Raw genomic sequence first — 1,153,433 nt, 5'->3', positions numbered from 1 at the left:
GGTATGCGGAGCTTCAACGCGGCGAACTGGCTTGGTTGAGCCCCGCTGGTAAATGATGGCGCATTAAGAGCGCTATGATGCGGTAAGTAAGCGCTATGCGCAGCGCTGCGAAGTCTTGCCTTTGCTAACCTGTGTTTTCCTTCCTTCTAGGTTGCGGTGTTCTTCAGCGCGAGTGGAATGTCCAGATTGGTGCCAGCCAAGAAGCGACCAGCCAGGTAAGCCTTTTGAGCAGTTCGTAATTTGTAAATCTCTCTACTGCTTTCTTTAATGTTGCCTCTATCTTCCTCTTTCAGGTCGTTCTGTCCAGGAGGCGTGCAGATTCGAGGAAGCTGTTCTCAGTAGCTGCGAGTGTTTAAAGATGAAGACTGCAGGTAAGATGCTGCTGCTAATGATGTTCCTTTGTCTCCTTGCAGGTTCTGCTTCTCCGAAGTTCGAGGAAATAGCTGGACACGGTGAGCGTCACGTTGCAAGCTGCAAAGTAACGCGAAGCATGTTGTCTTGCTCAGGTGTGGTTTAAATAGCCTCAAAAAAATAGTCCAGGTAAAGTAGTCCCTAGGCTACCACACCCAAAACACTAGACCGCATAGCTTAGTTCTTACGAACCAAGCTATGTGGATGCCTCCATGTTGGCTGACAATACAATAAAGTAGTTCCCAAGCACATTTTTTTTCATAGTGTATGAGACTGGCGCCATAGGTGCCAGGACTGGCCCCATGAGGGCTTTTGAAGAGGATGCCAGGCTCTAGAGGCCCGAGTCCTGACTCCACCTGGCCAATGGGTTTGCCAGAGGGGGTTTTGGGCAAGAGTTGTGACAGCACTCCCCCCTAAGGCCCCTCCCAAGGTGTTCCTTCTGTCTGGCCCAGGTTTGATTGGGAAGTTCCGATGGAATTTCCTGATTAGACGTGGTGCATGGATATTCTCACTGGGCTCCCAGGATCTATCTTGTGGTCCAAATCCTTTCCAATCGATGAGATAATATAGCTTGGTCCTAGAGTATTTAGAGTCCAAGATATCTTTGACTTCGAATTCTGGTTCTCGGTCAACAAGTATGGGCTTAGGTGGTGACCCAATCCGTGTGCCTGGTTTCAGGAGGGACACATGGAATACCGGGTGGATGTGTAGATTAGGTGGTAAATCCAGTTTCACGGCTGCTGGGTTGATAATTGCCTCAATGATATAGGGTCCTAAGAATATGGGATGAAAGGTCCGGGTTCCCTTGACGGGTACGAATTTAGTGGCTAACCAAACTTTGTCTCCTACTTGATAATCAGGGGCCTTTCTCCGGTGTTGGACGGCAAATCTCTTTTGTTTTTCTTTGGCATGAATAAGGTGTTCCTTTGCCCTTTTGAAAGCCTGAGTAATGGTTGTGTGTAGAGTCTTTACCGCTGGCATTTCCAAGCTGGCTGGAAGGTCTAGTTCAGAGGTATGTGGATGTCTGCCATAAAGGGTATAGAAGGGTGTTTGTCCCGTGCTTGAATGCAAAGAATTGTTATATGCATATTCGGCTATCCATAGTAGGTCTTTCCAATTCCTTTGTTCGTGGTGCAGCATGCACCGTAAATATTGCTCCAGTGTCTGATTGGTTCTCTCGGTTTGGCCGTCCGTTTGGGGATGGTGACTGGTAGATAGCCGAACGTCGATCTGCGCCATTGCACAACATTTTTTCCAAAAGTTTGAAACAAACTGGATGCCTCGATCAGAGACCAGAACCGAAGGGAAGCCATGTAGCTTAACCGCGCCCTCCAGGAACACATTTGTTAAAGTGGCTGCATCTGGGAGGCCTTTGAGAGGAATAAAATGGACCATCTTCGAGAATAAGTCCGCAACTACAAGGATGGTGTTGAACCCTTGGCTTGGAGGTAGATCAGTGATGAAGTCAAGGGAAAGAGTGTGCCATGGAACTGGAGGAATGTCCAATGGTTGTAGGAGACCAGATGGTTTCTGTGATTTATTTTGTGTGCAGACACCGCAGGACTGAATGATGTCCTTACGCCAGGTAGGCCCCCAAAAGTTCTTTTCACCTTAGCTAGGGTTTTGGCGATCCCAGGATGCCCTTCGATCAGTGAATCGTGATAGTTTGAAATAATATGCTGTTGTAATTCCTTCTTAGGTACCTATAGGCAATCCCTAAAAAAGGGTAGATGGTCCTTGATGGTATATTGTTCTCCTTGAGTTTGCCATGCAAGGTAGGCATCAGGATTCATTGTCCGTTGGATTTCTTTTCATAGTTCTGCTTGTGTTAATGCTGTTGTAATACCCAAGAGTTTGTCTTCACGAATAATAGGTACTGGGTCTGGAGTTGTATATACTATTTCATCTATGCCCATGCAAGATAAGGCATCCACCTTTCCGTTTCTGACTCCTGGTCGAAATGTGATTACATAATCATATTCGGCAAAGAAAAGGGCCCACCGTAATTGCCGCGAGGACTGGGCCTTGGCTGTTTTGAGATATTGCAGGTTTCGGTGGTCTGTGATGACTGTAATGGTGTGTCTGGCCCCCAGAAGGTAGTGCCTCCAGGCTTTAAAGGCGGATTTGATAGCCAGGAGTTCCTTGTCCGTGATGGCATAATTAATCTCTGGAGGTGAGAACTTTTTCAACCAGAAGGCCACAGGATGTAGCTGGCCGGTTTCCGGGTCTCTCTGTGAAAGGACAGCCCCCATTGAGAGACTGGAGGCATCAGTTTCAACGACATAAGGGAGGTCTGGACGAGGATGTCGCAGGATTGGAGCAGAGGTAAACCTTTGTTTAAGTTCCTGAAAGGCTTCTTCTGCTTCTTCGGTCCAAGCAAACTTTGTATTGTTTTTCCTTAATAGTACTGTGATTGGGTGCACAACCTGAGAGAAGTCTGGGATGAACCGGCGGTAGAAGTTCGCAAAGCCCAGCATGCTTTGCACCCCTTTCAGAGACGTTCGTGAAGGCCATTTCAGAATGGCATCTACCTTGTGCACGTCCATTCTGATGCCTCCTCGAGTAAGGATAAAACCAAGAAATTCTACTTCGGTGACGAAAAAAGCATTTTTCAAGCTTTGCAAACAAGCAATGTTGACGGAGCTTGATGAGGACTGAACGAACGTGCCTGACATGATCTTGTTCCGAGGCTGAGTATACTAAGATGTCGTCTATGTACACTAAGGCGCACACATCAATTAACTCGCTTAAGACGTCATTCATGAAATACTGGAATGACGCAGGAGCGTTGCATAACCCGAAGGGCATGACTTGATATTCAAACAAGCTGCACTTGGTACGGAAGGCGGTTTTCCATTCATCTCCTTTTCTGACTCGGACCAGGTGGTACGCTCCTCGAAGGTCCAATTTGGTATAAATCTGGGCATCTTTAACTTGGTCTAGCATCGCAGGGATAAGTGGCAAGGGGTAGCGGTTCTTCACGGTGATCTGGTTCAATGTGCGGTAGTCAATACAGGTTCTCAAGTCTCCTTACTTTTACGGTACGAAGAACAAAGGACTGGCTGCGGGGGACTTCGAAGGACAGATAAATCCGTTTGCAAGGTACTGGTCTAAATAGGATTTCAAATGAAGGTTTTCTGGTTCTGTGAGAGCGTAGATCCTGCTGCAAGGGATTTGTGCACCAGGGACAAGGTCGATCTGACAGTAATAGGGCCTGTGCGGCGGCAATGTATTGGCTTGGTCCTTTCGGAAAACATCCTGGAAATCATGGTATTCACTTGGCATGGTATTAGTTGCTCCCAGGGTTGATACTGTCGCTCCGGGAGTCATGGGGATACAGTCGTCGAGTTTCTCCTCTTGGTAATAGCAGGCAGGGGAGCAATCACTGGGAAAGGTTAATTTGCGTGCCCGCCAGTCTATCAAAGGGTTGTGAGCAACCAACCATGGCATCCCTAGTATTAGCCTGAACTGAGTGTCATGATGCCTACCCCCGGAGCACCAGGCCAGGCCCAGCACCCCCGGGAGCAGGCATCACGCCCCCGGGTAAAAGCCCAGCGGCCCTTTATAGGGGCTCTTTGGAGCCTGTCCTGGCGCCAGGCTCATGTTGGACATCAGTCCTGGCGCCATAGGTGCCAGGCTCATAAGGGGAAGTGTTTGGTTCACTTACCTGAAGCAGACCATGCTGCACACTCACCTGATGCAGACCATGCTGCATGAAGAACCAAGCCAAATGAGGCTTAGGAGGGACTATTTTTCTGAAGGAACTATTTTGTTACTGGGGTGGGGGTGTGGAAGAATACTCACCTGGAACTTCTTCCAAAGCTATTTAAGCCACATGTGCTTCGCGTTGTTCTGCATCCCAGCAGCTGAACGCTCACCGTGTCAGCTCCTGCACCTGGACTCCAGCCACGCCCGCCTCGAACCTGGAACACCTGTAAGGGAATAAGAGAAGAGAAAGGTGAAAACCAAGAACTTATTCAACCTTCTTACCTGCATCCGGAATCTTCACGCCAGCATTCCTGAAGGAAGACTTCCATTTAAAAGCACTGCGTTGCTCGCTGCAGCGCCACGCTTCACTCACCTGTTCCCGAGACGCCGCCCGGCTCCATCGCGGCTCTCAGCACCGGTCGCCACATCTCTGCACCTAGGGGAGAGAAGAAGAGACAAAAGGTGAGCAAGGGAACACAAGAGGAAAGCCGAATTTTCAGCCATATTACTTACCGGCTTTTCTTGGTGAACCATTCCACATCTCGGGTCGGCGCCGCATCTTTGGCAGGTACCGCACCCCGGCCCCAATGGGGAATGGACAAAAGACATTACTGGGGAATTATAAAGACATTTAGAGGGGTCGCCCTCATCACTAACTCACCTGATTTTACCACCGGCAATTTAACCCCTCAACGCATCGCCTTGGTTCTGCACCTGAAATAAAGGACAGATCACAGGTTAGGAAAAACAACATAAAAGGATGCTCACACTTGAACTTTCGCATCTTCATACTTACGGTGTATCGCTCAGAAAAGTCAAGTGGATTTGCCAGCGCCATTCTGAAAACCAGTGAAGTAACTGGACGAACGCGCGCCCCTGCACCAGAAGCAGGATGGAGAGTTCGTCCTTCCAAACCATAAAGTGAGCTTAAACCGGGGGGGTTTTGGAGGAAGTCAGAGAAGAACGAAGGAGGAAAGGGGGGTAGCAAGCACACTATTCAGCAGACAGTTAATCCCCTTTCTCATCTGCAGAAGGATATTCCTACGGGCCAGACAAGCAAGATTTGGGGGTCCTGTTCAATCGGTGGTCCGAATTCTGCGCATCACGCTTGAAGAGGCCACAGCAACCCAGACCAGACCAGTGCCTCCGTGGGAGCCAGGTGAGCGTTACAGTACGTGAAGCCTTCCTACAAATTCCCACCCAGGCGCTATGGAAACTTCTGAGACTGACCAGTTGGCCCAGCTATTGGGGGAATTACACGCCGCTCGTCAAGAGACTAATGCACTCAGGAGGGAAGTGATTGTATCAAAGGAAAGAACGGATGACCTGGCTAGACAGCTTTTGCAAAGTAAAGCTGGACAAACTCCTTTACCCGGTTCCGAGGGAACCCTGCTCCTGTGCTTTCCAGTAACCCGGTGCAGATTAATTTACCTGGAAACATGCCGCTGGCCCCACCCGAACGCTTTGCTGGGGACCCCAAACGATTCGCCGTATTCATGAATCAGTGTCGTTTGCATTTCCTGTGCAGACCTGGGGCCTTCCCTAATGACCAGACCAAGGTAGCCTTTGTATTGTCATATCTCAGCGGCAGGGCTGCCGATTGGTCAGTTCCACTGGTAACTCAAGATGACCCGATTCTTCGTGATTTTCAAGGATTTCAAGCAAGCATGGAAAGGTTATTTGCTCGTCACTCCCAGGGGCAGGCTCTAGATGACGAACTTCTATCTCTGCGACAGGGCAATCAAGACCTCCTTTCCTACATTGCAACCTTTAATAGACTAATTGTGGAAACTGGATGGCCAGAGGATAAAAGAATCACGTTATTTTATCGAGGTCTATGCGGAGAACTTAAAGATGTCCTGGCCCAAGTTGTAAATCCGCCCCAAGAATGCTCAGAATATATAGACTTAGTGGTCCAATTGGATCACAGACTGCAAAACAGAAAAGCAGATCGGTCCAAGTTTGAGACCCGGTTGTTAGTCAAGACCCACGTTAACCTCAAGGGGGCTGAAGCCTCTGAGCCAATGCAAATCGGAGGAGTTAAAGGACCTTTAACTCAAAAGGAACGTGAAAAAAGACGGCAGATGCACTTATGTCTTTATTGTGGATCCTCTGGACACTTTCTACGAGATTGCCCGGCAAGGCCGCCCAGGAAGGTGGTAGGAGCCGCCGAAAAAATCCATGAAACCTCTGTATCGGGAAACGACCCCGCTCGACAAGCGTAGGGGTCCGCTTGCCGAGCTTGAAAATGAACTCTCAGACCTCGCATTTCACTGTGCCAATGGTCCTCGTAGATCCGGAACAGCCTAAGCGGTTGCATGCAATAAAGGCATACATCGATAGTGGGGCTATGGGAAACTACGTGGATCGTGAATTGGTCTCCAGGATTAACCTTCCCCTGCGTCTTAAAACCAGCAAAGATGTCATCACTACAGTTGATGGAACCGAAATTGCCTCGGGACCGGTAACACATTCCACAGCTGAGGTGACACTTGTAGGTCCGGACGGCCATCTGGAGGCAGTTGTGTTTGATGTAATCAAGGCTCACAGTTTCAGGTTATTCTCAGAATCCCTTGGTTAGAGACACATAATCCTCGAATTGATTGGCGAGCGAAGAGAATAACCTTTCCGGAGTGTGCACGAACCTGCTACCCAGAAAACCTGAAGATTAATCTAGCATCTGTAACCTCTGCCTCCATGCAACTACCTCCGGAATACCAAGACTTTCAGGACGTCTTCCACAAGGAACATGCCAACACGTTACCTCCTCACAGATCGTACGATTGCCAAATCGATCTGGTGCCCGGTGCACAACCCCCTTGTAGCAGGATTTATGCCCTTACTGAGCCGGAGAATCTGCATTTGAGACAGTATTTAGACCAATACCTAGCCAATGGTTTCATTCGCCCGTCAAAGTCTCCGGCATCCTCAGCTTTGTTCTTCGTGCCAAAAAAAGAAGGCGACCTTAGAACTTGTATCGATTACCGCGCACTGAACCAGATAACTGTTAAAAATCGTTACCCTCTGTCTTTGATCCCTGAACTCCTTGACCAGGTGAAGGACGCTTGCATATACACCAAGTTAGATCTCCGGGGGGCTTATCATCTGGTACGAGTAAAAGAAGGCGACGAATGGAAAACGGCCTTCCGTACAAAATATGGACTATTCGAATACCAGGTGATGCCTTTCGGGTTGTGCAACACGCCTGCTGCCTTCCAATTCTTCATGAATGATGTCCTTCGGGAACTCATCGATGTCTGTGTTGTCGTGTATATAGATGACATTCTGGTGTACTCCTCTTCGGAATCTGATCACAGAAAACATGTCAGGGCCGCCCTTGAGAAACTGCGCCAGCACAAACTGTTTGCAAAGCTGGAAAAATGCATTTTCCATACCACCGAGGTTGAGTTTCTTGGATTCATCCTGACACCTAAGGGGGTCCGAATGGACTCACGTAAAGTGGATGCCATCCTCAAATGGCCATCACCTAGTTTGGTGAAAGGTGTCCAAAGCATGCTTGGTTTTGCCAATTTTTATCGTAGGTTTATCCCGGAATTTTCACGGGTGGTGCAACCCATCACTGCACTCTTGCGGAAGAATAAACGTTTTGAATGGACCGAGGAAGCTGAACAGGCCTTTCAGGAATTAAAAGCTAAATTTACGTCCGCACCCATTTTGAAACACCCGCGTCCTGATCTCCCATATATAGTCGAAACCGACGCATCCAGCTTGGCCATGGGAGCTGTCCTGTCTCAGAGAGACCCCGAAACCAACCAACTGCACCCCGTAGCATTTTGGTCCAGAAAATTCTCGCCGCCGGAGATAAATTATGCAATCACCGATAAGGAATTATTAGCCATTAAGTCTGCCTTTAAGGCTTGGCGGCATTATCTTCTTGGCGCCAGGCATACCATCACCGTGATCACTGATCACCGAAATTTACGATATTTAAAAACTGCCAAGGCTCAGTCTTCACGACAGCTCCGATGGGCTTTATTCTTTGCTGAGTTCGATTTTGTAATTACCTACCGTCCCGCTGTAAGAATGGCAAAGTGGACGCGTTATCTCGAATCGGAATGGGAGAAATGGACACAAACTCAGAACCTGTGCCGATAATTCCCGAACAAAGAATCTTGGGGATAACCACTTTACAAACCCTTGAAGTCATTCAAGCACGGGTAAAAATATTCCTGGACTCTTCAGCCTTGCAGGATTGGATCAAAAGGGGATCTGCCTTTTCAATCAACGATGGCTTGCCTTACTTCCAAGGACGTTTATTTTTGCCAGAAAAGGAATTGCAAGAACTGTTTTTTTCCTGTCATCACAATACTCTGATGGAAGGACATCCTGGCATTGCCAAAACAGAGGAAAAGATTAAACGACAATTCTGGTGGCCGTCCTGGCGAAAGGATATTAAATCTTTTGTGATGTCCTGTGGAGTTTGCGCTCAAAACAAAGGTCAAAAAACAAAACCCGCCGGTCTTCTTCAGCCCTTAGACATTCCACCAGCACCTTGGCACACCTTGTCACTAGATTTTATCACGGACCTGCCCTCTTGTAATGGGTACAATACTATTCTGGTTGTGGTGGATTTATTTTCCAAGATGGCCGATTTTATTCCGTTGAAAGGATTACCTTCAGCTTTTGTTCTTGCCAAGGAATTCCTCGAAAATATTATCCGTCTGCATGGATTCCCATCCATACTAATCTCCGATCGGGGAAGCCAGTTTATTTCTCATTTTTGGAAAAAGTGTTGTCAACTGGCACAAATCGACGTAAGACTCTCAACCAGCCACCACCCACAGACCGATGGTCAAACGGAGAGAACGAACCAGACCCTTGAACAATATCTACGATGTATGTTGCACCAATCAGAGGGTAATTGGAGGGATATTTTATGGGTGGCTGAATATGCATACAATAACTCGATACACTCTGGAACTGGTCAGAGCCCCTTTTATACCCTATATGGACATCACCCTCGTACTTCAGACTTGGACTCACCTTTGAGCCTCGAAATGCCCGCAGTGGACCATTTGCATTCTACAATTACTCAAGCCTTCAAGGATGCTACTGCACACTTACAACATGTGAAAGGGAAATACAAAAAGAATGCAGATCTGCATCGAAAGGAGGTGCCTCCATACCAAATAGGGGATCAAGTATGGTTGGCTACCAAACACTTATCGCTCAAGGGACCTCAGACTTTTAATCCAAGGTATTTAGGCCCTTCCTCGATCAAAGCTATAATTAACCCAGTGGCAGTCAAGCTAGATCTACCAGCTAACATGCGGATTCACCCTGTTTCATGTGTCGCTTTTGAAACCAGTGCAACCAGGAACCAGATTAATAAAGCCACCAGAACCAATCCAGATAGATGGGGAGCCTGAATTTGAGGTGAAGAACATTTTGGACTCTAAGATCTCAAAATCAAAACTTTTCTATCTAATTGATTGGAAGGGGTACGGGCCTCAGGAAAGATCTTGGGAACCCATCGACCACGTACATGCACTTCGGCTAGTAAAAAGGTTCCATCGGAATTTCCTGAACAAACCAAAACCTCCTGGGGAAAAGACCTTGGGAGGGGCCTTGGGGTGGAGTGCTGTCATGATGCCTACCCCCGGAGCACCAGGCCAGGCCCAGCACCCCCGGGAGCAGGCATCACGCCCCCGGGTAAAAGCCCAGCGGCCCTTTATAGGGGCTCTTTGGACCCTGTCCTGGCGCCGTTGGCGCCAGGCTCATGTTGGACATCAGTCCTGGTGCCAAAGGCGCCAGGCTCATAAGGGGAAGTGTTTGGTGCACTTACCTGAAGCAGACCATGCTGCACACTCACCTGATGCAGACCATGCTGCATGAAGAACCAAGCCAAATGAGCCTTAGGAGGGACTATTTTTCTGAAGGAACTATTTTGTTACTGGGGTGGGGCTGTGGAAGAATACTCACCTGGAACTTCTTCCAAAGCTATTTAAGCCACGCCCGGACAGCCACACTTGCTTCGCGTTATTCTGCATCCGAGCAGCTGAACGCTCACCGTGTCAGCTCCTGCACCTGGACTCCAGCCACGTCCGCCTCGAACCTGGAACACCTGTAAGGGAATAAGAGAAGAGAAAGGTGAAAACCAAGAACTTATTCAACCTTCTTACCTGCATCTGGAATCTTCACGCCAGCATTCCTGAAGGAAGACTTCCATTTAAAAGCACCGCTTTGCTCGCTGCAGCGCCACGCTTCACTCACCTGTTCCCGAGACGCCGCCCGGCTCCATCGCGGCTCTCAGCACCGGTCGCCACATCTCTGCACCTAGGGGAGAGAAGAAGAGACAAAAGGTGAGCAAGGGAACACAAGAGGAAAGCCGAATTTTCAGCCATATTACTTACCGGCTTTTCTTGGTGAACCATTCCACATCTCGGGTCGGCGCCGCATCTTTGGCAGGTACCGCACCCCGGCCCCTATGGGGAAAGGACAAAAGACATTACTGGGGAATTATAAAGACATTTAGAGGGGTCGCCCTCATCACTAACTCACCTGACTTTATCACCGGCAATTTAACCCCTCAACGCATCGCCTTTGTTCTGCACCTGAAATAAAGGACAGAAAAGACAACATAAAAGGAGGCTCAAACTTGGACTTTTGCATCTTCATACTTACGGCGTATCGCTCAGAAAAGTCAAGTGGATGTGCCAGCGCCATTCTGAAAACCAGTGAAGTAACTGGACGTACGCGCGCCCCTGCACCAGAAGCAGGATGGAGAGTTCATCCTTCCAAACCATAAGGTGAGCTTAAACCGGGGGTTTTGGAGGAATCAGAGAAGAACGAAGGGGGGAAAGGGGGAGCAAGCACACTAATCAGCAGACAGTTAATCCCCTTTCTCATCTGCAGAAGGATATTCCTACGGGCCCGACAAGCAAGATTTGGAGGTCTTGTTCAATCGGTGGTCCGAATTCTGCGCATCACACTTGAAGAGGCCACAGCAACCCAGACCAGACCAGCGCCTCCTTGGGAGCCAGGTGAGCGTTACACTGAGGTGCCTTGATGAGATCGAATGAAATAGTCTCCCGATGTCCGTCCTGGCACAGCAAGGTTACCCTGGCTGTGCACTGGGTTACTGGTCCGAAAGCGATTTCTGTCCCATCCACGGTGGTTACCGTGTCCATAGTTGGCTTAGAACACAAAGGAAGCCCCATCTCTGCTGCCAGTTCTTGATCAATATAATTTCCAACTGCTCCGCTATCGATGTATACTTCAACGGCATGCATTCTTGACGACTGTTGGTGGTTAATTAAGATCACTGGTATTGCAAAGTGCGAGGTCAGCAACTCTTTCTTCTCACTTGACAAACTGACTTCTATATTTGTCGAGCTTGGTAGTTTTCCGATTCCTTAGCTTCATCCTTCTATGTGGCCCGACTGTTCTTCCTGGGGGTTTTACTGGACAGTCCTTCAGGAAATGTCCTGGTTTCCCATAATACAAACAAATCTGTTGTCTTCTTTTGTCCTGCTCTTGTTTTGTTAATGGAGGCCGTATCCCTCCAATCTGCATGGGTTCTACAGCATTTTCAGGTACACAGGGTGGGTTTTCCCTTGGTCGAACATACACGGTCCGAGGGTCTGTCTTAGACCGGTCTGCCTTTTGGTCCTGCAGCCGGTGGTCTAGCTGCACAACCAGATTCATGAATTCTGCACAGTCTCTGGGTGGATCAACCACCTGGGCTAAGACGTCCTTTAATTCGCCTCGTAAGCCTCGATGGATTAACGTGGTTCTTTTGTTTTCTGGCCACCTAGCTTCGACAACCAGTCTGTTGAAGGTAGCAATGTACGTTAACAAGTCCTAATTCCCCTGTCGGAGGGACAAGAGTTCATTGTCTACTGCTTGTTCCTGGGTATGGTGAGCAAAAGGTTTTTCCATTTCTCTCTGGAACCCCCCAAAGTCATGTAATACAGGATCGTCATGGGTTACCAACAGCACCGACCAATCTGCTGCACTACCACTCAGGTATAAGACAAAAGCTACCCAAGCTTGGTCGTTTGGAAAAGCTCCAGGCCTACAAAGAAAATGAAGGCGGCACTGATTGATGAATGCCGCATACTTCCGTGGGTCGCCTGAGAACCTTTCTGGTGGTGCCAGGGGCACTGTTCCTGGTAATGTGATCTGTACCGGAGTGGGTGGTATGGCAGGGTTTTGCATCGTTGGATTGCTTCCAGGTAGAGGAGTCTGTCCTGCCTGTGATTGCAAGTATTGCCTGCTAATCTCTTCAGTGCGTTCTTTGGTCACTATTAGGTCTCTCCGGAGGGCATTAGTCTCTTGTCGGGCAGAATGAACCTCAGCACGAAGCTCTTCTAGTAATTGGGCCAATTGGTCCTTTTCTGATGTCTCCATGGCACCCAGGTGGATTTGTTATGGTAGGCTTTGCGTTCTGTTACGCTCACCTGGTATCCACAGGGACGCCACCCAGCCGGGTTACTCGCTGGTATGCTTCTCAGTTTTGCCCTGATGTAGTCTGCAGGGAAGGTTCTGCCTTGTGGTAGAATTAGGCGTGCTCTCCGTCCTGCTTTCTTTGCAGGGGCGCATTGTCTTTCATGGGCGAGTGCGGTCCAGTTACTTCACTGACGCCGGCCCGTTTGATATTGTTCAGGTAGGTCTTATTGCTGTTCTTTAGTTTCGTTGCTATCCTGCATGCCTTTCTTTGTTTAAAATGTCTCTTTTTTTTCTCCCTTTGGTATGCGGAGCTTCAGCGCGGCGAACTGGCTTGGTTGAGCCCCGCTGGTAAATGATGGTGCATTAAGAGCGCTATGATGCGGTAAGTAAGCGCTATGCGCAGCACTGCAAAGTCTTGCCTTTGATAACCTGTGTTTTCCTTCCTTGTAGGTCGCAGTGTTCTTCAGCGCGAGTGGAATGTCCAGAGTGGTGCCAGCCGCGAAGTGACCAGCCAGGTAAGCCTTTTGAGCAGTTCATAATTTGTAAATGTCTCTACTGCTTTCTTTAATGTTGCCTCCATCTTCCTCTTTCAGGTCATTCTGTCCAGGAGGCGTGCTGATTCGAGGAAGCTGTTCTCTGTAGCTGCGAGTGTTTAAAGATGAAGACTGCAGGTAAGATGATGATGATGCTGCTGCTAATGATGTTCCTTTTGTCTCCTTGCAGGTTCTGCTTCTCCGAGGTTCGAGGGACTAGCTGGACACGGTGAGCATCATGTTGCAAGCTGCAAAGTAACGCAAAGCATGTTGTCTTGCTCGGGTGTGGTTTAAATAGCCCCAACAAAATAGTCCAGGTAAAGTAGTCCTTAGGCTACCACGTCCAAAACACTAGACCGCATAGCTTGGTTCTTAGGAACCAAGCTATGTGGATGCCTCCATGTTGGCTGACAATACAATAAAATAGTTCCCAAGCACATTGTTTTTCATGGTGTATGAGCCTGGCGCTATGAGGGCTTTTGAAGAGGATGCCAGGCTCTAGAGGCCCGAGTCCTGACTCCACCTGGCCAATGGGTTTGCCAGAGGGGGTTTTGGGCGAGGGTCGTGACAATGTGTTTTTACTGGGATATGAGGGTCACTCGACCACCAGGGATGGCTTGAAAGCGGGCGGTGATCAGAGCATGATAGTTATGATTTGTATTTGCCGTGCTGAATTTAGGTAATTAATGTTTTTTGTTCTGTTTACAGGTTTCTTTATGCAAGGAGCTGTAATGTTATGCGAGTTGTTTTTTTATTCTATGGGATTGGGCAGTCTGGGGAGGTATTTTGGTGGGCTGGGACACAAATGCAGGGTCAGGCCACAAATTCCCACCATGCCAGCAAAACATTGGTGTTTCCCTGGGAGCGGCTGTCTCCCATATGGGATGACTGTCCACAAGCCCAGGCTGCACCTCTGGCTGTGTTGTGTTACAGATTTCACCTCTGGGGACGAATGGGGACCCTTCGCCTCGGAGGAGGAATGGAGACCCTGCCAGGGCTACCCAGAACTGCAGCTGGACTTGGGGATGGTCAACCCAGATGGGAGACAGCCACCCAAGTCCAGGGGCATCATCACCACCACCTTCCTGGAGATATGGCTGGCCTGCATTACAGATTCTCCCTCCTTGAAGGGACCCTGCCAGGGCACCCTGGGCCAGCCGCTGTGCTTGAGGATGGTAGACCCAAATGGGAAACAAATGCCCAAGGCCAGGGACAGCACCCCCAACCGTGCTGGAGCTCTGGCTGGGTTTCGTTGCAGCTTCACCCTCTGGGAAGGACGTGGACCCTGCGGAGGCTCCCTGGAACCGTTGCTGGGTTTGTGGACAGTCAAACCACATGAGGGACAGCCACCCAACGCCAGGGACAGCACCACTGACCATCCTGGAGCTCTGGGCTAACCTGCGTTATACAATTTCTCTCCGTGAGGGGGACCCTGCCAGGCCCCCTTCGGCGGCCACGGCACTTGGAGATGGTGGACTCACATGGGAGACAGATGCCGAAGGCCGGGGACATCACCTCCAGCCGTCCTTGAGTTTTGGCTGGGCTACATTACAGCTTTTCCCTTCGTGGTGGTATTGGCACACTGCCGGGGCTCCGTGGTGGGGGAAAGCTGTAACAGAGGCCAGCCAGAGCTCCAAGAGGGTTGGAGATAAAGTGTCCGGCCTTGTGCGTCTGTCTCCCATGTTGGTTGACCGTCCCACAGCCCAGCAGCGGTTCCAGGAAGCCCCAGAAGGGTCCCACTCCCTCAGGGAAGGTGACCCTGTCAGGGCTCCCTGGGACAGCTGCTGCACTTGGAGATGGTCACTCCATATGGGAGACAGCTGCCCAAGGCAAGGAACAAACTATCCTGGAGCTCTGGCTGGCCTGTGTTCTAGCTTCTCCCTCTGGGAAAGGTAGGGGACCCTGCCGGGGCTCCCTGGGAGTGCCGCTGCACTTGGGGATGGTGGACCCACATGGTAGAGTCATCCAAGGCCCGGGACATCACCCCCGACCATCCTTGTGCTCTGGCTAGGCAGCATTACAGAATTTCCCCTGAGGGAACGGATGGAGACCCTGCTGGTGCTCCTCGTGACTGCCGTTGGACTTGGGGATGGTGAACACTTACTGTACGTACTGTTTTCATCCAGACACCTGTGGGAAGGTAGGCCATGTGTTGTTGGCAGTATGTTTCAGTAGTTTCCAGGTTGGTCTGAAAATTGTGTTTACTCTAAATTTCAGACTTTGCCGGGCTTTTGGGTAATAAATTCTAGGGCAATTTGCGCAAGTCAGACCTCTGTGGGTTCCTATGGGTGTCTACTCTCCTGAAACACTTGGGTTACCAGTGGTTTAGCCTTTTCCATTTGCACCCAGGTAGGTGCACCCACACATGAGATACAGTTTTCGTCAGGACACGTGTGGGAATGTTACATGGTAGGATATTTGTTGTTTTCTCTTGGTTTCATATTTTCATACATTTGCTACTGCACTTTGTTACACAACACTTTAATTTCCCAAATGTGAAATACATGTAGTTGCTGATTTAGGCACTGTATGCTTTTGTAACCTGCTCAAGTCACCTACCCTTCAAAAGGTCTGCCTGTGCTCTTTCAAAAATTGTATGCTTGCCATTCCTCACATTAATTTTCCTTATTTACACATGCTAAGTATGTCTGTTTAGGCCGTTAGCATGAAATTCCTGTGTACTATGGATCAGTTTTTGGCTTGTGGTATATGCGATTTCCTAACTGGAAAAGTCAGGGGAATGTAGCAGGGCACTGCTTTTCTCAATATTCACAGGAGCCATTACCTTAAAGGTCCAACCATGTCCAGCACATACCTTTTTTAACTGTCATTTTTCAAATCTTTCCCCAAACTATGGGCAGTTTCCCTACTTATATGTTGCCTGACCTGCGCAAATCACCCTTTCCTAAACCTGGAATTTTGTCTACTTTTCAGAAATGTATGCCTTGGTCTTCCCTTTCAGCTTTCCTACCCTCCTCTTCCATTCAGTCCATGCATGGACTATTGGGGGGGAAAAAAAAGGGTAAACTCGCATAGCTCTCACTGAAAGCCTGGAAAATGGCAAATTCAGCACAGCAACCCATTTGTTCCTAGCCCTTACAAGGAAACAACCACAGACTTCTTTGTACATAATTTTATTGCCATTTTCTGAAAAAACACAAAATGTGCTCCCTTTTCGGTTATTTTCTCTCACCCCCCCCCGACCCCCTCACCCAATACAGCAAACTAGGATTCCTATGTGGCGGTATGATCACCTACATGTGGGAAGAAAGGGGGCCTAATTTGAGCAAGATATCACATGTAAATAAAAAGTTACAAGGGATTGAATGGGGACATACCGAAACTACCAAAAAAGGGCTTGGCGAGGGGGCGGTTGGGGGCGTTGGAGGCATTGGCAGTTAAGGTGTTAAAAACAAATCACATTAGCATAAAGAAATAGACAATTGGGTAATTGAGGTGTTTTTATTATGACAAGTGCTTACACTGTAAAGCAACAAATAATACATGTGTAACCATAGATCAAATTGGTAGAGCCATATGGAGTGAACCTGCTTTACCTGGGGGATTGGAAGAAAAAGAAGTGACACATTTATGGAAAAACAGTTCTCATGACTGCACATGAATCGCTGCAAGAATTGGATAACAGAGAAAAGTAAACTTTATTTTTGCAAATGTTCACAATCTTTTGTCACAATATTTCCTGTAAGGGCTCAACAGATATCACGACTTTACACCTTCAGCAGGGGCACGCTGATACACAGTGCTGGAGGTTTGTAACGCAATTATCAATCTATACATTATTTGCTTATAATGGTGCTGTAGTGTGAACAAGTACAGGAAAACTATAGACAACTAAAGGTCTCAGAACATTAACAAGTTAAAAATGTCACTCAAAATATGGATTTATAGGACAGTGAGTTAAAATAACATGAAAAGCAACTTACACTGCCTAAAATTAAAAATGCAATTAGAGTGGAAAGAACTCAGAAACACTGACACTTTTCTCAAGTGCACCTGGCACTTTTTGAATCCGTTATACTCTTTGCACTTTAGTCAGGCATTTCCAATAGGTACGATTTGCCTTGAAGTAATATGGTTCTGCTTTGACTTTATGATGCATTTTGCACACAGCACTTTTATATGGATGTATAATGGATTTATATGTACATGGCAGTTTTGTCAGTATTTAATATCAGGCATTTACCAAGCAGAGTGGCTGAGCAGGAATGTACAAACAGAATTTGGTCTGTAGATATTCTGCCCCAGTTCCGTAAAAGGCATGATGAACTAGACATTAGCCTTTGACCTGAATGGGCTTGGCCATGGGTAGCCAATGAAGATGGTCCACACATGGAGTAATGTGAGCACAACTAGGTGTGTAAGTGGCTACTCTGTCTGCAGAGTTCGGCAGGACCTGAAGGTGCCATAAGAAGTATAGAGGTTGTGCCAGAAATAGGGCATTGCAGTGGTCAATCAAGGAGAGATCAAGTAAGGACACCACATGAGCATGTAACTGAGAAAGGAGCAAAGAAAGAAACTTACTATAGGGTTTTCAGTTGAGTTGAAGATGGCCCCTTTGACATACTGGACTTTGCTTTTCTGTCTGCGGAATCTCAGATAACATATTTACCCCTAAAGATGGCCAAAAAGAGGGGGTCCAAAAGGCAGTAGAGGAAGGAGGGCCCACCACCAACACCTCATGTTTTCCCCCTGAACCAGCTATTACACATCCATGCACCCACAGCTTTGCGACAAGACCTAAATCTGGTTGCTGTCTCGACAGAGATCTAAACGGACCAGGATCTGTGTCATCTGTTAAGAAGAACAGTTGAAGTCGTGAGAGCAGATAAGCTTGGTAAGAGTTTACATGTACATGTTAAACAAAACCTGGAAGATGGAGGAAACCTGAGGGACTCCACATCTCAAGGCAGATGGTACAGAGTGAAAAGGGGGGATGGAAATTGACTGTTCGGTTAGAGAGAATCAAAGAAAACCAGGAAAGAACGGCACCAGAAAGGCCGGCACAGACGAGCAAGGCGGCATGGTCAACGGTATCAAAGGCGGCAGATAAGTCAAGTAGTAATAAGAACTGACGCTGCCCGAGTCGCGCAGCCAAGCCACATCGTCAACGTTGGAGACCAGCACCCCCTCTGTGCCACATCCTGGATGAAAAATGGATTGAGAAGTATGGAAGAAAGATTCCTCAAGAAAGGGCAGACGAAGGCTTCAAAAAGCTTCATAAGAAGATTCCAAAAGTGCCCTGATGAGCCATCCCACCGTGAGGAGCGCGCGCGCGCCTCCCCGGCCACCCGAGAAAGGAGCAATAAGCGGCGTTACAAGACCCCAGGGCAGCAGAAGCAAAGGTGATGACCCGTGAAGCAAGCGGTCCCCAAGAAAACTCCAACTTGAGCGTTTGGGGGAGAGTGAGTGGACCTGAGACCACCAGCAGCGATGCCTGTGTGGGGACTGGCAGTCGAGCCGGAGGAGATCAGAGAACCAACGCGGGTGGTGCAGAAGACACAGGGAGACCATTCAGCCAAGGCAACACAAACGAGACTGGGGAGTGTGAGCGGACCACTGCGGATCCCTGGCAATACAGCAGAGCCGGCACAGCCCGGACACCCAGCTACAAATGAGAGGGAGCGGGTAGTATTCCCCTGAAATCCTGCGCCTGCCTCTGCCCCATACAGCAAACCCGGTTCCACGCAGCACAGGGCCTCCGTGAACCACGCGGCACAGGGCCCCCATGAGCTGTGATGCGCCCCAGCTGGCGCAGGGTAAGTAGGCATAATTAAGGGAGTTGGCAGCCATGAAGCAGGCGCACGCAAGTCGCTCCCCTCCCAAACAATGGACATGGAGGTTTATGAAAGCATCTGCCCCAGCGCACCATAACCTACACTTGGAAGGGGACCCCCCTATGGCAGGAGACCCGCAGCATACCCGGACCCAGGCAAAGGCCCAAGCCCATACCATTTAGCAACATCAGAGGAAAACTGCAGTAATAGAAGGGTGACAGCACTAAGTCTCCTGCAGCATCCACCCCGCTAATGGTGCGTGCTCCCAACCCCCAGCATTTGACTCCGCAGGACAGGGCTGCTTCGCTCCACCACCCACCCTTATGAAAACTAACCCTGCCATGCAAGATTAACTGAGAAGGAACCTCAGGGGTGCAAGAGCATACTTAGAGGCTCAGGAGTGATGGGGGCACCCCGGGAAGAAATTCAAGAAGCTCCTGGGCTCCAGGCCAGTGTGACACTGCGACCATGACCACTTTCAACTTTGTGCGTAATGGCCCCACAGCCCCCAGGTGGCAACCAACCCAGGCTCTAAAGGGGAGCTAGACCCCCGCTGTGCACTGGAGGGAGAGAGAAGCATCCCCTTCATACAGAACAACTGGCCAATACCCCGGGGTCAAGAGGAACCTCAGGGGCCTGGGAGACCCCCTACACTAAGGTGCAGGCAGGTACTCGCCATCACCAGGCAATGTTGCGTAACAGGGCCAAGGAGGCCAAAAAAGCCCCCTCAAGGGCCAAGATCTCACGAAAACCGGAAGGGACCCTCCAAAAGCTATGGAGAAATGAGGGGGAAGCCCCGGAGGAAGAGGATCCAGACAGGCAGCAGTCGGAGGAACTCCCGATGCTGCCACAGGGGCAAGAGGTCACGAGCAAGGTGCTGCAACAGTGCTTTAAGGCATTCAGTGACCAAATGACTGCTACCTTCAGACACAGTTAAGCCTAATACGCACAGAACTTGCACAATCCCTGCAGGAAATCAAAGGCGACAGTTGAATTGATACAAATGAAAACGCCTTTCAAGAACTCACTGAAAACACCCGGAAGATAGATGTATTAGCGAAGCAGCAGGCAGTAGCAACACAACCTGGAGCTCCAAGCCAAGGACTTGGAGAACCGCTCGGGAAGGTCCAACATCAGGGTGAAGGTGCTGCCAAAAAGTGTGAGCGATACCGACCTCAGGGAAACAATGCAGCACGTGTTCGAAGATTTTCTGGACATGGCTGGGGGAGAAATTCTCATAGATAGAAGGTCCGCAGCGAGAAGAACCCGGGGCCAGGCCAAGAGAAATTGCAATGGCTTTACAACCGATACGACCAAAACAAATGGATCCTCCAAGCGGCGAGGAAAGCAACCCTGATAAAAGTGAACAGCGCCGTCCTAGAACTTTTCCAGGACCTGGCCAAATCCATACCAACAATGAGGAGGCAAATTGGCCCGGTGACCAAAGCCCTTACCAAAGCCCAGATAAGATCCAGGTGGACATTCACCTTTGGAATGGTCTTCAAGTGGGAAGGGCGCCAACACCACATCACTACATTGGATGAGGGACCTAAGATCCTGAATATTGAAGAAGGGGATGCAGGCGAAGGACATAATAGGAGGCCAGAACATGAAGGCCACCAAGAGAAGCCATGAGAGTGGAGAAGAGTAGAGAGGTCAAAGACAAGACACAAACAATTGCGTGGCCCGGGGTTTGGGGGGGCAGCAACCGAAGCCCCAGGCTGAATAGGTTGTCCACTTAACAGCAGCGGTGGGGGATCACGAGACAAGGGTTAAGACCCGATGGGGTTACACAGGGAATGTCAGCCTAAGGGTCGGCTCCGGGAGACGGAGGGGGTTGACGGATCTTGGAAACAGGGGAGAGCAGAGGAATGGCTCTCCCTGCACAGTTATTCTCTGGGATGGGAACGAGATCCAGCAACCTAGGATGACGTTACGGCTTAGGAGTTGAGCCGAGTCCAGCCGGAGGGGGACGAAGGGAGGGTGGAGGGCTTAAATCGAGGAGGATTGTTTCGACATGGTTACTCTCAGGACGTAACGGGGTATGGGTAGGGATCCAAATACTAAAACTCAAGGTTAAAGGACTAAAAACAACAACTAAAGAGATGGAAACTGGGGAACCTCCTCCAAGATACCAAGCCCAACATTGTGACGCTCCAGGACCCATATCCGTAAGCAAGACAGACACAGAATGAGGTTGAGAGAGTAACCCCAGGTTCTGCAGGCCAACGACGAGAGCAAAGCTTGAGGGGTCCTCATAGTGTTTAGACACCTACCTGACGTCAAAATAATTGGCACAAAAGCCGACAAGGAACGTAGATTCCTCTTCGTCCAGCTACAATGGGGGGGTGGCCTCTCACAATCGCCACAGTGTATGCCCCCAACTCAGGGCAGGACGAATACTTGCAGGGGGTTTTGGAGAAGCTAGACCAGTTAACAACGAGCCAGCTAATACTGATGGGATTTTAACTTGGCATGTCGCCCAACCATGGACAGAAGCGTGGACAGGACACCTACATCTAAAGGCCCATCTAGTAAACTACAGGCTAGCATAACAGAATGGCATTAGCAGATACATGGCATGAACTAAAAGGGGACTCCAAGGGGTATACTTACTACTCACATGTGCACCAAGCATTCTCAAGAATTGATTACATATTGGTTTCAAAGACACTGCTTTGCCAAGTACGGATCATAGAAAAGGAAACCATAGCCCTGCCTGAGCACACTCCCCTGCAGCTAGAAATCCAATGGGAGGGGGGGGGGGACGACCTCTGGAAGTGGCAGTTCCGCTGACATCTGCTGAGAGATGCAGTAATTTGCGACGAGATACACAAGTCCATCTGTAACTTCTTTGGGGAAAATAAGACCCCAGAGGTACAGGAACATGTAATATGGGACGACTTTAAGGCAACCATGCGGGGGAGGTTCATAGCAAAGCAGGAATCTCGAGCCAAACAGGAGAAGGCCCTCCAGGTGGACCTAGAACAGGGGTAATGGAGACCGATAGGGGGGTAATGATCAGGCATATCAAAGGGCTAAACAAGCAGTAAAATCGCTCCTATTCTTGAGGCAGAAGTATTACCTCTAGGCAAACAAGACAGGCCGGCTCTTAGACAGGTAGGTTAAGCAGAAGGAGGCAGCAGGTACAATATGCCACATTCAAATGGTGGAGGGACAGGACCCCACACATACAGAAGAGATCCTGCAGGCGTTCAGAGTTCTGTACGAGCCTCTACTCTACGGAGGCACCGTAGAGTGACCTCCAAAAGGCCTTCTTAAAATCTTGCTGTCTAAAAAGATTAAAACAGAGCCAGCTTGACGCTTTAGAAGGGACGATTACCTAAAACGAGGTGCGTGCAGCGATCCAATTGCTACAACCAAATATAGCCCCTGGCCCAGACGGGTACCCCGCCACATTCTATAAAGCATTCCATACCACATTAGTCCCGTTAATGACATCCCTGTTCAACTCCTTCTCCGATACGGGCTGCATCTCCCAGTCCATGGAGGAGGCCAAGGTAATCCTCTTCCCTAAGCCAAACAAGAAACAAACCCTATGTAGCTCCTACCGCCCTACTGCCCTAATAAACCTCGATGCCAAAATCTTTACAAAAAATTCTAATATCTAGAATGGATAAAGTAATCACCGACCTGATCCACCCGGATCAAGCATGCTTTGTCAAGGGGAGACAAATGTTTGACAACATTAGGCGAATATCCCACCTGATAGAGAAGTCAAAACGGGGCAGTCCTGAGGGCAGGGGGTGTAAGCACTAGATGCAGAGAAGGCATTCGACCGAGTGAAACGGTCATTCTTGTTTGCTACCATGGTGGTTATGGGGTTTGGCCCGGCCATCTCCACCTGGTCAAAGCCAACTATGGAGCACCACTTATCAGGCTAGCTATCAATGGGCATGTCTCCCAGGCGATAAGGATCACTAGGGGTACTAAGCAGGGCTACCCATGTCACCATTCCTGTAAGCAAACTTTCCCGAACCCTTCCTAGCTAGAATTAGACAGGAGAGGGGAAAAAAGGGATTACTTTCGGTGGGGAAGACCATAAGGCAGAGGTCTTCAAACTGTGGGGCATGAAATGTGTAAAAAAAACTATTATTATTATTATTTCTTTTTAGATTGGAGGAAATGGGCATAGGCAGCTCACATGGTGAGACTGGACCATAAAACGGCCTAAGGCACCAATGAAAAAGTGGCCAGCAGTTGCAAATGGATATTCAGTCCTTTAGTCACTGACTGTTTGAATAGTACCCAAGGGGGTGTTTTTTGTTCAAATGTAAACACATTGTGATATTTAAAGAATGTTTATTCAGCAATAATGGTCAAAACTACTAGCTGCATAGTAAAGTAACTCCTCAAACTGGCCCACATTGGCCAAAAAAAGTGGCCCATTTTGACTGGTCTACACTAGCATTTTGCATTTTTGGTACGGTCACCGCCCTATTGCCTTATAGGCCAGTCCAAGTCTGGCATCTCAACCATAATGGGTGAGGGGGCTTCCACCCACTGGCCCCCTCACCCATTATGGAGGAGCCGAAGAGCCATCCCAGTGAAACACTGAGCACTCCCTCAGCTACTTTTTCCAGCTAAGGGAGTGCTCCTGGGCTGGCTGAACTGTCAAAGGCAAACACCATTTGCCTTTGACAGTTCAGTTCCCCAGACGCACATGATCACTGAGCCCTGCAACGCTGCAGGCGTTTTGCTTCCCCAGCCTTGCATAGCTCATTGGAAATGTTGGCTGGGGCACTGCATGTATGTATGTGCAAGAGGGTGCTCCTGCACCACCCCGCACATACGGGCAGAGCAATCTGGAGCAGGGCATTTTAGCAACCACACGCAGGCTGCTGCAGAATGTACGTTTATGGTGATTTATTTTTTATTTAAATATGTGTATGGATGCGTGTATGATTGTGTTATGGGCAGGGCCATCTTAAGCACTTTTGGAGCCCTGGGCACGGACATCTTTGGGGCCCCCCCTACACCAAACCAAAGGAATGAAGGGATCAAGGATACTGGTCACACCTCCAACGCCCACCCGTTGCGCTCACAACCTATAGGTTGATATGCTGTTTCGCAGCATAAGCATGTTTACTCCCTTTAAGTCCCCGTACCTTCTTCAGTCTTGCACTAATCAGAATGATAAACAAGTACCATTTGAAGACCAATATTAGCAGTCTACAAAGAGGTTACTGTTCTAGTGCATACAGGATATATTTTATTAATAGCATCCAGGAAGGTATGCAGCCTTTAGTATTAATGCAGGACTGTATGTAAAAGGTACATGTAACCCATAATAGACAGAGAACTCACATTAGCTGCCTCAAAAGTGCACATGCATGGATAGAGGAGACCAATTGAAAGGAAGGAGAACGCTACACATAACATATTTATCGTCTGCTGGCAAATCCAGGATACAAGCATGAACGCTTTCGTTCCATAGGGCCTCATTATAACCCCTTTATATAACGTTCATTACGGGAGCGCCGATTACGAGCTTCTCTTTGCGGGACCCGGATCAGACGTCTGGTAAAACCAGACATCTTTTCCGGGTCCCGCGGGATGAAGAGGGAGGTAATAACGGGCCATTCGTAATGTGCCAGTTATTACTTCCCTCCCCATTCCCATTGAGCCCTATTGGGGCTCAAATGGGAATAGGGAATGGTTCCTGCAAGGAGGAATTACCGGGTCATCCTATGTCGGAATGACCCGGTAAATTCTCATTGCAGGAACCCGGTAATGGAGCCCGGTTTGGAGGCAGCCATGGCTACCTCCAAACTCGTAATGAGGCCCATAGTCTTGAATTTGGATACTTATTCACCTCTTGGACTAACAGTTTATGCCATTGTTGAAAGCGATTGCCTGGGTTGTACAACATCCCATCTGAATAGACCAATTTCTAGACCTTCACCATATGGATGATATGTTTGTTTTTATAGCATTCCCTATCTGGTGTAGGTACATCGCTGATACCAGCAGATGTTGTTCTGCAAAACCAAGTACATGTGCAGGCAGTTCGTTTTTATAGCATTCCCTATTTGGTGTTGGTACATCGCTGATACCAGCAGATGTCGTTCTGTAAAACCAAGTACATATGCAAGCAGGTTTATAAACTTTAGACATGGGAAAGGCTCAGCCAGCCTTGCTGAAATGTGATATTCTAATTTTGCAAATGAACACATATCTCTGCAATGGGTGCTTCACACACTGAGCTAAACTCTGAACTTATCAATATGCATTTCAATGTTGTCTATTGCACATGATCAACATATTTCCAACAGAAGGGAAGAATGCTACAGAGTTGTGCCGTAAGGAACCCACAAACTATGTATACCACAGTGAACACAGAAAGCAATACATGATGAATTGATCAAGGCAGAATGTACTTGTCAAAACAGAAAGGCAATGAGTTTAGAGCCTCAGCAGCACCCCATAAAATATCCTGACGTGTGCTATTTAAGACTGGTGACCAATGGAATCTTACTTCTTCAGATCAGGCAGCCTTGTGGGGCTCCCTCCAAGGTGGGGGCCCTAGGCATGTGCCCCTTTTGACCTCCCATAAAAACGTCACTCTGGCTATGGGACTGTGGTGGGAGCAGGATGGGCGGGAGCACAGGGATTGTGGTGGGAGCAGGGTGGGGAGAGGCCAGGGTCTGTACTGGGAGTAGGGTGCGGTGACAGCGTGCAAAAGTTCATCTGGCACATTTGGGGGGGCCCGGCCTGCCCACATTTTGCTCTATGGGGGCCCAGGACAAAAAGGTTTGAAGACCACTGCCAGAAGGCAATGGCCTTTGCCGACGACCTCCTAGTCGTGCTAACAGACATGGACACTTCCCTCCGGAGGTTAACAGCACTCCTAGGGGAATTTGGCAGAGTGGTAGACCTGAAGACCAACAACCAAAAACGACAGTAGGTTAATGAAAACATTATTGGCTAATGCTTTCACTTTGGTTCGTCTTGCGCTTGTCCGGGAATGTCACCTCTAGCAGAACAATACGAATGCCCCCAGCCGTCCCTCTTAATCACGGCCCCAGTTCAGAAAAACAACAAAATAGAACCAGTGTCCTATTCCATTATTCCTAGCTTAAGTATTCAGGCGACCAGCCTGCTTTGAACACTACTTTTTTCAAAGTAAATGCTTCAGACCCCCGGGCAACCACTGTCAAGAGCATCAAGGGGGGGGCGCCAAGAGGCAGGGGCTGGAACAGGCAGTGGTAGCTCGCCTCGCGGCGGACCGCCATCTCAATCCCAAGATCCAACTACAAGCTTTTTAAGGATTTAAAGTGTACTCATTCCAATTACAGTGCCTCGAAAGAGTCCTGTACTGTTATTTTTCGTCACTACCTCCCGGAGTCGGGATTGGGTAATTTGGGCGCCTGCTGCATTCCTTGATGTGGTAGCTATTTCTCAGGCTCCCTCTCGAGAATCAAACCCTGATTCCTCATTACCCGTGGTCACCATGGTAGGCACAGAAAGTACCATCGAAAGTTGATAGGGCAGACATCTGAATTCATCTCCGCGGTCACATGGATGTGCTATCGCCCTGAGGTTATCTAGAGTCACCAAAGCGGCCGCGCGAGCCCGGATTGGTCTTGGTCTGATAAATGCACGCATCCTGGGAGGTCCGCGCTCGTCAGCATGTATTAGCTATAGAATTACCACAGTTATCCAAGTAACAGATGGAGCGATCAATGGAACCATAACGGATTTAATGAGCCATTTGCAGTTTCACTGTACCAGTCGTTTGTACTTACACGTGCATGGCTTAATCTTTGAGACACGCATCTGCTACTGGCAGGATCAATGAGGTAGCCGCACCTGCTGGAGGGTGGCAACGGGGAGAGCCGCACAACTGCCTCAGAGCCAACCTTCGCACCCTCTGGGGAAGTCTGCAGGACCTGAGCGCCAAAGAGAATCCCTAGACGTGTGCAGGTCGGGTGGACAGGTTGGCCATGCGGGCGCCGGTGGCCGGGCCTGCTCTGCCATGCCACAGGGTGGGTGGGAGGGAGAGGCGAGGCCCAGGCACAACTTGAACCGGTAGGGGGGTTTGCCAGCATGCTGCCACTGGTATGGCGACAGAGGGGGTCAGCAGCCAACATGTGTTCCGAACTGCTGGAGAAACGTGCTTGGTGGAGGAGGGGCCGCGTCGTGGCTTAAGAGGGGATCCCGTCTGATCTGACCACTCGGGAGTTACGGGGCTGCTCGGCCTTCGCTCTAGAGCCACCCACACAAGGGGGCCCTCCCCGAGGGAAGCACACCCATGACACGGTCCCAAGGCAGGTGGAAGCAAATTGCTTGAAACAGCCAAGGCTGGCCAAGCAGTTCAACCCTAGACGGACCAAGTGCACCAAATCGATCCCATGGAGTGCTCGGAAGAGCACCCCCAGCAGGCCAGTCGCTGCTGGGGCATTGAGTGGGGCACGCCCCCTGGCCGGCCTGGGGTTTCATCATGGAGCCCGGTTTTGGCAGCGAGAACCAAGAGGAGCGCAGACAGGTCCCTCTCACCCAGTCTATAGTAATCCGGAGGAAGGTGACTAAGTTTTGTCATCTGTGTACCCAGAATGACAGAGTGGGACCTCTCGACAAAAGCGTTGGGCTCCTTATAGACCCAACTGGAGAAAAATGTTAAACTGACACCCATCAGGACTTCCAGAGCAGCTCAGCCGTCTGGTCCTTGCAGACATTCCTCTGGCCAATGACCAGATGGCCGGGCTCGGGGAGCGGCCATCTGGTAGGTCACTGCATTCCAATGGGCCTGGATGGGAAGGGCCTTTGGCCCCCCCCACCTGACAAAGGACAGGGGACCGGCAGGTGCCCAAAGGCATGGGCCAGCATCAATCGTCATCCTCGAGCTCTGGCCAGGCCACCTTAGAGTTTTTCTCCCCCCCCTCCACGTAAGAGGTTTTTGATCCAGCTTGGAGCTTATCCCTCCGGTGAGGGACAGTCGACCCACATCTGAGACAGGTACCCAAGGCTGGGTGCTTGGGGGGACCAGCACCCCCCAGCCATCCTGGAGCTTTAGCAGGGCCCCTTTAGAGCTTCTCCCTCCAGGGCTCCCCGAGACTGCCGCAAGGCTTGGGGACCCAACCCACACACACAAGGCTGGCACCCAAGGCCAGTTGGGGCAGCAGTCCGGGCCACCCTGGAGCTCTGGCCCGGGCTGCCTTAGAGCTTCTCCCACCACATTAGAGCTTTACCCTCTGGAGAGGGACAGGGCTCCCCATGATCAACACCGGGCTTGGGGACAGTTAACCCAGATGTGAGACAGGTGCCCAGGGCCAGGACCCCCCACGCACCTCGCCAGCCACCCTGGAGCTTTAGCAGGGCCCCTTTAGAGCTTTTCCCTGTGGGGAGCGATGAGAACCCCACCAGGGCTCCCTGCGACTACCACTGGGTTCAGGGGCTTGAGCTCTGGCCGGGCCCCCCTCAGAGCTCCTCCCACCACATTAGAGCATTTCCCTCCAGGACTAACACACAAACACTGTGGAATTCAGGGCTGGCCACTACGAGCGCATTTACCCCCACGCGGAGGAAAGGGACCCGCTCAGGGTGCCCCTTGACACATGCACCTCGTCTTGGACCTGACCACATGTGGTTGATACGTGCCCGAGGACCAGGAGCAAACGATGAACGCCATTGAACTAAAGCCGGTAATTGCGCCATGGCCGCTCTAGAGGCCGCAGGGTGCCACTTCCATGCCAACCGTAGACAAATGCAGGAGTCAGCCGCGGCAACCACAACTTGGGCCATCTGGGCCTACTCCCTGGGCTAGATGGTCCAGCGGCCGCGCCTGCCCCCACCCTCCAGGGGCACAGGCTTAAGGCACCACCCCCTGTGCTCTGGGATGGGTGCTTAAGCTGCCGCCTCTCTTCCCCGCCCTGGGCTTAAGGCACCACCTCTGCGCACTCGGGCCAGGGAGACATTTCCACACCGACTATTAAGCTTACGGAACCCGACCTGAGACAAATTCTTTTGAAAATTGAAGATTTATTGAATATACATATAGCACAAAGCTTTGTATAAAATTTGATTTAAAGAACACATGCTCATTACAATTGACCAATAAATAGTACAAATGATTGCTGACAGCTTAGGATACATTGCGTCGTTTTACAGCTAATCTCAGTATAAACATTTAAAAATCTCAACAATGTGCATATAAAATCTAACAATAGAATAGATCAAATTAATGTCATTGCCTTGTAGAAATTCATACCATAATCGAGGAAAATCAGATATGCTGACAGCATTGGTGTATGATTTAAAATATTGCAGACGAAGACAGTTTAAGCTTTCACATGTAATTAATAGGTGAAACAGTGATTCTTCTAGTAAATTGCCACATAATCTACAATATGTATGGTTGTATTCAGTTTTATTCAGCCAACTTTTAGGTGATAATGCCACAGATGTATTGAATTTCAACAAAAGATAGACCCGAAATATATTAGGGCTTGGATATGCCAATATATATCTCGGAGTGGCTACACGTACTCGTCTGTATTGGCAAAAATCTTTGGCAGATGTTAAAGATTCAAGGTGGTTCATATTATGATGGAAAGCCAATTTCTTTTTAAGCCACAATTTGATGTTACCTATGTCAATTGAATCTCCTTCTGCGTTAAGCCACTGGCTATGAGCGCTTTTCAAAATACCAATTATGCCAACTGGTTTACAGGCATCCAAGGCTAAACATGCTTGTATGTAAGGCACCATTATTGTATCAGTTAGGACACTGGTTAAACGCTGAAAGAACAACACACATTGTGATAGGTAGACATTCCATATGCCCTTTAGATCAAATTCAAGGTACAAATATTGAATGCTTATGTTTTTGGGTAGTCGGAGCAGACGCCTCAATAATTTGGCTTCAAGTCGAATTAGTTCAATTTGGAATTTATGACCCCAAATCGCTATTGCGTAGGACATTATGGCAATTATTTTAGATTTATATATAGATAAGACTGCTGCTGCACTGTAGCCATTGTTCCTACCAATAAATGCACTTAATGCGTTTGTAGAGGTCTCACATTCAGTTTTATTTCAAACAGTTGCAGGTCTCACTTCAGCTTCTCATCAATAACAATCCCTAAATATTTATAGGACGAAACTTGTTCTAATGGGGCATCAGATAAGGACCAGTTAAAGCGTTTCGGCCTCAACTTCTTGGTGAAAACCATGATTTTGCTTTTATGATTATTAATAATGAGACCATTATTAGACGCATATTTAGCTAGGGCATTTAACATGATTTGTAACCCGGCTGGGGTATAGTCAAGGAGTAGGAGATTGTCTGTGTATGCTAACCAGCCAATAGTCATATTCTTTATTTTAATGGGATTTGCAGCATGGATGTTGAAAGAGACAATCATATCGGCTAGACAAATTCAGAAGTCAGCCGCAACTCGGGCCATCTGGTCCGCCAGCCACACCTGGGCCATCTGGGCCTACTTTAGGTACCACCCCTGCGCCCTGGGGTGGCTTGCACCCTCTCTTCCGCTGCCCTGTCCGGGGGCTTAAGGCACCACCTTGAAGGCCCGAGCCCAAGGCCATCTGGTCTGCCAGGCTGACCAGGAAAGGTGAGAAGAGTGCTCCCCGCCCAGCCCGCACACCCCCGCGGGTGCGCCCCTAGAGTGGGTGGTATTTTCCTGTGTGCCCTGCGGGCCCCAGGAGGAAGGATGGAGAACCTTGGCGGCAGTGCTGCCTTGCGACAAAAGCTTGGCTCAGAGGATGACTTCTAATAGATCGCAGCGAGGTAGCTTAGGAAACCCTGAACCAGAATCAGGTTGTCTACGAATGATTTAGCACCAGATTCCCCACGAACATGCAGTGCACTACGGGTGAGAGAGGTGGCCCCCTTCTGTCCACACTCAAGACCCGAGGCGAGCGGCTCTACACACCGGCCCGAGGCCGGCTATCCCAAACCAACCGATGCTCGACAGCGCTGCGGTATCACGGTCTGGGGGCTGGCGGTGGTTGGGGGAGGGGGGTTTAGGGGGTGATTTCTGACTTAGAGGCGTTCAGTCATAATCCCACAGATTGTAGCTTCACCCCATTGGCTCCTCAGCCAAGCATGCACACCTAATGTCTGAACCTGCAGTTTCACTCGTACTGAGCAGGATTACAATTGCAACAACACATCATCAATAGGGTAAAACTAACCTGTCTCACAACGGTCTAAATCCACCTCACATTCCCTATTAGTGGGTGAACAATCCAATGCTTGGTGAATTCTGTTTCACAATGATAGGAAGAGTCGACATCAAAGGATCAACAAGCGACGTCGGTATGAAGGCTTGGCCGCCACAAGCTAGTTATCCCTGTGGTAACTTTTCTGACACCTCCTGCTTGAAACCCAAAAAGTCAGCAAAATCTTGAAGCCCTGCTTTCACGGTCTGTATTCATACTGAAAAATCGAGATCAAGCTAGCTTTTGCCCTTCTGCTCTGTGGGAGGTTTCTGTCCTCCCTGTGTTCGTTTTAGGACACTTGCATTATCCTTTGACAGGTGTACCACCCCAGTCAAACTCCCCACCTGCCACTGTCCCCGGAGAGGGTCGTGCCTGGCATGTGCCAGGTGCTTAGAGCCAGAAGCGAGAGCCCCACAGGGCTCGCCCCCCGCCTCACCGGGTAAGTGGAAAAACAATAAGAGTAGTGGGATTTCACCAGCGGCCAGAGGGCCTCCCACTTATCCTACCTCTCATGTCTCTTCACAGTGCCAGACTAGAGTCAAACTCAACCGGGTCTTCTTTCCCCGATGATTCTGCCAAGCTTGTTCCCTTGGCTGTGGTTTTGCTAGATAGTAGGTAGAGACAGTGAGAATCTCATTCATCCATTCATGAACATCACTAATTAGATGATGAGGCATTTGGCTACCTTAAAGGTCATAGTTACCCCAGCTGTTTACCCACGCTTCACTGAATTTCTTCACTTTGACATTCAGAGCACTTGGCAGAAATCACATTGCGTCAACACCCTCCACGGGCCTTCGCAATGCTATGTTTTAATTAAACAGTCAGATTCCCCTGGTCCGCACCAGTTCCAAGTCAGCTGCTCGATGTCGGCTGAGGCAGAATGCCGGCTCTGAACCCCCGGAGGGGGAACAAGAGAGGCGAACACTGCAGCTGGGGTGATCCCCAGGAAGGGCCCGGCTTTCACCCAGAGGCAGAGCCACCCCCCTGTGTGCATACAGCCATGGTGCGCACCCAGCCCTGCTTCGTGCCCCAGCCCGACCGACCCAGCCCTTCGAGCCAATCCTTATCCCGAAGTTACGAATCTAACTTGCCGACTTCCCGTACCTACATTGTTTTGACATGCCAGAGGTTGTCCGCCTTGGAGACATGCTGCGGATATGGGTACGGCCTGGCGCGAAATTTACAACATCTCACCCAGATTTTCAAGGACCAGCAAGAGCTCACCGGACGCTGCCGGAACCGCAACGCTTTCGAAGGCTCGGGCCCCTTTCTCGGGGCAAACCCATTCCAGGGTGCCCTGCCCTTCACAAAGAAAAGAACTCTGTGCGGCTCCCGCGGGCTTCTCTGGGATCATTTGCGTTACCACACTGGATGCCTTAAGGGTACCCGTCTCTGCTACTCTGGGTTCGGCGATCTGAACCTAACACCCTGTCGATCGCCTGAGGGCAACGGAGGCCATAGCCCATCCATTCCGAACTGTGCTCGCCCATCCCTTAGGACCAACTGACCCATGTTCAACTTCTGTTCACATGGAACCCTTCTCCACTTCATCCTTCAAAGTTCTCGTTTGAATATTTGCTACTACAACCAAGATCTGCACCTGCGGCGGCTCCACCTGGGCCCTCGCCCGGGCTTCTGTGCCTACCGTAGCAGCCCTCCTACTCGCCTAACTTAGCCCCCGCGGCTCTCAGCGCCGGCTGGGTATGGGCCTGACGCTCCAGCGCCATCCATTTTCAGGGTCAATTGATTCGGCAGGTGAGTTTTTACACACTCCTTAGCGGATTCCAACTTCCATGGTCACCATCCTGCTGTCTATATCAACCAACACCGTTTCTGGGGTCTGATGAGCATCTGCATCACGCGCCTAGACCCGGGGTGCGGTTCATCCTGCAGCGCCAGTTCTGCTTACCAAAAGTTGCCCACTGAGCACTTTCATACAATACCTGGCTCCACGCCAGCGAGCCGGGCTTCATACCCATTTAAAGTTTGAGAGTAGGTTGAGATACTTTCGGCCCCAAGACCTCTAATCATTCGCTTTGCTAGATAAAACTGGGGTTTCCGTGCGCCAGCTATCCTGAGGGAAACTTCGGAGAGAACCAGCTACTATATTGTTCGATTAGTCTTTTGCCCCTATACCCAGGTCGGATGACCGATTTACACATCAGGACTGCTATGGACCTCTACCAGGCCGAGTTCACCATCTTTCGGGTCCTATCACACACGCTCATGCATCATCTCTATGACAGAGCGGGCGAGACAGGTCGGTGGAGGGCCCACTGCGACAGGATGCCACTGCAATCGGCGAGCACCGGCCCTCAACAACATTACATCACAGGGTTTCATTCGGCCCTCTGACTCGGGCACGTGTTATACTCCTCAGTGTTTCCAGACAGGTTGGGTGGTTAACCGTCATCGCCTCAGACTCCTGGCGCCCTTTGTGGGCCTCCCCGCCCGGCAGTACAACGTGGTCGGGGCGTATTGACGGCAGTCCACCACAGTCACATCGGGAGCCCCGTCTCCTGTTGCCACTCTAGCGACCCCCAAGGTTGCCGGATAAGGGCGCGGTGGCGGTCTATCTCCCTCAGCCCCGTGGACACAGCAAAACTGCCATCAGGGGGCTGTAACACTCTGCTGGAGCAGAGAGCCACCTGCCCCCTCGGGCCTTCCCAGCCGGTCGTGGTGCACCGCTACAGTGGAAATGCACCCTGCTGGGGCTGGATGTGCCCGGGCCACAGACCCGCAAGGGTCTCCACAGTTCCAGGTGACCAACCTGCCTGCCATGTTGAATCCTGTGGGCGGACTGCACAGACCCCACTAGTTTACCGCTCAACTGTTTCATGCCCCCTTGAACTCTCTTCAAACTTCTTTTCAACTTTCCCTTATGGTACTTGTTGACCACCAGTCTCGTGCCCGTATTTAGCCTTAGACAGAGTTTACCACACGCTTTGGGCTGCATTCCCAAGCAACCTGACTCCAAGAAGACCTGATCCCGGTGTGCAAGAGGCCGCTATTGGCCTATCACCATCTGCGTAGTAAGACTCGATCAGAAGGACTTAAGCCCCCTGAGTGATGCCGGGGAGTCGGTCTTCTGTACGCCACATTTCCCACGCCTGCTGCTGAATGGGGATTCGGCCCTGGGCTCTTCCCTTTTCACTGGCCGTTACTGAGGGAATCCTGTTTAGTTTCTTTTCCTCTGCTTAGTAATATGCTTAAATTCAGCAGGTCACCACGTCTGATCTGAGGCCATGGAGCACAAAGCTCAGGGCAGCTGGCCTCAGGCACGTACGGGGGTTGCCCAGCCCTGTGCCTCTGGCGCAGGCAACTGTGCTCTGTCCAAATCTGCGACCGAAGCCCACATGGTCACGAGGTCCACGCTCCATGGTCATCCTGCGCCGGCTGCCGTGGGACACCAAAGACAGCGCCAGGCTTTTTTAAAGCCTGCTGCCGCCACCACCACATCCAGGGCGCGACAGCCACCTGGCCCTCCCGAAACCAGCATGAGGCGGGGAAACTGGGGAGGCCAGGACGCATCGGCAATGAACTTGCATGCCAGATCCAAGGATCCAGTGACGGTGCTGATGGGGGGGTCTGACCTTAAGGGGATGAATGGAATGGGGTCCCTGCGACAGCCCCAGCCACGCCCCTGGGAGGGAACCCCGGGGCGATTGATGTACAAGCGACCCTCAGACAGGCGTAGCCCCGGGAAAAACCCAGGGCCACATGGTGCGTTCGATGTGTTGATCAATGTGTCCTGCAATTTACACTAATTCTCGCAGCTAGCTGCGTTCTTCATCGATGCACGAGTGAAGTGATCCACCGCCAAGAGTCACAGGCAACATTTTTTTGTTCCAGACGTCGGCCTGACCCTGCCGGTGCAGGAGAGGCCGGGGGAGGCAGCGCCACCTGTGGCAGGACAGCCCAGCGCCCTGTCTAGCTCGGCCGAAACCATTGTGGTTTAAAAAAATAAATAAAATTAAATAAAAATAATCCAGGTGCTCAGCCTGACCGCCACCTGCAGCAGCACAGCGCTTCCCAGGGGGATGAAGGTAGGCCGCTCTGCCACCTGCCCACCCGGCCTAATCCACTCATCCTTCCCCGACCCCTTCCGCTTCCCTTTTGGGGGATGGGGGGCTGGGAGACAGACAGTGAGGCAGCCAGAGACAGCACAGACAGGGGGTCGGCTGGGACCGCTAGAGTCTTCAAACCCCAGTCCAGCCGCATAGGGCCCAGCTCCAGGTACCTGGGCAAGAGGGAAGGTCACCCACTGTGCCAGTGGGCCTGGCCATCGCTTGCCCACAGATGTAGGCAGCTGGAACCTTGCCGCCCACCGTCAAGTAAGCCAGCTACACCATGGCTCATGTCTGGGGTGCCGGGCCCCTGTCTGCCTGGGGTGGCGCCCCTCTAGAGCAGTCAGGTTTCCCTCGGCTCCCAGCTGCCCCCACACAGGGCTTCACTGCTGACTGGGGTGTGCCCACCAATGCCCACCCGCTGGCAGGTCAGAGAGAGGAGAGCGCGCCCCCGGCCAGCACAGAGGCAGGCTCAGTGAGGAGAGGGGGCTGCGCAGGGCTCCCTTTCCGGTGCATAGTTGGGGACATCCCCAGCAGGTTAATCCAACCATGCTAGGCATCCCCGGTCATCTGCTGGGTCGCAGACCCCTCTCTGATGGAAGGGAATGCCCGCTCCCTGGTGCCTGACTGACCATGCGCACCGGACCGCTTTGCGAGAGGTGCCCCAGGCTGTGGGTGTGCATTTCTGGGATGCAACCGAGGTCGGGCCCACGGCTCTCTCTCCCGCTGCTCCGCTGTTAATGATCCTTCATATCCCCACCCACAAGCAGATACCATTTACACTCAAATGCCCCATTTCTCCTTCCAAACACATGTTTCAGATTCAAATAGCACCACCCTCCTAACCTACATGCCACCATCCCTCCATCCGAACCCACACAGATACCAACATCCGTCCCTCCATACCTACACCAAGAAGCTCTACCCCTCAGAGCCGCACCCATATGCTTCACCTCTACCTCCAGACTCACACTCAGATGGCGCCATTCGCCCTCTCTCTATACCCACACCCGACTACCCCATCCCTTCGACACACACATGCTCCCATCACTCCAATAAACCAACATCCTTCTCTCCAGACAAACATACCCCATCCCTCCATTCACAACCTGTTGCCCGTTTCCTTCCCACCAGAGTGCTCCAGCCTGACCCACATGCTCCACCATTCCCTGACATGCCCCCATCATATGCCCTGTCCCTCCATTCCAGATCAACAATGCCCCCTTCGATCCAGACTTCAAGATGCCCAATCCCTTCCTCAAGACCCATACCATGATGGCCCATGCTCCCTCCACACAGAAAGATGCCCCTATTCATCCTCTGACCAATGAGCCCCAATCCCTCCCTCCGGCTGCACACCAATGTGCCCTATGCCTCCCTTTATACCCACAGCAATGTCCCCATCACTCCTTCCAGACCCACCCCCATGTGCACCATCCCTTCCTCTCAGACCCACACCAATATGCCCCATCCCTCCCTCTCAGAACCACACCAAAATGCCCCATCCCTCCCTCTAGAGTCTAGACCAATACCATAATGCCCCATCCTCCCTCCACATATCAAGATGCCCCTTCGTCTTGCATCAGATGCCCATGTGCCGATCCTGAATCACATGCAGATAGACCCAGCCAACCCCCTCTAAAGCCACCCATCCTAGTATGCCCCCATCCACCCAGACCCACACCAATGTGCCCCATCCCCTCCTTCCAGACCCACACCAATATGCAGCCATCCCTCCCTAGACCAATGTCCCCGTCCCTCCCATCAAACCCACACCAATGTGTCCCCACCACCTCCCTCCAGAGCCACACCAATGTGCCCCCACCACCTCCCTACAGAGCCACACCAAGATGACCCGTCCCACTTCCGAACCCACACCTAGATGACCCATGCCACCCTCCAGACCAACTGTGCCCCATATCTCCCTCCAGAAACGCACCCATGTGCACTATCCCTACGCCCTAATCCACACCAATGTGTCCCCACCACCTCTCTCCAGAGCCACACCAATGTGCCCCCACCACCTCCCTCCAGAGCCACACCAAGATGCCCCTTCCAACTTCCCAACCCACACCTAGGTGACCCATGCCACCCTCCAGACCCACCATGCCCCATCTCTCCCTCCAGAAACACACCCATGTGCACCATCCCTCCGCCAAGATCCACACCAATGTGCCCCCACCACCTCCCTCCAGGTCCACACCAATGTGCCCCCACCACCTCCCTCCAGAGCCATGTGCCCCCACCACCTCCCTCCAGAGCCACACCAAGATGCCCCGTTCCACTTCCCAACCCACACCTAGATGGCCCATGCCACCCTCCAGACCCAGTGTGCCCCATCTCTCCCTCCAGAAACACACCCATGTGCACCATCCTTCTGCCCAGATCCACACCAATGTGCCGCCACCACCTCCCTCGAGAGCCATACCAATGTGCCCTCACCACCTCCCTCCAGAGCCACACCAAGATGCCCCTTCCAACTTCCCAAGCCACATCTAGATGACCCATGCCACCCTCCAGCCCCACTGTGCCCCATCTCTCCCTCCAGAAACACACCCATGTGCACCATCCCTCCACCCAGATCCACACCAATGTGCCCCCACCACTTCCCTCCAGAGCCACACCAAGATGCCCTGTCCCACTTCCCAACCCACACCTAGATGGCCCATGCCACCCTCCAGACCCACTGTGCCCCATCTCTCCCTCGAGAAACACACACATGTGCACCATCCCTCTGCCCAGATCCACACCAATGTGCCCCCACCACCTCCCTCCAGAGCCACACCAAGATGCCCCTTCCAACTTCCCAACCCACATCTAGATGACCCATGCCACCCTCCAGACCCACTGTGCCCCATCTCTCCCTCCAGAAACACACCCATGGCACCATCCCTCCACCCAGATCCACACCAATGTGCCCCCACCACCTCCCTCCAGAGCCACACCAAGATGCCCCGTCCCACTTCTCAACCCACACCTAGATGACCCATGCCACCCTCCAGACCCACTGTGCCCCATCTCTCCCTCGAGAAACACACCCATGTGCACCATCCCTCTGCCCAGGTCCACACCTATGTGCCCCCACCACCTCCCTCCAGAGCCACACCAATGTGCCCCCATCACCTCCTTCCAGAGCCACACCAATGTGCCCCCACCACCTCCCTCCAGAGCCACACCAATGTGCCCCCATCACCTCCTTCCAGAGCCACACCAATGTGCCCCCATCACCTCCTTCCAGAGCCACACCAATGTGCCCCATCCAACTTCCCAACCCACACCTAGATGACCCATGCCACGCTGCAGACCCACTGTGCCCCATCTCTCCCTCTAGAAACACACCCATGTGCACCATCCCTCCACCAAGATCCACACCAATGTGCCCCCACCACCTCCCTCCAGAGCCACTCCAATGTTCCCCCACCACCCTCTCCAGAGCCACACCAAGATGCCCCTTCGAACTTCCCAATCCACACCTAGATGACCCATGCCACCCTCCAGAGTCACTGTGCCCCATCTCTCTCTCCAGAAACACACCCATGTGCACCATCCCTCCACCAAGATCTACACCAATGTGCCCCCACCACCTCCCTCCAGAGCCACACCAATGTGCCCCCACCACCTCCCTCCAGAGCCACACCAAGATGCCCAGTCCAATTTCCTAACCCACACCTAGATGACCCATGCTAACCACCAGACCCACTGTGCCCCATCTCTCCATTCACAACCAGTTGCCCCTTTCCTTCCCACCAGAGTGCTCCAGCCTGACCCACATGCTCCACCATTCCCTGACATGCCCCCATCATATGCCCTGTCCCTCCATTCCAGATCAACAATGCCCCCTTTGATCCAGACTTCAAGATGCCCAATCCATTCCTCAAGACCCATACCATGATGGCCCATGCTCCCTCCACACAGAAAGATGCCCCTATTCATCCTCTGACCAATGAGCCCCAATCCCTCCCTCCGGTTGCACACCAATGTGTCCTATGCCTCCCTTTATACCCACAGCAATGTCCCCATCACTCCTTCCAGACCCACCCCCATGTGCACCATCCCTTCCTCTCAGACCCACACCAATATGCCCCATCCCTCCCTCTCAGAACCACACCAAAATGCCCCATCCCTCCCTCTAGAGTCTACACCAATACCATAATACCCCATCCTCCCTCCACATATCAAGATGCCCCTTCGTCTTGCATCAGATGCCCATGTGCCGATCCTGAATCACATGCAGATAGACCCAGCCAACCCCCTCTAAAGCCATCCATCCTAGTATGCCCCCATCCACCCAGACCCACACCAATGTGCCCCATCCCCTCCTTCCAGGCCCACACCAATATGCAGCCATCCCTCCCTAGACCAATGTCCCCGTCCCTCCCATCAATGTGTCCCCACCACCTCCCTCCAGAGCCACACCAATGTGCCCCCACCACCTCCCTACAGAGCCACACCAAGATGCCCCGTCTCACTTCCCAACCCACACCTAGATGACCCATGCCACCCTCCAGACCAACTGTGCCCCATATCTCCCTCCAGAAACACACCCATGTGCACTATCCCTACGCCCTAATCCACACCAATGTGTCCCCACCACCTCTCTCCAGAGCCACACCAATGTGCCCCCACCACCTCCCTCCAGAGCCACACCAAGATGCCCCGTCCCACTTCCCAACCCACACCTATATGGCCCATGCCACCCTCCAGACCCACTGTGCCCCATCTCTCCCTCGAGAAACACACCCATGTGCACCATCCCTCTGCCCAGATCCACACCAATGTGCCCCCACCACCTCCCTCCAGAGCCACACCAAGATGCCCCTTCCAACTTCCCAACCCACATCTAGATGGCCCATGCCACCCTCCAGACCCACTGTGCCCCATCTCTCCCTCCAGAAACACACCCATGGCACCATCCCTCCACCCAGATCCACACCATTGTGCCCCCACCACCTCCCTCCAGAGCCACACCAAGATGCCCCGTCCCACTTCTCAACCCACACCTAGATGACCCATGCCACCCTCCAGACCCACTGTGCCCCATCTCTCCCTCGAGAAACACACCCATGTGCACCATCCCTCTGCCCAGGTCCATACCTATGTGCCCCCACCACCTCCCTCCAGAGCCACACCAATGTGCCCCCATTACCTCCTTCCAGAGCCACACCAATGTGCCCCCACCACCTCCCTCCAGAGCCACACCAATGTGCCCCCATCACCTCCTTCCAGAGCCACACCAATGTGCCCCCACCACCTCCCTCCAGAGCCACACCAAGATGCCCCATCCAACTTCCCATCCCACACCTAGATGACCCATGCCACGCTGCAGACCCACTGTGCCCCATCTCTCCCTCTAGAAACACACCCATGTGCACCATCCCTCCACCAAGATCCACACCAATGTGCCCCCACCACCTCCCTCCAGAGCCACTCCAATGTTCCCCCACCACCCCCTCCAGAGCCACACCAAGATGCCCCTTCGAACTTCCCAATCCACACCTAGATGACCCATGCCACCCTCCAGAGTCACTGTGCCCCATCTCTCTCTCCAGAAACACACCCATGTGCACCATCCCTCCACCAAGATCCACACCAATGTGCCCCCACCACCTCCCTCCAGAGCCACACCAATGTGCCCCCACCACCTCCCTCCAGAGCCACACCAAGATGCCCAGTCCAATTTCCTAACCCACACCTAGACGACCCATGCTACCCACCAGACCCACTGTGCCCCATCTCTCCCTCCAGAAACACACCCATGTGCACCAACCCTCCCCAGACCCACACCAATGTACCCCAACCCTCCCCCCAAACCCACACCACTGTCCCTATCCCTCCCCCAGACCCACACCACTATGTCCTATCCATCCCTCACCAATGTGCCATTTCTCCAGATTCACACAAATGCGCACCATCCCACCAGACCCACACCAGCATGCCCCTATCCAACCATTCAGACCCCACCAATATGCCCAATCACTCCCTCTAGTCCAATACCATAATGCCCGATCCTCCCTCCAAATAGCAAAATGCCCCACCCTCCTTGCAACAGATGCCTGTGTGCCAATCCCAAATCACATGCAGATAGCCCCAGCCAACCCCCTCTAAAACCGCCCATCCTAATAATCACACCCTCGTGAAACATTAAATCACTCTATTAGCCCCCTTTGATCAGTTAAACACCATCATACATTGTCTCCCTGTTCCTTTTCTTAGCCCTCCATACCTTTCATGTTGAATAGCTGAGCATGATTTTATAGTAAATGTAATTTCCGACTCCCCTACACATGTTGCTGCTGTTCCTGCAACCTGGCAGCCAGAGTCTGGCCGCTCAGGACGCTCCAGGGTCTCGTAGAAACATTCCCGCCGTCCCAATGAAAACGCCCACCCCAAACGCTGCACTTGCACCGGCAGCCAGAGCGTTCAGAATACCCGCTCAGCCCCGGCCCGCTCACTGAAGGTGCTCCGGAAGCGCTTCACTGCTCCGGAAATCACACGGATGACATCAGAGGTCACGTGAAGAAGAGAGGGCGGGCTGTTGCTATGGTCCTTTTCTCGGATGGGAACTAGTCGCTTGAAATAAAGAGGCACACCGTATGGGAAAACACAAGAGCTTTATTCGAGGCCCCCGGGGTTGTCGCAGTCAAGGACGAACTGTTGAGGCACTCGGAAAAAGAACCATACGTGCACAAGATTCTAAGGAGACCCGTGCACGTATTACCATAACATCTCTCTTACATGAGGCAAAAAAAAAGAAAAGGGAGGGAACAACAAGGAAGGGAAGGGGGGGAGAAGGAAAGGGCTAAGTTGGGAAAGGAAAAGGACAAATAGGAGATTACAGAAGGAGGTTAGGTAAACCGGGGTAAGTTAGTAATAGACATAGTCAATGTTGAAGTTTTGGATGATTTTGCGGTTTCTTCTGGACATTCTTCCAGTGGGGGCTCCTTGATGAATGGGGTGAAGTCTATCATTGTCCACATATTCAAAGAGGGATTCTCCTAGAGAATGTGAGGTGTGTTGTGATGGTCTGTTAAGACTGTTGTCCTTAGATATGCTGGGTTTGTGGATGTCTTTTGTTACTTTTATGAGATCATCTCCAGACCATCTCTTTCCATCATCCAGGATGACAGACTTCCCATGGCGACTCACAACTCTCTGTGGAGGTCTGAAGATGGATTCACCCTTGAGAGTTTTCTTCGGTTCTTTGACACAAACCCAGTCTCCTTCACAAACCAGCATCTCTTTTACTCCATGTCTGGAGTCATATTGTTTTTTGTATTTTTCTTGTTTTTCTCTTACTGTCTTCTGAAGTAGATCCATGTTCACCTTTGCTTCTCCCGTGTTTAAGAACATCCACGCCGGCCTAAATCGGCTAGTTGCAACCCTACCTCGCATAAGGGTGAAGGGCTCTATGTTTGTGGTGGTGTGTGGGGTTGTTCTATACGCATGCAAAGCCTCTTTGAGGGTTTCTCTCCACGGGAGGTTGTTGGCCGTGGCTAGTTGAACCACGCTCTTCACGAGCCTGTTCATGCGTTCCACAAGTCTGTTAGAAATCGGATGGTATAAAGATGTTGTTATGTGGCTGATGGACCTTTTCTTGAGGAAATCACCAAATTCCATAGACATAAATTGAGACCCGTTGTCCGAGACCAATTCCTTGGGGTCTCCCTCCCTGTTGAAGATCTCTGTCAGGAAGTCCACAACTTTCTTTGAGGTCACATTGTCCTCAGCTATTCCCCATTCTGTCCATTTTGAGGTGTAATCGACAAGCACTATGATATATATTTTGCATGTTTCGAGGTTCTCGAATGGACCCATGATGTCTATTGCCAGTTTAGACCACACATGTTTGGGAGGTTCAATAGGCTGTAGAGGGGTCTTTCTTAAGATCTTAGACTTGTCACTTATGGCACACGTGGAGCAATTTTTGACCAGTTCTTCTGCTTCTTTCCACATTCCTGGCCACCAATAGTTGTTCCTCAACTTGTTTTTCCTCAAGCTCCTTCCTAGGTGACCTTCATGTGCCAGTTGGAGTAGTTTTTTCTGAGTTGGGTGGGATCACTCGGTCGCCTCTGAAGATATGCTCATCGTCTATGGATATTTCTTCCTTGAAAGGAATGAAACTTGTTAAAGCCTCTCCCGTTTCCACCCAGTCATTGGCTATTGCCTCCCTGATTTCTCGCTGCTCTGGATCAGTACTGGCACTAATTTTCCATTCATCTCTCGAGATAGCAGGGTTTACGACAGCTATGATGTCCCCATCTGAAGATGCAATCTCAGCGTCGAGGTTGGTCGACAATCTGGAAAGGCAATCTGCTACTTGGTTTAGTGGACCAGGAGTATAGCATAGTTGGAGGTTGTATTGCATGATGTCGAGGAACCAACGTCTGATTCTCGGTGATATAAGGTGAGGGGTTTTGGACTGAAGGAGATTTACTAGAGGTTTATGATCTGTTTTCAGTAGGATGGGTAAACCCAAAATTAGGTTCCTGAAATGCTGAAGAATCCACCTCACACCCAGAGTTTCTCTCTCGATGGTGGAATAGTTTAGTTCAGCTCCCCTCAGTACTCTCGATGCAAATGCGATCGTCACAGTGTTCTTATTTTGATGCTGTTCCAGGACACCACCAAGCCCGGTTTTACTTGCATCTACGGATATGATGGTTTTGGCTTTACAGTCGAACATTCCTAAAGCTGGGGCTTGGTTAATTTGGGATTTGACTTCTTCAAATTCGTTCTTGCATTCAGTGGACCATATGAATTTGGCTGCCTTCTTCAAGAGGTTCCTCATGCTTTTGGTCTCATCAGCATAGTTGCTTATAAACTTGGAGTAGTATTCTGTCATCCCGAGGAAACTCCTTAATTGGTCTTTATTTTGAGGCTCAGCAATGTTCAATATGGTGTCCATGAGTTTCCTCTTGGGGCTGATGCCGTTGGCGTCAATGGAATGACCCAGGTATGAAACTCGGTCACATTTTATGTTGCACTTCTCTAATTTAAGTGTGAGACTACTTTTTTGTATGACCTGTAAGACACCCACAAGTTTTGCGTTGTGCTCTTCTTCCGTACTGGCTGAGATGGGGATATCATCTTGGAAGCAATGTATGCCATCAAGTCCTCCAAATAGATGTGACATGAGTCTCTGAAAAACTGCTGCGGCTGAAGCGAGTCCGAATGGCATTCTGTTGAACATGAATGCACCCAGAGGTGTGACAAAAGATTGTTAGGTTCTTTGAGCCCTCTTCTAAAGCAATCTGGTGATAGGCTGAGGAGAGGTCCAGAGTTGTAAAGTACTTTGCAGGTTTCATGGTAGATAAGAGTTCAGATATGTTGGGAAGTGGGTGTCTGTCAACCCATATGTTTTTGTTTAGGTCTCTCAGGTCGACGCACATTCTTATGGAGTCGTCAGGTTTTTTTACTAAAACAATTGGGGCAAGCCATTCTGAACTCTCGATGGGCTGTATGATATTTTCATCGCAGAGACGCTTAAATTCTTTCTTCAACGCCTATTTTGTCCCAAAGGGAATTCCGTGGACTCGGTGGGCCACTGGGACAACACCTCTTTTGAGGATGATTCTGTGTTGGAAACCTTTTAGGAGTCCGATCTTGTTGCAGAACACCTTGTGGAATTGTTTTGCTAGATTAGACTTGATGTCCGCATCGGTATTGAGCACACTCAGCACAGGGATTTCTTCTCCAGGGTGTATCCTCACTCGAAGGGCGGCTTGTTCTTCCCATCCCACAACAGAGGAGCCATCTTCAGGCAGGACGCTGCGGGCGCTGGCAGCAGAAGTCGGCGGCAGCGGAAGGGGGGTGCTGAGCTCGCAGTCAGGTGGCAGGATACACTCCCGGGGGCCACGGGGTATGGTGCCTCGTCGCCATATGAAATAAAGAGGCACACCGTATGGGAAAACACAAGAGCTTTATTCGAGGCCCCCGGGGTTGTCGCAGTCAAGGACGAACTGTTGAGGCACTCGGAAAAAGAACCATACGTGCACGAGATTCTAAGGAGACCCGTGCACGTATTACCATAACATCGCTACCCAGCTGCGTATGAAATGAAGAAAGTGCAGCGATAAAATGGTTGAAACAGGAACCTTAGTCAAGCGTTATGTGATCAAGTTTTGGAACTTTGGAGGCGGCATCCAATATTAGAACATTTGGAGACAGTAATGAACGGCAACGCAGTTTAGGATGACTGGAAACCGCAGATACTTTCATGAGGGGGCAATAACGAACGGCAACGGATTTTGAAATGACTGGAAGGAACAAGTTTTTAATTTAGTAGAATTACAAGGCTGCTAGGTAATTTTTCCATACGAAGAAAATGGTACTACCTACAGAAGTCAGTGCCCTACACTTGAGAACATTTGGAGTTCGTTTTGCAGAGCAGAACACTACGTATGTGTCAAACTATATGACAGCATGTTGGTTTTTTTTCTCTGACCTGGTTAATGGTATAGCGAAAGGTGTTGGGTGAAGCCAGATGCTAATTTATTAGGTTAAGTTAGCGGATTGAATTTTTATAACATAATTGCAGTAGCCGCAAGCACAGGCTGGTGTTGGAACTTTTCACTAACTGTATCTGTACCTGCAGTAGGGGTGAGGTTGTGCCTGGACATGGCAGGTTCAGAGTTAGGGTGTGACAGGCCCTTACAGAAGGAGAAAGGTTTTGTTTTGAGGGTTTTGGTTTGTTAGTGGGGTTTTGCTCACTGAGAGCAGATTGTGCTTGGGGGTGGCAGCCCCAAGGTCCTGGGGGGCGGACCAGGACAAAAGGTGGTCAGTTTCTTGAGGGTTATTTCTTTGCACTTTGGAAAGTGTCTTTTGGTTTGAAAGGAGGGGGATAGTGTTGTATCCTAGTATATGTATGGGTTATATCTGGTATGAGAGCTGAGGGTCTGTGAGTGGAGCTTGGAATATTGTGCAAGGCATGGAAGGTGGAGAGTGAGAGGGTTCCAGGTTGGACGGTTAGGACTAGCAGGAGGAGAGCCAGGGTTGAAGGCAGCATACTATTGATCTCCTATTCTCACCTTCCTACTGAAGCTGTAACTAAATAAAGAAGACTTACCTTTTGTATACCTGGCTCTCTGGTGGTTCCTGTGTGTCCTGCGTGAAGTTGATACCACCCGAAGATGCATCAGATGCCTTTTTGCTCTCCTCGGAGGGTTGTGTTCTTAATGCCTTTCCAATACTCCTGGTTGTTGAAAGTGCTTCAGTCTAACAGGCGAGGAGAGATTTTCTGTCTCCAGAGATGGAATCCTCAGAAAAACAGGAACATTCGCAAAACTGCTTGGAAAGAGTCAAGCAGGTCTCATACACACAGTAAGTGGACTCCCATTTGACAGTGGTGTCTCGGGAAAGAGATTCATTCTCTTCAATTCTCTGGATAATTTCCTGTTAATAAGCCAATGATATTGCACAGAAGACCCAAGTCAAAGGTGAGGATCAACAAAAATGTATTTTTTCAGGATTAAGAGGATTGTGGAATAACTCATAGAAAGGGAAACTTGCATGTAAAATGAACAGTCGTCTGGGTCCAACACCCTATTCCTTGATGGTCTTTCCGGGTCAACCCTCAGCGTCACTTAGAAAATCAATACAAGTTGTACCAAGAGACTGTCTTTTTTTCTTCCTTGCTGTCTTGGCAATCACTTGTTCCTGGGGTCCTGTGTCTCATCCTTGACTTTGGCCCTTGGGCTGTCTGACTAACCACCTCTCTGATCTGCAACATACTCGAATCACCTCCAAATTCCTCCAGATAATATTTTTCATGTGTCTTGCTTTCTTACTGTGCCTGGCCCTATGCCTCCACGAATCTTCCCTGCTCTACTGCTCCCATCCACCAATTTATCGTTCCTTTCTCCAACTTTACTCTCCTAAGCCAGTTCCCATGCTCGTCCTTGAGTCTTCTCGCTACCACTCCACTCTTTCTCTTCAACTTACACTCTCCCCTGCCCTTCTATATGATCTCCAACCACTTCTCCTTCCACCCCTACTACACCTCTATTAACTCTTGCTGTACCAGCACCACCACTTTCTCCTACTTGAGCATTCTCTTGCACCTTCCCCTCAGCACCACTTGTTCCTCATGCACCTTCAACTCTATGCATCAGCCTCTCCTCCTAAACAGTCAGCACTCCCCATATCGCACTCCTTTCACCTCTGCTAACTCTACTGCTCTGAATACCCACACTCGCCGAAGATCTCTCCTGGCTTTTATATCCTCTCCTGACTTTATGCCACTCTCCTTGGACATGACTCAAGTCTGTGGCCTGCATATGTGGGTCTAAATGAGTCTGGTTTTGGGACTGGCTGTGCAGTAAGACTTCAGCTCGGGAAATATCTGCCCTGCATCCCCACTGGTGTGTTAATACTTAATTTGGCAAGTATGCAAACTTGCAATTGCCATCTGCGCACATGCTTGGCAGAACACTGTGGTGCCCTAACCTCAGCAGGTCCAACAAATGCTCCTATCCCTGCTCCAAGGCCGGTACCCCCTCAAGAGCTTGTCCCTCCTGATGCACTAGGTTGGCATTTCCAATGTTCCCTGGCACAATACCACAGACCATGGTGCATCTTTCATCTCTGCCGAAGAAGAAATTTGCAACGTTAATATCTGCTGGCTTTTGCTCCCTCAGGTCAGTGTGGTTGTAGGGCTTGAGTTTGCCTGAAAAGTATTTGCATTGGTTCTCCTGAGGCAGGCCACTCGTGTTGTGTGGAGGTTGAGGAAAGGGCACACAGGATCCCCCGATCCCACTTTAAAGCGTCACAGCACTGAGAGGGTGGTGTGGTCCGGCCCCCCTGCGTCATCCCACACATACCTTAATGACGTAACAGATAACATTGTCACAGTTCTTACCTTAATATATTTGTACATTTGCAGTCTCAATACAATTGATAGCGAATTGGTCTTCAATTGACAGTGTTTTCGTATTAGGTGAAGGTAATTTGGGTGCTGCTTGGTGGCGACTAGTGACACTCAGACTGCCGAGTGTGACACAATTTATAAAAAACAGGAATTTCTAGTCACCTTCTTGCGCACCCAGAGTTAAAGCTAACGTTATTCATAAATGATATTGCCCTCAACACGTTGCGAGATACAGCATGCGAGATAGAGAATGCAGCCTAAGGCGAAACAGAAGTGAAGGTAGAGACCCAGTGGTTCAAGAGCAATAAACAAGCTAGTGTAGCAGCTGCAGGTATGATCTACTAACTACTCTTGACTGGGAAGTATAGCTCAGAGGCGACGCACTGGTGAGCAGCACGGGTTCGATACCCAGTCCCAGTACTGGGTTTAGAGTCTGGAGTCCGGCATGAAGCACAATATAAGAAACCGATTTAATTTGTTTTCCTGTTTGGGTGCTGTGGAAGCGTTGATGTCCGAGACACTAGGTTGGCTGGTTCAGTGGCTACAAGTGCGATTCCGGATAAGCCCTAGAGCCTTTTCAAGAGTAACCTGGCAGTGCCTGCTGGCACCAGGGAAGGGAACACTGATCTGGTCCTAAATTGAGTTGTGAAGCTCTGTATAAACCCCAGAGTCTTTTCAAGAGTAACCTGGCACTGCCTGCTGGCACCAGGGAAGGGAACACTGATGTGGTCCTAAATTGAGTTGTGAAGCACGCGCGTCCCTGCAGTGTTTCACCATCTGAAAATAGAGTTCAGGTGCGCAACGTTCGTCTTTCATAGGGGAGCAGACCGTCCAGGTTCATGGAGAATAATTCCAGCATTTGACAAAAGAAGGGCACTGATGCCACTATTCTTATGCACATCTGTGTAGCTGTCATGATGCCTACCCCCGGGGACCCAGACCAAGTCCAGCAACCCCGGAAGCAGGCATCAAGTTACCCCAAGCAAGCCCAACAACCCCCGCTAGGGGCTATTTGGGTGTAGTTCTGGCGCCTATGGCGCCAGGCTCATATGGAGAGTCAGTCCTGGCGCCATAGGCGCCAGGCTCATAGATTAAAACTTACCTGATGCAGACCATGCTGCAAACTTACCTGATGCAGACCATGCTGCAAGAGCTCCAAGCCAAACGAGGCTTAGAAGGGACTATTTTACCTAGGGACTATTTTTTTACTCGGGTGGGGCTGGGGAGGAGTACTTACCTGGGACTACTTTGGAGGCTATTTAAACCACGCCCGAAGAGCAGCACACGCTTCGCGTTATTCTGCATCCAGCAGCGTAACGCTCACTGTGCCTGCAAGCCTGCATCCAGTCTTCTGCCACACCCGCCTCGAGTTTGCAGCTCCTAGAAAAAGGGAGAAAGAATGAGAAAAGGTTAGAACAAGAGCAATACCTTTGATCCTTACCTGAATTCCCGATCCATCGCGCCTTCGAGCTGGAAGAAAGAAGTTATTTTATGCGCGTCGCCTCGCCTGCTGCAGCGCCGCGCTGAGCTCACCGGCCTTCGCTGCATCTTCACATTTCACTGCATCCTCCTGCATGTTCCCGCCGCACACCGGCACCTAAGGAGAAGACAAGAACAGCAAGGTGAGCCAAGAGAATACACAGAGGAATACCCCCCATAGACTTACCTGATTTTACCACTGGGGGTACTATTCTTCTTCACGGGTCGGCGCAGCTTCCACTGCATCCTAGCCGAACCCCGGCCCCTAAGGGGAAACAAAAGGACAGCAAGGTGAAACAAGGGACTAACAAGGGGAACCCTCCTCACCACAAAAGACTTACCTGATTTTGCTGCCGGAGGCATTATTCCCCGAGACTTCATACTTTCTCTCAGCGCCTGAATAAGGGAGGAAGCAACAGGTTACATATGGACATTATTTTTTCGAACTGTGCTGGATAATACAAATCCTTACCAGAACATTACCGGTTGCCACGAGGAACTCTTCAGTAGGGTCAAGCTGCAACCTGCAAGGAATCGGACAAGAGTGAAAGTCAGGCATTTGAACTCTTTCGAACTACATATTTACGGCGTCTTGCCGGGAATATCGGAGTCAATATTGTCCTGGGACTCACCAATTCCTTCGAGCCAGTGAAGCAACTGGTTATCTACGCACCCCTGCGCTCAATGCAGGATGAAGAGCTCATCTTTTCAAATCATCAGGTGAGACTTTAAGAGGGGACATCCAAGGTGATCAGTGGGGAGAACAGCGGGGTGGGGGGATTTACTCTCAACTCCACGGGTGGTTAATTCCCTTTCTCCATTTGCAGAAGAATATTCATATGGGCCAAGCAAACGAAGCTAGGTGGGCCAGTCCAGTCCGTCATCTCGGCCCTACGCGTCACATTGGTGGAGGCCGCAGCAGTCCAGTCCAGATCGACGCCTCTGTGGGAGCCAGGTGAGCATAACAGTAGCTCGGTGCACATCTAGCTACCAGTCGGACAGGCCATTCAGAAATTTGGTGGCCACCCAAACAGTGGAGGTCACCAATTACATACTTTCCAGGGCACCTTATCGGCCAAACAGTTTGATGGTTCAGAGTAAATAAGAGACACCCTAGTCATGAATCTGGGTGGATACGGCCAATGCTGCCCCGAGTTCACATTCTGGAGTCTCTCTAGGGTCGTAGCTATACACACACGTTAGTTTCTTCCAAAAACAAATGTGTACATTTATAGCCTTGTTGTGACCTATGTGACCTTGTTATAGGCCGTACTGGACTTTTAAATCTAGGTTGCCATTCCAATGGGGACTTGTAGGGGGAAAGCTGTTCCTTGAATCTTAAAGGAATGGTTCGGTAAAAATGTTGTATTGCCCCTACGGGTCGGCCATGTGTTTTTAAGCCTAAGTCGCTCGATTTTAGAAACATTTCCTATGGACCTTACCCGAGTTTTCGTCCATTAAACGCACACGAAAACAGGCATCAGGGAGCTGCGATTTTGTGATAATCCTATCATTTCCCCCATCGCCCTGGCTGACCTGCTTTTGCGGCACTAAATCATATCCCCCGCCCCTGAGCCTGTCATCAGCAGACGCGTACTGCCCATTTCCCAACGCCAAAGCACGTCTCGTGTCAACATTTGCTGTGCTTCAGCTAATGACGTGTCACCATGGAAATGGCAGGACGCCTCTTTCCTCAATAAGTATAAACAGACTGTTTCACAACACACAGCAGCAGATTTTCGATTCCATTCCTCTCTCTGTGTTACTTTGAGTATTCTGTGACTCGTTTCTGTGCTCTTGTCAGCTACCTTCGTTGCTTGTAGCCCTTGTGAACAGATACCAGTACCACCGCTATAAATTATTTTAGTTTGTTTAACACAACATGGCTACAATAATGCCCTACATGTACGACCCCGAGTATACCGAGGAGGAACTACTGGAAAGGAAAACACGCAAAAACGATGGGTCTTTGGACGGCAGTTGGGAGGACGATTCAACAGCTGAAGAGCCTGGACCTAGTCACATGGACGGTGTTTCCACCTGGTGCACATGCAATCGGTGCAAGCTAATACCAACCGATGACGAGAACTGCTGCTGCTGTGAAAACTCAGGATGCGTGGCCTACATTTCGGAAGGCTAGCCACGACCGCAATGCATCACCGAGCTGCCAGACTTCAGGTCAGCCTGCCTCACATGGTCCGTGTTGAGGATAATGATGGTGCTTATGCACGAACTTTGCGCAACTGTTCGTCCTCGTAATCCGAGTAACGAGTAAGTATACTCTGCTTGTCATGCCACTCCTATTTTATGGTCTTCTACTATATCCAAAATTACATCTACATATCATTGTAACGCATGAAAGTCGTTCAATAGTGTGCAGTGTCTAGATAGCATTTGTCCGAGCAGAATGCCATTAGTTACAAGAATTGTCATTGACAACAAACGTTTATTAAACTTATCTTGGTCATTTAAAAACAGTTTGTTTCATTCCTTTTCACAGGTGGTACAGGCTGGTGGCCTACCGTTCCTTTACATGGTGGCTTCACGGGAGGCTTGGACACCACGTTCGAAGAGTAATACCCGCCTGTGCCGTTCGTGCCATAAGAGAAACGTTCCCGAGTGACAGCGGTCAATACAGGGGATTTTCTCTCGCTGTGCTGCAACCTGACCTGTACAATGTGTAAAGTCTTGTATTTTTGTGTCATCAAAATAAGATACAAAATAAAACACCACATATATTTTAACAACGGTTGTTTTGATTTGTTAAATGAATCAAGTGTGTCTCCATTCAAGGATGGACGTCAGACATCTGTGCTCCGAATGGGTGAAGGTCAGGTGGCTGTGAAGCAGGGTGGTCACTATCTAAGCTAACATAATATATTGTCAATAATACATGCACTAAATAACACTTGTTCAAAGTCTTTCAGTCGGTTATGTCTCTATAAAAGTCACACATATATCTATACTATCAATCAACATTGGATTATACAGGCCTTAGGTTAAGGGTCTTGACCACTATAATACACTGTTTGAAGTGTGGGTCTGTGCTCACAAGAATCTGGCATTTGTTATTGATAGGCAACGGCAGTAGGGGTCTAATATTAGTTGGGGATCTGCTAGGTGGGCATCATGGCGTGGTCAGTGGTCTGGCACATGAAGAGAATACCTTGCAGGGACACAGGGTCAGAATGGCAGTAAGTTTCCTCTGGCGAGGGTGCGTGGGCAAGGACACGTTTGTGGAGATGAACGAGCTATGTGCTTAGTTCAGGCTGGTTCACATGCAGGACAGTGATCTCAGAGGAAGAGTGATGTGTTACATTTATTAGCTGTTGCAAATACCTCTGGAGTTTTCCAGTCAGAGTGGGAGCGAGGGTGGGGGCCATGTGCTCTGCGCAGTGAGGCCTGGTCACCAAGATGGAGTGGAAAGGGGGTACAAAAATGGATGCCCCGTGTCCTGCTCAGTTGTCCCATCTACGCGAATGTCAACCAAAGTTAACGTCACATAAGGGCAAAGGGCGAACCCACTACTGGAGGCACTTGGTCCGAGTTTCTACTGAGAAGTAAAGGATGAGAGGGGCCTGATGGCCCCTCGCTCCCACACACTTGCCTGCATGCCCACCGGCCCATCCATCCCACTCCCCTCTATCAAAGGCGGTTCGCACCCGGGGATGAGCGCTGGCATGGGGGGCTGTCACAGGCGCAAACAGCCAAGGTGCCAAACAGCATGTACACTTCAAAAGGTATCCCACTCCCAAGGGCCATCGCTCACATGGCCTCCTCAGACCCCGTGTCTCCAGGCAGGCCTCCCCTGAGACAGGCCGCCCCCCTGCAATCCACATAACTGTGTCTCCATTCAGCAGTCTTCCTGTGCCTTACCTGCACACCCCAGGCCCATCCATCCCACCCCCCTCTATCAAAGGCGGTTAGCACCCGGGGATGAGCGCTGGCATGGGGGGCTGTCACAGGCGCAAACAGCCAAGGTGCCAAACAGCATGTACACTTCAAAAGGTATCCCACTCCCAAGGGCCATCGCTCACATGGCCTCCTCAGACCCCGTGTCTCCAGGCAGGCCTCCCCTGAGGCAGGCCGTCCCCCTGCAAACCACATAAAACCACGACATACACACGTCATTCATTCACAAACACACCCCTGTTTCTAATACTTTATAAACCACTTGATATGTCTCATGAGAACATCTTTGTGCTTTGCAAGTCAACTCCTGAACCTTCTACCCGAGAAGCACTGAGATCTATGCTAATCTGCTCGTCGTCGTGCTATCTGTGACCACTTCGAGCAAACTCGTCAGTGTGCTACCTGTGGCCATCTACCTGTTCTCCTGCAACATACTGCTTGGCCTGCTGAATCCAACTGTTTGTTGGTCAAGTTAAGGCCATTTATCCTAGTCATATTTCGGTCATTTTTACATTTCTATCTATTTGCGATTACAGTACCCAATAGAGCTATGGTCATTGGTCTCATTGCTATTGACTTGAGTTTCAATTGTTATGCTATCAATAGATCTATTTATTTTCATCTGTGTCAATTGTCATCGAATTGCATCCTTCGGGGGTCCAGTCTATAATGTAAGCATGTTTCCTTTTCGTGCAAGACAGAACATCCAAGGGACGAGTCATATGTTCAGAGTTTAGTCACATCATTTAAAACATTTCTGTAATTTATGCAAATACTAAGCCGCACATGACGAACTGGTATAGTTCCGGCGACCAAAACAAACCTTGCATTGAACATGGGCAAGGTGGAGTCATTAGGCGGGGCTAAAGGGAGGGACCTGAGCCAGCATATATAAGGCCAACCCATCCACGTGCCTTTGCTTTGCGTTATTCTGCTTTCAGCAGCGTAACGCTCTCCGCTGTACTTACCTGTGCATCATTGGATTCATGCAGCTCCATTCCTGAAGACATCTCTGAGGACGCTCCTTACATGCTGCCAGCTGCTACATCATTGTGTGCGCCTCTTACCTGATCCGGCTACTCCATCGCTGAGAGCGCTCCTTACCTGCTGCCAGCCGCTACATCGCTGTGCGCACCTCTTACTTGAATCCAGCTGCTCCATAGCTGAGGGCGCTCCTTACCTGCTGCCAGCCGCTACATCGCTGTGCGCGAGCATCTTACCTGCATTCAATCACTGCCAGAGCCGGAGTCTTCATCTTACCTAATCTGGGTGCCCAGTTACCCGCAGCTCCTCTTCTCTCCATTTTCTCCGCAGTATCTTCATCCTGCAACCGCAAATCTTCATCGAGCATCCGGACACCATTCTTCGCCGTCGGCCTGCACCTGCGAGGGAAGAAAGAACACAACAGGTTAGAACTCATACGAATAACCACCGCTTGGCCGCGCCATACAAGAGACTAGAGTTTCGTTATAAAGACCAACTCACCTGTCACTGTTAAAACGCCATCAGTTTCTAGGGACTTCCCGGACCCTCGTCGGCTCTGATTACTTCTTCGTACCTATGGGAATTAAATGAGACATTGCAAGAATTATTGTAGACAAAATACAGACAGTCTAATCAAACAATAATCATGACTAAAAGACTTACCTTCTAAGTGGATTGGTCGCAGCTGGTCTGGATCAACACTTCCACGGTCCAGTGAAGCAACTCGGTCCGTTCTACGTGCCCCTGCTAGGATAAGCAGGACGGATAGCTCAACATTACAAAACAGCAGGGGCAACACCAGTATCTCGAGCAGCAGGCCTAGCAGCAACCTGGAGGGGGAGACGATTCCGAGGAGTCAAGTCAAGGGAGGGCTCCAACCGTGCCCCAACGCCACCGCGGAGACCAGGTGAGTGTAACACCTGTGTTGTGGAGAAAGTTTGTTCCTAGTCAAAAGCCAACACAGTACATCATCTCTCAATGCACCCTGGTGGCAGGAAATGCAGCGTCTCCAGCTGCTGGGCTCTGGTGTTTTAGGCCTCGTGAAGTCCTCCCTCAAAACAGCGAGCTGGAGAGGACCTAAGCACTCCTTATGATCCAGATGACCTGGGCTTTGAAAGTATGTGAGGAGGAAGGTAGAATATGCATTTTTAAGTCCCTCCAAGCTTAAAGTATTTATTCGGGAGCTCCGATTTAGGCAGCCATTCCGTGTCGCGCTTGGCCACGACCCCCTCTTTGCTTTTATGTTGCGACACTTCGCATTGGAGCCCTGCCCTTCATCCCCCCCTGCAAAGACATGAAGATTCCCAGTGTGCATTTTGTTCCATATCCAGCACTGCCTACGGGCTGTTGTGTCTTCTGCATGCAATTTGCAACATTGTCAAGGTGGGGAGAAGGAAACAGTAACGAAAACAGTAAAAGTGTGAAACTCGCTTTTACTCTTTGATTTTCCTCTCTGTCTATTGAAAAAGACAACGCAGCCTGCAAATGTGCTTTTCAGACGGCGTTTAGTAATTCATTCATTTCACACCTGCATGAAAATGTCATGCAGGTATTAAACGAAAAACACTGACAAGACAGACGAGTGATGGCACCCTGGAGATATCTCCACTCTGTGCCTTCCTCCACCTTGTCACTGCGTCACAATGGGGCAGAGCATTGTATCAAGGCACATTTAAAATGACCAAGATAGCAAGATCTTTAATCAACTCAAGTGTGGATTTAGCAAATACTCTCCATGTCCATTTTCCAGCTTACCGAAGTTCATGGTTAATAAAGTTAAAAATGCTGTTTGTCGAATTCGCGTTTGACTCTGCAAACGCAATCAGTCTCTAATCAGAGCAACAACCAAAAAACAAGCATTGACAATGCCAACAGTTTGGGCCTTTATCTAGGCATGGGAAAGGCACTTGCCAGGCACTGCCACAGTAGTATTAATTGGCTATTGATGGCAGTAGGTGCGAGTACCTGGACATCTAATAGCAGTGCCTGGCAAATGTCTAATACTTATATACAAGCCAAAACGTTTGGCTTTGCTTATGCCTGTTTTAACAGGACTTCGCTAAAGGATACAACAAGTGCTTATGGAGTGGCTGAAGCCACACCTGGTTAAGACATTTCTAGTACACCTGTAGTGCATTTACAACTGTAAGTCATTAACTCTCAGAAGTCTGCTTTGAGAAAACACTGGCAGGCACTTCGAGTGCACAGTTTGATATTAAGGCTTGATTAAAGCAAGCTCAAAGAGCTCCCATCGGGAGGTGTTTTGGCGCAGGGAGGGGGCCAGGAACTGGGTGGGAATGGCCATGGTGATTAACATGGCCATGGGCAGCCAATGGGTTGGCAAATAACCGAAAACCTACAACCTTTGTGTCCCTCCTTAGATACGCCATTACTCCCCATCTGGATTCTAAAGCAATACTATTGCTTTGTATGTGGACATAAGCGGCACCTAGTAGCCCAAACTAAACACACTATGGCCCCTTTTTCAAATCACTGTAAACTGAGAGGATTGCCTATGTTTGCACTTAAGTGCAAACAGGTCCTCTCTGTGCAATTTATGTCATTTGCACTGCGAAACTAAATTGTTAATGCAGGTGTAATCACAGTGTGAATAAAGTGAACACCGCCCGCTATTTACGCCTTTGTTTTGCACTCAGGCAGGGTTTCCAATGGATACCTAGGGAATCCGCCAGCTTTCTGGTGATCTTCAAATTACGGAATGTTACTGCCTCTATAGTCCAAGTTTCAAGTGACACCCTCTCCTCCTTCAAAGACCTGTGATCGTCGGACCTTATTCTACTCAAGGCTCCCACCTCAAGCATGTGGCGATAGAAGTCTCTGCCACTACTCCCAAATTGTGTAACCTCTTGCCCATCCACATCCGACAACCTGACTCTTCCGGAAACTACTGAACACCTGTCTGTTTACTCGCTCTCCATCTGTCCTGCTCGTCTCCTCCCCTCTCTGGGTGGCTTGCTTTATAAAGACTCCCTTCCCTCACTTCACTGCACATCTCCTTTCGATCCCTCCCATCTCACTCTTTTCTCCCTAACTCTTCCCCTCCTTATCCTCTGCCATAACACCCCGCCTCCATTTTGTCTAGCGGCTAGTAAAAAATACATTTGGAATATTGTGATGCAAGAAATTCCACATGGACCACACACGAGGACATTGTGCTAATACATTTACGCCAATTGTTATATGGACACAACAGTGACCATAATACAAGTGTTTGTTCAACCGATGAAAATAAGTTATGCCCTTCCATTTGTATGCTCCATTTCCAGTTGGGCCAGACCCATTCAGGATAGGAGTGTCAACATCTTCAGTGACGGCAAGTATTATATAAAAGATGGCATTGTTAGAGTTAGATGATATATATAATTGATCTGATGCTGTGTCTAGTGTGATGCGGCATATTTAGATTGTAACCTCTCGTGCCCGATTCAGCATATGAATTATACAAAGTTCTCTGCCCCAGCGAGCACTCACTGTCGAGGAGAACGATACAATATGGTTCAATAAAAATGTGTGTGTACACGGATGCCTTTTTTTAAATGTAAGCTGCTGTGGCTCTTTGTTTGTGGAGTGGCTGGCTTTCTTGCACAGGCCTCTTAAAAAAACAGGGGGGTTCCACAAGTGAAACACTCTGAGCAGTGACCCTAAATAAGAAAGCATTGGAAGGAGTAACACATTTGTCTTTCTGGAATTCTATACAATAATTGCTAAACTCATTAAAGGTTTATTTCAGGCACACTTCACAGGGTGAGTCACTGATTTAGTCTGTTCTTAGACGTCTCAACTCAGCCTTTCATCTTTCTGAGGTTGATAAATGAGTACCAATACAGGTTGGGTGATATTTTATGTATATTTGTTCTATATGAAGCACTTAAGTATAAGTGCTATATAATAACACATTATCATTTGGCCTTGGACGTCTGCTTGAATTCATAGTAATGTGGGCCTACACACACGGATATTAAGGATACATATGGTGATCCATTCTTGTATGAAATGTATATAACACTATAGTATTATTGTACCATATTTTTCGTACTGTACTTGGGGGCAATGCTATGTGATGCCACATCCTAGTTGTGTTCCATCGCTTCCCGTGATGTCACTTCAGGGTGGGGTCAAATGATATCACTCTTGTGATGCCAGAGGTCAAGGGTTGTGTGGTGTCACTTCTGCTACCCCTGGCGTTTTGGTCAAATGATATCTCTGTATGTGTACCAATAATTGTCTACAAACAAGAAGCAAGAGAAAGAGAGAGCAAGATTCCTATGACCCCCAACAGATGTTGCAGCTATGTTATCCTAAGATCCAGATTCTGACACTGCCAAACTCCTTGCGAGTACTCATGGACTGGTGGAGCTGTTTGCTTTATGTGGCTCCACTTTGTTGCAGCCATTTAAAGGAATGGTTCGGTAAAAAATGTTTATTGCCGCTACGGGTCGGCCATGTGTTTTTAAGCCGAAGTCGCTCGATTTTAAAAACATTTCCTATGGACCTTACCCGAGTTTTCGTCCATTAAACATACGCGAAAACAGGCATCAGGGAGCTGCCATTTTGTGATAATCCTATCACTTGCCACATCGTCCTGGCTGACCTGCTTTTGGGGCACTAAATCATATCCCCCGCCCCTGAGCCTGACATTATCAAAACATTCATATTCCCGGCCTCTCTCCGTGACGTTTCTGTGCTGCGTAGGCAAACGCGTCCAGTCGTCTTCTACGCGACTTCACACAGAACCCAGAAACCAACACAGATCAACACACAACACAGCGCGCCACAATTTGGAATATGAAACTGTACTTTAAAATCAAACAGCAACACGGTACATTTGGTAAAGTACATTTATTTGACATTAAATGTTTATAGAATATTCAGCAATTGCCATATTAACTCGGAATGCCATTTATTTTCTTTTATCTCTATCCGCAAAAACTGTTCCGTTTTATCGTGAGTCACACGCTGTTCCTTTATGGTACTCAGAGTGTTGGTTTTCGTTAAAAGAAGCACTTTGGTCGCACGGTGAACCGCAAGGCTGTTCCATCAAGTAGGCACTAGGCCAGCGTAAAGGTTGATATGTTGCTTCTAGCTGCTAGTACTGCGTAAGGGCATATGGGCCCTTGGCGATCGTCCCATAAGATCGTCAAAGTGGTGCAGTTGTTGACAAGAAGCTGCAGCTGGTGGTTGAAGAAGCCGTCTGCCGGGGTCTGAAACTGGTGGCAGTAGCAGTAGGGAAGGATATACCTGTTTTGAAAACATAAAAATTATAATTAGTCTCGCCAGCCGATCTTTATTAATATTATACATTTTTATTTATTACGGCCGATCTGAAACTATTTGCTTTCAAGGATAGTGCAATGGAGTATGTTCGGCTCTAAAATCAATGCGAAAAGTAACAAAATAAATCGAGGTTAGCACACAATGAGAAACAACTGTTTGTCTACATGCGTGTGGAATGTGGACCTGCATGCCCATGTGCCCGCTACAAGGACGATCCCACAAACGTTTTCCTACCTCTTCATTCATTCATTTATTCATGCATCCATTCATTAATTTTTCATTCCGGTAGAAAAGCGTCTAAAGAGTTACTTACATTATATTTGCAATTTCCATTGTGTCTCTGCGTAATGCAGTCCGTAAATCCCACTGTGCTCTTGACAACGATTTTTCGTATACTGAACTAACATGAAACTCGGTCTAGTTTCAGAATTTTCTGCCTTATCCTCTCTTACGTTATTGCACCCCCCCTTCAAATGAAGTTCTTTCGGCATGGTCCCTGTCTCTCAAGGTCAAAAAACAATAGAACCTTATCCTGCCAGTGCGAGTTGTGGGCCTCTTCAGGCTGCGAGCTGAAAATCAAAGCCGCTGACCTTCACTAGAAATGAGCATACATTCTTTCTTTGCAACATCCCGTAGTAAAGCCATCTTTGAGAACTTGAAGTTTCGAATCCATCTATGTACTGCGCCTCAATGTGCAAATGCGAACTGGCTTCTCTCCCATCTGCAACGGCTCGCTTGGCGTGTTCTAAGGCCCCCAATTTTGTCCTCGTTGTCTGCGAGCTTTGCAGCCCCAAAGAACCATAACTATGGAGACATTTAATTTTTGGGGGAACGTCAGGGAAAGTATAAAGTACCCGAGGAGTTGAGTTGAAAGGGAGATTTATTGTTTGTTTTATTATTTGCAATACGCAAGCCACCCCTTGGTTAACAGTGCGCAGCATTTACATGAGATTGCGAAAATTAGTTACATCAACAAAAATATATACATACACATATAGACAAGGTCAGCAATATGAGGTGAATAGAGAGAGAATTAAAAGAAGACACCCAGGTTGTTCGCCACCCAGGATGGTGAAGGTAGGGGTTATAGTTAGCATACTTTGTATTTACACTGTACAATAACATTTATTTACAAAAAGACAATCATGCTCTGGCCATTGGACATGAGCATCTCGAGTCTCAACACGCCGCGTCTGAATAGTTCCTCCATAGTGTAAATGGTCTAGCAAGCAACATCTCTCATTCGCTTCACTGTCTGTGTATGTATAATTCGGACACCCAAGGGTAACTAGAATATAGATTGGAAAAGGGATGTTCAGTTTAAACACAAGATAAAGTATAGTACAATTGACTGGAAAAAAACATAAAATAGTCCCCAGCACAAAAAAATGTCTATAGTTATGAACTGTTTGTAACTAACCTTATTTTTGTTTCTTTTCTTTGCAACTTTTTTGACTCGACCTTCAACATCTGCACGCTGTAGCTCCAATTCGTTTCCGCATCTCTTCCCTTCCTGTTGCGCTGCAACGACTATATTTTCTGTATCCGCATAGACAGCACGGAATGAGGCTCCATCGACTCCTTGAAACATAGTACTTTCATTACTTAAGTTAGTATGGTTTTCAATATTGTAAACATACACACACTTGTGGTCGACGGCACAGGTACATCTAAAGAGATAACCACAAATGATGCATTGTCTAAAAGAATCAAGGAATATCTAAATATGATCAGATTTCATCAACTTATTTCTCCGATTTCTTTACATCTGCATCACCTACAAGGGATGTTGTAATTGTAGAGGAAGCTCCGTCGTCTCCCTGAAACACAGTACTTGCGTTAATAGGGAAGAAAGTATAGCAAATGGAATCACGTTATATGATCACGCTCGATGGAGCCGTCAGTATCCATACCTCGTGCTGCTGAAGAATATCTATGGATGTTGTAAATGTGGTGCGCACTTCCGAAAGCTGTTGCGGCGATTCGTATCCGCATGGTCCCGCTTCCAATTCCCCTGAAATCACTTGAATGTCAGGCTCCACATCAAGTGCGTGGGTTGATGCTTCAACACTGCCTGAAACATAGTATTTGCATTAGTAAGGATTACAATATTGAAAACACAACACACACTTGGGGTCGACCGCACAGGTACATATCAATGCTAACCACAAATGAAACATGGTGTAGAACAATCAAACGACAAGTGTTCCAGTCCTGATGATCACGGTCGATGGAGCTGCCAGTATCCATACCTCGTGCTGCTGAAGAACATCTAGGGCTGTTGTCAATGTGGTGGACGCTTCAGCATCTCCCTGAAAGACAGTACTTGCTTTAGTATGGATAACACTAATTATAACTGAAAACAAACACCAGGGGACGACAACAAAGGTGTATATCAATTGGAAAGCACTAACCAAACAATTGGTAAAATAATCACACAATACATAAAAACTTACTTGACATGCATAAAACAAGTCTGTAGCGGAATAGCCAAGTATGATTACCTGATATGCGATAGAAGTGGTTGATAACTGCGGGCACGTCACGGATGTAGAATGTTCTTGCTTCAGATTCAGTGGATAGTCAAGCAGTTGTAAAGGTATATTATTGTTTGATAATGAAATGCAAATATTAAAAAATTGCCATGTAAACCGACAGAATACTTGAGAATAATGCTATTGAAAATACGCAATATAGTACAGTTCCCTGTGCCCATAAATAGATTTCCTTTGGGGGTTATAAAATCGAAAAATAATTTATTGATAAATGTCATTATTCAAAAAGCTATACACTCCTATCAATATCGAAAGTATTACAAGGGAGTATTACAAGGGACACAACACCTAAAATATCAATTAATCCATTCGGCTACCTACACACTACCGCAAGGCCTAAAGCTAAATCCGGACACTTGACTCACCAGTGGCGGAATGTGGACGAATAGGGTTGGAATAGCGTTTGCGAGCAATTTTTGTGTCGTTCGGTGTTTATTCATCTTTGTTACCCAAGATGTGGCGTACATGTTCGAGGAAAAGTGACGGCTGCAGATGCGGTATCGATCGCCCCTCTTGTCCTCTAAGACTTGTTGGACTCTACTTTCCAGCTCATCCAGTGGATATCCGCAATGTCTGACCCATTCTCTTATTCGATCAACAGTTTTCGGGAATACATGCATTGTAGTGCCTTCAGATTTAGCATGGGTCTTCGAAGGGCAACCGCTAATCGAACAGGCAGGCATTGTTGAAAATTCTGAAAAGTAAATATCAAGATAATTATAAAACCTTGATGAATAAAAATGTCATAAAAAAGTAAATGAACTCTGCTACAGTTCTAAGACCCCCTTACTGCGCTCAACCACATTTCAAGATGTCCTCACAAAAAAAGTCAAAGTAAAGGCTCTGCTAATAAAGAAACCGCAGCGACCACCTTGAAAAGGCCCAAAAGTGACTCACCTCCGCCTTCACAAACACTTTTGGAATTGAACGTGGAAACCATCTTGCTTGAAATCAGAGCACTCAAGCCCTTTATGGAAAACCCTACCACTAAGCTCCAACAATTAGATGAAAGGAAGTAGAAAAAAGAGTGAGCGTAGCTGAAGATGTTACCACTAGAGTTACCCATATGGAACAATCCATCCTTACCCTTCAGAAACAGAATGAATACTTGGAGAACAGAAATGGCAGGAATAACCTACCCGCCTTTGGATTTCCAGAAGGAGCAGAGGCAGAGAATGTAGCTCTCTTTGTTAGACAAAAACCTTCCAAACATTTTGAACTTGCAGCTGCCCATTGCCCTTTTTTTTAAAACGTATTTTATTGGCATTTGTATTGGATGCATACAAATACAAGAAAATTAACTAAAACAATAAACATAAACAACAACAGTCTTCATGGGAAACAGTTCCTCTTACTTAGGTGGGCATGGGTGCAAATGGGGGTTCCGACGTCTCGGGAAGTGGGAGGGATCTCGTTCGAGAAGATCACCATATCCAGGCGAGTGCGAGGGATCAGTTATGGCAAAGTAGTGGGGCTTATCAGGGGGGTTTGTGGTCTGCACTGAAGTTTATATCTCTCAGGAGGGTCTTCCAAGAGTGCCACTCGCAATGTCTTCGTTAGAGGTGATTCCATCTTGCCAGGCTCTGGTTTCGGCTGCAGTCCATCTCTCTAGTTCTTTCATCCAGCGTTCATGTCTAGGGCCCCCTGGTGTCTTCCATGCCATGGCTATAGTTCTTTTCGCAAGGATACATGAAATGTCCATCAACTTAACAACATGTTTGTATTTGGTTGGTCTGGGGTAGACCCCTAATAAGCATTCTCCGGGTGTCCATTCATATCCGCTTATCCCGGCGTCATTGCAGGTTTGTTTGACCTTGGACCACAGCACCATTGTCCTGGTGCAAGTCCAGAACATGTGGATCAGATCAGTTTTGTCATTCCCACACCATGGGCAAGCCGGGGAGGCCTGTTTGTTGAAGGAGGCCACCCTGTATGGGGTCATATACGTCCGATACAGGAAGTTTAGTTGTATCTGACCGAATCTGGAGTTTCTCGACACCTTCTTGGGGCATAGTAGCGTTCTTTCCCATTCCTTGTCTGTAAGCGTAGTTTCAAGATCCGTTTCCCATTTCGCCTTCAGTGTCGCGCTTTTGAGGTTGGGTTTGTCGATGAGCCTCTTATAGAGTCGAGAGACCGGTTTCCAGCCATCCGTGTTGTCGTGCATCTCTTGTAACAGTGGGTCTGGGGTGGGTTCCTCCGGCCAGCTGCACCAGATCTTCTTGCCGGTTTGTTTGAGCCGATGATACCAGAGGAACTGGCCGTTTGATAGCCCTTCATTAGCCTGCAGCGAATCAAAATCCCTGAATTCGCCCTCTCAAACATATCCCCCCATGTGTAAATTCCAGAGTCCTCCCACCTCCTAGCTGTGGAGAGATCCGATTCTGTTCTGCTCACGTCAACCAGGATGGGGTTGTCTGGAGAGTAAGGGTGTTTCACCTGCCTGATGTAGCAGGTTCTGGTCCAAATCTGCCTGCCAAGTTCGATGATCAGGGGGGCATCTGGGGATTGTCGTAGGGGGTTCCAAAGGGTTTCCCTAGGGAATATTCTGGAGGAATATTGTCTCAATAGTCCCAGCTCGGCTGATGGTTCGTCCGAGAGCCACTTCGTCACGTGGCTAAGCTGTGCTGCAAGATAATACAACTGGAGGTCTGGGAGTTGTATTCCCCCTTCCTTGTATGGGAGGGATAGAGTAGCCAAAGTCAATTTATGCCTGGTAGGTCCCCACAGGAAGTCCTTGATAAGTGCCTCTAATTTCTTAAAGAAGGGCGGTCTGACGTAGTGGCATATGTTGACGAAGAAATATAGAAATCGGGGCAGGACTATCATCTTAATGATTGATGGTCTGCCCACCATTGCAAGTGGGAGTCTAGACCAAAATTTCATGTATCTGCGAAGGCTGGTTATTGCTACTTCCGTGTTGTGCTCGTGTGTGAGCATCGGGGTGTGACTCACATTAATTCCTAGGTACCGGAACGTGTCGAGTTGCCACTTTATCCCAATGTTCGGGAGGTCAGTTTCCTCTAAGCCTCTCAGGCTAGCCAAGGGAAAGGCAGAGGATTTCAGTCTACTGAATTTGATCCCAGAGTATTTCGCATAGTTGTCTAGTACATCCAATGTGATTGGTGCGTTGACCTGGGGATCTTTCAAGTATAAAAGGACATCTTCCGCGTATAGGGATATTATGTTATGTTCGTTGCACACTTTGATGCCAGCGTCAAAGAACGGATTCCTGAAATATATGGCAATCGGCTCCAGGCCCAATATGTATAGCATGGGCGACAGTGGGCACCCTTGTCTGGTGCCCCTTTGTATTTTCCAGGAATCAGACACTGTTCTGCCGGTTTTTACTCTTGCCATAGGAGAATGATAGAGTACTGTGATCCATCTGACAAAGCCCTCGCCAATCCCGAACCCCCTCAGCACCTCGACGAGCCACTCCCAGAAGATAGAATCAAAGGCCTTGATGGCATTGAGTGATAGTACTGCTAGGTCTTCTTCATTGTCATAGGTTTCGGCCATAATGTGTTGAAGCCTTCTCAGGTTGGCTGTGGTGTTGCGTCCTGGGACAAAGCCATTCTGGTCTTCATGGATTAGGGACCCTACCACCCTAGCGAGTCTGCTGGCCAGTATAGTGGTGGGAATCTTACTGTCATAATTTAACATGGCCAGAGGGCGATAAGAGTCACAGTCAGTGGGTGGTTTGTTTGGTTTGAGCATGGGAATAATTATTGTCTCTTTCATAGTGTTAGGTAAGACCCCGTTTTCGTAGGCCTCTAGGTAGACCTCGTGGAGGATTGGGGTGAGGATGGATTTGTATGTTTGTAAAATTCAGGCGGGAGGCCGTCACTTCCGGAAGCCTTACAGGTGGCCAGCGATCTGATTGCACCTATCACGTCTTCTGCTGTGATTTCCATCTCCAGTGCCTCTCTCTGTTTGCTGGATATTTTGGGGAGGCCTATCTCATCTAGTGTTTCTTTGATTTCGTCTGTCCATTTGTGTTTCGTCAGAGTACAAACGCTTCATTAATTCTTAGTTGTGTCTTGTGACGTGTCCCGTTTTCGTCCAGTATCTCCGTTGGGAGGTGCCTAGGGCGTTCACGCTTACATAGCCAGGCCAGCAGTCTGCCGGGTTTGTCGGTTTTCCTTATGAGACCTGGTAGTGTGTGTCGCGAAGTCAAACTTCTCCAATCTGTCCCAGGAAGATTGGCATTTCTCGCGGGCTTCCTTCAACTTCGTTTCAACCTCTGGAGTAATGTTTGAGGTGGATTCTACACAGGAGATCTCTTTTTCTTGTGCTTCGAGTTCAGGCCTCAATTGCTTACGAGTACCTCCAGCTTTTGATATTATTTCTCCTCTAGCCACCACCTTCATGGCTTCCCACAATGTGCTCCAGGTAAATACTGAGCCTTTATTAATATCGATGTATTCTTCTAGTTTTTCAGCGAGGTCCTCCCTGAACTCCGGGTCGGCGAGGGCCACAGTGGGCATCCTCCACATGGGGATTGGTGGTCTAGGCCCCGTTAATTGCCATTGCATGATCAGTGGGGAGTGATCTGAGATTGATCTTCCTAAATATGCCGTGGTTTCTGCCATTGGTATTTGTTCTCTGTTGATGAACAGATAGTCGATTCTCGTGTGGATCTTATGTGGGGCTAAATAATAGGAATAGATCTTTTCAACAGGATGTTGTTCCCTCCAAATATCCACCAAGTCGAGTTGTTGCAGTGTTTCTGTCTGAGCACATGTTGCAGGATTACTTGGATGGGGGGGGTGGTGCTGACCTGTCCATAGAGCCATCAATGACACAGTTGAAGTCCCCCCCCATATAAAGGTCCTATTTTGGTGGTATGCTATCCTTGAACTTATTGCTCAAAGGTGTGATGGTATTTCGTGTTGCGGGAAGTACGAATTGACTAGGCAAATTGGAGTCTGTTCGATAGTGCCCCACATTATCACATACCTTCCCTCTTTATCGGACTCGAATCCTTGCAATTGGAAGGGCACATTCGGGTTCACCCATGTAAACACCCCCCTTGAGTATTTGGAGTAGGGTGATCCTCTCCCGGTCCCAGCCCATCGATCTGTTAATTTGGACATGGCGTCTTCCGTAAGATGCGTCTCTTGCAACATTGCAATCGAGACCTTTTTCCTGCAGAGATAGGATTGTATTCGATTTCGTCTCAGGTATGAGCTCATCCCTCTCACATTCCACGTCATGACCTTGAGTTGTGACGCCATCGGGTCAATGTTTTGAGGTCGGCCGGCAGCTCTCTTCTGGAGCCTGTACTAATGCCAATCCGAGGTTATGAGACCATTGACGGGAGTAATCGGGTTCTTCGCCCCCCAAGTTGTGGCATGCACCGATCCTGTGCTTCTTCAGCGATAGTGGTGTGAAGACTGTATAACTAACAAAACTGTTAACAAAACTCAAACTGGTGCGCCCAGCGACTACATCTTCGTTGTGGTGCTCGGGCGCTCTCGAGCCGTCTTGACCCATCCAGGTATCGGGCGCGAGCTGGGTCGGGCAGGTGGCTGTCCCGACCCGGATTGTCTACGGGGGATAGGGTTGGTGTCTGGCGGAGAGACCGAACGAGGGCCGTTTCTATGTAGCTAACTGTTAGTTGGATTACTTTTGAGGTCCGCTTGATTGTGCTTGTTGTGGCCATTTGTGGCAGCGTGTGTCGTGTGCCGACGGTCTGAGAGACTCAATCTTCCATCTGGGGAGCATCTTAGCCGTCTGCGAGGTTGTTATCTTCCAGCCACATGTTGGCGGCCGTTGGGTTTTCTAGGAATATGGCATGCCCTTTGAAGATGACTTTCAAGCGTGATGGGTAGAGCAGCCTGTATTTCAGGTTTAGTTGACGAAGTCTTGCTTTTAACGGGACAAAAGAGTTCCTCTCCCACTGCACTTAATCGGGGTAAATGGTTATTTTAGAGTCGCCACGTTCGATGGGGCCTTCTTCCCTGGAGTGCCGTAGGATAATTTCCCCATCCTGAAAGTTTAGAATTTTAGCAATTATTGGTCGTGGAAATGATCCAGGTGGGGGCCGCCTCTGGAGTGACCTGTGGGCCTTTTCGACCGCGAACCCTTGCGACAGTTTCCCGGCCCCAATCTACTGTTGTAGCAAGGATTCTACGTAGGCTGTAGTGTTTGGGCCTTCGTCTCCTTCTGGTACTCCTAGGATCCTAATGTTGCCCCGTCTAGCCTGACCTTCGGCCTCCTCGGACCTCTGCTCTAGGATAGCCACTTTCTACTTTAGGTCTGCAAACTTGGACTTCAAGACTGTTGTGGCCCCAGCCGTTTCTTCTATTGAAGTCTCTGTGTTTGTCACCCTCTCGGTTAATTCGCGGGCGTCCTGACGCATGAGTTGAATGTCTATTTTAAATTTGTCGATCTTAGAGTCTATGTGTGTCCTCAATGAAGCAATAGCCTCCAATATTTGGGAGTGGTTATCTGTGGTTTCCGCCTCTTTCGTGTGGGTAATCTCTGGGGCACAAGAGCGAGCCTGTATGGGGGTTTTTGGCTTGGCGGATACAAATGAGTCCATAGTTGCTGCTTTCGCTTTGTTCCTGGTGGCCATTTTGGAGTCTCGGTGATGCTGCCCCTGGGACACTCTAGTTGAGTTTACGGTGGGGATATCAGCCGTCTCCCCGTGTGTAGAGTAAGGTGTCAAAAGTTAATGAATCCGAATCTGCAGGTGGGTAGGGGTGCCGCCACTATATCTGTGAAGTCGCCGTCGCTGCCCTTACCTCTGAGCGTTCGACTCGCCGGGGTAGGGAGATCTGGGGGCGCCGTAGTCGCGCTCTTGCAGCTGGTTCTCGCTGTCTTGTGCCTCAAGGCAACGCTGGGGAGGAACCTCCGGTGGTAGTGTGCGCCCTCAGCGGGCCGTCCTCAGCGATGTATGAGCCCGCATAGTGTACCTCGGGTGTACAGGTGCCGCTGTGGTGGGCCTCGCCCAGCGGTGAGAAGCAGGATGAGGGCTCTCCCTTTCGATGTTCTGCATGCAATCGTGCTCCGTCGTGTTGTCTCTGCTCGATCTGGCCACCTTAATCTCCGGATGCCGTTTGATGGCGGCTTCCTTCTCGGAGTTTCTGCTAAGTGGCGCAGGGCGCCATCTTGGATGTGTATGGAAGCGGGGGAGGGAGGATGATTCGAGGGCAATTTCACCAACCAGAGGGTCCAATTTACCCAGTTGGTCAAGCAGGTTGTGTCGGGGTCAGCTTCTCGCACCTCTGCATCAGCTTTTCGTGGTCAGAGGCACTTCTTATACTGGCAAAAAGGATCGAGAAACGGCGTCTCGGCCAGAGCTTGGCTATTCAGCCTCTGTACGCCATCGGCTCCAAGCCACGCCCCCTGCCCATTGCCCTTAATATTCAAACAGCACACAGGATTGGACCTAAAAGGACAGAATCACATAAGAACGCACCAAGAACAATCATTTTCTTACTCTTTGAATACACTCAACTCCAATTTATTCTGCAAAATGCTAATATGCTAAAAGGATAGATCATCGAATCTGGAATGACCACAGGATCATCTCTCAAGATGTTTCCAAAATTAGAGCACAGCGGAGGAAAGATCTACTCTCTTATCACCCTGCGCTCAAGCAGCTAAATGCATCTTCAAGGTCACCATTAATGGCAAGGCTTCTTGTTTTGAGGATCTGATCTAAAGAACTACATAAGACTGCAAAAGATATAAGCGATTGATACAGGAAGCACTAGTCACACATGACTCTCCTCCCTTCTTCAACGTCCTCTATTACTTTCCTTAAGAGGAACTTTATGAAAAAGTGTCCCTCTGGAATAGTCATCTTAATGACCTTCTGGAGTGGATTTCGCTCTGGTTTTTATAAGCTGTTCCGCCCTTTGTGGGATGTGCATACACCCCCTTATGGCTTTTAGCATTGCAACTCTGATTTTAAAGCCTTTTATTTTTGCTCTTTCTTACACTTTCATATTCAGTGGATTGAAACATATTAATCACCAGCATTTTACGAGCGCCTATGTGAAGACACCCTACTGTCAAATGTTGCAATGTTGGCCGTTTTCTTTTGACTTTTTTCCTTTATTTCTTATACCCATTTTTACCACTTTATAACAATTCTTTGAACACCGTCTTTGCTCTAGACTTAATTCTCGAGATAAGCGGAAGCAGTTTTATTATGAAATTTTTTTTTATGGTTACCTTATGTTATTATTACACTTCACTATGGCATTGAGATGTATTACATGGTATGTTAAAGGTCTTAACCCAATTAAAAGAAGAGGGAATTAGCTCACATGAATAGATTTAAACCAACTATTGATTGCTTGCAAGAAGCCCATATATCACTGAGAATCCATGAAATTAAAGAGATTTTGGGTAGAGGATGTGATAGCGAGACGGGCAGATGGTAAACATAATAGAGTGGCTATGATAATCAAAAAAGTAACTAATTACCAGGTCCCACATAAGGATTCAGATTCCAGTGGTAGATATGGGTTTAGCTAAAATATTTATTTACTGCCAAATTTTCTCAATCCTCAATGTGTATGGGCCCACTAATCCTGACCCCGAGTTTTGGAGGGGAATGAAACAAATGATTTTGCAGTCAGACCGTCCCAATTTGATAATATGTGGAGATGTCAACAATGTTATTGACCCCTTTTTAGATGGAAGATCCTCATGTCAATTTAGACGTAGCAAGTCACACATTGAATTTACAAAATGTTTATTTGAAATGGGAGTAGTCGACACAAGGAGACTCTCGCATCCCACGGATATGGGCTTCACCTTTCACTCCCTCCCACATAACTCACTATCAGATATTGATTACATTTGTGTCACCAAAGCTTTAGTGTGTGCAATAATTGACTCCTCTATTGAATGCTCACTAATATCAGATAATTCTACGGTTGTCACCAATATTGAATTAGGATGCGTTAAAGATCGTATAATCAGATGGAGATTTAACAACTCACTTCTTCAGGACATCAATTTTCAAAAATCCTTTCTTGAATTTCACAACTTTTTCTTTCATATTAATAAGGATGAGGACACCTCTCCGGTTAACAATTGGCATGCGTATGAGGCGACCCTACGGGGAAACATCTAATTTTCAGCCAAAAGAAAGGAGGCGGCCAGAAAAGATTTAGATGCCCTGTATAATGAATTGCGAGCTCTTGAAAACGTATACAATATTGCTGCTAATGATGCCTTACTTAAACAAATCCTAACCCTCCATTTCTCTATTAATAACAAATTCACGGAACAGGCATGTGGCACAGTCATGAAATTCAAGTCCGAGGCATATCAATCATATAATAAAGCTGGTAAAGCCTTGGCTTTGTAGCTCAAGATCAGGATATCTGCTATTAAAAATGATTCAGGCAAAACAGTAACCACTAATGCAGACATCCTGCATGTTTTTACAAAATTCTATAAAAATCTATACACTTCTGATCATACTAATTCTAATGTTAATGAATTCTTTGATCACTTGAAACACAACCACCCTATTAATATGGATTTAAGTAGCCTTGATGGCACTATTTCTATGCGCAAAATTACAAAGGCCATAACAGATCTTAAAAAGGCAAAGCCCCTGAACACGATGGATTTCTTTGCTCATTTCTCTTCTACCCTCACACCTAAGCTAGAATAACTTTGTATATTTTTCTATAGAGCCGATAAGTCATTGGGCTCCTTTACAGAAGCCCTTCTCATCCTATTTCCCAAACAAAATGAAGACAATGAATTACTTAAAAACTATAGGCCGATGTTGTTGATTAACTCTGATTGTAACATCTTTGCAAATATTGTAGCCAATAGAATAGAATGCTTTATGTATAAATTAATAAATCCCGACCAAGTAGGATTAGTCAAAGGCAGAATTATTCCAGCAAATTCCACACTGTTCATAAATCCTTTACATTACATACAAAAGAGAAATCGCCTCCAAAAACCCTATATGGCAATTGCACTAGACGCTGAAAAAGCTTTTGATCGCGTTGAATGGGATTTTCTATTTTGAGCATTAAAATGGCATGGTATTGGAGATGGATACATTAATTTAGTCAAGCTATTTTATACTTGGATCCAAAGGCCTCAATCTTTATTAATAACCTATTCTCTCCTAGATTGTCCCTCCATAGGGGTACTAGAGAAGGATGTACACTTTCACCTATTCTATTCATACTAGCCGTAGAACTGCTACTAGAATTGATATGAACCAATAAAGATATTACTGGTATTACATGTGGAGAATCTGAATTAAAATTTGCCACTTATGCAGATGACATTAATCTTTCTAGACAATCCGTCTACATCACTTCCTCACCTAATCGATTTGATTAATCCTGTCTGTCAATTCTCTGGGTACAAGTTCAACAAGGGTAAGTCAGAAATGCTTCTGCTTAAAGCTTAGTGTGTCAGAGGATTTGATCCATTTCGGTCTTAGTTGGAATCCTGTCTCTATTAATTACCTAGGTATTTCAATTGCCTCTTCACTCCATTAAATGATTAAAATTAAGCTACAAAGACTACATTCCAAGCTAAACAAGTTTCTAACCACATTGTCCCACTTATACCTGACCTGGTATGGAAGATTAGGACATTAAAATGATGTTTACACCTGTGATGCCATACTACTTACAAATGCTCCATATTCCTTTAATTTTTAAAGCTATTGATAAAATACTTATTAATTTCCTATTGGGATCTAAGAAAAAGAAAACAATTGCTGATAGTAAGCTAAAGTATCCATTTCTCAATGGTGGTGACAACTTCATGAATTTTAAAAACTGTCATAGAGCCTTTATTCTTAAAAAAGCCACAAATTGGTTCCCCGTCAATGAAGTCATAAACCCACCTACTTGGTTGATTGTTGAAAAATGCCTTGTTTCACCATTTGATATCCAAGATACAATATATATTTTCAATGGATCGAAATTGGGCTTCTCCAAAATGATCTGTCTCACTAGTTCTTACTTGAAGGACTTTCTGTTTTACCAGATTAACAAATCGGCTAAGGCCCTCTCTCCCTTTTATTTGGTGCAACAAGTCTATAACCATAAATGATAGACCTATATTCTGCAAAATCTGGATTAGCAAAGGCATAACATTCATAGATCAGGTTATTATGGATGACAATATCTTCTCAGCAGAAGAATTTAGGAACAAATTCCTATTACCAACACCACCTCTGAGTCAATATTTTAACTTAATGCATGCTTAGATGCTAGCAGTATAAATAGTTCCCAGCAATTACGTGTAGATCCTCATAGAATGTGCCTCATAAAATCCCCAGATGCAATCAAAGCATCCAACCTCTTCAAGATTATAAGGTCAGAAAGAACTCCCAACAATGTATGGTCTTATGAATTGCAATGGGAAGAGGACTGTGGAACTCACTTTGGAGAGGAACTATGGTCCATGATGTGGTCCAAGACAAAAATTATATCCATCGGCTAACCTAACCCAGACCTTTTACTTCTTCATGCATGGAGCATTTATCACTCCTAAGAAACTATTTCTATCTAAATTGGCAGATAATGAGTTGTGCTGGTCGTGTCAATCAACCTCTCGGTCCTTTAGACATATGTTCTTTGAATGTCCCCGGGTAAATACTTTTTGGAACCAAGTTTGGAATTTTCTTAGACGGATCTTCAAAATCGCTTTTCCCTTAAATTTAACTAACATTCTACTTGAGAGTCTAGCTCTCAAAGAAAGCAAGATTAAGTAATCCTTTGTTATTCTTGACCAGTTCCTACTTCTGGCAATACGTCTAATCACATCAAATTGGAAAGATTTCACTAAAATCTCCATAAAAAGTTGGTGGAATAATATATTTGATATCCACAGACTAGATAAATGTATAACTAACTCACACTCTTTATCTTCTAGACATGATAGAAGATGGCATCTCTTTGTTGATTATTTAAATAATACAAATGTTTAACCTTGCCTGTTTTGTAAATTCTGTTTACAGTCATCTGGCTCTTTTGCTATATCCTATCATATATCTGAGATAACCCCCCCCCCTTTTTCCCCCTTTCCCCATTTTCCCTACTATCCCCTTTTTTCTTATTTTTTTAATACATTTTATTTGCTTAACAGTTTTACTTTAAAACTTTTGCAAAATCACAAATCATCCATCCTAAAAGTACAAGTGGCCAAAAGACCTAGAGGCCGGAACCTTCATTTCCCAGGTTACAATAGAGACCAAAGTCTCCAATTGTTGTGATTAGTAGTTCTCCACTCTTAAATTTGGGTCAGTCTTATAAACTTTACAGCAGCCAATGATAGGCCGATCTTCTTCCCTCTTCTCAGCAGAGGTACCATTCCTCTGAGGTCATATTAATAAAATCTGTCGGATATTGACTAAAGTGTGTAGTTCTGGGCGTTCTTAGTGACTTGTATTCTGTAAATAGGTGCCGCAGATTTTTGTCCCACAACTCTACAGAATCTGCAGTTTGGGACCTTCGACCTCCTGGAAGCCCAGGTCGAAATCACTTTGTTGGTTTTGAAGTGGTTCAGCCGGATTCTCATGGAAATCTGATCTGAATTGGGGGTCCGGGAACTTTCTTAAATAGTCTAGCAAGATTCCTCTGCATCTAGGCTACATAGCTGAATCATTGTAGAGTTTATACGTACTTAGTTCATCACCGGTAGTGATGCAGTCCGCTGTCTGTAGCTTCTTCTTAACTGTCACTGGTTTGTGCCCTAAGTCTGCAAGTGAAGCACCAAGGTCAGCTAGTTTTGCTCTGCCCTTTGTTCCCAGGAGATCAAAATATTTCCATTGTTTCTAAGGTGAGCAAATCTGATGATTGCCAGCATTGGTGGAGCTTCTGGGTTAGTACATTTGCCAAAAAAGGTAGTTTTTCCTTTCGACACTTGCTTGAAGAGAGCATAGGCCCAGCCTATGAGATGAATAGGGGTGGATTTAGAAAGAACCGGTGTCCTTTTCCAAAACATCCCTTTAAGAACATCCCAGTGCTTGACTGGAAACCGTAGGAAGGCCTCCGCTCCGTATGTTAGAATCAGGACCACCTTGATCGTGTACATTTCTAGGATGGGGACAATGAAGAACCGACACAATCTACGCTTTATTATGAAAGCCTGATTTGCTAGTGCTGTGGCTTTCTCTTTTAGGGAAATCCAAGTATGTATTTCCACCGAACTAGCTGAAATACACACCCACTGGTATTTCAAGGATTTCACCGCCTCTAGTTCATCCTTCCCAAGGAACCAGCGAGCCCTTTCCTCTTTGTTTGGATTCCGTTCTTCTGTTTTTTTTTGCAAGATCATTGTTTTTGCTACATTGATTTGTAAGTTGTTTTCAGAAGCATAATCCTTTAGGGCATTCAGTTGTCTCTGTAATTCAACAGCAGTTTAATCCAGAATGATGAGGTCATTGGCGTATAACTACCAGGCAATATGTACGCCTCTATAGATGGTGGAAAGCATCTGACCTTGCCCAATATTTTATTCAGGTCAGAGATGTAGAGGTTGAAGATGGATAGGGCCAATGGGCTGCCTTGTTTTACACCTCTATTTGTTGGAATAGCTTCACTTAGCCAGCCTTTGGCCTTAAGGTGGACTTTGATAGAGGTGTTTGAGTGTAGACCTCTTATTTGGCCCACCAGATCATCAGGGCAACCCCAACATGTTGGTTTGAGCCATAGGCGTCCCCTGTCAATGCTATCAAACGCTTTCTGAAAGTCAACAAAAGCCATGTATAGCTTGCTGTTTACCCTTAGGATTTTAAACCCAGCCTGGAAAACATTGAGGTGGCCGTACTCACTCGACCAGCGCGTTAGTCTCTTTAGGAGGAGTATTGCATACATTTTGCCAAGTGCATCCAGCAGCATGATAGGGCAGTAGTTACTGGGGTCATTTCTGTTGCAATTTTGAAAGATTGGAATTACGTTGGCCGTTGTCCAGGAGGCTGGAATTGTTTGAGAAGATTTTGTTTGTGTTGCTTTTGAAAGGCCATCAGGCCCAGGCGCTCGCGAGGAGCTTGCATGTTTGATCAGATAGATCACATCTTCTCAACCGAAGTCCAAGCGCCATGTATTTTGGCGCCACTGCATTGATTCTGAAGCAGATGCTGGGGTGTAGAAAGGGCTTTAAAAAATGTATCCAGACAGCCTCTCACACCCTGTTTATCGGAGACCGGTTTGAATCCGAAATGGCCTTATTCAGTAGTCATCACATGTCAGCTGTGCTTTTAGAGCAGATGGTTTGCAGCATCTGTTCTGTGTCTAATTGCAACATAGTACTTTCATGACCTTTCAGCCAGTTGGTATAGACATTTTTAATCCTTCTCACCAAGTGTTTCCATTCTTGGGGTATGGCTCTCTTGGCTTGCCGAATGGCATTCCGCATCTCTTTTTTTAAATTGTATTTATTTTAATTTTTTTTGGACCATCATTTGATTGTAGGTGTGAAGTTGAACATTGGGGTTGGTCTTCTTCGCCCCATTATTTTTACCAGGAAGGGGACTAGAGCTTGGACATAGTTAACGGTTTCCATCTCTGGCCTGTTTTTGGCTTCTGCGATTTTCACCTGGAGAGTCGTGACTGCCTGCAGCACCTCTTTTTTTTCTTCCTTCTCAGTCTGAAACCATTATTGACAGTTCTATACCTTGCTGCATGGCTTGTTTCCCTTTAGCTCCTTTGCTAAACCATGACATTTTTAAGATGGAGGTAGTGTGCAGCACTTCCAAAGCCAATACTGAGTCAATCAGATCTCTATGTAGTCAATGGCTGAGCCGTGGCATCCTCTTTACCATGTATGCTGTCGGAAGACCTGATGGTTCAAAGTGCCCATTTACTATGTGTAGATTCCTACTTTTCATTAGGGACATCCAGCAATCGCCTCTTTGAGTTTGTGCCTTAGAGGATTCCCTTAATTCTTGAGTGTGTTTCTCTTTATTCTCAAAACAATGGGAGTTCAGATTGCCACATAGAAGTATAGAGGACTCGTTTTGACTATATGCGTCGTCCACTGTCATTGTCACATCCATCAGCATTTCTTTTGCGCAGATCTTCATAGGATTCCAATATACATTGATGATCGTTAGAGTCCTAAGGTCTTCTTTCTTAAGGTACTGTTTGCCTCTTTGAGTGCTCAGGGCCGTTTGCTGGATAAAATGACCTCTCATAATGTGAGGTCTTACTTCCCAGTCTAAGTAGTTTGTGAGCAGGGTCATCAGACCCGCTTGGTATCGGCCTAAGAGGCCCTTTACTGCAGGATTCAGCAACGTTGTAAAACAATCCAATTTCGGGCAGTCCTGGAGCCAGATTTCCTGAAGGGACACCAAGTCTGCCTTAGACCAATTTAATTCCCCTTTAGCAAAGAAGTGTGATGATCCTCTTGTGTTCCATGAAATAGGAGTGGGGCCTATCCCTCTTCGCTCCAGGATTGTGCTATTTGGTAGAATTAGATACTAGGACAGAGGCCAGCCAGGACAACGTATCCGGCTTTTGTGTGTCAATTGTTAATGTTTTTTTCCTGTGATCAAATTTGATTTCTCTGTTCCATTAGCACCCTTTATTGTCCGCGTCCACTTTAGCGCTGGTTGTTTGGAGGTGTCAATAGGTCCTTAAGTGCTTGAGTTTGGTGGTTAATCCATGTTTCTTATCATGGGGCCTTGTGGGCATCTATCCCACGATTGTTACCAGATTGATGGGGAGGAGTGTTTACCATGACTAGAGCTTTCACATCTGGCTTCGAAAGATTGGCGTTAGGAACATGCCACTCTTTCTCCTCAGTAGAATCCATTAAATCCTAGCCTAGTATCAGGAAACTTGGAGCGGCTGAGAGCATCAGATTTTTTACAACAGTAGACTGTAAATGTAGATAGACCAGGTCTAAGTGATCCTTATTTTCAAACTCAACTATGGCCAAGTCATCTGTGTTAATTTGGCGGAGAGTTGAGATATATTGGCATAGTCTCATGACATTTTTCCTGTTTAGGATCAAATCTCTTCTTTGTCAACCACTTGCTCCAGTCTTAAACACCTGCCCAGCGTAAATGTTCCTGTCCTCAAGTCGTTTCTAACCCAGCCCCTAGATTTGGACGTGCTGAGGTTCAGGGAGCGTTGAGTCATCTTTCTGGGGGCTATCGCGCCCCTAGGTCCATCCAATTTAGTAGATTACTTGAAGACTGCCATAGAGTGGGTACACTCTGAAGTTGATCTGCCACAGCTGTCCTGTGGGAACCAAGAGTTTCTAGATTTTTTTTCCGTGGGGGGTGGGCCACCAACAGAGGTTCCGAGTGCATGTAGTCCTGCCTCTCTCCCCTCAGACTTTGAACCTCGACTTTCCTGTTCAGGAGCTAGGACCAAAGCGCTCTCTCGTCTTTCGGCCAATGTAACAAGGCCTTTCTGAGGAGGGGTTATTTCTGCGTATTCCACTCTCTAGGCATCAGTTAGGTCTGTTGAGATGATTGAATAATCAGATGATATAAAGCATAGGCCAGTTCCATTTCTGTCCACTGAGTAGGTTGGCCGATATTTCATCCGAGGGGGTCCTTTTACTGCCCTGCTGGCTACTATTGGCGATGTTAACTTCTGCAGCCAGTTGGCTTTGATTCTTAAAGGCATTCCGCTGTGAATCCTTTACCTTTGATAACCTGTTCTTACCTCGTTGAGGAAGTTTCTTTGATATTGTCTTTATTTGATCATTAGCACCATGACTTGGGCCCTCCTGCAAAGTTTGCGGAGGGGGATCTCTGGGAAGGGCTAGTCTCAGTCCTTCTTCTTTTCCTACTGCAAAGTGGGAAAGATTTGGATTTCTCTGAAAGAATGGTTAAATCAACTGTTGGGTTAACTGAGGTCGAGGTAGACTGCACAGATTCTCCTGGGTCTCTGCCACTCTCTGTGTTAGACTATATATTGGGGGACCCTGGATCAGCCGGTTCTTCCAGAATAGAGGATGCTACAGTGACCTCTGCTGCTTGTCTTTTCTATGTGGCCTGAGACTGCCTTTTTCCAGACGTTCTAATGAACGTAGGCAGAAGATTTTGGGTTACTTCCTGAGGTACTGGTCTTAGGTCACTGCAGCAGCATCAGCCTTTATCCAACTGGGGCCCATCATTGGTAATGATTGGGTCAGCAGTGTTTTTTGCTGTGATAAAACCTTCAACAAATAGCATCAGGGCGTGGCCTGGAGCGCCAGTGATGAGGCAGCTCCTCTAATGGCCTCTGCATGGGGACCGCGGCGAACTCTGAAAACCTCCAGTTCCAGCTATGACCCAACCTTCTAAAGGCTCAATTCGGGTGGCAGTGGGCTGGAAGCCCTACTGGAAACGATTCTAGCTTGTAACGCAAACGAGAACCTTGTAAACGCAGTGAGCATTCTGCGAGCGGTGTCTGCCAGGCAAATCCAAGATGGCGGATCCGCCTTGTCAGCCCAGTTCTTTCAACGATTCACTAGCTCTCGCTGGTTCCGGGACCACGCTGGGGAGCCTCTGACTCCTGATATCCTCCTTTAACCCCAATGGAGCCTGTCAGTGCCAGCCTGTACTGCTAGGCCTGAGCCGCGGATGCAGCGCTGATCGAAGCCCAGCGGGGAGCAGCGCCTTCTCCCCAATGCTTTGGCCTGCTCCTGCTCCCCAGCTACCCAACTCCTCTACCATACACCCCCGGGGGGAACGGGCCCCCCCACACCCGAGAACTGGGCTGCTGCCCTTGGTGGGCTCCGACGTCTGCCACCCGCCTTACTGAAGCCAGCCGTCTTGCCGGCGAGGTGACTGGCCCCTCCCTGGATGCAGAGGGGATGAGGCCGTAGCTGCGGGACCACTCCTGGGGGGGGGTGCCAGACCACCAGCTGCCCCTTAACCCCATTGGGAAACCTCGACAGACGGCGGCAAGCGGCTGCGCCCCAACATGGCTGATCCACCCCCCGCATGCTTTGGGAGCAACGGAGGGCTCTCCAAAACCTCCACAAGAACCCACTGATTGAGCCCCGAATAATGGGCCCTGAGCAGTGACCCTCTCCCTGCAAGGTAGGGACCATCTGAGGCCTTCTCCCCCGATTCCCTCATCCGAGTGCTGGGAATAGCACCCGCTCCTGCTCCCCCGCTAGTACAACATATTGGGGTGGCATCCACAACTACGGCTTCCACCTCACATATACCCTGAAGTGCCTTGCCCCCACACGCCTCCGGATGGCGGCCTTACCCCAATAGCCAAGGATTGGGAGTGGACCACGAGGAGCTTAATCCGCTCTTGGAGAAGCGGACATATCCGGCCCGGAGTCCTCCAGATACAGCCGAGCTCGGCTTGGCCACAGCCCATCACAAGAGCACCCTACCACTGGGGGACGCGGACTGTGACTTTGAGGCCCCCAAGATAGACCCCCCACTCCCTCCAAGGCCCAATCTACATCCTCCCTGGAATCTTGGACTTTCTAGGAACATCCTGGGCAGTCCGGGCTGACAGCATCTTGTAGTACAGCTTCCTGGGGCCCCCCTGCCCCCTCCTACCATCACTAGAACGGAGAGGATTGATCCCACCCGCCTTCACTTCAGGAGCTCTCAACAAGCGGTGAGTTGAGCGCCAACTACCATCATAACCTTGAGCCCCTTCGCTCGTGCGCTACCTACTTCCCTAATGCAGCAAAGGGCCTACAATCGTTAATTGGCCTAGCCATCTCCTGGGGCACCGCTGCCCACTTCACTCATCTGCTGCCACCAGAGTAAGACAGCGGGGTCCCTTGGCTGGCTTCCTGGGACTTTCTACTGGTCAACTAGCATCTCACCCACGGCCCAGCAACTGTAACTTTGAACATTCTCGGTGGGAATTGTCTTCCACCCTGGAACCATGGCTAAATCCCTGAAACCCCCCAAATCCGCAGATATTTCCACCATGCTCCTGGCAACAGAGAAGGGGAAGAAAGCAGACCCTCCTAAACTCACGCCTCAAAAAGCACCTGAGGATAAAGGGCCCCTCGCAACCAAAGAGGACCTCCAACCTTTCATGTCCGACTTCAAAGCGGAGTTTAGATACTGCATGCTAGAACTCACCACAAAAATGGAACAAACAGAGCAAAGTGTCAGTGACATCGAACATAGGGTGGGGGAATCTGGAGACCTAGCCCAAGAACATTCCAACACATTGGTGGAGGTGCAACGCACAATCCAGACGCTCCTGGACAGAACTGAGATCCTCGAATTCAAGCAGGAAGACTTAGAAAACCGCGCCCGCTGCAATAACCTGCGTATCTGAGGTGTTCCCTCCTCTATCTCCGACAAAACACTGCCCAAATACGTGGGCAATGTTTTCCAATCGTTACTACCAAATCTGGATGACGCTCAGCTCCTGCTGGATCGCACACATAGATTGCGCCCACGCTGACGCACGGATTCGGACTCTCTCCCCAACCCCCCCGGATGTGATCACGAGAGTCAACTTTTACACCACCAAAGAAGCCATCTCGGCAATTGGTCGCTCACGTGATGAACTATCATTCCAGGGCTCTCCTCTCCAAATATTTCAGGATCTCTCCCCCCTGACCCTACAGAAGCGCAGAGCTCTATGCCCTCTCACTCTCTTCCTCCGAGACCAGCAGATCTGCTATCGGTGATTGTTCCCGACAGCTCTCCAGTTCTCTCATAATGGTACCCCACGGACCATCAGTCATCTCGTCGATGCAGCATCAATCCTGCGCCCGGGCTCCCCGGGGGTGACGGGGACCTCCTCCCCCAGCCGAAGATCTCCTGACCCGAGCACCGCCTCCCCCAAGCCAAGGCGTGCTCCCTGGACAAGTGTGCAGAAAACCCGCAAACACAAATGACGGCTAAAGTGAAGTGCAGGGAACACATGGCATAGGAACCTTGCCTACCCTACCCTGCTGCGGACCCAACTGGGTACACACCCAACCCCGAGGGGGATGTCACCGCTTTATGAAGACCAGTGAAATACCCGAAGAACACACAGCATCGGAACCATGCTTACCAATGCCTGCTGCAAGCCCCATGTGGTCCATACCCATCTCCAGGCGGATGTCACCACTTTACCCTTGGAGTGAACCTCGACAATGTTGGCTGATGACAGCCTGTGTGGCTAGGAGTGGCACCGACAATTCAAAATCGGTCCCCCTGGTCCCAGTTTGGACTTCCCGTTGGAGGCCGATGTTGGAAGTTCGTATCTTCAGTTGGAGATTATTTAAAAACCCTCAGCCACAGGAGAGCCCAAAGCAGCCAACCCCTCACGGCTATGGCTGATTTCAAACCCCCACCCAGCCCCCCCTCCCACGGCCAATGAGCCCGAAGAGCCAGCCCCGCATTTAAAATGAAAGTTTACCATTCTGAATGTCAGGGGCCTAAACTCCCCTCCGAAGCGGAAATCCACCCTGCAAAGACTACAAGATGACGGGACCTCAATCGCTTTCCTGAAAGAAACCTAATCCCGGCAGGCTTCTCCCGCCTACGAAGCAGATATTTTCCCCTACAATTTCTGGCATCCAACGGCACCAAGAAGGGAGGCACTGCCATTCTCTTCGCAAAGGACCTGAACCCCCAGGTTCTAGACTCGCTACGATGCCGGGAGGGTCGCTTTATCACAATCAAATGTATCATCCTTGGCCAACTCTATACCCTTATCTCGTCCTACGCCCCGAAGAGCACTAGGAAGGGTTCTATCAAGACCTAGAAGAGTCCCTCCTCCCATTCATTGAGCAGCAAGTCGTCATCGGAGGAGACTTTAACGGGGCTCCGGACCCCCTCAAAGATAGCTCCCACCCTCCAACATCCAGGGACCTGAAGGTAGCAAAAGTCCTGTTCCATCTGTTCTGTACGCTGAATGTTGTCGACACCTGGAGAGTGCTATCTCCGGAAGAGAAAAACTTCACCTTCTACTCGTATGTGCACCGCACCTTCTCTAGAAGTGATTTGCAGCTGGCCTCCCCCCAGATTTTGGTCTTCACAGACGACGTTACTATTGGCACCCAGATCCTCTCGGACCACGTCTCGGTCTCACTCATCGTGCGATCCCACAATCCAGACCCTCCTCCTCGTCGCCAGTGGAACTTATACAAGCCTATATTGGGTGACATGGCAGTAAGAGACTCGGTCGCCAGAACCATTAAAAACTTCTTCGCTGAAAACTGAAACAAGGACACCATGAAAGCGGTCCTTAAAGGGGAATTGATTGCCCAAGGCGCAGCTTTCCACAAACAAAAGCAGGCGACCCGTGCTATTTTGGAAGCGGAAGTCTGTGAAGCCAAGGCCACTCACAAACGAACGGGCTGGTCCCCGAAATCTTATAGGGTCCTACAGATGGCAAGGAAGAGGCTCGAGGCGCACTATGCCGACACCACAGCAAACCTACTAACCCGAACCAAACAATGGTACTATGTCCATAATAACAAAGCTAACAAGCTGCTGGTAAACAAGCTGGCCAAAGAGAAGAAAAGAAACACCATCCTAGGCCTTTGCGACCCACAGGGGGTGGTCCATTATGCGGATCATGAGAAGTTAAGCCTAGCAGCAGCCCACCAGTCAGAGATAATGACGGCAGTCCCGAGGGACCTAAACGAGCAGCGGGCGTACATCCAAGAGGCGGCTCTCCCACGCCTGACTCCCGCGGCGAGAGAAGAACTTGAATCTCCCATCACAAATGAGGAAGTGGAGGCAGCCATAAAAAGCTTGAAACCTAGAGCCCCAGGTCCAGATGGGTTCTGCACCTGATTCTATAAACTCTTCCACCCCCAATTAGTGGCCCCCCTAACTCGTCTTTGCACCTCATTCATGGCCACTGTAACTGTCACTCCAACTATGCAGGAGTCCCCACAGTCCTCATTCTCATGCCTGGAAAGGATCCCCAAGACAATAGCTCATACAGACCTATCTCTCTATTGAACTTGGATGCCAATATTCTAGCCAATCGTCTGGCACCTATTCTTCCAAGCATTATAGACCCGAACCAAACAGGGTTTATAAACCACAGATCAACAAAAGACAACATTTGCAGATCACTAGACCTAATAGAGGTCGCCAACCAGGACTCCCACCAACTTGCTCTGTTAGCGCTCGATGCAACCAAAGCTTTTGACAAAGTGGACTGGTCTTATCTGCGCCTCACCCTCGAGGCTTTCAGCTTTGGCCTGACCTTCAAGAAAATGGTCCTAAGACCCGGCTGAGAGTTAACGGCCGTCAGACCCAATCCCTCTCACATACAGAACGAGACAGGGATGCCCACTATCCCCCCTGCTCTTTGCCTTGGCCATGGAACCGTTGACCCAGCGAATCCGCCGACACAGTCGGATCAGAGGCCCACAGATTGGCTCTGTTCAACATAAAATTGCTCTGTACCCAGATGACGTGTTGTTAACCATCACAAACATCAAGGCTTCCATGAGTGCGGCCCTGACTGAAATCCACGGTTTTGGGAACGTAGCAGGATTCACCATTAATTTCCAAAAATCAATGGCCCTCGGAGTGGGCCTGGGCCCAGGCGAGAGGGAAGCCCTGGAGAAGCAAAACCGGTTCCAATGGAGCACTCAATCTATCCCACACTTGGGGGTTCAGATCCCCGCCCACCCTACAAAAGTCTACCAGGCAAACTTCCCCCCTCTCTTTGAGGAATTGGAAAAGGACCTTACAAGTTGACAGACGCAGGAGATCTCTCTGTTGGGCCGCATTACGACATGCAAAATGAACCTCCTCCCCCGGTTCGTCTACGCCTGCTCCTCCCTCCCAACCTTAATCCCTCTTCTCCCCCTACAGCGGCTCCAAAGGAAAATGATTGACTTTATCTGGAGGGGCAAGAAGGCGCGGATCCCCCGGAGATCCATGATGGCCAGCAAACTGGGAGAACTAGGGGTGCCAGACCTGCGCAAATACCAAATAGCAGCACAGCTGGTCCACTTCCAAGCATGGGGAATTGCCAGAGGACGCCCAAAGTGGGTTGAGATCGAACAATCCTGCCTTCCTCTCCCCCTTCGCTTCCTGCCATTTATGCCTGCCACACTACGCCGGAGTTGGCCAGGAGTATTGACTTCTATGAAACAATCGATAAGGGCCTGGGAGTGGGCCCGCAGACATGGAGGTATTCCAGGAGACCTGAGCGCATTCTCCCCAATCTTCCTTAACCCAGCCTTCTCCCGGGAGCCCACCCAAAGAACTTAAGGAATTGGGTAGCAGGATACCTTGAATCGCTGGGGCAGTTCTTCGAAGGGGACTCCCACCTCACCTTCGATCAATGTAAAATGACATTCCATCTAGCGGAGACAGATAGATTTACCTATGCCCAACTGAGGCACTGGTGCTCCCACCCCCAGACCCGAGTGGCTGCAACATGAGCCCCTACCCCACTAGAGCTTACAGTAAATGGCCTGCCAGCCCGAGGAAAGATCTCAGTCCTCTATAAAGTGCTGCAAGAAGACCTCCTGCACACTAAGCCTTCCTATATGTCCCAATGAGAGGCAGACCTGGGCCATGCTATGGAGGACCAGACATGGGTGGACATCTGGACAAGAATGCACACAGCATCCCGCTGCATCACTAATTGGGAATGCACCCACAAATTGCTTCTGCGCTGGTAATACCCCCCCTTCGCCTTCACCACTTTCAGCAGGCTTTGGGCCCCACTGCTGGCGACTCTGCGGCCACTTAGGATCTGATTTCCACATTTGATGGATATGCCCCAAAGTAAGGGAGTTCTGGACCCAATGCCTTGCCACAATAAAGGACATCACCCAAGTGGCAATACCGCTAGCGCCCAAGCAAATCCTCCAGAGGATCACGTTCCCAGACTCTTACCCAAGAACAGGAAGGAGGGCAGCGTTAGTATCTCAATTTTTGTTGCCAGCCAAAATCACGGTGGCCCGCACCTGGAAGTCCATGGAAGGACCCCTGATGACCCTCTGGTGGGTTAAACTTTGGGACATTCTAATAGCCGAAAAGGTCACGGCAGCAAAAGCGGGCCTGCTCCACCGATTTATAAACATTTGGGCACCAGTACTAGACTATGACCAGCCCTGACCTATAAACCACGCTTGATCGCGAGAGCCCTTCAAGCTACCAGCAAACACTCACCGCCTGGCCCGGCCGAATGAGGGCCAAGAACAAAACTCACTTGGGAATTCAAGGGGTGGGATGGTGGTACACTATATCATACGCATTCTGAGAGGTTACAAGCAATTGCTATTGTATATGTTCTCCTGTACGCTGAGTTATAAATAAACAAATACAAAAATTTTTAAAAAATAGCATCCTGGAGTGGAGCATTGCAAGCAGGGTAGTTTGTTACTTTAAGGAATCATGTAAGGCTTCATAAAGCTTCATGAAAGGGGACAAAGCAATGGTGATTACTGACATTTGGCTGAAAAGTTGTGACTCGATTTCTTTGAGTTGGTGTTATTCATTTTATTGGACCATTGGTTCTCGTGAGCAGCCCCCCTGACCACTACTACGTGACTGATTTCCTTCTACTCCATTATTGTTTGGCGATAAAGTGTGTCTCACATTCCTCTGGGTCAAACTATTGAGCAGGACAGCGCGTTCATTATATTGCCATCCCGTAGTGGCATCAGGAGTGGCAGCTTTGGACAACGAGCTTTGCAGTGCAGAAAATTCCTAAGCAGCCGTAGTTGCACCATAGGCAGTGCTGAGGGACAAGGGCATTTGGCCATCAGTTACAGGCAAACTATGGGCTATAGCGGTAATCTTAGGGATCATCATTGCTCTTGATCCCTTGCCGGTATTCGCTCTGTTTTCTGCAGGATTTTAAGTTAGTCATTGGCGACTCCTGTTCTCTAGAGTGGCGAATAGATGGCCATAGGCTCTTCAGATAGCAGCGATGGAGTTGTGGAAAGGGCCAAAAGCACAGAGACTAGGGGGAGCCCAGCAACATCTTTGTTAGATCGCGTAAGATCTCCCCCCCCCCGCAGCTGTGATGCTTGTCTCTGCTAAGAGAGTCTAGTCTTTGTCATTTCTGTGCAGGTGTCGAGACCCTTATATCTAGCTCACCAGATGCGGGCCCCCCCCTCATGTTCCCTTAGGTCGATGTCAAGGCAGGTCTCCAGCAGTTCTATGTCAGAAGTGTCATCCTTTTGATGGTCTGAGCTATTCGCAACAGGGTTTTCTTGTAGCAATGCAATGTTCTTATCTAGGACCTGAGTTGCCTTTGGTTCCCTCCCCATCCATTTCCATTTTGATTTACTGAAGGAGGACATTGGGTACGGCATTGAACTCAGTGCTGTGTTTCTTTTGTCTTAAGTCGCCAAGTAGTCCACAAAGGTGGCAGTCACCCCGGTCCACAGGGCAAAGGGGCCACGGGAGGGGACTGCAAACGCCCTTGTTCCATGTCTACTTCTAAGGATTGAAGGCAGGGTGCAATGTCGATTGTTCCCGGGCCCCCGAGTAGGATGGAAGTAGACGGGAAGACTATTGGAGTTGGAAGGGCTGCCAATGTTGCCGCATTTGATTTTGTACAGGCCAATGCTTCAGATGCGGCCTCTCCAGGCAGGCACATATTTACCAGGACTGGGGATTTCCCTGGTCTTGAGTGTTTGGTTTGCTTGCATTTCTGGATGGGAGCGGACCGAGGGAGGACAGCAGACCCACCTGCATCATCTCCATCGTGGCCCAAAGTAGTGCGCGGTGACATAGATGGCAACACAGATGAAGTTGTTGCTATCAGTGGAGAGAGCACAAAAGTGTCAATTAGAGCAATAGATGAGTTATAGGGCATGTCAGACCCTTGCAAGGGCGGGTGAGGAAAATCTGCATCGGTCCCAGGCAGAAGAGAAACGGAGTTTGGGGGGAGTTGAGAGAAATTGTCTTGAATGATGTTTGCAACAATCTCCACAACTGGTGCGTCGATAATAGCCCCGACCCCTCCTTCACCCTCTGAATCACTCGCCTGCATTGGCGTCTGTTGTGCTAGCTGGAGAGGGCGGCTACACCTGAGACTTAGCGTGTGATCTCGAGGCTCAATTCTGGGTGCAATCCCCTCCGGCGCTCCACGCTTGGTGAAGATTCCTGATCATATTGACAAGCCAAAGGTTGCTTGGCTTCACGTTTTCAACTGGGTCCCCCAAGCCGAGTCTTTTCACCACACTACTGTCGGCTGACTGGCGAGTGACTAGACTTGGCTTGGGACTCCACGCAGGCGCTCCTTGCCTTTGTTGGACAGTTCTAGAAATCCTTAAACTGACCAGAAAAGTGATGGGTGGAAGGTTTCGAATGAATCTAAACCACTGGCAATTGCTCTGGGCAAACTTCCACACCACCGTTTTTTAGCCCGTCTGCGCCATTGCAAAAGGGGACCAGCCATGTGCAAATCAGTCAGCAGCTGCCGCCACCGAAGGTAGCAACCCAGCCCGAACTGCTAGGCCGGGTCCCCTCAGCACAGAAAACCAAGCAACCCCAGACATGTTTTGCCTTGCTGGACCTCCTCAGTGAGGTGCAGCTTGGTTCCCTGTGGCGCAACGAGCAAGGGACCCACATCTGGGCATACCCTCTCTCACAAGGAGAAACAAACTGACCACAAAAGTGATGGGCGGAAGGTTTCGAATTAATCTAAACCACTGGCAATTGCTCTGGGCAACCTTCCACACCACCGTTTTTTAGCCCGTCTGCGCCATTGCAAAAGGGGACCAGCCATGTGCAAATCAGTCAGCAGCTGCCGCCACTGAAGGTAGCAGCCCAGCCCGAACTGCTAGGCCAGGTCCCCTCAGCACAGAAAACCAAGCAACCCCAGACATGTTTCGGCCTTGTTGGACCTCCTCAGTGAGGTGCAGCCTGGTTCCCTGTGGCGCAGCGAGCAAGGAACCCACGTCTGGGCATACCCTCTCTCACAAGGAGAAACAAACTGACCACAAAAGTGATGGGTGGAAGGTTTCAAATTAATCTAAACCACTGGCGATTGCTCTGGGCAACCTTCCACACCACCATTTTTTAGCCCGTCTGCGCCATTGCAAAAGGGGACCAGCCATGTGCAAATCAGTCAGCAGCTGCCGCCACCGAAGGTAGCAGCCCAGCCCGAATTGCTAGGCCGGGTCCCCCCAGCACAGAAAACCAAGCAACCCCAGACATGTTTCGGCCTTGTTGGACCTCCTCAGTGAGGTGCAGCCTGGTTCCCTGTGGCGCAGCAAGCAAGGGACCCACGTCTGGGCATACCCTCTCTCACAAGGAGAAACAAACTGACCACCACAAAAGTGATGTGACCTAGCAGTTCGGGCTGGACTGCCCCTTTTGGGGTAGACCCAAGCCTGATTTGCATATGGTTTTTCCCCTTCTGTAATGGCTTGGCAGGCTGAGAAACGATGGTCTGGAGGGTTGCCCAGAGCTTTGCCCGTGGTTATGATTAATTCAAAACCTTCCAGCCATTACCTTTCTGTTTTGCTAAAGTCACCCCGAGTGGGACGGGTATGCCCAGACGTGGGTCCCGAGTCTGCCGGGCCTAGAGACCCAAGCTACTCCTCACTGATGACGCCCAAAAAGGCTGAAACATGTCTGGGGATGCTAGTGGTCTCGTGCAGAAGGGATGTGACCTAGCAGTTCGGGCTGGACTGCCCCTTTTGGGGTAGGACCAAGCCTGATTTGCATATGGTTTTTCCCCTTCTGTAATGGCTTGGCAGGCTGAAAAACAATGGTCTCGAGGGTTGCCCAGAGCTTTGCCCGTGGTTATGATTAATTCAAAACCTTCCAGCCATCACCTTTCTGTTTTGCTAAAGTCACCCCGAGTGGGACGGGTATGCCCAGACGTGGGTTTCGAGTCTGCCGGGCCTAGAGACCCAAGCTACTCCTCACTGATGACGCCCAAAAAGGCTGAAACATGTCTGGGGATGCTTGTGGTCTCGTGCAGAAGGGATGTGACCTAGCAGTTCGGGCTGGACTGCCCCTTTTGGGGTAGGACCAAGCCTGATTTGCATATGGTTTTTCCCCTTCTGTAATGGCTTGGCAGGCTGAAAAACGATGGTCTGGAGGGTTTCCCAGAGCTTTGCCCGTGGTTATGATTAATTCAAAACCTTCCAGCCATCACCTTTCTGTTTTGCTAAAGTCACCCCGAGTGGGACGGGTATGCCCAGACGTGGGTCCCGAGTGTGCCGGGCCTAGAGACCCGAGCTACTCCTCACTGATGACGCCCAAAAAGGCTGAAACATGTCTGGGGGATGCTTGTGGTCTCGTGCAGAAGGGATGTGACCTAGCAGTTCGGGCTGGACTGCCCCTTTTGGGGTAGGACCAAGCCTGATTTACATATGGTTTTTCCCCTTCTGTAATGGCTTGGCAGGCTGAAAAACGATAGTCTGGAGGGTTGCCCAGAGCTTTGCCCGTGGTTATGATTAATTCAAAACCTTCCAGCCATCACCTTTCTGTTTTCCTAGAAATCCTCAAAGGCACAGCAGCAGTATGCAAACCGCGTTGAAGTCCAACTCTTTTTTTCTAGCACCAGCACTCCAGCAGCAAAGAAATCCCCTTTTTTCTTCTTAATTAATCTGAATAACTTCCATGTATGTTAATGAATGTATGATAACTCTGCTCTTAGTTATTTTTTACAAACACCTTCAAAGTTAATCAATTTCGTACTATACTTGTTCCTATTTATTTTATTATAAAATGTTTTTAATGATCTGAAATGTTATGACATGTAACTGATGGCTTATACATTCTTATGGTTGTCTGTAAAATAAAAAGATTATACTGCAAAAGCAAAGAGGATTTGGGAACATAAGTGTTAGGAAAGATTTCCATTTATGTGAAATTTTCCCTCCAGTTGTGCACCCCCCAACTGTTCTGCTGCTGTTTAACACCATAGTCTGACTTTACCAGGGGAGCGCAGCCTTCTGCTGCCCTCCCCTGGGCTTTCGGAACTTTTTATGGGGAAACTGACATGCCCTTAAGACAGTCAGTACTGGGAGACTTTGTTTCACTTAGTCTTTTCCAATGTTGTAACTTTTCTGCAACATGTAACACGTGTACAATGTACCTTCCAGTACAGTATACTTGGGCCTCTTAGGAGTGTGTTGAATGCAGAAGGGATTAAAGACTATTTGCACTGCCTGTTTCCTTCCCCTTTTAGGTTGTGGACCCATTTCGTGCATTAACCCTTTAGACCCCATTGGTCTTGTATGTATGTATTTAGATAGGATTGTGGTGGCTTAATAAGTATTAATGTGATTTGATTTGTGTGTTGAAATTCAAAGGCCTTGAAATAAATGTATATGTATTTTTAATATATCTACACCTGACTGGGAGTGATTTGTAAGTGTCCTTTCCTATGTGTGCTCATTGAGGTATTTCAGTCACCCTCACCCCTCCTGAGACCTAGTCTTGACCGCCGCCAAGTTACCTTGATTGGTCTGGCTTGTCCAGAAGGTTACCCTGTTCCAAGAAACTAGGCTGGCCTTCTGAACCTTTACCACCAGGTCAGAGTTCAGAAATCCATCTTAACAAATTGGTGTACAGCGGTGGGATAGGACTGAAGGTATACAGTGTTGCACACTATTGAAGGCATTTCAAGTTATTCCTATGCAGGACACATAGTGACTTTGTAGTGATAACTGTAAAGGCCATAGACTTATCTAATATAATGGAATCAAGTACCTTTATAACCTTAAATGCTTCTAGATCAGAAACATTGAGAATGATGTGTACTCAGAGGGGTTTACCTGAGCAAGGTACAAAATCGGAAATGATACCATCAGGTCAGAGTTCAGAAATCCAACTTAACAATAAGAATGCCAACTAGTTAAAAGTCTCTGATAGTGATTCAGAAAGAAACCCTTTTGAGTGAGTAATGGAAGTGGATTCTTTTCATTGGAAACAATACTCACCTGAACGAAAGAAAAATGCCTGTCAATTGCAAGGCATATATATCAATTTGGACAGCTTTGGAAGAGGATGTGGGGCTTTGGCTGTTTCTGCATTCAGTCTTGCACCAAGTCTTCTGCTGCTCCTGCTGAAGATTTTGGCTTGGGGAGATGTGAGAGTTTCCTGGGCTAGCCCCCAGGGCCTCTAAAGCTTGGTGGTCCCTTGCATGCAAATAACATTTGATTTAAAATGACTCCTTTTGCCTGATAAGTATTCCTATGGTGAACTTTTTTTTAGAGTCTTTAGTTGAAAGAATCATGAATTAACAGCTAATTGAAGGTGCATGCTAATTTGGGCATCCATGATACTTTCCAAATTGTTTTAGAGGAGACAATCTTTTCATTTTTAATATATTATTTAGAGCGAGGTTGTCCTTTTCCATTTATTATAGTAAAACAAAGTCATACACAACAGCTTGGAGGTGCTATACAAGCTAGTAACAATAAATAAGACAGTGCATACTAAACAATATCTCAATACAAAGTACCCCAGCAAAAAATGTGTACCTCCACAGTTAAACAATGAGTTCATTTTGCTCCAGGAGCTAAAAAAAAGGATTAAAAGCTGGCATAAGGCTTTTCTGCCTTTCATTTATGTGCCACCCCATTTTCATTCATTTGTATGGTGGAGAGGAATGGCGGATTGAGAGTTACTATTCCGCGGCCCCCTTCCTCTCGGCCATACAAACACTCCAGAAAATGGTAGGAATTCCTATGGAGTCTGCCAGCTTTTTACTCCAGCAAAAGTCAGCCGAATACCATAGGAGTCCATTATAAACGCAGCCTGCCATGTGTAAATAGGAGGCAGCATTACCTTCATTTGCAGGCCAGAGTGCAAAAGGGCAGTATACAAGGATGTATGCCGCCTTTTTACACCCCTCTTTTGCACTCTGCCATGAAAACGAGGAAATTAAGGTGCTGGGGTCCTGTTTACACAAAAGTGTAACAGGTCCCCCTGACCCAATTACGGGGAATGTGAAAACGAGTCCCTAAATATTTGATATATACTCAGGTCCTGAAAGTGATTACAAAGTAGATAACTCTTCCAAATCCACAGAAGTTATTTGTTGATCTTTTCTAGAAGTTGTAAAACAGGGAGAGGTCTCAATTTTCCCAAGTGAGCCCTCTGCAGCAGACCTCTGCTGACCACCAAGGCTTTACCAACCAATTATTCTTGATGCTTTAGAGATGTTCTAGTTTTGCTGCAGTTCTGGAACGCAAGTGCTGCAAAGAGATGTGCAGTTCAATTGCAATGGAAAAATAACATGAGCACGCTATGTACAATTATTGAAATCTGACACAAATGATATGACTCATTACTTCTGGACTCTGTTTTAACACAAGTTTATTAAAGCCTGGGGAATGCCAGCTCATTCGTAGTGAGGGATTTATTTTGTAGATTTTATGAAGATGTAAATGTGCTGGTAGAGCCTGGGCAATGAAGGAAGTAGGTTGTCAAAGATTAAACCCCTACATTTAACTGGCTATATAGGTACTGCGACGACACACAGAGGAAGTGAAAGGCAGGAAAGTTTTAGGTTCGGTGCAGCCCAGGAGCAAGACCATTGTCCTTATTTATAATTTATGAGGAACCGACTGCAGGCACGGGTCTTGCTAGGTCTGGAAAAGATCTGGGGCTACGCTAATGTCAGCACTCAGGGCTAGCTAGCCCTTTGGTTGTACCCTGTGAGCTTCTATCCAGGGCTAAAACCAAAAGACCCGGGACTATAGACCGCCCCCCTAGCAACGCCTCTGCACAACCGCTTTGTGGTGACCTCCAATGACAACTGATATGTCACACGTTTTAGGAACATATTCGGATTCAGTGCTAAGTGAATGACTGGGTAAGAAGTCTAAACAAAGTGCCAATTGTAATATCCGTAGTTGGTGTAAGTGCAAACAACACGTTGAGTGCAAGGAATTAGTCAATCGCTTTAGCGCATAATGCAAAAAGAAGCCTTTCAGGAGAGAGTCACAGGGGTGGGTGGGGGTCATTTTAACTAACATAAAAGGAAAGTGTCAAAAAAAAGTTTACGCTTTCCTTTTAGACTCCACATTATTTTACAGCTGACCTGAGGTGTGGGCAGGCAGAAAAGTGGAGATATCTCCCCTTTGCGTTCCTCTTCCATCCCAGGAGAGCATTTGGTTTTACGCCTGCACGATATTTTCATGCAGTCTTAAAGGAACCAGCGTTTATTTTCTACTAAAGTGGAGCACCGAAAGAAAACTTAAAGGATGCTTTCCTTTTACGCTTCATTTCATTTTACAGTTCTTCTTCAGTGTATCAGGGCAGCTTCTCACCGCTTTCTCGGGGGAGCGTTTTCTTTTACAACTGCTTGAGATTTTCACTCAGGTATAAAACAAATGGATTTCAAGCAAGGGAAAATACCTCTCATTTGCACCTCCTACTGAGCGAGCTGATTCCATTATTTATTTACAAAGCTTATATAGCGCTTTTATCCAAAGTGCTGTACAAATAGGCAACGGTACAAACAAAAATGAGAATGGTTGAAAGGAGACCTAGAATAATTAGTCTTCAGTGTGGGCCCCACACCCTTGTTACCCACTGTGGGTTTGCTCAATATAGATATTAAGGTTATTATATTTTTTGCTTATTCTTGTGTCCTCCGATACATGATTCTTCAAATTGGTGTGGTTTTTGTATATCATTTTATCAATGTGAATTTAATTGCAAATGCGAGTCATGGCCGATGCATTTCGGATTTAGCAGTCCTTTGTCGGGCCCTGTATTACTCACCTGATCAAGAGAGTTACAAAATTATAACACCGATCAATCATACATTGGATTAAGTTGTGGTACAACCCACCATGAGCAATTTGGTGTATTTACATTAATTGACTAAATCAATTAGTGAGATGTGCATCAGATATCCAGAGGACACAGTTCATCATATGCATACAGTTTGAAAATAATATTGCAGTGTTTAGATATATTGCTGTACCCACAACCGTATTTCAGATCAGATTATTGAATCTTGAGATGGCCACAAAACACGACATACATACAAACACATACAAGAAAACATGTTGAAAAAATGGAGATGAAAAACATTAAATTACTTCATTTGTAAACGCTGTAGTTGCTTTTCTAAATGCTAATTATAGGGAAGTACTTCATGTTGTCTCGTGCCTATTGCCTCGTGTTGCCACGCGTTACCTCTGTGATGTTTGAAATCACAGGCTTCGCGTGGAAGTGTGTGGTGGTTGAAGGATGGTGAAGGACTGAGTGCGTCTCTGGGCTGGCTCAATAATAAAAAGCTTAAGACACGACTTACCCGCCTCTGAGTGATTCTCCTCAATGGCGACGAGGATGGGATCGCCGCTCGGAGCCCTCCACGGAGTCAACAACGCAGCACCAGTCACGGCGGCAAGGCCCGGGGCTATGATCAGCCGGGTAGCAGCGACAGGCTGACCGTGTGGAGGTGCTCCTGTTCCTCAGCCAGCGCGGTGCCGGCGTCGCAGTCCCCCGCTTGTGGCACACGCAGCGGTAGCGTTGGGAGTGCTGCACCCCGAGCCCTTCTGAACCCTCAAGAAGCGCTGAGCATTGCACTCAAGAAGCAACTGTAATGAGATGAGGAGACGGAGGGAGGGGGAGCTATTGGTGGAGCTAAGTTGACCAATAGGAACTGTGTGACCAGGCTCCTTCCGTGTTGCATTTGGCAAGAAGATATGGGAGAAAACATGCCCAATCAACTGTAGGGACAACCCACGAACAGCCAAACAGGAACATTCAAAGGTCCCTGTAAACCTAGTTAAAGAGGAGACAATTTGCAAAAGGAGACAATTTGCAAGTATCAGGAAGAAGAAAAACACATTGTGGGAACCTCCCAATCACAGTCAAGTAAAATATAACGCTACGCACTCAATTTTTGACCTGTATGAGACTCCAGTGTGGGGTATAACCACAGGATTGAAAGTTAAAGACACCCCAATATTAGAGGTCACACAGCTGTTTGTGCAGTTTTAAGCCCGTAATATTGGTGAATATGGCAGCAGCAAGTATGTCACCAACTCCACCTTTCCTACCAGAGCCCGGGACGCCAGCCATTAGGTGGGATAGGTGGAAGAGACTATTCGATACTTACTTGATCGCTATAGGAGGGGAAAAATTCACCCCTGCAAGAAAGGAGGCAATACTTCTGCACAACCTAGGCACAGAGGGACGTAGTGTCTACGATGGACTACCAGAACCTCCACAAGAAGGCCATGGGGACATGGACCAATACAGCGTGGCAGAGAAAAAATTAGAAATTCATTTTGAGGCAAAAAAGAACGTCACCTTTGAAAGGCACAGATTTTTCCAAAGATCACAGGAGCCACAAGAGCCTGTAGAGAACTTCATAGCAGCATTAAGAACCCTTAGTCACACGTGTGACTTTGGCTCGCTCACAGACTCACTTATACGTGATTAACTGGTTTGTTGCACTAACAATGCGAAAATCCAGGAGAGGCTGTTATCTAAGGATGTACAATTGGAAATGGTTGTAGAAACAACTAGAAGCATGGAACAAACTCAGAATTACATGTCGTCCATGAAAAGTGACAAGCCAGAGGGAGAAGTTGCTGCAGTGAAGGGAATGAGAAAAATGAACATCAATAAAGAGGTCAAATGTTACAAATGTGGTAGCAACCGCCACATCTCTACGACTGTGTTTTGTCCTGCGAGGAATGTCTTGTGCCTGAAATACAAGAAAAGGGGACATTTCGCGAGGGTTTGCCGAGAGCCAGGACAGGTGCAGAACATAGAATTAGGGGGAAGAGGGCCTGAACAAGAGGAAAACCTTTTTGCCCCGCAAAGTTGCCAAACAAAGCATGTGTTAGAGGTGTCAGAATTATCGCACGAAGGAACTGCACCAACAGATGTATTTCTGATCAACAGAAGAGTTGTCACTATGAAAGTAGACAGTTGCTCTCCCTGGACCTTGATGTCGAGAAGAACCTTTGAAGAATGTGTACAGGGAGAGGTGAAACAATTGAAAGAACATGGAATAGAACCATATGCCTATGGCAATGTAAAAATTGAGGTCCTGGGAACATTTCACGCATCAATAAAATATAAAGGTAGAAGTTGTGAATCCAATGTTTATGTCACGCAAGAAGGATCATCTCTCTTAGGTTGGAGTGAACAGCGTTAAGTTGGGAATCAGAATCCAGGCGAACGCTGAGGAACCAGTAACGATTGCGGAAGTAAAAGACAAGTGGGAACAAGAATTTCCTTTGGTGTTCAAGGATGAATTGGGAATGCTAAAGGGATTTGAACATGAGATTCGTCTAAAGGCTGGGACCATTCCCAAGGTACACAAAGTGAGGCCGGTGCCTCATAATCTCAGTGACAAAGTAAAGCTAGAAATTGATGCACTATTGCAGAAAGGGATCATAGAAAGTACAGAGAGCTCAGAGATGTTGTCACCAGTGGTGGTTGCAGCGAAATCTTATGGAGAAAATAAGGCTTAGCATAGACTTGAGAGATCTGAACAGCAATATCTTAATAGACAGACATCCACTACCCATAATCGGAGCTAAATTGTCGACATTGAACAATGCCAGGGTGTTCTCGGTAATAGATCTTTCTCAGGCATATCACCAGGTCCCATTGAAAGAAGAATGCCAACATCTGACTGCATTCATAACCACATTTGGAACCTTCAAGTATTGTAGAATGCCCTTCGGCCTTGCATCGGCAGCGGGCGTGTTCCAAAGGGTAATGGAGACTATAATGGAAGGGTTGGACAACATAGTGGTGTTTCAGGATGACATGTTGATATACGCTACCTCAAGCAGTGAACATGACAGTTCTGAAACAAGTTTTGAGCAGATTGAGTGAAGCTGGGTTGACTGTTTGTAGGAACAAATGTAAAATTGGAGTAGAGAGTGTGGAGTACTTAGGGCATACGATTGATAAGGAAGAGGTGCGGCCTAAAAGATGTTTGATAGAGGCTTTAAAGAATGCGCCGATGCCTACTGATAAAGATCAGGTGAGGTCCTTTTTAGGATTGGCCAAATACTATCATAAGTTTGTAAAGGACTTTGCAACAGTGTCTACACCTTTAAGATTACTGCTGAAAAAGGGCTTGAAGTTTATATGGACTCCAGAGTGTGGAGAGGCTTTCAACAGGATTAAGGAGGGAGTGAGCAAAGCACCCTCAATTGGGAGGTTTGATCCCAAAGACAAGAGTGTGCTAGTGGTGGATGCAAGTGTTTTAGGGTTGGGTGTGACCTTGGTACAATATGATAAGGACAACACAGAGAGTTATAGCGTTTGCCTCGAGGGTACTGAGGAATGCAGAGTGCAAGTACTCGGTAATTGAGCGGGAAACGTTAGCAATGTCTTGGGCTATCTGCCATTTTAAGTATTTTTTGTTGGGAAGGAGGTTCATAGTTAGGTCTGATCATAAACCCATGGTTCAATTGTTCGAGAGTGGAAGGTGGGCTTTGGGGTCTCCTAGGATAAGGTGGTGGGGTCTAGGTCTCCAAATCTATCATTTTGATGTAAGTTATCTACCTGGAATGAAAAATGTGGTGGCTGATTGCCTATCCAGATTACCAGTCGGAAGGGAAGTTGAGGTTCAGAACATGGAAGTGAAGAGGAAGAGTCAGTAGTGGCGGAGGTGGAAGGTGCTGTAGGACCAGAAAGGTGGTTACAGGAGGAAAGTTTGGATAATGATCTTAAGTTCATTAGAGAATTGACAGTAAGAGGATGGCCAGACAAGAAAGTGTTAGATAACAAGTTTAACGTGTGGTGGGAAATCAAAGAAGACTTGAGCATATATAAGGACAGGCTGAGAAGGGGACATTGTGTGGTTCCTCCGGAAACACTTAGGTCTGTTTTAGTGGAGCTTGCACACCAAGGGCATCAAGGAGAAGGGGCAATGAAGAGGCAACTAAGGCAAAGTTACTGGTGGCCAGGCATTGACAAAATGCCAGAGAGATATGTAAAGGACTGCATGGCATGTCAGACAAGTGATAAGAGCAAAGTCATTAGAGAAACTCTGCTGATTCCTGAACCATACCAGACCAGCCGTGGACCAAATTGGCTGTAGATATTATGAGTCCCATTGCAGGGCTGGGTGTAGGTGTGAGATTTTTGTTTGTGGTAGTGCATTTCCATTCTAAATGGATATAATGGGATGCTGTTAAGGAGGTCACAGCCAGGGATTTGATAATGTTTCTGGAAAAAGTTTTTCTTAAGGAAGGAGTGCCCACTGAACTAGTGGTGTCAGATAATGGAGTACAGTTTGTATCGGAAGCAATGAGGACATTTTTAAGGAGTTATGGTATAAAGCACACTAGAACCACTCCATATCATCCTAGAGCTAACGGCCTTGTAGAGAGAGCTAACATGTACTTAAAGGGCGAGTTGCAAATGGCGATGCGGTTGAGACAACCATGGAGGGAGGTGTTAAACCTGCTAAAATGGAATTATGTGACCACTCCGCATTCTGTTACGGGTGTCTCTCCGTTCATGTCCATTAAAGGAAGGGAACCTGGGACGAAACTTTGCCCTGGATGGCTAGGAATGGCAAAGGTTGTTCAAGTGGACAGGGATAAAATTATGAAACTTATCACCCTAGCACAAGGGAAAAATAAGGAACATTTTGACAGGTGAGAGTGTATAAAGGAGCGAGATTGGAAGGTTGGAGATTGGGTATACGTCAAAAACCCCAGATCCGTAAATAAATGTGTGGAAAGTAAATTTATGGGTCCTAAGAAGATATGTGTGGTGAGGAAGAGCGTTGTTATCTTGGAAGGAGAGGAAGTGTGGTCCAAAGGAAGGATTGCAAGGGCCAATGACATTGCAAAGACCAATGACATCATGGGTTGTAGTAGGATGGAAGGAGACTCGCATGAAAAAGCTGTAAGTGGTGGAGATGGTTCCACAAAGGAAGATAAGGTGGTTGCGGGTGCTCAAAGACTGAGATCAAAACCTGCATGGTTAAGTGATTATGTATATTAGGAGACACTTCTCAATGTGTTATTGCAATAGTTTGTTATCTTACCTTTATACTTATGTTCTTATTTTCTTAACTATTGTGGGAAGAGGGATGTATGTAGGGAAGTAGTTCATGTTGACTCGTGCCTATTGCCTTGCACCTAGCGTTGCCACGCGTTACCTCTGTGATGTTTGGAATCACGGGCTTGTGGCGGTTGAAGGATGGTGAAGGACTGAGTGCGTCTCTGGGCGGGCTCAATAATAAAAAGCTTAAGGCACGACTTACCCACCTCTGTGTGATTCTCCTCACTAATCTCTTTACATCTGTAGGCGATCGTGTTCAACACGTCCAGTTTTAACTATGTGCTCGTCACCTTTATGTTTGGAATATCAGTGCTGTTTGTATAGTACATTAATTAATGATCACTGTGCATAATTCCCTGTTTCAGCTATCATATTGCTAATGTTAACAATATGTAGTTTGTATGTGGTCGGATACCGCTGTGAATGCCAAAAATGTTGTCATTGTAAAAGTAGGGAAGTAGCTGATGTGTATTGCACGATTGTTGCGTGTGCTGCTGACTGCTCATGTGTTCTCTTCTGCAGACATGCATTCCATTAGTAGTCTACTAGTGATGTAGTACAATCTTGAATCCTGAGGTGAATAGGCCCATAATTTCCTTTTTACCGATCCGATACTAATGGTTGAAAGGTAACCATAGAGGTATGCTCACGATAAGGAAGAGAGACTTTTTGCGAAGATAAAGTAGATTGTTTTTAAAGAGGTGCTTTGTAGGAGAGCAACAAATGTCCTGAGGGAGAGCATTCCAAAGTTTGGCCGCTAAGATTTGGAAAAAGTGACACCCGCAGGGTGCACAGGTATGAGGGACAGGTAGAAAGATTTGAGAGACAGAACGAAGATCCCAAGAGGGATGTTATAGGGAGCAGAGATAGGGGGGAGCCAGCGGTGAATGCCCTCGAAGTCCAGACAAAAGAACTGGAATCCGCAGCGTTGTTTCATAGGGAGCCAGTGAAGACCTGACGAGACTGGGGGAGGCAGAAAAGAGTCACAATGGCAGGATGAAGAATTGAGCATAATGGTAAAAAAGCATAACTGGGGAGGCTGACATAAAGAGAGCAACAATAGTTGAGACTTGAAAGAACAATGGTTTGCAAGAGTCTTTCAGAGCTGAAGGTCAAAACCTGTCAAGAGTAAAATCGATTTCGCCTTCATTTGCTCTATTTAAATTGTGTGCAGACTACAAGCCACAAGTAGCAGCTCACATTCGTGTTCTGTGGAAATTACGTAGTTGTTGATCGTTTTAAAACCACTCATAATTCTTCATGACTTTATTATAGCAATGAATCAGCATGCATTCCAAAGCCTTGCATCATGCAAACAACTTTTGTTTTTGATGATATATGTTTCATCACTTCATACTTCTCTAGGACAAGACTATACATAAAGATATATAGATATAGAGAGAGAGAAAGAAAGAGGGAGAGAGAGAAAGAAAGAGGGAGAGAGATAGAGAGAGAAAGAGGGAGAGAGATAGAGAGAACGAGGGAGAGAGATAGAGAGAGAAAGAGAGAAAGAACGAGAGAGAAAGAGAGAGAGAGAGAGAAAGAAAGAAAGAAAGAGGGAGAGAAAGAGAGAGAGAAAGAAAGAGGGAGAGAGAGAGAGAGAAAGAAAGAGGGTGGGAGATCGAGAGAGAAAGAAAGAGAGAGAAAGAAAGAAAGAGGGAGAGAGAGAAAGAGAGATAGAAAGAACGAGAGAGAAAGAAAGAGGGAGAGAGAGGAAGAGAGAAAGAAAGAAAGAGAGAGAAAGAGAGAGAGAGAAAGAGAGAAAGAGAGAAAGAAAGAGAGAGAAAGAGAGAGAGAGAAAGAGAGAGAAAGAAAGAGAGAGGGAGAGAGAAAGAGGGAGAGAAAGAGAGCGAGAGAGAAAGAGAGAGAGAGGGAGACAGAGAAAGAAAGAGAGAAATAAAGAGAGAGAGGGAGAGAAAGAGTGAAAGAAAGAGAGCGAGAGGGAGAGCCAGAGAAAGAAAGAGAGAGAAAGAGAGAGAGACAGAGAGAAAGAGAGAGTAAAAAAGAGAGCGAGAGGGAGACAGAGAGAAAGCAAGAGAGAGAGAGACAGAGAGAAAGAGAGAGAAAGAAAGAGAGAGAGAGAGAGAGAGAGAGACTGTCTGCTTGGTGTGCTGCAAGTCACAAGACGCTGGTGTATGCAAGAAGGACCAGCGCCCAGCTCCCTGGCGCCAGCTTATCAACGACCTCTGTGTGACTTTGAACAAGGCAGTTCTTCATTGCTCTCTGAAACGGTCCGCATATCTTTATTGCTGTCATGTGGTCAGGCCGGGGAAGCTATTCAGAGATATTCATGTGCTCGGAGAGAGGCTGTTTTTCTTATCCGCGTTGCTTTGATACATTTGTGTCCGAGTCTGCTGCTGGTCACATGGTGTGTGCTGTGTGCACCGAGTAATTCAGCTCCCACAGATTTGCTTTGCACGAGGTTCTGGGGGTGTGGGCATCTCAGAGTCGGAGCAGGTCCGCTCGAATCTTGCACAGGAGCCAATCTCTGGTAACCCTCAACTTCTAGCTGTGCTTGCACAAATACACATGTGCACGAAGATGTTCTAGGCCTCTGCAGCTTTGCTCCAATGCGAACTTTGTCGATAAAGTATGGAGGACATGTGTAACTATGAAGCCCTCAAGGTGTATCCGAATTTGCATCAGAGTAACTCGTTCGGGTGAATTGGTGCCAAATGTGCAAGAGAGGCTTGAAGAGGTGTTAAGTTATCCTGGGTGCAGCCATTGATGGCTGACTGAAATGGGAGTAAGGGAATGAGGGAAACGGGCAGGGAAATGTGTGCGAGATGGAGGAGGAGGCAATGGAGGTGTGGCGGCCGGGCAGAGAGGGGAGGAGAGTGGGTGAAGGGGAAAGCGAGGCTTGAGGATCGGGGAACGAGAAGACGTATACTATGGTGTCGCATTGGTGGGTGGATGGCATTGCCCTTGCTTGCGCTGCTGCGGACTGCGATCCAAGCTCGTCTATATGTGAGGGGCCCCTGCACTGTTGTGGATGACCATGCAGCTCCTGTTCTGTCTGTGAGGGGCCCCTGCACTGCTGATGCCCACGCTGTGCCTTTTCTGTATGTGAGCACTGCTGATGCCCAGGCTGCATCAATACTGTCTGCGAGGGACCCCTGCACTGCTGATGTCCATGCTGTGCCTGTTCTGTCTGCGAGGGACCCCTGCACTGCTGATGCCCATGCTGTGCCTGTTCTGTCTGCGAGGGACCCCTGCACTGCAGATGCCCACACGGCCCCAGTACTGTCTGTGAGGGACCCCATGCACTGCCTATGCCCATGCTGTGCCTGTTCAGTCTGTGAGGGACCCCTGCACTGCTGTTGCCCATGCTGCCCCAATACTGTATGTGAGGGACCCCTGCACTGCCAATGTCCATGCTGCATCAGTTCTCTCTATGAGGGACCCCTGCACTGCTGATGCCCATGCTGCATCAGTACTGTCTGCGAGGGACCCCTGCACTGCCAATGTCCATGCTGCATCAGTACTCTCTATGAGGGACCCCTGCACTGCTGTTGCCCATGCTGCCCCAATACTGCATGTGAGGGACCCCTGCACTGCTAATGCCCTGGCTGCATCAGTACTGTCTGTGAGGGACCTCTGCATTGCTGATGCCCATGCTGCACCAGTACTGCCCGCAAGGGACCCCTGCACTGCTGATGCCTATGTTGTGCCTGTGCTGTCTGTGAGGGACCCCTGTACTGCTAATGCCCAAGCTGCATCAGTACTGTCTGAGAGGGACCCCTGTACTGCTGATGCCCATGCTGCATCAGTACTGTCTTTGAGGGACCCCTGTACTGCTAATGCCCAAGCTGCATCAGTACTGTCTGAGAGGGACCCTTGTACTGCTAATGCCCAAGCTGCATCAGTACTGTCTGAGAGGGACCCCTGTACTGCTGATGCCCATGCTGCATCAGTACTGTCTGAGAGGGACTCCTGCACATGCTGCATACGTACTGTCTGTGAGGTACCCCTGTACTGCTGATGCCCATGCTGCATCAGTACTGTCTGAGAGGGACTCCTGCACATGCTGCATACGTACTGTCTGTGAGGTACCCCTGTACTGCTGATGCCCATGCTGCATCAGTACTGTCTGAGAGGGACTCCTGCACATGCTGCATCAGTACTGTCTGAGAGGGACCCCTGTACTGCTGATGCCCATGCTGCATCAGTACTGTCTGAGAGGGACTCCTGCACATGCTGCATACGTACTGTCTGTGAGGTACCCCTGCACTGCCGATGCCCATGCTGCATCAGTCCTGTCTTTGAGGGACCCCTGTACTGCCAATGCCCATGCTGCATCAGTACTGTCTTTGAGGTACCCCTGTACAGCTAATGTCCATGCTGCATCAGTACTGTCTGTGAGGGACCCCTGCACTGCTGTTGACCATTCTGCACCTATTCTGCATATAATGGACTCATGCACTGCTGACTCCCATGCTGTATGCACTCTGGATGCGAAGGACACATGCATTGCTGATGACCATGCTGTGCCTGTTGTGGGTGTACATAAAACATGTGCAGGTAATGCCTTTTCTCTTAACTCTTTTCTGTGCGAGGGAAGCTTTTATTGCTTCTACCTCTGCTGAACCTGTTCCATAAGAAGGATGTTTGCACAGCTGCTGCTGCCCATGATATGCTTGTTCTGTGGGAGTGAAGCTTTATTTTATTGTACATTTGTAAGGCGCCTATACGACAAATGGTGTTTCAAGGTGCCATAAGACAAAAATAGGGGGCGCAGGGGGTAACAAGAGAGAAAGATACAATAACAGTCCTACTAGGCCTTGTGACATTCAGATCGTCCAAGGGCAGAATAATAAGTGGTGATGGAGGGGGTCGAGGAGGAGTGCCGGTCTGTGCAAAAAACGAAGTGCTAAGGTGGGAAGGGAAAAGGGAGAAGCGGCAGGTGCAAGTGCTAAGTGGAGGCCAAAGGGCAAGTGCTAGGGAATGCAGGTAAGTATGGGGAAGGGAGCCTTGTGGGTGAGGGTCTTGAATTTGACCCTAGCAGCAACCGTGTGCCAGTGGAGAGAAATTAGGGCTGGAGAGATGTGATCCCTAGGCTTGAGACCAAGGATACATCTTGCAGTGCTATTCTGGAAGATTGAGGAAGAGGCTGTTACAATAATCTACCCTGGAGAGGACCAGAGCTCTGGAGACATTGAGTTTGTGGGGGAAGGTGGGGAAAGGGAGAACACCTCTGAGGAGGTGAAGCTGATACTGGGCCTTCTTGGCAGGATCCGTGACAGAGAGAGCAGAATCAAAGATTGCACCTAGGATTCTTGCCTCACAAGAGGGGGAAGGGACCCATAGGGGGTGGCCCGAGGTAAAGGTGGGGGTGGGAGCTGGGGACCCAATGAAAATGATCTCAGTCTTACTGGCATTAAGGCAGAGATAATTGGCAGCACACCATGACTGAATAACAGTGAGACATTTGGGTATGAGAGAGGAGGAAGAGGAGGGAAGCTTGAATGAGAGCTGCGTGTCGTCTGCTTAATACTGGAAGTGAGGAGGGAAGGAAAATATCAAGTGGGCCAAAGGGGCCAGGTAAATGTTGAAAAGCCACGACGAGAGGATATAGCCTTGAGGGACGCCGCAGGTGGAGAGTGTAATGGGGGAGAGAAAAGGGCCCAGTTGAACCTTTTGTGATATAGATATGCTAATGTGTAAATGTTTGTTAATTATGACATGTTGTCTACATATGCATGCCTCTCTACCTGTTCTATACTGTTTTGACCCTCATCCTGTAACACAGAGGAAACTGATCTTACCCTTGCTCTGTAACCTCTGTAACTAAGCTGTATGTACTCTTTTTCACTTGCGCCCTGATGCCTCTGGGTCCGGCGCGCACAATAAATAAATAAACAAACAAACAAACCTGGGAAGGTCGGTTGGAGAGGAAGGAGGTCAACCAGTCCAGTGTCAGACTCGTGCTGCCAAGGGTGTGATGGAGCCGATTTGTCAGGGTGGCATGATTTACCGTGTTGAAGGCAGAGGAAAGATCTAGGAGGATAAGAACGGAAGGAGAGTTAATCAAGATTAGAGCACAAGTAATTGAGGGTGTTCTGCTGGGCAGTTTCCATGCCTCTGGCTGCGCTGAAGCCAGACAGGTGGTCATGGAGACAGCAGAAAGATTTGGTGTGTTGGGTCGGTTGGAGATGGCCAGCTTCTCCAAGAGTTTGCAAATAGGGCGATAGTTAGCAGGGCAGGTGGGGTCCGAAGAGTGCTTCTTAACGAGGGTGTGCACAAGTGAGTGCTTGAGCGGTAGAAGGAAGGAGACAGAGGCAAAGGAGTGGTTACAGAAAACAGCCAGGGAAGGCGCAAGGGAGGCAATGTTGTCTTTGATAGTTCTGGAAGAGCAGAGGACCACCTGTTTGGAGGAGACTTTTCTAGAGAGGACTAGTCTAGAGACCACATCCGGTGATTTGGGCAAGAAGGAGAGAAATAGGGAAGGAGAGAGGAGTTAGGGGAGGCATGAGAGCTAAGGAGGGAGAGGAGTACAGGAGAGTGAGGACAGAATGTCCTGAGTTTTGGAAAGGAAGTGGGAGGCCAAAGAGGTACAGAGGGTCATGGAAGGCAGGGGAGATGTGGAGACTGCAGAAGGGTTGGCGAGTTCTTTGCAGATTTTAAACAGATTGCCAGACCTGTTAGAGGCCCCATATATGCAGGCTTGGATATGAGCCCTCTTCTTTGAGCGAATGGAGAGTCTGTTTTGCCTTTGGAACAGGCAACAGGACAGTTTGTCAGAGGATGTGTCTGATGACTGCTACTTCTGTTCAGCCACTCTGCACTTGCGTTTCAGAGAGGCTAGGACAGAATCACACCAGGTGTTGTGCTTGGAGGCAGGCTTCAAACGTAACAGCAGCAAGGATATTCAAGATGTTGATAATAGAAAAGTGGAGATTAGCAAGGGCAGAGTCAGTGTAGGTATCTGTGGCAGGAGTGGGAAGGGGAATAAAAGTGCCAGCAAAGGCAGAAAAAGACACTTGTTTCATCGGTCAAATGATAGATAAGGAGACAGGCAGTGCAGGCAGAGGCTTAGCAGGAGGACCTAAGAGATCCAGATGAGAAGACAGGAGGGAACAGTCAGACCAGGAGAGAGGTGTAGTGAGAAGGTTGGAGATTGGATGCTCTCACCTCCTCAGACATCCTAGGTATGTCCGGTAGAGTGTCAGACTAGAGGAATGAATGGTGAGGGAACAAGAGTCCAGTGGCCGCCTCGGGAGAGTCAAGGTGAATACTGTAGTCACTGAGGAGAAGTTTATAGGTAAAGGCAAGAGGTGAGGTCAGACCTGTAGATGGTGGTGAGAGCCAGCAAAAGGGTTGGAGAGATGCTGAGTCTGCAGATGAGGCATTCAAAGAAGTAGTAGGACTGAGTGGGAATGATAGTAGCAGGGATCCAATCAGGGAAGATCAAGGCCAGTCTGCCTTCAGACAGGTTTGGCCTGGAAGAGGATCTTGTAAACCTCAGGAAGGAATGTGTCAAAAGCAGTGACGGAGCTGACAGTGAACCACGTCTCAGCGATGGCGAGAACGTCGATGTCAACCTCTTTGAGAAGGAGACAGAAATCAGAAGCGTGTTTGACGGCAGAGAGAGAGTTGAGGGTAGCAAGGTGGACCTGGTTACCACCTTTGAAGGTCTTCCAAGGAGGGCTACAGGTACTTGGCACGTCCATCGGAGGTGGAGAAGGGGCAAGAGGGGTGGCCGCTGGAAGAGTATCGGGAGAAGGGAGGAAGTTGATGAGAGACGGAAGACGGCTATCATGAAGGATAAGGTTGGGCTGAGAGCCCTGGGCCATGACAGGGCCATTGTGATAGGCATTAATGATCACCTTGAGGATGAGAAGCCCACCAAGAGTACTTCCCATCTTGTGCCTCCATTAATGGGAGATGAGGAGGAAGGTGAGAGGACAGAGACCATATTTGGAGTCCATAGGTCTGGGAGGGAGCGACAAAGAGGATGTCAGTGACGGAATGCCTGGAAGAAACATTGATGTAGGTGTCAGTTATGGGCAGACCTGGCTGGAGACCGGGAGATCCTTTTTGAATGTTTCCTTCCAGGCCGAGAGGGAGGTAGGATAGGTGATAGGGCAGCCGTTGGAGTAAATAGGTGAGATGGAGAGGGCCATGGATGGATGGAGGGAGCAGAGAGATGCAAAGAAAGAGGGGAGAGAAACAAAGAACTGCACAAAGCATGGCGAACTCACCAGGCAGCCTACCAACAGACAGATGCTGATAGGACTGGTGCAGAGAGTGACCTTTCTGGACTCTTAAGGGCCGGGTCTGGCCAGGAAGGCCTTCCTTTCAATGTGACAGATGCACAGCTGCAGCGGGCGAAGGCCTTGGGATCTTAAGTCATTGATGCCTTCAGGTAGGAGGTAGATTTCCTCTCTGGTGAAGGCCAGGTGGCCTAGCAGCAGACAGATGCAGACAAGTCAGGTGCAGATCATGATCTCTCTGGACTCTTCAGGGCCACCAGTGTCAGTAGGGACCCCATCCAAAGGTCAGGAGCGCAGATGAGGTGGGCGATAGGCTTTAAGATAGTAGTCTATGGAGCTTTCAAAAAAGGTGAAGCAGCCAGAGTCAAGTCAGAGTGCTTTGTACATGAAGAAGAAAGATTCACTACAAATAGAAAAGTAGGCCCTTGCTTAGCACGTCATAAGAAACCCAGCTGAGGACCCAGCTCTCCCCAACACTAGGGGAGGGGAGGTACCCAGACAAAATTGCAAGACAGTCCAAGATGGCCCTCCAGCAGGCCCCTCTCCATTTCATACTGGACCCACAAGGGTTCCATGTGTTAATATCGCCGCAAAGATATCGCCATACAAAAATATCGCCATATTTTTGCAGCGATATTAAGCCATGGAACCTGCGGGGGACACTCCCGCAACCCCCATAATTGTTTTAATGGACCGGGGGTACCCCCGCAACCTCCCGTCCCAATAGCCCCATACATTATCCCCACCATTAATATCGCCTATGGCCTTACCCCACGACCATATATATACAGCGATATTATTGGTGGGGATAATATTACCTGATACCCCCACAAGGAGTCATTACACAGGCTTTCAGGGGAATCAGGCCCTCAGATGAAGGAGCAGGGTCCTTCCCACAGTGTACCCAGTCCCTCAAACAGCAGGGAGGTCGCTGCGATCCTCAGCTCACTGGTGCCAGCATCAGCAGAAACGCTGCATCCTGAAAAACAGGGCCAAGAAAGTGAACTCCCCACAGATGGGGCGGGATCCAAGCCACACAGTCGGCATCAAGCTGACAACAGTTGGGACACGCAACCGGCAACACTCCGGGCAATCCGTGCCAAGACAGGCAAAGAATCGGGGGAACAGAAGGCTCCTTCATGGGGGCGCCAGCACAACCAATCACTCGCAGGCACAGGGTGGTATAAGCTTGCTCTGCTGCTGCCCATGCTGCCCGTGCTGGGCGTGTTCCCTGATAACTAGCCCTGCACAGCTGCGGCCCATGTTGTACTTGCTCATGTGAGAGAATCTTGCATTGCTGCTGCCCAGGCTGTACACGTTCTATATGTGAGTGAAGCTTGAACTGCTGATGCTGCCCATGCGTGTCTTGCTCTGTGGGAGCGACGCTTGTACCTGTGTGAGAGAAGCTTGCGTTGCTGCTGTCCAAGCTGCTATCAGGAAGGTCTGTAATCTCCTCTTCTTCCTGTGATACCCCAGACTCCCCTTTCTCCCCTTCCTCCTCACCTTGAAGTCTCTGGCGTAGAGTTAGCGTTGGGTTGTCCCTTGTTCGAGCCTTCACTCCTTTTTTTTGAAGATAGGGACTACTAAGGTGGGACGCCACAGTGACACCCCTAGGGTGATCTGTGGCAACCCTCCTCGGTCGCAGTTCAATGGGGAAAAAGCCAAAGGCACAAAAAACCCCGGAAGATGAGGATCTTCAGGCGTAGTAGTATTAGTAACCCACTCCGGAGGCAGCCGTAGAAGAAGAAGAATCTGATGAACACGATCCAGATAAGGAAGAGATACCAGGATGAATCGGGTAACCACCAGAACAATGAAGGTTCCAGAACATCAGGCTGTAGAGGACTATACGAAGGATTCCACTGGGCAGGCAGAGGTCGGTACACGGAAAACAACAGGAAGTAAATCCGAAGCTGAATAAGCAGATAAGGGCTGGACGAGGCAATCCACAAGACAGGCTGAGGTCAGTAACCGGGAAATCACAATAGAACAGAGGAAGGAAAAGTTGGAAAGACGGAAAAAGTATAGAGGGAAAAGTTCAAGACGGAAGGGGGGAAGGAAGTTAGAAGGGAACGGAACCGATAAGGGAGGAGAAAAAGAAGACTAGGAGGAAACTAGATAAAAGTTAGGAGCGACAGAACGGGAGGAGGAAAAGTAACAACGATCACGGAGGAAAATGGAAAGTACACGGGAAAATATATCAGCGGCGCAGGAACAGGACGAAAACACTGTATGTTGCAACGCACCTGACCCCGGAAGTGAAAGGCTTAAATACTGAGGTCAGGTATGGTGCAACGACAACTAGACCTGCACTGCACGCTCAAAATTACGTGATGGAACCCGCTATGGCGGGCGCAGTTTCCACTTCTTCCAAAGTCGCCAGTTTCCCTGCGGCGTGACAGCTGCACACGTTCTGTGTGAGTGAACATTGCACTGCTGCCTCTTCCTAGGTTGTGCTTGTTCTGTGTGGGGGAGAAGCTTGTGTTCCTGCTGGTGCCCAGGGCCCCACGCTATATGTTTATTTTCGGTGCGGCTGAAGCTTGCACTGCTGCTGCCACGGGTTATTTGCTATTCTCGTGTGAGCGAAGCATCAGTTGCTGTTTGCGTTCTGTTTCAGTGAAGCTTGCAGTGTTACTGCCTATGTTGCGCTTGTTGTGTAGGGGAAAGAAGCTTGCTTTGCTGCTGTGTGTGCTGAACACATCCCTGTCAGGGAAGCTTGCAATACAACCGCCTGTGCAATGTCTATTTCTTTAGTGTGGGTTCTTAGCTTGGCACTCTTTCCTGAAACCCGTCGCCATGTGTGCTAGAACGGTGCTGCAAATGCATGCCCCCTCCTTTTCCTAGACGTATAGGGGTGAGCTTTTCAACCTATGCCACCCATAGTAACATAGTAACCTACAGGGGAATCTAATATCGTAGTTCAGGCATGGCTGTGTTGCGCCTTGAAACATTCAAGCACCTTTTACATGGAAGATGGTCGGCAATATATTGGGCCAACTGTGAGTTAATCTGGGCCAGACAGGGAAGACTTGAACTCTCCAAATCCAATCTTAAAATGGTTAGTTCTCTAGTGCAGGGTTTAAGGACATTCTGTCAGAAAATGTTTCAAAGTCTCATATGTCCCCCCCCCCTCCTTGCATTGTCTACACTTTCGATCCTTTATTGGTGTATTAGACCTAGCTCTCACAACTTCCCTTGTCGGGAGCAAGTTCAGTCTAAGTCCAAGAAAGTTAGACCTCCATTGTGGCCCAGGGCATTTCTGAGTATATGCTTCAGTAGAGTTGAGACGTTTCTCCTGAAGTGCCCGATATCTAAAGAGGGTGCGCTTATTGATGGAATCCCTGGTTGCACACCAATCATATTACACAGAATCTTTTTTTTGTTTGAGGTGTTCCAATGCAAGTAACCCACTTCTATGATCTATTTTTAATAAAAGGTCATCACATCCATTTACCCAGTGAGTGAGATGAATACCACTTTTCTTTATCATGACCTGGTTCAAAATTAGGAATGATTTTTTCGGTGGATCAAGAACGTTCCTATAAAAAGAGAGAGTTCTGCATTTCACCATAGAAGCCAGCGAGAGGCCGAGTTCGTATCTCACTGTTGCTACTGGTAAACAATTTGGAAGGCCAAGCACTCTTTGCCAGAACAACTTCTCCAGTTTCTGCCATTCGAATTCTTTGGTGATAAACAGTAACTCTGTGTCATAGAGGGAAGCAGGTGTAATTTAAGCCTTAATCATAAGCATGAGGGAGAAGCGACCATACCTATGATTCATCTTTTTCATTTAGGCAATGAATACCCCACATTTCCTTTTAAGTTTACCAAATTGTATGCCCCACTCTGGGCGATTCTAAATTGTGTACCCAAAGTTGATTTATTGATCAATAATCCCTTCTCCCCGTTCAACTTCCATTTCAACTTGATCTTATCCGTCTTCTTTGAGGAGACCATGATTTTAGATTTCTGGGTATTCATTTTCGAGTTCATGTTCCTGCATAAATTCGGCTACAGCATCCAAACTATGCTGCAGACCAATTGGCATCTGGTCCAGAATGACCAGATCATCTGACTATGCCAGGCATTAGAGGGGAAATGTATCATTAGGAGGGTGGAAATGCCCATGCCCTTTTCATGAACTTGCCTTACTCTTCCATATATAAATTAAAAAGGGCTGGAGCAAGGACACAGCCTTTTCAGAGACCTCATTTGGTACACATTGCCCTAGACATATGTTATGATATGATAATGATATGGCATTCATATCGCTCCTGTACATAAGTGTTTCTAGGCGCCACAAGACAAGGGAGGGAAGACCGAGGGCAGACAAGACAAACTCTCCTACTAGGCCTTGTGTCATTGGGATCGTGCAAGTGCGGCAATGCGAAGTGCAAGGGGAAGGGGCAGTGCGAACAGGGCAGCGTGCCTCTGAGTGAGTGCACAGGGCAGAGCGGCTCAAGGTAAGTGCTAGGAGGCAGGGGGCTGTAGGGGTTACAGTTTACAGCCCCTAAGTGTGCGGTAGGCCAGGAGACAGAACAAGAAAGACTGGTCTAGGAGGAGCCTGGTACCCAGTGAGACTCTGAGGGTACTAGGCAACCAGTCGGCGCAACAGACAGTTAAGTTATCAGGGAAGCAAGAAAGAGAAGGCAGAGGTGAAAAAGAGGGTCTTGAGCTGCTTCTGGAACTTCACGTGATCTGGCTCAAGTCGTAGAGGGGCACATAGGCTGTTACAGAGGGAGGCACCGGCAGAGGAGAGAGATCTACCCCCCAGTCTCTGTCTAGAGAAGCGTCTGACCCTCAGAGTGTTGGAGGTAGCAGAGCGAAGGGCTCTAGAAGGATGGTATTTTGGCATAGAGAGTTGGGTGTAGTGCGGGCCCCAGCCCCAGAAAGCCTTGTGGATGATGCAGAGCATCTTGAACTTAATCCTCGCAGCCACAGGGAGCCAGTGGGGAGATTTTAGTGCTGGAGAGATACGTTCCCTGGGCTTGAGGCCAGGGATAAGTCTTGCAGTCCTGTTTTGGATAAATTGCAGAGGGCAGAGAATAGAAGCAGGCAGATTTAGAAAGAGGCTGCTGCAATAATCCAGCCTGGAGAGAACCAGGGCTCTAGAGTCAGTGAGCTTTTAGGGATAAAGTGAGAAACCGTAAAATACCTCTGAGTGGGTGCAGCTGGAAGTGGGCCTGTCCCCTTTCTTAAATATAGGGATGAAATAGGAAGAATTCCAGGACTCGGGTATTGTTTTAGTTGTAAGGATATTCTTAAACAGGGATAGGGGATAGATGCCCACAACTTAGTTTCCCCTCTCAGAACATAATGAGACAGCTTAACTGGGCCGGGAGCCCTAGAGGGCTTCGCTTTTCTGATCAGGTATCCAATATAATCTACATCCACCTGGAGATCCCATGATTTCATCTTTCGAGATAGCTGGGCACAGACCTCTTTCACTTGGTGAATCATACAGACCAACTAAGTATTTTCTCCAAGTGTGTTCTGGCTAATTCCACAGATTAGGTAGAGATTTCTTTTTAGAACTCGTAATTGGCCTCTTAACTCCCCATTTTTTTCTCCTCAACCTTGTGGTCACATGTGTTCCTATTTCTGCCTGTAAAGTCTAGGGTGTGTTGTTTTCCAACACATTTCTCTACAGTGTTTTTAAAGCAAGTAGAAACAACTGGAGCAGAGAATAACTCAAATTTTTATTGCAGGGCAAAACTCCTACACAATCTTGCAGGTTGTAAATTAAACCTTTCAACTGTCTTGGGCTACCAAGCAACTAATACGATTACCAGCATTGTTCACCACGACCCCTTTAGTCAGACGCTTGCCTTTAGTGTACCTTTTATTCTCAAAAGTGCATCTTAACAAAAGATTGTCCCTTTGGTCAGCTGGAGGAGAGAAGTAACAGACTGACTACCCCTCTCTTACAGGTCTTGCGACACAACAGGTACAGGTGCTGGAATACTGATATATAAATTTACAGCAGGAACCTTATGGAAGAGACAATTGTTGAGCAGAGACTGTTGAAAGTATATAAATCATTTTAATAGTTAATAGTAAAATTACATTTATTGCAAAAACCATGTAATAATAGGCTTTTTCATATCTCACTCATACCATTCATATTGATTCACTCATTCTGTGGCATTCGGGTTCAACAATTTAATATTTCCTTCTAACATATTAGTTGTTGGTAATATGTATGACAATGGGAAAAAACAAACATGGATTTTCTGTAAGTCGACATATGTTTCGGCCCCTTTCAATAGTACCATCGTTGTCTACGGTGGTCTGAATAGTCAATGTTGGGCCATCTTCAGGACAGTGATGATTTAGTAAAAGCTTACAGTCTTCACCCTTATTCATATGAAAAGCCAAAGCTAAAAGACATAAATTAAACATATATTACATTGTGGAACGGTCTGATCTCTTTTGATTAGTCTCAAGGTTATGGCTTAATTACTATGCCAGAGGAACTGCACCAACCTGTGGCCGAAAAAATTGTTATGGACCGCAGAGAAGAAATTTGATTGTAGAATATCTTTTATATTCCCTTTATCTACAGCCCTAGAGAAAAGGGGACAGAAACAAGGAAGATTACTGCCTTGTTTAATTGCTACAAAAACATTTATTTGTCGTGTGGCATCTCAGAGCAAGCTTACAGTTCCCCCTTGGAGGTGGGTAGAGCTTCAGATTTCTGTAACTCAGTGTCGCATCGTGAGATGTCTTCAAGAGGAGGCTGATAGCATCAGCATTCACACTTATTATCTCTGAAAGAAAGGAGAGGGAGAACGGTGTTCAATGAACTACCTTTCTGTAATTATATCGCAACAGCTCCAATTTTTGAATAAAAAGTCGTTTGTTTGCAGTAGTTGTGACCGGGCTTCAAATGAGGATGCAGTGTTATCGAAGTTGAAACCTGGAGGTGATGATCGTATTGCACCCTTTCTATTGCATTGCCTCTGGAGTACCTAAGCTACCTGTGAGGCAGTGCGGTGAAATCTTGTGCAACCGGATGCTGTGCACAGTGTAACCCCACGGGGTTAGTGCCTCGCCTTTCAATCGCTACTCTTTCGAGAGAGTTGTTCCTCGCCGATGTTATATGTTAAAGCGATACAGCGTAATTACTTAGACAGCATCTACTAGCGTGTGAGTAAATCCCACTGGCTAGAGAGAGTGACTAGATCTTGTTAAAGGGAGGGTTACATATTGCCGGATAAAGATAATTGCATCGGCATTTAAGTACGTTATGTCTGTAGTACGGGATAGGTGTTCAGTAAACTACCCTTCTATCGTCATATTGTAACTACTCTAATTTTTGAGAGTAAGTGCGATAACAACTTGCATACCCGGGCGCTATGTACGGTATAACGGAGAGTAGTTGCAGGTGTTGGTGCTGGGGATCGCGTAGCTGGACGCACTCGACGGGCCGTGTTATACCTTATCCACGGCGTTAGTGCCTCGCCTTTAACTCACTACTTTTTCTAGAGGGCTACTGCTCCTCACCTGTATTATTCGTAAGAGCGTTGTTGCAGCGTTGTTGTTCGAACGGCGTCTCCTGGCTTATGAAAAAATCGCATTTGCAGAAGGGAGGGGCTGGATCTTTTTAAAGGATCACGTGTTGCCGAAAAGGATGTTGTTGACATGGGGCTTCGGCACTAATGAAGAGGCCATATGTAAATGTGCAGCATGTTGCTTGTTCGCTGCATTTTCCAGAATACCTGGAACAAGCCGACAATAATGACACGGACTACAGTGTAACTTTTATTTGAAATGTCCGAAGCTGAATAAAGTTTCTGTTTTACGTTCTATTTTGCAAGGCTTTGAATATTAATAAAGGAGACTACTTATAAAGTGTCAGGTACTGCAGATAGAAATATGCATAGGGCGTGCTCATGGTATTAACTCTTTAGAGGAAGGCGCTCCATTCGACAGCTATATTTAAACCATTTTGAACTGTTCTCAGGTTATAAATCCATTTTTGTTCCGCTTGAGTTAAGATTTTATCTTTATCTCCATTGCGACGTGAAATTTTTATAACCTGGATGACACACCATAAAAAGTCTGTGCATTTGTGATGTTTTTCAGAAAAGTGGGCCACTAATGGTTTATTTTCAACTGCATTACGAATACAAGATTTATGTTCATTTATCCGTTTACGGACAGGTCTTTTTGTTTTGCCTATGTATACCATATCGCATGGGCATTTGATGGCATATACTACCCGTGGTGTTAGACAATTAGTAAACTCTTTCAATTGGATGGTGTGGTGACACAACGTGATTTGTTTGAGAGTAGTTGTTTGTGCACACACTGAACAATGGCCACATTGGTGGTGGCCCGTTAGAGACGGGAGGCCCCACAGAGAAGTTTGTGCAAATTTCTTAGATTTGGCAGGTTGATACGAATGCACCAAATTGTCTTTTATATTTGATTGTCTTTTAAAGGCAAACCTCGGGGTTGGGGGATTAAAGTCTTCTGTATAGATCATCTTCCAATGTTTGCGTATGATCTTTCTGTAGGTGTTACTGATCGGACTATATGTACTTACGCAGGTTATCTTATCCTCTTGATGTTTTTGTACTGATTCTAGCGTACTGGAGCGATTGGTATGTAACACTCGTTTGTATGCTCTATGTATCGTTTTGTGGGGGTAGCCTCTCTCTTTGAGTCTTAACTTAAGACTCTTAGCGTGTATTTTATATTGTTGTACATTTGTACAGTTTCTGCGGATACGCAGAAACTGACCATATGGTAACCCCTCTTTCAAACTGAGGGGATGAAAACTTGTGTAATTTAACAGAGTGTTTCTGTCAGTAGGTTTTCTATAGAGGACCGTTTCAATAGAACCATCTGTGGTTTTGTGTATTTCCAAATCTAAAAACAAACGGTATTTTGTATGGATCAGTGTGAATTGTAAATTGAATGTGAGAATTCTGAGAATTCAACCACAGATGAAACGAAGTTAGTTGCTCTGAGGTACCACTCCATATTAGACAAATATCGTCAATGTATCGTAACCAATTTTTTATATAGTTTTGAAAAGGATTACGAGAGCTGTAAATGGATTGTTGTTCTAGGTTATCCATGTACAGATTTGCCAAGTCTGGGGCAAAAGTGGCTCCCATACTTGTTCCTTTCAGTTGATTGAAAAAATGGTCTTTGTATAGAAAAAAGTTCTCTGTTAGAGCTAACCTAATACATTCCAAAATGAATGCAGTTGGAACTTGGTTTATGGTCTCAGTTCGTCTCTCTAAGTATTCAGCCATCACCTTGAGACAGTCATCTTGTGGGATGCTGGTGTACAAGCTCACCACATCCAAAGTTACTAGAATATCTGTTGGATCTAAGTGTATGATTTCATTTTAGGGACAAACGGTCTCAGAAACCAGTCAGAATACATTGACAATGGTTCCAAGATGGAATTTATGGCTGCTACAATTGGTCTGCCTGGGGGTTGTGTTTCATGCTTATGAATTTTAGGGAGTAGATAGAAGACCGGAATAGTAGGATGTTGATTAATCAAGAATTCTTGTTCTTCAGGGTCTATCCAGTTTTCTTCCAGGGCATACTTCATAAGACTGTTGATTTCTTCTTGTAGCCGAGGTGTTGGATCCGCTGGAAGTTCTCTATATGAAGAGGTGTCATTGAGATGTTTCATTATTTCAATCTCATAGAGTTCTTTGGTCCACAGCACTATGCCCCCGCCTTTGTCCGCTGGTTTGATTATTAGGTTCTCGTTGGATGGCGAACCCCAGGCAGCTGTCCAACAGGGACTGGAAAGCAAACCTAAAATCAATCATAGAGGTTGAATTGCCTCTTTTGCATGTGTAGTCAGGCGTGTGGTAATTTGCAAATTCCAAATTTAGACCCTGTAACTCCCACACACTCATGAGATCCGACCCTATAAGACCAGCACAATTAGAGAGGTTAGCTTTCCCTTTGGAGTAGGAATACAGACTCAAAAAATACAGCAGTCAGTATTCAAGTCACCTACAATTAATACTTCAGTAGAGTTGGTCTACTGAACCATTCCTCTAACAGCTCAGCGATATGGTCAACTAAATCTTTTTTCACAGGGCTCTGGGTTCCAGTAAATTTGGATTACAAGCAGGCCCTCCACTCTCTTAAAAATGTGTCTGAATTTCTTGTCAGAGCCAATGCCAAACTTCCCGGTTGAGATGTATCCCATATATGACACTCCTCCTCAATGTTCTTCCTAATGGCTGTGATGAGACCCCCACAACGGCCTAACCCTCAGCCCTTGTCTGGCTGTTTGTGTAAATGTCAAATAGTCATCCATATGGGGGGGGGAGGGTGGGGCTCTTTTAACCATACCTCCTGCAGATTCATAAAGTGAAATTTCTTTAGCTCAACTTGCTCCTTACCAGCCCTGAAGAGGTGACTGGCCTTGTGTACTCCACGAGGCAATGTAAATGCTATAATCCTATGCACTGACTCTAATCTCCCCCTCGCCCCTGCGATTTTATCGGGACCCAGAATAGCTGGTACTCAAGACCATTCAAGATCAGATGGGAACCAGTCACTGAGCTTGTGCTCTATCAGAATCGATCTACATGTTACTGCCCCTCCTTTTGGCCCCCTGCAAACGTTCTTGAGACCCCACCTCATTAATATGATAATTTTGTGTTTTATTTGTCCTATTTACATAGATCATCACCCAAGGACAATAAGGCCACGCTTTCAGAAAACAAGAGGTCGCGTATACGTTTGGAGCAAATATGGAGCCAAACAGTGTCTGCCCTTTAAGTGACCCAGAACTCAATTTGAACTAAGCCCTTGGAATAAACATTTCTTAAACTTGGAATATTCTGAAACCGCTCCAGTACATTACTCCGGTTAGGTACAATGCTTGCGTTATTCTGAAAAATAGATTCTAAACCCCAAATACGGTGCCCCCTACATGATTATAGCGCGGCTGGGCATTACAATCTTTCTTCACCTTCTTCAAAGCAGGAACCACATTCCTAAATCTCACAGAACATGATCAGATTGTGCTACTCTACTCTCAACAACTCTATACACACCGAGGGGTGTAGATAGTATGGAAGCCATATCCCGGTCTTCGTCCAACAGGGCTGAGGTGTTGTGTAGCCCAAGTTGAGAGTGGAGCGTTAGGGCCAGCATGGTTGGAGCCTCCTCATCGTGAGTAGAGAGTTCTTCCAATTCGTAGGAGCTGTTTTGCCTGGGAAAGGCATTATGTTCCCTTTCCGTAGCATTACGAGGCTGTAACACCTCAGCGGATTCCTGTATGTGGCAAGGTTTACTCCTTCTCTTTTTCTTAGTTATCACATCGGGTTGCCCCAGTGATTCTACATGTGAATCAACAGGTAGTGAGGCTAATAGTTGTTTCTCAAATTTCTCTCACATTTTGTTGATCCTCTATATGTTTTTGCTGGCATGTCCTTGATGTTTTTAGAGTAGGATGATGTGAATTTGCCGAGCAAAAACATTGTGTGCTGGGCGGCCGCGCGAAGTTACACACAGATCTTGGCGATGTGAGGGACAGGCAAGCTCTGTGGCGAGGAAGAGGAAGGTTGGATGCTGTGAAATGAAGGAGGGACGGCGTAGATCTCCCGGGCCGTGGTGCAGTGAGGGGAAGTCGGATCGGTGAGGAACGGCAAAGAGACGGTGCAGGGTCCGAGGAAAGAAGAGGAGAGAGGTGGAGCGGATAGGCAAGGGATGCAATAGGGGAGGCCCCCGCATTACACTATTATAGAGCGGGGGTGGGAGGGTCCAGAGTAGAGCTCCAGGAAACAGGCACAGGGAGTTGGAGAGGCCAGAGGGGAGGTGGAAAAGGAACGGGACCCCGTCCCATTATACAGCAGGGGGTCAGAGGCGACTTAGCCTTTTGGGCAGAGTGAATCGGAAAACGAGTCTGCATTGGCAACATTCACCTTCTCGAAGGAAAAAGAAGTGAAGAGAAGGGGGAGCCCCCACCTACAGCCAAATCTTGAAAACTAGAAGGTTAAATAACAAGTCAGTTGAGGAAAGCCACCCCAGCAGAAGATCCTCTGTTGAACAGGCATTGCTTGCCATCCATGATAAACCTACAGTAAACAGTGAATCTGCAACCGCAGTAACTATATGTATGAAGCGGAAGAGAGCAAGAAGAGGCCTGCATCCCCCATGAAGATATCAGGGGCTTCAAAGCACCCGTGGCAATCAAGAGAGCCCAGAGGAGGCCGAGGGGAGGGTTCTCCCATTGAACTTAAACATTGTTACCCTGATAAAAAGGAGCCCAGTGAGATTAGGAGTTAGAAGGGGCTGACGGGAATCGACATACAGGGCCTCCCAGAATACGGACATAAACTGGCTGGTGGAAGCGAAGGTGGGTGAAATCTCAAGGGGTTGGGGGGAGGACATGCACGAAAATTGAATAAGTGCACAGGATCTGACGGCAGGTGCAGTTCGGAGAGACCCCTTTTATGTCCAAAACAAGGGGGAAGCTGGTGTCGGCAGCAGAGAAGACCCCCCAGGCGAGACAAGAGGCTGTGATGTTCAGAGACATCCTCGCAGTCCAGAAGTGGAGGGGGTCAGTCAAAGCCCTTCTACATTGGGGACCAGGGAGGAAGGGGCAATGACACTACGCAAAGAGGACATGCAGAGCTGGTTCAAAGAATTTCAGGACCAGTTTATGGCTTCCTTTCAAACCCAGTTTGAGACTTTGAAAGAGGAAATGAAGCAATCGGCACAGGAGCTAAAAATCAACGTGACCAAGAGAGGACAGATACATTGGAAAAGGTTGTCCAAAATGTTATGCTATGTTACTTTGCATTTATATAGCGCCTTATGTACCATTGGTATGATCTCAAGGCGCTGGTAGGTTGAACGCCCTCGGGAACCGAAGTTCAAGTCAGTAGAGAGAGAGAGAGAGAGAGAGAGAGAGAGAGAGAGAGAGAGAGAGAGAGAGAGAGAGAGAGAGAGAGAGAGAGAGAGAGAGAGAGAGAGAGAGAGAGAGTTATAAGGTACGTGTGAGCACCGGCTATGTGTGCAGCAGGTGTGGCATTTGTGTGATAGCTGCTTCTTAGCAGTAGGTGTGGTGGTTGGGAGATCAAGAGTATGTGTTCGTTCTGGCAGGTTGTTATCCAGACCGATTCTGGCTATGTTAGGCCTGAGTAGAACGCCTAGGCTGGAGGGTGTGTAACCAGCTGTGTTTAGTTAGGATGATGGGTAGTATGCAGCAAGTGATGGTATGAGAACAGCTATACCGAATGGTGTCATAGTATTGCTGTGTTCTAGTTGAGTGGTGGCGCAAAGAAGAGAGTATGCGTGGAGATGTGATATGGTGGTTTACCTTAGGTGCTTGAGATCTAGCACACTCCAGTAGTTCCATGCACTCCAACCGTTCCATGCACCGCGACCGTTCTATGCACCCCGACCGTTCTATGCATTCAGACCTTTTCATGCATTCCGACCGTTTCATGCATTCCGACTGTTTCATGCACTCGAAACCGTTCCATGCTCTCGAGACAGTTCTATGCACTCCAACCATTTTATGTATTCCAACCCTTCTATGCAATCCAACCATCCAACCCACTTCGCCCGATCAATCCACATACTTCATTGTTCATCCACCAACTTCATCCGTTCTACCCACTTCTTTCGTTTCACCCATTTCATCCATTCTACCCACTTCACCGGTTCCACCCACTTCACCGGTTCCACCCACTTCACCGGTTCTACCCACATCGCCGGTTTTACCCACTTTGCCTGCTTCGCCCACTTCACCTGTTCCAGCCACATATTTCATCCGTTCATCCACCCACTTCATCCGTTCTACCCACTTCAACCGTTTCACCCACTTCGTCCGTCCCACCCACTCCCCCGTTCCAACCACTCCACCTGTTCCACCCACTCCCCCCGTTCTACCAACTTCACCCGTTTCGTCCACACATTTCTTTCGTTTCACCCACTTCGTCCGTCCCACCCACTCCCCCGTTCCAACCACTCCACATGTTCCAATCACTCCACCCTTTCCACCCACTCCACCGGTTCCACCCATTTCACTGGTTCCACACACTTCACCGGTTCCACCCACTTCACCGGTTCTACCCACATCGGCCGTTTTACCTACTTTGCCCGCTTCGCCCACTTCACCTGTTCCATCCATATATTTCATCTGTTCATCCACCCACTTCATCCGTTCTACCCACTTCACCCATTTTGTCCACACACTTATTTCGTTTCACCCACTTCTTCCGTCCCACCCACTCCCCCGTTCCACCCACTCCACCCGTTCCACTCAGTCCATCCGTTCCACTCACATACTTCACCCGTTTCAGCCACATACTTTGTCCGTTCCATCCACACACTTTGCCGGTTCCGTCCACATACTTCACCCTTTCCGTCCACATACTTCACCCGATCCATCCATCCATTTCCCAGTTCATCCACAAATTTCACCCGTTCCTTCTACCTACCTCATCCGTTCCATCCATTTACAAACTTCTCCCGTTCCCTCTGTATACTTCACCCGTTTCTTCCACATACTTCACCTGTTCCATTCACCCACATCGCCCGGATTCCATCCATCCATTTCACCCGATCCATCACATACTTCACCCGTTCCACCCACTTCTCCCGTTCCACCCACTCCACCCAGTTCATCCCCATACGTTGTCTGTTCCATCCACATACTTTACCGGTTCCATCCACATACTTCACCCGTTCTGTCCACATACTTCATCCGTTCCATCCATCCATTTCCCCGGTTCATCCCCATTATTTCACCCGTTCCTTCTACATACCTCATCCGTTCCCTCCATCCACATACTTCACCTGTTCCATTCACCCACATCTCCTGGCTCCATTCACCCACATCCTCCGGTTCCATCCATCCATTTCACCCGATCCATCCACATACTTCACCCGTTCCACCCACTCCTCCCGTTCCACCTACTCCACCCGTTCCACCTAGTTCATCCGTTCCACTCACATACTTCACCCGTTTCAGCTCTATACGTTGTCCGTTCCATCCACATACTTTGCCGGTTCCGTCCACATACTTCACCCATTCCGTCCACATACTTCATCCGTTCCATCCACCCATTTCCTGGTTCATCCACAAATTTCATCCATTTCTTCTATCTACCTCATCCGGTCCATCCATCTACATACTTCACCCGCTCCCTCTGCATACTTCATCCATTTCTTCCACATACTTCACATGTTCCATTCACTCACATCCCCCGGTTCCATCCATCCATTTCGCCCGATCCATCAACATACTTCACCCGTTCCACCCAGTTCGTCCCTTCCACTCACATACTTCACCCGTTTCAGCCCCATACGTTGTCCGTTCCATCCACATACTTTACCGGTTCCGTCCACATACTTCACCTGTTCCATCCAACCATTTCCCTTGATTCACCCACATATTTCACCTGTTCCATCCAACCATTTCCCCCGATTCATCTACATATTTCACCCGTTCCATCCAACCATTTCCTCTGATTCATCCACATATTTCACCCGTTCCATCCAGTTCAGCCCTTCCATCGAGTTCAGCCGTTCCAATCACATGCTTCACCCGTTCCATCCCCATACTTCGTCCCATACTCTACACCCGCTCCGCACTCTACACCCGCTCCACACTCTACACACGCTCAAACATCCCCACGCACTCAGTCCGCTCAACACCCTACGTCTGCTCAACACCCTACATCCGCTTCATGCCATCAACCCTTCCACACCCTACATCCGCATTACACCCTACATCTGCCCTACGCTCTCATCTGCTCCACGCTCTGATCCTCTCCACGCTCTCATTCATTCTGCACTCTCATCCACTCTACGCTCTCATCCGCTCTACGCTCTCATCCCTACGTCTGCTCAACAACCTACATCCGCTCCACGCTATCATCCCCTCCACACCCTACATCTGCATTACACCCTACATCCGCCCTATGCTCGCATCTGCTCCATGCTCTCATCCACTCCACGCTCTCATTCATTCTGCACTCTCATCCGCTCTACGCTCTCATCCGCTCTACGCTCTCATCTGCTCTACGCTCTCATCTGCTCTACGCTCTCATCCGCTCTACGCACTTCGTCTTCTTTACGGACATTCATCCGCTCCACCGACTTTACTTGCCCCACTGACTCCTTCTTCTTCACTTGCTTCATCCATTCATCATGCATTATCGGTTCAACTCATGTCACTTGTCGCACGCACTCGATCCGTCCCATGTTCTCCATCTGTCCGATGCACTACTATAGTCTCATGTACTTGAATCGTCTATTCTATTAGTTCCATTTATACCAAGCGCTCTTACATTCTGTACCATCTTTCTGTTTGATGCACTCTACCAGTTCCGTGTACTCTGTGCACTCATCCGTATCAAGTATTCATCTTTCCATCGTCTCCGTTTTATTCCTCTCCTTCATTTTGTTCTTCTCTTCCATTACAACTATTTCAACCATTTCAATAATTTCATCCTCTTTACTGCATTTGTACAAGTTATTATTTTTATCCACTTCACTGCTTTGATCCACTTTACTCATTCTATTTTGTTTGTCCTTTTTAGTTTACATTAGGGGTTATAGTTTTGATTTCTCGCTTGAGTCTTGATATTGGATTGTTATTTATGTTATTGTTATTTATGATCTAGTAAAATATGGAGGAGGATACACAAAAAGACTGACGAAGCTCTGGGACACCTCTCTTGTTTATCTCATAACTTGTAAATTCAGTGTGAGGACTTAGAAAACCGCTCACAGAGATCGAATATTAGGATAAAGAATCTTTCGGAATCTGTGTTGCACAAGGACTTCAAGGGTACAGTTCAGCAGCTCTTTGCAGACATTTTTGGCAAATAGTTCTGAAGAAATGGTCCAAGTGGACCGCTTACATCGAGTAGGCCCACGGATGGTGGTGGAATCAGACTTGCGACCAAGGGATGTCTTGGTGGCATTAACATTGTATAGTCAGAAAGAACAGATGCTGAAGTCGGGGAGGACAACGGTTGAGGTGCGGATCAATGGAGCGGAAGTTCACCTATATCAAGACCTGCCACAATCCACGCTTCAAAAATGGAGATTGATGGGCCCGGTGGTAAAAATGTTGGGGCAGAAACAAGTCTGTATAAATGGACATTCCCATTTGGCCTTCTTTTTTCCTGGAAAGATTCTGAACTTACAGGAAGAGAGCGCACTTACCAGAGGAGGACAACCGAGAAGAGAAAGAGGGCACAAGAAACCATGGGAGTGGAAAACTGTATCGACGAAAGGCAAGGGGGAAAGCAAGACTTGATGCAAAGTGGCAGACCCTGGCTAGATCAGGAGGGGAGATGCCTGTTTTTGAATGTCACCTTTGAGTCTCACAACACTACGCTGGCCATGATATATGCCCCAAACACAGGTCAGGATGGCTTTTTGAGAAGGGTGCTAGCGAGACTGGAGGAGTTTGCTAAAGGGGACATTATTTTAGCAGGAGACTTCGATATGGCGTGGGAGACTCAAATAGACGGGAGGATCAGAACTACACAACATACTACGGCCCTATCCAAGGCTCTTAAGCCAAAAATGACAATATTGGCCCTCCACTATGTTTGGCGAGCAGTGAAAGGACAGGCACAGAGATTTGCATGTTTTTCTCGCATGCCTATTGATCTCTCTCTAGAACAGACTACATGTGGGCTTCTAAAGGCTTGTTGGGGAAAATAAGGAACAATTTACTTACCTGTAACTGTGATCATGGATCATGGGTCTGGCATGGATTCACATGATCATGAATATTCCCCGTCGTCAGGCCGGGAATCCTCGGTAAAGAAAAAAATCAGTATCAGTTTCGTTTCTGATTTGTCTTTCTTAGTAGTAACCAATCACTGATCTCTGGGTCCTACTGCCCCCAGCCAATGACTGCCCTCTACCCAAGCCCCTCCCCTGGCAGCCATCCTCAGATTTGGTAGCACGTAAAGTGGCAGTATGACCAAGTGAAGAGCCGCAGAGGGGAAGGAGGGAGGGTTCGCATGTGAATCCATGCCAGACCCATGCTGGAGAACAACAGTTACAGGTAAGTAACTTGTTCCTTCTCCAGCATGGGGTCTGGCATGGATTCACATGCTCATGAATATAAGAGTACATATCAGTATACACATGCACAACCACGGGAGGTGGCAACAGGCTCAACATTAAGCAATACAACTCAACATTAAGCACCTCTTACCTCCTCACCCGGCTCACCTTTAAGCGAACAGGTCCCTGGAGTCCCGATCGACGCAGTAGAATCTCGTGAAGGTGTGCGTCGACCTCCACGTAGCAGCCCTGCAGATGTCCAGCAGGGGCACACCAGACAGGAACGCCGTGGTAGCAGCGATCGCTCTGGTCGAATGGGCTCTCGGACGGCCGGGCAGCAGTCGGATTGCCAACCGGTGACAGTGCATGATGCAGCCGGAGCGCCATCTGGAAATGGAAGCCTTCGAGAGAGCCTTCCCTTGATTCACAGGTCCAAAGTTCACAAACAGCTGTGACGTCTTCCGAAGACTCTTCGTGCGGTCCACGTAGAACTTCAGCGCTCTAGCCACATCCAGCGAGTGCAAAGTCCTCTCGGCCGGAGACGAAGGCGACGGGAAGAAAACTGGCAACATCAAGGGCTCGTTGAGGTGGAAGTCCGACGGCACCTTGGGCATGAAGGAGGGGTGCGTCCTCAGCACCACCCTCGTGTCGTGAAAAGTCAAGTATGGAGGCTTGGAAGATAGGGCCTGGATCTCTCCCACTCGTTGTGCGGAGTTGATGGCCACAAGAACTGCTGTCTTCCACGACAGGAACTTCAACGGCGCCGAGTGCATAGGCTCGAATGGGGCCCCCATGAGCCTGGTCAGCACCACGTTGAGTTCCCACGCCGGGGCAGGGGCCTTCACCGGCGGGAACGATCGGAATAGTCCCTTCATAAATTCCTTCACCAGGCGATGAGACCATAAGGACGCCCGTCCTGTAGTTCTGGTGTATCGGGAAATGGCAGCCAGATGTATTTTGATGGAGGCGTGAGCCAGTCCAGCTTTGGCCAGTGACAGTAGGTACAGCAATACTTGAGGGGCTGTAATCCGCAGAGGGTTAATCTTCTGTGCACAGCACCAGACAGAGAACCTCTTCCACTTATGTCCATAACATTTGAGAGTTGAGGACGCCCTGGCTTTTGCAAGAACCTTTCTGCAGTCAGCCGGGATATCGTATCCTCCAAACTCTAGTGCTGCAGGAGCCAAGCCTGCAGGTTCAGCGACACCGGGTCGTGATGGAGAATAGCGTCTTCTTCTCTGGAGAGAAGATCCGCGTCCGTCGCCAGCTTGATAGGTGGGGACGCTGACAAGTCCAGAAGTCCAGAAGGTCCGGGAACCAGATCTGTCTCAGCCACGCCGGTGCGACGAGGATCATCCTGCACCTGGACCTCTTGAGCTAGTTGATGAGACGGAGCAGCAACGGCAACGGGGGGAACGCGAAAGCATCGCCCATGCTCCTCGGCTGGGCGAACCTGCTGGCGAACCTCTGCACTTGGAGTTCGTCGCCGTCGCAAACAGGTCGATCTGGGGTTTGCCCCATCGTTGAAAGAGCCGATCCAACTGGTCCTGGCGTAGTTCCCACTCGTGGCATGAGCGCAGCTCCCTGCTGAGTGAGTCGGCGATGGTGTTTTTTATTCCTGCCAGGTGGAAGGGAACCAGAAACATCCCCTGGGCGACGGCCCAGTGCCACAGATCCTGGGCCTCCTTGGATAGGGCTGGGGATCTGGTGCCTCCCTGCTTCCGGATGTAGAACATCGTGGTGGTGTTGTCGGTGAAGATCTTCACCACTTTGCCCTTGAGAGACGGAAGGAACGATTTGAGCACCCAGAACACGGCTCGTAGCTCCAGGATGTTGATGTGAAGAGATCTCTCCTCCGAGAGCAAGAGGCCTCTTGCGTGGAGATCTCCGGTGTGGGCCCCCCATCCCTCCAGGGAGGCGTCCGTCGTTACCGTCTCCTGATACGCTGGGGCCTGAAAGTCCATGCCTGCCGAGAGGTGCGCACGGGCACCCCACCATAGAATGCCCGACGGAACTCCTCGTCGAGCGGGATCCTGTCTTCGAAGCAGCCCGCTGCTTGAATCCAGTGGGCGTCGAGGAACTCTTGTCGCAGACGCATCCCAAGTCTGCAAAGGGGCACAAGGTAGATGCACGAGGACATCATCCCGAGGAGGGACTTGATGGACCTCACGCTGGCCACCTCCGTGGCTAACAGGCGCTGCACCCTGCCCAAAATGGCCTTCGTCCTTTCTTCTGACGGAGATGCCAATCACCTCACTGTATCGAGCTTCGCTCCCAGAAACAGTGCCACCTGCGACGGGACCAGATGGGATTTGGGGCAGTTGATGGTGAATCCCAGCTCCGTGAGCAGGCGGACGGTCCTCGCTGTGTGTTCGACGGCGAGTTCTCTTGACCTTGCACGGATTAGCCAGTCGTCCAGGTAGGGGTAGACGTGGATTCCTTGCAGGCGCAGCTGCGCCTCCAAGGGTGCGAGGCACTTGGTGAACACCCGGGGTGCCGACTTTAATCCGAACGGCAGGGCTCTGAATTGGTAGTGACGCCCCTGGACTACGAATCTGAGGAACTTTCTGTGACCTTTTAGAATGGGGATGTGGAAGTAAGCATCCTCCAGGTCCAGTGACGATAGGAAGTCGCCCTCCTCCAGCTGTCCCAGCACGTGCTGGAGGGTGACCATCCTGAATTTCTGTGCCTTGATCTACTTGTTCAACCGACGCAGGTCCAGGATGGGGCGCCAACCGCCTGTCTTCTTTCGAACGAGGAAGTATCTTGAGTATACTCCGGAGCCCCGGAGCCTCTTGGGGACGAGCTTGATGGCCCCCTTCCTGAGCATCGCCCTTACCTCCAACAGCAGTTGAGGGATGTGATTCTCCTTCCTGGCCACGGGAGGAATGCGAGGACACTTCTTTTGAAATTCCAGCGAGTGTCCGCAGGCCAGGGTGTCCTGCACCCAATGGTCGGTGGAGATGGACTCCCACTCGCTAAACGAACTTCGTCAGCCGGCCTCCCACCGGGGTGCTTCGGTGGGGGCCCGACGCAACGGCCGGTTCAGTCATGCTTGGAAGAGGCCTTGCCGCCTTGGCCTCCTTGCCGACGGCGGAAAGACCCTCCTTGCTTTCTGCGGCCTCTGTAGGCCTCCTGGGACGAGGAGCGGGCCGCCTGGTGGTAAGTAGAAGAGCCGCTGCTGGATCCTTTGGAGGCTCCCTGTCTGCTTCCAGAGCTCCGAAAGGGCCGCCGTTGCTGAAGGACTCCTAGGGCTCTGGCTGTTTCCGTGTTTGTCTTGATGGCCTGGAGGGACCCATCCACCGTCTTTCCAAACAGGCTGTTGCCGTCGAACGGCATGTCCAAAACTCTGGTCTGGACGTCCTGGCGAAAGTCAGTCGCCTTGAGCCATCCTCGTCGTCGGAGGCAAACCCTGTTGCCCAGTTGGTGAAATCCGGTATCGGCAATGTCCGTTGCCACTGTTATGGCGTGATCCGACGCCACCTCTCCTTCCTGCAGAATCTGTAGGGCCTCTGCCCTCTTGTCATCCGGTAGGAAGTCTAGCAGAGGAGCTATCTTGAACCAAAGCTCCCTGTCGAAACGGGCCACAATCGCTAAGGCATTGGCCGCCTTAATCGTCGTCGCCGCCGACGAGATGACTCGTCGTCCCATGGAGTCCAACTTTTTGCCCTCGCTCTCCGGCGGGGAAGTGGAAGTTGAAGCCGCCGCACCCGCTGCTTTCTTCTTGGCCGCTGCCGAGACGACAGAGTCCGGTGTGGGCTGGGCCCTGAGGCACAAGGGGGCGGCATCGGGGACCCAGTACTTCTTCTCGTACCTGTCCCTCTTGGTGGGTGTCGTGGAAGGGTTCTTGAGGATAGCCAGCTCCTCGTCCCAGATGTCGTCGAGCAACGGCACCGCGAGGACCGTCTTTCTCTTGGCCTCTCGTAGTTGGTAAAGAAACCCTTCCTTTTTCTGTTCCTCAGGGCAGAGCTGGAAGAGCTCGGATGCCCTGGTTATCATGGCGTGAAAAGAGCCAATTTCGTCGGGCGTAGAAGCCCGAGGGGGGGGTGATGACGGGATGTCCGTTGTGTCATCGCCGCCGTCGTCGTCCGTCCCCGTCGCCGTATCCTCTCTAGGGTCCGGCGAGGGGGATGAGGGGTCCACACGCCTCGCGGGCACGAAGGGTTGAGCAGGGTGGACTCTCCTCCGCTTGTTCGGAGGGCTTCCCGACGGGCCTGGTTCTGGATCCTCCATCGGGGTCCATGGTAACCTCGTCCTTATCTCAGTACATAAGGATTGGATCGCCAACAAAATGGCCGCCGAGCTATCCTGGGGCTCGGGTAATGGCTGCGACGGACGGGATGGCTGCTCCACTGGGCCCTCGTCATTGCCATTGTCGCTATTTTCGATCACATCAGCGGGAACCGTCCCCTGGGATCGAACCTTCTTGAACCTCTCGTTGAGGCCAATGAACCTCTCGTTGAGGCCTTTCACAGTTTCCACTGGATCCTCCTCGAAGGCTGAATCCGAGTCCGTAATGGCCACCGCCCCCCCCCTCTTTTTCCGCCAGGGTCTTCACGGGGGTCTTAACGATGGTCTGGAAAGAGGATTCCCTCTGTGGCGGCAGGGAAACTCTGGGCCCCGAGGCCGCCTCCACTGGCGAAGCTTCTGCCGGCTTCGCCAGGGCCGCTGCGACAACCTCGATAAAGGCCTTTGCCGGGTGGATCAAGGCCCTCACCACCTTAGGTGCGTCCTGGGCCTTCGCTTTGTGGGGAGGGTCATCGCCTCGCTCTCCCTCGGCTCCCTTCGAGATCGACCGGGGCCTCTCCAGAAGCTTTCCTGGGTTCTCGGACTTCCTCTTCCCCAAACCAGAGCGCTGGCCCGTGGTTGATCATGCCGGGGAAGTCGCGCCCTGCCTGGCAGCCGAGGAGCCCGACCTTTCGGCGCTCCCGGTGCCCACTGACTTGCGCTGCTTGGCCTTCTGTTGGGCCCCCGTCGCCGGGGCGCCCTCACAGGACTTAGAAGGTCGCTCAGACATTTTCTTCGCTTCTCACCTGCTGTGCCTTTCTCCAGCCAGGCGGCGAGGCGGGAACGACGATCTTGTTTGGTCCGTTCCGACAGGTTCTTGCAGAACACACAGTCCTTCTCCACGTGCGTCTTGTCCTCATGAAGGCAGTAGAGACATCTCGAATGCTCGTCCTCCTTGAAAACATTTTGCAATCCGAATCCTGGGCAGCTCCTGAACAGCTTGGATCCGAGCGTCGAGCTTCCCTTGTCCTGGGCCATGTCCGTTGAGGTAGGCCACAGATCTTCTGGAATCCTCCAAGAAGCATAACTCGACGAAAACTTCACCCTTGAGGGGCGTAGAAGAATTCTGAAACGGGTCCCCGTTGTCGGAAGTAGAAACGGTGGAGCTTGAGGCTCGATTAACCGAAAAAAGAGAAGAATCTCCTGAAAAAGTGCGAAAACGCAGTAAAAGCTCGAGAGCTAAACACGGGGACTCCCAACACTTGAACGTGCGGTAAAAATCTGAGGATGGCTGCCAGGGGAGGGGCTTGGGTAGAGGGCAGTCATTGGCTGGGGGCAGTATGACCCAGAGATCAGTGATTGGTTACTACTAAGAAAGACATATCAGAAACGAAACTGATACTGATTTTTTTATTTACCGAGGATTCCCGGCCTGACGACGGGGAATATTCATGAGCATCTGAATCCATGCCAGACCCCATGCTGGAGAAACGAAGTATAGGTGGGTGTTACGCTCACCTGGTTCCCACAGGGGCGTCGATCGGACCCGGACAGCTGCGGTCTCCACCAACGTGATGCGTAGTGAAGAGATGACAGTCTGGACTGGCCCGCCTAATCTTGTCTGCTGGACTCGTAGAAGTATTCTCCTGCAAGTGGAGAAAGGGATTTAGCCACCCGTGGACTTTAGTGATGCCCCCCCAACTGCTCTCGTTCTCCCCACTAATCACCTCCGATATCCCCTCTTGGTAACCTCACCTTATGTTTTTAAATGATGAGCTCTCCATCCTGCATGGCATACAGGGGCGCGTAGATACCAGTCACTTCACTGGTTTGAAGGTACTGGAGGAGTTCTGGAGGAATATTGACTACAGTGTCTATAAAGTTCAAAGAGTTCAATATGTGCCATGTTCACTCTTGTTCCATTCCCTCGTTAAGTTGCAGCTGGGTCCAAAAGAATATTGCCTGGAGGCAGCTGATGGCGTTCAGGTAAGAGTCTGTATTACCAAACACTGTCCGGTAAAAGTTGCATGAGTTTAACTTGCTGTTTTCTCTCCCTTTATAGGTGCGGCATAGAAAGATGCAGCGAATTAAAGGATAATACCTCCGGTGGTAAAGCAGGTAAGCCTATAGTGGCAAAGAGATTGTCTTTGTCGGTTTTCTCGGCTCACCTTGTTATTCCTTTTGTTTTCCCCCAGGTGCTGGGTTTCGACGAAGAAAATGATGGAGGCAGCGCAGAGTTGAAAGATGTGCTGGACTGGTGAGTATAACGCGGCGCTCCTCCTGTTGAAGCGACGCGTGCTGAAATAACGTCCTTTCCAGGTTCAGAGATGTGCTGGGCCCGGAATCAGGTAAAGAATCAAATAATGTCCGTGATCTAACCTCTTCTCCTTTCTTTTCCTTTTGTCTAGGAGCTCCGGATTTGAGGCGGGCGTGGCAGAAGACTGGATGCTGACTTGCAGACACAGTGAGCGTTACGCTGCTGGATGCAGAATAACACGAAGCATGAGCTGCTGTTCGGGCGTGGTTTAAATAGACTGCAAAGTAGTCCCAGGTAAGAAGATCCCCAGAACCACCCGAGTAAAAAATAGTCCCTGTAATAAAATAGTCCCATCCAGGCCTCACGTTGGCTTGGACTCAATTGCAGCATGCTCTGCATAAGGTAAGTAAAGTCTATGAGCCTGGCGCCTATGGCGCCAGGACAGATTTCTATGATGAGCCTGGCGCCTAAGGCGCCAGGACTGAATCCAAACAGCCCCCAGCCGGGGCTGTTGGGGTTTTAATGAGTATCTGGATGCCTGCTCCCGGGGCTGATGGACTCGATCCGGATGCCCGGGGGTAGGCATCATGACAGTGGGATCAATATCCATGTCGGATCATAGCCCGATGTCAATGTCGATTACATCAGGGTACCTCCGGGGGGGGGGGGGGCGGTTTATGGAAGTGACAATTCCCATCCGAATGACTGCACGATCAGGTACAGGTCGAGCTAATTAAGGAAAAGATAGAACAGTATTTAGTGGAAAATTAGACCCCGGACTCTACACCGCGGATGGTATGGAATGGGATGCATTTAAGGCAGTAATGAGGGGCCAGGTAATAGCAATGAAGGAATCTAGGGACAAGCAGGTACGGCAATGGGTGAAAGAGTTAGAGGGGAAACTAAAGGAGGCTCAAGAAGAAAGAAATAAACACCTGAACAAAAACAATTGTGAGAGCAATGAGGCATATCCAAGATCAATTAGAGATGCTTCGTACAAAGCAAGCCAAGTAAGCGCTACTATATACGAAGCAATGGTATTATTTGAAAGCCAACAAGGTGGATAAGCTTCTAGCTAGACAGCTGAGGGGTAAGGCCTGGTCTAGGACGATCATGAAACTTAGGGAAGCAGCGGGGGAAGAAAGGACCACTAACGAAGAAATAGGGGACATTTTGCGGGAGTACTACCAGACCTTGTGTACATCGGATAACCCCTCGAGTTTTAAGCAGGAGGAATATCTTTCCGGGTCTTCCTTCTGCAACTCAGAGTTAGAAAAAGAGACATTAACTGAGGATATCAAAGAAGAGGAGGTGAGAAAAGCGATCAGGCCCTGTCCCAAAAATAAGGCCCTGGGTCCGGATGGGTACTCAGAGGGCTTTTAAAAACAGTTTCAGGATTTATTAGCCCAACGACTTACAAGCTTATTTAATAACTTTAAGACAAAGGGACACATTACGCAGAATGAAGCAAAGATGATTTTCTTTTTTTGTTTGTGTTTGTTTTAATATTACAATGTATCATTAATGGATTTGATGAACTACTGATCTCTGTACACATTTAAAGCATTTTTTCATCATAAATGTTTTCTGAAATCAGGTTTACTAACACTTTTCTGGACTGAACTGCAATGACTAACTGATGATAGTAGAACATAACTCAGGTTTCCACCCAGGCCTGTGTTCTTTCAAAATATGTTCCCATAGAAGAACACATCACACCCAAGTGACAAAAATAAAATTACCTGGAGACAGAGTTTTATCCCAGGAATCAATTGGTTCTTAGTCGATTATACTGCTATATTGACAGCAAACCTTGTTTAACATGCAACAGAACAGACGTTTGCACCTGGACCTCTGCGACTGGCAACTATTATTTTAAAATGTGAACATTGTAAACTGCCTCAATATTAATGAGAACATGACTGCCAATTACCCTTTCCCATTATTTTCTTTAAAACAAGACAGACAGCACAAACACATCACAAGGAGGACAGAAACAAGGGTTTCCCAAGGGTTTGATCAAAGAGGGCTGTAGGAGTGAAGAAGGTGCTTTAAATGCTTATTGTTGGTCATATTGTGCTGCAAGCCCCACAGCACTGTTCCTGAAGGTGGGATCGGAAAAGGTTAGTGGCAGCATCAGCCAGGCAACATGTCCATTAAGCCTTGGTCAAGAACAGCAGGGTCCCCTTTCCTGGAAGTCTTGATTATCCCAACAGTAGCCAGCACGATGGAATAAAACATTCTCACTCCATGAAGGGAAAAGGGAGCCTCCATCTTTAACTTTCAGCTGTTTTCTCAGTTTGTCACATAGTTCAGCTGTAGGCGATGCCACTTTTTGCTGAGATGCCAGACCAATGCAGAAGGCTGCGCAGAAGAGTTTGTGTCTGCCGGTAGATCCGCTTGGGAATGGAACATGGGCTCAAGCTTGATAACGTTAATCCAAAATGCTGAAGGTAATCGAAGAGTGTCCAGGGTGGATGACCACCATTGATGTACAGAACGTCGGTGAAGCCATCTTTCAGCATGCCTCGGATGGAATAGTAATATGGAAGGTAATGATGCTGTCGGAAGTCACGGTTCTCATAAAAGTTGATTGTTTTGTTGTTTGTGGTCAGAACATGCAGGTAAATCGCTTTGCAATGATCCTGAGCTGTGGTAGATATATGATTCTTTAAGCTTTAATTTAAAAGGGAGCCAATGCCGTGCTTTTGAAAGTCTTTTACGACCCCTAGACTTAGGATGTATGCGACTTGGGTATCAACTGGGAAACTGGAGGCACGAATATCCCCATCTTCTGTATGTACTTTGTTCGTCTTTTATTTCTGCAACTATCATTCCCACAATAACTCCTCCATATTCAGCAGCAATGGAAAATCACTTATTGGTTGATGTGATGTCCCGATACCATGAGTCTGGGTACTCGATGGGGAACCAATCGGAACACCACTGCTTTACAGTGTCTATGCCATCTTCACAGAGAAGACGCAAAGTTGTCTCGATAAGCGCAGTGATGGGGAGCTCCTCTGTCATTCACGCCGTGTTGGTGCGGCGGGGGCCGGTGCTGCCTCCTGTCCCCAGGATTCTCAGTTAACTCCATGCTGGGGATACCAAGCCCTAGACTTGCTATATTTTGCTGAACTCTCCATGAAGCAAAGATGATAGTGCTCCTTAAGCAGGGCAAGGACCCCACCCTTCCGAGCCCTTACAGGCCAATAGCACTGATCGACCTGAATGCCAAATTGTATACCAAGATCCTGAAATTAATAAGTCAAGATCAAGTAGGGTTTATACCACAGAGACTAACACATGATAACATTCGCAGAGTTTGTCATTTGATAGAGAAAATGTCCAAGACTCAGAATTCGGCGATATTGGTGTGAATAGACGCCAAAAAGGCGTTTGATAGAGTAGAGTGGTCATTCTTATTCAGTACAATGAAGGCTATGGGGTTTGGTAAGGATTATATTCAAATGGTTAAGTTAAATTATATTTCCCCAACAATTTGGTTAGCAGTTAATGGGACTCTCTCAAAAAAGGTGAATCGTGGGCGGGTCGCTAAACAAGGACGTCCTTCAACCCCATTATTATATGCCATATATCGTGAACCCTTGCTGGCTAGGGTCTGGGGAACACCTCAGGAAAATGGGATAGCTATGGCAGGAGAAGAGCATAAGTTAATAGCATTTACCAACGACATGTTGGTAGCACTATGAAATCCGGAAATTTTGCTTACAGCATTGTTGAAGGAAGTGGAGGGGTTTGGATCATTGTCAGGGCTAAAAGTAAACAGACAGAAGTTGGAAATGCTGAACCTGTCGGCCTATCCAGACATGATGACAAGGTTGAGTTCCCAAACGCAGTTGAGGATTGCAGATAATGGAATTTTATATTTGGGAATAACCCTCACTAGAACGTTGGGACAGGTGTATGGAGCAAATTATCTTCAGCTACTGGCCAAGATTAAAACTGACCTTATGAAATGGAGCCCACTAACAATTTCCTGGTTGGGGAAGACTGACCACAATAAAGATGGTAGTGCCTCCAGGACTACTATACTATTTCCAAACACTATCCATCAGGGTCCCGAAGGTCTTTTTTTGCTCACTCACCCAAACATTAACCTCTTATATATGGCGTAATAAACCATTGAGGGTGGCGATGTCTACCTTGACAACACCGAGAAATCAAGGAGGCTTGGGATTTCCCCATTTTCACAGATATTTCAAGGCAGATCAATTGAGGGTTGTGCAAGAGTGGTTTGCGGACAGTCCACAGAAAATCTAGGCCCGGCAAGATAGGGCAGTGGCGGACTTACCTATATCGGGGCTATTGTGGCTAAATAAAAAACATAGACACCCTAATGTACGGATCAGTGAAATAGGTGGTTTGGGGGTAGAGGTATGGGATTCAGCAGTGAAACTGGGGACTCTAACTGAGAACCCCTCTCCCTTTTTGCCAATGATTGAGAACCCGGAATTCCCGCCGGGAATGTAAAAGGGGTGTTTAAAGGATGTAAAGGGGCTAGATGGCAGTACATATGGGACATGTTTCAGGGACAGACCCTTCGTACATTCAAGGAGTGCACTCGTGAGCTGGGGATAGGGGAAAAAGACAGATTTCAGTATAATCAATTAAAACATTGGCTGAATGACCCACTGATTAGAGCTGCTGACACCAGACAGTTTACCCAACTTGACGAATATGTCACTACCCACACAGGTACAAGGAAATGTGTGTCCACTCTCTATAGACATATTAATGACCATGAAGAGAGAGTTCAATGGAAATATATGAAAAAATGGGAAAACACTTTGGGGGAAACTATCTCTGAAGAGTACAGGGGGTACCTATGGGGAGTCATCCTGAAATTAACGTGCTCTATTCAGATGAGGGAGATGTGGGTTAAAGTTTTATTTCCATGACACTACATGTCTGACAAGCTACATGCAATGTATCCATCGGTATCGGGAAACTGCTGGAGGGGCTGCAGGGCTGTGGAGTATTGGGGGGCACATTTGGTGGCACTGCCCGGTAATGCAACTCTTTTGGGACGAGGTGAAACGGCAGATGCAGGGGATGTTTCAAAGGGTGGAGAGAATGGACAAATCCCAGAAACGCAGTATCATGATCCCTATAATAGGGCCTGGTTGGCAATAACTCAATGTTGGAAAGAGCAACAGGACCCAAAGAATCAGGAATGACTTCAGAAAGATTGGGGTGTGGTAGCAATGGAATGGGTTACTTACAAGGTACAAGGGAATCAAGAAGCCTGTGAACAGGATTGGGGTACCGTCCTGTCGTATTTACAAAGTGACTGTATGTTACAATGGTGTCCTCACAAAATCAGAATTCTGGACATCTTATGAATCCTTGGGGAATATCTTGAAAACAAGAAGCAGAGGATTCTTTTTAACAACAATGGGAGGGAAGGGAGTGGGAGGAAGGGAGTTTGGTGTGTAATATGTTGAGGGTTGGAAAAGCAAAACAAATACTATACAAAAAGAAAATCAAGTTTGAGGTCAATGAGGCCACCTGATGATAAGAAGGAATGATCCCTTCCCAAGAAGTGACAGGGTCACACTTTTTTGCTCATTCAGTTGAGCAGGATCCAACAATTCCTCATCATCTTGTGGGAGATTCTGTGCAGTATCTACCAGCAAGCAGGAATTAACCTCCTCACTGTCAGTTGTATCCCTCGTGTTGCCATGTCTGCTGGTTTTTTTCCACCAAAGTTAGCGCCGATTCCAAGGGCAGAGCATTAGTGAGCGAACCATGCAAAGAAACTCTGACGTTAACAGGATGAATTTATTGAGCCATAATGGACCCCTCTTTGAAACAGATTTTAGAGTTCAATAATTTCAGTTGATCCTTCACATCTCTCATGCCATAGTTGATGTTTTCATACTTGCGTACCAAAGAATTCAACACAAAAAGTAATGCTGATATTGAGGAACCCCCAAGTAATTCCGGTGTATGATAGTTTAACTTTTTTTTATGTTGAATTCCACCTCATCTGAGGGAAATTCAAAACTCCCTTCCACCTCTTGTAACGGAGGTGAGACTGTGTAAAACTCTGGAGATTTTTCTAGTGAGTTGGTTGTATAACGAGAGTGCAACTTGTTGGTACCATTGGTTGAGTCCTCCTTATCCAGAGAGTATATAGTTCTATCGCTCACCTCCATGGAAGAAGCCAGAGGGATGGACTCACAAATCCTATCATCGGGATTGCTGACATGGTTAAAATAGAGTCTTGCAGGGTCATTCTGTGAATCAGTAGGGTAGTGCCAGGTTCCCTGGAAGGAGACAACTCCTCTGTTGCAAACCAGACCGAGCCTGAACCGGGCCCCACCTGAGTGGAAGGACTCATATCGTTTGCCCTAGGTGGGCTGGCTGCCATTTTAGAAAAAAGTTGTTAATTTTTGGGAGCGCAAGATCTTTGGGAAGGAGAAAAAAGACTTGCTATGGCCAAATGGTTGGGGACGAACAACAGGTGTACTAGCCTCCGGCTCAATGATGTTACCTTCACTTGGAATCTCTCCCTTAAGAAGAGGGTCTGTCTCGCTCCTACGTGCTGTAGAGGAGCAGGTAGATGCTTTCTCATTAGCTCCCACCCCCTCACCACTGTCCTACTAGAAAAGTCAGAGAAGAGCAGTAAATGGGACCCCCTGTATTGTTCCAATACCGCATTGAGGGTATCAGAGACGTTATGCACTTAGACAGCCATACAGAATGTACCCTCACACTGAAAGTTTGGAAGGATACCACATGGAAGGATGTTGGATGCCAGGATGTCAGAACACACCTATGGACATCATGGACGTACATTAAAGTGAAACCTGACAAGGACAGAGTGATGTCAAATAGAAGATATATGAACCTATGCTAAAACAATATGAATATACTTAAGAAGTAACAATGCAGCTGAAGCAGCAAGAGAAACATGTACCTAAAAGCTAAAGTAATCATGGAAACAAAGAAGAGGAAACAAGATGAAGTAACTTACTGATCAATAATTGTAAGTATGCCGTAACGCAAGGTAGAAAGAAAACATATAGAAGCTTACTATAGAGGACTATATCAGGTGGAAAGGACGGTCATAATGGAAAAATGGATGCTGGCTCACATTGAACTTAACCAAGCAGTAAACAGAAGGCTGAAATGGACAAATTCATGGCCTCTTCACATGTGACTCAGAAGTTGAAAACAAAGGCTATTCATTAGAGCTTCAAGCTAAGATAGTGGTGTACTCACACTCCCTTAAATGTTCCAAAACAGTGAACAGGCAACAAGGTCAACTACAAACAGAAGACTATGGCTTGTGGCCTACTGATGAGAGATAATGAACTAATTGTAAAAACGGGCGGGGAGTAGTCTGACAGGATTCAAAAGCATATGTTTCGTTTCACGTACGCGCTGCTAAAGAACCAAAAGTCCAAGGTTGGTATAGTATGCCAACCAATCAGTGGGGTTGGCGGACAACCTAACGTGCAATGCGGCATAGACCAATCTGCTGCTGTTCTGTCCGCTATGATCAGTGCTATATGTATTTAGAGGTAGTTCAAGGCGCACCCTACAAACAAGGGGTAGCCGATTATGTACTAATCCTTTTATGTTCTATAAGTAAATATGTTCTCATAACCAAATCTCTTCCCTCAATAGGTTTTGTATTTTGCCACGTAGGATGACGTCATAGATGACGCATTTTGGGGTATAAAATTCTATGTAATCAAGCTGCTGTGTGAGTGTGCAAGGATCAGTCTGATGTCTGTGAGGTATCCCTACTTTATTAAATGACAATAAAGTAGTAATTAGCCATATTCCTTGAGTCAGTACAATTATTTGGTCTGAGATCATTATTTGTAATTCCATCTAGCACAAAAGATGCTTGAAGGTACTAGAGCACATTTGGTATTAGTGTGGATGGTTACACTCTAGTTGACCTAGGCCAGATCCAGACCCCTGGATGCTTGGCTGCTCCCACCATTAGCTAGAAGACCATGGAGCTTCATTTGGAGATCGGGATGCAAAGTCACATGCAAGACGATTTGGTCGACAGGTCCCCCTTTGATGAAACTCCTGTCCGGTCCTCGCAGGTGCCTTGTGGATGGAAGGCCAGCTGGTCGGTTGAAGGAGAGTTGATGCCAAAGGCCTTGAGCTGAATCACGGATGTAAGTAGAACAATGAAAGTGGAAAAAATAGGGGGAGGGATTGTGTTGTAAATAATAGGTGTAAAAGGTAACAGGATTTTTTGGGGAGATTATAAAGAGAAGTAGATACCTCGATTCCTGGCTCCAAGGGGACAGAAGGGTAGGCACTAAAGTAAAGGGTGTTAAGGATTCCTGAGGCAAGGCCCGCAGAAGAGTGCGTATCAAACTCAAAAAATGCAGTAAAACGGAGTAGGAATAGTAAAGTAAGGCGTATGCAGTAAAATTTAAAAAGTGCACACGTGTGGGGTTATAAAAATGTCAATATAAATATTTGTTGTGTTTAGACTAATAAATATAACACAATAGTAAAAAATTAAAGAAATTGGTGAAAATTTGGACTAAGAGATTATCGTCAATCAGGGAAGGAATCAAAGGAAAATAATATATAAATAAAGAAGAGACTCTTAAAATACAAAAAATAAAAGAACGAGATAATAAAACTTGATAGAAAGCATAAACAAATGGACAATCAGAATATCATCATATACATTTTTAAAATGAAAAAGTGAGCAGTTAAAATATATCCTGATTGGGATCATAAACAGTGATTGACTGGTGTGGTATATTTGATAAAATAAAGAATTGAATAAAAAAAGGGTTAGTACTGATGACAGAAACCGATCTGTCATCATAGGGGACACACCTATTTTACATTTGTGTAGGACATTGCCTAGATACACAGCGAAGATAAGGAAATATCATTCGGAATGGGTTTGAGGCACTACCAATAAGACACTCATGCCGTGGCCTCAGGAGGTTTCACTGTCAAAAAATGTATTGTAGCATATGACGACATATTTGCATGCCACATATAAGGGAAAAAAGTAGCAGAAAAGGCTGGCCATTTTCAGAGCTATCAAAAACATACCAGAATTAGAAAGAAGGTCCAGCCTATAGGGAGTGGATGCTCAATCAGCACAAAAGGGAGGATGTAATGCCTTCAGCTACCCTTTCCCCTCCTAGAGAAAAGAGAAGAGATACAAAAGAGAAGATATTTTACCCTTTAAATGAATTAAAAGCACCGGTGGGGTATGTTAATCCAATGTATGCGCCCCCCTGCTTATAGCAGTGAGGATAATGCAGAAGAGAGCAAGAGCAGAGAACACAGCAATATATCAGCCCACGATGAAAGTAACGACTGTGATGAGAGAAAGGGCAGACAAGACAGACAAATGGAGATAGAGAAAGTGAGGAGACAGAAGACCGGGAAAAGGAAGAGGAAAGAGCATAAAATGACGAGAGGGATAAAGAATGCAAGCGAAGAGAAGAACAAAGAAGATATGATGCAAGAAAAGAAAAGGAGAGATTAGAAAGAAGAAATGACAAGAGATAGAAGCCCAAAGAATGAATGTATGTAGGTTGCAAAGAAGGCAAGAGGAAGATGAATTGAGGGAGATGAGGAGAAGAAGAAATGAACAGGAGTAGAGTATTAAAAGATGAGATTGAATATTTATGCCATAGTGGTATGGTGCTGATTGATGCATGAGAATGATTGGTGGAAGAGATAGAGTCACAACAGCCCTGTGGGGAGCTTCAAGGAATGCTGAGATCAGCATGGTCTGATGGGCAGCATACAGAAGACATAGCGCAAGGGCTGGGGAATTTGCATAGGCAAAAAATGGCAAGAGATAGGTATAAAACATAGGAGAATGTAGAAGGATCTCTATTGAATGGAACTGAAGTAGATCAGATGATGTTACAACAGACGGGTACTGAACGCTGTCTTTAAACAGATTAGATCTTGATGACGCAGAAGAAGACAATAGCCATATGAGTTGGGGCATAATGATGTCAAACAAAGAAAGGGAGGAGAATGAGAGGGCTTGAAGAGAGGAGCGCATGCAGGTTTTCAAAGGAATCAATTATAGAAAGAGGGGTAAAATGGTCAGATTTAGAGGACCCTAAAGAAAGGACAGCAGAACCAATACCCTATATTAAGCATCCACAAGCACGATCGCGCAGTGCAGGGGGATATATCCCCTCCATATGTAAGTAGGTTAATATCATTACCAGGGAGGAGACAAATGGATGAGGCTAGCTCTGCCTTAAAGACGAGGAGTGTAGGCAAGTATGATTATCAACCAGGATTTTCACAATTCCCATTATACCACAATATATACCATGGTCACAGATGGATAAAGACAATTTAAGATGTACATTGCTGTGTTTAACTCCCGGTACGAGGAAATGGATTTATGAGTTAGAGAGGATGACATCAGGAATTATGCTAGCTTTAGGGGACGTAAAAGAGCTGCTAGTAGCTATTCTAGGGCAGAGAGCCGATGACATTTGGAAGCGAGTATGATATGCAGTTTTGACACATGATGGAGAGCCATTCAATAATTGCAGAGCAGACATATGGAGGGAGCTCAGAGTACAATACCCCAATACATTAGACATGGGTGTTATTATGAATAGGGAAATGGGGGAGGATGAAGACCTTGTTGCTTACATTCAAGATATTCAGGATGTATGTCGGCAGGAGACTCGCGACCTGCAGGTTCAGACATATGCACTGCAACCACAACAAATGCAGCAAGTACCGCTGCAAATGCAATTGCCACAAGGGCAACCACAGCAGGTACCCATGCGAACACAACGGGCACAACCACAGCAAGTACAGATGCAGCAGACTACCACAATGGAACATGACTCCCGGAGCCCAATAGGCACCCGCACCCAAATTGGGGAGTGCTTACGTTATAGGAGGAAATCCTTTCACATGTACGGGGATGAATTTCTATCCACAATAGGACAGCCCACAGAGTGACCTGATGTGTTCAGTACTATCATTGACACCAGACCCCCAAGAGGAACCAAGGGTCAGGGTAACGTTAGGAGGCAAGACATTTTCATTCCTAGGAGACTCTGGAGCCACTCGTTCTTGTGTCTGCGAGGAAAAATACCCAATGTCAGGTACTGCCATGAATGCTCAGGGATTCTATGGGGTGATGAATTTTGTTCCTTTTACAGATGAATTGTCAATCTCTATAGGAGGACACGATATGTCAATGCCATTATTATATGCAAGGCAGACGCCAGTTAACATATTGGGACGTGACTTAATGTCAAAGCTTAATATGGCGATATCTTTTACTTATGAAGGAATAACGTGTGCTACTCCAGGGATGTACTATATGAATGTGGGAGAGTTTATATTAGCCTTTACAGGCCAGAAGGCATTACAACGTTGTGAAGCAGAACCCGAAGTGGAGGGGGTAGCAGGACTTCACGGCCTCGTGGTAGTCGGCCGCGAGACGGAAAGGGCATCTCCATCCCGCATATCCTTACCTGACTTCGCCGGCTCTGGCGTCGAGGGCTATGGCATGGGGTCTGGGCTGGTGGCAGTGAGCCTGCAGGAGACGCGGGCAGCCGCGGAGCGCAGACCCACGCGGCCCGCCAAGCTCCTCTCGCCGTCAGGGGAGACGCAGAGGGAGAGACGGCTTGCTCGGCGAGGCGGCCTGCTCTGCAGGGGCCGGGATGTGTTGGCCCATGTGGAGGGAGTGAGGAGAGTGGCCGGGGTCTTCCAGGAGGGGGGGGCTCACGGAGCAGCCAGGACTGGGAGCGGATTTCCCCTGACAAGCGGGAGAACCAGGTGTTAGGGAAGCCAACGGCATCCTTTAATGGAGGCGGGACATGGCTGAATCAACCAATGGGAAGCCCAATAGACAGGGAAGGTTTCCATTGGGGGGGAAACAAGTCAATCACATCAAATAAAAGCTCGGGAACTGATCTACACTTTGTTGTTGCTTTTTCTAGTCATACGGAGAGGACGAGGAGAGAAGGAACGACTGGTGGGCCTATCCGGACACAAAGGAAACTTGGGAGTGCTAAGTTACATCTCTGGAAGGCTACCTGAGAGTGAAGTAACTTTCAAGGAGTTAATGGACTATAATTTCTTTTGGTTACACTTTATTTGAATAAAGCCTTATTACAGCAAAAAAAAAAACAACCTGGTCCGAGTCTTCATTTCTACAGACGTGTTCCTTTAGATCCAGAGGTATTTTGTATGAAGTGACTATCATACTATCATGGTTACAGACTGGTAGGTAAAATATTGAGAATCCCTGATGAATCCTTGTTCAGACCAGAGATTCCTATGGACGATGAGGAAGGGCAAAGCATTCTCTTAGCGCTGGATGCAGCAGCGGTTGGAGAAGAAAGGGTGATGCTTCATGGGACAGATGATAAAGGAAGAGGATGGAGGACAGTGGTAGCCCTCATTGAAGGATACAGGTTGACAGATTTGACAGATGAAGAACTGTTTAGAGATGACTATTCTGATGATGAATTTGTGTTTTTTTTAAGTATCACTTATTGGATCAAAGTAAAGAATATAGAAATACTGCAGAGAATGGTGTTGGTAAAAAGAAAACAATAATTCTTTCAGGATGACTTAGAGAAAGTGCTGAGTTTGTATGGATGTGGTCTCTTAAAAGGAATAGGTGCATTTAAAATTAAATTAAAACCTGGAGCTCTTTTACCACAAGCAAAGCATTATCCCATGTCTAAGGAGGCAGATGAAGGTATGATTGAGACCATTGCGCTTTAATGAAGCAAGGCATATTGGTGCCATCAGATTCATCATGTAACACGGTTGTGTACCCTATGAGGCAATCAAAGGGGGGGCTGTGGACATTCACCCCTAAACAATATAGTCGAAGCTGAGTTTCCTTTAGTTCCAAATCCTGCAACTATACTGTGTAACATCCCATCTATGCCCAAATATTTTACAGTTCTCAATCGGAAGAATGCCTTCTTTTCGATTCCCCTTCATGAAGACTCACAAGATTTGACTTCCTTTTTGTATAGAAATATGCATCTAAAACATACTCGTTTTCCCCAGGGGTACTGTGAGTCCCCTTCAATCTTTAACAGAGCCCTGCAGATGGACTGGATAATGTCTCTACAGCATAATAATTCTGTACGTGGATGACATATCGGTGTGTAGTGAGACAGAAGAAAGATGTAGAGAAGACTCAGCTAAACTCATGACCATACTTTCAGAAAAAGGATATAAGGTAGACAAGGAGAAATTACAATTTTGTCAGGAAGAGGTTTTTTTACATAGGAAGTTGATTTTTCACAAAGGGAGAAAAGTGACACCTGAAAGAGCAGAAGCAATCATGAAAACTTTAGCACCTAAAACAATGAGGGAAATGCAACAGTTTCTAGGCTTATGGAATTATTGCAGGTCTTGGGTTTTCGACTACAGCACATACATTCAATCACTTTTAAAAGGACTTAAAGAAGCACAGGTAGGTAAGAGCACAATATGATGGACAGATGAGATGACTGAAGGGTTTGAGGAATTAAAAAAGGTAATCAGTACAGCCCCTGTGTTGGGGATCCCAGATTACAATGAAGAATTGTATTTATTCTCCCATTCAAATGGAGAAGCCATGACAGCAGTTCTTACACAGAAGATTACATTAGGACATGCACACAAACCATTGGCTTGCTAAAGTGGGATTTTGGATCAGTAATGAAGGGTCATTATTCCTGTGAGCAATCTTTAGCTGCAGCTGCATTCGCAATTAAAAAGCTTCAAGTATAACAGTGGGATGCCCAATAATGTTATTTGTAGAGCATGCATTATTTGCGATTTTAGAGAAGCCCTAAAGTACATTGACCACACAAAGAGCATCGGTATACGAGGTGATTATTTCCAACTTTGCGATCAAATTTGGTAGATGTAAGACAGTAAATCCAGCAATGTTTATAGCAGAACTAGTCGGAGAGGATGATTATGTACATGATTGCACAACGTATACTGAGAATTATAATGATATTCCCCCAGGCTAGAGAAAATACCCTCGGAAAGGGGGAAGTTTTTTTTTGATGGTTCGTCAAAAATTGATCAAGCAACTGGGGAAAGGCATACTGGAGCAGCGGTAGTGAAACTGAATAGAGAAGGTGAATTTGAGGTTGTAATGAGCATAAGATTGTCCTCAAATTATTCAGCACAGGCTGCAGAATTAGTGGCGCTCATTGAAGTGTTGCAGAGTTTTGAGAATGAGGAAGTGACGATGTACTCAGACTCCGCCTATGTGACATCCACTGTACATGCAGGTCTGTCACGCTGGAAAAGGAGGGGCTTCCTCCACACAGACAGCACTCCAGTGCAACATGCAGCCCTATTGGATAGGCTTATAGAAGCATTAAGTCTCCCCTTGACCCTAGCAGTTGTAAAATGCTCAGCACATTCTAAAAGAACAGACTTAATTTCCCGTTGAAACAAAGCTGCAGATTTAGAGGCCAAAAAAGCAGCCTATTATTCACCGACATCTAGTTTGGAAAAATAAAATGTTAAACAGATAACAGGATGATGTATGTTAGCGAAGGAGGGCTTTAACATGCTGTCTATTGTCCAGTTAATTGAAATACAAAGTTGAGCACCACAAGAAGAACATGATTTACGGAGAAAGCAGGGGTGTTCTTTATCCCCCACTGAGGCAATCTGGAGACAGGATAGCACTGGAAAGCCAGTTATGTTTCTAGCATTATTGAGAGCAGCGCTGAAGCAGCTTCACTACCCAGCACACATGACTCGAGAGAGTCTAGCTGCAATAATTGCAGAAGAACGGTTTTCACCCAATCTACTAGATCATGTGGCACAGTTCACCGTTAATTACATAGTGTGCCAGAAATGTACTGCAGGGCGCACTTTCCGAACAGTAAAAGGAGTAATTCCCTAGACCCAATGTCCCATTTCAGCATTTACATATAGATTATGTAGCTATGCCGCAGATATGCAATGGCTACAAATATGTCCTTTTTCTAGATGGATAGCGGCAGGTCCATGCACACACCCTGATCCCCTGTGCGATGCCAGGTTCCTTGTGTGTGGGGAGTTCCCCAGGTAAGGGGGTGCAAGGTTTTGTGGACTGACACTTTGTAAACGAGTTATTTTAACAGATCGTTCTTTTATTAGGTATAAAACATATGTTTTCCTCCGCTTATCACCCATAGGCAAATAGCGTATCTGAGAGATTAAATGGATTAACAAAGGATTAACAAAGGAGCACATAGCCAAGCTGACAATCACTCTGAAAAAGGGATGGCTACAGTGCCTGCCCCTTGCCTTACATGCCCTAAGAAATCAGCCTGGTTCAGATCACCATCTAACTCCTCATGAGTTGGTGACTGGACGCTGCATGAGAACCCCACTTACTCCTCCAACTAGGGTAAGAACTGATTCCCACATTGTAGCAAGGGCATTAGGTGACGAGATGCACAATTACCTAACAACAATGATTGCAAGTGTTTATTTTATGTCTCAACAGATCAAGACATGATGGAGAGGTCAAAATGAAATGATAAAGACAATCACTATGATGAATCAGAAGACTTGCTGAAACCCCCAAGTCTGTACCAGGCGACCAGGTGCTAGTGCGCACATTTATACACACCTGGAGTATGCCCCGCTTTGAGGAAATGGAAGACGTATGCCCCACCACTGTAGAATTAAAGAGACGAAGAGCGTGGCTACACCTACACATCATCAAACCCTATAAAGGCAAAAAATCGACCCCTCCTACAGCGGCCCACAGTGAAGCAAGAGAAGTAGTTCTGCGTGTGCTGATCCATCCAAATGAAGCAAGAGAAGTAGTTCTGTGTGTGCTGGTGGATCCAAGCAAAGCAAGAGGAGATGTTCTGCGCATGCAGACTAGCCTAATCGCTAGAAACGAGAATAAGGAAAATGAAGTGCACCATATATTAGGGTCCAGTGTTTCTTACATTTTAACAAGGAAAAGATAGACTTGCAGCTACCCTAGAACTCTTTTTAGATAAGATTAAAAGGAACAAAGAGAATAATGTGGAGTTTGAAGAAGAAATAAGAGTACCGTCCATCGTTTATGCTACCTATTATTGCACAAGTGCACACACTCCTGTATGTTATTTTTTCCTACATATTACAGACTTATCAAGCCCTAATACGAAGAAGAGTGAATATTGTCACGTTTCTGGGAGATCCTAAAAATAACTATTGTCTGGAAAGTGGTAATCGTGATTATACTCCAGTTTCTGATATAAAAGTGATTAAAAGGGAGATACATTTGTATATTAAAGTAAACCCAAAAATGGAGAGGCTTCAACATTTCAGAGATTCACTACCATCCAGAAAGTCGATAGGTTTTCATGGAATATTTGTGATAATATTATGTGGTATTATGATTTGTGTTTTTCTCTTTATTATGGAATTTTGACAGGTTGCAAAAAGTGGTACAGATATGGAGGGTGTCAAGTAAACATCTATTGTAGTGCCCACTAAAGGTGGACAGTTTGTTTTACAATACGACTAAGAGTTTATTTCGATTTAAAAGGGATGTTGAGGGAAACCATGAAGATATAAATAGATATCTTGATAATTCAATTTATTTGAAAAATAACCTATGGTACCAACACATGAAAAAGGCGGGAAGAAGAACGTCAGATGAAAGCTGTTACGTGTGTTGCCTTAGACCTTATGCTTTAGGAACATCTAAAATATTCATAGCAACAGAAGTATCAGTGAAAAAGGTACATTACTTGACACATTTTGCACTTTGCCTGACAAGATGACAGTTCCAAGGCAGAACAGCAGCCATAGAGTATGGGTAAATACAAAGACGTCCCAAACTGAAGATAATTATGTACAAGATATAAAGTCAAGAGAAAATCAAGAGACAAAGTACCGAACAATAAAATAAGAACAGCCTGGAGTAAATGGAGCAGGAACCAGGAACAAAGACAGAAGAAAATAAGATGCAATGTGAAAACAAGATTGGGGAGGAAAGACGAGAATGCTGGAAAAGAGGCCAGCCACGAATTAAAGGAACAGTGCTCCTTCCTGAAGGAAGGGCTGAGGGGTAGGTTATGTGTAAAACACTAGCATTAACTGGACAATGGGGAGCAGTTGTGATGAATGCAGAGAAAGAATGCAAGGAGCAGTGGCCTAAGACTGCAAGATTGTTAACATGGGTTGATGATGAGGGGGGACCCTTGCAAGTATGACCCCTGAAGAATGCTTCTTTATGTTTCAGGAACAATGGTAAAATGAAAGTCGGAGAAAACCTCAAGTGTGGCTGGGTTTTTGATGTCCCAGGCATGAAGGAACGAACAGCAGTTCTAATGGATCCCTACTGGGCCTGTGGATCAAGAGCATATATGAAATTCCTGCCAAAATGGGGAGGAGAGTGTTCCTTGGTACTGAGAAGTATACCAGATTTGGTAGCACCACAAAGTGACTTACAGACAATACATTTCCCAAAAGTGGATTCACACCTGAGAAATAGAAGGTCATTCAGCAAACACTGACAAAGGAGAGAGAATTACTTTTCAGCAAAATCAGTAGATGTATCATTAATATGGCAAAATAGACTATCTGATTTGGCAAGACGTGAATGTAATGACAATTCAACGCTCATGGAAGCAATACTTGAGGATTGCCGCTGGATGAGATCGATGTGGAGAAATCCTAATCCTAATGAGCAACTCAAACAAGCCGCGGATCCACATGTTCTACCGGTAGTTCCTATTGTCAACCTTACTAATCCATCCCAAATAAAAAATGTCGACAATAATATTTTTTCAATCTTCGCTGACAAAGCTTCCATCAAGACGACTTCTGATCAAGGACTGTTGATTAAAAAAAATCCAATAAATAAAGAAAAAGAAAATCAAAAAAACAATCACTATCAAAAAAACAACATAAAGAAACAGGATCTCGAGCCTTTTTAAGGAATCTACACACTCCACCTAAACTCACAGACAACCAGCCAGCGAAGAAAGCATGAAAAGAATTAACAATAACTAATAAATCTACCTTGGAACCCAAGAGTAAAATAACTATGTTTCCTGATGAACCTTTAAATAATGATTCAACTGGCAATGACTTGGATGATTCTTCTACTCTGAGTGATTTAGTAGAGTGTATAGAGCATGATGCAGAAGATGCGCACTGGAATGAACTGAATATGAGTGGGCTGAAATTGAAAATATGGCCGCCAAAATTTCTCAACAACCTCAAGTCAAAGTGGAATCTATTAAATCCTCTGCTAAGACACCTCGAGTTGGGAAATCAGTTATGTCTGATGTATTTCTCACAATGGGAGATAAGAGGAAAAAATTAGACAAAGTCGAATCTACCAAATCCGCTGCTAAGATACCTCGAGTTGGGAAATCAGCAATGTCTGATGTTTTTCTCACATTGGAAGATAAGAGGAAGAAATTACCAACGCAAATGAATCAAAAACCTTCAACGAAGAGCCCAAAATTGCATATAAAGCCCCGAAATACTGACCAACTACATGAGCAAGATAATCTAAGATTGCACTTAGAACACATTGACAAAGGCAGGAAAGCCCCAATATTGAATAGGCTAACGGTGATGAAACTTCTCCATGACATACCATGTCTGAGATCGATATCAACCAATGAATTGAAGATAGCTGAATTTGTCTCAGAAAAATCGATGGATGAAGTAATTATACATCTAACATCATGGAAACATAAGAAACAGATCCTAGGACAAGCTGAGCATTTGCTAAGACTAGACTATTATCTCCATGACTATCGAAGGCCTGCTAATCAAAGACAAAGATTTGATTCAAGTTATAATTTAACTAAAGCAGAGCCAGAGTTTAAGTCCACCTCTTATTTGCACTTGGAATGAGATGGAAACCCTCAGTCCTATAACTCCAACAATAGGACCATCGCCTATTCCTCTACAAAGTTGCAATCTAAATCTAATACAGAGTCCACACTAAATAATTGATATAGTCAATATGGCCATGAGGATAAATCCAGATCCAAGATGAATTCTCAATCCATCAGCCAGAGACATTCGACTCTGATGGATAAACAAGATCTATGTAAAATCCAACTTACTGTGAGAAACAATGAAACCAAAATTCAAAAGAAACAACACTCTAATGATAATCAGTGGAACTGGCTTGCTGGCGCATTGGCTGAGCAGAAATCTCAATATATTATTAATAACGAGCCACCAGACTGGATCTGGGTGGCTAGATGGAACACTAGAGGATTCAAATTTCTATTTTTAAACAAAAAATATGATCTACGGAAGTATGAGGTGATATGCATGCAAGAGACTTGGCTTAGATCAACTACAGCATGTGATGGATACGAAGCCTGGCTAAACCCAGCAGGTAAGGGTGAGAGATGGAGATCCTTTGCTGGCCTCTTAACTCTGATAAAGACTGATTCAGATTATGAAGTTACCCACCAGAGAAATCCTAATACTAATATCCAGATATTACATCTTCAAAACAAAACCCATAACTCTTCAGAAAAAATCATATTATTCAATACCTATTGGAAACCCAACCAAAGAACTGATATCAATTTCTGAAAGTATTATGTGATGAAATAGACCTATTTACTACAGGCCAGAAAGAAACCTTAATGCTTATCTGTAGTGATTTTAATATGCATTTATTAGACCAGAAGGGCTACGCAAAAAGGGAAATTGACTTAACAGGGCACGCTAAAAAATGGCACCAATAATTAGATATAAGTGACCTACACATGCTCAATGGTGATACTAAAGGAGATATATCTGGACATACCACCTGGGGTAGTGGCAAAAAAGATACTGCTTGGACTACTTATTCGTATCCAAAAATCTTTATAAAAGAGTGCATATCTTGGAGATAATATCACAATCTACTAGCAATCACAATCTTGTAGCAATGGCCTTTCTTTCTGACGGCATAAAGTACCATCGAGAAACTATGGGTCCAGTAGAAGTCTCTTGGGGGCAGAATCGATTATGAATAGGAAAAAAAGAAATAATAAGGATTGAGCATCTCCTTAACCAATGCCCTCATGATGAGACTGACCAAGTTGACTACACATGGATCCTAAATGATTTCTCTAAACCTTGCAAACAATATGAAGATTGCCATCAGAATCACTTTGATCTAAATAATGTAAAGAAAAAAATACGAGCAGACATTAGACAAATAAAAATATCTAAAGCGCTTAGGTGGGGAGAATTAATTTGCCGAAGGAAACGGGCATATAAGAACTGGCTAATTGCAACTATATCCCAACGTCTCCAATCGGAAGCTGAAAGCATGTTGAAGGCGTTAGTCCAGAAAAATATGCACAATCTTTGGGTACTCCTACATAATGGCGGCCCATTTCAATCTGACAAAATGCTTGCTCAAATCAGTGAGAAATCCTGGTTTGATCATTTTGCAACCTTATTTGCAGTAACGCCAGGCCCTGTCATTAAAGTACCAATAACATCTTTCGGTAAATGGAATATCGAAATAGATGTAGAGGATATTGAGGATCGAATTAAGAAACTCGTTCATCGAGTGCAGCTGGCCCTGATGGCATATCCAACCATCTCCTCAAAGAAAATCTAGAGGCACTGAGTAGGATCCTAATGCAACTCTTTACCCAAATCTTAAAATCAAAACATATTCCTACCTCATGGACTAAAGCCATAATTATACCAATCTATAACAAAGGAGATAGGAAAAATCCACAGAACTATCACCCCATTGCACTGTTAGATTCAATGGGGAAGTTATTTGCATCAATACTGTTGAGAGATCTATCTAAGCAGGCAATAAATGCAGGAATTTTAGACCAACAACAAACTGGTTTTATTAAAGTGATCGGAACATCGCTAAATATCTTCACATTAGGTATTTTAAAACAAAGGCCATAGAAAACAAGTCCAAAATATATGTGGCGTTTTTGGATCTAGAAAAAGCATTTCACTTCGTAAATCGCTCAAAATTGGGCGAAAACTAATAAGGTGGGACTGTCCTAGAGACTTACTTGCTGGGATCTGTGCCCTTTATTCAAACACCTTAGTACAGATCACACTTTCCAAGCTGGGTACTCTTTCAAAACAAATTCCCATGCAACGAGGACTTAAAAACAGGGATGCATTTTTGTTTAGCCTACACAAAGCTGATCTGGGAATCCTGCAAGCTGAGGTTCGAAGTTTTCCTCCGAAGATTAATGGTAAAGAAATTGCATGGATACTATATGCTGATGATATAATTTTTTTACCTCACTTCTATAGGCCTTCAAAGACGACTTGAGTGTTTCCAAAAATATCTATAAGCTAATGACATGATGCTGAACGTACAGAAATCAAAAATCATTCAAATGTCATCTGCACTCATTCCAAATTCCAGGAAACTAAGTTGGCGGTGTAAGGGGATCAAATTGGAAGTTGTCGACACCATTATATATCTGGGCATGCTGATAAAAAAAAATAACAATGAGAACACCCATTATCTAGCCTTGAGATTAAAAGCGAAACATCTAGCCTCAAAAGGCTTGAAAATCTTAAAGAAATATGCCAGATTCTCATTGATACCCCTTGTAATATTCTACTGCCAAAAGGTTGCTGCCATCTTGACCTATGGCGCTGAAGGAATGCTTTTTCTCCCTTGCAAGATCTGGCCAATTTTAGAGGGCCTCTTCTGGCGAAAATGTTTACGGCTCCTGAATTGTCTTAAGATGGCTGTAATTCACCAAGAACATACATTGGAGTCATTAGAGAATATAGTTCAATGGAAATCACCTAATTCTATAACGAAAGAACAAACTAGCAGAATCAAACTCTCCGTTAGGTACTTTCTGTGGCTCGGAAAGATGTAATGATATTACTCTTTTAAAGTGGTGGGCAAAAATAGCAATGATAATGAAACAACGTGATTAAAAGGAAGAAGAGCTATTTTTCAATCCTATGAACATTTTAAAAAAATGGACTAAACAAGATTGGATTGACACATTAGAGTCCAGAAATCAAGATGCAAGAAGACCCTCGAGGGAAACTGACAAGAAAGGATTGAACAACCTGCCTGCATATGTCAAAAGATTTCCATTGCCTTTATACCGTGACCTACTTATGCAAGTAAGATTTAATATTCTCCCAACGTATGATATAGCTTTGGAAAGAAAGCAAATATCGCAAAGTGAAGCAATTTGTAGATTCTGTAAGGCGAATGGTCAAATTGAGACATTGTTACATTGGATGATATACTGCCCAAAATTGTCAGCTTTGCATTACATGCATATAAAGAAAACCCAATTGCTAGCCTCCATAAACTCAGATGAATCTTAGTGGGAATGGATGCTTATGGGTGGGAGTACTAGTCTGTGGGCCTCATCACGAGTTGGGCTGTATTCCCGGCTGTAATACCGCCGACTGTAATAGCCCTAGCACCGACCGGTCCGGCTGTATTACCGCCGGATCACGAGTTGGGTGTTAACGGTAAATCCCCATTCCCCATTGGGTCCATTGGATTCAATGGGGTATTTTCAGCGCTAATTATGCGGGCTAATACAGCCGGCGGTAATACAGCTGAAAACAGGGGATTTTCACCTCTAGAGAAAGGCTGGAGGTAAAACAGCCCATTTAGCGCCCAACTCGTGATAGGGCCAACCCTTAAATGCGGCTGTAATACCGTTACCACCGCATTTAAGGGCTACAGCCCAACTCGTGATGAGGCCCTATGTCTGGAAATGCTGACATTTTTTGAAGACATTCTGCTAAGGATCAAAACTGAAATTTGAGAAATAACAAAGTTACAGTTCATCATTAAGGACAAAGGCAGATTGTAGATATGAATGGTTTCTTATTTTCAAACTAGAATTGTTTTTAGTGTGATATGAGGATTTTTATTGTATGGAAAGTAAATGGTTAATTTGATTTAATTGGTAAATTTAATTTTGATTTACTGTTTTTGTTTGAAACCAATAAACATGTAAAAAAAGAAAAATCAGTAGATGTATACTATCACATTCCAGATGAACATAACCTGTTTAGTAGAACAGCTGTGATATTTACAGCCATCTTCATGCTAGGAATTCAGACTGCAGTGAATGCCAAGTGGTTACAGATCACTAGATGGGAGCTGCTGCAAATGATAAACACGACAATAAAAGGATTTAATGTAATTTGAGAAGAAATGAGGGTGATCAGGCTTATGGCCCCCCAGAACAGGTATGTCCTGGACTTAATTGCAGCAATATAAGGAGGAGTGTGCAACAAGATTGGGCCTTCTTGCTGTACATTTACACCTGCCCATGATGAAGAGAATGGGACCCTGACAGAAGCAATAACGATGTTGTCAACTTTGCATATGAATATGGTGGAGGAAGTAGATAAAATTGAGGATGACGATTGGTTTACATCTCTGTTTTCATGGATTCCAACTTGGCTGACAAATGCTCTTAAATTGCTTGGAGCAATACTAGTGTTCGTGTTGCTAGAATTCTGTCTCATAATGGTCATCATGGGCCAATGCAAGGAGACAGCCAAAAACGCTATTGGGATGAAGATAATGATTGACATAGACACTGGAAAGGGCGAGCAGATGCACAATTATGCCAGTACCCTTGAGAATATAAAGAAAAGTATCCTTGCACCTCCAGGAACAATATTGCACTAACCAAAGGATCGTAAAAAAATATGTAGGATGTTGAATATTCTGTTCACGATCTGGAGAGTGCTGTTACATGACTTGGAGTGTTGATGAACATATAAAGAATGCAGGTCCGCTGGCGGGGGGTGATGCTAGAAATCTATTGGAGGAACAGGGCCTCCCTGTCCTTGTCCTGTAGTCCTTTTTCATGTATGTTCTGTATTGTTTTCTGCCCAGGAGTCCATGGGGGACTCTTGGCAGTGCAGCTCTTCCTTTTTTTGGTTTTGTGTACAGACCCTTGGGATACCCTTATGGCACCCATGTGTGGGGGTACAACCCTGTGCCCCTAGTGTATGTTTTTAGGCACGTGTGTGGCGCACAGAGCAGGGTATGCACTTGTGGCAGCCCCATGCTGAATTTGCCAGGTGCTGTGAGTATCCTCCATTTTGGAATACCCAGGCCCTGCCATTGGAATCAGTTGATTCCTAATACAAGACAAGATGGTCCTGTTAGGCAATATTGTATGCAGTGCCCTTTGGGTGCACTAGAACAACCTTGAACTCCTGGCAATAGGAACCCAACCTTTGGTATAAGTCTGTACTACACAGGTTGGTAGCATGTTGAGCAGCCAGGCTTATCTCAAGAAGGGTCAATATGAGCTGTAGGGGAGTTACACAGAGATTCACAGTGACTAGTATTCAAATAAACACTTACACACAAGATTTCTTGAATAAACAATCATTAATGTATTTTTCAGTCAGTTAGAATAAGCCTTATTCAGAAGGGAGCAATATAAAAGCAACACACAAATACACTTCAAACCTACACACTCTTAGTTTCTAAATCAGTAAAGACCCTTTTGGGACGGCCCACAGTCACAGCCTACACCCTCAGGTGACTTCAATAGCTAGGGTACTGGGGACATTAATATCTTACTGTTTGCATTTAGAATACTCTTGGAACTTGATCAAAGGAAAAGGTTATTAGAACAAACAAGAGATCACAGATATTCTTAAGCAGGCAAATACTTTTGGAACCCCTAAGCAGAGTCATTCACTATAACAGATTAAGCCAAAGTCAATGGGCAAATGTTTATTTGAGCTGAAGCACTTCTGGTAGGTAAGTAGAAAAGACTTTGCACAATGTTTTAGAAGTCTTTGAAGAAAAGAAGAATCAATGTAGGGCCACAAGCTGTTTCGGCTTGTGAGTAGTAGAAGATGCAAGCAACTCTGAAATAAGAGGTAAGTTCTCTTAGACTTTACAGTACCTTTGGATTGAAGAACAAGTGCAGCAGATGACTCCTGTTCCTGTGCAGCTCTGCAGATCTCACTGTTCCTGGGCCTCAGTCGTGGGGACAAGAGTGAGGACTTCTGGGGACTTCTGCACTGCAATGGGACCGTCACCGCTCGCAACCGGCAATCTTCAAACAAGTGGCACTTCGGTGTTTCAGCTCCTCCCGACTACGGCAAATAGCAACACCATGGTTTATGGCTGTTGAAATGGACTTTCCTTGCTTCTGGGGTCCCGCACTCGTTTGAGGGGGCTCAGGCTCGGTCAGTCCTGCTTCCTGGGAGTCCGGAGAATCTTCCTGGAGCTCTTAGCGAACTTAAAAGCAACGCACACAATCTGGTGTTCCTCTGCCTGACTATTCGGTTTCCAGCAGCAACTCTGTGGAAATTCAACCAGCTCTGAGAAGATGTGCAGGTGGCTTACTTTGGAGATGATTGGTCCCACCAACTCAAAAGGTAGAAGTCGTCCTTGCAGGGGTTTCTCTGTCGAAACGAATTTGGAGTTTCAGCACAGCAGCAGGGCTTCACCAGGCAAACCAACAGCTCTTCTTTGGTTTCCTTCGTCCAGTGGTCGACTCTGCCTTCCAAGCCAAAAGCATTGCCTTTTATTCTTCAGGTTTCTCCCATTCATTCCAGCCTAGCTGTCAGTCACCCATCAGGGTGACTGTCCTTGCCGGACAGTCAGCAGGCAAATCACTACAGAGTGCACTTGGGTTTCCTAGGAGACTAAGCACGGGGAGTTTCGGGCCCCTCCCTCCCTTCCTGCCCCCACCAGACACCCTGGAGCCAGAGGCGAGCTTCACTCGTGAATCCGCTTGTGAATCCCGCCAAAGGCGTAGTGAACAAAGGGACCAAACCTGGTTTGGCGCGCAGAGTAAATCTCAAGAAGGACCTTTCCACAAAGAAATGGCAAAAAAAAAGACCAGGTCCATTTTGACAAAAATGGCACCCTTGGGTGCTTTACTGCAGCTGCGAACGTAGCCCGCGGTAAATGCACACCACAGTAGTTAAAACTAAACCACTGCCAACAGCCATTCAGTGAGGAAAGGGTAACATAAAAATGTTACATGAGAAGCTGGACAAAGGGGATACTAAGTAACCCCTCCAGCACCCTACTGTAAGATAGTGTGTGCTGGGTCTAGGAAGTTACACATGGAAGTAAAGTCAATTTCACTTTACTGCTCTGGGAAACAGTAGTTTATCCCAGAGAAGGTATTTAAACCTTGGGGAAATCTGAAAGACTTCCCTGTGCCACTGCACTGAAGGTGCTGTGTGACACAATGTGAAAGATGATTCCTATGGAGTTTGTCAGACTCCACAACCAAAAGAAACACAGAGTTAAAAACATCACATTATAATACATGAGAGAGTGGGAAAAAGGGGTCTCACTCTCTCCAGGTAAATAAATCAAGTCCTCAAAATCCAAAGTTGCTGGGGGTCTCAAAGGTGGAGGAAATTAGAACATTTCTGAGAATTCTCCATAACACTCGCCCCCCGCCCCCTTCAGCCTAAGGGACAGGAGGATTTAATCCACCCCTGGATGAATCTCCTTACTCCAGTCGGGCATACTTTCAGGAGAAACCATTAGCATTTTGGTGATTACACCCTGACCTGTGTTCAATGGTAAAATCAAACCCCTGAAGGCCGATTGACCATCTTAACAATTTAGAATGTTCCCCCTTCATCTGCATTAACCATCTCAAGGGTTGGTGGTCTGTTTAAATCACAAAAGTAGATCCATACAGGTATAGTCTAAACTTCTTCAAAGACTACACAATGGTAAAAAATTCACGTTCTATGGTTGCCCATCTTGTCTCAGGTTCCTTCAGTTTCCTACTGATGAAGCAGATTGGGTGTTCCCTGCCTTTCTCATCTAGCTGACGCAGAACTGCACATATACCTGTATTGGAAGCATCTGTTTGTACAATAAAGGATTTGTTGTAGTCAGGAGCTCTTAAGACTGGAGTCCTTCAAATGCCTTAGTGCATTCCTCATTCCACCTGACCCTCTTGGGGAATTTGGGTGAGGAGATCACATTCAAGGGAGAAGCTATGGTCCTATAGTTCTCAATGAAGTTCTTATAGTAACCTGTGAGACCTAGAAAGGCTCTCACTTGGGTTTGAGTAGTAGGGGTGGTCCAGTCTTGTACAGCTTGTTCTTTGCTAGGCAACTGCCTTATTTCACCTCCTCCTACCTCATGTCCAAGATAGAACACTTTACTCTGACCAATTTGATTTGTACTTCCCTTTATGGTCAGATTGGCCTGTTCAAGAGCCTGCAATACATATCCTAAGTGGTCAATATGTTCCTTCCAAGTAGGGCTGAACACTGCAATGTCATCCAAGTATGCCATGCAGAAGTCCTCCATCCCATTCAGAACATGATTCACCATCCTTTGGAATGTAGCAGGTGCATTCTTTAGTCCACAATGCATAACCTGAAACTGGTAGACGCCTCCTGGTGTTGAAAATGCAGTTTTCTTCTTGGCATGGTCTGTCAGAGCTATTTGCCAATAGCCTGAGGTTATGTCAAATGTACTGAGGTACTTGGCTGAACCAAGTTTGTCAACCAGCTCATCTGTGCTAGGTAAAGGATGCGCATCAGTCGTGGTGACTGCATTAAGAGCTCTATAGTCCACACAGAATCTCAACTCCTTGAATCCTGCCTTTCATACTAGCACACCTGGGCTAGACCATGGACTTGTAGAGGGCTCTATTACCCAGAGAGCAATCATCTTGTTGACCTCTTCCTTTATGTGGGTTCTTACATGGTCTGACATTCTGTAATCTCTGCTTCTAACAGGTAAACAGTCACCAGTGAGAATCTCATGCTGGCCCAAAAGGGTCAAGCGTAGTGAAAGTGAAAACAGAGGGGCAAACTGATTTAACAGAGCTTTGCACTCCTCCTGTTGTTCCCGTGTCAGATCAGAAGAGAGATTAACTCCTTCTATCTTTCCATCTAAAGGTTGTCCCCTAAGGAGGTCAGGTAGCGGTTCACTCTCCTCCTCCTCTTGAGCAGAGGCTACAAGCAAAGCTCCCAGTTCTGGTCTAGAGACATAGGCGTTAGGCGGTTGGTGTGAAAGACCCTGGGGGCTTTCTTAGGGTTGCCTAAATCCACCAAATAATTGACCTCTCCAAATTTCCCCACAACCTTGAAGGGTCCAATCCATTTGTCCTGTAAGGCCCTCTGCCTTGTAGGTATCATAACTAGAACTAGCTGGTCTTGAGTAAACTCAACCATGTTGGCCTTCTGGTCACCCCAATGCTTCACCAGAGCCTGACCTGCTTTCAAGTTATCTGAAGCTTCTGTCATCATGTGTGTCATTCTCCTTTGGAGACTTAGCACATAGTCAGTGACTCTCACTGGCTTGTGGGAAGGAGCACTCACCAACCCCTCCTTGATTAGGGCCAATGGACGACTAACCGGATGGCCATAGAGAAGCTCAAAGGGGCTGAAGCCAACCCCTTCTTGAGGGACTTCTCTATAAGCAAAGAGAAGGCATGGCAGTAGAAGGTCCCACTTTCTTCTAAGGGTTTCTTCTAAAACACCTATCATGCTCTTCATAGTTCTGTTAAAACTCTCCACCAACCCATTGGTTTGGGGATGGTAGGCTGTTGAGAACTTGTAGGTCATGCCACAGTTTTTCCACATGGCTTGCATGTCGTGGGACATAAAGTTTGGCCCCCTGTCAGAGATAACCTCCCTAGGAAAACCTACTCTGGTAAACATAGCAAGAAGGGCCTTAGCCACTGCCTGAGCAGTAACAGTCTTCATAGGTACTGCTTCAGGATACCTGGTAGCATGCTCTACCACAGCCAATATAAATCGGTTGCCTGAAGATGTGGGAGGGTCTAAGGGACCAAGAATGTTGATTCCTACCCTCTCAAAAGGGACTCCCACCACTGGGAGAGGCACCAAAGGTGCCACATTCTTGGCTCCACTCTTGCCAGAAGTCTGACAAGGGTAACAGTTTCTACAGAATTTATCTACATCAGACCCCATCTTAGGCCAGTAGAAATAATGAGAAATCTTTTCCTTGGTCTTCTTAAAGCTTAAGTGACCAGCCAAAGGAATCTCAAGGGCTAACTGTAGAAACTGAGGTCTCATCTCCTGAGGCACTACAAGTCTTCTGTAGTCCCATGGGATAGACTCAATAGGTTCACTGTAGAGGAGGCCATCCTCCCAGAACAACCCGTGCTTCCCTGGCTCCTGCCCTTCCAGCTGGGAATCTGCCTGTTGGCAAAGTCCTTCAAGAGTAGGACACTCTCTTTCACCTCTGCTGAAGTCTGCCATACAGGGGCTACCTTCTGCAAGCAAAGTCTGCAGCTCAGGATGGTCTTTAGGATCCAGATCCCCAACAGGGGGAAGGTCTTCTCCCAGCTCTATGTCATCAGTAGCTGATTCACCATTTTCTGGTTGAACCTCACACTCAGCCTCAGCTGGTGGAGTAGTCACAGGTGTGACTTTGGACTGTCCTCTCGGGGATGTCCCGGTCTGATGCACAGGAGTGTTATCTTTCTTGTTTCCTGAGACCTTGGGTTTCCCCTTTGTCTCTTTCTTCCTGGAAATAGAAGTTGGCTCTTCCTGTGGACTGGGTGTTATAAGTTCTTCTGTAACAACCCACTGAGAGTCATTTAAAGTGAGCTCTATGGCCTTCCTAGTCTGCTCCTGCTTCCTTTTACTCAGAGGCCTGGGGTGCTTGATACAACTCCAAGAGTTTTTAAGTCATTCCCCAGCAGGACTCTCCCAGGCACCTCACTTTGTACACTGGCAGGTATTCTTACAGTCATATTGTTGCACTGGATGAGAGCTGGTAGTATTGGAACCATCTGGATAGGGCCTCCTGCAAGCTTAGTCAGGCCTTTGGGTGGCTTAGCAACATCCTACGGTTTGAAAAAGGTTTCATCCACCACTGTGATGTTGGCCCTAGTGTCTCTAATGGCAGGGGTCTCCTGACCATTTACAAGTACACTGTCCTTGCAGTATTCTTTTGTGTTATCTGGTATAGAGTTATACACATCTACATTGTGCTGTTCCCACAGACCCAGGGACACTAAAGAAACACTGGCAGAGAGTCCAATGGGGTCTTCAGCCAATAGTTGAAAGTTTCCACTTGCCATATGTACTTCTCCCTCAGGGATGAAGGCTAAGGAGGCAGTGTGGACCCCTGAAGGTTTACCCTTGCATCTGGGCTCCCCTTGCACATGGTCATTTGACTCACAAGCATAACATTTTCCAAATGTTTTGACAAATGGGGGCTTCTGCTGACCTCCCTCTGGCTTGGCACCTGAGGTTTCACTAGACTGACCTGGTTTCCCAAATGGGTTACCCGTCTTATGTTTGTGGCCCTCTTTTGGATTGGAGGTTTTAGAATTCTCTTTGTCATCTTTCTTGTGATGCTTCCCCTCATCCTTTTTATGAGTGGCCCTAGAATCCTTGTGAGTAGCCCTGTTGGCAACCCACAAGTCAGCAGCTTTTGCTAGCTTCATGGGATCAATCTCTTTTGAGTCAGCCAAGTGCTGTCTCAGCTCAGGAGAGCAGGCATCAAAAATAGACTCCAACAAAAATAGATTTCTCATTCCTTCAAAGGAGTTCACTCTGTAACCCTTAACCCAACCATCTAAGTTTTTCAAACATTCACACACCCAGGTAGCCCACGTGGTTCCGTCAGTCTTTTAGAGGGTCCTAAACCTCTTAAGGTACTGGGAAGGAGTTTTCCCAAATCTAGCTATCAAAGCTAGCTTCACATTTTCATACTCTAATCTTTCAACTTCCCCCACCTCCATTACAGCATCATTTGCAACCTGGGGGAGCCTAGACAAAAGCCAAGCAATCAACTGATTCCCAGTGAAACCCTGAATCCCATAGTTATATTCAAAAGCACCAAACCAATCCAAAAGTTTCACATCATACATAGTCACTGCTTCTTTAGGTATGCGAGGTCTCTTTGGACTGGAAGACCTAGAAGACTCTGAGATAGAAACATTTTCAAGAGACATAAGTTTGCCAGTCCGGTATCAACGGTACCAGTAAGCTTGCCGATACTGTTGTTACTGGACCGGCAAACTACGAGTTCTGCTTGCGGGTGCCTTCCGGCGTACCGGCACCCGCGAGCAGAGCATGTTGGATGCACCTGCACCATTCTGAATGGTGCCGGTGCATCCAACCTCTCCATTCCCACTGATCCCTATAGGGGGCTACCTACCTCCCCGCCAGCATGGTTCCTAGGGAGAAATGTTATGTTGGGTTTCTCTTGCCTGCGCAAGATTTTTGGACAAGAAACAATCAATGTTTCACTATTTATTTTTATAGGGCTCAGTGGGAATGGGGAGCATTTTTTTCCAGAGCCCGCGAATGGGCAAATTCCGGGTCCGGCGAGGCTGTAATGACCCGGTAATTGCCCATTCGGAGGTGCCGGAAAATTTCGCAAGTTTGGCGGCAGCCTGCTGGTTTTACCGGCAAGGCTACCGCCAAACTTATAATGAGGCCCAATTTATCAATTTCAAGAGCATGTTGCATTACTTTTTCCCTTAGTTTGATGTCCTGATGTTTGGTTGATGATGATTTGTAATTTTTTTTAACTCTAACTCAAGTGTCATTTTCTCAGGAGACACCGATTCTGGACTCATTGATGGACCATGTGGGGTCCCTGTGGATAAATGTTGAGGCAAAAGGGCCTGTTGAGGTAAAGAGGGGATCTCTTCCCGAGACTCTTCTGACTCTTCAACAATATTAAAGTTAGACTCTGAATTATCACACTCATTATCATTTTCCACATTTCCTGGGTTAGTAGGTGTGACAGGCCTACTACTCAGACTTTGATTATTCAATAATCTTGCAATTAGTTAATTTGTCTTTCCTTTAAAAGGCAGATTCCTGATTTTACACATTTCTTTCAGTTGCTCTACTGTTAAAATTATCAGGGCTTCCTGCCTGAAGTTATCCATATCTGGCATGTTACAATTGCTTTTCTAGTGGAGCTTAGCCTTGTGAAGGTTTTTAGTTGAACAAAATCAAAGTAAACTCTTAGTGTAACAACTTCCAGCAGTGTTAGGCAAGATTGTATGCAGTACGCTTTGGGTGCACTACAACAACCCTGAGCTCCTGGCTATAGGAACCCAACCTTTGGTAGAAGTCTGTACTACACAGGTTGGTAGCGTGTTGAGCAGCCAGGCTTATCTCAAGAGGGGTCAATGTGAGCTGTAGGGGAGTTACACAGAGATTCACAGTGACTAGTATTCAAATAAACACTTACACACAAGGTTTCTTGAATAAACCATTATTAATGTATTCATCAGTCAGTTAGAATAAGCCTTCTTCAGAAGGGAGCTATTTAAAAGCAACACACAAATACACTTCAAAACTACACACTCTTAGTTTCTAAATCAGTAGAGACCCTTTTGGGATGGCCCACAGTCGCAACCTACACCCTGACTTCCATAGCTAGGGTGCTGGGGACATTAATATCCTACTGTTTGCATTTAGAATACTCTTGGAACTTGGTCAAAGGAAAAGGTTACTAGAACAAACAAGAGATCACAAATATTCTTAAGCAGGCAAATACTTTTGGATCCCCTAAGCAGAGTCATTCAGTATAACAGGTTTAGCCAAAGTCAATGGGCAAAAGTTTATTTGAGCTGAAGCACTTCTGGTAGGTAAGTAGAAAAGTCTTTGCACAATGTTTTAGAAGTCTTTGACGAAAAGAAGAATCAAAGTAGGGCCACAAGCTGTTTAGGCTTGTGAGTAGTAGAAGGTGCAAGCAACTCTACAATAAGAGGTAAGTTCTCTCAGACTTTACAGTACCTTTGGATTGAAGAAAAAGTGAAGCAGATGACTCTTGTTCCTGTGCAGCTCTACAGATCTCACTGTTCCTGGGCCTCAGTCGTGGGGACAAGAGGGAGGACTTCTGGGGACTCCTTCACTGCAATGGGACGGTCACCACTCGCAACCAGCAATCTTCAAACATGTGGCATTTCGGTGTTTCAGCTCCTCACGACTAACACAAATAGCAACACTGCGGTTTCTGGCTGTCGAGATGGACTTTCCTTGCTTATAGGGTCCCGCACTCTGTTGAGGGGGCTCAGGCTTGGTCAGTCCTGCTTCCTGGGAGTCCGGAGGATCTTCCCGGAGCTCTTAGCCAACTTAAAAGCAACGCACAGAATCTGGTGTTCCTCTCCCTAGCTATTCGGTTTCCAGCAGCAACTCTCTGGAAATTCAACCAGCTCCGAGAAGATCTCCAGGCGGCTTACTTTGGAATTGATTGGTCCCTCAACTCAAATGGAGAAGTCTTCCTTGCAGGGGCTTCTCTGTCGATATGAATTTGGAGTTTCAGCACAGCAGCAGGGCTTCACCGGGCAAACCAACGGTCCAGGAGTTGCAGCAGGCATCCTCTTCAAGTTCTTCTTCTGTTACTTCGTCCAGTGGTTGACTCTGCCTTCCAAGCCAAAAGCCACGCCTTTTATTCAGGTTTCTCCCATTCATTCCAGCCTAGCTGTCAGTCATCCAGCAGGGTGGCTGTCCTTGCCGGACAGTCATCCAGCCAATCACTACAGTGTGCATTAGGGTTTCCTAGGAGACTCAGCACAGGGAGTTTTGGGTACCTCCCTCACTTCCTGCCCCCACCAGACACCCTGGAACCGGAGGCGGGCTTCACTTGTGAATCCCCCCAAAGGCAAAGCGAACAAAGGGACCAACCCTGGTTTGGCGCGCAGAGTAAATCTCAAGAAGGACCTTTCCACAAAGAAATGGTGAAAAAAGAAGACCGGGGCCATTTTGACAAAAATGGCACCCTTGGTTCCTTTACTGCAGCTGTGAACGCACATTAAATGCACACCACAGTAGTTAAAAATAAACCACTGCCACCAGCCATTCAGTGAAGAAAGGGTAACATAAAAATGTTACATGAGAAGCTAGACAAAGGGGATACTAAGTAACCCCTCCAGCACCCTATTGTAAGATAGTGTGTGCTGGGTCTAGAAAGTTACAAATGTAAGTAAAGTCAATTTCACTTTACTGCTCTGGGAAACAGTAGTTTATCCCAGAGAAGGTATTTAAACCTTGGGGAAATCTGAAAGACTACCCTGTGCCACTGCATTGAAGGTGCTGTGTGACACAATGTAAAAGATGATGCCTATGGAGTTTGTCAAACTCCACAACCAAATGAAACACAGAGTTAACAACATCACATTAAAATACATGAGAGAGTGGAAAAAAAGAGGTCTCACTCTCTCCAGGTAAAAAAATGAAGTCCTCAAAATCCAGCAAAGTTGCTGGGGGTCTCTAAGATGGAGGGAATTAGCACATTTCTGAGAATTCTCCCTAACAGGCCCCTGTCGCCTCTTGCTTTCTATTGCCTGTTCTATTCTATTTCTATTGCTTTCTATTGCCTGTTACCTTGTTTTTCCAAAAGCCCTGGGAAGCCCTGACTCTGTCCCTTCCCCCTGACTGGCTGTTGGGTGGAAGTTCCATACATGGTATTGTGGGGAAGTCCAGGCCAGTGACTGTATGTTGTGGGTACACCCTTGGGGTGTGACCTGAGTGAATGGAGTGTGTGACCAATATGCACTTCATGTTATGGGTGTCTTGTTTCTGGTATGTAATACAATGAATGAGACAGCCCTACCCGAAACTGGTATGAATGCAGTGTGGAGTGCTGAATGGCTGGGTACTTGTCCCAATACACATTCCTTGTTGTGAATGTCTGGAGGGAGGAGAATGGCCTGAATGCATTGTGAGCCTGATTGGCTGCCTGCCTGCATGTATGCCCTTCTGAGTGATTGGTTGCCTGAGTGGGACCGAGCAGAGTGAATGAGAGACAGTACAGTATATCTGGGGTCCTCTCACTGCTAGAAATCGTTCAGAAGCTGAAGTCGAAACTTGATGCCTGATCTCGAAAGCTGAGCCCGAAGAAGGAGGTTGACTGCTGTTACCTTCACTGCAATCTGAAAGCCGCTGTGCCGTCTAGACTGATCAGAGAGAGGACCTGACCTGTCCCCGAGCTACGGGGGACCATCGTGCAACGCTAACCTTCGCCGAAGCGCCCTGGAAGCCAGCCTTCGAAAGACTGTCAACCGGAGATGGGGACCATCGAGGAGAACGAAGAGAAGCACCGGACAGTCATCCACCGTTGTCGACCAGGGTTTGCAGGTTTGCTATAACTGCTGGAGGCCCGTCAAAGCTTTGTTACCCAGAAGTGGGGACTGCTTGATGCTGCACCGCCGATGACCGGAGCCGCAACGCTCCATTGCCTAAGACACTTTGAATTCAAGGACGCTCTCGCCTGCATCGTCAACCGCTTTGTCCCGTGGAGAAAGTCGAGGGTGCCGATGTGCCGAGGACGATCCGCCGGTGGGTTTCCCGCCACCCAAAAGGATGCAGAGATGCTGACGACTCGACGCCCTTGCTGGGCCAAAGGTCTTCACTAACTCTTTGCAGCAACAAACTATCATCGTTGAGGTGCACCTCACACAGAGCTGTGTCTATTGGTAGGGGCCAGTATCCTGCCTAATTGTTTAACCAACCTGCTTTCCACTTATTTCTATTGTTGGTTCCCTTTATTTACTGATTTGTTTGACATTTTGAACTGAGTACAGTTAATGCATTTTAATGAAATCAATGTATAATTGTGGTACTACATAGAACCTGTATATATTTGCCATTGTAGATTAACTTGAGCACAAAGTGTGTTATTGTATGTGTACATATTCAAAGCCTTATTTATTTAAAGAACTGTGTTTTCACTAGCATAGTGTGTGTACATTCCTTTGTGGGTGCTTGGGGACTACACTGAACTTAAGAATCTGCCTGCATCACCACCTGAGAGCTTAAGCCTTGATTGCTCATCCACGTTTACCAAATAGAGAATCTTGGCTGGGGTGCTCTGTGCTTTTACTCTGCCATATAGAGAGCAGGAGTACAGATACCCCCCTCCAGGCTTTACAGGGTGACAACGATTTGGACCCTGAAGAAGAAACAGGATGAAGAGAAGATGCAGACAAATGATGAAGAGGCGATGAAGGTAATGGAAGAAGAGAATTCGGTCTGAAATTCAACCAGAGGGGAATGTACAGGAGCAGGTAGACACTTTCTCATTAGCTCCTGCCCCCTCACCGCCGTCATACTGAAATAGTCAGAGAAGAGCAGTAAATGGGGCCCCCTGTATTATTCCCATACCGCGTCGAGTGTATGAGAGATGTTATGCGCTCAGACAGCCATACAGAATGTACCCTCGCACTGAAAGTGTGGAAGGATGCCGCAGGCCAGGATGTCAGAACGCACCTACAGACATCATAGACGTACGTTAAAGTGAAACCTGATGAGGATAGAGTGATGTCATAAAGAAGATATATCAACCTATTTTGAAACAATATGAATATACTTAAGAAGTAACAATGTAACTGAAGCACCAAGAGAAACATGTACCTAAAAGCTAAAGTAATAATGGAAAAAAAGAAGATGAAGTAACCGATCAATAACTGTAAATATGCCATAACGCAAGGTAGAAAGAAAACATATAGAAGTTTGCTTTAGAGGAGTATAAAACGTGGCAAGGATGGCCATAATGGGAAAATGGACGCTGGCTAACGTTGAACTTAACCAAGCTACCTCAAAGACAAACTGAGGCTGTAGAATAAGGAGACGCAGAGCAACAGCTCTGTGTGCAGAACCCACGATGAGTCATGGTTGGCCCAAAGTTAAGGATGCTATTTTAAAGTTAAGGATGCTATTTTAAGGTACAAAGGGAGTAAATAGATACGCTTTGAATGTGGGACATTACTCATAGATGGAAGAAGAAGAAAACATCTGTGAGAGCCAAACTGCTGGTCAATTAAAAGTACACAAAGTTCATGTGAGACAGAGTGAGGAAGTCTCTAGAGGCCAAGAGGAGCAACAGCCCCCTGCATAATTAGATCAAATAGCAGTACATAAGGCTTAAATGGACAAATTTGTGGGCTCTTCACACGTGACTCAGAAGTTGAAAACAAAGGCTTTTCATTAGAGCTTCAAGCTAAGATAGTAGTGTGCTCACACTCCCTTGAATGTTCAGTGAACAGGCAACAAGGTCAACTACAAACAGAAGACTTTGGCTTGTGGCCTAAAGATGATGAACTAATTGGGAAAACAGGGAGTAGTCTGACGGACTCAAACACCTAAGTTTCATTTCACGAGCGTGCTGCTAAAGAGCCAAAAGTCCAAAGTTGGGATAGTGTGCCAACCAATCAGTGGGGTTGGGGGACAACCTAACGTGCAATGTAGCATAGACCAATCCACTGTTGTTTTGTCCGCTATAATCAGTACTGTACATATTTAGAGGTAGTTCAAGGCGTGCCCTACAGACAAGGGATAGCCAATTATTTACTAATCCTTATATGTTCTATAAGTAGATATGTTCCCTTAACCAATCCCTTCCCTCAAACGGTTTTGCATTTTGCCACGTAGGGTGATGTGATATATGACGCATATTTGGGTATAAGACCTCTATGTAATCGAGCTGCTGTGTGAGTGTACAAGCATCGGTCCAATGTCTGTGAGGTCTCCCTAATTTATTAAATTACAATAAAGTAGTACTTTGCCATATTCCTTGAGTCTATCCAATTATTTGGTCTGAGATCATCATTTGTGATTCCATCTAGCATAAACGATACTTCAAGGTGCTAAAGCACAGTGCATAGGTGGACATATCAATAAAACCACTTGCACCAAGGTTTTAGCCCATGACCGTCTGCGGCAACTACATAACTGCACTTATCAGTGCGCTTTGTGTCAAATAGGGTTTTTTATGTTGGGTCCTCCCATTCCACTTCCTCGGCGGATCTTCGCTGCCAGAGTAGTAGAAGGACTCCAGGTAGTCACTTCCAACTGCTTACAGCGAGATTGCAAGCACAGTAAATGATGCTGCGGGATCCACGCTTCATCACGAGACATCAAAGGTACCATGCACCGCAAAAGTACCTGCCCTTATCAGTGCACTTCGCTTTCAGTTTCCTTTATTTCATAGCAGTGGGTAAGCTAGAAATTCAAAATGAATGCAAGGAAAAACGCTGGCACAGGTAAAGTACTATTTTGGAACCCTTCCTACCCTACAATGAGGCAAGTTGTAATGTTTTTAGAGGCAACGTTGTACCCCCAGAGGCCCCTCTGTTGGTGGCCTCCAATGTATTTGCCTGGAGTTTCCTTGTGGTATCTTCAGCCATGTTGAAGCCAGCGTCTCTTAAACCAAGATCTGAGTTAGACCTAATTCAGAAGAGTCAGAGGTCTACCTATAATGCACATTTTATATAGTTCAATTGTGGACCTTGCACAGAAACAAACACAGCAGGATTAACAGGAGCACAGCGAGGGTACACATGCCTAAAGGTAGGACAGATGCATGCAGCAATTCTCGGGAGTGATGGCAGCAAAGGAACTCTTTTGGCATAAGAAGTTGACTATGTCTTTGGGGATATGCGTAGGCCATCTTGAAGTCTGATGGTGGTGGGCGGGGGGCAAAAGGAGGTCCATTGATTGAGTTCTTGATGGAAAGCTGGTAAACTCAATAGAATCCCTATTTGATCCAGGATTTGACCTGCCTTTTGATCTTGGGGTTCAGTCTGTGGCATCATGATCATGCCTTTTGGGTGGATGTATTCTTCTCTTGCCATGATTGACCGGTGTGATCAATACCATGCTCTTGGTTTTTTTAGCTCATTGTAATGGGATAAAACTTTGATGAGAAAACTGTGACAGCAAAAATAAAAAGTGAAAACATTGATTGTTTTCTTGTCCAAAAATCTTGCGCAGGCAAGAGAAACCCATAATAAACACACAGAAAATAATAAGAATGTACAAAAGCAAAAAAAAAAATTATAACACCTTTTGGGGATGGTGGTGATCGCTCCCTAAAAACACGTTTGAAGAACAGATGTAAAAAGCTCTGTGTTAGTAACATCAGAGACTTGTTAAAAAATATGTTAAGATGGAAAGGGTATCATATGTACGTTTCAAACAATTCTAATGCATTGGGGCAATGGCTGAGCAGATATCCTACTTAGGAGAAACTCCTTGGTGTTTTTGATTGGTGCAAGCATGCTACTGGAATGATCTCCCTCCTACCCCATGATCTCACACACACCTCAACATTTGCATCAAAAGGGGCAATTATGGATCCGACCCCTGTAGTGCGAGGAGGTTGGGTGGTGAGTATGGGGATCACTCTTTTGAATGTCAAGTTCTGCAGAGAGGACATCCAACACTGCGCCTCCCATAGCTCTCCATCGGTGGGCGAGCTCTAGGGAGATGATTGACAGCTCGGTGGTTAGCTAAGTTTTAAAGTATGATACTGAACATTTCAGGGAGGGTTAAAGTTTGTAAACAAGTAAATATGGATTAGGCGTTTCATGGTTTTGCCCATTAGAAAGTGTGTACCGGTCTTCTGGACCCTATGGACTGAGTGGAATTTCTCAAAAGCATTCTACTTAACTGTCGAACAAATTTCTGAACATTGAGCAAAAATCCCATGGCTTTTTTTGGGACTGAATCAGGAGTTAATCTGCAATTTCAAACAACTCAGCAATTTCTTATTTTTGTGTGCATGCCCAGAATGACTGTATACTTCATTTTGCATGCACAGAAGCCATTTTGGCAGAAGATCACTAGAGTGATGGGTAATTTACAGTGTATTCCATGAAACCAATATTCAGAGATTTTTGTATTCAGGTGAACGATTCCACCTGGGCCTAAAAAAGGATGGACAACAACAGCTCACCTGTGTGAAGGAGGCGTGTTGTGCTTGTTCAGAGGTCTACATGAGGTCGGACACCAAAATAATTCTCTGTTTGAGAGACGAGATAGTCTTCATTGAAGACCTGAGTGTGGGTCGGTCAAACGTTGTGGCCTTGGCATATAAACTGACCGCCCACACTTTCACTGTGACATACTTGGAGAACCTTGCTGCAGGGTCTGCGAGCAGGGGGAGGGTGCGCAGTACACCCCTCACCAAATGTTAACTAACTACAGACACTGCCGCGTTAACAGCTGATAATGATTATTTTTAGTTCCACTTTCAATTACACCAGGGAGCCAACTCTAGATGGACAGTTCATATTCTGCTCACTCCCGAGCTGTGGCCTGCCCTCCTTATATCCATAGTGCTTATAAATCACGTGGCTGAAAGCAGACCTAGTTATGATATTTTTAATACACCAGTTGCACATTTACCGCTCCAATTAAGTCATTACTCTGCTTTGAAAAAACACTGGCAGGCACTTCGAAAACAAAGTTTGATAGCAGGACTTGATAAAGCTAGCTGAAAAATATCCGAGGAGTTGTTTTTGGGGTGGGGAGAGGCGGGAAGTGGGTGGGAATGGCCATAGGAATTAGCATGGATATGGGCAGTCAATGGTTGGACAAATAACCAAACAACACCTACAAACTTTGTGTCTCTCCTTATATGCCATTTCTCGCCTAGCTGAATTCTAATGCATGAGTATGGCTCATAGGTAGCGCAAGCGCCACCTAACAGTCAAAACTAAAAAGGACCATCTCTCCAAACTACAAACATCAAAAAATGTACACCTCCATCTACAATTTACTTACTCGGCCCCTGGATAACTTGCCTTTCCCCCCCTCCTCTCAATTAACCAAACCCACCCACTCTCTCTTCTGATGTCCAGTTATAGTTTCGAAAAAAAAAGGATCGAATGCCCTTTTTTTCGAAACCAAAAGGACCGGAAAAAAAATTCCGAATGGTTTTTATTTATTTATATATTTTTTAGTTTAGTATGCATAAAAACGTTTTTTTAAAAAAAAGAAAACAGGGGTTGGGGGGGATACTTTTTTGTATCTTGCTCCTATCTAGAACCACCAGGATTTAGAACAAGGACTTCCCTCTGTTTCTTCACAGGGAAAATCACCAATTCAGGAAAGGATAGCACAAGAAAGCAGGACGCCGAACAAATACAACATATAGTAAATACCTAGTAACCAAGTTGTAGACTTGGTACCAGAATCCTTCAGGGTGCAAGACTCTGTGCATTGTGCGTCGTTTCTTTTTATCCAAGCCGAACGCCACTCCGAGTAAGCATGAATGAAGTTTAGCGGAATGATTTTACAGCCGGTGGAAATCTTTGATTGGGCTGGTAGATACTACCATTCGGCCATCTTTAGACAGGTCAAAATAATGATCATGGGCACTCATACTAGTGCCGCGAGGCAACAGCAAGCCCAACCTGACTGCCACAACCTACCTGGCAAATGGGGAGTATAGCGACTGATGAGGAAATTCCTAACATCCGGATGATTTCCCATTTTGATAGGCCATGGAATGTGGCATTGGTTTGATGGGACACTGTGCATGGTCATGATTTCTTTCTTGTCTGTGTTGCGTTTAAGGCTGTTGGCATTCATCCAATGGCTTATTTCTGTGGGGGAGTTGATAAAGGTTGGGTCTTGTTCTCCACTAGTCTTGATTTTGTAGATGATTTGTGTGTTGTCTACGTATTTGTAGCAAGTGAGACATATCTTTCGATGAGGTTGATAAGAGGGGTCATGTAGATTTCGAAGAGCAGTGGTGAGAGTGATGAACCTTGTGGAACTCCACAGGTTGTTGTGCAGGGTGATGAGTTGAAGGGGTTTAGCCACTTTGTTTCCGTTCTTTCTGCTAGGAAGGATTTTAACCATGCTAGCACCTGGGGCGGAGGGAGCAACCAATCTTGTTGCTTGGATCGCAGACTGACTCCCACTATCCAAGCTTGCATTCCAAGCAACCGAGCGGCTGCTTTCCCTGCCCGCCATCTCCCCTCCACCCTCCATTTCCTTAAATTTCATTTTCCCCATCCCTTCCATGTCCACTTACCTGATGGCGGCAGCTGCAGCCCCTGCGCTGCTGCTGCCGCTCCGTCTTCCTTCTTCTGGCAGCCATGGAAATGGAAGAGGGGCTCTGCTTGAAGCCCCGTCTTCCAGTACTCTGGTAGCCTTGTTGAGACTGTCTTTTCTATGTCCCGTTCATTTATTTAAAAGACACTACTATGAACACCCCAGGTAACCGGATTGGCAACCCAGGGTGCTAATAGCAATAATCACCTGTTCCATGAGCTGGAATGGGTGATACAGCAGCCGGGACCCTCGCTAAAGTCCCTCAATAGGGTCAAGCCTTTGACTCTGGCCCAGGGCCATCGTCACATGTTCCAGCCTGTGGAATGGGGGATTATTGCTATAGTAACGCTGTGTTGCTGATTCCTATTACTTCAAGTCTTTTGATGATTGTTTTGTGGTGTACTGTCAAAGGCTGCTGATAGATCTAGTAGTATTAGTGCCAATGTGACGTTGGAGTCTGTGTTGGTTTTTAAATCATCCCATATATATAGTAATGCTTTTTCCGTTCTTCTTATGGGTCTCAAGCTGACTTGTGCCTGCTGTGCATCCAATTGTTTTCTACATTTTCCAGGATTTGTTCGTAGACATAACTTTCTAGGAGTTTTTCTAGGTACAGGATGTTTGAAATTGGTCAGTAGTTGGTTAGGCCTTTTGTGTTTCCTGATGGTTCTTTAAGAAGTAGATTGATGTATGCTGATTTGAAGGCTTGTGGCACATTTCCTGTTGCTAGTGAATGGTTGAAGAGTTTGCAGAAGTATGCTGCATGTGTTTTTTGGGTGAGGATGGTCTTGTGCATGTCTGGTGTGCAAGGATCTGTTGGCGAGATGGCTCTGTTGCTTTTGTCCACTAGGCTGGTAAAATTTTCTGTCGAAATTGGTGAGTTGTTTAGTCTTGTAGTTGGTTCTGGTTAGGGGAGCTGTTGGATTTTGTGATTTTTTTCTTTTTTAAATGGTCTGCAAGGTCATCACAAAGTGTTTTTTGAGGGTGTGGGTGTTTTTTGAAGGCAGTTGATTTCTTGGTTCGTTGATGATGTTGAACATCTCTTTTTGTGTGTTGCTTGCGTTTGTGATACATTTGTTGTAATATATATGTTTTGCTTTGATTATTTCGGCTTTGTATAGTCATATATGTCTTTGGTGTATGGTTTTTCTTTTCCATTGATTATAGTTTTTCTTCCATTCTTGTTCCAGTTTCCTGTGAGTTTTCCTCAGTGCTCTGTTGAGGAGAGTGATCCATTTTACCATTGTTTTCTTTAGTGAGTGGGTAAAAGTTTTTTTCCGGTGCAATGACATCTAGTGTTTTTGTGATACATTTTTGAATTGTCTCAGTTCTTTAGATGTTGGATGAGACCAATTAATGGTTTTGAGGATACCGGGCTGCTGTTTAGTTCTGCAATGTTTGTGGAATTTCAGTTTCTTTTCTGAATTGGAGAAGTTTTTGGGAGGTTGGTTAGTATTTGTGTTGGCAGTGTGGCTGAGAAAGGGTATTATGGTATTATATATAAATTTTGACACTTGTTTTTTCTCCAAGCCTTAAAAGGAATATCTGTATAACGGATATTAAGTTAATTTAATCTGGGTTTCAGATAATGTCTTCTTAACTTGGTATACAGAAGACAGATAATTTAGAAATTAATCTCTGTTTCACTTGAATATAGAAAATTCGGTCAATAATCAGTAGGAGCCTTCGCCCAAGAAATAGTGTGCATGCATAGAGGCAAAATACCACATCTGAACTTGACACAAATCATGAGAGGCATATTGGGTTTCATCACATCAAGATATTGTTCATATCCAATCAGAAATGTACTATTCCAGTAGTTTCTCATTATAGGTTAAGAGATACTTTTATCAATTATCTGATCTGGGTTACGAAATTCTGATTGGAAGATCGCTCTAGCACTTGATCCAATCTTACTTGGTTGGTTCCAGTAGTCTCCAAGACCCAAACTTGTCCAGAATTCTTTGACATGTTATGAGTTGTTATCGCAAGCCTGCTGTATGGCATAGTTGAGACCATCTCTATATATGTAAAGCGATTTCATGCTCTAGAGGCAAGCCTGATATAATAGGAGTTTTAGCGCAGCTTCGCGTCAATATAACTTACGCCCAGTTCCTCATGGAGTGGGATGGTAGGTTTACTTTTAAGGAGATTCAATATGTTTTTAATGGAGGCATTTTCAGTGACCTACAACTTTCTGGTATTGCTATGGCCCCATAGATCAGCACCATAACGCACAGCCTACCGAGCATGTAATTTGTAAATGTTAAGGGTAGGCCTTAAGGCACCATTCCTTAGCATATCTAGCTATGGTCCCACTAGGCATACAGAAAGTGGGGTTCAATTTTCCAATATGTTTGATCCAGCTTCCTCTATCGATCAATCTAACAACCAAGCAATCAAAGGATTTGACTTGCTCTATTTGGAACCCTTCTATTTCCAGACAAATCTTCAAAGATTTCTTTTTAGTGGCCTTGTAGACCATACTGTTAGTTTTCATGTGGTTGATTAGGAGATGTAGCAAGTCATAAGAAGGGCATGGACTAATTGAAGCCATGGTGTATAGTATTTGTTTTAAAATAAAAAGGATAAAGCCTGACTTTCCCAATCTCTACGGGTGGTCCCTGCCTATTTCATTAACTAAGGTGTTCATCAGTCAGTCGTTAATGTTCAACAAAGGAATAGGTCAGCTGTCCAAAACGACCCTGTTTGGACCCTACCACTATGAAATCTAACTCAGGCATGGAGAATGACTCCCTTCTCCTAAGGATACTTCAAGTACCAATCCTTCAATACAGGATTCAAAATGAGTCTCTCCACTCTTCTAGGGTACGTCTAATACCAGTCTTTCAATCTATAATTTACAAACAGTCTCTTGTAACTTCATTTATCAAACTCTTCATTTTCTTAATTGGGTTATTTGGCTTTCCCGTCTCTTGGTTTATCCATTTTGGAATTCTCTTATTAGATTGCCTTTCTTGTCTGTGATCCTCACTGTACCCATTTACTGAACTTTGTTTCAGATTTTGTACTGGGACGAGTGGACCAGGTGATATGATTCCCTTGGGTCCCCCCGGGTCTCCCATTTTCCCCATTACCTTCCATGTGGTAGGCGAATGTCTGTAGGAGCCTTCTTCCTTGCAGCTCCCTTTTCGATTCATGAATGCTAGCATCTCCCCTGCTCTGGCTTCTTCGTCCCAGTTTTGCTATCTCACAGGATTTGTCATTACTGCATCTTCGCGCTGCTTTCATAAAGGCTTTCATAAAGGCTGGTGTTGTGAAACATCCCATGTAGGCCATAGTGTGTACCACTTAAGGGAGTTCCTCACGGGAACCAGAGTCCTTGACCCCTAAGAGGGAGTCTCTCCCGGTGAGATCCCACGTGTCTCTACCCCTAGGGAGGGTATTGGGGAGTGGGCTCATCGCCCTAGCCTCATAGGAAGAGGCTACCGCATGGGGAGAAGGGACAGATTCCCTTGATTCGTCACAGAGACCATTTGTATTGCAAAATGTTTTAAACAATTTCACCTGTTCTCTCAGTCCACTCAGTGTCATGGATACCAGGACAGCATTATCAGCAAACATTAACATAGGATATTTGCTAGTTCCGAATGCTGGAGCATCTGCCACTTTAGAAAGTACAGCCTCAATTACACTGTTAATATACAAATTAAAAGGTTTTGGTCCCAAGACCACCATCTGCATCAGTCCCTTGTGTGTGATGTCTTGGATTCATAGCTGGTGATGGCCCCCATTTTAAACTGATTCTGTGAAGACCTTGAATCTGTTGAGTCAAACAATCATGCCTTCTTTGTTGGGCCCTGGGTGGTACTCCCTCCCATTAGCTGTATTTGACATGCTCATGTCCACAAATAACCTAATTTGCCCTTCTCCTTTGGGCACTACCACTAAGGGTGAGACCCAGGACATGTGGCCAGTGGCCCATTTGATTATGCAATTCTATAGCAGAGACATTACTTCATGACTTACAGCTTGTTGTAGGTGAATCCCTCTTTTCCTGGGATGATGTGCTACTGGGTCGTTTTGATACTATCTTCATCCAGTCCCCCTCCTCAATGGAGGGATTGGAAGTGACGTGGTGAGCCTGTACACTGCTTTTCCGAGCTTTTGATTGTCTTCAACTTTTTCTTTGTTTGGCAATTCAAGATTCTTGGTGTTCGTAATTTTTCCACTTCTCATGTTGTATTTAAATGGGCCATCAGTGAACTGCTCTTCACTTTCTTCAATAGCTCAGTCCATTTGCAGTATGTGCTGTCAACCTGTAAGTGGCAACTGCCTCTACTACTGTAGCTATGGTATCCACCTGCGCTTGTTCCGCCCTTTCTAGGCATTCCTTCTTCCTTAACCATTTTGTTCTTTGCAACCTATCCGTCCCCTCTTCAACATACTATGCCATACAGCTTTCAATACATGGACATGTCATCAGGGTAAATTGGATTCCATTGTCTGAGAACTAGTATTTTCAATAGTGATCTCACCCAAACAGCTCCTGAAATACTCAGAAGCAGTGTTTATTTCTTTTAAAAATAACTTCTAGCCAACTAGAGGCATAGGCCACTGCAACTGAAGCACATTTGTGTTCCCTGGGAGGATCCAATCAGGTTGGATCCTTCCGGGGATCCGATGAAGTCGACTCCAATCATCTCATATGGGCTGCCAGATCACTGAAAACGTGTAATCTAGAGCACTCTAATCCGCAGTCTGAATCACAGTCAATGCATGTGGCGGCTTACCCACATCTAATGCTACTGCATGGTTCTTTTCTGATTTTCTGACACTGGAAATGTTGACGTAATCTGTGCTTGGTAAGAGTCATGCCCATGTATGTCTCGTGGATTAGTAAGTAAAATGGGCGTGTTTCTAGGGGACCTACGTGGCACGAGCACTCTATTTCTCATTAGAACATCTGACTCAGTGGATAATACTGATTTGATGTTACGGTGTGTTTGGAGTGCCACATATAACCCTTTGCAACCCTTCCTTCATGAAAGTGAGACTTTTCTTTTGTAGAGTCCATTTGGTGTCCAAGTGTTGCAGCCATTGTATCTCTGAAATCCTGCCTTGCACCCATAATTTACATTGTATCAGTGACACAGGCAACTAGGTATTAATCCTGAGTCCAGTCATGGGTGTCTGTGCCTGACATGGGCAAAGGAGAAGAACACTCTGCCTGAATGTTCCTGCAGCCAGCAACAACATGAAAATCCATGCAGCTTTGCAGAACCTCTATTAGGAAACAATAGGCCTCTGGGGACCAGGGAGGTCCACCATTTTGGTGTAGAGCTACCAGGAGATGATAGATCAGGACGCCCAAGACCACTGCCTTAAGTCCCAAGTCATCATGCCTTATGAGAACAGGAGTATATGGGATATAAACCCTTAAAACACCACCGCAGGAGTGAAAGGAAAAAGGAATGTGTCCCTTTGATTCCCATGCAGACCATTTCCCACATAGGCCAGGCTTCCAAATATAACGAGCAATAAAGTTATTTTGTTCTGCGTCAAGCCAGAGGAAGGACGTGGATACAGTGTTGACATTTCCACTGCTTATTTATTATATTATAGGAATAATGACTATCTTTCCCCATTGCTATGAGGGTATTCCCAACCTATATAAATAACTAAGATGCTGGTCAGTCGTCAGAACGTCTCCAAATGAAAATAGTCCCCTGTCCAAAAACGAGTTCTACTTGACCCTACCACCATTCTAACCAACTAAATGAAGCCAGGAAAATGACCCCTTCTTCTTACTGGCTCTTCTCAAAGAGTTTTTTCTTCACGCCAAAGTTCTTTTAGTAAGCTATTTTTAAATAGTCTCTTGTCACCTGCTGTACCAGTTCTTGTAACTCCTACGGTATGTTTTTGGGGTTACTCTCTTTTCTCTGGACATTGTTCAATTGATCCCCTTTTTCTTTCTGTCTTATACTTTGATCTAGGCTGCTATGCGTTTTGGATTCATCCGACATATTTTCTTAGCTGGGATAGGGTTTCTTGATTATTAATGTTCTACCTCTCATGAGGGGGCTTACTTAGCGTTTTCCTTTATGGGCTCTACCTGCCTTCACTTCACACTCACAGGATTCTATTTCTGATATTCTCCACTCTGCACTTCTTGCTATATGGGATATGTTCCCCTCTTCCCTGGGTATTTGTATGCAATGCTTAATGGTCTCTCTTATAGGTGTATCCGTGATTCCCTTCCTCACATTGTTACAATTCCAGTTTATCATGTTTCTATTCCATATCTCATCAATTTCACAGGGACAGGTTTTTCCAGAGGTATAACGATTCCCTGGTGGCCTCCCGGTTCTCCCGTTCTCCCCGTTATCTCTCGTTTGGCAAAGAAACATCCCCGGGACCAGTACTCGCTCGGGGTCTCCTCTATGCCTCTGGTTCATTCTCTCCTGAACTGTGCATATGTCCCACTCTTGGTCTTCTCCTTCTCTGCAATCAGGTATGGCTGCGGGTAACCAGATACCTCGCTGTTCCATGACTGTGGCGCTTTCAGTGGCGTTGGATGAGTGCACTTCCAACCACAAACCTGTCATGGTCACGCCACCACCAGGACTTGGATTTCCCATCTCCTCACTCCCCAGGCCTACTCCTGTTCCTACTACTTCTGAAAGTCATGACCTACGTGGCTATGCTTGGCTCCACCTCTCTGAGTTGTCACGCTGTCAGGGGGCTTCTCCTGCTTACACTCACACTCTATCTGCTTAATCTCTCCTCAGCATGACCTCCTTTTCCAGTCTACTTGTCTCAGTTAAATGGAGGTTTCTCCTTAGAGAGACAGATTCTCTTTCCTGTTCGTAATGACATATTGTGGCTTTGTCCTCAGGCAAATCTCTGGATTTCATACTGTTCTTTATTTCTGATAGTCCCATATATATATATTAAAAGTGAATGGATTAAGGAGTTCCTCACACAAATAGAAGTCCTAGTCCCCAAAGGGGGAGTGTGTCCTGGTGAGGTCCCACTTGCCTCGACCCCTAGGGAGGAGTGTTGCTGAGTGAGCTCACCTCCCTAGCGTCACTGTGAGGGCTCCCCCTAGGGGAGAAGGGACAAATTCCCTGGATTTGTCACAGATCCCAGGGTTAAACAACTATTACACAGTTTGGGGTGGAATAGTATGACAGGACTCCCACCTCTTACCACAACTAGGACTCCCTTCACTCTCCATTGCTCTGGGCAAGAGTTTACAGGGGCAACTACTACAAGTCTTCGGCGCGAACCTCATTCTCCTCTCTCGTGCCCACTCTGATAAGAGGGGACCAGGAGACAGTCGCAAGTAGAGAGTGCTCCTGCATATTGAGCATGTGAAACTGACATACCCGCTCATGTTGACTCACGAAGGCAGCACATCAACACTCGCCAGTCTTAAACAATAGCTTGGTTCTGGGACATAAACAATATGACTCAAATATTGCAAAGAAAAAAAGTTAAATAAGGATATCAAAAATATGATTAAGGAAAAGAGGGAACCTCATAATCAACTGAGAGTGATATCCATGCTTAAAACAAGCTATTGAAATGATGTTAAACGATATAAAGCCTCTGATAATACAAAACAATGGATACTATTGTATAATGCACTCCAAAACACAGACTCTCAGGCATTTTGGAACGTATATAAAAATTACACACAGGTTGATTTATATGTAAATAGTATGTCTGAGGCACTGTGGACTGCTCACACAATTCAATTATATTATAAAGTACACAGTGGTCATAAGGACAAGGAAAACCTCCCTTATTCTTTGGATAAAGATAAATTAGAATGTACAATTGAGGACCTTACCCTGACAATAGAAAAAATAAAGCCTTCCTGAGGCCCTGCTCTCGGTGGAATTCTTAATCTTGTAATAAAAAAGATATATAAAAACTGGGCTCCTTTGTTAGATAGGTTATTTCAAACTATTAGAGTCACAGGTGTTCTTACTAATAGTTGGAAAGTCTCTACATTGATACCAGTTTTCAAAAAGGGATAGAGAGAAAATCCACAGAATCATTGGTTATTAGCAATGATAGACGCTACTTCTAAACTTTTTCCCCCAACTATTACTACTAGAAATACATGATTGGATAGGGAAAACAAATTGCTGGGGAGCCAACAATCTGGTTTTAGAAAGGATTAAGTACCCTGTCCAATCTGTGGACCCTTTTGTATTAAAAAGCGTGTCAATTTACAAAATAAAGGTGCGCATTATATCTCTTTTGTAGATTATAAAGTGGCTTTCGATACAGTTGACTGATTACGTCAATTTGGCCCACAGTATATTAATACTGTGGGCCAAATTGAAGAAATGGAACCTCAATCCAATGATTCTCCATTTTGTCAAAGAACTATACTCCGACACAGAAGTCCAATTAATATTAAACCAAGAAGGACTTCTAAGTGAAAAAATAAGAACTAGTTCCGGGCTCAAGCAAGGTTGCCCATTAGCCCCTGTCTTATATAACCTTTATGTGGCAGATGTTGGAAGAACTTTGTATAATTTTCCACCTCGGGTAGTCAGCCAAGAAGTTTCTTGGCTTGCTTTTGCCAATGACACTCTACTATTAGACAGAACCGAGATTGGATTGCAACATAGGTTAATGGCCCTTAACTGATATTCAGAAGACAATGGCCTAATTATTAATGATAAAAAAACAAACATTTTGAAAATTGGTTATAAAAAGAAAAAGCAACCCAAGTTTGTATGGAAAACAAAAGATGAGATCATAGAGATAGTTCATTCTCACACTTACTTGGGTGTGCTAGTTACTGATTCCATAAGGTCTAGCGATTTGGACAATAACATTTGTTAAAAACAGAAAATAAATATAATGTTATACAAAATTGTATTAGGCACAAAGGAGGATTCTCAATGGAAGGTATATTGAAACTATACAAGACAAGCTTGGTACCCAGTACTTTATATGTGTTAGAAATGTTGACCAATACAGAAACTAAATTGCTAAAATAACTGGACAGTAGATTGTGGCGTAGAATACTGGGATTGACGAACTCTGCCCCCATAGAAGCTTTACTTAATTACCCTAAAAATGATTTCTACTTCAATCATTTTTATGAAAATGTTATCACAAGTAAATAATGGTACAATGCTCGCCAATTTTGTGGAACTATTGACACACCATTCTGGTTAGAAAGCTCTGGAAGAATGGAAAAAGTATAACCACGTATTCATTAGAAGAAATTCACTTTGATTGTGCCAAAGACATTAATATGGCCTTGGTGGAGCAGAAAAATAAAAAAATGGCTAGAATATGGGACAGAAATAATAATTTATCGGTTTTATGTAAACAAAAAAAGTTCCAACTTTATGTAATACAGAGTTTCCCCAGTAGATACACCATGCACCTATGTTAGGAATTTATATAATGGTATGGTGAGAAGATTTATAATGTTATTAAGATTAGAACTTCTCCCTACGCAATCAAAAATAGAGAAATAGGACCATGGAAGAACATGCCGTATCACGAATGGCTTTGCCGCATCTGTAAAAGGGAAGTGGAAACACAGAGATACCTTCTTACTTATTATGTTGGGTTACGAGTTCGCTACACTTAAGGTTATTATAACTTACATTTTAAATTAGACAATTTTTACTTCGATCAATCTTGGGGTCTTATATATTCGGGCCGTAGTACAATTCTGAATTTCACCTAGTTTCACATTTGGTTGCAAATTCAAAAACGATTGTGTTAGAGATGTAATTTTACGAGTTGACTTTTATTCGACATGACCATGAAGGATCTTTGATGATTTTTATGGATTGTAGATGAAATGATAATAATCAATGATTTTCAATTATTTTTAGATGTTTTAGTATACAAATTGTATCCATGCTATGTTATTGTATTAGATGTAATTAATGATGTGTATGAAATGTATAATTGTTTTCAAAATGTTTTTCAATTGCAGTGTTAAAAGGTTTATTTAACCATATAACAATTAAATTAAATAAAAATAAATACAAATAAAGCAGAAGAAACATGTTTTAGTTTAGTCTGCCCCTCTTGGGAGATCTGCATCCCAACTGAGAATGACACAATGTGTTTGGCACTAGCTATTTCACTAGTGTATATTGTAATAGACCTGCTGAATTATGATACCAGCATATGACCAAAGGCTAATCGGTGCACACTGAATCTCTGCCTGGAGCGGTGTGGGGTTCTAAAGGAACTAACTGTAAACATATATGATTAAGCCTATTTGTTATGTAATTTGATTGTGATTTCGAAGCTCTCCATTTCCTCTAGCATATTAGATCTTTCGTATCGGCCCCTGGGACATTAGCGCCATTCCAGCCCTTGGAATGGGTGCTTAACGCTATTAGCATGCCGGGTTGCCAATCCCCGGTAAGCCAGGGTGATAAGAGCAGTGTAAGAAAATACTTACATAAAATGGCCACCAGAGAGCTGGAAGGCGGAGCTCCTTACAGAGCCCCTCTTCTATTTCCATGGCAGCCGGCAAAGGGAGACAGAGAGAAGTTGTGACGGTGGCGGTAAGTGGGGCTGGGGAGGGGGTTTGGGGTTACATAAAAAATTAAGGGAAGGGAGGGTGGGGACATCTCCATTGCCAGTGCAAACTGGACTGGTGAAAGCGGGCATCCCCGACGCCTTCCCCTATGCTGCACACATTCCATAGAATGGACCCTCCCCAGTTCTCACCTGTGCTAGAGGATTTGTGTAAAGCAATTTGACCGTGACCCACTACATCAGCCAGTGTGATCCAAACCCTATGCATTGCAGAGTTGGTAGCATGAACCCTCATCTCAGGAGTTGAATGCCTTCTCAGCAGCCAAGCTGGCCTGTGTCATTGGTGTCAGACTCTCAGTTGCATTTTAGGACTCGGAGGAGCCTGCAAAGACTCATGGTTGTTTCCAGTTTGAGAATAAAGCTGCACTGTCCCACATGAACTAATATGCTTATCATGGATTGTATCTGCTTCGCTATCACACTGTTTAGCATTGTCTATATTTAGGAGTGACAGTGGTCTATAAGGGTTTGGTAGGGACGGATCCTTGTTCACTTTAGGAATAAATATCACAATTTCCAATCTAACTTTATGTAGTGGAAGGCCTTGTTTTAGCTCCTAATAGTAAAGGGCCAGCAGATCAGCATAAGCCTTATGAAATGTGCATGGCAATCTGTCACAGCCTGATGTGTTACTGCTATTCAATGATTCAATATCGGACAGGGGTTCCTGCATGGTCGAAGGTTCCTTCAGTGCTCGTTTAGCACCATTGTTCATATAGGGTACCTGTTCTTCCTCGAGTTACTCATATATTTGCTTGGGCTCTACAGATGACAGGACACACCTTATGCTGCTAAGGACATGACCCATCAGGCATATTGATTTCGTGAGAATAACCTTTCAGAGGACTAGTGTAGATTTTTAAATATGTCTGCACATGAAGGCAACTTGACAGCTAAAATGGGTTCATTGCTTCATGGTTCTAGCCGTATCTTGAGTGAAACTTGATCCTACCACCCAAGGATTGTTGGGCCGCCTTTGCCACATAGTTTCCCCACTGCTAATCCATTTTTGAACTCCCTTTTCGCCATCTGTACTGTGAGAAAGTCTCATGTGAAACGCCTCCTCATCACATGGGGGCATTGAGCATGTGGGTTATGTAAGGGAGTCATGGTATCACAAGTATGACACCGATACAAAAGGTACAATTTGTAAAACCTTTATTTGTAGTTTCAATGGGGTTGGAGAAACTCCTACTTTGCCCTATATCTAAAATGGGAGTAGTCTCGACCATCAAATAATAAATAAAATAGTCCTAGTTGAGTCCTTCAAATCAAAATGGCCTATACTAACAAAACCTAATGCCTGCCCTATATCTTGTACAGAAAGTGTATAAAAAGGAGAATATGTATGTAAATTCAAACAAACATGTATGTATGTTTTATGAATATAAAGAATAAGTGTGGCTGAGTCAGCTCTCCTCCCCATGTTGGACAGCAGAGAGTAAAGCAGTCCCTGTAGGAACAATGACACACTGTGGCTCAGATTCTTAACACAAAGGCAGTTCAAAACATAAGTCGAGGCCCACCTGGCCTTCCACGTTAAAGCCTTACTTTCCAATTTTAAAAACACAATTCACCATGAAGTTCACGTCGGTCCCCCTCTGTCGTGCTGAAACCCCTCAGAGCAGAAGTTCACGTCGGTCTCCCTCAGTCGGGCTCAACCTCTTAAAGCAAAAGTTCACATCTGTCTCTCTCAGTCGGGTTCAGACCTTTCACAGCAAAACAATAACACTTGCAGGGGTTCCCTTCCCCAAGCTTCATTCACTTCCTTTAGGGGTTCCCCTCGCCTAACTTATTACAGTTCCAGTCTCCCTCAGTCACGCTTGGACCGTCTCCTGATGTCGAAGACTTTCGACTGTGCGTGGCCTTTTCTACATACCTCCGCAGGACCACTTCAACTTTTCAGCTTTCAATTCACCCTCTTATGTTATTTGCTCCTGTGCTTCCTTGTCTGGGTAGTTCACTGTCTTATGCCTCAAAGTTCAACGTTCACCTTTTTAATTTCCCTTTCTCTCATGGTTAATTTTCATCATCTTACTTTTACAGTTCATTCACTTTATTGCTATATACTTTTCACCTTTCACAGAGACTTTCGAGTGGGCTACTTCCTTTCACCGGACCGCTCCGTTACTCAGTATCGCTGACTTTACAGCTATGATTACTTCAAGGTTCATTTGCAGGTCTGCCTTTCTTCGCTTTTCACCCACACGTGTGCAGACTTCAATTGTGCGATATAATGTTGCCACTTCAATCTTTCTTTAGCACACACCGATCTCTCATGTCACTTGCCAACTCACCGGCTGTGTGTGTTTCTTTCTGGTCTTGACTGTCTTCCAGTTTGCAAGTCAAATACCACAAGCTTGGCCTCGCCTCCCCAACTCTGCCGTTCACCCGGAAAGGTCGCTAGCGTCCTTGAAACACAATGCAGCCTTCTTGTTCGGGCTTTGGCCTTCTCCATGTGTCTTTCGCGGGCTTGTGGAGGCAACGATCTCCTGCAGGGAACTCCTGGGGTTTTCCATCTCCACCCGTGTCTCTCATCCCTCGGTCCATTGCTCCGCTCCAGTAGGTTTGCCGTTCGTCCCAGAAGCTCTGCTCTTACCCATTTTCCACCTTGCTTAGAGTGTGTCTCTATGTTTCTGCCTTCGATCCATGTGAGGTGAACTAATTGGTATTAGATGTATGCACTTACAGTCAAGTGCCTGACTTTGCCTGACCCAATAAGTGGGATATGTCCAATGCGATTGTAAGAGTTAGCATTGTTACTCTCAGTCGCCCTCTTCCTTGGCACAGTGTTTGTGTAAAAAAGGGGGGGGCAGTACCATTGTTTCTCCCACCGCCACTACCCGAAGACCACTCACCCAGGTCTTCCTCCCGCATTGGCCCACCCCAGGGTCTGGATCCAAAGGCAATGGACATGACCTAGCCACCTGAGAGAGAGATCCCCGGGGACTAGCAGGTGAGACACCCCTTGGTTTCTCACAGATATCACCTGCTAAGCAATTAACTATCTGGAGGCAGTATACAAGAGATTTGTTGGAGCCCTTCTACATGGGGCTAATGTTTGCAATGCTCCTGCACCAGAACTCAGTACTACCTCTGAGCCCAATGCTAGTACAATTACCATGCCAAATGCCATACCTATTGATTGTAATGATCCTGTGCCTAATGACTGCAATGCTCCTGCACCAGTATTCAGTATTGCCTCTGAGCCCCCTGCTAGTATAATTGCCAGGCCAAATACAGTACCTAACGATTGTAATGCTCCTGCACCAGTTCTCAGTACTGCCTCTGAGCCCACTGCTAGTACAAATGCCATGTCAAATGCCATACCTAACGATTGTAATGCTCCTGCACCAGTTCTCAGTACTGCCTCTGAGTCCACTGCTAGTACAATTGCCATGCCAAATGCCATACCTAATGATTGTAATGCTCCTGTGCCTAATGTTTGCAATGCTCCAGCACCAGTTCACAGTACTGCCTCCAAGTCCACTGCTAGTACAATTGCCATGCCAAATACAGTACCTAGCGATTGTAATGCTCCTGCACCAGTTCTCAGTACTGCCTCTGAGTCCACTGCTAGTACAATTGCCATGTCAAATGCCATACCTAACGATTGTAATGCTCCTGCACCAGTTCTCAGTACTGCCTCTGAGTCCACTGCTAGTACAATTGCCATGCCAAATGCCATACCTAATGATTGTGATGCCCCTGTGCCTAATGATTACAAGGCTCCTCAACCAGTTCTCAGTACTGCCTTCGAGTCCACTGCTAGTACAATTGCTATGCCAGATGTTAGCTCTACCCATTGTCCAATCCAAATGTCGCCCCTAGGCCTGACACCAACACTGTAACCATGACTAATGCTAGCAATCGTCCTCTGCCTAAAACTAACAACCCGAACCTCCCCTATCCTAATAAAATCTCCTTACCTGGACAGAACTCCCCTTCTACCTCTACTCACGACCTCAGTCTAGCCCTTATCAACCCCTGCTCGCTGCCCGCACATGCCTTAGACATCCACAACCTCCTCATTAAAAAAAATTCTGATGCCCCGGCCATAACCAAAACCTGGCTACACCCAGCTTCTGGCCCTATGCTAGCGCTCGCCCTTCCCATAGGCTACACTATCTATAGAAGTGACAGATCAACCTCTAGAGGAGGTGGCACGGCCTTTATTGTAAAGGACCACCAGACCATCAGACAAATACCTGCTGCGCTTAAGAACAACTGTGACATCCTCTCACTCAAATGGCCCACCTCCCCCATTAACACTATCTCGATTCTCCTCATCTACCGCCCACCAGGCCCCGTTCTCTCCTTTGAAGAAGACTTACTCCTCATCTTAAGCGACAACCTCAACCCTACATCTCAAATGATCCTTTTAGGGGACCTAAACATAGGCCTCATTGACCCCTATGACCTACCAGCGACGTCACTGGCCACGGCCCTCACCTCCCTTGGGTTCGACCAACATATTACCAACCCCACCCACAACAAGGGACGCACCCTGGATTGACTAACAGACATGAACTGTCACATTACCATTAAAGCTAACTCACCATACCCATGGTCAAACCACCATATCATCACCTACTAACTCCCAGCAGGCCCACCACCCAAACCATATATCAGGCACACTCTGCCCACCTTTGCCCGTAGTGCACACAAACTCACGAAGGAAAACTGCATCCCGCTCCTAAATGCCCTCAATCCTGAAAACCTAGAAATTACTGACCCAGTGCTCCTAGCGCAACACTGCTCCACCACTCTCACTAATGCCATCAATACCATTGCTCCCATAGCTGCCTAAAAAGCTGAATCAGCTGCCCACATTAACGTCTGGTATACTCAAGAGCTCACAACTCACAGAACCGAGAAAAGACTGGCTGAGTCGAATTGGAAAAACTCCCCATCTGATTCATCCAAACGTCCCTGTTCCATCCTCATGAACCAGTACAAAAAGGCTATTCTACCCGCCAAGGCCTCCTCCCTCAACACTAGGATTGCCAATGCTAGCTCAGACTCAAAGAAACTGTTCACCATCCTCAAAGAACTGGAAACACCAATCCCCCAAGTCTCCACGATCAACAAGGACTCTGCATGGTGCAACACCATTCAGAGTGCCCTTCTAACCAAAATGGACACATTGCTTTTTTTTGCCTGGATTTTTTGCTTCAAACATTATGCAACAATCTCTGCCCATGCACACACCATCGGCTCACATGCCTGATGCCTCTCCGTCCCACTTCAAAAAGGTCACCATACAGCAAACCCATCTGTAGCCTTCAAAGTCTAAAGCCCTCAAGATGCAAAAGGGATATCGGCCCAGCTCCACTGATAAAAGACTGTGCTCTTGAACTTGCCCCCTTCATCACATCCTTCATCAATGCTTCCTTCAACACAGGCATAGTACCTTCCTGCCTTAAAGAATCTTGGGTCCTCCCCATAATAAAGAAACGCACACTTGACCCCAACAACGCCAAAATGTACTGAACTATCACCACCGTCCCATTCCTACAAAAAGTCCTAGACAGAGCAGCCTACCTACAAATTCAATGTCACCTAGAAAGCAATCAAATCCTAGGCAGCTGTCAAGTCTGGCTTCCGCCCGGGCCACGGCACAGAGTCTGCCCTCCTGGACCTGAAAATTCAATTAGACACCCATAGAGACAATGGGAAGATGGCCATGCTTCTCGTCCTTGATCTGTCTGCGACCTTTGATTAAGTCGATTATGATGTCCTAGGCCACCACTTGACCTCATCTGCTGCCTTCTCCCAGGAAGCTGCTGCCTGGATTGCTTCCTTCCTTGAAAGGAGAGTAATGAAAGTCTTTGCCGGCAATGCCTGTGCCACTCCATCCACAACCAGTAGCGGGATCCCTCAAGGATCCTGTGTCTTGCCTACGCTCTACAACATTTTCACAAAGCCCCTCTTTGACCACCTGGATTCACTCGGCATAGCCTACACTAACTATGCCGATGACACACAGATTCTTCTCCCGCTCACAGGGTCATACCACACAGATTCCTCCACCCCCAGCTCTACCTGCGCCACAATGCAAGCCTGGATGGCAACCCATGGCCCATGGCCTCTGTCTTAATAATGAGAAGAAAGGGCTCCTCATTGTTGGTCCAGCAGCTGTCTTAAAAACCCTTGACTCTCAATACTCCACTTTCAATACTGACCAATCTCTGATACCTTTCTCCCCTTTGGTAAAAACACTGGGAGTCCACCTCGATGCCACTCTCCCTATGACCCGACAAGTAAATGCCATTTCCTCTGCAGCAGCCTACTCAACCAAACTGCTCAATATAGCCAGGCCCTTCTTATCCAGAGACAATTGCCTAACTATCGCCCGGGCAATGATCGGTGCCGGGCTCGACTACTGCAGTGTCCTCTTCGCCGGCACATCCACTCACAACTGTAAAAGACTTCAAACCATCCAGAACAATGCCTTACATGCTGCCCTCAATATCCCACGCTCTGAACACATCTCAGCGCCCAAAGTGCTGCCAACTGGTTAGTCATCAAGGATAGAATCCTGTTCAAGACTCTCTCAATCACCCCCCAAGTGCATCTCCAACGTAGCCCATCCTTACCTAGCTCAGAACATTAATAAAACACACTTCAATAGATCTACCAGAGCCCAACATTCCCAAATGGCTGGTCCAACCTAAGTTCAAACGAACTAAAGCGAGAGGGTCCAGTTTCCCAGTCCTGGCTGCCAAATTCTGGAACTCACTCCACCTGCCCTCAGAGTGGAAGAATCATACTGGGTCTCCTGCAAAATCCTCAAAATCTGGTTATTCACATAATTCTACACAATAGCCAACTACTCTAGCCTGATGGCAGTTATAACACGTACGTGCTGTCTCGTTCAAAACTACGAATCTAGACTCTGACGATCTGTAGCTGTGTTACCATGCTTGTAACAATATCCCGGTACCTATACCTATGCTCCAATCCGGTGCCTACACAACTGATCCCCATGACTGAAATACCTGTAATTATGTATCTGCACCTATGCCTATGCCCAAACTGGGCCCATGTAACTGGTAAAAGTGCTGTGATGCCCATGGGTTTTTGTGCGCTCTACAAATGTAATAAATAAATAAATATGTGCCCAAGCATATCCTATTTTATGATATTAGGGCTAGAGATTGTGCCCTGGACAACCTGAGGACAGGTTGTTGGAAAATGTTAAGTTTGCATGTCCAGTCTCCATAAGGACCAACCCCATAATCATATAACCTTCACCCTATCAGGCCTTGGACTCTGCCATGGTTTTGCCCAGATAGAAAATAAATGTAGAAATTCCTTGTGATGCTCACATGGAATTTTAACTGTAGGAGTTTCTCATCCAGGCATGTTAGTAAACCAGGAAAATTATCACTAGTAGGTAGTTCTGACAGGCGAGTAAACCAGGAGAGAAGATATTTGGAAGAAGGTGTGGTGAAAATAACTTTTTAACCATATTATTGTTTTGAGAAAACTGTTACATCACCAATGATAGTTGCTGTGCTATCTTGACAAAAGTATTCAATAGTGTGATAGGCTAATAATTGCTTTGCATCTTGATGAAACAATTGCTGTGGTTTATGAACTTATGTTTTGTGAGAAAGGCATTGCCTTAATAAGAAGGATATTGTGGAGCATAACAATTGCTTTGAGTTTTGAACACCCGTTTGTGAAAGAGACTTTTACTTTGCCAAGTAGAAGGTCGCATTGAAAGAAAGGGATCTTTTATGTTAAATTAAACCAGAACTTTGTTGTATCAGGACTTTCCCAAGGATACTCCTGCATTGATCCAGGGGAAGGGAACCCAGACCTGGTCTCAAGGAGTACTTCCAAGAATCTATAGGTTTGAACTGTTACCCTCTTGTGTTGAATTGAAGACAGCCATATATTCCTGTTATTTTGTTTTATGTATTAGTGTGAGGGTCAGATAATTTTGGACACTGGGTGATATTTCTTTAGTTTAGTTTGCTAGATAGGGACATCCTCGTTAAGATAGGGAAAGATAGGCGTTCATCTCACCCCTTTTTAGTTTAATAAATGGCACACTTTGAGAAACCTATACCTTTGTGTCTGTCTCACATTTCCGACCCCTCACATATGGTGTCAGATGTGGAATCCGATTCAATTAATACGCATTGTAGAACCCTTAGGTTTGAGAAACATAATAAAAGAGCCTCTGATCCCACCATTGCTCCTGAGCAATCTATAGGATTTGATATATATAGTAGTAGAGGTGAATTACGTCAACCAGGAGACGGAGCGTTGATACCCACAGATTTGGTTCTTGTCCACCCACCTGGTACTTACATCAGACTCACCTCGAAGTCAGGCCTAGCCTGGCGCTATGGCTTAGACTTATTGGCTGGAGTAATTGACCCTTATTATAGGGGGGATATCAAAGAACTGATGCAAAATAATGGGAAAAAGGCATACAAAATTAAAGCAGGTGAAAAAATTGCTCAAGGGATATTGGGGAAGGCCTTGTTTCCAAAACCCCAAGAAATTGTGAGCAGTGATAAAATTGAGAGAGGGACTGTGGGTTTTGGAGAAGCAGATATAGAACTTTCCCCTGATCCAGTAATAAAACCTATCCCAGTGGTTGACGAAGAAGCTGAGGTTATTCCAGACTTAGCCTTTGCTCAAAGAAATTATCCCTTACTAGCAGAACCATTTCTTCAGGTATTGCCAGAAGAGGAAGGAAGGGAAAAGATTGGGCCATTTATTTTTCTTAAATCGGTTCTGTTATAGATGGGAGATGTTGGACCGGATGGTATTCATAGGTTGCAGTACCTAAAAGCCATCCAAATAATGTTCTAGAGATAGCTGGGGGACATCTGGGAACTGCAAAAACTCGGGCACAAATTGTGAACCAGTTCTACTTGCCAGGAATGTATGCTGATATAAAGAATCAGTACTAGTGTCTTATGCCAGAAAACCAATACTCAACAACTTCCTCCTCCAGCTCCCTTACAACCTTTGCCATTCACAGATGTACCCTTTTCCCAGATAGGGATGGATATAGTGGGACCTCTAGAAACATCAAAATTAGGCAATCAATATATCCTGGTGATCTTGAATTATGCAACCTGTTACCCTGAGGCTTTTCCCTTATGGAATAATACTTCACAACAGATCTTAAAACATCTACAAACCTTTTCTAGAATTGGGCTACCAAAAGAGATTTTAACAGATCAGGGAATCCACATTCATGAGTAAACATATGGCAGAGTTTAGGAAATCCTCCTGATTAAAACTTTACGCACTTCCATTTACCACCCCCAAACTAATAGTTTGGTGGAAAGATTTAATCAAACTTTGAAACTTATATTAAAAAAGTTAGTAGAAGCAGATGGGAAGAATTTGGACATTATGGTACCATTTGCCCTATTTGCCAATAGTAAAACTGCACAGTCTTCTACTGGAGTCTCTCCATTCGAGCTCTTGTATGGGAAAGAACCAAGAGATGTACTAGATATGTTATGGGAAACATTGGAAGAGAGAGAGAGATCGAGTGCGAGAGAGAGAGAGCTAACCTGCCCTTATCCTCGTTATGATAGGGAATGATAGGTGTTTGTCTCATCCCTTTTTATTTTAATAAATGGCAAACTTCGAGAAAACTATACTTTTGTGTACATCTTGCATTTCTCACCGCTCACACCTTGTTGTCACTTTAGTGCTCCGAAGGAGGAGGGAGCATGGTACAACCAAACTTACACTGTAGACACTGGATTATTGAATTGAACCTCTCATGTTCATTAATAATAACTTCAAGTGCAATAGCACTTAAGAGCAAATAGGTGCGGAAGCATGGTCAATGTACTGCTGACTGCCTGCCTCCCCAGTCTCTCATGTGCAGTAACTCACCTCTTTCTCTCTCACTGCAAGCCTGAGCAAGTGCAAGTGTAGCATGGGAGTTTAATCAGTCCCATATTTGCCCAGGTTACTAATTCCCTCCTCAATACAATTCACATGCATGCACACCCCTTCACACTTTCTCATTTAGGTCTGCCTTCTATCATAAATAATATACACAGACACCACTTATTGTGTGAAAATCTTTTATTTACATGTAAAATGTAATTTATGTTGTTAATTTGAGCATGAGGTGTTTTACAGTGTAAAGTGTTCCCTGTGAGGGTGCTGCTACCTGTTAAAACATAGCTGTTAGTCTTGTGTAAAACCCAATATGTGAAAAGATATTATGTAAAAAAAAAACATTTTGAGAAGATTCATGACATTCACTTTTGAGCCCTGAGATGGTGGACAATGATACAATCCCCAGCAGGGGGACACTGTCGGGACACTGTCAGGACACTGGCCTTTATGCCTTGAAATTCTATGGTAAGCACAGAGGCTCGTATTATAGTTCTGTCTTAAATCTCATAGAACAGCATCATTAAAAGTAACTAGTTAAACTCTCAACAAGAATACATTTCCCAGATCCTTCTGCTGGAATGAGTTCCTTAGTCAAACAAATAAACACATGACTGGCTCCTCAAATCACAGGTCATCTTCCCATATAATGTCTATCCAACTAGAAACCAGATGAGTATTAGTTTATTGGTATTTGTATGCTAATTTAATGTATTTTGTTGATAAGGAGGTTGTATTTGATTGATGCGGCAATACAATAGTACTCTAACGTTCAGCAGCGGAGGAGCGAGCAGCTGCAACCTGACGTGGTCGTTAGGGGAAAAGGAACAAAATCAACATTGGCGCGCAAGCTCTCACGGTCCTGTCAAGAACAGTTGAGAGGTTTGCAGCCGGTGCGCTGTGTGTGCCCTCCCCACCTCAAGTCCTAGGAAAAGTAGGATCAGGGATCAGAGGAAAAGGAGCAAGTGCTTGACCGATAGCAGCTTATCAGCTGGCTGTTCGTTCTCTCTCATAATCCGACACAGCATCGCGTGAGGTGCCCGCATAAAACCACCAAGGGGCGCTAGAAGCAACGGCTCAATGAGCCATGGTGCAGTGATAACACACTATAAGGAATTCTTTAATCATTCATAAAAAAAGAGAGAATCTTTTGCTGAGAGCCAGTGAAGAAAGGCAGCAAAATCAGCAGTGCTACTGCTCAAGATTGGTCATTAGGGACCGAAGGCAAAGCCCTACAGCTCGCCACAGCTTGACTGAACAGACGGGTGACCAGGAGCCCAAGTGCAAATGCTGTTGTACCACATAGTGCAATATATATATATATATATATATACACATACAAAACATATCAGCAAGTCATGTCTGATTCTGAGGCGTCTAACCGGGAGATGAATCCCGAAGGTTTAGGGATGGCTCTGAGTTTTAAAAAAGAGTGCGGGGACACTCAATGGATAAGTCAGTATGCAGGGCAATAAATGTAGGGCTGCAGCCCATGAAAGAAAAGCTGGCGCAGGTGGCAGCATAGCTGTCTGCAGTGACAGAAAACAGCGACAAAAAGAGGCACAAAGGAGCATATGGCAAGGAATGTGCCGGTAAGGTCTCAGATAAAGCAGCCAAGATTCAAAAGAGAAAAGTGGCTGACAAGCCGAAGGACTCAGAGGCTCTTAAGAATTTACGCAAAGTGTTTCTAAGAGGAGAGCATGACTATCACAAAGCAAGGGTGCAAGACAGCTCCTCATCCTCTTTGGAGAAAGAGGAAGCAGAAGGGTCCTCTGCGGAGCACACCAACAGCTATTCACCCGAAGAAAGTGAAGACGATTTCCGTGGCATAGACACGTCAGAAGGGGACTTTGACTCTGATGCGCTTATCCAGCCCAGATCGGCGGAATGAAAACCTGTGGGGAAAACTGCAGGTACCTCAGTAGGCGGCTGCGAACGCTACTAGGGAAATAAGCGAGAAACAAACTGAAAGCGGAGTGCCCGAGGCCGCACTTGGCGAGAAAAATCCTATATTGGACCCAAAGATGGTCACCTTCCTGTCAAAGTACGGTAGAGACCCCAAGAAGGGGCTGGATAGATTTAGCGGGGGTGCCAGAATAAGCTATTGGACCTTACGGGGCCTCTAGCAAAAATCATGGACATGGCCCTGGAGGCCAAAGAGCACAACACCCCGATAGACCCAGAGGTGCTCATGGGATGGGCCCAGAGGGCCATATTCATGCTGGGGAACACAAATTGCGCCTTCTCAGCAGAGAGGCGTAGGAGTATCTGGAAAATAGTGACATGTAAACTCACTGACTTGGCTACTTTGGAGCCAGGGCCAAAGCAGAAGGGCTTCTATTTGGCAATACGTTTGTCAAGGAAATTAGTAGGTTTGTGAGTACATACATCACTCTGGATAAAGCACAACTATCCATCAAGAAAGTCTTTGGAAAAAAGATTTTCGACAGGGCTGGGTGAGGCCGGTGCCGCTCGTCCAGCTGATTTTCCCATCAAAGGTTCTGCAGAGGACATGCAGGTCACAGAGAACGGAGTGGAACGCATACCCCTTCTTCCATTCCCACAGGAGGTGCAGGAAAGGAAGAGGATGGGAGGATAGAAACAACTGCCAGCCCCTGCGGGTGAGCAAGAGTGTGGAACAGGGGCCAATTGGGGGCAGGCTGGCACTTTGTGTAGAAAAGTGCCGCAAATTGATGACAGATATGTGGGTGCTCCAAGCAATGCAAAGGTTTTAATTAGAATTTCGAAGACAACCTTGTCAGGCGCGCCCTCCTCCCCGCTTAGGTTTGCAGTGCAAGAGACGCAGCTGATGAACGTAGAAGTAAAGGCGCTAGTCCCAAAGAATGCTATAGAAGCAGTAGTCCAACATGAAGATGGTTTTCACAGCAACGTCTTCTTAGTATGGAGAAAGGAGAAGGTCAGACCAGTGATAAACTTGAAAGCACTCATTGTGTACCTGGTTTGTAGACATTTCAAGATGGAGGGAATTCACCTCCTCAGGGATCTACTGCACACAGGGGATTTGTTAGCTTGTCTGGATCTGGAGGATGCATACTTAGCGGTCCCGATCTTCTAGCCACACAGATAGTTCCTACTGTTCCGCTGGGAAGGGCAGACCTGGGAGTTTTCCAGCATGCCTTCGGTCTATCTTCAGCACTATGGTGCTTCACAAAGCTCCTAAAGCTCGTGGCAGCCAAGTTCCGCGAGGAAGGAACCAGAATGATCTGGACGACATGATTTTCATGTCACAGGACAAGAAGCTTTTGGTCACACAATTCCAGTCCAGAGAGCGGTGTCCCTTCTCCAAGAACTAGGGTTCATGATAAACTGTGAGAAGTCGGAGCCAACACCGGCTCACAAAATGGAATTCCTGGGGTTCCACCTAGACACAGTAGCGGTGTCACTCAGCTTTCCAGAACACAAAATGCAGAAGATTTGCAAAGAGATCAAAGTGATGCTAGCGAGGGAGGACACGTCCCTGCGGCATCTAGCATGGCTGGTGGGATTATTGGCCTCTTCGATCCAGGCAATATTCCCGGACTGCTGCATTATCAGGTGCTACAACGGCTCAAGATACAGCATTTCTGCAAGGGTCTGGGATACCAGGACAGAGGTGGTCTGGTGGTTAGACCACATGGAGGCCTGGAATGGGGGAGCGATCTTTGGGAGTCTCCCAGATGTGGTGATACAATCGGATGCCAGCAGATCAGACTGGGGGGTCTGATGTGGTACGGTGACCACCAGAGGAAAGTGGACACCCGACAAACTCCAGATGCACACCAGTTGTCTGGAGCTGTTGGTGGGCTCATTTGCAATCAGAGCTCTGACCCCGCAGACAGTGAAGTGCTGTGTCCTTCTACGGATGGACAATGTCTCAGCAGTGAGATAAATAAATCACCTGTGGGTGGGACATGGTTGAGACTCCTAGCGGAGTTAGCCAAGGATTTCTGGCACCTATATTTAGAAAGGACCATTTCTGTGATGGCAAAATATCTGCCAGGTCTATCCAACACAGTAGCAGATTGGAACTCGAGGTTCCTGGCAGACACAAGTGATTGGAAGCTGCACAGAGAGGTTTTTTTGAGGTTGATGAGGATGTGGGGCCCGTGCAACACAGATCTTTTTGCACACGGACCAACCGTCATCTTACAAGGTTCTTCAGCTGGCGACCAGACCCAGAGGCAGCAGCGACAGATGCCTTCATGCAGCCATGGCGACCAGGGAAGGAGTACACCTTTCCTCCTTTCACCATGATCACTCACACCCTCGCATTTGGGCACAGCAACAAGGTCAGGGAAGTGATAGGTACCCCCTTGTAGCAGATACAGCCATGGTTGCCCGATCTTCTTGATCTCTCAATGGAGATACCAATTCAGATGCAGCAGATCTTGCAAGATCCGACTGGCCGCCTGCACCCCATGGTGGTAGAAGGATCGCTGATCCATGGCAGCGCAGAGGATTTCCAGGATGCGTGGAGAAAGCCAGGACTTTCGGAAGAAGCTAGGAGGTTCATTCGGGGATCCTGGGCTCCAGGGATGACTAAATTGTATAGAGCACCCTGGCATAGTTGGAATAGTTGGTGCGTGGGTAGGAGTGCAGATCCCACTATGGCAGATGTGGCTGCATTCGCAAATTTCCTGGCATGCCTTGTGGCGGGGGCATTGCTTATAGGACAGTCAACGTCTATAGGTCAGTGGTCTCAGCAGGACACACCATGACCAAAGGGACTCAGTGGGAGAGCATCCCTTCATAAAGAGAGTGATGAAGGGCATTCGACTAATGCAGCCACCAGCCCCAAAGTACTCCATGCTCTGGGGCATGAATGTAGAGTTGTGATTGCTCTGGGATTGGCCAGACAATGAGGAACTGTCCAGGAAAGCCCTGGCAGCAAAGTTGATGACGCTCCTTTGTCTGATCTCATGTAAGAGAGTTTCGGACATGAAAGCGTTGGAGATAACGAATAGGAGTTTTTCTCCAGAAGGAGTTACGTTTCATATTACAAGGAGAACCAATACGAATATCTCAACCATGGCATATCTGGTTTTTCCAGCCTAGCCCAAGCTGTGCGTCATTAGGTGCTTCGACGTGTATGAGGAAGTAACGAGACAGCTCAGGCCGGATGGGGAGTGGCAGTTGCTTGTAATTCTGACTAAACGGGATGAAGCAGTCTCATGTACTACCCTAGTGAGATGGGTCAAGTGGGCTATGAAGCAAGGAGGAGCAGATACTGAGGGCTTCGGAGCGCACTCAATTAGAGGGGCAATGGCTTCCAAAGCCTTTTTGGCAGGTGCCAGACTGGAAGACATTATGAAGGCTGCGGACTGGTCAGGGGATTCAGTGTTTAAAACGTTCTATTTTAAACCGATAGACAGAGTTGCTTTGTTGGTAGTAAGTAAACTTTGAATGAGCATATATCATGAATGTCAGGCTGATCACTCAATTTGTCGGAACCAGAATTGTCTTTATGCAGAACCCACTCCTCCTCACCTGATTTTTCTGTAGACTCCTTGCGTCTTCGCCCCTTTTTTCTTGTGGATTTCTTTTTTGAGAAGAGATATGGTCTTCCGCGGTTAGAAGCCACCCTGTTCCCCCTAGTAAACCAGGGAAACAAGGGACACCCTTTCCGCAGAAGCCGTAGGAGAGGAAAAAAGCGTATGCTAAAAAAAACCTCTCTTTTGTATTTCGATCTTGTTGTGGAGCAAGGTTCACCAGACAAGTTGCTTTTCCAGGTATCCGAAGGAGAGGATGTTGACCGCAGAGGATCATGTGAATGCCTAGCTGGGAGGGGAAAAGGTAAGAGTGGAATGCCGGAAGAGCGGCGGTAGACCGGGAAGGAGTAAGAATGGAAGTGGAGACCGAAAGGAAGAAGGAGAGAGAAAGTAAGAGGTCAGAACGGAGGAAGGATAATAGACCCGTAAAGAAAGGGTAAGGAAACAGGTAAGCACGGAAGAAGGTAAGCACAAAAGAGGAGGACCGAGGCACCGGGAAAAAACAGGACGAGGAGAGAGGGAACGGGAGAGGAGGCAATGAGCAGATAGACGAAGGGAGAAAAAATACTACGGAACGCTAGGACGCGTGGAGACGAGGAAATAGCGTAGGACCAAGGAGGGAAAGGGCACCAGAAAGAGAAAAGCTAACAAAGAAGGCAGAAAGGGAATAGAACCGGCAAAAGGCCGGCCAAGCAGCGATCAAGGAACTGGAGAGCGAGCGCTTGCGAAACGGAGCGTGAAAGCTTCAGTTGCAACGCGCCGGGCAAAACAAAGAGGCGTGGTTAAGAGCGAAACCAGGAAGAGGCCGGGAAAAGACTAGAGCGTAGCAACAGAAAATGGGGAAAAAAGTGGAACAATCAATGGCGGCGGAGTTGCCATTGGCTTCTCAGACTCCAAGGGAATCTCCTTGCAAACGGCATGACAGTATGCCCCCTTCCATGGGACACCCCCCCCCGGCTTGCCAGGGTGAAGTTTATGAAATATCCGCACCAGACGAGGTGAATGGATATGAGAAACAGGTTCCCAAGAATCATCCGAATGCGGGTAGCCTTTCCAATGAATGAGATATTCCAGCCTGCTTGCCTTATATCTGGAGTCCCGGATGGCTGCTACTTCATATTCGTCAGGTGGTAAGACTTTGGGTTACTGACCTTTTGGTATTCTTCGCTTGTAGGGGTCTTCCCGATATTCTTTCAAAAGAGAGGAATGAAAGACCGGATGAATACGCTTCATGTAGTTGGGCAACAGAAGTCGATAGGCCACTGAGTTTATCCTTTCCAAGATGGTATAAGGACCCAGATAGCGCAGTGTTAGTTTGGACGAATGCAACCAGCGCGGAAGGTACTTTGTAGATAACCAGACTTGGGTCCCCTTTTGCCATTGGGGAGAAGGAAGGCGCTGTGGATTGCTGGAGGAACTATAGCGGATCTTGCTGGCTTGCAGACTAGTATAAGCAGTCTTATGTGCCTCAGAAATACTGGCTTGCAAAGCGTCGACAGAGGGTATATCCCCAGGAGGAAAGGTTCTGATTGGCAAGAAACGGGGATGAAAGCCATAAGTACAAAAAAAGGGACTTAGTTTGGTGGCACTATGAGTGGAGTTGTTGTAAGCAAACTCTGCTGTAGGTAACAGGGCCACCCAATCATCTTGTTGAGAATTAGTAAAACAACGAAGATACTGCTCCAGTAGAGCGTTTATCCGTTCTGTCTGACCATTAGTTTGCGGATGGAACCATGAGGACATAGCCCTTTCAATTCCAAGCCTCTTACAGAGCTCTTTCCAAAAGCGGTACCTCTGTCAGATATAATCTTGTCTGGAATTCCATGTAACTGGAATATTTCCTTGGCAAAAATAGAAGCCATTTCAGCTGCTGTTGGTAGTCCTGCCAAGGGGGTAAAATGTGCCATCTTTGAAAAATAGTCCACGGTTACCATGATGCAGGAGCAACCATCCGAAGGAGGTAAGTCAACTACGAAATCGGTGGAAATTATTCTCCATGGTCTCCTAGGTGGCTCTTCTAGTTGTAGATATCCAACCGGTTTCTGAGTGCTGTACTTAGATCTGGAGCAGATGGGACAGGTCGAAAAATACTCATCTACTGTCTTTCCCATTCCTGACCACCAAAGCTGACGTCTAAGTAAATCCAGAGTGTTCTTAATACCTCGATGCCCAGCTACTTGGTCATCGTGACACCATTTTAAGACTTGCAGACCGGAGGTGGAGTCTGGAAGAAATAGACGTCCTTTGCAAAGATATACGCCATCCTGGAGGAAGAGATCCTCTGAAGCCCTAACCAAAGGGGGTTTGTCCAGGTTGGCAGTGGCTTTGCGTACCCCTTCTAGAAAGGCATTAACATTACATATCACCTTTTTCTGAGGCAACATGAGGTTTAGATGTTGATCGGGCAGACATTCTGGAGAGGGTCTTCTGGATAATGCATCAGCAAGCAAATTTTGTGTTGCAGGTAAGTAAGTAAGCACAAAGTCATATTGAGAAAAAAAATGGGCCCATCGGGCTTGTCGTGAACTTATACACTCCATATTTTGTATGACCTTTAGATTTTTGTGGTCCGTGCACAGTTCAAAGGGGAAAGCAGCCCCTTGTAAGAGGTGTCGCCACTCTTCACATGCCACCTTCATCGCGAGCAGCTCCTTCTCTATCACAGAATAGTTCCGTTGGTTAGGGGTTAGAGTCTTTGACACATAGGCTACCGGAAATTCAACTCCATCATGTTCTTGTAGCAATGCTGCTCCCAAAGCTGCAGATGAAGCGTCAGTTTCTACTATAAATGGGAGGTCTTGATCTGGTTGACGTAGAACTGGGGCCGAACAAAAGGCAGTTTTAAGTTGGTGAAAGGCGTCCTCTGCTTCATTGGACCAAAGAAAGGGAGAGGAAGATTTCTTTAACCAACAGGTAATGGGCAATACCTTGGCTTCTACCTTCTGAGGGTCCATCTGAATTCCCTCGGCAGACAAGATAAACCCAAGATAACAATATAAGGAACCTTAGCTACCTGGAAAACACACTTGTCTGGATTAGCCTTTAGATGGGCATCTTTAAGTCTTTGGACAACCTGATGGAGATGTTGTGCATGTAATTCCGGGGATTTAGAGAACACTAGAATGTCGTCCAAGTAGATGATAGTACAGTTATACAACAAGTCAGAAAAGGTACGGTCCATAAATCGTTGGAAAACTGATGGAGCGTTTACCAGACCGAACGGCATCACCCTATACTCGAAGTGGCCGAAGGGGGTCCTAAAGGCAGTCTTCCATTCATCTCCGGATCGAATGCATAGCAAATGGTAGGCTCTTCGAAGGTCGATCTTGGAGAATACAGTGGCCCCTTGTACGGCTTCTAATATATCCTTAATCAACGGCATTGGGTATCAATCTCTAATGGTGATGCTGTTCAGACCTCGGTAGTCGATGCAGGGTCTTAATTCTACAGAATCTTTTTTGGGCACAAAAAACAAGGATGCCCCAGCAGGAGAACGTGAAGGTTGAATGAGACCGTTTTGGAGATTGGAGTCAAGGTATTTCTTGAGGCTTTCTTTTTCCTTTAGAGAAAGGGAGAACATTCGCCCAAACGGAACTGGGGCCTCTGGGACCAGATCAATGGTGCAGTCCTCAGGTCTATGTGGAGGTAATTCTTGGACTTCTTGGTCTTGGAAAACTTCACTATACTGAGCCAGGTCGATGGGAATGGTATGAATTCCCAAGGTATCAGATGTTGGACAGAATTCAGAGATGGCTTGGACAGTGGCGTAGCTGGTCTCCGGGAGACATTTCCTCAAACAGAAATCAGAAGAAAAAGACATCTGATTGGTTTTCCAGTTTATGGTAGGATTGTGTTTGCGTAGCCATGATACCCCTAGTATGACCGGAAAATGGGCAGCTCTTATTAGGTCAAACTGGATAGTCTCTGTATGTTGAAGCAACTTCATAGTCATGGGCGGAGTGGTATGGGTAATCAGACCAGAACTTAAGGGCTTGCCATCAACTCCTTCCACCTTCTGGTCTTCATTTTTCTCTAGTCGTTCTATGCCAGATTGGTTTGCCCACATGATGTCCATGAAACATCCTGCTGCACCGCAGTCCAGTAAAGCTAGGACATCATAAGTTCTTTGATGAAGGGTGAGCTGAACTGCCAGAACCATGAGACGGGTGTCCTCTGTGGATGAGATGGATGTTATCGACATTGAGACGTAGGGACCAGGAAATTCCCCACTGTAACTTGTCCCCACTAGTTCCGAGGTGGGGCGTTTCCCGACCGTCGTGGAGGTACTTCTGGACAGTCACGTAACAGGTCCTGGTTACAACCACAATACAGACACAAATTATTGTCCTTTCTTCTCCTTCGTTCATCAGATGAAAGGGGCCCCCGGGTGGTACCTATCTGCATGGGTTCATCCTTGGTTTGATGGGTGGAGGAGGCAGTGGGTAGACAAGGCTCAGAGGAAATAGGTGTGAATCGACCTCTTCGTTTTTCTGAACGTCTCTCGGAAAGGCGGAAATCCAATTGGAGAACGGTAGACCACAATTCCGACAAGGTTGCAGGTCTGGGCACGCCAATTCGTCTTTCAGTTCTTCTCTGAGGCCACGACGGAAAATGGTGCATTGAGCCGCCTCTTGCCACCCGGTATCAGCGGCGACCCTCTTAAAACGGGAAATGTAGGATAGCAAATCTGAGTTACCCTGACGGATGTCAAGCAACTGCTCACTGGCTATCAAGGCTGTTTCTTGTCTCTCAAAGGCTTCTTTAAATTGTGCCGTAAAACCACTATAGTCTTGCAGCAGTGGGCTAGCACTGGTTACTAATGGGGTAGCCCATGCCAGTGCATTTCCAGTAAGGTTGGAAATGAGAAACCCTATGCGGGCATTATCGGAGGCATATGTCTGGGGTCTGAAAGTGAAATGCATTATACATGCCTCCATGAATTCTTTGAACTTCTGTGGAGAGCCGTCGTATTTACCCGATGCCAAAGGCATAGGGGGTAATTCTGCACATGCTCTTTCTTGGTTATCAATACGTTGCTTTAGGGCTGCGTTCTCTACCTTGACAGTTTGTAGTTCCTGTGTGAGATTATGAACCGCAGTTAGCAACTCCTGTATCTGTTCAGCTGTAGCCATTGTAGGATCATTTGGGCGTTGCAATCGAAAAAAAGCGTATGCTAAAAAAAAACCTCTCTTTTGTATTTCGATCTTGTTGTGGAGCAAGGTTAACCAGACAAGTTGCTTTTCCAGGTATCCGAAGGAGAGAATGTTCCGGGTTGCAGAGGATTGCAGAGACCGTAGAGGATCACGTGAATGCCTAGCTGGGAGGGGAAAAGGTAAGATTGGAATGCCGGAAGAACGGCGGTAGACCGGGAAGGAGGAAGAATGGAAGTGGAGACCGAAAAGGAAGAAGGAGAGAGAACGTAAGAGGTCAGAACGGAGGAAGGATAATAGACCTGTAAAGAAAGGGTAAGGAAACAGGTAAGCACGGAAGAAGGTAAGCACAAAAGAGGAGGACCGAGGCACCGGGAAAAAAACAGGACAAGGAGAGAGGGAACGGGAGAGGAGGCAATGAGCAGATAGACGAAGGGAGAAAAAAATACTACGGAACGCTAGGACGCGTGGAGACGAGGAAATAGCGTAGGACCAAGGAGGGAAAGGGCACCAGAAAGAGAAAAGCTAAGAAAGAAGGCAGAAAGGGAATAGAACCGGCAAAAGGCCGGCCAAGCAGCGAGCAAGGAACTGGAGAGCGAGCGCTTGCGAAACGGAGCGTGATAGCTTCAGTTGCAACGCGCCGGGCAAAACAAAGAGGCGTGGTTAAGAGCGAAACCAGGAAAAGGCCAGGAAAAGACTAGAGCGTAGCAACAGGAAATGGGGAAACAAGTGGAACAATCAATGGCAGCGGAGTTGCCATTGGCTTTTCAGACTCCAAGGGAATCTCCTTGCAAACGGCATGACAGCATAACACAAGCCTCTGCGCTTGCCATAGAATACAGAGTTTCCATACTAACGCTCTGGAAAATCATGATTCTATTAAAGACACAGATGGGAATTATTATCCCACCCTGCTTACAAGTTAAATGAATAAAATGGTATTTGACACATGATTGTTATATGTTGCTTGAATGTCATCATAAAAACTTAATGATACTGTAGAGATGTTAAAGACGGTTCTAAAACACATCATCAGTAGATAACATGACAATGACGAACCCACACAATTTTAATTACGAGTTATTGGCTTCATTGCAGGAACAGAGATAAAGACAACCTAGCAGGGCTTAACGCCGGAGAACAGGAGCAGTACCGCAACGTTGATGGTTGAGGACTAAGAGTTCATCAAGTGCTGATGATGAGAGTTTGTCAAGTTCTGAATGGTGTTAGTTGAAAGGATGTGGAGGAAGTCGCCTCAAAGGAAGAGGAAGTGGTTTCCTGGTAGATAGACATTATATGGGAAGATGAACTGTGATTGGAGGCGACAGTCACGTGTTTATTTGTTTGACTAAAGGACTCATTCCAGCAGAGGTTTCTGGGAAATGTAGTCTTGTTGAGAGTTTAACTAGTTACTTTTAATGATGCTGTTCTCTGAGATTAAAGAGAGAGAAGCATAATACTTTGCCTCTGTGTCTTTAATGGAATCATGACTTTCCAGAACGTTTGTATGTAAAATCTGTATTTTGTACCGTGTCTGCCAGAGCACTTCACTCCTGGCGACAGGGGACAAGTGGAATTGGTCACTCTTTGAATGAGGAGTAAATCAGCCTGATGGTAGAGTTAGGAGAGAGTTTGCAAGCTTTCAATGGGCTTCTGCCCTGTAGCAGCCCTCTCAGAGGGATGACTGTGAGGTGCTCTAAGACTAATAAACAGAGAAGTCCACCCAGGAATGAAGGGTATATGCTCTACCTTCCTGGTGCCCCATCAGCATAGAGAAACCGAGAAGCATATAGTAAAAGACCATGACGGTCAACCCCAATGCCACCCATGGTTTGTGGAGGTTTCTGAGAACAACCATGAATTTCAAATGGAAAGGAGCGAAAATCCCAGGGTGCCCAAAGCCACTCACAGCCAATGGGTCCTCACATATATAGTCAAACTTAAGCACCACTTTGTTCATCCATCAACCCTTGAGCAGGGGCGATACTTCTAGGTCCTCTCTTATGAGAGCCTGCAAGGAGCACTCTCAGCAAAGCCATGGGCAGCAAGCGGGTGTCTTCAACAAAATAAATGTTAAGTAAGTTTGCCATCTCCCACTCAGGGAGACCTGCCTCATTGTATTTCCTCATGAGGCCCTGTGTGGATTTCTGACATTTTACCGGCACCTAGCTTGCCGGTGCCACCGGGAGGACATTGCAAGTCCCGTCGGACCGGCAAGCTAGGTGCCAGCAAATGTTGTTCCCCATTCCCGTGGAGTCCCATAGCACTCCACGGGAATGGATTCACGGAAGCGCCGGCTCCGTTGCCAACGGTGCCAACGCTTCCGTGAAGAGTCTGCTTGCTGTGGGCGCTGCACCCGGAAGGGTCAGACCTGTCGGGGGCAGCAGCCCAAGCAAGCAAACTTGTAATTTGCCGGTCTGGAAACAAGGTTGCCGGTGAGCTTTAACCGTTGGGCCTCGGGGCCATATTGGCCCAGAAAGGTCCGGACAACTTGGGCTAGAGAAACATTGTATCATATGCAAGCCGGAGCTTTTCAAAGATGGAGCAGGCCTACTCCCAGGCAAAGAAGGAAAGCCTGGCAGTTGTTTGAGCATGCAAGCATTTCGATCTATTTTTCTAAGGTAAGCCTTTCACAATCTTAACAGACCATCAGGCGTTACTATTCCAATACGGCAAACCGCAAGCGAAGATGCAAACCTGCATTGCAAGATGGGGTCTGCGGTTGCAAGACTATGGGCCTCATCACAAGTCTGATGGTAACCCTTAAATGCGGCGGTAGCACTATTACCGCTGCATTTAAGGGTCCGCCAGATCATGGCTTTGGCAGATTTCCCTCCAGCTTTGAGCTGGGGGGAAATCCACAGCAAATTTGCCGATTTTTGGCACTATTACTGCCGGCGGGAAATCCGCTGGTGGTAATAGCGTGAATTTTCCCCATTGGGGAATGAGGAATTCCCGAATGGGCCCAATGGGGAATGGGCACTAACCGTTCCGCCAAACCAGTGATCCGGCGCTAATAGCAATAGGGGTTTTGGCAGTAGGGCTAATAGCGCCGGCGGTAATAGCACTGGTGTTACCGCCCAACTCGTGATGAGGCCCTATGTATTTTGCATCATTCATAGGCAAGGGAAAGAGGACAACCCAGCTGACTTCTTGTCGAGTCACCCCACAGTGGGAAGTGCCCCTGAGCCGTCAGTGGTGGATCAGTACATCATATATCTGATTCAACAGGCTGTCGCACAAGCATCAACCCTTTGGAGCTGGCCAAGGAGGTAGAGGGAGACGTATCATTTCAGAATGTCATGGAAGGTGTGCAGTCAAGGAGATGGCAGCGAGCAAAGGAAAGGGGCTGTCTTGAGTCAGAGGCTGTAAGGGAAGAGGTGGACAGTTTATTGATGGTAAAGGAAGAATTAACCATGTAAGAAGATAATCTAATACTCAAAGGAAATATGATCGTTATACCCAGCCAACTGAGAAGACAAGTGGTAGACTTGGCGCACAAAACATTTGATCTGTGTTGTGCCTTATGGTCGCCCCTGACCACATTTGAACCGTGTTGTGCCTTATGGTCGCCCCAGACCACTTTTGAACCATGTTGTGCCTTATGGTCGCCCCAGACTACATTGCCTGTCCCTGACTGTATTTAACCTGTCTCTGACTGCATTTAGCCTACATATGATTGCTCCATCTAGCCTAGAGATACCTGACTCTTGCAAACCAACAGCCTAAAACCAGGCCACAATGATACTAACTTTTATTTACCTGTCAGCCCTTTGGACCACAATGCCTATAGTAAACCACTATCCGAGGCCCACACTACAGGGCATACCGCCTGTAGATGAAGGACTCTTAACTCCCCCCCTAGAGCCCAGCCAGCAACTTTCACACTCACTTATTACCCACCAATCACTAACACACCTTCCCTGTGACATCGCAAATAGAAACGCAAAACTATGCTCGAGACTACCTAAAATTTACGAACCATTAGCCAGACTCAATACCTCCTGCAATAGAAGTAACGCTAACATCCGAAACACTCCCCCTGTAAAAATTGACCTCCATCGCAACAACCGCCTAAATAAGCAGCCCAACACCAACAATAGCATACCAAAAAAGAAAAGTAATGCTACCCAGGCCACAGTAAAGCCGAACATCCAACTGAAGTGCGCCCTTATTAATGCCAGGTCACTAATAGCACACGCTACTGAAATTGCGGATCTCATTCAAATAGGAGACTATGACATCTTCGCCATAACAGAAACTTGGCTGCACAAAGCTGCAGGACCTGCCCTAATGCTTGCCTTACCCCATAATTACACCATACTTAGAGAAGACAGAGTCAACTCTCGAGGAGGTGGCCTAGCTATTATTGCTAAAAATAATCTCACCCTAAAAATTGACTCAAGTTCAACAACTAACTCCTGCAAATCATTAACTGCTAAACTCCTCGCATCTCCCTCTCAAACTATTACTATTCACCTTATCTATAGACCACCTGGCCCTATTGGCACGTTCGAGGAGGACATTTCCGCAATCCTCTCAAACAACCTAAAAACTTCATCCCACGCTATCCTTCTGGGAGACCTAAACCTAGGCTACAATGACCCTAAAGACCTGCAAGCAACTAATATCACTAATGTCATCTCAGAACTAGGCTTCTCCCAAAAAATCCTACAACCCACACACGAAAAAGGCCGTATACTTGACTGGGTTGCTGACTATAACTGCAATACAACGATTGTCGATATCACCCCACAAATCTGGACTGATCATGCACTGATAACTTTCCTCCTAAATGTTAACTTGGCCCTACCTATTGAAAATGTTCTGGCTCCCCCCTTGCCAAACAGAAACAAAAAACTTATAACTACAGAAAAACTGCTACCACTCATCCTCCCTAGATTAAACTCTCAACCTGACTCATTGGACACCTCATCACTAGTAAATGAATTCAACTCTTCTATGGCTACTGCTCTAGATACTATTGCCCCACTGAAACTGAGAAAGAGCAAGCCCAGAGCTCACCTAAACACCTGGTTTACTCCTCACCTTAAATCTCTAAGACTTGAAAAACGTAAATGCGAATCTGCTTGGCGACTAACCCCAACAGAGACAAACAAAATTACACTCATCAATGCCTCCAAGATCTACAAAAATGAAATAAAGAAAGCAAAAAGAGAAAACTTCAACAACAGAATACTGCAGGCCAAATCTGGAACGAAAGAACTATTCCTTATACTAAAGGAATTAGAAAACCCCATTCCTGTCCAAGATAATTGCGACAAAAATAAAATATGGTGCTCGAACATCCAAAAAGCGCTAAATGACAAAATTGCCACACTCCAAACAAAAATTGAGATAAAGAAACAGAATATCCCACCCTCAACTAACCCAAGAGGCAAACCACCAACCAGCACTAAACTAGACTATAAATTTAACTTCTCGAAAGTAACTATACTCGAGACTGAAAAGATAATACTTTCACTCAAGCCATCCAATTGCCGAGGCGACATATGCCCAGCCCAACTAATAAAGGAAGCGGCCAGAGACCTCTCCCCATTCATTTCTAAGCTTATTAATGCCTCCTTTGCTTCAGGCACAATACCAGATAACCTCAAGCAATCCTGGGTCCTCCCCCTCCTAAAAAAACAAACACTGGACCCATCCATCCCGACTAACTACAGGCCTATCACAACGGTACCCTTCCTATTAAAAATCCTAGACAGGGTAGCCTACCTACAGATCCAAAAACATCTGGAGCTGCACCACCTTTTAGGCACAAGACAATCAGGCTTCAGACCCCAGCACGGAACTGAAACCACGCTCATCGATCTTAAAACTCAGGTTGATGAGCTGAGAGACTCTGGAAAGATGGCCCTACTCCTCTTACTGGACCTCTCTGCAGCCTTCGACCTGGTGGATCATGATGTGCTCTGCACCCACCTAGAAACAGCTGCCCATTTCTCCACACATGCCATCGCATGGATCAAATCATTCCTAACCGGTAGAACTATGAGAGTCTTCTCTACTTCTGCTGCTGCTGACCCTGTATCCATCACATGTGGAGTCCCACAAGGTTCTTGTGTCTCCCCCACTATGTACAACATCTTCACGAAGCCATTGTTCGATGATCTAGATGATCTGGGTGTTACCTACACTAACTATGCGGATGACACTCAGATTCTCATACCACTTTCAGGGGATTATGAACAAGATTTGGCCTTGGTGAACAAGATTTATCTCATCATTCAGGCATGGATGGCCACCCACGGGCTATGCCTGAATGATGACAAAACGGAACTTATCATACTGGGGAACAAACAAAACATCAATAGACTAAAAGAAGAATACTCCTCCTTCATCATAGACGGCAATATTATCAAGGTGGCAAAAGAAGTAAAAACATTAGGGTTTTACCTTGATTCCCACCTCTCCCTAACCAAACAGGTGAACGCAATGGCATCCAGCACCGCATATACCTGCAAGCTGATTAGAGCCGCAAAACCATACCTATCCACTGCCAACTGCCTAACCCTTGCTCGAGCATTAGTGCTGTCGAAATTGGACTATTGCAACGCACTATACTTAGGAGCCAATAAACATACGTTGCAAAAAATTCAAACACTACAGAACAATGCTCTTAGAGCAGCCTTAGGAATTCCAAGAAGGGAGCATATTTCAGAAGCTAGAAGACAATCCAACTGGCTCTCCACAGTGGACAAAATCAAACTCAAGACAGCTTCTCTAACTTTCAAAAGTATCAACCATCTAGCACCCAAATACCTAGCCGCTAGATTCATCAGAAAAATCTCCACTAGACCCACTAGAGAAGCATACTCTAACCAGTTAGTGATCCCCCCATTCAAACTAAGTACGGCCGGAGGAAATAGCTTCCCGGTCAAAGCTGCCCAGCTTTGGAACTCCCTCCCGCCCGGCCTGAGATCTACCCAATCCTACGCCCTCTTCAGATCTAACTGTATCAACTGGATCAAAGAAAATGACCGATAGTCCCGCCCTACACTAATATAACTACTGTCCTACATTCGTACTATGTACATAACTAAATACTCTCTATCTTCCTACTGCATATATCCTGTATATATTATGTTATATGTTTATATTATGCACAATGTATACTCTCCCTATTGTCCTGCATTATGTAATTTCTACTATGTTTAACCACCATTTGTAAGCATGCGTAACCTGTAAAGTTTAAAGTATCCTTGAACAACGCGCCCGGTTACCCTCGGGTTTGGTGCGCGCTATAAATAATAAACAAACAAACAAACAAGGCGCATAGGGGAATTGTCTCGACGTAGAGAATGCTGAGACAAAAGTGTGGTTCCAGAAGCTCGACTCAATGGTGGAAGACCTACTTCGGCAATGTCCTACATGCTGCCTAATCACACCCACCAGACACCCTGAACCTTTAAACATGTCGCCACTGCCAATTGGGGTATGGGAGGATGTATTTTCTTGGCCCCCTGGAAGGGGGGGAAATATGTGATAGCAGTAATGGATGAGCACTCTCGCTATCCGGAAGAACAGCTGGCCTCATCCACGGCAGTTTACCATGTCATCCCTGCGTTGGATAGAATATTCACAGTTTATGGCATTCCCAGGCAGATGAAATCAGATAATGGGTCACATTCACGAGCCAGGACTTTAAGGCGTTCTCTGATTATATGGGGTTCCTAGAGAGAAAAGTAACTCCTTTGTAGCCCCAGGCCAATGGCATGATTGACCACTTTATGGCCAATCTGAAGAGGACACTCCAAATCTCACATCTAATGGTACAGCTGTATGAACAAGTACTGCACCAACTATTACAAGATTATAGGAGCACACCACATAGTTCCACAGGGAAGTGCCTAGCAGAAGTCTGGTTCGGTCGAAACATTTGCACTCCATTACTGCATCATCAAGAGGCCACAGGACCGAATGCGGAGGACCCAACGTTGAGAGAAAGAGATGCCTAAGCCTAAGAAAGGATGAAGGAATATGCAGACCGCCGGAGGCAAGCAAGACCTTCCACATTGACTGTAGGGGATGTAGTATTTGTGAAGCAAAGCAGAACCAACAAAGGTGATGCCACATTTCATGAGGATCCTCTCAGCGTCACTACAAAGAAAGACTCCATGATCACAGCCGAAGGTGACCGACTCCAGGTGACCAGGAACTCTTCACATGTCAAAAAACTGGCTGGAGGAATTCAGCTGCGAAGACGAAGCTCACTAGACGGGGAATGTTCTTATCTGAGGAGTCATACCAAGGAGATGGCCAGGACTCTGATACAGCTGGGCCAGACGAGATGGCATGTGATGACAGAGGCAGAGTGCTGGAGGTGAGGTTTAAATGGGGGGGGTGAAGTGTCGGGAAATGTAGAGTGCGGGGTTGGAAAGGGCGGGGAGGGAAGTCACGTGAGGGCAGGAAGGGCCTGAGTAAGATTGGAAGAAGGAAAGTAAAGATGTGTTAATCCAAACTCCGTCTCCATCTCATATGTCCAGCGTGGTGCAGTTTCAGGACACCCACCACCGGTGGTCCCAATGATGAGGGCAAGAGGCTACAATCATCATTATTAATGATTGTAACATTTCATTCACTTTGTAAAGTTCTTTAGCGTAAAGCACTGTAGAAGTAAAATAAAACAAAACAAAAACAAACAGTGGGGGCAGAGATGACACTATGGATCATTTCAGGGTTTGCAACAAATAAACTAAAGCAAACAATTCAACTGGGTAACAGTTAAACTAGGAAGCTAATGTGATTGTGTGCAAATATACGAGTGTGCAAAAGTGTGTATCTGCACATGTGCAAGGGTGCATGCGCGCAAATAGGTGAGTTTGCAAATAAACAAGTGCACAGAAGTTCGAGTGTGCACATCTGCGAGTAAACATGAGCGACAGTGCACATGTATGGGTGTGCAGATATGTGAGGGTGCAGGTGGTGCGAAAGCAAATGTGTGAGTGTCTGAAGGTTCGAGGTACACGTGCGAGTATATAACCAACTTTGGTGCCAGTTTTGGCTATGGAGCCCACTGTTGGTTTATGATAGATTTATATCCATCCGTTTTCTTCCCTCATAGCTGTTCTTGAAATGCTACGGTCCCACGTACGCTGCCGCTTTGCAGAAAACAATGAGCACATAAACATCATTTTTCTCTGTGCACTTCTCATATTTTGGCCTGATGTTTGCATGAGATAGACAGAAATTGCTGAAGGCCAGATCCCCTATTGAGATATGAGCAGGCGAAAACCGCAGGACAACCCTCCCAGAGTCAAAGAGAACCATAGGCTGAAATACAAGTCTGATTCTCATCGCCTACACAAATTCATTGGCAATCTTATGCCCCGGCCGGATGTTAAGGCACATTTGTAATGTGCGGTGAAGTTTATTAATACAGCATCCATTTTAGGATATCCCCAGTTTTCATCTCACTACTACTCCATACTCCTCATTTGCCTTTCTCACCCCTCAGTCATCTTCCTCACTCATCAGCCCTCACTCTTCAATCCTCCTCCTCAACCGTTTGCTTCACACACTGTATAAAACATTATCATTTGTATCATTTGTTCATCTAATCTCATAAGTCATCATTATTCATGAGTCCTTCTTCTCGGTTATCAGACGTCGTCCTCAAACCTCACACCTCTTCTTCACAGTTCATGGACAGTCTTTTATAGTCCTCTTTATTCCCGATTTCTACTTTTTGTTTCTCACTTACCACTTCTCAGCTAAACTTGTAATCCTTACTCCTCAGTCATTCAACTCACTCATAACCCTTACCTCTAATCCCCATCTTACTCCTGCACGCTATTTTGTGTTTTACGATTTGCACACCCCTTCACTCTGATTGGTTAACGTAGACCACCAATCACGTTTCTTTATCATCTGCACACTTTTGGAAAGAAATATTTGAAGAATGAGGAGCGTGGCGTACAAAACAGATGTTTGTTTTTAGCTTGCCCCTGCCTTGGGTGTAGCAGGGAGGGGAGATGAGGAGCGGTTAGATGCAAGCAGGAAACACAAGTACATTCAACCATCTGGGTTGCAAGTCACAGGTTGTTTATGTTTAAAATTGGCTGAAATTGCTCCCATGGGAAAAGTTATATCCTCTGCCAGATAGACTAGATGGTCTATTCACACCTGACAAGGGTATTAAGCCCCACACACAGCCCCCACAGAGAAAACAGGAGCAATAGGGTGACTAAGCCTTCCTTTATTTCTCTCCTATACAACTGAACTACTTCCCCCTTGTCCCCTCCCCTTTCTCCCGCCTCCCTCCCGCCTATCTGTGGCCCCTCCTCCTTAAAGGAGCACCTCCCCCTTGCTTACCATGGAAGTTCATTGTTCACATCTGGTGTAGGGGCCTCCTCGTGCTTCGCTGGGGTCAATGAGTCGATTCACAGGTCTCTCCTGACCTCTCAACACCTGGTGGTTCATTTACTTCTTCACTTCCTGGTTCCTCCTCCTCTGCTGCCGTTTCTTCCCTCGGTTTGGGTTCCTCGAGGTATAGTTTGCAGAAGAAAGGCATTCCAGGTTATCTCACCTCCGTCTCCAGTTGCAGTCACCATCGGTCCTTTCACTACGGTTACTTGGAGTGGTTCTGGGTTATACTTTGGGTCGGTCTTTCTTTGCTGCCTTTGTCTCACCAGGACGGTCTCCCTGATTGGGAATTGTTGTTCTCTTGCTCTCCTCCTTTGATCCGCCCATTGTTTGGCCTTCCTCTTCTTGTCTGCATCTCTTTCTGGGATTTTTGCATCCTGTTCTGGCGTGAAGTCTTCCATCTGGGAAAGATGGGTCCTGGGTTTGTACTTTATCATTAGTTCTAGTGGCGTCCGACCTGTTGCTTCACGTGGTGCATTTTTGTAGCTCCTCAGCATTTGGCATTGCTTGAGGTAACAACATTTTTTGATCCATGGTGGCTTTTTGTCGGGTTTGCTTAATGGTGGACATGAACCGTTCCACCATGCCGTTGGCCCGTGGCCACAGCAGTGTGATTTTTTGGTGGTGGAATCCTAGATGGGCCGTGAGTTTCTGAAAGTCTTGTCCGTGGAACGGTGAGCATTATCCATCTTTATGGTGTTTGGGATTCCCCACTCACTGAACAGTTCATCGATCACTCTAGCCACATGGTGGAATGCTGTGGGTTGTACATGCTTTATCAGTGGGAATCGGGAATATTCATCGACTATTACCAGTAGGTAACCCCTTCCTCTAGTGGGCCATAAAGGTCCATGGCTATTCTCTGCCATGGTCTGTCTGGTAGTGGTGCTATTTGTAGTGGGCATGGTGGGCTGTTCGCCGCTGTCTTCTGGCAGGGCAGGCAGTGGGCCAGGGTTTCCTTGAAGATTGCATCCATGTACGGGACCACACCTGGTTTCGCAGTATCTTCTTTGTGTTTTCAACTCCTCGGTGGCCCTAATGGGCTATGGTCACAAGTGCTTTCCTGAGGCCTTTGGGGACTACTAGGCGGTTGCCCTGTAGCAGTATCCCTTGTTCCGTTGTGGCGAGTTTGATTTGTATCTTTGCCTTCCTTTCCAGCTCTTTTCTGTACATTTCCCTTCTATGAAATGTTCTGCGCTGAGGTGTTTCCACTTGTTCGTATTGGTGAGGCATGCCGCCACTTGTAGGGTAGGATCCGCTCTGCTTCTGGGGGCGAATGCCTCTGTGGTGATGGAGGGGGGCGGGTGTTCAGTGACAGGTATGAGATGTAGTCTTCTGCCTCCTGCATCATGGAGTCCTCCGTTTCCCCTTCTGGATGTCTAGGTAGGTAGTCTGCTGGATTGGCGTCTCTCCCTGGTTTGTGGACGATTAGATAGTCATATTCCTGGATCTTCATGCCCCACCTTTCGATGCATGGGGGCATTTTGGTCTTGGGGTTGCCGAACAGGGAGAGCAGTGCCTGGTGGTCTGTGATGAGGGTGAATCTTCTGCTGATGATGAAGTGATGGAATTTCTCATATACCCATACTGCTGCTAGACTCTCATTCGGCTTGAGAGTACGCCTGTTCGGTGGGCGACAGGGCTCTGCTGGCCTATGCAACGCTGTTGTATTTGTGACGCTCGCTGGGGCTTGTCTGGGCAAGTACGGCTCCTAGGCTGACCGGACTCATGTCAACAGTGAGTTTGGTGTCCCACCCCAGGTTGAAATAAGCGAGCCGTCAATTATTGGCGAGCTCCTCTTTAATGGTGCAGAATGCTTCTTGGCAGCGCGTGACCCATTCCAATGGGGCGTCTTTCTTGAGGAGGCTGTGGAGTGGGTCCGTGAGGGTGGCATAGTTTGTCAGATAGCGGGTGCAGTACCCTGCTATCCCTAGGAATGATCGGAGCTCGGCAACTCCCGTAGAGGAGGCCAGGCCAACGATGGCACTAGTTTTGTCGGCGTCAGCTGTGATGCCCTGGTCAGAAAAGATGTGGGCAAAGAAGAGCAGGCTATGTTTGTTGATGGCGCACTTTGGTCCGCTGAGGGTAAGTCCCACTTTGTGTAGGATGCTGCACACTGCTTTCATTGCATCGTCATGCTGCTTTTGTGTGGTGCCAAAGAGGAAGATGTTGTCGCTGTAGTCGAGGGTGTTGAGCACCGGGGATATCAGTTTGTGAATCATCTCTTGAAATATTTCCGGTGCGGAGGATATCCCGAAGTTAAACTGCTTGTAGCGAAACAACCCCTTGTGCATTGCAAAGGTGGTGATTGGTCTGGGGGCAGGGTCAATCACTAGCTGTCGATTCCCTTGATTCAGGTCTAGTTTGGAGAAGTGGGTGGCCTGATTAAGCCTCACCAGCATGTCCTCAATATTGGGTCCTGGGTGTGTATCATTATGAATTGCAGTGTTCGGTATGAGCAAATCCACGCAGAGGCAAAGGCGGCCATTGTCCTTTGGGATGACAACTAGGGGTGACACCCACGGGGTGGGGCCATCTACCCTCCTGATAATGTTGTTGTTGAGGAATAGTTGCAGTTTGTGCGTTACTTGGGCCTGTAAGTGGAATTCAACCCTGTGAGGATGTTGAGATACTGGGTTGAGCTTCGGGTCAATGTGGAGGGAAATCACTGTGTCTTTAAGCATGCCTACTCCTTCAAATAGCCTTGGAAATAGAGATTTGAGTTCCTCGATGTTGGGTTCTTGGCATGATAATGAGTGTAGGATCTGTGCTCCTGATGGGTGGCCCTGGACAACTTCAGATTGATTGTATTGGTTGTCGATTAGGGCCAGGGCTATGGCAGTCCGGTAGCTGAGGAGGCATTACCCTGTTGTAGGGCTATGGATGACATGAATAGTGGTGGGCACTCTGCTCCCTCTATGGAGTAAGTCACATTGGAATTGACCTTTCAACTGGAGTGGGTGGACTGCGCCCCACTGGAATATGCAGGCCTGGGATGGACCAAGCAGGTAGGCGTCTGCTATAGCATGAAGGACATTTTCCCCTATGAGATAACTGTTGCTCCGGTGTCCACAGCAAACTGATTGTTCAGGCCGCCAATTTGGAACGTGACCTTCAGCGCTGTGCTGTCATCTGAGGTGTCGCTGATGAGTCTGACATATTCTTTGCTTTCTCTGTCATCCTCATGTTACGGCACTCTGCTTGGTGTTGGGTTCTCGTAAGGGTGTTGGCCATAGAATGGCGTGGGGTACGTGTTCACATTGTGATCTTGACCAAGTCCTTGGTCGATGGTACAGCCTACCCCCCTTGGTAGGCTGGGTAAGTAGTCGTATGCATCTGAGTAGCGCACTGGCAGATCCATATTTAGATCTTCAATCGCTCGTATTATTCCTAGTTGGGCTGGAAGTGTTGGCATGGTTCTATTTTGAAATGTTCTTGCGGAGTCGCATTCATAAAAAAATCTGGGATTGGGTCCTTTTGTTTGTTTGAAATCTTCTGGCTGGGCCTGACAGTGGTGTTGGTCTATATGCAGCAAGCTTTGTGGACTTTTCCCTGCACATCGCCTGAAAATGTTTTCCTGCCCGCATCTCATAGACATTTGCTCTATGACTGGGCATTGGCCCATGTGGGGGAATTCGAATCGGCACCTATAGGATTGCTTCTTTCCTTGGGATCGTCGGTGCGGGCTCTGTTGGTCTTTTCTGCCTGGCAGTCCTGGATTACGGGTGTATCCTTGGTGTCCAGTGGCCATTGTTGCAATGGTGTCACCTTTCTTCAGGTTCTCGATGCCCCTGCCTGTGCGTCAACTCGTTCATATATTCTCGCTACGTCGATGATTTTTTGAAAGGAGAGGGGTTTCTTTCGTAGGTTTTTCCTAAACAGTGAGGAGGTGCATCCCTTGATTATCCAGAGTCTGATCGATTCGCCTTCATTGAAATTGGCGAAATCACAGTATGTGATCTTCCTCTGGAGCCTGATAATGAATTCCCATACAGTTTTGTAGTTTTCTCTTGTGTCAGGATTGTTTTCAGGATTCCTTTGATCTCTTTTTTTCGGCTAGGTTGACGAAGATATCTACTTTGTTCGGTGAGTCCTGGTCCCCTATGGCTCTCATAAAGTCTTCAAACTCCTCCATCCACTCTTTCCATCTCTGGCCCTGGTCATGATGTGAGTGTAGTGTGAACGGGTTGGGCCGCCTTAGGAAGGTTGCTCTGGAGGCTGGTCCTGTTCCGACTTCGGCTCCTGCACCTGGTTGTGCCTCGTCTGACATTTCTGCAGTTTCCGGGTGCTCTTGCTTGCCCCGTGGGCAGTGTGTTTATGCTGTCAGTGGTCTTTGTGGACTGGGCGTGGAGGGCTTGTGTGTGTGTTTGTGCCACCCTCGTGTTTGGGTGTCTCCTCCCCAGCAGTCACCTGCTTGTGCACTGCAAGTGCACTGCATTGTCCACTTGCTCGCCCTTCGCTTTTCTCGCCTCCCTGGTGGCGAAGTGTGGCAGCCACGTGTCGTTGCGGCTGAGACAGAACGCTACCGATGTCCCTCCTGGCCTCGGTGCGTTTTGTGGCTGTTACCACACGCACTGCTTTCTTCTTGCAGCCATGTTTTTTTCCCAGTCTTTGTAAATGGTGTGCAGTGCCTTGCCTTGATATAAGCTGGGCTGTATCGGTCACATGCGCTGCTCTCTCCATGCAGCCACAGGTATTCTGATGGCTCTTTCGCTGTGGGTGTAGTGTTTTTATTTTACTGCTCCTGCACTATGTGCCTTATCCGTAGGACATGTTGCCCTCTCCCAGCAGCCACGTGTTTTGCGCTGGCTCTTAAGATGTCTGTGCAGTGCTTTTGTTTTCTGCTCCCGTGGTGTGAATGTCCCTGTCCCTCCTCCTTGCTGTCATGCACAGCTTCTTGGCGCTGGGTCCTCCTCACTCTCTGGGTACTGTTAGTTCTTGCCGGGTGCTCCTCCTCCGGTCGGCCACCTCCTCCAGTTTTGGGTCCTCCTCACCAGCTTGCTGCTTTCTGGGGCTCTCGTCACGGATAAGCTCGCCTCTGTGCCGGTCCTTCCGCATGGCTCCCCTCATCTGCACCTACTCCTCAACTGCTTTTCCGTCGGGTTGAGCATCTCGCTGGGTCCTCCTCACCAACAGAAGCTGTTTCCTCCTAACAGCCCCGCGTTACATAGGGCAGCAACGTCCTGCAGCGTGGGGATGTGTCGCTTTCTCGCCAGTTGTTAGGCCCCACACACAGCCCCCATAGAGAACACAGGAGCCATTGTGTGTCTCAACATTCCTTTATTTCTCTCTCATACAACTGAACTACTTCCTCCGTGTCTCCTCAACTTCCTCCCGCCTCCCTCCCCTCGTCTGTGTCCCCTCCTTAAAGGAGCGCTCATCCGTTTCTCCACTATAACAAAGGGAAAACTTGACTCTTCACCTATCTGCTTTCACTTTGCTGTCATTTCAATTTCTCAAATAAAGTTTTCAGTTGTTTTTTAAGCTGTGCATGACATTCGAGTATAGATCCCTATAAGTTGCCCATGAAGCTTGGTAGCACAATCTCCTTACCTAAAGGAGTGTGATAGTTGCAGAAAGGTAAAGAGCAGCATGCTGATAATGACGCCATCATTGACATCAAGATACACCAATATGCAGATGACGCACAACTTTACCTAAAGATCAATTCTATCAATGATATCCATTGACTCAAGCATTGGCTGTTCCTCTTCCAAGCCCGGATGCCAAGCACCTATCTAAAGCTCAACTGGACAAAGATCGAATGCATTCTTCTAGGAAACACCACAACGTATGCCCATATCAAGAGTTGGCTCCAGTGGCGGCTGGTGAATATTTTAATTGGAGCGGCGGAAACCTTTGCCAAACATTTGCAAGAGTGACAGAGGATAGCTGGAACCAACCAAAGGGGGATTCAGATGTTTTTTCCAAGAAAGCTTTGTAAATAATGGATTAAAATGGTGCATTACACAGCATCCTTTCTGTGAACATTTGGGTAAAAATCCATGCAGTCTGCACTCTGTATATAGGGTAATTAATAAAGAAATCCAATACACATAAGTCACCAATATTGCAAAGGAGCATTTCCCAAGGCATTTTCATGATGCCTTTCCCCAGTATATGTTAGTATAAATAACATGTTTACACTGCCTGTGCCCATGCATTTCAAAGCTTGCTGCACCTATATATGCCAATATTACCATATAAGAACAGACTCATGGTTGCTTTGCGCATAATGCCAGTAACAATACAATAAGAAAACATGTCCAAGCTGGCTCTGCCAATACATGCCAGTACCTGCACGTAAGAGCATACTCCTGTTGCTTTTGCCATTAAAAATGCCATACCACAATACGAAAACGTGTTCAAACCGGCTGATCCAATGCAGGCCAGTCCAGATACATAATAACAGTTACCATGTTTGCTTCATCATAGAGGCCAAGTACAAAAAAATCCATGCCACAGTAAGATATTATAGCTAGACTGGCTGCACCAACTTGCCAGTCGAACTATGTAATAACGCTTATCATGCTTGCTTTAGCATAGAAGCCTAGTATAAAACATTACACAAATATAAGAAATCAGTATACTGGCTCCACCAAAATGGCAGTTTAGTCGCTTAATAAGACTTATCATAGACACTGAGTAAAAAGATCAAGCCGCAGTAAGAAATTGCTAGACTGTCAACATCAAAATTCCAATCTAGTCACATAATAACAATTATCATGCTTGACTGCAAGCATGGTAAGTGTCAATACGTGACATTTTGGTGCAACCAGTCTAGTGTGAAGGGCCAGTAATGCGAGACGGACAACTGCTTGTACTTTTCTCAGTATTTGACATTTCATTTTAAACAGAAAATGCAAAGAAAGCCTAACTAAGCCTACTCTACAATGGGATTCCCTACCTACTGTAGGATGTATGGGAAACTCTCCTAGCATACACGTACACAAAACTAGCCCTCATACTAAACAACAAAACATTTCAATCAAAGCATAAACAAAATAAATAAAAGATTACCAAATAACCAGTGACTTGGGTAACTTCCACTTGTCCTAGGTAGGTCTCATCCCAGGAATGTCCAAAGTCAATTTCTACCATAGAAAACCAAAGTCTTAAATCAGTTCTTGAAAGTTTCCAAAGAAACAAACATTCACCAAAACAAAAATCCACTGGTAACAGTACCTTCTCCGTTGGTTGAAAAGTTCCCTTTCCAATCTCCACAAAGAAAACAGCACCAATGGTAATCCTAGACAAATTCTGTCCAGGATAGAATTGACAAAGTTCCAAATAAAAGTACCTCTTCTGCTTCAACAACTGTCTTCATTTTTTAAACTTAGTATGCTTCTTCTAAGTGGTTGCTCTCTCCTTGGCAACTCCCTTTTGCCGGTGGTACTGCAAAAGCCGGCTCCTTGGCTTCACAGTCTACTACTGCTTGAACTACAGCCAAATAAAGTTTTCTGACAATATTATAGACAACCGCAGTTCTATTGGTTCTACTGCAACTTCGTATTTTGAGAATTTATCAGGCAACCTAGACAAGACTCTTTGACCTCCACAGGTAGGCAAGACACCCTTCTTCCTTTAACATAAGATAGGACAGTCTCTTTGCCTCTTCTGTCTGTTTTACAGCTACAAATAGAATCTGTCTTGGCTTCTAGACTGCTTCTCTTTTTCAGCTTTCAACAGTCTCAGCTTCACAGATTGTTGGTTAGTTCTAACAAGCACCGAGCTGCCTTCCCCAGCTTTAGACACACCTTCTGATTTCCAGTATTTACTCCAAACCTATATTACCACTTTCCCAGCCTTGCATACCCTTGTATCAGAGGACATTGGATTTATTACAGCTTCAACGACTTATCATCGGTTGTTAGGTCCTAATAGGGCAGGTTTCCCATTAGAAAGAACCTGAGTACTGGTTTGGGTAATGCTTGTTCTTCTTGTGACTTTAGCAACTTATACAGCTACAAAGTATTTATTCTGAATGTTACAAGAGTCAGGTTTCAATAGGGGAACGCAATTAGGTACACTCAACCACTCTTTGATGAAGAAAGACTTGTGTTCCCTTCTCTTCACAAAGAATTCTGCTTTAACGTGGATCAGGAATCACAATTACTTACACGCGAGCCAGGACTTTTCTTTGATCTAAGTATTCTTGTAACAATTCAGGCAAGTCAGCTGCTACCTTTCAGATGATTACTGGTTTAAGGAAGGCATGGTATCAACAGGCAGACACAAGTGACCACAGTTCAAGGGTGATTTTTTGAACATTTGCAGGGGTGTGATACACACCTATCTAAACCTAAATCTAAAGAGCAAGTTACGACCATCAAATAATAATAATGCAGTCGTAGTGGAGTCTTGTCAAAATAAAAGGGCACATACTAAAAAAAATATTGGCAATCTTTACCGCTAAATACAAATAGTGTGGGGTGAAGTTAATGAAAAAGAAAGTAGTGTTCACAAAATGATAAGTCAGGATAATTGGGCCGTTGGCCTCCCTTGCATACATTTTCAGCACAGGGCAAGGCGATTAACGTCACTCTGGCTTCTGCGGAATGAGGACACAGTTCAATATTCACAATTCAGGACCTTCTGGGTCAAAGCCTCTTAACTACTTGTAAGTCTCTAGACTCAAAAGGGCCTGCTGTGCAAAAACAATACGTAAATGTTATTTTCTTTTCAAATGTATTCAAAGGTCGGTGCTCACCCTGGATCCCCCTCAGCCGGGCTCAGCTCCTTTTCATAAGTTCCAAGTAGGATCCCCCTCTTCTGGGCTCAGATCCCTTTCAAACCAATGTTCAGAGAATCATTTCTCGGGTGACTCACGGTTCACCTCGGGTTCCCCTCTGCAGGGCTCAGAAACTTTTCTTTCGGTCAATTAGTCTCCCTCTCGGCCGGGCTCAGACCAATTGTAATTTACCTTAAACTATTGAAGACTTTCGAATGTGCACAGGCTATAGCTTGACCCATTGCATGACCACTTCGAATTCGGTATTCCTTTTACTCACACTCAGCATCGGTTGGATACCTGACAGAGACTTTCAAATGAGTGCCCACGTGGCGCCGGACCACTTTGTGTATGGTATCTTTTGTTGGCCTGCCAAAGATCAAAATGTAAAGTTCAATTACACCTATGGTTCCAATTATATTTGTGTTGCTCTTTGCAAACGCCTCCCACACTGTTCTCTTTGTATAATGTTGCCACTTGCAACCTTGGTTGAAAACACAAGCTGGTTTGATATCAGTCTCTCAGACTCACCGTCTGTGCTGTCTTTTCTGAAGCTGCTTTGTTGTAAGAGCCAAGGACAGTACCACTGTGGCAATCACTCCTCCCCGCCTTGGTTATCAATGCGGGAGAGCCCCGGGTACCTCTGACACACTGTGCAGGTTTGATCATCCTCAGTTCCTGGTCTTTGGTTTCTTACTTTCCAAGGCTCACAAAAATAATGGTCTTTAGAGGTCACAGGTAATTCCCTGCTTGTGACTCTCTCTAGTCTTGCCGTCTTTCTCCTTGTATTAAACTGCCATTTTGGAACTGCTGTTTCCTCGTGTGGTTTGCCTCCCTCAGAGTGTGCTGTCGTGCTCCACTTTTCATCTGTGTGGGGAAGCGTGATGGAAGTCAGGTGTGTTTAATAATCCTTAATTGCCTGACCTTGCCTGTCCATGGTGTTGGGATATGTCAGGTATACGGCTCTGCTGTTAGTCCGTTGTCGCTTGTAGTAAACTGTCTGTGAGTAAGTGTATGTGTCGGAAAAGGGGCTGGGGCGAATTTCTAGGTATCCTACCTGGTACGATGGGGAAAAGTTGTTATTGGGAAGGGGATACTGCGTCTCACCCTATGGTGTCCCACTTCCACTTCCCGAGGACCCCTTATCAAGGTGATCCTCCCGCACTGGTCCACCCCCGGAACTGGATCCGAAAGCGATGGCCGCATCCTGGCCACCTGGATGACAGATCCCTGTGGACTAGTGGGTGCGACACCTTCAACATTCTTCCTCTTAAAAGAAGACATGCGACCACTCTGGTAAGGACTTTTAATGCAACAACTGAAAAAGAAAGACTTTCCCTCTTCACAGTCACTTTAACTTGTGTTAAATACGTGTGGGATAAGTTTTATTTGTTGTGTTGCTTTCAAGAACAACAAACAACTTTTACTCACTCCCACTTCTATGATGTTAATTTAGCTTATTACAGTTACCGGCAAGAAGTTTCTTGTGAATTAGAGTATGGAGCTTCATTCACCAAGTCCAAAATTACAATGGTTGCAGGTGGCTTCCACTTCACTTAAACGCAACCTTTCTTTGATGTAAGTATTCTTGTTACAATTCAGGCAAGTCAGGTGCTAGCTTTCAAATGAATACCGGCAATGTTATTTCGCTTAATAGAAGACATTCAACCACTCCAGTAAGGAATTTCAATACAACAATGGAAAATGAAAGACTTTCCCTCTTTGCGGTCACTTTAACTTGAGTTAAATACACATTGGGTACATTTTCTTTGTTGTGCATCTTTCCCACGACAACAAACAACTTTTACTTACTCCCACTTCTAGGCAAGTGTTAATTTAGCTGGTTACAGTTACCAGAAAGGAGTCTCTTGTGAATTACAGTAGGGAGCTTCATTCACCGGCTCCAAAATCACAACGGTTGCAGGCGGCTTCAACTTCCCTATTTTCTTTCTGCTTCTACTGCTACAGGCACTCTTGGGACATACACCCCTCTACAGTACGGGTATCTCTGATCCAGCCTCCACCAAAGAGAGTTTCCTTCTCTCCAACTTCACTCAGCTTGCTTCTGCATACAGACCTTGGGTAGTTGCACAACCTCAGCTCTGCATTCACAGAAATTAGGCACACCTGGGAAGACTGTTAACTTCTTCCAGTCTCTTCCAAAGCAGCCACAATCAAACAGGGGTTGTGGGCACAGGACCAACTCAGAACCAGCAGGTAAAATGTGCTCCTCTCTCATTCCGGCACCCCTTAAGTGGTCACATTTCCTTGTGAACTGCCACCTTCATGCTCTGCTTCTCCTTATGCTAGTAATGCCAACCTGACAGCTCCTGCTCCAGCTTCTTTCTACTGCTCCTTACTGCTGCAACCTTTTATGCCTTTCAGGTGAGGCACTTGGTTTCAGGTGCAGGCCCTTAGTACTAATTGCCAAGCCCTGGAAAAGGCTGCTAGGCCTGAGTGCCTGCCCTTTACCTCTGCATTACCTTAACCCTCTTCTTCGTCACAGTTCCTGGGGGATTCTGGGACCTGTAGTTGTTTTAAGGAAATTAGGTTTTTTCACTTCTTTTACACTGTTAAGGGTGGTTTTAATTCCCTTAATATTTTTAGAAGCGTGATTGTAGGGTTTGACCTTAGTAGACACAAATGGTATAGAAAAGGTTGCAGTTCCGTCATTCCTTTTGGTATACCTTTGGCATTGGGGAGGACATTTAATTTTAGAGGTACAAAAGATTTGTAGCCTTATCACGAGTTCGGTGGTAGCCCTTAAATGCAGTGGTAACGCTGTTACCGCCACATTTAAGGGTCTGCCAAATCAGGAGTCTGGCTGCATTTACCCCCAGCTATACACTGGGGGTAGAAGGGCCGGGAGAATTCCAATTTTCGGGGGCAATTAGCACCGAGCTTCTAGACTCAATGGGAAATTACCGTTAACAGGCAACCTGTGATCTGGCAGTAATACCGCTAGAGGGTTGGGCCATAACGCTTATACCGTTGGGCGGAATCCCAGTCGAGATACCACCCAACTCGTGATGAGGCTCTTGTTCTTTGGATTCAACACTTTGTTAGGTTACATCTTTAAAGTTTACGCTTTCATTCTTGCTAGGAGGTTGAGATGTCTCAAAGTGACAATAAGCAAATTCCTCCTTTAACCCAGTGGCAAGAGTTTCTCTGCAAGGAGAAATACCTTATATCACCCTGCAAAATCTCCCCACTACCCTGGGCCTTGTCTCCACCCAGGTGATCCTCCCGCAGTACACCGCCTCCAGGATTGGGATCAGGAAGAGTCTGCCCTCTCCTGGCTCACTGGGAGGGGATTCTACGCATCTATGCAGGGCTTTGGTGGGGGGATCTGCAGGATTCCGCACACTAGCCATGTCTTTCTGTGACATGACATTTTTCACTGGACAACTAGTATACAGTATCATAGATCTACAGTCAGATGTGGCCTACACACCAATATGTATCTTATGTTTAGAAATACTGGTCAAGTAATTTAATGTATAAAGGGTGCGGGGATCAACCTTTTGACTAGTAAACCTGCAACCACTAACTTTTAGTGAGGAAGAGGCCTTGCAGAAAAAGAAATGGAAAGAACAATTGCAGCTACAGAAAACCCAGATGGATTAGTCAATCATTTGAAAAGGCTACTAAGAAAATAAATCTCACAGAAATTACATGTGTCCATTCTCGCACAATATTTCAAGGTACATCGCATACCTAGAGGATTAAGAATGTATGTACGCCCTACAATATGTAAAGAAAATAATGACTTTGTAAAGAGATGGGAAGAAATCCTAAATAAATGCTCCTTAGATCTCATCTTACTAACAATCGAAGAATTGGCAAAATCTTTATCGAAAACAGACTGTGAAATTCCTGAACTAAAAGAACAATTAAGTGCGCTTTTGACACAAGAGGAAATCCACAAAATTCTTGAAGATAACAGAGTCATATCAGAAAGATATTGCACAACACAAAATCCGGAAATTGAGAAGATATTGTCTATTTGTGGCAAGAATACTACCAACAAACCACACCCTATAGAGGACCTCCACAAAACAAGGCCCCTAGACACAACACAGGAAGTGATCCCTCAAGTGATACATCAAGCAGTGGTGGAGATCAAACTACCATCCCTACAACCCCATCCACCGCACCAGTCCATCCACAGGAAGAGACAATCACTACAGAGTCGTCCTCCACTGCAATAAATGACCTTCCTTTTTTAGGACAAGGAAAACACTGAGAGGACTCAAGAAAACTAAGAGCAAAAAAGAAAACCACGAACTAGTGATTAATATTTCAAATCATATGCTCACAAGTCAACAATTAGATTTGTTTAGTCTGGGACTCTCTTTTGTCTTCCACTAATATCTCCACATTGTTTGAAGAACAGATCAATTTATCGAAACTCACAAGGAAGATGCGTCTTAGGGTATTTGACCCAAGTACACCTTCGCAGGAAAGATCCACATTGTTTCATTATCTGGAGCTTAAACCAAAAAGTACATTTAATCCTAGCATCAGAAATTCAGCATTAGAACATTTTGAGTCCAAAATGATAAATGATTTGAAATCAGTCAAATTCTTTGACATAAAACAACACAACATGAGGAAGCACCAACATAAACGGTTACAATAACCGGCAGAATATCCTACCATAGTCACCAAACCTGCTGATAAAGGAGGCGCCATCGTAATTTTGGAACAAGACCAATATCCAACAAGTTGTATGAACCTGCTTGGTGATGTTGACACTTACCTTCTTCTCGGTTATGACCTAACCAAAACCATCAGACCTGTCATTATTGAGGTCCTTGAGAAGGCACTAGGTGAGGAGTGAATCACACAAAAAATCAAAGACTTCTTGACCAATCAGTTCCCAATCATGCCGGTCTTCATTGGACTCCCTAAAATTCAAAAATACCTCATTAATCCACCATTAAGACTGATTGTTGCAGCAACTGATAGTATACTAGACGTCTAAAGTCTATTCCCCCCGATCCCACAATGTGACGGGTTAGAGGCTCTAACGTGGATATTACTAGAGGAAGAAACAGTTCAAGCCAATAAAGTATCCTTGAATTGACAAAAATGATTTTGTGTGATAGTTTTTTCAGTTTAACAAATGATACAATGTACAAACTTCAGGCACTTCAAACGGTTCTCCAATGACACCGATATCAGGGGATATTAACACATGGAACCATGGCACCTGCCTATGCCAACCTTTTCATGTATGCATTTGAGACAAAATATTTTCTTGACTGTAGAGAATTGGCTAGCAACCAGATAAAATGGTGGAGGTATATCAGTGACATTTTTGGCATCTGGAAGGGGTTGATAATAGAACTTGAAACCTTCTTGGAATACTTGAACTCCTGTCATCCAAGAATAAAATGTACACTCGAGATACATTTTTACAATATCAGTTTACTGTAAACCCACTGATGTGAACAAACATTACATTTTGTGAGTTTCCATCCAAGATACTTGAAGGATAACCTAACTCTTAGTACATATATGAGAGTCAAATGCATAGTCTCGGACAATCACACCCAAGAATCAGCTGCTAACATGATCACTAAAAGATTTAGGGACAGAGGGTATCCACAAGGTGTACTTACTAAGGTGAAAGCGAGATGAGAATTTCTAAGCAGACAGAAATTATTACACCCTAGAATTAGCAGAGGACAACCCCAAAATTGACCCACACAATGAAATATTAATGAAAAAGTGCACAAATTAACAGAATCTTGAAGAAAAATTGGAATATAACTAGAATGGATCAGCAACTAACCAAATTATTCCCCAGAGCACCTATGATCGCTTATAAAAGAGGCAGAAATTTAAGGGACAACCTGGTCAAAGCAGAGAAACCAGAGATAAAAGGACAAACACAGCGAAGTAGACCTAAATGTGGTACATTTCTTTGCCTACACTGTAGGCACTGTAATCATTTTCAGAAGGGGGAACACATCAGCCACCAGTGTACAGGACAAACCATTTCTCTTAAGCATTTTGCAACCTGTGAATCGAAACATGCGATATATGGTCGAATTTGCTCCTGCAGCAAGTTTTATGTTGGCCAAACAATCAGAAGAATCAAAGAAATGATTAAAGATCATAAATCGAACATAAGGAATAAGAATCAAAAATCCCCAGTGGCCAGACACTACACAACCATGAGGCACAGCATTGCCCAACTATGATATGTTCTGCTAGAAGTAGTTAGAATGTCAGCAAGGGGTGGCAACACAGGTAGACCTTTAGAAAAAAAAAGAACAAATGTACTGGATCCACAGGTTAAACTCTATGGCCCCTAGTGGACTTAACAAGGAATTCTCCCTCGTACCATTCTTATAAAACACACAACTAGATTTTATGACGACTTTTTAGCAGCCCATGAAAAGATCAGAGATGCCCACATATAACAGAATATACTGGATATACATACTTAGATGCGATGAGATCGTGTTGAACTAATGTTAAAAAAGGTTTGTGTTGAAATAATTTTTTGTTGGAATAATACTGTGCTATCATCAATTGATGAATTCCACACACACAGGTGTAAATAATGACTATATTAACATCACAGATAGAATCATACATATCTGGACATGCACGGCAATAGCCATCGAAAACGCTGTGAAGTCAGCACAATGTCATATACAATGTACTAACCATGAATTAAGATGGATCTCAATGTAACGTCATAGTGGATTGCCATTTGAAACATCCTGTTAACATGTCCCTACTTAACTCATCACAACGTTACTGTGCGTGAATCGTCAACAATTTAATATTACTATGTAGTACCGTTTGCTAATGGGGAAATGCATGCCAAATACATGCCAAGAACACAGCTACCTGGGAACCGCTGGTACCGCCAAGAAGAAGGCAGACAGGTATGCGGGTTGTCCGGGAGCTGTGAGAGGTCCGGGGAAGCATTGGTGTGAGCTCAGGAACTGGAAAGAAAGGGTCCGGAACCCCGAAAAGAATCAGAAACAGTTGTATACTTGGCAGGAATGTGAACCAAGCAGATACAACACAACAGTGTGAGTCTGGGACCCTAATAAAAGAGAAGGTCTTGGACCCTGAAGTAAATAAGAGATATTTGTATACTTGGCAGGAGAGTTAACCAAATGGATATAACGCAATCGGGCAAGTCTGGGACCCGCACCCAAAACCAAGAAGGTCTGGGATCATGATGAAAGAGAGGGTCTGGCACCCTGAGTCAAATAAGAGAGAGAATTGTACACTTGGCAGAATAGCGAACCAAGTGGACACAACACAACATTGAGAGTTTGGGGCTCGCATCCATATATGTAAAGAGGGTCAGGTACCCTGAGATAAACAGGTAAATCACAGCTTTTCCGCCCAAACTCGGGATTGGGCAGAGTCAGTAATGCAGCGGTAATAGCATTACTGCCGCATTTTTACCGCTCTGCCCGAACCCTGATGAGACCCAAAATCATTTGTTTCCTTGAGGTAGGGAAACCCCTCTTAGCTTTAGGAATAGAACCCCATTATTATTAATAAAGGTCTGTATACAGAATTATACAAACAATGTGTCCAGGCCTTAATTCTGCACCCTTGCACACCCCATATTGAAAAATTGCAAAATGAGTTAACAAAATTCATCAAAGAAATGTGTCCATGCTTAACACAACTGAAGAGGAAGTGTCGAGTATCGTCGCCACTCCAGTTGCCCCCCTACCATTGCCTATTGAGTTCACACCAAAGTATGTGACGTATGAAGAACAGTTAAATCAGCAGAGAGCAGCATATGGGCTCTGCCCAGTATCTATCAGGATAACAGCGCCTATTAATATACCAACACCTAAGAAAACCTGGACAGTAAGGTATCCATGAAAAAAGCCATAACTACATTATAAACAATATGACAGTTGTTTGAATAAAATACCCGAAGAAGCAAAGAAGATAATGAAGGAAGATGAATGGTGACGTCATACAAAATCGGACTGACGCACATAATAGAAGATATAATGACCTGAGAATACTGACAAGAGACGAAATATAGAGAAGATATCATGGATAAGTGACATCTTGAGCCCAAGGTGAAGAAGTTGATGTCAAGATGAAGAAACTTATACCACATACATGATGAAGATATTTAGCTAGTTTAAACGTGTACAGATGCAAGTAACTGCAAGAGGAAAAGAAATCGTGAAGCTTGCTTATGCTAAATAGTCGATAGATAGAGGCAAGTGCTAACATTTACAAGTATATACCTCAAGAAGCACTTTATGTATGAATGCAAATCCACTACGTATATGAGCAGAATTGAACAAAGGTTACAAAAGGCCTCAGATGGAGTGTGTCGCAGTAAGAGAATCGAGAATCAAGACAGAGAAAACTCAGCTAAAGGATGACCATGCCAAGCAGCCAAGGTCTGATCTGGCTGGAATAGGCCGACATTGGATACAATTAAGGAAAAGAGAACAGAGGATCCTGTTCAGAAGGTCAAGATAAGCCACAGACGTCAGAGAACTGGTAGAATTAAATCAAATATACGAAAAGAAATGGAGAAAAGACGATTTCACGGTGTCCAGTCACATGAGTAAGGCAGGCTGGAAGGGTGAAACTTTCACACCTACACATGGATCCCCGCCATGTTCATACTCCTTAAAAGTTCTCAGAGTACAGAGCAGTCTCAAGGCCAAACTACAAAGAAGTACTTGACACATGACTACTGAGGTGATGATTGATTGTAGCATAATTGGTGGGAAGCTGGGGTTCAGCCAAGCTTCTCTGCACCTGGATTTTCTTTCTGCGTGCTGCTAGACGTAGGTGGAAAAGTATGAGTGTGGTTGATGCCAACCCAATCATAGTGGACCATGTAATCTAAGGTCCTATAGTTAGTAGAGCCAATGGTATGTCGTACTTTTAGTGACGTTCATAGTGGCCATTTTGAAAGGAGGGCTTAGTTGCCCCACCTGACATTGATTATCCAATCCCCTCTCCCTGTTACCATATACAGATATAGTACCTATGTTAAGTTACCTTCCTATAACCAATCACATTGCATGTTAGGTTTTTAAGATTACCACGTAGAATGGCATTAGTACGTGCGCAGGTTGTACATCAGCAATGACACATTTTTGCTATAAATATTGTGTTTTTTTCTAAAAGTAAAGAGAGCTAGAAGTTTGAACAATGGCTGATGTTCATTGTACTCCCTGTTTTATGAACTTGTCATTAAATGGACTCACTTTGCCAAACTATTGAGTTGTCTTAAATATTTGATGCAGGAGTATGAATTCGCATCCCCATCTATCTCAAGGGTACTGCTACTCATCTTAAAGGGCTGTTTGGAGATCATCCAGTTCACTTGGTAGCAGAGTTAGATGGTTAGATTAGATAAAGATACTCATCGACCGTCGACATAAGTAACTTCAGGTCCTCTGCAATATCACACGTCCTTTGCCATCCGGCTGATAGACCGAGAAGCTCCCCGTAGATAGTGGATAGATTAATTAAAAAACGCTGCAGGTGAAGTATGACGGGTTCCTTGCTTTCCCCCAAAAACCCCTCACAATTTTAAGAGTAGCGGATCGGACAAGCGGCACAGAGAGGCAGTAACGAAGGCGGTGACCCCGAGGGCCCGTAGATTAAAAACATGCGAATGGTGAGTAAAAAAGACTGAATGTTTTGGCAAAGCATGCATGCTTAGAAAACAAGTAAGGGAAGGTAACGGAGGGAGGCAAGATAAAAAAATAACGTTAGAATAAGAGTGTAATATATATATATATATATATATATATATATATATATATATATATATATATATATATATATAAGGAGAAAGATATTGACTTGAGTGTGGCCGAGCAATATAAATAATTATCGTGAATCTGGCTGCGATAAGAGTATACGTCCAGTTCCTAGATTTTAAAGAATGCTAGCATAAGCCCTTTTCTAAAGTCCTGATTAATTGGATGACGTAGGAAACTGGATTGATTAAAGGTGATCCGAAAGAGATAGGCTTAAATTCCATGTCGGAATAAACATAGGGGTATGATGCGTTTGAGGAAGCAGACGGCATAAGATTCATGTGGCCGGCCAGAGTTTGTCCGTTTGTTTTATGTGTTTAAATAAAATCGTGACGTCAAAGTTGAAAACAGTTTTTATGGAAAAAAGGTATGAAAATTGCACGATTGTAAAAGAAAATTATTGCATGACATGGATTGATGGTTGTTTTTTAGCAAGATCAAAGTAAAAAATATTGTTGAAAAAAACGGGATTGGAGCTTAAAACGATTGGTGCTCGCTCATATTGTTGATTGTTGAGACACAATTGTAATAAAGTGTGAAGTGAAAAAATAAGCAAGTGTTATATGAATAAGGGATAAACAAGTTAAGCATGGAAGACATTACTCCGTTAATACACATGTGCAAACAGTTGCGGAAACACGCACCTAAGCTTAAACAGTACAGTGCGGAATGGGTTTATGCTGCGGCCCCGAGGCGGACCGCTATCTAAAACGGTCCTGCAGCACATGACGTCATATTTACACACCACGTACACTGCTAAAAAGTTAGTCAAGCACCTGGCTAGTTTAGAACTTTGGAAGATGTACCAGGAAGAAAGGGAGGAGGAGCCACCGTTAGATTGGATACTGAATATATGCAAAGAGGGGGATGAAGAGCCTTCTGCGCCACCTGCCGCGTCTGAAATAAAAAACGAAGCTAGTAAATATGAAGGATTGTACCCACTGAGGGAACTTAAAGCAGCAAAGGGATATAGCAACCTGTCATATGAGTCACCTACGCAAAGTAGTTATGAAAGCCCAGAGAAGGACAGGGAAAGCAATATTACCTCCAAAGTCCTGAGGGACAAGAAGAGACACGAGAAGGAAAAAGGTAATCAAGCACATGCAAGTACATCTCTAGGTACAGGAAGAGAGGTAAAGAGATGGAAAGGAGAGGAGGATAGAACTGATGAGATGGCACTCACACAGAACAAATGGATGGGAGATCAGATTTTATTGAAACTTGATAGTAAAGGCATTCAGGACATGAGACAAAGGGGAGAATGAGACGAACAGGAGAGAAAGGATAAGGAGAAAGGACGATTGAGAGATGAAGGGGCAAAAAAAGGATAGGCAGAATCAAGAGCAGTCATATCATGGCAGAATAGAGAGCAGTTATATCATGATGAACAGGCAAGGAAATAGGAAAAGGTGGAAAGAACAAAGAAAACGTGATAATAAGCAGAGAACAGCTGATGATCAGGAAAGCATAGAACAATGGAGAATAGAAGAAGTAGAAGACCAAGAGATATGAGGGAAGAGAATAAAAAGACGGAAAGTTGAGGAAATACGGAAGGCAAATGAATTAAGAGATACAAGGAAAAAGGAGGAAGACAGGGTTAGAGAGGAAGCGAGGAAGCGTAGAGAATTTGATGATGCAAGCGAATACAGAGAACGCGTGATCTCGAGTATCTGGAAAGGGAGGTTAGAAAACCCGATCCAGTGGTAGAATGGGAAGATATAGAAGAATTCTTTCCCGAGTATGATTCAGTACCAAGCACGTCTAGAGCAAATCTAGAAGATGACTTCGACACCAAAAGTATCGGAGAGACAATCGATAGAATATATGATGAGATGGGACTAGAAAAAGTACCCCAAGTAATGGGAAAGGATGAGCGTCTTGAAAGCACTCAGTTGTACGATACTGAGGACGCTTCACGAAGCAGCAGACATAGAGCTGTTTTTAGATAGGATGACTCTAAATAGAAATGGGGAAGATGAGAGAAGTTGCACGAGTTGGGCACAGGCAATATCAGATGAAGAAAGGGAAGCCTATGAAAGAGAAGAAAGAGAAGAAAGAGAGACAGAGCGAGGTCGTGAGAGACGTCTCTCTAGGGGTAAAGGAATAAGATGGTCGGATTCAACCGCGTCTACATCCAAAGTGCCAGAGTCAGTGTCACAGTCAGATCGGCATGAAGGACTGCCACACAGGGTGTCTCCCCCGCCGTATGTAAGCAGGTTAAGGACATTGCCAGGCAGACGGGGATGTGGGAATATTACCCCTGTGGTAGACAGACAAATGATGAGGGAAGAAAATGAGTTTAGTGCGTCACAGTTTTCCTTATTAGAGAAGGGAAGGACAAGGCCACAGTACATACCATTGCCACAAATGGATGGAGAGAATCTAAAAAACAAGCTCCCAATGTTGACATCTGGAGCTGGGAAATGGATACACGAGTTAGAAAAAATGACAGGAGGTAATACGTTGGCTATAGAGGATATCAAGGGTCTTATAATTACCATACTTGGTGATAGAGCTGACGATGTTTGGACACGTGCAGGTTACCCTGGTGTGACTACAGTTAATACTGCGCATGACGCAGCGCCGTTTAACAATTGTAGAACCGCGGTATGGAAAGCACTTTGAGTGCTGTACCCAGACACTTCTGACATGGGAGCTATAATGATGTGCAAGATGAAAGAGGGAGATGATCCGTTGCTTTCCATTCAGACGTTTCAAGACGCAGGGGTATTGGAAACTCGTGAATCTTGGGGGAAATCTATACCCGTGTTTTATATTATGTCAAGGGCTGCCAGAACAGGTGCAGAAGCAGCTCAAGAAGTTGGTAGGAATCAAAGCTAAGCCATGGTCAGAAATACAACTGACTATTGCACATTATTGCAGGCTGCTGCAAGAAAAGAAAAAAAAAAAAATCGCAAGAAGAATGATTGGAAAGGCGAAGAGGCCTAATTAGTGCAGAATGTTTTTTTGAAATATGGCATTGAAGGGGCAACGTTAACTAGCACAGATGAATCCAATGCGCAGCAGATCAATAATCAAAGGCAGTTTATTCAAAGTAATAATGGGTTCAGCCCAAGAGGAAGAAGCTACCGAGGAAGGGGATGGCAAAATATTCAGGAAGGCTTTCAGAATATACAAGGCAGAAATCACAATATGCAAAATGGGCAAATGATCAGACCGCCGCCAACATGTTGGACGTGTGGGATGACAGGGCATCTAGCGCGTATGTGCAGAAGTCAAGGGATGGTGCAAAATGACCAATTTACAAGAGGCGGGATGATGACAGCGGGTGGAGATGGATTTGCGCAGAATCAAACTGTACAGCAGCAAGCGTCTAGAGTGCAGCAGACTGTGACCAATTTCCCGCAAGGGCAGTCTCAACAGTCTCAGATGCAACTTCTACAGACTACAGGCACAGGACAGGTATTGAACTCTAGAGCAGGAAATACCACTGGTGATGATGGGAATCCATTCGCTAACTATGGGATGAGATTGTACATGGACTAGGACAGCTCACTGGGAGACCTGATGTGTTCCATCCTATCAGTGACACTAAACCCTCACTAGGAACCGAGGGTAGATGTCACTAAAGGGGATAAAGAATATTTGTTCCTAGTGGACACGGGTGCAACACGCTTGTGTATACGTGAAGGCAAGTTTTCTTTATCTGGCGATGCCATGAATTCCCAAGTTTTACAGGAGCCACAAGCTGGGTTCCTTTCACAAAAGAACTTCCAGTTTCTATAGGAGAATGTGACATGAAAGTGCCACTATTGCATTCGAATGCATTATTTGAACGTATGCGAAATGATAAGAGCATACGCAGGACGAATGGCTATGAGAGCTATTCCATTAGAACCTGAGATGTTTGCATATGGGGTGCACATATTAATGTCATGGCTACCAGGCCTTGCAGGCAGAACAATGAGAACCCCAGATGGGTTTCTGTTCAGACCAAGAATACCTATCCATGATGAAAAGGGACGAGTGTTTCCCTTAACAATACAGGCAGCCATAGTTCGAGGAGAGATGGCTTTACTTGATGGCTGTGATGAGGAAGGCAGACAATGGTGCGCAATAATCGTCATTGGGGAAGGATATAGATTGACTGACATCACTGATGACGATCTGTTTGAAGAACAACTAGGTGAGGATGAGATGACATTTGAGGTAGACCTCATTTATTGGGTGAAAATTATTAAAAAGAGAGGTGCCCCAGAGGATGATGCTGGCACAAAAACGTCCTGAATATTTTGATGACAACATGGTTAAGGTGCCTGTCTCAGTATGGAATACAGGCCCTTATGACGTAGGCTTATTGAAAGGAGTTGGAGAAGTGAAGATTAAATTGAAACCAGGAGCAATTTTACCAAGAGCACGACAATACCCCATGTCTAGGGATATGATATGATATTTTATTTGTATCGCGCTCATACACAAGTGTTTCAGAGCACGACAAGGCAAGGGAGGGGAACAGGGGAGAACACAACAACAATCTTACTAGGCCCAGTGACATTGAGAACGTGCAAGTGCATGGGAAAGGGAAAGGGGAAAAGTGCATGGAAGGGGGAGAGTGGCGAGTGCGGGGCAGAGGAGAAACAGATCAATAATAAATAAAAAATAAATAGATAATTGAGGCAATAAACAGTGGTAGTGCAGCCAGCAAGTGGCAAGTGCTGTGTTTACGGCAGCAGACTGGGTACGTCTGATAAGTGCAGAAAAAGAAGAAAATGGGGCGTGGGGGACTGTATGGGTACAGATACAGACCCCAGTGTGAGGGGTGGCCAGGAGGCAGTGCAGGATGGTGGCAGAGTGAGCAGGTACCAGGGCCCAGGGGACAGAGGGTGGCCAGGTGCACAGTGCCAAGTGAGAGCAGATCAGCAGGGGACAGGGGGAGTGAAGGCAGAAGCAAAGAGGAAGGTCTTGAGGTGCTCCCGGAACCGGAGATGGTTCTCTTCAAGTTTTAGAGTGGCAGGAGGCTATTATAGAGGGAGGCCCCAGCCAAGGACAGAGATCTACCCCCAGCTCGTTTCTTTGAGAAACGACTGACCCTGAGGGAGTTAGAGGTAGAGGAGCGAAGAGCTCGAGAGGGGAGGTATTTGCGGAGGGATAGCTGAAGATATTTTGGACCCAGGCCCCAGTAAGCCTCGTGGACAATGCAGAGGGTTTTCAATGTAATCCTTGCATCCACTGGGAGCCAATGGAGAAATTTCAGAGCTGGAGGGATACGATCCCAGGGCTTGAGGCCAAGGACAAGTCTCGCAGTCCTGTTCTGGATTAGTTGCCAAGAGCGGAGAGTAGAGGCAGGTAGATTTACAAAGAGGCTGTTACAATAGTCCAACCTAGAGAGAACCAGAGCTTGGGAGACAGTGAGCTTCTGGGGGAAGGAGAGGAAAGGCAGAGTACCTCTGAGGAGGTGCAGTAGGAAGTTTGACTTTTTAGAGACACTTCAGAGATGTGGGCGGAGAAGGAAAGTGTGGAGTCAAAGATAACCCCGAGGTTCTTAGCCTCGCAGGTGGGGGTAGGAGGAGGACCAAGGGAGGCTGGCCATAGAGTGAGGGGAAAGGATGGTGAAGGTGTGCCGATGAGAAGGATCTCTGTTTTGCTGGTATTCAGACAAAGATAATTGGCAGCACACCAATTTTGAATGGCAGTTAGGCAATCAGAGATGAGAGAGGGAGAGGAGGTGGCTGAAGGCAGCCTGAAAATGTGTCAAGTGTCGTCAGCGTAGCACTGGATATTAGAGCAGAAAATGGCAATGCAGTGGGCGAGAGTTGCCAGGTATTGGTTAAAAAGCCAGGGCACGAGGTTAGACTCCTGGGGAATACCACAGGTAGAGAGGTAGATAGATGATAGGAGAAACCAAGTTGGGAGGCAGATGAAGGGATTTTTAAGACAATTTCCGCCATGATGGAGCAGGGCATCTTAGTGACGTCAGAGTCATCATGCAATACTTAGGTTTATCCAATCAAAAAATCAAAGGGTCTTGGCGTTTAATACAAAGATCTTCGCCTGATAAATTAGGTAGTAGAGGCTGAGTTCCCTCTAGTCCCTAACCCGTCTACAATTCTATGTAACATACCTGTTGAGGCACGCTATTTCATGGTGACTGACTTGAAAAATGCATTTTTCTCAATCCCATTGCACAAGATTTGACATCTTTCACGTTCAGACAAGTTTGTCTGAAAAGTACAAGGCTGCCTCAAGGTTATTGTGAGTCTCCTTCGATTTTCAATAGAGTCCTGCAGATGGACTTGAGCAACATTCCATTAAAGAGTGTTGTTTTACAATACGTGGATGACATACTAGTTTGCAGCACAATAGAGGAAGATTTCAGACACGATTCCATTGAGTTATTGACTATACTTGATGAAAAAGGATATAAAGTTGACAAAGAGAAGTTATAGTATTGTCAATAGGAGGTGTTGTACATAGGCCAATTGATTTCACATGAAGGAAAGAAGATTACTCCTGAAAGAGCTGAAGCTATTTCGAAAACAGCTAAGCCACACACAATAAAACAAATGAAAATGTTTTTAGGATTATGTAATTACGTCAGGGCATGGGTCTTTGACTACAGCTCTTATACCAGGCCCTTATTACACGCATTAAAGAAAGCACAGGCAACGAAAGAAAAATATTGTGTGGACTAAGGTCATGGAGGAAGGGTGTGATCAACTAAAAAAGGCCCTTTGCACGGCACCAGTTTTAGGGATTCCCAATTATGCAGAGGAATTCTACCTGTTTTCACACGCAGATGGTACTGTTAGGACAGCAGTCCTTACACAGAAACCACGTTGGGGTACAAGCCCATGGCATACTACAGTGGGATTTTAGACCCGGTGATGAGAGGTCATTTCCTGTGCAAACAAAGTTTGGCTTCCGCCGCGTTCGACATAGAGAAAGCGACAACCATTGTAATGGGGTGCCCAATGACGTTTTTCGTTGAGCAAGCATTACTTTCCATTTTAGAGAAACCGAAAAGTACATTGACATCACAAAGAGCTTCCGCTTATGAAGTGGCCATATCAAATCCAGCGATTAAAATTGTTTGATGCAGAATAGCGAACCCAGCTATGTTTATAGCAGAGCCAGTTACTGAAGGAGAACCAATATATGATTATATGATGAGATCCCTAGAGTAAAAGAAAATGTACTGGCAGAAGGAGAAATCGTCTTCATTGACGGTTCTTCTAGGATCTATCAAAATGACGGACAAAGATATACAGATGCCGCTGTGGTGAAACACACAGCAAATGGGGAATTTTGAGTACTTATTAGTGCACGTTTGCCCTCTCATTATTCAGCACAGGCTGCAGAATTATTGGCGTTGATACTCGCGCTTCAGAATCACACAGACCAGGATGTAACAGTGTACAGTGACTCTGCCTATGTGATGTCGACAGTGCATGCAGTCTTAGCGCACTGGAAAAGGAGGGGCTACCTCCGAGTGGACGGCACGCCAGTACAGCATGCCGCCTTATTGGACAGGCTGATTAAGGCACTTCAACTCCCAGTGGGCATAGCAGTCGTGAAATGCACAGCCCACACAAAAGGCACACATTTTATCCCACCTGAAATCAAGCAGCGGCCACAAGGTGTGGCAAGTGAAGATGAAATAATGATGGATGTGGGAATGCCTGATGTGCATGAGAAAATGATTGTTGTAAGGAGTGAGCCGGAAGGCTACATTAATATGCCAAATATTCAGTTAATGGAGCTCCAAGGGGAGGCACCACAGGAAGAAAAGAATCTTTGGAAGCGAAGAAGGTGTTCATTAAACCCCTCTGAGGCTCTGTGGCGACAGGACAGCACTGGTAAACCAGTAATGCCCATAGCCCTACTGAAAATAACACTGGAACAGTTACACTATCCAGCACATATAACCAGAAAGAATCTAGCGGCAACCATTGCTGAAGACAGGTTTGTACCAAACGTAACAGAGCATGTTGCATTTCTTAAGATAAATTGCATAGTCTGTCAGAATTTTACGGCTTGGCATACACTACGTGTGATCAGAGGAGTCATCCCAAGGCCTAATGGTCCTTTTCAGCACTTGCGCATCAACTATGTCGATATGATTCAAGTATGTAACGGGTTCAGGTATCTAATTGTTGTGGTGTGTCCACATCTCATTTTGTTAACACAGTATTTGAACAGATCAGCTTGTTGCTTGGTATAAAGCACACGTTTTCATCAGCGTATCATCCGCAAGGGAATGGCATATGTGAGAAGCTCAATGGCTTGTTAAAGGAAAGGATAGCTAAGTTGAAGCTTACTCTGAAGAAAGGATGGTTGCACTGCTTTGCACTGGCATTGTATGCACTCAGAAACCAGCCTGGTTCTGACCACCATCTTATGCCACATGAAATTGTGACGGGCAGAAGAATGCGGACACCATTAATGACTAGAACTAGAGCTAGATGTGATGCTCAGCCAACAGAAAAAATGCTAGGATTGGAAAAGCAAAACTACCTGAACTTTATGACTTCCAGTTTTTCTGTAATTTCAGGACAGCTGCAGCGCTGAGGAAGGTGTAGGGCAGTACAGACAAGGTTCTGGAGTTATGTGTACCTCAACTATACCCTGGGGATACCGTCCTAGTTCGGAATCACACAAGGAAAAGGTGGGACGAGCCAAGGTTCTACAGCCCTTTTATTGTGGAAGACGTAACACCATCTGCAGTCAAGTTACAGGGAAGAAGAGCTTGGATCTTCCTTGGTGACATCAAGCCATATATCAGAGAGACCCCTAGCCCGCACCCCAACTCGGAGAGACTAAAGACAATGGGAAGTAACCAAGGCACGTGCAGACGAGATCTATGACAAGGAAGACCGATGCATGACCAGTCAAGTGAAAAAGTAAGTGACCTTTGTGATAAGGTTGTGGCCCAGTTACAGACATTTCCTTTGAGAACAATAAGGGAAAAAGGACACAAATACGAACATTCTTTGCATCCTAGTTGCAGGGTGCGAGCAGAGATTTGCATTCATTGAGCCACAAATAGCTTGTTGACTTTGGACTGAGGCACACTGAAGCCTTGATAAGAAAAGCTATGCCGAATTTTGATCGAGGATATATAAATTGGAAGAGAATACAGTATCCCAAGTAATTCAATACAGAGTCTTTGTTTGGACTTACTTATGGCGTCACTCAATAGTGACCTCACCAGGAACATACTGACCTATTTTGAATTGGTTTTGAGGTCCTACCTTTCATTGGTGGGTAGACTTACAAGCATAACAGAATTTCTTCAAGATCCTGACAACGGAAAAACAGTAAGAAGACTTCTCACAGTGATCGCAGAACAGTTTCTTTTACTTCCAGAGTACAGCGAGGACAAGACAAATGTCCCTATCACCAGAGAATCATAGACTGGCAAATGCAGTGTTTTTTCATTTAATTGAGGATTTTCCAGACCTTGTTGGGAGACAGGCTAATGGTGAGGTGCTCACATTTATCCGTGATCCAGCTAACAATACAAACTTGAGTATGCTTCTATATAGCATAATAATACAGGTTGCACTTTCTGATCATCAAAATCATAGAAGAGTGTAGAGACTTTCATTTGAGGGACAGATCGTAGAAGTGTTGACAAGAAATACACTTTTGCTGACACGGAAGCAACATGCCATCTGGAGTTAAGCAGATTCGAGGTATAGATTGGGAACTAGTCTATATGGAACACATGTTATAGACTTACCGAGGTCATTGTTCATTGTAGGAACATTACATTGCAAAGCAGAACTGTTTCCAGAGACAAGAGACAGTTCATTATTCAGATCCAGAGGACAACTGGTCCAGAACTATGGATCTGTGAAGCAGAGACAGCAGAATCCAGAAGGAAGTGATGATAATGTAAATGTATAAAAGAACCAGTTTTTGTTTCCTTAGATGATCAAGATGGGAAGTCAAATCAGCAGCATTGTCCTCCCTCAGGAGGAGAGACATTCATATTGCCCAAGAAACAAATGCTGTGAAATAACATATAGATGTATTATCTATGCATGCATTATATTCATAATCATATTGCTGCCATTAACAATCAGAACTGCATTCTTTTATAGATGCACGCAGTGTTGTTCCTGTGCACCCACCTCAGGATGTATGCATGATACCCACAAGAGCGCCCAGACCTTATATAGTCATTCCTGTTCCAAGAAAGAGTGATAGAGTGGCTGAGCATGAAATGGATGTGGTAAGCAATGACACACACACAACACTTGTTTTAGCAAATTAGTTGAAACGCAGGAGACAGGATCGGCAAAGCAAACAAGATTGATGAAGGTTACACCTACACAGATAATGAGTACAAACACACCTGGTCTACTGTCAATGATTTCAGAATCACATTCCAAAGAATGGGGGGAAGTTTGGACAAACAACGACAAGGAGTTTTATGCCAAGAGAAGTTGATAGACAAATGGAGAGAGCTGAACTTTTAAAGAGACAAAAGGTTTTAGAGAATAAGCAAACAGAAACACCTGCAAGCACACCTGATCCTGCAAGACATGATATCAGGGCAGTGCCTGGAAGAAAGACACAGACAGAAATTATAAGAGACATTTTTATGCTTAGTTGGTATATTGAAAGGATGAAGCAAATTGCACAATCTCCTACTTGAACAGTACAAATAGAAACGCCCGGATCATTGATGTAGATGCCTGAGAATCCTCAAGCAAAAAAGGAGCTATACAGAAGTATAGCGTGACATGCTTGTGGAAGCTCATATCAAAAGAATAAGAGCCAAAAGAAGCACACAAGAAGACAATAATGAATTGAATGACTACCTGGATAGAACAGCACATTTGGGAAACAACATATGGTACCAACTCATGAAGGAAGTTGGAAGACGAACTTTGGATGAGGAATGCTTTGTATGTGCACTTCTGCCTTACAGCATGGGAAAGTCAAAAATATGTGTTGCTATTGAGATAGATGTGCAGACAGTACACTGTCTGTCACAAATAGCAATGTGCAAGACCAGAGGTCAGTTCATGGGAAGTGATGCTTCTCTCAAATGGCCAACTGAAAAACAGATCCAGATGAAGATGATTATGTTCAAGACATAAAGACAAGAAACAATGCCAAAACGAAGAATATTGTGATCAGATATGAAAAACCTGCAGTAAAAGGAGTAGAGATCAGAAGAAAAGAAATTGGAGACTGCAGGAAAGACTCCAGAAGAAGCTTGTAGATGGAAGAACAGAGGTCAAATGCAAATCTGGGGAACAGTGCTTTTCTCAGACGGATGGAAGAAGGGAGTAGTGATCTGCAAAGCATGGGTAGTGCTTGTTTGTTACCAGGCTACCACTGACATAGTGCAAAATGGATACAAGCCATTATGGCCAAAGCTTGCTAAACTACTGACATGGGTCGAGGACAGAGGAGGACCCTTGCAGATAATACCATTGGAGAGCCCAAAATTCTGTTTTGGAAATAATGGCACAAGACAATTGGGAGAGAATCACAATTGTGGTCGAGTCGTTGACGTTCCAGGAATGGTGCATGGCACTGTAGTGATCATGGATCACTATTGGCCGTGTATATCCCAGGCATTCATGAGATTGCCAAAAAATTGGGGCGGTGTATGTACATTGGTGAATGTCCATGTTCCTGCATTGGTGATTCCAAAAAGTGATGTGAACATTGACAGTTTCCCGAAAGTAGATGCTCACCTGAGGAAAAAGAGATCTGTGGAGCTTATGAAGATAACGAAGAGGGAAGACTATTTCTCTGCAAAATCCATAGAAGCTTTCAATGCTATCCCATACGAACATAGGTTGTTCAGCCTGACCTCATCAGTGTTCACGACGATCTTGATGCCAAGAATTCAGGTTGGAGCAAATACTAAATGGTTGCAGATAACCAGATGGGAGTTACTGCAGACCATCAACACAACCATAAAAGGATTCAATGCAATCAGAGAAGAGTTGAGAGCAACCAGACTGATGACACTCCAGAACAGATATATCTTAGACATGATCACAGCTATGGATGGAGGTGTTTGTGAAAAAATCGGAGAATCATGTTGCACATTTATACCTTCACACAACGACGAGAATGGAACCTTAACAGAGGCCATAGATATGCTGCAAAAATGGCAGAATCAGATGATAGATGAAGTTGACGAAGTTGATGATGACAGTTGGTTTGGAGCACTGTTTTCATGGATTCCACAATGGATGGCAGATGCATTCAAGTTCCTAGGAGCCCTGCTGGTGATGATATTACTTGGATTCTGTGTGATCAAATTAATAATCTCCCAATGCCAGAAGACTGGAAAGAAAGCCATAGGGATGAAGATCATGATTGATGTCGAGTCAGGGTGGAAGCCCAAAGACCTAACTGATGAAGAAATAAGGGACTTTGAGAAGGCCAGCATTTATGCACCAGAAGGAAGCAAGTTCCTGTATCCAAGAGATCATAGAAAATACGTGGGAAGGTCAACCTATTGCAGTCCAAGTGGAGAATGCCAACTGATGACATGGAACAAGGATGTGCATGTGAGAACAGCAGGATGCTTGAAAGGAGTAATAAAGATATCGACCGCAAGGAAGCATCTCTTCAGACCACAATGTCTGGATCCAGAGGACAAAATAAAAGTGAAGGACAAAGAAAAAGTGGATGCAAAGAATAAGTGAGAGTGGTTGATGAATCACCCAGAGGGGGGAGTGAAGAGGAAGTGTTGACTATTGTCCCCACTCCAGTTTCCCCCATCCCATTGCCTATTGAGTTCACACCAAACTATGCAATGTATGAAGAACAGTTAAATCAGCAGAGAACAGCATATGGGCTCTGCCAAGTACCTATCTGGATAACAGTACCTATTAACATACCGACACCTAAGAAAACATGGGCAGCAAGGTATCCATTAAAAAAGCCATACCTACATTCTAAGCAATATGACAGTTGTTTGAATAAAATACCCAAAGAAGCAAAGAAGAAAGATGAATGGTGACGTCAAAAGAAAGCGGACTGACACACATAATAGAAGATATAATGACCTGAGAATACTGACAAGACACGGAATATAGAGAAGATACCATGGATAAGTGACATCTTGAGCCCAAGGTGAAGAAGTTGATGTCAAGATGAAAAAACATATGCCACATACATGATGAAGATATTTAGCTAGTTTAAACGTGTACAGATTCAAGTAACTGCAAGAGGGAAAGAAATTACGAAGCTTGCTTATGCTAAATAGTCGATAGATTGCGGCAAGCGCCAACATTTACAAGTATAAACCTCAAGAACCACTTTATGTATGAATGAAGTCCACTACGCATATGAGCAGAATTGAACAAAGGTTACAAAAGGCCTCAGATAGAGTGTGTCGCAGCAAGAAAATCGAGAATCAAGACAAAGCAAAACTCAGCTAAAGGATGACCATGCCAAGAAGCCAAGGTCTTATCTGGCTGGAATAGGCCGACATTGGATACAATTAAGGAGAAGAGAACAGAGGATCCTGTTCAGAAAGGTCAAGATAAGCCACAGACGTCAGAGAACTGGTAAAATTAAATCAAATATATGAAAAGACACAGAGAAAAGCCGATTTCACAGTGTCCAGTGACGTGACTAAGGCAGGCTGGGAGGGTGAAGCTTTCACACCTACGCATGTATCCCCGCCATGCCCATACTCCTTAAAAGTTCTCAGAGCACAGAGCAGACTCAAGGCCAAACTACAAAGAAGTAATTGATACATGACTACTGAGGTGATGATTGATTGTAGCATAATTGGTAAGCTGGGGTTCAGACGAGCTTCTCTGCACCTGGATGTTCTTGCTGCGTGCTGCTAGACATAGGTGGAAAAGTATGAGTGGGGTTGATGCTAATCCAATCACAGTGGACTATGTAATCTAGGGTCCTATAGTGAGTAGAGCCAATGGGATGTCGTACTTTTAGTGACGTTCATAGTGGCCATTTTGAAAGGAGGGCTTAGTTGCCCCACCTGACATTGATTATCCAATCCCCTCTCCCTGTTACCATATATAGATATAGTACCTATGTTAAGTTACCTTCCTATAACCAATCACATTGCATGTTAGATTTTTAAGATTCCCGCGTAGAATGACGTTAGTACGTGCGCAGGTTGTATGTCAGCAATGACACATTTTTGCTATAAATATTGTGTTTTTTATAAAAGTAAAGAGAGCTAGAAGAACGAGTGATTGCTGAAGTTCGTTGTACTCCCCGTTTTATGAGCTTGTCATTAAACGGACTCACTTTGCCAAACTATTGAGTTGTCTTAATTATTTGATATATGAATCTGCATCCCCATCTATCTCGAGGGTACTGCTACTCATCTTAAACGGCTGTTTGGAGATCATCTAGTACACAACAAAAACCCATCACAGAACAGTTCCAGCTTGTATAGCGCAAGTGTAACGTAGTACAAATCTTTTGTTTAAATGTGTGTTGACATCCAAGGTCATGGTACAACTTCTGCTGTTCCAAATGTCTTTTTCTTTTTTTTTAATAAACTTTATTTAATACTGACATCTTCGCAAGTGAGGACATGCATATTACACACATTAAATCATGCGTATATATTGTACAGAGTGGTATGAGAATCTTTTTTTTCTTTTTTACTGTAATTTGTACATACAGGGGAGGAAGGCGGGGGTAGTGGAGGGCACATGCGGGTGGGGAGGGGGCTTCAGGTAAGGGTATCAATCAGGAGACATTACAGTGCTCGTAGTACTAGTCTCTTCCCCTTCAGCGAGTAGGTATGATCTGAACGGGGCCCATATGTCCTTCGGTCTCGAGGTAGTATGGATCCCTCGGACGTATGTCTCTTCACATTCTTGTGTGTTGATTAGGTCTCTTAACCAGTTTTGGTGTGTGGGGGGGTCTTTTCACTTCCATTTCCTGAGGATATTCCATTTAGCCACAGCCCCCCCCCCACGGCAAATAGCCTGCGGGTCTTGACAGAAGCCTTCCCAATGTCTCCCAGGAGATATTTCAGGGGTGTGACTGGGATATTAGTGTTTAGTATAGCGTCCATTGTTTTGGCTATTTCTCCCCAATATCGATTAATCGGGGAGCATTCCCAATACATGTGTATGGCTGATGCATTGAGTGTTCCACACTTGGGGCATGGTTGTGGCGTGGCGGGATTGAATCGGGCAATCTGTTTAGGTGTAATATGTAGTTGGTTCAGGATTTTGAATAGGATGAGTCTGAAGTGAGCACATAGGGAAACGGTTTTGGTGTACTTACCAAATGTCTTTTTCTTAATTGCGTGCAGACAAGCAATGCTGCTAACAGTGCCTACTAATGCCAATGCCAACTAGTTCAGACCAGGGTCTCTTTTTAAAGGACACATCTTTATCACAATAAATTAGTTTCAATGATGTACACCGAAGTTAGCAATTGTCGCCATGAGGTACATTTAAAATACCCATTAACATTAGAGGGCCTCGCACGAGGTTGGAATAATCTGATTGGTCCATCTCCATGGCATACTTTCAAAGAAATCTTGAGTTCCTGTGTTGGGTGTCTTTATCTTGTATACACCTAGTATTTCCTTTACAGTCTGCTCTTTGAGGTCTTACATTTCCATTGTAAATCCAAAACTAAGGTTGCCAGAATACAAAAAAGGCCGGCTAAAATAGCTCAGCAAGTTAAGCCCTCACTTCAGACATCTTTTTACAACCTGCAGCCACAGGTATGAATCACATCCCAGAAGTGCTGACTTAGCCCTTTATTCTTCTTTGTTTGATGAATTGAATAAATGAATACCAGAGAATTGGGTACCAATAAAACCTATTATTACACTAATTAGAAGTGGGAAGAATATAACTCCATATAAAAACATGGTATTACTATTGCTCACAGACATGGCGTACCTTCAAATATTTGCACTTGATACACAATCTGTAGTCTAGCCAGATATTTCAAACAAGCAGTTCTACCTGGCGTTGCCCGGGCTAAAAAGTAAAACAACTTTTTACATGGTTTTCCACAAGTGAACAAAAAGACATACGAATTGGCTAAATTATTCTTTATCAATGCAATCAATGCAAAGTCATACATGTACATATTTAGGAATTATTAGCATTGTCACTGAACAGCACTGTCACTGAACACTTCAGTATACACAATGTTGCATATCGTTTCACTATGTGCATGAACAAAAAGATGACCTCATGTTGCCTAGCATGCCTGGTTGAATCAAGTCGCTGTCTGGTTGGCCTTTGTTGTGGTGTCCCCTGCTGTATTTGTGCTATTTGTCGGGCTGCTTCAGCCTCTTGTTGGGTTTGGTTTTGTAATGGTGCCTCCTGCTGTCTTTTTATTTATTGAGCAGTTGTATGGCGCCTACACATCAAAAAGGTGTGTCCAGGTGCCACAAGAGAAAAGGGGGGTACAGGGGAGGAATAACAATAACGGTCTTACTAGGCCTTGTGACATTCGGATTGTGCAAGTGCAATAACAGGATGTGAAGGGGGAAGGTAAGGGAGAAGTACAAGTGGGGGAGGGGATCAATGGACTGGGCATGAGCTAGGGGAGGCCTAGGAGGGAAAGTGCTCAAGGCAGAGAGGGGCAGGAAGGTCATTCCAGAGGGAGGCTCCTGCAGAGAAAAGAGATCTACCCCCAATCTCTGCTTAGAGAAACGTCTAACTTGCATAGAGTTAGAGCTAGAAGACCGAAGAGTTCTAGCAGGCAGGTATTTAGGGAGAGATAGTTGGATGTAGAGTGGTGTCAGGCCCAAGAAAGCATTGTGGCTGATGCAGAGGGTCTTGAAATTCATCCTTGCAGCCACAGGAAGCTAATGGATAGATTTTAGGGTTGGAGAGATGCAGTACCCGGGCTTGAGGCCAAGGATAAGTCTTTCAGTCCTATTCTGGATTAGTTGAAGTGGGCTAAAGTGATTGCTTATCTTTGGAGCTGAAACCATGCTGGGCTGCACATATAAAATATGGTCCTGATGTGAGAACATTTTTTGGTCAACGATACTATGGCTACCGAAGGGGACACCGATCGCTTGTCTCAGATATGAACTCGGTATGCTCTCGATAAACGCAAGAATTCAGTGGAACACCATGACCGGAAGATCATGGGCGCAGATAATTTGCTGCAGTTCCGAATACTAGAACCCGGAAGTCATCAAGGAAAAAATTCTATTTTTGAACAATGGAAAGAGTCCTGTGCAAAAACACTAGATTTCCTGGCATCTGATATCGAGATACTAATTCAGAATCCGGATAAAGTTAAACGGAAACTATGGGATCAGGATTGGTTCGAAACAGCTGAACAAAGACGATCCCATAGATGTATGAATCATGCTCCCCCAGAAGCCTGAGAATGTCATAAGTTACCGAATTACCTAATGAGATTTCCCTCTAAGAGCAAGAGAAGAACCCTAATGATGTTTCGGCTAAATCTTTACCGTACCAAAGAGAAGATGAATATTTGGCGCAAAACTCCAATCGATGATGATCAATTTTGTTTCTGTGAAACCTTCAAGGAATCATTAAAACACTTGGTCTTACATTGCCCAAAATTCAATGAACTGCGGCTAAGAATTTTTGGGAAGGTAATCGGAATAAAGTCTTGCCAAAATACGGAAGACATCTGGAGCCTACTCCACGAAGGAGGAAATAAACAAGTGATGTTTGCATTAACTTTCCTCTTGGAAGAAATTGAAAGAAACTTGAGTAGCTCCGAAGAACGACATCTAAAATAAGAATGACTAACAGCTTATGATGCCTTCTGCCTTTTTTCTTCTGTCTACTCCTATCTTCTTTCTCTGTTTTTTGTTTTTGGCAGATCCTTTTTTTTTTAAAAGTTTGTACTGAACTAAATGAAAAGAAAAAAAAAAGAAGTGGCCTAAAGGAGGAAAGACGCAGATTAAGGAAGAGGCTGTTGCAGTAGTCAATCCTAGAGAGAACCAGAGATCTGGAGACATTGACAGGGTAATTCATAGAATTTCGCAGAAAAGTGTCGCAAGCGGCTGGCGCAGAGTGTCCGCGTGCGATTGTGTGCGCCAGGCACGTGCGCTAAAACCGATTTCCGCGCACAGCGTATTCATGGATTTCATGCACCCAAACCAGCCGTGGCGCAGAGTATCGCAGCGAGCCTGCAGCAGCGCCAGTAACGCCCCCAAGAACGCCCTCGGGCAAGGAAAAGCCATCAAAATCGCTAAATCATTGCAAAGGGCTGCGCTAACCCTGGACCAGTTTACAGGGCTCCCAAACAAGGAACGCAAAGCGGGCAACCTTCATATCAGGAGTACGCGGGAAGTTTTACACGCGATTAGCCAGGGTACGTGTATTACAGGGGTACGCGGGAAGTTCAACACGCGATTGTCCAGGGAACGTTTATTACAGGGGTACGCGTGAAGTCTTACATGCGATTAGCCAGGGCACGTGTAATACAGGGGTACGCGGGAATTATCACACGCGATTTGGCAGGGTACGTGAATTACAGGGGTGCGTGGGAATTATCACAAGCCATTTTGCTGGGTACGTGTATTACAGGGGTGCGTGGGAATTATCACACGCGATTAGGCTGGGTGGGTCCTCACAGGTGTTCCCTGTACACCCTCCACGGCCCCTGCAGGCAGCCCACAAAACAGGGGACTACCCTGCACACCTGCTCATGTCCCCCTGCACCCCCACCCCCCAGCCACCAGGGGCAGCCTCCACCAGGCCCCCACCCATGTCTCCCACCACCCCCACCCTCCAGCAGTGCAGGGGCAGCCTCCACCAGGCCCCCACTCATGTCTCCCACCACCCCCACCCCCCAGTCACCAGGGGCAGCCTCCACCAGGCCCCCACTCATGCCCAACTCATGTCTCCCACCACCCCCACCCACCAGCCACCAGGGGCAGCCTCCACCAGGCCCCCACCCATCTCTCCCACCACCCCCACCCACCAGCAGTGCAGGGGCAGCCTCCACCAGGCCCCCACCCATGTCTCCCACCACCCCCAGCCACCAGGGGCAGCCTCCACCAGGCCCCCACCCATGTCTCCCACCACCCCCACCCCCCAGCCACCAGGGGCAGCCTCCACCAGGCCCCCACCCATGTCTCCCACCACCCCCACCCCCCAGCCACCAGGGGCAGCCTCCACCAGGCCCCCACCCATGTCTCCCACCACCCCCACCCACCAGCAGTGCAGGGGCAGCCTCCACCAGGCCCCCACCCATGTCTCCCACCACCCCCACCCCCCAGCCACCAGGGGCAGCCTCCACCAGGCCCCCACCCATGTCTCCCACCACCCCCACCCCCCAGCCACCAGGGGCAGCCTCCACCAGGCCCCCACCCATGTCTCCCACCACCCCCACCCACCAGCAGTGCAGGGGCAGCCTCCACCAGGCCCCCACCCATGTCTCCCACCACCCCCACCCCCCAGCCACCAGGGGCAGCCTCCACCAGGCCCCCACCCATGTCTCCCACCACCCCCACCCCCCCAGCCACCAGGGGCAGCCTCCACCAGGCCCCCACCCATGTCTCCCACCACCCCCACCCACCAGCAGTGCAGGGGCAGCCTCCACCAAACACCCCACCAACCTGGATGACTCCGTGCCATCTTCCCCCGTTGGGCCCTGTGGGGTCCCAGCTGCCCCTTCTGCTGCCGAGGAGTCCAACTCCGACCTCCGCCTCTTGGACCTCCCCTCGCCAGCTGCGGGCTGGGACGCCGCACCAGACTCCTCACTCCCCGACGAGATCACAACTTGGGAGGGGATCCGGGCCTTGCGTCTCCGGCTGGTGGTGCGACCCCTGCCGCTGTGCTCCACAGCTGCTTCTCCGCCCTCTTCATCAGGTGACGCTGCAGACAGGGAGAAAGAAAACACAGGCATCAGGGCACTGTAAAATGGACTCATACACACATGACAGTTATACATGAGTGGCATTGGTAAACCTCACACATGGCATCACAATCCCCAACACACATGTCATTTCAACTTGCACACATGAGCCTTACCACAGCCATAATGCAACAGCCAGCACCATCCATTCACATACAGCAGCATGGGCAGCCAAAGGTCATCCACACATCACATGCAACATAGGGAGTACACTACACATGCACACACAACACCAAACCTGCATGCATGTGTACACCTCCGCCAACTGTCGCAGTGTCTCGATCGACATCCATGTCACACCTGACAATCATTCCTCCACATCCTGTGCCATGCAAGCCCACACACACAAGCACCATCCATGTGTCACACATGAGACCCCTCGCATGTGTCACCCTCACAGCCCTGTACAACCCCCCTACTTGGCCACATAAAAATACATGTTCAACCTGTACACTCCTGGCACACCACCACACGCACAGCTTACAATCAGTATGCATGTACACTTACCGCTCGACTCCAGACGAGTCTGCTTCTCAAGGACCTGGATGTGGAGCGCTGGGAATATGCGTTCCAGGACACTCATCTGATCTTCCGACAAGTGGCCCCGCCCGCCCCTTAGCATCTGCTGCCATCATGAGGCGCCGGGCCTTGTTGAGGGTCCTGGACCTGAAGTCCTCCCAGCGCTTCCTGACACGTTCGTAGTCGCGGACTGCCACCTCCTCCGCGTTGATGGCAGTCACGATGTCCATCCAGATCCGAGTCCGTCCTTCCTTGTCGGCGCGCAACCTTCCGAAGAGGGCATCATACTGCCCCAGGACATGCTCCACCAGGACACCAACTTCCCTGGCACTGAAGCTGGTGCCCCTCTGCCTCCTTGGCCGGGGGTTGCCACTGGTGCCAGATGTTGTAGTGCCCGACATGGCAACCCCAAAGGCAGGAGTGGGTGGGCAACTGGGTCCTGGGGCTGGGCTGTGGGGCGACGGAAAAGCAGTCGGGAGCCTTTGGTTCCAGCAGGGGTGGTCACAGCAACAGCACCCCTGGCTGATGTGCAGGCAGCAAATGGCAGGGCACGTGGGCAGCAGGCAGTCAGGCAGCAGCAGATGGCAGGTGGGAGCGTGCTCAGGGCTCTGGGGGGCAGTAATTTGGCCTCCTGGCCAGGAGCGTGGTCTTTCGTGTGTGAACGCGTGGACAGCTTGATACGGAGTGATTTTGCACGTGAAAATCCCACACGTCTGCGTGTAAATCGATGAAAGGCCCTTAGCGCGTAAACGCGTCACTAGCGTATGCGCGTCTATGAAGTCACGTGCACGCGTAGGAAAAAGTTGCGTGACACGTCCGAGTGTCAAAGCGTGTTATTGGTGGAAATAGCCCTACACGCAGAAGTCACAAAGCGTGTTATTGGTGAAAATGGACCTACACGCAGAAGTGTCAAAGCGTGTAATTGGTGGGAATGGGCCTAGCACGTACACGCCGCGTAAGTGACGCTGTACGTGTGGGCCTGCATATAAGGTACGTGTAGAACACCAATTCCTTGTACGTGCTTTTCGTGGAGAGCGAGTGGGTGAATTCTGTACTTCTTGTCGTTTCACACGCGATTTACTTCACGGCGTTTCAAGTTCGTACTCCCTGTTACCTCTGACAGCTTTTTCTATTTTTTCTCTTGTACTTGTTTACCTGGGCCTGTTCCCTCAAACAGTGTTCCCTTCTACTGTTGTCCTGTCTCCTCAGACAGCGTACATATATTCTTTTGGCGAGGGTGTTGCCAACCAAACGCGCTCATTTTTCACGCTCTTTTACCTGGCAGACGGTGAGTCACACACGTATCTAACATCTGTGCTTGCCCCGTGTGTAGCCTACCTCTTCAGAGGTCATTCTAGGCTGCGTGTGACACGCATACGTTCATTCTTGTGTTACTGCGTGCCACTGCGTAGTGCAGGTTTTTCTTTCTGCACACGTGGTCTAGGAGGGGTTGCGTGCACGTCATCTCCCTTTTTTGGGCCTCCTGTGCGTTGCGTGACCCGTCATCTTTCCCCAGGGGTTACATTCAGCCTTGCTAGAGCACTAGGGTACAATTACCATCTGGTACCCAACCCCTTTGACCCCCAATTGCCCAGGACAATAGTCTACAGCCACTCCCATACGCACATTAATATCAGTGCCATGGCTGGGAGGCGAGGATTCCATAAGGGTGGCAAAGGTGGAAGAGCCACAAGTGGTGGCCGTGGTGGATCCGGTAGGGGACGTGGTCGTAACTTGCAGGGTGAGCCTGTCCCCCCATGTGTGGAGGTCAAGGGCACCCATAATCCCCCCCCTCCCCCCCTCCCGTTGAGGCTGATGTGGCTGACACCATCCATGCTCAGCCCTTGTTGGACCAGCCCATTGTGGCACCAGACCTGGCTGACTCCATGGCTGACTTCCAGGTCAGCAGGGCTACGACACGTGCGCTGGTGCACCTTGATGCCATCATGCCACGTGGATCTGGGGCAGCAAGGTCAACTGCTGCCCCAAGCAGGCAGGGCGGAGAGGCTGCAGGGGCAGCTGCGGCTCCATCCACCCCAGCTCTCACACACCCAGCCAGGACAGTGTCGGTCCTAGTCCATCCTGCTGACATTCCCCCTGACACCATTACACTTGAGCCAATGCCTGCACCAACTCTCATGCTGAGTGTGCAATCCCACACACCTGATACAGAGCCCACCAGGGCTCCTGCCCCTAGTGTCCAGAGCGGCGCAGGACACTCAGGATCACCACCACCTTCCAAGCGGAAGAGGAAGAGTGCTCGTCCGGCACAGGCTGATGCCCCAGACACGGCTACACAGTCCGGCCCGTCGAGGAAGCCCAGCTTCACGGATGACGAACTGAATGCACTTGTCGAGTATGTGTCCGGACATGATAACGAGATGGTCATTGTTGCAGGATCCAAGACCACACCTGCACAACGCCAGGCACACTGGCAGACCGTTGCGGACATCGTAAGTGCCCTTGGAATCGTGAGGCGCACAGCCAATGATTGCTATAAGCGCTGGAATGACCTAAAGCGCAGGGCAAAGAAGAAGCTGGCCTCAAGTCATGCCGCAACTCTAGTGACTGGAGGTGGGTCTCCAGTAGTAGACATGGAACTCACTCCACATGAGTCAGTCGCTGGGACCTACGTCACGGAGGAACAGATCCAAGGCGTGGGAGATCTGCCTGATTACGAGGCATTGTCCGGTGAGTGCACATGCATGTGTGTGTCATCCATGTGCATGGTGTGCGTGGGAGGGCTTCTGTTTGTGTGCCAGGTGAGAGTGTGTGCGCCTGAGTCGTATGGGTCAGCCATGTGCTTCATGCAATACATCCTGCGCAGCTGCATTTGGCCATTGCAGTATCCCTTCTGCCAACAGTAGACATCTAGCCCAACAGCACGCCAGTTGCCCTTGAAGTGTCACCTTGCCACAACATTGTTGCTTATTTTTCTCTGTTCATTCAGACAGATTGTTTGCATTCCACCACTTATACTAGGCATTTCTCAGTCCTCTAGTCACATGTCTGGCATGGCTATGGTAAAGTGGAGTGACTTTGTTACCTGGATATCATATGTTCACACATGTCCCTGTGCAATTGGACCATTTAGGACTGGCAGCTCCAAGTGAAAATCAGACCTGTTTGAATTAGAAAAGCTATTACATGCGGGAACTGGACTGAATGAATAAGTGCTGCCCTCCTCTCCATCTTGCCTCAATAGCAATGGTACATGCCATCTGTGTGATGGCATGTGTGTGTCACCTGGCAATCACAGGCCAATGTGTGATGCCACTGCCAGGCAGCATGCAGGAAATGTGTTCATCTTCCATCTTTGTGTCATCAGTGTGTGCCATTTGCCTGCCCTTCATACGCAGTGAGGGTGCATGCATGGGAGGGTCTTAGTCATGTGGGACATGTGTCAATCAAGTACTGGTTCTCTTGCTTCTCAGCCCTCATTGTGTGCCATGGTGCTAATGCCTGTTTCCATTTCTTTGTTATTATGTCTTTGCAGGGGAAGACATACCTGATACTGCTGGGGTTGTGGAGATGGTGCAGAGCCAGGAGGGGTCCGAGGGCCGACCAACCACCAGTGAGGGACGTGGTGTGCTGGTGGGTGAGAACCCACAAGTGCTGCAGGTCGTGCTCTCAAGGGGTGTCTCTGGCTGCACCTCCCCCGAGCTGTACTCAGCTGTTGATTCGGATGATGAGACCTACGTGCCGTCGCAGGTGAGTGTTCCAGGGAGGGATTCTGTTCTGTCCCACCCACCTGCACCAGGGTCAGAACCCTCAATGGGGATGTCAGTGTTGGCAGCTAGGCCTTTGGTGGTTACGGATGCAGGGTCACACTCCGCAACATCTGATCCTGTTCCTGGGCCAGCAGATCAGAGGGGGAATGCAGTCCTGCAGCCTCAGGCAGTGCCGGCACAGCAAGGCGCAGTCCGCCTTGCCCCAGACAGGTGTGGTGGCCGCCGACGTGGTGGCCGTACGCCACCTGGCAATACCGCATGGGAGCAATCCATTTACGGTATGGCTACCCAACAGGCAGCATCATCCGAGATGATGGCTCAGGCCATGGATAGGGTGGCCACTTCCATTGTCCCCCCTGAAAGGCTGATGGAGCGACTAGAGCAGGCAACCAACTCCATCTGCCAGTCACACAGGGAGGACATGTTGGCGTCCAACAGGGACAGGCGGGCGGCACTGGCGACTCTGCAGGAGGCCATCTCCATAGAGTCCCAGGGCCACAGGGAAGCCCTGAGGCAGGAGCTCCATCAACTCAGGACGACTCTTGTTGAGCTTGAGGCTTCAACACACCAAAGGACAGAACAGCAGCTGGAGCGTCTCACCCGTACGCTCTCAGCTGAGATGCAAGCAACGAGGGCGGAGGTCCGGGCATCCCGTGAGTTGTTGCATGGGGACCTCCGCACCCTCATCCTCCAGAACAAGACCTACCACACCCGCATGCTTGCAGCCATGGAGGAACAGAGTAGGGCCTTGCGTGGGCTGCCTCCCATAGTGCAACCACCTCCGGATGCAGCTGCACAGGGTGATAATAGCGACAGCAGTGATACTCCCACAATAGGGTAGCCGTGTGGGCCATGAGCCCATGGAGGTGTTTTTTTTTCCCAGGATCCACACAGGTGGGTTTTGGTGTACACCCTGTCCTCGGACCTCCTGGGTGGCCTCCCCAACCCCCCGGGCCCATTAATGGCCATTTTTTATTTTTTTTTATTTTTATTTTTATTTTTATATTTTTCCCAATTTTTTTGGGACATTTTGTTGGCTTCCGTGGTTCCTGTGGGCATACGCTGCATTGTGGCTGGGCACATGCAGGCTTGTCATGTATTTGGTTCAGATGCCTGGGTTTGAGTCACACACACCCCTCCTGCTTCCCATTTCCATGGGCTTGCAAAGGGTGTGCCCAAGTGACATTGAAGTACATGGTGACATTGGACTCCCACTACATGTGTGGGTAGTCTAGTCAATACTGTGTATACATTCCTAGTGCATATTGCTGTTCTGTTGTACACTGCATGTTGCATTGATGTGTAACTCATCATCTGTGTCTGCCTCCCAATTTGCAGGTCCCTTCCTCATGTCTACACAAGGCCCTCTAGTCTGGAGATGGGGTCCTTGTTGGCAGCAGTGCACCTACAACTCTACATGGCGCCAACACTGTACAGTTGGAAGTGGTGGGAGTGCAGGTATTTCCAGGTGGTGAGACTACTGATTTATTACATTAGTGAAGTCATGTTAATGGTAGTACCTGCTCAAGTTTGTTGTTGGTCCTGCATTACAGTGAGCATTTCAGGTGTAGCAAGTTTCAATTGGGGACACTGTACATCGTGACACTTGTCATGTTGTGGGCATTACTTTGTTTACCTGCACATAGCATGACATGGCACGGTGTGTTGTGTGGCGGTGCTGGGGATGGGTTGGGTGACATGGCACTGTCCTCTTGTTGCATTTAGCAAGTGGGTATTCATTTTAGCTGCTTGAATGTGTTTCTTCACAAAACTGCATTGGTGGTGTGTGTGGGTAGGGATGCACACATTGTAACACTTCCAGGTGAACAATCTCAGGCTGATATGCTTTTCACGGTTGAATCTCCAGACATTCAGGATCAGTGTCAGGTTGAGTCATCATTGATTGTCAGATGGAATGTGCCAGGCCAGTGTGCACTCCACAGGGGTGTGATCACTATGTGAAGTAATTAGCCACTAGCTGTGTACGGGCTGCCTCCCCCGTGCCCTTTCCCCTCCCATGCGCAGCGGCTGTGCATGTGGTTGGGGATGTGGGGCCACCACCATGTCCACGGCCAGGCCCCAGCGTGTTGCAACGTTGTGCAGGACACATGCTGCCACTATGATCCTGCACACTACTGGGGGAGCGTATAACAGCTGCCCGCCAGAACGGTCAAGGGAGCGAAAGCGTGACTTTAGCACTCCGAATGTGCGCTCCACTATGCCCCGGGTCGTAATGTGGGCTGTGTTATATCTTACCTCGGGTGGCGTGGTGGGGTTCCGAATTGGCGTCATCATGTGGGGGCTGAGAGGGTAGGCACTGTCCCCTGTGGAGGTGGTGATTGGTATCATTGGTGGGGTTGTGACCTTGCTCAGTATCCAACATGCATGCATGTGCAGTGGCATACATACTCACCAAGCAGCCATGTATCGCCATGCCGCCCAGCTTCTAGGTCCCGGCTTAGGGTGGACATTCGGTAAATGAAGCTGTCGTGAGTGGACCCGGGATAGTTGGCATATACTGAGGTGATGATTCCCTTGGCATTACATACTACCTGCACGTTGATGGAATGCCAGTGCTTGCGGCTCCTATAGATGTGCTCAGATGCCCTGGGGGGAAGTAGAGCCACATGGGTGCAGTCGATGGCACCTAGCACTTTGGGGAATCGTGCCACACCGTAAAAATCCAGGGCGGCAGCATGCCTTTCTGCAGGTGTTCTGGGCAGGTATATGTGCCTGCGGACTGATGGGCGTGCAGTGATGATGTTCAAGACCTGGTGTAGGCAGCGTGACTGGGTGGCCTGTGACACCCCACCCACTATGGCACTTGTCCGCTGAAATGATCCAGTGGCTAAGAAGTGCAGTACATTGAGGACCTTCTCCAGGGGGCTGAGTGCTTGGGAGCACAGGGTGGGTGATGTGAGGTCATCCTCCCACTCACTCACCAGGTCCAGTATTATGTGTGGTGGAAACCTGTACCTCCCATACACCTGGTCATCAGGCATCCCGAAAAGGCTGGTTCTGGGTGTGAATATTCTGGCCCTGACTATCCTCCTCCTCCTCCTTTGGTAGCCCACTGCCACTGCTGCTAGGAACGGTATGTTCATCCTGGCGTCTGAGCTTGTTATTGTTAAAGTGCGCAAATTTATGCTTTGCGCGTGTTCTAGGCGAGCGTGTGACCCGCGCACCCCTGGAATCCAGTTCCCAGTCCAATAGCGTGTGGAAATTCCCACGCACCACGGGATACAGGTGCGCTGACGTACTTGCGTGTGTAAGTGCCCGCGCACCCATGAAATACACGTACATAGGCCAATCGCGTGTACGCGCACTTTTGTCCAATTACACGTGATGACACTCTGACGTGCAGTATTTCCACGTGTGCTCCGTCATCACGTGCTGAGTGGGGAACACCCGTGCGGGTCACGTCACAGACGCGCTTACGCGCTGAGGGACTCTGGTCCAATAGAATCGCGTATGCGTGCTGACGCGCTTACGCGCTAAGGGCCTTTCCTCGGATTTCACGCTGACGTGCAGGATTTTCACGTGCCAAATCACTCCGTATCAAGCTGGCCACGCGAAAACACACGGAAGACCACGCTCCTGCCCAGAAGGCCAAGTTACTGCCCCCCAGTGCCCCGAGCAGCCTCCCACGTGCCATCTGCTGCTGCCTGCCTGCCTGCTGCCACCGTGCCCTGCCATTTGGTGCCTGCACATCAGCCATCTGCAGGGGTCCAGTTGCTGTGTCCACCGCTGCTGGAACTGAAGACTCCCGACTGGGATGACATCGCTCCACAGCCCAGCCCCAGGACCCAGTTGCCCACCCACACCTGCCTCTGGGGTTGCCATGTCGGGCACTTCCACATCTGGCACCAGTGGCAACCCCAGGCCAGAGGGGCAGAGAGGCACCAGCTTCACTGCCACCGAAGTTGGTGTCCTGGTGGAGCATGTCCTGGGGCAGTATGATGCCCTCTTTGGATCGTCCCGCGCCAGCAAGGAAGGACGGGAGAGGATCTGGGCCGACTGTGTGGTTGCCATCAACGTGGAGGGGGTGGCAACCCGCAACGTCCAGAAGATCACGAAGCGCTGGGAGGACTTGAGGTCCAGGACCCTTGTGAAGGCCCGGCACCTCATGGAGGGGGGCCGGGGCCGCATGAGTTCCATCCAGATGAGGGTCCTGGAACGCGTACGCCCAGCGCTCCACGCCCAGATCCTTGAGAGGGAGGCCCGTCTGGAGTTGAGCGGTAAGTGTCCAAGCATTACTGTGTGAGACAGGGCATGTTGCGATGTGCTGGTTCTATGATACTTGCCTGTATGTGTGCCATAGGCCATGTATGCATGTATGTGTGCAGGGACATCATGGTAATGCATGTGCGACGAGTGATGTGTGACCCACATGGTTGTTGCATGTGTTCAAATGCCGCATGGGGAGCCCTATGCAGATTTTGAACATGAGAGCATGCCAGTCTCTGTACCTGGACATGGGTGGGGGTGAGGGATGGGTGCTGATGCCAGGTACATATATGGTAGCCATGTCTGTGTGCCTGACCTGCGTGTCTGTGACTTGTGCATGCCATGGATGCATGACACGTGTGTGACAATGCACAGATTCAGTGGAGCAGCCAAATTACCCTTGTGTCCGCTGTGTTTGGTGTGTTTGGGGCCAGATGGATGTGACTGAGGTGAAGTGTGTGCATGTGATAGGCATGAGCCATGATGCATGTGAGTTACATATCATTGAATGTTTCAAGAGTCCATTGGACATGCATGGAAATGTCCATGGCATGCACCATGCCTGTTACTGTGTGTGTTTTGCCTGGACTGACCCATGTGTTGTGGAGGGACATGATGGAAGTGTACTTTGACAGTGGTGCTCATCTGCTATTGCTTCCTGTCTAGGGGACCATTGTACAGTGCCCTGATGCTTGTGTTCTTTGTCTCCCTCTACGCAGCGGCTAGTGAAGAAGAGGGCGGAGACGGCGCTGTGGAGCAAGGCGGCGGGGATGCCCCCACGGCTGCAGCGGAAGGGGTGGGTGAGCCCCCACAGGGGCCTGCTACGGTGGGAGACGGTGAGGAGCCATCCAGGTTGGTGGTTTGCACAGAGGAGGAGGAGGCCGCCACTGGGGCACACATGGAGCCTGGTGAGGGCATCCCTGCTGGTGCAAGTGGTGCAGTCCAGGGCCAGGGGCAGGAGGCAGCACAGGTCACCGTGGAGGGGCCTGTGCATGTCGCTGTCCCTGACCCTGTGAGTGCACCACCATGCACCAGCAGGGATGCCCCGTCCCAGGCCCGTCCGCAGGTAGAGGGGATGTCCATGTCACCTGACTCCCCTCCACCTGCGGACGTGGGAACCCCTGTCAGTGTGGAGAAGGTCCTGATTGGGGTCGCGATGCGCACGGCTGTGATTCGTGATGCCGTGCGTGCTTCCCGGGAGGAGCACGCACGTCATCACGAAGTGCACCGTGCCGACGTGGCCCAATTGGGATCGGCCATGTTCGGGGGTTTCCTGCATGTGTTGGCCAATCTGGCGGCCCTCTCCTCCTCTGTGCAGGTTATACACCAGTCGTTCTCCTTGCCGTCTTCCCGCCCAGATGCCACCAGGGCCCCCTGTGGACCTGCCCCGACCAATGCAGCCAGCTCGGTGGGGATCCCATCCCTGCCACAGTTGGGAGTCGGAGGTCCAGCAGGGGTGGACAACACAGCAACTGGACCCCAGCAGATGGAAGATGTGACAGCATCATCGGGCAGGGCACGTGCACGACGGCGTCGGTGGTTTCCATCAGCCTGGATGCCGTCGTGCTGGCAGAGGCAGTGGCGTCGGAGGCAGCAGCAGGCTCGACGTGGGAGGCATCATGGCTCGGGGCCATCAAGATCAGAGGGACAGGCATCGGCCGGAGGGCAGGGCAACCCTGGGATGGTGGTGTCTTCCGTGTGGGAGCAGTTGGTCCAGCGGATAGGTGCGGAGCGGCAGCGGGCGGAAGAGGAGCGGCTCACCATGGTCAGGGCGGAGTTCTCCATGCGTCGGGCGTTGAGGCGGGCTGAGTGCCTCGAGGAAGCTCGCAGGGAGTTTGAGCTGGACATGGGGTTATCCCTGCGAGACCTCGGGGCCAGGACAGAGTCCCGCCTCCAGGACATCGACATGGAGTTCGATGATGCCCTGGCAAGCAACATCACCGAGTGAGCCGCAGGACTTGCCCGCTGCCTTTGTATATAGTTATTTAGTTAGTTAGTGTTAGGTTTCCTTTATTAATTTTTATTTTTTTGGACCGCTCGGACAATGGCCACTTTTTTGTATATATTTTTTTCATTAGGTAGTAGTAGGTTTCATTTATGGTGTTGGGCTCATGGACCCTGGAATATTCGTGTATATAGTTTGCTTTTGAAGAAACATTTTTTTTATTAATTATTGTGTTCACCATGAGGAAATGGTTTTTCATTATTTTCCTTCCACATGATATTGCATTGGACAATATTTGTTTTTGGATTACTTTGTTTTTTTTATTTTTACATTTGTTCTCGGACATGGACCATTTATTTTGTTATCCCCATTGTTGTATGTTTGATTTGTTTACTTATTTTTCATCTTTAATACATGTTTTTTTAACTTTCACTTGTGGTATTTTCTCATTGGTTTCATACATGTCATGATATGGGTTTTGACATTCACTTGCACCCATTGTGTATGTGTGTGTGACGGACATGTGTTCATTTACATACTTGCCATTGGGGTTGTATCATGTAATTGCATTCACTATGTGGGTGGATGCAATCCTTGCCTGGGTGTTTGTGCTGGGTATGCTGCCCATCACTGCCATGATTGAGTATCGTCAGGACCTGGGGGCAGGGGGACATGTGTGGGTGCCTGGTGGAGGCTGCCCCTGCACTGCTGGGGGGTGGGGGTGGTGGGAGACATGGGTGGGGGCCTGGTGGAGGGTGCCCCGGGTGGCTGGGGGGTGGGGGTGGTGGGTGACATGGGTGGGGGCCTGGTGGAGGGTGCCCCTGGTGGCTGGGGGGTGGGGGTGGTGGGAGACATGGGTTGGACATGGGTGGGGGCCTGCTGGCAGGTGCCCCACAGTGCTGGGGGATGGGGGTGGTGGGAGACATGGGTGGGGGCCTGGTGGAGGCTGCCTCTGGTGGCTGGGGGGTGGGGGTGGTGGGAGACATGGGTGGGGGCCTGGTGGAGGCTTCCCCTGGTGGCTGGGGGGTGGGGGTGGTGGGAGACATGGGTGGGGGCCTGGTGGAGGGTGCCCCTGGTGGCTGGGGGGTGGGGGTGGTGGGTGACATGAGTTGGGCATGAGTGGGGGCCTGGTGGAGGGTGCCCCTGGTGGCTGGGGGGTGGGGGTGGTGGGAGACATGGGTTGGACATGGGTGGGGGCCTGCTGGCAGGTGCCCCACAGTGCTGGGGGGGTGGGGGTGGTGGGAGACATGGGTGGGGGCCTGGTGGAGGCTGCCCCTGGTGGCTGGGGGTGGTGGGAGACATGGGTGGGGGCCTGGTGGAGGGTGCCCCTGGTGGCTGGGGGTGGGGGTGGTGGGTGACATGAGTTGGGCATGAGTGGGGGCCTGGTGGAGGGTGCCCCTGGTGGCTGGGGGTGGTGGGAGACATGGGCTGGACATGGGTGGGGGCCTGCTGGCAGGTGCCCCACAGTGCTGGGGGTGGGGGTGGTGGGAGACATGGGTGGGGGCCTGGTGGAGGATGCCCCTGCACTGCTGGGGGGTGGGGGTGGTGGGTGACATGGGTGGGGGCCTGCTGGCAGGTGCCTCACAGTGCTGGGGGTGGGGGTGGTGGGAGACATGGGTGGGGGCCTGGTGGAGGGTGCCCCTGGTGGCTGGGGGTGGTGGGAGACATGGGTTGGACATGGGTGGGGGCCTGCTGGCAGGTTCCCCACAGTGCTGGGGGTGGGGGTGGTGGGAGACATGGGTGGGGGCCTGGTGGAGGGTGCCCCTGGTGGCTGGGGGGTGGGGGTGGTGGGAGACATGGGTTGGACATGGGTGGGGGCCTGCTGGCAGGTGCCCCACAGTGCTGGGGGGTGGGGGTGGTGGGAGACATGGGTGGGGGCCTGGTGGAGGATGCCCCTGCACTGGTGGGGGGTGGGGGTGGTGGGTGACATGGGTGGGGGCCTGCTGGCAGGTGCCCCACAGTGCTGGGGGGTGGGGGTGGTGGGAGACATGGGTGGGGGCCTGGTGGAGGGTGCCCCTGGTGGCTGGGGGGTGGGGGTGGTGGGAGACATGGGTGGGGGCCTGGTGGAGGCTGCCCCTGGTGGCTGGGGGGTGGTGGGAGACATGGGTGGGGGCCTGGTGGAGGGTGCCCCTGGTGGCTGGGGGTGGTGGGTGACATGGGTGGGGGCCTGGTGGAGGGTGCCCCTGGTGGCTGGGTGGTGGGGGTGGTGGGAGACATGGGTTGGACATGGGTGGGGGCCTGCTGGCAGGTGCCCCATAGTGCTGAGGGGTGGGGGTGGTGGGAGACATGGGTGGGGGCCTGGTGGAGGCTGCCCCTGGTGGCTGGGGGTTGGGGTGGTGGGAGACATGGGTGGGGGCCTGGTGGAGGGTGCCCCTGGTGGCTGGGGGGTGGGGGTGGTGTTAGACATGGGTGGGGGCCTGGTGGAGGGTGCCCCTGGTGGCTGGGGGTGGGGGTGGTGGGAGACATGGGTTGGACATGGGTGGGGGCCTGCTGGCAGGTGCCCCACAGTGCTGGGGGGTGGGGGTGGTGGGAGACATGGGTGGGGGCCTGGTGGAGGGTGCCCCTGGTGGCTGGGGGGTGGGGGTGGTGGGAGACATGGGTGGGGGCCTGGTGGAGGGTGCCCCTGGTGGCTGGGGGGTGGGGGTGGTGGGAGACATGGGTGGGGGCCTGGTGGAGGATGCCCCTGCACTGCTTGGGGGGTGGGGGTGGTGGGTGACATGGGTGGGGGCCTGGTGGAGGGTGCCCCTGGTGGCTGGGGGTGGTGGGTGACATGGGTGGGGGCCTGGTGGAGGGTGCCCCTGGTGGCTGGGGGGTGGGGGTGGTGGGTGACATGGGTGGGGCCTGGTGGAGGGTGCCCCTGGTGGCTGGGGGGTGGGGGTGGTGGGAGACATGGGTGGGGGCCTGGTGGAGGTTGCCCCTGGTGGCTGGGGGGTGGGGGTGGTGGGAGACATGGGTGGGGGCCTGGTGGAGGGTGCCCCTGGTGGCTGGGGGGTGGGGGTGGTGGGTGACATGAGTTGGGCATGAGTGGGGGCCTGGTGGAGGGTGCCCCTGGTGGCTGGGGGTGGGGGTGGTGGGAGACATGGGTTGGACATGGGTGGGGGCCTGCTGGCAGGTGCCCCACAGTGCTGGGGGGTGGGGGTGGTGGGAGACATGGGTGGGGGCCTGGTGGAGGCTGCCCCTGGTGGCTGGGGGGTGGGGGTGGTGGGAGACATGGGTGGGGGCCTGGTGGAGGGTGCCCCTGGTGGCTGGGGGGTGGGGGTGGTGGGTGACATGGGTGGGGGCCTGGTGGAGGGTGCCCCTGGTGGCTGGGGGGTGGGGGTGGTGGGAGACATGGGTTGGACATGGGCGGGGGCCTGCTGGCAGGTGCCCCACAGTGCTGGGGGGTGGGGGTGGTGGGAGACATGGGTGGGGGCCTGGTGGAGGCTGCCTCTGGTGGCTGGGGGGTGGGAGACATGGGTGGGGGCCTGGTGGAGGCTTCCCCTGGTGGCTGGGGGGTGGGGGTGGTGGGAGACATGGGTGGGGGCCTGGTGGAGGGTGCCCCTGGTGGCTGGGGGGTGGGGGTGGTGGGTGACATGAGTTGGGCATGAGTGGGGGCCTGGTGGAGGGTGCCCCTGGTGGCTGGGGGGTGGGGGTGGTGGGAGACATGGGTTGGACATGGGTGGGGGCCTGCTGGCAGGTGCCCCACAGTGCTCTGGGGTGGGGGTGGTGGGAGACATGGGTGGGGGCCTGGTGGAGGCTGCCCCTGGTGGCTGGGGGGTGGGGGTGGTGGGAGACATGGGTGGGGGCCTGGTGGAGGGTGCCCCTGGTGGCTGGGGGGTGGGGGTGGTGGGTGACATGAGTTGGGCATGAGTGGGGGCCTGGTGGAGGGTGCCCCTGGTGGCTGGGGGTGGTGGGAGACATGGGTTGGACATGGGTGGGGGCCTGCTGGCAGGTGCCCCACAGTGCTGGGGGGTGGGGGTGGTGGGAGACATGGGTGGGGGCCTGGTGGAGGATGTCCCTGCACTGCTGGGGGGTGGGGGTGGTGGGTGACATGGGTGGGGGCCTGCTGGCAGGTGCCCCACAGTGCTGGGGGTGGGGGTGGTGGGAGACATGGGTGGGGGCCTGGTGGAGGGTGCCCCTGGTGGCTGGGGGGTGGGGGTGGTGGGAGACATGGGTTGGACATGGGTTGGACATGGGTGGGGGCCTGCTGGCAGGTTCCCCACAGTGCTGGGGGTGGGGGTGGTGGGAGACATGGGTGGGGGCCTGGTGGAGGGTGCCCCTGGTGGCTGGGGGGTGGGGGTGGTGGGAGACATGGGTTGGACATGGGTGGGGGCCTGCTGGCAGGTGCCCCACAGTGCTGGGGGGTGGGGGTGGTGGGAGACATGGGTGGGGGCCTGGTGGAGGATGCCCCTGCACTGGTGGGGGGTGGGGGTGGTGGGTGACATGGGTGGGGGCCTGCTGGCAGGTGCCCCACAGTGCTGGGGGGTGGGGGTGGTGGGAGACATGGGTGGGGGCCTGGTGGAGGGTGCCCCTGGTGGCTGGGGGGTGGGGGTGGTGGGAGACATGGGTGGGGGCCTGGTGGAGGCTGCCCCTGGTGGCTGGGGGTGGTGGGAGACATGGGTGGGGGCCTGGTGGAGGGTGCCCCTGGTGGCTGGGGGGTGGGGGTGGTGGGTGACATGGGTGGGGGCCTGGTGGAGGGTGCCCCTGGTGGCTGGGGGGTGGGGGTGGTGGGAGACATGGGTTGGACATGGGTGGGGGCCTGCTGGCAGGTGCCCCATAGTGCTGAGGGGTGGGGGTGGTGGGAGACATGGGTGGGGGCCTGGTGGAGGCTGCCCCTGGTGGCTGGGGGGTGGGGGTGGTGGGAGACATGGGTGGGGGCCTGGTGGAGGGTGCCCCTGGTGGCTGGGGGGTGGGGGTGGTGGGAGACATGGGTGGGGGCCTGGTGGAGGGTGCCCCTGGTGGCTGGGGGTGGGGGTGGTGGGAGACATGGGTTGGACATGGGTGGGGGCCTGCTGGCAGGTGCCCCACAGTGCTGGGGGGTGGGGGTGGTGGGAGACATGGGCGGGGGCCTGGTGGAGGGTGCCCCTGGTGGCTGGGGGGTGGGGGTGGTGGGAGACATGGGTGGGGGCCTGGTGGAGGGTGCCCCTGGTGGCTGGGGGTGGTGGGAGACATGGATGGGGGCCTGGTGGAGGATGCCCCTGCACTGCTGGGGGGGTGGGGGTGGTGGGTGACATGGGTGGGGGCCTGGTGGAGGGTGCCCCTGGTGGCTGGGGGTGGTGGGTGACATGGGTGGGGGCCTGGTGGAGGGTGCCCCTGGTGGCTGGGGGGTGGGGGTGGTGGGTGACATGGGTGGGGGCCTGGTGGAGGGTGCCCCTGGTGGCTGGGGGGTGGGGGTGGTGGGAGACATGGGTGGGGGCATGGTGGAGGTTGCCCCTGGTGGCTGGGGGGTGGGGGTGGTGGGAGACATGGGTGGGGGCCTGGTGGAGGGTGCCCCTGGTGGCTGGGGGGTGGGGGGTGACATGAGTTGGGCATGAGTGGGGGCCTGGTGGAGGGTGCCCCTGGTGGCTGGGGGTGGGGGTGGTGGGAGACATGGGTTGGACATGGGTGGGGGCCTGCTGGCAGGTGCCCCACAGTGCTGGGGGGTGGGGGTGGTGGAAGACATGGGTGGGGGCCTGGTGGAGGCTGCTCTGGTGGCTGGGGGGTGGGGGGAGACATGGGTGGGGGCCTGGTGGAGGGTGCCCCTGGTGGCTGGGGGGTGGGGGTGGTGGGTGACATGGGTGGGGGCCTGGTGGAGGGTGCCCCTGGTGGCTGGGGGTGGGGGTGGTGGGAGACATGGGTTGGACATGGGTGGGGGCCTGCTGGCAGGTGCCCCACAGTGCTGGGGGGTGGGAGTGGTGGGAGACATGGGTGGGGGCCTGGTGGAGGCTGCCCCTGGTGGCTGGGGGGTGGGGGTGGTGGGAGACATGGGTGGGGGCCTGGTGGAGGGTGCCCCTGGTGGCTGGGGGGTGGGGATGGTGGGTGACATGAGTTGGGCATGAGTGGGGGCCTGGTGGAGGGTGCCCCTGGTGGCTGGGGGGTGGGGGTGGTGGGAGACATGGGTTGGACATGGGTGGGGGCCTGCTGGCAGGTGCCCCACAGTGCTGGGGGGTGGGGGTGGTGGGAGACATGGGTGGGGGCCTGGTGGATGATGCCCCTGCACTGCTGGGGGGTGGGGGGGGTGGGTGACATGGGTGGGGGCCTGCTGGCAGGTGCCCCACAGTGCTGGGGGGTGGGGGTGGTGGGAGACATGGGTGGGGGCCTGGTGGAGGGTGCCCCTGGTGGCTGGGGGGTGGGGGTGGTGGGAGACATGGGTGGGGGCCTGGTGGAGGCTGCCCCTGGTGGCTGGGGGGTGGGGGTGGTGGGAGACATGGGTTGGACATGGGTGGGGGCCTGCTGGCAGGTGCCCCACAGTGCTGGGGGGTGGGGGTGGTGGGAGACATGGGTGGGGGCCTGGTGGAGGATGCCCATGCACTGGTGGGGCGTGGGGGTGGTGGGTGACATGGGTGGGGGCCTGCTGGCAGGTGCCCCACAGTGCTGGGGGGTGGGGGTGGTGGGAGACATGGGTGGGGGCCTGGTGGAGGGTGCCCCTGGTGGCTGGGGGGTGGGGGTGGTGGGAGACATGGGTGGGGGCCTGGTGGAGGCTGCCCCTGGTGGCTGGGGGGTGGGGGTGGTGGGAGACATGGGTGGGGGCCTGGTGGAGGGTGCCCCTGGTGGCTGGGGGGTGGGGGTGGTGGGTGACATGGGTGGGGGCCTGGTGGAGGGTGCCCCTGGTGGCTGGGGGTGGTGGGAGACATGGGTTGGACATGGGTGGGGGCCTGCTGGCAGGTGCCCCATAGTGCTGAGGGGTGGGGGTGGTGGGAGACATGGGTGGGGGCCTGGTGGAGGCTGCCCCTGGTGGCTGGGGGGTGGGGGTGGTGGGAGACATGGGTGGGGGCCTGGTGGAGGGTGCCCCTGGTGGCTGGGGGTGGTGGGAGACATGGGTGGGGGCCTGGTGAAGGGTGGGCCTGGTAGCTGGGGGTGGGGGTGGTGGGAGACATGGGTTGGACATGGGTGGGGGCCTGCTGGCAGGTGCCCCACAGTGCTGGGGGTGGGGGTGGTGGGAGACATGGGTGGGGGCCTGGTGGAGGGTGCCCCTGGTGGCTGGGGGGTGGGGGTGGTGGGAGACATGGGTGGGGGCCTGGTGGAGGGTGCCCCTGGTGGCTGGGGGGTGGGGGTGGTGGGAGACATGGGTGGGGGCCTGGTGGAGGATGCCCCTGCACTGCTGGGGGGGTGGGGGTGGTGGGTGACATGGGTGGGGGCCTGGTGGAGGGTGCCCCTGGTGGCTGGGGGTGGTGGGTGACATGGGTGGGGGCCTGGTGGAGGGGGCCCCTGGTGGCTGGGGGGTGGGGGTGGTGGGTGACATGGGTGGGGGCCTGGTGGAGGGTGCCCCTGGTGGCTGGGGGTGGTGGGAGACATGGGTGGGGGCCTGGTGGAGGTTGCCCCTGGTGGCTGGGGGGTGGGGGTGGTGGGAGACATGGGTGGGGGCCTGGTGGAGGGTGCCCCTGGTGGCTGGGGGGTGGGGGTGGTGGGTGACATGAGTTGGGCATGAGTGGGGGCCTGGTGGAGGGTGCCCCTGGTGGCTGGGGGGTGGGGGTGGTGGGAGACATGGGTTGGACATGGGTGGGGGCCTGCTGGCAGGTGCCCCACAGTGCTGGGGGGTGGGGGTGGTGGGAGACATGGGTGGGGGCCTGGTGGAGGCTGCTCCTGGTGGCTGGGGGGTGGGGGTGGTGGGAGACATGGGTGGGGGCCTGGTGGAGGGTGCCCCTGGTGGCTGGGGGGTGGGGGTGGTGGGTGACATGGGTGGGAGCCTGGTGGAGGGTGCCCCTGGTGGCTGGGGGTGGGGGTGGTGGGAGACATGGGTTGGACATGGGTGGGGGCCTGCTGGCAGGTGCCCCACAGTGCTGGGGGGTGGGGGTGGTGGGAGACATGGGTGGGGGCCTGGTGGAGGCTTCCCCTGGTGGCTGGGGGGTGGGGGTGGTGGGAGACATGGGTGGGGGCCTGGTGGAGGGTGCCCCTGGTGGCTGGGGGGTGGGGGTGGTGGGTGACATGAGTTGGGCATGAGTGGGGGCCTGGTGGAGGGTGCCCCTGGTGGCTGGGGGTGGTGGGAGACATGGGTTGGACATGGGTGGGGGCCTGCTGGCAGGTGCCCCACAGTGCTGGGGGGTGGGGGTGGTGGGAGACATGGGTGGGGGCCTGGTGGAGGCTGCCCCTGGTGGCTGGGGGGTGGGGGTGGTGGGAGACATGGGTGGGGGCCTGGTGGAGGGTGCCCCTGGTGGCTGGGGGGTGGGGGTGGTGGGTGACATGAGTTGGGCATGAGTGGGGGCCTGGTGGAGGGTGCCCCTGGTGGCTGGGGGTGGTGGGAGACATGGGTTGGACATGGGTGGGGGCCTGCTGGCAGGTGCCCCACAGTGCTGGGGGGTGGGGGTGGTGGGAGACATGGGTGGGGGCCTGGTGGAGGATGCCCCTGCACTGCTGGGGGGTGGGGGTGGTGGGTGACATGGGTGGGGGCCTGCTGGCAGGTGCCCCACAGTGCTGGGGGTGGGGGTGGTGGGAGACATGGGTGGGGGCCTGGTGGAGGGTGCCCCTGGTGGCTGGGGGGTGGGGGTGGTGGGAGACATGGGTTGGACATGGGTGGGGGCCTGCTGGCAGGTTCCCCACAGTGCTGGGGGTGGGGGTGGTGGGAGACATGGGTGGGGGCCTGGTGGAGGGTGCCCCTGGTGGCTGGGGGGTGGGGGTGGTGGGAGACATGGGTTGGACATGGGTGGGGGCCTGCTGGCAGGTGCCCCACAGTGCTGGGGGGTGGGAGACATGGGTGGGGGCCTGGTGGAGGATGCCCCTGCACTGGTGGGGGGTGGGGGTGGTGGGTGACATGGGTGGGGGCCTGCTGGCAGGTGCCCCACAGTGCTGGGGGGTGGGGGTGGTGGGAGACATGGGTGGGGGCCTGGTGGAGGCTGCCCCTGGTGGCTGGGGGGTGGGGGTGGTGGGAGACATGGGTGGGGGCCTGGTGGAGGGTGCCCCTGGTGGCTGGGGGGTGGGGGTGGTGGGAGACATGGGTTGGACATGGGTGGGGGCCTGCTGGCAGGTGCCCCATAGTGCTGAGGGGTGGGGGTGGTGGGAGACATGGGTGGGGGCCTGGTGGAGGCTGCCCCTGGTGGCTGGGGGGTGGGGGTGGTGGGAGACATGGGTGGGGGCCTGGTGGAGGGTGCCCCTGGTGGCTGGGGGTGGTGGGAGACATGGGTGGGGGCCTGGTGGAGGGTGCCCCTGGTGGCTGGGGGTGGGGGTGGTGGGTGGCATGAGTTGGGCATGAGTGGGGGCCTGGTGGAGGGTGCCCCTGGTGGCTGGGGGTGGTGGGTGACATGGGTGGGGGCCTGGTGGAGGGTGCCCCTGGTGGCTGGGGGGTGGGGGTGGTGGGTGACATGGGTGGGGGCCTGGTGGAGGGTGCCCCTGGTGGCTGGGGGGTGGTGGGAGACATGGGTGGGGGCCTGGTGGAGGGTGCCCCTGGTGGCTGGGGGGTGGGGGTGGTGGGTGACATGAGTTGGGCATGAGTGGGGGCCTGGTGGAGGGTGCCCCTGGTGGCTGGGGGTGGGGGTGGTGGGAGACATGGGTTGGACATGGGTGGGGGCCTGCTGGCAGGTGCCCCACAGTGCTGGGGGGTGGGGGTGGTGGGAGACATGGGTGGGGGCCTGGTGGAGGCTGCCCCTGGTGGCTGGGGGGTGGGGGTGGTGGGAGACATGGGTGGGGGCCTGGTGGAGGCTGCCTCTGGTGGCTGGGGGGTGGGGGTGGTGGGTGACATGGGTAGGGGCCTGGTGGAGGGTGCCCCTGGTGGCTGGGGGTGGGGGTGGTGGGAGACATGGGTTGGACATGGGTGGGGGCCTGCTGGCAGGTGCCCCACAGTGCTGGGGGGTGGGGATGGTGGGAGACATGGGTGGGGGCCTGGTGGAGGCTGCCCCTGGTGGCTGGGGGGTGGGGGTGGTGGGAGACATGGGTGGGGGCCTGGTGGAGGGTGCCCCTGGTGGCTGGGGGGTGGGGGTGGTGGGAGACATGGGTTGGACATGGGTGGGGGCCTGCTGGCAGGTGCCCCACAGTGCTGGGGGGTGGGGGTGGTGGGAGACATGGGTGGGGGCCTGGTGGAGGATGCCCCTGCACTGCTGGGGGGTGGGGGTGGTGGGTGACATGGGTGGGGGCCTGCTGGCAGGTGCCCCACAGTGCTGGGGGGTGGGGGTGGTGGGAGACATGGGTGGGGGCCTGGTGGAGGGTGCCCCTGGTGGCTGGGGGGTGGGGGTGGTGGGAGACATGGGTGGGGGCCTGGTGGAGGCTGCCCCTGGTGGCTGGGGGGTGGGGGTGGTGGGAGACATGGGTGGGGGCCTGGTTGAGGGTGCCCCTGGTGGCTGGGGGGTGGTGGGTGACATGAGTTGGGCATGAGTGGGGGCCTGGTGGAGGGTGCCCCTGGTGGCTGGGGGGTGGGAGACATGGGTTGGACATGGGTGGGGGCCTGCTGGCAGGTGCCCCACAGTGCTGGGGGGTGGGGGTGGTGGGAGACATGGGTGGGGGCCTGGTGGAGGCTGCCCCTGGTGGCTGGTGGCTGGGGGTGGTGGGAGACATGGGTGGGGGCCTGGTGAAGGGTGCACCTGGTAGCTGGGGGTGGGGGTGGTGGGAGACATGGGTTGGACATGGGTGGGGGCCTGCTGGCAGGTGCCCCACAGTGCTGGGGGGTGGGAGTGGTGGGAGACATGGGTGGGGGCCTGGTGGAGGGTGCCCCTGGTGGCTGGGGGGTGGGGGTGGTGGGAGACATGGGTGGGGGCCTGGTGGAGGGTGCCCCTGGTGGCTGGGGGGTGGGGGTGGTGGGAGACATGGGTGGGGGCCTGGTGGAGGATGCCCCTGCACTGCTGGGGGGGTGGGGGTGGTGGGTGACATGGGTGGGGGCCTGGTGGAGGGTGCCCCTGGTGGCTGGGGGTGGTGGGTGACATGGGTGGGGGCCTGGTGGAGGGGGCCCCTGGTGGCTGGGGGGTGGGGTGGTGGGTGACATGGGTGGGGGCCTGGTGGAGGGTGCCCCTGGTGGCTGGGGGTGGTGGGAGACATGGGTGGGGGCCTGGTGGAGGTTGCCCCTGGTGGCTGGGGGGTGGGGGTGGTGGGAGACATGGGTGGGGGCCTGGTGGAGGGTGCCCCTGGTGGCTGGGGGGTGGGGGTGGTGGGTGACATGAGTTGGGCATGAGTGGGGGCCTGGTGGAGGGTGCCCCTGGTGGCTGGGGGGTGGGGGTGGTGGGAGACATGGGTTGGACATGGGTGGGGGCCTGCTGGCAGGTGCCCCACAGTGCTGGGGGGTGGGGGTGGTGGGAGACATGGGTGGGGGCCTGGTGGAGGCTGCCCCTGGTGGCTGGGGGGTGGGGGTGGTGGGAGACATGGGTGGGGGCCTGGTGGAGGGTGCCCCTGGTGGCTGGGGGGTGGGGGTGGTGGGTGACATGGGTGGGAGCCTGGTGGAGGGTGCCCCTGGTGGCTGGGGGTGGGGGTGGTGGGAGACATGGGTTGGACATGGGTGGGGGCCTGCTGGCAGGTGCCCCACAGTGCTGGGGGGTGGGGGTGGTGGGAGACATGGGTGGGGGCCTGGTGGAGGCTTCCCCTGGTGGCTGGGGGGTGGGGGTGGTGGGAGACATGGGTGGGGGCCTGGTGGAGGGTGCCCCTGGTGGCTGGGGGGTGGGGGTGGTGGGTGACATGAGTTGGGCATGAGTGGGGGCCTGGTGGAGGGTGCCCCTGGTGGCTGGGGGTGGTGGGAGACATGGGTTGGACATGGGTGGGGGCCTGCTGGCAGGTGCCCCACAGTGCTGGGGGGTGGGGGTGGTGGGAGACATGGGTGGGGGCCTGGTGGAGGCTGCCCCTGGTGGCTGGGGGGTGGGGGTGGTGGGAGACATGGGTGGGGGCCTGGTGGAGGGTGCCCCTGGTGGCTGGGGGGTGGGGGTGGTGGGTGACATGAGTTGGGCATGAGTGGGGGCCTGGTGGAGGGTGCCCCTGGTGGCTGGGGGTGGTGGGAGACATGGGTTGGACATGGGTGGGGGCCTGCTGGCAGGTGCCCCACAGTGCTGGGGGGTGGGGGTGGTGGGAGACATGGGTGGGGGCCTGGTGGAGGATGCCCCTGCACTGCTGGGGGGTGGGGGTGGTGGGTGACATGGGTGGGGGCCTGCTGGCAGGTGCCCCACAGTGCTGGGGGTGGGGGTGGTGGGAGACATGGGTGGGGGCCTGGTGGAGGGTGCCCCTGGTGGCTGGGGGGTGGGGGTGGTGGGAGACATGGGTTGGACATGGGTGGGGGCCTGCTGGCAGGTTCCCCACAGTGCTGGGGGTGGGGGTGGTGGGAGACATGGGTGGGGGCCTGGTGGAGGGTGCCCCTGGTGGCTGGGGGGTGGGGGTGGTGGGAGACATGGGTTGGACATGGGTGGGGGCCTGCTGGCAGGTGCCCCACAGTGCTGGGGGGTGGGAGACATGGGTGGGGGCCTGGTGGAGGATGCCCCTGCACTGGTGGGGGGTGGGGGTGGTGGGTGACATGGGTGGGGGCCTGCTGGCAGGTGCCCCACAGTGCTGGGGGGTGGGGGTGGTGGGAGACATGGGTGGGGGCCTGGTGGAGGCTGCCCCTGGTGGCTGGGGGGTGGGGGTGGTGGGAGACATGGGTGGGGGCCTGGTGGAGGGTGCCCCTGGTGGCTGGGGGGTGGGGGTGGTGGGAGACATGGGTTGGACATGGGTGGGGGCCTGCTGGCAGGTGCCCCATAGTGCTGAGGGGTGGGGGTGGTGGGAGACATGGGTGGGGGCCTGGTGGAGGCTGCCCCTGGTGGCTGGGGGGTGGGGGTGGTGGGAGACATGGGTGGGGGCCTGGTGGAGGGTGCCCCTGGTGGCTGGGGGTGGTGGGAGACATGGGTGGGGGCCTGGTGGAGGGTGCCCCTGGTGGCTGGGGGTGGGGGTGGTGGGTGGCATGAGTTGGGCATTAGTGGGGGCCTGGTGGAGGGTGCCCCTGGTGGCTGGGGGTGGTGGGTGACATGGGTGGGGGCCTGGTGGAGGGTGCCCCTGGTGGCTGGGGGGTGGGGGTGGTGGGTGACATGGGTGGGGGCCTGGTGGAGGGTGCCCCTGGTGGCTGGGGGGTGGTGGGAGACATGGGTGGGGGCCTGGTGGAGGGTGCCCCTGGTGGCTGGGGGGTGGGGGTGGTGGGTGACATGAGTTGGGCATGAGTGGGGGCCTGGTGGAGGGTGCCCCTGGTGGCTGGGGGTGGGGGTGGTGGGAGACATGGGTGGGGGCCTGGTGGAGGCTGCCTCTGGTGGCTGGGGGGTGGGGGTGGTGGGTGACATGGGTGGGGGCCTGCTGGCAGGTGCCCCACAGTGCTGGGGGGTGGGGGTGGTGGGAGACATGGGTGGGGGCCTGGTGGAGGCTGCCCCTGGTGGCTGGGGGGTGGGGGTGGTGGGAGACATGGGTGGGGGCCTGGTGGAGGCTGCCTCTGGTGGCTGGGGGGTGGGGGTGGTGGGTGACATGGGTGGGGGCCTGGTGGAGGGTGCCCCTGGTGGCTGGGGGTGGGGGTGGTGGGAGACATGGGTTGGACATGGGTGGGGGCCTGCTGGCAGGTGCCCCACAGTGCTGGGGGGTGGGGATGGTGGGAGACATGGGTGGGGGCCTGGTGGAGGCTGCCCCTGGTGGCTGGGGGGTGGGGGTGGTGGGAGACATGGGTGGGGGCCTGGTGGAGGGTGCCCCTGGTGGCTGGGGGGTGGGGATGGTGGGTGACATGAGTTGGGCATGAGTGGGGGCCTGGTGGAGGGTGCCCCTGGTGGCTGGGGGGTGGGGGTGGTGGGAGACATGGGTTGGACATGGGTGGGGGCCTGCTGGCAGGTGCCCCACAGTGCTGGGGGGTGGGGGTGGTGGGAGACATGGGTGGGGGCCTGGTGGAGGATGCCCCTGCACTGCTGGGGGGTGGGGGTGGTGGGTGACATGGGTGGGGGCCTGCTGGCAGGTGCCCCACAGTGCTGGGGGGTGGGGGTGGTGGGAGACATGGGTGGGGGCCTGGTGGAGGGTGCCCCTGGTGGCTGGGGGGTGGGGGTGGTGGGAGACATGGGTGGGGGCCTGGTGGAGGCTGCCCCTGGTGGCTGGGGGGTGGGGGTGGTGGGAGACATGGGTGGGGGCCTGGTTGAGGGTGCCCCTGGTGGCTGGGGGGTGGTGGGTGACATGAGTTGGGCATGAGTGGGGGCCTGGTGGAGGGTGCCCCTGGTGGCTGGGGGGTGGGAGACATGGGTTGGACATGGGTGGGGGCCTGCTGGCAGGTGCCCCACAGTGCTGGGGGGTGGGGGTGGTGGGAGACATGGGTGGGGGCCTGGTGGAGGCTGCCCCTGGTGGCTGGTGGCTGGGGGTGGTGGGAGACATGGGTGGGGGCCTGGTGAAGGGTGCACCTGGTAGCTGGGGGTGGGGGTGGTGGGAGACATGGGTTGGACATGGGTGGGGGCCTGCTGGCAGGTGCCCCACAGTGCTGGGGGGTGGGGGTGGTGGGAGACATGGGTGGGGGCCTGGTGGAGGGTGCCCCTGGTGGCTGGGGGGTGGGGGTGGTGGGAGACATGGGTGGGGGCCTGGTGGAGGATGCCCCTGCACTGCTGGGGGGGTGGGGGTGGTGGGTGACATGGGTGGGGGCCTGGTGGAGGGTGCCCCTGGTGGCTGGGGGTGGTGGGTGACATGGGTGGGGGCCTGGTGGAGGGGGCCCCTGGTGGCTGGGGGGTGGGGGTGGTGGGTGACATGGGTGGGGGCCTGGTGGAGGGTGCCCCTGGTGGCTGGGGGTGGTGGGAGACATGGGTGGGGGCCTGGTGGAGGTTGCCCCTGGTGGCTGGGGGGTGGGGGTGGTGGGAGACATGGGTGGGGGCCTGGTGGAGGGTGCCCCTGGTGGCTGGGGGGTGGGGGTGGTCGGTGACATGAGTTGGGCATGAGTGGGGGCCTGGTGGAGGGTGCCCCTGGTGGCTGGGGGGTGGGGGTGGTGGGAGACATGGGTTGGACATGGGTGGGGGCCTGCTGGCAGGTGCCCCACAGTGCTGGGGGGTGGGGGTGGTGGGAGACATGGGTGGGGGCCTGGTGGAGGCTGCCCCTGGTGGCTGGGGGGTGGGGGTGGTGGGAGACATGGGTGGGGGCCTGGTGGAGGGTGCCCCTGGTGGCTGGGGGGTGGGGGTGGTGGGTGACATGGGTGGGAGCCTGGTGGAGGGTGCCCCTGGTGGCTGGGGGTGGGGGTGGTGGGAGACATGGGTTGGACATGGGTGGGGGCCTGCTGGCAGGTGCCCCACAGTGCTGGGGGGTGGGGGTGGTGGGAGACATGGGTGGGGGCCTGGTGGAGGCTTCCCCTGGTGGCTGGGGGGTGGGGGTGGTGGGAGACATGGGTGGGGGCCTGGTGGAGGGTGCCCCTGGTGGCTGGGGGGTGGGGGTGGTGGGTGACATGAGTTGGGCATGAGTGGGGGCCTGGTGGAGGGTGCCCCTGGTGGCTGGGGGTGGTGGGAGACATGGGTTGGACATGGGTGGGGGCCTGCTGGCAGGTGCCCCACAGTGCTGGGGGGTGGGGGTGGTGGGAGACATGGGTGGGGGCCTGGTGGAGGCTGCCCCTGGTGGCTGGGGGGTGGGGGTGGTGGGAGACATGGGTGGGGGCCTGGTGGAGGGTGCCCCTGGTGGCTGGGGGGTGGGGGTGGTGGGTGACATGAGTTGGGCATGAGTGGGGGCCTGGTGGAGGGTGCCCCTGGTGGCTGGGGGTGGTGGGAGACATGGGTTGGACATGGGTGGGGGCCTGCTGGCAGGTGCCCCACAGTGCTGGGGGGTGGGGGTGGTGGGAGACATGGGTGGGGGCCTGGTGGAGGATGCCCCTGCACTGCTGGGGGGTGGGGGTGGTGGGTGACATGGGTGGGGGCCTGCTGGCAGGTGCCCCACAGTGCTGGGGGTGGGGGTGGTGGGAGACATGGGTGGGGGCCTGGTGGAGGGTGCCCCTGGTGGCTGGGGGGTGGGGGTGGTGGGAGACATGGGTTGGACATGGGTGGGGGCCTGCTGGCAGGTTCCCCACAGTGCTGGGGGTGGGGGTGGTGGGAGACATGGGTGGGGGCCTGGTGGAGGGTGCCCCTGGTGGCTGGGGGGTGGGGGTGGTGGGAGACATGGGTTGGACATGGGTGGGGGCCTGCTGGCAGGTGCCCCACAGTGCTGGGGGGTGGGAGACATGGGTGGGGGCCTGGTGGAGGATGCCCCTGCACTGGTGGGGGGTGGGGGTGGTGGGTGACATGGGTGGGGGCCTGGTGGAGGGTGCCCCTGGTGGCTGGGGGGTGGGGGTGGTGGGAGACATGGGTTGGACATGGGTGGGGGCCTGCTGGCAGGTGCCCCACAGTGCTGGGGGGTGGGAGACATGGGTGGGGGCCTGGTGGAGGATGCCCCTGCACTGGTGGGGGGTGGGGGTGGTGGGTGACATGGGTGGGGGCCTGCTGGCAGGTGCCCCACAGTGCTGGGGGGTGGGGGTGGTGGGAGACATGGGTGGGGGCCTGGTGGAGGCTGCCCCTGGTGGCTGGGGGGTGGGGGTGGTGGGAGACATGGGTGGGGGCCTGGTGGAGGGTGCCCCTGGTGGCTGGGGGGTGGGGGTGGTGGGAGACATGGGTTGGACATGGGTGGGGGCCTGCTGGCAGGTGCCCCATAGTGCTGAGGGGTGGGGGTGGTGGGAGACATGGGTGGGGGCCTGGTGGAGGCTGCCCCTGGTGGCTGGGGGGTGGGGGTGGTGGGAGACATGGGTGGGGGCCTGGTGGAGGGTGCCCCTGGTGGCTGGGGGTGGTGGGAGACATGGGTGGGGGCCTGGTGGAGGGTGCCCCTGGTGGCTGGGGGTGGGGGTGGTGGGTGGCATGAGTTGGGCATTAGTGGGGGCCTGGTGGAGGGTGCCCCTGGTGGCTGGGGGTGGTGGGTGACATGGGTGGGGGCCTGGTGGAGGGTGCCCCTGGTGGCTGGGGGGTGGGGGTGGTGGGTGACATGGGTGGGGGCCTGGTGGAGGGTGCCCCTGGTGGCTGGGGGGTGGTGGGAGACATGGGTGGGGGCCTGGTGGAGGGTGCCCCTGGTGGCTGGGGGGTGGGGGTGGTGGGTGACATGAGTTGGGCATGAGTGGGGGCCTGGTGGAGGGTGCCCCTGGTGGCTGGGGGTGGGGGTGGTGGGAGACATGGGTGGGGGCCTGGTGGAGGCTGCCTCTGGTGGCTGGGGGGTGGGGGTGGTGGGTGACATGGGTGGGGGCCTGCTGGCAGGTGCCCCACAGTGCTGGGGGGTGGGGGTGGTGGGAGACATGGGTGGGGGCCTGGTGGAGGCTGCCCCTGGTGGCTGGGGGGTGGGGGTGGTGGGAGACATGGGTGGGGGCCTGGTGGAGGCTGCCTCTGGTGGCTGGGGGGTGGGGGTGGTGGGTGACATGGGTGGGGGCCTGGTGGAGGGTGCCCCTGGTGGCTGGGGGTGGGGGTGGTGGGAGACATGGGTTGGACATGGGTGGGGGCCTGCTGGCAGGTGCCCCACAGTGCTGGGGGGTGGGGATGGTGGGAGACATGGGTGGGGGCCTGGTGGAGGCTGCCCCTGGTGGCTGGGGGGTGGGGGTGGTGGGAGACATGGGTGGGGGCCTGGTGGAGGGTGCCCCTGGTGGCTGGGGGGTGGGGATGGTGGGTGACATGAGTTGGGCATGAGTGGGGGCCTGGTGGAGGGTGCCCCTGGTGGCTGGGGGGTGGGGGTGGTGGGAGACATGGGTTGGACATGGGTGGGGGCCTGCTGGCAGGTGCCCCACAGTGCTGGGGGGTGGGGGTGGTGGGAGACATGGGTGGGGGCCTGGTGGAGGATGCCCCTGCACTGCTGGGGGGTGGGGGTGGTGGGTGACATGGGTGGGGGCCTGCTGGCAGGTGCCCCACAGTGCTGGGGGGTGGGGGTGGTGGGAGACATGGGTGGGGGCCTGGTGGAGGGTGCCCCTGGTGGCTGGGGGGTGGGGGTGGTGGGAGACATGGGTGGGGGCCTGGTGGAGGCTGCCCCTGGTGGCTGGGGGGTGGGGGTGGTGGGAGACATGGGTGGGGGCCTGGTTGAGGGTGCCCCTGGTGGCTGGGGGGTGGTGGGTGACATGAGTTGGGCATGAGTGGGGGCCTGGTGGAGGGTGCCCCTGGTGGCTGGGGGGTGGGAGACATGGGTTGGACATGGGTGGGGGCCTGCTGGCAGGTGCCCCACAGTGCTGGGGGGTGGGGGTGGTGGGAGACATGGGTGGGGGCCTGGTGGAGGCTGCCCCTGGTGGCTGGTGGCTGGGGGTGGTGGGAGACATGGGTGGGGGCCTGGTGAAGGGTGCACCTGGTAGCTGGGGGTGGGGGTGGTGGGAGACATGGGTTGGACATGGGTGGGGGCCTGCTGGCAGGTGCCCCACAGTGCTGGGGGGTGGGGGTGGTGGGAGACATGGGTGGGGGCCTGGTGGAGGGTGCCCCTGGTGGCTGGGGGGTGGGGGTGGTGGGAGACATGGGTGGGGGCCTGGTGGAGGATGCCCCTGCACTGCTGGGGGGGTGGGGGTGGTGGGTGACATGGGTGGGGGCCTGGTGGAGGGTGCCCCTGGTGGCTGGGGGTGGTGGGTGACATGGGTGGGGGCCTGGTGGAGGGGGCCCCTGGTGGCTGGGGGGTGGGGGTGGTGGGTGACATGGGTGGGGGCCTGGTGGAGGGTGCCCCTGGTGGCTGGGGGTGGTGGGAGACATGGGTGGGGGCCTGGTGGAGGTTGCCCCTGGTGGCTGGGGGGTGGGGGTGGTGGGAGACATGGGTGGGGGCCTGGTGGAGGGTGCCCCTGGTGGCTGGGGGGTGGGGGTGGTCGGTGACATGAGTTGGGCATGAGTGGGGGCCTGGTGGAGGGTGCCCCTGGTGGCTGGGGGGTGGGGGTGGTGGGAGACATGGGTTGGACATGGGTGGGGGCCTGCTGGCAGGTGCCCCACAGTGCTGGGGGGTGGGGGTGGTGGGAGACATGGGTGGGGGCCTGGTGGAGGCTGCCCCTGGTGGCTGGGGGGTGGGGGTGGTGGGAGACATGGGTGGGGGCCTGGTGGAGGGTGCCCCTGGTGGCTGGGGGGTGGGGGTGGTGGGTGACATGGGTGGGAGCCTGGTGGAGGGTGCCCCTGGTGGCTGGGGGTGGGGGTGGTGGGAGACATGGGTTGGACATGGGTGGGGGCCTGCTGGCAGGTGCCCCACAGTGCTGGGGGGTGGGGGTGGTGGGAGACATGGGTGGGGGCCTGGTGGAGGCTTCCCCTGGTGGCTGGGGGGTGGGGGTGGTGGGAGACATGGGTGGGGGCCTGGTGGAGGGTGCCCCTGGTGGCTGGGGGGTGGGGGTGGTGGGTGACATGAGTTGGGCATGAGTGGGGGCCTGGTGGAGGGTGCCCCTGGTGGCTGGGGGTGGTGGGAGACATGGGTTGGACATGGGTGGGGGCCTGCTGGCAGGTGCCCCACAGTGCTGGGGGGTGGGGGTGGTGGGAGACATGGGTGGGGGCCTGGTGGAGGCTGCCCCTGGTGGCTGGGGGGTGGGGGTGGTGGGAGACATGGGTGGGGGCCTGGTGGAGGGTGCCCCTGGTGGCTGGGGGGTGGGGGTGGTGGGTGACATGAGTTGGGCATGAGTGGGGGCCTGGTGGAGGGTGCCCCTGGTGGCTGGGGGTGGTGGGAGACATGGGTTGGACATGGGTGGGGGCCTGCTGGCAGGTGCCCCACAGTGCTGGGGGGTGGGGGTGGTGGGAGACATGGGTGGGGGCCTGGTGGAGGATGCCCCTGCACTGCTGGGGGGTGGGGGTGGTGGGTGACATGGGTGGGGGCCTGCTGGCAGGTGCCCCACAGTGCTGGGGGTGGGGGTGGTGGGAGACATGGGTGGGGGCCTGGTGGAGGGTGCCCCTGGTGGCTGGGGGGTGGGGGTGGTGGGAGACATGGGTTGGACATGGGTGGGGGCCTGCTGGCAGGTTCCCCACAGTGCTGGGGGTGGGGGTGGTGGGAGACATGGGTGGGGGCCTGGTGGAGGGTGCCCCTGGTGGCTGGGGGGTGGGGGTGGTGGGAGACATGGGTTGGACATGGGTGGGGGCCTGCTGGCAGGTGCCCCACAGTGCTGGGGGGTGGGAGACATGGGTGGGGGCCTGGTGGAGGATGCCCCTGCACTGGTGGGGGGTGGGGGTGGTGGGTGACATGGGTGGGGGCCTGCTGGCAGGTGCCCCACAGTGCTGGGGGGTGGGGGTGGTGGGAGACATGGGTGGGGGCCTGGTGGAGGCTGCCCCTGGTGGCTGGGGGGTGGGGGTGGTGGGAGACATGGGTGGGGGCCTGGTGGAGGGTGCCCCTGGTGGCTGGGGGGTGGGGGTGGTGGGAGACATGGGTTGGACATGGGTGGGGGCCTGCTGGCAGGTGCCCCATAGTGCTGAGGGGTGGGGGTGGTGGGAGACATGGGTGGGGGCCTGGTGGAGGCTGCCCCTGGTGGCTGGGGGGTGGGGGTGGTGGGAGACATGGGTGGGGGCCTGGTGGAGGGTGCCCCTGGTGGCTGGGGGTGGTGGGAGACATGGGTGGGGGCCTGGTGGAGGGTGCCCCTGGTGGCTGGGGGTGGGGGTGGTGGGTGGCATGAGTTGGGCATGAGTGGGGGCCTGGTGGAGGGTGCCCCTGGTGGCTGGGGGTGGTGGGTGACATGGGTGGGGGCCTGGTGGAGGGTGCCCCTGGTGGCTGGGGGGTGGGTGACATGGGTGGGGGCCTGGTGGAGGGTGCCCCTGGTGGCTGGGGGGTGGTGGGAGACATGGGTGGGGGCCTGGTGGAGGGTGCCCCTGGTGGCTGGGGGGTGGGGGTGGTGGGTGACATGAGTTGGGCATGAGTGGGGGCCTGGTGGAGGGTGCCCCTGGTGGCTGGGGGTGGGGGTGGTGGGAGACATGGGTTGGACATGGGTGGGGGCCTGCTGGCAGGTGCCCCACAGTGCTGGGGGGTGGGGGTGGTGGGAGACATGGGTGGGGGCCTGGTGGAGGCTGCCCCTGGTGGCTGGGGGGTGGGGGTGGTGGGAGACATGGGTGGGGGCCTGGTGGAGGCTGCCTCTGGTGGCTGGGGGGTGGGGGTGGTGGGTGACATGGGTGGGGGCCTGGTGGAGGGTGCCCCTGGTGGCTGGGGGTGGGGGTGGTGGGAGACATGGGTTGGACATGGGTGGGGGCCTGCTGGCAGGTGCCCCACAGTGCTGGGGGGTGGGGATGGTGGGAGACATGGGTGGGGGCCTGGTGGAGGCTGCCCCTGGTGGCTGGGGGGTGGGGGTGGTGGGAGACATGGGTGGGGGCCTGGTGGAGGGTGCCCCTGGTGGCTGGGGGGTGGGGATGGTGGGTGACATGAGTTGGGCATGAGTGGGGGCCTGGTGGAGGGTGCCCCTGGTGGCTGGGGGGTGGGGGTGGTGGGAGACATGGGTTGGACATGGGTGGGGGCCTGCTGGCAGGTGCCCCACAGTGCTGGGGGGTGGGGGTGGTGGGAGACATGGGTGGGGGCCTGGTGGAGGATGCCCCTGCACTGCTGGGGGGTGGGGGTGGTGGGTGACATGGGTGGGGGCCTGCTGGCAGGTGCCCCACAGTGCTGGGGGGTGGGGGTGGTGGGAGACATGGGTGGGGGCCTGGTGGAGGGTGCCCCTGGTAGCTGGGGGGTGGGGGTGGTGGGAGACATGGGTGGGGGCCTGGTGGAGGCTGCCCCTGGTGGCTGGGGGGTGGGGGTGGTGGGAGACATGGGTGGGGGCCTGGTTGAGGGTGCCCCTGGTGGCTGGGGGGTGGTGGGTGACATGAATTGGGCATGAGTGGGGGCCTGGTGGAGGGTGCCCCTGGTGGCTGGGGGGTGGGAGACATGGGTTGGACATGGGTGGGGGCCTGCTGGCAGGTGCCCCACAGTGCTGGGGGGTGGGGGTGGTGGGAGACATGGGTGGGGGCCTGGTGGAGGCTGCCCCTGGTGGCTGGGGGGTGGGGGTGGTGGGAGACATGGGTGGGGGCCTGGTGGAGGGTGCCCCTGGTGGCTGGGGGGTGGGTGGCATGAGTTGGGCATGAGTGGGGGCCTGGTGGAGAGTGCCCCTGGTGGCTGGGGGGTGGGGGTGGTGGGAGACATGGGTTGGACATGGGTGGGGGCCTGCTGGCAGGTGCCCCACAGTGCTGGGGGGTGGGGGTGGTGGGAGACATGGGTGGGGGCCTGGTGGAGGATGACCATGCACTGCTGGGGGGTGGGGGTGGTGGGTGACATGGGTGGGGGCCTGCTGGCAGGTGCCCCACAGTGCTGGGGGTCGGGGGTGGTGGGAGACATGGGTGGGGGCCTGGTGGAGGGTCGCCCTGGTGGCTGGGGGTGGTGGGAGACATGGGTTGGACATGGGTGGGGGCCTGCTGGCAGGTGCCCCACAGTGCTGGGGGTGGGGGTGGTGGGAGACATGGGTGGGGGCCTGGTGGAGGGTGCCCCTGGTGGCTGGGGGGTGGGGGTGGTGGGAGACATGGGTTGGACATGGGTGGGGGCCTGCTGGCAGGTTCCCCACAGTGCTGGGGGTGGGGGTGGTGGGAGACATGGGTGGGGGCCTGGTGGAGGATGCCCCTGCACTGCTGGGGGGTGGGGGTGGTGGGTGACATGGGTGGGGGCCTGCTGGCAGGTGCCCCACAGTGCTGGGGGGTGGGGGTGGTGGGAGACATGGGTGGGGGCCTGGTGGAGGCTGCCCCTGGTGGCTGGGGGGTGGGGGTGGTGGGAGACATGGGTGGGGGCCTGGTGGAGGCTGCCCCTGGTGGCTGGGGGGTGGGGGTGGTGGGAGACATGGGTGGGGGCCTGGTGGAGGGTGCCCCTGGTGGCTGGGGGTGGTGGGTGACATGGGTGGGGGCCTGGTGGAGGGTGCCCCTGGTGGCTGGGGGTGGTGGGAGACATGGGTGGGGGCCTGCTGGCAGGTGCCCCACAGTGCTGGGGGGTGGGGGTGGTGGGAGACATGGGTGGGGGCCTGGTGGAGGCTGCCCCTGGTGGGTGGGGGTGGTGGGAGACATGGGTGGGGGCCTGGTGGAGGGTGCCCCTGGTGGCTGGGGAATGGGGGTGGTGGGAGACATGGGTGGGGGCCTGGTGGAGGGTGCCCCTGGTGGCTGGGGGGTGGTGGGAGACATGGGTTGGACATGGGTGGGGGCCTGCTGGCAGGTGCCCCACAGTGCTGGGGGGTGGGGGTGGTGGGAGACATGGGTGGGGGCCTGGTGGAGGGTGCCCCTGGTGGCTGGGGGGTGGGGGTGGTGGGAGACATGGGTGGGGGCCTGGTGGAGTATGCCCCTGCACTGCTGGGGGGTGGGGGTGGTGGGTGACATGGGTGGGGGCCTGGTGGAGGGTGCCCCTGGTGGCTGGGGGTGGTGGGTGACATGGGTGGGGGCCTGGTGGAGGGTGCCCCTGGTGGCTGGGGGTGGTGGGTGACATGGGTGGGGGCCTGGTGGAGGGTGCCCCTGGTGGCTGGTGGGTGGGGGTGGTGGGTGACATGGGTGGGGGCCTGGTTGAGGGTGCCCCTGGTGGCTGGGGGGTGGGGGTGGTGGGTGACATGCGTGGGGGCCTGGTGGAGGGTGCCCCTGGTGGCTGGGGGGTGGGGGTGGTGGGTGACATGAGCAGGTGTGCAGGGTAGTCCCCTGTGGTGTGTGCTGCGTGCAGGGACCGTGGAGGGTGTACAGGTAATACCTGGGAGCACACAGCCAAATCGCGTGTGGAACTACCCGCGCACCCCTGCAATCCACGTACCCTGCCTAATCGCGTGTGGAACTTCCCGCGCAACCCTGAAATCCATGTACCCGGCCAAATCGCGTGTGGAACTTCCCGCGTACCCCTGAAATCCACGTACCCTGACAAATCGCATGTGGTACTTCCCGCGCACCCCTGAAATCCACGTACACGGCCAAATCGCGTGTGGAACTTCCCGCGCACCCCTGCAATCCACGTACCCTGACTAATCGCGTGTGGAACTTCCCGCGCACCCCTGAAATCCACGTACCCGGCCAAATCGCGTGTGGAACTTCCCGCGCACCCCTGAAATCCACGTACCCGGCTAAATCGCGTGTGTAACTTCCCGCGCACCCCTGAAATCCACGTACCCTGACAAATCGCGTGTGGTACTTCCCGCGCACCCCTGAAATCCACGTACCCGGCCAAATCGCGTGTGGAACTTCCCGCGCACCCCTGAAATCCACGTACCCTGACAAATCGCGTGTGGTACTTCCCGCGCACCTCTGAAATCCACGTACACGGCCAAATCGCGTGTGGAACTTCCCGCGCACCCCTGCAATCCACATACCCTGACTAATCGCGTGTGGAACTTCCCGCGCACCCCTGAAATCCACGTACCCGGCCAAATCGCGTGTGGAACTTCCCACGCACCCCTGAAATCCACGTAACCTGCCTAATCGCGTGTGGAACTTCCCGCGCACCCCTGAAATCCACGTACCCGGCCATATCGCGTGTGGAACTTACCGCGCACCCCTGAAATCCACGTACCCTGACAAATCGCGTGTGGTACTTCCCACGCACCCCTATAATCCACGTACCCGGCCAATTCGCGTGTGAGACTTCCCGCGCACCCCGGTATACACGCACACGTTTTTTTTCTGTCAGCGCGTGTCTGTGTTTGTGGGTACCCCTTTGCACGTCATTTGTCCTGGAGGGCCACAGTATTGGGCATTCATCATGGCTGTATATAGGTGCTATTTGTTGGCGCACCTTTTGGCGCACATTTCTTACAGGCGCAGAGACGCTACCGCCTGCTTTCTTGTGGCGGTCGTGTTTGTGCCTGTGCGCTGGTTTGAGCGTGCGCTTTTTTGCCCTATTCTATTCCATGAATACGTGTTGTAGGTGAGCGTGTGGGCGTTCCGCGCACTTGTACCCTGTGCTTCCCCCGTGACGCCCACATTTTGGCAAGTTGTTCCCCATTCCGAGTGGTACGCCCCGTGTTCCGCCTACTTTTGTTGCGTGCGCCGCGCTATGTGCGATTTTCGCTCTGGCCTGTGCGATTTTCGCTGTGACCTGGCGCACGCTGTTTGATGGCCTGTGCGCCAACGTGCGCCGCGCACTTTATCGCACATCCGCTGGTTTTCTTGCGCACGGACTTCCATGAATCGATGTGCGCTGCTTTTCGTGCGATTTTCGCACTTGCACTGCGATTTTCGCTATTCCACTGCGAATCGCACGTTTTTGCCCACTTGCACCGCGCTAATTATTCCATGAATCGGCCTGTGAGTTTCTGGGGGAAGGTGAGGAAAGGGAGAATGCCTCTGAGGAGGTGAAGCTGAAAGTGAGATTCTTTGGCACAGTCAGTGATGTGGGGTGAGAAGGAGAGAGAGGAGTCAAAGGTGACACCTAGGCTTTTTGCCTCACAGAGGGTGAGTGGAGGGGGCACCAAGGAGGGTGGCTAGAGAGTAGGGGGGAAGGAAAGGGCCGGGGTACCAATGAGAAGTATCTCAGTCTTACTGGCATTAAGGCAGAGATTGTTAGAGGCACACCATGCCAGGAAGGCAGTCAGACAGTCGCGAATAAGAGAGGAAGGAGAAAGAGGAAGGAAGCTTAAAGGAGAGCTGAGTGTCATCAGCATAACATTGAAAATGAGGAGAGATGGTTCAGATCAGGTGTGCAAGAAGGGCAAGGTAAATGTTGAAGAGGCGAGAGGATATAACCCTGAAGGACGCCGCAGGTGGAGAGTGAGACACTGGAGAGGAACGGGCCCAATTGAACTTGAGAGGGCCTATTCAAGAGGAAGGAGGTCAACCAAACCAATGCCTGCTCAGTGAGGCCAAGGGTTTCACAAAGCTGATTTATGAGGGTGGCATGATTGACCGTGTCAAAGGCAGAGGATAGATTGAGGAGGATGAGAACAGTGGGAGAGTTGGAATCAAGGTTTGAGAGCAGATCATAATGGGTGTTCACGAGAGCAGTTTCCATGCCTCTGGCTGCTCTGAAGCCAGACTGCTGGTCGTGAAGGCAGCCAAAAGATTCAGTGTGATGGATTCGTTGGGAGATGACCAGTTGTTGAAGCGTATGAAACGAAGTAGAGGAACTATTTTCCCTACTGGTCTGGCCCCACTCCCCACATACTCCATCGCCGCGCCCCCTCCCACGCACAATAAAAAAAAAAACACACGTGTCTGCCATTTAAGGGAACGTACAGTGCAATGCACTAAAAGTGCAAGTTTCAACTTCTTCCTACACTTTTATTTTGAAACAAAACCATTACGGAGCGGTTTCTTTTTAAAATAAAATTATAGGAACAGTAAACCTTAATTTAGAAAAAAAGAGGAGCACCGCTCCCAACTGCTCCTGCCCACTTCGACCACTGGAGATGACCAGCTTCTCCAAGAGTTTGCCCAAGAAAGGGGTAGTGGAGATAGGGTGGTGGTTAGCCTGGCAGAAAGGGTCCACAGATGGCTTTTTTAGCAAGGGGTGCACAAGGGAATGCGTGAGGGGTGATGGAAAGGAGCCAATGGCAAAGGAGTGATTGCAGAACTCAGCCAAGGAGGGTGCGAGAGAGGCAATGTGTCCTTGATAGTACTAGAGTAGCAGGGGAGCACATGTTTGTATAATACTTTCATAGAGCAGACTATCTTGGTGACCTCACCCAGCGCTATGGGTGTGAAGAGGAGAGAAAGCAGGAAGGAGAGAGAGAGGGCAAGAGGGAGGCCTGGGAACAGGAGTGGGGGAGTGGGGTGGGTAGAAGAGAGAGTGGATAGGATGTCCTGAGTTTTGGTAGTGAAGTGGGTGGCTGAGGCAGTGCAGACGTCCTGGGAAGGAGAGAAGTAGAGACCGAAGTAGGATTGCAAGTTCCTTGCAGATTTTGAAAAGTTCCGCTGTGTTGTTTGCGACCCCAGAAATATGGGCTTGGATGTGGGCCTGTTCCTTGGAGTGGATGGAGAGTATCTGTATTGTCCTTGGAGCAGGCAACAGGCCAGTTTGTCAGAGGATGTGCTACAGGCAAACCATTTTCATTCAGCAACTTCGCACTTGCGTTTAAGCAAGGCTAGGTCGGAATCATACCAGCTATTACACTTGGAGGTAGGCTTCATTAGGATCCTCATGGCAGGGGCAAGGCTATCCAGAGTGTTGGAGATGGAAAGGTGAAGGTTAGCAAGGGAAGAGTCAGTGTGGGAGTTTATAGTAGGAGTGGGGAGGAATGAAGTAGGTGGCAAAAGCAACTACTGACACAAGCTTCATCGGTAAAATGACGAAGAAGGAAACTGGCAGTGAGGGCAGAGGCTTAGCCAGGGAGCTCAAGATGAGAGGAGAGCATGGTCGGACCAGGAGAAAGGTTAGTGAGAGGGTTAGAGAGGGAGATATCAGCAGTGATGAGCGCGTCCAGGGTGTGGTTAGCTGAGTGGGTTGGACCAGAGGAAATAATTGTGAGAGACAGAAAGTCACAGAGGTTGCAGAAGGGTAGAGGGGCTGCATCAGAATAGTCTTATGAATATTGAAGTCTCCCAGGAAGAGAAGCTTAGAGGTCAGAAGAGAAGATGCAAGGTCGTCCCACTCCGAGAGGAAGAGGGAAGTTGGCCCCGGAGTCCTGTAGATGGTAGCGAGAGTGAGCGAGAGGGAAGGAGTGCAGAGCTTACAGACAAGACATTCAAAGGAGGAGTAGGATTGAGTGGGTATGACAGACACAGGGACCCATTCAGGGAAGATAAGAGCCACTCCACCTCCAGATCGATTAAGCCTGGGTTTGGAGAGGATCTTGTAGCCCTCAGGAAGGAGAGTGTTAAAAGCAGTGACAGAGCTAGCACTGAACCACATTGCAGTGAGAGTGTAGACGTCAAGGTCAAAGTCTTCAAGGAGGTAACAGATGTCACAGGAGTGTTTGACAGGAGAGCGAGAATTGAGGGTGGCGAGGTGAAGAAGGTTGACACTTTTAAAGATCTTCTGAGGCAGGGTACATCTGTCAGTGGTGGTGAAGAGGCCTCGGGGAGGCAGAAAGGGGAGTGGTAGGAGGAGGGTGGAAGTTAATGAGAGTGGGAAGACGCCTGTCAAGAAGGAGGAGGATGGGCTGAGAGCCCTGGGCCATGATCGTGCCTTTCCTATATAAATTAATGATGCATCTGGATGGTGAGAAGTGTGACAGAAGCACTTCCCATCTGGTACCACCATTAATAGGTGACGTGGAAAAAGGGGAGATGATAGAGACCATAGAGACCATATGGGGAGTCCAAAGGTCGGGAGAAGGGACAGCAAGGAGGATGTCAGCTATGGTCTGTCTGGAGGGAGTGTTGACATAGGTATCACCAAAGGGCAATCCTGGGTTGGAGCCTAGGAGTGCTTTTCTTTAAAAAAAAATATTTCCAGACTTCGAGAGAGGGGTATGAAATTAGAGTAGACAGGGGAGATGGAGAGCACCATAGCTGAGGGGAGATGGGGGCTGGAGGGCAGGAAGAGGATTGCACAATCCACGCCAAACACAGCAGGCAGCCTAGCAGCGATCGGGGGGGGGGGGGGGGGAGTCAATGCAGCAAATGGAAAGAAAAAAATACTGGGTAAGAGGGACAAAGTCCTAGGTTACACAGCAGCAGGGGGCATAACATCCAAAGGTATGGAAGCGCAGCTTGTAGGAATAACAAGCAATGAAAAGGAAGGTCTAGAATGACATAGCAGTGTTAAGAACTTGGATATGAAATCACAACCTGATGATTGAGCAGACATAGGATTACAAAAAGATGCAAGAATCCAACTTCGAAATTACAGGAGGAAGGCCTACATTTAAGCACAGAGGCAGGAATCAGCATGGCTACTTCAGCTTGAATATGAGTCTTTCAAACAAAGGTACGAATTTGAACATTTAAACAAAGCAATTGAATTTTAGAAACGCGTAGATTTATATCTCAATATATGTTACATATTCCAACATTAGGACACAGCCAAATGCCTAGATTTTAAAATCAAACAAACATGAAGAAAGCAGCAGATCAACACGGGCAACAGGATTTAAAAATCCCCATATTTGATATTCAATCAAAGATGAAGAAAGCAGCAGTTCAACACAGGCAACAAGATTTAAACATGCCCAGATTTGAAATTCAAACATACATGAATGAAGCAGTAATTCAACACGGGCAACAGGATTTAATAAGTGCCTAAAGTTGAGAATCACACAGACATCAGATGTGAGCATTCAGAATACAAAAGCAAGGCAGCAGATTTAGAACATCCAGACTGTAGTTGAAAAGAGACCATTTGGGCAATTAAATGGGAGGTGTCAATAAAGTCAACAGAGGTAGGAAGCCAATAACCAATGTTTGCTAGGAAGTGAAAGAGAGCTGAAATTGGTTGAAGAATACACCGGAAGACGATGATTTCCTAATGTTAGAGGAAATCGATGATGGCCAGTGTGCATACGGAGGGGGGCGGGCAGTCAGCGCACTCATAAAGGGCAAAGTGGCTATGTGGAGATGCTTGGTTCCATAGATGAAGCAGCAGAAACACGTGTCCAATGAGTTGAGGACGGTAGAATGTTGGGAGGGCTGAAACGTGCCTGGGATTCAAAGCATGGGCCCAGGGACTACCGCAGAACAGTGGAAGGGTGCATGAAGCTCAAAAGGGAGAGCAAGTCAAAGTGAGCACACAGCGTGTGGGGAAGCCGGACAGGGACTCCCATAGCTCTCAACTCTCACGCTTTTGGCGGGTGTCACCCGCCTTATAAACAGCTGACTCACCCGCCAAGCCTCCAGCACGCCCATTCATTTCAATGGGCGTCTCACCCGCCAAAACTAAAATCGGGTGTTTTCACCCGCCTTCGCGACCCAAATGGTTGAGAGCTATGGACTCCTATGGAACGATTGCTGAGCCGAGGGGGCAAGAGTACCAACAATAGAATGCACCTCTCATTGGATCAGTTTAAAGAGCTGGTGGCCGGCTCCAGAAGGGCTGTGGATGCGCAGGCAGTGTGATGTCTATATAGAGCATCAGGACATTAACTGGCGGCACTGCAGCCACGGCGGACAGGCCAGATATGGGCCTAGTCATGTGCCTTTGCAAGGGGGTTGGCTCAGCCTGCCGGCTCCCGGATAGGCTACAAATACTGAGCACAGGTAATCACCGTATTGCAGGGTGTACTCCGGTGAGGCTCAGAAGGCACTCCTGGGGAAGAGTGGCAGCCATCAATGAGCAGAGTGAGTTCCATATTAAATATAGGGACCATGCAGGCTCAAACGCTCACCTGACTATATGTTGCAAGTCGGCAGACCGTCAGTCCGGCTTCATCACGGCTGCAATGAGGAGAAAGATTAGTGTGCTGTCTTTGTGCTGCCTGTCTGGCTGCATGACACTGTTGTCTGGCTTGTCTCTGTTGTGGTGTCTCCGAATGACGATGGCTCTTGGGTGGCATGATGAATGAATTACAGGTTTTTTGTCACTGGGGATGTGTCCTTCTTGAGTGTCAAGAAGAGTAAGTGCCTGGTTTCTCTTGTCTTAACCCAGAGTTCTTGTACTAATCTTTGGTGCATATTCAGCTTTTATTATGTTCGTTTGTTGAGCAAATTGTTAACTTTTGTTATGGTTGTATATTTGCTAAGCAAAATATGCATGAGTTCTAAGTAAATCCACCAGGAGCACCACTTAGGCAATTTTATATTAAGCAAAATTAGCATTTGTTTTAATTTTGTCCACCAGGGACGCGATTTTAGCAACTTTCAATCACACCATTAGATTCCCCATAAAACGTTACCCGTGTTGGTCCTCTAGATAGTCCCCCTCAATTTCTATAGCAAACAGACAGAAAAAGACACTTTCAAAAATATATGTGAGATAGAAGATAAATGTGGGGGCTGTGATGAATCCAATGGTGTCATCACACTTTCCCAGTGGTGACCCCTCCCCATGTGTCGTGGGTGCACCAGCTGCTACCTGATCCTGACCCTGGGGGGCAGCTACATGAGGGAAGGTCACATGGGGTGCACCCCTCAAGGGAGTGACACATCATCGGAAGAGACATGGTATCCCCTTTTCCTTTTAGTGATACCTCCTCCATTCCCCATGCCTTAATTGCATATTGTCATAACTACCTTCACTCATTCATGGAAGCTGTGACAAATACCTTCCCATGCCCTGTCTATAAGTCACCAAGAACTGACTTCCTTTCATGACTGTAAAAGTACTCTGACGAGAAAGCTGAATGGAGTAGTTAAGATTGATAAAGGCCAGAAGTACATTAAGATTGATAAAGGCCAGAAGTACAAGCTACGCTCTAGTGGTTGCGAGTGCATAATTGGTGCCGGGACATTTAAAACACTGAACCAGGTGACATCAGAGAGACGCTGGCTGATAGAATCTCGTCCTCTCAGTACTGACCGAGGGACCGGAGAGCTGCTTAGGACACTGTGAATGTTCACTCTCATTTAACAGGTGGTCACTTAGGAACAGGCAAGACACAGGCACAAATAATAAGCTGTTTCTATTGGCCCCAAATCTATTCTGATGTGAATAATTGTGTGCTTACTTGTGCCCTGTGTCAAATGTCTAGCTTCTAAATGCCCCCTCTAAATTGGGGAACCGTTATATATTGGTAATTGTGTATTATGCAGCCTGATACCCCAAAGGCATCCCATTTCGCAATAATACGTCCCAACAAATTCTAATGCACCTTATCCAATTTTGTTCACAAGTTGGTTTCCCGAAGTAGATCCTAACGGATCATGGGACTACCTTCATGAGTTGGTTAATAGCAGAGGTGAAGGAAATCCTATATATTAACAGGCCGATTCATGGAATCATTAGCGTGGCGCAAGTGGGCAAAAACGTGCGAATCGCAGTGGAATAGCGAAAATCGCAGTGCAAGTGCAAAAATCGCACGAAAAGCAGCGCACGTCGATTCATGGAAGTCCGTGCGCGAGAAAACCAGCGGATGTGCGATAAAAAGTGTGCCGCGCACGTTGGCGCACAGGCCATCTAACAGCGTGCGCCAGGTCACAGCGAAAATCGCACAGGCCACAGCGAAATTCGCACATAGCGCGGCGCACGCAACAAAAGTAGGCGGAACACGGGCGTAACACTCGGAATGGGGATCAACTTGCAAAAACGTGGGCGTCACGGGGGAAGTACAGGGCACAAGTGCGCGGAACGCCCACACGCTCGCCTACAACACGTATTCATGGAATAGAATAGGGCAAAAAAGCGCACGCTCAAACCAGCGCACAGGCACAAACACGACCGCCACAAGAAAGCAGGCGGTAGCGTCTCTGCGGCTGTAAGAAATGTGCGCCAAAAGGTGCGCCAACAAATAGCACCCATATACTGCCATGATGAATGTCCTATACTGTGGCCCTCCAGGACAAATGACGTGCAAAGGGGTAGCCACAAACACGGACACGCTGACAAAAAATACGTGTGCGTGTATACCGGGGTGCGCGGGAAGTCTCACACGTGATTTGGCCGGGTACGTGGATTTCAGGGGTGCGCGGGAAGTTCCACACGCGATTCCATCAGGGTAGGTGTATTTCAGGGGTGCACGGGAAGTTCCACACGCGATTCCATCAGGGTACGTGTATTTCAGGGGTGCGCGGGAAGTCCCACACGCGATTACAGCAGGGTACGTGTATTTCAGGGGTGCGCGGGAAATTCCACACGCGAATAGCCTGGGCGCGTGTATTTCAGGGGTGCGCGGGAAGTTCCACACGCGAATAGCCTGGGCGCGTGTATTTCAGGGGTGCGCGGGAAGTTCCACACGCGAATAGCCTGGGCGCGTGTATTTCAGGGGTGCGCAGGAAGTTCCACACGCGAATAGCCTGGGCGCGTGTATTTCAGGGGTGCGCGGGAAGTCCCACACGCGATTACAGCAGGGTACGTGTATTTCAGGGGTGCGCGGGAAGTTCCACACGCGAATAGCCTGGGCGCGTGTATTTCAGGGGTGCGCGGGAAGTTCCACACGCGAATAGCCTGGGCGCGTGTATTTCAGGGGTGCGCGGGAAGTTCCACACGCGAATAGTCTGGGCGCGTGTATTTCAGGGGTGCGAGGGAAGTTTAACACGCGATTTCAGCAGGGTACGTGTATTTCAGGGGTGCGCGGGAAGTTCCACACGCGAATAGCCTGGGCGCGTGTATTTCAGTGGTGCGCGGGAAGTTTAACACGCGATTTCAGCAGGGTATGTGTATTTCAGGGGTGCGCGGGAATTTCCACACGCGAATAGCCTGGGCGCGTGTATTTCAGGGCTGCGCGGGAAGTTCCACACGCGAATAGCCTGGGCGCGTGTATTTCAGGGGTGCGCGGGAAGTTTAACACGCAATTTCAGCAGGGTACGTGTATTTCAGGGGTGCGCGGGAAGTTCCACACGCAAATAGCCTGGGCGCGTGTATTTCAGGGGTGCGCGGGAAGTTCCACACGCGAATAGCCTGGGCGCGTGTATGTCAGGGGTGCGCGGGAAGTTTAACACGCGATTTCAGCAGGGTACGTGTATTTCAGGGGTGCGCGGGAATTTCCACACGCGAATAGCCTGGGCGCGTGTATTTCAGGGGTGCGCGGGAATTATCACACGCGATTTGGCTTGGTACGTGTATTACAGGGGTGCGTGGGAAGTTACACACGCGATTAGGCTGGGTGGGTCCTCACAGGTGTTCCCTGTACACCCTCGACGGCCCCTGCAGGCAGCCCACAAAACAGGGGACTACCCTGCACACCTGCTCATGTCTCCCACCACCCCCACCCCCCACCATCCAGGGGCACCCTCCACCAGGCCCCCACTCATGTCTCCCACCACCCCCACCCCCCAGCAGTGCAGGGGCAGCCTCCACCAGGCCCCCACTCATGTCCCCTATCACCCCCACCCCCCCGCCACCAGGGGCACCCTCCACCAGGCCCCCACTCATGTCTCCCACCACCCCCACCCCCCCAGTCACCAGGGGCACCCTCCACCAGGCCCCCACTCATGTCTCCCACCACCCCCACCCCCCACCATCCAGGGGCAGCCTTCACCAGGCCCCCACTCATGTCTCCCACCACCCCCACCCCCCTGCCACCATGGGCACCCTCCACCAGGCCCCCACTCATGTCTCCCACCACCCCCACCCCCCAGCAGTGCAGGGGCAGCCTCCACCAGGCCCCCACCCATGTCTCCCACCACCCCCACCCCCCAGCAGTGCAGGGGCAGCCTCCACCAGACCCCCACTCATGTCTCCCACCACCCCCACCCCCCAGCAGTGCAGGGGCAGCCTCCACCAGGCCCCCACTCATGTCTCCCACCACCACCACCCCCCACCATCCAGGGGCAGCCTCCACCAGGCCCCCACTCATGTCTCCCACCACCCCCACCCCCCTGTCACCAGGGGCACCCTCCACCAGGCCCCCACTCATGTCTCCCACCACCCCCACCCGCAAGCAGTGCAGGGGCAGCCTCCACCAGGCCCCCACCCATGTCTCCCACCACCCCCACCCCCCAGCAGTGCAGGGGCAGCCTCCACCAGGCCCCCACTCATGTCTCCCACCACCCCCACCCCCCAGCAGTGCAGGGGCAGCCTCCACCAGGCCCCCACTCATGTCTCCCACCACCCCCACCCCCCTGCCACCATGGGCACCCTCCACCAGGCCCCCACTCATGTCTCCCACCACCCCCAACCCCCAGCAGTGCAGGGGCAGCCTCCACCAGGCCCCCACCCATGTCTCCCACCACCCCCACCCCCCAGTAATGCAGGGGCAGCCCCCACCAGGCCCCCAATCATGTCCCCTATCACCCCCACCCCCCCGCCACCAGGGGCACCCTCCACCAGGCCCCCACTCATGTCTCCCACCACCCCCACCCCCCAGCAGTGCAGGGGCAGCCTCCACCAGGCCCCCACTCATGTCTCCCACCACCCCCACCCCCCAGCAGTGCAGGGGCAGCCTCCACCAGGCCCCCACCCATGTCTCCCACCACCCCCACCCCCCAGCAGTGCAGGGGCAGCCCCCACCAGGCCCCCACTCATGTCCCCTATCACCCCCACCCCCCCGCCACCAGGGGCACCCTCCACCAGGCCCCCACCCATGTCTCCCACCACCCCCACCCCCCAGCAGTGCAGGGGCAGCCTCCACCAGGCCCCCACTCATGTCTCCCACCACCCCCACCCCCCAGCAGTGCAGGGGCAGCCTCCACCAGGCCCCCACTCATGTCTCCCACCACCCCCACCCCCCTGCCACCATGGGCACCCTCCACCAGGCCCCCACTCATGTCTCCCACCACCCCCACCCCCCAGCAGTGCAGGGGCAGCCCCCACCAGGCCCCCACTCATGTCCCCTATCACCCCCCCCCCCGCCACCATGGGCACCCTCCACCAGGCCCCCACCCATGTCTCCCACCACCCCCACCCCCCTGCCACCATGGGCACCCTCCACCAGGCCCCCACTCATGTCTCCCACCACCCCCACCCCCCAGCAGTGCAGGGGCAGCCCCCACCAGGCCCCCACTCATGTCCCCTATCACCCCCACCCCCCCGCCACCAGGGACACCCTCCACCAGGCCCCCACCCATGTCTCCCACCACCCCCACCCCCCAGCAGTGCAGGGGCAGCCTCCACCAGGCCCCCACTCATGTCTCCCACCACCCCCACCCCCCAGCAGTGCAGGGGGAGCCTCCACCAGGCCCCCACTCATGTCTCCCACCACCCCACCCCCCAGCAGTGCAGGGGCAGCCTCCACCAGGCCCCCACCCATGTCTCCCACCACCCCCACCCCCCAGCAGTGCAGGGGCAGCCTCCACCAGGCCCCCACTCATGTCTCCCACCACCCCCACCCCCCAGCAGTGCAGGGGCATCCTCCACCCGGCTCCCACACATGTCCCCCTGCCCCCAGGTCCTGACGATACTCAATCATGGCAGTAATGGGCAGCATACCCAGCACAAACACCCAGGCAAGGATTGCATCCACCCACATAGTGAATGCAATTACATGATACAACCCCAATGGCAAGTATGTAAATGAACACATGTCCGTCACACACACATACACAACGGGTGCAAGTGAATGTCAAAACCCATATCATGACATGTATGAAACCAATGAGAAAATACCACAAGTGAAAGTTAAAAAAACATGTATTAAAGATGAAAAATAAGTAAACAAATCAAACATACAACAATGGGGATAACAAAATAAATGGTCCATGTCCGAGAACAAATGTAAAAATAAAAAAAACAAAGTAATCCAAAAACAAATGTTGTCCAAAGCAATGTCATGTGGAAGGAAAATAATGAAAAACCATTTCCTCATGGTGAACACAATAATCAATAAAAAAAATGTTTCTTCAAAAAGCAAACTATATACACGAATATTCCAGGGTCCATGAGCCCAACACCATAAATGAAACCTACTACTACCTAATGAAAAAAATATCTACAAAAAAGTGGCCATTGTCCGAGCGGTCCAAAAAAATAAAAATGAATAAAGGAAACATAACACTAACTAACTAAATAACTATATACAAAGGCAGCGGGCAAGTCCTGCGGCTCACTCGGTGATGTTGCTGGCCAGTGCATCATCGAACTCCATGTCGATGTCCTGGAGGCGGGACTCTGTCCTGGCCCTGAGGTCTCGCAGGGATAACCCCATGTTCAGCTCAAACTCCCTGCGAGCTTCCTCGAGGCACTCAGCCCGCCTCAACGCCCGACGCATGGAGAACTCCGCCCTGACCATGGTGAGCCGCTCCTCTTCCGCCCGCTGCCGCTCCGCACCTATCCACTGGACCAACTGCTCCCACACGGAAGACACCACCATCCCAGGGTTGCCCTGCCCTCCGGCCGATGCCTGCCCCTCTGATCTTGATGGCCCCGAGCCATGATGCCTCCCACGTCGAGCCTGCTGCTGCCTCCGACGCCACTGCCTCTGCCAGCACGACGGCATCCAGGCTGATGGAAACCACCGACGCCGTCGTGCACGTGCCCTGCCCGATGATGCTGTCACATCTTCCATCTGCTGGGGTCCAGTTGCTGTGTTGTCCACCCCTGCTGGACCTCCGACTCCCAACTGTGGCAGGGATGGGATCCCCACCGAGCTGGCTGCATTGGTCGGGGCAGGTCCACAGGGGGCCCTGGTGGCATCTGGGCCGGAAGACGGCAAGGAGAACGACTGGTGTATAGCCTGCACAGAGGAGGAGAGGGCCGCCAGATTGGCCAACACATGCAGCAAACCCCCGAACATGGCCGATCCCAATTGGGCCATGTCGACACGGTGCACTTCGTGATGACGTGCGTGCTCCTCCCGGGAAGCATGCACGGCATCACGAATCACAGCCATGCGCATCGCGACCCCAATCAGGACCTTCTCCACACGGCCAGGGGTTCCCACGTCCGCAGGTGGAGGGGAGTCAGGTGACATGGACATCTCCTCTACCTGCGGACGGGCCTGGGACGGGGCATCCCTGCTGGTGCATGGTGGTGCACTCACAGGGTCAGGGACAGCGACATGCACAGGCCCCTCCACGGTGACCTGTGCTGCCTCCTGCCCCTGGACTGCACCACTTGCACCAGCAGGGATGCCCCCACCAGGCCCCATGTGTGCCCCAGTGGCGGCCTCCTCCTCCTCTGTGCAAACCACCAACCTGGATGGCTCCTCACCGTCTCCCACCGTAGCAGGCCCCTGTGGGGGCTCACCCACCCCTTCCGCTGCAGCCGTGGGGGCATCCCCGCCGCCTTGCTCCACAGCGCCGTCTCCGCCCTCTTCTTCACTAGCCGCTGCGTAGAGGGAGACAAAGAACACAAGCATCAGGGTACTGTACAATGGTCCCCTAGACAGGAAGCAATAGCAGATGAGCACCACTGTCAAAGTACACTTCCATCATTTCCCTCCACAACACATGGGTCAGTCCAGGCAAATCACACACAGTAACAGGCATGGTGCATGCCATGGACATTTCCATGCATGTCCAATGGACTCTTGAAACATTCAATGATATGTAACTCACATGCATCAAGGCTCATGCCTATCATATGCACACACTTCACCTCAGTCATATCCATCTGGCCCCAAACACACCAAACACAGCGGATACAAGGGTAATTTGGCTGCTTCACTGAATCTGTGCATTGTCACACACATGTGTCATGCATCCATGGCATGCACAAGTCACAGACACGCAGGTCAGGCACACAGACATGGCTACCATATATGTACCTGGCATCAGCACCCATCCCTCACCCCCACCCATGTCCAGGTACAGAGACTGGCATGCTCTCATGTTCAAAATCTGCATAGGGCTCCCCATGCGGCATTTGAACACATGCAACAACCATGTGGGTCACACATCACTGGTCGCACATGCATTACTATGATGTCCCTGCACACATACATGCATACATGGCCTATGGCACACATACAGGCAAGTATCATAGAACCAGCACACCGCAACATGCCCTGTCTCACACAGTAATGCTTGGACACTTACCGCTCAACTCCAGACGGGCCTCCCTCTCAAGGATCTGGGTGTGGAGCGCTGGGTGTACGCGTTCCAGGACCCTCATCTGGATGGAACTCATGCGGCCCCCCTCCACGAGGCGCCGGGCCTTCACAAGGGTCCTGGACCTCAAGTCCTCCCAGCGCTTCTTGATCTTCAGGACGTTGCGGGTTGCCACCCCCTCCGCGTTGATGGCAACCACACAGTCGGCCCAGATCCTCTCCCGTCCTTCCTTGCTGGCGCGGGACGATCCAAAGAGGGCATCATACTGCCCCAGGACATGCTCCACCAGGACACCAACTTCGGTGGCAGTGAAGCTGGTGCCCCTCTGCCCCTCTGGCCTGGGGTTGCCACTGGTGCGAGATGTGGAAGTGCCCGACATGGCAACCCCAGAGGCAGGTGTGGGTGGGCAACTGGGTCCTGGGGCTGGGCTGTGGAGCGATGTAATCCCAGTCGGGAGTCTTCAGTTCCAGCAGGGGTGGACACAGCAACTGGACCCCTGCAGATGGCTGATGTGCAGGCACCAAATGGCAGGGCACGGTGGCAGCAGGCAGGCAGGCAGGCAGGCAGCCAGCAGCAGATGGCACGTGGGAGGCTGCTCGGGGCACTGGGGGGCAGTAACTCGGCCTTCTGGGCAGGAGCGTGTTTTCGCGTGGCCAGCTTGATACGGAGTGATTTGGCACGTGAAAATCCTGCACGTCAGCGTGAAATCCGAGGAAAGGCCCTTAGCGCGTAAGCGCGTCAGCACGCATACGCGATTCTATTGGACCAGAGTCCCTCAGCGCGTAAGCGCGTCTGTGACGTGACCCGCACGGGTGTTCCCCACTCAGCACGTGATGACGGAGCACACGTGGAAATACTGCACGTCAGAGTGTCATCGCGTGTAATTGGACAAAAGTGCGCGTACACGCGATTGGCCTATGTACGTGTATTTCATGGGTGCGCGGGCACTTACACACGCAAGTACGTCAGCGCACCTGTATCCCGTGGTGCGTGGGAATTTCCACACGCTATTGGACTGGGAACTGGATTCCAGGGGTGCGCGGGTCACACGCTCGCCTAGAACACGCGCAAAGCATAAATTTGCGCACTTTAACAATAACAAGCTCAGACGCCAGGATGAACATACCGTTCCTAGCAGCAGTGGCAGTGGGCTACCAAAGGAGGAGGAGGAGGATAGTCAGGGCCAGAATATTCACACCCAGAACCAGCCTTTTCGGGATGCCTGATGACCAGGTGTATGGGAGGTACAGGTTTCCACCACACATAATACTGGACCTGGTGAGTGAGTGGGAGGATGACCTCACATCACCCACCCTGTGCTCCCAAGCACTCAGCCCCCTGGAGAAGGTCCTCAATGTACTGCACTTCTTAGCCACTGGATCATTTCAGCGGACAAGTGCCATAGTGGGTGGGGTGTCACAGGCCACCCAGTCACGCTGCCTACACCAGGTCTTGAACATCATCACTGCATGCCCATCAGTCCGCAGGCACATATACCTGCCCAGAACACCTGCAGAAAGGCATGCTGCCGCCCTGGATTTTTACAGTGTGGCACGATTCCCCAAAGTGCTAGGTGCCATCGACTGCACCCATGTGGCTCTACGTCCCCCCAGGGCATCTGAGCACATCTATAGGAACCGCAAGCACTGGCATTCCATCAACGTGCAGGTAGCATGTAATGCCAAGGGAATCATCACCTCAGTATATGCCAACTATCCCGGGTCCACCCACGACAGCTTCATTTACCGAATGTCCACCCTAAGCCGGGACCTAGAAGCTGGGCGGCATGGCGATACATGGCTGCTTGGTGAGTATGTATGCCACTGCACATGCATGCATGTTGGATACTGAGCAAGGTCACAACCCCACCAAAGATACCAATCACCACCTCCACAGGGGACAGTGCCTACCCTCTCAGCCCCCACATGATGACGCCAATTCGGAACCCCACCACGCCACCCGAGGTAAGATATAACACAGCCCACATTACGACCCGGGGCATAGTGGAGCGCACATTCGGAGTGCTAAAGTCACGCTTTCGCTCCCTTGACCGTTCTGGCGGCCAGCTGTTATACGCTCCCCCAGTAGTGTGCAGGATCATAGTGGCAGCATGTGTCCTGCACAACGTTGCAACACGCCGGGGCCTGGCCATGGACATGGTGGTGGCCCCACATCCCCAAACACATGCACAGCCGCTGCGCATGGGAGGGGAAAGGGCACGGGGGGAGGCAGCCCGTACACAGCTAGTGGCTAATTACTTCACATAGAAATCACACCCCTGTGGAGTGCACACTGCCCTGGCACATTCCATCTGACAATCAATGATGACTCAACCTGACACTGATCCTGAATGTCTGGAGATTCAACCGTGAAAAGCATATCAGCCTGAGATTGTTCACCTGGAAGTGTTACAATGTGTGCATCCCTACCCACACACCACCAATGCAGTTTTGTGAAGAAACACATTCAAGCAGCTAAAATGAATACCCACTTGCTAAATGCAACAAGAGGACAGTGCCATGTCACCCAACCCATCCCCAGCACCGCCACACAACACACCGTGCCATGTCATGCTATGTGCAGATAAACAAAGTAATCCCCACAACATGACAAGTGTCACGATGTACAGTGTCCCCAATTGAAACTTGCTACACCTGAAATGCTCACTGTAATGCAGGACCAACAACAAACTTGAGCAGGTACTACCATTAACATGACTTCACTAATGTAATAAATCAGTAGTCTCACCACCTGGAAATACCTGCACTCCCACCACTTCCAACTGTACAGTGTTGGCGCCATGTAGAGTTGTAGGTGCACTGCTGCCAACAAGGACCCCATCTCCAGACTAGAGGGCCTTGTGTAGACATGAGGAAGGGACCTGCAAATTGGGAGGCAGACACAGATGATGAGTTACACATCAATGCAACATGCAGTGTACAACAGAACAGCAATATGCACTAGGAATGTATACACAGTATTGACTAGACTACCCACACATGTAGTGGGAGTCCAATGTCACCATGTACTTCAATGTCACTTGGGCACACCCTTTGCAAGCCCATGGAAACGGGAAGCAGGAGGGGTGTGTGTGACTCAAACCCAGGCATCTGAACCAAATACATGACAAGCCTGCATGTGCCCAGCCACAATGCAGCGTATGCCCACAGGAACCACGGAAGCCAACAAATTGTCCCAAAAAAATTGGGAAAAATATAAAAATAAAAATAAAAATAAAAAAAAATAAAAAATGGCCATTAATGGGCCCAGGGGGGTTGGGGAGGCCACCCAGGAGGTCCGAGGACAGGGTGCACACCAAAACCCACCTGTGTGGATCCTGGGAAAAAAAAAACACCTCCATGGGCTCATGGCCCACACGGCTACCCTGTTGTGGGAGTATCACTGCTGTCGCTATTATCACCCTGTGCAGCTGCATCCGGAGGTGGTTGCACTATGGGAGGCAGCCCACGCAAGGCCCTACTCTGTTCCTCCATGGCTGCAAGCATGCGGGTGTGGTAGGTCTCGTTCTGGAGGATGAGGGTGCGGAGGTCCCCATGCAACAACTCACGGGATGCCCGGACCTCCGCCCTTGTTGCTTGCATCTCAGCTGAGAGCGTACGGGTGAGACGCTCCAGCTGCTGTTCTGTCCTTTGGTGTGTTGAAGCCTCAAGCTCAACAAGAGTCATCCTGAGTTGATGGAGCTCCTGCCTCAGGGCTTCCCTGTGGCCCTGGGACTCTATGGAGATGGCCTCCTGCAGAGTCGCCAGTGCCGCCCGCCTGTCCCTGTTGGACGCCAACATGTCCTCCCTGTGTGACTGGCAGATGGAGTCGGTTGCCTGCTCTAGTCGCTCCATCAGCCTTTCAGGGGGGACAATGGAAGTGGCCACCCTATCCATGGCCTGAGCCATCATCTCGGATGATGCTGCCTGTTGGGTAGCCATACCGTAAATGGATTGCTCCCATGCGGTATTGCCAGGTGGCGTACGGCCACCACGTCGGCGGGAACCACACCTGTCTGGGACAAGGCGGACTGCGCCTTGCTGTGCCGGCACTGCCTGAGGCTGCAGGACTGCATTCCCCCTCTGATCTGCTGGCCCAGGAACAGGATCAGATGTCGCTGAGTGTGACCCTGCATCCGTAACCACCAAAGGCCTAGCTGCCAACACTGACATCCCCATTGAGGGTTCTGACCCTGGTGCAGGTGGGTGGGACAGAACAGAATCCCTCCCTGGAACACTCACCTGCGACGGCACGTAGGTCTCATCATCCGAATCAACAGCTGAGTACAGCTCGGGGGAGGTGCAGCCAGAGACACCCCTTGAGAGCACGACCTGCAGCACTTGTGGGTTCTCACCCACCAGCAAACCACGTCCCTCACTGGTGGTTGGTCGGCCCTCGGACCCCTCCTGGCTCTGCACCATCTCCACAAACCCAGCAGTATCAGGTGCGTCTTCCCCTGCAAAGACATAATAACAAAGAAATGGAAACAGGCATTAGCACCATGGCACACAATGAGGGCTGAGAAGCAAGAGAACCAGTACTTGATTGACACATGTCCCACATGACTAAGACCCTCCCATGCATGCACCCTCACTGCGTATGAAGGGCAGGCAAATGGCACACACTGATGACACAAAGATGGAAGATGAACACATTTCCTGCATGCTGCCTGGCAGTGGCATCACACATTGGCCTGTGATTGCCAGGTGACACACACATGCCATCACACAGATGGCATGTACCATTGCTATTGAGGCAAGATGGAGAGGAGGGCAGCACTTATTCATTCAGTCCAGTTCCCGCATGTAATAGCTTTTCTAAATCAAACAGGTCTGATTTTCACCTGGAGCTGGCAGTCCCAAATGGTCCAATTGCACAGGGACATGTGTGAACATATGATATCCAGGTAACAAAGTCACTCCACTTTACCATAGCCATGCCAGACATGTGACTAAAGGACTGAGAAATGCCTAGTATAAGTGGTGGAATGCTAACAATCTGTCTGAATGAACAGAGAAAAATAAGCAACAATGTTGTGGCAAGGTGACACTTCAAGGGCAACTGGCGTGCTGTTGGGCTAGATGTCTACTGTTGGCAGAAGGGATACTGCAATGGCCAAATGCAGCTGCGCAGGATGTATTGCATGAAGCACATGCCTGACCCATACGACTCAGGCGCACACACTCTCACCTGGCACACAAACAGAAGCCCTTACACACACACCATGCACATGGATGACACACACATGCATGTGCACTCACCGGACAATGCCTCGTAATCAGGCAGATCTCCCACGCCTTGGATCTGTTCCTCCGTGATGTAGGTCCCAGCGACTGACTCATGTGGAGTGAGTTCCATGTCTACTACTGGAGACCCACCTCCAGTCACTAGAGTTGCGGCATGACTTGAGGCCATCTTCTTCTTTGCCCTGCGCTTTAGGTCATTCCAGCGCTTATAGCAATCATTGGCTGTGCGCCTCACGAATCCAAGGGCACTTACGATGTCCGCAACGGTCTGCCAGTGTGCCTGGCGTTGTGCAGGTGTGGTCTTGGATCCTGCAACAATGACCATCTCGTTATCATGTCCGGACACATACTCGACAAGTGCATTCAGTTCGTCATCCGTGAAGCTGGGCTTCCTCGACGGGCCGGACTGTGTAGCCGTGTCTGGGGCATCAGCCTGTGCCGGACGAGCACTCTTCCTCTTCCGCTTGGAAGGTGGTGGTGATCCTGAGTGTCCTGCGCCGCTCTGGACACTAGGGGCAGGAGCCCTGGTGGGCTCTGTATCAGGTGTGTGGGATTGCACACTCAGCATGGGAGTTGGTGCAGGCATTGGCTCAAGTGTAATGGTGTCAGGGGGAATGTCAGCAGGATGGACTAGGACCGACACTGTCCTGGCTGGGTGTGTGAGAGCTGGGGTGGATGGAGCCGCAGCTGCCCCTGCAGCCTCTCCGCCCTGCCTACTTGGGGCAGCAGATGACCTTGCTGCCCCAGATCCACGTGGCATGATGGCATCAACGTGCACCAGCGCACGTGTCGTAGCCCTGCTGACCTGGAAGTCAGCCATGGAGTCAGCCAGGTCTGGTGCCACAATGGGCTGGTCCAACAAGGGCTGAGCATGGATGGTGTCAGCCACATCAGCCTCAACGGGAGGGGGGAGGGGGGGATTATGGGTGCCCGTGACTGGTCCTCCACACTTGTGGCTCTTCCACCTTTGCCACCCTTACGGAATCCTCACCTCCCAGCCATGGCACTGATGTTAATGTGCGTATGGGAGTGGATGTAGACTATTGTCCTGGGCAATTGGGGATCAAAGGGGTTGGGTACCAGATGGTAATTGTACCGTAGTGCTCTAGCAAGGCTGAATGTAACCCCTGGGGAAAGATGACGGGTCACGCAACGCACAGGAGGCCCAAAAAAGGGAGATGACGTACACGCAACCCCTCCTAGACCACGTGTGCAGAAAGAAAAACCTGCACTACGCTGTGGCACCCAGTAACACAAGAATGAACGTATGCGTGTCACACGCAGCCTAGAATGACCTCTGAAGGGGTAGGCTACACACGGGGCAAGCACAGATGTTAGATACGTGCGTGACTCACCGTCTGCCAGGTAAAAGAGCGTGAAAAATGAGCGTGTTTGGTTGGCAACACCCCCGCCAAAAGAAGATATGTACGCTGTCTGAGGAGACAGGACAACAGTAGAAGGGAACACTGTTTGAGGGAACAGGCCCAGGTAAACCAGTACAAGAGAAAAAATAGAAAAAGCTGTCAGAGGTAACAGGGAGTACGAACTTGAAACGCCGTGAAGTAAATCGCGTGTGAAACGACAAGAAGTACAGAATTCACCCACTCGCTCTCCACGAAAAGCAGTACAAGGAATTGGTGTTCTACACGTACCTTATATGCAGGCCCACACGTACAGCGTCACTTACGCGGCGTGTACGTGCTAGGCCCATTCCCACCAATTACACGCTTTGTCACTTCTGCGTGTAGGTCCATTTGCACCAATTACACGCTTTGTCACTTCTGCGTGTATGTCCATTTGCACCAATTACACGCTTTGACACTTCTGCGTGTAGGGCTATTTCCACCAATAACACGCTTTGACACTCGGACGTGTCACGCAACTTTTTCCTACGCGTGCACGTGACTTCATAGGCGCGCATACGCGTTTACGCGCTAAGGGCCTTTCATCGATTTACACGCAGACGTGTGGGATTTTCACGTGCAAAATCACTCACTACGTATCAAGCTGTCCACGCGTTCACACACGAAAGACCACGCTCCTGCCCAGGAGGCCAAATTACTGCCCCCCAGAGCCCTGAGCACGCTCCCACCTGCTGCCTGACTGCCTGCTGCCCACGTGCCCTGCCATTTGCTGCCTGCACATCAGCCAGGGGTGCTGTTGCTGTGACCACCCCTGCTGGAACCAAAGGCTCCCGACTGCTTTTCCGTCGCCCCACAGCCCAGCCCCAGGACCCAGTTGCCCACCCACTCCTGCCTCTGGGGTTGCCATGTCGGGCACTACAACATCTGGCACCAGTGGCAACCCCCGGCCAAGGAGGCAGAGGGGCACCAGCTTCAGTGCCAGGGAAGTTGGTGTTCTGGTGGAGGATGCCCCTGGTGGCTGGGGGGTGGGGGTGGTGGGAGACATGGGTTGGACATGGGTGGGGGCCTGCTGGCAGGTGCCCCACAGCGCTGGGGGGTGGGGGTGGTAGGAGACATGGGTGGGGGCCTGGTGGACGGTGCCCCTGCACTGCTGGGGGGTGGGGGTGGTGGGAGACATGGGTGGGGGCCTGGTGGAGGGTGCCCCTGCACTGCTGGGGGGTGGGGGTGGTGGGAGACATGAGTGGGGGCCTGGTGGAGGGTGCCCCTGGTGGCTGGGGGGTGGGGGTGGTGGGAGACATGAGTGGGGGCCTGGTGGAGGGTGCCCCTGGTGGCTGGGGGGTCGGGGTGGTGGTATACATGAGTGGTGGGCCTGGTGGAGGGTGCCCCTGGTGGCTGGGGGGTGGGAGACATGGGTGGGTGCCTGGTGGAGGGTGCCCCTGGTGGCTGGGGGGTGGGGGTGGTGGGATACATGGGTGGGGGCTTGGTGGAGGGTGCCCCTGGTGGCTGGGGGGTGGGGGTGGTGGTAGACATGAGTGGGGGCCTGGTGGAGGCTGCCCCTGCACTGCTGGGGGGTGGGGGTGGTGGGAGACATGAGTGGGGGCCTGGTGGAGGGTGCCCCTGGTGGCGGGGGGGTGGGGGTGGTGGGAGACATGAGTGGGGGCCTGGTGGAGGCTGACCCTGCACTGCTGGGGGGTGGGGGTGGTGGGAGACATGAGTGGGGGCCTGGTGGAGGGTGCCCCTGGTGGCTGGGGGGTGGGGGTGGTGGTAGACATGAGTGGGGGCCTGGTGGAGGCTGCCCCTGCACTGCTGGGGGGTGGGGGTGGTGGGAGACATGGGTGGGGGCCTGGTGGAGGGTGCCCCTGGTGGCTGGGGGTGGTGGGATACATGGGTGGGGGCCTGGTGGAGGGTGCCCCTGGTGGCTGGGGTGTGGGGGTGGTGGTAGACATGAGTGGGGGCCTGGTGGAGGCTGCCCCTGCACTGCTGGGGGGTGGGGGTGGTGGGAGGCATGAGTGGGGGCCTGGTGGCGGGTGCCCCTGGTGGCGGGGGGGTGGGGGTGATAGGGGACATGAGTGGGGGCTGGTGGGGGCTGCCCCTGCACTGCTGGGGGGTGGGGGTGGTGGGATACATGGGTGGGGGCCTGGTGGAGGGTGCCCCTGGTGGCTGGGGGGTGGAGACATGAGTGGGGGCCTGGTGGAGGGTGCCCCTGGTGGCTGGGGGGTGGGGGTGGTGGTAGACATGAGTGGGGGCCTGGTGGAGGCTGCCCCTGCACTGCTGGGGGGTGGGGGTGGTGGGAGACATGAGTGGGGGCCTGGTGGAGGGTGCCCTTGGTGGCTGGGGGGTGGGGGTGTGGTAGACATGAGTGGGGGCCTGGTGGAGGCTGCCCCTGCACTGCTGGGGGGTGGGGGTGGTGGGAGACATGGGTGGGGGCCTGGTGGAGGGTGCCCCTGGTGGCTGGGGGGTGGGGGTGGTGGGATACATGGGTGGGGGCCTGGTGGAGGGTGCCCCTGGTGGCTGGGGGGTGGGGGTGGTGGTAGACATGAGTGGGGGCCTGGTGGAGGCTGCCCCTGTACTGCTGGGGGGTGGGGGTGGTGGGAGACATGAGTGGGGGCCTGGTGGAGGGTGCCCCTGGTGGCAGGGGGGTGGGGGTGGTGGGAGACATGAGTGGGGGCCTGGTGGAGGCTGACCCTGCACTGCTGGGGGGTGGGGGTGGTGGGAGACATGAGTGGGGGCCTGGTGGAGGGTGCCCCTGGTGGCTGGGGGGTGGGGGTGGTGGTAGACATGAGTGGGGGCCTGGTGGAGGCTGCCCCTGCACTGCTGGGGGGTGGGGGTGGTGGGAGACATGGGTGGGGGCCTGGTGGAGGGTGCCCCTGGTGGCTGGGGGGTGGGGGTGATGGGATACATGGGTGGGGGCCTGGTGGAGGGTACCCCTGGTGGCTGGGGGTGGTGGTAGACATGAGTGGGGGCCTGGTGGAGGCTGCCCCTGCACTGCTGGGGGGTGGGGGTGGTGGGAGACATGAGTGGGGGCCTGGTGGAGGGTGCCCCTGGTAGCGGGGGGGTGGGGGTGATAGGGGACATGAGTGGGGGCCTGGTGGGGGCTGCCCCTGCACTGCTGGGGGGTGGGGGTGGTGGGAGACATGGGTGGGGGCCTGGTGGAGGCTGCCCCTGCACTGCTGGGGGGTGGGGGTGGTGGGAGACATGAGTGGGGGCCTGGTGGAGGGTGCCCCTGGTGGCTGGGGGTGGTGGGAGACATGAGTGGGGGCCTGGTGGAGGCTGCCCCTGCACTGCTGGGGGGTGGGGGTGGTGGGAGACATGAGTGGGGGCCTGGTGGAGGGTGCCCCTGGTGGCTGGGGGTGGTGGTAGACATGAGTGGGGGCCTGGTGGAGGCTGCCCCTGCACTGCTGGGGGGTGGGGTGGTGGGAGACATGGGTGGGGGCCTGGTGGAGGGTGCCCCTGGTGGCTGGGGGTGGTGGGATACATGGGTGGGGGCCTGGTGGAGGGTGCCCCTGGTGGCTGGGGGGTGGGGGTGGTGGTAGACATGAGTGGGGGCCTGCTGGAGGCTGCCCCTGCACTGCTGGGGGTGGGGGTGCAGGGGGACATGAGCAGGTGTGCAGGATAGTCCCCTGTTTTGTGGGCTGCCTGCAGGTGCCGTGGAGGGTGTACAGGGAACACCTGTGAGGACCCACCCAGCCTAATCGCGTGTGTGACTTCCCACGCACCCCTGTAATACACGTAAAAAGCCAAATCGCGTGTGATAATTCCCGTGCACCCCTGTAATACACGTACCTGGCCAAATCGCATGTGAGAATTCCCGCGCACCCCTGTAATACACGTACCCAGCCGAATCGCGTGTACAACTTCCCGTGTACCCCTGTAATACACGTACCCAGCCAAATCGCGTGTGATAATTCCCGCGTACCCCTGTGATACACGTGCCCTGGCTAATCGCGTGTGAAACTTCACGCGTACCCCTGTAATACACGTACCCTGGCCAATCGCATGTTAAACTTCCCGCGTACCCCTGTAATACACGTACCCTGGCTAATCGCGTGTATTACTTCACGCGTACCCCTGATATGCACGTTACCCGCTTAGCGTTCCTTGTTTGGCAGCCCTGTAAACTGGTCCAGGGTTAGCGCAGCCCTTTGCGATGATTTTGCGATTTTGATGGCTTTTCCTTGCGCGAGGGCGTTCTTGGGGGCGTTACTGGCGCTGCTGCAGGGTCGCTGCGATACTCTGCGCCACGGCTGGTTTGGGAGCCTAAAATCCATGAATACGCTGTGCGCGGAAATCGGTTTTAGCGCACGTGCCTAGCGCAGACAATCGCACGCGGACACTCTGCGCCAGCCGCTTGCGACACTTTTCTGCGAAATTCTATGAATTACCCTGTCAATCTCTCAGTACTTCTGTTTATCACCCTCAAACCGATGGATTAGTGGAACGGTTCAATATAACCCTCAAACATGTAATCAGGAAATTAGTTGAAGTTGAAGGAAAAAACTCTGATATCTAGGGCCCTGTTTGCAATCCGGAAAACACCACGATCCTCAACAGGGTTTTCATAATTTTAACTAGTGTATGGTAGAGAGCCGAGGATTGTCCTTGACATGTTACGGAAGACTTGAGAGGAACAGGAAGAAGCCATCTTGCCCCGCTCCCAAACAGCGCAACGTTTAAGAGAACATATGGCCACTTTGAGAGCGATAGTTCAAGCCCACCTGGCTAAAGCACAAGAAAACCAAAAGACCTGTTTATAGTATAGTATAGTATAGTATAGAGCTTTACCCATGTCTTTTTTCATTAGACAGTTTTTGTTCTCCATCCAACTTCTGTGAATAAGATGTTGTCCAAATGGCAAGGTGCTTATGGGGCGACTGAATAAACAGGGCCATATAATTATCGAATCTCTCAACCGGATAGGTGAATTAAGACCCATATCTACCTCATAAACCACCTTAAGGAGTGGAGAGAGGATCCTGCCGTGATCACTACAGTGACATTAACCAGTCGATTAACAGAAGAATTAGAGAAAAATACCTTGATTCCTTCCCACCTACCAGCGACTCAGAAACAAGATTTACTAGAGTTATTAGAGCAGTTTTAAGAGGTCTTAAAATCTGAGCCAGGAAGAGCAAAAGCGTTTTTTCACTATATCCGTACAACCCCAGGGAAGGTGGTCCATTTAAAACCACATCGGATCCCAGAACCAAGAAAAGGAATAGTCATGGAGGAGGTGGAGAATATGCTAACATCTTATTTTATTGAACCATCCCAGAGTTCTTGTTCCTCTCCGATAGCACTTGTTGCCAAGCCAGATCAGTCGTGGAGGTTCTGTATTGACTTCAGAAAGGTGAACGTGGTATCCCAATTTGACAGTTATCCTATGCCAAGGATTGATGATCTGATTGATCGATTGGGGACCACCGTTTTCCTCTCAACGACTGATCTGATGAACGGATACTGGCAAGTGCCTGTTAACCCAGAGGACAAGGATAAAACAGCCTTCTCCACCCCTATTGTACTGTTCCAGTTCAGAGTATAACCTTTTGGACTCTACAGGGCCCCCAACTACATTTCAAAGGTTAATGGACCAAGTCCTTCGCCTTACTCCTCTTTCTGCTGAGCTTATATCGCTGATATAATCATTCATAATAGGACATCGGAGGAATACCTACACCACCTAAACTTAGTTAACAGAGCCTTGAGGGTAGTCGGCCTCACAGCAACCCCCAAGCAATTTCACTGGCACAGGCAGCAGTCACATATCTCAGATTTTACATGGGTAATGGGCTTGTTCAACCCCAAAGTGAAAAGAAGAAAACTTTCCCGGGAACTCCAGTGCTCAGAACCAAGAAAGATCTAAGAGCCTTTTTGGGACTAGCAGGGTATTATAGACTATTCACCCCCAGTTATTCTTCTATCACATCTTAACTCACTGATAAACTTAAGAATGCAGAACCCCAAACAATAAAGTGGAGTGATGAAGACCAAAAGTGTTTTGACAAACTCAAGAATATTATGTGTAGTGAACCAATGTTACAGGTGGCAGATTTTAACAAAGAGTTCATCTTACAAACAAATGCTTCACATGTTTGGCGGGGGGCTGTTCTTTCACAAGATCACAATGGCACTGAACACCTGATTCGTTATATCAGTAGGAAGTTATATCCCCGTTAAAAGAACTATGCACAACCAGCACAGAGACAACGATTCATGGCCCTGAGCGGCGGCGCCCGAAAGCCTGCAGACGTCTGTCCAGCCTTGCTTGCTGAACTGCCTGCCGCCTGGTAACTGCAGCTGTCTCCCACCACTAACTCTCTCTCAAGGGCTGCGAAGCGCCCTAGAACCACCTCAACGCTGTTCAGCACCAAGAACTTCAACAGCACCAGGTACATTGTGGTTCTGCCCCCATGGTCCTTCTCCAAAGGCCCCTAGAGACAGTTACGACCCTTTGCCCCCTTGGTGCTGGAACCAAATAACCTTGAACAGTAAGACTGATTACCAACTACCCTCATATCAGTATACAGAGTGCATCCCTTTCCTTTCTGAAACTGTCTGTCCTCTGTGTTCCTTTATAGGGTGGGTCGTATTTGCAGTGTACTAGAACTTTCTGTTTTAGTAATCATAAAGTAGATATTTTTATAAAACCTTGACTGGACAGACCCTTTTATCATTGGGTAATAATTGTATTTTCGCTGCATTGCAACTAACCAACGGTCCACGACCTTGCGGAGGTAAGCCTGCCATTCCGTCCACGTTACTAAAAATTGGAAAAGGTCTTATAATTCACTTGTGTTCCAATCGGTTCAGATCCCTTCTGGTGTACAAGAGGTGTGGGGTTGATTGATGGTTTAGAAACCGATATTCATCCCTGGACCACTGGTGCCCCGGAAATTTATTCGTCACATAGACGCCATAGAGGATTTGGAAAACTTACTACAGCTCTGATTCAGCTTTAAGTAATTCCTCCAGTTGTTGGTGTCATAGTCGAAGATATACGGCCAGCACACGTCTGGAGGTATTGCCTTCCAGCTCAAAACCTGAAATTTGGCAGCGTTGTAAAAGTGGAAGTAGTTCCATTACCGTCACGTTTTTACTGCACCATCAAACTCCTAATGATACCTATTGTTAGGGAACAATGCAATGGTAAACTTCCAGAGAAAAGGGTACATTTGTGACTCACACAACTTACTCAAGTATTTCATACCTGATTACACAAGTATTTTATGTATGTTTGAAAGCTTTATATAGCACATTTTATTTATGTTTGAAAGCTTTATATAGCACATAGTGTGAGCCGGATCTCTGTAAATTCCGGAAACTTCTCAAGACTTTCCTCTTCGCCTCCACCTTCTCGCTCCCTCTCCCCTGCTAACCAACTCTTTCTTCTCTCTCTCCTATACTTCTGCTCAGTCTCGCTGACTGGCTGCCTGGGGTACCTTCAGAGCCTCACATGTCCCAAGCCTTCCTCTGCAGTCTCCTGCACTTGCCACAGGGCCTTGCACTTGCTGCAGCACTACCGCACTTTGGTTACTACCCATGAGAGTGGTACCTCTGTGCACTTAATCCGTGTTCTGACGGAACGGGCACACTTGGTCTCTACTGCACCCCATGCACTTCCTGCTCTGTTCTCCTGCATGATCTGAATGTACCTCGCCTAGTAAGATTGTCTGTCTTGTCTTTCCTATGTCTTCCCCTCCCATGCATGGTTGTGGTTTAAAACCCTTGTGTATATGCACATAATAAATAATCAATCAATCGTTGTCAGTAAAAATCTCTAGCACATAAGGCCACAGGTAAATGGGCCCAAGCCAAATAATTGAAAAAATGTGGAGGGGGTTGAGGGAGGTTACATGTTACAGCGAGAGGTGTAGGAAGAATTACTGGGAGGATGGCCTCCCAAGTATTTGAGGCACTCTTAGAGGGATTGATAGGCTCAAGGGGTTCAGCCTTTTGATAGCATAGATGTGTGCCAGTCCTGCTAGGTGGACCATGATTCTACAAAAAGGGAGGATGCAGATATTGTAATTTATTACAAAGTGTAATGTTGGATTTATGAGGGGCTGGCTGTCTTGTGATTTATTTGCCTGGACTTCTGTACCCTATGCAGTACTTTAAGTGGCCTGCAATATCGATCCGGGGGGCGTGGCCAAGAAGGGGCATGGCCTGGCAGGGGGTCAGCACTGCAATTAAGAGGCAACATTCACCTCACCTGACCCTCGACTGCAAAATCAACTCATTGAGAATGCTCAGCAGAAGGCAACAGGAAAGAGGGCAGCGCTGTACCCACTCCTGAAGACCAAGTTCATGGCCCTATGGACAAAGATCAACATCTACAAGGCAATCGTCAGACTTACCCTGAAGTATGCCTCCCAAGCATGGTTGACCTGCCATGAGCGACACCAAAAGAGTCTTCAGCTAGTCCAGAACAAGGCCCTGTAGATATCGTCTGGAGCACCAATCTTCACAAGGATAGCAGACCTTCACAGAGACCAGGACATCGAGATGTTGGACGAAAATCTAGCGAAGCTCAGTCAGAATTTATGCCAAGGACTGGATCAGAACCCGAACCCTCTGATCAGAAGACTCACTGCCACCACTGCAAACTCCTTCGACCGCTACCCATCACTGCGAAGACCCTGTGAAACCAGCACTACTGTGACAAGACCACACAGACCAAGAAGAACCCTAACCCACGACTATATACTCAACCCGAGAAGATGGAGTAATGAGGCTCAAGCCTCATAATCCAAAAACACAGCTGATGGATTAAATCGAACAGCAAGAAGAAGACAGCCAGCCGCACCTGAATGCTGCCTGTTAGGTCACGTCCCCCGTGAGGATTTTGTCAGAGCTGTGGTCTAACAGGCAGCATTCAAGTCAGGTAAGGGTTGCCTCTTAATTGCGGCGCTGACCTGCTGCCTGGCACCCCTTTGCATCGATCATCACCCTCTCACATGGGCGACACAATGAAAAGGCAAAGCTTTTTTCCTAAAGCCTGAAGCTCTTGCTTACATGCGAGTGCTGCAGGCTTTAGAAAAAAAAAAGCCTTGACTTCTAGCGGCCTGGTAGGCTGGGGTTAGCCGGGGTCATTAGGGAGCCCCGGCAGGCAGGAGCGCCGAGTATGCGGGTGCTCTGAGCCCGCCCCCCCTCATGGAAGGCCATCTACGTATGAGTCCCTATACTTTCAATGGGGCTTTGGGGGGGGGAAACATACCCCCCCGCAAATCAAAAGTTGGCTGATGCGGCCCTGTCCCACTTAAAGCCCATACCCTATGTGATGATTACATACCTTTAATTCTCATGCTTTTGGCGGATGTCAGCCACCAAGGAAATTGTTCACTCACCCTCCAAGCTCCTTATCTGTGTCAAATCCCTTATCTGTTCATTCACTTCAAAGTGCTTCACCAGCACAAACCGAAATTACGTTTTTTCACCCATCCTTTGGACTCGAAAAGGGCGGAGCTTGTGATTGTGACCAGGGAATTTAGGACTATGGAGTCCCGTGTCTTTTTCGTAAAGCCTTGAAAACGTATTTGTTTAAATAAGTCTAGCCAGGCCCTTAAAATGATTGTGTCCTACGGATATAATTATCCTACACCTATGGATGGAATGTGATACTATTACAATTCTAGATACGTTCAGTAAAAGTCATCTGCGCCATTATATGTTTTATTCTGTTTCGAGCGCGTTACTAATACCAAAATCAAATCAAATAATAATTTTAAAAAAATTGTAGCTTCACATTTAGCGTTCGAAGTACCGTCTGGTCACTATACCAGGCATCAAATTGCATTAATTATTAATCGTGCACTTGATATATAAGAGCTAAAACATATTTTTTTGCTCTATTATTGTTCTGGATATTTGCAGGCCAGTTACAAATTCTGTGCATATCGATTTACAGACACGCGCGCGCCCGCCCACACACACACTAAATTTGCTTTTCAGAAGTGGTTACCTAGAATGCAGAGTGTGTGAGATAAAAATGTAACGCAGAATACCCAATAATCAAACAAGCAACTACTACAACCTCTGCCAGGCAGTCCAGTCGGCGCGTGATTTGTAGCAGGAAACGTTTCCGGACTACGACTCCCAGCAAAGCGGCGTATTGACGTCACCCTGGAAGCCGGACGCGCACCAGGTTGGTGCGAGCAGCGCGTGCCCCTCTGGGGGTGTGCTAGATGGCAGCTGCTGTCAAGATGAGCTCGGGTAAGTCAAAGCATCCTTACTGTTCATGGAGAGGAGAAGCTCTGCACACCCGCCAGAGAGAGAGAAAAAGTGACCCTTAGCGACCACGCGTGCAGGAACCGTAGTAGCTTCTTAATAACCGTGAAGGGGGGCAGAACTATTCCTTGCGGCGATAGAAAAAGACTAAAGGAGCTCATTTTCTTTCGCCATTCTCTCGGAAGGCGCACCTCAATCTTCCGCCCTATATTTCCACAACATCCCGGTACGTAAACCTTTACACTTAACCACCGTGCAACCCTGAACAGTACCTACCTTCAAACTCGCTCCTCAGTTACAACATACTTCACCTTCCTTCAAGCCATCCGTGCACAGCCCTTCTAGTGCACCTCACTACACCTCATCAAATTCCTGCATTCGCCTTACTACATCCCAGTCTTGCACATTCAAGCCCAGTCCCTGTAACCCCCCCCCCCCCCCCAGCTGTACACGGCAAACCATGCCTGCAACTCGCCTTCCAACCAACTCCATACACTCCGCCTCGTCCCTGCACTACTCTCCAACACCCACCCAAGCTGTACACGGCAAACCATGCCTGCAACTCTCATTCCAACCAACTTCATACACTCCGCCTCGCTCCGTCCCTGCATTACTCTCCGCTGCACCTCACCGCCACCCCTTCCCCAATTACCTCCAAACCAGCTCCCTTCCTCGCGAAGCAGCTATCTGCATCTCACCTAGCTTTGCGCCAGCTGCCCAATCTTTACTCACTGTGACCAATGTGCTGTCATAGGAGAGGCTTGTATCCCAGTCAGCTTAGTTTAGCATCGTGACAGGGGGCACGGTGGGCTGCGTATACTTCTTGTACAATGTGTCCTGCCGTAAGCCTTGCCTATTTCATGAGTGTTTTGGCTTTCTTTTAGTTGTTGATGTGCTATATTTCCATGGCCTATGCACACAGAGGAAACATTTTTGAACTATGCCCTGTTCCCCAGTGACCCCATACTCCACCCCACACCATAACTTCCCTTTCTCCACTGCTACATCCCACACTGCTGTGTTTACAACAGTACCATTAAGAGAGAGGAGAACACAACGAAAGAAAATGCAGCATTTAAAAAAAAGAAACATTAGTTGGCCCTTGTCCTCCACTGCATGCAGCTTTAAGCAGCCTCCTCCTTTCAATCACCCACCATTCCCAACTCTAAAAGGACACACCTAGAGTTATAGCCACACACCCCTTCCTTCCCATTACCTGTACAAATACTGTGTCTGCAGCCAACCATGATTAAATGCAGAAGGCACATATCGGTGCCCAGAACGGAGCTTTGTGCCTTTTGACAATGAGCGTTATGTCCCAGGCTGTCAATACAAAGGAACAGCCGCAACCCAGCCCCTGCAAGATAGCTCGGATTACCATGAAAGTATTGAAAATAAAATGACCACATTTTTGGTTGGTTGAATTTGTTTTAGTAATGCCTTGGGAGACCCTGCCAACCCCCATTTCCTCCTACCTTCACCTACTCCACCCCATACCTATATATTAATACAAATGTACAAAAATCCCTAACAAATTCGATCAAAAAAAGAAATCGGTCATTTCTCATTAGGGAATGTTGCATTCGATTATTTCTGTGGATAGCAGATAGCTCAGCATGGTGTGCCATTGGAGTGTTACCTGCACAACCCAGGCTCAAATCCCCAGTAGGGAAGAAGTTATTAAATACTTTAAAACGTGTCCATCACTGTTGTAAAGTAAGGGGACATAACTGATTTCAACAAAAAGACAACGTCGTAAACTGTAGTTCTCACCCACTTTGACCTCTCTGTGTACATGGGCTATGCAAACTGGAAGAGACGGACCTGGCGCTCTTTATCTACAGCTACATTGATTGTTTAATGTTTCTATGATTATTGTTTTGTGTATGCAAAATATTGCACTTAAAAGCGGCATGTCCAATTTCCGCCTCTATAACGGGTGTTAGTTCTAAATTGAATGCTATCCAGATTGTCAATCATACAGAAGGTTAACAAGAACTGTAACCTCCATAACCAAGTCATTACCAAAATCTATGGGTAGGCAAATTTGTAGGGCGACAGGCCTACATTTTAACATCAGTGATTCCCAAGAATAGGCTCAGAACTATGTCAGTCTTACATTGGTGTCGCTTTGATTGTGACTGCTGCAATTATCCACCTCCAGGCATGGCCTTACACAAATCATACTCCAAGGCGCTTCTGTGCATCCATGCGCCATCCATGCGCCATCCATGCGCGGTTTACAAATATAATGTTTCTACTTCCATACCTGAAGCTGAATGACAGTGGGTTATGATTGGACCTGCAATGATGCCCGAGATCTGTTACTCAACTTCACAAAATCCGGCTAGATGTATGTATGGTGTTTGTGCACACACGGGTGTGTAACATTATTTATGATGTAGGCTTTGTCCTCACCCATTATTGGTGTCCCCCTACTTTTGCCCCACGCCCCCTAAATATGATCTTAGAAATGCCAATACGAGACATTTTTTTAACGTGGAATAGAAGTGGGAAAAAATGTGATCGAGATGAATGGGTTTGGGTTTTGACTGGCACACATTGGAACCATATAAGTGCACTCCTGGAATTTGACAGTTTCTTTCCAGGAGCAGCGTGCCCTCTGCCAGAGGGGCATGCTGCTTCTTTATGTATGCTGTACCCCACTACCGGGGTGGACTGGCATATAGGGAATTCTGGAGATTTTCTGGTAGGCCTCTGCACCACTTTTGTGCGCTAACCTTTTTTATTTCCGAATTTACTCATAGGAAAAGGGTTGAGCTTGCTGAAAATGTGTAATATGGGGCCACTTTGAACATTATTTTCAGGCCTCTTTTGGTTCCCATTCCTGCTCTGCTATAAGACGCTATGCTAACGAACCAAGAAGTAAATATTGTTCTCCGGGGTGCGTTTGCTTATACTTTATAACGTTGGCATGATGTTTTGTTCACTGTTTTGTGTGAGGAGCTGCTGTCGCCCTTATGTTGCTTAATCTCAATCCCTTTCACTCTTTTATGCCACCACACTACTGGATTCGAGATACTCCCCACATTAATACATTCTAGTACTTTCTTTTGTGAAAGATACGCAGGTATAATTAAACTGCAGCCACGTCCAAACAGCTTCCCTGCACCTGCCCTGGAGTCAGCCAAGCCTCCTGCCATTCACAACTCTATGCAACTCTTCCTCTCCTGTTCCTGATTCATGTCCATGTCAAACTCCCGCTGAGTGCCACCCCCCCCCGCAAATTCACTGTAATCTATAATGCCCCTTTCAATTAACTGACATGCACCCCTTCTTAAGAGCCATCCACCCATAACCCCCTCTTAGCCCCACCCGCATCGAACCAGCCTAAAGCTGGACTCCATTCAGAGAGAGGCCAGACGGAAAGTGTCTGTCTTTTCGCTTTTCCAATGCCGGCCTTTCAGTATTCGCCCCATGCCCCCTTCTCTCCCTAACTGCTGCCCTGTAATTGTCATGCTAAGGGCCCCAGTCCTCGTGCAGCCGGTGGCACTAGCCCATGCACGCCCCTCCTATGCTCTAAGTAATCGCATCCTCCTCGAGCAGGCTCCCCTAGCGATTCTCATCATGCCCTTCGGTCCCATCAAAACAACTCATGCACCTTTACCCCATAATCTCCCTCCAACCCCGTGAACTTCGTCACCGATTTGTGTTTCAGTAATTGTACCCCCCATTTCCAGTTCAGCCCCGCCCCATTGCCAGTGAAGGCGCGTCGGCATTTTCATATGTCCCCTGAGTTTGCAGCCCTGGCTGCCGGCAAAAGGCCTCTCTTTGGCAACACAGAGAAGCACCAGATACTAGGAAGTTGCGTATGAAAGCCAGGTCAAGTTCCCTTTTAGAAGTTCCCAATTTACAGTTGAAGGCAGAGGCGGGGGGGCGGGGGTGCCTGAGCCGATGGATGCACCAATACTGAAAAGTGACTATTCCTGGTCACACTCGAGAGCATGGATGCCCCTGGGTCAAGGCCTCGGCCGATTGGAGAACTTTATTCATTTCACTTGATTACTTCTTCTACAATTCAGTGGCTTACAATGAACACAAAATCACCGATATAAATTCAAAAATCAGATCTAACTACAATAACAAAGAACGCATCATTTTGTAAGGAACACTTCAGTTTGTACTTGCAAGGGTAGAGAGCAAGGTGCATTCCGTTTTTCCAGCATTTAATGATATAACGCTGTTCGTAGCCACACCAGAGAACTACCTGTTCCTGGATTGCTGAAAGCAATGGACGTATAGCGTCCATACCCCACTTAATGCCCGCATCACGCGATTGTGGAAATAAATGCATACACCCATTGGTGGACTGGCCTAGGAGCACATGTGTGGAGTTCTGGAAAGGTGAGGGCCTTTCAATGACCGACTGGCCTAAACAGGGCCGGCCTTAGCTCTGGCAGCACCCAGGGCGATGGAACAAAATGTGGCTCTCGCACTCACCACCAGTCAAGGGGAGGGGGCACCATGTTTTGGGGTTGCTCTGCTAAATATAGCGCTGCTGTCAAATCAGCATGGGGCAGCCTTTGAAAGGCTACCCCATGCTGGTTTAGAAGCAGTGCCCTATTGAAATGAAAAACACCCTGCTCCTGTGCTGGAGCAGCTGGTGTCAGCACGAGAGCAGGGCACATTTCATTTCAATAGGACGCCTTCACCACGCCAGCTAAGGGTCCCCTTGAAAGACTACGCGCTGGCATGGCAGGAGGGGCTAATGTGGCGCCCCGAGCGACCGCCTGGGTCAGCCATGCCTAAAGCCAGCCCCGGGCCTAAAGAGGCAGTCACCCCCCACACCCACCTGGCTTTGAGATACCTAACACGCCAAGAAAGATCACATCCCCACACAAATTAGTTCCTTGCATACACACAAATCACTATCTTAATTTAAGAACAAGTTACACATTTTTAGGACTGTGATATGTCCTTCAAACGTTCATGCAGTTTTTGGCTGGAGATGATCACCTGCAGAAAATAGTCTCCATTTTAAAATATGGTCTGTTATGTTGAGCTTGTATATCTAGGGTTCTGGACCCCTACCAATATGGCTTTTGTGTCGTGTGCAGTAATGAGACACTGTGCCTTCTTGTATTGGCTTTCTGGCACTTGCTGGATGACTTGGGGCCTGTTGGTTAGTGCTAATGGGTCTCTCGGTGACCATTCGGAACCTATAGGTATTTTGAGAGTACATACAGGCAACCTTTGACATTGTTGGTTTGCTGCCTTCATGGCCTGCGTTTTCACCAATGTTTCATTACAGCTTACCCCCCGTTTCTCAGAAGGGATTTACCTAACAAAGGTTTCGAGTAGATGTTCGGCCAAATTTCAGCTGGGTAAAGGGCCATTTGGCTCTGGACAAGCAATTTACTGTTATTCGGCTCCAGCCAATTACTTTTTCTTCTCATTTGAAGCCAATGAAACAACTTGAAAGAGGGAAAGGTTGAGTGCAGAAAATGTAATTAAACATCGCCCCACAAGCCTTCTTCACTTCATATCACACTACAGTGCACGTGTTGTGAAGGCATCATGAAGAAAGACACAGACAACAGATTCAGATTTCAAACAAACACTTTTATTAACTCAAATGTCAGGATGGAAAAAGGCCTATCATTCCCTATACTAAGGAGGGATTTCGCTACCTTAATAACCTGAAGTAAAATCTAAGTCAGAGTTCAACTGAAGAATCTGTCTGTGTCCAGAACCTATACTTGCCCTCACGACTAATCTATACAATGTGTAGGGATATCATAAACCACTAGTGTCCAACATAAAGTTCTGATCTTCTGTCAGCTCCCTTCACCAGGTATTAAAAAAAAAACGGTTCTAGTAAAAGTCTCAAAATTACTTCTCTTGAGTTCAGAATAATGATTGTTTAACGAGAACCCGGTGGTTCCTTTCCCCCAGTTCCAAATAACACAAATCAAAGCACCAATGAATCTGGAGACTTCGTCCTCAAGTCAGTAAATGACTCAAGTCCTAAGGCTTCCTTCCCTAAGACTTAAGCTCACAGCACAACAAATATACATTTTTCCAGCCTCAGAAAGACTTAAGTTCAATAACAACAAAAATATCTTTTGCCTCTGTAAATGTCTTTTTCACTCATGGGTCTTCTCTTTATTGTTGGTAGTTCATAGATAAATTATAATTATATTCAAAAGCAGCTTCAAAGGTCTTGATTAGTTCGGCTTCAAATGTAATTCTCTGTGATTATACAGTTTTTGGCTTCACTTAGATTTTAAATTCAACTTGGAGTTCAATACTTATTCATTTCACTTCATTTTAATGTTCCGTTTTACTTCTGAACTCCATAGGCACTCAATGAGTGTTGAATTGGTCATTTAGTTTAGTATTCAATATACACAGGTTGCCCTCAGAACACACCTTCCCTTTTTGGTATGATGTTGTTTCATCGACAGTCATTTTTTGTACATTTAAAAAAAAAAACAAAACATTTTTACGAATAGACTTTGCCGAAATAAATCATTGAAATTTTGGGGAGGGGGGTCGGAAAGGGAAGATAAGGGGTTAGGGGGTCGTCAACAGTTAAAAATAGGTGGAGGAAGGGAAGCTTGGGGAGGGGGAACCCCCCAAAAATACAAATTTTGATGACATTTTTCAGCAAAATGTATTCGTAAAAACAGTCATAAAGATTACTGTTGATGATATGACATAGAATCTCCTTTTCAACCCGTGGTGTGAGTTTCCACTTAGTTGAATATTCAGTAGGAGCAAGTTACACTCAAAACACACTTGCTTGTCAGCCCTCTGTGTGATATGTTTTTAATAATGTTCAGTAGGCGCAGGTTGCATTCAAAAAACCTACTGTTCATCCTGTGGTAGAATATCTCTTTAATTCACTTCAAATGATATGTCCAATGCTCAGAGACCTTCGAAAACATGCTTTCTCTCGCACGCGACCACTCTAATACAAAGTATTTATCTAGGAAAGTTAAAACAATCGCATACCGAGTTTCTCCTTTGCTAGAAACTCGCTGGTTGTGTTTAATATTGTCCTAGCAGCGCAGATCGATTGGCCCTCTGCTTTCCATATCGGTGTTCCAATTTCTGCCCCTCGGGCACTCCTGTGTCACCGTCTGAACACATGGGAACGAGCACTTTGAATTCAAAGAAAAGGGATAGCCTCTCTGCACGGCTCCCTTCCCAGCATGCGATCTGCTTCATGGAGTCCTAGCTCCCACGCCACGCAACAATAGGTTGTTTCCTTCTGCCAACCTCAGCAACTCTGCGTGCCTCTTCACCACGATTCCCTGTTGTTTCTCTTGGCCTCTCTGCTGCTGCTTCGACTCTGCCTCCACTTCTACCTTCACTCACTTTCCTTGAATTGGGCTCCTTTTATGCACCTGTAGCCCTTTAACAGGCTGCAGGTGCAAATGTTCAATTAGCCCTGCCTGACCATAATTAAAGGGACATGCCTGACCCTTACAACTCTCAGCAGGCATCTTCCTCGTGCCAGTACCAGAGTGGTCAAAGAGCATAGTCTTCATTGCTCTTGATGGTTTCTTCCTCATCCCAGTAATGTCAATGGTCATATGCGAAGGAATGAGGGTTCCTGTCTTATAAAAGCCTGCAAAGGTTTATTTATTTGAATTTATAAAGCACACAAACGGCCCTAAGGCATTGTGGCGCTGTTACAGTACATTCACTTAGATACAGCTTAAAAACAGATTCTTAAAAACAGGGTTGCAGAGGTTCAAAGACAATGTTGTGGAAGTGTTCCATGGTTGCAGGGGAACATCATTAGAAACATTCAAGTACAGTCTAGTTGAATAACTTGGTTTTTAGCGCCTTTCTGAACGCTGTGAGAGTTTTCCTTTCTTAGGCTGAGTGGGAAGGCGTTCCAAGCTTTTGGGGCTAACACTTCAAAGCTGGTACCTGGCTCTATTGAATGTCGGGACTGAAGGGGGAAGGGTTGGGTTGTTTGTCACTAGGGAAATTGGGACACCATGCCCAAGGGCCCCTTCTTCTTTCTCACCCTCATTCTGGGTCTTCGAGGCTTGTCTTTTCTCCTGATGTTATTCTGACCGGGGTAACAATATCCCATAAAGGCTTCTGAGACTAGGGGTTCATCACAACATGGAAAAGGGAAATGCTGTATCTCACGCGAGGGCATTTCATTCCCCTTCCCCAAGAACCCTCCACCCAGGTGATTTTCCCCCTCGCTTCTCCGTCCCCAGGGTCTGGATCCAATAGCGAAGGTCTTTCCCTGGCCACTTGCGCAGAGGATCCAAGGGAAGTAAATGTGAGGATGCCCTCAGGTTTCTCGGTGTTTGTATGCTGTAGAGAAGGACTGTCTGGTGAGGGGTGAGCAGGGCATGTTCCCAAGAGAAAGGTCTAGGGGGGGATTGAATTCACAATGGTGGAGATAAGTAGGACTGTGGGTAAGTCAGTTAGGCCACAGAGTTGTATGATCCTGCCTAAGAGGCCTTTCAGAGGAACATCATGTGGAGAATGTCCCCAGTTCTCTTGTCTGCCTGAGGGGTTATGGAGTTATAGGGGTGAGACGCTTATTCGTTTGAATGTATGCACTGTTGCAAATTCTGGTGGGGGGACAGGTGAGCAGAGATGGGCTTGGATGTTTTGAGATTCTGAGACTTCCAAACAGGCAGGTGCCTCATCTAGCTCTATATGGATGGGGACGAGTCACTCATGTGTTAAGTGGTGAAAGATGTGACATTTTCCATCTATATTGGCCTCGTAGAAGAACTTGGCTTATGGAGAAGTCTTTTACTTGCATTATATGCCAGTGGCCCTCAACAGGAAATATGGCGGAGATGAGGGCACTCTTCTGTTTCAACATCTGTATCAGCGTGTGGGGTGCAATGGAGGGTCATAGAGTGAAAGGAATGCAAACAGACCTAGGCCCCTGCATCCGTGAATATGGTGGAAAGTAGGATGACTGACATCACATATAGTGGAATTGAGGTCCTCTCCCTCCCCCTCAAGCAAGTTCGTTCTTGATGCTGTAGGGTTTGAGCGTACTCAATCTCATGTCCGATTTGTTCACAGGATTGACCCTGACCCAGACCTTGCTCCAACTCTTATCTGTGTCTCTGAAGTACCTTCTTGTTAACACTTAGCTCTCTCAGTAGGGCAGTGCACCCGGGGTGGGAGGAGGGTGTAAGGAAAGAGAATGGACTGCTCTGTCTGTGCTGTCAGTGAGTGCAACACCTGGAGCCGGTTGTAGGGTCCGACCTGATGGAAGCACTGTGATCAGGCAAGCTTGTTGTCTTGTTGGGGGTGCATTTATCTTATGCAAGGCAAAGGGGCAATGCACAATGTGGAGCTCCACAGGAATATTGAAGACGCAGCTTTTTCTGGTGTGCCACATTGCACACTCGGGCACAAGGCAATGCGACGTTCATGGCGACACTCCTCTTTTAAAGGGACGTGGGTCACAATGTATGTGCTGCAATGTGAAGAGGACTTGGGGGTGCAGCAGGGACACGCCTTGGGTGGGGTCGTTGCCTGCACACCTAATGCGAGTTGCTGCTCTGTGCATTGCAGCGGCACTGCAGGGTCCCTTTCTCTTTGCGATTGGCTGCCATTCAATGTTGTGATACGCCCTGAGTAGCCAGAAACCATTGATACATTTCCAGGTCAGTTTCAAGAAAGGAAGGCACCTGAATTCCCCTCTAACCTACCTGCATCCGGCAAGAGGCCGCAATCTGTTAAATTCCTAAGGCCAATTACAAATTGTGATGTCCATTTTGTTCTTTGCAACCAGGCACATTGCATTTGTGATACCGCCTACTTTGAGTAGCACCATCTTTGCATATGCAACATCCTTTTCTACGTCGGGTCCCTGAGTTGTTTGTAAATCTATTATTTTCTGCCTTGTGTGCCTTTAGTAACGATGATGTCATGATGAAAATGAAGAGAAATTAAAAATATGGGAATACACTTAAAAAAGGCACTTCATTAAAAAAAAAGTCAAGTTTGGAAATCGGTTTCAGCCCATTATTAGTAAATCTGTTTGTTATTTGGCTGAATATAATTATGTTTTTAAGTTCAACCTTTCTTCTGGGTGCTGTATTAATAGGTGTTGCTGTCATAATTCAATTTGATTATACACAATGTGTTGATCTTGGAAAGACGATGAGCTACCCGGATGTTTGAGTCAAAAGGTTTGCCTGCAAATGTATTTTATTGATTGCTATTGGTCATGATGAGAGGAGAATAGTCCTAATGTGCTTGCCCTCCATGTTGCCCAAGGGTCTAGTTGGAAGGTCCGTTTCACTGCTGGGTGAAGGACATCAAGCTTTAGCTGCGTTGTCTTCTACCTCGGAGGCAGAACATTTGAAACGCGGGGTGGTGTCGATCCAGCGGTGTACGGGCGACATTTTTTTTCTGAAACTAAAAAGCTCTGAGTCTGTGTCCCTGCTCTTATCCAACACAAATTGTTCAGTTTACAGTCATATTAGAGTTTGGGGAAGGAGGCCCGCTTGCTTCACAATCTCCTGCGCATTTTCACATTTTCTCCTGTGTGCTATTTATTATTTTAATTAATTGCTTAGAGGGTAACTCTACCTCAAGAGCAGCGGAGCGCTTTACAACAGGAGGGTGCCAGCACTGGCTTTGGAATTGTATACAGTAGCGCACATCTGCTGGTGGAGTGAGAGAGCGATTTTTTAATTTGCCCAGCAGGTATTTTTTAAAGAGCCAAGTTTTGGGAGTTTTGCTGAACTAGAGGATGGTGGGGGCATTTCGAGCTACTGCTGGGTTTGAGATCCAGATGGTCGAGTGGCAGTAGTAGGACTTCTTGTAAGTCTTCTCTTTATGGGCTGGCTTAGACTACAACCTTTTTAATAGTTGTGCTAACTACGATAGCCTCCAAAGGTGTGGAGTTTAGCCTCCCAGTATGTTGGTGTTGCGTCTAGACTGCTTTGTTGGTGATGCATGCAGTTTTGAATATAATCGTGGTGGGGGAGGGAGCCAGTGAATGTTGTGCAGTGTTTGAGAGATACGGTCCACTTTGCAGGCACTTGTAATGAGGCAAGCTGCAGTGTGGTGGGCTGCCTTGAGGGGCTGTGGGGGCAGATGTGTAGGTGGAAGTCATTAAGGAGGGAGTTTCCCCTGTTGATGTGTGAGATTTTGGACCACCGTGCAGAAGACAAGCAGGTGGATGAAGAGTTTGATTTTTGTGGAGTGTGGAGATCTGTAGACACTTGGTTTCCACTTTTTGGCTATGTGCATTTGAAATGAAAGGCTACTGTCAACAATTAAGCCCAGGGATTTGGCAGCTGAGGGGTGAATCCTTCTAGGCACATGTACAGCCATTGGTGGGGAGACCGAAGAGGACGAATTTGGACTTGGTGGGGTTCAGTTTGAGGTTTGCGTTACTTCCACTGTTGTAAAACCCTTGTCCTCTTGGGGTTGGACTGTGTCGGATAACTACAGGCTCCGACATGGGTGGGCGTGGGTCAATCGCAGATCTAGTGATGTGATGCGGCTTATGGTAAATTTGGTTGCGGGGGGGCGAGAAGGAGTGAGAAATGTGATGGAGTCGAGGCTAGAGCATGCAGGGGCAGGCCTCTAGTGTTGGTACATCCTGGTAACATGGGCGTACATTGCTGGTTTTGACTCGGCACTGAAGGGAGGTGATTTCTCTCTCCTGATTCTGATGATGAATGATGCGCGAATTCTTAGTTATTTTCTGACGTTGACTGAAGCCAGTGAGATGATGGATGGATGGATGGATGAGATGATGTGCATCCTTGATTTCCTGTCAAAGCAGAAGTCCTGGGGCCCCTGTATTCTTTTTTGGTAATGCGTTCAAACGAAAAGCACACAATACAGTGCATGCATGGTTGAATACTAGGTTTGAGAAGGCACACCCGTCTGTTGAGCTCTGGCTCCAGTGCAAATTGGAGCCCTGGGGAGAGAGAGCAACCAACTACACATAGAAAAACAAACATTGGCAAAGCCAAAATGACATAGGTGCTGTATACACGATCACTTGTCATTACATTATGACACAGGCCACATCATTCAGTCACTGCCTCCAATTTAATTCATAAAAGTGTTTTCCTGCTAGGACTGCTGGCCATGATTTGCAAACAAGAATGGGCACCAATATTTCATCCACTAAACACGTGACTTTTCACTGCATGCCATTAATGTGCAGCCAGGCTCATCTAGTGTTGACTGACCCAGCGTGTGGTACTCATGTACTGAACAAGAAGAGCAATATAACCTGACCTGTAATATCTATTCTGCAATGTCTGGGCAAAGGCACACTGTGTGTCTGCTTGGATGTTTTGTGTATTGGTAAATTGTGCATTTTGGCCGCTTTTGGTCACATTGAGACACAGTAGCAGTGCCAAAAACTACAGTGGGTTCAAAAAGCGTTCAGTTAGCAAATTGAGAGCTACTGCACAAACGGGCTGTCACAGGGGTCCAAGGTCTCAGTGAGTATCCCGAACCTGGGAAAATTCTAGAGAGCATGGTTCCCCATTGGTGAAAAACGACATTGTACATTGTGCTCCCCAACGCCTTGCACCTATACTGCAAGGCCTCCTCCGCAATCTATCCACACTGAGTGCTTCAGCCTGTTTCCCACCAACTGACTATCACAGTGGCTGTTGGTTCCACAAGCCCATGATCTTTGGGTGATGTGCTATTTGATGTTGAGACTGCAGGTGGCCTTCGTTTAGAAGTAACGAGTTATTCCTGGAAGACGTGTTTACCAGAGGATTTATAGCCGATCAAGTCTTGGGCCCTTCTCGTGGCTCAGAACTCATGTCCTCTGTCTTTGCTCAGTCCGAACATAGTGCGGTTCCAGGTGCTCTAGCCTTGCTGGCATTTCCCACCATTGTGCAAGTTGGATTATTCAGCACTTGGAATCTTTCTGCCATTTTGTCATAGGTTGGTGGGTTGGTACACATACTGAAGGTCCCCCCCTGCCTCCCATCCATACCTATGGCAGAACTGGCGTGGCGGAATCGTTCTGGTATCCTGAGTGTATCTCTGGGTGCCCTGGGCAATTGAGTAGTCTGGAAGAGCTGGTGTATTGTTTGTTTGTTTGTTTTGTTTTGTTTCACTTGACAGTGGTGCAGAGCCTCTTGTGTGCCCTGGTGGACTAGGTCTAGTGGTAGGAGCCTTCTGAAGCTGCATTTCTTGGATGGCTTTCTGCAACTCTTCAGTTTGATTTTAAAGGTCATACTCTTAGGCTGTAGATGGATCTACCAGTTGGCTGCAATAACTGTCTTCTGTGTCATATGGAAATAAACTGATGCTATTCACCATCAGACCTGGTGACAACCCATGTAACGGGTTTTACACTCTGCAACAATTTTGGAAGAAAATGTTCTGTTAAAGAAGACATGTTATTTGAAATAAGTACTTCACAAGTCCGCTAAAAAGCTGCAATCCACAAGAAGTACATGTGCCATTGCAGACAGTCAGCCCTGACGATTGACACAGTCCAAAATGCAATTGGCTTCTGATTCTGCCACTTCAATTATAAAGAGGGTACAACACAACACATTAAAAAATGTCATCAGGAAAATGAAACAATTATATTCGTGATTTGTGAACCTGTGATTGTTTTTCAATATGGATGCAGTAGTATTTGCTACAAGGGTGGTCACCAGGTCTGATGGTGAATAATAATCAGTTTATCTCCATAGTTCAGTTTCCCTGGACTGTGCATTCCAGGTTCTGACAGACACCACATAAAAGCTCTGAGTCCCACCTGCATGAGCATTAGTGGCATTGATCTTGCTGAGTGCAGGACTTGCCGAGCCTTGCTATATACTGGCTTTGTGGCTCAACCCCCTTCCAATAGAAGGCAAGCTGTACTGTTTGCTCGATCATGTCTAAATACCTCTGACAAGTTCTTGCCCGGTGGTGTAGTACTTTACGATCAACTTGGCACCCGACTCGGCGGCTCAAAATAATCCATCAATGGTGTACATGATGTCCTCCACTGAGGGTCTGGGTGCGTGGCAAGAAGTGAGTGACTAACTCTAGCCATGACCTCAGACTGTCTATCGCTCTACGGCACATCTCTCGATCAGGAGCTCGATAGTCATGAAACATCTGCATAGTCTGGTCTGCCCACATCCGATATTCGTCTTACCCTTCGGTTTAAGCTTCTCCCTGGAAAAGGACTTCAGGCAGATGTATCGGGGCATCCTCTCCTGGAGATGAGCTGATTTCCTGAACTATGGCGTTAGAATCATTGGCCACAACAAAAACAATCAATTTGGCATCCTTACTCTGGACTCTACTACCTCGGCCCATCTAATAGCCTGAAGTGTACTAGCCTACTCTGGGGCAGTGCTTATGTCGGCGCCAGCCAAAGCCATGGTGGCAGTGGCTGAAGTCTGTGAGGATAGTTGGTGTCCTAACTAGATGTGGGTGACCATCTGCTTTAAAATCAAAAACAATAATTGTGTGTATACATTGCAAGAAATAACTTTTGCAATCCTACCCTAAATCGCAAAGGAACTTGTTGAGTAAAAATAAAGAACATAGCAAAACAGCTGAACAGCTGTACACCCTGCAAGGTGAAAGGATAACTAGGGGACAGGAAGGAGTGCAAGATAAAGCCAGATACATGGGTCAGCACAGTTGCTCCTAGTAACCTAGATGCTTGGTATCAGATTACCTTAGTACTTTTGCACGAGTTTTTAGGACATGGTGAATAAACTCACTGTGGTTCCTTTTTAATGCTGTTTATACTGTGAAATCCATCCCCTAATGCTTATTGACCACATGCGAGCGTCCTCCGCACATGAAACACCCTCCTTGCATACGAGGCGCCATAGGAGCTCTGAGACAGTGGCTTGCTATTTGTCCATGCAGGGTCTGAAACCTTTTTCGGGTTTTGTATTGTCCCTTGGAGGGAAGTGTTGACGGATCAGTTAAACAGGTTTAGTACCCTATAAGTGTGGTGCCTGATGCTAGTGTGGCTTATGCTGATGTCTCCATTAATCTTGCTTTGCCTCACTTTCCCACTTCGACTACTGCTGCCATGAGTGACTCCTTGTGTTTTAATGTTAATATGTCAGATAATGGTTTTCCTGATGTAGATTTCACCGACCTGGCTGATACTTGTCTTGCTGTTCCGTTGTTGGCACCCAAATGAAAGCCTGTGAGATTGATGGTCAGAACTGTCGGGGTGAAGTAAGATGTATGGGGCTTAGGTTTTGATGTGTGTGTTGTATCACCTGGCCTGCCGTTCATTGTAGACGCGTGCAACCTGGAATCAGTCTGTAGTCTCTTTCATTGATCTGACCTTGGCTACTGTCTTACCAGCATTATAGGGCCCTGTCTCTCATAGTACATCCTGCTTGGTGGCTGCCATTAGTTCTATAGTGAATGTGGTGATACCAAGTGCATGTCCTGATTGTGTTCATCCTAACTTGTCAGTATCCCTTATTAACACTCGATCTCTTGTTAAGCAAGTTGTTGAACTGGGTGAGTACATCAGTAATAGAGGGACTGATCTACTTGCATTCACCGAAACCCTTGTGACCCCAATGTGATCTAAAGTGTTCAGGTTTGATCGAATTTCATCCAGAGGGAGTGGGATGGCTCTGATTTATAGGGATTCTCTTAATATGCATGTTGTTCAGTGCATCTGTATTGGATAGTTGTGAACATGCTTTGATTAAATTAAGTGTGGCTCATAATACCATTATCCACTTTTTAATACCGTACAAGCCTATGCAAACAAAAACTCAATTTGATAATACCGGGTGACTTTAATTTATGGGCCTTGAATGACCATGATGTTGAAGCTGACTCATGAATCCTTTCTATTGAGGCAATGGGCCTCAGGCAACAATCTTCCCACACATAAAGATGTTAACATTTTGGACTGGGCTCAGTGATGAGTCCGGAATGAAACTCATGTTTTTGGTTAGACATTTATTGAAAATGAATCGGTTGGGAAAAGGCCTCTCTGACCCTGCTCTAAGAGGATATTACGTACTTAAAACCAAAACTAAGGATCAGTCTGTCAGGGTGTCAAAATCGAAACTGTCTTTGTGTCCAAAAGTTCTATTCTGACCCTCATATTATAAATCATAATATAGAGTGAAAGGGAAATGTCTTTAACCTTGGGGGCTTGGAAAAGAGTTTGTAAACGAAGAATTCATGGTTCCAACTCAAAAGTTCTCCAAGTATAAAGAGTCCCTGTTCCAGAGGGTGACTCCCTTCTCCTGGATGTTTCTTCAGCAAAGAAATACAAGTTTTCAAAAGGTCCTTGTTCCAGAGGATGATTCTTTTCCTCTGGGTTCTTGTTTCACACAAAATGTTCCTTAAAGTTAAACAATCCGTATTCCAGAGGATGCTCCCCTTCCTCTGGATTTCCTACTCTACAGAAAGGTTCTTCAGGAATAAGTGGTCCACATGTTCACTATAATTGAACAGCTGTTTGGCTTTATACATCTGTCTTTCAGTATTCCTGTACTCTGAATCTTCCTACGAACACAGTTCTGATATTTCATCTCAGGATTTCTAATGGCCACAATCTTACAATTGCCTGGTATACTTTACTGCCAGGACTTTGTATATTCACACAATGTTTCTCTCCACTTCCACATTTTCACGTTTTTTGTTTAATACATCCTCTTGATATCTTATTTGATCCGGGTTCCCCATGTATTTGCATTCCATACATTTACATACTGATGGGGGTCTTGTTTGCAATTCACTTTCTCCCTTCACAAGTAGTATACCAGGCATCCACCCTTGTGGTTGCCTGTTGTACTCTCCTGCCAGAGCTTCTTGTATTCATTCACTTGTAATTGCTTGGTGTACTCTGCTGCCAGGGCCTCTTATATTCACACACTGTTTCTCTCCTTTTCCACAGTTTCACGTTTTGTTTAATATATCCTCTTGATATCGTATTTGATCTGGGTTCCCCATGTATTTATATTCCATACTGGTCTTGTTTGCAATTCACTTTCTCCCTTCACAATTCGTCCCTTTGCTTTCTCTCTTTCTTCCATTCTGTTTACTATTATTCTTGGTTGGCATACTCGCCGATACTTCTTGGGGTCACCACTATCCCTTGGTTGGCTCACCAGTTCTTGCAGGCCTTTTCGCGCTTGATCGCGGTCATCCGGAAAAGATGCACCGCATGCTTTCCTCTCATGACTGCTTTCTCTTTTCTCCGGTGTCTCTTGTAGCTTCGTTTCAGCAAGCCTGCTTCACTTCAGGCTCTGGTAGGTAAGGTACTGCTTTCGGTAGTTGGCGAACTCCCAGGAGTCTTCCCCCGGCACCTTGTCTCTGTAGCATGTCCCTACCTTGCAGCATCTCTCTTCTTCCTGACTGGTATGCCGCACCGCTCCACCACACTGTGCTTCTCCGTATCCCAAGCTTCACAGAGACGTGAACCGTTCTCTCGGCAGCAGCAGCAGCTTCTATCACTTTGTCTCAGTCCTTTAAATTTCCAGGGCACAGGTGTTTTCGGAAAGACTAGAGCGTTCATTGAGCCTTTGGTTTCCTCTGCTCTGCAGCACTCTTTCTTCCTCGTCCCAGCATTGGGGTGATTCTGGGAAAAGAAGTCCATCTTTGATGGTTGGTAAAAAGGGCTTGGATAATCTGTTTCAAATGGCAGATCAGTTCTAGATGATGTACAATTAGAACTGAAGAAGGCAGTCTTGTAATTTCCACAAAGTAGACCAGAGTTGGAAGTTTGATCTATAGTATTTTGGGAAAGTGTTTCCTTATCCTTCCTAAGGGGAGGTGTAGGTGTATGGCAATAGGACATGCGTGTATTTGGTATGAGAAGATTGTCTTCAAGGGCAAAGGGGGGGATACAATGTCTCATCCAATAAAGCCATGACATCTCCCCGGATGTTGTCTCCTCCCATGAGATCCACCCTCATATAGCCGCCCCAGGTTCAGGTTCAGGATCAGGTATTGACTGCCGTCCCCTGGCCACATGCGAGGATGTCATTGCCAGTAGATCAGTGATGACGCCATCAGAATCATCACATTCGCTTCCCCCTTAAGACCGGGCTTCCTGCACAAGGGTTATTTCTGCTTTGACCTGCGGTTTCCCCAAGAAGTTGGTATTTTTCTTAATTTTGGTTCTCTGTTCCCAGATAGGGTTGTCAGTTACAAAGCCTTCTTTATCCCAGGTGTCTACAGGGGAACAAACATTGGGGGGGATTTGTTAACATTCCCTAAGCTTTTTTCTTCAAACGGATAAGATAGGGTGTCTCCCAGCAGGGAGGGCCACCCTTGAGGGTTCGTATTTTTACTGCCCACTTGTGAGACCCATTGGCCAAATTGGGGGGAATATCACTCTCTATAACCAATTGGGCTGGTAGGTGGATAATTACTAACAAATAATAAGCGGGCACCACCTGGTATATTCACTTCAAATCGAGTAATTCATATATAAGAAATCTCTGCTTCGTAATTAATCAAAACGTTTTCCAGGAGCTGGCTGTGATGAGTCTGAAGACACCATGACTCAAAAAACATGCGAGGACGGAGACTAGATTGCAAACCCAATATATACCCAATATAACCCAATCAATGTAATAAACCCAATGTATTTTTATTACATTGATTGTTGATGTACACTTTATATATTTGCAATAACATAGACTTGCCCTGACGAAGGAGAACACTCTCCGAAATGCATTGGCGCAATAGGTCTGTTTAAACAAGAGATGTGCTATCTGCTTCCTCACTAAGAATCAATTAGTGACTTTGCCTGGAAAGAATTGTTCTTGATAAAATATTATCCTTTGAAACACAACAAGGACTCAGACAATTTTTGAAATTTGCCATGTTCCATTTATATATTGGGTTCCAATAATTTTGAACATTTCTATAATTATTTCATAACCCAGTTTGGGTACAATGGAGAGCAGCTCTGTGACTGGGTTTGCAATCTAGTCTCCGTCCTCACAGGTGGATAATTACTGCCATCACAAAATGTAATTGTCTCCCCAAGATGGTGATGGAGCTTTGTGCTTGTGGGTGTCCCTCAATGTGGCCATGGACACAGCCTACTCTCTCTTTCCCAATTCTCTTCCATCCGTGGGGAAATAACTCTGCTCTTATAGCGCACGTCTTACTCCCAGTGTCCAATTGTGCCCAGAAAGCCTTATCTCCTCTAGGATAGCAGGAATTCTATAAGTGGTTTTGGCCTTGGTGCACAGTAAAACATGGGTCTTTCTCTTGTTCTTATTTTTCTTTCCTTTCGGGAGTGGTTTCTTCGGGTTCTCTTCTCCCTCTGCTAGTATCTCACTGTGTTGGGTATAGAGGATACTCGCATACAATGGTTTATCCCTGGTTTCCTTACCTTGTTCCCCTTGACTGGTCTCTTTTAATGATGGTGTGGAGAGGAGATTCATTCTATTCAAGGGGCAATATCTCGCCAGATGACCATACTCCCCACAAGAGAAACATAATTTCTGATCTAAGGGAGGAGATTGGGGTGGAATAGATAATATATTTTTGGCTTCATCACCCTTTTCCCTGGTATCGCAACTTAGTCACTGTAAACCACGGAGTGGTGTCCCTATGGTAGATGATATATATTCCTCCTGGTCTAAAGGTGAATGGGCCGGAGGTAGTTCACACAAGGGATCCAGCCTGTCTCCTATGGGAGATGATGGTCTCTCCTCATCTTCTCCTCTTACTTCAAGGGTTTCCTCTTTGTCAGGGGAAGTGGATAACCTTGATAGGTTATCTTCTTCAGAGGAAAATCTATCTTTCCCAATGGTAGTAGGAGTATTGCCCAAAGTAGAGACTAGGATATTTTGGGACTGGGAGACTTTGCAGTTTTCTGTCTCTGAGGGACAGGAAACTTCTAGTTGGTGGGGAATCGGGAACGCTGTTAGTTTCTTTGTCGGCTATCCTGACTAACGAGGCCTCTACTGGCTGTTCAGCTGTTCTAACATTCTCTGGGGAAGATAACAGAGTGACCATAGTTTTGGGAATTTCACAACTTTCTATTTTCAAGGGAAGAGGGAGCTCCTATGATATTGGGGTGTCAGCTCTTCTCTCTTCCTCTAGTAGTCTTGACTTCTTCTGATCGTAACTAGACTGAGTTTTTCTCTGCCTCCAGCTTTGAGCCATACAAAAATAAGTCTTCGTCCCACCTCCCATCAGTTTGCTTCTCTGCGTTTTCTCCATCTCCCTTCCTAGGAGTCCATTGGGATAGGGGTTGCCAGAGGGTTTTGAATGCCAAATGTCCTACCAACTCGCCCCTCTCAACCGGCATCAGCCTGTAAGATAAATTCAAGAGGGCAATTTTGATCTCCCTCCCGCTGGACAAGTGAGGAAATGACTTTTAATCTTCCCCTTCACCTGGTTTCACACAGGGGCATAAGATAAATAAATTAGTTTGTAGGGATTTCAACCTTAAGCTCTAGGGGAAATCATTATTTTGTCCCTACTGTGAATTGGGTATCCGCGGAGAAGGAAAAGGTTATAGGTGTTACCCTCCACATTTCTCCTAGAGGGGACTATGGCTTGGGATGTCAAGGGGAGAAACCAGCCTCGTACTCTTTGGCCCAGATGGTGAAGGGGCTCTTGTGTTTTTTCTATAGGACCTAGTCCACTGGTAGACAAAAGGACTTGTTTAGATCTTTCCCCGGGTATAGGAAGTATGGAACTGGACCCAGTCTTGGTTTCTGGGGTGAATGATACACTGGTGGGAGAGGTTAATCCACTCTTTCCCAGATGCAACAACTGTGGGGCCTAGAGCTTGCTCTACTTGTTTGGGATCCCTAGTGTGTGTCAACTGAGCCCAATCCCACCTCTGACACCATATGTGGAGTCAGGAATGAAAATCAGACACAACGTAGCCATTGTTTGGTTAAAGGTTTTTATGGAAAATAAAAGGGTAGGGAAAAGGCCTCGCTGGCCCTGCTGTAAGAGGAATTTCCCTACCTAATACCAAAACTAAGGACCTGTCTGTGTCAGGATGTCAAAAGAAAAACTCTCCTTGTGTCCAAAGGTTCTATTCTGACCCTCACACTATAAATTAAACTAGAAGGTGAAAGAGAAATGTCTTTAACCTTGGGTGCTTGGAAAAGAGTTTATAAATGAAGAAGAAATGGTTCCATCTCAAAAGGTCTCCAATGATAGTCCTTGTTCCAGAGGGCGACTCCCTTCCTCTGGATATTTCTTCAACAAAGACATGTTTTAAAAAGATACAAAGGTCCCTGTTCAGAGGATGATTCTTTTCCCCTGGGTTCTTGTTTCACACAAAGTTGCTTAAGGATAAATGTTCCTTATTTTAGAGGCTGATTTTCCCCCCCTACCCTGGATTTCTTCCTCTACACAAAGGTTCTTCAGTTAGAAGCGGTCCACAAGTTCACTATAATATACACAGCTCTTTGGCTTTATAAGTCTGTCTTTCAGTATTCCTGGTATCTCTTCATACCAGGATTGTACTCCTTGTGTTTCTATCAACCGAGTTCTGATATTTCTTCTCAGGATGTCTGATGGCCACACTCTTAGATTGCCTGGTATACTCTCAAGCCAGGATTTCTTGTATTCATGCACTTGTAATTGCCTGGTATACTTTCCTGCAAGGACTTATTATATTCATACACACTAGTGATTGCCTGGTATACTCTCCTGCCAAGGCTTCTTGTATTCACTCATTTGTACTTGGCTGGTGTACTCTCCTGCCAAGGCTTCTTGTATTCATGCACTTGTAATTGCTTGGTGTACTCTCATGCCCGGGCTTCTTATATTCACACAATGTTTCTCTCCACTTCCACAGTTTCACTTTCCTTTTATTGTTAAATATAGCCTCTTGATATCTTATTTGATTCCGGTTCCCGAGTCTAGAGCGCTCATTGAGCCTGTGGTTTCTTCTGCTGTGCGCTGCTCTTTCCTTCTTACTTGCCCCAGCATTCATGTGATCTGGGAAAAGAAGTCCATTGTTGATGGTTGGTAAAAAAAAGGACTTGGATAATCAGTTTCAAATGTCATATCAGTTCTAGATGATGTAAAATTAGAACTGAAGAAGGCAGTCTTGTAATGTTCACAAGTATACTAGAGTTGGAAGTTTGATCTATATTATTTTGGGAAAGGTTTTCCTTATCCTTCTCAAGGGGAGGTGTAGATGTACGTCAATAGGCCACAATGGTATTGGGTATGAGAGGATTGTCTTCTAGGGCAAATGGGGGATACAATGTCTCATCAAATGAAGCCATGTCATCTCCCCAGAGGTTGTCTCCTCCCATGTTATCCTCCCTCGTATAGTCACTCAGAGTGTCAGGATTGGGTATTCTTACCGTGCCCTGGCCACATAGGAGAGGGGGGGGGGTCACCGCCAGGAGATCAGTGATGACCCCATCGGAATTCATCACAGTTCCTACACATAATATTATTATATCTCCAGTTATGTTTTGCCCCAATCCTAGAGTTTGTAAAAAGTTTAGGAATCTGAAAAATGTTAATCTGAAAGCCTTTACAGCCTTTGTTAAACCCTTGTTTGATAACCTTGTACCAACCCTAGATACACGAGAATTAGTTGATCAATTCCAATATATAACCTCACTGGCCATTAATACTCTGGCATTGGAACAACAGTAGGGGGTAAAAATTGAGGTTAACAAGAACATCTGTTTTTGTGATAAGATTATTAAGTGCAGAAAGGACAAGTGGGCTTGTGAGCAGATCTGGTGGAGCAATCGGTGTTCTAAAAAATGAATCCTCCCTATAAGGTCGCAGTTGCAAGCTTCAAACAAGCCATCGTTCTGGCTGAACAGTCAGATTATAACTCTAGAAATACTATTGCCAAGTCCAGCTCAATGGAACTGTTCTCTGTTTTAAAGGGAAAAGGGCACCACATTTGGCGACTGTCCACAGTGATCTATGGTGCCAAGATATACAAGACGAACTTATGAGAAAAATTGAAAATCACCAACATGCCATAAAAAGCGGCAGCCATGCTTGGCATCCCAAGTTCTGCAGAATGAGATGCATATTAGGGATGAGTTGCTGAGGATTAGCTGGCCTTTATTGATGTGGTTACGAGCCTCGCATTTCAAGGTGTGCAGTTATTGTAATCAGTATGTCCATGTTCCTGCAAAGAGTGCTCAGTACACACCGATTCGGGCAATGTAAGCCCCAACTGTTATGCTAGACTCTGGGAGATAAGTTTATTCATGTTTGAAATTTGAAATTAAACCTTGGGATGCATATGAATTTACATAAACTTGTAAAACTGGTTTGGGGGTATTTACATTAGCAAACGCTTAAAGTGAATGTCGAGTTAATCACGTGGCTCTGCAGTGTTTTTGGAACCAGATATTGTAAACTGCTATGAGGGACAAACTTGAGTCTTGCAGTGCAGTCTTGTGGTATTTTGGGTTTTCTTTTGTTTTAATCCCCAAAGGTTAGTGGATTTGCCCGGGTTGTATAACTACAAGGTAACCTAACAGTGTAGGTGGATATTAATTTCCACACTGTTAATATGTTGCTATCTTCTCATTCTTGGTGCTATTTAATAACTACCATGTAATTCTTGTTAATTTGTCACATGAGGGTCCAGATAGAAATCAGTTACTTTTCTAGGATTGTTAATGTGGGTCTATTAGTTTATTAGTAATGAGATGTGTTATGGATGAGTCGTTAACTTTAACTAAGCTGGATGAGGTAATATGGTTTATTGTAAAAGGTTGAGATGTACTGAGATGTGCATCGACTTTGGCATTTCCAAACATCCACAATACAGTAATAGTGAACTTCATTCTAGGCAATTCTTGAGGTGCTTATATATTGTCCACTTACTTATGTTTATAGCATGGTGAGGTTTTCTGTTGAGTGAGGGTACTAAGTATTAGCACCACATTGGCTTTGGGGGCGTGCAGCTGTTTAATAATTGATTGTGTCTTTGTATTGATTAGAGGGTATTGGAGACTTTTTTGGAAGACTGTGGTTTTTGGGGTAGTTGCATAGGGTCTCATGGGTTTATGGTTAGGGATATGAACAGGTAGGTGCGATTTGTTGTCATGGCATGTTTCAGTTTAACGTGTGGATGATATTCCAATTTACGTTTAAATTAGTATTGGAAGGGGTACTGAGAACAGGGTAAGCTTTTGTACAATCTTCCATTTCGCTTTTCACAGTAGTCCAAGTACAATTTTGGGGAAGATTAATATGCACATTTGGTTTATTCATTTACAGATAGAGGGGGACGCAGGCTCTTTCAGGAGAGGGTGAACACAGTAATTAACTTGCTTATATTCTCGGTGCAGCTCCGTTTTGTGATATATTTTATTTTTTATATTTAGGCTTAGTTTTTTCAAGATTATTTCTAGCTTGGCTTATAGTTTCGTTTTGTTTATTTACTTTTTTTTCATGTTTATCAGTTGACCTTGGTCTGTCCGGAGATCATACTTCGAGTATGGCAGGCTCTAGCAGTCAGGTTATGGATTCAGTCCGTATAATATCTTGGAACGTGAATGGTTTGATGAAGGGTGATATCATTCTTTTGCGGGAGAGACATTTTACAGGAGATGACGCCAGGAAGATTGAGAGGGGATGGGCAGAACAGAAGCTTCATTCAACTCATACTTCAAGTTCCAGGGGTGTTTCCATTTTGTTTAAGAAAAATTTCCAGGGCAGAGTGCTTGATTGTAAGGATGATAATTCGGATCGTTGGCTCACAGTCAAACTCCAGATTCAAGAAACAGAATTTACAATGTGTAACCTCTATGTGCCTAATATTAACAGTGAAGCCTTTTTTAATTGGACCGCTGTCTGTTGAATAGTGGTGTAAGGAATTTGGTGGTGGGTGGTGACTTTAACCTGGTGGTTGACCCGTTTTTAAATAGAAACAGTCAGATGGTTAGGGACGGCAGGAAAACGGACAGAGGCATTGTAATTGTTGATGAGAGACTTTTGTTTATCAGATGTCTGGCGACTAGAACATCCCATGGGCAGGAAGTAAACTTTCCATTCGGCTGCCCATGATATCTATTCCCGTATTGCTGATGTGCTTACATCGGGTCTAATGACTCAGAATACCAGGGCCTGCTAAATAGAGGGCATCATTATCTCCGATCATGCTCCCGTAAAATTAGAACTCTCCCTGACCGACTCGTCGAACAAGGCAAGAGTTTGGAGGTTAAATACTATGATTTTGAGAGCTGGAGCTCTAAAGAAAATCCTGGTTGACGAGGCAGAGGAATACGTTGGGATTAATTTAAATGGAGAGGTGGGGATTTTAACGATATGGGAAGCATTTAAGAGTGTAATGCGTGGGGTGGCCATGAAAGTGTCTGGGATAAGGAGGAAAAAAAGGATGAGGAGGTGAAGCAGCTTCATGTCTCAAAGCTTTGGGAAAAGACATAATGAAATCTTGGCCAGCAAGCTAGAGAAGATTCTACCGAAGTTGGTACATCAGAACCAAGCTGGTTTTATTAAGGATAGTGTGAGAAACAGAAACTAGATTCAGTGGCCTTGTCTCTCGATGCAGAGGAAGCATTTTATAGAGTGAGGTGGGACTTTTTATGGTACACGATGGATAGAGTACATTTTGGATGTAAAATCCCCTTTACTTTTTGTGATCTTTTTGGAGCCTCTGGCCATAGCAATAAGAACAGATGCTAAGATTGTGGCCATCAATTACAATGGAGTGTGTCAAAAGCTCTGGTTACACGCTGATGACTTGTTAGTGGTGGTAAAGGAACTTGCAACATCAATCAGTGAACTGATGAAGGTTATTGAGGATTTTGGTCTAATATCAAACTATAAGATCAACTGGTCCAAATCGGAGGCTTTGCCCTGTACAAATTCTACAAATAATATACTATTTAAGAATTTTGGCTTCAGGCGGTGTACATCAAAGATGAAATACCTGGCCATCTGGAAAACCAAGAACTTGAAGGAAATGATGTGTAATAACATGGACTTGATTATGCAAAAAGTAAAATCTGAAATTGATCTTTGGGTTGCACTTAACCTGTCATTAGGTGGCAAAGTCAATGCCATAAAGATGTTGCTGACACCCAAAATCAGCTAGATTCTGAGCATGTTCCCCCTCCCAGTGAGAACATCTACATGGAAGAGGTTGGACAGCCTACTTCACTCTTTCCTATGGAATAAGAAGATACCAAGATTAAAACAATGGAAACTGCAGCTACAGTCTAATAGGGGGGCCTTGAACATCCTGAACTTTAAGAGATATCACCAGGCGTTCACACTCCGACATATCAAGCCTTTCATATCCGGAGAAGATGAATGGGCTGCAGCAGAGGCGAATGGGACCGTGCGTTTGGAAACTTGGGCTCTCCTCTCAACAACAGAGAAATATTGGGCAGCTAACTCTGATTTAACAGAGTTAAGATTCATCTGGAGAGCTCATGAGATCACAACAAAATTGAACCCTGGAATGTCTGACACATATCTGAATGTTCTATGTTATGGTCATGTGATCTTAACAATTTTGTAACTGCTGATGTCTGCAAAATCAGAAACAAAGTTGTGTGGAGGGTCTGAGATAGCGTGGGTGGGAGTTTTGTTGAAGGTTTTTTTTTTTTTTTTTTTTACTTTGCCACTGTTTTGTTCTTCATGTTTTAGAAATATGTTCATGGAAGGGGATTATTTGTTTAAACATGTTTTGACTTTTAGTGGGGAGAGGGGGGGTTATGACATTTGTTTGATAATTGATGTTCTTATGTGTGTGTTTGATATGGAAATACTTAGAATAAATTGTTTTTTAAAAAAAGATGATGTTGTCATTAATAACAACCTGCCTTCTCCTTTAGAGTAGTCTCTGAGGCTAAGGTTTTTAAAATTGTCAAGAACATGAAACTGTAGCCAACAAAAATGTAGTCAGTGAAAAAGTCATGGTGTATATAACTCTGCAGTGAAAAAGTTGGCAAGCAAAAAATTGTCAATAAATGCAGCTGAAAAGTGGCCCAAAATGTAGTGCTGCTAGGGTAATTGTTTGGGTTAAGGAGGGTTTAGTGGGCTTGTGATTGCCTGTTTTAGGATTAGGATAGTAGTTAAAGTAAGTAAGTTGGGGGTTTGGTTAGTCTTTAAGGTAGATTAAGTGTCAAGGTTGGTGTAAGGGTAGGGGTTATTGCAAGGCTAGGTGATGTTGTTGCACGATAGGTTCTATGTCATTTCATCGACGCCTGTTTTTCAACATTCTTTTTCAATTATTTTTGGGGGGATCCCCCACGCAGGCCCCCTCTCCTCTACCTATTTTGTTATTCCTGACCCCCCCCAACCTTTTATATTCCCTTGCCCAACCAGCCCCACAAAAAAACTGCGATGCGTTTTTTTCCCCGCAAAACCTCTTTGTAAAAACACCAGTTGAAAAACGGGTGTTGATGAAGGGACGTTGTACCGCAGGATAGCGGTTAGGATAGACCTAGTGGTTAGGATAAAGTAAGCATTAGGGTAAGCCGTGGTGTTGCAGTTAGGGTAAAGTTAAGGTTAGTATTAGGGCAAGGGTTTTCACTAGGACAAGGGCTATGTACTTTGTGGCGAGCTGGTGATGGGGTTGGAGATAGGTTCACTGTTCATTTTCTATTTATTCTGTATTAACAAATAAATAAAATGATTTAGCGTGCTGAAAGATTAGTGCTCTGTAAGAGTTCAGGCTAGAATAAGGGTTGTGATTAGAGTTAAGGAAAGGTTTAGGAATGGAGTCAGGGTGATTGTGGAGGTTTTGTTTGAGGTTTGGGGCATATTTACGGTTATAGACTTGAATGTGTGTGTATTTAAAAATAGCTTTTTTGTGATCTTATTACTGGCAACATTTTCACACTTTGGATTTCTTGTATTGAATGACTACATTTTTGAAAACTACTTTTTGCTGACTACATTTTCACATGACTACATTTTCCTGGGGACATTTTCACATAGAACCGAAAACGTCTTGTAGAGGGGATATTTGTCCTGCAAACATCATTAAGAATTCTCTAGACATTTTACTCCTTATTTTACATAAATTATGAATTACTCCTTTTCAGCTTCCAGTGTAGCTATGGACTTGAAATAACATGGATTACACCATTGCTGAATAAGGATTCTCTGGACCCGGCTGTGGACAGCAAATGTTGTCATATCACAAATATTCCTTTTCACCTTAACATTCTGGACAGAATAAACCTATATTCAGCTTCAGAAGTTTCTCGAGACTAATTACTGACTTAGCCAGCGCTCAGGCTGAACATGGTACTGAGACGGCACTGTTAGACCTTATGGCCAACATTTCTGGTATCATTAAGAATGGCCATACTGCCCTTTTGATTTTATTGGATCGCTCAGTGGCCTTTGATCTGGTAGATCATTTGATCCTAGTCAGTAGTCTGGCTGAGACTGCTAATGTATCGAGTTGTGCTGTGGCCTGGATTGGATCTTTTCTCAGCCATCGTATGGCTAGGGACTCTGTGGGTGACTTTAAAGCGTACCTAGTTCCGTTGCCATATGGGGTTCTACAGAGCTTGTGTCTTTCACCAACACTATTTAACATCTACACCCCCCAATGTTTGATCTTTTGGATGGTCTTGGTGTTAGCTACATCAATTATGCTGATGATACCCAGATCATCCTAGAGCGCACAAGTGACTATGGCAGCGACTCGGACGCGATTATTCAGATTTGTAAGACGATACAATCGTGGATGGGTGTTAACTCACTAGGTTTAAATGAATACAAAACATAACTCTTGATCTTGGATTCTGATCCTCAGTTGAGAAAGTCGGATTCTTGCTACAGTCAGTTTTTGATTGCTAGTTGTCGCATCACTGTGGCCTCTTCAGTGAAGACGCTGGGAGTATATTTGGATTCCCAACTTTCCATGCAGTAGCAGACACTTTAATGTGTGCCTATGTTCTCAAATTGTTGAGACAGATTAGCCCATATCTGACTGAGAAAAATAGATCCTTACTGGCGTGCCCTCTAGTTAATTCTAAACTGAACTATGTATATGCATCCTTTGAAAATAATGGGAAGAGGAATGGAGTTATGAGGATCACTAGAGCACAGAAGCGTCAATGCTGCGCTCTAGTAGTTGGAAAGAAGCATGGATATTTAAAATCCCGACAGCCGAAGGAAAAGCAAGAGAAGCTGACGGGAGCAGGCAACTCGCATCGGGTGGAGAAGGCCCAGGAAGAGCTCTGCTGCAGGCGAGACCAGACTGATTGCGGGAAGCTAGGGAAGTGCTGCCCAACCAAAGAGGACTGCGGAAACCGTTGTTCCCTGTACGCCAGAGAACCAGAGGTGAGAGAAAAGATGAGGCTGTCGGAGGACACTGGGAAGCAGACAAGCAACGAAGAGGGAGTGGGGGACGGTCCACCAATCTGTTGAAAACTGCTTCAGCATGATTCACGCTGATGGGCTGCTGCTGCGATCGCACCAGACTGGTGAATCCAGCGGGAGGAGAAAGGGCACTTCACAGCAAATGCAGCGCAGCCTGGGAAGCAATAAAGGAGTTGATTGAGAGGCTTTCACAGGGCTTGTAAGGAACTTTGGTGGCAACTGTAAAGACAGACACAAGTCAAGTGATCACAGTTCAAGGGTGTTTATTGAACAATAAATGCAGGGTAGAAAAACACCTAAACTAAACCTAAATCTAGGATGGGAGCAAGCGTCGACCATCAAATAAAAAATAAGGCAGTCCTAGTGGCATTGTGTCAAAGTAAAAGGGCCTATGCTAAGAAAAACCTATTGCCAATTCCTTACAACTAATTGTAGAAAGAGTGCGGGATAGAGTTTCAATAAAGAAAAGAAGTGTTCCAAATAATAAGCCAGGATGTGGTTGCCTGAGGTCTCCCTTCCCCACGTTTTTAGCACGGGAGAAGGTGGGACTTTGGAGCACAGCACACGCTCGAGCCTTCCCAGCACAAGCTAACAGTTCTGTATCAGCTATCGGGTTCTTCAATGGTTAAGTCTCTTTTCAATAAAAGTCTCTCGCCTTCGAGGCCTTATGCTCTCAACAAACACAAAGGTTCTATTCTACAAACACTTTTGGGTGACGTCTTCACCCCTGGGTCCCCCTCTTCTAGGCGCTGACCCTTCAGAACACTTTCAGTGGTAACTTTCCACCCTTGGATCTCCCTCGGCCAGCTTGGATACCCAAATGACAAGGGGGAGACACTTCCCTGCCCCCTTTTCTGTCTTGCAATACTTCTTGCTTTCACAAATCTTAATGTCTTTGTAAACAGCACTTCAGGCTTCGTCTCCGATTGTCGTCTTCCCTCTTCCGGGTTCGCTCTTGCCAACTTTTACAGACCGTTTACTCAGCAAACTCACTGTTCATAGGGTCTTCAGACTTCACCCCGTCTCTTTGGCTTCCCTCCACTGGGTTCACTCTTGCAACACTCTGTTCAAGGGCTCACTTCATCAATCAGGATTAATTTACCATACAGTTCATGTATTAATGTTCACCATGCAGGTTTCACTTCCCTCAGCTTTCTCAATCATCTGCCGGTCATAGATTTTTGAAGGTAGAGAGGATTTTACAAGACGCCTTTATGGCCACTTGGACCTCTTTTCGCCTCTTCCCTAGGGCTTCTGGTTCCAGTAGTTTCTTCCATCGGGTAACGGCCCAGTGTTGCTTGCCTGAGCACCAACGTGGTGCTGGCCTCCTGTTGCTGGTTTTCCCTTTCGTTCCTCAATTATAAGTTCAACTAAGCCGCTGGCTTCTTTTTGTTCAACACTGTTCGGTTTCTTATCAATTCTATGTCAAGACCGGAGGCTCCCATTATGCTTCTCTTTCTTTATTTAAATATTTAAAGAAAGGCTCAGCAGCAAGATATTTTGTGCACCAAGTGTCGTATGAGTAAACATAGAAAAAGGGGGGTGCACTAAATATATAATATAACAAGTAAACATAATATAACAGTAGTATTTTGGAGTTCTGAAGAACAAACTCCATTTCCCAGAGTTCCCTAGTGTCACCAAAGAAACATCAACATGTGACTTAGTCCTCCAATGGGTGCTCTGATCCCTTCATAAACAGTCCTAAACATGATGCGACTTCCTCTTTCTTTGCTGCTCACAGCAAGAGATAAGTACCTTCATGTTTACCTCTGCTTATGACACGTTATTTCATTTTTCATACTAATTGACATCGTTATATATATTTGTTATTGAGCGTACTTTGCCTCAAATTGATTTCCTTTTGGTCATTGCCTTCGTTGTTGACTCCGACGCCGGCAGCCTTCTGCTGGCGTCGGGGACTGCGTAATTCGAAGCCTCGCTTCGCGCTCGCGCTGACACAATCCGTCAGCTGTTTTCTTCCGCTTCACAAGCGGACCTCTCGGCGGGCTCGCGTCGGCTTCCCCGACCCATCGGTGCTCTCCTCGGGCACGGGGAGGCCGGCGCGGCATCGCTATAGCCCGCAGTGCCGCCCAATAACCACAAGGGGAGCTCCTGCTCTTCCTGGACCTTTTCTCTATATTACGGCGCTCGAGTGCGCATGACCATCGAGTTATAACGGTCTCTGCGAGCTCGAGCGCCGGAATCTCTCCTCAGGCGGCAGCAAATACTTACTTCCTTCCATCGGATCAACAGGAATTCGCACACGAGTGCTGGAAAATATATTTAAATACATAATTTGCATAAAAAAAAAAAAAAAAAAAAAGAGGAGAGAAAATTCTCCCGTTCAGCATTCTCTAAAAAGATTATAACACTAAGCTGAACTGATTTACTGGGCGGTGAGAGAAGGCGTTCAAAAGCCCAGAAGACAAAAAAAAAAAAAAAAAAAAAAAAGTGAGTAAGGTGCTTTAAACTTTATTATGGCAGCGCAGTACTCACCTCAATCAGATCAGGCCTGGTCTGAGACGGAGGAAGATCACTGCTATATAGATGAGGTGGCAATGGCTAACAGCTTACAAAAGGTACTGGGATCCTCTGTGGAGACCAGTATCAGGAAAGCAGTAACAGACATGCTCATTCCCATTCAACAGCGCCTAGAAACTATGGAAGAGCATTTAAGAGGGACCTCCCCTCCTGGGAGGAAGAGAACGCAAAAGAGGAAGCACCTTACGGAAGGGGGATGTATACCGGCTCGCAAGAGCAGAAGCTCTATGACCCCCCCGAGCAAGCCAACAGATGCCACAGCTGCCGTTTCGGACGCCTTCTCCAGGCTGAAATAAGCCTTTATGAACAGGAAGGTAACCCCTTCCCATGAACCCTCTTACCCAGAGGAAGAAATGAGGGAAAATGTACCCTCAAGCCCGGAGAGATATGGACAGGGCACTGAGGACGACCAAAACAAGAGCGTCTACGACGCTGATCCTTCTCAATCCTCATCTGAAGAGGAAATTCAAATAGAGGGTTCAAAGCCCTCTGGTTCTGGGACTGCGGCAGACCCCATCCCCAAGAACACAACCGGAAACAAGCCTCCTGCAGAGGGGATGTTTACTCCGGAAGACCTTATGCACCCCAGATCCACAGACTGGGAACCATCTTCAAAGACATCAAAATATATTCATTTCAGGCTACGTAAGCCACTGGATAAGGAAGTCAGAGCTAGACTTCGAGCGGAATGTCCACGTCCGGATATTGCGGACAAAGTGGCTCTAACACCAGAACTAGATTCAAAGATGATTACCTTCCTAGGTAAAAACGTAAAAGACCCAAGGAAAGGCATAGACCGTGCCTGGAAGTCCTGCCAGGACAAAGTACTTGACGTGGCGGGGCCACTAGCCAAGATTTCAGATCTAGCGGAAGAAGCAATAAACTCCTCTAACCCCATTGACCCGGTAATACTCTCTGGTTGGGTTCAACGGGCAATTTGCCTGTTAGGTAACGCCAGTTGCGCTATTTCGACAGAACGCCGAAAAGGCATCCTATATAAAATAGACGCCAAACTGAGCGAACTGGCAGACACAGAGTCCGGTCCAACAGCACAAGGCCTGCTTTTTGGAGATCCTTTTATGAAGGAAATGGCGAAATTAGTGGGAACATTTACAGCATTGGACAAAGCACAAGCCTCCATAAAGAGTCTTCGCGTCCAAGGTTTTCACCAGGGCCGGACGAGGCAGAGGTCGCTCCTCCGGCCGTTACTTTTTCGACAAAAGATCTCAACACTCCAGAGGCCAGCATAACTCCTGGCAAGAGCGCTCCGACACCTTCTTTCCCTCAAGAGGTCGTGGAAGAGGGCGCCCCTGGAGAAGAGCGGCCAGATACCCAGCCCAACAACAATCTACAGGTCAGTGTACTTATAGCAGCGCCAGCGCCAATGACTCCTATAGGTGGGAGGTTAATGATGTTTATAAATGCTTGGGATACCTTATCAGGAGATGCCTGGGTCAGGGACACAGTTCGGGGTCTACGCCTAGAATTTTTCGAACAGCCCATCCAGACATGTCGCCCTACTTCAATAGTAATGTCTCAGACAGATCAAATTGCTTTAGACAGCGAAATACACAATCTTTGTCTGAAGAGAGCAATTCGCCCCTGTCAAAGCCAGGGAGGGTTTTTCAGTCCCATATTCCTAGTTCGCAGGAAAGAAAAAGTACGACCAGTAATAAACCTCAAAGCTCTCAACGAATACATCATTTACCGCCATTTCAAAATGGAAGGTATACAACAGAGATCTTCTGAGACCGAACGATTGGCTCATGCGTCTAGACCTGAAAGACGCCTACTTAACGATACCAATTCATCAGGCACATATGAATTACCTGAGATTTTCCTGGAAAAATCTAGATTGGGAGTTCACAAGCCTACCTTTCGGGCTCTCTTCAGCGCCTTGGGTTTTCACCAAGCTCCTAAGGCCTGTAGTAGCTCATCTAAGAGAGCAAGGTGTTCGTCTTATTATTTATCTAGACGACGACATTTTTATGGCACAGTCGCAAGAACTAGTTCAGAAACAGACCAAACTAGCTATAGACTTGCTACACAGTCTCGGCTTCCTTATAAATTGGGAAAAGTCAGTTCTTCTTCCATCCAAGAACATGGAATTTCTGGGCTTTGTCGTGGACACCCAGAATTGTCAGCTCCGACTCCCATCAGCCAAGATCCATTCTACCAAAAGGGAGATTCGCAGGATCTTACAGAAGGACCTGTTCTCTCTTCGAGAACTGGCAAGAGTAATAGGGTTACTATCCTCCTCCATTCAAGCGATATTTCCCGGCCCCCTTCACTATCGCGAATTGCAAAGACTGAAAGGCCAACACTTAAGACACAGTCTTTCATACTCTCAACTCCTAACATTATCTCCTCAAGCGAGGACAGAACTCAACTGGTGGCTCATTCACATGGAGGCCTGGAACGGCAGAGCCATTTTCGGATCTGCTCCAGATATCATCATCGAGTCAGACGCCAGTCGCTCCGGATGGGGAGCGAGATGCGGCTCCATAGCCACAGGAGGGACCTGGTCTTATCAGGAGCTAGACCTGCATATCAACTGCCTAGAACTTCTGGCAGGTTCCTTTGCAGTACGCTCCTTTGCCAGAGGCAGAGCGAGTTGCTGTATCTTGCTAAAAATGGACAACATTTCCGCGGTAAGATACATCAACCATCTAGGTGGCACCAAATCAAGACCTCTAGCAGAATTAGCCAAGGACTTCTGGCACTTCTGTCTGGCACATCGAATCTCAGTTACAGCAGAATACCTTCCCGGCCTATCAAATGTGGTAGCGGACTGGTACTCCCGCCACTCCACAGACTACAGCGACTGGAAGCTCGACAAAGGAGTCTTCCTCCGCCTCCAGGAGATTTGGGGCCCAATGTCCATAGATCTTTTCGCCTCCAGACTCAATACACAGCTACCAATGTTTTACAGCTGGAGACCGGATCCAGCAGCAACAGCAACAGACGCTTTTCTCCAACAATGGTCCCAAGGGGTACTCTATGCCTTTCCCCCATTCACCATGATAGCGAGGACCCTGGCGAAGGCCCGTCTGGAACATTCAGACTTAGTCCTCATAGCACCGGTCTGGACATCTCAGACCTGGTATCCAGTCCTTCTGGAACTTTCCTCGGATTTTCCAATCCTACTACCCCAATTTCCAGATCTTCTTCTAGATCCTGCGGGGCAGAGACATCCCCTTCTTCTCAACGGTTCGCTGACCCTGGCAGCATGGAGGATTTCAGGGCAAGATGGAGAACTCCAGGCATGTCACACAGGGCGATCAGTCTCATCGAGGAAAGCTGGGCTCCTACCACCCTTAAGAGATATTCCAACTCTTGGGGCGCCTGGAGCACCTGGTGCCGAAGAAAAGGCTTACATCCAATTTCAGCACCTGTAGAGGAAATCTTGAATTTCTTAGCATCTCTAGTAGAAAGAGGGCTCGCCTACAGGTGAGTGAACGCATATCGTTCAGCGATTTCAGCTGGTCACGACCTCATTGAATGAATACCAGCTGGTGAACACCATCTCGTCTGCAGCTTATTAAAAGGAGTCAGACTTACAGTCCCGCCCCTTTCCCGCTATGACAAACTTTGGGACGTTAACAAAGTATTGAATCTTTTCCTTTCATGGCATCATAATGAGGAACTATCACGTACAGCCCTCTCGGGCAAGCTTACTACCTTACTCTGCTTAGTCTCCTGCAGGAGAGTCTCTGATGTCAGAGCCCTTGACCTAGCGGGCAGAACTTTTTCTCCTGACGGCATTGTATTTCACATACGCAGAAGGACGAAATGTAACTCTAGAGTAATTTCTTACCCCGCCTTCAAGGACCAACCTAAACTTTGTCTGGTGAAATGCCTGAAAGTTTATGAAGAAAAGACAGCTTCCCTTAGGGCCTTTCCCAACGGGCAACTACTGATATCTCTGCGTAAACCACACAAACCGGTTTCCGCCCCCACTTTAGCGCGCTGGGTGCGCTGGACTCTAACTCAAGCCGGGATAGATACCCAGCACTTCGGAGCTCACTCTGTGAGAGGAGCTATGGCCTCCAAAGCCTTTCAGGCCGGAGTTCGACTAGAAGACATCATGAGAATGGCAGACTGGGCAAGCGAATCAGTATTTAAACAATTCTACTTGAAACCAGTAGACCAACCGGCATCTATTGTGGTGAGTAAGCTTTAAACAAGCATAATGGGAGCCTCCGGTCTTGACATAGAATAAAGATTTTCCATAATAACTTACTAGAAAGTCTTGATTCTATTAAAGACACGGAGGCGAGCATTATCCCACCCAAAAAGAAAATAATACTGTACATTTCTTCTAATTGTGACAATGTATTATTACAAGTTACTAAAACTCACAAAAGAAATGATTGCATTTATAAGAAATAAATAAATGAATAACCAATGACATTTTCTCCCACCCCGATAAGGGAACTAGGGTTGTTATATACATGAAGTAATTCTACTTTTTATCTCCCTTCTTCGACAGCGCCTGCCGACAAATCCGCTTGATCAGCTGTTCAACAGATCTTACAACTACAAGTGCTATCTTATCATGGACAGCCGAGTTCACAGCTTCGAAAGAGGAAGTCGCATCATGTTTAGGACTGTTTATGAAGGGATCAGAGCACCCATTGGAGGACTAAGTCACATGTTGATGTTTCTTTGGTGACACTAGGGAACTCTGGGAAATGGAGTTTGTTCTTCAGAACTCCAAAATACTACTGTTATATTATGTTTACTTGTTATATATTTAGTGCACCCCCCTTTTTCTATGTTTACTCATACGACACTTGGTGCACAAAATATCTTGCTGCTGAGCCTTTCTTTAAATATTTAAATAAAGAAAGAGAAGCATAATGCTCGCCTCCGTGTCTTTAATAGAATCAAGACTTTCTAGTAAGTTATTATGGAAAATCTTTATTCTCCCCTCGACTCACCGGCTGTGATGAACCGCTTGCCTTTCTTTGTCCTTGGAGTCCAGGTTGGTACCACTGGGACAAGCGTCCTTTCCCAGCTTGCTTATCAGCAAAGGAGGTTCTTGCATACCATAGACCTCTGCTGCAACACACGCTGGCTATTGTTTGTGGTTTTAGTTTCCGTCTGTGGAGGTTTCACTGACCTTGTTCAGAAAGGGCAAGGTTACTTCTCTCATCGTCACCCTCTTCGCATTTCGCCCGCGCTCCAGCATTAATTTATATTAATGACAACCTCGATCGTGGAGGCTTTGCCCACACTGCCCCACACCAGAAGGGTACTATTAACCCAATTGCCGACATTGCAGCCCACGAGGCTCTCCCCCACTCCAAGATGGCCGCCCCCTAAAAGCAGCATCCACAGCCGACTAATCCAGGCCTCCAGCAGCCAGCTGATTGGCTGCCGGGCCTACCTCTTGGCCCATTGGCCGCCGGAAGGCGAAGCCGGCCCCCTCACTCCAAGGCCCATGAGAGGCAAGGCCAGCACCTGTTTTGTGCCAGCATAGCAGTTCCCACCACCCACCAGAGGAGCAGGAGCTCCGGACCATGTCCCTGCAGGAGCAGAGGACCAACGAGGGCATCAGCTGTCCCCAAGCCCAAGCGCAGCATTTCTGGTAAGCGCTCGATCGACGCCGAAAATCGCCTGCAAAATGCGCATTTCGCCCGCGCTCCAGCATTAATTTATATTAATGACAACCTCGATCGTGGAGGCTTTGCCCACACTGCCCCACACCAGAAGGGTACTATTAACCCAATTGCCGACATTGCAGCCCACGAGGCTCTCCCCCACTCCAAGATGGCCGCCCCCTAAAAGCAGCATCCACAGCCGACTAATCCAGGCCTCCAGCAGCCAGCTGATTGGCTGCCGGGCCTACCTCTTGGCCCATTGGCCGCCGGAAGGCGAAGCCGGCCCCCTCACTCCAAGGCCCATGAGAGGCAAGGCCAGCACCTGTTTTGTGCCAGCATAGCAGTTCCCACCACCCACCAGAGGAGCAGGAGCTCCGGACCATGTCCCTGCAGGAGCAGAGGACCAACGAGGGCATCAGCTGTCCCCAAGCCCAAGCGCAGCATTTCTGGTAAGCGCTCGATCGACGCCGAAAATCGCCTGCAAAATGCGCATTTCGCCCGCGCTCCAGCATTAATTTATATTAATGACAACCTCGATCGTGGAGGCTTTGCCCACACTGCCCCACACCAGAAGGGTACTATTAACCCAATTGCCGACATTGCAGCCCACGAGGCTCTCCCCCACTCCAAGATGGCCGCCCCCTAAAAGCAGCATCCACAGCCGACTAATCCAGGCCTCCAGCAGCCAGCTGATTGGCTGCCGGGCCTACCTCTTGGCCCATTGGCCGCCGGAAGGCGAAGCCGGCCCCCTCACTCCAAGGCCCATGAGAGGCAAGGCCAGCACCTGTTTTGTGCCTGTTCGGTGCCGTGGCTGCCGTCTGCCAGACCCCATGGCTCTCTCCACAAAGGTACATTTACTCCTATTGACAGCCTATCCTTTGACTGCTCTTGCCGATCTATAATCGTATTTGGACTACATATGATTGCCCTGACTAGCCCAGAGCCACCCTGCACCCAGACTTGCATTTAGCCTGCCTATAACTGCATTTAGCCTGTCCCTGATTGCATTTAGCCTGCCTATAACTGCATTTAGCCTGTCCCTGATTGCATTTAGCCTGCCTATAACTGCATTTAGCCTGTCCCTGATTGCATTTAGCTTGCCTATAACTGCATTTAGCCTGTCCCTGATTGCATTTAGCCTGTCCCTGATTGCATTTAGCCTGTCCCTGATTGCATTTAGCCTGTCCCTGATTGCATTTAGCCTGTCCCTGATTGCATTTAGCCTGTCCCTGATTGCATTTAGCTTGCCTATAACTGCATTTAGCCTGTCCCTGATTGCATTTAGCCTGTCCCTGATTGCATTTAGCCTGTCCCTGATTGCATTTAGCCTGTCCCTGATTGCATTTAGCCTGTCCCTGATTGCATTTAGCCTGTCCCTGATTGCATTTAGCCTGTCCCTGATTGCATTTAGCCTGTCCCTGATTGCATTTAGCTTGCCTATAACTGCATTTAGCCTGCCTATAATCGCATTTAGCCTGTCCCTGATTGCATTTAGCCTGTCCCTGATTGCATTTAGCTTGCCTATAACTGCATTTAGCCTGTCCCTGATTGCATTTAGCCTGTCCCTGATTGCATTTAGCCTGTCCCTGATTGCATTTAGCCTGTCCCTGATTGCATTTAGCCTGTCCCTGATTGCATTTAGCCTGTCCCTGATTGCATTTAGCCTGTCCCTGATTGCATTTAGCCTGTCCCTGATTGCATTTAGCCTGTCCCTGATTGCATTTAGCTTGCCTATAACTGCATTTAGCCTGCCTATAATCGCATTTAGCCTGTCCCTGATTGCATTTAGCCTGTCCCTGATTGCATTTAGCTTGCCTATAACTGCATTTAGCCTGTCCCCGATTGCACTTAGCCTACATAGGATTGCGCTGTCCAACCTAGAGGTACCTGACTCCCGCAAACCAACTGTTCGTGCCTAAAACTAAGTTAGAATGATACTAACTCTTATTTACCTGTCAGCCTTTTGGACCACAATGCCAAAAATAAACCAGCAACCGAGGCCTACACCACAGGGCATACCGCCCGTGGACGAAGGACTCTTAACTCCCCCACTAGAGCCCAGCCATCAACCTTCACATTCACTTATTACCCACCAACTGCTAACATACCTCCCCTGTGACACTGCAAGTAGAAACGCAAAACTACGCTCTAGATTACCTAAAATTTACGAACCACTAGCTAGACTCAACACCTCTTGCAACAGAAGCAACACCAACTTCCGAAACACTCCTCCTATAAAAACTGACCCCCATCGCAATAACCGCCCAAATAAGCAGACCAATGCTAACAATAGCCTACCTAAAAAGAAAAGCAATGCCACCCAGGCCATAGCAAAGTCGAACCTCCAACTGAAGTGCGCCCTTATTAATGCCAGGTCACTAATAGCACACGCGACCGAAATTGCTGATCTCATTCAAATAGGAGACTATGACATCCTCGCCATAACAGAAACTTGGCTGCACCAAGCTGCAGGACCTGCCATAATGCTTGCCCTACCACATAATTACACCATACTTAGAGAAGATAGAGTCAACTCTCGAGGAGGTGGCCTAGCCATTATTGCTAAAAACAATCTCACCCTAAAAATTGAATCAAGTTCAACGACTAACTCCTGCGAATCATTAACTGCTAAACTCCTCGCATCTCCCTCTCATTCTATTAATATCCACCTTATCTACAGACCACCTGGCCCTATTGGCACGTTCGAGGAGGACATCTCCACGATCCTCTCAAACAACCTAAAAACTTCATCCCAAGTTATCCTTCTGGGAGACCTAAACCTAGGCTACAACGACCCTAAAGACCTGCAAGCAACTAATGTCACTAATATCATCTCAGAACTAGGCTTCTCCCAAAAAATCCTACAACCCACACATGAAAAAGGCCGTATACTTGACTGGGTTGCTGACTATAACTGCAATACTACGATTGTCGACATCAAACCACAAATTTGGACAGATCATGCACTGATAACCTTCCTCCTAAATGTTAACTTGACCATACCTACTGAAATTGTTCTGGCTCCCCCCCTGCCAACCAGAAACAAAAAACTTATAACTACAGAAAAACTGCTACCACTCATCCTCCCTAGACTAAACTCTCTACCTGACTCATCGGACACCTCATCACTAGTAAATGAATTCAACTCTTCTATGGCTACAGCTCTAGATACTATTGCCCCACTGAAACTCAGAAAGAGTAAGCCCAAAGCCCACCTAAACACCTGGTTTACTCCTCACCTCAAATCTCTAAGACTTGAAAAACGTAAATGTGAATCTGCTTGGCGACTAGTCCCAACAGAGACAAATAAAATTACACTCATCAATGCCTCCAAGATTTATAAAAATGAAATAAAGAAAGCAAAAAGAGAGAACTTCAACAACAGAATACTGCAGGCCAAATCTGGTACGAAGGAACTATTCCTTATACTAAAGGAACTAGAAAACCCTATTCCTGTCCAGGATAACTGTGATAAAAATAAAATATGGTGCTCGAACATCCAAAAAGCACTAAATGACAAAATTGCCACACTCCAAACAAAAATTGAGATAAAGAAACAGAATATTCCACCCTCAACTAACTTAAGAGGCAAACCACCAACTAGCACTAAACTAAACCATATATTTAACTTCTCGAAAGTAACCATACTTGAAACCGAAAAGATAATACTTTCACTCAAGCCATCCAATTGCCGAGGTGACCTATGCCCAGCCCAACTAATAAAAGACATGGCCAGAGACCTCTCACCATTCATTTCTAAGCTTATTAATGCCTCCTTTACTTCAGGCACTATTCCAGATAACCTCAAGCAATCTTGGGTCCTCCCCCTTCTAAAAAAACAAACATTGGACCCATCCATCCCGACTAACTACAGGCCTATCACAACGGTACCGTTCCTGTTAAAAATCCTAGACAGGGTAGCCTACCTGCAGATCCAAAAACACCTGGAGCTGCACCACCTTCTAGGCACAAGACAATCAGGTTTTAGACCTCAGCATGGAACTGAAACCGCACTTATCGATCTTAAAACTCAGGTCGATGAGCTGAGAGACTCCGGAAAGATGGCCTTACTCCTCTTGCTGGACCTCTCCGCAGCCTTCGACCTAGTGGATCATGATGTGCTATGCACCCACCTAGCAACAGCTGCCCACTTCTCCACGCATGCCATCGCATGGATCAAATCTTTCCTATCCGGTAGAACTATGAGAGTCTTCTCTACTTCTGCTGCTGCAGACCCAGTATCCATCACATGTGGAGTCCCACAAGGTTCTTGTGTCTCCCCCACTATGTACAATATCTTCACGAAGCCCTTGTTCGATGATCTAGATAATCTGGGTGTCACCTACACTAACTATGCGGATGACACTCAGATTCTCATACCACTCTCAGGGGATTATGAACAAGATTTGGCCTTGGTGAACAAGATCTATCTCATCATTCAGGCATGGATGGCCACCCACGGGCTATGCCTGAATGATGACAAAACTGAACTCATCATACTGGGGAACACACAAAACATCAAAAGACTAAAAGAAGAATACTCATCCTTCGTCATAGACGGCAACACTATCAAGGTGGCAAAAGTGGTAAAAACACTAGGGTTCTACCTTGATTCCCACCTCTCCCTAACCAAACAGGTGAGCGCAATGGCATCCAGCACCGCATATACCTGCAAGCTGATCAGAGCCGCAAAACCATACCTATCCACTGCCAACTGCCTAACCCTTGCCCGAGCATTAGTGCTGTCGAAATTGGACTATTGTAACGCTCTATATATAGGAGCCAACAAACACACGGTGCAAAAGATTCAAACACTACAAAACAATGCCCTTAGGGCTGCCTTAGGAATTCCAAAAAGGGAGCATATCTCAGAAGCTAGAAGACAATCTAACTGGCTCTCCACAGCGGACAAAATCAAACTTAAGACAGCTTCTCTAACCTTCAAAAGCATCAACCATCTAGCACCTAAATACCTAGCCGCTAGATTCAACAGAAAAATCTCCACTAGACCCACCAGAGAAGCATACTCTAACCAGTTAATGATACCCCCATTCAAACTAAGTACGGCCGGAGGAAACAGCTTCCCGGTCAAAGCTGCCCAGCTTTGGAACTCCCTCCCACCCGGCCTGAGATCCCCCCAATCCTACGCTCTCTTCAGATCCAACTGTATCAATTGGATCAAAGAAAATGACCGATAGTACGTTTGTAGAACAATGGTAATGGACTATGTACATAATTATATATCCTCTTTCTCCCTACTGCATATTTCCTGTTTATATTATGTTACATGTATACACCTTGGCCTGCATTATGTAATTTCTACTATGTATAATCACTATTTGTAATCATATGTAACCTGTAAAGTTTAAAGTATCCTTGAACAACGCGCCCGGTTACCCTCGGGTCTGGCGCGCGCTATAAATAATAAACTCAAACTCAAACTCAAACTCTTGGTATTCGCCGTCTTTCGCCTTCTCTTGAACTGCTGTGCTGAGTGAGCTCTCACATCATGTCGTCTGCCTTGCTCTCCCTGTGCCTTCGTGCTCCACTTTTTATCCGTGTAGAGAAGGGAAAGGGCCGTTGGGTGTGTATGATTCTGGTCAATTTTCTGAATTTGCCTGACCATTTGGTTGGGACGTGCCAGATAAACTGTTTTATAAATCCGTTTTCTACGGTGTGAGAACGTATTTAGGTCAGAAAAGGGGTGTGGGGCAGTGTTTCGGAGTATCCTACATGGTAGGAGGGGTGGGGAAGAGGTGTTCTAGAGAATTGAAACTCTCATACTGGGAGGGTTGGTAGTGATCTTGGAAGGGTCGTTTTTGTAGAGTTCTTGGAGTGAACAAGAACAGCCGGATTGTGAAGTGAACAGAAGGGATTGTGGGAATAGTAGTGTTTTGTCAGGGTAGATTGGGTTTTCGGCCATGAAGAAGGCAAGATAGCAGTGATTCTGGGAGTTGTGGATTTGGAGTGCAAAGGGGGTTGGGTTCCTAGGGTATCCATCAGATATGGAAGGGTTGTTTGATTTGGTAATTTCAGAGTTGTAGGGGTGATGGGATCCTAGTAAGGGAGCTTTATTGGGAGGAAGGGAGACTGATGTACTACAACCTACCAGGTCTTAGGGATCGCGCCCCGCTCTCCTTCCCCGGTAGAATACTGCGTCTCACCTGGCGTATTTCCCCGAGCATAACCCCATGCTCCCCCACCCAGTTGATCCTCCCTCACTCGTCCACCCCCACGGTTGGGCTCTGAGAGCGGCAGCCCTCCCCTGACAGCCTGATTAAGGGTTTCCAGAGGTCTACTTGGGAGAATACCCTCAGGTTTCTCACGGGGGAAAGAAAGCCATGAACTGACCAGCACAGAGTTGTGGACCCAATATATGGGAAGAATAAGGAAAAGGCTTTACTATGCAAGTCTGAGACCCCTCCCCCACCCCAAAGCAGAGAAACTGTATGTGAGAGTCCTGGCAGGGGAGTATACCAGGTGAACTGTGGATCTGGGATTTGCAACCTTAAGAAACTGGAAGAGAGACATCCCAAAGAAGTCACCAGGCCCTTAGGGTGTTCTAATTGAATATATATTTGAGAGAACCTGGCATGGGAGTATACCAGGTGTTCTGCTAGTCTGGGACCCGCACCCAAGTTGTGACATTTTGAAATCCCGGGGAAGATTAATGCCCTTAGGATTTTGTATTTGATGTATGCGAGAACCTGGCAGGGGAGTATACCAGGTGTTCAAGTTGTGATAACTTGAAAAGCGACATCCCAAGGAAGACCTGTTCCCTTATGAATTTGAATTGCATTGAATGTGGGAAAAGACCTGGGGAAAGGAGTCATTTTCCCTGGAGTGGAGATTAACACAATGAGGAGGGATATATCGTTATAACCATAAAGAACTGGGTTATTCTTTTAGACTTTTTGTTTTGGTAGAGAGAAATGAGCCATTTCCTGGAACTGTGAATTTGATCTATTTGGAACTTTTGTTGGATTCATATCTTTCTTTTGAACTTTTTACTTTTGTGCAATCTCAGGCCAAGAACAATACCTTTAACACCTTAGTTACTTTTAGAATGCAAGGGCTAGGATAGTATTTCGAACACACAACATTTTTGCTTTGGACATCTTGACACAGAGCAGACCCTTAGTTTTGGTTGAGGTAGGGCAATACCTCCTAGAGTATGGACAGCGAGGCATTTTCCAACCCCTTTATTATTTAAATAAAAGTTTGTAGCAAGCACGACGAAGCCTCTGTCCATGTATCATTCCTGGTTCCTCAACGTGCCCTGAGATATATGGGCGGTTAGCATGTTAAAAGACTTACAAAATAATATATGTGGCTCCTATCGGGAGAGGATGGTAGTAGTGTTCCCGTCTCTGGCTTGGTGAGAAAGAATTTCCCCATCAGGCAAAGACAACAAAAAGGGTTCCATATCATTTCATCGTGGGATGTTTTATTTTTTTTTCAATGGATTTTTTACCGTGGATTTTAACGAAAAATGTATTTAATTTTTTATTTTCCCCCCTCCAAACCTCCATCACCTTTAATTTTTTTATATATATTCCCAAACACCCACACCCCAAATATATATCTTTCTAACCCCCTAAATATTTCGAGGAGTCTTTTTTTTTTTTTTTCCATTAAAAAAATCTGCGGTAAGAACCCCCTCAAACATCCCACGATGAAAGGATGTCGTACCAAAAAAAGAACTAGGCCGGACACAGAATACCACGGGGCGATCCCCGAAGTGCCTGCAAAAAATATGGCGGGGGATTGGCTGTGTTCGCGCTGAGGTAGATACAGAGGTTTGGCAAGCTAAACGGAAAACAATATTTCAGTGATAACACTGCTGCTCCCCTTACACTGTCATCCCACTGCCCTGCCTTCTGCAGCTGCAGTGCTTTTCCCTCCGCTCATCTCCTGGGTGGTCAGAGGGCCCATTACCAATGGGAAGAGGATAGGCAAGTACAGGGCAGGCAAGGTTGAGTAACCGTCTTATACTGATAAGATCGTATTCCCTTTATCCTGCCAGCCTGCACCTGTCTCCACCTCCTTGCATACATACCATCCCCTACTATCGATGCTTTTGCTGGATTGTTTTTTCCAGGGGTCATCAGACTGCCGAGGGAGTTGAAAATGACAGGATTTCAGTGTGAGTACTGTAAATTGTTGCTAATTTGAGGGAGTTGTTCACCCCACCCCTCAAACAATAACGACATTCTCTAGCTACATTAGGATGACAGTCTTTTTGTAGTTTTCAAAATCACGGTTCACTAGCTCTCGGACTCACCCATCACATACATTACTTTATCGCCTGTTACTGCAGTGCCCCTTCCACTTCTGTGCCCTTCCCATTTGTCTACTTATGTTAAAGGTGGCAGGAGGGCAAATCCAGAATGAGTACATGCGAGGTATCATATCAAAAAGATAGGACAACGCTAGAGAGCCGGAGAGAGAGAGAGATAACAAGATGCACAAGAAATGAAGAGAAATATATATTTATCGAGAGCGAGCGAGAGATGGAATAGAGCTAACATGTTGAGCGAATAGGGAGAAAGAGTGGGTGACGATTTAGAGCTTAACGTTTACAGGACGTTTCACTCAAGGGTGTGGAAGAAAGGGAAAAAGTTAGGGGAGCAAAACATGTAAGTGGCAAGCTGTATTAACAAAAATAAATGGGTTGCTTGGATGCCGCTTAATAGCACCCTGAAGGTACTGCAGAGCACTATAGCGAAAGAGGAGGAAGGGAGATGGGGTTGGAAGAGCGGGAGTGAGAATCTGGGAAGGAAGGAAGGTGTAGAAAATGATAGCAGGACCCAGGGATGGACTGGAGCATAACATTGTTTCGGGCACCAACGAAAAGGTGGCCCGCAGTTGCAAATGAGAATTAATTTCTTTTGTGACACTATTTGAATAGTACCCAAGGGGCGGTTTTTGATAAAATGTGATGCAAATTGTGCATTTTAAAGAATATTTCTTCAGCAACACTGGCCAAAACTATTAGCCGCAGAGTGAAATAACTCCTCTAACTGGCTCACATTGGCAAAAAAAGTGGCACACTTTGACCCAAAAAACGGACCCACACAAGCATTTTGCGTTTTTGGTTCGGCCATGGACCTATTGCCCTACAGGCCAATCCGAGCCTGGCAGGCCCATGCATGCTATGATGCCCATGTGCATAGAAGGTCTGTAGTCTGGTATATGGGGCTGCAAGATGCATGAAACTAAAAACCCCACATCTTCAAAAGGTATTTGTATTTTATTTGTAGAGCGCAAGTCAAGCCGTGAGGCAACTGGGCGCTAGTCTTGCACGTTACAATAGTCATGGCAATGTAGGAAATACCAGGAGAGGGAGTTACAGGTACAATGAATACACAGTAAATGGCATAACGGATGAGGAGAGTACATAATATATTAGCTAGATATTACAAACAAGGGCAAATATAAAGGAAATAACTACACTGACAAAAGAGAGGATACAAAGTATTTACAGCAGGTGTAATGACCTTATGAGGTCAGGTCATATATGGGTGCTTGTTCAGTTTATGGGGCAACTGGGTTGAGATCCTGCTCTGAGATGCTTTTTTATCATCGTACGGAAACGGGAGGGTTCCTCTCTTATTGATGCGGGGAGAGCATTCCATTTCTTAGCAGCGAGAACTGGGAAACTAACACCACCTGCGCGCTGTTCATTGAAACGAGGAATGGTGAAGCAGTGCGAGATTGTCGTGTTGAGTTGTGGCGAGTGAAGGTATCAGCCAGATAGGTAGGTGCTTGGCTGTGAAGACATTTATGGGTGAGTGACAGTGATTTCAGGTCTATTCTTTGCCAAAACAAACCAGTGAGCTCAAAGGGGAACAGCTGGACACTAGGGCGCTTCAGGGCGAATGCTGCGCACCGTGGGGAAGGTTGAAGACTCTGTTGAAGCAGGCGCAAAGCCCGGTCCTTGAAGCAGGCGCAAAGCCCGGTCGTAAGTAATGAAAATACTGAACGAGAAGGTGGAGGCTCATTAATCAAACTGATAAGAAAAGCCTGGAAAAGACTATTGCCTAGTGACAAGTACACGTTTGAAACCTACCTATGTTGTAAAGAACAGTTTGAAAAGTCCTGGCAGGAGAGTAAACCAGGCCAACCTGAATTGGTAAATATTGTGCAGTCCTGGCAGGAGAGCAAGCCAGGCCAAAGTGAATGCAAGTCTGTAGACGCACTTTTTTAAGAGTGTGAAATCTAGGGATAGGGAGCCATACTCCCTGAGTGGAAAAGTTGTAAAAAAACTGAACTGTGGAGTAAGTAACGGGGTAAGGAAGAACCGTTGACTGTGATGGGGGAAGAGAAACATACCCCCCCCCTTTGCTGGAAAGTTGTCGTAGAGAGCTGATGATCAGCTGAAAACTCAAGGGAAGGGAATATCCCCCTTCGTTCTGAGAGCTGTGAAACCATGGGTTACTTTAATCATTTGTTTATTTGTGCACCTTTTGGAACTTTACGTTAGACGGTACAGAAGACTACAGATGGCCAGTTGAAAGACTTTTTCCCTTTGCACTTTTTTTTCTTGGGTTTAGTTTGTCAGGGTCAGGATAGGATTTTAGACACAGGACGGAGAACTGTTTATATTTTTGGACAGTCTGACACTGACATCCTTTAGTTTTGTGGAGGCAGGCAATCCTCTCATAGTGTTGGGGCGAGAGGGGTCTTTCTCCAACCCTACATTTAATAAAAGTGGATAACGACCACCATGATGCCTCTGTGTCTGAGTCTTACTCCTGATTCACTACAAACCCCTGTGAGGGAGTTCATTTTCCATGTTATGTGACTGCGCTTGATGGGTTAGATTGCTCTCCAACGCTGGGATGCACATCCATTTTCTTTTCAAAGACATCTTTTTGAAAGGGTATACTGTTTGTCAAAATTGACCAACTGCATACTTTATACATGTATGCATGTGGAGGTTGGAGAGCAGGGGGCTGGGGGATATTAGGGGGAAGGGGTTTGACAGTGAGGGGATGGGAGACCCCTCCCCCTTTACAAAAAAACTGGACAAATTAATGTCAACAAATAGTGCACGAACACAGTGCATACGTTTAAAAAGATGTCTATGAAAACACATATAACCCCCACCACTGAGATCGCAGCAGATCTCGCACCCAGGATAGTGCTGATTCCAAAGTGTCACCCCACTCGGCGAGAGTGTCACTTTTAAGGGGCTTTTTAAAACTCAATAATGTGAGATATCCCTAGCACGCAGCCCTAAGGGGGTGAGCTGGCAGTCACATGAGCACAGCAATAACTATCTGTGAGCAGAGGAAGATAACTGATCCTACAGATAAAACGCAGAAGTCATTAAGCTGTCTACCCTGCAGCATGGTGGCGTGGGTCCTGCTCGCGCAGCGCTTGCGCGGGGCCTGGCGTACAGTATCTTCTCTCACTGAGCACACAGGACACGAGCCCGTGCAGCACTCACTAGGCTCTGAATGGCTTCGGTGCACTTGTGATACTTCATTGCTTTTAACAAGTTCTAGATTGTGAGCACGCAGTCTCTTCCATTGGTCGGTAAAATACCGGGGCAACATTATAAGAGAATATTGTGGTTTTTTTATTATTTATTTATACGTGCAATCCGGTGGTATCCATTGCATTAATTACAAAAAAAGAAATGTACTACCTGTGTAAAAATGAGGCATTTTTTTTTTTACTGATTCCGTCAACCTCCTAATGATGCCCTTTGTCTCAACTGAGACTTTCTATATTCCCTGAAATGCCAAAGAGGCCAGGCACACATGGGCGAGAGCAGCAGACACCCGAGGTGGTTGCAAATGACTACCTTCGCCAGGGCTCGTGAAATCCACTCATCCGTCCACCAGCATAGACGAGTATTTTTTTTAGGGCTCGACTACCGTTTTCATGGTACAGTGGTCGAGTGTCCCTTCTGAAATGTCTGTATGCACTCTGCCCACAGCTGACCTCCAGATGGCAGCGGTGCACCGGGTTAATCCCAATGACCTGGAAGTCGAATTGTGCCCGTCTGCCGTTTAAGCCTGTTCATGAAGGCGGTCTGGGTAGGGTGGACTCTAGGGCAGCTCTGAGGTGTCTGCTGACTGAGAACCACGGAGTCTGCCCTGCGTGGGTTAAGTCTGCTTCTGCTTTCTTTCAGACATCACAGAGGAGCGGTCACTGAGACGCTACCAGGAAGTTGGCACAAAGAAATTGCGCGGGACCATAAAGATTGATCATTACACCAGTCAGTATGACAGACTGCAACAGAACCCCCGCCCTCCCCGTGTCCACACTGCAACTCTTGCTGGATAAGGTTTTTCGCTGGCCATGCTGGCCTGCATGGGGTTCATTCGTTTTAGAAAATGTCTGGTTAAAGCATTGATAATTAATCATAAAAATGTCTATCGATTTTATTGATATTTGGAGTTTATAAATTTGAACCCAAGAGTGCGGCAGAATTGGTACCCCCAAGCTCTAGCGTTGAGGAAGAGCAGCATTGTGCAGGGTTTAAAAAATAAACCTATTATCAGTCACAGAGTTCTTTAATGGCCTTCTGATGATGGGGCCCAAAGCAGTGAGAGGCTGAAACTCCATATGGGGTCTGAGGCGATGAGGCCTATGTACCAATTGAGGCGGAAGGGGAGCAAAGGCTTGGTGGGCACAGCAATCTAGGTGACATCCACCAGACCCTGAGTCGAGCAGCAAATACAATCTCAGCGCCCTGGGCTTCAAACTCGACAGCTCCAGCAGCAAGCACTCGGCCGACAACTACAGATTCATTGTGGTTAATGAGAGCCCAGAGCAGAGGCAAGTTGAGCTTCCATTGGAGGTACTGCACACCTGAAAGTGGAAAAGAAATCTGAGGCGGTGGTAAGGACAATGCAATGTTGACAAAGACTTGTACCTTCCTGACAGGCGAGACCAGAAGTGAGGGGCTACGGAGGAGGGCGAGCTGCATCGCGCTCGCACCAGTGTTATTCCTGACCGTTGCGACCCCAATGCACCCAGCCTCTCCACTGAGGGGCGAGCATATGGGTTACCAATGTTAAGCCTCATAATAGTAATATTCATGAATGACCCTGTTCATCCATTTTCACAGGTGCACACTGAGCCAACAGCGGGCAGCGGTGTGGATGCCTTTCTGCACTACTCGGCCACCACTGTTGCACAATAAAACACAGTTCATTAGCGGCTGCTAAGTGGGTTACATAGGATTGCCTCTTTAAATAAACACATGCACTGTTGCTCATACCAATATAATTCTGCATCCGTTTGCTGCCACCACGTTCTTCCTGGTAATATCCTGTACTATTTAGTGCCTGTTTTGCGTAATTCCAAACACAAAGTCACACTCGAACCCTGTCCTGGACCTCGCCTGATGAGCCATTGTGTATGGGATCATTTATCTTAACCCAGATTGAAATTCGAACTTTTAGGCTTATTGTAGCCCAAACTCGCCAACAAGCGGTTGCAAACTCTGCGCCTGTCGTCTGTTAGGGAGAATTCTCTGTATAGGCTAATTTCCCAAACCTAGTGAGTCCCCCAGCAGCTTTGCTGGATTTTTGGGGTTTAGTTTTTTCTCCTGCTAAGAGTGAGACTCTTTTTCTCCCACTCTTAGGCATGATTTTAGAATGTCCTTTGACTTTGTAATGTGTTTTATGGGCTATGGGGTCTTTTACTCCATAGGGCTTCATGTGTTTTTTGGATGTGTGTTACACAGCACCCTCAGTGCAGTAACACAGGGGTGTCATAGTGACCCCCAAACATAGACTACATACCCTGGGACTGACTACTGTCTCCCAGGGCATGTAAAGTCACCATTGACTTTACTAGTCTTAAATTGGGAACAGAACCAGTACAAACCATCGTATTGTGGAAGAACTGGTAGGGGTAATTCGATTGCCCCTGGGTCTGTTTTTCGAGAGGGCACTGTGCAGTCTCCCCTCATCGAGTTTCTGGCTGGTGGCAGTGGTTACCACGCGAAATATTCCACCGGAATATTTCCTATGGGATTTTCACATTCATTTTAAACGCACCATATTTTTGGTGTAATGTTAAATATACCGCCGGGTTATTTACTTAATATTTATTCCCTGGTTGGGTCTTTTTACCAGGACTCGGTTTTAAAATGGCGTTTGTGTTCGCCTCTGTAACTCCAACCCAAGTCGAGCCCTTTGTTCCACTTTTGGCGGGCTTCTACACAGAAGCCTCCAAAAGTGGTGCCACTCTGTCTGGGTCTACAGGATGTGTGGGGGTGGGGAATAGGCACCCTGGACTGAGTTGCCTCAGCAACTCAACTCGCACTCTTGTGTGATTGGCCCAGTGGTGAGCCGCCCGGCTCACCACTTAGCATGTTTGAGTGACAGCTAGAACTGATGAATGGGGGTTTGGGGACTGGAACTTCAGAAGTCGCCACAGGACCTATAGAATCCGAAGAGGGAGAAGCTGAGCTGACCTGCAACGACGACACCACCCGTGGAGCCCTGCTGAACCGACTCGCCACTTCTCAACGACAGAAGATCTTCTTCCTGGAGAGTCTTCTTCCTCTGAACTGGTGGGGTTAACCAGTTCACCCTCTTTTCGCCTTCCTGGATCGTCTCGTGGTCGAATCGCCCGTGCCAAGCACCCCGGCGGCCGGATAGCCACACTTCACCACTACCGCGAATAAAAGGGTAGTACCTTTTAACCGGGTAACTCTGCGGCTGGTTTCTTCCCTGGCAGTGCAACGACCTCCAACTTTCCTCCACGTCGAGATCTTCTCTTCCCCTGGACGAAGCACCGACTTGCACCCGGTGCCAGGAACAACTGCCCCCGCTGGAGCTTTCTTACCATTTCAGGTACTGTGTCCCGCCTGGTCTCCCTTGCAACAGACTGTTAAAGGTGTCCCGTAAATCCTTGACTCTCTATCCTGGGGTGACCTGGGACCTGTTAACTAACTTTTCTGAACTGATCCAACTCCTTTTGAACTATCTGTAAAGACTTTAAAAGTGTACTTCAACTGTGTGATCTTGGGCACACTCCGCGTTGCTCTCTCCAAGAGTGGGCCTGGCCTATGAACTTTCTTTCTCTACAGTAGACTCTGCCTTTCTTGCCTTGCTGTGGTTCTTTTAAAAGTGTTGGTATTGTGTGCTTTCCTAATTCTGCCTTTTCCCTCCCTTTTAAAATAATTATTAGAGTGCCATCTTTGTTAAGCGCTCACCTCTGTATTGATAATAAGTGGTGTTCTTTTCCTAAGACTTGTTGAATAATTAATCAGGGACGTGTATATATTTCTAGTGACTGTGTTCGAACTTGCTTGACATATTAGTGCCAGTGTATTTTTACAAGTGTGTTTTTTAAATAAATAATTATATACTTTTATACCCAAGCTCTGGTCAGTGTTTACTTGTGCTACTGTATTTTTGTACCTAATGTGTATACTCTATATACTGCCTAATTCTTCTTGAGAGAAGTCTGACTGCTCAGCCACAGCTACCAGGTAAATCTGGGTGGTACAGACTGCTACCAATTGGGTTTACTGCCAACACCTGTAGTCATAAACGTTTTGCAGTGGTCCCTAAGGGAACTGCACAGGTTTCTGCCTAACATCGTCCAAATGTATTATAACCCATCTATCAGCCACATCTAAAGGTAGCTCACATGTTAGTGCTCTTGCGCTCTCTATGGTCTATAGAAAATTGTGTTCCAATGTGTCCAGGAGGCAGAGAATATTGAAAAGGCACATTAACATTGATGGTATTGTTTCATGGTATTTCCAAACAAATAATATTACGCCGTCAAGTTCATGGGTCGAGTTAATTTCTTAGGTCGAGTAGATAAATTAACTAAGTCTCTCCACCTGCAGGTCTGGCAGGATTTCAAAGATGTTTTGAGGCCTGTACATACAAGAAACCTTTATCAAAGACTCTTGGGACATGGAAGAACCCCAGAACCTGCCAACGGCTGCACCATCAGAATACTGCAGATGCGCTGCCGGATGCTAGCCAGCTGCACTATACCTCCATCATCAGATCTACAGTATCTCTGACCTTGCAACACCTCTACCCAATCTAAAGACTTCCTTCCTGTGGCAGACACTTCTTTTTTCTGACAGTGGTGAACCTTGATTTTTCCAAAGTATTCCTAAACGTTTTGACCTCTCGCATTTGCTTCCCTATAAGTGCAAGCCCTTGTCATGTGTCTTTACATCACTGCATTGACTTCAATGTGAAAGGTTTATTCCATTTGGAATGAACATTGACTTTGAGTCTACTTAACCCTAAATTGGTCAATTTTGGTGCCAAGGGACCACCGCTGACCCTAATGCCCAGTTGTGGGCTTATTTTTTTTATTTTCTTATTTGGATTTGGTTACTGAAAACCTTTTACAAAAAAAGAACTTCCATTATAGTTTAACAGTGGAATAATACAGCTTTAAAAGAAGGAAAAGAGAAAGGCGAACTACTTCCACTTACACATTTCTTTCTCTAATCACTAGGCATAGCTATCCAGCACTATGCCTAGGAACCCAAATAAAATGTTAAGCACTTTATAGCTTATGTTTTGTACAAAGAACGCTTAAAAGAACAGGATTATGAGGAATCTATTAACAGAACCAACACAATATAATAGTACTAACTATTGTTCCACTGTCCATGATTTGTCTTGGGGTGTAGATTTTCCTAAGAATCATTAGACGCCTTCTTGGTCATCACAATGTCAAGTTTCTCAAGATCTTTCACCACTGCTGTTGTTAGAGAGCTCGAATGACCTGAAATTAGCCTGTTCCAGAACATGTCTGGGTTGTGGGACTCCCCACCGACTCCAAATCTTGAAAAGAATAAGTCTCACCGGCCAAGTCCCTTCACAGACCATCAGTAAGTGTTTCAGCGACTGATTAGAGGGTGTTTTACAGATGTCGCAGAAGGCAGTTGCCTCTTCCCCTTTTCCTCTGACTGAAAGAATCTCTCCTGTATGAGCTCTATTAAGCCTTATTCTGAGGAAGTTCATTCTGATCCTCCAGTCTGCAAATTTCAGAAGGTATTGAGCCAGGACTTCCTGTTTTTTTCTACTTTTGGAAAACAGTTTTCTGCGGTCTGAGAGCTCATCTTATCAATTGTCATTATCCAGTCTATTTCTTCCAGGTGTTTTTTCGCTTTTACAGGATTGGATATGAGCGTCTCTAAGTCAGTTCCTGCTTTTTCCAGATTTTTCAAAGATCTTTTTTCCAAGTTTGACAGAATTTTTGATTTTCTTTGCTTCCAAATGGGCTTTGAGATCGAAGAACAGGGTATCCTTCTGAGCTGTGATTATGAGTCGAAAGAGGGAAATTAATTTCCATTCAGCTTGCAATTTAAGTGACCTTAGGCCCAGTTCAAAACTGAGGGCAGACATTGGGAGGCTTGATGGGAGACACAGTACTCTCTTTCAGACTAGCCCCTCTAGCCTTTGCCAATCTGTGTTCCAGAGACATGTTTTTGTTTCTAGCCCATACAAGATCACTGGAACCACTTTAGCCATGTAGAATTTCACTAATGGCATGACTGAAAATGTATAGAACTTTGATGAGATCTTTTTCATTTGGGGAACAAGATGGGAGATTTTTTAATGCACATCCTGTTCAGCCTTCCCCTGCGATGGAGCCGCATAGACCTGGTAGCCCAGATAATTTAGGTCTTTTACTCTTAGGATACTCTGTCCTCTGAGCTTCCAATCTGGGTAGTTTATTTTCTTGAGTGGATGTTTGAAAGCTACAATCCTTGATTTCTTTGGATTGATTGGATACCTACGCAAAGGAAAATGACCTAGCAATCTGTCAAGAAGTCGCTGCAACCCTATCGGGTTTTCTCTAGCAGGACCACGTCGTCAGCGTAGGCAAGCCAGTGTATCTTACACCCATTAAGTATGGGACTGGCAAGTGCCGATGATTCCAATTCCTCTCCCATGTCAGCTAGATAGAAGTTGAAAAATAGGGGGGGAGGGGGCAACCAGGCATCCCTGACGTAGACCTCTCTCGACCTTTATTAGATCTGACAGGTGTCCTTACTCATCTAACCGCACTCTGATGGTCATATCCTTGTGCAGTTCTACCAACATAGACAGAAGTACTTCCGGTATACTCAATGTCTTCAGTTTTGTCCATAAGCGTGTTCTATTCACATGGTCAAATGCCTTCGAGAAGTCGACCCAGGCATCATATAGCTGTTGTTCCCCTTTGACCAACGTTTTTTCGCTTAAGATGTATAGTATTAGGCCATTTACTGCTGTTGAGTGTCCACCTCGGAAACCTGTTTGATGTTTTGAGAGGATTTCTTTTTCTTTTGCCTACCTCTGTAACTACTCTCAATATCTAATAAGGTGATAGGCCGATAGTTTGTGCGTTGCAGTCGATCCCCCCCTTAAAGAGTGGAATGATGATCGCTGACTTCCATGATGCAGGAAATTGTTGGCTTTCCATAATCTCACCAAACAGCCAGGATAGTATTTTGGCCCAAAGTAAAGGCTGATTTTTTAGTACTTGGTAAGTTAGGCCATTTGGCCCCGCTGCTTTGGAGTTGGAGGATTTGATGATCAAATCTACTATAGACTGCACCCCTAATGGAAGACACCAGCGGGCAGATGTGTCTAGAGTATTTTCGGTATGACTCGGCTTCTTGAAGCTCGCAGACAGAAACTCTATCCAACTCTTTTCTGGGACCAAGTTACATAGCACAGTGTCCGAGTTGCCTTCAAAGCGGCGCATCACTGACCAGAATTCACCAGTGTCATTGTTTCCCGTTAGTCTCAACATGTGCTCTCCCTCTTGCTGGAGTCGCCACATCCTCCTGGCTACCGACCACTGCTTATACTTTTGTGAGGCTTTTTTGGACTCCTTTTCATAGGTTTCTCTACTGAGGCCTGCTCTTTTCAGCTGCCACAATTTGAGTAGTTTTTTTTTCCTTTCCGGTCGCCTCATCATAAGTGTGCCGATGCGCTTGTTTGCTTCCACTACTACTTCCATTACTTGTTGGGCATATCTGCCAAATGAATTGATCAGGTTTGCAGGAACCCTGTTGAATGTTGTCTGGGATCTCTAGCAGTCTTTTATTTAGGACATCCCCTTCGTTTTTGTATTTACAAAGTCGCAGCCTACCATTCCTCAATGAGTATGATTCGGCCTGTTTAACTCGTTGATCCGAGGTAATGTCTGAGAAGAGTAGTTCTAATCTGGCGTGGTCACGTCCGCCCTCTTGCTCTATTTCAATGTAATGTCTAATGCAAAGAGATCTGCTGTCATTAATATATAGTCTAATGTTGAGGCGGAGCTCCCTCGATACCAGGTAGGGGCTGCTGGGTTGTCTCCTGGCAGGCTTCCATTGACCATTTTCAGGCCCAAACCTGCTAAGAATTCCACCCATATTTTTCCAGTGCCTGAGATTTTTCAAGACCCAGGTTTGCCAGGGTTTTTTTTCCAGTGCCACACATTGGGCATTGAAGTCTCCCGCTAATATTACTCGGGCACTCCCATTGCTGATTTTGATGTTTTCTAGCAGTGATGACAGAGTGTCATGAAAGATCTGAAGACTGCAGCAGGTTGGAGCCCAGTAGCTGTTTACCAGGAACACCTCTAAGGAAGGATTTGCGTTGTTCATAGTAACCTTGCTTACTTGTATGCCAATCCTATTTTCAAATATCAATGTCGAGTTTTTTATTGTGTAATTTCTGAATGCCGTCAACAGGCCTCCTGATGGTCTGCCTTTAGCTTTTTGGAGAGCGGGTAGACAATAGAATGTATATCCTTCGATTTGTAATTGGGTTTACCAGTCAAGTCTCTTGAAAAAGGAGAATGTCTGTATTCCGAAAGAGCTGGGTTTTCATTTCCCTGGCAGAGAATGTATTAGGCCCTCGCGTATTCCAGCTCACCATAGACAACCCTTTTTGCCTAAAGAGACTGACTTCCCACTCCCAATTTCAGCAGCACCTGTGTCAGGATCTCTGGGAGCATTGCAAAGGCTTTGTCCTTAGAGTTACTCAAATTGTTTCTTTTTTCCCCTTGGTTGCCCTCTGATTTGTTTCTCTCTCCAGGATGGCTCTTTGCTTTATAAAGCCATTTTGGTGCCTGTGGTGCTGTAGAGGTTGATGGTGGGGGCTTTATGTATGATACTGTGAGGCCCTTTGTCTCCAGTTCTGATGAAGCACCCACTATTGCTTCCCAAGCCCCTCTCGCAGTCAACCCTAAGCCATAGTTTTGACATCGCAAATACTGCTGTGTCCTCTTCTTTCTTCTTATTCCCCCCCCACTGGTTGTTCTAATTCTTGATGGTTGGCCGGCGTAAATGTTTCAATTGCCTCCAAATTCATTAATTTCCCCCTCCATTAGACTTTAATTCAGGTAGGGTACATTTACCTTGTCCCAATTTGTTTCCCTCAATCCATGATGTTTTCTCCTGTAATAAGGTCAATGGTTTCAGGAAGATTGGTGCTATTTTCAAGGACTTATTCTGGGTCTCAGGCTCCTTAGAGCTTTCAGGTACATTAGTCGCCATAGCATTACATTTTTTCATTAGAAATATTGGATCAACCGGGTGTTTGAGTTGGGGAGGTATCACTGGGCGACAGTGAGTACTCTTGATCTTCTCAGAAGCGGTTGTGTTAGCCTCATTATCTTCTTTCACATTGAGCTGCGTGTTCTTGGTCGGCCCTTCCCACTCTTTGCACTCTGTTTGGAGGCTGACACTTATACTTTTGATCTCAATGTCATTCGCATGATCATCTTCGTGACATTTATTTTTGTTTTTTAGGGTACTTTTTATTTTTTGCTTTCCCCTTCTCCTTTGTACTCTTTTCTTTATGTACTTCCTCTGTCAAGAGTGAATCTTTGCTGGGCTCTTCTTCCTCTCTTGTCCTTTTTATTGGCGATTTTTAGTACAGATTTCAGAAAGCGGTTAGTTTCTGACTTTTTATATTTTCCATTATTTTGTTTCTTAATTTTCTTTTCTTCCGTCCCTTGGAGGAGTGCGGCCGTGCTTCCTCTTTCTCCTTGTTTCTCTATTCCTTTCTTTCCTTATTCCCTTTGCATGGTGGGTGTCCATATTCATCATAGTTTGTTGCGCTTGATCCATATATTTTGACTGCTGATGTTGTTCCTCCAGGATGGGTTCCTCTTCCAAAGCTCCATCCACTGCATTAGTCAATCATCTGAATTCCTCAAGAGTTGATTCTGATAAGGGGGTATCATCGAAGGGATGGTTTAGCTCCTCCAATTTGGCTTCCCCCTGTTTTCCCCTTTGCGCTTGCCATCCATTTTTCATTTCGATTAACAGCTTGCTTAGGAATATTTTGTTTTCTTCCTCCTCTTTTCTTCTTATGATCGTTGCTGTTGGGATGGCTGAAATGTCTAATCCTTGTTTGGCTAATTCCAAGTGTATGTCCTTCATTCATGGTACTAGACTGGCAATGATAATGCTGTTACAGCCCACCAATGCTGAGTCCAAACTTGCTGTTTCCTTAATCAGTTCTAAGGGGATTCCCACTTGTGCCTGCACTTCAGTTTTGAGCAATTCAAAGACGGAAACCAGGGAGTTTAGGACAAAATGTAATGTCGGAATTGTGGCTTCATTTGAGCATGACATTCCTTGTTTGGAGTGGCCAGTCTGTGCTTGCAATGGATCTGCTGAAGCACCCAAATCTCTATCTTCTTTCTGAATGTCATCTTCATCAGTCTCATTATTCACTCGTTCCCTCCCTGACCTATTGGGGTGCCTTTTGGCGTCGATCGTTGAGGGCCTCTCTGGTGGATTGATGGCTCCTTGGTGATCGACTGGTTCTCCGACCTGGCCTCGTCCTGTTCAGATAGTATACACGCCATATGCAGGAGGTACTGGTCGTCCACACCTTTTGCGTTTCGTTTTATGAAAGTGATCATCAATTTTCTTTTGTATTTTTTTAGTGGTGACTGTATACTTTAGTCCTTGCTTCCAGGATTGGATTATCGGGTGATTCTCCGTATCTCCTGCCCTGGCAAGTGATCGGTCTGTGGGGGGCTCATGTTGGTGTGGATTTGTGCCTGGATTTGGATTGGCTGGCCCTCTTCCACTCCTTCAATAGGCTCCACTACCCCATCTTTCTGTCTTGCCTGTGTGTCTTGCGGCTCTTTGTCCTCTGAAGTCTCCTGTTGCTCAGAGTAGGTCCCATCCCACTCTGGGCACCTAAGATCATCCTTTGTCAATGTGCTTCGAAGTTTCATTTTAGTTGTTTATTTCTCTTTCCCTTTTTTAATTGTTTTTCTTTTTAGTTGATTTTCCGATTTTTATGTTTCACCTTTTTCTTTTTTACTTCCCAAACGAGGCTAGCTTTGGTGCTCCCCTTTACACACTGTCCTTAGTGCTTGGGATTTTTGCCTTAAGAGGGGTTTCGGCTTCTAGGGGCCCTTGACCTCAATTTCTTGCTGATTCTTGTTTTAATGCTGGTCAGCTAATGAACAGATGGGCGATTTACAGTCTTTCGCTTCCTCAACTGGACTACTCAGTGACCTTACGTCTCCCCTCAATTTAGTTGGGGGCTGTGGGAATCAAAGGTGAGCGGTGGGGGGAGGGGGCACAATTCTACGAGGTCTGATCAACTGTAGTTCCAGAGTTCACTGATCCGCCAGACCCACTCTCCTTACCTACTTTTAACGTTCCTCGGATTTCCCGCTCATCCATCTCGATAGCGGGATAGTTTCAGTCTGTCTTTGGAACTGAAGGTTGCAGACAGACTCCCGACGTCCGGCTCCTCTCAAAGCCTGCCTGTGCCACAGCTCGGTCGAGTCAGTATAGCGATTGAAGCTGAACCTCACAGGACAACGCCGTACACTGCACGCCTAAGCACACAGCCAAAAATAGCCTCAGTCCTCGCCCTTTTCTCCGCAACGGGCTTCTCGCCGCAAGGGCATGCAGTTCCTGTTTTGGCTTGTACTTCCTGGTGGGAGTGTCTCAGGTTTGTTGGGATGTTAAAGGGGCTGTGTATGAATATGTATATGTATTCACAACGCCATTTCAATTCAGTTCAACTTTCAATTTTCAAATCTTCCAGCTCAGCACAGCGTGGCGCACCATTTAGGCACATGAACGATGAAAGGTGCTGAAAGTAATATCAGACGCTACACGTCTCAGCACACGCCTCAGCACACAGCCAAAAACAGCCTCAGTCCTCGCCCTTTTCTCCGCGACGGGCTTGCCCTGACCACCAGTTCCAGGTAAAGGGGACTCTGCAGTCAAAGCTTACCATGTGGGGTAATTCCTCTCACACTGTGAACATGCGGGCAAAGGGAAATCCTAACGGGCCATAGAGGCTGATTTCATTGTAATATGGCATACCTGGTCTCCCCCAAATATAGTAATGTATTACTTTACAACCCCACTTCTGACATTCTCATACTGCATTAAAGTGACTTTTTAAACTATTCACTACAAGACTGGTTTTCTCTTCACTACTCTTGCCAATTATGTTATGGCTCGGGGGAGGGAGGTGATCTTTATGTCAAACTCTCCAGCACTCATTCTGTACACAGCCAATTCTGTCTGACACCTGCGTCAGCGGGCTCAGCTTTACCAGAACCCCCTCCGACTATCCACAGTTGGGGATGATCTGCTAGAGTGCAACGAGGAGGAGATGTTAGATCTATCAGCAGCCTTCGACACAAAGGACCATGACTCACTACCTTCACGTTTATCTAACCGAGTCAACATTTCAGTTCACACTTGTAATGGTTTTGCTTCTTTTTAAAGAATAAGATTCAACAAGTAAAATTAGGTTCCTTTTTTGTCCACCACTGACTCCACTGATTTTTAATATTTGTTTGACCACTGTGCAATGTCTTCCCTAAGTATGGACTGCTATACGACTCTTATACTGATGAGAGACAAGTCTATATTAAAGTTGATGGCCCAGATCATATCTTCAAAAATCTTGTCTACTGGCTAGGCGAAGTTCATTCTTCAATGTTAGAAAACGCGCTTCATCTGAAACCTGGCCAAACTGAGGTTGTCCTTCTCGGCCCAAAAAGTAAATTTTGTATGGCCTCAAATCTTTGTTTACCTCCTGTACTATTTAATCTCCCTACAAGGTTCGACTCCCAGGTACAAAACGTAGGCTTTTACTCGGACCCAGATCTCGAGCTGAAAGGCCTAAATTAAGCAACTAGTAAAGGTATCTTCAACTTTGCTTGCTCCAAAGGAATCTCCCATTCATAGATACCTTTCTCCCCGTGGTTGTTGGTTCTCTTCTTAATTCTAGGATAGATTATTGCAATATCCCTAATTATCAGCTAGAAGTTCAGAATGACACAGTCCATATGATCTTTCATTTGTCTTGAATAGTCTTGGTAACCCCTTTGTGTCCGCCACTTCATTGGCTCTGTCAGATTAGGCGGTCTGCCTTGTTTTCAAATGGTCTTGCTCCTATTTATTTGTAAAAACAAAATCCATCAGTATATGCTGGCCCCATTGCTCACGTTCATCAGATCAAAAATTGCTGTAAGTACCCAAAACCAATTTTAAAGTTAGAAGATTTTGCAGATTCACAGTCTGCACCCCACGACTATGGAATTCTCTCCCATTGGTGATTCTCAAGTTTGAAAACGTTCTTCAATTGCGCAAAAGAGATGAAGATGTGGCTTTTCTGCTAAACCCTCTGGTTTAATATTTTTAGTGACTGTTCTTTCTTTGCACCTTGACGCAGTGCGACCTGCATGTGGTGCTTTCCAAATTTCAATCAGAAATCATCCAACCAGGAGGGGAATCCAGAATGATTATCTTGATAGCAGCCCCCACAACTCCTAGGAACTCTTCAGCACTCCTTGAGACCATTACTCCTTAAGAACATGACTTAACCTCACGCCACCGCCACGCTAGTAATGGCCTCCATGAAAGTTCTGCCGGTCAGTAGGGGAATCTGTTGTCCCTCGATTACATTTTCTTCTGGTAAAAACACTAAAACCTATACCTTCATCCCAACGATCTCTCTCATGCATCTTTATTTTCATTTCCCTACATGTTGTGAGTTAAGTCGATACATTTTTGTCTCCCAGACGTTTCCCACTGTTCCCCTCTACTGCTTCCTTGGCCCCGTTCCTTTTCACCCCAAAACCCTTGGGTGGCCGGAGTCGCAATTCGTCTCCACTCGAACTAGGCATGGGTCTTTCAGACCGCTACAGTGATGATGCGCACAGTATGAAAAGCAAGTAACGTGAAATACCCAGATAGATCTTGGACAGGTTTAAAGTATTTTCATCTTTAAAATGTCATTTTCTTCTGACTCTCGTCACATCGGATGTTAAAATCTCATGACTTGGGTCCAGTTTTTCATGTTTATATCAGAATGTTGCTATTGTCGCCATTATCCAGTCACTTAGAATTAACTTACGTGGCGTAAAACCAAATTGATGGAATATGTTTACCCATTCTGTTAATGGGCAAGTTCGTTAGATCATTTATATTGTATATTCCTAGTGAAATGTAATTGATTATGAAATATATTACCCTGTAGTCGCGCTACCTAATTTCAATATCTCATTAGCGTTGGACATTTTGACAACATGCGTACCAGCTTTAAAAAATATATATATTTATTTATACTGCGCCGCAGTCTGCATGCATCGGGCCGCACACATCGACACACGGGAACAACATAGTGAGACAAGACAAAAATTGGATGCTGAGGTACTTTATTCTAAAGGAATAGCAGTAGCTTTTTAAACAGGGCTGTCTTCAGGGCCATCCGGAAAGCCAGGTAGTTACCCTCTAGTCTGATGGAGTTGAATAATCCGTTGCATGCTTGTGCTGCCATAACAGGGAAAGATCTCCCTAGCCCATTGGTGCGTTTGAACGTTGGGTAGCCAATCTGGCCCCTGGATTGTCCACATTATAACATTGTCCACATTATGGTAATACTTAGGGCAGGGCTTTTTTTCCTAGAGAATCCCAGAATTTAGTTAAAATGAAAATATTTCTCCTTTTATTAATAGTATCAGGCGTTCACATGTATTTGATCATTTGGCTAGTACACTCTTCAACCGCCAATAATGTAACATTGCATTTTCACGACATTTCTCATTACACACCTTCTTGATCTACAGTTGCTGACCAAGTTATTCAGTGTGATCGATTCCAATATTGCTTAGCTCGGGTTATAAAATAATGTGTTAATTCTGGTAACTATCGCATGTAGCCTTGGCAGAGATCCTGTTCAGTTTATGCTATCTGCTTGCTGAGCCAGAGCATAAATATCTCATAATGTTATACAAAACCTGCCTTTGAACCTGTACTTAGGCTCCACCGAGCCCGCCTGGGGAGCCAAATGATGATCAAAGGCTTTGATCCGAGCTGAAGGGAAAAAAAGAGAAAATGAACTCTTCAGAAGCAGCGTCGAAGCACGTCTCCTAGAGACGACGCACTTAAAATGCAGCAGGAACGTGTCATCTGAAGAGGAACATATTATTTGGAGACAGTGGGTATCTGCACCTGTATTTAGGCTTTCTGCTGCCCAAGTGCTTGCAGCCTTCACTTTACCAGGCCATTTTCCTTCTCCGGCATCTGCCCTTTCTCCACGCTCCACCTTCATATCTTAAAAACATAAGAGCCCAAGGTCGCAGAGTTTGTTTCCTTGGAGAAGCCATAAGAAAGCGATTTACCAAATAGCGCAATTTTTGGAGCAATATGCTGAGCTAAACTTGCTCGCATTTAAACCTGCGACCTACAAACGACACTACAGAGCATTAGGCTATTTTCTCACAATTGCAGTGGATGCAAGTTCCACTCTTGACAAAATAATCTAATTACTGGGTATGTAATGACAAAGTATTTACTGCATTCAAGACTATAAAGTAAAATGCAATAACTGCAAACACAAGAACAATAGGCTTTGCCAATTGTTGTTTACCCGGAAGGATTTCTTGATAACATTTTGAGTTCGAAATAGAAATAGTGAGATTCGTGAGACGGCAAAACTTACTGACAAAGGAAATTAGTCTACAAACCTAATGCAGCTGCAATGCAATGCAGTAATGCAGAAACACTGAACAGCTGCTGCTATGAGCGGAATAAACACAGGGGACCATTGAATACACTCCTGCTCAGTCCCAGGGATGAGACAACTTATGGCATGGCATACATTCACCTCTTAAGTACAGGACAGCCTATGAGGGCAGGATCCTCCAACAACGGGTGGCATGTTGGATGCGGACACCCTCAACCGCCTCAAGCCTATGTCGTTCAGAGAGCTTTCAGGCGTGAGGCAGCCCAATTACGGCTCGAGACAACCTGGGGCATGAAGGCACCTTGGAAGCATGAACCTGTTTGTATATAGGCACATTTCCGACATGAGACCGCTTGTGACATGCAGGTGCTTCACCTACGTGAGGCAACCGGCACTATAGAGGCATCTGTAATGGGCAAGACATCCTGCGGCATGCTGGCAACCCGCAAGCATGAAATGACCTGAGATGCAGGCACCTCTAAGACGCATAGCGGATTGCTGCATGCAGGCGACTCTCGGTTATGAGACCCTTTTCAGATGCAAAAATCCTGTGACAAATGCTTCCGCTTTTGAGAGATAAGGCATTATGTGACATGTCACAGATGCGAAATCCATGGGCCATTTGTAGGGCACCAAGTCATGGGCAAAACATTTCTTTGGTCAACTAGGGGTATACAATGAACTCCTGGCACTCATAAATGACTGACAGCCATGCACTTCCAGGGGTCATGACCACAACAATCACTAGACACTGTCCTGTTTGATCTATCCACAGTCTTTGACACTGTTGGCCATGACTGCTCCTTGATAGGTTACATCTATAGGGTCTTCATGCAACAGTGCTGAATTGGTTCAGTTCTATTTGATGGACCAAGTCTAGATTGTTGCCACAGGCTCCCATGATTCCCATCAAGTCCTCTAGACATGTGATGTCCCTAAGGGATCTGTGTTGTCACTTGCTGTTGGATCTCTACATGTATCCCCTGGCACACTTCCTTGTTTGGCCACGATTGTACACCTATATAGACGACGCAGTTTATCTGGCTAGATGAGAACAACCATGACATGTCTCCAAATGTTAGCTCTTCCCTGCAGGGCATCCGAACGCTGGGAAAAAAAAGCAGATTCTTTTGGCAAACAACCCTTCTGATAGTTCCCCTAAGGAGTTTTAGCCCACATGCATGGGAGCATTTCCTATCCTGACACATTTTGGAATAAAAATGGATGCTTCTCTCTCGTTTTTGAGACAACGTTCTACCACAGCGACCTCTGGGTCTTGCCAACTCAGGCTACTATTCATGATCTTCAAGTATTAGTCCTCCAGCACCCAAGGTACCATGGCCAATGCCCTGCTGGCTTCCAGATGTGATTACTGCAGTGCCATTCACAGGGATCCCAGTGCAGAAAGCATTACCCCGTGTGTGCAAACACGAGAGCCTGTACCACAGTCCAGAAGTTCTGGGGAGGAAGAAAGGGCTTCATCTAGCAAACCAGTGTGATCTTGTGCCGCACATTCTGGGCTTTCTTGGGGATGTGCTGCTGAGAGGAGATATTGCTGTCCACGATGAACTTGAGGGATTTGGCAAGTGGGGAGCGGGGGGGGGGGGGGGGTATGGAGGGGCATGTTATCCATCCACATGCATCTTGTTCAACCATCCTCGTATGGTTTCGTTTTTGGATGGGTGGCCAAGGAGCACGAATTCTGTTTCGGTCTGGTTGAGTGCTAGGTATACGCTAGTCTTCTGCGTTTGGATGGTGGCAAGGGCTTTCCAAGACGAGTCGGGTCATGGGCGCAGTTCACTTTAGGGAACAGCTCCGTGTTATCCGCGTATGGTGTAGCGAGATTAACGACCAGCCCTGCCTCTCATTCAAACACACCACGCTGCTGTTGTATTTATTGCGGGCTTTGAGAGCTTTTCGTCACGTTCTGTACCCTTGCGGATCAAAAACCTCTCAAAGTAAAAGCAGGAAGTCATTTCCAGGAACACAGATAAATATTAAATGTCGGCAAGGTCATATTTTAGCAAACTTTTGTAGTAAACGGGTATGCTTCGGAAACGTTTACATAAGACTCGAGAGGAGTAACTGTTTGCCTTCTGCAGACTCCGGCTGTCAAACAGGAACCGGTGCAGCAGAGGAGGTTACACGACTAGAGGCCTCGTGGGTCTGCTCCCGGTTGTCCTACAACAGCAGTGTGGACGGGAATATGTGCAGCACTAAACCTAATTCCCGAGACCATGCAAAATGCAGCGGTGCATGGCATACATCCCAGTGCAGGAACATAGCAGATCACGGCATTGATAAACGCACAGCCTTGCTGCTTTAACACCTTTCGCCCACATACTTTTTGCTTTTGATAAATATTGCTGACAGATTTTCCTGTTGTAATGAAGCCCTATCCCAAATGTATAAGCATTGCACTAATAATCACTAAGGCAAACACTCTGCGTGTCTGTGATCGTTCTTTGTTGTTTAGGGTAGGATTTGCTGGGTGAGGCTCTGCACCACCGCGTGCCTGCACCGGGTCATAAACAACCACCACCATCGATATGCATTGGCGGGGGTTTGCCAGGTGATATTCCCTCGCGAGCTGGTCTTTCTTCTTCTCACCATTTCACTTTGCCTCCCAATTATTTCACAGTGTGTCACTGGACATGGATGTGTAGCTTTATACCAAAGTGGCAATGCTACTATATGGTGCCACAATATATCGATGAATGCATGATATGCACACCCTTTTTTAATGTATGTATCGAGTCCTGCCCTGCACATCAATGCCAGTTTATATTCTGCCCAGTTATCTTGAATTATGCCCGCTTGATAGATCACTGTCAGTTTCCATTGTTGCCCGTTTAGCACATCAATGCTTGTTTACACTATGCCCACTTTGCAAACAATGTCCAGTGTTCATTGGGCCCCACATCACGGTTACTTTCCAATGTGATCGCTGAACACAGCATGGCCCGGCCTTGCCTGCCCTTTGCCAGCAGGTTTTACCTTCTGTTGGTGCAGGAGAGAAAGGAGACCAATGCTAAGCATGGCAGTCTAGGGACAGGATGGGCAGTGAGGTAGCAGCCAACAGTGGATGGAGTAGTAAGACACCCTCCTAGGTTAATGTGGTATGATATTTCCCCAGTTGATTTTAATGGAAGGATGGCTGCAGGACTCTATATCTCTATATTACAACTGAGGGAGACTTGATCTCTTCCATTTTCAGGTCTCCATAGTTTGGGGAAGGAGAGTTTTCTCTGGATGCCTGGTTGTTGCAAGGGCGAGGGCTGTGCTTCCATCTGCCACCCTGAGTAGGGGTGTACGTTTCTTATGACTCTTCTTTGTGTGGTGAAAAACATTTCTCTGGTGTGCTCAGGTCCTGCCCATAGTGTCTCTGCCCCACTCTGGGTTTAATTTCTGCAAAAGGGGGATTATGAACATACAGTTTCACAGTCTGGATACCCTGTGTTTGAGACATGTTATTTTCTGTCCTTTCTGGTGACCTCACAAAACCATAGTTGACTCTACTGTATCAGTTATGGTTTTCCCCTGATACAAACGGTAATTCTGGGAGATGTGCTTTTTCAATATTGGGTTTTCAAAAAGAGGCTGGGAATGGTTGGGGAGCAGAGCATGCTTCTCTGCCTTGGATCACCTGCCTTCACCTCAGAACTAGAGAACTTTGAAAAAGCTGATCTCCCAGCAAGGCCCAACAAATTCTTCTTGAAGAGGTGAAGTTCAGAGAGGAATCCATGCAGGAGTGGGCAACCCCCCTCTTTTATAGGCAAAAGTGCATGGGTGATTAAGTGAAATAACGCCTACATTAAGGGGTCCAATCCCTGCTGGGTTCCCAGGACAACCACTGTTGGGAGGCTGTCTCCCTGTAGAGAGGTGCTAAATGACCTCACAAAGGATCAAAGGCAAGTCACAGCCATTCAGTCTCTTGCTCTGCTAATGGAAGGGCCAGGCAGTCTGTCCAGAATACACACACTCCGTTCACAGCTGGCCTGACTCACAGTGCGGACACATTTATGATGCATATCACACATGGCTTCTTTTAGTTATCTGAATTACTTTCCACCATCCTCCAAACTCTGGTATGGCTTTATCTTTAAAGATAAAACTTCCACAAGAATAGTTATTCCTCATGACTATGTGGATTCGGAACAGAGGTGCAGACCTTAAATGCAACCTCTGTGGCGAAGTGACATGTCCGTCACATCAGCTGTCAAAATGGCACCTGTGACCTCTGAACCTGGCTGTGCCACTGGAGAGCAGGCACTGCGGATCGGGAGACCATTCGGCACGGCACATGTCCCTTTGCTTTTGGCATGAGGCTTATGAAAAAGGGGTCTGGTAAGCAGATCACCCTCTCTGAGATGGAATTACCTGCATCATTTAATGAATTTTAAAAAAGCCAGGGGTTCTACACCCTTCCAGATGGCAATTCCTCACAGCGGTTCAGTTAACAGAAATGATTTTATGTTCTGAACCCCAGACACTATTGGTACTCACAATCAGCTTTGAGAGGTTCCAGTATTCAATACCTGCAAAAATTAGAAGTGCAGGTACTTTGGGACCATTAGGACCGGCCCATTTAAAGCGCTAAGTATAATACAATATTGGAAATGTCGCAAACACGGTTACGCGCCAGTCTCTGAGATCTGTGCATAATCTGCAAGGGCCAGTGGAAAACATGGACGGCTTGTGCAGCAGTACACCTCCAGAGACGACATGAGAAGTGTGCCGTAGATGCACATTGTATCATACATTACTCCTCCAAAACCTTCAACAGGGTGCGACATTGGGCATCGCAAATACTATTATTTATTTTATTTTGTTTTTTCTTAGAAGTTGTACATGAAAACAGTCAACAATTATCACATAACCAATTGCTCACAAGAATATAAGCACGGTCACCATTTTAACGGAAAGACCTTTACTAGTGGTGTATGGCAGCAGCCACAGCATAGGGCATTGAGTGACCATTTTCTTGGACAGGCACCCTCAAAAGTATGGATGATGCAAGGTTGAAAATTAAATTCGATGAGCAGGAGCTAAAACCAGCTCCTGGGTGTCAGGCATCACCCAGTAGGCAGGGACTACTGCTGGGGAACCAGGAGCGAGTACCCAACGGACCACAAATCATCTTCCACAGGAGATAAACACCAACATTTTGCCTATTATGTATGATAAATTATGCTTTTTTGTGTACTATATAGGCCCCAATTATTCTTTATCAACATTCTCAAATACTCAGTTAATGTCACCTCTGCATGTTTGTAAAGTGCAGTTGGCCTGGAGAGATAAAAGTAGCTCCTGTTAGCATGGATGTCATTTCACCAAAATGCCAGGGGTAGCGGAAGCGACATCGTAGAACCCTTGACATTTGCTGACATCATAGGAAGTGATGTAATTTGACCCCATCCCGAAGTGACATCACGAAAAGTGACGCAACACAACTTTTCACTCCTTGACAAAACCAGAATTGGCATTGCAATGTTCATATGTACACTACAATAGATATGGTTACAATATCATTGTAATGTGATCTACATTTCATACAAGAATGAATCACCATATGTCTCATTAATATGTATATAAGCACATATTATCAAATTACTGTCAATGCAAGCAGACATCCAAGGCCAAATGATAATGATGTGTTATTATATAGCACTTGCGCTTAAGCGCTTTATATAGGACAAATATACATCCAATATCACCCAACCTGTGTTGGTACTCATTTATAGACCTCAGAAGGATGAAAGGCTGAGTTGGCCTTGCCGGATTTCTAACCTGCAGATCACGCAGATCACGCAGATCTCTCTCTCACTCTCTCACTCTCTCACTCTCTCACTCTCTCACTCTCTCACTCTCTCACTCTCTCACTCTCTCACTCTCTCACTCTCTCACTCTCACCGGCAATAGTAAAATGAGCAGTTGCATGTCTGAATGTCCTCAAAGTCAGAAAGCAAATTACACTCTGCAGTGGATACCATTAAACTGGTAACTGGGATTTAACAGGCCAGTTCGTCTGCAGGTCAGGTGCAAAGTTGACCACACGTGAAGACTATGTGGATCTACGTTTCAGGCTCAGAGGTTGGCAAAATACATACCATTGGGAAGGTTCATAACTGTGTATTAAAAAATTCAGAGTAGTGCAGGGAAAGCAGTGCATTCACTGGCATCCCATACTCTGGGCACTCGTTACCGTGTACATGCAAACAAACATCCTGAACAGCATGCCAGGGAGATGGGGAAATATAGACACATTATAACAAAGCATTAATTGTGGTGCAATGAAATCAAGGGCCATTTGATGTGCTATGGTCAAACATTTCTACACTGTACACATGCTTTTAGGCATACAGATTTTGCCAAGTGACTGAGGCCACCTAGATGGAATGTCTTGTGAGGATCCTGAGACAAAGACATAAATAAACATGCTGTAACTGCAACTTGTGAAAAGCAAAATACATATAGTGTTTGTCTGCGTTGTGAATTTGAGGTGTTTAAGAACAGACTAAATCAGGGACTCACCCCCTGAAGTGTACCTAAAATAAACCTTTAATGAGTCTAGCAATTATTGTGTAGATTTCCTGAAGGACTATTTGTTATTCCTATTCTTTCTTATTTAGGGTCACTGCTCAAAGTGTTACACTTGGGAAAGGAACCCCCTGTTTTTTTAAAGAGGTCTGGACAAGAAAGCCAGCCACTCCAGAAACAAACAGCCACATGGTGCTGGCCACAGCCCAGGAGCTTCCATTTAAAAAAGAACAAATATATATAACCATTAACACCTGCACAGACTGCCTCCCTGAAGATTGCAAGGGGCATGAAAGCGCTGACACATCATTTTGAGGGGTAGCAAGGGAGACCCCTGCCAACCCCCAAATGACGTATCTGCTGGTTAGCTGTTGGTTTCAAGCTAACCAGGCTCTTATAGGCTAGAAGCAGTAGCTAAATGACTCCCAGCTATTTCAAACTCTGAATTTATTTGGCAAGAAGCACTGACGGGAAGGCATAACCATCTGAAAAGTTCTTTACCCCAGAAGGGTCCAGTTAGCAACCCAAATAGGTAGATATCCTCAAGACAAACGGACTCAAATTAAATCCACCTATTTCATAAATTGCCTAGTATATTCCCAGGATATCTACTTCTTCCACCGGCACAAAAAAGGGAATGCTTTTTTGTGGAAATACACATATTTCTTCTTGTCATGCATTATAACAAGGTGCAGGACTTTTTAAAACGAGGTCTGCAAGCTGGAATCTTTATTTGCTTTTCAGGGTGAAGAAAAACGGAAGAATCATAAACCATGGAATGCCACTCTGAAACATTTGCTTTAGAAGAACCTCTGCCCCTCCCAAACCCCAACCCACCCTCCTTCCCCTCCTCAGTACACCCCCAACCCTGACCTCCTTCTAGGTACAGTGTCCCACACCGACATATATATATATATATATTTCTATATCGTCCTCCGGGGCCCTTCTATTTTTGTAACTTCTAGCGGCTATCAACAGGGTAGGAGACATATGGTTCATACTCATCTCCCCCCTCTCCCCTTTCACTAGCTCTCTGTAATAACAGCAAGGGAGCGGACATCCTCTGAATTCCATCCAATTCTCTTATCCAGAGCAAACCTTCATCCAAAACTCCTGTATCTTCTCACATTTCCAACACATGAGCCAGAAGTCTGCCCCTTTCTGGCCACACTTTGAACAATTCAGGCTCTTTGCTAATTATTCAGGGGGAAATGCCACCTATGCAGTTGTAAGGTCACCTGCCATCTGTACTGCAGGTAAACTGTACCAGAGGACCCCTTTTGGCACAGACTGAGCCAGAGCAAATCTGAAATGATCATGTCTAGGTCTCTTCCCCACCTTGCCCTAGCTTTAGGATCTCCAGGCGGTTCATCCAACAACTCCTTATAGATACTGGACATCAGGCCCCTCGTTTTCACCACTGCGAAGAAGGATTTTTTTTCTAAGCTTGTGAACTCGATGCAAAGATTATCCCCCATCTTGAGCTAAGAAGAGCCCCCTTCAGCTGTATTGAACAGAATATAGAAAGTAGATGCTCCTCCAAACACTTCATAGAGAGAAAATATCCCCCAGCTGTCCTGCCTTCTGCAAACAAGCCTCATACTACCTTTGGAACCCAAGGGGCTCCTTGATAAGATCTCGCAACAGAGGTGCCCATATGCAACTAAGCGGTGAGGGCCTGGACGTGAGCCATCGGTTAGGTCTTCCTTCCTTCCACACACTTCAGAGAACCGAAAGGACAGAATGCTCCAAGACTCGAGCAGGGATTCTATTCTGTGGGATCCATAACCAGTCGCCCAAGGATACAGGAGTCGATGTAGCATTTTCTCGATCCACCCACTGCTTAGACACAATGGGATTAAGGTGTCGCTGTCCCACCATCACTCAAAGCTGCACCGCCCTGTAATACCGTGACAGATAAGGGAGCCCCTCCCCTCTCTCTATGGAGGATGGGTGTACTGTAAGCGATCCTAGGATGTGCGCTCTTGCAGAGGAAACGCAAGAGAGCACTCGTGATTGGAGAAAAGTATCTGGCACCACCCTGGGCATCATCTGAAACAAAAATAGAAACTTGGGGAGAAGAGTCATCTTAATACAGTTCAGCCTCACCATCCAAGACAATTGCATCCTGCCCCACCTTTCCAAATCCTATCTAACTCTAGACCAGAGGAGCAAATATTTCATGTCTAACAATTTATTCAGATCTGTGGGTACCTGTACATCTGAATATTTGAAACCCTCTTTGCTGATTACGAATGGCAGGGTCTGAAGATATGCCAAATCATTGCCCTGTATTGGCCACGCTGGAAATACCACCAACTTAGTCAGACTTACCTTGATTTCCAGGCTCATGCATGTCCAGTTGCCCTTGCACTGCCTCCGGGCTCCCCAGCACTTAAGGGTCTGTATCTGCAACCCTACAGTCCCTTCTCTCTGCACTTATGAGCCTCCCGCTGGCTGCACTTGTGAGTTAACTGCACTTCCCCCTTCCACTCCCCCTGGCACTTCTCCCCTTCCCTCTTTCCCGCACTTGCGCCATCTGAATATAAACAAGGCCTAGTAAGATTGTTATTTTGTCCTCCCTTCTCCCTTCCCCCTTCTTGTCGCACCTAGAAACACTTGTGTACAGGTGCATTATAAATGCCACATCATATCATCTCAATCCCTAGAGTCTACCATATTCCTGCAGGCCATCCAGTAGGTGCGGAATAGACTCCCTCAGCCTAGCGCCATACACATGCAGCAAGGCGTTATCAGCCAACAGGGACATTTAGTAAGCCTTAGCCTGGATCGTAATACCCTGAACGTTCATTCGACCTGTACCTTAGAGGCCCACGGTTCCATCGCTGCATGAAGCAAGGAGGGGTGGGGGGGGATCAGAGGGCAGCCAAGTCTAGTACCCCTGTACAGGGGGTATGGAGTTGCAACCATACGGAGTATACAGCCCCAATCCAGCCCATCCACACATACCCCATGCCCACCTTCTTCAATACCGCTCTCATGAAAGACCAGCTAATGTGATTAAATGCCTTCCCGGCATCCAAGGAGAGTGACAGGACTCCTCCACTCGCAGCCTCTGGGGAAGCCAGAAGGTCCTGCGTTTTTCTGAGATTGCCCGCTCTTTGCGTATTCCGCACAAAGTCTGCCTGATCCCAGTGGACCAGCTTCAGTTGGGCCACCTCCAGTCTCGATGCCAGGACCTGTGTACACATTTCTGCATCTATAGTCCGGAGGGAGATGGGCCTATAGGCCGAGCATTGAGTAAAGTCCTTCTTCTCTTTCGGCACCACCGTAATCAAGGCACTGGGGAAGGAGGTGGGCACATCTCCTCCCACTTTAACACAATTCAATACCTTGATCAGGGATCGGGCAGAAGATTCAAAAACATTTTGTAAAAAGCAGACGTGAAACCATCCTCTCCCGGTCTTCATAAGGAGAATGCCTGCTTGACTTCACCCAGGGTGATCTTAGCCTCCAAGGTCTCCTTATTGACTGATGGCAGAGTGGGACGAGGGACATCCTTCAAGTAATCCTCATCCTCCGATGCAGTGTCTTCACTGCTCTACAGGGCCTGCAGAGAATCCCCTTGGGTTCTCGTATAATGTTTCTTGTCCCATCCCTTATCTGCTCCACCCCCTCTCGTTCTTTGCCTCTGTAACCTGTGATCTAGAATAGACGCCACCCTGTCCCCTTCCCATAATATTTCTGCTTTGTGAAATTCATCCTTCTGTGACCATCTCCCAAAAGCAACAAGTTAAACTTCTGCCTCTTCTAGACTGCAGTGAATCTTCCACTACTCCCTGGTCTCCCCTAAGGCCGGCTCTCAATTGGACAATGTCTTCCTTCAACCTGTTCTCTATCAGGCCCCTTTCCTGTTTTTTTCCTAGCCCCTTCCGCAATAAGGAGTCCTCTGAAGGTGACCTTCACCGCCTCCCAGACATGTCGCTCCGAGACCTCGCCTGTGTTATTCATCTTAAAAAAGAACCCAATTTCTCTCTCCATAAACTCCCGAAACACCACATCCCGGAGAAGGAAGTCATTGCCCCTCCATCTGAAACCTTGCGTTTCTGGGCACCCAATTGCAATGTCATTACAGCCATATCCCGGTCAGACCAGGCTATTGTCTCCATTGCCACAGCTCCATTGGGTGACCCATATTCCCTTGATAGGAGGAGAAGATATATTCTCGTGAATGTTATGTGGCGGAGAAAAGAAGTTGTGTCCACCCGGAGTCCACATTGAGATCTCCACACATCTAACCAAAAGTGATCCTCAATAAGAGTCGTGAACTCTCCATTCTCGCTGATCCATCCCCTCTGGGCTCCTGCCTTCCCTGAATACCAATCTAGTTTGGAGTCTTGAATCATATTAAGCCCCCCCACTATCGTAAAACCATCCAACCATTTTTCAGTGGCAACAAACAGGATTTGGCCTGCACTGGGTGCATGGAGTGCAATCAAAAAGACCCTTCGCTCCCCCAGGAACCCCTTGATCTTAAGCATCCTCCCTTCAAATACCCTCTTCACTGGAGTGTCTTAACACCAAAGATTTCACCAAAAGACAGACGACTCCACCCCTTTTCCGTTCCCCATCTGAAGCACAGAAGGGCTGTCCACGGTCTTTTCACCCAAACAAAACTCATCCCCTGTCCTAAAATGCATCTCCTGAACAAACACAACCTCCAGATTGAGTTGCTTAAAGTCTGAGTAACCAGGATTGCTTGTGCAGAGAGTTGAGCCCTTTCATGTTCAGCATTCCAACCTTGATGTTACCCATGGCTCCCAATCACAATATTTACTCGTACAAGCCCTGTGTCTATTCAGCACTTCCAAAATCCTATTTCCATCAGTATACCTAGAAAGATCAACAAAGAGACGCCTTGAAAAATCTCTGGGCCACTGAGGATGCAGATTGCCACCCGCCTGTGCTCTTGCCCAGTGTGCTTGTGTAGCTCCACAGCATACCACTTTACCAGAGATCATGTCTGTCATGCTACTTGGTGACAGCAATCGCCAACAATTATGCAAGTGTCAGCTATGTCTTCAATCATACCAGGCAATACTATGAAGAATTATTCTGGGGAGAGAAATTCATTTGTCTAAACTTTCTAGGTATGGCCACTTTTTCCATGCCACCAGGCTGTGCAAAAGCATTCTTGAATCACTCACCTGCAATTGGTCCTCCGGGCCAGGTTGAGCCTTGGCACTGCACAGCACATGAAGGAATTGGCCACTCATGTTCCCTACCTTGATTTTGTAGGTTTCAACCCCAGAACTCAAAGGACAATGCAAAGGCTTATCTCCATCTGTATCTAGACCCTCAGCCTGTAAGCACGATGTTAGCGACCTTCATTGTTGCCTCTGATACAGAGTGTACGCCGATGGATCCTGAAATAACCTGATCGAGGTACCTCCCCATTCAAAGGTACGCAGATCGCGTGTCTTTCTGAGAATGGCCCCTTTATCTTGAAAGTAGTGGAATTTAGCCACTGCCGATGTAGGCCCCGATCCTGAGCCCACACCTCTGTGGATCCTGTCGAACACAAATGTCCTGGAGTCACTCGGCCCCATCAATCTTTTGACAAAGTCCTTTACCTGTCCTTCAAGCTCAGTGGGTGTTTCCCCATCCTTCTGAGGGAGTACCTACAGAGGTATGTTTTTCTGCGTTCTGTGTCCTCCACATCTTCCAACTTGCTTTGCATCTCTCATTCGAGCTCCTGAAGCCTTGTCTCCATTTTCACTTCAAGGCCCTCTGTTGAGAGATGGTTGTGTTCCAGAGCCTCCACCCTATCCTCCACCTTCTCCACACTCTTTAATTACAGAAATGGTGTTTTGCACTTCTGCATTAAGCCTTTATCTCCGATATGACAAGATGAATATCAATTTGGCATGCCCCCAATTCTCCTCCCATCTGTTGGGCCTGTGCCTTTGACATGTTGTCCATTGTGGGCCTTCTCCCTTTGTCCTCAGAAGGCAGGAAATCCCAAGGCGGTTCAAGTCACCACAATGCTGCTCAGTCTGTCTTAGCTCAGGTAAGCAATGGAAAGCTTCCACCGAGTTGTGGAACCTCTCCTGCTGAGTTATCTACAAATCTGCTAGGAACCCCACCACTACCAGGGCCACTGTCCCTCCGGGCCCTCAACATGCAGCAGGCTCCATCTCCGACCCCCACAGGCACCTGCTCGCCCTTCCATTGGAGTACATTCACCAGGAACACTGTACCCAACTAGGTTGAGGGGGGTGGAGGGTGGGGGGGGAAGGCCAGTGCCGAACCAAGAGTCCAAAATGGAAAATATTTTGGGGTTGTTGACGATTAGGTAGGCTCTGTGCTCATCGCGCACCGGGTCTCATCTCCAAGGGCTCGATCTAGCCCATGCAGCTGGCCTCTGCACCACTCCTTTAAAAATCTCTATTTGCGGCCCCCTAGTGCAGCTGTTTCAGCTACGTCCAGGGCAGGCATGGTATTGCAATCACTGGTGCCCTGCCTGGACGGATACCTTATGGATCACAAGCTATGCGTTCCGGACCAAGAAGGCCAAGGCAATGGCGGCTCCGTTTTGGAGGCCGATGAAACTTGGAAGGAGCCTATCCGCTCTCATGTTTCAGTCTCCAGTCCCGAAAGGCAGACTCGGCAGGCTGCTTTTGGGAAAACTACTGGCGACTAAGACACATGTGCACAAACGCCCAAAACACACAACCCTGTGCCATTCTTCGGATGCATCGAAAGAAGGCCGCATACTGGCGCATACTGGCGGAATGCACCTTGCGGCCTACCGACCACACACGCCACAAGCCAGCTGTACTTCTGTATCCGCTTCAGCGCAAGACACAAAAAACAAAACAGGCGCCACTTGATGTGCAACCAAGTCCTTCGGGTATTTCGCGACCACCAAAACATATGTCAAAATCTCACACCTACCCTGGCCAACCTCTATGTTAACGCAGTTGAACTACAGAGCATTTACAGCGAAACTAACCTCTTTCGCCAGCACCAGACCTTATGGAAAAGGTACATTGACGACGTGCTTATGATTTGGCACGGCGACAAACACCTATTACTGGCATTTTTTGATTGGCTTAATGGCATCAATCCCTTTTTACAATTTAAGATTCATCACGACAGACATAGAATCGATTTCTTAGATCTTACCATTCTATTTCATGACACCAACAACATGCTAGAAGTTAAACCATTTCATAAGCCTACTGACAGGAACTCTTTATTGAGATACGACAGCTTCCATCCTAAAACACTCCGTGACAATCTTCCCTTCGGCCTATTTCTTAGGTTGAAGCGTAACAGTACCAACACGGATGTTTTTAAGCAGGAAGCAGGGATTTTGAGTAACAATCTCATACAGAGGCTACCCTCGACAAATTGTAAAACTGTCTTTCAAAAGGGCCTCTAACAATCATCGATGAACCCTTCTTGAATACAAGCGAAAATCCTCCACACCTGACCCAGATGGTCTGATTTTTGTCAGTACATATAATCCATTATCACATAAAATTGTCAGCATAATTAGAAAAAACTGGCATTTGTTGTCCAAAAGCAATAATCCAGTCTCGGCACCGAGATGCGCGTTTAAACGCGGACGTAACATCAAGGAATTAGTTATGAGGAATGACATTGGTGACTATTCTAACTCTCAGCACACCATTACTGAACAATGGGGCTTAACAGGACCCAGTGGACATTCTCCTTGCGGTAGTTGCAAATGTTGTTCGTCTACCAAACGCACTCCTGTGGTTGATCTAGGTCTGACAGAGGCTTGGCAACAACGCACCTTTACAAATTGTAATACGAGCAGAGTCATATATGCCATCTGGTGTCCTTGTCTAAAATTATATATTGGACAAACGGAAAACAAAGTAAAGATCCGCGTTACCGTTCATAAGAGCTGCATTAGGAACAAAAACATCACTGCTTCCATGGTTGGCCATTTTTTGATGAACAACCATGATTGCGAAGATCTGAAATGGACTGTTTTGAAAAAAGTACGTACTGCAAATGGTGGAAACACAAGTAGAAGCAATTTGGTAAAAGAAGAGATGAGGTTAATATTTCTCACCCAAAGCCATTTAATTGGCCTTAATGAACAATTATACCTCATTTTCTAAACCCTTTATTTGATGATATAGTATTGAATTCAGATATAACGATTATTTCTATTTCATTGTATTACCATCCGCTTTCTTTCTTTCTTTCTTTTGTATTATTATGCCCATTTAGTTTGTTGTGTTAATCGTGATAACATTCACAGCATTGCTATGTGAATAGTGACTCCTTTCCAATATGGCCGCATCTATTGACTCTGAATGCACTGCCACACGTGATGAGTACCGTGATACTCTATGGCATATATGGAGCTGTCAGTTTCGTTTTATAGTCCTTCTTCCATTTCCTGAAGAGACTGGGTTTACTTCCACCAGGGACACCCTACGTAGGCTCCCGCACACGGTAAGCATGCAAGTGTATTTCTAACTTTCAGTTACCAGTTGTACACGTTTTTTTTATTGCCTTCTAACTATGGTGCAGCTCTTGGGGCTCCATTCTTCTGCTTTTTTACCATCACTGGTATTACCATATACTATTGGTGAAACGGATGACTTTGCGTGTTAGCTTTACTTCGTTTGATTCTGAATAACACACACCTACGATATGCGCCGCCTATGGGTTTTCATGCTTGCTTCGCCACAGAACTACATTTATTATTGCAGTCTTCTGGGTGCATGTTGTTCCTCTGCGTTTGTTAGATGCGCCGCTCGCAATGTATTTTTTTCTATCATACGGTGCGGAGTCACTCATGCTTGAGTATATGTGTATCTATATAGCACATACACTTACAGGCTGTCTAAATTGCTAACAACGTTTGTTCTTACGGTTTCATTTGTCAGATGCTTCAAATAACTTGTGACGGGATATATCTATTATGACCATTTCTGCATCCACGCATGTGGGCCCGGCAATGTGATGATGTACGTCATAATTTAAACTGCTATACAAGGTTTTGCCGACACCTATCCATCCAAGTAAGTTTTTATGGTGTTCGGTTCTTGTTTTCTTTTCCTTTCCTCATTCTATTAATTTCTATATGACTAGATATATCCTTTGAGCCCATGTATTTAGTTTTTGATTTAGCATTTGTCACATTTGATTTGATCTTATGCTTCATTTCTATAGGGCACACTTTTACAGGATCTCTGCTTGGTTACATTGCATTTGATCTGAATTGCCTGATCCAACTATTGGGGTGTATGCCGCACTTTGATATACAGCAGAGTAAGTGAGTGTTACATTGACCGTAGTCTGAGCCACTGTATTATGTAATTAACATTCTTTATAGTATTCCAGATCACTTCTGCTAAAGGCATATTATCTTCTCTGTGGGCTCTGACCAGCCATGGTTACCTAGGGGCACCCTGGGTGTACTGCCTTAGACTTACCAACTATATGTGGGTTGCTTACTTTTCACCAGATTGCCAAACTAGAGAGTTCTCACTCTGGTATTCACTCTCTTGCACTGTACAGAGGGGTGGTACCTAATATATTTAGTCACCATACCCCGTTGGTCCTTTCATTAGCTGCTTGTGACCCACCGTTGGTGTTTTCTACAGGTCATGTGACCTTGTATTCACGCTCATTGATTGAGGACGTTACGGATTTATACTGAACTCCCAAAATCATTCGATTTGAGATGAGTAATCTCTGTCCCTTCCATTTCTTGTTTAGGTGTCAGGACGAGACTGGCACAATGAATTTTAAAATGAGCATAGTGACAGGAACGAGCAATAGAGGAAATATGGAGGGAAAAAGAGAGAAGAATCAAAGAACGCCCAGATTGTGCCCTGAAAGAGAAGGAAAGAGTAGATGGAAAAAAGAAAGGAAAGAGGAGGTTGAGAAGTGGGGTGGGGAAGGAAAGTTTGAGGGATTTAGATGTAGGAAATGAGAAGACAGCCAATACTGGACAGCTACAAGACAGTTTGAGACAGTGGAGTGTACAACAGTCAAAGGAAGAAAAAGAAAGATCTGTGTATCATCGGCGTGAAGGGAAAGGTTAAAAAAGAGATAAGAGCAGAAAGAGGAACAGTGTAGAGAAAGAAAAGAAGACGACACAACACTGAACTCTGGGGAATGCCATAAAGAAGAGATAATGAAGAAGAAGGTCCAGCCCAGGTAACGGAATAAGTCTGTTGTGAAAGATAAGAACTGAAACAATTGAGAACAGACCCAGAAATACCCAGGGTGGAAAGAGAAGAGATAAGGAGGGAATGATCTGCAGTATCAAAAGCTGCAGGTAAGTATTGATGAATAAGAATAGAAGAAACCTTTAGAGAAACTAGCTGTGAGTAGAGAATTCGAAACATGAGGGTGCAGTTTCAGTAGAGTGAGACGGACGAAAGCCAGACTGCAAGTGGGGGAAGAAGAGTGAGACTGAGATAATGGGTTAGCTGGGAATTGGCAGCCGTTTAAGGATTTTAGATAGAAAAGGTAAGAGAGAAATAGGACGAAAGTTAGCAGGGGAAGATGGATCAAGAGAAGGTTTTTAAGAATCAGAATGCTTAAAAGCCACAGGGAAACAATAGTGTAAAAAAGGAATAGTTAGTGAGGGAAGTAAGATAAGGAAGGCGATTGGGATATACTTTGGGAATAAGAGAAGAAAGGAGAGGATCAGATGGGGAAGCTGTAGGAGGAGCACAAGTTGAGAGCAGAAATGTCAAGATCCGTAAGAGGGGAAAATGACAAGGAGTATATTGATAAGACGGGAGAAGAAGAAAAAGAAGAGGGAGAAGGAACAAAAGCTAGTCAAAGATTAGCTATTTTAGATGTAAGGTAGTTCGCAAAATCATACAAAGAGAGATCAGAGAAAGTGGAAGGATCAGGGGGTTTAAGAGAAAGAATATTATGTAGGAGCTCATAGAGACATCGAGGGGGATGAGATAAAGTGACTTCAGAAAAATAGGATTTCTTTGCAGTGAGTAGCAGAATCAAAGGAAAAATGTAACATTGAAAGTGAAGTAAGATGAGAGGAATGAGAATGAGAGCTTTTCCAAAGCCTTTGGGCTTTACGCAAGTTACGACGGAGAGAAATACGGCTTGGAGTAAGCCATGGTTGTGAAGTTTTGTGAGTAGGAGAAACAAGCTGTAGAGGGAAAGTAGAGTCAAGAACAGATTGTAAAGAATAGTGAGGAGTACTAGCAGGAGGAAGGGAGGAAAAGGACCACATTTGAGGAAGAAAAGAACTCAGTAAAGAGAGAAAAGGAGAAATTACGGCGCATAAACGTAGTAGAAGAGGGAACAGTGAGGACAGAAGGAGAAAAAGAAGAGCTAGCAGAGGCATGGAAAGAAGAAATGGAAGAGAGAAGAAGAGGAAATAATTAAGTCTAGGCAAAAGTCAGACTGATGAGAAGATGAAAGAAGGAAGAACATGCAAGTTATAAGAATCCACAAGAGAGTAATAAAGGAAGTGAAGAATTATTAGCAGGGAAGTTAAAATCCCCCAAAAAGGAAGAGATTAAGACTGAAGAAGATAAGACAAGAGAAGATAAAGATGTTCAAGGAAGTCAGTAGATGGGCCAAGGGGGCGATAGACAACAAGAAGAGAAACAGGGTAGGCAGAAAAATGATATTCAAAAGAGGGAAAGCTAGGAAGATTAGAGCAAGAGGATAGAGTCCAAGATGAATTAAAGAGAATTCCAGTGCCCCTCAACCCCCACACACCTAACTGGACGGGGGTATGGAGAAAGGTAGAAACAGTATGAAGAAAGGTTGAATTACAGAGAAAATGAAGGTTGGGACGAAGAAAAAGATCAAGAATAGAATGTGATTTATTACAAATGGAGCGAGCATTTAGAAGACAAATGGAATTGCGCAGAAGCATCAGAACAAATAGGAGGGCAAGACAAGTTATAAGACATTACATGGACGGACAGAAAATGGCACTGTAGAAGTACGATAGGTTATCCTAGATGGGATAGGATAAGACGTAAGGAAAGAAAAAAGATAGAAGGAAAATAAACTATTAAATCACTAGTCGGCACATGATCTGCCACAAACGGAAATAAAATGGTGAAGCCAAAGCCTTTCAATATGGGCCACCCGTAGAATAGGGCGCACAGGCCTAAAGATGTCCAGGAGGCTCCTAAAGAATAGCAGTCACATGGAAACACAGGACTGCACCAGCCACCAGACCCGGGAAGGGGAATAAGATGTAAAACCTGCTGCAGCAACAATGAATGGTGGTGGAATGTCCATGAAAAGTCAACTTGAAAGTCCAAAAGCAATGGAACAAGGTTGGTGGCCTATGATGGTGGAAGAACAGAGCAGGCACCAGTCAATCCACAGAAATTACGACAAAAAGGCAAAGAGTGAAAGTTCCAGTGCCCTAGTCCAAAATCCAGGTGCAGACAGCAGGGGTAGCATGCACAATTTCACTTGTGATGGTAAGACTCCAGGCCACCGCCTGGTGCAGACTACCTCAAATGAGGTAAGTGGAAAGGCTAACAATGCCGCCCCAGCAGTTTAGTTCCAAAGGTGGAAAAGAGGACGAAGCCAAAAAGCCAAGCCAGAAAAACCAGGGTACACTAGGGGCTCAAAAGCTATTTGCTTGCAGTCGCCCCTAGTGACCCTCCTCCCAAAAGGAGTCAACCAAAACCCGATCTAATGACTGCATAGGAGAGGGAGAAAAGGGAGGGTGGAAAGGTGTGCACAGATGGAGAGAAATTATGTAGAAAGCACAAGGCTCAGATCCTAAACAGGGGGCTCTGCAAAGGAGGAAAATGCAGCAGCTGTGCAGGACCCAGGGCACAAGAATGACACTCCAAGCAAAGAAACAACAATACTGTGATGTCCAATAGTATTCAGTTTCCAGTGGCAAGTATGGTAGATAATGTAGGCACTAATCTCCAGGAAACGCCACAGGGCAGGCGTGGTAGCCGGCTCGCAGTCACAACTGCCACAACCCTGATGGATGATGGGGGGGGACCTTGACTGGGGGAGCCTTGATCGCTGCATAAGGGAACACCAGATAGGTGCTAAAGCTCGCCAACACTGCGAGGACAAACGCTGTGAAGATGCAGGAAGGAGCTGGCAGACAGCGCTAGAGGAGTGGACCCATCGGCATGGGGAGAGCGTCACTCTGCACTGTACAAACTGCTTCTGGCATCTCTCCTTCGCTCCGCTCTCTAGGTGAAAGGGGCGCCAGCATGTGCAGAGGGACTGCTCTGCCTTGGCGTCTGGCCTGCCCCGTGTCCCTGTCGGCCCTCCACTGAGGCTCTTTTGGATTGTGGCACTTGGCCTCTTTGTCCCTCAGGGCCATGACCCACCTGTGGATGTTTCACAACGGTTATACAACAGTACATTAAAACCTTGGTGGAATTGTCACTGCCTTTCCACCACAACCTTATACCACTTTACAGTACTTTAAACCGTCTTCTCCCTGGTCCACTCGCTTGCCTGGACTAACCACTAATTCTCCCTTTCCCGGTGCACTCGACTGCCAGGATAAAAAGTCCTACCACTATGATTTGTACTCTGTGGTGAGGTTTGTTTCAATCTTTCCACATTTAAATCCTCAATGGGGAAAGAGAAATCAACAACGGCTTCTTGATTCAATGTCTTGACTTTAAGCACAATTGGTTAATAACTTATTTCACATGTATTCTGTACAAAAGGACAATGCTCTTTCATATGCATCGGTTTATTTTAGGCAATGCAGGTTATGATATGATAGGTTATTTATAACACGCTTAATACCCAGAGGTTTCTAAGCGCAGAACCAGGGCTCAAACCTGTGTTGCTGTGTGTCGTCTTGCTTCCAAGGTGAGCACGCTGCCCCTGAGCTATCCTCCTCCTTCCTCCTTGATCCTTTTTTTACAAGGAAGGCCTTTATCCTGCAGTTTCTGATTTATTTTTATAAAACCTCTTGGCAACCTAGGTTATAATGTCCTTGTTTGATGTCTCTCTTTAGGCAAGTGATATCCCTTTTTCTCTTTTATTGTGTCCTTTTTGGCTTTGGTAATACTAGTTAGTGTTCTTATTCGTCACCTCCGTCTTGGAAGATTACATTCGCTTTGCTTAGTTATTGCCCCCTCTTAGCCTTGGCAATGCAGGTTACAATATTCTCGTGCTCGCTTTAATGCAAAGGTTCAGTATTCAAAAGATGCACTTGTGCCCAGCGGTCTACTTAGGAGCGCCCTGTGGTAACCTCTAATAGGCAAACTCACTGGTTTGTCTTGGTGGCTCCTGCAGACTTGCTGCTTCTGCTTCTCCACACGTCTGGCCCTCGCCCACATTTGACAGCTCTGGCTCACCTTCCTCTTCTCCAACTGGCTGTCAGTGGAGCACCTGTTGCTCTACTCGCGCTTTAGTGAAAACTGTTCACCAAAGCAAGATGCTGGATGCAGAGCGCCTCTCTCTCCTTTCGGACAGCTGGCCGCGACACCGCTTCCCGCTGCATGTCCTCTGCCTCTTCCTGGATCTCCGACCTTCGCCACTTTCTCTGCACTGCATCCCACAAATGGCAATGTACCGGTTCCAGCCTTTAATTCCTCCTGCTGCTCTCAACTGTCCTGCACCTGAAGGGCCTTTAAATTAAAGGTCCTGCTCAGGTGTGGGTTGTCACAACTAGACCGCTCATTACGTTTTAGAAACTCTGGATCCCTCTCCCTTGTCCCAGTACTAAGGGTGTTTTGGGACTGGAATTTCATAATGTTCTTAGTCTTTTAGGATCGTTTAATATACTTTGTTTAAAGGGTTTTAAGGGGATATGTTTTAAGGGGAGATTTTAAATGAAGTCATGTTTTTCCTTTAGGTTTATCCAAACCTAATATAAAATCATAACTACTAAAAGTAGTTGCATTATCTCCCTGTTCCCTATATATATTGTTTTCCTGCTTAAAAAAAGAAATCTCATACTTTGTACCTTGGGTAAGTCTGGGAGAGGAACATATCATCAAATATTCAGTCATTCGGCAAACCTCACCCTCAGAAGAGGATTAATACTGCAAGCCTTGTGATGGAGTCCTCTCATTACCTTGATGGCTTTCCCCTCCCATATGATCCACCCAGCTAATACCACCCCCAGGGTTAGGACCAGGTAGCAGCGGCCTTCTCCTGGCCACATGGGAGACTTTAGGCTCGGATCCTGTGAGAATTCCGCAGGATTCATCACAGTACCTTTGCCTAGACGACTGGCTAATAACAGGGGACACACCTCAGTTGTGGCAACAAAATAAACAGTCAACCTGCTTTATCAAATGGGTTTCTTAATGAGAAAAAAATCCAGTGTAGTGCCCAGTCAGGTAAAACAATTTGTAGGGGCACTTATTCGAACAGATGGTCTAGTCTGCCCTTCCAACGAGAGGGTACAAAACATGCTTTTTTCAAATCCCTCAATACATAGTCAAACGGTAACTGCGTGAAAGGCCATGCACCTTCTGGGAATGATGGCTTGGGAATGATGGCTCCTTGCATTTACCTTGTACCACACACCCGGTTGTGCATGTGTCCAATATAAGAATGGTTAACGAAACAGTAGTTGCAAGCAAGCGGTCTACGGGACTATTTAGTGGTGGTTTCGCATCCTCTTATTCAACCTCAGCAGTGGCGGACAAAGGAGAACATTTTAAAGGGCAAGCCATTCAATACCCCTGCAATCGATGCCACTCTTACTACAGCCACATCGCTATCGGGGTGGGGAACTCATTTTCTCCAACAAACTGTGCACAGAGTGTGGACACAAGCATTGACCAGGAAGCATGGCAACCTTCTACAACTACTAGCAGTCTTCAAGACTCTACAAGCATTCAAACAGCTATTAGGGATAACAGTGCTCATACCAACAGACCGCACCGAAGCCATGTTCTACATAAACAAACAAGGAGGGACACTCTCCAGGGCTGTCCAAACTAGCCCAAAACATTTGGCTGTGAGCACTGAAACGCATGTTTCTCCTATCTGTTCTGACTTGAGTCGTGTAGATCATTGAGTCCTCCGTCCCCAAGTGACGCACAGGGGAACTAAATAGAAACCCGCTGTGCGACCTTTGAGGCCACAGGTGAGAGATGTCTTCCCAGATCCACGGAACCTCTGGAACACCAATGCTGCTATCAAAAGGGAACGAGGTTAAGTACTTGGCAATTACAATACAATCAGGTAAACGATAGGATCTAAAGAGTCTTACCTATCTGGTGTTGGGGAAACCCAGGTAACCTAGTAGAGAGGTTCGAGACTCAGATGATGCGGCGGTCCCAGGAATAGTAGAACCGCAGGTGAGCGTGGATGCAGGGTTGACCACCTGTAGGAGAGCGGGCTTGACTTGAATCCCAAGAAGGGAAATGGCGTAGAAGCTTAGCAAGGTATCAAAGGATGATCCAAAGACAAGTCGAGGTGAAGTCCAAATATTCGGCAACAGGTAAACAGTTCCAAGCAAAGGTACAAAGGGGTGTCCGAAGGAGTCCGAGGTAGAGTTCCGTGATCAAAGTAACAAGGAGCAATTCGTAAGGCCAAACAGGGTCTGAAGACAGCTGAGAAGCAATGAGCATTCTGTCTCTCAGACCTTTATACTGTGTGTCTCTGGGTCATGTGACGTCCACCAAGGTCACGTGAGAAACGCCACACTGGATCACGTGACCGACGTGAAGACGTAACGCCGCCCCTTCTGCTATACGTTCTCCAAGGCAATTGCCAATGCAGAAAGGGTTGCAAACCAGCCCATACACCAAAGCTGGTACTGTGTTTTCGGTCCTTTGGGTTCACCGAATCACGTGAGCCCCGAACCGTGGGAGGAGATGTTGGGGGAATGTGCGCAGTGTTCTGATGTGGAGTGGACTGGTGTGCAGAGGATCGCCTAACACTATCACATGTTCCAGGGGAACACAATTCTATAGCGGACGTACTATGCAGGTGTGCAGAACTGCCATCAGAACAAGAGTGGCAGTTGAATGCAGACGTCCAATGCAACGTCTTCACAAACTGGGGGTTTGAAGACATAGCCCTCTTTGTTACACAAGAGGATGCACAATACAACAGCTACGCATCCAGATATCCCCAGACCAGATCCATGGGGAACGCCCTGCCAAACCTCTTGGCCACTCGAGCAACCCCAGACATGTTTTGGCCTTGTTGGGCCTCCTCAGTGAGGAGCAGCTTGGTTCACTATGGTGCAGCACGTGAAAGCAAGTGAAAGCATTCATGGAGGGTGTGTACAGGTTCAGAAATGAGATGCAGACACAAAGTTCTAATGTTTCCAACATTAGCCATTTTTATTAAAATAGAAAGGGTTTGGGATAAATGCCTATCTGTCCATATCCTAACAGTAGTGTCCCCGCCTGTGAAATGAAAACTAAAGCAAGCTGAGATTGTGTCCAAAAGATATCTAACCCTCACACTAACATACACAAGCAAAAGATGCAAGGCAAATGTGCACAAATGTATACGTCCAACACAACACTCCTTGTGTTCCCTTCCCCTGAACTATTTCAGGAAAACAGTTGCAAGTGTTTTGTTCCAACCAGGTTTTGTTAAAGTCAATGAGAATGTCTTTTGCACAAAATGCTTTACTCAAGTTGGCAAAGCAAATGTCTCCTATAGAATACATTCCTCAAGATGGCAAAACAAATGTTTTTCTGACTTCAACAACTGCTTCAAACAATAGTGTTTCTTTCACACCACTGTTCAAAATTATGCTTTCCCGGTATACTCTCCTGCTAGGAATTTCTCAACAATCTCCAGATATCCTGGTGTACTCCCCTGCCAGGCATGTTTCAATTTATCTTTTCCTTTTCCCCACCTTACAAATTCCTGGTGCACTACCCTGATAGGAATTGCACCTTTCTGCTTCATACAGATCCCCTTGTGTATTCTACTGCCAGGAATATCTTTCCAAAAGGGTTCACTGCTTGATGTGTGTCTTTCACCTGGTCTTTGCTGCAATGTTAATTTTAAAGTATAACACAATTGCACATATTCACTGTTTATATCTTGTTGACCCCCGGGAACACTTGTACCAACTTCCCCCTTATTGGTATCCCGCATATGGGGGTTTGTTCAAGTTCTGTCTGTCAACTTCCTTTTTAGTGTCTTTTGGCTTTGACAATGCTTGTTCCAAGTTTCCCCAAACTGACATCTCATACAAGGAGAAGTGTACAACTTTTGCCCCTCTATTTCTTCTTTAATGTCTCTTGATATATGGCAAGGTGGGTTCCAGGTTTCCCCAAGCTGATATCTCATGTAAGGAGAATTGTACCCTTTTTGCCTTTTAAATGTGCTGGGTAGGTATTCAAAATGACTCCCCGAGTATCTGTGAACTCATGTGAGCATGATCCAGGGGCCCCCAACTCCTCTGGGTTGGCTCACCAGTGTAACATGCAACTGCAGCGAAGCGTTTGTGTCGGGCAGGGTTCCCCAGCTAGGCAGAGTCTCTCTCGGTTCTGGGAGAAACCCGAGGGTAGCCTCACACTTACTCTCCTCAGATCCTCTTCTCAACTAGCCTGGGATAAGGCCATCACTTTTTTGGATCCCGACCCTGGGGTTGGAGAAGTGAGGGAGGATCACCTGGGTGGAGGGTCCTTGGGGATAGGGAGTGGTCTGCCCACAGGTGAGACATGGTATCCCCCTTTCCCTATTGAAGACCAGCGTAACCCTCCCCTGGCCTTAATAGGCTACTGTAAAATATATCCCCTCATTGCCCCACATTTTACCTCACAGTACTGGGATGAGGATGAGGCGACTGAGAGTGGAACACTAAAACCTCTTTTCACCACTCTAGTATTGGGACGAGGAAGATGCCTGCAGAGTACTGTGAAGGTCAGGCATGTCCCTTTAACTATGGTCGGGCTGGTCCAATTGAGGTTCCACACCTGCAACCTGTCAAGTGGTTGAAGGTGTATAAAGGGTGAGCAAATAAGAGCAACCGGGAGGCCTGTGTGGGAGAGACCAGCAACAAGGCCTTCTTGTGAGGAGGCAGCAGTGGTGGGGCCCTAGAAGAAGCCAGGACGTCTGCTCTAAAGTCTCCTTGCATGTAGCCAGGGAAAGGCAGTTGCTACTTGATCCTGACCCTGGGGGTGTAATCCTGGGGGTGGATCACATGGGAGGAGATTGCTGTCAGGAGGAGGTGGTGACTCCAACAGGAGAGACCCAGTATTCTTCCTTTGCAGTGAGGAAGAACCCCTAATTCCAGAATCCCTGATGGCATGTTGCCATTATTCAGAACCTTTCAGTGGTAAAGGTCTGCAAACCCCTTCTGTTAAATGTTCTAAAGATAACTCTATTTACTCTTCAGGCATACATAACATCTCAAACACATGTTACAACTAATGTTTATGATGGTTGTTATTTAAACAAATGTGACCAACAATGCTACTTAAAATAGTCTAACAATCCTCGGGACTCCAGTGGTATTGGACTTATATACTTGTAGTCCTGTTCGAAAACTTATTATGCCACCATTCACTTGCTGGATTCTCAAACTTTTTCCTATACTTGCCACAGTTCAACTTTCAACTTGTACAGTTCCTCTTTACTTTATGGCGCTTGGCAATGCTTGCTTTTCCTGAGCTTGTACAATTCACAATTCTTTATATTCATTAATAATGTCTGCTTTCTTTAGTTTCCAATATTCACTCATTATTTCTTTCCTTTGGTTTGGTATTCAAAAGTTGCAGTTCATCAAAATTGCAGTTCATTCATCTCAACAACGTAATTGCAAACTCACAGTTCACTCGCCTGCTGGGTATTTGCCAGTTTCATTGAATTTCCAGTTTTCTACTTTTCTGACCCTTCTATGGACTTCCTAATTTCAGTAGTGTTAGTTATTTACAAACCGCTTTGTTCATCAACCTTCACATTATCATATTCATCAAGGATCTGTGTTTTCCAATTGTGGACCGGCAATCCCATTGCCTTCACTGCCACTCGTTCACTCGCGAGCACTGCGACCTTCCTTCACCACGCGGCACGCACTACAGTGTTCCAGAGTCATTCAGCCTCACTTGACTCACCGGGGTATACTGTCTTTGTGTGCCCTTCTCCACTTCGGTTGGTTCTTCAGGGCTGCTGCGGTTCTTGGCTCGGCAGGCCCCTCTTCCTGGGTCTCCGACACCACTGGCTACCCGAGAGGGAGTCCTCTTGACTCCAGGACGTCAGAAGCCTAACCCTGCAACCGTAGACCTTCTGACAACGCCAGCCACCATCTGCTTCCGCTGCAGCGACTCTGCAGCACCTCAGCACTGCGGACACGCATCTCTCTGCCTTCACCTCTGGCTTCTTTGTCTACAAGCACCCCACAGGCGATCTCAATCGCCTTACTTCCATCTTTAGCCTCACCTGAGCGGGCCATTTACACCGCCTCTCTGGCTTCAGGTGCAGGCCTTTCCCATTGATTTCCCAATGGTCTTGGTACTCGGTATCCCTCTGCTTGTCCCAGTACCAGAGTGTTTTTTGTGTATGACTGAGTTAATAAAGAATTAATGCGAGTTCCTAGGTGGTCTCTTCCTCCTCTCTGTACTAGGGCGGGATACCTTGAGAGATGGTTTTCTAACACAATAGGGAAGGGATTGGAAATATCCCATAAAAGCCTGGGGGATGTTTGATTCTTGATGAAAGAGAACTGAGGAATACTGCGTCTCACCCAAGGGTGCCTCATCCCCACTCCCAAAGTCGTCTCCACCCGGGTGATCCTCCCTCGCATACCCACCCCCAGGGTCAGGAACCGAAAGCGATAGCCTTTCGCTGGCCACCTGGGGGGAGGATATTTTGGGGAAAGAAGTGAGGACACCCTCAGATTCCTTACACTAGCTACAGGGAGAGAAGGGGATCCTATCTCTAAATCAGCTGTCTCTAAATGGATTGTCAGATGTATCCAACTTTGTTATTCTCTTGCCAAGAGAACTTTACCTTTCAAGTCCAGAGCTCTCAACTCTGGGCACAGAAGCTACTCAAGCTTTCATTGCAAATGTGCCCTTAGATGCCATTTGCAAAGCTGCCACTTTGAGTTCCATTCATACCTTCACACAGCACTGCTGTTTAGATACATATTCAAGAGGTGACGCACAAGTGGGTCAAGCAGTGTTAAAACATCTTTTTGCCGCTCTATCTTGAAATAGCCCACCACCTTCAAGTACTGCTCGCTAATCTATGCAAAGCATGTGATTGTAAGCAGATTTGCATGCTTTAGAAGGCATACATTACTTACTGTAATCCTATTTCGATGTTTGTACTCAGTGCTCCAGATAAGATTTTGAAGTGGGAGTATTTTACTCCCTATTTTTTAAAGTTGGGAGTAAAATCATTTTTGGGGAGTAAAAATGCAAGTCCAATTCTCAAGGGGAGTATTGTATAAGATAGCACACATTTTTTAACTGGGAAATGGAAATGTTGTTGTCATTATTTCTTTGCACCTAGTTATGCATACAGAATTAAAGATGCATGTTTACTTCTTCCTATCACGCAGCAATAATGGCAGTTTCTTCCTGTGCTACTATGTACACTGCTGGTCCAAATATATCCATGGAGCTGTGTGAGTGAAAGCAGCGGAACAAGGTCATATGTGTCCGTTTCCCATTTTTTGTTGGGAGTATTTTTACTCTCTATTATTTTTTGGGGATATTTGCCTATTTTTAGGGAGTAAAAGTGGCCGATACACCCCTTATCTGTAGGGCTGTTTGTACCTGCATAGATTCACATCTGTTGACCCTTCTGCCCCTCTTGGAGTTGAAGGTTCTAGGGCAAATCCTAGATATTTCACACCTCATCACAAATGACCTTTATCTCGCAGATACACTTCATACACCCTCATGTCACAAACAAAACGATTCGAGGGACCTTGATGCATGAGGGATCATGGATACAGTAGACGTCACAATAGGGATAATATTAAAAACACGCCCAGTCGACTTCCATTTTCGAACTTAAAAAACAACATGTACAATGCTCTGCACCTACCACTAGATGTCGGCTTATGCAAAGCATGTGTATCTAAGGAGATGCAAGCATCAGAAATATGATTACGGTAAGTAATGTATGCCATATTTGGCATCTTGGTTTATAATGCGTTTTTGTTTACTTTACAAATCATCTCTGTATAACAGGATTCTTTTGAGCTCTTTAATCCCAAAATATACACATGCTTACATTTACGCCACTTAACTAATGTGTGTGTCCCTTGGCAAATCAAATGATCTCACTGTAACTTACCTGCCAAAGCTGAGAGTTCATAAGATCACTGTGTTTGAGATTCATGAAAGGCTTCACACATGGCTTAATAATTTGTATTTACAGAAATGTCAATTTTAATCAAAAATTACTTTCAGTGAAACATTGATAGATTTATTTTATTGAGCATGTGTAGGGCGCTTTATACAACAGAATTGTTTCAAAGCACCACAAAGCTAAATGGGAAGGGAACAGGTGAAGTAATCAGTGGCATGAAAACAGTAAAATATATACAGTCATGGTCCTACTAGGCCTTGTGGCATTTGGCTGTGCAAGTGCATTGAAGAGAAGTACAAGGGAAGGGGGTGGAGGGGGAGCAGAGGAGTGGACAAGTGCTGGAACAGGGCCCGGGAGAGAAGTGCTAAGGGGAAGCCAAGAGGAGAGCCTCAGGCTAAGTGCTGGTACAGACAACTCTCAGGGTGGTATGTGGAGCCACCAGGCAGGGCCGCAGTGCAGTGCAGTGCAGTGGGGGAGGGGTGCTGGTATTGACTTGGAGGAAGTTCCTGAGATCCTGTGAGGTTCATGAGGATCAGGCCACCGGTCACGGCGCAGTGGGATGATTAGCAGGGAAGGGAAAGAGGTAGAGAAGAGCAGAGTTTTGAGCAGTTTCCGGAACTTAAGGAGGTCCAGCTCAAGTCTGAGAGGGGCAGGGAGGCTGTTCCAAAGGGAGGCACCAGCCGAGAAAGAGACCTACCCTCCGCTCTCTGCTTGGAGAAGTGTTTGACAGTCAGAGAATTGGAGGAGCGTAGGGCTCTAGCAGGGGAGTATTTAGGGAGGGAAAGTTGGAGATAGCGTGGTCCTAGGCCCTGGAAGGCCTTGTGAATGATGCCAAGGCTCTTGAATTTGATCCTAGCTGCCACCAGGAGCCAGTGGAGAGATTTTAGGGCTGGAGAGATACAGTCCTGGGCCAAGGATAAGTCTTGCAGCCTTATTCTAGATTAGCTGAAGCGGGCAAAGGGTGGAGAGAGGGAGATTGAGGAAGAGGCTATTGCAGTAGTCCAGCCTGGAGAGGACCAGGGCTCTGGAGACCTTGAGCTTCTGGGGGAACGTGGGGGGAAGTTGAGAAAAGGAAGAAGGCCTCTGAGGAGGTGCTTTCTCCAAAGGACTCCTGGACAGTAGTATAAAGAGGAGAACAAGTAGTGAACCAGTATATGAGGGTGTGAACAAAGTGGGGCATGGACAAGGAACCACAAAACATATGAAAGGATGACTTACAAAGATAACATTAACCTAGAGGCGAAGAGTGCTTCACCCTAAAGCGGAGTACTGTACACATTTACAAAATTAAATTATTTAGCAGCAATATTGGGAGTGGAGGGGTCAGATAGGAAGGATGAGTTAGAGGTTCAGGGGCAGCTTCCTCTTTGGCAAGAAAGTGAGGTTTAAGCCAAGCTTTGAAGAAATCCACAGTCTGCTAACTTTGACAGATGGGCAGCCAGTTCCATTGGAGCAGAGTGAAAAGGGGGGGGATAGTGGAAGCAAGAGGAGGTGAGGGGAGGTATGAGACATTGAGGTTGAGTGCAGAGGAGCTGAGGGAACAGCATTGTGGGTAGATACCAATACAGTAAGCCAGGTTCTGAGGAGCTAGGTCATTCATAGCTTTGTAGAGACGGATTGTAGTGAGACAGTTGGTAATTCATTCCGGGATGGCTGGAAGGAGGGAAAGGAGAACAAGTAGGAGTATTGTCAGCATAGAGGTGATTGTGAAAGCCACAGGACTGTTTTCTTCTTAGGGCAAATGTATTGAGAGTGAAGAACAGAGTGTCGGTTCATATTTAATAACTTTGACCATTCATATTTTACAAATCACAAGGTCATTTTGTATTGGCTCACTCATAACAACTTCTTGTAATGTAAATTCCCATGATGCCTTTGAAAAGCAAAAACTGTTGTCACTCTGTTAGACCATTTTCTGTGATGACACTTCAGTGATGTTGATACATGGCTGCACAGTGCCTTGTAAATCCTAGAATCTGTTCCCTGGGAGATGTTTAGGGGAGAATCTTGCTTCCCTTTTTGAAAATCCTCACCTTCCTTCACTGGCAGAAGATGTAAGGTAGCCTGTACCTTCAGCCAGGGGCCAAGGTTGAGTTCTTCTTTGTTTCTTCAAGTGAAGTCTTCAAATGATCTGACAAAAGAGGGGCTCCAGCCCTCTTTTAAAGCAAAATGGGCCTCCGTGGTTGGTGTAGGCTAAGCCTACCTTAATGACCCGATGCTTGGGCCCCTACCAACAATCTCCTGTATGCGTGAGGTGTTAACCACAGTGCTTTGCAAGAGGAAAGTTTTAAAGGGGTGAAAACGGGAACAAGGGGTGCCCCAGAATTAAAATGGCAGAAACCTTCTCTCAACAAAGCTCTGGCCACACTCCCTTGTGGCACAAAGTTCCACCCATCTTCCTGTCTGTTGTGTTCAAAGAGTCTCTCTGGTTAGTGGTCCCTGTTAAAGTGGCAGGTCTCCCTTGAAGCTGCGGCAAGACCGGACCATCTGGCTTCTGCGAACCACATTCTCGTACCTTTATGAATGGGGTCCTCCTAGCAAAGTTGCTTACGGCATACTGTAGTTCCTGACACATTGATACTGAAGGCGGGAGCTGGCTTCAGGTTGACAGTTACATATGAAGGGCTGTTGAGTTTCCTGTCTCCTTTGTTGACCTCTGCAGGCAGGCTCCATGTGGGCCTGTTTGATGTAGCCTCTATTGGTATGTTAATTGCTGCCACCAGTTGCAGGGCCTAACAAAATAGCAGGGGCAGATCCATGGAGCCTTTGTTAGTTAATCAGGCTGGCAATGGAAGGGGGAGGTTTGGTACTCCCCCCTTCCTGGAGATGACATAGGGTACTCCTGGCTGTCACATTCCAACTAAATATGACCGGGCGGTCTGTCTGTAGGCTGTGTCCATGCAGAGTACACTGGTCTATGCGTTTGTCATGGTGTGAGCATAGGAAAATGTGTGTGGATTAGCCCGACAAATTTTCCTGAGGTTGATCTAACATGATTACATGTAATTTAAACATTTCAAAAACCCCAGTCGAGCTCACGTCCACCATGTGGATGGTCGAATTCCTCAAACTTTTAAATTGGTTGTAAAACTGAATATTTGACAGGAGATGTAGCCCTGACTGCTGTTTAAGTTATTAAATCTGTAGACTGGAAACAAGGGCTCATATTTAAGCTTTCCACTTGACACATTGGATCTCATTTTTGAGTTCAGTGTTATTTCACAGCAGGGTCCTGTTAAATTTAGACTTCAGCATAGTAGACGGGGGTCCCTGCAACCAAATATTCTGCATTTGCACAGCAAAGTGTAAAAGGGGAATGTGAAAAGGCTGCATACATGCTTATATGGCAACCTGTTGCACTTTTCCAGGCAAATAAAGTAAACCCTGCCTCCCATGTACGCATGGTAGACACTGTTTACATTTGATTCATATTCCTGCTATTCGCTGGTGCAAAAAGCCAGTGGACTCCATAGCAATCCCCAGCATTTCCAAACGCTGGAGTATTTGTATGGCGGTGGAAACTAAGTTACGTTTAAGTTTAATTGTCTCTGCTTAGTGTTCAAATCTCTCCCCCTATCTCTCTTCACTTGTATCTTTCTATTTGTGTACTAATTTTCTCTGCTCATATTCCCTTTTCCTTCTTACTGTCCCTGCCCGCCCCCGTGCTCAGTCTTGCTTTGTTCCTTTGTTCTCGTAGCCCCCCTCCACTGGAATGCGCTCAGATTAGTTCTTCGCTCTCTCCCCTCCTATTCCCTTTTTCGAAAATCTCTCAAAGACCATCTCTTATCCTCTTAATTTTCAGCGTGTTGGCATAAAGTGCTATACAAATAAAATGCACAAAGTTCCACACCTCCTCTCTGCCATTCAAATTAATGAAAATGAGGCTCACCTTTAACAGGAATTGTACGCTTTCAATTAACGGCGTGCCAGGAGCAACATGGCCTCGATTGTATGCTATTGGGATAGGTCAAAAACATTGCATCGTATCACTATCATAACATGGGATTTTTTAATCCCATTTCAGCAAAATTATAGCTGGGTGGGGGTTGGGCTAGGGCCTTAATTAAGATAGCCGGACTTATGGGGTCTTTGAGGGTCTCTCTCACATACATTTGTGGTGAAAGAAACACAAATCGATGTTATGGGATTTGCAGTAAAATATTCAATGTTTTCACATAGATCTGTGCTATTGAGCAAATTACTTTACCCTACTTTGGCCTTTTTTCCTTAACTACCATGAACTTGCCAGCAGTGATTCTGTTAATTGTGTGTTTTGAGAGCGAGTATGAGTCGATTACGGTTTAGTCTATAGTGATGTTCCATAAAATCATGAACCATTTATATAGTACATTGTGAGGGGCCAGGAATGCGAGGTGGACAACTTGGTTAAGGTTTTTCACAAGAAGCCATTGTAATAATGTAAAAGGGTGTGATAAACGCCTCACTTTCCCTAACATAACGTGGGTTTCCCTACCTATGAAACTAAGACTAAAGGAAAACACTCTACAATGAAAAGGTATCTGTCCCTCACATGTGTACATATAATAAAAAAGAACATTTCAGTTATTTATATGGCTGTTCATTTTCAACAAAATAATGATCAGAACCAAATAGTCTTTTACCAGGGTTGGATTCTGTTCCCCATGATCAAGGCAGAACTTCCAAATAAAAGTTCCAGTGAATAAAGTTCACTCCAATAATGATGTAATACACAAGTTTCTCCTGATAGCCAAGTTCTGAAACCAGCACAAAGTTCCTACACTCCTGGAGGGTTTCACTTGGCATCGCGATTTTCTTATAATCCAACAAAGTTCATCACAAAGGCCTTTGTTTGTCAAACCAAAAGTCTTTGTCTTAACTCTTCCAATGAATATTTCAATATGATTTCCTCTTCTCTTGAGAAAGACAACTACTACACACTTCTTCTTCATACATAAAAATATTTTCATCAGGATGGTTTTACCACAGTTCACAGTTCAGCAAACATTTCAGTGGCCTTGCCACTTTTTCACCACAATGCAGTACTTTCTTACTGGTTCACTAACCTGCCAGGGCTACCACTAACAGTCATTTTCCTGGTGCACTGCCTGCCAGGATGAATCTCCTGTTACTACTACAAGTACTCTGCAGTGTGGTGTACTTCAAAACATCAGTAAAGTCATCGGCATTCAATAACAGTATGATTCACAACTTCTTCCATATGGATGCAACACCAATTGTTGCTGTTTGTTCTACTATTTAATGACCACATGCAATGCAGGTTATTTTCATCTCCCCCTTGCCACACTCCACAAGGAGGGCCACTTCCCTGCCACCTCTGGGTTTTCACCATCACACCTTGTAGTTGTTGATAATGGCTTTTATTCACTTCTCTCTCTCTCTGAGAAAGCTGTGTTTCCTTTTTCTTCCTATTACCCTTCTTTGGCTTGGGCTATGCTGGTTCATCTGTCTCCTATATTGCCCCCTCTTTACTTTGGCAAGGCTGGTTATATTTCCGGTTAGATATTTCCCCCGCTTTGCCTGGTCAACGGTGGCTATTCTGTGGGTTCAATACGGCCCCCTCTTTCCTTGAGCAATGGTAGTCACAGCCTTGCTTAAATATCATTCTTCCTTTACTTTGGTAGTGATAGTTAAAAAGGTTCTCCTTTTGTTTCCTCTTTGCATACATTTTGGGGAAAAAACGCTTTGTTTCATTAGTTGGGTAGTCAAATAAATGTACTCGTGGTTTACAATGGCACGCACCAGGGGTCACTTGTCAGAGGCAAACTCACTGGTCTCTCGCTGTTCGTCCACATATCCCACTGCCGCTGCTATTTCTGCTCTGATCCTCGGATTAGGAGCTTCTTATGGCTCAGGTTAAGATCCCGTGACTCACACCTTCCTGAACAGGAGCTGTGAGAAACTGAGGGTGTTCTCACTCCCGAAAGCCTTGGATCCTCTATGCAGGTTGCCAGGTATAGACCACCGCTATTGGATCTCGACCCTGGGGCTGGAGAAGCGAGGGAGGATCACCTGGGTGGTGGTCCTTGGGAACTAGGAGTGGGGTACCCTTGGACGAGACATGGTATTTCCCTTTTCCTACTGACAGCAATTCCAACCTTTCCCCAAAGTTCATAGGCTGTTGCAAGCCAGTTCCCCTCATTTCTCCATCGACAGTTGACAGTACTGGGATGAAGAAGAGGCAACTAAGAGCAATGAAGAACAGGCTCTTTTACAACTCTGGTACTGGGACGAAGAAGATGCCTACCAAGAGCCGTCAGGGTCAGGCATGTCCCATTAATTGTATTCAGACAGGGCTCATTGCCAGTTCAAACCTGCAGCCTGTCAGGGGGCTGCAGGCGTATAAAAGGAGCTCATGGAGGCTGGAAAGGCAGCACGGAGATTGAGGCAAGCAGCAGAAAACCTTCCCGGAAAGACACTGGGGAACCATGAAGGAAAAGGGTCCATGGAAATGTGGTCGAGAAGCTGGGACTCCATGGAGAAGAGGGAGTGAAGAGAGGGAAGCCTTGAGGAAAGGCTACCCCTTTCTCTCATGTCCACATTGCATGTTTCCCTGTGTGGAGAAGCCCACACAGAAATGCCTGAGGGGCAGAAGGAGAGCCTTGAAAATCCTAGACCGTGTGCTCTGGGCTGCAATTACCTGTCAGAGTGACCAGTGAGTTTCTGGTGCCTGGGAAACCCAGTGCATGAATGAATGAACTTTATTATCAAGAGATTTTTGTAGTGGAGTGGTTGTGTGGCTCTCATGAGCACGTTTTTAAAAGTCTCTGGTCTTTCGCAACTTCAATTACTGAACTGGCAGGATTACTTTGTTGTATCGGTGTGGTCGCGTGCAGTGTAAAACACGTTTTCAATGGTTTCCAGACATTGGGTAATCCACTAAAAGCAAAACAAACATCAAACACTTAACAGAGAATTAAAAAACATCAGACGATTAATGAAACATTTAAAGCGGCACAAACGCTTTTTGAACAATAGTCAATGTAAAACTAAGTTTTGAGTGAAAATCATCATCATTATTGAATACCGAACTAAACCGAAGCTTTGCGAAAGGCAAGAATCAATACCTGTTCGAAGCCAGAGAGGGAACAGGACCCTAAATTTGAGCAAACCATTACATGCTGAGTTCCACGGCGAAGTAAACTCTAAAGAACAAGCAATTTACTACATGTTGTGCTTTTAATTGAACTTAACTCTGAAGAATAAACAAATAAACCCTTAAGTTTAATTTACATTGGAACTTTAAACGTAAACCACAGGAAGCAATTATTATTTTCAACATTTATGAAAGCTACAAGCTGCCAAAAGGAATCTTTGAAAATTGGAAACAACAAAACTGTGAATGTTCCCGGGAAGCAAGGAGCTTTCCTTTTGTTGTTCAACCAAATTACACTTTGGGGAAGGGAACCCTTGAGATCTGAGACAGTGGCTGAAGTGAAGATGGAGTCTCAAGGTTCCATTGTGTTCTGTGGCTTGGAACTTGGGGAAGGAAACCCCGAGCCTTGGTTAAAATTATATCTTCTTGAATCTGAAGAGGGTAACTTTTAGACTTTTTGTGGAACTTATACTTGGGGGGGGGGGGGGGGGAGAGAAGGGAGCTGGAAGAAGCTCAGACCTTTGTATTGAACACTGACTGATATCTTTTGGTTACTGACCTCCATACACATTGTATAGAATTAGTTGTGAGGGCAAGCATAGATTTTGGACTCAGATTCCTAAGTTGAACTCTTTGACTCAGACTTTAATTAGTTTTATTTTTGTATGGGAATTCCAAATTTCCATGGGCAGTGAAGGTGGCAGCACATATGCTGGACGTCGGCCCAGCATTCGGTAGCAGGCTGGCATTGGTGTAATATATATTTTTTAAACCAGGTCTGCCTTCAGCCACTCAATTTATAAGCACTCTGTGTTTCCTTCGCTGAAATCATGTTAAAAACCAACATTGGCACAACCAACCGTTTTGGCGTGTGTGCAAGTATTGGTCATGTGCCGGGCACTGATGTTAGATACCCAGTTTCACGCACCATATTGCATCTGCTACCATTGATGTCCAGTTAATACCACTAAAGCTGTGCCTGTCTAGTTCCTTTGTCATGCCTACACAAAAGCCTAAACTGTTGGCACTGCCAATGCTCGTTTATAAATGGGTTAAATGTGCCAGATGCCACTTTCAATGAACAATTGTTTCGGTAAGGAACCATTGTTTTGTTGTATTCTGGATAAAATACAGCTGAATACATTCCTAGAGCAATTTATCTAGTGTGCTTACTGCATCTGTGCTGCCACCTTCGCTGTCCATGGACGCCACTGCCAGCCTGCTACCGAATGCTGGGGCGACGTCCAGCATCTGTGCTGCCACCGTCGCTGCCCATGGAAGCCACTGCCAGCCTGATACAGAAGGCTGGGGCGACGTCCAGCATCTGTGCTGCCACCGTCGCTGCCCATGGAAGCCACTGCCAGCCTGCTACCGAAGGCTGGGGCGACGTCCAGCATCTGTGCTGCCACCGTCGCTGCCCATGGAAGCCACTGCCAGCCTGATACCGAAGGCTGGGGCGACGTCCAGCATCTGTGCTGCCACCGTCGCTGCCCATGGAAGCCACTGCCAGCCTGATACAGAAGGCTGGGGCGACGTCCAGCATCTGTGCTGCCACCGTCGCTGCCCATGGAAGCCACTGCCAGCCTGCTACCGAAGGCTGGGGCGACGTCCAGCATCTGTGCTGCCACGGTCGCTGCCCATGGAAGCCACTGCCAGCCTGATACAGAAGGCTGGGGCGACGTCCAGCATCTGTGCTGCCACCTTCGCTGCCCATGGACGCCACTGCCAGCCTGCTACCGAATGCTGGGGCGACGTCCAGCATCTGTGCTGCCACCGTCGCTGCCCATGGAAGCCACTGCCAGCCTGATACAGAAGGCTGGGGCGACGTCCAGCATCTGTGCTGCCACCGTCGCTGCCCATGGAAGCCACTGCCAGCCTGCTACCGAATGCTGGGGCGACGTCCAGCATCTGTGCTGGCACCGTCGCTGCCCATGGAAGCCACTGCCAGCCTGATACAGAAGGCTGGGGCGACGTCGTTTAGTGGCGAGGCTATGGGCGGGGCGACCTCTTTGGGCACACTCCACCAGGCACCGTTGCATGGCACCGGAAGTGCTGGGTGTCCTGTGCTTGCAGATGTGAGCGATATGTCCTCGGGGAACAGCTTCATGAGAAATGTCACGCATTGAGCTAAATATTTCATGCGTGTGCACGGTTGCATTACGAGGTTGAAACAGATCAGATACGTATTTTCAAAAGCTGATCTCGGGCCGCCCAGCTGGTACCGCTTTTATTGACCTTTGCTCCTCTCCAGGAAAGAGGAGAAAGGGAAGCTCTCTACCTCTGATACGTGAAAAGAGGCGGAGGTCACTGGTGCTCATGAATGTGCACAGAAGGCATTTCCTGTTACATCGGAGAACATTGCAGCTGGGTGACGTTAGGATCACTTTGCTCAAGTCCTCTTGTGAGGGCTTGTAAACACCAATCTGCAGTGCTTGGCGGAGCTTCTCTTGAGATAACAGAGCACTCTGGCTTCACTCTCGGGAAGGCCAAGAGCTGGTCAGAGCATCCAGGTTGGACAAATATCGCCGCGAATAAAGGGCTCTGCGCACAATATACTTGGAGAAAAATGTACTCTTTATAAAGCTGTGCATCAGAAAATTACTAGGATGCAGGTAAGTGCTTTAAACATAGAACGCGTGAGCATGAAGCATTGTCCCTAAAAATGCTAAACCATCATCTAAGCTGGTATTTTGCATCATGCAGAAAGCTCAACTATTCAAATACATAAAGTTAAGAAAAGTTGGCCCATATAGTTTAACTGAGCAAAGTCTATATGCAGCTTCTTGTTATGCGGAGTGAAAGGTAGGTAACCTTCATTCCAGGCAACTTTCAGGCTGGTGATGATGGAAGACCCCACAGGAAAAGCTTCATTCCCAGGTCCAACGACCACAGACCTTTATCGAGAGGACTGCCACAAGGACTGAATAATTCAGAATGATATGTAAGTCGCAAGTACTGAGCCAGAGGAGGGACTACATGCAGAGCTCCCAGGCATGGTAGAGCCAAACCAGGGACAAGATGGGAAATGGGAAGACCCCCCTAGGATGTTGACCAGGCTGCTGGAAGCCGTTGAGGAAGTCTAGGAGTTGCAGGTGCCAACATCAGTTCCTGTGTCTGGATTTAGTTTTGGTTGCGGCACAGCTTCCTCTAGCAGGGTTTCAAAACAGAATCCTGGGAGATGCTTCAGTGAGAAACTGTAATTGATGCTTGAAGGCCTCTGCCACCATCAGGTGATCCATGAAGTGTTGGACATGGTGGAAGCAGCTGCTTTGAACAAGCCCTAGGGCGGCCTTTTAAAACAGGTCAGAAGATGCTCTGGTCATAGCACAGGGCTCCCAATAGCAAAATAAGAGGTTGTGACTGAAGGGATACATTAAACCAATTTTTAATGTATTTTGTGACTTTTAACAAGTCAAGATGCTCAAATTGCTCTCATACCTAAGGTAAGTCACGTTCTCCTTACATGATCAAATTATATATCAACATACAAGAAATTCGTACATTACATGTGTCCAAGATTTAAACTAATGCACTGTTAAAATTATACAGGTCACATCAAGACTTGGTCCGTTTAGGTAGCCTTTGAATGGGCCCCAATTGTCATTTGTTTGACTCTTCACATTAATCAAGCGTATGTACCCCTCCTGAGTTTATTTACAACAGCTATTTCCCGTAACCATTCACGTGCCACTGGTGCTCTTCTTGACTTCCACTTCACCATTATGCATTTATTTGCAACAATACATCCTATATTAAACAGTCTACATATTGTAATGGAAACTTTGCCTTTGTCTTCCAGTAGATACTTCAATTGTGTTAGCGTGGGAGGAATACTGGTCATCGTATGTAATGTCCTGGCTATCTCGCCCCAAAACCGCATAATCTCTGGACATCTCCCGTACATACGTATAGAGTCTGCCCCCTCGTGCCCACATTTCATACATATGTTTGTCGTACCAGGGTAAATGTGGGCTATTTTAGCAGGGGTGTAATGTAATTGGTTCAGTATTTTAAACACTATGAGCCTCAGGTGGGCATTCTTTGGTCAACAAACAATATTTTTGCCATTTAGTTTCGTCAATTGTTATGTCTAGATCTTTTACTTTATTATGTTGCTGTTGGCCCATCTGAACTGACTCATATATAGCCTTGAAACCAATCCTCTGGGCATCTCGTCTTTGATTATCATTTCCAATCGTGAACAGCACGCTGGCTCTTGTTGGAAGGATGGCCATTTGCGACGTTCTGTCGCCCAAATGCGGAAATATTGCAGTCATTTAAAAGGGTTATTTCTCAGTTTCTTCCTGAATTCCTCGTGATTTACGAAAGACCCTCCCGAAAACAGATCACCTACTCTCGTTACGCCCTTTGGATCCCAGTCTTTCTGAATGTCTGTCATACGTCGGTGGCAGACCGTGACAGTTCCATAACGTTATTTTGCTGTTGTATGGTGTATCTATGTGCAGTCTCTTATCCACCTCCATGCCTCCGCTGTGGTATGTACCGGGCCAAATGGGCACCAATCCACACCCTTCCACTCGAGAATTGCAGCTTTCAGGTCTGTAGGAGCTGCCCCATATCGTTCCATCACTATATGTGCTGGGGCAGTAGTTTGTGAGTAACAGTACGCCACATATTGCGCCTGTGCCACCATAAAATACAGCTGGAACTCCGGGGCAGCAAGTCCCTCCGAACCCCTCTCCTAGCCCCCCTTTCATAAGGTTCTGACATACTTTTCCAGCTGATTCTAGGTACCCCGTTCCCCCAGACAAATTCTATTGCCATGGATCTGAGTTTAGTGAAAAATCTACGGCCTGGCCATATCTGGATCGAGCTGAAGTAATATAGCAATTTGGGTACCACTGTCATTTTTAGTAAAGAAAGTTTACCACTTAGGGATATTGTAAATTTCGACCATACTGCCAATTTAGTTGTTAATGTATTAAGATAGGCTTTGTGGTTATCTTCGTATAGCGTTTGTTGATTGTCAGAGACAGCACTCCGAGATATTTAATTCTAATCGGGGACCATCTAAATCCTAACAGATCAGTAGGTGCAGGTGTGTTCTTAGTCAAGTGGAATATTTCAGACTTTGTGTTGTTTATCTTCTATCCTGAGTGCCTCGGGAACTCGGCCACTAATGCTATGACAGGTTCGATGTTCTCATTGGGGTTACGTAGGTACAACAATGTATCATTTGCATATAATATTATCTGAGGAGCACCTTGTATATGGATTCCTCTATGCGAATGCCATTCGCGCATTTTTCTGGCAAGGGGTTCTATTGTGAGTGCGAATAATAAGGGCGAGAAAGGGCAGCCCTGTCTAGTACCGCGGGACAGCATGAACAATTGTGATAATGTCCCATTTGTGCGACTCTAGCTGTTGGGTTTGCGTACAGCAATTGAGTATATCTTACGAAGTTATTGCACATGTTGTACTGTTTAAGTACCCCAAATAGGAACATCCGTGACACTGAGTCAAAGGTTTTTTCGGCGTCCAATGAAGCTGCTACCACCCTGGCCCTATGGATTGATCTGTGCCATAGTTCCAAATAGCCGTCTAAAATTCAATCCTGTTGATTGTGTGGGGATGAATCCCGATTGATCAGGGTGTGCCAGTTGTTGCATATATGGGAGGATCCTGTTTGCAAGTGTTTTTGCAGAATTTCGGCATCTGTGTTGATAAGGGACAGTGGACGATATGCCATCTCGTTGGGTGGGCGTCCAGGTTTGGGTAAAAGCTACAAATATTTTCAGCAAGGCACACTATGGTTGTGGTGGGTGACCTTCCCTAGTGTGTTGCCCCTTTAAGGGGAATGTTTCCCTGCCCTGTGTATTGTCCCTTTAACATGGGCCATGACTGAGTCATGGCCCAAGCTAATAAAAGGAGCCTCTGTAGACATGTGCAGCAGAACGGCTGCAGACTCCAGAAGAGTAACTCCTCAGTCGGTGTCTCATTTCATGTAGGCTTCCGGCCTACTCGTGGGGGCACCGGCCTGCATGCCCTAATGCTGTGGGACCCTTGTGCCAGCACGGTGGCAGAGGTCTGCTGGTCAGGGGCACGGCAGGCGTGGCTCCCACCCCCGATGGTGCTTGTGTCACCTAGCACCATGGTGCCTGCCGGATGACCAGGGCAGGCCCCAACCCCCACAGGCACTGGGCCTTTTGTGTGTTCATCCTTACCGCACTATGGGGGCCTGCCGAGTGTCAATGGCAGGCCACCTACAACAATGGGTATTGTCTCCCCTGGCCTCCACAGCATGCAGCCTTGTGATGTGTTGGCAGGGTCCACGGACACTGCTCGGCTGGGGTTATGGGCCACGGCATGCAGGGGGGCTGACGTAGCAGATTGGAGGGCAGCCCATGGAGCTGCGGGAAAGATCTTTCTTTCATCCAGGTCCTCGGGTTCTAGAACGGAGCACTGTGAGTTCAAAACTGCACAGGTGTCCGTGATTTTTTGGCTGCAGTGTCTAGGGGTCCATCTGCAACTTTTCCGCAGTTCTGCTCCTGATTTATTGGCACACAACAGAATACTTTTTCCAGATTAGGCAGTGTCTGCGCTGGAGCTACGCTTAGTCCGCCATTCTTTCACGCTGCTCAACAGTGCCCCCATTCCTCTGACACAGGTTAATTATTATAAAAGCCCTGTTGCCCTGTTAGGGTAAACAGAGAAGACCATGTAAAAGTCTACTAGTTGAGACAAGCCTTGAAATCTCATGTCACTTTCAATTGCGAGCTCAATGAGTTCTATATTACAACTCCATCACTAGTTTCGACATAATACTCAAGTTTGTAGAAAACGGTCCTCTTCAAGAATCACCAGTTATAGATAAAAAGAAACTCGTTTTTCTTGTTTTTAAAGAATGTGACTTGCGTCTGCCTGCTAATTGAATATTAATATCATTGCCATACGTACTTGTGTAGTAGAAGGCCATCATTTTAAATGCTAGGTCTCGTGGCTCTTAGTTGCTTGGGGAGACACAAACTGACCAAATGGTATAATATATCTATCATGTTCCAAAGTAAACAGTCCCTGTTTCCACCAAAAACTCAAAAATTGCACTGACGTTAGTGTTGTCTTGTCAAATGCTGTCCATCAATGTACCTGAGCGTTCTGCATGTTAGGTTATCACTGAAACAATATACATAAACAGCGTGGTAAGTTAATTAAATCAGATGTAACTGCCAGCACACAGAAAAACACCATACAAGTTGAGAGCTACATTACCTGATGATAATATGCATCAATTGTGTTTATGCTTGGATCAAGCGTTGTATGGCGTGCGCAACGTCGCGGGACTAAGCATACAGGAATAGAAACGCTCCTGTTAGGGTGTATATTGTGTTCGGTTCCTCAAATGGAGAATTCCAATTAACCAGAAAAGATTGAGCCGCGAGAATGGAGGCATTCCTCCTTTTGAGATCTAGTTTTTTTTTTTAAATGGTGGCTTCTACTAGACAAGTACGTGTCTAATATTCACTAGACACCCGAATCTGCAGCATGTTAATGAACAGGTATTGATAATGAGCACATACACCCAACTAAAAAACCTAATAAAGTTAAAGGCCTACTAATGTTTAACTGATGAGCACGACGACTGGTGAAGTCACAGGTCTGCAAAGCAATCTGCAGTGGTTGCAAGCAGCAACATAGTATTTTTTTAAAAAAATGTTATACATTTTATTTCAACAAACCATACAAACCAAACTTGCAGTGCATACAATAACATTATAAACCTACATCTCTGCAACATGTCCACTGCTTCTCCCCTTCCCTCCTTACGAGCCTATTCCCTTCAGTGTTCTGTTTCTGCATCTTGTGATAAGGATTCATCCCCCATATTTTCCGTTGGGTCCAATGGTAACCCAAATAACTCCGCTATCAATTGTTTCCAGGCTATCAGGGTCTCAGCCTTTTCCTCCCCCCCAACATTACTTGCATCCTGCCATACCACAGTTTCCGCTTCGGCCCATTTCTGTAGATCTTTCCACCATGCTTCTAGTCTTGGTCTGTGGCATGCCTTCCACCCCATAGCAATTCTCCTCTTTGCAAGCGCATACGCTAAGTCCTTTAATTAACTCACATGCTTAAGTTTATGCGGTCTCGGAAACCCTCCCATCAAACAGGCCCACACCGTATCCACCACAATTTTGATTCCTTTTTCAGCCAACTTGTGCGCCACCTCGCCCCAAAAACGCTCAATGACTGGACATGACCAAAACATGTTAACTATTCCGGCCTTTTCCTCATCACATTTGGGGCATGCTTGTCGTCCCACAATTTTGAATTTAGCTATTCTCTGGGGTGTCATAAACGCCCTATGGGTTACGTACAGTTGTATCTGTTGCAGTCTTGCATTTCTCGACACTTTTTTGTGGTACCTTTGGGCTCGTTCCCACATCCCATCACTCATTGGGGCTCCTACTTCTTCTTCCCAGTCCCGTCTCAATTGCGCCACTTCCTTCCCCACCTTGGACATCAACTCATTTATTCTAGATATCTCGTGTCCCCCCTTTGCGACGTCGTATATTGTGTCTATAGTAGTGTCCGGTTCTTCTGCTAGTGTTAATTCGGACCATGTCTCCTTGATTTTCCGCACCACCCTGTGGTATGTAATATACTGGCCCGTATGTAATGCAGTTTCTTCCTCTAATATCGCAAAGTCCCTTATGTCCCCCTCCTGCCATATATCGCCCATGGTTGCTATCCCCACCGGTTCCCAGTGTTTCCTAATCATCATCCTTAATTGCTTATCTTTGCCGGTCAATGCCACTAGTGGTACCTGTGGGGAGCACGGGAATGAATTCACCATCAGCTGGCAGGCCCTGCGCCATATCTTCCACCCTAGTAACATCATCTTTGGGCGCCCTTCCATGTCTGCCTTAGGCAGCCACATCATTTCCTTTAGGAAGTATGGGGCACAGTCCTGTCGGAACAGCCTGGACTCCGAGGTTGACTCTTCAGAGAGCCATTTAGCTACATGTTGCAGCTGGCTTTCTATATAGTAAATTTCGTAGTTTCGCAGTTTTATTCCCCCTTTTTTTCATGAGTTTTGCAGCTTCCAAAGGGCTACCCTATTCCTCGTCCCATGCCAGAGGAAGTCCCTGCACATGCTTTCTATCTTGTCAAAGGTCCGCCTTGTTATAAGATATGGGATATTTCCAAAATAATGCAAGAGTCTCGGTAAGACCACCATTTTCAACATTGCCCCTTGCCCCATCATCGCTAGAGGTAGTTTCACCCAGAACTTCATACTATTTCCAATTTTCCTGATCGCCTCTTCTGTATTATACTGGTGTTCCTCTTCCACCGTATGGGTTACATCTTTTCCACGATATCGGAACATGCGCACCTCGCATGGTATCTGTAGCACCGGTAGCTGTTCTAGCGGGGCCCCTTTGTACCTGCCGAGTGGAAATATGCAAGATTTTTGGGGGTTCACGGCTATGCCAGACAGCTTTGCATATCTCTCCATCACTTCCAGAATGTACTGGAGGTTTTCTTCTGGATGCCTTAAGTACAACAACATGTCACCCGCATACAAAGAGATTAGATGCGGTTCCCCTCCTATCTCAATGCCTATCGGATCATACTGTTGCCTCAGGTATGTGGCCAAGGGTTCCAGGGCAAGAATAAACAACATAGGAGACCATGGGCATACTTGCCTAGTACCTCTCCGAAGCTTCCACCTCTCTGATATCACCAAACCTGTTTTAACTCTAGCCAACGGAGCGCTATATAGCATTTTAGCCCACTGTAAGTACCCAGGCCCTATCCCATAGCCACCCAGGGCCGCCATCAGCCACAGCAATTTGACCGAATCAAAGGCCTTTATTGCGTCTAGCAATACAATTGCCAGTTCACCTTCATTTGCATACTCAACAACTCGGTGGAGTCGCCTAAGATTGTTGGATATGTTCCTGTTCGGAACAAAGCCAGTCTGGTCGGGATGTATTAGTTTAGCAATAACCCTCTTCATTCTGTTTGCCAAAACAGTCGTCAATATTTTACTGTCTTGGTTAAGCATTGACAGGGGTCTGTATGATCCACAGTTATGACCGGGCTTATTAGGTTTGGGCAGTGGTATAATTGTTGCTTCTCTGAGGGACTCTGGCAGCCTACCCACTTCATACGCTTCATTCAACATTTCTAAAAGCGGAGGAAGCCCTTCATCCTTATGTTTTATAAAATTTGCTTGGGAGTCCGTCAGTTCATGGGGTCTTACTAGTAGGCAACTGTCTCACTACTTCTTCCAACTCCTCTAAGGTAATCGGGGCATCCAGCTCCTCCTGCTCTTTGGCACTAATCTGCGGCAGTCCTATATCTTCCAGTGCTTCTGCTATTTCTGTGCCGTCACTGTCCTCCTCGCCTTACAGGAGTCGATAATACTCCACAAATTCTTGGTTAACTCCCTCTTGGGTGTCCACTAAGCTCCCATCCTCCCTCATTATTGTCCTGATTGTGGGCCTGGGGGTCTCACTTTTATATAGCCATGCCCGGACCCTCCCTGATTTATCCCCCCCCACATGCTGTCTCTTTGTATACTTCTTATAGTTAAGATTGCACAATCTCTCCCAGTGCCCTGCACATTTCTGCTGCAGCTTAAGTATTTTTTCATTATCTTCCTTGGTGTTACCTCCTTCCCTTAGTGCCCTTTCTAGTTCCCTTTCCGTATCTTGCATTTCAGCCTGGATCCCTCCTTGTAGCCCTTTGGACTTAGCTATAGCCACCCCCCTCATCACCACTTTAAAGGCCTCCCAAAGCATACCTGCTGTCTCTACACTGCCAGTGTTTATCTCAAAATAGTTTATTTCCTCCCTCATATCCTCCCGGAAGATGGTGTCTTTCAGCGCCTCTACTCTGAGACGCCATGTCGGGATCTTTGCCCTCGGGGGTCGTTATTGCCGTCTCAGGATTAGTGGCGAGTGGTCTGAGAGGACCCTCGCTTTATATTCCGTTTCCATTATCTCAGTCATTAAATCTTGCATGGCAAACATATAATCCAATCTAGTGTGCAAATTTTGTGGAGCTGAATAGTGCGAATACTGCCTCTCCTGGGGGTGATGTGCCCTCCATACATCCACAAACACGAAATCATCTAACAGCGTATGCAGCGCTTTGGCGGCTGGGGTGGGTCTGTCCGTTTTTCCATCTGACCTATCTACCATAGGGTTTAACACACAGTTTAATTCTCCTGCCCAGATCACCGCCCCTCCCAAGCACGCTCTAAGTTTGTTGCATAAGGTTCTGAAATATACCGCCATGTTTTGATTCGGGGCGTACATGTTTATAATGCTTATCTCCCTGTTTTCCAGCAGTCCTCTCATCATGACCATCCTCCCATCTGCCTCCACCGCGGATTGTAACAGTTGTAACGGGACATGTGGCGCCACCCAAATGATCACCCCCCTGGCATAGGCCGAATATGATGCTCCCACCACAGTCCCCTTCCATTTTTTCCGGATCATCTCCATCTTGTCTTGTGTAAGATGGGTCTCCTACAGCAGGGCTATGTCTACCTTCTGTCTGCGTAGGTATAGCATGACCTTATTCCTCTTTAGATAACTATTGAGCCCTCTGACGTTCCAAGTAATTATTTTAAGATCCCGCATAGCATATCATGGTCCCTCTTCTCCCCCCAAAAGTGCAGTCCATGACCAAATACATTCTCATTCTATGCAGGCTCGTCTCCCCACATGAACTTCCCCAAACAACAAACACCCCAAACTTCCCCACCTCCCTCCCGCCTCCCTTCCCTGCCCCAACTCACTCCCCTCCATTTCCTCCCGCCCCAACACCCTACCCAACTGTCGCCCAGCTCCATCCCTGGATCTCAGGCAACCCCGCATCTAGCCCTTTTCTGGCAATTGCCTTTACTCACGGCTCAGCAGGGTGAGGTCACCCTAATGGCGGCCCTACTACTCTAACTCTTGGGGGTAGGTCGTCTCCATCTTGCCACTCCCATTTGCTTCCATGTAAGCATGCTTAATGCTGACCAATTTACATTCACATTTAATATTCTAGTCCAACAAGTCCAAATGTCTCTTATTGTAGTAGTTTTCAATGTTATCTGTCCTCGCCCTGCCCTCGTTACCCATGCGACAATCCCTTAATTTTTCACCAGTGCCCCCTCCTTCTCCATCCTTGCATTCTACATAATATGACCCCCTCACTTATCATGATCCTCGTGGTCTTTCTGCTCGCCTTGTTCCGGATAACCTTGCATATCCAGCCATGCCGCTGCATCTTCTGGGGTATAGAAAAAGTATGCCTTACTCTTGTGCAGGACCTTCAGCTTTGCAGGATACAAAAGCATGTACTTGATTCCGGCCATACGCATTCTTCTTTTGATCGCCACATAGTTATAACGCTGTCTCTGTACCAACATGGTGTAGTCAGGGTATGTTGTAATGGTTGTAGATGCCCTTTTGATCGTTCCACCTTTGCGAAAGTACTCCAGGATCTTCTCTCTATCTTTGTAGTTCAAGATCTTTGCTATTATTGCCCGGGGGGGAAGGGTGAGGGGGGGTGCTTCCAGGTCGTGGTTTCCTCATTAGGGCCCTGTGCGCCCGTTCAACGGCAAATCTTTGGGAAAGTTTGTCAGCTCCTATTTCTTACAGGATCAAATTCTCCACGTAGTCCGTGGGTCCTGGCCTTCCTCTCCCTCCGGTAGGCCGACCACCCGAATATTGCTCCGCCTCGCTCTCCCTTCTGCCTCCTCCACGCGATTCTCCAAGTTGGCGACCTGTTGCCTCAGAATGTGGACTTCCTTTGTGTTACTTGTGCTGGTTTCCGTATTGGTTTTCACCGTACTTTCTAGGCCGCTTGTTCTTTCAGCCAGCGCTCTTACATCTTGTCGCAACAGGTTGACTTCTAGCCCAACCGCATCTATTTTGGTTTCCAAAGCAGTTCTTAAATCCGCCTTCGCTGTACCCCACGAGGCCTTCATCTCCGTAACGGCTGTTAGAATCAAATGATCCTCTTTTGTCGGGGATATCTCTGCAGGTGCGGCTGCTGCACCTTGTACCGGGGTGGTCGGAGTCTGTTGCTGCTTGGCAAAGATGTCCATAGTGGGTTGCTTACTCTTGGTCTTGCCTCCTCTCACTGACATTGTGCAGTCCTGCCTTTGTGCCGAGGCCCAGCTTTTCTGTAACGTGCGGGCCCTGCTTCCCTGTTCCTCCTTCTCCATGGTTATAGCACGCTGTGGCACCGCCAGACCTGTGCGCCTCTTGTGCCTTATCCCAGTCCACTTCTTGAGAGCTACACTCTCGCTCTCGTAGGCAATCCGTTGCAGCTCACGCATGCCGTGAGCGGCTCGTGCACTGTGTTGCGGACTGCTTCTAGCGAACCCGTTCTATAGCGCCAGTGCAGTTCTCTTAGCCGCAGTTGCTTCCCGCTTCACTTTCCACCCACTGCGCTCTCCTTGCGAACCTCCGTCTGTTGGGCCTACCTCGGCCTCCTTTGTTCTAACGCGCCAGCTATTTTGTCTGGGGTGTCACACCGCGGCCACAAACTTTCAGTTGATCTTGCCAATTTTCCTGCAGTCATCGAGGACTCGGCTCTCCATCAAACTTGCCCCTCGCTTTTACACATCCAATAGTATCTTTTTGAGCACAAACATGCCTTTTTTAGCTTATTTTCACGCAGGATCATATGGGATCGTTGGGAGCAGCTCGGAAGACACGTCCTACTCCATGGCCCTCTAGCCACACCCCCCAGCTGCAACATAGTTCTAGTGATTGCTACACCCATGATTAAAATCCATGTTCAGATGCAAAATTCAGCAATTTTGCTACGAAGCAACACCTTTGCTCATCAGTCTTTTTTTGTGTACTATTTTGCAGGATTATGCAGTTAAAATTTGACGGGTAAAGGATTTGGCCAGGAACAAATAGTTGTGTTATAGTAGGGAGGGCGAGATTAGAATAGATATCTTCTAGTTACAAAGTCAGCAACTTTGTTGCTCGGAGGCGTTGTGCCCGTTTTCACTCGTCTACATTTTTCATCTCATGTAGTCTATTGTACCGGTGTTCACTTTATGTCTAAAAGACCCCCACATGTGGCAGATAATGAGTACTTAGAGCTAAAGGGATGTGCCTAAGCCACAGAAATTTGGTCAAGAGGGGAAGATAGGATTAGAACCCATCTCATTTCATTCTGAAATATGCAGTTTAGTTCCTAGACCACATCTTTTCTCTGTTAACCAGTCCTTTTGGTTTAATAAAGATTTTTTATATGGTATCATTTTATGTGTTGGGAAACGCACATTTCGATAGATAGATGCGCAGACCAAGATGGCCTATTTCTGGTTAGGTGGGGAAGCCAGAACCCAAATCTACGGGTTCTATATGTGCCACGTATCCACTAGTCTGCTTATTATCCCCTCCTTCCTTTCAGTCCTTTCTTCTCGCGCTCAATGAACTTTCAGCTCTATTTCTTCTCTTCTGCAATACCTGTGTTGGTTTTGGTTGTGTGGAGGATGGACTGGGCCTATGTAGGTGATAATAACGCTACAAGGTGGCGCTGTTCCTTTGTGGGTTTCAGGGTGTTGATTTACTTCTACAGGGTGAATGTGCAGTAGTTGAGCGGGCTGCATTTGCATGGCATTATGGGCATGTGCCCCTAGGATATGGTTGCAGGATGATGCTAGACCTGTTTCGAGAATGGGGCGGATGGAGAGTGGGGAACTGGAAAACTATAAAGTGACCTGCCTGTTGGCTCGATCTCGAAGTTCCAAACTGGGGCATGTACCGTGGCATTCACCCCCAGCTCCTCAAAGATTTTCGTTTTTGACCCTCTTTTTAGGTTCTGCTGGCCATTTGGTGGGTGATGAGGGATCGCTAGGATAATAGGCTTTTGAAACGTGAAATACTGAATGCTGCATTGTGAAATGTTTAGTAGATTTGGGAATCCTATATGTTGCTCCTAGATGCGTACCGAGCTCAATGCGCGCTAATGAATTTGGCATAGGGCCGCTCACACCTTGATGCAGACCCAGTAGGTTCTGGTAGGTTGGGGAGAATGGGGACTCGAAGTTGCAAGTCTTCGTTCAGTCTCCTTCCCCAAGGGCCGTTCCCGAGATGTGGAGGAGCGCATGGCGACTGCTACTTCCCCATGTTCTGCATTTAATTCCTCCACACGGGTTCAGGGATAAGATTTTATGCACACATTTTTTGAAAATGTGCTTTATAGTACTTTTAATTCACAATGTTATCTAGCAACCGTTCCTTGCAATGTGGGTGGTCATGGAAGTATGGCTCTCTGCTACACTACTCGCACACCGGATTTCTTTTCCCGTGTGTCCACCTCATTTGCATTGCACAACTCTGGGCTCTTTCACTTTTGACAGTCGCCTGAGCAATACCACATCTCTCTCTGGGGTCTGTTAGGTTTATGGTAACACCTAACTGGCAAATAAGCCTCCATGATTCAAGTGGACACCAGGGCACATCTCAAGCTTGTCACACGCCCACTTACTAAGGTCAGTACTTCTGCAAGCATGTGCAACTGCATCACAGGTGTACGCTCGTACGCAGGAGTATTAAGCATTAGCCCATTTTCTGATCAGTGCCATGCTTTGATGGTTCTACACTGACTCTACAGTCATGCTAACAATTGCAAAGCCCATCCCTATTGTAAAGGCAGGGTGGAAACCCCCTGTGGCTCAGCAAAGTGGACAGGCCAGGGGAAATCCCACGCCAAAAAACGAAGAGTCAAAACATTTGACAAACGCCTGTTTCATTTAACAAAACACATAATAAACAGGGACAGCATGAACATTAAGCACATCTCTGCCACTCTTGAGTAACTCCAAGCTTGACAGATAAAAAATTGATATGACATTATGATGTTTCGTTTTAGAAAACCGAAGGTGGGAAGGGATTGGTTGTAGGAATCGACTAGATATAAATTACATGGGGATTAGTGCATTCATTGGCTACACTTTGTCAGGTGGCTCCGCCTGAGACCACCTACCAAAACTATACAAGTAAAAACGTATAATGCAGTATAATTTGCCACTGAAACACTGTTAGATGAGCGTTAAAGGTGGGTAGGGATTGGTCAGTGTTGTCTTTCTTAGACATGACACCTTGGAGTGTTACCAGCACATGAGCAACAATAAGAGGTGTTGGGAATGGCACTTAGGTGCTACTTGTCCCAGTAAGGTTACCATTTCTGTTTCTCTGGGCCACAAGCTAGGAGGTTGAGCTTTCAACTTCACATTATCTTGTATCTTTTGTCCCGAGAACTGGATAAGAATGAAGGTCTCAGTCTGTCTCTGAGTCTAATGAATAGACCTTATCCTCTAATTACATGTCACGTGTGTGGAGACCACATTTTGAATTATTCTGCTCAGTATTCATGAGGATTTTAGCCCTTATTACTGAGGGTGTAATTACCTTCCTTGGCCTCTAGAGACTTGTTCGAGCTACTTTCTTCTCAATATTAAGTTGGAGTCAGTGGGAATCCGACCTGCCCACGTTATTTGTTTCTTTTGCTTAATCTAAGAGACCTGTGTCTCACACATGGGAACTGTTCTCGTCTGTACTTTTAGGTACTGGTTCAAACCTTTCTTTTCCTAGTAACCATGACGAAACATATGCATTTGTTGTTTGAGCTGCTTAGATTTGGCTTTTCTGCTAACTCAGCAAACCAGGTCCCTGTGCAGCTCTGGAGCTTCTTAATGTCTCCCATTCACCCCAACGTGGCTTTGCCGTCCATCTTGTTTTACATGGCTACTCATTTTAATTGCGTTCTGCATTAAGCAAGCTTTGTGTTTTTGTGCATCTTGCGTGTCTGCGTGCAATTTGACCATTGTTCTTGTAACTTCATGGTGGATGCGTATGTGCTTCATGTCTGATGCACCTACGTTTGTCAGTGTTCAGTAGTGATGTCATTTGCTTAGGCCCTCTTGATCATAGTATGTTCATATCCTCCATAGCTTGCAAATTCAGCTCTTCTGCGATTCATAGGATCGGTATGATATGATATATGATTGGTTATTTATAACGCGCTTAATAGCCAAAGGTTTCTAAGCGCGGACCTGGGGATCGAACCTGTGGTGCTCAGTGTTGTCTTGCTTCCAAGGTGAGCACGTTGCCCCTGAGCTATCCTCCCGAGCGTAGGGGTTGTCTCAGTGAGTACCGTCTCTCACATCTGCAGTATTGTGGTTGGGAGGAGTCAGATGTCATAAATGATGTGCACCTTCCATTTCTTTAGCATTGGGACATGTAATGAATGACACATTCATTTACCCTTCTTCACTATCCCTCATTCTCTTTCTTACCTGCACAAATCTTTCATTGGTGTTTATCTTCCACCTCCTCTGTTTTGCAAGAGAAAAAAAAAAACCCAGCAAAGTCTGGATATCCTAGGCGGTAGCATGATACACCAACCACTGGACAAGCCTCAGCACTATTAGGCCACTATCACTTATCTTTCTAATGTTCCTACCCTCTGTCCCCTTCTCATATCTCAGGCTCCTCTTTGGATTTGCTTTTCTCACCCTCACCATCTTTCCTCTGTATCTGGTCTTCCTATGTACTCCTCTGACCACTCTCTCATCTCTTCCGTCTTCCTCCTCTCCCACTTTCCTTCGCTTGGATCTCTGCTCTTTTGATACCTTTACATTAATTTTCATGTTCTTTTCCTCCTATTAATACTGTGTGTAGTCTTTCTGCTGACTCTTTTTTTGTCTTTTTTTCCTTTGGTACCCATGACCACCTTTATCCTCTTTCCTCCTTCTCTCCATCTCATAAACCACCTCAACCTTGGCTGACTCCTGCCCTTTTGCTCTTTGAGGCGCATCTTGCGCTGTGCTGAACACTGATGGAGAAATTCTCAATTTCCTCTTGACTTTGTTATTATATCGGTATCTGGTCATTGCATCGAATGCCATACCATAGGAAAAAAAAGCAGCGAAAAAAAAGCATTGAATACATTTTTTTTTTAATGGTAAAGGGTTTAATTTAATTATAATGGGTTTTAAGGTTAAAAAAGGGGGATAAAGGGGACCCCCCCATTAAAAAAAACCCATTACAAAATATATATATGATGCATGTCGATGCTTTTTTTCGATGGTATGGCATTCAACGGTTTGGCATTCGATGCAATGACTAGGAACCATTCTATCCTCTTTTCACATGAATGTTCTCTGCCTAATTCTCTGCAAAGCAGCTTTAGTATACTGATCTTAACTCCTGTTCTTCTTACCCTTGTCGTCTTTTACAAACATTGAAACATATGCTCTCTCCTTCTCCCCCGATCCCTCTGTTCTCTCGTTCTTGGTCTCGGATTTTGCTTTTTATTTCTCCTCGAAAGTCACTCGCCTCCACTCTTCTATTGCTATTTCGTCTGCATCATTCTCCTCTTCCCCTTAACCCATTTCCATCTTATGTCTTCTTTTTATCCTCTCTCCCCCCGTCAGATATATCTTTCTTTCCAAAGCCCATCCTACTGCTGCCCCTTCTGACCCTCAACTCTCTTCTCTTATTCCAAAGGTCTATCCTTTTCTCTTTCCCTGCTTGGCTACTCTCTAATCTTTCCCTTCAGTCCTCTGCCTTTCCCTCTTCATTCAAACATGTTATTATACTCCCCATTCTTAAAAAAAACCCTCTTTGTATTCTTCTCTCCCCTCCAATTATCTTCCAGTATCACTCCTTCCTTTTTATTTCCAAACGTTTGGAATGTATTGTCTATTCACAAGGTCTCTACTCATATCAATACTGTCTCCCTTGTTCCCCTACACCAATCCAGTTTTCGCCCAGTTCACTCTACGGAAACTGTCCTCCTTTTTGTCTGTGACTCCCTTCTTTCTGCTGACTACTCTAAGCAATCCTCTCTCCTGCTTCTTCTTGAACCTGTCCGCAGCTTTTGACACGGTCATTCACTCTCTTCTTCACTTACTTTCCTCTCTTGGTTTTATGGATTCGATCCTAAACTGTTTCCGCTCCTACCTCACAAATCGTACATATTCTGTCTCATGGGCCGGCCAAACATCTTCTGTCCCCCCTCTTCAATTTGGTGTACCCCAGGGTTCAGCCTTAGGTCTGCTCCTATTCTCCCTTTACACGATTTCTGTAGCCTCTTTTATCTCATGCTTCTTCTTTTCTCTGTGTTGTTTTTCAGTGTCTCCACTGCCTGCCTTCCTCCCCTTATTTTTGTTCTTTGATTTCCTTGAAAACACCCTCTCACTCTTTTTGGTCACAATCTTTTTCTTCTTACTGTCCCTTGTCTCCCATGTGCTAAATCTCATTTTTGCTCTTTTTCCTCACTGGCCCTCAACCTTTGGAGTGCACTCTTCCACTCCTCTTCGTTCCCTCGCTTCCTTTCCTCACTTCATAAACCTTCTTAAAACACATTTGCGTTCCTGCTCATTTGGTTGTGTCGTTTACTTTTGCTTGATTTGTACCGCTTCTTTTTAACTGTTAAAGCGCTTTGGATAAAGTGCTATAAAATATAATATAAACAAAATGAAATGCTATCGTATTGACCGATGCATTATAAAAACATCTGTACATAACATTTTTGTAAGATATCACTTTTTATTGTTGCATGTTGGATTTATTCTAGTTAGGCGCCTTTTAAGAAAAATGCCTGGTGCACTTCCACCGTCCACGTTTGGTGCCTATCAAAAGTTGGCACTTATGCCCAGGACATACCTGGTCGAGGTTTTCCATTATCGCCACTATAAACCAAGAACAATGCATCCTATTTCCTGGAGAATGGGCCATGTTTTCTGCTGGAGGCGGTGCACGGAGTACCTGCCCGCACAGAGCGTGCTGCACCTGGACTCTCCCATGCACAAATCAAGTCTATTGGAGCCGGAGTAGGTCTCCTAGCAACAGGCAGGGCCCGGAAGCGGTGATGAAGAGTTTCATTCTGTCTGTGAAGCAGATGCTGCGCTGTCCAGCTCGCGCTCGCTCTCGCTCTCTTTCAGGCCCAGGCTCCGGATGAACTGACGTGCGCGCTTTGAAGCGAAAGGTGCAATGCTGGAAAGCCGAGACTTGGCAAGATGAAAGGTAGTCTCTGCGTGGAGGTGGGCGACCAACCCTATCCCTGGTGTTGGAGAGGGGTGGCCTTATTTTGTGAAGTTTCATTTGTGGCATCGTTTTTTTTTCACCTGTTGAACTGAAGCGGCAGCGCACACCCTACGGGCAATTGTGATGGACCCGTCAAGGCTCTGGTAGGGGGAGTAAGTCCACACAGAAAGGCAAATAACGAGCGAAACAACATTTTGAATGCAAGCTGCGTTACTATTGATCAGCCAGTCGTCTCTACTCCCCGGCATAGACTGGCAAAGTAAACAAACGCCCCACTTCACAGCTTACAATGTAAGGCAAAATGGATTCAACATGTAAGGACCAATTGAGCACCATTAATAGTGCAGCGCTTAAGTTACCGGCATCCGACATGAATACAGGAAGAGGTAGGTTGATGCAACTCCTTCCCTAAATCCCACACCCACTTCATGTTATCAGCCCAACCCAAAGAAATCTGCCTGAATTTGAACGGGTGATGTTTATTCTGAAAACATGGAGTGGTTTGGGTGGTCAAGGAACGAACTTTGAGACCCCTCCTTTAGGCAAAGAGACATTTTCGGTCAGATAACACGGCGAGTAGAACACTCGCTTTGACATCTGTGCAGAGCGTGCTGCCGCAGGTTCGAATCCTGGCAGGGCCAAACTCAGCCTTTCATCCTTCCGAGGTCGTCAAATGAGTACCACACACCGTGGGTAATAATAAGAAGCGCTCAGATACCTGAGGTTTTGTAGCGCTATATAAAATGCAACTTATTATTTTATTTCCTTTCCAACAATCTCCCCTGTCGGGTGTGCCGCATTTGGGGACATTCTGAATCCAAATTAGTGTCAACTTGCTCGATTCCCATTGGATGGTTTAGTTGTACTGCCTTGCTCTAGAAACGGCCCAGTCTATCTGGATCAGAGCCACGCATGGGCTTCCACAGATGCAAGAGGGTGCAATGTAATGAGAAGGGGTTTTAGGTTTCTCTTTCTTTCAGATCGTGTTCCTGGTGTTTTGAACCCCCCCCCCCCCCCTTCGCCCTCCCCCAGAACAACCTTGAACTGGAGACACGGGAGAGGGAGCTCTTTATAGATTGGTTTGTAATCAACCACTGTTGCACCAGGAAGTTTTTCCGGGGCACTCTGTTCCCTATAGTTGTGCAGTTCTGAGCATGCAATCTTCCCTTGGGTGGAGGTCTTGCTGCATTGGTGCTTGTAGCTCCTGCTCCTACAATGCCCCCAAACTCCCCCCTTTCCATGGGAGACTTGCGCTGATTTCACCAAAGTTTAGGAAGAAACACTAGCTTGTCAGAAACGGGCTCATATCGAGGAAATCAGCAGGGCAGCCAAATTGGCTGCGGTGCTTGCATTCTGAAAGCCTTAGTCGGCATGCTCCAGGTTCACACTGCGGGTAAAATATTGCTAGACCAAACAGTTCTTTACAAACTGATAACTTTGAACTTGGCATTGTCTTAGACCATCAGCAGCTCTTTGCCCATATGTCGCTACATTTACTCCCAAAAACATTAGCATTGCTATGTGAAGCACATTTGCATGCTGCTGTTGCTCCACGCAATAGTACCTGCCAGCAGTGCCACTATAAAACACATTTTATAGAAGTTTTAATTTAAAAGTTGGATGGAGTGTTTGCCCATCTATAACTAGGCTCCCTGCCTTGTGGCCACTAGGTGGCAGAAAGGAGCTTGACTTGTAGGAGGCTAGGAGGTGTCTATTTAGGTCCTTTCTTCATATCCTACAATGAGCCATACATAGTTGGAACTAAGGAATGGAAGACTACTCCACTTCTCTCCCAGTTGTATTGCAAGATTCTGCTTGTCTTGGATAGAACAGACAAGGAGTGGAGCCGAGGGTTAAGGCAGAAGGTAACTTTTTATGTGCCTGCTTCTGTGTATAAATGGACGGGGACGGCGATGTCAGATCAACGAGAGTCCAATGGGCAAAACATAGGCACCCAGAGAGAAATGGGACAGCCAGGGAAAGCAACAATGGGGAACAACAAGAAACAGAAAAATGTGTTTTATAGTGGCACTTCTGGCACATGATATTGTGTGCAGAAACGGCAGCATGACAATGTGCTTCACATAGCAATGCTAATGTTTTGTTTGACACATCCAGAAAAATAATCTGTTTTAGGGGGCAACGCTGAACTATTGATAGGCACTTTCAGTACTATGCCATCAATCAAAAATAACGCTGTCAACCAGCAAGGTAAAGAAATGCACGCAAGACACACACCATAACTTGGCAAACATGTCCTCTAACTGATTCTGAAAGCAAATGACCTTCTTTAAATCGATGATCTATTTCATTCTATACCTCCGTTGTTGAATAGTTAACCCGTCCAGTTTTTTCCATTTTGCAGTGTTTAAGCTTCCACAGCCAATGAGACCAAAAGGATGTCAATCGACTCTCCCACGGTCACATTCTGTCTGGGTGTCATTCTCGGGGATACAAGCAGTCTTTCAAAGTTTAACACTCTATAAACCATACTTCCATATTCCTTACCACGTATTTCCAAGAACCATTTCCCTCTTGGCAAGGGCCAAAATATGTGCTGAGGTTGCCTGGCCACAATTACAGCAAATCAAAGCGGTATCTTGGAATATTTGTTTTAACCAGTCCAGCAAGTAACACACCTTGATCATTCAGACAACTGGGTAGGCCTACGGTTTGCATCCAAGGGGATTGTATGGAACAATGGCATACCTAGTGTTGTTCATCGTATTGGAGGCAATTTTCCCTTATTTCATGCTTTCCAGCACTGTCGACCTCTCTAAGCATTTGATAGGCTTGGGAAATACTGCCCGCTAACCTGTAAATCCAGACAGCGTGGCGACGCCTGTGCACCTGCTAAATGATCCCATAGAACACTGCAGGGCTGCATATATGCGAACAAGCATAAATAATGGGGGTTGTCCCGGATAAATTGCTATTTATCCATAATATAAATTACGACTTGTGAAGATTCCTGCAGCCTGAAAATTGCAGGTAGGTTGGGGTTCTCCCATTTGGGAGTTTCCAGAATGAACTCCAGGATACGTAGTTGCATCCATTCTTTTTCCAGAGGATGCACAGGTCTTTAACCAGTTCACCTTTTATATTAATATCATGGTGGCTGAAATCTATATAGGACGAGTTGGCGAGTATCTGGTTGTACCTTTAATTCGAGCAATACTTCCTTCAAAAGGTGGCACTCATCTTGAGTCAATCTGCCAGATTCACACAAAAAAAGTGGGCGACTGTGAGTTGCGCTACAAATGCGCCAGAAAGAGATGCGACTAATTCTCAGAACAGCAAATCTCATAGATCTGGCTGGCACTGTAGAAAAAAAGAGCAACATGTGCGCAAAGAAGTACATCTAAATCAAGCAGATCAGGCATGCAAGTGTTCACCAAGTGTGCACTGATGCACCAAAAACCGAACTCGCAAAGGCCTGGCACCTGCCTTGCACCAAAACATGCACAAACCCATTTGCTGCAAACTCAAACGAGAGCAAGTCCCCAAAAAAGTGAGCAGAAGCGCTGGCCACCCATATTAGTGATACTACCCCTCCTCACAAAGTACATGCACAACACGTCATGCAAAGTGGATAAAAATGGAGAAATATTCGGACACAATACTCAATAAATGGGCATGATGCGACCACATAAACAGACAAGTAGTAGGATGATGAGGAGCATTTATTGGTAAACGTAAAAAGATAAATGCATATGCTCTGTCATCCTCTCTCCCATTGGTCTATTGTTGTAGTTGTTTGAAGTATTTAGCCTGTGGGACCGGGGATTATAATCAGGCAGCACTTACATTTCTACATGTAGGATGATGAGGGCAAGGGGGTAGACCAGTGTGCGCAGCCGAATTTGACAGGTTGATGATCCCATCATTTGTCCTCACCTTTTTGACTTTCAATGTACTACAGCATGTCCTCTAAGAATAGGGGTACGCAGGAGGGGTACGTCTGAAGGGATGCTATACCATATTAAAGTGTACTTCTGATTGAAAGATGTGTCACATAACCAACTCGTAAGTCCCCATGTCCCCACAAACATGTACAACTTAAAGTAAGGTAAAGGCACCTGGCCACAGAAGCGTCACTTTTGTGATTGGCGTGTGCTGCCCCTGAGTGGCCTGCCTTGACTGCTGAAGGGTTTCTGGTGCTGATGGCGTCTCAGGGGTGGGTGGTTGTTTTCCCATGGTTATCACTGGATGAGAACTCCTGGTGTTGGCAGTTGTCATCACTGCTACATATCCCCTCAGGACAGATGCCGACGGTTTGCGGCAGCAATGTTTTCTGGATGCTGCCTCATCTGAATACTGAGCTTCCTTCAGGCTGTTCTCATCTGGTTGGTGCGCAGGTTTTAAGTTCCCCCTTGTTAAGATGGATTTCCAAAATCAACCTTTGAGGTGGGGGAATTTCGGGAGGCTACCCTATGAAGGTGAACAGGGAGACACTGAGATCTAGCCAACACCAATCAAGGTAAAGTAGCAGAGCGGCAATCCCTAGACTGAGGAGGGCTGTGGGAGTGGTCTAAGGCTACAATGAGTCCACGTAGAACACCACCAAATTCCAGCTAGACAGGTAAATACAAAAATATACAATGATTTATTAGGCCCTAAAAAATATACACTAAGCAAGTAAAAGTTTTACACCCAAGTATTGACCACACTTACTGTAAAACATATATATATATTTCACCCATAGGAGAAGAAATAATAAAAACACTGTTTTTAAGGTGCATGAAATTTAGTCAAGGCACTTTGGAGAACCGCAGAACAGTTTCCCTAACACTTACTGAGTCCAGCCTGAAGATAATGTTGGGCCTTGTGCCCTAAAGTCACCAGTTCCAAAGTTATACCCTTCAGGTAGGTTTGCTACGAGACTGGGCAATTCCGGTGGTTTTGATATAAAGTTCAAAAAGGTAAGTAAAGCTCAGGTAAGTAAACCCACTCCATCCCAAACACTAGGATAGGCCTAGGAAGGGATCCTTGGCCAGGCCTACACTGACCAAAGCCAGGAAAGAGTGATGTAGGGACTTTACGGCCATGTAACCATATGGCGAACGGAAGGGGGTTAAAGCAACAGGTATGCTAACTTGCACCACTGACTCCAATTTCTCCAGACACCACTGCTGAGATTCTGGAATCCACTTAGGGACAGTCTTCTGTGCTTGGTCCGGTTGAGGAAGGTCCAGGGGTTGTGGGTGCAGTGGTCAATTTCGAACGCCCTATTTAGTTTCGGTCAGTCGTGGTACTTGAATCTCCATTCCAGGAACCTTCCAGCTGAACACCTATGCAAAGAAAGACTTTGGCAGAGGACTGCAGGACACCTCTAAGATGCAAAGTAGATGGAATGAAGCAGGAGTTAGCTGATCAAGCGGCGACAGGCGTTCTTCTGTGGAAGAACAAAGGAGCAGGACCTGCACAGCTTTCATTGATGCAGGAAGGCTGAAAATGCAGGAGCAGGCATATTGTAGTACAAGCTGAAGATCCTCTAAGCTCCAAGGATGCACTTATAATGGCAACGGCTGTAGCAACGTAGCCCCGGAAAGAGATGGTCAGTCCACTTGTTGGTCTAGGGACACTTCTGAAGGCTCAGAAGGCATGGGTCTATGAGCAGGGGTCGAGACTGGTGGTTCCCACTGGTCCAAGGGTCGAGTCACTGACAGTGATCTTCTCGAGTTCAGGCAGAGGATCAGCTCTTCACTGGGACTTAACTGGAGTTGGTGCTGGTCAGCTGCTGGAGTTGTCCTTGGGTCGTTAGTGGCTTCCGCTTCTTCGTAGGGGTCTTCACTCGAATGATGATCTGTCGAATGTCTGCAGTAGTACTCCTTTCAACCAAGTTTTGGATTGGAAGCTCACCCAGGTCCACCAATGGTAAGGATTTGCACCATTCAAAATGTCAGTCGCCTCTCGCCACAACATCTGCCCAGCTGCAGGAATTCAGGCACCAGGATGTGTACCAGGGCCAGACAGTCCAGCCCTCACATCTGAGCTTACAGACAAACCGCCGCTTTGCCCGGGAAAGCAGCAGATTTCCTCAGTGTCCTATATATGGAAATTCCAGACCGACAGGGTAGGAAGAAAGCCAAAGAGCAGTATGGGCAAAGGACAGGCAAAAACCTTGTGCACAGCCATCTTAAAGTTGTAGTCATTTCTGGTAAATGCCCAAAGGGTATCCAGTGATGTTACCGAATGGGTAATACCGAAGAAGGTTACAACAAACTTTTTTACCCCAAAAATATTGAACGTTTTAAAAAATATATATGGGGGGTGGGGTAAGTGGGCAAAATGTGTAGGTGGGTTGCTAGGGTGGGATTATGAGCATTAGTAAACGGGGGCTTAGGAGGGTGGACCCCCCACACAAAAAGAACTTTTTCAGTAGAAACTTTTGCTGAAACATTTTTCTGTATTGTTTTCGGTAACATCACATGGAACCAATGCAAGTGTTCATGAGTAAAAAGTAAAACAACACGATAGAAAATATCCGCTGCCACCAGCCCCTCCTAGGCACATTGTGAAAGTTACAACAAAGCTACTACAGGAAGTTATAAGAGTACTAATGATCCTAATCGCACCTCACTTTAGGGTGAGGTGTGCATTGTAACAATACAAGCAATTTGCTAAAATACAGTCTTTCTGTACTGATAATCTTATGGACTGATCCGTTTCCCAATAAGAATGGGCCAAAAGACGAGGGCAGTTTTATTTGCCTCCAAATGTCAGGTCGGGAGTCAAAACAAAGCAAAAAGAAAGGGAGTCCCATAGATTTCTATGGGGGAAAGCAGCAAAAGGAAAACATTTCTTAATACCCCATTAGGGCTTCCTTTGCTGCCACAACCTTATGCTAAATCCCTGCAACCCCTCACCCAGGGTGGTATACATGGAGGACAGCTGGGTTTGTATGTCAAGCTAATGCTGCCACATTTCGTCCTCCCAGGCGGTATATAGGGTATGGGAACAGTGCAGACCTATTTTGTAGACCAGCCTCTTAATCTGTTTTGAGCACAAGCAGAATGAAATGCATTTTTACATTGATAATGCTGGCATCATTTGAGCACAGTCATCATGAAAACGTGGATTACAGGGCGATGCTGGCATATATTGTTTTTACCCAAGGGCTCACACTTTTGTGACAATAAACACACCCTTTTACCCTATTATTTGAAAAATGTTTACAGGAGAATCATCACTGGAAATCACTGAAGTAGTTCAGGCTCGCGCACTGCACTCGCTTGGCCAGTTCAGAAAAGCGTATACTTCCTCAGTTGAATGATTCGTCAGCTAACCCTGGGCGAAGGAATAATGCGATGTTACCCTAGAAACTCTGCCTTTACTTTTACAAACTCCAACAGCCATCACTGGATTCAGCTGTGGGTCTTGGCCGCAGTCAGATTTTTTCAGAAATTATGGTGAGCTACAAAAGGGGCCAGCAGCTGCGTTGGACAAGAGTTCCACCTCGCACTTCCCTGGCTGCATTCCAAGCTTTATAGAGCTGTAGAGAAAACGTTCACGTCCTGACCAGCGGGTGGCAGCATTTCCTCAACTTGTTTCTTTGTGCTGAGCAATCTGCGCTGGCTGCCGATTCGCTAGGTTTTGTTTATCCATCTTACGTCGAATCCTCTGAGTCTCTTTACTGAGTCGGTCGGTCATCTATTTCTTCCTAGGCATGCATAGTGACGGAAACCGAATGTCTTGTTCGGGGCCCATCCTTCAGAGCAAAAGGAGGGACAAACATGCTTCTACTGTGCCTTCAGCACACTAGACGTGGAGCACTGTTTCTCTAGGTGGACTTCACCTGTTACCATTGGTGTCCTTTGATGGAGCAGGGATTGATTTGGAAAGCCTGGGAAATTACTTTAAGATGTTTCTTTGTTATTAGCAGTGCCTGTTCTAATATGTAAATGTTTAAGTAATTGGAGTTGTGATGGAACATTTTCATCAGAAAACTCGACCACAGCTCCAGTTACCTACCACATGGCCCATTAGGCAATGAAAGCGAGCAATAATAAAACTCCCCTTCTAAAGCTTAGTTTACAGCTATCATATCTGTTAGTTTGATTTGCAAAAAAAAGTCTCCTTTAATAAGGATATTCAAACATTTTTAACACAATTCATAACAACAAACTGGAAGTTTGTGTGAAAGGATCTCAGACACACTGCTTTACCAAAGTGTGTGCTCCTTTGCACATCATTTAATCTCCCTGGGCATTGCCTGCAAACAGGGAGTGCCAAAAAGGTACATGCGCTCAAGGTGCCGCACCAAAATGACCAGAGCCGAAAGTGCAGTGATGAGTGCCTGTACTTCTTTTTTCTCTCTATTTAAAGCACTGGAAAGGTGAGATATTTCACTGTGACCGGTAATTTCGACCAGCGTTACTGGACAAATATTTTTTAAATGCGCTCTTTGCAAAACCCTAACCCCTAACTATGGGTCACTTTTTCATTGGTGCAACAGCCAATTGTACCCGCCAGCCCTGGTAACGGCAGAAGGGCGTGGACTATTTTGTGGACAAGGAGAACTAAGCATTTGCTGCCAGGCTGATGGCTTGGGAAGTCTTGGGGCAGAGCCGATTAATGGCAGTAGACTGGCTTATCGGGACTTCTGACCAGGGGAGAATTCATGACCATCTTGCAAGACATTTAGTCCCCCCTGGAAATCTTGTTCTTGTACCTCTTCAATAGCCACTTGCTGGGCGGGCAGGCAGACCCAATAGAATAGTAGGGGAGTGACCAGGCTCACCCTCCATCATCACTGCCCACCCACCCATAATGGTATAACCACACACAAAAATGAGACAAAACAATAATTAGCATTGTAGGCAAACGGACGCAACAACTTGGCTTAATAGGCCACAACCAACTCATTATTTCTAAAAAGTTAGGGGGAGGGGGGATAAGCACCCTTTAAAAGTGCACCTGCTTACACCTGTTCCAAACAGGTTGCCTACCGTGGTGGGTCAGAAGGACACAGACTCTAGTTAGACATTCCTCAATGCGTATTAAAGAAAAAGGTTTAACGTCCATCTTTCCCTATTTGTATGGGGCATCATCCTTCTCCAACACCAAAAGCTAGCAACTTAAATAAATCGCCAGTACCCTTCAACACCCCAACAGTGTACGTCTCAATTACCCAGCCCAAACATCTTATATCTGCATTCGATGCATTTCAACTCTCTCCCAACATCTTAAGTCTCCAGTACCAGCCTCCATAACTTTGAGCCTCAATCACACACTTCAAACCCAGAGCTGTGCAAGTGGCTTTGAATGATTTGAAACCTTCCAGCCATCACCTTTGTGTTTTGCTTATTTGGTAAGTCGCCCACAGTTTTTTGTTGTTGTTGTTAGATGGGAGATGGAGGGGAAGGATCTGTTGCAGGCCTCTCGGTCCCTCCAGCCTCGCCCAGCCCACACCGACCCCAGGCTGTTGCAACGCCATTGTTGCAGGGCCACCCAAAGCAGTTATGCAACTGGACGAGATGCAGGTTAGTATCCCAACCTGGCAATCAATTCATTGCTCTGCAAATAAGTCCCGTCGTGAAGAGGGCAAGAAAGGCGACCTCGGCCTTCACCTCCTGCAGTCAGGCCTAGGGAAGTAGTTTTCGGAGTGCATATTCAGGCTATTTGAAGTTGGTACCTGGCTGGCGTCTACCAACAATACTTAAGCATTTACTGTGTTGCAGTGACGAGAAGAGTCAAATAGCTGAAGGAAGAGCATTTATTTCTGTGCGTTCTCCTTTTGTAGAATTGTGACGCGCAACCCAATTAATGTCGATAAATGCGCGACTTTACTTGGAAGCACGCTCATTAAATACCACAAATTCAGCGCAAAAGGCCCAGATCTTTGTCAACCGAGTTAGTGTGTCACTACAGCATCCATTGTGACCAAATTCATGCTATGGCGTGGTTACTAGCCTCTGGGTACAAGGTCCAACAAACCCATCCAATACAACTACACACCATGTTAAGCAATAAGTACTGCACGTAGGAAGAAATGTTGGGTGCTCCTCGAATGCCAAGTGTTTACGGCCGAGGCTGTGCTTTGCATGTGGGAATATGTGGGACTTAACAGGCTATACCTTCGGGGTCATGTTTTGATGGATCACCACATGGGAGTCCTTCAACGTGGTGAGGCTTGCAGAACCTCGTGTATCTATGGAAATCCAACTGTGAAAAAAAAAATAAGACGTCCTGGCACACCCATATACAAGTGAAAAGGACTGTGGGCACAGTGGGTGCCATGGAGTCTGAAGGAGAACGCAAGTATACATCTACAAAGAGCCCAAAACATCCAACTATATGCCGGGGACAGATAGTGACCAGTATATGAGGGGCCTCAAATCCGATACATTATAGGTCTGCACTGGCACAATGCAGTCCACACACTAGCATGGGACAGTGCTAAGTGAGGTTACTACTAAGGCAAGGGTTGTACAGGTCAAATGATTGATTACCTGTTGGACACACTCGGCCTTTCACAAATTCAAAAGTAGGCAAAAAAGGGGTACACAGAATCGTCCACTAGTAACATCTATTATTTATAGTTTTCAACAGGGGAAAGACTTTGGGAGTGATGCACAAAAGTTACTGTAAATCGGAATCTGAGACACCATGATGAGGGCCGCTAGATGAGGCAAGCAGTGGAACTGGAAGGGTCCGAGTGTAGCGCAGCCCGCCAAGGGATGCCACAAACAGTGCAGCGGTTCAGGGCTCTCTGGGGATCAGGAGGCACCAGCACCCCCTGGATCCGGAAGTCCTTCGTACTCGCCTTGGGGTCCACCTCAACAGGGCCGGTCTTACACCAGATTGCGCCCCAGGCGGGAAGCATTGTTGGCGCCCCCCATTCATCAGAATGTGCCCCTCTTCCTCTGACTGGCTCACGTCACTCCCAAACTACACCTCTGTTGTGCTGCAAAACCCCTCCTCAATATGAATAAATAATTGCTATATAAATGAAGCTAGTTTCATTACATTGTAATTCAAGTACTTTACAGAAGAATTCGAATGTGAAAACACAGCTGTTGCTGCCCAAGTAAATGGTTTTTCTGTCACCTGCTCTTAGGGAAGGCCTTGCCTGAATGCAGTTTCAAACTGTCCATACTGGCACACTGCGGGATCTGAGGGCCACTGCTATCTATCCATGGGCACCACTATTTTCTGGGGTAAATCTTGGGGACAAGGGCTGGCATTGCGAGGTCGGTGGCCACTGGCTAGAGCAGTATCAACGGGCCAATGCAGGCACCACTACTTGTGGGTACAGCACTTTTGGCACCAGACCTGTCTTCAGAGGCTCAAATTGGCCTATTGGTCAAAAAATGCCCAAAAGCGCTGGCTTAGCATCTTACTACTGTTGGGCAGTTTTCTGGGTGGCCAAATACTTTAAATTGCACAATATGTCAACACGTCCCCCCTAGGTAAATAGCACTCCAAAAGTCTTCTGTCCACAAAAGTATCTAAAAGTATCTAAAAGAAATTTTGCGATTGTGGCTTACGTTTCATCGGCACCCGGACACATTAAATCCCGGCCCAACCCAACCCGGCCTGCGCGGTCTTATTTTTCTTGGCTCATTGTAGAGTGGGTACAGTTGGTGACTTAGAAGAACCCCCACTATAACCACCGACCCCCTTGATGAAAAACCAGCTATGTACAGCAGCAACACAAAGAGGACAGGGAGAGAGAAAGAGAGAAAGAAATTTGGGACTAGCAGCAACACAATGCAACAGCGTGTGGTGCGGAACAGAAACAACAACTGGAGAAATCAGAGTGGAAAACATTTTATACAATTATCTGCGTCTGCGAAAAATCTGCCTTCCCTTTCACACCTGTTTTGCTGCATCTCGGACAGACTGCCCTTTCACACCTGTTTTGCTGCATCTCGGCCAGATATTCAAGTGCCTTACAGTAAATGTTAACTCACAAACTGCCATACCAAAGACCCCCGTCCAAGGCTCCCTCATGCTTGAGCATAATCAAGCGGAGTTGACTGGCATGTTGGCCAAGTGTGAGGTGTGAAGATCAAGAGGAGGCTGAGTTTGTTGAGTGTAAATCGAGGCTTAGTGTCGAGGAACTAGACTGGCTTAAAGGGAACCACTTGAGAGACATTAGTGCCGGGTCACTGCTGTTTTCACAATTTATGACATTGAGTTTGTTGTGAATGTTATCGACGGAGTTATCGTTGTTGTACTCGTCATCATTGCGACCAATTAAGCTGTGACAATTTCAGGAGATTTTGCCACAGGTTGAGTACTCGGTACGGTGTTGAGGTGCCAATAAGCCGGTCGGCCAGTCACTCTTCGACACTAACTTTCATGATCTGCGGTGCAAAGTGATGGGGCTAGGGCTAAGCATACGAGGGTTTAGTGTGCAGAGGACCCCACATTGGTGTGCAGTATGGCTGAACCTGTTTCTGGAGCTCTTGCACACTTTCTTTTCTGAATGTACTTGGTAGCTGATCTGCAGTCCCACTGGCATTTCTGTACATTGCTTTGTTGTATATTGTGTGTCCATGTCTGGTTTTCCAAAAATCTAATCACTCGTTATGTTTTCAACGTGGGGGTCAGCTCTCCATACATTGGATGCATATCATTTACTACGAACAGCACAATATTGCCCAAAAAACGCAATTATTTGTTTCCATGGCACTCCGTTTTGATGGTGCGCAGAGACCCCCAATTGATCACAGAATGCATGCAATAAGAGCCTTTGTCTCGGGAGGATGGGCAAAGTGCTCGCCTTGGAAGCAAAATGACACAGAGCAAACACAGGTTCGATCCCTGCGTCGGTGCTTAGAAACCTCTCGGTTATTTATAACACGCTTAAATACCCATAGTATCATATGTAATATGACATATACAAAGTAGCTAATGCTTCATGACTGCTTAACGCCTCTCCACCATCAGCAATGAAATGTATGTGATATTACACAATGCACTAGAGCAGATAGCGCACGGGCGAGAGAGCGGAGGAGGCGATGGTAAAGCAGATAAAAGGGTAATTTAAAGGAAAATAAATAGGAGTCGCAGAGATGGAAATAGAAAGTGGGCCGAGAGGAAATCAGTCTGGAAAGAAAATGCGGGTGTCTGCAGTCCGTGACCATCAATCACCGTCCACCCCCCTCCGATCAATGCTTTCTACCTTTCGCTCCTGCTCAAATTAATGACCACCGGGCGCTGGGAAAGTTGGTCAGCCCGCCCTCTCGCCTCCCTGCCCCTTGCCCCACCCCAAACAATTAAATGCGCACACGGTTGCACCGGACGTTGCACGACCCACTCCTCTTTTGCAAAAAGAGGATTTTTGAACCGCAACGCCAGCAGCCCCCAATCCCAATCTGTGTCAGAGTAGCAGTGCACTTCTGTGTGCGCGCACATGGCCTGGAGGAGGGCACGTGCGCCCATGGGCCTGGCTGGCACCAACGCCACCCGGGAAGTCAATAAAGCAACACATGTTGCAAATTGGCCTGCCAATTGCTGCCCTGCCCGAGGGACGAGGCTGCCGCCCGCTGCAGTGTGCAATACAAACGTAGGTTAACACATAAAAATGATGCGTCATTAGGCAGTTTTAGGCTGCCTAATGATGCATCATTTTAATGTGTTAATATTCCTAGGCTGGCTGGTGCGTGCGACCTGGCCCAGTGGCTTAGCACTGGTTTGAGGCTCAGGCGAGGGCCCCTAGAGGCTGACTGACACCAGGCAGCCGCCTGAGCTGCCTGACACAAAGACCGGCCCTGCATCTCAACCTCCATCACCATTGTGTCTGGCCTCGTATGAAGCACAATATGGTGGGTGTCCCCGCCAGGGCTGCTCTTCTTGTTGCTGCTACACTGCGGATCCTCAGCTCCCTGCAACGCCCCGTCATGCACAGGTGATGATCTCCCATGGCATGCTTTCCCATTTCAAATGAGGGGGTACATGTCAGGATGGCCTGGGTGGAATCCAATTTATTTAGCTTTGAAGGCAGTTTCTTTTTTTAAAGTTGGAGAATCCGAAAAAAAAGCTTCCATAATTTGTTTTTATTTAATCTTTTTTTAAAAATTTTAATACAGGGGTCGCAAACCCTGGCGACCCCCAAATGACATCTGAGGTGCTCATCAGTCCTCAATGAATGCCTTAGAAGAATTTGTCCACTGTCCTTACTAACCCTAACTGACCCTACCACTATCTTAACAACTAACGAGAGGAGAATGACTCCCTTCTCCTGGGTTCTTGCACCTCGCAAAGTTTTATATAAAATGACTCAATCTTCAAATAGTTATTTGTGACTTCTTGAATTGGCTCATACAGTTCTTTTAGTACTTTATTACGCTTTTTGGTCTTCTCAACATTCACCTTCCTTGGTTCGGTACTGATAGCTTTTCTCTTGTCAGTGTCTCTTATTTGTTGGTTACTTTCTTATTTAATTCTATTTCCATTATTGATTCTTCCCTTTTCACAGGGTAGGGTCATCCAACCTTTCTGTGATTCTCTAGAAATCGCACCTAGAAACACTTGTGTACAGGCGCGTTATAAATGCCATATCATATCATTTTGAGGTATCTTTCTCTTATGTTAAACTTGCAGCTTCTGACCTCTGTAGGTGTTTATCCTTTAAGATATATCCTTGTATATCCTTTAAGATCTCCTACTTAAAACCTGGCTCTTCACCCCAGAACCACACGAAAACAACTAGAAAAACAAAGACACCAATGGAAATAGAACTCACCACAACAAGCGCACATGGAAGGTAGCATCTGGGGAGGGAGGGGAGCCCAGGATGCACCCTCTTCAAGCAAAATCCCAACGTTAGGCAAAGCCTAATGGACAGACACCTTAGCTGCAGACGAGGGAGCATTAACCAATAACTAGCACCCAGTAGGAGAGGGAGTGCCTGGGATTCAGAGGGAGGGAACCCACCCTAGGAGCTCAGGGAGGTAATGCCAGGCACACCACACTGACTACTTAAGAGCAACACACAACCTTACTGCTCTTGACCCAGGATTGGGGGAGGGCTTCACCACCTTTGCGCCCACAGACCACTAGACAGAGACATGCCACCACCATACACGGAATGCAGAACCCGCTTAGTGACCACCATGGAACGCTCCAGCAGACAGCACGGGCAGAGATCCATAACACAGCTGTCCGAAGCAACGAGGTCACCCCACTAACTAACCGCTAAAACCTCAGCACTCTGCATACACCTCCCAAACACTAAAAAAACACAACCACTTCCTTACACAGCAAACCACATGTATATCACTGCACTGCAACAAAAAAACACACATAGGCATGCACAACATCACACGGTGCGGTCTACGGTGTCCAGTCATAATGTCGAACCAATAATGTCGAATTACAAAAATGTCGAATCCAAAAAGTCGAAAACAAAAATGTCGAATTTTTTATTTTTTATTTATATATTTCTTTTGGGCTCCGGGGGTAAAAAAAAGGGGTAAAACAAAAAAAAATTAAAAAGGGGGGTTGGTGGGGAACCCCCCCATTTAAAAAAAAAAAAGCAACCAAAAAAAAAAATTCGACATTTTTGTTTTCGACTTTTTGTTTTCAACTTTTTGACTTTCAACATTATTGGATTCGACTTTTTCACTATAAACCGCAGTCTACTGATCCGTAAACCGCACCTATGCTCAGCAAACAGTGTTGACTGAACTGAAGCTGTCAATGGGACATTACAACTCTCGCTCTACCTTTTTCCCGCTTTGCCCTACTAACCCACCCTGCCCTCTTACCTTTCAGATCTGCCAGAGTGGCAGGGAACCACTCCCGTGGTGATAGTGCATGGTATAAATGTCCTTTAACATTAACATATGCGTTTCTTTATTCTTACTCTCAGGAATTTCTCTCACATGTTCCTTCCCTTGAAGGATTATGCTTTCCTTTGACAGTAACAAGCGTGATTACTTTCATAATGATATCCTTCACTTCTTTGTCTCTTTGTATTATGCTATCAATGTCTTTACCGAGATGCATAGGAATATTTTCATAATGATTCCTCTTTACTTCTCTTGCCACTATTGTGTTCTCGGTATCTCGACTGTGCCGAGTATATACTCTGATAACTATTTTCTTTTCCGCTAGTTCTCCAGGCTATTTCCTGGTTGTCTTGACTTGGATGAATGATTATTGCTAATTATGCTTTTCATTCACTTCCCCCACTGATATATATTCTCATTAAAATTGACTGGGACGAGTATGAATGTTCTTATAATTATTTTCTGTCTCCTCCCCAGGTCTCCCGTTTATCCCTTTACCTGACTCTCTCAGGAATAACATCACTGGGTTTCCGTTTCATTCAGCTTGGCTTTCCTCTTCCACTTGCCCAAGCTTTTTCCTTCTTCTGACCTCTCATTCTCTGCATCTTCCTTCCTGATGGCTTATCAATATCCCTGGTACTGGTGTGTTGCGTGGCCTCAGCCACGTAGTGGATTCAGCGTGACTAGTACGCCTTCAGTCCACCACTGGCTCTCTGTGGCCACGCCACCGCTTGCTGCTCCTTTCTTGCTGTAGCTGACAAGATGCAACACGTCCACCACCTTCACTCTGGCTCGACAGCCAGTTTGGAACTCATGGGCTTTTCGGAGTTCCCATTCTCCTCCCCTTGCAGAGGTGATATAACCGTGGTCCTTCCCCAGCGTACCTTCGTTGTTCTCTCTCTCGACCTCTTGATTTGTATTTGTTATTCATCATCTTCGTCTCTGTTAAATATTCACCATTTAAAGTGATAGTCACAGTTTGTTTCACAATAACACATGCTTATTCCTTCTTCGTACAAGTCGTTGTGGTATGTGGTTAAAGAGGGGAAGTTAAAACTCTTGAGGGAGTTCCTCACAGGAACTGGAGTCTTTGTCCTCACAGGTGGAGTCTCTCCCAGTGAGGTTCTGCTTGCCTCTACCCCGAGGGAGGGTATTGTGGAGCAGGCTCCCCACCCTAGCCTCACTGGGGTGGGGGGCTTGGCTTTGGGGCGAAGGGACAAATTCCTGCGATTCGTCACTACCTAAAGGTATACCCAGGAGTGTTCTGCATTTCTGGGGAAAAACTCAATATATCCTGCTTCCAATAGTCCTCCAGCGATTACCTCAGGTTAACTCTCCATTTACTTGTAAGTTGGTTGTGGTTCGCTGAAAGGGTCCATTTGTGGTGCAATAAGAGTTTATAGATCTATCTCAGTTTTGTTTCAGGCAACAAGCCGACCATAGCAAAGAGCACAATAAGAGTTTGTAGATCCCGAACAATAGCGTTACTTGTCCTCTCTGTTTTGATAGCTCAGCGCAGGAGGCTAAATAAAAACTTACTGACTCCCGAGAAGTTGGTATCACCGGGTGCTTTAACTGGTACTTCCCCCCTCTCAGGTTGCCTCATCATGGAGCAATGGCTCTTTGTAAGGAAAGGGGGTGGATAAGCAATCCACCAAAAGGACCTTAGAGGAGTGCAGCAGTTTTGCAAATACCCAGGTGCGGCAATAATGCCATCATAGCGAGACACCGATCAATGCAGCCTGTTGGCTCTGTTGGAAGGGGGGGGGGGGGATTTGGAGCCAGGCTCTTTTGTGTCCTCTCCCCTCCACAGGTCCTCCCGTCCCTCAAGACCATTCAGAACAAATGTAAAGTGCCTGCCTCCTGCTATCTTTGTGGCATCTGATTGTTGCCCATTTGTTTCTGTTTATTGTATGTTCAGTTAGTACACAATTTTGTACTGATCATTTGAATCTGTCTCTCATATAGTTAGTGTTTCATCTAGGAGTGTGTGAGACGGGTTCTTCAAACTGTGGGCCGCCCCCCCCCCCCCCAAACTCCCTTTTGGGAGGTCCGAATGTTGGCTCGGGGGGCTCTTCAAAAAGGGAGTACGGTGACTGATTTTAATAGAACATATAAGGAAATATTTCATCTGGCCACAATATCTTTAGTCAAGGGGGGCTTGACAACCATATTCTTACTCAAGGGGAGCTCGACAACCATTTTTTACTCAAGGAGGGATCAGCATCAAAAGGTTTGAATACCACTGAACACAGCTGTACGATTTTAAACCACCTCCTGCTCGCGATATACTCTGCTTGCGTGACCAGTCACACAGCCTCATTATAACTTTGTCGGTATCCTGGCGGTTAACCCACCAGGATGTCAGCAAATGCTATTACTGCTTCCGGCACTCAGTCTGGCGGCACTGCTGCTGTCGATTATGAGTGCTGGAGTGACCGTGTTAATCCCCATTCATGGAGTCCCATAGGACTCCATGAGGAGATTTGCCGTCATTACCAGCACCAGCAATACCGTTGCTGGTAATGATGGCTTATGTTTGCCGGTTTGGCATGTGCCTTACCTCCAGCATTTGGCTGAAGGTAACTCATGTGCCCTACTGGCAAGCCTGTAGTCAGCAGTACGGTAAAGTGCCGGTATACATCAATACCAGCACTTTTTTACCAGACCGGTCGACCTGGAATGAGGCGTATAGTCTCTAGTCTAACGCCTCAAGTTCCCCTAGTGGCACGGTATACAGACATATTAAAGGCACCTGTTTTCTCAAAGCAGACCCAATGGAAAGTATGGGACTTCTCCCCTGGATGAGATGCGGGAGCAGTTTTATGGGGAGCAGGTGTGGGTAAGGTGGCCTGCAAAGCATCCGCACCCATGATTGTTTGCAGTCATCGAGGGGAGCGTGCTCATGAAGGAATTCTGTTCCCAGTTTTACCCTTGCTGACCAAAGAAAGGGGGCCGGAGCATTCACAGAGAGGCACAAGGCAACACAGCGTGCTTGGTTTCATGCCTTCAGCATCTGGCACAGAGGAAGGGGGTTTCACAAAGTTATGCCGTGCACCAAAGCTGCTGTGATATTGAAGCACTGTACCTAATGCCTTCCTCTCCAGACAGTGGTAGAACCAGCATAGGAAACATAAGCACATATGACCTTCTACATCAGAAGCCTCCTTCGGCACCAGTGCCGGAGCTTTCAGGGGTTGCAATCAAAGCCACGATGGCAGCAACCGTTGACACATCCTTTGCCAAACATTTCCCAACTCCCTAATTAGGAGCACCTCTGGCAAAGCGGCAGAAGCCTGCAGAGATGCCCGATCCTTTGCCAAACATTTCCCAACCCCCTAATTAGAAGCACCTCTGGCAAAGCGGCAGAAGCCTGCAGAGATGCCGGACCGAGCCCATGGACAATGGGAATTGGCAGACTATGCCCCGGAATACGGCAGCAAATATTTCTCCAGGGAGGTGTTGAACGACGTTATGGCTTATACATGTCTCAACCTTTACATCCAGAAGTAGGAACCATCCACTTCTGCAGATGCAAATATTCAATGTCTCAAAAACCTGCCAAAGACTGGGTTAGGAGTGGATGGAAACAAATAAAACGGGGGGGGGGGGTTCCCTGGATTCTTAATAATAATAGCTGGTCCGATAGCACAGGGAGTAGAGCACTCGCTTTGACATCTGTGCAGAGCCTGCTGATGCAGGTTTGAATACCGGCAGGGCCAAACTCAGCCTTTCATCCTCGGCTGCTTCTTTAAAAACCTGGGTGATGGTTTTGTGCAGGTTTGCTATTGCTGGCCTTTCTAATGTGTTTGGTGGATCGAAAACAGATGTTCGTGGATGCCATCCGTACACAGTATAAAACGGCCCTGTACTGGTGTGAATGGAATTGTTATATGCGTACTCTGCCAACCAGAGGATGTCCTTCCAGGAGTCTTTGGATTGTTGTAACATGCATCTTAAATACTGCTGTAGGGTCTGGTTGGTTTGTTTGGTCTGGCCATCGGTTTGAGGGTGATGGCTTGTGAACAGCCGAAGGTCGATTTTGGCAATTTTACAACACCTTCTCCAGAATGCTGAAACAAATTGAGTTCCACAATCCGATATTAATACTGATGGGAACCAATGCAGTCGCACAATCTGTTCCAGAAACACTGTTGTGAGAGCATAAGCAGTGGGGAGTCTTTTCAAAGGAATGAATTGGGCCATTTTGGAGAACAAATCCACAATAACCAAGATGGTGTTGTAACCGTTGCAGGAAGGGAGATCTGTAATAAAATCCATGGACAGAGTGTGCCAAGGCGCTGGAGGTACCATCAATGGACATAGTAGACCAGCAGGATTTTGCTTTTGGGATTTGTTTTGAGCGCAGGCACCACCGGTTGCAATGAAGTGGGTAATGTCCTTTCTCCAAGTGGGCCACCAATCGTGTTTCTTTAATTTAGCCTGAGTTTTTGCTATTCCTCGATGTCCTTCCACCAAGGAATCGTGATAGTTGGCGATGATTTGGTTTTGCATCCGGAATGTACAGACGCCCTTGGAAGCAGGGTAGATTATCTTTAATGGTGTATCAGTCTCCTTTTTGAAGCCGTTTCTGCTGGGCAGATTGACTCACCTGGCATCGCAAGTCGGAATGTAGATCGTCCAGACAGGTAGCCGCGACAATCATATTTTGGATCCGCTCTTCAGGAATGATAGCCACAGGGTCCGGTGTAGTGAAGGTTCCTTTTCCTCGCTCATGCGGGAGAGGGCGTCCGCTTTTCCTTTACGAACTCCTGGTCTATAGGTAATGATAGTCTTATTCCGCAAAGAAGAGGGCCCAACAAAGTTGGCACGAAGATTGCGCCTTTTCAGACTTTTAAGTATTGTAGGTTGCGGTGATCCGTGATGACAGTAACTGTATGTTTGGCTCAGAGAAGATAATGTCTCCATGCTTTAAAGGCTGCCTTGATTGCTAGCAATTCTTTGTCAGTGATTGCATAGTTCAATTTGGGAGCAGAAAACGTACAGGACCAGAATGCCATAGGGTGTAACTGTTCGGTTTCAGGGTTCCGTTGTAACAATACAGCCCCCATTGCTATGTTGGAGGCATCAGTTTCAACCACATACGGTAAGTCTGGTTGCGGGTGTCGTAGAATTGGTGCTGTGTTAAATACTCATTTTAGTTCCTGAAAGGCTTCCTCAGCCTCTGGGGACCAGCAGAATTGTTTGTTTTTTCACAGCAGAGAGGTAATAGGATGGACGATCTGAGAGAAACCGGGTATGAACTGACGATAGAAGTTGGCGAATCCGAGCACAATTTGTACTCCTTTTGTAGACGTCGGTGAGGCCATTGAAGGATAGCGTCCACTTTGCGTGTATCCATGCAAACGCCTCGTGGTGTGAGAATAAAGCCAAGAAATTCAACCTCTGTTACATGGAAAAAACATTTTTCCAACTTGGCAAACAGTCGATGTTGCCGAATCTTTTCTAGAACTGCCCGAACATGACCAATATGCTCTTCTTTGGAAGTTGAATAAATGAGAGTGTCATGAATATAGACAAGTGTGCAAATATCCAGTAATTCACGGAGCATGTCTTTCATAAAAAAACTAGAACGCTGCGGAGGCATTAGATAGCTCAAAGGGCATCACCTGATATTCATAGAGGCCATATTTAGTACGGAATGCTGCCTTCCACTCGTCTCCTTTGACCCTTACAAGGTGGTAGGCCCCTCGTAGGTCCAGTTTGGTGTAAATCTGAGCATTTTTTACCTGATCCAAGAGTTCTGGTGTAAGTGGTAACGGATATCTATTCTTCACCGTGATCTGGTTTAGTGCTCTATAATCAATGCAAGTTCTTAAGTCGCCCTCCTTTTTAGGCACGTAAAAGAGTGCCGAGGAGGCAGGGGATTTGGATGAACGGATGAAGCCATGGCTAGGTACTGGTCTAGGTAAGATTTTTGGTGTTGGTTTTCCTGCTCAGTTAGAGCATAAATCCGGCTGCAGAGTATCTGGGATCTGGGTACGAGATCAATTTGGCAGTCCTAAGACCTGTGCGGAGGAAGGACGTTTGCTTGTTCCTTTTGAAAGACATCCTGGTAATCTTGGTATTAGAGTGGCAAGGAGCCAGTGAGACCCAGTATGATTTCTTTCTTAGTCTTCGGGTTTGTGGGACTTTGAGTGTAACAGGTGTCAAAACAGTCTTGAGGAACGGTCAGAACTCGTTTTTGCCAGTCAATCTTAGGGTTGTGGGTCTCCAACCAAGGCATTCCTAATATCATCTGGAACTGAGGAGCACTGATGAGATCGAAGGTAATGTCCCTTTGGTGGCCGTCCTGACACAACACCTTGACTTTTGGTATGTGTTACTGGGCCAGATGAAAGTTGAAATCCATCGGTGTGACATTTTCCGATTTCTGCTTTTGTCGGAGAGGAATGCCTATTCTGATAGCCAGATCTTGGTCAATGTAGTTTCCCACAGCTCCATTGTCAATGTATGCTTTCAAAACATGTATTTTTGACGGTTGTTTGTCGTCTACCGAGAGCTGTGGGATGACTAGAAGTGAGGTCTGTACAGGTTCCTTTTTTACCGCTCGACAAGTGGACCCCTACACTTGCTGGGCGTTGGAGTTTTCCTGGTCTTGTTCTCCTTCTTCGTCTTTGTCGGTTGCTCCGACTATTTTCCTGGGTGGCTTCACCGGGCATTCTCGAAGAAAGTCACCTGCTTTTACACAGTACAAGCAGAGTTGTTGTCTCCTATTTTCTCGCTCTGCCTTGGTGAGTGGACTCCATAGTCCCCAAATTTGCATGGGTTTGGTCTGTTCATGTGACTTGGGTTGATTATCACGAGGCCGCACATAGACCGGTCGCCCTTCAGCCCTTGTTCGATCCATTTTTCGATCCTGCAGCCTGTGATCGAGCTGTACAGTTAGGTTGATTTATTTTGCATAGCCCTCTGGGGGATTTACCACTTAAACTAAAACGTCCTTGAGTTCTCCACACAATCCACGGTAAAGGAGCGTAGTCCTTTTCCCTTCTGGCCAATTTGTTTGAGCTATAAGACGATCAAAGGATGTGATGTAGGTTAACAAATCCTGAATTCCCTGTTTAAGTGACAGTAATTTTTTGTCCAGGGCCTGTCCTTGAGTATGTCGTGCAAACAATTTCTCCATTTCGTGCTGAAAACCCCTAAGGTCCCAAAGCACAGGATCATCTTGATTTACCAAAGGTATTGACCAGTCTGCTGCACTGCCTCCCAAATACGAGAGTATGAACGCCACTCTGGTTTGGTCATTGGGAAAAGCCCCAGGTCTGCACAAAAAATGTAAGCAGCATTGATTCATAAATATGGCATACTTGTTAGGGTCACCTGTAAAACGTTCGGGCGGGGCCAGAGGAACTGCTCCTGGAAGAACCACCTGATCTGGTGTGGTGTGGGAGTAGGCACTGGCAATGGGACCTGGCCAGCTTGTGCCTGCAGTAAATTTCCACACCATCAGTATGCTCTCGGTTCACAATAAGGTCCCTTCTTAAGGCATTGGTTTCCTGCCTAGAAGCATGAACTTCAGCCCTTAATTCACCCAAAAGTTGGGCCAATTGGTCAGTCTCTGAGGTATCCATAACGCCCAGGCAGAGATTTGTGGGGGTTTCGCGTTCTGTTACTCACCGGTCTCTGCGGGGACGTTGGGGCACGGTTGCAGTCCTCCCAGGAAGTAGAACCCCCCCCTGTCTGCTTTCTCCCGCTGCAAATAGGCTGTGGGCTGCTGCGATGAATTGGAACACTGCTCCTGTAGGTTATTAATGGTGAGCTCTCCGTCCTGCTACTTCTGGCAGGGGCGCATTTAGGATGAGGACCGAGTTCCTTCACTGGTCCTTCATACGTGGTGTCCAGTCCAACTGCGACTATTCCATGCCTTTCTGGTAAGTGTTTTTCAGTTTTCTCTTTGTCTTGAAGTATTTGTATTGTCTTTCTCACAGCTCTGTAATAATGTCGATCTTTCTCCCAAATAGGTGTGATTGCGGCCCAGCAGAGCTACAGAGCACGAGGCGGCTCCAGATGAGGAGCAGCAGTTCCCGCAGCAGTCCAGCAGCAGGTAAATGAGCTTTGAAGGATAAGCGCGAAGAATTGTGCTAGCGCGACCTCAAACTGAAAGTTCGTAATGTCTAACCTTGCCTTTGTCCTTTTTCAGGGTCCGCCTTCGTGGATGAAGATGTCGTGCTGCGGTGCCCAGAGCTGAAGTCCTGCGTGCCGAGGATGAAGAATGGACGCCAGGCTCAGCAGTGAAGAATGCAGGTGAATGCTGACTCCAGGAGGTAAGCGTATGGGCAGGAGACTGGATTCCTAAAGGTAAGTGCTGCTTTATCCTAGGCGGCGGTGAGCGTTGCGCTGCATGCGAATGCAGATTAACGCGAAGCGTGAGTCTTGGGGTTGGGTTGGCTTTTATAGCTGAGCTCTTAAGGCCACGCCCGATAGTTCTGTTCTGCTTGCCACACCCTGCCACTCCTTGAAGTTGCACGTGCAGCTCGAGACGGAAAGCCACACCCCAACTGACCGCACACACGTGGAAAGTTCCTGAAAAGCACTCCTGCCCATAATAAAGAGTCTTGCTTATGTTACTCCATGAGCCTGGCGCCTACGGCGCCAGGACTGAGTCCAACCGGGCCCCCTGTGTATAAACATCCCAAAGGGACGTACGTTAACCATGCTACCCCTTGCTCCCATAACATGATGGTGTAGCTCCTGTGATCCGCAAGTGGCCATGACAGATGGGACCTGTCCAATAATGGCGCATGCTGCACTGGCATGCCGTTTGCACGTAAGAAGTGACGCCTCTTCCATCATGACAGTCTTGAGTGTACTGTTGACATCACGTTGGCAGAATCTAAATACACTGTGATTTCCTCATCCTCATGCTCTTTTCTCCATCTGCTGATAGCAGGGACCCGTTGTCTGTGAATTTCAGCTCGCCTCAAGGGCGAAGATCATTGAAGATTCTAGAAAGCCATCTAGCCTACTTTGCGCCCTCCGACCATGAGGGAGGAGAAGGAGGGAAGGTCCCTCTTCAAGCCCTGCACCAAATGCACGCTACGGAATGTGCTTGTAGAAGACAAGCACCTGCAGTGTCTGTCTGCATCTGGATCACAAGGAAGTGGAGTGTGAGATATGCCTCAGGTTCTCCAAGAAAACAAGGGATGGGCACAGTAGACTAGTGGTGTGGCTTAACGCCCAGGCCTCTGGCCCGTGCTCCAAGCAGGGTCATACCTCACCCAGGACCTGCTGTTCCGAGGAGCGGGCTCCTAAATCCTTTGAGGGCGCCTCAACCATGGGGGCTCAAGACAAGGCCAAGAACTGCAAGTCCGAGTCCACAGGGTTCGCTGCGGAAGCGGGTCCCAAGGTGGATTGGGCGCTCTCGACATCACCCTCCACCTCCATTGCTAGCCGGCAATCGGGCTCCTCCTCAAAGGAAATCTATTGGCTAAACTGCGTGAGAAATCAGAGAAGTCGCGGACGGAGGAGAAGGCCAAGCAGGTCCAATCGGCACAGGCGAAGACTTTGTTGGCGACGGAGTTGGTGACTGATACTACCACAATGGCTGAAGGCGATGACCGTGCAAAGGTAGCCTCTGCAACGCAGAAGGTATCCCTGCCCCCAAGACGTGACACTTGGAGTAAAAAGGGGGGGCGAGGAAGTCCCCAAAACAGCCCTCCTAGATCATGGCCCAAGCCATGGAGGTTCCATCCACGGACAACTAAGACCAGGAGTCCCTACACATGGTCCACACGGACGTTGAAGAGGGGGATGACAGCCCACGGCCTAGTTTTCCTAGTTTTCCGGTCCTGCCATCTCAGCTGAGAGACATTTCCTTGGACATTCTGCCAACCCTGCACACCTTGGTGTCAGAGATCTAGAGGAGGACGCCCTTGGACCCTGCGCCGGTGGTCCCCCAGGTCACCGATCAGCCTCCAGCGAAGAAGAGGAAGCGTTGACTGATGCCCCCATTTCAGCCTTCACTGCCATGTCGGGTCCCTTCTCCCCCAGCAGACCCAGACACGGTTATGGGGACAGATACGGCCACGATGACTGATGATGACGAGGCTATCGTTGCAGCGGACGGCGAGTATCCACGTTTGGATGCTCCACATACAGTGTCCCCACCGGATGAAGTGGGATCGTTCTACTCCATGATCTTCAGAGCCTCTGAGCTATTCCAGCTTGTACCCGAGGAGACCAAGAAGGAGGCTTTCTAGTACCAGAGGCATGAGGTCAAGAGGAAGACTGTCATCACGGTACCCCTTCTGGATGATGTTTGGGAAGAGCTCATCAAGAACCCTTGATTGCGTCCAGCCAAACAGGATAGGCTGGAGAAGAGGTATCGGGTGCCGGACTCCTCACTCAGTGCCTGAGGTCGCAGCCATCGACTGACTCGGTGGTATCGGCGGCTGCAAGGAAACTGTCGGCAACCCGTCCTCGTCCTAGTCGGTCCCTCCGTAGAGCCAGTCGGTCCCTCCGTAGAGTGAGGGAAAGGGGAAGGACGCCATGGAAAAGGTGATTTCCAATGTTGCGTCCACTTTCAAAGCGGCCAATGCACTGGCGATCCTAGCCTGGCATAACTGGGAGCTGTGGTACAAGTTGGGGACTATTCTCGAGTTCCTCCCTGATAAGAGAATGCAGGCAATCACTCTCTTCCAGTAAGGGGAAGTAGCGTCTGATCTCGCCATCATAATGGCATTGGACGTCGCAGACAGAGGGTTCCGGCAGATGGGGAACAGTGTCTGCCTTCATTGCCAAAGGCTGGATGAAGGCCACGAATTTCCATTTAGAGGTCCAGGTGAAGGTGCTGGACATGCCCTTCAATGGAGAGAATTTGTTTGGGAAGGTCGTCGATGAGTCACTCAAGGCCATTAAAGCGGATACGGAGACGGCCCTCTGCCTGGGCACGCTCCAGCAGCACTGCTCTTCTTTTCGCTCCTCCAGGGGAAAGTCGAGCAGGTCTTCCAAAGGTTTCTCCTCATCGTACTGTCAACCTTCCACGTCCACAACTCGGGAAGCCTACAGAAGTGTTCCCAGGCCTCAGGATAGCAGAGGACAGTGTCGCTGTTGCTCGCAGGGCAGGACGCCGGTCCCGAAGCAAGCCTGAACCGGCTGGGTTGTCGGGCCCCCACTCGTGCACCCCGGTCGGAGGCTGGCTGATGAAGTTTGTCAGTGAGTGGAAGACCACTGACAGATGGGTGTTGGACACTCTTGTCCGGAGAGACACCCTGGAGTTTCAGTGCAGGTGTCCGGGGATCCCTCAGTTTGCCCGTCAGCAGCACATCCCTCCGCTCCTAGTAGAGGTATGGGCCATGCTGCAAAAGGTGCGATAGAGCCAGTTCCCCAACGACCTTGAGGCTCCGAGTCTATTCTAGATACTTTCTGGTCAGAAAGACCAGGGGCTGGAGGCCCATCCCAGACCTATGACATCTGATCAAATACCTAAAGTTCCAAAAGTTCAGGATGGTTACGTTGCAGCACGTGCTCGGCCAGCTGCAAAAGGGAGACTTCTTGACCTAGTTGGACCTGGAGGACGTCTTGACCTAGTTGGACCTGGAGGACGCCTACTTCCATGTCCCCATGCACAAGAAACATCTGAAGTTTCTACATTTCATAGTGCAGGGACAGCACTACCAGTTCAAGGCTCATATATCTTTTTGTCTTGAAGTCGGCCCCAGAGTGTTCTCAAAATGCCTGGCACCGGCGGCAGCCCATCTACGTCTACAGGGCATGCACGTTTACCCATACCTGGACGACTGGCTCATTTGCGCCCGCTCATCGGAGCTGGCCTTCGGACACACAGATGACTGTCCAGCTACTGACGGATCTGGAATCCTCCAACTATCCGAAGCCCTGCTTAATACCATCACAGAACACACTGTTCCTGGGCGCCAGACTCCATACTGTGTCTTGCCTGGTGTTGCCCTCAGTAGAGAGGGTAGCAGCCATTCAAGGAAAGGTGCAGCGACTGTCATTGACAAGGACAGCCACAGTGTGGGCCATCAAGTCATTACTGGGCATGATGTCCTGCATCTACCTCATCCAGCTGTGCAGGTTGCAAATGCGACCCCTTCAGGAGTTCCTGGACGCTCGCCGGGTACAGGTGTCCGGAAGCTTCGCAGACAAGATCCCTCACGACAACGAGTTCTGTCGGGGGATAGGATGGTGGGGCAGCTGCTCGAACATTACCCAGGGCACAGGATTTCAAAAGCCCCCATACCAGGAAATGGTCACCATGGACACTTCCTTGGAAGGCTGCGGAGCCCACACAGTATGTCTGCACATCACAGGCCTGTGGCTGACTGAGAAGGAACTCCATATCAACTTCCTGGAGCTACGGAGTGTGTTCTGTGCCCTCAAGTCGTTCCTGCCATCTCCGAGAGACAAGGTGGTGAGGATCATCACGGACAACACCACTGTCATGTTCTACATCAGGAAACGGGGGCATTCGGTCCCCAGCGCTCTCCAAGGAAGCTCAGGACTGGTGGCACTGGCCCATCGGACAAGGGAAGTGCCTCGTCTCTCTTCACATAGCGGGAGTCAAGAACACCATTGCAGACTATCCCACCATTGGTAATTGCGCTCCTGTCAAAAGTGGGAACTTCGGCAGGACCAGGTGGACTAATCTTCGTCAAGTGGGGCAGGCCGCAGATCGATCTGTTTGCGACAGCGGGGAACTCCAAATGCCAGAAGTTTGCCAGCAGATTCCACCAACCGAGGATCCTGGGTGACGCGTTCTCCTTCCTGTGGGAAGGACTGTTTCTGTATGCATTTCCTCCATTTCCTTTCCTGGTACGAGTCAACACACTCAGACACTGCCAATGCAGGATGGTACTCCTCACTCTGGTGTGGCTGATGCAGATTTGGCACCAGGACCTTCTCAGCCTGTCGAGGTCGCCTCCGGTCAAGCTGCCAGTGACTCTGGATCTTCTCACCAGAGAAGGAGGCGCAATCCTACATCATGACCCAGGATCGCTGAACATGAGGGCTTGGCTCCTGCAGCCCTAGAGTTTGGAGGATATGAGTTGCCAGCGGACTGCAGGGAGGTCCTCGCCAAAGCCATGGCGTTGTCGACCTTAAAGTGCTACGGTCACAAGTGGAAGCATTTCAATACATAGTGCCGGTCAACGAAGATTACCCCTTTGAGGGTCATGGCCCCACAGATCCTACTATACTTGCGATCCTTAGCCAAGCCCGAATGGCGCACACCTCCATCAAGGTACATCTGGCGGCTATCTCCTACTAAACCTGGTTGCCAGGAAGATCTTCGCTGTGGTCCCATCGACTCGTCAAGGAATTTCTCAAAGGACTTTTCAGATCTTTCCCGCCGGTGAAGGCTCCTGCCCCAGCAACCTTGACGTGGTTCTGACGAGGCTCCTTGGGGGCTCCCTTCAAGACTCTGCTCAAGTTTCTGTCGTGGAAAACTGCTTTGCTGGTGGCCGTCACCACTACCAGAAGGGTAGTTGAGATCCAGGCCCTATCCTGCCAACAACCATACCCGACTTTCCACGACTCGAGTGTGGTGCTACGTACGCATCCCTCCTTCATGCCGAAGGTTCCATCGGAGATCCACCTCAATGAGCCTTTGGTGTTACCTGTTTTTTTCCCAAAACCTTTGTCGCCGGAGGAAAGGGCCTTGCATTCACTGGACGTTGCTCATTCCCTGAAGTTCTATGTCACACGTACGAGTTTTTGGAAGACTTCTCAGCTGTTCATGAACTTTAACCCCGTGAACCATGGGAAGGCTTGTCCAAGGCTTCCATTTCAAGATGGCTCTCCGGCTGCATCACGCACTGTCATCGGTTGGCTAACTGACCGCTGCCCGGCTGTCTCAGAGCCCACTCCACCAGAGCGATCGCTGTGACAATGGCGTTCTGTCTGGTGTGCCCCTGCTTGACCTCTGCAGGGCTGCTACGTGGCGGCCACTCACACCTTCACGAAATTCTACTGCATCGACAGGGATTCCAGGAAGGGGCCCAGAGTCGGCCAAACAGTGCTACGCCATCTGTTCGCTCGAGGTGAGTCTTTTCCAGGGGTAAGTGTAAATGCTTTTGTTGAGCCTTGTATTCGTTATAAATGAGCATCTGAATCCATGCCAGACCCCATGCTGGAGAAGGTTTAAGTTACTTACCTGTAACTATTGTTCTCCAGCATGGGTCTGGCATGGAGGTAGATGCGAACCCCCCCCGCCCCACGACCCCTCTGTGGCGGCTCTTGGTCATACTTTACATGCTTATCAAATCTGAAGGTGACTGCCAGAGGAGGGACTTGGGGAGAGGACTGCCATTGGATGGGGCAGTATGACCCAGAGGACAGTGATTGGTTTAAAGGAGAAATACAGTTTGTAAGTGAAAGTGAAATTGTTTTTTTTTTACTGAGGATTCCCAGGCTGACGACTAGGAATATTCATGAGCATGTGAATCTATGCCAGCCCCATGCTGGAGAACAATAGTTACAGTTAAGTAATTTAAACCTTGTTGGCTGCTTTCCTGCAGCCTTTCATCAGTCAACACACCACTTTCCAATTGGTACATTAATGCCAACTTAAACACTCTCAGGAAGTGACCTTCCCAGAGATGGTGGCAACTAATGCCAACTGAGTGCCAAGGGGACAATCCTCGTCCTTGGTCTTTCCTTCTGGTTACTATCGTGAACTCTACAATGCTGGGGGGGGAGGGGGAATCCCCTTCCCTGGTCTTTCCTTTTACCTTTTTAATTGTAAATCAATACAGAAATGAAGCTCTCTTGTTTGTTATAGACTTGGCCATCTTGTTTCCTAATTAACACCCAGTTTGGGTCCCCAGATTCACTAAAAAAGAAGAAACATATGGTAACCCTACTATATGTCTGCCAAACCCACCTGGTTTGCTACCCTGCCAGATTTAATTTTAAATGTGCCTCCAAAACACAACGACGGGGAGGAGCAGTGTTTTTAATGCTTCCAAGCAATTCCTTTTCACTGCCTGTAAAGATCTTTGTTCGGCGTGGGCCGCTGATATTTAGATCGGCTGTTCTTTTCCTTCTTTAATACACTACTTTGGTGTAGTGTGATAAGATAATTGGTAATCCCTTCCCAAAGTATTTATCTTTAATATGTTGCAGAGCCTAGGTTTGCCTTCCGTCCACGTCTGTGCCGGTCATTTATTGTTTGACATCCAATAATTTACTAGATTAACAACCTCTCTTTTACTTTACAATTGCCTGTTATCTTGGCACTTCATATTTTCGGCTTCACCTAGTCAGCCTTCACACTGTTTCTCCCTCCCTTTCGGTGCCTGCTATTCTACTGGTGTTCCTTTTCGGGCAGTGCTGTGGTCCAGGTGACACCTCCTTGATGCTGGGCGTAACGGGCGTTCACCACCTTGCCGTTGGTTCCAAATAGGATGCCGTTCGCATCAGCCTGCAAAGTCTTGGTTTTGTTTCACAATCAAAGGGCTTGTGTGGTGCCCAGCAAACGCTCTCCACGTTCTTCTGCCGCCTTTACAGCTGTCTCTCAGATGGGGGGGTCGGACGGACGCTGCTTATGCTCCCGCAGCGGGGCTCCAGCCTCCAACCAGTTGGTGGGCCATGACTGTCCCACCGCTCCTGACCCTCACAGTTCATCTGGATACTCCGCGTTGCAGGTCATCCCTGTTCCCCAGCGTTTTCCAAACTGACCAACTTTACTGGGGCTTGGGTCTCTGGGCGTTTTGGGAACAAGTTCAACAGTTTAATTTCCTTCTTTCCTTCTTTCTCTGTTCTACATCTTCCGCTGCGTCCCCTATTCATTGAGCACCCCGCCTCTCTAGTCCTTCTTTATTGTTGTTCCTGCGGGAGGACATAAAGAAAGGACTCCACATTTGGGGATTATGGTTGGATATAGAGAAGGTACTAACACATTGTTTTAAGTGTTTAATTCCCTTTTCCGCTGTGGCTGGCTTCTTCATTACAGTGATTTCACTCTTGCTGATTGGTTGTATATTACAAAGACACATAAATGCATAGGGTACCTCAGAGTTACTTGTCGGAAGGTTTCTACCCTTTCTTGGTTTGGGTATGGGAGTAGGCCTTTCCTTCTCTATTAAGGGGACACGATCTTATCCCACTGTAATATGCTAGTGATTTGTGTCCCAGGGTAGTCTTCTGGGAGAGCACTGCTGTCATTACTACCCCATTCAAATGCGAGAATAGGATAAATTCTGCACTGCAATCAGGGATCCCTAGAATGCGTGCTGTGCATATTGCTTCTTTTCATTCGTTAAATGCTTCTGTCATTTCGCTTGTCCAGGCTATGCTACTGTCATCTCTCTGAGCTTCTTTGAGTCCTTTTAACAGGGGTCTGATGTGTGTGCTGTAATCAAATTCTCACGACCTGCAATAGTTGTCCAGGCCCAGAAATGATTGCATTACCCTCACTGTTTTTGGCTGAGGTGTTTTCATGATTGCTTCTGTTCTTTCAGGGGTCACTTTTCTGCCCTCTTGTGATATCAGCTGTCCAATATACAAGACCTCCTCCTGGATATATTGTAATTTCTGCTGGTATACTTTGTTATCCTGTGTGTGCCAAGATTGTCATCAACTGTATTGAGTCTTTTCTGCTCTGTTCTTCTGCTTTACTGCACACCAGAATGTTGTCTGTGTGCTGTCGAGGTGTACGTTTCCAAGGTCCATCTGGAGGACCATGTTGAATATCGAGAGGGACTCACAGTACCCCTGTGGTAAACAAGTGTGTTTCCACTTGTTTAATTTCTATATGAAAACAAGGTCATTTCATGTTATTCCTTAATGAAGGGGATTGAAAATAACTCATTTTTTTAATTCTATCACTGCAAAACATTTGGCCTTGGATGGGATATTGCACAGTATGGTGGCTAGGCCTATAACCAGTGGAAATTCTGCTTCAACAATATTGTTTAGGAGCCTAGGTCCTGAATAAATCTCCATGACTCCCGTTGAGTTTTGTTCACTGGGTATACCGCAGTATTACATGGAACCCTGGTGGCACTTATATTCCCTGTTATACTAAAGTGGAAAATTGTCTCATAAAACCCTCATCTGCTTCTTTTGCCATGGGATATTGTTTCACTCTTGACAATATTGCTCCTGGCTTTAGTTTGATTTTGACTGCACTTACTCCTTTCAGCAGGCCAACTTCATAAGGGCTGCTGGTCCACATTGTGATCGGAACCTGTGCCAAATCCTTTCGAAAAAATTACTCTTTTATTTTTTTATTTTTTTTATCAGTGCCATCCACTGTGGCACTTCCCTGTTCTCAATCTTCACCCAATAAGTAAGGCTTATGAAGAATACTACTTCATCAACTGAATTCTCATCTCTGAATAGTTCTTCCTCTGTCAAATTAGTCAGTCTGTGTCCTTCGTCCAAGGCGATCACTGCTCACCTTGATTTTCCTTAGTCATCAGCCCTGTGAATAATCACCCTGTCTTCTCTAACTATGACCGCTTCTAACTTCTAACTCTAGTGGGAGTACATGTCCTTCCTCCTCATCCACAGGAACTTCTAGCCTGAAACTAATTTCTGCAGGTAATCACATTACCTTACTCTGATCCCAGGAAGCCATGCTTGTAAGATATTTACTCGATACTGAATGGATTGGGGTTGGAATCCCATGACGGAAATGTTCGAGGGAGAAAAGACTGAACATTATTTTTCCGAAAATAACCTTCAGTCTTTCCTCCCCTGAAAATTTCCGACTTGGCAAATCATCAGTAAATGGAACCAGATTTGTAGCCATAGAGAAATCTTGTGCATTCCTGTGAATGCCTGACATTGGGTATCTCCCCTCCCTAACACGGGACCTGGTTGCCCCCGTATCTGTAAGGAAGGAACCTGTTTTGTCACCTATGAATACTCCGACCCATTGTTCCTCTTCTGGGTCTAGTGTAAACGATAGGATTGAACACATCAAGTCAGTCTATGGGCTGTCTATTGTGGGTATAGGTTCATCCCTATCCCAGTGAATGATTCCATCCCACTACGGTCACACTCCCTATTCTGGGTGTAGGTGTCTGTGCTCCTGCATTTGTGTTCCAAGTCGCCATGTATTATGTTGTACCAGTGCTTGCAGCCGCTTTTAGCTGCGCTTGCTGTGTCTGTATAGGGGTATTCTGTGCTTGCATCAGTGCCTGTTGCGCTTGCATGAGTGCCTGGTTTGCAGGCTGTGTTTGTGGTGCATGTGTCTGATACTGTGTGTGATCATGGGCATAATGTTTGGGTGGCTCTGCGCTGTATGGTGGAGGCAATGCCACCACTCTTGGATCCTGCTAATTCTGTTGTATTCCCCCCCGTCCCCTGCTTCTGCATGCTAGAGTGATGTGTCAAATTTCCACATGTCCAACATAGCTGAGGTGGCCCTTGAAATCTGGGCTGTCCCCCATTAAACCCTCCACCTTGTGGCGCTTGAATTTCAGCCCCCTCTTCCTCTCGGTACAATCCCTCCAGCCATTGGCTGTACCTGATGTGCATCTTTTGTAACTACTCCCTCTCCACTTGTCAACATAGCTTCTTCCACCAAAAACTTTGTCAGCTGTTTCTGAACTAACTTTCCTTCTTCTAGCCTTCTTTCTCAAGCTTCTTTCTGTATTTTTCCTGTAATAATCGACAATGGTGAATGATGGTCAATTGAATCTCGGGCCATGGCTTTGCTTTCATTCCTACTTGTTTTTTCTGTTGGCTCTGCACTGGCTCGGGTAACCGCTGACACAATATATAATAGATAATAGCTACGGTTTTGTCCCAAGTTTCTCGAATCTGAAGACTCCATCGCTATTGAATCTCTTGAATATAAGCAATGGGGTCTTTGTCATCACACATCTTGCATGTCATGATCGCACTCATTTCGGACATACCTGGATATGGCACTCTGAGTGCTCTCCATACGTCTGCCTTACGATTATTAAATGGTGTTAGTCATGAGCCGTGTTCGGAGCGGTCACCCTGGGGTACCCTGCCTGCTTCCAAATGTCATCCGCTCTCTCCCCATTGGTGGCAGCTAACAAGCTTTTTGTCACCACTGCTAACGTCATCCCTGCAGTCAGTCTCTCCACCTCATAAATCTATTTTCCCGCCCACCTGGTCTTCAATGGCTGTTTGCTTCTTTACTTAATCTAAGAGAAATGTGCCTTACGCTTGGGAAGTGTTATCTTCTTTTCTCCTCAGTGCTAGTCCAAACCTCCCTTTTCTACCATAGCCTTGGCAGGAGTTGTGCAGCTACTGTCCGGTTGGCATTTTCGGCTGATTCAGTGATCCTACTCTTCCTGCAGCTTCAAGGCTTCTTCGATGCTTTCCATTCACTCGAACGTGGCTGCACAGTCCATTTTATCCAAAATGTCTGCTTGTTACTGTTACATTTTTGCGTTAAGCTTTTATAGGTATTCTTATGCCTTGTGCATTTCGGCGTATACATTGAGTATGTCTTCTAGTATCTATTGGTTGCAGGTAAAGTTCTTCATATCTAAATGCAGTTTGACCTAGTGTCCGTGTAACTTCATGGTGAGTGCAAGACACAGACAGCAGATTCACTTTTATTTCAAATGTCAGGATGGATTAAGGCCTAACTTGGATATCTCACCATAATGTTGCCACAATTGTGACATTACTAAAATTGCACCAGTGCGTGGTATGGAAATCCTGACCCCCCCGCCCATTTCTGCGCCTAAGCAGAGCGGGGGCGTCCCCCTTTCTCCTTGAATTCAGTAACGGGAGTCGGGGGTTGCGGGTTTGCCCCCAGCTTAGCATTATGGTAAGCGGGCGGATAAGATATTAGAAAAGAATACCCTGCAGCGTCAGCACCACCCTACGTAAGTGAGAGGAGCTGATGCCGCAGGGGTACAAGGATGTCGGTGGCACACACAGGAGTGCACCACATTAAAAGTAAGTGGGGGGGATTGCGACCCGGGGCAGGCGATCTATCTGATCACTGCACAGTGCCATAATTGCAGTCCATGTTTTTGTCGGCAGAATTACAGGCAGCGCAATTATCACATAGATTCTCGATCTTGCCCTTTCCTAAGGTGAGATTTCCCTCCCTAAATATACTTAGGGTAACTTAGGGTAGTCTGTGTCAGTAAGTTAAACAAAAGTATGTCTGTGTCCAAAACCTATACTTGCTCTCACAAATAAAGCTAACAAATGTGAAGGGATGGCAGCACCGAAAGAAACGGTGTTCAAAAATAAAGTTCTCAGCTTCTTTCATCTCAAGCTTGGTTCAGCTTCCCCTTCACCAAGTTCAAAATAGTACCACATAGAAAGGCTTGATGTTCCCTTCCCCAAGCGTAACACAATCCAAAATCGGAGGGGTTTCTTCCCCAAGTTCGCCACAGTTCCAGGATATCTCACGGCTCCCTTGCCCAAGATCAACACAGTCTCAAATGGTTTGCCTTTTGAGAGTCGCCAATATTTCAGTTTCAACTGGTACACCTTATATCAAAACAATTGCTCTCCTTTGCTGTAACACTTATATCACACAGCCTTTGTTTCTGTGCTGTTCTTGGCTCTTTCCCATGTTGGGCTAATCGGTCTAGGCGCAGTTGTCTGACCACACGGTCCTCCCATTACAGGTCACACAACCGATAACCCTTGACACTTTGTGATGCTCTTAACCCTTCTTCGCTAACACTGGTTTTCCACCTAGTAACAGTGTCAGCACTTAACAGTTGCTGTGGTTTCCTTTTTGGCTTTGTCACAACTTGCATTTCACCATGTATATATCTGCAGTCTTTTAGCCTTGTCACAACTTGCATTCAACTTGCCCCTTGGAGTTCAACAACTTTCTTCCCATAATAGCTTTTCACTCGGTTCAGAAATGTTCATACCAACTTTCACTTTGTTTCTTAATGCTTGCAACAAACTGGATTTCTTTCTACATGGCACATTATCTGTTTTCCACTTGTGCTAACAAATTCACATGAGTTCCATTTCTTTACTCTAATTCTGTATTCAATATTGGCCCTTGTTTCTTCCCCAATATTGGGCGCCTTTTTCCAAACCCTCTTATGTTCTTTTCCATTGTGCGTAAACAAAGTGCCTCACATTCACCCCAGAGCACCCCGGTACGAGTTTTCGCTCTCTCGTAATCACTGGAGCTGCTCTGCTTCATCGGGTGTCCTTGGGCTGGTTTTCAGTCCGCTCTCTCCTCCCGCATAGGGAGACACAGCAAACAACACACTTTTGGAGAACCTTCGGGCAGCATCCCGCGGCAATCATGAGTTCTCTATAGGTGGAGGGAGTTTGCCTGACCCTCATTCAAACAATTGGAAGGACATGCCTGACACTTTATAGGCATCTTTATCGTCTCAGTACTGAAGTGGTGTAACTGACTAGAAGTGTGTATTGCTCCTAGTCGCCTCTTCTTCATCCCAGTTTTAAAGGGATATACTTTCAAGTGTGTGAGAAAGAGGTATAGACTGACAAAATTCCATGAAGGGAGGGGGTGGGTGGGTAGGTAGGATTTGTTTTCATAGGGAAAAGGGGGTACCATGTCTCACCTGTGGACATCCTTCTCCCACTCCACAAGGTCCCGCCACCCAGGTGATTCTCCCTCACATATCCACCTCCACGGTCAGGATCCAAAAGCATTGGCCTTTCCCTGGCCACCTGAGAGGAAGATCCAAGTGGAGTAGTTGGGAGGATGCTGTCAGGTTCCTCCGTGTCAATTACGGCAATGTCACTTGCTCTCACCATCTTTGGTTACAGCATGTCCATGTCTGCTACAGCTTGCAGATTCATCTTTTCTTCAATTGCTCCATGGTAGGGTTGTCTTGGTGAGTACCATCTCTCGTACTTGTGGTATGTCGGCCGAGAGAGGACAAATGCTATGAATGATGAGCTCCTTTCATTCTTATGGTATAGAGGTGGGTGAAGGGCAGACACTATGAATGATGCTTTTGCCTGTCTCTTGACAGTCTTGTTGTAAAAGGTGACCATGAGTACAAGTCTCCATCATATGGACACGTAGATCTTCCTCACATTCTTCCTAAAATGGTGATGTGTGTTAACAATGAAAAATGCAATCACGCCTCCATGAAATTGTTTACCAACTTGGGCTCTCTCCCACATGTTGACTGATGGTGGACATTATCATGAGCCAATGTTTCTAGGCATTCACTGATCACTCTGCATCATTCACCACTCCCTCCCGTGGTTCCAATCCCTCATCCACTGCTCATTGCCACTTCCACTTATTCACTTGCTGTCGCTGTTCTGACTCACTTACTACTCCTCCAGATTGGCTGATCAACCTGACTCGGACACTGATCACTTCACCTTAGATACATCTCACATACATGTCCTCATACTTGACTCACTGGAAACCAAACCTCCTTTACAGGGTTATAATGCCCCCCCTCACTCCACCTGCTTGGCTGCAGCTTTCCACTGCTCATGCTGCTTCATGCATGGTCACCCTGCCTCATTCGCTTGTCAACAGGGCTTTAAGTGATCTATTGTTGTATGGTTTTCATATGTACTGTAGCGCCTCAGATTTTCTCCATTTTGAGTACAGAGACGTCTTGATCTGAAATTGCAGTACCCACACTCAGACTCAGGAAAGTATGTGTAGTGATCAGGGGACTAATCTGGTTGTATGGCCTTTGGAGCATACATAAAGTGTTGTGATGGGGAGGAAACCCTCTATAGATGAGCAGACAAAGGGGCCAGGGGGAATCGCATGCCCAAAAAACTGAAATTATATTTGGCCAGTAATGCAACAAAGTACTTTTTTATTCAACAAAACCCATATAAAACAGACAGTAATGGAGGGCACAGCGATTTCCAATTTCTCTCAACTCAGTTCAGGCTTGTTGACAGTTTTTAAGCGAATATGACGTCACAATATAAGATGCATTTCAAAAACCTAAGGTGGGATTGGGTGAGTGGCTCAATTAAGTATAGATCCTATAGGGATGTAGTACACCGATTGGTCAGGCCATATCTAGTAGCTCTGCCTGAGACCACCTACAAAAAGATACACAGGGAAACATGTCATTAGGGTACTCTGTGAGTGGTGGCTGCATCACTGTTAAGGTGAGTTAAAGGTCAAGAGGTATTGTTCAGTGGTTGCTTTCTGAGCCTTGGCACTCTAGATGGTTACCAGCACATGAGCAACAATTGAAGGTGATGAGAATGGCCGCACTGTGCTGCTTGTCCCATAAGGGTACCATTTTTTGATTCCTAGGCCAAGAGCCAGGACATTTAGCCTTCAACTTTACACTGTTTTGTATCTTATGTCCTAAAGAAATGTCTGGCTCTAATGAATAGGCATTCTGTGCCCGCTGCAAGTCACATGTGTAAAGACTGCATTTTGAATTATTCTGCTCAATATTTTTTGAGGATTTTAGCTCCTTTACTGTGAGTGTTATTAACTCCCTTGGACTGTAGACACTTGTTCAAACTACTTTCCTTTCGATGTTGGGTCTGAGTTGGTGGGAATCTAACCTTCTTGCAACATGTGTTCCTTTGCTTCCTCTGAACGTGTTGTCTCACGTCCGCGACCTGTTTACTGTGGGTACTTTTCGTGTGATAGTTCAAACCTTTCCTTCCTTGATAACCTTGGCAAAACATGTGCACTTGCTGTCTGAGCTGTTCAGGCTTGGCTTTTCTGCTAGCTCAGTGAGACCGGGTCCCGCTGCAATCTTGAGGATTTTTTTTTTTTTTAAAGATTTATTTGATTATTTTCAAATACAAACTGGGAACACATAACCGTCCCCCAACTCCCCCCCGCCCACCCCAGAAGATTTCTAATTGTCTCTATTACTCCTGGGAATGTCTATGATCGAAATATGTCCGACATTCTTATATTATGCGGGCACCATTGTTCCATGTAGTCTGATTGCAAGTAGTCCAGAATCTCTCCCCATTCCTTTGTAAAGGTCTCTTTTGAACCTTGTATTGTATGTGTGAGCTTTTCCATGGTCAGTTGTGCCCACACTTTATGGAGCCATGTATAAATCAGTGGGGGGTTCTTGTTTTTTCCAGTTTTGGGCTATTGTCGCCCATGCTGCAATGAGTAGTCCCATGAAACTTCTCCATTGTGGTTTCCTAAATTTCTTGGCTGCCTGATCTTTTATTCCGCATAGCCATACTTTTTCCCCTAGTTGTTCCGCATCTGGGAATATCTTTATGATTTCCGTCTTTATTTCCGCCCAGAAAGCTTTGATCCCCTTACAGTCCCACCAGATGTGTTTCCACGTGCCCAGCTCTGTGCAACCTCTCCAGCACGTGTTAGGTGTTTGGGGGTACATGGCGTGCAGCCTTTCCGGTGTCTAGTGCCATTGGGTTACAATTTTTAGCCACATTTCCCTTTTTTGGACTGATCAGGTCATTTTTGGTTTGGTATTCCATAGATCTTCCCACTGGCGTTTGGGGACATCCTCCCCCCAACGTTTTCGTCCACTTGACCATGTATGCCCATTTTACTTCCTCCTCCTGGGAGTTGATGAAGGTGTAGAGCGATGAGACCAGTTTTCTTGATCCAGAGTTGGTTATTAGGAACTTCTCAAATGGCTTGAGTTCTCTTGTGGCTGCTGATTTGACATTTGGAGTTTCCAGCCAGTGCCTAAGCTGTTCATATTTGTATCTGTCTGCTTCCGTTAGTTTTAGTATTGATTTGCATTCTTTGAATGTTTATTTCTTTGTTTTGATACATTTCGCCTATTTTTGTGTATCCCGCTGCCTCCCATTTCTCGTAGGCTCCCTGCTCCATTCCCGGTGGGAACTGAGGGTTCCGGCAAATGGGTGTGAAGGGACCCTCCACTGTGGTCATGATGGCCCTCCTTGTTTGTTCATCCCAAGCTTCTAGGGTGGTTTTCATGATCTCGCTTATGCGGAGGTTGAGGTGCCTGTGTTGTTTTGCTTTCCATAGGGTTTCCTCTAAGGAGGATCTAGCTACCGCCCGGTCTTGAGACACCCATACTGTTTGTTGGTTGTCTCCCAGCCATTCTCTCAGAACGCAGAGTTGTGCTGCCATGTAGTATTTGCGGAAGTGTGGCAGGGACATTCCCCCCTCCCTTGTTGGGGCTGTAAGGGTCGTTCTGGCGATCCTTGGAGTTTTTGTATTCCATATATAGGACGAGGTGGCTTTGGATAGTGCTTTAAAGAAAGATTTGGGAACTTTGATCGCGAAGGCCTGAAAGTGGTATAGCATTCTAGGGAGGACATTCATCTTTACTGCTTGAATTCTACCCCACCATGACACCATTAGGGGGTTCCAGCGCTCCAGGTCTCTCTTTACCCGTTCCAGGAGGGGGGGTAGTTCCCATTGTAAAGTGCTTCTATCTTGTGTGTCAGAGTTATCCCCAGATATTTGATTCCTTTATCAACTATTGTCAGATCGAGTGATGCTGCTATTCGTTCCATTTCCGGCCTCCCTCCCGCTAAGAGTAACAGTTCTGATTTTTTCTTGTTTATTTTAAGACCCGAGATTGCCCCGAAAGTTTCCAGCTCTCTAATTTCTTTGGGTAGTGCCGTCCCCGGGTTCGTTAGGGCTAGCAGCACATCATCTGTGTACGCTGCTACCTTATGTTGTGAGACCCCCATTTCTATCCCCATTAAGGCGACTGATTCCCTTATTCTAATTAGAGGTGGTTCCAGGAAGATGGCGTACAGGAGAGGGGACAGTCGGCAACCTTGTTTGGTGCCTCGTGTTATTTCTATTTTGTCTGTGACCACCCCATTTATGGCAATCCTGATTGTCGGTGAGGTGTAATTGGCTTTTACCATTTTTATAAACTGTTCTCCAAATCCCATATGCTTTAGAGTTTTGAATAATATTGATCACTCCAACCTATCGAAGGCCTTTTCGGCGTCTAGTGAGAGCAGGGCTGCCGGTGTGTGGGTGATCTCGGTTTTCTCCATTAGGTGTATAATTCTTCTCAGGTTATCGTGCGTTTGTGTCCCTGGGATAAATCCTGATTGGTCTGGGTTTATTATTGACGAGAGAAGTGGGGATAGCCTATTTGCCAGGATTTTGGTGTATATTTTGGCATCTAAATTAATCAGTGCAATGGGACGGTATGAGCTGGGGTGGGATGGGTCTTTCCCTCTTTTATGGAATACCAACACCTTTGCTTCATTCATTGAGTGGGTCACATTGCCATTTTCTTTGAAGGAGTTTAAGAGTCTCGTCAAGACAGGGATGAGTATACCTGCGTACTTTTTATAAAAGGGGGCGGTAAAGCCGTCTGGGCCTGGTGCCTTGTCATTTGGGAGTGCCGCTATTGTCTTTTTGACTTCCTCTTCTGAGATCGGGTTCTCTAATGCTTCTCTGTCTTCCTCTGGGATTTTCATAATGGGGAGAGTTGGCAGATATGTGTCTTGGTCGGATTCATTCGGATGATCTGTGGTATATAGCGTTTGGTAGAATTCCCGGAAGACTTTCCCTATATTCTGGGTTTGTGTTTGTCTCCTTGCGAGTCACAAATACTCATTATGTTTATTGTATTTTGTTTTTCTCGCAGCTGTCTTGCTAAGAGTCTGTTTTAGGATTTTTGATGTCTCGCATTCACCTAAGTGTGGCTGCACCCTCCATCTTGGTTTACATGGCCACTCATTTTAGTTGTGTTCTGCAATAACCAAGCTTTGTGTATTCTCGTACATCTTGCGTTTCATCATAAAAAAGGTTTCTTTTCTAACCTAGTGGATGCAAGTATGTTCTGTGTCGAAGTGTATTTTGACCTAGCGTTTATGTATCTTCGTGTTGGATGTGCATTTGCTTCATGTCTAATGCACCTACGTGTGTTGACCTCAGCCAAGACATCATTTGCCTTCTTCATGATTACTGCTTGTTCAGTTGTTCCATCGCCTGCAGGTTTATTGCCTCAGTTACATCATCTGGGTATTGTCTGTATTGCTGCCTCAGTGAGTAAAATCGCACCCTGGCGGTACAATGGTGGTGAGGGGGTAGATACCAAGAGCCATGAGCACCGTTCATGGCTGTAATGCCGAAATGGGTGTAGGGCCGACGCAATGATGGACATGTTCATCTGCCTCTCTTTATCCCCCCCCCCCGTGGTCGAGTCATCTACCACACTTAATAGAGGACCTTCCCCGCTAATGTGTGCCTTGGAGGTCCACGCATTCGCCACCCCCCACAGGTTATCATGATACTTCACATGTTCATCCACACTCAAGGTAATATAGCAGAACTCATCTGGCTTGCACCATACCCAATGTCCCACGTAATTTCAGGCCTCCCAGGGATAAAAAAATAAATATGTTGTACCCAAGGAGAGAGGGGACTGAGTTTCAGGCGTTACTGCAGAACTTCAAATGTTTCTGTGCGCTCATCTACCTTAGTATCCACAGCTACTAATATTTTAATTGCTATGGTTTTCTCGGTCGTCTTCTTGCATTTTGCTATTGGTACTCTAATGACTCAAAATCCAAATAAGACTTGCACTAATGCAGCTACGAGTGCTTTTAACCTGTTGGCCATCCAGGAGGGGATGCAGGAAAAGACATACACCAGCCAATCGTCATCCGCCCCACTAAGTTTGTTTCTTCCTCCATTCTAGAATGCAAGTACGGCGGGTAGCGGCATTATTGCTTCTGTAAGGGTCCCATTTTACTCCTCGTGGGCAGGTGTGTAAGTACAGCAGGACGTCCCGATCTTTGTGCATACGCCACCCTCCATTGCTGTAGTAAGGTTGAGGACATAGTTATTTTGAAGTGTCATGAGACTTTATGGCGTTGGAACCCCATTACTATTGTTCTGTAACGGCTCCCAACATGTAATCTGCAACCACTTAGCATTCACATTTTCCTGTATTCCAGCAACAGTGACGAAGAACATCTCTATTCTGCTGAACAGCTCATGCTCCTCTGGGATCTCGTTAAGTGCCACATCCATCTTGCTGGAGACATAATTTCCTCTCTTTACTCAGTTCAGTTTCAGGGACCTTTTCTTCTTGTGTGTGACCATTTTGGGTAACCCATCTATCTTAGTCTTTCTGGTGCACCACCAAGGCTGGTGTGTTCAGTAGCATATCAAGTCAGTCTGTGGGCTGACCTATTGTGGGTACAGGGTCACCCCTGTCCTGGTGAAAGGGTTCCCTTGCACTACCATCATGTTCCCTATTTGGGATGCCGGAGTCTGTACTGAAGTGTTTGGATTCCATGTAGCCACGATATTCTGCTGTGTTGGTCCTTGGGGTTGTGTCTGCACTTGTTGCGTCTGCATGTGTGTCTGCTGTGGTTGTGGCTGTACTGGTGCTTGGGGTGCTTGTTGTATTTGTGGCACATGTGTCTGATACTGCAAGTGATCTTGGACATAGTAGTCAGGTGGCTCTGCAGTGTAGGCTACCAAACACTCTCCCCCACCACCTTGGGTCTTGACAGTTCTGCTGTACCCCTCCCCTGCTTCTGCACACTCAAGCTATGCGTCCAATCTTCCTGCATGCCTGTTGTGATTGTGTTGGGGTGTCTTGCATAACCTCTTCCTCTCCACTTGTTAACATTTTCCCTTCCATTTACTATTTTGACAATTATTTCTGAACTAACTTTGCTTCGTCCAGTTTTCTTTCTGGCAATCTTGTACATTAAGCTGCACTAGTGTACTATAGTCAGCTGAATCTCTTGCCCTGGTCTCGCCTCCATCCCCATTAATTTCTTCAATCGCGTTTGCACATACTCTGGTAATCCCTGGCTTAATATGTGATAGAATAGACCTACTGTCTTGTCCTACGGCACGTGAGTCTCAAGATTCCAATGCTCTTGAATCTCTTGAATGTATTCAATGGGGTCCTCATCCTCATGTGTTTTGTGGTCCATGATCTTGCTTATGTCTGACGTGTCAGGATATTATATTGAGTGCCTGCCATACAGCTGCCCTGCAGTTAATAAAAGGTGCTCTGTCATGTGTCGTGTTCTGTGCAGTCACCCCAGGAAATCCTGCTCGCTTCCAAATGCCGTCAGCCCTCTCCCCAAGAATAAAAGCAAAAAAGTGATGAGTGGAAGGTTTTGAATTAATCTAAACCACTGGCACTGCTCTGGGCAACCTTCCACACCACTACTTTTTAGCCCGTCTGCACCATTGCAAAAGGGTCCAGCCATATGCAAGTTAGTCAGGTACTGCCACCAATGCCACAAACAGGTCTTTCCCATTTTGTAATGGCTTTGCAGCGGAAGAACTATGTTCTGGAGGGTTGCCCAGAGAAATGCCAGAGGTTAAGATTAATTCAAAACCTTCCAACCATCACCTCTTTTGTTTTACTCTCTCAATGAATGGCGCAAGCAAGCTTTTAATGTTGCCCACTGCTGAGGATCATCCCTGCTGTGTTTCTCTATTTCATAAATCGTTTTCCCGCCACCGCTGTCAATGATTGCGATTTACATCTCAGGTTATCCTTGTCCATTTGTGGCCATGGTATATATTGTGGCCATTCTCCCCCTTTTCTAATAGCAGGAATTGGGTTATCTCTGCGTAATTCTTGGGCACGTTCATGCCTTTTGTTACTGTGAATGCTTCAGTCCTGCTCTCCTTTTTTCGTCCTGGTAATGCTCTCAGCCTCTGGGCATACAGGGTGACCTCATTAAGGCTATGTGAGCGGCCCTTTGGGCGCTTAGTGTTTGTCTTAAGTATGGACCTTTCTCTTCCTCCTCTTCCTCTGACAACTCTGCCTCCTGTTATGGTCTTGCACCCTCGGAAGGGCCGTGTGCGCTTTTCCTTTCTTCTTCTTCTTCAGTTCCCCCTTTTCCTCATCTGATCCCAGTGTCCCATAACTGGCGTCACTCTCCTTCCTCCTCCTCCTCAAAATTCAGCCATTTTAATATGCTTTTCCCCGCTGCCCATTCATGGCTCTGTCTAATGAACCTGGCTCCTCCCTTTGTGGGAACCCCGCTGTGCTCCTCGCTACTTTAAAGCTAGCCCTGCTATCCCTTCAGCTTCGATAAAATGTCCCAATCCTCCTTCGTATCCCCCTCTCCCTCATCCCCAGCGTATGATTCTTCAGTATCTCTTCCAGTTCCCTAACACGTCCCTCCCAACTCTTTATTCTTTCCCACTCATGTTCTTTACTTTTCTCCTCACTCTCGCGTAGACTCTCTTGGACGAGCCTTTGAATTTCCCTTCTCTTCCCCTCTCTGCTCAATTGCACTTGTTTCTCCCTTTTTTCATCCACATCACTTGCTACTCTCCCTTCTGCCTTTCCCTTTCCTCCTTCTTTTTTCTCATTGTCTCCCCGTCTTCCCTTTCCTTTCCCCCGTGCTTCTTCTAATTCCCTCCTCCTTCTCTCCTGTCACTTTCTTTCCTTCCTTTCCCTCCAAGTCTTCTATCGCTTTTCCCCCATTCTTTCTTCCTCCTTCTCTGACACGCTTCTTCCTCTTGGTCCTGTTTCTTTTAGGCTTCCCTCTCTGTCTTTGGAGTCACCTTTGTGCTGTCCATGTAGTTTAAGCAATATTTGTCCTCCCACCCATTTGCACCTGTCAGCTGTTGCCCCTTCCATGTCTCTCTCTGCTAGCTTCGCCTGGAACTCATGGCAGTCCTTATATTCATCGCACATGGGTAGTGACTGTGAGCTATCTAACTTGCCTCCATTTATTGGGTCTTCACAACGGGGTGCATATATGGTGTTGGTGTAACCTGTCGCTGCCTTCTATTCTTTCAATGGGTAAAATTCCTGTCCCTCGCTTCGTGGATCAGTGCTCTGGGGAGAAGGAGGAGGAGCAGCAGCCATGGGTGCGTTGCCCCCCATGTTGTGCTTCTTAAGTATCCTGTCTCTCCTGGGTTGGTTCTCCACCCTGTTCCCTGAACATCTTTCATACTTCTAGTATTGCTAGCTTGTTTTGTAGGTTCTTGCCCGTATATGCGGCATGTAAGTATTAGGTCATGTGTTTCAGCACAGGTTTTGAAAGACTGCCCTCCTGGGGCCAAGGTTTTACCATCTTGCCCACTGTCTTGCGAGTCCATTCCGCGCTATTCTTACAAATCTTAACTTTATAACACGGAAGGGAATTGACATATACACTAAGGGAGTGTCTCCCATGGTAGTATTTTCACACACATGAATGAAAAAGGGAACACTCTCTTGTACACTTTATCTTAAAGTAAAGCCAAAAAGGGCTTTGAGGGCACTACCACTGTCCCTCAGTGGAAGCACACCGTGACCCTGTCGGTAGGTGCTGGCCCTAGGTTGATGGTAATGCGCCACCTATCTAAAGAGGGGAAAGAATGAGAAAGCTGTCCCTACTTAACAATATAGCATCGTGAGTTAGCGCAATTGAAAGTCCACAAAGGAAGTGACCCGTACAAGGTACACATGAATGACCCTGATTATTCGCAAGATAAACATTGCCTGGGGGAATTTCGCAATAATTTATTAACCAGCTAGGCAGTCTGTTCTCAAAGTGTGTTTGCTAGTTGCTCCTGGGTGTTGAGAAAAGTCCCACATGGGGATCAAGATAAAAATGCTCAAATTTGCGCTTTTACCATGAGCAGTTGCGAGCTAATTCAAAGACATGTATCCCAACATAATTCTAGTAACATGAGGTTGACCGGTTTCAATGACTCAAATTGCTGGTGTCCTCTTCTTCAGGACCTGATCATATGAACTTTGGTATTACTCTTTACATTCACCCCCGTCTCCTATGGAAAGGGGAGACACAAGATCAAAACCGTAGTCTTAAACTGCGTTCAACATTAAGGAAGAGGGGTGTGGGTGTGGACATTAGTATACAATTAATGTTGGTGTCTAGTTGGTGTGACATTCATTCTGTCGTAATTGTGGACAATTCAGGGAGCTACTCATTCTTAGTGATGTACTCTTCAAGCAAACGAACCCCATAAAATCATGGGTGTTCAATCTTATGCGAAAGGCAATGTACAGTAAGCGATGTAGCATCAGTTTGCAGGATTATATATTCATCATGCTTGCAAGGCTATACTATCACATACCTTGTTGCTCCAGACTTGAAAGATGTTTTCAGAAGGAGAGGGGTGCCAAAAACATTGCCACTCCTCGCCTGGCGATGTCTACCACAGGTGCAGTTACCTTGTGTCTATTGGAAAAGGAAAACATAAGCGGGACGTGCCCCGTCAGCCAAGCTCTGTATTATATTCTGGAGGGAGCCGCTATACCATCGAGTAGCCTCCCTGTGTGAGGGCACGCGTACTGCTTGTTTGAGACATGAATGACAGTAGAGGCCTCCTCAGACTAATACAGAGCTTGGCTGATGGGGCACGTCACACTTGCATTTTCCTTTTCCAATAGACACAAGGTAACTACACCTCTGCCTGACATCGCCAGCCGAGGAGTGGCAACGTTTTTGGCACCCATGTCCCCTCTCCTTCTGACACATCTTCCAAGTCTGGAGCAATGAGGTATGTGATAGTATAGCCTTGCAAGCCTGATGAATATATAATCCTGCAAACTGATGCTACATCGCTTATCATACATTGCCTTTTGCATAAGATTGATCGAATGCCCATGATTTTATGGGGTTCTTTTGCTTGAAGAGTACATCACTAAGAATGAGTAATTCTCTGGACTGTCCACAGTTACAACAGAATGAATGTCACCAACTAGACACCAACATTAATTGTATATGAATACCCACACCCCTCTGCCTTAATGTTGAAGGCAGTTTTAGTCTTCGGGTTTGATCTTGTCCCCCCTTTCCATAGGAGACAGGAGTGAATGCTGAACTTCGGATTTGCTGATTTCTAAAGAGTTATGCCAAAGTTCGAATGATCAGATCCTGAAGATGACACCAGCAATTCCAGTCTTTGAAACTGGTCAACCTCATGTTACTCTGACGATATCCTAGAGTTATGTTGGGATACATGTCTTTGAATTAGCTTGCATCTGCTCATGGTAACAGGGCACCTGTGAGCATTTTTATCTTGATCCCCCATGTTGGACTTTTTTTTAACATCCAGGGGTGACCAGCAAACACACTTTGAGAACAGACTGCCCAGCTGGTTAATAAATGTATGCGAAATTCCTCAAGGCAATGTTTATCTTGCGAACAATCAGGTTCATTCGTGTGTACCTTGTACGGGTCACTTCCTTTTTGGACTTTTAATTGAGCTAACTCATGATGCTATATTAAGTAGGGACAGCCTGCTCCCCCTTTCCCCTTTTAGATAGGCGGCGCATCAGCGTCAACCTAGGGCCAGCCCCTCCTGACAGGGTCAGAGTGTGCTTCCGCTGATGGACAGTGGTAGTGTCCTCCAAGCCTTTTTTTGTCTTTACTTTAAGATAAAGTGTACAAGAGTGTTCCTTTTTCCGTTCATGTGGGTGAAAAAACGATGGGTTATAGCAGAGGCACGAAAGTGTTTTCCCACCCAGATTTTCAATCTAGTCCCTGATTGTTGTTTTTGTCTCATGGTAGTATGTCACACTTCTGACTACTGATACTTGACCTCAAAATGGGCTTGTGTTTGTACCCCATATGTTTTCACTCTATTTCCACAATCTTTTATCAAGAATCAATATATTTGTTTTCAAATTTCAACACTTCTCGAGCCTTTCCGCAAGCTTCTCTGGCTTCACCAACACCAATTGGGGCACGCACCACAACCGCCGCCCATACTATGAATTCCACTGTTTAAGGCCAATCCCAAACCTCCATCTGCTCCTGGAGCCTCAATATCAACATAACCTTTTCACAACCTTGAGCCGGCTGCCCACTCTTCAGCTATTACCTCATTCTGAAAAACTAAGCTCTTTTTTGTCACTTCGCTAATCTGTGTACCCCCCATCATGGGCCGACAACCTCCTTATCAAACTTCCAAATCCTATTTACAACCTATCTCCAGTGGGTTCTCCTCCGCCAATCTTCCTCATCTCTCTCCACTGACATCAATAACCTCTATACATGCACAAGACATGAGTGCACTCTTAAAGCAACACAATAACCAAAAGACCCCACCCCCACAGCTGTCTTCTTGATTCACTCACGGCAAGGGATTGTTCTCTTCTTGTAACTGCCGTCTTAGGGTCATGGCCCTTCTTCTATGCCTCAACACAGGGAATCTTCTCTTTGTTTTTTTCTTCGTTTTATTTTTTCTGTAACACGTAATAAGGTGCCACCATCCACAACCCTAGCTACAGCCCTGGTCACAGGGGAACTTCATCACTTCTCCCCCCACAACTTATATAACATCTCCCTCCCACCTTTTGTTTGTCAGATGAATGTTCTCATACCTGCATCCATTGGTCAGCCGACACCTTCAATCTGCTACTCAGCCTTCTGGTCTGCAGGGCATCCCGCGGGCAAGAATTTCACCAAGGGGCCTCCTGATGACCGTCTGAGTCACGCGTGATTGATAATCCAATCCTCCCGGGGCACATCATAGTCCTTCAGGCTCACGTTGGGAAAAAGCAGTAAAATCACCAAGGGGATTGGCAAACCGTCCTCTGCTACCATATGTTGTAATGGGGAGGGAAACCCCTATGTATAACCAGGTGGACGGGCCAGGGGGAATCCTGCACCCAAAAAAATGGAGGGGCCCTGTAATGTGACAAAGTACGGTTTTATTCGACAGAACCCACATAAAATAGAAACAGCAATGGATATCCCAGCGATTTTTCCAATTTCTCGTTTCAGACTTGTCAACAGTTTTTAAGCGAAAATGACATCATAATAAAAGATACATTTCAAAAACCTAAGGCGGGATGGGATTGGGTGATGGACTCAAGTATAGATTCTATAGGGGGTTACTACACTGATTGGTCAGGCCATATCTAGTAGCTCTGCCTGAGACAACCTACAAAAAGATGGGGAAAATGTCATCAGGGCACTCTGTGAGTGGTGGCTGCTATACTGTTGAGGTGAGCGTTAAAGGTGAAGAGGTAAGTGGTGGCTTTCTCAGCCTTGGCACTCTAGATGGTTACCAGCACGTGAGCAACAATTGAAGGTGATGAGAATGGCCCCAAGGTGCTGCTTGCTCTCATGAGGTTACCATTTTCTGATTCCTAGATCAAGAGCTAGGACATTTAGCTTTCAACTTTACAATGTCTTGTATCTTTTGCCCTAAAGAAATGGATGGGATCGAAGGTCTCTCTCTGCCGATGTCTGGCTCTAATGAATAGGCATTTTCTGCAAGTTGCAAGTCACGTGTGCAGAGACAGCATTTCAAATTATTCTGCAAAGTATTGTATCCCCTTTACTGTGAGTGTCATTACCTTCCTTGGCCTCTAGAGATTTGTTTGTGCTACTTTCCTTTGGATGTCTGGTTAAGTTGGTGGGAATCTGACCTAGTAACATTTGTTTCTTTGCTTCCCCTGAACGGTTTGTGTCTCACGTCTGGTACCTGTTTACAGTCTGTACTTTTCCGGTGCTAGTTCAAACCTTTCCTTCCTTGATAACCTTGGCAAAACATGTGCACTTGCTCTCTGAGCTGTTCAGGCTTGGCGTTTCTGCTGGTAAAGCAAGACCGGGTCCCTCTGCAATCTTGAGGCTTCTCGATGTAGTGTGGTTGAGCCCTCCATCTTGGTTTACATGGCCACTCGTAGTTGCGTTCTGCTTTAAGCAAGCTTTTTGTGCAGTCACGTACGTCTTGCATTTCAGCATAACAGAGAGTATATGTTTTCTAACCTAGTGGATGGAAGGAAGCATGTTCTTCGTGTCGAAGTGTGATTTGACCTAGTGTTTGTGTATCTTTGTGTTGGATGTGCATGTGCTTTGTTTCTAATGTTTCTAGTGTTGACCTCAGCCACGTTGTCATTTGCCTTCTTAATTACACCTCATTCAGTCGTTCCATTCCCTGCAGGTTTATAGCCTATGTGACATTGTCTGTGTAGGGCCTGTAGGGCGGTCTCAGTGAGTAACATCTCTCACTACGGCGATACAATGGTGGTGAGAGGGAAGATGCCAGAAGCGATGTGCACTGTTCATGTCTAACATCGAAACAGGGGAAGGGCTGACGCAATGATGGAGCCTTCTCACAGCCCCCAGAGTTCTTGGTGTAAGGAACCCTCTTTGTCACATCTCAGCAGCACTTTGTTGTTTGTATGATGCTGTTGGGTGCCATCCAATTAGCTTCTGGATTCATGTGCAGGACGTGGTCTGTCACTCGGTTTCTCCCTCTTTTCCTTTCTTTTTCTGTGTCTCACCCTCCCCTCTACTGTTTCACACTCCTTGTCGTCTTCTCCCACAAGTTCCAGTAATAGTCCCTTCTTCTACCACCTGTGGCAATCTCCTGTTCCTTCCCCTTCCAGTCCTTGCTAGTCCAAAGCTTTGCAGTTATTCTCCTTATTTCCTACCCAACCCATCTCATCATCTTCCCCTAGATCCTTTCGCAACCTTAACCTCTGCAGTTGCAGGGCTAAAATATTTCAACAAGTTAGTTAGTGGCCAAGCGTACCAAAGGAGCCCTTACCAACCAAGGGGGTCCCTCGCCCCCAAGAATGATGTTTACCCATTATTTAAAATGTCCTTTTATTTTTCACTTTTGGTAAAAAATTGGGTAAATAGTCATACAGTTCACAATCGGTTTTGTAAGGCAACACTTGAACAAATCCAACAGACATCGGGCCACCCACCCACAGTACACAGGATCACTCTTCATGCCTGCTGTGCCTAATGCCACTGTTAGAAAATGTGTCCATAGTGGCTGTGCCAAATATATGACAGTGAGAATACACTCATGTGGGCTTTGTCTACAATAGCAAGTAATGTATTGTAAGAAGGCATGCCCATGCTGTTCTTGCTAATGTAAGCAGTCTTCCCATGTACGAGTGCACTCGTGTTGGCTTTGCCCATAATCTACTAATGCCACAATAGGAAAACATGACGATGCTGGCTGCCAATTTTATGCCGGTTAGATCACACTTGTGTGGGCTTTGTCTACAATACCAGTAATGTGCTGTATAAAAACCTGTCCATGCTATAAAATATATTCAAATACCCCCATAATTACACAGCCATTTTGGCTTAGCCCTTAATCGACTAATTCTATTTTAGGAAAACCTGCCCTTGCTGGCTCAGCCAATGTATGCAAGTATCCCCAAGTAATTGCACACTAATTTTGGATTTGCTCATAACACCACATGTCCATGCTGGCTGTGCCAATATATACCAGTGTCCTTAGATACATAATCATTTGGCGTTGCCCATAATGCCACAGCAAGAAGCCATACCCAAATTGGCTGCGATAATATATGCAAGAAATGATGCATTCATTTTGGCTATGCCCATAACTTACTACAAATACAAAGCCATGTCCATGCTTTGTAAGTTTAGTTTCACTGTGCATGCACTTTGTTCTTTCCTCTCGTACACGTAGCCCCCGTCGTGATCTTCACCCCCCCCCCCAACTCCCCACCTCGCACACTGTCACAGGCACATACACATAGGAATTAAACACAGGCGCACATTCAAACTGCACTGGGACCCATTAACATGCACACACAGAGACACGTTCACAGATTCACACGCAGTTACACACACAGCCCTTTGTATGTGTACATGCGGACGTACATGCATGCAACCTGTGGTGAGCCTGTCTCAGGGAACACTCTAGATGCTCTGGGCAGTAGATGTAGCTTGTTGTGTAACGCCTTCTTTATACCCTCTTTCCAAGACCTGCCACTTCCATCCAAACTACTTGATTGGTGAGATTTTATAATTTCCAGTTATTCACCACTTCCAGCTGGGAATCTGTATAGTCCCATTGCAGATTAGGTCCCAAACCTCCATTACAAGCCGAGTTGTGGGGGTGCAGCTATTGCTGCCCTCTGTATGCTGTTCTTCCAGATCAGTGCTCTGGGCGCCTTGATTTTGTGGCAGTCGTCTGCCTCAGAGGACCTGGTGAATGCTGGACAATGTAGAGAAATCATGGGAAGGACATTTCCCAGTTAGGTTCAGAGGCAGCTTCTCCCAGTGGGCCACATCCTCATCAAATCAATTGGCAGTTGAGGCCATGCTCGCAACCCTTAATATATAAACGCGTGGCTGGCCACCACCAGACGGTCTGTCTACATTAAGAGGTCCATTCCTCCTCTTACCTCTGAACATATTTGTCCCAATTTATCTTTAGCTCTGTGTTTCCTGTATTCAGTAATGATCTATTATGGAAAGCCAAATATATGCGGGTTTGGCAGATATAAAAGGCCATCCACATACGTGTATCCTGTTTGCCTCTCACGCGGGACAGGATACACGTATAGAGCTGCAGGGCAGAGGAAACTGGTGCCAAATACATCGACAACTGTACCCCCTCTTCGGTTTCTTTTGGATGGTTTCCTTTTTGTTATATACATTTTTTTTTTTGGCAGCTTACTTTGTCGGACTGCTTGGATAGTTTACTTTTGAGGCAGCTTACATTTTGATTTACCCTGATTCAGGATCTGATCTTCACTGATTAGGAAGTCGTTTACTAACACTCACTAAACAATTTTTTAATGTTCTGCAACAGTATTGTTATCTGTTTATTCATTAGGTTAATAAACTTGTTTAACTATAATTGGGTCTAAACGGATTTCAGTTTGGAGCGCCTTCAAAAGGGGTGATTTTTACACTTCTGCTTAGGTTTTTGTAGCTTGTGGTTGTATGCTACTCACCCTGCGGTCAACAGCTCCATTTTCGGTTCCACTTTCAGGGACGTCATTTCATCAAAATGCCAGGGGTAGCGGAAGTGACATCACACGACCTTTGACCCCTGATGACATCACAGGAAGTGGTGTCATTTGACCCCACCCCAAAGTGATATCGCGGGAAGCGTGGAACACAACTTTTCACCCGTTCACAAAGCAGGAAGTGGCATCACATAGCATTGTACACTAGGAAAAATATGTTTACGATATCACTATATCACTGATGTACATTTCATACCTAGATGGATCGCCATATGTGTCGTTAAGATCAGTGTATATAGGCCCATATTACCAAATTACTATGAATGCAAGCAGACGACCATGACCAAATGATAATGATGTGTCATTATATAACACTTACGCTTAAGCGCTTTACATAGAAGACATATACACCCACTGTTACTCAACCTGTGTTGGTACCCATTTATCGACCTCAGAAGGATGAAAGGCTGAGATGAGGCGTTTGAGAACAGACTAAATCAGTGACTTAACCCCTGAAGTGTGCCTGAAATAAACCTTTGAGTATAGCAATTATTGTATTTAATTCCAGAAAGACACATTTTTTGCCATTCCTATTCTTTCTTAGTTAGGTTCAGTGCTGAAAGTGTTAGACTTGTGGCCCTCATTTTATTTTTCTTCTTTTTTTAAGGGGCCTGAACAAGAAAGCCCGCCACTCCAGAATTAAAGAGCTACATGGTGCTGGCCACAGCCCAGGAACTTGCATTGCAAAAAAAAAAAAAGTTTCATATTTTTTTTTTAGAGATTGCATGGGAGACCACAGAGGTGGCAAGGGAGACCTCAGAGGTCGCACTGGCGACCCCCAAATGACGTCCCTGTCCACTTTCCTCACACAGACGCAGCCATATGGTCCAGCAACCACCCTTAGTTTAGCAGTATTATTAATCTAGATTGACGGTACTGCAGCACTTGACTGAATTTCGTTTGGTCTAATTTGCATACTTAAAACACCTTGCTCGTGTGGCTATGAAGAGGAGGTGAACTTTCAGTAACGGTTACTAGGTGGTGCTGTGGCTTGTGTGACTTGGCTCAAATGGTTTGGTCTACTTTGACTTGTCAGTTGAAAACTTTATTTTCAAGCCTGTTTAACCCCACCATAACTTTGCTACACATGCCCCAACCACAAGCCTGCAAATCGATTACTGACAGTCGCCCGTTACTTTCAGTAACGGTTACTAGGTGGTGCTGTGGCTTGTGTGACTTGGCTCAAATGGTTTGGTCTACTTTGACTTGTCAGTTGAAAACTTTATTTTCAAGCCTGTTTAACCCCACCATAACTTTGCTACACATGCCCCAACCACAAGCCTGCAAATCGATTACTGACACAGTCGCCCAGTAAAGAAACGCTAAAAAGAAGGATGTCGGACAATATGGCACTCATGCTCCCTAATATGGGTGAAAATGGGTATTAATTAATATTTTATTATGCACCTAATACTGCTAAGCACGGGACCAGGATTTAAACCTGTTTCTCTGCGTTGTCTTTGCTTTCAAGTTACTGAAAGTTGCCCCTGAGCTATCCTCCCGGCCTTGGTATGAAGTTGTCGGCAGTCTCCGTCTTGTGTTGATTGAGAAATGTCTGTCTTGGGATAATTAAGCTATGAATAAAATTGTACTGCCCTGTAAAACAGACAATTTTCAGGAGTGAAAGGTTTGCATTTGGGCTAATTTGCGTACCCACAATGCCTTGCTCGTGGTGTTCGGAACTAGAGATGAATTTCCAGTGATGGCTACTGGGTAGTGCTGTGGCATGTGTGAATTGACAATCGCCTAGTCTACTTTCGCATACACGGGACCACTACGGTGGTGATGGTGCGCGGTATAAATATACTTTAACATTTACATACACTCAAAAGAAAATATGTTGCTCTTAATATAGGAACCTATTTTTTCCATACCACCCTAACACCTCCCACAGGACAGGATATGAAATAGAAGGGGAGCATAGTGGCAAAGGGGTAGAGGGGAAGACCTCCTAAGAGATGAGTGGTGAGATTTAGTGGCTGCACAGCAGAATTTGGTTCTGGAATACATGGATTCTAATCCTGGCTTAACCACTTGACCAAAATTGTGTGACCTGGAAAGTATTGTGGCCAACGAATGAGTGGCTTGATGAAAGAACCAGAACGCTTGCACCCTCGTTGAGGCCTTTCAGGCAAGTAGATGCAGAACTCTCCTCGACCGACAATGTAATTTTCAGGGATGACAAAGCCATTCCCCACTTAGCATCATGGTAGAGAATCATAGGCAAATCCACAAGGGGCATCTGGGAGTCACACCAAGCAACTCATTAGAGAGGATTATTAGTGGCCAGGCATAGATTCAGGTGTAGATAATGGAATTGTTGATGCATTCTATGAAAAAACACAAGAAATGTCAGGCCTCCCTGCAAAACCATGAGAAAAGGTTGGAACTTACAGGGTGTTTAGAATACATGGACTATTAGTCCAAATGGATCGAGCTGTACGTAGTGCCTAAAATTAGGACGACTACAGTCATGAACACACTTCAGTTCGATAGGGAAGGCCTTTCCAAACACACAGTCACAGACCATTGGCTCCTGGTAGTGTTTATTGAGATGAACACATTTCTAACTATTATATAATTCGGCACAAGCTGCCCTTTATCAGCCACAGTCTAATGGCCAGGTGGAAAGGGCCAATGGTTTCATTAAGGGCAGTGTCCAGCTAGCCGTGGCTTCGCAGAAAGATTCTTAGTACACTGGCAATGAAGCAATTGCTGCTCATGAGGGCGCTCCCAACAGTGCTACCAGTCTTTTGCCTGTCCACATGAAAGATCGCTATTCATGAATACGGTTTTTGATCCCAGATGTGAGACTACGAGGCTGTTCTGATAGAAGAAATCCTATGAGAGTAAAGAATATACAAGGAAGCAAGCCCATTACAACCAATGCAACCTCCACACAAACATCACGTATTGCAGGAGGGGACTAGGTGAAAGTCGGACTTAATCATAAAGACCACCTCACCCCATTGAAGTACAGCACACTGAAACCGGTGCTTAGCCTCAGGAGAGGGCGAAATGATGCCCTCGCTGATGACCGTAGGGTGTGGAACATGGAGAGGGTGGCATTGTTCAGGAAACAAAGTTCCAGATAGAGAACCTTCGGATTTGCACAATAGTTATCAAACACTCCCACTTAAATACTTTACGAATCAATCAAGAAACCTTAAGAGCTCAACGATGGCAATCCAGCAGTATCACTTCTTAATCTGTTGAAGAGAACGTTCTGTCGGACACAGCCAGAATGACATGTTCTAGTGGCCGTGTGCTTCATCCAGCAGCCGTGATCAGGCCCACAAGGCAAAGAAGAATGCTGGGGCAGGTTTCAGGATTGTGAAACTAATTGAATACATAATAGCATCTTATTCCAAGAAAGGGAGGGTTTCAGGATGCAAGTCGGGTCCCCGTGGATGCAGCAGCGCGGGTAAGGTTCCAATGAGCTATGCGTAGAGTAGGCGCGTATTCAGGAGCAGAGGGGGCACGGAGCAGCAGCCCCGGCCATCACCGGCCTACCGCTCAGCCACTTATTAACCCGTTATCTGTCTATTAATACGGTTCACTTTGCTAATCGTCGGATTCTTTCTTGAGTGAACGCCGCTCCATTTAAAACAGTACCTTACATAAGTGTGCGTAAAATAAGGGGCAGAAAATGGAGGTAAGTAAATGAAAGTCTGAGAGAGGATAATTTGAGCGGGCTAGGATTGAAGGAGAATACATCAACTGATACTGAGTCATACTGAGAACAGGGCTCTATAAACGATAAGTTGGAGCGAAGCAATCGGAGCTCTCAACTTCCCAAGGCCAGAAGGCCAGTCCTCGTTTGAAATTCTGGGACTTGTGTTCCTAATTTTCAAATGGGAAGGAAAAGACTACGGGTCCCAGAATCCAAAAGGAAAATGGACAGGACTGGCCTTCTCACGGAAAACTTAAGAGCCCTGGGTAATACTGTCCGTAATTGCTATTAGGGGACAGGGGAGAGGGTTTGCATTGAGGGTGTTTAGACTGGAACTGTAATCTGCTCTATTTTTTTTAAGCTAGTACATTATGTTTGCCAGGATCTGCAGTAAACCTGCTATCGATTGTTCTACTGATCAGTCAGGAAGATGGCAGGATCTGATTGGCAAGTGACTGACTCTCTCCCAACCATCCCTCCGAGCTTTGCAAAGCACGGGCCTCTCATGAATTCGTTCTGGTCCCTTATGGGCCACTCCCAAGGCTACACCTTGTCCATGAATGGCCGAGGATTTAGTCTCGATATCGAGTGTATGCGCTGCTCTGGGCAGCGAGGGGAGCGGTCGCCTCTGTGTGCGTGCACGGCCTGGGGACAGCGTGGTGCCCTCGCAGCATGAGCCGCCCTGCTTTGCGTCCTACTGCGCCCCGTCACTGCTGTGTGTGTGAGTTCTAGGTGTGGCTCACAAGCTGAACCGGTAGTGCAGGTGCCTGTGTGGGGGGAGCATTCGGCAGTACCCGCCTCGCCTGACTGAAGAACTGAACACGTCTACCGGGCGGGGGGTGGGGGGGCGCAGAGCGGCTCGGTCAGCCGACCCCGAGGAACTGGGCAGAACCAGGGGAGCTCTAAGCCACGCATCTCTCTGCCCCAACAGGTAAGCGCCGTATTTGAGTAGCGCCGTGGCCGAGTCCAGGCTGCCTGGTGTCGAGGTAGAATGAACAGGTGGCGCCGGCTGACTGCTTGTTGCCGCCGGAACACCAGCTGCCAGCGCGCCGCTTTAACACACTGATACACTTTGGCAATTGCCTCAGATTCATTCCTTTAAACTTGCGCAAGTTGGACTTTAACACCTTTCCGGAGAGCGCACGGCAACATCAAAGGAAAGCGGAGTGTGCCGGTGACCAAGCATTTTAACTTAAAAAGGTCCCAGATCTCCCTCCTCTCAGCAGGGGGTGTTGCTAGGTCTGGAAAAGATCCAGGGCTACGCTAATTTTGGGACTGTCCGGACCCGGGGCTAGCTAGCCTTTTTGTTTGTAGCCCCTGAGCTTCTATCCGGGGCTACAACCAAAAGACGCGGTCTATAGCCCCCCCCCACAGTCCCGCAGTCCCGCCACCCACTAGGAACGCCTCTGCCTCTCAGGGCAGTTTCTAATCTAGACCAGATTTCCCCCCAGGGTGAAACACCAGAATACGCCCCACACTCATTGCGCCTCTACTGCTACCCTACACTGCACTGCCCCTCCCAAATAATTTAATAATGGCAATTGTAATGCTGTTTTATTGACTTGTACTTAAAATTGATAAGTAGACCACTTAAACAACAATACTTTAAACAGGAATTCATTTTCTATTTTATGCTTTTGTTTGTTGTCTAAATGAAGGGCTCTTTCCTAGATGACGCTCCACAAAAGAGTGTATTGCTGCTTCTGTAATTTATTTTGTTCTCAATTGAAAGTGTAGCACCATGCAATAGGAGGGTGACCAGATTTTCAGTACGAAAAACCGGGATTGAGTAGATCTTAAAGTGCGCTAGGTGTCCTAAAATAGGGTAAGGTTGGCTGCACCAAGCCTATGAGACTCCACTCACAACCTCAAACAGAAATCCACAAAAGAAAATGTAGGGCTGGTTGGTTGCGCTAGCCTAAACTATGATTAAAGTACAATGACACACTTCACTTATGAATTGCATGTAATCAACACAAATGTCTAAAGAGGCTTTGTAAGCTGCAGTTTAATTGCAACTGCCCTCAAATCCCGTTAGCCACGCCCACTTTTTTTTTAAAATCATGGACACCTGGCACCCATTGCACCCTCTCCAAAAGCCAGGTGCAGGTAGTGGGCATTCCCTGACCCCTGACCGGCAAACATCTATTTCTCCCGGGACCCTCTTGAGAGGCGCCCGTCAAGCCCCCTACTTCGTAAACCCTCCCCTGCTCACCACCATTGCTGGCTGCCCCCAACTGTATCCACTAGAACCGGCTTAAACGGTTCACCCAACCATAACCAATTATGGGTAGTGCCCCTGTTTGCCTATTGGGCACACATGCAGCGCAACTATTTTCCCCCCCGGAGAGCCCCCCCCTCGCTCAACTGCCCCATACCACAAAGTGGGCCCTGGCACCACAATGCAGGTACAAGGTAGAGCCCTGCAATGTAGATCCCCTGTTATCCATTTCCCCCCTTCTTGAACTATTATACCTCAGTGATGCGCGTGGGAGGAAGCTGCGCCGCCTTTGAAAACAGTGTAAATAATATTCAACGTCCGTGTGACATGGTGCGCACCATTGACTGATGCCTGACATGTCACAACGCAGGGGCATATAGCAGAGGCTGGGCTCCCGTGCTTCTGCATGCGTTTCATCGTGTCAATGCGGTGTATGTAAACGAACCGCATGTTTGAGATTTTGAAAGTCGGCAAGCTTTACGTTATCCCATACGCTACAGATAGTAAATTGCTTACTGTTGGTTAGTTAACAGATATTCTTGAATACTATTCTAGGAAAGAGATATTAATGTTGCCATTTCCACTGAAGATGATGAAAAAATGCATCAACACTGGTGTTGGTCAAGCATATAAAAACCCAAAAATATAAATTGGATCTAATTGTATGATGTTTGGCTTCTTATTTACTCATCCAATGTGGTAATTGGATTGCAAAATTGAGCATGAGGAAATGTTACACCTCAAATGGCTTTATGTGGTAGTGCGAGTGGACATGAATCCATATGCTAATGTCACATAAAGGTATAAGTTGCCATGGGTATCAAATGCATGGTCTAAATGCAGCCTTAATGAATTGACCATTCAAAAGATATAGAATTGTGCCTGATTCAAGAATAACATGAGCTAAAAACCGACCATGAATGTTGGATCTAAATGTGAAGAGACCATGCTGAGTAGATGCCATATTCTTCAAACAATGTTACAAAATGAAAAGATTGGGAAATCTTTTGACGTGCAAGTACATTAAATGGTCATGTATGTTGTTCATAATAAATAAAATTGGCTATGAAAAAGTAATTCTCGATGCCCCACAAGTCACAGAAAGACATACATCTTGTGATCAGCGTTGAGATCAACCTTTGTACGTCGTAAGTAACAGATGCATTTGGCTTCCATTTGCCGGAGTTTCAATTGTGCATCTCCACCCCTTTTCCCTTTCTTTACCGTCATTAGTCCTATGAAACGTAGATCTGGTTTATTAGCAAACTTGTGTTTGAGTTGCCAGTGTACTGCAAGTGGAACCTTTGGATCCTAAGGTTAGCAAGATGTTCCCTTATTCTGATTCGAAGCTGCCTTATTACGCTGCCAACATATACTTTTTTACATACACAGATTATTGCATAGACAACAAAAGTGGTACGTCAAATAATACATTCTTTGATGGAAATGTTTAGCCCATTGGTGTCCATATATTCCATGCAGTCTGCATATGCATACCTGCACATAGTACAGGTTCCTCATTTGTGAAACCCTTTAGCAGCCTGTAACCATGTGCTACCTTTTTTTTACATATAAGAAGAAAGTCTGATATTTTCATGGGTGTAATTCACCCCTCTTACCACAACAACGCTAGTATCAAATATTACAAAACTTTATTACAATTCCATATATTTCATAAAACAATCATAAAAAATGATCATAGTACATAAGACCATTATGTTTAAAAACCACACAAGTTTTAACACCATAAGTGAGTAATGTTTGTAAATATTCCGTAAGGATCTTACACTCTGTGTACATCTCACACTCTGATTCCTGTGCCACACTACTAATGGCCTATCCCCTATCAATGTAATACAAACTACCCAACTTGTACAAGTTTCTGTCCTTGAACCACAACAATGTCGGACATTCTTCAGGGGACAAATTGTCTTGTGTCGTAATCTAGAACATTCTTCTTTTCTAGGGGAGAACCCTCTGTTCCCAGTAGTAAATCTTGGGCTTTTTCTGTACAGTGTTGTAGATTCCCAATTTCTTCAGGAATTCTTACATATCCTTTCTCACCCCTGTCTATTTCGATGTAGCATTATGTTGGAAAATTGTACAACCTCTCAATTCCAAAGACTCCTTTGCACTCTTTCCCATATCCGGGTCAGTGAAACAATTCTCTACTCCCCTTCATGGGTCACCTGTATATAGGTGTTGTCTCGTTCAACCTCACAGCCAGCCACAACAAACGAGCTGCCTCTGTGTCCCTGGAGGATCCTCCCGCGGTGGAGAAAAGGGCGAGGCTGTTTTCTGCTGTGCGGCTGAGTTACTAATCGATCACCCGATCCTGAATCTTACCTGTTGACCCAAGGAAAGGCGAAGCGCCGCTCCAACTCGCGTTAGTCTATTGGCAGGAGCCGATAGCAGTTGAAGCGAGCGGCGTGCTTACCCATCATTTCCGCATCACGTGACAAGCGTCACCTGACGTCCGTGTGACACGCCTACAGGAAGTACCTACATAACCAGCACTCCGTCACCCTTGTGGCGAGAAGCCCGCGGTGGAGAAAAGGGCGAGGCTGTTTTCTGCTGTGCGGCTGAGTTACTAATCGATCACCCGATCCTGAATCTTACCTGTTGACCCAAGGAAAGGCGAAGCGCCGCTCCAACTCGCGTTAGTCTATTGGCAGGAGCCGATAGCAGTTGAAGCGAGCGGCGTGCTTACCCATCATTTCCGCATCACGTGACAAGCGTCACCTGACGTCCGTGTGACACGCCTACAGGAAGTACCTACATAACCAGCACTCCGTCACCCTTGTGGCGAGAAGCCCGCGGTGGAGAAAAGGGCGAGGCTGTTTTCTGCTGTGCGGCTGAGTTACTAATCGATCACCCGATCCTGAATCTTACCTGTTGACCCAAGGAAAGGCGAAGCGCCGCTCCAACTCGCGTTAGTCTATTGGCAGGAGCCGATAGCAGTTGAAGCGAGCGGCGTGCTTACCCATCATTTCCGCATCACGTGACAAGCGTCACCTGACGTCCGTGTGACACGCCTACAGGAAGTACCTACATAACCAGCACTCCGTCACCCTTGTGGCGAGAAGCCCGCGGTGGAGAAAAGGGCGAGGCTGTTTTCTGCTGTTTGCGGCTGGATCGGCGATAGGAATCGCAAGTCTACATGGAAACCACAAGGCCCCGAACAAGGCTCCAAGGCAAACGAGACGAATCGTTAGTATCTACACAAAATATGACCATCAAACGAGATATGGATGAAACCACATTGAATACTTCTAAGACACCAAATACTTATAACAAAAATAAAGTTAAACCCGAAGTCCAGGATACTCTGGACAACCCTGAACATGTAGCACACACACCTGCATCCGGCAAAATAGACATAAAAACCATACGTTTGGACACACCTTCCACGTCCCATCCGGAACACATATACCCCATATGTGATGCTACAAAATCAGTATCACTTCCAGAGACGCAAGGTCAAAATCTGAGACTAGAAGCTCATTACCAAACACCGTTACAAGAGCGTGCAAGGGCAGCCAAACGGCAATGGCAAACAACACATCTGCCGACTGCTATGAGAAATGATGAGCCCACAAATCCACTCAAAGCAAGAATTGCCCGTTTATCTCTCGACATTACAGAAATTGATGCGATTATGGATTCACAAGAAAGAATTAAGGAGGTGTTTGGCGGATTCACTACGCCAAAACAAATCGGAAAAATGGAGACATCTACCCCAATCGGTTCACCCAGAACCGTTTCACCTACGAATGAACCCTTGGAAAACAATCCAAATAAAAACAATTCGTCCATCGGAGTGAACCTGGGGAATATAAGTAATCGTATAGAATACCAACAAAGAATACCGACGACGATGCTAGATCTGCAAAACACTCTGGTAGCAGTACTATCAACAGCTATGATTCCTTTTTTAAAAATTGAAGAAGCGATGGTTCATTCTATCAAGGATCAAGCGACACTGCTAGCAATGCTCTTGACCAAGCAAACGCAGTTTGAATCCCTTATAAACTCAATACAAGAAAGACTAAAATATGAAGCTGAATCGTCAAGAATATGGCAAAATAGATTAGCCGAAGTGGCAAGAGCTGATAGAGCTGACAAACTAAATTTAATGGACACATTCTCAATTATCACAAAAAAAATAGTAGATGATAAAGTAAAAAAATCTGCACAAGTACCAACGAACCTGCAATGGACCACTAAACAAACTCAGACAGATAACCAATCGAACCTGAACATGAGGAAAATAGACCAAACGACACAATATGACCATCAACCCTATCCAGTGCCAGTGCCACAACCCCTGGTGTCTGTGTGGCAAAACACCACCGAACCTCCTGCTTGCACACCATTTGATATCTTTGATCTTTCAAAACGAGGACTAGTGGGACAGGACTCATCGAATAAACCAAAGCCCAAAAAACCTGCTAAAAACGGGTCACGTGCATTTCTGCGAAAGGTACTAAATGCGCAGAAAACAAATAATGAAAAAACAAAGACCAACAGAAAATCTCTACCTAATAATCAGTCTACTCTATCACATCCAACTCCAATCGCTGGAAAAAAAGATAAAGCTCGAAATCTTACAACTCAAGGCAACCAATCAACGATGGAACCATTAGATATACTCATAGATGCAATTAACCAACAAACATCCTCGACCCTGGAAAAAAGAGATAGAACTACAAATTTTATCCCACATGCTAACGAGTCAATGAGTCTTAAAGACTTAACCAGACAAGAATCGCGAATTAAACCTGCAAACTCAACTAACCTGACAGACATCTCTACAGAAGATGACAGAAGAGCCTACAACCCCATTTCTATAAACTCTCAAGATGAATCCCACATTATAATAGATGAATATGAAAATTCGATATCTGACTGCACTCGGAGCGAAAGCATCGAAAATGTGCACCAAAGCAACATCTCTTTGGCATATTCGACAGTGTCAATTGAAGAAAAATGGCCAGCAGATGAGACAGAAGGACCCATAGAAACCAACGGTTACACGCCGATTCATACAACACCTAAACTCTCGAGACCAATCTTTAAAAATCCGTCAAATGCATCATGTGCATATCGACTGGCCATATTTCCGAACAACCCAAGCACTGAAGATCCTGTCATCTTAAATAGATCCAATACCCTACGCCTGTTTAAGGCAATCCCACAACTATCTCACATAAAAACGGAAGACATTGAGCTAATCATATTCCCACACAAGCAATATATGGAAGAAGCCCACGTTGATTTCTCAAATCACGACACAATGCAATGTGTCATCGACAATAAACATCACCTATCGACTCTGGGATTTCAAACAGAGGAAATAATGGTATCTCGTTTGATGGCGGAAAAAAAAACAAGAACGCTACAAATCTTTAGCAAGAATATATTCAATAAACGAACCAGACAATACACCATCCAAGAAGGGCGACCAAAGCTCAACGATCTAAGCTTGAGACCACCCGAGCAAAATAAAAAGCCAAGAACCTGCACTAATCTAGAAGTGAACCACAGAACAAAGAAAACATACCTATAACAACGAAAAGACCTACTGAATCCCCGTACAACCTTATGTTCCTGGAACACGAGGGGTTACAGACATCTTCTGGAAAAAGAGACATCTACACTTGAAGAAGTCGATATCATCTGTTTCCAGGAAACATGGTTGAAAGAGGAAGTGGTGTGCGACGGCTACAGATCATTTACGAATCCAGCCATATTCTCTCAACAAGGAAGACCAGCCTCAGGAATGCTCATACTAACAAAAATAAAACTCACATGGCGTATATTGCAAAGTAAAATAATCCACCCATGGGCACAATTCCTAACCATCAACATTCCGTCAATACAGAAATCCAATACATCTTATCCTCCAAAATACACGCGTTTATCGATTTTTAACATCTACTGGAACCCTACAGCTATGTCTGACAACAAATTCATCGACTCTATATGTGAGGAAATCGATGGACTGAATATCAGTAATAGCACAAACGAAATCATTCTGGCAGGAGATTTCAATTTCCACCTCTTCGATAAAGAAGGAAAGAAATTGGCACCTAACGAAATGTCATCGAGAGCGAGAAAATGGATCAAGGAAATGACGATACGCAACATTTGCCTAAGCGTGCAACCCACCAACGAAAAAGGCATCCCGTTGCCGACCTGGTCAAGAGAAAACTCCAACACAATAATTGACTATATCTTCACAACAGAAGGTATTCGGGAAATCACAAATCGCACTGCGAATGTGTCAAACCCAAATAGCGACCATCGTCAAATCTTCATCTCCTTGCCGGCCGAACCTTCATGCGAGCATTGTTTGAATCTTCCTGAACTTGAAATAACTAACGGGTTGAATCGCCTTAGAATTAAAGATCATCAAGCTAGAGATTTAACTAACCTATTTAAAGACACAGCGATGAAAGACCAAGATAAACTAAACTATGGCTGGATCTTACAGAAATATCAACAATCCACAGCAAGAAATCAACAAAGAGCCAAACAGTTGCATACTCATTATTTCAATCTTCAAATCTTTTTAGAAAAAAAGAAACACTACAAACAACTCCGACAAATAAAGAAAAAAAAAGGAAATAATGCAATTGAAATAAAAAAAGAAAATCAAAAATTTGCCCACATAATGAAAGCATACAAAATGACAACGAAACAACATGATGCAGAAGAACTCTTGAAAGCGTTAAGGGGAAAAAACACGCGACAGTTGTGGTCCTTGATGAACAACGCATCGAAAAAGCAAACCCTGACTCAAGAGGTGGAATCACATATATGGGTTAAACACTATCAAAACCTATATAAGAAACCAATACTCCAACCAGCTTCAAGTCTACAAGAAGACACTGAACCCTGGACCCTAAAATGGGATATAGAAGATATCACCACTACTATGAGGAGTCTGAATTCATCTAGGGCCCCAGGACCTGATGGGCTGGCTAACAGCAACCTTAAAGCAAATCCAGAACACTGGGCCAAATTCTTCTCACATCTCTTACTCCTGATAGAAAAGACGAATGAGATTCCCCGAACATGGTCGACAGCCGTTTTAATACCAATCTACAAGGCAGGAGATAGAAAAAACCCTACCAACTACAGACCGATAGCACTATTAGATCCATTGGGCAAATTATTTGCAGGCTATCTTGAGAAAAAATTAACTGATTGGGCCAGACATCATGGTAAATTAGCAAAAAGACAGACCGGCTTTGTATCAAAAATAAGCACCAACGTTAATCTTCTGCTGCTGAACATGATAAAACACGAAGCATTTACAAAAGTACAGCAGGTATATGCAATCTTTATAGATTTAAAAATGGCCTTTGACCTAGTCAACCGACAACTTCTATGGTTCAAATTGGCTGCATGGGGTTGCCCACCGGCCATTCTGAAACCAATACAACAACTATACTCGAATACGTCAATCAGAGTTCGCCTCTCAAATGACGGAAAGGCAACAGCACCAATACTCACATGGAATGGGCTCAAGCAAGGATGTCCACTAGCTGCTTGCCTCTACAATCTCTACACCCATGAGTTTGAACGAAATATTCAACACATTACGGCAAATCCACCGAAGATAAATAGTGAACCTATCCAAACTTTAATATTTGCCGATGATATTATTATTTTGGACAAAACGGTGAAAGGTCTACAAACAACACTGAACAAAACGCAAACATTCATGAAGGAAAATGATTTACAAATCAACACAGAAAAAACCAAAATGATGAAACTCATAACTGAAAACTCTAAGAAGCAAAGGACTCCAAATCTCTACCTAGAACACAAAAGCATTCTAGCAACCAAATCCATAAAATATTTAGGTGTAATAATAAATCCATCGAAGAACGAAAAAGAATGGCAAGAAAATATCGAAGAAAAGGCAATATCATTGTCAGACAAGGCCGATTCTTTCACTGCAAATATGGTGCATATACAGTAAAACCCACAACTCTATTGTATAAGCAAAAAGTCATTCCAATCCTGACTTATGCGAGCGAATCGTTGATAAATCAACACCTATTGAAATGGCCAAGATATGAAGCTATATTCTGGAGGAAAACCCTTGCTCTGCCGAAATCTTTACCAATCTCTAGAATTCGATATGAACTTGCCCTCCAATCTATCCAATCCATTGTACTTTGGAAACAAATGGACCTATATAGAAAAATCATTTCGCAAGAAAACATCCCATCACTGGAAATTTTCAAAGATAAAAAAGATGCATTCCAAATTACAGCGTTAACAAAGTGGATAAGCGAGATCAAACGAAATATGCAAGACGAAGGCATTACTGAAGAAATGCTGAGAAACAGACCTCAATATGCCAAACGGAAAGTACAAGAAAATGACTGGATAAGAACAACAGAAGATCAGAAGAAATTTAAAAGACATCTAAACACCGCTATGGAAGTAAGAGCTATCAATGAGATGCCTGCGTACTTACTTCAATTTCCCAGTGTGAAAATTCGCGACTTATTTTTACGATTTCGTCTGAATATCCTACCGACGCGTGAATACTTGTCATTGATAGATAGAACACGTAGCATCTCGGCAATCTGTCGCTATTGTAAAGACCCAGTGGAGCAAGAAACCCTATTCCATCTAATCATGGTGTGCCCAGAGCTAAAAAATAAACGTGATATATTTAGAGACTTCTTCAAAATCTCAGAGCAACAAATGACGACAGAGGAGCGATGGGCAAAACTGCTCCAAGGAAACAACCATTGGTTGATCATCACAGTGATTAAATTCTGGATCGAAATCGACAAAGAACTGTAAAAGAACAAACAGAATAATGATGTATTAGCAGGAAGAGCACAAGGAAACGGGGGAAAAAAAGAAAAAAAAAAATGAAAAGTTTGACAAGTCAAACATAACATTTAATATAAAAAAAAAAAAAAAAAAAAAGGAAGGCGTTGGAGCAGTGGTAGAATGGTGCAGATATGTCAGAGATCTGATTTGTTTCTGTGTTGGCCCTTCTCAAGGTGCCTGCCCTGCATGGCTGGATTGTTTGTGGCTGCTTCAAACACTGTCCCTTCACACAGGGAAATCTAGTAGTCGGCACCCATGCAAACCTTTGGCTCCCCTCCTCTGTGCACAGCATTGGAGCATGCAAGGATACTCTCCTTTGTAACACCCACAAAGGAAATCTGGGGGAAATCACAAGAGTTGGTGGTTTTCTGTCACATCTTCAGCAAGGACGGGCTGCAGTCCTGATCAGGCACCCCTGAGTGTGTCAGTCATAACATTTGTGAACTGATATAATTACTGCTTGATTAATTTGTGGCGATTATTTATTTTTGGACGGATTCCGATTTGCAAACCATGGCTGCTTTTACATTGGCAATCTGTTGGCGGGCAGAGCGTTTCCATGCCTTAAGGCTGTGAAGCAGGGCACAAAGTAGTCGTGGGCTGTTTTATCCCCTCACATTTCCGCATTCCACACTCCAGCTCACCCGGCCAGAGTGGTTCACAGTCAGTGTAATTGGCTGAAGCGTAACTGCGCTTGTTCCGCGAGACAGGGCCAGCAATGGGCAAGGAGGGAAAACTGCCCCGTGCAACACATTTTTCCCTTGTGCGTGTGTCTGTGAAGTACCGTGTTAATCATCTAAATTAAGGTTATCTGATGACTCTGCCACAGCATTAGGCTCTTTCATCGGCTGCGTTTTGGGAGTTGTCTTGGATTGTGGTAATTTAAGAACGTTGATCTCAGTAAAACGAAAGTAAAATCATGGAGTGAAAAGTCACCTGGTGGTACCCCTAACCATTGCCCCTCCCCTACGTAATCCCCTCCTTCACCCATTAAATGTACTCCAGAGCGACTGTAAACCGTGTTCTAAAAAAGCTCATGAGTGAACCAATAAAATTCTGCTAACTCAATGGCAACATGCCCCGTGCCGTTTGCAGAAAGTAGCCCAGTGCTGCCTTTCTTTGCATTCTTGGACTTCGAGTCCTCGATTCACAATTGGCAACAGGGCTGCATTTCCCAAAATGCAAAGAAATAACCGGAAATATACTATACTCTCCCAAGAAGTCCCAAATAGAATGGGGCATGTTCAGACTTGGACTATCCCAATGCTGAAGGGCCGCCCCAGCAGGACACTGTGGGCCAGTTTAATGGCTTGGCGTCCTGTGCAGCTGGAAGGTTTGACCACCACGACTGTCCAATGTTACTTTGAAATGCACCACTTGTTCCAAGATTGCTCTCTCTTCACTTAACTCCATATCTAGCTCTCATTCTTCCACCTACGCCTCTACCCATGTTCTGCCCTCTCTCTAACATATGTCCTCCTTTCTCTCCGACCCACCACCTTCTGCTCCCTTACTCCGAAAGACCTGTGCAAAAGTCACTCCAATGTTCACCTCATTCTTTCACCTGCGTGCATCCGATATCCCCAACACCCATCCAGGGTTCATGCTTTCTGTATCTCTTTCTCCCTGGTCTGGCTCAATCTCCCGTTTGCTCCACTCAATGTCTGATTGCATTCCTTCCATTCTCCCTCACTTACCCCTTTATTCTTTTGCTTAACATCTACCAGCTTCCACCTCCTCCTCTTAATTTCTCGGGTTGCCTTTCATTTCCATTTCTTTTTTTCTTATTGAACCAAAACCTTTCCCATTTAACTTGCACTACCTCTCACCTTATCTCCTAAATTCGAATTTATTTTCCATCCCTCACGTTCCTGTTACTCCCACACTTTTTTGTTCTTTGCCTTTTGTATGAATGCTACTCTTCTGTCTCCCACCATGTTCTCTTCCATGCCGTTTTTTTGCTTTCATTTCCTCTCTCCCATCTTGCCCACCTCTCCCTCTACCCATTTCTCCACTCCTCCGATCTATCTGCACCCACACCCTTTATCCCACCACTGCTCCATGTCTTTCCTTGTTAATGCTTTTTCTTACTCTTCCTCACTCAATCACTTTTTCATTGTATCTTTCTTACTTTATTTAGTATTCTTGCCTTGCTTCTGTAACTCCCCCCCCCCCTGTGGTGCCCTTTTTCTCTTTATTGTGTTTTCTTTTTCCTTGTGCATTTCCAGCTTTGTTTCCACCTCCCACTGTTTATTTTATTCTATCTTTTTGGGTCACCCAGACCCAGCATGGCCACATGGTGTCTTGTCCACATACTGTAAATGAAGCTCTCTGGCTAAGTTTGTAAATACAGCCCTATCTGTAAATACATAACTCACCCACTCAGTGTATAAACTATACCATTGTTAGTAAATCACGAATTCTGTAACTCGGCTAGAAAAAAGGAGAGGGGGCAAATAGCAGTCATGTGGATTCCTGGCTGCTTTGCCTAAAATTGGAGCACATTTTGGAAACAAATGACCACAGATTTATAGATTTGACAAAAGGGTCTGTGATGGTGATTCGGGCATGGAACCTTTTTGAGAATGTAATGCACACTAAGCTTGGTGCTCATTTTGTTGTTACAACACTCGTATTAATAGTAAAATGTCTTTAGCCACGAAATATATGAACTCATTTTGCCAGCTTCAACTGTTGGTAAGAGGCATGGGCTGTCTTTTTTTTTTTTAGCAGCTCAAGCTTAATTTCCCGAAAGGCATTATTTTCCCTGCTTGTAAATCGATGACTCTGTCCCCTCAATTCTCAACTAGCACACCTCTTCTGGAGTTCCCTTTCAGACTCCTGACATGAGTACAGGAGAAATCACCCCGAGTGCTTATTAGTGTGCAGGGTTCGAAATTGAAATTTGATGAGCAGCAGCTAAAACCAGCTTCTGGGTATTGCCCAAAACGCGGTAGAAAGGAGCTATTTCAGGGTTACAAGGAGCTAGTACATGGCACATGTCCTTTGTGTATGATCTATTGTGGTTTAAAAGGGCACTAAATGTATCCAAATGCTTCCTTATAAATATTCCCAAATACACAAAGTTAATGTCACATAGCTATGTTTGTATGACCCTAGTTTGCCCGAGGAGCCAAAAGTAGTTCCTTGTAGCTTTTGGTATCAAGGTAACCAGATTCTCGTAGGCTTGAAGCAAGTGCTAAATGCCTTCCAATAAACCCTGAAAAGGGGATTGCTGGAGACCCGGCTGCACCCCAGCTCAGGAGCAGTTTTTTGAGACTGGTAGGGCTTTGTCCCGTCTAGCTGTAGTCCACTTAGCTATTGTCACACTATCTTCTTCTGCCCATTCTTTCTATCGCCTCGTCTTTTCCACATCTTCTCTCGACTGGGTAGATAGCACAAGAGTGCTTATAGGGTTGTCTAGAACTGGGTTTGTCTCACAGCAGATCACAGGTCCACTTAATTGTCAAGAAGTTGTTTGTTTTCTTTCAGGTTCTCTTTTTCCCTCTTCCATATTCATTCTCACTGTTCTTCATTTTGTAGCATTCTGTTTCTTTTTTTTTTATTTCAATCTCATCTTTCTATACAGTTACCTTTCCTTTCTCCTGAAGGCCCCTAATTCATGAGCCATATATAGAAATTCCCCTCATGATTTGGCATTCTGCTCAGGGCCGGCCTGACAGGGTTAGTCTATGCTGCTGCCCAGGGCCCCGTGGTCATAGGCACCAGTTGCCTGCCACCAGCATATGAAGTTATATTATTTACAAGAGGGGCTGTGCTGCCTTCATGTACGAGGCTCTCTTTTTTTTTTTTTTCTGTTGTCTTCGTGAGACAATGTGTCACCTTGCAAACTCCTGTGACGCTCTAGAGACGCATAACCCCTTCCTGCGGGCTGTAAGTATTGCTAATCACTTTCTTTCTTCAAGCAGAGCATTTAAAGTGGGAGCAATTTACAAGTGTTGCTTCATTTAAGAGACCATTGCTTTGGACGATGCTTTCTTAAAATTTCCCGGTTAAGAACTGCAATGGGGATTTGCATTTTGAAAGCGCGTACACCAAACACCAGTTAGATGACTAAATGTATGCCCTCCTCCAGGACAATTTAAACATATCACACAACAGTGTGTTTTAAACTACCTGCCCTATTTTCACATGTTCACATTTAACGAGCCAAAAAGCATTCATTTTAGGTAGAATGTAACATGTTCCCCACATTATATATGATGCATGCTTTTGTCAAGCATTGAAAAACAAACGGATAGCCTTTTCACACATTACTTTTTTGTTATGAGTCTTCTTGAAAGTACTTTTTCAAAAAGTTTTGCTTTCTGCTGAATTGCATTCTGGTATTGTAGTATTTCATTCAAAGTGGGGGGGGAATAATGTCACAATTGTGCACTTATTGCCTACCATATTTCAATGAGGATTTATATATGTGTGTGAGTATTTGCTGAGGTTTGTGTGCTTTTCAAGTCCTCTTTATAAAGCAGAGTATTGTTAAAAACCAAACCGGGTAATGGAGGGGCAAAGATGAGGGGGCAAGTGAGTCATACATATTTGCTCAAGATGTGGCCAAAGAGATTTCAATCATGGTGACTGTATTTTCAGGGCACAACTCGAGAACCAATGTGGGTGGACAGCGTCTGGCCACTTTTTACAGAGGGTGGACGCAACACCGAAGAGGGTTTTGAGGTCAGCATTACAAAGAAATGTTTGCTTGCTCAGGTTTTCAGTTACTAGGATTTCACCCCAGGTTGTCATGTTTCCAATGCAGGTGCTTACCCACAAGACCACATAAGTGTCGTCAAAGCACACGTCTCCTATTTGGATTTTGTTTTCCTGGGAATATTTAAACATTTTTGGGTTTAATTGGTGGACACCTTTTATACTTTCCCAGCACAGTAATTGGAAATTCTCCTCTTTCGGGTTATTTTTTGGAGTTTACATTTTTGAAAGGCCAATGCTCATTTGTCTTGTTCACTTTATTCTAAGAGGAAAGATGAATTGAACTAAAGGTGTATATTCACTTTAAGATAGGTTCATTTACATGAATGCCAGCTTTTGATTGTTGCTATGGGGGCAGAGGTTTCCGCACTGAGTGACTCAAGGGAGCTGTACCCATCCCCAGGTTGAAACACATTGTACAGCACATTTATTAGCAGGGATAGGAAGAAAAAAAACAATTTACAACGTCTAAACGTATAACCTATTGGCAACAGTCCCCAAATCTGTTGAGCTGTCTTTGGAGCATTCTGCTATGGAATCCCATCATACTAGCCCGCTCGCAAAACAGATTTGGCCTGCCCACCCCATCCAATCAATGGTCATGTGGTCCATTGATGAGGCTCCCGCCCCATTTTGAAACGAGCAGCACTTGCTAATGTTGCAAGATGCATGCTAAAACATCACCAAGCCGGAACACAGCAGGAGAGGAGACGGAAACCCCACCACACCCTGTGATTTAGGTGAGCATGGCAAACAGAACGGTAGAAGCTATGCCCTCTGCCCCCAGGTACTCAATGCCTATATTACCGAGCCCCCCTTCTTTTATATAGGATTTGAGCCCTCCTAACATTTGAAGACCTACAAAATTGCTTACTTCCCTGCTTCAAGACCTCCCAGGAAAATGGGCTCTATCACATTATAAGGCAAACCTGCAGTAGACTCAACCTGCCCAGTCTGCCCCAAGGCCAATCCCCACTTTGACATGCCATGCTTGGAACCTGCTTGAGTTTATTTCAGCCAAAATTATCCTATGTAGCTTCTGAAAGAAAAGCATATTGCTAGTTTGGACAATATGGCCAAATATATACACAATAAAAACAAAAACGGCAGCTACTTCAGTTAGCAAAGCACAACGAGCATATTTTTGCTATATCTTCCACAGTCTGTGTTTTGCAAACTAAAGTTTAAAAAAGACCTTTTACAACCAATATTTCTACCAATTGCATCTGGGAAGAGATTGTTCAAGGTCTGGTCCAAATCCCTGCTTCTCCACGTAACCATGGCAACCCCTTTTGTCTCACTATGCAAATCCTAGTACCTTCCCAGGTCCTGCTGTCCACACCTTAGCGACATTATTCAGACCATGACCAGGCGTTCAGTGCTCGCGCTGTGACACACGGATCTGAGTGCAGAGTGCCTTGATCAGTTCCCGGATGTGTGCAGAGCAGGCATGGCTTTAGCTGGTATTGGACACACCTACCCACCTAGGTTAACCCCTGGGGAACCTGGACGTTTGTGTTAAAATGAAATCCCTGCAGGGCCACTGACCTGCCCGAAATGGAGGAAATGTGGGAAGGGTGCAGTACGTGGTACTTGTCTCTCCAAAAATGATAAAGGCATGCGTTGGTGTTGGTTTTGAGCATTGGGATAGCGTTGGAAGGAGAACAGACCACAAGCCTGGACTAACCTCCCATGCACTCTCTTATCATTGCAACTTGTACATCATGCATTCACAACACAATGAAGCCACTAAATTAATTACTCTTAGAAAATAAAGACGCTTCAACGTGGCTTTACCTGAAAAGTGATGTGCACCCAACCCTATACTGAAAGTTACTGGGAGAGAGGGGACTCCTTTTTTACTGAGTAGACCTGATTCTGCCAATATCGTTCGTTTCTCACCCTCACGCTTTGTAGCCCTGTTGTGTGGTTGTCACCCACACTCTCCTAGGTTTACACTCTACTACTGTCCGTCACGGCTTTGCCGTCAGATGTGTTTTGCTCCGCGTAACATGGGTCAGGATACCCACAAACCATGCATTTTGGTTGACTTGGTGCAGCCAGGTGACTCCCCTGGTACTGTTCACCCTCACCAAGTTTGGTGTCTTCCTCCACCAAACCAACAACCAGAAACGCAATGCATTATCCAGTCGCTACTGACGTGGCAAACCTATCTACTCTCATCCACTACTCAGAAGCGATAACCATGCTCCATTCTTACATATACACTTTCCAACCTTCTTCCCCCAAAAACGCAAAGCAGTGGGATACATTTGTTGGCTGGGTCGTTAATAGTTTACAAAAGAAACTTCCTTTGAGCAATACTTCCCTCGAGCAGGGCGGCCTCCCACCCAAAAACATCTTGGGACAGCGTGAATTCCCATGTTGCCCTTTAGTAATAATTATTTTTCCCTAGATACACACCAGATTAGCTAATGTTGGGTGGCATTTGTCGGTGGAATAATAGTTTCAGAGATTCTTTAGGACCACTCTAAATTGCAGGAGACGATTCTTCATCCCTCAGTCTGTTGGCCTTTACAGTCTTGAATATCAGATATCCTGTAATGTCCCAACCAGACACACAACATTTTTGCCAATAGCACCAGGGTTGATATAGGCCCTTTTCCCACTGTGGTATGTTTTCAACATTGAGATTCAGAATATGTATGCAGATTGATTTTATATAGCGCTCTTCCGCAAATAATTTTGGCCTTGCTGTGCATGGTTGTAAGAAAGGAGGGCAGGGTGAGTTAGTTGGATAGCGGGAAGGCAGAGGCAGAAATCTTTGGTGTTGTTGGATGCAGGTCGGAAGTACCAGTTGCCTTTTGTGTCCGTATGAAAATCTTGAAGTTGTTTGTTTTTTGGTATCAACCGGGCAGTTTAGCCATATGGGCAGCCCTCCCCCCACCCCCCCCCCCCCCCGATTGCGGAGTGCAAAAATTAACAGCATGGTTGTTGATCGAAGATGGATGGGGTCTGAATCTGTTAAGTACACTAGACGTAGGAGGTAGTCTCTAGGAGTGTGGGAGGTGCAAGGATGCACGATTTTAGTAGTGAGAAGTTAGTTCAGGGATAAGGGAGGTGGCAGGGTGGCGTTTAGTTCCTTCTTTGCCTTTGGTGGTATGTTTCACTGAGATTAAAGGTGCGGACCAGTGCAAGGCAGGAGAGGTTCAATGTCGCTGCTTGGATTGGTGCAGATGGTAGTGCCAAGAGTTTCGAAAAATGCTTGTCGTAAAGTAGCACACAAGTTTTTTGTGCAGTGTTTTCGGTTGCTATTATTTTTCATTTCTTTCTAAGTGGTTGGTTAAAAAGCCATCACCAATCTTCACCCGGGAATGCTCAATTGCATCATCATTCATGTGTCCCAACCTGCCTAAGCCATGGCCAGTTTGTGCAAACCTATGGCCCTAAAGAATGCAAGAGAAAGGGCGCACCTGGAATGACATGCCTCTAAAATATTGGTGCACATTGCCTTCAGGCTTGTTACTAAACTTGCCAATGTCTGATGTAGATACCTTCCTTCTGGCAGTGCCTTTCCTGTGAACTGAAGCAAATTACTTGTCTTAAATCATCATCATCAGTACGAAAGCTTGGCCAACAAATGGTAAGTTTTATTTTCTTTTAGAGGTTTTCCAACTTCCTGCCTTTTTTCTCGTTACTGCTTCTCAGAGGTTCTCTCAAACCTATTGGCCTTATCAGACACTATTAGAAGAACCTACTAACCTCTTGGTTGAGTTGCTCGATAGTTCTTAAGATGACCTCACCAGCATCTTGGCTTTGTCAAGCAAGCATTTTTCAGAGACTTTCACGCATCTTTTAGCCTTGTCGGGCAAGCCATTTTTAAGCGACTTCCAGTTCTTTGTTAGAAAGGTGCTCGGCCCTTCTTTGTGTGGAATTAAGCCAAATCTCCCTCTTGCTGATTATTTAATTGACAATGTGTGCATATTACTTTTTAACTGGAGGGAGGTTCCAGCCCCCAACCTCCACATGTTTCTACCCCTCCAATCCTGCTTTACTTTTCCTCTTTTATTTCCACTTTTCCCTTTTCTTCCTCTGATTATTTTCTGCTCCAGTGACCTTTCCCGTGGGCTTTTTTTATTTTTTTATCGCCACCTGGTCAGTTGTCGAGGAACCTTTTTTGTTGTTGGTTATATAAAATGGGCTCTGCAAATTGACTTAACACAGACTCCCATTGGCCTCTGGGTTTTGCGAGGCTATTCTGACCTCCGGCATTGGTTTCCTCTAGAGCAGTCGTCTGGCGTCTTCTCCCTCTACAGATGATCTTCTGGTGATTGACTCCTCACTGCCCATGCTACCCAACAAATGCTCTCCATCCGTGTGCCATGTCATTGTTTGTTTGTTCTCAAGTTAGATGTCGTACATAGGGAGCTGCCTTGTGATTGCTTTCTCTTAAAGTGCATCAGTATACCAACACCAGGCTCCTGATCAGAGCAAGCTTACTGTGGGGGCTTTGACTCACCAAGACTTCACAGGAACTCATGTGAGCGAGCACTGACCCCCTTCACTCGCGCCCCCCTCCACCCCATCGTCTTTCAAACACTCCCCAGCAGATAACCATGGGCGTCTGAAAGGTGGGTGTGCTGCCACTGTTTGGGTAGGACCAGTGCAGGCAGCTTCATTTGGAAATGGAGGTGAGGAGGGTTGGGGCAGCTGCACAGTAGACAACCAGTGGGGCCGAGGAGCGAGGTTACGGAGTAATCGGTGACTGAGGCTACCCAGAGTTTACACCCACATGCACCAGCTGAATGCTCAGGCTCCCCCGCAGATTCCATGCTTTTCAGGGGCAGACGATCCAGCAGGCAAAAGGGGGGGTCGTTTGAGTACAAAGATGTGCTTGTCTTAAAACTGCAGCAATGGTGGGCTCTGAAGACCAAGCTTTATTTCAGCCGAACTCTTCCTCTGTCTCTCAAGTAGGTGAGATAACTAACGAGGAGTGATGTTACAAGGCAAGGGCTCAATCTTTAAGTAAGATTTTGTTGACTGCCCCTTTCGCAGCTTGTGTGCATTTTTTGATCATAGCTAGGCACATGCACGCAAACTTTGACAGAGTAAACACTTGCAATAAATCCAAGGGGCATCCCATCCAATGCAAGCGGCAAGTGAAACGGAGCTGATTCCCCACACTTGTTTCCAAGCTGAGGATAAGCCGCCCTGCCATTTCTTTTGCCATCGGCTTCACCTGAGATCACCCATTTTTCTCCTTACAAATAAACACCCTTTTCACCTTCTAACTGCACACTTGGTCTTTATGCCATTGATTCCCCCCCCCACCTCTCCAGTAACAACCCCCCCCCGATTTCCAATCTCACTTAAACAGTGGGATCCAGAAATATTCCAATATTCCATCAACATTCTTTTAAGAGAGCAGATTTAATTTTTTATCATGACCTACAAAAGCAAACTTGTTTTTAACATGCATGAGGTTAAGCTATAAGAACAAGGAGCACAATCCATTGGATTATTAAATTATGAACGTCTAACAAAGCCTGAACACGAATGTAAACGTTTCTCCAGGTTGAACAACTCTACCTTTTTGCGTTGGAGTGTTCTCCCACTTTTGCATCCCCGCGTGCAGTCTCTCTCCATAGGTTTGTGTACTGGTATCCGAAAGATAACAATCGTCAAGGTCAGTCACTCATTCCCTTCCCGGCGAGCCTTCCTAAATCATCCATTCCTTACTCCACCATTGGGTATTTTGAAGCATTCCAAGTCTTGAGAATAACTCTTCTCCCCACGAAGAGAGTGCCAGATGTGCCCAGAGTGTCTTGTCATTCCGCATCTTATGATCTTGATTTGGGAGAAGATAGAAGATTAAATGCATTGGGTTTGGAGCAAGTAATGTGTTGTGAACCGGGCTAATTCTGTTAAGAAAGGTTCAGCGAATATTGAGGTATGTGCTGCTGGCCCTGTTGCACTCCGTTGACTATCTGCATTACTCAGTTTTGGATTCAATAACTTACCCACCATTTTCTGCAATCTGTTAAATAATTTATGGTGGCTCAAGCAAGGTTGCACATTGATATATATACGAGAGACCCCCCTCCACAGCTACCTACCCCAGTCTTGTGCAGAGATTACAACCCCTGATACCTGTGTTCCACTGTCCAGCCCGGTTTGCGTTTCTCAAATGGCTGCATGTTCTCATCTGAGATTCCCCCTCCAGATTCGTGTGGTGAGAGGTCTGGCTCCAATCTCGAGATTAGCTGGCTCAGGGGGTTTATGGTCTTTCCATAGAATTTTTGGCATTGAGGGACATTTCCATCGAATTTTTTGCATCGAAAAAATTTGCCTCGAATGCATTTTTTTCATTCTTTTTTTTTAATGGGAGGCCCACCCAAACCCCTGTTTTTTTAACCTTTAAACCCCACCCCAAAAAATTAACCCGTTACCCTTTAAAAACATACATTTGATGCAAATCCCTCGAAGCAAATGAATTCGATGGAAAGTCTATCGATTAATTTACTAGATACTGGGTCAGGGTTCTGGCATGTCTGTGCCAATATCTCCTACCTGTGATGGGGTGCAGGGTTCAATCACCCTGATCATTCTTGGGTGGCTCAGTGTCTGTCCACTGGAAAAGCAGACGTTTTCTTTGGATTCCTGTACAACTTTAAGCGATCGTCTGCCTTTGTGAGATCACGCAGTATTTCTGTCTACCTGTCCAAGTATGTCAGTTCAGGTGTTTGTTAAAGATGCAAATGGTGGGATTGTTCCACAGACCAGTGCCTCCCACCTTCAAAAGTCAGTTATTATTTTTGGTCACTTTTTTCAGAATCCTTCTCGCTATATATAAGTGCAATTGTTGTGAAGATCTGTTTTGGGGACTCTATTGCAGCAAGAACATTGTGGTATTTTCACCAGAGGTCAATGCCATTAAAAGGATGTCCCAGTCAGGTTGGTATTTGAAGGACACGGCTAAGATGCCAGTACATTGTTCCCGGAATGAGCAGTGATATTATTTCCTCTAGACTCTAAATCCCAAAGCCCCCTCTGCTTACTGGTGTCTGCAGTCTTTCCTTTCAAGCCCGTTTTCTTTTTGTCATGGATGAAGTCAAGATTGTATTTATCCATCTTCCTGAACTTCAACTTCAGCGTTGTTGGATTGAGGATGTAAAGAAGTTGTTGCAAAATCATCATTTTGATCATTTGATGTTTCCCAAAAAATCCCCTCTTCATGTCCTGTGCTGTCCCAAAGGCGAGAGGGGTTCCATGTTCAATGCCACCATCATTCTCTGGGCTAATGGAGAGACGTTCTTGATCTATTTGATGGATGCCTTGCTGACCTGGATCATTGGTAGTCGTGATCGCTGATCTTCTCCAGGTAACTTTATACCCAGACGGCTATGGTTAGTGAATGTGATATGAGAAGCTAGCAGGGACATTGGGCGTTTTGTCAGCTATAGCATCCGCGTGTTTCTGTACATTTCGAGAAATTCCTTCAGTGTTTCTTCACCTGTGCTGCTTTGTTCTACAGGAGTGAATTGTTATGGCTCTTGTCGTGAGGTTAGCCCAGTCTTTAATGTGGTGTAGTTCTACTTTTCTCAGTCGGTTGGTAGTCCAGAGCAGAGGTTGTAGAGACGAGTAAGGGTGCCAACCTCATCCAGATTAGTTTCTGGAACCGATCAAGAGATATGCTCTTTATTACATGTAGACATTTTAGGAAATGTGACTCTGCATTTGCATTTTTAAAGCCATTACAAAAAAATGGGTTCAAAACAAATGGGTTGTTACTAAACATTTGGGCTTCTTAATAAACCTGTCCCTTTTGACACTAACAGGTGTTAGTTACCACACATTAAACAGATATTGTTATTTAGTCTGTACATGTATTACAATAGATCACCACAATTGCATTTCGCAACAATCGTTATTTTTAAAGTTTTATATATAATAAAAACCTACAGAAGGTGGTTAGCATATCTAGACATGTAGTGCCACAGTTATGCCACTAATTCGTTCTGTGCCCACGGTGGATCATCATATATTTACAGACATGTCACATTTATTTTGATATGACCAAAACACTGTGAGAGGGTTAGTATTATTGTGAATTAGAGTATAGCAGTAATGTCCATACATCTATCTAGACAACACCTTTTTAGTGTTTCTAGCATGAACAAGTAGTCACTACTACTAATGTAGTTATTATTCTGATGCTTTCCTCAGGACTGGTGGAGATAGAGGGGGCTGTGGTGTGTGCCTTGTACTGCCACGCCTGTTGTAGGATTGGGAGTCTAGAATAGACGGAGAATAAAATTAAAAGTGGAGTGTGGGCTATCTATGCGACTGATTGGAAGCAAGGGATGTGTGGTTTAATCATACCTGTATATTCTCTCTCTCTCTCTCTCTCTCTCTTTCTCTCTTTCTCTCTCTCTCACACATATATATCACAGCCCAATGTAAATAGGGAATCCTATCAACATGCCCTCTTAAGTATTATCCATGCTTGCAGTACATCTCTGTTTGAACAGGTGATGAGTATTATAGTCGATTAACTCCTGGCCCAGGCTGCTTCCCCCTTCATGCTTTTTTGATCTTTCCCGAGCAGTTTAGAGCAGTATACGATATTCCGTTTCATTGTGCCATGTTATTTAACATCAGATACACATCAGATACACAATCGGACAGCATGTAAGAAATGTCTTTTATGTAAACTGCTTTATTTTTAACGGCACAAATATTGTTTTAACTGCATTGGTTTCGAAATGGTGAATTCATTCTAAAACATTTTAGAATTGCCTCCTTTGCTGTGCGTGTAAATGGGAATTGTTTGCACTTACCTATGTGACTCATACACTTTTCGAATGTTTGAAGATGTCTGCTTGACAACACACGCAAAAAGCAGCAACCAGCAGGTAGACATTCTCTATCCTTAACCAAAGAGGTGTGAAGGTTTAAATATGAGTCCATAATCTGTGTTGTTTGTAATCTATGTGACCAAGCGGTTTGCATACCCGAAACGCGTCGTTTTTTTTCCCAGGATGGTTCCTTTTCCTGACGCAAAAACGTCAATAAAGAAAACTGTGTTGCAATGCCAGGAAATATAGAGGTGTTTTGTTTCCTCTCAATTGCTGCAGGGGCATTTTTCCCCTTGCAGCTGCTCCCAGGAGTGCATTCCATCAGTTGCCTTTCTGTGGAAAAGCCTCACTTTGTTATTATATATATATATATATATATCTCCTATGAGGTTTACCCTCATGACACATGCCCCCCTATAACAAAAAAGAGGGTCCCAGTACACCCCTTTTTACCTTTTTTATACATTGCTTAATAAACGTGCAATCAAGAATACGAAAATAGGCAATCCATCCAACGAATAATATTTTATCTAGGACTATTTTTTATTTTCTTCTCTTTTTGTAAAATGCCCAGATAAGGCTGTGGACGCGTTGCTGCAGGTGATAATCGATTCATGCTTACGATTTTTGGCCTCATGGAAGTGTTTTATATGGCGCAATCCCATAAGAAAACGTTCCATGATTCAGGCCCTTTTTTGTGTTCCCTGACATTACACTTGACAAGAAATAGCCTTTATAGGCACGTGTCGCCAGGGGCTGCTGTCCTAGTTGGGAGGGAGTGGGGGAAAGGGAGGGGTGGGAGAGACTTAAGTGAGCAATATCCCAATTTAAAACATGTCCAGTTTATTGATGAACAGGTTTGTGATTGAATTGCTTTGATTGTTTATTTATATAGCGCCTATACACGATGTGTTTCAACGCGCTTCTATATATAAGAAGCACTGTACACGAGAATAACCGCAGCATCCGTGACTGGAGCCATCCATCTTCGCTGCTGTTTGCAGAGGGACTGGGTGTTCCATGAGTAGTTTGATATCCAGTTGGTAGAGTGGGAGGATAATAGGACGAACAGGAACTACATGTACAGGCAACATAAGGTGTTTACAGTAAATAAAATATGACCTTTAATTTATGCATAACTGGAGATTTGAGGCCATCTGAGGGACTGGGATCATTTGGGGACTGGCCCAGTTCCTGGCACTCGAATGCACTATTTGCAGTGGCAAGTTTTTGCTTTTGCAAAAACTCTCCATACATGAACTGTCTTTGCAAATGCCGAAACTCAAGGTTCCCGGACCACATGCACTCTGCTGCATGAGGTTCAAGGGTCATGAGCTCTCATGCTTGCAGCGCCACCTCTGGTATATCTGCAGCATAATGCAGGGTATCCGGAAGGCACGACCTTAGAGGGAGGAAGCCCACGACCGTGTCACTCGCTATGATTTTTATTTTTTCAAATGACTGTTTGTCTGCTTCGGTGACATGGAGGGTATCTGGGCTGTGGGAATATTCTAGGGGCAATGTAAAAGTGGCCTGTGGGATCGTCATATGGGATTGTAACTGGCCATGCAGAAATGTAATGGGATGATGTGGAAGTGGCACAGACATAATATTTTATTTGCATAGCTGTGTACCCTACAGTGCTTTACAAGAATGTAAGCATACCATTAATAAGAAACCCAAACTAAACAATAGCACCAGATTCAGATCCTTCTTTTAATGTAGGATGTTAAACTGCAGGCGGATAAACTGGAGAAAACGGCTTATGTTTCAGATATTTTTTTAAAGGATGTGGGTATTGTATTGGTTTGGTTTTTGCCATTGGTATTATCCCACCGTGCTGTAGGTTGAACGCCCTCTGGGGACTTTAGTCCAGGTATGGGAATATTCAAGAAGTGCTAGTATGCGTTTGTGCAGAACGGCCAGCACCAAGATATGAAGGGGAGGCCAAGTCCCGGCTAGCTACACATGTCGAGCCAGCATGCGGATGGGCGGTGAGAGGCAGTCTGGAGGGGGCACGCAAGAGTGGGATAGTTTTTTTTTTTTTTTAAACAGGCTTTATTAATGTTATGAATTTTATGAACAAACATGCTCAACATATAACTTATATATGTACATACACATAGCAATTACCAAATCAGTGACCAGTCAAACAACCTCACACCAACAACATTAACCACACCACCCACCCCCCCGCCCACTTCAACCACAACTAACCACCCCGTGTTGCTATTTGTGTCTCACTGTCTCCGTGGTTCAGATCGAAGCCGCACACTTATTACGCATTTGCAAGAGCTTCCAAACCCGACTACAGCTCTGGAGCGGTCCATGTGAACAGTGTCTGTGTTAGTGTGTTGGTGTGTTCCATGCTGTGAGCTCCGTATTGGTGTCGGAGGAGCTCACATGCGCTGCATTTCGCCAAACCCTCGTCTCAGCCTTTTATTTTTTTAGGTCTCGCCACCGATCTTCTAAGCGAGGGCCTTGCAGGGATTTCCACGCCATTGCTATTCGCAGCATGGCCTGTAAAAACACAAAGTCTTTCATTTTAGATACGTAGCGTAACTGTTTGGGGCGTGTGAAGCGGCCAAGAAAGCAGGCCTCGGGTGAGATCGGATTTATTGTAAGGCCTCGCTCGGCCATTCTGTGCGAGAGCGGGATAGTTATTCTTTGCAGGTATATATTGAATTTTTGTCATGAACAATAGCTGCAAAATTATGGCACACGTGTGGTGTGGAGTGTTTTTGAGTAGTGTATGATGGCAGATGCGTGCAGGCCTGCGGCCATGCCTTCGGCTCAAGTTTCATAAGCATGGAGTGCAATAGGTTTAAAATGCATTGGCTCTGACTTAATGAGTGCCCCAGTGCTCTAGCTATATTCAACTTTCACCTAGAATCTTTGCACTAGCTACATTTTACCCTAACCTGGATACCATGCACTGGATGGATTGTATATCAAAATACATCCAAGTGCAACACACTGCCTGTCCCAAAATACATCTAGGTGCAACACATTGCCTGCCCCCAGTGGTCAAGTCCTAAAAATGTAAGTGCGGGGGACTCATCAACAAGTGCAATGGAATGTGACATTGCCAGGAAATTAGCATATCAAGGTGAAATATGCACATTTCATTAAATTCGCTTTGCATAACCACCCAAATTGCACAGGACGGATGACATTTGCCTTTAAAAAAATCAACACACAAAACAAAGCAAGGATATTTTCTTCTAATAGTGTTTTTGAAAACGTTAAAAGGTGTGCATGTTTCAAACTCCAAGAACCAATACAAAGGTTTTCCCTGGAGCTTGCAGTACCGAAATGGGACATTTCTTCTTTAGCTGTTTGTCATTTTTCATCAGGTAATATAGTGCAGTGGTGAAGTGTCCAGCCTGCAACCCTGACAACTGCAGTTCAATCCCCAAGATCAGATTTAATTCATAAGTTCGAAAAGGACGTTCAATGTTTCTCATTTTAGCTGCGGAGACTGAGTCCACCCTCTGAAAATAGTGGGTGGACTCTGTCCAACCACATGTACCCTCGACTTGAGCCCTGCCTGCCCCCAAAATACATCATAGGCTAGCCTTCACATTTCTTCTAAATGCAATACAAGAGCACAGTGCAGGACCGTAGAAGCATGGCAAATGAAAGGGTGGGAGCATGAAGTGGAATTACAGCACAGGGTAGAGGAAGAAGCGGGCAGTATAGAGCTAATTAAGTTAAAGAAAGGAACTGGTGAAAGAGAGCAAGGCTTAGATACAGCAGATCCAGAAAAAAACATCATAGTAAACCTAGAAGGGCTGGAAGACGAACATGCACGAGCCCCAGAAACACATCATTGAAGGGAAGCGCTATTGCTGGGGATCGAGGGCCTGTATGTGCCTTACACATGGCAGGGTATGCCTGGGGTAGGTTAGGATTCCACTTGACAGCAGTTCCCACTGCGACCACGGGAACAAGAGGTGCATGGACCAGGGCCACGAGAGTGGTGACAGGCACCCATACCTAGACTGCTCTGGTGGGAAAAGGGGGATGAGGGTACTGTTAACTCCCACATTTACCTGTGTGGCATGTGTACAACGTACCATTAAAACCCAGTCAGCGATGCTTGCTCAGAGCTGGCCTGCACTATGTGCACACAGTAATACTCCCTACGAGCTTCATTTCAGGCTGGCATGTCTCGTGTGGACAGTTCATGATCTCAATTACCCATCCACGGACTGCAGTTTATGCAGCATCCCAGCTGAGCCCTGGGCTGACATGCCTCTTAAGTGCACAGTTAACATCCTAACACTTTAGTCAGGGTGCACAATTTTCACTAGCCATTGGCTAGTGACATTTGACACTTGGCGAGTAAGACATTTTGTGCTGTGTATGTATACATGGAGGTGGCAAGTGACTTTTTTTATGTCTGCCCAGTAGCCTGCAAATTGAGTTTTTGCCCCCTGCTTTGGCCCTCTATGCCCATTGTGCTTTTTTGTGCTACAAAACACCCCTAGCCCCCATCTGTTTTCCATTGGTCTACCTGCCACTGCAACACTTCAGTATATGGTCTTAAGATAGCCCATATGACGCCTAGGACATGGGTACTTTTTAAGCAGCCCATTTTGGCCCAAAAAATTACATTGGTTCAGGAGAGTAGGCTGGTGGCAGCTGTAACTTAATTTTCGCCTTACCAGAAGAGCACACTATTTTACCCCATTAGTACCCAAATGTACCTTTTTGGTAGCAAATACTAAAGTATTTTGTAAATCCCATAAACCATTTTGTTTAGGGCTTCTATTTTGTGTGGAGGCAAGACCAGCTTAAACCAGCCGCTGTGCAAACCGGGCTCCCTCCGAGCCTAGCACTGCAGTTGATGGTGGTTTAGACCACAGTTCAGAGATATGGGAATTCCTCATCTCCCAGGCACCCACCATTTCCATTTCCCAGCACTAATGCAGATACACTGACCATGCCCACAGGAAGCTTTATAATCTATTCACGATGATAGAATATCTGACTAGTCAGACAATATATAGAAATATACCTGATATACCCGAAAGACATATGCGTGGCAGAATAGTATTCTCTCGATTTTTAAGCGAAAGGCGTAAAGTAACATAAATGCAAAGAATTGCTGGTGAGAACCTTTCGAAGGGCTGGAGAAACAGAGTGCACGGTTCTGGAGGTAGGTTTGAGCAGGATATGTCGGACAGGCTGGCCCAAGATGGTCAACGTGATATCGGAAGACATACGAAATTGCGGTCCAGTTAAGATGGGTGAAATAAAATGAGAAAGGAGTGATGGTGGAATACAGTAATCCAAACCAGATCCTAGCTGAAGAGTTGAAAAAAGATTGAAGGGTCTGTATATCATGCGCGTGAAGACAAAAATAAATGAGGTGCAAAAATTGAGGAGTTCCAGAACGAAGGTTTGAGCAGAGTATAAAAGGGCTAATTATTCTGATATAGAAAAGCTGAACGTGACAAGACCGAGTGACTTAGACCGTTTGTTCTTGACAATACGCTGATCAAATTGAATACAGAATGAAAAAAGCATCATTTTTTTTTAGGGATTTAAGCATAGAATTTATGAAGCCATCTACGCTTTGACAGAAGATGAACAAGACCATTTATTTTGAAGTTCAGTAACAAAAGCAGTGAAAGATTTGAGAATATTTGGCTTGGAAATAAGAACAAAGCAAAAAAAGGGGATCCCCATAGAGAGTGAGAGTTAAAAAGCATAGAACCAAGAATCGAGCCTTGAGCAACAACAAGGTGGCGAGGAACTTAGCTATGTGGACATCCTTGGCGTGATTGAAAGACAATGGGCAGAAAGTATTTAAATGAGGAAATCGTTGAACACGAGCTGTCCAGGAATGGCAAATATAGTGGCATGGAATCGGTCAAATCTAATGCTTAGGATAAGTGTAAAGAGACTTAAGATGGAGAATTGCTTTTAAAATTAACTTTTTGAAGGGTGTCAGAGAGAGCATAAAGCAGGTTCTGTGGAATATCCGAACCAATAAACTCATCTATGAGGAGACCGTAGATTGTGGGCATTAAGAACGTTGGAAAGTTGAGTGAGCGCAATTCTTTCCAGTAGTCTATATGGGTGTTTTTAAATGGATACATTTGATGTTAGTCAGAGGGGATGGAGGGATCCAGAAATGCTTTCACTGGTGGAAGTACAGTGTCCGATTTGAGAAAAATGTGATTGAATACCTTATTCGAGTGGTAGGTTTAAGGGGCCAATATACGGGACAATAAGGTGGTAAGTGGTTTGATTAGATGAGGATCCGGTCAGATACGCACATTTGATACAATGAGTACATTTCTCATTTTTGGGCGCTAGTGGAAGAAGGCAAAATTACACTTTCCTTAACATGGGCAAAACTGTGATTACACTATAATTGCTTTGGAAGTTTCAAACTACCTTAATTAACCCAGTGTTACGCCATTGAGGAAACTGGCACTGCCAAGTTTTCACTGACAGGCCGGCACTTGCGCTGGACTCTGGTTTATTTGCGAACACCATAGTGTAGGGTGACCAGATTTTCAAAACAAAAAACCGGGACGGCCAACAACATAAAAGAGGGACTACCCCATCGCAGCTCACCAATTACCGCCCCTCCCCCAACACGCCCCCCACAACCACCCCCAACCATATTTCCAGCACTTCTCCTTTCTATAAACTGTATATAATCTCATTTGTGCAGTTTTGTCTGTGAATCGTAGCATGTTAATTCAAAACGAGCGGTAGCTCTAATTGATATTACATGGCTTGCTGTACAATAATTTCCACGCCGGTCTCTGTGGCACAGTCAGTAAGTGTTCTGACTGGTACCGGAGAGGTTGGGGGTTCGAGCCAAACCTCCAAGTTAAAAAATCTGATAGTGTTGTGAAAAATAATTACGGTTTTAATTACCGTAGCCCCCCAAACATGCAAACCCCGACTGGGTGGACGGAGGGTGATTTCCCCGGACTGTACCGGGAAAACCCGGACGTCTGGTCACCCTACCATAGTGCTTTTGTGCAACACCCCTGTTAGGATGCCATAATCAGCATTGTGTTAGCAGAAGGCTTCAGTATTCGGCCAACACCCTGATGTTCACCGCACCCTGAATATTTTGGGCTGATCCCGAATGTAACCTGACATGTGCTGACGGCATTGTTGCATATACTAGCAACTACTTGTATTTTATTTTCTAACCTTTCTCACTAGCACAACAACAATAATGTGCGTTATATGTTTGCTTTTATACTGCATTTAAAACTCGAGTAATTGCTTAATGTGTGTAATTTCTATTGGCGTATGGTATTGTTACCATGGTTCCCTGTGTAGTGGTGTAACACTAGCATGATATTTGATCCTGCGCACATATTTGCCTACTGCACAGCCAGTGTTTCTCTAGGGTGCACACTGTTATGATGGGCACATCAATTATTTACTTTGCAGGCCTTCTGCTGGGTACTGTGGCAGACCTGGCAGCTTTCTGAAGAGTTATAATGGTTCATGTGTTCTTCTTGAGATCAGACCGCGCAGGTACTATTCATTGTTATTAAATATGTCCTGAAAAGGTAGCTGTAAAATTCCTTATTGGACCTCATTATGAAATGAAAATAATTGCAATATTTGTATGGATAGTATGACAACATAACTGCTGCTCTGCAGAGTACAGGGACCAGGGCTAAAACACTTGCTCAGCAACTAAACCAAAAAGGTGAACAAAGCACAACCTGAGCGGAATACCTCCTTTGCATCTTGGTAACGTGGGTAGAATGGACCTTGTAATCCCGCAAAAATTGCACACAATTAAAACAGTAAACACCCCCTCCACTCTTCATCTCCATTGCTGGAGAGAATACACAGTGAATGCCGACTTTATAGTGAAAGGGCACTCGGTCTTGTAGATGGGGGACACAACCGGCACTATTTAACCAGCAACGTCATCAAAAGTGTGTTTGTGGAGTCTGGGCAGAGTCTAGTGAGTCTGTTGTGGGCTGCGTTGTGCGCAGTCTATTTACCTTTCCCATTGACGACTGGGAGGAGTTTTGTTTAAAAACCCCTGCAATCCGCAGAGCGGCGCTGAGTCTCGTGAGGCTCATCAGACTCAAGCTTGAGTTGCTCACACTATGGAGCAGGAGAAAGACCCCAGGCGGCAATATTGGCAACCGCTTACTTGTTTGCAACTACGGCGCGGTGGTGAAGGAGAGAGTACAAGTATCACGCCTCCTATAAACCGCAAGGAATTCGAACACAGCAAACGACAAATAAGACTTCAGTGTTCTACGCTTGTCTGTACCTCTGTTGCCCCTGTTGTAGTTACCCATTCTAAGCACTTGTTGAACAGTGATACAAGTAACACAAACAGCAATGCACACCCAGTGAATCATGAGCGTGCGACACAAAAGGGGAGAGGTAGTTTGCTTGAACATAAGCGATGTGACTCTGTTGCATTGGGCGTGGTAAAAAATACAGTTACGCCCCACACTTTAAATTCACCGAATATTGAACGCGATAATGTTCTAGCTCAATTAGGCCAATCACAACCGACACAGAGTTAGAAAATATAATGCGTTCTATTGCAGAGGAATTACAAGATACAAGGACTGTGGAATTGGATTGTTTATCCTCATTACGAATGCAAGCTTGGGCTAAATTACAAACCTTAGTGACTGACTCCAAGCGCTGCCACTGATGCTAAGCGAGGTAGTCGAAAGCAGCGCTTGACATCCGAAAACACTAGTGCGTGGATTGAAAGCACAAACGTTCGAGTCAAAGTCAGTGCTTCAACAATGCTCCAGTGGGAACTCGTTATGAGCAAAAGGAGCCTACACGATCATAAAAATGCAGCAAGCCGGTCTTGTCATTGGAACAGATGCAACCAACAGCAATGTATGGGGAAGAGGAGAAGGAGATAAATGAAATACATGTCTCAGTGCATGAGGATATTGACCTTCTGTTCCAAGCAAACCCGGACTCCTCCTTTCAAACAGAAATTAACGATGGAAATAACAAAAGTGTGGACAAGAGTCAAAGCCCTATGAAATGCCATGACTCATTGGCAGTAGTAGACAAACTGCTGCAGGATTTAACCAGAATGAATGGCGATCTAAATGCGAAAACAGTAAACAATTCCATACCCATTGATGTCAATATCGTTGACAGTCTGAGCAAGGACAAGGAAGTTTTGGAGTCAACTTTTGCACACTGTAGCAATACAAACATGAGCAGTCCGGCGCACAAATGGCCGCCATTCTCTTGGAAACGTCACCGGTTGAATTCGAGTCCGTTACCAGCGTTCCATTGCTCCCAAAATAGAAATAATGCATGAAAAAATACAGCAGGCATCACAGACTAGACACTTGACAGAAGTCTTAGTAAAAAGCAATCCAATCAAGATGATACATTACAAGAGCAAGCCAAAAGAACTCCTAATTCATAGTCTTCGTCGGATGAAACCTCATTGGAATCTTCTATCATGGAACGACAATACCCAAAAATAAGACGTATCCAATACAAAGCCAATGCTAATCAGTCTCTAAAAGAGAAGAATATGCAGAACCTTGTCAAAGAATCCTTAAACAATCTTAGACCATACATTGTCTTCTTTGGCAATATCAATTACTCCTATGATGAAGCTATATGAACAAATTAATGAAAACCTAAAGGATTTATCTACACTGTCAGCGTTTATGAATTAAAAATTGGTATCTAGTGATCTAGATAATACTTCTGCAAAAGCAATGATTTGGGACAACATAAAAAGAATAGATCTGTCACTCAAAGGGTTTGCAGATAAAAAAAAAAACAATAGCGAAGACAAGAGACTTCTGGCGGAAGTCGCTAGAGAAGCTCTTGGCCTTCCAAAACACAATCAAAATGTATATGAAGAAGCAAACTCTAAGCCAACTGTAAGGTCTCACCAGATGGAAACAAATGCAAGCCTAGGTATGGTGACTCCGTTTAGTGATGGAGTTGTCCTTGATGTAGGAATCACTCAGAAATATAGCGCATCATTAACAAATGAGGTACAGCTATCAGGAAGCGAAATTATTGACTTAGAAGAAACTAGTGAACCACAGATGAATCCTGCTACTCAGGCTGCAGCAAATGGAGCGGAATTAATCTCAAATGGGGGCTGTTGGAATAAAGCCCAAAATTCTGCCGCGACTTCCCCCAAACCGTCAACGTCAGCAAATGGAGAGGGCTCTGACACTGATGAATGTCAAATGACAGAAGCGAAAGACAAAACCTATTCGATATTTCAAAAGAACAATGCCTTACCGCCCAAGCAATCCCAGGAAAAAAAATTGAAAAATCAAAAAGTACAAAGAAAAGAAACAACCTGTGGTCGAGAACATTTCTGAGAAATCTGTGAATGTATTTGTCAACTCAGAGAGTCAAAGCTCAAAGCCGAAAAAGAACAAAGAAGTGATAAAACAATGTGTAGAATCTCAAGCTAACCTAACTCCAGATGCATCGGTTAGTGATCTAATCGATATGTCTACATATGGGGATGAGGCAACTACGGATGTTGAACAGGAAGATTAGGAAGATGTGAATACATACTCCTCTCATAGCATGGCAGTACCTGAAATTATGGACAAAAGTGATTCACCGACAAGCAATAAGGAGAGTGCTATCCCTATGTCGGGCAGAGTGTGCTAGCTAGTACTGCCCCCGGAATGTTTGAAGTTGACTAGGGTCCCTGATCATGAAGTAAAATTTGTGACCATGGATAAAAAAAGGAAGTGCTCACAACAGTAAATAAGGCAAATGAAATAATAAAAAGCGACAGCTTGTCGAGAGGGTGGTTTGCAGACCATAAAGGCAATTCTGTACCTGCCACAAGTGAAAGAAAGATGTCGGAAAAAAAGGACCACAGACTACAGAATGAAAGACCTAATGATGTCAATAATAAAGGGCCAAATGTGGAAGGGAGCAGAGGAAACCAAGCCCCGCTGAGGAATAAATTGCGCAAACACCAGGGAAAAACTGCCAAATATCAACTGGTACTTGAAAGAATCTTGACTGTTAAAGACCACCTAATATTGAATCGGAATAATGTGCTGCGTCCTCTATATCATGTTCCAGGGCTAAGATCAATTGAATCCAGTGATATACAAACAGTTTAATTAAACAATGAATTTCATGACGGAGCTCGCTTACGCATAGATTCTAGGCTTATATGTGACCTCCTATTAAATGAAGTCCCTTTAATTTTATCGCTAGGATTTGACATTTATGAAGAAGGTAATAACTGCACAAAAAAATGCAAGAAAGAGAGGAACAGATAAGCACTCGAAACGACAATGCTGAGAAAATGAACCTCATGCAACTGCCAATAGCAGAGCTTAAGGCTGGAGCTAAACTGGCAAACACAATGGATTGGGAACGACCTGTCATGATTAACACGGATGAAAGTCGAAGGCACTTAATCCCTGGTGAAAAAATTAAAATCACTTTCATGTGCAAACCTAATACTGAGATACAAAAAGAGGAGACAGCACAAAGCACCAACTCAAGTGAAATATCAACCCATTGGAACTGGCTAGCTGGAGTCCTCGGAGGACAAAAAAGCTAATGCCAGAAAGAGCCGAAAGGCATTGAACTTAACATCATATCCTGGAACACTAGAGGCTTCAATCATTTATTTAGGGACTCCTTAAAATGGACAGAAGGCATTACCATCATATGCCTACAAGAAACATGGATGTCCAGTTGCCCGATATCAGAGGATTTTGAACTGGCAATGAATCCCGCCATTGTAAGAAAAAAGGGACGGTCTTCTGCTGGTTTGATGACACTAGTTAGAAAAAAATTCAGGCTGGAAAATCATGAAGTCAATTAATCACTCAACTTTTATACAGCACACTGTGGATGAATCCAAATGTAGTACAACTAAAGAAACCATATGTCTCAACCTAATTAATGTCTACTGGCACCACGCTTCAGCAGGTACAACCAAGTTCATAACCATGGTGTGTGAAGTAATTGATGACATCAATAGTACTCATGAAGCCTTGAACATTATTCTGTCCGGTGACCTCAACTTTAACTGTATAAAAGTGGTGAGATGCAGTATGGGAGTAAAAAATTGCCCGCAAAGAATAGCAGCAAACGGGTGTGTGGCGATGGGCGAAAAAAATGTAATGATGGCAAACGATAACACCAAGGGTGACACACCAGCACAAATAACCTGGAGCAACAAGAAACCGTCATCAATCATTGACTATATTTTTGTATCTGAAAATTTGAACTCTCATATGGTTTCTCTTCAGATATAGGTGTCTCTCTTGAGAGACCATAGCCAACTCAAATTATCACTCCTGTATCACAGAGAAGCAAGGCAGAAAGATGGAAGCAGCGTGTTGTAGTAGAACCGAATCGAATACGCCTGAAAATTAATCCAAGTGAGGTGAAGTCATTTGTTGATGCATACATAGAACACTCAAGATGTCCCGCAGAAAATAAAGTGGAGTATTCTCATCTGCTGACGCAGTATATGTATCGAGAGCAGGTCCTAAAAAAGCACCTTCAAAGCAAAGCATCAGTATGATGAAGAACTTGTAAAAAGATGGCGACGATTGCGTAAAGAATTAAGACAACATGCTACATTAGCTAGTGAATTACAACAGCTAGCTAAAAAAACAAACAGACAAAATTACAAAAATTGGTTGATTTCTCACAAGGCCATTCTTCACGAACGGGATGCAGAAATGATGATGGCCAGTCTGGATAACAAAAAATCTCAAGAGTTCTGGAAACTTATAAACCATAACAGCTGTCAACACCAAACGATACAAACAAGTATGGTTACTGAAGCCCAGTGGGTTCGGCACTTTGAAAACGTGAACGAAAAGAAAGATCTGGTATCAAAGCCAAAGTTTCCAGAGATAGCAAAATGGGATATCCAATTTGACGAAGAAGACATCTTGCAAAGCATTCAGCGGTGCAGTTCGTCTTGGGCATCTGGCCCCGACGGACTGACAAATTACACATTAAAACGGAACCCAAAAGAGTCGGCTTCAATGTGCTCAACTCTATTTACAAACATAGTTCCCAAAAAAATGACGCCAACCAGCTGGAAGAGTGCGATTGTAGTCCCAATATTTAAAAAAGGTAATTGAGCGGACCCTAAGGACTATAGACCCATCGTTCTGCTTGATGTTCTAGGTAAGAGCTACGCAAATCGGCTTCAAAAGCAACTACTGAATTGGGTAACATCAAGTGGTCATCTAGACAGTCGGCAGACAGGCTTTGTGAGGGGAGTGGGTTGTGGATTAAACCTGCTGACCCTTAAGCTCTTAAAAATGGAAGCCATCAAAACCAACGAACATATATTTGGCTTTCATTGATCGGTCACAGGCCTTTGACAGCATCAATAGAAAGTTGCTATGGACAAAAATGATTGTGTGGAAATGTCCTGAAAGTCTTACATTGGCAATAAAAGAACTCCACACGGACACAGTAGTAAGAGTAAGAATGGACCAAAAAGGCAATCTATCGGAACCTATAAAACCCCATTGAAGTGTCAAACAAGGTTGCCCACTGGCATCAATAATATTCAATCTGTTTATTTCTGACATTGGAGAGGCCTATGTAGGAACAAAGATCTTTCCACCCAAAATCAACGGCAATTAAATAAATTGAATTTTATATCCCGACGATCTGGTCCTACTTGACCTAACACCGATTGGTTTACAGCGGAAATTAAACATTTTACAACAATACATCCTTGATAATGGTTTGTGTTAACGCGAAAAAATCGGAAATCCTGGTCCTGCAAAATCTCCAAAAAAACAGATCGAACTTAACCAAAAAATTTACTTGGAAAATGGGAAATGACTCAATCGATCTGGTAACACAAACCGTGTATCTAGGAATGTGTGTCAGCGCAAGCATTAATGATGCACCATGGGTACAAAAAATCAGGAACAAATGAAAGCAATTTACTACTCAAGCCTGTTTACTAAACAAAAAGTTTGGAAAATTCTCTTTAACACCAGTCATGAATTTTTACAAACAAAAGGCAGTCCCAGCTCTAATACATGGTGCTGAGGCTGCCTTAGGTTGCAATCCGGAATTTTGGTCTTCATTCGAAGATTCATTTCGGACAAAGGTGTTGTGGTTGCCCATGAGTGTTCCAACAGCTTGTATAAGATATGAGATAGGTTTGTTATCAATCAATGCAAGAATATCTTGGAACGCACTCGGTGAATATCGCAAAATGATCGGAAATCAGGTGGCGCCACAATATGCCATATTGAAAGGTCCTAGGCATTGCAAAAATGAGAGCATTCTAACTATGTGGGCTAAATGCTGTGAAAAAATTCTGGACGATATAAACAAGGATTGACTATCGTTGATCAATAATCCGAATAAAGTTAAAACTATGTTGTGGACTCAGGATTGGATCGACACTGGGGACATCCGATGTAAACATAGAGCTATAGAGCTAGTTCCTTCTGAAGTAAAAAGATATAATGTAGCTAAGCAAAATCTTGAGAAATTTCCTGAAAGAGCACGTAGACTAATATTCTTAAAATTTCAGCTAAATCAAATACCGACAAAAGAAACCCTGAACTTTTGGACAACGGATGAGTCAGTGGCAGTATCATGTCATTTGTGTGGAAACTCATGTGAAACTCTGAAGCATCTAACACTAATGTGTCCGGCAGTAACACAATATCGAATTCAGCACTTGGGAAACCATATTGCAGCAAGGCCAATGCTAGGTGTTGAGGAATGGTGGTGCGAATTGTTTAGTGATTCAAACTGAAAATTGACAATTGAACTAACATTTTTCTTAGGAAAGGTGATAAAGTTGACTAACAATATGTGAAGGTGATCCCCTTAATCAGTCTATTTTAAGATCTGCTTGCTCAGTTTTCTGCATTTTTCTCCCCTAATCCATCTTGTCAGTTTGGATCTAATCTTGTTGGTTAATATTGCTGCGATGTGTTTTATCTTATTTTTATATAGCCTTACACTGTCTATTGGTCTACTGTGGGACCTTTGCTTGTTTATTTCATATGCTATTCTTTTTCTTCATTTTTTTCAAAGGTTTGTAACAAACCAATAAAAAAAGAAAAGAAAACGTTTTTTTGAAAAGGGTAGAGTGTGGGGATCTTACAAGTCACTGGGGCTCTCAAAAACAGGCCAGTGGGACGGGAACACTGTAATTACTATTTTGTCTTGTTCTTGTTACTCAACCATGTTAAGCCAGGCTTTAGTCACTTTCTGGAGTATTGGTTATGCGCTATGTGACCAGGCCCAAAACACAGTGTGTTTCACAAGCAGCAATGCTGCGTGATACGAAGAGGCTTGGGAGAGGCAGACCATGTTGGTGTCTGTGTAGCTCACAAATGCTACCAAGTGGAAATTGGGGCCCAGAGCTGTTCCTTGACTTCGGAGTTGCTCGGGAGCCCTCTCCAGTGTCACCACACTCCAATAGTGCCTTTCCTTTTTGCACTGCCGAGAGAGAGAATGTAAACCTCACTTTCTGAATTTTGCCATTTCCAGTGAAAAAAGTGTCCCTGAGGTAGGGGCAGGGAGCAGAGCTTGCGTCTGCCTTGCAGCGCCTTCGGAATAGACTGCATTCCCAACAGAGTCCAGTGAATCCGTCTTGTGGCCGTCCAGAGATGAATCAACATGTGGATGGTCTTCTGCCTCTGCCTCGCCCCCTGCTTTTTATAGCTGAAATACTGCAGCTGATGGTCTAGAGCAAGCCTGTTGTTGGGGAGTCCAATCCAGGATACTGTAACAAGTACCCTTTGCCCTCTGATGTCATACCAAAAGTACTCTGCTGGAAGTTTGGGTGGGGAGGCCCCTAACAGACTTAAAGATGGTGCAATCCCCTCCGTGAACTGTACCTCTGCCCAAAAGTTTTCTAACTCTGTTCCACAAATTGTTATTGCAGTACAAATGTTTTATAATACAAACGTGACAGCAGTAATACATAGCCATCTGTAGAAGAAAAACCTTGTCTTCCGTGGCATCATCAGTCTCCAAGATTCCCTGAATGTTCATTTCTCCACCGGTTGGGACAATGCAATCCATGACCTCATTTTAGGATTGCAGCTAGTCTTCTTAGCCACCGCAGAGTCCTGGCTTCACGATGCCTCCTGACCTTTTTTTTTTTTTCTTTTTTTTTTCTTTTCTCTGGCCATTCCACCTAACTACACCATTTACAGATCCGACCGCTGTTATGCACCGGGAAAACATCACTACAAATCGGGACCTGCCCCCTACCCCAGGGTATGAAATGCTACTCCTGAAATTGACCTCAGACCCCCCAAACCGCAATCCATGTGCTTTTAATATATAGACAACCCACTGGACCCAGCACCCTTGACATCTCGCTCCTGATCACACCCTTCATGAAACCTGCAACGAAATATCTCATTCTGCGAGTTATCAACCTTGTTTTAATGACGCCTCTGAACCTACAGCTTCTGTACTGTCAGCGGCTCTGTGACCTGTGCTTCGCCCAACTGCTCTCCACTCAACAAATTAAAAAGGTCGCATTTTGAACTGGTTTCTCACAGAAAATGTCCACTCATCTCTGCCATTGAACCGGTTCCCTGGTCTGATCACTTTATCATAAACTTTTCTATCTCCCTTACAAAGCTACTCAAAATCTTGCCTGCACCACATAGCCCTATGCTAGTCCGCAACACACGGAAGTTGAAAAATGAAAACCTTAAACCTTCCCTCCTTGCAGATCTCTGCACTTTCCCACCAGCTCTCAGCTTTTCCACCCATGACCTGGCTACCCGCTACCATTCCTGTTTGCTACAGGCCCCGGACATGCATGCACCACTCAAATCGAAAATTCCAAAACCTCATAAAACTAATAACTCCTGGTTTTCTGAGGACCTGGCTCACCTACGCATGGAAAACCCCTTGAACACCTCTGCAAAAAAAAAAAAAATCTCAAGAATTGTCAGGCCCTTACCATTTTAGAATTTTCAAAGATATTTGCTTTGAAAATTCAGGAATTTAGGTGGACAGGGGTAAATCCACTTCTTCTCCGAACAAAACCGCAGCTGAAATCCTAACCAATATCATTGTTAGGGGCATATTGGGCACCGGGTGACTAGGTACGCCACAACCTTTGATTGCCTTGCCATTTTAGCCCTCAACTATAAGAAAGCAGTTCTCCCCTGCAAATCCAACAACTATGACAGAATTGCCCATGCTACCTCCAACAGCAAAACATTTTTTGCAATCCTCCAGGAGCTGGACACACCCACTCCACTCCTCCTATTGTCAGTACACTTGCTTACAAAACACAATGCCCTCCCTTAAAAAATAGAGTCTTTACTCTCCAAGATCAATGCCAGAAAGGCCCTGCTCTACAGCAAGCCACAGGAGCTCGTCCCGGTTATCCCCCTACTGGGGCACATACCATAAACACCCTCCCCCTTTTGCATTCACCCAAGTCTCACCTGAGCAAGCAGCAGACCCCATTAGTCTACTTAAACCGTCTAACTGCAAAGGCGATTCTTGCATTGGCCAGATCCACGCTTATGTCCATCATCACCGATTTTGTCAACTCATCCTTCACAATGAGCACACTGCTCTCTAAGATCAATTATGCCTGGGTCACACGTGTTCTAAAGAAAACCCTCTGGACCACGCCATCCCGACTAATTACCACCCCATTACTTCTGTCCCTTTCTGACAAAAAATCCTGGGCCGCCTAGCCTATGCTCGGGTCCAGCGATTATTAGAAAGCAACCATTTGCTCTGCAAAAGGCAATCTGGCTTCCGCCTCAAACGCAGCCCTCCTCGATTTTTAAAAAAACAAATGGACTCCATCCGGGACACGGGTAACCTAGCGATCCTTATTTTACTAGACCTCACACGGATTTTGATTTGGTTGATCATAACATCCTTTACCAACACCTTAACCAACACTTCAACTTCTCGCTGGCAGCTACCTCATGGATCAAATCCTTCTTCAGTGGTCGCACCACATGAGTATTCATAGGGGAATCAGCTGCTGACGCCATCCCAGCTCCACTCGGTGTAACTCAAGGATCCTGTCTATCACACCCTCTATCACACCTATATAAAACCCATTTTCGACCTCCTTGATGCCAAAGGAATCATCTAGACCAACTTTGCAGATGACACCCAGTCTCGTCCCACTCTCGGGCGACAATGACACTGACCCCATTAAAATGAATACAGTCTACTGCTTCATCCAAAACTGGATGGCCACTCATAACCTATGCCTAAATGATGAAAAAACAGAGCTTGTCAACTGATCCACGGACAGGATCAGACACCTCGACTCCCCTTTTCCATCATTCTGCTTTGACGGCACACCCACCCCGGTCTCGAAGCAAATAAAAACCCTGGGGGTCTACCTCGAAGCTGTCCTGACTATGACCAGACAGATTGCTTCCTCAGCCTACATAGCCAGACTAATTTCCCTGAGTATATAGTTCCTCTCTCCGAGAAACTGCCTCATGCTGGCACAAGCCTTTCTAAGCTCGATTACGCTAATGCCCTGCTCATGGGCACCTCAAACACCAACATGGTAAATCTCCAAATGGTCCAAAACAAAGAAATTCACTCTGCCCTAGACCTCAAACATTCGGACCACATCTCCGCTACTAGAGCTGAAGCCCACTGGCTTCACGTCAAAGCTCGGGCATAATTTTAAACATTACATCACCCGTCATTTTGTTCACAAAGATGCCCCTTTGTACCTCAACAATTGCATCACCCTAACTGCTTCTACATGCACCCTCGGATATAACTCGAGCATTTTTCTGTTTACCCCACGCTTAGAAAGGAAAAACAGTCGGGGAGTTGGCTTCTGTGTCACGGCTCCCACGCTTGGGAATGCACTACCTGCTCACATCTGCAGCAAACCATCTTTCCCAGCTTTTAAAAAACTAGCCAAGACCTGGCTGTTCGACAAATACGAGTAAGAATAGTTTTATGTATTTTTCTGCATCCTGTACCCACTCCCTTACCTTGTGCTGTACAAACACTGTGATACCCCCAGGTTTGGGCGTTGTCAAAAATGTAAAAACATACATATAAATAAATACATTTTTAGCCGCAACAAGCCTAACGCTAAACCACAAGCACAGTGACCACACAAGATCAACATGCACACTTGGCAGTCACAGCTGCAACATATTGCAAAGCACATCCACCCGTTTTCTGGATCCTCCGGTATACTCAGTAGACAAATCAGTTTCATAAGAGGATCTGCATACATGGCAATATATCCGGGAGAATGACAAGGTAACAGTATCCTGAAATATCTTTCTGAAACATATCTTATGAAGAATGTGTCTTACTTACAAATCAAAGTCTAACACATACATGAGGATATATGGTTGAAGAGCTCATCAGTGTAAAATATAGCGTAACATATACTAACATCAAGTGGGTGTTATACAGGGCCTGCCAGTGTTATTGTTAAGCTGTTTTCTGAGGTTTAATGCATTGATTGTGAATGTAAATGAGTTTGTTGTGTGCCCTTGCATCTGTTAATTGCACTTAGGTCAATTTAAAATCCAGCATTGACAGATAAAGGCTATAATTTCGGCTTTTGTGTAGGTAATGGGCATTTCTGAGGCAGTGACCCGATACTCTTGCCATGTCATTGCCAGGTCCCTTATGGAAGTGCTTGGGTAATATCTAGGTCTTGGTTTGTAGCTACTTGTACCACATAGAAACCTCAAGGTTTGTGTTGTATAGGGCCTGTCAGTGTTATTTTTCAGCCATCTTCTGAGATGAAATGCCTCAATTATGCATATAAATTAGTTCCTGTTGTACATAAAAATGGTCACGTGTGCCTTTGCAACTGTTCCTTGCACTTAAGCCCTCTTCAAATAAGTACTAACCAAGGCAAACATTTTGACTTTTGTATAGGTATTATGTAATGTCTTGTGCACGGTCTACCACTATTGGTGGCATCGCTGACTTGGCACTGTAAAAAAAAAAAAGGGCGGGGGGGTGCTCATTAGTGGGACAGGCAGATGCAAAACCTGTGTGTTGATTGGTGCAGGTCAGAAGTACCGATTTTCTGAGTTCTAATCTGCTTTTTATGGGTTAGGTGGAGAATCTTGGGAGGATTTTATCTATAGGGAAGAGTCCAAGATCTGATCGACTACAGCACTTTCAATCTGGTTAGCCGCTGATGTGGGAGAGTGACGGGGATAAAGAGGTGAGCTTGGTTGTGGCTCAGAGTTGATGTACTCATGGCTATGCCGGTGGTGGAAGTCTGGGTGCGTCTGAGTATGTAGTGTAAGGTGGTTGGATATCTTGGGGTGGGGGGGTGGAGATGGTTAGTCAGGGAAACGGTAGAGTAGGTGGCAAAATAACCTGACCCCTTCACTCCCACCACTGGCCTATTGCATACAGGTCCAATTTCACAAGCTCACATTGCCCCTGCCAATTCCCCTCTTGCATCGATACGTTGTATCCATTGTGCAACAAAACAAACATCTGTGATTTGGCAGATGAGGGGAAGGGGCAGTCTGTAAATTCCAGTCAATTACCATAAGCTGTAGCCGAGGGTCATGGGAGGCAAGAACCTCTAGTTCAGAGAAAGGGCTCCGTGAAACTTGGGGCCACATTCACCCATTTTTCCATGCTCATCTTTGTGGATTTTATAATTGTGTGATCTTAAGAGGCAGCCTGCCGAAACAGGCAGGGTTTATTTTTATAGTTTCTTCTGCCTCCAGGCCCTTTTGCGCACACAAATTATCATTGAGGAAAGTGCATGTTTGACTATACAGGTATTCTCCCCCCCCCCCCCCCCCCCACCTCCTTCGTGTTTGGCCCTGAGATGCTGTATTTGGGAATGCACATATGACTATTGGCTTGGCTCTTCTGCCGCTGCCGGCAGGGGCTGGGGAAGTCACAAGACAGTCCCGCCTGAGTCACATTGGGGATGTATGCTTTTAACAGGGTGCATTTTATGAGAGGGGATTGATCAGCAAAGTTACCTTTCCAAAGTGGAATTACCAGCATCATTTTCTTAATTCCCATTGTAAGGAACTCATGGTGGCAATAGTAAAGACAAGTGATTACAGTTCAAGGGTGTTTATTGAATTATTAATGCAGGGTGGAAAAACGCCTAACTAAATGTAAGATGGGAGCAAGTGTCGACCATCAAATAAAAAATTTAAAATAAGGCAGTCCTAGTGGCGTTGTGTCAAAATAAAACTGCCTATACTAAGAAAAACCTATTGCCAATTCCTTACAACTAATCACAGAAAGAGTGTGGGAAAAGGTATCAAAAAGGTGGGACTTTGGTGCACAGCAGACACTCCTTTGCAGCACGAGCTAACAGCTATCGGGTTCTTCATTGGTCTCTTTTCAGTAAGTCTCTCACCTTCGAGGCCTGATGCTCTCAACAAGCAAACACAAAAGTTCTGTTCTAAGAACACTTTAGGTGATGGCTTCACCTCTGGGTCCCTCTCTTCTGGACGCAGAACCCTCAGATTGTATTCAACAAATTCACAAGACCATTCCCTTCTCAGTGAACTTTGGGCGATAGCTTTCCACCCCTGGATCTCCCTCAGCCAGACTCGGATCCCAAATGAAAAGAGGGGCACTTCCCTTCCCCTTCTCTTGCAATACTTCTTGTTTTCACAAATCTTAATGTCTTTTTAAACAGTTTTCGGGCAGCCCCTCTTTGTCGGTTTCCCCCGGGCAGTTTCACTCTCGACGACTTTTCCGATGCACAGTTCATGACTTATTTTCACCATGCGGAATTCACGTCCCTTGGCTGTCGCAGTCATCTGCCGGTCAAAGACTTTCGACTTTACAGAGGATTTTACAAGACCCCTGTAGGAGCACTTTGACCTTTCTTCGTCTCTTCCCAAGGCCTTCTGGTTACGGTACTCTTTACCGTTGGGTAATCAACCAGAGTTTCCTGATTGAGCACCTACGTGGTGCGAGACGCCTCGGTCACTGGTTTTCCCCCCTCCGTTACTAGTAATACTTGCTTTTCAAAGTTCAATTTAGCCTTTGGCTACTTTTCGTTAAACACAATTCGGTTTCTTATCAACACTCCCCTCGACTCAACGGCTGTACTGACCTGCTTGGCTTTCTTTATCCTTGGAGCTAAGGTTGGTACCTGTATTGCTCGCCAAGAGTGCACAGACAATTATTCATCACCAGTACATTTTCAGAGCAAAGAAAATATTTTGAACACAGGTAGATGGAGCAATAACTCACAACCAGATACGCAGTTGGCAAAATAATGAGCACTTATACGGCTATGTATTCATAGTTAAGAAGCAACAAGTGAAAAAACAGAAATAAATCACAGAGAAGATAGAGAATTCAAAAGAAAATGCATCACCATGGGCGTAACTGAATCCGTCATCTCGCCACAAGCGGTTGTAAGACCCTGGCAACAGCCAGGCAGAGAGCACAACAGCCCACTGGAAGGTCGGAACAATGCGTACCCCCTCCGACTGAGGTCTTTGTGTTTTTTCCACCCGACCTTTCCAGAGCCTCCCATATATACATGCCCTCCTCAAAAATGGGTGGCAATTTCTCGAACCTTCTGGCATTAGCACTTGCGCATTGCTGAGTGACCGTTGGTTGCCGCCCGGATCAACCGACAGTAACCCCCAAGGAGCAAAGCTTCCCTCTTCTAAAACACCACGGAAAAACAATTCCATAACTCATAGCAAGACATAACAAAACCAGTTTTCCCAGCACAATGTCCTTGACTGGGGTCTGCATACGAGACTCAGCAACGAATAACATTGAAAGCAGGTCTTTTAGCAAAGCAAGTAGAGTTTTCACTGAGGCATGGAATAAATATCCATTATAGCTCTGAGTGCCCCCAGAATGCACTGCGCATCAGCGCCATGTTTTAGCTCAAGCATAACAGTACCTCAGAGTCCAGAATTCTTCCCCGGGTTGGTTATCAGCAGAGGAGGGTCTTGCGTACCGTACGCATCTGCTGCAACACACGCTGACCTTTGTGGGCTTAGGTTTCAGTTTGCGGATGTTTCACGGACCTGACTCAGAATGGGCAAGTTCACTTCTCTCCTTGGATCCCCTCAGTCTGTGCCATCTTTCTCCTCCTCTTGAACTGCTGTGCTGAGTTAGCTCTTACGCTGTGCGATCTGCTTTGCTCGTCCTGTGCTCTTGTGCTCCACCTTTTATCCCTTTTGGGAAGGGAAAGGGCCGTCGGGTGTGCCTGATTCTGGTGTATTGCCTGACTTTGCCTGAGCTTGGTATTGGGACACGTCAGGTAAACAACCATTGTATTGGTCCGTTGTCTTTTGTGTTGTGCGAAGTGTTTGTGTGGAAAAGGGAGACAGTGTTTTGGAATATCCTACATGGTAGGATTGGGAAAAGGTGTTGAAAGAAGGATACCGTGTCTCACCTGTTGGTGTCCCACTCCCTAAGGACCCCCATCCAGGTGATCCTTCCTCACTGGTCCACCCCCAGGAACTAGATCCAATAGCGATGGCAGTGTCCTGGCCACCTGGATGACAGATCCCCAGGGACTGGCTAGGGAGACACCTTCAGGTTTCACACACCATGCGCTCCACTCTATCCATAACCTACCTACCCACACTGGGGTAACTCTTTGGATCTCTTATTCATCTCCAGCTCAATCGCTCCAAGCCACTAATACTACTGTCACACCGTCCCTATATGATCACTCCATTATTTCCACCACCAACTCCTTTCCACCTCTGACTTGCACTCACCACTTGCCTCACCTATTACTAAAAGGAAATTTAAACCCTCTGCCATTCCTCCCTTTCTCTCAGACCTACAGTTCTCACTCTCCACCTTCACACCTGATACCTCTTCCACCAAGCATCCAATCCCTAATATGACTATTCTCCTCTCACATTCCACTGCTAACTTTAACCCCCAAGCCTCTGTGTCCTCAGCCATGGCTCACCCCATTCATACGCTGTCTCTGCACAGACATGTCGGCTGCTGCTCTACTGGAGGTGCACCCACTCGCATGAGGACCTGCAACTACCGCTCTGCCCTGAACTCTCTCAAATCCTCCCTTCATAGAGCAACAATGGAATTCTGCCTCACCCTCCTTGACTTTCACTCCAGCCATCCTTGCTGGCTACAGAGCTCCCGAAACTCACTCCTAAACCTATGACTATAACCTCCACTCAAACAGCTAATGACGCAGCTGAATACTTCACTGCAAATGTTTTCAAATTTAGAGAGCCTCTCCTGCCGTTCCTTGCACTCCTTCTCCTACATTCTACAATGAATGCCTGTCATCCTCGGTCTCAATATCCCACATTAGTCACACTAATACTGAAGAAGTCCTATTTCTACTGATGAAGGCTAGCCACTCTTGTGCCCCATAAAACCCTCTTGCTCCTCAGCCAGTCAACCAGATTGCCCCTTCAGTAGGCTCTCACCTCCCTGAACTCTTCAATCTATCCTTTATCTCTGCTTGCTTTCATGCTATTTTCAAAATGGCCATGGTCCTCCCTTGCCTAAAAAAGCAAGGGGCTGACCCGGACCTACCGCCAACCTTCCATCCTGTGTTTCTACTGCACTACAAAGTGCTTGAAAGGGTTGTGTTCAACCATCTTGCGCATTTCTTAGACATCCACAACCTTTGAGGCACCCCTACAATCCGGTCTCCGCTCCTGTCTCTCCACTGAAACTGCTCTCATGACCGTCGCCAACTTCATGTTTGCTGATAAGCACTCCAACCTATCCTCTATCCTAATTCTCCTGTGTCTGTCAACTGCCTTTTACGCTGCAGATCATGCTGATCTCTTTAATACTCTCTTTTCTTGGGATTCACGATCAAGCTCTTGCCTGGATTGAGTCCTACCTGGCACCTCACCAAATTTGCCTTATCCTGTATTGACCACACCTCGACTCACTCCTCTAGCTGTTGGTGTTCCACAAGGCTCTGTCTTTTGTCCTCTATTGTTATCACTTTACACCTCGGCTCTCGGGAAACTAATCTCCTCCTTTGGGTTCTTGTACCAACTCTTTGCAGATGACATCCAAATCTTCTTCTCTTTTCCTGAACTCTACTCTGATCTCTCTATTAAAACTTTCAACTGTCTTTCTGCCATTAAATTTTGTGTGGCTTTGCACTCTGATGTTAATCTCTATCAAAACACAGGTGCTCTTCTTCCCTGCTAAATACTTTCTCATCTCTTCCCTATCCAGTTCGGACCCAACACTCTTCCCCTACTCTCCTTCAGCTAGAAGCCTCGGCATCCTCTATCAATCTTCTCTTCTTTCATCTCCAAAACTGCAATGGCGGCCCTCTTCAACAGCCTAAATGATGGGAAGGAGGTGCCTGATGTTCATAATAACATTGCCAAGCATCACCTAACCACTCTTGTCTGCTCTAAACTGAACTACTTTGCCAGCATCCTCCGTGGTCTGCCTAACTGTTTTCTATCCTCCGAACAAGATTGTTAACTTGAACTCCTTCACTTCACACCTACTTCTGTCACCAGGTAGGATGGCTGACGATGCAAAACAGGGCCAGATAAAAAAAAGAATCCTGGTTCACAAATCTATCCACAGTAAGGCACCACTGTATCTCCCCAAATCTACAAGCCTTCTTGTAATCGCCTCTCTGCCTCCTCGACTATGCTTGTGGCGCCTCGCCCTCCCTGTCCTCCCACTTGCTGCTGCTCTTTTTCTCCTCTTCCTCCACTTGCATGGAATTCGCTTCCTCTGGACATCGAAGAAACTTGTTCCGACTTTTTCAAAAAGCAAACTAAAAGCCTACTTCCTTGCCACCAAGTTACCCTCTTAGCCTAACTCTTATCTGCTTTCTAGCTACCATATGTCCCTCACATCTGTCCCTCACATTCTGTGCCTCCACTCAAGCTCTTTATCATAGTCCCATCCCTAACACAGCTGGCTGTGCCGCCTACCTGCACTTAAAAATGTCTCTTGATTGTAAGAGGCTCACTGCTTCCCATCAAATCTAATTTCTTATCTATTGTATGACCTTTAGTGATAAAAAGAGCATTGTTCCTTCCTTTATATAACTAGCAATTGCCATTCTGTAATGGCTAGAACCACCAGTTTCCCCATTCCTAATCCTACCCCTAAAACACACCTGAGGTGTGGGCCGGTTGGAAGTGTTTGGCTTTCTCGCATCAGTCTGTTATGGGTTTTTGCAGAAGGTTGATGTGGAGAACACGTGGGGGACATGAGAACTGTTGGGGAGTGGGTGGCAGGAGAGAGGCCGCAGGGGCTGCCATTAATAAAGGCTCCAGTTTACTGCCACACCTTGTCTCCTAGTTCCTTATATGGAGGGCACCAGTGTTCATGCCCCTCCTATTTAAACATGTACCAGACACCATTGTGCTATCCCCACAGCATTCTCTTCTTCACGGTTTGTCACTCCTTATTTGTATTTTCCTCAGTGGTCTGCCTCTCTCCCTCATGTCACTGATGCCTTCTGTTCCGTGCTGAGGGAGTTAATATGGCTCAGCTGGGGCTGCTTGCTGGCACTAATATATCCTGCAGTGTATCCAGGTGCTAGAATATGGCATGGAGCTGGGAAGAGGGCAGGGTGGCAATTGCCCTCCACGCTGGCTAGGATGTCGCTCCCTGGGCTGGAGCTTCAAAATGTAAAAGAAAATAATTGAAAGGAGAAACCCTCCCGAATCTAGCCTGCCTAGAAATACCTGAATGCTCTCTGGCCTGCTCGGCTTCTGTTTTGATATGGAGAAACACTTGTCTTTATTTCAGCAGTGTTTCAGACCTTCCTGGGTGGTCCCCACACATGGCCCTCCTCAGTGGGTAAGTGAGAGGGAGACGAGTCTAGACAACAGGGGACATGTTCATATTGCGCAGTGGCAATGTAGACATTTGAAACACTTGTGTACGAGTGCGATAGAAATAAAAAAAATCAATCAATTCAAATGACAAGATTATATTATCCTGGATAGTAATATGGGCACCACTGCGGGCTATAAACTATTGGTCCATTATCAGCAGCTTATCATGACTCCTACTTGCCAAGGAAGTATGGGTCTATATCATAGGGTTTGCCCCCAATTATATTCTGGAATCATGCTTCCCCTTTCCTATGGTGAATGTCCTGATCCCTGGTGAGCTCGTTACAAAAAAGATGTTAATAGCACCCTGAACAGCACTGATGGATATTATCCTATAGGGTTTATAGAAATGGCTGTTGGATTGTTTTTGGTACTGCGAGGTCTCAGAAATGAGAGCTGGACACAAAAGTATAGTTTTCTCAAACGTTGCCATTTAGTAAATGAAAAAGGGGTGAGATAAACCCCCATCTTTATCTATTTTAACAAGGATGTTCCTACCTAGCAAACTAAAGAATGACTTGGTGTCCAAAATATCTCTGACCCTCGCACTAATCCATACAACAAAATAACACAAGGATCTTTGAACTTTTACACATTGAAGACAGCCACACTTATACATTTTAAACAGTACTCCTTGTGACCACGGTTGTGTTTGCTTCTCCTGGCTCAATGCAAGAACACTCATTGAAAGGCTCGGATTCAACTAAGTTCTATTCAGTTATTTTCCTGCCAATATGATATTCCCCTGGATAAAGTAAATATCTCTCTCATAAACACTTGTTACAAAAAAAAGCACTTGTTGTCTTACAAAATATCCTTCTTCGTAAGGCCAATGTCTTTCTCACCAAAAAAGTTCATGAACCGAGGAAATTGTTATCTTCAGGATATAAAGCAATTATTAGCATATCACACTTTTCTTTGTTTGTTTTTGTTTATTTGGTAATGCGCACCAAACCCTCAGGTAGCTGGGCGCAGCAATTACAAGTATATTTATAGCTTGGTTACATTATACAACAGGTTCAGTACATAAACCTGAGTCAAATTACATTGTATACAGTTTAAAGTCAGTCAAGAGTGTAATACACAGAGAAACACACAGATAGTCCTAGGGTCAGGAGGATAAGTGGGAGGAGTGGTAGTCCTATTTTAGTTGTCCTTGGTTTGAAACCAGCTCAGCAAGGTGTCAAGATGTGCCTAGACTTCCACACGCACTCCTCACACTCTGTAATGATGAGAGGATGCGGAGTGTTTACTAACACATCTTTATTCTTAGCGTGCCTTCCCCAACTGCCCAACCCCAGGTCATCCCTTGTCCCTCCCCTTCCTGCGGCCCCGTGTTCCTCTCCACGTGACCAGGGAGTTATGTGACGACATCACACCCCCCCCGATACTAAACATTAAGTTCGTTATTAGGGCATCTCTTCAATGAGACGAGGTAGTCGTCTTCGAGTTCTCTGAGGTCTCCAATTGGTTCTTTCATTCGATTCCTGAGGTAGCCAACAGGGCTCATCAGTGTCGGAATCCTCCTGATCTCCTTCATAAGGTGCATCCCGCACCAACACGTCGCTTGGCATGTGATGTTCGACTAGGGGTATGATCCCTGGCATTCTTCTGAAGTGGGAACTGTTTCTTGTTACTATATGCATAGTTCCTTCAGCTGTGATGAGAGAGCCTTTCCTATGCGTGATGGTGAGGGGTTCTTCATTGAACGCTGCCATGTTTTTGCGATTTTGTGGCTGTCTCGCAACGACAATGTCTCCTGTTTCCAAGATATTCTCTTCAGCCCTTCTTTTCTTATCTGCTGTGTCTTTCATGTTTGCTTTCTGAGATGCATCTTGTCGTCTCATTTCAGCATCACCTATGTACCTCTCTTCTTCTAATTCTATATGGGGTATTCTGGTTCGCACATTTCTTCCAAACATGACTTCTGATGGTGATTTGCCAGTGGTGCTGTGTGGGGTATTTCGATAGTCTCTCATTAGCTTACACAGTAATTTCTCCACTGGTTCTCCCGTTAGGTGAGCTATCTGTGTGGTGCGTTTGACACTCCCCATGAAACGCTCAACTGTACCATTCGCTTGAGGCCATAGCGGTGTTAGTTTTCTGTGATGGAAACCCATATATTCCGCGAAGGTTTTGAAATCTTGTCCGGTAAATGGAGGTCCATTATCTGATTTCACTACTTTTGGAATTCCGTATGTGGCAAACATCCTATCCAATGCCGGGATGGTGTGATATGCCGCTGTTGACGGTACAATTTGTACGTCTGGGAATCTTGAATATTCATCGATTGCTACAAGGACATATTCTCCCCCTTCCAGAGGACCATAGTGATCTACCGCAATCTCTTCCCAGGTTCCGTTGGGCAATTCAGTCATTCTGAGCGGTTCCGGTCTGGTTTGAGGGTTAAGAACCACACACGTGGGACAACTTTTGAGCAACTCTTCCACCTGTGTATCCAATTGAGGGAACCATACTCTTTGTCGCAACATCCTCTTGGTGGACATAATTCCTCGGTGTCCTTCATGTGCAAGTTCAAGGACCCTTTTTCTCAACGAAAGAGGAATCACAAGTTTTGTTCCTTTTAGTAGGAGTCCTTCTGTTTCAGCGAGTTCTTCCTTTACTGTAAGTAGACAGGAGATGTCTTGTTTAGTTTCCTCTCTGACGTCTTCTTTCAGTTGCTTTGCCTGTTTCCAGTGACCTGTCTCAAGACACCTCATGATGATCTGCATTGCGGGGTCTGAGTTGGTTTCTCTGGCTATTTGTTCCATGTCCAAACCTTGTGGGGTACTTTCTTGGACCACGTACATGATGTATTGGTCTGCAATGGACGAATCGGGGTTGCAATCTTGATTGGGATGACGCAAAAGGAAGTCCGCTGGATTTTGTTCTTTTCCCAGTCGATGAATGATGTTGAATTGGTAGTCTTGTAGCCTTCGGGCCCACCGAGCTATTCTGGGAGGCATTCTAGCTTGAGCATTTCCATAGATGAATAGTAATGCCTGATGGTCTGTCACTATTGTGAAGGGTTTCCCGTAAAGGAAGAGATGAAAATGCTCGCATGCGCACACAACAGCCAGACCTTCCTTCTCGGCTTGTGAGTATGCTTGTTCAGTTTGAGAGGCTGCGGCTGGCATAGGACACTACATGTATGGCCTTGCCGTCTTTGTGATCAAGTTGAGTTAGAATGGCCCCTAGGCCGACCGGGCTAGCATCCACTATTAATTCCGTGGATCAAAATATGACATATTTTTGGCATCCGCGATGCGATCTTTGATGATTTGGAACGCTTGTTGGCATTCATCTGTCCATCGGAACTCGGCGTTGAGCTTAGTGAGGGCTCTCAAGGGTGCGCTAACCGATGCAAAGTCCTTTATGTATCTTGTGCAGTAGCTTGCCAGGCCTAGAAACGATCGCAGATCAGTGACGGAGGTTGGTGGAGTCATGCTCGTGAGTGCCCTGACCTTCTCAGGATCCGGTGTCATTCCATTTTTGGAGAAAATGTGGCCGAAGAATCGTAGGGTTGGCTTTCTAAATTCGCATTTGTCCTTGTTTAGGGTGAGGTGTGCTTCCTCCAGTGCCATGCACACACGCATAAGAGTGTCATCGTGTTGCTCTTGATTTTGTCCAAATACTAAGATGTCGTCGCTGTAGTTCAAGCAATTTGGCACGTGTTTAATTATGTTGTGAATTTCCGATTGGAAAATTTCTGCTGCTGAAGAAACTCCAAAACTGAGCCGCTTGTATCTATAGAGACCCAGGTGCGTAGCAAAAGTGGTGATGTATCTGGACCTTTTGTGGAGTTCTAACTGATGGTACCCCTTATTGAGGTCCAGTTTTGAAAATACAGTTGTTCCATTGAGCAGATGCACCATGTCCGTTATCCTAGGAGATTGATGACGTTCTCTCAAGATTGCTTCATTTGGTCTTCGCATGTCCACACAAATGCGAATGTCAGCGGAGTCCCTTTTGGGGACTGGTACTATGGGAGACACCCAGGGAGTGGGGCCTTCAGCCGGTTCAATTATGTCTGCCTCTAAAAGTTTCATTAGTTCGGTTTCCACTTGCTTTTGTATATTAACAGGAATACCGCAGTAATGCTGCGCTACTTGAGGAATGCTGTTGCTTATATGCAGTTCAATTTGTCTGTTCTTCAATTTTCCTAGTCCTTTGAACAATGCAGGGAGAATTTTGTCAATGTTGGCGGTGGGGTCCAGATGTTTATGCATCATGAGTCTATACAGAACATGAATCAGCCCCATGTCAAATGCCGATTTGTAACTGAGAATGCATCCGCTGTCAGTGGCAGCTTCAAGAACATGCATGGGTATTTCTTTTATGTGATCTTTGTATCGACATGATGCCGTGAAGAAGCCTTTACACGGTAATGGCGTCTTGGAACCGTACAGAAAGATGAGTGCTCTGGCTGGTTGTAAGTGTGGCGCATTTGGCATGTTGTTGTACACTTCCTCACTCACCACATTTACCGTGGCTCCAGTGTCCACTAGAAATTCGGCAGCCACCTGGTTGACGTTGATGATGAGAGTGGGGCTGTTTTCTTTTGCGGTGGTGTTTCCAAGTGCATACAGGTAGCCTTTTATCCGTGGTTCTCCTCTTCGTAAATTTGATTCCTTCTTGGGTTTGTCCTCTGAGGAGGTGCTGGAGATGCTGTCAGAGTGTGATTGTTCTACCAAACACCTGACATATCTCTGAGGACGCCTTCTTCGTCCTGAGGACGCAGGTTTGTTGTCTCGCCATTCCTGTGAGCTCCTTGATTGTCTTCGATCCGAGAACTCTTCCCGTTGTCTGCGGCGTGTCGCGTCATTCTGATAGTGTGAGTCACGACCAGGGCTCAAACGTCTTGGCTCTCTTTCTGGTGTGGAGCGTCTATTCTTTCCACCTCCTCGCATTTTGCTACAATATATTAGGCATACGGCCTTGTAATGATTTTCTCCCCTGCAGGCAGAACACACTTGACCCATGGCAGGGCATGTGCCTTCATGAGGATATTCATGTCCGCAACGATAGCAAAATGGATCTGCGTTTCCCTTGGTGGTGCTCTCAAGCCTATGTAGATTCTCATGCTTCCCATGAATGATGGTGATACCATCAAGACCTTCGACCTGTGCTGTCAGCACCGCATCGGATCGAGCCAGGCGTAGAATCTCTTCCAGGTTTCGAGGTTTTTGCAGAAGTCGTTTTCTGAAATCACTGCTTTCACACCCTACTATTATCTGTGAGCAAAGTGCTTCCTCATTTGAGTAGTTGTTAAAATCACAGTGTTTAATTTTTATTCTTAATCTCATCACAAACGCATCCATTGTTTCACCTTTCAGTTGTTTAGTGGTGTGGAAGATGTGACGCTCATAGTCCACGTTTGTGTGTGGCGTGAAATAGTTGGTTAAAGTTGTCTTCAGTTTGGTGTAGGTGTCTATGTCATCGTCAGGAATTTCATCCAGAATGTCTCTCACATTTGATCCTATGGCATGGGTGAGTAGGCTGTGTTTTCTTTCATCCTCCAAAGGGCCTACCGCCTTGAGACACACTTCAAAATCCCTCACCCACTTCTTCCACCTTGGTCCTAGTGTGCTGGTGTCACTCAAGTCAAAGTTGGGGGGTAGCTGCGTTATTAGGCCGTCCGTCATGCTTGTGCGTGTTGTTTTGGCAGGAGTTACTTGTACAGTTAGTGATTCCTCAGATGAATCATCAAGCATGACAGATGATATGCAACTGTGCACTGATTGGGTGTGGAAACTTGGATGACAACAGCTACGTGTTTCCTGTCAAGACTTGACTTGAAAATGGTGGATAGTCCGTGTGTGACACGAAAATGTATGTGTGTGGGGAGCCGACGCGCTCCACCCACGTGGCTTCCTCAAAATTAGAGAGAGGGAGAAACTTCCCAGTCTTCACACGAAGATGAGCGAGAAAGCAAAGAAGAAAAAAAAAAAAAAATTCTTTTTTTTTTTTTTTGACAAGAGAGAAGTTTCTGTGTGGAGCAGATGTGCTCCACTCGCGTGTGTTTCTTTTGTAGTTCGCGTACCTTTTATGTGTGTGGGGAGCCGACGCGCTCCACCCACTGGTGCCACTTCCTCTGGCGGGAAAATGCTGTGAGGAGCCGACGCGCTCCACTCACGCGCTTCTGCGTGAGGAGCCGATGCGCTCCACTCACGAGCAAATCCCTTTTGCTGGAGTGAGCCGTCGCGGGGAGCCGATGCGCTCCACCCGCGAATCTCCTGCCCGCCGTCGGCGGGAAAACGCTGTGAGGAGCCGACGCGCTCCACTCACACGCGAATGTGCCTCTGTGAATCTGCGAAGCAGTCGCAGGGAGCCAATGCGCTCCACCTGCGAGTCTTCCTGTCACCGTTGGCGGGTATTTGCGAAACCCTGCTCGGGCTCTTGATGGAAGTTCAGCTGGCGGGGAGTATACTCACTCCCACCCGCCGTACTCTGCCATCGCGTCTGAAACGCCGGAAAGTGATCCTGCTGCGTGGATTCACTCGTCGCCAGTGTCAAGATGTGCCTAGACTTCCACACGCACTCCTCACACTCTGTAATGATGAGAGGACGCGGAGTGTTTACTAACACATCTTTATTCTTAGCGTGCCTTCCCCAACTGCCCAACCCCAGGTCATCCCTTGTCCCTCCCCTTCCTGCGGCCCCGTGTTCCTCTCCACGTGACCAGGGAGTTATGTGACGACATCACACAAGGTACGTCTTAATCTAGAGTATGGCTGTTCCATTCTAAAGGCAGTAGGGAGTGCATTCCAGGAAAGGGCAGCTTTGACTGGAAAGCTACCTCCACCAGCTATGGATGGTCTAAATCTTGGGATTTCTAAACAGGTGTGGTTAAATGATCTGGTGTGGTGAGTAGAGACTTTTCTGGTCAGTCTGGCAGATAGATAGGGAGGTGCAGTATTATTGAGATATTCGAAAGTGAGGGATAATGTTTTGAGGAGTATCCTGTCGCTAATTTTTAGCCAGTGTTGGTCTCTTCTGATGGATGTTGGAGATGTGCTCTCTGCGGGTTATGTTCAGAGCTGCTCTTAGGACATTCTTTTGTAGTGTTTGCATTTTATTCAAGATATTTTTGTTAGTGCCTACGTAGAGGGCACTACAGTAATCTAGCTTAGACATTATTAATGCATTGGCGAGCATAATGCAGTTAGCTGTAGATAAGAAGGGTCTACAAGCTCCAATCAATTTACAGGTATAGGCTGTCTTTTTAGTGATGGTGTAGAATCAAGGTAAAAGCCTATTGTTTTTACCTCAGTTACTACTTTGATTACGTTGCCATCAATGTTGAACCAGCATAGCTGGGGCTGAGTTTTTTTAGGTTAGAGTCAGAGCCCAGAATCAGGATCTCAGTTTTATCATCATTCCGGCAGAGGCCATGTGAGGCCTTCCATGCCTGAAGGAGGAGGTAAATCCTGTTTACCAAAGCCGTGTCTTTGACGAAATTGCCTGAAAGGGGTATGAGGATCTGGGTGTCATCAGCATAATTAGTGGATGTGACATCCAGCCTGTCAAGTTTATCAAAGAGTGGCTTGGTAAAGATGTTATACATTGTCGGAGAGACGCATGAACCTTGTGGAACTCCACAGGTAATTTGGATTGGGTCTGCTGAGGCTGAAGGGGAGAACTCTCATCGTACGGTTAGCTAGGAAGGATTGTACCCAGGCTATAGCATCACTCGAGAAATATGCAGCTGCCGCTAGGTGTTCGCAATACACTGTGTGACACACCAGGTCGAATGCTGCCGATAGGTTGAGGAGGAGTAGCATAGCTGTTTTACCTTTTGTCCTTTAACTCGTCGATGTCTGTCTTTAAGTCAATCAGAGCCGTTTCAGTCCTGTGTTGTGGTCTGAATCCGGATTGGCGCGATCATAGTAGAAGGTTGGCCTCAAGATAGCTTTGAATTTGGAGGTAGGCTACTCTATTAATGATTTTAAGGAGGAATGGGACTGTTGTAATGGGTCTTACAACTGAATACTTTTGTCAGGATAGCATAACGATTTCTTCTTGTAAAGCACCAGTTTGTTAAAATGATTATAGTGATTTTCTTTCTACCACATATTTTGCCACACACACATTGTTTCAAAACATCTTCTTTCCTGGTCCATTCGCCTGCTAGGGCTAACTGCTATTAATCCCTTTCCTGGTTTACTCGCCTGCCAGGATAAACTCCTACAATTGTTCTTGGTGGCAATATTTGTTCCAAGATTCTCCACACCAGTATCCCATGTTAGGAGGGTTGAACAATGGCTGCCTCTTTTTATGATCGTTGGGGTCTTGGCAATATGGTTTACAGGTTTCCCCCAATTGGTGTCCCACAAAAGAGGAATTGCCATGTGTTGCTTCTGTGTGGTTTCTTTACAACCTCTTGGCTGTTGGCAAAGTGGGTTATAGGATTCCCCAATTGGTGTCCCATAAAAGGGGAACTGCGCTCTGTTCGGCGTTGTATTACTTTCTTTATTTGGTATTCAAGATTGTCTCTTGTTATCAAATGGCCTCCTCGGAGCGCCTCAGTGTCACCTTTTGGGTTTAGGCCAACTCGCCACTTCTTGTTCAGCTGACGCGGCGGACCTGCTGACAGCATCCGTGTAACTTCAGCAGACTGCTTCTTCCTTCTCTGGAGCTCCGGCAGCTCAGTTTATCCTCCTCTTCTTCTGGCACACCACAGCGTCATTAGCCTGAATGGGAGCGCGTTTCCCCTTTAACTGGCCTTCCCTCTCTGATGCAGTTTCCCACAGTGTGCACCCTGCACTGTCGCACGCTTCCCTCATCGGCATTAGCTGGGCTTTCTGCTACTTTCAAGGCAACTTCTGCACTCGGGTCTGCTTCAGCTGCAATTCATTTCTCCATTTAAATGTCCTGATCAGGTGTTTTACTAGTGTCCCAATCGGGTGTTTTCCTGATCTTTCCCCATCTGCCTGCCTCCTTGCCTGCCCCCTACCTGTGATTGGGCTTTTCTGCCCTCTTAGGACAGTCTCCCAGGGCATCCTCCTGCCCAGGCAGCTCTGTCAGTTAAGGGCCCCAATGCAAAGGGAAGTTCCTGTAGAAGCATCTCCAGACTGTGTTTGCCCTTGTTCGCCTGGGAAGCCAGCCAGCCGTCAGCCAGCAGCGACTGACAAGGTAAATATGGCCTGGGTGGGGAGTACAGCAGTTACTGTATTCCCGAAATCCCTACCATTCCTCTGAACAACATAGTATTGCATACCAAGGCTTACCGGCTAACAAGTAGCAGTTCTATCACTATTACACACCAACCTTCAAGTACCATTTCATTTACTGTTGCTCCCCCATTGTAGGCGTTTCTCCCTCTGTTCATGTATCTTAAATGTAAAATGTAGGTGTTTCTGCATTTACTGTTGTGCCCCCATTGTGGGCGATTCTCCCTCTGTCCAGGAATTTCGAATCTAGGTGTTTCTGCATTTACTGCCCAGACCTCCTCCCAAATGACTCCAACTGCACTGTCCATACATGTGTTCTCCCAATTAAGGGTGCATCCTACCCACACGATGAACACCATGCCACATACTGCCCAAATCAGAGCTGCATGGTGGTGTGCCAGTATGCCTAACGGTACCCAACGCACCCATCCCCAACCCTCTCAATGCACAGTCCAACCTCCCAAGCTTCCACTACCTTTTGCAGCCCCTCCTTCAAGTTCCAAAACTCCAAGGTATATGCCCCACCTCCACTCTTGCCCAACCCTCTTCCACCCCCCCCCCCTCGCGCTCCAATCTCCAATTGGTTCTCGCGCTGCACAATCCAAATCGGCACGCTGGAGAGTGAGAGTTGATGTTGCTGGAGGTATGTTTATTGTGGCTGTCAGAGGACGTGTGGTTCATAGTTAATTGTTGAAGTGTTCATTGGAGGCTATGTTTTTGTTTTGGGTACACTAGATAGATGCAGGCCCTATTTGGTCCAGAAAGGACAGATGGGACTTGTGGATAGAACCTACAGAAGCAGGGGCATGATGGGAAGTGGCTATGGTGTCCTAACAGCTGGGAAACAAACTGGACAAGACAGGGGTGATGTGGCTAATTGAGAGAGGAAATTATTAGGGAAAGGGGTCTTCACTGTTTGGCTTTCCAAAGGTTTTGGACTACATCTCCATTCAGCCCTAGTCAGCATAGTCAATGGTGATCTATCATGAGAGTTGTAGTACAAAACATCTGGGGAGAGGCGGGTGACAGGCCCCTGGTTTACGGGATGGGGGCATTTTAAGGATATCCAATTGAAAGGCCATGTTTAGTATGTAATGCAGATGGGGCTATAATGTTAAATGGAGAACACAAACCTGCCTTGATGTAAAGCAGCCCTTTTTCAACGAGTTAACAAATGAGCATGCGTTTTCTTTATCACCATCCCACAAAAGTGGAGCTGCTGGGCAGGATAATTGTGAGGCCAGCTGAGCACGTCGAGGTGGAGGGCAGTGAGAATCTGCTTTTCAGGCATTGGGCGAGTAGCTGGCTGGCTTGTGGTAGCGGAGAGCGCTCCCCACCCCTTACATTCTGGTTGCAGATGGGGCGTGTGGAGGCAGCATCAACGACTGCTGCTGGGCAGTAGCTGCATTAAGCACCAGTAATAAAACTAGGCATGTTGTTTGCATGTCCATTTCCTCCATTCGTGACATTTTCATCATCTTGCTGATGTGGTGTGTACTCACTCACACTGTCTAGGCCACATTCCGTTTACAATCAGTTCACCCCCCAACCCCTGAAGGGAAACGCTGCATACCTTGCCCATTTAAATCTTACATTCCCTAACCTCCAATGCAAGGGGGTGTAGTGCAATGACACTGCTCTACATTGAATAATGCTGGACCTGGGCTGGTTTCCCCGGATAGAGAAAGCAGCGAAAAAAGGCCCCTCCTGGATTCTGAATCCACCCACACATTGCAACCGTGATAGTCCTCAGGGGAGACGAACCTCTGAGCTTGGAAGTGCTTTGCTGCATTTGTATTTGGTTTGGATATAGGCACATTAAGTGAAATTAACTTTCATCGACTGCAGACACAGCATCGAGTGGATGTTTGGGAACAGCTATTGTCCCTTAAGAGGTGCAGATAATGGGTAGTTCGAAATTGTTGAATAATGCTGCATACTGTGGGAAATGATGACTTCAAGCGGGTGATGATTATATGATGCATTTTCTTTCATGGTGCGTCTTCCCATCTTGATAGTATGTTTAAAACTCACATTAGATTTTATTTTAGGCTCGGGTTACTGTGCATGCAGGCAATCCTAGTCTCCCATACAAGATGGTATGCTCAAATAATAATAATTTTGTTTTTTATAAAGTGTTTAGTTTAAGGCGCTTTACTTCTCAGGCATGGGGTCTGGCATGGATTCACATGCTCATGAATATTCCCCGTCGTCCGGCTGGGAATCCTCGGTAAAGAAAAAATCAGTTTCAGTTTAGTTTCTGAACTTTCTTTCTCCTAATAACCAATCGCTGGTCTCTGGGTCATACTGCCCCCAGCCAATTACTGCCCTCTACCTAAGCCCCTCCTCTGGCAGCTATCTTCAAAGCTCCACCGTTTCTACTTCCGATCAACGGGGACCCGTTTTGGAATTTTCTACGCCCCTCAAGGCCGAAGTTTCGTCAAGTTCCACTTCTTGGAGGATTCCAGAAGATCTGAGGCTTCCTCCACGTGTACATGGCCCAGGACAAAGGAAGCACGACGCCCGGATCCAAGCTGTTCAGGAGCTGCCCTGGATGTGGATTGCAGAATGTCTTCAAGGAGGACGAGCATTCTAGATGCCTTTACTGCCTTCTTGTGAAGACAAAACGCATGTGGAGAAGGACTGTGCCTTTTGCAAGAACATGTCGGAGTGGACCATGAAGGATCGGCGTATCCGCCTCACCAACTGGCTGGAGGGTAAGAGCCCAGCAGCTGGTGAGAAGAGGAGGTCCGAGCAGTCTTCCAAGTCTTTTGAGGGCGCTCCGGCGACAGGGGCCCAACAAAAGGCAAAGCACCGCAAGTCCGCAGGCACTGGGAGCGCCAAAACGGTTCGGCTCCTCGGCTGGCAGGGAGGGCACACTTTCACCGATGCCATCAACCACGACCCAACGCTCTGGCTCCGGGAAGAGGAAATCGGAGAACCCGGAGAAACTTCGGGAGAAGTCCCGGTCGATCCCATCAGAGACAGCCGAGGGGGAGCGAGGAGGTGAACCTCCCCCCAAGGTGAACGCCTCAAGCGCGCCCAAAGTCATGAAGGCCTTGATTCACCCGGCTAAGTCCTCTATCGAGGGAGTCGTGGCGGCCCTGGCGAAGCCTGTGGAGGCGACCTCGGGGCCCAGAGTTTCCCTGCCACTGCAGAGGGAATCCTCTTTTTCAACCCATCGATAAGACCCCTGTGAGAACCCCAGCGGAAAAAGAGGGGGGGTGCCGGTGACCATCTGGACACGGATACAGCCTCTGAAGAGGAGCTGGCTGGAGTCGTGAAGATTCTGAACAAAAAGTTCAAGGAGGTCCGGTCCCACGGGAGGGATCCTGACGAGGAGGACGAAGAGAGCGATGGCGGTGCCGACAAGGTTCCTGTGGAGGCAGAGGATTCCACTACCCAACCGTCGTGCCAGTCGCCACCGGTGCCTGGACCACAGGACAACTCGGGAGCGATCTTGGTGGCGATCCAGGCCTTATGTACGGAGACAAGGACGAGGTTGCCCTTACCCCCAACGGACAATCCAGCGGAACCTGGCCCGTTGGGGAGCCCTCCAAGCAAGCAGAGGAGAGTTCATCCCCCTCCCGCCCTTCCAGCCTTCGCGGCCCTCACAGCCTTCATCCCCTTCCCCTGATCCTAGGGAGGACATGGGAACAGAAACGGCCACGACGGGGATGGAGGACGACGGTGGTGACGATGGGATGGGCCTTCCATCATCCCCACCTCCTCGGGCCTCCCCGCCCGACGAAATTGGCTCCTTCCACGCCATGATCGCCAGGGCATCCAAGCTCTTCCAGCTCTGCCCCGAAGAACAGAAGGAAGGCTTCCTCCATCAATGATGGGAGGCCAAGAGGAAGACAGTCCTCACGGTCCCATTACTTGACAACATCTGGGACGAGGGACTGGCACTCCTAAAGAACCTGTCCATGACCCCTGCCAAGAGACACCGGTATGAGAAGAAGTACCGGTTCCCGGATTCTGCCCCCTTGTGCCTTAGGGCGAAGCCAATCCCGGATTTGGTCGGCTCGGCGGCAGCCAAGAAGAAAGCGGTGGGGGCGACGGCGAGGGCAAGAAACTTTACGCCATGGGACAACGGGTCATCTCGGCGGCGACGACACTTAAAGCGGCCAACGCCCTTGCGATTGCGGCCCGCTACGACAGGGAGCTGTGGTTTAAGATTGCTCCTCTGCTGGACGTCCTCCCGGACGACAAGAGGGCTGAGGCCCTGGAGATACTGCAGGAAGGCGAGGTGGCGTCGGAACCACGCCATAACAGTGGCCAAGGACATTGCTGACACCGGTTTCCGACAGTTAGGCAACAGTGTTTGCCTTCGACGGTGCGGTTGGCTCAGGGCAACCGATTTCCGCCAGGACGTGCAAACCAGAGTTTTGGACATGCCCTTCGACGGGAACAACCTGTTTGGCAAGACAGTGGATGAGTCGCTGCAGGCCATCAAGGCCGACACGGAGACGGCTCGGACCTTGGGAGTTTTGCAGCAACGACGGCCACACTTTCGGAACTACGGAGGCAAGCAAGGTACCTCCAAGGGATACTGCGGCGGCTCCTTGACATACCGTCAGGCAGCCTGCTCCTCGTCGCAGGAGGCCTACAGAGGACGCAGCAAGTCAGGAGGATCTCGTCGACGTCACCAAGGAGGCCAAGGCGGCAAGGCCACTGCCAAGCAGGACTGAACCGGCTGTAGCGTCGGGCCCCACCTGAGCACCCCGGTGGGAGGCCAGCTGGCGAAGTTCGTCAGCGTGTGGGAGTCCATCTCCACTGACCGATGGGTGCTGGATGCCCTGGCCCGCGGACACACTCTAGTTTCTAAAAAAGTGCCCCCGCATTCCTCACGTGGCCAGGAAGGAAAACCACGTCCCTCAACTGCTGCTCGAAGTAAGGGCGATGCTAAAGAAAGGAGCCATCAAGCTCGTCCCAAAGAGGCTCCGGGGCTCCGGAGTGTACTCACGATACTTCCTCGTAAGAAAGAAGACCGGCGGTTGGTGACCCATCCTGGACCTTCATCATCTAAACAAGTACCATCAAGGCCCAGAAATGCCGGATGGTCACCCTCCGGCACGTCCTGGGGCAGCTGGAGGAGGGTGACTTCCTATCGTCGCTGTACTTGGAGGATGCCTACTTTCACATCCCCATTCTAAAAGGACATTGAAAGTTTCTCAGATTCGTAGTCCAAGGGCGGCACTACCTGTTCAAGGCCCTTCCTTTTGGCTTGAAGTCAGCGCCCAGGGTATTCACGAAGTGCCTAGCACCAGTGCTGGCGTGGCTGCGCCTGCAGGGGATCCACGTCTACCCCTGCCTGGACGATTGGCTCATCCGTGCAAGGACAGAAGAACTCGCCGTCGTACACATGGCAAAGACCGTCCAACTGCTCACGGATCTGGGATTTTTCATATACTTCGTGAAATCGCACTGTTTCTGGGAGCCAGGCTCGACACAGTAGTGCGATTGGCCTCCCTATCGGAGGAAAGGATGAAGGCCATCCTGGGCAAGGTGCAACGGCTGTCGACCATGGACGAGGCCAGGGTAATGTCCATCAAGTCCCTCCTCGGCATGATGTCCTCGTGCATCTGCCTCGTGCATCTACCCCGTGCGCCTGTGCAGGCTGCGGATGCGTCCACTACAAGAGTTCCTTGACGCCCTTTGGATGCAAGCGGCGGGCAGCTTCGAAGACAGGATCTCGCTCAACGAGACCTTTTGCCAAGCGATCCGGTGGTGGGGCACCCGTGCGCATCTGGCGGCGGGTATGGACTCCCAGATCCCGGCACATCAGGAGATGGTGACGACGGATACCTCCCTGGAGGGATGGGGAGCGCACACCGGAGATCTCCACGCAAGAGGCCTTTTGCTCCCGGAGGAGAGGTCACTTCACATCAACGTCCTGGAGCTCTGAGTCGTGTTCTGGGGCCTCAGGTCCTTCCTTCCGACCCTCAAGGACAAGGTGGTGAGGATCTTCACCGACAACACCACCACAATGGTCTACATCCGGAAGCAGGGAGGCACCAGATCCCCCGCCCTATCCAAGGAGGCCCAGGATCTGTGGCATTGGGCCGTCGCCCAAGGGATGTTTCTGGTACCCTTCCTTCCACCTGGCAGAAATAAAGAACACCATCGCCGACTCATTCAGCAGAGAGCTGCGCTCGTGCCACGAGTGGGAACTGCTGCAGGATCAAGTGGATCTGCTATTCCAACGATGGGGCAATCCCCAGATCGACTTATTTGCGACGGCGACGAACACCAAGTGCTGGAGGTTCGCCAGCAGGTTTCCCCAGCCGAGGAGCATGGGCGATGCCTTCTCATTCCCCTGGGACGGCCTGTTCGTCTATGCGTTCCCACCGTTACCGTTGCTGCTGCGACTCATCAACCAACTCAGACGGTCCCGGTGCAGGATGATCCTCGTCGCACCGGCGTGGCTGAGACAGATCTGGTTCCCAGTCCTTCTGGACATGTCAGCGTCCCCCTTAGTCAAACCCAGACAGACGCGGATCTCCTCTCCAAAGGAGGCGCCATCCTCCACCACGACCCGGGGTCGTTGAACTTGCAGGCCTGGCTCCTGAAGCACTAGAGTTTGGAGGGTACAAAATCCCGGCAGACTGCAAGCAGGTGCTTGCAAAGGCCAGGGCGTCCTCAACTCTCAAGTGCTATGGACATAAATGGAAGAGGTTTTCTGTCTGGTGCCGGGCACAGAAGATTAACCCTCTTCGGATTACCACCAGAACCCCGGGGCGCTCATCCCTGTGGTCCCATCGCCTGGTGAAGGAGTTCATGAAGGGACTGTTCCGATGTTCCCGTCGGTGAAGGCTATTGTTGTTTGAATTTGTATCTCACATTGGGTATCTAACAGTGTGTTGTAAATTGATTTTGATGTTATAACAATATATGAATATGAGCGTATACCTGCCTCGAGTCTATTTCGTGCTTCTTAGCCAAATTCCTGCAGGGGGGCAGGAGAATGCGAGTATAGAAATGTGCTCTTGAATTGTAGTTTGAAGAAGACAAAAATTTAAAGGTATATGACCTATAATACTCTTTCGTAAAATTAAGTACTACCAACCTTTTTGGGCTATTTGACTCCGGTCTGGAGTTTTCTGAACCCGAATAGGCTGTGAGATTACATCTGGGAATATTTCCCTTTGGGAGTGCAATACTCGGTTACCGGCCGGAAACACCTGGTGTTTGTTTTGCGTTTCATTTTCTGGATCCCGAGTGGCCTCGTGATCTTCCCAGCTGCACCTGAAACATCTTTGAAGTTACACACATGATTTATAATTCTTACCTGATTACACGTATCATTAAAACCTCTGACGTTTCAGTTGTGCCTCCCATCTCCCAATTCTGCCCTACTGAGAAGCCATGATGTCAGTTTTGCTGTGCTAAAGTAACGTGTCCATTGCAGGAACCAAAATAAGTGAACCATCGAGAGGTAGAATGTCCTCTATGTAAATGGGATGGAGGATGTTTCTTTACGTTGCATGCCCGGCCCTGCCTGCCATGTGATGTGGTGGGTCAGAAGAAGGACACAGACTTGAAAGTTTCATTTTGGACTTATTCTTTATTAAAAGAAAATGGAAGGGTCTGTATTTCCCTAAGATGCAAGGTTAACTTAACTAACAAAACAAAGTAGGGTGCTGGTGAGTCGTCAGAGTCCAGATGAAAGGTCAGTCCAATGTCCAAATACCAAACTAACCTGACCCTACCATTGTCAAAACAACTAAGCTACAGGAGAATGACTCCCTTCTCCTGTGAGCCGGTTTCTCAGCAATTTCAGTTAAGAGTATTCTTAGATTTTTCTTTATTCTCACTTTTTATCAAGTGGTAAAAGTTCAGGTATTGGGCTTTCCACTTTTCCCCCACTCTTGTTTGGGTTTCTCGTATTCTTGCTTGTTTTTTATCTTCTCTTCTGGGGCTCTTTTACTCCTCTTTGGTTAGACAAACTGTCCACTGTTCCAATCATCTTTCTTGCTCGTCTTCATTCTTTGCTCTTTACTGGGACCAGTACGAATACCCCAATAATGATTCTCACTTTCTTACGGCACTGGTCCTGTACTGGGAGGCGTCGGAGTATCCCATTCGTTATTTTCGTAGAAGGCCTGTCAAAGGGATGGGGCTCTCTTCTTCTCTTGGCATGATGCTTTCCCATTTTGGTGTTCTTTTCTCTCGGCCCACCCCACGATACCACAAGGTAAGGTATTGTTTGCTTGACGCAGCTGTAAACCAATAACTGACTGATCTAAGGTAACCGGTGTCTGCATCCTTAATGCACTTACTTTCCGCATCTCCATCACTGCAAAAGGCCCTTCTCTGGATGCTCCATCTCTGCAATTGGTCAAGCACTTGGGCATTTCATAGTCTAACAAGCTTTGTCCCGGGTGGGTGAGGCGAGGCATGACTCCAGGGTTTACATTGCTTCTAAGTGCCTCTACACTGCAAGAGAAAATAGGCTCTGCTCATGCATGGTGTGGCCCCGGTGTATGCCACATGGTATTTGATTTTTCTGAAGACAAAATTGACACGTTTGGGTGCCTGTATGAGCGTCATTTGTACACCTCGGCCCTACAGAATGAGGGTCAGACCACGGATGGCTTTGTCATGTCTTTAAAGGTGAGAATAAAGCACTGCGACTCTATCTCTATTCCAACGAAGAAGCATTCAAGTCTCAAGCCCTTTCTGGGTGTGTATCCCCTGTTTTCATAGAAAATGGTTTCAGAAACCCAGGTAACCCATGACACACTGGTCATGACACGTGCTGAGTCGTGGACAGCTATACAAATGGAAGTCATGATAGATTGGGTTCATCAAAAGTTAACCTGATTCAGCTTCTATGGTGCCTGCCCACAGGAATCCAAACCGTGCAAGAAACTTTGTTTCTTCTTTGGCTCTGAATACCTTCATGAGGGGCAATGTCCGGCATTTGGACAAACGTTTAACTTGTGGGAAAAAAATGACCCTTTGCCGTCAGTCTGCCAAGCTTCCACAGCCAACGAGTGTACCCATATTATGCAACAAAACATCACAGCTACGGGGTCCAGGATGCACTGTCCCCCACAGAAGCCAGCACCGTGCAGAAAACACCCTGCTTGGATGACTGGGCCCGTGACAAGTTTTGCACAAATGCATTCCTAATAAAGCTGTTTCTGTTCTGAGAAATGCCCGTCATTGGAAACAGTCCACCATTACTACTGCATTCCCCATGGGCGATCCTCTCATTGACTAGGGTGCCGGCGATGCTCTCCTGCTCCCATCTCCCTAAGTAGGACAAACTTCTGCCCCTTTTGGCCCAGACCAGGCTCTTCTGTGTGGCTCATGTGCTCCTCTATGAAGAAAGATATGGAACAGTGCCAAGCTTCACAGAACATGAAGGTATGTGGGGCGTCTACCCACTTTCGCCGAATGCAATTTCGCCTCCCTCCCCCACCTTCTTGTTGGCAGCAAAATGGAGATGGTATGTGGGGTTAGGTGAAGTGAATCGGAATATAATCAAAAACACTCTGGACACTGGTGAGACAGCAGGTAGGTCCTTGGCCCGGGGCACACTACTCAAGCGGCACGCTTGGCGCCGCAACTCGGGGTTCAAGCCTGACCCACAGACTGCCCTTTTTAATAAACCCATAGAAGAGACCAATCTCTTCGGGACGCGGTAGACTATACTTTGGAGATGGCAAAGAAAGAGCACGAGAAAGTCCTTACAACAAATAACTCCAAACCCTTCCCCCCAAAGGGGAGGCGCTTCTCGTCGGTCCTTTCGGGGGGGCAATCCTGTGCAAGTCAAAACTACAATACAGTAAACTGGAACTATGGACAAACATCTGAAAGCCCCGCCAACTACCCACCTAGGGGTCAACGAAACAGTAGAGGCCCCAACCCCAGAGGAGCCACAGCCTCTGGTCAGAAATGACCAACGGATCCAGGTCCCCTCCCATGTCACCCTGGTCGGGGGGGGTGTTTAACATCTTTGCTCGCGGCATGGGAGGGGATAACTTCAGACCAGTGGGTTATAAAGATGGTCGCCCACGGGTACTGTGTGGAATTCGCCCCGACCACCCCGGTTCAGACCGTTACGTTCACAACGCCTCTCGCCGGACCATCTGCAGATGCTGAATCAAGAGGTGGAAGCGTTTTTTGGGAAAGGGCGCCATAGAAGCCGTCCCTATTCTTCAGGTAAACAAGGGTATCTATTCGGTGTACCTCCTTGTACCAAAAAAGACCTCACCATGTGCCCTGTTCTAGACCTGCGCCCAGCGAACAAATGTATAAAACTTCAAAAGTTTTGTATGATAACACTACAGGAAGTGATCACACTGTTGCCATGTGGTCCCCCTGTTTCAACATTGGACTTGAAAGATGCATACTTTCATATTTCAATGTTGCCAGCGCACAGGACATATCTAAGGTTCATGATAGAGGACAGGCATTACCAATTCAAGGTGCTCCCCTTTGGCATTGCCTCAGCACCAAGGGTTTTTACAAAGGTCCTGGTAGTCGTGGAAGCGCACCTGCGCAGACAATCTGTCCCGGTTTACCCTTACCTCGACGACTGGCTCGTAACAGGGGACTCTTACGACGCATGCTTTTTGAACACCCAGAAGACCGTAGACCTTCTGGGATTCTCGCTCAACGAGAAAAAGTCCAGTCTAGTCCCCAGTCAAGTAAAACAATTTCTGGGAGCTCTAATCCGGCAAAAGACGGCCTTGTCTTCCCCCTCCAAAGAGAGGATTCAGAACATGCTTTTTCAGATCCCTCAATATGTAGCCAGTCAGGATGTGACTTACGCAAAGCCATGCGCTTGCTAGGTATGATGGCGTCATGCATATACTTGGTTTCCCGCGCGCGCCTGTGTCCTATGCAAGAGTGGCTCAACGGCCAGTGGTGTCAGGCCAGCGGACAATGGGAAGATCTGGTAGTTGTCTGGCCAACCCTCGTTCTCTCTGCAGTGGTGGCCGAGGGAAAACCTCTTGAAGGGGAAGTCCTTCACCATCCCCGCAGTGGAGAGTGGATGCCACTCTCATGACTGATGCACCTCTCACTGGGTGGGGGGGGGGCTCACCTGCTTCAGCAGACAGCGCATGGAGTGTGGTCCCCACAAGTAGCATCCAACCATATAAATCTGCTAGAGCTAGTAGCGGTGTTCAAGGCACTGAAAACCTTTCAGACTCAACTACAAGGGAAGACAGTTCTGGTTCTGGCAGACAGCACCACAGCCAATTATTACCTGAACAAACAAGGGGGCGCACACTCTCCAGGGCTATCCAAGCTGTCCCAAAACATTTGGATGTGGGCTCTCAAACACAAGATGTTTCTGTTTCAACATGTTCCAGGGGAACACAATCCTCTGGCAGACGTGCTCAGCAGAGATATTCCACTGCCCGTAGAATACGAATGGTGTCTGCACGAAGACAGTCTCCAACGTCTTCGCAGAATGGGGCTTTCCAGCGATCAACCTGTTCACAACTCAGGAGAAGGCCCAAATCCAAGACTATGCCTCCAGGTAACCCCAGATCCGCTCCAAGTGGAACGGACTCTGGACAATATGATCATGGAAATGTGTTTACGCTTTTCCCAACAACTCCCCTTCTCAACAAGATAGTGCACAAGATGCACCAGGAACCAGTCACCATGATATTGGTAGCCCCTATGTGGGCCCGCCAACCCTGGTTCGCTCATCTAAGGGAAATTTCCCTCTCCCCACCAGTAAAACTACCCTGCCAGTACAACATGTCCCCCCTACACCCATGCCCACAAACTCAGAATTTAGCAGCCTGGCCCCTGAGGTGTATAGAGTTTGGACACCTTCAGATCCCTCAGAGATGTATGGACATTCTCGGGGAAGCTAGGAAACCGAACACCCGCTATTGCTATTCCAGTAAATGGAAACACTGTCATGTGGTGTAATACCAACTGCGTCAATCCCATCGATTGCTCACCCACACACATTGTGCTGTACCTAACCCATTTGTTAGCCGCAGGACTGGTCTTCAATTCCCTAAAGGTTCATCTTGCTGCTCTCAGCCTACACCACGTCACAACAGAAAGTGTCATGGTGGAAAATACCTGTGATTAAAGCCTTTAAGAGAATAAGACCTCCCCACCCCCCATTTCTCATCCAGCTACTGGATGGGATCTAAATGTGGTTTTAAACAGACTTAGGGGGTCTCCCTTTGAGCCAATGCATAAAGCAAGTCTAAAAGATCTTACTTACAAGACAGACTTCTTAATGGCTATCACTTCTATTAGAAGGGTTAGTGAACTACAGGCCCTTTCTGTTCTAGACCCTTTTGTTACAGTCCACAGGGATAAGGTAGTTCTGCGCACTCATCCCAGATTTGCACCTAAATTCATCTCAAAGTTCCATGTGAACCTATTGATCGAACTACCCCCATTCTTCCAGAATCCCACTAGCATGGCCGAAGGAAGCCTACACACACTAGATGTGCGCATGGCAGTTATGTTCTACCTGGAAAGAACAAAACCAATGAGAAAAACAAACCAATTTTTTGTTTCAGTGGCAGCTGGTAGAGTCAGGGATCCCGTCTCTAAATCAGCTATCTCAAGGTGGATTGTCAAAAGCATCACACTGTGATATGTGGGATATATTGACCCACTCAACAGCATTTCGCCCACATCAACAAGCTGCCTGCCTGCAGAAAACGGCAAATGGCTGTACTGGCTCCTGTGCGCACTAGGACCTCAAAACTGCATTTTCATAGCAACTAAAAGATGGCGCACTGTCCTGCCAAGAACACTTCAGGCAAGATGGCACAAGGGGACACACTGAAGGAGCTGCCAGTGTGTTCTGAAACATGTAAATGGAATTAAGTGAAAAGGCAGCACTGCTTTGCTGAAAACCCAAAATTCCCCTTCAAAATGAAACTTTTTCAGTCTTTAAAAATGATGTTTTGACGCTAATTCAATCTGTTCTGTCTTAAACTACTGTGATCAAAAAGGCTCTGCCATACCCAGGATATTTAATTGTGCCTCAGCAAAACCAGGCATGATTTCTGAATGACAGGCCCTGCCAAACCGACTCTGAGAGAAATCAACCAGGAACTTTACTTTTACTCGCACGGGAACAGGCGTTTATTTCTTTTCAAAAGTATCCAAAACTGAGCCGTTCAATGACTAACTTTCTGAGCCAGGTCAGTTTCAGTATATCAGTGCTTCAGACAAAACTCCTGATTTTAATAAAAATGACTTTGGCTGCAAAAACAGTGTGGGAATCTGATGGAGGTGCCAAACCAAATTTAAAGGAAGAAATGCTAGTTTTTCACCATACATGTAAAAATGGGCCTTTTCAAACAAAAGAAAAAAATGGCCCGTTTAAAAAGTAAACTGTTGAATGAAAGCTTGCCTTATTTAGCAATGTAAAGGGGTTGTTGTTGGTGATAAAACACACATGGGCTATTTTATTACACAGGTTTGTTTTAATGCAGGACCCAAAATAAGAAAATAAAGATTTTAAAACACATGGGCTGAATTTGCAAGCTCTCAAAAACCAGTTATTCCAGATGGTAGAGCTAAAAGCTTCCCTCTAAGGAAGGGAGACACACCATAAACTCTCAGCAGATACGAACACCTAAATGATAATTGCTAGGTTTGAAAGAATCTATGGTAGGCTAGCCCACTACCAAAGGCTCCCAGGGCAAGGAGGTTTGAAGTGTGAAGGAGCAATAAAACATTCAATTAAGCTGAGAAACTCGCACATTGCTTTGAAGGAAATGACAGTTTGTAACAGATGAAGAAAAAAAATGATCCAGTGACAAAGGACTGCCTGTTGTTTCCAAAGACTATTTCATAAATAAACTTTAAAGACTTATCTTTTTTCTATTTATTTTTTATTTACTTGATTATAACCAATATAAAAAGAATTGATTTTTACAAGATGAAAATGAAGTGTCACATTAGTAAAGTATGGCAACGTGGGTTATTAGTCCTCCTGAGATTAGCCTAAAATAGGTTTGATTTCAGACTCAGTGGCCTTTTTTAAAGCCGCGTCGAGCATCTTGACTGTGACTAGGTCCCATGTCGTCTTTTCGCCTGCAATCAGTCTGTACCACCATGTAAGTTCTTCTCTCAGAGGTGTATCGTGGAATAGTGGTAGTAAGAAGGCTTTGCGCAAGTAGTCAGTTTTAGGATAGTTTAAGAGCAGATGTCTTGTTGTTTCTACCATTTCCGAGTTTAAACAAAGTCTGCAGGTTTTAATTCTGGTTCGGGTTCCAATAGCCCGAATTTCTTGGGTTGGCATCAGGTTTAATCTTGTTCTCAAAGAGTTTTTGCAGAGTCTTGTTTGGGAATTTGATACAATAGTTCAACGAAAGGTTCAGTTTATTTGTAGTAGGTGGTAGTTGGCCGAGAAGTTTGTTTGCAGTTGCCAAATTGCACGTGTTGATCCAGTCTTCTTGCGCCACTTTGGTTTTGATTTTTCCAGGGTTTTGTATTAGATCCTCTTGGGTGCAGGCCAGATCTTTCAGTTTTGTCATGAGTTTCTGTTCCCAAGAGATCAGAGCTTTGCAGCGGCCCAGGCATAGTTCTTCCTGGATCATTTCATAGATGGGAAGTGTATCTGGGTTTATGATTTTCCTCAGTGTTCTCATTTGACTTTGTTCTATTGAGGCCGTCGGCGAAAGTAAGCCGAGTACGCGTCTTATAGCTGAGATGGACCAAGATTTGGGCAGGCCCAGGACCGCTTTCCAAAGGTAACCTTCCAGTTTCGGCCATATTGAATCTTGGATGTTGAGAGCCACGTCCATTCCATAAATTAGTGAAGGGATCACCTTTTGTCTGTAAAACTGGATCGCCGGTATAAGGGAGAATTTTCCATATTTGCGATCGATTAGTCTTGTTTGTGTGGTCAGTGTTTTTATTTTGGTGCAAAGGGCCAGGTACGTTGATTTCTCAGATCTTAGTTCATCAATCATTATGCCCAGGAGGAGTATGTGGGCAGTCTAAAGATAGGTTCACTAAGTTGACGTCCATTGTTTTTCTTTGCTTGGGGGCAGAGAGAATTTCTGCCAATGCGTCCAGTAGTTCTGCGTCCGAGAGCTCCGCCTCAGTCTCAAATTTTCTCTTTGTCGGCCTGGCAAAGAAGTCTTTTAGCGCGTGGGACATTAAGGGTTTAGGAAGTAACATTTTCCCAGGCTCAGTTTTCTTAGTGGTTGCTCGATGTTTCCTTTGGTGGTGGTTTGTGCTCGTTTGTGCGCTATGTTCGTGTGGTTTCTTTTGGTGCAGGGCTTTCTTTTTCAATTTTGCTAAAGCAATTTGTCTTTGGTGTGCGTAAGGCTCGCTTGGCGGTCTTTTCAGGGGGACTGATGGTACTGTCACTTCAGCGGGAGTGCGGACTGCACGCCCGATGATGAGGTCGGTAGACCTGCCAACCTCTCTGGTGCTGATGGACTTGGAGGCAGGTGTGGTAGTTGGACAAAAAGAGCCTCTGTGTTTTCGTCATAGTCAACTGGTTTCAAAAAACTTGGTTTTAAATGCAACTCCACCCGATGCTGAGTCATTTTCTTGGTGTACAGTTTGTACTGATGGTGTATGAATGCCTCGCTCTTCGTGCGATTCCAGTACAGGTAGCTCTGATGAGTTATCAGCACTCTGTGGTTTGTCCAGGACCAGGCCGCTGAGGTCAGACCGGCGGCGCTCTGCGGCACCATCAGGATCGATCCCACTCGCCATGGAGGAGGCGGTCCGGTCAGAAGGACTCGTCACCAGGTTGCTTGCTAATGGGCGTAGAGTTCCGGGCGCGAGTTTGCGGCCGTCCTCAAGCCGCTCCCTGTGATACTTGGGTACGTTAGCGCAGAAATTAAGGTGCAAGATGGATGGGGTAGAAGAGGGAGCCTGATCGAAAACTTCATCAGTCAGGTGATCCGCTCCAAGGTCATGGGCGGGGGGCCCAGCACTCCCCTCTTCACCATCTGAAATTGTCCGTGCCGCCGCCGGGACGAGGGCGTCTGACAGGCTTGACGCGGACAGCGAGGAGGATGATGATCGGTGTGTAATCTCCCCCTTACTTGATTTTTGATGGGGTCGAAGGTCTCCATTTCCTTTTTTGTTCTGCTGTTCGAGGCGCTCCAGGCGGGTGTACTGACTGGTAGTACACGGCCGAGGGGAGTTGATGGTAGGGCCGATTGTCTCCGGGATGGCCATGACAGCCATAACGGCTGCGGACTGCCGTAGACTGCTCTCAACTCAGGCGAGCTAACTCCGCGTGCTGCTTCGCATTAGGTGAGGGGTTTTATCAGCTCCTCCCTCGAAATAGCAGCAACTGTGGACGGAGCGCGAGCATGGCAGTGACTGCCGTAGACTGCTCTCAACTCAGGTGAGCCAACTCCGCGTAGATTTCTGATTCTTGTATCCTGGGTGAAGTTTACATAAAATCACTCACTGAACTGATCATATACGCGCCACAGACCAAGGGGAAAAAACTACGGTAGTGTCTAGTTCCCATCTGAGAAACTTTTATCTCTGTAGCAAGACTTTGTAAAAATGTAGAATTTTCACTGTGTAAAAGTAATTTTTTTGGGGTTTCTTTTAAGACATGCTAGAACTCACTGACACCTTGGGGACAGAAATGGCAAAGTACGGTGTATTACAAGAAAAGCATCCATGTTGCAAATGCGATTATTTTTTTACATACATCCCTTACGATGATCCGCACCCATGTATAAAGTTATAGAATGTTGAGTAATATAAATCCCATTGAAAAGCGCGAAAAACTGGTAGAAGGACGAAACAAGGTCTCAAGGACTGGAGAATTGGATTGCAATGTGCTGCACAAAATATGTAACCCGTGTATATAATTTGCTAAGAGATTGCCATTGTATAAATATGTTTTTGGCTAAATCGGATTTTAGTTAAAGTAACTGTGGGAGGTTTTGGACATTGTTAAACTCACATCATAAATCTGACAGGATTTTCCTGAAATCCAACCAGCTGAGAGCGAGGCTGAGACTATCACCCTTTTCCAATCTAGTTAGAGGCGGGTTTAGTTAAGCCTGCCCCAGTCATATACTTTGGTGATGTCACTATGCATTATAAGTGAGAGTCACTGACAAGACTCTAGACACACACACTTCCTGAAGTTCCTGCGCTGCATTCCTGTTCCATCCATCCAGATTCCTGATCCCAACTGCAAGGCCAAAACATTGCTGACCCTACTCCAGGGCCCACTGCAAAACCCAAGCATTGCTGATCCTGCTCCAGGAAATCCCACGAAAATTCTCAAATAACCGAAGGGGATAGCTGTGGTGGTTTTGGGAAGCATCCTGAACCAGCCTGGCTTGCTGTTCCCGAACTGCATGACTGCACACCTGCCATCCAGCTAACCTTTAGTATCCAGTGACCAGAATTACCAGTCCACAAGTGCCATCCAGTGACCAGAACTAATCAGTTGTTTGCCAGGCGTGCTGCCGTGTAGTGACAAGAACCCTTGACGGTCCAAAATCCCAAACTAAAAGTGGACTGGAAGTATCGCCACCCCATAGAAATCCATAGTCTATTTGTCTTGCCTTTTGTCCTTATCCCACTCTCTAAGTCATCCTATCCTTACCCTGCTAACTTGTTAAAACTGTCAATCATTCTTGCAACCCTGCCTTTGATTTCTAGTGCTAGCGCTATCACTTTAGTAATTTGGTCTTGTGTAAATCCTAAGCCATTAGTCCTATTTCGAGTGATCAGACTCTTTCCCCCAATGTAGGGCGCTGGGGTAAGAGAGTTGAACTTGCGAATCAACTCTGGAGCTTACTGTGTCACTCTTTGTTGGCCTAGCCTAAATACTCTAGTGTAAAGTGAAACTGTTCTGGTCGCAACTGATTTCCTTTCCTTTTTCACCGCTCTATTTTACTCAAAGCGCACCTTTTTATATCTTGCATAACTTACTTTCACTTCCATATTGTACCTGTGATCCATAGCTATCCCCCAACCAAAAACACTCCAAATCAGTGTATTTCACCCGTTTTTATTAAAAAACGTTTGCAATTTTGCAATTCCCACTTGAAATTACCCAAAGTTTCCACCATGTTATTTTATTAAACTTGCCACTCATTTTCGAACTGTACGCTTTTGGTAATCCATTCTTTGTGATTGTTAGTGTGTTTGCACTGTTGCTTTAGTGAGAAATTATATTTGCTTCAAGGTTTTTAAAACACATTCATTATTTATTTGTCCATTTCCGGGTTTAATTTCATAACATTGCAAGGGATTTAAAATCTCTCATTTGGGGAGGGAAAGTCAGTTGGATTGTGTTTCCTTTTTCAGATTCCTGATTACCTGCCTCTTCTGTTTATCCACTCGGAATTGATTATTTGTAGGTTGAGGGAACATTGCAGGGGGAAATTCTAACTTGGGTGCTATCTGTCCTAAACCAAAAAGTGCTCCTATTCTGCTGTGCTGTGTGTAAACCACCCCACCCTCACTGTTCTAGGAGACTTCAACATATGGCTTGAGATCCCCACCAACCCCATGACCCACTCTCTGGTTGACGGCCTAGATGCAATTAACCTCCATAACTACATAAACGGACAGGCGCACTATAAAGGACACACCCTTGATGCCACCTTCTGCTCCCACAACCTGATTCATCTAAACCCCCTCACTCGTTTCATCTGGTCTGATCACTTCATTATCTCTTTCGCCATTCACTCACCCATCCCGCTCCCCTTACCCGAACCAGAACCTCTGAACCTACGCAAATGCTGGAAAAACTAAAGATCCTTCCCGACCTAGCCAATGCTCTCCTTCGGTCCCCTCCCCCAACCCGCCTACCCAACGAACAACTAACCTCTGATGCCTTTGACTCTTGGCTCAACTGCTCTCTAATCTCACTCAACCCCTCTTGTAAACCATCTGCTCGCCATGGCCAGTTTCCTAGGTGGTTCACACCAGAATTGAAGACCGCCAAACAGCTATATAAATCCCTAGAACGCAAATGGCGGAAAGACCATACAACCCTGAGCAGATCCACCTTGGCCCGGCACTACTGCCACTACAAGGCCGAAATCTGGAAAGCTAAAAAAGCCCACTACAATTCCCGAATCCTAAACTGTAAAAACCGCAGCAAAGAACTTCACAAAATCATTGCCAAATTTACCAAACCTTCATGTACCACCGCCTGTCCCACCCCCTCACAGTCACTATGCGACTCACTCTCTCTTCACTTTTACACCACAGCTCTCGAAAGAACAAACCTGCTAACCAACAAATTACCCCTAATAAACCCACCACACAATCCACCTGCCCTTCCTGCCACCACACCACCTGCGACCGCTAGCCTACCAACTTTCGACTCCTTCACTCCAATATCATCTGACCAATTTCTCAAACTTCTCTCTGCCCTCAAACCATCCGGCTCAACGCTCGACCCATGCCCAGCCACAACCCTCAAAGAAATGTCTACTTCTACCTGCGCAGGAGAACACGCAAGAATCATCATAAGATTCCCTCTCCTCAGGAATGTTTCCCGACACATTCAAAACAGCACATGTCAAACCTCTCCTAAAAAAACCTTCCCTCGACCCTCTCGATCCCAAGAACTACCACCCCATCTCAAACACCAGATTCCTCGCCAAACTCTTTGACCGAACCGCCTACTCCCAACTAAATGCCTTTGTCGAAGCCAACAATCTCCTTGACCCCGCTCAATCAGGTTTCAGAGCCCGACACGGAACCGAAACCACCCTAACTTTAATCTGGGATGACCTTAAAAACACTGCTGATTCTGCGGGATGCGCCACACTAATCCTTCTTGACCTATCCGTCGCCTTCGATACAATCAACCACTCAATCCTCCTTGATCGCCTCTATTCCCTAGGAATCAGTGGAAACGCTCTCAAATGGATAGCATCCTTCCTCGACAATAGGAACCAAATCGCCTTACTCTCGACCTATGCTTCCCTCGCCCGACAGGTCAACACTGGAGTTCCACTAGGCGCATGCCGATCAGCCCTCCTGTTTAACCTCTATATGTCCACCCTCCCAAGAATAATATGCTCTCACGATATCCTGTGCTACATCTACGCAGATGACACACAACTGATCCTAAAACACCTGAATTCAAAACCCAACTGCCAACCTGACCTCACTTCCTGCCTCCTCAACGTAGATCGATGGATGACCAAAAACCACCTCTTGCTAAACCTCTCCAACTGAAATCATGGTATGTGGCAATACTGAACTTTTTCCGCACCCGCTACCCTGGCCATCTGCAATTCCCCCACACCCTCAAATTCAGTTAAAACCTTGGATGCACCCTAGACTGAGACCTAACCTTCTCGCTCCAAGTCAACAATGTCTCCAAGTCCTGCCACTATCATCTTAAAACTCTTAGGCGCATTTTTCCATACCTCTCTTTTACCAACAGACTCTGCGATCCAGTCTATTGTCATGTCAAGACTGGACTACGCCAACCCCCTCTACCTCGGACTTCACGCGTACCAACTAGCTAAACTACAAAGGGCACAAAATGCTGCCGCCAAACTGCTACTAGCACTTGGCCCAAGAGATCCCATCTCCCCAGCCCTTAAAACTCTGCACTGGCTTCCGATTGCCCGAAGGGTGACCTTCAAAACCTTATGCATCTCTCACTTAGCAATGCATAAAACCGGACCACAATATCTCCAAGACAAGCTAAAACCCTACCAACCTCCACGCACTCTAAGATCAAGCTCGGCCGGCCTCCTAGTCATACCAAAAACCAACTCTGTCAGGTTAGGTGAATCATCATTCTCAGCCCTGGCCTCGACTCTGTGGAACGCACTTCGACCCCACATCCAACTCACTGAAGACCTCATGTCTTTCTGCAAACTACTGAAAACATGGCTCTTCCCCTGAAACCGACGCGTAAGTCATACTGGATAACAGCAATCAATGGCCTTAGCCCAAAGCCACCTTCTCATAAACGACAATCCAGCATCATGATCCGAGCGAGAAATCTAAAACCAATAACCGCCAAATGTAAACTAAAAAAGATAAACTAAATAGAGTGAATTGGATGAAAGTAGAAAGTGAAGGAAAGGAATAAACTGAATGACAAGCAATGAAGTGGATGAAATTAATGAAATAGATGAAAGTAATGAATTAGACGAGACGAACGAAGTAGACAAGAGGAATAAAGTAGACAAGAGGAACGAAGTAGACAAGAGGAATAAGCTGATAGAGAAGATGGAAAGGATTGAGCACATGATACAGATCGAGTGCACGGAACGGGGAGAGTGAAGGGAACAGATAAATGAATGACAGAGCTCATGGAATGAACTGAACGATTGGAATAGATGAATCAAATGCATGACATGGATGTAGCGCACGACACGTGAAGCTGTGCCTGGGTCGTATGGAGTGCCTGGGTCGTATGGAGTGCCTGGGTCGGGCAAAGAGCGCGTAGCGGTGAAAGAGCGTGTGGGGCGGAGGAAGAGCGTGTAGGGCCGAGGAAGAGTGTGTGGGGCAGAGGTGCGTATTGGAGTGCACGGAATGGTTGGAGTGCACGGGTCGGTTGGAATGCATGGGTCGGTTGAACTATGGTTCCCGAGGACGTTCCACCTACCAGCGCCTTGAAATCATACCAACGGTACACAAGGCGCTATATAAATGCGAAATAAGTTAACATAACATGCAACGGATGGGATGCATGGAACAGACAGAGGGCACGGAATGAATTCTTACAAAAAATGATTCGAGTGCATAAAACGATCAAAGTGCATAGAAGCGTTGGAGTGCATAGAAGCGTTGGAGTGCATAGAGCGGCTGGTGCGCATAGAGCGGCTGGTGCGCATAGAGTGGCTGGAGTGCATAGAATGGTTTGAGAGCACAAAACAGAGTGAATGGAACGTTTTTGGAGTGCATGGAACGGTCGGAGTGCATGAATCTAATGGAGTGTGCTTGATCTCAAGCACCTGGTTAACCACCATATCACATCTCCATGCTTACTCTCTTCTATACGCCACCACTCAACTAGAACACAGCGATACTATGACACCATTCGGTATAGCTGTTCTCATACCATCACTTGCCTCATACTGCCAATCATCCTAACTAAACACAGCTGGTTACGCACCCTCCAGCCTAGGTGTTCTCCTCAGGCCTAACGTAGCCAGAATCGGTCTGGATAAAAACTTGCCAGAACGAACAGATACTCTTGATCTCCCAACCACCACACCTACCGCTAAGGAGCAGCTATCGCACGAATGCCACGCCTGCTGCACACATATCCGGTGCTCACACGCACCTTATGACTCTCTCTCTACTGACTTGAACTTCGGTTCCAGAGGGCGTTCAACCTACCAGCACCTTGAGATCATACCAATGGTACATAAGGCACTATATCAATGCAAAATAACATAACATAACATATATATGGGGATTGGGGTGTTTTTTTTTTGTTTTTTTTGTTCCCTTCAATATCTTTATTTTTCTTTTAAGTTTTAACAAACAAATGAGGGGACGTTCTGCCTCTGCATTTTGCTGAAAAAAATTCAAAATTTGGTGAAAATGCATTCAGCAAAAAGAAAAAAAATGTGGCAAAGGTTCATAGAACCAATGGGCGGGAGCGGCGCGCTTCTACATTTTAAAATTACATTGTACTGCTCCTATACTTTTATATAACTTGCACTGTCAGTGCATTTTGCTGTGTTTGGGGTTTGTGGGAGGGGGCGTGGCAATTGCGTTTGTGGGGAGCAGGCCAGCAGGGAACATAGTTTCAGTACACTTCGACCACTGCATAAAACCCTGTGGGACAGGCTTGACCTGGACACTGAACTGCATAGCCGTTGCCCCTCGAGCGTCACGTCTATCACTGATATGATAGGTTATTTATAACGTGCTTCTATGCGTGGACCCGGGGATCGAACCTGTGGTTCTCCATGTCGTCTTGCTTCCAAGGCGAACACATTGCCCCAGAGCTATCCTCCCGCATTACACATCCTCTTTCACATAGTGTGTGGAGGAGGAGACCACATCACAATCATTCAGATGTTCTTTCCATCATTATTCAGAGGCATTGGAAAGCTGAGAGGATGTCCAAACGTCATATTGATGAAACTGAAGCCAGTGGCGCACCAGTATAGAGGTGTACTTTTCAACGCGCAGAAGCAAGTCAAGGCTGCAAGCCAATCGCTGCTGTACCAAGATGTTAGCGAGCCTGTTTATGGGCCAACTCGATGCCTCTCCCCCGCCCCCATAGTTTCTCTACCCAAGAAAGATGATGGTCAAGACATTCACATCTGTGTGGACAAGCAGCAACCTAATCAACTATACAACGCTAAATAACCTGCGACTGGGGGGAGGGGGTAAAGGGGCTATAGCCCCTGGTCTTTTGGTTGTAGCCCCAGATAGAATCTCAGGAGCTACAACCAAAAGGCTACCTAGCCCACAGTCCCGACATTATCATAGCCCCGGGTCTTTTCCAGACTTGGCAACACCCCTGCCTGCGACCAAGAGTGTGTGACGAGATATGCCCTTTCACTGGGGCCTCTGTATTCTCTGATCTGAAACCAGTTACAGTTGCACCCAGAGTCCAGACACGCTATGACCTTTGCACCAGCAAATGGAAGTTTCTACAGGAACAAGCGTCTCTGCTTAAGAGTTTCCCCTGTGTTGGTAAGTTTTCAAGAGTAAATCTGTAAGGTTATATGCAAAATTTCAAATTGCATTCATTACAGTGACATCTTAGTATTTGGGGAAGCTCAGGGCGGTCACAATAGCACTTATGAAAAGAGTCTGCCTGGCCCTTGAAGAAGCTCAGTTAAACTTCAGTCGGCCTTCCCCAAGGATTAATGGCCCTATATGCTAGATGCCAGAATGCTTCCAACCCTGACAAAATTGGTGCTTTAACTTCAACTACTGCTCCTAAACATCTCTCGGAACTACGGAAATTGATTTCAGGATATCAAATCTTACATTGCCAGTGCAGTCTGCATGGCACATTGGGATCCGGATCTGTGCACTGTGACGAATCAGAGATCTTATCCCAGAAGTAATGAGGAACAGAATTCCCACACCAAGACCCAGAAAATTAAGGCCAAATCTCAACACACCAAAATAAAATACCTTATTGGTATATGTATGATAGTAAAACTAAAACCGTATCTCAAAACACTGGGACAAGGAGGCTGCACCTGGAGGGATAAGGAGTGGAAGCTAACATCCAAGACTGTATTCCTTTTTTTAACTTGTTGCACAAAGTCAATAAGTAAAGGAAAGAAGGACTGGGACGGATGATGGGACTTTGTTGTAGCAGTGGTGGTCGAGGAACGCGATCGTAAAACAAACTGGAGGAGTTGTGAGAGGGTGTGGAACACAGTTATGAAAGGGGGCGAAGTGCGCCCTACAGAGAAAAGCAGCGGGTGAACATCCCCCAAGAAGGTGGAGAAGGAAGTGGCCACTTGAGGTTCAACAACCCTGATGGAGGCGAACATTGAACTATTCAACCAGGCGAATGGCCTGGAAGACTGTAGTTGGCAATTGGATTAGGGTCAGGAGCCAGCCAGCACTTCTGCCATTGATGGAAGCACAATATAGAAGACCTATTCTGTTCAAGTTGGATAACTTTCTTGTATAAGTGGTAAGGTCAGTACTTTAATTTAGATTAGAATTTTGGGTCAGAGGGTGGTATTCTTTTTGTAGGACTTACAGACCGAGCACGTTATTTTTCTTTCTTTTTTGATGGTGCTAACCTCAACATTAGCAATGGGGTTAGGATAGGCCTTCTTTCTAAGTGCAACACAACTTTACTCTTTTGCCATCACCTCTTGTTCGCCTCCTGAGTTTCACTGCCACATTTATTATCTGTAATGCTTCGTCCTGTCATACCACAGGCTGCCTTTTCATGCAGAGCTGGTTCTATAATGGGAAAAATCTATGCATCTTCCCTGGGCGCCATCTCCATGGTGTCAGCCTGCCTGAACTGCATTGCACTTCATTGGCCAGCCTGCCTGAACCTCATTGAGGGGCCCTTTATCATAGAGGGCAGTATGGTGTCCAAGGAGTGTGTGGCTTCGGAGCGCACCTTGGCAAGGAGTCGTTAATTGAAAGGTGGCGGGACCAATGCGAGGTGGAGAGAATTACGGGGTTTGCCAGTTGGGACTGGCATTTAGGTTCCAATGGAGAGGTGGATGCAATATGGTTTCAGGGAAGGGATGGTTAAAACATGTCCGGGGATTAGGTTCTTCCTGGGGCTTTCTCACCACTGGTGGGGAGGGATGCCCAAACATATAAACTAGCTGAATTGTGTTTCTCAAAGCTTTCTCCAATAAGAAGCACGAGAAGGGAGATTGCATGTAGTATAGGCTAGGTGGACTCCATGGTGGGATTTTGGTGCCAGAGAGCTGTGAGTTGGCAGACTGACTGTACACATGTCTTGCACAGTCCTCCTACCAATCACATGAAGCATGAGTCAGACAGTAGTGCCCCCAGCATGGTGTGGAAGAACGTATTTATTTTAGATGGTGAGGGCCTACAGCCCCACTTATGCCCCTTTCTTTATTCAAAGCCATTCTGGGAGAGTCAATGTTCAGCAGCTCTTATTCTGCCAAACCCCCAGAGGGTTTGAGTACGTTTATAAAGGTACTCGGCAAGTGCTTTACGTGTTTCCGCGTGAAGCATGACGGCAGTCCAGAGGCACTGTTTTTTTTTTTTTGTGTGAATTCTGAAGTGTGGATGTGGTGAGAGGAGGGAAAGGGTGGCCTTGCTGTGTCGCGCGTTCATTGCTACGTGCCTTATTTTGCTGGTCGGAGATTAGGTTAGTGCCATTGCTACTGTCGCTGGGCGGTGGAGGCCTTCTGCATCACTATCGTTCCATTTCTAGGAGATTTACGGGAGCGCCCTCTCCAGTTGGGCAGGGAATTGGAAGTCATTCAGAAGGGAATAATTCACTGGCTCACTAATGGATCCATGTTGCAACATATTTATTATCATGAATTTCATAGCGTGTCTAATGTATTCTTGGCTTTCTGACACCTATAAGTGTGAGTGGGTCATTTTTGTGGTGAAGTATTTTTGTAACTAATATTTTCATTTTGCTAAATGTTTGTTGAGGCATGTGTCCGTGTCAGTGCACATTGTTTTTGTGGGCTCCTGCCGACCCTCTTATATACGTTTCGTCACGTTTCTCAAATAGAAAGAGGCAACCCGGCGCTATTGTCTTGAGGATAGGAGAGATATTAATCGTGTGGCTGATGCGATGCCACCAGTCTTATGAGACCCAGGTGGATATTTCGAGTGGATAGCTCAGGGGCAACGTGCTCGTCCTTGGAAGCAAGACGACACGGAGCAACACAGGTTCGATCCCAGGGTCCTTGCTTAGAAACCTCCTGGGTATTTAGCGTGTTATAAATAACCTAGCACATCCCAGGTAACGCCACAGCCTCCTCGCATCCTTGATGGTACTGCATAACTAAAGATGAGGATTGGCAATGCCGTCTGCTTTGGATTTTGTGACGGCATGGGATAGGCATTTGCCAGGCATTGCTGTAATGATGCCAACTGGCCATTAATGGTAGCAGCTGTAAAATGGTGCAAGCACCTGGGCATATAATAGCTGTGCCTGAGACATGCCTCTCTACTACCTTTACTCAGGCCACAACTATTGGTTTTTCCAGTGTTTGTTTTGACAGGGCTTCAGTGAAGGACGTGCATGCTGCAGATGAAGGCACTCTTGGTGAGACATTTTTATTTAAGCAATATACCCGACTTGAGAGGACATTACCAGTCTGGTATTGGCCAGAGTTGCGAGGGCCTTTAACGTGTGCCCTGGGTGATTACATGACCGGTAATGCCCTCGCTGTTCTCCTCTTAAAAAAAAAAAAAAAAAAAAAACGACAAACTAGAATGCCCACCATGCACGATGGGTGAAGGGATCTACTTGTAGTCCCTTGTACATTGCCATGGCGGCAATGGCCACGGCGGGGAAGCTCCAGAACAGCTAGTGTTCCTGGTTGTGCAAAGGCATGAGGTAGCTGCAGGTAAGTGGGGGAAGGGATGTGGTTGGTCTCAGTGTAGGCGGGGGAGCTAGAAAGTATTGGGGGCACTGGAACGTCTCTTGCTCGAGCTAGAAAGTATTGGGGGCACTGGAACGTCTCTTGCTCAGTAGGCAAGATGGCAGCCTCCCACTTCTGAGGAGGCTAGGAACTCTGACAGTGAGGTACAGCCCACATTCCGAGCTTCCCGATTTACTATATGCCCCCCCCCCCCACCGCCCTTGCCGCATGTTAATGCCCAGATGCACATCTAAAGCTCCAAGTAAGCAATTAACTGCTTTGAAATAACACTGGCAGGCTCTTGGCGCATAAAGCTTGTTGTTAATGCTTGAGAAAGCTACCTCGGAGATCCCAGGAGGATGTGCTTTGGACTTGGAGGTGTAGAAAGTGCGTGGAAATGGCCATAGGGGTATCGTAGTTATGGGCAGTCAATAACCAAACACCTACAACCTTTGTGTTCTACCTGCACTCTTAATGCAATAGTTATAGGGGTTACATGTGTACAAGAGGGTGTTTCTTGACAGAAATCCACAGGCTGTACTTGTTTCTTTTTGATGTGGTAGCCCCTGGCAATGGCTGTTGTGGGAGGCTGTGTCGTGTACACGGTCGCACAGAGCGCATCATCATATTAAAAACCACTGCCAGTTTATCAGATCACTATCACAGCATTGCTTAAGAATGTATGGATTTGATCTAGACACTGTAATCTTGGTTCATAACAGAAACATTTCGGAATAAAATACCCAATATAGTATGTTAAGCAGGAAACGGCTAGGACTGGTGTACTTCAGTGTCATGGCGGCATCTGATAATCCTATTATGTAAAGGGGCGTGGGGGCTGAGAGTCCTGAAGCAGGAAAGGCCGAGGCTGTACCTCGAACTGACAGGAAGGGATTGGTTCGGGCTTTTCCTCTGATGATGTATCCTTTTTCCATGGGGCCTGTTGGGCAGTTATTCTGTGGAGGGTGGCGCTCGATGTTTTGGAACCTTCGAATCTAACGGAAGTTTTTTTTTTGTTTCGTTGTTGTACAGCCGACAGCAGCCGGCTGCTGGGAACCCAGCCGACGAACTACGGAGCCCTCGGACCCGGGATCGCTAGACCCGCCATGGTGAGTGGTACAGAATTAACGTGTCTGCATTAACTTCATGAAAATGTGTCGGCAGCGACTACGGGCAAAGAGTGATCCCAAGAACAGTGGCATATATGCAGTGGAAGGATTCGCATGTAGGCAGTGCAGCGAGTGGTCCGGGGCAGTGCCTCATGGGGTGGTCTAAGAAACCTGCACGCTAACCTGCCCCTTATCACCCTTTCTTCAAGAATTCAAAGAAAATACACTTGAACGAATACGTTTTACCCCCTTCGAGTTCACCCTCGACACACACACGCACGCGTTTAAATCCAGGACTACAAGTTCCAGAATATGTTTGGCCTAAATGGAGAAATCCGGAGTCCCATAGATTCATGTAGAGTGGCAGAGAAAAGGCCGCCTGGCCCATCTAGCCTGCCCATTTCTTCCCCTTAATCTCCATCCTTATGCTCCCTGCACATTATAGGTTATTTGGCAGACTGTTTTTTTTTGCCGCCCATTACTTTCACACACATTCTGTTTTCCTCCGTGCCTTGCGGGTGGCTGGAGGTCCCATCTGCCCGGATGCCTGCAGCCTACACTGTCCACTGTACTGCTGTAAATGGGAGTCACTAGCTTCCTTTGGTCAACTGTTGGTTGAGCACTCAAGGCCTAGCTTTTTGATAAGGTATGTGGGGTAGCACTGGATACAATTGTGTCACACACACACACACAAAAGGATGAATACCCTGTCAGTTACAATAAATAGCTACTTATTCACCCAACAAATGCTTCTGAAATGATTTGGTGCAGTAAACATTATGTCTACCTTAAATCTAGCAGTCTATCATTATAGCGTAGAAGCAGTGGCAGAATCTCGGGTCAGCCTCTCTGGTTTGACCTGGGTTTCAAATCCTTGGTCTCCCAACTGCAGTGGAGAGTTAGACTAGAAACCACAGCGGCCATTGCCAAGAGAAGCACCATTCAAGCAGTGATGGTGGTTCTGGGACTCTAGAACCAGATGCTGTTGGACAGTGAGGAGACACTGACGTTTGACAGAGCCTGCCATTGTTGTCCTTTTCGACAGCCACAATGGACTGGGGGCTCTGGGAACCGGGGTGTCCATTTTTGTGAGGCTGAGGGTCAATTTAAGAGTTCAAGATGACTTTCTTGGTGGTGGTCCTAATATTTACCTGATGCTTACCATCTCCATGCAGACCCTGCAAATACCCCTGGGCTTGGTACAATAGCCTCATTAGGGCGTCTGTCTGGCCAAATTTGCATTTGGTTTGTTCTTCCCAGTCAAGTTAGGGGTTTCGCTCTCTCCTGTTAACAAATAAAACGGTCTCTTTTAAACATTCCATTCTGCCAGGAATTTTAGTAAACAAACGGAAAGGTCTTCTTTCGAGCTGTTGGGTTTCTCCTAAAGTCCTGTGATTCTCATACAGGTTATTTTCTTTTACCCAAGTTGTATCAGATAGGGCGGCTGTCGGAGGACACTGTTGAGCAGCCTGCAAGATGGCTGCCTAGCTCTCTTGCTCCATGGCCTGTCGGCTGACTATCCGCCTAAATCAGCGGTTCTCTGCATCATCCGATGCTGAGGCGGCGGGCATTGTGCTGCTGGTTGACTCAGCTACATTCTGATCTTTATCGGGGCGAAAATCGGAGCTCTGTGGCCGCTCCGTTCCTGTGCCGCCCGCCTGACGACTGAGACCTCCTGGGCTGCGTACTCGAGCTGCGGCCCTGACCCCCAGTGTCCTCCGAGAGTCGGCTCTCCAACCACGTCTGGCTGCCTGCTGTGCTGAGTGCTGACGCTTTGAGCTGCAGGCCTGATTCCCTCTGTGCCTGGCCTGCTTCGGAGTCGGGCCCTCGCGCGCCTCTGGGGCGGCGCTTCCTCCCCTGGCCCCGCTCTTCCTGCGGCCTGTGGCCTGCCACCGCGACTCCTCTCTCCGACCTGCCCCTGGAGAGCGAAGGAGGCGGAGATGTCGTTCCTGCAGTGGGCATGCTTGGTTGCATCGCGCCGCGGGGGCCGCTGGAGCGGTCCCCCGCTACGAAGACACTCGGACATCGGAGCGCCTTGACGGCCCCGCTCCTGCGCCGGGCGCCTGATTGCTGAGGCCTCCTGGGCTGCGTCCTCCAGCTGCGGCCTCGACCTGCCTGCGTGAATCGGCCATCCAGACCTGACTGGCTGCCCGGCTCCTCTAACTGCGCTGTGGTCTCCCGCTTGGAGCGGCGGGCCTGATCGCTCTTCTGCCCGGCCCGCTTCTGGGTCGGGCCCCCGCGCGCCTCTGGGGCGGCGCTTCCTCTACCCCGGCCTCGTTCTCCCTGTGGTCGGGTGCCAGCGACTTGCCCGCACGGCTCCCCTCTCCGCCTGCCCCTGGAGGAGCGTCCGTGGCGGCGCGTCGCCCCTGCGGCGGGCGGATCCTGATCCTTTCATTACACCGCGGGGCCTGCTGGAGCGGTCCCCCACGGCTAGTACACCTGGCCGGATCTGGCTGGCGGCTCCTCCGCCGGTTTCTTCGGCCCTGTGATGGTGGCTGGGGTGGTCCGGATACTTCAGAGACGGCGTGGCTCTCCTGCTGGTGCCTCGTGGGCTGGCCGCCGCTCCTGGTTGGGGGCCTCATGCTGCTTGGACTAGCGCCTACATCCTCTATAGAACTCTGCCACTTACAGGTGAGGAGCAGGGGGCCTGGGACTGCTACGCACCGCTCCCTTGCAGGTTGACATCCCTGGGGGCTGCGCTCACTCCACTTCATAGGGCACAGTTGCCCCCACAGTTACCTGGCTGCCATGGGACTATCAGCCTTTAACCCTGGTGAGGCTGCGCGACCCCCCTGGTGGTCCGTGTGGCACTGCTCCATTCCTGGGGATTCCATCGCTGCCCTCTCCCTATTGCCCTGCTGCCTGTGGCACCTTGACAGCTTTTTCAAATTGTGCATCCTCCCGCCAGAGCCCCTCGCCCGCCAGGCGCCTTTTGTCTGCACTGTCCTCCACAGCCGGCACTGATTGCCGGTGGCCCGACTGGCCCTCTGGTGCGCCCCGCCCAGCAGTATCCCCACCAGATTACTCTGCTGCTTGGGACAGCCTGACGCACTGCCCGCTCTTGCACGGAGGTACTAGTGCCTTGAAACGCACCTGCCTGGTGTATACCTTGCCCTAACCCCTATACAGCGGTCGGTCTTGCGTTGGATGGGAGGTTGAGGCCCCTCCTGACCCCTTTGCCCCCAAGAGCCCTGAGGCTCGTTACTTGCATCCTACAAAGACTGCCCTCCGGGCTCTTAGTGTGTCCCCAAACATGTCCAGCAAGTCACGCAGGGCCAACAAAGCTGGGTCGATGGACAAGTATGCCAAAACTCTCTCTAGACAGGAGCAAGGGGGGGGCTGCCTTGCCTCAGGACGATCCAGACGCACCCTCATGTTCCCCTCAGCCAGACCTCACAACACTGATGGAAACTATGGCAAAGAACTTTGCGTCATTCCACGAAAAATTAGATGACATCAACGCTAGTGTAGCCTCACTGCACACCAAACTGGATCAGCACGGCGTTAGGCTGGTTGAGGCCGAGACCAGGATCGGGGCCAATGAGGATGAGGTGCACGTGCTCCAAAACACGGTCTTTGACCTGGTGCGCGATATGAAGCAAGTCAAGGCGAAGTGCGACGACTTAGAGTCCAGATGCCGCAGGAACAAGATCCGCATTGTGGGGGTCCCGGAGAAAGCCCTCAAAGGCAAAATGGAACACACTGTTGAAATCCTCCTGAGAGAGCTCTTGGGCAATCCTCAACTCTCCCCGTTCTTCACGATTGAACGCGCCCACCGGGCGTTGGCCCCCGGCTCCAGCCGGGTAATTTCCCCAGGCCGATTATTGCTAAGGTCCTCCGCTTCAGGAATAGGGATCACATTCTGCGCTTGGCTCGGGAGAAGGGTGAACTGAAACTGGAGTCTCAGACTATCCGAATCTTTCCCGACTTCTCCGTCAACGTTCAAATGGAGCGCAGGCAATTCAACGGTGTGAAAAAGCTGCTCAGAGAGAGGAAAGTGGAATACGCCCTGTTGTTCCCCGCAAGGCTGAAGCTCACACATCGCAATAAACTATACTTTTTCACAGTCCCAGAAGAGGCGGTGAAATTCATTGAGTCCCATATTCCTCTCCCCGGTCCGGTGGATGAGCCATTGGATGAGGGTTAAGGTGGCCTGTCTTGCCCCCAGTGTCTGAGCCTCCTGCTGTACCACTGGCACGCTTGACATTTGCATTTCCCTTGCTATCTCATGAGTCCTCTATCTTATATATCCATTGCTAGTCGTAACTTGTTGTAATGTCTCCTGGAAACTTAACATGTGATACCGCTGTACGATCTATGGTGTATTGCACCGATCATTCATTTATGTCGGGTTCACGGCAGCAGCGACCCCCGCTGCAGTTGCAATGTTTGGCTTGTTATGATCACTGGTTGCGCCCCAGTTGGGCGTACAGGCGAGCGTTGCCCTGTTGTGTTTGGCACTCGCGCATTGGGTCATCGGGTGGGTTCTGGACACTGCTGTGTTGGGGGGGCAGTGAGGGAGGGGCGGGTACAGTTGTGGGATGTTAACACAAAACTGGCAAGGTAGTAGTGGCCCTGGGCGCGAGGCAACAACCCCTTTGTATTGACACCCAACGCATGTTTAACAGACAACGCCGCACGCTGCTGGGACGCCCTCAAAAAACTACAGCCTGCTAGGCTAATGTCTTGGAACGTTAGAGGGCTCAGCAACTTCATGAAGGCCCGCAGGATAACTGCATACGCCCAGAGGCACGGGGTCAAAATACTCCTCTTGCAAGAAACCCATGCCCTCGCACATCTTTCGTCCGCGCTTGCCCTGGCATGGGGCCCCAACAAATATTTCACGGTCTACTCTTCCCAATCCAGGGGTGTCCTCACCTTATTTCATAAGTCTGTGGAATTCTCCCTGCGTACCACCCACATAGATCGAGAGGGTAGGTATGTGATCCTCCACTGTCTGCTCGCTAATACATAGTGCCTCCTGGTTAACACATACGCCCCGAGCATAGATGCACCTGATTTTTTTGACCACATCAACGACATGCTCCAAAGATATGTTGGGGTCACGATTATCTGGGCGGGGGACATGAATCTCATACTAGACTCTGAGTTGGGCAGATCAGGCGTTGCACCCAGAATACTGTCCAGGGCCGCCCGCCGCCTCCACGCACACATGGGTCCTGCTGGCCTGGTCGATGCCTGGAGAGCGCTCCACCCACTGACCAGAGAGTTTACATTCTACTCTTCTGCGCATGACAGTCATTCCAGAATTGATCTTTTCCTTCTGTCGGCTGGGCTCATTGGCAAAAACGCTCGACACGCAGATATTGCAGCGCACGCTCTCGCATCACTCCCCGCTCACATTGGATATAGCTCTGCAGCCTGCCCTCCCCTGCCACTCCAAATGGCGCTTTAAGTCAGAGGCACTACACGATATTGTCTTCAAGGCCGAAATCCTCGCAGATATCACCTCGTTTTTTTTTTTTTTGAAAATCAATTTTATTAAGTTTCCTTGGTGCATAACGAGGTTACATTCTTGCATTGCATTTATTAATGTGAGTTAACATAAAGAGAAAACCAGACGAAACACACCCCATGCCCCCCCCCCTCCCTCTCCCTCCCCCCACCCCCCTTCAGTTCGCGCTTACATAGCCTTGATAAACACTTGCACAACGGGCTCTCTTAATGATGGAGGCGTCAATACAATATGCGTGTGGCACGCCAAAGTCATATGGGCCAAACGAGTTCAGTTCTCAGCCGGGTCCTTGGCCCATGGTCCCACATCCGTGGGGAGGAGGGGAATCCCTCAGCTCAGTCTTCAGGACCTAGACCACTCGGCCGTACTTATCAAAGAAGGGGAGCCAAATTTCCTCGATACTGGACTTAGACTCATCGAGCAGGTGTGTGAGGAACTCCATGTCGTAGATGGCCCTTACTTTGGTCACCCAGGTTTTTTCCCCTGGCATTCTCGGGTGTTTCCATTTCTGCGCTAGACAGCATCTAGCTGCTACCAGCATCACCTGGAGCATGTGATCATGAGTGTTACCCCGGTCCTCTTCGTTACTAATCCCGAAGAGGAAGAGCCACGGGCAGGATACTCGTTCTATCCCATCTACCCCTTTGATCCAGGTCCGCACCTTGTCCCAGTATTTCTGGACCACTGGGCATCCCCACCACATGTGGATATAGTCACCTCTCTCTGTCCTACATTTCCAACAGTGTGGGTCATATCCTGGACGCATTTTGGCTATTCTTTGCGGGGGGTAGTGCCATCTATGTAATATCTTGAGGGCCTGATGGCGATATTGGAGGGAGGATGTGGATCGATTGGCCCGTCTACACATCTCTGTCCATCTCTCGTCATCAATTTCCTCGCCCAGGTCCCTACCCCATTGTATGCGTGCTGGTGGCGGGTCTCGGGGGATGGAGAACAGAAAGAGCTTGTATAGGCGGGAGATTATCCCCTTGGAGCCCCTTGCGGTCAGAAGGAGTTTTTCAAAGTCTGTGAGTTCCCTCCTGAGGGTATCACCCCAAGATGGTTCCGTGAGGGCACCCTTAAGCTGAAGATATCGGAACGGGGAAAGCGTGCCTATTCCCAGGGCTTCCTCAAGGTCCTTCAAGGGGAGGAAGGAGCCCCCCACCCACAACTGGCCGGTCCTACTAAGGCCCGCCTCGAACCATGTCTGGTAGGCTGCTGGTTCCGCTATTTTGGCCAGGAAAGGAGGGGCCCAGATGCAGCTCAAGGGGGAGGGCCATGTCGTGAGCCATCTATAGTAACCTCCCTCTCTCCACAGGGACCACAGTACTCTTAGAATCGGGTGGTTCAAGACTGATCTGGGGATCGTTCTCCTTGGGACCCAGAGCCATTCCTCTAGTGTGACGGGCGCCAGGGGCCTATTGTCCATGGCTACCCACTGTTTTTTCGGTCCCGGTGAGAAGTGATCGACCAGGATCCTCAACTGGGAAGCCCTATAATACGTCTCGAGATCAGGGTAGCCCACCCCTCCATCTTCCTTGGTCCTAGTCAGAACCTCGTATGAAATCCTGTGTTTTTTGCCCTGCCAGAGGAATCTAAGGAGGATGCGTTTTGTCTCGTCAAAAAAGGCCTTGGGGACTTGGACCGGGAGCATTTGAAAGAGAAACAGAAATTTTGGGAGGATAACCATTTTTATAAGGTTAAGGCGTGCCATCCATGAGAGACCCGTTCCCGCCCACCTTTCTATGTCTCTCCTGATTGCTGACCAGAGGGGGGGGAAGTTGGCCCCATACAGGTCCTCAAGGTTACGTGTGATTTGGACTCCCAAGTAACGGAACCCCTCATCGCTCCGCTTGAAGGGGAGACCCTCCACAAAGGTCACCTCCGTGTCTGGCAGGTTCCCACCCATGAATGCGACCGATTTGTCCAAATTAACCTTATACCCCGATAGTTCTCCATATCTTGCGAGGCCCTGCAGAACCCGAGGGATTGTTTGGGACGGTCTGGTGACATAGAGCAGGGCGTCATCCGCAAAGAGGCAGATCTTGCAGTGCATATCCCCCATCTGTACACCACTGATGTCCGCATCATTGCGGATCGAGATTGCCCACGGTTCCATCACCAATGTGTAGATTAACGGAGACAGGGGGCATCCCTGCCTCGTGCCACGTTCAAGGGGGAATTCCCTAGACTCAATCCCGTTAGCCACCACTCTGGCCGAGGGGGAGGAGTAGAGCGCGGATATCCATCCCAACCACCTTGGACCCATCCCCACTGACAAGAGAACCTCCCTCATGAAAGCCCAGCTGACCCTGTCAAAGGCCTTCTCCGCGTCAAGAGCCAGTAGGAGAGCGCCTTCATTCCTGGCCTCGGTCGTGGCCAATACATGGAGGGTCTTCCTTAAATTATCGGAACCCTGTCTATTGAGGACGAATCCCGCCTGATCAGGATGTATCAGGCGTGGGAGGGAGTTTTCCAATCTGGAGGCCAGGATCCTAGCAAAGATCTTGGCATCTAAGTTGAGAAGTGAAATGGGTCTGTAAGACCCACAAGCTGCCCGGTCTTTACCAGGTTTAGGTATGACGGTGATGAGGGCCTGTAGGAAAGTCGGGGGGATCGTGTCGTTGCCTCTAATTTGGTTGAACAATTTGGTCAGGGGCTTCACTAAGGTGGACTGGGTCTGTTTATAGAAATCCGCTGTGTAGCCGTCAAGGCCAGGAGCCTTTCCGGCCTTCAGTCTCTTGATGGCTCCCTCCACCTCCTCTTCTGAAATTTCCCCCTCGAGGGCCTCCAAGTCCTGGTCGGTCAGTTTGGGGAGGGGGTGTTCTGCCAGGTAGGAGGCAATGTCCTCCCGAGATTCGCCCGCTTGCCTAGAATAGAGTTTGCTGTAGTACTCAGCAAAGCATTCCGTCACTTCATGCCGGTTCCCATGAACCCTGCCCTCTTCGTCGGTCAACCGGGTAATCCCTCTCTCCACTCTACACCCCCTCGACCTCTGAGCCAGCAGAGTGCCTACCCTGTCGCCCTGTTCGTAGTATCTCTGTTTGGTATATCGCATCCTCTTAACCACCTCCCCTATGAGAACCGTATGGAGCTCCTGTCTTTTGCCCTGCATCTCGTCCAATAGTGCCCTCCGGTCCACTCCCGGGACTCCCAGTCTGGCCCGCAAGATCTGCAGCTCCCCTCGGAGTCTGCTCTCGATCAGGCCCCTCTCTCTTTTACGCCTCGAGCCCTCCGCTATGAGGAGGCCTCTGAAGGTGGCCTTCCCCGCTTCCCATACCATGGACATGTCCGTCTCCCCCGTGTCATTTGTCTCGAAGTAGGCCAGCATTTCCTGCTTCATGAACTCACGGAATACTGGATCCCTAAGGAGCGTGTCGTTGCACCGCCATCGAGCCGATCTCGGGGCGATGGGCAGGGACCAGTTAGCTATAAGTAGTTCATGGTCCGACCACGTTATGGTCTCGACTTTTGGTTGGGTCATCGCCCCATCTCCCTCCTCTGAGGCCAACAGAAGGTCGATTCTGGTGTAGGTGCAGTGCGGGGGAGAAAAGAATGTGTAACCACCCTGGGCCGGGTACGCCTTGCGCCAAACATCTACCCAGTAGTGATCCTTCAAGAGGTTCTGCAAGGCCAGGTTATCCCTCGTGATCCCCTTGGGTACCCCACCTCTGGCGGACCACCAGTCCAGTTGGGGGTCGGCTATGAGATTAAAATCACCCCCGAGAATCATGGCCCCCTCGGCCCATTCATCCATGACACCAAAGATCCGTGTGAGGAACTCCACCTGGCCCGTGTTGGGCGCGTATACGGTGGCGAGAGTAACTCGCTGCCCCTCGCAAAGCCCCTTGACACCCAGAAATCGACCCCCAAACCCCCTCTTGGTTTCCACCCCCGTTAGTTGGAGAGCCCTTCCCAGGAGAATGCCCACCCCCTCCTTCTTCGAGGTCGGGTGTGAAGCCCAATAGTTGCTACCGATGTCTTTCCCCTTGATTCTGGATTCCCTCCCGCGCTTATAATGTGTTTCCTGTAGAAATAGGACCGTCAGGTGTTGTTTTCGGAACATGTTGCCCGTGAGGGATCTTTTATTTTGAGAGTTTAGACCCTTGACATTTAACGTGCCCACCTTCCCTTCAATCGTTGTCATCATACCGTGTGCGTATTCTGAACCCCTCGTGGTGATTGAATTTTAGTGCCCCTTGCCAAGCGTATTCTTGCGGTCTGAACTGAATTTCCCCCTGAGTCCCCCAAACTACCCCGTTATCCCCCCCATCCCCTCCCCCCTTGCAACTGACCCCCCTCCCCGTGTCTTCCCTCCCCCCTCCCCACCCTTGTACCTTGAGGCGTCCGTCCACTCTCCCCAACATGTGTTGGGGCCGGTCAACGAACCACCAAGGACTCCAACCCCAGCCCCGGGGTTTTCGTGTGTCTGGAGAGTCCCAGATCGCAAGTCCGATTCAGGTCGGCCCCTGCAGGCCTTCGGTGCACTTAACCGAGACAAAAACCAGAGACCCCGCCCGGGCCCTCAACCCACAACCAGAAACCCAAACGCGGGGCAACACAAATAAACAGTTAACTTTTTAACATAATGGTCTGCCGACCCAAGGTCCGGTGGGCCAAACGCGACACCGCCGCGGTGTCCGTTCAAGGCAGTTCGTGGGCCCGGGGCCTCCTGCGTCCGTACCCTGAATCGTCTCTCACCTCATGATTTTCTCTCCTTCCAATCGAACGTCATTTTCATGAGTCAGTGTGATTTTCCGGGTTCATCGACGGGTGTCTGGTTTTCCGAAACTTTCGGGCCCCCTTGACCTTAGATTTCCCACTGTGATTTCCTGGGCCGTCGGGACCCCTAGGGGGGTCCCGTGGTCCTCCCTCCTGGGCGCCCGAATGGCCCGCCTGGTCGTTCACCAGATCGTCCGTGGCTCTTCGTATGTCCTCCTCCGACACCAGGTGGTGTTTCTCACCTAGCCACTCAAACTCCAAATAGAAGGGGTGACCCCACCGATATCGGACTCCTTTTCCCTGCAACCATCTTGTGAGTGTGCCGCATTTCCTCCTCATTGACAGGGTTAGGGCCGAGAGGTCTTGGAAGATGGATACCTTTGAATCACCGTACTGTATGGTGCCAAGATGTCTCGCCTTTTCCAGGATTCTGATCTTGTCCCTGTAGTAGTGCAGCCGAACCAGAACCGAGCGTGGGCCTCTGCCTCCCCCCCCCGCTCGGTGCACCCTGTCGAAGTTGGTCGCCCCCACGTCTTCCGTTCCCAGGGCGATCCTCACGATATCGTGCACTTTGCCTTCAAGTCCTTGTACGGATTCGCCCTCAGATTCCATCAGGCCAAAGATTCGAAGGTTGTTCCTCCTCTCCCTATTTTCCATGTCGTCAACCTTGAACCGAAGCTCTTCCTCGCGCCTTTCCATGTCTCGGAGTCTCATGTCCATTTGGGTTTCGAGGAGTGTCGCCGAAAGTTGGTTATTCTCGACGCCCTCCACGCGGTCTTCTAGGGTGGCGACCTTGGTGGTGAGGTCGGCCAGTTTGGCCCCCATGTCTGTCCTCATACCTCGTATCTCCTCCAGAATCGTTTGGATGTTGTTCTGGATAGCCCCCAGATCCGGGGGTGGGACGGTGGGGCTACCGGCGGCCATGGTCCTTTCTTTGGGAACAAACTGATATTTCAGCAAGTTCTCTCTCCAGTTCATGAGGGGTTCGTGTCGGCCAGTTTACGACGGACGCCGCCTTTCTCCGGGTCAGGCCGGGCCTCGGGCACCAGAGGCGCCGGGCGTGCGTTCCCTGTGTGGGTGGACGGTTTTCTTCAAGTCGGAGGATGCCCAGGGGAGGAAGCGCCGCGGGCTCACCCTCTCGGGCCTATTCGTGGGCGGCGCGGCTCGTGCTGTCTCCTGCGCCACTCCGCGCCAGGTCGTGGGGGAGGGGCAGCCGATATCGCCTTGGTCCGTGTAACTCCGCACAGGAGCGTCGGATCGGAACCAAAGTTGGACCCAGGTGGGGGCCACAGGCTTCCACGTCTTTTTTGGGGGGGGTCGCGTAGTATATGGGACCCTCGTTTCGCCGATAAATCGTGATTCACCCGGGGCTGGGTGCGGAGCTCGACGTTCAGGCGTCCATCCTGCCCGCGCCCCCTGGTGGCCTCCATCACCTCGTTTTTTGATACCAACAAATGCCATGACACAACAGATGGGGTTAGATGGGAGGCATTCAAAGTATTCATCAGAGGCATGTGTATCTCCAGGGAGGCTGGGGTCCTGAAAGAAATCAGGAACTCCTTACGTCGCTCCGAGTCCAGACTCAAGGAACTGGAGCGTGAGTACGCTTCCGCCCCTTCCCCACCCAAGTTAGCACAGATACGAACTGAACTGGACACATTTGAGGCCCTCGCCCTCAGTGAGATAAGATACTTTGCCTGACTCGTCGCGGCTCGGAAGAATGGCGAAGGGGAAAGGCCTGGTCGAACCCTAGCCCGTCTGGCCCGGATCGAGGGATGTAGAGCCCGGATTGATAGCATTATCGACAAAGACAGCGTTCGGCATTGGTCCGACCAACCCATTCTCGAGACCTTTGCAGATTTGTATGCAACCCTTTACGCTCAGCAGCGCGAGCAAAGCCCACAGGATCTGGATGTGCTCCTTGACCGCATCCCCATGCCCCTTATTTCTCGCGCCACTAAAGAGCAATTAGACATGCCCTTCACCTTAGATGAAATCTCTGCGGTCATCTCGGCCCTCCCTAAGGGAAAAGCTCCCGGTCCAGATGGCCTAACTGCCGAATTCTATCAAGAGCATGTCGCCCTACTGGCTCCTCGCCTGTACGAGGTGTGGGTCGAGTCGCTACGCCTCGCTACCCTCCCCCAGTCCCTACGTGAGGCTGTCATCACTGTCCTCCCCAAGCCGGGTAAGCCCCTTGGTGATTGCGGCTCCTACAGGCCTCTGTCCCTCATGAATACCGACACCAAAATATTCGCCAAGATCATAGCAAATAGGCTCCTCCCCATCATTAAATATTTGATCCAGCCAGATCAAAGTGGTTTTGTCCCCGCCCGCTCTACGGCCGTAAACATTCGGCGATTGTTCAATGTCATCTCTAGGATCGATCCAAAGGCCAACGCGGTTGCTGTGACACTAGATGCCCAAAAGGCATTTGACATGGTTTCATGGCAATATCTCTGGGCTGTGCTCGAAGATGGGAATTGGCCCGCGCATGCTATCCTACATTAAACTGCTATATACCAACCCCGTGGCCAAAGTCCTGGTTAACTCTAATTTGTCAGCTTCCTTCACCCTCCACAGAGGGACACGTCAGGGATGCCCATTCTCTCCCCTGCTGTTCGCGATGGCTATCGAGCCCATGGCGGATAGCGTGAGGGACAATCATACATGCAAGGGGATACGACTACGGGATACCCCCGAAATAATATCACTTTATGCAGACGATGTACTTCTGTACATCAGGGACCCCTCGGTCCATCTTGACCCAATCATTCGTGAAATAATCAAAATTGGTACATTCTCGGGCTTCACCATAAATTACACCAAATCTGAAATCTTCCCCCTCACGCCCGCAACACCCCAACCGGCATGCAAATTCCCGCTCAAGTGGGCCCCCGGGGGCATCAAGTACCTGGGGGTCTAGGTATCCCTCTCGAAACCCTCTTTATTGGCTGACAACTTTGGGGCTGCCGCGCAATATGCTGAGGCCAGGATGAAGAGATGGTGTAACCTCCCCCTCTCGATATCAGGGAGACTAACGCTAATCAAAATGGTCATAGTTCCAAAACTCCTTTACATATTTGCTAATGTCCCACTCTGGCCCCGGGAAACAATACTTCGCGGACCTGCATGCGGGGTGCGCTCGCTTTCTATGGCACTCTGGTGCCGTACGCAGGAAGTGGCAGCATATGACACTACCCTATGAGAGAGGGGGCTCCAATGCACCTGATCTAACCCTGTACTGGATTGCCGCACAAGCTCAGCATGCAACACACTGGTACCGACACCAGTACCCTCCCCCGCATGTCAAGCTTGAGATCCTCGCGAGTGGGGAGGTAAATGTTATGTCCCTGATCCTCTTCCACTCGTATCACTCGGATGCCCCGGCCGACCCTGTGGCCGCCACGATCAGGGCATGGAAACGGGTTCTGCTACCCCTCTCTGACACCCCCCGTACTACAAATGGCTACCCTTGTGGTCATTCCCGGGCCATGCCCCCACACAGGATAAGCTCCTTATGCGTCACTGGCAGGACCTGGGATATCATTAATTCTCCGACTTGTTCCCTGAAGGGATTTTCATCACCCCGCAGACATGGAGGCCAGGGCACTCCAAGTCCTCATTGGAGTTGCTGCAATACTTTAGACTCAGAGCGGCAGTTCAAGAAATGTGGTCTTCTTATCCGCACGAACCCCCTGAGTCCCCTGAGATCTGTTAAATTGCTAATTCCGCAGGGGGTAGGGGCATAGTGTTAGCCCTGTATAAAATGTTGATGGCACGAGCTGTAGAACCTCCCCATGCGATCCGGGGTGCTTGGAGCCGGGAGCTGGGGTTGGACATCACTGATGGTATGTGGGCAAAAATGTGCATACACACACGCAAGGTCTCCCTCAAATCTAGATTTAGATGTATGCAATACAAGTTACTTAATCGCCTGTACTAAGTGGTTGGGAAATTTGCACGGAATCAACCCCACCCCTGCCAGAGATGTAGATCCTATGATGCGGACCATGCCCACATGTTCTGGTCCTGTGGGGCACTGGCTCTGTTTTGGGAGGCGGTGCTTGGGGCCCTCTCTGAGATGGTGGCGTTCCGGATCGACCCTGACCCCCTGGCTCTATTGTTCGAGCTGTGGGAGGGGACCGAGGCAAGGCGTGCCGCTAGATTCCTGAATGTGGGGGCGATAGTGGCTAAGAAATGCATCCTGCAGTGTTGGAAGCGACGCTACCCCCCTTCACTAGAGATGTGGTTAAAGGCCCTTACCTGGACACAAATGCGTGAAGAGGACTATATTAACACGCTGCCCGTGAATGCTCGCCCCAACAACGTATGGACAGAGTTTTGTAGCTATCTGAACAGTAGGGCGGACTTAGAGCTTCTATCCTCTCCTACGTCACCTGTGCAGGCAACTGAGCAAGCTGAATTGTGAATGGCCATGTCGTAATTAACCTGTTCCTATGAATATATGTGTTCTTCTGTTGAGTCTTTGCATTGTTGTCCACGATTCAGATATGTAATATGAAATGTTGCTGTAATATGTAACGCGCCAGTTACTGCTTCTTGCCAATAAAGAAAAGTTTTAAAAGATGGGGCGGCTGTCCACCCTGTCCTATCAGATTTCTGTACCTTCTGTTGCTTTCTCAGCCTTCGTTCAGAGTGTTGATGTCTTTCTCAATCCCCTTTCATGGGATTTTGCACACTCTGGTGTCCTAGGCTCCCTTAACCTGAATAGCTTTCCCTGCTGTTATTCGCAGTGTTAGTATGTTTATCAATCCCCTTTTCCTTAGGGTATTTGCACACTCTGGTTTCTCAGGCTCGCGTAACCTGCATAGCTTTCACAGCTGTTAATTACAAGGTTCGTATTATCGATTTCCCTTTCATAGGGTGTTAGCACATTCTGGTGTCTCGGGCTTCCATGACCTTGATGGCCTCCACAGCTGCTAATCACAGTATTTGTACCTTATGTTAGGTTACTCAGATTTATAATGCGCATGTACACACACAGGCATCTTGGTGTGAGGATTGTCACAGTACTACATCAATCTAGGGGCTAGAGCAGCGTTTTTAACAAGCGATGGAAGTAATGGTATGCTCTCCATCAGGTTTCTCGGGGTCCCATAACTTCGCCAGCTTTCCCCACGGCTACTGGTCTCTGCAGCTACGTTTCCGTCGTACGTGGAGCTCAGGGACTCTGGCTCCCTCATTCGATCTGGTTTCAGCGTCTGTTACGATCCCACCACTGCTCGTTCATGGTCCAGCCACCAGATGAGACATGTGTATTCCCGTCTCTGCTCCCTCTTAGTCCTTGGTCAGGTAGAAGTCCAACCTTCAAGCGTTTGGCTCGCCGGTTGCTCGCCCTCCTTGCTGCCACTGGCTCTGCCTCTGCATAACATCATTGAAGCGGGGGCTTCCTTCATCTGAATCGCAATTCTCTTCCTTCATAATCATCATAGCCACCATTCTTTCTCATCCACCTGCCCTCTCCCCCCCCCCTTGCCTCCCCTGGCTTGTTAAGCCTGGCACTACCTCAATTGCTGTCAGGCATAGTAATCATAGCCACCTGCCCCCATTCCCCCCTTTATGTCCATTAGCACTTACTCCTATTGAGTTGTCCCATGACCTCTGATAGCAGCTTGTCTGTCCCCCCTTCCTTCCTTGTCTTCTCCCCCCAGCACTATCCTGAATTCGTCATCTGACCTGTTATGATAGTTGCTTATTTTGTTCCTCTCCTTCTCCCTCTCTCCACTCCCCCCGCCCCACCTCCTCTTGTTTTTCATGCACCACATCAATTGTTGTCAGGCATAGTAATGTTACTGCTAGTTTTGTCTCATTCTTCCCTCTCCCTCTTCTCCTTAATTGTCCCTTGCACTTGCACAATCTGAAATGTTGCCAGGCTGATTATGATGGTTATTTTTCACATTCTAAATTGTTTCAAGGACTCGTAAGAATGTAACTGTTTTCTCCCAGGTTCCCTCCCTCCTTGAAGCGCTTTGAAACACATTGTGTATAGGTGCTATACAAATAAACCATCAAATCAATCCTTCCATAGGAGTTTCCTCCCTTATACACGTCACAGGCATCAACAGAACGGTGTCCTTCACTCCCTGATCATGGTGTTCATGCTGTGTTCAGCATTGCCTGTAGCCAGTAAATGAAGAGGATCTTTTTGGAATATAGTCATTGCAGGTGATAAGTCTTATCCACATCCATATATTCAGACCAGGTGGTTTGGACTGGGAGTTCGGCTCTGGAATGGGAGTCCTTGTCCCCAAGAGGGACATTTGCTCCCAGGAGGTCACACTTGTCCAGACCCCTGGGTCATGCATAGTGGGCTCACCTTCCTATCCTCAAAGAAGCTGACTCCCCTCTAGGGAGAAGGGATGAATCGTCCAGATTCACCACAGTACAGAATAACACATTTTCTATTGAGGGACGTATTATTGATTACATTGAGGAGATGAGGATCCATCATTTTAAATTACTTTTATGTGAATTGAAGAGTGGAGCTAGGCTTTGGGCAACCAAAAGTCACAAAATAATGAGTTTCATCCCTGATGTGTGTTTCGTAAAATATTTTTGGCACCTGGATGGAGTGCCAGGTACCCAGTTTTCTGATTGTATATAGCCTCCAGTAGCTTACTCTTCAATGGATACAGGCTCAGTTTCCCTTGGCCATTGATTAGCCCAATGTACAAGTATGCCTACTGTGGCGGATCAGAACAAGGACGTGGACTCTGATAATCTATTTCACTGAATTATTTATTTAAAGAAAGGGGTAAACGCCTATCTTTCCCTATGCTATGAAGTGTCCCAACCTAACAAAACTAAGGTGCTCGTCAGTCATCAGTGAATGTCTTAAAAGAATCAGCCCACCGTCCAAACTAACCCTTTCTGACCCTACCATTAACTTAATACTCCTAACTAAATATAGGAGAAAGGTTTGTTGCTTCTTGCAAACTTCAGTTCAGTAATGTATCTTCAAGTATTCTCTAGTGACTGCTTCTATCAATTTGTGTAGTCCCTTCAATACTATGTGGGACTTTGATTCCTGCATTCTTTAATGGATTTCTGTTACTTTCTTGCTTTCGTTCTGATTAATCCTTCTCTTTTCCCATGGTAAAACTATCCAATACTTATGAATCTCTACTTTGCCAATCTTTTCCTCTTTATGCATTAATTCTTCTATATGTCAATACTTTATCTTGACTGGGACAAGTTTGATTGTTTTCATAATTAATCTTGTTGGCTTCCCTGGACTTTAATAATAGTCTCTGTATCTTGACTGGGACTTGTATTCTGGATCTCATAACGATTACTGGTTGGTTCTCTAGGTTTTTCTATCATAGACTTTTCTTCTTGTATGTGATGAGTACAAGCTCCCCAACAATACTCTTGTTCACTCTTCTATTTGTCAATCTTTCATCTTGAATAGGAAGAGTATGGGCATTCAAGTAATGATTCTCTGTCCCCTCCCGGGTCTTCCGTTTCCACTTTTACCTGTTGCTGTTAGGAATAATGTCACTGGGTTTCCTAGTACTTCGAGATTGTCTCTTCGTTTCATCAGGTTGGCTTCTTGTGTCCGTTCAATCTCTCTCCATTTTTGCCGTCGTATAGAATGGTTCTTCGGTACTTTGAATACCGACTCGTTTCACGTTGACAGTTGCAGAATGGTATTAGTGTGGTTTTTGGGACACTGGGTCCACCACGAGTTTGTAGTCAAGCCACCACACTCTATCTCTCTCCAGGTGTTGGGATGATACACGTTCCGTTTTGTTTCTCACTCTGTGTTACAAGACGCAGCCCGTTTGTCAGTTTCTTGTTTTCTCGCAACAGCAGGACGATGCACATCCAACCGCACGGCTTGTCAGTGTGCAAGCCAATTCTCTCTCGTGGGCTTCGCTCTCGTCATCAGTCTCCGCCTCTTTCATATTTTACATAGCCGTGGGACTTCCCTGGCGCAGAGTTGTTCCTTTTTCTCTTTCGCCAGCGGCTTCTCTTCTCCTTTGTCATCCTCTTTGTTTCTGATAAGGGGATTTTAAATTTTAACGGAATATTCAGTTTCCTGTTGACAGTGACATATGCTGGTGTTTTCGTCATATAAATCTTTGAGATAGGTTTGCAGATGTATTGTTAGAATGTTCTCTAGGGCGTTCCTCACAGGAACAGGAGTCCTTGACCTCAAAGGCATAGGTGCCAACATGATCCAACGGTATCCAGGCATTGTTTCGAAAACCTAGTTTCGAAGGCCAAATTTTCGAGAAAAAAATGTATCGGAATAATGAATTTTTTTGTAGGTAAAGGTTTTTTTTTTAACTAAAATGGGTGTTAAGGGGTAAAAAGAACAGGGGTTAGGGAGACCCCCCATTAAAAAATGCTTTTTTTAATGCATTTTTTAAAAAAAACTTTGGCATTCGAAACTTTGGCATTTGAAACAATCACTAGAAACCGACCCAACATGACCCATTTCAATCTGTATCTGTAGGTGCTTATCCAGTCCTGAATTATTTTTTTTTCCCGCGTTCTCTGACTTGTAGGTCCAATTTTCCCATTATAAAGTCCCATAGTGCACCTACAGATTGGCATGGGTCATGTTGGCAACTTTGCAAAGGGGGAGTCTCCTCCGGTGATGTCCTGCTTGCCTTGACCGCTATTAAGGAGGTTGCGGATCCTGCTCACCTCCCTAGCACCACCGTGGGAGGGGCGGGAGGGGTCCCCTTTGGGGAGAAGGGACGAAGTCCTGCAATTCGTTGCACTACACGCTTCTACTTCAGACTTGTGCCATTGCTGACTGTCATGTATCTTTACGGTGTGAGGGAAGCATGCACTGCTGTTCACGCTTTGCTTATTATTCAAAGCGACCAGTTCCCATGTGTGAGATCGTGCCAACAAATAACAAAGGGTGCTGTCATGACTCCTAAGCAATTTCCGGCTGGAGGCAGCTCTGCTCTCTTCTCACCCAAACGCTTTCTGCTTGGGGCATGCTAAGTTTCAGGTTAAGCGCTTCCAAAGGCTTTCAGTGCCCAGCCCGGATAACGTAGGCCAGAAGCACGGCCTAGTTCCGTATCCTGAATGGAGGCCTGTCTGGTTAAGTGCTGGAATATATTCTTATTGCCTGAAGGCCGCTGTTTAGGAGCACTAGCAGGCTATGCGACGTCTCAGAAAGCAGGATTTGGAATTGGGTGCATTTGCAGTGCAGTGTTTGATGTGCCTCCTACTTGAAGGCGTGACAGGTTAGAATGACTAAGTTGTGGATGTACCGTGTTGGCAAAATAGCAGGCCTGAGGATCGAGGCGCGTTGGTAGATCTGCGTCTTCCATACTGGAATGCCTGCAGGCTGGTGCAGGTCTAGATTGAGGTGCTGTGGCAGAGCAGAGCATTGTTTTTGAGTAGTTAGGTAGTTGATACTATACGTAATACTATCCTTAACACTACCCACACTCTGCAGGGGAGAAGGGGGTCGATTGCATACGGGCCTTTACTGAGCCGGACGGTGGGGGTAGAGATATTGGGGGTGTCTGGGAGAGGGGTGAGGGTGCAGAAAAGCGAGATCCCCATGCCGTCATGTGTTGGTTACATTCGATGGCTTTATAAGGTCTGAAGCCGTTTGTGAGATGGTATGGTGGGGCGGGGGTGCGGTTTAAAACCCCCTCATTCCCTCCTCAAACTTTATTCAGTCGGAAAGCCGACTGAGCCTTTAAATACAATCTGTCGTCTGTTTGTATCAGTTTGGATAGTTCATGAGTAGACTTCCTGTTTTGTCTTCATTCCTTTGATTTGCAGCTCTATTGTCAGGTAGGGGGTCTACAGCAGAGAGCAATGAATGGCATGTGGGCAAGGCTCTCTGGTCACCCTTTCTTATGTGACAGTACAATTCTTCAGAACAAGAGCTACCTGTTAATTGTGATGAACCGTATACGTTTTAAAACCAAGTCCCCACAGCATCTCATGGTAAATGATTGCATCATTTTTTAAAGAGGTCAATTGAATATCTTTTAAAATGTACAAAGCTGTCTACTTATTGGACAAACAACAAAAAAGCACTGTATGCAGGGGAGGATTGGCAACATTTGCCCTGGGAAGTTTACTTTTCTGGCCCACAGTGCATCACCCAAACCCACAGTGCAGTGACCCCAACTTGCAGAAAAGGTAGTCTCACACACATTCTCAAGTGTGTATATATAATAGACATTATTGGCATTACTTCCCTTTCATGCAACATATTTTTCTGTTATGTTTGTGGTTTCTTAGCGACCCAGAACCCTGGAATTCGCCCACTTACCATAGTCTATTTTATTTCACTAGGATAACATAATTGGTAAATGGGGAAGCTGGGATTTGAGCCCAGTTTTCAATGTGTTAGTTTGTATTTGTATTTATTTTCTTTATAAAGCGCACAAGGCCACAAGGCAACCGGGCGCATCACTTAGTTACAGGCATGATACAGACAATTGAATTATATGTACAGGAGATTTAAGCAATAGAGTTAAATATACAGGAATATACAAAAATAAAGCAGGGAATATACAGGTGTAGAGTAGCAGGCAGATTAAGGCAGTAAATGCTATAGCTGATGACTCTAGAGGTAAGGGCATGGTAGGCCGCAGGAAGACAGCCAGGCGTTGGCTTTACGCTTGAAGACTGGGAAGGAGGTTTCAGCTCTCAAGGGATTCGGAAGCAAGTTCCATAGCTTGGCTGCTAGGACTGGGAAGCTGCGTCCACCGGATCTTTTGAGGTTAAATCATGGGATGTCAAGGCAGTTAGTTTGGGCACTTCTGAGTGGTCTGGAGGTGATGTGTCATGTAGATCTGCTGGATAGGTAGCTGGAGGCTTGGTTGGCGAGGCTTTTGTGTGTGAGCGCCAGAGCTTTAAGAAATTCTTTGGGATACCGGTAGCCAGTGGAGATTCCGTCTGGAGTCTGAGATGTGAAGGTTTCTAGGGATGTTGTGAGCCGCTCTAATTGCGTTGATTTGGATGATTTGAAGTATTTTTAGATTGCTTTGGTTGGTGCCCAGGTAAAGGGCGTTGTAATAATCGTTTTTGGATAGGACCAAGGTCCTGGCTAGTGTAGTACAGTTGGCTGGTGAGAGGAAGGGGCGGCATGCTGTTGAGCCTGCATGTGTAAGCTGCTGCAGATGATACTGCATTGGTTTGTCTAGAAAGTGAGTGTGTGGAGTCAATGTAGATACCAAGTGTTTTAGTATCCTTAGGAACTTTAATAGTGTTGCCATCAATAATGAAGGTTTTAAACGCAGGGTCAAGCTTGCTGAGTCTTTGGTGCGAGCCAAGGATGAGGAGCTCAGTCTTTTCGTCGTTTAAACACAATTCATGCTGAGCCATCCAAGCTTGAATGACTTGGTAGATGGCGTTGATGGCTAGGGAGTCAGTTTTGTGGTCTCCTGTGATGGGGATAAGTATTTGGGTGTCGTCAGCGTAGTTCGTATACGTGACGCCCAGTAAATCCAAGATGTCAAAGAGGGGTTTTGTGAAAACATTGTAGAGTGTCAGGGAAACACATGATCCTTGAGGGACTCCACAAGTGACAGGAGAAGGTTCAGCAGTGGTGGTAAGAGAGAAAACTCTCATGGATCTATTGTCAAGGAAGGAAGTGATCCAGGCAGTAGCTTTATCTGAGAAGTGGGCAGCAGTTTTAAGGTGGCGGCATAATATTTGGTGGTTTACTAGATCAAACGCCGCAGAGAGATCTCGAAGGAGTCGTAGGGCCAGTTTGCCCTTGTCCTTTAGGTCCTCAATCCGGGTTTTGAGGTCTAGAAGAGCAGTTTCAGTGCCTTAACGTGGTCGGAATCCAGATTGCCCAAGTCCTAGGAGATTGTTGGTTTCCAAATACTCTTGAATCTGCAGGTATGATGCACGATCAAGGATTTTAAGAAGGAAAGGGACCGTGGTGATTGGCTGGTAATTAGTGGGTATGTTGGCATCCAGAGTAGGGTTTTTAGGAGTGGAATGACCCAAGCATCCTTGAGGTTGTTTGGGACGATCCCCGAACTGAAGGAGGTGTTTACAAGTGTGGTGATGAAGGGGGCTAAGTTATGAGCGGCATCCTTGATAATGGGTGCAGGGAAGAGGTCCCCCCTGACAGTCGGATGGTTTGAGGGTGTTAATGATCTGTTCAACTTCTGTGATGGAAAGGGGTGAAAGTTAAATGGTTGCAGAGATTCAGCGTTGGTTTTGGAGTTATCCATGGCAATATTCTGTGAGGGATTGGGCTGCAGACTGTTTTTTTCCCCATTAATTTTGGTTTGTAGAGTGGCAATCTTACCCAGAAGGGCCTTTTGAATGTTGGCACACCAAGAGCTGTCTTTGGAACAGGTGTCAGGCGGGGTAGCAGGGGATTCCAGTTCCTTAAGGATTTTAAATAACTCCTTAGTGTTGGATTGGGCTAGTTCGATGCGTATATTGTAAGACTCCTTTTTGGCAGAGAGTATGACGACTTTGTAATTTAAAGATGCTAGGGCAACACTTGCCTTATTGGCTTCTGTTGGGTGGCTCTTCCAACGTGATTCAAGGATCCTTTTTTCCTTGCGAAGGGTTCTCAACTGTGGCGTATACCAAGAGTTGAGGTGGGCCAGAGGTTTAGGTTTACGTAACTTGGCGGGTGCAATGAGATCAAGTGCCTTTAGCATGGTTTCATTGTACGTGTCAACCAAGACTGTGGGATCAGAGCATGTGGAGAAAAGATCATTAAGGGCAGGGAGGATGAGTGGGAGTAGTTTGGCGCAGGTAATATTGCGCTTATTTCTTGTGCTAATAGCTGGTGCAATGTTTGGGATGGTAAGGAGGACTTTAGTAGCGATGCTGAAGGTGATAAGGTGATGGTCGGTCCATATGCATGGTTGATTAGACCGTGGTGTCACAGTTTAAGTCAGCTATCCAATCAAGGGTCCTGCCCTTGGAGTGAGTTGGAGAGGTAACACGTTGATTGAAGCCTAGGTTAAGTAAAATGTTGTTGCTTTCGTGGGCAGATGCATCATTAGGGTGGCCTAGATTGAAATCACCTAATACAATGATTTGGCACTTGGTTTTGGTGTTGTCGGTGAGGACGTGGGAGAGGTCTTCGGCAAAGGTAGAGAGTGGACCAGGAGGTCTATATATGATGTGGAGTGTAACAGTTTGGTTAGGGGTGATGGCTAGTTTGGCTGTAAGTAGTTCAGCTGATGTGATTTGGAAAGGAGCAGTGGATAATCGGAGATTAATCGTGGTTTTGTGGATGATAGCCACGCCACCCCCTTTAGATTGATCAGTGTTACGATCACTTCTGATGATGGTGTAGCCTTCCAGTATGGCTAAAGAGATAAAGGGTCCTGAGGCAGCGTGTAGCCATGTTTCAGTAATGGCTATGAGGTCAAGGTCATGAGTTCTAATGAGATCAGCCATGTCGAGGGCGTGTGCTGTGAGTGATCTAGTGTTGACTAAAGTAGCCTTGAGGCAGGTTGTGGTACTAGGATCTGTGGGGATGTCCGGAGTGGATGTATTACATGTGGGTGTGAGAGTAGGTTGTTGGGTGCGGGCTGCAGGCTTAGTGCATGATGGTTTGGCTAGTGAGTTAGTATTGGTGCGGTGGTGGGAAATGTGAGGGAGTCTAGAACCTAGTCTAAAGTTTCTTGCAGGTGTTGTGCAAGGTTGGTTAGGTGTAGGCTTTGTTGCGAAATGTTGGAGCCATAGAGGTGGATGGTTAAGGAAGGGGTTGGCAGCTGGGAAGTTGACCGTAGTGGGCAGTGCGACGTGAGGCTGCTGTATGAGACACTAGGCGATGATGGTACTGTGTGAATGCATATTAGGTACAAATTGTGATGTGCCACAGGTTAAGGAAAGTATGTGTGTGCAGCTCAGTAGTGAGGCTGTGGTAGTGGTGTGAATGCAGTGTAGTATTGGTACAAGCAGTACTAGTAGTTGAACTGAGAGAGGGTGTATGCGTTGGTAGCAGGTGAAGGTGGTGCTCTGTGCAAGCATAGCAGCAAATGGGTGGGCTGACTAATGGAGACGGTATGTCGTCAAGGCACCGGATGGGGAAACAACCAGGGTGTGCAGTGCTGTCTATTCTTTACAGATAGAGAGGTGTAACCCTGGCGTGTCAATTGCGAGGGAGGCCAGTAGTGATTGGACAGACATGCAACAAATAGATGCTCACAGTGTGTTTGGTAATCAGGAGAAGGATGCAGCACATGAGATTGTCAGATAAGGGACATTCGTAAGGGCTACAAAGCAAAATCCGCAGGGCGGCAGATCGCGGACAATAATAAAGGCTGCATACACCGTAATAGCAAGGCGGCAGACCGCGGACAATAATGAGGCTGCAAGTAATGCAATGGCAGCGGGACGGTGAGTCGAAAATATAATTTGGGGAGCTGCACCAGGTAAGAATAAGGCTACAATGTGGTGGGGCTGGCAGGAGCACAGTGCAAAGGAGCATACAAGCACAAGTAAGAGCAGTATGCTACGGTGGCTAGTCCGAAGGCAAGAAGACGGGACATTCACACAGCGGGACGAGGATGATTACATAGCAGTGAAACAGGCAGTGTTATGCAAAAACAGTATATGACGCAGCCTTTTCGCTCGGATTATTGATGGTACAGTGACAAAGTAAATTATACAGCTGACACATGAAACATTCAGCAGGGTAGTACATACGTTTTAGCGAGGTGCCCCGAGAGGAGCAGGTGCACGTGACACCCGTGGGTGCGTAGAGTAGTTCATATATGGATGAGTGCCCCACAGATTAACGGAAAGTACAGTAGGCATGCAAGGATAATAGCGTGGGCTGGACTTACAGTGATGAAAACACGAGGTGGATAGCAGCAGTTCAATCGGTTTCAGGCACATGAGTCTTAACGTGGTCGATGTAGCACAGGGGAAAAAGGGCAGAGGTTTTAGGCGAACGACGAGGAAGGCTGAGGACAGGCGAAGGACAGGGAGCCTTTGTGGGTTTGCCTTCGTGGAGAGGGCCGGCTCTCACCTCCCGGTTGTGATTGGCTGACAATAACAGGGCAGCAGCCAATCCACCGACGCAGAGGTAGTTTGTAGTTTGACAGCAGGCTGCATCACCTCACAACTCATCTAATCTATGTGCTTCCTCCCGTTTCCGCTCCTTTCAGCTCCTAGCACCCCTGCACTGGAATGCCTTACCTCTCTCAATCCGCTCCATTCCTACCTTTTTCCTCCTTTCGCTCTTCCCTGAAATCTCTCCTTCTCCATTTCCCACCTTGAAACCTTCCTCACCTCTCATTCCCTCCCCTTCACTTGATTCTTCCCTATGATCCTCTCTTACCTCCCCCTTCCCCTCCCTCTTTTTCACCCTATTCCCCTCCTGTTTCCTCCCTCATCCTTCCTTCCTCCCCCACTCCCCCTTCAGATTAATTGCTCTACTTACTGTTTTTTACTGGTTCGATTCATAATTGTAAATTGCTTCTACTGTTTTATTGTCTATGTATACTGTTTAGCGCTTTGGATGAAAGTGCTATATAAACTAAATAAATACAAATACAAATCTATACTTTTAGAGCAATGTAAAGAGGTCACAAAGCTGGAGAATTCATTGGTAGAGCAGAGCCATTGCTGAACCAGAGGGTCTGGATTTGCTGTGAGTCAAACTTGAGTTGGCATGGCAAAATACCTATATAACTGTCTTCCTGCCCACAACACAAAACCCATACCTGCATTCTGTGCACCCACTCCCCACAACATAAGACTCCCAGTTGTCATCCTGCCACCTCACTAGTATGTTTAACATACATTGTTACAATTATTTATAGTGTAACTCTATAGAGTATAAACGTATGAGTGAGGCTTTCTTTAGAGATGGTTAAGGAAAATAAGTCTGAGATGAAAAGTGGTTTGCTCAGCATCACAATGCATGAAGGGTGGAAGGTGGGGATTTGAGCCATGTCTTTCTGCTTCCAGTTTCCAATTCAGAAAGCAGGGGAGGTGTCATCTCCTATTCAATCCTCAATATTAGAAACAAAACAAATGCCTTCTGTAAAGTTGTTATTCAAGAACTAAACTAGTATACTGTTCAATAAAGCTGTTTTCAAGGTACCTATATAGCTATAAGGCGGAAGCATATTAATCCTCTGTATCCTGAGGTAAATACATCTGAGTAACAGACAAAACTTATAATTATAATGAAAATGTACTATAATGATAATGATATTCTTAGTCTATACAAGTGTGTGCTGTGAAAGCACCAAGTCACATGATTAAGCAACCTGAACAAATATAAAAGAAATAATTGAAACATATGTTCCTAAAGCCAGTATGCATTACTTAGAACAAAGAAAGAGGGTCCATCCGGCCCCACAATCTGGTGCAGTGGAATGCAGGTCAGACATAGATCTCAGCAACAGCCAACCTGCTGACCTACCATTCAAGGTGTGTATTGGTCTCATTCATTTACCCTATTTTCCTTACCCATCATCCTCCTGTGTCCTTCCCTTGCACCGCATTCTCGATGCCTCCTGTTTCTTACATTTAACTTTCAGACCTCCATTCCCCTTTTGTTCCATTCTTTAACTATTAATTCAATCCCCTTCCCTTACACGCACCTCCTTCTTTTGCCCTCATTGCTCAATCACCAATTTCTTCCCACTCACGCCCTTCAATTGCCCATCACACCAAGCATATTCCTTGATACTCACAAACGTCTGTTGCCCTGGCTTATAGTTAGAAAGTAGACCATGTTGATTTGACAATCAGCCTCTGCCAGACATACGAAGTTTTAGCCCGCGTCTTGCTGGTAATTGTGGCTATAGGGTCTGTACTTGTATAATGCAGAGCCAACAGCAAGGGGACACAGCACATTTGGGCTCCCAAGTTGCACTTTCTTGGAAAGTCAGCTGCATATTTCACCTTGCACGCCTTGGACCTGGTGAAAGGGAGGGAGCAAGGACGACCTATTAAGTTTGTGGAGTCTGTGTCTGTTTTTCAGTTTCTGTGACTGGGTTAATGTGTTTGAGTGGATTTGTGATGGGCAAAGTATAGGTGGAAGGAGGTATCTGTGTTCATGTGACTCTGTATCCATATATCTGAATCTGGTGTTTATTTGCACGTGTGTTTTTTGTTGGTCCCATACCAGAAGATTGTTCTGGACAAGACCATGAAAAACGATCAGACTTAGGGGGGCATTCAGAGTTGAGGGCGTGGGGGGTTTTAACAGTAAAAGCATCAGTATTTAGCAAATACCCTGAATTTTTCTGACCTCCCAATTCAGCGGTTGATCAAATACGATCTGTGGTATTCCATGGGAATACCAGCAGTGTTGTTATAGGCAGATGTTTTGCAGAAAATCCACTTATCTTTATTGCCACCTTGACGGTGGAGGTAAAAAATCCAAACTGGCCCCAAATGTTTTAAATCTTTCTTTTTATGGTACATAATGATAGTGACAAGGTTTTTACAAATGGCCATGTTGAGGGGGTAAAAAGGTGTGCATCCGATTGCCTCCTCTCACCACCTTACCCATATAATGCATAAAAGGGCCAGACTTCATCCTTATGTGTTTAAAGAAAATCAACAGTAGTGATATGAGCTGGTACTGTATATAATCTATTTCTCCCTTTCATTGATGGCGAAAATGGTTGAAAAAAAATGTAAAAAATAATCTTTAAATTAACACCATCAGAGGTGCTGTTTCTCAAATAGCATTGGAAGTATTCTCGAAATAGCGCCTCTGCTGGTGGTAAATGCGGAGTAGGGCAGAATTTGAGAATTACCATGGTTGGAGCTGATAACTTTCTTTAGCAGTATTAAAAATAAATCTGCCCAACTCTGAATGACCACCTTACTTTGTAGTCTTCGAATAATTAATAACTGAACATAACATCTTTATATGTGTGTTTTTCAACTGTGTCCAAATAGTGCCAGAAACAGTTAACAGGCATTTCTATAACCAGAAATTCCCCAGAACATTGGAAGCATTCGTACAGAATCAAACCAAGGACAAACTCTAATAAGATATGAACCCTTACTTCTCTGCAAATACGAGTGGTTATAAGCTGCTTTGACTTGTAACCAACTAATGGTCTATGGTAAGCAGTTGTGCCAACATTGCCATCTAGCGACAGTCTGTTCTTTAAATGCATAGATTGTCATTGGGTGGTATCAACATGCCTCTGCAGCCTAGACTCCTCTCCCTCTCACTGTGGAGGCCCATGTGTGGGGGCCATCCAGGCACACTTACAACATTGCTGACATCAAGACGAATACCTCACCCCTTTTACAAAGAATTTGAGCTTGCTTTGCAGCACTCGGTTCCTTTGTGGCTGTCTAGATTTTGAAGGATTTTGATTTTTACTATTGTTTTTACATTTTGGATCTTTGGCCTATTGGGCAGCAGCACAGCCAGCATGGGGGGGGCAATTGCCCCTTTGCCAGTCCATCTCTGACTGTATGCAAAACTGCACTTTGTATCCACATAATGCAAAACCTTTTGCTTGCTTGTTCCTAACAATGAAAAACGCGAGCATCTTTAAGAGATAGTATAAGCAGCCCACAGTGGATTGCCATCTGAAATTGCCCCAGCATCACAAGTGAGTAGGAGATCCATCCCTAACTCTTTTTGTTTGCATTCTGTCACTTAATTTATAATTGAAAAACAAAACTAAGTACCAGTATGCAGATAAATACAAAACAGTGGATGCAGCACTCACAGACGACATGAAGGATAGATGGATATCTGCATTAGATCACTAGGTGCTCCGAAGCGAATGTTGCATATAGCGCCTACTATATCCAAATAAACTAATCAAATTGCTGCACACGCCATCAGTCTAATTGTGCTGTGCACCTTGTCGTGCAAATACTGCAGACAAATGTCACTTGAGCAGTCCAGTGCAGATTTGGGGTTTTCTTTGCATTCTGACAGTTGTGGACTCCTATGGAAATGGCATACGTTACGGCTAATAACCAGGCAAAGAAACAAACAAGTTACGGACATCGTGCAGCGAAATCTTTTCTGCTTCAAAATCACCATCTATGGTTGGTAGAGTTGGGAAAGTAACTACAAGTCAAGAATCAAAACTGACAATGTCTGAACAGCCAGTTATGGACAGAAGTGTCAGGCATGTCATGGGGGGTACTTGACAATACTTAAAGCTCTGGTGCAATGCAGAACTCTCTGTAGCTCTCATATCTATCAACCGAATTAGACTTGAATGCCGGTGAAATACATGGTTTTTGATGGAGAGCCCATTTAAGCATATGGCGAAGTATGGGGCTTGCCGGGAGTCTGGAGGGGTGGTATCACCGATGCAGAGTTTATATTTATCAGGCTGTCCCAACGTCGAGCATTTAGATACTCCACCAGTGGTGGCCTCCAGCCCTACTTCACCCTGCACATCTGCTACTTGTAGATCAGTGTTTATCTTGGGAAAATTAAACTTCACAATGGTCTAATGCAGCAAAATGACATGAGCTAAGAAAAGACCAGCAGAACATTGTTTCTTCCAGTGGACACCACAGTAGCTCTGCTTCTGTATGTTTTTCATAAATTCGTGTAAATGAAGGAATGAATTTCGATGACAAAAGTGGCCATTCGTTTATCGACCTTACTGGCCTTCAAAATGTTCTGGCTCAAGAGTTACATTTCATGTAGTGTACAATGTTGCAGCTAAGCAATCCAAGGTATTCCACTTCCCCACACTGCTAATGGGGAAATGTTTCTGGCTTATGTATAGCGCATGGGATGGGGATCTGCCCTCCTTTATTTCCCCATCAGCAAAAGGGATTGGATCTATTGGATGAGTTTGTGGTCAGTAAGCCTTTCAAAGGAGTATCATGGCTGATGGTATGCACATTATAAACCGGCCCCCACATTTTATTCTCTCTGCATGTCACCAATAGATGCTTTGATTAGTGTTTTCAGGATCTCAGAAGCAATCTATCACACACTCGCCCACACTGAGCTTTTTAGCCATCAGTCTTGCATGCTAAGATATATGCTTTGCTATGTATTTGTACACATCGCATTTCTCAATCGCTACATGATATGTAGACGCAGGAGTTTGTCATCTTCACAAAACGTTACTCGTGGTCAATCAGTCTAGGTAGCTAATTTTAATACATACACACTTGTTTCCCTTCCTTGTTTGAATACAGTCTGGAGACAGAAAGATACATTTTAATCCAGCATGTTTGCTGGATTGCCTTGTCACCATTTTGCAGACCTCCCTTCTTAGCTGTGCTCTTGTGCCCTGTATGATGGAATTGTACATTATTTCCAGGTTGATTTACCCTGTGGTTCGGTGCATTGCAGGTCTGCTTTATTTACCACAAAGTAATGATATAGATTTCGAAAGACAACTATGCAGAAAGAACTAAAGATGGAATGGGAGGAGATCTAGGGAGTCATTATGAAAATATGACTATTTACCACAGAAATACTCCCATAATAATCTAGTTACTGTCACTCGTAGTAGTGCATTCGCATAATTATGAGTGATGGTAATGTGGAGCTCGTCCCATTCATGGAGTCCCACTGGATTCCATTGGCGCCTTCCTTAAAAGATTCCAGGCCTCTACTTAAGGATTCTGGGCCAGCTGCAAGCAGGCTGCTGGTCTTGTGACTAGGCCCTGCCACTTAGTTAGTTGCTCCGCCCACCACCGTTTTTTGCACTTTCCAGGCCTCTACTTAAGGACTTTTGGTAATCTCAATGCAGACAGCATTGAGTAGGCTGATGGTCCCGGGACCAGGCCCTACCACCTGGTTTCTTCGCCCACCATCTATTTCACCAGCATTCCAGTCCTCCATCACAAGCATACTCGGCAAAGTACGGAGAAAGACTAGGACTTCACCTGTTTGTGCCCGTTAGAGCCTGATGGGGCCAAGGGACAGACCCACTATCCTGCATTGCACCTTTTAAAAGCAGTCGCTACTACTTCTACTCACCAAGACACCACCATGCATCACCTCCCTTCATAGCCCATCCCCAGTCTCACTAGAGTTCGAATGGCCAAGCACCCTGGGCAGCCCGGAAAGTTACCCTAGCAAACCTCATAGATGACGCCCTTGCCTCCACCCAACACCATCAGACGTGCACACGTCCTCTCATCTTGATCAATGCTTGCTCTGCAGACGCTCATGCAGCAGAGATTGCTGACCTCATCTCGTACATAAAATAATTGAGGCCCTGTTCATCACTGAAACATGGTTTACTCCACCCCTCCTCTATGTTTGACGTCCTCCTACCCCAAGGCTACTGCATCCAACATGCCGACCAGGCAGGAGGCGGAGTGGCAATCATCAACGAGGAGCGATTGGCCATACTCCATCATCCCCTCTCCCAGAACAAGCTGTTTTGAATCACTCGCTTGCCGGTTCCCTTTATCAAACAATGAATTGATCACATTCCACCTCATCTACAGACCATGTCACAGGAGTGACTCTTTCATTGCTGATATCTCCAATTTACTATAGTATGCCAAATTAGGACACACTAATGTCTTTTTCTGAGATGGTAATGTCCCTGAGTGACAAGGTGACAACCACGCTCAAAGCAAGCTTTTTGTACTGACCATGTCCATGGAGCTTAAGCAAATTGTGCTCGTCCCCCATGCACAACGAAGACAACACCTTAGACGTGGTCTTCCCATCACCACCCTCATCACCTGCTCAGACCGAACCTACTCGACTGGTCTGACCACACTGCCACCCCACTGTCGGTCACCCACTCATCTACAGCCCACAAATGTCAGGCTAAATGCCTCCTCGCTCAATGCCGCCATTCAAAACATATGCAGTCAATTAGCTAGAAGCAAACTTTGCAGGCTTCGCCACCGCAGGGAATGCCTCAGGCCTCCTAGAATTATTCAACAAATCTGCTATGAAATTGGTGGACATTTTATGCTCCCCTAAAAACCAGCTGTGTTAAGTCTCAACCATCCACCCCTTGGTACACCCCTGATCTCACCTTCAACAAACTTTCAGAGCCCTAGAGAAATGGTGGCACAAATAATGCAACCCTGGAGACTTCACCAGCTTCAAATCTCTCCATGCCGTATGATTCTGATTAGAGGCCAAAGCTACTTACTTCCCCACTACCATTGTGGCAGTTTCTAGCAGGCGTTAAGCCCTCTTTGAAGCAGTAAAGCATTGTACCAAACTGTCACCTGACCCCGATGTACCAGCAACTGTATCTATTTGATTACTGCACCCAAATTATTGCAACCCCCCTAAAATGTTGACTCCCCCACAACCGCCTACATGTATTAAAAGCTATACCCATCCCCCCACATACATATGGGGTGTAAAGGGGGTCAACATTTTGGGGGTCTCAGTAATTGTGGTCGCAGTAATTGTATAAATCCCAGCAACTAAAGAAAAATGTGACGGAATCAACACATTTCTTTATGAAAATTAAAGAAATCAGAGAGACCATCGAATCAACCTCCCACAGCATTAGCGCCCCCTGCACCTCTGCACGCACACTAGCCCTCTGGACCGAATTCTCTTCTCTCCCCTCATCCCCAGATCTCCCAAAAAACGATTGCCTCCCTCAAACCTATTTCTTACTCTGACGACATAATCCAGGCCTCCAATTAAACAATTGATGGGCTCGGCACTCAGTGCGCGTCTCAGCCTCATTAATTCCTCCCCCACAGAAGGGTCATTCCCAGACACCCTAAAACCTGGCATCCTAGCACCTCTTCTAAAAAAAAACAAAAAAAAACAACCCTAGATCCAGACGACCTGGCTAACTACCAGCCCATTACAAACCTCCTGTTTATTGGCAAAATCTTGGGGGAAGTTAGTTGCTACACAACTACCCGCCAGAATCGAACTTCACCTCCTAAATGACTATCGGTCAAGGTCCTGAAGTGTAGCATTGAGACAGCCGCCATCCAGGTGGCGGATGATGCCCTCCAAATCATGGATAAAGGCCACTCATGCCTCTTCGTCGTCCTTGTTCTCTCAGCTGCATTGAACACTGTTGAGCAACACTTCCTCTTCTACCTCCTTGCCGACAGGGTAGGATTCTATGGCACTCTGCTTAATTGATTTACCTCCTACCTACCGGGCAGATACCAGGCTGTCAAGATGAACTTGTTGCGTTCTAACTGCCTCCAGGTCTCCCGCTGAGTACACCAAATCACCAATTCTCTTTAACCATTACATGGAGAGTTAGGGCACTCTCCTCCAAGATCCCAATATAGCCATCCACCAAAATGAGAACTGCACTCAGTTGTACGCTATAGTAAATGGCGCACAGGATATCATTTGTCTCTGTGATTGCCTCGCCATCATCCAATCCTGTATGTTGACTGCCTACCTCAAACTAAAACCATTCAAGATTGAATTTGCCCTCAATCAGTCCGCCCACTAAATAACAACTTGTTCAACAATGGCTCAATGATCTGAGCCTTGAAGGATTTGATCCACAACTCTCAGATTCAGCAAAATCCTTAAGTTTCACCATTGACTGCAGAGTGTTCTTTCAGAAATGCATAGGCAAGACGGCCCAAAAAGCCTGGCACTGAATCTCCACCCTTTGCAAAATCAGACCCTTAATTCCAGAACATAGTGCAGGCACTTGTGGTCTCGCACATAGATGAAAGTCCCTCCTGGCGGGGCTCCCAGCTGCTCACTTGGGTCCCCTAAAGGCAGTCAACCACACTGCGGGATATCTTATTACTATTGTATAGAAATGTGACCGAATCATCCCGTCCCACATGAACTACATTGGCTTCCACTCCCGGCCAGGTTACTGTTCCAGACTGCATGTACCATCTACAAAGCAGTCACAAGTAGCACACCAGTTTACCTGGTGGCTAAGCTCCACTTATCTAGTGGCAAAACGTTCCTCCTGCAGCAAATCGACCAACCGTCTTGAATCACAACTCTTCCGGAAAGAGGAGGACCTGCAGTCAATATATTTCTTGTCATGCATCCACCCTCTGGAACCCGATCCCAGTGTCTGCTCAGAATGCCCCCACAATTCTCCAATTTCACAAATCTCTTAACATTACTTTTTCAACAACGCCTCACACACACAGACCTCATCTCGCAATACTGCGGTACTGTTAAAAGATGCCAGCCCAAATGCTGGCTACCCACACTATGTACAGCGCTCTGCTGCTCTTGAGCTTGGTCCGCGCTTTAAATAATAAAATAAATACAGAATAATATTGACCATTTATATAGTGCATTTCTCTGGGGAAATTGTCCCTCCTAGTTCCATCAACGTTCAGCCATGTTTCTCTCCTCCTTCGCGTTGTTAGTACTGTGGGTCAAGGGTGGGTAGCGTGCTGATTTGAGAGCGCGACTGAGACGTTTGTGTAGGACACATAAAGGGATGTGGTTGAGATTGAAATGCATCCTTCACCAGGAGTCGTGCGGCAGTTCTGTTTCGTAAAAATGGGCTTTCCCTTTGCTGGTCAAAATCCATGCCAGTGCCCAGGAGTGGGTAAACCACTTGGCGCGCAAGCACCCAGGTTCCATTCCTACCTGCACGCCGTAAGCAGCAGTTTCCAGGACTCATTCCACATTAATGGGCGGTGCTGCCCATCCGGATTCGAATGCGCTGGTGCCTTCGCTATGCCATTCCATTGACTGAGCAGGGTGTGGGCTTCAGTCATGCAATAGTAGGTGCCAGGGTTGCCAGAAGATGTGCGGGACCCTTTGCTAAATGTTTGGTTGATGCTGCCCAAACCTGCCTGCATTGCTTAGCAACATGGCATTGCCCTGGTTGTTTCAGGATTCGAAATGCAAAAGGGTTTTGCTTAAATGGTAAATACGTTTCAGTTGAACCCGTTTTGCATTGATGTAGCAACACCTGATTATGTAATCTTTTTACAAGGAATGGGAAGATGGCATCAGTGCCACGTTTGGGAGAGGCAGCTTCTCGTTGCATAATTATAATCAGTAATGTTTCCCCTGATGCAAATTGCAGTGGCTGATTTCCCTGGTTTTATTATCGAAGCTGCATAACATGCGGCACCTTGAATTTGATGAGACTCCAAGCAACACTGCCCCATGTCGAGGAGTTGGAAGCAGGTTAAGCATGGCGGATTATTGACACTTTTTGGAGAGGTGTGTCTTGGGCCAGCAAATGCACATTTAAAGTGATGCACCATTCAGTTGGTGAAGACTAACGCCTCCTTGGGGAATATGTGATTGCCACCAGCCCCGCTTTTTGGCTTCATTCTGTGGCAGAATCTTTGATAGAGCAACAGGAGGGGTTACTAGTTGCAAGTTATTATCAAGTAACAAGTTATTGTACCCCTGCACAGCGGGACAAAGAAAGGTAGCCAGCAGAGGAGCTAGAAAAAAAGCGTGCCCCCAAAAGTGTACGTAACATTTTCATTTGAAAGGGTGGACATGCTGGGCACGAGCAGCTGTGACGGAGCTTTGTTTGCGTTCCAGTCATGAAATTAAGACTTGTGGAGACGCCTTGAAATCACTGAAGTGCGGCAGTGGGTGGCGCCTATAATGACTTCTTATCGGAATTTGGGACGAACAAGGTCGTCCATAGCACTTTGTAATCATGGGACAGTAGACCATGCTACATGACATCATTGAATTGCATTTGCTGAGTCTTGTCTGGCCCATCGGAACTGTGGGGATGCTTCCACCAGGTCAGGGTGGCAGTGCAGCGGCAGCGGCGGCGGAGCTGTGTGTGGGCTTCAATTCGGACTCTCCGGGGAATGCTGCAGGGTCTGCCTGAGTTGCAGTGCACGCTTCCCAGTGTGGGTTGCACTCAGGGCTGGAAATGAAAAAATGTACTGGGGAGTGGGTGGGGAAAGAAGAGCTCCGGGGAGGAGTTGTTGGGGCAGAGGAGCGTGGCCCCAGGCCAGGTCACACAACACGACATCGCTTCATAGAATTCAAGGCCGGCCGTTTGCATAAAAGCAAAGGGCATTATGGGAGCATAAGCATTGCCCACAATTTCAAATTTGAAAAATGCCTGGTAGTGTGATTCTGCAAGAAACCCTTTAAGTGAGTAATCGAAGTTGGACTTTTCATTAGTAACAATACTCACACTAACAAAACAATGCTGCAAATTGCAAGACATATATATGGATCTGGACAGCTGCTTAACAGCATGTGAGCCTTCGCCTGTTTCTTGCCAAGTCTTATGAAGCACGAGCTCAAATCGGGGAGCTTCCTGGGCTAGCCCTGGGACCATTGCTGGCCAATGGGCCAGCTCTCGCCGGATCCGAGATGCGGCATCAGATGTCTAGCCGGATCTCAGGATACAGCCAGCCTCAGCCTTATAAAGCTCGATGATTTTTTTTTTTTTAAACTAGCGCTCCAGTCATTGCCAAGCAACACAACGAAAAGCACTTTGTATAACTTAAGCAAATATAACCAACGATGATGTAATGTGCTCTGTGGATGTGCACAGGGCAGATTCAGTGATCTAATCTGCCCCGTGCACAGCCACAGAGCACCAGGGGAGTATCCAGCATTGCAAATCCATATGGTCTCATTCGCGCCCACAAACCAACTCACCCCCGCCCCAATCTACATTTTTGGTAAGATTAGTGGTAGATGGCATTTTAACACACAACACAAATAAAGCGGCAGGACACTCTTCTGTTATATCTCTGTCCTGGTGCTCTGGGGCAAAATATATACAAACCTCAAAGTGTGTATATGCATTGCCCCAACAGAAATGACTTCACAGAAAAGGACATTGCAAGGAGCATCATCAGTCTCTGATACTTGGAGGCACCATGGAAGCGACTTTAGGAAAAGTTGCCATAAGTAAGCCAAGTGGCAAATAAAATACCTAAATTGCATATTGTTATTTATGGAGCAACTCTATAGTCAGTTTTTTTTTTTTTTTTTTTAAATAACAGCATTGTATATTAACCTAAGCTCTGAAGTGAATCACAGAGCTGCAGGTAAGACTCAGTGGGCCTCATTATAAGTTTGCCGGTCCGGGGCACTATGGAACCGGTAAGCTTGCCGATGCCGTAGTTCCCTGACCGGCAAACCTATGGGGACGAATGGGAATGGGGAGCATCTTTTTTTCTGGCACCCACAAATGGGCAATTACTGGGTGCGGCAGGGCCGTAATGACCCGGTAATTGCCCATTCGCGGGCACCGGAAAAAAAGACACCGGCGGCAGCCGTGCCTGTACTACAGGCACGCCTACTGCCGATGTCAAAATGAGGCCCAGTGTGCTTAAATGATCTGCCCAGGATCACACACTTTGGTTAAGTGATGAAACTGGGATGTGGACAATTTAAGCAACTGAGCATATCTTCACAGGTTTAGTTAATCTAGACATTTCTTAAGGTTTCCCTTTGCATTTCATGTGCTTAAATAATATTTTATTTAAAGCAATGCCTTGGAAGCTGAGCATATTACATAAGAAATGAATCTCTCATAATTAACTTTGCACTGTATACATCATGATGGCTTTAGTTTTATTCTCCCCATCCTTTATGCAAAGTCACAGTAGCATCATGCAGATTAATGTTAGCCCTACAAACCCTTCTTGGGTAAAGCCATAGTCATTATTTCATAAGACCTGTAGCATTATGCACCCTTCTCACTGCTGATCGCTTCCTCCCATGCACATTCCTGAAGGGACATAAGTCCCTGCTAATGGCCCCCCTCCCTCGCATCAGTGCCTAATGGCTCACATTAGCTCACAGTGCTCCTTGGCACATTGTCCTGGCAGTGGGACACCTCTCCCATTCTGAATGGGTAAGGTGTCCTGCTGCCAGGACAATGACCATGCTGAGCAGGAATTGCTCAGTGCATATTGTACTCCCAGCGGACACCTTTCGTGTTGGGCACCCTCATTAAGGTGCCGAGCGGGAGAGGTGTCTCAGTGACAAACGTCCCGGTCAGGCTCTCAAAAGAGCCTGTGGGCGGGCAGGGCAGCTTGCCCCCCCTCTGCCCCCCACACCCTGTCTCTCCTCGCTACGCCAATGCAGAGCACATTACATTAGCGTTGGTTATATTTGCTTAAGTTATACTTTCGCATTGTAAAGAGAGTTGAACCATGTACTGTACTTAAAGTTTTTCTTTATCGTCACCTAGCTAAGGAATTCCACCCCTCCTCCAAACTCTGCTCCCACCCCAGCCCTTATGGGACCTCCTGCCAAATGTTTCCCATTTCCGCCACTGCCTGGGACGCAGCAGAGCTCTGACAGTGCTTCAGCAAGACAAATGTGCCAGAGCTCCTCTGTCGTGTTCTGGCCCATTTCCTACCCTGGTTGCACTCTTCGTTTAAGAGCGGTTGCTGCAGAGCTCAAATGCGTTACAGCTAGAAGCTTGGACCTAGCGCAAAAAGAAAAGGCAATGCTGGATTAAGGGGCATTAGCAAACCTGTGTGAGCCGCAGAACTATAATCTTTATTCAGAATTGATTATTCCCCCTGGCGTAATCGACGGTTCTTGTGTTGTGGGAAGAACTCTGCTATGCCAGACGGAGCGCTGTCACACTGAACATATTACTCTTCACTGATCACTGGAGGGACTTTCCTTCCGCAGCGTCATGCACGCCCTTCCTCCCTTGCTTCCTGATTAGCTGTCTCGCGTGGAAACCATAAAGGCCAACTTCTTATTTTTCACCCAATGGGGGAGGGGGTGCGCGGAGTGGTGAAACTAGAGGTAGGGGAGCCTGAAAGTTCATGTATAAAGCTGAGCGTCAAGGTATGGCTTGGCTCTAGCTGCCAAACACAAGTCGAACTGCAAGACCCATACTGGAAGTGCCACTCCCCCAACACAACTCATACTTTGCATCTAGCCTCCCCACAAGTGCGAGGGGCGCACTCTGGGTCCCAGCTAGATGTACCTTTCCACAGTCCAGTTGATGTTCTCCTCCTAGCGCGCTTTCTTGCCTCTTGCAATCATCAGGGAGGCAGTCTGTTCAGGTGTTTATTCAGGTGTTGATGGTTACTACCAGTGATGGCCTCAGGGGATTCTGGTTGCTGTAGTCATTCAAGTAGCCAGGAAACAACTCAACCTCCAATTACAAAGTTTAAAACCCCAGTTGGGGAGAGGGGGCAAAAACCAACAGTGTGGCTCTCCTGAGTAGGGGTATGTGTCACCCCGGTGCCGCCGCCTCTGGAGCCTGGGACTCCTAAAAGATTTGACAAAGAAGGGTGTGAGGGGCGCACTCTGGGTCCCAGCTAGATGTACCTTTCCACAGTCCAGTTGATGTTCTCCTCCTAGCGCGCTTTCTTGCCTCTTGCAATCATCAGGGAGGCAGTCTGTTCAGGTGTTTATTCAGGTGTTGATGGTTACTACCAGTGATGGCCTCAGGGGATTCTGGTTGCTGTAGTCATTCAAGTAGCCAGGAAACAACTCAACCTCCAATTACAAAGTGTAAAACCCCAGTTGGGGGGAAGGGGGAAAACCAACTGGACTGTGGAAAGGTACATCTAGCTGGGACCCAGAGTGCGCCCCTCGCACCCTTCTTTGAGATATATATATATATATATTTTTTTTTCTTTTTCCAAAAGAACTGGCTGAACGTCAGTTTTGCGAGGAGCACTCTCCTTCATACCATGCTTCAATAATCGGTCCGTAACCAGCAAATCCGTAATGGCTTCTTTATTAGTTTCAAATACAGCATTCTAGCTTCCCAGAAAAGTCAACGCATTTCGCGGCGTTACTTGCCGCTTGCTCATATATATATATATATATATATATATATATATATATATATATATATATATATATATATATCCCCCTCGCGCACACACGTTAAGAGGCACTCAAAAGGATCCCCAGTTCTAGCTGATCCATCTGTTCATGTATGCCTTTAAAAGGGCTAAAATAATATACTACGTTATAGACATTATTTGAAAATTACACAAATCACATTATAAACCATATGACAAACATACAAATCTTTGTTCTTTAATAAACATATGATCTCAGATTGGTTTTTCCCCGTCCTGATTGGAAGCCTACAAGTACTACAATGCAAAATCAGTTTAACTTGCATAAAAATACTCTGGTTTTTGCAACTGTACTTTGAAGAATGACATGCGACATCAAAACCGTGTGACTATGTCATCTTTTGCACAGACCTGCATCTTATTATACATGATGTGTAGAAAATGTGATGTTCCTTACAAAGGGCAGATCTTTTTTTGGTGTGTGGAAACGAGCAATCATTTTGGCAAGGAGGAGTGGGCAACTCTTTACCTGTTCCACTCATACAGGAAAAATGCAATTTTGATGCTGTTCACGGGGCCGCTGTAGGTGCCAAAAGATGTGTGGGCCACCCTTATTTGCATAAATAGTGACATCTGTGATATTACAGAAAATGATATCACAGAATTCGTCTTTAATACTCAATGTTATCATGGGGAAGTTATTTTTATATTAAAAACATGTTGCCATGAGTAAGGCCGGAGACAAATACACTGTGACGTGTATGAACTGTCACGGTTTTAATAATTACCTTTGTGGTATTGTCGGGAGTGTGTTTTTTTTTGTTTGTTTAATTAGCAGACGATGCGAGTGGAGTACCTTGTAGAGACTTCTAATTTTGGCATACAAGGCATAGTGAGATGAAAGGAGTTACTTGTTAAGTGCTGAAGCCGCGATTTGAGACCAGTCTGCAACTAGAACACATTCCCAGACGTAATTGGTAGAAATATCGTTTGCAAAAGGTATTTTTGAAACTTTGTTGTGAATACACTATCTGACTGTAGAAAACATTCCAAGAATATTGAGATTGTGTTTTGCTAACTACTGTTTCTGCAGAATTTCGTGATTTTTTTTTTTTGTGCATTTTCATTGTGTATGTATATTTAACCTTGTCCAAACTAGCAATATGCTTTAATTTAAGAATGTACAAATAAGGATTATTTTTGACTTTCAAAAGAAATAAACTCCAAACAATTTCCAAAAATGTCGTGCCAGGGCAGCGATTGGTCATGGGGTAGACCGGGCAGGTTGCGTATACTGTAGGATGGCCTTCTGGCAGGATGAAACCTATTTAACCTGGGAGGTCTTGAATCAGTGAGAGTAAGCAGTTTTGCAGATCTTCAAATGTTAACAAAATTAACAGGGCTCAAGTCCTAAGAGTGGCTGAGGCTCAATAATATACACACAGGAGCTGAGCAAAAGCGGTAGAGGGCGCAGTTGCATCTACTCTTCTTGAACAACAGGGGCAGGCATGTGAATTTGCCACCTAGGGAATTCTAAAAGTATGTGCAGGGGTCAAGCAAAAATGAAAACAAAAACTTCACATTGAGTGCTATGCACATCTAAATCACTGGGTGTGGCTGGGTTTGTCTCCTCTCCTGCTGGGTTTCCGGCTTTTGGTTACCCGTTTTGCATGCATTTTACAAACTGACCAAGTGCTGCTCACTTCAAAATGAGAAGGGAGCATCATAAATGTACACCCCCTTCTTGAATCGGAGACTACAAATACCAGAATGTTTGGGTTTTGAAAATGTACGTTCAAGGCGCATAACAAAAGGTAATGTGTTTAATGGTTACCTGTTTGCATTTCACTGTTGGAGAAGTGCAGGCTTCATGTACGATGCAATGAAAATATTACATTCTTCCAAAATAAACGCCCTTTGGTGTGTTTAATATGAATATCTGAAAACAATGTTAGTCTGAACCTGTTTTGATATATTTTAGTTGTCCTCGAGAGGGGGTGAGGGGGGACATAGATTTAGGCAGCTAGCTGGTGTTTTGTGTCTGCTTTACGAATAAAAATGTCCCCTCATTTGGATTTATTAACACGGAAACGCTAAGAACATCTTGTCCAAAACAATGGTCTTTAAAAATGAGCCATGACTTGTATAAATCATTTCTACTCTAAAATGTCTGGTAGAATAAATAAGGTGAATTTGGGGCCTCCAGCGGTGGTGAGCAGCTGGGAGGGGATACCGGGCACACAGGGGGTTAGGAGTTGGCACCTTGGTCTCACGTGGACAAACGGAAAAGCCAGACTTGTACATGGAGGCAGCACAGCCGACTTTAAAACATTAATACTTGTTACAATCGAGGCCTGCACCCCCACCCCCGACAGCGGGGCCCTGGGAAACTGTCCATGCCTCCGGCTGGCACTGGTTGTTCACTGAAAGTGTGTGTTTTGGGCAAGGGGGAGGGATGTCTTTTGAAGTACACATGATGTGCCCATCCAGCTGTTAGTTAATAGGTTTGGTTGTTGCAGATAACGACCGTTTCTCCACTCTCCCCTGTCTGGGATGCTGACCGCAATGAGCTGTGTTAAAAGGAGTTTGTGCAGAAGTGATCGAGGCCCTCGGAAGCAAGCTTTGTGGAGATCGGTGGCACGGGTTGTCAGCTGCAGCTTTGCAAGTTTATTTTATTTTTTTAAATCTCCTTGCAAGCAGGAAGGGATTGTGCAGGTTTTTGGGGGACATTAGCTCAAAGATAAACTTGAGCTCGAGCATGCCACTTGGTTCTGGCCGCTTAAGCCCCACCTGGCTTGCCAACACATAGGAGTATTACTACGCAGGTACACATCCCTGCGAACACACTTTAATTGTTTGCCATCAATTTATTTGGTGTGTGTGTGTGTGTATATATATATATATATATATATATATATATATATAATCAATAAAAAAACTTTAAGGGGACGTTATGGCTAAGTTGCACTAATAAAAACCAATGAAATTCAATGAAAAAACTTTGTTAAAGGTACGTTATGGTTCGAAGTAAAACTGAAAAAACCCTGAAATTCACCAGTTATGGTAAGCTAAGCAACCATGACTCGCACCACCATTGTTCACTAATAAGACTAACACCCAGGACATCAAAGATGACATCACAAATGTCATTGATCAGATTTTCCAACATTTCCATTTCCATTTTGTGTTATGCTAATGGCAGTATTGTGGGGTTTATCCCCTGTTCCAGGGATGGAACGGTGGATACGGGCCTGGCAGCCAAAGTTATCAGCCCAAGCGAGGCTAAGCAACCATAACTCACGCCACCATCGTGCACTGCTAAGACTAACACCTAGGACATCAAAGATGACATCACTGCGGCGTCCCGGTGTAGGAAGGAAAATCCTTTTCCAAGATGGCCACCATGGAAAGGAAAGGAGGGGTTCCATACAGGGCCCCTCTTCGCTTTCCATGGCAGCCTGCAGAAGGCAAAAAGAGAACCCTATGACCATATTACCACGAGGACATTTTTCTTCCCTTTCAAACCTATCCCATTTTCGAATAACTTTACCACACAGCCAGTCCCAGGTGCACATGGCCACTTTAACCCCATGTGTTGTCTGTCCCTTGTGGTCATGGCCAGTAACCTTATTGTACGGATCATGACCTTATTCCATGACCCGGACAATCTGGCCACTGCCCATGGCCACAGCCTACATACACCTCAGTCACCAAAGGTAAATCACAATTTGTGTGTACCTACATTATGTCACTTGTCAACAAAATACATTCAGACTTCACAAAAGCGTTTATATCTAGATCTATAATCTTTTTGCATACCTTCGTGTAGATTTGTCAAATGGCACCACATTTATAAGCCTTTACAATATTTTGGGACCCCCCTCTAATTTTGCCCCCACCTGACAGAATACCACCAATATGTTTTTACCGCGATGTCCGCGGACACCGGGCGATGTCCGCGAATCTAAGATGGCGGACGTATCCAAAAATCTGACGCTGCTCACGCTTCACGCCACCCAATCAGCGAACATATTGTGTGTCCGTGGACATGACACAAGTCTATAAACCAATTTGTGACTTGTCCGTAGAGCGAACAGGGGAGTGTCTGCGGAACGGACATAGATATCACACATTTTTTTGCCTTATGTTTTGGTCATTTTAAAAACAAACTACTGGACGGATTTACACCAAATTAACAAAAGCACGCTTTTGGGACCAAGCCGCCGCTCCTGCCACAAATGTGGTGTAAATTCGTCAAGTGGTTTGGGCTGTGGGCGTGAGCTAATTCTTTTCCCCATTATGTCTATGGGACCATTTTTTATTTTGGGACCCCCCCCCTATAACTTTCTCCTCCCTTAACCAAACCTCACCAAACTTTGCAAAAAAGATTAGAGTGGACCATATACTTTTTTTGCAAAGTTTGGTGAGGATTCGTCCAGGGGGAGCGAAGTTATAAGCCACAAAAAAAAGTGCTCTTCTTATAGGTTTCTCAGGCTCAGGAGATTGTATATAGTTACGTAATGTCGTCTTTTTAAAAAAAATGTTTTACGTTTTATTTATAATTTTCTTTTTTTAACATCATTTTAATGTTATGGTAATGTTAAAGGTATTTGTACCGCGCACTGTGACCAACAGAGTTTGTCCTCAGGCGGATCTGTAAATGAGAAGGCGGCATGGGTTAGTAAGGTGAAGAGGGATTAGGACAGTGAGAGAGGTGATGTACTGTTGGTAACTTCAGTTCGGTTAACACAGTGTGCTGAGCTTTGGTGCGAGTATCTGATCGATGTCAGTCCTCGTGTGCTGTTGGTGCGGCTTATATGTTGCTTGTTGTGGTGTGTTGAAGTACGTGTGGTTTGCTGTGCGAGAGGTGGTTGTGTGGTTTTTGTATGGGTTAAGTATGCAGAGAGTGAACCTTTTGGTTACTGAGTTATATGTCTCGCGGGTGACCGCGGTTTGGCTAGATGCCTACCTTTGAGAATCCTACCTGGTGGGAGAGGGGGCCAGTTCTCACAATACACTATGTTTCACCATACAGTAGATAAGGATGTAGGCCCCGCCTATATTAGAGTGTCTTGTGACATGGTGGGGGGGGGGTCTAGGTTTCATAATGCATTACATTTCACCATACAGTGGACAGAGATGGTGGCCGTGCCCAGGCCCGAGAATCCTGCACAGTGGGAGAGAGGCCCAGGTTCCACGAGAGGCAGCTTTCAACCTATAATAGACTGAGAAGGAGGCTACACTCAGATTCGAGAGTCCTGCAAATTTGGGGAGGGAGTAGGGTCCCACAGCATACTACTTTTCACCATAATAGGACAGAGATGGAGGCCACACCTAGACTCGAAAGTCCAGCAAAGTGGGAGAGGGGCCTAAGCTTCACAATACATTACGTTTCACCCGACAGTAGACAAAGGTGGGGGGACACATCTAGATTTGGGAGTCCTGCAGAGTGGATGCGACACAGGCTAATGTTCCCAGTTGTAACTAAATGTGGCACCTGCTAACATTCACAGTTCTGTCTAAGTGTGGCATTGCTAATGTTCAGAATTCTATCTACGTGTGGCATTTGCTAACATTCACAATTCCATCCAGGTGTGGCATTTGCTAACACTCACAATGCCATCCACGTGTGGCATTTGCTAACATTTGCAATTCTGTCTGGATGCGGCGCAGGCTAATGTTCACAATTCCATCCAGGTGTGGTATTTGCTGACATTCACAATTCCATCCAGGTGTGGCATTTGCTAACATTCGCAATTCTGTCTGGATGTGGCACAGGCTAATGTTCACAATTCTATCTAAGTGTGGTAGTTGCTAACATTTACAATTCTGTCTGGGTGCGGTGTAGGCTAATGGTTAATGGTGTTTAACTATATGTAAGGATGTAGGTTACGTCTTGATATGAGAGTCCTGTATAGTTGGAGAAAGGCCTAGGTTTCAAATGCAGCAGGCCTCCGAATATAATACGGTAGGTGTAGTTCATAGCAGACACAGATCGTTAGATATACCTATACCTGAGGGTAACTTTACAATGTGCGATTGCTAGTGTTGAAAGTTCCCTAGGAGAATGAAGCAGGTAACTTTTGCCTGGAAAGCTATGTTGTGAGGTAAGGTAATGTAGAGTGGCAGGGCTTTCTGGAGTAGAGTAATTTCTGTACTCCCCACCCATGCCACACTTACCTTTGGTGGTTGCTGCTGCTTGCAGGTGTCAGCAGTGGAAGCTAGTGGCCAGCTATCAGACAGTTTCTGGGGCCGCCTCTGTGAGCCATCCTTTGCCTTGGGGCCCTAGCTGCAGGGGCTCCACGCGCAGAGTGCTACCCTGAGGTGTCCTTGATGAGGGTGCAACGCCCCAATCGGGGCCGGGGGGAGGCAGGATTAAGAGAACCAGTAAGCGGGGGAGGCTGGGGAGAGACCATGCTGCGGCCTTGCACTATGTGCTTTTTAAGGCATTGGGAACAGTTTTGCATGGCTGGCTGGGAGCGCGGTGCCAAAATAACTCCCCTTGTCAGGGGATTTGCAGTTAATGGCGCCAGTGCCTCGCTGCTCATCGCTGATCATCATAACAGGTAATAAATAGAATTACAGTGCAGGTTTCAAGAAATTAATACGAATATACTGTATAACAAATTGAAGCTACAGTAAAATCACAAGAAAATGTATAGAATAAACTAATAAATAGTCATAAATTGATACATATGAAAAGAGAGAAAAAGAAAGAGGTGAAAGAAAATTGAAAGAGAAAAAAAACCACATAGCCATATAAATGCATTAATGTCATGTACCATCACACATCCACATTATAGCCAGGCAGGTGATCCATTGTGAAAGTGGCAGGTTTTAAGGGATAGGTGAAATGATCAGAAATGAGTTTGTGCTCGCAGATGAAAAGGTAGGAAATGACAGTTTATGTCCACGTACTGAAAAAACACGGCCCTGGAGCACGTTCTCTGGAAACGAGCCAATGACAGTAAGGCTGCAGAAGCTGAATGGAGATTGTGGAAAGCACGCATTTCTTGACCATGTTTTTATGAAAGGAAGTGGCAGATCCATATACATGTTTGTGAAGGATGCAGGAGGAGTTGAAGGTAACCTGTGAAGAGCCTGGAGTGTGGGAGAAATGTGATCCTGTCTCTGAAGTCCCTTTGCTAGGCGGGCAGAAGCATTTTGGTAGATTTTTAAGCTTTTGAGGTATGAAATGAGGGTTGCAGAGAAACAAAGAATTACAAGTCTTGCTGAGGTCGTTGCAGGGACAAATCTAGACAAAAGATTCACAGCTATAAAAGGAAAAATCTTTCGGAGCAATGTCCCGGGGGAGTTGGAGAAGCCTTGTGTTGGGATTAAAGACCAGATTTATTACACAATCGGATGGACTAAGACAGGAACCCATCCACTGGGCCATCATGAGATGGACCCATTATTGGGACTTTGTTCTTTCCACAGTTAAATTTGAGCCAGTTAGTAGATATCCATTTAGAGACAGCCACCATGCAAGAACTAAAGTTTGCAGCGTTGTCAGAGGTTTTGCTGCGCAAGCGAAGCAAAAGCTGCGCATCATCGGCGTAAGCATGAAAACTAAACTCAAAAGATTGAATAAGATTTGCCTAAGGAGCCACATAGATACACATGAGAGAAGAACCCTGGGAAAGGCCACATATCACTGTGACCAAAGAGGAAGTGCAAGGAGGCCTGAAGGCAGCCTGAAAACAATTGGAGAGCAAATAACTAAACCACTGTTGCCCCTAACCACCCAAAGCTTAATTGGACTAATCAGGATACCTCCTGCACCCTGCATTGGGAAATGGACGGTCTGCCAGTCGCTCTGCCACATTGTACTTGTACAAGGAAAGGGACGTGCTGGGATCATCCAAAGATACGCACCGGTCTGTTTTGTTTGGCATTGTCATGGCTGCTGAAGGGGCATGTTGGCTAGAAATTATAGCTAAAGGAAGAAGTCTTTTTGACTTGACCCTTGACAATTTGTGTACATTTACAAATGTTAATAGCAGTGTGCATTGGATCAAAAGACCGATACAATACATTTGGTTAAAACGGCACCTGTTAATACATACCACAAAAGTAAAGTACAGTGAGAGTGTGCATTAAACCTTTTCCCCCTGTAGATGTGTTTCAATTTAAAAACATGAAAATACACCCACCCAGCAATTAATATTATCAATTGGCTTCAAAGGCTGTCAGAGGTTGTTTCCTGGAGCAGGCCCTGCCCCGGGCTTGGCGTTAGTAATCCCCTTCTTGGGACACAGTGACATACAGCGAAAAAGCATATATTTAACAAATAGTCAATCCCTCCCTCGCCATGTTGGCAGAAGTGGTCTGCTTTCAGAATATAATTTCCTGATCGTGTGCACATGGTAGTCAGAATTTTATCCTGCCAGTACTTCCTGTACCCACTTCTAAGGTTGTTAACTTGCTGATGGGTCGGGTCATTCTCCTTCCACCACGACCGACAAGAGAAGGAATGGATTTTCAACCTCCCCTATCAAGGGAGGAGCAGATCCACTCGGCCTTGGCTGCAGACCTGACATTTTGCACATCTGATTTAAACCGGGTATGCCAGGTTATTTAGGGAACAACACCCCTGCGGCAATCCTTCTGGAAGAGACATCTGACCCGGATCAAGTATACCTGGAAGAAACCTTGAACTCTGAAGTAATTAAACCGGGAATTCAACTGTCAGTATGAGCAATATGCCTTGTTGAACTAAACTTTACAGTGCTGATTATTGATGGATTGCTTGAAATCACATTTTAACTGAATCAATGAAATCATGGCTTTAAAATTTCACATAATTCTTGTGTGTGGCCTCTTGCTCCTCAGGTTGGGAGTTTGGAGATCCTTGGGTTGCTGCTGCTATGTAAGCACAGGTTGGGGCCCACACTGCCTTTATTTAAAGTACTCTCTTGCAGGAGACAGTCGCTTCAGAATTTCCCAAGGGTTGTGAATTCATTTAAGCATTTCCTTAATGCTGTGTTTGCTAACTGGTCGGCTTCAAAATCATGCAATTGGGCAAAACTTGAAAAGAAAATAAGGGACACTTCCACACAAACAAGGAATACTCAGAAGCACGCACTACTATCCGAATTCTTATGAAGATTATTCCCTTATTGGATGTGGGGCGGGGGAGGGGAGTTTGCTTTCGTGGTGGATTTCGTCGCCTCCTTGCTTGGAACCTGAAAAGAGGAAAATGGAATTTGTATTTATTTTTCTATGTAGGACTTGGTTTGCTACAATGTGTTCAAAAATTCCATTCATTGTGGTGTTCAAAAATTCCATTCACCACATAAAAGAATCTTATGAACAATTCGATTAGGCCTTCTACAAAATAAACCTAAGCTATTTGTACATTAGGTTTAAAACTAATCCCACACGAGTCATTATCTCTCGCTTATGAAACTTAAGATGTCTTTTATTTACGTTTAAAATCCATTGCATTTGGTGGAGGAATTGTAATTTTGTGTCTTGGACATTGAAATTATGCTGTTATTAATTTGTTTTTTCTCGCTCGACTTTGCAAATGAACGACCACCTCAAAGGGCACATGTTCAATGGCTTCACTTGTTTGGATTTGACCAAAGCATGTTCACTTCATTGGTCGGCATTCCAATCCAAGCCCTTAGACTGGGAGAGGTGGATTTAGCAATTGTCTGATGTTTTCCTCTGCACATATGGCCTCTAATTCCCGCCTGAGTAACTAGCATTCCTCAACAGCCATTACTGGGTTTACGCCAAACAGTCATTATGACATCAGCCATTGAACATTATGTACTTTTCAAATAATGACTCATCTATTTCCATTCTTTACAACACAATGGATCATTCCAATGATGAAACATTCAATTGTTTTCAATGTTACCTTGGTAAGGGAGCCATCATTTGCTTGGGCTAGTTTTGTTTTAGGGGGGGAGGCAGTGTGCAGCATGAGTCCTCTCCGAGTGCCCGGGTGTCCTGCAGCGCGAGAGGGAAGCAGCACCATAGATTGAGCAGAGATTAAAAAGTCCGCAAGAACAGTGAGGCATTCCTGACACTTTGAAGGGTATGGGATATTAGATGCCAAAATGGGAGATCGATTTCGGGAAATGGCGTGCACATTGAGGTGTTAAATACTTTGAATATCCTGATAGCTGTGTGGCTAATAATGAAAGAAGATTTTTTCTGAAATGTAAGAAATTTGAATTGGATTTATTCCAGGAGTGGAGCTATGGATTAAATCCATAGTATTTTGAGTGTTAAAGTGAAAGAGTCCTTGTTGTATCTTGTGAAACACACAGCTGTTGAGAAAGCAAAGGACGGGCTACAGTGGTTTGAGAAGTCCTGATCATAACAAAGGAGGCTCTCAAGCATCCTGCAGTTGAGATCCAAGAATCCTAAGGGCCGAAACGCAGTAGTGTCGACATTTATTTTGTAGACATTGTATGAGATGACATGTGGTGACATCAGAAGCGTGTAGGTTTACGCTCGAGCATTACACGATTGGCAAGAAAATGCCCTCATTTGAACAGAGCGACACAACTGTTTAGAGATTATCAAATATGGTGCAATACATTGTCAAACATTGTGTATAGAGATGGAGGTTAATGTGCTGTGAACGACCGCATACATCTGCAATGTTTTGAGTTGAGATACCCAGTTGTGTCTTTGTTAAACTAGGAGTAATTAGCATCACATACTAACCCCCAAATAGATTGTTTTGTAGTTTGTACTATTTATGTTGTTCAAAAGAGGAGATTCAGTCCAGGAGACCAGTCTTTGTATTGCTTTTATTATGTATGGTTCTTATTAAATTCTTTATTTTTTTCTAAAAACTGAGTGTAAGCTGTGGCAACAATAGGCAGGCTGTTTTTTTTAGGAATATTTTCTGGATAGGTGTTTCCAGGGTCATTATTTCACGGTACTCCCAATTAGGCATTTAGTATCTCTTTCTGAAAGATTTCTCAGAGTGGTGGGAGTATATTAGTGGGTTCCACAGATATTGTGACTCTCCAAATGCAGGACAGAAACCATACAAGTGCATTCGCCCTCCCTTACCTTTTTCTCCTCCTTTTTTTTTCTTCATTTTCTTCCTCCACAAGGATTCTACAGGTGGAAATGGGGACCAGATTTACAAGGAATTACTTGTTGGTTACTTTACTATACTCGCAAGAACCTATTTAACATGCAAACGGTGAGGACAGTAGTAGGTCTTCACAAAGGTAGGTGAACACAAGTTGTGCGTTTGGCCATGTTTACTATTTTGTGCACTTGGTTCTGGGGCTATACGTTAAAAAGCCAGGACCTCACAAATCTACAAATGCCAGCACACACCCACCCAACCAAGAGGTTGTGAGCATGGCTGGTATCGGGCCAGCCTAGGTCAAGTGACTGAATTGCAACCAACCGAAGTGTCAAGATATGCCCATGGCAAAGGACAGACCTGTGCTACCTGCTGGAACTAAAGTAAATGGAAAAAAATATCTCCCCTTATCTGCTGCATCAACAATGCCAGTGCATTACCCCCAGGCCCCAATTCCTCACCATTCCCTATTCAATCCCCCATTCACCGCCACATTAGATTATTGCACGGGCTAGCGGGTACTCCATAACGCTGGCATGTGTGGTGCAGTGCACCACTCACAGGTTTGCTTGGTAACCAGGTTGGCATTGCGACACCGGGGCACCCAGTAATGACTTGAATACCTGGCAGACCTATCTGAATTCGTCAAATTTAATTTGAGTTGCGTGCCGTGACCAAAGATAATGAGGAGAAGACCTAAAAATAAGTGTATGTGTTTTGTGGTTGTGTGTTAAGTGTGTGATTGGGATCTCTTAGACTGCATCACTTTTCCCCATAGGGGAGACCCTTTTTATGAGGCTAGGGAGGTGCAGCCGCTAACCTATAGTCCCCCTAGGGATGAAAATCTGTGGGAGGACCTCATGGAAAGGAACTCCCTTCCTGGGGACAATGAAGTGAGTTGAGAAACCGGCCCTTTAATACCCAACCCCATAAGGTATTAACATCACCAAGATCAGATAATCCTAATATGATAAGTACTGGCACCAGAACGAACCAGCAAATTCTACAGGTAGGCGAGGAAAATGCTCTGCAAAAGCAGAATCTAGATGAAAGTAAGACCCAGACAGAATGCCCCGACGAAAGAAAAGGATATCATTGGTGAGACTCCCGGAAAGCATCCTACCATTCAGCAGTCAGCATGGAAATGGAATAGAAAGAAATAGAATAGAAAGCTTATGCAGTGCAAGTTAAGTAGATCAATACCTCCAACCTGCTTGCCTTGCAATTGTGTATTGATTAAAAACAGGGCCCCCCACCTCAAACGCCTGTGGCTTTCCAATCATCCGTATTAAGTGCCAGGCCCACCTCTACTTCATTTTTGCTACCTGACTCTCTCCTGTATTCTTCCTGCTGCATACTGGAAAACGCTGCTTGTTTAGCCCCACAGGCAAATGGGTACAACCCACCTACCCCCTCCAACGTTGGCCGCCTAATCCTACCAGGTCCCATCCACTGCTTCCAGTGGCAGGTGCCCAATATGCAACTAACGTGCCTCTATCTGCTTCCGTTACATCTGCTTAAGATTTGGACACTAAACTACAGTCCAAACTATCCCACCATTATGACTCTCCATACCTACAACTAGCTGCCGCCATCGCTCCTTCAGCACTATACCTCTCTGTATCCTGTCGCAAATCCTGCTCAATCCAATGTAGCCTCCTAAATGCTGCCGGTCATGCTAATCTGCATACTTGGAGTAGCCACCCATACCATGAGACGAGGCTTTGTCACATTATGCGCACACAATAATTGTCTCGTGTTACTGCACGCCTGAAGTAGCCCCCCACGTACCACGAGGCAAGATTTTACATGAGTGTTCTTCCACGATCTACCTTTCTGCTGTAACCCTTATGGATGGTCTTGCACTTTGCATATTGTGCTTTTGCACTTACTGTAACTAGCGCCTAGATGCCTCAGGGCTTTGTGCGCTGCTATAAATGTAAAAATAAAATAAATAAATGCACCAATAGGCAGGGATCTAGCCCAATGGAAGGACAATTAGTGGATTGTGGTGGCGTGACCTGTAGTGGTTGGACCGTGTGGTCAAGCAACTACGCAGAGACCGCTACCTCAGGCCTGATGCAAGGGAGATGAAACCAGCCTGGGGAATATCCTGAGTGGTGGTGTATGCCTGACCAGTACAGAAGGGACAGTTGTTTCTGTTACCATCATCAGAGCAGAGAGCACTACAGGGCCTCTGAGACGAGCGCCCAGCCAGAGAGAGTCTATATATATATCGCCACAAGCTCCCCAGCAGAACCGGCGAGGCATCCCGATGCCGAGAGCTGGTAACGGTAGTCATTGCAATCCATGAGGGAGCAGAGGGGAAATTGAGAAAGTTAGTAGAAAATAGACAATTAAGTGTAACACAGTGTGAAGACACTAAGGAGATGATACCTCATCAGCTGTGAAGTAATTGTCCTGGAAAGCGAAACCCTACTCTGTGTAAACGTTATTCGAGGGGTTATCTTCCAAGAAGATAACCCCGCCAGGTATGTAGTCCTGGAAGCCTTGCAAATGTCTGGCTTGAGTTGATTAAGCTATGTATACAGTAACACTGCCTTCCTAGACAAAGACAATTTCCTGTAGAAAAAGGTTTGCATTTAAGCTAATTTGCATACCCACAATGCCTTGCTGATATATAATCACACACACACACACTTTTGGATTCCCCCATTGATTTGCACTCTGCACGGTACTCATTGCCTTCAAAGCACAACAGACGACCAATTCAATTTAAAGATTTATTAAGTATTGGATCATAAAAACGGGTTCAAGTAGACAGTCATAAACAGCAGTCTGCTGCACTTATATGAAACATAAGACTTAATGTGACTTACAAGGGTAACATTAATCTAAGGATAGGGGAGTGCTTCAAACTAAGAGAACTGCGTAAAAATTATTAAGTGTCGGAGAAGGGAGCACTGGGGTCAGGTACAGCAGATGGAGAGAGTGCTGGGGGAGCTCCCGCTTTAGCAGATAAGTGAAGTTTAAGCTGAGCACTGAAGAGAGCAACAGTTGGGCTGGCTTTGATTGTGATGGGCAGTGAGTTGCAGTGGAGCAAAGTGAGTAGAGAGAGAGAACACAAGCAAGAGGAAGCACCAGGGGGTCATGGGACAGTGAGGTTTAGTGCAGAGGAGGAACAGAAGGAACAAGATGGTGAGTAGGGAGATACAAGGGCGGTGCTTGTGAATAGAGAGCAAACTAGCATGGTGTTGGTAAGAAGGGAGAAACGATCTTGGTAGGTTGTAGAGTGCGGGTAGTAAAGTTGAGGACTTAATCTAGACGGTGGAAGGAGAAGAGGAAGGTCAAGAAGTATTCTTGAGCAGTAGTCCAGTTTGTTGAGCATGAGAGTGGAGATTAGCGTTTTCGTAGAGTGGCTAGGAAGAAGTGGATGAATTTCTGAAAGTTGAGAATCTTAATATGCACTGCAGAGACTGTGACAGTGATGAATTCCTGCAGTAAGAGGACCTTATCAAAGAGGACCTCAAGATGTTGAGCCTTGGGTCCGGGAGCATGAATCTCAGGCGGAAACGATATAGGGGAGGAATAGCATTGGAAGCTGGGAGAAAGATTACTTTGTTTTTGAAGACTTCAGAATGAGATGGTGGAGAGCCATCCATTGACAAATTGAAGAGAAACAGTTATAAATCCTTCTGAGGTGGTTGAAAAGGAGAACGGTTTGCGCGTCATCAGCAAAGTGGTGATAGCGAAAGCCAGAGGATGAGATACCTCTTCTTAGAGCAGACGTGTAGAGGGTGTAGAGCAAAGGTCCAAGAGCTGATCCCTGGAGGGTGCCGAGAGGAGTAAGTTCAGAGGTTTGTGAGTTACAATAGTTTTTAAATGCTTGACTTTCCATGTAGCCGTGATCCGTACGAGAACAGATTTGCAAAAACCAAACGGTCCTGAGAGAGTAGATAAGAGAGAGGAGTCGTCGCCCATATCGAAAGCGGAAAAGAGGTCCAAAAGGATGATTATAGCAAAAGAGTTTAGAGTGATGAGCTTTGGAGAGAAATTTGGAAATGAGCAAGAATACAGTCTCAGTGTAGTGTTTACTACTGACATCAGATTGAATTGGATCTCCAAGGCTAGTATCCTCAAGGTACTTCGTGATCCGATTGAAGACCACCAGCTCAAGGACCTTTTGAATAATGGGGAGTGAGGGAAACTTCATATAGTTCGCTGGAACAGTAGAGGGTTTCTTCAATATAATCTCAAAACATGTCTTTTTCAATGACACAAGACCAAGGACTGATCCCATTGGATGCACATACCCACACACAGACATCAACTCCCAGTACTACCTGCTGTCAAGATGCCAGCCCAAACACTGTACAGTGCTCCACTGCTTTTGAGCTACGTAGATTAAAAATGAAAAGAGTGGCCAATTTGAAGGAGGCAGGGAAGCATCGAGCGTGGAAGGAGAGTTAACGAGCCCAGAGAGGTTTGGGCAGGTGACTGAGATTAGGTCTTTCAATGTTTGGGGAGCAAACAGGTCACTGGGAGTGCAAGAGGGGTTAGCCCTGTGAAGGATGTGTGCTATTTCGGGAGGAGAGGTAGGGGTGAAGTACTCCCGTAGAATGAGTAGGGTGAAGAGGTGGTGGATACAGGGAGGGTGGTGTAGGGTGAGAGATTTTAAAGAAAAAGTAGTGAGTAAAGTGTGGAGAATACTGCAGATCCCACACTGAAACCCTGCTTAGAGTCTCGTTGCAGGGGGCCAGGAGAGGGCAGACGCTTCCTGATCCCAATCCTGGGGAGGGGAGGTGTACTGCGGGAGGATCACCTGGGTGGAGATGAGGCCCAGGGTAGTGGGGTGATGTCACAGGGTGAGACATTGTATTATTCCTCAGATGCCTGTAAAATCATTCAGAGGGAGGTTATAGCATCTTGCCATTCTGATGAATTTTAATCGATGGTTAAAACTAAGCTAGTAAAACCTAGGATTAAAATGTCTAAAGCTACCACACCTCCAGAACCATTCTACTTTTACCCCTAGAATTGCCTATCCCCCCCAATACCAAAGAGATGTCAAAAGGAATGACGGAAATTTCACCTTTTCTGCCCCATCTGTTCCTAAAAAGACCAAACCCTATAATCCCTCTCCTAATCACCCCAAGAAAAGATAAACCATCCTTAAAACTTTCACAGAAGAAAGAAAACCGAATTTCTTAAAATTGGACTGTGTCCCAGAGTGTGAAGAAGAGGAGGACTGAAGAGACATGTTGAGACCAAGGGCAGGCAGGCAGGTTTAACAGGCTTTTTCATGGTCAGGGAATTGATTGGTTCTAAGGGCCTGCACCTAAAGCCGATAACCCACCTGAGGGGCAGCAGAGGGAGGAAGTAGTAGAGAGAAGCTGAAGCAGGAGCTGGAAGGTCGGCAGTAGTAGCAGAAGCAGAGCACGAGGCTGGCAGTTCACTAGGAAGTGGTACCACAGAAGGGAAGCCAGAGCATAAAAAGAGCAGATTTCACCTGCAGGCTCCGAGTTGGTCTTGTGCTCACAAACCCTGTTTGGCTGTGGCTGCAATGGAAGAGACTAGGTGGACTTGGCAGTCTTTCCAAGTGCACTTAATTGCTGTGAATGCAGAGCTGAAGTGGTACTTCCAGCTGAGGCTGTGTACAGAAGAAAGCCAAGGGGAAACTTGAGAAAGGAAGACTCCATCATCCAGGCTGGATCTAAGACACCCACGCTGTAGATGGGTGTCGGTCCACAGAGTGCTTGCGGCAGAAGAAATAAAGACAGGAAGTAGAAACAGCCTGCATCTGCTGTGATTGTGGAGCCGGGGAATGAAGCTCCATACTCCAATTCATCAGGAATACCTTGCCGGTAACTGCAAGCAGCCTAATAGATGCTCTCGTTTAAGTAAAAGAGAGTAAAGTTGTTGACAGCTGTGGACAGTCAGTATAACAAGGTAAGTGTGCCACACGCTTGTTTGATCGAAGTTAAAAGTGCTCACATGAAGAGAAAGTCGAGCATCTCCTGTTAACAAGGAGAACCTCGCCGGGTAACTCGTAAGATTTCCTGTAGTGTTACGAGACTATAGAACATCAAAGAAATTTGTTTCGAGGGGATTAGGTCCTCCGACGTATTACATATCTATGACAGTAATCACCACAGCTGTGCTGCTTCGGAAAATCTTTCTGCGTCAATGACATCGATACGCCGCCTTCAAGGGCTTCCTCCGACGGCCGACTTCACTGAATGTTATAAGTAGGACGCGCAACGCCCGTAGCCTCAGTTCCGTTTTTTTCTGCTAACGTATTCACTTCGGAGATCTCAGCGCGCCTCGACTCTTTGGAGTTTCTGTTCCTTATCGGTTCTTAGAACCAGTTTGTTTGTGAAGTTCTCCTTCGTAAGATGTCTACCTCGTCTTGCACCCTGCGTCCGGGCTTTAAGAAGTGCGGGGACTGTGGGTCCAAGATGTCGGTGACAGACTCGCACAACGCCTGCCTCTGGTGCCTTGGGGAGGCCCATGACACGGATGATTGTGTCGACTGCCAGTCGCTTACGTCCAAAGCCTTGCGGGAGCGCAAGAAGAAGCTGTCAGTCGGTAAGGTGTCCAAGCCACGGAAGTCGATGTCTGCGGGGCTTTCGACGGACGATTCGAGGGGCGACTCTCCGCATCGTTGTCGGAAGTCCAGTGGGTCTCGGTCCCGGAGTAGGTCCCGCCACTCCTCTGCCTCTTCGAGGCACTCCCGGAAGCGCTGTCATCGGTTGCCTTCCCCGCCCTCATCCGAGGACTCCGCCCTTCGGCGGGTCGCTTATCCCACCAAACATGCAACGCCGGAGGAATGGGCTTCCTTCGGGAAGAAAATGGTAGTGATTCTCGAATCGCAGGGCACTGGTCCGTCCGCGCCTCCGAGTGGGGTCGGTCGTGATCGGTCGAGAGACACCGCTCGTACGCCTTCGGGCTCGGGGCGGTCGGCACGATTCGCAGGAAAGGTCCCGCTCGGACAAGGGGAATCGTTCTCGTCATGCCCGTTCCAGGTCCCAGTCCTCAACGCTCTCGAGACTGTGTGCACCTGTGGTGTCTTCGAGGAAGACGTCGACGCCTGTGGCACCGAGGTCGTCAACAGACTCTTTCAAGGCTCCGCCACCGAAGAAGTCGTCGATGCCATTGGCGCACAGGTCATCGAGGGACTCGCTCGGGGCTCCGCCCTCGAGGCCTGTGTCGACGCCGTCGATGCTGTCAGCGCCGCGTTCGGCGTCAACGCCGATTCACTCGACTCCTTTCGAGGCTATTTCGACGGGGGTGCCCCGGGGCACGGTGGAACCCCCAGAAAGGCTCTGGCCAAGGTCAAGCATGGCTTTGTTCCACATTCTGTGCCTTCTTACCGCCATCTTGAGTTTATTTCGGAGGTGGATGAGGGCTCTGATGATGGCATGGTTCCTGATACGGTGCCAAATGAGATTCTCTCGGGCCATAGTCAAATTGAGGACCTGCGTCAGTCCCTGCACAACGCCAGTGGTCTGGACACCTCTCCAGAGGTGGAGTTTTATAGGCCTGAGCCTGGCACTCATGCCGACTCCTCGTACCGGCGCCTTATGTCTAGGGTCACGGAGTACTTGGGGTGGTCTGCTCCCCCAGGGGATTTTCTTCAGGATGACCTTACGGATATCCTCGACCACGGTCCACCAACTTAGCCGTTACTGCCGTTCCATATGGCTCTACAGAGGAGGGTGGCAGCGGCTTGGACTGCTCCGTAGAGTCTCCCGGCAGTAGGCAAGTCTTTGCTGCGAAAATACCGCCCAGCCAGTAGCGACCCCTGCTACTTGACCAAGCACCAAAGTCCGGAGAGTTTGGTGGTGCAGGCGGCTACGGCCCTGGCAAAGCAGGCACCTTATCCTACCATCACTCCTGATAGGGACGACAAGCGTTTTGACGGTTGGGCGAAGAAAGTGTTTTGTTCAGGGGGCATGGCGCTTCAGGCGGCCAACTCCATATGTGCGTCGTCACGTTTCACGCACACTCTGTGGAACTGTGTTTCCTTAGCGGCTGAACATATTTCCGAAGGGGACGAACAGGATGGTTTTCTTGTTATGGTTCAGGATGGCAAGGATGCCATGTGTGAGGCCGTTCAGTCGGGTTTGGACATGGCAGATTGCGTTAACCGGTCCATGGTGGCGAGCACCGTAATACGCAGGTTTGCGTGGTTGCGGAAGTCGGGGTTTGCTCCGGATGTGCAGGCCCGGCTCCTCAACATCCCCTTTGACGGGGAACATCTTTTTGGCAGCAAGGCTAACGAGAGCCTTAAGAGGTTGCAGACCTCCAAAGCTGCAACGAAGTCGTTGGGCGCTGCAGTTCGCCAACCTCCACCTTTTCGTCCTAGGGGACAGCAATGGAGGGGAGGTTCCTTTTGTTATTACTCATCCTTTGGTAAAGCGAGAGGAGCTGCCAGTCAAAGGGGCCACCGTAGGAGTGCCAGAGGTGGAAAACAGGGTACTCGAGGTGCCAAGGCCGCTCGGGCAGTTGCCTCTTTGCCCTCAGGCAATGCCGCAGCCGCTTCAGCTCAGTCATGAGGCCATGTCCCATGGTTCGCCGGTTGGGGGAAGGCTGGCGCAGCATCTTGTAGAGTGGCGCGCCATTACTTCAGATGTTTGGGTTCTGGAGATCATAGCCCACGGCTACTGTCTTCCTTTCCGGCAGAGGCCTCATGACAATCCACCAGGGAATCTCTCTTTTGAAGAGTCGGGATCCGCTCCTTGCGCAGGAAATTCAATCCCTGCTGGAGAAAGGCGCCATAGAACTGGGATGGTATTCCTCTTATTTTTTGATTTCCAAGAAAGACTGGGGATTGAGACCCATCATGGACTTGCGCGGTTTGAACAAACTCCCCAGGAAGGACAAGTTCAAGATGGTTCCTCTCTCTCAAGTCCTCCAGGCCCTTCAACTTCAGGACTGGTTGGTGTCTCTCGTCCATCCGAAGCACAAGAAATACCTGAGGTTCGCGGTTGGCGACCCACACTTTCAGTTTCGGTCCTGCCGTTCGGATTGACCTCTGCCCCAAGGGTTTTCACCAAGCTCATGGTCGTGGTGGCAGCGCATCTCAGGAAAGGGGGGGATTCACGTCTACCCCTACCTGGACAATTGGTTGATCAGGGCGCACTCTCCCGAGCAAGCCCTGGATCATCTGTCCGTCACCTGCAACTCCCTCCACAAGCTGGGCTTCTCCCTCAACTTAAAGAAGTCCCATTTGACGCCAACTCAGAGGCTCCAGTACATCGGAGCAGTGCTCGACACGTCCCTGTGGCAGTGTTTTCCTCCCCAGGTGAGGGCTCATCACATTCAGCAGATGGTGCACAAGTTTCAGCTTGCCCAGAGTCTCCCAGCGTTCGAGTTCTTGAGATTGCTCGGCCTCATGGCATCCTACATTCTTCTGGTGCCAGAGGCCAGGTTGCGGATGAGATCTTTGCAATGGGCACTCAAGCTCCAGTGGTCTCAGTCCTCCGGCAGGATGTCAGACCCTGTTCAGGTGCCGTCCTCGGCCGCCCAGGACCTTCTGTGGGGGGCCGTTGAAGGAAATCTGATGAAGGGGGCTCCATTTTGGCTACCCTGGCCGGAGGTGAGGATCGTGATGGACGCATGGGGAGCACGTGCCAACGAGTTGACAGTCAGCGGTCGTTGGTCTGTCGGAGTCCAGACTCCATATTAATCTGTTGGAGATTAAGGCCTTCAGGCTAGCCCTGAAGGCTTTTCTGCTGACTATGCGAGGGAAGAATGTCCTGATCCTGACGGACAACACAGTGGCCATGCACTACCTAAACAAAAAGGGGGAGGGGGGAGGGTCACTTCCTCTGTGCAGGGAGGCGATGCTGCTCTGGTTCTGGGCCATCCAGCAGGATGTTTCGATCTCGGCAGTTGCTCTGGCCGGAGACGAAAATGAGACGGCGGACGCTCTGAGCAGGCAGAGCGCGATCTCTCGAGTGGGAGTTCGCTCAGGAGATTCCCCTGGAGATCTTCGCCCTTTGGGGACCCTTCAAGTGGATCTCTTCGCCTCCAGTGTCAACCGGAAGTGCGAAAGGTTCTGCTCGCGGGAATTTCCTCCAAGAGGAGCCTTAGGAGACGCGTTCGTGGTGGAGTGGTCATTCCCATTGCTGTACGCGTTTCCTCCAGTCCCCGTCATCCCGCAAGTACTGCGGAGGTTACAGAGGTTTGGTTCCCGGATGATCCTCATTGCTCCGGCATGGGCCAGGAGGACGTGGTTCCCGGACCTTCTCAACTTGTCCATCTGCCCTCCACATCGTCTTCCCTACTGAGACGATCTGCTCTCACGGGAGGGGGGGGGGTCAGGTTCTCCATCCAGAGGTCAGATCCCTCAACCTTCACGCTTGGTTTCTGAAAAGTTGAGGTATAGGGATTGGGACCTCCCTGAAGACGTGATGGAGGTGTTGCTTTCGGCCAGAAGTCCTGCAACGAAGTCCCTGTACCGTTGCCGTTGGCGACTGGTGCAGGGTTCAGAATGTGGATCCTTTTGCATGTGACATTCCCGTGGTTCTGTCTTTTTTCTTTCTTTAGCCTACAGGGGCTTGCAAGTGGGTACCGTTAAAGGTTACCTGGTGGCGCTGTCCATATTTAAGCGCTCGTCTGAAGTGTTCTTATTTTAAAATTCCTTTAATTTCTCGGTTTCTAAAAGGGCTCACTAATGTGTTCCCTCCGTCACCTTTCCAGGTGCCCGGTTGGGATTTGAACCTTGTCCTAAAGTTTCTGATGGGTGCTCCGTTTGAGCCTTTGCATTCTTGCCCTTTGAGACTGTTAACTCTTAAAACTGTATTTTTGGTTGCGGTCACTTCCGCTCGCAGAGTGAGTGAGTTACAGGCACTTTCAGTTAAGCCATAAGGACATAAGGACATAAGGACAGGGTTGTCCTTAGAGTTTGTCCTTCCTTTCTTCTGAAGGTGGTGTCGGAATTACATTTAGGCCAGAAGGTTGTTCTTCCGGCATTTCATCCTCCTCCACATCCTGGTAAGGAAGAGGAGAGGCTCCATAGACTCGATCCTAGGAGAGCTTTAAGCTTTAACTTTTATATTTCACGCCTGTCCCGGGTCAGAGTGGACGATCAACTCTTCATTGGTTACGCTGGTAAGCGTTTGGGACAAGCTGTGACTAAGCAGACTTTGTCTCGCTGGATTATTCTGGCTATTTCTGAGTGTTACCGCTTGGCGGGTAAGGACCCACCGGTCGGCTTGCGGGCCCATTCTACCAGGGGTATGGCTGCCTCTACTGCCCTACAGAGGGGTGTTCCTATTCGTAACATCTGTGACGCAGCCACCTGAGCTTTGGTCCATACTTTTGTACGTCACTACTCCCTCGATTCCATCCGTGGGCAGGATCTGGCCTTTGGCAAGGCGGTCCTTTGCTCTGCAATTTGATTGGGCATTCTAAATTTCTTTTGCTAAATTCTTTTCCCGCCTCCTTGCATTGATACTGCTTTGGAAGTCTGTCATAGATATGGAATACGTCGGAGGACCCAATCCCCTCAAAGAACAAGTTACTCTCTTACCTGGTAACGTTCTTTCGATGGGATGGTCCGACGACATATTCCATATCGCTCCCTCCCTGCCTTCCCCGCTACAGAATTTCTTATGCGATTGCAGCTTACGTTTCCGCAAGGCTTTGTGTGGTCAGACTGGCAGAAGACTGGTGACACACGTTCTGGGGAAAAAACTACAACTGAGCCTACGGGCGTCGTGCGTCCTACTTATAACATCCAGTAATGTCGGCCTTCGGAGGAGGTCCTCGAGGGCGGCGTATCAACGTCATCGACGCAGACGCCGAAAGATTTTCCGAAGCAGCACAGCTGTGGTGATTACTGTCATAGATATGGAATACGTTGTCGGACCACCCCATCGAACGAACGTTACCACGTAAGAGAGTAACTTGTTCTTCTACAGAGAAATGTGCCTTTTGTAACATTCAGAACACTTATTAGTGGTTGAAGTTATAAAGAGAACACACATTGCCCAAGCCAGTAGACCAAACCTTTCTATGGTGAAACCAGCCCAATTAAGAACTAAGCACCATTATTTTTAGGTTGTTGAAAATGTGAATCCAGTCTCCTCTGATAGAGGGGTGACAAGGTTATCCACGGGGCTGGAAGAGTGGCAAGACAGCTTTAGGGTAACTACTGGAAACAAAGTGTACATGAAGCTGTAGAAGGGAGTTGGGTGCTTGTTAAACTGATCTTTAATCTGTGGAGCAGAGACTGTTAAAGTTGAAGAGAGAAGCAGTTTGGAAGCCAAGACCGATTTTGTGGTTGCAGAAAGATGGATAGGAAAGGCAAAGAGGCTACTCTTTCACATCACACAAGAAAGAAGAGTGCCTTGCCAACCCGTAGAGGTCGAAGACTTGTTTAAGTTTCCAAAATACTTTACAAGAAGCAGTAGTACTGTGGTTGTCTATAATTTTGTCAGGACATTATTATAATGTAGTAGAAGTAGTAGTAGACTGTGAGGCAAAGGAGCTTGCTCTCATAGAATCAGCGGCAGAAGTTAAGACGAGAGCAATCCCTAAGAAGATGCATCCTGACAAATTGTATTCAAGACGCTGCAGAGAGTACAAGAAGATCGGTTGGTATTAAGCAGACGTGGTACTTTTTGTTCTGAACTCTATTTGCTCTTTCCTGGAAGGAGGTAATCCAGGAATACCATTGGTGCTGTTTGCTTTGTGGAACTTGGCAAGGGAATCTTTTCATCAAACAGAGAAGGAACTGTTACCAGTTGATTTTTGTTTGAGTGAACTTTTTTGTCTTTGGAACTTTTCAAGAACCGATTTAAGACTTTGCTTTCCTTGGGGAAATTGACTTTGGACATTCTTGGGGAGCAAGATCTACCCAGGACAAGTAGAAGTCATCCAAGACACTGGTTATTTGGTCATCTTTTATTTAAGTTGTTTATACTTTGTTTTGTTTGTTCTGTTGTGAGGGCCAGTTTATGCATACTAGGAGATTTTCCCTTAGATTCAAGACTAGGTATGGAATTTCATGGTAGAGTAGCATTAGATAGGTTTTGTTTGCATTTATTTGTTAACGTAAAATGCCAAAGACTGATAAAACTATAAGCAGTTGTCTGCCTCACGAAAGTCATTAGCAGAAAGGAATTTTGGCTTGGGTGTTATGTGAAAGCCTTGGAGGGTAGATGAGTTTGTGGGGTTGATTGCAAAGGGAGAAGATTAGGTCTGTGAAGTAGGAGAATTAGGCATAGTCCAATGTAGAGGTGAGGGCAACAATGGATTTATTGTAGCTGAGGAGATGGGTTGTAATGTTTTCTTTAAAAAAAAAAATAAATGAATGAAAAGAAAATCTAGCTGCCAGATGTAGCCCATAAATGCTCATTTGCATAAACAAAGTAAATGGGTCTGCTGACATCAGTGTTAATAGTAAAAGAACTCTAAGGTTAAAAATGTTGCATGCATAACACAGGAGGAACAGAGTTTAACCTGTTAATGGCCACGCTTGAAGTTGTTTTTTTTTTCTTCAAATGACAATCGTTTTTAAAAGATGCCCTACATCATAAATAGTGAGACTGAGTAGAGTCCACAGTATTTCATCATGCAGAGAACTTGGTAGAGTACATCGAATTGGTGGTCCTTATATCATCGGCTGCCCTTTGGCGACATGTTACAATTCATAACACTTGTTACTTTTAGTTGCATTTAAAAATGCCAGCCATGTTGCCTCTACAGCACCTATTAGACTGTTTTTATTTATGTTTGCCTTTCAAAGCCAGAATGCTAGACAATCCACTACAAAAGAGCTGGGACAGATGGTATCCTCTTCCTATATTATATAAGTTATGTGTCTGTATCATTAGAGGCCTAAACATACCGTAGCTGGGCATAATTTGTACCTGCCTCTAAAATGCTACAGGAAGCATTGAATATTCTAGGAAGAAGCAAGCGCCCCACGATGTCTCTTGTGTCCACTGACCATAATTGGACGGAGTGCTCCACTATTCTAGATCAAGGGCATCACTCGAGAGACGCATGAAAAACCCACCTCGGCTTACTAATGGTATAAATCCCATTGATTGCATCAGCAAAGGCACACAATGTAGGTAAGTGCCTAATGGCCCTATGTCCATCCCAAAGCTAAGAGGAAACCATGAAGCAACAATCCAGAATTTCTTCACTATGTTTTGTGACATTTGTTAAGCATCTGACTGCTATTTTTCTACTATATTTTGTTGGTAAACCATAGTCTGAATGTTGCCCGCACTAGTGTGTATTACGCAGTAGTAAACAAATTGCTTTTATTTCGGTAATCCTCTTCTCTGGGAGCCAGCTATGGTGTTAACTGGTGCCATGTAAAAGACAACACCGCGTTGCATTGCTTATCCTTCACTGATCCCACAGCCCTCTCCAGCCACCCGCCCCCATGCACTGGTGCGCATATTTCACTATTTAAAAAATGTTGGCTTCCCTCAGCAGTTCAGGAATTTTGTTGGTCTAGTTCAGTGATGTACAAAAGGCAGGTCATCGATGACAGTCAACTGTTTTCCCTAGGCTTGTTACACCCTGCTATTTTTTAGAATGTATGTTCAGCGCTGGCCCTACCCCAAGAGTCCCAAAGGTTCAAAAGGTGGGAGGTGAAACAGAAGTTACTGAATGTGTTCAGTATACAATAGAAAGATAAGGATAGAGAAGTGTTAGCAGGGGAGATGGAGGGACAGGGTGATCTATGGTGGAACCCAGTATGTTCTGAGGCTATTTCTGGAAGTGTTAATGGAGTGTGCAGATGTGAAGTGGTTGGGTGTTCCATTTCCATGCCATTGGTGCCCAGTGGGGAAATGCTTGTTTTTGTGTGCATGTTAGTTTGTAGAGTGAAATGTGTAGGAGAAAGCTGGCTTGCTTGTCTGGTGCTTGTGTGGGTGATCAGTTTGAGTTTGTAATGAAGGTAAGATTACTTTTTGTTTTGGATGGCTTTGAATGCAATGCAGAGTCCTTTGAAGGTAATTCTTTGGGGAACGGGGAGCAAGTGGAACTGTGCAAGAGCTGAGGTGATGTGTGAATGTTTGGGTAGGGGGAGGATGAGTCTAGCTGCTGCGTTTCATATGGCTTGTAGGGGGCCTATGGTACTTTTTGGGAGTCAGGGTGAAGTAGTAGATTGCATGTTTTGATGAGACCAGCTACATGGTTTGTGAAGTAAAGGTGAGTGTCGACGATGAAGCCAAGGGATCTGACTGTGTAGAACGGATATGTGTGGGTTGTCTGTAGCAAATTCATTGATCCAGGGGTTGAATACGAGTTTCTGTTTGCAGGGACAGATGAAGAGGTGTTCTGTTTTGAAAGGGTCGAGTTTGTGGAAGTGGGTGACCATCCAGATTATGATGGTGGAGAGGCAGCTTTTAAGGATGTGGCGTTGAAGGGGATGAGATATGGAAGTATATTTGTGTCTGCAGTCTGCGTATTGGTGGAAATGGACGTTGTCTTTGCTAGGGATCTATCCAAGGTGCTCCAACATACAGGTTGAAGAGGAGTGGAGACTGGTAGGGGCCTTGCGGGACCCTGCACTTGACCGGGGCGGGGTAAGATCCAACCGAGGGGATGGAGACAAAGTGTGTCCTGATGTAAGGGAGAAGTTCAACCAGTTGAGGGCGGTGTCTGAGAGTTTCATCCTGTGGGATAGGATGTTGAGTAGAATAGTGTGGTCAATTGTGTTGAAGGCTGCAAAGAGGTTGAGGAGTAAGACTAGTGCTGTGTTCCCTTTGTTTGTGATGTTGTGCAGGTCATTGAGGATGTGCAGTGTAGTGGTCTCTGTGCTGTGTCCAGGTCAAAAGTCAGATTAGAGGGGGTTGAGTAGGTTGCTTGTGTTTATTTGGATTTGGGTAGTGATGAACCATTCCATGATTCTGGTGACATATGGCAGCATATCCATGGGGGGGTTCATTTTATGGGACTATTTCAAAAGGGGTGATATTTGTACAGTTTTGAGTGCAGAGGGGATAGTACCATGTGCAGGACAGGAGTTGATGTTGACCCAGTCGGGGGACCAAGGGTGGTGATGCAGCTGCATGCGTTTTAGAGGTGGGGATGCATCATCCAGGAAGTGTACAGGTTTTGTTTTGGTAGTAAGGATGATGCGGCTGGATATGTTGATGGAATAGAAGGTGGCCCATGTGTTGGAATATTTTGGAGTGGGGTGGGACAGCAGAAACGGGAGGGCTTGCCTGATGTGTATTTTGGAATTGAAGTAGCCGGAGAGAAGTGCATACTGCAGTGGTTGGGGGTGTGTAAGGTGTAGATGGTGGTTTGGAGAGGGTTTTGACAATGCTGAATAGTTTGTGTACAGTTGGTGGTGCTTTGGCGTTCTTCGAGGTAATGGGTGGCTTTGGCATTGCTTATGGCTGTTTTGTGTCTTTTGCGGTAGTTTTGGCTGGGCATGGGTTCTTTTGCAAGGCGCTTTCTAGGTGTCTGGCTTCCTGCTTGATAGAGAGGAGGGAGCTGTTGAACCATGGTTTATGGTGGTGACTTTGGGGGTTTCTCCAATTTGTTTGGGGCAATTTTGGTGAGTGCCTATGTGATGATGGTGTAATTGTTGAGGACAGTGGAGTTCTGTCTATTCGGGGGAGGGGTATGAGTGGTGCAGTGGCTCTGTATTGTGATTGGTTTGTCTGGCTTGAGGGTGAGTGGGGGCAGGTGGGAGTATCTTGTGTCATAGAGTGAGTGTGACTTGGATTGCACAGTTGTTTGACCATGACACCCCGATTCGAATGTCCAGACATGATTTTTGCTTGACATCAAAAAAGCAGGGTGTTGCCAGCTGTGTGTGTGGAGTAGGTGATGAGTTGTGTGAGGTATTAAGGCGTGAGTGGAGTGCGGATACCCTTTAGTATGGGGATGCTGCCTAGATGCGAACTACCAGGATCAAAGTTGCCAAGGTAGATATTGATGCAGGGGGAGTTGTGATTGCTAGTTGTGAAATCATTCTGGCCAGTGTGGAATTTGGGATTGGGGAACTAGGGGTGGTAAATGAGGTGGGGAAAGGTATGAACTGGGGAGCTAGTGAGAAAGTGCTTCAAATTATGTGTAAGGGTGTGTGTGGTTGCTAAGTGTGTGTTACTATATATGATGGCAATGCCACCACCTTGTTTGTGTGGGCAGTCTCTTTGGCAGATGGGATAGTGTGGGGGAAGCATGTCAGTGATAATAGGTAAGTGGTGTGGTTTGAGCCATGTTTCTGTAAGGGAGAGCATATCTGGGAAGTGTGAGAAAATGAGTTATTTGTTGTGTCTGAGCATGTGTAGAATGGCAGTTGAGAAAAATGCAGGTGTATGCAATTGCTTGTTTTATTGGAGTGCTGAGGTGGAGTTTGGTTTGAATGCTGGTTGTGTGCTTTCTATAAGGCAGGTTTTGTGGCAACCATGGAACAAATGATGAGGAAAATCTAAAAAGATAATGGCAAGAACCCTTAGTTCTAGCAAACCTTAACAGGGGCTAACCGGGAGCAAAGAATGAAAAAGAGAAAAGAAAATTATAAAAACTCTTAGCTTTGCCAACCCTTTGCTCTGAATGCTAGGGCGTGGACGCCCTAAGGAAATTATTTAAATTACCAAAGTAACCCAGAAGTACTTCAGCAGGAAAGACATATAAACAGAAAACAGGAAGCCAGTCCTCTTTGGATAATGATGCCAGCATCTGCAGAATCACTGAATGCAAGTAAGGAGCTGGGCAGAGGACTACAAGGGGAGATTCAGGCTACAAAATGGTACTCCTAAGGCAGCTAGGGGAAGGGAGATCCACTCTACCATCTGCCTTTAACTCGATGCGCTGGGGCAGGACACCCCTAAGTGATTTTCTCAATGTGTCTTGTCCAGGATCACGTGATCAGCACATAGATCGACCCTGGTTGGTTCTTGTAGGTCCCCTGACAACTACAGGCAGCTGGAATGATGAGTGCCTCTGGTGGTGGTGTGCTGAGCTAATGATCTCTGCTGCTACCTGTTAACCCAGTAAGCATGGGCGTAGGACATGGGGGAGGGGGGTGATGGGGACAAATCCCCCCCCACAATTTTGATTGGGGAGATACAATGGCATGTATCCCCCCAGTTTGTGTGTCTGAGCTGGAGTCTGCTGCTCTGCAGCATGTGCACTGATGCGTGCAAACTTCAGACTCTGAAGTGACTCTGAAGTCTGCACGACTCAGGCGCAGGTGGGAGCCTGGGTGCCTAGTGCAGTGTGCCTGGGAAAGAGAGTGGAGCTGGAGCCAGCGAGACCGGGCGAGTGCGACCGCGTAGTTTAAGCAGGGTGTCATGAAGGTAGTAAGTTGACAGTTCATGGCTGCAACAGTGGCAGCTGACTCAGACAGGCAATAGGCAGTTGTGAAAGGGGATAGTATCATACAAGGCAAGTGGGTGCTCCAGTTCAGAACATGAGCAATGCTGGATATTCAGCAAATATGATAGGTCGTCAGTGGTAGATGCCAGCAGGAATGTTCTATAATATTTAATAAATGAAATTCAGAATTTTGAATCCTTGTGACCAGTAACGATCCCGCCAGCCACTGCCGGAAGAAACCAGATGAGAGCTGGGGAACATGAACAGCTGACCTCTTTGTCAGAAGCAAGACGGCATCTGGGATGGACCAAACACAGGGTCTCCGCAAAAACATGAAACAATGTGCTTTAATTGCAGAATGATGCTTAAAAGCTCCAGAATGGATGCAAGAGAGATGCTGATTATTGTGCATGGGCTTTAGAAGGACACCTTGCCTGCAACCCTACTGTCTTAGAGGATAAACATGCACTTAGAATGCCATCATGAAATACTGCTGACTTTCATATTGACTTTTGTAGCTCCACGGACTGCTTAAAAGCTGGAATGTGAACCTGCCTGAGTTGTGAGATGTGTTGGGGGCCTGTAGGTGGGGTTGGGGCAATTGATAGAAGCAGGGTTGCTCCATAGTGGGATTACACATATCAAGGCTGCAATTTGTGGGTGTAAAGCTATGCAAATATCACTAAAGTGAGTGCATCGAAAAAATGAATTTGCTTCTGCTGTCCTTATAAGCCTCCATCCTAGGTGAGGTCATGGTGGGAGACGGTAGGGGTAATGGCACCATTTACAAAGGTCACCCCCTTCCCTAAATCAACCACTCAGACTGAAAGAAAGAGGGTCCAATCGCTCAGTCACCCAGCGATTCCTTGTGGACTACCCCTTCGCTGGTGACAATAGCCAAGTAGCAGCAACAGTTTGACTTTTCTTAGAGCCTACCATACTGAAAAACTATATACGCCTAAGTGAGACTTCTTACTGACCCCAACCATCCAGTCTTATGAGCCCGAGTGAGTCAGTGTGTGCATGCAGCAGCTAAGGTACATGTGGTGCCAGCTGAGGGATTACATTGATGTAGTTTGGTTCCTTACACACGATCTGCTGATAACATCAAAGTTAACTTGACATGAACGGAACAGAGTGTTAGATTAGGCACTAAGAGTATCTGGGGTGATATCAGGCATTCAGCTGTCCCAAAATCTAGGGGCTTCCATGTGTCTGAGACTGTGACTGTGTGCGGGCCGGCGTTGAAGTATGCCGGCTAGTGTTTGCTGTAGACGGACCCTAATTAGGGCAAGGTTGACAGACAGCGGCTTCTGACTTGAATACATCATGCTGTCGGTACTACACAGCAGGCTGCTGTGTAGTACGGTACCGACAGCATGTCATTCAGTGCCTGCCAACTAACAAGTATTGTGGGGCGCAGTGGTATACGCTGTGAAAAGTAAAGCCCCTGGTCTAAGCAGTCTGCTGGTCTAATGGTGACATTGAGGGCACTTGATCTGCATTACGGAGGCTGAATTGGACCCACAGTTCCGAATTCTTGTCACTGAGGGCGCATCATCATACGCTGTCAAACATGACCAATGATGCTGCATGATGATGGAGCAAGTTCTCAAACTTGTGAGGGGAACATTGACTAGGAGTCCTTGTCCGATGTCCTGAGTTTTTAGATTACCTTTCTTCCCAATTGCATAGTTTGCATCATAACGGAAGTATTTTGACGAGCTCAGTTTTCCTCACGAATTACCATATTCTCAGTAGTCTCTTCTAACATGGCCAGGGTTCTTAAAGTGGTTGTCTTGTTCACAGACCATTTGATAAGTAGGTGTGATCTGCTCCGTAAAACTAGCTGGGTTTTATTGCATTGGTTTTCACCTTGGATGAAAAGCTCAATTGGTAATGCCACAGCTCTGTCTGAGATATACAGTGACTTTCATACATGTGAAGATGCACACAATCCTGCATCTACTTCCACATAAGGAGCAATAATACCTGCTGGGACACCTCTGAGCACAATTTGTGGAATCTGTTTCAGTTCACACATAGTAACCAAGCTTGATGTTGGTGACATTCTGGGAGGAGCGATGTGCATGCCTGACCCTAAATAACTGTTGGATTGGAGACGTGCTGTCTGTTTTCTTCTTGCTGAGCAGTGATTTTTGGGTACCGTGGCTTGAGCCTCATTACTCCAACGTCTCTGGGTTGAGAATGTAGTCATGGGTTAGGATTATTCTTGGTCTGTGTGGACACAGTAGGGCTGGTTTGTGAAACACGTGTGCATATTGGAATGCGCCATATGTTAGAGTCCAATTGTACTCTGAACTGCTTTTCTTTTTCTTAATTTTCTCCTGTTTTCTTTTCTCTTGTTTTAAACAGTGATGATATGTGATTTAATATCTACTGCTATTTTAATTTTGTGGAAAGTCGAGTTCTTTGACTAAAACAAAATAAATAAATTAAAAAAGCAAAATCCCAAGGTGTCCCCTATCCCCCGCCAGATTTTATGGATCTCCTACCCCCCTGCCAGTAAGGCAACTGCTGCACAGGTTTGTGGCTGGAAAGGGATGATAAATATGTAAATTATTCCCAGAGGAGCCCAGCCAGTGCCTAACAAGGGTTCTGGAGCCCCACAGGTTTGCTGGCAGCATCTGATGCCTGCTCGGGCAGCAGCCTCTGTAGGCAATCTTCTCCTACCAGCCGGCCCTAATTCTCTGACAGTCAAAACACACACACACGCACGCGCTGATGCTACAGCACTGGTAATCATTTGTGCACATTTATGTGTAGCTTCATGTAACCAAATCTATGGTGGTGGGCACCACAGCAGCTACACCATGAGCAAGTTCAACTGATTGTGGTAGGAACCTAAGGGGATAGACATCTTGTCCCATCGGTCTTATTTTTTAAAATATTTTAAACCATTTTGCTTAATTAGGTTGTCCTCAATTTTATTAACGTCCTTGAAATAGAAAGCGAAATGAGGGGAAGAGGAAAATGCAGTCCAAAGATCCGTCATAGCAGCAAAGAAGCAAAGTGTGCTTAAACATGGGCACATTGATGCTGGGAAATATGCATCTGACAATACATTGGTTAAAAAGGAAAGCATAGAAAAAGAGCAGGATACAGACATAACCATGGTGCTAATCCATGGGATTCATAGAGAAACCGGGCCCCCCAAACCCCAAAAAGAAATGTGGAAACCAAGTTCACAAGCTTATAGAGTTAGCATGGACAGGGCTACAGCGGGTGTCACCTAGTTGGGTGGGTGACGGCAGAATTAGGAAGCACCGGAGGCTGCTGCAAGAAAGTTTACAAATGTTACGCAAGTAGCAGTTGTATTAATACTAACAGTGGGAGTCCCTGTATGAGTTCTAGTACTAATACCTCCTGTAGTAGTACTGTTACCAGTTGCAGTAATACTACCAGTTTTTCTAGAAGCAGCAGCACCCATTGTACCATTATCACTAGTAGTAGTTGGTCTACTATATTACTAACAGCAATACTAGCAGTAGTATTACCATTCATTGTAGAATTTGTATTGCTAAGAATAGAACTCATAGTACCAGTGATACTATCTGTACTAGTAGTCGTAGTAATAGTACTGCTACCATTATTACTAATAGTGCTAACCTTGTTGGTACTAGTGCTACTATACTATTACTGTTGGTAGTTCTATGACAAATACTGGTACTGCTACCACCACCACTATTACTGATAATATTGCTATTGGTATTATTACTATTGGTTGAGGAGACCTTACCAAGTAGTAGCCTGTTGGTGGAAAGTGAAATAAAATGCAACCTTTAGTTTAAATCCTTGTTGCTATGATGGATCAGTGCACTCTACATGGCAGGCATTTAACTTGTGAGCTTTGTCAAAGGTTTTTGGTTGTAAGATCGGCAGAAGATAAAACGTTAATGGATTGAAACATGTTATATTTATAAAAATATTGTCCATTTTGAACTGCCTTTAGATCCAGAGGCAAAAGAGGAGAGGTCTCGGTTCTTTGACTGCTTCCTGGTTAAGCTTCAAACTATATCCTTTGACATGTGGTGGTCACATCTGCTGGCTGCACATAAAATCTCAGTAACCCTGGCTATGGTTGACTTCTTTAAGACCATTCTGGAAAGGGCGCTGGAAAAGAAAAACCTGGAGCCTTAATGCGTCATTTTCCTTTGAGCTCTCCTGTCGGCTCGATGGGCTGTGGTCGAATTGTTTGTATGTTCCATGGGGACATGTTGCCTGTGATAAGGCATTGGTTTGGCTAAAAGTGTATCTGTAAACTATATAACTTTATAATTAAAAAAAGAGGAGGGATATTAAGTCCAGTCTGCTCGCCACTATAGCATCAAAGCTGTAAAATGATATGGGGCCTCTACCTTTACTTTCCATCAACAGGTCTACACGTCTAGGAGCCCTACCCCACAGGCAGCAGTAGTACGAACTATAGTAGTAGTAGTACTGGCATTACGAATAGCAATAGACCATTTACCAGCATGCTATTGGAAATAGTATAACTGATGTTTACTTGTAGTACTAGTTTTAGTGCCACGAGTATTACTACTGTGAGCAATATTGGTACGGGTGGAAGAGGTAGTACTACTACAACTACTGGTTGTATTGCTACTAAAAAACTGTAGTACATCCAATACCATATTATAGGTCATACCACTTCTAATGGTGGAGGAAAGATTACTAGATGTGTATACTTGGGTGGACAATTTTAGAAGTACACTTTGTAGTACCAATAACATTACTACTCTTTACAGTGGTAATACTGGTAGCCTTCATGGTAGTAGTACTGCTATCAAAAGTAGTACTATTACCTATTGGCAGTATCTCTGCTACTTCTACTACGTACTGGTAGTAGTGGTACTATTGATCCTGCAACAAGTAGTGGTATTGGTAATAGGGAAACGTCCAAAATGACTGCGTTTACTAGACTGAATGGGTGATTTGGCCAAAAAGTTTGACCAAATCACCCATGCGGTGGTAAGGGCTGTGGGGAATGCAGGGGTGTCCCCCACACCCTTGCTTACTATATTGTGAACGGGGGTTGCTGGGTGTCCTCCGCAGCCACCCCAAAAAGCCACAAATAAAAGGAAAGGACTGCGCCAGTTAGTGATCACGGAAGTGAAAGGGAACGGGCATTGCAGGGACACTGCGAGTCAGCGGCCACAAAGTAAGTACGGGGATGGGGCATGGTGGGGCCGTGGGCTAAGTCAGAAATGTTCAGGAGAGAAAAGACCAAATGTGATTTTGGAAAAATAATCTTCAGTCTTTTCTCCCTCGAACATTTGGATCTCGGGCTTTCAACCCCTATCCTGTAATAATAGTGGTACTGCAACATCTCTAATACTACTTCTGGTAGAAGTTGCAGTTGTAGTACTATTGGTGATGGTGGCATTACTCCTAACCGTACAACTGGTATTACCAGTTATACAACTTTTCATCACACTGGCATGAGTACTAATATTCAGAAGATAAAATCTCAAGTTGCAAAGTGCTAGCCAGCCATGAAGCCACTTACCACCTCAATTCTTCACAAACGCATAGCACACCATTTCTTATTTGCCAAGGGCCAAGTCTCACTAGCCGATGGCTGGTGGTGAGTGCAAATGTTGAGCCCTGCAAATACTACCGCTACTGTAGTACTGATATTGCTGTGGAAGACGTGCTAGCTTTGTGAACTTGTTGGAAAGTCCTCTTTGATGCTATAATGCACCCAAAGACTGCACATCCTCTCCTTTTCTAATGCCACTTTTCTGTTTTTGGGAGCAAAGGCCTTTCCCTTAATGGAGGACAACATACATAAATAACCATGCTTTAAACATGCATGAAAACGATTGTTGCATGGGCTGTTCTGAAAATAAAACAGAATTGAAAACATCAATACTAAGGAGGAACTTTTTATATTTGTAAAAGCATTGATCCGGCGCGAAAATAGTCATTTGGTCACACAAGCGTGGCCACAATTTTGACAGTTTGTTACTATCAAGTTGTTTCTTTGGTTAATATTTGTATATCATTTATTTAACAGTTTGGTTAAAGACAGGGATTGCCAGTTCAGCCAGAGTGTTGAGCACAATGGCAGCTTCATAATTGTGGGTTCATACAAGGATACTGCCATTGTTAGTTGACTTCTAAGTAGCAGGTTTCACCAGGGTGCTCTGAATTAGAATATATATTGTTGTATACTTCTTAATGAAGGCGCATTAAAATGGTAATCTTAAACCACGAGGATTTGAAAGTTGGCACAAGCACATACACATACCATAAGTCTGCAGCCTGTGGCTCTCCAGATGTTTTGAACTACGACTACAATGACCTTACACCATTGATTATGGTGGCTAGCATTGATGGGATATGTAGGCTAAAGTTTGCAGATCCCGTCATACGTTTTGCTAGATTAAGTGTTTGTATGTTATTCTCTAAAAGGAGTTTGGTCACAAATTTGCATATTTAATGGATCGTTCTTTGGGGCTGCTGCTGTTGAGACTTTGATCGATTTTGGATAGCGAACTTTAAAGCCACTTGATACGCTTTAGATGTAGCCGAAAGCTTTTGTCTAAAGCACCAGATGGATGGAATCCCCCCTTATGCGTTCATGTCTCCCTTGGGAACTCGGCATGTCTTCCTTACGGGACTGAGGGCAGTATAAGTACCATATCAGAGAAGACGCGGGCGCCTAAGTAGGCCTAGGTTCATGCGTTACTGGAAGAGGTGAGTCTTGAGTGCTTTCCTGAACTGCTTGTGGTCCGGGGTCAAGAACAGGCCCACTAGCAGGGAGATCAGGTTGCGCAGGCTCATCCGGGGAAGGCTTCAGTTATGCCTGGATTAGTGGTGTTTGCATTGTGCCCATTCTTTCTTTCCTCAAGGCTTCCAGGGTCTACTCTAGGCTGAGTAAAAATGCAGATACTCCAACTTCCAGGCAAGCCTAACGTGCTGCCACCTATGCAGGTGATTTGGTGCCGTATAAAAGCTTTGTAACATTTGCGATTAGGTCCCACTGCTGTGATCAATAGGGTGCCTAGCTGGGTGACTCAAACCCTGCAGGTCACCTCAGCATCACCCCTTCCTCATAGCAGTGGAGAGTAGCATGGCGCATCTGACAACTGCACTCCATGGGGGAGCCCCATTCGCAGGTAGCCAAACCTTTTTAGGAGGAAATGGAAGAAAACGCTGCAACTCCCAGGGTTCCCCACTGGGTCAAAGGCAAGACCTCCACTAGATCCAGAGAAGGTAATCTTAGGTTAAGGAGGGAGAACACCATGAAGATTGGCCTGCCAAGTCCTAGAGGGTTGATGGAATACTTCCCAAACCCAGGTCACCAGGATTTTCTAATAGAATCGGAGTGGTGGACTATCTACAATAATCCCTCTGGTTTACTAAAAGAGAATTTGGACCTTAAGAAACAACTCCGTTCACAGGTGCAGGAGAACATGAGTGGCAGGGAGCTGGCAAAACCATGGTGGGGCTGTTCAACCATTGGGGGGTAGTTGTTGAACATCAGGAGGAAGTCAGAAGGAAAAGTGAGCTAATTAGAGAAGGGGCGAATGAAGGAAAGGCCCAGAGAGGGAATAAGTCATTAAGGACCTGGAGGAGTGAAGGAAGGACCTGAGGTGGTGAGGAGTGGCTGGGAAGACGGATCAGAATAGGTTGGCTAAAGCTCTCCTCCCTCCTGTACCTGGCCTGTTTCTCTCAGATCAGGCAACACTTGAAAAGTCCATGAAAGACTGCCAGAGGAGCAGAAGCAGGGTGTGTGATCCTTAAACCCGGGGACATGTGTACCAGGTGGTCCTAGCAAGAAGCAGGGTGTAGGTCCCTTAAGCCTGTGGATCTTTGCTTCTCGATGGAACCTCCCGGCTTGACCAGAGCGTGGACTCCCTGAAACCAGATGGCGGTACAACCTATGAGAGAGCCCTGAAGCGAACTTTGAACATTGTTTGGGACTCTGGGTATCCGAGAAGAATGCACATTTCATCCCCCCTTTATTACTTTTCCCACACTTAGTTCACATTCCATAATACATTAAATAACTTTTAGTTGATGTGTCTGGTCCTTGATCACTCAGCGACCATCCTGACACATTAAATAGAATAACATCACCTTTGCATCATAATGCATGAGCATTTTGTATGTCTGACATTTGCAATCTATTTCTGTGTATCTTACTTTCTATTCATCCTTATTTGTAGTTCTCTTATCGCTCTCAAGTGACTTCAAAGAACTTTGAGGTGATAATGCATGGCAGGCTGGTATCCGAGCCGAGCCCTTAATGTGGGTAGCAAGGCAGCATTACCAGCCTGGGCACTCTGCTCTGTATTGTCACCACTAACACCCATACTAAGAAAAGTTGACCTTATGTGTTCTTAATCGGGAGACTGTGACCCACAAAATAAATACATCAGCAAGACAGCGGCACTTCAGAAGAAAAGACACTTCAGTTTCCAGTGCACCCAAACGGAAAACCGCTGTTTCCTTCAGAGGCACCTTTGTCACACCGATAAGGACAAAGTGCACAGACAGCCCTGTAAACTGCACAGCAAGAGGAAGACATGGCGAAGCTATTTTATTAATTTAATAAAACCAGGGAGGTGAAAGGGAAGATGCCACCGATTATGGAGGAGCAAAGCCAACCCCATTGAAAAACATGAATGCATCCTTGGCTCCAGCAAGCACCCGAGGACACACTCCTTGGCTGGCCTTTACAGTGTAGGGAAACCTGGTTTCCCTTTCACAAGTACAGTACCCTCGCATGCGTGTTCAATGGGCCATGCAATACCACAGCGTTTTGCTTCTCCATCCTTCTCTGGCCCATTGGGGTACAGGCTGTGTAGGAGGTGCTCCTGTGTCTCACTGCACATTGAGGACCTTGGGCAGCAATTTAGTGGTGCTCTGTCTCCACAGCGCATGTACAGGAATCTGGAAGCACTCTCTGCTTCCTGGTTCCTTTTGGCAGGGGCAGTCTTAGGCAGCGTCTGGAGTTTGTAGGCAATTCTGTATGTATAAGTTTATAGCTGTATGTATGTGTGCATGCAATGGTTTGTCTGTCTGGGTATCATGTGAATCAGTGTATATGTAAATGAGAGCGTATATGTTGTATGGGTGGGCTTCATTGGTGTAGTGGAAGCCTGTATTCCATGGTAATCCTTCTTACAGAGTCATATGTTTTTTCTTGTAGGGTAGCTACAATAGTGTGGCAGCATGTTGTTACCATGGACATATCATTGTTACTGGCATTAATTTATGTGGCATTATTTAAACTCCTAATGCCATTTGGTATGGCCTCAAAGCACTGTGGGTGTATACCCTTGGAGGACCGAAGTCCGCGGTATGAGAACTGATAGGAGGATTTTAGAATGCGGGTGTGCATTTCAGCCAGTACAACGCTTGTGGGGTGGTTAAGTCTATGTTCGCTAACCATGGATATCTGGCTAGTGAATGGGTGCTGTGATATGTTGATGAGACTGATTATGTGCCCAGCTAGACAACATTATTTTTGTGTGGCTTGGCTGCCTTCTAGTGGCAGAGGTGATATGTGTTAGAATTCGAGTAGTGGATTATTGCAGATGTGTGCGGGTGGGTGGATGTGCCCCAGGAGGGATACAGCCATCTTCCATTGAGATGGAGTGTGATACATACCAGATAGACTTGGATAATAAGTAGTTGCGATGAATTAATGCAGATCATGTTATGCAGATTGACTGGAATCATTTCTGTGCGTGCTCGGTGCCTGCTTGTCTACTTCTGTGACTCATCGGTGCCCCCATCTACCGGTCGGTTGGTGAGGGGGACTAGATCCCCCCCATGAGGTGGACTAAGTCCATCAAGATGCAGAAGGGAAGAGCCAGGTCTTGAGGGCCTTCCAGAAGGCACAGTGATCCTCTATGTTGCGGATGCTAAAAGGGACTGACTTTCATATGGTCTGAGCTTGGACGGAGAAGGTTGATCCTCCCTATTCTTGTCGATTTGGTGAAAGGGATGACCAGGAAGAGAGCAGTGCCTGATCTTGGGTTTCTGTTGGTCCTGTATTGCGTGAGCTTGTGTGGATTTTCTAGGCCTGAGTTGTGTAGTGCACAGTGGGTGATCGCCTTCAAAGGAGGACTGTCGCCCGAAAGGCAGCCAGTGAAGGACATGGAGGGTGGGTGTGATGTGTTCTCTGGGTGCTAGGGCAAGAAGGAGTCTTGCTGCAGAGTTTTGGACCTGTTTGAGTTTCTAAGAGGTGATGCCACGGTCCCAGGTATAGCATGTTAGCATAGTCTAGGCGAGAGACGACGATGGACATGATTGCAGCAATTCTGTGGGAAGGTCGGGTATGGGAAGGTGCTCCGGAGTGTGAGTAGGTATAGATAGCAGGATGTTGCCACCGAGTTGATGTTAGTGTTAGATAAGAGTCCATGGTACAGCCAAGGTTCTTTACTGTGGTGGAGATAGAGGGGGGTGGTCTTAGAGAGGGCAGCCAAGGGGTGGGTTGGGGGAAGAGGACATTCTTCGCACAGTTCATGATTTCAGATTTTTCAGGGTTGAGAAGGAGGTGGTTAGTAGTCCTCCAGTGGTCGATTTCTGTGAGGCATGAAGTGAGGTTGGAGAGGGGATGGAAGGGTCCTTTGGGATCGTGAAGATGATTTGGGTGTCATCTGCATAGTTGTAGCAAGACAAGCCATTTGGACGGATGATAGCGGGAAGGGGGCTCCGGTATAGGTTAAAAGAGCAGGTGTGAGAGAGATGCGCCCTGTGGAACTCCGTTGGTGACAGGGCATGGAGTCGATGAAAAGGAAAGCATGAGTATTATTTGAGATCCTTTGGAGAGCAAGGAAGTGATCCACTAGTGGAGTCTGTAAGTGAGGGTGCAGTGGTCAGTGGTGTCGAAGGCCGCAGAGAGGTCGAGAAGGATTAGTGCGGCACAAACATCCTCCTCTCAGGTTCTTTTAAGATCCAAAATGAAGAATGATTCAGTTCCTTGTAACGGTCTGAAGCTGCATTGGGGAGAGGGTTGGTTTCTGTGAAAAGGCACAGCTGGGTGTAGGCTGTTCTGTCAATTAATTTGGCTATGAAATGATTGAGATTGGTCTGTAGTTGGCCGGTAGAAGGGGGTCAGAGGAGGGTTTTTTGAGCAGGTGTTGGTGTGGGATGTCGTGAAATCTGCTGGGAAAGTGCCTGAGGTGAAAGATGAATTGATGATCCATTTTGCGATGCTGCCGGGGCAGGTTGAGGAAAGGAGTTCTTTTTCGAAGAGGAGGGGGACAGGGACCTCCAGGGGTTCCTGAGGGATGGCTGTTGGCTATTAGCTTTAGTAATTCAGGGAGCGAGATGGAAGAGGAGGAGGAGAGGAGAAGAGCGGGCGGGTGGTGGACAGATCGCAGAGCCCAGTCAAGGATGCAAGGGAGAGGGACAAGAGCGATGTTATTTTAGTGCCAAAGGTGAGGATTCTTTCCAGGGCTATGTTCTGTAAGTAGTCGGAGGGTCAGAGTGCTTGGTTGTGAGAGGGGGAGGAGGTGGTGCAAAGAAGGGGCCTGGAATTTTGTGATAATCTGATGCAGTTCCCTACAGGTGTTTGTGGCATTGGCGATTCTATTCCAGTAAAATGATTTTTGGGCCTTGTGGATTTTTTCCCTGTAGTCTTTAGTTGTGAGATTTTATTCTGTGGTGAAGGATCAGCCCGCCTTCTGCGTTCCAGAATGTGGTTTTGGGTTTTGAGTGATTTCAGAGCTTGGATGAACCATCTGGGGAGGGGCCCTGTCTGATGGAGAAGGATCTGAGAGGGGTGAGTAGGCTAATGGCTTCAGAGCCATTGGTCAAAATGGCTGATGGGAGAGTTGGCCCGAATAGAGTGAAAGGGAGGGTCATGATGCAAGCAGAGATTCTGCCTGGTCTGCGGTTACTTTGCCGTTGTTCCATAGAGGGGAGCGGTCGGGGGCTCCTAGGGCTGTCTGGGAGGATGGAGGTTCTATGGTTGAGAGGGTGAAGAAAATGGCTTCATGGTCCATCCAGTTTAGTGGCCGAGGTGGGAGCGTGGTAATCCATTCAGAAGACCTGAAGATTGCATCTAGGCTATGGCCTGCAGAGTGAGGTGTGCCCGATACAAATTGTCAGATGAAGGGATTTCAGGTTGTCCAGGGTGGCTCTTATCATGGGGGTTGTGGTACGTTGAACCATATATTGAAATGGTGAGGGAGGGGTGAGTAACCAGGATGGCAGCTAAGGAGTTGCTGAGGTTTTCAGCAACATTTCTGTTGTAAGCCCGGGGGTCTGTATACAAGTTGGAAGCTGTGAGTCTGTGTTGGGGTGATGAGAAATATTACTAGGAGTGATTTGCAGTCTGAGTTGCAGGCTTGTTCCTTAAAGTTTGAAATGGAGAGGAGGGATTTGTATAGTATAGCAAATCTTCCTACCCTGCTGGTTCTGTTTATGACAAGGGTGTAGCCTGGGGGGAAGGCCTTGTGTGCAATGGGTAAGTCATCCGGCGATAACCAGTTATCTGTGATGAAGGGGATGTCTGGACCTTAAGAGGCTATTAAGTCGCACATTTTGTGGCATTTATTTGCAATAAATCTGGTGTTGATCAGGATGCACGTTAGTCCATTGCTAGGATGGGTGTTTGATGCAAGGAGAGGATGATTATGGGAGGGGTTTAGGGGGCAATGGGGGCTGCCCCAGGAAGGGGGTGCAAAGGTGGTATGGACTAGGTGATGGGGTAGTGCTGGAGCTGAGATCCACAGGGGGAGCCCCACGGGTGGCAAGGGTCTGCTATGGGGAAGGGTTGGAGGGGGCAGGGTGGAGTAGTGGTTGGTGGGGGAGTGAGTGGTTTTTAGGGGTGGGGCCTCCATTCCAGGGAGAGATGATGGAGGCTGAGTGTATTGATGGTGTGTAAAGAGAGCTTGTGAGGTTGGGGTTCTATGAGTATTGGCAGGTGTAGTGGTTAATGGTGGTGGAGTGTGTGAGGGGTTGAGACCCTGTTATGAGGTGTGAAAAGGATTGTGGATACTGGGGTTGGGGATGTCTGTGTACAGGGCAGCGACTGGGGAAGTTGTGCTGGTTCCCTGTTGCAAGTTAGAGGTCCGGTGAGTGTCTTCTAGGGTTGGTGATGGTGTTAGGGTACTAACTTCTAGAGGAGCAGACACAGATGCGTCTGGTGTGGGTGCAAGGTGTGTTGTTAAGTTGAAGAGGGATTTCCCTGGGTTGGGTGTCTTGGGGGAGGTCCTAAAGGGGATGACATGGGTCTGAAAGAGAGAATAGGGTGAAGCGTGCACTAAAGTATGTGTCTAAGCAGTGTCTGTTTTTTAGGAGGTTATGTGTGTGTTTGTGTCGGAGTGTGTGTGTTGTATTGAGGGGTTGTGGCTAGGATTGCTCAGGCCTTATAGAAGGTGTCAATAATGTTGTCCGGTGGTAGTCAGGGCACAAATCTGGAGGTTGGCTTCAATTCCTTGCTTGGTAGCATATCTGGTTCTACATTCAGGTCTCGTAAAACTTGGGATATGTCATAGTCCTCAGGTTCTGCAATGGATCTGAGCAAGTGTATCTCTTCTATTTCTTTAATACTGAGGTCACTTGGTTGTATCTTTGTTACTGTATGGTATTCACTTGGTGCTTTTGTGGCAAAGAACTTTTTGAGTTTTAATGTACGTACACATTTGAATAAGTCTATATGTATGTCAATTTCATTCAATCTAATTGTTGGGGCAAAGGAAAGCCCCTTATTTAGACTCTTGGTTTCATCTTCTGTTAGGACTCTTCTGGATAGGTTCATGACAAGATTTTTACCTATTTGGTCCTGTTGAATTCTTTTGCGCTTGCTCTGGTGAATCTTTTGTTGGTGTTTTCTTGTAATCCTTGATTTGTTAGATGTGCCCCCCCCCCTCCTTCCTCTCCTCCTTGTGTATTTGTTGTTGATCCTGTGTTCGAAGGTAGTTGCAAACGGACCTGCTTGGGTGTTTGATTTCTGTTTCCTTTTTTATAACGTTTGATTTGATTCATATATCCAGATGTGATCTTATAAGAGGTTGGTTCTTCCATGTTTTTCTTGGCTTTAGTCGAAGTTTCTGCTTCAGATTCTGCATCAGAACTTGCTAAACATGTATCTGGTGTGCTTGTTTTGGATCCCATTTTCATATTTTGATTATATTTCGATTGAAAAGTATATACTCTATCCTCTTTGTAATCGCTTTCATCTCATAGTGTTTCCTTAGTTTTCTTAATTTGACTTCGTCGTGATAGTTCTTCAAGATGTCATGCATTGTATTATAATTTGTTTCTTTAGTAGCCTCTTGAGAGTTTTTTTTTCAGCAATTTCCTTCTTAGTCTTGTCGATTAATTCAGTCGTTCTTTTGTGCTCTCCGGTCGCATGTTCTATCAAAAGCTCTTAACATTTTCCCGCGAGGAATGGAAGCGCGCGATTAAACGCAGAACGATCGAGCGAACAGGTAAGAGACTATCTGCAAAGTATAGCTCTTCTGCACAACCAAATGATTGCTGTAAGAAACCGTGATTTATAAATGAAATATCCCTTTGAATTGTAAGCAACATGGCACCTTGCGGTATTATGGATATGTAAATATTGATTGTCATAAACATTCACGGAATAAAAATGAATTGGATTATGAACGCAACCTTAGATAAATTAAACGCAACAGAATGCGCTGAGGGATTAAGACTCCATAATGTAGTGCACTCTGCCTCACTAAAATGCAATGAAGATGCCCACTAAAGTGATGATTTTTATATTTTGAATGGATCGAACCCAGATACTGATGAGCAGAAACGGTTTAAAAATATTAGGGGCATATAAGACCTTAAGGTAATTATTTAACCATCTGATTCTCTTTTGATCTCCCATGTGGAAAATAAAGACACTTGTATTTCTTTGACAATAATAGCACTAAACAAACAGACTAAATCCTCTCTCCCTCTCTTTCCCTATGTATCCTCCCCATCACCTACCCACATTTTTGTCTGGATTTGCTTTCTTCTTTTTAATTTAATTTTGGTCCACATTCTCGTGTTATGATTTTCAATTTACAACCATTGTTGACACAAATGCACTAATTTGATTATGTACTATTTCATATGAAACAATGGCTAACTTTTGATTTTATGATTTTCTGTTGGGAACTTGTTTGGCAATAGTTTGCATTGAACAATCAGTTGAGAGACCCTGATTTGAAAAAGGCTTTAAGATAAGCCGAAACACATGTCATCAAGGAGGGCAGTTTTTGGTTATAATAAATAGTTCTGCAACCCATTTTTGGCGCAGTCTCTTTTTCCTGGGTTTCCTCATTAAACATACCTTACGCATGGTTTTTTTGGCTTTTGTTGAACCACAACCCAGTAAGACGCAACTTCTTTATAAAGAATTGTTTCAAGAATAAAAGTAACGAAAGTTCATCAACAAACATGTCGCCTTGTTATACCTGACCTTTGAAGCCAACAACTCATAAAATTCATGTCAAGTATACTGTCATTCCAAATTGTTAAATGGTAGTTCTGCACTTCCCTTCCTCGAGTTAAGAGCTTATTTATTGTGTTTTATACGTGACTTATTATCTTTGTCACTTCAGGATTTCGTGTTATGAAATGTTTCCTTTGGTTTGAGATTAGCATCCTGTTTCTCTGTACACTTGTCTTCAGCCTTACGGATGTTCATTTGGTTCTGTTTCTACCCGAGTAGGGTTCTTGCGGATCTCCCTTGGGTGTAGTCATACCTTGAGTTCTACTTACAAGTTCATAGTTCCAACTCTACTTGCTTGTTCTTTTATCTTCCTTTACTTTCTTTCGCTCTGCATTTATTGCGACTGCCTCCCACCTGTGCTGCACTGGGCCACCAGCCTCTGAGCCTGGAGACGGAGGGTATCTAGTATGGTAAGCATGTGCGGCATGTTTTGAGGTCAATAAGTAAAGCCCACCAGATGAGCTCTTGTTTTTTCTGGATTGTGGTAGTCCTGGTGTATGACCAGTCTAACTAGGGATCTGTGGTAGAGTGACTCATGATATGTGTGCCATGGTAGGTGCCTGATCGCCTGGACTAACCTACATGTGCATAGAGGGCTCCTATGCTCTAGCATGAAAGGCATCTCTATGGTGCATCTGATGAACAATTATAATAGGTATATTCAGAAATATTTTGGTTTTTGTTGCTCTTTGTGACCGAATCTTCTTTCGATTCCAACCCTAAGAGGAAATCCTGGGTGGAGATGAATAAAAAAAGATTTAGAAAGACCACTCCGTGAACGCACAGAGCAGTGCTTCTAAATCGGAACTGTCAGCCTGTGGGATGCACACGATAATGGTCATAACAGGTGAGGGTATCTAGGTCGCATCCTAACACCGCTCCAAGTGAACATGATGATTGAAAGACTCAACACAATCTTAAGGCTTTTCTCTGACCAACCAGTATTGAGAAGGACAATTTTAATGATGAGCTGCAACCCTTCATTCTCTGCTACTGCACTACACCCTTGAGCACAGCTAATACAACACCGTTTGAAGTAATTTGTGGTGGGCTGCACTGCTCACACCTCTCCTCGGGATGGTCACTCAGCAATGGTTGTAGGTGGGGGAGAGTACTGCATGAGGGGGCTGTGCAGAAAGGTGTTGCAATGAACTGATGCCAGATAAGGAGCCACACACTTTATTGCATCAGGTAACTGGTGGGAGCCAAGAACTCCGATAAATGGTGGGAAGTCCTCGGTTCTCGAGCCCCAGCAGAGGGGAAGATGGAGTAAAAAAGTGGGAGCCAAAGTGCGCCTGAAAGATTTTGAGGGAATCTAGGCCATATTTCCTTGTTGCTCCACCTCAGATTCCCAGGGTGTTTGTTAAGAATTGGTGCAAATACAAGTAGCCAAGTAACACTTACAGTCAAGGTTTCAGTTCTAAATAGTTATTTATTTATTTAACATCAGTTTTCAAATCAGATTTCTTTAAAAAGGGCAAGATATCTAACAATGAAATATTATTTAAAATACTTTTCCAGAATCGGCACAAGTTGAGTGGATACTATTTAGAGACGCTTTTTACAGACATCCTACACCCAGAGGTAACTTAATTCACAAGGACGGTAATGGCATTTACAGTTATCACTAGTTATACTTTGCAGATTCTGAGGTTGCAGAAAGGAAAGGTTAAAGCAAGGGGAAAGGTTAAACAGCTTCTCAGTGCATGTGAGTATACTTATCTTCCAATGAAGTCTAGACAAGCATTTCCCATCAATAACCGTCTTAAGCAAGTTAACACCTATGAGGGACAGAAATATCAGTCCATGGACTAGAAGAGTCTGCAGGGAGCCAGGGCAGCCAAACTCAATTGGATCACAGTTCCTGGAGCAGAGTCACTTCTTAGTCACTTGTATAATAAGTCTTGCACAAAGTTAGAGAGTTTTGTAGAAATCACTTGTAGCGTCACAAGCTGTTACACTTGTGAAAAGCAGAGTTGGCATCAACTCGAAGGTAAGCCACTGCAAATCTCAACTGAGAAAAGCAAAGCTAAAGACACTGAGGTAAGTACCACAAGTCTAAACAGTACCTCTGGTTTGAAGAAGTAGTCCAGCTGGATTCTGTCCTATTGCAGCGATGCAGATCCTGGGTTCCTAAGCCTCAGTCATGGGGACAAGAGGGAGGACTCCTGCTGCAGCAATTTCGAGGTCGTCCACAACTACAGGCTCTTTTTTTGGATCAGCGGCACTTCACGGTTTCAGCACTCAGTAAACAGCACCACCGCGGATCTCGGATACCGGTTGGGCTTCCTTCACTCCTTGAGGTCTGCACTCTGGTGAATGGACTCAAGCTCTGGTTGTCCTGCTTCTGCTCCTGGAGCTTCTGGCTGGATTGCAGACGTTGCACTCGACTATGGATTTCTCGACCCCTGGCACTCGGTTCCTGCAGCAGCGAAGAAGTACAGCCAATCGGGGAAGATGGTCCAGTGGAGTTTGTTTCTGGTTTAGTTGGTCCCACTAACCCAAGGGAAGAAGTCGTCCCTTCCGGAGCTTCTCTTGTCGATGACAAAAAGGAGTTTCAGAACAGCAGCAGGGCTTCACTGGGCAATTCAAAAGTCCCATGATGATGCAGCAAGCTTCATTCACGGTTTCTTTAGTGGGTGTTTCTCCCAGTGGTCGACTCTGACTCTAGTCCCAAAACTCTAGTCTTTTAAGCAGGTTTCTCCTGTTCATGCAGCCTAGGCTGTCACTCAAACAGCAAGAGTGGCTGCCCTGAAAGGACAATCAGCCAGCCAATCACGGCTAGTTGCATTCATGCTCTCCTAGAGACAAATTACAGGGAGTTTCGGAAACCTCCCTCACATCCTGCCTTTCCAGACACAATGGAGCCAGAGTCAAAATTAACAAAGGGCTCATACCTGACTTGGCACACAGAGTAAAACCCAAGTAAGACCTCACAAACCGAAATGGTGAAAAAAGAAGACTGGGGACATTTTTGACAAAATAGTCACCCATGGGTGCTATACTGCAGATGAATATTCAGCCTGCGGTAGAAAAGCACAATGGGAGGAAATGTAAACCACTGCCACCAGCCATTTAAACTAGTGAGGGTAATAGCTTAGCGGCAACGTGCGCGCCTTGGAAGCAAGACGACACAAAGCAACACAGGTTCCATCCCCGGGTCCGCGCTTAGAAACCTCTGAGTGTTTAAAAATAAGCAACTAAGACAAAAATAAAAATTACGCAAAAAAAAAATGAACAATCCCTGTAACAGTGCCTTGATGCCCACGGGCTGTGTTAGTGCTTTGAAAATGCAAAATAAATAAATAAGGGAGTAGGATAAGGGGCTACTAAGTAACCCACTAGCACTCCACATAAGATGGTGTGTGCTGGACCTACTAAGGGAAAAGGTAAGTAAAGTCAATTTCACTTTACTAGTCTTGGGAACATTAGCTCACACACGAAAAGGTATTTAAACTGTATGAAAAATCTAGGGGTTTCTCTGTGACACTGCCCTAAAGGTGCTGTTTATCACCATACAACAAGTAGATGACTAGGGAGATTGTCAGACTCCATAACTAGAGGAAACACTTAATCCAAATTAGGTCAACACGTGAAAGGGCGAGAAAAAGGTCTCACTCACTCCATGGTTAAAATGAAAAAGTCCTAAAGTCCAGCAAAAATGAGCTGGGAGACTCTAACATTGAAGGGAATGAGCACAGAAATGAGAATTCTCCCTAACCCTGGGTGAAGAAGGGCAAAATGGGTGATGGTCTGACCTGGTTCCAGAATACCCCTCCAACAAGGAATTGAATTCTGTTTGAAACCCTGGTGCCAAGTGATGGTGCTGATCTATAATTGACTAGCAAAGACGTACATGAGAGATTACCCCCCAAAATGTAACAAGCTCCGACAATGCAAACAGTTTTACTATGTATAGTATCTGCTCAGAGTTTATGGTGTGATTCCTTTCCTCATGGGGAAGTTTCAGGGCTGACAACTGAAATAACTAGTTTTTGAGAGCTTGCAAATTCAGCCCATGTGTTTTAAAACCTTTATTCTCCAGCATGGGGTCCGGCATGGATTCACATGCTCATGAATATTCCCCGTCGTCAGGCTGGGAATCCTCGGTAAAGATAAAATCAGTATCAGTTTAGTTTCTGATCTGTCTTTCTTAGTAGTAACCAATCACTGATCTCTGGGTCATACTGCCCGCAGCCAATGACTGCCCTCTCCCTAAGACCCGCCTCTGGCAGCCATCCTCAGATTTTTACCGCACGCTCAAGTGTTGGGAGTCCTCGTGTTTCGCTCAAGTTTTTTACTGCGTTTTCACGTTTTTTCAGGAGAATTTCTCATTTTTTCGGTTTAATCGAGCCTCAAGCTCCACCGTTTCTACTTCCGATAATGGGGACCCGTTTCGGAATTCTTCTACGCCCCTCAAGGGTGAAGTTTTCGTCGAGTTTACACTTCTTGGAGGATTACGGAAGATCTGCGGCCTACCTCAAGACATGGCCCAGGACAAAGGGAGCTCGACGCCCGGATCCAAGCTGTTCAGGAACTGCCCTGGATGCAGATTATATAACGTTTTCAAGGAGACCGAGCATTCGCGATGTCTCTACTGCCTCCATGGGGACAAGACGCACGTGGAGAAGGACTGTGCGTTCTGCAAGAACCTTTCGGAACGGACCAAACAAGATCGTCGTTCCCACCTCGCCACCTGGCTGGAGAAGGGCACAGCAAGTGAGAAGGCGAAGAAGTCTGAGCGGGCATCTAAGTCCTTTGAGGGGGCCCCGGCGATGGGGGCCCAACAGAAGGCCAAGCACCGCGAGTCCGCGGGCTCCGGGAGCGCCGAAAGGTCAGGCTCTTCGGTTGCCAAGCAGGGTGCTACTTCCCTGGCATGTTCGACCATGAACCAGCGCTCTGGGTCGGGGAAGAGGAAGTCCGAGAACCCGGGTAGGCCGCGGGAGCGGACCCGGTTGATCTCGAAGGGGGAGCGAGGCGTTGACCCCTCCACCCCCCAAGGCGAAGGCCCAGGACGCACCTGGTGGTGAGGGCTTTGATCCACCCGGCTAAGGCCTCTACCGAAGTGGTCTCTTCGACTCCGGCGGAGCCGGCTGAGACTACGCCAATGGAAACGGCCTCTGGGCCCAGAGTATCCCTGCCGCCGCAGAGGGAATCCTCTTTCCAGCCCATCGCCAAGACCCTGTGAAGCCCCCGGCTGAAAAAGGGGGGGGGGCGGTGGTCATTACAGACTCGGAATCAGCCTCTGAGGAGGAACTGGTGGAGACAGAGAGGGGCCTCAACGAAAGGTCCATAGGCCTCAACGAGAGGTTTGAGAAGGTTCGATCCCAGGGGACGGGCCCTACTGACGTGATCGATGATGGCGACGAGGACGACGAACAGGGCCCACTGGAGCGGCCATCCCGTCCGTCGCAGCCATTGCCTGAGCCCCAGGATAGCTCGGCGGCCATTTTATTGGCAATCCAATCCTTATGTACCGAGATAAGGACGAGATTGCCACGCACCCCGACGGAGGAGCCAGAACCAGGCCTGTCGGGAAGCCCTCCGAACAAGCGGAGGAGAGTCCACCCCGCTCCGCCCTTCGTGCCTGTGAGACCGGCGGACCCCTCATCCCCCTCTCCGGGAGAGGGTACGGCGACAGATACGGCGACGGGGACGGACGACGAGGGCGGCGATGACACAGCAGACATCCCATCGTCACCTCCCCCGCGGGCGTCCCCAGCTGACGAGGTTGGCTCTTTCCACGCCATGATAACCAGGGCAGCCGAGCTCTTCCAGCTCTGCCCTGAAGAACAGAAAAAGGAGGGGTTTCTGTACCAGCGACGAGAGGCTAAGAGGAAGACGGTCCTCGTGGTGCCTTTACTCGACGACATCTGGGACGAGGGGCTTGCTGTCCTCAAGAACCCTGCCACGACACCTGCCAAGAGGGACAGGTACGAGAAGAAGTACCGAGTCCCCGATGCCGCCCCCTTGTGCCTCAGGGCCCAGCCCACGCCGAACTCAGTCGTCTCGGCAGCAGCTAAGAAGAAGGCAGCGGGCGCGGCGGCTTCAACTTCCACGGACAGCGAGGGTAAGAAGTTGGACTCTATGGGACGACGAGTCATCTCGTCAGCGGCGATGACGATTAAGGCGGGCAATGCCTTAGCGATCGTGGCCCGCTACGACAGTGAGCTCTGGTTCAAGATAACTGCCCTGCTAGATTTCCTGCCTGATGACAAAAGGGCGGAGGCCCTAGAGATTCTGCAGGAGGGCGAGGTGGCGTCGGATCACGCCATTACGGTGGCAATGGACATTGCCGATACCGGATTTCGCCAACTGGGCAACGGAGTTTGCCTCCAACGACGAGGATGGCTCAAGGCGACAGACTTTCGCCAGGACGTCCAGACCAGAGTGTTGGACATGCCGTTCGACGGCAACAACCTCTTTGGTAAGGCAGTGGATGAGTCTCTACAGGCCATCAAGACCAACTCAGACACGGCCCGGGCCCTTGGGGTGCTTCAGCAGCGACGGCCCTTTCGGAGCTCTGGAGGCAAACAGAGTGCCTCCAAAGGATCCAGCGGTGGCTCCTCCACCTAAAGGCAGGCGGCCCGCTCCTCTTCCCAGGAGGCCTACAGAGGTTGCGGCAAACAAGGGGGTTACCGCCATCATCGCCAAGGCAGCAAGGCCACCTCCGTTCAGTGTTGGACACCCTGGCCAACGGGCACTCGCTGGAATTCCAAAAGAAGTGCCCTCGCATTCCTCCCGTGGCCAGGAAGGAAAATCACGTCCCTCAACTGCTGTTGGAGGTAAGGGCGATGCTCAAGAAAGGTGCCATCGAGCTCGTCCCCAGAAGGCTCCGGGGCTCCGGAGTGTACTCGAGGTACTTCCTCGTCAGGAAGAAGACAGGCGGTTGGCGCCCCACCCTGGACCTGTGCCGCTTAAACAAGTACATCAAGGCACAGAAATTCAGGATGGTCCCCCTCCAGCACGTGCTGGGACATCTGGAGGAAGGCGACTTCCTATCGTCGCTGGACCTGGAGGATGCTTACTTCCACATCCCCATTCTAAGAAGGCACAGGAAGTTCCTAAGGTTCGTGGTTCAAGGACGCCACTACCAATTCAGAGCCCTACCGTTCGGATTAAAGTCGGCACCCAGGGTTTCCACCAAGTGCCTGGCACCAGTGGTGACGCAGCTGCGCCTGCAGGAGATCCACGTCTACCCCTACATGGACGACTGGCTAATCCGGGCAAGGTCAAGGGAACTCGCCGTCGATCATACGGCGAGGACCGTCCGTTTGCTCACGGAGCTGGGGTTCTCCATCAACTACCCCAAATCCCACCTGGTTCCGTCGCAAGTAGCACTGTTTTTGGGGGCAAAGCTCGATACAGTGGAGCAATTGGCCTCCCCTTCAGAGGAGAGGACCAATACCATCCTGGCCAGGGTACAGCGACTGTTGGCCACCGACGTGGCCAGGGTGAGGTCCATCAAGTCCCTTCTCGGGATGATGTCCTCATTCATCTACCTTGTACCCCTCTGCAGACTTCGGATGCATCCGCTGCAGGAGTTCCTCGATGCCTGCTGGTTTCAGGCGGGGGGCTGCTTCGAGGACGCCTCTCTGGAGGGTTGTGCGGCCCACACCGGAGATCTCCATGCAAGAGGCCTTTGGCTCCCGGAGGAGAGGTCTCTTCACATTAACATCTTGGAGCTCCGTGCAGTGTTCTGTGCGCTCAAGTCATTCCTCCCGTCTCTCAAGAACAAAGTGGTGAGGATCTTTTCCGACAACACCACCACGATGTTCTACATACGGAAGCAGGGGGGCACCAGATCCCCAGCCCTATCCAAGAAGGCCCAGGATCTGTGGCACTGGTCCATCGCCCAGGGGATGTTTCTGGTTCCCTTCCACCTGGCAGGAATAAAAAACACCATCGCCGACTCACTCAGCAGGGAGCTTCGCTCGTGCCACGAGTGGGAACTGCGCCAGGATCAAGTGGATCGACTCTTCCAACGATGGGGCAAACCCAGATCGACTTGTTCGTGAAGGCGACGAACTCCAAGTGCCAGAGGTTCGCCAGCAGGTTCCCCCAGCCGTGGAGCATGGGCGATGCTTTCTCGTTCCGTTGGGACGGCCTGTATCTATACGCGTTCCCTCCATTGCCATTGCTGCTCCGCCTCATCAACCAGCTCAAGAAGTCCAGGTGCAGGATGATCCTCGTCGCACCGGCGTGGCCGAGGCAGATTGGGTTCCCAGACCTTCTGGACTTGTCAACATCCCCACCAGTCAGGCTGCCGGCGGACGCAGATCTTCTCTCCAGGGAAGGAGGCGCCATTCTACACCACAACCCAGTCGCTGAACTTGCAGGCCTGGCTCCTGCAGCACTAGAGTTTGTAGGGTACGATATCCCGGCTGATTGCAGAGAGGTTCTTGCAAAGGCCAGAGCGTCCTCAACTCTCAAGTGTTACGGTCATAAATGGAATAGGTTCTCTGTCTGGTGCCGTGCACAGAAGATTAACCCTCTGCGGATTACGGCCCCTCAAGTGCTGCCGTACTTACTGTCGCTGGCCAAAGCTGGACTGGCTCATGCCTCCATAAAAATACATCTGGCTGCCATCTCCCGAAATACCAGGACTACGGGACGGGCGTCCTTGTGGTCTCATCGCCAGGTAAAGGAATTTATGAAGGGACTATTCCGATCATTCCTGCCGGTGAAGGCCCCTGCCCCGGCGTGGGAACTTAATGTGGTGCTGACCAGGCTCATGGGGGCCCCATTCGAGTCTATGCATTCGGCACCTTTGAAGTTCCTGTCATGGAAGACAGCGTTCCTCGTGGCCATCACCTCTGCACGACGAGTGGGAGAGATTCAGGCCCCATCTTGCAAGCCTCCATACTTGACTTTTCATGACACGAGGGTGGTGCTGAGGACGCACCCCTCCTTCATGCCCAAGGTGCCGTCGGACTTCCACCTTAACGGGCCCTTGGTGTTACCAGTTTTCTTTCCGTCGCCTTCGACGCCGGCCTAGAGGACTTTGCACTCGCTGGATGTAGCTAGAGCGCTGAAGTTCTACGTGGACCGCACAAAGAGTTTTCGGAAGACGTCACAACTGTTTGTGAACTTTGGGTCTGTGAATCAAGGGAAGGCTCTCTCGAAGACTTCCATTTCCAGATGGCTCTCCGGCTGCATTATGCATTGTCACCGATTGGCAAACCGACCGCTGCCCGGCCATCCGAGAGCCCATTCGACCAGAGCGATCGCTGCTACCACTGCGTTCCTGTCTGGTGTGCCCCTGCTGGACATCTGCAGGGCTGCTACGTGGAGGTCGACGCACACCTTCACAAGATTCTACTGCGTCGATCGGGACTACAGGGAGGAGTCCAGGGTCGGCCAAGCAGTGCTGCGCAACCTGTTCGCTTAAGGTGAGCCTGGTGAGGAGGTAAGAGATGCTTAATGTTGAGTTGTTGTATTGCTTAATGTTGAGCCTGTTGCCACCTCCCGTGGTTGTGCATGTATATACTGCTATGTATTCTTTTATTCATGAGCATGTGAATCCATGCCAGACCCCCCTGCTGGAGAAGGAACACAAGTTACTTACCTGTAACTGTTGTTCTCCAGCATGGGTCTGGCATGGATTCACATGCGAACCCTCCCACCTACCCCTCTGCGGCTCTTCACTTGGTCATACTGCCACTTGGCGTGCTACCAAATCTGAGGATGGCTGCCAGAGGCGGGGCTTAGGGAGAGGGCTGTCATTGGCTGGGGGCAGTATGACCCAGAGATCAGTGATTGGTTACTACTAAGAAAGACAGATCAGAAACGTAACTGGTACTGATTTTTTCTTTACCGAGGATTCCCAGCCTGACGACGGGGAATATTCATGAGCATGTGAATCCATGCCAGACCCATGCTGGAGAACAACAGTTACAGGTAAGTAACTTGTTCCTTTTCTTATTTTGGGTCCTGGATTAAACAAACCTATGAAAGAAAATACCCCATGTATGTCTTTTCACTAGCAACAAAACCCCTTCACATTGCTAAATAAGCAGGCGTTCATTCAACAGTTTATTTTTAAATAGGCCATTTTTTTCCTTTAGTTTTGCAAAAGCACATTTTTCCACATGTGTTGAAAACTGCTAGCATTTGTTTCTTTAAATTCGGTTTGGCAGCTCCATCAAATTCCCACCCTGTCTTTGCAGCCATAGTCATTTCCTTGAATGCAGGAGTTTTATGTGAAGCATAGATACATTGACACTGACCTGGCTCAGAGAGTTAAAGTATCTTTGAACTGCTGAGCCTGGATACTTTTGGAAAGAAATAAACGTGTGTTCCTGTGCGAGTGAAAGTGAAGTTGCTTATTGATTTCTCTGAGTTGGTTTAACTGGGCCTGTCATTCAGGAATTATGTCTGGTTTTGGTGAAGCATAATGAAATACCCTGGGCATGACGGGGCCTTTTTAATCACAGTGGTTTCAGAATGAACAGATGGAATTGGCGTCAAAGCTGCATTTTTTAAAGGGTGAAAAGTTTCATTTTGAAGTGGAATTTTGGGTTTTTAGTGAAGCAGTGCTGCCTTCATTCCATTTATGTTTCAGAACACACTGGCACGCTCCTTCAGTGCGTACCCTTGTTCCATCCTGCCTGAGGTGTGCTTGGCAGGACGGTGCAGCCATCGTTTTGTTTGTTGCAAAAACGAGGTTTGGAGGTCCTGGGGCGCACAGGAGCCAGCGCAGCCATATTGCTTTTTCTTGCGCAAATGCAGCTTGATGTTGTGGGGAAATGCTGTTGAGTGGGTCAATATATCCCACACAGTTGATAGAGGTAATTTTAAAGAATGTATGTCCTCTTTCTCTACCCGTTTTACCACCCTTCCCCATCACACGCTGCCCATCCACGTTAAACCACGTTTAAAAATGAAATGTTTAGTCAAATAACTGCTTGCTGAATGTCTTACTGTATAGTTCAGGGGTCTGCAAAGTTTGGCTCTTCACATGTTGTAGACTACAACTTCCATTAGCCCTAGCCAGCATATTCTGTGGTAAGGAATCCTGGGAATTGTAGCCCAAAACTGAGAGCTGCAGCATGCACGCTGCTGATATAGTAATAACTTGCAGAGGGTTACTATCAAGAAAAATACACCATTCACATACCGGGAGTGGACATGCAAAATTCAAGGTTAGACTGTGACCTGAGCACGAAGTCATAAGAAATCGCATGAATCAAAACACCTGGCCACTTCCACCCGGAAAATGCCCTTTTGTTATCAAATAGACCAAAATCAAATTCATGCAGATTATCAAACATCCAAATTATCAAAAACCATATTTTTATGGTTAATGAACGACAACAGCAAACGCGTGTTTCAACCCCTTCATGGTCTTCCTCTGGGCTTTATATGCAGCTTAGTTGCCAATCCTGTAAGCACGACCTCCCCTCAGTACTATATAGGTAGAGTAGAAACCCACTGGTCTACCTATCCTACCTATATAGTAGCGACATGAGGTTGTGAATACAGGATTGGCAATTAAGGAGAGGCGTAGCCTGGATTGTCTAACAAGCGGGACCTGAAGCTGAAGTAGTTTGGGCCACCACAGTGACATTAACATCTGTAAATGCCCACACAGTGCTGCTGAGTCGGCATTTACAGGTTTTGGGTGGGCCTTGCCCACTCAGGCCCTACCCTGGCTACGCCTCAGCAATTAAGCTACATACAAGCCCTGAGGATAACCAAACTGGCATAGTGTATTTATGTGTAAGCCTTTGTTTTATTGTCTGTCCGCTTTTGTATCTCAACTCTGTTAAGGCAGCCAGAAATGAGACTCCCCTGTGGCCTGTTTGTACATTGGAGGGGTCTTCTAGTCGAAGTACCAATACTAGGAGCCAGATAAATACAAAAATAAAATGAAAAATCTGCCAATGTCCTTGCTTTACGTGGTTGTCTTGTCTTAATTATCTGTATGTCTGTAATTTCTTGCCTCGTCCTCTTTTTTTCTATCATCGGGTTGATCCATTCAGTTAATTTTAATCTCTCCTAGGTCTGCCGTTTTCTCCATGGTAATCTTCTTAGCATCTTTCACGCAGTCTTGGGGTTTTCCTGTCTCTTCTGCTCTGCTCTTTTGCTTCTGTTTTTCTCCTCGCCGTTCCCCCATCTCCTCGCATTTCTGCTTCTTTCTCTCCATCTTGTATATTCTGTGAGCTAAATTCTGTTGCCGCATAGAGCCCCCTCCGTGACTCCTCCCACATCAAACACTGCAATGTAATGTGTCCTCTGTTCTCTTTCCTCCCTCCCCCACCACTAACAGGAGGTCAGCGGTTACCGTAAAGTAACATGGCGGGTTGTGCTCTGCTACATCGGGGCTCTGTTCACCTTGGGGATCCTGCTGCTACTCTTTCATTGGAAGCCACGGCTGGAGGTGCTTTGCAAATGCAGCGCATGCCCACTGCGCCATGCCGACTGGGTGATAATAAAGGTAAGTGTCGCTGTTTTGCCCAGCTCCACTTTGAAATGGTCAACTCAAGCGCAGCCCAGACTGGGTGATAAACATGGCAAGAGCAGCTCTGCATAGACGAGTGATCAGGACAGGATCCAGGCACACTCTAAGTGCACCTCTAGCCCAGGCCAACCTGTTGCCAATCTGAGCAGTGTCCTTTTTTTAGAAGCCTGCCTCTAGGACCTCCTATTTCTAGCCTCTTAAAATCTGCACTAACAGTATCCTAGAATACATTCTAAAGATTCACCAACAACCGAATCAACCCCTTGATGCACGCGCCAAACTGAGAAGTTTCTCAACCTCCAAGAGCCATGGATGTTGAGCAGACATTAGACATCGAGGATACGTGAATAACAAGACTTGCAAAGCATTTCATGCAGCCACTGAAATCCATTGGGGGCACCATGATCAGGATGACTTATCAGAACTCTACTAGATGCTTAAGTCCACTCTTCTGCTGAATAAAGAAATGTATGAGGGTGGGAACTGAGCATATGGGAATTGAGCAGAACAGGATCTCTCTCCCGGGATTGTTTGGCTTCCATTTTGATGATTATGCACAGATTAGCGACAGACCAAACCAGTGATTACTTCCTTTTTTGTGCACAATGGGTTCTGCCCCTCTCCCCCATGTAGCGGGAACTGTCTTGGATTCGGCTGCCGTGTTGACTTTAATTGCCAATTTGCTCAACTCTTCTCTCCCCAGTTGATTTTTCTGAATAAGTTCACTTCATATTGAAACCTGTGTATCACAAATTGCTAAAATACCATTCACACAGAGCCAGAAAATTGCATAAATATTAACTTTTCTAGGCAAAGTGTTATAGTTGATTAAGTAAAATACTATTCTATCAATCTCATACTGAATACACTAAAAGCATTTCGTGGCCTATGAAGCTCTCTCTCATCAAAGGCTATCCGAGGGTTATAGCTTCAATCACTCTACATAGGCACGACAACCAGGGGACGTCAAAGAAAAATGCTCCTAATCTTATGAGGGAAGCAAAAAGTGAAAATGTGGTAATTGTTGTTTGAGTTGAACAGCCTTCCAAGTAAAATGCATCACACACCATCAAAACTCCTTGGAATGATTAAATGTCTGTATTCTGGCAAAGTCCTTGATTCTTGTGTACTGGGTGCCCAGTTAGTCTGGGTGCATTTATTTCACTCCAAAGAGCTGCGGGCACATGCAAAGGTTTGCTTTGCTCTGTTGGAGAGGGCTCGGATGCTGGTTTGCGCATTCAGATGCAGTTATATTTTGCCTACGTTATTAAATACTGATGTAGTTTTCTTGCTTAACGTGGATGGCACTTGGCTAACCTAATGCTTGGATATTGCAAGAAGAGGCATTTGAGGAGCATAGTCATACTGGTGCGATTAATGTGTTCCACTTGGAATTCTCTCCACCTTAAGTGAGTTCCACTTATGTTCTGCACAGGGAAACCCAACTAGGTTCCGTGAGCCTCATTATTTAGGTTCCAATCCTATCTCTTGTGCACAGACTTGCTCTCCTTTCCCGTATTACAGAATCACATCCCATGTATTCATTTCTATTACCCCGCCTATGCCTACCACCCCACCCCAGTAAAGTAAGTGGGATAAGAAATCGAGCGCTTGGGGTGCTTGACCATGCCATGATGCGATATTTGGGGGCGTGGTCCTAAAAGGGGTCCCACGCCGCTGAACTTCCAAAGTAGATACACCTTTACAAGCGTTGGGGCCTATGTAACTAACGATGTGACCCAGCAGTGCCATCACATTTTGATATGTGCAATGAAAAGGAGTACACGCTCTATTAAAATATAATGAATATGTGTCCAAATGTTGACCAAAATAAATAAATTCAAATATAAAATGGAACATGAACTCAAAATAAAATGAACAACCCTGAGGATATCGCGACACTCCGCACTTGTCACTTAAATAAATATATAAATAGGGGGGACTGTCGCTTGAGGGGATAGCCAAGGGTATCCTCATAAACTCTGATTTGAAATATATAAAAGTAGGTTGCCCCTTATCGTGCGCCTTTCCACTCTATGCTTTGAAGTATACAGTCTGAAAGTACCAGTTGTATTTCCAGAAATGTTTTATTAACTAAATGTCCCTATCTAGACAAGTGTTTTGACCTCATATGGACCTCGTCAAGACAGGGCTAATAATTCATCATTTCACATTACATGTAAGACATTTGTTAGATTAGTTATTTACATTTCTCATAAATATTAAATGTTGAATAGTCAATGATTCCATCATCAAAATATAATCAAAATATTACATGAACGCCAGTTAGGACCGGCAACCGTGGATGGGATAGGCAGGATCAGAGAGGGCAGAGAGATATGATATGGCATTTATAACGCGCCTGTACACAAGGGTTTCAAGGCGTGACGAGGCAAGGGAGGGGGAACGGGAAGACGGACAACGATATTACTAGGCCAGGTGACTTTGAGATCGCGCAAGTGCAGGGGAAGGGGAAAAGTGCAGAGGGATGGGGAGGGCAGTGCATTACAGGGGATCGACCGTAAGAATATATAGAATAAAGCAATAAGTAAAGGTGCGGCCAGCTGGTGCCAAGTTCAAGTGCAGACATCAGGTTTCAAGTGCTAGTAGGGGACTGTAGGGATACAAAAAACAGCCCTCAAGCGTGGGGATTGCCAGGGGGGCAGTGGAGGTGTGCAAATGGTGGGGGAGGGGACATGGGCCCGAAATCAGAGGGTAGCCAGGTGACCACTGCAGTTTCAGTTTCAGCCAGGAGTTCAGCAAGGGAGAGGCGGAGAGAAAGCAGAAGCAAAGAGGAAAGTCTTGAGGTGCTTAAGGAACCAGAGATGATTCTCCTCAAGTTTCAGGGAGGAAGGGAGGCTATTCCAGAGGGAGGCCCCAGTCGAAGAACGAGATTGACCACCAACTCGTTGCTTGCAGAAGCAACTGACTCTGAGGGAGTTGGAGGTGGATGAGCCAAGAGTTTGAGAAGGGAGATATTTAGGAAGAGAGAGTTGAAGGTATTTAGGCCCCAGGCCCCAGAAGGCCTTGTGGACAATGCAAAGGGTTTTGAACTTACTCCTCGCAGCCACTGGGAGCCAGTGCAGAGATTTCAGTCCTGGAGAGATACGGTCCCTGGGTCTGAGGCCAAGGACAAGTCTCACAGTCCTGTTCTGGATGAGTTGCAGAGGGCCAAGAGTAGAAGCAGGCAGATTTAGGAATATGCTGTTGCAGTAGTCCAGCCTAGAGAGAACCAGAGCTCTGGAGACTGTGAGCTTCTGGGGCAAGGAGAGGAAAGGAAGAATACCTCTGAGGAGGTGCAGCTGGTATTGTGACTTCTTATGGGAGATATACAGATTCCATTAATTCAATAAATACATTACACATTAAATCTCTCCCGTACTCCCTTGAGTGCTGCTGGTAAGTGAGGACACACCCTTATAATTGTGACACTGTTCCTCCAAGTCTTTAAATAAGCACTCTCCATCCAAGCGTTTCTTCATGTTTTCGTTATCTCATGTTATAGAGGATAGTCCCAACACCCTCTTCTGTTATCTTTTAAGCTACAAAAATGTGCATAATGTACACCACACGTGAGCTCACCTCAATTGCTGTAGCCTCTAAAGTGCTTGCACATTGGCCACCTAATTGCTATATTCCCTGCTCGACCTGCCAAGGTCATAAAATATTTTCTGTTTATTACAAATTCTGTATATCAGTCCATTTTTAGCAATAATACTTTAAAGATGCATTCTCTAGGTATGTCCCATGCTTGGTGAATGCTGCACAATGCGTTCCTCTGAACGTTCCTTTCCCATTGTCTATTTTGTGTTTTGGATATTATTCCCCTTATGATGGCCAGCAGAAATTGTCTAAATTAGAGTTTCAAGGTGCCCGTATTCCTTACCTTAATGGTCCTTGGTTTAGTGCAAGTCCTTGCCGTGTTCCACGTGCATATTTTGCTGTGGTCACCATTTCGAAAACAGCATTTATTGATGTTGACATTGTGACGTCACACGTAGTTCAGCCATTTTGGATGGCGTTTTGTATCCAACTGCGTTTGTGGCTAGATAATCTACACATACCTTTTATATTTCATGTTAATCATTATTTGAATTCAATGCTCCTTACATATACATCCTTACTCTAATAAACTTCATTATAGATTTGCAACAGTCCATTTTTCCTATTGTTTATGTTACCATATTGCAATCATGTATGCCCTGCCCACCCTCCGGGGAGTCCTTATTAGATGGTGGTCCCTGCATCAATATGCCCAATGCATAAACGGTGTACGCTCATCCCAATTGCATCACTTAACACATCCTATATGTATTCCAGATCCGATAGGATCTACTATGATCGCTGCCCATCTGCTCCTAATAATACATACTGTCTCAATATGACCACTTAACATCATGGTATTCTTGGCCATATTTGTATTATTATTTTTTGATCTGATTATATTTTGATGATGGAATCATTGGCTAATAAACATTTAATATTCATCAACTCAAATGCAATACCACAGTTGTTTTCAATCAATTCTGTGATGCTTACAAATAATTCAAATCATTCTGATGACAATTCTTTAATGCGTGTGGTTAAAAAAAAACAAACAATGTATTCTGGTATAATTTCCATTGTTTGAAAGCAAGCGCCTTTTTGTAACTTGTGTTACAGTTCTAAACGTGGCGGAAGTGACCCCTACTGTCGAAGAGCGGTATTGTCACTCATTTCATTTGCTTTACTGCAGGCAATCAATCTGGTCGGGGAAGTCGGCTCGGGGAGCCCCTAGCACAATGTCAATATTTGGAGACTGCCAATATTTGGAGGCTGAGCCCAGGCCCGCTCGAATCCACGCCTCCCCCCTCTCTCCAGGCACACCCTCAACCCCTACACAGCCAGTGCCCCCGTCCTACACTTCTCGCTTATGGAGTTGTATTTTTTTGCAGGACAGATTTGGACAGTATTTCACGACTGAGGTGCAGAAGGAGCAGTTGGGAGACAGCAGGTGAGTGTGTGTTTTGTGTGTGTGTGTGTGTGTATGTTTGTTTACTTGTTACCACTCGTCGCTCTGACGCCCACACCTCCTTTCCTACCATGCACAGGTGAGCAATGGCCTGTAAGTCTACGCTTTCAGGACCCTAACCTGAAATGCATCAGCCCAGCCCAGGGACATTCTGTGCTTTAACCCCCACCACCTTTCCTTGCCCTCGCACCCTGTGAATTCTGTCACTGCTCATGCACATTCTGCATCTTTTCTCTGTCTTGGGGAAGCTTGTCTTCGTGCTGCCCCTGCTATTATTCTGTGTGTGGTTTGCGCTCCTGCTTTGTAAAGAAGTTCGCATTGCTGCTACCTGTGCTGTGCCTCGTCTGATGAAGGGATGCTTTAGGGCTGGTGCTTATGCAGTACCATGTTTGTGTATGTGAAGGAAGGCTTCTGCACTTATGCGGAATGCGCTGCACGTGTTTATGAATGATGGTAGCTTTCACATCTCATGCCTGTGATGTGGTACACTTTTTCTGCGCCCTGTGTGAGCATAAATCACCGTACTAGCACCCAAAGTTTTTGGCGCACAAACCGAGGGGTGGTCAGTTTTGTGGCTGAGGTTGGTCACATAATTGTTACCCGGGACGCCTGGTGCCCTCTCTCGTTCTCCTTTGACTGGCATTGGTTCTCTTTCTCTGCCTAGTTTTGAGCATCGTTATGAATCCACGGGGCGCAGAGAAGCGGGCAGCTCCACCTCCAATGTGGCGATTGCGGTGATTGATGACGAGGAGTGGAAAGACACCATCCAGCTGCACCGGAGAGAGGAGGTAAGCGCCATCAGGTACCGGCAAGCGGGTCACTCGAGGTGGCCTTCACGCTCCACTCTAGCACATGGCGGCGCCGGCAGCCTTTCCTTGCAGCGCGCCCTCTAGGGCCATCTCCCCAAGATGCATGAGATTAAGTGAGGCGGGGCCCATCACGGGTGCCTGCCTCCGACAGTGCTATCGTGGTTTGCCCAGATCATGGCCTACCTGGGCAAAGACCTGAAATGTGACGCGAAGAGAGTCCGCTGCAAGGAATTGCAAAATGGAAGGTTGCTCCAAAACACACGGTGCAGAAAAAAAGCAGCAAAGGGAGTGTTTGAACGTGACCACATATTAATAATAAATAATAATGTTATTGCCAGTAGACGGTTCTCGACAAAACCGATGTTAACAAAAAAGAAGACATTTGGTCCATTTTTAAAATTCTTTCTGGCTTAGTGCCTGGGCGACATCAGAGTAGATCGTACACATTTAAGACACCCCCGTCCCCTGCACACCATAACTGAAACAGTCAATGTGTTAACTGCTGTTTCATTTGGTATGTTGTGCAGGGGAAGGGAGTGTCTTAAGTGCTAGACACGATATGCGTGCTTTGTTTGGTTCAGGCCTCGTGTCAGGGTCTGTGTTCCTCCCCCGCACCCGAAGAGGTTACTTACTTAGGTATTATTCAATTGGTTAGACGGTGTTTATTACACATACGATCTCCCACCGTTACCTCCTCACTACCCCTGTCCATCCTCCGGCTGCTACCTTCTACTACTATCACCTCCATCCTCACGTGTGGGTACAATTGAATAGATTTACAGCCCCATCTCATCCACCTCATCTACTGGAGTCCTACTGGTGCCTCCATTCCACTCCTACCTCCCCTTCTCCCAGGAGTGGATGCAGCTGTCCATGATGACCGTGCCTGCCCATTCTTTGATTGCCCTCGTCCTTCCTTTGGAGCCTCTGCACTGCTCCTGATACTTCTGCCAGGTCCTCTGTTTACGGCCCTGTCTTTTACTACCACATTAGTCTTTGCCCTCTCCACCACAAGTCCCTACAACTGCTGCCCTTCCTGACTCATCCTATCTCTGAGCCCCCTGTTATGCAATCTTCCAAATCTCCTTCTTGCAACCCTTCCACCCCTCCCCCTCTCACTATCCTTTCCTTCTCCTCTCCCTCCTTCTCTCCTTTTCCCTCCTAATGCCCTGCCCTTTCTCTTATCCCCCCGGCACCCCTCCTGTCGCACTCACCGCCCTAATCTCCTCTACCCCCTATCGCCCACCACTCCAGCTACATTAACATGGCACTCTGGCATGCTAGATCCATCTGCAACAAAACTGCAGCTGTTCTTGACTTATTCTTTCGCCTCAACCTCCACTTTCTATGCTTAACTGAAACCTGGACCCCCACCCCATAACACTCCTGTCCCTGCTTCCTTAACCACCTCCTCCTCCTCCTCCTTTTCCCAAAACCCTCGCCTTACCGGCCGTGGCAGAGGTATTGGCCTCCTCTACCCCCCCCAAATGTATCTCCTCCCCCTCCTCTCCATCTCTCCCTTCCTTCCCTTCATTTGAATTCCTTTACAAATCTTTCTCCTCTCCCCACCCTATCTCTCTCCTGATTATCTATCGTCCCCTGGCCCTCTTTCTTCCTTCAATGAAGACCTGGATCACCTCCTATCGCTTATCCCTCCCTCCCCCTCTCCTCTGTCAGTCCTTGGTGATTTTAATCTTCATCTCCCCCCCCCTCAATCTTCTCCCCTCTTCTCTATCCTTGACTCCTACCTCCTCTACCCTCTCCCTTCCTCCCCTACCCACTCCTCTGGCTCCACCCTCGACCTCATCTTCAACTCTTCCTACCCCTCTTCTCCTGTCTCCACCCTTGCTGTCTATCTCTCTGACCATGCATTACTCTTTTTCCCTTTCTCCTCTCCCTCACTCCTACTCTCCTATCCCCTCCCCTCCAATCTACTCACGACGTGACTTCCGCAACTTTGACCTCTCCGTCTTTATTGACACTTGCTCTTCTTTTCTCCCATCTCTCCATGACTTCTCATTACCTGTGAACGTTGCTCTATCCTCCCTTTCCTCTGCTATTTCATCCTCCCTTGATCAACTCTATCCCCTTCCTCTCTTCCGCCCAACCTGGAAACCCTCTCAACCTTGGCTCGCTCCTCAACTCCTCTCTATGAGGCACCTTCTCAGACGTCTTGAGAGACTATGGCTCAAATCTCCCTCGCTTTCTAACCGATCTTCTTACTTCTCTTACCATGCTATCTATGACTCCTGTCTGGCCTCAGCCAAATCCTCTTACTACTCTAACCTACTCCAATCCCAAGCGACTCACCCTCGCCCGTATCTTCCAAACTCTCACTTGACTCCTCTCTCCCCTACTCCTGATCCCTCCTCCAACTCTTCACTCTCTCCTTCTGACTTCGCTAACTTTTTCTCCTCTAAGATTGTTACTCTTTGGCAAAAAATACACACCCCTCCCTCTGATTTCCCTTCTTCTCCCCCTCCTCCTGCATGTCCATCTTCTCTCCTGGCTCCCCTTCTGAAGTCTCTACCCTCCTATCTAAAGCCCACCGCACGTCCGCTCCAACTGACCCTCTCCCTTCCCTTCTCATCCCTAAGATTTACCCTCTTCTTGTCCCCTATCTCACCTCCTTCTTCAACATCTGTCTCTCCTCAGCTACCCTTTCCTCTACTTCAAGCATGCCACGATCATCCCTATTCTAAAGAAACCTTCCGCTGACCCACTTCTCACCTCGAACTTCAGACCTATCTCTCTTCTCCCATTCCTCTCCAAGCTTCTCGAGCGCCTTGCCTACTCCCAACTCTCATCCTTTGTCACTAATTCCTCTCTCTTACCATCCTACCAATCTGGCTTCCGTTCTAAACACTCCACTGAAACTGCTCTCACCTCTATTCTCAACTCCCTTCTTACTGCCCGTCATGCCAAACAATCCTCTATCCTTATTCTCCTCGATCTCTCGGCAGCCTTTGACACTGTTGATTACCCCCTCCTCTTTCAGACTCTCTCCTCCTTTGGCTTCAAAGGATCTGTTCTCAACTGGTTATCCTCTTACCTCTCTTCCCGCTCCTTTACTGTCTCCTAGGGTGGTCGGTCCTCTCCTATCTATCGTCTTGATTATGGTGTACTCTCTTTACACCTCCCTCATTGCTCCTGTCATCTCCTCGTTTGGCATCTCCCACCACTTCTATGCCGACGACACTCAACACTTCCTTTCTTTCTCCTCCTTCTCATCTGACCTTCACCTACAACTCTCTTCTTGCCTCACTGCCATTAAGAACTGGATGTCTTCCCGTTTTCTCTCTCTCAACACCGACAAGACAGAAGTCGTATTCCTTTCCTCTAACTCTCTTCCCCCTTCCTCTCCTCCCCCTTTCATTCACTTTCCTCCCTCCAACCTTCCTATCTCTCTTCAAGTTCGTAATTTAGGTGTTCTCTTTGACTCCTCTCTCTCCTTCTCCCAACACATCTCCCTCAGTTCTCGCACCCGTCGCTTCCACCTCTTCAATATTCGCAAAATGTGTCCCTCTCTCACTTTCCACGCTACCAAACTCTTAATCTCCTCCCTCATCTTCTCCCGCCTCTTCTACTGCTCTTCCTTACTCTTTGGACTTGAAACTGCAGGTGATGAAATGACATAGCACCGTTTTAGGCAGCAGCAAGCAAGTGAATCTTGGTAAGGTGAGAGGGCCTGGTGTGCTTGTGGATGACGTTAGAAGTTCAACAGGAGTGATTATTGTGGCACAGATTGGTGTGGTGGCTTGGAAGTGATCTATGCTCACGAGGGTGCTGGGGCCACTCTAGTTCGCCTCACTGGGAGAGGGCTTCAGGGCTCGGGGTGCAACTTGGATGTTAGCAGCCCCCTGGTATTGCTTCGATTTAGCAGGCGTCCGCTCATGTAAGTGTTGCTGTGCCACTGCCAGGACACTTTCCCAAATTGGGATGTGTTTCTAGCGTGCTAGCCTTGGGATTTAGGGTTCGTGAAAGACAGAAAAAAATACGCTTATTTTGGACATTAGTACGTCCTTAAAAACGTAATGCAGATACATTTTGTATAAAAGGAACAATACATCTATAAAACCATTTCACTGTGGCTAATACGTTTCTGCAATAAGCAATTAAAAGGTTACAAAAAGATTCATACTAATTGCATAAGTATCTGTTCTTTATATACATTGCATTGGTTGAAAATATGAATGCTTAAGGGGACGTTTTATTATAAGACCAGAGCAAACAAATAAATGCCGGCTGGCACTGGCGAATATTTCGATTCCTCAAGAGTGGAGGTAATGTGTTATGCCTCAAGGACCTGTATTTCTTGCAACAAAAAAAAAACAGCACATGGAAAGAGCTCTCTAAGGACAGGAAGCTGTTGTTAATCTTCCTGGCTTCTCTGCCAATGTTGCCATCTAGCATATAAATTAAAGAAGCTAAATCCAAGTCTTATTTGGCATCAGTCTTTTAAGAATATGTTAGATGTGAGGTTAGGGTGTATGATCCATGTCCAGGAGTGCAATTTGGAAAATCGATCGTCCTGGCATTAACTCATTCTTCCTATAACACAAGTGTTTCCAGGCACCACAAGACAAGAACGGGGTTTGGGGGGCGGGGGCAAGGGAATCCTGAGCACAGGGAACCAAAAACAAGAAACGGTTATATTAGCCTTGTGACAATCCTACCGTGCAAGTGATTGAGAAGGTTGGTAAGTGCAGGGGTGAGGGGGGTAGTGGGAGAAGTGCAGAAGTGGGGTGCCCCCTAGGGAAGGGGGCAAGGAAGTGCTGGGGGCCCAGAGGCAAGTAGCAGGGGAACGGAGTGCTTTGGGAAGGGAGGACCGGGTTGGGCTGGTCCGGGAAAAGTAGCCCGAGGGCAGGTGCTGGAAGAAGAATGCAGGGACTGATGGTAGGGGAGGGGTGGGGGGGGTTGGTCGTTCCCTTGTATGACTGAGGGGACCATACCCCAGTCGTAGCAGCAGAGGGGAGTTGGCAAGGGAGGGGGGAGAGGGCAGGAAGAGGGGAAAAGGAAAGTCATGTGGTGATGGAGTCTTCCAAAGCGCAGAACTCTCATTTATAGCGATCGCATAACGCACTGTTCACGTGGCAACATTTTTCAAAATAGCACTCCTCTGCCAGTGGTTCCGAAATGCTGGTAAAGAACTCTTGTGTCTAGGTCAGCCACTGTAGTATCTCGCAAGTGGACCTCCTCGCGCTGCTAGTCAGCTACCCTCGTTCATACAAGGATACACCGACACAGGAGCTGGGGTGCAACACTTCTTTACTTCATAACAGTCAGCCTCGAACTGACTTTCTGGCGGTAGCTCCGCCCCTTCCTACACGTGGGTCGCAGCCCACTGACTAATGGTAATAAACAGAGGACTCGTCCTCGTAATACATAAACACTGGCGACTCCACACCCTCCCCTTACTAAACATTTAGTCGTGCATTCAGCTCATTTCTTCAATGAGGCGATGTGGTTTCTTTCTTGTTCTCTGTGGTCGACAATCCACTTTCGCTGTTAGGTCTGTTCGTGTTTCTGGGGCTGTGTCGCCCTCGGAGGCTTTGCTGTCTCCTTCATAGGGAGCGTCCCATTGCGATGACGTGTCATTCATGTTTGTGTTGCCTGAACCTGTGGTATCAGGCATCCTTCTGAAGTGAGATGAGTTTCTTGTTATGACCCTCCGGTCTCCTTCTGCGGTGATGAGTGATCCCTTTTTCTTGACGATGATGAGTGGTTCTTTATTAAATGGAGCTACGTTTTTGCTCTGTTGAGGTTGTCGGACCACTACCAGGTCGCCTGGTGCCAGGTCACTTCTCTTGGCTCTGCGAGTTGCATCGGCAGCTCTCTTCATGTTCTCTTTCGTGAGCGTGTCTTTCTCTCTCATTTCAGTGTCGTTCTCGTACTGATCTTCCTCAGCGGCCACATGTGGCAGCCGCATTCTGATGGTTCGCCCAAACATCACCTCGGATGGTGACTTCCCAGTGGTGCTGTGTGGGGTGTTTCTGTAGTCTCGCATGAGTTGGTATAGTAGCTTCTCGACAGGTTCTCCGGTGAGGCACGCGATTTGTGTTGTGCGTTTGATGTTACTCTTGAAGCGTTCTACTGTTCCGTTGGCCTGTGGCCATAAGGGTGTCGACTTTCTGTGGCGAAAACCCATATATTCGGTGAATCTTTGTAAATCTTGTCCAGTGAATGGAGGTCCGTTGTCAGGCTTGACTATTTTGGGTATTCCGTAGGTTGCAAACATCCGATCAAGGGCTGGGATGGTGTGATGTGCGGAGGTGGATGGAACTATTTGCAAGTCGGGGTATCTTGAATATTCGTCCACAGCTACCAGTATGTATTCACCCCCTTCCATGGGCCCAAAATGGTCAATGGCTATTTCCTCCCACGTACCTTCGGGCAGCGCTGTCATGCTTAGGGGTTCAGGTGATGAATGTGGCTTCACGAGTGGACACGTTGGGCAGTTCTGCAGTAGTTCTTCTACTGAGGTGTCTAGATGGGGGAACCGTAGTCTCTGTCTTAGCATCCTTTTTGTGGATACAATGCCCCTGTGTCCTTCATGTGCTAGTTCTAGCACTTTCTGTCGCAAGCTTCGCAGGCTTACGAGCTTGGTTCCTTTTTAACATTAGTCCTTCCTCCGACTTCGCAAGTTCTTCTTTTACGGCTAGGAGGCACGTGACGTCTTGTCTCGTGTCACCATTCATTGTTTCACGGATCTGCTTTGCATGCTTCCACCGCCCTGTTTCTAGGCATCTTAGTATTACTTGAATTCCTTGGTCAGTATTCGATTCACGTGCTATCTGCTCCATGTCAAGCACTTGTGGTGTGCTGCTGTGGATGATGTACCTTATGTATTGATCAGCTACGGACGGTTCTGGACCGCACTTTTCTCTTGGATGATGGGAGAGAAAATCCGCAGGGTTCTGTTCTTTCCCCGGCCTGTGTGTAATGGTAAACTGATAGTCCTGTAACCGCAGGGCCCACCTGGCTATTCTTGGTGGCATCTTCGCCTGGGGGTTGCCGTAGATGAATATGAGTGCCTGGTGGTCTGTTACTACTACAAAAGTCTTTCCATACAGGAAGAGGTGAAAGTGCTTGCAGGCCCAGACGACCGCTAGTCCTTCCTTCTCTGCCTGAGAGTAGGCTTGCTCAGTTTTGGAGAGGCTTCGACTGGCGTAGGATACTATGTGCTTCCCACTTCCTTCTCTGTCATCCAGTTGCGTGAGAATGGCACCTAGGCCGACGGGACTGGCGTCAACGATGAGTTCCATGGTTTTCTTTGGGTCTAAGTATGCCATGTTTTGGGCGTCGGAGATGCAGTCCTTGATTATTTGGAAGGCCTCTTGGCATTTGGGTGACCAGACAAACTCAGTGTTTAGCTTGGTGAGGGCTCTGAGCGGTTCGCTGATGGACGCAAAGTCTCGTATGTACCTCGTGCAATAGCTTGCAAGTCCTAGGAAGGATCTGAGGTCTGAGGTGGTGGTGGGTGGCTCAGCTTCTCGGAGTGCGCTCACTTTCTCCGGATCTGGCGTCATGCCCTTCTCTGAGAATATGTGCCCAAAGAATCAGAGTGTCCTTTTGCGAAACTCGCACTTCTCCTTGTTTAAAGTGAGCCAGGCTTCTTCTAGGGCCATGCAGACTCTCATTAGTGTGTCATCGTGTTGCTCTTGAGTCTGGCCGAAGACCAGGGTGTCGTCGCTATAGTTCAAGCAGTTGGGTACGTGTATGATGACATTGTGTATTTCTGCTTGGAATATTTCCGCCGCAGAGGATACCCCAAAACTGAGCCGTTTGTAACGGAATAAACCTAGGTGGGTGGCAAAAGTCGTTATGTAGCGGGAGCTCTTGCAGAGTTCCAGCTGGTCGTAGCCTTTGTTTAGGTCCAATATGGAGAATACTGTCGCTCCATTTAATAGATGCACCATGTCCGTTATTCGTGGGGCTTGATGTCGTTCTCTCAGGATGGCTTCGTTTGGTCTCCTCATGTCTACACATATCCGGATGTCGGGGGGGGGAGTCTCTTTTGGGCACTGGTACTATAGGTGAGGCCCATGGTGTGGGGCCTTCTGCTGGCTCAATGATATCTGCCTCCAGCAATTTAGTCAGTTCATTCTCGACTTGCTTTTGAATGTTTATGGGGATGCCCCTGTAGTGTTGTGCCACTGGTGGGACGCTGGCGTTGATGTGGAGTTCGATCTGTCTGTTTTTCAGTTTTCCAAGGCCTTTGAATAATGATGGGAAAACTTGGTCAATGCTTGCTGTCGGGTCGAAGTATTTATGCACCATGAGGCGGTATAGTATGTGAATGAGTCCCATCTCTATGGCTGCTTGATAGCTTAGTATGCACCCGCTCTCGGTGGCAGCCTGTATTACGTGCATGGGGATGCTTTTCTCGTGTTCCTTGTATCGGCATGATGCCATGAAGAATCCCTTGCATGTCAGGGGTGTTTTTGAGCCGTATGGATAGATGAGAGCTCTTGCTGGCTGTAGGCGCGGGGCGTTTGGTATGCTTTCGTAAACTTCCTCACTGATTACGTTCACGGTTGCCCCCGTATCTATCAAAAATTCAGCAGCAGTTTGATTGATTTGTATTCGTAGTATTGGGCTGTGTTCCTTTGCTGTGTTGTTTCCAAGGGCGTATAAATACCCCTTTTTCCGTGGTGCTTCTTGGTGTTTCTCTGGTTGGCGGGCTCTGTTCTGATGATGCACTTGACACGCTGTCCGATTGCGACTGTTCTATGAGGCACCGTATATATCTCCTGGGTCGTCTTCTTGTCCTGGATGGGGTGGTTTTGTTCTCCCTCCAGTTTTTTCTTTCTTGTCTTCTTTCTGGTTGTTCGTCGTAGTGTCTGTGACGTCCTTGTTCGTGGGGTTGGTGTGCTGTCCGGTGGTGCTGCGTGGGCGGGTTTTGCTCCAGTTTTGTTGTGGGTTTCCCGCTTTTTCCTGCCCCTCTCATCATGCTGCGGAATTTCAAACACACGGCCTTGTAGTGGTTGTCACCACCGCATGCGGAGCATGTTTGGCCATGGCGGGGCACGTTCCTTCATGGGGGTACTCGTGTCCACACCGGTAGCTGAACGGATCACTGTTGGCTCTCGCTGTTCCTTCTAACTTGTTGAGGCTTTCGTGCTTACCGTGCGTGATTTTTATTTCCTCCAGGCCCTCTACTTGCGCTGCGAGGGCAGCATCTGATCGTGCCAGCTGTAGGATTTCTCTCTAGGTTTCTCGGCTGTTGAAGTAGTCGTTTCCGAAAATCGGTGCTTTCGCACCCCACTATGATCTGCGACCTGAGGGCCTCTTCGTTTGAGTAGTTGTTGAAATCACAGTGCTTCATTTTTGCTCTTAACCTCATGACGAATGCGTCTATGGTTTCTCCTCTGTTTTGCTTGGTGGTGTGGAACACATGCCGTTCATAGTCCACATTTGTGTGGGGCGTGAAGTATTCCGTGAGCGTTGTCTTTAGTTTGGCGTAGGAGTCTATGGTGTTTTCAGGTATTTCGTCAAGGATGTCTTGCACGTTAGATCCTACGGCATGGATTAAGAGGTTCAGTTTTTGTTCATCCTCTAGTGGTCCGGCCGCTTTTAGGCATACTTTGAAGTCTCTCAACCACCTTTTCCATCTTGATCCGAGGGTGCCGGTATCAGTGAGGTCAAAATTTGCTGGCAGTTGGGCTAAAAGGCTGTCTGTCATCTTTCTGGGTTCTGGTCTGGCTGGAGTCACTGGGATTGTCAGTGACTTCCCTTCCGATCCACTCATGGGCTGATCTTCCGATGCTGTACTAGCTGTGCGGCTCGCGAGGCCTGCTGTCCTGTGTGCAGCCGTTCTGGGGATGCCTGGGGGGGTGGGGCTCTGTGCCACGTGTTGACGGGCCTGTGGGGCCTAGTTTTGTGGCGCGCCCTGGAGCCTTGTGCGCATTGTTTTTTTTTTATGTTACCCTTCTTATCCTTGTGGAGCCAACTCAGGAGTCCGTGTCCCTGCCGCTCTTCTCGGTATTGTTTTTCGCCATAGTCGTTGGCGGGAGGGTCAGTACTCCTTAGCCGCCCGGAGATGTGAACAGAGAGCCGCTGCTCCACCTGCAGGTGATTGTATGCGCCTACCGGCGTCTTTGCCGTTGGCGGGAAGGTTTTCCCTTCCTCCTCTGCCCGGACGGATGATGCGCGGGGAGCCGCTATAGCTGCTCCACCCGCGTGGGATGTGCGCGTTGGAGCCTTGGTTGAGCTTGCGCTGGGGCTCGTTTCGACGGCAGGGAGCCTTCTCGCTTCAACCCGCTGCCTCCGGGAACCCTCGACTGGATGATGTCCTGCAGCTCCAGTGGTGCCTCATTGCTCACCACGAGCGCTTTGGACCCGAGGTGGTGGGCACAGTGGAAGATACGTGTCCGTTTCGTCGCCAATGTAGTATCTCGCAAGTGGACTTCCTCACGCTGCTAGTCAGCTACCTCTCATTCATACAAGGATACACCGACACAGGAGCTGGGGTGCAACACTTCTTTACTTCATAACCGTCAGCCTCGAACTGACTTTCTGGCGGTAGCTCCGACCCTTCCTACACGTGGGTCGCAGCCCACTGACTAATGGTAATAAACAGAGGACTCGTCCTCGGAACACAAACACTGGTGACACCACAGCCACCTGGATTCGTGTTAATGACGTGCCACGCTCCCGGCAGCGTCCCTACCTAAAATAAACAAATCAGATCGGGAAATTATTTTCAATTGAACCACGTGGTGGGTGGGGTAAGCGCCATATTACAATGCTTTGTAAAAAAGGAAAGCCCAAGAAAATGGACCTGGTGCACTGATGCCACAGGAGGTGCAGCGGGGACAGGCCTCCGTGACCTGCATTCCATGTGCAGGCCCAGAGGCAGCGGAGCCTGCGGGTACAAGAGCACAAGCACTCGGTGGGGCCTTTTGCACATGTCCGCACGTGATTATTTTGTTGTTTGTTTGACCTCAAGGGGAAGGCCTTTGTCCATGAGTAAGAATAACAGTTTTACCTATTTTTGCCGTGTTTTAGAACGAGCCTGGGGCGGGGGGAAGAGGGCGAATGTTGTCACACGCATCTGCTGCTTCTAACACAAGCTTGCAGAGTATACAGCACTGATGTGGGTTGTGGTTCTGATGGACTCCGTTCAGGTGGTTTCGGTTCCCAATGCATGATGGCGTCTGGTCCATCGCCTCGGGGATTATTCGCCAGCATGTGCTCATTGTTTTAGAACTTCAATATAGGGCTCAGGACAACAGTTGCTCAAAGCCCCTCGCGATTTTGGCCGATTTGCATCGGCAAGAGACTATTGTCCAATTTTTACAGCGCTTAAGGGCGCCTGGCACTGCAGCGTCCACATGCTGCATAAGGAGCTCCGCAGTGTCACAATTATTAACGCTAGCCCACAAAGCACGCATTCTTTTGTCATGGTCCCTGAGGGCAGGAAGGTGGAAGGGATTTCCGAAGCTATTAAAAGGACAAACGCAAATCCACAAAGCAATCATATCTAATGGTATTGGGGTTTTATTTGCTTCTACTACAGACCATGCAGAACTCCGAAGCTTTGCTCTCAGAAAGCCACCGCCATCGTCCAGGTTCATTTGTCTATTGAAGGGTTAATCAAGAATAATGTGGGTACCTATACTTCCACTCTGTCCTTTGAATCTTCGAGTTGTACTGAATTTCCGGTTCAATGTAAGGATTATTTTCATTGTGGAGACTATAATTCTGGCCCTTTGTGCTTTTATGACCTCCCCGGCTGTCCGATTTTCACGTCAGATTATCCAAAAGTGACGTGTGTGGGAAATGGATTGGAGAGGAGCGACCCCTTTTCACAACCAGCCACCAATCGACTTGTCGCCTTCTGAATTCCTTGGCAGATGTCTTAATCTCCTCCAGGGACTCGAGGAAGTCGGGGATGTTAGCTTAAGGTATGTGGAAGTCAGGAGTTTCTTGTTTCGAAGGAGGCATTCACACTCTCTTCGTGTCGGGCTAAATGTTTCTCTTTGGCTAAGAAGACGCCCAGCCTCCTTGCACATGAAGTCGTTCTGTGCAAAATAAAAGCCCTCGTTGCGTGCTCTCGGTCAAGATGGGCAGGAAACAGGATGACGAACAGGCCTCTTTTCCTTCAATACCGAGCAACGGTCTATAGCTACCTTTCTGCAAGGTATCTGTTAGCAAATGCTGTTTATACTTCAGTGCATTTTAGTATAGGGAGGGGTCGGCAATCTACATTGCCTTGCCATGTTGCACCTCCCTTGGCTGCACTTTGCTCACAGTATCAATCAGAAAACTTGGAGCAAAAAGCAACGTTGAATAAAAGCAAAACACAAGACTGTTCTGAAAGGGAACATTACACAAGAGCAACTTAAACAAGAAGCACTTAGAACATATTTCCATCAAACTGAATGATGATCCGCAATGCATTAGCTGATGGGCCCTGGGAACTGATGTAATCATGCAAACCTATTCAACTGAGCTTCAACAGGTAAAGCAGGATGAACACATATTGTAAACACGTTGAATCACCTTAATATGCACCGCTTTCCTTTATGAACTGAGATAAATATAAATCAGGCAAGAGGATGCAGGTTCTTGACAAGATGGGGTAGACGGGTCTGCTAAAGCACTACTGGCTGGTGTGCTTGGACTCCACGGACCTCGGAGACGTCCTGGTTTGCTCCTCTTGGAAGCTCACGACTCCAAATAACCAGAGGCAGTGCATATTGGAGGGCAATTTGTTGCTTTAGACTTTCAGAGCCACAGGCTTGCACAACGCCTCAAGTAGGGTTTTTTAGAACCCAACACTACTTCCTCATGCACACCCACCAACCATCCAACGTGCTACTTGTGTCCGAACTTCTCAAAACAGTGTTTCCTAGAACCCACACCACCTTAATCAGTACACATGTGGAATTACCCTTCATACTACTTGATAGGCACAAAATGCATTTTGCACAGATACACCTTGTGTTATACCATCTGTTACTTGCCATTTGCACAAATCTCACCAGCTCATATTCTGGCTATGTCTGCCTCCTTGGTTTTACCAGTGTTGGCATGGAGCTGCCAGGAACTCTCCTCTTTACGAACAGTCCGTCCTTAGACAGAGTCTGACCTTTCCTCCCTCATCTGTGTGCAATAAGAAGAGGTGGTAAGGCCAACCCTGGTCATCAGCCACCATGCTCTCCAACAGCTTAGACTTTACTGGAGCTGTGGTGACAACTGGGATACTGCCCCGGTTGGGAAAGAACCTCAGTGATTGAGAGGATGGGGGGTGGAGAGGGCTTGAGGGGTCAGAAATGTGAGGCAAACAACTTTGTGAAAATGTTTCAGAATATGACATTTTATTAAGCAAAAAGGTTGGATATACGCCTCACTAGCCCTACCCATATGAGGATTTCCCTGCATAAAATAAGCTAAAGGAAAAACCTCTGATAAAGGATGTCTGTCCCGCACACTTGTACATACAATACATTAATGCATGGCAGTTCAAAGGAAACGCCATTATACCAATTACGTTTGTAATATAATGTTAGTTTTTCCTTATAATCTGGGTGAATCCCCCTTCCCAGATTCAAAAAGAATTCTGCTCCACAGTTCAAAATTAAATAAGGAAATCCTGGTTTGTAACAACATTTCAACACAGTTCTTTGTGACTCCAACTTTATGACCGAAAGTTCCAACACTGCAGTGAATCAACAAAGTAAACCAAACGTTCTTTCTTTTCTTTGAGCAAGAGTAATAAGTGTCTTTGTCAGGATGATTTTTCCACAACTGAAGAAATGTAACTCCTCTACAGCAGTCTTATACAGTACTTTCTTCAGCACCAAAAATAACATAAATTGTTGTTGCCAGTACCACTTTATAGCACTTCATCAACTTCGACCTGGTTTACTTCCATACCAGGACTACTACTTCAAAGGTTTGCCATTCGGGTATACTCCCATGCCGAACGATTCATAAACAAGTGCTTCTGAGGTTAGGATCAACTTATGACAACTTTACACCAGTTTACCATTGTCCATCAGTCTGCCACATTAAACCTTTAGCAACTCTTCAGGGACAACAAAATTCACGTTGGTGCCTCTGCAAACTACGCTTCTCTCCTTCTGAATAACCTTTTCCAGAAGGACAGCCTTCTTTCCACTCTTGTTTCCCCACTGCATTAGTAACCAAATAAGGCCAAGGATAAGATCTTATTCTGATTCTTCTTTGGCTTTGGAAATGTGAGTTTCTACCAGCGTTTGCTATATACTTCTCCAAATATGAGAAACAGGCTTCACAGCTTTTGGACCTTTCGTTAGTCACCTTCTGCCTTTGCCAATATTTGTTGTATTGAATTGCCTTGTTCTTGACTTCTCTTGGCTTGGGCAATGGTTTTATATATATTAGCTTTTAATAATATTGCCCCTCGGTTTGCTGGGTTTTCAACCAACTCACACACTTAAAGTTAGTCATTTGGTTTTGAGAAACAGCACTTTCGCTGCTTTCTGATAGTTCAGTATTCAAAATTACGTTTAGTACTTCTGCCTCTTTCACTCACACGCGAGTGTAAATGCCTGCCTTGAGCACGTGATTGGTGTGCTCTGGGGTCGCTTTCAGCTGGTGAACTCACTGGTAACACGTGCGCGTCATATACCTTCGCTGCTCACAGGTCTTCTCCTTCTGTGGTGCCTTGCGACCCTGCAAACGGCTATCCCAGGTCCGCCGCTAGCCATGCCACTTGACAGGTGCTTCCTTTGTACGGGAGGCTCTTTGGTGCATACCAGCCACCTGACACAGCCTCTTGGGAAGGAAAGCTTGCCTCGCTTTCACTTCCCGCTATGCATTCTCTGCAAATTAGGTCTTCAGAAGGCAAGTTTCCCTTGCTTTCACTTCCCGCTGCATGACCTCTGCACTTAAGATTTAGGGAGATAGAGATCCTCTCAGGACCGGCTACTGTCCTCAGCTGAACAGTGGTATTGGCGTCGTCTCCCTCCTGTGGTTTCTGCATCAGCTGCATACACAGACCACAGTGCTTTTCCTACTCCCCATGCTCAACTTGGTCATCTATGACCTACACATGAGGGGGCTGTTTAAGCTTCTCAGTCTCCCTCAGGTGTGGGTCATATCTATTAACAATCTGACCACTCCTGCAGCATTGCACCTCTTCAGCCCTCTTCCTAATCCCAGTTCTGAGGGCATGCTTGCACCGTCGCTTTTTAACCTATATTTTGCTGATCCACCTGCTCGTCTAGCCATAAAGGCAAAATGTCCCCCATTGATCGCCTCTACCCGGTGTCATCAAGGCTTTATGCTGAGGACTTAGTTCTTTTTGATCAGCTATTTACGGGAATGAAAACAATATTGAAGGAATTGGGACAACATGCAGAGGAAAACGGTCTAACGATAAACCTTACAAAAACTATGCTGGTATCCCAAAAAAGATAAATAGACTTATGTTGAATACGACCTGGGGGACAATTGAATATATGGACTCGTATGGCTATCTGGGGCTTTCAATGTCTAAAGGCTTGGGATATAAGAACATAATAGATGATAAAACAAGGAGGGCCAAACAGATAACATTACTAGTACGAAGATTTTTAAACCAATATGCTGGCTTTTCACTTGGGGGTATACTTGGGGGTATACTTGTTCTCCACTGGCAGTGGTCCTGCCCGTCAGTATTATATGGCTTGGAGGCACTCGGCCTAAAGGATGTGAAATGGTTGGACATTATTCAGGGCTATTTTTGGCGCACTATTCTGGGTTTACCTCGTTCAACCCCCGATAGAATACATCCGTCTTGAGTTAGGCCTGCTTTCCTTAAAGGCCCTGTTACTGAAACGTAGAGGTGAGCTCTTCCTGAAAGCCAAAGCATCACCACTGTGCCCCCTCCTAGGGTTCGTGGGAACTAGTCTCAATTTATCAGTTACAGGTAAAGCTGGCAATCCATTCACCATGTTGACGAGAGACTTGTGTAGTGATTAGCCTCTGTACTGTAATCTTAGTGGTCCTTCAGGTCTTCAATCGTATGTATTAGCCCAGCAATCCCTCGATTTTCTTTTAATCATTCCATTTATGCTTTCAGAATAGTGTTCTCCGCTACTACATCTTTGAAGGTCTGCGATACATCTGGTTGGAAAGACGACAGGCATTTGAAAAAGTCAGGTAAGAACTCTCTGCAGTAAGTGTGACGAGGACCAGCGCAAGCTGTGCTCATCCTTGGCAATCCAAGCTATTCGCACATGTGCCTGGAAAGAATGACACAAGACAGCCACGTTTCCTCTCCTCTTCTGCCCTTTTCTGTTCTCTCAGACCAAGGTCTGGGTTCCCCTTAGCAGGAGAACAAGCCATGGCTCCATTAGACCACTATGGTGGTGAAATGTGCAGTATCAAAAATCATAGCGTGGTAGCATACTGTCGAATTTTGATTGTTGATAGAGCTTTTACCATGTTCCATTTGACATCCTCCTTTTGAATATAGCTTGGACAGTGAGATCTGTGTGGCACGCAGCAGAAGGATGCATAAATCCAACTCCAGGAAGGGGGCTCCAACTCGTAGGACTCTCTGTGAATCACAGATAGCTTTCCTCCAAGGCTTGCTCAAATTTGCCAGCTGGCCATTGTAGATGTGTGAATGTTTGTGTGAGCTTGTATGCATGTTTGCCAATGAGCCTTCCAGGTGGCAGATTATGGCAAGGGAGAGTGTTCTGAGATATTTCTGGAGTCATTTTCCCTGAGAGCTGCATGGACCTTGCTCGCAGGTGGTGTTCTCTGATTCTGCCTGTGTTTCCTTGAAATATCCTTTCCATGTCATGCTTTGGGCTGTGAAGGGACATCACGGTCTGGAGATTGCCCTTCTCTTTTTTCTATAACTTGTTGCTGGGGCCTCACTTTAAATTCTTTGTTCAGGTACGTGAAGCAAGATTGCAGCGGAAGCTCTGGCTCAGGGATGAGTTGGAGCCAAAGACGCCTGCCCCTCTTTCCCCACTTCTTGTTTCTCTGTGAAAAATGAATGAGATATACTTATTGACTGAAGCATGGGTCATTATTGCAGAATAATGTCCCACTCCAAGTTAGGGCCGAGGCAAAAGGGTCCTGACCCCAATCGCTAATGACACCTGTACGGCTAGGCTATTGGCACAAAGGGCTAGTAGCAATAAAGGTTTTGGAGTTGTGGTGGTGAAGTAAAGCATGTTTGTTTAATAGTGCGCAAAATACACAAGACATGTTAGTCAATTAAATGTGGCCATTCAGAAGGTAAGCATTTTAATTGTAACCTTGGTTGAACTGGGACATTCTCAGCATGAACATTTCTTTAGGTGCAATGTTTTCTTTACAAAAGTGAAAATATTGTGCCTTGTTTTAGTTTTCACTTGGGGGTGTGAAATTCGTTTAGAGTGTCTTGTTGGACGAAACAGTGTTGTGGAAATTGCATTGATGTTTCTTGAATGCACAGAAAAGCTTTCTTTCCTGGACTGCTTCTGAAGTCAGAATGTCTGGAATGAAGTCAATACCAGTAGTTATTGACTGTAATCTGAACATCCTGTTTGGCTGAGAGGCGGTCAGTAATGACTATATGAGATAGTAAGAAGATTAGATTTATGGCTAACCTTATAACATCTTTTTTTTTTTTTTATTGGCATCACGGAAGGGTAACATGGGCATCCACATTCCTACTGGCACCCATACATTGGGACCTGTACACTGCAAGAACACAGAATTGGAGTAATTATATTGTGTTGGATGCCCGGCTTCATGTCCCAGGCCCATAATTATTTTAGTAAAAGCCTTTCATTCTGATCTCTCTCATTATGAACCTCAACTTGTACCTAAGATAATTGAGGGACAGCCCTGTCATCGAGGTAATTTCTCCATTATGTATGTTGTCCTACGCGTAACCGTTTTCTGGATGATTGTTTTTTTTTGGTGAGGTTGTTGACCCGGTATAACTATGCACTGTCTGTCAGCCCTTAATTTATTGGACTGTATGCTCCATGTTGAACCACAAAGAACTCTGATTCCTTACTTGTAATAGTCCTTTGTTTATATTTGCTTTCCTTGTGGCAGTCCTTACTTATCTTGATGTGATCCAGCCTCTGCCTGAAAGCCACCTCATTGCTGAACGTTCCTCTACAACCAAGGACAGAAATATAAAGGGTATCTTGGTGAGTTCAGCACAGGGTACAGGCAGGACCAAGAGGAAACGAACAGGCTCTCCTGTCCTTAACAGACAGTGTCACAAACTATCATTCAACTACTTTCTGTGACACCCTCAGAACCAATCCGAAAAACCTCTATAGATTATGATAGAGAATCAGTCAAATAAGTAATCTATTCTGAAATAAGTGAGGAATTACAAGGGCATCACATTCCCAGGGTCTAACCTGCCATGAATGGCACCAGGTCCTAAAATATTTCAGGTAATGCCCATGTTCCCTGCCAGCGGGCCCCCTGTGGGAATCCTTGACATATACAGTGAAGCCTTTAGATGGAGCTAGGTGCTGAAGCCTTGCCCTCTCATCTTCCATACCCACTAAGGAGGTTGATGGCATGTGAGGGTTGAGAACACCAGACTTGGAAGAACCCTGGGGTTGGTAGGGATAGCCCTTTCTGGTTTTGTTACCTAATGGGGCGGGCTCATCGATCACTGTTGAGATCGGGGAGACCTTGCTTCTGAGTGTTTGCTGCATTCTGCGGATTAGTGTGAAAGCATACAATGGTAAAGAATGCTAAGGTGACAGGACATCCACTGCCACAGAAATCTTTAGATAGAAACAAGGAGAAAAAAGAGCAGACAAGTGAGTGCATCACAAATAGGTTAATCTTTCAACTCCGGAAACCTTCCGTAGATTGTGAGGAATATCACTAGAGTGAGGCAGACATCCTTGGCGTTTGAAAAGAACCTGTTTGGTTTGTCGACCCTTCTGTCTGCACCCCTGATGTGGACAGCAGTAAGAGCAAGTAGATGATTGTCAGAGGTACCAGAAGATGGAGAGACATTGCTCTGGCAGAAGCCATCACAATAGGGCTACCCGCACCCTGACTGAAATTAAGTCCTCCTATTGGTGAGAGGCTGGGTGCCAGTTACTTTAGCCGCTGTCTATCAATACCAGTCACATTCCTGTCTATCCAGGCATGCATCGCCTGCAGATGGTAGATTTTGAGGTTGAAAAGGAATCCATGGAATGTCAGTGACTGGCATGCATTATCTGTGTCTGGCATTGGCTAATTAATGCAGCTGAAAGACAATCGTCCATATAGGGTGCAGCAACATCCCTCTGTTGTGCAATGATGCCAGTAGAGGCACTTAGACCTTTTTAAATACTCATATTTCCAGCAAATGAGAGCTTGGAATTAGAAATCGGACCCTGTGAACAAAAAAGCAAAGCCCTATTTGCTTCTCTTATCAGGATATGAAACGAATCGTCCTGTAGGTCTATAAACATTAAGACCCCCTCTGAACTGATAATTATTGGGATCCCCAGGAAGGTCTCCATTTTGAAGTGCCTCATCTGAATGCATTTGTTGCCCTTTTTTAAGTCTGTGATTACTCTGTATTGCCCAATGGTTTCATCACAAGGAACACAATATATTAGTGTGATATAAAACTAAACTTTGTTTCTCTATTGTAACGGAAACTACTGAACTCTTTGTTCACAGCTTTGTAACTCTGTCCCAACAAACCTGTCGGGGAAGCAAACTCTACTGGCTATGTTTCAAAAAAGGTAGCAGGTGCTCCTCTCCAGAAAGAACATGGCATGATAACCTGTTCTGAGATGAGAGTTTGCAGCATACGCTTTTTGCTCACTGTACTGTTCACAGATGGGAAATATCCATTTGCATATCAGTCTTTGTCCGCCCACATGGGCTGGCCAGCACCAAAATGCTATGGCAATTCCCCTCTGAACAAGAGTACCAAAAGCAACCCCATACACTTGTTTCAGCCTTGTTCTGACAGCTTCTGCCTGCACATTGTGAAGTCTACCAGTTTTCCCATGGGAACAAGCATCATGCTAAATCTAACCCCTTCAGTCTACCACCCAAACACATGCTCGTTACTGTTGTACTCATCTAAAATATTGCACATCCCTCATTGTATGGTGTAGTTTGCATCTCCAATCTGATGTATTCCTTCTTTGTCTTGAGCTCAATAGCAAGTAAATATTCAGTAAGTCGAATAGCTTTTCTTCAGCCAAAGTGTGTCACAATCTGTGTGGGAAGCCCTATGTAATGTAGCAGATTTTGGTGCATGGGGGATTATCCCCCAAAGAACATTTTTAAAATGTGTTGCAATGGTGCATTATAAAGCACAACCTTTGTGAAAAATGGGGCAGACCACCATACAATTTGTAATTGGTTCTCTAGGTTAACAAATTTAAAAATCAGCAAATGCCTTGTCGCCAACAGTACACAAGAACATTTTGCTATATTTTCATAAAGCTGTAGCAAAAATCTATGCCTGCTAGTAATGGTTATTGTAAATCTGTAAATCATTTGCACAAAGCTGCAGTCACAACTTATTTATGAAAGTAATGGCCACCGTAAAACACTTTAATGAAGCTGCAGCCACTCCCTATGCCAACTGTGGTCACTGTATATAGTTGTCATGAACCTTCTTGCCATCTATTTTCGCCTCTTTAGGCTCTAGCTATTTGTATTTTTGCTGAAAACATTGAAATAGGATTGGATTCTTAGCATTAGTACGCAACTCTGACCTGCTAGCTCATTAACAGAGACAGAACTATTTGAACCATATTGAAATACTTTTGCCACCCAAGACCAGCTAGATTTGAAAGCTTGTTAGCCAGCTAAGAAGTATTTGATCCGTTAGAGTTGTGCAAATACATTGGGCTGCTTAGCGATATTTAGATTCTGATCTATTTTGTACCGTGAAGTGAATTTAACAATACTTGACTGTGAAAGACTTACATTTTAAGTGTTCCTGTGATACACCTTTTGCTAAAACTTTGACACTACCTAGAGCGCTGCTTGACGTACTTCCGAGTGGCCACTGGGTGGGAAAACTACAACTCCCATCTGCCCCAGCTGTGTACTTGTCCTGTTTCCAAGGGCACCTGCACTGGCGCACCAGGAACAAGCCGTCTTTGCCGTTCCGCACATAGACGCAACGACAAGACACTCTTCATCCACGCTGACTATCATCAAGCTCAGATTCACTAATTAAGTACCCCCCTCTAATATTAACTATTGTCTCCCTTCCAATACATCCAGAGTGCCTCACGCCTTGTTATCATTCCTGACTCATTGGGTTATCATGAAAGCATCAAAAATCTTGTCAATTTTCTATTGTCGACAAGCACATTCAAATGAGTCTAGATGCCCCCCAAGCCGCCGCTGCCAAGCCAGACCGACCTCACTCCAAGGTCAATGCTATTCTAAAATTAAACTTGTTGGTTCCTTCCTTGAAAACAGAAATAACAACCCAAAGTATTGCCCTACCACCCCTAAACCAAACTTCGGAAGCACCAGTGCTCCATCCCAGCAAAAGCTCAAACACCCTTCTACCGCCCAGCCACATTACTCAGTCACTAGGGCAAGCTGAAGTATTAGCAATGAATCCTCCAAAATCAGCCATCATAGGGACGAACGACATACTGACACTGGCGAACTAAAATGTATCTAGGACTCTTTCTTGCGAAAGGACTGTGCAGAATACTACATTTAAATGTGCCTTACTGAACACACGTTCTCTTGTGAAATATGGTTCCAACATCCATCACTTCATTATCGATCAAAAATGTGATCTTTTTCATCCTTACTGAAAGATGGACCACTGATGCAAGTGGTCCCATTGTCTACCTGGCTACGCCAACTGGATTTACTGCCTATTATGAGAATCGTATGGCAGGCCAGGGCGGTGGAGTTGCTATCATTGCCAGGTCCGAACTGGGTCTATTTCAAGTACCCAGATCCCACACAGACTGCACATTAAAATTGCCCCCACTAACCAAAGCTGTTTTAACATCTTGCTAGCATACTGTCCCCAGTCAAATATGCCTAACTTCAACGAAGACCTTGTCCACATCCTAAAAGATCTACAAAGCCAAAACTGTGCTACTCTACTCTACTGACCGGAGATTTCAATCGTTGGCATCTGAAAAACTCAGATAAAGAGGCCATCGCTCTTGAAAGTCTCCTAAACAATTCTAACTTCACTGTTTATAATGACTCTCCAAGCCATGTCATACTTGACTGGGTTGTGGCAAAGAGCCTGGATAATCAGATTAATAGCACTCAACCATGTCAATTTACCTGTAACTAAGAAAAATGTCTGTAACAAGCGCCACAATGCCTCCGGGCTGTTGGGCGCTTAACAAATGCGAATAAATAATAATAATGCATCTGGTCTGATCACTTCTCTATCATATTCCAGGTCCAACCTTGAACAAAAAATATCCACCAAAACAGGTCTTAAACTGTAACTATTAAAAAAATACCACCAAAAATGTAAAATAAACTCTGAACCTGATAATGAGCAATACCACGGATCAAGATACCCTTTTTTTTTTCTCCTCTTTCAATCTAATGCTAGACTAAGTGGCCCTTCTCAAAAGAAAATGTTAGAGAGAACACCAGACACCAAAAATGGTTCACCCAAGACTTGGGTACAATGAAACGACACAAAAGACAGGCAGAAAAAAGATGACTAAAATTTCCTTCTGAGGCCTCAAAATTGAGTTGGAAGACCCTAGAAAAAGATTACAAAACAGCCATTTGCAATGAAAGAAAAACGTTTTCAACAAACGGAGGATTCCAAAAACAATATTAAGAAGCTTTTTGAAATCGTTAAATCTCTGGAAAAAGCCGGCACCTCTTCCATACCGGTGACACCAACAGATCAAGACTACCATTATGTACAACTGGCTTTTGCAGCTAAAATTGAAAAATCCTGGGACAAGATCAGGCAAGAACTAGACAAAAATCGAATTACACATGTCTCTTCATTCTAGACAGAGAGCCACTGAATGTTTTCAGTTTTTCTTCCATCTCGGACATGTTTAATATACTATCTTCAATGCGCCCCTCACAATGTTAAAAAAAGGTGGTGCCCCCAAATCTTATTCTTCGGCACAGGGATCTGTTCTCTCCATTCCTTGTTAGGTTAGTGAACTCCTCTTTCTCCCATAACCAAGTTCCTAATTCCCTAAAAAGGCCACTGTCACCTTTTTGATCAAGAAGCTTGGTCTTGATCCCAAAGACCCAAACAGTATGCACCCAATCACCAACTCCAATTTTCTTCAGAAAATTCTCGACAAATCTCCTATTTTATAGCTCAGTCCTTTTGTTGGAGCTAAATACATCGTACACACCAGTCAGGCGTTTGTCCATCTTATAGCACTGACACAGCCCTTTTGGGCCTCCAAACACAAATGCTTAATATCACAGACGAAGGGAGAATCGGCCTGCTCATCCTTTTGGACCTATCGGCTGCATTCGATCTCCTTGATGATCACAACGGTCTGCTGCATATTCTTGGTGGTATTGGACAATGTAGCACGAATGCAGTTGATTGGGTGGAGTCTTTTCTCTCTCACAGGTCTTCTAGGGTCTTTTTGATGGAAACTACTTCACCCGCTTCTTCAATAACTTGTGGAGTCCCTCAGGGAGCTTGTATTTCTCCCCTACTTGTCAGCTTGTATATGAGACCACTATGTGACCTTCTGAATGATCTAAATGTGTGTTTTACTAACTACACACAGCTAGTTATTGAACTATCAGGGGACTACGAAAGCAATTCTCCCTCACTCCAATCCACCTACAAACACATTGAGACCTGGATGAAACACCATTGGATGTGCCTGAACGGTGACAAGACTGAACTGATGATCTTTGTACCCCCCATGCACGGTCTAAGCTTAGTCCAAAGTACAAGGGATTTCCAATCAAATATTCCAACATCCATGTGTCTATTAAAGTTAAAACTCTAGGTGCTCACCTCAACTGTGCATTGGATGCAGACTCCCACACCAATCAAACAGTTAAGAACTGCAATTGCTATCTGTGATTGCTTAAAAATCTTCGCCCTTTCCTATCTGACCATAACTGTGCCTCTGTTGCACGGGCAACAGTTCTTTCTAGGCTGCACTATGGGAACGCCTTACTCATTGGCGCATGCAAAAAAGAACATAAAAGCACTCCAAGTAATTCAGAACGATGCAGTAAGGATTGTTAAGGGAAAATCCCAAAATGACCACATCTCACATAGTCTGCAAGATCTCCACTGGCTACCCATTGCTGCTCGATTGAAATTCAAGGCAGCCATACTTGCGCATAATTCTATAGTTGGAAACTCGCCTCGTTACATAAAAGCTCTTGTGACATGATACAAGCCTACTAGAGGTTTACGCTCTTCAGCTCTACCCAAGCTTAAGATTCCCAAATTCAAATTGGCCACCAGCCTGGGCAGATCCTTTCTGGTTCGGGTTTATAAGATATGGCATTCCCTCCCTGTTGAATTAAGACCACAAAGGGAAATTAACTCTTTTCGACGTTCACTGAAAACCTTCTTTTTCTGCGGAGTCCCCATGTACTTTGACCATTGGAAACGCTAACTTTTGTTCCGTTCTACTTTTTGTTGTCCTGTGTTTGTCCCGGTGCCCTGATACCATGAGGGTTCCCGGCTCCTCACAAATAAATAAAATAAATGAAGCCCATAATGGGTACTAGTACAGCATTGCTACTACATAGCAGGTACATGATGCAGTGCCCACAATTGTCACATTATATCGCTTTGATGTTGTCCCACGAAAAATGTGAATGGCATTTTCACTATAGTTTTCATGATGTGGCTGACCCTCCCCCATACAAACACATGCACGCATTGGATGCATGCACTTACTCGCACTGTGGCAACAGTAAAGACAGACCCAAGTGATCACAGTTCAAGGGTGTTTGTTAAACTGGATATGCAGGTTGGAAAAATGCCTAATATAAACCTAAACATAAGATGGGAGCAAGATATAACCAAATGAAAAATAAGGCAGTCCTAGTGGTGTCTTGTCAATTAAAAGGGCCTATACTAAAAAAAGGTATTGCTAGTCCTTGCAGATAAATAAAAAAAAATAGTGTGGGATAGGATTCACAAGTAAAGAAAGAAGTATTCACAAATATGTCAGGATGGGGGTAACCAAGGGTCTCCCTTCCCCACGTTTTGAGCACAGGACAAGGATGGACACCTGAGCACAGCACACTCTTGAGCTTTCCCAGCACGAGACGATGGTTCTGTTTTCAGCTATCAGGGCCATCGATGGTCAAGTCTCTTTACTACCAAAAGTCTCTTGCCTTCGAGGACCTGATGTAATTAATAAGAAAAGTTCCTTTCAGGATGGACAATGGGTGATGGCTTTTAACCCCTAGACTCCCCTCTTGCGGGTTCAGTCCCCTCTTGAAAGTCAGCCTCCCTCCGTCGGTTTCACTATGGCTTTTCCTGCATTCACGAATCTTAATGCCTTTTTTAAACCGTTTACCGTGGACCTTCCTCTGTCGGGTTCACTTTTGTCAACACACTGTTCATCTGGACTTTAGGCTTTGCCCCTTTACATCGGCATCCCTCCGTCGGGTTCACTCTTGCCAATTTGATCAAACACTCAATTTCTAATTTATTACTAGTCTGGATTCACTTCCCTTAGATTTTCAACTTCTGCCGGACAAAGGCTTTTATATCAATACAGGGGGGGCGTCCTTCCCTTAGCAGTTCAGTGTTTGTCTTTCATTTAAGAAAACACTCATGTTTTTGTCATATGGTGTACACTAGGGGTGTAAAGGTATAACGGTAGACCGTTACAGATATCGTGAACAGCTTAATTGGACTATAATAACCGTCACGTTTATACCGGTATACCGCAGCTATTAAGTGAGCTTTTCAATCTGATTTAGAAAGGCTGCAGTAAGCAAGTGCTGCACATTCTGGATCTTGCACTGTGGGATGTGGCGTTTGGCAGACAAGAGCATAGGGAAAGTGAGGCCACATTAGTAAATGCAGCTTTGATGCTGTGACAACTTTCTCTGTTATCAGTAGAGTAGGGTTATCAGCCGATTTGTAGTTTTCCCACTAATTTGAAAGATGGGGCACTACACATCCCAGAATTCAAAGGGGGGAATTAACTGGATGCCCTTCTGATGCATGGCCACAAAAACGTTAGCTCTGTAGACTGTATGAACACTGGGCCTATCAGTGCTTTGTGCTAGTATATAAACTGCCCCCCCCCACTGTCCTCTGTGTAGATTTACACATTGGCACTAGAGTTGTTGCTTTGCTTGATCCTTCACCTGCCTTCTGCATATGGCACTGGAACCAAGCAGGCAGGGCAGATTCTACATTCAATTTGAAGTATCCAGAGCAATGGGGGTGAGCTATTTCTCAGGTCTATCCTCGATTATTTTCTTAAAACTTTATTTACAATATAAAATAACATCAATATATATCAACATATTTACAAAGTCCATATACAAAGTTACATAAACATCAAAAATAACCATAGCACATAAGAAAACCCCATAGAAACCCACAGTTCACATCATATTACATACAAAGTCAGATTCAGTACAATGCCAAGAATTTCCCCCAAATCTTCTCAAATAATCCGCTCCTGCTCTGCTTCCTATATAAACGTTCTTCCATATCCACCAAAACATGCATCTCATTCAGCCAAATTTCTGTCTCTAATGTAACAATAGATTTCCAATTTCTAAGGATGATTTTCTTACCCACTGCAGCACCTCTAAATAATCATTTATTTTGGCACTGAGTGAGATCATCCAAGATTGAATCATTCCCCAAAATAAATGTCTCAAAATTGAAACCAATTGAGTTATTCAGGACTTCCTCACAAATTTCACCAATATCGTTCCAAAACCCCCGCACCTTGCCACAGTCCAATGTTCCAAAGTACCACACTCTTGAACACATGCCTAACAATCTGGAACATCCTTCAAACCTCTCTTCCATAATCTCTCCGGGGACCACTAAACTCTGTTTAGGATCTTAATTTGTCTAGTTCTTTCAGTCAAACCCAAGTTTGACAATCGAACACATCCTCCTCCATGTCTCCACTGTAATGTCAGAGCCAATTCTCCGACCCCATTCAATTCTTAGTAAATCATTGTTATTGTATTCATGCAGAATTTGCCTGTATACCCGGCTAGCTATACTCGATTTGTGACACCACCCATGAAAGCATTCCTCCATCTCAACTCGCATGACAAGGGTCCTAATGCGCTCAGACCTGGAGAAAATGGTAATGATGGGGCTTTGGTGATGTGGTGGTCTAGGTCATATTTGTGCCGATATGTATTTTAACGTAGTAATTTTCAAAAAATGTATGTGCCACTATCTTTAAGAAGGTAAATGAAAATGTATTACAAGAATCAAGAAAGAAATCAACAGCACCCACTGAAAACTGTCCTGTTAGGATTACATGGTCAGTGGTGACTCCAACATCAGACCTTTATAAACACCAGGCAGATGGTAAACACGCTATAGTGATTTGATCAATATGCAACCTTTCGGTGAGTGTGTTGACTATGCCATTTTGACAAAAGAAACACAATGACATGGGCTTTCAGACCTCACATGGGTGACTTTTCTCCCTTTAAAGGGATAAAGCATTATCAAAACAAACTTTTATGACTGATCGCAGCAAGGGGTCATGATGCTCATGCCATGGGGTTCCAAATGACCTGTGACTGAGCAGCAAGCTCATTGCTCAAAATGGGCATTTTAACACTTCCACTGGTCACGCTTTCATTCAAGGTGATCAGCGTGAGCACCATGGAAGACCAAATCTGCAGCCGCCTTAGATTCCTGGAGGATCAGCTAAAAATGTGCAGAGACAAGTTTCAAAATGCTGACAATTCATGTCCTTTAAGAAAATATTTGTTAAGTTTAGTTAACTCCACCTGCTATACCGTGATAACCATGATATACTGTCATTTGGAAAGAAAATTATCATACTGCCATAAAACCAATACCGTGACGCCCCTAGTGTACACCTTGGCTTCAGTGTACCATGCACAATATTTGCAGTATTTTGACGCAAACAAACACAATTGACTCATTCAAAATGTACAAGCATTAATTATTTTGCTGTACATTTTCTTATATTTTTGCCTAACTTTTAGGTCTTCTTTTACTTATTTTAATGGTTTAAATGACACACTTGACAGCAAGATCCATGTCCAAGTGTGGATCTTTACCACAAGGTTTATAAACTCAGTAGTACGTGGTGAAAATTGTGATACACCTTCACCTCCAGTGACTTGTGAATATAAACAATTATACAAAATTCCATAACTGTCCCATTTCAGCAATCTATGTGGATATATAGTTGCAATGCCGGACACATAAGGGTGGCCTAATAGTAGCTCCTATTATTAGGCCACCCTTATGTGTCTCACAGAACCTCATACTAACTCAGACACACCCATACATTCTGACACCAACCTATGTATACATACACATTCTCTCACAGATGCACAGACACACTGCTTGTATTGCAATGAAAAAAGCACGCTGACAGTACACTTTAACTTAACTTGTTTTTTTCTGCTGAGTCTTCTCTTTGGGTGAAGAGGCAGCAGGAACAAATTCACAATCTGGCAGTGCCCCAGAAGGGCTTGAACAGGGTAGGAGCTCGGGGGCAGATCTCAACTCGGTTGTTTAGCAACCTGGGCGACAAGTCTAGCACACTTCTGCACACTTTCTTCTACTAAATTGAGTGCCCTGCCAGCGCAGGCTTAGTGAGAGGTTGGGGACTGCACCAGGCAATGAGGGTGGGGGTCTACTGAGGGCGATTACTGCAACCTCACTCATCAGGCTCTGCCACTGAGCCAAATACATATAAGAAGTGTGGTGAGTCCGAAGAAGGACCCGGACTCTCTGAGGACATGGTGTACAATATTTTATTAAAGTAAAACTCGAAGGCCTAACTTTCCCTACCACTATTGGGGGTCCCTACCTATGTTACTAACTAAGGTGCTCATTTGTCAGTCATGAATGTCCAAAGTAATAAGTCCACTGTCCAAAACTACCCTAGCTGACCTTGCCACTTTGAAAACTAACTCTGGTCCGGAGAATGACTCCCTTTTCCGGGGGTACTTCTAGTACCAGTCTTAATGATTCTCTTTATTATACAATAGGTAAATAGTCTCTCATGACTTGTATCAATCATTTTAGTTTTTCAAATGGGCCATTGAGTTTTCTCTCCTCTTTAGTAGTCCCTTTTGGGCATCTGCTATAGGATCTATGTTCTTGGCAGTTAATCTCAATGTATCCTGGGAAGGTATTATTGCTCTCAGGGACTTTCCTACCCGGATGATTGCAGTTCAACTGGTTTGGGCCTACTTGGATTTCTCTGTGCCTCAGTTGCTGAGTTCCTCTAAACTCTGGTTCATATCTTTCTTTCTCTCGGCTTTTGTATTCTTCGTGTAGAGAATATCTAGTTACTTCCCCTTTTCCCAGGGTATTCTTATCCACTGGTTTTCTCTCCCATTATTCAGCTCGTCAATATATCTTTCTCTTAAATCGCAATTTTAGCGTTTTATTTGCTTCCAGGTTAACTGTTTGATAGCTTCTACTGTGACAAGTTGCTTGTGTGGTATCATTCCCTTGGGACCTGCCACACTTCCCGTTCTCCCCGTTACCTTAGTTCTTGAAGGGGAATGTCATGGGAGCCCTCTTCCTCAGGTACCCTCGCTCTGGTCATGATCGTTGACTCCTTCTCTTTGGTGTATCGCTCCTCATACTCTCTAGCTTCTCTGCAGTGTTCAGGTGTTTGGCTGCGTGACCGGACTCCTTGTGGCCCCCTATTGCTGGTGATATCGGCAATGGTCTCTGGACCAGCTGTCCACCATGGATTCTCCTTCGTGGTCTCGCCACCACCTTCTCCTGGGCTCCTGCCCTGTTGATTTCTCATGCTTCGGGTTTGCTGTATATGATATGGCATTTATAACGCGCCTATACACAAGTGTTTCAAGTAGCTTTGGCCTTCCCGTTCAGCAATATTGAGTGAGTTTGAAACTCAGACTTCCTGGTTTCTGTCTTGTCCAGGTGTTACACAACTTGGGGCCTTCCCCGGCTTGCATATTTGTTCCTCTTTTCTCTCTCTGAATTCACGTTCATCAATGTACTCGTCACAGTGGAGTGAATATACAGACTTAAAGGGACATGTTATTTTTCCATAAAATGGAAACATCTATTGGGAGTTTCTTCATCCCAGTCTTGGTACTTCCCAGTTTTAGGTATTTTAAACCATCCCATATAGGCCACTGTATGTGTAGCTTTAAGAAGTTCCTCATGGGAACAGGAATCCTTGTCACCTAAGTGGGAGGCTCACCCGGTGAGGTCCGACTTGTCTCTTCCCCTATGAAGGGTAATGCGGAACGGACTCGCCTGCCTAGCCTCCCTTGATTCGTCACATACCCTTGCCCTTATCTCTGTGACTTCCCCTACTTGACTTATGGAAAATTGGCCCTGAAAATAGGTATTCTCCTTTTCTTTTCCTTTTCGATGGTCCTCTGAAAAATAGAAAGGTTGCAAGTCCTGGAACCATCTAATTACTCTGGCATTGGTGTCTTCTCGAAAAACTCATCCAGGACAGTGGAGAGTGATCGGTAATTAATTGAAACCTTCTGCCAGTTCGGTGATATCGTAAGTGGGTGGCATCCCATTTTATGGCCAGTGCTTCCAATTCCACAGTAGCATAAGACTGTTCCCTGGGGAAATGTTTCCGGATTGTGTACACTACAGGGTGCTCAATTTCCTTGTTTTCTTGGGAGAGTACAGCTCCTAGGCCAAGCTTGGAGGCATCCGTTTGCAGTAAGAACTCATGAAAACCTGGCATCTTAATGATGGGCTCACTGCAAAGGCTGTTTTTCAGGCCCTGGAAACTGTCAGGATTTTTCAACTTATAATAATAATTTTGCATTTATATAGCGCTACAAACACTCAGGCATCTGAGCGCTGCTTATTATTTCCCATGGTGTGTAGTGCTCATTTATTGACCTCGGAAGGACGAAAGGCAGAGTTTGGCCCTGCCGGGTTTCAAACCTGCATCAGTAGGCTCTGCATGGATGTCAAAGTGAGCGCTCTACTTGCTGTGCTATCTGACCTATCTGTTAGGTTGGCAGTGATGCTTGAATAATTAGGGAGGAATCTCCTATCCCGCCTGTCAAACCCAAGAAGGCACAAAGGTCTCTTAGTCTTGGTGTTTGGGGGGCGGTCTTGGAGGTGAAGTGGGGGTGGGTGTTTTCAGGACCACCTTTTCCTTTTCAGTTTGTGGTTGAATCAGGCCATTGCCGATGGAAAAAAAGCCCATATATTTTACTGTGGACTGCCCAAGACAACATTTTTTGGGGTTGGCCCTGAGGCCAGCTGTTTTTAGGGCCCAGGTGATCGCATATAGGTTAAGATGTTCAGGCCAGCTATCACTTTGCAACACAATATCATCCAGGTAAGCCCCACAGAAGGTTGATTAGGGTTTAAGTATTCTGTCCGTTAACCGCTGAAATGTTGCTTGGGCTCCATGAAGGCCAAAGGCAAGATCTTGAATTGAAACAAGTCCTGTGGTGTCAGAAAAATGGCTTATTTTGATATGTATTTAGCTAAGCCCAATTATTTCGATGAGTTAATTGATCCTTGGCATCGGGTAATTATTGAATAATGAGATTGTTTCCAGAAGTCAATGCAAAAGCGCCAGGACTGATCGGGTTTGGTGGCTAAGACTATAGGGGAATACCTGGGGCACTCTCAATGCTCGGCTATGTCAGCCTTAAGCATGTCCTCCATTTCCTGTTCGATAAACATTTTTTCAGGCCTCATAATTCTGGAAGGCTTGAGGTTTATGGTTTTCCCAGCTGATATCCTAATAAAACTCTCCCCAGTTGTTCAGGTAATTCCTCAGGAAATTGATTTAGTAAATCTTTAATATCGGGCTGTTTGGAGGGCAGCTCGGGGAAGATAAAGGTATTATGGGCAATCGGCTGCCATGGTAACAGTGGTCTTCTCGCTGTGATCTATTTTCCATTCCACTCCTTAAGTAGATTTACATGATGGACCTGCGTTTTCTGCCGTTGTTGTCATATGAGAAATATAATTGATCCTTCTGTTTCAGAACTTTATAGGACAAATGCTGTTGGGAAATCATTTTATTTTCTGACATGGTTAAGAGGACTAATACTCACTGTCCAACCGCAAAGGTACAGGTGACTACACATCTATTATAGACAACCTGTTGTTGTTCCTGGACCTGATCCAGATGTTTTTTTTACAATTTTTCACACTGCTTTCATATGGGACTTTAACTTTTGTGCGTTTTGAAAAATTGGTAATAGGGCTTCTTCTCTCTCCTCCCAGGTCTCCTTCAGCATGTCTAAGACATCTCGAGGTTCCCATCCATAGAGAAACTCAAATGGAGAATTGCCCAGGGAGGTTTGGGGAGGGTTTCTGACTGCAAAGAGGGCCCAAGGTAGTATCCTGTCCCAATTCTTCATTTCAAACTCGACCAGCTTTCGTAATATTCTCTTTAAAGTCTGGTTGAAGCGTTCAACCAGACGTTCGGTCTGGAGATGATACACTGACGTCCTTAAGTTTTAAATATTTAGTATCTCTTTTACCTGTTACATCAGGAGGCACATAAAGGTTGTACCTTAATCCATAAGGATTTCTTTTGGGAACCCTACTGTGGAGAGGAAAGATAACCAGTGTTTTCAAATTTTGTTGCATAGTATTGTTACACAGATGAAAGACTTCTGGATGGTGAGTGGCATAGTCCAGCATTACAAGGAGCAAGCGATTCCCTAGTTTTGAGGTTTCAAGGGGTCCCACTATATACATAGCAATTTTGGAAAATGTAACCTCAATTATTGGTAAAGAATGTAAAGGGGTGGGTGGCACGGGAGTGTTGGCAGTCTTTTGACAGATCTTGCAGGTTGATATAAAAGCATCGGCAATGGTTTGTGCACCCACTGTCCACCACAGATTCTCCTTTGTGGTCTTACCACCAGCTTCTCCTAGGGTCCTGCCCTGTCTATTTCTCATGCTTCCGGTTTGCCGTAACTCTGGCGTCCCATTCTGCAATATTCGCTGGTACCCTTATTTCGGTCTTCTCCAGGTGTTATGCAGTTGTGAGCCTTCGCCCAGCTTGCATATGCGTTTCTCTCTTCTTTCATCTCTCTGAGTGCACTTTCATCAGTGTACTTGTCCCAGTGGAGTGAATTTACTGATTTAAAGGGACCTGTTCTTTTTCCGTAAGATAACTTCGAAGGGATTGTGTCCTCCGACGTATTCCTTATCTATGATATTTGTATCTCCAGCTTGCTGGCCTCGGAAATCTTTTTTCCCAGTAGAGGGCGCTGTGCGTCGATGTCCGTCGAGTAGGTGCTCCTCAACGGCCACCGTATCGACGCCGACGTCATCATGCCTATAAATGGCCACGCGCAGCGTCCGTTGCTCAGTTCCGTTTTTCCGCGCTTCGTGTGCCTCGGAATGCCGTTGCTCAGTTCGTCAGTCGATATATATTCATATTTCCTCGAGAAAACCGACTCGTACTCGATGGCTTCCTCTTCCGACCCGACGACTCCTCGGTCCGGTTTCAAAAAATGCCGAGACTGTGGGAAGAAAATGTCATTGACGGATCCTCACAGGATCTGTTTGTGGTGTCTGGGAATCGAACACCAGTGTTCGGAGTGTGAGGAATGCCTATCCATGACGGCGAAAGCCTTGAAGGAGCGTAAGGGGAAGCTCAAGAGAGGTAAGTCAGTTTTAACTTCCTCGAAAGTTTCCGTGGTAGAGTCGAGACATTCGTCTCCTCACCGTCGAAAGCATTCTCAGTCTAGGTCTCGAAGTGGCTCCCACCACTCGTCGAGGTCTAGACACTCGAAAAAGAGACGAAGAAGATCCCCTTTATCGTCGTCTTCTAGTTCCCCTGAAAGAGTAAATTGCCCCACAAAACACAGCTCTCAAGCTGAGTGGGAGGAATTCAGAAAAAATATGCTAAGCGTCTTCGAGAAAGCGGCCTCGACCCCCTCGAAGTCAGCTGAGGGTGATACCCCGGGTGAAAAGCCCAAAAAATCTAAACGCCGCAAGTCGAAGCACCCGGCGAAAGAGTCGACCCGAAAGCGCCAATAGCCATTGGGAAGTAAAGCATCCTCGACGCCATCGTCGAAAGCCCGTTCGAAGCATAGATTGGCGCCATCGACGCCGTTATCGAAGGGTTCTTCGATGCATCCGTCGATCGAGTCGACGCCGGCGCCGATATCGACGCCGATAAAAGAAAAACCCACGGCTACTCCACAGCCAACGGTTACACCGAGAGCCTCCGACACGACGTCGACATCCTCGAGCAGGATTCCGATCCTCTTGAGTTCTTTGAGGCCTCTTCCAGTTTTCTCAACGCCTTTGTCGGCGCCTTAGAGGATTTTTACATCGGCGTCAACGACATCGACCTTTTCAAGGCCACTGATGATGGCTCCCTCTGCCTTAGAGATGGGTTTTATACCATTTCACAGACCAGAGCATCCCCCCTTAACTTCAATTTTTGAAGAAAGGGAAGATTCTGATCAAGAAAGGCCTTTTGGGCTGCAGAGGACCACATTACCTGAACCAGAGACTTTTGCCTTTGAGGAAAGAAGGTTGAAAGACCTTCAGGATGCATTGCAGGAAGCAAGTGGCCTAGACATTTCCCCAGAAGTGGAATTTGTCAAACCAGACCCAGGGGAACATGCTGAAACCTAGAACCCTAATGTCAAGAATTATGGAGTTCATGGGTTGGTCTGCGCCTTCACCTGTTTTTCAGCAGGATGACCTCACAGATATTCTGGATAAAGGTCCACAGGAGGATCCTGTGGTTCCCTTTCATTCTGCTTTACAAAGAAAGATTTTAACTAACTGGGAAACTCCTGAAGTTGTCCCTGCGGTTAACAAGAAGTTATCAGCGAAATATAGGGTATCTGCTGCTGACCCTGAATACCTATCTAAGCACCCTACTCCAGAGAGTCTTGTGGTCCAGGCTGCAACTTCATCAGGCAGTACATCTGCATACCCCACTGCTCCTCAGGATAGGGATGATAAATAAATATGATGCCATGGCTAAGAAAGTCTTCTCGGCCTGTAGCATGGCTTTAAAATCTATTAATGCAACTTGTACGCTTGCTAGGTTCAGCCACACTCTTTGGGAGTGTGCTTCATCAGCGGCTGACTGCCTCCACGAAGGAGAAGAAAGGGACGCATTTTTAAATATCATCAGAGATGGTAAAGATGCAATGTGTGAGTCCCTTCAAACTGGCATTGATTCTACTGACAGTATCAGCAGGGCCATGGCGCAAAGTACCACAATCCGCAGGCATGCGTGATTGAGAAAGTCCGGCTTTGCTTCTGACGTACAGGCCAGACTTTTAAATATGCCCTTTGACGGCTCTTCCCTATTTGGTAAAAAGGCAGATGACAGTTTGGAAAAACTACAAACATCTAAAGCAGCAGCCAAGTCACTAGAAGCTGCAATCCACCAAACTAATTTTCGTCCCTCAGGATCCTCTTGGAGAGGAAGTTCCTTTTGCTATTATTCCTCATATGGAAGAGGCAGAGGACGGCCCGCTCAAAGAGGCCAAGGAAAATTTACCCGTGGTGGACGGGGTAAAAAAAAGAAAGCTGCATCAGCATCAGCAGGAGCAGGAGCCGCTTTACCTTCGGCAACTGCATCAGCCGCTCCCAAACCACTTTGAGGTCTCCCATCACAAGACACCTGTAGGGGGCAGGTTAACTCGCCATCTGACGGAATGGCAGGCTATTACGTCAGATGCTTGGGCATTGGAGACAGTTGCCCAAGGTTACTGCCTGCCCTTTCTACGCATCCCTCAGAGCCATCCACCGGGGAACAGCTCTCTGAAAGTGCCGGATCCGCTCCTCTTGCAGGAAATTGTAGACCTGCTAGAGAAAGGTGCCATAGAACCGGTACCTGTAGCGGACAGGAACAAGGGCTGGTACTCCCCCTACTTTCTCATACCAAAGAAAGACGGAGGACTGAGACCCATCCTGGACTTACGAGAATTGAACAAGTTCCTCAGGAAGGACAAGTTCAAGATGAGAACTCTCTCTCAGATCCTTCAGGCCCTCCAGCTTCAGGACTGGTTGGTATCTCTGGACCTTCAGGATGCTTATTTCCATGTGCCAATCCATCCCAAGCACAGGAAGTACCTGAGGTTCGCAATTGGCAACTCTCATTATCAATTTCGAGTTCTGCCATTTGGGCTGACCTCTGCCCGAGGCCTTCACCAAGCTAATGTCGGTTGTGGCTGCAAGTGTAAGGAGGGAAGGGATTCACGTCTACCCCTACCTGGACGATTGGTTGATCAGAGCAGTTTCTTCGGAACAAGCTCGGATCCAACTAGATTATGTCTGCCACTCCCTTCACAGGCTGGGCTTCTCCCTCAATTTAAAGAAGTCACAGATGATACCATCACAGAGACTCCAGTTCATTGGAGCAGTCCTGGACACGTCCCTGGGAAAAGCCTCGCCACCAGAGGTGAGGGCTCAAGATATTCTGCAGATGTTCACCAGGTTTCAAAATGCCCATAGTCTCCCAGCCTACGACTTTTTGAGGTTGCTATGCCTCATGGCATCCTGCATATCCCTTGTGCCAGAGGCTCGCCTGAGAATGAGATCCCTTCAGTGGGCACTGAGGACTCAGTGGTCCCAATTCTCAGGGAGGATGGCAGATCTCCGGATTCCGGACAAGGTAGCCCACGACCTTTAATGGTGGGCCTCTCCAGAGAGCATCTTGAAAGGAGAACTGTTTTGGCAACCATGGCCGGAGATAACAGTAGTCACAGACGCCTCACTCACGGGGTGGGGAGCCCATGCCAACGACTTGACCATCAGCGGTCGTTGGTCTCCATCGGAGTCCAGACTACACATCAACCTGTTGGAGCGGAGAGCCTTCAGACTGGCACTGAAGGCTTTTCTGCCGTCTGTACGGGGGAGAAACGTCCTGATAATGACGGACAATACAGTGGCCGTGCACTACCTCAACAAAAGAGGAGGCGTAGGGTCACTGCCACTGTGCAGAGAGGCGATGCAGCTCTGGTTTTGGGCAATTCAGGAAGGAATCTCTCTATCGGCAATTCACCTAGCCGGAGAGAAGAACTTGACAGCGGACGCTCTGAGCAGGCAGAACAGTCTCCCACGAATGGGAGATAGCTCAGGAAGTCCTTCAAGAGATCTTTGCCCTTTGGGGAACCCCTCAAGTGGATCTGTTCGCCACCAGTATCAACAGGAAGTGCGACAGATTTTGCTCAAGGGAAATTTCCCCCGAGAGGAGCTCTAGAAGACGCGTTCGTAGTGGACTGGGAGTTCCCACTTCTGTACGCGTTTCCTCCGGTCCCTGTCATTCCTCAAATGATCAGGAGGTTGAGAAGGTTTCGGAAGACCATGATCCTAATTGCCCCGGATTGGGCCAGGAGAACGTGCTACCCGGACCTTCTGGACATGTCCATCTGTCCTCCAATTCGTCTACCGTACAGAGAGGATCTTCTCTCGCAGAAGGGAGGTCAGGTTCTCCATCCAGCCATCAAGACCCTCAACCTTCACGCTTGGTATCTGAAAGGTTGAGGTACAAGGATTGGGACCTTCCAGATGACGTCATGGAGGTGTTGCTTTCGGCCAGAAGACCAGCAACTAAAACTCTATACCGCTGCCGTTGGAATACATTTTGCAGCTGGTGCAGAGAAAAGAAAATCGAACCCTTTTCATGTGGTACACCTGCAGTGTTATCCTTCTTACTTTATTTGGCAAATTCAGGCCTTCAAGTTGGCACTATTAAGGGCTATCTCGCAGCGCTATCGATCTTTGAGCGCACTGCAGAGGAGCCATCGTATTTCAAAATTCCATTGGTAATACAATACCTTAAATGTCTAACTAATGTTTACCCTCCAAGACCATTCCAAGTTCCCTTATGGGACTTAAATCTAGTTTTAAACTTCCTAAAGGGTGCTCCCTTTGAACCACTCCACTCTTGTTCATTGAAGTTTCTCACCCTCAAAACTGTTTTATTGGTAGCATTAACATCTGCTAGAAGGGTTAGCGAGATACAAGCCCTATCTTGTAAACCTCCTCATACAACTTTTCACAAGGACAAAGTAGTTCTACAGGTGAAGCCTAACTTCCTCCCAAAGGTAGTTTTGGAATTTCACATTACTCAGAAGATTACTTTACCTTCATTCTATCCTCCTCCCCATCCGGGGAAAGAGGAAGAGAGACTACACAGGCTGGACCCTAAACGAGCCTTGAGTTTTTATATCAGTAGACATGCTAAAATTAGACAAGCAGACCAACTCTTTGTAGGTTACGCAGGACATAAGTTGGGATTACCAATAACCAAACAAACCATCTCCAGATGGATTATTTTAGCCATTCTGGAATGCTACAAACTGGCAGAGAAAGAGCCCCCTCAAAATCTAAGGGCTCATTCGACCAGGGGTATCGCAGCATCCTCAGCTCTTCAAAGAGGGGTACCAATTAGAGACATATGTGCGGCTGCCACATGGTCCGCACATACCCTTACCAAATTTTATAGCCTGGATTCCTCCTCTAGTCAAGAGACTAGATTTGGCAAAGCTGTGTTACACTCTGTTCATTCTTAAAGGGTAATATGGCATCTCTTACTCCCGCCTCCAATCACATACCACTGCAATGGGAGTCTATCATAGATAAGGAATACGTCGGAGGACACAATCCCTTCGAAGAACAAGTTACTTCTTACCTTGTAACGTTCTTTCAATGGGATGTTCCTCCGACGTATTCCTTATCGCCCCTCCCATCCATCCCCGCAGTAACATTTCCCTTGTGGTTGCAGTTTACGCTCCTTCAAGGGTAGTAACTATTCATACAATAACTACTTTACTCTACAAAACGGAACTGAGCAAAGGACGCTGCGCGTGGCCATTTATAGGCATGATGACGTTGGCGTCGATACGGTGGCCGTCGAGGAGCACCTACTCGACGGACGTCCACGCACAGCGCCCTCTACTGGGAATTTTTTTTTCCAAGGCCAGCAAGCTGGAGATACAAATATCATAGATGAGGAATACGTCGGAGGAACATCCCATCGAAAGAACGTTACAAGGTAAGAAGTAACTTGTTCATCTATTGGGTGTTTCTTCGTCCGCCTCTTGGTACTTCCCAGTTTATGGTATTTTAAAACATCCTATGTGGGCCCACAGTATGTGTAGCTTTAGGGAGTTCCAGTCTTTGTCCCCTAAAATGGAGTCTCTCCCGATGAGGTCCCTTTAGAAAGCCTTTCCACTGCTGCCTGTCACATTCCGCAGTCCTCAAATATTCAGCCACACTTGGCATATCACACATTGCAAAGATAGCCATTACCACCATTATGGTATCACTGAACAAGAACATTGCCATTCATACTGTTGTCTCTAGTGAAAACTACCTCTAGTAATGTCAACTGACAAAACTCTATTGCAGATTCTTATTACGCTGACCTATAACTTATAAAAGTACCCCGAGGCTGCTCCTTGGTTTTGAGGTTTTATTGAGGGCATCTGACCTTAATCATGGGTGGAAAGTAAAATGTTCTAGCACTGCATAGTAATAGAAATCCTCAGTTAGAAAAAGGGTGGCAACCTTTGTTCCCACATGTTATACTTCACAATTCGTATTAAGTATCCAATTTTTGAAATATCAATTTTTTCAAACTTTTGTTTTTTTCCCTCAGTTACATCCAAATCAAATCACTTTAAATCTGATTAGTTAACACAGTTCATTGTAATCCATCTTACCCTTGCTGACACATGTTTCGATCCTTAGCTTTTCATCAAGGCTGTGCAAATCATTATAAAATAAATTGTAAAAAGATTTCTAAAGTGATATGCTTTTCTCTGTTTGGTGAAAGCCCTGCAGCGCCCCACCTCTTTGTGGTTGTGGCACTCTTTAACCTGCCCCCCTCTTCCAAGTCAAATTCACACTGCTTTGTGCTCGGTCTTTGTGTTTGATTTCCCCCTTTTGGGCATTTAAAATGTATTTTAGCGCCTCAGCACTATTGCACCCTTTTTGTCTATTTTTTGCTAGCTCAGTCTGTGATGGTGCATTATGCAGAAGCCTGAATGCTTTCTCACACTTCTCTGTGAAATCTTATCTTTGCAGTATACTGGATGAAGGGTGGACCTGTGCAGATCTTCAGCAGTGTCGAGAGGGGCTCAGCCAACAGGACCGTAATGCCAAGTAAGTACAACTTCATTAGGTGGTTCTGTTTTTTTCTATATTTTTTGCATTTGGAACTTGTAGGTCCTTTTTTAGTGCAGGACTACAAAAACTGGATAAGCGATTTATACCTGACATGGAACAATGTGCCAACTCTTGAAACTTATGCACGTGTTCTTAAAAATACAACATTTCTCATGTTAAGAAAAACAAAATGAGCAATCTGTTACAAAAGAACATGTCACAGTGACCGTTTTTATGAGACCCTGCTCAATTTAACAAACGTCCTCTCCTATTTGGACTTCTCTTCCCCGATATTGAGGAATTTTTGTTGTTGACAGTCACCTAATTTTACATGCGAGCCATCAAAATACATCAAACTGAACTGGAGCAGGAATGGTTGACTTCATACTCGGGTCTCTAAATCTTTTATTAGTTTAAACTCTCCAAAAAGAGGTAATGGCCAATTCATTGTAGCAAGCTGTTCTTATGGACAATGTATCAAGAAATGGATGTCTGTTTCAACAGAAACCTTATCTCTAGTACGTGCATTGGCAGGGTATGTATGAATATTCTACTTTGCCATTAAGGCTGCTACAGGAAAATGTCCTATCATGAATTGTATGTAAGGCAGCCTTGCTCTGCTGCATGAATATCGGGTTCCATTATGCAGCCTTGTTTGTTTCTAAAGTATTGGGCTTGAAGTGCTCTTATATTTGTAAGGGTTGCCTTAGTAATGGAAACTGTCCTACTTTAGATTCTTTTTGTGGATTGTGGGACTGATCAATCGATCATTCTGGAAAATAATGTGTGTAGCATGCATCGCTGGAGGCTGCCGTTCAGCCATCCCTTGACAAAAGGTTCTCCCATATGGCTTTATCCGACTTAGCCCAGAGAAACAGACAGCGAGGGCTTTCTAATAGACTGCAATGGTTTGGAAACCTCTTGTTTGAATGTAATATGCAATTCCAGTAGCTGTTCGCTAGTATAGTCCATGCAGCGTGGGAAACCTGAACCCAAAATTTGTCACCATCCATTTTGGAGAAAGGTTTGCCATTTATTTGTTTTATTTTGTTTTTTTTAAAACGCGTCTAATACTGTACCAGAGTTCGGTTTCTAAGCGCGGATCCAGGATTCTAACCTTTGTTGCTCTTGCTTCCAAGACCAGCGTGTTGCCCCTGTGCTATCCTCCATCATTGTACTCCTAGAAGGACTGATCTATGCATTGGCCCTCCAATTTTCAATTAAACCTGTATTTGGTCTGCTGCTGCCTCTGGCAAAGAAAGTAAGGACCCCTAAACAACACACACCCAGCTCTGAGATGGGAGGCTTCTTCACCTGGCAACCTGAATCTCCCCAGATGTAGAGGACTAAAACTCCTTCAGCCCCTCACCATTGACTACTCTGGCTTGAGCTTATGGGAAGTATTCTGCTAAATATCGGGAGTGCAAATGGTGGATGGACTTCTGGTTTGGTCCATTGTTACCTTTAATTCTTCTTCATTGATAACAATTTCTTTCTTGAAATACATGAAGCTTTCAAAGCCTTGACAGTCTGCTTCCAGTTCACTCATTAGAACATGTTGTCTTCTCTTTACACTTTACTTTTGGAATCCAGGCTCTAACCAACAATAGAAGCCTGCATTCATGCTTCTCCTTTGTTTTACTTGTTACTTCCAGCTTTATGGTCCATGAGCAAGTTGCAAATTGAGTCTCCAACTGCCTGTGAAAGGTGGTATCCCAAGCTTCCCTTTTTGATACCTTTAGCCTGGGACCACTAACTTGGGTGCAGTCACATACTACACAGAGGAGCCCTGTGGTGCTGGCTGTAACGCTTAACCAGGCATTGTGCTATTAGAACACTTCCCTTCGAATTTACTAGATGAACCACCATATCATTTTTATAAAACATTTGAACAGCGTGGTGGCCAGGACAAAGTACTTTCTTACACCATTGTCTATGAGAGCACACTTCATTAATTTACAAGTCCATGCTGAATCTACACCCTGTATAGAACACTTACCAATTTTAGAGCTTCAAACATGGCTAAAGCTGACTTGGTGGTTTAAAATTTGACTTCTCACAATGCAAATGGAAGTAGGGTTAATTCAGCAGAAAGCTATTCGGAGTCCACCAAATCATAGTAGCTATGTGCCGCTTACCTTTGTTATAAAATCACAGATCCCCATGCTGTTAGTTACCCTATCCTTTTGCAGAATTTGTTTTCCCCCCATGCTTTAACTGTGTCTTTTAACGTATTTTGAAATGCAAGCTCCTTGTACAAACACCTGGTACATCTAAGGTTAGTCAGAAATCGGGGAAAGGCTGTCCCATTGCCATGTTTCTGGGAGCTATGTGCGGGTTCCTCGATTTTATACATTTTGCAGCAAGTTTATTTTCCAACTTGGAATTACAATTGAACCGAAACTACAAAATTAGAGCTCTTTTGTGTTCTTTTCAACAATTTAAAGTTGTAAAATGACTACTGAATTGTCTTGCAGCACTCCAATGAACGTGGATGAATGGGGCAATTATGGATTTCTGAAGGTGCCATACTTTGTGCACTTTGTGGTATCGGCCCGTCTTCATGAAGTCTAGCTAATCTTGAACAGAAACCTATTTAAAATGAAATGAGGTTCTTTCCTGGTTATGCATAAATGGCCTCTGTTGTTAGCGCTGACTTCTGCAATGTATTTTCTTCCCCATCTTTATTTTTACCAGTGCAACTTGCCATTTCCTCTCTATTTCTTTTAGGTTTGGTAAATTCACTGTTCCTTAAACCTCCATGTACTGAGAACACTGCTTGTAGAGTAGGCTCTACTGACTGACATTAGGGGTGGTGTGTGAGAGGGGATTACTTGTTTGTGTAACTTGTGCGTTAGATAATTCCAATTTGATGTTTTTCCTATTGCGCTACATATATATATATATATATATATATATATATATATATATATATATATATATGCACAAATATTTCGGAGTTTTGTGGATCTGGTACGCCATGTTTTGGCTCATAACTGTGGCCGCAGACCCCCTTTCGGCGTGGCCACTGTTGCGCGAAAGCCAACTCGGCGCCGATCGTTTGGCACAAGGGTCGTTTAGACATGGCTGACATTGTAGCCTATGTGCAAGCCACCCTTGTTCCAAATCGGCTCTCGGCCACCCATTAGGGAATTGCCGATTGTTGTTTTAGGCCTGGCATGCAGCACATTGGGGAGGCTGTGTCTGAGAGTGTTGGCTGTTCGAAGCGTGGGCTTTGCATAGTCAAATTGTTTGCACTCGCTTTCATCATGAAGTTCCAATTTTTATGTTTTTGAGAGTACCTGTGGATTTTTTGTTTTCTGAACTGCATCTAAAATGCAAGCTAGTCCTCTTTGCATTTCACGTTGGTCAATATTGAGCATGAGGCCAATTTTGCTTGCATGCCTGATTTTGCCAAAGGCTTTATACTAGGTCAGACCCCCTTTGCTCGAGAGAGGGATTATTTTTTTTCAAATATGTTAAATAGGAGAATAGCTTGCTTTGTTGAAAAAGCATCTCAAGGATCGGAAGTTCACTTGAGTACAATCAAACATGTATATAACCTATCCGTATTTCTAATTTTTCAAGAAAGAGAAGGAAAAATGAATCCCGAGAGGCTGTGTATAGAGCACACCCAACTTTAATTTAAATTTTGGGAGTATGTGCTCAATCTGAGCATGGTAAAAGATACAATGACAGACGCCTTTTGTAAGTTAGTATTTTGGATCATCATACTGTAGAGCTCCTCCTGTAATTTTGAATATAATAATACAACTTGATTAACAATTTAACAAAAATGTCCACACGAGGGCAGCCATTGAACATTTCTGACGATTCAGACACTCGTTGACCAAGTGCACAATTGTACGTTCTGTTGCAGCAAAACATCCCGGCGACATGAGGTCCCTGCGCCCTGCTAGTTGTGACAAACGGTGCACCGAGAGGGGACCTGCAGCAAAACAGCCGTACCAGAATGCAGGCACCGAATCAGTCGCGCCTAAACGTCCATCTCCAATATACAGCTGCTTGGAATCACATGCTTTGCATAGGCCCGACATCTAGTGGTTGGTGCAGGGTATTAAATGACATTGACAGGGTATTCTTGAAATACTCCCCTCCTGTGACATGTACTGTATCCATGGTCCTTCACAAGCAGAAGTCCTCGGATTTTTTTTCTTTCTGCCATCGGGTTGGTCACATTTCGCAGAGTTCCAGTTTTGGAGTTATTGCTTGTCACCAAGCCTCTAACAATTATAAACTAAAATAACTCACCTCTGGCCTTCGGAAAGTTGGCTTGATGAATCCTGTGACTCTCGACAATGCCTTCCCATCATCCCGAGATCCAAGAGCCTCGGTGACGGCCTACCCAGTATGGAGAGCGGGGTTGTGGGGGGGGAGACATTTTTAACATCTTTTAGATATTTCCCTCCATTTATATTCCCCATTAATTGTTACATCTCACTATCCTCCAGTGCTTATAATGGAGAAAAACGCCTTTGAAATTTTGCCTGTTGTATAGTCGAAAGTTTTCCCTGGAAGGTACACGTAGCATGTGTAACCGTTTTCTCCCTCATGACCACTGGGAAACTACATGTCGAGCGTGTAAGCTCTTCAGACCAAAAACATTGATCGGCGGTCAAATCGCTGTTCAGCCTAAGCAATGCAAGCTGAAGCATAGGCGAAATAGTCCAATGGGGCAGAGGAATCTGCGGCAGAGCAGGAGAGTCCCAGCACTATAAGGGATGCCATGGATGGAGGCATCCAGTCTGGAAATGGAGGATCCCAGTTGCCCGTCCCCAGCTCAGGAAGACAGGCCTCTTTCACTGCTGTGGAGGCTTCCTTGGGTGATGAGGGAAAACCAATGGAACACACAGAAGGGTTGGGAGTGACGCATTTCAGCTCACCTATCGAAGTGGGGAAAAGCAGTTGCAGAACCTGTCCCTTCAGCAAGCAGCTCTGCACCTCAGAAAACCTCTGCACCCAGGCTTGCATTTTGGCGTATGTTTCTAAGCCCAAACATTCACCAAGCACAAGCAGTTCTGCACCTACAATATCTTTTTACAGTCACCAAAACAGCCACTGCAGGTGCCGAAAACACTGTTTCGACGTCTATTGAAACACCAAGGTCAGGATAGACGGGATCCAACTTCACATTAGCAGAGGTACTTCACAAGAAAAAACATAGTCAAGAGGGAGAAATGGCCTTTCCTCTCCAAGACACCACATCTTATAGTCCCTGGACTAAAGAAACATTTGGGAAGGCTATGGATAAAATGGCTTCCTTTATGGCGTAATTAGACCACATCCAATAAAGAACAAACATATCTTTCCAGAGAGAGGGGATCCCCTATCCAAAATGGCTAGACCAGACCAGACTAGCTCTTATGAGGAGTGTGTTATTGAGCTAGATGCAGACGAAGAAGAGGACGCCTTTTTAGATGACCCTGGCACACACCCTGATGACCCAGAAGATTATACAGTGCCATCTCCAGACTTCACAATCCTGTTTCTTCCTCACCTATTGATGAACAGCTGCTTTATAATGACCTTCTTAACAAAAGCTAGACAAGAGACACTCTTGAGTCAGAGGAAGACACTGACTTTGTTGACGACATCCTTAACGAGAAAAAACAAATAGGTGAGTACATTGATTAGGATACATCTCCTAGCCTCCCTTTCAACACCTGCACAAACCAGGGCAGTCAACCCGCGAATAGAAAGTGCTTTAAACCAGCACCCTTTAAGGGTGACTTGAAGCTGGATCCTCTAGTGGTAACTACTACCTGCAAGAGAGCTAGCACACCGTTGGCTACTTCCGAAGCACCACCAGATAAGAAAAGTAAAATAAATACACTCTGGGGAAATAGGCTGCAACGTCAGCTGCGTTCCAGATGTGTATTGCTAATGATACAACCCTTATGGCTAGCTTCAATAGAGTGCAATGGAACCAGGTAGAAGAGCAGGTTAGTGGTGTACAAGAGTCTCTACACATTTGTAGCAGAGGGAACTCCTCAAATTCCACGTGTGGCTTAGAAATGCTGGGGTCAAACCTGAAACTCAAGCCACACTTAACATGCCAATAGACTATGATGTTCTATTCGGCAAAGCAGTGGACAGCGCCCTAGAAACAGGTAAAAAGGAGCATGACGCCATGAAAACTCTGGGGCAGATTGCAAATGATCCCTTCATGCAGAGAGGGTCCTACGGCAACTAACTCAATTATCTTGCAGAAGAATACGCTATAACATCAGCCCAGTCTACCTATACATCCAGGGAAGTCACCAGCTCATGATGTACCAATCGGGGATAACTACCAACTTATCAGTCCTCCTTCCAAAGGCAACTTAGGCGAGGGGGAAGTAGGGGTAGAGGCCAAATCACCAGAGGTTCAGCTACTCATGACAAGCAAGGACTCCCTTCTTCAGGTTCCCTACCATTTCACGTCATGAGAGGGGGGTGTGGGGGGGGGATCTCCTTTCTCAATGTACCCATTTTTGGGAGGGGAGCACATCAGACAAGTGGGTATTGTCAACTGTCAGAGACAGATATTGCGTAAAGTTTATAGAAGTACTGTGCAATCATCTTCCAAAAAACAGGAAAACTTCTTTAGAACACCAGATTCTACAAACAGAGATAGCGGCTCTTTTGGAAAAGGGATCTGTAGAACTCGTCCCTCCAGCAGAGTTCAACAATGGTATTTATTCTGCGTACTTCCTTGTTCCAAAGAAAGGCAAGACTAAGCGTCCAGTGCTTGGCCTAAAACCAGCAAACACTTATGTCAAACCTCAAAAGTTCAGAATGACAACACTACAAGAGGTCATTCCTTTACTCCAGAGTGGAGACTGCATGGCAACACTAGATATAAAAGATGCATACATTCATATTTGAATGTTGCCAGCTCACAGAAAGTACCTAAGATTCAAAGTGGTGTCTGCGCACTACCAATTCAAAGTGTTTCACTTCGGGATTGCATCAGTCCCTCTGGTCTTTACAAAGGTACTAGCAGTGGTGGCGGCACACCTACACAAACGATTTCAGTGTTCCCATATCTGGACAACTGGCTCATAACCAGAGAGTTTAGTTCCCAGCCATGTAAAACAATTTCTAGGGGCAATAATTTCTTTCCTTAAAACGAGAGGTTCTAGAACATGCTGCTATAGTTCCCGTGTTATACAGTCGGTCGCCAGATACCAGTCAGAAAAGTGATGCGCTTTCTTGGTATGATAGCATCATGCATCTTTATTGTGCCACATGCAAGGCAGCACATGTATCCAATGCAAGAATATTGGCAAAACAATGGTCACAGGCACAAGGAAATTGGGATGATCTAGTGGTCGTTTTGCAAACTGTGGTGTTGGTGCTTCAATGGTGGACAAAGGAGAACCTATTAAAGGGAAAATCCTTCATCAACCTGCCTACACAGGTCACAATAACGGACGCATCGCTCTCAGGTTGGGGAGCTCATTACCTCCACCATACAGTGCATGGCATGTGGACACAAACAGAAGCAAAGAGGCACATCAACATTCTAGAGTTGGTAGCTGTATACAAATCATTACAAGCTTTCCAACACCATCTAACAGGGAAGAATGTACTTATTATCACAGACAGCGCGACCAACAGGTTTTACATCAACAAACTGGGTGGAACGCATTCTCGAACTCGGTTCAAACTAGCACAGAAAATCTGGTATTGGATTCTTCAGAGACAGATTTTACTTGTCGCAGCACGTTCCAGGGGAACACAACTGACTAGCAGACAAACTAAGCAGAAACATAAGTAATCCCTCAGAACACGAGTGAGAACTACATTGGAACATTGTGAACGAAAATGTTTCAAAATGGGGTCATCCAGACATAGATCTGTTTGCCACCGAAGAGCACGCAAAATGCCAAACTTATGCCTCCAGGTTCCTCAGAATGGGACTAGGCGGAACGCTCTGTGGATCAGTCCGTCAGGGATATTTGCATACACCTCTTTCCTCCAACTCCACTCTTGAACAGAGTAATTCACAAAATGAATCGAGAACTCGTGGCAATGATCCTAGTTGCTCCAATATGGATACGTCCGACATGCTACTCCCACTTACGCAAGATGTCAGTTTGCCCACCGATGATGCTAATCGGCCCTTAAAACATGTCACAGAACCAAGGGTCAACACTTTAGCCACATCCTCAGGCAACCAACTTAGCAGCTTGTCTCCTGAAGTCAAGCAGATGCATGTAGATATTAAGACGTGCATAAACCAAACACTGGACATTGCTACTTTAACAAATGGAAGAGATTTGTAGTATGGTGTAGAAAGTCTAATGTAAACCACACTGACTGTTCACCTTTTGTTTTGTTTTGTTTGTTTGTTACTTCACTTGTTGGACTCTTGTCTGGTTTTTATTTCCTTAAATCCATTTAGCTGCACATTCTGCTTACACAACATTGCAAAGCAAAGTTGCATGGTGGAAAATTCCAGTCATGAAAGCCTTCATGGGAGGGTTGAAAAGACTAAATCGCCCAATTGCAGATCCACCTCCCAGAATGGAATTTAAGTAAGCTCATGCCCCCCTTCCCGGTGCCCCTTTGAGACTATGCATAATGCAAGCCTCAGGGATATCACTTACGAAGCTGCTTTTCTTATAGCTATCACCTCTATAAGGAAAGTAAGTGAGCTCCAAGCATTGTCCATTTCAAAACCCTTTGTCACAATACATAAGAATTGTAGAAATAGTCCTGGTTACCTTGCAATGAGAGATTGTTTGAACGACCCTTTAATAAAGGTTCTGACGCTTGTTGCTGTGTTGGTAAGGTGTATATTTTGTTTGTAGTTTAGGCAGTAATGTCTAGAAAACGTGGTCAGCAAACACATGTTTCAACCCTTGCAGGTCTTTCTCAAGGCTGATATTGTTTACAATGGTATGCAATGAGGGTCACAATCATGCAGTTATGTTACATGTTGAAAAGGCCAATACATTTGCAGCCATTTGTGAGACATAGTGACAAAGTGTGCGTGTTTTAGTGAGGATATCATATTAAGGTTTTATACAAAGTAACAGTGTATTGCATTCATCATGGTTACAAAAGGGGCAAAGTAGAGTAAGGAACAAGGATTGGACAAGGAGAAAAAAAAGAGAGAAAGGGAACTGGTGTTAGTTGGTGGTCTATTGGGTTGGCAACAAAACCAATTCGGATCTGTGGTTCTTACCAGGTCGGGTATGTGGGGAAGGGTATTCTTCTGTTAGAGGTAATTCCTGCCAGATGCATAGGTTCTGCAGTTACCAGCAAAGGTCCATGAGGCTGAAGGGTTAAGAGAAGGGAAATGTAGGATGGTTCCAGACGTAATTAAAGAGCGAGAGCCCGTAGGGCCTGGTTGGGCAGTATAGACACAAGTGAAAATGTGAAAAGAAGGTTGCTGCGTTTTCAGCGTGCTTAGTGCGTTCCACTGGTGCCAGAGCTGTGTGGGAAATTCCACAGCTAAGCAGACACAGAGTAAGTAGATAGACATGTGTATACATGGTTGCAAGGGTTTTTTGTGAACAAAGGTGATGAGGAGCCATGTGGCGAGAATGAGCCGTGACTTGTATCTAGCTGAAACCAAGGTTCTAAGCCGTCTGCCAAGTGGCTTGCAGAGCCTCAAGGCATTCTAGTAACGGATCTGTGTCTACACGGACCCTTTAGTTAAAGGCTCCGGTGCTGTTAGTTATGTAAAAAATAAAACCGTGAGGAAATGAAGCGTAGTGCCGAAGTGAAATTCTGTTGTATTAACGGCCAGGTTCAGCACATTGAAAATGTAATAGAAAGCATTCTAAGTGAGGATAAGATGAGTTCCAAATCACACGGTTTCTAAAGGTTCTAAAAAGGGAGAAGAAAGCACAGGCTGTTCCTCAATTTTACCTGCTGCCTGCTCGTAGTGGGTGCTACAGTGACTGTGCACGAAGAACACAGTCCTCGTTCTGACTCCCTGTGTGCGCATGTGTATGTAATAGGCATCTGTGGATGACTGCGCATGCGCAGGGGAAAGTAAAATAGTGTTCCTTCTGGGGAGAATGTTGCAGGCGCGTGCGCATGGCGACTAAATGAACACTACACTGTTACTCCTTGAACCAGGGGCAAGGAGAAGTTCATACCAAACACGCACACCTTGCCACCTTGTCACTGTCTATGCAACACAGCAACAAGCGTCAGAACCTTTTATTAAAGGGTCGTTCAAATAATCTCTCATTACAAGGTAACCAGGACTGTTTCTACAATTTTGTCCACTGGAGGTATTGGGTTTACCTCTTCATACCTGTGACCCTGCACAGATACTACCACATGCAGCAACCAAAAACAAAGCCCAGCACTGGAGTGTTCACACTCTAGAACCCAATCTCTACCCTGTCTCACAATACATAAGAACAAGCTCACAGTTCCTTTCCACATTCCATGTTAACCAATCTATTGAACTGCCAGCAATTTTTCAGAACCCGCACAATTCTGGAGAAGGATCCCTCCATAAACTATATTTTAGGAGAGCTGTTATGTACTCTCTCAATAAGACTAAACCAATCCAAAAGAATGGCCAGTTTGTGTTTCCGTAGCTGCTGGCAGGGAAGGGGGTCCTGTATCCAAAGCAGCCACACCTAAATGGATTGTAAAATGCATACATCAATGTTACAGGTTATCCAACAAAGAACTACCATTTACACCTAGAGCACACTGTACACGTGGGACTGGGGCCGCTCTTGACTTCATTGCAAATGTGCCCTTGGAAGCAATATGCAAAGCTGCTACATGTAGCTCAGTTCACTTGTTCACCCATTACTATGTGGACACATAAGCTAGGAGCGACTCTCATAGGATAGGCAGTGTTAAGACATTGGTTTGTCTCTCTTCCTTCTAGTAACCCACCTCCTTCAACCAGACAGATGGCTATGGATGTCGTAGCTCACCTAATTCTAATGTTCCCTTGTACTTCATAGGATTTGTATCTCAGTTCTAGCTTTGAATTCATTTTTGGGAAGTGTAAAACGACTAACTCATCACAGAACACATCTGTTGCAAATGATAATTGAAACACTACTGCGGTTTTACATTGAGGGCTCCGATTCGAAGAGGTATTAAACAATCTCCCCACGAAATGAAGTATATGACCAATGTATACTTAATCTACTACACTGCATAATCTTGCTTTAATCAATAGGCGAACAGCAATTAAATACAGACTGGAAATGTCAACTTTAGTCCTTAAATTGAATGTCCTTTTTATAATCAAGTCCTGGAACAAGGGTGGCTGGTCTCCAATCTTCTTAGAACTAGTACCCATAGAGTAGAAGGGTCTTACCATTAACAGGGTCTAGGCTGAGGTGGGGACGTGGCAGCCATTTATTTATTTTATTTCTCCAGCATGGGGTCTGGCATGGATTCACATGCTCATGAATATTCCCAGTCGTCAGGCTGGGAATACTCGGTAAAGAAAAAATAACTTTGTTTCGTTTCTGAACTGTCTTTCTCGTAATAACCAATCACTGGTCTCTGGGTCATACTGCCCCCAGCCAATGACTGCCCTCTACCTAAGCCCCTCCTCTGGCAGCCATCTTCAGATTTTTACCCCACGTTCAAGTGTGGGGAGTCCTCGTGCTATAGCTCTCGAGCTTTTACTGCATTTTGCGATTTTTCAAAGAGTTTAATCTCAATTTTTCGGTCAATCAAGCCTCAAGCTCCACCGTTTCTACTTCCGATCAACAGGGACCCGTTTCGAATTTTCTACGCCCCTCGTCGAGTTTCGCTTCTTGGAGGATTCCAGAAGATCTTTGAGGCCTACCCCGCATGGACATGGCCCAGGACAAAGGGAACACGACGCCCGGATCCAAGCTGTTCAGGAGCTGCCCTGGATGCGGATTGCAGAATGTCTTCAAGGAGGATGAGCATTCCAGATGCCTCTACTGCCTTCACGAAGACAAAACGCACGTGGAGAAGGACTGTGCATTTTACAAGAACATGTTGGAACGGACTATGAAGGATCGACGTATCCGCCTCACCAACTGGCTGGAAGGGAAGAGCCCAGCAGTAGGTGAGAAGAAGAAGTCTGAGCGGTCTTCTAAGACCTTTGAGGGTGCTCTGGCGACGGGGGACCAACAAAAGGCTAAGCACTGTGAGTCCGCGGGCACCGGGAGCGCTGATCGGTCGGGCTCCTTGGCTGCCAGGCAGGACGCACTTTCACTGATGACATCAACCACGAGCCAACGCTCTGGCTCGGGGAAGAGGAAATCTGAGAACCGGGTAAGCTTCGGGAGGAGCCCCGGTCGATCTTGACAGACAGCCGAGGGGGAGCGAGGCGATGACCCTCCCCCCAAAGTGAAGGCTTCGGGCGCGCCCAAAGTCACAAAGGCCCTGATTAACCCAGCTAAGGCCTCTATCGAGGGAGTCATGGCGCCTCTGGCGAAGCCTGTGGAGGCTACCCCAGTGGAGGCGACCTCGGGGCCTAGAGTTTCCCTGCCACCGCGGAGGGAATCCTCTTTTCAGCCCATCGATAAGACCCCCATGAAACCCTGGGTGAAAAGAGGGGGGAGGAGGGGCCCGGTGGACATCACGGACACAGATGCAGCCTCTGAAGAGGATCTGGCTGGAGTTGCAAAGATCCTGAACAAGAAGTTCGAGGAGATCCGGTCTCACATGAGGGATCCCGACGAGGCGGACAAAGAAAGCGATGGTGGTGCCGACGAGGAGCCTGTGGAGGCAGAGGATTCCACTCCCCAACCGTCGCACCCATCGCAACCGGTGCCTGGACCACAAGACAACTCTGGAGCAATCTTGATGGCGATCCAGGCCTTGTGTACAGAGATAAGGACAAGGTTGCCCTTACCCCCAATGGACGATCCAGCAGAGCCTGGACCGTCGGGAACCCCTCCAAGCAAGCGGAGGAGAACTCACCCACCCCTCCCTTCCAGCCTTCACGGCCTTCGCAGCCTTCATCTCCTTCTCCTGATCCGAGGGATGACACGGGAACGGAGACGGCCACGACGGGGACAGATGACGGCAGTGATGACGATGGAATGGGACTTCCATCACCAACTCCTCGGGCCTCCCCGCCCGACGAAATTGGCTCCTTCCACGCCATGATCGCCAGGGCATCCGAGCTCTTCAGCTCTGCCCCGAGGAACAGAAGAAGGAAGGTTTCCTCTATCAACGGCGTGAGGCCAAGAGGAAGACGGTACTCTTGGTTCCTTTACTTGACGACATCTGGGACGAGAGGGCTGTCGCTCCTGAAGAACCTTTCCACGACTCCTGCCAGGAGAGACCGGTACAAGAAGAAGTCCCGGATTCCGCCCCCATGTACCTTAGGGTGCAGCCGACCCCAGATTTGGTCGTCTCTTCTACGGCCAAGAAGAAAGCAGCAGGGGCGACGGCTTCAACTTCGACCTCCCCGCCGGACGGCGAAGGGAAGAAACTGGATGCTATGGGACAGCGGGTCATCTCCACGGCGCCGACGACCCTCAAAGCGGCCAACGCCCTTGCGATTGTGGCCCGCTACGACAGGGAGCTGTGGTTTAAGATCACTCCCCTGATGGACTTCCTCCCGGACGACAAGAGGGCTGAGGCTCTGGAGATCCTACAGGAAGGCGAGGTGGTGTCGGACCACGCCATAACCGTGGCCACGGACATTGCTGACACCGGTTTGCGCCAGATGGGCAACTGCGTTTGCCTTCGCCGGTGTGGTTGGCTCAAGGCAACCGATTTCCACCAAGACGTGCAGACCAGAGTCCTGGACATGCCTTTCGACTTGAGCAACCTGTTTGGCAAGACAGTAGATGAGTCACTGCAGGCCATCAAGGCCGACACAGAGACTGCTCGGGCCTTGGGGGTTCTACAACGACGGCCGCCCTTTCGGAACTCTGGAGGCAAGCAAGTTGCTTACAAAGGATTCAGCGGCGGCTCCTCGGAGTACCGCCAGGCGGCCTGCTCCTTGTCGCAGGAGGCCTATAGAGGACACGGCAAGTCAAGAGGATCTCGTCGCGTCGCCAAGGTGGCAAGGCCGCTGCCAAGCAGGACTGAACCGGCCGTACAGTCGGGCCCCCAACTGAGCACCCCGGTGGGAGGCCGGCTGGCAAAGTTCGTCAGCGTGTGGGAGTCCATCTCCACCGACCGATGGGTGCTGAATGCCCTGGCCTGCGGGCACACTCGAGTTTCTAAAGAAGTGCCCCCGCATTCCACCCGTGGCCAGGAAGGAAAACCACGTCCCTCAACTGCTGCTGGAAGTAAGGGCGATGCTGAAGAAAGGAGCCATCAAGCTCGTCCCAAAGAGGCTCCGGAGTATACTCCCGATACTTCCTCGTAAGAAAGACCGGTGGCTGATGACCCATCTTGGACCTTCGTGGTCTAAACAAGTACATCAAGTCCCAGAAGTTAAGGTTGGTCACCCTCCAGCACGTGCTGGGACAGCTGGAGGAAGGCGACTTCCTACCGTCGCTGGACCTGGAGGATGCCTACTTTCACATCCCCATTCTAAAAGGACACCGAAATGTTCTGAGATTCATAGTCCAAGGGCGACACTATCAGTTCAAGGCCCTTCCCTTCGGATTGAAGTCGGCGCCCAGGGTATTCACCAAGTGCCTGGCACCGGTGGCGGAGCAGCTGCGCCTGCAGGGGATCCACATCTACCCCTACCTGGACGATTGGCTCATCTGAGCAAAGACAAGAGAACTCACCGTCGTGCATACAGTGAAGACTGTCCAACTGCTCACGGATCTGGGATTCTCGATCAACTTTGCGAAATCCCACTTGGTGCCGTCGCAAGTCGCCCTGTTCTTGGGAGCCAGGCTCGACAGTGGCGCGATTGGCTTCCCCGTCGGAGGAAAGAAGTAAGGCCATCCTGGGCAAGGTGCAACGGCTGTCGACCATGGACGTGACCAGGGTGAGGTTCATCAAGTCCCTGCTCGCCATGATGTCCTCGTGCATCTACCTCGTGTGCCTGTTCAGGTTGCAGAAGCGTCCACTGCAAGAGTTCCTTGACGCCCATGGATGCAGGCGGCGGGCAGCTTCGAAGACAGGGTCTCGCTCAACGAGACCTTCCGCCAAGCGATCCGGTGGTGGGGCGCCCGCGTGCATCTGGCAGCGGGAATGGACTTCCAGACCCCGGCACATCAGGAGACGGTGACGACAGATGCTTCCCTGGAGGGATGGGGAGTGCACACCAGGGATCTGCACGCAAGAGGCCTTTGGCTCCTGGAGGAGAGGTCTCTACACATCAATGTCCTGGAGCTCCGAGCCGTGTTCTGGGACCTCAGGTTGTTCCTCCCATCCCTCAAAGGCAAGGTGGTACAGATCTTCACCGACAACACCACCGCAATGTTCTACATCCGGGAACAGGGAGGCACCAGATCCCCAGCCCTATCCAAGGAAGCCCAGGATCTGTGGCACTGGGCCGTCGCCCAAGGGATGTTTCTGGTACCCTTCCATCTGGCAGGAATAAAGAACACCATCGCCGACTCGCTCAGCAGGGAGCTGCGCTCGTGCCACGAGTGGGAACTGCGTCAGGATCAAGTGGATCTACTTTTCCAACGATGGGGCAATCCCCAGATTGACCTATTCGCGACGGCGATGAACACCAAGTGCCGGAAGGTTCGCCAGCAGCTTTCCCCAGCCAGGGAGCATGGGCGATGCCTTCTCATTCCTCTGGGACGGCATGTTCCTGTATGCATTCCCACCGTTACCGTTGCTGCTGCGACTCATCAACCAACTCAGACGGTCCCAGTGCAGGATGATCCTTGTCGCACCGGCGTGGCTGAGGCAGATCTGGTTCCCGGACCTTCTGGACATGTTGGCGTTCCCCCTTTCCCCCAGTCAAACTGCCGACGGACGTGGATCTCCTCGCCAGAGAAGGAGGCGCCATCCTCCACCACGACCCAGGGTTGCTGAACTTGCAGGCCTGACTCCTGCAGCACTAGAGTTCGGAGGGAACGATATCCCGGCGGACTGCAAGGAGGTGCTTGCAAAGGCCAGGGCATCCTCAACTCTCAAGTGCTATGGACACAAATGGAAGAGGTTCTCTGTCTGGTGCCTTGCAGAGAAGATTAACCCTCATGCGGATTACGGCTCCTCAAGTGCTGCCGTACCTACTGTTGCTGACCAAGGCGGGGCTAGCTCATGCCTCCATCAAGATACATCTAGCGGTGATTTCCCGCTACACCAGAACTCCGGTGCAATCATCTCTGTGGTCTCATTGCCTGGTGAAGGAGTTTATGAAGGGACTGTTCCGATCATTCCCACCTGTGAAGGCTCCGGCCCTGGCGTGGGAGCTCAACGTCGTGCTAAGCAGGCTCATGGGGCCGCCATTCGAGCAGCTGCATTTGGCACCGTTTAAGTTCCTATCGTGGAAAACGGCGTTTCTTGTGGCCATCACCTCCGCACGAAGAGTGGATGAGATCCAGGCCCTGTCCTGCAAACCACCCTACCTGACATTCCACGAGACGAGGGTAGTGTTGAGGACGCACCCCTCCTTCATGTCCAAGGTGCCGTCGGACTTCCATCTCAACGAGCCCGTGGTGATACCCGTTTTCTTCCCGTCGCCTTCGTCGCCGACCGAGAGGACTTTGCACTCGCTGGATGTGGCTAGAGCGCTGAAGTTCTACGTGAACCGCACAAAGAGTTTTCGGAAGACATCACTGCTGTTTGTGAACTTTGGACCTGTGAACCAAGGGAAGGCCCTCTCGAAGGCTTCCATTTCCAGATGGCTCTCCGGCTGCATCATGCACTGTCACCGGTTGGCAAACTGACCGTTGCCCGGCCGTCCGAGAGCCCATTCAACCAGAGCGATCGCTGCTACCACGGTGTTCCTGTCTGGTGTGCCCTTGTGGACATCTGCAGTGCTGCTACATGGAGGTCGACGCACACCTTCGCGAGATTCTACTGCATCGACTGGGATTGCAGGGAGGAGTCCAGAGTCGGCCAGGCAGTGCTACGCAACCTGTTCGCTTGAAGGTGGGCCTGGTGAGGGGGTAAGAGATGCTTAATGTTGAGTTGATGTAAATGCTTAATGTTGAGCCTTGCCATCTCCCGTGGTTGTGCATGGGTGTACTGCTATGTATTGTTGTATTCATGAGCATGTGAATCTGTGCCAGACCCCATGCTGGAGAAGGAACAAGTTACTTACCTGTAACTGTTGTTCTCCAGCATGGGTCTGGCATGGATTCACATGCAAACCCTCCCTCCTACCTCTCTGCGGCTCTTCTCTTGGTCCTACTGCCACTTTACGTGCTACCAAATCTGAAGATGGCTGCCAGGGGAGGGGCTTGGGTAGAGGGCAGTCATTGGCTGGGGGCAGTATGACCCAGAGACCAGTGATTTGTTTCTGAACTGTCTTTCTCCTAATAACCAAACTGAAACTGATTTTTTCTTTACCAAGGATTTCCATCCTGACGACGTGGAATATTCACGAGCATGTGAATCCATGCCAGACCCATGCTGGAGAACAGTTACAGGTAAGTAACTTGTTCCTTATTGGTCATTTATATAGCGCGTACACACTAAGCAAGTGTCAAAGCCCTCCAATGCAGGGAGGATAAGAGGATAAGCAAAAACAGAATTGACATTCTTAATAGGTAATGGAACATTCAGAATGGGTAGGTGCTATGCATTTGGAGGTACAACATAGAACTAAGAGGAATACAAACTGTTATAACATAATTATTGTGTGCCTGACGATCATTTCAATAATGCAAGAGCTGTACATAAAAAAATTGAAAAAGGGGTGGGAGGAGGGTAGGGTAGGACGAACAGTGTAATGAGTCCATCATAACTGCATGACAGTGATAAATGCATGAGAGATGGGAAGTTGGAGGCGGGGGCTGCACTGCACAGTCCTGGTCAGTCTCTAGGAGGCCTAATAGATAGGACACAACTGCAGAGCAATAGGTGGGAGTGCCATGGCATTATTCAAATAGGATTCCAGTGAGTGCAGTGCAATGAAAGGGGGAAGATATACAAATAAAATAAAAAGCAACACCCTCAGAAGGATTTTAAATGGAGCACAATGCAGAGAAAAAAGGGTGCAGTGATATAACAGGCACAACCACCTAGATTCGAAATTATCTTTGTTTTTAACAGAGCAAGTGCAGTGCGAGGAGTAGATTAGGAAGGAGAGGTAGAGAGGCAGAGTGAATAAACAGGTGAGGTTGAGGAGTTAGAGGAGGAGGCAAAAGAAAGATCAGCCATCACTCACATGTTCCAAAAAGGGTGCGAAGAAGTCCATGAGGCAAGTCCAAACAGGAACAGAGTGCCAACGAATTGATTCAATAAGCATGAGAGTTTGGTTGGGGAGTGGGGGTGGGGGTCCACCAGGCTGCCCAGGCCCAGACAGGGGCCTTTTTTATGGGACTTTGTGTAGGGGCCAGCACTCAATGCCTTTCGGTATCAGATAGGGCAACAAAACCAGCTGGGCAGCCAATCGGGGGCAGTGCGACTTTGCTCCCATGGTAACCCTTGGAGGCGCTCTGGTGCTGAGGAAGAGGGCCGCCATGATAGCTCCTCCTCTATCTCCTGAACCAGTCCATGCCTCCAAGGCCACTCCATCGCTCTTGCCTGCAACTCCTTGGGGTTTTCTTCCCATCTGCTCACTATTCCCCCTTGGCCAAACAAGCATATATTCATGTTTTGAACACCTACAAATGCACAGTAACAAAAGCAAAACATATATATTTTCTGGAAAAAGTATTCCATTCCACAACACCACAGACCACAGTTTTGATAATCCTCCAAGTCATTCCTTCACAATACGTTTACATGACATTATTGGTTGCTACTTTCAAACTAAAATAAGAACCAATAATGAGGACATCTCTAACCTCAAATGAATGTTCCACTGGAAGATCTCGAATCACAAACATACATTTTTCAGTTCGTTTTCTCTATTAATAAAGATTATTTATTTATGTACACCTAATACATTTGAGCAGAACATCTACCTCTGTTTCTGATATCTGTCCTTGGAAGAGTCAATTGGCACAAACTCAAGTGACAAGACGAAGGTCATGGTGGTGGGCACCTCTTCTGAATCTTGCTTGTTGTCTTCGGCCTTCTGGCCCTCTTCACTGGGGGAGTTTCCTATGCCAGTGACGGTGGTGAAAAATCTTGGGGTCTATCTATCTGATGCTCTATCTATGGCACCTTGGGTCAGTGCTGTGTGTCAGACCGGTCATTTTTTACTGAAGGTCCTCTGGAGGCTTCTGCCTATTCTGCCCATTCTCCTTTGCCCCCTAGTTGTGGCCTCTTGTTTCTAGCAGGCTGGACTATTGGAATGCTGTTTATTTGGTCCTGCCCTCTGGCCTAATTCACTGTCTTCAACTTATTCAGGATTTTACTACTCGAATTGCTACAGCCACTCCCTATGGTTCTCACATCAGCCCAGTGCTGCGCTCGTTGCACTGGCTGCCAGTGAAACAAAGAATAGTCTTTAAATCACTGGGCCTCATTACAAGTATGGAGGTAGCCATGGTGCTATTAGCGCCATGGCTGCTTCCATACTGCAATCCGGGCCCGGGTTCCTCGAATGAGGAATTACCGGGCCATCGCAACCTTGGCGGACCCGGTAATTCCCCGTCCGAGGAACCCGGACCCGGTCCATCCCCATTCCCATTCAAGCCCCCATAGGGCTCAATGGGAATGGGGATGGAGCTAACAACGGGCCCGTTAATGACGGGCCCGTTGTTAGCTCCCAGGTCCCCTCGCGGGACCCGGTATGGACGCCTGGTTTTTGCAGGCGCCCATTGCGGGTCCCGTGAGGAGACCTCGTAGTAGGGCGGAACGGGTTTACTGGTACCGGCACCTTTACCGGTGCCGTTAAACCTGTTCCGCCAACCTTATAGTGAGGCCCACTGTCTCGTCTATCGGCCATACTACTTGGCTGGGGCTGATTTTCTTTCGGACAAATTAACACTTTATGTTCCCAGCTAGCTTCTGCGGTCCAGCAGCGACTGTCTGATCATGGTTCCCAGATGTTGCTTCCAAAGAATTGGCGGTCGTACATTTTCAGTGGCTGCTAGTAAGCTATGGCTATGGAATCGTCTCCCTCTAACTCTGAGACCGACTACGAACCATCTGCATTTTCGCCGTTTACTAAAAACTCTGCTTTTTTGCTAGTGTCTGGTGTGCTGTTTTACTGTGAGTTTCCTTGTGCCAAGATGCCCTCGGGTGAACGTGCGCGTTACAAATGTGATTAACATAACAAGGTCTTTAAAGAGTTAGCTATATCCCCATGTTATGCTGATAAAATGCCATGGCACTTAAAGCTAACCCTCATTGCTAGAAGTGTGACAGGTGAATCCAAAGTGGTTTATGGATAACTCTCCTTAAATGAAACCCAGGCAGGCACTACAGATATGACCATCTTCAGACCATTCTCCACTATCTCTTACCTAGAAAAGCTACTGGAAAACACTATCTCACTACAACTGCAGGAATATAGAGAATCCCATGGCCTCTTGAATCAATTCTGTGAAGTTGTCCAAAACCAGCCTGGGTCTACGTCTGTTGTGACCTTCATTCTGAAAAGACTGAATTGGGTAGAGCATGGGTCTGCAACCTTTATTCTAGCAAGAGCTTCTTGTAGTTAATGGCCAATAGGCATGAGCTAATGGGGTGGTGATGTCCACGAGTATGAGCATTTGTACCAAGATTTTATTGGGTGGTTTATTTGCATTTATATAAAAAAGGAATAACGTGATAGTAATTTCAAAAACCTCTTTATTTCCTTCTTTTGTATTAGTAGCTAATGCCTAATAATTGTCAAGCATAACAGAATGTAGGAAATCAATCGGGACATTCGATGTGAAGACGAACACTGCATGCTATCCACCAGTGCTCAGTAATCTGATGTTTAGCTTGAAACAGCAGAAGCACTCAGACACTGTCAGACGTAATCGAAGTTTTGATTTCAGGAACTTCACGTTGGATTGAAAGGCAGATTCGTGGAGATGGGCAATCATATTGGCTGATAGTGCAGATACACTCCTTGCCATAGCGTTTGCACCTAACTGCACACCTGAGGCCGAAGACCTAAATTCCAGACAGTTTTTAAAATCTCCTACAACAGACACAGAACTCACGTCACCTTTCACAATTGCACCGTCTGTAAAAGTGCATTAGTTTTTCATCAATGGATTGGCAACTTTGAAGAATGCTTCGGTAACAGCATTTGCCTTGCAGCGTTTAGTTTACCTACTTTTTAGGATTACAGACAGCTTCCTTTGGCGAAAGGATTTTCATAATTTGTGTGCCTTGCAGAATGTCTCTCAACATTACTCTTTTTTTCCCCACTGTAACTTGGGCACTGTAGATTAAAGATGCACATTTTCTTACCTTAGATGAAAAATAATCTGTCAAAAAATCAAATCCACTGACAATTTGGCATATCCCAAATGTATGCAAATTACTCATTTGCCAGGTGTGGAATGCAGCCTAGGAAATGTAAGCCCAAGCCTACTTCGTTGACTACCCTTAAAAGCTTGTATGTCAAAATAATTTGCAAGATTGAAAAAAGTTTACATGTGGAAACCATGTGATCAATTTATATGCAAAAAAGTGTAAATGACAGGGCTAAAGTAACATTCAGTTTATAGTGATGACTTGACACGTGCATGAATCATATAAACAACCATACAATATATTAATCATCATATTAACATTTTGACAGAGTATGGCTGTGGCAAGGGGCGGCTTTATTCAAAATGAGTGGTGACCTGCCATCCATTTGCCCTTTATGAAGGAGGCAAAATCACAGAGAATAGCTCACAGGATCGCTGCCTGTCCCTGCAGGAATCGTGCAGGTCAATCTGGTGCATGACCAATGGGCCATTCCTGGATTGGATGTACAGCTCTGACATATTGAGAGCTTAAGCCACACAAAAATGGTTAAAAACTACAATTATGACATATTGGGCCTCATTACGAGTTTGGAGGTATCCATGGTGCTATTAGCTCCATGGCTGCCTCCGAACTGGGCTCCATTACCCGGTTCCTGCAATGGGGACTTACCGGTTCATTCCAACATAGGAGGACCCGGTAATTCCTCCTTGCAGGAACCATTCCCCATTCCCATTTGAGCCCCGATAGGGCTCAATGGGAATGGGGAGCGAGGTAATAACGGGCACATTACAAGTGGCCCGTTATTACCTCCCTCCTCCCCTCGCGGGACCCGGAAAAGACGTCTGGTTTTACCAGACGTCTGATCCGGGTCCCGCAAAGGGAACCCCGTAATCGGCGCTCCCGTAATGAAGGGGGCTGGTCCCGTACCGGCCCCCTTCATTACGGGAGTACCAGGGTTATAATGAGGCCCATTGTTTGCAATGGCATCAACATGTGTTTTACACTGGTAGTGCAGGCACATTGCTGACATATCCCATGTACTGTTGGCGACCAGGCATCTATTGGAATTTTCCATGTGTTAGAATTACTTGTAAATTGTATGGTGTTTGCCCAATTTTTGGCAAAAATAGTGATCCTGAATTTCACCATTTCAACCCAGTGAAAGGCTGAAAATCACCTGCTAGAATTTGAACATATGCATACAGGTTCCCCTCTAAAAATCCCCCAGTTTGTGTACATAGCCAAATCAAACCCTATTAATTGTTCTCCCATGCCATGGCTCTCCCCAATATTCTCTCATTGTGTTCGCCACTCTGTTTTGCACAATGCACACACACGCACACACAGGGGCCCCATTTTGATTGAAAGCCTACAATTTTTTTTTTTTTTTTTTTTTTTTTTTTTTTTTTTATGGTTTATTTTCTAAACCTTTAAAAGAGAAGCAAAGACACATTTAAGATTTTTACAACCAGCATGAAACCACATCTCAATGTTTCATTTGCATAGCCTTGGGCCAGTGTACAAGAAAGCCTACAATTACCAGCATGCAAAGTAATGCTGACCAAAATAAATCTAAAAAAGAAGTGAGACTTAAACGATCACAGTTCACAGTCCCAGCTTTGTTTCACATGGCATACAGATTTATGCACCCCTTCCCTTTCTATTCAGCCATCACTTAAACCTCTTGATGACAATTGCCATAGCACACATTTCGTATTTACTTGTGTTATTGGTAGTTAACCCCTTGTTTGGGCCACTACCAAAGTAGGCACTTCAAGCCTAGATGCAGCCTCTCCTCTCACTGTGCACACAGCTTTTGGCTGTTTGCTTTGCAGGAAGAGAGGATGGGGGTAGTTTGTGGAGGGTGGTGCAGGAGAAGAGGCCCAGGGACTTTAGACACCAAAATAAACACAGTGCTCCTTTTGGTGTCTTATTCAAGGAGCTACTGGGAAGCCACAGGTGAGCTACCAGTGACTCGCGATATACTGGTTGGATACTGGGTTGGTAGAGGATGCAGGCAGTGTCAGAGCCCTAGTCCTTGTGGACCTTTTGGCATCATTCTATCACCCGATCTATATCACTCCTTTCCTGGGCAAACATCTGTAGAAATTGGCCATCTCCTAGCTAACGCTCACACTCTGAATCTGTTGGTTGTCTCCATGACAATCAGTCTGGCTTCAGAGCAGCCAGAGGCACGGAAACTGCTCTCCTGAACACCCATGAAGATTTGCTCTCTAACCTTGACTCTAACTCTCCCTCTGTCCTCATCCTCCTCGACCTTTGTTCTGCTTTTGACACGGTGAACCACAACATCCTAATCACCCTTCTCCAGGACCAGGCTCTGGCGTGGCTACCCTCTTTCCTCTTGGACCAACCTTCCCAGGTTGAACTTGGGCCCTTCCTATCCTCCATCACACTTTCAACATCTGGTGTTCCCCAGGGATCTATCCTATCGCCGTGGTTTTTTCAATGTCTTTCTGGCCCCCTTTGCCCACCTTATTTCTACCTTTTCCTCTAACCTTCACTGTTATAAGGATGACGCGGAGCTCTTTCAGGCTAGCCTCTGCCTCCTCCTGCTCGCTCATCCCAGACTGTCTCTCGGCTATTCAGGCATGGTGTGCCTCTAATGATCTCTGCCTTAATGCCAGTAAGATGGAGATCCTTCTAATTTGGTACCCCTGCTCCCACTTTTCACCTTTCACTCTGGCCAGCCTCCCTTGGCCCTGTGCCCCTGCCCTCTTGTGAGGCAAAAAAACGTCGTCGACTCTCTCCTTTTCTCCACATATCACGGACATCTCCAAAAAGTCCCGCTTCCAACTGCACTTCCTCAGTGGCATTGTACCTTTTCACACCTTCCCCCTTCTCTAGGCTTGACTATTGCAATGGTACTCTTTCTCAATCTATGTAACTCTACCCTCTGCAACTCATCCAAAACAGCACTGCAAGACTTATCCTTGGTCCAGCTCCAAAACCGCTCCACTGGCTCACAGTGGCTGAGATGATCAAGTTCAAGACTGTTTGCATCATCCACAAGACTGTCTGGGGCCGGGCCTGTACTATCTCCAATGCTCTCTTCCGAAGTACTTTTGTTCCACAGCCCTCCCCTCATCTACTTCCAATTCTCTGCGGGTGAGTCACTTCTCCAAGCAGAGACTGGGTGCTAGGTCGCTTTCCTCTGCAGGTGACTCCCTCTGGAATGGCCTCCCAGCACTCTTCGCCTTGAGCTCCTCAAGACCTTCCTTTTCTCCTCTTCCTTCTCTCTGCCTCTACCCTGCTAACCTCTCCCCTCCTCCTTTTCTCTCTGCCTTCCCTCTGCTATCCTTCCCTTCCTCCTGTTCAGTTACATTGACTGACAGTTTGGTGCTCTTCTCAGTCATATAGGACACGTACCCCCTCCAACCCCATGTCCAGTCCCTAGCACTTGCCTTTGGGCCATCATGCACTGCCACCTGGCCTTCCTTGCACTGCCGGGGCTTGTTCCTCTTAGAGGCCCTGCTTTCTTTCACTTAACCCAGGGCTCTGTTGCACTGGGTGCACTCTCTGCCTTCCTCTTCCCTGCACTTCCTGTCTGCTCACTTGCACAATCTAAATGATAATAGGCTCAAATATTGTATTGTTCTCCCCTCTTTCCTCTCCCTGCCTGGTTGCGCCTTGAAACTCCTGTGTATAGGTGGATTACACCTCTGGTCAGATATCATGGAGACGCCCCCTGTCAGCGCTCCCCCATATTTTCCTCCACAGCAGCACGTTGACCACCAATGACTGCTGCAGGCCACCATCACGGAGTTGTCATTTGAGAGCCTCAGGAACCAAAATCCCTCTGGGGCTGATGTATGTCCCTCCAGCACGCTCTTAGTCTTCAAGCCTGCTTTGCCAGGGAGCAGCATTGTCGTGTAGGCACCACTGTGCTACTAGCTCTTCAAGGGGGATTCCTCACACTGCTACCCTCAGACACCTGCAGCGCCCCTCTACTCCTCTTGGGGCTAGTGGCTCACCTTAAGCTGTCACATGGGTGCTTTTTCTCCAAGCTCATCCTTTCCCATCACCAGTGCAAGGGGGAGAAATTCCTCAAGTCGGCGATGGAGTCTTGATCCCTTCAATAATCCTTTGAAGCAGGTATTTAATTTCAACAAAATGCCAGGGGTAGCGGAAGTGACACCACATGACCCTTGACCTCTAATGACATTGCAGGAAGTGATGTAATTTGACCCCACCCCGAAGTGACATCACAGGAAGCGATGGAACTCAACGGTTTACCCCTTGACAAAACAGGAAGTGTCATCACATAGCATTATGAAAAATATGGTTACAATATCACTGTAACGTGATATACATTTCATACAAGAATGGATCACCAGATGTATCGGCAAAAAAAACATGCTATAACTGCAACTTGCAAAAAACGTAGTCCGAAATGGATGCTTATTCTATACTAAATGTTTTTGTCTGCATTGTGAATTTGAGATGTTTAAGAGCAAACTAAATTAAATGACTGACTCACCCCCTGAAGTGTGCTTGAAATAAACCTTTTATGAGTTTAGCAATTATTGTTTAGAATTCCAGAAAGAGAAATTGTCATTCCTATTCTTTATTATTTAGGGTCACTACTCAGTGTTACACCTGTGGAACCCCCTATTTTTTAAAGAAGCCTGAACAAGAAAGCTAGACAATCTAGAAACAAAGCGGCACATGCCATTGGCCATAGCCCAGCAGCTTTCATTTGTAAAAAGAAAAAGAAAAAAAGAAAAAGATATATTTTTCAGAATTTCTTTTTTAGGGGTAGCAAGGCGGGCCTTGGGTCGCAATTGCGACCCCTGGTGACCCCTAAATGACGTCCCTGTTTTGAAGTACTTCATGAAGGATCTGTTGCCCCTTCCACCGGCTAACTAGTCCTCTGCACCTCAACTCAGTAGTAACTGCCAGGGCTCCAAGAATGTATGGTTACTGAGGGCATTTTAACGCTAGATCAAGGATCCCATGACGATAAAGCCTACAACAGCTGTGCCCCAGTTGCTTTAAAACATAGGATCCTAAAATGTCCTTCAACAAGAGCGCAGTTTGGACTGACTCACCAACAGCACAAATGAGACCGCACAAAGTAACAAGATGATGCGCTGCCTCTAATACTGTAAAACAGGTGTGGATGTCCCCGCACCACAGTCACAGAAACATTTAAATACCATGAGAAGCAGTCCTGTCATTGGCTGGGCCGTATTGTGGACTTTGGAAAGAAGGTATGAATTGTACAAAGGATGATCTAACGTTTTTGCAGTTAGGTAGGCCTTGTCATTAATCCACAGCATTTATATCACAATTGAGAACTAGCTAGTTGCAGAAGCATTACTTTCTCACATGCACAGAACAGTGGCAGAATGTGGTCCTATCCTCCAGTGGGACATCTACAAGATGGGTGTTTGAGAGTGCTATTTTTCTAATCACTCATGAAAAATCATTCTTGTTTGTGATCAGTTTCTTTCTTCTGTGGTCAAGTCCTGTTTGGTTGCTTTTATATTTGCCTTGTGTGTGAGCCCTTATCTTCTGGCTAACCAGTTTTGCCACATTCTCTGTTGGAGGCTTACGTGGTGCATATGTTATGTTTTTACAGTGGTGGTGGTTGATGGCTGCATTACTGTGTTCTCCTTTTTGTCAGGCCTTTTCACATGCATCATAGGTTCTTCTTTGCAAGCCCATTTATCATAACTTTCAAAGTAGCCTTTCATTGGAATCTGAGTTGTGTAAAGCATTTGGTGCTTGTGAATGAGTTTAAGGCAAAATTGAATGTTTGTACAAAGAACTGGGTTGACGCTCTGGAGACGTGTAGTTTACATTGTACCGACCTTCAGTTTGTCTAGGAGGAGTGGCTGGTCGCTCATTGCAGCTAGCTCGTGCTGCATTCACACTCATCTGTCAATTTTTGCTGAAATGTTAGTTTGTTGGTTACATAGAGAATTTGCTGCCGTATGCCACCACTTCAGTGTACCGACGGGGAGCAAGGCACGGGGACACAAGTTAAGGGAAAGGAGGGGGACGACGTCACAATAGTTGCTATTATGATGCATTTGCCACTCTGTCACGCAGCACAGAAGGTCAACCGAATAGGAATACAGCAACCTTCAAAGGGAAGAAGGGGCATATGCCATTGGCTGTCCGATGCTTATGCCACATTAAGGCTGTTTAAGAAAGTGGGAATATCCCATCATCCTTAGAGAATGAGATCCTGTTCCCATGCCCCCCACTCTCCTCTTTTTGCTGTCCTCATCCCCGACCCTTGCAACTCACTACCCCAGTCCCAACCACTGTCCTCTGTAGATTGCCCCCAGTTTCACTATCTCTACACACCCACCACACTTGCGATTGGAAGACTAAAATAGCCCCAGGCTGATGCCCCTGTCTTTTTCTTTTTTAAATGGCTATCTCAACCCAAATGTGGGTGAAATCCACATGCCGCACTTGTGCCACTTTTGGACTCATTGTGCCAGATATGTGTCATAATGTTCTCTTATTGTACATGTGTTTATCCCCCCATATCCTTTGAATTACCCGTTTTACGTTCTCTAGCATAATCATTAAAGTTATAGCTGGTTATTAGCCGAACCAGATGGACTATGTGCAATAATCTAAGCCTAGTAAAACCCTACAAATTGGGTACATGTGGTTGGAACATTCACCTTAGCTTGAACTTGTCATTTAAAGGAATTGATGAACAGGGGACCAAAGGCCTAATCAGGTGCAGAATGTAGCACAAGGTATTTCTGTTCCTAACCTTTTTTGTAGGGATTATTTGTGGAAAGAAAGGCAATGCAGAGGAGGCCATCACCAACTGATGCTAAACCCCCAAATCTGCACGAGCTAGAAAAACATAAGTTAGGAGGTCATGTGCCTTATCGCTTTGATATAATTTAGTACATCTGAAAGTTTGAGGCAATGCCCTATTTGTGATTGACTTGGGTATAGAATGATCTAGTACCAATTATGGTGTACACCCCAGCTTCTTGGACCATACTTCAGTAAGCAATGTGCTGCTCATGGTCCATGAACAGGGGTCAAAATAAGGATTTGATTAGCAGGAGCTCGATGCAGCTCCTGGGTATCTGGCATCACCTAGTGAGTGGGGTCTACTTTAGGGGAACCTGGAGCTGTTCTGTAGCATCATGCACATTTACCTTCCATCTCAGATGCAAACCTTGTGACTCATTGTCAGTTAAACGTCTTCTAGATGTGTCACAAATCTCATTTATAGACATTCACAAACATACAGAGTTAATGTCACTTAGGTATGTTTGAATGGTACCAGTTGGCCACGAGAGCCAAATGTAGCTCCTGGTAGCTGTTGATGTCAAGCCAGATAGCTCCCAGCAATTTCGAACCCTGTTGCATGACTGCTACACAGATGTCACACTCTTGGCCCATTGCAAATACCAGGATTTCATTGAACTAGGAACAGCTCCAGGAGCTTGACGATAACGGTCTTTGTGGAAAACGATTAGATCCATCTGAGTTGAAGCCATCTCCTTGTAGTCATGATTTTGGGTTGCCTGTTTAAGTTTTTGGAGCCTTTAGCGTAGCTCTTGCTCAGTGAGGGCTCATTGTCCAGAAGAGCAAAGTCCCATTCTCTGCTGCCGGGGCTGCTGTGAGCTTAGCCACGTCCTTATCTTGTTTTTGCACAGAAGACCTGCACACTAGATCCTCTAGTTGAGAGGATCTTGTTTCACTATGAAAGCACTGTGCATCTGGCTCTCAAGGAGAGCGATCCTCAAACTGGAATATTTGGTATGTTAAGGGAGTTCTCCCACTGGCATATGGTTTATAGACGTTAGCATAATCCATTAAATTGATTAAGGGTTACAGTGGGCAACCTTCTCTCATGCTGCCTTCTATTTATGGTAATATTTTATTTATTTTTTGCTTTTTTTGTGTATAATTGTATTTAACAGTTTTTACAAAAGAGGCCTTTCCTCGTGAACTTTGTTTCTTTTGGGTTGGCTTGCGAGGGTTAAATCCTTTGATAGTGACCTTTCTAAGGCAGAGAGTCTAAGGGAGAGAGGAATATTTTATTTCAGCTTTAGATACATTGGCTAAGATTGTTTTTGTTGTTGCAGTATCTGTACAAATACATTGCACCTCACAACCTCTCAATACATTCTTAAAGGTTACTGTCACTTTGTAAGCTTGCTAAACATGAGCCAGGACAGGGGCAATGCTTTTGTCTAGGAAGTTATAGAATGCAGAGCAACACAGGTTTGAATCCCGGTCCCGCACTTAAGAGACTGGTCTCCACTTTAAGTGCGTTATAAAAGATCAATTAATTTAGCTGACAGCCGTGTTTCAAGTCCCTTGTTTGACTGTAGCTTTAAGTAGAAAGTTGCTGTTTTCGGGGAAAAAAGGCACCATTCTCGTTTAGAGTGCACTGATGCATATTTACTACCGCCGATTTTGAATCAAAATGTTCGATATGTTGGTTCTATAAACATTTTTACTACTGTTATGTTTATTTGAGCATTTCTAAAGGAAATTAAAAAAGAAAAAGCATTTTCCAATGTTTCTTTTTTTATTACGCCACTCCAAATATGGGAAATGGCAGGACAGGTTATAATTTACTCACGAGAAGAGAGCACAATCAATCAATCAATCTTAGATATTTTATCAAATGTGCTGAAGCCATGGAGTGACTGAAACATGCCACCCAAAAAACAAACATCACTTGGAAAAGCTCCATCTGATGCAAAGTGAAAATCAATATCAAGAGCTTCTGAAACACAACAACAAACAGCAGCACGACTTGCCGACCAGAGGACAAGAGCAACTTTCTCCAGGGCAAATGAGATGCCACTTCATCAAGACACGGGAAACGCCGGGTACCCCACCTAGTCCCTTACAAGAACTCAAAAACATTTGTAGTATTGTACTCAAATTGTGCAATATTTATTCAGCTTTCACTTGTTCCAGTCCACCGTTATATACTTCCACATCGCTTGTTTTCAATGCATTCAATATTGCTACCACATGGTGTTATTGTTTTGATGTTTACAAGGGAGACGTGGAAGCACCGCACGTGAGGCTGTGTGCACCTGAAGAAAAGCTATGAAGAAAAATCCATTCCAAAATTGAATACATTTAGAATGATTCATTTTGCTACAATAAGCAAGGGATGAGATATGCACAAATCTGGTGGAAAATGTATGAGTTGAGCAAGTGAAATTTGCAAACACTCAAACTGTAAACTGAAATAAATATTGCACAAGTTTGCCATATGACCTATGTTTAACAGAATCTTTTGAAAATTGTTGTTTTTTTTAAAATTAATAACGCTAAAGGGCCTTGTGCTGCATTACAGAAATGGAGACCGTTGCAGTCATCTAAATATTTCTAGACTTTTTCACTTTTGAGCATAATGGGTTTACTGGAAAAACTGCTCCCAGCTACCCTAACCCTCAGGGGAATGCGGTAGTACTGGTAACTGCTTAGAATCACCCACTCCTTTCTAGACCTTTGCTCTGCAGATTGTGTAATGTATCATTTAGTCAGTGTGACAACATTGATTAAGACTGGGGGACTTGGACTGACGCTGTGGAGTAGGAACGCCCATTAGTCGTGTGAAGCATTACATATAGCTGGAATGCAGGGAATTCCCTGAGCCAGCATGTTTCTTAATGTCAGGGGGGTGGTGGGAGATAATCTGTCACCTGTATAGAAGAGGGAGGGATCAAGTAGGACTAGCAAGTCTTGTCCTCGGCCTGGCACTGTTCATCCCACCCACCTTTCAAACCCTCTAATTATATCCCTCATAGAGTAAAATGTCCAGGGGCAGGTAAGTAGAGAGTCCATTTTAGGAGAGTTCCAGTTTAAGTTCACTGTTGCGTTGGAATTAATCTGAAAAGTTAAAGGGCCATCCACTTTAATGGAGGCAAGTCTGATGTATCCCACAGGTGCAGATGCTGCGACAAGCCCTGAGAATGGAACAGGTGACCACCACCACCACCAAATAAGTGTTCTAGGGCTCAGAAAATTGACCCATTTGCCAGAAGGTGTAGTAGCAGAACAGGAGGAACCCTCAAAATAGTACTCTCTGGGAAATGCGGTAAAGTCTCACCTACAAGGTATCTTACCCAGGGCGACACCTAAGGGTGAGTAGGTCAAATAATCCACCCTCATCTTGGAGTCCGAGCGAGTAAGTACTTGTGTTTATGGCTTCAGCAAATGCGGCACCAGCAACCCAACCCAACACGGTGAGTAAACGTCTTTTCCACAGATGCAGTTTTCAAGATTTGGTTGCCAAGAACTTAAACCCAGGGCCAGCAACTATCCCAGTGACCCAAAAAAGGAACACACTTGGCTCTTACAGAAACGATCTTCAAGCGAGGAGTGCAAAACCAAACGAGGAAGACTTGAGGAAAATGAGGGAACCGATGGTATCGACTCCAAGTAGCATCATCTACCTTCTTGACATCAGAAGCAACCTTCACCCAATCTGATGATTCTGGCGTTAGGCTAGCCAGACAACGGTCCTAGAGTCCAAGGCTTGAACCAGCAGATGTGGAGAGTCACCAGGAGTCTTCAAGAAGCCCGGACTGGACCTTTCGTAGCAAAAAATCCTAAACTGGGATATGCAGAAGCCAATGCACTTGACGAATATTGCCAAGAGGAGGGTTCAGAAATGGCAACAATGGCGGGAATCCATTGGAAAAATCCTACAGGAGGTCACCAGACCTGCCAGCTCGAAGTTGTAGGAACAAGAAAGCAAGTCTAAACAGCAGCGATGGGACAAAGCCTAAATACCCTTGCACAAAGGGGCGGGCCTAATGCCAGTCAGCCGATCACTAAAAGGGGCTGGGACAAAGGGTCAGATGACAACAATTGAACTGCCACTTAGCCTTAGCGACCCACATTCTCCCTACCTAACACCACCACTGCCTCCAGTGACGACTAATAAAGTAATTGTGTACATTTAAATAGTAGTCTTCTTTAGTTTGATGCACTTACCGCTTAGGTTAATACTACCGTTTTTATAAGTCCCCTGTTTTCTTATATTTTTATTTATCACCTGGTATATTTCGCACAATTTTACATCCTCATAAATTGGCCCACCTCTTGCTCTCACCTTTGTACTATTCTACATGCACCCTTCGTAGGAATGTCTACTCCATCTGTGAATTAGTTGTTGTAAGTCAATTTTGATCGAAATTGACATCCCTGTTCTCCAAATAAATACAAATTATACCAATTAAGCTTGCTGGTTTCCCCCATCTTACTGCCTTCAAACATTAAGAAGAAACACACTGCATTGAACACCACTGGACTTCATATGCAATCTGAGACCTAAGGAAATGGGAAGACAGGCTGCATGCTGGATGACCGGTTTTGTCCAAGCACCTTGCTCGGGTAGCTTTTCAGAAGCCCCAGACTGTAGGCAAACGGTCTGTCTACTTGAATGCTAGTGTGTCATGCACACCAAGGTCCAATGGTGCTGCTGTAGTTGGCCTAACATGATCCAAGAGGTGACCACAAGAGGAATGTGTCACCCCATTCTCTCCCACTTTTGAAGGTTCATCCCCAATGTTAATTCCGCGATACAAGATGGACAACCCAATAAACTTTCTGGGGCATTTCAAAGCTATGATAATTCTGCTGCACACACAAAGCTGGCTTTTGACCACGAGACTCAGTTTATTTTCAAAAAGCTGATTGGATGGAAATGTCAGTGTCTCAGTGCCTGGGCCATGTGCGATACATAGTGCAAATGGAGCAGAGTGAGGAGCAGCTGTGTGTCTTCACGGAATAGTTCTGATTTATGGTTTGTGCCCGTTTCTTTGATCTGAAACCATGGACTGTGCTACAATGTGGCATCATGGAGTGGTGCACTAGCAGCAGCATCACTTACCGGTAGGTCAAAGCTGTGGTCTTGTGATGAGCTTAGCCGTTCAGCAGACACGCCACTGAACTGGTGAAAGCATAGCCATCTTCCAGAATACCAGTCAAGGCAAAGCGGGAAGGCATATGTTTTACTGTTTAGTAAAGTGCACAGGATCCTGTGGATTTCTTGCATGTTATGAGACTGCAACAGCTGGAAATGGATGCAGAAGTGGGTTAAGCAAATTGCAAGTGTTTTCAGAAAGCTAGTTGATTCATGATACAATAAATAGTGAGATGAACAGTCTTTCAAAACTGAGGACCCTGCACGAGGAAGGTGGACCATGGCAGCGTTTTTTTCCTGCAGGACTGAAGAATGTGAATGAGGAGACTGTAGATTGAGAGCAGCGTGGCAGCAGGGATTTGGGTTGATCAGTAGAAAAGGGTTTCCAAAATCCTAAATGTGTCCTTTGGACAATGCACGCTATTTTTGAATTAGACTTCTATCAAACGGGAAACCATTAAGGCTGATCTGAAATGTGGTCCATTGCCAGTAGCCTGAAAATAGCTTGGATTTTGCATCCTGAAATATCTGAAGCCACCTAATAAGATCAGCTGGGCTATAAATATAAAGCACTCAACATAGTATTGTCTAAATGTGAACTATGGCTCTCTTCATTTGTTTCATCGTGGCTAGAGAGAAAGAGAAACATCTTAGGTTAATACATGTAGACTGGTGACGTTGGTGACCTGATGGGTCAGAGACAAGGAATTATAAATGTTAAACTCAAGGTTCCTTTCTCAAAGGACTTGAATTGGGCAGGACTGACCCAACGCCTCCTTGCTCTGCAGCACATACTGATTGTTTTGTTCCTAATGAGGATGCAGAAGCTAAAACAAAAAGGTTAGGATTACTCTAATTTTTCTATGAACTATATATTCACCCAATAATTGGATTCTCCCCCACATCTCCCAAGTTGAGACTCTGTTCTGGCACCTGTTAAAAAAGGCTGTGGCCCACTTCTGGTAAAGATTAGTATCCCTCAAGCAGTTATTTACCTTTGGCGGCACATTCACTTTCACTGCTTTCGGCTGTATAGTCTCTATTGATTGCTTCAAAATAGTCATCTGCAACACCTGCTGTTGCAACATGATTCAATGCAACAAACCTCAGCTTTCACAAGTAGAGCTCTTGCAACATCAAGAAAGCTATTGGCATTGGCATCACTCATCAGTGTTTAATTGACCTTTGAAGCTGAGAGTGTAGTGTGGCGAATGTGTAGTGTGGCGAATCTAGCAACATCGTCAGTGATTCCCTGGAGGGAAGCTTCTCTTGCCTGGCCTGGGAAAGGCAGAAGCTACCTGACTTTGACCCTGGGGGTGGCTATCTGTTGCAGGACCACATGGGTGGGGGGGTAAACTCCATAGAGGCAGGAAAATACTGGATACAAATAATCCTTCAGTTGTAATCCTTAATGACACCCATGCACCTTTGCAACATGCCTCTATGGCTTATTTGTACGTAGATGAAGAATTCCAAGATTTTATTAGCTAACAACCTTATTTAACCCCCCCCCCTTCGCCCTCCATGGTTAGTACTAAGACGAGGATTGAGAAATGAGAATGACCAGAAGCGATATGTAAACGCTGCGTTCTAGTCTTTAGAAAATGCTAACCAATGCTGGAAAGTTTAAAACTAAAACTGCTGAACAGAATCAGAGAGGGAGGCAGAGACTGCAGCTGAAGGCAGCGTGTGTGAATGCCGGATGGGATACCAGAGGGTGTGCAGATGGTGGAAAGCAGCACTGAGGCTGACCAAAACGGTGTGTGAAGAGACTGGGTCAAGAGAAGCTCACAGCTTCATTGCTACAGACGGCTGCAACCGCCAGAAGCAGAGGAAGGCAAAGTGGGAGCAAAACAACTAATGGGACGCACTCCCGTCAGCAAACTGAAGGGGAAGAAGACGGATAGATGCGAAAAACGCCAAAGCCGCCCGGCAAGCCCAGGGAGAGCGAAAGGGTTACCGGAGCGTGTGAGAGCGAATACCGCAAAAAATTAACAGCGCGAGAGAACCTAGTTAAAGCTAATTCAAATACAGAGTGTGAGGAACTGAACATTCAAAGGAATTGTATGTTTAAAGAAGACTCAAGGGCAGAGTCTTCTCCCCTGAATAAATGTGAACTGTGTTATTGTTGAATGGTGAAAATGAAAGGAACAAAGGGAAAGAGTTATTTTCCTTTACTGTGGTGTCATACACTGATCGCAAAAGCATGGACCCCGGAACTCCTCCCATTCACCTGGTCTGGTGGTATCTCGGCGGTGGCACGGATTGCGGATCACATCCGCTCCTGTGCCCGCTGAGCCTCCGAGAGCACGCCGTATCCCGTGGCGTCCCTGGCGCCTGCTTCCCCGATAATGTTGGGATTTACCCTGTCGTCTGCAGGCACGCAGAAGCACATTCATTCATTGCGGGAGCTCATTGGGCATGACGCTTCGCAGAAGGTCACGTGAACCGATTAGCGGTCATGTGATAAGGAGGGCAGTCGCATGACCCAGAAGAACCCTATAAGAGAGCTCCAGCCCTCTCAGTCAGTGCTTCTCAGCTGTTCCTTTGGGGAGTAGCGTTTCTGTGCTCCTCGTACTCATGTTTTTGGATTTCCTGGATTCTTGACCTTGTTTTGCTTCTGGACCATCTCTCATTGGATTTTTCCCTTGGAAGTCTGTATTCTGGAGCTGACCCTTGGATTGCTTATTGGACATGATTCAATGCAACAAACCTCAGCTTTCACAAGTAGAGCTCTTGCAACATCAAGAAAGCTATTGGCATTGGCATCACTCATCAGTGTTTAATTGACCTTTGAAGCTGAGAGTGTAGTGTGGCGAATCTAGCAACATCGTCAGTGATTCCCTGGAGGGAAGCTTCTCTTGCCTGGCCTGGGAAAGGCAGAAGCTACCTGACTTTGACCCTGGGGGTGGCTATCTGTTGCAGGACCACATGGGGGGGGGGGGGGTAAACTCCATAGAGGCAGAAAAATACTGGATACAAATAATCCTTCAGTTGTAATCCTTAATGACACCCATGCACATTTGCTGGACCATCTCTCATTGGATTTTTCCCTTGGAAGTCTGTATTCTGGAGCTGACCCTTGGATTGCTTATTGGACTGCCTTTTGTCTTGCCGTTTGTATTTGGTTATTGGGACTGCCTCATTGAACTGTTCAAGACCTTTGGATTGCTTCATGGACTGTCTTGCTTCCTCCCCGCCTTTCCCATCTCTGAGGACCCTCCTACCTTGCTCTCCACTCCTTTAGGGGGAACACTTAGGTTTCAAGCTTCCACCGGATACCCCTAGGGTAGGTCTTCTTTCTGTCTACCGTTTTGTGCTAATAGTAGTTTCCTTGTACTTGCCTGCTAACCCTTCTCTCTCCCTTACAGCCATCCGGGACCTGGTGTTTCCTGTTCCTGCCTACCACCTGTGGCCTCAATAACCAGTCAGTGAGTTGATAGCTCTTCTCTGACTGGTATTTGGGGACGGAGGTATAATAATCTTCGTGGACCTCAGATCTAGACATGTGGAAGTGGAGGAATGCAAGGGAGAAGTTGTGCCCCTTGAAACTACGGACTGAAATATTGTACAAAGAAAAACGCTGGGGAACAGCCCCTTTGGAACTGTGGAACATTTGACCCTTTTTCCGGAGGTACCCAAACAGACAGGGAAAGACCAGAAGAGACATAGAGGACCGGGGGAACCCCTTCCTTTCATGGAACTGTAATTCCTATTCTGTTCTGCATCTTAGAACTTTGAAAGAAAGTTACAAGTGCATAGCTTACAGAAATTCCCTTATGCACATTATATTGAGTTTAGCGTGTAAGGGTCAGTTTAGGGTTTTGGACACAGGACGTAGGACGCCTTTTGGTTGAACATCCTGACAGACCTTCATTCATTTTATTGAGGCAGGGAAACCTCTCATATACCATTGTACAGGTATGATTTCCCCAACCGCTCTTACTATTATTTTGAGAATAAAAGCCATATTTAACATTGAAAGGTATTACTGTGTCCAAGTGTTACTCGTGATCGCTTACAATAGGTGTTGGCTACAATTGTCCATTTCCGGTGTGGTATACAGCAGATCCATGATGGATGAGCCATTTGCATGGTCCCTCTTTGAGAAGAAAATTCTCCATGCCAAACAGTGCTGCCCAATGACCTAATCTATTAAATTGATTTTATTCATGGAGCTGTTAAGGAATACAGTATCCATTTAGAACAATGGAATTGCTTAAAGAGGTTTTCTGGTAGGAACTTACCAATCAAGTATCCCCCTTTAGTACAAAGTTGGGGCAAGAGATTTACCAAGCCATCTATCTGTAGTTTGCTGGAAGTGTTCAAAACATAGGCATTTATGTGTACCCTTTCCTTGACAATTGTTTAGTGAAATGTTCTACTCTGAAAGTGTTTCCTAGTTACGTTGGCAACAATTGGGCAGGTTTTACAGTAAGGTGCAATTGAGTTACTTCTGGTTGGTGCTTAACAGGATAATGTCAATGTGATACTTTTTATCATAAGAAAGACTACTGTCTTTCAGCCCGATCATTCCCAGGTTCCAGTACTCGGTATTTCACGCTGCGAAGATTCCAGAATTATGTTACTGATGGCCTCTTGTGTACATTCCAATACCCTTTGCAGGCTTTGAGGTGTGACTGTGCAACAATGCCTGGCACATGCACATGTAGGCTGTATGGATAGGTGCTCTTTGTGATCACTTTAGTGTTGGAATGGACAGACTTTTCTGATAACCTCAGTTGGGTGCCAAGATAGTGACACATGAAGAAACTGGGTGAAATATCTGGAACTGTTATGGATGACATGCACATACAGTACTCCTTTTGGCGACTTCCATGGCTGCAGAGGCCCAAGGCCCTATAACATAATCCGTGTGTTGTTCATCTAGTGTCATGTAACAAAATCTGTTTTTGCTAAAGGACATGCCACCATAGGACTGCTTCACAATCCAACCATTCAGTTTTAGTACAATTGTGATTCATCAATGGGTGGGCTCTTTGAGAGAAATGAATGTCTAGCCTTTCCGTCCAAGTCTTACTATCTCTGGAAACACTTGCTTAACGAGACACCTTTTGAGACCTTTTATTATTTGTTTTTTTTTTTTTAGTACTTCTGGGAGCAGTGTGTTTCTGGATTGCCAGTGTTCTCCCTCGTGGCACTTGCAGGATGAAACTATGGCTGGTCAATACATTATTCTAGTCTAAAGCTGGGCAATGTAGCATTGCCCTCATGATGATTCCATCAACAAGGGCAAGGAATTCCATCACCCCCGTAGACTCATCCAAATAGTCCTAAGAGAAAGGTCAAGGGTTGTGGTGCTGTGGGGGTAATCATTGTCGGTATGGCTCTTTCTTCATATAAACGCTGCAAAAACAGCAGCAGCATTGGAGTGGTCTGAACCAAGCAGGTCTACACCTACTGGCTGTCTTGGTGGTGAGAAGTCTGGCGGCGGTCGAGTGTAATTCTCCCCTGCCCACTTTGGACTATTTGTTATTTCAAGCATTCATGAGAATAGCGCTTCCTCGCAACCGCGGCCAGCAGAGAAACTGGCATTGCAGCCTTCCAGCTCTTGACTGGTTCTCGGTGACCGAGTCATCCTGACTGAGTCGACAGCAATTGCAAGACCAGCCATCCCCAAACCAAGTACTGCTGATTTCCTTTGTACACTGCACAGCCAGAAATCACACCAGGGCACAGAGCTCAGCAGTTCAGATGGTGACATAGCTCCTATACCTACCTAGTCCAGCAAGGGAACTACTTATGAAAAATGGTGCACCGAAGCTAATCCAGTCTAGTATCATACCGATCATTGGCAGAGAGTATCAGTACTCTGTGTTGATTGATCATTTTCTTGTTGGTTGAGGAGAATGATCAGAAGCAGACTCTACTTAAGCCTCTCTAATGGACTTAAACACTAGTTTGTGTTATATACATCCAACATAACACATCAAGGAATTCTGGTCTGAAGTGTAACATTGCAAGTACATATTGGATTTCTGTAATATCAATGACCATGAACAGCTTCTAACATGTGAATGGTTTTCTGTGTAGCAATTATGTGCCGCTTCTAGCATGTGAATGGAGGCTACATGAGTGACTGGAAGACCAGTGGATGATCAGTTCCTGACCTTAAAGTGAAAGAATAGAATGCTTCTGCATCAATTCCTAACTTCCCCTACCTACCCAATCTACCCTCTTCAGCTACACACTTACTCCAAGCCCCGTCCCCCGACCCTTCCTTCCTCTGTGCCCTTCATCTCTTGGGCCTGCAGCTATGCTAGATCTCATGGTTTGATGGTTTATAATTTTGTATTGGCTTTCACAGGAGATGGAGGCTTCGTTCCTGCTAGTTTTGTGATCAAGAGTGCCACTGACTTTAAGGTCGTGCCCTTTGATCTGAAGCGAGTGCTAAGCATGAAGGGTCTGCCTCATGTAGTCAGGAGAGTGGTGGGCGGTTGCTGTGTACCAGGCAGGCCGATCTGTTTCTTTTTTTATTGTTGAAAATGAGTGATCAGTTTTTGGTGGAGACCAATATTCATGGAAACTATATATCCCTCACTAGCAATACTTTGTGCCTTATGGAATGTAATGAGTAGGCTTGATCAAAATTTAACATTTTAAGTTTACATCACTTGATTATTCTGTTTCTCAAAGGAAAGCACAAAGCCACTCATCGTCCCAAAGTTTGTGCATAATTGACTGGCACTGCCATTTGGTATAGAGGCCTGCGTGACCTGGATCAGGAATACGTACTCTATTTTGCAGTTTGGCTTCCTTCCTCTGAAAGCAGTGACCTGTAAATGCAAGGGCGAAACTTATGGTGATGTCAGTTGTTCTAGTAAACCCATTGTACCCGAGCATGCGTTGCGTTTTATGCTTCGTCCAAATGTTCATGCTCTTTGAAGCAGAACTCGACACTACTTTGAAAGATGCGTTTCAGACGATGCGGGTCAGCTTTGATGATTTTAGCTAGGAGTAATTATCAACCAACTTGTGCAGTGGAATCTTTATGGATGAGTGCTTTGAAAATAGGATTGAAGATCTGTAATATTACAAATTCATTTTAATTTGCTGTTCATGGTAGTTTTAAATCTTTTGTAGTCTTAGTTTTTTGTATTGCTTTAATGGAAAACTTTCACTTTTCCAAAATAAAGCTGAAAGAAAATTAAATGAAGATGACTGACGATGGGTTTTAACCCCAGAAAGTCTGTCCAGGGAAATGTTCTGTAATTCCCACGCCCATCCACTTGCCTTCCTAATCCACTGCCCCATCTCCTCATTTCGACACCATGTGAGGGTGTTGACAACATGGTCTTAGCTGGAGCAGCAGCGAGAGCAGCTGTTGAACAAGCGCGAGTCTTCTGTCGATCTGCACAGCACTCTGCTCCACAGAGCAGGTGCAGGCAATCATTTAAGTGCAGCACACAGGTTGGCAGGTGGCACTTGGAAATGTCATGTCATTTAACTGTACTGAGAGTGGATGGGACTTGGGATACTGTGCATTTGATTTAACTGTGGCAGGTGCTGGGCAGGCGTGAGAAAGCTTTAGGACCTGTCGGGAGGCATGTTACCTGTCGGGACTTTGCAATAATAATGAGACATTACCCTGTGACAGGGCGTTTTCTGAAGCATTTGAAGCTCCTCTTGGCATATTATAGTGGCTGCTGCACATGTCGGGATGTACCTTAAATACGATGAATCGATCAAGCATATGCAGCAATAACTAGCATTAGATGACATTCACTGAGGCGTTTGGGGTTGCATTTGGTATAATTACAGAATAAGCATGACTGTTCCTTTCATATGGTGGCTCTCCCAGGCACATGAGGTGTCGCAGAGAGCCTCAAAACACAGTAACTCCCAGATGAGTTTTAGGTTTTTTATTTTAAACCGTTCTAATGGCCGTCCCGCTATCTGAAACGTAGCGATGGGCAGTCTCACCCTAGCCCAGGCTTCTCTCAATCTCTGGATTGGTTGTAGTGATCAGTCTACTATCTCTAAAATCTGTCTATTTTCTTGTGATGCTAGAAAGGCCAATGCCTTACCAGTCGAGTCTCCTTCGGGGGAAAAAATCCAGAGTCCTATCCAGGAATTCCTCAAGAGATGGTTAAGGTTCGTGCCTTCCAGACAGTTCGGTCTTCAATCACCCTGTTTCTTCTTCCCTCTTTCTTTCCGTTCCATCCATCTATCTCTCTCCCTTTCTCCTTGCCACCACGCATGGTCTCCCCTCTCTCCCCGAGTCTAGCCCTTCTGTCTGTGTTCTCACGCGACAATCTACCTTCTCCCTCTGATCTGACCCTCTTCTATGTACTCTCTCCTTACTACCACCAATACTACTCTTCCCCTTCTCTATTATAACTCTCCCCTCTCTGCTCCACTACTACTCCCCCTCTCCTCTCAGATACTATTCCCCTATGCTTCTCTCCCCTCTCCACTTAGTACTCTCTCCTCCACACTCCTGCCACTCCACCGTAGAATACTGCTCGCTCTCCTGTCACTTGGTCACCCTTTCATCCGCCCTTACCTTCCCACTCACTCCTTGCATGCACATTCACTGTAGAGTACCACTTTCTCTCACCAGCCAACAGCTCACCTTTTCTAATATTCGCCTCCACGCTCTGCTGCGCCATCCCTCTTCCTTCTGGTCTCTTGTTCTGTCAACGACACCCCCGCCTCATCTGACTTCACCTGAACAACCCACACCTCCCTGTTTATTATCCCGTTTTATCCTCCCACTCCCATTGGTCTTATCCCATTGGTTCCCTGGGCCAATTACTCCTCATCTTCTCAACTAGAGGGGGTTTACAGATTGCCGAGTTCATAAAAAGGGGCCATTACACCCCATCTTTGCCATAGATTTTTTTTCATGGAGCTGAGGAAGGTTAGAGCGTGGGGTAAAACATAGAAACTTGAATTTAATGCAGTCAGTATGTTATCAGTGCTGCTTTTCAGTGTTTTGTGTACAATGTTCACCTCTGTTGACCCCTTGATCATTGCATAACATCTGGGGAATGCCCTTTTTATTGGGAGAATGTTGTGGAAAACAGATTTACACCGGACCACACCGCCAGTCCTTCAGTGTCCGTTTCCTTTACCTGTTCAGAGTATGTGTCCTTTTATTCCCAATCCCTGCGGTTAAATCGGACTGTACCTCCATTTTAGTCTGTGTCCACATGCTTGTAATTTGTTTCTCTGCAGAAAGAAGATTTATGGACCTAACCTGATTGACGTGCCAGTGAAGTCCTATCTCCGTCTACTGGTGGATGAAGTAAGTATGTGCTGTGTAGAAGAAAAATAAAATTATGTATGCCAGGTTAAAAGTTTGAGACAATTCATGTACCATGTTGGCTTGCTATATTGTGTGATTGGCCCTCCATTGTTGGACCTCTCCCCTGGACGTTTGGTGGAATTTCTAACACTGTGCTGCTGAAAAGACTATTCGGAATGGGGTAGACACAGTTAAGTCACATGAAATGTTGTCATAGGACACTCTGAATCCCAGCTGCAGAGTGTAGTAATTAGCTCCTGTTAGTTTCTTCATAGGGTTAGGCATTGATGCAAGCTAAACAAAAAACTCTGTCTCCAAAGCCACCCATGAAATAGCCCTCAACAACAAAGTGCTAGATATCTTTGGATTGAAATGTGTCATACATTCAAATAGACAATACATTGGATCTGTATTTTTGCAAAATCCACCTGATATTCAGTGCTGGTACATGCAAGGTCTATTCTGCATTCTTTACGCAGCTCTAACTTTTGTACCTTACGTTGTGGGTGTTAACTATTTCACAGACTCCAAGTTCTGGAAGGTGAATGTACACCCCTGAACGCCAGGACTTGTAGGTAGTGTTGAGATCAAAACCTGTGGTCGAGCCAGAGTACGAGCAGGAATGTTAGTGGCATTTATAGATGCAGGACATGACCTGCATATGCAAAATTAAATTTCTTGCAAGTCCTAAAATAAACCATATTCTTTATCTAGACGGGGATCCTCCACCATTTATTTACCACCCCTAACTAGAGTAAAAACCCGACTTTACTGACTGTTGTCCTAATGCCACATCATTCCTTGTGTGTAGTCTCATTTCCCTTCCCATACATTGATGTTAGACCAACATCCACACCAGCCATTGATTGAAATCTAATGTCACCAACATCCATCAACTGGAGTCTGTCCACATCATCCTCTGATGGCAGTAGATTCCCTGGTTCACTGTAATCCTTTCTTGTATCTTGTGATGGAGATCTCATTGCTTCACTGTCCACTAAATGCATACTATTGTTCCCATCATCCATTCACTTCCGTCAGATGTTGGCACAGTCTAACAACTAAAGTCCAACTCGGTCAAAATGTGTTGGCTGAAGTCTAACAAAACTGTTGCACTTCGGCATTGACACAGTGCATTGAGTTGTTTAACCTGGACATCAATCGATAATTAACATTGCTAGTCAATTACAGTTTAACAATCTCATCTATTCCCTGAGGTGCAATATTGAAATCTATTCTTGACTGCAGTCTAACTTTAATGCTTTTATTGCCTGCAGTATAATAGTAACTTCACTTACGGTATTGAAAATGTGACCCCATCTACTAACTGCACTATGACAATGGCATATTCATAGTCATTAATCCTATTAATGGACTCGCTGAATACTGACCCCATGCACTGACAGCAATTTTATACATATACCACACATTGACCCAATTGAATACTAGTACCATCGATTGACTGCTATCAAATACCGACACTGTTCATTAACTGCACTCCATTGACAACTTCCATAAACTACCTTGTCATCGAGCTCAGTTTTGTTCCTGCAATCCAGCATTCCCATGAAATATTTGAGGCCTTATTCCTTTTTCGAGTCCATCTATTTATTTCACATTTATTGGTGACTTTATTTATTTTTACATTTGTAAAGCGGACTAAACCTGTAGGCATCAAGTCACTGGATGCTGTGCATGTCACACTGTGAATATATTTCCTCTTTTCTTGATCGACTTTTATCTTTGAACTTTCTCCATTGTTTGTACTTGTCCTGCTGAGGTATATGGCAGTTTTTCTCACTAATTCTGTGCTTGTCCCTTTTTCATCCAGGTCCTCAATCCCTTCTACATCTTCCAGGTTTTCAGCATCACCCTGTGGATGTGCGACAATTATTACTACTACGCATGCTGCATCTTCATCATCTCCGTCATCTCCATTGGGCTATCGCTGTATGAAACCCGAAAGGTGGGACGATGGTATATGTGTTGTAGAAAGGGGGTAAAGCAGAGATTGATTTTTAGTGGGGTTAGAGAGAGTTTCCTGGTGGTCAATCTGGCCAAAGGATTAATTTCTTTGTTTTTTGATCGCCAAGGACATGGAGGAAAATTAGATTCACTTGTGGTACATATTTGATCAACATCCCTGAGAGGTTGGCAATCTGTGTTGATTGTGGGACTAAAATACATGAGCTATCCTTCTGAAGAAACTCCAGTGTTGTTGCCCTGCCCAAATCCCTAATACCATCACATTTGTCTACCCGTCTCTCTATGATAGCATCTGTGCCTTTGTTTCTACACCTTTGTGCAATGTTCTTTCCAGTTTGTTCCTGAGCAATTCAATCACTGTCATTAGTGTTGGCGGTGCATAATTGCTCTCAAGAGAAGCAAAGGGAGAGAATGGAAACAAAATGATTTGGAGGTGAGAGGCAGCACCAGCAAACCGTTGCTTTCAACAGGAGGGAAGGGCATCTCTCAGATGGTAACTACAAAGGGGGGGATTGAAGAATCTTTGTGATCGGATCAAAAATTAGTCACAGGCAATACTTGGAGAAAGTTGTTGGGGGTGACCATGCGAGCCTTTCCTCCTTAATGTTAATCAATTCCCAGGGCGACACTTTTGAGTTGGACTATTTTGAACTGGCAGAACTACACCTATTTGTAAGACTACCTGAAATCGGCTGTGGTTTACATTTCCTTTCTTTTCTAGAGTCACTGTTTTTCCTTTAAAGGAATAGTGCGCTCAAAAATATTATTGTCCCAAAAGATGGGCAATAATCCAAAACATGCATTAAACATAATTTTAATGAAAGTTCCTTTGTAAACTTTTGAGCAAACGGGGCTCAAAGCGTTTACATGGGAGCATCTATTTTGCCATTTCAGGCAGCCTCCTCAGCTCATGTTAAGGTCTGCCCTGGCGGCACTAAACAAGCAGCAAAAGCCCCCTACTGGGAGCTTTTGTTTACTGTAGCCAGAACAGAGCTGCATGAACTGATGAGGCTGCCTTCACTTTAATTTACGTTTTCGGTGCTCCCCAAGCCCAGGGTAGCACAGAAAACGTAAAATTAAATGCAAAAAGCAAAGGCATAGCAATTATAACTACAACATTGTTGTATTTGTGATTCGCGTGGTTGGAAACCCATGGCAATCACAAGTACAACAAAGTTGTATTTCTGACTGCAGCGGCTTTCGATTTGAGTCTCTTGGGCTCCCCCCGGGTCTGGGGAACCCAGGAGACTCAAAGTGAAAGCCGCCGCAGTCAGAAATACAACATTGTTGTATTTAAATATGCTGCGGTTTTCAGGGACGTCATTTGGGAGTTGCCAGGGGTTGCAGTTGCGACCCCTGAGGTCTCCTTTGGTACCCCTGTGGTCTCCCTTGCTACTCCTAGAAAAAAAATGTGTTAACTTTTTTAAAAAACTTTTTTAAAAAAATGTAAGCTCCTAGGCTGTGGCCAGTGTCATGTGGCTCTTTATTTTTGGAGTGGCTGACTTTCTTGTTCAGGCCTCTTTACAAAACAGGGTTCTACAAGTGTATCACTTTAAGTAGTGACGCTAAATAAGAAATAATATGAATAGCACATAATTTGACCTTTTGGAATTCTATCCAATAATTGCTAGACTCATAAAGGTTTATTTCCAGGCACACTTCCGGTGGTGAGTCACTGATTTAGCCTGTTCTCAAACACCTCAACTCAGCCTTTTACCCTTCTGAGGTCGATAAATGAGTACCAACACAGGTTGGGTGATATTGTATGTATATTTGATCTATATAAAGCGCTTAGCGTCAGTGCTATATAATAACATATCATTAGGCCTTGACATCTGCTTGCATTCCCAGTAATTTGATAATATGGGCTTATACACACTGGTATTAATGATACATATCGTGATCCATTCTTGTATGAAATGGATATAACATTATAGTGATATCGCAACCATATTTTTTGTAGTGTACTTGGGAACAAGTGTGATGTCCCTTCCTGTTTAGTCAAGGGTTGAAAGGTTGTGTTCCATCGCTTTCTGTGATGTCACTTCGAGGTGGTGGTCAAATGACATCACGTCATCGGAGGTCAAAGGACATGTGATGTCACTTCCGCTACCCCTGGCATTTTGGTGAAATGATGTCCCTGGCGGTTTTCTTTCTACGTTTCTCGGACTCCGGGAAACGTAGAAAGAAAACTGCAGCATTTTTAAATACAACAAAGTTGTATTTAGGTATGCTGTGGCTTCAGCTTTGAGTCTCCTGGGCTCCCCTGACCCGGGTTCGGTTATAAGTTATAAATGCTGCGATTTTCTTTCTAAGTTAGAAAGAAAACCGCAGCATTTATTTTCCAGTGCTTTTAAAAATAGAAATTTAAAGCACTTACCAGCAGCAGGTTGTGTTAATATCTGCTCTCCGGCAATAATGTAGCAAAAGCCACCTGCTGGTAGCTTTGTGTATTACAGTTGGCTGGCTTTTGCTAAATTAATGCAAGCACAGGAGGCTCATCCATTTCACAAAATGGATGCCTCCTAGTGCTTTAAATCTGTGACTTTGAGCCTTGTTTGCTCAAAAGTTTACATAGCAACTTTCTTAATGAATATTTGTTATATATATTTTTGATGATGGCCCATCTTTTGAGCCAAAAATATTTTTGATGGCACTACCCCTTTAAGAAAATCCCCTATGATATATGATTTTTTTATTTATATTGCGCTCATACACAGGTGTTTCAGAGCGTGACCAGGCAAAGGGAGGGGAACAAGGGAGAAGCAAAAACAAAACAACGATCTTACTAGGCCCAGAGACATTGAGATCACGCAAATGCATGGGGGAGGGAAAGAGGATGAAAGTAACTAAGGTATAAAACAAAAAACAGTGGTAGTGCAGCCTGTAAGTGGCAAAGTGCTGGGTTAGTCAGGGTGAATCTGATAAGTGCAGAAGAAAAGTGGGTGGGGGACTGTGGGGTACAGCTACAGGCCCCAGCACAAGGGGTGGTCTGGAGGCAGTGCAGGAGGGGTGGCAGAGTGAGCAGGTACCTGGGCTCAAGGACAGAGGGGTGGCCAGGTGCACAGTGCAGAGAGAAAGCAGATCAGCAGGGGAGAGGCGAGGCAAAGGCAGAAGCAAAGAGGAAGGTCTTGGGGAACTTCCGGAACTGTAGATGATTCTCCTCAAGTTTCAAGGTGGCAGGGAGGCAGTTCCAAAGGGAGGCACCAGCAGAAGGAGATCTACCCCCAGCTTGCTTCTTTGAAAAACAACTGACCCTGAGGGAGTTGGAGGTAGAGGAGCAAATGGCTCGAGAGGGGAGGTATATACGGAGGGATAGTTGAAGGTATTTTGGACCCAGGCCCCAGAAAGCATTGTGGACAATGCAAAGGGTATTAAATGTAATCCTTGCGTCCTCTGTAAGCCAATGGAGAGATTTCAGAGCTGGAGAGATACGATCCCAGGACTTAAGGCCTAGGAGAAATATTGCAGTCCTGTTCTGGATTAGTTGTAAAGGGCGGAGAGTGGAGGCAGGTATATTTAGAAAGAGGCTGTTACAGTAGTCCAACCTAGAGAATCAGTGAGCTTCTGAGGGAAGGAGAGGAAAGGAAGAGTACCTCTGAGGAGGTGCAGTAGGAAGTTTGACTTTTTTGAGACGTCACAGATGTGTGCGGAGAAGGAAAGTGTGGAGTCAAAGATGACCCTGAGGTTCTTAGCTTCGCAGGTAGGGGCGGGAGGAGGGCCAAGGACGGCCAGCCAGAGAATGAGGGGAAAGGATGGAGACGGTGTTCCAATGAGAAGGATCACAGTCTTGTTGGCATTTAAACAAAGATCATTGGTGGCACACCAGTTTCACCCTATCACATTTGGTTTAAGGGTGAGGGCAAGCATAGGTTTGGACAGAGACGAACTTTGGTTTTGGACTTACGGACACCGACGGCCCTTAGAAGCATCATTTGAGGGAATAATCACCTTCTAGTTGGGGCCAGGTAGACCTTACGCCACCCCCACAAAGTTTGATAATCAAGGTTTTCAAACTGTTACTTTTCAGTCTGTGGGCCTCATTCCGAGATTGGAGGTAGCCATGGCGCTATCTGTCTCCAATACCGGGTCCGGAACCGGTCTTGTTCAATGGGGACTTAGCGGTGCATTCCGACCCTGGAGGGACCGGTAAGTCCCCATTGAACAAACCATTCCCCATTCCCATTGAGCCACTAAAGGGCTCGATGGGAATGGGGAGGGCGCTAATAACGGGCTTGCGACTAGCAAGCCCGTTATTAGCCCCCTGTTCCCTTAGCGGGACCCGTAAGGGATGTGTGGTCAGACCACACATTCCTTACGGTGCCCGCTAAGGGACCTCGGAATTGGGTGGTAAGGGATTACCGGCACCGGTCTCTGTGCCGGTAATCCCTTACCGCCCAACTCATAATGACCCCCTGTGTCTCTTGATACCATGTCTGTCTCACAAGTCCCAGGGTTGTCCCTCCCTGAAGTTATCAGTGCTTGTTCCACCAGAACCAATGTGCAACCCAAGGATTTCCTAAAGAATGTCCCATTCAAGGAGATCTGCATGACAGTCGCATTGGCTGCCCCATATACTCTTTATGAACATTTCTGTAGATGTCTGTGACAATGAGTGGCCCTTTCTGTATTGTTTGCTTGTGTGTGTTCGGTGTACCTTATTGCCGCCCCTCCCTCCTCTGGAGAGTGAAGTTATGACTTTATGTAATGGAATCCCAGCTTACCACTGCAGACCAATCTTCTCAAACCTTCACCAGAGCATTTTTGGAAAGTCCCCCTACAATTTTTTATTGATGCATTTACATAGTTGCAAACCTGACCCATTCAAATCTGTAGGTGCTTATCCAGTACTGTGTTTTTTTCTTTGCATTCTGGGACTTGTAGTTCCCCTTTTCCCATTATAAAACTCTGACTACAAGTGCCAGAATGCAAAGAAAAAAAAACAGTACTGGATAAGCACCTACAGATTGGAATGGGTCATGTTGGCAAATATGCATTTGTGACTGAGGAACAGTACCTTAAATCAGTTGGAAATGCTGGGCTGGTCTTCTAGGATCCCTTTAAATGTCTGGATGACCAGGATACCTATTGTTTGTCAGTTTTAAAAAACGAATGCTAATAATTGACGAATATAATCGAACCCTTGTTCCGACCTAACCAAATAGATAGGACTATGAGCTGAGTCACTATCTGCCTACCCAATTTAGGGCTGGTGCTGCTGGCTCAGCTTTTAATTTCCCTTAGTTCCCTGACACAGAGCAGGTACAGAAAAGACAGATTACTGCACTTGCCTGGCACAATTAACAAGTGACACTAGCACACACACACAGCCATGTGTCCTAAAAGAGTGCATCATGCCCATGGCAGAATGGTGCAGTTGCATGTCATAACTGAGTAGCCCCATGACTTAATTGAGGAGTATATTCGTGGCATAATGGATTCACGGCACCCCATGGCATAAGTGAGCAACCCCATCTCAAATAAAGGGTCTGTTATACACTCACAGTTTCACAAATGTACTATACAATGAATGACATTTGTTTAGAATCGTATTCTGACGCACAGAACTTGCATTGTTTATTTTTCTTTGGAATTGGTCATTATATATTTCATAAAACTCTATTTCCATTTGACAAAGATTCCTCCACACTTTTTATTCCTCACTCTGTTGAGTGCCTCTGTTGCAACACTAGGCCTACTTGCTCACTTTTGCCCTTAGGGCGATGACTGCTGAATTTATGTGTCTACCTTATACTTCTATTTAAGTCAGAATTTATGGTTGTTGATTTAATACAACTGTCTTTAACAGTATCATCTACTGAAGGCTGTACATAAAGTGCTTTAAAATAATAGGTTTATTGCAAATGGACTTCATTGGTAGTTTCATTTTGAATTGCTTACCTGGTCCATATTTCATTTTCCATCTCAGTCAAATCCTGTACAGGTTTCAGTCATCTACACTTTTCAACCATTGCCGCATCAGGTCATGTAAGCTCTCCCTCTCTTGATTGTCATCATCAGGACTTAAATTTAGGCTGTCATTGTACACTCGGCTATATTTCCATACGTAAAATGTATGACCTTCAATCATGACGAGAACATTTTCCACTTACCAGTTCATCTATTTGCATTAATTGTACTATATTATTGGTTAGACTGGTTTATTCTCTTTTATTACTTTCTTAGTAACACTATTTAATAGTTCATTACAAGCAGGCTGGTTTCCAAATAGTTTTAAACATGCTACTGTTATACCATAGTCAAAAGGGAATTTTAGATGTGTCTAATCATTCCATATCTTTACTTTCGAAGGGATTGTGTCCTCCGACATAGTCCACATCTTTGACAGTAATTACCACAGCTCTGCTGCTTCGGAAAACTTTTTTGGCTTAGGCGTCCTGCGTCGATGACGTTGATACGCTGTACCTCGATGGTTAACGTCACCGTATGTTATATCTAGGATGCAAGACGCCCGTAGCCTCGGCTCCGTTTTTTCCGCGAACGTGTTCGCTTCGGAATCTCGGCGCGCCTCGGTTCTTCTATACTTGGTTCATGATGTCTTCGTCTTCTACCCCGAAGTCTGGCTTCAAAAAGAGTCGGGACTGCGGTTCCAAAATGTCCATTACGGACCCGCAGGGTGTCTGCCTCTGGTGCTGTGGTGGAAGCCACGCCACTGACGATTGCGATGACTGCCAGTCCCTAACTTCGAAGGCCTTGCGGGAGCAGAAGAAGTTGTCGGTAGGTAGGGTTTCTAAAACCCGTAAGTCGAAATCTGCTGGTCTTTCGACCGACGATTCGAGGGGTGACTCTCTGTGTCGGCGTAAATCAAGGGGGGGTCTCGTTCTCAGAGCGGGTCCCGCCATTCCTCTGCCTCTTCGAGGCGTTCACGGAAGCGCCGTCACAGGTCGCCTACCCCGTCCTTTTCGGAGGACTCCACCTGACGGCGGGTAACTTGTCCCACGAAACACTTGTCACCGGCCGAATGGGATGCATTCCACCAGCAAATGATGGCGATTTTCGAATCGCAAGGCACTGTTCTGTCCGCGCCTTCGAGAGAAGCTGGCAAGGAATGAGCTAGAGCCACCACTCGCACGCCTTCGGGCGGTCGGCGCGATCATCGGGAGTGTTCAAGGTCCCAATCGGACAAGGGTGATCGCCATAGCCAGGTCCCGGTCTTCGACGCAGTCGAGACCATCTGAGCCTGTGAGGCCTTCTAAGAAGGCATTGACGCCATCGGCGCCATGTCCGTTGAGGCACTCTCTCGAGACTCTGACTTCGAAGAAGTCGTCCACGCCATCGGCGCCACGGCCGTCGAAGGACACGCTCGGGGCTCCGGCCTCAAAGCCATTGTTGAAGTCGTCGGCGCCTCGGTCGACGCTGATTCCGTCGGCGCCCTCAACGCCTTTTGTGGAGAATTTACCGGAGGTGCCCCGGAGGGCTGTGAAAGCTCCCAGAAAGGCTCCCAGCAAGTCTGTGAGGCCTGTTTTTGTGCCCTACTCTGTTCTTCCTCCCAGGGTGGGTTTGTTCCAACCTTTTGGTTTATATTTCAGAGGTGGGGGAAGGGTCTGATGAGGAGGGGATTGTGCCCCCTGAGGTTCCTGATGACCTGTTGTCAAAGCCAACTGGAAGACCTTCATCAATCCTTGCATGACGCCAGTGGTCTTGATACCTCTCCGGAGGTTGAGTTTGGCAGGCCTTGTCCTGGTACACATTCTGACTCCTCGTATAGGCGCTGTCATGATCTCTGCTTCCAAAAGATCAGGACTTGCCCGACTCCCTTGGAAGCAGACCCATAACCCCGGTTCCGAGTGCCAGCCAGTCCCAATTGGTACCTTTTGGACCCTGTCCTGGCGCCAGTGGCACCAGGCTCATAAAGATGCCCAGTCCCAGCGCTGGAAGCGCCGGGCTCATAATGCTTGGGTGGACTTACCTGCAGCAGACCATGCTGCTTACTTACCTGCCAGTTGAACCCCTGATCCTCTTCTGTTTGGGACTACTTTTCCTGTTGGGTGGGGCAGGAGCCACTCCCTAGGTTCAGAACACTGGAACTCTTCTGGAAAGCAGGAACTCTTTTCTTACCTAGGCGTGGCTGTGGAAGGAGACACCTAAGCACTACAGGAGGCTATTTAAACCACACCCGATGGGTGAATCTTGCTTTGCGTTATTCTGCATTCTCTGCAGCAGAACGCTCATCGTGTCTTCTGCTTCTGATCCTGGGCCTAAGGAAACAAAGGCTTACCATCCTGGAATCCAGTCTTCAGCAGCACCTCTAAAGACAAAGAAAGAACAGGTTAGCACTACGGTCTTCAGTGGCAGCACATCTCTTACCTGGTCCATCGGCTGTCACCAACGCCTCGTGCTGCATTCCGGCATCTGAAAGACAAAGGCTTACCTACTCTTTGCATGTTCCGGAGGTCTTCGCACTGCATTCCGGCATCTGAAAGACAAAAGCTTACCAGCTCTTCGCATGCTCCGGAGGCCTTCGGCGCTGCATCCCGCATCTGAAAGACAAAAGAAGGTGCGTTTAAAGACATTGGGCAACTTTATTACTCACGTGCCATTACTCCTTCCCACGCCGAATCCAGTGGGTATTCCAGCACCCTTCAGCTTCTCTAAAGCTCCGAACTTGTACCTGCAAGATAAAAGGGACAGTTAATGCGCATCGTGAAGCAGGCTACAAGCGCTTACCTACGTGCTTCCAGGCGCTTCTATTCCTCACGCGGGTTCGATCCTCAACTCTCATCAGCCCGCCATCCGTCATCGCCGGAACTCTGCAAAACAAGAGATATCATTACAAAAGACTTTTAAGACATTTGAAGCGCCCAGAACTTAACGTTCGTGCAGTTAACGACGGACAGCAGTCCCCTGAGGTCAAGAGGCCTGCACCCTTATCCAGTGAAGGAACTGGTTACGGCACCCTGCCCCGAGGCAGATGGAGAGCTCGGCGTTCACTTACCTAAGGTGAGGGTGTTAACCTTTGGGGTTCTACAGGAGAAGAGAAAGGGAAGAGGAGAGAGGCACCCAATAACCCCAGTTCATTAATCCCATATTTTCTATCTGCAGACATCTTACTCTTCGAGTCAGACATACAGTGCACAGAGGTCCAGCCCAAAGAGCCAACCGTGTGTTACACATCACCTTTGAAGATACGGCATTCACCCAGTCAAGACCGGCGCCTCTGCGGGAATCAGGTGAGCGTTACAGGCACCTCATGTCAAGGGTGACTGAGTATTGGGGGTGGTCTGCTCCATCTGCTGATTTTATTCATGATGATCTGACGGACATCCTGAATCAAGGTCCACCCACTGAACTGGTGTTGCCATTTCATATGGCGTTGCAAAGATGGATAGCGGCAGCTTGGACTCCTCCGGAGAGTCTCCCGGCAGTGAATAAGTCGCTTCCGAAAAAATACCGCCCAGCCAGTGGTGACCCCTGCTACTTGTCAACGCACCCTGCTCCGGAGAGTTTGGTGGTGCAGGCGGCTACGGCCCCAGCAAAGCAGGCTGCGTACCCTACTATCCCTCCCGATAGGCACGACAAGCGCTTTGATGGTTGGGCGAAGAAGGTATTTTCTTCTGGGGGTATGGCTTTAAAGGCAGCCAACTCATTTTGTGCCCTGGCAAGATTCACTCACACTCTGTGAAATTGTGTATCGTTGGCGGCTGAGCATATTCCCGAAGAGGAGGAACGGGTTGGTTTTCTAGCCCTCGTGCAAGACAGCAAAGAAGCCATGTGTGAATCTGTTCAGTCGGGTCTGGACATGGCAGACTGTCAGCCGGTCCATGGCTGCGAACATCGTGATACGCAGGTCTGCGTGGTTGCGGAAGTCGGGGTTTGCTCCGGATGTGCAATCCCGGCTTCTCACATGCTCTTTGATGGTATCCACCTTTTTGGCAGCAAGGCTGACGAGAGCCTTGAGAGGTTGCAGACCTCCAAAGCTGCATCAAAGTCTTTGAGTGCTGCAGTAAGTCAACCTCTGCCTATTCGTCCTAGGGGAGCCCAATGGAGGGGGAAGTCCCTTTCGGTACTACTCTTCCTTTGGTAGATCGAGAGGAGGTGCCAGTCAAATGGGCAACCGCAGGAGTACCAGAGGTGAAAAGCAAGGTACTTGAGGTGCCAAAGCCACTCGGGCAGTTGCCTCTTTGCCACCAGGCACTGCCGCAGTCGCATCCGCTCAGTCATGAGGCCATGTCCAATGGTTCGCCGGTTGGGGGCAGACTGGCGCAGCATCTTGGAGAATGGCGTGCCATTACTTCAGATGTGTGGGTTCTGGAGATCATAACCCACTGCTACCGTCTCCCCTTTCGGCAGAGGCCTCATGACAATCCACTGGGGAAGCTCTCTTTGAAGCATCCGGATCCGCTCCTTGCGCAGGAAACCCTATCCCTGCTGGAGAAAGGTGCCATAGAACTGGTGCCTGTAGCGGAGAGGAACAGGGGATGGTATTCTCCCGAAAAAATACGGGGGATTGAGACCCATCATGGACTTGCATGGGCTGAACAAGCTCCTCAGGAAGGACAAGTTCAAGATGGTAACGCTTTCTCAAGTCTTCCAGGCCCTTCAACTGCAAAATTGGTTGGTCTCTCTAGACCTCAAGGATGCTTACTTTCATGTGCCGATTCATCTAAAGCACAGGAAGTACCTGAGGTTCGCGGTTGGCGACTTGCATTTTCAGTTTTGGGTCCTGCCGTTCAGATCGACCTCCGTCCCGAGGGTCTCTAACAAGCAGATGGTGGTGGTGACAGCGTATCTCAGGAAAGGGGGGATTCACGTATACCCCTACCTGGACGATTGGTTGATCAGGGCGCGTCCTCCTGAGCAAACCCTGGATCATCTGTCAGTCATCTGCCACTCCCTTCACAAGCTGGGCTTCTCCCTCAATTTAAAGAAGTCCCATTTGACACCTACCCAGCGGCTCCAGTACATCCAAGCAGTGCTCGACACATCCCTGGGGTTGTGTTCGCCTCCCCAGGTGAGGGCTCATCACATTCTGCAGATGATGGACACATTTCAACGTGCCCAGTGTCTCCCAGTGCTCAAATTCTTCAGGTTGCTCGGCCTCATGGCATCCTGCATTTTCTTGGTGCCAGAGGCCAGGCTGCAGATGAGATCTCTTCAGTGGGCTCTCAAGATGCAGTGGTCGCAGTTCTCTGGTAGGATGTTGGATCCCGTTCAGATTCCACCCTCGGTCGCACAGGATCTTCTATGGTGGGCCGTCAAAGGCAATCTGCTGAACGGGTGCTCATACCAACGAGTTGACGGCCAGCAGCTGTTGGTCTCTGTCGGAGTCCAGACTCCACATGAGTCTGTTAGAGCTGTGGGCTGTCAGGCTGGCCCTGCAGGCTTTTTTGCCGTCTGTGTGGGGGAAGAATGCCCTGATTATGACGGACAATACAGTGGCCATGCACTACCTCAACAAAAAGGGGTTGGGGGTGCAGGGTCACTCCCGTTGTGCATGGAGGCGATGCAGCTCTGGTTCTGGGCCATTCAGCAGGAAATTTCGATCTCGGCAATTCATCTGGCCGGAGACGAAAACACGGCGGCGGACGCTCTGAGCAGGCAGAGCACGGTCTCTGAGTGGGAGCTGGCTCAGGAAGTTCTGTTGGAGATCTTCGCCCTTTGGGGAACCCCGCAAGTGGAGCTCTTCGCCAACATTGTCAACTGGAAGTGCGGAAGATACTGCTCGCAGGAATTTCCTCCAAGAGGAGCCTTAGGGGACGCGTTCGTAGTGGAGTGGTCCTTCCCACTGCTGTACGCGTTTCCTCCAGTCCCCGTCATTCTGCAGGTGTTGCAGAGGTTACAGAGGTTCGGTTCCTGGATGATCCTCATTGCTCTGGCATGGGCCAGGAGAGCGTGGTACCCAGACCTTCTCGACATGTCCATCTGCCCTCCACGTCGTCTTCCCAACTGAGACGATCTGCTCTCACGGAGGGGGGGTTGGGTTCTCCATCCAAAGGTCAAGTCCCTCAGCCTTCACGCTTGGTATCTGAAAGGTTGAGATACAAGGATTGGGACCTCCCCGAGGACGTGATGGAGGTGTCGCTTTCGGCCAGAAGGCCCACAACGAAAACTCTGTACAGTTGCAGTTGGAGAAAGTTCAGCGACTGGTGCAGAGTATAGAATGTGGATCCTTTCCAATGTTACATTCCTTTGGTTTTGTCTTTTTTGCTTTCTTTAGCCCACGAGGGCTTGCAAGTGGTACCATTAAAGGTTACCTGGCGGCGCTGTCGATATTTAAGCGCTCGTCTGAGGAATGATCTTATTTTAAAATCCCTTTGATATCTCAGTTTCTAAAAGGGCTAACTAATGTGTTTCCACCGTCGCCTTTCCATTGCCGGGATGGGATTTGAATTTGGTTTTAAAGTTCCTAATGGGAGCTCCATTTGAGCCCTTACATTCTTGTCCATTGCGACTATTGTCCTTTAAAACTATATTTTTAGTTGAGGTTACTTCCGCACGCAGAATGAGTGAGTTGCAGGCACTTTCCGCCAAACCATCCTTCACTGTGTTCCATAAGGACAGGGTTGTCCTTGGGGTGCGGCCTTCCTTTCTTCCGAAGGTTGTGTCGGAATTCCATCTGAGCCAGGAGGTAATTCTTCCGGTATTCTATCCTCCTCCACATCCTGGTAAGGAAGAGGAGAGGCTCCATAGGTTGGACCCTAGGAAAGCTTTGAGTTTCTATCTCACAGATGTCCCGAGTCAGAGTGGATGATCATCTCTTTATTGGTTATGCTGGAAGGCGTTTAGGTCAGGCTGTTTCCAAGCAGACCTTGTCTATATGGATCATTTTGACGATCTCTGAATGTTACCGTTTGGCGGGAAAGGACCCTCCAGTAGGCTTACGCCTCATTCTACTAGGGGAATGGCTGCCTCCACTGCACTACAGAGAGGTGTTCCGATTCACAATATTTGCGAAGCAGCCACATGGGCCTCTGTCCATACTTTTGTGAAACATTATTCCTTGGACTCCATCCATGGGCAGGATTTGGCCTTTAGTAAGGCAGTTCTGTATTCTGCAATTTCATTGGGCATTCTAAATTGATGCATTTGTAAATTCTTTTCCCACCTCCATACATTGGTACTGCTTTGGGAGTCTATCAAAGATGTGTAATACATTGGAGGACACAATCCCTTCGAAGAACAAGTTCCTTATCTTACCTGGTAACGTTCTTTCGATGGGATGTTCTTCTGACGTATTCCACATCGTAACCTCCGTACCTGCCCCGCTACAGAATTTCTTATGCGATTGCAGCTTACGTTTCCGCAAGGCTTTCTGTAGTCATACTGGCAGGAGATTGGTGCCACACGTTCTGGGGAAAAAACTACAACTGAGGCTACGGGCGTCGTGCGTCCTAATATAACATCCGGTGGTGTCGTCCATCGACGGATGCCCTCGAGGGACAGCGTATCAACTTAATCGACGCAGGACGCCTACGCTGAAAGTTTTCCGAAGCAGCACAGCTGTGGTAATTACTGTCAAAGATGTGGAATACGTCGGAGGAACATCCCATCAAAAGAACGTTACCAGGTAAGATAAGTAACTTGTTCTTCTTTTCCCTCGAAATTATTGTAATTAATTGTTCAATCTCAAATAACTTCTCATCCTAATTTACAAAGTCTGTATTCTGCGTTACAATCCGGTTTTCGTTTAGGACATTCAACAGAAACAGCTTTTTTAGCAGTGTCTAACTCTATTCTCTGTGCGCTGTATTATAAATGTTCTTCCACTTTAGTGTTACTTGATTTATCCACCTCATTTGATAGTTTTGATCACCTTAAACTCTTGACTTCTCTCTCATCACATAGTATCTCTGGTTCTGTTTTCTTATGATGCACATCCTACCTTCAAGGTCAATCCTTTTCAATTTCATGTCAAAGTTCCAATTTCCAAATTCACTCTTCCTTTTGGTGTTCCCGAAGATTCTGTACTAGGTCCCATTTTATACGACTCTTCTGCTTCTTTAATTTCTTCATTTGGATTTCAAGCTTATTTTTACGCAGATGACACTCAAATCTTTCTATCCGCCTCTGTAGTTTCAGATATTTAACATCAACAGCTCATCAGTTTAACAGCTATTGAATCATTTATAGTTACCCCTCCACTTATTTCATTTCCACCATGAAATTAGTTATTAGAACTTGAACCAGAGCACTTGGTTTTATGTTTAAATCCTCCATATTGTTTCAGGAACAAATTCGATCCGTTACACACACTTGTCGATTTCAACTTTTCAATATTTGGCACTTGCTAACTTTTCTTCAACTAAATTATTAATTCAGTCAGCTATTCTTTTTTTCATTGATCTTCCCAAATAGTAAATTCTTCCCTTTCAATCAATCTTATATACTGCAGTTTGTTTTCTTTTTAACTTAGACTATTCTGATATATTACTGTTCATCTAGCCAGTTGTAAGGCTTCCTGTTACTTTTAGATTTGTTTCATTATCTATGTATTATATTTAAGCGGATTCAGTTTTGCTTCATTATATCTATCTAATTTAATTAAACGTTCTCAACCACCTCGACAAGTAAATTCTTCTGCTCAATTTCTCCTATCTTATTTACATCCTCCCTTTGCTTTTCGTCAACTCGATCTTTGAAACTGTTGGCACCAATATTTGCTCTTGTACTACTTTGCTTTTGTTTAATACATGTTTGAAACCTATTTTGACCCTAGCTTTTCCTAAAACTAGTGTATGACTGCACTTGTCTCATGATTGGTTCCATCTCTGGTTAATTAAGATCGTAACTAATTTTTGATTGTACCAATATGGTTACTATGTACTAGGCAAAAGGGACTTTAACAATTGTAAAATAAAAATAAAATAAACGTGATTGCCAAAAATCATGGCGGCAGTAATTCAAATGTCCACTGGTGGAATATGACATGAGAATGTATAAGGCTCCTTCATCAGTCAAGTGAGCACAACCAACTAATGCTTTGTTCCAAATGCAGCACAGAGGTCAGTAAGGCCACATAAGACTGTAGTCCCAGTAGACTGTACTACATTGTCAGTGCAACAGGTAGGCTCTCATTCCCAGTTGGAGTTTGCATTGACTTCATGCTTGTGCGTGGTCACTCTGAGTTGACCATATTTTTCTCTGTATGTTTGAAAATAAATTGGAATGTGGTTACTGAAGTGACTGTATTCCCCTATGCTGCAAATATTCTGGCGAAGAATATTAACACAGGTTAATTAGAATTTAGTTATTTGTTTTATTCTGTTGACACTTGCGCTCATAATAATTTTTTTCTTTACTTATTCAGAGGCATTTCTGATGCTGTTGATTCACACTATATTAAGGGTTAGCTTATTCTCTTATCAATATACCTGTGCTCCTGACATGAATCAAAGAATAAATCCTCCACCTTTAGTCCCACTTTTACCCATCCCTCTCACCAATTTGAGGGGGGCTCAGCAGGAACCTACAATAAGGTTTTGGTTGCTGTTCCTATAGGGTCTGGTAGGAGATGTATAAAACCTTGGACGCCTCTCTCTACACTGCCACTTTGGCTTTCAACAACACTGACTGTGCTGCCTTTTTGCACCCCCTCACTAACAAAAAAGGTTTTACTGTTGGTTAGATGATCTGTAAAGACATGCCATCAACCCTCTTCTGCCCAGTGACTTTACTCTCTCCTCCTTCAAACACATCCCTGTTCAACCTCTTGCTCCAACCCCCATGACTTTCCTTTTAATTTATTGCCCAACTTGTCCCTCAACCTTTTCTTTACGGATCAAAGCCTAGTATTTGAAATTATCCTCATATGTCCCTGCAGTCATGATTGACCTCAAACTTGACAAACTCAATGAAGGCCCATCGGGTACAGCTGAGCTCCACTCTCTCTCTCTCTGGTCAACGTACATAACCTGCCCAAACTGACAGCAACTCGCTAGACTTCATCTTCCTAACATCCTGTTCATTCGTCTGCCCTCTCTATTGACACTGCATCCTCGGATCACACACTCATCTACTTCTCTGTTGTTCCTTTACTCATGCTCTCTTTTCTCCAAATATTTTGCCAAAGAAAACTCAAGCCTGATTTCATTGTCTCCTTTCTTGACCAAGACAGGACCTTTCTGCAAGAATTGTCCTACCGTTCTTGTCCACTCCACCAGACCCGTCTTTGTAGAGTTGCACATTGCACAGGTTCCTTTCTGACCATCACAACCTGCTTCTTCACCACCTCCTGCCCTAAACCCTGGATTTCCTTAGCCATCAAACATCTGCGGACTATGCCTATCCAGCCTCTGATGCAAGTCTTGCCCCCTTCTCTACTCTCCTTACCCTCACCACTGCTTTTGACTCTGCCAAATGTCCTACTGCATCAATCTCATATCCTCTCTACACGCACGTGAAATGTCTTTTGAACCGTCAAGTCATGCTAATGTCGCACCATAGCTTTCTCTCTCCCCAAAGATGATTTTTCTTCTGGCCTCTCTAAAATCCCCAAAATATCACTCTGTCCACCCTTAGATCGCTCCCCTCTCTGTCCTTCTCATCTCTCGTCCACCACTCACTATGAGTCTCTCCCACTTTCCCTGCCATGCAGAAACCTTCATCTGCACCGCTAACTTTTCTTGCGCTCCTATTGATCCTGTTGCACCCAACACAATGAAAGCGCTTGCTCTTCTGCCCTGCTCTCACCTCTCCAATCTCCCCCTGCTAATTGGCTTATTCACAGCCTGCTACAAAGTGGACATGGTCATTGCCATCCTGATGGTTGCGTCTGACCCGAAAATCCCTCCTGTCTTCCAAACACATTGTCAAATGCCTTCAGGTTGACGCACTACACAACCGCCTCCAATCTGGCTTTCACAGCAAACCCTTCACAGAAACTGCTCTCACACATGTCTCTAACTTTCATATCCCTACTCACCACTCTTTCCTCCATCTTTATTCTTATCAATCTGTTCTCCTTGTGCAGTGTTTTAAAGAGGCTCAGCTTCACCTCACTGATAAGGCCCAACAAAGCTGACATGTCTGGGGTTGCTGATCGCACTCTTGTTCAGTGAAGAATTGCCTAGCATTTCGGTGCTGGACTGCCCTTGTGGTTGGGACCAGAGTCTTATACAAATGGGTATTTCTCATCCGGGAGGGGTACAGTGAGCAAAAACATGGTTGTAGACTCTCCTGAATAGGATACACCCCATAAGGTTACACAAACCATGTTCATTCTTACTAAAGGGGCTCCCATGCTTTTGCAAATATAATCTCAAAATGGCAGTACCCGGCATGTTAATCCCTGTCCTGAAGCCATCTTGTTCTTTGGCCGCCTTCCTGCCATCTCAGGTCCAGAAAAGTGATGTAAGGTATACACTTTGGTGAGTTTCAGCTTGGATTCCAGAGAAAAGTGCTGAGTATATCTGGCCTGGTGGAAATGGGGGTTGGACTTCCTGGTCGCAACATCCAGGTCCAAGCATGTTTTCTGCTGGGCCGATTTGGTCTTCGTGGCTGTCAATGATAGGACAGCTCTTACATGTTGGAATGATGCAGATCTTTGCCGTTGGTGGGCTGGGATAGGCCGCAGCATCAGTTTTGTATAAAATGAGTCCTCCAGCCGTTCTTCAGTTAATCCAATTTAGCCTACACCCTAAAGAAGAAATCATGTGCTGGAGACCTGGAACACTGCTGCTGCAGACAACCAACATTTCCAAATTCTTCTCCTGGTGGAATCCTGCTGCTCTTGCTATGAACCTACATGGCTGGTGTTGGTGCTTCAAACCTTTGACTGTTGTGACCAATCAGTGCAGACCCCTGCACCAGAAGCCCACCATCAGAGGACATCAAAAATGTCCTGCAACCTTCCAGTGGGTTGCCCATCCTCTGCAATGACTGCGTTGGTCAATGTTCCAAGTTGAAGCTTTCAACTGTGTGGGTCTTTGACTGGTGGCCTAATATAGTCTCTCCTGCTAATTGTGCTTCTGTCCTGCATCAAGAGAGGCCTTCTTGAAGCTGCAGCTTTGCTGCTATCATGAATCATGCCGGCTTAGCTCTGACCAGGGTTTATTAGCTTTTGATGTGTCCTGGAGGTGTTCTAATATGTTGGGGAACTACTGTGCCTGCTGTGCTGTCTTGCCGCTTTAGCTGAAAGGCCATCAGAGCCCTCCCAGAACCCAAGAGCGGAACAACTGCATAGCTGGACCCAATCCTGACACCATCTTCAGCCACTGCACTTCTGGTCCTTGGACCTTGATTGATGCGACCAGTGGCAGAAGTGTCCCCAGTGACTTCAGTACCCTAGGGGTGGGCATTCAGAAAATCAGAGTAAGTGACGTGAGTGCAGGGGCCCATTTACATGACCTCCTCCTCCTCCCATAGGGATTGTATGAGCATAGTCCACTCCCCAACATGCTCTGACCTGGCTGTGATTGGGGCAAAGTATCCTCCCCAAGGGTAGCCCCTAATGTGATGGGATTGAGAGAGTACCCCTGAAATTCGTATTTGCCTTCTAAAGCCAAACATGCTTTTAAAATACATTCCTTACCAACCTGTTGGCTTTGCCAAAGCTTGTGCAGGGGAACTTGAGACTTCCTAACCACTCCCCTGTAAGGTGATCACCTGGAATGTTGACTCTTTTGAGGCCACCAGGCCTACTTACTCGATGGGGAATGACTGCTGAGTTGAACTGTCTGCTTTAGGGTATATAGTTGATCGTTTCACTTTACATACTACAGTTTCCTTGCTTTACTTCATTGAATTGCTTTGTTGTGTTATTAGTGTAAAGTGCAATTGGTCTAATTTTGAGACTGCCAACTATGTATGTAAGTGTGCTTTGGTGATATACGCTTTCCCTATATTTAACTGCTTTGTGTGTTAACGGGCAACACAAATTTGTATATTTTATACTTGTGTGTGGACGCCAATGTTTGATTTCTGTATGGTTGGCTCTTCCTATAAACCACCATCCATGTTTCATGGAGTATTACTGCTCTTTCTAGAATACCCTGATAAAGTAGCCTAGGTGTCGAATACAGTGTTCATTAGGTTGTCCCCTCCGAAACCATCCTATCTTGCCGAACCATAATATTGCCCTACAGAACAATATGCTGCGTTTTGGGGCAAGGAGGTCTGACACTGTCCGCCATCATTTTGCCAATAGAAAATGACTAACCCTAATGAGATTGGGAGAAATGATAACCTAGAAGCTACCCAAGATATTACACCTGACAGGAGTGAGGGTATTTTAAGCAGACCTTCCTGTTGGAAGGTAATTTTTTCATCAGGCGTTCTAGTGCACTCTAATTTCTTCTGACCTTCTACATTCCATTTTTAGCCACTACCTTTTATGTTCATAGCCTTCTTGTTCACACCACTTAATCTTCATCCCAGGACCAATGGGACAATACATTAGCAGTGTCCTTGGTTTCCAAGACATGTTCTTTGGGATAAATGCTTCCTAGCCAAATGGCAGTCTGTGGTTAAAGTCAAGGCTTGTCTTGTACAATGGTCTCAAACTAAGTCTGTGGCCTTGCTTGACCATTTTGCTCTTGAATGCTCATTTACCTTTGGGTGTGTCATGATTGCCCTTAATGTCTGATCTTCCCTTTAATGCTTTCTTCTGTTTTACATTTTTGATAATGCTCAAATGTCGTAGGGCTTGTTGACAGGCCTTCAAATGAGACATGTTAGTTTGCATAATGTAATGCCTAAACCATTTTGTTATCATCCTGTATGCCAGGTACAATAGACATGGTTTAGTGATTACTGAGACAAATGTTACTGGTTAGATGGGGCTACATGGGCCAATAAAATCCTCCTGGTATTTTACCCTTTGGTACTGTAAGGAGAGGTCTTTGATGGAGGCAATTCTTATACCCTCAACTATTTCTAACCTCCTTGATTGATATTCACAGCAAAGTGTGACTCTTCGGAACATGGTGAAGATGTCTGTGACGGTGAAAGTTCGCCTGGGATCTGGTGGTGAGTATGGAGTCTGGTGCTCAACAAAGGCAGTCTTGACTTTTGGGGTCATTGTAGGGAGTATATGGATTTGTTCAGTTTTTTGTCTGGGTATGACCAGGGACAGGGAAGAGGATGGTCATTTGACCCAGGGATCCTCACTCCTCACTCCTTGTTCCTTGACTTATCTGGCAAAGGCATGGTTTGTCCTTTGCCCTCGTGTCCTATAGTCCACTGTCCTTTTCCCTCTCAGGCCCAGTCATGCTCAGTACTTTGCAGCCCTCGGCTCAGGAACCACTTGTATTTGTATGCCCCTGGCCCTAGAATTACCTATTCATGTTCACGCTGCCCTTGAAATCTCCTGTCCTCTTTCCCTTCTGGCCTATGAGCTTACGTTAATGTTTCCATCTAGCCCAAGAGTATAATGCCCCCCCCCCACCCACATGTTTTTCCCATTTGTCGATTAATCCCCTGTCAAGTGGTCTCTCTAGCTTTGAAATGTCCTGTACCTTCTAGCCCTGAAATGTCCTGTACCTACTGGCCCAAGAATATTGTGCACCCTCTTTTTCAGGAGGCCCATGTTATTGTATCACCTTTACACAATATACAGTTCATGTGATGGGTGCAACACTGTCTCCTCATGCCCAGGAACCCACTGTCCTTTGTCTCACTCTAGTCCATAAATAACTTACCCTTTGTTTCTGGGATCTAGTGTCCCTTTTAGTTTTGGGCCCCTATATCCTTTACTATGGATCCTCTTCATCTCAAGAATCCCTTGTACCTAAGAATCTAGTATCCTTCATATCCTCTGGTCTGTATCGCCTGTATATCGCAGATATCCTAAATTTTCAGTGGCTCGTTGATGTCCCTTCCACTCTGTTGACCTTTTCTGGTACACTGCATTCCTGACCCAAGATATTGTCCGGCTAGCAGCATAGATTGACATAATGACCTGCTGCCTTGTTGCATTTGCAGAGGAGGTGATGGTGAGCGCCGCAGACCTGGTGCCTGGTGACTGCATCCTTTTACCTTCAGATGGCTTATTACTGCCGTGCGATGCAGCCCTGCTTTCGGGGGAGTGCATGGTGAACGAGAGCATGCTTACAGGTGAGGGGTTACCTTATGCTTACAGGGGAGGGATCACAGGTTAAGACGGCAGAGTGCTTATAATTCAAGATGGCGATGCTCTCACTGAAATGTGACTGAGTGCTGTTGAGGGGGGTCTAGAGTGCTAAATTATCAGAATGTGTGTTTAGATGTGATGACTGATTATTGAAACCTGGAACCATCTATGTCAACAGGTGATGGAGCGGAATGATTACTGGCAAGGGTGGGTATGCTGACTGAAAAGGGGGTCGGGGGAGGGTGACTTCTGAAAGGGCAATAATTGAAGGGCTCTTGCTTGCAGATCAAGAGCAGAGCAGAGCATTGGCATGTGAGAGAGGGCAGACGTTTACAGTTTAGGAGTTCAGTGCTCCGAGGTAAGGTGAATAAAGTAGACACAAGAAGGAAGACATAGTAGTATTATCTCTAGCCTACTCGTGAGCACTCGTGGTATGTGCATTAAGCATGCAACTGAGGGAGGGTCAAGCAAGGAGGGTGCACAGCTAAGAATGATTGTAAAATGTGTAAATAGGTTGGAATCAATGGAGAAGGTGCCTACAGTTGAGGGAATGGACAAGGTGATGGCTCAGATTAGATCTTATATTGTGACTAGGTGATGGGGATACAGTGTGTGTGTTTGTGTGTGTGTGTGTGTGTGTGTGTGTCTTTGTGTGTACAAGTAAAGTGGGGAAATATGTTGGCTGATAAAAGGTTAGAGAGATGGGAAAGATGTGATACAAGATGTAAAGAGCGCTAGCAGTTTATTGGCAATTCTGGGAGCACTAAAAGTGCCATCAGTGCTCCTAAAATTGCCCAGAATTATTTTCTGCCCCGGCAGTTAGTGTATAGAGTACTTCCCATGTTCCACACCCAGCGGGAGAGTCTAAAGGTATCTTGTGCAGTGCAAAGTTACATTTTATTAGTCACCAGCCATAGTAGCTTTACGGACAACCTTGAGATATTCAATAATCGTGTTTTTAGAAGCAGACACCCACCCAAGGAGATTTGCCAATTTAGTCGTAAAATTGAACACCGGCTATTACAGGTTTGCTGGGAAATAAACTGAGGCTGCAGGCAGAAGAAATGAAGCACTTTGTACGCCTAATAGATTGCAGGCCTATAGAGAAAGCTGAGATTCCGAGAGATGCAGAAGCCACCAGGTAGCCAACAAAAGCATTGTCAGACAGGAGGAGGTGGAATGCAAAAAGGGAATTCATGTGCCTGAACAACACAATGCATATGAAGAAAGAAGCGAAAGAGCAGAGTAGGAGGATGTCCTAGGAAGACGCTGCAATCCAGAAGGAGAAAGACCTTGGAGGCTTAGTATTACTTTGTGTCTGAAATCAAGAGGTATCCAAAAGGGTAAGTTATCTAGACAAATGAATGTGTGAAAAGTTCAAACAATTTGGACAACAGACTGGCATTTTCCTTGATGGTGAGAACTAACACAGTAGAGGAGACGGCTTCAGGATAGAGGACTTGAATCACTAGAGCTAAGCTACCCTTGGGATGATGTTATTGATCATCGCAGAGGAGTTAAGTCCTCAGGTAGACATGTATGAGGATCTGTGCTTGATTCTAAAGAGAACCAAGGAGATTCTAAAGGGCTAAACGCCCTTCCTGTGACTCAAACCTTAAAACAGCCATGGGAATGAACGACATTCAGTTCAAATAAAATTGCTGTGTTCTGCGCGGCCACATGTGAGAGCAAGGTGCTACCATTCTGTGTAGTATTTGGAAGAAGTAACCCAGGCGGCAGAAGGGAATGTGTTTTAAAGTGCCTGAAGTTCTTTGTGTAACTACCTGACTTTAGGACATTGGGTGAGTTCAAGTTAAGCAGAGCCTTTTTTATTCGAATTTGCTAATGTGTTTTGCTTGCTGTACTAATAGTTAAAAACAAAGAACAAAAGATAGATGACCATTTCTGAGATCAGTTTCACAAAGGGACAGGCTAGTAGAAATGAACAGAAGACCCCTTACCACTTTTAAGTTGGCAAAATGAGTGGCCCTTGACTCATAAAATTGTTAATAAATGTGTTGCTGCTTATACCACCACTCTACCAGCCTCATAGCTACATTGCCATGGGACATACCTTAGAAGGATCTTTAGGCTAATACCCAAAAATCAATAATAATAATAATCTAAATGAGTGAATAAAGTGCACGGGAGCAAGAAAAGCAAATGTTCATTGCAGGGAACCATGGGCAGGAATAGTTGAAAAAAATCATTAATCGAAAAATACAAAATGGTGGTGTTTCATGGTAGAAAGTAGAGTGACTTCGCAAAACATTGTTTCAGAATACTTTGAGAATATTGTTCGCTGATTGGTAAATCCAGATTGCTCTAAAGGGGAATCTATACAATGCCTAGCCCTATTGGCCTATCCTATCCCTCGTGGCCATTCTGTTAGCTCCCTCATAATAATGACTTTATGGTGGTACCTTCTTAGTTTCCCCAAACTTATGAATGGATAATTAACATTCTATTATGTTTAATTTAATCCTTAACGTTCAATTGGTGGAGCTCCTTTGGCCCTTTCTGGTGTGGGCCGCTTCAGTCATTGTTGGCCACTGCAATTGTTAGGTGTGAACAGTGTGGTAATAATTGTGTTTTTTACATCCTCATCTCATGAGAATGAAACATTGGCACCATCTTACCTTTCAGTGCCTTCAGGCTGCGTCAACTGGTAGGAGGGGGAGGGGGGTGGGTGGGTGGGTGGGTGGGTGGGTGTGTGTGTGTGTGTGTGTGTGTGTGTGTGTGTGTGTGTGTGTGTGTGTGTGTGTGTGTGTGTGTGTGTGTGTGTGTGTGTGTGTGTGTGTGTGTGTGTGTGTGTGTGTGTGTGTGTGTGTGTGTGTGTGTGTGTGTGTGTGTGTGTGTGTGTGTGTGTGTGTGTGTGTGTGTGTGTGTGTGTGTGTGTGTGTGTGTGTGTGTGTGTGTGTGTGTGTGTGTGTGTGTGTGTGTGTGTGTGTGTGTGTGTGTGTGTGTGTGTGTGTGTTTATTATCTGCTCCTTAGTGTTTCCTATTTCTTCTTGTCTTTGCTGACGTGTGTATCTATTCGGTTAGGGCTAATATGTCTTTGTTCGTTTGTCATTGCTGTTCCTTGTATGGCTGAAGGCCTACCTATGAATGCACCTGTGTGTGTGTCTGTCTCGGGATGCTATTTATTTCGTGTCATGAAGAGAACTATTACTACTGTGGATAAGGTTTGTTCATTGCCAAGATCTGTTAATGCATGTCTTATCTAATGACTGCTTACTTTGATATTTTATTTGTATCGCACTAGTACACAAGTGTTTCAGAGCGCGACAAGGCAAGGGAGGGGGACAGGGGAGAGCAAAAACAGCGATCTTACTAGACCCAGTGACATTGAGAACGTGCAAGCGCACAGGAAAGGGGAAAAGTGCATGGAATGGGGGGGGTGGAATGTGCGGAGCAGAGGAGAAACAGATAATAATAAATAATAATAAATAGAAGGCAATAAACGGTGGTAGTGCAGCCAGCAAGTGTTGTGTATATGGCAACAGACTGGGTGAGTCTGAATAATTGCAGGAAAGGAAGGACATGGGAGGGGGGGACTGTATGGGTACAGATAAAGTCCACAGTGCAAGGGGTGGCCAGGAGGAAGAGCAGGAGGGTGGCAGGGTGAGCAGGTACCTGGTCCCAGGGGAGAGAGGGTGGCCAGGTGCACAATGCTGAGAGAGAGCAGATCAGCAGGGGAGAATGGGAGCGAAGGCAGAAGCAAAGAGGAAGGTCTGTTGCCTATCGTGCTCCCTGTCTTTTGGGCCTACTCGCTTGCATCTTTATCTGTGCGTGTGTGCGCGCCCCAGGTTGACTCTTGGCGCATGATTGCTGATTAATAGTGTCTGCCGTCTTTCTGAGCATCAAGATGTGAAATACATGTGTGTGATACTGTTCTGTTTATCCCTCAGTGAAGGGATTTGGTGGGAATGACCAGGTGATTTGCTTGCTGCCTGGTCTTTTGGCCATGGATGTGTGTTCTGCCTCGTGCATTATGGGTTTTCTTAGTTTGTATTTCCTCTCGCGTGTGGGATGTAAGACGTTCATCCCAACAAGTCTGTCTCAGCTAGATAGTCAGCATGCTGCACATGTGGGGGGGACAGAAAACAGGCACACAAACATTTTGCAAGTTTCTCAAAGGTTTAATGTACGGGTCAGGATGAGGAGTAAGGCAACAAATAATACAATGGTGTTTCAGGAGTAAGAAGGAAGAGATCAAACCAAGAATAATAAAACCGGAAGGAGCCTTCTTGGCGTTCAGCTTTCCCCACAGTTGGATAGCCCCATAAGGAGTATAGAGAATGTGACGAATCGAGGAATTCAGTCACTTCTGCACAGGGGGGAGCCTTTTCATGTGCGTTTAGGGCAGTGAATCCACTACGCAATACCCTCACTTGGGGTAGAGGCAAGGGGCAACTGGATCTCATCAGGAGAGATCCCCGAAACCTTCCACCACTCATAGAGCTAAGGACTCCTTTTCAAACCCAACAATGCCTATTCTGTTGGGAGAGAACAAGAGAAATCTGTTTACATTTGTTATTGTGGTGTTTCAGAACAAATCCAGTATCTGTTAAGTACTGCCACGAAGAAACCCAATGGAGTCTTGTAGAGTATGGCTCAGACACTGAGAAAGGACTCCCAGAAGATGCTAGGGAAGCTCCAGACCAGCTTCATAAAAATTAGAGGAGAAGGCTTGGCAATGAGCGAGACCCGGGAGTCTGAAACCAGCTCCAGCTGGTGAGCTCAAGAGACTGACTGCTGACATCCAGACAAGCGAAACTCCTAGAGGAACAGGTGCCCGAAGAAACACTGTTCCATAGACAGCCTCACGAGAGGCTGTGAGGTGAAGTTTGGTCCCAGGAGGGACATATGTGAGGGTTCAGAAATGAGAGGTGGACAACTTTGTGAAGGTTTTTCATAAAATGCCATTTAATTAACTTAAAAAGGTTTGATAAATGCCTCACTATCTAATCCATAAAGAAGATTTACCTGCCTAACAAAATAAACCAAATGAAATGCTCTGACAAAAGGATTCTGCCCCTCACACTTGTACATATAACAAACATATGAAGGGAATATATGGCAGTTCAAATATAATAAAAACTTAATAAATGTTTCTCCACGTAACCCGGGTAATGTTCCTCTCCCCAGATTCAAAGCAGGGATTTGTATCAACAGTTCAAAATTAGGATAAGGTTCTTCTTGCGCCAAAAGTCTCTCACTTGGACTTTCCAACAGTTCAAATGAAACAACAACTCTGTCTCTCCACTTGTAGCAAAGTGTAAGGAGGAAGAATACTCAGAAATGTGCTAATTCCTCTGTACCTTAGAGACCCCCAACAACCTTGCTGGATTTTGAGACCCTTATTTCCCACTCTCTCATGTATTTTTAATGTATTTTGAACTCTGTGTTTCTTTTGGTTGTGGAGTCTGACAAACTCCATAGGCATCATCATTTACATTGTGTCACATAGCACCTTCAGTGTAGTGACACAGGGAAGTCTTTCAGATTTCCCCAAGGTTTAAATACCTTCTCTTAGATAAACTACTGTTTCCAAGAGCAGTGAAGGTAAATCGACTTTTCTTACATTGTACGTTCTAGACCCAGCACACACTATCTTTCAATAGTGTGCTGGAGGGTCTACTTAGTATCCCCTTTGCCTAGCTTCTCATGTAACATCTTTGTTACCCTTTCCTCGATGAATGGCTGGTGGCAGTGGTTTACTTTTAACTACTGTGGTGTGCGTTTAGCGCGGGCTGCGTTCGCAGCTGCAGTAAAGCACACAAGGGTGCAATTTTTGTCTTCTTTTTTTCGCCATTTCTTTGTGGCAAGGTCCTTCTTGAGATTTACTCTGTGCACCAAAACAGGTTTGGTCCCTTTGTTTGCTTTGCCTTTGGTGGGATTCTCGAGTGAAGCCCGCCTCTGGCTCCAGGGTGTCTGCCGGGGGAAGGAAGCAAGGGAGGTGCCCGAAACTCCCTGTGCTTAGTCTCCTAGGAGACAGAAATGCACTCTTAGGCAATCGGCTGGCTGTCTAGTAAGGACAGCCACCCAGCTGGGTGACTGACAGCTAGGCTGGAATGAATGGGAGAAACCTGCATAAAAGGCAAGGCTTTTTGGCTTGGAAGGCAGAGTCGACCACTGGATGAAGGAATCCGAAGAAGAGCTTGAAGAAGACGCCTGCTGCAACGCCTGGACCGTTGGTTTACCCGGCGAAGCCCTGCTGCTGTGCTGAAACTCTGAACTCGTTTTGACTAGAGGAGCCCTGCAATGACGACTTCTCCCCTTGAGTTGGTGGGACCAATCAACTCCAAAGTAATCCACCTGGACATCCTCTCGGAGCTGGTTGAACTTCCACTGCAGTTGCTGCTGGAACCGAATAGCCAGGGAGAGGAACACCAGATCGTGTGCGTTGCTTTTAAGTTGGCAAAGAGCTCCAGGAAGATCCTCTGGACTCCCAGGAAGCGGGACTGGCCGAGCCTGAGCCACCCCAACAGAATACTGGACCCCCAGATGCAAGGAAAGCCCATCTCAACAGCCAAGAGTCTGTGGTGGTGCTATTTGCTTAGATGCGAGGAGCTGAAACCATGAAGTGCCACTGAATAGAAGTTGGTTCTTTTCTGACACCAATTTTCCCGTTTCAGTGCAGGAGTCCTCCAGACATCCTCCCGCTTGTCCCTACGACTGAGCCCCAGGAACACGGGATCTGCAGAGCTGCACAGGAACAGAAGCCAGCCAAAGCCCTTTTCTTCTAACCAAAGGTACTGTACAGTCTAAGAGAACTTACCTCTTGTCGTGTAACCTCACTTTCTCTGCTAAGACCTGTCTTGGTTGCTCTGCAGAGTTGCTAACTGCTTCTTTACTTCACAGGCATTAACAGCTTGTGGTCTTACTTTGATTTCTTCTTTGCTACAAAGACTTCTAAAACATTGTGCAAGATTTTTACCTCCCTCTGAGAAGTGCTTCAGCTCACCTAGACGTTTGCCCAATTGACCTTGGCCTAGCCTGGCTCCCTGAATGACTATTCTTCCCTCTGTCATTGTGTTTGGTCTTCCTTCCAGGAAGGGGTTAACTAACTTTGCATTGGGGTGTTTACAAAAGTACTTACCTGCTTGCAGAATATTTGTGAGATCTCTTGTTTTGTCCTAATAACCTTTTCTTTTGAAAAACTCTTAAGTCAGATTCTAAATGCTAACAGTGATCTATTAATGTCCACAGTGTCTTGGTTACTAAAGTCACCTGAGGGTGTAGGAAGTGTCTGTGTGCCATCCCAAAAGGGTACTTACTGATTTAGAAATATTAAGAGTGTGCATTTTGTAGTGTATTTGTGTGTTATTATTATATTGCCCCTTCTGAAGAAGGCGTATTCAAACTGATTGTTAAATACATTAATAATTGTTTAATCAAGAAATCTTGTACGTAAAAGTTTATTTGAATACTTGTCACTGTGAATCTCTGTGTAACTCCCCTACAGCTCACATTGACCCCTCTTGAGATGAGCATGGCTGCTCAATCCTGCTACCAGCCTCTGTAGTACAGACTTATACCAAAGGTTGGGTTCCTATTGCCAGGAGATCAGGGTTGTTGTAGTGCACCCAAAGGGTACTGCATGCAATCTTACCTAACAAAGAATTCAACACATCAACTTCTTAGGAAACAAAAACACTTCCACAGTTCATCTATAGCAACAGCAATGTTTTGTCAGGATTAATTCGCAGTAATTCGCAACATACTGTAGTAGCATTGCCACTACTTCTTCACAGTTTTTAACCACAGCCACTTTCCCTGGTATACCCACCTGCCAGGACTAAAAGCTCCTAACTCTACTGCCAGTACTTCTGTGGTAAAGTTCACTTCGAGCAACTTAGCAAAGTCTTATGACTTTCAACAAGCTGAGCAATGAATATTTCTTCTGGAAAGACATGAAACACATTGGTGCTTTTTATGTCGCATGCAATGCAGGTTATGCTCCTCTCCTCCTGGATGCTCTCGATCAGGAGGGCAACTTTCCTGCCACAACAAAGTCTTTTGGATTTCAACATTGTTAGTATCAACTTCAGTATGGACTACTTCTGGGAAAACATTAAACATCTTGGTGTTTGTTACACCCTTGTTATTTCCGCATTCACTGCAGATTACGCTCCTCTCCTCCTGAATGTTTTCTATCAGGAGGGCAGCTCCTCTGCCAATCTTGTTTTCTCCCCCACTTACATCACCCAAATGCTGATATCTGCTTTTTATCACTCTTGCTCTTCCTTGGCATAGACAATGCTTGTTTGAGTCTTTATCAACTATTGCCTCTTCCTCTCTTTGGCAATAGGTATTACAATTGGCTTGCTTCTTGATTGCTCTTTCTTGGTCTTGGCAATATTGATTCTTATTAATTTTCTTTAGCTTTGCCCTCTCTTGGCTTTGGCAATGGTAGTTCGTTACCCTCTTCTAATATGGCCCTCCTTTGGCTTCAGCAATTAATTTGACCTTTGTATTTACAATTATAACCTTCTTGTCTGTTGTCAAAGTGCTTATTCTGCCACTTTAACTGCTTTGTATCAGATTGGTATGCTAAATTATTCTTATTCTGCCGCTTTAGTTCCTTTACATTAATTTGGTATTCAATATTCCCAATAGCCGCCAGCAGGTGATTACGGAGCATTCTGGAGTCACACAATACTAGTGAACTCTCTGGGTGCTGCATACGTGTCTGCTCGCTCCGCTGCCACTGCCACTTATACTTCCTCCGATTCCCGCTACACGTTAAGCTGCTTCTTCATGCTTCCCGTTGCGCACACTGGTCGGGAGAGGAGCGTTCTTCATTCCACTAACACTCCGGTGCTCACCTGCCACCAGGGTTTCCAGCTCTGCTTCCTTTCAACTTCTGCTGCCACTGCAACGTGGAGTCTTGAAAATTACTCCACCTTCTGCTTCTCCTTATGGCCTGCACCTGAGGGGGCCCATTATACTCATCGGTCCCTCCCAGGTGTTGGTCATAAGAATCACTACAGTGCACCTTGCAGTCTAGTGCCTCCAAATCCCTCTTCCTCGTCCCAGTACTTTGGGCATTGTGGGACTTGAAGTCCCTAATGTTCTCATTACATTTTTCTCGGTAAACATTGTACTAACTTCACTTCTGTTATTGACTACATTTTCAGGAAGAGATTTAAAAGGAGTCAATGATTGGTGTGTAATCAAAGAAGAGTTAGCTTTTTCAGAACTTAAGATGGTAATGTTCTGATGTCCACATTTAACGTACTCTTTGACTTCAACAGTTCTTACAATTCTAGATGTGGACAACTTTATGAAGGGGAGCGTTACGCCCGATAAATGGTTAATAAGGACATGTTTCTCAGCTCCCAGGATGAATAGAAATCTCACTTGGACAACAAGCCATGACATATTCTGGCATCACTGACATCTCTTCCTCTGAGGGAGACAAATACAGCATCTCAACCAACAGAGTCATCCTATTCCGTTGTGGCCCTTCTCTTCTCAGGTGATCCACCCGGCTAATTCCACCTGGTTAGGATCAGGTAGTGGCTGCCTTCCCCTGGCCACCTGGCAAGAGACTTTAGGTAGGGTTTCTGTGAGGACTCAGCAGGATTAATAACACATACCAGTGAGAGGTGGTGGGAAAACCCTCTCTGAGCCGATACCACTTAGCAGAAAGCACAGTGGAGCATGCCCAAAGAAGGAGCAGAGCAAAGGATGCGAGATGTGAATCATGGTTGCCGAGACTGGAGAAGAGAGAACTCCTCCCAGTGCCAATACCACGGAACAATAAATATGCCAAAGTGAATCTAGCAAAGCAGTGGAGGCCACGCACCAGCGCCATCCTGTCCAGTGTGAGGGAAGCACGACACGAAAGGACAACGCCAACCCGTTGATGTGGCTCATATCCAAGGAAGGTAACTGGTAGAGCGGGAGACTCGGAGAAGGAGGCAGTGGTAACAGTTGGTACAATCAGTCGGCACAGTACCAAAACAGAGTATAATGATTCATCTAATCCTACTCGTCCCAGTAACAAGAAGAGTAAGAATAACTACTGGGCTAATCCTACGACTAGTAACAAGGAGGGTGTGCATCACTACTGGGCTAATCATACTAGTCAAAGTAACAAGAAGTGTGAGAAGAATTAGTTGGGCATCATACTCATCCCAATGAGAAGGCTAATAACCCAGAGGATGAGAGAGCCAATAACCAAGAGAGTGAGTATCAACACTGTGGTGTTATCCTTGTTTCCTTAGTCGAAAAGGAAGTGACCAAGAGAGTGCGAGTTAACCAGGGAAAGAGAGACGGACTGGGAAAATACCCTTTAGAAATGGAATGAACTTGTGCAAAAGATAGCTAACTATCTGAGGATGTGTTAACAAAAAGGAACTGAGCTGAATAAGCTGATCCAAGAGAAGGGAATCCTGTCCTGTACATAAGCCGAAAGCATTTCTCAAGGCAACAGAGCTGTTACTATAGAGTTGGAAGCCTTAGCCATTGAGTGGGCGATAACCCATCTTAAATACTGCCTCACAGCCTGAAAATTCTGAATGGTCAGACAAGCGGTCATGGAGCACTTACATGACTAAGACTAAGGAAAGACTCTAACGCTAGAATAATGCACTGGTTCCTAGATTGCCTGCCATACTCCTGTACAATAGAGTATAGAAAGGGGAAAGCACAAGGCAATGTTGATTTCCTCAGTAGATTCCCAATCAAAGGGAAAGGGTACGTGACAAATCTATGGATCTCCTCAAAGGGGAGCCTTTTCTTGTGAGGCTAAGGAGGTGTGCCTGCTATGCAATATGCTCCCTAGGGGTAGAGGCAAGCAGGACCTCACCGGAAGAGACTCCTCCCTCCCACTCCACCCTCCCCCATGGGAATAAGGACTCCCGTTCTGATGAGGAATTGCCTTTACAAACTAACCATGCCTATTCTGTTGGGAGAGGACAAGAGAAATATATCTGTGTTTGTAACTGGTGTTTCAGAACAAAACCAGTAAGCACTGAACACAAAGAAACCCAAGGGAGTCCTAGAGAGTATGGCTCAGACACTGAGAAAGGACTCTCAAGAGATGCTGGGAAAGCCCTATAACAGTGTCATAAAATTGGGAGGAAAAAGCATGGCAACAAGCGAGACCCGGGAGTTTCAAACCTGCTACAGGAGGGATGCTGGTGAGCTGGAGAGACTGCCGACATCAACACAAGTGACTCATTGACGAACAGGTGCTTTGCAAGCACTGTTCTGTGGACAGCCTAACGCAAGGCTGTGAGGTGAAGTTAGGTCCCAGGAGAGCCATACCAGTGAGAGGTGGTAACTGAGAAGGGGGAGGAAAGGAAACTCCTCACCCTGAGCTGATACACTTGGCATAAAACACGCCGGAGCGGCGGGGCAAAGGATGCGGATGTCCTGAACCATGGTGGCCGAGATGGAAGAAGAGAGGGAACTACTCTCGGCACTGATACTACGGAATGAGAAATATGCTGAACTGTATCTAGTAAAGCAGTTAAGGCAAGCACAAGAGTCATCCTGACAAGCGTGAAAGAAATACTGAAGGAGAACATCAGCTCGGTAACGTTGCCCCTAACCAAGGAAGGTAACTGGCAGAGCAGGAGGCCCAGGGAGAGGGAAGCAGTGATAACAGTTGGTATCATCAGTTGCCACAGTACCGAAACGAGTATAGCAATTCAAGTAATCCTACGTCTACTTGCCCAAGTAACAAGGAGAGTGAGAATAACGACTCGGCTAATCCTACTCGTCCCCTTAACAAGGAGTGTGTGAATAAATACTGGGCTAAACATACTTGTATGAAGAGGTGTTAGAATAATTACTGTGTGGCATCGTACTTGTCCCAGTGAGAAGGGTAATAACCCAAAGGGTGAGAGTCAATAACCAAGAGAGTGAGAATCATCACTGGGGTCACCCAAGTTACCTTAGTGGAAAAGGAAGTGACCAAGAGAGTGAGAGTCAAGAGTGAGAGTCAACCAGAGAACGTAACTTTTATTTGTGTGTAAGAAAAACCAAGAGAATCAAAGACAAAGATGAGGAACTTTGATCAAAGGGATTGTTCAACACCGGGGGAAGGCATAACCTGAGGACTGGGAAAATCCCATTTATGAACTGAACAAACTTGTGCAAGATGGCTATGAACTATCTGAGGATTTGTTATTAAAAAGGAACTGAGCGCATAAAGCTGATCCAGGAGAAGCGAGTCATTCTCCTGGACGTTAGTTGTTTTATCTTGGTAGTAGGATCGGTATAGTTTAGTTTTGGACCAAGGACAGACTTTACTTTTGGACTTCTCAAACTAACAACGAGCACCCTAGTTAGTTTTGTTAGGTAGGGAAACCCATAGTATTGGGAATGTTGGGCCTTTTCTTGTTACATTAAAATGAAAACATCTTGGAAATGACATCTTCTAGTCTGTCTGACCTGCCACAGGAACCAAAGCATCCTTCTCTTTTCAGGTTCTACGTGGTTCCTCACGGAGTCCTAGGTCTCACCACTTGGGTAATGCCCTATTCCGATTCTTAATTACGGTTATAGGATGGCTAACAGGGTCTTGTTAATGCAAGAGGAAAAATGCCTAATTAAAGCAATGCAAAGTATCAGGAAAACACATTGGGCTGGGAGGATAGCTCAGGGGCACCATGTTTGTCTTTTAAACAAGACAACGCATAGCAATACAGGTTTGAATCCCGGTCTCGCGCTTAGAAACTGTTCTCCGGTATCAAGCATGTTATAAAAGAACAATTATAATTCTGATGACGGTACAAAGGCATTCCCTATTCTAAGGCTAAGTACTTCCTGTGGAGAGTCAGAAGGACATGCGTTTATTAAAGAATATAAAGAATATTATACTGCCCCTACTCCCTCTGATCAGTGTTCATTGTAATCTCCCCAGTAGTATGGAGAAAGGTGAGCATGATGCAGGAGTAACTCTGTGACTTTTGTACTTCTACTTCACATTTTTCCATACTCGCTCATTGGCTACATAGGTCTTTTCGCTTTGGCATGAGGAAGAGTGTAAAGACTTCTGAAATCAGGCAGAAATATGTCGGGGAAGGAGAGTGCCCAAGCAGGGCCAGTCATGCACTTGGGCTCCAGAATTGTTTTGCATTCCCGGAGAAATATCCACATGCTCTGGAGGAAAGGGACTAGGAACACAGTAAACACAGTAGTCACTTGATCCTTTTTACAGACACAATGCAGCCGTTCCTCATGCACCCAGCTTAAAGAGTGGGATTTAGATTGGATCACTCAGTTTCTGTTGCGAATCAAATCAAAGAACTTTTACATAACAATGAATAAATATATTCTAAGAAGAGCACTTAATTCAGGGTATCAAATGCTAGATTGGAACACATTTGGGTGAATTCAAAGCGGGAGGATGCTCTTTCTCATGTCGGTGTGCCTTCTGGGTGCATTCACCATGCCCTGAACCACAATTGAAAACTAAGAGTTTGATAATGTATTTAAATAAAAAACACGTTTAACTCAACACATTAATTCATGCAACCTGTATTTCACGGCCTCCTTTAAGTGAAGCGCCCTAAAGCAAAAATTATGAAGGATTCCCAGGGGTCTATGGGATGAGTGGCATAAGGCAAGGCCTAACTGGTGTAAGTAGGGGGTAATGGGCAAAGGGGTAAGGGGCGCTATAACAGGTGAGAAGTATAAGCTAAGTGGCATAGGGGGAGGGATTTTGAGGGGGGTAGAAAAAGGACTACTGGGTGAAGGGGTAAACAGTGTGTTTGAGTTCTAACTGTTGAAGGGGTTAGAATGCTAACAGTGAGTAGGAAGGAGGAGTGCTAACCACTGGTGCACAGAATATGAATGGGTGTGAGGACATGAGTCTGATGTATGATGGGGAGACAAAGCGAGATGGCTGATGAGTGAGGAGAATACTGTGGTTGCTAATTGGTATTGGGATGGAAAGCGGGGTAATGGGCGAAGGCAGGATAGAGAGGGAATGTTAACTAGTCAGAGGTGAATGTTAAGAGTTCGAAATGGAGAGGTGCAAGTGGGTAATACTGTGTGAGCGAGTATAGAGTGTGTTCATGGTTTACAGGATGATAAATGTGAAGCCAAATGATGTGGCAGTGAAAAGGGAGTGAGTGGGTGAGAAGAATAGGGAGTCCTAACGGATGAGTAGAATTTGGAGAAGTGGGAAGGTTTGTGCTGACTGACCAGAAGTGGCTTCCGTGTGTGAACTGGTGAGATGGAAAGGAGTGTGAATGGGAGAGGAGGATTGGAGTGTGATAATGTTGAAAAGGCTGATGAATGGGAAGCTGAGACAGGATAGAGGTAATGTAACTGGCCTGAAGAGTGACGGAACTGGTGCTCATTGGTAAAAGATACTTTGGATTGAGATGTCATTCGTTCTGTGTCTAATGCATTAGAGCAAAAAAGAAAATGCAGACACTGAATATATTATAAAATACACCTACATTGGTCAAGCTAATACAAATCCTATAGAAAATTGATGATCTGGATAGAATGTGAACTAGAGATTGTGGACATGTAGATTTTTATGAGGTGAATGGAATGAATGGTGTGCTTATTGGTGAAGTAGATGGTGCCTGTAGGTCAGGGGAATTGCCGTGAGTGTGATGAGAACTATCCAGTGAAATGGAGTAACCAGAGTGCGAACAGTTGAAGGGGTTACATAGTTCTAACAAGTGAGAAATTATAGTCCTAAAATGTAAGGGGGATAATGACTGCAGTGTGTTGGTATGCAAGGGGAAGAGTGGTAAAATTAAAGGGAGATAAAGTGGGTGATGTCTGGTGTGAGGTAAAATAAGAGTGCTGACAGGCAGGCGATGGTGTATGGAGTGAGAGCTAATCATTGTGGAGAGAAGCATATACACTGGGATGATGGGGATAGAGCAAGTGAAATCAGATGAGAGGCAGTAGAAATACAGATAACTGGGTGGGGGAGGGGTGATGGAGAATTCCACCTGTGGATACAGGAGAGGGCTGTAGTGATGGTGTTGTAACAGCAGGAGTTGGTGCCAGGTGAATGGGTAAGTAACGCATTTGTAAGTGAAAAGTGAGTTTGGCATACTGGTGCTGTAATTCAATGGGTGTCATATTTATTTTCCAGGTGAAAGCGTCCCCGAGATGAAGACCCCATTACCTCTGGGTTCTGATGCTGCAGACACCCTTTACTCACCTGATGAACACAAGAGACATACACTTTTCTGCGGCACCAACATCATCCAGGCCAAGTCCTACGTGGAGAAAGATGTGGTTGCTGTAGTGACTCGGACAGGTAACACTTTCTCACTTGCATTCCATCTTCCTCTGTGGTGAGTGAACTTCCAATGGTGCATTTTTCCTTATGTATTCGGCACCACCCAGGCACCAGCAGAATGGTTTTCCTAGGATGTGCAGTCTTTCACACCCAGTTCTGCATTGCCCTGATTCCCTTTGTTCTATTCTCTCACTCTTTTCACTTCCCCTCAAAACTCATCTTCTCCCCACGTTCAACCATTATGATTGATTTTTCATGTTGTTTTCCTTTTTTCTACTTGTAAATCCTTGTTCAGTTGTGCAACGTCTATACAGCATTTAGCCATAAATACTCTATAAATCCAAATAAATACATCCTAGAAACACCTTTCAGCTTTTAGGGGTAATGGATTTGAATTCAAAAGTCTGCTGGAGGGTATACGTGCACTCTCTATTGCACCTCCTTAACTCGCAATGCTGGCTTAAAAGCAAGCTATTCTGTGAGAGATGCAGAACTATTACAATATCTCAGACGCTTTTCACACACGTAGCAGCCACTCCTAGTCCATCTTCCATTCCTCATTGAATCCTGCATCCACTGTGATGAAGTCGGATCATCACTTGTCATGGAGGTGACTTGACAGCCTAGGAAATCCAGTCCGCAGGGCAGGCTTTTTAGGATGTGAGCTACCTGGTAGCAATTTTGAGAGGGGGTTGCCAAGTCCCCTTGCTCATTCATCTCCACCTTTGTAACCCTAAAGATTTAGATATTGAGTTAGAGGACTAAGACTTTGATAACAAAGGAACAAGCAAGATGGCCAGACTCTTCCTGCCCAACACCAAGGTTCCCTGAACTCTATGCAGCCAAATAGAAATCTCGAGTTCCAGAAGAGGAATGCTGCTTTAGAGAAATCAGTATCACATGATCCCTGCTTTAGAGAAACCAGTATCACATGGTCCCAACTCTCGCTAGAGATCCCAGCAGTGAAGTATGGAAATGGCATGTTATTCAGCCGCAGGGTCCTGTGGACTGACATGGACTCATGCAGATGCTCACCAAGGCCATCAGGATTACAGTCCAGCAGCAGACCGCTCGAGTACCGCCAAAGCTGTGATCAGACCAAAGATCATGCATTGGGACTTTTTGCCTGATTCTATAATCACCCCCAGACCTTTTAAGTCTCTGGTAACTGCAGACACATCACATATGGGGCATATGGTTTCATGGAGCCAAAAAGCCTATACAGGGGCTCTATGGCAAGGACATACATCAATTAACCAATGTGATTACATGATAGAGATCTGTGAACATACAGACCTGTAGAAAGAGAGAGAGAGAAATGGAATAGGCAGTTCTCCCAGAGCTGGTGATCGAACTACCAAGACTGCAGCGGAGAAGCTAGAACCCCTAAAACTCAGGCAGACAAAGAGGCACTGGAGGTCTTACAAAAGGTTGGCAGACTATTGAAGTTGTAGAGGATGAGACTGCTGAAGAGACTTCGTAGGGTGAAAGGAATGAGATTCCTGGAAGAGAACTGGAGGTTGCTGGGACAGTGAAAGAGCACTGCATCCCTTACTGAGAGAGAGGCACTGTATCCCTTGCAGAGGGAGTGAGGCACTGTCTATTTCCGGGGGGGTTGAGGGGGGGCACTGCTCCCCTTTCAGAGGGAGAGGGACACCATGCCCCTTTCAGAACGAGGGGAGAACTGTGCCCCTTTCCAGAAGGAGAGGGACACTGCATCCTTGAAGTGGAAGGGTCACTGAGGACTAGACTAGTGGTGGCTGGTGATTTGTTTTAATTGGAGGGGTTTAAATGTTTCCCCCAAATATGTGGGAGTGACCGAGCGTAGCAAGGGAGCCCGAACCAAGCAAGGGGGATCAGGATGGTTCTCTCCCTGAGAAATCTTTTAAAACATTCGTTTAAAATCATGCATTTTTTGCATAATGGGTAAAAAGCCACAATTTGCCATAGGTTCTGTAGAGTAAGACATTAAAAAATCCAATAGATGCAAGTCCTCACCATTGCACAGGAGCATTTTCCAGCACGTTTTCATAATGCCTTTGAACACAACATAGGTGTGTATAATAAACGTTCATATTGTCTGTACCATAGATGTCTATGGAAGCTGCAACAATGTGCCAGTATTACCATATAATAACAGAATCCTGTTGGGTTTGGTAGTTCCAAATGCCATGCCACAGTAAGGAAATATGTCTAGACTGAACCCACCAGTGTGGGTAACTAATGCCTTCCTGTTTCTTACCATGATAGACTTTTGGGGTGTAGCCTTCTAATTCTTGGGTCATTTATTTATGACTGCCTCCTCTCATGCATGCTTCTGGTGACTAGCTTTAAGTGATGCAAGGGTTGCTGCAGACCCTTCTCTGCTGCTGACAGACAACTAGCCTGTGAGTCCTGTTTTGGAATGACATCCTGTGAGTTCTTGCATCTTCTGCACTGGTTTGACACAGAGGTCCCAGAGGGCTCGACTCATTTCTGTCTCAAAGCAGGGCAGCCATCAGTCAACTTCATGTCTGGTCGCAAGCTGTGGGAGTCTGGTAAAGGTGAGTTTGGTGCAGGGTGTGGTTCTTAAACGGGCAGTGCCATCAGGTGCAAGCATGAAAATCGCCAACCCCATTTCAGAACATTCACCTTCCCGGTCTGAGAAGCTTCCGGTTCTCGGACTGGAGGTCTTGCGGTACCAAACGACATTTTCACCTGAGACAAGATAAGAAAGTTACTGCGGTGAGGCACGCATTTGGCAGATTTCCGAGCAGGGACCTCCTAGTCTTGGAGTCGATCAGGTGTCCTCTTGTACCACATCTGTGCATCTTGTAGCTACAGGTTTGACGCATAAAAGAGCAGAGCCATTGTCCTCTCGGGGTCCCAGTGCCAAAGCATTGGTACCAATTGCACCTAAGACCTTAAATGAGTGTCTTAAAAAGTGCAGAATGGCAGTCTCAGATATGAGGAAGTTTAAGAAGTCTTCAAAGGACTCAGTACTGGACGTGGTACCAGAGGCTTCTTCCTCCTGCATATACGTTGAAGCATAAAAGGCACAAAAAGCATCACCACTGATGCCAGGCATCCTCCTTCTGACTGAATCCATGTAATAGTCGCCATGAAAATGGGCGTTTTAAAAAAGAATTGCGTCAAAAAGGCTGTGGTGTGGTGCCCGTAATCCATGTAATAGATGCGAGGGACACCCACACAACCCCCAGACCCATTATAACGCACAAGGGGAGCGAGGGACTTCCCCACTCCCTTTGTGTGCTATAATAGAAACACTTTTACCGGGTCACATCACAGCCTTTTTGCTGCGATTCTTTTGTAAAAACAGACATTTTTATGCGTCCATATTACTGACTACCCTTCTGACAGGGTCAAAGATTCTAAACCCTTCCATGAGCCATCTGAAGAAGGTTCAGGCTCAGTACCAAGAAACGATCCTATCATTTTATCAGACATGGATGACTTGGATGCTTCTATGAACTTTTTGTACCACCGGGGGAGATCTTTGGTACTCCACGCCAGTTTGCAGCTACTCCCCCCTCCTCTGTTTTTGCCAGAGAGCCCAGATTATGACTGTTGTCTTCTGCCTCCCAATGTCTGACTTGGTTAATACTGCAACTCGGGGGGAACAACATGTATTAATGTACTAAGAAAGTAACCAATAAGGTTATAAAGTCCTATTCTGGATACCAAAGAACAAGTTACTTCCAATTTATCCTCCGCCACCTCTTCCTGCTGAACAGTGTCTGGGTCCGGTGAACAAAGAAACACCTTTGCTAACTTATCCTACCGTGGAACTAAGCCTTGCATGGCAGACACACATAGATAAGGACACTGACTCAGAGACACGTCTTCGCATCACTAGATTATTTATTTTGGTGCCTGGTAAACCCATCTATGCTTTAAACATCCTTCCTTCAGAGAAGCCGCATTCAGAAGTTCTGTTCTCCATATTGAATCCTTCAACTCCGGAAAAGCGTATTTTGGGAAGGATCGTTCTTTGCTTGAACACTCCCTTTACATTTGGAAAAAAGCTGCCTTCAAAATCACGTTTTTAAGTCTTTAGACTTAAAATGTAAGGCTACTGACGAGGAGTCCTTTGCCGTCTCAGGCCAGTTATCTGCCCGGTTGGCTGTGTTCACGGCTCATTGAGAAAAGGGAAGGATCCTGTTCCGCTCTCAAGTTTAGTCATGTCAAAAGAAGCTAAGCTTTGGGATGCTCAAGTGAAAAAAAATCCCTCCATAATTTCCCCTTTTCTTTAACACTACTCCATACAGCCACACTCCTTTTCATGTTATAATTTACAAATCTGGACAAATCTGCAGACATGCTTGCAGCTGAAATGCAAAAGAGTTTGCTTTCTGACTTTGAACCAGTCAACAAGCTGCTCTACAGCCGCTTCAGGTTGACAAATATTTGGCAGATGCAACTTCAAGAGTTTGTCAACCTGGCCAAGGTCATGAGAATATATGCTTGGTTGAGCGTGTTCAACCTTTATCCTGGCACAGGATATTGGCATAGCATAAATGTTGTGAAGGCGGACATCTGTTTGAATAGTGATCACTTCGGACTGCTATTGGCGTTCACCTCAGAGGTAATGTTATGTAAGAACATGCTATATTTCCTCTTCTTGGTGTAATTTCCTCTAATAGAAGAGGGCTGAAATGGGATATTTTGGATCCCGATAATTCATTATGGCTTGATTGCTTCTGCTGTTGGGGAAGTGGAATGTTTGCTCCTGGTTAGATCACCCCATTTTGTGAGATTGTATTCATTTAAAGAATCGCAAGAGAAAGCTCTAGCCTTAGTCTGGATACAGAGCAGGAAATCAATAACATTGTTTTGGCAAATATTCTAGTGCCATGAAAACTTGAATTCTAGTTTCTGATATAAACCCCTCATAGTTTTCAAGCTATTGTAAGAGCCAGTGAGTAATATACTATTGCTCGAAGAAATGGCAGGATGGAGCAAAAATGTGAACAATCAAGTATTGGAAGCTGCCTAGGTGAAAGACTCCAGTTTTATGGAAATTTGTTGATGAGCAATTATGATTAAAGAAAATTGGTCATTTTGGTTCCAAAATGCACCCCCCCAAAATTGGATAAATTATTTTGAAACTATGTAGAGTAAGGATGGAACAGTCGAACTGGACTTGAATTGTATCCGTCAACTACAAACGACTGGAAAAATCTCCCTTTTTTCAAATTGGAGGAAATGGTAAATGCAGTTTTGAGTTTTTCAAATGGCCCACTTTCCTGCCTTGGATTTCTGGCCCTTGATATTTTTTAAATATTATCGATTTATATTCCCAATTTAAGCACAAATGGTACAGAGACAACCCAAGGTCATACCAACCCATAGCATTGCCTATTGGCGTCTGTAGGGTGTTTTGGAGAGTAATTTACAGTAGAATTAAATTGCGGATTCATGAAAATAGCAAATCCAAATTATTTGGCCTCCGGCCATACTATGGTTGTGATCAGATTTGAAAACTAAGTCTGAAAACTGAAAAATATGTGAACATGGAGAAGGTTAAATCTGAACTTGGTTCTATGGACTTTAGCACTGCTTTTAATCCTGTAAATCATGATTATGGCATAAAGTGATTTAGGTCTTCTGGCTGACATATATTTTAAATTGGATTCACTATGCATACATGTATGCAGTCCAAAGTGCAATATGGCGTAAATAGTGAGATAACTGACTTCTTTGCGTTTAAAATGGGAGTTTTGCAACTGAGGTACTTGCCCCTCTATTTTCCTTGTAGGTTAATTCAATTGCCAAGTACAAAATCAAGTAATACAAAATACAGCCCCACATGGACAAGCAGGAAATTCCAGTTCTGGGGTACGCCGACTGTGGCATTCCATTGTCGCTTCCCTGCAGCTTTTCTAAAATTACTAAATTCAAGCAATCTATGAAAAAATACAAATGGATTATAAAAATTGGCAATCATTCAAATTGATAGATACATTCCAATATGTGGGAGTCCCTTTCAATAGCTCGAACACATTGGAAACTAAGCGATAAATGGAATAAATGAATGGTGGAATTGTTCAGTACTGTAATGGAACAGAGACTGTATGTAGATCCAGTGTTAAAGGCATACAATGCTAAATCTGTCCCTGTAGAGATGGCTGCTGCTGGTTTTCATAGTATTACTTTGTCTGACCCCTTCAGACCAAAGAGAATACATTTCTGGGGCAAATATTTCATGTCCCACAGTCTGCTTCAGTGGTGTGTCCCGACTCTTTTGACTGGGGTGGCCCAAGTGGGGCACTGACTTATGCAGGGGTGGCATGAAGTTTGAGCGCACACCCATATAATGATCATAGTTTAGAATGAAGGGGTGGCACACCAGGCCACTCCTTGGACACGCCACTCCCTGGACACGCCACTTGTCTGCTTGCGGTTTTCTGATGCACCTAGAAGTAGGTGTTGACTACTTTGAGGACAGGATGGGATTAGCTCCCTTGCTGCTGCGGGCCAGAATGTGCCCTTTTTGATTTTGCCTTTCAAACAAAGAATTGTGGAGGACCTCAGATGTAGTGGGCTCTCAATAATATCTGGCTTATGTATGTTCAAAGACTGACATAATATGGGTCTAAACCCATTGTTTGCTTTCCCGGGGACAATGATGAATCAGAATAGCACATAAAGCTTTACCAGATACATTGATCTGAGAGAATCAGCGGAACATGATAAATCATCTTTAAAGTGGTAACCCACACTTTAAAATCCTCTAATAGAAAGAGGAATATAAAGAGGAATATCTTACAAAAATTACTTGGTGTACAGCAAGATAATGTGTGACCCTTGCTTGATTAAATAATTTACTCTTAGCTTTTAATGCTGTAACATTGGTTAAAAGGGGAGGGTGGAATATCTTTTTCTGGTGATGTGCTTTGATATGAGAGTTTACAACACAATAATGTTTTGGTATGTATCATGTTCTTTTGGGGGAAATGTTATATTTTACAATGTTTGTGCAGATCAGGTGTACATGTAAAGACATACAAGTAAGGGCTGATTTTCTGTGCAGATATACTGTAAAGATATTTGAGAAATTTTGGTTTAATTGACATTTTTAATTTGTTTTATTTCGCATAATGTTGGATAGTGTACTATTATTGTTTCCTCATAAGGAAAATACTGCTACTAGAAACATTTTATATATTTGTGAAAGTGTGTTTGTATATTCAGGGTTGGCTCCAGCTCCATAAAAGTTGGTGGGCTGACATTTTGACCCAAGGTCGGCATACCAGTCTGGGGTGTACTGTCGATAGTGAAATTTGACCAACCCCACCTATTCGGCCTGCACAGGGTTGGAGCGGGGTCTGCCTCAGTACTATCAGTATAGGAGATTCCAGGAGATTGCCGACTTTGCAAAAATAGGAAGTTGGAACACAATGTAACACACACAAGGCTATAGCAGACCACCGCATGCATGTTGGCTACAGACCCGGGCAATGCCGGGGGTATGGCTAGTCCTCTTTATAAATTAACCATAATTCCCAGCCACATCATTACAAAGAGTACAAAATAACCTGTTGGATCTGCTGCAGGGTGTCATGCGTTTTGTTGCTTTGCCATCCAACAGATCCACCAACTAAATTCGGTCAGTCACGTCCCTAGAGGGCATACAATCTCCTTAGCAAACCTGTGAGTTATGCTTTGCCTGCATTTAAAGTAAAAGCTGACCAGAGACGGGATTTTGCTCCCTCTAATGGGCTTGATGCCTGCCCTTTCTCCTTACCACTGGAGGAAATGAGCCACAATCCTACCTAATCTCTCACTGATGTAACAAAGTGCACAGTCAGCCCTCATTGCATTATCTAACTCTTACTTTGATACTCACATCAGTCTACCACAGTGCAGCCACCTGCACTGAAATCCTGCTCCCTTTAACTTACTCTCCATACCATACCCTGGTTGTATTCATACTATCGCCATGAACAGGCTTTAAAAAGCTGCGTCCCCACTAGAGTAACCCTGAGCCTTGCCTGAAACCGGGAAATACAGCCAGCCCATTAGTAAAAATAAATGCTGTACCAAACCACACACCTTTAATAGACCCCAAGGGCAGTATGCTAGGCTGTTACTTGTTTCTCATCTGTTTCCATGTTGTTTTTACAGGTTTCTGTACAGCCAAAGGGGACCTTGTCAGCTCCATCCTGTATCCGCAACCAGTGGGCTTCAAATTCTACAAGGATGCCATCTCCTTTGTGCTGTTCATGGTTATACTGGGTAAGAGTGGGGCGAGGTGGGTTTAAAGCGGATGAGCCTGTCCAAGGTGATGTGCTCACTACAGCTCTGTCTTGAAATACTTGTAGAAACTGATGACCGATGCGAGTCGCCGTTCACATCTAGTCTGGCCACTCTCCTACCCTCATCGGTTTACTATGTGGCTTTTCCCCACATCCTAATCGGAGATGCTCTTATACTTTGACCAGTGTTTACTAAATTATTTAATATGTTCTTATCCAGACCTCTAAACCATGGCTGTTTTATTACTTCCCATTACCTCTACTGAAGTTTCTTCCAACACAGCCTCCATTTAGGAGTTGTCCCATGTACCCCAATACCTATACTGGGTGTGTTCCATGGAACCCCATCTCCTCCACTGGATATTATTCCATTGACTGTTCCTGCCAATGCTAGATTTATTCACTGAATTTCCCCCCACCCCCAGCCCCGGAAAAGCCAACTCAGCCTTTCATCCGTCTGAGGTCGCTAAATAAGTACCGACTTCATTTGGGTGATAATTGTATGTAAATATATTCTGTGTACAGCGCTTTGGCGCAAGCGCTATATGAATAACTCATCTCCACCACGGAGGGATGTTCAAAGGATCCATACTGCCACCACTGAGGATGTGAAGCCTCAAGTGAGGAGCTGTTTGGCTCTAGTTGGAGCAGAAATCCCCTTTTTTTCTCCTTTGTGAGCCTCCTAGTGCGTTTCCTAATTTCTCTGATGCACAAAAACTATTTTTGCCTAAGTGAGGCTTGTAAAGTCTCACCTCTGTGTGTCCAATTTTTAATGCGCTCACCTGGTAATCTATAAAACTACCAGGCTGCAGTGTTCATTTGTTTCAATTGTTTATTTTCATTATTTTGCATATAACAAAACAGAAACGGGCATATTCTCCATAATATAATCCCATTGTGAAGAACAATAGCATATGCTATGTAGTATTAAGATTTTTAGAAAGAACGCTGAGGGAGGGTCCTGAGATTTTACCACATTTTAGTGAACAGGGAAAAGTCACTTGGGTCTAGCCTAACCCTAACAAGGCAGTGTAGCTTAGCAGTAAGGCTTACACTTGAGGAGACATGGGAGTGGTGTATTGGTACAGTGAGAAACACACATATCACTCAAACAAAGCAAATAATACCGGGAATACAAGCATATTATATTTATTCAACTTTTAAACACAAAGCAAGCATTAAAAATGGCAGGACAGTAGAACTACTCCATCAAAGCTGTATACATTCACGAGGAGGATGACCTCCTAGAAGCCACCAATACTATGCATTTAAGACGATACAGGATAATTCAATCAAGAATAAGTGATGAACCTCGCAAGCAATCTTAGAAATAAAAGCAGTTAAAATCAGTTTGAAACAAAGTGACACACTGTCACACAACTGGAAACAGTACCTTTCTGTAAAATAAGGCCCCTATACTTAATTCCTCCCCTGCTTAAGTGTATGGGCATAGTCCCTTGGAATTTCTCGCAAGTCCCCTCTTTGGTTAAGGGGTTAGAAATTCTTTCAAAGAGAAAATCAAGTTTCGGCAAAGCCAACAGGTAGATCAACTGTTCCAGAGAAGTGAAAAAAGGTAAGTGTTTGAGAATAGGGGTCCTCTGCACATCACTGAGGAACCCCCCAGGCATGATCCACGGCCAGAACACCACTGATAATCACTAGGCGTGGTACAACTAGGGTCAGGACTTTGCACCTGTACAAACTAATGGTGGTGGTGGTTGAACTGGTACACAAGCTCACCCCTCTTACTCCGATCACACCAGAAACCACTGTAAGGTTTCTGGATCTGCTTGGCCCACTTACTTTGATTGATGGACCGTTTGCAGGGAATTCAAGGGCCACGAGTGCAGAGGGCCGTTTCGGGACCGAGATTGGGTTGGACTAGACGACTGTTCTGAATTCAAGTGAGATGGGTCCTGTGTCTTAGATGCGGGACATCCCAGGCACCCTTAGTTGCAGACGACCACAAATCCACAGCATTAAGAGGCCCAGAGGACACGATGGAAGCAGGGAGCAGCACAGGTCATGTAATCAAGAGGCACAAGGTGACTCATGTGGCGAGCATTTAGAACTTGTTCCAGGGAGGCTGCTCTTCAAGATGGAAAGCTGCAGCAGATAAGTGGTTCTTGGCCCACAACTTGCGACTTGTGCTCAGCAGATGCCCTGGATGGCGCTGGTGGTCCCACATTGTGGGCCCAGGACTCTTCCAAAGGCACCAGGGGCAGGATTGTCATGCAGGGTCCTGGACTGAATAGTTCCAACAGTCCAAGAGTTGCAGCACTAACTAGGGTCTTCACAAGATCGGTTCAAAGCTGTGGAGCTTCACCAGCACTTGGCTGGAGGCAGTGCTGGATGGCTTCAGTAGTTTTGTTCGGTTCTTCAGCATCTGCACCTCTTGAAGGGGTCTTGGCTCCAATGACAATCTGAAGAATGGCTGCAAGAGATCTCCTTTTGTCCTAAATTTGAGACCGAGTCACACAAGCCCAATAATGGGATGGAGCTGCACCATTCAAACTGGCAAGGGATGTCCATTCTTCCTGAACAGCCTCTTGCCCCACATCTGTTCAGCAACAGACCTACTACTGGCCAGATTGTGGAGTGGGACCAGACAGTTGCAGCCCCCACATCTGGCGAGGCGTGCACAACTGCTTTGCCTGAGAAGGCAGAGGCATTGCCTGGGAAAAGGTTTCTTGTATGTTATTTCCTGACCTCAGAGGGTAGGAAGAAGGCCAAAGGACAGAGTGAGAAATGGGTGACCCGGCCATTTTGAGTATATAATACTCCTAAAGGTATTTTGCGGCTAAATGTAAAATTGCAAGCATTGATAACGAAAAACATGGTATAAAAATATCCTCTGCCACCAGCCCATCCTTAAAATATAATGCAAGAAGCAGAAATGTTACAAAAATAAAAAGTGATACAAAGTACCCCAGCCACCCTCCCTGTAAGGTAATATTTCCAGCTTAAAAAACAAGGAATCTTACAAAGGGAAAGAGGGTCCCTCTGCACTAATAGCATTACGGACTGACCAGTGCCCCAAAAACAGATGAGCTAAGCAACGCAAGTGGGGCAAAAAGGCTTTATTTAACTTCACAACGTTGGCTCAGGAGTCAACGATAGCAAAATGCTGGTGGGGGTCCATTGATGTCAATGAAGGGGAAGCTACACAAATAACATCTTAACTAACAACGTTAAGCTATTTGCAACCTTCTGCTATCAAAGATAGTTTCCCCTGTGAGTCCACTTTTTAAATATAGTAAACTGGAGGAGAAATAAAGCTAAAAAAAACTAACCAGTTTAAAGCTTTAATCACCCATTATAGCAATGCATGGCATGACTTTATTTCCATCGCCATCTTTCTGATTCTTTGATAACCTAGATTGAACACATATTTGTGGGTATTAGGTTGAACAATGCTTGGTAACCCTGAGAGTGTGGTGCGCAAATGAACCAGGGGGTTAGAGGAGGTTACACAGAACTAGGGCCACCTGAACCATGGAGAATGAGCGGGTGCAGGGAACTTGACCACTGAAGACAGAATTGGGAAAATCTCTGTATGTATTGCATTGACAAAGATCCCTATGTTTATGACAATCTCCATTCCAGATCACAAAATTGTCCTGCTGGTAGGTGAATTCAAGCATTGGCCAGGATCATCAAAGCTCATCAAGTAATAGGCAAACGGATTGTCACACCTCATTTGTGGCAGTTGATGGCATTTGTATATTCCTGAGCATATGGCAACAGTATGGATCTTCAGTATGCACTATGCAATAACCATGTTTCTCAAAGCCATCCCAGAACCAGTGTGCTCAATTGATGCATCCCTATTGAAGTCTGGCGCTGTTACAAATGCTACTGTGGCATTACGCATGAGGGCTGAAGAACGCCATGAATACATCTGGTTTACTTTATTTAGTTTATATCGCGCTCAGTGGACCCGTAGGCATGATGGCGCATACAGACAAACAATGGCAGAGACAACAAATAGCATGGAACAAAATATAGTACATCCTAAAAACCAAGGTGGTCCCGCTAAATCAGAAATCGAACCCATAATATGTCCATACTCATAAGGAGCTGCAGATTGCCTCATTATAATACCCCACAATGCAGTTGGAGAATTAATCTACAATTGGTATCCCCTCTCGGGAAATAGTTGCACTTGCCAAGATACTGTGGGAGTGTGCTAGTCCCGCAACCCACAATTACACAGTCGTTATTTGGCGTGGAACACCACTCACACAAGTCAACTCGACGAATGACCTTAAGATCAGAGAGTCTACCAACAGCAGGTCCTGTCCGTTGACAAAACCATGCTAGAACCTTGTTGCGTAAGGCTTCTCTGGACTCGCTTACTGTTACCTTTTGGATATTCGAAATGAAGAAATTACATTGGTCCATTATAAAAGCATGTGTGCTACTGTCCTTAATGCATGACATTTGTTTTTTTTTTTGCCTTACATTCCACATAGATGTTTGCTTAGGAACAATGTTTCTGTCTCTGGCTTGTTTTTTTACATTTTTTGTCTTGATTAGAGTCCAATGCTAGAGTTACAGGGGGTATATCCTTGACTAGACCCTTTGTGTCAATGCTGGAGAGATTGGCCTGTTCATTATTGACCAGTGATGTTCTGGATAGAACCAGCAAAGAATTCTGCTAAAGGTGATTTGGGAGGCTTGATCCAGACTCTCCAACAACATGTTGGCAGCCCTTATACGATTTTATTGGCTGATTCAACGCAGTTATGGGAAATTGTGTGGCAATACTATCACTATGCGGGCGAATGGCCAAAATAAACTCGTTCAATGTATTCTTAAGAGCACAAAGATCCTGTAAATTGAGACACTGATGACGTTCTTTCAAAATGCTCTCTTTGAAATGTCGAAGCAGAGTAGCAGTGGTGTCATCTGAAAGCATAGCAGCTCTACTAAGCCCCTTTGCAAGAGTTAAAGGTGATGGTGAAATATAATCCGGATCTTTCATAGCATATTGTTTATCCCTCCCATTATGGTGGTCACTGCTGGTGAGAAATGTGGCACAACGGGGTCAGTGATGTCCTTACTTGATCATCGTTCTGGGGTGAAGGGTGCTGTAGTATTGATTATTTGTGGCAGACCAACCAGGTCCCTATTGAGGTTCTTGCTGATAATATTTTGTGCTTTGCGAACCATGACCAATGTCGGAGATATCCCCATACACCCTCAGTCTCCTTCGAGAATTTAGGGCAAGGACCTCTGACAAACGTTCCCTGTTTCTCAGTGGCTCAAGAAATTAAGCCCCATTAGGCAAGTACAGCAGAAACAAGAGGGAGTAGGCTCTTACCCATGTAGGTAGTTCGTGCAGTGCCATACTATGATGCCACCGGCATTGTCCAGCTCCGTACCAGTATTGTATGAACTCTGTTGTACCTGGGCCTCGGCGGACGAAGGGCAGCAGAAGGCCTCCAGATGGTGAGACACTTCGACGACGCAGCTAGAACATCTATTAAGCTCCGACAGCTCAGAGAGCTCAGACAACAAACCTGCAGCCCTCGCCATACTGGGGGAAAAATTAGAGTAAGGGACCCACGGGGGTCCTGAAAACATCAAGCCGCACCGCAACAGAAAGTTGCAGCCACTTCCGACGTCCGACCCAGAAGAGTTCTGAGCCATCCAAAGAGCTTCACTTGGCTGTTTGAATTGATCCATGCACCACAACTGAAGGTTGGAATGCCATGACTGGCCCGCAAAACTCCCATCATAGACTGGCCGTTACGACATGTTTATCTTGCCTCGTAGTATTGTCAAGGAGTGTCTCATACTGAACACTATCAGAAGGAATTGTTTGCCTTGGTAACCACATTCTGGCATGAGGTTGTGTCAGCAGATCATTTGCAATATAACTTTGATGATGTCTTCTCTCAGTGAAAGCCAAAAAACTCCACTTCATCGACCTTACAACTACCCAATTAACCTGGTGCTGATCATACAATTCCTGACAGGTGGATCTATTCCCTCATGGTAAAAGAGATGGCACTTAAGGGCTACCAACAAGTAGAGCATTCATGTCTTCATACTGTGTTCCATGTATCCCAGATGAAGCCAGCCCAGCCATTGCAAAGGCAGCCTTTTGCCCCATTGCCTCCTGTCTTGAATTCTGGAACTAGGGTGGTGCAACAAAGGATATGGTGTAGAGGATTACGTTCACCGGAGGGGTTCAGCCCTGAGGAAAGGTCCTGGGAGTCTGGAATGTCCATCATAGTGGACAGATTAGTATGTTTGCTTCCTGCAAGTTACCACTGAAACTCAGACCTTCCGGCAAGGGTGAGGGAGATTACTACTGGGTTTCCCTGGAGTGCGACTCTGCGACTGAACAGACACTGCCATCTACTGCCTGCATCCATTTAGAGGCCATGGGAGCAAGCACATGTGCCTTGCAACACTCTAGTTTCCCTTCGCCTGGTGCTGACCTGCTGTTTCAGGCTCAGCACTCAGCTTTTCCTTATTCCTTACCGGCCGCACATCTGGCATATGCAGACGCCATTTTCTCTCCTCCCTAGCATGTGTATCGATACTGTTTCTTGGTGTTCCTGGGATAAGCAGCATATTTTGACCCAAGTCTATGCTGTTTCCATTCTAGTTGGCAACCACCTCTGACATAAATAACTGCCAATATCGGGTTTTTGGCCTGCGTCTTGTTAACACAGTTGCTGCTTAGCTTTCGCCTTTCTTTCCATTCTATCTGGCTCACTTGTGGGCAGTCCAACCTGATTCCTGTGGCCCACGTGTACTTGAGCCTTATCTCTTAGAAAATGTCTGCCACTAAAGAGGCCGTAGTCCAGGTACATGTATGATTGTACATGTGTGTTTTTGCCAGCTGCCCTTGCTCCATTCTGTACAGATCGTCCAACTATCTGCCACTCACCATGTCTCTGGTTCCTGTTGGGGGTTCTGGCCCTTGGGTAGGCTTTGCATCTCGTTTCTGGACAGGTACAGGCCAGTTTGAGGGTTTATACCAATGTTACGCCAGAATTTCTATTTTAGGGATTCTAGGACTACTTTTTCATGCCCCCTCCCCCCAGTCTTTTTTGATTCCATGATCTTTTTTTGGTGGCCAGAGGGACTTCTCCTGAAGTCTCCCTGCCAACGCATGCCTTTTTACCTTGTATACCGTGTATGAGATTGAGTTGGCCCAAAGGCGTACAGTCCCATGGGTGCTTTTGAGGTGCTCCATTTTTTCTGTGGGTGATTTTCTTTCACCATACACAGGTTATAGGGAGTAGGTTGGTGGCAGTTATACTTCTGTTTTGACTTTATGAAGGTGCAAACCATGTTACTGCTTTGGTAACCCAGTGCAACTTTTTTATTTATTTTAATTTATTGCGTATTTATAATCCATCCATGCAGCCAAATGGTGTTTCAAGACGAAAGAGGGGGGAGAGACAGGGAAGAATAAACAACGGTCTTACTAGGCTCTGTGTCATGCGGCTCTTGCAAGTGCAGTGACAAGAAGTGCGGGGGAGTGGGGAGGTGGGGGAAGTGCCGGTCAAAGCAGAAAGTTGTAATACTAAGGAGGGAAGGGAAATGCAGGTAGGAGTTGAGAGTGTGCAAGTGCTGGTGGGTTGGAGGAAGGGTGGGTAAAGAGGGGCCATGGGCTAGGCGAGGGCTAAGGGGAGGCCAGAAAAAGGTGGACAAGTGCCAGGGGAATTAAGGTCCACATGCTAAGTGCGAAGACAGGGCGGGATGGGCTCAGGGAATTACATGGAGACCCGAGGAGAGTCCCAGTCTACCCCAGTCACAGACGTGAGAGGAGCTGCAGGGACTTCTGCTTCATTTGTTGCAATTGTTCAACATTGTTTTCTGCTGCTACTGCCACTTTAACATTTGTCTCTCACTCGGTAGACTCCACCTTAAAAGGTGTACGTGTGCGCGGAGCGCCGCGGAGAGTCCCAGTCTACCCCGGGAACCAGGGCTAAGGGCCATTGAAACTGTTATGATGGCCCCATACACGCGGCAAAAACAAGAGACTCAACTTGAACTTGAGCGCCAAGGTACGTCGCATATTTCCTCTGTCAGTGCCAGCACTGATACGAAATTAAATAAAAGTGCCGTGGTTTATATTGAGCCAAGTGCGTGTGAAAACGAAAGCGAAATTGTGAGTGGGGTCATGGGAGCGGGAGACTCTATATCGCCCAATGTCATTCAAAATCAATCCCGCTGCGAAGTGCCTAATACATCACACATTTCGACTTCATTAAACGAGAACATGAATGAGGCGCTAAACAATCCAATTAAGACCCCACTCTCCTGCGTATTAGCATCAAAGACGCAAGCGATGGATTTGTTCCCGTCAGCTGACATGCTGGAAAATGCAGCAGACAGTGATACAAATGGGGGAAGTCTACCCCAACAGCCAGGAATCATCAGGGCCTCTTTTACTGAAGTACCAGTCATCAACACTACTCAAGTCATTGAAGTTAATACCTCTTCGTTTCAATCACCGTTTGACGTGAACGACATGGAACTCCTGCAATTACATATCTCCTCTGATGATGTTAACAGCACTAGATTTGTCTTCGTTCCTCCTATCATTTCATCCGCGACCAATATGGAGCCGCTGATTCAACCAGAGAAATGTTGAAACTGCACTATCACCAAACAAAGGCCCCTCATTTTCACCATTAATTCATTTTACATTTGACAAACGTGAGCCCTCCGTGGAAAAACACAGCATCTCTGCGATTGAAGTAACAAATCTCATGTCCTGGGCTGCTGGTGACACCAGGGATTCTTTAGCAAATAATTCTACCAAAGATGCACTGACTGAAGCCGGCATTAGCTCTGCTGTAGCAAAGCATTTAGGCTGCCAGAGCCAGCATCATAAGCTGGCAGCTGTACATCAGACCGGTACAATCGATCTTTCACAATTACATCAAGCTGCGACTTCTGCGCAGTGGCCTAAAAGGCCCTTATATGAGCTGGTGGCGCATAGTTTGCACAAAATTGATCTTGTCGGGAGAGAAGCTCCACTAACTGAACGCCTGACTGCTGACTTTCACTCAATCAAAGAGAAACTGATTAATAGCTTCTCTAATGCATCTGGGGACAAGTTCTCTTCGCCTTGTACTCCTGCAACAAAGGAAGGCCATAGTCAAATGTCGCAAACCCAATCGTAAACGGTCACCCCGCAGAGCTTATCCCAATGCTTCTACCAAGATGACATTGTTAGGAACAAACAGACGGCCTCTGGGGATAAGTCACCTCATCCAAGAGTGGCCCAAAATTCTACATCAACGGGAAAAAACTTGGCAAACCATACTGACCATGATTTAAATGAAAAAACATGTCCGTCTTCTGCAGCTTCAAATAAGTATAATGATTTGCACCAAACACTTTCCCCAGAGCATAATAAAGATCCAAATACAAAAGCCAATCTGTCGGTTGCTGCGGGGATTCAAATCCATAACAATGTGCTGGCAGCAACATCCCTAGCACTCATTCCTTTTGTAAAATTATATGACTCTTTACGTGATGCACTTAAAGATCAAGGCGCACTATTAAACACTCTCATAACAAAAGTGGAGAATATGGAGCAAACAAATGCTGCCATAGTAAAAAGAATGGAGAGAGAAGCTGAAATCTCATCTCAATGGCAATATCGCCTAGGTGATTTAGCTGCAAGACAACATGAAGACAACTCTTCCCTCATGAATGCTATACTTGAAAGCATGAAATGGCTGAGGCATAATGATCAAAAGTCCTCGCAACCGTCTTTGGTTACTGCCGGCTCACACGTTAATGGATATGTGCAGCCCTTTCAACTTCTAGCTGATCAACTTCACAATCGGACGAAAGAGCTTTCACAGCTAAATGCTAAGGCGGTGAAACCAACTATACACACACTGATCATCCAAGTAGAAACATTGTCAATCCTGGAGCAAATGAGCTGTCCCTGATCTCAAGTGATCCAATTGAGGCTAAGAATCTCCAAACGCTGCCTGTGGCATCTAATGCTCCCCTTCCATCCGAACAGACAATCAAGGAGACCGCTCAAAACAAAGGTGTGCCAGGTAATAAGTGTGGACGCAATAAACAATCCAGAAAGGCTTATGCAAGAAGGTTTATTGCATGTAAGATAAGACGGGATAGCAGAGACCCCCAACCATCTCCACAGCATGCCATCAACTGAAGAACTCAAGCAATAACATTCTATAGCGATGTAACATAGTAACAACTCATGACATCACCCAGAGTTCCACTCAGCACAACCATGGCTGAGTAGTTAATAACTAACCATAACACACCCCCCTCCCTTATCCAAACAACAAAAACTATTTACACAGCGATTAATTATTGTATAACATACAGACCAACATACTCCTGGAATCTATACGTTCCCTCTTTTTTGTTCTTTTGTATCCGAAAGCCAATACCTTTCACCTGTGCATACACATCTCATCTTTTCACCCTCGCCACTCTCGATAAATTCCACACCTGACCTCTCTCCAATTTCACCGCACCATTGAACACTTGCACAACCTTAACAGGATCTGAATATAAAGGATCTCCTTTCCTCGCAACAGCTTTCCTTATTCTCACCATATCACCCACTCCAACTACCGTTCTTTTCCTTGGAAACTTCTCATTGACTTTCTTGGCCAACTTCCTCTTTCGTTCGTCCATTCTACTTTTCACTTCTTCCACAACCTTATCCGTTTCTCTCGCCCAACCTAGCCAAGCCGGGGACACCAACGTGCAACTCCTCCTTCCTCTCATCAACTCAAACGGACTGACTCCTGTCTCAGCATTGGGAGCCATCCGCAAAGCGTACATACGCTCCTTCACCGCAACCTTCCTATCCAAACCACACGCATTTGCGCACCTAATACCCTCCATGATACAGCGGTTGACCCTCTCGATCATAACGTTTGCCTGTGGATAATATAGTGCAGTTCTTTTATGTTTAATGCCACATTTGTAAATGTACTCCTGAAAGAAGCTTCCCGTGAACTGTGGGCCATTATCTGTCAACACACTCCTGGGAAGTCCTTCCCTCTCAAATATCTCTTTAGGAATGCCACAACAGACTGCCCTGTGACCTCTCATTATTTTAAACTCCATCCAGAGCGAGAACATATCCACTAACGCCAACACAAATCTGCCTCGACCTCTACCCATGTCCACTGGCCCTAGGACATTCATGGCGAGATCCTGCCAGACACCCTTCGGACTCTTAACTTCTTTCACTGGCTGCACTACAGCAGATATGCTCTTCCCTGACTTTATGCAATCTACGCATCCTCCCACTATCCTCTCAACCTCGCGATCCAATCCTGGCCACCAATAATCAGCCTTAATCACTTCCTTCGTCTTGAATGTACCAATATGACCTTGATGCGCTATAGCAACTAGTGTTCTCCTTAAACTCACTGTAACAACCAGCTTGTCCCAACAATATATTAGCCCATCCTTCACGGAAAGTTCAAATCTCACCTCCCACAAAGCTCTTTCTTCACCAGATAACAATCTTTTCTCTGGCCAGCCCTCTTTGATAAAGTTTATGTGCCTCCACACTTCATCTGCTGCCAGAGCCTCAATCCATTCTTCTTTGTGCAACACACCGTCTACAGTGGCAAATACCATATTCTGAAATTCAGCAGAATCATCCTCAACATCTTCATCTTCAATTCTTATTCTAGATGCATGATCAGCCTGCACATTGTCTTTACCGGCCACCACCTCAATAGTAAACTTATGACACTGCAATCTCGTCACCCAACTGGCAACTCTTCTCAAAACTTTGTCCAAACCTTTACTTTCAAATATAGATTTCAACGGCTTGTCATCCGTTCTTAACACAAATTCCTGACCCCATACAAAGTTTTTCAGCTTTTCTATTCCCCAATTGCATGCCAACGCCTCTTTTTCCAATACTGAATAATTCAGTTCAGGACCTCTCGGCATACGTGAAGCATGCAACACTACTGATTCTGTACCATCAATTCCCACCTGATACATGACCACTCCAATACCCGTTTCGCTCGCATCTACCGTCAATATTGTTTTTTTTCTAGTGTCATACATGGCTAGTGGTTTAGCCATATCAATTTTTGACTTAATATCAACAAATTATTTTTCACACTCTCCGTCCCAAATAAATTCCACACCTTTCCTCAATAAAGCTCTCAATATGGTGACACTGTCAGCATAGTTGTCTATGAAATGGTGATAAAACTCTATAGTCCCCAAAAATGACCGTAGTTCTGCCTTACTCTTAGGCGATTGCATCCTCATTATTCCATTCACTAGCTCCCTCTTAGGCCTTAATCCTTCCTCAGATATTTCATGTCCTAAATACTCTACCACCTGTGTGGAAAAAACGCATTTCTCACTTCGCAAAGTGATGCCACGTGCTCTGAAAATCTCCAAAACCTTATCCAGTTTCATTCTTAATTCTTCAGTTCTACCACAGATTAACACATCATCCTGGAAAAACCAGACATTGGTAATCCCCTTCAATAATTTATCCATGACTTTTTGAAAAACCGATGAGGCTGATATTAGTCCGAATGGCCAAAATTGGTAGATACCTTTGTACGTAATAAAAGCTGTTAATTTTCATGACTCCACATCTAGGTTAATCTGATGATATGCACTGGCCATATCTAATTTGGCAAAGTACTTGGCGTTCCCTATTCTCGTCAGAAATTCTCCCATGTTGGGAAGCGGATGCCGATCGGCTACCACACATCTGTTCAACTCTCTGAAATCCACACATACCCTCAAACCCCCCCCCAGACTTTTTAACAACAGGGGAAATCCATTCAACAGCCTTGGCCGGTACTATGATACCCGCTTTATCCAATTTCTCCAACTCAACTCTCATAGCATTTCGCATCGACACTGGTACCGCTCTGAGTTTTGCTGCCACAGGTTTGCAACCCTCCTTCAAGACAATTTTATGAATCATCCCCTTTAGACAACCAACATTTTTGTTAAACACACCAGGATATTTCATAATCCAATTCTTGGAACTGTCATCCAGACTACGGTTTACAGATAATTTTGCTACATTTAATACTTGTTCCTTGCTATTTGGGTCTAGTTTAATACATAGTCCTCTTTGCCCTTTCCATCCCAACAAAGTCTCACCCTTTTTAGTGATATACAATTTACCATACGTCACTCTATCTTTAAATTTAAAAGTTGCTAAACAGCATCCCAACACATCAATCCTACTTCCATTATAGCCCCCAAGTGTCTTGTCTGACGGGCTTAACTCGTCCATCCTTCCACCAACCACATTTTCATACACAGCCTTTGACATCAATGTGATTTTAGAACATGAGTCTGCCAACATCTTAACTTGGCAACCATTGACCTCAACCCAAGTGGAAGGATGTTCGTATTCATCCATTTCCACACATTGAACCATGTTTACTGTAACTATTTTGTTTTCTGAACCCTCACATTCATCTGAGGATGGACCATCAGCCTCCTCAACAAACATAACGCTCCTCCCAGCACCGACACTTTTATTGGCACAACAACTTTCAAAATGCCCCCATCTTTTACAAATGTTACAGTTAGCCCTTCTCCCAGGACAGATCGGAGAAGTTGAAAGATGTCGGGCACTCCCACATCTGAAACACAGACGCTCCTCTCTCCTTTTTCCTCCTTGTATATTATCTCTTTGGGCCAATTTACTTGCTGTCTGGGTACTATTACCACCCTTCCCTTGATATATCTCGCCCCGTTTGGACGATTTGCTCTTTCTTTTCTTTTGGTCTTTGACTGCATCTCTCTTTTTGTCACCAATTTTTAGAACTTCGATCTGTTGGGCAGCTTTGGACTCCTTCGTGGTTAGCTTCGCCACACACTGCAACGTATGCTCAATTCTTTTTGCGATGCCAACCACTTCATCTAAGCACGGGTCATCTTTTAGCCACACCTCTTCCCTAATCTTGTCATTAGAACAGTGCAACATGAACTGATCTCTGATGTGTTCATCCAGTTTTTCACCAAATTTGCAGTTTAGTGACAAATGCCTCAGAGCTGGAATATATTCTTCTACAGTTTCCCCCTCATGCTGCGATCTCATCCCAAAATGATAACGTTCTAAAACAGTACTTATCTTTAATTCGAAATGTTTGTCCAGTTTTGCCAAAGCTGCACCAAAATCATTTATACCCTCCTCCACATCTAGTTGGCTTAAATCAAGTAATGTCTCAAAAATCCGATGGCCTTCATATCCAAGCAAATGCATTAGCATGGAGACCTTCCTTTCCACTGACATGCCAGCTCCCCAGGTGGCCTTTACATAATGCAGGAAGCCTCTCTTCCAAGGCCCCCATTTGATTCTTGGAGGGCCAAGAGTCAGCAAAAACATTTGCGGACCCGGAATGCCAGATAAGGCCATGATTGCTGATCAGATGACCAACACCCTCAGTCACACCAAGAGACCTCACACAAGACTGCCAATGTAGACACTCTCACCTCTGGCACGACTCTTTTAGCCAATCCAACTTGCTCCCCAATGCTAATGCTGGTTACTTGACCCACTCTTCGTTGCCGCCCTCCACAATTGGCCCTAGGCGGATAACTACATCCAGAACCGATCGTGCCGTGATGCGATCCTCGCCGTTGCTTCTTTCCGCACACGTGATGCGATGTACAACACGTCTGTGTGTGCGTCGCAGTTGCAGAGATCCTCGTGGTGAATGAATTTGACTCTGTGCACGTGACACGTCACGTGTTGAGGCCCGGGTGCTTTACTCAAACCTGCTCTGGCTCGAGCTTCCCTCGCACTTCCCTGCAGCTCCTCTCGCGCTCTTCTCCTTCCCCAAATGCGGGACAGGTGAACATGGCACCCACCGACCTCACATGCGGTCCGATGATGCTGCCGCCACCCAGGCACCCAATCAGCACTGATGCCCCAATGGGTTCCCACCGTGCACCTCCGGACCGGCTTATCTGCAGGGCAACCCCCCGCCTGAGCTCCACACCAGGTAGGCGAGCGTACGTGTGATTGCACACCCTTCGGTCCGAGCGGTAGCTGCTGGGCTGGAGACGGCCGTATTTATAATCTTGTTCCAGTCACTGCTCCACTGCAGCAGTGATATCCCATCCTCGTCGCCAAATGTGGACGCAATAAACCATGCAGAAAGGCTTATGGAAGAAGGTTTATTGCATGTAAGATAAGACGGGATAACAGAGACCCCCAACCATCTCCACAGCATGCCATCAACTGAAGAACTCCAGCAATAACATTCTATAACGATGTATCATAGTTGAGAACTAACCATAACAATAAGCAATTGACTTTTGGAATTTTCTCTGGCACAGCAAAAACTCTAACTGCATCCAAAAGAGTTTAAGGCACTGTCTAAGCCCAAATCAGGGAGTTCAACATCAAGTAAGAATGGTAAAAAAGTTAAAGAAAAGAAATTGGGCACTGTCAAGAAATTTGTTAGCAATCTATCCACACCACAAAAATTGGGCCTCTTTGATCGCAAACAGGAGAAAAAAAACAACTCCAAAGGGAGCTGTAAACGAAGATGCACGTGAAGTTCACAACAGTAGAAACATTCCGACTGTTTCTCAAAAACTAAATCCAAACAAGCGGGCACCCTTGGAATCAGAAGAGCAAACAAGTGAAACACAGGACACTTCATTGGAACTATGTGAATATTCAACTTATTCCATTGACTCAGAAGACTCGAAGAGCACGGAAGATTCACTAGGAATCCAACGGAAAGTGGTCAATATACATGGCTCACATTTGAGCATAGGACTTGGCAATACGGCCAAGCCAACTAAAGTTTCATTTTCTAATAAGAAAAATGTTGGTGCCCTAGAAGTTGGACACAGCACTGAAGCCATCTTACCAACTAAGGCTGCTGCTATATCTCAAGCTTTAAGTATAAAGCCATCCAAAAAATCTTCAATAAACCTAAATCCAAAAATGACATTTGCTCAATTGAAAAATCAAAAGGCGCTAAAACCAAGATCTTCTCGAAGGTGCTCAGAAGATCAAATTCGCTCGGCTTGGAGGATCCGAGTAGAAAACCTGTTTCCCGAGGATAATGAAGTGAATCTGAATAGAAGAAACGTGATGAGGTTACTTCACAGTATACCTTCACTTCGTACAATTACCTCAGATGACATAGTAATTGTGGAATATATATCGGAGGATTAAGCTGATAAGGTGTTTCTACATATAAGATAAATAGCTGTGGGAAAAACACTGTTAGCCGCCAAAGAGGAGATCTTAACATATGGCTTTGATATTCAGCTTGAGAAAGGACACCACAAACTACAAGATGATACTTCTGTACAGGACAAAGAAGAAATTTCACCCTCTGAATCGCGTCGTCAGTTCTTGAGACAACAATTCAATATAAAATCGCCAAGGTCATCTACCGAATTTCGACGCAGAGATGAAAATTCACACGTTAACAGTTCTGGTCACAACAGTGATACCCGCCCATAACTAAAGATATCCTACGAAGAAGTACTATGTGGGATTATTTCATGGATTACTAGAGGATTTCATCATCTTTTTCATGATTTCCCACTGTCCCTAATGAACAACTTTGCCATTTGCTTACAGGAAACCTGGTTGCGGGTAACACCAATCAAGGACGGCCACACTGTTTTATTAAACATGGCTGGAAAAAACCTTTGAGGTCATCCTTTTTCTGGTATCATTACCATGGTGAATAATTCCTATGGATGGACAGTTGAGCAAATTTTCAATCCAAATATTTTAATTCAGGGGACACTTTTGATTCTTCCAATTCCAAACATGGATCGAATGAAACATCTACTTCTGATAAATATGTATTGGAACCCTTTAATAATCTTGACAACTGGTTTCATCAGAGCAGTAACCTCGATAATTGACCCATGCCTGACATCGTATTCAGACATGGTAATAATAATCTGTGGTGATATGAACTTTTCGTGGTTCGAGGCACAACAAACATGTTCCTCTAATAACATCATTCGTACCACAAGAGTAGATTTATGGATACAGGCCCTGCAAATAAGGAATTGTGAAATGTTAAACGGCTCAGTTAAAGGCGACATACCAGTGGGCTCCACATGGCAAAGAGGCCCAAGTAAGAAAAAGCTAGATTACTTCTGGATGTCCGTATCTTGTTGGTCAAAAATCGACAACCTGAAATTTCATAAGACATCCAGTAGTGACTATCACTTACTGGAATTAACCTGGTCAGTACAACGGGCAGTGAACTCGAAGGCGTACATTGGGCCAGTGGAACTGAATCAATCGGGCAACAGACTAAAAATCAATGAAAGGCACATAAGCTTATTGAGACAAAATCTGAATGAAAACTCAAGCTCCACATTCTCTAGAATGAATTATGCCCTTTTTCTGACTCAGTACTGCACTAAAAAATATTGCATAAAGAACCAGCCAAAAAAACATATTTTTAGTGCCCACGTCAGTTTTGAGAAAAAGAATTTGAATAAGAAGATAAGACATATAAAAAGGACAAGTCACGCTTCTGAGACCTTTTCTGCGATAAAGAGCTGTAAACAAAAATATCGTAACTGGCTCAAATCTTTTAAGTTCTTACGAGACCAAGAACGTGGTGAATCCATTTTGTCTCTGATTCTCCAAAATAATTGTAAAGAAATATGGAAAATCCTAAATGGAAATGTAAACCAAGAAGTAAGATTGTCAAATGGGATCTCTACTTCAGCTTGGGAAATGCACTTCAAAAATGTGTTTAATAGAGGCCAAGATTGTCCAGTCTCTATATCTTTACTCGATTTGGAGCCATGGAATGTATGCGAATCCTATGAAAACATTTTAAAAATGATTCAACAATTAAAAAATTCCCGTACTGCAGGCCCTGACTGATTGACTAACATCATGCTAAAACAAAAAAAGAAGCATGGGCAGAATTTATTGTGGAGCTGTTTTCTCTCACAGCTACATCAAAGGAAATCCCGGTCTCGTGGAAGTCTGCAGTCATTATTCCAATATTCAAGAAAGGCAGTAGGGGATGATCCAGCAAATTATCGTCCCATTCCTTTAATGGACATAATAGGTAAGATCTTCGCCACATGCCTACAACTCAAGATCACTGTTTGGGCAACTAATACCGGCCGGATTGACTGCCGGCAAACTGGTTTCACTAAAGAAGTTGGCACTGAAGTAAATCTGTTAATTGTTAATCTCCTAAAACTTGAAGCTATGAAGTCCAACAAAAAACTGTTTATGGCTTTCATTGATATGAAACAAGCCTTTGACACGATCAATCGCTCTAAACTTTGGAAAGAATTACTAGCATGGTCTTGCCCGTTATCATTACTTCATCCATTAATAGCTCTACATAATGAAACCTCAATCAGAATCAGAATTGATAGTAGTGGGCATCTTACTAATGAAGTACGAACAACAAATGGTGTAAAACAAGGCTGCCCCGTAGCAGCCCTCTTGTTTAAATTATATATCTCTGACATCTCTGATTACCTGAATGATGTGCAATGTTTTCCACAAAATGTGAATGGCCAACAAATTAGTTGGGCCCTTTATGCTGACGACATTGTGCTGTTTGATCAAACGGAGATTGGCCTACAACGCCTATTAACCAAACTTGTCTCCTATCTAACATCCAATGATCTTGTTATCAATACCAGCAAATCAAAAATCATAGCCTTTGGATCTAATCAGCCTATTAAAAATCCTTTAAATGGACTGCTGCCGGTGAACTAATTGAATCAGTCTCAGTTGTTCGATATCTGGGAGTGCCGATCAATAAATCCCTTAGGGAATGGGATTGGACAACAGACTTGAAACATCGTATGGCAACATTCACCATGCAAGGTCAAAGGCTGCACTCTGAATATGGCAAATTCACACTTGCCCCAATAAGATCTTTCTACGTGCAGAAGGTAATTCCGGCTTTAACCCATGGAGCGGAGGCTGGTCTAAACATAGGCCCTCTAGTAACGACCAGAATTTATGATCTGTTTTGGAGAAAAGTGTTGAATCTGCCTCCAGGCACTTCCATCATATCAATTAGACATGAAATAGGTCTAGAGCTGTTGTATGGAATCATACAATGGAAATCCATTGCTATGCTACGTAAAATCTGCCTATATAAAGTTGCTCCACCCTACAAAATATTTAAGACAACAACTGATCACCCACATTCTGGGATTCTGCTGTTGTGGGTAAATAAAATCATGAAGATCATTGAAGTGGCCGATATATCCTGGGATCTGGTAATGGACATACCGCAACTTGCTAAAAAAAAAAGCTTTGAAAGTGGAACTGGATAAAGAAGAATGAGATCTGTGATTCCATGTCGACCTCCCTCTTTACAGGTGCAACATGCAACAATTTGGATAAATTACCATAATATCTGAATAGATTCCCCTCAAGGTATCATCGAAACAAGTTTCTAAGATTTCGCTTGAATGCTTACAACACAAAAGAAATGATGTGGATGAAACACTACAAAGAGGCAACGGACAATCTGTGTAGATCCTGTATAAAATCAACAGAATCGTTAAAACACCTAATCACAGAGTGTGCTGAACAATCGTCCCGTCGTTCGTCCATCCTAGTCACATTCATTTCTCCCGGGATTCACATTGAGGACTGGTGGTTTAATTTACTATCTGGAAATAGGCCTCCGTTAATTTGTGCTGTAATTGATTATCTGGAAACGATCCTGAATAGCAATCTAATTCTAACTGAATGAATTAAGTTAAGGATTTAAGGATTGACAGCATTTTTCATGTAATTAAAGTTTTGTAATAAAACTAAATGTTACAATAAAAAAAAAATACGGGGAGACTGAGGTGTTGGGGTAGACTGCCCGAGGAGGGCCTGGTCCCCTGTAAGAATCGGAAGGAACCAGACAGCCAGTCAATACAGCAGAGGGGACATTAGCAGGGGAGGGGCAGAGGGAAGAAAGAGGAGAAAATGTGAGTAGGAGGAAGCTGGGGTCCCAATGAGAAGCATCTCGGTCTTACTGGCATTAAGGCAGAGATCGTTAGAAGAACACCATGCCTGAATAGCCGGCAGTCAGGAATGAGAGAGGAAGAGGAGGCGGCAGTGGAGGGAAGCTTGAAGGAGAGCTGTGTTTGAATCTGCATAACACTGGAAGTGAGGAGAGAAGACCGAGATCAAATGGGCTAGATGGGCAAGGTAGATGTTGAAGAGCCACAGCGAGAGGACAGAGCCCTGAGGGACGCTCCATGTGGACAGTGTGATGGAGGACAGAAAAGGGCCCAGTTGAATTTGGGATGGTCAGAGCGGAAGGCGGTCAACCCGTCCAATGCCAGGTCCATAATGCCAAGGGTATCGCAGAACTGATTTATGAGGGTGGCATGATTGACCATATCGAAGGCAGAGGAAAGGTCAAGAAGGACGACAATGGAAGGGGAGTTGGAATCGAGATTTGAGAGCAGGTTATCACTGGTGGACAGGAGTGCAGTTTCGGGACTCTGGCTGCTCTGAAGCCAGACTGGTGGTCGTGGAGACAACCAACAGATTCAGTGTGGTGATCAGCTAGGAGATGACCAGCTTCTCCAAGAGTTAGCCCAGGAGGGGGTAATGGAGTTAGGGCGGTAGTTAGCTGAGCAGGAGGAGTCAGCAGAAGGCTTTTTGAAGAGAGGGTGCGCACTGGAGTGCTTGAGGAGTAGCGGGAAGGAGCCAGTGGCAAAGGAGTGATTGCAGAAGTCAGCCAAGGCTGGAGTAAGGGAGGCAATGTTGTCGTTGATCATTCTGGTGGAGCAGGGGAGCACCTGTTTGGAGGAGACTTTCATAGAGAGGTCTTGTCTAGAGACCTCATCAGGTGATATGGGCGACAGAGGAGAGTAGGATGGAAAGTGATAGGGAGGCCAGAGAGTGGGAGAGGGAGAAGGGAGGGGTGTAGAGGAGAGTGAGGACAAGATGTCCTGAGTTTTGGTTATGAAGTGTGAGGCCAGTGCAGTGGGTCAGGGATGGCAGAGGTGAAGTGCAGATTGTAGTAGGATTGGCGTGTTCCTTGCAGATTCTGAACAGTTCAGCAATATTGTTGGTGGCCCAGGAGGTGCAGGCTTGGATATAGGCCTTCGAGTGGATGGAGAGCCTGTATTGCCTTTGGAGCAGGCGGCAGGCCAGACTGTTAGAGGATGTGCTTGAAGCCTGCTGCTTGCACTCAGCTGCTCTGCACTTGTGTTTCAGAGAGGCTAGGTCAGAATCATACCAGGTGTTGCGCTTGGCAGAAGGCTTCATGCCCCCTTCATGACAGGGGCAAGGATGTCCAGGGTGCTAGAGATGGAGAGGTTACGGTTAGCAAGGGCTTTGTCAGCGTGAGAGTCAGTGCCTGGAGTCTGAAGGGGAATGAAAATGGTGGCAAAAGCAGCAACGGACACTCGCTTCATCTCATCGGTCAAATGATGGAGGAGACTGGCAGTGCTGGCAGAGGCTTAGCCGGGGGCCCAAGAGATCCAGGTGAGAGGACAGGAGAGCATGATGAGACCAGGAGGGGGGTTGGAGATGGGGATGTCTGCTGAGATGAGAGCATCCAAGGTGTGTCCAGCTGAACGCGCCAGACCAGAGGGAACAATAGCGAGTGGAAAGAGAGTCAAAGAGGCTGCGGAAGAGACCAGAGGATGCATCAGGAGAGTCCAGGTGAATATTGAAGTCTCAGGGGAAGAGAAGCATGGAAGTGGAGACAAGGAGAGAAGAGGTGAGGTCCGTCCACTCTGAGACCAGGCGTCCTGTAGATGGTGGCAAGAGTGAGCGAGAGGATTGGAGAGACACCAAGCCTGCAGACAAGGCATTCTGAGGAAGAGTATGACTGAGTGGGTATGATAGTAGCAGGCACCCATTCTAGAAAGATCAGGGCCACTCCTCCCCAAACCTGTTAGACCTGAGATTAGAGAGGATCTTGTAGCCCTCCATGAGGAGTGTGAAAAAAGTAGTGACAGAACTGGCCAAGAACCACGTCTCAGTGAGAGCGAGGACGTCCATGTCGAAGTCTTCAAGGAGGTGGCAGTTGTCAGAGGAGTGTTTAACGGCAGACGAGGGTAGCTAAGTGGAGCTGGTTGCCACCTTTTGAAGGTCTTCCGAGGAGGGGTACAGGAATGTGGTAGCATGTCGATGATCACAAAGGGGCTGGAAGGGTGGTAGAAGGAGAAGGGAGGAAGTTGATGAGAGACGGAAGACGGCTATCAAGAAGGAGGAGGAGGTTTGGCTCAGAGCCCTGGACCATGACAGAGCCATTCTGGTAGACATTAATGATGGTGCTAGAGAATGGGAACTATGCTAAGCTTTCTTCCCATTGGGTTCCACCGTTAATGGGCAAAGAAGAGAAAGGGGAGAACACCAAGTCATATCGGGAAGCTAATGGTTCAGAGATGGAACGACAAAGAGAATGTCGGTGACCTTTAGGTAGCCATTTAGTGTTTCAGGGGTATCCTTTTTCTAGGTGGCCATGAGTTAGGCCGAAATGGCTGTTCTGACCACGTGGGCTTTTTCTGAGCCCACAATGGCAGTCCTACATATTGATCCAAACTGGTTTAGGCCATTATAGGTTTCTGGGCTATCCTTCCCACTTCTTATGGCCGGAGGGGTGGGGAGGGTGGACAAGGATATGTGGCAGTCCTATTGACCAACCAGTATGGTTCATCATGTGACCCTTTGCCTCAGCCCCATTTAGTGATTAGCTGGTTGGTCTTTGACCACCCCCTTTGTGCAAGTGTATATTGCACTTTGCCCTGCCCCTGTTGAACTCTCTTGCTTTATTTTTCTTGTAACTTGGAGGTGGTAAGTCTGCTGATCTAATGAAAGAGGTTTCCTGCTGATAGCCACTGTTTTTGTTTTTCTCCCAGTTTGAGATATTTGCTATTAGATGTCCATTCCAGGCTTCATGGAGACTCCTTGCGACTCCCCACATCTTTTGGATCGAGCCCTCCGCCCTGGAACGATTGTGTGGGCTGTTTACCACCACCTGCCAATTACTGCCAGAATCCTCTGATTGGCTGTGGGTTACTGTTGATGTCCAGAAGGTGGCTAATGCTTCAACTGCCCACCATATCCTCAGTTTAGGAAGTCCGGGGGTGCCACCAGCTGTTGTCTCCGTCCTGGGACTGTTCGCTGCTGTGCTGCTGCCTTCTTTTGTGCCTGGTGCTTCTGAGTGCTGTGTCCGTAGATTCCCTCTTCCTGAGGTTTTCCCAGCCAAATTTTCAACTCCTAGCTTTAAGGTCGATTCAGTGGGAAGAAACTTTGTTCCTTTCCTGAGTCGCTGAAATAGTAGTTGGCCCAGGGTTCAAATCCCTCGCCACCAAATCCTGAAAACCACACATGTAAAAAAGTGCATTTTACTAACCACATTATTTTGGGTTGCTGTAGCTGTTTCACCAAATCCACCGATGTGAGTACTTGCATTGGGGTCCTGGCATAGGAGATTATTTGAGTTACTCGTTCTCATGCGACCCCTGGTCCACGGCAAGCCTTTACCACATTTCCCATAGACTTCTGTTGGGTGGGTCCTCCTGTTCTGCTACTTCTTCTGGGGTGCTGATGACTACTTCTGACCTCTGGAACACTTTCCTGGAGTCTCCTCTGGCCTCCCCTGGAGTTGATCTTTGCAGAATATGCACGTGTGGGTAAATCAGACTTGCCGCCATTAATGCGGGTGGCCCTTTAACTCTCACCCATTCCTTTCACTGGAACATGTTTCAGAACTCTGCATGCTTGATTCTGAGGTACTTACCTGCCCCTAGACATGTTTCCTGGGTCCCCCACGGGTCCATTGAGCTCATTAGCAAGACGTATTATTTTGGGAAATTAATTATTTTATTAAATTTAAAGTCATGTTCTCCATTTCTGCAGTGGGCCTGCATTCGTAACATTGTCCCTAAAATTAGTAGCACTGTATATTATGATTGATTATTTATATAGCGCATGTACACAATGGGTTTGAAAGCTCTTCAAGGCAAGGGAGGGAAAAAGGGAAAATACAATGACAATCTTAAAGGCCCTGAACCAGAAGGATGTGAAATTAACTATCATACTCTGCCTGACGACATTTCAGATGGTGCTGGAGAGCGGGGGCAAGTAAGGGGCGGAGGGAGGAGACGGACGAGGTTGCTATCATACTAGATCCAGGGACAATTCTGATAGAGTAAGTGCATAGAAGAAAGTAAGTGGAGGAGATGGGAAAAGGGAGAGGAAAGAGAACAGAGAGTAAGCAGTCAAAAAGAGTGGCGTAGCAAGAGGGGAGAGCGAATACAATTGCAGAAGTCTGTAATAACACATAATGTTACAAGCCAGGATACAAGATGAAGATGGGAACAGCATGATTTTTCTTCCCTCCCAATACTCTCACCTTCCCCTGCCCCCTTCATCCACTTTCATCCTTCTAATCTCCCCATCTCGACCTACGCTTGCAACCTTGGCCTCCATATTGACTCCTCTTTCTCCTTCTCTAACCACATCTCCCTAACCTCTCATGCATGTCGGCACCACCTCTTCAACATCCGTAAGATCCGCTCCTCCCTCACCTTTCACGCTTCTAAACCTCTAATCTCCCCCCTTATTTTCTCCCGCCTCTTCTACTGCTCCTCTCTTCTCTTTGGACGCCTTGTCTCTCACCTGACTCCTTAAAATCCATCTACCACTCCTCTATTCGCACTCTTCTTGGCCGTCAAGACTCTATCTGTACCTCACTCTCTCAACTCGGCTGGATCCCGTTCCTCTCACAACTGAAATTCATCTGCCTTGTCTACAAATCCCTCCACAACCTTGCCTCCCCTTATCTTGCCTCCCTCCTCTCATTTTACTCTCCCTCCCGCTCTCTGCTCAGCTGATCTCCACCTTCTTGCTGTAGCCCCAGTCCCTTGTGCCTCCTCGCGATTCCGCTCCTTCCAACTCTTGGCCCCCCTCCATTGGAACTCCCTACCCCTCTCTATCCGCTCCTCCCCTACCTACCCATCTTTCCGCTCCTCCCTCAAAGCCCTTCTTCACTCCACCCGACTCTCCTTCCCTACCTCTCTCCCCCCTCCCGCGCCTGCCCCCCTTGCCTTCCCCGCCCCTTTCCCCCTCCCCCGATAACCCCAACTTCTATACTGCAACCACCTTAGTGCGTTGGAGGTCACCCAGGGTCCCCCCCTTCCTTTTGCCCCCCCCCCTCCTCTGTGTAAATTGTTCTAAATACTGTATCACTGGTTTGTTTCATGTTTGTAAATTATGCTTCATTCATTACTGTACCTGTTGTTATTCTGTAAAGCGCTTTGGTGTAAACTCAATAAACATAAACATGATTCAGGGCCACCTTGAGTACAGGATGCAAAGGAAGTCCCGCATGAGAGTTGAGAAAGGGTGATGCACCGTGAATCAATAAAGTCCATAAAAGTCAAATCCAGTATTCGCCACAAAACGGTGATGGTGAAACCAGAATGTATCAGGACAGACTCCTGCAGAAGGTGGCTAGAGGGGGGAGCAGGGTAGAAGAATCAAGCAAAACAGGCAACACCTGTGTGCGAGGGGTGTGGCACATGGAACATCACAGGGGTAACGGTGGGGATGGCCTGTGGGGACAGAGAAAGTAAGCACATGTTGGTGCATGCTTACCTGCTGTCTGAGCAGGGGGTCGGGCCCTGGGTCCTCCTGGTCTGAACAGGCCCAAACAGGAATTGCCCTTTTCTTCGTCAGCCATTCCCTTCGACGTCCGGGCTAGAGACGCCCTTGATCTAAGAGTTAAGAGTAGGAAGGAAGAGACAGCGCTAAGAAGGTGGGCGGGGCTTAGGCCAGGTGACCTAGATCCACTTGCACCTGCTCCCCATCTGCAAAAGAAAGTATCATTTTCTCTCTGGACAGTGTGAACAAGATTCCGGTCTCAAATGTTCCAGAAATTCTTGAAAGCATTAGTTTGCCATTGGCTCGGGAGGATAGCTCAGGGGCAACGTGTTCGCCTTGGAAACAAGTTGACATGGAACAACACTGGTTCGATCCCCGGGTGCACGCTTAGAAACCTTGGGTATTAAGCACGTTATAAATAACCTATCATATCGTATCATTGTTTCATTCTCTCTTTTTCTCTAATATATTAGTATTTGTGTACTTGTACTGGTATAAAGCCCTAAAGGGGTTCACATTAATGTGAAACTGCCTTAACAACTTACTTAGCATGGATTCCTGTGCAAATTCTGGTGAATCCGTTCCTAACCTGATCTGGCTTCCGCAAACTAAAACTTGCTTGAGGCGATGTCGAGCAGACCCTCCCCATCCGTCACAGGCATTGTTGAGCAGACACCCACATCTCCACTGGGGAATGTTATAAGAGCTGCACATTTGGTTTGCAGTGCTGGTTTCTGCAAGGCTCTGTGCTGGTCCTCCTTTATAATGTTGGTGTCCCCGTAAACTAGTATACTTTTTCATGTGCACATATGTGGCATCCAGCAAGTGGGACCGTGCAGGGCCCGAAGACATCAGCTATAGTGTAATTTCCGTTTTTCATTGCTGAGGTGCAGTTTGTGTTAACTGTGGAATTGTTCGTTGTGTCTGCACTTATCAATTTCCGGACATCCATGTTTCTAGGGGGACCCCAATATGCATCGTAATGTCTATGAACGTAGATGACGGTGGGGTGGGGTACCTGGGGAATTCTCTGTGAACTGCCCCATGGTTTCCGACCCCCAGTCTTACCCCACTACCAGCCTCCACTAACACTACTTTTATTGACGTGAAAATAATAATTTTAAAGGTCACAATTCACTGTTACAATATGGCATTTAAATCAAATTAAGGATCGTGGCTCGGCAGCCTACAGGGGAAAGGTGCTAATTTTCTTCCTTTCTCTTGTCTCAAGGTACATAGTTTTAAAGTAGTGCACAGAGTGTACATTATGAAAGTGAGAAAATAGGAGAACTATTCAGTGATTCATGGGGACATAAGGGAAAGAAAGTGGAGATGTCCCCATTTTCAAAATAACAGCAATGTTGGATAATATGTTTCAGACAAGGCTGTAGGGCGTTAGAAGTACACGGGGTGTCTACTGGTTTTAACATGTTCACATATCCACTTTGTAATAATATCTTAAACTTAATGTACTGCTATGTACAGAAATTAATTTTTAAATCAAGTTTTAGAAATCGTGTTTTTACTTTTTTCAGTGTTACTGATAAACATTGTTTACATCTGTTTAAAATGTGGGTACTCTTTCATATGGGTTTTTAGATAGAATCATCTATGCAAGCTGTGTTTGAGCGCTTAAGTCCGAGACTTAAGTGTGTGCGATTTTTAACCAACAGGATAGCTTTCTTGTCCGAGGACTGAGTCTTTACTGAGTCTTTAACATCTGTCTACCCTAAGGGGTTTGTATCCTGCCTAAGGTCTGTTCATGTCCGGTTTGTGTAAACTAAGGGATTGCTCTGCTAGTGTGTCAAATATACCTGGCCTCAGTGAAGGTTTGGCTGATTGAAGTCTGGGTGTGACAGATTTGTGTAGGCTGTAGGAATATTTCTTCTGTCAGATGCTTGGTCATGTATATTCTTTGTAATGTAGAAGACAGTCCTGTTATCTGAGCTTGCAGAATTGGTGTTGTTTGAGGGATGGTTCTGAACACAACTAAAAATGTCAGATCTGTGCAGCGTGGCTAAGCCCACCTTTACTCTGTCGACCGGACACAGATGTCTATTGTAATTGGCCGCTTGTTGCTGTGAAATGCTTTCAGTGGACAGCAAATAACATGGAAAGCAGAAATTACTCTAATGCAATATCTTTCTCCCCTTCCACTTTATTTTCCCTCTTATTCCTCTCCTACTTTTCTCTTCCCTTTTCCCCCTTCTGTTGCTCTTTTCTGCCTTTTTCTGTATCCATTTTCTTCCTCTTTTCACTTTTTTGTTTGTGCTCTTTTCCCTTTTCTTGCTTTTTCTATTATTTTCCCTTCTCTACTCTTACACTTGGCCTCTCTCCTTTCATTTGTTTCCCGCTATATCTCGTTCAATCTGCTTCTCTAACTTCTATTTTTCTTTCCTTTTGCCATTATTCTCCTTCCCTCTACACCTTTCACCCTCTCGTGTTTCATTCCTGCCCCATCCTTTCCTTGCTCTCTTTCCTCCTTCTATTCCTGCGCTTCCACTGTATCACCCTCCCTCCTCCCCCTTCCCTTCATTCTCACAGCTGTCATGGGAACCATCTACAGTATTGTGATCCTGATTAGGAATCAAGTAAGTGTGATGTGATTTCCATACACACCTTTTATTCCCAAAGAATGTTATATGGCACTATTCGAACCAATGAAACATCTGTGCACTCTTCTGCAAGTGTGAGATTGCGATGGAGAGAAGAACAGGATAGGAGGATTGTGGAGCAGTGTGATGAACGGCCAAAGTTGTTTGAAGAGGGAGCAGCGAGGTGTTGTGATCAGTGTGGGGGAGACAGTGGAAGGGTGAGTTGAAAGGGTGAAGATGGCGATGTGCGAGGGTAGAGGGACAGACCAGATGTGTAAAAGTGGAGCTGGGAAGAGCTTGTGTAAAAGGGAGAGTGAAGCAGTCAGCTAAAAGGAGTGAAGAGTGGAAGAAAGGGAGGGAGTTCTGGAGGAATATAGGGACAAAGGGGGAGCATGAGCGGCTAGAGAGTGAGTGTTAGAGTGGTGGGGCTCAGTCAACCACAGTTGTTAGGTTTCAGAAGACAAACGAAGGGTAGAAGTATGGAGTGAATGTTGTTGGGAGGGGATTTGACTAAAGAATGCGAATGGGTAAGAGGAAGGAGAGGACATGAAGATTAATAATTTTGAGACGAAAGTAAGGTGGGATAGGGTGGTAGTGAGAGTAGGAGTCGATAAATTGACATTTGTGAAGTGCCTCTGCAAACTTCATGATGCCTAGGTCCTGCTCATAGCACCGTTTATTCAGTTATTGGCATTAAAAGGATACCTTTTACAATGATAGGGGACTGGCGGGGGGAAGTGGGGATACTTGATAACTGTCTACTTGAGGCTCGTGGAGTGGAAGAGGGTTTTGGACAACATGCATGTTTATCCGTTTTTTTTGTTGGCATCTGTAAGAGACATATGTTTTTCAAACGGAGTTGCTAAAGCTATTATGCATTGGGCTGATTTTTACCTTTTTAAAAATTGAATACAATCTGTAGTAAACAAAATTACTTTAGTAGGCGTCTAATTGGTCCTTACGGTCTGACAGGAACTCTAATAATGCAATCCAAAGTTTGCATCCAAGAAGTGAGAATCTTTTATTCCCATAGAATTTAAAATGTGCCCTAGTTACAACAAGAGAACCTCAGTTTAGCTGGAAAGTATGGTTTCAATCAATTCCTGAGATAGGATGCATCCTTGCCCTGTGGGAATTTCAAAAATTCAATGCAGGATCTGCAACTGGATCATTTGACATTTTGGTGAATTTTGAATCCTCTCATGGGTGCCCGAGTTATCACTCATGTGGCCGCCACAAACTAAGGGAACTCCTATATTATGGAGATGTTGTGAGGATAGCCCTTTTATGGGCATTTTATATTAATATAAAATCCCATTAATCCGAATGCCTAGTGCAAAGTCTAATTCAATCCTTGATACGTAAGAACTGATTTTCCATAATCTGTTCATGTTAAAAATGATGTCCCTCTGGCTGAGTTATCATTCTTTAGTCTAGAATAACTCTTGCATGGATTTCAACATTCCACACAGATCAGATAGAGGTTCAGTATTTCACAAGTAATCCTTCTGTGATTCAATGGCCCTAAAACACTCACATTATTTTACGCTGTCCAGTCAAAGTTTCGAAACCATAGTTTATAATGACAAAAGTTCAGAAACAAAAGTGTTGAAAAAAAAGTTTGGAATGTATTTTTTTTAATATTAAAGGGTTTATTTTAATTTCGTATAGGAAAATAAGTGTTTTATTTTTTTAAAAAAACAGCGGTTTGGGGGCCCCCCATAAAGTTTTTTTAAAATCGTAACTTTTTTTTTCAACAGTTTGTGTCGGAACTTTTGTCATTCGAAACTTTGACTGTCGAAACAGTCACTACGAACCTTATTTTACATCACTAAGCTGGAATCATCCACAAATCCTCAGTCTCCTTATTAAGCATCTCCGGATAATGTTATCTTCTGTCTCATGGCTGATATGTTTGTCTGGGTGATGTCTGTATAAGACTGAACTTTTAGACTGAATCTCTTGATCTCTTCCATCAGTTGAGTGGCATAGACTTTTAAATGTTTTTTATTTTTTTATTTACCACAAGGTTTTTGCAAGAATTGATTTCCTTAGTTGTCCATTTTGTTTCAGTACTTGGCCTATTTTCCTTTGTCGGATACTTTCATTAAGATTTGGTCCATTATTTTGGCTGTGGCCGTCACCCATGACGTCTTCTCACCTCCAATAAGTCTTGCCCACCATATGTCTTCTTCAAAGATGTGGACTTTAGCAAGAATGGGGGCCAAGTACGCTTGTCTCAAGTTTTCCACTTCTGTACACGATGTGACAAGATGTCTTGTCGTTTCGACTTCATTTGGATTCTTGCAGAATCTGCATTTATTTGAGGTTGCAAGTCCATGAATGGCCAGGATTTAGTTGGTCTGAAGAAGATTAAGGCGAGCCCTCAGAAATGTGTTCCTCAATTTTTGGTTTGGGTATTTACCCAGAAACGGTTGTATTTCATGTAGCTTTCGTGGGACGTATGGAATTTGAGAGGTTAATTTGTACATAGCTGCTTTTTCACATGTCTTGATCCAGTCTAGATTGTCCATTTTTTTCTGGATCCTTGTTGGATTTTCAATCAGGTCTTGATTGCAACACTGAATGTTCTCTAAATTGGCTTCTTGCTCAGCTGCCCAGAGATTTAAAGCTGCACAATGCTTCCCTGTCAGCTCTTTGTTGAGTTCTACCAGTAACTGGGGGCTGTTTTCCAGCATGAGTTTCCGAAAAAGCATTGTGGAATTCCTTTCGACCACCGATTGAAGGGACAGCTGGCTCAATTCCCACCTGATCAGGGCTCTCGGTGTCGAGGTTGGCAAATTCAGCACTTTCCGCCAAAATTTACTTTCAAGTGTAGACCAGATCTTATTTGGTAACCCTGGCATTGCTTCTGCGCCGTATACAAGAGATGGAACCACCTTCAGTTTGTAAAAGTTTATGACCGGGATTAGCGAGAACTGGCCAAACTTCTTATCAATAGCTTTGGCTTGGGATATTAAGCTCTTCGTATTGTCTTGGAGGTGATTTTGCATGGCAGTTTCATATTGGGAGTTATCGACCATGATGCCCAGATACTTGAAGTCTGTGACCTCCTCAATTCGTTCTCCTTCCAAGTGCCACGAGAAGTTATCCGCTTTACCTTTTCCTCTACCAAACGAGAGTAGTTTGGTTTTTGATTTATTTCCAGATGGTTTTCTGCGATGTACTCCGCGAAGTTTGTAAGCTGTCTTTTTAGACCAATGGCAGTTTGGTCAAGGAGGATTATATCGTCCGCGTATAGGATCCTAGGTATTTTAGTCTGGCCGAACTGCGGAGGGAAAGCTCTCACTCTTTCCTCTGTTTCTTTGTAGTCTCCCATGTATGTCACAAACAGGCCAGTGGGCATCCTTGTTTCACCCCGCGGTTGGTGGTTATTTCTTCGGATAGGAGCCCTTGATGGTTTAAGCAGACTTGGATCCTGGTGTTATTGTGGCGTGCCTTAATAGGTTGTAGCATTTCAGCTGGCATTTCCATTTTTTTTAGTTTCTCCCACAATCTTGCTCTATCGACCTGATCAAAAGCCTGACTTTAGTCGAAGGCCATGAAAATTCAATTTCCTCCTGCCCGCGTTTTACCCCTCAAGATGCTCGGTGTTAGTATATATATTTTTTATTTTTTATTTTTTATTTAATTGTATAACAATTTTTACAAAAATAGAAGGCTGTTTGTAAACTCCTGTCCACAAACTTGTGTAAGACAAATCCCTGCTTTGACTTTGCTTAGTCTTTGATCCAAAGTCCCAATACACCAGAGGAGGAGGGGAGCTTCAGTGGGTTCACAGTTGAGAGTTATTGATGACAAACCTCCCCGGAGCTAACTCCTTCAAGTGTAAGTTCAATGATTTGAGAAACAAAGCCACTCCTATGACGCATCGCTTATTGTTCCCATTAGTCAACAGTGACCAAAGGTTTTCCAAGTCTAGGGTTGAATAGTGCTTCAGCGGGTCCATAAGAAAGCAATGTCTTTCTGTCAACAGGCCGGGGCATTCAAGTATCAAGTGCTTTGTGGTTTCTATATTTTCCTGTGATTTGCAAAAGCGACATGTGTTCGTTTGCACTTGCTTACGAATTGCCAGAATCTCATTGGTATTCAGTTGGTTTAATTTAAATCGTAAGAACGTGCCACTGAGGCTCTTGTCGGGAAATTTATGGAGGTAACCTTGCACCGCGTTAAGTTTCATCGGAGCACTTGGCAAACTGGCTGTCAAAGAGTAGTTATTGGCCACTTCTTGCGTATGAATCCAGTCTGCTCCAAACAATTTTTTCGCCACTCTGTTGGGATTTTGGATTAGTGTTTCCACCGGTAGGTCCAATTCTTTCAAGATCGATAAATTGGCTTGTTCCCATTTTGCGAGCATCCAGTTGTCACCGTCTATGATTTCCTTTCGAATGAGGTCTAGCACTCGTGCTTCTGTTAGTATATTGGTGTTGGTACCTGTATTCTTCTTGGACACTGATTGAAAAGGATCCTCGCAGGGAGCTTTTCTTGACCAAGATTGACATTTACATAGCAGCAGTGATCCGTAGACCTTTCCAATGACATCCAGATGGGCAATAAGGCGCAAGTTTTTAGGATCATCTCTTTTCCCCTTTTTAAAGATGGGAACTACTACAGCAGTCGAATTTGGTAGTATCTTGATTTTTGTTAGTCTTTGAAAGACTTGGCTGATGAACCGGGACCATTCCTCCAGGTGTTGCTTCAGATGTGAATTTGACAAACCATCTGGTCCTGGAGCACCCCAAAGGGTCGTAGAAGAGTTCTTTGTAGTGTTTTGCGCAAGTATCTTTGCCAATACTGTGTATTAGTGAATCTGTGGTGGTTCGTTCGGGTCTATTTATCAAATCCCAGAATTTGCGGGTGTTTTTGCCGCAGACGGCCCTCAGCATATCTTCCGAGTCCTTTTGATATAAGGACAAATGGCAAGATTTTAGCCAGGTTTTATACAGCTTAAGTCCATCCGTTAATGTTTTTTTGTTTGCCTCCGAGCTGTTCTTAGAAAAGGCTCTTTTTAGTTTTCATAGTGACCGTCTCTTTGCGACCAAAGTTTGGTCGTAGTTGTGAATAAGTTTCTTTATAGCCATGCATGTATTTTGTTTTGTTTTTTTGAAGGCATTTAGCAGGCAGCCGTAGTCTGAGTGAGCATTTGGGATTCTCGATGTTTCCAGTCAGGCGTACTTGTCTGTCAGGGCGATGATATTGTTCACACTGAGTGAGAGGCGATTTCCTTTTTGGTTTGCCACCAGGTTTGAATTTGGCATAACTTTTCCCGACTTCAGAGACGGCCACGTTATCATCAGTAGATTATGGTCACTGGCCGAAGTTTTAAGAATGTTAAAGGAATCAATGATTTCTAGCATCATCGTGGAGGCAAAAATATGGTCAATTGTGGCCGAAGAGTTACGGCCTTCCCAAGATGGTGTGCTGTTGGTTCGAGCATAGGTGGTATCTAAGTTAAGGAGGTCTCTAGAGTTCATTAGCGTAATCCAAGCTTTCCCTCGCCCCTCTGCTGGGATCCTTGAAGCCGATTGTGTTTGTTTTGTACAGACTGCATTTAAGTCGGCACAGATTAATAAGTTGGTTTGTTCATGGTCGATGTACACTCGATCAATTCTGCTATCATTTCTAAGTAGTCGTTATCCTGGATGGCTTCTGGGTTCCAATAGGTATTCATAATTGTAACAGAGACAGTTTCCAGCTTCTGTTTTACGGAATTCCAGTGCGTCCACTTCGCTTGGACGGTTAGTAAAAATAGCATAGATGTCAGGATTTTTGTCATTTTTTATCCTCTCCCTGAACGTACAGCAGTAAGTAAACCTGACGATGGCCGCCCTTTAGTTCCTTTTTTGGCTGGGGCAAAAGCTAAATCTAAGCCATCTAGGATGGGCTTTTCGGTAAGCCACGTCTCCTGGAGGCACAGGATTTCGAAGGAGTCCAAGTTCACATCTCCTGGGGCCATAAGGTGGGAGAAGCCTTGCGTGTTCCACGGGCCGAGTCTGGAGGTTGTTCGCTGTGTTGATGGATCGAATAGTTGGATGATCTTGAGTTGCTATTTCCTTTGAGAGGCCAGAGATTTCGGGAGCCAAGCCCATAAGTTCTGTAAGGGGTTGGATTTTTCCTTTTCCGTCGATTTTGTAGATGCTGCATAGACATCCTGCGTAAATGTTCTCTTTATTGCTGTCGGTGGACCAGAAGGTCTACGTATGGTTTCGTCGATGGCTTCTGAATTTATTTCTTTATTTTGTGTCAAGACATTGTCAGGTCTTTTTTTCCTGATTTGGTCTACTTTCATTGCCTCCTTCGATTTCGGTCCTTCTCACTGTATGGATTTCAGTTTGCTCTTCAGCATAGGCTGCTCGACGACGCGTCTTCTGGCTATTTTCAGATGGATTCCTGTTGCGACTAGAGTTTTCTTTTCTTGTTGCAGGGCTTTGGTAAGAGTTTCTTTTCCTATATGATTCTTTGGATTGCTGGTATTTTGGCTCTTCAATTTCTCTCAATTCATATCCAAGTTCCCGAAAATTTCTCGTGGCTTCCCGTAACTTCTGTTTTACTGTTCTGGAAGTTATTTACAGATAGGTGGTCGCTTGTCTTCCTATATGGCTTGGTTCTACTAATTTTAGGTTGCTAGGTTCCACTGACCTAAGGTTCGGTATCCTGTAGAACAGATCCATGGTTGTTCTTCTATTGAGGATGACGTAGTTTCTATTTTCCCGCATTTGGTCCAATTTAAAGGCCGGATTTGGAGTTGTCTCGTTTTGAGGACTTCGTTTTGGGCCACCCTTACTTCGCTTTTCTGTGTCTTTAGATTCCGCTCTCTGCTCCCTCCTTTCACGTTCTTTTGCCGACTGCCTCCTTTGTCGCCCACGCGGGGATCTTTCTTCTTCGTGAGGTCCACTAGGCCGTTTCCTGGGGCTATGATTTGAAGACCCCAATACTTTGGAGTGGTAATGTCGGGACGTTCTATCTGGAGGGATCACTTCTTCCTTTTGTACTCTTCGGTCGGGTCCCCATTTTTCTGTTTTGCTAGTCTTTTTACAGCGGTCCTCCAAAGTTAAGAAGGGAAATTCTTCTTTTGCGTCTCCGTTGGTTCCAATGAATGGTGCTACTTATACATTGGATTTTGCCAAAAGCAGTGTTTCATCAGATATTACCACCGGCGAATCGGTAGAGTGTTGGCTCAGGTTTGCTAGGACTTCTTCCATCAAGAGATCTTCTGTCGGTCCTGATGTATTTAGAGTGCTCAGTGGCTCATCCAGATCGATACAGGCCTCTGGCTTCCTCCCCTTTGCGGGTATAGGTTTGGTGTTGCTCGATTTAGTGCTTGACTCTGCAGTTGGGGTCGGCCCTAATTTTATTGCTTGTTTTGTGGCCGCTCTCTTTCCAGCCCTGGGTAAATGAAAGGCCAATTGTTTCCCTTTCCCTGGTGTTGCTACTTGGGTGGGTTTCTGTTCTGAGAAAATTGAGAAGTCTTTGTTTGTTTGCAGTTCTTTTCACTTTAGCTTTGTTTTTTCTGGGTCTGCTTCTTGTACTAAGTTGTCGCCTTCCCATACGGAATTTGATGGTCGCTTTATTTCTTGTTGCCCAGTTTTGTTGCATTTGTCTTTCTCCATGCTTGATTGGCTATTAGTTTTTCCCGAATTTGTCGGTATTTTGTTTTGTTTTTGTAGTAAACTAGCAGGGAGATGGTCGTCGCTTCCAATGCATATTGGGGAGCGGAGCAAGTCTTTGTTGGGATTGTTTGTGGTCTGACACCTGATCTCTTGAGTAGTGCTCGAGATTTCTTGCCTGTGGTCTGCGCCGTCTCTTTGGTCTTTAGCGAGTTGAGCTTTGGTGGTTTGTTTTTCCATTGCAGCAATGTAGCCCTCCAAGTATAGCAGTTTGGAGTGCATCATTGCTGAAATGGTGCTGTGATCTTTCAGGGTATCGTTGATCGATTCATAAAGTTTTGTGAATGGGGCAAAGGGCCACGGTCATAGCTGACATGATTGTCAGGATGTTCAGTTTCTTCTTTGGTGACTCAGTTTGAGAAGATTCTGGGAGTTCACTGAGTCTGCGTGCTCTCAAAGGCGTTTCCGGTAGTTCGCTGTCTTCTGGCTCTCAGAGGGTTTGATGTAGTGTGAATCAGCGAATCTTTCTTGTGGTTCCTTACCCGTGGAGGTGTTTTGCTTGTGTGCACCGAATCAAATTTTTCTTCTAGGTCAATAAAACAGTCTGTGGACTTGGGGTTTGTACCCTGCTCTTGGTCAAAAGTAGATTCCGGATAGTGATGGCTGTTTATATTTTTCCGCTTGTCAGATCTTGGGTCTGAAGTCACTCCCGGGAGTTTTTCTCCCTTAGGTCTTGGTAAAGGAGGTGGAAGGTTTCCCATAATGGCCGCTTTGGTTAGTGGAGGCTTGTGACCCGATAGGGGAGTCAGGGTGCCAGTAGGCATCTCCTTATCCAGGGGTGCGATGATGCCTTCAATATGTTGTTTTTCCTCTGTAACTTTAGGATCTCTTGTCAGTGACTCAGAGTTTTGCAGTTTTACTTTTGACAATTTTGGCTCTGTGTCCGTCTGTCTTGATTCGATCTCTGTCTGCAGGGCAGGCGGTTTTGGGCTTGTATCCGCCCGCTTTTGAGGCTCTGCACTTTGCTCCGAGCTGAAAACGACTTCCAGCATTTCGCTGTCACTGATTTTGCATATCTTGTCGTATTTTCTTTTGGACTGTTTCCCGAAAAAATCATTTAAGGTTTGGTTTAGGACAGGTTTGAGTCCCACGGATTTGGTAGTGACTTTGGGTTTTGATAATTTCCTGGTTAGACATTTAATTAGCCGTTTTTTGTGGTTTGTAGCAGTTGCAGGGCTTCCTTTTTTGGTGAGGCATCTGTAAGGGTGATTGCTCCGCGTAACTGGTTTGTCCGAACGGTTTTGGCCTTTTGGATCTTTTACTCCTCTTTGGGTGTGGGCCTTCCCCTTTTGTTTGGGGTAATGTATTTGTTGGTGAGCAGGCTGACATACTACAGTTACTGCTCTGTGTCCGAGTCCTCCCATTCCTCATTCGGGTCCCCAATGTTGATCACAGATGAGCTCCCTTTTCTACCAATTTTCGATTTTGCGGTCGGCACTTCCCAATTATTTGGTGTCTGATGCATGTTGATACTCACAATGAGTGGATTGAAGTGCTGAAAGCGCCCCCCTTGTGTGTGATTCACGGTATCGAGAGGCCAGTTGTTTTCAAGTGTAATAGTTTTTGTCCTTCCATTTGGGCTGGAAGCGTCAACCTTGGTCGAAAGATCGCCTACTGGGTCTGATTCGGGTCCTCCTTTCAGAGACTCCCGCCTGTTTGCCTCCCATGTGTCTGCAGAGGCGCTCCCCTCCGTTGGAGCCCGCCACTCCGCCTCCATGCCTCCCACCCCTCCTCGGCTCTGCACCGCCCCTCCTCCGAGAGACGGCGGAGAGTGAACGACCGGAGGGAGAGAGAGTGAAGACTGGATTCCGACGTTTGGCGGGCCAGTCCCAGCCACTACAGCCGATGGTAAGTCTAAAGCGTACGGGGGGACAGGCTGGCACTTTGGGTGACGGGGGCTGTCTCTGTTTTCAGCGGGCACCGGTGTGGTCTTCTCCTGTGTTGTACCGCAAGCCACTGGAGGGGCCGCAGTTGCTGGATTTAGTTTGTGTTGAGGCTCCGTTTGCACTTTCGTGATAACTGGCCGAGCTGACGTGCCAAAAGTCGAGTAGCCGGCATCAGGTTTTCGAAGAGCCTGATCCGGGTCAAAGAGGTCTTCAGAGCCCTCCGACCTAGTATGTGGGCGGGCAGTTTTTTCCTTACCGCTAGATGATTTCTTCTTCTCCTCAAAGCGTGGTCGTGGAATCCTTTGTCGCCGGCCTCCTTCCTGTGCGGCGGGGCTGGGCAGAGGGCAGTCCAGAGTCTCCATAGCAGCTATAGACTGCCTAGACTGCTACTCTGCTGCTACTCCGCGGTGGAGTGGAGTGGAGTATTAGTAAGTGAGCTCCACCTCCACAGCAAATAAGTGTAGAAAGTCTGCAAATCGAAGAAAGAGTAGCTGCAGTCACTGCCTAGACTGCTACTCTGCCGCTACTCCGCTCAGAGAGTGAAGCATATGGGTCTCATGGGGTCTAATTTTGCTTCTCCTAATACCATCCACTGTGGCCAATCAACCAAGCATCTCCAGATCCACTGATGTATGATCTCAAACCCGTTGCCTCGCTTTTCCAACCATATTTCCCCTATCCCATAAACCATATCCCGTTCAGGATTATCGGTGTTGTCCGCTGTACCAAATTCCATGTAATGATCTAACAGGTGGAGTAGACTATAAAGTCCTCTGGTTGTGTGAACCATAAGATCTTTCCAGATTTTCAACAGGGCTGTTTTAGAGAAGCAAAGCAGTCTTAACCTTAATTGTATGGGGTCATGTAGGTGATGAGTCCTAAATTGGTTGTTTCTCCAGGCATTTGTTTTCCCCCTCGAAGCCCTGCAATGGGTCTGTAGTTGTTCATTTTTCCGGTGACTAACACAAGCCTTTTAGGCAACATGATGAGGATGATGGTTTTTATATTGCAAACCTAGCTCAGGAGCAATGGAGAGCTGTACAGGACATACAGCAGAACATTGGCAGATAAGAATTTAACCCCAACCAGACATGGACTTCCTTCTTACTGTGCTCAGAGAGGCACAGCTTCACATCACTGATTAGGCCTAACAAGGCTGGAACACGTGTATGGGGTTGCTGTTGGTACTCTTGTTCAGAGAGGAATTGCCATAGCATTTCGGTGCTGGACTGCCCATGTGGGCGGGACAAAGACTGATATGCAAATGGATATTTCCCATTTGTGAAAGGTACACTGAACAAAAAGCGTGTGCTGCAAACTCTTCTCTTAGAACAGGTTATCATGCCATGTTCATTCTGGAGAGGAGCGCCTGCTACCTTTTTTGAAATATTGTCCTAAAGTACAATTTTTAATATTAAATCACAGTACAGTACGCAGCTGATGTGTGTGCAATATATAACCAAAATGTAGTTTACACCAACATGTTGGAAGAGCCAGGGCTTCAGCTCTTTCCTAAACTGAAGGAGACTTGAAGAACAGCAGATTGCCACCTGGATGGACTTCCAGAGGACCTGAGAATAGCATGAGAAGGACTCTTGTCTAGTTTTCCCCTTGTGAGCCAGTCTAGCTTCCTGTCTGATGATAGTCTTACTGCGAGATGACGGTGGGCAGTCATAATGTCGACAGTCAAAATGTCGACAAATAAATGTCGAAAAACAAAAATGTCGACATTTTTTCGATATTTTTTCGAAATTTTGTATTTATTGTAAGAATAAATAAAGAAATAAATATATAATTAGAATGTGTTGAGTATGAGGGGTGGGAGGGTGGTTGGAGGGGGTGTGGGGGGGTGGCAGGGGGGTGTTGGATGAGGGGGGGTTGGGGGGGACCCCCCCAATAGTAAATGATACTCTTTTTGGTTATTTATTTATTGAAAAAATAAATAAATAAATATATAATTAGAATGTGTTGAGTATGAGGGGTGGGAGGGTGGTTGGGGAGGGTGTGGGGGGTGGCAGGGGGGTGTTGGGTGAGGGGGGTTGGGTGGACCCCCCCCCCCAATAGTAAATGATACTCTTTTTGGTTATTTATTTATTGAAAAAATAAATAAATATATAATTAGAATGTGTTGAGTATGAGGGGTGGGAGGGTGGTGGTGGTTGGGCAGGGGGGTGTTGGGTGAGGTGTTGATAGTTTTAAGTGACATTTTTGTTTGTCGACATTTTTGTTTCGACATTTTGACTATAAACCGAGATGACCATGTATCACAAAGTTTTTAGTTTAGGCATCCATTTGGTAGGCTGACGTATTAGCGGTGACATGTGTTTTTAAATCTGACCCTGGCACGGATGGGAGGCTACTCTAATTTTGCGTGGAGATGGTGTTGTGGTCAAATTTACTAGAACCAGTGATGGGGCGATCCAAAATATGGTGGGCTGCTTTGAGAGGGCTCAGCTGAACAGCGAAGAGCCCTGTGAAGGGGGGGTGGGGTGCTACCACTGTCGATATGCAATATCTCTGGGACCTGCACCACGTTTCAGAAGTCCTGGGGTCAGAGGGAGGACTTAATCTTGCCAATCAGGGAGATCTAATACCAAACCTTTTGAGCCTTTTTTACATTATGCTGTTGGAAATATAGCTTGCTATCCACAATGAAGCCCAGGGATTTTCTGAGTGGGAGAGGTGAAGGTTGAACTAGTCCAAGCACGTTTCATCTGGCAACCTTGGAGTGGGTTCCTGCTTGGCGGAGTGGCCCAGGAGTACAAATTCAGTTTTGACTGGGTTAAACTTTAAGTAGACACTTAACAGCCATATTTGAATGGGTGCAAGGCAGAAGTGATGGAGAGCGTTATCTTGTGGACTCGTGACCTTTAGATACCACTGTGTATCATTTGCATACTTGTGTATTGCGATATTTGGGTCCTTGAGGGCTGGGCACAGCAGTTCCATATAGATGTTAAAGATAACTGAGGAGATATTGGAAACCTGAGTGAGCCAACATGTGAAGGGCGTTTCAAGCCTCAGAAAGCCCATTTGGACAGCCTGGTGTCTACCAGATAGTTGATTTACACAGCCGTAAGGCCCCTCTGCACCGTAATTCCTTTTGTAGGATGGAATTTACAAAATGTGTTATAAATATTAAGACTGCTGCTGCAGTTAACCTTCGGTAGAAAACAGGAATGCAGTCCACTGGTGTATCCATGGACTTCCTTGATTTGTTTGGTCTTTTAATGGAGTAGTGTGTTTTAGGGGAACATTCTTCAAGAGTTATTTAGACTTGGGTTGACCCTGTTTATGCAATAGTGCTTTGCTTGCCTGATACCATTGCCCAAGGAGGAATGTTGGGTTTAGCAGTGTACAGTGTCCAATTTATAATATGTGGTATTTTGTGATGGAAATAGATAGGTAAACTATTACACATTTGTAAACTCAGGTGAGGTAAATTGCAATACGAGTGTGATGCTAGAGTGTGATTTAAGCAAGCTGAGTCGTGCATAATTTAAGACCTAGTTGGAAACAGACCTTTGAGGATGGTGAAAGAGATGAGTAAATGAGCCGAAAAGTGAGAATTGAGAAGATAGCTTGTGAAGGTCCAATCCATTTAAAGAGTGTATGCATGTGTGCACAGGGCTTTTAGGTGCAAATTAAAGAGCCGATTCTGCATGAAAGATCTTGTATATTTTTCAGGTTTCAGTGTCTGATATAGTCATCCGTGCCCTTGACATAGTCACCATTGTTGTACCACCTGCACTTCCTGCCGCAATGACAGTGGGCACCATCTATGCCCAGAACCGCCTGAAGCGAAATGGCATCTTCTGCATAAGCCCACCACGCATCAATGTCTGTGGCAAGATCAAGCTGGTCTGCTTCGATAAGGTGAGTCCTAGAATTCAGTCTTATCCCGGTACCCGCCTCTGTGAATGCAACTGTTCTATGAAATCTTTGAAATGTCAACTATTGGAATACATAGCCCATGCAATCCAAGTAAGGCTTGAATTTGCAATAGAAATGGGATGCTACAAAGGTTGAGTTCTTAGAAGGGGGGAATAGAGCAGTTTCATGTCTAATTCATTTCCAGAACCAAGTCCATTTACATTCCTAAAAAGGGAAGAGATTTTGGTTATTAAACCACAAGAAATCATGTATAGTGTCCTGATAATGAAAACCATCATGCTGTTTCTTCAAACAAAATCTGGACAGCATACCATCTTTGGGTAACATTACACACAATGATTCAAGTTTTGAATTAAGCATCATTAAAACAGAGTTGAAACATGTCTGATTTTGGTGTCTTTGGCCGTGAAGAAAAGTGAATTTGGGGTCATTGACATTGAAGAGGCTAGTGTTAACCCCATAGAATGTCCTATTGCATATTTCCACCCTGATTTGAAATCCATTTTAGATGATTCAATTCTAAAAAATAAGCAAGGTCGACATTTCTTTTTTAGGTATTAAGCTTTGCTAATGTCCCACTGAGCGAGGAACTGGTAAACGGGAAAACCTCAAAACAGTTGCTGAATAACGAAGTGAAAATTTGGAGTGCAATGGGAGGCTATTGAATCACAACCACTCCTTCAACTCGACACTACCTCACACAAAACTATTAGTGGAAGGAAAGGAGTATTTTCTTTTCTGAGGGAGGGCAAGACACAAATACTAGATGCCAAATAAAATGAGTAAGTGAATGATAAGGTTAAAGAAGGAGCTGTTTATTTGTGTGGGAACTACACCCAGTTCAAAAAGCCTGAACTGGTTTCTTCCAAATTTCTCAGAAGTTAAAAAACAATGAAGGACTCTCTTCAGCAGGGGGTCTGCAACCTTTGGCTTTCCAGATGTTTTGGACCACAACTCCCTTCAGCCCTAGTCAGCACAGCCAATAGTGAGAGATGATGATGATGGGGGAGAGGGGAGGGTACAAGGGGGTTGTAATCCAAAACATTTGGAGAGCCAAAGGTTGCAGACCTCTGCTCTACAGACTCCAACTTCAATGAGGTCCATAATTCCAAGTGTAGAAAATATATATAAACCTGTCCTGCTAGAAGCTATTTTCTAATGGATTCCTACCTCCCATGGATTCCTCATCTATATCTCCCAGTGAAGCTGCTCCTTAGAAACTGTGCTGCCACCAGAGGGCACAGTATGGCTCTGCATTGGATCAGCTCAGCGTTTCTAGGTGCACCGCACTGGACAGAATGTCGGGCCAGTATATATCGAGGAGCTGTGCCCACGGTCGTAGTTATTTTCTTCTGTGCACTCTGCTCGCTTCAGGAACACCACTTTGTTAGATGTTTTAGAGGTTCAGTGTTATGCTTAATCCTGTGAAGGCCTTGGGGTGCTTAAACCTTTCGTCTACTCTGAGACTAAGTCATAGTGAGAACTGTAAGAACTTTTTATTTTTAATTCAGGAAACATGTCGCGCCCAACCTCCTGATAGGGAAACCTTAAATTTAGAAGCCGTTAGGAAAGACGATGCAATATCAGCAGCTGATAAATGAAGGACTGAAAATTGTACAACACTCTTGGCCACATATGTGATGAGCCATTGCAGGGAGATGGGGGAGCTTGTTAAGCATCTCCCAGATGAATATAGAGGGGCTCAGATCATTGTTTAAAAAGAGAAAATCATTTCTCATACTAAAATAAAAACATGTTGAAATGCAGTCTGAGTTGCAGCACACTATGCTGGCACAGGTCTAGTAAGTCTGAAAAGAGGTGTGACACTAAGGCTAGATTATATAACCCTAGTGGACCCCAGATAGCCGTTTCTGACCGCCACATAATTTTTTTATGCTGCCTGGGGGGAAAAATATGACATGCAGTATTGCAGGTTGTGTAAATTGATGCACAATAAGGTGCTTTGGTTGAGTGCTGAAAAGCTTTTCACCTGTATGCACATGGAAGAGAGGTGTGGGGAGGCATCCCATGGACCGGTTTGAAGCCGCCAGGTGAAGATTGCCGAACCGGAGAACGTTCCCCAACCCACAAAGATGAGAAGAAACAACCTCGGCAGAGGTCCAGTTCCCCAGTGGTTCCTGCAGACATTCTTCTCCGTCGTGCAAGAGAAGTCGCCGCTTCAGGGACTTGTATCAAGAAAAGGCACCACAGGGACCTTTCCCAGCCCAATCACCCACGCCGGATGTATAGGAAGCCTTTCTGTTAAAGATGATGGATATCTTTACAAAAAGCCCAGCACCGACGACTTCAGCCTCAGCGCTGCTAGTGGCATCAGGGTCAACATCGCTCGGATGATGTTAAAATGCTCTGGAATTGCAGCACATTAAGCTGACACAGGTCTAGTAAGTCTTAAAAAAAGGTGTGACACAAAAGCTAGAATAAATAACAAAAGTTCCAAGTGCACTTGTAGACACACTGACTGCAACTAAAAGCAAGACATGATTGTTGCATGTGATAAAATCATTCCCAGAGAATGTCAAAGGAAATGGCGTGACTTGCAGATACAGGTGTTCATTAGAGTGATCAATGGGAAAGAAAGGTACCGTCAGTCAGCTGGTGCAGGATATTTGCTTACACTTTTCCACCTACGTCTGATGTAACAGGTTCTAGAAAGGATTAGAAGCTTCAAAACAATGATGCTCGTTGTTCTTACTTACACAACTTCCATTTGGTATTCCTAGTATTGATGTTTATAGGACCACACAAGAAATTGTGGACCCATTGGATGTTACCAGTACACAAACTAGGAGCAATAATATAGCTGTATAGACCTGCAGCGAGGGCTGTACCGGGCGTTATGGGCCCTGAAGACCGAGTTAATGGCCAGAGCGAAATGAGGGCCTTTAACGATGGTACGGCCCGAGGGCGAGGACTATAAAGCTATTAGAACCCATGGGCAAACCCACAAAGAGGGTATGTAAAAAAAAAAAGTTTATATTTGTTTTTTTTGGAGAGCTTAAATATTCCATGTGGAATATTTAAGATGATAAAAAACATGAAAAACATGACAAAAAGTGAGGGCTAGCACAGAAAATATGGTTGAGGGGGGTGAGTGAGTGCACAGTGAGGAGACAGAGGGGAAGGTAAGCGAGGGAGCACAAGCTGAAGTGAGTGCTCGGTCTCACGGAATGGGGGAGGGGAGTGAGGACTAGTAAAGGGGTCCCTCTCTGACTTCACTGCGACCCCCAGCCATCATGCATTTAAACAAAAACGAAAAAAAGCACTGTATTTGTAGGCACATGGTATTTTAAATAAGGCCACTAGATAGGGGTGAAGCACTGTTCGTGCTATACTTTCCGAGCTACAAAAAAGCAAAGGCCAAATGTGCGGGCTACAATTAAACTGCAAGCTATATCGTTTCTTATAGCCTGCAACTTGACCAATAGGAAGGGGGTATTCACCGGTCCAGGGTTCTAATGCTGCATATGTGGACATTTGGGGTTGCTTCAACTAACGAGAGGATCTGCACCGGTGGTCTCCTGGAAAAGAGGATTGACCAGAAGTTTTAATGTTTAGTTGAAGAATATTTTGTGTATTTGGATGCACAGACGGTCAGAGTAGGATGATCTGTATATGCGTCCTATCGAGTTGGACCACTTAGATGGAGTAGGAGTGCACAAACAAATCTGTTCATGTCAATGATTTGTTTTTGTGCAATATGCCACAAATTGGTTTAAAGCTGCCCTTTTTCCTTTTCTCATTTCCTAATGTATTCACAACGCACACTGTCCATGCTTTTCTGCCCTTTCGATCTCCTTTCGATCATTGCCTGTATGCACATTGATTTCTCTGCTTTGCCTTCCTCCATCTTTTTCTCACCCATCTTCCCTCATCTCTTCATACTCCCCATTATCTTCCTTTTTGTTCTGATCTCATTACATGCCCCATTCACCACATCTCCCTTTTCCACGTTCTCCTAACTGCTTCCCTTTCTTCCTCCTCTTCTTCTCTGTCCACCCCTCTCTCCCTCATCATTATCTCTCCTCCTTTCCTTGGTCTTGCCTCCCTTTCTTTTTTTTATTTTCCACCTAAACCTCTCCTCCGCACTCTTCCTCACTCAGACTGGAACGCTCACTGAAGAAGGCCTGGATGTTTGGGGTGTTGTACCCATGGATCAAGACTGCTTCCTTCCTATTCAGCATGAGCTACGGCACTTGTCGGAGGGGCCCCTGCTCTATGCCCTTGCAGCGTGCCACTCTGTGACTCTGCTGAAGCACCACCCCATTGGAGATCCCATGGACCTGAAGATGATAGAATCCATTGGCTGGGTGAGTGGCTGATGAATTGGTGAGTGTGGATTACTATGATTTGGACTTGTAAGTGCCATGATCAATGTATTGTTGAATCAGTGTGCATGTGCTAGTCGTTGAGTGAGTAGGTGGACCATTCTAGAGTTTGTGGTAGATGAGCTGGGGGTGCTTTTAAAAATGGGGTTTGCAGTGGGTATGGGTAGGTTATGGGCTAGATTGGTGACTGAATGTTGGTTTGGCAGGCAGTTGAGTTGCTGATTGAAGAGTGGGTGCATGAAAGATCAGCACATGATATTATTTGTGTAGTAAGTGATTACTCTAATTGAGTAATTATGAGGGTTCAAAAGGTGAACATCTATATTAACTAATGTGTTCTTATTTATCGGTATGTGAGTGGCTGAATATCTGGTGCTGGTAGGTGTTTAGGTCTGTTTGGTAGTTCAAGTGGCATATGTGTTTGAGTAAGTGACAGTGGGCCTGGTATGTTAGTAACTGGATTGGGTTGCATGGCATGAAGGCTGAGCAGAACAGCAAGTGAGTTGATGCTTAGGCGTGTGCAGGTGTTAGTTTGGAGGGTTGGCGGGTATATTTGGGGTATTTAGCAGGCACATTTGTGTGTATGTTCAGTGCAGTAATGGGTTTCTGTAGTTCAGTTACTGATTCAGCAAGTGGGTGGTGTGTTCTTGAGAAACTGAGTTTCCAATTGTTCAGTCGGTGAATGATCGCAGGTGAGTGGGCAGTTGATGGATAGATGAATTGGAAAGGGCGTTTGTGGTGGAAATGCTGTTGGGAGGTGCATGCTTGCAGAGTGGTTGAGTAAGTGAGATGCAAGTTAGGTGTCCATGAGGCACACTATAGACTGGTGACCTCGGGTCTCTGTGTCTCTCCTTAGCACTGGCATTTGAGGGCAGACGTGTTCAGCGACCCCCATGTCTCTTATCGATGCTCTTCACGTGTTTCAGAACCTTGAGGATGGAGAGACAGATGTCCAGGCCACAAAGCTGTTTGGCACAAGGGTTCTGGCCATAATGAAACCACCTCCACTGGAAGAGCAGCCTCATGGGATGGTGAGTGTGCACTGCAGACATTGAGTTCCCTGTAAGGTAATTCCATCTATTCTGTCACAGCAGTCATTTTCTTATTCATCTGAAAGGACGGAGTTGATCCTCATCTGATGTGAAGATACAGAAATCAGTGAAAGCTGCAGAGTCTGATCTGCTGGATCTGTCGGCCCCCTTTTACACAAAGTATCTGTATTACTGCCAGAAACAAGAGACAAGACATAATCATCTCTGTTTTTCAAAAGTGGTCAAGATTACATCCATCTTGTTGTAGATGCAGCCCGCTCTTAGATGCGAACTGCAAGTCACAATCCAAGGTCCTTTTTGGATGTTTATAGTAGTGGCGTTCTTGCATTTTGTTATTGTTAGTGGCTCAGGACTGGTTTATAGAGTGGGGCTGGGCACAGTGGACCAGGTATTCTCCTTCATCTGCCAATTTCAGGTATTGTGGCAACAATGGTATGCCCTTGCATGGCTTACTGCAAGCCCAAGAATCTAGCCATCCACCCAGTTAGAATTACGAAATGCCATTCAATGCAGGCTGTACTTTGACTTCAGCCTACTTCCCTAAGGGAATGGGCTAATATAGCGATTTATTTAGCCCTTGTAATTTTGAGTCTCATCTGGCATGTGAGATGTATTTCCTCTGTCACTGTCTCTTCCACACCAGCATCAACGCTACCTTGCTTACACTTTTCCGGACTCTTCTGAGGCTTGCGGCTCCTCCAAACACTGAGATCTGTCTGCTTGTGTTGAAGCTGTCCCAACCCTCGACAGTTTAACTGTCTATCCAAAAGGACTCCTGCCTATCCCATGGCAGCAACCTAATAACAGCATGTACAGAGATTGGTGAACTTTTAGCTTAGCAGCCCTTTATCCTCTCCTGATAGAAGCTATGGAATCCTCCAAACCTTTGGGAATGCTGCGGACTAGAAACTCTCAAATAGAATTCATTTCTATCAAGGGATGTCCTTGTCTTTACTTGGCAGGCTGTACTCCCGGGCCCTGCTGCAAGGAAGAATGGCCTGGACACCTTTTCCAAGTCATCTTGACAGTCCCAGACTCTTTTTGAGCAGACCAAGCTTCTAGGTACTGAGACAAAGAAAAATAGCCTGGTTCTCTCTCTCCCAAGATGCGCAGAGGGTCCCAGACCCTTTCTGAGTACCCCCTCTCCTGCCGATTGAAGTACTCCATGTGGTCTCATTCTCACGGTCTTCACTTTCACCCACCGCCTTAGTTTACACTCCTGCCAAGGTCTCATAGTGTCACTTATGTCTGTAAACTTTGTATTACTATTCGGGGTTCACTTCCCCAGCGTGAGTCCCAGACCCCCTTCACTTGGGTTATTTTACTGTTCTGTTTCTCTGATTTCTCTTTGCATCACATCCTTGGTTTACTCCCCTGCCAAGGTCTGTGAGCACCATTTGTATATTCAAAGTTTGTATTCCTTATTGTTACGGTTTGGGAAATGCTTTCCCAATATGGGTCCCAGACCTTCTTAACTTGGTGTGTCTGCCCCAGTGAAGATTCCTTTGGTGCTTCACTACGGGCCTCTTGCCCCTTCTGGTTCTCCCCAACCCTGGGATTAGCCACCTTAGTACCTGCATTGTCTTGGCCGTCGCCCTCTGATTGTTTGTGGGTCTCCCAGACATTCAGACGGCTTCTGTGGTTCACCAGGACCTTTTCCGGTGTTACGCGTGTTGCCTCTGAAGTTAGGCGGTGGTTCCCTTGCACTCCAGCAGCCTCGGTCACCAGAGGGTAACTTCCCTCCACGAACGCTTCTTCAAGTTCACGAGCATCAGTACAAGATGTGCTAGCATACTTTGAGGATTCTCCCCAGAAACTTGGTCTGGCACCCTCCTCATGTGGCCAGGGAAAGGCAGGCGTTTTCTGATCCCGACCATGGGGGTGGTGTACTGCGGGAGGACCTTTCTCCATAATCCCTCCCTTTTGATGGCTTTTTGCAAAATTAAAGAAGTGGGAAATCTAGTTTAGCTGAATTGAACTACATGTCCCAGAATTCCATTTGGACTGAGACGATGAAGAGGCATGTAGAAGTGGAGGACAGGCAATCAGGCCTTAAAGCTCTTTCAAAGCTCAGGCAGTTGACAGTAATAGCCTTTACCTGAAATCAATTGCCCCACCTAAGAGGCATAAAAGGCTGCTGCAGGAGGGGAAACGAGAGAGCAAGAGCTGGAAGGCTGTCAGTAGTAGTAGAAGCAGAAGAGCACAAGACTGGCCATTCATGAGGGAGTGTGATCACTTAAGGGATGCCGGGACACGAAGGAAGCATATTTCACCAGCAAGTTCTGAGAGGGTTGTGTAAAGAAGCAAGTCGAGGGACAGAGGAGTAAAGGAGACTCACTGTTGATAAGGCCGGATTGGAGACACGCATGCTGCAGAGGGGTGTGGGTCCCAAGTGTGCCTAAAATGGTGCTGGAAGAAGAACTCAGGAAATGGAAGTAGCCCGCAACCGCAGTGTTCCTGGAGCCAGCAAGTGAGGCTTGGCATTGAGGTTCACTCAAACCCTTTGCCGATATATGTTACCCGCTCTAAAGAGGATAGCATAAGAGTAGATGCGAGTTTAGACTGTTCGGCGTTGTGAAAGCTATTTTTTTCAATGGAAATGTATCCCACATACTTCTATTAAAATGTATAGTGCTTGCGTACAAAGAAAAGTATTTAATTTTCATTGTTGAAATCCTAATGTTGCCGGAGTGGTCGCGTGTCTCTAATAAAAGGGAGAACGCTTTCTAAATTATTCCGAAAACCCTAACGCAGACTTTCACAATAGTTGCAAGATCATATGGCATCAAAGGAAGGTCGCGTATGACCAATTGTGATTCCTTATTTGAGTGGGAAAGTGTCTTGGTGATACATGGGAATACAAATACTTACACACTTAAGGTTAAAGAACTACCCTAAAAAGTGGTTGCGTGTGCCGAAATTTGTTTCTCCTTTGAAGGTCTAACTTTGTAACATCAAGAACAAGTATTGTTTGAACTCAGAAGTTGTTTTATTAACAATGACAACGAGCAATATGCAAGCCAAGAGGCGAACCCTTTCTATGGTGAAGGAAACCCTGTTTAAATCTATCCACCTAATAGATTAAGTTGTTCAAGGTCCAGTGTCCTCTGATACAAGTGTGACATTATTATATGAAGCTGGAAGTGTGGCAACCAATACGTTGTGAACAAACCTGGGGAAGGGAGCTTGTAAAAAGAGTGAACAAATAATTTGTAATGCTGAGACTGTTGAAGTGGAAAGAAAGTCAGTCTGGAAGCAGAGGCAGGTTACCCTTGTGGCAGTAAGAAGAAGCAACAAAGCTGCCCTTTACTTTGAGCTTAGGAAAGAAGAGTGTACCTGTAGAGGTCGAAGTGTCTTGTCTTTTTAAAATTGCCTAACCTGTAGTACAAAGTTGAAGTAGAAATACCAAAACTGTTTTTGTGTATATTGCTGTCAGCGGAGCATCAAAGGAATCTTCACTGGGGCAGAGACACCAAGTGAAGGGAGTCTGGGACCCATATTTGAAAAGCATATCCCAAAACATAACAAGAAGGAATACGAACTTTGAATGTAAAAATGGTACTCGCAGACCTTGGCAGGAGAGTAAACTAAGGCTGTGGGTGAAAGTGAAGACAGTGGGAAATTAAATTTAAGTTGGATGAAGCAGAGGCTTACTGTCAAACCAAGGAGTCTTTTTTCACAGTAACAGGAGTAAAAGGGTGTTGTCAAGAGGAAAGCAACAACCTAAGAAGCATCCTGACTTATACCAAATGTAATTCAGAGGTTATGAACACTTGTATAATTGTAGAAGTGGTGGCTAATCTATTCCTTCAACTGTGGCACAACAATCTTGGAACAAAGACATCCAGGATTACCATTGGTGCTATTTTCTCGGCTGGAATTGGAAAGGGAACTTTTCAACTGAAAGCTGAAGAACTGCTGCCAGTGGATTTTTGTTTGAATCTTTGTTTTTTTAATTTGGAACTTGCAAGAAGTGGTTCAAGACTCTCTTCTTCTGTTTCAACATTTGGGGAAATTGACTTTGAACAATCTTGCGGAAGAGATTTAGCCAGGTTAGGTGAAGGTTATCCAAATTACTGGTTGTAGGCTATTCACTCATTTATGTGGTTTATGATTTATTTTGTTTATTGTGAGGGCCAGTTTGTTTCTGTTAGTAGTGATTCCCTTTGCTCTTAGACTAGGTAGGGTACTCCCTGGTAGAGTCGGTTTAGCAAGGATTTATTTGCATTATTTTTTTAAATAAAATGTTTGAATCTGAGAAAAAAACAAGCAGTTGCCCGTCTCGCATTACTAACTCCTCTCAATACATGCCAATTGCCTTCATGAGCTCAAGCTTTTTACCTTGGCTCTTAACATTCTAGTGGTAATTGAAACCTAGTTTTCTGACATCACTCCCTTGCTTCCCCCTCCTGCTAACTCTATCATCAGCCAGAACAGGGTCAAAGGTAGGGAAAGTGATGTTTGTCAAATGTGAATTGAGCTTGCTTTTTTTTCTCTCCTGGTTTTAACACCATCCTCGGTTATGCAAACTGCTGGGCATCCAAGTATCTATTCTTCCTTCCTATAACCTCAACATTCTCACCTTCTTCCACCCTCCCATTCCCCACATTCTCCTCCTGGAGTACTTTTCCACTCTTTCATGACTTCAAACCATCTGCGTATAGTGGATGACTTTATCTCCGTTTGGAAGACACCATTCTGTTGGCCAAGCGGCTTCTCCACATCTGTCAGGTAAGCCCGATTTCCTGCAGGAGTGACGATAGCCCACCAGATCCCCTAAGCCTGCCGGCCCAATAATCTCTCAAGTTACAACTATCAAGCTGGGAAACCGAAGGGGAAAGGGGAAGTGGAGAAAATAACAAATGCAGAATATTCTCCTGCTCTCGTTTCCAGCTCTTTTTGACTGAACTCTTCAGTAGAAGACTTATAATAAATCACCACAGATTACTCACTCTAGTGTGCTGCTATCTAACTCCAATAACTATTTTATACCCGAGCTCCCCTCACTACCTGCTGCCTATGCTTTAAGGCTGATAGGCTTGTCAACTGTCTCTGGCAGCTGACATAGTGAAGCTTTCTCTACCCATGTAGTAACATATACTGCTGGGAATTCCCTGGTTGCTGCTTTTCTGCTGCTTCCTGTCTTGAAAGTTATACTTGTGTGTTGGTTTTAAAATAATGAAAACGTTTCTTTTAACTACTGCCTAAGATCGATTACGAACTGTGCTTCAAAACATATTCACAACTTTTAGCGTTGTGCTGGCTCGCACTACTATTTCAGTCTGCTTACTTGAAGTTTGTAGCTGAACGCTGCATGTTGCTTGTTGTGCGGACGTAACTTCAAACGAAGGAATTATGTCTTGTACCACTCCGACGAGAGTACGCGTTTAACCAAATGCTTCAGATTGCTTGGCTTATCTGACACGAACAAAAGACGCGCATGCGACGCTCACAGGTGCCTTCCTCTATTGCGCACCCGACACAAAACTGAAACGCTCTGACTGGATGAAAAACTCTATACGTCGTTACAAAAGGGGAACTGGTAGAACATTAGCTGGGTTAAGTTAGTCTCTTAAAACGCGATCTGACCGCATGCCCCTGTTAATGTATATTACACGCACGGAATCCTTTCAACTACTGTTCCCGCTTGTGGTTTCATTTGCAGAGCTGAAGTGACTTCTTACATTCGATAAAAACTGCACTGCATTACGCTGCGCTCTACAAGTTCCTTACTAGCCCTAGTTCTGGAAATCCGATGACAACCTCTGAATAGGGAACAAATGCACTTAGCTTAGTCTCTTGGTCTTGTTCTCGATCTCTGCTGACTGATCTCCTCTTCTTCCTGGAATCTGCTTGAAATGAAAACTGCTGCCAGCACCTTCTCAAATACTTTCTCTGATTGGAATTCAAATACTGTTTATCATTGAATAAGTGTTCTAACTTCTATAGGGAGTTTAAACACTTTATTTACAATAGCTACAAATGCTATGACCTGCTCTGAAACAAACTTTAATGAAAGGCATTTTAGAATCCAACTAAGAGTTCCAGATTGAATCACAACCAGCCTTGGCCAATCAATGCTGTAGAACTGAGCCTCCATCTTGGCCTGTGGAAACAAAGGCTTCCTGAGGAAAGAATATTAAGGAAAAATTCTCCCAGACCAACTCAACCACCCAGACCCAACCTAGGCCTTAGACACACCTCCCTTTCTACACCTCCAGAATAAATGCTTGAAACGCTGACTATAGCATGGACCCCTGACAGTATGGTGAGGGAAATGAGGGACCCTGACAATCTGCCACTCCAACCTTGATACCATCCTATTCAGGAAAGCATCACACAAGCTTGGGCACTGTCTAGAAACAGCGCTTCAATGTGGTATCGCCTCAGGCGTTCCCATCTCAACTCACATACGATAATCCCCTAATTATTCTTTCAGTCATCAGTACAGTGACACCTCTCATTTTCACACCTAATGTAAAACCTGCATGGTTCAGATTATAAAACATGCTGGTGATGCCCTCCTAACCCACACACCAGCCACCACATCCACAACTGACCGGGTTAGTTTGGTCTGCCACGCAATTATTCTAATGGATTGCTTCCTCAAGGATACCCTATCCGTAGCACAGCTGATCTTTGGAAACCTTTCTGCCACCAGGGGGCGCAGCATGGTTCGGTTCAGCTCCATCTGACACCTTTACGCGCCCCGTGCCAGAAATGGGTCAATTTTTTATTGAGGCATTGTGACTTCCGTTCCTTTTTCACGCACTTTGCACACTTCAGGGACACGCTGCTAAGTTTGTTAAAGATGAAGAATATGTCCAAACCCGCGAAGGCCTTAGGTTTCAAACCTTGTGTGGTTTGTAGCTGACGGATGACGTTGTAGGATCCCCATCCCATTTGTTTTTATTGCTTAGGGGAGAAGTAAGGCGTCAAAGATTTTGGGTCCTGTCTCCATGCATTCCATGGCCCTCTGGAAAAGGGCAGCAAAAATCTTTACCTACCACCACATAGCATAAAGGGAAGGCGCGCAATCCCGTTTATGGTCATGTAGCATGCCTGTATGAGGGCAGGTCACCAGAGAAAGAAAACAAGAAGAAGCACTGTAAGAAATTGCACTCCCCTGGTAATTCTTCTCATCATCGTTCTTCTTCGTCCTCGAGGTAGAGGAGTCATCACTTCAGAGACTCCCCGGAAGCTGCGCCAGAGGTACCGTTTCCAAACCATATGCCCCAATCTGGCGGAATGGGAGAACTTCCACTGAAAGATGCATAACATCTTCATCCCGGCGCCGACTGCTGCGGCGCAGATGGTGATTCTGACTTCAAAGGGACCCCGCCACTTTACCCAAAATGGTAGGGTGTCCACAGGAAAACACCAGCACGGATTCAGCCTTGATCCCAACAGTGAAGAGGTTTCTTTGCACCGACAGGTACAGCCTTCAGGCACTGTGGCCTTGGCACCAGTCCTGCCCTCATCTTCAAAATCATTGGTGCCAAAAAAAAAAAAACAAAAAAAAAAAACCATCATTGGTGCCAAGGATAATGGAGCCCCTAAGGAGTACAGTCTTCTACCGATGAGGTAATTTATGACAACAATACGATGAGGAGAGTGAATCCATATCTTTTAGGATACAACCTATGGTCTCCAGAGAGAAGTGTTTCCTGGAGGAATTTGATGGGGAAGGTAAAGACATTCAAGTACTGGCCTCAGGCCTTCAGGAGGCAAGCAGCCTTGACACCTCACCGGAGCAGGATAATCTTCAGGCTCCAACTCTAGGTAACCCTCTGGCATCCTTCCAAAGATTGATGACTAAGGTTGCTTATTTATATTGTCATTTGTAAAGCACACCGAACCCGGAGGCATCTGGGCACTGGTTCTTGACAGTATAGAAAGGTACATATATACATGGAAACGGACAATACATCATGCATGTTAGGTTACAGTTTTCAATTCCGAGTCATGCATACAGTTGAGGTTGCTGTGATAAGGAATTACTTCAGCAAATCTTGTTTGAAGAACCAAGTTTTCAAACTTTTGCAGAATGACCAAAATGAAGATTCCGATCTTAAAGATAATGGCAAAGATAATGGCAGAGCGTTCAAATGTTTGGCAGATATCTCTGGTAAACTCTTGCCACCAGCTTTCTGTAATTTGAATCTAGGTATAGTGAGTAAGTGTGAGTAGGATGAACGCGTGGGTCTGTTAGATTGTTAGATTGGTAGAAGGCAAATGTATTAGATACTTGGGGGCTGAGTTGGACAGACATTTGTGCGTCATGGAATGGGTTTTGAATAGTATTCGCTCTTGGACCAGTAACCAGTGGACGTTCCATCTCATCATTGTGATATGTGTATTTTTAGGGATGTTCAGGCTGCTCTTAACGCATTATTTTGGATCGCATGCAGTTTTTTGATGTTACGGCTGTTCGTGCCAGACAGTCTAATCTAGACAGTAAAGGGCTCTGGCCAAGGTAATACAGCTGTCGAATGACAGGAAGGGTTTACAGGCATTGATGAGCTTAGAGGTGTAAGGTGCTGCTGGTGACGTGGCATGGACCTGTCTGGATAAGGTGAGAGTTCAGTTAAGGTAAATACCCGAGGTTTTTACTTCCTTGGAGTCATTGATGGTGATGCCGTAGATAGGGAAGGACTTAAAGGAATCTTAGTTTTTTAAGGTGGTTTTGTGAGCCTATAAGGAGTAGTTCTTTTTTTTTTTTTCATCGTTTAGGCACAGTCCATGTTGTGCCATCCAAGCCTGGATAGTTTGTTAGATTTCGTTTAGTGATTTAGTGTCTGTGTCATAAGAGCCGGTGATGGGTATGAGGATTTGGGTGTCGTCTGCATAGTTGGTGTAGGAGACAGTCAAAAAGAGGTTGAGTGAAGATATTGTAGAGTGTAAGGGAGACGCAGGTGCCTTGAGGGACTCTGCATGTTACAGGGGCTGGCAATGCTGCTGAGGAGGGTGAAAAGACTGTAATGGTTCTATTGGTTAGAAAGGACTTTATCCAGTGTATGGCTTTGGTTGAGAAATGCACCGCTAGCGAGAAGTGGTTGCATAGTATGTTATGGTTGACTAGGTCAAAGGCTGCTGACAGGTCTAGCAGGAGAAGAAGTGCTAGATTGCCATTATCTTTGATCTCGTCCATTTCTATGCTAAAGTCCAGGAGGGCTGATTCAGTGCTGTGTGTTGGCCGGAAGTCTAATCAGCGTAGGCCCAGAGGGTTGTTGGTTTCGAGGTAGTTTTGGATCTGCAGATAAGCTGCTCTATCCAATATTTTAAGGAGGAAGGGTACAGTGGTTATGGGTCGGTAGTTTGGGGTGATGTTAAGGTCCAAGATGGGTTTCTTCAGCAAAGGTAGGATCCATGCATCTTTGAGGTTAGTTGGGACTGTGCTCTTTTCGATTGAAGCATTGATTAGGCTTGTGATGAACAGGGTGAGTTCAGCAGCACAGTCTTTGATGAAAGAGTCCGGGCAGATGCCACCTAGGCATCTAGAAGGCTTGAGGCTAGTGATGATTTTCAGGACTTCTGTTGTTGAGATTGGGGAGGAATCAAATTGCGTGTTCGTTTTTTGGGGCGTGTAGCTAGGCATCTGCTGGGATTGGAACGGTGTTAAGTTCAACTTTTTATTTCAATTTTGGATTGCAGAGTAGCAATTTCATCAAGGAAGGCTTTTTGTATGTATGCCTGTGCAACAGGCCGCGTCTTTAAGACAGGATTCTTGGGAGGCACTGCGGATTCGAGATCTTGTAGAATGGAGAAGAGTTCCTTAGAACCTGAGTTAGCTTTGGCTAGTCTCTCATTGTAGGTGGACATTTTTGTTTGGAGGATAGCCTTTTTGTATTTTTTGGAGGCCTCATAAAAGATTTTATTTGTTGGGTATTTGTTCCAATTGGTCTCGGCAGTTCTCTTGTAATTTCTCTTAGAATTACGCATTGTTTTAAGGTTCGGTGTATACCAAGAGTTTAGGTGGGCTCGGGGTTTAGATTTGAGCATACTCAGTGGTGCTACTGTGTCAATGGCAGCTAGGAGGGTTTAATTGTATACCTTTACCATGCTGGTGGGGGGTGTGGAGGGGGGGGTTGTTGGCAGTGTTTTGGTATTTGGTGATGAGGTGCATTAGAGGTAGGAGTTCTTCTGCTGTAATGTTGCGCGAGTTTCTGGGTAATGCAGCTGGTGCATTGGGAGGGTGTGTCTGTCACGTTATTCTTTGGGATGGTGAAGGTGATGACATGATGGTCAGACCAGGGACATTGGGAGATAGAGAGGAGCCAGTCAAGGGTTCAACCTTTGCGTGTAGGGTTGATAATACGGTGTGAGAAGCCTAATGCACTGATGCTATTGGCAAGGGCAAGGGCATGCGCATTGTCGGAATTAGGGTCAAGACCCAGATTTAAGTCTCCCAATAGTATGATATGATAGCATGGCTTTGTATTCATGAAGAGGAGCTGTGCAACATCCTCTTCAAATGAGCATGTAGGACCAGGGGGTCTATATATAAGGTGGACAGTCATGGTGATCGAGGATGAAAGTGTGATTTTGATTGACAGTAATTCTCCTGAGTGGAACGAATGGTAAGGTAATTCCCTAATGGGGAGTAGGTTCCTTGCAATAAATGCGGAGTCTGGCAGAGTCTGAGGAGTGACCAGTAACTCTTTGCTTTCTACTGCTGTGGGAGTGACTTTTGCTTTTGCTTAAAACCTGCCTCTCCCCGCGGAGCGGGCGCGGAGTCTGGCAGAGTCTGGCAGAGTCTGGCAGAGTCTGGCAGAGTCTGGCAGAGTCTGGCAGAGTCTGGCAGAGTCTGGCAGAGTCTGGCAGAGTCTGGCAGAGTCTGGCAGAGTCTGGCAGAGTCTGGCAGAGTCTGGCAGAGTCTGGCGAGTCCGAGGAAGTCCGTGGAAGTCCGAGGAAAACCGGGACTTTTCCCTGGGCTTCTGCACACTGCGGTCACAGCTACAATGCGAACCAACGCACACACGGCTCTGATGAAAGGGAAGACTGTGAGTGACGCTATAAAGACTCGAGCCCAAAGGAAGCGTGTACGCGAGTCAGCGTGCCTTGACTCCGAACACTCATGGACTTCGGCGGAATCTCCAGTGACACATTGTACACCTACTCTTGCTGTCGCTGCTGTCCCTAACAGTGTGCAATCCAAGAATGAACGTGAGTGTCTGACGCAGCTAACATCGACATATACACACAACGACAACGACGATGAAACAGTAAGTGTTTGTGTGGCAACTACTTCATGTGCGGACCCGGTCTCTCCCTCTCACTTCCGGCTAGTGGGAGAAGTGGTAGAGGGGTTGGGAGCTGAGAGAGTGGCCGAGGTAACTCCTGCACAGTCCACTATCGATATCGCTTCTACTCAGCCCAGTCCATTTAAAAGGGCCGCTCCCCATGCTTTTTCACCTCACTCCCCGTGTCCAAGTAAATGTGACGGGCCGCCTGATAAGTGTGCCAGTGTCCAGGAAACACAAGATACTCCGACGGACACGTCCAATTCGGCCCTCAGACTCGGCCCTTCTGACTTTCCAGCCAGTACTTCATCACATGACAGCACCCCAATGCGAGATGATCCCGCCGTCATGCAAACGCCTCTTTGTCAATTTAATAGTGAGAGGTTTGGTGCCCAGGTGCTCCAAATAACCACTGGTGACTGCGATGCAGCAGGTGTCTTAACACAGAAAGAACCAACTAATGATTCTCCACGCCCACGATTCTACAGTGCACACGAGAAGTTGCTACCTTCCCCGGCGTCGCCACTAAATACGCTGCACGAAGGTATTTCTTCTGATACAGTGTTCACACTTAACGAAGTGACTAAACCGGCCTCAAACCCGGTCTTACAATCCTTTACCCGTGACTTCTGTGACTCCCTTACAAATGCTCAGGGAGAGACGATGCCGACTCTGCAAGAAAAAGATCTAACCAACCGCAGAAACTCCTTGGAAGTTGTTAATAAGCTCTTGATGACCTCAAGCACCTGAATAAAAGTAGATCAAATACTCTGGCCACAAAACACCCCACGCCGGCTGATATAGCCCCAACGAGAGTTCCGACTAATGCCGTGCCTAGTGTGCCCCCATCGGAGCTGTTGGCCAAAAGCTCCCCCATGAGCCCTCCTACAACCAACCTGATCGAGAGCAGAAGCGGACGCTTGAGTCTCTCACCAAGCATTTTATGCTCACAGAAGAATTCTGTCACAACCAATTTGAACAAAAGCAGAAGTGGCCGTTCGAGTCTCTTATCGAGCATTTTATGCTCACAAAAGAAAACTGCTTTTGCGAAAGGGGCTGACCTCATCATATCGCAAAATGGCGCATCGCTCAACCTCCATCAACGTATGCATGGACCCTCAAGCGTGAGCTACCAATCTGAAGACAAGACAGATTCATCTTCATCTTCATCGGACTCATCTATAATGGAGCGCCCCTTTCCCAAGATTAGACGCCTCCCAGTGGGCAAAAGGCGATCTAAAGGCCATATAATGGACAGCACCGGCAATGCATGCCATACACCAAATATGCAAGAGCTTCAAACTCTCATAATGTCATCAACCACAATTGCTTTGGCTCCTTTCCTAAAAATGTATGAACACATAAACGACACCATGAAAGACTTACTAGCTTCAATTAGTGGTCTAAATGCGAAGATTGCTAATCTGGATAACTCTCAAACGACTCTAATGGATACATCCTTACATACCAATAAACAGGTGGAAACGGCACTCAATGCTCTAATAGACAGTAACAAAAACGCACTATTAGACAGAAAATTATTGGCAGAAGTGGCTAAACAGGCATTACACCTCTTTCAACAAAAAGCAGATAATCTTGACCATAACGAAGCTCGTGAAGACAGAAATGTACAGACCTCTCGAACTCCAAATAACCATGCAGTATACCCACCCCTTCGGATACCAATAGCCACGTGTGCCCAGATTGCAGAAGCTACCACTTTCGAGTGCGACAGATGTGTAGACAAGGTAGCTTGGACTGAAAAGGTTACACTCGAAGATGATCAGGAGCAATCGCTGTTGATACTTAATCCATGTGCTACAGGCCCGCAAACGGTTGAGCTAGCCTCCGCTGCTACTGATCTGACTACACTCGCGCTGACCAACTCCCAGGCCATCTGCCTGGAAACTCAGGATGCAGAGAACTCGGCCCTCCACGACACTCAAGCGGCTGCTTGTTCAAATCTAATTCTTGGCCATGCTCCTGCTAAAGAGGTGTTGGTTGACACACTAAAATCTGGAAATGATGCTGCCGCTGCAGTCTTCGACATATTTAAACACCCTACAAGAGGGCCCAGCACTGGCCTGAAGACTGGAACCAACAGAGGCAACGAACACAAAAAACCAAAAAACATCTCAATGAAAAAAAAGAATCGAGGTAATGATTCCAGGAAATTCTTGCGTAATTTAAAAACTCTGAACGTAATTGTCAACAAAACAACTTCAAAGGAGAAACAAGATGTGTATGCACCTCAACCAAACGACATTGACACCGAGCTAGATCCGGTCACTGAACCTATAATTGACTTATGTTGTATATCGGAGGAGCTGTTAAATTTGTCGGTACACGACGAACAAGTAGCCGACATAGCGGATGGGTCTGCGGAGCACAACCTGTTGTCAGTTACCCCCTTGGACGTCTCCAGACAAAGAGATAACGCCGCTGTTCTCTCGAATGTTGTCTGCCCTACAATAAATAACCGGCCCGATATTGGACTAAATTTGGCTGACAATAATTCCTCTCCGTCAAAAGTGCCGGCTCGAAAAACCCCTAGAATCATATCTATATGCGAAGCAACTGGGCCAATCATCACCTCTGTAGACGATATGAACTTCTGTTCTAAATCCTTCATGACGCTCGAGGAGAAACGACGCAAGACTTGCAGCCAGCTTAATAAGGGCCTTTCCAAAATGAAAGATACAGAAACTCAAGCTTCTCCTATCCCCTGTATCAATCCACAACTACCCAAAGCCCTTAAGACTGATCTGTTAGGTCCGAAAGTACAGGACCCGACCCAAACTAAATCACTGTATTTCAAGGACCTAAATGTGCCGCAAGAAAATCCTACATTAAAAAAGCACACAACAAACGAACATTATAAGAGTAAACATTGGAAGAATGAGTCTTCTTATCAACACGTACTCTTGGAACGGATCGATTCGGATGATGACTTGATACTGAATCGACACAATGTGCTATGGCTATGTCATCTGATCCCAAGCCTTCGGGCAATTGAATCAAGTGACCTGAAAATTGTAGAATTCCTCGAGGAAACCAAAAATGACGCAGTTATTCTACACGTTCAGTCAAAAATTATAGCTGACACTTTGCTCCAAGCTGGACCTGCGTTAATGTCGCTAGGGTTTGATATCTCACTAGCTCCAATAAGGGCCTCAACAGAGACCCTAAATGAAGCCGCAAACCAGATGGAAGCTGGTAGGGACGATAAAATTCTTCCAAAGTGCCCAAGTGAACGGGCTATTGCGGCTCTCCAGTCAAGACCCGTTTCCCTGACACAGAAACCTTGGAAGCCTATGAATGAGCTACCTAGCCAAAACAACATCAAGATTACAATCCAAGGAGTCAGCCAAACACATCGAACTGAAGACCGGCCAGTGTCTGAAGCATCATCCATGACGCAAGGGAACGATTGGGCCTGAAACCCTAAATAACACCACGTCTTGTTAACGCCAGGCCCCCAAGAACCATAACACCAAAAAAAAACTCAACTTGGGCTCCTGGAACACAAGAGGGTTCACTCACCTGTTTAACACCACCTGGGCCCATGATTTGGACATTATCTGCCTACAAGAGACATGGCTCTGTGAAAAACCCATCTTGGAGGGTTTTGAAATTGCCCATACACCGGCGCTCAAACAGAATAGAGGGAGACCGATGGCAGGTCTACTTGTAGCTGCCAGGATCAACTCAGGTCTTCGGATTCTAAATTCAATAAGCATCTCCCCATATATTCAGGTGACTACGGTCGGGGTGGGAAGCACACCCGCTGGAGCTACAACTAAGATCTGCATTTTTAATCTCTACTGGAACCACGCAGTGAGTGGAACCACAAACTTCATAGATGAAGTCACGAAGTCCTTGGACGAGTATATGGAAGCTGGCCCCGCAAATGAGTTGATAGTCTGTGGAGATCTTAATATTGACTGCTTTGATCACTCGAATGAATCAGGCTACAAGAAGACTGTAAAGAACTCAGAATTCCTTCCGGCAACCCAATGGTGTCTGGAAATGAAGTTACGTGACCTGATGATGCTGAATGGTCAAACGATGGGAGACATTCCAGCTGCTCCTACTTGGCGCCGAGGCGACCTTAACTCAACCTTGGACTACATATTTGTATCCAGTAGAATCCACATGAGAACGACTAGTCTGTCTGTCCAAACAATGCAGCACAGCGATCATGACATGGTGGTCTTGACATTCATGGAAACAGTCGAAAATCCTCGAGATCTGTGGGCCTTTCCTATTAGAACAGGAACTGGTAGGATCCGTTTAAACCTAGACTGTAATGAGACAAGCAAGATCCTGATGGGCCTTCAGACCTCTGATGTCACGGAATATGATCACCTTTTAACTCAATACCGTGAAAACAGGATCCACATGGGCAACAGTCTGTTCCAATCGAAGCACAAATTTGACCTTGAGGTGCAAAAACGGAAACGACTTCTACGCTGGCAGATAAGATCGGCCCGCAAACAAACCCCCAGCGTTGCCAACGGAAATGTCAAAAAATTCAAACAACGCTATAAGAACTGGCTTAAGTCCCACAAAGGTATTATGCTGCAGAATGATGCAGAGCTAATGTTATCAAAAATGAAGAGCTCAAACACCGCTGAATACTGGAGACTGATAAATGACAATCTTGCTCCTCAACATGCTCTCCAAGCTAACTTGGTCGCTGAGGCCGAATGGGTCTCCTTCTATGCAAACCTCTACTGTAACAACAATGAGGTTGCTGCTTGGAGACCACCTGCACTGCCACATTGGGACATGGATTTCGACCATGACGATATAATGAGAGTCATTAAGAACTTGAACAACTCAAGAGCCCCTGGCCCTGATGGCCTAACGAATTTTACACTTAAGCTCCAACCTGAACTATGGACCTCCTTCTGCGAGTTGTTGTTTAAAAGGATTGTCAATAACTGTAAGACTCCCAAGTCCTGGAAATCGGCAGTGATTATACCGATTTTCAAAAAAGGCGATCGCCACAATCCGAAGAACTACAGACCAATTGCTCTACTCGATGTATTGGGCAAAGTTTATGCTACTCTGCTTCAACAAAAACTGACGGAATGGTTAACAAGCTGCAACCAGATGGACCCTAGACAAACTGGTTTCGTCAAAGGTTTGGGCTGTGGTATCAACCTCCTAACACTAAACCTATTGAAAATGGAAGCCCTAAGATCTAATTCCAAGATTTATCTCGCCCTCGTGGACTTGTCCCAGGCATTTGACACCATTAATAGAGAACTGCTTTGGTCTAAACTGATTAAATGGAATTGCCCTGCAAGTTTGTTAGCCGCTATCCATGATCTTCATACGGACACGAACATCAGAGTTCGCCTAGATCAAAAGGGCAACCTCTCTTCATCAATTGACACCTTTCGAGGTGTCAAGCAAGGATGCCCACTTGCGGCAATCCTTTTCAACCTGTTCATATCCGACATTAAGAACGTATTCTGTGGTCTGCGTACTTTCCCGCCAAAACTCCACGGCTCACACGTGGACTATTTAGTCTACGCAGATGACATCATACTGATAGACTTAACCCCTATAGGTCTACAGCGGAAATTGACAGCCGTGGAGAAATACCTAACAGAGAACGGGCTGGTTATCAACAGAGGGAAATGCGAAGTTATGGTCCTTGAAAGACTCCATGGATCCAATATGCTTCGGCAGAAACTTAATTGGTATGTGAACAAAGAACCCATTGGGCGTGTGCTTAATACAAGATACCTAGGCATGCAGATAAGTGCTAGCATAAACGATGCACCCTGGGTTGATTCAGCTAAGAAAAAATGCCGTCAACTGGCATGCCAAGCAGTCCTAATCAACAAAAAGTTTGGTAAATTTAGTTTAAGACCAACGTTAACTTTCTTCCAGCAGAAGGTGGCACCGTCTCTGATATACGCTGGCGAAAATGCCTTTGGGTGTGGTTCTGAGGTGTGGAACTCCTTAGAAAACATCTTCTGGTCCAGGGTCCTCCATCTTCCCAAGGGCACCGCCACAGTGTGCATTAGATATGAGCTTGGATACATATCTTTGCAAGCGAGAGTTGCCTGGAACCTCCTAAGCATCTTCAGGAAACTAAACATGAAGAGCACACTGCCCCAGATGGATATTTTACACAACTTACAGTATGCCAAGGACCCTACAATCGTATTCCAATGGCACAAGCTATGCCTTGACGTGCTTAACACGTACGACATCACGATGCAACTGCTTCTTGAAAATCCAGATGCGGCAAAACTAAAGATCTGGAGAAATGACTGGATCCAGACCTGTGACAAACGAGCCAAATCAAGGTCTATGCTCGAAGCGCCGGCCGAGGCAAGGGCATATGGATGTGTACCCCTGTATTTGGCCCGTTTTCCCGACCAATGGGCTCGGGCCCTTTATCTCCACTTTAGACTGAATGTCATGACAACTAAAGAACGCCTCTGCTACTGGTCACAATCTTCGGACGTGGACTTGACCTGTCGTTTTTGTGCCTCCCCAAAAGAAACTCTGAAACATCTAATCCTAACGTGCCCTATGTTTGAGTCCAAAAGAGTTAACATCTTTAGTCCAATAACAATGAACTTTCAGTGCCTCACCCGAGATGATTGGTGGAGAGCCATGTTCGATGGATCAAACAGAGCAATGCTATATGCATTGGTCTCCTTTCTCCGTATTATAAAAGATCATCTACATGATGTCTCGGTGGACACGATCGTTGGGTCGTTGCGATGCATACCCGTGCTCACGTTAGGGGAAACAGATGGGGAGATGAGGGCTGGCACTGATTAGAGATGAATGTTAAGGCTTGGCTTATGTCTGTTCTTTCTGTTTTTTAAAGGGTTAAAACAAAACCCAATAAAAATAAAAAAAAATAAAAAATAAAAAAAAATAAATGCTACCACTCTGCCCGTTGTCTATCAGTCCTGAAGATAGTATAGCTTCCTGGGATGACAAGTGAGCGTGTCGGGCCGGCTGCTGCATGGAGCCAGGTTTCAGTGATGGCTAGGAAGTCTACATTATTGGTAGTGATGAGGTCTACAATGTGTAGAGCATGTGCTGAGGGTGATCTTGCGTTAATGAGGGCACCCTTGAGCATGGTGGTTTCCTTGTTGGTGTTGACTTGAAAGGCTAGATTAGTCTTTGTACTTGACAGGTGCATCCGGTCTGGTGGGGTCACTATGCTTAATTGTGAGGTTTTGAATTTCTTACCAGAGGTAGTGCGGCCAATGTCAGGCGTGTTCGAGTCGTTTGTGACATCAGCAGAGTTAAGTGTGGTGACTTTCAAGTTGTGTGTAGTCGCAGTTAAGTCATGCGTGGAGGCATTTGAGTTGCGGTAGCAGTCAGAGCTGGGTGGTTGGTGTGATGTCGAGACCGAGTGGGGGATGGTTCTGGAATTGAGGTGTGCACTCCTCCAAGTGATTGATGGTGTTGATTGCAGAGGTGGTAGGTTCGGGGCTTTCCGAGATGAGGATCTACTGTTTCGCGTTACTAATAGGCAGGGTTGATAAGGGCTAGATTTGAGAGGTGATGTCATGCACTGAATAGGGCTAGGCGGGCATTTAAAGGATGTGGTTTTCTGGTGTGGCAGCCCCGGTGGGCTCGGCTCGGGAGTGATTGCGTGTGGGTGAGAGGGTGTGAGAGTCGGTGAGGTTAATGGTCATTTTTAGTGACATTATTTCTGATGTTAGGGGGGCATATTGAGGGAGGAAGGTGGCTTCTGCTGTGGGTTTAGGGGTGCTCAAGTCTGGGTGGTGAGGGTGGATCTTGGACTGTTGGGGTAGTGATGTCGATCATTGGCTGGGTAAAGCGAGTGCTGTTGGGAAGCGGGTAGATCCCTTTAGCTGTATTTGATCACTAGGCTAGTGAGTACAATCGCATGGGCAGATCAAGTACAATGGGGCACATGGGTGAATTAAACTGCAAATTGCTCACTAGCAAATGCATAAAGGCCAATGAGCGAGCGCAGGGGCAGATCAAGTACAAGGGTGCACATGGGTGAATTCAACTGCAAATTGATGAATAGGCAAATGCATACATTTCAAATGGCAGACGCTTGTGGGCAGATTGGTAATCTGGTATGGTTGGGGAAGCAAGAGTGTCTCAAGTATGAAAATAGCCATGGTAAGTCATTACACAAATCTTGGAGCAATCACAATGTAGGAGAGAGGGGAGCAGCAGAGCTGGGTAATATGCAGAAATGTTCCTGTGTGCCATGACAAACTTCGGTTGTTGTCCCAGTTTTTTATCATGTGCTTTTGCTAATGGCATGGTCAAGAAGGCGAATAACCCTATGTTGGAGTGCAGAGCTGTAACTGATCAAGGGACAAGTGGCGGGTACCACAGACCATCCTTACCCGAGTCAGGTGATGGTCTGGCTCTTCAGCTAATTTAGGTTTCTCGGGACGCTTAACCGGACAAGCACAGACAGGTGCCTTTGTTCAGGGCCATAGTTGCAGGGGCCTGCTTCCGCCTCCCGGCGAAAACAATTTGCTCTTAGAAGGTGGAACAGCCATTCAGAGGGGAACAGCTTGGACGCTTGTCTCTACTAGCACACCGGGATGAGGAAAGCGTTGGCCGTTTTGGAGGATGCTTGTGGAGTTGAATTCACAATTGCCAAGTTGCTTCTGTGGGCTGAATATCTACAGCTGATACTCTTTATCGGCTCTGTCTAGACCAAAAGTCCAATTTGGGTTGACAGATATTTTTGGATGAAGGACCCAAAAAGATCATCTTTCCATTTAACCAAGCTAGTCCGCAGGGACTTATCATCCACTTGGCCAGGACACAGCCATCACTTTTGGATCCAGTTCCTGGGGGTGGACCAATGTGGGAGGATCACCTAGGTGAGGGTGTGGCGACCGATGGCGAGATGCAGTATTCACCCCTTTCCCGTACACAAGACCCATCCTATTTTATAGGATTCGCTAATGTCCCAATGCCCTCCCCTTTTCACACAAACAGTGGGCTGAGGAAGAGAGTGACTGAGACAAAAGAGGCAAACCCTTACTTATCTCATTGGACATGTCCTGCTAATCGGGTCAGGCAAGGTCGGGCACTAGACTTTAAGTGCATTCATCTGATACCAATTGGCTCTCCTCACACGGGGAAAGGGTGAAACATAGAGACACTCTGAGCAAGGTGGAATACAAGCAAGAGCAGAACTTCCGGGGTGAAGGCGAATCTACTGGAGCAGGGCGACAGACCGAGGGACGAGAGTGAAGGGTAGAGAACCCTAGGAGTTCCCTGCAGGAGGTTGTTGCCTCTAAAAGGCTGCGAAAGACATGTGGAGAAGGCCAAATCCCAGACAAGAAGACTGCATTGTGTTTCAAGGTGGCCAGCAACCCACCCGGTTGAACGGCAGAGTTGAGGCCAAATCTGTGGTACTAACCTTGACTTGTGGATTAAAAATTCAAAGACGAGAAAGAAATGCACAGAGCCGGGGAGTTGGCAAGCGACATGAAAGACTGGTGTGTCTTAAGGAAAGACTGAAGTTGCAACAGTATATCACACAATTGAAGATTGCACATGTGTGGATGGGACGCGAAGGAAGGCAGACCTGTGATGAACTTTGCTACCCCGTATCGCTGGTTTCACAGCTATCGGTCATTTCAGAGTGGTCCAACGAAAAGAAGTAGCCCACACGAAAGTCTCAGTGAAAGGTTAAATGTTTTTGTTATGAAATGTAAAGTGAATGAACTATACAAAGCGAAGTGATAAAAATTAACCCCAGGAAAAGGGGGTGAGGAGTAAAAAGGTGAATGTTGAACTTTTGTGCTTATGACATCGAACTACCCAGACCAAGAAACACTGGGGCAAATAACACAAGAGTGTGAGTTGAAGGGAAAGTCGAAGCGACCAGCGGAGGTCTATAGTAAAACCCACACACATTCAAAAGTCTTTGACATCAGGAAAATGTCTGAGCCCCACTGAGGGAGACTGGAAGTGTGATAACCTGAAGGTTGTGAATTAAGCTTGGGGAAGGCAATCCCTGCAAAAGTTGCTTTGAAAGGTCAGAGCCCGACTGAGGGAGATCGCTGTGAACTTCTTGTTGAACTGTGTTTTGAAAGCTGGAAAGAGATTCTAACGTGGAAGGCCAGGTGGGCCTGGATCCACATTTTGAACTGCCTTTGTTTTGAGAACCTGAGCCAGTGTGTGTCATGCTGTCTACGGGGGCCGCCTTACTCCACGCTTTCTAACGTGGAGAGAATAGCTGACTCTGCCACATCAATTCTTTATATTCTAACACTGATTTTTCTTTACATACATATTCTCCTTTGCACACTTTTTGTACAAGAGGTAGGGCAGACATTAGGTTTTTTTAGTGTAGGCCATTTCGATTTCACAGACTCAACTAGGACTGTTTTATTTATTATTTGATGGTAGAGACTACTCCCATCCTAGCTATAGGGCAAAGTAAGAGTTTTTCAAAATCCTGAAAATTGAATAAAGGCTTTACAAATTGTACCCTTTGCGTCAGTGTCATATTTGTGATACCATGCCCGCCTTACACTCCCGTGTGAAGTTAGTGGTTCAGGCTCTAACAGCTAATTTGAAGACCATCCACCTTTACTTTTATTTTACCTGACAGAGAGAATAAGAGACTGGACACCGAGGAAGTAGGTGTTTCTCCTCGGGCAGCTTTACTCTGAGAGCACTGAATGCATCCTGCACCTTGGCAAATGTCTATTTTGGTCAGCGGTAGCCAATGCAGCCATGCACATACATGAATGGATATGAGAGATAGTACAAGATGTCAGTCAGTCTCCCTCACCCCCACCCCCTCCCAATTCTACAATCAGATCTGGACATGTTTGACAGTGTCAGAGGTACATGGCCAGGAGTATGGTGGTACAACATGTGAAGGCATCATGAAGTAAGAGAGACAACAGAATTAAGTTCAAACAAACAATATTTATTAACTTAAATGTTAGGTGGGATTTCCCTACCTAAATGAAACTAAGGAAAGTCTGAGTCAAAGAGTTCAAATGAAGAACTTGTCTGTGTCCAAAACCTATACTTGCCCTCACAATGAATCTATACAATGTGTAGGGGGATGCCAGCAACCAAAATGAAACCGTGTCCAACATAAAGGTCTTTTTCCAGCTCGCAGCTTCCTTTCAGCGCCCTTCCCCCAAGTATAGAAACAGTTCCAGGAAAGAGTTTCAAAATTACCTCTTGAGTTCAGAATGATACAGTCTTAACCAATACTCAGAGTTCCCTTCCCCAAGTACAAAAAGAACCTTGAGAATCAGGTCTGAAGTCAATAAATAGTTCAAGTGTCGGGGTTCCCTTCCCCAAGACTTAATTTTAGTAGCCCAAAAATACAGTTCCATGTTAAAGAACTTTGTCACTGTTGTGTTTTCTCTTTATGGTTGGTTTTTCATGTATAAATTGTAGCAGTGCTGGGATAATCTTCAAAGTTTTAATTAATTCTGCTTTCCATGTAATTTTCTGTTATAAGCAGTTTTCACATCGTTCATTTTAGAATATAGTATACACTGGTTTCATTTGGATTTAAAGTTTCATTTAGTGTCCAGAATCTAATGGTTTTATTTGAAATTAAAGTTCTGTTTTACTTCTGAATTTAATATGTAACAGTTCTGCTCTTTTGTAAGGTTTTCAATCAGTTTGGCAGTCAATAGATTTTGGTTGTACTTGTTAAGGTTTACATTTAATATGGTATTTAATAGACCTGGGCTGCGCTTAGAACACACTTCCCATTCAACCCGTTGTGTAATATTTAATTCACTTCAATTGAAATGTCCAGCATTCAGAGACTTTCAAGAACGTGTTTCCTCCAACATGTGAGCACTTCGATGCAAAGTATTCCTAGTATTTCAATATCTGACTATGGATTGAATCTGAGACTTTTGAAAACATATTTCCTCAAACACACAACCATTCAGATACAAAGTATTCCACGAGCAGTTGAAGCGCTAGCGCACCGGGTTTCTCAATTGCTAGAAACTGATCAGTCGCATTCACAGGTCTCCCAGCAGCATGGATCATACAGTATTCTGCTATTCACATCAGGGGTCCAACACCTCCCGCTCAGGCATTCCTGTTGCGACCTCCTGCCACATGGGAACAAGCATATTTACCACAGGGAAAAGGGACGACCTCTCCACAGGGCTTCCTTTACCATAATTGATCTGTTCCACAGAGCCCCAGCTCCTAGCCACACTTCCATAGTCCGCCTCTCTCTACAGACTTCAGCATTTCAGAGTGGTTTCCAGTGGAAGTTTCCTGCTGCTTACAATGGCCTTCCTGCTGTTTCTCCTGTCGCTCCCACCGGTGGGCTTGTCTCTTTATATACACCTGCAGCCCCTTGACAGGCTGCAGGTGTGAATGTCCAATCAGCCCTTCCTGACTACAATTAGAGGGACTTGCCTGACCTTCATTGCTCTTAGTTGCCTCTTCTTCGTCCCAATACTGTTAATTGTCATGTGTGGGCAAACAGGTGAACTGGCTTACAACAGCCCAGAAATGTGGGGGAAGGGTTGGGTTGGTTGTCAATAGAAAAAGGGGACACCATGTCACGGCTAAAGGTACCCCACTCCCAGTCTTCAAGGACCCTCCACCCAGGTGATCCTCCCTCGCTTCTCCGCCCCAAGGGTCAAGATCCAATAGCATTGGCCTTTCCCTGGGCACTGCACAGAGGATACAAGGGGTCTAGGAGGGAAAATACCATCCAGTTTCTCAGACGTCACTCATGGATAAGGGCATCAGGCTTTACGCAGGATGTGCAGGCAAAGCTACTAGATATGCCTTTCGACAGGCAGAACCTGTTTGAGGCCAAGGCAGACCACGCCTTGCAATGGTTCCAGTTCTCCAAGGTGAACGCGAGTCTTTGGGGTTGGTAGTACAGCAACCCTCCACACTATCCGCTTTTGCCTCTTTGCCTCCTGTCCCCTCATGGAAGAGCTCAGGCAGCTCCTAGGAGACTGCAGGTCAGACTCATTCCAAAGCGGAAAAGTAAGAGGCAGAGGTACCACATAGATGAAACTGCAGTAGCCACCATCCCGTCAGCCTCCCAGGGTACAAAGATTCTGCCACAATTCCCCTGTGGGAGATAATGTCCCTGTTTGTTGCTGAACGATTTCAAACTACGTCTGATGCTTGTACTTTACAGGTCATTCATCAGGGTTACTGTCTTCCTTTCATTTAACATTCTCCAGACCACTTTACTTACACCACGACCTTGCCATCCTCTTGGAGGAGGTCCCTCCGCTTCTCTCAAAGAGCAGAATAGACGAGGTTGTGCTCAATATTCGGAGGCATTCAAAATGGTGACTCTGGCCCAGATCCTCCAAGCCCTTGATCTGCAGGACTGGTTGGTGTCACTAGACCTTCAGGATGCCTACTTCCACTTTCCCATTCATCGAAAGCACAGGATGTGCCTGCGGTTTGTTGTGGGCCAACATCGATACTAGTTGAGTGGTGTCATTTGGCCTTTTTTCAGCACCCATGGCTTTTACGAAGTAACTAGTAGTCTGAGGGGAAGGCATTCATGTATTTCCCTACCTGGATGGCTGCCCCATCCGAGCTCTCTCGCCAGACCAGATGTTGGCACATTTGTTCTGCAGTCTCTTGCTCAGCTTGGGCTTTTCACTGAACTTCAAAAAGTCCCATGTGTCGCTGTCCAAGTCCCTCTGATTCATCCGAGTGTAGAGGTTGTTTTCAGGATAACCTAATTAGTCAAAATACTACTCAAGAATGGAGAACTCTTGTGCACATCAAAACCCTGCTTCATTTACACAACGAATCCCAGCCAGGACAGCATACAACCATCTTTGTTCTTGTGGCTCTCGGTTCTAACAAAGATTACAAGTGAGTTTTGTACCACAACTGCGTCGTCATTGATGTGACATTTTCATCTCTGTTTACAAAACCTATGGGGAAGTTGGGTTGGTTGTTCAAGCTACATATAGAATGTACGTGGGTTAGTCACTTCATTGGCTACTGTCTGTCTGATGACTTCGCTGTGGTTATCCTACTACTGATAATATTTCTAATACATCATTACAGGGCTTAATTCATAATTCCAGGGACCGTTAATTGGTTGTCGTTGTCCATTATATGTGGTGTAGCAAAGGGACTCCATTGGTTGGCATCTTGCTTATCAACCTTGGATATTTTGACAAGGTGTCCAGAGATGTCCGAGACACAAGTGTGGGGATTGAATTTGGTCGTCTTTCATAATTGCAATTAAAAATATTTCCTAATTATCCCAAAACGATGAGGCCTTGTCTCTCCTCTGAACTCTGCCTTGTGTGCTGTCTGTTGTCAGCAAGTGCTTTGAGGGAGTTCTGCAGGTGTCAGAGTACCGTGTTTGAGAGTGGATATTCTTCTATTTATTAAGATTTAGCTGATTCTAACATTACTGTTGTTTTCCTGGTGGCCTCTTGGGACACCCCTTCCCTATCCTCTATAGTGGTTCTTGGCATGGTATTCCCGTACACCTGGGCATTGAGGGCTGGCTGTTTCTTAATAATTGTTAACTTGGAAGGGTTACTGCTCCATTTCCTTGGAACTGTTACCTTGTCTTTGTGCTTGTTCGGCACATTTACTACTCCCTTCTGTGTTTAACCTTGGAGCGCGCTGCGACTGCTGTTCTGAACAGCTTCTAAAATAAATGTTTTTTTAAACTCAGCGTATGTCTGAAGCCCTGTTGCTTTTGGTACTACTGCAGCCTTTGTGCTAAGAAAATGGCTACCCCAAATGGTTAATTCTGTCACATTGTGCTTTGCTTCGCTTACATGTGGAGGTTCTTCGGGGCTACCGATATATGTGCCCCGAACATAAATAAATATATATTTTTTGTCTATGTGCAACTGTGTTTTTCATGTCTGCGTGCAGGTGTATGTTTTTCATGTCTATGGGTACATTTTCTTCATGTCTATGCATCCTTTTAGTTCTACATGTACTCGTGTCCACTATATGTACCTTGTGTGTACGTGTGTAGCCACCTAGTCATTCTCTATCTACTGTGAGAAACCAAAGAGTCTCTCACCTGCTAGTCCCCAGGGATCTCTCTCTCAGGTGGCCAGGGCAGGGCCATCCCCTTTGCATCCAGACCCTAGGGGTGGACCAGTGTGGCAGGATCACGTGGTGAGGGGTCTTCGGGGAGTGCGGGTGAACTAACCGATGGTGAGATGCAGTATTTCCCCTTGATTTGTTTATTCAATCCATCCTATGTTTTTAGGATGCTCCGAGGTCCAAAATCCCCACTCCCCTTTTTACACAAACACTGGACTGAGGAAGAGGGTGACAGAGTAACAACATTAACTTTCACACATCGTACTGGACGTGTAGCGCTAATTGGGTGTGGCAAAGTCAGGCACTTGATTCTAAGTGCATACACCTGATACGAATTAGCTCTCCTCACACGAATAAAAGGCAGAACCCAAAGACTCACTCTGAGCAAGGCGTAACACGAGTACGAGCAGAACTTCTGTGACAAAGGTATACCTACTGGAGCAGAGCGACGGACCAAGGGGCGAGATCAGCGGGTCGAAAACCCAAAGAGTTACTTACCGGAGGTCGTTGCCTCCGACAGGACCCGGAAAACACGTGGAGAAGGCCAAATCCCATAAGTGAAAACTTGTGTTTCAATGACGCCAGCGACTTATTTGGGTGAACGGCAGAGTTGGAGAGGCGAGGCCAAGCCTGTGATGCTAACCTTGACTCATGAATTGGATCCACCTGGATGCTTCCTGTCCTTCCTCTGGACTCTTTCGTGACCTCTGCGACTCTCTCAATCTCTATTCTCCCCTCTGGCCCAACCCACTCTGCAGGGCACACTCTGGATGTTCTGATCGCTTCAGACCTTCCCCTTTCAATCCTTTGCACCACTCCTCTCTCCTGGAGTTATCACTTTCTCCTTTCCTCCCAGCTCACCCTCTCTACCCCTCAGGCCAAGCCAACTCTAGCACTGCCACCTACCTTCTCAGTTATCCAACCCATGAAGCGTGTGTCAGTCGAGACTGACTTTTGCAACCACTCCTTCGCCACTGGAGTCTTCCCTCCCCCCTGAAGCACTCCCTTCTGCACCCTCTTCTTAAGAAACCTTCTGCTGACCCTTCCTGCCCGGCTAAGTATCACCCAATCTCAATCACTCCTTTCCTGGGCAAACTCCTGGAAAAGCTGGCCATCTCCCAGCTTAATCTTAACACTGAATCTGTTGGTTGTCTCCATGACCATCAGTCTAGTTTCAGAGCTGCCAGAAGCATGGAAATTGCTCTCCTGAACATCCGTGAAAACCTGCTCTCCAACCTTGATTCCAACACACCCTGTGTCCTCATATTACTTGATCTCTCTTTTGCCTTTGACACAGTCAATCATGCCATCCTCCTCAACTGTCTCCGTGATAACCAGGGTATCACCAATCAGGCCCTGGCTTAGCTGACTGCTTTCCTCTCTGATCGACCCTCCCAGGTCCAACTTGGGTCCTTCCTCTCCTCTATCTCTTCCTGTGGTGTTCCCCAGGGGTCTAACCTCTCTCCCTGGCTTTTCAACCAACACCTGCATTGCCGTTCTTTGCCCTAACCTTCAGTGCTATGCGGATTACAATTCATTTTCAGGCTCCCTTCCACCACCTCTTCTCCTTCTCTCATCTCTGACTGTCTGTCTGCTGTCCAGGAGTGTGGTGCTGCTAATGATCTCTACCTTAATTCCAGTAAGACTGAGATTCTCCTCATAAGCACACCCGCTCCCTCCTTTCCTGTCACTCTCTTGGCCCTCTTCCTGCTCCCACCTATGAGGCTAATAACCTTGGGGTCATCTTCGACTCTACACTCTCCTTCTCTCCTCACATCTCTTACATCTCTAAGAAGTACGCTACCAGCTGCACCTCCTCAGAGGTATTCTTCCTTTCCTCTCCTTCCTCCAGAAGCTCACTGTCTCTGGAGCCCTGGTTCTCTCTAGGCTGGACTACTGCAACAGCCTCTTTCTTAATCTACCTGCCTCTACTCTCCACCCTCTGTAACTCATCCAAAACAGGACTGCAAGACTTGTCCTTGGCCTCAAGTCCAGGGATCGTATCTCCCCAGGACTGAAATCTCTGCACTGGCTCCCAGTAGTGACGAGGATTAAGTTAAAAACCCTCTGCATTGCCCACAAGGCCTTCTGGGGCCTCAATACCTTCAACTCGCTCTTCCTAAATATCTTCCTTATCGAGCTCTTTCGCCCATCCGCCTCCAACTCCCTCAGGGTCAGTCGCTTCTCCAAGCAACATATTCTTTCTTCTGCTGGTACCTCTATCTGGAACAGCCTCCCTGCCTCTCTGAAACTTAAGGAGAACCATCTCTGTTTCCAGAAGCACCTCAAGACCTCCTCTTTGCTTCTGCTTTCTCTCCTCCTCTGCCCTGCCGATCTCCTGGCTGAATCTGAAACTGCACTGGTTACCTGACTACCCTCTGTTTTCGGGCCCAGGTCCCCTCCCCACCAGTTGCACACCTGCACTGCCCCTCTGGCAATCCTTGCACTCTGGGACTGTCTCTGTATCCCTACAGCCCCATACCAGCACTGGACACCCGTTGTCTGCACTCACCCTTGCACTTGCCACCAGCTGGCCGTACTGTTATTTATTGTCTTTCTTTATTTTACTGTTTATCCTATGCACTACACTGCTCCCTTCCCCCCCGAACCCCTGCACTTGCGCAATCTCAATGGCACCTGGCCTAGTAAGATCATGGTCTGTCTTCTCTCTGTCCCCCCACCCCCTTTGCCTCGTTGCGCCTTGAAACACTTGTGTATAGGTGCTTTATAAATGCCATATCATATTGCCAAACCAAGAAAAAACACACAAACAGCCAATGAGTTGGCCAGTGACCTGAAAGACCGGTGTGTGTTAAAGTTTGAAATAGAACCATTTTATCACAAGAGAAGGCTGCACGCGTGTGACTGAGATGCGAGGAAAAGCAGACCTGTGAATGAACTTTGAAGTAAAAGACAGCTACAAAATCAGGGATACTAAGTAACGGAGTGGTCTGGCGAAAGGAAGGAGCCCACTCAAAAGTCTCTGTGAAAAGTGCATTGTATGAAGCGATAAAGCACAAGAACAGCAAACGTGAAATAACAAGGTTGAACTCGGACAAGGGGAGCTGTAAACTGTAAGTCGAAGTGGTCCTGCAGTGGTCTGAGAAGTAAACCATGCACATTCGAAAGTCTTCAACATCTGAAAGTGGTCCGAGTACGACAAAGAAAGACTTGAAGTGAAAGAAGCTTGGGGAAGGGAGCCCGCCCTGGCAAACTTGTGTTGAGCTTTATCGTGAGAGGTCTGAGCCCAGCTAAGGTGGACCTAAGAGAACTGTGTGATAAAGGTCTGAGCCCGACTGAGAGGGACCTATTTATTATTTGATGATCGAGAATCCTCCCATCTTAGTTATAGGGCAGAATGGGAATTTCTCCAACCCCAACAATTTCAATAAAGGTTTTACAAATTGTAAGAAAATGTGGGGCATAAGACTGGAACCCATAGTGCTTGTCAGTACTGAGACCTTTTCTTAGGTAGAAAGTAATGGTATGAATAGAGAGTATGCAACCACAAAGTTGATGGGTGGAAAGTTTTTCATGAATCTGAACCAGTGGCAGTGCTCTGGGCAACCTTCCACAGCACCGTTTTTTAGCATGTCTGCACCTTTGCATAAAGGGTCCAGCCACATGCAAATCAGTCGGGTACTGCCATCAATGCTAGCAGCCCAGCCCGAACTGCTAGTCCAGGTCCCCTCTGCACGGAAACACAAGAAACCTCAGACATGTTTCAGCCTTGTTGGGCCTCCTCAGTGAGATGCAGCTTGGTTCCCTATGGCCTAGCAAGCAAATTGTACCCATTGTGTCAGTGTCATACTTGTGATACCATGCCTCCCCTACACTACATATTTAGTCACAACTGCCAGTTTCTCTACCCAACACACCATCTTTTCTAGATTCTTCATTTTCTTAAATTACTTCAGCTTCTACCCCAAAACACTTAGTGCTGTAGTGCTGTCTCAGCTTGTAACGTTTCTGTTACGCTCACCTGGTCTCTGCGGGGATGTTTGGGCACGGTTGGAGCCCTCCCTGGATTCGATTCCCTGGGATCGGTTCTCTCCCCCAGCTGCTGCCAAGGACACTGTTCTGGATGCTGGTACTGCTCCTGTGAGAACACGAGAGGCAATGAGCAGGGTCTGCAGGTATTGTGACTCCCCTTGGACCTTTCGTGCCAAAATGGGGTAAGTAAGCATTTACCCATATAGGCTCACCTGATATATAGTGAGGGTGAGCTCTCTGTCCTGCTTCTCATCAGCAGGGGCGCTTCAAGATGACCCAGTTGCTTCACTGGTCCATAGATGTGGCAGCCCAGGCCGGCTGTGACCGAACCACTTTAAAGGTAGGAGTCTTTGTGATGATTATTGTTCATATAATTATTAATGTCTTGTCACATGATTTAAGTTCGTATTCTTAATTATGTCTCTTTCTCCCTTATAGATGATGGCGGCCCAGCGGAGCTGTTGCACCGGTGGAGGACTCGAGGAGTTCCCAAGAAGATGACAGCTTGGAATCCTAAGGTAAGCGCTAGATGCAATGGTGTGCAACCTTAACAAATGTCCCTATTAGGTTTCTAACCTTGTTTGTTCTTTCCTCCTGCAGGTATAGCTTGGCGGCGCTTTGAGAAGAGTTGCGGTGCAGAGACCTTTCGGCGGGTGAAGGATACCTGCCACCGCGACGAAGCTGACTGTGTAGAACTCCAGGGCTGGTGTCGGAACTGAAGGTCAGGTAAGGCGCACAGCCGGTGGTGGTATTCCAAGAGCCAGGTAAGTGCGCTCTGGTCGATCAGGGATGGAGTCACTGCGAGCAGGTAAGAGATGCTTCAACGATGATTCTGCTGATTCTGATGGAGAAAACAGGTAAATTGCGCCTCCGCAAGGGTAGATGCTTCTCCGAGATGGTGTTGCTGGGAAACAGGTAAGAGGCTTCTCCGAGATGGTTTCACTGGAAAACAGGTAAGATGCTTCTCAGGCGGCGGTGAGCGTTATGCTGTTTGGGCAGAATAACGCAAAGCGTTGGCCTGCGGGCAGGGCAGGCTTCAATAGACTGGTCCCGGCCACGCCCCCTTGCTCTGCTAGATGGCTCCACCCTGCCACTCCCAAATAGTGCTGCATGTGCAGCTTCATGGATTCCTATGGCCACGCCCGGCCCAGATGCACGTGGATGATTAATATGAGATGGAATAACACGTGCCCAAGGGAAACAGTGTGCAGAGCACACTTTCTTAAGAGCCTGGTGCCAAAGGTGCCAGGAGTGGGTCCAACTGGACCCTTTAGGGGATGTGAATTGGGGTTCCTTCCCAGTGACCATGACAGTTTCTCCCCTGGACGATACTGGCAAGGGGCAGGAATGGGAAACAGTACTTCCATACTCATTTGCGTCAGGGCAGTAGGCGTTACCTGATTATCTGCCTGCCCCATTACAGGAGTTGTGTTGGGCGATCGCCTGGGGAGAGCCTTTCTGTCCAAGGACAGAGTGGCAAACATCCCTGATGGTACATGTTCTCCAGGTTGCTAACTCAGCCTTCCTGCATTAGTTGGGTCTCATGGCCTTTTGCATTCTGGTGGTCCCGGAGACTATGCTACACATGAGGTCATTTAAATGGATACTCCATTGCCAGTGGTTGCCGTTTCAGGGTCACGTCAGATCTTCTGCAGGTATTGATGCCAGTGGCTCAAGAGCTTGTATAGTGGTCCCTAAGGGGCAACCTGCTAAACTAAAATGCGCATTGTTCCATCAACCATGGTCTAAGGTGCTCACCTGTCAGACTTGGACTGTGGTCTCCCTCAGAGTCTCAGGAACACATCTGTTTGCTGGGTCTGATGGCAATCAGTATAGCCCTGGCCACCTTCCTCCCCTCTATTAAATAGAAATATGTGCTGATCTTTAAAGACAATGCAGAGGCCATGCACTCCCTCAACGCACGCGAGTGTGGTTGAGTGGGATTAACTGTACCTTGCTAAGAGACATGTGCTGCTTTACCATAGTAAGTTTAGGACAAACCTGGTGAGTACTCTGTGCACTCGCCAAGGATATGACTTCTTACACCCTTAAATAAAAGGCAGATTTGGTTTTGTGTATTTGTCTGCATCTCCACACTAAGACCAAACTAGTGTCAGTTTCACAAAGGATATGCGTCTTGGGGTCTGCACAGGAGGAAGGCTGCTCCAAGTCAGGTAATCAATAAGGCAGGTCTTAAATAACCATTGCACACTATTTTGAACATGCACCAGCCTGTCTGGGATTCACCAGGTTTGGAAAAATGTCAAAAAGTAAAAAAAGGGAGAAAAGGTTCTACGATCCTGCTGTGAGTGTAGCATTGCTTTACAATAGACGTTAATGATGGCAGATGGGTTCCCCCTGCCCTCTTAGCAATAAAGCCTGATCTGTTTCCTCAAAACAAACGAGTTAAGCCAAGGAGTGAGGTTAAAAATGACTTCCAAACATCAGTCCTGGATCACACAAAAATATCTGCAGATAACATTGTAAGAGATGATGGGACTAATGCAAAAGGAAGTGTTTCCCAAAACACACGCTTAGTAAGTTCTCCCAGGAGATCAGTGACTCAGTAAGGCCCAGGAAATTGTGCCAGAGTTTGATCTATGATGTAAGAAGGAGCGCCAACACTTGATCACTTCCACTCACAAGCTTGGCAATTGTTGCAATGGATTTCCAAAATAAATCCTGGGGCTGGATTTTGAGGCCAAGCTATTCTAGTGAACAGGGAGACACTGAGATCTAGCCAGCCCCAATCAAGTTAAGTTAGTGGAGTGGCAAGGCTTATTCTCTGGAGGGCTGCAAGTGTTGTCTAGGGCTACAATGAGTCCACACAGAACACCAATAATTCCAATTAGACTGGTAAGTAAAAACAATATACAATGATTTATTAGGCTCTTAAAATGCACACTAAGCTAGCAAAACCTGTGAGGAGCCAGGAATGAAGCGCAGACGCAAGTTAGACATGGTTCTGGATAAAGACCTTTATTTAACAGAAAGGGGTTGGAAAAATGCCTCACTATCGCCAATCTAAGAGGAATTTCCCTACCGCAACAAAAAGCGAATGGGTCGGTCAATGTCAAGAGGTCCAAATAAAAGTAATTCCTGTGCTCTTAATCCTATTCTGACCCTCGCACACTAAGGTGTAAAGGGTAATGTTCCTTGTCTTCTCTGAGTGTTCAAAAATGGTCAAAGTTCAACCTAAGAGTTCAAAATCCAACTAAAGTTGGTTTGCTCATGTTCAAAAGATCACAGTTCTAGGGAGAACCTCCTACCCTAGGTTCTTTGCATTGAACATTCCGTTTTAAATGAATCACCAAGTTTCTAAGTGGACTGCCTCTCTCCCCTTAAAGTGTTCACGTAGCTTGAGGATCTTGCTCCCTTCCCCAAGGTTTGGCTTTACTTCTAGTCTCAAAAGCACCTTTCTCACCTAGGAACTTTCTCTTCATACACTTTTGTTCACAGTGTTACTGTTTTCCTTTAACTGCTTCTGTGAATATGTCACAACCATGGCTCAATGTCTCTGAGACATGATTTTCCCTTGATCCAAATTATCATAGTTCACAAATGCCTTCTCCTTTTCACAGTTTATACAACCCACACATTTGTCTTCACCTGGTATCTTGCCAGAGCGTTAATTTCTAAAATATTCAACGCTTTGTAGTATCAGGAGGAAATGAATCCCTTCTCCTGGTGTTTGACAGGGTGGGTTCAATAACCCTCCCAACACAGTCACTTGTCTTGACAAAAGTTCACAAGGCCAAACAGGAAATGTTCTTCCCTTGGCCTCACAGGCTTTGTCCTGTCTTCATGTATTTTGCATTTCTCGCCAGTTACGAGTTTCCCCTTGTGTATATTTCTTTCCTTTTCTTCTATTTTTAAGTAACTGCGTCAGTGCGCTGGCCCCCTGGTAACCCGTTCACTTCCGTTGGGCTTACCGGTTGCCTTTGATGTCGCCACTTCTCTGTCTGCTTCGTAGAATAGGCTCGGCGGCCACCCGGCTAAGTGCAGTCTTGCCACTGTTCCTCTCTACTTGATGCACAATTACTGCAGTGTTTCCTTTGCTCGTGGTAAACCGCTGGTACCTCCTCCTTGCCTTGGTGGGGTCAGGTCGGCTGCTCTACTGTATGCCACAGCCTGTCTTCCCCCAGCATGGTGTTCTGTCACAGCGGGTCTTCCTCCAGCATGGTGTTCACCTGCGTTACCGTCTGGCAGGTGACCCGCATCTGCAGCTCTCTCCATTCTTGCTGCTTCTCCCTTGCCTTCTCTCCATGGACGCTAATGGGCTTTGCCCCCACAGGGTAAGGAAACAAACTCTCCTGCCGCTCTGGTGAACTCATTAGACTGGGATCCCCAGCCTGCCTCCTCAGCTGGCTGGCTAGCTCTCCCACTGCTGGACTCGTCTCTCCTGGGGTCTGTGCAGGTTCAGCAGACTGTGAGCCTCAGTTCTCCTGGTCTGCTGGCTGGCTGCTTCTACTTCCGCTGGTCCAGTCTCTCCTCTTTGCTTTTGTCAGAGATTCCACTCCCTCCAAGTATGCACCATGGCCTTCCCTCTTCTGGCTTCTCTGGACTGGCTTTGCTCGTTGCCCATGGAGGAAATCCTCTCACACTTCCTGAGCCCATTTATGGAGAACATTGTGAGGGTGGGGGGCTATGCTAACTTATCCCCAGCTCTAATTTATTCAGACACCTCTGCTGACATTCTGGAATCTGTTGGAGACAAGTCTTCTGTGCTTGGTCCGGCCAAGGAAGGCCCAGGCATCTCCGGTGTAGAGGTCACTTTCAGATGTAGTATTTAGTTTTGGTCGCTGTGCTTAGTAATCTGTTCCAGACCCCGTTCTAGCTGAACATGCAAACAAGGATAAGGAAATGACTTCTGCAGAGCAGCCACCTCCCGACACCTCTAGGATGTTAAAATGGATTGCAGTACGAGTCAGCGCAATCAGACGGTGACGGGTGATCTTCCAAGGAAGAACAAAGTAGCAGATCCTGCACAGTTTCCATTGATGCAAGAATGAGGAAAATGCAGGAGCTGGCGTCTTGTAGTACAAGTTTAATATCCTCCAAGTTCCAAGGATGCATTTCGGAACGGCGACTGCTGCAGTGAGGTAGCTTAGGAAGGGAGCTAGTCAGTCCACCAGCGGGTCCAGGGACACTTCCAAAGGCTCCGAAGCATTGAATCCTCGAGCCGTGTTTGAGACTGGGTGTTACCACTGGTTCAGGGGTGGAAGCATCGACAAGCATCTTCTTGAGATCAGGTAGAGGAGCAGGGCTTCACCCGGACTTCACTGGAGTTGGTGTTAGTCAGCTGCAGGAGTCGTCCTCGGGCCGTCAGCGGGCTATTCTTCTTCGTAGGGATCTTGGCTCCAACAATGATCTGTGGAATGGCTGCAGGAGTCCTCCTTTTATCCAGGTCCACCAATGGCAAAGTTCTGTGCCATTAAAACTGGCAGCTGCTATCTAGTCATGGATTGCCACTTACCACAACATCTACCCAGCAACAGACATTTAGGCCCCAGGATGTGTACTGGAACCAGACAGCCCCAGACCCCACATCTGGGCTCAGACCTAAACTGCCTCTTTGCCCAGGAAAGCAGCTACTTTCCCTGGGAGAGGGCTTCCCATCAATGGCAATTCCGGAACAGAGAGGGCAGGAAGAAGGCCAAAGAACAATAGTCAAAGGACAAGCAAAAACATCAAGGCACGGCCGTCTTAGAGTGCTTGCCACCTTTAGTAGCCATTTGTTGTAAATGCCGAAGTGCACAAATAAAATGTTTAAAATACGGTAGAAAAATATCCGGTGCCACAGGCTCATCCTAGGAACCTTGTAAATGTAGCCAAAAAAACACTTCAGAAAAGGTTATAAGGATACAAAGTACCCTAATCGCACTTCACTTTAGGGAGATGTGTGCAATTTTAGCAAAACAAGAAATTCACTGAGACAGTCTCTCAGTACTGATAGTCTTATGGACTGATCAGTTTCCTCATATGAATGAGCAAAAAGACAAGGGAAGTAAAGCGGAAGGCTTTAATTGGCTCCCAAGTGCCAGGTCAGTAGTCCAAACAAAGCAAAAAGAAAAGATGTCCAATGGAAGTCTATGGGAGGAAAGCAGCACAAAGAAAATCTTTCACAGCAGTGATCATATCATTTTTATTTTACTATTGTTTTGCTTGTCTTGTTTGAGAAGTCTCACCATTCCCATCTGTCTTTTGGTGGCTTGTATGAACAGACGAGTATTCTGTCCGGTTTCCTCCTGACTTTCACATTCCTCCTTTAGCATGTCTCGGGCTTCTGTGTTTGCACTTCTAAACCATTTCAAAAGGAGAGAATACAGTGAAGTCTCCTGGAAAAGAGGTCAATTACATGAGATGTTGCCAGTTCTTAGTGTCTTTATTCACCAGTTTGCAGAATGTTCTTCAAAGTCTGATCCAATCTCTTTACTAAGCCATTAATTTGTAGTCCATAAATGGAGGTTCAAGGAGTGTCTTTTGGTAAGGAAACTTTGGGTTCAGTCATCAGCTTCAACATGAATTTAGTGCCTTGATCCATAAGGATATCTGGGGGGAAACGCCATCCAGGAGAAACTGGGGATGAAATTCTTGATGATTTGTTGAGGAGTTTTGTTACAGAGAGTGGAACACCTCAGGTGGTCACGGGGGGCATCGTCCTGGACACTAAAATGCATCTATTCCCAACATTCCCAATATCGAAAGCTAACCGGGAGAGCAAGACGTGAATAATAGGTAGCTGTTCTAAAGGAGCTCGGTCGACAGATATGCATGATGTTTTCTAGTAGAAGGCACTTTCCTCCTGGAACTTTTACCTGCTAGTAAATTACCTGGTGAGAAAAATCTACTCAAAACATTAACTTGTGTGTTGACTACTCCCTCTTGGCATGCTGTCAGATGTGAATTTGCCAAGTATGGTACTGTTATCTTAAATGGTGTGAGAACCAATAACCTTCACCTCCGCCTGTACCTAGTGTGACTAATCTGGGCAATTAGTCCCTTCTTCCCAGAGGGGGAGCCACTCCCTTTGATGCTAGGGAGGTGAGCCCACTAAGCAAGTCCTTGCCTAGGTTTCCGGGAAAGCGGGACCTCCCTGGAACTGACTCCCCTGGTGGGGACAAGGACTCCCATTCCCACAAGGAACTCCCTATGAAAAATACTCTGTACCCATATATGGGTATCAAAGAGACTAATGTTACTTCTGTTTTGCATCCAGTAAAGACTGACATTGCTTTTACATCATTGGCAATACCTTGAACTCAGCGGCTAACGAAAAGCAACATGCCCCATTGTAGTACATCGGTGAGAATAAAGGGACGAGGAACCTTGAATGCCAGAAGAAGAATCATATGCAGAGGCAAGCCTCTGGCATGCAGAAGTCCGGGAACTGCACTATACTGTGGAGCCAGCGGTCGTGTGGAGAGACGGGGAGAAAGAGATGTTGGAAGGCTGGCTTTGGAGAAGGTGATACAGCCGAGACAGAGACGGGGATGGAAAGACCGTCTTACCTGGTGGCATGACCACGCTGCAGCCGTGGTTGTTCTGGGACCCGACAAACTGTAAAGAGGCCAGCATAGAATGGAGGAACAAATATTCATTTTGGAACGCGAGACCTGTCGAAACTGCTGCGCAAAGACAAAAAAGGAGACTTGCATGTGTCTGTGATGCTGTGGAGAAGGGCGATCAGCAACAAACCAGCTAGGATGCCACCCCGCTGGAGCACACCCAAAAATATAGAAGGTACCAGGGATGCCCAGGGTGAAAGGAGGTGAGTCGAAAGCAATGGAGAGAAAGAAACTGACAAGGAGCGTTATGGGAGCCTTAGAAGCCAAAGTATTGAACCTGACCAAGAAACACATATACAGCCAGAAAGGTTAATAATACCTGAAAGCCAGAGGGGCCTGAAGAGCCCTCGAAAAACAAGTGACATTGATAAAGGCCCAAGAAGAAGGGAACCTGGAGGGTTCTATCAAACTGTACAAATTATAGACTCAAGAGAAAGAAAGTGATCACGATGGTGGCAAAGGAATAAGGAAAGGATTCCTCTATGTAACTAACTTGAAACATTTGATTTACCTGGAGATTTACAAGTCCATTTGAAGAGGCCAACTAGAGGGTTTAGAACACTTCTTTTCTGAATATTTGTTTGTGTAAACTGCAAGCCATCTTCCGAGAGAGACCCCCATGACAATAGGCCAGGCATTGCCTAAGTTAACAGGCTATTGCTTTGGCTTATATTTTAGTGTGTTTTTTTTTTCTCACAGTGGTAGATCCAGTGGTTAGATTTAGACTGAGGACTACTTTCGATTTTGATGACCGACATGCACCCTTAGTTTAGTTTTATAGGTAGGAAAATCTGTATTAGCAGCAGGGCTACATAGGCATTTTCTTTTGAGATTTATAAACACCCTTGAAATGTCATCCTTTAGTCTAATTCCTTCTTCTGGTTTATCACTCTAGTCACCTCGCTAGGTGCTTGTGCCTCCACCCCTTCTCTACTCATCCCACAGGCTGTGAAAGCATTGCACCTTTTTTTGCTCCACAACTTCAATTGTCTCTTCATTGATCAATCCTCTTACTCTTTCTCGTCCCCTCCACCTGCCTCCGCCAGATGTTTCCTCCATCCCTTTCAGTAAGGTCCCCCCTTTTGCTGGCCCTATTTAGCACTACATTGTTTATCCAACTTACTACTCCTGGACGTCTCTCCAGCTCTAACTTACTTCTCGAACTCCTTCTGCTCCTCTGTCCTCCAGCAAATCTCTCCAGTGATTCTCCTTTGTCCTCAAGCAACTCTCAAGTGCTCTGTCTCCTTCCCAAATCACTGATGATATTCCCCCCAAGCTCCAAGCTTATAAAAGGGCTTTGTCATTTCACCGGGCACCTCCCCTTCTTAACCATACTCCAGTGTGCATTATAATTTTATTGTCACAATGATTGGTTAACTTGTTTGGGAACTTGTGCTGCTCTTTACCCTGTCCGTGGCCCAGAGGATATGCGGCCTATGATTTTATTAAGTCCTGCCACCATCTTGAATCCCCATTCATCAGCGATTTGAATCAGGATTGTTTCTCCAGAGCTCTGCTGTTGAACTCTCCGTCTGTAAGTTTTCTGTTCTGGTATGGCATGCGAGTTTCCTAGTGTGTGGTCCCTGGCACCACAAGTGCAGATAGAATGTTGACTAATGTGCTCTGGGTGTTTCTCCCATTCTAGCGTTCTTGTGCACACTTTATTTTTTACACAACTTGAATAGGCCATTTCTTCCTCGTGTGGCATCAGTGTCCTTATGCACTCATATCTCACTGGGAGGTGGTGGTCCCTTGACCATGTCTAAGGGCAGCGTCTAAGAGCAGATTCTGAGGGCAGCGGCTGAGCTATGGGTTCTCTTGGGTTTTTAAGCCTGGTTATGTTTGGGGTCCCCTTAACGGGCTGCCCAGTGTGGGATGTGAGACACTCTTGACCAACAGTCACGGCATAGTGGAGTAGCCATGAAATCCTCCTACACCACAGACCAACTTTGCATAGCAGGTGGTGGTAATCGGCCACTTGGCCACACCAACATTTCACCCCAGGTTCAGGCATTCTCCATTCTCGCCTCGCCCTGAATATAACTTGACCTTTCTTTGAAATTGGATTTTGCAGGTAGACCAACCTAGTTTTAGTTTATCCAATTCTGATGAGTCTGTATTGTTTAATCCTGCAGTACATGGTACTGTATACTCTGCTTACATCTGTTTTAAGGCTGTTGCTCCTGGGGCATCTCTTGTTCCATTATGAATATGCTGTCCTCTTAAAATTAGTTATGATCTCTACATGCTGGATAGATGTGCTCTCAAGTTGAGTTTTTCTTTCGATTCTCTCACAGGCGCTCACTGTACAGGTTGGTGTACTTCGCAGGTTCCCCTTCTCCTCTGCCCTGCAGCGCATGAGTGTTCTAGCCAGAATCCCTGGCAGAAGTGCCTCTGCAGTCTACATGAAGGGAGCACCTGAGATGGTGGCCAGCCTCTGCGACAACAGGACAGGTAAGAGCTAGAAATGCTGGTGTGATGTTCTGGGCAAATTACTATCTCACTCCGATTTCTGCTATTTGATTCCCTGCACAGTTCCCGCAGACTTCTCAGAGATGCTACGACACTACACCAGAGATGGATACCGTGTCCTGGGCTTTGCATACAAGTCAGTTGGTACTATAGCAAACTTTGAGGAAGCGCAGCAGTTGAGCAGGTATGGCCTATGACACTGTCTCTTTGTAACTATCATTCTGCCATACCTTATTTCACTTTTCTGCTTGTGCTGCCCAGATATAGCCAATATAAGTAGAAGAGTCACTTAACTTCTACTTTCTGAAATAGTTTACTTTCAACTAAGCAGGAAGTAGACCCCAATGACCAAGAGATGAGGAGAGAGCGGACACTGATCTCACAAGAGACGAATATAGACTCTGCATTGATGTCGTAAGAGATAGCAGGGAATACTCTGTATGTCACCAAAAAGTGATGTCCTGACACTGGGTCCATCTAGTGAGGATCTGAAATGTACAGAGGGTCAGAAATGGGCATGGAAGAAGACCGGTTTCCATGGCTTCGCTAAACTACCGTTTACCCTTGTATTAGCCAACGCCACCTGGGAGAGCATGGCAAAGTTTTGATATAATACAAAACAGGAGTATTTTTAGAGCTGGAGTTGTGAAAAATGGGAACATCGTATTACTGAAATGTTCAACCTGTTGAGTAATGTCTGAATTTTTCAGTCAGAAACTAGGGGCCCTTTGTTTGGCTATTTTGATATGTGATGCTCGGAAAAGGATCCGTTTGTCTTGGATAATTCTGGGAAGCAGGAAGACTCTTTCATCCTGAAGCAATTTACTGATACATATTTGTGGAAGTCTCAGAAAAAAAGCATTTAGCACATTATCAATTCTCAAATGCATAAAGACCACAAACGACCAGACTCAGAGAGGCTAGGTGTGGAATAATATTGTTGAGCGTGAGATAAAAAAAGGTGCCTTCAGTAAACGCACAATTTTGGGCACCAAGAAAGACTTCAAAATACATGATCAAACAGGTGGGGGTGGTACAGTGACTGGGAGATGTTGGCCACAGGGAACATTTATAACCGTATGAGATGACCAAAAATGTCTGTTTTCTGGGATTTAGTTTAGGCTTCTTCCGACACATCATGGAATGTGTTTTCATAAGGCAGTACTTCAATCTTCTGGTGCTGTTACCGTTGTCTTGTTCTGATTGTCTATCTGCCAAGTGTCATCTGCATAGTTATAGTAAATAAGTATGCAAGTTTTTTAAATCTGGCCAGCGGAATGAAGTAAATGATAAACTACAGGGTGCAATACTTTATGAATGGGGACACCCAGATTTTGCAAACTGAAGGGAACACTAGAACGATAAATCAAAGATGGCATGAGAAATGCTTGCTCAAAGAAGAAATGTGTTGTCCTAACCATTCCTACAGCAAGTTATGTGAGTTAATTACTATGTCAGTCATCCGCACTGATACAGAGTGGTCTAGAAGGAGAAGGCCCCCAATGGCACTACTGTTAGATTCCATGCACATGTCATCCAGAACTAAAGTGTATATCCACTCTGCCAGTCTCTTGTATTAAATGCAAGCTGATTTTTTTTTCCCAGAAGGATTACTGAATATTCTGTGCTGCCCATGATGGACCAGTTGGGTCAATATGGGGATGAAGGCTGTGCTTGTGCCCTAGTTGCGTTTCACAACTCAAAACATTTTTCACCATTGATCAAACAATTGTATTCTCCTGCCAGCACACAGATTGTAGTTGCTGGATTTGCCCTTCAGTGTTTAACATTTTTGTCCAAACATTTTTCAAAGGGTTGCAATCCAACCTTTCTTGTATTCCTTGCACCTTTTTCCTTTTGTTTTCCACACAAAATCCTGTCATTCTTATTATTAGTCTCCTTCTGGGAGAATCTTGTTTCCACTAGCTTGCAATTTTTCTCAAATGCAGAAATACTCCTTTTAGTGAGATTTATCCACAGCCTTCTGGTGATGGATATGAGAGAATGTTTCCTAGAGTAAACGGGGTCCAACTCATTCTAAGGGGTAGCAATGGCAGCACATTCTTGGCTTTCCTCAGGGCACAACAGATAACCCAAGAAATTACACTACAGATATTTTGACGAATCACAGGATTCAGTCACTTCTCCCCAGGGGGGAGCTTTTTCCTCTGAGGCTAGGGAGGTGAGCCTGCAACGTGATACCCTACCTAGGGCCAGGGGCAAGCAGGTCTTCACCCTGCTTGGGGACAAGGACCTCCATTTCGAAGAGGAACTGCCTAAGTTACTCACCCCAGCCCACCACTAACAGCTTCCACCCAAAGAAGAGATGACGAGCAAGCTGATGTTTGTTATTGTGATGTAGAAACATTATATCAACCTGCGAAGGAATATTTGTACAATACTGAGAAGAATAATGCAGGGTTAATACAGAGTACTCTTGAAACAGAGAAAAAGGACAAGCAGTGTGTCATAAATGGAGGAGGAGTCCTGCAAGAGAGAGAAGCCCAGGAGTTTCAAATCAGCTGTGTGAAGAGAACTGAAGGAGACCGAGATGTGCAGCTTTCCAGCATTGAAGAAAGCTAGCATGTAAAGTCTACCCGAGAGAAGCTGAGGGAAGAAAACATCAGACAGGTTACCCAGTCCTAGGTGGTGGCATGACTGAGAGTTGAGTACTGCTAAGTCTAGCGACAACGCCAAGACCACAGACCCATTCGAAGCACAGGGTGGGTGCAGAGAAAGGGAGAGAGAAACTGAAAGCCAGGCACCAACCTGACAAACCAGGGAACGGATCCCATCCTGAACGCAGGCCCAGTAACACTAACCCCAAGAGAAAAAGGCAACTGGGAAGGCAGGCGACCCAGGAGGGATACTGGATACGAGTGTAAGAATTTTACTTGCCCCAATTTGGACCTTAAGTTAATGTTACCCAACAAGAGTGGGAAGTCATATGGGAACACTCCTACTCGTCTCCGTAATGCCAAAATAACGGAGAACCCTAAGAATTATTTAAACCCTGATATTCATTTCCACAGGCAACGAACAGTAAAGAACCTATAGAATAATTACTTGTACCTTCATACTCACCCCAGTGAAACCAAAGAGGGGAAGAAAAGTGAAAATCATTATTGGAACATTCATACTTGACCCAGTAAGGTCAAGTCCCAATAACTGTCAAGTGGAAAAGGAAAGCGAGAACGCTCTGGGAAGGTCCTCAGCTGGCCAAGCCAGGGGAAAGGGTGAACAAGTATCGAGCGTGATAAGCAGAGAGAGAGCGAGAGAGAAGAAGAATCTCAGAAGGGGAAATCGAGGTGTCAAAGACCGATTGAGATATTGAAGAGCCCTATGGCTGAATTGTATGAACTCATCAAAGTATTTGCCAAGAACTACCTGCAAATAAGTTATTGAAGTGACTGTCCTGCGAAGCAGACCACGGGAGAAGTCCTTCTCCTGTGCCCTAGTTGGTGTTGGTAGTGGTAGGGAAAGGATATATTAGCTCAGGACAGATGACAGATCTTACTTTTGGACTCACAGATGACTGATGAGCACTGTAGTTAGTTTGTGTTAGGTAGGGAAAACCCATAGTTTAGGGATACTCTGGAGTTTTCACCATTTCATGTGTTCAATGAATCCTTAAAATGGGAGATACACGTCTATGTCCTTCTTCTGACCCACCACAATATACAGAAAAATATTGACTCTTTATGACACAATAAGGCACCATAAGCCCAAACAAGTACTAGAAGTGACACAACACACAGTAAAAAACAGTTATGTAAAAACAGTATAAGGACCTCAGGATACACTCTTTCCACTCCTATAACTAATGCAAGATCTACATCTGGTGGAAAAATATACACGTTCTAATGCTAACATGTGGGAGGGAAAGGAATCCCTAAACACAGTTAAGTACATACACATCTTGAAAATTCCATTGCTAGTACATTGGTTGAACAATTATTCCCCACAAACTCAGAGAACAAATCAACCTAAAAAGGAAAACATTAGCCACATGAAATGTGTTACATAGAGGGCGTGAAAGGGTTAAAACCATTAGAAACCAGGGCCAGAGAGACGCCCAAAGATCCATCAGAATTAGGTACAACTTATTAAACTTAACTATGTCCAGCTAACACCTAGATAAACTTTGAAACCCAGAAACACACTTTGTGATGGTGTCCAATGATCTCCTATGGGAAAATTGTGAACTGCCATGATTTATTAAATTAAATTACCTAACAAATCACTGGAAGTGTCTAAAGTCATAGTTTCTTAGTACAGCACTCCTGCGACCCTAGGGGATCATCAAAAAAAAATAGTCATTTTCTATTGCATCCTGCACGTCTCTCTGTTGGCATGTTCTATGGTTGCAATGTTTATTTCCCTTTGTGATTCCATGCTACTACTCTTCCATCCAGAAGCCTGAACCTACCCACCCTACTCCTTCCCTCCCCAAGTTCTTACTTGGTCAGTTGGCCAAGTGTCCCAGCAGAGAGAGCAGCTCTCCATCAGTTTGAATAAATTCAATTGATTCTTAACTGGAGCCTTTGGTGTTATCTGGGCATCAGGGGGTGGTGAGGATAGGATGCCCGGAAAACACAGTGGCTCCAGGTAAATACCAAGTCGATTTATTCAAGAAACGTAGTGATAGCCATTCTCCTGCCGAGACCCGGAGCCTCCTGCGTCTTCTGTGCATCACATCCAAATGCAACAGGTGGTGACGATTTATCTCCAGCTCCCGTTCCGCTCTCTGCAGCACGTGGGTATCACTGCACTGCCACTAACTCCTGCTCTGCTTCCTGCACCTGCCTGTGTCTTGTGTGCTGCTTGCGGGGCCTGCCGAATAGGTTTGCTCAGGCCCAGCTTTTAGATCCAGCAAAGTCGCCAGGCCAACGCTTGGCCACTGAAGCTGGTGTCCTGGTCTACACATCCCAGCTGGCCATTGCACTGTTGCCATGACAACCACATGTTTATCCGCACAGGATGGAATAAAATGGACACTTAATCCTAAATTAACTGACTCGACTCCCCTCTTCAGAGCTTTCCCTTCCATAAGCCAGTAAGCTGGAACACCCAACCAATTCACAAATAAATCCCTAGGCAGGGACACAGAGGGACACACACCAGTTCATAGTGAACCAATGAGGTTGTACAAGGAGTTACTTTGCTGCAGCCACAGAACAACGCACCATACAAAGTCGCTCCCAAGCTCCTGCAAACCCCAGGACTTCCACTCATACCCTAGAAGCAGAGGAAGTAGGAATTCCTGGCATGCTCGGATGCCGCAGGGTCCATTGACTACACAGATGCCCACAAAACCTCCCTGCTACATATCTGCATGTGGTTGAAAGGACAAAGGATGTTGAGAACCCTCCCACCCACATTAGTGGTCCCAGGTGAAGACATTAATGTAATTGGTGAGACTTGCTGCATATGGAGAAGTCCTCTGCACCCAAAATCAATGTGTTGAGAGAATGCCACAACCTTTAGAAGAGCTACCAGTAGGAAGGTGAGAGTAGAGGAGTATCCTGCAACCCTCAGATCTCTGACCCGTACATCAGAGTACGTCAGTGAAGTAATGAGCGAAACACTTATGATCAGGTTACAAGACAAATTAGAGAAAGGTTATGACGGTCTTGTAAGGGCAACCCTTCCTTGAACCAGGCACTTACGCTAGCCAATGCGATGGAAATAAACAAAGCTTAGGTGGAACAAGAAAAGGAGTAGAAATGGAGAAAAACATAGCTGCACCACATGTTCCAAGGTGCATCCAATATCTATTCCAAAGTTAATGCATTAACTTCCCCTAAGAAGCCTGTTTCCCCCTTCCTCTCTCTCTCTACCGCTACCAGAGCAGGAGAGCGAAAAAGCTTCAGTTGTGGCTCTTTAAATCATTGGGGCATTTCAAAGTCATCTTCAGCGGGAGACAAGACGTTTGTGGTCTGCGGCAAGCAAAGTAGGCGATTAAGTACCAGTTCTATCCCGCAGGTGCAGCCAAAGAAGCAATCGGCCCCTGGGAACACCAGGTGGCACCCCCTCAAGAAGAGCTCCAGCTGCAGTTTTGTGATGCCAGTCGAAGAGTGATGGAAACAGAGCAGGACTGCAAACAATGCAAGTCTATGGTGATGGAGGGTCGGTGGGGCTGCAAAACCCCCACTATTCCCTGACCAAGGGATTCTCCGAAAGGAACTCCAAGGGATCTATCAGGACCAAGGGACAGTAATACCGACAGTGGAGAGTGGTAGTCACTGAACATTTGGCCCAGGAATGGCAGAAGAAACCAAGTACAGAGCTTCCTTTACATATCTTGAGAGTTCTTCAGTGCCAAGAGAATTGAATCCTCGGCCAACGGCTATTTGAATTTATTTATAAAGCACACCACCAGGATGAAGCAAATCGTATTTGGCCACAGGTGGAAACAAATATACAGACGAAGCAGAGGAGTACTCGAAATACAAATCAGTAACGACACAAGGACACAAGGAATCAATTTAAACTGACAGGTTTTTAATGCTTTGCAAAATTGAAAAAGGGGCTTGATGCACGAATCGCCAAGGGGAGTTTGTTCCATAGTTTGGGCCCATCGATTGCAAATCTTCTGTCTCCCCAAAAACCACAAGAGGATGATTCTCAATAACAATTTATCCTTGGACCGCAGCGAGCAGTTGGGAAAATATCTGTGGATTTAATCAGCCAAGTAAGCTAGAGCTAAAATGTTTAAGCACTTAAATATAAGACAGAGAACTTTGAAATTGATTATCTCGTTCACCAATAACCAGTGAAGGGAGCGGCATAACCCAGAGATGGGGGTAGAGGGGACTTCCTCACCCTACATACCAGTCTCAATGCAGCGTTTTGGGCCCTTTGTAATCGTTGGCATTGTTTAGAAGGGATACCTGCAAGCAGACTATTGCAGGAATCCAGTTGGGAGTTGACCAAAGTTCCAACTATCACTGCATGGTTTTCTGATGGAACAAAAGGCAATACCTGCCGCAGGAGACCGAGAGAGAAGTATATAGATTGCACCATAGTACTAACCTGTCCTTCACTGCTCACGTTTTCCTGCCAGATAAAAACCCACGTTTTTTACCTTTGCAGCAAACTGCAAATTTGCACCCAGAAAATGGGGTGGCTGAGAGCATCTACCAGGTTCAAGAAGATGCTTGGGGCCAAACAACTCAACTTCGGTTTTATTGCCATTACGTTGCAGCCAATTTGGTGACATCCAACTGCTAACCTCATCTGAACATTGTTTTACTCTGAGAAAAGACTCTTCCACATTGTCCATGTTAACATACCAATGGGTGCTGTCTGCGCAAGAGTGAAAATGTACCTTGTGCCTCCTCAGGATGTCTATCAAGCGGCGGAAATATAAATTTAATAAGAGGGGGATAGTGAGTACCACTATGGCACTCCAGATGTTTGGGCCAGATGAGCTGACATGCCTTCTCCCCTCCCCCCTGTTTCACGTGTTGCGGTCGTCCTGTTAAGAAAGATTCAAACCATTTAATGGCTTGTGCCGACACATTTCAATTTTGCTAAGTCTGAGTAATATCCAGTTTTACACTATCAAAGGTGCATAAAGGTCCAGCATAACCAGTAGGGACAAATCCCTGTGGTGTGAACCCTTCAGAAGGTCCTCCCATGCTGATAATAAAGCAGTCTCGGTTCCGAACTGTGGATGAAAGCCTGATTGCAAAGAGTCTTAACAGAGACTCCTTCACAACATTCTCCTGAAGATTTAATGTGACTACTTTCTCTAGTACCTTACTGGGCTATTGTCACAGATTAGACAAATTTTGAAAAGGATACAGTCGTGTAAAGGATACAGTCGGTATTCACTTTCAGGGGGCCCTTCCGTTCTGGGGTATCTTGAACGTGCAGCGAACCAGATTCTTCCGGGACACCTTGCGCGTGATGCTAAACAAGACTTCCCCCCCCAAGAGCGTAGCCTGTAGGAATTTGAATAATAACTAACAGGCCAGGGGCTTGGGCGAAAAGGCAGGAGCAGCGACAACAGAGCTAAGGGAACAAACAAAAAACAATGGTTCAAGAGAGCAACTAAGTTTTACCCGAAATGCAGCAACCAGCCACCCACAATGGCCCTCTCTTACCTGCTGATCTAGAGAGAAATCCCACAACCTATTTGTGGGTCCAAGGCGCTCTACGACAACCAGGCGATGCAGGAGAATGGTTTCCAGTTGGTAATAGTTAGTGTAGATGTCCGCCTAACCCGAGCGGCAAGAGGGCGCAGCTAATGTCCAAAAGCAATCCCTGAAAGCATTCAGCAAAGCGTCCTTGCATTGAAGGTGAGCGATCCAAAATAGTGACCAGTAGAATCAGGATAGCGTCCATATAGTCACGTTGATGCGTGGAAAGGAAGGGGGAGTAGGAAGTCCGTGAAGATAGGGATAGGGATCCGATGGGACAATTGGAGCTTTATCTGGAAATTCAGCGGTGAGAAACAAATCCGAAAATGTCACAACAAACAGGAGTAGGAGAGACCAGTCCGTTATACAAAGCCAGGAGTTCGAGTACCAAGGGGAAAACAGGAGGGGGTTTTGTCGCCGGAAATAGTAAGGGTTAAGACGTATAGGATAATCCTTAAAGCATGAGCCGGGTCTAGGAGGTTCAGGAAACAGGATAACATGAATCGGGCGCTTAAACTAACTGCTTAGTTTTAGGAGCACCTGTTGCATGGACCGGCTTAGTTAAGTACGATTAGTATTCCCAGGACGTGAGACGCGTTGCCGGCGTGTCACATGATCGTAAGAAGTGGAGATGCTGGGAAATGTAGTGCGGCGTGTCCCGCGGCTTGGATTTAGTCGCCAGGGCAACTTCCACTTGGAAACGGACGGCCCTAGTCGTCCGTGTGCAGGAAAGCGGGGCATGACAGCTATGGAAGTTCTGAAGATTCTCAGGATCTAAGTTAGATTTTTTTCAGGAGCCCAGTGACCATGGCCTTTTTTCAACTCCAACGGTACTAAACCAGATGATAATGATTTATTCACAAACTGGGTCATGAACAATGAGATTTCGGAATCTAAACGTTTTGCCACACGTGCTGGTAAAGGAAACAGTGTGTCATTAGTAGGTATAGGCCGATTTGACCGACAAAAAATGGTCGCAATGACCAAAAGTTCTAAAAATGCTACCACCAAAGTTTCGAACACCAAAAGTTTGAACCTTTGGTGGTAGCATGGTAAAAAAAAACAGGGGCATCGCCCCACTCACTACACTTCATCTTATAGTGAGCGGGGGTTGCGGGGACACCCCGCAGCCTTCCGTTTCAAAAAAAGAAAAAAATCAAGAAATGGGGGCTGTAGGCGTGTCCCCTGCCTCGCCCCCTCACTTTACTTTATGGTATAGTGAGTGGGGGCTGCGGGGGACACCCCTGCAACCTTCTGTTTAAAAAAAAAATATATATACAAGAAAAAAAGGACTCTGTGGCGCTGGTTCCCGATCACTGAAGTGAAAGGGAACTGGGGCTGCAGGAACCCAGTGTGAACATGAAGGTAAGTGGGGTTTGTTTATGTTGGGGGTGTGGGTGGGGGTATTATGGTTGTGTTGTGTGTGTGGGTGTGAGTATGTATGTGTGTTTGCATGAGAAAGGTGCAAACTTTTGGTAGTTTGCACCTTTCTCATGTGAACGTTTCAGCCGCGGTAGTTTCTACCACGGCCAAATCACTTAGATTCTCATCAGTAGGCTTTAGCCCTTCTAGTAGGGACTGAATATTCCACTCAAACTGGTAAAAATTCGAAAGGAGGGGCACAGTGAGTATCATCTGTATCCCTCATCATAGGCACATGATGGTGGCAATTATCAAAGCCAATTACCTGAGATTGGTTAAGGGAGATTTTTTCCTGTAGGAGTTCAATTTTATTTTTTAAAAATAAATGGAATGCATTGGCCTGGGCAAAGGAGATTTCTGAGGAACAAGTTGGGTGGCAGAACTCGAAGATAATGGAGAACATCTCGATGGATGAATGAAGGAATAACCAATGTGCCAAGGAGGATGGCCCACAAAGCAGAAACAGTGATGGAGAGGCCACCGGGGAGTCAGAGTAATCTCCCTAATGGATTAAATCAGCCCAACGGGGAAGGGAGTGGGTAGCCAGCCAACAAAGAACAGTCCCATGATGGAGGTGGCCCAGGACCTCCCAAGATTGAGTTGTAGTGACGCACACCAATCATCCAGGCCATGGAGCACCCACCTCAACCTTGAGGTTCTTGGTCCAGGAGGATTTCTCAGGGAGGCATCACAGCAAAGGTCAGGAAACAGTTCCAAGGTGCAAAAGGCAGTCCAACCAGCGAGGGGCTCCAAAACCACTCCAATCATTCTACTGTCCAAAAAATGATTAAACCCAATCTCATAGATTTTTTTTAAATCTATTTTTAGAATGTGGTTGTATATTCTTGTTTGCGCACTTCATCACAATTCTATCATTGCAATGAGTATTTGTCTTCTGTGTATGGGGAAATCTGATTTCAAAATCTTACTTTTACCTATTTTCAGGGGCTCTAGGTGCAAGATGGATCTAATTTTCTAAAGTTTTGTCTCCAAAGCTTTCAAATGCCATACTTGAAGTGATGATAGAAGATTAGGAATCATATGGCTCTCAGAAGGCCTAGCTATTTACCCATTCAGTATAGTATGTGTCTTTTATCTCACGGATCAGTAAGTTCCAAGGTAGCTTAAGTGTGGAAAGAGGCTTTGCACTCTACAAAACTATGATAATTTGATATGAAGAAGTGTTCTCTGATTTCCAGATTCAGTGTTCAGGAATCATAGCCATAAAGGAACTGGCACAAAGGGTGGCCACAACTAGGTTGCTTCATTGGGCTTTAAACATGAGTGGCAGCACATATCTAATGGGAGAAAGGAATAAAAGATGTCATGGATAGATGATAAAGGAGGTGCATGAAATGGGAACTAATGTTACAAGGGGCAAGCATGTGCTGTGCACTGATGGCACAAGATGCAGTCTCTGATGCAATAATAGACTGTATATGGGACCATACAGTCTGGTAATACCATTAAAAACTATTTGGTGTAATGCTTTTGCAGTCTTGACCAATGTGGAAGGGGCGTGTTGCATGTGTGCGGTGCAGATAGCTTTCCATTGTATGTCAATTTTTCTAATATTTTCCTTTTAAAGTTTCTTTAACGTTATGTCTTTTGAGGTTTCAAAAATAGGGCTATTGTTACCCCACTCCTGGGGCCTCAAACAATATAGCTGTTATCAGGTTTTATAAATATCACATTCTTAGGTATCAGAAAGCAAAACTATCCTTCAATGTTAGGGAGATGTATCATTGTTATGCTTCACCCCTTCCCCAAGTGAGACCCCCAGCACTTTCTGTTGGACTTCTGGACATGTTTCTTTAAATCCTAAATGAGTGGAGCCTTTTTCCACTCATTCAGTTTTTTAGGCTCTGACTTTTTGAATGCTATTCTTTGTATTCTACCTATACTATGGAGTATGTGTACTCCATAGCTCTTAAAGGCATCTGTGTTTTACAACTGCAGCACACAACTCCTCATGGGCAGTGTTGCTGGGGAACCTTAGGGTCCTCCTTTAAGATTATTTTTAAATATCCCCAATTAACTACAGTTCTCAGGGATAGAGATATACTTAGTATATCTCCCAAAACCTTACTGAGAGATTGCCAGACACCACCTTCGGTGGAGTGCCAAATGGATTCCTAGCACCCCCCTTATTTCTGCTCCTTTGACTTTTTAGTCACATAGACAATCACCTAGTTATGGCTGGTGGCAGTGGATGTGTTCTACCAACTATTGTGTATTTTTTGGTACCACAGGCTATGTACATGTCTCGGTGATGCACAATAAGGGCACCCAAGTACCAACTTGGGACCCTCCTTCTTTTTTCGCCATTGCTACCGTGGTTGTTCATTGTCAGCCCTTCTACCATTCTGAGAGGGGGTGGCCTGCCAGGAACCCTTGGGTAGCCCTTCCTAGACTCCAGAGTGTCTGGGCAGGCCAGAAGTAGGAGAGGAGTTTTCCACCCCCTGTCCTTTGTCTGCCAGAGTGCTCCCACAGGGGATCTGGCTGTCCTGATTGGGCAAACACCCCTTTCTATAAAATGCTGAGAGAGATTGCAGAGGAGTGTGTGCTGAAACTGTATAAAAGTTGAGGCTTCTGGAATAAAAAGCAAGTCGACCACTGGAAGCTGAAGTAACCAAAGAAGACGTCCAGAGCTGCCTGCAGACCCTTTGCAACACTGTGTAGCGACCACTGCTGTCCTGACCCCATTTTCTGTGCAACAGGAGCTCCGAAGAGGACTCCCTCTTTCCTTTGGCTGGTGGAGTTCCAAGACTAACTTTGAAACGAGCCATCTCCCAAGGTCCTAGGAGTTTCCAGAGCTGCAGAACCCCAATATCGGGAGACCTGCTGCCCATTTCAGTGCATCATCATGGAAAGGCCGAATCCGTACAAATCTTTGCTGAACCCATAAGGACACTCCAGAGATCCGATCCAACTCGCCCAGACCCCCTCATCAGTGTGGGGGGGACTGCAGGAAGCGAAGAAGACTGACCGGGTGGTCCGTTTCCTTTGTTGGTGCTACAGAAAAGGTGCCAAAACAGCAGAGTGAACCAGGAAGTTACTGAAAGTCGTACTACAGATCCTCCATCGAGACTGCTGATGAGAGATCCCGTTCATTGTCTTGCCTTCAGTCAGCAGACCAAGGAATCTGGAGGTCGAGTCCAGAGCTGCAGCATCATGGAGCATCTAGCACAAACATTTTCTTCTAACCTAAGATACTCTGGGGGGAAAAAGGTATTGCTTACCTGATTCCAAGAAGTTGCTGCATAGCATTGCAATGCACGTAGAGTTGTCCAGGGCACTCCCTCTTACCTCCGACCCAAGCCGCTGCTTGTGTCCCTTCCTCGGGTCTGTTTTAAGGTCTCCCTTGTTAGTTGTTAATTTGCTGCTTCAATAACACTAGAGACTGGAAGAAATCCACAGGAACTTTTGATAATTCGCTGATTGTCAAGACTTCAAGCCCTCTCCGAACTGCCTTTAGCTAGGGTTGCGTTTTGGCACTTAAAAGATTTACTATGTGAAGAAGCTCCAAATGTAACCGCGAACAAACACAAAAGTGAAAATGCCCTTTCAAGTGTATTATCAAGTATTCCTAAGTGTTCTAGTATAAACGTCTGAAGTATTCTTGTGTAAATTATAAATATATACTTGTATGTTTAAGTGCTTCTTTGCTGTGTCTGTCTAACTACATTCAGTGTACTTAGGTTTATTTTAAGAGGAAGATGTGAGCAGTAGCTGACTGCTCTGCCACACTACCAAGGTCCTGAGCTAGTACAAACTGATTCTAAGAGTTGGTGAACTACAAACCACTGGGATAGCTTACTAAAGTCTTAAGGCAATTAGAACTTTAGGAAAACTCCCCTAACATTCAAGATTACACAGACTTTACAGCCTTGAGCTTCAGGCAGCAGAACTATCCCTCAAGGTGACACGTCTACAAGGGAGTTGTCTGGTGTGGGGGTGGAGCAGGGGTGCTTAAAGTGTGCAGTTGGCAAAATGCTGTGCTCTAGTAGTCAATCTCGTTGTCTTGCAGGGAATCTGCGGAAAGTGAGCTGACGTTCCTGGGTCTCCTCATAATGAGGAATGTGCTGAAACCAGAGACTGCTCCTGTAATCCACCTGCTGCGTAATGCAAACATCCGCACTGTCATGGTGACAGGTAGGATGCCACAGTAATGAACAATTATTCTGTTAAGTTGTTCCCCACATTTAAAATGTTCTTTAATGGTACATTGTGAACAACCCCTACTTTAAGGTTGTTCTGGTGCTCTCACTACAAACTAAAGTGTCCTTTCTTTCTCTTTTGTTGTTTTTTCATCCTATGTCATGTGTGAAATTTCTCTTATGCTAATCCAATTTTATGAAGGGCACTTCCGCTGTTGAGGCAGTTTTATGGTGCTGTTAGAAGAGAATCTTGGATAGACTAATTACAGAGTAAAATGTCATGACTTCAGTCTGTGTTATGTGTGGGTCTAGTGTTTCACATGAAAGTGCGTCATGCCATCTAATAAAAGGGGCTCTGCTAGCACGCACAAGGGAGTACAGCAGAGCCCCAGGAAGCAGCATCACGAGTCTGTGTCATTCCCTTTGGGTTCTGTGCCGCGGCCTAGCCTGGCAGCCTGGCCTGGGTGGCCCCAGTGCTGAGGCTGCTGTTGCTGAGGTGCTCCCCAGCCTGGTGCTTACCGTTGCGGTGATCCGGACGGTGCCGGGTGATCCCCGCCAGCGTTCCCCTCCGTGACCGCGGTGTCCTCGTGTGTTGTCGGGTGCTCCCGACACCATCTGTGGCCCGCCCCGGTGACTGGAGGCGGGCCACCACAGTCTGCATCCGATTGTGTCTTGATTTGTCATTGCTGAAGGGGTACTCGGATATACGAGGATGCTGTTTGCTCTCAGCAGTGTCCGTTTCAAACCCTAATAAATTACTTCCCCCTCATAGATCCCCACTGACATATATTCCCAGGTTGACATTCTTCTTTTTAGGGCAGCCTGAAGAAGAGCACAACTTCCTCCTCTCTATCATGGGTTGAGGAAGATCTGCGCCAGCAGCGTAATCTTTCATAGGGAGAAACAAAAAAACAAGAGATCTTAAAGTAACAGTTTGACTATGTTGGATCTTCCAAATATCCCCTGCTGATGTGTAGCCCACAATCGCACTGGTCAGAGCTGTTAAACACGCCACTGCACACAAAGACCAACTTTGGAGCCTGTTGAGATTGATTTTCAGAATCTGCCCTGTGGACAGATTCTGAGGTCACCCTATTCTAATGAACAAGGACAAACACCAATGGCTAGCCAAACTCTATCTGGGTAGTATGACTGAATAGCAAGGCTTAAACTAAGCAGGGTGTGGGAGTGGTCAAGGGTTCAGTTAAGCACATCACAAACAGAGCACTCTTAATAATTCTAGTTAGGCAGGGTACAAAAATAGTTATTTATTTAGGCCTTACACAGTGATGTGTGATTTGCATAGCTCTTTCACCAAAGCGCTTTACAGAGAACCTACTTACATACAACATAGTTGCCAACATAACTTATTCCAATCTCTAGGTGCTTATCCAGTCCAGGTTTGTCTTTGCATTCTGGGGCGTGTAGTCCCAGTTTGATAATGGGGAAAAGTGGAACTAAAAGTCCCAGAATGCAAAGGAAGAAAAACCAGGACTGGATAAGCACCGACAGATTGGAATGGGTCATGTTGGCAAGTATGATACAATATCACCCAACTGACATTGGTACTCAATTATCGACCTCAGAAGGATGAAAACCTGAGTTGGCCGGGATTCTAACCTGTGACCTGCATATCACACACAGATCACAGCAGCGAGCACTCAACGCGCTGATCTAACTTACCAGCAGCTCTTATCAATATAAAAACACAGGTAGGTAACACACCAAGACATTGGGCCTCATTGCGAGGCCGGCGGTAAACATGCCGAAAATTCCGGCAGGTTACCGCCGGACTCATATTACCATACCGCCTCCGTGATTGCCGGAATACCCGGGGCATTACAACCCCGGTGACCCAGTGATTCCGGAGGCGGAATTCTGTTAATCCCCATTCTCATGGAGTCCCATAGGACTCCATGGGAATGGGGAAGTGGAAGCACCGGCACCATGCTGTAATGGTGCCTGTGTTTCCATGTGACACCATGTGACACCTCCCGCCTGCATGACTCTTAATCAGCCAGCCCGGAAAGGTGGTGATGGGTTTACCACCACCGTTCTTTCCGGACCGGTAGGGTCGTAATGAGGCCTCTTCACTATTATATAGATTCACCTTTGGATGCTCTGCTAAATGCAAGAACACTTTACTTTCAAGCACAGTTAGACATATTTTTCAAGGCATTGTAGTGTAGTAAAGCAAGTGAATAAAGAAAATAGAACCAGGTAATTAATGAAGACTTTGGTTACTTCTTTCTTCTCAACCTATTGGTTCTCAAACACCGTACAGAACCTTAGAACTTAGATTCTAACCATAAAAAATCCTTCCCTAGCTAGAAAAAAAGGCACTGTGTGCTCTTAGTCAGAGGTCCCAATGAAAGTATTTTCCAAGAGGTTAGGAGTCTTTTAGAAAGTTGAACAGCTGTTGGTTTGTGCTAAAAGTAGTTGTAAGTGTTTCAAAGTTCAATAGAAACCAGAGGCAATCCTTAAAAAGACCCTCTCCCAATCCAACCATGTTAGGGGAGACCCAAGGGAGGCTACCAGGTCATAACACCACCGTTCAGGGCTAGGCAAGGGAGGGATAGGGCTAGGACTTTATGCCCATACAATCCTACCCTATGTATGTTTACTCACGCCCTGCACTCCAATTCAGTCTGGAACCACAGTGGAAGTTTTCTGAAATTGCTGGGACTTCTGAATTTGTGCCTTGGTTCTGTTGGAGGAAGCACAAGGGTTGTGGGTGCCCAGGTCTCTTCAGGCATCTGGTTCTTGGGTCTGGCTAGTGCACAAATCCCTCCAATGGATCGGATTTTGAAACTCAATGCACACTAGCTTCAGAACCACCAATTCTGCAACAACCTCAGGGGACTCCCAGGATGCGACGCAGGTGGTGATCAGTGATGGCCACTTAAACAAAATGGTAGAAGACCACCTTCCTGGAGACAACAAAGTGGTCCTGCAAGACTGTGATAGAGAGCTGCAACTTCAGTGAATGCTTCTTCTTCTCTAAGTTGAGAATCTGCAGGTCTCCAAGTCTCAACTCAGAATAGCGACCATTGCAATGTAGAAGGTGTTCTCATTGCTGGAACCCAGGGATTCTGCGCTCAGGTGGCAAGGGGCGGACCATCACTTTGGATTTCAACCCTTGGGGCGGACAAGCGATGGATGATCTCCTGCCTAAAGGATCTCTGTGGACCTTGGGGCATGGGGGGCCCTAGAGGTGAGACTTGGTATTCCCCCTCCCCTACTTCAACTCCTTACGGACACCCCCTCAGCTTTGTAGGATACTGTTATGCCAACTCCCGACAACCTTATCCCAGGATGCCAACAGGACGGAACAAATTCTACCTCACACAACACTGGTGAGGAATACCCCTTCTTTATCAAACAACTTTCAAAAGTTAGCTTTTTCTTACTACAGGAGAAAATGGCATCCCCACCGTTTTTTTTCCTTTTTTTCCGCTTTTTTCTTTTAATTTGTTTTTTTTACATAATCCGTACGCCTATCCCAATCTACTTTGTAGGACACTACAACACCCATGATCCTCACCCTTCCTACTCTATCAGTACTACTGGGCCAAAGAAGATCAGGAACTGAGTCGTGAGGATTACCTCTGAATATTTTCAGTGGCTCTGTCCCGGTAATGTGGCCAGGCAAGGTCAGGCCTCACTTTCCAATCATCCCCACCTGAAACCTGTTAACTTCCCCGCCTGGGATAAAAGGCAGAGCACACAGGTACACTCTGAGCGAGGCTGGGAGCGAGAAGGGACCGGACTTCAGGAGCTGCTGTGAATGCGAGATTGGAGGGCAGAAAGCCAGAGGACAATGCTAGCAGTGGAGACGTCTCAAGAAAGCCAGGCAAAAGAACCGTACTTGTAACAAGCAGCTGATAACCCGAGCTGGAAGTCATCCTTCTGGGTAACCTTGATGAAAAGCCTGCTTCCCTCCCGGTGAATGATTGAATTGGGGAGGTTCAATAAAGCTACAAGTAAAGGAACCTTGAACTCGGACATGTGAATAATATTAAAACACAGCCGTTGAGTTAACAAAAGAGAAGAACAAAGGCCTGGTGATTTTTGCTTGAAAGTAACTGTATCAAGACAAGGTTGCACGTAATACGGTAACCGCGTGTAAAAAGAAGATCAACGCTTTAAAGAGACAGTGCAATACAATTTACACAGAGTGGTCCTGCTTTTGGATACAGCACAGTCGAAAGTCTCTGTAGTAACAAGCCTGTCTATACAAAGTCCAGAGGCAAAAGGGATGGTTGGAAATCGAAAATAACGTGGGTTGAAGCTTGCGCCAAATCAATGGGAGATTGGGTGAACTGTGGAAAAGGTATTGAAGGTGAAGAGGGAGTCAGGATCATACCATCGCCCCCCATCCCCTCGTCAAATTCATGACGAGAAGAAAAGCCAGGAAACACCGCAATCATCCATTCTCTTTCGGACGAATCCCAAGTGCACCTATGAGTGACAAATACGTTGAGAGATATTCCCTCGGCCAGCCATACAGATCAAATGCGGTACAGATCTATCCATGTGTTGGATGAAGAGCTGCAGGCCATGGTCAGAGACGCCTATGTGGACAGCCTGGACTAAAGCAACAAGTAGCCATGTTGCTGACGTCATAAGAGACACCACGAAATAGCAGCGTTAGACATGAAGCACATGTGCCATCTGCACTTCGGGACACAAACACATACTCAAATACATGAATACGAGCATACAGTTCTATAGTAGAGGACAGGTGCATATACATACTGTCATTGCTTTTATTATTTTAGTCTTTGGCCAAATGCAGCAACGCAAAAACTGCAAGGCACAAGAGATCCTGAGCAAAGCTTGCAGATGCTTAAATGCAAATGACTCTATGGGACTGAGGAGCACCTATGGGCCCTGACAGAGGCAAGTGTCACTAACCTATAGAGAATATAGTATAGCATGGACCACTGAGCAAGGGACGAGTTGAGCTAATTCAGGCTGCACAGAGAGCAAGATGTGTGGGACAGGACCCGCAGCCAAGGTCGAGAGATACGGATGGCATTCCAATCCCCAGATGACAATGGGACCTGCTGCAAGAAAAGGGAATAAATCCTCATAATTCAGAGCTCAAATTTGTGGTCTCCAAACACGTCATGCGGCCGAAGCAGACAGTGGACAGTGATCGGCAGTGGGAAAGGAGAGCCGGTCTCAGGCATACAAACACAAACTGCAGCAAGTATGCAACAAGTGTTGCGCCAATCAGGAGAATATTCTCGTAAGGCAAAGGTGGTGCACTCAAGATACAAAACAGACACATACTCGTTCTCATCACCTTGAAGAGGTACACAGTGAGCTGCGAACCATTTTGTGTCCCAGGCCTCAGGATGTCAGCTCTAGCCAAACAGTTTAGTACCCTAGGGGTGGGTAGCAACAAGCGAGAACCAATGGCAAGTTCACAACTCTGCAACAATGATATAGAGAATTGGGTATGGAACAGGCCAGCCACCTGACATGGAAGAACCAGTAGAATAACATATATATGTACCCATATAGGTTATTGGGCACCTGACAGCCAATCCCATGCTGTGATAGGTTTCTGAGAGAGGCCCAAGTAATGACATAGCAGTGATGTGTTTGTTAGACAAAAGTGGCCTTCACGCCATTTGCTGTGTGATATGCTGTAACTTCTTGAGTTCTTCTATCGATCCCTGTTGGTTTTGACTATAATAAACCACAGTTTGAACTTGCCATTGACTGAGTCCTCCATGTATGCTGGGGCAGGGTGTTGGGCCCTCCAAGTCTGCGAACTGCCAGTATCCCTCTGACATAACTGGGAGTTCTCCCCAACAAAGGCCAGAGCCCAACTGATGGAGGCTCATGTGAAAGATAAAAGGTCAGAGTCTGACTGAGGGAAAGCAGTAATATGAGTGGCTGGAGCCTGACAGAGAAAAGCCCATAATCTTGTAACTATAAGTACCAGAAAGCATTGGGAGAAAGTGAAGGTAACGGTTGTCATTTTGCCTTGCACCTTTTTGTATTAGAATGAGGGCAGGCATTAGGTTTAGAACATGTTGTTTTGATTGTACTGACTAGGACGGTTTTACTATTGCTTTATGGTCAAGTTTACTCCCACTTTACATTTAGGGCCAGGTAGGATGTCTAACTGCTAGTCTAGTTCCTGCCAGTCTAGGGGTGAAACCACCATTGAAGGTCTTCTTGAGGGCTAACCATATCTGGAAAATAACAGCCACCTCAGGGCAGGAAGATCATCAAAATGCAAGTTGGCCAAAGGACAGGCGAAACACTTGTGGCACATATTTAGTACTGTGTATGTTACCAAGCTGTAAGATGCAAATGTGACTGAGACAACAAAAAAGAAAACTTACTGTAAAAGTATCCGCTCCCGCCAGTCCATCCTGGACGAATCATGCAAGTAACCAACATTAGCTCAAAACAAGGCTACATGAACACAAAGTGTTATTATCAGAAACACAAATTCATCTAAAGTATGGCGCTCTGCCTCTAAGAGTGGCTGGTGCTAGGAAAACAAATTTAGCCAAATCCGTTAATTATCAAAAGCACACTAGCCCCTATGCGGTTGTAACACTACAAAAAAACACATAACGAGCAGGTACAAAAAGATCCCAGCACACAAAACCTTGCTACTTTAAAATGACATCTTTATTATAACACTTCACAGCACATCATTGAAAACAAGGGTGAAATAATTCACCCCTGTGACAGCCATAAGGTTGTAGAAAAGTCACTCACTCCTAGTGTGGAAAAAAGTCACGCGGTCCGCCTGAATGCTCTGGCTTTCTCTGACTGTTGAAATCCAATTGTGCCGGTAACACCATAGAGTTTAAAAGGGGAAGACATTTGCAAAAACGTTTCAATTCCTGTTGCAGCACGTGTTTAGCAGTCATGTGACCATATATATATATATATATATTACTAGAAATGATGTTAATACTCAGAGAGAAAATCTCTGTTTATGTGCGGTAAAACAGGTGAATTGTAGCGCTTAATCCTGCCTCTGTTAAAAATTAATACATTCAAAAAATCGGTGTACATTTTGATGCACTAATGTGCTTGTTTGTTATTACATGGCTGAAAGCAGCTGAAATGGCCGCAATCAGGCATAAGCTCCCCCTAGGGGCAAGCGCTTACAAGCCTTGGAGCACTCGGCAGCGGTCATCAACCAACCTATTAAAGGGCAAGTGCCTAAGATTAACGAAACAGCAGGGTTCAGATCCTCTGTTCCTGCCATTTGTTTCGACACCTAAATAAGTAACATTTTCTGATTCATTGTCTAAACAGTAATCATAGGTCAGCAGTCACTTGTTGCTAGGTTTAAAGCATCTTCCGAAAAGGTGCACCATGATAATTCGGTTTCAATCACCAATTAAATTGTGCAAAATTTGCAAATAGGAAAAGGAAGAATACCTGATTCGACCAAGTCCCATAGTAGAAACCAAAGTGTTTCTACTGCACTTCATTGATGGTGATGTGTGAAGAAAAAATAAACAAAACTTTACAATGGAGAACAAAGTTCTCCTGCTCTGATAATTATAGGGACTGATTAGTGCCCACAAAACAGATGAGCTTAGCAAGGTAAGTAGAACAAAAAGGCTTCACTTACCTCCAAAAGCCAGGAAAAGTTCAAAACAATAGCAAAAAGAGCCCCTGATGTTTTTTTGAGGAAAAAACGCAAAAAGTAAAGTCTTTCCTAACCGAGCCCATTGAATAATACACAGAGTTCAGGGAACACCTTTCTGCAAAAGACAAAGCTAGTGTGCATCCTGATGAAGAAAGGTGACTGTTTTGAGTGGGACCACACCTGCTCAACTGTGTTTGAAGACCTCAAATGTGACATCAGTTCTTTCTGTGGCTTGCACCAATTTTGTCCACAATTGCTCACGGTTCTTACAGTTGAAGCCATGGCCTGTGGATTGGGGGCTACCATGATGCAAGTGAAAACTCTAAAGAAAACATAAAAGCTTGTCCATAATCATGGACTTCTAAAGAATTAGTCTTGGATTGAGAGGGTGATTACTTGCTTGTTCTTGGGCCACAGAACATTTCTGCGCCCATGTATGGGGCATGAGATTTCCCCTGTGTACTGACCAATAGCCCCTTAGCCACATTCTATCACCAGGTGGCACCAATTAAGTAAACGCCACTTGCTAGACTGGCAGCAAATTGCAAGAATTGTAGCTGAAGGTATTTCCCAGTGTGGTGTAAAAAGTAGGTGAACTGCCTGTCCATACTCCAAGTTTAGCACATGACCCGGAATAAGCATGTGTGTTGTAGCGACTATAGATATTCCACGTAACATGGAATGCAGCATCAATGATTCCTAGTTGCTCTTAGCAGAGCGACAGATCCTGACTTAGTGCATCCAGCTCTACATAAGAGACGAATGGCCAGCAGAGAACCTGGTCATTTGTCCTGGCATGTCACACCAGAAATTATTCATGAGTGTGGACTTAGAATAAGCACTAGCAAACTCATTCCACCATCCCCTTTGCAACAAACTCATCTCGTTAGCGGATAGGAGTCCCCTAGGCATTGCCTTCTGCGAAAGGTAGCTTTCAGAGTCACTGGTGTCTGGCTAGGGATAGCAAATTCGAGCAATTCATAGCATCCTGTACCACTCTTGACTATCCTCTTTCAAAAGTTAATGTGGTCCGCTACAGTGCAGGCATGGACTTTATTGGGCCCCTCGATAACATGTCTCCAAAGGAAAAACACTGTAGTGTAGGTCTGAGGGAATACACCTTGGAAATTATCTAATCCGATTTCTCCAGGAAAAAACAACCACTGCCACATCACCCTGATGACTTAAATGCAGAGTCGTTGCTAGGGGGGGGGGGCTAAGGGGGCTATAGCCCCTGGTCTTTTGGTTGTAGCCCCTGATAGAATCTCAGGAGCTACAGCCAAAAGACTAGCTAGCCCCCAGTCCCGACACTTCCGACATCAGCGTAGCCCCGGGTCTTTTCCAGACCTAGCAACACCCCTGCTTAAATGCCTCATAAACAAATGCCCTCACTACCTGCTGTCCACCCATGGTGTACAGTTCAATGGCATGACATCCTTCTTGTGAGGCAACGGGATTAAGCACCGTCATTCTAAACTGTGTCACCCATGTGAGGAATGGCCTTGTCTAGCAAGTGAAGAGATTCTTCAACGAAAGCTTACAACTGACAAGGGCATCTAAGACAGACCATCTCATTGGACGTCCAGTTAGCCATTTACTTGCATAGAATTATAAAGAAGGCCATGACAGATGTCTCTTCCCCCTTACCCTGATAATTCTAGAAACACAGTTCTGACTATAACATGGTCAAATTATAAACGGTATATCTACCAGTAAACCAGACACTGCTCACATACTCATAAACAAGCAGTTTCCACACAAAATATCGAGTAAAGAATAATGCTGGAATACCCACCAATAGAACCGGGAGACCAAAATGTTGAATAAACCAAAGATGCAACACCCAGGACTTACCCCCTCCTCAGGGCTAGCTTTAGTGGCGCTAGTGCCACCGGGCAGTGAAACAAAACAACGCGACTCCACATCCCCCCACCCTACTCCCTGCACATCCCTTGGTCAATGCCAAGGGGGCAGGGCATTTTGCTGCAATTTCTTTTTTTTTTTTTTAAACTTCCCGCTCCAGTTCTGCAGAAGGGAGTTAGGAATAGGACGCTGATGCTAATACATCAGCCCCCTATTCTAATGAAAATCGTCCACCCCCCATGCTGGAAGGGGAGGTAATCGCTGTGCAATAGGTACCGATGCGAAAGCATCAGCGCCCCATTACTAATAAATGCTCCCCGCTCCTGCGCTGGAAAGCTCAGTGCCAGCACAAGAGCGGGCACATTTAATTTCAATAGGGTGCCTGCCACGCCTTCTCCCACCACACCAGCTCAGGGAGCCTTTGAAAGATTCCCCAGAGATGGCATGGCGGGTGGCTAATGGCACCCCGGAAAGTCCTGCCCTAAGGCCATCCCTGCCTCTCCCGTCCCCGTAAAACCTTTGCAGAAAAGAATTCTAAACACTGACTTTGGAAAATGCGCAGCTTGAAACAGGTGCCTCCATCATTACAGAACTTTCTTATCCTTCCTGTATGGAAGGGAAGGGGGCTGCTTTCATCCTCCCCACCTTCGTGGGATGTGTCCCTCAGCACAATGCATGCACAGCCAGCAAGCATTGCATGGTACTGAAAGGCATACGGGACGATATTGCCATACATTTTCAGCATTGCAATATTACATTGGTGCCACCGGCGATGCCTTTTTAACTGCCTTTACTGGCCAGAATGCAATTGCGCTACACAGATATGTGGTTATGAGTTACAAGGCAGGGCCGGCCTTGGATGTTGCAGTGCCTGGGTGAAACAAAATGGGAAGGAAGGGGCGCCGCCAAATTTGAGGTTTCTCAGCATGGGGCAGTCTTTCAAAGGCTGCACCCGTGCTGATGTAGCAGTGGTGCCCTGTTGCAAGGGAAAGCAACCCACTCCTGTGCTACAGCAGGAAGTTTGACTTCAACAGAGCACCGCTGCAACACCAGCATGGGGTAACCTGTCCCATGCTGGCGTAGCAGTAGCGCCTATTGAAATGGAAAGCACCCCGCTTTCATGCTGGAGCACTCTGCGTCAGCACAAGAGCGGGGTGCATTTAATTTCAATAGGGTGCCTTCACCACACCAGCTTGGGTGAGCCCTTGAAAGGCTCTCCCGGGCTTGCGTGACAGGGGCGACTAATGTGGTTCCCTAAACGACCGGCTGTCGCCCATGCCTAAAGCCGGCCGTGGGCCGAGGTGCACACTGGCTCCTAATTGGGTGCCCTTTATGGTGCCATTTGCAGTCTAAACAAAAGGCAACTTTCACCATAGACTGATTCTGGTGTAATTATCTTGTACTACATCAGCACCGCCTGGCTCAGTTTCTCCACTTTGCTCGACTGTGGTTTTCTCTTTCTTTCATGGCTCTGGCTTTCTGCATCTGTCACATAGCACTGGTAATCTAGGTTTCACTGTCTGATGCGCCATGTCCTCCTAGGACATTCTACTTATTCCCCGTGTATTCTTATTTTGTGGCTTGGACAGAGAGTGCTCCCTTTATGCCTGGTGTGCAATCTCCATGTCCTCCGATTGCTTCTGATTGTCTGTCACTATCTGGCTTCTATGCTGCTAGGTTATCCAATCGTTCATGATCATTTTGACATGCAACATTATAGCTTGCACATAGGTTTGTGGCAGACATGGATTAGCAATTGTTAGGAAAGAATTTCTTTTTGCTGCTTTCCTCACATAGACTTCTATGGAAAACCCTTTCTTGTGGCTTTGTTTGGACTCCTGACCTGACTTTTTGGAGAGAAGTAAAGCTGCCTGCTTTACTTCCCTTGTCTTGTTGATCATTCTTATAGGGAAACTCACTAGTCAATAAGACTATCAGTACTAAGAGTGAATTTATTTTGTTACAAATGCACACCTCACTCAAAAGTGAAGTATAGAACGGCCACCAGGGGGCGCATGGAGGAGAGACGCAAGTTCTCCTGACACCAAAACCAGCGAATGTGCCCCCATCTGCCTACCCCTAGTGACCACTGCAATGCTCCCCAGTCTGCAGACATCCCGGAGCACACTGGGGAAAAATCTGATTGAAATCGGACTCTGTTCTAGAGAAACATCCCTGGGACTGGTGGCTCCCAACCGAAGGCAAAAAGTGTGTCTCTTGCCGCCACCCTTCCGGAACACTGTGGACGGCCGGCTGCCACGCAGGAAAACAAAGAATCAGCATTGGCGATCCGTAGCTGCAACAAGGAGCCCCCGATTACCAGTCCGAATTGGCAGGTCCCCGTGCAGAGGCCTCAGAGGTATTTCTCCATAATCCACTGTAAGACCGAGACAATGCAACTTGCCTGACTCCAACGGCCCAAGCCTGTGCATGTAATCCTGCTGCAGCACCCTGCGCACACGCCGCAATCGCTGGTTCCCACCCCAGGACTTCCATACAGCTCACTGTTTGGGATACAGTGACCCCGGGCCTACCTCACAACCGGGGACGCAGTGAAAAATACTTCCAATAACTATGGCTGCTGTAGACAGTGCATGCTTTGGGCCATCTTGCCCTTCCTCCTCCCTCTGCCTCCCGCTGCACTGCCCGTGGTCTCCACACATCACCGGGGACACTGACGACTGCTTCTCTACAGCAGTGCACAAACCTACTGCTGCACAGGTACTCTACCGGACTACAGTCAATCAACGTAGTGTCACTCCACACAATCACGCAGTTAGTTGACACCAGACTGAAATTACCTGCAATTGCGTGACCCCCTGTGGACTCCTAACAATTTGCCTTGAAATCTGAACTGAAGGCAATACCGGACAGACACCTTCGAGAGGAGAGGACCCGCCCCCAATCCTCTACGTGCTACGGATTACAAGACCCTGAAAAAGTGCCCTGAGCACTCTGCCCCACATCTGGCTCCCACACATTGCGAGAAGTATCGTGCCAAAGCAGTGATGAGGCACGCCTCCACCCCATTCCAGTGAATAGCCCACTACCACCTCGGCCCCCTCTATACGGAAATAGAGGCAGTCATACCTTACCACTTGGCAAAGCAACTGAACCCGCACACTGTGCGCATCAGCCTACTGGATGGCCTTCTCTTCCCCCCAATAAAGAACCACCTCCAGGAGGCCGTCAATCCTCCTGCTACCAACGTGATCAGGTGCCTGTTTTGTGGACACGCTGCCTGTCTCCAGAACAAACTGCGAGGTGCATGAAGAACGGACAACTGTGACGGTCTTGCACTCTGGAGATGCCATAACAAGCGCCAGACGCAGCCCCTGTTGCCCTAGTCCCGGTCTGGGAGTATCAGACGGGCACACGTACAAGCCCACAACCCCATATCCTAAGGCTGCAGAACCTCCGATAGACCCCAACCAACTTTGCCTAAGAGCCAATTTGAAAAAGAAACACGAAGACCCAACAGAGACTCAAACCAACTCCCCAGGGTAACCCGGAAAGAGCGCAGAAGGTGTGAGGCCCCTGAATCAGGGTGCTCCTCTTACCTGTGGATGCAACATCTGGGTCGACCAGACACACTTGGAAACGGCACCGAAATCACAGAATGGTGACCTAGACCCTGAGATCCTACATACAGTCCGGTCACGGGCCACTCCCTGGAAGCTGTGAGACCAGAATTGAGAACCCTTCGCCAGAACAGCCCCGAGACACCTTAACTTCACCCTTCTGGCTTCCCATACTACGATACCATTAAAAGCACTTGGTGATCACACCCTAATGAGCCAGGTGGCAAAGGACACACCAGCGCATGGAGTGTAAGGACAGACTAGCCAGATTTGCATTACCTGGAGGGCACAATAGTGACTCCACTAACTCTCCGGCAACAATGGCAGCGGAAATGCAGAATTTGATGGCTACCAAGGGGGATCTCGCTGCACTCATGGATGAAATTAGGGGCATGCGTACTGATATTGGAAACAAAGTGTACAAGATCACCAGCAGGATGGATAAAATGGAGGACAGGCTCACTGAAGTTGAGCACAACCAATCATTCGTTGACACTATCGAAACACAAATGGACGTACGACTCAACGAAATAGAACGCTGCGAGGCGGACATAACATTGTAGATGGATGACTTTGAGAACCGGGAGAGGAGGAACAACCTCCGCTTCTTTGGAATCCCAGAAAGAGAAGGAGTGACCGAAGGCGATTTAAAGAACACTATACACCAGATCCTAAAGCAACTGTTCAATGATGAATCCATTGATACCACAAAAATCGATAGGCTTCACAGAGCCGGTGGACCGACTGGAGGCACGAGATCTGTTCTAGTTCATTTTCATAATTACCCAGACACACAAAATTCTTGAGAAAGCTAAAACGAAGGAAGCAATAAAAATGGACATGGCACAAATTACCGTATACCAAGATCTCTCATCCCTCACCATTGCAAAGAGACGACTATGTATGTATGCCGCTAACCAAGTGGCTTAAGTAAAAAGGAACATGCTACAGGTAGGGTTATCCAATCTCCATCAAGTATGAACTTGATGGGCAAAGGCACAAACTCGTCATGGACCAAGAAATCAACAATGCTATAAGGGAACCAGTAGGAGGGGAAGAAAGCGCTTCGGACAACCAGTCCTAACCCGAGAGGAACGATGGGTGGCAAACCAAGAGATGGAGGAGAAGGAGAATACCGGGAGCCCTAAAATTCTTCAAACTCAATACACCCCCACCCAAAGACTGTGAAGGCATGCCTGCCTATTCATGCACTGACTACATGTGGAGATACGCAGACCGACCAGTCCAACGGTCACCAGTGGTGAGTGAGATATCACTCCCAACACCATTAGGGCGCATTGAATATTAACTCGCATACTACGTGAGCCCTAATGGAAGAAGCTACCTCATGCTGATACATAACTTGTTTGAAGTGTTTGAAACACGTACTGTTGTGGTTCACTTGTAAATGTCTAGTTTGAAAACGGGGGCACCCGATAATTTGAATTTAGGAGAATGGGTCAGGTTTGAAGACCTTGCCAGTGACTCGGACTCACCTAGTGACTAGAACTGGGAGGGACCGGGACCCTAAGAGGTTTGGAGGGGGGGAGGGAAATACAGGAACAAGTAAGGGTAGATAAGGGAGAAGTGACAACAATCTCCCTGCATATCGAAATGGTTCGAGCAACAGTTGATAATACAGGCATGAATGACACAATCCAACGAGCATAGCTTGCACACACACACACACACACACACGTACGTAACTTCCATGCACACTACATATGGCGGCAATAACAGGACCCCAAAGAAAGAACTCACTTTGCATATGTATGCTGAATATTAAGGGCCTAAATTCTCCCACCAAGAGATCTTTGGTTGCCAGGGAGTTCCGGAGGTCTGACATTGACATCCTATTTCTCCAAGAGACTTGATAGCAAAGAGGCGCTGAGAGAAAAAATTCCCTGTGGCCTCATAGGTGGGACATACTGGAGCTCCGGTATCCTTAAAAAGGCGGGAGTGGAAATCCTAATACGCAAGTGGCTACACATGACGGTTACGAAAACCTGGGCAGATGTGGAGGGGAGAGCATTACTGGTCACGGGATGCATATAAAATACAAATATCACCCGTGCAACTATTTATGCACCCAACCCAGACCAGAAAAGATTCCTCCACAGAACCACTGAAAAGATAATTGGCTTGACAGAAGGTCACCTTGTCCTTGGAGGCGACTTTAATACCTGGATGAACTTGACCCTAGATAGACAAGCCCGAGACGAAGTGCAGACCCTACCTCAGACACAAACTATAGCAGAAATCAATATGACCCTAGAGCTATATGGCCTCAATGACAGCTGGATGTGTCTTCACCCACAAGACAGAAGCTTCACTTTCTACTCCGCACCACATGCCACCCTCATGAGAATCGATTACATATTCATATCGAAAAGGCCTGTTAAAAATACTTAGTAACTCAAATATCCACCCCATCGCATGGTCTGACCACGATATGTTATCAGTAGATTTAAATTGGGAATGTCTCTCACCCCGGAATTCAAAGTGCAGATGTAATGAATCCCTGTGGAAAAGACCTCGTTTTCAGGGAAGAGATAGAAACAGAGATTAAACAATTCTTTATAGCCAATGACGCAGGAGAAATTAAAAATGGATCAGTGTGGGAGGCAGCGAAGGCCACGTGGAGGGATGTCCTCATTAGAAAAGGGGACTGCGAAAAAAATAAAATGATCACTCATAGAAAAGGGGCCTAGGGAACGGATGAGTACAGCTGAGAAGCTTGCACAATCTTCCCCTAATGACGGGTCCAAACATCTCTCGGAAGCCAAAGAATTTAGGGAAGAGCTAAGGGCACTTGAAGTAGGAAAGATAACCCAAAGCCTGCAGCAATTTTTAAAACAAAAATTCTACAAAAAAGGGGATAAAACGGACGCCATGACTATCCGGAGTAGAGGCTAATGCTCTTGAGACACCGATCACAGGGGAAGAAGTGCACAATGCCATCAAACGTCTTAAAATAGGGAAGGCCCCGGGAGATGATGGCTTTACCCCACGATTCTTTAAAATATTCTCCTCGATCCTCACCCCCTTCCTAGTAACTCTCTTTAACAACATCTTGGTGACGGGCAAGGCCCCCCCATCATTTGCCCAAGCCCTACTCACAGTAATACCAAATGAAGGCACAGACCCAAAGAAATGTGGCTCGTATCGCCCCATATCACTCCTCAACATTGATGCTAAAATATACACCAGAGTTCTTGCGACTAGACTGGAGCAACATTTACCGAGACTGATACACCCTGACCAAGTCGGATTTGTAATGGGACGACAAGGGGCGGACACGATGAGAAAGACACTCCACCTAATAAAAGAGGCGCAGAAGGCAGTGGGAGACCAGACGCTCCTCTCGATAGACACCGGGAAAGCATTCGTTAGGATGGCCTGGGACTTCCTAGAAAGGGTTCTTGTTCACATAGGCCTGGGACATAAGCTCTGCTGAAGCATTAAAGCAATATACTCGTCCCCAAGGACTTGCGTGGCGGTTAACAGAGGCTATTCTAGGTGGTTTGAATTGAAAAGGGGAACTAGTAGGGCTGACCACTATCTGCTATACTCTTCGTCCTCTCACTCGAACTACTTGCCCAGAAACTGAGACAAGATAGAAAGGAAGAGGGAATCACAGTTGGGAAACAGGTTTATAAACTGGGCCTATATGCTGATGACATACTGCTACACACAACAAACCGTCTAACGCCCATCCCGGCAGCAATAGAGATAATAGAATCTTACGGCCACCTGGCAGAGCTGAAAATAAACACTGGGAAATCGGTCATTCTTCCGATAGACAAAAGCAAGGATGCCGCTGTAGAATGTTTCACACCTCTGGGTATGAAAATTAGCCTAGACACACTGCGGTACTTGGGCATCAACGTCACCAGAGAGCTTAACCAGCTATATGAGGCAAACTTTCCCCCTCTGATGACGGTGATAAAAAAGGACCTTGAGAGATGGAACAAACTTACGATCTCATGGACGGGTCGGCTGAATGCCATTAAGATGGTGATCCTACCAAAAATACTTTACCTATTTCAAATGCTTCCCATCCAACTGCCGGACAATTATTTTGCAATGACCCACACCTCCCTACAGATGGCAATATGACCCAGCCAAACTCGCTAAGATGTATCAGGGAGTAAGCCCCCAATGTTGTCAGGGTTGCAGAAAGAAGGCCGAATGCTGGCACATGTGGTGGGGGTGCTCGGTTGTACAGATGTTCTGGGATGAAGTCCTTGGCTGGATTAAATATTTAGATGGGGTGGACATGGATAAATTACTGCTTACGGTTTTGTTTGATTTGGAAGAATTGGATGACGTAGTAACAAAGTTGCCCAGGATGATCCATGGTCTGCTTCTAGCTGCGAGAGCGTGTCTTACAACTCCCAACAAAAAAAACGAATGGATTAATGTAGCCCGAAACATATACTGGATGGACAATTTGACTGCAGCCATCCATGGGGATCGTACTTCCATCGACATGGATTGGACTGACTTTCGTTCCAAATACATTACCTGATATAACATATGCAAAGCCACCAATATTTAACAGAATCTTAACTGACTCTGAGTAGTGCCTGCAAAAAGACTATAATGCAATGTGAAGAGTACCTGCTAACTGCAATGATGAGACAAGTGAGATAATGCCATTTGATAATGTGACTATCATACGAACCAGAGATGTTAAACAAGGGGGAGAGGGTGGGGACCTGAAGGTGGGGGGGGGGGGAGCCTACATACAAAGTGACAATGCAACTTGTTGTGGCTAACTTATGGCACATCTTATTATTGTTCTGATTCATCGATCTGACTGTTACACTATTTTTTTGTCTGTTTTAATGCACAATTTAAAAAATCAATAAAAACTGATTTAAAAAAAAGTGAAGTATAGTTTGGATGCTTTGTATCCTTATGACATTTTATATAATGGCTTTTTGGTTAATTTTACAATGTGCCGTGGAAGAGCTTGTAGCAGTGGATATTTTTCTACTGTGTTTTATACTTTATACTCGTGCACTTTTGCATTTACTGCAAAGGGCTACTAAAGTGGCTAACCCCATAGGATGGCTGTGCCATAAGGTTTCTACTTGTCCTTTGGCCATATTAGTCTTTGGACTTCTTCCTGCCTTCTCAGGTCAGGAAATGCCATATATTAAATGCTCTTTCACAGAGAAAGCTGCAGCTTTCGCAGGCTAAGGGGTGGTTTTTATGTGAACCCAGATGTGGGTTGGCTGGGACTATCTGGTCCCAGTGCAAATGTAGGTCCCTGAATGTCTACTGCTGGACAGATGTTATGGCCAGCGGCTATCTATGATGGATAGCCACTGCCAGTTTAAATGGTGCTGATCCTTACGATTGGTGGGTGAGCTCCCAGCTCAAATCTTGGATAAAAGGAGGGCTTCTGAAGCAATTCGACGGGTCATCATAGAACAGCCGTTGACCCGAGGATGACTTCTTCAGCTGGCAGCACCAAGTCCAGAGAAGCCCTGCACCCCTGCCTGATTTCAAGAAGACCTTTTTGTCGTTGCGTCGACCCCTGAACTAGTGGGAACAAGCAGTCATGTCAAGGGTGGACTGAGCAGCTCTCCCGGGCTGCCTCACTACAGCTAATGCCATTCTGAGTGCATCCTTAGGGATCTATGTGATCACTGCACCACCCATAACTGCGACGGACGAAATGCCGACGCCAGTTACGGCGTGGCACAGTGATCATATAGATCACTGTGCCTGCTTACCCGGCCTGATTTTCCCTTCCTACCCCCTACCCACAAACCCAAATTTACCGTTCACTTGCGGCACACTTCTGTGTGTGCCGCCTGCACCCTGCTATCCCTGCGGCATCAGCTATTCCCACTAACGTGGGTTAGAGCTGACGTCGCAAGGTGCTCTTCTTTTCTTTTTTCTTTCTTGTCCCCCGCTTACCAAATGGTAAGCGGGGGACACCCCCCCGAATCCTGTTACGGTGCCCAAGCAGAGGGGGGGACACCCCCACAACCCCCGCTCTGCTTGGGCGCGGTAAATGTCGCCCTCATTTTGTGCGCCCCCAAAGTCGCAGTATCTGCGGGGGCGCACAAATGAGGGGGACATTTTTGTACGATTCCCATCCTTGGAACTTGGATGTTCTTCAACTTGGGCAACATGACACCTGATCCTGCATTGTCAGCCTTCCTGCATTAACAGAAGCCGAGCAGTACCTGCTCCTTTGTCCTCTCTGGAAGATCGCCTGTCACCTGACCATGGTGACTCCCGTTGCAATCAATCTTCTTTCCATCATGGAAGTGTTCTGGAGTCACCTGCATCGCAGAAGCCTTTATCTTTTCTTTGGATGTTCAGCTGGAAGGTGTCTGGAACCGATTCCTAAGCTCTACGACCGACCAAAACTAAATCCTGTGTCTGAAAATAATCTCTGCACCCGCAACCACTGGGCCTTTGTTGACTGGACCAAGCACAAAAGACAGTGTCCCCAACACATTCTAGAACCTCTGCAGTGGTCTCTGAAAACATCTGAGTCAGGGGGGTAAGTTAACATGCCTAGTCCTTCCCCCTGTAATCCATAGGGTTACATGGATGTATAGTCCGTCCCTAAACTACTCTTTCCTGACTTGGGTCAGTGGAGTCCTGATCAATGATCCCTTTCTAGGTCTATCTTATTGACTGGGTTTGAGTTAATTTACTTACCTTTTTGACTTTTTGATCATAACCACTGGAATCGTCCAAATCTCTCAATAAACCAAGCTGTGAAGTTTAGCTTTGGAACTGTTGACTTTAGGGCACCGGGCCCCACACCAACTTAGGGTTGAACTCATTAAGTGTTAGGGGAGCTATTCTGTAGTTCTACTAAACGTCTCTACTGAATTTCATGCATATAACTGCGTACCTGTGTTTCACTGGTTATTGAAGTATATTCTTTCTTTCTTCTCCTAATGGTGAATGCATAGATTTCTTTTATAGTATGTGTGTGCCAATATTTGACTAAAGGTTTTATCTTGGTGTGTATTTTAAAGACCTAATAAATCAATATACATTTTTTGCGACACAAGGCCTGATACCCCCTTTATTACACAGCGTCAAATTTAGTATGCCTTTGTATGCTCATGACACTGTACTTCTAGACCTGACAGCTAGAAGATTACAGCAGTGCCTAGAGTATGCCAGTAATTACTTTCAGGCGCATGGCCTTACGCTGAATCTGTCGGGGCAGCGGGGGGGGGCGAAGGGGAAAGAAATTCTAGTTTTTAATTGGGTAAAGAGGGATTTTAAATGGGCCCTTGCTAATTCGACAATAGAAGTCATAAATGAATATAGGTATTTGGGTTTGCATTTTTCAGAATGTGGTACATGGAGAAGCCATGTAAATAAGACGGAGAAGCAGGTAACTGTGGGTTTGAAGGTTTACTTGTTTTTAGCATCAATTTGGTGCCAAAAGTCTAGATAAATGCCTCCATGTGCGTAATTCTAAAATCAATACAGCGTTCCTCTATGGAGCTAAAGTCTGGGGTGCGTCACTGTGTGGGCTTATGGAAAGTTACCAAAATTCAGGATTAGGTGGGCCCTTGGGCCTGCCACCCAGCTCACCTGGAGATGTGTTACTGCATGAATTGGGACTCGGTAACATCAACCTGTCAGATCGAGCAGCGGTTTCTAGAGTTTTTCTTGAAGCTTCATTTTACCAATCCCACAAACACAAATCTTGCCTTGGCATTTAGGGATATATGCCGCCAATTAAGTAAAGACCGTCCCAGTTGCTAGAATAGTGGGATTAATCTAGTGAAAAGTTGGATGCTGCAGGACGTGGCAGCTTTGGGTTCCCTTTTAAAATCACAATGTAAGTTACATCTGGGTCTGGGGAAGGCTTACCCTTGTGGCTTGGAATGTGTGGAAGATTTAATGCGCTTCTTTACGGTTTGTAGGTTTTTAACCAACCTAAGGAAACTCTGGCTCAGGCTCCACTATATCGGCAATAATATAAGGACATGTGCCCAGCTGTGACTTTTTTAAATGTATAACAATGATGTAAAAAAGGAATGTTGTAACAGAACTTCTGGATTCTTGGTGATGATTTTCTTAAATTTGTTGACGCTATGTATTTTTATTATTGGCGTGCACTGCCGCGTTTATCATGCATGTTTTTTTAAATATGTTAATGGATTATGTTTTCTGAATAAAGTGTATCTTTCTTTTGTACATTTCTTTTACTTACCTGTCTATCTGGAATTATTGGTGGTGTTCTGTTTGGACTCATTGTAGCCCTAGACCACTCTCACAGGCCTCTTGAGAATAAGCTTTGCTGCTCTGCTACCTTAACATGATTGGGTTTGGCTAAATCTGTGCCCCCCCGGTTTACCATAACAGGGTGGCCTCCCAAAGTCCACCCCCAGAGTTGATTTTGGAAATCCATTTTAACAGCCGTAGTAATAATTCTCTGCTTTGCTTTGAAGGGGACAACATGTTGACGGCAGTGAATGTAGCACGGAACTGCAAGATGGTGGAGAAAAGTGAAAGGATCATCTTTGTCAGTGCCTCGCCTCCTTCCCACAACAAGCCAGCCTCCTTGAAGTTCCTGCTTTCAGAGCCAATGTTCGGCCAGCAGAATGGGACAGAGGTAGGCCTCCTTCCACCGGCAGTGCCAACCGCATAGTGTTGGTTCAGGGCCTCAGAAATTATGCCCTACAGAGGGTTAAAAAGTGGCCATTTTTATGCCATCCAGTCTACATTCTGTAGCTCTATGCAAGTGATATATCGTTTTTTTGTCAGTCGAGTTTTTATTGGTTTACAGTCGTCATCAGCTTAATCCTTAGAAATAATACAGTGAAAATGAGCAAACAAGAGTCACAAATGTGCCCCAAAGCCACCCACCCTGATGTCTCCCACCTGCTCCCCATTCCTATAAAGCCACATAATTCTGTGAACAATAGGCATATGCCACACCTTGCATTTAATTGGTTCTGCGTTTCTACATGCCATAAAACTGTAGTGCCCTCAAATGGACTGGGCATGTAGTCTCTCTGTTCCCTTGGTCAAAAAGGATTCAGGAAGGCTGACAAATCCTCTTAGCAGTTTTAAGTGATGCCCTGCAGATCTGTCATCAGCCTTTCCATGGCCATGACCAGCCAAACCTTCCTGAGCATGTTAGGAAAGATTATTTTGGCTGGTTTCCTCCCATGGACTTTAATGGCAGACCTCTCGTTTCACTAATGCCGGCTTCCTGACCAGACTATTTGGAAGTCTCCTGCCCTGACATTTTAGGGGTAAGTAAAACCCTTGGCTTTACTTCCTTTGCTTTTTACTCGCTGTAGTGGGGTAAACTGATCAGTCCCTAAAAATATCTGTACTGGAAGACAATGCCTCCCTTAGTGGAATTTGTGTGTTTTTAAAGCTGCGCACATCGTCTTCCCATGAAATATGCTTAGGATAATTTGTATCATTAACATTTTTGCAACTTTGTTGTTGCAGTCATAATGTGCTCAAGATGGGCTGGTGCCTGGCAGTAGATATTCTTCAAATTCGTTTTTTACTTTTTACTCGTGCACTTTTGCATTTGACCACATACTCAAAAATGGCAGTGCCCCACAATTTTCACATGTCATTTGGCCTTCTTCCTGCTTTCTTGGGACCCGAATTTCCATATATGGAAAGCCCTTTCACAGGCAAAGCCTCTGCTTTCCCAGGCAAAGTGGCGGTCTGTATGTGTGTCCTTATGTGGGGGCTGGGTCTGTCTGGGCTCAGTCTACATGCAAGCCAGTGTGTCTCTTGCTGGGCAGATGTGTTGGCCAGAGGTTTTCTATTATGGGGTAGCCCCTACCAGTCTGAATGGTGCAGATCTGCCAGATCATTGGAGCCAAGACCCCTACGAAGAAGTGCAGCCTGCTGATGACTGGAGGACAACCACTGCAGCTGACCAGCATTGCCTCCAACATTACCCCCAGTGGAAGTCCTCCTCTCCTGACCTCCAAAATGCCCATGTCAGTGCTTCGACCCCATGGCTGGTGGGAACAACTCGAGTATCTGTGTCTGCTGAGCCTTCGGATGTATCCATGGACCACCCAGTGGACTGACAAGCTCTCTCCTGGTCTACTTTCCTGCAGCTGTCACCATTCATCCTTGGGACTCTGCAGATCTTCAATTTGTGTAACAAGATGCCTGCTCCTGCAGTTTCAGCCTTGTTGACTTTGAAACCAGAGGCTCAATGATTTCTCAGTTTCCCCCAGCAGCACAGGGAACCAAAGCAGATTCGCTATTGGTAAGCACATAGTCTGCAAACCTGGCCTCAACTGTAGCATATTTAATACCCTTTATAAATCCATTAGATCTCACAGTTCCTCTTGTGCTCCTGCTGTGGTTGGATTGCTGCCTGAGGCGCCCTTCAGCTCTGTGGCCTCACTGCACACGCCCTTCCCTTGCACCTGCAAGCCATCAGCTGACCAGGAGCCGCCCATTCCACCGTGGCTGGACAAATTACTTGTCATGTGGCTTGTCCCTCGCCCCTTTGTATTACTATACTTCTGGGCGCCATAGCATCCTCTTTAAAGGGAAACTCATTTGAGGGCATTGATCATTTCCTGTTTGCCTCGGTTTGTGCCGGGTGCACCCAGACTCATTACATCTGTTAATTTTTCAACTCTTTTCTCTGCACCATTAAAGCAAAATTTGTAAACTGCATCTTCCATCTGCATTTCATATCATCACTTTTTCTACTTCCTTTCAAAGGCCCTCATTAATCCCTATTTGTTAAACTTGCTCTCCGCTTTCATCCTCATCCCACAATCTCATTTACCCAACAATTTCCGCTTTCCCCACTCCTGGTATTTTCATTGAGCTTTTGAAATGCATTCTCCATTTGCAATAAGTCGCATTCCACCCTTCGCCTGTTCTTTCGCCTTAATCTACATTTTTTATGTATTACTCAAACCTGGCTCACAACACTCAACATTTCCACCCCTGCATCTATTTCCTCTTCCTTAACAAACCTTTCTCACCCACCCCGTCCACTGGCAGGCATAGTGGCACTGTTATTCTTTACCATTCCTCTTGATTTCCCTGCCCTCCTCCACCTAACCTTCTGGTTCCATTCCTTGAATACAACCTTTTTTCTTTTTCTAAACCCTCCTCTCTTGCTTTTCTTACCATCTACCTCTCTCTGGGGCCTACCACTAGTTTTTATGATGATCTGGACTTTTATTTTTTTTCCTTCCTCCTTCCCTGTGCTTCTGTCTTTTTTCTTGTGGCGATTTTTAATCCCCACCTTACTTCCTCCCACATGCATTCTGCTCTTATACCCCTGCTTAACTCCTTTGCTCTTTTCAGTCTTCCTCCCCCTTCCCTCAGTCTCTGGCTCCTCCCTTGACTTTATCTTCTCAATCCCACGTAATTCCTCTGTTTCAATCATCCAAATTACTCTTCAGATCACTTCTTTTCCTTCCCCCTCTCACTGCCTACCCATATTCCTTCTTCCATCCCCTTTTCCTGACATAATTAAGGTTATTTCTCATCTCCCTTCCACTCTTCCCTCTCAACTCTTCCTCCTATTGAACATTTCTTTACTCTTTCCCTTGATCAAGCTGCCTTTCATAACTCTTTTCTCTACTCTTGACTGTCTGCATCCTCTTTGTCCTTTCATCCCCTCTTGTAAGCCCCTGAAACCTGGCTGTCTCCCTCTCTTCTATCTTCATACTTAGAACAGAACTTCCCTCGAAGAAAATTCAGGACCGTACTGATCATATCTATCTCTCTACACTCAACTCTTCTTATGATTCCTTACTTCGTAGTACTAAAACACAATATTTTTAATCTCTCATTTTTTTCTCTTTCCTAACACCCTAGTTGTCCTTTTCAACAGATGAATAAAAGGCTTTCTACCTTACTTCATGATTCTTCCAACTCCTTTCAGGTTTCATCTACTGACTTTGCTGATTTTTTTCTTTCCAGTATCTCTCCACTAGACAAAATAAATGTTCCTCTATCCTTATTCATCTAGACCCCTCTGCAACATTTGACTTTGTAGACCACCCCACTTTGCTTGCTGCCATGGAATTTTCAGAGCCTGTAACTCACTGGTTCCAATCCGGTCTCTCAAACTGCACTTACTCGGTTTCTTGGGCTGGTTACACTGCCACTCCTCGCTCTCTCTCCTATGGTGTCCCACAAGACTCTGTCCTCAGCCCTTTGCTATTCTCCATCTACATCATTTTCCTGCCCTCCTTCATTCAATCCTTTAAGCTCTTATGCCACTTCTATGCTGATGACACCCAGATTTTCTTCTTTTACTTCCTCCTCTAACGCTGTTTACTCCTCTGTCTTTGCCTGCCTCTCCGCTGTTCAGTCTTGGGTGTCGTCCCACTTCCTACATCTCAGCTAAGAAAGATTTTCTTTTTGCTGCTTTTCTCTCATCTCTCTATATATAAAGCAGAACATCTGTTAGTTGTTCACACAATTCAACACTGCTCCCCAAATCTGCACCAAATTGTGCATAGTTAATCTACAGACATTATTGGCTGCATGACATTTGGACACCTCACCACTTTCCCGAATATCAGCCCCTTCACACATGAAATGGTTGCCTGAAATCGGCGAAACATCAGTGTGGTCATAGAAGGACCGGACAGTAATCATTGTAAGTATCTCGACGTGAGGAACAAAACTCGAAGGATAGGGGCCTGCAAAGCCACAATTCAAGGCCCTATGATGCACCATTTCTGAGATATTTGCACAACAACGCACTGCACTGCAGCCCACAAGGTTGAGGCAACAGGTGGGGAGAGCGCACAGAAGGCCCCATTATGCTGCAGCACGCCAACTCTCGCCTCCCCTCCACATCTGCTCCTTGGTATGTCAGCCAGCCACACCCGCCCATTCTCAGTGCAATTTACTTCAGAGTGCAAAGCGCATAAAATGATAAGCGACTTGGAACAGCATCCTACAGGATCATTGATTTTCAACAATTGCTGAGTGTTATCATGTCTGTCCACAGAACCTGTGTGGAGTCTGGGTACTTTTTGCTAGTAGTTACTATAGCACACCCTCTCCTTTAGCTTTTTTCCTTAACCTGCATTTTTTGAGGTAAGCAAAAACTTCTGCCTTGTTTTGTGCTCATTTTTTGGGGGACACTGATCAGTCCACAAACTGGTGCAATGAAAGAATTTGTCTTTTTCATGGATGTCTTGTATTTTTACAACTGCACACATCACTCTAAAGCGAAGTGCTGCTAGGATACTTTGTATCCTTATATCTTTTTCTCTTGTAACTTTTGGGCTACGAATACAATGTGACCATGATGGGCTAGTAGCAGTGGATGTTTTCTTACTGTGTTTTAAACGTTGGTGCACATTTGCATTTATCGCATATGGCTACGAAGCGTGGCTAGCATTACAGGATGGCTCTGCCATGAGAATTCTGCCTGTCCTTTAACCATATTGTTCTTTGGCTCTCTTCCTGCTGTGAGAAACCAAAGATTGTCTCACCTACTAGTCCCTGGGGAGATCTCGCTCAGGTGGCCATGGCACGGCCATCGCCTTTGGATCCAGACCCTGGGGGACGACCAGTGCAGGAGGATCACCTGGGTGAGATATCTTCGGGTAGTGGGGGTGAGGCAACCGATGAGACGTGGAATCCCCCCTTTCCCGTTCCCATGACCCATCCTATTTCATAGGATTCTCTGATGTCCCAACCCCCCACCCTTTCTACACAAACATTGGGCCGAGGAAGAAGGCAACTGAGAGAGGCTAACCCTTACATATCACATTGGACATGTCCCGCTAATTGGGTCAGGCAGTCAACTCTTCTCACACGGATAAAAGGTGGAACATAGAAACGCACTAGGTCAAGGTGTAACACAAGTAAGTGCAGAACCTCTATGGTGAAGGCAAACCTACTCGAGCAGAACAATGGACTGAGGGACGAGAATGATGGGTAGAGAACCCCAGGAGTTCCCTTCAGGAGGTTGTTGCCTCCGAAAAGCCATGAAAGACAAGTGGAGAAGGCCAAATCCCAGAAAAGAAGACTGCTTTGTGTTTCAAGGACGCCAGCAACCCTCCCGGGTGAACGGCCGAGTTGGGGAGGCGAGGCCAAGCCTATGGTATTAATCGTAACTCGTGAAATAATGCAAAGACTAGAAAGAAACGCACACAGCCAGTGAGTTGGCAAGCGACAGGAGTCTGGTGTGTGTTAAGGAAAGATTAAAGTGGCAATAATATATCGCACAAATTGAAGGTTGCATGTGTGTGGATGAGACACAAAGAAAGGTAGACCAGTGAATGAATATTGAAGTCAAGATAGCTGTAAAACCAGCGATACTGAATAACTGAGTGGTCCAGTGAAGGGAAGTAGCCAACTCAGAAGTCTCAGTGAAAGGTGAAATGTTTGTAGTGATAAAGTGAATTAACTGTAAAAGCAAAGTGATCAAAATTAACCCTGAGAAAAGGGGAGAGGAAAAGGTGCATGTTGAACGTTGGTGCTTATGACATCGAACTACCCAGACCAAGAGACACTCGGGTAAATAACGCAAGAGTGTGATTTTAAAGGGGAAAGTCTAAGTGGTCCTGCAGAGGTCTATAGTAAAAGGCCACTCGCATTTGAAAGTCTTTGACATCAAGGAAAAGGTCTGAGCCCGACTGACGGAGACCGAAAGTGTGATAAGTTAGGGGAAGGAAATCCCTAAAGGATGTGAATTAAGCTTGGAGAAGGGAACTGGTGTGAACTAGTGCTTTGATAGGTCTGAGCCCGACGAGGGGGGGGCGGTGGGCGGCTGACGTGAACTTTTTGTTTTGTTTTGTTTTGAAAGCTGGAAAGAGACTTTAACGTGGAAGGCCAGGTGGGTGTCTTGAACTGTTTTTGTGTTAAAAACCTTAGCCAGAGTGTGTCGTCCTGCCTACGGGGACTGCCTTATTCCATGCTGTCCAACATGAGGAGGAGAGCTTACTCAGCCACCTATTATTCTTTATATTTGAACACTGATTTTCCTTTGCATACATATTCTCCTTTACACACTTTTTGTACAAGAGATAGGGCAGGCATAAGGTGTTGTTAGTATATGCCATTCTGATTTGACAGACTCTTTTTAGGACTCAATTAGGACTGTTTTATTTATTATCTGATGGTAGTCTACTCCCATCCTAACTATAGGGCAAAGTAGGAGTTTCTCCAACCCCATTGAAAACTTCAGTAAAGGGTTTACAAATTGTAACCTTTGTGTCAGTGTCATACTTGTGCATTATGCCTCCCTGCACTGCCCTCTCAAGGCTAGAATTTCCTTACATGTAATGCCCTTTCCCGGAGAAAGTTTCTGCGTGCTAAATGGTGGTCTGTGTGTGTGGTTGGATTTGGGGGACTAGGACTGTCTGGTCCCAGTCCTCATCCTGGAGCCTGAATGTCTGTTGCTGGGCAGATTGGGTGGCCAATGGCTATCCATGATTGGATACCCACTGCCAATTTGAATGGTGCAGATAAATTAACATGCTAATTTATTTTCCCCCTTATCTGCCTTAGGGTTACATGAGTGTAAAGTCTTGTCCATATCTCACGCTTATCTGGCTTATATCCGTGATGATCTGGTCAAGGGTCCTATCCTAGTGCAGTAGGATTGAGTGTTACTTAACTGAAGTTCCCTTCACTCTTTAAACTTAAGTCATAACCAGTGGCATCAACCGATCGCATAGTAAACCTACCTGAAAAGTATAGTTTTGGAACTTGTAACTTTTTGGCTCAATGTTACAAGCCAACTTACGGTTGGACTTACTATGGGCTTGTTTTATGGTTGCTGTAAGTGTTTCTACTGAACTTTATTAATTTTAGTACTTGTCTGTTTTACACTGGTTATTGAATCAAATGCTTTCTATCTTCTCATAATGTTAAATGTATAGATCTGTTGTGAGTGTGATTTGCCTAGACTTTTTTTTTAGCTTAGTGTGTATTTTAAAGGCCTGATTAATAATTGCGTATTGTTGTGCTTTCCTGTCTAACTGGAATCATCAGTGGTCTCATTGTAGCCCTAGACCGCTCTCACACCCCCTCCTATGTCTAAACCTTACCTCTCTGCTGCCTACCTTGATTGGGTTTGGCTAAACTTTAGTGTCTTTCCTGTTCACAAAAATGCCTTGGCCTCCCAAAATCCTCTCCCATGGTTGATTTTTGGAAATCGATTTTAACAATCTTAATCCCTCAAAAACAGAAATCCTTCTTCAGCTATCCCCTCTTGAATCTGCTCCTTCGTCTGTATAGTTTTTGTCTACTGCACATAATCTTGGCATCATCTTCGACCTTTCTCTTTCCTTCTCATAGTTCTTAAACTGCTTGTATCCATCGCTTTCACCTCTTCAACATCTGCAGTATTCAATGCCTTCTGTCTTTTCATGCTGCCAAATTTCTCCTTCCCTCTTCTATCTTCTCCCGTCCTGCCTATTCCGCTCTTCTCGTTGTCCTGCCTCTTCTTACCTTCAACTCCTCTTCTCTCTGTCTTCCACTCTGCTGTTCGCCTCCTTTTCTCACATCCACCTAGAACTTCCATTTCCCCTTCTCTCCTGTCCATCTCGCTCCTCCCCTTTGATTCGTATCTCTTATTTCCGTTTCTCTGAATCGTCTTTAAATGCTAGAATGGACTTGCACCTCCCTATCTTGCTGCTTTAGTTTCACCATAGTCCCCTCTGCTGACAACTTCATCTGTTTCTTTCCCTAAATCTGCCTGTGCGCTGTCCCTTTTTTGCTCCTTTCCCTTTTTGGGCCTAAATTCAGGAACTCTCTTCCTCTTGACATTTGCTGCTCTGTATCACTTATCTGTTGCTGTCTTTTTTTAAAGCCTGCCTTCTTTCTTCCATTCCCTTTCCCTAAAACTACTGGTTTGCTCATTTGGTTTTTCATCATTTCTCATTTAGTACCGTTATTGTAAAGTGCGTTCAGCACTTTGGGGAACGCATTGTATAAATTCAAATACAATTTTTAAAAATACAGAATACCCTATGATTGTAGGATTCAATAGTTAGCATAAACCATGAGGTAGAAAGCAGACACCCCTGCCTGACTCCACATCCTAAGTGGACCCCCTCTGACAGTGTTGCATTAATTCTTATTGTTGTGACTGGGTGAATATAATTCACCATTATGCTGCTAATAAATCATTCCCAAAACCCCTTGCTTGGCATATCTGCTCTAGAAAGCTCATCCCGCTAGTCAATGATTTTTAAAAACCAAGAGTCAGAAGGGCTGCTGGGCTAGATGGAAACTGATTCACCTTATCAAGAAGCTAGACTCCTTTCCAGACATTATCAAATGTTTGTCTGACTACTGAAAACAGAGTTCAGTATGTATGAGCTGTGACAGAAGCTTCTGAAGGTGAGAGCGCCAGGATCTTGGCATAAACCTTCTTATCACTGTTGATTAGAGTGATTGGCAACTGAGAGTGGAATAAATGGGCCTTTGCCTGGCTTTGGTATGATGGTTAGCAAGACCACAATCATAGAATGTGTTTCTCTGTCTGTGTGCCCGAATGAATTGCACTGATGCTTGAGTAGGGAAGACTACTTCCTTAGAGAAAGTCTTAAGCCTCCTCATAGGGCTGTGGTCTTTAAGTCCCAAAGTTCCTTTAAGCAACAGTTCATGGTTAGGGTGAACCTTCCTAACTTTTGTTTTTAGTCACTCTGTTCTCAAAGTCCTGGGGTATCCAGCAAAACCCCTCCCCTGGCAAATTCTGTCATACGCTGCCGGTCCTGGGCATTGGTCAGCTTGCTTGCCTATGACCGTCTATTTCTTCCCGGTCTGTTCAATGTACTGTATTTTGTGTGCCGCAATAGTCCCAAATTACATTTTTAGATGCATGTTAACAATTTTGCATGAGATGTACATAGCAGTTGTGGGTAAGGCGTAGACAGCAGTGGAGTGGAGTGGGAAGTGAGCAACGGCAAAACAGAGACTGAGGGATTCCACATCTCAGGAAGAGCAGGGGGTTCATCATACCAACCTACACTCATAAAAATGTTGGTTGGGATAATGATCGTTGAGACTGCCGCCTACATCTGTCTGTCCTGGATTGATTTTCAGGCTGTTGCCAATAGCAAATGCAGAAGCTGACATGGTTAAGCCTGCCCGTGGCCTGATTTATACAGCGGTCTCTTCTGAGCTCGGCAACAATCTGCTTTAGAGTCTTAAGTCACTATTTGGTGGCGAGATGTCAGACATTACAAATACATTTATATCTACTACATTTATATCTACTATGCTACTATGCTATGCTATGTGCACCACAATCTGGAAAAGGGCTCCTGACTAGCCTCCATCATTCAGTGTCTGACTCTTTCACTCATTCTCACTCACTCTTGGTTTTGGTCTCACCAATTTCTGGGCAGAGGTCAACAAGGATCTTTACCTCTGTAGAGCTTGTACCTTGGATGTACCCCAGCTAAGGCCAGCTGGTTTCACCACCTGGTTCTCATCACACCCTCTAGCTTTTGCACATGTGGGCTTGACCAAGGCCTGTTCTCTGCCTGGGCTTGCAGTTTCCTCTTTCCTCGTTGTCTTCCTCTCTGCTCTTGCTCCATCATCAACCTCTTCTTGCCTCTGGCATTGTCACCCTTCCTCCTCCTCCTTTTTCAACTCTTACAGACTTTGTTCGTCCAGCACCTTCCTTATCCTTCCCTTGCCTCCTTCCTCCACTCTCCTGATCATGCTCTCCACTCACTTCCACACTAGCTCCACATCTCCAAACTCACACATTTTGCTGTGAGTCATACCCCCTTTCAAGCTTTGGTCCTATAGAGAATTGAGTTTGAGAGTATCAGTGGGGGACTTGCACAGGTCATTGACCATCCCTTCTGATTGGGTTCTAACTCCCGCCCCAACCCAAGTGTGGCAGATACTGTCTTAATCACTAATGATCAGCCCAAGGCTCTGCAGGCCAAGTCTATGAAATGTGAGGTCAAGATCTTGGAATCAGGTGGCCCAGTCAAGGTGGCTGTATGCTTCTGTGATGGTACTGTCCATCCAAAGTCGGTGTCACCGTTCTTCCCAAGTCTGCTACTGGTGAGTGTCACTTGTGCTGCCTTCACAGTGCATATGACTGCGAGGTGAGATTGTAATCGCAGACCGCTCCACATGTTCTGCTTGATGCAGAAATCTCACCATGCTTGTGAGGGAATTTATTTCTATCTAAACACCTATCTTGTGGTTTGGTTGTGTACCCTTATGTGCAGGTTGCAGGGGTTGGTGTTGGGTGAGATTTTCATATCAATGATGCATCTTCCTGACCTGTGTCAACCCCAGAACTTTTTTGCTTTGACTAGGTAACTATTTTACCTTGTCCCTAGGTGAAGGGGAATATTTTTTCCTGCTGACCTAGTATTTTACTCTTTTCATGGGTCACCATTTTATGTCTCTCCATAGTGTATGGTTGAAGTTAGTTTCCTACAACTTTTGGGCTTAGGCTGAGTTGCCCCTATGGCCTTCCCTATTAATTTCTTTCATGTACTTGGGTGAACTACAGTTACCAAGTAGTAAAGAGAAATTATATAGTGAGCCGGGACACACCACCTTATGTGAGGTGCTCGTGGAATAAAATGTATCCCCTTTCTTACTTATCTAGTAACATTATGTTACAATTGCAAGTTTCCTTGAATGGCTGGTGGCAGTGTCACTACTTTTATGACATTTTAGTCTTCATTAATCGCAGGCTGTTAATTCAGCCTCAGTAATGAACAGAAGGGCCACCATTTTGCTATTTACCACCATTGTGCTTGCTGTTTCTGAGGTCTTCCCTGCCATTCTAGATGAAAACTACCTCTGACTGTTTTGTCTTCGGCAGGAATCGTGTGGATTCCCCGCCTAGGCTCCAGAGTGTATGGGAAGGCAGAAAGCGAGGGAGGAGTCAAAAACTCTGCAGCCATTTGTCTTGCACCTTGCCTGAAAGGAACACTCCCAGTGGGGGGCGCTGGCTGTCCTGATTGGACAGTCAGACCATCCCTGGTTGTAAAATGCAGGGGGGGGGAGAATGCAGAAGTTGTGCTGTAGTTACTGATAAAAACTCTGAACCTGGAAGCTGCTGACAAGCCGACCACTGGAGCTGAAACCGAAGAGCAAGATGAAGAAATGACAGCTGTAGCAATTTCCTGTGACCTGAGAGCCTGCTGTGAAACCAGGGCATGCTGTTACCCTTTCTTCCTATCGGCCTGGGGATCCAGAAAATGATGACCTTGACCCAGAGCCTGGTGATGCACTAGACTCAAGTAGACTTGCGTTTTGAGCCATCCCACCTCATGCTGCGACCTTGAGGGGATGCAATACCATGGGACTTTGGGCCATTGTGAGTTGCATGGTGTCCGAATTCCGAATCGAGCTGAAACTTTATTGGCCTCCTCCTGGCTCTCCTGAGACACCATTTAAGTCCTTGGAGTCCCCTCACCAGAGTGCTGGACCAGATGAGAGATGAGGATCCGACCAGCGATATTCAGTCTTCTCCTGTCTCCTGAAAAGGGACCAAAACCACAGAGCCGCATGCAGCTGTGAATAAACTCCTTCCCTGTTGATCCCTGCTGCAGAAGCCCTTCCAGTGTCCTGTCTTCATTACAAGGAATTCAGTGACTGGGTTTTTGGCTGCAGATCCTGAAGTCTCCCCCGCTGCAACCTCTTCTTCTGTGCTGAGTAATCCATGCAAAGAACCTCTTGCCTAGAACCTTCCCCATGATCCCTGCTGCAGAAGCCCTTCCAGTGTCCTGTCTTCATTACAAGGAATTCAACGACTCGGTTTTTGGGTGAAGATCCTGAAGTCTTCTTACTGCAACTCTTCTTCAGTGCTAAGGTACTGTGTTGGCTGGAGTATTTACTTACCTTAAGCCTTTGTGATTTCTGTAAAGGTTTGGGGTGTTTCTTGTGATTGGGAGTTCTCTCATCCAGTTCACCAAGGCCCGCTGCTGCACTCCTCCTATGGTGTCTTCTTTGAAGTCTGTGCACCCTAACTAACTCTGAAGTAAACTGCCCACTTGTTTGAATAGTCTTCCACAGGAACTCTGACTTTTTCTGCAACTGAACCCTATCTCACCCTGCCTACAGCTGGCACTAGACCACTAGGGTCTCTCTTCTGCCTCTGAGAGAACTCAGACAATAGAATAGGGAAGGACTGGATAGGGAAAGAATTCTGCCTTGAAAAGTATAACCATTGTTTAAAAGTTACTTACTTGTGAAATGGTTGGTAACGGTCCCTCGGAGAGTGAGCATTTACAAAAGTTCTTTCTTACCTTGAATGTGTGCTGTGCCGTTCTGAAAAATATATGTAAGGTTATTTTACTCACCTGTGAATTGATTATGCCTCTTTCCCAAAAGTAATGCTGTTGGCTTCACTATTTCTTTCAGAGAATAGGTGTATCCATTTCCCAACTGGGTCTTGCTTCCCCTAACTTGCCTGTTTAGAATAAGTCTGCCTTAGGTTTTACCTATCTAGAATAACATTAAGTCATTCATAAAGTGTAACATTGGGTTTTGCTTTCCCTGGTCTGCCTTATATAGATGCTAAAACAGTTTTAGGTGTGTACCTACCTTTAAGTTGCTGGTAGCTCCTTTAACAGGTATATAGGTTTTACTTACCCTGAGTTAGCTGTGTGCGATCCTTAAATATTGCCAACCTCTGTGTGTGTTCCACTGACCTAGAAATTAACTGTAATAGTATATTACAGCATTAGATTTTACCATTCCTAGAATAGCTGTGTGCCATTCTTGAAAAGTGTTCTTTAGGTGTAGCTGACCTTTGTCTTCCTGATGCAATCCTAAATTAGTGTGAAGAGTTATTGCTTACCTTAGACTGTGTTCCACTGAGCTGAAAAGCAACTGTAATTGTATATTGCACCAAAAAGGTCTTACTCACCTAGAATAACTGTTATCCTCAAAGTAGTTATACCTATATACTGTTCCATGAATCTGTGTTCCATGTTAAGAAAAGTATGCTGGTAACAAGGTTGGTTGATTATGTGATGTCTTTGCTGAGTGTCACTGCATAACTGACTGGGTCTACTACCCTTGACTTACTGTAAAGTAATCTAAACGTAACTTGTGGTTTTAACCCCCATGAGTAGGTGTGGCCTATACTAAATGTGTATGATCAGGTCCGACTTCCCTAGAACTACTGTTAGGTTTTCTCAAGAAGGTTTATGATATGGTATTTTATTTATATCCGCCCATACACACGTGTTTCAAGTGTATGCTTTGGTCTGTGTACCTTCAAGCATTGTTGTGTGTTTTTAGAAATGTTTGACTGTGACCAGTACTTACCCAAGACTTAACTTGGCCTACTTGTATTTATAATAAACCTTATTTTTATAATACTTCTGGTTGTCAGGGTTTCTATTGTATCCTTGGCATACTACAGGTTCAGTGTACTTTCCTACAGCCCTCTCTCCCTAATAAGAAAAGCATGGCTGCCATGTCTATGCTACCATATACTCGGGTGCTACAGCATACTAAGAGTCAAGACGTGTACTGTCTTAGTTGAATGGTTTTACTAAGTCCTTACTTCGACTTCAGAAAAACTGTCCTAACAGTTGGGAAAGGCAGGATCCCTATAGAATCCTCCATATATTAGGGTCACCATCACTGAGCAGGCAGTCTCCACCAGCCCACACCCTCAGCACATTTCCCTGCTTCAGAGATGGATTTTTAGTCATTGAAACGACACACCATTCGACTGAAGAGGCATCCAAGGAGAAAGAACTGGCTGAAGGAATAAAATATAGATTTGAGAGTCCCTCTTTCCAGCACTGGTTCTGCTCCTCTGACTGCAGGAATCGCCACCACCTGACCTCTCCCCAGGTGTCATTACACATCTCCTAGGAAGAGGATTCCGAAAATATTGGTAAGCAAGACCTGCCTCCATCACTTTAGCGGTACAGGCGTTCGGTGATGCTGAATATTGTTAAGCACTGCATTTCAGCATTATCAACTCCAATCCTGGCATCCATGGCACCTTTGCTGTACAGCAGGGTCTCACCGTACCAATGCAGGTTCCCTCGTTGGGTCTGCTGTGCTTCCAGTGACGCATTACCCCAATGGAATTCACTACAAGGCATACTACTTTGCGTTAGTCACTGGTCGTCTGGCTGCAGCGCAAAGTTGCTAGTTACATCGTTCCATATTTCACTCTCTCCTACATTGGAGTCTGCTGCCTTCAAATGTGTTCCAGTGTGTAGGAAGCAGTCCCTGGAAATGTATAATGTATAATTGTTCATTTATAACATGCTTAATACCAGGTGTGGTTTCTAAGAGCGGGATCAGGATTCAAACCTGTGTTGCGCTGCGTTGTCTTGCTTGAAAAGACAAACATGTTGCCCCTGAGCTATCCTTTCTCCCCTGTGAGAGACTATTCGATAAGGACTCTGCACACCCCTTTGGCTTTGAAAGATCTGGGGTTGCCCCATACCAGCTTTCTTTATATCAAGAGGGGTTCTAGAGCTAGTCCTTAAGTTGACCACTAAAACCTGGAATCTTACGGATGAGAGGTCACATAAGAGACTATGTAACCTGCTCCTGCCCAAAACAATTCCATTAAGTCAAAGCAGTGTCCTATTCATACCAAGGGAGCCCACAAATTCTATCTCCCTCCCTTGAACTGTTGGGAGCACCCAGTTCAGTCTTGCACCTTGTTCGATGTCCTCCTGCAGCTTGTGAAAGGAGTCGGCCTGTAGCTGGTCTGCATTATCTGGAGTGGGAACCTATCTGTTTCTGGACATTTTTTGCAGCCTCCTGTGCTGTGCAATTTACTTTGCAACCCCCTCAAAGAACTGCTTCTCTCCCTTAGGAAGAATGGCCCCGCTCACCATTGACTGAAGACCATTGCTAGCTCATCAATAGGTCTTCTACTGTATGCTGTATCATCAGGGTCCTTTCTAATTTTGGATGCTGAAGAAGAGTTCCTTCATCCTTGGGAAGCTTGAGGGCCAGCTTATGCAGAACTGTGAGGTCATGAACGGAGACCAGAACCACTGATTTGCCGGATTAAGCAGAAAAACCAATCCACCTCTGGACTGCTGAACCGCTGAATCCCAGTGGGTTAAAATTAAGAACAGTTCAGTTGCCCCTAACAGTTGAGGCTTACTGGAGTCATTGATCTTCTTGGTCAGGGATGAAGGGGCCTGGTTGTATACCTCTTTTGTTGCCCCCCAGATCCATTATAGCCCAAATACTGCAAGTCTTCTCTTAACTTGGTGGTGGAACATGGGTACAACAATCTCGCCTCAGACCTCCTGAACTCTCAGGATTGTTGGCTAGCCTCTTCCTTCAGGGAAAACCTGTTAGTATCTTCTTCAGAATGGTCACTTTTGACACTTGATTGTTATATCGAGCATGTTTAACACCATGGCAGAGATTCTGTAAAAGCTTTCAAACTCCCTCTAAATTCCCAAAACTGGTTACTAACTCAAAACTATTGTTCGGCAATTGTCCGCAAAATAGGGTTGCACTTCTTAAAGAGTTAAGATGGATTTTAACAACCAGCCCTGAGGGACGGTTCAGAGAGTCCACCCTAGTTGAACAGGCTAATTGATATTTGGGTCTAGCCAAACCCTCTGATGGTATTGTAGCAGAGAGGTGAGGTTAGATTGAAGAAGCGATGAGGGTGGTATAATGGTGCAGTGAGCTGCACACAGTGATCTCATACAGTCCTAATAGTGCCCTATGCTTTACACTATGAAACGGTAAACCAGTTTAGCAATAGAAAAAAAACAGTAACTGTGGGTAGTAAACTGAAACAAAGCACCATGTAAATCACTTAAAACAAAAACAACTATATATAAGGCCCCTACTACTTAAATTGTTTCCTGCTAGGTAAGTATGCCTAGTCCCTCAGAAAGATTCAAAGTGCCAGTTACAGGTAGTTGGAGTTTTTCTAAGGTGAACAAGTATTAGCAAAGTCTACAGATAGGTACATGTTACAGAAACAATGTACTGCAAATATATATGTGGTACGTTAGAAGGACAATGACCACCACTGGCCCCATGAACACAGGACACCCCAGGACACGAATGAGACTGGCATCAGTGATTGACAACTCCGATCAGCCCGTGACAGATGACTCACAGTGATAAAGCAACTCTTCAAGAAAGGCCGCACTTCACATTGGAGAGCAGCAGCTGGGGAGTAGTGTTTTTGGGCCACAGGTAGATGACCTCCAGAGTTCCAAGTCAAAACCTTGAACAGGGGCCAATGCCCTGGATGAAGCTGGTGAGCCAACCAGATGGTTCCTGGATGCTTAAACCAGCAGGATACTTGTGCAGGGATCTGGACTGCTTGGTCCTACCAGTCGTAGGGTCTTCTGGAGATTGATGCAGAGAGGCAGGTCTTCACCAGGGCTTGGAAGGAAGCAATACTGGTTGTCTTCAACGGCAGTCTTCAGGTCTTCAGCAGGCTGCTTCTCTTCATAGGGGTCTTGGACACCTCCTTTTATCCCAAATGGAGCTGGTGGCTGTCCCAGCCTACCAATGATAAGGAGCTGCACTAGTCAAACTGGCCAGGCCTGTCCAATCCTCGATAGTTGACTGATTGCCCTACATCTTCCTAGCAATATACATCTTCTGGCTCAAAAGTGGATTGGGACAAGTCAGTCCCAACCTCCACATCCGCCCAAGATGCATACACCACCACTTTGCCCAGGAAACTAGAGGTTTCGCCCGACAAAGGTCGCAGACAAGAAGAAGGCCAAAGGGAAAAACATGTCATGGCCATTTTGAGTATATGGTATTATGCCGTAAAAAGTTCATGCAGTAAAAGCGAAAAAAAAATAGAAAAATATCCACTGCCATCAGCGAGTCATGGACACACCATAAAAGTAACAGAAATGTTACAAAAGTAAAAAGGGAAAAGGGTACCGTTTCCCTGTAGCATGTGGCAGTAAGATGTGTGCTACAGTAAAACAGAGGAATCTTGAAAAGTGAAAAGGGTCCTCCTGCACCTAGTAGCCATATGGGCTGACCAGTTCCCATAAAAAAGTTGAGCTGAGCAAGGAAAGTAAAGGAAAAAGGATTTACCTGCCTCCATAAATCAGGACAAGGCTCGAGTCATAGCAAAAAGTTATGTGTACCATTTTATAGTATATGTAATAGTATATTTAACTTTTTAAAATCTAAAGTGTGGTAGGTGTCCAAATTGGGCATCAAGATTGAGTTTTGTGTGTATGCATATTTTTTTTCCCGCACATGTAGGCCTTCTATTGCTTATGTGCTGGATCTATGCTTTGCACGAGTATCATAGTGTAGGCCTTACTGCTCACTCACATTACCCGTGAGAGGCTTGGTCAAACTTGGTGGAAACACTGCAGGTCCACAAAGGTTAGACTCTCAGATCCTTATACCAATAGTGGCTCTGAAACACTCCCCTTCCGCCCTTCCCCCTTCCCCTCCCCCCCCCCCCCCAACAGCCACTTCAATGTCTGTTTCTTAAACCCACACTTTTGGAATATTGCAAAGGAGATTTCGGGTGACAAGCTGTTATTCAGAGAAACAAATGATGGGGACTGGCCATTACCACTTGGTCTCCTTAGGCAGGTTTTTGAACATGGTTGCAATTCAGCAACATTCCTGCATGCACACCATTGCCTTTTTGCCAACCATTCAGACAAACCTGCGGAACATGACCGTTGGTGGCACTGAGTTGTTTGAGACCAAGGCTAATTAAATCACCCAAGTCAGTTTGGCTACCGCTAAGTCTTTATGGTTGTCTACTGTGATAAAATCATGACATGAACCAAAGACTGGGAACTTGGGTGCAGAAGACCTTGAGAGCCAGGTGAAATCACCTGCCATCAGTGCTTACCACACAGGTGGTCTGTGGAAGATGTCTTAGGGCCTCTTCTCCCTGTTTCCAGTCTACAAACACATACCGCTGGCAGCTTCCCAGCCAATGTTTGTAAAGAGCTGCACAGCGTCAAACATTAGACATCGAACAAGGTTATGCCCATTGGACTGAATGGGGACAAGGGGCATAGGCTAACTAAACTGGTAAGTAAGCCTGCCCCCTGAAGCCTGTTCAAGATGAACAACCACTCAAGGTAAGTCGGTCTGTCTGGAACAAGTGTTCTGACTGAAGGTTCTGGTTTGGAGCTCTAGGTATCGCAGGTGCAGTGTTATTTTTAGATGACAACTGACAGCTAGGTTCTTGTCTTCATCAGTAACCTAAACGAATGTATCTCAACCAGTCTGGAGTTGGCTTTAGCTGAAGAAGAACCTCTGTGATGAAAGCCATGACAGCCTAGAACCACTGAGGCATACGAGACATGGTGAATAGTGTGAGTGACCCCACATGGGTCCTGCTGGCACAGGGCTCAGGCCCCAACAAGACTCATATTCTTCTTAGGGAGCAGCAGCAGAGCAGTGATGTCCAGGTCGTATAATGGTGCACTTCCAGTTTCACTGCGCCAGGCTGCACACAATCCGGGCAACAGGAGGTGTGTCAACTTGGGATAGTGGATGCAGGCTATAGGCCCACAACTCAATATGGCTCCAGTGCAATGACCTCAGCAATACAGGACTCTGAATTGGTACCATCAGTGGAACCAGTTAAAGGGAGGGAGGCACAATGTAAGGTCTCCCCTGTCCAATAGAGTGCAGACTTGTGGTGGATGTCTCAGCCAATGGTTGTCGCAGCAGCAGTCCTTCTGTATCTCTCTGTGGCCTCTTGTGCTTTAGATTGATGAATGCTTCTCAGCTGCGTGGTCCCCATACCACCTTTTGGGGGACCTGCAACATTCAAACTCTGGACGGATGTCCAATAATGAAACCGTAACGATCTCAGGCAGGATCCAGGAAGTGTTTTGGGGTTGTCTGCAGCCCCATGCCCAGCCTAACCCAGTTTCCCGTACACACACAAAGACTGTGCTTAAACAACGTTTTCAGCCATTTTTATCACTGTAGTGCACCATATGCTGACTTGTGATCAATAATAAAAGGTGCACCGCACCTCACAAAAGGTCAAAATAAAGGTGCCACTGTCACCACCCTGTCTGGGCTTCACTTAGTATGGGAAAACACCCATACTCTACTAAGACTTGGAGCACAAGTTTTCCCTGCACTACTCTCCTTAACAGAAGAGCTTGTGCTACAAAAGACTTAAATTGGCAGACAAGGACAGGAGAGCAGAATGAAATGGGATGACCTGTTACCAGAGGCCCTATTTTCTAGATTGAAAGAGCTTGTAAGCCTCCACTGATGTTTCAACCTTTAAGTTGGTCAATGGACGAGAGCCTTTTGATTTGCTGGACATACTCAAGGGGTGGGAGGCTCAATATACAATCATGCACTGAACAACCCTCCAGTTGTCCAGCGGACCAACGATTGAATAGCTCTAGTTGGTACATTTGTAGGTCAACGTACAAAGCAGGCACAAGAGCAGCAGAAAATCATGTATTTGATCAAACAACCAAACTAAGGAAGCTCTGGGTCCGAGATTAAGTATTCCCATTTCTCCCCGCCTCTGGAGATTATTGGCTGAGTGGTATTGGCCCTACCTAATCGGAGAAGTGGTGAGGGGGGTGGAGCTACACAGTAGAGCAGTTAGATTGGCAGACACCCTCACAAATATAATCAGCTGGCTGAAAAAAATGGAAAAAAAAACACAGAGCCTGCAGTAATTGCCTCCACCACAGCCCCGAAGGGCACAGAAGTTAAGGAGAAGGACGCTCTCATTTTGATACCTGGTGGACTGGTTTTACCAGAGGCATGATCTGCAGAGCTTTGGGGCCCTCTTTTTTTGCATGTGTTTTGGACCAGTCCTGAAGGCTAACAGTATTTCCACCATATCCACACGGCCCCATTGAAGTCGGTTCACTTGAGACCAATCCGGATAGCAGAAGCTTAACGGCAAGTCTGGGTCTCTCATTATTGCACGGATCTGTAGACTGAACTTCGTTTGCCAGCATGTTCCCTTGTCCTCTTGCATTGTTCTGGTGCCAGAAGCTTAGTACGCTATTTCTTCAGGGGCCACTGAGGACTTAGTGAGAACTCCCAGTTTTCTGTGACTTCGGATGTGATCCTGGTGCCTGCTCATAATCGTGTTGGATGTTGGCGTCCAATCTTTTTAGGGGCAGCATGGAGGAGTTGCTTTACAAAACCTGTTGAACAGGAAGCTACTTGTGCATTGTAAGTCCCCAAAGTATTGCCAAGCATTACTTTCACAATTCTATTGCATGCAAAAATGTTCAATTTGGGCTTTCTTCAGATATTTTTTTATTTGTTAGTGGTTCCTCAAATGGACAACCGGCTGTCCTGCAGAGAGACTGCTTAGGACATTTTTCAAAAGGTGTGAAATTCGTACGAAGGATGCATTATCCATTAGAACAAATTTCTCATCTGCTTCTTATTAATTAGATAGTCCTTCCACAGATTGCTAACCAGCATTTCAGTTTTACATTTGTTTGTCTCTGGTGGGTGGCACTGAACCAAGGGTGCATAGGAGTCTCCATATACACTTCCAACCATGGAATTAATCACAACCCTGAGCAGTACTAAAGTCTCAAAGTGTATTCTTGCTGCTGCCACATGTAATGCTCTATGGTTTATCGTTAGCCACTCTCCTAACACAAACTTCCACATTAGAACCTCTGTTCAGTTCCAGCTACATGTCTACTAAGCGGCCAGCAAAACAAGCAGCAAACAAGGCCGCAATGGCTAAATACTTTAAGTGAAGATTCCGTCCATTTGTTAGTGGCAATTCTAATTACGAGGCCCTAAACCTTGAGTCCAAGTTCCCATTTTGCTAACTAATCCTTTGGTGTGCACCTGTGAGTGTCTGTGGTGATATGATGCAATAGAATGAAACTCGGTTTAAAGTTTGTGTTTTTGCAGGGCATGTACCAACAGGAGTCTGTCTCAGTGGAGCAGAGCTCCTACCACTTTGCGCTGAATGGGAAATCATTTGCTGTGGTGCATGATCACTTCCCGAGTTTGCTGCCCAAGGTGAGTGATAAGACCTTGTGTATGTTAGTGTATATCACCCCCTCTTTCCCACTTCATTCCACCTCCTGACTATCCTATAATACATCAGCGTGTTATTACTCTGAAGCAAGCATGGGGAGCACCCAAGAGAGCCCTTTTGCTGTGTGATGCATGGTGTCCTCAGCAATGTTCCCTCTAATTATTTTTCTCTATGTGCGGAACTGGTTTGCTGTTGTGCGCACATTATTTTCCATGTGCGCAACTGACTAATGAGGTAAGCCACTTTGTGAGCATGCGTATTTAGTGAACTACCGTCGCAGAAGAGAGTTTGGAAAGGAATTTTCTCTTCCCAGCCACTGCAATTCTTGACAAATCACATAAACTTTTTTCAAACACATAGGCTAAAATAGAATATGTCATATGTGATTAAACAGAAAACTCATCAACCAGTCCAACACTTCAACATATGCCACAGTACTTTGCCAACGTTTTATGCCACTGGAAAATCACTCATGTGTACTACAAATCGCAAATATCTCTTGTCATAAACGGATGTGGCTGTCAAGAAATTCAGACAGAATACAACATTTGCCGATGGATTAGTGGCAATTAAAAGCAATGTGTGAAAAAACATGCTGATAGGAGTTCAAGTGCCACTTTAATGAAGTAATTCAAGGGCCAGGAGAACATGCGTCTAATAATTTGTGTAAGGATGATAATTGCATCAGAATAACTGCGCCTCAGAATATGATGATTAAATATTCCTGTGCCTCTGCTTACTATGCACATTACGTTGTCCTTTGGGTAGTGATAACACCAACCTTACAGCTAAGAGACATATACACCATCCATATGTACTCCCTAAAAATGAAAATGTGCCCACCAAAAACGAGAAACAATGAACCTTTTGTTGCTTCAACCCACAAAGCTCAGCTTATATTTTTACGAATTAGTGACCAGCAGCAGAGCAGTGGCATAGGAAGGAACTCTAATAATATGAATGCCTGATCGCAACAGGAATTTTAAGGGGAAGAACATCTTTTTACAAGCAGAAAGTATCCCTAGTGGCAAAGTTAATTACTTTTTTACTCCCTGAAAAATCATTTGACTCCATGTAGGGAGCAAAATCTGATTAGAGCCTTGCTTGTAACCCTGAAATAGAAAGTGAAATGACAGGGAACATAATATAGTCCATAGTTATGGTCACCCTTCCACACCAGAGCCTAGACAAATTAAACAAGAGCTTTATTGAGGTTTATTGTGGATCTCTATGTAAGAAAATCACATATATACACCTTTTAAGTTAATGGCATCAAATCTCAAGAGATACAACATATTGAGTCCCTTCTTTTGTAACTATGGATCCCTCTTCTGTAATTCTTTGTTATGAGTTAAATAAGATGCAGGGAGATGCTAGAGACGATACAGAGCACATGGTTATATTGAAAAGCCCTCATCAGCTGAGCATAGAAAGAAAACAAAGGTGCTGTTGTCTAGACGGGTACTAGAATTTCCTATCCTTTAGCAAACAAGCAACACATTTCCTTCAGTATACTGCTGAAACGTCTGACTTGGTTTTTGAAATTAGCTGCTTTGTTCATCACCCGCAAGTAGTGATGACCTGTGCTCTTCCACCCATACCCTTCCTCGGCCCCTGTGCTTGCCTCCAATACTAGTTGATAGAGCACTGTAAAAAGTGAGGGATTGTAGCAGTAAACACTCACTGGAATATTTGCAGACCCAGTTTAGTTTAAGTTTATTTGTACCGCGCACCGAACCATGCAGTAACTGTGCGCTAGAACTTGAGCAAGTGTTACAGGCATATAGAAGAATTTACAACAACACAATAACAACAATAACTGCAGGTCGACCGATGTTTACAGACAGGTCAGGGGTTGAAACTGTACATGTAAGAAAGTTAGTATAGTATTGCAGAAATACATACAGAGAGATTGAGCAGGCACAATATTATTGAGGGTGTGTTAGCGGACCGTTAGTGTTTCTTATCGAAGAGCCACCGCTTTACTTTGGCTTTAAAGGTCCAAAACGAAGCCATTCTGATGCTGAGGGGAGGATCCACAATACTTTGCAAGCAAGGCACATTTAATACTCAAAATATTATGTGCATTTTAAGAATGTCATGACTCTGCATGTACGCAATTCTTTTGCAGTGCATACAGGATTGTTTGCAACATACCCCACCCTTATATCATTGTGTAGGATTACACAGTTCTCAGTGAAACTGTTTTGCTAGGAGCGAGTTATATATAATATAATGTGTGACGGTCTATGTCCAAAGGAAGGCATTCTCCCGTCTGAATATCCAGTGCCCTGATACTACGGACGAGTAATCCCAGGCATAGTCCATACCCATTATCCCGTGTAGGCAAAGTAAATGATATTGCAATGTTGCTCTCCACTTATAGGGTAACGTTAGTAATGCTAAAGTTGGAGATACTGAGCATCACATTTGTCTTCTCAAAATCCTTACAGGGCAAATTAATATTTTAGTTTTATAACGCGTTAACTTGCAAGGGGGCCGCTCCAAAGCACTTGCGTGATGTATGTACTAAGAAGGGGAAGTATGGGATAAGGTTACACATCCAGGTAGCCTGCTTACTTACAGTCAGTATCCAATATTTTAGCTGGTAGTTTGATTGTATTGTGTGTATGACGCTTTTGGTAAGGCACAATGAGTAACAGAAATTCTGGCACGTGAACATTATTCATATTACAACAAACATAAAACAAGTGGATGTAGGTACACATCTGCTAACCTTTCGCAGAGCCAAGAAAGGAGGAGTCAATGTTGTCCGGTACTATCTTAATGTGTTCTGGGGCAGAAGTTAGGTGTCATAAGGTCAAAGTACGGTAGAATCAAGCGTAGGAGCCATGGGTGGGGAGGGAACATTATTTGGTTAATGTGAGCAGGCATATCTGGGTTAGATTCTTCTGTGCATGAAGCCAGTTTTTCATATTCGTTTTTTACCTCTTATGTGTGTATTTTGCTGTTAGGGATTTTAGGTGTTTACGGTCACCCTTGAATGGTAGTGTAATGCACATTAGCACAATATGAAGACTAGTTGCCTATTTTAAAAGAAAGCTAATTTCAATTAATTGCTGTGGCTTGTGCCTCATTAAATATTTTTGAATAGGTGAGAATTGTCTGTGTGCGCTGCTAAAAATCTTCTGAGCGGCACCCAGAAGGAAGCTGGGCAAGCGCACATGCGCACAGCTTAGAGGGAACACTGGTCCTCAGTGTTTCTATCAAAACCAAGCAGAGCTGACTCCATTCTGCCCTCTTCCTTTAAATTGGTGCCGAGTCTGGAAAGTCCTCCTGAAGTTTCAAGTGGTGTCTCTCTGCTTGGCTCACTCAAGAATAAAAGCTGTTTCCTTGGGATGTGCCATTGCTTTTGTTAAATATCTATTTTTGCTACCCAACACATTGAAAACGTGAACAAATTTGAGTTGACCCACTTGTGTAAACTCCAAAATCGTACATAAATTGAGGATGAGACTCCTGCATTGACCTTCCCAACACAAATCAATACCGTTGTGGCCTCTGAGATGAGATGCGCCTGACGAATTTTCCACCCTTGCCTCTGCAGATCCTGGTTCAAGGCACCATCTTTGCCCGCATGTCTCCCGACCAGAAGGCGCAACTAGTACGCAGCCTCCAGGCTTTGCAGTAAGTGTCTTTACTATGCTTGTGGCTTTGCTTTGAGAGTTGCTATGAATGGAGGACTTTGCAGTCAGCCCACACCCAGAAAGCATTGTGGATTGCTTTACGAGCTAAACCTGGCCTGGGCAATAATGTCCAAAACTCTGCAGAGTGTGGGGGGTGGGGTCTAACTCCTCGGATTATCTATGTAATGTAACCAGAGTCAAAAGCAGTTTCTGAACTGTGTATTTTTGAGAAAGGGGGTTCAAACTATAGAATTGTAGTCCTAAAGCACCCCTGATAACATCCCCTGTGGCAGGAATCACTCACGGTCATTGTCTGCACAAGACAGATGTAATTTCATTGTGCCTTCTACTCGTGCATGATGTGTCAATATTACTTGGTCATACCTTCTGAACTTGAGATCTTCCATTGAGCACATCCAGAGGGACTGCACATTTCTTTTTCGAAGAAGGGTTCTTGTGGGTGTGGGCAGTATATCATCCCAGCTGAGGGAATTATGCTGGTGCGTAATCCTGGGAGCACAATTACTTTCACTGCTGCTAATGGGTAGGTAACACTTAAAACCTACTACATTTCAGGAATGTGTCCGTTTGAATTGTTAAAGTCACAAGCAAAGGCTTATAACGATAATGTGTTGTGGTTTTATTTAGTGGGGTAGTGATCTGAATGTAGTCCCTCAGTGGTCTACTTTGTGACCAATCGTGGAATCATGTTACTTCTCCCCATAGGGGATCCCTTCCCTGTGAGGCTGGGGAGGTAAAGCCACTACCCGAAAATCCCCCTAGAGGTCATAAAAAGAGGGTGGGGGGACCTCACAGGGAGGGACATCGCTCATGGGGATGCTGACTCCCGTTCCATGGTGGATCTCCCTAACCCTCTTACCTTTTTGAGTCCCTGAAATTCCTAAGATCTGTAAGAAAAGCTTATGTTATTGTGAAACTACTCCTTTTATTCCTATGAAACCTAATTCAGTGTGTAATGGAAATATTGTGAAGAAGATTATTACAGGAGTTATTCAAACTGTTCTTTCATGTGACTTCCAAAGTACTGAGAAGAGGTGTACCTGAGGAGCCTGAGGAGTGCATCATCAATACAGAAAAGGGACTTTGACATTGCACTGGGGAGGATCCAGCACTGGCCATAAAAACAGACAACGGACCACTTGAAAGTGTACCAGTGAAACCAGAGTGAAGCCATCGTAATGATGCATCTTCTCGGGAAGTTCAAACACAGTCACTAAGACGTGAAACGTAGAAGCAAGCCCTCAGTCAAGAGGACGTGGCTGAAAGGTCAGAGTAAGCCTCAGGAGCTAGGAGGCGGCCAGGCCAATAGCAGTGCTAATCCAGTGAAAGGTACATGACCTCAGCGAGGTGGACCGGTAGGTCCCTTAACAATGCTCATACCACTGAACCGGAAGCCCTGCAGAACCAAAGCGGGGTAGAGAGAAGCGAGGAAAGAACTTAGGCGAACGACGAACACAGAAGAGTAGCCACAATGTCCCAGGAAGAACCGGCGACATGGTCCCAGGAAGAAAAAGGTAACTGGAACCACAATGGACCTGGTAGGGGCTTGAGGGAGGATAACTAAAGCACTAGGAGGGATCTCCTGCGTCACAGTAGTTGGTGGAGAAGTGAAAAAAGTGACATTATCAGTGAGAAGTGCATCAGGAGTGATCTGCCTCATCTCAGTGATTCTTGCAATGCTTATCCAAGCATCAGGAATGATTTCCCTCATCTCAGTGATTTCGGCAAAGATAACCAAGGACCCGGGACATGTGTTCCTCATAACAATACTTATGGTTACATCAAACAAAGTGAAGCAGAACGGCTTAAATCAACTCTGGAGAGAGAAGTACAAAGCTTAATCAGAACTGTCAAATATTGTCATCAAGAGTCAAGTGAGCCAGGAGAAGGGAGTCCTTCTTCTAGCCTCCCAAAACAGTCGTGTTGATTTAGATACTAGGGGAAAGGTTGCCAAAGATATTGTCAACAAGATTTAACTATTGGACCAGGAGAAGGTAGCTATCCTGGTATTTTGTATCTTTGTGTAACATTAACTCTTAGTTAAGACTTAAACACAATCCCCAAGGTAGATACCAGTGAACCAGGAGAAGGGAGCCATTATCTTGGTGTTCTTTGTTGTTTGAACATATAGTGGTAGGGGTAGAGTTAGGTAGTTTTTTACGGAGAACAATGACCTTTTAATTTAGTCAACCACCCTGACGACGAGCAAGTTATGTAGGGAATACCTGTTAGAAGAGGGAGAGTTAGGCCTTTTTGCTTATGGTTTAATAAAGAATTCATATTATGCTACCCCTTTCTCCGACACCTTGCTCCAGCGTGCCACCACTTTCCCAGGCTAGAACCTGTATAATGACGAATTTGTACTGTTGTAGCAGTCCTTCTTTGCCTTCCCAGGTTCATTCAATACTTCTTCTTTCTAGATATCTTTCCTTGACATGAATTTGCAATCTATTCAGTGACTTCAAAGCCACAAGCTCAGGAAGCTTCCTTGTCCGGTTGCCACTGTGAGTCGCAACAAAGTAGAAGTGATTTTTGTTTTCCAAGAACATGCCGCAGCTTCCATTCTCAAAAGAGAAGGATAAAAAAGGTTCAGATTGGTAAACTTTTTCTCAGTAATAGTCAATGGTAGAATCATTTGCATAGGTTCTAGACTGAATCAAATAAAACACACATATAATGCATTCTGCTTTCACACAATATTGCAAAACCCGATAATGCGTAACTCTTTTGAAATGTGGAATGGACTCTCTCCTTTGAGCAAAGCTGAGAAATTTGGTAGATGACGCACCACTACAGCAGTTAGGCAGGAACGGTTGTTTATAAAAGTACGGAAATGGCTTTCATGTGTAATTCGAGGTTTGCGCCACATGTAAATTGAGAGATAGACTCTGAAGTGGTTCTTTTTATTATCAACTATGCATCACAACTCTTCCATTGCTTACCCCAGTCTTTCATCCTTTACCCGCTTAGAATAAATTGGGGTGCTGTCTCCACAAATGGAGCATCAGGTCTCATTTTGGGAGACAAAGCCCTAAAATTACATGCCTAAACATTTGGAAGACCTTTAATTATTGTGGAAGTAAAAATAATGCCATGTTTTGGTAGTAAATGTTTTTTGTGGTAATTAAAATGGAAGTCAATATTTTGGTACGAAGGCAGATAGAATTGCCCTGCCTTCGTTTTTACATATAGGAGAAAAAACATAAAATAAAGTTGCAATTTGATTCAGAAAAACCCTAATCTAGGCCCAGGGAGTGGATGGGTGCTCGGGGAGGGGGGCTAGATTAGAGGGCAGAGGGGGTGGGATTCAGGGTCGGACTGGGACAGGAAATAGGCCTGGTCACCCAAAAAAAACTGGCCTACCCTTTGCCTCTAAAAAGTGGCCCACCCCTCACGACCCTTGACCTCTGATGACATCACCAGAAGTGATGTCATTTGACCCCACCCCAAAGTGACATCCCGGGAAGCAATGAAACACAACCTTTCTCCCCTTGGCAAAACAGGAAGTGGCATCAAATAGCATTGTGTCCTAATTACACTAAATTACTGTGAATCCAAGCAGACGTCCAAGACCAAATGATATGTTATTATATAGCACTTACGTTTAAGCTCTTTTTTTATAGAACAAATATGCATGCAATATCACCCGTGTGTTGGTACTCATTTATCGACCTAAGAAGGATGAAAGGCTTTTGGAAGAAAAAAAATATTTTTAAAAAAGAATAATTTTTTTTCAATTTTTTTTTTTTTCCAAACCAGCCTAGGCATGGCCAGAAACCATCACCCACTCCCCAGGGATGATTTCGGCCCGGCCACGGGCCAAAAGGCCGAGGGCCAATCCGACCCTGGTGGGATTCCAACAGACGGTCGAGGAAATAAAAACACCAACCACATGTTTAAGAATACTTTTGTATTTGTATTTATTGATTTATATAGAGCTTTCGCCAAAGCACTTCACATAGAAAAAAAGTACAAAATAGAGTATTACGCCACAATAATCAGTGATGTAAAGAAAGGAGATACATTTTAAATGAGCGGCAGAATAAAGAAAGTGTGTGCCAAGACCTAATGGAGTTAAATGATTGAATTGTTTAGGTGCTAGTAATGAAAACAGGATTTATCAAAGGGAGGCTTAGAAACTGATAACATGTCAAGCTGAAGTGATTTGGAGCGTGAATAAGGAGCAGGAACATAGATAGCGATTAGAGAAGATGGGTTGGAGCCAGGCCATAGATGCATGTAAAAACAATGCATAAGAAATAGATGAGCAGACATCAATCCAAAGAAAGCAAGGCGTTTGATTTGAAGAGAAGAGATTGAAATGTGAGAAGAAAAGCAGAAAAATAGTATGAAGAGGAGAGCTAAAAATAGATTGCAGTGGAGCAAGACCATAGAGAGGAAGGCCAATTAGTTAAGCAGAACATTAATCAAGACGTGACAGAACAATAGGGGAGATATATTGAAGACAAGGTTTACGGATGGTATATATTGGAAAGCAACAGAAGCTAGAGGCATTAGTGGAGATATGCGCTTGGAAGGCTAGAGATGAGTCAAAGATAACGCCAAGATTTTGAGGAATCTGACTTAAGGAAAAAGTAGAGGGCAGAAAGGAAATGGAAGAGAGAGGGGGAAACAGAAGGAATGGATGAAGCAGGAAAAAATAGAATTTCAGTTTTGGACACGTTTAAATGAAGGAAATTGGAATGTATCCAGGATTGGGTGTCCAGTACACTAGCAGAATTCGCAGAATGAAGAGTCGGGGAAAGAAGAAAAGGAAACAAAATGTGAGTAATCAGCATAGAAATGACAGGGAAAGGCTGTAAAACTTAGCAATGAAGGCAAGAGGGGAGGAATAGAGGGGGAAAAGGAAAGAGACCCAGGACAGGGCCTTGTGGAACACAGTGTAACAGTGGAAAGTAGGAGAAGGTTTACCAGCCCAAGAGACTGAGAAAGAAAGATCCGAGAGATGGAGCTGTAACCATTGGTGGGCCAAACCTGAACATCCCAGAGATGGAATAGTAGTGCAGTGAAGAATGATCAACAGTATCAGAGGCAGCTAATGAATCATGGAGTGTAAGAATAGAAAAATGTTTGGCAGGATGAGCAGAGAGTAAGGAATCAGTAACACAAAGAAAAGCTGTTTGCATAGTCTATAGGACGAAAGCAGGACTGAAGTATAGAAGGGAGAGAATGATGGTCCAGGTAAGTAGAGACCTCTGTGTAAACAACCCGTTTTAAGTTTTTAGATACATAAGGAAGAATTGAGATTGGACGATAGTTAGCCAGAGTGAACATTTCAAGAGTAGACTTTTGGTTGGCAGGATGACAGTATGTTTGCAATTTGAAAGAGCTATGGAGGTAGATTGAGGAGTGTTCAAAGGAGAAATAAGGAAAGGAATTGGAGATGGAAAGACCTTGCCAATAAGAGAAGGAACGGGATAAAACGAAGAAACTTTTGAATGTGCCAGAGCAAAGAACTGGATGTTTCACAATCGGGAAGATGAGAAGAGGAGAAAAGGAGGAAAGAAAGGAAGATGAATGTGAAGCCACAGAGATGAAATTGGTGCTGAAAACATCAGATGAGATCAGAGAATGGAGAATGTCTCTTAGATACTTTTCCAGTAAGATTAGATTTTATTTAGACTTTCAACTGATTTAGCCTTTTGTGAAAGCAATGTTAAAATAATTAGGTTGTAAGTGTTGTGATAAGTGTTAAAATAATAGTGTATACCATATATATTCAAAGAAAGATAAAACACGGAGTTAGAAATAATACACATGCCGCCATATATTTTCAGCGCAAAATAAAACAATGACACTTACAAACACTGAGTTAAGAAAAAGTAGACAATTAGTTTCATATACAAGCTAAATGGCCCTGATTTCATACAGCACTTTGTAATACAATACCTAATATAATTTGGTACAAAAAGTGTAATGTGGTTACATTAGTCCCTTGCTTGCCTGAGGACCATCCAGGTATAGACTACCCAAATAGGATGCATGGGTTTGACCCAAAAAGAGCCCGATGTTGAAAGTGTACACAATCATCCTCTCTCGCAGCCCCTTAGACAACCTAAAAACCTTTGGTCATTGGACATCAAGCTAATCTGACACCAACCCCTGTAATTCAAACCTGCTACAGACTTAGTGATACCGCTATGTCCCTTGTTTTGGGGGACTTTTTGCTATTGCCGATCTCCGAGAGACCTTCCTTCAATAAATGAGGTTTGATACTTCTTGACCTTAGATTCATAAACTGAGCATGTGAGGAGGAAATGTTGCATGTTTGCATCCTCACACATTTTGCATGTATCTGCTCTGACGGGTGCAAAGAGGCGTCTGACTTGAGGATTGGATAAAATTCAATAGATGGGGATGGTGTGCTTCCCCAATGTCGGCCCAATCTAAGTGAGCCAGAACTACCAGCTTGTTCTTATCAATTGTGTACTATTTAACCTGTTCATCGACCTATATGTATCAGTACGACGATAGGACGGGGCCAAGATATGTATATAATCCAGTAGGGTGCGTGGCTTGGCGGCCATGCGAGCGTGAGCTAATCTTGAAGAGCTCCCACTCAATCCGACGACTGATCCTACAAAAAGACCGAAAATAACCATTGAAAGATCGGACAAACACTGGGAAGAGTCACCGGAGGGTCCGAAGCACGCACTGGGAAAAACCTGGCGAAAATCCGGGAAGGTAGAAACGGAGCGAGCGAGGTACGCGGAGCCGTCAGGCAAAATGGCGGACGCGTCCCGCTGACACTGCTGCCCGCGTCCTTAGACATGAAGAAACGCAGGCGGAGGAAGGCAGGGCTGGGAGGCGCTGACGGGCAGCATCCAGCCCAGTCAAGACCAGAGAGCCACCCTGGAGGCGTGAGGGGCCGGCAGCAGCGGAAGGGGAGAGAGGATCGAGACAGTGCTGCGCGCTGCCGTGCTGTACCAGAGCAGGCAGCGACGTGGAGGCCCGCGGCCGTAGGAAACGAGCAGCGGCCCGCGGCACAGACCAGTCCGAAGGGGGGCCCGCGAGAGCCTGAGGAGCACGAACACGAGCAGCTGCACCGGAGCTGAGGCCAACAGTAGGACTATCCCGGGAGCCCAACAGGGGACCCCGACACCAGGAGGCGAGGCAGACGGACGGAGCGTTGGGCCTGGAGGCAAAGCGGGGGACTGCTGGGCTTGCGTGACGAGACACAGTCCACCCAAGGCAGCACCTGGGCTGCCAGTGCCGACCACCAAAGCGAGGGAGGCGGGAAACCACGGACTATGCCGCGGAGGGTGACACATCCCCACACGCGGCCGACCTCCTCCCTAAAAAACACTGGGACGGGCGGCGGCTACCAGCAGGGACGCTGGAGAAGGGGGCCAGAGAGGACATACACAAGCAAGACCCATATACAGGCACGGAGATGCCGAAGCCAACATGCCAGATAAGCAAAAAGGTGGCAGGGGGAGACAAGACAGTCATGGAGTCATTCGCCTGCAAAAGTGAAGACCAGCAGCCTGAGGCAGTCGAGAAGGACACGCCAGAGCCATACGCCACGCATGTTTCTGAAGGAGGACACACCGTGTCCAGACTCTATTAGCAGCTACTAGGAACCACCAACAAAAAGACACTGAATGCACGAGCGAAATGGGAGTAGGAGCTTCAACAACCCTTCAAAGATGAGGAATGGAACAGGACCCTCCAGTACACAAAGAAGGTCTCCAGGAATGCTAGGTTCAGGCAGATGCAAATCTATATAGTGCACAGAGCATACTTAACCCCCAAGAGAATGTCGAAGATGGGGGATGGACGGACCCGGTGCTGCCCGCGCTGCAGAGAAGAACAAGCTGACATGGTGCACATGTTCTGGTCGCGTCCGAAAATAATAGACTTCTGGAACATGGTAAAGGAAAGGGCGCTGACAGCAGGAATTCACATCCCAGCTTGGTCGCCGGCGTCTTACATATTGGGCCTGTTCCCTAGGGGGCACCGGCAGATGTCGCATGTGGCAAAGATGAAAGATCTGATGACAATATTGGCGAAGCGCCGCATAGCTATGGCCTGGAACACGAGCGAAGGCCCCTCGAAGGAGGGCTGGTGGGCAGACCTGCAAAAAATGGGCACTAGCAGAAGCAGCAGTCTGGTCGAGAGCCACGCAGAGGGAAGAAGGCAACAGCGGAGCTAGAATATTGGCGTGGAATACCCTGGTGCAAAGCCTGTTCCGAAACAGAGACGGAGACAACATGAGCGACCCCGGAGGGCCAGAAAATGAAGAAGCTGACTCGCTCGCGCCCGGGGGCGATATATAGACCAGAGAAGAGCACACAACCGGAAAGGAGAAGGCCTGGCCGGGTCCTGTGCCTGTGCGGACAATGGACAATACAGATGTCACTCGGAAGTGCCAGTGTAAATACCCATGGACAAGGAGAAGACACTCCCAGGGAAGGGAGGGGGGAAACTGGGAGGACTGTTTCTCCACCATAAAAACTCGACAACTGTTGCAGGCCGGTCCGAGGAGGTTATGGACCACAGACATAATGCTGCTGCCTTGAGGGGAGGGAGGGGTGCGGGGTGGGGGAAGGAGTTGGGTAACGCATTCCTCTTTTTTCTTTTTCTCTTAGTTGTAAAAATCAATAAAAAGAAGTTAAAAATAAAAAATGTATATAATCCAGTATGTTAAGTTTTTACCAACCGGTTCTTCTAGGTGGACACAAGGCCTCATCACGAGTTGGGCAGTATCCCGACTGTCATTCCGCCCAACTATATTTGCATTATCGGTGCGATTACTGCGTGCTAATACCACCACCAGCAGTAATTGCACTGAAAATTGGCATTTTCCCAGCGTGTTTACCGCCAGCTCTGTGCTGGGGTAAACACACCAGACTCATGATCGGGCGGGCCCTTAACTGTGGCGGTAATGCAGTTAGCACTACATTTAAGGAATACTGCCCAACTCGTGATGAGGCCCAAAGTCTTGGATGAAATGTTCTTGCCAGGCCCGGCCCACTAGCTCATTATTCTGAGATGTCTCTTTTTACTGCTTACCCGGCAGGTGAGTCCAGTGCCCTCCTTTGTTGTCAGCTAACAGGACACTGTTCTGAAAGCTTTTGGTAAGATATAGGAGCAGTTTCCAGAGTTGGCCCCAACTCTGGCAACATTCTTGTCTAGGCCTCAAATCTCATCTCAGTAAGCTACCCAGCCTCCGAACTTCTATCAGTGGACCATTTTTACTTTCGGCCCAAATTTATCTATATGCTTACGGACAAAGCTAATAATCGCTCTCCCTGCCGCTGCCACTTTTCTAGTTGTGTGCTCTATATGTTCTTTCCAAGAGCGGTTTGATGTTATGACTACTCACAGATATGTAAAGTGTTTCACTACCTCAGTGGTTTCACCCTTCATCATGTAGCTACTTTTTTCTTTCCTACTACGATGTTTGAGGATCTTTTGTTTCTAATTTATTTAAAATTAGATGGTTAGTGTTTGCAGCAGGACGCTACTGCCTGAAGTTGAGTTCTAAGAGCTTTCAGGGTTCTCAGTGGGGTGCGGGGGGGGGGAGAGAACATAATTGACTGAATATAATGGCATCAGAAAAGGTTTTCCGTTAATAGCAGAGATATCTTCGGATGCCTCTTCCACAAACTTGGACATGTCATTAATACACAGACACAATAAAAGCCGGCCTAGCAAGCAACTCCGTTTAACTCCTCTAGGTGTTTGTCCATTTTTTGTCTGTTGATCCCGCAAGCCAAACCTAAGCAGAACAGAGGTGTTCAAGTATAATGACCTGATAATGTTAAGCAACAAGCTGTCTGTTGATTCCCATTTCAACCCATAGCCTTTCTCTGACCACCATATCAAAAGCTGATGAGAAGTCCAGAAAGGCTACATGTAGCGGCATCTTCTTAGTGTGATGAATCCCACAATGTCATCATTCCCTCTCCGGAGAAACTGTTTCCCATATGGCCAGGGAAGGTCAGCAGCTCCTGATCCCAACCCTGGGGGTGGTTGCCTGGGGAAGGACCATCTAGAGGGAGAAGACCCTCATGGGAGGGAAGGAGACTCATTGGAAGCATCAAGGTATCCCCCTTTGCACTCAGGGTATGACATCCACTTAATACACAGACGGTTATGGCCTATTGGGATGTTGAACCTGTTCAATTTCCCCATACTGACAGTAGAACTCCTTTTGACAACTTGTGCTAAAGCACTGAGACTAGGAGGAGCAGGGGAGCAATGGCAGAGCACGTCGGCCTGGCACCGGAGGTGTGCTCTAGTGGTTGGAAACATCCAATTGGTGCCAGGACATTTAAAATCCCAGCGACTCGAGAAAGCGGGAGTTCTACTCTGCCTGAGGTGGGTCGGGGGACGAGAAGTAGAGCAGCTGCAGCAGAAAGCAGAACTGCCTTTACTGGACCCATCTCAATTGATCCCGACGGAGAGAGTTTGCTGCAGGGAAGGCTGATGAGCAAAGGTGGAGGCCTGATGAACACCAGGAGACAGACAAGACGGCAACCGAAGGAGAGGCTGCCTCGCTGGTGTGAGAAGCTCAGAGAACACTGAGACGGCTAAACAATACTGGTGAGTCCAGGGATGGGACGTGGGACACTGCAGCGCTTTGTTGCATGTATCACAAAGACACTTACCAGGCGAAGCCAAGCAGGGGAGATGGGACCCTGGGATGCTTTGAGAAAGAGACGAGGAAAAGGGGGTCAAGGAACCAATGGTTCAGAAATCTAAATTGTTACACTGTGAATAAGTCCTGGCAGGAAAGTAGACCAGGCAGCCTGTTGCGAGACCCGCACCCAGAAGGGAAGTTGAATGTTGCGAAGTCCTCGCAGAGAAGTATAGCAGGCAGGGGGATTGGAAGTCAAGGACCTGCATACCATCATAAATACAGTCGTTCAAGAGACTGTCTTGAAAGTGTGTGAAAACCCAGGGGAATGCAACACACCTCCTTGGGATGATAAAGTGATTGGACTTTGGTGAAATATGGGAGTCAAGGGATAAGGAAGAACACTTGAGTTTGTGAGTCTAGGGAATGGGAGCCATAAACCCTGGATTGGAAAGTTTTCTTTCACCAAGGGAAATAACTGTGGCTATCGTTCTGAGAGTTGTGAAACTTTAATAATTTGTTCATTTGTGCACCTTTTTTTAATTTTGTTGAAACATTGAAGAACACTACAGATGGCCAGTTGAAAGACTTTATCCCTTTGGACATTTGCGTAAGTTTAGTTTGTGTCCGGATAGGATTTTGGACACCGGATGGTGAACTCTTTATTTTTGGATGTTCTGACACTGACATCCTTTCGTTTCATTGAGGCTGGGAAGCCCCTCATGGTGTTAGGACGAGAGAGGTCTTTCTCCAACCCTTCCTTTACTTTAATAAAAGTCTTTAGCAATTATCACAATGCTCCTGTGTCCGAGTCCTACTCCTGATTCATTACATTAGCCAAACCATATTTAATAGACGAGTGCCAAAACACACAAACCTGATCCACAGTGGAGGCCCCAAGTCTAAAACCACACTGTGCAGAGACCAGAATGGAATATTCTCCCATCTTTCACAGTAATGTAAAGAGGAAAGCGGGAGGAGGAAGAAGGGCCGGTTGATGGAGGCGAAAGTATACCATTCAGTAGCAGAGAGCATGTATGGAAAGAGTAGAAAGGGATGCAAATAGTACTGCTATTTTTTTTTTGTGCCACAAATAACGCAGTCATTGACCGAATGAGTGGGAAAAAAATGATCAGTCAGTTAATGACTGAGTTTGGTTCCAAGACCTTTTGGCACACCGTAAGGAAGAGCTTAAAGTTAAGATAAAGAGACAGTTAAAGCCTGGGACAGAGGGGAGAGTGATAAGGGTGGAGGAAGTTGTGAATATCAAAAGACCGAAGGTTACACAGGGTAAAGTTTGAGGCTCCACAAATTGAGTCCTATTTTAAATGCTCTAGCCTGATATCCTATGTTTGTTTTGAAGGTTTGGGGTGTTTCTCAGGACTTACAAAGTCAAAGAAAGGCGTAACGGACGCAAGGAAGGCCATAACCATGGTTTAATTAGCCGCTGACTGTTCTCCCCCCTCCTCTATTCATCATTGTTCCATTTTATCTCCTCTTGCTCTCTACCAGAGTTATTCGGCCCTTTCTCACGTATTTCCATCTCACTGTTGCAATTCCCTCCCCCCTGATTAGACTACCAACACTTTTCCATTCCATACAGACACCACTGCAATTGTTGCCCCTCACTGCCACTGACTTATCTCTTTTTTTCTATCCAATTACACCTCCAGTGCCTCAAATTCACATCATGTCTTGTCTGTTACACACCTCCATCCTCCTGTGTACTTCTCAAAAAATCCCATATCGTATTTCACTCTTACCCTTCCTTCAACTATGTACAGCATTCCTTTGCTCTGTCCTTCCATCCCCTACATTAGCCTTCCTTTTCCTCACCTAGTGGTTTTGGCCCTTTTTTGCTCTCTACCCAATCGTGTCCTTTATTCATTAGTTTCCCTTATCAATCTGCCCACCTTTTTTCCCTTTATCCATCTCCCCATTGATTGAGCTATGCGTTCTTACTCCAATCAAAGTGTTTGCTCAGCAGTCCCCTCCTTCAATCCTTAATCTCTCTCCCTCCCCTCTGTCCTGTAGCCATTCTTTTTTTTTACTTGCGCAACTTCATCAGTCACTCTTCTTTCTCTGCAAGTGTTTCCACTGCAGAGTACAGAGCTCTAGGTGTTAAAAAAACAACAAAAAAAGTATTCTGAGATGTCTCTGAAAATCTTCCAAATACCTATAGCCACTCAAAAGTGCAAAAAATGTCCACAAATTTAGATTAAATACAATAATAAAACTTTAAGACAGAGAAGTTTATTCTTATTGTGAAATTAACTTTATAATCATCCAACCAAAACGCTGATAATTAAATATTCATGCGACAAGGTTCTCAATAAGTCACATGACAAAAGGGATAGGTTTTCCACTTATCATAAAAATGTGTACGAAACAAGCCAGTGGAGAGTTCAGGTATATAGGGTAGGTTCCGGTGACAGTACAGATCCTTGTCTATAGCCCGGTGACTCTTACTGTCTAGGCAGACCCGATGATAGGGAGGCCTAAAGGTCATAACCTTCTCTATCTAACATGAATTCTCTCAGTTACACAGCAGAGCAGACTGACTGCCCTTGTTTGGGTCCTTCGTACCAATGGCCATCTCACTCTTTTCTCTCTATCCCTCCTTCCATCTCTCTTGTGCTGGCCCTCCCTTGCGCCCGCCGTCCCGCGTGCTGTCGCTTTGTCACCCTTTCTGCACTCAGTCTCCTGGTATTCTCCATCTTTTATAATTCTAATTGGTTATTTATAACATGCTTAATACCTAGAGGTTTCTAAGTGCGGACCCGGTGGATCAAACCTGAGATGCTCTGCATCGACTTTCTTCCAAAACGAGCGCATTGCCACTGAGCTATACTCCCGAGATCATCTGTCCTCCTCCCGTCTGCTCCCTCCTGATCCCACTACTTCTGCACACTACTGTTGCCTTAACTCTCCTCTGCTCTCTGTGATGACTCCTATGGAGTCATCACTGATCCCCAGCCTAAAATCGCCTCCCATGCAGCCAGGGGACGGCAGCCCATACCTGATCCTGACCTTGTGGCTGGTATTATGAGCCAGCATCACATGGGCAGAGATGGCTGTCAGGGAGGAAGTGATGACTCCCTAGAAAAGACAGTGTTCTTCCCTCCCTTCTGAAAACATAATCTGTAACATATTGATGGCATACTGCTGACCTGATGCCATTCACACTTCATATGTGCATAACCCCAACATAACATCTTCTGTCTCTCTTGTTTCTTATTTAAACACAAATGTAAAGCAATGTAACCTTAACATGTTTGAAACACCTAGGGACTCCAACTCCCATAAAGCCTAACGTACTGAGACGAGGAAGAGGAGGAAGGACTCAATGTGAAACATCAAATGTAATGTAAGGACTAGTTGTCAGACTGGTAATCAGCTGCGCAGGGCATTTAAACATCATGAAGAACTTCAAAAAGGAAAGAGGAGAGCGGCAGAGCAGGCGAAGCGGGAAGCGTGATCAACAGCAGAAGGATAGAGGCCGAGACAGCCATGTTGGGAAAGCAAAGCACTGGCAGGCAACCACCCAGAGGAACAGGGAACGAGTGAGAGAGCATTGGGAGAACCGCTGCAAAGCAGACCGCCGCCTCAAGGCTCATAGAAACATGGTCTTGTGGTACTGCCCCGGTTCCATCGGCGAGGCATTGGGAAGCCGAAGCAGGAACCAAAAGAAGGTCTGCGCGATCGGAGAAGCCTTCCCATAGGAAGACCTTTGCCATAGCGACACGTCAGACTGGTGAGTCGGCCCAGAGAAGTTGGGGATCCCGGGACGTGCTTGCAAAAGAAATTAATAATTGAGTAGGCAATTTGAATACTGCCTAAATGAGTGCAAAGGCAAGGATTGTACAAATCTCCTTATATGAAATATACATTTGGGGAAAATTGGAACAAGGATTGCCACCAGCCAAGAGATGTTAATGAAGAAGTTAACTGAGAGAACGTTTACAAACCTCCATGAATGAGATGTCAATGTGGGGGAAGTTGTAACAAGTGGTGTCTGAAGTAAAGGAGTTATAAACAGTGAAGGAGTGCAACTGTATTATACATAGGAAGAAAGTGAACATTGTAGAAAGACCTGGTGAACAAAGAACATCAAGCAGTGAACTATTTTTGGATAAACATACTCGGCAGGAGGGTACACCAGGGGATCTGCAAATTTCAGAAAGGGGGATTCCTGGCAGTGGAGTTCATCAGGTAATGCATCAAACCTATGAAAGAAAGAGACACATTGAAGGATACCTGGCAAGAGAGTACACCAGGAGATCTAAGGAGTCAAAGGACACATTTCTGGCAGGGGATTAAACCAGGAAACCATCTTTGGAAATGTAATGTGAAAGAAACATTTTGCCATCCTATCAATTTTGTAGTAGTTGTGAAAATTAGACTATTTTTCCATTCTTTAAAGATTAAAAAACTTCTTTTGTTATCCTCCAAACCGTGTTGTGGTCAAATACATTTCTACCATTTCTAAGGAATCACTGTTTGAGAAAAGACACCTGTTTGTCATCGTTGAGTAAAGTTGAAAAGACTTCCTTTTGTTCAGTGTTGTGGGAAAAGGCATTTCTGCTATTTCTGAGGAATCGTTGTTTGGAAAATGTAATGAAGGCATTGTATCAAACAGTAAGACAAACACAAGTGATCACAGTTCAAGGGTGTTTATTGAACTTCAGTTGGGTTTGAGAAACGCCCATCTAATCCTAAATCTAATCTAATAATAACGCAGTCCTAGTCGAGTCTGTCGAAATAAAAAATGCCTATACTAATAAACGTATTGCCAATCCTTACTTCTAATTACAAATAGTGTGGAAAAGAAAGTTATGCAAAAGAAGTGTTCAAGAAATGACATGTCAGAATATTCAAGCTGGCTTCCCTGCCCCACGTTTTCAGCACGTGACAAGTCTGTACACTCGACCTTAGAAAACACTCCTTTCTGATCTCTCCTCTCTCCAACCTATTTTCAATCCCCTCTTGCTTACCCTCTAAAATGATCTTCAAACATTCTTCACCCAAAGCATCCAACAAAAATTGGTACTACTCTCTAAATCCCAACACCATACACCAAAAGTCTTCTCCACACTGCTGTGTGGTCGGTTGGTCTTCATCCACCATTACCCAACACCTCTCCTTGCAGACTAATTCTGCTGGCTTTTTATAGCCCTCCTCCTATTGTCTCAAGTTTTTCCTGGCTCCCATTGGAAGCTCGAGTTAGCTGCTTCACTGGGCCAGTGTCTACTGTCAACTCCTCCTATGTCCTCAACTTGTGAGCTGGAATTTCCTCAGGAATTCCACTCAAGGGTGTTGGCAGGTCCATTCATTCTCTCCCTGAGAACCACTGGATTTGGATGTATCACCTTGTCAATCGGCCCAGTGTATCACCTATATTTTAGTGAGTAGCTATCATCTAGATCAAACAACCACAGGTTGCAGACCCCTGCCCAAGGCATTTATTTACACTTTTTTTAAAACGAATAACACTATAAATATATTAGGTTGCAGCAATACATGCGTTCTTAATGGCGAGATGTCTGAGATCCTCATCCTCAGTACCCTGGCTCACCTATTTAGCCCTTCTGGCTTTTGGAGGTGTAACTCGCACATGCCTTGCCAAGGTCACCCTCAATCTCTGAATCCTTTTTGATGCCACTCTCTCCTTACAAAACCATATTAAAATTACGGTCAAATCCTGCAACCTCCACCTCAAGTTTTTGTGGAACATTATGCCCTATGTTTTTTATTTCTTTGCATTTTAAGTTTTATAGAGCTCAACACGCCTGCAGGCCACAGTGCGCAGGGAGTGAAAGGAGAGGAGAATAACAACAAAAACAAGTCAAGCAAGGGGGGCACTGACGAAACACAAGCTAATCAAGAAATAAATAAGGTCTTTGTTCAATCTAGACGAGAAATCCCAACAATATCTGAAGATTCACTCCAGAGACAGGCTAGGCCAGAGGAGCGTGGACAAGACCCAGACTAATCATTGGCATTAAACAGAAAAGTCTATAAAGATTTCTTAAACTGTAGAGATCTGAGCAGTTTGAGTTCACTAAGAATGAAATTCCACAGCCTTGCTGCAACTACATCGAAGCTTGTACCGCCAAAACTTTCTAGCTTATAGCGTGGTTGATAAAGTTTACTAGAGCAATTAGAACGAAGGGAATGGTTGGAAGGAGCATACATAATCCTTTTGATCAAATAAACAGGGGCATTAGTCGCCAGACATTTATATGTCAGAGTTAACTACTTGTACATGATACATTGTTTAACAGGAAGCCAGTACACAGATCTACGGGCAGTAGCAAGAGAAGCAGTGTTAGATTCAGACATGTACAGCTTTATTTGCCTAATAAGTGGTGTAAGCACAGGAAGCCTTAATCTGTCCCACGTGTTTCTTCATATTAAGATTAGTGTCCAGATGGACACCAAGAGTTTTGACCCAAAGGCTAACTTTAATAAGACAGTCTGCAATTTTAAATTGGGAGTATCTCTAGTCCAGTTTGGCTAGGCGTTGGCTGGATCCTATAAGCATGACTTCAGTGTCGTCAGCGTAATTGGTGTAACTTACGCCACCGTGCTATCTAAAAGATCAAAAAGAGAGCGAGTGTACAAGTTAAATAGTGTGGGGGTGAGGCAAGCTCCCTGTGGGACACCACAGGTAAGGGTTTTCAGGCAAATATTGAAAACGACCAGAGGAAATGCAAGCAGATCTAGGTCCCAGAAAAGAAGCAAACCAGGAAAGCGCAGATTTAGAAGAGTTATCAATAGTGGCCAGCCTCTGGTGCAGTAGTGAGTGATCAATCAGATCAAAAGCTCCTGAGAGCTCAAGCAGCATAAGCAGCTCAATCTGACCAGAATCCACAACATGGGAAATATGGTAAAGATTTTGGGAAAGATTTTTCAAGTTAAGCATAGCAGTCTCCGTACCATGCACGGCTCGAAAACCAGATTGATGAGTGCCCAACAGACGACAACCTTCAATATGGCTCTGCAGCTGAAGATACGCAACCCTATCCAGAATTTTCAGGAAGAAGGGGACGTTCATAATAGGGCGATAATTACTTGTATAATAGTGGGATCAAGTATTTCTTTTTTAAGAATAATAGAGATCCAGAAATGTTTCTGTGACATAGGGACCAAAGAAGTGGTAAAGGAGGTGTTAACTATTCTGGTAATGAGAGGTGCCAGGCAACTGATATTCTCCTTAACAACACTAGGGGGGGCAAGTGTCACCAGGGCAGGAAGGTTTAAGGAGTTGAACAGTTTGAACCAAGTCAGTCTCACAATTTCTCTAAAATTAAATTGTGGCACTGTGGTGTAAAAATGTCATTCTCAATATTAGTGCTGGTATAGATGGGCGATTCCAGATTAAGTTGAAAGGCTTCAATCTTGGCACAATGAGTATTAAGCTTGGTACTGAAACTAAATTGGATGTCAGAGCGCCAGTCATCACTTTTGACAATAGCGGGATAAGAGTTACTTTCCCTCCAAATGCCTTCAGTATGCAAAAGAGTTCTCTTTGGGAGGAATTAGTGGATTTTTCGTAGTACTTGCATGTGACAGTCACAATAGCATTTTTATAGTTAGCAACTGCTAGGCGATAAGAAATGAGATTATCTGGGGATGGTACTTTCCGACACTTTCTATTTGTAATTTCAGCTTCCTAAGTTCCAATATATCACCAGAAAACCTGGAGTTACCCAGGGTTTCTGTTTTAACTCTCCTGGCAATAGGAGGAGCCAGTGTATTAATAATACTAAAAATAATATCTTGATAATGTTCAACAAGGACTTCAGTAGAATTAGAGGAAGTAGGGTTGTTTAGCAAAGGACGGGCAAGTTCACAAAATACTTCTATTGTTATATTCTGGATATTCCTTTTGATGGTCTTTGTGGAGTAATAGCCACTTTGGCTAATTTCATAGGTAAAAGCAGAGAGGAGGTGATCAGATAATGATCTGACCAAGGGCATAAAGATATGTGCAAAGAATCTATAGAAGGTGTATGGATAGGAATCCAATCCAAAATATGTTCATACGCTATGGGTGGCATTTTTAACCAGCTGAGTAAAGCCATAGGCCTAGATGGTATCAAGAAGAGAGTTAGCCTCATGGTCAGCTTCATGATATGTCCACAAGTAACCCATGATGACCTCATATGAGCAAACCTTCATGTTGTCAGGGAGGCAGTGTAGGTGGGCAACTGGAGGGGGCATGGGCGAGAGTCAAAAAGGGTGGCCAGGTGACCAGTGCAGTTACTTGACAGGAATTCAGCAGGGGAGAGGGGGAGAGAAAGCAGAGGCAAAGAGGAAGGTTTTGAGGTGCTTCCGGAACCGGAGATGGTTCTCAAGTTTCAGGGAGGCAGGAAGTCTGTTCAATGACAATGCAGAGGGTTTTTTAACTTAATCCTCGCAGCCACTGGGACCCAATGCAGAGATTTCAGTCCTGGAGAGGTACCCACCTGATATTTGACTGCTGCATTTAGCCTGTGCACCCACCTGACACTTGATTGCTGCATTGAACCTCTATGTTCACCTGTTAATTGAGTGCTGCATTAGCCATTGTGTTCACCTGGTATTTGGTTGCGCTATATATCTTGCGTCAGCAACCAAATTGAATGCATCAGCTCCTCAGCTGCTCTAGCCTATCCTGCAATAGTGACCGAATTGGACACAGCCAATCTCTCCCACATAATGTTGGTATTCCCGACCTCCATCATATTTCCTTTCTGCATAATACCCCATTCCACACCATGCACAAGAGGATACTTCATCAAGATCAGTGAAGGATTAGCTAGATTGGGATGTCAGCACCACCACCCAATCCCCTGCCCTACTCCATTCATCCCTTCACTTCCTCCATTCCCCATACAAATTGTACCTTCCAATAATACCTCCTCCAACATCAAGAATAATGCAGCCCTAGCTATCCCGAGCCAACTTCGCCAAACCCACCCAAACAAATAAAACCAATAACAAGACAACACCCATCTTGGGCATTGACAGACTCAACAGACTTATGGCCAGAACCAGAACCCTCCACCGAGTCACCCCACTCACCACAACCTCCAACACACCGACCAAATTAGACCCCACCTTTTAAAAACCGCCAATACAAAGACCACTCCAAAAAAGCCATCAAACACCAAACCACGACCAAAACCATTAATCACACCCCCAACCCAGGCAATACACCGTCTCATGTCCACCCTACTACTCTCAAAGGCGCACTCATCAACGCGAGATCTCTTGAAGCCCATGCTATAGAAATCCACGACCTTGTTGTGGAACTACAACTTGATTTGTTGGTAGTCACCGAAACTTGGCTACACCCTGCTTCAGGCCCACTCATAGCTCTCGCTATCCCCCCAGGTTTCAGCATCCTCACGACAGATAAGACTAATACTCAAAGAGGCGGAGTCGCTATAACAGCCAGAACCACCTTGCAAATCAGCGACTGCCCACTGGAACAAATGCAGGGTTACAAGCTACTACTAGTAAAGTCCAACCCCAAAACCACCACCAACTTTCTGGTTGTGTATAGATCACTGAATAATAACACTCACCCCAATTTGGACATCCCTCTACTATTAACTCCCTTTATCAAGCCCAAAACTAAATGTATTATCCTTGGAGACATCAACCTAGGATTCAATGATCCCCTAGATCTTGACGCATTAGCCTTCCACACAGCTATGTCAGATATGAACTTCGTACAGTTGATAAATGAACCCACCCACTCCAAAGGAAGAACCCTGGATTGGTTCCTCATGCTCAATTCACAAGTTTCCATTAACTCTAGCCTCCCTGTTATGTGGTCAGCCCACTTCGTCATCAACTTTACACTGAACAATACCATCACAGACCACAAGATTCCCCTGATAAACAATCTTGCTTCTGGTTTAATGAGGAACTAGTGTCCCTGAGACGCATAAAAAGATCGCTCAAGCACCTCCACAGTAGAAAAACACCCATGATGAAGCCAATAAAAAATAAAAAACAGCGATAATCAGCCAAAAAGCTAATGCCTTTAACCTTCGTATCACCAGTGCTTCCTCAGACAACAAAGAACCGTTCTCCACCTTTAGAGAGCTTGAAATTCCATGTCAAGTTATAGCACCCTCTAATGTCAGCAAAGACTTGTGCACCACAATACAAGACGCCATAGCATCCAAAATCCTTCTACTACAAAAGAAAATTGTTAGCAAAAAACACTCTTAGCGGATAAAACTCCACCCATCATCGCAGTGCACCCAACTAACACCATTCTTCGCACTCCATTTCAATTCACACCGGTTTCTCACAAAGAAGTGCCAGACACCATAGCCAAACTCAAAGCCTTTAACTGCCAAGAAGACCAATTCCCTTCCCACCTAGTCAAACTCTGCGCCCCCACCCTAACTCCTATCATCACCAAATTTGTTAATGCTTCCTTTCTCACCAACACAGTCCCCAGCAGCATTAAAAAAGCTTGGGTGACCCCTCAAAACCAACCCTGGATCCAGCTATCCCTACCAACTACTGACCTATTACAACAGTCCCATTTCTCCTGAAAATAATTGATAAAATAGCTTACTCCCAATTACAAAACCACTTAGAACATCACCAACTGCTATGGGACCGACAGTCAGGTTTCCGTCCTAACCACAGCACAGAGACAGCCCTTCTTGATTTGAAGATCCAAATGGATGCCACCAGAGAAGCAGGTAAACTTTGTTTACTATTGCTACTGGATCTCCAGCGGCATTCGACCTGGTCGACCATGACAAACTCTGCGACACATTAGCCAATAACTTCAACCTACCTAAGAATGCCAATGACTGGATCAAATCCTTCTTAGCAGACAGGACATCTAGAGTATGCATCGGCAAAGAATCAGATGACCCTCTACCAGTTCCCGCCGGCGTCCCGCAAGGCTCCTGCCTATCCCCCACACTGTATAATGCCTATACCAAGCTGCTCTTCGCAGCCGTGGATGCCATGGTTGTCCTCTACACTAACTTTGCAGACGACACCCAGACCCTCATCTCACTAACACACAACTACGAGCAAGACTCACTGCTTGTCAACCAAATCTACTCACTAATACAAAATTGGATGGCTAACAATAGCCTTTGCCTCAATGATGATAAAACAGAGCTACTCATGTTAGGTTCATTCACCAAAACTGGCGCTCTTCAGCCTGTCTACAAATCATTCATCATTGATGGCACCACGATCCCTGTACTCCAATAAGTAAAGAAACTTGGTGTCTAGTTAGATGCCGCCTTAACTATGTCCAAACAAATAAATACCCTAGCCTCCTCCACCTCCCACACCTCCAAACTCATTGCCCTTAGTCGTAAATTCCTCTCACCTGATAATTGCGTTACACTAGCCAGAGCTCTGATACTTTGCAAGCTCGACTATTGTAACATCCTCTTCCTTGGCACCTTCAAAACCATTATAGCCAAACTTCAACTTATGCAGAATAAAGCCCTCAGGGCTGCCCTAGGCATAAAAAAATCTGAACATATCTCCAATATTAGGAGAGACGACCATTGGCTCCCCATCCAAGCTAGGATTCTATTCAAAACCCTTAACATCACACATAAATGTATTGCCAATAAAGCTCCCAAATACCTCAACAATACAGTCATGAAGAAATCTCCGACCAGACTTCTCAGATCCAACAATAACTCACACCTCGAAATACCAAGATATAAAAGAGAGAAAGTGGGGGGTAGCAGCTTCAAAGTCCTGGCTCCCAGAACTCCTTACCCACTGATATCATGAATGAAACATCATACCCACAATTCAAAAAATCTTTGTAAACTTGGTTATTCAACCAGTATTAACTGAGCCTATATCTCAAACCCGTCCTGACTAGACCGCCACCCTCCACTTGTATATACGTTGTATGTTACATTACCTGTACTTAATTGTGTTCTTCTGTTATATTATAAAGATTGTATTTACCCACTGTCTGTAACTACGCCGTGATACCCACGGGTCTGGGCGTATAACAAATCTATTAATTAAAAATAAAGTCAACAATAAGCATCATGAGATGTTCTTCGAACAGAGGAGTAGTTATAGGAGGATGGTAGATCACTAGAATACTAATAGTGGTGTTAGAATCCATAGCAAGCTTAATAAGGGTATATTCAGTCGTTAATGGGGGATGGAGAACTCATGTGAATAGCCAAAGTATCTGTAACAATAAATGCTGTGCCACCACCCCTACCTTGAGGGCAATCAGTTCTAAAGATGCAGTAGCCATTAGGCAGTGGAAGAGATGCTGCATAATTGGCAGAATCTGAGAGCCAGGTTTCAGTGATGCAGGCCATCTTGTCCTCTCCTAGAGCCTTCGTTCTCAGAGCGATCGTTTTCCCTATAATTGACTATGCCAATTTCTTCTACATGGCCCTCCCTCAGACCATTGGAAAATTAAATGGTCAGACTCCTTTAAGCTTAAATCGCACTAGCAAATGCTTGCTCACACTTGCAATGGCTTCTCATCTCCTTCACCAGTAAGCTTCAAACTTTGTCTTGATCACAAGATCTGACCAAGGCCTAGTCCACCTTCAATAGTCAAGCCAAGCCTCAACTGCAAACCTCCAAGGTCTTCCATCATGTCTCTCAATTTCAATCCTATAAATCTCAAAGAAACAAGTTGGTGCGCAAAGTTCCGACCCTCTGGAATGTTTTGCCTCTAACTGTCAAAAACTGATTTCTCACTGCTACTGTCACCTTCCGAAGACTCCAGTGCTTGCCACTTGATCATAATCTCTTCCTCCAGCTATTCACTTCTCCCCCCCACCTCCTTTTGCGAGGTCCTCCATCTCGCTGTTTCCTCTTATCTAGTCTACCAGACCCAGTTGGTTACTTGGGCACACTTTGAGCTACCATTAAATGTATAAGTAAATAGGGTCTTCGTACCTTAGTGTGAACATAGAGCGTTTTCTTTACAGAAACATATTTCTCCATAGTAAAGTAAACCTATAGCTAACTAGCGAGTGGGATAGAAAAGCTGTTATCCTTCTGAAAACAATAGAAAACAATTTCTAACTATGCAAAGTACAAGAACATCTCACTCCTGAATTCCACTCTGATCGTGGTAGATTGGAAATCCCTCCTTCCAAGGGGACCCTGTGACTCTCCAGATTGGTTGGTCAACAACCCCCATCAGCACTAGCCAGTATATTTAAAGGTGTGGGATCCTGAGTCAAAAGACAAAACATTGGGAGACCTACAGATGGTATACCCCTACTTTAGACATTGCCAAGTCTCCCAACTAGTCTCTGGATAAGCTGGAAATGAAGTATCCTTATAGAAGTTCAAATAGTGGTAGCTCCCTTCCCAGTCAGACAGCTTGGTACCAATGAAGGTTTGATAACCTTACACTCTGGAGGCTAGGCATCTACAACGTGAGAGCCTCATTGGAAAAGATAGGCATTTTTCAGGGCCTTTGTACAACTTTGTGGTGACTCTGCAACTCCTTTGTGGATGTCTACAAAATGGTGTACATAAAAAGCACAGTGCACATGCTGTCCACAAGGCTGTAAGGGTCTTCTCAAGACACCTTGCTAGAGAACCTAGCAGTTAAAGTCAAGTGAAGTCTGTCACTTTCAGGGATGTTATACACAAGCGTCTTTCAGGTCGGCTGTGATGTATCCAATCACTCTGGGTATCAAATCTTTATGTATGACAGTATTCAGATTACCATGATTTCTTCACTACAAGGACAGTGTCCTGCATAGCTGGGTCCCATAAAATCATCTTTTAGGCAACCGCTATGGTAAGGGAATTGTGTAGATGCTACACAAGGTAGATGCTCGCAAATAGGTGCAAACAAGCTAACCTTTCCTAATGGGGATTCCACAGGATGGCACTTGAAGGGTGCCCTATTTAGGACACCTATTGTCCAGAGTGTTTAGGGCAGGTGTACAAACATCTTCAGAAGAGGAGGGCTCACATCGGCAAGGCAGACACTATTGTTGGGAGGAACTTTACTGAAGTCCAAGAAGTGGGCATGCAGGGTTGTCTTCTCCAATTTAGATGGCTACAAGTAGCAAGTAGAGGTCTGGTCCTGCTACTGCAATCCTAGAGATCCAAGACTAAGCCTGGAAGATGACTGCTACTCAATGCAGTGTTGAACCACTATTGCTAACTAAAGTGTGTGAGGGAGGGTTTAATGAAAAAAGTTCCAAATTTGTCTCAAGGTTTGAGTAGTGCTGGGTTTCGTGTCCTGGAATGTGGAGAATGGTGCACCCAAATAGTTTCCTAACGCAAAGCCTGCAGATTTAATGGTTATTCCCAGCTCTGGTACAATGGTTTCTCTTACCTCTTGCTCCATGAGTTGCATGGCAGGCTCTAGGGTTTCCCAAACCCTTATTTCAACGTCCATCATGCTTGGTTTGTCCCTTCTAGGTGGCCCCACGCCAGATCATTGGGACCGCCCTGAAAAGGGAATGTAAGAAGAGTGCATACTACACATACTAAATATGGAGTATGAAGTCAGTCTGGTGTTCCTAATTATATATATTAGTGTGACTCCAGCGAACATTTCAATCCCTCAATCCAGAGTATAACTCGTATCAAAGTCTGTTTATTATGCATATGCATGATATCCTTCAAAGGGCTAATTCAACATGGACCCAAATGTTTCTTGCTGCAAGGGCTTTTTCCAAGAACAAAAGGAATGCCACATATGACTTTTCATATACCGTGTTGGCCCAGCATGTGCGTTACATTTAAAATTGATGCCAGAAGAGGATTCTGCAAATGTAATGGACATGTAGCATGAAATATTGACCCGTGTTGAATTAGTCTTTGCAACTGTATGGTTCTGGTAGCAGCACACGGGAGGGTTGAGTATAATTGGGTGTTAATTCACTGTAGTTCACATTTATACATTTACATACACAATTACATTTTGCTTGAGTCATTCATTTTATTTTTATTGGGGGCTTCATGTTTAGGTAAGACTTTTAATAGTATCAAATAAGCATGTTCAAGGGTATGCATTTTGTTTTGTTTGCTTATTAACATATAGTAAGTCTTGAGAACGGGTGGGTTACCCAAAACCCATATTGACTTGTTTCAATACTTGGTTTGTAAACTATATATATTGTTTCTGTACTAATTGATTAATGGAAATTGGAATCCCTACATCAAAATGAATATATAAATATACTTGGACCAAGTGGTAATTGAGGTTTTTCTTGGAGGCAAAAATTGAGGTTTATATATGTAAAGAATTTGAACAAAGACTGGAAGTGGGTTCAACACATGGAATCGCTAGAATAGTTCAATATCTCCTTGGTTTCGTGCTAACAGCACAGGACACTATCGACTATGCGTCTCCACCCCCCCAACCCCAATATTACTGAAGATGTCCATCAAGAGGTAGGTAATAAATAGACCTGCTGCTGTTGTGAAGAATACTATATAAATATATATGCACATTTATTTAGTGTTGAATCAGCACAAAGCAAGTCCAATAGTAGTACTAGCAAACATATACCAACAAAGCAAATGTATAGGAATACACAATAAAGAGATAAGACCTTGAGCCCACCTCGCTCCATGAAACACAGTATTACCTGTTAGTACTAGGTCTATATGGCTAATGGAAAGAAACGAGGAAACCGTCCCATAGGGCAACATACAAAATGTTTTAGGTCCGGAAGAGCCCGCAAGGGCAGCCAGTCCAACTAGCTATGAGGACGGCAAGAACCAAAGTAAGAGCCCTGGCTGGGATTTCACCAGCAAGGAGGAGTAGGGTGCACAGGATAAAGGGGCCAGCCAGTTTGGCCAAACTATGTTCCTCAGCAATAGCCAATCGTCACAGCAGTCTTCGGGTAAGGATCAGGAATTGGTCTGAGGAATGTATAGTCTCTCCCACTAATAATACATTCATTCCAGGGCTATGCTATGCCTTTCCACCAATAGCACCGAGACAGCACACAAAAGATTTAGAGGCTAGCCCTAAAAAGTACAAAGAACAGGCATTTTAAATCCGTCTCCAGTTTAAGCCACACCTGATGGTGATTTTGTGGGTTCGGGCTGAGCGTAGGTCAGCAGAATTGCCATTTCTATCGATGCTTCATGGCCCACGCAACCAAAGTAATAGGCTAGAACAAAATGGTACATTAGTACCCCAACGTGTACCATGTGGGTACATTTAGCTACTACTGCGGTGCCTACAACCCTGGTATATCAAACAAATTGACAGCTATTATATAAGCTATTATCGGTACAGCAGATTTTTAAAAAATGAATTTGTTGAACTCAAAAAATAATCACCAAAATGGCTAAATGTTCTTGATTTTCAAACTTTATGCAACTGACCCTAATGTGATTGATTCAATTAAAGTCCTTGAGGAATGGAGCCTGGATTTCAATAAGGGGATATTGGAAAAATCCTTAGTGAGTGTAGTAGATCTCAGGCTCCAGGGCCCACTAGGCTGTGCAATCTTCTATTTAAACTAGACCCCACCGTTTGGGCCTCTACCCTCTTTAGCTTGTTCAAAACAATTGTTCTTACTCAAACTTTTCCTGAGACGTGATCCTCTGCAACTATAGTACCCATTAATGAAAAGGGAAATAAAACGGAACTAGCAAACTATCGGCCGATTGTGTTGATGGACACGGATTCAAAAATGGTAGTGTCCCTGGTATTGGCTGTATAAGAAAACTGGGCCAAGTCTTCTGGTATATTAAGTCAATCAAATTGGATTTAGGCAAGGAGTAGGGGCAACTACTGCAGGCCTGTTATTGGATCAGCAGCAGCTGGCATGGCAGAAAAGGATAGAGAAAATATATTCGAGGGGATTGGGTCCTCCAAAGTATTCCTTATCTATGACAGTAATCGCCACAGCTGTGCTGCTTCGGAAAATCTTTCGGCGTCTGCGTCCTGCGTCGATGACGTCGGCTGACGTCACCAGATGTTATAAGTAGGACGCACAACGCACGACGCCTGTAGCCTCAGTTCCGTTTTTTTCCGCAAACGTGTTCGCTTTGGGAATCTCGGCGCGCCTCGACTCTTTGGAGTTTCTGTTGTTTTGAACCTGTTTGTTTTGTGAAGTTTCTTCTTCGTGAAGGATGTCTACCTCATCTTCCACCCCGCGTCCAGGCTTTAAGAAGTGCGGGGACTGTGGGTCCAAGATGCCGGTGATGGACTTGCACAACGCCTGCCTCTGGTGCCTCGGGGAGGCCCATGACACAGATGACTGTCGACTGCCAGTTGCTCACGTCCAAAACCTTGTGGGAGCGCAAGAAGAAGTTGGCGGTAGGTAAAGTGTCCAAGCCACAGAAATCGAGGTCTGCGGGGCTTTCGATGGACAATTCGAGGGGCGACTCTCCGCATCGTCGTCAAAAGTCCAGTGGGTCTCAGTCCCGGAGTCGGTCCCGCCACTCTTCTTCCTCTTCGAGGCACTCCCGGAAGCGCCATCATCGGTCGCCTTCCCCGACCTCATCCGAGGACCCCCCCCCTGTCGGCGGTTCGCTTATCCCACCAAGCATGCGACGCCGGAGGAATGGGCTTCCTTCGGGAAGAAAATGTTAGCGATTCTCGAATCGCAGGACACCGGTCCGTCCGCGCCTCCGAGTGGGGTCGGTTGTGATCGGTCGAGAGACACTGCTCTCGCGCCTTCGGGCTCGGGTGGTCGGCACGATTCACGGGAGAGGTCCTGCTCGGACAAGGGGAATCGTTCTCGTCCTGCATCCAGGTCCCGGTCCTCGACGCGCTCGAGACCGTATGAACCTGTGGTGTCTTCGAGGAAGACGTCAACGCTGGTGGCGCCGAGGTCGTCGACGGACTCTTTCGAGGCCCCGCCTCTGAAGAAGTCGTCAGCGCCCAGGCTGTCAAGGGACACGCTCGGGGCTCCAGCCTCGAGGCCTGTGTCGACGCCATTGATGCTTTCGGCACCGCGTTCGGCGTCGACGCCGATTCACTCGATGCCCTCGACGCCTTTCGATGCTGTGTCGACGGGGGTACCCCGGGGCTCAGTGGAACCCCCTAGAAAGGCTCTGGCCAAGGTCAAGCATGGCTTTGGTTCACATTCTGCGCCTTCTTACCGCCATCTTGAGTTTATTTCAAAGGTGGATGAGGGCTCTGATGATGGCATGGTTCCTAATACGGCGCCAGACGAGATTCTCTCGGGCCATAGCCAATTTGAGGACCTGAGGCAGTCCCTGCGCGATGCTAGTGGGCTGGACACCTCTCCGGAGGTGGAGTTTTGTAGGCCTGAGCCTGGCACTCATGCAGACTCCTTGTACCGGCACCTTATGTCTATGGTCACCGAGTACTTGGGATGGTCTGCTCCTCCGGGGGAGTTTCTTCAGGGTGACCTTAAGGATATCCTCGACCTTGGTCCACCAACTGACCCGGTACTGCCATTTCATATGGCTCTACAGAGGAGGGTGGCAGTGGCTTGGACTGCTCCGGAGAGTCTCCCGGCAGTGGGCATGTCTTTGCTGCGAAAATACCGCCCAGCCAGTAGTGACCTCTGCAACTTGTCCAAGCACCCTACTCCAGAGAGTTTGGTGCTGCAGGCGGCTACGGCCCCGGCAAAGCAGGCGTCGTATCCTACCATCCCTCCTGATAGGGACAACAAGCGTTTTGACGGCTGGGCGAAGAAAGTGTTTTCTTCAGGGGGGTATGGCGCTTCAGGCTGCCAACTCCGTATGTGCCTTGTCACGTTTCATGCACACTCTGTGGAACTGTGTTTTCTTAGCGGCTGAGCATATTCCCGAAGGGGACAAACTGGATGGTTTCCTTGCCATGGTTCAGGATGGCAAGGATGCCATGTGTGAGGCCGTTCAGTCGGGTTTGGACATGGCAGATTGCGTCAGCCGGTCCATGGCGGCGAGCACCATGATACGCAGGTTTGCGTGGTTGCGGAAGTCGGGGTTTGCTCCTGATGTGCAGGCCCGGCTCCTCAACATGCCCTTTGACGGGGAACATCTTTTTGGCAGCAAGGCTGACGAGAGCCTTGAGAGGTTGCAGACCTCAAAAGCTGCAGTGAAGTCGTTGGGCGCTGCAGTTCGACAACCTCCGCCTTTTCGTCCTAGGGGACAGCAATGGAGAGGAGGTTCCTTTCGTTAATACACATCCTTTGGTAAAGCGAGAGGAGCTGCCAGTCAAAGGGGCCACCGTAGGAGTGCCAGAGGTGGAAAACAAGGTACTCGAGGTGCCAAGGCCGCTCGGGAGGTTGCCTCTTTGCCCTCAGGCAATGCCGCAGCCGCTTCAGCTCAGTCATGAGGCCATGTCCCATGGTTCGCCGGTTGGGGGAAGGCTGGCACAGCATCTTGTAGAGTGGCGTGCCATTACTTCAGATGTGTGGGTTCTGGAGATCATAGCCCACGGCTACTGTCTTCCTTTCCGGCAGAGGCCTCACGACAATCCACCGGGTAATCTCTCTTTGAAGAGTCTGGATCCGCTCCTTGTGCAGGAAATTCAATCCCTGCTGGAGAAAGGCGCCATAGAACTGGTGCCTGTAGCGGAGAGGAACAAGGGATGGTATTCCCCTTATTTTTTGATTTCCAAGAAAGACGGGGGATTGTGACCCATCATGGATTTGCACGGTTTGAACAAACTCCTCAGGAAGGACAAGTTCAAGATGGTTACTCTCTCTCAAGTCCTCCAGGCCCTTCAACTTCAGGACTGGTTGGTGTCTCTCGACCTCAAGGACGCTTATTTTCATGTGCCGATCCATCCAAAGCACAAGAAGTACCTGAGGTTTGCGGTTGGAGACTCGCACTTTCAGTTTCGGGTCCTGCCGTTCGGATTGACCTCCGCCCCGAGGGTCTTCACCAAGCTCATGATAGTAGTCGCAGCGCATCTCAGGAAAGGGGGGATTCATGTCTACCCCTACCTGGACGATTGGTTGATCAGGGTGCGCTCTCCCGAGCAAGTCCTGGATCATCTGTCCGTCACCTACCACTCCCTCCACAAGCTGGGCTTCTCCCTCAATTTAAAGAAGTCCCATTTGACACCAACTCAGAGGCTCCAGTACATCGGAGCAGTGCTCGACAGGTCCCTGAGGCAGTGTTTTCCTCCCCAGGTGAGGGCTCATCAAATTCAGCAGATGGTGCACAAGTTTCAGCTTACCCAGAGTCTCCCAGCGTTTGAGTTCTTGAGATTGCTCGTCCGCATGGCATCCTGCATTCTTCTGGTGCCAGAGGCCAGGTTGCGGATGAGATCTTTGCAATGGGCACTCAAGCTCCACTGGTCTCAGTCCTCCACCAGGATGTCGGACCCTGTTCAGGTGCCGTCCTCGGTCGCCCAGGACCTTCTGTGGTGGGCCGACGAGGGCATTCTGATGAGGGGGGGCTCCGTTTTGGCTACCCTGGCCGGAGGTGACGATCGTGATGGACGCATCCCTCACGGGATGGAGAGCTCATGCCAACGAGTTGACAATCAGCGGTCGTTGGTCTCCGTCAGTGTCCAGACTCCATATCAATCTGTTGGAGCTGAGGGCCGTCAAGCTAGCCCTAAAGGCTTTTCTGCCGACTGTGCGAGGAAAGAATGTCCAGATCCTGACGGACAACACGGTGGCCATACACTACCTCAACAAAAAGGGGGGGGGCAGGGTCACTTCCTCTCTGCAGTGAGGTGATGCAGTTCTGGTTCTGGGCAATCCAGCAGGAAGTTTTGATCTCGGCAGTTCATCTGGCTGGAGACTGTCATGATGCCTACCCCCGGAGCACCAGGCCAGGTCCAGCACCCCCGGGAGCAGGCATCACGCCCCCAGGTAAAAGCCCAACTGCCCTTTATAGGGGCTCTTTGTACTCTGTCCTGGCGCCGTTGGCGCCAGGCTCATGTTGGACATCAGTCCTGGCGCCATAGGCGCCAGGCTCATAAGGGGAAGTGTTTGGTGCACTTACCTGAAGCAGACCATGCTGCATACTCACCTGATGCAGACCATGCTGCATGAAGAACCAAGCCAAATGAGGCTTAGGAGGGACTATTTTTCTGAAGGAACTATTTTGTTACTTGGGTGGGGCTGTGGAAGAATACTCACCTGGAACTTCCAAGGCTATTTAAGCCACGCCCGGACAGCCACACGTGCTTCGCGTTGTTCTGCATCCCAGCAGCTGAACGCTCACCGTGTCAGCTCCTGCACCTGGACTCCAGCCACGCCCGCCTCGAACCTGGAACACCTGTAAGGAAAGAAGAGAAGAGAAAGGTGAAAACCAAGAACTTATTCAACCTTCTTACCTGCATCCGGAATCTTCACGCCAGCATTCCTGAAGGAAGACTTCCATTTAAAAGCACCGCGTTGCTCGCTGCAGCGCCGCGCTTCACTCACCTGTTCCCGAGACGCCGCCCGGCTCCATCGCGGCTCTCAGCACCGGTCGCCACATCCCTGCACCTAGGGGAGAGAAGAAGAGACAAAAGGTGAGCAAGGGAACACAAGAGGAAAGCCGAATTTTCAGCCATATTACTTACCGGCTTTTCTTGGTGAACCATTCCACATCTCGGGTCGGCGCCACATCTTTGGCAGGTACCGCACCCCGGCCCCTATGGGGAAAGGACAAAAGACATTACTGGGGAATTATAAAGACATTTAGAGGGGTCGCCCTCAGCACTAACTCACCTGATTTTACCACCGGCAATTTAACCCCTCAACGCATCGCCTTCGTTCTGCACCTGAAATAAAGGACAGATCACAGGTTAGGAAAAAAACAACATAAAAGGAGGCTCACACTTGAACTTTTGCATCTTCATACTTATGGCGTATCGCTCAGAAAAGTCAAGTGGATTTGCCAGCGCCATTCTGAAAACCAGTGAAGTAACTGGACGAACGCGCGCCCCTGCACCAGAAGCAGGATGGAGAGTTCATCCTTCCAAACCATAAGGTGAGCTTAAACCGGGGGTTTTGGAGGAAGTCAGAGAAGAACGAAGGGGGAAAAGGGGGAGCAAGCACACTTTTCAGCAGACAGTTAATCCCCTTTCTCATCTGCAGAAGGATATTCCTACGGGCCAGACAAGCAAGATTTGGGGGGCCTGTTCAATCGGTGGTCCGAATTCTGCGCATCACGCTTGAAGAGGCCACAGCAACCCAGACCAGACCAGCGCCTCCGTGGGAGCCAGGTGAGCGTTACAGAGACGAAAACGAGATGGCGAACGCTCTGAGCAGGCAGAGCGCGATCTCTCACGAGTGGGAGTTGGCTCAGGAGATTCTCCTAGAGATCTTTGCCCTTTGGGGGACCCCTCAAGTGGATCTCTTCACCTCCAGTGCCAACCGGAAGTGCTAGAGGTTCTGCTCGCGGGTATTTCCTCCAAAAGGAGCCTTCGGAGACGCGTTTGTGGTGGAGTGGTCATTCCCACTGCTGTACGCGTTTCCTCCAGTCCCTGTCATCCCGCAAGTACTGCTGAGGTTACGGAGGTTCGGTTCCCGGATGATCCTCATTGCTCCGGCGTGGGCCCAGAGGATGTGGTACCCGGACCTTCTCGACTTGTCCATCTGCCCTCCGTCGTCTTCCCTACCGAGACGATCTGCTCTCACGGGAGGGGGGTCAGGTTCTCCATCCAGATGTCAGATCCCTCAACCTTCACGCTTGGCCTCTGAAAGGTTGAGGTATAAGGCTTGGGACCTCCATGAAGACGTGATGGAGGTGTTGCTCTCAGCCAGATGGCCGGCAACAAAGTCCCTGTACCGTTGCCGTAAGTTCTGCAACTGGTGCAGGGTTAAGAATGTGGATCCTTTTGCATGCGACATTCCCATGGTTCTGTCTTTTTTGCTTTCTTTGGCCCACAGGGGCTTGCAAGTGGGTACCGTTAAAGGTTACCTGGCGGCGCTGTCCATATTTAAGCGCTCGTATGAAGTGTGTTCCTATTTTAAAATTCCTTTAATTTCTCAGTTTCTGAAAGGGCTCACTAATGTGTTCCCTCCGTCACCTTTCCAGGTGCCCGGTTGGGATTTGAACCTTGTTCTCAAGTTTCTGATGGGTGCTCCATTTGAGCCTTTGCATTCATGCCCTTTGAGACTGTTGACTCTTAAAACTGTAGAGTGAGTGAGTTACAGTCACTTTCAGTTAAGCCACCCTTCACTGTGTTTCATAAGGACAGGGTTGTCCTTAGAGTTCATCCTTCCTTTCTTCCGAAGGGGGTGTCGGAATTTCATTTAGGCCAGAAGGTTGTTCTTCCGGCGTTTTATCCTCCGCCACATCCTGGTAAGGAAGAGGAGAGGCTCCATAGGCTTGATCCTAGGAGAGCGTTAAGCTTTTATATTTCACGCATGTCCCGGGTCAGAGTGGACGATCAACTCTTCATTGGTTACGCTGGGAAACGTTTGGGACAAGCTGTGACGAAACAGACTTTGTCTTGCTGGATTATTTTGGCTATCTCTGAGTGTTACCGATTGGCGGGTAAGGACCCACCGGTCGGCTTGCAGGCCCATTCTACCAGGGGTTTGGCTACCTCTACTGCCCTACAGAGGGGTGTTCCTATTTCTAACATCTGTGATGCAGCCACCTGGGCTTCGGTACATACTTTTGTACGTCACTACTCCCTCGATTCCATCCGTGGGCAGGATCTGGCCTTTGGCAAGGCGCTCCTTTACTCCGCAATTTGATTGGGCATTCTAAATTTCTGTTTTCTAAATTCTTTTCCCACCTCCTTGCATTGGTACAGCTTTGGGAGTCTGTCATAGATATGGAATACGTCGGAGGACCCAATCCCCTCGAAGAACAAGTTACTCTTTCCTGGTAACGTTCTTTCGATGGGATGGTCCGACGTATTCCATATCGCTCCCTCCCTGCCTTCCCTGCTACAGAATTTCTTATGCGATTGCAGCTTATGTTTCCGCAAGGCTTTGTGTGTCAGACTGGTAGAAGACTGGTACCACACGTTCTGGGGAAAAAACTACAACTGAGGCTACGGGCGTCGTGCGTCCTACTTATAACATCTGGTGACATCGGCCGTCGGAGGAGGTCCTCGAGGACGGCGTATCGATGTCATCGATGCAGACGCCGAAAGATTTTCCGAAGCAGCACAGCTGTGGTGATTACGGTCATAGATGTGGAATACGTCGTCGGACCATCCCATCGAAAGAACGTTACCAGGTAAGAGAGTAACTTGTTCTTTGGGCAGCATTGATTTGACACTAGCCTTTGACAAAGTGCATTGGCAGTTAATATGGAGAAAACAGATACATTGGGGGATACCCAACCATTTATTGACATATAATTTGTTTCCACAGTAAAAATACCCTGAATGTTAGGCTTAGTCAACAGGGTAAGATTACCTAGCCCATTTCAGCTGCAAATGAGCTTCATCAAGGGTGAGTCCTTGCCCTCCTTTCTTTTCATCTTTAGTTAGCAGATCTAGGGCAATCCTTAGAAAAATCTGCACTTGTATCTCCAGTGGTCTTTGGGCACGAGGTATACTGGATTACATATGCAGATGATATCTTGTTAATGGATTATACTAAGGACTGTATATCATGAATGCTGGAAGCCTTCAAGAGATATATAATAAATACAACAAAGTCTAAAGTTCTAACCCTAAGAGCTAGAACCAAAACTATGAACTCGAGTTGGTTTCTGAGTGGACATAACCTTGAGGAAGTCTCTAAACTGAAAGATTTGGGTTTTCATATCTTGGCTACTCCGGGAAGAAATGTGTTGATTGAGTGTGTAGTTGAAAAAGCTGGGCATTATAGTACCCTGACGAAATAAGGAAACGTTTCCCTAAAGCCCGTTATCAACGTTTATGAAGCAAAGGTTGTTCTAAGTATTTATTATAGTTTGGCGATACCCCTTCAATTATTATTATAATTTTATTTTTTTAGCACGGTCCTAGCTTTGACAAACAATGGATCGCTTTACAGAGGTGTACACCAATGCAGATATAACGGAGTGCTTTACAGAGGTATACACCAATACAGATACATAACAGAGCACTTTACAGAGGTGTACAACATTACAGATGCATAACGGAGAGCGTTTCAGTGGTAAGGGAACAGCTGTTCCGGGTGGCGGGGAGGTTAGGGTCAGGTGGCGTCTAGCGTGTCAGGTGGCGCGAGGGGCGATGTGATGGCCTAGTTGTTGAGCGAGTCTAAAGGGGCGAGTTATTTTCTGAATTGTAGGAGCGTGGGGGCGAGTCTGATGCCGACAGAGAGGAGGTTCCATAGTCTTGGGGCATAGGCAGAGCAGGCTTGTTTTCGGGTCCTTTTTTTTGCAGGTGCGGATTTCGAGTCTGCACATGTCCTGGTGGTGCACTCTGCCAGAGATGCAGAGTTTCTCCACCTCCACGAGATAGCTGGGTGAGTTGAGAGTGACTGCCTTAGAGAAGATGCTGCAAGACTTCAAGGTGATTCGTGCGTGCTGTGGGAGCCAGTAAAGGTCGATGAGGGCCGGGGTGATGTAGCCGTATCTGTGTAGACTCTTGATGAGGCATGCGGCCGCTTGTAGGACACTTCTCGGGGGCATAAGGGAGGGTGACGGGAGGCCTTGGAGGAGTGCATTGCCCCCATCCATGTGGGATACGAACAGTGCTTGAATGTGAATCTAAACGTGGAAGGGCTTGAATTTGCACAGGAAGGAGAGCTTGATACCAAGCAGTCTGGTCAATTAAGTGATTACAACTTTGGCTACGTTGAAGGATTGTTGTGGAGAGGTATGTTGGGCCTCCCTAAATTGCTCCCAATTACAGTAATTGGACTTCAATTCGATATTGCCTCTATGAATATCAATGTACTTTGGAAAAGAGTACAGCTGTGTGAGAAAATACACACTCTTCTTCAACATTAGATCTATGAAGTTCTAAATGTCAAGAGGCCTAAAGGGATCAATTCATTTGTTGTAATTTGCAAACTAAAAGTAGAAGAAAAACTACTGTTGATGGACAATCTTCAAACATGTAAAAGGCGACTATGGGACTATGATTGGTCAAACACCTACGATATGTTAAGTACTGTAAGGGAGCAGAAGTATCAGTCTGAGACAGAGGTGGCATGCTTGTTAGTAAAGACTTTTATTATAAAAATAAAAGGAAAAACCTATCTTGCCCTATTTCTATGAGGGTTTGCCCTACAACAACAAAAACACCAAGGACGTCTTGTAAAATAATGTGTCCACTGTCCTGTGTCCAAACCTATTTTCGTCCCTTATAGTAAACTAAGTAAAAACTGGACGTCTTTTTGAACCAGAAGGAGACGTCTCTCGTTCCGGATACAGACCTTTTAAGGTTCCGTTTCAGTTGTGAAAATACGAGTGACTCTTTAAACACAGTTCCCATGTATCAATTACCAAATGTAGTGTTAAGTCTGGTTCACTCTCCTGCCAGACTTGAATGTAGAGCTTTTCGTCACAACATATTTTCCTCGTATCAAAAAGAGGGCGGGCTGGGGGGGTTCTCTTCCTCTTCTTTCTTCTTCCAACTCAAAAATGTAGCGCCAGGTCTGGTGCACTATCCTGCCAGACTTGACTATACAACTCAGACTTCCAGAAAATGTATTTCACTTTAACATGGGTCACAGATCCCTCTGGGTTGTTTCGGTATCTCCCCGACTTATTTTGCATCTCCTTTCTCTTCTATGTTGGTCCCAGGCCCCTTTATATTCTCTCTGGCTCTCTCCAACTTGCTCTGGGCCTCAGCCCCTTGTCTGTTTCTGCACTCCTGTATGTGTCCCTGACCCTTGTGCTTTGCTTTTGTTGTCTTCGGCCAACTTCATATGGGTCACAGATCCTGGTGTGTTGCTTTCGCTGGTTCTTTATACCAGCTTCACTTAATGTCCAACTGAACAGACCTGTTGTATATTTTATACAGTTTGTTTCCATCTCTCTTCTTCATTTTCTCAGGGTTACAGCCCTCTTTGCTTTTCTTTGTATCTCTTTCGAGTCCCCGACTAATTTACTTTGGATTTGCCCCTTTGGGTCACTTGGGTCCCAATCCCCTTTGTATTGGCTTTCCAGGGCAGTGTGTTTACTCTACTGCCAAGTGTCTACTGATGCGGCATATGTTTGTCTTTATATTTCTCTTAGGGTCCTTGACTCGTGTATTATCAGCTTTAGTTTGTATTGGGTCCCCAACCCTCCTTGGGAGCCCCTCTCATGGACCCAGACAGCACACTATCTTGTTTTCAGGTTCTGGCTGCGTAGCGTCCTGCTTGGGCTTCTCCGACTTGCTGGGTGATCTTCTGATCCTTCTCTCCCTGCTCCCACTGTGGTCCCCGCCCCTGCTTCAGCGGGTCGGGCTGTGTGGCTTCCCTCCCTGGAGGCGTTCCAAATTTTCTGTACTTGGTTTCTCTTTGGTTTCTCGTAGCCTGACAGTTCTCTCCACCTTCTTCAGCTTCTGCCTTTGTCTCTCCGTCTGCGGCATACATACTTTGCTCTCGATTCCAAAGGGGCTGGCCTGACCAGTGGCACAGTCCTTCTTCTAATTTGTACTTTGGAAGACCAATAGGCGGTCTCCAGTAACTAGACTGCGTAGGCTGCGTTCCATAGGTATTCTTCATTGCTCCAGCCTCCCTCCTCGTCGCAGTACTGAACTGATGATCATCAAAGAGTTCAGTGGCACTCTTCTTCGTCTCAGTATTCTCCTAGGACTTGGTTTCCTCAACATAGAAAGATAGAGGTGTGGGGGACCACAGGGTAACAAATCGAGTATAAGGAAGGAGGGGTCAGAAATGAGTGTGGGGAATACTGAGTTCTCCTAAGGTGATGGTCACTGGTCCATGGAGGGTTTACCTCCCCATGAGATCCACCCTCTGAGTACCACCCCCAGGGGGTTGGCCCTAGTTGTGGCCTCACCTGCCTGGCCTCATGGGAAGGGACTTCCCCCATGGAAGCAGTGACAATACCCTGAAATTCGTCACAGTACTTATAAGAGGTTTAGTCATTTGGGCATGAGTGATCGTAAAAGGGGACAAACAGCGAAATGTCTTGTAAAGTATCCTACCTGGCACTTTGCAAGAGCAATTCTACACTTTCGCTTAAATATATTACTAACAAATGAAAATTGTTTTCCATGGAAAAATAGTGGGTTAAGTGGGCCAGAGTATAGGTTCTGGCAAAAAGAAACAGAAGCCTTAAAATGTGTTGCTGGTTTGCACTCCACTGCAAACATTTCTAAAGCACTGTTTGAAGCACTTTATCTCTGCTTTACGGGTATTCCCATGGAATCTTCTTTGGGAAAGAATATTTTTATAACACTGTTCAATTACAGTTGTATTGAGGTATTAGAATTTGTGTATAGTGAACAGTATTAGTTTTATGTTGGATTGATATGGTTATAATTGTACTTGATTGGTTTATGAATTGTTGGACATTTCTTGTGTTAAGGATTATATATGTTAAACCGTATAACACAGTAAAGCAAATAAAAATCAATAATTGACAGCTGTCACCAGCCTCCTCTACAACATACTTTCAGTGTACTAGAATGACTCTGGGACAAAATGGAGGTGCTTACGAAGCACACCTGCACTAGTAGCCATATAGGCTACTTAAAGGCAGCACACAATATTAAACGTTGCAGTGGCAAAGAAACTTCAGTAGAAGCTCATCTGGTGACAGAATAAGTAAAGAAATCATGGAATCCAGCAAAACGACTAGGAAACCCACCGTTTCTGGCACAGGAAACCCCAAAATGAAATGCTGCCCTAACAAGGGAAACTGCAGGCAAGATGTCCTTTCATTTATGCTCTGCTGATGTTTGGTACTAACTGCTTCAAGCACTACTCTCATCTATAAAGGTGCAGAAGAAAAACTCTGACACGGAGGGGTCATGGTCGTTGGCATAAACATGTATTCAAGTGAAAAAAAAACGATTGTGCCCTAACTTTGAGAAGGGTTTCCCTGCCTCAACCAAAGTAACTAATGTCCCAGTCAGGATGACAAAAGCAAAAGTCCCAATATCAGAATCCTAATTCTATCCCTCACTCTAGGTTTAAACTAAATAAAATGGTCTTTATAGCCCAAGGGATTGACTCCCTTCCCTGGACAAAGACAGTTCTGGAATTTTCAGTTCCTCAAGTGTTGGTGGAGTGTCTCCCTTCCCAGACTTATTTAGGCTTGTAACACAGTTCAGCAGTTAGTGGGGAAATAGCTCTGCTCCCCAAATGGCCCTTACCAGGCTGCTTCTCTGTCCCTGGGTCCCTGACCCTGATCGGCAGACCTGGTTCCTTGCCACCAGGCAGTGTGGCAAAGAAGAGGAGTTTTTGTCTCCAAACTGTAGTGGGTCCCTAACCCTGGTTGGCAGACCTGGTTTCTTCCTACCATGTACTGCGACGAAAAAGACTGGTTTGGATACTCCTCATTGCTGTGGTGGTCTCTGACCCTGGTTAGCAGACCTGGTTTTTACCTACCCAGGTACTGCAACGAAAGAGTTTGGGTGCTTCTCTGAAATGATGGGTCCTTGACTCTGGTTGGCAGACCTAGTTTCCTTCTTTTTCAGGTCTCTTAGTCCCAAATACAGACTTGGTTTACTCACCTGCCAAGCTCTGTGTCCCTCTGTATTATTCTTGAAGTTCTTTTTATGGCCTCCTGATGTCACATACAGACTTGGTTTACCCCCTGTCAAGTACTGCCTTGACATATATCACTCAGTTTTCTGTGGTTTCTTACATACAGACTTGGTATCCTGACAAGAACTGTCTTCATATGTATCTCTCCCACAGCTTTCTACTTGGTATGCCTTTTTCTTGTAAGGGTCCCAGACCATATTCCCCTTGTTATGTTGTTAAAGTTCCATTCACTATGTTTCTCAGGGTTTCCTGCACCTTCTGGGGACCCCCAAATATAGGCTCAGCCACCCAGGTAGGGTCTTGGCTACAGCCCTCCTGTTGGTTGCAGGCTTCCCAGTGTCGTCCTCTGCTTCGCTGGTGCTCTGCTTGGCTTGGCGCAGCGATTTCAGACTCACTTCGGCGTCTTCCTCCCCTCGAGGCCGTGTTTTCTGTTTAAGTGAATGGAACTTTACCAACATATGGTAACAAGGAGAATAGGGTATAGGACCTGCTGGAGCTTCTCACAGCCAGCAGCCTTGTTTTCTCAGTAGGTCTGGTGGAGACCAGCTCTTCAGCATCTCTGTGCCTGTGTCTACTCCGGTTGCCTCTGTCTGCGAGCCTCGGTCCCTCTCGCGGTTCCTCTCCGGAGCATCTGACATTCGGGTAAGTCTCTTGTCAGTTTGTATGTCTGTTACCATGATAGGCGTGTCCAGTGAGTGCCTGGGATGGCTCGTGCTACCCCTGGAATCTGATTAGCCACCCCAGGTGCCAACCCATTATCCTATGTGTGCACTAATACTTCATACCACCCCTGTGTATGTCAGTGCCCCACTTGGGCCACCCCAGTCAAAAGAATCTGGACGTGGCACTGGTTCCCATCAAGGTCTGCATTTGAAAGCTAGACCGTTCAGTAAGTTCCTTGGAGTGATCCCTGCTTATCCGCACCTCCTCCTGGTCCCAGTGATATCTTATTTCGGATCATGATGTTCATCCCTATTTTTCCTCGTCTCAGTCCTACCTACTTCTTGTATACTACAGAAGTATATGGGATAGAAGTATATGGGATAGGAGGGCAGGGGTGAAGTGATTGGGGTGAAGGAGAGGTGGGGTGTTGCATAAATACTGCATTCTCCCAGAATAGTCATCGCTGGTACTATAGGGCATTTCCCCTCCCATGAGATCCACCTGCTGAGTACCACCCCCAGGGGGACTATCGGGTAGCGGCCTCACCTCCCTGGCCTCATGGGAAGGGGCTTACCCTAGGGAATCTGGGACGATGTGTGATTCGTCACACATCGAGGGAGTTTCACTTGTAACACCCCCAAACCCAAATGTCTAAGCCCTTTTTTATCTGCCTGTACAACAATCATTTAATGTGGGAATTCCCTGCAAATATAAACGAAAAGTTTCAACTAACAATTATCGCTACAAGGATTTTGTCATTTGGTGGGATTTTAGTTGAAAGGCCCTTTCATGCGTATATTGCTCTCCACCAACCTAGCCTAGTCCCCAGACCCCTCTCCTGTAGATCTGCAGTAGGCCTCTCGATACCATGCAAATGGCAGCGGCGCAGAGTATAAATCCCAGTCACATGATATACCCTATATTGAACTAACTGTGTACTTTGTGGATGTAAAAGAGGCTATCCTCATAATTTACATTTCAAAGTCATGTATTTGGCCTTGATTCATGGCAGCTCATTGATGCGAGCTACTTAATGAAAATTAAAACAAAAATGATATCCATTCCATTTTACTGGTGCACCATCAGCCTGCTGCAAAGGTTTTACGAACCTAATTTCCGCTCTTAGGGCAAGAAATACTGATATTCTAGCATCAACATATGTCATACAGCTTGTCACAACATTAGACAAATATTACGTGCACCGCAAAGCACGAATGCTGCTGTTTGGTCATGCATGCTTTGCTGATGAGTGGAATGTTAGAGTATGGTGCATGTGGGCAATAAGTGAGTGTTCTCAGAGGAACATTTGCAATGGTGCTGGCTTAGTTTTAGATGTGCCTTTGGCTATGCCCCGAAGTTACATTTCAAAACCATAGTTGGGTAAAATTGTACTTTTGTGCAGTCTGTCCTGTCTGATCATTAGGCTGAGAACTTTCCTTAAAACACAGCGTATCATTTAGGAGAAACCACAGGAAGAGTTATAGATGAGCACAGCAGAGGCTTAATCAGGCCATGCAATATACTTGGAACTAAGCCTTTCTAAATTCAAATTCTGAATGTGAAAATGAAATCATCTATTCACTTCAGTTTTCTTGGAACACTAACAAATTTGAGTGTTAAATACCTCATTTCACATTTTCTCCACTTATGATTTAGCTGCATAAGGTATCCCATGGAATGAGAAAAGCAATGAGGGTCAAGCTGAGCATTTGCTTTAGAAAATGGTGTTTTTAAGCTCAGATCAGAAGTTGGAAATGATTGGCTTCCTGACCCCAGCGAAGATCAAGCAGGGGATGAGAACACCGACAAGGACCCCTTTAAATGAAGTGCCTTCTACCCATTGTAGAGCATTTATGAAGAGGATCATGCAAAGAGAGGGCATTGGATGACCTGCAAGGCACAGCTGGAGTATAAGGACACATTCTGCTGGTGAATTAGACTGGCATGATTGTGAGCGCAGGTCTAGATTCAACAAGCATCTTAGAAAATGAATTCTCTCTGCCCCAGATATCAGTGTTTAGCAGAACATTCTGTTGAGACATGCTATTACCTCTGGTGACTTGATGAACTGCCTTGTTTGTAATTTTGTGAAGATTGTATACAGAGGCACCTGGGAGCCCTGAACAGAGTGAATTGTTGTGAATGATTTGTGAGTTGAAGTGTCCAACACTGTTGCTTTGTCCTAGGTGGTACGATTAAGAAATCATTATTTTTCAGATTTAATTTGCACGTTTACTTGACCGACATTTTGACTCCATTATAACACCTAGATTATGCCCTTGTTTAGTAGAGGGAGAGAGCAATGAGAGAAATGCAGAGGGCAAGGGCAAATGCAGACCAAGAAGTCCCTTTTGTCGACTGACCGTGAGGAACAATGCGTCTTTGGCTGATTTCCAGTTTACCGTTGGCTGTCCAGCATTTGATGGAGCTCAAGCAACATTCTATAAAGTATCTTTATTACCTATTGGAATGCAAATGTACATTTGAGGGTCTTCAGGAGAACAATGAACAAATCGAAGAAAAGTAGATAAGTAAAAAGGAGGGTTACCTTGGGGACCCCCACATGCCAGTTTGATAAAGGGGTTACAAGGGATACCCTAATATGTCTGCAAGAACGAGGTAAAACATGAAATTGACTATGTAGAGACAGAGCGAAGTATGCAAACTCTGATGGGGTTGTCCGCAGTGTCAAATGCTGCAGAGATCAAGCAGACAGACGGTAGCACTACCCTGTTTTGTTTGCTGTAAGACTTGCTCTCACACGGGGAATAGATTATACTCGGTCCCTTTTCGAGTATGAAAGTCTTTTGGAGAGGATGAACCAGAGCTTTGTTGTGTGGGAAGTTCTGAAGCTGACGTTTTGCTATTTTATGGAGACGTTTGTTGCTGAGAGGTATGTGGGCCTCTAGATACCAGTTGAATGGACTCTAGAGCAAGTTCTTTTTGATTATGCGCCTTCTACGTGTATGAATGTATTTCATCGGTGGACTCAAAGGTATTTGTGTACTAGAAAGATAATAGATCCGAGTTGGGGAGATTTTTCAAGTTTCCTTTGGTGACAGCTTAAAAAAACCACGGTGTTTATGGACAGAGGTAACCTACCAGTTAGACCGGACTCTCATCTTGGTAACGTGACCGGGCAGCCAGACTTCACAGTTAGTAGGGGAGGAGAGTCGTCATAAAGTACAGCTCATCAACCCACAAGCATATAAAAAAGATTGTTCACTCAGTGCAGTTAGTAAAAAGTATACTCTGCAGCTAACGGTCTCTGTCTTAATGCCAGTAAGACAGAGATCCTTCTCATTGGGACACCTGCACTCTCCATCCTCCTACCCTCTGGCCACCCTCTCTGGACCATTTATGCCACCATGCTGCCGGGCCAAAAATCTCAGGGTCATATTCGACTCTGCTTTCTCCTTCACCCCTCAAATCATTGACCTCACCAAGAAGGCCCACCTCCTCAGAGGTATTCTCCCTTTCCTCACCTTCCCCCAGAAGCTCAATGTCTCCAGAGCTGTGGTCCTCGTAAGGCTGGACTACTGCAACAGCCTCTTTCTCAATGTCCCTCTTTGCTCCCTACACCCCCTCCAGCTAATTGGAATAGGGGTGCAAGATTTATCCTTGGGCTCAAGCACAGGGAGCGTGTCTCTCCAGCTCTAACATCTCTCCACTGGCTCCTGGTGGCTGCAAGGGTCAAATTCAAGAAACATGGCATCATCCACAAGGCTTTCTGGGGTCTGGGATCCTGCAAGCTCCAACTTTCCTTCCCTAAATACGCCCCTGCTAGAGCCCTTTGCTTCTCTAGTTCTAACTCTTTGATTGTCAAACTCTTCTCCAAGCAGAGAGTGCAGGGCAGGTCTCTCTCCTCGGCTGGTGTCTCCCTGCCCCTCTCACACCTGAGCCGGACCTCCTTCAGTTCTGGAAACTGCTCGAAACTCTGCTTTTTTCCACCTCTTTCTCTTCCCTGCTAATCACCCCAACGCTGCTAAGAGCGGTGGCCTGGTCCTCCTGAATCTCACAGGATACCAGACCTTTCTACCCAGTCTATACCAGCATCTCCTCCCTACTTCACTGCCCTTGCGGGCATCTGCTTGCTGGCTCTCCATCCTACCCTTGGGAGCCGCCCGTACTAGCACTTAGTCTGAGGCCTCCTCCTTAGCGCCCCTTGGCACTTCACTACTGGGCCCACCACCAGGACTTGTCCATTCCTTAACCCCCGCCCACCCATCCCTGTCTCCTGCACTTCTCCTCACTGCACTTGCACGTCTGAATACCACAAGGCCTAGTTGGACCACAGCTGTATATTTACTGTTTGCCACCTTCTTTTCCTTCTGTTCCCTTCCCATTTAGCCTTGTGGCGCTTAGAAACACAATTCTGTTGTATAAGCACCTAACAAATGCTCAATAAATAAATAAAGTAAAAGTAAAGCATGTAAGGAATATATACACTGTCAAGGAGGTACTAGGGTTGAGTAAAAGTAATACATAGGCAGTGGTCTGCTCAGAGACCCAAAGTCACTAGGACACGTGATCATACCTACATTACCTCACTAATTTTCGTGATTTCTATTTTAAAAAAAGTCTATGCAATGGAGGTAAGTAGTAGAAATCTCAAAGAATACTTAAAGGAACAACACAGGATCGCAAACAGACCTAAGTTACTCTTATGGCCAACATGAACAAGATGACCCGGTTAGTTTAATTTTAACTACTTTATCAAGAACTTAAGTAGTAAAAAGCAGTTATTTTATCATATTAAAATGCACAGTAAATCACAGGCTCTAAAAATGCAAGGGTGGCTCTAACACTTAAGGACTGCAAGGGGAACAAATGTACAATGTGATTTTGCTAATAAGTAAGGTAGACTTTTTAAGAGTTCCAGAAAGTTTTTTCTGTGGGGTTTAATGGGACTAACCAATTAGGTCTGCCGTAGTTTAATTTATCTTTTATAATGTGCTTAATACCATAGACCAGTTTCTGAACGCAGGACCGGCATTCGAACCTGTGTTGCTCTGCATTGTCTTGCTTCTAAGACAACCCAGTTGCCCCTGAGCTATCCTTCCAGGTAGTGAATAGTTTTGACTTGCATCTCGTAAGTGCAGAGACGGCAGCCATCCAACTGAGGAGCCAGAGGGACATGACCAAGGGAGCTCAGGATCCAGGTTCCACTGCAAAATACCCACAGAAGGATGGCTGGAGAGTGGGATCCAAGTCAACAGACGAAAGCAGGTGACAGTCATGGAGGCGCAGAAGACGCACAGCAGCCAGAGACCACGGGTTATGAAGAATTGCATCAACAATGAGATGGTGGTCTCAAGACCTGTGAGGGCAGCTTTGACTGAAGAATGCTTCAAGGAAGGGACGGAAGTGTGCCTCCAGTGGTCTTCAAAGGTCGAGATTGGTTCTGACTAGACTGCATTCCAACACCCTGGTTCAGTTCCCGAGTCTCAGAAGGTGCCGAGACCAGAGCCACAGATCCAAGACGAAGGAGTTGGCAGCCAACAGTGTGTGTGAGGAGGGTTTGGCAGAGGCAACTGGCAGCACAGAGGCAACCCAGCAAGCAAGCTGGGGAGAGTCGGGAGTGCACAAAGGACTCGGTACAGGCGGCTGAACGCTCCCACGGTGAACAGCTGCAGGGATGTGACTCCAGCCATTTCACAATGAAGAGTACAAAGGTTTGTGAGTGGCAGCACAGGGCACTTGGTTTTAGCACGGCAGCAGGGAACCCATGTCTGTCCTAGTCGCAAAGAAGGCATGAGCTTAGAAAGAGGAGCATATGGCTGCTTTGAAAAGTGATCCAGCTGTTCCCGCACGATCAGATGGCGGAAGCTCCTGAGAGCAGTTTCCCCTCAACGGAGTGGAGTAGAGCATCGCCTTTGGAATATTTAGGAGTACTAGCACAGTTCCAGAGCAAGGATCCTTAGGCCAGCAACCAGCATCTTCCCTCCCAGCTATAAATACGTGCTCCCATGCAGGATCGGAAGCAATGGCTCGGGATCCCCATAGGTCCAGTTGCTGCCACAATATCAGCCACAATGCCTGGGTTATGCCATCCAAAGGTAATAATGCATCATGTGCATGGTGTAGTCCCCACCTGTGTGTTTCCTCACGTGCAATTGATGCCATCCTATGACAAGCGCATGCTAAAATGTCTCCCTAATGCACCCCAATGCCAGTTAATGTAACATATGCATGGTGTAATCACCAACACTACTGGCCCAATTTTCTTTGAAGTTCTCAACTGGAGCATTTGCTTTTTTTAATCCTATCCGGTTTTTAGTAAATGTTACTGAGCCAAAGTGCTTTGAATGCATGCTATGGCACATCTTTTGTCTGTTGGGGCACACCACTCGTTATTTCTCAGAATATTAAGAATTGGCATTGCAATGTTTTATTGCACATATGCAACCAGCAACATAACCCTTCGGTTCGATTGCTGGGCTGCAAATCGCTCTTCTGCACGGTCTATGCCCGTAACCTCATATTCACTGGCCTAGCATTTCATACAGCACCCCGACCCAATGCTCAACGCTGCTCAATATAGCATTATATTACTAGTCATTGTTGCCAAATTGTCATTTGAGTGCACTAGTAAATGCAGTGTCATGTAATGTATTTTCTCTGTAATACAATGTTCTGTTTATAGTGTACCTTCAGACCATGTCAATGCAACATTTAAACATGATATGTTGACCCAATAGGCATGCCAAGTTTCCTATAAGTGCATATAATGGACTGCAGAGCCCTCGACTGCAATTAGTTCCTGCTGAGTTAGGTAGATGTGTTCATACGCGTTGCCCACCTCACCTTTCAGTGTTGTAATTTTAATAAGGGGGTGACTGGTTCATGCGCCAAGTAATTAAGTCACGTGTAGATAAGTGCTGCCTCCCGCGTATCCTGGGCTGTGAGTATGGTTGTTTCGTATGTCACATGGATGCTGGTAAATGTGTTGCCGTCCTCTTGCAGGTACTGCGTTGGCATGTGCGGGGATGGAGCCAATGACTGTGGAGCTCTGAAGGCCGCTGATGTTGGCATCTCCCTCTCTGAAGCTGAAGCATCCATCGCTTCACCTTTCACCTCCAAGCTGGACAACATTGAATGCGTGCCTCTCGTCATCAGGTGAGTTCCAATGGCCAAGTGCCTGAGTAGAAGACTTTACCAGACGATTTTACCGGCGAGAGTCCGGCCAAAGTACATCGAGCAGGGGCTAGCTCTCTCCATAGTTTCTCCACTCAATTCCTTTTCTTCACAAGCGCCAAAGAGGAACCCCTCTCTCAATCTCCCCAGTGCAGGGAAGTCATTCTCAACCAACGAAGGCACTATTTGACCTGCTACCAAAAGTCGAACAAATATTTAACTGTAAGAAGCAGTTTCTCTTCGTTGCCCACTTGGTTTGCTTAGGTTGTGTGTTGGCTGCCAAGAAGGCCTTTTCCTGTCGTCCTCTCATTGAAAGTTGAGAAAAAGAGCCCAAAATGGTTGCGATTATAGACAATATATTGCACAATGCAGTCTATGGATATTGTTTGGCTCTGGCAGTTCTCCAAGTTGAGGCAGTTTAATTTTCCCGGCGGTGCAACACATTCCTTTCGTTCCTCCATCTAATTTCAGATCCTTCCAATAAGGAAACACTTCAGTCATTGTGCCGATGAGAACATGCCGGCTCAAATTATAATCATCAGCTGGGTTGTTCCGGAATGCAAGGCGATTGTAATCGCGTGATTGCTGAGCACGGAGTCGTGTTTGATGCTGATCTGCTCAGCCACTCTCAGCCTGTCGCGTTCGAAGCAGATCTGAAGCTGCAGAACGTGATCGCCATGCTCGCAACCGTGCATCCTAAAGTCTGGCTGCACATCGCTCTGCTGCTTCTTCGGCACATATTTGAGCCAGCGTGTGTTGCTTTTACGTCCAACAGATGGTGCTGTTGTTCAGAAAAAGCATGTTTTTACCTGTCACAGGTGTGACATCTATGTATATAAAAACATGCACCTATTCGAATGCAACATTGTGTCCAAATTTCAAAGCAATCGGTGAAGAACTTTTGGGGATTTAAGGTTTTGAACAAACGAACATTTACATTTTTATTTATATAGATGGATAAAGCTCCCAGCATGTGCTCAACCTCATTTACGCTTTTTCCTTCTTGCACCAAAACACTGGAATTCTCTTCCTCACTAATTCGTTCTTCCACTTCTAGACTTAGATTTTTCTTACTCTTCTCCTTGCTGGAAATCCCTTTATTCAACCATTGTCTCACATTATTCCACTTTTATTTCATTCAGCGTGTAAATGCTATATAAATACAAAATAAAAAAGTGGATTTATTAAAGTAGGAAGGTCCTGGCTGGGGGGGGTATAAATGTGGCCATGGAAAGTATGGTAAAAGGGTTAGGCTTAAGAGCCTACAGAGGCTTCTGCAATGCATGACCTGAAATTGGGGGTGGGGGGAATACAATCTGCCAGGTGCCAACAATATACAAATATGTGGAAAATCTGAGTTATGCCATTCCGTTTGCTCATACCCTTATGTCTCTCAGTGGAAAGAAATCCCACTGTAAAAACGGGGCCAAATGATAGAGGGTGCAGTGATCTTGACGTTTGGCACACTTGCTTTGCGAAAAATGTGCTGCATGGATGTTTTTGTAATTTATTTGAAGATTAGAAGATGGCAAGCACAACCCAAACCTGGAGCAGATGCTTGCGATTTGTAATAATATCTGGGTTTTTCTGTCTGATGGACCGTTTTTTATCGGATGCCCAGCCTGTTAGGCAGTGACCTTAAGGGAATGCAAAATTAAAACACAGAGGACTTGCAGATGCACTTTGATGAGCAAAGTTGTTTCTGGAAAATTGTGATCAATATAATGTTACCTAGCAGGAGTTTGTGCTGTGCGCGTCTTTCCTCAGCCCTTAATTAGTGGCGATGCCCTGGGCGAGCCAGCTGCCTACCACCTGGCACTGCTACAGTTTGCTTCCAGATGCCAGCCAGCCCCAGCCCCTGTTCTCCATATTGTTGAGTAAAGCCTTGAGAACATTACAAGCTCGGTATCCCTGCCCCAGCCGTGAACCCTACATATGGATCTTGTCACTGTTATAAATGCACAGTATATCACGGTCTTATAAATTGCTTGGGGGAACAACTAGTGTAGGAAGGAGAAACTAATTTGGTTGGGAAATATTTGAGGGATGCCTCCTAAAATCGCTCCCCAAGAGAAAACCACACTGCCGGAAACAGAGATGAGAGAATGGTTCAAAGGGGAAAATCCCATAAGGACCGATAGATGCTAAAACCCCAGCCACAACTTAATGCACCAGAATAATGTCCTACAAAACATCATTGTCCGTACAAATCCTTTAGTTAAAAAGTGATCTCGCCGACCGAGGATCTGGTCCTCAAATGGTCACTTCTGAGCAGAAGCAGGGAAAACGCGCAGTCGTGGTGTAACTGGCCAAATGTGTAGCCAAATTGAGAACTTTCAGTTCTACTGAAATCAGAGAGGCAGCTTTGGCTGCCAAAAAAGCAGGCCCATGAAGGACCGCTTTTAATATGGGAAAGATATTCTAGGAGTGTACATTTGGAACCACACAGACAAACCATGTTTTCTGTCTGTCCTTCGGTTTCAGGCATGTGGCAGGACAACCAATCTTTTCATCGAAAGAACATTACCATGTTCCTTATTCGGGTATGCATTTAAATCTTGCAGCACCACCAAGAGTGTCTTCACTCATTAAGAGATGCAAAAGCCAACTAGACTGTACTGGATTCAAAATGAATCCCAGTATTGCCAGTTGGCACAAGGATGCCAGGAAGCGGTTCTATTATAGATCGTACATCTCACACATCTCTGTAATGCACATCAAGCGTTGGGAATTGTGATGCTACGGTATCATCAATCATTTATTTTTAAAACCTTGAGATTATCATCTGAGGCACCTTGCAGAATTGCAATTGAATACGCATGTATGCACATTAGCCCCCAAAATGAGGCCTCCAGTTCACTTCTTTGGGAAGCCGGGGCCAGCCATTCTGAAATACATCTTGGCCACGTTAGATTGAGAACTGGACACCTGATGTTGTTCATGGTATTTGTGGAAGGAAGCACAGGGCCACATTGCATCTCTGCAGTACAAAAAATATAGTGCAACTCTCAAGAGTGGGGATACAGATGAATTCTTCATTCTAGGTTACACATTGTCCATTACTTAGGCTAGTGAGACAATGTTGACCCGTGTTTTCTTTCAGAAAGGAAGTAATGTCAGCTGAGCAGTTTCATGCTTCCTGTCATCAACCTATTTTTGCTACTTTGGAACAGTTGCTGCTGAGTGGCAAATATTCATCCTAAAATGACTGTCCACAGGAGTCCATTTAAAGGCTAATTTGCCTATTTACATATATTCAGTTGCATTTCTCCAAGGGGCACTGATGTTTACTAGAAGTTTTTTTTGATAGAATGATGCATAATACCGCTCCTTCAAGTTACTACCTCTAGAAGTAATTGGTGGCTGGTCCGTGGGAGTGCAGCATTCCCCTCTTGCCACGAAACATCCACGGCGTCCCATAATACAATCCATCTTCTACTGTTGTGCTGTGCTTCCGCCCTGGTGGGTGGGACCAGGCGTTGCAGTGTTTTTCATCGCTAATGAAGTCTACTCATTTTCTCCCGCAGGGAAGGGCGCTGCTCGCTGGTCACCTCCTTCGGGGTCTTCAAATACATGGCCCTCTACAGCCTCACCCAGTTTGTGTCTGTCATGATCCTCTACACGGTAGGTGTTCACTGCCTCGGTAGTAGGCTGCCTCAATTTTTGTGAATGTGTGCCTTCATGTATGTGTGTGCATGTTTTTGGGTGCTTGTGACATAAAGGCCATTGCCGAGTCCCTCTCGGAGCCCTGCTCGCGCAGGGATCGGGGTGTGTTTTCTCCTTTTAATCAACCTAACGTGAAATTGCTGTAGGCACAGTTGTGTGTCCAAGCTTTAGTCTTTGGAATATCCCTGAAGAGGTGTGAATGGTGAGTGAAAAGGTGGGTGCTGTTGGGGAAATGGCTGAAAGTAATGGGGGCCGCGTAAGATGCATGCTGCATTTTCTTTCACTGTTTCTTTCAATTTGTCCACAGTGCTGGGGGGTTTGAGGAAAGGCGTCCCTCAGGTATGGGGTTTATATTGTTAGGGAGGAGGTGCAGCATTGGAATGGGGTCTGTGATTGGGGCGTGCCAGCAGGGAACATAGTTTCACTACTTCCTTTTGCACATCTCGACCCCCTATGCATGCTTAACTTGATTATGATTGGTTATTTATAACGCACTTAATGCCCGCAAGTTTCTAAGCACGGACCCGGGGATCGAACCCCTGTGTTGCTCCACGTCGTCTTTCTTCAAAGACGAGCGCGTTACCCCTGAGCTATCCTTCCGCGTCGCTTGATATTGATCTTGTGTAGGACACTTAATTTCTGCAACTTCGAAGTGATGGAAATAAGGGCACACCAAGAAACAAGGGACACTACCAGTTTAGGGTGAAGTGGCTCTGCCAGGCCAATCCTATGCCGTAGACTTCAGTGCATCAACTGCGAGGACTACCCTTCATTCTAGATAGACGGGCGCAAGCCATGAAAGGCAGATGTGTCATGGTTTAAACGAGCAAGCACTGTGAATATTGCAAAGGTTGACCGGGAAGTAATTCCAGAGAAAGGGACCGTTGGCAGAGAATATATGGCCCCCTAATCCAGAACGGTGTGGTGGCAGCAGAGTGCACCGTGCAGACACCCTCAAGGTGAGGTTTGCAATTAGATGCTGTAAATAGGAAGAGTAATGGGAAATGCCCTGAAGACATTTTTGAAAGAGGATGGCAATTTTGAACTGTATCCAGGGTTGCTTGATGTTATTCTTTTTGTAGGAAACCTGAATAAATTTGCCCCGTCCTGAAACAAGAAAGAACTTCCCCTGCCACGAAGGCAGCCAGAAAATCAAATAAGTCAAGAGGAATAGTTGTCCTAAAGTAATTGCAGTAAACACCCAGAATCCACTTAGAACGCAGTCTCTGCATGAATGCTGGTTCATTGTGTAGTGCTTGTTCTATCATAAGCTTGAGCTGGTGTTACCCAGCTGAGTGCACGTTTGATGTTCAAGGTGTATATCTTGGGTGAAGAAGTCTCTTTTGGTGTATGCACACTTTAGAAATGTAAGTAACATAATGTAATGTAACCTAAACACTGAACTTCCCTCTCTGTGACGTGGTCTGCACTAGGAGCTGAGTCTGTTCTCTCCTGGCATCCAATCTTGTCACCTCCTGACATTGTTTTCCCCTTTCCACTGCATGAACCCATTCCCTTTTTGTAACCCCTATCTCGTTCCTAGTCTGCATCTCGTCTCCATGCACCTCTTGGTCTCGTGTCAATACCTCATTCAATTCACCCTTTCCCTGCCCTCGAGAGCCCTTCTTTCCACTGCTCTACTTACGTCCTGGTCCCTACGACCTACCAATGCATGGCAGAATTTAAACTGTTGCTACAGATAACCTGTTGGTGTTGGACTAGGGATTCCCCTAGTACCTTAGGGTGTTGAAGGAGGTCTGCTTCACCGCTGTAGACGAGGAGAAAGATTGTAATTCCAACAGAATTGAGGTGCTTCTTTCTGGCAATGCAATCTTTTATAGGCCAATGGTGATGGATGGAATTCTTTTTTTGGTGCTCGTTGGAGCACATTGAGTTGACGTTTGTATAAAGAAATGATGGAGGAATCACAAGCAGCTGCCCTGCTGGTTAAATGTACTTCTAATTTATCAAGTCATTAAATACCAACAATTTACAAAGGGCAAAATAACATTCTCGCTGCTTCTGATCCTGTGGAAGGCGTTCTAAGTTTTTATACATTGGTCATATCAGAATGCATCATATTATACTATATTCCATCAGATTACATTGATGATTGCATCGGATTCAATTACACTGTATTAATCACTCGATTAGATTGTAACAATTGACAATAATAATGACGGTTTTAAAATTCAAAGCCTATTTTATTTTATGTTGAAGTAAGTTTAGCAGTGTTTGGTCTAACTGTTATTTTGCCCTTTCGTTATTGTTGCTATTTTGTGAATTAATAAATGAATGATTGTATGGATAATTTTTTGTATTTTGAAACTTGTATTCATTCATAGAATTAGTCTGAGATGAGACATGTTTTTTTTTTCTTTTTACTACAATGTGAGTTCTAATTGAAATTAGGTTATATATTCCAACAGGAACAATATTTCTGCAACGTGTGTTGTACATCTCAGTCCCAGTTAGTGATGGGTTATCCCTGGCACGTATGTTTCAGCTGGTTAAACAGACATAAAACTTTATGAAGGCCTGCAGAAGAAACACGGATTGCCCACAATGGTGGTTAAAAGGAGAGTAAAAAGCTAGTCTTTATCATTGCACTAGATCTTGATCTGAGCAGACTTTAATGGGCTACGGCTGCAGTCACTTCCAGGTAGCATTTTTCTGCAAAGAAATGTCAGTTCCTTTTTCTCTCCTTGCCCAGGTCAACACCAACATCAGCGACTTTGAGTTTCTCTTCTTTGATCTGATAATTGTCACCACATTGGCTGTGCTGATGGGCCGCACTGGGCCAGCACCGGAGCTTGGCATCATCCGTCCCCTTGGCACGCTGATCAGCATCGTGGTACTTGGCAGCCTCCTCCTGCAGACGCTTTTGCTCATCCTCCTCCAAATTATCACATACTACATCACAACCACACAGACCTGGTGAGTAAGCACATGCTGAACCATCCCTTTCCATTGCTAGCTGGTGCAGCAGTACAGTTGCCTCTGTACATAAGCAGTGAGTCAGGATAGATTCCCCTCTGTCGCTAGTGAGCATGCTTTAAGGCAGGACTGCCTTCTTTCCCTATCACTAAACGGTGCATTGACTAGCAGGCAGATCCTTTTTCCCCAGCCACTAGTAAGAGCACTCTCTGGAAGGAGCAACTTCTTCACTTCTAGCAAGCGCACTCTAAGAGAGCTGGTGCCCCCCCCCCCCGCTCTCTCACACTAGCAGCATTTTTTGGGATGGCAGAGTTTGTCGTGCCTAGAGTGAGCATTCAGATTCAAGATAGTCTTTTCTGTCCCCATCAGATTACCTACGAGTCAGGTACATCATTTGCCTCCTCTGACTTGCTCTCTCTCATGAATATATTGCACTGTCTGTAATAAACAGACCTCACTCTGCCTTCTGCAGCAAAGCCGGGAAAGTGAGGATATGGTTTGTATGAAAGCTTGAAGTGTTTTTGCTACAGTTTTTCTCTGTCTGACAGGTTTGTTTTACGCGTTGGTCTGTATTTCAGGTTTGTTCCTCTAAATGCCTCGTCGACGGCGCACCTTCATCTACCCAATTATGAAAACACAGTCATCTTCAGCATCTCAGGCTTCCAGTATCTGATCCTCGCTGTCGTTCTGTCCAAGGGTCACCCTTTCCGGAAACCACTTTACACCAATGGTAGGTACAAAAGGTGTCCATCTTTGAGAGGAAGGAACAAGGGCATAACTCCCTTTAAGGGGGTTTAGTAGGTGAAAAGGCCACATATGCTAGGTGCATTGTCACAATGTCACACACGTGAGCTATTGCTCACAGCTATGAGTGAATCTGAGGCCAGGCTCCCAAGTATACATTATATACCTGGTGCCAGACCATTTCTATTTGGGAGGGTTTTCAGAATCCCTTGAATGAGTGCTCCAGAAGGCCAATCCACTAGTGTGTGCACCAGGTGTCCACCCGGTTAATCCAAAGCAAGTCAATGGTAACATAACAGATCAGTCTGGCTTCACTCTACAGGTTTTGGGGCAGAGAGGAAGTTTGGAGGGGTGCTATTAAGGCACCCTTTGCCCCCCCCCCAAAATAAAAGGTACAACACAATATATAATGAACATATCTATACTCTTTAGTATAAGTTTTGCTTTAAATAACCACAATTTAAATAAGTACTATAAGGTAAGTAAGAATATAGTCAAAAACAGTAAAGTGTCTTCCCAAGAGAGACACCTCATAAAGCCAGTACGCTGAAGGTAAGTCTAAGTAAAACATCTTCTGTCTAAGGTTCACTAGGGATGGGAGACTGTGTTTCAAATGCCATTCATTCTATAAAAGCACAGGTGTTTAAAAATACAGCAAATGCAGTACTGGCCCTTGAAATGATCCATTTGACTCCTAACCCCAGTGAGGAGAAAGACGCATTCTACACAGCACTAGCCACATAGAAAAGTACTGAACATGTGAAATACAGTGATTTATAACCCTAAAATGTATATAAAATCACAGTACTTTAAAAATACGGGGACAATGGTAGTTTATTGGTTATTGTCCATTTCAGAGAATTTTTAGAGTTCCAAAACATGTGTCCATAGGTTTTAACGGGACGAAACCAGTAGTTTGTTTGCCGTTCTAGGTTAAAAGAATTATATTGTACTTACAACCCATGGGGGTAAGCGAGGCGACAGCCACCCAGCTCATGACTCTTGGGGAACCCACCAGAGATCGGGATCCAGGTTGCACTACCAAAGGCCTGGAGAATGGTAGCTGCAGTGTTAGTCTTAATCTCTCAATCTTAATATGGTTGCAGTCTGGGAGGGGGCATAGAAAATACTGTCCTGGAGCCAGGGGGCCCTGGAGGTCAAGGACCGAAGGATGGCAACTCACGGAGGTGGCTGTGGCAGAAATGGCACAGGAAAGCACCCGTGCAGTGGTAAATTTCAGGTTTGTGAGTTTGTGACTGGGCTTGGTTAGACGCCGGCTCAGGGCCTGATAATGAAGAATAAAGGACGAAGAAGTGCCTTCTGCAGATGGCCCATGCTGAGGGTCCCCACATCAGCAACACAACCGCAGAGGTTTTTAGGAGGATGCAGTGAGTGAGTCACATGCAGCTCAGGTGGAGAAAGTGATCAGCCAGACCACAGGAACGGGCCTTCAAAGAACAGCTGCAGAAGACAATACAAAATGTCCCACGACAGAGAAAAGTTGATGGTGACTAGCAGCAAGACACTCAACGACTTCACAAATTCGACCTCATCATCCCGTCCCTCATTAAACTGCACTGGCACCCGCTGCAAGCATGTACACTACAGGGCTGTTGCCCTGCAGTCCACAAGCTACACCACTGGGAAGCCTGGCATCTCCCGAGGTCTACGATCCACCAGCAATAAGTGCGTGTGCAGATTTGAACACTGCAGGTGCAGGAAGGAAAGAACCAGAAGACGGTCCTTCTCTGTCTACGCCCCAAGACTATGGAACCTCCTCCCTGTCGGCACCAGACTTGTCCCATCCCGTCTACATTTCAGGAAGGAGCTGAAGACTCCTCTTCAAGGAATGGCTCCTCCCTAACACTTAAGTTCACACGCCCTCCACTCCCCACCCTACCTTAGACTGGGTGATTTGCTCCCCACCTTTTCCTGCCATGGTCGCTTGTAGAGTTGCTGCGAAATTATCCGCCCTCCCCAATTATTATCTCCCTACTCACTTGGATCTCTGCTTCCCTCACTGTGTCCTTCCCCCTATGGTTTATAAAGCGCTCTGTTAATTCTCAAAACTAGGTAAGCGCTCCATGAATACCTTAATAATAAAACATTGCAGCAAGGCATATAAGGGTTCTCACCTTAATTCCAACTAATACAACTGGGTCAGGCAGGCTTTAAAGGCTCGGATGTACCTCGTCACCTGCGTTTGTTTTTTCCGAATGATTTTGCTTTATGTATCTGTAAAATCGGACACCCATTAACTTTTCCACATTGCTATTTCGATATTACAAAAAACAATGAAGATAACCAAACAAGCATTCATTTTTCATATTATCTCTTGATTGATGTTGTTTTCCACTTGGAGGGGCACTGGTGGTTAGTTTGCAAGGAAGAATCTGCCCCGTATCCTGGCCGCTGAGACTGTCATCAGGATTTTGTTGTAAACTGTTTCGAAGGCAGCTATCGGTGGTCAATCCTCCCCTTTTTTTTCTAACAGCATCCGATCCTTTTTGCTGCCATTTTATTTGTCCTGATTGGCATGACCACACACTCCCACACTTTTTCTTTAATATACTTCCTTGGTAGTTTATGGTGCAGAGGCACAGCAAAAGTGCCCCTTGTTGAGTTTTCTCAACCAGGCAGGTTGTCCATGTTACAGCCTGTCTCTAGATCTGGAGGAGGGACCTGCCTTACTCTATATATACTACACTCTACATGCATGCAAGTACACCCACCCAAACTGCTAGCTAATTCAGATACTCCGTCACTCACATGCACCACCCTTTTCAAGTAAACTCGCACAGACACTGCATGCATTTACCCAATTCATTGAAACCCAACATTCAAGGAAGAACAGAGGCCGGGAGACTCCCTTCAACCCCTTCTTGCTTTTGGATAGGGCTGAGGGCAAGGTCAGCATTCCGACGCTGCACCTGCCATGAACAAGACAGGCAGAGGGCAGGATGAAGATGTCTTCAGTATCTTCAATGCTCCAGATTTTCCAGTGCTCATGAAGGATACTGAATATTGTGACATCACAGGTGGTCTCCATAATATTTTTACGGATCTGTGCATGTGTGAAGGCACAGGCATTTCCCGTGCAGGGCATTAGGTACGCCACAAGTTCTTGCACATGCAAAGAATCTAAATGCTTTGAGATTCTTTGCAAATGCAAGCACTGCATTTGCATTATGGATCACGTTTAAATCACATGCTCCATGATGCAAATGCTTTTTATAACGTTATTGCTGAGTTAAATTTAGGGACAGAAAGGGTCCTGAAAATTAATGAGGGTGGCACCCTAGCAGCCCATATGGGAGAGTCAACCCTGATAACCCATATAATACAGTAGTCTTTTTGGCTCTTGCCCAAGCCTTGGGGACACCCACTGAAGAATCCTGATTTTGGTTTTTGGGTGTCTGTTTACAGAAGGTACCAAACCTTCATTGGTGTCTACTTGCCTCAGGGTGGTCTGTTCTGGTGTTAAGGGCTTAGGGCAACTGCTAAGGTATTTCCTGGCTGGTCAGACAGTGGTCCAGTCGCCTCGGTGCAGAGCACTCTTCTGGAGGCTCCAGATTCATCATGGGGGGTGGTGGCGTGGAGGTGATCATCAGGACCCTCTTCTCCCTATACTTTGGGGGGACCAAAGGGTAGCCTGCCCTGGGAAGGTCTTACAACAACTCCCTGACCTTCTGGGTTGTTCCACTGACTTGTTTCTCTGCCCACTGGTAATATCTGTCCTGGACCTTGTTGGTCCGCTGGAAGCTCCCTGATGGCTAGAGTAGCTGCGATTGCCTGCAATTCACCCTCCTCCCCGTTATTGATGGATTGATGTCCCCCTCCATCTGATACAGGCCTTTCCCATCTTCTTCACCTCGGTCAACCTGCTTCTGGGAACTCGCACTGCAGCGGGTAATTCTCCAAAGGAGCATGTTTTAGACGTATGCCTCCTTGTTCAAAGTAGCCTCCTCCTGCCAACCTCCAGCTTGCTGCTTCAACTTTCCCTCTTCTCCATACACCTCTTGCTCCCCGCTCACAGCTTGGTCTAGAGTGCTATCTGATTGGCCCATGTGGCTTGGTCATATGGTCTATGTTGATCTGTGACTGTGAATCTGTGAGTTTCCGACTGTGGCAGCCATTGTGTGGGTTACTCCTTTTTTTCTTCTAGCTGTTGTGGTGAGGTCGATTAGGGATTTGGTTTTCACTTTAGTTCACTTGGCTCCCTGGCGTGTGTAAACTGAGTCCGATATCTCTTTGGGAGGCTTTATCCCCCTGGCCGTGTTCACTGCGTGTGGTTTGATACATAGTGTAAAGGGCGACCCTCTGCCCCCCAACTGCTTTGACATCTGCAGACAATGGCACTGGAATAAGACCAAAGGAACGGACGCCTGGGCACAGGTTCAAAGTCTTCTTTAATACAGATTCAAAAGACACCAGAAGCAGCACTGAGCTCCTACAGTCAGTTTACATGTATATACTTTTTACCTATGACATAATGCTTTAATATAAGCCTGCCTTGTCTTTGATTGGTTGACCTGCTTTTCACTCACAAAGCCCCATTGGCTCATCTTGGCAAGCACTAATTGACTGAAACATAATCTGATAAACTTGGATGAGATCCAGCCAGACCTCATTATAAATCCTTAAATGCCTGCCAAGTAGCAGCCCTTATCTGATTCTCGAGGCCTGCCAAATCTACTTGGCAGGTTATACTGTGAGAAACTTCATGAGTTCATCTTATTTGTTGTTAGTTAAGCAGCTGCTCTAATTGGTAGCTTTCCCGGGCTTTTATCTGATCTGCTATCAATCACGGTCTGCTTTTCTTGCCAAGGTTTCTAAAAATACCAATCCTAGCCATGCTTATCTACAGTGAACTTCTGCCAAAGAATATTCATTATTTTGCATGAGTAAGGGCTTTTGACATCCGCACCCAAGACACCATTTTGTCTCTGGCATCCATCTTAGAATCTATCCCATCCTGTTCAGCCTAGATACTCAGCCATGCTACCAAACGGCGAACTTTTGTACCCAACTAATTTTCTGTCCAGTTTTCAGACTACATCTTTACATATTCATGATGTGCGTGTAGTACCTGAGACACCCTTTATTTACTGGGTCATTCTGACCCCAAAATTATGTCACCTTATATGCACTCTGTCTTCAAAAAGCTTGATAATTCTGATGTTTGCAATATTGGAACCACTGGTCAACCCACCATGCTACCCGCACCAAGGTTTGGGGGGAGGGGGCTCCTAGCACCTCCTCTACAGTAGTATCGCCTGTGGCATTCGTTTGACCCAGTGAACAAGTAGTCATTCTGTGCACCGACGCAGGCCCTTTGGACTGTGCGGAAAGTGGCTCCCTTCTTTGTCTGATTTGAAGCAGTGTCCACGCTGATTTCATGGAACGCTATAACTAAGGATTCCTGTTTTCCATTTTTGCTAATTTTTACACAAGAATACAGATGGAAATTATTCTGGTTTCTTTTGATATTTATTTAAACTGTCTGATTGGTGTCAGTCAGGCATTGCAATGTGCACACAAAGAGCATGTAACGTGCACATTAGGTAATTTTCATTTAAAGCAATTTATATGGCCACAGAGATTTCTCATGTCTGCTGCAATTACACGTTGATCAGTTTTAAAGAGCATTAGGTTTGGTAGTTTTGTTTGATGTGCCAACTCAGTTTATGTACACGTATGACATGCATTACTCTCCGTAATAACATTTCTGATTATTGTATCTGCTTAGATTCAAATGCTGTGCATATGGTCCGACATCCAGTGGTAACCGCAGAGTATTGTATCTTGTCTTTCGGGGACTGAAAGGGGACGTCGGCATAGGCATGCCTGTAACACTATCCCTATTGTGACGTGTAGTGTACCCAAAATCCCTCGCGCGCTGAGGCCCCTCCATTTGTTTTTTTTCTGCCATGAGGGAGCCCGTGTATTGTGAGTGAGTACACGAAGAGAGAAAGTAGAAAGAAGTCTGTTCCTTCCACCCCAAGCTGGGAGGCAGGGATGGCGCATGTGAATATAAGCAGATACAATCATCAGAAATGCTATTACGGTGAGTAATGCATGTCTTCTGATGCTTGTTAATCTGCTTAGAATCACATGCTGTGCATAGACTAGCAAGCAGTACCCGGAGTTGGAGGTGGGTTATGAGAAGGAACAGTAGAGAAAAGATGTCTTAATACTGCCTGTCCCACCTGAGAGTCAGATCTCAGGCAATAGTGTTTTGTAATGGTGTGTACAGAACCCCAGGTTGCCGCTTTGCAAATGGACTGCAGGGGATCATTTGCAATGAATGCTATGGAAGCCCCAGTGCCCCGAGTAGAGTGTGCTCTTGTCTTGAAGAGCAGTTCTCTCTTAGCAAGAGCGTAACCCAGTGTGATGCATTTGACAATCCACCTTGAGATAGCTGATTTAGAGACTGGATCCCTTCTGTACCAGCTGCCACTGAAACGAAAAATTGATCTGTTTTCCTCAGTGGTTTCGTTCTTTCCAGGTTGAACATGACTGCTCTGCGCACATCTAGTGTGTGTAGGCTTCTTTCAGCCATGCTAGTTGGATTCTGGTAGAAAGTGGGTAGTTCGATCGATTGGTTCACCTGGAACTTTGAGATGAATGTAGGCGCAAATCTGAGATGAGTGCCCAGAACTACCTTATCCCTGTGGACTGTAACAAAAGAGTCTAGAATAGAAAGGGTCATAGAAGTGATAGCCACTAAGAAGGCTGTCTTGTAAGTAAGGTCTTTTAGACTTGCTTTATGCATTGGCTCAATATGCATTGGCTCAAAGGGAGATCCCATGAGTTTGGTTAAAACCACATTTAGATCCCATCCAGGAGCTGGGTGAGAAATGGGGGGGATGGATTCTGTTGACCGCTTCCATAAAGGCTTCAATCACTGGTATTTTCCACCATGACACTTTCTGTTGTGACGTGGTGTAGGCTGAGAGATCAGCAAGATGAACCTTTAGTGAATTGAAGACCAGTCCTGCGTCTAACAAATAGGTTATGTACAGCACAATGTATGTGGGTGAGCAATCGATGGTATAGGCGCCCTTGATATTAACCAGATGACAAAGCGTTTCCATTTACTGGAATAGCAATAGCGGATGTTGGGTTTCATGGCTTCCCTGAGAATGTCCATGCATCTCTGGGGGAGCTGAAGGTGTCCAAATTCTGTGACCTCAGGAGCCAGGCTGCTAAATTCAGAGTTTGTGGGCATGGGTGTAGGGTCTCCCCCCTGTCCTGAGACATGTTGTACGGGCAGGGTAGTTTTACTGGTGGGGAGAGGGACATTTCCATTAGATGAGTGAACCAGGGTGGGCGGGCCCATATCGGGGCTACCAGTGTCATGATGACTGGTTCCTGGTGCATCTTGTGCACAATCTTGTTGAGTAGGGGAGTCAGGGGGCAGGGGGGAGCGTAAACAAATTCCCCTGACCATGTTATCCAGAGTCTGTTCCCCTTGGAGGGGTTTTGGGTGTACTTGGAGGCGTAGTCTTGGCATTGGGCGTTCTCCTGAGTTGCGAACAGGCCCATTCTGCGAAGACGTTGAGATGATGTCTTTGTGCAGACACCATTCGTAAAATCTCTGCTGAGCACCTCTGCCAGAAGATTGAGTTCCCCTGGAACGTGTTGGGACAACAGAAACATCTTGTGTTTGAGAGCCCACATCCAAATGTTTTGGGACAGCGTGGATAGCCCTGGAGAGTGTGTGCCCCCTTGTTTGTTTAGGTAATACATGGCTGTGGTGCTGTCTGTCAGAACCAGAACTGTCTTCCCTTGTAGTTGAGTCTGAAAGGCTTTCAGTGCCTTGAACACCGCTAATGGCTCTAGCAGATTTATATGGTTGGATGCTACTTGTGGGGACCACACTCCATGCGCTGTTGTTTGAAGCAGGTGAGCCCCCCCCCCCACCCCGTGAGAGATGCGTCTGTCATGAGAGTGGCTTCCACTGCAGGGGCAGTGAAGGACTTCCCCTTCAAGAGGTTTTCCCTCGACCACCACTGCAGAGAGGGAACGAGGGCTGGCGAGACAACTACCAGATCTTCCCACTGTCCGCTGGCCTGACACCACTGGTTGTTGAGCCACTCTTGCATGGCACGCATGCGCAGGCGCACGTGGGGAACCAAGTATATGCATGACGCCATCATGCCTAGCAAGCGCATGGTCTTGCGTACCGTCACCTCCCGACTTGCTACATATTGAGGGATCTGAAAAAGCATGTTCTGAACCCTCTCATTGGAGGGGAAGATGAAGAGCCCCCAGAAATTGTTTTACTTGACTGGATACTAGACTGGACTTTTTCTCGTTGATGGAGAAACCCAGACTGAACAGAAGGTCGATGGTCTTCTGGGTTTTCAAAAAGCATGTGTGGTAAGAGTCTCCTGTTATGAGCCAGTCGTCGAGGTAAGGGTAAACTGGGACGGATAGTCTGCGCAGGTGTGCTGCTGCTACTGCCAGGACCTTTTTAAACACCCTTGGCACCGAGGCAATGCCGAAGGGGAGCACCTTGAATTGGTAATGCCTGTCTTCTATCATGAACCTTAGATATTTCCAGTGCGCTAGCAACATTGAAATATGAAAGTATGCATCTTTCATGTCCAATGTTGCCATGTGGTCCCCCTGTTTCAACAGTGGGATCACTTCCTGTAGCGTTACCATACGAAACTTTGAGGTTTTAGATTTGTTCGCTGGGTGCAGGTCTAGAAGAGGGCGCATGGTGAGGTCCTTTTTGGGTACAAGGAAGTACACTGAATAAATACCCTCGTATACCTGAAGAATAGGGACGGCTTCTATGGCGTCCTTTCCCAGACACGCTTCCACCTCTTGATTCAGGATCTGCAGATAGTCCGGTGAGAGGAGTCGTGAGTGTGGCAGTATGAACTGTGGTGATAGAGCGAATTCCACGCAGTACCCATGGGCGACCGTCTTTATAACCCATTGGTGTGAAGGTATCCCCTCCTATGCTGTGAGGAAAGATGTTGAACACCCCCCGACCAGGGTGACATGGGAGGGGACCTGGATCCGTTGGTCATTTCTGACCAGAGGCTGCGGCTCCTCTGGGGTTGGGGCCTCTGCCTTTGCCGTGTTGTTGACCCCTAGGTGGGTAGTTGGCGGGGATTCTGGAAGTTTGTCCAGAGTTCGTTTCCCGTATTGTAGTTGTTATGACTTACACAGGATTGACCTCGAAAGGACCGATGAGAACCGCCTCCCTTCTGGGGGGGGAAGGCTTCTGAGTTATTTGTTGCAAGGACTTGAGTCTCATTCTCTTTCTTGCCCATCTCCAGGGCATCGCCGACCGCTTTCCCGACGAGATTGGTCTCTTCTATGGGTTTGTTGATAAGAGAGGCTTGTGTTTCAGGCTTGAACTCCGAGTTGCGAAGCCAAGCGTGTCGCTTGAGTAGGGTGCCCTGGGCCAGCAACCTGCCTGCTGTTTCAGCAGTGTTCAGAGTGTTTTTGATTACAATCTGATTTACGTGCCTGCCCTCGGCCAAGATGGTGAGAAGACTGGACCTAGACGGTTCAGGAACCTCCTGGACACCACCTTGTACAAGGTTCCATTGTGCATCTGCATAATTGGCAAGCAGTGTGGTGTTATTCGCTATGCATGTGGTGTATGCAGCTACCGAGGTAACACGCTTAACTAGGGCGTACAACCTTTTGGACACCATATCCGGAGGTGCCTCCCCCGTAACAAGGGGTACCACTGCTTGTTTCCGGGTGGTAGTGACTACCAAGGAGTCGGGGTGGTGTGGCCTTTAATATATTGAGGGTCCGAAGGAGCTGGCCGAAATAGTTTTTCCACTCTTGGGTTCACTGCCCGGGTCTGAGCTGGTGTGACCAGGGAGGGGGCCAATCTTCTTTTAACAGAGTTTAGGAGGGGAATGGCTTGGCTTGAGGGGGGGGTTTCTCCTTGAGAATGTCCTCCACAAAGTCTTGTTCAGGTACCGCCTCCTGGGTAGTGATCTGAAAGTGCTCAGTTGCCTTCCTTAAAATGGCATTGAAGGCCATTTGATAGTCTACAGGTGAGGCCTGGCGAGCCGGGGTGGTTGGAGGAGAATCCAAGCGTAGAACATCAGTGTCCTGATCTTGCGTGGGGAGCATCCATGGCTCTGTTTACACTTGCTGGGTTTCCTCCCTGTTGTCCATGGCATCCGCCTGTTCCTCAGGGTAGTCCTGCAGGAAGGAAGGGTCTTTTTCGCTGTAGATGTCCTGGTAGGTGGCCATCTGGGCCACATCTTCATGGTGGACAAAAGCCAAGGACTGAGAGTCAAGATTTTCCTGGAAACGTGAAGCTGACCCCAAACGACACGAGATCTCTTAGGGGAAGGTTGCTCAGAAAGGGAGACAATCCTTTCGAGATGGTCCATGCACCCTTCAAACTTCTCCCTGGTCCACTTAGATGAACCAGAATGGCCCAAAGGTGGAAAAGCGTTGTCCTCCGCTCTTTGGCGCCGACATTTGATTCCAAGGGTGTTGGACAGAGGCTCCTGACTGTCCTCGTAGGTTTTGCGATTATTGAGGCACCATAGTTTGTCTTCAGATTTGTCCACAGCATGTTCCATGCGTTTCGACGGTGTCTTAGGTACCACCCCAACCGCCAAAGTAATCCTTGCAATGCTTTCCTCAATCCCCGCTGAATTGGCGTGAGTTAACGGGTCAGAATGCCTATCGGTAGATCTGCCGCCTACCGTGGCGTCAGAGGGTCCAGCAGTAGATTTTTCACGTGTGGAAAAGCTAGGGGGCCTAGTAGTAGGTTTCGGGCCTACCAGGCCCTTAGGGGGTGCCGGAGAGTTGAAGGAACCCGGTAGCGCCCTGGTTTTTGGAGTGCCCAGTCGCAAGACGCAGATGCGGGGTAGGCTGCTGATCTACTCGATCAGAGGAATCCGACGTCCCTGTTTGCGCTTTCACCTTTTTCGATGGAACTGTCGAAATTGGTGTTGGGGTTGTGTGTTTAGTGTTTTGCGTTTTTTGTATGCCCCTGTCGCCGGGTGTTGTTCCTGCAGTGAGACTTGCGTCAGGCCTTGAGAGGTCGGGGACGGGCGTGGCAGACCTAGAAATGTCTGCCTCAAGGTCTATGACATCAGACACGGATGTTTGGTCATCGTCCGTGCCCCCGTCACTTTCGGCGGGTGTGGTGGTGGGGGAAGAGGGATCAGCCCACGACATACCATATGCGGCCCACCGCTTTACACAGCGCTCCTTAAGGGTCTTAGGCCGAAGGAGCTTACAAGCCGCACACCGCTTCTCGTCATGATCTAGGGGGTGACGAGAATTACACGTTCTGTGCTCGCCTTTCCATGGGTACCTGACCCTACACTTAAGGCAGAACCGAAATGGTGTCCTTTCCATAGCGAAAGGTATAAACAAAGATGACCAGACCTAGAGGGCAAAGAGGGGGAAAGAGGAAAAACATAACGAAAGATATGGCCACCCGACCCCACTCTACCTACTGTGTAGGCCGGCCAGAGGGCCCGGCCACGTGGATGGCTCAGCCACCGGATCTTAGGTGCCAAAATCCACTGCCGTAGAAACTTTCTGCAGTCTTCGCCAAAATTGCTTGAAACGCTGTCGAAGTGACTTATGCTGAAATAACCGACAGTCGGTATAAAGATAAACATTGTCTCTTATGAAGAGCTCCGTTATAGGGTGACTAGTTATCTGGGTGGAAAAAAACAATCTAAGGGACCTCGACGCGTGAAGGATTTTGGGTACAGTACATGTCACGATAGGGATAGTGTTACAGACACGCCTGTGCCGACGTCCCCTTTCGGTCCCCGAGAGACAAGATGCCTCTGGATGTCAGACCATGTGCACAGCTTGTGATTCTAAACAGATTAACAAGCATCAGAAGTGTATTAATTTTTTAGAAAATGTAAGATGGTATGTGCACTGTAGGAGAACAAAATGGGGATTGATTTTATCTGATGCCGTCCAGCTCCATGAGGGCCCCATCTTTTTGCAGGAAAACATTCAATGTTTTCTATTTGAAAGTGCTGCAGTTTGTAGTACAGGTGTGAAATAAACTTTCTTTGATTTAGAGGTGCCCAGTTCTCTGCATGCATCTCTTGTTTTAAGGAAAAGTAAATCTAGTTGTAATAAAGGTGAAAATGGAACCTGCCCTAATCTTCAGCAGCCCTACTCCGTCAGTGTCACATAACAGGCATTCACGCGCTAAGTGAATTCCTCATTTGAAAACATTTGGGAAAAGATTAGTTGCAACACATTTCATTTACAGATTTTAAAAAAAATGCTGTTAAATATAGATACAATGACGAGAAGGAAACATATGGATAAATGCAGGCTGAAATGTAGAACAAATAGACGAGATAAAGCCAGGAGACTTGGCAATAACGGGTAGACTGGCCTATAGGGAACTCTGGCGATTTCCCAGTATGCCTCTCAACCCTGTGCCTCTTTTGTGTGATAACATATTTCATTTTCACATTTTCTCATAGGAAAATGGTCCGGCTTGCTGAAAATGTGTCTTATGGGGGGGCACTTTGAAAATCATTTCTAGGGCCTCTTTTGGTTCCCAGTCCACACCTGTTGGCAATTGCATAGGTATTCTGCTTGCTGGTTTTCTCGAGCAGTGTGACAGAAGAACCAGAGCTGATAGAAACTCAGCCTGTCGATGTGCTTTTCTCTGGTAAACAGATGAGGTGCAAATGTCTAACTTTAATATGGGTTATGGCCTGAGTTCGGCACTCAATTTGGGACTGAGATAGAAGTGTTACCAGCTCCATGGCATTCTAAGCTCTGCAGTTTGAATCGTTTAAAGAGCAGGCCTGCTTTTGGACCCCATAAAGCTGACTTTGGTTAACACACGTCCAGGCTCTCTTTAGATTGGGTAGACCAGGTGGATCAGTTTCTAACTCCTGACCTTGGACCTGTGGCCCATAGACCTCAATGGGATCATTATGCAGACGCATATGATTTTCTTCCCCCATAGGAACCCAGAAAGGGTGGTGTGGCGATTCCCCATGATGAGGTGCAAATGTCTAACTTTAATATGGGTTCTGGCCTGAGTTCGGCACTCAATTTGGGACTGAGATAGAAGTGTTACCAGCTCCATGGCATTCTAAGCTCTGCAGTTTGAATCGTTTAAAGAGCAGGCCTGCTTTTGGAACCCATAAAGCTGACTTTGGTTAACACACGTCCAGGCTCTCTCTAGATTGGGTAGACCAGGTGGATCAGTTTCTAACGCCTGACCTTGGACCTGTGGCCCATAGACCTCAATGGGATCATTATGCAGACGCATATGATTTTCTTCCCCCATAGGAACCCAGAAAGGGTGGTGTGGCGATTCCCCATGTACCTCCTGAGGACCCAAGACCCAACATCCACAAACTCTTGAGTGGCACCAAGCCCCTTTGAATAGAATTCCTTCTGAACCCAGGGTCAAGCACGGAAACTTGCCCGCCACATCCCACATAATCTGATGGAATTGACCAAATATGTGCTACCTCTAGCAAATGAGTCCTCCTGCTGACTAACCTGGACATCTTGGTAGATGATCCCACAAATGTCTGTCAAGGACGGGAGAAATGGAAAACATTGGTCACTCGCCACTTATCTATGAGCATGCGTTCTTTAGAGTTACAGCCAGGACCACTTTTTCTCTTCATTTCACAACCTTGTAATATCCAACTGTCACCCCTTTCCTCAGCCAAACATGTAATTCTACCTGAAAAAAGAACTAAATATGGGGGCCATGATGACACCAATGATTGTCTTGCACCACCTGGAAACCTAAAGAACTTTCATCTGAACATCTTCCAGGAAGCCCTTGGCTGCAACCTAGCAGCGGCCTGACAATTCTGCTCTTTATCGAATGCATTACTACCACTAACCTAGACCTGCCAGCACCACTGACACCATGTGAATTAATGTCATCTAGAGTGACAAAAATGCATGGTTCTTATCTGTTCTGGGTAAAATAACATGCAGCATCAACCAAGTAGCATGCCTCGTATAGCAGCAGGTGTACCAAAAAGCTCTGCTCACGGTCAAGAAGGCTTATTGCCAGCCTGAAGCGACGTCCCAGAAGGAACCCTTCAGGATCTACCAGGAAATGGCTGCATCTCATGTAAACCTTTCTTTTTTGGCTCCATGTCATTGACTGTAAGATAACCTCATGTCCTACTTAACAGGCAGAATGAGCACCCCTCATGACAACCTAAAGGAGGTGTACTTTAAGGATAAGGATTCCCATTGATTCATCACTCACTTTAAGATGGAGATTCTCCAATGATGTCACAGGGCCACATGCCACTTTGACCTTGTTCAAGAAGTGGCTAAGATGGAGACATCCCTAAAATATATATCACTGACAATGAGCTTATGTGGATCATGTGCTCAACCTGGGCCTCTGGATTCTGTATATTTCCATTGAGATTGCTATCGAAATCATATGTCACAATTTACATACACATAATTATAAACCTATTACAATGTATGCAATTTTAACAAATTAAACATTTTGACAAATGTCCATAATCCAAAACTAATACCATTTGCAGGGGCCAATTATAATCAACAAAGAGCATCTTGAATTGTCTTCACACTGTAGGTAATAAAGGCCACCTGCACGTTGTGTTTATGGGGCTAAATGAGGGAAGGGCATACACCTCTAATGCATATTACGTCCTGTACCCCTGGAAACAGAAGGGGCAACTCCATTTTTTGTTCCAATTACTTCCACTGTTTTTACCTGTCATAACTTGAAGATTACATACACTATCTGTGTATCCCTCTTTGTCAGTTCATAGCGCTAAAAAGCGCTGTAAAGCCATTGGCTCTGCCATACTGCAGATACTTGCCAAACGTTTAAGACCCTGACAAACAGTAGGATTTGAAACTGGCAATTCTACTTCTAATTTTGAGATGTGTGATGGCCAGAATCGGACCCAACTGTTACCGAAGCTTCATCAGCCAAGTTTCGTTTTTTCCCTGCCCTGCTACAAGCCAACTTGGTATCATGTTCTATGGTAATATTCTGGCTAAACTCTGTAAAATTAAATAATGAATATTACCTACTTCAGCTAAATATAATCTGTGCCAGAGTTTCATGACCTTAGTCTAGCTACTGGCATAGGGGTCTATTTGCGAAGGGAGAGAATTCATTTCCAAACCGCACCTTCTAATTTCTGTGAGCTAGCATAGTTGCAAAGTGAATAACATTCACAGCCATATAACCCAATTGACAGATTCTAGCCTCAGAAATTGTTGTAATTGGTGTAAAATCCATGGTAACCTTAACCTTCATCAAATGCTTTATTAAATTCTGCACCAAAGTTATTCTCTTCGCAGCACCAGTTATTTGTTCAGTCCATCTTAAATTACACCCAAATATGTATATTCCATCACTTGCTCATGTAAAAGATGATTAGTACTGACAATTAAAATTAGATTGATTACCTCGGAAAACACCATGACCGTGGTTCTCTTCATATTTCGTTTTAAATAGTTTATTTCCCGTTATTCTTCAAATACATGTGATGAATTGCCACCTGGCAAGGGTGTGAAAGCACAGGCTTTTTTATTTTTATTACTTAATCAAATGATGCATGAATTCTATCTCAGAAGCGTCATGCCAAAGCATAGTGTACACCTCTGCACTTCTGCATCAGTAATCTGATTGCAGTGCCAGCCCTACAGTGACAGAGTGGGTTCAGGTGCCCTCTTGGAGGCTGAAGTGACAGCCAAAGTCACTGCAGCACAGGGGTGGCTTTTAAGATAAGCACCTCATTCCAAAATATCATCATTATGAGTAGCCAATGCTGGTGGCAGGGGAAACTCTAAATATTAATTCATTCCTGAGATAGAGCATGCCACTGTTCATAATCATTGAAGTCATATTCAATTTGATATCACACGTGTCCGTGTCAGTGAGCTTTCTCAGCTGTGGAAGGTGATGTGTATTCTGGCCAGACAGTTTGGGTCCTGCCACATTGACAGACATGAACCTGAATGCCCATACCTCCGCTTTGATCTCTTTGTGAGGGTAGGTAACTCCCACCTATAGCGGCACAACAGGCAGCTGTCCTTGGCCCATGCAGCAAAGGAGCACACCCATTCAATGTGAGTGGCCTCACATCTCAGGGTGCTGCATCTTTAAAGGCATTTGATCCTAGTGAGAAGGGAAGGTGACAGGGACTACACTGTGTTGAATGACTCCTGCAGTTGAGTGCTGGCAATTTCTGTGTTTGGGAGCCCGAGAACAAGGACCCATCTTGTCCCTGAGCACTTGGAGTGGGACTCACAGCACCCTGAGAGTTAGACTGATATGTTTGGGATATTTCTCCTCTGTGAAAGATTGTGAGCTAAAGACTCTGGGTAAGGATTTGGTAACCAGGATTAATGTCTGGCAAACACACTCCCAGGAGTGTTATGTGCATATTTTAGGTAACTTTGGATCTCACCCTAAGTTACCAGAGGAATCCATACATTTACCCCTTGCTCACTATTCTTGGAGCAGCACAGCTCCACCCTACTGATGAGGTCCAACCATACCGAAATATAGTGAGCTGAAGACCCTGGTAAGGCTCTTGTAACCAGGACTAATGTCTGGCAGAGGGACTCCCACGGCCCCCCGTGCCCCTGTTAGTAACAAATCTAATTGCATCCCCACCCAGGTGTTAGAATGCATAGCAAATACAATTTTAAAATCCTCACAAGTTTCCCCTAGATTTTGTAACTTTTCCTACGAATGAGATCTAGCAACCAGATAGACTGCTGTCGAGAAGTCAACAAATAAGACCTAGTTTACCTTCTCACATTTTGCAATGTTTCTTTGCTAGGCTTTTCAATTAAAAAAAATGTGTCAATTGTTAAGATTGTTTATTTCATTTACATACATCTGAAATACTCCAGAGGACCTATAAAAAATATTTTCTTGCGTCAGCGTCCCATTAGAGATTTTGCTATTAAAATCCCCCATTAACTATTAAAGTCTTGTTATATGGCATGCAAGAATGAACAGGATTCACAAAGGTCACCACTGCTACTAGCATGCCTGTATAGCTGTAAGCTTATATCTTAACATTTAATGATTTACCAGTCTGAAATAAAATGGCTAAACCCTCTTGAGCACACCCCTCCTTGCCTTTACTGCGGGCACACTATAAACCGAATGTATTTTACATGGGAAGTCTGTGAGCATCCATGTTACCTGTACACATTATGTCCACCATCAGAATGTCATGAGTCTCTGGCCATAGCCAATTATTTAACCATCCTTCTGCGTACCAAGAAACTAGAGACTGTTTTTCAATTGATGATAAAGCAGATAACGGCCATGACCAATCTGCATAATCATCACCTCCCAAATAATCTTTGATCGCACAGCCTTTTTTCATGTTAATTTGATGTCCTGTTTTGTTGTTGCTAACATATGACATTCTTTGTTATTAATTTTCCATGGACATTGTTAACTGAAACGTGGACCTGATGAGACTATGATGTTTAACTAAAGGATCTCCTTTAACAAAGGTCACTTGGGCTCGACCTTCCAGTAAACTAATTGGTGAAATAGATATACCTGACTAATTAATCTCCCCTTTATACTGCATGCAGTAAAGAGAGTTGAGCATTCAACTACAGAGCATTCATAGTCTTCGCACCTTCTCTAGCTACTCAAGAGATATATGATCTGTCCCATGTTGAAACTCTCTTAAAAGAGGAATTTAATGACTAATTTCTAAAATGTAAGATTCATTCAGAGGAATACATTCACACTCCGAGAACTATGAACTTGGAACAGTGCTTACCCAAACCTGTGGAATTCTACCTCTGACGATGCTCTGACCATCTATTCCCAAAAATGATCATATGGGTAAAGGTGTTAATATATCCAACCAAACCTCTTATTTCTGATTCCTGTTCATTGCTATCTTGCCTATCACAGTGATCAGCCTGATAATCGCCACTCAGTCGAGAATTTTGTCCAGCACAACAACATTGAGGAGCACTTAGATTAGTCCTAGTTAACTCTTCCAATTGACTATTGGAGTCAGGTGTGAGGACCTATCTGATTTTCAAAGTTAAGGGCTCACATTTCTCTGTCATGGATTCTTTTAAAGAATTCCCCTTTTGCATTTCAACTTGCATGGCATTTTCCTAAAATGTTGGCCACGCTATTTTGTAAGAATGGAATATTTACTACCATCCTTGCAATCCTTGTTTTTATTTTTCTTGGCTTCACTGGACAAGGAAATTGGAATTTCTGCAGTCTAGACCTTGCTTGAAATAATGTCCCTCGCATATACTCAAAAACTTGTCCTCAAAATGTGGAGGTAGTCAGATATGTATTTATTTCACTCCCTCTGTTTTTGTGAATGTCTTTTAATGGTGTAGAGGAGCAGCTGTGTGCATCTGCAGGAGGTCCCACCCCTACATCCTGAGCATTGGAAACATGGGATTGTGCCGTGTGTAACAGCCATAATACCAATACCGCAGAGAGTGTTTCAAAGAAGATACCCATTGAGACAACCCTATCAAATGTACCCTCGACGTGATAACCTACAGGAGGAATATCCTGAAGGAGTTTGAAAGGAAGTCAACCAACAAATTAATGACATCAAGTGTGCATGTCGGCCCAACATATCGTCTGAAGAGGATTTATGGATCCTAAAGAAACCAATAATGAAGTAAAGAATCAAGTGAGCTTTCTAATGTAAAGGATGACGATTACACGTGCAGAAATGTACAGACGCTGAAACGCACGGTAGATTAAGTCATCATAGAACCTAGCTACAAGTAGTAAAAAGAATGCAGACAAAGCCGCCATTGTACAGAAACTGGACATTGGTATTGTGAATTTAGTAAGCCAGAACCATGAAGCAGGAATGGAAAACAGTTACAGCAAGAAAAGCGGGCTTGTGGAGCTGTGTGGCGATGCCGCCTGGCCTGAAGTCAAGATTCTAGGAAACAAGGTCAGCTATCTACAATGAAGAACTAGTGTGTGGAGGATGAATCCTCTCATAGCAAGGTGCAATCAAGGATACATGAGATGTCAAGTTTTAATTCATTTAGAGCATTTACAAGCTGCAAAATGGATCACATCGTGGTCTCCCGTCACGTGAGCAAAGGATGTATATGAAGTTGAACTTTAAGTTCCAGACATAAGCGAGTGCCTTCACTCCCATACATTCTCAAAGACAAGGATACTTTGCAAGGCCAAGTACAAAGACAATTTTATATGGGCAATGAGAGATGTTTGGGTTAATTGGGTGGTGAGGTAGCTTCATGACCTACCTTCCAGCACCTGGGTCTTGGCTCACATGCTGCTAAGTGAACCGAATGTTCCAGACATGGCACAAGCGTGCCAACCAATTATATTAGTCCATATAATGAAGGACATCATAGTTTGAAATCCCAATGAGAAACTGTGTATCTAATGTTTCCAAAATTACATGTTTGTTACAGGAAGACATAAGTTGTCAACCTGATAACAGGCAGCCAATAACAATCTTAGCTCCAGTAGCAAAATCTACTTGGATTTTTCCGTTAACCAATCCCAACCCCCAATAGGTTTTTCATTATTGCCATGTGGTATGACGTCACTCTGATGCATTGTTGTTTTTTTGCAGAGATCTTTGAGAGACTGAACATACGTCCATTGATGTTAGTTGTAACCTCCCTGTTTTAGATAATTGTTAATAAAACAGTACTTTGCCATCTTCCTGAGTTGGTTCCGTTATTTAGAATCAGAATTACTCTGGTGTGATCCCATCCATTATATATGCTCGTTCCTAATGGGCCTTACACTCAAGGTGCTGCATTTACTCAGTACAGATATATTAGGTGGAAGAGTCTATTGATTAGCTTTGTTTTCTCTGCTGTGTAGAGGTCTAGCTGTAATGTCACGAGTTGGCTTGAACTTCTTTAGTATTGTATTTATTCAATGACTTTGTATTCACTTTGTATTCACTAACGATATCCGAATGTGTCTCAAGTCAATGTCCTTCGCTGATATTGCTGACGTTAAATAAAACCAATATGGATTTAGTGGCTTCCTTCATAGATGCTGCTGTTGCAGAAGGAATTGGCAGAGGGTGACTAGTATTAGCTGTAACCAGATCTTCCATTTAAGTCGGTGATTGTTGTTACGCATGGCCCGTCTGTATTTTTATTTTTGGCGTCTACAATTAAACCAGTTCATTCAGCTCTATACCCGAAATTGATGAATGTGGGCTTTCTACAGATTGCTTACCCGTAACCAGCTGAGGTAATCATTTTCCACTTAGCTCTTATCTCATTCCAGTGGGGCTATTGAACAGGTGGGCATAAGTAAATGTTGGTAATCTGAGACTTTAAAAGTTGTTAATTTGTACGTTGATGTGTAAATCGTGACCTTGCCGTTTTGGCTTCGTGGGCCTTAATTTTTCACTGTGGGAATGGTCATCTTTGGCGGTTTGCCCACATTTTCTGTAATTCAAAGCTCACAAACTCTTTCCTGTGTGAATAGAATACAGTTTGAGCTGAAGTGGGTGGGTCTACCCAACACCTTAATTCACATCTCTTTTTGTGTGCCTGCGAAACAAGAGTGAGTCTGGCCTCTGCTAATTGGGAGGCAGTCAAATGTTTGGGATGGTGGGGGGAGGGGTATATATATATATATATATATATATGTATATATATATATATATATATATATTTCTGAGGCTTGTGGAATCTGCTTAGATCACATGCTGTGCATAGGCCGACATCTAGTGGAAGCTGCGGAGTATTACAGTTTGTTTTTCGAAAGTCGAAAATGGGCGTCGACACAGGCGTGCCAGTAATACTATCCCTAGTGTGACGTCCACTGTACCCAAGATCCCTCACGCGTGTAGGATCCTCAGATTGTTTTTTTCCGCCATACTGGTCGGAAGCATCTTGCGGAGTTCCCTGGCCTTAGCCATACTTTTGCTGTTATTATAATTTTAATTCTTATTCATTCCCTTCCCCACCCCAACGTCGACCCTCAACCTCGACGACGGCTGGAGAAGTCATCGACCGTCGACTGCTGCACGACGGATCTGGGCCTCGGTAGGCCGCTGGCCTCGGCCCGGGCCTAGTAGGCCGCTGGCCTCGGCCCTTACAAGTAGGGAGAGTGGGGGGTGGTACATACTCTTCACTCTTGATATATAGTTACATTTATATATATTCCTACACTTAGCAGCCCGCTGCCTTAAGGTGCGTATGGAGGGTACCCCTTTTCAATTCTGCCCCAAGTGCAATCGCAAATACCCTTGGGTCGACAGGCACGCCACGTGCAATCTCTGCTTGCCGAGGGATCACCCCGAAGCGAACTGCAGAGCGTGTAGTAGGTTTAAACCTAAGACACTTAAGGACCGTTCGACAAAGCGTTGGGCCCACCACGCCAGGCAGGAGGCCATGGCAGCGGAGGGCGCCTTCAGCGATGGCAGCGACGCCGTACTTTCGGACGGCGAGGGCATTACGGCGTCGAAAGACAGCCGACGAGCGCAGGTCCCCGACCTCGGAAGGTCGTCTGGCAGGGCGGCTATGGGGAAGACCCCCGGCGACGCAAGCGCTACACACCTAACACACACTAAACACACTAAGACCAACCGGACCTCGACGACGTCGACTTCCCGGAAAGAGGCACAAAAAGAACGGTCCGACTCGGTGTCCTCTGGGCGCTCTCGATCGAGATCGCCTCACGACGCAAGGCAATCATCCACTCTTGCCAAGAGTGCCTCGCTACACACACTAACGGAAGTTCGATCGTCGGGAGACGAAGACGACTTCCACCCCCAGGCCGCGCTCCAAGATACCGAGACCGCGGTTAACATCAGTGAGGCCCCACGCCCGAAGCACACAGATACCTCTCCAGACCCTCGACGCCAGGCGTCGAAAGTCTCTGGGGCCCCCAAGGGACAGGGAAAACATTTTTCCACGCACGGAGAAGGGGGGAAACAGCGGAAAGCACAGCCTTCCACCCCTGTAAAGCCTAAGCAGACAAGCAAACACAAGTCTACCCTTGAAAATAAATCACCTGCTAAAGTAATACCCTGTTCCAGGGAATGGTCCAGTGAGGACATAGACAGGGTTATGTCTAGGATGTCTTCCTTGGCTGATTTTTATGATAAGAACCCAGAACACTTTCTTTCATATAACCCTCAAGGGGCCACACCCTCAGGCTCCTCCGATCCTATCCCGCTAAGTAAAGAGCCCCGGGTCGAAAGACCTGAACCCTTCAAGGTTCAGCCTTACTCCACTCCATATTCTACTCCACTCCCCAGTTATCAGGGACAAGTTTTCCCTGAAGAGGACCAGGAGTTTGCATTTATGGAAGAACAAACCGGGACAGATTACTATGCAGAGGATGAGGACCTGGAGGAGGGAGAAGATGAGCAGGAAATTTACAGAGTAGATTCCCCAGTACAAAGCGAAGCCCCAGTTACTGACTCTCCAGTTGATAACCAGCCCCTCCTTAACGAGGTTCTCGCTCGAGCAGCGGAACACTTCCACATCGACACCCACGGTGTACAGGAGGAAAGGGACTTCGCGGAGGAGTTTGTAGGAGAGAGAAGACCGGTCGCTCAGACCATCCCTATCCTCAAATCCATCCAACGAAGAATAGATCCTTCCCTGGTGAATCCTAACCTCACCAGAGCTGTCAACCCCAGAATTGAAAAGATTTTCCGGGCAGCCCAGTCTGACCCTCTGTATATAAAGGGACATCTTAAACCAGATTCCCTAGTGGTGACCAACACTAGAAAGAGGGCTGGCACGCCCTTATCTTCATCAGAAGCTCCTCCCGACAAGGAGAGCAAAAAACTTTACGGGTTTGGCAGAAAGGTAGCCTCAACGTCCGCCTACCAAGCAAGGATTGCGAATTCCACCACCCTGTTGGCTAGTTACAATTGCCATCAATGGGAAGAAGTCGCGGCGCTCATTGCCTCTGCTCCAGAACCGCTAAAGGGCCAGCTGGCTCGGATCTCGGCAGAGGGGAGAGCCGTGTCTGGTTGCATTTTAAAAGCAACTTTCGACGCCGCTGACAACGCAGGGAGATTGATAGCAGAAGGTACTGTTATCAAGAGACATGCGTGGTTACGGCAGTCGGGATTCAAGACAGAAACCCAGGCTTCTTTAATAGACAAGCCAGTGGAACCCGACCTATTGTTTGGGAAAGCGGTCGAAGACGCACTTAAAAATGCCAAAGATGAATATGAGACTCTCAAATCCCTTGGCCAGCTTACCAACAAACCCCCTAACCAGAGGGGGAACAATAATTTTCGTCGCCCACGCGGCCAAAATTCACAAAGAGGCAACTATGCCCAGGGACAAGGTACACAATGGAATAACAACCAGCAGTCTACCCAGAGTTACGGCAGGGGTAACAAGAGAGGTCGTGGAAGAGGCAGAGGCAGCCCCAACAAGGGCGGGGGCACGCCTCCACCAAAACAGTGACGCTCAGTTCAGGGTCCCTTGCCACGCAACCCCAGTAGGGGGACGCATTTCCACCTTCACCCAGGCTTGGGAAGGGATCACCTCAGACAGATGGGTGCTGTCAACAGTATCCGCAGGATATTGTATAGAACTACTGCAGCGTCCCCGGAATCATCCTCCACGACAAAGAGTGCACTCCCTAGAACATCAAAGGATCCTTCTCGAGGAGATCGCCATTCTGCTAGAAAAGGACGCGATAGAACTCGTCCCAGGACACCAGGTAAACAAGGGTATCTATTCAACTTACTTCCTTGTGCCAAAGAAAGATTTGACAATGCGCCCAGTATTGGACTTACGGCCTGCCAACAAATATGTCAAGCCCCAAAAATTCCGTATGACCACGCTACAAGAGGTAATCCCCCTCCTAAAAAAGGGGGATTACATGGCAACCTTGGATATGAAAGATGCTTATTTTCATATTTCCATGCTCCCAGCGCACAAAAAGTACTTGCGCTTCAAGGTGGACAGTCGCCACTACCAATTCAAGGTACTGCCCTTCGGGATAGCTTCAGCACCAAGGGTATTCACCAAGGTACTGGCGGTGGCGGCTGCACACCTACGCAGGGAAGCAATCCCGGTGTACCCTTATCTGGACGACTGGCTCATAACGGGGGAAACCCCAGGAATTTGCAGGTCAAACATTCAGAGGACTATCGACCTCCTCCACGAATTAGGCTTCTCCATCAACGAGAAAAAGTCAAGTCTGGTGCCAAGCACCTCAAAACAGTTTCTAGGAGCTATCCTAGATACTCAGAAAGGATTGACCTTCCCTTCGGAAGAGAGAATTCGGAATATACTTCTGCAAATTCCGCATTATCAGTCAGGTCAACAGATAACAGTACGCAAAGCTATGCGGTTACTGGGCATGATGGCGTCATGCATTTACCTGGTCCCCCACGCGCGTCTGCGCATGCGTCCCATGCAGGAATGGTTGGCGAAACAGTGGTCTCAGGCAAGTGGTCATTGGGACGATCTAGTGGTCGTTTCGCCAACACTCGTACAGAGCCTACACTGGTGGACAAGAGAGAATCTCGCAAAGGGGAAACCCTTTTACGATCCCGAAGTACAAGCCGTGGTGACTACAGATGCATGCCTGACTGGGTGGGGAGCTCACCATCTCCACCACACAGCTCAGGGTCTCTGGTCTCACTCAGTAGCCAAGAACCACATCAATCTGCTAGAGCTTCTGGCAGTATTCCGAGCGCTAAGGGCGTTCGAGCCCCATCTACTGAACTTGTCGGTGCAGATCAGGACGGACAGCACGACAGCCATGTTCTATCTGAACAAGCAAGGGGGGACTCGTTCGCCAAATCTGTCCAAGCTTGCCCAGAAAATATGGATATGGGCACTCAGACGGAACATCTTCCTGTCATCGCAACATGTTCCAGGGGAGCTCAATTCCCTAGCGGATGCTCTAAGCAGAAACTCCCTCCCGGAAGAACACGAATGGGTCCTTCACAGAGACGTAGTAGAAGATCTCTTCTCTCAGTGGGGTTTCCCCACTATAGACCTATTCGCCACAAGCGAAAACAAACAATGCCCAGGATTTGCATCCAGGTTCCCCCAGCCGGACTCCCAAGGGAATGCCCTGTGGATGAACTGGTCAGGGATGTTTGCGTACGCTTTTCCACCAACTCCTCTCATCAGGAAGGTGGTGTACAAGATGAACAAGGAATCTATGACGCTCATCCTAGTTGCTCCCATGTGGGCGAGACAACCATGGTTTCCACACCTACGCAGGATGGCGGTGTGCGAACCCATCAGACTCCCAGCCTGGTACAACCTACTGTCCCAGCAACAGGGTCAAACAGTGCATCAGGAACCCAACTCTATGAACCTAGCAGCATGGCTCCTGAAGTCATAGAGTTTGGACATCTCAAATTACCACAGAGGTGTATGGACATTCTAAAGGAGTCCAGGAAACCAAATACAAGGCACTGTTACTTTGATAAGTGGAAAAGATTCGTTATCTGGTGCCAGAATAAACAAATCAACCCAATTGATTGCACTCCTTCCAACGTTGTGACATACATGCTCCACCTGCTGGATGCAGGGTTGGTTTTTAACTCGCTGAAAGTACACCTGGCAGCCCTCTCGGCTTACACCACATCCCATAACAAGGTCTCGTGGTGGAAAGTACCAGTGGTTAAAGCCTTCATGGAAGGAGTAAAGAGACTTCACCCTCCTATTTCGAACCCACCGCCAGGATGGGACCTCAACGTGGTGCTAGCTAAGCTCATGGGACCCCCATTCGAACCCATGCATAAAAGTAGTCTCAAACACCTGACTTATAAAACGGCCTTCTTAGTAGCCATTACCTCCATAAGAAGGGTCAGTGAAATTCAGGCTCTGTCAGTGCAGGATCCTTTCTTTACTATCCACAAGGACAAACTGGTTTTACGCACACACCCTAGGTTCTCACCTAAATTCATATCCAAGTTCCATGTAAACCAGTCCATCGAGCTTCCGGCTTTCTTCCAGAACCCGCAAAGCTCGGCTGAGGTGAAACTACACACCCTAGATGTGCGTAGGGCGGTCCTATACTATGTAAATAAAACCAGACCGCTAAGGAAAACAGATCAACTGTTTGTCTCCGTAGCTACAGGCAGAGAGGGGGATCGCGTCTCTAAGGGCGCTATCTCGAAGTGGATTATCAACTGTATACAGCTGTGTTACTCTCTTTCTGACAAGACTCTGCCTTTTACGCCAAGGGCCCACTCTACTAGAGGCATTGGTGCCACTCTGGCTTTCATTGCAAATGTTCCCCTCGACACCATTTGCAAAGCGGCTACTTGGAGCTCTATTCACACTTTTACTCAGCATTACTGCATTGACACTCATTCCAAGACAGATACACAAGTGGGACAAGCGGTTCTAAGACACCTGTTTGCTCATGACCCTTCTCACATCCCACCTCCTTCTTCTGGTACTGCTCGCTAATCTATGCACAGCATGTGATCTAAGCAGATTCCACAAGCCTCAGAAGGGATACATTACTCACCGTAATCGTATTTCTGATGCTTGTATCTGCTTAGATTCACATGCGACCCACCCTTCCTCCCCTCCGAGAGAAGGCGCATGATTGCTTGTAGTCTTACCTTTTCTGTCTATCTGCTTGGATTATCTGTACTCACGCTACTCCTCATGCTTCCTCATGTCAGAAAAAATACAATCTGAGGATCCTACACGCGTGAGGGATCTTGGGTACAGTGGACGTCACACTAGGGATAGTATTACTGGCACGCCTGTGTCGACGCCCATTTTCGACTTTCGAAAAACAAACTGTAATACTCCGCAGCTTCCACTAGATGTCGGCCTATGCACAGCATGTGAATCTAAGCAGATACAAGCATCAGAAATACGATTACGGTGAGTAATGTATCCCATATATATATATATATATATATATATATATATATATATATATATATATACAAAAACATGGTACAACACGTTTCGCAGCACCCTTGCTGCTTGATCACGTACAAAACAAAATACATGTTTGTTAGAGGTAGGCATAAATTGTCCACCTGATAGCAGACAGCCAATTAAAAAAAAAATATATATATATATATATTTATTTATTTTTTAATTGGCTGCCTGTTATCAGGTGGACAATTTATGCCTACCTCTAACAAACATGTATTTTCTGTTAGCAGATGGAACCACAAATTGGATACTTTAAGGATTGTATGGCTAAATTTTTGGTGAATTATCAGGAAGAAGTCATTGACTGGCGCTCAACTTTATTCTTCAGTGTGCTATCCCCAACGGAGAGAAGGAATTACTTTCCCTTTTTCTTTTATACATATAATGTAGAAACTCCCGCCGTTTGTCAGTTGACTACCTGGGACTGCTGATGAGGGAGTTGGAAGAAGAGAGGATGCTGGTGTTCCTGATAAAAACACGGTAGCCAGACTGTCCCTTAGTCTGCCTCAAGTGATGCATTCTCGAGGTCTGATGGACATAATCTGATCTAACTCGTCTACAGCCTGTGTGTTCCCCTGAAGCTACTGGATCATGTGTTTCACTGGTGCAAAAGTTTATCCCCTTTTGTGCTGCTTGAGACTTGGCAGCCTGGCAGATGTCCTGAAGTGCTTCCCCATCCCATCCGCAGTATCTGTCTGGAAGGACTTATATAGCTGTTCTTTAACCCACAGTACCTGATTTGTCTGGATTCTTGACTGGAGGCTCAGCTGACTTGTCACTCATGGTCTGCATTCTGCTAACTTGTTGCTGTGCTTGGGTCCACTGTCTTGAGGGTCACTTTATGGGGTATCCTTCAACCTCATCTTCAATACTGGTCCCATCCATTTATCGCAAGGTGCTCGGCCTGCGGTCCTTGTGACTGGAACTGCAACCACAACTTGGAGTTCATCTCTGCACCTTGTCTTTTGAGCTTGTCCTTTGGATTACAGCATTCTGGTTAACCTGTTGTGGGGTGGGTTCTTCATCCTTCCAGTGTCTTGCTGTTTCCTTTCTTTAGAGTCTGAGGGCTTCACCTGTGGACCTTTCTCCTGATCACAGCAACTGCGACTCAGTCTGCAGCAATAATCCTGGATTTGTCACTGCAGTATTCTTCTATGGACTTCGTCTGTAATGACCAGGGCTGGGTCGTTTCTGGTGGGCTCCCCTGTAGGCATTAACTTGGCAATTGCCTTTTCTGCTGCTCTGCTCTTAACATTTTTTTTTTTAACCGTTTCTCTATTAACCCCGATTTATCTATAACCAGGAGCTACCTATTGAGTTCGCCCATAGAGAACAGCAGGACAAACTTCTTCTAAACTAGTTAAAACCTTCCTAAACTGTTTGAAAGTATTGCTGACCTCACAACTGCCTGATGCATGTTTGGTTTCTTTTTGTTTTGTCGTGTAGGGATCACTTAATGTTTGTTAATACTCATTTTCAAATATTGGTACTTACATTTAATGTAGATAACTTTTATTAACAACTTTAAAGGGTATATTTGTTAGTAATATTCTGAGTGAATGTTTCTTTATTATGTGTATTTGAGTGTCAACTGGACTTTATTATCCTCCTGAGAGTGACATTTTGACTTCTGACAGCTACCACTGTCCGAGTCAGGAGTAGGTTAAGGCAAGCCCTGCCTACCACGGATAGGTTCATCGTCCTATGGCCCTACTGGAGGACTTTTGTAAAATCGCCTTAACAGGTAATCTTCATATGTATAGTTACATTTCTAGGACTCCAGGTCATCCCCATAGCCTAATGAATTGATCCATGTGTCTAAATCAGTATCATGAACAAAGTGATGCTACATTTCCCCCCTCAATCTACACGTTCATGGAGGTTGTTAACCTCAAGCGGCATGTTAAAGCTACTTCCTAAGATGCAGATTCAGTCAACATGAACATTATTCCCTGACTGGATGCCCAATACAACATTGAAAGCCACCTTTTTTCACCATACACCACCTACTCACTAACCTCACTAGTAAATCTTGAACCTTGACTAAGGTTCTTCTCTTCGGATCAACTAACTTTATAGCACTTCCATTTCACTGGGCAAGTTCCATGGGTATTCTGCAACAATCCATCCAGAAAGTTTGAAGCCCTGGTATGGTATGGAGGAATGGGTATCATTGACTAGGGGTACAGTAGTCACGACATTCAGTAATTTTAACGTTCATCCCTAAGGTGAATTTGCATAAAATGTCAGAGGTGCAAGTGATGGAAAAAACCCACAAGGAACTATTTCTCCTACTCTCCATGCCACATTGGACCTTGCGGTGGCAGTGTATTGTCTTGACTAATTCAAAGTGTTGTACACAGGCCTCCCAGCAAAGTCCATGGTCCGCTATCAAAGATCTTTTGTTGCCCTTGTTGTTCTTGCAGATCGCATTTCCGACGACACACCCTAGCCCTGAAATTATTGAATTATTTCCACTCGGGGAAGGGAAACCCTCGCAAAACTATTTTCCTCATCCTCCAGATACACCACAGGCAGGTGCCAGGCTTCTGCGAGGTCTTTTGCTCTTCCAAAGGGGGGAAATAGTTCAGCTGCAGGATACAAGTTCCATATAAATTTGCTAATTTAACCATTTGGAAAACAGAAAAAGCCTAATTAATCCTATTTCATTCCGTAAATAAAATTAAAGATTAAAATATATCATGCATACATTCTAAGTATATTATCTAGCAATTTGTATTGTGGGGTTGGCGCAAGGATGATTGCATTACGATATTTAGGCATTGTTGCATAAAATATTTCCGATAGATAGATTCACATTGAGGCTGGTCCTTTTTAGATGTCTATTTACTGTAATTAGATCTGATATGGTGTCTTCAAACGATTGACAGGGTACCCATATGTATAAGAAGTGTCAACAATTGTTATTGTTTCAGCCTCAGCAATAAGTAGGTAGTGTCCTCCTTCAGAACTGAATGGGAGTTTGAGAACGCCTGGTTTGTGTGGAGCAATCTTTGTGCTTGCCTGTAAAGTGGAAATCTGTGCGCTTGGTCACACCTTAAGGCTGCATCTAGTATGCACCTGTTGTGGGAAATACTTGTGCTGTATGTGTATCTTGGGTCACATAAGGACTGTTTCCCAATATCAAATTGATAGGATAGTGTCATCAATACAGTGGAACACCAGTGGAAATCTCCAGGAAGTCTTGGTGGATAGGTCTAGTCCACAAGGGACTAATGGGTGCCATAGTATCTGCTTTTAAAAAGTAATCAAGTACTTGTACTAGAAAACGTAGTATTTTCCCACCAAGATGCAGATATGAGCAGCAGCGACTCTCACACAGGTTACCCCGAAATGTTGTGCCTGAGAGCAGATACAATTCCCTCCTGTGCTATGGACTCTGACCCCCTTGTGACAAACCTCTGGAGTGACCTTGGTTAAGTACTGAGGGGATACTGGTGGCCCCATTGATGCATTGTCCACCTTGAATCCTGCAGTTACCACATGTTCTAGTACAATGATGGCCTGGTTTGGCTGTAATCTTCTTCTGTTCTTCCTACAGTGCTGTTCCTGGGTGTCCTCGTCTTTCTTGGGGCCCTGATGATTTGGCTGACTCTCTACCCCGTGCAGTTCTTGGAAACCCTTCTGGAGCTGACGGTTATCAATGACATGAACTTCAAGATGGTTCTACTGGGATTAGCTGCTCTGAACTTTGTTGCTGCTTTCCTTCTGGAGGTAGGAGGCATGGGATTTAATCTGCCCACACTGGTCCTGTGTCCATATTATCTGCAAGCACACAGAAAACAGTCCATCACTCTCACACTGTCACTAAATACATTGTGGTAAGCAGTCTGTAAGATCTGTGAAACAAAGACATGCTGAATGCCCTGGGAGCTCCCCAACTGATACAAAACGATAACACTTCAGCACCCACTGTCCGAAATCTCTCCAACTGCACCGAAAGCAGTTTTTTATTTTTTAATTAAATGTCCACCTTCCCTTTTGACCAGCCAGAACAAGTCTACCCCGGCCCTCTCCCCCTCAGAATAATGTTTGGCAACATACCTGGCTACAAGCTCTGTCGCCACCACTCATCTGGCCAGTTCTTGTTCCAACTGTGCTACCCTCAGTTCAAGGCCCTTCACTTCATTGCCTATAACTCATTGCAACGCCACATTGGCTGAAATGCAGACACCACTAATGAACACCTTCGGCGCCTCCGTCCCTGTACTCTTATTTGCAGTGGAACCCATGTTGTCCTCCAGGAACTGCTGTATCTGGTTCCTTAATGAACTCCTGAAGGCACCATCCAGTAGCATCTTAATATTAAATTTCCATTTGGGTACAGGAGGTTGAACATTCTTCCTATCAACCCCATCAACAGCGGTGCGTGATCTGACCGGGTCCTTTCCAAAAATACAACTGAAGAGACCAATTCGCACCCTTCCTCTCCCACAAAGGCATAATCAATATGTGAATAGGAGCCATTTCTTTTATTTTTATTTATTTATTTTGTGTTTATAAAGTGCCGATACACCATGTTTTTCAAGGCACAATGTCCTCCGTCTGGGCCTCACTGTCCTCAGTCTGGGCGTTTCTTCCACCTGCCTGGTATCCCAAATCTAGGTGTTATTGCTTTTACCGTTGTGCCCATTTTAGGCTTTTCTCCTACTTACCAGGCATCCCCAAACTAAGTGCTGCTTAGGATTCTCGCCAATCCCTTGGTATCTAAGGCACAGATGCCCTTGAGTGATTGCTGTGTCTCCAACCCAGACACTTACACTCACTGTGTGTTCCCTTTTACCCCAGTTTTCCCCACCTGGCAGTGTGCCCCTTTCTCCCACTGCCGTGTCCCTATCCCATGGGCTGCCCATCCGCTCAGCTGTCCAACCTACAGGAGTCGCCTCTGTTCTGCTGCACACGAACCACATGATCTCTACCACTTCAACGACTAGCTAGTCGCATAGCCCGGCCTCTTTCTCAGCTGCAACCTATCTTTAATAAACCCTAACAGAACCGCGCCCCATAGCCAACCTTAATACTCACCGCACTGAAATAGGAGTAACTGCATTTGCCAAGTGTGTAGAGCCCGTCATGCATCTCATAATCAGCGACGACCCTAGACAGAAACTTTGCCGTCGTGGCACTTTCCACATCCGCCACACAGTCCAATACACAGTTAAAATCCCCCAGCCAGAGGACCCAGGAAGCCCTGTGCCCTGCGATGAGATCCTGCATCCCCTGACAAAACTCTGCCTGTGCCACATTAGGGGCATATGTCCCAAGAATAAATACAGGAAGACTCAGTTCTTCTACCACTGCAACATATCTCCCCTCCTGATCCACCATAAACTGTATGACTCTCACTCGGGCAGTATCCCTAATACAAATTAGAACCCCCCCCCCTCACTAGAGTAACTTTGCTGAAAATGTTGGGGGGGACATGACATCTGAAGAAAAGGTGCCCCAGCCAAATGAATGGGGGCAAAATGGTGTGCCATGAAGGTTGGGGACAAACACCCCTGCCCCCCCCTAAAATTACGCCCATGCCCCCCCTTGAGGAGGAGAAGGCTGTGCCAATAACTCCTCCTTCCCAATGCGCGCTGAACGCATTCAACCCCCATGCATCAAGGTGGGTCTCCTGTAGAATTGCCACTGTCTAATGAGGTATGAGCGTATCTTGCCTCTCTTCACAAAGTTATTTAACTCCCTCACAAATGTAGTTGTTACTGTTTTTTGCTGTTGTATCCTCAATATAGGGCTCCCTCCCACTTTTAATTTTTTTTTTATTTATTGAACATTTGTATGGTCCCTATACACAGGTGTTTCCAGGTACCACAAGACAAAGATGAGTGTGGGGGGGGGACATGGGAATCCAAAAAGTAGAACAACAAAGAACGGTTATATTGGCCTTGGGACCATGCAATCCTACCATGCAAGTGCATGAACAAGGTGGCAAGTGCAAGGGGGAGAGGGTAGTGGGAGAAGTGCAGGAGCGGGGTACCCCCAAGGGTGGGGGCAAGGAAGTGCTGGGCGGGCCAAGGCGGCAAGTGGCAGGGGAAGGGGGTGAGGGAGGGAGGATGAGTGTGCTGGCAAGGGAGGACCAAGTTGGCCTAGTCCACGGAAGGAAACCCAAGGGCAAGTGCTGGCGGGACTGGTAGGGGGTGTCCTGGCCCCTGTATGACTCTGAGAGGACCATGCCCCAGTCGCAGCGGTAGATGGAGAGTTAGCAAGGGAGGGGGAGAGGGAAGGAAGAGGAGAAAAGGAAAGTCTTGAGAAGTTTCCAGAACTTAAGAAGATCCGGCTCAAGTCTGCGGGCGAGAGGGAGGCCATTCCAAAAGGAGGCGTCAGCTGAGGAAAGTGATCTACCTCCCACTCTGCTTGGAGAATCGTTTGACCTGCAGAAAGTTGGAACCAGAAGACTGAAGGGCTCTGGCCGGGAGGTATTTAGGGAGGGAAAGCTGGATGTAAAGAGGTCCCTGGCCCCAGACAGCCTTTTGGATGATGTAAAGGGTCTTGAATTTGATCCTTGTGGTGACCGGGAGCAAGTGGAGAGATTGTAGGGCTAGAGAGATGCAGCCCTATAATCTTTCTACTTGACAGGTATCTCAAATCTACACATTACCACTTGTACTGTTGTGTCTTCAATTCACCCACTTGCCAGGACCCAAATTTAGGTGTTATTGTTATTACTGTTGGGCCCTCAATACAGGCTTCTCCCCTGCTGTGTCCTCAGTCTGGGCCTTTCTCCCACCTGCCGGGTATTCCGAATCTAGGCGTTAACGCATTTACTGTTTTTCCCATTTTAGGCTTTTCTCCCACTTCCCTGGCATCCCCAAACTAAGTGTTGCTGCGGTGCTCCCAGTTTAGGCTTCTCGCCAATCCCTTGGTATCTAAGGTACAGGTGCCCTAGAGTGATTGCCGTGTTTCCAACACAGACACTGCCACCCACTGCGGGTTCCTCGTACCCCAGTTTTCTCCACCTAGCACAGTGCTCCAATCCTAGGTGTTCTCTCACACCCCACAACTGCTGTGTCCCCATCCCAGGGGCTGCCCATCCGCTCAGCTGTCCAACCCCTATGGGTTGTCTCTCTGGTGCTGCACACAAACCACAAGATCTCTACCACTTCAACGGCCAGCAAGTCGCATAGGCACACTCTTTCTCAGCCTAACTAGCTTTGATAACCCCTAAAAGAACCATGCCCCATAGCCAACCCTAATACCCACCGCCCTAGCTAGCCCATTCGGAGGTATTGAACAGCTTCACCTCAACCTACACAAAAACCCAACCACCTAAATTAGCAGAAACTACACCAGGCGAATCACCAACTTCAAATCCATGGAACAAGACAGAGTTGACCCTACAGCATCAACCATAGGACGTCCGAGATAAACACCAAAAACCACACCGGAGTCACAAAGGAAATACCAGTAAACAATTGAACCACAAGAGTTTACAACCCCTGGTTCAACAACCACAACCTCACCAACTTCAAGCAACAGCTAACCACAAACGGCAAAGACTAAACCCTGAGGACCAGGAAACATACCAATTCAAAAAGGACACACACTCAAAGGAATTCAGCCCACAACCAAAACACCATGCCTTGCCACAAGAAAGAGAAATAAGCCAGAAGGGACAACAGAAATAATAAGGAAGACTAAGCCGCACACAAAGGGGCAGACCAGCAAGATCTCACATGGCCAAATAAGACAGACCGAGGACACATACTAAGAACAGAGCAAAGACAGACTACATTGTTCGCTACTTCTCCACATACGAATACCTTGTAAGTAAAGACGGACCACCAACAGCAAACCCACAGGCAAAAAGCAAAACAAATACAGACCCCACCGGAATGCCAAATGCAACACGACAATTGATAAGCCACCCCAACCTGGACTGCAACATGGAAAATACTCCAACAGGAATCAGGGGCAAACTCGAATCCATTACACTCTACATGCCCTAAATCACCAAAGACTGTAACAAAGGACGGGCACCAACACAACTAACCAGTCGTAACGAACCAAAACCAATCAACACTGCCATCTATCTAATCAATCTACTTGATGGAGACTGACACCAAAGAACTCCCCCTCCCAGCATGAACAACCATGGGAGAACCACCAGCAACGAAATTTCAACCGGCAACACACCGAACCAAAAATACAAACAACCCAAAAGGAAAATCAAACAAACTAAGCTACAGCCTACTCAACGTTAGATCCATGGCAAAACACTCAATAGAAAGCCATGACCTTCTAAGCGAAGTAGGCACAGACGTGCTCTTTCTTACAGAAACCTGGTTATCAGACACTACAGAACCATCACGAATGAAACCATACTGGACAACTACACGCCAACAGAGAAAACCAAAGAGCCGGAATCGCAATCATACAGAAAGAACACATGCAAGCGTCTCAACTCATCCCAACCAACGTAGAAGACTGTGAATCCCTCCTCCCCAATACCGAACTCAGCGACCAAACCAACATAGTATTCCTCCTGAGCTACAGACCACCATCTTACAACCCCAACTTCGCAACAAGTCATACCAAAAACAAACTCAGTCAGGTTAGGTGAATCATCATTCTCAGCCTTGGCCCTCACACTGTGAAACGCACTCCCACCCCACATCCGACTCACTGAAGACCTCATGTCTTTCCGCAAATTACTGAAAACATGGCTCTTCCCCTAAAACCGACTCCTAACTCAAACTAACTCAAACTGGATAACAGCAACTCAATGACATTTGCCCAAAATGCTAGATCATAAATAGCAATCCAGCATCATGATCCGAGCGAGAAATCGAAAACTAATAACCTCTAAGGTAAGCTAAAAAGGACAAACAAAATAGAATGAGTAAAAAGGATCAAAGCTGTGAAGTGGATAAAAAGAATAAGTTGTATGAGAGCAGTAAAATGGTTGAAATTAATGAAATGGATGAAATAAATGTAATAGACAAGAGGATCAAAGTGGATGAGAGGAATAAAGTGGAAACAGCAATTCAACTAGCCCAAACTACTAGATCATAAATAACAATAACATAAATAACAATCCAACATCAAGATCCAAGCGAGAAATCGAAAACTAATAACCTCTAATGTAAACTAAAAAGGACAAACAGAATAGAATGAGTAAAGTGGATCAAAGCAGTAAGTGGATAAAAAGAATAAATTGTATGAAAGCAGTAAAGTGGTTGAAATTAATTAAATGGATGAAATAAATGCAATGGAAGAGAGGAACAAAATGGACGAGAGGAATAAAGTGGAGAGGATGGAAAAGATGACTACAGGATACGGATGAGTGCACAGAGTGCACGGAACAGCTACAGTGCATGAAACAGATAGATGGCATGGAATGTAAGAGTGTATGTTATAAATGGAACGAATAGAATAGACGATTCGAGTGCTTGAGACGGGTGTAGTGCATGGGACAGATGGAGAACATGGAACGGATCGAGTGCGTGCGACAAGTGACATGGGTTGAACCGATAATGCAGGATGAATGGATGAAGTGAGTGGAGCAGATGAAGTTGGTAGAGTGGATGAGTGCATAGAGCGGATGAGTGCGCAGAGCGGAGTAGAGCGTATAAGAATGTAGAGCGGGTGAGCGCAGAATGAATGAGAGCATGGAGCGGATTGGAATGTGGAGTAGATGAGAGCGTGGAGCGGATGTAGGGTGTGTTGCGGATGTAGGGTATGGAGTGGATGATAGCATGGAGCGGATGTAGGGTGTTGAGCAGATTAAGGGTGTTGAGAGGATGTAGGGTGTGGTGGTGTCGAGCAGATGTTGGTGTTGAACAGATTTAGGGTTTTGAGTGGATGTAGGGTGTGGTGGTGTGGAGCGGATGTAGGGTGTGGAGCGGATGTAGGGTGTGGAGCGGGAGTAGTATGTGGAAGGAACGGGTCAAGTATGTGGACGGAACGGATGTAAAGTGTGGTGCGGGTGTACAGTGTAGAGCCAACGGTTGATGTATGTGGATGAAACGGGTGAAGTGGGTGGAAGGAATGTGTGAAGTGGGTGGAAGGAACGGGTGATGTATCTGGGAGGAATGGATGTAGAGTGTGGAGAGGTTGTAGAGTGTGGAGCAAACGGGTGATGTATGTGGATGGAACAGGTGAAGTGGGTGGATGGAACGGGTGAAGTGGGTGGATGGAACGGGTGAAGTGGGTGGTCGGAACGGGTGATGTATCTGGACGGAACGGGTGATGTATGTGGACGGAACGGGTGAAGTGGGTGGAAGGAACGGGTGAAGTGGGTGGAAGCAACGGGTGAAGTGGGTGGAACGGGTGAAGTGGGTGGATGGAACGGGTGAAGTGGGTGGTCGGAACGGGTGATGTATCTGGACGGAACGGGTGATGTATGTGGACGGAACGGGTGAAGTGGGTGGAAGGAACGGGTGAAGTGGGTGGAATGGGTGAAGTGGGTGGAACGAATGAAGTATGTGGATGGATCGGGCAAAATGAGTGGATGGAATCGGGGGAAGTGGGTGAATGGAACAGGTGAAGTATGTAGAACGAACGAGAGAAGTAGGTAGATGGAATGGAGAAAGTGGGTGTATGGAACGGATGAAGTATGTAGATGGATGTAATAGATGAAGTATGTGGAAGGAACAGGTGAAATATGTGGGAGAATGGAACGGGTGAAGTATGTGGATGGAACGGGTGAATGGAACGGGTGAAGTATGTGGATGGAACGGGTGAAGTATGTGGATGGAACGGACAAAGTATCTGGGTGTAACGGGTGGAGTGGGTGGAACGGGTAAAGTGGGTGAAAAGAAAGAAGTGTGTGGACGAAACAGGTGAAGTGGGTAGAACGGATGAAGTAGGTGGATGAACGGATGAAGTATGTGGATGGAACCGGTGAAGTGGGTGGAACCGGTGAAGTGGATGGAACGTGTAAAGTAGGTGGACGAACGAATAATGTATGTGGATGAACGGATGGAGTGGGTGGAACGAGTAAAGTGGGTGGAACGGGTGAAGTGGGTGGATCGAAAGGTGCGTGGACGAAAAGGGTGAAGAGGGTAGAACGGATGAAGTAGGTGGATGAACGGATGAAGAATGTGGGTGGAACGGGTGATGTGGGTGAACGGGTGATGTGGGTGAACGTGTGAAGTGGGTGAACGTGTGAAGTGGGTAGAACGGATGAAGTGTGTGGATGAAACGGGTGAAGTGGATGGAACAGATGAAGTAGGTTGACAAATGGATAATGTATGTGGATGAACGGATGACGTATGTGGATGGAACGGGTGAAACAGGGTGTATGGAACGTGTCAAGTATGTGGATGGATGATGCATGGAGAACGGATAACGCGGGTAGAACGAATGAAATGAGCAGACTGGATGATGAAGGGATAACATGCATAGATCGGACAGAGTTCATTGATCAGAAGGAATACATAGAACTGATAGAACTGATTGAACTGATAGTGTGCATAGAACTGAGCGAGTACATGCAACGGATGAAATGCACGGAACAGATAGAGGGCACGGAATGGACAATGTACAAAAAATGATTAGAGTGCATGGAACGATCAAAGTGCATAAAACGATCGAAGTGCATAGTATGGTTGGAGTGCATAAAATGGAGTGCATGGAACGGTTGGAGTGCATGGAACGGTTGGAGTGCATGGAACGGTTGGAGTGTGCTTGATCTCAAGCACCTAAGGTAAACCACCATATCACATCTCCACGCTTACTCTTCTTCACACCACCACTCAACTAGAACACAGCGATACTATGCCACCATTCGGTATAGCTGTTCTCATACCATCTCTTGCCTCATACTCCCCATCATCCTAACTAAACACAGCTGGTTACACACCCTCCAGCCTAGGCGTTCTCCTCAGGCCTAACGCAGCCAGAATCGGACTGGATAACAACCTGCCAGAACGAACAAATACTCTTGATCTCTGAGCCACCACATCTACCGCTAAGAAGCAGCTATTCACATGAATGCCACACCAACTGCACACATATCCGGTGCTCACACGCACCTTATGACCCTCTCTCTTCTCTCTACTGACTTGAATTTGGTTCCCAAGGGCGTTCAACCTACCAGCGCCTTGAGATCATACCAATGGTAAATAAGGCGCTATATTAATGCAAAGTAACATAACATAACAAAATTAGCTGACGCGGCTGCCATTTTATCAACCTACCACAACATCCTAGTCGTACTGGGAGACTTCAACATCTGCTTCAAAAAAGAAAACAAAACCACAGCAAACTCACTATGCGCATTCCTGGAAATATTGCATTTCAAGTCAATAGTAAATGGATCCACCCACTTTGCCGGACACAATTTTTGGCAGAGAGCGTCTATGCGCATCTGCGCCACCAACAGCGATGGTATGAAGCGACTATTTTTTGATACCATTCTACATCACATTCCAAACCCTCCTGCTGGCCGGAAAGGATCTACCACATGCCAGCAAGAAAATAAACTGCAAGAACTTAGACATGGAGACCTTAACAAACTTATTAGACTCAACCCCTCTGAGCAGAACAGAACCCACAGAAACAACCCTGAATGCAGCAGAAAACACACTGAACACCTGGATCGCCAAGTGCATTGACCACCTGGTACCAGCAAAACCATTCAAAGCCACACCAAAAGATCTGGCAGCAAAATGGTTCACAGAAGAACTGAAGGAACTAAACAAAAATCATAAAATGGAAAAAGAATAGAGAGAACAATATGAGGCAAAATAAAATACCAAAGACAGCTCAGACTATATAAATCAACAGTCCTCAAAGCAAAAAAAATACTATTACGCCACAAGAATGGAATCGTCAAACAATTCACATAAAACTCCTCAGAATTATCAAAGAGATAAAAAAAACTCTCATCCTGCAAGAACTCCATCATCTCTGGACACAACCACCTGAGATCAAAAATAGAAACAATCCAGCAGACCATCAACACAACCCGGGCTAATTAAACTACAACCACCGAACCACATATACCGGGGGAAACACAGACTACAGCAACACCCACCTGCCTAGAATTGATCACAGAAGAAACCTTTACCGATCACAGAAGAAACCTTTACCACACTGATCAAAGACACCAACCTTGCAGGATCCTCAAGGGACCCCTACCTCCCCCGACCTCTACAAAGGAATCCTCAACCACAGAACCCCAGAAACACACTTCCGAATCCTAATTAACCTTTCACTCAAAAGAGGAATTTTAGCACCCGTCTTCAAATCAGCATACATCAAACCACTGATAAAAAGGGAATCGGTGCAGAAGACCTGAGTAACTAAAGACCGATATCCAGCCTGCCCTACCCAGCGGAGATCCTGCAGAACCATGTGTACAAGATCCTACTTAAATACATTTAAACTAACAGAATAGTTGACGGGTCACAGGTTGGCTTCCGACCAATGCGAGGAACAGAATTAGCGCTCCTACCGATATGGGATGACCTGAAAATAAACACAGATGACGATGCCCAATCGGCCCTCATACCAATGGACATATCAGCGGCTTTCAACACAATCAGCCGTGCAACACTAATAAAAGACTGTTGAAATGTGGCATACAGGGATCTGCTCTTAAGTGGTTTACCTCATTCCTAACAAACCGAACAGAGATCCTACCCCCCACCGTTCACCTCAAACACCAAATATATAGCCTGCAGATTCCCACAGGGATCAAGCATCTCCCCTCTGCTTTTCAAAATCTACCGTGTCGAGTGATGAAAATCATTCAAATCCACGGACTAACCGCCTACAACCGAGACAACACAAAACTGATTGTGAAAATGAACAGAACCCAGGAACAAAATAACTGCCTCAACAACTGCTTCACAGACATCTATAATTGGATGACAACAAACAACCTTAAACTACACAAGGAAATAATAGAAATGATGCTCTCACTCGCAGAAATCAACGCAGGCAACCCACAACCGGACTGGCCGGCCAGGAAATGCAACCATAGACTACCAACGTAGTAAATAAGCTAGGAAAAACCGACTATGGCTGGAACCGCAAGTCAATGCAATCACCAAAAAATGTTCTCTTCCTAAAACTACTCTGAGGATTACTCCCTTACCTCTCCTTCCCTCACAGAACCCTCACAATCGTATCCCTGATACTCACACAAATTGACTACGCAAACAGCCTAGGAACCTAGGAATGTTGGAAAGATTCACCAAAAAACTCCAAAGAGTGCAAAACACAGCAGCCAGGATTCTTTTAAGACTAAACAGAAGAGACCAGATCACTCCAGCACTGAAAAGCCTACACTGGTTACCAGTAAAGAAACGCATTCAATTCAAAGCACTGTGCATCGCCCACAAAGCCTTGCACAAATAAGGAGCTGAATTCCTCCAAGACAAGATCAGCCAGTACCACCCAAGAAGGGACCCAAGATCCAGCAACGACCTACAAATGGAGACAAAACATTACAAAAAAGGAAATTCGGCAGAAAAGCGTTCTCACGTCTAATTGCAAACCTCTGGAACACCATGCCCAAAGAAATCGGAACCACAGAAGACCACATCACCTTCAGGAAACTACTCAAAACCTGGCTATTCAACAGACAATGACAACCGAAGCAGTAACATGACAGACCAAAAAGAAATGCACTAAGGGACACGGTTTCACAAAAAGGCACCAATGGCATGGAGGACCAAAACATGGCACCACTGCTGCTCGCGCCCCTGCCACGTCCCAACAACTAGACAGAACCACAAAATACTGTAGACCAACCAAAGGAAATATTTTAAGGATGGCCCCAAGCCTAATTATACACCAAGGAAACTCTGGTAATCCATGAATTCATAATACCCCTCAACCAGCCCCCCCCCCCTCCAGGGCATCTGTAACCTATAACCATGGGCCACCAAATAGAGCACCCTCCCCACTATACTTAAAACTTCCTGATACCCCCTCTCCCCCGGAACCAACCAGACATCAGTTATGCACCCTATGACCACAACTACCCAGGACGAACAATCAATCACCAACCGGTGACAATAACCGCAAGGGAAGTCAACCCGGACCTGGAGAAGAGTGAAGATGGGCAGACAAACCTCAACCAGAAACGTGGCTTGATACTATTAAGCGACAACCAAAGAGTCACACCAGAGGCTCCACCAAACCGACCGATTTACTTACCCACTTCCCCTTCCTGCTCCTCCAACATAACCATCTCCACTACACTAGAACTTGGGGTAGCCACACTGCACTAAACACACCAAGAATCAATTCAATGTTCACACCTCACCATCTCTCTCAGATTCTGGAAGCACACCAAGAGTGAACCACCCGGCACATAGTCCATAAAACCATCAACGACACAAGTACACACCAAGACACCAGATAGTCATACAGCAACAGCCACACTCGACTCTAGGTCCTTTATGGATACAATCTAACCAGTGCACACAACCACAACCCACCACATCACATGACACACCAACACAAACACTGGCAAACACCCGAGGCACTGTCTCTCACCCATACGGTTACAAGGCACGGGGCCTGCCGTACCACTCCCACATGCTAAACAAGACTCAGACACCAGTTCTCTTGGTTCTGAACCTATCCTCTCATCCTCACTAACTCCTCCAAATACCAATCCCACCGAACCCGTCCTCCCACCCCCTACAACCTCATTTAAGGTTCCACCTCTTTACTACCGCCTGACCCTTATGGGCAGATGCAAGTTCAAGTGCAAGGGTATAGCTCAAAGGTCACACTGTTCCTGCCTTTTTAGTACACATCCCAACCCAAAGCCCAGGAACAAGCTATTGTATTTTGAATATGCTGGCCACCAGAGATTGGGGAGCCGCCAAAATATTTGAATGGATGCAGTCCTGAAATTGGAGACTGAGATTTAAGCCCTTACTACGTAATTGGAATCCAATATTGATACAAGTGTTATTACAAAGAATGTTGGTATCTGGGAAAGGTACATCTGATTACCTGTTGCCATTGCCGGATCCCTGTTGTACCCTCCCATCATCAGAATCACTTTCCTTTAGATGGGGCCGGTCCCACAGCTGCCCAGCAGCAACTAACTCTTGACTTCGTAAATGGCCCTCTAGCTTTTTTACAGCATCTAGGGATTTTTGTCATTGCTTTACGCCGTCGTAATCCACAGAGCCCAAAGCAGTTGCCCTCTAATAACTAGAGGCCTCAGGAGGGACAGCAATTGTGGAAAATCACGGGAAAGACAGAACTGTCAGACCACGAGGCTTCCATAGTGTAAAATTGGCCTTTGTTTAACATTGGGACAACCAAAATATCAGAATTAATATCCCATGCAACCAATCAGTTGCATGCTTTATTCCCATTAGAAATAAATGTTGTGGTTGAGGGAAACCCGGTTATGAGATTCAAAATAGCCAATCGTCTAGAAATTGGGGCACTGGTAGCCCCAGTGGTGCTAAACCTCTAGGGTCACATGCTGGTGAGCCTGCGAACACGTGAGACTGCTCAGTAACCTCAGCATAGACTTGCAAGTATAACCCATACCTGCTAAATGTTTTACTACCAACAGTAGATGAAGTACATGAACGGCAAGCTTGTATTGACATGTTTTATTTTAACCTATCCCTGGTTATACTGTATTGGTTACTTCACATCCCTCTGAAGTAGTACGCCTTGGCTGCTCGACCACAACTACCCTCAGTAGTGGAAGGATGCTTAACAAACCCTGCAAATTTTCTTAGATCAGGTTGGTAATCTTGGGGCTTGAACGTAGTCCTCAAGAGATTACTCCTCAAAATTCAAGGAAAAACTGGGGCTTGCGGAGGTCTCTCATTTCCAATTGACTAACCTCTTTGGAGGATTCAGCAAATACAAAATAGTTAATCCAGACCCACAACACCATAATGGTAGAGTACAACATTGATCAGGGTGCAACTTGGCCCAGACAGCTATGGAAGACAGCTAGGCGCTGATTCTCTGCATTATGCAGGCTTAACATTTACTAACAGAAGAACACTGTGCACGGATGGGGCATCCTTTTGATCTCGTGCACAGATGCTACATTTATTTTGCCATTCACTTCAGCTTGCAGACCAGGTTAATACACATGTTGCTGGTGGATGAGCACTTCTGGCGTTCCCCAGAAGTAAAGAGCTTTTCTTCACACACGCCTCATTCCTGTGCATGCTAATTTCAGATAGTTTAATTCTTTTTAAATCAAACTGTTTAAATAGCAATGTTTTCCCCAAACCACAGTCCCTAGCTGAGAGATTTGACATACTGCATGCAAATAGACCAATGCGATAATGCATGGACAGATCTGCAGCCATTGGAAGCTCATGACACTAGTCTGTAGCTTATTGTTCTGTGGTTAGAGGAAAGGCAATTTGTAGGAAATGCTCACCTTAAAGGGCTTTGTCATCTCTAGGCTTCTGTTCTCATTTGTCAGACAGACAGGCAAATGCAACCACTCCACAAGTACCTTCGAACAAAGTGAAGCAAGCTACCGCAGTCTCTATAAGTAACATGCCACTGACAAACATGTATAGGGCTGGAACAGGCCACTGTGTACATACAGTGCAAGCTTTGCTATCGGAAATCGCATGGCAGGCAAGATAGTCAAATAGCCTTAACAACGTACTTTACAGGCATATATTTGCTGCCCTCTGCACAGGCTGTGGACTATACGGGAGTCATGCAGTAAAGGGAAATCTTCCTTACCTTTAAAACTAGTTTTGCATTTTGTTATTCTAAAATCTCACACTTGAGTAGGCCCATACAAAGAACGAGGTTAATGAAGCTTGCCTGATCTCATCCAACAGGCTTAACATGCTGAAGGTGACATTGGTACCCAGGAAACTGTGATGGTCCATAAGATATCGTGCACACACTAACATTGACACGCACAAGATGCATATTTTTTTTTAAAGTTTTAAGCTCCTTCACGATTCAACAACTAGATGATCTGAACCAGACAACGAGCTGAAAAGTAACGGTTACCTTCTCCCCATTCTTGCAACCCAACATTTAAAGGTGATGGCTCTATTCTAGCCAGAAAAGTCCAGTGAGCTGCCTAATTTCGTGTACTAACCCGTTGTTTTTTTTTCTCCAGATTGCACTGGACCATGGTGTCTTGAACTGTCTGCGTTCCCTTCGTGGCCAGAGGGAGTCCAAGAAAGCCTACAAGAGGTTGGAGAAAGAACTGCAAGGCCAGCCATCCTGGCCTCCCCTGAATGAGGTGCTTCTCGCTCGTCCCAGCATGTCTACCTCTTACAGGTAGCAGGAGCAGTTGCCAGGCCTTTCCAAGGAATGCGTCTTTCAGTGAGGGACCTCTTTATGACTATAACCCCTTGCACTCACAGGTGTGATGTGAAGCTGGACCCCCAGTCAAACTGCCTTTGGTGGTGACCTAATGCTGCCAGGGTTGTAGCCCGCCCTTTTTTTTGGGACACACATAGTCTGCCTTCCACATCCAGGACATGTACTCTGTGTATCTCACAGTGGATTGTTTTGCTACCACCCTGTGTCCGTGTGGACCAAATGAAGATTTTTTTTGGAATAGTTATTCCGAAACAAAGTATATGCCTTCTCCAGTGAAACACAAATCTTTATTCCTTTGCAGAGCAGTTTTACCACTATGCTCAAATACGAGGAGCGCACTTTGAAACAGTAACACAGTTTACTGGAAGCAACATGGGTTTACAGAAGGATACCTAAATGACAGGATGTCGACATAGGGAGAGGGGCATTTTCTACATGTCGGAGAACATGTCGTTTGCCCTGATGGCTTGGCATTCTTAGTTGTGACAGTTTGCATTCACTTAAATGTGATGTATGAATTAAATGAGTATTTGGCAGTTCACACAATTGTTGTCGGCAGTGCAGCTACAGACGAGAAGAAAGAGGGAGTACCCATTTTTGTCTACTGAACACTATTTTTAGAAATGTGTTTTTGTATTTTATATATGTGTATGATTTTATCCTTGTGTTTCTTTCTAATGGAGCTTGCCTTTCTTAGTCAACCATCTCATGTGTGACACGCCATTCTTTTTTTCCAATACAGTATGTTTTTAATTGTTTAACTCGGCCTCCACTTTAAGAGACATTGTGTAATAATGCGCTGTGAGTCTGCACCATTAACCGACATCAGACAATGTGTCACATTGCTTTAAGCTGTAGTTTTATTTTCTCCAATATGGTGTTGTATTTTGGCAGGTTATACCAATATATACATGTATGTAATTAGTTTAATGGTACAGATGTTCATCCTGTTGCTTCAGAACATATATGAACTTCTGTAATACAATGGCATGTTGGAATTGGGACTCCACCCTGAAAAGAGAAGGCAGAGGAGGGGCATAGATGACTTTCAGAAGTGTTGAGTTTGGATGGTCCTCCCTTGAGAATGATGAAAACAATATTTTGCATTGAAAGAGCAATAATGTTATGGGTCTCAAATCTGTGCGAGTCCTATGGCCTATGACAATGAACAGAAATATGTCTTTGTGCCACTATCGCAATTGGCTCAAAACTGCACCGTCAAATTCATCAAAAACAATGGTGTGCAATGCATCAGTATATCCTCCATAGAAAAGAGGCCACTAGATAATGGATTCAAAGTGAAGGACAAAACAGCAAAAGTCAACCGTGAAGTACAGGGTGGCATCCTCTTATCCCAAAGATAACTTGCACCCTTCATAAGTCTGGCTGACTAGCAGAAACGATCTTGCCTGTAGGCCTGGTCTTCGAAAAGAGTTCATCTCCCAGCCAATTCATGGGGTCTCTGCACTTGGTAGAACAGTTGCAAATTCCAGATACTCGTAAGCAAGGTTTTACGTCGTATTCCTATCTAAGCCTGGCAAAGGGCAATCCATTCTCTGCGTCAGCCCCACAGAATTCGTACCTTGTTGGGCCGTCCGAATTGAGCCAGTAAGCGCTCGCTGCCCTCAGAGGCAAGTTATTGAAGTGAGCCCTGGTAATTAAAACTCTGTCTTTGGACAGATTGGGCCGTGTTAAATTTCAATATTGCAGAAAGAAAAAGAAAGATGGTTAAGATTTGAATGTTTTACCAATTTCCTTGCCTCTCTGGTCCCGACCATGAACCTAGAGAGGCAGGTTTTCAAAAGCCTGTAACCAACATTGCCAATAGCTACCGGGTTAAGGAAAAGACTGTATGCGCTGATCTGTGAGCGCATGGTCCATGTATGTTTGAACCAGGGAATCTTATCAAGTCAAACACAAAATTTATATGGGAAGAACTGCCTTAGGGTTGTTCCATAAGCACAGCCATACCAGAGTAGCTTCACTGGAAAGTACATCTTCTAGATAGCTTATGCCAAGTGCGAAGTGTGCCGTAGATTACAGGACGCACAGGAATTTCTTTAAATAAGTGTTTTCAACTAGGTGTCAACGTGATAAATTCGAGAAGCCCCATTCAGTTAGGCCTTATTTTACATCGACCACTGGCTTGGCTTTATAGACCGTTCGGGCCATTGGTATAGGTTGCATTTTGCTTTGCGATAAAGCATATACACTGCTCACCTTGTTACTAGATGTTAAACAAAATTTAGGATGACCTTAAATCAGTAAAGTACTAATCTTGAGGTGCAGGGTAGAAAATGCGATCCTGGCTCATGGATCGTAAAATATGCAAATATACAGTAAAGTTCCCACAGTTCGCTACTGTGGGAACTTTACTGTATATTTGCACTGCGTCATGAATTGAAAAACTCCACCAATTGCACGTTGCACTTTCCAAGCCTGTCTGGAAATGTGGACTAAACCACTCAAATTTGATGAGAATCTCACACCCGTATAATCATTGTTTTTGATTAATTTTACTTTTATGACAGTAATCTTTGTTTCACATTTAGAGAATGACTGTAATAAAGTGGTAAAATATGATAAAGCAAAATGCAGCCAGTAGCTTCACGTGCATAGTCCTTGATTTGTTTCCTCTGTGCCAAATACAGGTGATGAAATAATGGCATTTTGGCAGGATAGGGACGGTGTGCCTGTATTCCCTCGTGTCCTGTTCCCAGCTCACACAAAAAATACATGCAGCACCCACTCCATAACAGCTCAACTTATAAAGAAAAGAGTGGTTTAGCGCTAGAATGCGGTGGCATGGGTGCTGCCTCTTAATGTCACCCCCTCTTGCACGGAGCTGCTGCACTATTATGGATGTTCATTTATCACAGATGTGTATGCAACAATTACTGTATTCATTCAGTTGTGTCTCCAGTCTTGACCCATGAGGATTCCCACATGCACCCATTCATGTAAAAACATTTGTTCACATGAGGATTCTGCATTTTCTTCTACCCGGCTGTGCAGTACTGAATAGCAGGACTTGGATAAAATTAGTCTATGTGATGCTGCATATGAGAGCTGCAGTGTGAAGGATGCACACAAATATGTCCCCCAATTTTTGTGACAAATGTTTAACCACTTGAGACCAAAATCATTTGACAAATATCAGGTGGGTCCAGAATCAGATGTCAAGATTGCATCAGGTGGGTCTAGGATCAGATGATAAGATGAGCTTGATTTCAGATCTTTGGAGAGCCAGGATTTTGAGATGCAGAAAGCGCTAGTCCAAATGTTAAACCATGGGTGTGGGCTGTAAAAGAAATGGCAGGCTGTTCCTCCAGCTGATGGTCCCTGAAATGTGGGGCCTACCCACTTGGTTGTGGCCATATCACAGCATTTGGTGGTTGGGGGTGCGGGTTAGCGTATATGTAAAATTGTTTTATTGGTGGGTGGTGAAGGGATATGGGGGCAGAGGTTTGTGTGTCCAACCCCAAAAATCACTGACAAATGCAGAAAAAAGGCCAAAGCAAGCAGATGTCCCTGATCCCTGAAACACTCTATGCAGCAAATATGCTAATGGTTGTTCATGCCTTTGCCTTTCGTGTAGTGCCTTTTTGAGGTCAGATGATGCAGGTGCTACTGACCAGATGACCAGTACTGAGGAGTGGCCACTTCCCATTGTCTGCAGATACTTGCCTAGATGGGTCTGTCTTGTGTTCCTGGGCATTTTTAGATGGCTGCACGGACTTAGGGTTCATCTATTGATTCTGATCCAATTGCGGGGATACATTTTCTAAGGAGTCTACACTCCTTGATGGTGAGGGGACCACTAGAGAAGAGATAGTGGAAGGAGTTAGAAGAGAGAGAGAGAGATATCAGAAGGTGCCTGGAAGAGAGAACCGTCAGGTGGTAGTTTGGAAAGGCATCGGGAGATTGTAGGAGAAAAACAGAAGGTGGTTGGAGAAACATCAGGAAGTCGAAAAAGTAGAAGAGAAACATGAAAAGGTGATTGGCAAAAAAGATCAGAAGGATAGGAGAAACATTGGAGGTGGCTGGAGAAGGCCAAGTGGAGATGGTAGGGAGAGAATTATCTGGAGGTACTTGGTGAAAGACCACAGAAGTTGGCTGTAGAGAAGCATCAGGAGATGATTGGGACAAGAGGTGGTCGGAACAAGACATCCATAGATGCTTGGAACAAGACATCAATCCATTGAGAGCCGGAAGGAAAGAAAAGGCACACTAAGCCCAAGGCAAGGGAGTAGGGGTAAGATACTGATCTAAATGGATAAAACCCAGAGGGAAGAGTATGTGGAGTAGAGTATGTGGAGTAGTATAGTGCTTTAGAGAGTCAAAAACAGGACCCCCGATGTGTCATGACCGCTGCCTCCAAAGAGTCAGATCCAGCCCAACATCCTTGGAAGCAGGGTCACAACTTCCATTCCAGGCACTAGTCGGTCCCCACAGGGGCCTTTTGGACCTTGTCCTGGCGCCAGTGGCGCCAGGCTCATAAGGGAACCCAGTCCCGGCACAGGAAGCGCCGGGCTCATATTGAGAGGAATGGTGCTTGGGTGGACCTACCTGCTGCAGACCATGCTGCTCACTTACCTGTAGGATGATATCCTCATCCATTCCTGGCTGGAACTACTTTACCTTCTGGGTGTGGCCAGCACCACTCCCTGGGACTGGATACTGGAACTGTTCTGGAAGCTGGAACTTCTTTCTTGCCTGGGCGAGGCTGTGGAAGGAGACACCCAAGCACTCCAGTGGCCTATTTAAACCACACCCGATCAGTGCAACGTGCTTCGCGTTATTCTGCACTAGCAGCAGGACGCTCACCGTGTCAGCTCCAGAGAATCTTCAGCTTCTGCATCTGTGAACAAGAAATCTTCAGTCTTACCTCCCGGAAAACCAGTCTTCAGTCTTCATCAGCGTCTGAAAGAGAACAAGGACACCAGGTTAGGACAAGGCAAAACCAGCGCTGCATTTGCCTCGTCCATCGGTGCATTCCGAGGCCGCGTACCGCACTCTTCATACTCCGGCAACCCTGTGGAAACAAAGAACATTGGTTAGTGAACCTCCGTGATAATTTTGGCTTACCTGTGCCACGTACGCCTCGATCTCCGCCAAGCGCTGTTTAACCGCACCTGCAAAAACAAGGAGGACATCATTAGGGGCACTGTACGCCATCACTACTCACGTGCCTTCTAGCTGTAATCTGCTTGCCCATACTCTGGCACGTACCTCGGCGTCCATCTCCAACGCCGGCTGCTACGGCTACCTGAAAAAGGGAAAAGAGACATTAAGAAGTGCATTTAACTTCGAATAACATTCTTTTGCTTACGTGCCTTCACGAGCTCCGGCATTCTTCTCGCTTACCTTATCTGCATACCGGACCTGCAAAGGCAAGAGACATTTAAGTGGACATATAAATAAAACTCCATATTCAAGCAATTACCGTTCGTGCGGCTAACGACGGCCTTGCTCCCCGACTTCATCCTCTGCAATCAAGAGGCTGGGCTATTAACCAGTGAAGCAACTGGCATTAGCGCCCCTGCACAGACGCAGGATGGAGAGCTCCACTTTCACCTATCTAAGGTGAGCACATTCAACCTACGAATAACGTGGGGAGTCCAGAAAGGGGAAGGTCAGATTGGCCAATCAGACATACATTAACCCCTTGTTCTCCTACTTGCAGACACCTCACCCTCCAGGTCAAAATTACGGTGAGGAGAGGGCCCATCCAGGGTGTTACCAGAGGCCTGCGCGTGACCCTAGAAGACACTGAAATCTCCCAGCCCGGACCTGCGCCTCCGAGGGATTCAGGTGAGCGTTACAGAACGCGAAGCCTACCGCACATTTCCCACCCAGGCGCAATGGAAACCTCGGACACAGATCAATTGGCCCAATTGCTTGGGGCACTGAGAGCTGAAGTACAGGCATCCCGCCAAGAGACAAATGCTTTACGAAGGGAGTTGATCATTTCCAAAGAGCGAACGGATGATCTGGCCAGACAGTTGTCACAAACACAAGCGGGACAGGCGCCTCTGCCTGCCTCGGGAGGGAGCTACACTCCTACAACCTCAAATAATCCGGTGCAAATTAATCTGCCAGGGAATGTGCCTTTGGCCCCGCCCGAACGTTTTTCAGGTGATCCAAAACGGTTTGCAGTATTCATCAATCAATGCCGCTTGCACTTTCTGTGTAGACCCGCCGCATTCCCAACTGACCAAACCAAAGTAGCGTTCGTACTTTCCTATCTTAGCGGTAGTGCTGCAGATTGGTCCATTCCTCTTGTGACACAGGATGATCCGATCCTCCATAACTTTCAAGATTTCCAGACCAGTATGGAAAAGTTGTTCGCAAGACACTCACAGGGGCAGGCCTTGGACAATGAACTCCTATCACTAAGACAAGGGAATCAGGATCTCCTGGCATACATAGCATCTTTTAACAGACTGGTGGTTGAGACTAGGTGGCCTGAGGATAAGAGAATCACGCTTTTCTACAGAGGGCTGCGTGGAGAACCTAAAGATGTCTTAGCACAGGTGGTGAATCCTCCGCAAGATTGTTCCGATTATATTGACCTAGTAGTCCAATTAGATCACCGGCTACAGAATAGGAAGACCGATCGTTCCAGATTTGAAACCCAAATATTTTCAAGACCTCAGAGCTCCGCTAAAGGAAAAGATTCCGTGGAGCCCATGCCGATAGGGGTTGTTAAAGGACCATTAACCCAAAAGGAACGGGAAAGGAGAAGACAATTACAGCTGTGCCTCTACTGTGGGAATTCCGGACATTTCCTTCGTGATTGTTCAGTGAAACCGGTCAAGAAGGCTGTAGGAGCTTCCGATAAGAATGCTGGAAAACTAGAATTGGGAAACGACCTCGCCCGACAAGTGTAGAGGTCCGCTTGCCGAGCGTTAAAACCAGTTCCTTGACCTCGCATTTGGTAATGCCTATGGTCCTCATAAGTCAAGATCGACCAGATCGCATGCATGCTATTAAAGCATACATTGATAGCGGAGCGATCGGTAACTATGTAGATCAAGATATGGCAACCAGGATGAATCTTCCTCTATGTTCTAAGATGGTTAAAGACGTAATCACTACAGTGGATGGTACAGAAATAGCTTCCGGACCGGTTTCTCACACCACCATGGAAGTGACGTTGCTATGCCAAGATGGACATCGGGAGAAGATCGTGTTTGATGTAATCAAGGCCCTGCAGTTTCAAGTAATCCTGGGAATTCCTTGGTTGGAAAAGCACAATCCTCAGATAGACTGGCGAGCCAAGGTAATCCGGTTTCCAGAATGCGCCCCAACTTGCTATCCTCGACCCGATATCAGGCTAGCAGCCATCGCTTCCGAGATCCCCAATTGCCTCCAGAATACCAAGAGTTCCGCGACGTCTTCCAGAAAGATCAGGCCAACACCTTGCCCCCGCATCGGTCATACGACTGCCAGATCGACCTAATACCTGGATCTACTCCTCCGTGCAGTAGAATATATGCTCTCACTGAGCCAGAAAATCTCCATCTCAGGCAATACTTGGACCAGTATCTGGCTAACGGATTAATTCGTCCCTCGAAATCTCCAGTTTCTTCAGCTTTGTTCTTCGTTCCGAAAAAAGGTGGTGACCTGAGAACATGTATCGACTATCGCGCCCTGAACCAGATTACAGTCAAAAACAGATATCCTTTGCCTCTGATTCCCGAATTATTGGACCAAGTTAAAGGTGCCTGCATATACACCAAGCTAGATCTCAGAGGAGCTTACCACTTGGTACGCATTAAGAAGGGTGACGAATGGAAGACGGCCTTTCGCACTAGATACGGATTGTTTGAGTATCAAGTAATGCCCTTTGGACTATGTAACGCTCCGGCCGCTTTCCAGTTCTTTATGAATGACGTTTTCCGAGAACGTATTGATGTATGCGTAATTGTTTATATCGATGACATCCTGGTATACTCATCCTCAGAAGCTGATCACCGAAGACATGTCACAGCGGTTCTACAGAGACTTCGCCAACACCGTTTGTTTGCTAAATTGGAAAAGTGTACTTTTCATGTAAAGGAAGTCGAATTCTTGGGGTTCATCTTGTCACCCAATGGAGTTCACATGGACTCAAGAAAGGTGGACGCTATCACCAAATGGCCGTCCCCAACTTCCGTGAAAGGAGTACAGAGCATGTTGGGCTTCGCTAATTTTTACCGGAGATTCATTCCAGAATTCTCTCGAGTAGTTCAACCCATCACGGCCCTTCTGAAAAAGAATAAAAAATTCGAGTGGACTCAAGAGGCCGAACAAGCCTTCCTATAATTGAAAGCCAAATTTATCTCCGCTCCAGTCTTAAAGCATCCTCGTCCAGAACTTCCTTATATCGTCGAGACAGACGCATCCAGCCTCGCAATGGGGGCTGTGCTATCACAAAGAGATCCCGAAACACACCAATTACACCCTGTGGCATTTTGGTCCCGCAAATTTTCGGCCCCCGAAATCAACTATACAATTACGGACAAAGAACTTCTGGCAATTAAGTCCGCCTTTAAGGCCTGGCGGCATTATCTCCTGGGAGCCCGGCACACTGTCACTGTAATCACTGATCATCGTAACCTCCAGTATCTGAAGTCAGCCAAGGCCCAATCTTCGAGACAACTCCGCTGGGCATTATTCTTCGCGGAATTTGATTTTGTGATCACGTATCGGCCAGGCAATAAGAACGGAAAAGCAGATGCCCTTTCCCGAATAGGGGTAGACGAACACACAGCTAATCCAGAGCCGGTACCAATAATCCCCGAACAAAAGATACTGGGAGTAATCAACACGCTATCCCTTGAAGATATCGAAGCGAAAGTCAATCAACTAATAACTCCTGAAGATTCATTGAATTGGCAACTGAAAGGAAAAGATTTTACGATAGATCAGAATCTATTGTATTTCCAAGGAAGACTATATTTGCCGTGTGTTGACTTACAGAAGCAGGTCATCACCTGCTACCATGATTCTCTAATAGAAGGACATCCGGGATTTGCCAAAACCTTAGAGAAAATCAAAAGACATTATTGGTGGCCATCTTGGAGGAAAGATATTAAAGATTTTGTGGCTTCTTGCGGCATCTGCGCACAAAACAAGAGTCAGAAGGAAAGACCAGCAAGTCTGCTACATCCAATAGACATTCCACCATGCCCTTGGCATACTCTCTCAATGGATTTTATCACGGATTTACCCCCCTGCTCCGGATACAACACAATTCTAGTAATCGTGGACCTTTTTTCAAAAATGGCTCATTTTATTCCACTGAAAGGTTTACCCACAGCTCCCGTTTTGGCCCGAGAATTCCTTGAAAACATCGTCCGGTTGCACGGTTTCCCTTCAGTGTTAATCTCCGATCGAGGGAGCCAATTTATTTCCCATTTTTGGCAAAGTTGTTGTCGTTTAGCGCAAATTGATGTACGACTTTCCACCAGCCATCACCCCCAAACTGACGGGCAGACTGAGAGGATTAACCAAACTCTGGAACAATATCTACGCTGCATGTTGCAACAATCGGAGGGCACTTGGAAGGGTGTCCTTTGGATTGCTGAATACGCCTACAACAATTCAATCCATTCAGGAACTGGAAAAACCCCTTTTTTTTCTGCTGTATGGGATTCATCCTCGAACCTCTAATTTGGGTCCACCTCAAGCTCTCGGAACGCCCGCTGTAGACCATCTGCATGCAACAATAACTCAAGCATTTAAGGAAGCCACAGCCCACCTTCAACAAGCCAAGGAAATGTATAAGAAAGGAGCGGATCAACATCGAAAAGAGGCCCCTCAATACCAAGTAGGAGATCAAGTCTGGCTGTCCACTAAGCATTTATCCCTAAAAGGACCACGCACCTTCAACCCAAGGTATTTAGGACCCTACACGATCACGGCTGTGATAAATCCGGTGGCTGTGAAATTGGAACTACCTACTCGGATGAAGATACATCCCGTTTTCCATGTTTCTCTCCTAAAACCTATGCAACCCGGAATCCGTTTGACTAAACCTCCAGAGCCAATCCAGGTTGATGGAGAACTCGAATTTGAAATTCGAAACATCTTGGATTCCAAAATTTCCAAATCGAAACTGTACTACCTGATTGATTGGAAGGGATTTGGCCCCCAGGAGAGATCTTGGGAGCCTTCAGAATATGTCCATGCACCTCGTCTAGTCAGGAAGTTTCATCGGACTTTTCCCAACAAGCCAAAGCCTCCGGAGAAGACAAGCTTGGGAGGGGCCTTGAGGGGGGGTGCTGTCATGACCGCTGCCTCCAAAGAGTCAGATCCAGCCCAACATCCTTGGAAGCAGGGTCACACCTTCCATTCCAGGCACCAGTCGGTCCCCACAGGGGCCTTTTGGACCTTGTCCTGGCGCCAGTGGCGCCAGGCTCATAAGGGAACCCAGTCCCGGCATAGGAAGCGCCGGGCTCATATTGAGAGGAATGGTGCTTGGGTGGACCTACCTGCTGCAGACCATGCTGCTCACTTACCTGTAGGATGATATCCTCATCCATTCCTGGCTGGAACTACTTTACCTTCTGGGTGTGGCCAGCACCACTCCCTGGGACTGGATACTGGAACTGTTCTGGAAGCTGGAACTTCTTTCTTGCCTGGGCGAGGCTGTGGAAGGAGACACCTAAGTACTCCAGTGGCCTATTTAAACCACACCCGATCAGTGCAACGTGCTTCGCGTTATTCTGCACTAGCAGCAGGACGCTCACCGTGTCAGCTCCAGAGAATCTTCAGATTCTGCATCTGTGAACAAGAAATCTTCAGTCTTACCTCCCGGAAAACCAGTCTTCAGTCTTCAGCAGCGTCTGAAAGAGAACAAGGACACCAGGTTAGGACAAGGCAAAACCAGCGCTGCACTTCCTCGTCCATCGGTGCATTCCGAGGCCGCGTACCGCACTCTTCATACTCCGGCAACCCTGCGGAAACAAAGAACATTGGTTAGTGAACCTCCGTGATAATTTTGGCTTACCTGTGCCACGTACGCCTCGATCTCCGCCAAGCGCTGTTTAACCGCACCTGCAAAAACAAGAAGGACATCATTAGGGGCACTGTACGCCATCACTACTCACGTGCCTTCTAGCTGTAATCTGCTTGCCCATACTCCGGCACGTACCTCGGCGTCCATCTCCAACGCCGGCTGCTACGGCTACCTGAAAAAGGGAAAAGAGACATTAAGAAGTGCATTTAACTTCGAATAACATTCTTTTGCTTACGTGCCTTCACGAGCTCCGCCATTCTTCTCGCTTACCTTATCTGCATACCAGACCTGCAAAGGCAAGAGACATTTAAGTGGACATATAAATAAAACTCCATATTCAAGCAATTACCGTTCGTGCGGCTAACGACGGCCTTGCTCCCCGACTTCATCCTCTGCAATCAAGAGGCTGGGCTATTAACCAGTGAAGCAACTGGCATTAGCGCCCCTGCACAGACGCAGGATGGAGAGCTCCGCTTTCACCTATCTAAGGTGAGCACATTCAGCCTACGAATAATCCCCAGAAAGGGGAAAGTCAGATTGGCCAATCAGACATACATTAACCCCTTGTTCTCCTACTTGCAGACACCTCACCCTCTAGGTCAAAATTACGGTGAGGAGAGGGCCCATCCAGGGTGTTACCAGAGGCCTGCGCGTGACCCTAGAAGACACTGAAATCTCCCAGCCCGGACCTGCGCCTCCGAGGGATTCAGGTGAGCGTTACACGATGAGGGAGGTCATGGGGCTCTCTTAAGCTCCTGTGGGAAATCTAGGTTAAGTAAAAGCAATTGGCTCTGTAATAAAGTCAATGAGAAATGCCCTCTTCTACAGCTTGTGACAAATACTGCAACATCTACAGAAGCAGTCAGAAGAGTGGAAGTGGATGTATCCCACCAACAACTTGGGCTAAGCCAGGGGACCTTTAAAAACACCACAAAGGCTATGAGTAATGGGGAGGTGCCCCTTATTCTTCCGTTCCTTATAAGGAGATTGTTGAGAGTGCAACCTTTTCTGTTGCACTGGAACTTGTTCCACTTGAGAAAGTTGTACTCCAGAGTGCGAGAGAAAATCTCATGCTTCATTCCCCTGTGGACTGGAAAGGAGAAATCCTGATCATTCTTAAGGGAACACAACTTTTGCTTGGGACTATTATGTATTTGAAAAAACGAATTTAACATATTGCCAGAAGACACAGGGAGGCCGACAGGTCTCAGAGGACCTCAGTTGAGCGGTGAATTAGGTTTGAGTTCTGGTCCAGCTACTGAGTTATTCATTTCCTTACTTGTAAGACTTAGAAATATGAAAGTCAGGTGTGGTCTGATCTCCTGATGTGTATGGTATGATAGAGTGCACCACCTCAGTCCACACCTGATGAGCCACATAGTCTTCATATGATGCTGATAAGATTACCCTTTACAAAATCTAGACTGCTCTTTCCCGAGGGGTGAAGTCTGGTCAGTGTATATAATGGGCAGTTTAATGTGTTAGTGGTACTCCACGATGCTTCAGCCTATCCACACACTCCTGCATGCCCAAAGGAAAAGGTCCAATTATATTTGGTGTGTTATGCTCCTCTAATCCTACAGTCTCAAACTAACTCGACAGGACTGAGGATGACTTGACTACACCAACTCACAGCTTCTGAGGAGAACCAACCACTGAATTATTTTCTGACCTTTTAAAAGTCCACGATCATGAAGGATAGTTCAAGTGGCTTGCACAGAAGAAGAATCTGCCATACAAACATTGGGTCCCTTGCCTATTCATCTGGAGATCCTCACCAGTGCCTACTGTGCTTTTCCCAACTTTGATCAGTTTTGCATGGACAGTAATACGGAGGAAGAGTAAGATGAATTACAGTTTTACAGCTTGTGTGAATTTGTCTCCAACCAAGATGGCCCATTGTTTCCCAAGAGCGCTGCGTACAGCGGACCCTGATCGCCCGCTTCAGGGCATGGGTAACATCCCTCTGTCACAGCTATACGATGAGTAGTCTGATCCACTATCCATGCATGTACCGATCTCCCACTTGATGACTTTAAGTAGTCCCAGAAGTTCATCCCGGAGGGCTTAAACCAGGAATTGTCATTATGGATAAGGACCATCCCAGATTGTGGGCTCCTTTTAGTGAGGTCAACCATATCCATGTTCTTGAGCTAGATGTATTCTTGGCATTAAAGGCCTTCCTTCCTTTAATGCAAGACAGACCTATTATGCTCTACACCAACAAGGTTTTCCATCAACATTGGTGGCATGTTTTATTCTCTAGATTTGCAGCACACCCTTGTAAGGATCAATCAATCTTTTTGTCAGCAAATCTCTTGCCAGAAATGTACAGAACCGGTAAGCAGATCAGCTCTGTGCACTACCCTCCTGTGAATTGAATATTCATAGTGATGCTGCTTCCCCAATGTTCAACCCTCAGGATGCATGTCGTTTGATCTATTTCATGATCGCCCATTTACTTTCTGAATAGGTAGTATCCTCTCTCCATGGGAAATCCTTAATTCGAATTATGAGCACAGGTTTCTGTGTATGTTTCCTCCTGTTTTGCTTTTACAAATTCTGGTTCACAATGGCAATGTACCAGACACAGCACGTTCATTCTCGTCACTTTCAGATGTCCCTATTAAGTAGGAGTATGGGCTCTGTTATTGTTGACAAAGTGGGGTCTAGCTCGCCATACCTGGGAACTCTCAGGAGTTGCTCCTGAAGCTCATAGAACACTGTCAAACTTTGGGGTTTCTGGTGTGGAGGCAATTTCTTCAGTGTCTACCATATTTTCTCCAAATGCAAGAAAGAGCTATCAGATTACTTCTAAGTTTGTTGAACCTGTATATATTGACATGTATGTAGGTTCCCATTTGTTTTGTGTGGGGAAAAATGTCAATTTCACACAATTATTAGGATAATCGTGTATATGAAATCACTCTGACCTATCTTGGGTCAAGGCGAATCAAAATATTCTCAGGTATGTGGACACCCCAGTCTTAGTAGGGGCACTGCATTACTCCATCCCTGCTATGTATCCCAAGAACCTGGCCACCTGGACCCTGAGACGTTCTGGGGTTATGCCAAATCCATTCTAGATGGCTGCCTAGGATGCCATCGTCAGTGGCACTTCTGTGATCATGAATATTGACCATATCAACCTCAAATCTGACCCAATTGCAACATAGGAGATGGTTGTCAAAGTGGCACTTCACCTGAGGTGCAGTAGGTGCTACCACCAGCCCCATCCCTTTGGCTTTGATGCATTGCCATTTGCATTCTCCTCAGGAGAGCCTGTACATTGACCAGTTTGCTGGAAAACATTCCAATCGGTGTCAATACAAAAGTAACTGGTTTCTATTTTGCAACTGTGATGGGATCTGCAACCTTCTTTTGTGCAATAGTTTAATGTATCTTTTCTTTCACACCTGGTGTTCAGGTGGATTCTTGCAAGTGCTATTTGGTGGATATTGGAGCCCTGGGTGCTTCAATGAAAACTTGCTTTACTCCACAGCACAGCTAAAACGACATGGAATTCAGGTGGAACATCCAATCCAGTTTGTGATTCATCTTCTGCGTTGGCTCATAAGCCATTTGGACCCATGGTTTAGTGTGAGGTAACTGGTAACGTGAAATATTGCTTAGTTCATAGGAGTTTCACCAGTAAGAAGAATAGAAAAGATTTAGTCACTCGTCTGTAGTGAACCATGCTTGGTTTTTAACCAGGTCATGCTGGTTCTTTCAAACTTATTCTTCCTTTCTGCTTGAGGTTTTATCAGAATGTAGCCGGAATCGGGACAGTTCCCACATCTTACTAATTTTTTTAATCTCTTTTCTGATGCCCGCATCGGCCACCTGAAATATTCAGGAAGACAATCAGATTTTATTTGGATCATTGAAAGAGCATTAGTTTCCCAGCGAGGCTCTTCTTTGCCCTGCCAAGTGCCCCTCAAAAAGTTCCATTGCTCATTCGGTTGTCCCCTTTACTCTGGAGTGTTACAATATTATGAAAATGTTTTTTCCAGCGAAAGATCCATGATGACCTAGTAAAGTTAACAGCTGTACCACTGGATTTTCAAGTGTCTGTTCTAATCAAGCTGATCTGCAGGGCAGCCACAGGAGCGTCTGTAAATATTACATGGTGGATGTCCTTTCTTAACTGATGTCCAGTTTGAATTATCAGTGAAGTAAGAATACGTTTGGACGTGTCTCCATCCAAAGTGTATACATCGCATCCTCTTAATTTTGAATAGACTCATGCTCACTTTGGGTGTCAACCCTCCTGCAGCCTCCCTGCCCTCTCCCCTTAGCAGAACAAGCATAATACTCTCTAATGGAAGGGTAGGTGGAAGTAAATGCAAATGGCTCAAAAGAGTTAACTCCTAACACCAAACCCCCTGCCTTTCAGATGCCCCATCCACCAGCACCACCTCTGATTTTGTCGATTGACATCTCCTGGGATGAGGCAGTTGAAGAGTTGCAAAGGTAACCAGGCTTCCAGGTTTTTGCAAAAATGCAAACGTCCCATCAAAAAACTGGTATCAAGATCCCATCAGTCTGAAGGGCTTGTGATTAAGAGCTGGGTGCACCAGGATGACTGCTGCTATTGATTGTACTAATTTGTTTGTGCCCTAGAGAGTTGTCAGATTATGCATGTTGATGATCAATGGCTTTTGCCAACGAGATTTAGCAGCCATGTCCCAGGTGGCAGTGCCAGTGCACACCCACAGTATTCCACCTACCTCTGTCTTCTGTAACCTGATACCATCCTTTCATTGCCTTACAGGGTTGTGGTGCAGAGGGACTGTGGTCATGATTAAGCATTAACTCTGGAACTTCTTAAATTTCCTCCAATCCAAGGTTTCCTGCTGGAGCCCAGCAGCATCTTAGTACAGTTAGTTGGTGTCCTGCGTAGCACAAAACTGACATTTGAAACACTCTGTCCCAGCCAGCCTTTCACTGTGGTAAATATATTCTGTTTGTCTGTTTGATTTTAGCAGCTCAATGTACTAAAGTTATATATTCCTGCAAAGGGGTTCACATGGCTGTTATCCTGCTGTCCATTCAGATTTAATGCAACCTTTATCCTGACAATCTAACTTGAAGTATGTTGAATAGAGAGCACCTAGGGCTTTTATCGTACTGCCTTATTGCGAATTAATGGGCATTTAAACATATATTAAACACTACATAAATGGCTTCATGGTTAATACATCTCAGTGCCACTCATTCTGAAGATTTTTCTTTAGGTAAAGCATGCATTGTAATGGTTATTTACAAAGTCAGTGCCATGGCCTTTGGCTACTGTTTGGCAGTGAAATTCCACATTTGTGTCTGGCAAAAGGTTTACTTGGGGAAAAGCATTTATACTCAGGACTGAAAAATGTGACATTCTTCGAGGCAGAGGTGTTGGGGCATTCACTCCCTACCCACCGCACCTTCATCTACACCATTGTAATTCTACACTAACCTGTCTGCAGAGTCCAGGTGATGTGGGTCTTTGTTAAGTGTTCTTGACAAATAAAAGATGTATTTATGTGAAGTTTGCCTCATTTGTTTTTACTGTGTGGGGAACAGAAAGGTTTTGAATGACTGAATGAATAGCTTGGGCAGTGTGAATGTAAGCATCCAATCTCGAGAGAGATAGCCGGCCAAACCAAGGTTTTCAGACTTCAACTCAATACTCTTTCGTCTCAATGTCATTCCTTGCCAACGTTTTGGGAAACTGCTACTGCAGCAGACCATGCCGCAAAACTGTTGTTTTCCATAAGGAATACTGTAACTATAGAATCTAGACCGTCTCCAGGAACAAGGGTTCCATGTATCCCCCTACCCCCACTACAACTAGCTATATGATCTCTGAGACTTAACCACTGGTCCTGTATGTTTTGCCTAGTGGTTGGTGAAAAGAAATGGTACCTCAAAACACAATGAGCTACAAACAGGGGCATATCCAAGACAACCCAAAGTTGTAAACATAATTCTCACACAAGTAAATTAGAGAGTCACATTTTTTTAACAAAATATATTTCCAAAAATAAAGAACAGTGTTGCTTGACACAGTTATATGTACAATGGATATCTCAAAGATTCAAAAAATGTATATAGAGAACCAGTAGTAATATTTGCATTACGTTGAACATCAATTACATCAACATGTTCATAACCACTTATTTTGCAATAATAATTAAACAGAGGTCATTTGCTCCTGAATTTCCTTAATGAGGTGATCTCGATATCTAGACAGGGAATCCCTATATAGATGGACTCAAGGATACTCCGCCAGTCTAATACTATGAGGTAGGCGTGACGCCCTTCTTCAGGTTTTGATATCGTAGATATTCTTTCTGCAATTTCAACAGAAATAGATACATTTTCATTTAAAATACATTTACTGATTTTCACGGGTTGATTCGAAATTAATGTAAATTATAATTTGTCATAAATCTGACTAGGTACAAAGAGGGTTCTATTCACTAACCTGTAAGGTACATTCATGCAATGTGAGGGTGATGATCATTCACTGCCAAAATATAATTCCACTCCTAAGAATAAGAGTAGAGAAAATTGGAAAGTAAGGATGTATAAACATCCTGTACACGATGTCTAAGACGCACATACTAAAGTAACACCCCAAAAGCACTTTGCGTTTGATCTGAGGTGGGAAAAATCGCTCAAAAAGCTCAGTGTCCTGCTCAACAAACAGATCTACGAGAAGACTGGGGGATTAAAGGATTTTTTTCAGATAATTAATAAGTTTGACTCACCGATAGTGAGTCCTCCCTTGTTGGGATGAGCAGTTATTGAAATTACGTGCTGCTCTTCAACTTAACAATCTCCCTTATTTCAGGTGCACTTGCTGTAATTATAAATGCATTGCGGTCACTCTCTAATAGTATATAATGTATCTGAATCTAATAGGCTTGATAGCTACGCGTACCTTTGTGTGAATCAATCACTTCCCAATAAGTCCACCACAAAGAGTCTTGGATGGTATTTATAGTTCGTTAGTAGCTCCACACGTATTAAGTTGGATCTATCGATTCAAAAGATTTTTCATTTGTTTCCCTGTAAAATGAACGGAGATATATGTTCAACTACACCGGCTCACCCAACAGTGGGTAGCATGTTTAACAATATGTCAATTAGCTAAAAGGTTTGTAGTAATAATTGCTTACCCAGGTGAAGCAGCATTGAAGTAGCTGTCCAGGTAAGGAGTTGCAAGGTTATTCGGAGTTGAATGCTGTATGTTAGCGCATTTTCCAATGTTCCTCAGTGCCGTACTGTAAATTTAACCATACGAGACTGTCACTAACATTGTGACTAAATTATTCTATAATTTCTTTTTTAAACTAGCGATGAACAAATGTAAAGCTTTTGATCTACTTACATCTTCGTGTATGCTACTCATGCTCGATTACTGAACGCCAACTAAATTCCACTCTTCCTGTTCATTCAAACATTTCGCAGCGACAGGACCAACTAGATTCTTTTTGTGAAACATAGACTTGCAGTCTACGTCGGAGCCGCCATCTTGGAATAAAAAATGGCTGTGTAGTAAACTCAATATTATTCAAGCGGTACTACTCTAATTTAAGGACGATTGTTTAATCACTAATATTAATTGTTTTTTTCATTGAATGTTACCGTACAGACAAACCACTCAAGGTAAGTCACACTAGGGCAGGATTCAGAGTCCCTAAATATGCTTATCTGATTTATGTAATTTAAAAAACATTAGGTGAATGGTGATCTTTATTCAGATTGCACAAACTCAAATTAATCAGCAAAGTACCCTATATCACATACTTGTCATGTGGGGAATATACAGCAAATTGATAATCTCGATTACAATTACCAAGACTCAGAATGATCAGAGAGATACTGTATAGGTTCTCAAGCATCACAGTAATTATCACTCACAGATGTACTACAATATTAGAAGGCCATTTGACAAACATGTTTCAATAACTGATCACAGAACAAAGGCCTCAGTGTATGTCATTACAGTTCACCAATACTTCAGATCACAGAAAACAATATGAATCCCATTCGAGATTCATTCCTCTAGGGTACATGGAGTCCAATTGCTTGATCCAAAATGTCTCCCTTTGTTGCATTAATCTTGGAAGGTTACCGCCAAGTCTTGGTAGTAAGACATGTTCTAGAATAACAAACTGCAACTGAGCTACTGAGTGGTTTAAGTCTTTAAAGTGTTGTGCGACAGGGGACTTAGTGGAACCTGTCCTTACTTTAGATTTGTCCTCACCCCATCTCTGTTTCGCTTTTCTCCCAGTGAGACCTACATAATAAAGACCACAGGGACATTTAATACCGTAAATCACATTCTTTGTATCGCGTGTTGAAGTGTGTCGCAATAGGGTCTTATTATGTGGGTGATGTATGTAGTTGCCTTTGATAATGTTATGGCAACAATTAGTTATTACAAGGGATAGTGCCCTTGAATGTAGTTAGTTGAACTTTAGTAAACCCAAAGTCCGATTTCATCAAATGATCTCGTACAGATTTGCTTTTATTATATCCGAAGAGGGGTGGAGTCGGGAAAGGATTTTGCAATTTAGGGTCTAAAGACAAGGTCTCCCAATTCTTCTAAATGATCTTCTCAATGAGTCCACTTTGTTGTGAATAAATTATAACATACACAAGCTCATCAGCTTTCGTTTTAGTACTTGTTTGTAATACATCCAATCTTGGTATGCTCTTCACCTTTGTCGTTTCTTTCTGTATCCTGATTGGATCATATCCTCTCGAGAGGATTTTTCTAGTAAGTTCATTGGCTTTTTTATCAAATTCATGCTCTTCTGACACAATTCTCCTTGACCTCCACAGTTGACTCAGTGGCATACTTTCTAGAGTCTTTTTATGGTGGAAACTGGATGCTAAAAGCAGGATGTTCCCGTTTGTTTTCTTTGTGAAAACAGTGATTGCCAATTTGTGGTGTTCCAAATAGACCAATACGTCCAGGAATTCCAGAGATGTTCTGCTGATCTTATGCGTGAAGCAAATCCTTGGTGCTAGCGAGTTCATAAATTCAAAGAAATGCTGCGAGTCTGATTCTGTTCCGGACCACACTCCGAATAAGTTGTCAATGTATCTGACAAAGAATTTCAGATGATCCTTCCAGATAGGGTTGTTCAATACTCTTGTTTCTTCGATAACTCATATAGACATTTGCATAACTTGGGGCCATAGCGGCCCCCATTGAAGTCCCAGAAATTTGGATGCAATATCAGTCTTCAAACATAAGAAAGTTATTGTTGAGTACAATGGAAAGTAATTTGATTATGAACAGTCTAGCACTCCCTATTTTATTCTCACTATTCAGGAGTGACCATTTCATGGTTTCTATTCCAAATTGATGTGTAATGTGTGTTTACAAACTGGTGACGTCCATTGAGAAGAGAATATCAACCTCAGGATCAAATTGAATTGTTTCCAGTTTGGTCAAGAAGTGGTTGGTATCTTTGACATAAGTGATGGCATTGTGCGCTAAGGGTTGTATGATCTTGTCAATATATTGGGCTAAGGGTTCCAATAAACTGTTAGTTGCAGCTATTATGGGTTGTCCAGGAGGATCCTGCAGATTTGTATGTATCTTGGGGAGCATATATATCACAGGGATGATTGGGTGTGAATTGGTCAGAAACACTTTGGTTTTGTAAGAAATGAACTCCAACTTCAGCCTCATCCAGGGTTTTCCTTATAATCAGCCTGACTTGTTCTGTCGAGTCAATAGGTACCTCCAAGTAAGTGTTGTTATCCATTAATTGCCTTTCTGCTTCACTTTTGGATTTCACGCTGCCCAAGATAACTAGAACTGCGCCTTTATCGGCAGGCTTAATGATGATCTCAGAGGTCTGCCAAGTTGTTTCAATACTTTGTTCTCTCAATTAAATTTGTCCTTTGTCTTTTTTTGAAATTGACTTTTTTAAGATCTTTCAGTACTGAGTTTTGGAAAGCTTCCAATTTACAATTTTGTACTGGAGGTGAAATATTACTCTTAGGTTTCATCTCAAGATACTCAATTTTTTCTTTCAATGAAGTGCTTGTATAGTGAAATACAAATGAAAGAACTTTCTGTAGATTTTGTTGTTCAAATGTACTCAATTTGTATTTGGAAATATTGACTAGTAGGTCTTCTTCGCTGGTAAGTTTGCTTTTTTCTGAGGATTTCTTTTTTTTTGCCTCTTCGGACCTTAGCTGGTCTAAAAAAAAAAAAAAGTATGACGTCAATAGGATGGAAGCAGGTACCTTGAGGTGCTTGGAGTTTGGCATCTGCCTATAGGTTCTTTCTAAGTTGTTTGTGGTTGCTCCACTGGTTCTTTATTCCAAGATGGTGTCTCTGACATAGACTGCAATTCTAGTTTTCATAAAAAGAATTTAGTTGGTCCTGTCGCTGCGTGATGTTCGAATGAACAGGAAGAGAGGAATTTGTTTGGCTTTCGGTAATCGAGCAGGAGTAGCATACACGAAGATGGAAGTAGATCGAGAGATTTACCTTTGATCATCGCTAGTTTAAAAGGAAATTATAGAATCATTTAGGGCACAGATATTAGTGACAGTCTCATATGGTTAAATTTACAGTACGGCACTGAGGAACAGTGGAAAGCATGCTAATGTATAGCATTCGATTCCGAATAACCTTGCAACTCCTTACCTGGACAGCTACTTCAATGCTTCACCCGGGTAAGCAATTATAACTACAAACCTTTTAGCTAATTGACATATTGATAAACATGGTACCCACTGTTGGGTGAGCCGGTGTAATTGAACATATGTCTCCGTTAATTTTACAGGGAAACAAATAAAAAATCTTTTGGATCGATAGATCCAATTTAATATGTGTGGAGCTGCTAACGAACTATAGACATCATCCAAGACTCTTTCTGGCGGACTTATTGGGAAGTGATTGATTCACAGAAAGGTATGCATAGCTATCAAGGCTTAGATTCAGAAACATTATATACTATTAGAGAGTGACCGCAATGCATTTATAATTACAGCAAGTGCACCTGAAATAAGGGAGATTATTAAGTTGAAGATCAGCACGTGATTTCAATAACTGCTCATCCCAACAAGGGAGGACTCACTCTATCGGTGAGTCAAACTTTTATTAATTATCTGAACAAAATCCTTTAATCCCCCAGTCTTCTCGTAAATCTATTTGTTGAGCGGTTCACCGCGCTTTTTGAGCGATTTGTCCCACCTCAGATCAAACGTGAAGTGGTCTTGGGGTGTTAAGTATGTGCGTCTTAGACATCGTGTACAGGATGGTTATACCTCCTTACTTTCCAATTTTCTCTACTCTTATTCTTAGGAGTGGAATTATATTTTAGCAGTGAATGGTCAACACCCTCACAGTGCATGAATCTACCTTACAGGTTAGTGAATAGAACCTCTTTGTACCTAATCAGATTTATGACAAATTATAATTTACATTAATTTTGATTCAACCCGTGAACATCAGTAAATGTAATTTAAATTAAAATGTATCCATTTCTGTTGAAATTGCAGAAAGAATATCTACGATATCAAAACCTGAAGAAGGACGTCACGCCTAACTCATAGTATTAGACTGGCGGAGTATCCTTGAGTCCATCCATATAGGGATTCCCTGTTTAGATATCAAGATTACCTCATTAAGGAAATTCAGGACCAAATGACCTCTGTTTAGTTATTATTGCAAAATTAGTGGTTATGGACATGTTGATTTAATTGATGTTCAATGTAATGCAAATATTACTACTAGTTCTCGATATACATTTTTTGAATCTTTGACATATCCATTGTACATATAATTGTGTCAAGCAACACTGTTCTTTATTTTTGGAAATATATTTTGTTGAAAAATGTGACTTTCTCTAATTTACTTGTGTGAGAATTACGTTTACAACTTTGGGTCGTATTAGATGTGCCCCTGTTTGTATCTCATTGTGTTCTGAGGTACCATTTCTTTTTGCATATACATTCGATCTGGTAGCACAGATCTAATAGGGAGCACCGTTAAGTTTGAGCTAACTAATCAATTTATCTAACTCTCCTTAGTAGCTCAAGAGTGCACCTCTACAACCAACCCATTCAGTGCCTCCAGCCCACATGCACATGGCATGGAATGACAGCGCAGAACCAAAGGATAAAAACAAAAAGAAGGCCAAGGAGACAATGTTTTGTGCTGTCTGCACCCTGCCGGTACCCTACTGTAGTTAGATTTCCATGTACATAAATTATTGGAGCAAATCCATGATGACCTAATCCGCTTTAATACGTTATACAAATAAGGAATTCAATTGGATACAGAAAAAGGCATGCAATGCATTTTGGACCTTCATTGTCCATTAAGCATAACAGACAAGGGTAATAATGGACAGTCTCTTCCCCAGAAACTCATGTGGTAGCTTGCAAAATCACAAACATTGAGAGCTCTATGAGATCAGGGTGACAGCCGGTGTCACAGGCAACATGAAAAGGTGCCAAAACGAACCTAAAGGGCCAGGAGCTAACAGCTGCCAGTTGGCCAATGAAGCCCTGGCATCAGAGTAACTCATACCCAGACCATTTCCCCCTCCCCCCATAAAAAGAGGAACCAGGGGAACAGCACAGCAGTGCTATCTCTACAAAGATAAAGGGTCAGTAAAGCCATAGACCAGTAATGTAAAAGGAGATCCAATGTGAATGGTTACATGCCAGCTAAGGGAGGAGCCAAGTGCCAACCCAGACTATCAAGTCAGTTAATTAAAAATGCAAAACCTGACCCCCCCCCCCCAGCGCCCTTCTTACCGTTATCTGGTCAGCCAACTATCCAGTGAGACGAAGCCGTTCAGTTGCTTGATGACTACCAAGTGCATTTGAGGGCTGTTGTGCTGGCAGATAAAAGTTTGAGAAGGAAGCAGCTTTGCTGCACTGCCTAGGTACCGAATGTCAGCCTTATTTGACCAGTTGTACTTAATCACTGTCTTGGATCTTTGCCCTAGTCTAGAAAACGGACTGATCAGTTCGAACCACGACAGTCTGCCACTCTGTTGAACAGGGTAGACTAAAGGTCCCATCAAACACTGAACCAAGGCAGGGGGAAACCCTTTGGGGAATTAAAAAAAAAAACGCCAAGAGACTTAAGGCCAGAGGCGTTGCTAGGGGGTGCTTAGGGGGCTAAAGCCCAGGGTCTTTTGATTGTAGCCCCAGATAGAATCTCAAGGTCTACAACCAAAAGTCTAGCTAGCCCCGAGTCCCAACAGTCCCGACATTAGTGTAGCCCCAGATCTTTTCCAGATCTATAAACACCCGTGCTTGTGGCCCTCCGGAAAGGCAGGCCAGTAGAAAAGGCAAGCGTCTTCTGAACGGTTTCAAGGTTTGAAAGAATTTCAGACTTGAACGAGGAAGCTGAGGGAGGAGCTACAAGAGTAGAGGAAACGTGGCTGGAATTATTAGGCATCAAAGAGAGGGGGACAAGAGTACAAAACAGGAACAAAAAGGAACAGGATCAAGTAGTCACGAGCGCCAAAGCATGGGTAAAATGCGCTGCAAAGCTTTCCGGGTCCGAGTAGAATTGCAGTCTGCTACTTCTGACATGTCACACCGTAACATGCCGTCTGTTCTTGGTAACAACTGACTGTCACAGATGCTTTCTGTATACGGTATGGCGGTCCCAAAGGGTGTTAAGAAAGTGCTTGATACAATGCTCCATGACACCGAAGGCTTCAGGGATTTTTACTGTCCACCGCAATAGTCGACAGTGCCTCTAGAAAAGGGAGTAAGAGTCAAGTTAATTCATAAACGATAACTGTCACAACTAAAGCCACATTTTATAAGTAAAGTCAACATAGTGATCCATTAATACTTGTTTTTCTCCTGCAAACGCATGAGGGGGAACAGGGTGGACATCTGAATTGCCACAATAAGGAGCCTGATTTTGTTGTGCAAATTCAATGGTACTCGGGACAAGTACCTCACAGACCAAGTGATGCTACAAACCTCAGAGGCAAGCATAGAACACAAGTTGTGGGAATCGAGTAACCAACCTTACAAGAAAGTTTTTCACAGAAAGTCATTTACTCTAAAAAAAAAAAAAAAAAAAAAAAAAAGTCTATGTGGGTCATTCCGAGGTTGGAGGTAAGTAACTGCCCTTACCGGCATGGAGTAAATACTGTGTCCGTGTAGGTCAGAGTCTGCTAATAGAGGGCTATTACGACCTCGCGGGCACAAGCTTTGCGCCATGCTGGTAACGACATTACCGGCATGCCACTGAAGTCTCCAAAAAGGGCCTTAGCGCCATCAAGTAAAGTGCAGATTGCACTACCGGCTATTAGCAGTGACTCCTAATAACGGTGACTGTAAATAAGCGGAACTGGACGTAGCGTCATCGCACAGGAACGGGAAAGAGTATGGCGGCCATCTTTAAAAACACAATCCATTGCCATCCTCATCAGCCAGGACCTGTAGGATATTGCTGTGTGTGAATTCCTATCCACAACACCACCACAATGCCCAAGGCTGTTAAAAAGGGCACCTCCAGCTTTAATGAAGATTAATTGACCATGCTCGCGGAGACCCTGGAAGAACATGCAGATGTCGTGTTTGCCCAGAGCCTCAAGAGAGGCCATAATCAGAAAGAAGAGATCTGGGCATGAGTGGTGCAAAAAGTAAGCGCAGTTGCCAACACCCCCAGCACAACCAAGGACGGCAGGAAGAGGTGGGATGACTTGCGCCTGCGAGTCCGCAACATACTCTCAAACAGGAGCCATGCCATGTCAACTGGTGGAGGAGCAAGCTCTCCCATAAAGCTGTCCCAGTGGGAGGACATATGCGCAAGCCTGATCGGCATTGAAGGCGTGGGAGACATGGAGTGTGGGGCCACGTCATCTGCGGATGGAGGCGAGTGTCCTAAGAAAGCACTGTAATGCAGAGTCGGATGATGGTCCACCAGTATGTCTGTCTAAAGAGGCAAGCCATGGCCCAATGAACACACATTCCCAGCATAGTTGTCGTACGCAGCACAGACACATGCAGATGCCTGCAGCAAGGCAATGCCATACCTCACACAAACCACTCTAAGATGTTAATGGCATAATTCACACTGCATGCTGGCCCCAAGCAATATGCATGTCACATACCATACGTCTGCCTCAACATGAGTGACCCCGACGGATGCCTGCATTACCCACCCATGTAGCAAGCAACGTGATCATCCTAACCCAACTGCCCATTACCCTTTATTGTGTAGATGAGCAATTATACAAATGTATGCATGATGCCAATCAAACCATCACTCATACCGTCCCTCTCTTCGACCCCCACAGGCTCAGACCATGACAGCAAGGTGCGGGACTCACCCCCACAGCCAACCACACCCCGGAAGAGGGCCCGGGATGAGGCTAACAGACCTTTGACCTCAAAGGCCCAACACAAGGCCCACCATGCACCACCAAGGAAACCACCTCCAGATGCCACGGCACTGGTGCCGCCAAGGGCCGTCGAGACGGATGCTGCAATACCTGTCACACTGCCACAGGACACAGCTAAAGCTCCGCACTCAGCAGAGTTCAGTTCAGTCGGGGAGGCGGCAGCCACAGCACCCCTGGCTGAGGAGGAGGCGCAGGAAGAGGTGTGGGTGCCCGTGGAGGACGACTCCTCCGAACTGCCCCGCACACCAAGTCCAGCACCATCCCCCCCAGCTCACATCTTTAGAGTATGACCACGCCACCACCCCGGAGCAGTCTGGGGGAGTTGGGGGGGGAGGGTGGAGTATAACCAAGGGGCCATGAGTCCCATAGAAGTCGAACATGACACCCAAGCACCCTCCACCTCCACAGGTGTACCGGCGGGGCGTAAGCGGCATGAGGAGCTGTGCTCTTGTGCGTCAATTTGTGAATGACAATGCCCAAGCACAGCAGGAGTGGCATGAAAACACTGCCTCTCAGGGCAAGATAATTGCCGATAACACTGCCTCCCTGGGCAAGATCTTTGCAGAAAATACAAGTAGACTGTGCGAGGAGGTATCCGCCCTGCGGAAGTTCCTCAGCCGCATCTGCACCCCAGATGGAGCAGGCGGCCACACCATCGTCCTCTGGCTCAACACAGACCAGCCCACTGCGCCGGTCGGCACGCACCCTGCACCGCCCGGCACGCACCCCGCGCCGCCCAGACATGCCGCCTCCAGGTGCAGGGAGTGGCAGGACGTAAACTGGCCAGCCTGATGAAGGCAATTGACAATTGTTTGGACATGTGTGGGGGAGTTTTGGGGGGAGGGGGAGTGGGTGAGGGTGTGTTGGGGAGGTGGAGGTGGAGTGGTGAGGGTGTGTTGGGGAGTTTTGGGAGAGGGGGAAGGGGGTTGGTGCACTTTCTTCTTCATTGTAAATTTCAATACATCCGTTGTGTAAAAAAAAAAAACATCTTGAGTGGACATTCATCATTGCGATTGTGTCATTTATTCATATACAGTGCATAGCGTACATGTACTCCAACACCCAGTGCCCTCTGTCAAACTGTCCTGTCACCATCTGCAGCCATGTGTGTCAGAAATATTGTGCTATCACTGACTGACGCACAGCACGTCCCTCCTGTGCATCGGCACCGCCATGATGTGCAGTCACATCTTCTTCATCCCCTACATGATCACCAGGTGGTAGCACTTCAATGTCAGGGGCAGGGGCATGTTCCATCGGATACACATATTGTGCAGCATTACACATGCCATGATGATCTTGGCCACCTTCTCATGCCTGTAGAGGAGTGCCCCACGCGACCGGCTAAGGCAGCGAAATCGTGCCTTCAACAGGCCGAAGGTCTACTCAATGACCACACGGGTACGGGTGTGAGAACGATTGTAGTCCTCCTCGTGCCTGTTCTGTGGGTTCCGGACAGGGGTGAGGAGCCACGGCTTCAAGGGATAGCCACTGTCACCTGCATGGGAGGCAACAAAGGTACATGTCAGTCGAATCATGATGGACAGCTGTACTAGTCACACATACCTGCAGATTATCGTTGGTCACATGCACATATCCCTGGTTCTATGCACGCCATTTTCAGGCCCTCCTTGTGTCCTGTGCCATGGACTAATGGTGTGGGTTGCATCTTCAAGATGATACACTGTGTGCACTGCCGTCTTGTTGCACATGCATCGTGTACGCATACAGTTGTTCGTATCTAATTTGTGATGTGTTGTCTTCTGTAGGAATTGCTGACTGAGAGCGTTGGCAGTAGGCTCTGCAATGTTAAGCATTTAGAGCTGATATTTGCCATGGTGACATGCTGCATTCCTGTGGTTGTGGCGGCCCTGTGACAGACAGTGGATTCACTTGGTGGTTTGGTTCAATGCACTCCCATGGATGCTTGTCCTGTGTGGTGATTTGCTGGAGACAGCAACATAGTGCATATTCACTGCATGTTGCTGGATGGTGTTACGGAAGGTGAGGTCCACTTATGAGTGGTGCACGTTTAGTGGGATGTGGGGGGGGTTTACTATTTGTCATGTTGTGATAGGTGTCGACCTTACTTCTGTCCTATGGGATCTGGATGTCATGTTCTGTTTGGGATGCTTTGGGGCACAGTGTTTAGTGATGTGCACATCATGCTGAAACATCAACATTGACACCATGGTGGTGTGTGCATCTCTCCCCCCCCCAAATCAGTGCCATATGCCTGTCATGCAACTTACCAAGCAGCCAGGCACGTCGTCCGACATGGCGTTCCATGTAGCGTGGAGTTTCGCAGGACCATAGTCATGCGTTGATCTTGGATATCGGGCACAACAATGTGTTATGATCTTGCTGGCATCACATACCATCTGCACATTGATGGAGTGGTATTGCTTGCGGTTGCGGTACACCACCTCCATAGCATGCGGGACCACCAACTCCATGTGGGTGCAGTCGAGGGCACCTATACAAGTTGGCATGCCTGCCAGTGCATGGAAGCCAAATTTAGTATCAAGAATCTCCTGGGGAGTCTGTGGTAGGGATATGTAGTCCCTTGTGTGCTTGAGTAGGGCAATCCAGCATTTGGTTCAGAATGCGAGAAAATAAGGGTTGTGATATGCCATGCATGTGCCCCACTGTGTGCTATTGGGTGCCTGTGGCAAGGAAGTGGAGCAGCGACGCTACCTTCAGTAGGGGGGATGGCGGTGCTTATTTCAATGAGGCTGACAATGTCGTGTATCATGTCCATGATGGTGGTGATGGTGTCCCGGTCCAGACGGTACAGGGTGTGGATCTGCTCCGGGGTTAGGTTGAAAGGACTGGCTCTGATGCGAGGGATTGGGGGCTGCCTGCGTGGTACCGCTGACTGCACTGGTGGGGCATGCTGGGCGTGTCTCACCCTCCTTCTCCTGCGTCTCCTCTGTGGTGCCTGCTGTTGCAATGCAAGCATGTCCTCCAGCTCCAGTATTGCTACTACTATTGGAATCATCTTGGTGTGGGAAGGGGTGCGGCGTGTGGGTGTGCTCCTTTTGTACTGGCCCAGACTCCATTGCCTCCACCTGTGCTGATTGTGTGCATCTGTGGCAGTTGGGAACACTGCACATAGCATTTTAAGGTTGGTTCGAGATGCCGATATTACCGGCATGCTGGTATCCCCTATTAGATGCCGGTATTTGCTTGTCTGCCTGACTTGTGATTTCCTCCCATTAGCGGCATGCCGGTATTGCCGGTATGATGGGCCGCATGCCCGCGCCCATGCCGCTATTAGAGGCACTGTTATTAACGGTGCCGTTAATAGCGGGGTCTTAGGTCAGACTAGCCCGGAGTGGTAAGCGATGCCGGTAATCCTTTACCGGCATCGTTTTTCCTTTACCTCCAACCTCGGAATGACCCCCACCCCCATGTCTCCTATATCTGGATTGAATCCCTCCAAGGATTGCGCCACTCTGTCTCTCTCAGACCTGGCATTTAGCATGTGTGTAGTGTGTCCCGGCCAGCGGATGCTGGAATATCAGGTTGAAATATTCCAATGCAATGCTAGACTAAAAAGAGTGGTGTGGGGAAAGCAAAGAAAACAATGCTGAGCAAATTCAAATTGCTTAAGTTCTGCAGTGTTGGTTCTTCGCTGCTTCTCTTCCCTTTGCCTCCTCCAGCTGGTGGTCAAACAGTTACTCAGTCTCCAGGGTTTTGAATGCCCCGACACTTCTTTCTTGGCTTCAGTAGATGGCATTCTTTTGTCTTTCATCACAATTGTCATGAGGTCACTCTGTGGAATTCTCCCCCACCTCTAGGTTGTGGAACCCTTGAACTATGGGCGGACCCATTGGTGCAGTTGGCAAACCTTTCCAGACTCTCTGCCAGCAATGGGATGATGGCTTCATAGCATGCTGCTGCCCCTGATCTTGGACACCACCTCCTTCACCTGGATCATTTCAATCTTTCCCTTCTCTTCTACTAACCTACTCTTCTCTCGTTCCTCCTTAGTGATGTGAATGTTCCAACCCTCTTTACCTACCCTTTTGTTCTCCTTGCCCCCAACCTTTTGTACTCTATCCTTGGTGGTGCCTATTTTCACTAATTGGCTTCTCGCCTTCCCCATGCTCTCCGCCACTGGTTTTCCTAACAACTCCTGACAGTACTGCCTTCATGTTTTGTGATTATGTAAAATGTCTCCAGGTAGCCTTTTTTTTCTTCTTCCCTGCACCCCTAAAAGCCTTGCCCACATATTCTAGGACTGGTATTTACTATTATAAACTCCACTCCGAGAATATTTGGAGAAAGTGCTTGATTTTCTTGGACATACACATTTTGGGAAATGTCAACACCTAGCAACCTTTTCCTCAGTGACATTATCACTGTGTTGGCTTCGGTATACCAGAGGGACTGGGGTTCACACTAACAAGCTCATTGTTCATGCTCCCAGGGCCCAACAAACCCTCCCCCCTGTACACAGACGGAGGACTCAGTCAAGGGCAAGTTAGAACTCTCATTTATTACTAACAGACAGGGATCATACAGGACACTGAGAATCTCCCGAAAACACTGCTCCTGAAATTGTGCTGGGCAATTTTGTTCAGTTACTGCGTCACAACATGGGGCTCATCCCCACAAACTACGAGGTTACAGGATTGGGTAGTTCGGGTGGTAGTGCCTATACACGGCAACTCTAGAGATTATTATAATGGTCCTTGCATAACAGGTGGTTTACCTGACTCTTCCCCTAAAAACTATCTATTACATTGTTGCAGGATTACCATTTGCCTTTGCCCACTGCCATGCACCCCTGCATTTGTGTTGCCTGGCTGGAGCTGATCTCCCCAGGTCTGGGACCCAGCTGTGTTCTCAGCGCTCAGTGCACTTTGTGAAGATGGTGAGAAAGATTATGTGGTTCTAATGTAACCGTCAATATTGCTACTTTTGCCTTTGAGAGTGACCACAGGTTTGCAACGTTGTTAAAGAATCCATGTTTCACTTCATGTCTGTGTCGCTGGGAACTGCTAGTCTTCCCACTGCGGGTGAATGACCATTGTCTCTGGCTTGGCCAGACCACATGGTTAAGGACCATGAAATTGAACCCTCTGGTCTGCAGTTTGTGGATTTATGCTAGCATGTTGCATGTTGCTCCTGGTCTCCAAGGCCCAGGAATGTTCTGCTCATTGCTGACCGTGGCTGCGAGCCCTGGCCTGTATTGTGCAGCCTAATTCTGCTTTCTTTCACCTCTCGTCCCGAGGCCTTTGGCCTCATGTAACCTTAACTACAGTTATTCTACGATTTTTTTCATCTATAAAGGTTAGTAGTATGTGGCCCTTCCAGCTTCCTTAATATGACCATGTAGTTCCATATGGTTAGTTCCAATAAGCATCTGCAAGCTTGTTCTGCATATCTTCTTTGCCTTGCGTTTTGTGTTTGGCTAGTGAGAAAAATAATAAAAGGATTTCGACAGTATGTATCTGTCCTCTATCTCCAGAACTGTCAAAGCATGTTTTTCATGGTTGTCTGTGTAACTTTGTACATGGGTGGGAGTCTGCTTCATGACTGATGTTGCTATGTCATGGTGTCACTAATGACGTTGGCACAACAGATTTCCATTATTAGTCAATCTGATCCATTGAGGCATTTGGATCCATGATCAGTGTAGTGGCACCTGTATCCATAAAGACGTTGACTGGATAAGGTTTGAATGGTTGCTTGAGAGAATATCTGTTTGCATATGTGGCTGTCACTGGCCCTCCTGGGGGCTGTCCAAACAGTGCGTTTCTTGCGTTCTTGATTCTTTGGGCAGTCATGCTCATGGGGGTGAGGAGGGGCATTCCTGGGACCCTCTCTTCCGCCCCCCCCTCTGGTCAACTTGTCAACCAAACCACCATACTTGGTTACTGTTGCTTTTGGTAGCCATATTTTTGTTACTCCTCCAAGATGTCCATAGTAATTTGCATGGTCATTGAAACTCTGTGTCATGTAACTGCAGTCTCCTTCTGGGTTGCAACCTACCCATTTTGCCCAATATTTGTTGTTGTCAAGGGGATCGTCAAATTTTCTCATCTAAGTCGGGAACAGTGGGCACTCCTTTATTTTTGCGTTCAGGTTATTTCGCTCTTCTAGTATCTTGTCCTTGTTCTCTTCAATATTTATATCTACTAACACTTTCATCCCTATTGTTTTCTCAGTTGTTTTGCGACATTGTGTAATGCAGATCCTGAGCACACACATTCCTACTAGTACTAGTATCAGTGCTCCTAGTAGTACTTTCAGTCCATCTTCCAGCATTGTTGGAATCCAGGAAAATATATGAGACAGCCAGCTCTGATCTTTTCCTGTTTCTTTAGCTTTTTCCTCATTTTTGGCATGCATTTTCGACAATCTTGTTACTGCTTCTGTCAGTGTGCCATTTTCTTTGTCATTTGCAGGCATGAACGTGCAACAGGAACTCCCGATCTTGGGGCAAACTCCTCCTTCCATTGCTGTGAAAAGGTCTAGAACATATCTATTGAGTTTGTCTGAGTCAGCTCCCATCTTGTTATCTGCAGCCATTTCGTGTTTGTGTGTCTGTACAGTTGGAACTACTAACGTGAAAAATGTTTGTCCTACATCGTCCAGCGATGCTTCTGATGCTTATAAGAAATAGTTCTCTTCTCGCTCTACTCACTTTTACTGATCTCTTCTTTCTTTTCATATTGTCTGTTTTATGGAAGTTGTCCATCTTGATATCCTTCTGTGGTACTACTAGTGCTGGAATATTGATGTGTACCAACGAACATAATCCTCGCCAGTTGGGTGGCAGCTTCTTGTATGTCTTAGATCCACAAGCCCAATAGTGATCCATTAATACTGCTGTCTCAACCTTCATTGCTGGATATCTTTCTGTGTACCTACACTCCTTGTTTTCTCCAACCTTTACTGCTCCATCATTCTGGACACACAATGCTGGTGTCTTCAATGGTATTGTAGGCATTGGTCCAGCTTCATTGTCCACCCAGGTCAGTAGCATTGTGCTTGCATCCCATTCCTTCAGGCACTTGTCATTTTCCCCATGTACTGTGTTTACTGGTGTTTGTACTAGGGTGTGTGCCTTGCTACCTACCACTCCCTCCTTCCGTCCTTCAGCTGTTTATACTCGGCCATACACAGGCATTTGTGGTCTTTCCCAACATCCCGGGACTCCTCCTATTTCCTAGGGTCATTTCTTATGGCATGGTAATTCTTTCAATATTATTGTTTTTTGTCTGTCCTTTCTGTGGGCCGTCAGCTATGTACAGTATTGCTTGGTCAAGTTGCCAGTAATTGTTCATCATGTCAAGTGTCTTTATATAACTGTCTTCATAGGGAAATGTTGGCTTGGACATCCATCTCAATGTGCTGTTTTGCCCTGGAAACTTCCGCTGGTTGTAATCATGGATAGGTGCATAAGGCATTGTGCTCTCGCTGCTGATATTTCAGTTGTTATAAATGTTCTGGAGGAACTCATGGCATAGGGGATTAGTGAGCAGACATAGCACCTCTCCCCAGTGGTTTCTTTACTTACTTTGGTCATGTGCTTGTACCACGTGTTGTTGGATACTCTAGCAGTATCATTGAGATAGTTCCAAACCCCATGTCTGCATCTGCATTGTCTACCTCTCCTTAGTGTACTTACAGTGCTTACTTGTCCACCTGACATACCTGTTTCACCTGCTAGAGTTGGGGTTGTGTTAGCAGAGGATACAGCGTCATTTTTGGCAATATGGGACACTCACTAAAAGATAAGTGCAAAAATACCACATAAGAATAAGGCATAAGACACAATCCTTCTTTTAATAATGCTTTCCATTACCTACACCCTTTTGGACCCTTGTGTAGTTTGAAGATACCAGTTACCCATCTGGAATGCGCAAAACAAGCATTACTGCGTTAATATGGTGTTTAATCCAAGCATTGCAAACAAAATAGTCTGCCATAGCAAGGAAGAATAAATGTTCCCATGCAGATTTTATTCTGGGGTCACTGAGATTACAGATGGATTTCCTCTTTCCAGATGTGGATATACTTGAGACAAATAAGCTATGAAGGTGCAGATATACACGTTAGGGTGTCCTCTTCTGGTACTGTTGGATCTAACAAATTGGACAAATTGGCCTTGGAAAGTTTCAGGATGAGGATCACGGGGAATCGTGGAACAAATGCAATAAAACAGTGGCACTTTCACGACGAATGTTTGTGGAAAGAAAAATAAACCGACAGTGTACCCTCACTCTGCGTGTAGGATGTTCTTGCCCTATCTCTCCTGCACGTGAGCGAGTAACCATCAGATGTCCTCTGCTGTGTTGTGCTGATTCCAAGTTATTGTTTTGCTCTTCTGTTTTTGGATCGTTGGCCCTTTTGATATTGGTACTAGGAGAGGCCACCGCTTTATAGGGCTTGATGTATCTGCGGTGATTCCAAGTATTTTTTCCTACAAGCTTCACTGCTCGCTCAGTGATCAGTTCAACAGTATGCGTTCCCACTTCCTGGAAAAGTTCCTAAAGAGGACTTGGTCCCCCGGATACAGTTGTGGTGGCTTTAGAAAGTCCTCGTTGGTTTTGGTGCTGCCACTCTCTTCTCCTGTTTCAGGGCTCTCCCATTGTTTTTGCAGCTGGTGAGAAATAAAAAAGGCACTAGCAATCAAGGCGGCGGTGTACATTTCCTGACCCAATACCTCAGATACTTTTTGAGCGTCTTTGATTGTCCTAGTGGGAGGAGCCAGGGGAAGTTGCATGCACCGTCCTGTCACCACCTCATGTGGGCTTAAATGGTGGTTGGACATGGGTTTATTGCGCAATGCCAACAATGCACAATGCTAAGGGAAGCCAATGGAGCCAACCTTTAAGAGTCCTTTTCGTTTTTGCTATGCTTTCCTTGAGCAAGCCTTTGAGGCGCTCACACATTCAGTGTGCTTGTGGGTGATAAGCACAAGAGAATTTGTGTTGGATTCCTAACAATGTTGTGATGTGTTAGACCATTTCATTGGCGAAGTGAGGGCCGTTGTCAGACCGCAGGACCTCCCACACGTCCCATCGTGGGAAGAGTTCCCTGACCAGGAATTTTGCTGCTCTAAGGGCATCAGGATGAGAACATTCAAACACTATCATGTAGCGGTAACCTTGGCATACTTGGATCATGTCGACATAGTCGACGTGCAGGGGTTCGAATGGACCCACTGGGCAAGGCCTGGCTCCCCTCACTAACCTCAATGTAGACCTGCAGTAAATTGTTTGCATACTAAACAATAAATCATGAATCAGCCACGTGTTCTGCTAGTGTAATTGTGTCAGTGTAGTGTGCAATAATGAGAATGGCATTATCACTTTCCCCGGCTATTTTGCCACCATAAGGCATCTGTCGGAGACATAGTACATGCCCGACCCCCTTATTCATAGCTCTTTTTCTCCCCTGGGTGTAGCTCCCTACAACTCCATAATCTGTATCACTGGTAATGTGTTATACCCTTCCTTTAGTATCATTGTTCATGCATAATCTCACACTTGGGACAAAGCATCCATTTCTAAAATGTCCCAAAAGTAGGTGGCACATTTTGCTTCTGCCTCTGCTTTGTTGTCCCTGCAGATGGGGTCCTCCCCCCTCATGTATGCTTGGCATTTTGCTACTGCAATTTCTGTGGGAGGTCTATTTCCTCTATAGTTCTGCCCAATAGGATTGCCTGCTGCACCGGTGACCCGTCAGCACATCTGAAGCCTCTCCTCATCCAACGTGACCACCCAGAATGCACTGTGGATGTCACGTAGGCTGAATCCAAATACACTGCCACTTCCTTCTCCCTATTTTGTTCTAGTGCCATTATTAAAGCTACTAGTTCTGCCACTTGTAGCTGGTCAAGTGGCACAGTGAGTAGAGCGCTCTCTTTGACATCTGTGCAGAGCCTGCTAATGCAGGTTCGAATCCCGGCAGGGCCAAACTCAGACTTTCATCCTTCTGAGGTCAATAAATGAGCACCACACACCGTGGGTAATAATAAGCAGCGCTCAGATACCTGAGGGTTCGTAGCGCTATATAAATGCCAAATTATTATTATTATTACTTGTGCTGAAAAGTGTGACGGTAGATGTGCGCTTGTCACCACCTCGCTTGTCCCATCCTCTCTCAATCTCACTACTGATGTCCCAGTATGTCTTTTCCCATCCGTTTGGTCAATTGTTGATGACCCGTCAATGTAAAGCGCATCTCCCCCCGCAAGTGCATTCTCCTGTACATTTCTCATGTAACTGAATTGTTTTTTGTTTTTTTTTAAACTTTGTTTTATTAGCATTTTTTATAATACAACAAACGGGCTCAAGGCAAATTCAAAAAGATATACAAATAGCTGGCCCAACAACCCTCCCCCCTTCCCGCTCCCTCCCCGAACAGACCCTCACCCCCCCCCCCCCCCCTGAAACTTTGACCAAGATGGGTCTCCTTGTTTGGGGAGACACTGCGGAAAATTTTATTTGTCCGGAGCACGAGAAAAAAGTTGTACGTTGACTATGTTTGTGGCTGTACATCGTCCACCATACCCCGGGCCGTGGGCGCCCGATCCCTCCTTCTTTCCTCCTCGTGGGTCAATGAACGTCCCATCTCCAGGTCTGTACCCCGAACCAGTTCGCTTGGAATGTGCCCAACTTGTTATTCATCATTGCCGTTAGTTTGTCCATCAGAAACATGTTCTTGACCTTTTTCAACCAGACCTCCTTCGATGGGGTCTCCGGGCTCTTCCATTTTTGTGCCAGGGCCACCCTCCCCGCCCTCAACATGGTTTCCCACATCCTTGGGTATCTGGATATGTCTGTATCCTCTGGGGGGAGGCCCAGCAACATTGTTAGGGGGTTTCTGGGGGAGCAGTTCTTCAGTGATTTCAGCGATCCAACTCCGTACCTCTGCCCAATATGTCTGGCTTTCGGGCAGTGCCACCACATGTGACCTCTTGTGCCAACCTGATCACACCCCCTTGGACATGTGGGGGACACTCCCGTGAACATTTTCGCAGGATCCCTGTGCCACCCCTGCAAGATCTTGAAATTGTGTTCCATGTCCGCTGTGAATAAGTTCCCACGGAAAGCTATCTTAAATATCCTTGCCCAGGCGTCCTCGGAGATCTCCTCCCCCGCCAAATCGTTCCAAAAGGTACGGAACCTCCTCCTCTCCCCTAGGTTGACAGTGTTCAATATTCTATACATCCCTGATACCTCCCCCTTCCTGGAGGTCGCTGTGTCCACAAGTTTTTCGAAGGGGGTCAACTGTCTTTTCAAATTCTGTCCCCAGGATTGGTCGCACAAGATCCCCTTCAGGCGGAGATATTCGAAAATGGAGAGGGTTCCCTGCCCCAGGGCTTCTCTCATTTCCTCATAGGGGCGGAAGTCCCCCCCCCTTGAACATTTGCCCCACCCATTCCAACCCCGAGTCGGACCAGGATTGAGCATTGCGAAACCCCCTGCTTCCCAGTCTGAGGGGGTGACCCCAGAGCGATGACATCGGTGACGGCCATGACGTTAGATGTGCCGTCTGGGGGCTTTCCCGCCAGATCACCCAGAGGACTCCCAACGTTGGGTGTGATTTTAGTCTATTCGGAATGAATTTGCTTGGGGCCCACAGGAGGTCCCTGACCTTGAGTGGGTGGGCGTCCATGTCCTCCAAGTACGTCCAGTATGTACCCATCCCCTCCTTCATGTGTTCGAGAAGTACGCGCAACTGGGCAGCGCGAAAGTAGAGTTGGAAGTCCGGCAGCCCGAACCCTCCCTCCTCCCTCGGAAGGGTCAGGATTGCTCTTGCTGTCCTCGGGGTCCTACCCTGCCATATGAACTCACGCACCGCATTCTGAAGGACCCTGAAAGTTTGGTCGGGAACACTAGTTGGGAGGGCAGTGAAGAGATATTGTAAGCGCGGGAGTATGTTCATCTTCACAGCCGTCATACGGCCGTACCAGGACAAGATCATTGACCCCCATCTCTTCAGATCCGCAGTGACCCTTGCCATTACGGGGTCATAGTTAGCTGGAGCGAGGTTGGAGAGGTCCCGGGTGAGGAGGACGCCCAGGTATCGGATGGAAGCCCTCCCCACTTTTATCCCTCCTAGGCTGGACAGGGGGTCCAGGGTCGGGTCCCTCGTTCTCATGGGGAGCAGGACTGATTTAGAGGCATTGATCTTGAGCCCCGAGAGGCGACCATATGCAGCCATCAGGGACATGAGGGGGGGGGAGCGAGGATCCCGGGTCCACCAGGTAGGCCAGGATGTCATCGGCGAACAGGGAGAGTTTAAATTCTACTTCGCCTCTCTGGATCCCCTTGATGTCTGGGTGAGCTCTAACCGCGATGGCCAGGGGTTCCATGGTGAGGACATAGATGAGGGGGGAGAGCGGGCAACCCTACCGCGTTCCCCGCGAGAGGGGGAAAGGCTCTGACAGCCTGCCATTCACCTGAACCCTGGCCTTTGGAGCCCTATATAGCGCCGCCACCCAGCCCATGATGTGTGACCCGAAGACCATTTTCTGGAGGGTGAGTTCCATGAATCTCCACTCCACCCTGTCGAATGCCTTTTCTTAGTCGAGCGATAAGACGCACGCGTCTAGGTCCGACACCTGGGTGTAGTGGAACAAGTCTATGGTTTTCCGGATATTGTCAGAGCCCTGTCTCCCCCTAATGAACCCCACCTGGTCTCCGTGGACCAGCTTTGGAAGGATCCCCTCCATTCGCCCCCGATCACCTTAGCCAGGATCTTTACATCGGTGTTCAGCAAGGAAATTGGGCGGTAGGAGGAGCACTCCGAAGGGTCCCTACCGTCCTTTGGGAGCACCACTATTATCGCCTCCATCATGAATTCCGGGAGGGGTCCCCCATCCAGCACTGCATTGAATACCCTAACCAAGTAGGGGGATAGGGTTGAGCAGAACCTCTTGTAAAAATAGTCTGAGTAGCCGTCCTCGCCGGGGGAAGTACCCCCTTTCATCCCTCTAATCACGCGCTCCACCTCCTCCTCCGTCACCGGGCCCTCCAACCCCTCCGCCGTCTCCCTTGATAGGGCCGGGATCTGTATTGAGTTCAAAAACCCCTCAATCTCTGCCTCCCTCCCGTTAAATTCGGACGAGTATAATTTCTCATAGTATTGGCGGAAGGCCTCCCCAATGTGGGTTGTGTCATAACCTATCCCCCCCCCCTCGCTCCTTACTGCTTTCACTAATCTGCTTCTCTGTACCTCCCTCAGCTTCCAAGCTAAAATCCTGTCCGCCTTGTCCCCTTTTTCATAATACTTTTGTTTGACCAATTGGAGGCTTCTCTCTGTCTGGTGGAGGAGGAGGAGGTCCCTCAGCTGGAGTCTACAGTCCTCCAGGGCGGTCACCTGGCCTCGGTCCAAGGGGACCATGGGGAGCCCCCCCGGTTGGAGTTGGGCTATTTTCTCCCTCAGTAGTCTTTCCTGGGCCTCCCTCTCCCTCTTTTTCTGGGCTCCCATTTTGATCAGGACTCCTCGTAGAGTGGCCTTAAAGGCGTCCCATAGGGTATGTACACCTACCTCCCCATTATCGTTAAGGTTAAAGAAATCCGTGATGGCCTCGAGAACTTCCTGGGCTAGTACCTCGTCCTTTAACAGGGAGTCGTTGCACTTCCACCTCCCCCTGCGTTCGCTTAAACCTCCCCTTGCTATCGTGATTCGGACCAGGTCGTGGTCGGACCAGGGAATGGGGTCAACCCTATGGCCTGAGGTGAATGGGTGCAGGATCTCATCCACCAAGATATAATCTATCTTGGAGAACGATGCGTGAGTGGCTGAGTAATATGTGAAGGGGGGGGTGTTCGTTCTGGGGATCGGGATCGTGTCCATCAGTCCCAAATCTAGATTAACCCCTTGGAAGTTACGCGCCATGGTCTCGTCTGATGCCCTGGAGGGCTGCGGACCTGTGTGTTTTCTGTCCCGGGTAGGGTCCAGGACCATGTTGAAGTCCCCCCCCCCCCCCACCACCACCGAACCATGAACAAAGTGCTTGAGTTTGTCCCCTACCTTTTCCCAAAATAGGGTTTGGCCTTCGTTTGGGGCATAGATTACAGCTAGGGTGAGTGGGGCCCCCTAAAGGGACCCCCGTAACATCAGTAGCGGCCCTCTGGGTCTTTCAGCGTGGCCTCGTTCTCGAAGCCTGTATTCCTCGATACTAAGATGGCAACCCCTCTCTTTTTGCCTTTATGGGAAGCACTGAAGACCTCCCCTATTCCTCCTCCCCGCATTTTGGGCTCGTTACCCCACGGCCAATGAGTCTCTTGCACAAAGAGAAAGTCGAGGTCGGCCCTTCTAAATTCCCTGCAGACCAAGGACCTCTTTGTGGGGGTGTTTAAGCCCCGTACATTTAGGGAGCCCACTCCCAGGGGGGGGTAGACTGTCAGCCATAATCTAAGACTTCCTCTCCCTTAGTCAACGTACTCGACATGCTCTTCCTGACGTGCTCCCTTGGTTCAATTTTTCCTCCCCCGACTCCCCCCTCCTCTTCCCTCCGGGTGGGCCAAAAACAAAGCCCCAACTGCCCCCCTTCCCTGAACCGTAACTGAACAACCCCAACTTCGTGTCCCCCCGTCCCCCTTCCCCGGCGTCTGGCCAAATAGTTCTGCCATCCCTGGCTACTGGCCGAACCACCAGCTTACCCGCTGCAGCCGGGCATTCTGTGGAAAGCGTGTTTCTGTGAGCCCCCCCCTCCCTCCTAGCCTTGCTGTCCCCCTCATGGCTCCCCCATATTTGCTGTTCGTAGGGACACTGTTAATGGTGAATCCGCTGGCTTTTCTGAGTATCCCACATGACTCGGTGGGTTTCCCCAGGTCTCAATCCTCGGGATCGTTCCGCTCCCCCTCCTTGACTGGCGATGGGGTATTCATTTTCCTATATTTCCTTGTGCCGGTTTTATGTCTCCTGTCCTTCGATGAGCCTGGGCTCCCCAGGGTTTCCCTCCCCGGCCCCGACGGGGCCTTCCTGGGATCCGAGTCCACAACGTAGTCCTGGATGGCTACTCGTATGTCATCTTCCGTGGTCAGGGTTGACCGCTGGCCCATGAACTCAAAGGTCAGGGAGAAGGGGTAGCCCCAGCGGTAGTGGACCCCCTTTTCTTTCAGCAGGAGTATTAGTGGGCGACACATCCTGCGTTTTGGCCAGGGTGTAGGCGGAGAGATCTTGGTAGATTGAAATCTGGGCGTTGTTGTAGGTGATCTCCCGAGCCTTCCTGGCTTCCTCCAACACCTTTGTTTTTTCGGAGTAATAGTGGAACCGGACCAGGATAGAACGGGGGCCCCCCGCTCTCCCCCCAGCCCTGTGCACTCTATCGAACGTGGGTTCCGTGGTCATTTCCTCGGCAAAGAGGAGGGTGATGATGTCTCTCACCGCGCGGGTAATGTCTCTCTTCGTTTCCCCGTCCTGTTCCGGTACCCCAAAAATTCTGAGATTGTTCCTCCTCTCCCTATTTTCGAAGTCGTCTGTCTGCCTGGACCTTTCCTCCTCTCTTTTCTCCAGGGCCGCTATCCTCAGTCCTAGGTCCATCTCTAGGGACGTCAATGATGTCTGGTTGGCCTCAACCTGCAACAGTCTGTCTTCGACCTTGTCCACTCTTTGATCTATTTTTTCGAATTTCTGAGCAATGTCAGATCGCATGTCCCTGATCTCCTGTAATATGGAGGCAAAGCCTCTTTCCATGGCGGACATGGCGGGGCCTGGGGTCTCTGACTGTGCGAGTCCCTTGGGGGGGGCTTGGGCTTCTCTTGCTGGATGCCATCTCCTGAAAGCGGAATTCCTGTAGGGTTTGCCGCCAGTCCATCGGGCTTCCCCCCCTGGGTTAGCCAGTGGTTCCCCTCCTGGGGCTCTCAGATCGGGGGCGTGATGGTGGGTGGGGAGGGGTCCCCCAGGCGAGGTGCGCCCCTCCCTTACCGTCGTGTGCTGCTGCAGGGGATTTACGCCGGGCGGGCACACGCCCCACCGTCTCCAGGCGGGGGCCACACACCCGGGCCGAAGGGGCCACAGTCCGCTTAGGCTGCCGCTGGTCCGTGGAGCGGATCGATCCAGCCCCCGCGATCCGCCCGGTCCCCGACTGCGGGACCAAGTGCTCGATCGGGTCGAGGGATCTGTCGAGAAAGGCGGGAGAGGAGGGCGCCCCCTCCGTGTGCACGCGGCTTCCCTGGGGCTCTTCCACGCTTCTTCGGTGCCGCGGTCGCCGAGGCTTGGAGCGGCCTCATCCCCGCCTGACGCTGCGGGTCTCGTTCTCGCTGGTCCCGGGGGCCCCGAGCGTCGCTCCTTCGCTCGTTGGGTGCCTGGGGGGGTCCTGCTTTGTCCACCTGGGGGGTTCCGGGGGGGCTCAATCCCCTGCTACAGCCCAGCTACGGCGGGAGCAGCACAATCAGGCAGCCATTGCCTGCGCGCCCCCTGGTGGCCTCCCTGAATTGTTTTATGTTTGCTGTGCAGTCATGTGCATAGTCCCCCTTCTGTAAAATGTCGGTGATGAAAGTCGCCGGGTTGACAAGTCTGCATCTCACTATCTTGAGAGCTGGGTCTAGCATTAACACCTCGTACCCTGAAGCTGTGTTGTCAATGTACTTTTCGGTCTTTCCAGTATTGCAAAGAGAGCATGCTCCACGTAAAGAGTGGTGCTGCAACCCATGGTAATACTTGCTGATTTGCCCACTGTGAATGCGGTGGCAGCCATTGCCTGTTTGCATGCATAGTGTCCTCTCATTACTGGGTCTAATTTCCCCTCTGTTGTGTGCTAGAGGCGTGTGCCCAATGATAGTCTTTTGTGACAGTACTGCGGTCATAACCACACCATCGGAGCGTGAGAATAGGAAAAATTCCCTCTGATAATCTGGGATCACTAACATATTACTTCCTTAAGCTCATCAAATGCTTGTCATTTCTGTTGTCCATTGTAATGTCTTCTCCCTTTTTTGTGCTTCCTTCAGTGCACTCAATAAAGGCCTTGTGTAGGTGATGTAGTCGAATACCGATGCCCTGCAGTAGTTACATGGTGCTAGGACGGCTGAGTTTTCCTTACTGTTGTGGGTTTTGCTGTCCTGAGTATTGCTTTGTTATGCTCACCTGGCTCCCACAGGGGCGTCGGTCGGACCCGGACTGCTGCGGCCTCCACCCACGTGATGCGTAGTGCAGCGATGACTGACTGGATCTGCCCTCCTAATCTTGTCTGCTTGACCCGTAGAAATATTCTCCTACAAGTGGAGAGATGATTTAGCCACTTGTGAATTCAAGTGATAGCTCACCCACTGTCCTCCCCACTAATCACCTCTGTGCCCTCTCAGCAATCTCACCTTATATTCTTGAAGGATGAGCCCTCCATCCTGCGAAGCATGCAGGGGCGCATTGATGACCAGTTACTTCACTGGCCTGAAGATATTGGAAGAGTTGTAGACGAATCCTGACTCCAAAAGGTCCTGGCGAAGAGCCGCAAGTATATAGTTCGTAAGAGTTCAAAATGTCTGGAATGCACTCCTACCCAATTCCTCTTTTATCTTGCAACTTTGACCCAATAAGAAGATTGACTGCTGAAAGCGCTCCGGTAAAAGTCTGTGTTACCCAACACTGTCCGGTAAATAATGCCAAGGGTTAAACTTGCTACTTTCTCCTTTTCTTACAGGTGCAGTATAAGAAGATGTGGCGTGCTGATGAATAATACCTCTGGCGGTAAAACCAGGTAAGCATATGGTGGCTCAAGAGATTATCTCTGTCTGTTCTCTCTGCTCGCCTTTTTGTTTTATGTCCCCCTTTGGTGCCGGGATTCGGCGATGTAAAGATGGAGACAGCGCCGGATCGAAGAAATGCTGCGTGGAACAGTGAGTATGGCGCGGCGCTGCTGCTGCGATGCAACGCTTTTAAAACAAAGTCTTTCCTCTGGTTTGAAGATGCGATGAATCCGGAATCAGGTAAGAAATCAGGTAATACTCTTGTTCTAGCCTTTGCTTCTTTCCTTCTTTCTAGGTGCTCCAGGTTCGAGGCGGGCGTGGCAGAAGGCTGGATGCTGCCGCTGGCACAGTGAACGTTACGCTGCTGGATGCAGAATAACGCGAAGCGTGTGCTGCTCTTCGGGCGTGGTTTAAATAGCCTCCAAAGTAGTCCCAGGTAGGTATTCCTCCCCGACCACATCCGAGTAACAAAATAGTCCCTAAGGTAAAGTAGTCCCTTCTAGGCTTCACATGGGTTTGGATCTTCTTGCAGCATGGTCTGCAACATGTAAGTTTGCACCTATGAGCCTGGCGCCAGGACTGATGTCCCATATGACGCCAGGACTGATGTCCCATATGAGCCTGGCGACATAAGCGCCAGGACTGAACCCAGACAGCCCCTAACAGGGGTTGCTGGGTTTTCTCAAGGCAACATGATGCCTGCTCCCGGGGCTGATGGACGTGGTCTGGATGCCCGGGGGTATGCATCATGACAGGACTCCCCCTCAAGGCCCCTCCTAAAGTCGTTCCTCCCCTTGGTCCTGGTTTGTCTGGGAAGTCCGGTGGAATCTCTTCACTAATTGTGGTGCATGAACGTGGTCATTAGGCTCCCATGACCTTTCCTGTGGCCCGTAACCTTTCCAATCGATTAAGTAAAAAAGTTTTGATTTAACCACCTTGGAGTCCAGGATGTTTTTCACCTCGAATTCAGGTTCTCCATCTATCAAGATAGGATCTGGTGGTTTGGTTAGTCTTGTTCCTGGTTGAACTGGTTTTAAAAGTGAAACATGAAAGACAGGATGAATTTGCATATTGGAGGGTTATTCCAGTTTGACGGCCACCGGGTTGATAATGGCCTTAATGGTGTAAGGTCCCAAATATCTAGGATTAAAAGTCTGAGTTCCTTTCAGAGGTATGTGTTTTGTAGCTAGCCAAACCTGATCTCCAATTTGGTACTGTGGAGTTTCACTTCTATGTAGATCAGCATTTTTCTTGTATTTCCCTTTTTCTTGCTTTAAATGTTCTGTTGCTTTCTTGAAGGCTTGTTTAATAGTAGAATGTAAATGACTAACTGCAGGCATTTCTAAGTGCTGAGGCGAATCGAGTTCTGAGGTTCGAGGGTGGTGTCCATATATGGTGTAAAAGGGGCTTTGTCCGGTTCCTGAATGTACTGAGTTATTGTATGCATATTCGGAAATCCATAAGTTATCTTTCCTATTACTTTCGGTCTGGTGAAGCATGCAACGTAGGTACTGTTCAAGGGTCTGGTTGGTCCTTTCCGTCTGACCATCGGTCTGGGGATTGTGACTGGTTATTAACCTTACGTCGATTTGCACCAATTGGCTACATTGTTTCCAAAAATTTGAAATGAATTGACTACCTCGGTCAGAGACCAATCCGGAAGGAAACCCGTGTATTCGAACGATGTTTTCGAGGAACTCCTTGGCCAGAATTGAAGCAGAAGGTAATCCCTTCAAAGGAATAAAGTGGGTCATCTTGGAAAAAAGATCCACGATAACTAGAATGGTGTTAAATCTATTACATGGAGGCAGATCAGTAATAAAGTCTAAAGATAAGGTGTGCCATGGTGTAGGTGGAATATCCAAAGGTTGTAAAAGGCCAGCTGTTTTTTTCTTCTGAATTTTGTTTTGGGCACAAATGCCGCAGGACATCACAAATGACTTTATATCTTTTCACCAGGTGGGCCACCAGAATTGTCTTTTAATTTTAGCTTCAGTTTTTGCAATACCTGGGTGACCTTCTATCAGGGTATCATGATAATTGGAGATGACAAGTTCCTGTAATTCCTTGTGTGGTAAGAATAGTCGTCCTTGATAGTAGGGTAGATCATTGATGACTGAGTAATCCGGGCCTTTCTTTACCCAGTCCTGCAGGGCTGCTGGATCGAAGAGTTGTTGGATTTTTAAATTAATTTCTTCTAGTGTCTGTAAAGTAGTTATGCCAAGAATTCTTTGTTCAGAAATTATAGGCACCGGCTCCAGGTTCGCATATGCTTCTTCCATTCCTATTCGGGATAAGGCATCTGCCGTGCCATTTTTACAGCCTGGTCGAAAAGTAATCACAAAATCGAATTTGGCAAAGAACAATGCCCATCGAAGTTGGCGCGATGACTGGGCTTTGGCTGTTTTTAGATACTGCAAGTTCCGGTGATCGGTGATTACAGTAATGGTATGCCTGGCACCGAGAAGATGGTGTCGCCAAGCCTTAAAGGCGGATTTGATGGCTAATAACTCTTTATCGGTAACCGCATAGTTTAACTCTGGTGCCGAGAACTTTCGGGACCAAAATGCCACGGGGTGAAGTTGACCAGTTTCAGGATCCTTCTGGGACAGGACAGCTCCCATGGCTAAACTGGATGCATCAGTTTCCACTATGTATGGAAGCTCTGGGCGCAGACGTGAATTTTGCTTTCAGCTCTTGGAAGGCCTTTTCAGCCTCTTCGGTCCACAAGAAACGTTTGTTCTTTCGCAAAAGTGCTGTGATGGGATGTATAACATGTGAGAAGTCTGGAATGAATCTGCGGTAGAAATTGGCAAATCCGAGCATGCTTTGTACCCCTTTAACTGAACTAGGTGATGGCCACTTGAGAATTGCATCCACCTTTGGTGAGTCCATTCGGACTCCTTTTGGAGTCCAGATAAATCCAAGGAATTCAACTTCCGTGACATGAAAAACACATTTTTCCAATTTTGCATATAACTTGTGCTGGCGTAGTTTCTCAAGGACTGCACGTACGTGCTTAACATGGTCTGATTCTGAGGTGGAATACACAAGGATATCGTCTATGTATACGACAACACAGACGTCAATGAGTTCACGGAAGACATCGTTCATAAAATACTAGAAGGCTGCTGGTGCATTGCACAACCCGAAGGGCATCACCTGATACTCGAATAATCCATACTTAGTGCGAAAGGCCGTCTTTCATTCGTCGCCTTTCTTTACACGTACCAGATGATATGCCCCTCAGAGTAATTCGGGGATCAGAGGCAATGGGTACCGTTTTTTTACCGTAATCTGATTTAGTGCGCGGTAGTCTATGCACGTTCTAAGGTCACCTTCCTTTTTTGGCACGAAGAACAAAGCTGAGGAAACAGGGTACTTGGATGGACGAATTAAACCATTAGCAATGTATTGGTCTAAATATTGTCGTAGGTGCAGGTTTTAGGGTTCCGTGAGGGCGTAGATTCTGCTACATGGGGGTTGTGCACCGGGGATGAGGTTGATTTGACAATCGTATGATTTGTGTGGCTGTAAGGTATTTGCCTGTTCTTTTTGGAAAACGTCCTGGAATTCTTGGTATTCCTGAGGTAACTGCACGACTGGAGTAGTGACTGTGGCCAGGCCTTTGTTCAAGGGTTTTTCCGAGTAGCAGGTGTGTGCACAATCCGGGAAGGTTATTCTCTTCTCTCGCCAATCAATACAAGGATTATGTGTTTCTAACCAAGGTATCCCCAGTATTATTTGGAACTGTGGGGCTTTGATTAAGTCAAACGCAATAGTCTCTCAATGCTCGTCCTGACCCAGCAATGTCATCTCTGTAGTGGAATGAGTTACAGGCCCTGAGGCAATTTCAGTTCCATCGACTGTGGTGACGACATCCGGAGCGGTCTTTTTGCAGAGAGATAGATTCATCCTAGAAGCCAATTTATGGTCCATATAGTTTCCTACGGCCCCACTATCGATATATGCCCTTGCTGCGTGCATACGTGATGGGAGTCTTGGCCTCCAAAGTAGTCCCAGGTAGGTATTCCTCCCCGACCACATCCGAGTAACAAAATAGTCCCTAAGGTAAAGTAGTCCCTTCTAGGCTTCACATGGGTTTGGATCTTCTTGCAGCATGGTCTGCATCAGGTAAGTGTGTACCTATGAGCCTCTTGCCTATGAGCCTGGCGCCTATGGCGCCAGGACTGATGTCCCATATGAGCCTGGCGCCATACGCGCCAGGACTGAACCCAGACAGCCCTAGCGCCAGGACTGATCCCAGACAGCCCCTAACAGGGGTTGCTGGGTTTTCTCAAGGCAACATGATGCCTGCTCCCGGGGCTGATGGACGTGGTCTGGATGCCCGGGGGTATGCATCATGACATGCTTCTGCTCTTTCTGGTGTCACTTTTCCCCTGTCTTGGGATATCAGTTGTCCAATGTAAAACACTTCAGTCTGGCAATATTGTATTTTGGCCTTGTCTACCTTGTAACCTTTTTCTGCTAACACTGTCAACATGTAAAATGAGACGTTTCTCCACTGTTCCTCTGTCTTGCTGCAGATCAATATGTCATCTACGTACTGTATTACTGTGCTCTCCATCTGTACGTTGCCGAAGTCCATTTGGAGTACTCTGTTGAATATGCAAGGTGATTCACAGTACCCTTGCGGAAGCCTTGTATATTTCCACTTCTTATTTCTATATAGAAATAAAGTTAAGTCCTGTGAGCCCGGGTGGAATGGTATAGAGAAGAATGCATTCTTCAAATCTATGACCTTGAAGTAGGCAGCTTCTGTGGCAATGCTATACAAAATTGTCGCCGGATTCGGAACTAAAGGAAGCTCCGCTTATACAATGTGCTTAAGAGGGTGCAAGTCCTGTATCAAACTACCCTACTACTGGGAGACTTTAACTTGGGCTTCAATGACTGTAACGACAAACACGCCCTATCCGTTGCTACACTCTTGAATGACTATGCCTTAACTCAAAAAGTCTCCTCCCCCACTCACGTCAAAGGTAGGACCTTAGACTGGGTTGCTGATCGGAACTGCAACATTAGCATCACCAACATTCTGCCACTATCTTGGACCGACCACTACTTAATTGTATTCAACGCTTCACTTGACCTTATCCGACCCAAACCTATACTCATGGCCCCGCCTCTCCCCACCAGAAATAAAAAAGATATCGCAGCAGAAAGACTCCTACCGCACCTTCTCCCCACACTCGACAATCTAGACAATACTACAGACCCTACTCTGCTTGTGGAAGTTTACAACAGCACGATGACTAAGGCACTTGATCTGATTGCTCCCACCAAAACTCGCAAAAGTAAACAACTCTGTCATTTGAACAACTGGTTCACACCACAGCTGAAAGACCTCAGAACCCAAAAAAGAAAGTTACAATCAATTTGGCAACACTCACCCACGGTGGAGAACAAAATCAAACTAGCCACATTTGCCAAACAGTATAAAAAGGAAATTATAACCACCAAAAGGAATACCTTTAACAACAGAATATCTAAGGCTAAATCAGATACCAAGGAACTATTCTCTATCCTCCGGGAAATGGAATCACCCATACCCCCGACTGATAACATCCCTAAAAATAAACTCTGGTGCACCAATATACAAAATGCCCTCGCGGGCAAAATTAGTCTGCTCCAAACCAAAATTGCAAACAAAAAAGCCGCCCTGCTCCTGCAAACTGAACCCATACCTCATTCAGAGCCGCCCCTAAAACAGCCTAACATTCCTCACCCATTTAGCTTCAGACAAGTAACCATACTAGAGACACAAAAAATCATACTATCTCTAAAACCTTACAACTGCAAAGGAGACAACTGCCCTCCCCAAATCATAAAAGATGCAGCTAGAGATCTAGCCCCCTTCATCTCTAAACTCATTAATGCATCCTTTAAGTCAAACCTAGTGCCTAATAACCTAAAACAATCCTGGGTGCTCCCCCTCCTAAAAAAACAAACACTTGACCCTGCTATACCGACAAACTACAGACCCATCACCACCGTCCCATTCTTGCTCAAAATCATCGCCAGAGTAGCGTATCTGCAAATTCAGGATTACCTAGAAGCTAACAATTTACTAGGCTCTCGGCAATCAGGCTTCCGTCCCCTTCATGGAACCGAGACAGCCCTGATTGACCTCAAGACCCAAATTGACAAGTTGAAGGACAATGGCAAATCAGCTATGCTACTCCTGCTTGACCTTTCTGCTGCCATCGACTTGGTAGATCATGAAGTTTTATGCAATCACCTCAGTTCTGCCGCTCATTTTTCAAGTGATGCCATAACCTGGGTACAATCCTTCCTGGCAAACCGGACAATGAGAGTATTCTCCCCCCTAGCAGCTGCTGATCCCACACAAGTTTCATGCGGTGTCCCCCAAGGATCATGTGTATCTCCAACGATGTATAACATCTTCACTAAGCCTTTGTTCGACAAGTTGGACAGACTGGGTGTCATCTACACTAATTACGCAGATGACACGCAGATCCTCATCCCCCTTTCGGGCAACTTCTTGGCGGACACAGCCTTAGTGAATAAGATATATCTCCTCATTGACTTGGTAGATCATGAAGTTTTATGCAATCACCTCAGTTCTGCCGCTCATTTTTCAAGTGATGCCATAACCTGGGTACAATCCTTCCTGGCAAACCGGACAATGAGAGTATTCTCCCCTCTAGCAGCTGCTGATCCCACACAAGTTTCATGCGGTGTCCCCCAAGGATCATGTGTATCTCCAACGATGTATAACATCTTCACTAAGCCTTTGTTCGACAAGTTGGACAGACTGGGTGTCATCTACACTAATTACGCAGATGACACGCAGATCCTCATCCCCCTTTCGGGCAACTTCTTGGCGGACACAGCCTTAGTGAATAAGATATATCTCCTCATTCAGGCATGGATGGCATCTCACGGCCTCTGCCTGAACGACGACAAAACTGAGTTACTGATCCTCGGCTCAGAGTTGGCCATCAAAAAATTGGACCCTAATTATGCCTCATTTAACATAGACAATAATATCATTAAAGTGATGCCTACAGTTAAAACTCTCGGGGTCTATCTTGACTCAGCGCTCACCTTCAAGAAACAAACCAACTCACTAGCATCCTCCACTGCATACACCTGCAAACTGATCCGAGCATGCAGACCATTCCTAACGGAAACTAGTTGCATTACTCTAGCGAACGCACTTATCATATCCAAGCTGGATTACTGTAATGCCTTATATGCTGGTTCTAACAAATACATCCATGACAAACTCCAAACGCTCCAAAATAACGCTATCAGAGTAGCCTTAAACATTCCTAACAGAGTTCATATCCCCACCGCTAGGGAGAATATCCATTGGCTAAAAATCAAAGACAGGATTGCGCTTAAGACCTTATCCCTTACCTCCAAATGCCTTAACAACATAGCGCCCCCCTACCTGGTAAACAGAGTCAACAAGAGAATCTCAAATCGGCCCACCAGAATGACGAATGCCTACACATTAGTGGTGCCCAGATATAAAAAGAGCACAGCGGGCGGATCCAGCTTCCCGGTCATAGCTGCTCAAACCTGGAACAGACTCCCCCTTGACCTCAGAAGGGACCAACCCTACACTAGCTGCAGGCGGAAAGTCCTCACCTGGATTCGTTCCATCGACACTTAGCCTGACCACCTTACCGCCACTTATTCTAGAGACTGCGGATGAGTATAACTAGATTACTGGTTTCTAGACAACCTGCTCTATCTGCATTTCTGTATTTCTGTACTGCCTGTATATGCTTTCTTCTTATCTGTATAACCGTTTCTTGTATTGTAACCAAGTTCTCAAGTATCCTTGTGCTGCCTGCGCCCAGTTACCCTTGCGGGTTTGGTTTTTGCGCTATACCAAATAAACAAACAAACAAACGCCATTACCCCCGTTGACTTTTTGACAGGGTGCACCGCAGTGTCGCATGGTGATTCTGAAGGCACTAGGATGCCCTGTTTCACTAGTGCTGCAATCGTCTCATGAATTCCCTTGTCTGCCTCCCTCGACAGTGGATATTCCCTAACTCTTGGTAAGATGGCTCCTGGCTTCAGCTTGATTTTCACTGCTCCCATCCCCTTCAGAAGCCCCACATCATAGGGACTTGTGGTCCATAAAATGCTGGGGACCTTTGCCAACTCTTCCTTGAGAAATGTTGGTGGTGCCTTTCACATCATCAACATTCTCTGTGGCACTTCTCTTTAATATATTCTCACCCAATATGTGATGTTCATTTCAAACTCCATCTTGTGATCTGATCTGTTGTCGTTGAATAGTTCTTCGCCTGTAACCATAATCAACCTGTATCCTCCTGCCATGGCGATCACTGCTCGTCGTGGTCGCCCTCGATCTGTCTCATGCACTATTACTGCCTCTAATTCTAGTGGCCCTATCATCCCTTCCTTAGCTAATGGTATTTCTGGCCTGAATAAGTACTCATTTGGAAGGCACCACATTTTTCCTTGGATCCTTGGGGGCCATGCTATTATTATTTCAGTCCTATATTGAAACAGTTCCTCATCTACTGGCACCTCCCTCTGTACCGTCTGTCCACAATGGACTTGATTAATCTTCCTCATGTTTAGCAGGTGTATCCCTGGTGTGGAACACACTATCCCCTTGTCAGTGAATGAAATGGTCATGTTAAGTTTGTACATGATATCTCTCCCCAGTATGTTTACCTGTGTCTGTCGGGAATAAAGTAGGGGTAAAGCTAAGTCATGTTCCCCTATAGAAAGTGCAATATCATCTGTAAAAGGAACCACTTCCGTCACCCCAGAGAACCCTTTAGCATTCATGGCATTGCCTGACATACTATACTCTTCCCCCCCTCCCTCCTGGATGCAGGATCTAGTCACCCCTGTGTCTTCAAGAAAGGGAAAGGTTTTGTCACTTATCGTCACCTCTGTGTGATTCCTCCGCAGGTTTCAGTGTAATCGATCGGATGGAACACATCAAATCTGCAGTATCTGTGGGGCCTGTGAATACTGTGGCACAGGCGCCTGTATTTGTGGTGTCTGTGTCATGGGCTGGTGTGTCTGGAGGTATGCCTTCAGTGCCTGTCCGTATTGTTGTGTCTGGTCCTGGGCCTAAAGCTAATTCTGTTCTCCTTGTTATGCTGGCTGGTATTGCATTCCCACATTCTGTTGCATCCCTCCTCTGCTTCTACATACACTTGAGATATGTCCCATCTGTTCACACGCCCTGCATTGGGGAGGTTTTCTCACTTGCCTCTGATACCCCCACGAAAACCCTTCTGGACCCTGCTGCCTCTGTTGCCCATATCCTTAGATACCCTTCTGGAAATCCCCCTTGGTTCTGTTGCATTTGATGCCCATATCCGTAACCCCCTTTTCCTCTGAACCCATGCTGTGCAACACCTCCACCCCATGAACCCCTCCCCCCTTCTTGTGGGCAGTGGTGCGTATTGTCTGGGGCACCCCTAGCCCTCCCATGCTTGTTAATACTGCCCCTTCCATGGCATATTTAGATAGATTCTTCTGCACTAACTTCGCCTCCTCCTGCTTTCTTTCCTCACGCTTTTTCCTCAAGTTTTCTTGCATTAACCTGCAGTAATGTACTATTGTGAGTTGTATTTCTGACCATGGTTTCACTTCCATTCCCACCAACTTCTTTATTTGCTTTTGCACCTGTTCTGGTAATGCCTGGCATACTATATGATAGAATAATGCCACTTTATTAATCCCACTGTTCTCGTGTTTTAAGGCGCCATAACTCTTGAATAGCCTGAATATATTGTAAGGGGTCTTTGTCTTCCCTCGTTCTGCATGCCATACTTGGACTAATGTCTGACGTGTCTCAGTACTCTGTCCATAGAGCTTGCCATACAGCTGCTCGGCAGTTAGTAAACCATTATGCGCAGTGTTCTGCGTTGTTAGTCCTGGGTACTCTGCCCTTTTCCATACATCATCAGCGGCCTCTCCGAGGGTCACCACCAACAACCCTTTAATGTTGCCCACTGCTAATTTCTGTCCTTTCCTACTCGTACATCCATTTCCCTGCACCCGTGAATAATGAGGGTAGCCTACACCTCAAGTTGTCCTCGTCTATATGCTTCTGTGGTTGTCCCCCCTCCCTTTTCCAGTAAGGGCATCTGTGTGAACCCAATCTCCCCATCCAATCCTCTTGTCAACTTAATCTCCCCCTCTGATCTCCTGGTGTCTTTGGTGGTGGTGGTGAACGCCCTTACCATTTCCCCCCCTCCTTCGTGCTGGGAGGTCCCTAATCCTCTGCGCATATGGAGTTACACCATCCACCGTAATGGTCTCTTGTCTTTATCACCCCACAATTCCCCTGCATTTGTCTGCTCCCCATGTCGAGCTTCGATCAGTCTTATTCCCTGTCAATTGACGAACAGGCTGACCTATCCCCTCGCCCTCAGTCTCTACAAAGTCATCTTCTGACTTGGTGTCTCCCAGGTCACTGTCAAAGCTGTGATGGAAGCTCAGTCTTCTCAGTCTCTCTCCTCAGTATCTGGCCTCTCTGTCATCCCACTTCTAAGGTTGCCCTTCCATCAGGTTCCCGTCGTCCCCCTCATGGAGGACCATGTGTTGATTTTGTCTGGCAGTGCGGCTGCCTTGTCACATGTCTTGCTGTGATCTTGCTCCACTTGCCTATCCCTTCCTACGTTGTCGTTGGACGCGGTCGCTTCCCTTCTCAGTCGTATATCTCCTACGGCACGCTCCTCCTCCTCCTCCTCCTTGCATTTGTGCTCTCTTGCGAGCCACTCCTCTTCCCACTTCCTCCTTTGCCTTCTTACTAAAACTTGCTTTTCAGTCTTGTCTTCCTCTCTTTGCCTTTCTATCTCCTCAAGCTCCCTTTCTCCTCATCTCTGCTGCTCTTTCTCTACTTCCTTTTGCTTTTCTCTTCGCACCCTCTTGCGTTCCTTTTATTCCTTCTCTTGCCTTTCAACTTCTTCCATTATCTCTGCCCATTCTCGTGTTTCACTGTTTTCCTTACAGCCAGCTACTTCTTTACATGCCCCTCCTTTTTCTCCCACTGTTTTCACATCTAATTTCAATGGTGCTTGCCCTCCTTCCCACTTGTTCTATGCTATTTTTCCAGCCCCTACTTGGCGCTCGCCTGGGTCTCGTTGCATGCCCATTTCTGCCCATCCTCCATGGTATATGATGGAGGTTCTAATGTTGTATTTGTGCACCCCTCTGCTGTTTTTAATTCCCGTATAGGGTATAATCCCTGTTCTTCTGTTGTGGCCCCTTTGGTCTCGTGGTTAGGAAGTGGTGGGGGAGCAGGGGCTGAGGGTGCTACTCCCGGGTTCACTTGCTGGCTCAGCAACCACTGACGTCTCAGTACTCCCCCGTCCCCCTCGTCCGCCTGAAACATATTCCAGAGCTTGAATATCGCCATACGGTTGCTCAGCTTTTCTCCCTAATAAGCCTCTTGTATGTGTGCGTAATGATTGCTGCACATATTTGGAGAAGCTCCCACATTGTGGCCATGGCTTAGTCGATTTACCTTCTGTGCTTTTCGTCCATTCCGCGCTATATTTACAAATCCTGTCCTTGTATCGTGAAAGGGCCTTACATAAGTTCTGTAGGGGCGTATACCCCCATACTTCCCCTGATAAATTGCTTTCTAATCATTTGACCTGAAGTCGAGGTTTTCGACACACGTTATTCAAACACAAAAATACTTTTAATCTCGTTTTTCTCAACTTCACAAATACCAGTTCTTGTTAATTATTAGGAACCTCTCTTGCTCCCAACCAACCTTCCAGGCGTGCTCCGCGCACCACCCTTCTACAACTCTCTGCCGTCCCAAGCACAACCCACCAATCTTGCGCATGGGCCTTCTGCGAACTGCCTCTGAACAGCTTATTCCATCAATGGTAAATTAAGAACACCTATGTCTATACCTCCTTGTGCTCTCCTAGTCCTATGCACAGGCCTTATGGGTGACGTCACCACTTCACTACATGAGGGAATGATAGAAATCACTGACAAAAGCTGACAACGCTATTGTTCCATCACACAGACGTTTTCACAAACCTGACATATACCCTCCGCTTTCTTCCTGCTGCCTAACGGGGGATACCACTATTTCTTGTGCTTAATCTGTACATACAGCGACGCCTTGTAGATAAAACGTCTCCGCAAGACTTAACCAGAAGAACACCTTCTGCAATTTAAGCTAGCTCCATTTGCTAAGCCGTATACATGCGGATTCCATCATTCATGACCTGAACTACAATGCCCAAACCACAGGGAATCCAATATTTACATAACTGTTTTTGACATCCATACCCTTAAGTCAATGGTCTAGGTTATTCGTCTGAATCTTTTACCTCAGGACTGAATGCTCCCTAACCACAAAAAAAAATTATCTACCTCCACTCCTTTCGCTACTATACTTCATCCTGCTCGATACGAATAAACAATACTCAATGGTCCTTCAAAGATACTCTGCAATACTCATCAGCACCCCACACCCAACATTACTTTTATCACCCCCCCACACCCCTCAGTTGCTGTGTGGCTGAGTCAATACTTATACTCTGTGATCCACTGATGCTGCTGGGCTACTGGCTCCCCCAAATCTGCCACATCACCCTTCTGGTCTGCTGGGATCCTCATGGACCGCGGGCAGGATATTCACCAAACCGGCTCATCGCGGCTGCTGCACGGGGTGCCCCTCCCATAGAACTCACTTTCTGTGAGGTGCCCCCCTCCAGGCGCTGCGGTGGAAGAGATGGCTTATGCCGAACAAGCGCAGTGAACCATCCTCTTCTACCAACTTGTTTGCTTTTGTATAACAGAGGGACTGGGGTTCACACTACGAGCTCACTGTTCACGCTCCCACGGCACAACAAAACCTCCCCCAGTTCACAGATGGACGACTCAGCCAAGGGCAAGTTAGAACTGTTGTTTATTACACAGACAGGGATCATACAGGACTTTGAGAATCTCCCGAAATCACTGCTCCTGAGCCGTGCCTGGCAATTTTGTTCATTTACTGCATCACAACATGGGGCTTGTCCCCAAAAACCTACAAGGTTACAGGATTGGGGAGTTGGGGTGGTAGTGCCTATACATGGCACTTATAGAGATTATTGTATTGGTGCTTGCATGACAGGTGGCTTGCCTGATATTTCCCCAAAAACTATCATTGCATTGTTGCTGGGTCGCAGGATTACCATTGGCCCTTGTAATTGTGTTCCCTGATTGGCTGGAGCTGATCTGCCCAGGCCCTGGACCCAGCTCTGTTCTCAGTGCACCTTCTCAAGGTGATGAGAAACACTGTGTTCTGAATGAAATTGTCAATATTACTACTTTTGCCTTTGAGAGTGCCCACAGGGTTGCGACATTGTTAAGGAATCCATGTTTCACTTCATGTCTGTGTCGCTGGGAACGGCTAGTCTTCCCCACTGCGGATGAATGACCATTGCCTGGCTCGGCCAGACCACGTGGTTGGGGGCTGCAAAATCTAGCTCTCTGGTCTGTAATTTGTGAGGATTTATGCTAGAATTGTACAGCTTGCTCCTTGTCTCTGAGACCCAGGAATGTTCTGCTCATCGCTGACCTTGGCTGAGAGCCCCGGCCTGCTGCTTCGTGCAGCCTGATTCTGCTTTCCTTTGCCTCTCATCCCGAGGCATGTGGCCTCATGTAACCTCACTACAGTTATTCTATGATTTCCATATAACTATGTCGTGCTATGTTTCTTATAGGTTAGTAGTATGTGACCCTTCCAGGTTCCCTATATGACCCTGTAGTTACATATGGTTAGTTGCAATACCCGCCTGCGAGCTTGCTCTGCAGCTCTTCTTTGCCTTGCTTTCTGCATTTGGCTAATGAGAAAAATAATAAAGGCTTTTGACAGTTTGTATATGTATCCGTCCTCTATGTACAGAACTGTGTAAGCATGTTTTTCGTGTGTGCAGGTGGGTGTCTGTGTAACTTAGTGCATGGGTGCGAGTTTGCTTCATGACTAACGTTGCTATGTCGGGGTGTCACTAATGACATCAGCACAACGTATTTCCGTTATTAGTCAATCTGATCCATTTGGAGCCATGATCAGTGTAGGGGCACCCGTATCCAGGGGCGTAGGAGACACATAAAATCTGGGGGGAGGTACAGGGGACACTTAATGACCATACAACACCATTGTTTTTTCATGTGGAGGATGTTGCGTGCGATGGAGATGGAATTTGGCTGCCCACTACAGACACAATGGTTGTTTCCATAGGCAGTGCACCTGCCGCACTCCCATATCTACACCACAGGCTGGAGTCACCGCAGAAAAGGCCTTGTTTCCTGTGTCTCAGAGGGACTGGGAAGGAAAGGGGCGTGGCTGGGCACGGGAGCCCACTTCGCCATTTGTCCACCTGCCGACCGTTAAATCCACCTCTGATATAAATATGTCCTATGTAAAGCGCTTAGATGAAAGCGCTATATAAAAAACAAATCGGGGCCATGCATGAGGGTGCTCAGTACGTTACGACTGTATCTGCCAGCAGGGCCTGAAACCGACATCACACACTCACACTCACTCTTTCTCTTTCTCTTGGGCCCTGCTGGGCACTCAGAGCGAGAACCCAGGCACAGGAAATCTAATTTCAATTTAACACAAAGTGCCTTGTTCCCATCCCAGCTGTTTCGAAAAGGAGCAGCAGGGAACCTGCCAGGCTATCTGTTCAGGCACAGCAGGAAGCCTCACATAAAAGTAAGATATCTGGGACTCCAGAGCTAAGCATTTTTCCAACCCATTGGGACATTAACCACCCTTTATCTTGGACACAGCTTGGCGTGTGCTTTTCTCGTCTGGCCATCCACCTTGAACGCATAAGTACTCTTTGTTGATTTGACATACCTGATGCAGCCCCTAGCACCAGAGAGTATCACAGTGCAGATCTTGGAGGCAGATGGAACAGGCACAGGTAGAGCTTGCATAGCCAAAAACAAACAGAAATGGCCTAATTGCTTACCAGTGATCTATATTATGCCAAGTCAGGTCTTCCTCCTCGTAGTCCTTACTTTCATGTGGAAGACCAGTGTTTCACAATCCCCATCCCTAAAAGGTTTGCTCATTTGCATATTCCTGACGCTCATCTGGTTATAAAGCACCTCTCACTTACCATGACTTCCTGATGAATACAAAGTGGTTTACAACCCAAATGGGCTTCAGCAGAGGGATCTCAAGAACTGGGACAAGGAAGATCTGCATTCAGAGTAATGCTTTCCTCTTTGCAATCTTTACTCTGAGAATTGACCACGCCAATGTCTGAATCCTTCCGAAGGTATACTCAAAGCAGGCACATAAAATCTTTACTACGGCATTCGTGTTTTGAGAGCTGCATAACGTATCACCTGGAGAGACTGGGATAATAACCTCTAAAAATGCTAGTGATGGAAGCGAAAAAGAGGTGCAGAGCCACTTCAAGACACTGTTGGAACTCCCAGGAAGCCACCCGCCTCCGACAGCCTCATCTGTAACTGAGAGGCACATGCAAGAAAAGGTTCCAGCTATGGGGGTCCATAAACACAGCACACAAGGTTAAGCCTATGATCAACACAGTGTGAACAACATTATTAGGTTCTTGATTTGTGAGTTTGATTTTGTCTTTGCATTTAAGTTTGTATTTAAAAACCTTGTTTTCTTCCTTTTAGTGATTTAAGGGATTTCTGATGGTATTGGTTCTGTGTTTTAAATGAATTACAACGATTTGGCTTACATTTCACGATGGGAAATGTCATTCATCTATAGTCTGGTGTTGGAAACTTAATGCAGATACAACAGTCATCTTTCCTGTTTGAGAAGCATGTGACACAGACATGCTTCTCAAACAAGAAAGTTAAGAAACGACTGTTATATCTGTGCAGCAGGGCCTGACACAAATGGGTCCCCACACATCTTCACCTGGGCCTGGTCAGGATGCCGAACAAAGATTTGAAAGCAGGCAGGGCCGATTGAGCCCATCTTCTTTCTGAGGTCTTGAGTATCATGGAAGTTGGGTAAAAATAACATTTACTACTACAGCGGTTTGAAGTGGCAGGAATATATCATGAAGCGCTATATAAAAGGTCACCATATTACTAATGTCATCCATCACACAATTGCCTTGGGCCTTAGTCTGCATGTGAGGACAGCCAGAGACCGAGCATTGAACTATTACAGAGTGAAACAGGAATTTATTTTTTAGCAATGAATGTAGAAATCTTTGTCTGCAACAAGTCATAAGGCAATGACGTGTGTGAAGGGGTACGTGGTATGTGACATCCCAGGCTGCCCCTGAGCTAGCTACATTATTCTCCACTTCTCCTCCTGTAAACCCAGTTTGCCAGTGCGGCATCCGCACACGGCACAATTGATATTCACATCATGCATATTTTGCAGAACTTTCACCTGAAAATGGGAATACAAACGCAATCATTAGTGCAGATGCCCCAAGAATCTTTCACAGTCTAACAATTATATGTCCCTTTCTAGCAGTATCTAAATCAATATGATAAAATTAGTTATTCTGGCGGATTACATGTTGCCGTACAAAACCTTCACACGCAGAAATGTGAGTAATTCAATCAGGCGGTAATGAATTCTGGGGGGGATAAATGCCATTCTACCCCCCCCTTAACATTGTGGGGAGGATTTGTCCCCCCTGTTGCCCCATGTCCTACGCCCGTGCCCGTATCCATAAAGACGTTGACTGGATAAGGTTTGAATGGTTGTCTGAGAGAAAATCTGTTCGCATACGTGGATGTCACTGGCCCTCCTGGGGGCTGTCCAAACAGTAAGTTGCAACTTGCGTTCTTGACTCTTCTGGCTGTCATGTTCATGGGGGTGAGAAGGTGCATTCCTGGGACCCTCTCTTCAACTGGATACCCTCCTTCCTCCCCTCAGTGTCAATGTTCTCCTCCACATCCTCTTCTGCCTCAATACTCAAACATTCTTTTAGAAAAGTCTGAAAGACTCCAAGTACTTGCAGGTATCATGCATCGAGCAATGAAGCAGATATTGACAGTGACTGCTACAGAGACAGAAGAGCCTACGTCCTGCAGGCTGGGCGACATTTATAATGAGGTGATGTGTGCCTGTGAAAGCATCCACATTCTTAACTGTTTTGTATTTGTGTGGTGTTTCAATCCATGATGGCGTTATTTGTCTCAGATCCTTTGCCCGCCACCAACTATGAACAACAGATGCTGTAGTGCGTCCTACTTTTTCCTCTGGGGAGCACCGTGACTGTGCCAGACTGCCAAACATGTCAGCAAAGTACTGCAGAAAAGCAACAATATAATGTAATGATTTGAACAAGCCACAACCTAAGGGTGTACACTAAATCGTTATTATTTTGTAGGGCTTCTGAAATATACATATGTTTGAACAAAATATCACTGCTCTGTAGCAAAGGTTTCACATGTGAATGTATTTGAATCCCCACAATGAATTGCATATCTGGTTCTGAACTGGAGGTGAACCTCGGGGGGTGACTACTGGAAGTTGCTGTACTTTGTGTGACTTGGCTGAAATGGTTAATTCTGCATTCAAATGTGTATTTTTAAACCCAAGATGATTGAAGGTGGGCACCACTCTTATGTGTCATTATATTCCTTGTCTGCTAGTATCGGTATTTAACTAGTTCATCTCATTCCTTGGAACACAATGGCAAAAATCCCTGGGCACAAGGGTATGGAATGCAAAAGAATGTCCAAGGGTTGGCCCGAGACCAACCATGTGCTCTCGCTAATCCCGACATCTCGTTGGAAAAAGCATATCAGTCAAATGTACGTCAACTCAATACGGTTCGCATTTTGCGTAAACCATTCAATACAAATCAATGTTCATTAGCTCAGTTATTTTTTTAATCCATCATGAAAGGCATTGTAAATACAGAAACATTGTGTAGCCAATGCACTTTGGAATTCAGTCCGTCCTCGTGGCTAAACACTATAACAGTATAAACAGCGAAATTAATACAATAAAACCATGATCAGCAACCAATGAAATAGGACAAGATAGAAATGAAAGGACCATGTTGTGATTATCTCATGTTCTTCAAAAATATAGAGGAAACTATAATTCCAAAAAATGTTCCTGCATATGCATACTCAGTGTTGATAACTAAAGATGCAAAAAAGAAACGGAATCAAAACATATTTTCAGTATTTAAATCCATAATTCAAAACTCATTCACTGCTCAAAAACAAGGTGACTGGATAATCGTGATTTACCTGGGCTACTTCTCCAAACATGCAAGGTAGCAATTCACGCTCTTCTGTGGTGTTAACATGTTGAAAGAGACGGAAAATAGAGCGTCTACTAGTCCGTTGTAATTCAATAAAGCAACGTTTCTAAGGTGAACTTAATAAAGGGAGGGAGCGCTTGCCTTTATATCAATGTAGACGGGCTGAGTGTGAGTTAAAATTCGGAGCTGCAAGGCCATGCGTCTAGCACAGTCTCGACTTGCCTTCAATTTATGTCGCAAGTGGCATGATGTCACGGGCCCATGCACGTCATGACGTCACTGCACGTTATACGTGCATGTTTGTTTACGAAATAAACGGTCAAGGGGAAGAACATCAAAACCTCGTACTTATTTTCCATATAGTGGTGCCATAATCTGAGAATTGTTATTAAAATGCACACATTACTAATGGTTAATGTGCATAGCCATTAGCAACGGCACATAATGCAACAGTATAGCAGTGCCTCAAGTTAGTAGATCGAATTTCACCAAAAAGAGACATATAACATATGTATATAAGTATTCAAAACCCATATGAGACGCATGTGTCAGTGCATCAGTATGGAACAGGTGCTATATATTTAAACAGCACTATGTTCTATATGTAGTATACCTTAGGCGTGATACTTATGATGATCTTAATAAGAAAGTATACACTTGGATGGCCAAATGTAGACCTCCACAAAGGAGACCTCAGCAGGGCAGCTCGGCAAATGCATCAAGCTCTGACTCTGAAGCCACAAGCGAACCCGACACACAGGTAAGGAGGCAACAGCATCGACTGTGACTTTTTAGGAAGAACAAAATAAGTAATAGAACGAGGAGGAAGAGGAAATCAAGGAGGAGAGGGAAAATAACCACTAGGTTTTCTTCTGTGGTCTGGTTAATCTATCTAGTAGATCCACCAGTACTGCAGAAATTAACACTCTTCAAAGAGGCCTTAATGTTGTGCCTACATATATACATATAGCACCACTGTTCTCTGACTCCAAAGTGGAGCTATTCCAATTTCTAAGGGAGCTTAAGCTAAAAGTTCTTTGATGAGCTGGAAGACCCAATTGAAAGTACAGAAATAGAAGATGAAATGCAAGAATTTCAAGGAAAAGGCACCTTTATGCTCCCCATCAGCATCCTTTCTGTTGAAATCTTCCATAAACAGGTCTTGAAAGGCCTAGGGAAAATCTCATATCAGCACTCCTTATTTAGCAACTTTAGACCCCATGAGTTGGGCCTTATAAAGAACCTATATAGCAATAAAAATCTAACAATCTGTCCAGCAGACAAAGGAGCATTAGTTATAATGAATCTGCTGACTATGACACAGAATGTGATAGACTGTTAAGTGTATGAATGTCTATGCTGTGTTAGAAACAGATCTAACATCCATGATTATGGCCAATCTTGTAGACATTCTAACTAAAGCTGAACAACTTGGATGGATCAATCATAATACTAAGACATATACAAGCTACACACCCCAGAGTTCCCAACTCCTACACACTCCCTAAGATCCACAAGTACCCCATTAATCCACCAGGATGACCCATAATGGCAGGCATGGATAGCGTATTACAGCCACTGGGAAAGTGCATTGAATTTTTTCCTTCGGCCCATTATTAAAACTAGTACCTACATCTGTGACACCACACACTGTGTGCAGCAAATCAGACAAGTGGTATACACCCAAGAATACATAGTTTACAGTTGACATCAAAAGTTTGTATACTTCGATCCCTCATGATCTGGGCATGGAACGATTGCATGGTTTCTTCTTAATGAAGGAGACATTAAAGCATCAAAAGAATTGATTCCGATTCTTTTGCAGTTTATCTCAGAAAATTCCTATTTTCAATTTTAAGATCTATTTTACCTCCGGGTATCGGGGACCATGTTGCAAATTGCATTATGCATAAGTTCGAGAGAGATCATGTATTGGACCATGCAGTGTCGCATAATTATTTGATACTATGGGTATGCTTCATTGATGATACCTTTGGAATTTGGAAAGGTACCCTAGACAGCATAGGGGGATTTTTGATATACTTGAATACCATTGACCCATGTATACAGTTGGAGTGAAGCTTCAGAAAGTTACATCCATTTCTTAGATGTAGAAATAAAGCTTGAACTTTGACCGCCATCTGCGTAACTGTCTCCATGATAAATGGTCCTTTAACACTGGCTTGTGACACCGTCTGGTGAAATTTGTACAGAAAACGTTGTCCCATGGGAAAAGTACTAGTGGTTTGAGCAGGGCTTTGGGATCAACTTAATAATTTGCTTTATCAATTTTCTTTGACTCCCCCTGCCATGCTCGAAGCTACGTGTATATTGGTAACGGGAACCGGAGGAAGGGAGCCATACCTGGAAATGTGAACATTGTCCACTTGGAACTTTTTGGTTGGAGTTATATCTTTTTCATTGGATTGGAACATGTGTGGACCTTGAGATCCATAGAGAATATCCTTTGCACCTTGGAGTTAATTTTTAGAGTGTGAGGACCAGACTAGGATTTTGGACACAGGATGTATTTTTACTTTGGACATCTTGACAACAGACAGACCCCTTAGTTTTTGGTTGAGGTATGGAAATGCCTCCTAGGATAGGTATAGTAGGCATTTCCCCAACTCTATTGATTTTGAATAAAAGTGTATAGTCAAAACTATGAGTCCTCTGTATCTGTGTACGTGTCTCATTCCTGGCTCCTGACATTGGTAAGTGGACGAAAAGGTATGATTTATACCCAACAGGATTGTGATGTGCTCAAATACTTCATTTACAAAAATGCAGTCCATTGTCAGACCGCAGCACTTTGCATACTCCCCATCTTGGAAATACCTCACGTACAAGGAACTTTGCAGCACATGTAGCATCTGGTTGTGTGCATACACCTGCTTCGATCCATCGGGAAAAGGGACATTAGACTACTAGCATGGGTCTACAGCCATTGTAAATTTGGAACATACGCAAATGCTGAAAGGGTCCTGTATGTCGGGGTATTGCTCCTCTCACTGTTAGCAAAGTATGTCCAGGTGTAAACTCCTGGCATGTCAAACAATTTACAACAAAATCTGCAACATGTTCTGCCAAATGTGGGACAAACCACTCCTCTGAAATCAATACTGCAAGACACTGTTTTGATGTGTGTGCTGGGTGGTGCAATTGGTCTAATGCTATTTTAAGCAGCCCTCGAGGCATGACTGGTTTCCCGGTGCTGTCCTGCCTCTGCATTGCATCTGTGGGGTTACAATGAGCACCACCTTCTTTTCCATAACTCTTACTCTGCTGGTGGTGTTCTTCCCTTTAATTCAGTTATTTGTGCTATGGGTAGTGTATTAAAACCCTCCATCACCATATTGTGTGCACATGTGTATTTATTCGGTGCAGTCACAATGTCTGATATTTTGGGAAAATATGCTGCTCTTTTTGCTGTGTTGGGTAGGAGTGGACCCCCAGGTAGGGGTGTGGGCTTCTGGGAGTCCCTGGATCCAGAACTCATGGGAGGCCCAACAGGCCCAGTGACTTATTAATGGTCATTGAAAATGCTAAACATATAGATAACTGTCTTCTTTTTCATTTGAAAGGTATATTTGTATCAGATAGAATGAGAGAGGTATGCGTGGTATAAGAACTTGGAATGAGAGGTATGCATGGTATAACAGCAGTATCTGAGTTTAATCCATCGATTACACAGCCTCTATGATGCGTCTTTATAGATGCGTAATTGCCAACTTTGTTCCATTGCAGAGTCCCTGTGATGGCATAAGATTGCGTAGTAGCATAATTCCAACACATACTTTCAGCTCTAGCTCGTGAGAAGACATTCATCCTACAGAGTTTTGCTCTTTAGAGACTGAAACGTTGAGCCAGTAATAAACTGTTTGACACTGGAACCGCCGTGCCCTGTGTGAAGGGAAGTGGGGGTGGAAAGAAGTAATTGGAAATTATTCAGAATGTTTGCGATAGTGGAAGGTGCCTCTGTAGAACCGTGCTCATTCAGTTTGTTAAAATGATAGCTGTTGTTGAAGTGTAAGGGCACACAGAGGTGCACTTCACCATTTGGACAGCAGAGTGCAACCTACACTGATAAAGTTGAGCATAGAAACATGCCTGAGCAATATATATACATTTTATATATATATATATATATATAGAGAGAGAGAGAGACAGAGAGAGAGAGAGAGAGAGAGAGAGAGAGAGAGAGAGAGAGAGAGAGAGAAAAATATGGTATCTCAAAGTATTCAAAAACAAAGTAACAACCTACAAAAATAAGCATACAAGATCATGTTTCAATACACAAGGGATAAAAGGATAAAGCATTCATATTTTCCAGTTTAAAAAAAAGCAAAGGTTTTCCATTTATAAAAAGAGAGCTCACTCACAGCCTCAATAAAATCCCATGTAATAGGCAGCCAATACACCTTACAAACGGCTCACTACATGACAACTATTTTGTTTCCATCAGCCGTTGCTTTTTCCAATGACTTTAATCTGAGCAGCCAACCTTACGAATATAACGGACTACTGCAAATACAATATCGTGCTCAGTAGAGGTTCTACAAAATGTCAATGCTTCAATAGTAGATCATAAAGTAGCAGCTCTAAACAGTGGTCATAGGTATCGTCTTCTCAGGTCTTTCAGTTTAACACAAATGAAGAAAAAATGAATAATAGTTTCCAAACCCAAGCCACAGAGAAAGCATGTTCCTAGGCCACCCTTGCCCCATGTGTTAGTAAAAAATCTTAAATGTAGCATTCCAATCCTAAAACAGGTATACAGGGATCTCTTGTGTGGCGGTTGTATAGAGTCTAAATAACAATCAAAGCCAAGATGTAATTTTCCTTGCAAGTAATCTGGGCCCAATTTAAGATTTGTAGCTGCTTCAATTGTCATTTCCTTTTTCCTCACAATCACTGCTTTCTTGATCCTAAGTGGAGCAAATGTGTCTATTTTTACCGGGTGTTTCCCATAATGCAACTTTGTTTAACCCTATTACCTGCTTCTTGCCATGTGTTACCCATGGGATGCATTTCCCCACCTCCAGGCTCAGGAGATGTTTTAGTGCATCTCTGTCTACTCCATGATCTAATCAAAAAGTAAACCGGCTTTACGGCAAGTAGATCACCTATCGGGATAATGTCCAACTCCAGGTTTAATAATGCTATTGGCATACTTTGTGGCAGTGATAGTAAACTTTTTGGAACCTGTTTTTTGATTATACAGAGGACGCGTGAGGTGCCATAACTCAAAATCTCTGCACCAAAAGCAGAAGCTGCAACTGCCTGTTTTCGATGTAGCTAAAAGAAGGGGTGATTCCTCCACTCCCATGTCTTAAAAAGAAAGAATTAGAAGCCCAACTGTATTTTTCCAAATTGGTACAGCCAAAGTAGCAAATCCTCACTGCCCCAGGCAGACAATTCCATATACCAGTGAGAGCTGATTTCAGGCTGATTACAGCCCCCAGTCCTGCGGGGACACACATCCAGCAGCCAAAGACGGCCGCCTCCTTTTACACATGCATAGAAGGTCAAGGGATAGTCATGCAACCCCTCAGGTCTTCAATACATACAAATATAACTTCCATTTTGATGGATGGAGGAGGTGGTCTAAAAAGGACACACGCAGGTAAAATAGACAGTGTGGAAGTATTTAAACAGGCAAAAAGGCCACCACCAGCCTAGCCACATAACTAAGAGTGAGGGTGCTCGCTCTCTTTACTATAGGGTACCCTTGCCATAGGAGTCATAAAGACTCCCAAGGCAGAGCACATACAACACAGAGCCACAGAGTCAGGCTATGGGTAGTAGAGCTGGCTGGGAGGAAAACAAGTCCACAACCTGGTAAAGCGAGTAAAAAGTAGAGGGGAATACTACATGGGGTAAAACGTGGGCGTTCTACCTAACAACGTGGAAGATGAACTTGAGGTAATGTCACACTTGCGTAATGGTAATCTTCATTATTCCTTCATTACTACTCTTCTTGTTCCCAGTACTTATATCTACCACTCCTGTCTGAGGGTGGCTTTGGCTTCTTCCATTTGGATAAGAAACAAAAGTATTGTGGGTAATCTGTATCCCTTTAAAGGGAGACCAATAAAGCAAAAAAAAGTCCACTCGAGGAAAGCTCTGCAGGAAAGGCAGTTTGCCTTCAAGACTAAGACATGAAACGAGTACAAATAAAACTAGGAGTAATAAAGGTCACCAATGGGTAATAGGGTCCCTTTTTTTAGTAACGGTCCTTATTTATTACTAAGCGCCCCCTCCTTCGTGACAAACACTTTGTAGCTATGAACGTCATCACTGGTGGTGTCTGATTATAGACAACCACCCAGCGGACCGAATGCTTGTTTTTTAACATTTTTCAAATACTTTACTCATGTAACCAGCAGATGGCAGGAGACTAAAAGCATTCTAAATGATTGCAAGATGCACACCCATGCTAACACGAAGTAACTTCTGCTGGTCTCACACAGTAAGCGGCTTGTGCTGAGGTCGGAGATCAACGTGCTAGTTGCTTGTGAGGTAATGGAGTACTAGTATACGTTTATTGAGTAGTAGTGTACACTGGAAATATTGTGTATAATCTGTTGTTTGTCAAGGAACTCTTTAAATTGGCCAGATGCCACCACCAGTGACGTGTTTGAAATGTATATCCTGAAAAAGAAAATTACTTAATTAGCTCAGTCCAAGACCAGTGCGGTCTGAAAATGTGTGGCGGCTCTCACAGGCACATCTTAAAGTTATGTTTTGGCCAACGCCGGCTCAAGGTGCGCTCAGAGGGTGCAGCTACACAAGGGCGCACCCACGGAACAGGGCACCTTGCCGCCAGCTCAATGTCATGCAAACAGCACCTATTCATCTTTAATAGATGCAATTTACATGGCGCTGAGCTGGCGGCAAGGCGCCCTCAAACACACTTGACAAGAACAGCAGGAGGCTCAGTTCTATTTCGCTGATACTTATTCTTGTATCAGCCGAACAACAGAATTTGTAAGGTTGTGCCGTAACACCCTGACGGACATACAGCCCATCCACATCGTTTTGTGGGGAGGTCTGCCGTTGCGGCCTGATGTGCAGGGAAGTGACGTTGGGTTAGGGAGGAGGCTCGGCGAAGAGGTTTCAGCGTTCGTTTGTACTTTGAATAAAGAAGATGTGCACCTCATCAGCGTGTCGGCCCGTGTTTACGAGTGCGTGATGAATGTATGAAAGGCCCCAAGAGTTTCACATTGGCGAGGAGGCCACAGCACACGAACCTCACAATGCAGGAGGGCTGTCGCCGGACAGCGCGAGTATGTCGGCGCACCTCCCGCGAGCGGCGAGTGAGAAGGCCCTCCGCCCGCTGCGTATGCAGTTGCGTGCACGGACCCGCACAGGTCCCGACGTCAGGAGGCCTATGACACGCATAGGGAGCAGCAGCGCTCCTTAACACGTGGGACGGAGGATTAATCTAAGGACCCATGTCGAGGGCGGAGCCCGAAACCCATGCTGAAGACAGCGACACGCTGCTACCTACGTGTGGGTGAACCACAAGAACAGCCAGCTGCAGACCAAGGAATGCGCTGTGCCAGCAAAGAAAGCCAGCAGGCAGCACCGGTGAGCACCCAACAACCTGCTGAGCAGGTACGCCTGGCAACCAAGAGTTACATCTGGTGAAGGATAACACCAGTCACAAACAGACAGTGAAAGGAGGGGGGTAAGTCACCCGGAATCACTCCACATAGATTGGCCACAACCAAAAGCAACAGAACAAAGCACCAAACACAATTTCAGGCCCAGTCACGACCAACCAACCCTCTAGGGTGTGATTCTATACCACCATGTCCAGCCCGGTGGCATCCTCGGCCTCCACAGCAACCACAGCATCATCTTCACGCTCAGATGGAGACACAAATGTTAATGTCCATGCAAATCAAGCGGCGGCAGCGGGAAGGACCGGCCAAACCTTAAATATGCCCCTGCCATTCGACCTGAGCGACACCACCAACTTAGGATCCCGTTGGGCCATATGGCTGAGGGACTTCAAGTTCCATGTTGGGGCAATAGGTCTAACACACGACAGGTAAAGAACACTCTGTCGGTAGCAGTGGGACCTGCGGTCAGAGACATAGCAGGAGAGCTACTAAACCTAGATAATGCCACATATGGAGAACTACATGGCAAATTAACCGAATACTTCACCCCACATACTAACATTGTCTATGAGCGACACGTATTTCACACTACCAGACAGGAAAAGGGCGAGTCTCTCGATAATTTTGTGATGCGCCTCCGCATCAAACTCAAATACTGCGAGTTTCACAGATACTCAAATGAAGAAGCATTACTCTTGCAAGTCATCGCTTTATGCATATCCCAACCATTCCGGAAACAACTGCTGCAGAAGCAGAGAACTCTCGAAGAAATACTGGCCCTAGCCAGGAATTGGAAGCTGCTGTAGAGAACCAATTAGACAGCCTTGGCAAGATAGCACTACAACAGCACTCATCAGATCAGGTCAACAAACTAGCCACACTCACGAACGCCAACAACAAGCTAACAGAAGCCACGTGCTACAGGTGTGGATATGAATACCCGCACACGGGAGAGTGCCCAGCAGCAGTCCAACAATGCGCCACCTGCAGCGGTATGGACCACTTCAGGGCTGTATGCAAAAATGCTCCAGCCCCCACGTCAAGCAGGCAAAGGCTGTCTGAACGCAGAAGAAACACCCACCACAGCCCGACAGACACTACACACAAGGACGAGTACAGGGCACAATGCAGAGAACACCGAAACACCCCACCTAGAGAAGAGAGGCTGTCACCGTAAACACCAAGACGCAGTCAAATAAGATTCGTCAGATACATAGAAATGAGGTCTCCCTCATCCAGCGACACCCCTTTGTCCGAGGACGACCAAAGGAAAAAGGGATATGTCTAGGGTTTAAAAGACAACAAAACAGCCACCCAACACAGCCCCCATGCTCACGCTACACTTCAACAACACGCCCCTGGAATTTCTCATAGATCCCGGGGCGACTGTCAATATCATCAGCGAACAAGCATACAACACCTTAATCAACCCGCCAAAGATATGGAAGGCCACCATGGACATATATCCATATGGAGCAACCATGCCCCTGCTGTGCAAGGGCACCATCACGGCGTAGTACGCGCATAAATCTCATGGCGCAAAAATACCATTACACATACTCAAGACGGAGGCCAACAGCGGGTGCATCTTGAGTTTCAAGACGGCGGTCGACATGGGACTGGTGCATATTCTATACAAACTGATGGCACATAAATACTAAAGCCTGAAACCATCGAACACACATTCCCGAAGCTATTCAAAGGGCTGGGAAAGCTCAAAAACAGAAAAGTGTGCCTTCACATCAACACAAATGTACCACCCATAGCACAGCACTACAGGGGAATACCAGTGAACATTCAGAAAAAGGTGGAAGACGAGTTGGAAAAACTCATCAAGGCCCTAGTCATCGAGCCTGTCACCGGACCAACTCCCTGGGTATCACCCATTGTCCCCGTTCCAAAAAAATCTGATGGCTCAATTCGCCTGTGCGTGGATATGCAAAGGGTGAATGTTGCCATTGAAAAAGAGGCACCAGGCGCCAAGGATCACGGACATGATCCACCTACTCCACGGGGCCACCACGTTCTCCAAATTAGACTTGAGAAAGGGTTATCACCAAATTGAAATTAGTCCGGAGTCCCGGTACATCACAACTTTTGTGACACACAAGGGACTTTTCCAATACAAGCGGCTTAGCTTTGGCATCTCGTCGGCCGCAGAGATTTTTAAAGAAGAAATTCACTGTGTCATATGCCACATGCCCAACTGTCTCAATTACTCTGACGATGTGTTGGTATTTGGGAAGACTAAGGAAGAACACGAAGTAGCCCTACATCGAGTTTGTGCTGCACTAGAGTCGGCAGGCCTCACACTCAACAAGGAAAAATGTGAGTTTGATAAAAAGTCACTGCGTTTCTTTGGGCACATTTTCTCAGAGAAAGGTATGCACCCAGATCCAGACAAGGTGGCCGCTCTCAATACAGCCACACCTCCCACAAATACAACGGAACTATGTTCCTTCCTCGGACTTGCCAGCTACTGTGCGAGGTACTTAAAGGACTATGCCACGATAACCAACCCCTTACGGCTACTCACCCGCAAGGACCAACCTTTCTTATGGTCTGAAGAATGCCACGCAGCATTTGAGGTCATCCGCAACGCCATCTCCAGTGCTGCGGACATGGCGTATTTTGACGCCTAACGCCACACTGAACTCATCGTTGATGCCAGCCTCGTCGGGCTGGGAGCCATTGTCACATAAAGATAAAGGGACCCATCCAAACCAACAGAGGTGTTCGTAGTGGCGTATGCCAGCAGGAGCCTCACCGCCACCAAACAGGCATACTGCTAGGCACAGAAAGAGAGCTTAGCAGTGGTATGGGCATGGAAATACTTTCATCTATTCATGTACGGAAAACAATTCACCATCATAACCGACCACCAAGCCCTCCTCATTATCTATGGGGACCCCAAGGCGAGAATGCCCCTCAGAATAGCCAGGTTGGGATTCCGTTTACAAGTCTATAAGTTTAACATCAAACACCATCCTGGCAAAGAAGACAACCCGGCAGATTATTTGTCCCGCCACCCGACGGGACCAGCGTCCGCCCACCCATCCATAGTGGATGCGTACATTAACTACATCATTCACCATCTACAACCACTCCCAGTCGAATGGCCGGAACTAGTGGCTCAATCGGAACAGGACCCGGCTTTCAGAATAGTCAAGCACTGCATACAACTCGACAAAAGGGCACAGATGAGACAACAAGCCAGAGGCGAACCAGAGAAGACCAAGGATGACATCAAATGGCTGGATCTAGTCAGAGACGAATTCTCCATTGTAGAAGATCACATCATCCTAAAAGGGTGCAAAGTCGTCATACCCGAGTCCCTCTGAGAAAAAATAGTCCAGATGGCTCATGAAGGTCACCGGGGGGGTCGCAGCAACCAAGAGGCTACTCAGAAAAAAAGTATGGTTCCCCAAACTGGACACACTTGTGGAACGACTGGTAGGGGGCTGCACGATCTGCGCACAAGTAGCCCTGCTGCCGCGCCCCAACCCGATAATCATCCCCGCTCCCAGAACAGGTCTGGGATGAGCTGGCAGTGGACATGTTTGGCCCACTCCGTGACGGCACATACGTGCTAGTATTGATCGATGAACATTCTTGGTTCCCTGAAGCACAGCTGATAGAAAGCACATCGGCTACCTGTGTCATACCCGCACTGGATCGAATGCTATCAGCATAGGTGGTCCCGAGGATAATTAAGTCAGACAACGGCCCACCATTTACCGGCACGGACTTCCAAATGTTCGCCAAATACATGGGTTTTCAACACAGAAAAATCACTCCCCGATGGCCGCAAGCAAACGGGATCGTTGAAAGGCTCATGACCAGTATTAAGCGAACACTGCAAATAGCCAACATAATGAACAAACCTTTCGAACAGGCATTATACCAATTCATCAGAGAATATAGGCACACACCTCACAGCACCACAGCGGTGTGTCCCGCAGACCTAGTGTTTAGAAGGCCTGCTAAAACAAGACTCCCAGAGGATCCACGGCCAGACCCCGAGACGCCGTTGGAGCAACAGGCCAGGCTAAAGGACACGGAAGGAAAGAGGAAAATGAAAGACACGGCGGACACGAGAAGAAGAGCCCAAGAATCAACCATAGCCCCAGGGGACACTGTGATCATGAAACAAAAAGGGCGGAAGGAAGATGCCACCTTTGCGCCCAAACTCCTCACTGTGACCCAGAAGAAAGGTAGCATCGTCACATCAGAGGGAGACGGTCACAACTCCATGACGCGCAACGTGTCACACTTTAGGAGAGTGGCGACCCCTCTAGAACAGGCGTGGAGGAGGACTGGAGATGAAAGGGAAGAAAGGTGGTGAGATGAACCATACCTAGGAGACAGCGAGGCATCCGAGGCTGAGCAAGAAGAAGCGCCAACAAGACCAGCACCCGGCACCCCCAGTAGACAAGGAAGACCACAGAGGAGTCAGATAAAGCCTCAAAGACTCATTGAAGAAATGGGGTAAAGGTCACCTCTGAGGTCATGACTCAAAAAGGGGGGAGATGTCAAGTTGTGCCGTAACACCCTGACGGACATACAGCCCATCCACATCGTTTTGTGGGGGGGTCCGCCGTTGCGGCCTGATGGGCAGGGAAGTGACGTTGGGTTAGGGAGGAGGCTCGAAGAAGAGGTTTTAGTTTTCGTTTGTACTTTGAATAAAGAAGATGTGCATCTCATCAATGTGTCGGCCCCTGTTTACGAGTGCGTGATGAATGTATGAAAGGGCCCAAGAGTTTCACAGAATTGTGCCCCCTGATATTCTGCATTTGTGGTGGGCGGGCGTGGATTGGGGGGCGCACATATCTCGCACAGGGTGCTGACAGACCTGGGTCTGGCACTGGTTTTCGCACCCCTGGACTTCAGCTTGAAAACCCCATCTGACGCAGTTTTGAGATGCTTTCTAATGGAAATACATTCTAATGGGTGATCTTCCAGGTTTTTTCTTTGAGGTCGAATATCACGGGTCCCACCTTGAACTTCATTAATCTCCAAACATGTTCATTGCCCCACACCAAAGACTTGAATGTAGGGCAAAACCTGTGATGCGATAACACCTTTTAAAGAGGCTTGTCTTTGGCAGCAAATACACTTTTAAAGAGACACAGCCTTTAGTTTATAAAGACTGATTATTCCTTACGGAATGTGCAAATACTGTGGTAAAGTTGGTCGTCTACACGTGCAAGGGGGTGCCGGCGGATGCAACGTCACAGAAAGACTTAAGCGAACCGCCCATCCGGTAGACACGCAGTTCCAGACGAGAGATCTTGTCTCTGTTTATTTTAGTAGTGAGGCATGCCTCCCCTCACCACTAAGCATACGTTATTCACGATGTAACAATTGGTGATGAGCAGTGGTGTCCTCAGGAATCCAATTTAAGGGGGGCACAGAGGGGGCCACACACAAAAGTAGGGGGGCTGCCTATGAAAGGGAATGTGTGATGTCACAAGCACTCCTGTAGGGAAGCTTTTGTGCACATCAACTACCAAACCCCACTGCACCTCCCCTCCCATCAGAACCTAGGCACAAAACCATAAAGTTACTAATGACCCATCATTCACTTTTTTTATTTTTTTTATTTTTTGGGATAAAACATTTTATTGGTTTTTAAACAAAACATACTAACAAAACAAAGGTTTGGGGGACATCACATCCCTCATACTTCACCGGGTAATACAACACACTTTAGGATGATATATCATGATTATTACGTCTCAACTGGTTACATCATTCACAGTTTTGTGTGCTACATTCTGATTGGAGGGGCTGGTCTTGACAGCAGAGGCAACTTAACAGCTCTTCAGTGTTGATTGCGGCCCTGTGTGTGTGCCATGCGGGCGAACACGGCACTGCAGACAGTGCAGAGTGAGTAGCTCAGCTGACGGAGTGGGGGGATATGGGAGGGCCCAGGATTTCAGAGGAGGGGCCCAGCCCCCCCTGCGCCTCCCTAGCGACGCCACTGGTGGTGAGCTAAAAGACACCCCACCGTGCAGAACCTGATCCGGCTGCAAAACTCGAAGATGCCTCTGAAGCACAGACACTTTGTGCCGTACCTGGGAGGTGGACATTAAACCGGTGACATACCGAACCACAAGGTATCTCCCAGCTGAGCAGATGACACGTGGCAGCGTCAATCCTGGGCGTCTTCCGAGACGCAAATGAGCCAGCGCCCTGCAGGTGAGTGATCCTATTATTACACGTGTGCCTGGACCTGCGGCGCCCTAACCAGAATGCCCATGGTGACGGGCCTAGCCATGACCCTGCCCCCCCCCGACGGTGCGCATGCGGCTTGGCCCAACCAGGAGACTCAGCTGATTTGCCTTGACACGTGGTCTGAGAATCTCAAGGATCGCAGTGACACAGCATCTTAGGAACACTAGAGAGTACCTCATCCAATGGGTGGCAATGTTCCTGGTTGTGAGGGACAGATCTAGCATTGAGGCAGATGATGAAGTATTGGCATCATGCCACACAGAGGGACAAATTAAGGGGCCCATTCAGAGAAGGGGAGGGGTCCACCATGCTTCCAAAACCAATCTCACAGCTGCCCAGTGCCAGAATTCGACGCATCAGGTACCCCATCGTCCCTAAAACAGCAATGGCTGCTGTGGGAAGAATGGCTAGAGATGTTCTTCTCCGGTGCAGGGATTGAAGATGATGGGAAATGAATGCTACTATTCTATGCAGGCTGTGAAATACATACGCTGGTCAAAACACTTCCACAAGGCACAGGGTCATAAGATTATGCTGGTGACGCTCTCACAAATTACTTCACACCAATGGTGATCATCGATTACGAGAAGTTCCAATTACGACAAGCTACCCAGGGTCCTAATGAGTCGTGTATGCCTGTTACACAAGACTTCGACGGCTCACTGCAGCTTGCGCGTTTACTGAAGAAGGCGAGCTCTGGGTGGGGAATCCTTCAAAAGTGGTATTCCACTCAACCTCGCAAACATATTGAAAGCCGTTCCTTCCATTGTTGTGCATCCTTGAGCTGGGTCGTGCTCAGGAGCTTACCACATACAGGGCCATGCACATAGAGGAGGCCATGAAGGAGTTAAAAGTGGAAGAGGCCCAAGCTATCTGCACCATGCTGTAGAAATCTGACTACGTGGTGTAGGATAAGAGGGCATTCCATTCCTCACCCCAATTTCATTCTTAAGACAGTGACGAGCCCCTGCACGTTCTGTGGTGGTGCACTACCGCACGCACAAGGTGTGTCACCAGTGAGGCTGATGTGGGAAGAGATGTCATTTTGCAAATGTCTTTAAGGTCACCATGGCCTCTGTGGCACAATGAACAGGACAGCTGGTTAGGAGCAGAAGGGCAAAGGTGGTGACCCTCACGGAAGATGTCCCTGGATGCACTATCACTGTGGGTCCAGATGAAAAGATGACGACCACAGTGTGTTTTGACAATATTGTCAACGCAGGTACTAGCCCCAAAAAACAAACGGGCATCAGTAAATGTAATGCCATCTGCACAATTTAGAAAAGTGGGCAGTTCCACGATTTGCAACACCCAGAATAAGAATACATACGTATGGAGGAAGACACCCAATTCCATTAGAAGGTGCAGTCCACACACAAGTAGAGCACAGCAGAGTATCCAAACGATAAGAAGATGCAGACATTTGTTATCCGGTTGCCGATAATACTGTATTGTAGAATTTATATTCTGTTGCATGTCATCCCAGAAAAGGTTTATGTCTGCCCAATACCTTGAAAAAACAAATTTTAGAGCAACATGGGTAGACTATTGTGCCCAGATTAAGGAAATGATTTTTTTCTGGATCATTTGGAAAATCATCATCCAAGAGAACAAGTGTGATTAACGACCTCTTCAATCCATTCATTAAATGTGGTATATGTCCTTCAAAGTAAATATAATTCAGAACCTCTGTTAAATATCCAATGTAACCGTGATTGATAACCTCAACACCTGTTTGACCACTTTGCTTGTGGCTCATCAGGAGATTATGTGAATGATAGCAATTACATCCAAATTATTCTTATGGAAATAGTGACAATAAAATGTGTGTAACCTTCTCGAATTTCATTTATAATGGTTCCTTTAAATCTGTAATAGATATAAAACAATCTCTAATCAGTATAAGTATTTTGTTGAAACTAGGTCAATACAAAAAGTTCATTCTTAATCCAAATGTATAAGAATGTGTCAACACTCACCAAGGTATTCTTAGTCTCTAGTATTGGCTATCTAGGCATTGAATCTGAACAATAAATTACCCATATATTAGGTGCTTTTTCAAAGTACCCCAGATTGCCTATAATCCAGAAACATCAGAATGAATCAACTCAATCACTAAGATTCATGGGTCTTGAAATTGTGGAACAACCAAAACGAGCAGGTAACAGAGAACTGCAGATATACATAATGGATACTTGCCAGACTGGTTTGAATCAAGATAATGCTCTTTATACCTTTTTACAGAAGTTTTTATATTTTTAAAAAAAGATCTACAATTTAGAGCCTGTAACTTTTGGTGACAAGAAGTATGCTATATGTTTTCATTAATACAGATTAATAGTTTAGTAACACATTTTTCTATTAGAATATTGGTTAGTAAGAAACTCTACACCAATACTAGAAGTTGATTTTTCAAAGCTTACTGATCTAAGAAATAAAATGTAGCCCTTGTTTATATTGCTTGAATTGCCTTGCTGTTGCATGGCAATAATTGAATGAGGTAATTGTGCTTTATACATGCGTGATGATGTAATTGCACGCTATTTATAATGCGTGACATTTTGAAACGCTGGTTAGAACACGCAGAATGATGTTCGTGGAAGCTCAACTATCATTCAACCCAGTACAACATTACATCGGTAAGAAAATTATATTTATTTCAAGAGATTCTTGCATCTCTGGGATTTGTGCCTTTTAAATTAGAAGACAATCTGGGGTACAAATGGTGAAACACTTGTTAAGGTTATCAATCACATTTACATTGAACATTGAAAAGAAGTTAAAAATTATGTTTATTTTGAAGGACATATACCACATTTAATTCATGGATTAAAAAGGTTATCAGTCACTCTTGTTCTTTTGGATGATGATTTTCCAAATGATCTAAAAAAAAACGTTTCCTGATCTTAATCTAGGTGAAATTGTCTACACATGTTGCTCTAAAATGTATGATTTCAAGGTATTAGGCAGACAAAAACCTTTTCTCAGACAGCATGCAACAGAATATAAATTCTACAGGGTATCCACACCAGCAACACTCTACGTGACGCTGGATGCGAAAGACACCCTGCTTCGCTGAAACATTAGGGCTAGTGCATTTCGCATACAATGTGCATCAAACCGACATTGATGGGCGGTGCACAGACTATTGAGACACATTCCAGTGAGTAGGCTGCCTGAAAGTTAGACATGAGGCTACACGTTGAGCAAAGCATCCAACCTGTTGCTCTACGACATTGCAGAATACTTTTACACCGAGGGATAAAAGTGAAGGTGGTACTATGTAAAATGGAAGAGACCGACATTATAGAGAAAGTGAGCGGTCCCACCATGTGGCTATTCCTGATATTTATTGCACCAAAGCCAAAACAGTCTGGAGAACTACGCATCTCCGTGGATATGAGGATAACAAATCAGGCTATCAAAATGGAGATGCACCCTACGCCAATAGTGGATGACATATCGGCAGATCTTCAGGGGGTGGCAGTATTTTTGACCATCGACCTCTGCTCCATGACCAATAAGTTCCACTTCACAAAGAGTTGCAACCAATAAACACATTCTCATCCTAGGTAGGGCTATTTCAGCATAAACGATTTAGCTTTTGGGGTATCATTGGCAGCAGAGATGTTTCAACATATGGTGCGAAGGGTGCTTACCAGCCTCCAAGGTGTCATCAATGTGAGCGACGATGTGCACATTTATTCCAAATTGAGACAGACCTTCTGAAGTTGGTTGAGGTGGTAGTAAAACATTTGTGATAGAAAAAGACCTTATGCTTTACAACCAAAATGCAAGTTAATGCAGCCAAAGGTGCAATTCTTTGGGTTCATATTTCAAGGTTCGGGCATATCAAACATCCACAGAAGAATGTGCCATAAAGGACTTCCTAATACTGATCAACCCTTCGGAAGTAAGTACATAGGAATGATAAACTTCTGTGGTCGATTCCTACTTTATCAGGCAACCGCTACTTGCTTTCATTGAAATGGACTCTGAGTTGGGGTGCAATAACTTGGCTCAGAAATAGTTTGAACAAGTGAAAGTTGCACTTGCTGTTGTGAGACCAGGGCATTTTTTGACCTGAGAATGTAATTGGAATCCTGGTGAATGCCAGCCCAGAGGCACTGGGAGCTGTATTGATTCAACAGGCGTGGCTGGAGTGGAGAACCCCAAAGCAATGAGGAGCAAAGCATTGTCCCCAACAAAGAAAAGATACTCTTAGATAGTGTCAGCACAGGCTTGGTATTCTTGCCAAATAAGCGGAGGTCAATCTTGGCAGTTGAACCCGTTGTGTAGACAAATAGTTCTTTCTGCCAATATACCCTTCAGAGGGACTCAGAAATACCCCCTGAAGGATCTATTAACCAAAAGATGGATGGATGCCACAGGAACCGCCAGCCTGCAAAGGAAGTAACAATTAGAAACCGCCAATTGACAGTAATAATCTAATACAGGAAGTCATAACAAGGTAATACCTGTAAAGCTAGCAAGAATCAGTAAGAGGAACCCTGAGACGTCTAACCTAAAAGAACACCAACAAATTAGACACTAATGGATATGGCTAAAGTACTGAATGAAGCATAACATGGAACACTCTTACCATTTGTATGTTTCTTGCAGGGTCATGAAGAAAAAGGAAAATGGAAATCCAAGGTAAGTCTGTTAAACCCTAACACCCGCCGGCACGAGGACGCCTGTTATTGCGATCCCAGTGTCCGTGAAAAAGGAATTCAGTGATCCACCTACCCACCGCCGGTAGGAGGACGCCTAATCAGCAGCACGAAGCGTCTCTAGTTCAGCACGCCGGGAGGAACCGAAGTCTGCGGTAAGCACAATGCAGGTAAGGAAGGAACCAGGGAGAGGCAGCAGCAGGTCGATGAGTAGTCCGTGGGTCAAAACCTAGTAGATGAGCATATGACAGAATCGCGAAGCAGAGGAAGGTCGATGAGCGGTCTGAGGTCAAAAATAGGTACAAAGCTGGAAGGCAGAAAGGGGAAATCCAAAGGAAACCAGTAAGCAAGCCGAGGTCACAAGAATACAAAAATCAAGAAGCGCAAAAGCAAAGGCAATAGAATACAAATTCAGAAGCGACGCTCCAAGTTTGAACAGTCCATTAATACTCCAAACACCAGTCACGTGATCTGCCACAACTTGGCTCAACGTGAAAAGACACGTGATCCCAACGACGCAGAGCGTTTGCGTTGCCATGGCAACCCCCAGCTCTTTCGGAATGACTGAAAGCGTACCTTATGAGTACGGGTATGCCTATCGTAGGGAGGTACTCTATTTCCCTGATGGTTAAGGCGGATATGTGTGGAAACAGCAGGAGTAACAGGTCTTGCTACTTGGCACCGGGCTCCGGACTGGTTCGGATCCCGGATCCCTTTACGTTTCCTGACATAGAGTTGCTATAATGTGGGGTGCTAGCATTTCCACTTGTATGTGTTTGTTCAGCCAATCACAGTGGTGACTGACAGACCATAAACCTTGGCTGCCCATATTGCAAGGATCAGCATTACGGCCTCCTCTGTGACTAGAGAGGTGGATGTTGCAGCTACAAGATTATGGAGTAACACTACAGTTTTGTGCGTGCAATCCCACCAACCACCTGTTGTGCCACCCGGTGGCGCCTGAACATGGTGGAACAAGAGACAGAAGTGCTTGTGAACATGGTCAGTACCCAAATCTGTCTCTCGAAATTGCTGATGCTACTATAGAACATAGCGGCATGCAGAGAGGGATCGACCAGCAAAGAGAAGACAAGAAAGTCACTGTTGCTGATCAGGCGAGGAACACAACTGACATGAGGGTGTTCCACCGAGGCCTGTGAAGGTATGGGATGAACTGTCTTTGGGTACCAATGGTATTCTGCTGAGGTGTACGAGGATTGTGATAGCCCGAGTGCTCCTCAAAAGGGTAATTGAAATAGCACTAGCACACACAATGCACCACTGTGCAACAAAGACCAAGGTGAGATTAAGATAAAGTCTGACTCTCAGAACTAGAAATAAAGGTTGAGGTGCCATGCCAAGCTGTAAGTATGGATTTTGGAACTATTCAACTGAACAGTCACTTTATAGCAATGCTCAACAAGTTTTCCAGGAATCCAGAGGTGCAGTGTGTTCAATCTACAGCCAGAGAGTGCGTTATCCCAGTTTTAGCTCACTTATTTGCAGTAAATGGACTGCCACAGAAGGTCTGATAATGGCTCACTGTTGCAGAGCAGGGACATTGATGAATATTTGACATCACTTGAAGTCAAGCACATATGCATCACACCATGCTGGCCACAGACTAATGGGGATGTGGAGCGTTTAATGCACATGTTGAACAAGATATTCACATTGCTCTGGAAAAGAGCACAGAACTGAAGGAAGCACTGGTGAATTTCTTGGTGGCATATAGGACCATCCGGCGCACGACAATGGGAGTGTCTCTGCAGAATCCTTCCTAGGCCGTAAAGTCTGATCTTTGATGCCAGAACGCGATTCCAGAGTATGTGCAAGTTGGGACAATTTCAGGACGAGAAAGATAATAGTCATGAGAAATGGCGATTTGGTTTAAGAGACTGTTATCTCCAGAGGGGACAGAGGACCAGCGAAGTGAACACGAAAAATGAACAGTAACACCAGATTTTGCTGATCTAGAGGTCAGTAAAATGCTTAGGGAAGAAATGGACATGGAAGAAGACGCAGAGGATTCCTGTGATGAAAAGTGTTGGGTATGAATTGGTGCAGTCACACTGTGGGAGACTAAACAAGACTGATCTGCTTGGTATTAGGTAACCCACCTTTTGGTATAGGTCTGTACTACACAAGTTGGTAGTGTGTCTGAGCAGCCAAGAGGGGTAAATGTGAGCTGTACAGCTGTACAGATGAAATCAGTCAAGAAAAGTAACCAAGTAACACTTACACTCTCAAGGTTTGAGTTATAAATATATTTGTATTTATTTACACATCAGTTTTAGTTAAGCAAGGGAAATTGTTTGAAACAGTTAAGCAAACTTTGGAATCACTTTATAAAGTCAAACAGGTTGTTGAATACTCTTTGTATATGCTAATACATTTCTCCTACACCCTGAAGTGACTTCAATAACAAGGATAGTATTGCATTTATCTTAAACACCAATATACTTTTGAGCCTCTTGGTTTCAGGAAGGAAATAGTGAAATAGAAAGGTTAGAACATACTTTCTTATAACATGAAGATAGTTTGAATCCTCTAATGAAATTTAGGTAAGCCTCTCCCAGCAGTAAAAGTGTTCAACAAATTACAACCTATGAGGAGACAAGCAATGCCAAAGTCAATAGATGTAGAAGGGTGCCTTTAAGGAGCCAGGACAGACAGAGTCAATTGGAAGAAGTCAATAGTTCTGATGCGCTTCTTCATGGATAAAGTCTTTCACAAAGTCAGATAGTTCAAGAAAATCACGGAACACATGCTGTTAAGCCTGTGCAAGGGGAGTTCATATCAACTCCAAAAGATAAGCCAGTGCACTTCTCAAGTGAGAAGCACAATTTATGGCAATAAGGCAAATACCCCAAGCCCCTACAGTACCTATGGTTTGAAGAAAGTGTTCCAGCTGGATTCCTCCATGCTACAGCCAAGCAGACCCTTGTTCCTGGGCCGCTGTCGTGGGCACAAGAGGAAGGACATCTGCTTGGCTCCTGTGGCAGTGCAGTACAGTACAGTTCAGTTCACATCCGTGACTACCTGCTCTCCAACCTCGATTCCAAGATGATGTGTCCTCATCTTACTTGATCTCTCTTCTGCCTTTGACACTGTCAACCGTCTCAGTGATAACCTTGGCATCACCGATCAGGCCCTGGCTTGACTGACCTCTTTCCTCTTTGATCGACCCCCACAGGTTGTAAGCGATATTCAATCAACACTACAGCTAAGTCAATGCCTAGTCTGGGATGCTGAGGAAAACCCTTATTGATGTATTTTTATGTCCAGTTCAGTACTCTGGATGACAACCCTTGTATAACACCCCCTCTTAGAATCCCCCTGACCCCACTGAGCCAAGAAGTAGGTTTGTTTTGCAAATTAAAAGGTTTATTTGAAAATTTAAACAATATATATATATATATCACACTTTTATAACAAATTAATAATTGATATCACACTTATGAATATAATGTTGATCAACAATGGGTAATCTAACACTATCACACTTCTTTACAATCAATGAGGAGTTGGTATAGGATGGATAAGGCAGCAAAAATACTTTTATGGTTTCAAGGGAAAAGCAATGAGGAATAAATTGCAGTACAGAAATACTTGATATGATTTTAGCAAAAGATAATATAATCACTTTTTCTCTGGCAATTCACTCCCCCCCTATGCAATATAAGAAATGGAAGGAGAGCACACAGACTTCAAGAATGCAATCAAATACAATACGAAATTCAGTTCCCCCCCCCAGCAAGCTTATAGGAAAACAGGTGGAAGTTTGAAACACAGGCCCAAAATGCTTTGAGTTTGATGACAATGAATTGAGAAATGTGCTAAAATGCTTTTAATGGGTGGGTGATATCTAGTTTATATTAGTTCAGGCTCACTTTGGCAATGCTCTAGGAGTAACTAGCAGGTTAAAACGAATTTTAGCAAAGGAAAGCAAGAAGCTGCTGATTTTTACATGTGGCTAAAATTGTGCAAAATGTCAAATCGCGGAGGCACTATAAGGAGTAGGAAGTCGCTTCTAGGTTCGTTGGAAAGCCTAGAATCTTAGCTTTAAGATGAAAGTTAAATCAGATTTGAAATTTTAAAGCTCAGAATGACAGATGACAGTTTTCAGTTTTAAAGATGACAGAATGATACGATTCTAGGAGGCAGTTCTAATAGGCTAAAATAGTTTGGATTAGATTATTTTAAACTAAGAGATTGGTTTTGGCACAGTGAGTACTCACACTATATTTTTGAAATAAGCCGTCAAGGTCTGGTCAGGTTTGACAGGACTTCTGGTGGTTCTGCTCACAGCGGTCTGGTCTCTGGTTCTGCTCTCAGCGCTGCACAGTTCTGGTCTCTCTGGATCTCTGGTCTCTCTGGATCTCTGGTCTCTCTGGATCTCTGGTCTCTGGAGGTTGATGGATTTGAAGTCTGGAATCTCCCGGCAAAGCGTCCCGCAAGAAAGTGGAACGTGAATCCCCTACCTGGGTTTCAGTGGCCCTTTTTATGTGTTTTGAAAATGGGTGTGTGCCTGGGCCTAGCTAAGCCTGCCCCTCTCACTTATCATTGGCCAAGCTTTCCTCTCTCCCTTGATTGGGGGGAGAAATGGAGTGTCATAGTGATGCTGTCGGTTTTATGGTCAGAGGAACCTCCCCTTGTCAAATTGCACACAAATCTATTTCTGATCCAAATACATATTTATCTATGTACCATTTTTCTCATATTATAGGTCCAGTTAACATATTTTCTGTAGCACCAAACCATCCGATCCCTGTCTTTGTACGATGTTGTGTCCACTGATGACACAATTCTCCCCTTTTCATCTAAACCTTTCCAGATTCTACACAAATGTGCACCAGGGATATGGGCTTCAGATGATAAAGTGTCAGATGTTTAACATGCATACATTTGGAGTAACAACCTTTTTTCCGCTACTATCCCCAAGAACATCCCACAGGGTCCGAACACCTTTTAAAAAGTGCACGGAAAAATCACAAGAATAATGGTATTAAGTATATAATTTTGACCAGTCCGCACTATGAGTTATCTATCTTTTTAAAATTATGCCCTGGTCAAAAAGGGGTGTGGCTTCCCACCTCACATGGTGGAATAACTGGTTTATCCAATTCCCCCAAGCTCAGCTGGCTCTCACAGGCACTGCCCCTCCCAGTTTCTCCCAAGAGGAAGCCATTTTACGACCCCCCCAATATAACATTTGCCTGAGTCAAAGAAGGCCCATTGTTCAGTTCCCTGCAGTCCCCAGCTGCCACTCCCCTTTCAATCAACAG

The 1,153,433-nt window shown here is 46.8% G+C and overlaps 1 protein-coding gene, 1 non-coding gene and 2 pseudogenes across 6 annotated transcripts; 1 reads left to right on the top strand and 3 right to left on the bottom strand.

The window, feature by feature from the left end:
- Positions 1 to 30,584: 30,584 nt before the first annotated feature.
- Positions 30,585 to 34,312, bottom strand: LOC138475071 (28S ribosomal RNA; annotated as a pseudogene).
- A 431-nt stretch (positions 34,313 to 34,743) lies between these two features.
- On the bottom strand, positions 34,744 to 34,894 carry LOC138474867 (5.8S ribosomal RNA). The gene has a single exon (XR_011269096.1). It is a non-coding gene; the product is annotated as a 5.8S ribosomal RNA (ribosomal RNA).
- A 100,211-nt stretch (positions 34,895 to 135,105) lies between these two features.
- On the bottom strand, positions 135,106 to 135,900 carry LOC138473744 (N-alpha-acetyltransferase 60 pseudogene; annotated as a pseudogene).
- Positions 135,901 to 319,929: 184,029 nt separating this feature from the next.
- Positions 319,930 to 1,069,879, top strand: ATP13A2 (ATPase cation transporting 13A2). Of its 5 annotated transcripts, none has more exons than XM_069611124.1 (29): positions 319,930 to 320,015; positions 586,890 to 586,966; positions 683,814 to 683,981; positions 688,940 to 688,998; positions 689,681 to 689,804; positions 705,880 to 705,959; positions 729,964 to 730,041; positions 772,487 to 772,556; positions 774,388 to 774,522; positions 794,402 to 794,468; positions 795,423 to 795,554; positions 810,659 to 810,826; positions 818,936 to 819,046; positions 847,205 to 847,251; positions 860,516 to 860,704; positions 864,844 to 865,050; positions 865,995 to 866,099; positions 906,285 to 906,441; positions 906,523 to 906,643; positions 920,059 to 920,183; positions 941,722 to 941,885; positions 963,077 to 963,187; positions 966,775 to 966,854; positions 1,014,581 to 1,014,733; positions 1,018,279 to 1,018,375; positions 1,021,131 to 1,021,354; positions 1,021,933 to 1,022,084; positions 1,052,562 to 1,052,734; positions 1,067,067 to 1,069,879. In XM_069611124.1, exons 1-29 carry the CDS (start codon positions 319,988 to 319,990, stop codon positions 1,067,232 to 1,067,234), a joined length of 3,570 nt encoding a protein of 1,189 aa, XP_069467225.1. In that variant the 5' UTR covers positions 319,930 to 319,987; the 3' UTR covers positions 1,067,235 to 1,069,879. The 5 variants fall into 5 exon arrangements, with proteins under 5 accessions (XP_069467225.1, XP_069467229.1, XP_069467228.1 ...); XM_069611127.1 differs by lacking the exon at positions 319,930 to 320,015 and adding an exon at positions 320,116 to 320,256; XM_069611125.1 differs by lacking the exon at positions 319,930 to 320,015 and adding an exon at positions 440,204 to 440,259.
- Positions 1,069,880 to 1,153,433: the final 83,554 nt, after the last annotated feature.

This window comes from Ambystoma mexicanum, chromosome 8, assembly GCF_040938575.1.
Source record: "Ambystoma mexicanum isolate Mex_15411 chromosome 8, UKY_AmexF1_1, whole genome shotgun sequence".
NCBI lineage: Eukaryota > Metazoa > Chordata > Amphibia > Caudata > Ambystomatidae > Ambystoma > Ambystoma mexicanum.
Note: the sequence above shows the minus strand (reverse complement) of the source record. Positions and strands in the feature narration are given on the sequence as shown.

What these genes read in the sequence shown, in the direction of transcription:
- ATP13A2 (XM_069611124.1), top strand. Translation starts at nt 319,988, where the DNA reads ATGGCAGCTGCTGTCAAGATGAGCTCGG. An exon ending in GAGCAGTTGGGAGACAGCAG is followed by an intron (nt 688,999 to 689,680) that starts GTGAGTGTGTGT and finishes TTCTCTGCCTAG; the next exon opens with TTTTGAGCATCGTTATGAAT. An exon ending in TGCTGTAGTGACTCGGACAG is followed by an intron (nt 810,827 to 818,935) that starts GTAACACTTTCT and finishes TTGTTTTTACAG; the next exon opens with GTTTCTGTACAGCCAAAGGG.